The 897,500-nt window shown below is 39.5% G+C and overlaps 10 protein-coding genes and 2 long non-coding RNA genes across 20 annotated transcripts in view; 5 read left to right on the top strand and 7 right to left on the bottom strand.

Annotated features, from left to right (window-relative positions):
- LOC131684352 (protein ovarian tumor locus-like) overlaps positions 1-77,296 on the top strand; it is a 1,641,868-nt gene extending 1,564,572 nt beyond the window's left edge. For both annotated transcript variants that reach the window (XR_009304657.1, XR_009304646.1), the window contains exon 11: positions 77,235-77,296. The gene's annotated coding sequence lies outside the window, so the exon portion shown is untranslated. The remainder of the gene's footprint in view (positions 1-77,234) is intronic.
- Positions 77,297-81,695: 4,399 nt separating this feature from the next.
- Positions 81,696-82,376, bottom strand: LOC131675878 (uncharacterized). The gene has a single exon (XM_058955012.1). It carries the CDS (start codon positions 82,374-82,376, stop codon positions 81,696-81,698), a length of 681 nt encoding a protein of 226 aa, XP_058810995.1.
- Positions 82,377-107,216: 24,840 nt separating this feature from the next.
- LOC131684009 (regucalcin-like) lies at positions 107,217-678,414 on the bottom strand. Of its 5 annotated transcripts, none has more exons than XM_058966603.1 (6): positions 678,298-678,414; positions 372,271-372,342; positions 164,215-164,322; positions 107,826-108,251; positions 107,635-107,773; positions 107,217-107,579 (listed from the first exon to the last, which is right to left on the bottom strand). In XM_058966603.1, the coding sequence occupies exons 2-6, from the start codon at positions 372,323-372,325 to the stop codon at positions 107,375-107,377; spliced, it is 933 nt and encodes a 310-aa protein (XP_058822586.1). In that variant the 5' UTR covers positions 372,326-372,342; positions 678,298-678,414; the 3' UTR covers positions 107,217-107,374. The 5 variants fall into 5 exon arrangements, with proteins under 5 accessions (XP_058822586.1, XP_058822494.1, XP_058822663.1 ...); XM_058966511.1 differs by having other exon boundaries at positions 678,294-678,408; XM_058966680.1 differs by having other exon boundaries at positions 678,364-678,384.
- LOC131684315 (uncharacterized) lies at positions 192,855-193,517 on the bottom strand. Its single transcript, XR_009304643.1, has 2 exons — positions 193,347-193,517; positions 192,855-193,283 (listed from the first exon to the last, which is right to left on the bottom strand). It is a non-coding gene; the product is annotated as an uncharacterized LOC131684315 (long non-coding RNA).
- LOC131675877 (uncharacterized) lies at positions 394,951-396,549 on the bottom strand. Its single transcript, XM_058955010.1, has one exon. The coding sequence runs from the start codon at positions 396,547-396,549 to the stop codon at positions 394,951-394,953; it is 1,599 nt and encodes a 532-aa protein (XP_058810993.1).
- Positions 397,109-399,457, bottom strand: LOC131675876 (uncharacterized). Its single transcript, XM_058955009.1, has one exon. The coding sequence runs from the start codon at positions 399,455-399,457 to the stop codon at positions 397,109-397,111; it is 2,349 nt and encodes a 782-aa protein (XP_058810992.1).
- LOC131675875 (uncharacterized) lies at positions 461,637-462,188 on the top strand. The gene has a single exon (XM_058955008.1). The coding sequence runs from the start codon at positions 461,637-461,639 to the stop codon at positions 462,186-462,188; it is 552 nt and encodes a 183-aa protein (XP_058810991.1).
- LOC131684244 (uncharacterized) lies at positions 503,006-504,178 on the top strand. Its single transcript, XM_058966981.1, has 5 exons — positions 503,006-503,154; positions 503,221-503,346; positions 503,409-503,573; positions 503,631-503,889; positions 503,944-504,178. Exons 1-5 carry the CDS (start codon positions 503,065-503,067, stop codon positions 504,057-504,059), a joined length of 756 nt encoding a protein of 251 aa, XP_058822964.1. The 5' UTR covers positions 503,006-503,064; the 3' UTR covers positions 504,060-504,178.
- LOC131683935 (zinc finger BED domain-containing protein 4-like) lies at positions 520,600-523,543 on the top strand. The gene is made up of 2 exons (XM_058966388.1): positions 520,600-521,860; positions 521,924-523,543. The coding sequence occupies exons 1-2, from the start codon at positions 520,940-520,942 to the stop codon at positions 522,449-522,451; spliced, it is 1,449 nt and encodes a 482-aa protein (XP_058822371.1). The 5' UTR covers positions 520,600-520,939; the 3' UTR covers positions 522,452-523,543.
- An 86,223-nt stretch (positions 678,415-764,637) lies between the features above and the next one.
- On the top strand, positions 764,638-817,880 carry LOC131683578 (uncharacterized). 3 transcript variants are annotated; one of them, XM_058965885.1, is made up of 7 exons: positions 764,638-765,020; positions 765,099-765,305; positions 797,570-797,813; positions 797,874-797,960; positions 802,111-802,155; positions 802,505-802,903; positions 817,839-817,880. In XM_058965885.1, the coding sequence occupies exons 3-7, from the start codon at positions 797,576-797,578 to the stop codon at positions 817,850-817,852; spliced, it is 783 nt and encodes a 260-aa protein (XP_058821868.1). In that variant the 5' UTR covers positions 764,638-765,020; positions 765,099-765,305; positions 797,570-797,575; the 3' UTR covers positions 817,853-817,880. The 3 variants fall into 3 exon arrangements, with proteins under 3 accessions (XP_058821868.1, XP_058821780.1, XP_058821694.1); XM_058965711.1 differs by lacking the exons at positions 764,638-765,020; positions 765,099-765,305; positions 817,839-817,880 and adding exons at positions 780,214-780,378; positions 780,439-780,529 and having other exon boundaries at positions 802,505-803,263; XM_058965797.1 differs by lacking the exons at positions 765,099-765,305; positions 817,839-817,880 and having other exon boundaries at positions 764,638-764,910; positions 802,505-803,263.
- On the bottom strand, positions 781,568-783,647 carry LOC131683838 (uncharacterized). The gene is made up of 3 exons (XR_009304580.1): positions 782,935-783,647; positions 781,991-782,875; positions 781,568-781,926 (listed from the first exon to the last, which is right to left on the bottom strand). It is a non-coding gene; the product is annotated as an uncharacterized LOC131683838 (long non-coding RNA).
- An 8,767-nt stretch (positions 817,881-826,647) lies between the features above and the next one.
- Positions 826,648-849,441, bottom strand: LOC131683730 (uncharacterized). 2 transcript variants are annotated; one of them, XM_058966010.1, is made up of 6 exons: positions 849,322-849,441; positions 849,171-849,261; positions 832,100-832,343; positions 831,953-832,039; positions 827,756-827,800; positions 826,648-827,406 (listed from the first exon to the last, which is right to left on the bottom strand). In XM_058966010.1, exons 3-6 carry the CDS (start codon positions 832,335-832,337, stop codon positions 827,369-827,371), a joined length of 408 nt encoding a protein of 135 aa, XP_058821993.1. In that variant the 5' UTR covers positions 832,338-832,343; positions 849,171-849,261; positions 849,322-849,441; the 3' UTR covers positions 826,648-827,368. The 2 variants fall into 2 exon arrangements, with proteins under 2 accessions (XP_058821993.1, XP_058822080.1); XM_058966097.1 differs by lacking the exons at positions 849,171-849,261; positions 849,322-849,441 and adding an exon at positions 842,778-843,020.
- Between the last annotated feature and the right edge of the window lie 48,059 nt (positions 849,442-897,500).

Below are 897,500 nucleotides of genomic sequence, written 5' to 3'. Positions count from 1 at the left end.
GGTGGTAGGCAAAGCCTACTAGTGGTGTGTTTTGTATTTTGCCTAAGTCCCACTTATGCCTCATAAGTGTGCATGATCGGCATGTGTTGTACCGCCATACTGCCGGTGCCGGTCACACACCATGGCATGGACCAGTGTTTTGCTTTTTGCCTAACTTCCACTTATGCCTTATAAGCAGAGTTTACAATTTTCGCATTCGTGAACAGAATAAGGCGATATTTCACCTACTTCGACCAGCAATAAAAAAGCAAACATACGATATAACATTGTTTGCTCTCCAACTTTTCTCGAAAAAACAGGAATGGATCTCATCTTTTCGCGGTATAATATGAGATGATATTTTCGCGCCTAATGTAAAACTGCCGAATAACTAATGGTTTCGCAAAAAATCACAAAAATGAGTAGATACAGATCCTTAGAATGAAAATACTGCAATAATGTGGGGAAATAAATTCTATAATGTAATATATTAATGGTTTTTCTTGTACTTAATTTATCACGAGGTTCGAAGCTGCGAAATTATCACGCTTCCATACTGCATTGTCAGCAAATTCTCGCAATTTCTTGAAAGCTGAAAAGTTGGGTCCGTGCCTACTAAGGATGAAAAAGCTGTGCGATAAACTGCTTGCCGTGAGAATGAGCGAATATTTTACCCTCTGCTTATAAGTGTGCATGGTCGGCATGTTGTAGTGAACGTATCTCAGTCGGTATTGATAATACGAGTACGGGGCTGATATTTTGGTGGTAGGCAAAGGCTACTAGGGTCATTCGAATGCCGAATAGTGACTTTTTTGCTATATCTGGTATCGCATATAACTTCTAAACGGGTCAACCAAAAAATGTCAAATAACCTTCTACGGACTGCCAATCTAATGTATAACATTCCGCTAGAACATTTCCAGTCTGGGATAAATACCCAAGTAGGCGAAAATCCAATTCCCGTAAGTGTCCTCTTACATGCAACGTATAAAAGACGCGCACTGTGTATTACCGCTACCACAGCAGCACATCAATCATAGACGCATACGCTAGGTGCGCCACGCACCTTCCCGTTACCGTCGCTCAGCTTGCAAATGCAAAGCCAGCTGCGTGTTTGTATAGACACGCACAGCCAGTCCAATGAAGAACCCGACCAGCAACCGGTACAATAAGAGAAGTTTTCAATTCTGCTTTGTGCGGATCTTTCGCTGGTAAAATAAGAGAAGTTTCATGTTCTGCTTTGTGCGGATCTTCCTAGCGACGGTCGCTCTCGCAGCCGTCTCGGATAGGATTGATTTTGCATTTTGTTTAATTTTGAACTATGCCTCATATTGCCATTGCTCGCAGTACAGACGTAGTGTATGGTTTCGCCTGTCGGTGTGCCGCGGGTAGCCGATCAGTGCACTTCGCACTATTAACGTATTTCAACCGGCATTGATACTACGATACCCACTTAGCGTTTATATGCGCATCCGTGTAGTTGCCGTCGCTCACTCAGCGTGTTTATATCCCAGCTCGCTGCCATTGCAGACCGTGAGGCCGATGGCTGTTTGTATACAGGAGAACAATTTTTTTGTATACGGGAGGACCGACATACTTTCTGGCGCACCCTGTATATATATATATATATATATATATATATATATATATATATATATATATATATATATATATATATATATATATATATATATATATATATATATATATATATATATATATATATATATATATATATATATATATATATATATATATATATATATATATATATATATATATATATATATATATATATATATATATATATATATATATATATATATATATATATATATATATATATATATATATATATATATATATATATATATATATATATATATATATATATATATATATATATATATATATATATATATATATATATATATCTGCACATTTTACAGTTTCGCTGCAGATTTTTTGTATATAACGTTTATTTCACAGAACAAAGCCTATACCAGCTAATTTTAAACAGTCTATAACGTTTTTGATCGTTTGAAACATCAAAACACTACATTTCTGCGTCAAATTTATTGAAGACTTTTGTGTCAATCTACAGATTTTTATATTTCCACTGCTGGCTATTGTACAAAGGGAACTGGCATCACTGATGCTAAAATAATTCATTCGTTTCCCTGTCAAAAACATTTTTCCCGTCTTCCAGTAAAGTTCAGTCGGAAATGAACTGGAATTCTGGCTGGAACCAGTTCGTATTCCGGCTCCAGTGACACAACCGATTCTAACTAGAATCGGTTATGTCACTGGAGCTGTAATTCGAACTGGACCCAGCTAGAATTCCAGTTCATTTCCGGCTGAGCTTTACTGGGTTTCGATGCACACAGAAAAAAATATTGGCAAAAGTAAGAGTTCCGCTCTTAGCAAAAAACAACCAACACCTGCTGTTAAGTTGAAAGTAAAACTTTTATGCTAAACAAGAATAATAATTAAAAAAAAAACGATTTAATTCACCTATCAGTGAGATGAGACATTTCTTACACATATCACTGTTATATTATTCATTAGCTTGCCGATCACATGCTAAATTTACAAGCAACTAGATGTGAGATGTGCACGAATAACGCTTCGAATAAAGTGAATAAATTAAAGAAAAATAATAAAACAACACAAAATTTAAAATAAAAAAGTTATTCATAAAAAGGATAGAATGATTAACATAAATCAAATTAATAAAATAAATAAATCAAATTAGCTCGAATTAAAACTAGACGATATTAAGACATAATGAAATTAAGAGAGTAAATTAAATTGTTTCAGGATAACAAGCTATCATACAATAACATAAAGCACTGGCTAAACCGAATTGATAAAATTAAGAAAGTGAATAAAGTATGTGAACTGGGAAAAACTAACCATTTAATAAAATGATTGAAATAAATAATATGAATAAAACTATAAAAAATTGGAATAATAAAATAAATAGGGTAAGGTGGGGCAAATCCGACCTAGTAAATGGTTTTGGCTGTAAAATGTTCATTTTACATCGGATCAAGTCGTTTTATATACCAAATTGAAGGTTAGACTTCTGGACAACTTTCAATGTATAGTATTTTATTCCTATCTTGGGAAAACTTTGAGATACAAGTGTTTTACGAAAACGTTCATTTTTGCTGTTTTCAAAAATAGTGGGGTAAACCCGACCGTCTATGTTTTTGGTTGATTTAGTATAGATACTACCCAAATTATATGGATTTATCATTGAAAATAAATCAATGAATGTTATGTTATTGAATTGTAGCATGAAGAAAATGGAATTCAATGTCAATCTTGGAATGTCAAAATCACGAGCAGTAGTACGTAAAGATATTCCCATTTTTCTCAGAGCAATTACTGGACGAATACTATATTCATCACGTTTTTGTTTCTTTCGTTTGTAATTATGAACCATTGTGAAACCATTGGTCGGATTTACCCTATTTTTTAGAGGTCGGATTTGCCCCACCGCGTCATTTTTCATTACGTTGCAATTAAAAAAAACGATGAAAAAGTTGGACTAAATTCATCTATGCACTGTGGGCCTTTAATCAAAGAATTCAAATCCACTTACACTTTTTATGCTTTCACTTTAACAATAAGAAATATCCTGCAGTCAATGATACACAAAAATCAAATCAAAAGTTGTAAAAACCCACTTATTGTTGTTTGAGCATCTCAATGTAGACTAATAAAATGCTGTCATACCACCATTATAATTATTTTCGATGCTCTACACGACAACATTGATATTAGTTCGCGTAGTGCTTTCGATTTTCGATAACAGAGGGGGGTCGGGTTTACCCAACGGTCGGATTTGCCCCACCTTACCCTAATATGAATAATATGGATTAAAGTAACTCTTTCATACCTAATTATTGTGTCGCATATATAGGGTTCCAAAACCGTTTTTCTTAAAAGTGTTAGAGTAAAGAAACACGAAAAACCTGTTTTGATCAAGATAAATACTTCTCTAGCAGTGTTAGATGCTGCTGAATTTTTACATACTAATCCTTAATACACATCTCCTGCAAAGTTTTCAATAGTTTAGGCAGAAAAGGTAGCCGAAAGCAGTCCAAATTAATAAGATTTATCAGTTTTCAAAAATATTTCAAGAAAACGAAGATAATATTGCGCACTTCCCATCAACCTGGACTCCGCACTTTTGAAGTGCGAGTGATCAAACTGCTACTGAAAACTGCGAGCTGTCAAATCACATGTATTTCAAGTGATAGAGATGGTATTTTCATGGACAGACCAGTCGAGCTAACCAGTCTATGAGAAGAATTCAATAGAAGAATAGTAAGTGCGCAGTGTGGTTAGAATCCAGTTTTTACTGCCACGAGCAATATATCAAAATATAATTTTTCACCGATAACTGAAAATGGCAGCACTGCTCTAGTGAAATCCAATCAAAGCAATTGCAATAACTTAAGTTCTACGGATCCTTCTTGTAACTATTAGCGCTCAAATAAACGGTGATTGTGACAATTATTAGTTTTACTTTTTTGTGACGAAATTTTGCCCAAGCCCAAAGTTATACTGCCCATGAACGCATATTTGCCCCTTATCTATCTTTATGGGACTGATTTGCGAGCATGGGCAGTAAAGCTATTTGAAAATGTTGTTCATAAATAACAGGATAAACAGAGAGTTAATAAAATTAATGGAATGAATAATATAAACAAAATAAAGAATTTTTATCACAATAAAAATGTTTTCTGTCTTTTTATCATTTTTTCATTTTGTTTGTTTTTAAGCAGTTAAATTATTAAAATGAAAAAATCAGCGATATTAAAAAGTAATAAAATTAATAGAAGAAATTATATTGTATCTAATTATTGTTCTAAATGAAATGAATAAAGTGAATGACTGAACAAAATTAATCAGAATATTAAAATGAATAAAAGTGTGAACCGGAAAAATATCAGAAAAAAATATTAGAAAAAAGTGAATAAAATAAATTAAATGAATAATTCGAACAAGATACATAAGATAATAAACTGATCGGAACGCATACAAAGAATTAAATGAATACAATAGATAAAATTAGGTCACATAAACAAAATAAATAAAAACAATGCTAAATGAAAAAAAAATCTTTAAAATGAAATGATCATATATTTATTATAAGTCAAATATTTAAAATGCAAAAAATACACCAAACGAATATAATACATTAAAGGAATGAGCTAGAAAAAGTGAGAATATATAATAATATTTTAAGAAAGTTGTTGAAATGAAGTAAATGAATAAAACAAATTTCACGAATTCCAGAACCATTGTTTCAGAATATTCTGAAATGTTTGTGAAAATCTCATTGCAAAGAGCACGTTTTCGTTCTTCTTTTCTTTACGGAATTTTTAGGATTATCTGGTGTTTCTACTTTATTGATGGTCCTTAATTAGTCATCAGAAATTCTAGAAATCAGGAATTTGTTTTGGAGTTAAAAGATATCTTTTTGGTTACAGACATCTGAAAAATGATTTTGTATAGAATGGAATTTTCAGGTCCAGTATTTTAACGCGTAATTAGAAATAGTAAACTGAGAAAAGGCCACCTGTAAATAGTATTCATTCGCATTGAAATATCTAGAAAAGAGTGTCAAGTGTCCAGGCTATGTTGGCAATTATATTATTGTCGATGGCATAAAACTCGTACATGCAGTCGATTACAATGCAGTCTTTTTCCACCCATCCTTATTACTTGCGAATTGTTTCGTTCGGAACTCTCGTTCTGGAGATATGGGTTAATGAGTCCTATACAAAGCAATACCATTGCAAATAAATGGTTCAAACTACCAGAATAAGTACTTAAATTCATCGAAAAGCCAGTTAGTATTGAAAGTGCCCCTGGACTGCTTTGAGACACGAACATTCTTGAAATTACATATTGTATTTTTTCGCAAATAAATATGCTTTTAGTCACATTGATCATGAAAAATGTATATTGGGATTTTCAGTACAACTCAGTGTCAGTTGTGAGGAATGGTAAATGATGGTTAGAGCTGTGACATTATTTTTGTTTATAGTGCGAAATTTTGATTCCCGAAATCTTTATTTTCAATAATGCAACTGATACATTTTCACTTGGTGATGCTACGAGTATAATGTGAATATGAATTATATTAGAAATCTCTTTTGTCACTACTAAGAGGATTACTTGATGTATTCATATACCATCCAACGTTTATCTCACGAGTGAATGCATTGCTCAATCCAAGGGTAAATACATCAACTCTGGACAATGAGGGTGGATGTAGCGTAGTTGGTAAATCGATTGCCTTGTACGCAGCGCACCTGGCTTCGAGTCCCGACCACGCACATAGGGATAGAAATTTTTCATAAGAGATTTTTCTAACCCGAAGAGGCGAATGACCTTAAGGTTAAAACCTCTATAATCTCTGCACAAATTTGTACTTTGTAGTGAATTTACACATTATTTTGTCTTTGAAATGAACTTGTTTATTAATTTTTGAGAAATAGGTAATTGATTATTAAGTAAATTCACAAAATGTTTTCGGAATCAAAATCCTTGAATCACGCAGATATGTTTGCATACCCGGATATTCAAAATCGGTTTAGTTTTGACCCTAAAAAACCAGTAAAGCAATACTCTGTATGGAACGGTCTCATTTTTAGTTAGTAGAAATTGGTAAGCGAAGAATGAAAATACAAAATGTTTAATATCTCCGCCGCTCGTGAACGGATTTTGACAATCTATAGCTTGTTAGAAAAGTATTTTCATAAGCTTTTTGCTTCTGTTTATTTCACGCGATATAGTTGCCTTGTTCGAATGTTATTCGCTCCAAACCAGCCTTGTTTTGACAAAATTACCCATATCTCAGAAAGTAAACAACATATCGAAAAACAAAAATAATAGTGTGGGAGCGTTAGACCTTTCATTTGAAACTAGTTTCATTAAGATCGGTTCAGCCATTACTGAGATAATTACATGACATTTTGTACAAACATACATACACACATACACACACACATACAGACATTGTCTCAATTTGTCGAGCTGAGTCGATTGGTATATGAAACTCGACCCTCCGGGCCTCGGAAAAAGTTTTCAAAGTTTGAGCGAATCCTATACATTTCTTTTGTAAGAAATGTAAAAAGTTTTACTTTTAAGCTTTTGAAGAAAACTAATCAAAATAAGATTTATTTTTAAACTAAAAGTATGTATAGGTTGTTTTTTTCCTACGAGCGATAAACTTATTTTGACCAACATTTTTTTTTCTGTGTGAGCTCTTTGAAAGAAAACCAAAACATCTTTTGGTTGTCAGATAACAAGTTTCTTTGTTGCCAGTAGCCCAATGGAACGGTAGAAATTTTGGATTCTTGAGTTATGGTGAGCAGATTCAGTTCCAAGAACGGATAAGAGATGAAATTCGAGGTAGGACACAATTGGATCTGATCAAAGCCAGTAATTGTTTTATCTTTATTTTTAAAGGATTATGCTGATTTGTTTCCTTTTTACATTTCTTACAAAAGAAATGTATAGGATTCGCTCAAACTTTGAAAACTTTTTCCGAGGCCCGGAGGGCCGAGTCTCATATACCAATCGACTCAGCTCGACAAATTGAGACAATGTCTGTATGTGTGTGTGTGTATGTGTGTATGTATGTATGTACAAAATGTCATGTAATTATCTCAGCAATGGCTGAACCGATTTTAATGAAATTAGTTTCAAATGAAAGGCCTAACGTTGCCATTTGACACTATTATTTTTGGTTTTCGATATGTTGTTTACTTTCTGAGATATGGGCGGTTTTATCAAAACACGGCAGGTTTTTTGCAAATAACTTTCGAACAATACAATATTGTCTCACAAACTGCACATAAATAGAAAGCTTGTAAAAATACCTTTCTAACAAGCTATAGATTGTCTAAATCCGTGCACGAGCGGTGGAGATATTAAACATTTTGAATTTTTAGTCCTCGCTTATTAATTTTCACTAATTAATAATGAGATTGTTTCATACAGAGTATTGCTTTACTGGTGTTTTAGGGGCAAAACTAAACCTATTTTGAATATCGGGGTATGAAAACACATCTACGTGATTCAAGAAATTCGATGTTGAGAACATTTTGTGAATTACCTTTATAATAAATGAACTATTTCTCAAAAATCAACATATAAGTTCACTTCAAAGACAAAATAATGTGTTGATAAAGAAACAGTGAGTTCTAGTATTTATTCCTTGGATTAGGCATTGCGTTCAATCATGAGGTAAATGTTGTATGGTATATCAATACACAGATCAACAAGTAATTCACCTAGTAGTGAGATAAAAGATTTCTAATATAATTATACTTGTCGCGTCATCGAAAGCGAGTATATGTTTGAAGCCCAAAAATCTAGCGAAAATTTAGCTCTTTTGCAAGATTTAGGTTATACTGGTTATGGCGCAAAAATTACTACTTACATTATTTAAGATAAGAATGTAAGAATCAATATATCATAATAATATACCTATAAAAATAATATCACTGCATTAACCATCATTTGCCATTCCTCACAGCCCCCCCCCCCACCAATCTCTCTCTCTCTCTCTTTCTCTCTCTGTCTCTCTTCCATTGCATCTATCTAGCTATTTCTGTATCCATTTCTAAGTTGTGTAATAAGATCTTCTGCCAATCTAAAATGTTTATTAATTGTAATTGAGAAGGTTTTAGAAAACAAAACCATTTTTTGTCTGCTGCTACATCAACTCAACTTTAATTCAATTGTATTCAACGCCTGTATCTACACTATAATTAAGGAAATTCATGGCTATATAAGGAAAATATTTGGCTTAACTGGGTAATATGAAAGTTTGAAATTTTCAAAAGAGTCATTCCACGAGCGATATTTAAACTATTCGTATCTCTATTGAATTTTAAATGAAATATTTGCTCAAAGACTGAAAGCTGAAGCCAGCACGATTGGAATTGCCATCAACGTTTCGAAGACAAAATACATGAGAGGAAGAAGTTCTAGAGACGACAGTGTGAACCTCCCACCCGAGTCCGGATTGACGGTGACGAAATCGAGATGATCGACGAATTCATGTATTTGGGCTCACTGGTAACCGACGACAATGATAACAGCAGAGACATTCAGAGACGGATCTTAGCGGGAAATCGTGCCTACTTTGGACTCCAGAGGACGCTCCGGTCGAACAAAATTCGCCGGCGCACGAAGTTGATTATCTTCAAGACGCTGATTAGATCGGTGGTCCTCTACGGCCACGAGACCTGGACTATGCTCGTGGAGGACCAACGCGCCCTTGGAGTTTTCGAACGAAAGGTGTTACGTACCAGATGGAAGACGGAACGTTGCGCAGGCGAATGAACCATGAGTTGTATCAGCTGCACATTCGTTGTATTGGTACGAACTTTCATGAGAAAAAACGGATCAAAGATAAAAAATATCCACAAATTAGATCCAGAAAAAGAAGTCCTCCAAAGTACCCACTCTCGATGGGGGATGGAACTACAATGTGTCTTCTAACTTATCGTCGTCCATATTTGGATATACTGAGTAGTTTGAATCATTTCTTTTTCACAGTATTGGTCTGTGTAGGTCTTATTTATCCATATTTCCTGCACGAGAATTCCGAACGAAACAATATGAAAGCTATAAGGATGAATGGAAAGAGACTGCATTGCAATCAACTGAATGCACGGCTTTTATACTATTGACAAAACCTAGACATTTCACACTATTTACTTCAATACAAATAAAAACTTTGAAATATCTACCTGTCTCATTCACGAATCGCATTCTCCTTGTCGTTCTCTGTTTAAGGGGCTTGAAAGCACATGTGACCTTGTCTCATTTTACTATATTCAATTGCGCGTTAAAATACTGGACCAGTAAAATCTATTCTGTACATAATTTTTTTTTTCGGGAATATGTGACCAAAAAGTAAACTTTGAATTCGTCAAGTAAGGATGCATGAAAACAAAAAGAATAAAACCAAAAAAGATGGAAGCCCTAGAAAGTCCATTGCATATTTTTTAGCCTTTTTTCATAAGATGGGATTTTCAAAAACATTTCAAAACTTTTTGATGCAATGGTTCTCAAATTCGGTTTATTCATTTTCTTTATTCAAAAATGATTTTAGCTTCAAATATATGACCATTTCATTTTAATTAATTATTTCATTCCGCATCTTTTTATTCGTTTTGTTCATCTGCGTTCATTTTACTTATGTTATTCGTTTCATTCTTTGGATTCACTCTGATCAGTTTATTCTTTTTGTGCATTTTACTCATATCATTCATTGTTTTCATTGTATGCATTTTATTCATTTTTTCCAGTTTATTCATTTTGTTCAGTTTCTTCATTTTAATAATCTGACTACTTTTTCAGCTTTAATCATTTCATCCAAATAATTTATTAGATTCAATTTATTTCGTTATATTAATTTATAACCTTTTACCATTGTTCAATTTTTCAATGCATTTAATTCTGCTCATTTTCTTCTTTTTATTCATTTTATCACTTCAGCTCATTTTGTTTATTTGATTCGTTTGTTTTATTTATGCATTTCATTTATTTTTTACTTTATTCATTTTGTTCATCCATTGTTTTTATTCATTTGATCCATTTCATTAATTTGATTCATTGTATTCACTGGATGAATTAAATCAATTTGATTCATTTAATTCAATTGATTCATTTAATCAATATGATTAATTTAATTTATGTGATTCGTGTGATTCGTGTGATTCATGTGATTCATTTGATTCATTTGATTCGTGTGATTCATTTGATTCATTTGATTCATTTGATTCATTTGATTCATTTGATTCATTTGATTCCTTTGATTCATTTGATTCATTTGATTCATTTGATTCATTTGATTGTTTGATTCATTTGATTCATTTGATTCCTTTAATTCCTTTGATTCATTTGATTCATTTGATTCATTTGATTCATTTGATTCATTTGATTCATTTGATTCATTTGATTCATTTGATTCATTTGATTCATTTGATTCATTTGATTCATTTGATTCATTTGATTCATTTGATTCATTTGATTCATTTGATTCATTTGATTCATTTGATTCATTTGATTCATTTGATTCATTTGATTCATTTGATTCATTTGATTCATATGATTCATTTGATTCATTTGATTCATTTGATTCATTTGATTCATTTGATTCATTTGATTCATTTGATTCATTTGATTCATTTGATTCATTTGATTCATTTGATTCATTTGATTCATTTGATTCATTTGATTCATTTGATTCATTTGATTCATTTGATTCATTTGATTCATTTGATTCATTTGATTCATTTGATTCATTTTTTTGGATACGTGATATTACTTTTAGACTTTTAGCCTGTACACTTGTTGGTTGTTTAACATAATGTGTTTTATTCCATTTTAAAATCTTACGAGCTAACCTAGCTAACCTGACTATTCTATGTACATCAAAATGGGAGGAGTCAGTTACAATTTCAAAGTACATAATTATGTACGGGTAGCGTAAAAAAGGGAAAACAAATCAATGAACAAGTATGGGTGTTTGGTTACGCAAGGCTGTTTATTTGTCGCCTCAGCATAATAATGACCTAGTGAGAATGTTGCTGTAACAAGTGGTGCGAACCAGAATGGTTTAACTGGAATGCGCCCATCTGGTTATGCAAGTTGGATTTGAAAACGATCGTTCAAGTAATTTACGATCTGTGGGAAAATATGAGTGTGGCCTCGTTTCAAGTGGCCTGACTAAAGGATATGTTAAATTTGGTTTTTATGACATGTGACCTGAGAAGGATTCACATTGGTGCATGTAGGTATTGGTTTTGTGGGAATAATTTATGATGCTAGAAAGTAAGTCCGTTACAATTTGATTCATTTGATTCATTTGATTCATTTGATTCATTTGATTCCAAATTTATTTATTTATTTCGTCAATCGATGTAGACTGGTATAGTTACAGTAATGTTTACATTTTTCTTATTTACTAAAATATATATATACGTAATTTTATTATAAATAAAACAATTTCAGCTTTTACAGAATCATTTTCTTATGCGTTAGAATTTCTTTTATGTATAAAATATTGTGTGAGTTTTAGTTTGGACATTGTAAAATCAATTGATTCGCAATAGCGGTTATAAACAGCCATCATTCGATTTATAGGGCCATATTTTGCATAATTTGTGCGATATGGAGTTATTGAGAATATGCTTCGGTTTCGTAGCTGTCGAGAAGGTGCATAAAAGTTCAATTTGGATAAAATTTCGGCTGAATCAATACGATGCGAGACGATATTATTAATGAACGAAAGCATTGCAAATTCACGACGTTCCTTCAATGTTTGTATATTGATAAGCATGCAGCGTGCTTCATAAGATGGCAAAGGAAATGCTATCCAACCTAGTTTACGAAGGGCAAATAATATGAATTGTTTTTGTACAGATTCTATTCTTTCTTCATGTGTGCTTGAAAAAGGGCACCAAACGATGCTGCAATATTCCAATATCGACCTAACATAAGCAATATATAATGTTTTGATTGTATACGGATCTACAAAATGATAACTAAAGCGTTTTATAAAACTGAGCATGTTGTTAGCTTTGTGAATAATTGTGTTATAATGATCAATAAAATTTAACTTGGAATCTAATATAACGCCTAAATCCCTAATTCTTTCACATTTTGCTACAGTCTGTCTTCCTAAGGTAATCACAACATTCGATGTTTGTCGTTTTCGACTAAAAGTGATTGAATTGCATTTTTTCACGTTTAGCTGTAGGAGGCTTTTTTGACACCACGTGTGGAAAACTAGAACTTCGTTTTGGAATGTATCAATATCCTCGGCATTTCTTATCTCCAAGTAAAGTTTCATGTCATCGGCATAGATTAGTACTTTCAGTTTTTTGAGAAGGAAGGAAATATCGTTCACATATAAAATAAACAATAGAGGTCCTAAATGAGAGCCTTGTGGAACTCCTGAGGTGACTTCAATTGGATTAGATTGCTTTCCTTTGAATTTGATTATTTGCTGGCGGTTGGATAGATATGATTCTAACCACGTACGCAGCTCAGGCTCAATTCCCATCTTTTTTAATTTATAAAGTAACATTGGGATGTCGATTCGATCAAATGCTTTACTAAAGTCTGTGTAAAGTGCTTCCACGTAGTTTCCATTGTCCATTGCAATCAGTGAATAGTTAATAAATTCTAGTAAATTTGTTGAGGTCGAACGACCTTTGAAGAAGCCATGTTGGAGGTTAGTAATTCTGTTTTTTATTTGAAGAAATATTTTTTCGTTAATGATTGATTCAAAAAGTTTCGGAATGCTGGAGATTATGGCTATTCCACGATAATTGCGAACGTCAGATTTTTTCCCAGATTTATATATAGGTACTAAGAAAGAACTCTTCCATGTTTTGGGAAACTCTCCAGATTGTAAAGACATATTAAAGAGCCAGAACAATGGAGTTGTAAGCTCGGTTGCTAGGTTTTTCATAAATAATGGTGGAATTCCATCAGGGCCAGCACCTTTTGATGAATCCAAATGGTTTAGAGCATTGAAAATGTCCTCCACTATGACATGACTGACGCCAATATCCATAGGAAAATCTGGAAGAAAAGCAAAATAATCGCGATCGCGGTCTTGTTCAGAAAAAGTTGTATATATTTCTTGGAAGAATGTTGCAAATAGGTTGCAGATTTCTTTCGGGCTATTATGTACGTTGTCATCCAAGTGCATTGTTGATGGGAAATTATCTGATTTTAATTTAGTTTTGACGTAGTTAAAAAAATTCTTTGGACTGGATTTAATCTGCTGTTCAGTTTTGGAGTTGTAATCCGCAAGTGCAGAATCTATGGCAATATTTAGTTTATCGCAAATGTCGAGATATTGTTCCAAGTGCTCGTTATTTTGATTTTTCTTGTATAGCTTGTGGGCTTTTTGTTTCCTATTTTTCAGATTTTTAATTTGCCTATTGTACCAAATAGGATGCTTCGAGCTACCGTGTCGTCTTTTCTTCTTAATGGGCACCTCTTCATGAATAATTTCGAAAATTATTTTGTAAAATACGTCCAGGGCGGTTTCAATATTCGCTTCATTCCTAAGAGTATTTTGCCAGTCGACATTACCTACCTTCCGTCTGATATTGTCATAATTAGCTTTATGGTATTCAAAGACTTCCTCAAAGTCATAGACGTTGGGTTCTTGATTTTTATGGATGAACAAAGAAAATTCAATAGCAGTATGAAAAGCTTCATTTTTCCACAAAGGAGCCAAAGATTCAGATACACAGAAATCATCCTGAGTGTTTGTAAATAAAAGGTCAAGATAGCAATTCTGTTGATTTTTTACATGATTAATTTGATTTAATCCTATGCTAGCAGTTTTGTCAAAGATGAAATTCAATGTTTCGTTTTCTCCTACGACTGGGATTAGAATATTTTCATTTTCAGAATCCGGAATAAAATCGGCATTGCGCTGGTTAAAGTCTCCGTAAATGTGAACTTTGACCTCGACCGGAAGTTCAAATAAAATTTGTTCAGCAATTTTGAAAAAGGCTTCATACGATGATATATTAGCATGCTCTGGTGGGAAATATACAGAGGCAAAAACATGTATTTCACCTGAAATGCTCGCTTTAACCCACACATGTTCAAATTCTTTAAACTTCACTGTGGGAAGAATTTCAGAATTAAATTGAGCCGAAACGCCTATAAGAACTCCTCCACCAGACTTCTTTTGAGATACTAAAAGATTTCGGTCGTCTCTGAATACGTTAAAGCCACTACCAAAAATTTCCTCACTTTTTATGCTATCGTTCCAACTTGTTTCAGTGCCTAAAATAACAGAATAAGAGGAGCTCAATACATTACTATAGATTTTGCTCATTTTAGATGCGCTCTGCATACGATTAAAATTTTGACAATATATCAAAATTTCTGAAAGCGTTTCTGATAAAGTTAATGGCAATTTGTCATACTTAGAAATATCATGCAAAACTATTGATCCGTTTTCATCCGTAACCGGTTTGTCATGGTCTGCCTCTGAAGAGTGCGTTAGGTTGGACGAAAACACGAATGCTCACAGGAACAAGCTGAACAGCGCTGAGAAAAGGAATTCGTCAGGACAGGGGTTACAAACCTATCTGGTGCGAAAGTTGAGTTAAATTGATGTACAACCGGGTATGGATTCAGTGTTTCACCACGTTGAAACCTGATACCACGCTGATTTTCAAACGGAGGCCTAGAGAATTGCACCCTTGCCGCCGCAAGTAGATCCTTATCCCGGGGAAGAGAGTTGCCAGCTGTTGGACGACCGCATTGCGTATTGTTGTTGTTGTTGCGATTATTGCTGCTATTGTTGTTGCGATTGTTGTTACGATTATTATTGCTATTGTTGTTGCTATTATTGTTGTCATTGAGGTTATAGTTATAATAACTGCTTCTGGATATCTGATGTTTATTTGTCTCATTAGTATTACGGCTACGTTGGTGTCTGTTCTTATTGCGATCATTTATTACCCGATGCAACTGCTTTTTATTAGCTTTTCTTCGTGCCATCGCCCTATCTTTCATCTTTTGCTGTTGAATTCTATGCTGATTACGTGTGTCGTACTCCGTCCAGTCAGAGCGCCACACTTTCTTCGAACCCAAAAAGCGCCACCCTTCAGTGGCTTCGGCAGTGGAACGGTGACCTGAGTCACCCGATTTTGTTGATTGGGCATTTAATTCGTCCATCAAGCTGGGGCCCGCTGGTGGCAAACAAGCATCGCGTATACTGCTATCCAAAGTGTTAATTGAGCCGGCAAGAGATTGTACTTCTTTGAGAATGTCACTGCCAACTGAATTTGTTATAATTTTCACTTCGTCTAAAACTTCACGTGTAGGACGCGATTCACTCAGGTAGTGTTCATTACAATGAGCTGCCATATCTATGGTAAGGGTGCTCAAGTTCTGAACTTCGCTGCAGATTTTTTTCAATTCTCTGGTCAAATCGGCAGTGAGATCATTTACATACTCTTCAATGTGTTTTTTTGTGGATCCCATAGATATGTTGAATAGTGATGTGATATGGTTTTTCAGCGTGACCAGCTCATCGGCCTTATTAAAAGAATTACTGTCAATGGCCTGCGATAGTGCCGATACAGCATTTGCCACTTGCGACGATGTGTTTATGTTCACATTCGCCACTGATTCTTTAAGCTGCAGCTCAACATTTTCGAATAAGTCAACAATTGAATTGAACTTTTTTATGTCGGCTGCTATTTGTAAGTTGCAGTCCGTTTGCGTAGTTATAGATTCAAATAATTTTTCCTGTTGGTACAGCACTTTTCGTGTGTCTATGCCTACCTTTAGATTATGCTGGCAATCTGCACACAGGGGAATCATGAAGTGCGAGATAAATTCTTCTTGATTTCGCTGGACTCCTACACAAGCTGCGTGATAACATTTTCTGCAGAATTCACACTGCCACAAGAAACGATCGTCGCTGATATTACAAGATGTCACACTGCAGCTCATTATGATAACCGTTGTTTAATAGGATTGAACACACGCGCGACGGTAGAAAGATAAATAAATAACAATTAACTGCGGACCGTAAAAACACGTCTATACACAAAGGCGTTCGATTATTGTCATTTGATTCATTTGATTCATTTGATTCATTTGATTCATTTGATTCATTTGATTCATTTGATTCATTTGATTCATTTGATTCATTTGATTCATTTGATTCATTTGATTCATTTGATTCATTTGATTCATTTGATTCATTTGATTCATTTGATTCATTTGATTCATTTGATTCATTTGATTCATTTGATTCATTTGATTCATTTGATTCATTTGATTCATTTGATTCATTTGATTCATTTGATTCATTTGATTCATTTGATTCATATGATTCATTTGATTCATTTGATTCATTTGATTCATTTGATTCATTTGATTCATTTGATTCATTTGATTCATTTGATTCATTTGATTCATTTTTTTGGATACGTGATATTACTTTTAGACTTTTAGCCTGTACACTTGTTGGTTGTTTAACATAATGTGTTTTATTCCATTTTAAAATCTTACGAGCTAACCTAGCTAACCTGACTATTCTATGTACATCAAAATGGGAGGAGTCAGTTACAATTTCAAAGTACATAATTATGTACGGGTAGCGTAAAAAAGGGAAAACAAATCAATGAACAAGTATGGGTGTTTGGTTACGCAAGGCTGTTTATTTGTCGCCTCAGCATAATAATGACCTAGTGAGAATGTTGCTGTAACAAGTGGTGCGAACCAGAATGGTTTAACTGGAATGCGCCCATCTGGTTATGCAAGTTGGATTTGAAAACGATCGTTCAAGTAATTTACGATCTGTGGGAAAATATGAGTGTGGCCTCGTTTCAAGTGGCCTGACTAAAGGATATGTTAAATTTGGTTTTTATGACATGTGACCTGAGAAGGATTCACATTGGTGCATGTAGGTATTGGTTTTGTGGGAATAATTTATGATGCTAGAAAGTAAGTCCGTTACAATTTGATTCATTTGATTCATTTGATTCATTTGATTCATTTGATTCATTTGATTCATTTGATTCATTTGATTCATTTGATTCATTTGATTCATTTGATTCATTTGATTCATTTGATTCATTTGATTCATTTGATTCATTTGATTCATTTGATTCATTTGATTCATTTGATTCATTTGATTCATTTGATTCATTTGATTCATTTGATTCATTTGATTCATTTGATTCATTTGATTCATTTGATTCATTTGATTCATTTGATTCATTTGATTCATTTGATTCATTTGATTCATTTGATTCACTTGATTCACTTAATTCATTTGATTCATTTGATTCATTTGATTCATAGGATTCATTTGATTCATTTGATTCATTTGATTCATTTAATTTATTTGATTCATTTGATTCATTTGATTCATTTGATTCATTTGATTCATTTGATGCATTTGATTCATTTGATTCCTTTGATTCCTTTGATTCCTTTGATTCATTTGATTCATTTGATTCATTTGATTCATTTGATTCATTTGATTCATTTGATTCATTTGATTCATTTGATTCATTTGATTCATTTGATTCATTTGATTCATTTGATTCATTTGATTCATTTGATTCATTTGACTCATTTTATTCATATCTTTAATTTTATGCATTTCATGTTCAGTCATTCGTTTTATTTCATTCAATTTGTTAGTATGAGTCAATTTATTCTATTAATCTTATAACTATTTCTAAATATAATCTCAATTTTTATGTTATAACCTAATCTAATTGGATTCGTGTATATTATAATTTTGATTTCCATGAATTTTTCTACTTATTTTATAAATTTAAAAACCTATTGTTCCATTTTTTGCTTTACTTTTTTATTTCGGTCGTTTTGTCGATTTCTATAATTTATTTAGTTTATTCGAGATTTTATTCGTGCAAGATTAGGAACTGTTTTCATCCCACCTCTAGTTGGGTGCCTACATCCAGGCACGACTTGCCTTTTTGTGCATGTAAAAAATTCAAACATAGCTGCGCATCACTTCATAGATGAAAATTTCACAATTATTTATTTTTGTTGTAGATTTCAAAGCTACTTATCAAAATTTCCATGCCCAAGCTTATACTGCATACACATTTTTTGTAACTAAAAAATTGTAACGTGCCGGGCCTCTGAGACCCGGTTGCCTTTTTGAGGGTTAAACTTACATCGCAAATGAACGGAACGCACCAGGGTTTCGAAATTTCGAGAAACATCGTTGATAAAATTTTAAAATAAACGATGAAAAATTGGTGCAGTTTTTTTGAACAAAAAAAGTTATACTGAAAAGACAGGGTGAACGTATAAATGTGGGATATACTGTATTCATTTTAGCGAAATTTTCAGCTTTTGGCCTTCATCGAGGTATCATTTTGAATCGGAATTTTCTATGTGACTGCTTGCCACAACCCGCAACACCGGAACCGTAAGTCGGATCAGAATTGAATTTAATAGCAGTTTACGGTGTAATAAAATCTTTCATTTAGGTTTGGTCCAAACAGTCTAGCCATCTCCGAGAAACCGATGTAACTGTTATTCTGAGTTTGGATACTTCCGCCTGGGCCGCCGGATCCGGCGCTGGTGGCCAAAGAGACTTTGAATGACAGTTAGTGACCTAGCACTATAAATCCAAGCAGTTGGGGTCGCATTTTTGAAAAAAAAATTCACCTTTATACATTCATCGCAGTATCCGTTGAAATCGTGATTTACTGCGTGATCGTACTCATCATCCTGTAATTTCGGAACTAGAAGTCAAACCCACAAAAATCATTCTGTAATTCCGGAACTAGAAGTCCCACTGCCGATGAAAACGTTGTACCTTTCATTTAAGACTAAGTTTTTGATAATCGGTTCAGAAAATGCCGAGAAACTGATGTGTACATTTGCGGCTAGGTTTGTGAAAATCTGTTTAGCCATCTCCGAGAAACCGATGTGGACATTTTGTTGACATGTCTGCACATACACATACATTCATACACAACTACATACACACATACATAGACACACAGACATTTACCGATCTCGACGAACTGAGTCGAAAGGTAAATGACACTTGGCCCTCTGGGCCTCGGTTAGAAAGTCGGTTTTTGAAGCAATTGCATAAGCTTTCTATATGCGAAGGGCAAAACACCTAACCCTTACGTTGAGATTTTGAGATATTTTTTCAAAGGTTTTTTTTGCTTATTTGAAAGAAAAATTGCGATTTTTCGCGAAAAATTCCGACATTTTATGAGTGAAAAAGCCCCTTAATCGAAAAATTATCTCGATAACTCAACGTATAGGTAAGGTATTTTTTACATGAGATAGGGTAACTAACCAATTTTGGATCCCTAGAGGAAGTGAAATTATGTTAACGTCAATAATATGCTTGCCTATGTTTTTTAATGCAATGCATGCACGAGTCTGCTCCAGAATTACTTTTCTTGAAAGAACACTGTCAATGGAAGTTTAATATGAATTTTTACATTTCGGACCCTTCCACAATAATTTACATAAAACATTACAAAGAATCCTTTTCAAATACATACATAATACCAAATCATACAAATAAATTACATCAATGAAAAATATTACAATTGTATATTTCAATCTAATTTGAAGATGTTCACCGGTTCCTCATGGCTAACGTTGAAATATGAAACGTTTTCGGTGATATTTTTTACAACTGTGGATTCTATTAATTTTAAACAATTAGAGATGAACTAATGATATTGAAATTTAATAGGCAACCCAAGGAATGTAAGTTGCATTAAACCAAAAAAATGCAGAGAAACCTGGCAGTGCAAGAGGCAAATACATTAACAGGGTCCTAAATATGTGGGAATTCAAATTAGGTTGGTTACCCTTTGTATGCAAAGTTTAAAATAAATCGTGTTTTTTCCAGAGACGTTCTACAAAAAACTTCGCCACCGAGTCGCTTGTCGATATTTTTGCATGAAAAAATTACAGAATGGTATTGAAATGATACATTACAATGCACAAACGTTTTGATCAATTCGCTTCAACCAAATTTCTTAAAAAATCGCGAAAGTGTTTTGTTCACTCTTTCAATCCTTACCACACCAAACCAACACCCCCCCCCCCCCCCACCTCCCCCTTTAATTTATGGTTACATAATCTCATGAACAGAAATAATGACTAAGATGATTATTGACAGTGAATAGACGAATGCCTATTAATAAAATGCAGGTACATACTATTTATAAAAGTGTGTTTTTTAAATTCACTGTAGAAATTATTTTCATTGAATTGATAAGCCAAAATTGAATGGCTGGCGTGCAAAAGGAGGTAACCCGCATTTTTTTACCGAAGTGCCATTTGAGAATTATTTTTAGTTTATTTTTTTTCGATTCTTAACACAGTGATACATCATAAAAATTTAAATGTATGAAATGATTTCATAGCATTGAAACATGTTATGAATAAATGTCCCTGTTTTGCTGAATGTTTTGAGAGGACAATCGCTTCTGCCTTCTAACGAACAATTAATCATTAAAATCAGTTGACAAATGCCAGTGTTGTAAATTTTCCTCGAATTAGGAATTTGCTCGCGTGAACGCTTAAGGGGAGAGTATCATACAAATATTTCAAGAAATCGTCTATATTTACTTTATGGCATACGCAAAACTATGTGAGTTAAATTTAAGGTAAAAATTGGAAAATATAGCTGAAGATATAATTACACCAACTCACTGTGCGCGACAATACCACATTGACCCCTGAATAGTGCAAGCATGTTGCTCATTTGGGAAAGATTGAATACCTGGCATTTTCCAACCGATTTTGATGATCAACAAGTCGTTAGATGCGGAATGGAGTTCTTTCATTTTTTTTTTAGAAACGCAGGAACGTTTATTCATCTTTTTTTTGCAATTTACACGTTTCTACATTTCTTACAAAAGAAATGTAGAGAAATCGCTCAAACTTTTAAATCTTTTTCCGAGACCCAGAGGGCCGAGTCTCATATACCAATCGACTCAGCTCGACCAATTGGGACAATGTCTGTATGTATGTGTGTGGGTATATATGGTCAAGGCTTCTGTCTGTCACGTTACAAGTTTACGCATATTTAATAAGATAAGTCTGCAAAAACGATAAAATCAGATTATATCACAATTGCACATTATTAAGATCACTAAGGCGTACATTTTTTCTACATAAAGTTATTTTCTATCATGAATGGTTTTCGCTTTATTGTCATTTTGATACGTCTGTTACGTTACACAATTTTCGCAGTGAGTTTGGAGGTTGCCCTATTAAATTAAAAAAAGTCTGGTCCGTTGGCCCCCAAATTTGCGTGAACACAGTTTTAAGTTGAAGTTTGGAAATCAAAGAAGAGTTTGAAATATAATTTTCGTGAAGAAAAACTTCTTTTTCGATTTTATGGAGTATTCTCAATGATCTGTCACGTTACAACCAGAATCTATCACGTTACAGTTCTGTGTTTTTATTGAAGCGAGGATATCGAGACAGTCGTACACAAATCATCATTGATCTGGGAGCTGAGTATTAACGGAAATTTCATGTTTATTTTGAAAACATATTGGTTTTGATGAATAAACGTGAATAACTTATGAAAAGGTCGTAATTTCATGAAGTAACACTTTATGTCGAACGAAAATCTAACATAACTTAAAAACATCTGCATTTTGAACGACAATCTTTCATGAGCATTTCGAATTGCAAAAACATTTTGAAAGACATTCTACAACTAAATTATTTACAGAAAAAATTGAATTAAAATTAAAAATTAAAGGATTTTTGAAATACGTTTCAGGTTTTTGTTATAAAATCATATATTATTTTATTTTTTTTTATTTTTTTTATTTCGATTATAGAGGTTTTAACCTTAAGGTCATTCGCCTCTTCGGGTTAGAAAAACCTCTTATGAAAATTTCTAACCCTATGTGCGGGGTCGGGGCTCGAATGCAGATGCGCTGCGTACAAGGCAATCGATTTACCAACTACGCTACGCCTACCCCCTGTTATTTTCTTCACAATGCAATTATATTTTAAAGCTTTGTATTTAATTAAATTTTAAACGTGGTATGTTTTTTAGCGTTTGGTATTTGTGAGTAACTTATTAAAAGAGCGTATTTTCACCACTAGATATTTTCTTTAACCCTCAAAAAGGCAAGCGGGTCTCAGAGGCCCGGTACGTTACAATTTTTTAGTTACAAAAAATGTCTATGCAGTATAAGCTTGGGCATGGAAATTTTGATAAGTAGCTTTGAAATCTATAACAAAAATAAATAATTGTGAAATTTTCATCTATGGAGTGATGCGCAGCTATATTTGAATTTTTTACATGCACGAAAAGGCAAGCCGGGCCTGGCAGGCCCGGTGTGCATGCAATATTTACTAGGAATACCACGAGTTTTATACATCAATATTTATCTGAAAACCTATTTTAATCCACCTAGCGGTGCAATTGTGCCTTTCTCAATCATGAATCACGAGAATGTGTGCGTTGTTTATATTCATTAAAAACATTTAAATGCATATATTACATTTTATTACTATACATCACATGACAACTATATACAGGAAAATAAATCATTATTCGAGTTCTAAAATTTTGAAAAAGAAAAAACAGCCACGGTAATATTGAACTGAAAAAAGGTGCGAAATCGGCAAAGTCCCAAAAAGTCGATTTTTATAAAAAAAAAATTTTTCGAGATAACATAAAATCTCGACGTTTCATGCATTTTAAAGATGTTTGGCATCAAAAATACGAATTCGATTTCTGAAATTTCATGGGGTCCCCCCTTTGGAAAAAAATTTGAGTTCCGGCTTATATGGGAATTTCATATGTGACCGGACGATTTAGTCTATATTTCCGGACCCATATAAGCGATCCGTACGAAATTTTATAGACATCTGTGAGGATAATATAGCTATCATTTGGGACTAAGTTTGTGAAAATCGGCCCAACCATTTCAGGGAAACTGATGTGAGTTCGTAAATTTTGAAAGATGGCCGCTTTTCCCGGGCACTTCCGGAACCGTCTATGGTGGTCAATGTAGTCAACGAAAGTTTGTTTGACCGTCGGTGACCTAGAACTGCGAAGTTAAGTTATTTGAGAGACATTTTAGCGAAATTTTTACCTTTTTTGCTTCCATGGGGTATCGGTTTGAATCACAATTTGCTATGTGATCGCACACCACAACCCGTAACTCCGGAACCGGAAGTCGGTTGGGGATAAAATTTAATAGCCATTTACGGGGACGCAACATCTTTCATTTGAGACTAAGTTTGGTTGATTCGGTCTAGCCACCTCCGAGAAACCGATGTGACTGTTAGTCTGAATTTGGATACTTCCGCCGGGGCTTCCGGAACCGATGATGGTGGCCAATGTGACCAAAGAGACTTTGAATGGCTGTTAATGACCTAGTACTACAAATCGAAGCAGTTGTGGTCACATTTTGGAAAAATTTTCACCATTATACATTCATTGCAGAATTTCTTAAAATCGACATTTTCTGCGTGATCGTACTCATCACCCTGTAATTCCGGAACCGGAAGTCGGATCCATTAGAAATTCAATAGCAGCCTATGGGAACGTTGCACCTTTCATTTGGGACTAAGTTTGTAAAAATCGGTTCATCCATCTCTGAGCAAAGTGAGCGAGATTGTGTTCGCGTACACACACACAGACGCACATACACACACACATACATACACACACATACACACACACACACAGACATTTGCCGAACTCGACGAACTGAATCGAATGGTATATGTCACTCGGCCCTCCGGGCCTCCGTTAAAAAGTCGGTTTTCAGAGCAATTGCAATACCTTTCTATTGAGAAAGGCAAAAAAACATTTTGATGAGTTTATCTTCATATTAGCAGGAATTTTTTTTCATGTTTTGATTGATTTTATCTTTTTACCTTTTCTTATAAGAAAAAAATCTTGAAAGTTTGAGCGAATTCTATACATTTTTTTATAAGAAATGTAAAAATAGCCTTTCGATAATGACGTGTGTCATATTTTTTTGGGTAAATACTTTTATTTTACCCACTGTGGTCTACTTGACAATTATTTGGATACAACATAACCTAACTCTGTCGTTATTGTCTATTTTTGTTGTCTATTCTTTGTGTTATAGTTGTCGTAATTATTCAAATTGTAGGATCTAAAAGCAACAAAAAATTGAAATGGCTATAAGACGATATGCCCATGTTTTCAATCGTCTCAAAGAATCTGAAATAATGGAAGAAATTCGAGCAAATTCAACAGCAGACGATTCCGAAACTGAGTTGCAAAGCGAGGAAGAAGATGTGAATGATATTGTTTCCGACGATGAATCTGATGCAGACTCGGAAGAAAAATCTGAATATGTACTCCGGTTATGCATCAGAAGAAATTAATAGCAACCCAGAAACATTTATTGGTCGTGTACAAACGAAATGGAGCTCAGAATCAATCGACAGTCAACGCGATCTTCCGAGTACTCACCTTTTGGAAAAATTGAGCTTTTTACATCCATCGCCTTATACGCTGAAATCGGGATTTGCTGCGTAGTCGTACTCATCATCCTGTAATTCCGGAACCGGAAGTCGGATCAATTAGAAATTTAACAGCAGCCAATGGGAATACTATACCTTTCATTTGAAATGAAGTTTGTAAAAATCGGTAAAGAATTCGCTGAGAAATAGGTATGACATTATCTTATGAACTTGGTAAGTTCCCCCGGGGCATCAAGAACCGCCATAGCTGGCCAATGTGGTCGAAGTGCCTTCGGTGGGTCATTAATGATCTAGACATGCAAAGCCAAGTAATGTTGCACATATTTTTATATATATTGCATCATTTGGACCAGTCGTTTATTGACCAAAAGTCGGATCAATAAAAAAATCAATTGCGACCAGTGATGTACCAAATCGGGTTTTTATAATTTTGGGGGGAAAACCCAAGGTTTTTTCCCGGTTAAAACGGTTTTTTCGCGAGAAGATTGGGTTTTTTTGCAATTTTTTGATATTTTATTAATTGAACATTAATGTATTGTTATCCAAACATTTTTATTTTATTTATGAGTATTATTGTCATAAAGTTTTGCATGTATATGAATTCTGAATGGTTTTCTTCGATTGAATCATTGTTATAGCGGTGATCCAACATTTTTTTACAAATATTGTGGTTAAATAAGTGATAAAACTTTTCAACACGTTTTGGGCTGCGTTTCTTACTGTGAATGCACCTAAACGTACTAAACATTTTTTCTACTGTTGCTGATGTAGTTGATGCCGAACGCATTTGGATTGCGATTTGTGAGATTTCTGATTACTGTTCATACGAATGTCAAGGTCACTCCTTTTTTGCATATTACTCACTTTTACTTTTCACCGAACTAAATAGGTATTTTCTAAATTTTGTGTGAATACCTACCTTATTTCGCTAAAAGTATAGCAACCCCTAAAATGAGTAACAAGCAGAATAAAAGTAGTTTTGGCATCACACGATTATTCTAATTTTCACTAGTCAGATCAACAATGACTATTGTTCCAAGTATTATATAAAACAAGTTGGAATATGGAATGGACCAAAATAAAGTCGTAAAACCAGTTTTAAATATACTAGAACGTGAAAATTGGATTTGAACTTCAAGTTTCAAAATCGGACAGGAGCTTTTCGATTATGTCATATAGAATAAAAATCGTAAAAGAGTATATCCGGTTCTTACAAAGGACTTTTTTATACAACTTTTAATCTTGAATGTAACGTTGTACGGAATTTTCTGTGAGCGAATTATACTGGAGGTTCATACTTGCCGACTTTTTTGGGTGAGAATATTCTAAGCGATTCTCATGCTCAAGGATCTCTGTCCGATTTTTACGCTTAATATTTGATGATGATGATTTATATTCGATCTTTACATGCTAAGATATCTGGAGTGTGTTCTACAAAATATGTTTTATCCTTGCGACTTTTATTTTCGGTCTCTCAAATGTAAATGCAAGATTCTTGAACCGTCCGGAAATCGCGCTTATGGCCCACTGAACGAGCAGCCGCTGGTGTTCTAAGACGATTTCGCTAGATTTTCAGAGCAGCGTGCACTCAGTGCACTAGCGCGACTGCCCAATGGTTAAAAAACATTAAATGAATATCATACATTCGATAAAACGAAAAAACCCATATTTCGTCCGGGTTAAAATGATTTGGGAAAAAAACCCGGTTAAAACCCAAAAATAAAAACTCGGGAAGATGGATTTTTTCCCATCGGTACATCACTGATTGCGACCAATGGGAAGGCTGTACCTTTCATTTGAGACTAAATTTGTACAAATCGGTCTAGCCATCTCTGAGCAAAATCGGTGAGATTGTTTGCCACACACATACATTCATATATACATACACACATACACACACCTACAGACATTTTACGATCTCGACGAACTGAGTCGAATGGTATAAGAGATTTGGCCCTGCGGGTCTCGGTTAAAAAGTAGAAATTTCGACCGATTGCATAACCTTTCTATATGAGAACGGCAAAAAGGAGTTTGAATTTAGACGGGCCTGAGAGGCCCGGCTTGCCCTTTAATGTTAGGATTTTAGCTTGCTTTCACAAGGGTTAAAAAAAGCAAAATATTTTGGAAATTTTTTCTTAAGAGCATTTTGCTTCGAAATGATATTAACTATTAATAGTATATGACAAAAGTATATTTAAATTTCACCAAAAAATATTCGCAGAGAAGAATTAGAATTCGCTATCATATAGTTTTGCTGTACAAATGGCGATTTTCGATCAATATATTTTGAAAGTAGCGTGGATCTCATACGCCCTTTTTTAATCATTACTCTTGAATAAAAATTGCTTATTTAACAATGCAAAATACCTAGTCTCCCATACAGATGAAACGTAAAAAAGTTTTTGACGTAATTGTATCATTTCGACGTAATTGTATCAAACATTTTTGACGTAATTGTATCAAACTTGATGCAATTCCTTTATGGCAGAAAACATCTGTCACGTTACATAAGATCAACTATGTTTTCTCAAAAATGAATAAAACTATAAGGTTTTCACAATACAGTTTCAAAAAGTAGACTCAAAGTAGTAAGAAAAAATGTAGGTTAGACATTGTATACAAACTGTTAGTGTGGTCCACAAAACTTTTTCGAATTTTGTTTTTCATTACTTCACAATTAAAAAAAGCATTTTTCCATATTCATCTCAAATTTTCAAGCAATATCATCAAATTTAAATTAGACTACAATGGAAAAATGTGGTTCCAGGCAAAGAGTTGAAAATATGGATTTTGTTTACCTATTTATCTCCTAACGGTATTTCAGTCATTTTCAGGTCATGCAAGAACCATCAACAAACTTTTATAAATGACAGACATGGAATTTTTTCTGGGCTCATAATTCATTTTTTTTTAATATCAGAGGTTATATACAAACGGGAAAAAATAGTTTGACGCAAAATTTATTAAAAAAAATTTTCGCCTGTGGTTGCCATTTTCGGAGCCTTGACCATATGTATGTGCCCTAATGCCATGTAATTATTTCACCAACGGCTGAACCGATCTTAACAAAAATCAACTGAAAGGCCCAACGCTGCCAATTGAGATATGGATAATTTTGTCAAAGCACAAAGGGTTTTAACCCCAGAATGTTGCACTTGCGTTTTCCATCCTAGAACGTTGCACTGGGGTACAAATGTACCCCACGCGTTTGATCGCAATTTTCGCAGGTAAAAATGCAAACAAAAGAAATGTATAATACACCATTTTCTTCTTTTTTCTTTTTTTTCTGTTTTGACTTTTTCCACAAAGATTACTATAATTTTGCAAATTTTCAACCGATTTGAAAAAAAATCAAATGATTCGAAAAGTTGCAAGAATGATCTTGGTACGGTATAAAATGGAATTTCGATATTTTTGAAAAACTGCAATTATTTTGAAGAGTGCAAGTTTAAAAATCAGGTTTTGGAAAATCCCACGAAATGGGGTGGAAATTGAAATGAAAAAAATATTTCTGACCAGTAATACATTGGTAGCACGCAATGTTACTGTTACAGCTGTTGTTGTGCGCAAATTGTACTAGCGAGCCATTGCTTTGAAAAACTATAAAAAAATTAACAATAAAACAATAAAAATCAGCAAAAATTAGAACGATTTTTTATTTCGCTTCAAAATTAAATTAAATTAATTAATCGTTTTTATTGTAATAATAATACTAATTGTTACTACCGTAGTAATACAACCAGTATTTAAACTGGTATTGTCACGAGACACAGTTCCACTAACAGCACGAAACCTGACAAAACACTAACGGCAACCGTACACTGGGGTGCAAATGCACCCCACGCCAACTTTGACACCTGTTTCCACGAAGGCTATAAGCAAACTGGCTGTGCCATCTTTCCCTACTCTTACTAGGAACTCTAAATTGAATTATGGTTAGGGTCCCAGAACGGTAAATGCCGACTTCTCGTTTTTATACGGCCCCAAAGAAGGCGTGAGGTACATTTGTATCCCAGTGCAACGTTCTAGGGTTAAGTAAATAACTTTCGATCAAAGCAATGTAGTCATACTATGTGCACATAATTAGAAAGCTAAGTTTGAAATATCTTTCAAGCAAGCTATAAAATGTTCAAAATCCGTTCACGAGCGGCGGAGATATTAAACATTTTGTATTTTTATTTCTCGCTTACCAATTTTCACTAACTAAAATGAGATCGTTTCATACAGAGTATTGCTTTACTGGTGTTTTAGGGGCAAAACTAAACCGATTTTGAATATACGAGTATGACAAAACATCTGCGTGATTCAAGAAATTTGATTCCGGAAACATTTTGTAAGTTTACTTAATAATTAATTAACTATTTCTCCAAAAATTAATACGCAAGTTCATTTCAAAGGCAAAACAATGTATAAATTCACTTCAAAGTGAAAATTTGTCCAGAGTTCCTGTATTTACCCGTTGGTTTGAGCAATGCGTTCAGTCATGAGATAGACGTTGGATGGTATATGAATACACAGATCACCAAGTAATCCACCTAGTAGTAAGAAAATAGATTTCTAATATAATCCATATTCATATTATACTCGTAGCATCACCGAGAGCAACTGTATTTTTGAATAGCAAAATTCGAGTGAAAATTTATCTCTTTTTGCAAGATTTATGTTATACTAGCTGTGGCGTAAAAATTATCAGTTGCATTCTTGATAATAAAGATGTAGGGAATCAAAATTTCGCCCTGTATACAAAAATAATGTCAAAAATAGTACAGGCGTTGGATAATACAATGGATATATCGTTTAAGTGCTCCGAATTCTATATGTAAATTAGCGAAGATTACAATGAGAGTTTATGCATTGGACAGAGAGTTGATCTCACTGAATTTATGTCATACATATTACTGTGTAACTGAGTTGTAATGAAAACATTTTTCATGATCAATATGACTAAAAGCACAATTATTTGTGAAAAAATACGACATGTAATTTCAAGAATGTTCGTGTCTCAAAAGCAGTCCACGGACACTTTCAATGCTAACTGGCATTTCGATGAATTAAAATACTTATTTCTGGTAGTTGCAATGTAGTCATACTATGTGCACATAATTAGAAAGCTAAGTTTGAAATATCTTTCAAGCAAGCTATAAAATGTTCAAAATCCGTTCACGAGCGGCGAAGATATTAAACATTTTGTATTTTTATTTCTCGCTTACCAATTTTCACTAACTAAAATGAGATCGTTTCATACAGATAGGGTTTTCGATTGATGGCACTGACACCGCGCCAGTGTTTTGCACTGGCACGGTGCCAATAGAACGCTCCAACGCAAATCGAGTGCACTCTTGAATGTGTGCGTGTAGTTTGTCGAGCTGTCATTCAACAGCTGATGTTTGTTTATTTACAAAATAAAGCACTTAAATAAGAAATAAGTGTTGCTTTAAGCGGATTAATCATTAGGTACAGTCGGAAAATTTATCAAAATGTGTAGATATTGTTATACGGCGCAGTCAAACGGTGGACAACCAGAGTGCAGACCCTAATATGTTGATCAAAAAGGTTTTGAACAATTTGATTCATTGTGGTACCAACTTATACGGGAAAATAAACAAATCCCACACCGAACAACATGTAGAGTTGTGTCTCTTAATGCGCGGTTAATTGGGCCGCTTGAAAGAAATTCGACAAAACGATTTCCGTAGATCATATAATTATCGCAACGTTGCGCTAGTGACCGATTAGTCTGCAATTCTCTATACGGCACTAGTGAGCACACACAGCACATAATATAATGGTATATGTCAATATTCTGTTAATTGAAAGATATGATCTTTTCAGAAAAGTTTTTCAGTAGGTCAAGATCAACCCGTATACCTATGGATTATTTTTGGAATTAACTTGCAGGGCAACGCTAGTGACTCAATTTGACGATATACATCAGTAGATCAAATGCTGCACGTAAATGAATAAATCATTTTTAGATTCGTCCACTAGGCTGCGCTAAAGTACATAATAGCCTAGCGTAGTATTTGGAAAATTATGTTCTATCCTTGGTTCTATCTCAAAGGTTTTACGGTTTAGGTCGATGTTGTTCTCAATAAGGTTCTTGGGGATGGAAGAAGATTCATTCGGATTTCATCCGCTGGGCGGCGCTAGTGAACATGCAATTTCTTTTATTTTTTGGATTTCAATATCATGATAATTAAGAATGATGTGTTCGGCATAGTTCTTTTGTAGGCTAAGGACTGCCCGAAGGTTAGTCTAGTTTACTCCTACTATGCGGCGCTAGTGAAGGGTTCCCTTAACCGATTTTCCGACTCCGCACTCATATTTGCTTCAGATAGTTTTTCTTTTACTAGATTGTGTATGGACATTTCCAAGCAAATCAACCAAAGGTCCGAAATACCCAACCATGGTCCGATTCTGACCATCCTATTTTATATTTTTTTGTTCTCTGCATACTCCTTGAGGTTCATGATACCAAGTGCAATGTTGTATTGAGTTCAATGAATGCCACAGGTACTCTACGAACGTCTCATGGTTATCCTAGAACTCCCAGAAATAAAGGAATATTGTATACACTCCTTGAGGTTTAGGGAATTCAATATTAAATTGATTGCAACGATTGCTATAAGTCATCCATGAACGTTTTTGTCTTCAGTTTTATAATCGTAAACAGTGATCTCTTATGGCGATTTCGCTTGAACCTGAAACTGAGTCAGGTTCTAACCCCAACCGCTGTCAGTTCATACATTTTGACAGCAGTTGGGGTTAGGAACTGACTCAGTTTCGCCTCAAACAAAAACCACATTAGTCGTTATATATTCATGGATGCCCAGTTGAAAGAACTTGTTTTTTTTTTCAAGTTATCCAAAAACTATGGAGGTAAAGGCTTATGGTCTATAAGCCTATAATACAGAATAAAAGAGTTACAAGCATTCGTAACCGAGCGCTCCTTCGTTACACACGCGCGATGTTTGTTGTAACATTACCTTGATTTAGGCGATATCAGTGAAGGTGTTTATTCCAGCAAGGGCAGGAGTATAAACATTATAAACGTTAAATTGTGTCAAGCAGTTCAGTGTAGTGCGGTGTTAAACAGTTTTATTACCTGAAAGACGGCTTTGCTTAGACGAGCTATACCAGATAAAGGTCACGCGGGTGACGCATAAAGCAAACGAAGGATCAATTCACCTACCAGCTCGTCAGGAACCAACTGGTGAAGTGTTTCGTTTTTTACGTTTCTTATCGATTTTTTTATTTTTGCATTTGATTTTTTTATTTTTATTTAAGTTAAACAGTGCGGTCGAGCGTGTCTCTCCCGCAACAAAATGGATCAAGGAGAAGGATCTCCCTCCAAAGGTGAATCTTTTGGGGAAGAGGAACACCTATTTGAGTCGGAGACAGAAGTTGTTACCTCCAACTCATCTTCCTCACTTCCCCCAAATATATCACAGCACCGCCCCCCCCCCCCCGAATCAACGTTTACCAGGATGGATCCGCTGGTCCTTGGGTGGTATGGTTAAACAGCATAACTGCTGCGCGAGAGCTGCCAAACGTTACTCGGCCGTAACCGAGATTAAAAAGTTACAGTCAGATAAACTGCGCGCAGTCGCTACTGCATTGAAACCGGTCAATGATATCGTTAGTAATAGCCTCTTTATAATGGTGTATCGCGTTTACATTCCTCCTCGTGATGTGAAGATTGACGTTGTGGTAAGTGATGTGGGTCTAACTGTCGATGATCTAATGAATGATGAGGTTGGCCGCTTTAATGACCCTAACTTTCAATCAGTTAAGATTTTGGAGTGCAAGCATTTGCACTCAAAGTACATCGAAGATGGGAATTAATATCCATCAGACTGGTTTCGCGTAGCCTTCGCCGGATCTGCACTTACGAGCTACGTTGAAGTAGGAGGAGCTCGTCTATCTGTGCGTCTGTTTGTACCACGGGTTATGAATTGTTCCAATTGCAAGCAGCTAGGTCATACGGCCACTTACTGTAGTAACAAGCAACGGTGCGGTAAATGTGGGGAACGCTATGCAGAAGATACTTGCAGTAGGTCCGCTAAGAAGTGTGTTTACTGTGGGGAGAATCCGTATGCACTTTTGAAATGCCCAACGTACAAACTTCGCGCGGATGACCTGAAGCGATCCGTCAAAGATCGCTCCAGACGCTCTTACGCAGAAATGCTATCCAAAATCGATTCGACACAGGTACTTCCCTCGGAGGAAGAGTATAGGTTTTTATCCAACTCGATTCTCGATACCGAGATTCAAACTCAGACGAAACGAGTACCCGACATGAACACCCAAAAACGTTCTCCCAACCCGTGTGGGACAAAGAGTACTCAGACGTGTACGCGGAGAAGGCTGCCGCGTATAAAGCCTTACTGAACGACGGGTTGATCAATAGCTTTCGACTCTACACGATATTAGAAAAGCGAATGAAAAGTTTAATGAAAGCCAAGAAACGCAGTTACTGGCGCCGCTTTGTCGGCGGGTTAACAAGAGAAACATCGAAACATTTGGGGCACGGCCCGACGTATTCGAAACCGAAGCAGTACTAACGAGAGCGTGGAATATTCAAACAGTTTGATATTCGATTTCGCCAAGAAGGTTTGTCCGGATCCCGCCCCGGCACAGAAAATCTACCGCGCCACGTCGCCTCACAATACTGCGAACGAAACACCGTTTTCGATGGTGGAGTTCTCACTTGCTTACTTATCATGTAACAATAAAGCCCCCGGGGCCAAACAGAATTATATTCAACTTGTTGAAGAATCTACCAGACTCTGCCAAGAGATGCTTGTTGAATTTATTTAGAAAGTTTCTTGAGGGTAACATTGGACACATGATTGGAGACAAGTGAGTGTCATCGCCATCCAAAAACTAGGAAAACCAGCCTCCGACCACAACTCGTATCGACCGATTGCAATGCTATCATGTATCCGGAAGTCATTCGAGAAAATGATCTTGTTTCGCCTCGACAATTAGGTCGAAGCAAATGGCTTCCCTAATAAAAAATATTATACACGAACTTTAACTCATATAGTGCAACGATTCCACATATTGTTTGGATGATACCCTGAACTGTTCGTTAGGCTCTTGAATCATAAGATGTTTATTAGGGTTACTGTTAGATACATAGTTTGGCTTTTGCAAAGGCAAAGGGACGAACGATCGCCTTGCGTTGCTCTCAACAGAAATTAAAATGACATATCAGTATTCTTGGATATCACGAGGGCTTACGATTCAGTTTTCATCAACATTCTTTATGATAAGTCTTTCACCAATTTTAAATAACTTTTTGCTAAACCTGTTATCTGAAAAACACACGCATTTCTCGCATGGTGATTTATCGACATCACGATTTAGCTACATTCGCCTTCCCCAGGGCTCATGTCTAAACCTTCTCCTATACAATTTTTACGTGAATGACATTGACAAATGTCTTGTCAATTCCTGCACGCTAAGTCAGCTTGCAGATGACGGTGTGGTCTCTATTACAGGTCCCAAAGCCGTCGACTTGCACGGACCACTGCAGATACCTTGGACAATTTGTCTGCTTGGGCTCTCCAGCTGGGTATCGAGTTCTCTACGGAGAAAACTGAGCTAGTCGTATTTTCTCAGAAGCGTGAACCAGCGAAACTACAGCTTCAGTTAATGGATAAAACTATTGCTCAGGTTTCAACATTCAAATATCTCGGGGTCTGGTTCGACTCTAAAGGAACCTGGGGATGTCACATTAGGTATCTGAAACAGAAGTGCCAACAAAGGTACAACTTTCTCCGTACAATAACCGGAACATGATGGGATGCCTATCCGCAGGAAACCTAATCAGGCTGTACCAAACAACGATACTATCAGTGATGGAGTACGGATGTTTCTGCTTTCCGCTCCGTTGCGAACATACATTTCATCAAACTAGAGAGAATCCAGTATCGCTGTTCGCGCATTGCCTTGGGTTGCATACAATCGACCCATACGATGAGTCTCGAAGTGCTGGCGGGCGTCCTTCCGCTAAAAAATCGATTCTGGGACCTCTCATATCGATTGCTCATTCGATGCGATATTTTAAACTTATTGATGATTGCAAATTGCGAAAGGCTTGTCCATCTTAATTCTCAGACCCGATTCATGTCCTTGTACTTCGATTACATGGCACAGAACATCAATTCATCTTTGTATAACGTTAACCGTGCTCATCTCTTAGATACTTCTGATCCAACTGTATTTTTCGACACATCCATGAAGAAAGAGGTTCGTGGCATCCCGGATCACATTCGCCCACAAGTGGTCCCAAATATTTTCTATAATAAATACCATCAAGTCGATTGCGGCAAAATGTTCTACACTAACGGATCAATTCTCGACGGGTCCACAGGCTTCTGTATATTCAACGAAAATCTTTCTGCCTCATTCAAACTCAATAATCCTGCTTCAATTTACGTCGCAGAATTAGCTGCCATTAATTATCTTCTCGGGATCATTGACCCCTGCCCGCATACCATTACTACATCGTTTCGGACAGTCTCATTTCCATTGAGGCCATCAGTGCAGCGAAGTCTGGAAAGAACTCACCGTATTTCCTGGGGAAAATCCGGGAATATCTGAGTGCTTTATCTGAAAAATCTTACCAGACTACCTTGGTTTGGGTCCCGTCACATTGCTCTATTGCGGGCAATGAGAAGGCGGACTCTTTAGCCAAGGTGTGCGCATTGGAAGGCGACTAATGCGCCCATCCTACTTTCCGATTTATCCTACTTTCCGGTTAAGATATCGACGGTTTATAAGTTTCTCAGAACATTACAAATCCGACATTCAATAATAATAAATATATAAATGCGGATTCTACTCGCCAGCAATTCGTTTCGCCATAGGCAGATATAACTCAACACGTGTAGGGCTACTTCAGGTTCGAGTGATTCTACTATTCTTAGATTAGCCCTGGATCCCGCTCTGGTGCCAAATCTTCGGGGTAATTGGTTGATTGTTCGTATTAGTAAAGAGGGTTCGGATCGGGTTTCTCAAATTTTAAATTTTCAGGTATGAGTCGGGCTCGGGTTTTCAAATTTTAAAACTCTCGAGTTCGGGTCGGGTTTTACAAAATTTTCATTCTGGGGTACGGGTCGGGTTTGAGTTTTTAAATTTTAAAAGGTTCGGGTTTTTCAAATTTTATAATTTTGGGCTCGGGCCGGGTTCGGGTTTTTAAATTTTTAAGCACTCGGGTTCGGGTTCGAAAAAATTGAAACCACCCGACCATCTCTAACCTATCTCATTTGTCGAGCTATTAGGCCCTCACATCAGTCCGATCCTCGTTCACCTCTTCAATGCGATAATCGATAGTCGCAGATTTCCGCAAATCTGAAAAACGGCCTTCATAGCCGATTCCGAAATCTGTCAATCACGTCGAGCCAAAAGACTATCGACCAATTAGTGTCCTCCCAGCCATCTCTAAAATATTCGAGAAAATTCTGCTCGACCAGATCTATAGCTTTCTGGACTACCATCAACTACACTGCCGTGATACGCATAACAGTCCCATTTGCTATGGATTTCCTATGCAGGTGAGACTGTTATGCATATCACGGCAGTACAGCTGCTTGCCAAACATCAATCAGGATATCAAAAACGTCATAGTACTAGCACCGCCCTAACAAAAGTCGTACACGATATCTATATCAACCTAGACAAAGGCAACTGTACTGTGATGGTTCTTGTCGACCTGTCGCTTGCTTTCAACTGCGTAAGTCACCGGATACTCCGCAAAAAGCTAGAAGAGTTTGGTTTCTATGCTGATGCATGCGACCTGTTGACATCATACATGAAGCACCGTACTCAGCTTGTCAAAGAAGATAGGAAGAAGTCAGCGGAGAGAGTACTTACAGATGGAACTCCCCAAGGATTCTACCTCAGTGCACTGTTATTTTCCCTATATATTAATAGCATGCCTGAAATTCTACGCTGCGAATACCACCTGTACGCCGACGACATGAAAATCTACATTTCCGGCCCGGTGCAATATGTAGAAAATATGATCAATATATTAAATGCTGATCTCAACGCAATCGAACAGTGAACAGCGAGCAACAAACTTTTCCCTAACCCACGCGAAACCCAGGCTGTAATCTTCTACAAACAAGGTAACATCACACCCCAAAGCAAGATCTCATTTTGCGGAGAGATTATCCCGCTGTCCAAAGAAGTCACCAATCTAGGGTTAAAAATGGACAGCAACTTAAAATGGGCAACACAGGTGAATAATATCACAAAGAAAGTATTCGGCACATTAAGGACTTTCCGCCGCTTCGCATCTGTCCTTTCGACACCCACACGCAAGAAGCTGATGCTAGCAGTCATCATACCTTATCTCACATACGGTGACACGGTATGTTCCAGGTTTATCAACTCAGCTCAAAGAATTACAAAGATGCTTTAAAGTCGGGTTCTACGAATAGTACCCCGGACATATCCTGGAACATCTTCAGAAAAGCGTCTCGGAGCGCACAAGCTTATTCCACATCCCAATGAACACAGCCAGCAGCAGAAAAAGTGTGCTGATTTACGGAGCCCTTAGCTGGAACGCACTTCCAATTGAAATAATTAACCAACAATAACCTGCTTCAAGAAATCACTAAACGAGATTTGAAAAGGCTATCAAAAACCAGAGAATATTGACGTGTATATTAGTCCTTCCATTTGTAAAATATGTAATGTTATTTTTCCTTGACCTGAAAAACAGTTAACACTAATAAAATTACAAATAACAAAAACTAAAATTTTCGAGAAAAAAGCGTTCTTCACGTATAATTTTTCAATGATCCACATCGAATGTCAACAAGAACATCTGTTAGCGGCCACGGCTGGGTTGTTTTGACGTTTGCGTTGTTGGTGTTAGTGAGTGCACTGGCTCCACCGACAAAATTTTCGGTGCCAAATATCTGCCCCGAAATTGCACTGGAATTGCACTTTTTTATTGCAGTTCCAATCAATGGAACATGGTGTCGGTGTTTTGACAACACTTCTGCAAGAAAAGTGCAATTTCAGTGCAGAAAACTACACCAGTTCTTTCAATCGAAAACTCTAAGAGTATTGCTTTACTGGTGTTTTAGGGGCAAAACTAAACCGATTTTGAATATCCGAGTATGACAAAACATCTGCGTGATTCAAGAAATTTGATTCCGGAAACATTTTGTGAGTTTACTTAATAATTAATTAACTATTTCTCAAAAATTAATACGCAAGTTCATTTCAAAAACAAAACAATGTATAAATTCACTTCAAAGTGAAAATTTGTCCAGAGTTCCTGTATTTACCCGTTGCACAGTGGTCGCAATGGTACCAAAACGTGCGTTGAATTAATGGTGCTCTAGGAGTTGATTTTAGCGATTTGGTGTTTTAGAAACACTTTTTCAGAATGGAAGCCCCCTTCTTTTGATGTATACTGAATTGTGATTAATCCACCTAAAAGTGAGATAGAAAATTTATTTCTACTAACTTTTAAGATAGAGGCACGATGTCAATGACAAAGTTATAGTAAATTTTACTGCGAGAAAACTTGTTGAATATGCAAACTCTCCAAAATGTAATGGTGTTGAGATAAAGCACGCTGTTTGTGGGAGGCACCCAAAAAATCATTTTTTCATTATAACTTTTTTCTGAGATTTTTGCAATTCTTCAGATGTTCTATGAAGTTGTTAAAATTAAGAAATTTCAGATATTTGTCGAAGACGTCAACATTTTTTATTTCAAAATTTAAGAGTTACTAAATAAAGTGGGTTAAAAATACCGCCATTTTGAATGACAATTATTAAGAGATGTGGAAATATGTGGAAGACATTTCGATTCTATGAGAAAGACAGTAACAAGTACTATAAGAAAAAATACTACTTACAACGGGCATCCACCGGCCTGTATACAAAAATACTTTCCGGCAATGTATGTTTTTAATTTTGTAACAAAATAAGTACGATTTTTTCAGCATAAATTTTTTAGCGATTTTTTTTTCTATGTGTCGAATATTCTAAAAAATCATTGAGAGTAATAAATACACATATAAATCGTGAACTTTGAATTTCTGTTATCTGAAACTATTCATAAATTAACAGGATTTGGAAAGTGAACGCTAGAGACGTTTACTGCATTTTCATGAGTATGAACCATAGCAAAGAGTATTAGATTTTCACGAAACGACTGTGTAGTCAGAGCTGCTACTTAGGATTCTTAGGAGGGGTCTCAGAGGCTCGGCTAGTTACAGTTCCCTAGTTTCAATGAATTTGTAATTCGAAATACAAATGATCGAGCGTTTTCGGGCTTTTGATTCTCTCACTGGTAAAACGACAAAAAAGAGGCTCTTGGTTTCATTGGGTCTTAGAAGCGATGCTTTATGAAGTCACAATTTTCGCTTGCCTTTTTGAGGGTTAATTTCAAATATTTAAGCATTCAATGCGTGCTTGCAAAAGAATTATTGACAATTCCGGCCACGTAATCGTTTCATGAAAACGGCATATAGGGTAGACGAGCCCTTATCCATCTCATTAGTCGGGATGTCACAATATTTCGTTGATAACTCGACTTAGAGTGACTGGATTGCGCTTAAGTATCACCATCTTTCCTTCGTTCCTAAGAAGCAGTACAGTTAGACTTTTTGAGCTAATGCGTTGAATAGAGATAGCAAATACTTCTCTAACTAATGAGTTCCAATGGGTGGGATGAATAGAGGAGTTAAGATGAATTAGGGCGCAGTAACCCTAATACTGTTTGTAATGGTTTTTATTCTCGTAAAGACAGCCAAAATTTTTTGCGCATTTTTTAGTTGATCACTTTTGTTGTTGTGCTAGTTTAGGAATAATTCGTAAGTTGGAGACTACAGAGCTGAGAGTTTTGGATTCATATGTGTACTTTGACATTTCCAAAGGTTTTTTAGAATATTCGTAGAATAAAATAACAGAGAGAAACAATTGCTATAAAAAGTTATGCTTAAAATGTCGTAATTATTTTGTTACAAAATGAAAAACATACATTGCCGGAAAGTATTTTTTATATACAGGCCGGTGGATGCTCGTTGTGAGTAGTATTTTTGCTTATAGTACTTATCACTGTCTTTCTCATAGAATCAAAATGTCTTCCACATATTTCCACATCTCTTAGTAACTGTCATTCAAAATGGCGGTATTTTTAACCCACTTTATTTAATAACTCTTAAGTTTTGAAATAAAAAATGTTGGTGTCTTCGACAAATATCTGAAATTTCTTAATTTCAACAACTTCATAGAACATTTGAAGAATTGCAAAAATCTCAGAAAAAAGTTATAATGAAAAAAATTTTTTTGGTGCCTCCCACAAACAACGTGCTTTATCTCAACACCATTACATTTTGGAGAGTTTGCATATTCAACAAGTTTTCTCGCAGTAGAATTTACTATAACTTTGTCATTGACATCGTGCCTCTATCTTAAAATTTAGTGGAAATAAATTTTCTATCTCACTTTTAGGTGGATTAATCACAATTCAGTATACATCAAAAGAAGCGGGCTTCCATTCTGAAAAAGTGTTTCTAACACAGCAAATCGCTAAAATCAACTCTTAGAGCACCATTAATTAAACGCACGTTTTGGTACCATTGCGACCACTGTGCGTTGGTTTGAGCAATGCGTTCAGTCATGAGATAGACGTTGGATGGTATATGAATACACAGATCACCAAGTAATCCACCTAGTAGTAAGAAAATAGATTTCTGATATAATTCATATTCATATTATACTCGTAGCATCACCGAGAGCAACTGTATTTTTGAATAGCAAAATTCTAGTGAAAATTTATCTTTTTTCAAGATTTATGTTATACTAGCTGTGGCGTAAAAATTATCAGTTGCATTCTTGATAATAAATATGTAAGGAATCAAAATTTCGCCCTGTATACAAAAATAATGTCACAGAACTAATCATCATTTACCATTCCTCACTTGTCGCCCCCCCCCCCCCCCTCCTCACCCACAATCTCTCCCCCATCATGTTCGTGGCAGCTGTAACGACTCAGATCTATTCTGTTTTTTCCAATTCCATTTCTAAGATGTGTCATAAGCTCTTCAACTAATCTGAAATAATTGTTAGTATCCAAGCTAATTTAATCTTGCGATGAATTTGTTCAGGTTAACCGTTACGTGTTCAACAAAAAAATCACCTTTAACCGGCCAACGAGGGTACCCGGGCACCCACAAATTAAAATGCTCATAACTATGATTTCCTTTAACCGAATTGGACACTTTTAGATGTTTTGGATTTAGAAACTTTTTCTTGATTCTGTAAAATTGAACCGGATGAATGGATCTGGTTCTTGGTAATCCGTATTTTCCGGAGTAATGTTCCAGTACTATGGTATGATTTGTAAATTTTAATAATACCCTAGCAATAAGAGTATCATGTAAGGCATGTGCCCTCATGCACAAAGAAATTGGTCTTGTCCAAAATTTTCCCACTTGGGAATTTTGCATAAGAGTATCAAAACTCTTCAAATTCTCTTGGAAGCCTGATATTTATTGTTACTGGACTTGCTCCGGAATGTCAGTTCCGGGGTCAAGTCACCAAATGGTTCCAAAATCACGAGATACAGCCTACTAATGCAGTTCCAAGAATTTTGATACCCATATTGCTAGTATTCCATTGAGATTCGCAAATAGTATCGGAGCACTGGAACATTCTTCCGGAAATCTGGATTCCCGGGAACCGAATGAAGTAACCCGATTCATTTTTACTAAGTCTAAAATTGGATGAGTTCTCGAATCCAAAACATCCAAAAGTATCAAAATCGGTTTGAAATTACTTAGTTATTGGCATTTCAATTTTGTGGACCTGCTACGTAGTAAAAAATTCAGGAGCCCCTCCTTACTTCCCCTTACTATATCAACAATATTATTAACCCAAAAGCTTGACTTAGTGAAGTTCTAAGATGCTATAAAGTTTTAACTTCCAGCTATGGATAAAAAATGGGAATTTCATTAATTGAAACCTGACAAGGTACCCGTGTACTGCGTCGGACACATGACGGTTAAAGAAAGCAAACCTATTTTTGGCTTCTGTATCCCTATAAATAGTTTTCCATTTTAGTGCAGAGCAGAGCCACTTACGGACTAAACTAAATATTACATTCTATTTGAAACAGAAAATATTTGTAGTCCTGGCAAAATTTGCAAAATATTTGTATTATGAGAAGACTATATAGCTAATTTATGTTCAAACCCAGCTTTACTCTGAAAAATGAGGGGCTATTTCTTTCGAAACGTTGCTCCAAGGAGAATTATGCGACCAACAACCGAAAACTACATCAACTCCAATTAAAATCAATTCTGTACTGAGCATTTGTATGTACTATAATTAAAAACATCCTTAGGTATTTGAAACTGTGTAATATGGTTGTTTAAAGATGAAAATATTGAAAGGAGATATCCCTCGTGCATTTTTTAAACTTTTAGTTTCTCTACTGAATTTTGAATGAAACCAATGGTCAAATATGTCATTTGAAAATTAAGAACACCTGTTTTGGGTTGATATTATTGAAAATGCATACTCATTGTATTGGAATGCACTTTTATGAAGAATAACTGGTTCAAATTCCAAAAATATGTACAAATTAGAACCGAGAAAAATGGCGCCCAAAGACCCTTTGAACTCTCGATGGGGGATGCAAGTATAATTATGCTTTTAACTTATAACGATGCTTTCAATTACCCAATTTGTCTTGTGCTGAGAAGCTTTGAATTGAAGCTTCATTGCCAGAATTAGTACCGGCGTTGGATAATACAATGGGATATTTCGTTTGAGTGCTCCGAATTCTATACGTAAATTAGCGAGGATTACAATGAGAGTTTATGCATTGGACAGAGAGTTGATCTCACTGAATTTGTGTCATACATATTACTGTGTAACTAACTGAGTTATAATGAAAACATTTTTCATGATCAATATGACTAAAAGCATAATTATTTGCGAAAAAATACGACATGTAATTTCAAGAATGTTCGTGTCTCAAAAGCAGTCCACGGACACTTTCAATGCTAACTGGCTTTTCGATGAATTAAAATACTTATTCTGGTAGTTTGAACCATTTCTTTGTCATGGTATTGTTTTGTATAGGACTCATTTACCCATCTCCAGAACGTGAATTCCGAACGAATCAATTCGCATCAATTGTGATAAGAATGGGTCGAAAGTGACTGCATTGTAATCAACTGAATGTACGGCTTTTGTGCCAACGACGATAGTATAATTGCCTAGACACTTGACAATCTTTTCTATCTACTATATTGCAAATGAATTCTAATTACAGGTAGCCTTATCTCAATTTACTATTTCCATTTACACCTTAAAATATGGTCCTGAAAATTCTTTTCTGTACAAAAATCATTTTTCAGATATCTGTGACCAAACAAATATCTCTTAATTCCATATCAAATTCCTGATTTCTAGATGACTAATTAGGGCACATAAATAAAGTAGACACACCAGATAATCTTAAAAACGCCATCAAGAAAAGGTAAACATGCTCTTTGCAATAGGATTTTCACAAACATTTCAGAATATTCTGAAACAATGGTGGAATTCGAGAAATTCGTTTTATTCATTTACTTCGTTTAAATAACTTTCTTTAAATTTTATTCTATGTACTCATTTTTTCCAGTTCATACATTTCATGGATTATATTCGTTTTGTTTACTTTTTTTATTTTAAATATTTGACTAATTTTAAATATATGATCATCACTTATCATTTTTTTCATTTAGCATTCTTTCATTTCATTTTGTTTATTTGACCTAATTTTATCTATTGTATTCATTTCATGCATTCTCAAAAATTGCATTCCGATTAGTTTATTATCTCATGCATCTTATTCGTATCATTCATTTAACTTATTTTATTCACTTTTTTCGTGTTATGCAATTTTATAATATTTTTCCGGTTCACCTATTTTATTCATTTTAATTATCTGACTAATTTTGTTCAGTCATTCATTTTATTCATTTCATCTAGAATATTAATTAGACACAGTTTAATTTATTCCATTAATTCTATTACTTTTTAAAATCGCAGTTTTTTTTCATTTTGATCATTTTACTGCTTAAAAACAAACAAAATGAAAAAAATAATGATAAAATGTATGGACAGAAAGCATTTTAATTCATTTTATCACTTTCTTCATTTTGTTTATTTTGTTCATTCTATTCCTTATATTGATTTTATTAGCCCTCTGTTTATCCTGTTATTTATGAAAAACAAAGATTTCAAACAGCAATAACTTTGGGGTCAGACAAGATTTCCTCACAAAAAAGTAAAACTGATAATTGTGACTATCACCGTTTATTTGAGCGCTTATAGTTACAAGAAATGTCCGTATAACTGAAGTTATTGCAATTGTTCAGATTGGATTCCACTGGAGCTGTGCTGCTTGAGACATTTTCAGTTATCGGTGAAAAATTATATTTTGATATATCTTAGTTATCTTCAAATATTTTTGAAAACTGATAAATCTTATCAATTTGGACTGCCTTCGGTTACCTTTTCTACCCAATCGAACTATTGAAAACTTTCCAGGGGATGTGTGTTGAGGATTGGTATGTTAAAATTCAGTAAATTCTAACACTGCTAGAGAAGCATCTATCTTGATCAAAGCAGGTTTTTCGTGTTTCTTTACACTAACACTTTTAAGAAAAACGGTTTTTGCACTCCATATGTGATGGAAAATATTAGGTATGAAAGGATTAATTTTATCCATATTGTTAATATTCTTTATCTTATTAATTTAATTATTTTTTTGTTTTATTCATATTATTGATTTGAATCATTTTATTAATTTAATTTATTTATTTTATTTATTATTTTATTTATGGTATTAATTCTATCCATTTAATGAATAAATTTTGTTAATTTTTTTTGCTTCATAAGCATTTTAAATTTTTATTTGTTTTACTATTTTTCTTTAATTTATTCAGTTTATTCGAAGTGCCATTCGTGCAGGATTCGAAACTGTGCTTATCTCACATCTAGTTGCTTGCCAACTTCGCGTGTGATCGGCAAACTAATGATATATGTAAGAAATGTCTCATCTCACTGATAGGTGGATTAAATTGGTTTTTCTCTTTTAGCATCATTATACACAATGAGCTGCACGGATGATGCATTACATATTCCTGGTGGATATATACAATTTATCGCAATAATAACTTCGAGAATATCTCTACCCACTGTATAGTGCAATCACAGTACTCTAAAATAATATGTATTCAGTATATAGTTGATATACCTACAACACGAAGGACTAATGTTCCCTCTGGACCTAAACGATCTACTGTTGCTTCACGAAATGTCGCATCTCTTGATGGACGAACAAAAACCATAATTGGTCACCAGGAACCTTAAAACTTTCAGCGGGTTTTCAACGAAAACCCGTTTTCATCCAGTGAATAAATTAGTCGTTAGTAAAACTTATTTATCAAGAAATGCATGAATGGTGTTTATATGCTAATCGAAAGTTTTACCTATTTCATAGACAAATATATAATACTTATATTTTATTTTCATGGTTTTCTTTAGGTCCACATATACTAGAAAATGGAGCAATCGCTTCAAATGCTCGATTCACTCTTAAAAGTATTTCACATTTTTACACAAGAAACACGGTTTGCACGGTCCGTCAGTCGTCTGTTACTGTAACGTAAAACTTTGTTGTTTGTAGTTTATGTAGGGACGTTAATGCACATCAATGGCAAGAAACATTTTGACGTACGAAACGTGTGAATGTGCGCAGTATTGGATGTAGGATTACTGTGCCCTAATTCATCTTAGCTCCTGTATTAATTCCACCCATATGAATGAATTAGTTAAAGCAGTGTCTGCTATCTCTATTCAACTCTCGCGAGCGAGGAAATAATGTTTTGTTTAGGTCTGAGACTCTCTCAGAGAGAAGTCTACACAGACGAAACGATAAAAGTCTTTTGCGTCAGATTGGAAGAGGTCAGTCGTAATAAGTTAATTAGCGTTCGCACGCCTAGCAGGTGCCGCGTGAGGTGTAAGTAAAGACATAACAAATATTCTAAAATCTGAGGCGGTAATGCATAGTGCACGAAAAACTGCTCGAAATTGTCGAGAATATTTAATTTTGTCAATATATTTTATTTTATCAAAAAATCGGTAATGAATCAAGTGGCCAGTTTAGTAGTGACGTACAGATACAGGGTCCAGCAAGTGAAGTGGCTCAATATAAAAATTAAATACATTAAATGATTATTCATTTCTAACTCAATCCATTTTACTCAGAAATAGTCCAATTTTCATATTTCAAAGACCAAATTCCAAAAATCTGAGGCGGTAATACACTAGATATACGAGTGAAACCGAAAAGCATTAAGGGTTGGTGCAATTATATTTAACTTCAAGCTTGGTGAAGTTCTCCTCTATATTTGTGTTTGTGCTGTAACCATATTCTTTGATTAAAGAAATCTCTCTCTGAGAACAGAGAACGTGACTGAAGCGAATGAGACTAATACGTGCAAGGTTTCGAATACATCGCCGCTCGCTTTCGTACCAGCGAGTGTATGTATGCGTTAAAGAATTATATTAAACGAACGGGCACGAAAATATCCGCAGGTTGCTTTCGAGGAAATGATACACACGCTCGCCTTCCTACCGGCGCGTGCATATGTGCCTATAAGAATCGTGGTAGGCATAGCGAGAGCAATATTCTGATGAGAGGAAATGGTTGCTGGCGCCCGAAGTTGGGATCGGTATTATGACTTACCCATGTATGTGTGTAGGACTGTCCGATGAGCGAAAGAATTTCAGAGTCGTTCTTCATTCACTCGTCCAAGTTTCCCGCGGATAGAAGGCATAAATTTAACTCCCGAAATTCACGACAATGGCGTAGTTGCTCCCATTAGGTAAGATTTTTTTCCGAAAATAAGTGCGTGTTTCTGGTTCATGAGTGACATTATATCACAATAACTTCTCCTTGACGGAAGGGCGAAGTAGAAGACGAATGAAAACGCTTGCTGACGGAAGGGCAGCGTAGCGTTATATAAAAGCTTCTCGACGGAAGGCGAGAGCAAAGTTGAAAAAAATGAAAATGCTTGCTGACGGAAGAGCAGCGTAGCGTTATAGAAAAGCTTCTCGACGGAAGGGCGAGAGCTAAGTTGAAAAAAATAAATAAAATGAAAATGCTTGCTGACGGAAGGGCAGTTTAGCATTGTATGAAAGCTGTTCAACGAAGGGCGAGAGCTATGATGAAAAAAAAATGAAAATGCTTGCTGAAGGAAAGGCAGCGTAGCGTTATAGAAAAGCTTCTCGACGGAAGGGAGAGAGCTAAGTTGAAAAAAAAAATAAAAAAAAATGCTTGCTGACGGAAGGGCAGCGAAGCGTTATATAAAAGCTTCTCGAAGGAAGCTAAGTTGAAAAAAAAAAACAAAATCAAAATGCTTGTTGACAGAAGGGCAGTTTAGTATTGTGTGAAAGCTCCTCGACAGAAGGGCGATGGTATGGTATGGTAATTTTAACAAATAAAGTTGGCTGACGAAGGGGTGTTTATTTGGTTAGTTCTCAGTGAACGGGCGATATTCACAGACGGAAGAATGAAGGAAAATTTCTTGAATGACGACCAAATAAGAGTATAACTAAAGAGGATGAAAGCTAAATTGTTTGATTTTGCGATGATATGGAAGTTAAGTTTTGTTTGAATGCTCCTCAGCGAAGATGTTGCTTAAAAAAGGTAATATTCGAAATGTAGATGAATTTGAATTCCAGCAAACAGAAGGGCAGTTTGATTTTCTCGTAAGGCGAATGAGACTCATTTACCATTTGAAAACCCATTTCCAAAAACAGATTTTCGAATACAAAATTTTCTTGTGAAAGGGCGTGTTTATAAAATCTTGATTTTCGATGAAAGAGCAATAATTCAACTTGGAAAGTTAAATTAACAAAAAGAGGAAGAAAAATATTTGCCAACAGGAAAGATTTGTTCGATAGTCCCCTGGTGGAAAGACATAGGAAATTGAAGTATGAGAAGAAAAAGCTGTTTGATCACCACTAGTAAGGAGATAAATAAAATTTCAATGGTTCCATAGTGACGATAAGTGCCATTTGGATAGTTTGCACAGAATGATGTTTTAATTTCATCTGTCAAAACGCAGAAAAAAATTAATTTTAAATTTTATAAACGCAATAGACCTTTTTTGTCAGACCTAACCCCTATTTTTTATTTTTTATTTAAAGAGTTCACATTTCTAAAACCAAATCTGCTAAAAAGAGATTTTTAAAACCTTGCCTGATTTTTTTACGATTTTTCAAAAATTGAAAATTGCAAGAATGTTGAATATTTTTTTCACCAAATCAAGAATGGTGGGATACCAAATTTGTACTTCGGCAGCACTGTTTGATATATTTCTCATAAATTTATCGGCAACACTGTAAATGAAGTGGTGAATCGCGATACAATATTCATTTTGACTGTAAACAAAACGAGTGAATTCATAATTTGGTCAATACTAGACATTATTGACAATGCAATGAGAAAAATTGGATTGATGAAGTGTATTTCAAATGAGACTGACACAGTATCGTCAATACCGTGTATTGATAAAAAATATTGAACGTATAAATGCCGCTAATCTCTTGCTGTCAAATTTTGTTTGTTGGCTTTTTTTGGACCTCAGTTTTAACAAATCTTTGGAAAATCCGAAAAAATCTAAATTATCATGGACACGGATACACAGCCTATTTATTTAATGTTTTCCTAATTGCCATTCGCTTATTGCGTGTTGATGCGGAATCAAGCGCCGCTAAAACTGTTTAGGTTATGAAATGTTTACAAACCAATCACACGATCCGGATTGTATCTTGAAATCACAATTTGATCCACGGCGCATCTACGAATAGTAAAAATATTGATTCATGTACGCTGCTCTTGTAACAAATGGAAAATGCCGTTCGTATGATTCATCGCAATCTCTCAGCTGTGTTACAAGTGACCGATTTACCTTTCAAATATCTTAGGAATTCCACATTAGTATATGTAATCGGGGCGGTTTCGTGTTCTGGTTTTGTGAGTTCGAGTAGAAGTGTTAGACTCGCAGGAACATTTCGGTTTTTTAAACTCTGTTCTGAAGCGCAAATCCAATGCAAGAAATTCCTCAGAGCCAATTTCTGGTAAAACAAAACGGTGTTGGTGACGACGGTCATTTCCTATGGGTACTGCACTGCTGCTCTACGCATAATTTTCCCATGTTTTTAGAGAATCTCATAGCACGTGGGACATTTTTGCGGATAGCGGCAGTGCAGGTCAATTCTAACGCTGTGATTAGAGTCAGTAGAGGTTAAAGTCCGATTCAAACGATACATCAGCTTCCGTCAACGGAACAGAATATGAACGGCACGGCGTCTTCAGGGCAAGTGGGATAGGTTGAATGCGTTTCTAGATGCAAAAATTCGAATTATTGAAATTCTATCACTTCTCTATTGATATTCAATTGCATACAACTAATTTTAACGTTCCGTTGACGTGCTGTACCGGGGACGGAAGCCTGACGTATCGTGTAAATCGTAATTACAGACGTCCTAGTTTCATAGGACCCAGTTTATTCTTGGTTTTTAACTGACTCTCCTAATATCCTGGTAATGCACGAAAAAGAAGCTTGATTTGTTCTGATTTCTACTAATAGGATTTTCGATTGATTGACACCGTGTAGTGGAGTGCACTGGAACTGCACCATTTTTGCACTTTCTAGCAGAAGTGAAGAAAACTGGGTACGTTCCATTGACACTTCTGCTAGAAAGTGCAAAACCAGTGCACTCCACTGCAACAGTGTACATCAATCGAAAATCCCATAAGTGAATTGTGTCACCGCTTTCGCTTTATTTATTGCGGTCTTCAACGAAAACCCGTTTTCATCCAGTGAATAAATTAGTCGTTAGTAAAACTTATTTATCAAGAAATGCATGAATGGTGTTTATATGCTAATCGAAAGTTTTACCTATTTCATAGACAAATATATAATACTTATATTTTATTTTCATGGTTTTCTTTAGGTCCACATATACTAGAAAATGGAGCAATCGCTTCAAATGCTCGATTCACTCTTAAAAGTATTTCACATTTTTACACAAGAAACACGGTTTGCACGGTCCGTCAGTCGTCTGTTACTGTAACGTAAAACTTTGTTGTTTGTAGTTTATGTAGGGACGTTAATGCACATCAATGGCAAGAAACATTTTGACGTACGAAAAGTGTGAATGTGCGCAGTATTGGATGTAGGATTACTGTGCCCTAATTCATCTTAGCTCCTGTATTAATTCCACCCATATGAATGAATTAGTTAAAGCAGTGTCTGCTATCTCTATTCAACGCATTAGATCAAATGGTAGGATGAATAAGGATGCGTTGTACTCGACTATTTGTTCCTCTCAAGCGCGAGTATTTTATATTTTTCAAACCAGATTTTTTATGTTACTGCTTCTTAAAAACCAAGCAAGGGTGCTGATACCTATTTTAACGCAATCCAATCACTGTTAGCCGAGTTCCAATAAAGTTAGTGTGGCATCCTGACTAATGAGATGAATAAGGGCTCGTCTACCCTATTCAGTGACACAATGATGGCGTTTTTCCGTTGTCGGAAGCTGATGTTTCTCATGAATCGTGCTTTTTTGCATTAAGGTCCAACAGAGTATGGTACGAAAATTAAAAACGAAAATAGGTTTTCTCTACACCATTTGCTAAATGTTCATGAAAATCAATCCATAAGCCATACTCTGAATTATCCATACTCTGAATATGCTGATTGATTTTCAGGATGTTTTAAGGACGACTCAGACGATACATCAGCTTCCGTCAACGGAACGTCACCGTTCCGTCAGGATAAGTTACTTGCAGTTAAATGGAGGCATTCACACACAACAGCAACGGCATGGAACGTTTTGACGTACGGCACGTGTGAACGGTCGCAAGAGAAACGTAAACGGTGACGTTCCGTTGACGTTGACGGAAGCTGAGGTATCGTCTGAATCGCGCTTTAGGGTGTGGTGTGGGAAAACTGCTTTTTTGTTTTCGTTAAAGCCAGATTGGTTTTTGTTTAAAGAAAAACTGTGGTTCAGCATCGAATCGTACAGTTTGAGGTAGTTAAGTAATATTATTGATATTTTCAAAAAAAAAGTTTAAAGACGGTCAAACGTAAGTTTGTTCTCTAGTGGCGTAAACCAGCCTTAGTTGAAACGAGTGTTTATTTTTCGGGTATCAACTCGTTCTCGTAAATATGTGCAAATGCAATGGTACCTGCGATGTTCACACGATATTTTGCGATGTACAGTTTGTATGGGTTTGGGTGCACTTTGCTTATGAGTTAGTGCGCAGGTGTGCTTGCGGTTGGCAGAGACCGGAATAAATAAAGCGAAAGCGGTGACACAATTCACTTATGGGATTTTCGATTGATGTACACTGTTGCAGTGGAGTGCACTGGTTTTGCACTTTCTAGCAGAAGTGTCAATGGAACGTACCCAGTTTTCTTCACTTCTGCTAGAAAGTGCAAAAATGGTGCAGTTCCAGTGCACTCCACTACACGGTGTCAATCAATCGAAAATCCTATTAGTAGAAATCAGAACAAATCAAGCTTCTTTTTCGTGCATTACCAGGATATTAGGAGAGTCAGTTAAAAACCAAGAATAAACTGGGTCCTATGAAACTAGGACGTCTGTAATTACGATTTACACGATACGTCAGGCTTCCGTCCCCGGTACAGCACGTCAACGGAACGTTAAAATTAGTTGTATGCAATTGAATATCAATAGAGAAGTGATAGAATTTCAATAATTCGAATTTTTGCATCTAGAAACGCATTCAACCTATCCCACTTGCCCTGAAGACGCCGTGCCGTTCATATTCTGTTCCGTTGACGGAAGCTGATGTATCGTTTGAATCGGACTTTAACCTCTACTGACTCTAATCACAGCGTTAGAATTGACCTGCACTGCCGCTATCCGCAAAAATGTCCCACGTGCTATGAGATTCCCTAAAAACATGGGAAAATTATGCGTAGAGCAGCAGTGCAGTACCCATAGGAAATGACCGTCGTCACCAACACCGTTTTGTTTTACCAGAAATTGGCTCTGAGGAATTTCTTGCATTGGATTTGCGCTTCAGAACAGAGTTTAAAAAACCGAAATGTTCCTGCGAGTCTAACACTTCTACTCGAACTCACAAAACCAGAACACGAAACCGCCCCGATTACATATACTAATGTGGAATTCCTAAGATATTTGAAAGGTAAATCGGTCACTTGTAACACAGCTGAGAGATTGCGATGAATCATACGAACGGCATTTTCCATTTGTTACAAGAGCAGCGTACATGAATCAATATTTTTACTATTCGTAGATGCGCCGTGGATCAAATTGTGATTTCAAGATGCAATCCGGATCGTGTGATTGGTTTGTAAACATTTCATAACCTAAACAATTTTAGCGGCGCTTGATTCCGCATCAACACGCAATAAGCGAATGGCAATTAGGAAAACATTAAATAAATAGGCTGTGTATCCGTGTCCATGATAATTTAGATTTTTTCGGATTTTCCAAAGATTTGTTAAAACTGAGGTCCAAAAAAAGCCAACAAACAAAATTTGACAGCAAGAGATTAGCGGCATTTATACGTTCAATATTTTTATCAATACACGGTATTGACGATACTGTGTCAGTCTCATTTGAAATACACTTCATCAATCCAATTTTTCTCATTGCATTGTCAATAATGTCTAGTATTGACCAAATTATGAATTCACTCGTTTTGTTTACAGTCAAAATGAATATTGTATCGCGATTCACCACTTCATTTACAGTGTTGCCGATAAATTTATGAGAAATATATCAAACAGTGCTGCCGAAGTACAAATTTGGTATCCCACCATTCTTGATTTGGTGAAAAAAATATTCAACATTCTTGCAATTTTCAATTTTTGAAAAATCGTAAAAAAATCAGGCAAGGTTTTAAAAATCTCTTTTTAGCAGATTTGGTTTTAGAAATGTGAACTCTTTAAATAAAAAATAAAAAATAGGGGTTAGGTCTGACAAAAAAGGTCTATTGCGTTTATAAAATTTAAAATTAATTTTTTTCTGCGTTTTGACAGATGAAATTAAAACATCATTCTGTGCAAACTATCCAAATGACACTTATCGTCACTATGGAACCATTGAAATTTTATTTATCTCCTTACTAGTGGTGATCAAACAGCTTTTTCTTCTCATACTTCAATTTCCTATGTCTTTCCACCAGGGGACTATCGAACAAATCTTTCCTGTTGGCAAATATTTTTCTTCCTCTTTTTGTTAATTTAACTTTCCAAGTTGAATTATTGCTCTTTCATCGAAAATCAAGATTTTATAAACACGCCCTTTCACAAGAAAATTTTGTATTCGAAAATCTGTTTTTGGAAATGGGTTTTCAAATGGTAAATGAGTCTCATTCGCCTTACGAGAAAATCAAACTGCCCTTCTGTTTGCTGGAATTCAAATTCATCTACATTTTGAATATTACCTTTTTTAAGCAACATCTTCGCTGAGGAGCATTCAAACAAAACTTAACTTCCATATCATCGCAAAATCAAACAATTTAGCTTTCATCCTCTTTAGTTATACTCTTATTTGGTCGTCATTCAAGAAATTTTCCTTCATTCTTCCGTCTGTGAATATCGCCCGTTCACTGAGAACTAACCAAATAAACACCCCTTCGTCAGCCAACTTTATTTGTTAAAATTACCATACCATACCATCGCCCTTCTGTCGAGGAGCTTTCACACAATACTAAACTGCCCTTCTGTCAACAAGCATTTTGATTTTGTTTTTTTTTTTTTTCAACTTAGCTTCCTTCGAGAAGCTTTTATATAACGCTTCGCTGCCCTTCCGTCAGCAAGCATTTTTTTTTATTTTTTTTTTTCAACTTAGCTCTCTCCCTTCCGTCGAGAAGCTTTTCTATAACGCTACGCTGCCTTTCCTTCAGCAAGCATTTTCATTTTTTTTTCATCATAGCTCTCGCCCTTCGTTGAACAGCTTTCATACAATGCTAAACTGCCCTTCCGTCAGCAAGCATTTTCATTTTATTTATTTTTTTCAACTTAGCTCTCGCCCTTCCGTCGAGAAGCTTTTCTATAACGCTACGCTGCTCTTCCGTCAGCAAGCATTTTCATTTTTTTCAACTTTGCTCTCGCCTTCCGTCGAGAAGCTTTTATATAACGCTACGCTGCCCTTCCGTCAGCAAGCGTTTTCATTCGTCTTCTACTTCGCCCTTCCGTCAAGGAGAAGTTATTGTGATATAATGTCACTCATGAACCAGAAACACGCACTTATTTTCGGAAAAAAATCTTACCTAATGGGAGCAACTACGCCATTGTCGTGAATTTCGGGAGTTAAATTTATGCCTTCTATCCGCGGGAAACTTGGACGAGTGAATGAAGAACGACTCTGAAATTCTTTCGCTCATCGGACAGTCCTACACACATACATGGGTAAGTCATAATACCGATCCCAACTTCGGGCGCCAGCAACCATTTCCTCTCATCAGAATATTGCTCTCGCTATGCCTACCACGATTCTTATAGGCACATATGCACGCGCCGGTAGGAAGGCGAGCGTGTGTATCATTTCCTCGAAAGCAACCTGCGGATATTTTCGTGCCCGTTCGTTTAATATAATTCTTTAACGCATACATACACTCGCTGGTACGAAAGCGAGCGGCGATGTATTCGAAACCTTGCACGTATTAGTCTCATTCGCTTCAGTCACATTCTCTGTTCTCAGAGAGAGATTTCTTTAATCAAAGAATATGGTTACAGCACAAACACAAATATAGAGGAGAACTTCACCAAGCTTGACGTTAAATATAATTGCACCAACCCTTAATGCTTTTCGGTTTCACTCGTATATCTAGTGTATTACCGCCTCAGATTTTTGGAATTTGGTCTTTGAAATATGAAAATTGGACTATTTCTGAGTAAAATGGATTGAGTTAGAAATGAATAATCATTTAATGTATTTAATTTTTATATTGAGCCACTTCACTTGCTGGACCCTGTATCTGTACGTCACTACTAAACTGGCCACTTGATTCATTACCGATTTTTTGATAAAATAAAATATATTGATAAAATTAAATATTCTCGACAATTTCGAGCAGTTTTTCGTGCACTATGCATTACCGCCTCAGATTTTAGAATATTTGTTATGTCTTTACTTACACCTCACGCGGCACCTGCTAGGCGTGCGAACGCTAATTAACTTATTACGACTGACCTCTTCCAATCTGACGCAAAAGACTTTTATCGTTTCGTCTGTGTAGACTTCTCTCTGAGAGAGTCTCAGACCTAAACAAAACATTATTTCCTCGCTCGCGAGAGTAAAGTCCCCGGTGAATGAATCAGTAGTTCATTATGATTCATACGCGGAAGCCTTTGTTTTCTACAACGGCGTCGCCGCTGTGGCTAACGACAACAATTTATGTTTAATTAAACAAAACGTTTATCGCGGTTTCGTAAGCATATGGCTTGGAAAGCGCGATTGCATCAGAATATCAGCTTAGCTTAAGGCTATAGCTGATGAAGTAACCTACTTCCGCGTTGCATCACGTGGAATTTGCCAGGGTTGATGCTGGCCGAAAATTATGGGCGCTGCATGCCCCCTTACTTACTGAGCTTGATGTTGCCTCGGAGAGACGCATCATCAAGACGATTGCGCTGGTTATATGAAAAATTTGTGTCAAAAGTCTTTTGTGTCCTACCTCCTAAGATTGCCATTACAAAATTATGTTTTTTATCACTATTAGCAAAAAAAAGGAGAATATTTACCGTTTTCTTGTCAATGACTTTTCATTTTTTTTCTTTTAACATTCTAACCTTACGATGCTCCTAGTGTGCACCCTTCTGTCCTTCTCGCGGCTCGTCCAATGCTTATACCGGTGTTTTCACCAGTGTGCTGCCTGGCTGCTTCCTCTCGGGTCGATAATGGTTTTCGGGACTTTGATCTCGGGGCACCTCCTCTGGTCCTGCACCCTCCTAGTGGTATACTGTCTTCATGTTTCGTTTATATTCGCACCAGTCAGAGTTTGGTGTTTCTGACTATGCCTTCCATTCGCCTTGCTTCGGGATGCCCAACCACCAGTGTCTAACATGACGGTGGCTGTCTTTCGGCGCAAAGTCGGTTTTGGTAATTCCGACTGCGTATAGTGCCTCATTATTGGAGCGGCTGACTGGGCTTTTGATTTTCTCCAGTCGTGTCTTCGTTGGGTAATTCACCGCAGTCGGACGTTATGGTAGTTCCGACTGGGGCAATATATATGTGTTGGCCAAGCATCAGCCGAATTGTAGTGTGTCGACTGTGCGGCATACTTCTTGTTCTTGTATCATCGGTCAGAGTGTAATGTTCCGACCGAAGTACTTTGTAGTTAATTATATGACCGTAGTCGGGTTGTGATGTCCCGGCTGTGGCCTTTTTGCTCGTGTTTTGGAGTGAGCCGGGTATTGGCTGTACCGACTTCACTCCCTACGTCTTCTTCTTACTTCCAGTAGCGTATACTCATTTCATGCCGGTTTGGCTTTCCGTTTCTTGTTCTTGTTGTCTTCTGTGGCGCCCCTCAATCGTTCCCGTCACCACTTTCGACTGGTTCCATCCTTAACGAACGCGTTGGGTAGTCTAACAAAGCTACCTTAATCCATCCTTGTCGAACGCGGTGGGTAGTGCTCGTGACTACCTTCTCCACAGGGCACACACTTCTCTGGACTTCTGCTTCCACTTTATACAAAATCTCCTATGTTTAATAGTTATTATTATTTTTGTCAATATACGTTATTTGCTTATTTGTTGTACGGTTTTGATAATTTGACGGCTATAGATTATTATTGTATTAAAAATATGAACAAACTAAATTTTTTTGACATTAAAAATGTCTTACTCCACTATCTGGGGCTAGGTGTCATTCTAAAATCTAAACTATCTCCCATGTAACGAAACTATGTAAGGTTTGCACGCTTATAACTCCGATATTACTAGATGGATTTTAATCATTCATACACCAACCGATTCAGAAACACCTAACTTAAATATTGGTAATAATTTAATATCTCCCCAATAAAAGTAGACTTTTGGAAATTGGTAAAATTAAAAAGTTCACGAAAAACGGGAAAATTACCATTCGTGAGGCAGATTTCTCAGACACAGCCGTCAAAAGAGGGCAGCTTAGTGACTCAATGAAAGGCGAAAAGTCATAAATAGAAGCGACGCATGTCCGTTTAAATCAGTTGTTGCTCTTGTCTCATACGAACAACATCGTCTCCGGGCGATGCAATAAGCGCTATCGATTTTCGGCAACGTTGGCATTTGCACACACTCGCACCTATGTGACTAAACCATATACGGTTAGTTTATAAATAGAGGTGACGCGTACCCGTTTGAATCAGTTTTTGTTCTTATGTCGAACGGGTAAGATGCATTTTCGGCAGCGGTGGCCGTGTGCGGATTTTTCGGGTACCAGCACGGTGTCACAGAATGATTTGCAAAGTGGGAGGGCGGGGTGGTTTGGATTTAATTCAATACGGTGTGTGCTGCTTAAGAGTGTTGCGTTTGAAAAAAATATATTTATTTTTATGCATGCGTGTGCGTTGTAACTTGTTAATACATGTTTACGGCGCTTTGTAGCTGCGTAGGGTAAAGAGCCTATTGGTTTTCATGTTTCATTTTTCGGTTATATGTTTTTTATCAGTAAGGCATCTGACAATGTGCTTCTGTAGTTATTGCACTGTTCAGCAGCATAGTATTTTATATAGGAGGGTACACTCAGGTTTCTTTACGCGGATTTTGAAATTTACGCGGTTTTCATTTACACGGCCTGTATCCCCTGCGTGAAAAGTCTGAGTGTAATTGCATCGGAACAATCACATTCCCAGCAGAACTTTTTGTTTTCTAATTTCAAACACTTTTGTTTCGTACTGCACACAACGGAAAATTTTAAAACAGAACTTACCGTCCCAGCAGCAGTTGAAGCGGGTGTTCTTTGTCGATTCAAATTCAAGCCATGTCTTAAGCGTTACTGGACTTAAAATTGTTTTCCCAGTTTATCCAGTCAGAATATCTGTCCTACCCTATGTATTTAAAACACAGTTCTAAATGCGTTCACACTACAGAGTTAAACACGTTATAATAATTAGCAACAAGAAATATGTCATCAAGATAGCGTTAAAACACGTTTTAACTCATAGTGTGAACGTAGTATTAAAGTATACAACAAATAGAACGGTTGGGTATACTAATTTAAATTTTAAAATAAATCTGTTTTAAATTATGAAACACCGCTGTACTGAAGATATAATTATGTCAGTCCTATTACCACATAAAACACCTATATAACATAAAACGCTGCAGAATTGTTTTAAAAATACAATGTTTACACTACAGAGTTATAACACGTTTTAATAATTAGCAACAAGAAAAATGCCACCAAGATAGCATAAAAACCCGTTTTGACTGGTAGTGCGAACGTTGCATAACAATGTAATTTATCAAATAATTTCATTTTTCCACCACTAATCGATCAAGAAATACTTAAACTTAAGATTGTTTATTTAAGTTCATTAGTACATTATTGAAAATTTAAATGGAAAATGAAATTTCATATTTCATGGAGAATCTGTATATTTCCGTTGGCGGGCGTGGGCTTCCTCATCACAGCTCTCAATATGGAACTTTTCTTTTGACTATATTTTCTGGACAGACCAGCCTATTTTTACTAGATGGATCAGCCAAATAATTCCAATTGCCTAGTGAGATACTTGATTGATTATTAGATTACCGTTAAAAGATCTTCAATAAATTATGTTTTGATGGGGAGGATATATAGCAAATTGTAACATATGAAAACAGGCGAGTGAACAAAAACGTGAGTCGATATGTGTGATAGATAAAATTCATTTGCACGCTCTTGAAAAAAGCTACATTTTTAATGTCACCGTGGTCGTTTATTAATAGTTTTCAGACTCCGGCATGTTTGCCGTTTTCCGTAAAAATATTTCCCTTCTGGGCGTTTTACTCGCCATTACTATTCATCTGCCTTTCATTATGTGTATTTATGTTTTAATCAGTACCTTAGACGGATTCATGCTACGCCTCTTTGGTAAAATGTAATCTTCTGAGTGTGTTCGCTACACGTCTTTTTACAAATTGTTTAATAAAAATTTTCTATTCCCACTTTCACGTTTTTCGTGACGCTTTCATCACCTATATGTTATAGTGTCCATTAACACTTTTCTTTAATTATGAAACTTTCCTCCTTGTTTTCCCCGCTAAGATCTCCAAATGATTATTCCCTTCGTCTTTGTCTCGTATTCGTATTCCTGTTCTTCACCCTTTTCGCCCTTACTTGATTCGGTCTCGTTTGTCAACCTTTTCGTCCTATCTAACATTTAATTTCACCCTTCATTCATTTATCATTCATCCTGGCGTCAGTTTCCTTGTGTATCATACACCCTTTTCATTCCAGGGGTCTGACTTCCCCTTGCTCATTCATTCTTGTGTTCCCATCTCGATACTTCGGCATTGTTAACTCCGGAGTTTCAAATCGTAGTATAGCTTACACGATCCGATTCAGAAAATACGTGAGACCCCCCTATAATTTTGGCTCTAGCTACGGTCCTTTGACTCTGGCTTTTGGCTCTACTTTTATTTTGGCTCTGGTTCACTGACTCAGGCCTTCTTATATGTTTCTTTCTATAACATTGTGATCGGCTCAGGTCCTTTGACTCTGGCCCTTCTGTATTTTCCCTTTTGTTTGGTTCAGGCTTCTCGAACTCTGACCATCTTGTGTTCGACTTTATTATCACTGTTTTGCAACCTTCCTTCTGATTGCACATTTTTCCATGTATTCAATTTTATACTTGTATTTGACGCTGCAATATTTATTTTAACCCATATTTTATACGACAGTCTTCTTGACTCGTAAATAATAAAAAAAATTCCCACTTTCTGGCTTTATATTTTCTACCATTTTAAATTGCTTTTTATCGACAGATAGGGTGATGTGCCTATTATGGCAGTAGAGCCTATTGTGACCCTATTTCGTACCCCTTGGTTTCGAACCAAGCATATGAGATAATGACAATATCGATTTGGCTAAAACAGGTGTGCAAAAAAAGCTCAAGTTAATTTCTTTATTTGTTGTGCACATACGTATTCAGAACTATCCACTAAATCCAACTTTTAATTAAAACAAAATCTCCTTATTGAAATATTTGCTGATCCGCCTCACTCGCGTAGTGAACCGAAACAGGACGCAACGGCGCTTAGCAAAATAAACACTTTTGAGCCAGCATTTACCGCCTCATATCTCGTTATTCCGGCACAAATATATTAAATATTGCACTGATACATACCTTTATTTTAGCTGGAGAACCTTTTTACGATTATTTCACTTTAAAAGCACTCGTCAAACACTAGAATAGGCCTAGTGTTATAATAGGATAAAACTAAATACGGGGGTTCCTATTATTGGCATGTTTTGCTGATACACTACCACAATCAAAACCAACTTTTTGCATCCATCATACAGAAAAGAATCACCAGTGCGGCCAAACCAAAACATGAACTTGAAAACATAATGTTATGCAATTTCAGGTATAAGTAATCAATTATTTCAAGTTATTCAACTAATTGTTGATCGCAGATATTTTATTTTCATCTGCACATACAATTTGGATCGGGAGGAAGTAATGTGTGATGTGAACTTTATATTCCAGTTGTTAACTTTCGCATGGTTATTTCCTGCATGCGCAGTTCTGGGCGCTCTTCTACTAACAGCTGATGAGTTTCTTTCGTGTGCGTAATGTTTACGTTTGTTTTGATCGGCTGAAAAAAGCAGAATAATTCGTTTTACAAATCACGCGTTGGCGTCCATGATCTGGATACCTAGTTAGAATCGACGCAAATGAAATATGAGGCATTGCGTTTCAACTAGATTGTTTTTCGATGAGGTGGAAATCGGCACACCCATGAGGCGATAATTGGAACGTTCAGGTGGGAATAGATGCACAGAATAGAACATTTATTTTCATTTATGCTGAAAATTGAGACAATTCTGCCAAATAAGCATTATACAGATGTTTAAGAAACAGTACATTGATACTTTATTCTGAAAAAGGTTATAGGTAATATGGCTTCTTTTTAAGTTGTTCAAAAAATAGTGCGACCCTCTGCATAATGGTGCCAAAATAGGCTCATCACCCTACTGCTTATTTTATTTTAAACATTTGATATTTTTTTTTACGTAAACCCTTTTTTTAAATTAAACATTATGTCCTCGTATTATACTCTGCCCTCCATTTTGCATTCCGTTCTTTATTTGTTATTCGTTGTGTTGTTCGTATACATATTTATTCTTTGTTCCTATTTCAGTATACACAATGCTGACTAGTATATACATATTGATTTAATAGCTACTTGTGTTTATATGTAGAATAGTTTAATAAGGTGAATATGTACATATGTATTTACAACTATGTACATTTTTTTTTATTAGAACTCAGTCCATATACCTTTTTAATCGGTTGACATGTACTTTCTCGAGTCTATTTCCGTTTTTAATTACGGCTGTTTGCTCACTTAGCAGTTCGACCACTTCGTATGGTCCTCTCCATAGATTTTGCAATTTCTGTCCTACACCTATAGGGTTGGCTTTAACTAACACCAATTCGCCCCACATGGGTTGCCATACGTTTGTGTTTTTATCGTATATTTCTTTTCTTTTTTGTTTCGATAAAATCAAATTTTCGCGTGCTTGAGTATGCATGCGCTTGAATGTAGACCGCATCTCGTTCACATAATCTTCATAATATACGCCATCACTGTCCCATTTGTATACTGAGTTCGGGATGTTAGCGCGTTGACCATATAGTAATTCGAATGGTGTGTAACCAGTCGATGAATTTAACGTTGTATTATATTCAAACGTGAAGAAAGGCAAGTGTTGATCCCAAGTTCTCGGATCCTTTCCAACGTACTGCCTTAGATAAATTTTTAATTCTCTATTGGACCTTTACACCAAATTACTTGTGATGATTTTCTTTATTTTTAAAATCTTACATACATTTTTCATTAAGGAACTTACAAAATTTGTTCCATTGTCTGTAACTAACTCCAAGGGAGTTCCAAATTTACAGATGTAGTTTTCTACAAAAGTTTGGGCAACCGTCGAACTTTCCTGGTTCTCCATCGGTGCTACTGTTAAAAATCTAGTTAGGTCGTCTTGCATGACTAGACCGTATTTATTTCCCCAATCTGATTCGGGTAATACTACAATATCCATGTACAATTTTTCGAAAGGTGCAATGGAAGTAGTTGTAATTTTCATCGGAATCTTGTTGGACCTACCAATTTTATTCTTTTGGCACGAGTCACATTGTTTGACGTAGTTTTCTACGTCTCTACGCATATTTTTCCACTCGAATAGTGGGCTTATACGTTTTAACATTTTTTTACTTCCGACATGTCCGGCCAGCGGAGAGTCATGAAACTCTTTAAGAACAGTTTCTCTCTCTTCTACTGGCACGTGCATTCGCTCTGTCTCTGGTGCATATAGAGTGAACACCTTATTGAATTTTCCTGCAATGAATCTTAAAATATTTGTTTCCGGTGTAGTTTGTATATTTCTGTAAGAAATAATTTGAATGTTCTTATCTCCTTTCATATGTTCGAGACAGTTCGCAAACGCGTCAACTAACCCTTCAAAAAATACTTTTGTGTCGGCTCTTGATCGGCTCGACCCGTTTAATATCATTCCCCATATTTTTCGGTTGGGTATCGCAAATACTCTACCGTTCAAATAATCTTTCAACCCATGAGGTAGGTCGACCAATTCGCTTAGCTCTTTATAGGCTGATTTACTGTTGACAATCACGAATGTGGCGTCTGTTTGGCTTTCTTCGATCTTGCTCTTCGAAAATTTTAATAATTTAAAATCAATACGTCCTTGGGCTAGATCATTCTGGAAGTCTTGATGTGAGATCAATCTTTCAACATCACTCTTCTCGTCCCATTCGAAATCGATATTCTCTAAACCATCCATGTGCGGATTCCACTCGGATATCTGTTTATTCTTGAAAAGACCAAATCTTCCCGTTTGATCCGTAATTTGTGTTGGGGTTTTGTTCTCTGCGTCTGTCCGCCTCGCAAGTTCTTTATCTTCTTGTTGCTGTTGCCGCTTTTGCTGTCGAGTAACTACAGCGACAGTGTGAGTAATTTCATCTATATCGGTTTCCGGATGAAGTCTTGATAAAAAATCGGCTACAACATTGTCCTTGCCTTGTTTGTAGCGAATATCCATTTCTAACCCTTGTAATTTTGGGCGAAGTCTAGTAAGAGTCGGGGAAGTCTCTTTTAAATGCCATATCGAGATCAATGGTCTATGATCCGTATAGACAATAAATTTTTGGTTATATATAAAATGTTTAAACCTGTTTACTGACCATACGATTGCAAGTAATTCTTTTTCTATCGTATGGTACCTTCTTTCTGCACCGACTAGACCTCTGCTCGCATAGGCTATGGGTCTATCGGTGGACTTTTCATTAGAGAGTACTGCACCAATGGCATACTCGCTTGCATCTGTTGTGATCACAAACGTATCGTTGTAGTTCGGTCTTACCAACAGAGTATCTGAAGTTAAAAAATCTTTCAATTCTTCGAATGCTTTCTGACATTCATTAGTCCAACTAAATTTTACATTTTTCTTTAGCAGATCGTTCAATGGTTTACGTTTTTCTGACGTTTGTGGTATGAATTTACCATAAAAATTAACCGTTCCTAAAAACGAACGGACTCCTTTGACTGTTTTTGGCACAGTCATTTCTTTGATGGCCTTTATATTATGTTCCATCGGCCGAATGCCTTCTGAATCAATTGCATGTCCGAGATATTTAATTTCGGTTCTTAAGATTTGGCATTTTCCTGCCTCAATTTTCAAATTGTGTCGGCGCATAGCTTTCAAATCTTTTATGAGGTTTTTATTGTGTTCCTCAATGGTCGACCCGTAAATGATAATATCGTCTAGGTAAACGATAGCTTTCACATTTTCAATTTCATATAATATTGTGTTCATCAACTTCTGAAATGTTGATGGACTATTTCTAAGGCCCATAGGCATTCTTGTGAATTCAAAATGCCCTTTTGGGGTGGAAAAGGCTGTTTCAGCCGCATCTTTTGGATTGATCGGGACTTGGTAAAATCCAAAGTTCAAGTCCAATGTTGAAAAATATTTTGATCCTCCGAGGTTGTCGAGTATTTCGTCGATCAGCGGAATTGGATATACGAATGGTTTCGTTACTAAATTCAATGCTCTAAAGTCGACCACGATTCTATACTTTTTATTTCCGTTTTCATCGTCCTTTTTAGGTACGCACAAACCGGTGCATTCCATGGACTTTTACTAGGCTTAATAATGCCCTGCTTCAAAATTTCCTCGATTTCTGCATTTATATGCTTTTTCGTTGCTTCGGGAAATCTATATTGCCTTTTATTTATCGGCACTTTTGACGTCGTCTCTATTTCATGGACCGCCGCGTCTGTAGTTGTTAGATGGTCTCCTTTTTGGTAGAACACATCACTATATTCAGCCATTATTGATTCCATGGCTTGGAAATTATATCTTTTTAAATGATTCAAATTAAGAATTTCTAATAATTTTTCAGTTCGTTCATTACCACGTAACTGATCGTACTTTTTATTTTCAACCAAACAATAGTCCTGGTTGTCATCCAAGTTTTCTGAAATTTGTTCTTCATAATAGGAATCCACGAAGCTCTCGTCGTTGGATTCATTCATGTAATTCTTTTTGTAGTAATTCTTATTTGTACCATAATCATTAAAAACTGTCCTATTTTCTGATCCGTATTCTGGGACCATACTAGTCATACACTTTCTTCTGTGAAGTGTATCAATTTGATTATTTAATTCTTCCATATTGTACTGAGACCCAGCATCAGTATAATTTATAATTGCCTCTGTCTAGCTTGCCTTCTCGGCTGTAATTTCGCATTTGCGCGACATATTTGAGGGCATATCATTATCTCTTACCATTTTATTTTGGTTTCCATTATTAATCGCGTCCCTTCCTTCGGGGGTCTTATTACGTTTTTCTTCGACGTATTTAGTTGGATTCTTTTCATCCGCGTTGTTCGGAATATTTTCCCCTCATAACGTAAAACTATCAGTATTTTGTATCTTATCTCCATTTGACTTTTTGTCGAACTCATTCGATTTACTGAGTGCGATGTAGTCCAAATGCTGGGAGATAAAAACTGTGTGTTCTTTTAAAAATTCTGCTCCAATAATTCCTGGAACACATAGGTCTTTTACCACATAAAACTTAATTTTATAATCGGAATTCCCAATTATGAAATTGGTCTCTACTGGAATCAGGAATCAGAATATATTGGCTCAAATGGCACGTTCCCCGTACATAGTCGGGGATTTGTGCCTTGCCGTGTGTTTTCATCATTTCCTGAGTGGAAGGAAAGGACAAGGAGGAGTGGGGAAGTAGAATTGGAAGGGTGGGAAAAATAACAGCACAAAACAAAAATAAACAACAGGTAAGTTAAACTCACAAGTAGTTCAACTTGCCTGCGAATAATCCTAAAGCTCTTTACCACATTGGATAAGAAACTTTAGTATGTCTCTGAGTTTCAGTCGACCAAACATGGTTTCGTCTATATAAGGACGGCTGAAGACTCGAAATCGCAATTGCGCTAGCGCTGGACAGTTGCATATCAGATGATATGAGGTTCCGTAGTCGGATTCACAAAGATCACATGAAAAAGACTCAGCGCGCTGAATAGTTGCCATGTGATAATTGAGTTTGCAGTGGCCGGTTAAAGCCCTGGTCAGCATGCCGCAGTGGAGCTTCGAAAAATGTAAGAGATTTTTCGAAACCACTGGGCATGGTTGTTCTAGAAACGCCTTTGTTTGGCGACACGTTTGTAGATTTCTCCAATAATTGCGGTGCTCGGACAAAGCCCAGGACCGTATTTTTTCCCTTATCCAACTTGTCGAAATTGGCAGGGCGGGCTCAGGACCAACGAAGTCAATCGCTGAACCTGCCCTGGCCAATTCGTCAGCCCATTCATTTCCAGTAATACCGCAATGTCCGGGCACCCAGACAAGGTAGATAGTGTTGACAATGCTTAGTTCTTCGATTTGGGTTCGGCACGCGATCACTAGCTTGGACCGGGATTTGTCTGAGCTAAGGGCCTTGATTGCAGCCTGACTATCGGAGCAGAAGTTTATAACTCTGCCGGACAAACTCAGTTGAAGGGCCGATTGCACCCCGCACATAATCGCAAAGATTTCTGCTTGGAATACAGTACAATATCTACCTAGTGAGTGAGATTGTTCCAATCTCATTTCACGACAGTAGACACCAGCACCAGCACGTCCCTCCATCAGAGAACCGTCAGTGTAACAGACTACTTGCGTTTGTTGTTGTCTTTCCATAAAGCCAGACAACCACTCCTCTCGAGAGGGAATCTTCACATGGAATGTCCTGTAAGGAAAACTACAAGTGAGTGTAATATCGCTGGGAGCAAGAATATCTTCACCCCATGTAACCATTTGTGACCACAATCGTATATGACTGGTAGCAAGATCAACATGATTACTGTTCCAAAGCCCAGTAACCTGCAGTCTGTATGCACATGATAGTGCTTCTTGTTTTAAGTGTATGTGTAATGGTTTGATATTTAGAAGTGCCTCAAGAGCAGCAGTCGGAGTCGTGGTGAAAGCACCAGTCAACGCCATGAGCGCCATTCTTTGCAGATGGTTTAGCTTTGACTGGACTGTCACCACCTCTCCCCTCTGCCACCACACAAGGCATCCGTATGACAGTATTGGACGTACAATTGTCGTGTAAATCCAATAGATGTATTTAGGTTTGAGACCCCAGGTCTTTCCAAAAGTTCGTCTGCACTGCCCGAAGGCCATGCACGCTTTCTTGACTCTGAACTCAATGTGAGCAGACCAATTCAGTTTGGAATCCAATATGACTCCAACGTATTTGACTTGATCCGCACACAGTAGCTCAGAATCAAAGAACTGCAAGGGACGAACCCCGGTTGTTATTCGCTTCTTCGTGAAAAGAACCATTGAAGTTTTGCTTGGGTTAACTGATAGTTTAACTTGTCGACACCACTGTTCGACAGCTCTTAATGCCTGTTGCATCAAGTCAAAGATTGTTCCGATGCAAAATCCAGTAATTAGTATTTGGTAATCGTCAGCAAACCCGTAGGTTGGAAATCCAAGCTCATTGAGTTTCTTCAACAAGCCGTCAGCTACTAAGTTCCATAACAAAGGTGACAGAACGCCGCCCTGAGGACAACCGCAAATACTCAACTTCCGTATCTCAGCCTGTCGCAGTGACGAGCAAAGCATGCGGTTACTAAGCATTGCGTTTATCCAACCTGAGATACATGCAGGTATCCCATGACCGCGCGTCGCTTCCAGAATAGACTGGAAGGACACATTGTCAAAAGCACCCTCAATATCTAGGAATACACCCAAGCTAGATTGCTTGAGCGAGAAGGCTTTCTCAATGTTGTAAACAACATCGTGAAGCAGAGTGATCGTGGATTTCCCACACTGATATGCATGTTGCATTTTGTGCAGTGGATATTCAACTAAACTAACGTTCCTGATGTGATGATCGATTATCCGTTCCAAAGCTTTCAGAAGAAAAGAACTTAAGCTGATTGGCCTAAAACTCTTGGCTTCTTCATAGCTTGAGCGACCCCCTTTGGGAATAAATCTAACAGATATTTCTCGCCATGCTTTCGGGATATACCCGGTAGCAAGACTGGAAAGCAAAATCTTTTTCAAGACATGTTTAAGAATATCAAATCCCTTTTGCAGTAGCACGGGAAGTATCCCATCTTTTCCGGGTGATTTGTATGGAGCAAAGCTGTCAACTGCCCACTTGACCGATTCAGTGGAAACCAATGTGCGTGCTAACGCCCACGAGTCCGAATCACCAGAATGAGATCTGTGAACGTTGATCAACTCCGGATCGATACAGCCTGGAAAGTGTGTGTCGAAGAGACAATTAAGAACATCTTTTTCGTCCGTCACATAAACACCATCTCTGGTTTTTAAGGAGTTCATCTGAAAATCATTCGATTTGGAGAGAATTTTATTTAATCTGCTAGCCTCGTTCAGACTAGAGACATTAGTGCATAGGCTTTGCCAGCCAGCCCGTTCTGCAGATCTAAGACATTTCTTATATGCACTACGAGCTGACCTGAAAGCCCTGGAGTCATCACGCTGACGCCGATTCCAAGCTCTTCTCATAACTTTCTTCATTCTTTCAAGCTCAGCCCTCCACCAAGGGGTTCCCCTAGTCGATTTAACAGTACGAAGTGGACAAGCTTCTTCGTAGGATGCTAATATGAATGAGTTTGTCGTATCCACGACGTCATCTAAGTCGTCTAGTTGACTAATTGTTGGAAAATATCCATGAAATTTAGTCGCCAAGTTTTCCAAAAAGAGGTCCCAGTTTGTAGATTTAGGATTACGATAGGTCACCACATTGAAGGTGACATCAAAATGCTCGAAAAATATATATTTATGATCGGATAGAGACGGTTCAGTTTCATTTGGAACCTGCCAATTTCCCAGTTCATGCAAAATTCTATCAGAGCAAAGTGTTATGTCTAACACCTCCTCCCTCCCAGACCTCGCAAAAGTTGGTCGGTTTCCCACATTCAGAATATGGAGATTTGTACTACTTATGTACTCCATCAGTTCAGAGCCTCTCAGATTGATGTCTGAGCTGCCCCAAATGATGTGATGAGCATTCGCATCACTGCCGATAATGAGCGGAAGCCCATTTCTGCTACAATATGATACAACGCTTTTGAAATCATCAGAAGGAGATGATTCGTTATGCGGTAGGTATGCTGAACAATATATATTTTTTTTGTCTACGTTTTCGACAGTCAATGTAACTGTGACAACACAGATATCGCGAGTTGTGAGCTCCGATATGAGACACGCGTCAATAGCCTTATTTGCAAGAATGCAAGCACGAGGCATTTCACGTGGGTTAGTCATGCCTGTCTTGTTGTAAGCAATGAAGGCAGTGTTAAGTAACTTTCCAAAATAGAAGTTTCCTTTATGGAAATACGGTTCTTGAACCAATGCTATGGAAGCTTTACCTTCCTGCATGAGTCGAGATAAATTCATAGTTGCTGTACGTTTATGTTGGAGATTGACTTGTGCTATTCTAACCATTTTTGATTAGAGAACTGTACATTTCATCTCCAACACAAATTGCACAACAACTAGAGGACACCAAGCGAGTTGGGATGTTAACGCATTTAGCGAGCCATATCAGGTTTAAATGGGACATGATCATTTGATTCCCACGATTTGCGAAGAAAATAATGGTCCACTGTGTCAGAGATTCGCATAACACAGCAAGGGCAAAACCCAAAATGCTCCGTGCGCGACTGGCATATTTTAGACCCTCCAATCATTAAGTCCTCGGCACGGAACTACACCTTGACTTAGGGTCTCCTACTTTCAGTCGCCTCCTACGACATGGCAGCAGGACTCCAGTGGCTCAATTCTAGGCCGGATACCACACGGCCTCTGGGCAGGTTCATCTGTACACATCGAAATTTGATAATCGAAACTCAACAAAACTTCACCGAAGTACCATCAGCCGAGAGTCTCTGCAAACCCCCAGCCAACAAAAATTCGGCAAAATTAAGTGGATCATCGGTGAAAAAAATCGGTGTGTAGAGTGAACGTTCCGCTGCGTAATGCAGCATACTGGGGAGTTCGCCCGACTTTTCCCAGGCTCCGTTCGCCATTGAGAATGTTTTAAACCCCCTCAACAATTTTACCCATAGCACGGGTCGCATGACACTATGGAATTGGGGTTCCCTGTTTGGTAGATTTTTACCACTGAAACAGGTAGTCCGTAGTGTTATTCTTAGCCGGTTGAAACAACCACTACCGACACTACACGGCTTATCTAGGCTGTTCGGTGAAAGAAGCTGACATTGAAGAACAGCTTCCATATTTAGATGGGCGAACAGCCGCAGAAGGAAGGAAGGAAGGAAGGATAACGGGAGGAGAGGGATTTGGGCTAAGCGCTTATTTAAAGGCGGCGCTGACTCGCCTTGTCAGGGCTGCTTTAGGGCATGTGGTATTTAGGCCTAGGACGTATAGGGCCCACTACCTCGTCCTACCACACCCGCAGTCAGCCCCCGCTGCTGGTTCGGGTCGCGAATCACAACTAGTTGCTATCGCGATTAAGCATTATCCACCACCTATGACCCGCCCGGTTGCTTGCAGCTCAGCTTCCCACGTAGCGTTCCTCCACCACCACGGGGCCCGATAATTCCAATAATTCCTGGAACACATAGGTCTTTTACCACATAAAACTTAATTTTATAATCGGAATTCCCAATTATGAAATTGGTCTCTACTGACCCAATGGTTTCTGTCTGTGTCAGATTAAAACCGGTAATATTTACTTTATCTCTATAACTGATGAGTCTAGCTCCAATTTTCGAGAGCGTGTCCCATCTTATTACATTAAGGAATGCTCCTGTATCAAGCATATACTTAACTTTAGTATCTGGCCTTGCAACTGAGGCGATATTTACTAGTAACTGATTGTTCCTAGTACATTCTATATTCAATTTTCCATATTGAGAAGTATCTCTTCCCAATTTATTATTGCCGTTATCTGGCCTTGTCTTGGGCCTTTCGTGGCCATTGTATCTTTCGGCAGGCAACTGCCTGTTAGTATTTGCACCCTGTCTGGTTGCGTAATAATTCCGTAAATTTGTATTTATGCTTCTTTCATTCGTGAAGCAATTTACGCCCAATTGGCTATTTTGGTCTTGGTAGTGACCTATGTTAGAATCATAATCTTGCCTTCGGGGCTTCTGATTCTGTTTAAAATTTTTAGTTCTTGTATTTTGATCAAAATCTGACCAGTAAGTTTCCGCATAATTCTGCGGTGAATATTTGAAATTACTTTCGCCTATTTCTGGCCGATAATTTCTTTCAGGTAGCTCATAATCTCTACCTTCATCTATATATTCAATTGGATTTCCGATATATCTTTTCGGTGTCCAACATTGTTGCGTAACAGTACGCGTACGCGATATTTCTAACAATTCCAGCCTGATTTCTATCTCTTTCAGACACTGGTTTTCAATATCTACTTTCTCTAAGTAGTCCAGTAATTGCACTAGTGGCATCCCGCTGTGTCCACGGCAAATAATTTTAACTCTTCATTTCGCAGACCCGCGATAAAATGTAATCTAAGGCTAATAATCATTGGCATATCCTTGATGCCAGTCCCTTCATTATAAACATCAATTTGATCTTTTATTATTTCAGCCCGTATTTTATACTCTTTAAACGATTCGTTCGGACTTTGTCGAAGGGTCTCAATTTTTGAAATTACCTTTTTCTATCCGTTCTCGTTTACTAAATTTCTTTATTAAATTTTGTTTTAATTCTGGCCAAGTATCGGCTTTAATTTTCAATATTTGGGCTGCTGCATTCTTTCTTAATTTTAAGAGTACCACGTAGATCAACTCATCTCGTGACACTCCCTGGGGTATTTGCTTTTCAAAGTGTTCTATATGGTAGATGAATGCATCTAGCTCATCGGTAGATCCATCAAATTCTGGAATGCATTGAATTGCTTCCGTCTTCGGAAACTCGTAATCCATCTTTTCAAAATAGAATAAATATTTAATATGGTTGCTAGCTATTACTAAGTATAATTGGAATATTAACTGGATTAAATCCTTTTATTATTATATTTTTATATTTATTGAAATATTTTCGTTCCACAGCACACTCTGCTGCCATGCGATTTTTAATAAATTTTTCAATATTATTAATTTATCCATTTTTCAATAATAGTGTATTCTTTTATTATTAATTTTAATTGTCCCAAATAATAAATTATAGTGGTATCAAAACTTTATTGACTTCTAACAATCAATGAAAAACGAACCACCCTAATCCTGCTCACAGCGATATATTTCCAACGCATTATAGCCGATTCAATTATATTTTAAATTTCCTATGAAGTGTTTTCTAACAACTAAGTATAATTGGAATATTAACTGGATTAAATCCTTTTATTATTATATTTTTATATTTATTGAAATATTTTCGTTCCACAGCACACTCTGCTGCCATGCGATTTTTAATAAATTTTTCAATATTATTAATTTATCCATTTTTCAATAATAGTGTATTCTTTTATTATTAATTTTAATTGTCCCAAATAATAAATTATAGTGGTATCAAAACTTTATTGACTTCTAACAATCAATGAAAAACGAACCACCCTAATCCTGCTCACAGCGATATATTTCCAACGCATTATAGCCGATTCAATTATATTTTAAATTTCCTATGAAGTGTTTTCTAACAAAACCTTATAACAAATATTTTGCTAATCATAATTAAGCCACCCTGATGTTCTAACGTAAGCTTGACTATGGTCAAGGCTGGCTAAATAAACTACATCATAGCTGCACGTGATTCATAAAGTAATAAGTCACCTTGCGCAAAGCAACGGGTGACATAATATAGTCAGCATATAACAGTGTTTTTACCCACAGGTAAACACCGTATTCCAATGACCTACATGGTTTTAAGTTATTATTTTCGCGGTCAAGTTATTGAAACCTGACCTTCAATTTTCGACGCTTGCATTTGCTCGAACCTGACATTTAATTCGTTCTTCCCACTGTTTTGCGCTATGTAGTTCGTTCTGCCGTTGTTTATTCAAACAGCTGTGCTGCATAGCGGAGCGAAGAAAAAAAAATGCTGTCCCAAAATTTTGTTCATGTGCGGGTCAATTGTGTTTGTTTTTAATTTTTTTGTTTCTTTTTATGGCAACCTATAGCATTTCGCAGTCGTGCTTTTTATGAAGCTTGCTCTCTTGGTAGGAGACTGGTAAGAATCGCTCGAAAGTGTTAAAAAAAACAGCTGCAATGCAACTTTGGAATGTGAACTGTACCTAGCAGTACCCAGATTGGGATCAAATCTATAATGATAATGTGAAACTCAGTCGAAGCTCGTACGCTTCTGTTTATTTATTAATTTGATAAAAGCAAACACAAACACATATCGTGCTGTGTGCTTTCCCATTTTTAAATTGATTCGTCAGAGGCTTGTTCTGAGCGATACTAACAATGTATGTTTCCGTGGTATTGGGTGATGATTAATTCTTATTAATTTTCGAACTTTCTGTGTTTTCGAATGACCGACTTAGTACCCTCCGGCTTTATGCCAGGAGGTCGGGTTGCATAATATGCTTTTTTTTTGCGCGAGACGGTTTTCATATTGAATGAAACGTTGGACAGCTACTTTTGCGTGTCACTTACAATGTGCTGCTCCGGGTCATGATACCCTGGTAGCGCTTACAGTGGATCTTTAACCAGTGATCCTTATATCCTTAAGGATGGCTGGTATTAACAAAACAAACCGACCTGATAGCTTGGACTCGCCATTTCTATCGGTCTGTTAGTGTTAGTATAGAAAATTTGTCATCGAGTTAGTGATTATTTGCTTGAATAATTACTTTAAACCCCGTATAGCACCCCTATCCTATTTGTATTGAACTGACACAAGTCAACATCTCGGCGGGCGCACAATTCATGAGCCCCACTGACAGTTCAAATTGTTCCGCTTGTCTCGCTCAAAGCCCGATTTTTTTGCTAGCCAGATTCCGAGTGGTATGACTCAATTTTATTAGATATTTGGTAAAAAGCGAGAATATTGGATACACACCTAGAAAAAATAGTGCAAATTTACGTCTCCTGACCCTGACATATACGAGCATCAAAAATGACTTAGTCCCACGTTTGATTCCAATTTTACATGACGCTTAACTTCGTAAATCATGTAATTCTACTCCACATACAGCGTTTGTTCTGAATGGTAGGAAGTGTAACCCTATGTCATTGCGCATGTAAAGCATATGTTTCATGCAAAATTAAACGGAACACGGCAATGTTCCATCATTTCGGTTCACTTACCTGAATCGCATTGTTGCTCTGCCCGTTCTTGCCGAGATGATGTAGACCACTATTTCTACAGCACATGGAGCGCCGCTAGTTCCACAGCTCAACTTTACGTGATGCCAAATCTGTTGGAAACACTTTCCAAACTCTTATCAAGCGCAAAACGATGTATTTGTGTGGGACCGTTGACGCACTCTGTCAAAGTTTTGCGAACAAAGAAACTTGCACTGAATCGATTAGATCTGCTGAGTGTTTGCCTTTTTCCACATTTAAGCTATCGCATTTTTCGTGGTTTGCGATTTTTTCTTCAGTTTTCAACATCAATATTACGCAGACGATTTACGTATTTTTTTCATCACATTCAATATTAACAGGATCAGAAATCGTCGAATTTCTGCTTTTCTCGAATCTAGTCGAGGTGACTACACTTATGGTTAAGGTTTCCTCGCGACGGGACTTATTTCAGGCATTAAAACTGGTTACCAATAACAAGCAAACTTTCTAAGATATATCCAAATCCACAATTTTCACTCACTGCCTACTCTGTCTCCACTACAACTGGACGAGGGAAGCCTCGCGGGCCGTTTTTGGCGTTTCCTACCCTTTCATTTTTGCGGATTTAAGTTTCCGCTGTCACCAGATGTATTACCGCCTCAGATTTTTGGAATTTGGTCTTTGAAATATGAAAATTGGACTATTTCTGAGTAAAATGGATTGAGTTAGAAATGAATAATCATTTAATGTATTTAATTTTTATATTGAGCCACTTCACTTGCTGAACCCTGTATCTGTACGTCACTACTAAACTGGCCACTTGATTCATTACCGATTTTTTGATAAAATAAAATATATTGATAAAATTAAATATTCTCGACAATTTCGAGCAGTTTTTCGTGCACTATGCATTACCGCCTCAGATTTTAGAATATTTGTTATGTCTTTACTTACACCTCACGCGGGTGTGCTAGGCGTGCGAACGCTAATTAACTTATTACGACTGACCTCTTCCAATCTGACGCAAAAGACTTTTATCGTTTCGTCTGTGTAGACTTCTCTCTGAGAGAGTCTCAGACCTAAACAAAACATTATTTCCTCGCTCGCGAGAGTAAAGTCCCCGGTGAATGAATCAGTAGTTCATTATGATTCATACGCGGAAGCCTTTGTTTTCAACAACGGCGTCGCCGCTGTGGCTAACGACAACAATTTATGTTTAATTAAACAAAACGTTTATCGCGGTTTCGTAAGCATATGGCTTGGAAAGCGCGATTGCATCAGAATATCAGCTTAGCTTAAGGCTATAGCTGATGAAGTAACCTACTTCCGCGTTGCATCACGTGGAATTTGCCAGGGTTGATGCTGGCCGAAAACTATGGGCGCTGCACTAGGCTTTATTCCCCACACTTAGTTACTACAGGAAATTTATCGCATTGTCGCAAATACACGATAACAAAGACCACCCGATAGCATTTGCTTCAAGAACACTAAATAAACATGAAGTTAACTACCCGACTATTGAAAAAGAAGCCCTTGCCATAATCTGGGCTACCGAAAAATTTAAACCTTACCTATACGGCCATAAGTTCACATTAGTGACAGACCACAAACCATTAACATTTATAAAAACATCGAACAAAAACACCAAAATACTGAAATGGAGGCTTGAGCTGGAAAACTACGACTACACCATAGAATACAAGACAGGTAGAACAAACGTCGTCGCTGACGCCTTGAGTAGAAAAGTAGAAATCAATATGACAGAAACCGATGATAGCACAGTCCACTCTGCGGACACCTCTTCGGACTTCTTCCTACACTTTACGGAACGACCAATTAACATCTACAGAAATCAAATAATTTTTAAACACGCCAGAATCAACACAACCATCCATGAGACAATATTTCCTCATCATACCTGAACCATTATTTGTAGTGACAATCTCAACAAAGATTTGATAACAAACACCATCAAACAATATCATAATGGAAAGCAAACCGCTATCCTCGCCCCCGAAGACACTCTACAACTCATACAAGAAGTATACCGAGAACACTTTTCAGGTTCACCCTCACACTTCGTACTCACACAAAACATGGTGGAAGACGTCCTGTCAGAGCACAGACAAGACGCAATCGTCAAAAAAGAGCACGAAAGAGCCCATCGCGGAATTCAAGAAATAGAAAAACAAATAAAGAGATCATACTACTTCCCCAACATGATAAAGAAAATAAGAACCTTCAACAATTCTTGTCCCATATTCGCGCAAAACAAGTATGAGCGAAAGCCATACAACATTAAAATTTCACCAAGACCAATCGAAAAATCTCCCTTCCAGAGAGTTCACATGGACATCTTTGGTATAGACAAAAGTAACTACCTAACATTCATATGTGCATTTTCCAAACACTTACAATTAATCGAAATACCCACAAGAAACACGGCGGACATTCAAAACGCCTTGACTTCCTATTTCAGAAATTTCGGATTACCAAAAACTATTGTGTGCGACCATGAGGCAACCTTTAACAGCATTCAGTTTAAAGGTTTCCTAGCAAATTTAGGAATTAATATTGAATTCGCATCCTCATCCGAATCGAACGGGCAAATAGAAAAGACCCACAGTACTATAATAGAAATGTTTAATACCAATAAACACAAATACCCTGAACTATCCTCCCTAGAAATCATGTCCGTTGTAAACGCATTGTACAACGAAACAGTACATTCAGCTATCTCGTTTACTCCCAACGAAGTAGTGTTCAATCAGAGAAACATTACGAACCCGGCAGAAATTTCGGAAGCAGCCCGATAAAATAATCCTCAATTTGGAAAAAGCACAAAACAATATGAAAAAAATACAACCACAAAAAGGAAGAACCAGCAAATATTAACGTAAACAGCGACATTCATATTAAAAAGGGCACTAGGAAGAAAGTCGACCCCAGATACATAACGACCAAATGCTTAGAAAACCACGATAAAACTATAAAGATTAATTTTATTGTTAAGCGCAATAAAACAAACTAAAAAGATTAAGAAAAAAACAACTAGTTTAATCACCTAATAATACCTGTCACTTTCCTTTTTCAGATTCAAAAGGAGCCCAAAACCACACGGAGACTAAAAAAACACATTTTCTTTCAGGAACCCACTATAATAAAGAATATAAACACTAAAACTAAAAATTTCTCGTTTCAGCCATCCCAAGCCGTAGATTAAAATCCCCCAAACTCCTTCACTCGACACGAAACGTCAGGAAAATAAGACAATTCCCACCAATTCATATCGCTTTAATTTTGACAACAATTTTTACAATTATGAAAAGCCAAGAATTAGAACTAACCAACCTTAACAAAAAACCGTTATTGGTATTAGAGAAAGGTCATTGTAAAATTCAGACAGGAGTTATTAACGTTATTCACCCCATAAACTTGACAGATATAGAGACTACAATAGACAACTTGATAAATATAGCGTACAGCAAAACTAATTCCCAGTTATCTACCATAATTCAATACAAAGTTAAGGAACTCTACAATAATTTCTTGCAAATTAAGCCACATCGCCAAAAAGACGGGACACCGTAGGAACAGTATGGAAATGGATCGGAGGAAGCCCGGACGCCCAAGACCTTCACCTGATAAACGACACGCTCAATAAACTAGTCGACGGAAATAATCAACAGACACGGATTAACACACAAAGAATCCAGGACGTCACAAAAACTATTAACAAACTAATAGAGAATGCAAACGACAATAATCTCATTTTAAACGAAATCCAACTAATAAACACAATAATCAACATAGAAACAGTCAACAAAATACTAGAAAACATACTAGAAACGGTAACTCTCGCAAAAGCTTCAATTCCAAGCAACAAAGTCTTATCCCTAAAGGAAATTCATCTTATGAAAACAATGTTAGAAGAACAGGGTGTCAAAATAGAAATACCGGACCAAGCTCTGTCATACCTAACTCCCAAAATCGCTCTCAATAAGGACACACTATTATACATATTAGGTGTGCCAAAACTACAAGAAAGGGAAGCCATCGTACTAGAAATTCACCCGCTAATCAACAAAAATTCGATCATTACAGACTACCCAAAATTCAACATCAAAGATCGGAAAAATCTTTACACAACCTCACAACCAGACAACTATGTTCAACGAAGTACATTCATCAAACCATTCAACGATGACTGCATCTACCCAATCATCTTGGGAGTGAACAGTCAATGTAACACAAAAACAGAAAATGAAACAATAGCTAAGCTCGTTTCTGATAACACACTTCTCATAAACAACGCAAAAAATAACGAACTAATATCACTCTTTGGTCCCGCCAATCGGAAGTTGAACGGCAACTTCATCATTTCCTTCTGGAACTGCAAAATACATTTCAAAACGGAAATTTTCGTATCCCAAAACATAACCATTAAACAATCAATCTTCCAAGGAGCCATGCACGACCTAGTCATAAAGCAACAACTGGTACCAACACACAACATAACAACTCTCGACAACAGGAGTCTAGAAAACCGGAAGCTACTGGATCACATTCATCTGAAACAGTTCGATCATGATGTTTGGAACTGGAGCCTGCTTAGCGGAATCTCAATCTCAACGGCGCTCAGCCTAACCCTAACAACGTTTGCCCTTCTCTATTTTAGACAAGAAATCCACAGGATTCTAACCAAGCTGTCCCGCAGGAAAAATCGAAAGCCACCCACATCAAGAATACACACAGACGAAGTCACCAACGCGTGACTTCCACCACATGGCAACACAACAGCACCGTCATCAATTCGGAGCCTGATCAACGCGGCCAACGTAAAATTGCAGACTAGACATCGATCGTGTTAAATCGATCGTGTTAGAAGCAGCAGCATTCAGTCTTGTATTAGAAACGTTCGAGTGAAGTGCAGTGATTTTTGAATTTATAATAAACATAGTTTTTTAAAACACCTAATGTAGGGTTGTGATTATATATATATATATATATATATATATATATATATATATATATATATATATATATATATATATATATATATATATATATATATATATATATATATATATATATATATATATATATATATATATATATATATATATATATATATATATATATATATATATATATATATATATATATATATATATATATATATATATATATATATATATATATATATATATATATATATATATATATATATAATCATCTGCAGTTGCTGGTTCTGATGGTATTCCTTCGATTGTGTTAAAAAAAATGTGCTGACACAATTGCTGCCCCGCTGAGTCATTTTTAACAAGTCATTAACACAAGCAAAGTTTCCTGACATGTGGAAGGAATCGATCATGTTTCCCATCCACAAAAAAGGTGATAAGCGTGATGTATCTAATTACCGTGGGATAACCTCATTATGTGACGGATCCAAACTATTAGAAATTTTGGTGGGTGATGTGCTTTTCGCTACAGTAAAATCATACATTTCAGTTGATCAGCATGGTTTCTTCAAAGGAAGGTCAATAAATACGAATCTTACTGATTTTTCATCACACTGCATCAAAGCTATTGAGAATGGAGCGCAAATTGACACAGTCTATACAGACCTCAAAGCAGCCTTCGACTGCGTACATCATAAACTGCTACTAGCAAAGATTAACCGATTAGGTTGCCCCTCACGATTCACCCGTTGGCTACAAACCTACCTAGTTGACAGGCGACTTACTGTCAAGCTTGGAGCATACCGGTCCTACAGATTTACCAACAGCTCTGGTGTTCCACAAGGAAGCAACCTGGGACCACTATTGTTTTCAATATTTTTTAACGATGTTTGTCTAGTCATCCCACCGGGCTTCCGTCTTGTTTATGCCGATGACCTGAAAATTTTTATCGTCGTCAGATCTACAGAGGACTGCAGAGAACTACAACGACTAATTGAGCTATTTGAGAACTGGTGCTTTTGGAATCAACTGACTATTAGTGTGCAAAAATGTTGTGTTATCTCATTTACACGTAAAAAAAATCCTATTAGCTGGATATATACAATCGGTGGAAGTCCGGTTGAGCGAGTAAATGTGGTAAAAGACCTTGGAGTCCTATTGGACACACAGTTCTCGTTTAGAAATCACTACTCGAGCATCATTTCTAAAGCAAACAGAAATCTTGGTTTCATAATCAGAGCTACCAACGGATTTCGAGATCCATACTGTCTGCGGTCACGGTTCTACACTCTTGTTCGTTCGGTCTTAGAAACTGCTTCGATTATTTGGAGTCCGTACGTTTGCATCTGGATTAACAGGATTGAAGCAATTCAAGCTCGATTTATCAAATTTGCGCTGAGGTTTCTCCCTTGGAGTAATCCCTTTAGCTTACCGCCGTACGAAGATCGCTGTCGCTTGCTCGGAATGGAAACTCTTCAACAACGACGTAGCTCGGCCAGAGCTTTGTTTGCTGCTAAACTTCTGCTAGGAAACATCGACTGTCCCTCGATTCTCGAACAGATCAATCTTAACGTACCAGCTGTGCCGCTAAGATCGAGAGATTTCTTGAGATTGAACTTCAGACGAACGGATTATGGAAATAATGAACCAGTTCAGTCAATGCTTCGGGAACTCAACAGAGTTTACCACTTACTTGATTTTTCACATTCAGTGGATGCTTTTAAAAATCGATTGAAACTTTTTAACTTAACTGTTTGATGTAAATGTAAATGTATTTTTATTTGTATAAGTTTTTTTATGTATTCATGTAGACTCTTTGTCAGATGGATTAATAATATATATATATATATATATATATATATATATATATATATATATATATATATATATATATATATATATATATATATATATATATATATATATATATATATATATATATATATATATAATATATATATATATATATATATATATATATATATATATATATATATATATATATATATATATATATATATATATATATATATATATATATATATATATATATATATATATATATATATATATATATATATATATATATATATATATATATATATATATATATATATATATATATATATATATATATATATATATATATATATATATATATAATATATATATATATTATCGGATCGTTTAGAAACGCGGTAGAAGTATTCGGTTGGGTTTGAGTTAGTAAACTAACAATTTTTTGCTACTGCTTACCTTATATATAAAAGTCAAGTATCGAAAAAATAAGAAAAAATATTTTACACAGGGCAAAAGTATAGAGAATTGACACAAATGATTTTTTGATTTCGGTCTGTGCATCGAGCACAACAGACTAATAAACGATTACCACACAATGCATCTCGGTGGCTTCAGATCGCGCATCCAGCACGGCTGATAAAGATCGATCACTCGATCGATAGCCGCTGCCTGTGCATCGAGCACGACAGGTGAAGAACGATCACTGTGATGAAGCCTCGTTGATATTGCCGGTGGGTTGCGAGGGTGATGATCGTTGAAATGCTACCGTACCCCCTTTTTGGATAGCGCTACGATTAGTGATATCGAAGTGGAATCATCACTCGTCGTCCTGATCGAGTGAATCTCGCCGGTTGGGGCTCCGATGTTGTTGCAGCTGGACGATCGTTAACTGGTGCTGATGGCTGGTGATCGTCGAGCATGTAGGCTGGTTTCAGTCTGTCGATTGAAATGTTGACGCTCCGACCATTATTGTTGACTCGGTAGTGCTTGTCGTTTCGGCTATGCACCTGGTATGAACCGTCGTAGGGTGGTGATAATGATGGCCTTATGGAGTCGTTGCGTACAAACACGTTTGTGCACGTTTTGAGGTTGGGGTGCACAAACACATTACCTTTTCCATGCCATGCCGTATCAGGTGGTCGCAGCATACGCATGGCATCTCGAAGTTCATTTACGAATTCCGATTGGGTGTTGTTGCTGGGATTTTCGTGGAAGAACTCCGACGGTATGCGAAGTGTTGTTCCATACACCATCTCTGCTGGCGAAGCACGGATGTCACCTTTGTAGACGGTACGCAATCCGAGTAGAATCATGGGAAGATGTTCGGTCCAACGGTCCTGGTTGTGGCAAAGGATGGCTGCCTTGAGAGTTCGGTGCCATTGCTCGATGATACCATCTGACTGGGGATGATAGGGCGTAGTCCGCAGATGGCTTATTCCGAACGTTCGAACCAATTCTGCGAAGAGTGCCAACATGAACTGGCGTCCCTGGTCCGTGGTGATGCGTGTAGGTTAGAGTGTCCAGAAAAATGATGAATTTTTGAAATCGGCCCACCCCTGAGTTGATTTCTAGTCCCACCAGGAGTACTTGCTCCAAATTTGAAGCAAATCGGACAAGTCTAGCTACCGGACCAACGTGCCTGAAGTTTGTATGGGATTTTTCGACAATTTACATGGAGAAAACCCACTAACTCGCATTGTCGCCGCTGTATGCATAGTATTGTCATTATAAGTGAAAATAAGAAAGATCATTTAATTGTGTAAAGCTTTGTTGAAGACTGCTAGTCAATCCGGCTTTGTTAAAATAAGTTATTAAACTTTTAACGAAGTGATATCTGAGTCAGTTTTGCATGGGGCCTATCAGTGCATGTATCGGTACTCGATTCCCGCCAACTATACATTTTTGTGAAATAATGGTTAGTTTTAGCTGAATAGTATGTCCAGAAGAATTGTAGTACAATACGAGTTATATTTTGGTTAGAAAATTTTAGTTCCACCTGTGACCGCATAGATGGCGCCAGCACTAACTTTTCATAGAAGTGAGATAGAATATCGAGATGTTCGGAAGAATTTTTTAAAAATGCTTGTTCTACAACTTTGTAGAAGACACCTAATCTCTATTTCATTCCGTTGAAAAGTTAGTGTTGGCGCCCTCTATGCGGTAAAATGTGGAACTAAAATGTTCTAACCAAAACATGACTCGTATTACTTACTATAAATCTTCTGAACATACTATTGACCTAAACCTAACCATTATCTCACAAAAATGTTTAATTCGTGGGGATCAAGTAGTGATACACAACCATGCACTGCTAGGCCCCATGCAAAACTGACTCAGATATCACTTCGTTAACAAAGCCGGATTCACTAGCAGCCTTCGACAAAGTGGTAGGCAATTGAATGATCTTTCTTATTTTCACTTACAGTGATAATACTATGCATACAGTGCCACCTAGCGGCGAAAGTGCGAGTTAGTGGGTTTTCTCCATGTAAATTGTCGAAAAATCCCATACAAACTTCAGGCACGTTGGTCCGGCAGCTAGACTTGTCCGATTTGCTTCAAATTTGGAGCAAGTACTCCTGGTGAGACTAGGAATCGAATCAGGGGTGGGCCGATAGGGGTCATTTTTTTCCTGTCACTCTAGTGTAGGTACACCAAAGCGGGATATCCAGCCTGAGACAAGGGCTTGAGCGATAGTAGGCGCTCTCATGTCCGGAACAGGTAGCGCTTCAGGCCAACGAGAAAACCTGTCGATGATGGTGAGACAGTATCGATTCCCGTTGCTTGGTGAAAAAGGACCAACGATGTCAATGTTGATATGACGAAATCTTTCCTCAGGTGCAGTGTACCGGCGGAGGGGTGATTGGGTATGCCGGTTCATCTTTGAGCGCTGGCACTGTACACACCTTCTTGTGTAAGCGATGCTATCCTTCCGTATGTTTGGCCAAACGAATCTCTGCGTCATCAGCTTGGCTGTCGCACGGGTACCAGGATGAGAAAGTCCGTGCGTGGCTTGAAGAAACTGGTCACGAAATCTTTTCGTGATGAAGGGCCTAATGCGTTCATCCGAGCAGTCGCAATTCAATTGATTTGAACTGCCTGGAACAGTAAACTGTTTAAGGTTTAATGACGATTTTAATTTACCTTCCAGAATTGTTCGCTGTTCATCATCTGTTTGTTGGTCGGCGGCGAGAGCTTCAAAATTCACCGACGGCACTGCGTGCACAGCTGCGATGCGAGAGAGTAGGTCTACGACTGCGTTCTCTTCCCCGTTCACATGTCGGATTCGGTTGTGATTTGTCCGATGTAGTCTAGATGAAGGGCTTGACGGCTGATGGCTCTTTCAGGATTCTGCTGGAATGCAAACATGATCGGCTTGTGGTCGGTGTATATGTGGTAATTTCGACCTTCCAGCATATACTTGAAATGTCTTTCTGCCAGGTAGATTGCGGTTAGTTCTTGATCATACGTGCTGTATTTCAGTTGGGCCTTGTCGAACTTTTGGGAAAAGAAGCCCAATGGTTGCACGTTACCATCGACAACTTGGTGTAGAACAGCTCTGGCTGCTATGCTGGATGCGTCCACCCACAAAGATAGTTCGGCATCCTTTGCGGAATGTGCGAGCAGAGCCGCTTGAGCGAGTTGTGTTTTGCACTGCTCAAATGCTGTCGTGGCCTCTTCTGCCCAAGCTAGTTGAGACCGATCGTTGCGTTTGTTTCCCGGAGTCATCTTGAGAAGTGGTATTTGAGCCACGATGGCGTTCGGGATGAACCTTCGGTAGAAGTTGATTGTGGCGAGAAAACTTTTTAGCTCCCTCACTGTTGTCTAAATTATGTCCTTCTTCCCGAACTCACATTTTGCAACATTGATTGCTAAGTTGTGATCTTGTAGACGGGTAAACAACTGCCGAAGATGCTTACGATGTTCGTCTGCTGACGATGATGCGATGAAAATATCATCAATATATGGGAACACGAAGTCCAATCCTCGTAGAACCTCGTGTATGAGCCGTTGGAAGGTTTGAGCGGCATTCCGAAGACCGAACGTCATGTATGTGAATTCGAACAGTCCAAACAGCGTGGTGATCGCAGTCTTCGGGATGTCGTCTTGATGTATGGCGACTTGATGAAATGCCTTCTGCAAGTCAGCCTTGGAAAAAATGGTTTTTCCTTGCAGAATGGTAGTAAAGTCCTGCAGGTATGGTAGTGGGTACCGATCGGGGATGGTTTGAGCGTTCAGCGCACGATAATCTCCACACAGGCGCCAGGTTCCATCCGCATTTTTCACCATGTGAAGTGGGCTGCCCCAGCTGCTGAACGAGGGGCGGCAGATTCCCAGTTGCATCAAATGGTCGAACTCTGTGCGCGCTGCTGCTAGTTTGTCTGATGAAAGACGTCTCGGCCGGGCGTATGATGGCTGACCGGTGGTTTCAATGCGATGCACTGTTGATGATGCACTCACTGTACCGGGTGCTGCAAGTTTTGTGATGGATGGGAACTCTGCCAGTAGCTCGGCGTAGGGGCATGACGTGCTGAATGATTTTATAGAGTACTCACTAGTCCGTGTCAAAACTGCCATCGCTTCCAGTTTCGTGGTGTTGTCGTTTCAAATCAATCAGCAGGTCGTAGTGGCAAATGAAATCTGCACCGATGATCCCTGATGACACGTCTGCGATGAGGAATGTCAACAGAAATTCGCGCCGGAGGCCAAGACTAACCTTCAGCATAACTTCTCCGTACACTTTAATCGACGAACAATTTAAATGACGTTGGTTTCATCCGGGTTGATTTGAGGTCTCTTGGGATGACGGACACATCCGCACCGGTGTCGATGAGGAATTTCATGTTGGTAATTGTGTCCGAGATCTTTAGGCGAAATAGTGTGGCTGTGTCGGAAAGTTCGCCAATTTCCAACGCAGTATCAACTAGACGACGTCATTGTTGGTTGCTGGGCTTGGTTGTTAGTCCGAAGGAGCACGGTTTACGGCACCGTCGTGCTTCCCCTCCGTACTTAGAGTGGTACCAGCAGACTTCATAGGACGGTTCATTATCGCGAAATTTACTCACTTTGCTTCGGCAGCGGGAAAATAGGTCGAGCAGCACGGGTTCACACAACGAATTTCCAGCCACTCTCCTCATTTCGTTGAAAAGTTGGCTCGGTTTCATTTCACCAAGCGGCATATCAGACAATACGAGCTGCAAACGTTTCTGCTGACTGTCGGCGAAGTGTTCAATCAGTTTCATCTTTATATACACGTACATTTTTTTTATTTCGATTATAGAGGTTTTAACCTTAAGGTCATTCGCCTCTTCGGGTTAGAAAAATCTCTTTTGAAAAATTTCTAACCCTATATGTGCGGGGTCGGGACCCGAACCCAGGTGCGCTGCGTACAAGGCAATCGATTTACCAACTACGCTGCGCCCACCCCCATACACGTACTTGTTGGCAGGCGGGGCTTCAATACCCAAGTAGCACGCTTTGTTACTGTATAGTATTTGTAACTCTATTGGTAACAACTATGTTATGAAAAAAGCGCACTTTGTTTGTATGTTGTGCAACATGTTCCTAATTGCAGCAAAATAATGAAAACAATAGCTGTGCCATTTGTCGAGCACTGGGTAGTTGGACAGTTCTGTTTTAGGGTGGAATGGCAAACAAAGAGGCATTTGCAACTTGTTAGACTGTTTGTGCAAGTTAGCAAAGTTTCTGATTAGTTGCACAACTGTTATTGATGTTTGCATACTTAACACTATTGGCCAGCTCTATAGTTACATAGTTGCACAATCAGTTTAAAAACCCGTGGAAATTCTTTTCAAATATATCCATCAATAAAAAATATTGTGTAGCAATTGTGCAACATTTAAAACTTTTAACAAGTTGCAATTGCTACTTGGGTAGTGGAACGTAACTCCGTCAACTTGCTTGGTGGCACTTGTGCCATAACGATGTTGTACTTCTTGGTGTCGTGGGCATTTCCAATACCGGAAGCGGCAAACTAGAACTCCAATGAGATGAAGTTGGATTGCGTCATCACCGGCGGGCTCAGTCGTGGCAGGTTTAGGGTGTCCACGTTGGCTTCCTGCTGCTGTTCCGGTACTGCTGGGTTGCCTGCTCCAAGCAAACGATTTAAGTGAACGATCTACTGGCACACAGAGGAGTAACTAGAACAAATTCCTGGGCAATAACCAAATTTTTTTTTCGATTTTCTATTTTGTTATATTTTTCTACATACCTAAAAACCTGCTGAATAACGTGGCAAAATTAGAAGTATATCAGAAATTGCTGAAGATTTTTTGCATGTATATAAAATTGTGATATTTTAGGGGTTTTTAATCATTTTAATTATATATCCAACAATATCGCTTTCTCGTGATAATGACTGTATTAAGTAATACAATATTATTACAAATGTAGTTGAACACAGCCATTTGTATAACTTTAGACTAAAACCAACTGAAAATAGCAGTGTTGCTGTGCATTGCACTAACTTTAAAAAATACGTTTTTTTATCATTTTATTCCAAACTTGAATGATTCCAGTTACATTATATGGCGAGATCCGGCAAAGTTGATGAAGCAGTATTACAAAACCAGGTTCCAGCTATCCAAAAAAACATTCGAATTCTTCCGGACTTATCCGATCCACAAATACCCAGCGATTTGAAAATATTGATTTTTTACTAATTTGAGGTACACCGAAATGCTGTAGGGCCAAATACTATGTTTTTTAAAATGAATCTATGAAAATATGCACATGCGTCTCTTTTCTTCCTCCTTTTCTACTGAGCAACTGTTTGTGCAACTGGAAAAACAAATGTATTCGCAAATCTCACCTTGAAATTACTAGTATGCGAAAGGATACAAAAAATTGCACTCTGCACTGGTAGGTGGATAGATGCCAAATTGTTCGAAAAACTGGTTATTATCTATTTTTGTTCATATTAAGACATAATAAAAGCAATAGCAGCAACACATCATTTTGGCCATGATTTGACCCCAGTTACTCCTCTGTGCGCCGTCTGCAGCATCCACGGCTCGATGGGTAGCTTTATTAGCACACAATTAATCGGTCCTAAAAAGAACCGTTCGTTATTTTATTGTGGGAGCATAATTTAGGCGCACCCCCGGTCTTTGGCATGAAAGTTACACGCTTGGCGCACTATTTTGCATCCTCGAACAAACCGACCAAGTAGGCATCGCTGGCTTCTTGGGGTATCATTACGGCTGAGCTTTATAAGCGTAGTTCGACTTTGAAGTCCTGTAGAATCTCACGAACCAAACGCTGGAAGGATAACCTGCAGGTTAGTTGCTTCGTTGACCTTTAATTGCGGCTAATTTCTGGTAGGGCGACAGTTTCTGGTCGGTAGTTGATAGCGATGGAGCTTCTTAACGCCACCAGTAGCTGGGGCACTTTTGCGAACGGCGATAGTTGCCAATAGCTTTCCCTCCGGCGGACTTCTGAGCTGACTGCTTGCTAGTACGATTCTGAAGGAATGATAAGAAAAACTGACCAACCAATATTTATATATAATCGCATCGAATATGCACTACTATCGCTCTCTCGCTCGTTTTCGTGCTATACATGTGCCTTTCCTTTCCGTTCGGTTACCAATACCAGCATAACAAAAATGAATATTCTGTCTTTCCATCGCCTTCAATTCGTGCCCAGTGTTGGAAAACTTGCATGTTCAGATTTTTAATATCAAAATTCCAACAATATTTTCAAAGAATGTTACGGATTTGAAAAGAAGGAACATAGTTGACGAAGGAAAAGATTTTCAGTTTTAAGTTCTTTGTCTTTTTTGTTAGCGCTGATAAAGGCTATTTTGTTTGCGACTAACTGCACAAACAAATCGATTAATGCAGTTAATTTTTGTATTTTAGGTTTATTTGCAACGACAGCTTGTTAGCACAAGCTTTATATCAGGTTGAGGAAATAATCCCGGTTAATCCACGGAGGCTGCCAAAAGCATCGAATAAAAGCATGCGAATAGTGTACCTTACCCGTTCAATATTACTAAACTCGCCATGGTATGGTCGGGAAACACGCACATTCGTTTTGGTTGATGGAATTAGCAGCAGAAAGGATTGGAAAAGCAGTGCACGAAAACGAGCGAGAGGATAATTTAAATTCTTTTTCTTCTTTCTTTCCACACATCGTATTTTTTATATTGCTTGCTTTATATAATACCATTCCAGAAATCTTCGGAACCATTTCCTAACTATTCATATAATACTCACCATATTGGGAATACTACTGATACCCATTATAATTCAACTATTATACTACCGTATTCATTTAGTACCCATTTCCAATACCTTCCGTGTATCCTATATTGAAGATTCGTATACTACATTGTACTTTTGCGCCAAAGGTTATACTGATTTGGTGGTCTTTGTTATGCGTACATCTGTTTACGCTGCTCAAAAAACTTGTAGATTAATATGATCAAAAATCCTCGCCTTTTAATATTACGGCGATAGCTCAATTATATAAAGCGTTAGTCCACTTAGTGTCAACGATGCTCTCTTCAGAAGATAGCGTGTAACAAGATAAAACTTCATCAATCGATAGAATTGAAATGTTCAAGGGGAAGAGATTTTTTTCTCCAGCTAATATTTTATCCATCGCTAGACCTAAAATATGCATGCCACCGTAATCTGTATGGTTCTTGAATGGTATGTTGTCAAAATGTATATGGAAAACAGCACATTTTGGTATGGTGACTGTTCTTAATGACCCGTTGTTTGTCACTGGTTATGTTCGATATTATACTAGGCAATGGTTAATCTATTGTTGAACGATCCATATTGAAAATGGTTTTTCAACGTTTGATTCAATGGTTGGCATATGGTACAGATTTATGCGGGCGCTGAAAATTATTTGTTACACAAAATTTCAGTTTAACTCTTTAGAACACAATTGATTGGTCCTGAAAAGAACCGTTCGTTGTTTTATTGTGGGAGCATAATTTAGAAGCGGATACTGTGAGCCAGTTTTTTTTAATTTATATATAGGTCTTCGACTATTAATCACACAGACTGGCTTATCAACTAATCCTAATACTAAAAGTACATCTTGCAACATAAAAATAAAAAAAAAACATGAAACTTGATTAAACACACGACAACATACATTTAACGGGTTGTTTCGTCCGAATTTCGTACGACACAACGGTAAACGGAAAAAGTCCACTTGGCGTGTTTGTCTTCTAGGTGCATTGAAATTAAGTTGGCCCAAGAGTTGGCTGCTTTCAATGTTCCCGTCCAGGATGTCGAAAATAAGCATTCGTTGATGTTTGATTCTCCTGTCAGCAAGCGTAGGCAGGTGGATTAATGCGCAACGTTGCTCATACGGCGGTAAACGAATTGGGTCGGTCCAAGGTAAAAGGCGAAGAGCATACCTGATGAAACATTTCTGCACCCTCTCAATGCTGTTAACGTGGACACCGTGATAAGGACCCAAACAGGAACGGCATACTCCAAGATGCTGCGTACAAGCGAACAATAAAGCGTTTTCAAACTGTACACATTCTGGATCGATTGAGTGTTTCGCCTTAAAAATCCTAACATGCAGAACGCTTTGACGGTAGTAGACGTTACATGCTCGGAGAAAGTTAACTTGCTGTCCAAATAAACTCCCAATTTTTTGACGACGAAGTTGCGGTGTACGTTGGCTGACGACATTTTATAGTTAAACATGTTCGGCGATAGGATCCGAGTGAATGTAATCACGCTGCATTTTTCTATACTCACCTCTATTCCATTGATGGTGCACCAATTTAACAAAGCGTCAATGTCTAGCTGAAGTAATTTACAATCCTCCAAAAATTTTACAAGTCGGTAGATTTTCAAATCATCGGCAAACATAGATTTCGGAGATTTTTAAACCGTGCCAAGATCATTGATAAACAAAATGAAGAGCAATGGTCCAAGATGACTGCCTTGTGGCACACCAGAACAGATATCAAAAGGCGTAGAAAGTGTATCACCTAATCGAACAAAAGCGCTTCGTCCTGCGAGATAAGACGCAATCCAATCTGTTAACCAGACCCGAAATCCAATGCGTTTAAGCTTCTCGACAGCAAGGCGATGCGGAACACGGTCGAAGGCCTTTGACAAGTCAACATAAATGGAATCAACTTGTTGTCGCTTGTCAAGTTTGTCGATGATGGTGGATACATACGCCATAAGGTTTGTGGTTATAGATCGTTTACTGACGAAGCCATGTTGTTCCTCAACGATGATATGACGCACGGATTGATAAACAATGTCGTATATCAATCGTTCAAATACCTTCGGGAGGCAGCTGAGAATCGATATCGCCCGATAGTTCTCCACATCATGAACGCTATCACTCTTGTGCACAGGTGTGATAGCAGTAGATTTCCAGTAACTAGGAAAAACAGCGTCAGTCAACGATCGATTGAAAATAACGGACACTGGCAATGCGAGAGAGTCCGCACAGTTTTGGATGAACGATGGTGGTAAATGATCGGGTCCCGCTCCCTTGGACGCATCTAAAGACTGCAACTTGACGAGAACATCCTCACGAGAGAAAATAATACGAGATAAATTCAGATTGTGCAGCGGCAAAGTGCTCAGGTACGATCGCAACAAAGGTTGTGAGTTATTACTTAACACGCTTTGGAAAAAAGTCGAGAACATGTTTGCGGCATCCAATGACGTAGCAGCCGAACTTCCTTTATAGCGAACATTAAGGGGTATTCCTTTCGAGCTCCTACGACGGTTGACGAACGACCAGAAGGATTTAGGATCACGTTGAATATTGCTTTCGATGCGTTGAATATAGTTGCGGTAGCATTGTGCATGCAAATTGTTGTATAGACCCTCCAAATCACGGAGTTCGGCTTTGTGCAGTGTGCTCCTGGACTTCAGGTATCTTTTCCTCGCTTTCCTCACCCGGTTTTTAAAATTCTTCAATTCCGCGTCAAACCATGGCTGATTCTCCCTTCTCCTAATACGCGTTCTAATTGGAACAATTCGTCGCATTATTTCGTAAAGGGTTTCATAAAACACAGTGACAGCATCATCCACCGAACCAACAGTAAGAATTTCGTCCCATTGAATATTCGCTACCTCAGAATTCAACGCTGAAAAATCACACCGACTGAAGTCAAAATCGCAATCGACTGCAGTATCGACACATTCCGTATCCAAATCTAATATCCTTATGAACGATCTGTGATGCGAATCAACTCTCATCAACGGCAAAGGGGGCTCAGTTAGCTCAAACATGCTCGGCTCATTAACAAAAGCAAGATCAAGTAATCTATTGTTGTCATTTTCGAGATAATTGATTTGTTTCAATCCGGAAGAAATAACAAATTCAACAAGAGACACTTCTCGTTCAGAGGTTGCATTGCTGGGAAGAAAAGCACCTATATCATTGTCATATAACCAGTTCAGATGAGGAACGTTATAATCTCCAACCACGACAATAGTATCACACTCAGCCGCTCGATCGCTTATTTGCTGTATGCACGAAACGTGCTTTTCGTATAAGTCGGTTTCAGAGTTGGGAGGAATATAACCGCAACATATATAGAGACAGCCGGTATTTAATTTGACTTGGATAACTATTTGTTCCAAGCTATCATCATCGATGAGGGAAATCGTGCTGCTGTTTAAATGATTTTTTACACCTACCATAACACCGCCGCCGCGCTGTTGTGTGCTGGTGCGAGGGTTACGATCGCATCGATGAAGCGTATAGTTAGAAGTTAGTTCAGCATTCAAAAATTTATCATTCAACCAAGTTTCGATAAACGCAATAATATCGTACTCACAGATGGAAAGTGCCCCTTATAAGGATCTAGTCTTTGTTCGGAGACCTCTCACATTCTGATAGAACAGAGTAAACGGATGGCGTATGGATGTATTTCTAGACAGCTGATCCGGAGTCAGAATGCGGGCAGAATGAGAATTTCACTATTATTGGCCGTTGTTTGTCACTGGTTATGTTCGATATTATACTAGGCAATGGTTAATCTATTGTTGAACGAATCATATTGAAAATGGTTTTTCAACGTTTGATTCAATGGTTGGCATATGGTACAGATTTATGCGGGTGCTGAAAATTATTTGTTACACAAAATTTCAGTTTAACTCTTTAGAACACAATTGATTGGTCCTGAAAAGAACCGTTCGTTGTTTTATTGTGGGAGCATAATTTAGAAGCACTCACCGCGGATACTGTGAGCCAGTTTTATGTCTTTGGCATGAAAATTACGCGCTTGGCGCACCATTTTGTACCCTCGAACAAACCGACCAAGTAGACATCGCTGGCTTCTTGGGACATCATTACGGCTGAGCCCTAACGTTTACGTTTGAAGCCCTAACAATCTCACAAACCAGTACTTCTGGTACCCATTATTGGATACTTTTTAACCGTGTACCGCAGTGAAAAAACTCTACACTGAAAAAACTTAACACGTTAACATCATGTAGAAATCTATTGAATTATTTCAATCCACAAACACATGAATTACACACAGTTGCCACTTGAATATCCATTCGAGTGTGGAAAATAAGGTTTTCAAATGAAATTCATGCGAACAAGGTGTGAAAAGCACATCAAAATCATAAGAAATACCATTGAATAAAATTTCCTAATGAATTGCACGTGAATATCACTTTGTTTTGCGTATAGATTTCATTGGTAGGAGAATTGGTGAAACCAATTGTATTACATGTAGAAATGCGCTACATGCTTTTCATGCGAATTTCATGTGGAAAGTTCATACTTTACGACTCAATAGCGTGGCAATGAACATTCAATGGATAAATATGTCGTATTCACGTGGAATTTGTTTGAACTTGATTTGAAACACCATGTGAAATGCTTGTTAATGGATTTTCATGTGAAATTCAAAGGGAAATCATTTCTTTTTCTTATTTAACTTTAACATAAATATTGAACTTTTAATATAGTAACTCTAAGTAAAATTCGTCAAACTGGTCAATACAGTGACACAATCTCATTTTCGTACACCGCTAAGCGAATGACGGATCTCAATAGTAGCATGTCTGTAATAACATACGTACATGGAACTATTGAGAACCAGAGCTACAGGTCCAAAGCCCTGGTAAAGGAGGATGGTTGTGATGATCTGGGCCGAGATCACCACGTAAAGCAAGGTAGGGCATAACCCCAATTCCAAGGCGTGAAGCGACCCGTGCCGAGGGATGAGTGATCGAGGGGGTGAAAAAGATGCTCGATCGTTAACGGAGCCTGTGGGGTACCTGGGCAACCCCCACAGTAAGCGTCCCTTACCACGCTAATGCGGAGCTCTGGCGTGGCGGACATTTATTTCTCGCGCGACTCGTGGGATTTTACATGGAGTTAACAAAAAATAAAAACAAACAGACGGAGGTGCCAAACCCCTTCGCTAGAGGTGGTTTGGCGAGGTCTCCCCCCGTGGGGAGAGTAGTGGAGCGATGAGTGCTGCATCTGAAAGCACCAGTGACCCCCCAGCAGCGGTAGGAAATAGCCCTACCAATGCACCGGAGGGGCCACTATCTGCGATGCGCAAATTAGCGAAGCAACTCGATTCAATAATCGAGGTCACTAGCGCAAAGCAGAATATAGCCAAGGAGTTGAAGTTGAGCCTCCTGGAGCTCCGGAAAGCTGTTCGTGTCGCAAGACAGAAACAGCAGGCCTATGCTAAGAGGGTGGAATGTCGGGAGAGGCCCGACAGAGAAACCCAGACAGTGGCCTCCAATAGGGAGGAAAGAGGGAAGGTCGATAGAGGTTCACAGACAGTGGCCTTCACCTTCTATGAAGCAGCCACGTCGATCGGAGCGGCGACCGAGTTCCCCTCGAAGGGAAAAGGCAAGGGCAATCGCAAGATGGCATCGAATGCGAAGCGCCCTAGGAAGTCGCCAGGCGAGGGTGCCAAAACCGACACCACTCGGCGTGCAACCGTTAAGGCCAAACGCCGTTTGGCCGAGGTAAGCGAGGGCGAGAGTGACCTCGCTGTGGAGAGCGATGGTACCAGCAACCCGGCACGACCGGGGCAGGGGGGCTCAAACCCCTGGACGCTGGTCACCAAGAAAAAGCCGGCACCGACACCGGAGGTTACGCCTTGTGGTTAAAAACCGACAAGGACAAATACGCCGATGTCCTAAAATCGATGAAGGCGGCCGAAAGCCTTTCGGCCCTTGGGCAGGATGTGCGTAGCGTAAGACGCACCAACACGGGAGAGACGCTTCTGGTGCTGAAGCGAGGCGCACAATCTAGTGCAGTATAAAAGGCCTTGGCCCAAGAGGTCCTTGGTGAAGGTGCCCAAATCAGGTCGCTAGGTGCGGAAACGACTCTCCAGTGCAAGCGCTTGGACGAGTTCACGACCGCAGAAGACGTCGTCGCAGCCGTTAAGGAGCATTGCGACGTCACAATCGAGCGGGCCTCTGTGCGATTGAGAGATGGACCCTCTGGCACCCAAGTAGCCTACCTCAGGCTACTGAAGGCGGATGCCAAAAAGGTAACCGAGAAAGGGAAGCTGAAGATCGGCTGGTCGGTATGCCCTATTAGTATACCCCAGCCGCCTTCAGTGGATAGGTGCTATCGGTGCCTTGAGTCCGGCCACAAAGCATACGAGTGCAAAGGCATAGATAGGAGCAAACTATGTCGTCGCTGCGGCGAGGAGGGACATAAAGAGCGGGGGTGCACTAAGGCACACAAGTGCCTTATCTGCACCGCTAAGAAGCAAGCCCATAAACATGCTATGGGCGGACCTTCGTTTCCCTTCGGTGAGTTAAATAAGAAGAAGCAGTGAACGTCACACAGCTAAATCTTAACCATTGTGCAGCAGCCCAACAGCTGCTGTGGTAGTCGGTCTCGGAGTCGAGGACAGATGTCGCCCTCTTATCAGACCCGTACCGCATCCCTGCCGGCAACGGCAATTGGGTGTCGGACGGGTCTGGAATTGTGGCAATCTGTACAACGGGACGGTTCCCGGTTCAAGAGGTAATACACCCCTCCGCCGAGGATGTGGCGATTGCCAAGATCAATGGTGTGTTCTATTGCAGCTGCTACGCCCCACCAAGGTGGCCAATAGAACAGTTCAACCAGATGATCGACAGGCTCTCGTCGGACCTAGTGGGCCGGAAACCGGTAGTAATAGCGGGAGACTTTAACGCTTGGGCAGTGGAGTGGGGCAGCCGCTGTACAAATAGCAGGGGTCAAGCGCTAATGGAAGCGCTTGCGAAACTCGATACTGTGCTAGCTAATAATTGTTCCGCTAGTACATTCCGTAGAAACGGAGTGGAGGCGTGGATTGACCTAACATTTGCCAGCCCGAGTCTGGCTCCAGGCATGGAATGGAGGGTAGACGAAGGCTACACCCATAGCGATCATTTAGCAATCCGCTTTAAGATCAACTATGGTGTGCAGCATCCGAGGGCGGGAGATCCCTGTCAGGTACGCGGGTGGAAGTCCAATCACTTCGACAGCGAAGCTTTCACTGCGGCCCTGGGACTGGAGGCCAACACCGACAGTCTAAGCGGGGATGCGCTGGTAGCTTTTCTATCACGCGCGTGCGACGCCACTATGCCGAGAAAAACACTGCCAAGAAACGGTAGATGCCCGGTATACTGGTGGAGTGCCGAGATTGCAGCTCTACGGTCAGCCTGTCTCAGAGCTAGACGTAGGATGCAAAGAGCTCGCACCGAGGATGCAAGAGAGAACCGCCGTGAAGTGTTTCGAGCTGCGAAATTGGCCCTTTGCAAGGCTATTAAAAGCAGCAAGAGAGCGTGTTTCGACAACCTGTGTGAGAGTGCCAACGCGAATCCGTGGGGTGACGCCTACCGGATTGTGATGGCCAAGACCAAAGGGGGCTCCTCACCCCCAGAACGGTCTCCGGACCGGTTGGCAACGATTATCGAAGTACTCTTCCCGTCTCGAGCCACAAGCCCCTGGCCACCTGCACTACGAGACAGTGCGGGCACGGTCGAAATGGTGGCTCCAGTGACGAACGAAGAACTACTCGCAGTGGCTAAATCCCTAGCAATGAACAAAGCTCCAGGGCCGGATGGAGTTCCGAACAACGCTCTCAAGGCAGCGATCATAGCGAACCCGAACATGTTCAGGCTAGCTATGCAGAGATGCCTTGACGAGTGCCGTTTCTCCGATAGATGGAAAAGGCAGAAATTGGTGCTGTTGCCGAAGCTCGGGAAGCCGCCAGGCGACCCATCGGCGTACAGACCAATCTGTCTGATCGACACGACTGGCAAACTGCTTGAGAGGATCATCCTCAACAGGCTCACCCCGTACGCGGAAGGTACGGACGGTCTGTCAAGCAACCAGTTTGGCTTTCGGAAGGGTAAGTCCACAGTGGACGCTCTCAACTCAGTGATAAATACTGCCGAGATAGCGATCCAACAAAAAAGGCGAGGTATTCGATACTGTGCGCTAGTGACACTTGACGTGAAGAACGCATTCAACAGCGCAAGCTGGGATGCCATCGCGCTCTCGTTACACCGGCTTAGCCTGCCGGTGGGTCTGTACCGGATCCTGGAAAGTTACTTCCAAAACCGCGTACTGCTATACGAGACCGATGCCGGTCAGAAAAGGGTTCCGATTACCGCCGGAGTCCCGCAGGGCTCGATCCTAGGCCCGGTGCTATGGAACTTCGTGTATGACGGGGTTCTGAGACTGAAGTTCCCTCCTGGGGTCAAGATCGTCGGCTTTGCCGACGACGTAACCTTGGAGGTCTACGGGGAGTCAATTCCTGAGGTAGAACTAACCGCAGAACACGCGATTAGCACAGTGGAGGAATGGATGAGCGCGAGAGGCCTGGAGCTCGCTCATCATAAGACGGAGGCAGTTATCGTCAACAACCGCAATTCGGCACAACATGCAGTTATCCATGTGGGAGAAGTCGCGATCACTTCACAGCGAAGTCTGAAGTCTCTCGGAGTCATTATAGACGACAAGCTGACCTTCGGCAGCCATGTCGACTATACGTGCAAGAGAGCGTCGACTGCTGTTGCGGCTCTATCGAGAATGATGTCCAACAGCTCAAAGGTGTGCGCCAGTAGACGTAGGTTACTGGCAGGCGTTTCCGTATCTATCCTCAGGTACGGCGGCCCGTCATGGTCAAGAGCACTGAGGGTAACCAGTTACCTACAGAAACTGGAGAGCACCTACCGCGTGATGTGTCTCAGAGTGATATCTGCCTACCGCACGGTATCACACGATGCATCCTGCGTGATAGCGAGCATGATTCCAGTCGGGCTGGCCATTCGGGAAGATGAGGAGTGCTTTGAGCTACGTGGAAATAGGGGAGCCCGCGAGCGCACCAGGGTGACCTCGGTCGCCAGATGGCAGCGTGAGTGGGACAATTCCTCGAAAGGTAGGTGGACCCACCGGCTGATACCTAGCATATCGAGCTGGGTGGGAAGACCCCATGGGGAAGTTCACTTCCACCTGACACAATTCCTGTCAGGCCATGGCTGTTTCCGTCAGTACCTCCACAGGTTCGGGCACGCGGAGGTCCCAGTCTGCCCGGACGGCCCAGGTGTAGATGAAACTGCCGAACACATACTGTTCGTATGTCATCGGTTCGACGTCGAAAGAAGAGCAATGCTTGACGTCTGTGGCTGGGACACAACCCCTGATACCCTTATTCAGCGGATGTGTCAATCGGTGGAGAAGTGGAACGCAGTCTCGGCTGCTACCATACAGATTGCCAGTAGGCTACAGGTAATCTGGCGAACCGAGCAACAGACGACGGGCACGGCTAACTAGTGATTGGTTAGCTGGAGCAAAAAAGGCCAAGCGCAAAAAAGGGAGTGAATGGTCTGTTCATGCCGAGGCAGGTTTGGCGCAGCGAATGGCAACCGCGTAAGGGGTAAACCCAGCCACCCCGAAGCAAGACAGAAGAGTGAGTGTATAGGCGTATAAGTGGACTGCCTCATGCCAAGACGGGAGGGTCGTAGCGTAGTATGTTGGAACTTAGCTATCGATGCCTCATGGCGTGGCAGAGGAGTGAAAGGGTGAGCATCCAAGTCAGTCTCACACGGCATGTTAAGGGTGAGCATAAAAGTCAGCCTCACAGGTTGGTAGAGGCTAGCACAAAAATCAGCCTAGCAAGGAATGAAAAAGGTGAGCACACAAGTCAGCCTCGCATGGTATGTCAGAAGTGGGGCCTAAGAAAAATGTCCCACATGGGATGCCAGGGGGAGTGACAAAGGTACAATAGAGTGGCACGATTGAGAGTGAATCAGGTGATAGGGTGAGCACCCAAGTCAGCCTCACATGGTATGGGTGGGGCGAGCACAAAAGTAAGCCTAGCAAGGAACGAGTAAGGTGAGCACACAAGTCAGCCTCGCATGGAACGTAAAAGGTGAGCACAAAAGTCAGCCTCATGTGGGAGTGTTTGAGAGTGAATCAAAGTGCGATTGAGAGAGCACCCAAGTAAGCCTCATACAGGATGTATGAACGCGTGAGTGAGAGTGAATGAGTACATTTAGTACAGCCATCCCCCCAGAAGTAATACCGAGAGGTAGTTCCTGGGAGGAATGATGGCGGAGCCCAATGGAGTTTAGTCGGTATTAATGGCTGGTCACCATTCGAGTCCGACACGCCCCCAGTGCACCCCGTGTGGTAGATTGGACCCTACCAATAGCACGTGTACTGGGCTAGGACATAAAGGTCTTCTCCATTGTAAAAAAAAAACACCGCTATGCGGAATGCTTATATGCATTTTACAAGTAAACAATTAAGTTACGAGACATTTTATTTATGTAGAAATAGTTTACTAGACATCATAGCGAAGATACAATAATTATCTTTGTACTACAAAGGCTCATTTTTTCAAAAATAATCATAATTCTAAAGATAGTCAAATATACACGCAATCTCATATTCGTACAGTATACATATTTTTTTCCAAAATCAATTGAAATTTCTACAATAAATATTCAATGTGGTAGCTTTTGTTTGTAATTACAGTTTTCAATCGTATTGGAATGCTGACCACTAGTTTTTGTGTGTATTCAACTTAAATTGTATTCCATTCTTCTAAATAGTAGTTTTTAAGATCATTCTCATTATAATCCGGAAAGTTTTGTACTTTTTATCCAAAAATTCCCATTTATTTTTCTATCAGTTTGTTCACAATCCGCATCTCTTAGAGCGATCACTAAAAATAAACATTATTAAATACCCGCGCATTGGGATTAGCTTAAGCTATTTAAACATTGCAGTCAAGTTACATTTAGTGCAGCTCAATTGTTTTCCTGAGCGGATTCGTCGCTGGAATCTGGAATGCCGTATATTTCATCGAGTTTTTTGTGGAGTTTACCTTTGTCTTGGGCGATGTTTTGCCATTCGTTGTAAGAAAGTTCTCCGTATCGAGACATATTCGCCAATATAGAATCCCACCAGGTATAAGAAGTACGACAAGGACTCAAACGCTTAGCGGTCAACCTTGAAGCTGCCCGTATAGGATGATGCATCGGGCGGCGCTGTATATGCCCCCAATACCGCATCTGATGGACTCGTACTTTCTTGGTGATGCTTCGTTCACTGAGGAGTAGTTTTATGGAACGTTTCACTGTCTGATCATCGTTGTGATAACAGAGAGAAGCCATCTCATACACTATTTGTCGCTCGTATCTCCGCAACGATTTGCGACTGCGCTTCGTAAGTACGGCTGTTTGATTTCCGTACAACATTGCCGGGGCCAGAACGGTCTCGTATATAAGACGCCCCAACTCCCAGCTTGGTTCTCGTTTTTGAAGAAAGCTCATGATAACTTTGGATGTTATGATGGCATTACGGCAACGCATTCTAGTAGTTAATGGTCGGTCCAATCGCGGCGTTAATGCAGTTCCTAAGTACTTTAAATTTTCCCTCGCATTATAGCTTCTACCAAGAACATTCAGTTTTTCCGGAGCGGGTTGGTTTGGATCTCGCACGAGAACTTTACATTTATCTTCATTCAGCTTCATTCCAACATACGCTAAATTCTCTTTTATGCATTCAACTATTCGTTCAAGATCAGCCACATTCTCAGCAATTATTATGATATCATCTGCATACACAAGCACTATCGGCAAACGGATTCTCATCGTCGGATTCAGTGTGAATATTTCGAGAATCTCCTCCACCGTCGTCAAAAAACGTGCACTGTACGCTGAGGGACGGGGATATGCAGGGTTTGCTTGATTTCTGTTACCTGTCCTGTCTCTTTTATTCTATTGTGATTTTTGTGAGTTTTCCTGCATATATTTGTGGTGAGCGTTTGGGAGGTGGATGGACCGAGTTTGTGTAGTGCGTTGAGTCACGGGGAATAGATGGAGGGGTTTGCTGTTGATGACTGAATAAAGTTCCCCGTGTAGTGTTGACGTTTTCGCTGTTTTCACCTTCTGTTACGGAAAAGCCTATGGATGTGTTGCATCTTCCAACAGTTTGTATTGCCTGCCATGGATAAGCTACTAGTGAATACACGAGGAGCTCTTTTTGTTCATCGATGAGGTATTGCTCTGTTTGCCTCTCTTTTCTTCTGCTGTGAATTTTGTTCATTGAACGTGTTCGGTCTGTCCACTCATTGAATGTTATTGGAGGTTTATGCCAGAGTATACATGGAAATCACGGCGAAGTGCGGGGGAGATGAACAGTGTAAGGTATGCTCTTTAGACCCATGTGGAATAGGTATTGCGATTGCCGAGATAATTAATGCTCTCGAGTATTTCGTTGATATGATCAGTATAGTATTCCATGTTTCTTCAATAACGCTTATGCTCACTGAAATTATATAACATTTTTTCGAAATTGTTTCATTCTGAATTATATATGTAACAGATTGATTATAGATGTAACATACAATATTGAATATTAATTATAATATTAGTATTGTGTTGGGAAAAGACAAGAACATGATTCTCTGCTTCATTTTTTACATATTCTGCTTATTTTAGCTTCAATTAGTAGATTGCATTCTTCTCCTTGCCTTCGGTTGCCTCAATTCGGAGTAGTTAGCGTAAAAAAGCGCGAGTCATCGGTTGTATATCGGACATACAAAGTCGGTCGTTTTAGGGACTTAGGTGGTGCTTGATTTATACCGCTCAAAATGCATTCCAGTTAGCATAAAAATCCGCGCGAATATCGATTGCATGAAAGTCTGTATTTTATTAAATCGTTCGTGAAGAAAAAGCAATATATATAATTGTCGTTTCATTACTTGTAATAGTATCAATGATGGTAATCCATAAATGTTATGTTACGAAATCTTGATCTAAGCTTTATGTTATATTGTATTTTTCTTGAACGGTCGTGTTTTGCCGGAAGGATGAAACAGGGAATAATAAATTCGTGTGCATGCCATCTGAAAAAAATTTGATTCATTCAAGTATAGGCAACACTCCCGGCAACCGGTTGCCCGGAGTTTAAGTTGCATTTTTAACAAATCAAGTATTTCCGAATTAATTCAACAAACGATAAATCTATGATAAATTCTCGGCAGCCGGCTGCCCAGAACAACAAACACATGATAACATCTCTGAGAGTTGCATAATCGTATCACTTATCAAGGTGAATCCAGATTTGTGTGACGCTTTACCCCATCCCACTAACAAAAACTCCTTCCCGTGGCAAACGTGGAGATGCAGAGGTATACACGGTCTCCATAACAACGTTTACCACACTAATATTCCTTTCCTTCCCCGATGACTGTAAGGACGTGGCCGGCGCCGTTATTGACATTTTAAAGAATAGAACTCTCGAGACTTGTACATTGATGGTGGATAGCTACTCCCAGGCCCCATCTGTTGATTCTCTGTGCAATTTCGCTTGTTCTGGTCAATCACGGAGTAGCAACTACGGACGCTTTGCTTTAAAATTTATTTTAAGATATTCATATTAAAATATACATTCTGATCCATCATTCCATCAATGAAGACCAAATTTCTAGCACTTCTAGTGGACATATAATACCCCATACAATAACTTCACTGTCTCTGCGCTTAGCTGCTGTTGTAAGGCTTTCACGTCCAGGCCTGAGTTCGATTTTCTCCACTCAAAACAACAGCCATTTCAATCAAAGATGTTGAATTTGGACTCGTAGACAAAGTTTACAATCTTTCGAATATTCCTATAAAATGTTTCAATGTTGCTTAGTAAATAAAAAATCAATTCTTTGTTCTTCTCATTGATGAACAGCTTCTTGGTCAGAACACAGGTATTGTAATTATCCGTTCTCCATAGATTACGAGCCGTACCAGAGCAGACTTATACTTAAATGCTATGATTCAATTTATTTACCATGTATATAACATTAATTACTCGATTTTCTAATTAAAAATCGTTTATCCTTCATGGTAAATTTTTTGCGGTTAAAGTTTTTTGCAATATCTTCTCTACGTTTCGCCACATCAAAGTTTTTAACGACATGGTAAATAGTTGGACGCAACCTTTGAACAATTTCAAAGATTTCATGAAGTGATTTAGCGTGATTTGGTAAGTAATTATTAGTTTCCGTCCCATAATGGGAGTTAGTTTACTTTTTTAAACATGTTAATTTGAGGGAATTTCTTAAACTAGTGTAGAGGAAACTGTGCCAATGAACACTTTTCTGTAGTAATAAAATCTATTTTTCTAAGTAAAAAAAAAAGATGGGTGGGTAATGTCTGCGACATAACCGGAGAGATGTAGAATACATAAGGAACACGTTCTTCAAATATGTTGATACTCATTAGGATTTTTGGACAAAAGCTGATTTGGGCGAGGAATATTTCAAATTATTCTTTACAAAAATGATGGTGGTCCTGAAAAGGACCGGTTTTGTTGGCGTTGTTGGCCTTGGTGAGGGAGATGGCTAACGATGAAATTAATTGTTAGCATGAGGAAGTCGCGTAGTACTGGCCAATGGAAGAACAGATAATAATTGATTCCTGAAAATCAATTTTTCTTTATTCATGTAAATTATACATACTTACAAATCTAACAGAAGATTCCTGATCATATTTCTGAATCATTAGCGTGAACATTGTGTAATTTGGTTAAGTACAATGAAAGTTACAAACTTTCCAAACTCGACCTTCTGTTCCTTCAGAAATATTGAAATGGGGTGTTAGTCGTGGTCACAATAAAAAAAGATGGGTGGGTAATGTCTGTCACATAACTGGAGCGTCGTGATTTCAATTCGAGACGTTAATTTAAATCTAATAATATTCAACAGAATCACGTTTGAATGGGAAATTTTCAAATAATTCTCTATGGTAATAATGGTGGTTCTGAAAAGAACCTTTGGTATCGGCGTTGGTGTTGATGGTGATGCGCTGGATCGTTGGATATTTTTGGCATGATAGTTACGTGCCTGGCGAACTGTTTTGTAGCCTCGAACAAAACGACAAGACTGGCTTCTTCGGGTACCATTACGGCTGAACTTTATAAGCTTAGCTCGACTTTGAAATCCTGCACAATCTCACGAATCAGACACTGGTAGGGCTATTTTGTTTGCTACTAGCACGGAGCTGCACAAAAATATCATTTAATGCAGTTAGTTCACGGGGGCTGCCAAAAAGCTTGAATAGAAGCATGCGACTTCAACGTTTCTCTTAAACACATGCAACAACACATTCGTTTTGGTAATACTGATAATAACAGTAGAAAGGAATGGAAAAGCAGTGCACGAAACGAGCGAGAGGATAATTTAAATTTTTGTTCCGTGTGCAAGCTACTTCTTTCCACCCAACGTATTATGTTGCTTGTTGAAAATTTGCTACGCACCTTAAAATGAAAGTTTCAGTTTAACTCTCACTAGAACACAATTGATTGGTCCTGAAAAGAACCGTTGCTTTTATTGTAATTTACGCCCACTCCCACAAACCGACCAAGTAGGCATCACTGGCTTCATTACGGCTGAGTTTTGTAAGCGTAGCTCGACTTTGAAGTAATACACAACCTTACGAACCAGACGCTGGAATGTTAGCCAGCGGATTAGTTGCTCCGTTGCCCTTTAGTTGGGGCGAAATACTAGCATGGCGACAGTTCCTGATCGGTAGTTGGTTGCGATGGGCCACCAGTAGCTGGGGCACTTTTGCGGACCGTCATCATCGCCAATTGCTTTCCTCCGGTGGACTGGCTGCTTGCTAGTGCTTGAACGAATACGAATGATGAGAAAAACCGACCGACCAATATTCATATATGAAAACACGAGAAAGCACTACTATCGCTCTCCCGCTCGTTTTCGTGCCATTCCTGTGCTTTTCCTTTCCGTTCGGCTACCAATACTAGCATAACCAAAACGAATATTCTGTCTTTCCATCGCCTTCAATCTAGTGGCCAGTGCTAGCAAACTTGCATGTTCAGTTTTTCAATAACAACATTCCAACAATATTTTCAAAGAATGTTGCAGATTTGAAAAGAAGGAAGGAAAAGATTTTCACAAATTTAAATTCTTTCGTGTTATTTGTTAGCGCTGATAAAGGCTATTTAGTTTGCTACTAGCAAGGAGCTGCACAAACAAATCGATTTATGCAGTTAATCAACGGAGGCTGCCAAAAAGTTCGAATAAAAGCATGCGACTAGTGTGCTTTGCACGTTCTATATTTTATAAATACTAGAGAGGATCAATAAAATAATTCAAATTGTTATAGCGACATGCAATTGTGGCAACACTGGTCATGAGATGGTGGGGGAACACGCACATTCGTTTTAGTTATGATGGTAGTAGCAGCAGAAAGGAATGGAAAAGCAGTGCACGAAAACGAGCGAGAGAGGATAATTTAAATTCTCTTTCTTTCTTTCCACACATCGTATTTCTTATATTGCTTTCTGAAAATTATTTGTTATACACCATAAAATGTAAATTTCAGTTTAACTCTTATTAGAACACAATTAATTGGTCCTGTAAAGAACCGTTTATTGTTTTATTGCGGGAGCATAATTCAGACGCACTCCCCGCGGACACGGTGAGCTAGAAAGCACTATTTTGCATTCTCGAACAAACCGACCAAGTATGCATCGTTGGCTTCTCGGGGCATCATTACGACTGAGCTTTGTAAGCGTAGCTCGACTTTGCAGTCCTGCACAATCTCACGACCCAGACGCTGGAACGATAGCCTACTCTGTTGCCCTTTAGTTGGGGCGAAATTCTTGCAGGGCGACAGTGCCGATGAGTCACCAGTAGCTGGGGCACTTTTTCCGCCGTCGTCATCGCCAACTGCTTTTCTTCGGTGGACTGGCTGCTTGCTAATGCTTGAACGAATACGAATGATGAGAAAAACCGACCGACAGATATTTATATAATCGCGCTAATATGCACTACTATCGCTTTATCGCTCGTTCTCGTGCCGTGCATGAGCCTTTCCTTTCCGTCCGGCTTCTAATGGCCTAACCAAAGGAATATGCCGTCTTTCCCCCACCAACTGCTCTCGTCAAGCAACCCAATGCGAATAATCATAAAACAAACATGTAGTGGACCTATATATAAACTTTTCATTATTTTATTGCTCGGTTGGTCCACCATTTTGACGGCTCTGTCCGGGATGGGCTGAAAATTTTCACTTTTCCGAGTCGTTTTCGAAAGATTTTTCAAAAACACAATTTTTTGTTATTAGTGCATGTTATACATTTGCAACAAATTGGCCTAAAAATCAAATCATTCTGTTAAGTATGATAAAAGTTATTAACGTTCAAAATCTGACGCGGCGCCGCAGCCGATATTTTGAAACGGGACCCCTATATTGAAACCTTAAATGTATTCTACATTAAAAAAAGAAGTAACAGGTCTTAAATTACAAATTGATTGACTTTTCATAAGAGTACAAATATGAAATTGTGCCATTTTCATACCAAATAATGATTTTTATGTGTAGTGTACGGAAACTTGCACACTTTAGATTACAAATGATAAGAAAATAACAGATGATGATTCTACTACCACATTTACAAAACAATACCTATATTAAATAGCGCAAACATTTATGAAACAATATTAAACATATACACTAGAGGTGTACGAATATGATATTGTGTCACTGTATCAACAATGTAAAGGTTGCCACATTTATTGGCTAAAAAACTCGTTGGAAAGAAGTGACGATGATTGAATAGTTTAATAATCATCTTCATAAATTTGATCTGAAAGATTTCAAATATGCCTACAACGGTTTGACACTAAAATAAGGACATTTGAAGTAAAATAAGGACGCTTTCCCAAATCGTCAAAAATAAGGACATGTCCTTTAAAATAAGGGCTGTTGGTAATCCAAACCGTTAGTATTTTCGGAAGCTTCACAATATGTCGCATATGCCCAATAGAAACGGAGAATAATAACTTCGTCAAATTATCGCATATATGTGCATTTATTTCCCACGAAATGTGCACAGCAACAGGTAGGCAACCTTCTAGAAATTAAATGACACAGACATAACTGCAAATTTATACTTTAGTTAGTAAAGAATAGTTTCGTCTTCTTCGATCTCAAATATTCAAACCGATCTTCTAATTCAAGTCAACACTATGCATGATCGTTCCTCTAGCTCCTAAACCAGTAACTTTAAACAAAGCACCAGCAGGCGCAGGTTGTGGAGATTTGAACTCTTTTGCTGAAGTTGTTACGTACAGTATGTCCAAATTGGGCCCTCCGAATGCCACAGATGTCACTTGCTCGGCCGGTATTTTTATTTCCATTACAATTTTACTATCACTACAATAGGAAAAGAATTGTTAAGACGTATTATTAGTTATAAAACTAATATTACAAAGGATTAATTTTGTATACTGTAGATCCACCGAATGTAGCAACGTAGAGAAAACCATTCATGTCAATAGTCATTCCATCGGGTACAAATGAAGGGCGCGAACCATTCTCTCGGAACTCAATAACCACTCTTTCATTAACTGCAACAATATAAGATGTATAGAGTAATATGGCTACATTGTCGATACTTACAAAGATTTCCGTTAGCATCTACAGAATATTCTTTTACATCTAAATCACACGAGTCGATGTAGTAGAATAAATTTTTCGTTTCATTCCAACATAACCCATTAGATACACCGATATTTTTTTTCAATACCACAAACTGCTTTCGTTGAGCATCGTAACGATAAAATGTTCCAAGTCGTGATTCAAAAATATCTCCTTTCTCCTCGAGTCGCATTGTACCGCCATAAAAACGACCACTAGAATCAACTTTAGCATCGTTAAAACGATTGTCAGGCAGTTCCAGCTCTACCTGGCCTACGGTTTTTACATATTTTGCCGTTGAAGAAACTCCATCCCACTCAATCATTGTAACTTCGCGTCCTGTTCCAATAATGAATTTCGTTGTACTATTCTTTACCGGAATGATGAAAGATATCACAGGGTAATCATCTGAAAGAAATAATATGCATACACAGTAATATACACCACCTATTAAAACTTTATCAATAAAGATTGACAACACAAACGCAAGACTAGCTGCCAATTGTGCATTAATAGTATCGTTGACAAATAGACAAACGCAGCTAGAGAAATGGATTAGAACAATTGACACTGAAAGCCATGAAAAAATAACAATTCTTGTGTACCTAATTAGTCGATTCAAACAAAAAATACTATATGTTATTTAATTTTCTTTTATTTTTGCGAGATTCTCAAATAACAGTTATTGAAAATTATTATTGATCTCATCTTTAAAAGCTTCTTTTAGCCTAGACCTAACTATCTGAGCCATTTCACAAACAACAAAAAGAACTGACCTCATTGGCGGTTTTGTATTGTATTGTATTGTCTTCGATTTAAAAAAGTTACATCGCACAGACTTAGACTAAACACTAACTTAATCCTATTTTTAATTTAAACGATTCTTTACTAATATTAAAATCAAACAAATGATAGCCATTGTTGAAGAGTTGACAGCAAACATCCAAAGGATTATTCTGGCCGTACTGCGTGCGATGTGTTGAGCGACGGAAAAAAATCAATTCTCCGGAAAGTTCTTCCCGGAACGTTGAGGTCGAGTTTTGCTAGAAGCGCAGGAGAGTTTATGTTGTCTGTCAGAAGGTCGAAAATGAAAAGTCGTTGCAGAAAAATCCGTCTGTTTCGCAGCGTAGGGAGATTGATAAGGATACAGCGATCTTCATATGGAGGAAGCTGGAAACGGTTTTGCCAGGGTAACCGACGAAGTGCAAACCTGATAAAGTTCTTCTGTACCCGTTCGATACGATTAATGTGTATGGTGTGATACGGAGCCCAAATAGTAACGCCATATTCTAGAATACTGCGTACCAGTGTAATGTATAGTGTTTTAGACAATACACATCGTTGAAATCACGAGTGTTGCGTTTGATGAGTCCAAGTACAGCGTAGGCTTTAGCTATAACGGAAGAGTAATGTGCCGTAAAGCGTAGCTTAGAGTCCAGAATGGCACCAAGGTCCTTGACGGATACGACTCGTTCTACGGGAGCAGAACACATTGAGTATTCGAACTTAATTGGAGTATGTGCTCGTGGAAAAGTGATTGTACTGCATTTTTGAATATTCACACTCATTCCATTTCTGTCACTCCAGTCAATGATCCTATCGACGTCCATTTGCAATGCACAACAGTCTACCATAGTTGTTATGACACGATAAATTTTCAGATCATCAGCATACATGACTTTAGAAGACGATAATTCACTGCAGAGGTCGTTCACAAAGAGCACAAATAGAAGAGGTCCGAGATGACTCCCTTGAGGAACACCCGATGAAATGTAGAAAGGATCCGAGAGTGTAGTTCCAAGTCGCACCGAGGCGCTACGGTTCGCAAGATATGAGGAGATCCAATCAGTCAGCCAGTCCGGCAGTCCAGTCCTCCTTAGCTTTTCCACAGCAAGCTGATGAGGAACATGGTCAGAAGCTTTCGAAAAGTCGATGTACACCGCATCGAGATCTGTTGTCGTTTTTCCAGTTTATCAATAAGCGTCGACACGTAGCTCATCAGATTTGTAGTTGTCGAGCGCTTTTGTACAAAACCATGCTGGTCCAAAGCGATGATGTGTTTTAACGCGGGGTAGATAACATCTAACAATATACTCTCGAAGATTTTAGGGAGACTGCTTATGATTGAAATTCCTCTATAATTGGTGACATCATGTACGTTGCCTGTTTTGTGGATTGGAGTTATCAAAGCTTCCTTCCACTTCGTGGGGAAAACATTTTCAGCAAGAGAGCGATGGAATAATAGAGATGCTGGTAGTGCCAAAGATGAAGAGCAGTTCTTGATGAACGATGGTTGTAGCCCGTCGGACCCTGGGCCCTTGGAACTGTCAATCCCCCGAAGATTAAGATGTTCCTGATGTTCGGTGAATGATGTTGAAGGCAAATTCAGAGTGAACATTGGCAAACTACTCAAGTACGATTCAGACAAAGGTGGTGAGTTATTACTTAGCACGCTTTGAAAGAATGACGTGAATAGATTTGCTGACTCCGCTGGTGACGTTGATGTCCTGTCTCGATAGTTGCCGCTTTCCGGGATTCCACCGGAGCACGTTTTGTTCCGCAGGTAAGACCAAAACTGCTTTGGGTTGTCCTTCATGCTGCATTCAATTCGGAAGACATATGAACGAAAGGATGTTGCATTCACGAGCTCGAATTGGCGTTCTAATTCCCGTACAAACGTTTTGTCGGTTTCGCCTCTTGTTCTAAAAATCGTTTTCGAGCCTTCCTGAGACGATTTCGAAGATTTCGTACTTCAGCATTCCACCAAGGTCGTTTGTTATCCGAGCGGCGCGTGCTTTTCTTCCTAGGTACAAGTTGTTGAAATATTGATTCAAGTTCGTGATAAAATCTATTCACAGATTCATCCAGAGTACCCAGCGTTAATATCTCAACCCAATTTATTCGTGAAATTTTAGTGTTTAATTCATCATAATTGCATTGATTGAAATCGTAGAATAAATCAACATCGTCATTCATAGACACAGGAAACACAGCGTCAACTTTCAACACAAACGGTTTGTGGTAACGATCTAATCTCATTAACAATGCGGGTGGCTCCAATACTTCGCATCCGCCAGTGTTACTAACAAACGCTAAATCAAGCAACCTGCCATTCTCGTTCGTCAAATAGTTTACTTGTTGTAGGCCAGAAGCAATCATGGTTTCGACTAACAAAATTTCATGTTCTGAGGAGGCATTTATTGGAATAAAACATCCAACTCCGTCATCGAAACTCCAACGTAGCTGAGGTAAATTATAGTCGCCTAAAACCACCACCCTATCGTTGGTACTAATTTGATCGTACAGTCGATTGACACAGACAGCATGCTGTTCATACAAAGCGAGATCAGAATTCGGTGGTAGGTAAATCGCACATACAACGAGAGACACTGCCCCGTAATATATACGAACTGCTACTTGTTCTAGACGGGCGGCTCCATCGACGGTCACAATATTGCTTCGATTTCCTTTTTTGATGCCTATCAATACACCACCACCACGAAGGGCACGGCTGGTAGAGCAATTTCGATCGCATCGATATATTTCATACTCATCGGTCAGTTCAGCATTGAGGATATCATCGTTAAGCCATGTTTCTGTTAATACTACTACGTCATAATCAGAAACAGATAAGGCTCAAAAGATCTCCTGAGTCTTCGTACGTAATCCACGGACATTCTGATAACAAATCGTGACTGAGCGCTTAGTATAATTAATCACATTATCGGTAGTCGGGTCGGATTCGGAGCTCTGTGATTTCAATTGCGAGTGTACCGTCTGATTAGTGTTAGCGATTGGCGAGATACATGCAATGAGCGGGGTAGTGTTGATTGTTGTTGTTTTTTCATATCTGCTGTTGTGATTGAAACCGAAACGTAGATCGCGTGTGAAAATCAAACTCACGGAAGATTATTCCCTTCTGCCAGGAGGATTTTAACAGGGAGACCGTTTTCAGCTGTAATCCAACTCCGACTTTGAACGACACGAAGGAAAGTTCTTCAAGATTTTTGCCCTTGGGAACTAACTTACGGACGTCAACAGTCTCGCTGGTGTTGAGGTTTTGCTGCACTAAATTTTGTATGTCTTCCTCTGTTGCCTTCGGGTCAAAACCAGACAGGTAAAGCCAAAACAATTCTTCGCCTGATTTTTTTACTTGTCTTTGGTACCTTCATTAACGTTAGGAGAGGACTGATCACAATCGCCGTCCAAGCGGGGACGTTTTCGGGAGCTGCTGGAGCAACCCTTACGGCCGATTTTTTCGGTTAGCACGGCTGGAATGTGCTGTAAAATTTTATTTATTTTTGCGCTATTCTGCTCCATCTCATTCCCAAGCTCCAACAGCGCCTTATTGTGTTCAACACTAATGGCATCCATGGCATTGTTGGTTGATGAGATGGCGACTTTCTGGTACTGTTCTGTATTTAAGGAGCATTTTCATATTCTAGTTGTAGGTTAAACTTTTGAATATAATTTAAAATGTTATAAATACTATTATTTGAAACGCTCAATCGGCCAGTTGGCTCAAGGCATAATAATAAAACAAACAACTGAAATTCGACTGATTTCATTGTTGATTTAAACTAGTTCATCGTTAAATACGATTGAAAAAAGGACTAATTTTGATTGACGTTTTGTTTCATCGACCGACGGTTGAAAGTATGGAACTTAAGGCGAAAGGTTACAGGATCGGCTGCGGCGCTTTCTCGAATTTTTAAAACTTTTACGTAAAAGATATCAACAATCCCTCTCGTGTAAAGTTGCGCAAGGAATTAAGCTATTTTTTGGTATAACTAAAATTTTAAAATTTTGATGATTACTCACGGCTAGCATTTTCTAGTTCGAACCAAAATATCTCCGATATTTTATTCAAAAGTACCCCATATTATTGCATAGGATTGTAGCTTGCTTTGTGTAGAATTTTTTGTTCGCTTACATTACATAGCTACGATGCTTCGTTTTTGAGTTATTCATATTTTAGTAAAGTTGATGAAATACCCATATTTGCAGCCGCATTTCTACCAAATGCCGTATGTCCAGTCTAACTTCAGTGAAAACGAATACAAAGCGCACGCGCATGCAAGATGTCGGTTTTGTGCCAGACCGGACTAAGCGATATTACATTGATACAGAGAAAAACGTGTACAAAAATTAAATCTTTGCATTCTTTACGGTATTATCCGCAATGGATTCATATCATAATTCATGCTAATGATAATATTTTTCAAATCTGGCGCAAATGAAATGTAGCTGAAGAAGAAATTATTGATTCAATCCTATCATTTTCTCTTCTTTTGAGATTTTGCTACTTAGTCCGGTCTGACTTTACACCGATCATATAGCACAATGGTGAAACAGGTAAGACATCACAAATGTCGGTTAGCCGCATGGTTGCAGCCACGTGTTTCCCCATTGATGATTTCTATAGTCTGACTGTTGGTTTGAATATTTCATTCTTTCCGATATGTTATTATAGTTACTAAACTGCCTTGGCGTTCAATAATAAGGGATGCCGTTGAGGTGGAGCTTCCATACTGCATTGTCAGTAGCTTTTCGCAAGTTCTTGAGAGGTGAAAATTTGGTTACCCTCCCACTAATGAAGAATAAATAGACGATAAACTGCTTACCGGGGAAATAAACGCACAATTCAAATGTTTATATTTACCAGGCTGCAGATGTCAGCTTGTGAGAATTATAGGTGATTTTCCGTAAATGTTTGGGAGCAAAATTCTTCATTCTATGTTTGAATGAAGAACTTTCCTCCCAAACCTTTACACAAAATCACATATTGGAGAGCATACTTCAGCATAGTATGCATATGTATCATTAGTCGATTGTTCGATCTAGTAAAAGCTTCTGCTAAAGCGAGAGAGATTTTGAAAATGGCTGTAGTTTTTAAATGTCCGTGTTTGTTTTTGCAGATATACGTTTCCCTACGTTCTTATTGCAGTTTACTCTTCATATAAAATAATGAGGGAGTAGTACACATGTCCCGTCTATAACAAAGGTGATAAGCTGGATTGTTGCAAGTACCAGTCAATCACATTGCTGAATGCCACCTACAAAGTGTTCACCGCTGCCCATAGAGAAAAATGGGGAATTCAGAGCAGGTTTTACTGGGACATGCATCATTACAAACGAAATATTTTCGATTCGACTAGTCTTTGAAAAATGTTGCAATTACAACGTGCCACCTGTTTATAGATTTCAAAGCCGCATATGATACAATCGATTGAGATCACCTATGGGATCTAATACACGAATATGGGTTTCTAGCTAAACCGACATATTTGATCAAATCGACTATGGATCGAGTGATGTGTTACGTCCGAGTATCGGGGACACTATCAAGTTCTTTTGAAACTCAGGAAGGACTATCTAATGTTTAATATCTTCGGAAAAATGCGGTAATAAATGGTAATAAATATGTACACGAGAGCAAGAGGTTCGAAGGAAGAAACATTACACCTTATGCTCATATGCTCGGTTCTAAACCAAGAGGCGTGATATACGATCATGTCAATCATCATTTCAACACTCTAATAACCAGACCTCGAAAGTGAAATTTCCATCTCGTTACATCTTAGCAGTTTAGAAAATATTGCAAACTACTATTTTTTTGGGCTATCTAGACTACTGTATTACTACTACTGCATTTAGATGCGACCAAAGTTGAATTTTCTACGACTAAAAAGTCGGTGCAAGTACTACAAAACACTGAAAATTACAATTATGTGGAAGAATTTAAATCTATCGTGAATAACCATGAATGATATAACCTTAAATTATTTGTATGTGAGCGAAACATTTCTAGAAGACCGTTGATAGTTTCTCATGTAAGGAACAAAAATATCTTCACAATACAATACAGAAAATTTATCTTCACTGGATTTTAACTCAATGAGCTATTATTTCTTCATATATAGTTCAGAAAATTTTCTTATTTTCAATTCCGATTTGTTATTTGGCCGATTCTCATATACCAATCGACTGTGTGTGTGTTTTTTTTGTTTTTGTTTTTAGAAGATAGCAAAAAACTTCCAAAAAAGCCCTGAGGCTGCAGGAAAAAAATATATTAAACTGTAATGTCTCAGGGAGCTGGTTTGTGTTGCCATCCGACTCGCCAAAAACCACTACTCTTGCCTAAAACCTGAATCCTCCCCGGCACTACCTTACGGCATTACTTCGGGGAGGGGGTTTTTATGAGCATAACACCCACTCTAATTCCACTACTTAGCAGTTAGTTCCTTCAGTAGGGTTACAGCACTACTCCTCGACGGTGGTGTGTTCTTCACCATCAACACAGACTGGCAATTTCTACATGGTAGTCGGACAGCTAGCAGTGGGTCGAAACTTTATGCTCTTCCCCTACGAAGACAATTTGGGCGGAAAACTTCAGAATGTCTAATTTACCTAGCCCTTCGGCTCCCTTGTGCCACTATGCACCGAAACTTTTTTCTCGTACCATTTAGCACCACTTACTCGTTCAGCTCCCGACTTGTTCGCAAACTACTCGGTCCAGTCCCCAACGATGGATCTGGCCTACTCCGAAGGAGAATTCCTAGGCGAGACAGGTTCTCCCGATACCGAGCGGTAGATTTCTCCCGATGCCGATGTTCGTTTCCGTGAGTCAATTAGCTCCCCGCTTTGTTCCGATCTACTCGATGTAGCCCCAGCGATGGACCTAGCCTACTCTACGGACCAGCCAGTAGGTGCTAAGGTCCATCCAGCGATTCCGGGTGGAGCGTAGCTTCCGGTTCACTGGCGCCCCAATGATCCATTGCTAGCTATTCGACGCAGTCTGATCCCCGGCTGTGCATCTACCCTACTCACGAGCTATCCGGTAGGGTGTTAAGGTCGGTCCGGCGATTCCGGTTAAGTCTGACGTCCGTATCACTGGCGCCCAGATGACTCGAACCCGGTTCTACGTTGCGTACTACTCAACTGGTCCCCGGCGGGGGACCTAATCTACACCAACGGATAGTTCCCCGGCGGCGGAATTTCTCGCGAATCCCAATTTGTGATTTAACGGCGACTTTCTAGTCAAGGGCGTACTTTGTTGGTCCCTTCGCCACCTCCTCTGCATCTCGGAGAGTATACTCGTAACCACTCTATTGACAGCGTCCCAGGTATGCTCGTCGTGGCACATCTCTTCAACGATACTGTCAACTATCACACCCTAAGAAAACTTCTCCGAACGTAGATCACGTGTTCCTGTGTCTTTGCACGTTTACACACTCCGGGCAAAGGAGTGCCGAAGCATGTCCAAACCGGTGCAAATACTTCCGGAAGCATCCGTGCCCGTACAAAATTTGCATCAAATGTAAGTTCACATCTCCATGTTTCCTATGCACCCAAGCTGTCACATTTGGGATTAGTCCTCAGCCATAGTGATGCATTTTCGGGATCATGCCGGCGATAACGCATACTACCTCCGACGATATTGTTCTGTAACCACTCGCGACTCGTACGGGCATCAGCCGGAATGTCCGGTTCAGCTTTTCACGATTCCGCTTGGTTTTCAGCGCAGCACCCCAGGCAGGAACCTCATATCGAAGTATCGATGACGAAACAGTCGATAGCATACGTCTCGTCTCGGTAGCCGACATTTGGCATGATTCTCGTTGTCTTCGCCGACTTTTCACAGACGTAGTCGACGTGGTTGTTGAAGCTCAACCGGTCGTCGGTTATCACTCAAAATTCTGCCCTCCAACGTCGATCTGAATCCGCTGAATCGCTTTGACGCTGCTTGTGGTGGGCTATTTACAGCTTGACTCCGTTCATCCAGCTTTCGATCGCGTCTATTGTCTCCGTCACCGACAACTCCACTTCTTTAAATGTCTCACCAATCACCGTTAGTTACATGTCGTCCGCGAAACCCACACAGAAAAAAATATTTTGTAATTTTAAGTTTATTTTCATAAACATATTTGGAGCATGAATATAAATGTAAAATTAAGTTCCACCACAAATCCACACGACTTGTCGTGCTTTCTTCAACGAATTTTATTATAATTCTACACATGGATTGAAAATTACAGTTTCTTCAAACGGAAAACCAATGCACTTCAATGTATTTTTTACACGCTTATTGCTGTAAATGACATGTAATATTACACGAACGAAAGTGTAAAATTGTATGCTTTTTGATGCTCTAATTGAGTGCATTGATTTTAACGTAATTTTCAATCAAAGTTTTGATTCAATCTTTATATGTTTACATTCGTATTGATTTACATGTCGTTTAAATTTCATTTTTTTTTGTGTGCGCGATTTTCACTTTCCTGGGCAGCCGAAGAGTTATGACCCCATCGTATACCCGTTCCAAAGAGTTGGACCAAGAATGGAGCCTTGAGGAACGTACGCTGTGAATGACATTGACTTCTGCCCTTCGCTCGTCTCGCACAGCAGCACTCTGCTCTAGAAGTAGCTCTTCAGGATCTGGTATAGATAGTTGGGAACCCTCATTCTGTGCAGCGCTGCAGCAATGACTGTCCAGTTGGCGCTGTTAAATGCATTCTTAACATCTATCATAACCACAGCCCAGTATCGATATCCTCTTCACTTCTGTTTAGATGCCTTCTCAGCACTCTTAAACATTGTCAGAATTGCATCCACTGTTGACGCTTCTTGCGCAATCCGAGCTGCCTCTTAGTTAGTCCGCGCGGCTTCGGCTGCAGTACCAGCTTCTATACCTTCCAAATTTTGGGGAACCTTTATTTAAACACATCTGCAGCACCATCCTGAACACGTCCGGATATGCCAGGATCGCAGCTTTCAACGCCACGTTTGGTGTTCTATCCGGACCGGGGGATTTCTTTGATTTCAGACACTTCGATGCTTTGTCGAGCTCATCGTTACTTACCAATCGTCCGTGTGTGCTCCTTCTTCTTCGCCGTACGGTGTTGGTGGCCAGATAGTTGGATCGTGCTTCGGGTAAAAGACCCTCGATAATTATATTCAGCTTACTCGGGCATTTTTTGGCTGGCGTCGTCGATCCCTTCATTTTCGCCATCACGACTAGGTACGCGTCACCCCAGGGATAAGCGTCTACTTCTCGTCACAGTTCTTTGGGGCAATCTGATTTTTTAAGTCTGTCAAGTTACTCTCCAAACCCCAGGCGTTGAAGTAACCACCAATGACTACCGGCTTCCGACCGATCAACTACTCGATTAACTGCTCCAGCATTAGGCTGAACTGCTTTACTGTCCACCTTGGAGGAGCGTAATAGCTACACACGAAGACGCCATTGATTTTGGCGATCACGAAGCCTTCATATGAGCGTTCTACCACTTCTTGAATGGGGAATCTGCCCATGACTTTTATCACAGCCGTTCAATCGATATGAGAGTTCCTAAAATCGATTTTCCAGCGCGAGAACGCCCTCCAGCACTACGAGACTCATCGTATTGGCCGAGTGCATGCAACCCAAGGAAATGCGCAAGCAACGATACTTATTATCTCCAGTTCGATGAAGTGTATGTTCGAGGGTACTTTTTAAGGTTTTAGACCCCCCCCCCCCCCGCCTAAAAGGACGGCTGATTGCCTTGCGATGGCTGCAGTCTTCTTGGATATAAAGGGGGCTTTTGACTCAGTTTCTTTCTGAGAAGCTGCACCAGAATGGCCTTTCACCGATTTTAAATAACTTTTTGCTAAACCTGTTGTCTGAAAAGCACATGCATGTCTAAGTTCCCTGTTCTACAATTTTTACGTAAATGACATTGACGATTGTCAATTCATGCACGCACTTGCAGACGACGCGCAGTGTCGCCTAGCCGGACAAAACCTCTAAATTTTATTTTGGATTTTTCATGATTTAACGTTTTCTTTGTTTGTAAAGAGGTTTAATGGAGTTTTCTCAAAATATTAGGTCTTGAAGACGAAAGATAGATTTTTTGCAGAACTTCAAAGGTGAAATAGATGATCAATTCTGTAAAAAAATGTATTCAAACCTATGTTATTCAAATGACTATATATTTTTAGTAAAGATTCCGATTAGGGTCGAACTGGTTTCATTTGAAAGGTTATTCGCTGGACTTATAACTTTCCATTTGGTCGATACAAGCTTTTTTTCTCACACAAACATGAAGCACAAATAATAAATCGTGCATTAAATTTAAATTATAATGTTCAAAGTGGCTGTACTTTATTTTGAAACAGTTCGGAAAGATCACTTGTAGTTAATGATACTTGAAAATTGGCGTACGTTCCGAAAATGAATGTGCTTTTTGCCCCGTGGTAGGAAAAAATGTGATTTTTCATTATATGTCTGAAGGAGACGCATGATTGTGTTTGATTCCCCAAGGTACGAAATATAATTTATGAATGTCTACCAGCATTATCAACAATTGAAAAAATGTGTATTCTGCTTAAAATTCGCTACACCAATTTTTTTGAAATTGAATTTTCATATATTGTGCACATTCGTTAATGTTGAATTTTCGAACCACGAACTAAGTACCAAAATTTTGAGGTAGAAATAAAAATAAAAAAATAACATCAAATATGAATTCAGTGCGACAAAATTACCCCAATGTGAAGTTTTCATCAAATTCGGGCCACTTTTGAAGTTTTGTCCGGCTTTTGTATGGAAGATGATCACTGTGCGACGGGGTGGTCTCTGTTACAGCGCCCAAGGCATTTGGGGGTGTTTCTGTTTCCGCTCTGCCTCGAACATACACTTCATCAAACTGGAGAGAATCAAGTATCGTTGCTTGCACATTGTCGGCGTAGCCAGAAATTTAGTTTGGAGGGGGTTTTGACGAAAATCTTTGATTTTTCAAAAATGTTGGTGGGTCTTTTGATGACATTTAATCTGTAGGCCGCGATCGACTGGGTACTACCGTGTTCTGCAGTAATAGCGAAATGGGATGGTGTGAGCGGGCATGGGTGCTATAACCCTACTGTAGGTAGAATTAAATACCTGTCGCATGTGTCAGTTATGTTGGGTGGCGGACTACGAGACAGATTAGGTCAAGTTCAACGAGTGGCCCAAAACACCACTTTACTAACAATCAAGCAGAAAAGGATGAGCTGAAAATTCGCAACTTCGAATTCGTAGCATTAGAAGAGCTTTGATGGACGGGGCAGAATGTGTGGAAATGCGGGGATCGAGCGACGGTGCAAGAGCTGGGCAAAATGCGCCAACGCGTATCAAGTGGCAGGCGATCAGCGAAAGGATTTGTGTAGTGTGGATCAAATCCACAGCATTATCAATGTGCACTGACCTCACGAAGCCGAGAAAGATGCATTTTATGCGCAGCTGGAGCATGTCTATGATAGCTATGATGTCATCGGTGACATAAACATCCTGATAGGCCGGGGCATTGTATAAACCGGTTATCGCACAGGATAGTTTGTAAACCTTATAAACAATGTGCAGAAATTCTCATGATTGATAAGTATAGTATAGTATTATGACGAACACCTAAATAGCGAAGCAGTAGACGACAAGAGTATTGCAAGAATCAGCTTGGAGACGCGCACAGTCGACGACAGATTTCGAATCTACCTAAGATTCATGAAAAAATAGGACGGTTGGACCGCTGGCAATGATCAACTGTCATATAAGCAACTCAAACACAGAGTAGAGGAATTGGCTAGAGCACTCCACTGGGTGCTTTTGAAGATCTGGAAGGAGGAGATTTTACCGAAGTATAGGATGTAGGAAGTAGTATGTCCCATCTATAACAATGGTGTTAAGTGGGATTTTTGCAACTAATTACCGAATAATACCATTACTGAACTGCCCTTGCATCCAAAGGTGACGTAAATGCCATCGAGTATATTTATCAGGAAATCCATTTTCAAATCTTGCATGGTGCGGGTAAAAGCTTGCTTTCGCCACTTTGCTTTTCGTATTTCAACAAGTTATTTTTTTTAAATCGTTTGCACTGAAAGATGCACCTTTGCATACTAGAATAGTAAACGTCATCTACAAGGTGTTCTCCCACATTCTTTGTTGCCGCCTATCTTCCATCAAGCCATTTGCATTAACACTCTTGAAAACTTTGCTGAAGATACTAAGTCTCGAACTAAAATTGCTGAATACTAAACCTCCAAAGGCTGATAGTTTCCAAATTATGGAATCTTGGCGCCATTCAATTCGATACCCAAATGTACACCATAAATAGCGAAAAACGTGAAAAATTTCAATTTTTTTATTACCAATCTTAGCTAGTGGCACTTTATATAAGTGATAACCCAAAAAAAATCAAATGTACATACAAACCGATTCTCACCTGTTAGAGACAAGCGTAAAACGCCATTTTTCATCAGTTTCTATGTAGGCGTTTTCATTGAGCTATTTTGCTTGATATTTACATGATTTATCAACTATAGGTTCCTCACTAAAATATTAGTTAAACGATCCCATTCTCACAACTTACAAGAAGTCCCCATAACGTTTAAAACATTAGGTTCTCAACGTAATGAACAGATATTAAACTTCCAAAATTATTATTTGAATATTTAATAAACTAGTCAGCATCAAACTTTTTTTTCTTCAATTGAAATATTTAGGTTTAGAGGGGGTTTTAACCCCCAAAACCCCCCCTTGGCTACGCCACTGTGCCTTGGGTTGCATGCACTCGACCAATACGATGAGTCTCGTAGTGCTGGAGGGCGTTCTCCCGCTGGAAAATCGATTTTGGGAACTCTCATATCGATTGCTCATCCGATGCGACATTCTGAACTCGTTGGTGATTGGAAACTTCAAGAGGCTCGTTGAGCTTAATTCTCAAACCCGATTTATGTCCTTGTACTTCGACTACATGGAACAGCGCATCAATCCTTCTTCGTATAATCCCAACCGCATCCATCACCCTAATATTTCTGATTCTACTGTATTCTTCGACACATCCACGAAGGATCGTGGAATCCCGGACCATATTCGCCCGTAAGTGATCCCCAATATATTTTATAATAAATTCCGATAAGTCGACTGACGGATCAAATCTCGATGGGTCCACTGGCTTCGGTATCTTCAATAATACTATCACTGCTTCATTCAAGCTCAATGATCCCGCTTTAGTTTACGTCGCAGAGTTAGCTGCAATTCAGTACACCCTTGGGATCATCGACACTCTGCCCACAGATCACTACTTCATTTCGGAAAGCCTCAGCTCTGTCGAGGCTCTTCGTGCGATGAAGCCCAAAAAACAATTCTCGTATTTTCTGGGGAAGATACGGGAGTCCTTGTATACGTTATCTAAAAAATCTTACCAGATTACCTTTGTTTGGGTCCCATCTCATTGCTCTATCCCGGGCAATAGAAAGGCCGACTCTTTAGTAAAGGGGGGCATTAGATGGATACATGTACGAAAGACCAATCTGCTTCAACGATTTTTTTAGTATTTGTCATCAAAGGTCACTCAACAGTTGGCAAACCTTGTGGAGCAATGGGGAACTTGGACGGTGGCTACATTCGATTATCCCAAAGGTATCAACAAAGTCATGGTTCAGGGGGATTGATGTGGATCGGGATTTCATTCCTGTTATGTCCCGGCTTATGTCCAACCACTACACCTTGGATGCGCATTTGCGGCGTATTGGGCTTTCGGAGAGTAGTCTGTGCGCTTGTGACGAGGGCTATCACGACATCGAGCACGTTATCTGGGTATGGGCCGGTTATTATGACGCCAGGTCTCAGTTAAAAGATTCCCTTCGAGCCCTAGGTAGACCACCCAATGTTCCAGTTCGGGATATGCTGGCAAATCGCGATCTTCCCTTTATGTCCCTTATTAATATTTTCATAAAAACGATAAATATGTCAATTTAGCTCCTCTTTTTTATTTCTCGTTTTTAGAAGTTCCCTGTCCTGCCTTGTGGAGCCGATCAGCATCAGAGTGCCATTATGTGACCGCCGTCGCCTTTGCCACGCAATTTGAGGCGAGAGCGACCCGATTCCGCTGGTCCGATGAATCCCACTCATCAACCCGGGTCTTGACGTTTGGTATGTCGCTGATCTCCCGTTTGTCTGAAAGTGGCAAGTCTGGTCTTCTTACCTGTCAACATATCCGCCTACTCTCTTCTGTTCCTGATATAACTGCTTCAACACCGATGTTGGAAATAATCCACATTTGCATTCTGTATTCCTAGTTTTAAGATAGCTGTATTTTTGTCATAAAAATATTCTTTCCCACCTTGTATATCGAACTGCATTCCTATAGTTTTAAGATAGCTGTTCAATTTCTCATAAAAACCTGTTCCCCTTTCAAACTGTATTCTTAATTTAAAAATAGCTGTAAAAGTTTTCGTAAAAAAACTTATGTTCCTCCTTTTGTATATCAAACTCGATTCCTAGTTTTAAGATAGCTGCAAAAAAATTCTGAAAACCTATTGTATCCTACTTTTGTATATAGCATTGCATTTCTAGCTTTAAGATTGCTGTAAAAATCCCCCTTGTTGTAAAAAATATTTCAAATTTGTAACCTTCTAGTTTTAAGATATCCAAAATGTAAAAAAATGAATTTGGCACCGCTAAGCTAACGCATTTGTGCCTAACAAATAAACGAACTAAATAAAAAAACCTGTTTTAATCCACCTAGTGGTGCTATAGTGCCTTTCTCATTTGTCCAAACTACGATTCCATGGCTGATTATGTTCAATACAATGCTGTAAATGTATATTACCTATTCAGTACGAGTCGCAAATACATACAATTGATCGACAGCCAAGATCTTGAGATACGATGTGTCGATACTGAAACATCGCTTGAAACTAGCGGCGGATCAAGGAGGAAGATCCGAGGGGTCTGGATCCTGCCTAAAATTTTCAACTTGTTAAGAAATTTTAAACTAGTTTTAATTTTAAAGTAGCAACCCCTCATTGCATACTCCTACCTAAGCCTATATAGGTCAAAAAATTTAGGCCGGGATTAGGTTGACGATTTTTATAGCGATTGCATAACATTTCTATATGAGAAAGGCAAAAACAGTTATTTAATTTTGTTATTGAAATTTACGTTGTTTCGTTTATTTCCTAAATCTAGAAACTGGTTTCTCAAAAAAATGGCACAAAGGAGAAGCGCGGACTGTCCAAGATGCAGCTCGGATTGCGGCAAGGAGCATCGACAGTGGATGCAATTCAGACAGTACTCAAGAGTTCTGAGAAGGTATCTAAACAGAAATGAAGAGGAAATTGCTGTAGTCACGATAGATGTTAAGAATGCATTTACCAGCGCCAGCTGGGAAGCCATCGCTGCAGCGCTGCACAGAATGAGGGTTTCCGACTATCTACGCCAGTTCATGAAGAGCTACTTCTAGAGCAGAGAGCTGCTATAAGAGACTAGCGAAGTGCAGAAGTCAATGCGAGTCACAGTGGGTGTTCCTCAAGGCTCCATTCTTGGTCCAACTCTTTGGAACGCGATGTACGATGGGGTAATAATTCTGCGGCTGCCCAGGAAAGTGAAAATCTTGGATTTCGCGGACGACATGTAACTAACGGTGATGGGTGAGACACTTGAAGAAGTGGAGTTGTCGGTGAAGGAGACAATAGACGCGATCGAGAGCTGAATGAACGGGATCAACGGGATAGCTCACCACAAGTTGTTGGTCAGTAACTGCAAAGCGGTACAGCGGATGCAGATTACCGTTGAGGGCACGTGATTGTATCGAAGCGTGCACTGCACAGTGGTCCCAAAGAGCAAAACAGCGTTTTTTTAGATTACATCAAAACTGTTGACTTTAGCAATGTGGTGTCTTCGAGAAAAAACTCCCCTTCTTTCTGTCTTATCGGATTGATGATTAATCTCCCTAGTAGTGAGTTACGAAATTTATTTTCTGCAATAATTCAGATAGACAAACACTTACTTCAGTAAACTAGTGGAGACACTCACTGCAAACATTTTACCTGAAGACTTAAACTCTCTAGCTTTTATGCTTTTTGAAATATAGGGGATTATTTGTGAAAGGTCCCTTAAATGCAGTTTTTTCATCATAAGTTTTCTTCTAGATTTTTTCCACTATATAAATGTTCTAGAACATTGTTTAGGCTGTTAAACTGCATTACTTTGCCAAAGACGGAAACTTGATATCGCTAGTATGTGTGGAGATATTAACGTTTCGTGATTGAAAATAGCTCTTTTTCCAATACCGATAACTTTTAAACGGGCAAACCACTCGCTAAACAAATTAAAGTGCAAGAAAAACACAACAAATGTCGGAAAAATCAGATCTCCCCAAGGCGGCCCTCTATGGAAATAGTCGAGTTAAAGTTTGTCTCATTCCGTCATCAAATGCATGTTCCCCTATTTACCATTTTGTTGCACTTGCGCTATTGTTATGAAGTAGGCGCAACGGAATTGTCAGTTTCTTATGTCAGACGTATGTATTAAGTTGTTAAACAACTGTAACTTTCGATTTACTTAAGACGTGCCAACAAAAGTAAGAAAGGCTAATTATTGCGACTTTAACCCTTCATTTCAGAGCTAATAGTAATATATAGTAATGTAATTGAACTAATTGTAATATAATGTAATGTAATGGAATGAGACAAACTTCAACTCTAGTAATTCCATAAAGGGCCGCCTTGGGGAGATCTGGTTTTTCCAGCATTGGTTGTGCTTTTCTTGCACTTTAATTTGTTTATCGAGTGGTTTGCTCGTTGTTGCCCGCTTAAAAGTTATCCGCATTGGAAAAAGAGCTATTTTCAATCAAGAAACGTATGAGTTTGTCTTCACATCTCGCCCTGAGCAGACGCGAAAAATCGTCCCGCGCAAGTGAAACAGTCAATTCTACCTAAAAATCAATCGGTTCCTATCACACAAGCAGTCCATATAACAATAGCCTATACCTACTGTGCAATTTAGTGATGAGTGACGGTGCCCAGCAAAAAGCAACCCAGATACGGCCGAACTGTGTTGCTGTTGATTTTTCGAAATGCCCCGTAAGACCAGCCATTCGGGAAGTGGAACAGTTATTAAAAGTGCAGATGAAACTCAATCTGGCTGAAGTGAAAACCCTACAAATGCATCATATCAAACATTGCGTGCTGATTTCGTTCAACAACATTAACCAAGCTGAGTCATTCGCCTCGCGAAACAACATGCAGCACACCGCCGAATGCGGCAATGTTAAATATAGCATTCCCGTATACATCGAGAACGGCGCTGTAGAAGTTCGTGTCCATGATTTGGCTACGCGTACCCCTGACGGCGCGATTAAAAAATGCTTGCAAAAATACGGAGAAGTAGACTCCGTTACACATGAGACTTGGAGGAATTTTTTCCCGGGCATCCCTAACGGTGTTCGTGTGGTGAGAATGCGTGTGACCAAGCCAATTCCCTCATTCATAACCGTCACAGCGTTAGGAAGTGACGATGTTCTCATTCATCAAACATCACTAGTCACGTACCCAGGGCAAATTCCTACGTGCCAGTTCTGCACGAAGAAGCTGCACCTCGGAAAACCTTGCGTAGAAACTGTTAAGGAAAACTCAAATCCAACTGAAATCAGCACACAACCATCTTACGCTAAACCACTAACAGCTGCAAAACCATCATCTATGGATCAAGCACCAGCAACAACAACAACGAAACGAATGCCGATAACGAACATACTAAAACGACCCTTAAGAGTAAAACACAAACTGGAACATCCGACTGCGAGCAGCAGGAAAGTAGTACGGATGAGGACATGGACGTGAACGATAACGCGAAAGACAAACGAAATGAATCTCAACTTGCAGTGGACAACACTGGCAATATTTCGCCCCCTAGAAAAAGGATCTCAACACACAGCAGAAAGCTGCGCCTGAACGAGACCAAAAATTTAACGTAGCTGTTTTTTTTTATTTATTGTATAAAAACAAACAATCGGCCTCGTCGAGCTACCACATTTGGGCCTAAATAAATTAATTAATTATAAAAAAAATCAAGAAACGTGAATATCCCCACACATACTAGCGATATCAAGTTTCTGACTTTGGCAAAGTAATGCAGTTTAACAGTTTAAACAATGTTCTAGAACATTTATATAGTGGAAAAAATCTAGAAGAAAACTTATGATTTAAAAACTGCTTTTAAGGGGCCTTTCACAAATAATGCCCTATATCTCAAAAAGCATAAAAGCTAGAGAGTTCAAGTCTTCAGGTAAAATGTTTGCAATGAGTGTCTCCACTAGTTTACTGAAGTAAGTGTTTATCTATCTGAATTATTGAAGAAAATAAATTTCGTAACTCACTACTAGGGGGTTTAATCATCAATTCGATAAAACATAAAGAAGGGGAGTTCCATTCCAAGAAACTTTCTCAAAAACACCACATTACTATAGTCAACAGTTTTGATGCAATCTAAAAGCCTCTTTTTTGCTCTTTGGGACCACTGTGCACTGTAGCAATTTGGAGTGATACCCGACGACTGGTTGAGTTTCAACAACCACGTCGACTACACTTGCGAAAATTCGGCGAGGGCAACAAAAGCAATAGCGAGAATCATGCCAAACGTCGGCTGTCCGAGAAGCAGCACGGGACGTCTGCTATCTACCGTTTCGTCATCGATACTTCGATATAGGGTTCCCTGGGGTGCTGCGCTGCAAACCAAATGGAGCCGTGAAAAGCTGAACCGGACATTCCGGCTGATGCCCGTACGAGTCGCGAGTGGTTACAGAACAATATCGTCGGAGGTAGTATGCGTTATCGCCGACATGATCCCGAAAATGCATCACTATGGCTGAGGACTAATCCCAAATGTGACAGCTTGGGTGCATAGGAAACATGGAGATGTGAACTTACATTTGATGCAAATTTTGTACGGACACGGATGCTGCAGAGAAAGTGGTGAAGGGACCAACAAAGTACGCCCTTGACTAGAAAGTCGCCGTTAAATCACAAATTGGGATTCGCGAGAAATTCCGCCGCCGGGGAACTATCCGTTGGTGTAGATTAGGTCCCCCGCCGGGGACCAGTTGAGTAGTACGCAACGTAGAACCGGGTGCGAGTCATCTGGGCGCCAGTGATACGGACGTCAGACTTAACCGGAATCGCCGGACCGACCTTAACACCCTACCGGATAGCTCGTGAGTAGGGTAGATGCACAGCCGGGGATCAGACCGCGTCGAATAGCTAGCAATGGATCATTGGGGCGCCAGTGAACCGGAAGCTACGCTCCACCCGGAATCGCTGGATGGACCTTAGCACCTACTGGCTGGTCCGTAGAGTAGGCTAGGTCCATCGCTGGGGCTACATCGAGTAGATCGGAACAAAGCGGGGAGCTAATTGACTCACGGAAACGAACATCGGCATCGGGAGAAATCTACCGCTCGGTATCGGGAGAACCTGTCTCGCCTAGGAATTCTCCTTCGGAGTAGGCCAGATCCATCGTTGGGGACTGTACCGAGTAGTTTGCGAACAAGTCGGGAGCTGAACGAGTAAGTGGTGCTAAATGGTACGAGAAGAAAGTTTCGGTGCATAGTGGCACAAGGGAGCCGAAGGGCTAGGTAAATTAGACATTCTGAAGTTTTCCGCATAAATTGTCTTCGTAGGGGAAGAGCATAAAGTTTCGACCCACTGCTAGCTGTCCGACTACCATGTAGAAATTGCCAGTCTGTGTTGATGGTGAAGAACACACCACCGTCGAGGAGTAGTGCTGTAACCCTACTGAAGGAACTAACTGCTAAGTAGTGGAATTAGAGTGGGTTTTATGCTCATAAAAACCCCCTCCCCGAAGTAATGCCGTAAGGTAGTGCCGGGGAGGATTCAGGTTTTAGGCAAGAGTAGTGGTTTTTGGCGAGTCGGATGGCAACACAAACCAGCTCCCTGAGACATTACAGTTTAATATATTTTTTTCCTGCAGCCTCAGGGCTTTTTTGGAAGTTTTTTGCTATCTTCTAAAAACAAAAACAAAAAAAACACACACACAGTCGATTGGTATATGAGACTCGGCCAAATAACAAATCGGAATTGAAAATAAGAAAATTTTCGGAACTATATATGAAGAAATAATAGCTCATTGAGTTAAAACTATCAGCAATAGTCTAGAAATGTCTCGCTCATATACATATTAATTTCATAATAAATCCAGTGAAGATAAATTTTCTGTATTGTATTGTGAAGATATTTTTGTTCCTTACATGAGAAACTATCAACGGTCTTCTAGAAATGTTTCGCTCACATACAAATAATTTAAGGTTATATCATTCATGGTTATTCACGATAGATTTAAATTCTTCCACATAATTGTAATTTTCAGTGTTTTATAGTACTTGCACCGACTTTTTAGTCGTAGAAAATTCAACTTTGGTCGCATCTAAATGCAGTAGTAGTAATACAGTAGTCTAGATAGCCAAAAAAAAATAGTAGTTTGCAATATTTTCTAAACTGCTAAGATGTAACGAGATGGAAATTTCACTTTCGAGGTCTGGTTATTAGAGTGTTGAAATGATGATTGACATGATCGTATATCACGCCTCTTGGTTTAGAACCGAGCATATGAGCATAAGGTGTAATGTTTCTTCCTTCGAACCTCTTGCTCTCGTGTACATATTTATTACCATTTATTACCGCATTTTTCCGAAGATATTAAACATTAGATAGTCCTTCCTGAGTTTCAAAAGAACTTGATAGTGTCCCCGATACTCGGACGTAACACATCACTCGATCCATAGTCGATTTGATCAAATATGTCGGTTTAGCTAGAAACCCATATTCGTGTATTAGATCCCATAGGTGATCTCAATCGATTGTATCATATGCGGCTTTGAAATCTATAAACAGGTGGCACGTTGTAATTGCAACATTTTTCAAAGACTAGTCGAATCGAAAATATTTCGTTTGTAATGATGCATGTCCCAGTAAAACCTGCTCTGAATTCCCCATTTTTCTCTATGGGCAGCGGTGAACACTTTGTAGGTGGCATTCAGCAATGTGATTGACTGGTACTTGCAACAATCCAGCTTATCACCTTTGTTATAGACGGGACATGTGTACTACTCCCTCATTATTTTATATGAAGAGTAAACTGCAATAAGAACGTAGGGAAACGTATATCTGCAAAAACAAACACGGATATTTAAAAACTACAGCCATTTTCAAAATCTCTCTCGATTTAGCAGAAGCTTTTACTAAATCGAACAATCGACTAATGATACATATGCATACTATGCTGAAGTATGCTCTCCAAAATGTGATTTTGTGTAAAGGTTTGGGAGAAAAGTTCTTCATTCAAACATAGAATGAAGAATTTTGCTCCCAAACATTTACGGAAAATCACCTATAATTCTCACAAGCTGACATCTGCAGCCTGGTAAATATAAACATTTGAATTGTGCGTTTATTTCCCCGGTAAACAGTTTATCGTCTATTTATTCTTCATTAGTGGGAGGGTAACCAAATTTTCACCTCTCAAGAACTTGCGAAAAGCTACTGACAATGCAGTATGGAAGCTCCACCTCAACGGCATCCCTTATTATTGAACGCCCAGGCAGTTTAGTAACTATAATAACATATCGGAAAGAATGAAATATTCAAACCAACAGTCAGACTATAGAAATCATCAATGGGGAAACACGTGGCTGCAACCATGCGGTAGCATGCGGCTAACCGACATTTGTGATTTCTTACCTGTTTCACCATTGTGCTATATGATCGGTGTAAAGTCAGACCGGACTAAGTAGCAAAATCTCAAAAGAAGAGAAAATGATAGGATTGAATCAATAATTTCTTCTTCAGCTACATTTCATTTGCGCCAGATTTGAAAAATATTATCATTAGCATGAATTATGAAATGAATCCATTGCGGATAATACCGTAAAGAATGCAAAGATTCAATTTTTGTACACGTTTTTCTCTGTATCAATGTAATATCGCTTAGTCCGGTCTGGCACAAAACCGACATCTTGCATGCGCGTGCGCTTTGTATTCGTTTTCACTGAAGTTAGACTGGACATACGGCATTTGGTAGAAATGCGGCTGCAAATATGGGTATTTCATCAACTTTACTAAAATATGAATAACTCAAAAACGAAGCATCGTAGCTATGTAATGTAAGCGAACAAAAAATTCTACACAAAGCAAGCTACAATCCTATGCAATAATATGGGGTACTTTTGAATAAACTATCGGAGGTATTTTGGTTCGAACTAGAAAATGCTAGCCGTGAGTAATCATCAAAATTTTAAAATTTTAGTTATACCAAAAAATAGCTTAATTCCTTGCGCAACTTTACACGAGAGGGATTGTTGATATCTTTTACGTAAAAGTTTTAAAAATTCGAGAAAGCGCCGCAGCCGATCCTGTAACCTTTCGTCTTAATTATGAAATATTCCGGAAATCAGTTACTGCATAGGTAAATTGCATATTTTGATATGTTTCTCATAATGTTATATTTTGCGGCCTGTAATCTTAAATTTTTTATGGTGAATTTTTGTGATGAATGAAAATGATGATGAAAAAATCAAAATGCAAAAGGTAGTTGTGGATTGTTTGTAATAGTTTATTGAATTTAATTTCGTATGAAGGGTAGAATTTTTAATTCTATTTTATATAATCAGCCAGCACTACGTATAAAATGTATTCCTCTTCTAGTTTTGCATCACAAGAGATGAACAATAATTATTTGATTTTACAAAATTTGTTTTATAATTTAAATTTTACAATATAATCAACTAAATCCGAAATAGAAAGATGTTGATACTGCTCGATAATACTTTCAAACTTCACTATTGAAATAAAATGTCAATGAAATTCGTTCCTTCTTTTGAAATTTGATGATAAACTAATCACACATACATTGTTCAAGGTAAATAATATTGTTGATTGTGTAACTTACCCGTGTTCTAATCAGTGTTTTTCTGTGTTTTAAACCGGTTTCACTACGTTCAACTTGTACTACGTCCGTCACATCGTCATATTCTAGTTGTAGGTTACACACTTATCCCGAGTACACTTATCCCGAGCCACAAATTAGACGAATTCAACGAAAATATATTTCTGCCTTTTTCTGAGTAAGTTCAAACAATGGATGCCTCTTCGGTTTGTTTTACTTGCACTTGCGAATTGGATAAAGCAGATGAAATCGTATGCAGCGGGTTTTTGTAGATCTTCATTCCATCTAAGGTGTGTAAAACAATCTACTGTCATACGTGATTCAATCGCAAAATCTTCCAACCTCTTCTGGATGCCTGTTCGAAAATGATGCAAAATGCTACTTTCCGGCAAACCATCTCATCAACCAACAATGCCATGGATGCCATTAGTGTTGAACGCAATAAGGCACTGTTGGAGCTTAGGAATGAGATGGAGCAGAATAGCGCAAAAATAAATAAAATTTTACAGCACATTCCAGCCGTGCTAACCGAAAAAATCGGCCGTAAGGGTTGCTTCAGCAGCTCCCGAAAACGTCCCCGCTTGGACGGCGATTGTGACCAGTCCTCTCCTAACGTTAATGAAGGCACCAAAGACAAGTAAAAAAATCAGGCGAAGAATTGCTTTGGCTTTACCTGTCTGGTTTTGACCCGAAGGCAACAGAGGAAGACATACAAAATTAAGTGCAGCAAAACCTCAACACCAGCGAGACTATTGACGTCCGTAAGTTAGTTCCCAAGGGCAAAAATTTTGAAGAACTTTCCTTCGTGTCGTTCAAAGTCGGAGTTGAATTACAGCTGAAAACGGTCTCCCTGTTAAAATCCTCCTGGCAGAAGGGAATAATCTTCCGTGAGTTTGATTTTCACACGCGATCTACGTTTCGGTTTCAATCACAACAGCAGATATGAAAAAACAACAACAATCAGCACTACCCCGCTCATTGCATGTATCTCGCCAATCGCTAACACTAATCAGACGGTACACTCGCAATTGAAATCACAGAGCTCCGAATCCGACCCGACTACCGATAATGTGATTAATTATACTAAGCGCTCAGTCACGATTTGTTATCAGAATGTCCGTGGATTACGTATGAAGACTCAGGAGATCTTTAGAGCCTTATCTGTTTCTGATTATGAGGTAGTAGTATTAACAGAAACATGGCTTAACGATGATATCCTCAATGCTGAACTGACCGATGAGTATGAAATATATCGATGCGATCGAAATTGCTCTACCAGCCGTGCCCTTCGTGGTGGTGGTGTATTGATAGACATCAAAAAGGGAAATCGAAGCGATATTGTGACCGTCGATGGAGCCGCCCGTCTAGAACAAGTAGCAGTTCGTATATATTACGGGGCAGTGTCTCTCGTTGTATGTGCGATTTACCTACCACCGAATTCTGATCTCGCTTTGTATGAACAGCATGCTGCCTGTGTCAATCGACTGTACGATCAAATTGGTACCAACGATAGGGTGGTGGTTTTAGGCGACTATAATTTACCTCAGCTACGTTGGAGTTTCGATGACGAAGTTGGATGTTTTATTCCAATAAATGCCTCCTCGGAACATGAAATTTTTTTAGTCGAAACCATGATTGCTTCTGGCCTACAACAAGTAAACTATTTGACGAACGAGAATGGCAGGTTGTTTGATTTAGCGTTTGTTAGTAACACTGGCGGATGCGAAGTATTGGAGCCACCCGTATTATTAATGAGATTAGATCGTTACCACAAACTGTTTGTGTTGAAAGTTGACGCTGTGTTTCCCGTGTCTATGAATGACGATGTTAATTTATTCTACGATTTCAATCAATGCGATGATGATGAATTAAGCACTGAAATTTCACGAATAAATACTCTATTTCGAAATCTTCGAAATCGTCTCAGGAAGGCTCGAAAACGATTTTTTAGAACAAGAGGCGAAACCGACAAAACGTCCGTACGGGAATTAGAACGCCAATTCGAGCTCGTGAATGCAACATCCTTTCGCTCATATGTTTCCCGAATTGAATGCAGCATGAAGGACAACCCAAAGCAGTTTTGGTCTTTAAGACCATTCATAAATTACGTAACGCTTTTAGGGGGGGGGAGGGGGTACAACAAGTTGTGACATGTTGTGACATAGGGGGAGGGGTAGTTAGCTAGATCGTTACGTAACATGTTTTCACCGAAGAAATAAATTTTTTTTCTAGGAATTTGTTACGTAACAGGGGAGGGGGGGATGAAGAAATTTGTGACAATTTGTTACATGGGGGGAGGGGGGAGTCAATTTCGGGCAATTTTTGCGTTACGTAATTTATGAATGGTCCCTTACCTGCGGAACAAAACGTGCTCCGGCTGAATCCCGGAAAGCGTCAACTATCGAGACAGGACATCAACGCCACCAGCGGAGTCAGCAAATCTATTCACGTCATTCTTTCAAAGCGTGCTAAGTAATAACTCACCACCTTTGTCTGAATCGTACTTGAGTAGTTTGCCAATGTTCACTCTGAATTTGCCTTCAACATCATTCACCGAACATCAGGAACATCTTAATCTTCGGGGGATTGACAGTTCCAAGGGCCCGGGGTCCGACGGGCTACAACCATCGTTCATCAAGAACTGCTCTTCATCTTTGGCACTACTAGCATCTCTATTATTCAATCGCTCTCTTGCTGAAAATGTTTTCCCCACGAAGTGGAAGGAAGCTTTGATAACTCCAATCCACAAAACAGGCAACGTACATGATGTCACCAATTATAGAGGAATTTCAATCATAAGCTGTCTCCCTAAAATCTTCATCTTGTTAGATGTTATCTACCCCGCGTTAAAATACATCATCACTTTGGACCAGCATGGTTTTGTAAAAAAGCGCTCGACAACTACAAATCTGATGAGCTACGTGTCGACGCTAATTGATAAATTGGAAAAACGACAACAGATCTCGATGCGGTGTATATCGACTTTTCGAAAGCTTCTGACCATGGAAAAGCTAAGGCGGACTGGCTGACTGATTGGATCTCCTCGTATCTTGCGAACCATAGCGCCTCGGTGCGACTTGGAACTACACTCTCGGATCCTTTCTACATTTCATCGGGTGTTCCTCAAGGGAGTCATCTCGGACCTCTTCTATTTGTGCTCTTTGTGAACGACCTCTGCAGTGAATTATCGTCTTCTAAAGTCATGTATGCTGATGATCTGAAAATTTATCGTGTCGTAACAACTATGGTAGACTGTTGTGCATTGCAAATGGACGCCGATAGGATCATTGACTGGAGTGACATACACGGAATGAGTGTGAATATTCAAAAATGCAGAACAATCACTTTTCCACGAGTACATACTCCAATTAAGTTCGAATACTCAATGTGTTCTGCTCCCGTAGAACGAGTCGTATCCGTCAAGGACCTTGGTGTCATTCTCGACTCTAAGCTACGCTTTACCGCACATTACTCTTCCGTTATAGCTAAAGCCTACGCTGTACTTGGACTCATCAAACGCAACACTCGTGATTTTAACGATGTGTATTGTCTAAAAACACTATACATTACACTGGTACGCAGTATTCTAGAATATGGCGTTACTATTTGGGCTCCGTATCACACCATACACATTAATCGTATCGAACGGTTACAGAAGAACTTATATATATATATATATATATATATATATATATATATATATATATATATATATATATATATATATATATATATATATATATATATATATATATATATATATATATATATATATATATATATATATATATATATATATATATATATATATATATATATATATATATATATATATATATATATATATATATATATATATATATATATATATATATATATATATATATATATATATATATATATATATATATATATATATATATATATATATATAAGTTACAAATGATCCCGCGAGACAACATTTAGAAGCAACGACGCGCTAAGTTCGAAGTTCTCGCCATCAGCATTAATTGCACCAGCCGGCGACGGCTTGGAAACAGTAAACCAGTGTAACCTGCCGACGTCGACCCATATCGCCGGACGTCCAGCGCAGCAAGTTTCGTGCATACTTTGTGCACCCAAAATTAGCTGAGTCTAGGGCTTTTAGCAGACTGAGGCCTTTGTATGAATTATTTGAATAAAGATAGTCAGTCCGTGTTTAATCGTTCAATCGAGCAGTTTAGTTTTAAAAAACGTCTTCGAAGTCCACAATTCGGTAACTGGCGCAGTCTAAGTGCTAGGGAAGAGTGAAAATCCATTAAAAGTAAAACCAACGTGGTTCAAAATGGATCAGGATCAACACCCTAGGACGAACCAACAAACGCTCTCGTGAGTAATAATTTTAAGTAATTTAAACACAAGGTCTAATACCTGGAACAGGTAAATAGATTCTTCGTTTATCATATAAACCCTACTAATAACACACCGGTTCGCCCCCACCAGCGGTAAGCAACCCGGTATAATATCACAGCTAGGTCGCGAACTAACATAATTTTTACAAACTAAATCTATAAGCAGTAGTTATTACCAACATAGCAGTGAAGTGAAAAAAAGAAAAAGGAAACCGAAAAAGTGAAGTGAAATTATCCCTAGTGAAACCCAATTTATAAGACTAGTTAATTATCGCATTAATTTATAAGGAAATGGCAGCTGTTCAAGCTCATATTGATCAATTGCACGCCCAGCTGGACGAAGCTAAATCTCGTTTAGAAGCAAGCGAACAAGAGATCGCACATTTACAACAGCGTAATGCGCACTCCGACCAACTCCAGCAAGAGTTGATCGAGACACGAGCAGAATTGTTACAACGGGTTGAACAGGTTCAGGAATTGCAACTTGCTTGCCCAGAACTAGAACTGGAGCGCTTGCAGAGTGAATTAACCGCACTGCAGCAACAAAATCAAGAACTAAAACTAAATAAGGAACGAATCGAACCTTTTCAATTCGACATCAATAATGAATTTTGCAAAGGTCGTGTGCCTGATTTAATCAAAGGACTACCTATCTTTAGTGGTAATCCGAAGCAAGTCAGTCAATGGATTCAATCTGTTGATAGAATTTTGGACTTGTATGAACACTTAGAAAATTCAAATCTCTATCCATTGTGGTTACAAGAAATTCGGAACAAAATTACTGGTGAAGCTGGAGATCTTTTGTGTTCGAATGGAACAGCCTTAAACTGGGCTGAAATAAAGCAACAGTTGACTATTTTATACGGAGACAAAAGAGAATTTTCCGCTCTTTTACAAAAATTGTTTTCCTTGAGACAAGCAAGAAATACAGTAGGTGAGTTTTATTCTCAAATTCAAGACTGTTTTACGGGTATCTCGACCCAAATTCAGATGAACTCGGAATGGACAGTTCCCGCAGAACTGGTCAGATTCGTTGATAAAATCTGTCTCGAAAAATTTATAGACGGGCTAGAAAAACCCTACTCGTCGCACACCGGGTTATTGCAACCGAGAAATCTTAACCAAGCATTTCAATATGCTATGGAAAAAGCTAATAAGGAGGCCAGAAGAACCGGAGAGTACGAAGTAAACAACCGTCCTAAGCAAATGGCACCAAAACCACCTCCAATTCCAATCAGGAATCCACAAACCCCACAATTCCGAAACAACTTTTCAATGTACCCGAGAAACATGCCAATGCCATACATTCAACAAAGGCCTTTTCCAATTCAACCTAGATTCCCACCAACACAACCCAATCAATTTTTCCAATCAAGACCCCAATCGAACCCATTCCCGGCATCTTTTCAGACCACAAACCAATCTAGACCAATACCGTTCAGAATTTTCGGTCGACAAAATTACCCCCAGCAGATCAATTAATTTAGAACGAACAATTCTAAGCCTCAACCAGTAGAGAAAATGGAAGTAGACCCATCTATAAGGGTAAATTATATGAATCGGCGAAATCAATCTCAGCAACATTTTATGAATTATAATTCTCAACAGTGGGAACTCGGTCCATGCCCAGAGGAACCGCACTTCTATGATTATGTCGATAACGAAAGTTTTGACCCAACTGACTATTTTTTTTTTTTTTTTATTCATTTCGTTTATTTGATAGGCACAAATGCGTTAGCTTGGCGGTGCCAAATTCTTTTGTTTTTACATTTTTTATATTTTAAAACTAGGAGGTTACAATGTTGAAATATTTTTTTAAAAAAGAAAAATTTTACAGCTATCTTAAGACTAGAAATAAGATTCTATATACAAGAGAGGGGACGAAAGATTTTTTTTATGAAAAAATTTTAAAACAAGGAATTCAATAGTAATAATTTTTAGGAAATATTTACAGTTATCTTAAAACTAACAATATAGTTTGGTACACAAAAGGGGGAACAAATATTTATGAGAAAATTCGCAGGTGTTTTAAGACTAGGGATACAATACTATTTACAAGATGGGGGACAATAGTTTTAACAAAGAGGTAAAATTACAACTATCTTAAAACTAGGAATACAGAATACAAATTTGAACTTTTTTAGCGGAGACTTATGCTTGGTCAAGATATTCAGAGGGGGGCTGTAGAAGCAGTTGTATCAAGGACAGGGGAGAGAAAGCGTAGATGGTGACCGGGAGAGAAGAGCAAAACTTGCAACTTTCGCTCAAACGGGAGATCAGCGAAAGATTATCGCCTCAGTCTAGTAGGTCGGATTGGCGGATGGTATTCTTCGGACCCGCGGGGAATCCTTCAAAAGTCATCGGACCTTGAGTCGCTCTCGCTTCAGTTTCCGTAGTGGTAAGTTCGACGGCGGTTACATAGTTGCAGTCTGGAGCTGATCGGTCCCACAAGACAAGAGAAAGCTTCTAAAACGAGAAATAAAAAGAGAGGGGCTAAATTGGGATATTTGTCGTTTTTATGAAAGTATAAATAAGGGACATATAGGGGAAATCACGATTTGCCAGTATATCTCGGACTGGGACATTGGGTGGTCTACCTCGGGCCCGAAGGGAATCCTTTAACTGAGACCTGGCGTCCAAGTACCCGGCGCATACCCAAACAACGTGCTCGATGTCGTGATAGCCCTCGTCACAAGCGCACAGACTACTCTCCGCAAGCCCAATACGCCGCAGATGCGCATCCAAGGTGTAGTGGTTGGACATAAGTCGGGACATTACACGAATAAAATCCCGACCCACATCCATCCCCCTGAACCAAGGCTTCGTTGATACCTTTGGGATAATGGAATGTAGCCATCGTCCAAGTTCACCATTGCTCCACGAGGTTTGCCATCTGTTGAGTGTCTCCTGACGACAAATACTAAAAAATTCGTTGAAGCAGATTGGTCTTTCGTATATGTCACCATTTAATGCGCCCACCTTTGCTAATGAGTCGGCCTTTTCATTGCCCGGGATAGAGCAATGAGAGGGGACCCAAACAAAGGTAATTTGATAAGATTTTTCAGATAACGTACACAAGGACTCCCGTATCTTCCCCAGGAAATATGGGAATTGCTTTTTGGGCTTCATCGCACGAAGAGCCTCGATGGAGCTGAGGCTGTCCGAAATGATGAAGTAGTGATCTGTGGGCAGAGTGTCGATGATCCCAAGGGTGTACTGAATTGCAGCTAACTCTGCGACGTAAACTGAAGCGGGATCATTGAGCTTGAATGAAGCGGTGATAGTATTGTTGAAGATACCGAAGCCAGTGGACCCATCGAGATTTGATCCGTCAGTGTAGAACATTTTGTCACAGTCGACTTCTCGGAATTTATTATAAAATATATTGGGGATCACTTGCGGGCGTATATGGTCCGGGATTCCACGAATCTCTTCCTTCATGGATGTGTCGAAGAATACAGTAGAATCAGAAGTATCTAGGAAACGAACACGGCTGGGAGTATATGAAGAAGGATTAATGCTCTGTGCCATGTAGTCGAAGTACAAGGCCATAAATCGGGTTTGAGAATTAAGCTCGACGAGCCTCTCGAAGTTTTCAATCACCAACGGGTTCAGAATGTCGCATCGGATGAGCAATCGATATGAGAGTTCCCAAAATCGATTTTTTAGCGGAAGAACGCCCGCCAGCACTTCGACACTCATCGTATGGGTCGAGTGCATGCAACCCAAGGCAATGCGCAAGCAACGATACTGGATTCTCTCCAGTTTGATGAAGTGTATGTTCGCAGCGGAGCGGAAACAGAAACACCCGTACTCCATCACCGACAATATCGTTGTTTGGTATAACCTGATCAGGTCTCCTGGGTGAGCACCCCACCATGTTCCAGTTATTGTTCGGAGAAAATTGATCCTTTGTTGGCATTTCTGTTTCAGATACCTAATGTGACATCCCCAGGTACCTTTAGAGTCGAACCAGACCCCGAGATATTTAAATGTGAAAACCTGGTTGATCGTTGCACCCATTAATAGAAGCTGGAGTTGCGCCGGCTCACGCTTCCTAGAAAAAACAACCAACTCAGTTTTCTCCGTGGAGAACTCAATACCCAGCTGAAGAGCCCAAGCAGACAAATTGTCCAAGGTATTTTGTAATGGTCCTTGCAAGTCGGCAGCTTTGGGCCCTGTAACAGAGACCACCCCGTCGTCTGCAAGTTGCCTTAGCGTGCATGAATTGGCAAGACAATCGTCAATGTCATTCACGTAGAAATTGTAGAGCAGGGGACTTAGACATGAGCCCTGGGGAAGACCCATGTAGCTAAATCGCGATGTTGTTAAATCGCCATGCGAAAAGTGCATGTGCTTTTCAGACAACAGGTTTAGCAAAAAATTATTTAAAATTGGCGAAAGACCATGCTGGTGCAGCTTCTCTGACAGAATGTTGATAGAAACTGAGTCAAAAGCCCCCTTAATATCCAAGAAGACTGATGCCATTTGCTCTTTGTTAGCATAGGCCATTTGGATTTCTGTAGAAAGCAACGCAAGGCAATCGTTCGTCCCTTTGCCTTTGCGGAAGCCAAATTGTGTATCTGACAGTAAGCCATTTGCTTCAACCCAATTGTCGAGGCGAAACAAGATCATTTTCTCGAACAACTTCCGAATACAGGACAGCATTGCAATCGGCCGATATGAGTTGTGGTCGGAGGCTGGTTTTCCTGGTTTTTGGATGGCGATGACCTTCACTTGCCTCCAGTCATGAGGGACAATGTTACCCTCAAGAAACTTGTTAAATAAATTCAACAAGCGCCTTTTTGCAGTGTCAGGTAGATTCTTCAGCAAGTTGAATTTGATTCTGTCTAACCCTGGGGCGTTATTGTTGCATGATAAGAGAGCAAGTGAGAACTCCACCATCGAAAACGGTGTTTCGTTCGCGGTATCGTGAGGAGACGCGGCGCGGTACGTTTTCTGTACCGGGACAGAGTCCGGACAGATCTTCTTGGCGAAAGCAAATAACCAACGGTTTGAATATTCCACGTTCTCGTTGGTACTATTACGGTTACGCATACGTCGAGCCGTACCCCAAAGAGTGCTCATCGCTGTTTCTCTCGTTAACCCGTCGACGAACCGGCGCCAATAACTACGTTTTTTGGCTTTCATTAGACTCTTCATTCGCCTTTCTAACGACGCGTACTGTAGATAGCTAGCGGGTAACCCGTCTTCCCGGAAGGCCTTATATGCAGTGGACTTTTCCGCGTACAGCTCTGAGCACTCTTTATCCCACCACAGGGTGGGAGACCGTCCATGGGTATTCGCGCTGGGTACTGGTTTAGTCTGAGCTTGATTCGCACTGTCGAGAATCAAGCCAGCCAAAAACCTGTACTCTTCCTCCGGAGGAAGTTCTTGAGTGGATTCGATTTTAACGGATATCGCGGTCGCGTAACTCTTCCAATCAATGTTCCGTGTGAGGTCATACGAGTCATTAATTGTTTCCGATGGTCTTGAACCGTTAGCAATTGAAATCACGATAGGCAAATGGTCGCTACCGTGGGGATCAGGGATCACCTTCCACATGCAATCTAACTGTAGCGAAGTCGAGCATAGAGATAAATCCAACGCGCTTGCGCGTGCTGGTGGTGTAGGAATCCGCGTCATTTCTCCCGTGTTTAAGATGGTCATGTTGAAATTATCGCAAAGATCTTGGATTAATGTTGATCTATTATCATCATGAAGACAGCCCCATACCGTACCGTGCGAGTTAAAGTCTCCCAGAACTAGCCGCGGTGCCGGTAAGGATTCCGTGATATTACAAAGCGTTCGGTGCCCTACCGAGGCTCTAGGAGGAATGTAGATGGAAGCAATGCAAAGGTCTTTACCTTTGATTAAAACTTGACAAGCGACAATTTCAATGCCTGGTGTCGAAGGGAGGTTAATTCGGTTGAAAGAATAGCACTTTTTGATCCCCAAAAGTACTCCTCCATAGGGGTTTTCTCGATCCAGACGAATTATATTAAAGTCGTGGAAGTTGAGATTTATATCGGAAGTTAACCAAGTTTCACATAATGCGAAAGCATCACATTTTAAACTATTTAGTAAAAATTTAAAGGAATCGATTTTCGGGAGGATACTTCTGCTGTTCCACTGTAGAACAGTGATCGAATCGGTGACCTCGTTCGATGACTTAGCCATCGAAGGATACGATCGCTGCAAGGAGGGGCCATTTAGTAGTCAACTGCTTCAAAAATGTTTGCACTATAGGGAGAAAACGTATCAGAAGGCTTTTAAGAGGATCAGTAACATTGAAAGCTGTGAAAATTAAGTCCACTATGTCAGAAAATTTCATTAGTCCGCTACTGGACTGAGTATCTGTTTGAAAAAAGGGGACACTTGGGGTTTTTGGAGTCCCTGGAAGTGGTGGGTACTCCTTGTTAGAATTAATATTTCCAAGTCCTGGAGCAAATTGCTTCGGCTTTTGTGCATCACTTCCGTTGGATTTATTGATTGCGGTTGGCGCACTCTGAGTGGACGACACCTTGGCACCCTTACGAGGCAATGTAGGGGAGGCTAGATTTCTCCTCTTCCTGGATTCCCCTGGGTTAACCAATGATGTTCCCTCTTGTGGGTCGTCAGATTCTTGCTCAACGCCAGCCAAAAGAGCAAAGGAATTTTCGGAAGGGACAGATGGCGAAGCATTCTTTAGCATTTCTGCATAAGAGTGCCTCGAGCGATCCTTAAGGGAGCGCTTAATTTTATCCCCGCGCTGCTTGTACGCCGGGCATGACTTAAGAGCATGCGGAGGGCCCCCGCAGTAAATACACTTCTCAGTTTCTCCACCGCAAGCGTCATCCTCATGCTCTCCCTCGCATTTGCCGCACCGTTTTTTATTGCCACAATAAGTGGCTGTGTGGCCCAGTTGCTTGCAATTGCTGCAGTTCATTACCCGCGGTACAAATAGGCGAACAGGTAGGCGAACCTTATCCAGGAGGACATAGTTGGGAAGAGCAGATCCGGAGAAAGTCACCCGAATCGAGTCTGACGGAGAATAAGTTGTCTTATCATCTTCAGTTTTTGCGGAATACAATTGCTTGCATTCCAGAATTTTCACCTTTTGAAGTGAAGGGTCCTTAAAGCAGCCAACTCCGTACTTCAACAGGTCTTCGCACTTTAGACCCGGTTCGGCGACGACCCCATCGATCTCCACAACTCTACAAGGCACATACACTTTGAATTGCTTCGTAAAACGCTCGCTGCGAGCAATCTGGTTTGCCTGGTCGAGGTCATTTACTATAACGCGTATCTTATTAGCTCGAACACGTGTTATCTGAGCCACGGACGGGTAGTTGGCAGTCAGCTCCCGTGAGATTTCTAGAATATTGGGCGATTTCGTGTTGGGCCGGAAATACACCACCCAGGGTCCAGTCGAACTGGCTGGGTATGTTTTAATACGGGGAGGACTGGGGGAATCAGGGGAGGGAGTAATTTCGGGTTTATCCGGTATATCCATGGGAATATCATTCCCATCCAATGTTACTTCGCCCTCGGCCATTTAGGCACGAGGATAACACGTGGTGTAAACGAGAGATGAAACTTATATTCAGGGGAAAGGGCAGAAGTAGAGACCGATCGGGGAAAGGGAAATGAAAGAAAAAAAAAATACTTAGCTTATATAGCGGCGATTCCGGCTATTCTGGTATTCACTTCACCAGCCTGGGCACCGGCGAACAAAGACTGCCTCGAACAAAGGTTGACCTTCACTGACAATTTATTCTTGTTCACTTTATGCACAGCACCAGAAAACGAACTGCTTCGATCGAGAGCTCGGAGAGTTATGACAACTGACTATTGTTCAACAAACGAAATCTCTAACGACACACCTGCCGCTGAACAATTGGAATCAAATCCTAAAGAAGATGATTTAAATTTTCATTTAGCGCAAACCCACCATCCAGAGACATGAATAATTTTGTTCCCTACGTAGTTCTTAAAACATCAGATGGTGATAACTTGAAATTTCTAATTGTCACCGGAGCTAATAAAAATTACATTAGCTCAAAACTTGTGAATTTAAATCGTTGTCGTCAAACAACGCCCTGCAAGGTGCGAAATATAAGTGGATCCCACATTGTTGAAAAATATGTAAATTTTAATCCTTTTCCTCATATTCCAGGCTTTTCAATTCTACGTTTTCGATTTCCATCCATTTTTCGATGGACTAATTGGATACGAAACTCTTAAGCAGCTCAATGCCAAAATTCTAACTTCCGAAAATGCTCTTGAAATTTCAAAAATTAAGATAAAGATGAAGGGAAAATATCCCGAATCAACACCGCTGCATTTGAACGCGAATGAGACAAAAACAATTAGGGTCCCTACTAATATCACTGATGGAAACTTTTTAGTTGAACAGGATTTAAAGATCCACCATGACATAATAGTTCATTCTGGATTGTACAATGCTCAAGAAAATAGCGCATGGGTCGTTATCAGTAATTTATCTAATAACCCGATCGAGCTCGAAACCACCGGACCAATTCAAGTGGAACTACATAATTTCGAAACAGGTATGCCCCCTAAACTACCGCCAAATATAAAACGTCCACTGTTTAATCAACTCAGACTAAATCACTTAAATAAAGAAGAGAAGAAAAAATTGTTAGATATCATCGCAAATTTTCAAGACGTCTTCTACATCGATGGAGAAGACTTAAGTTTCACTAACGCAGTAAAGCATAAAATTACCACCAAAGACGACTTACCCGTGTACACGAAATCTTACCGATATCCTTTCTGTCATCGAGAGGAAGTTTGTCGGCAGATTTCAAAAATGTTAGACCAAGGCATTATTCGACCTTCGAATAGTCCATGGTCATCACCTATTTGGATAGTGCCCAAAAAGGCAGACGCTTCAGGATCAAAGAAATGGAGACTCGTAATAGATTATCGAAAACTTAATGAAAAAACTGTTAGTGACCGTTACTCCATCCCGAATATCACGGACATTTTGGACAAACTCGGTCGTAGTACGTATTTTTCTACACTCGATCTAGCATCAGGTTTTCACCAGATCGAGATAAACAAAGAAGACATACCAAAAACAGCCTTCAATGTGGAAAGTGGTCATTACGAGTTTTTAAGGATGCCCTTTGGCCTGAAGAATGCTCCTTCGACCTTCCAAAGGGTCATGGATAATATACTTCGAGAGCACATTGGTGTGCGTTACTTGGTATACATGGACGATATAATCGTCTTTTCTACTAGTCTTCAAGAACATTTAGTTAATCTTTCAAAAATATTTGAGACATTAAGAAAATACAACATGAAAGTTCAGTTAGATAAAAGTGAATTTCTTTGCAAAGAAGTCGCTTTTCTAGGACACGTAGTAACTGAAGAAGGGGTTAAAACTAATCCCAACAAAATCGAGATTATAAAAAACTGGCCCTTGCCCAGAAATGAGAAAGACTTGAGAGCTTTCTTAGGTGTGCTAGGGTATTATAGAAAATTCATTTGCGACTTTGCTAAGATCACCAAGCCCCTCACAGTACAATTAGGGAAAGGAGAATCTATTGAACACACTAAAGAATTTGTTTCCGCATTCGAGAGATGCAAGAACATCCTTATTAGCAGTCAGGTCCTTGCCTATCCAGACTTCAAGAAACCATTTAACCTGACAACTGACGCGTCGAAATTTGCCATCGGAGCTGTCTTGTCCCAAGGGCCAATCGGTCAAGATAAACCAATCGCCTTTGCATCCCGTATACTATCGAAATGCGAAGAGAACTATTCTACAATAGAAAAAGAACTCTTAGCTATCGATTGGGCATGCAAGTACTTTCGTCCCTATCTATTTGGGCGAAAATTCACATTATACACGGACCATAAACCACTAACATATGAATTAAATCTAAAGGACCCTCACAGTAAATTGGTAAGATATAAATTAAGACTCGAAGAATACGATTATGAGATACGTCATAGATCAGGAAAACAGAACGTAGTCGCCGACGGATTATCTCGTATAAATCAGGAATCGAATTTTAATGAAATCCAGGAATTGAATATTAACGAAACCCAGTCAGAATCTTCGGGTGGCATTTCTGCACATTCCGCCGACACACACGATGGTCAGTTTATACGGATGACCGAACGGCCATTGAATTTCTATAAAAACCAAATTGTACTCAAATTAGGCAGCACAGATGAGGAGACGTATGAACAAATATTTCCCCACATATTTCGCAGAACCATTACCAAAACTACATTTGGTATTCCTTTCGCTATTCGAATGTTCAAGGAATACATGCACCCTACTCATATTAACTGCATCCTCTGTCCCGAGCAAATAATGAATACATTACAGGTGGCGTACAGAAACTATTTTTCTAGAAATAAAATGTTTAAAATTTTACTAACTCAATCCATTCTACAGGATCTCACCACAGCAGAAGAGCAGAACAATGTGATTGAAGCAACCCACGACAGAGCCCACCGCGGTATTCAAGAGAACCATGCCGTTATTATTAAAAACTTCTATTTCCCTCAAATGAGAAGCAAGATCCGCTCCTTCATTAACCTTTGCGAAACCTGTCTTTCCAACAAATACGAGAGGAACCCATACAAAATCACATTCGCCGAAACTCCTATTCCCAAGAAACCTCTCGACATTATGCATATTGATATATTTATATCCACCCCTAACCTTTTCCTTTCGGCCGTTGACAAATTGTCCCGTTTTGCGATGCTTGTACCTTTAAAATCCAGATCCATTCCGACGTTAAAAGAAGCATCACAAAACTAATTACGACATATGGTACCCCATGTATGGTTGTGTGCGATAATGAAGTTGCATTTAAGTCAATAGAAATAAGAGGTCTTTTGCAAAGATTGAATGTCGAAATTTATTTTACACCATCTAACTGCAGCGAAGTGAATGGAATCGTTGAACGATTTCATTCAACTCTAACAGAAATTTTCCTCTGTATCAGATCCAAATACAATGACCTTCCGGATAAGGAAATATACAAAATAGCAACATCTTTATACAATGCAACTGTACATACCGCCACAAAATTAAAACCAATTGAAGTTTTTTTCGGAAAAATAAAAATACCCAAATAATGTGATCATCTACGAAAATATCATCTTTACCACCGACAAACCAGGAGATTTCGTACAAAAACAAACTCATCTAAGACAAATCAACGATAACTGTATTAAAAGTATTATTTTCGGGAAGCAATCGGAATGTAATTCCACTTTCACAAGCGAAACGTTTCAGACATTGGTAAACGATAACATGCTACTTATAACAAATGCAAAGAACCAAACGCTAAGTACAAATTGTGGCCCAGACAATCGTACACTGCAAGGAAATTTCCTTGTCGAGTTTTCAAACTGTACAGTATGTTTCAACAATCAACAGTTTAGAAGCGAAGAGATTACAACGGAAGCAATCATCATACAAAGAGCGGAAGCTATTCCTTCACAACTACACACCTAGAAAAAATAGTGTAAATTTACGTCTCCTGACCCTGACATATACGAGCATCAAAAATGACTTAGTTTTACGTTTGATTTTAATTTTACATGGCGTTTAATTTCCTGAATCATGTAATTTTACTCTACATAGAGCGTTTGTTCTGAATGGTATGAAGTGTAATTTTATGTCATTGCGCATGTAAAGTATATGTATCATGTAAAATTAAACGGAACACGGTAATGTTCCGTCATTTCGTGAATTACGAGTTGTTGAATTGTGTCATGTTTGCAATTACGTCAACGATAAAATTCAGATTTTTTTGGTGTGTATAATCACGATTGTTCTCATCATCGTCTTCTGCATCAAAACCCCTACATTTCAATTCAACAGGATCTCATCCGGAAAGGGACTTCCGGATCTTCGCAGAGGAATAGTTACAAATGATCCCGCGAGACAACATTTAGAAGCAACGACGCTCCACGCGCTAAGTTAGAAGTTCTCGCCATCAGCATTAATTGCACCAGCCGGCGACGGCTTGGAAACAGTAAACCAGTGTAACCTGCCGACGTCGACCCATATCGCCGGACGTCCAGCGCAGCAAGTTTCGTGCATACTTTGTGCACCCAAAATTAGCTGAGTCTAGGGCTTTTAGCAGACTGAGGCCTTTGTATCAATTATTTGAATAAAGATAGTCAGTCCGTGTTTAATCGTTCAATCGAGCAGTTTAGTTTTAAAAACGTGTTTAATCCACCTAACAGTGTGATGAGACATTTCTTATAACTCTTATCACTCTTCAGATATTATATCGTTTGAGAGCATTTAGAACTTGATGCTTCGCAATGTTTTTGATAACACATACTACATGGGATAGTGGCAGGACTCAGAGAATCGCTCAAATCAGCATAGGACAACATCAGTGCTAGAAATCTCAAACCAAATCAATGGGAAAGCGAAAAAATGGCCCATAAAATAGACATACCAACGAATTATTGTTGATGCTCTGTTAATAAAATATCTATATTGTGGTGGGAAAAAAGAGGTTATATATTGTACTGAAACAAAAAAAACTGATTTAATCCACCTATCAGTGAGATGAGACATTTCTTACACATTTCACTATTGGGTTAGTTTGCAGAACTCACGAGAACTAGGCACCCAACTAGAGGTGGGATGAAAACAGTTTCTAGTCTTGCACGAATAAAATCTCGAATAAACTGAATAAATTATGGAAATCAACAAAACGACCGAAATAAAAAAGTAAAGCAAAAAATGAAATAATAGTTTTTTAAATTCATAAAATAAGTAGAAAAATTAATATAAATTAAAATTATAAAATACACGAATCAAATTAGATTAGGTTATTAAATAAAAATTAAGATTATATTTGGAAATAGTTATAAGATTAATAAAATAAATTGACTCATACTAACAAATTGAATGAAATATAACGAATGACTGAACATGAAATGCATAAAATTAAAGATATGAATAAAATGAATCAAAAGAATCAAATGAATCAAATGAATCAAATGAATCAAATGATTCAAATGAATCAAATGAATCAAATGAATCAAATGAATCAAATGAATCAAATGAATCAAAGGAATCAAATGAATCAAATGAATCAAATTAACCAAATTAATCAAATTAATCAAATTAATCAAATTAATCAAATGAATCCAATGAATCAAATGAATCAAATGAATCAAATGAATCAAATGAATCAAATGAATCAAATGAATCAAATGAATCAAATGAATCAAATGAATCCAATGAATCCAATGAATCCAATGAATCCAATGAATCCAATGAATCCAATGAATCCAATGAATCCAATGAATCCAATGAATCCAATGAATCCAATGAATCCAATGAATCCAATGAATCCAATGAATCCAATGAATCCAATGAATCCAATGAATCCAATGAATCCAATGAATCCAATGAATCCAATGAATCCAATGAATCCAATGAATCCAATGAATCCAATGAATCCAATGAATCCAATGAATCCAATGAATCCAATGAATCAAATGAATCAAATGAATCAAATGAATCAAATGAATCAAATGAATCAAATGAATCAAATGAATCAAATGAATCAAATGAATCAAATGAATCAAATGAATCAAATGAATCAAATGAATCAAATGAATCAAATGAATCAAATGAATCAAATGAATCAAATGAATCAAATGAATCAAATGAATCAAATGAATCAAATGAATCAAATGGATCAAATGAATCAAATGAATCAAATGAATCAAATGAATCAAATGAATCAAAGGAATCAAATGAATCAAATGAATCAAAGGAATCAAATGAATCAAATGAATCCAATGAATCCAATGAATCCAATGAATCCAATGAATCCAATGAATCAAATGAATCAAATGAATCAAATGAATCAAATGAATCAAATGAATCAAATGAATCAAATGAATCAATTGAATCAAATGAATCAAACGAATCAAATGGATCAAATGAATCAAATGAAGCAAATGAATCAAATGAATCAAATGATTCATATGAATGAAATGAATCGCATGAATCACACGAATCAAATGAATCAAATAAATCAAATGAATCAAATGAATCAAATGAATCAAATGAATCAAATGAATCAAATGAATCAAATAAATCACATGAATCTCATGAATCAAATGAATCAAATTAATCAAATGAATCAAATGAATCAAATGAATCAAATTAATTTAATTCATCCATTGAATACAATGCATCAAATTAATGAAATGGATCAAAAGAATAAAAAGAATGGATGAACGAAATGAATAAAGTAAAAAATAAATCAAATGCATAAATAAAACAAACGAATCAAATAAACAAAATGAACTGAAGTGATAAAATGAATAAAATGAAGGAAATGAGCAGAATAAAATGCATTGATTGAAATGAAAAATTAAACAATGGTAAAAGGTTATAAATCAATATAAAGAAATAAATTGAATCAAATAAATTATTTGGATGAAATGATTAAAACTAAAAAAGTAGTCAGATTATTAAAATGAAGAAACTGAACGAAATGAATAAACTGAAAAAAATGAATAAAATGCATACAATGAAAACAATGAATAAATAAGTTAAATGAATGATATGAGTAAAATGCACAAAAAGAATAAACTGATCAGAGTGATTCCAAAGAATGAAACAAATAAAATAAGTAAAATGAACGCAAATGAACAAAACGAATAAAAAGATGCTGAATGAAACAATATATTAAAATGAAATGGTCATATATTTGAAGCTAAAATCATTTTTGAATAAAGAAAATGAATAAACCGGATTGTATTGCATCAGAAAGTTTTGAAATGTTTTTGAAAATCCCATCTTATAAGAAAAGGCTAATAAATATGCAATGGACTTTCCAGGGCTTCCATCTTATTTTTGGTTTTATTCTTTTTGTTTTCATGCTTCTTTACTTGACGGCATCGTTTTAAGATTATCTGGTGTTTCTACTTTATTGTTGGACCTTATTTAGTTATCAGGAACCTGGAACGTTCAATTTGCTTTGGAATTCGAAATTTACTTTTTGGTCACATATTCCCGAAAAAAAGATATATGTATTGAATAGAACTTACTGGTCCAGTATTTTAACGCGCAATTGAATATAGCAAAGTTAGACAAGGTCACATGTGCTTTCAAGCCCCTTGAACAGAGAACGAGGGAGAATGCGATTCGTGAATGAGACAGGTAGATATTTCAAAGTTTTTATTTGCATTGAAGTAAATAGTGTGAAATGTCTAGGCTATGTCGATAGCATAAAAGCCATGCATTCAGTTGATTGCAATGCAGTCTCTTTCCATTCATCCTTATAGCTTTCATATTGTTTAATTCAGAATTCTCGTGCAGGAAATATGGATAAATAAGTCTTATACAGACCAATACTGTGAAAAAAATGGTTCAAACTACTCAGTATATCCAGATATGGACGACGATAAGTTAGAAGACACATTGTAGTTGCACCCCCCATCGAGAGTGGATACTTTGGGAGACTTCTTTTCTTGGATCTAATTTGTGGATATTTTTGGTCTTTGGTCCGTTATTTCTCATGAAAGTTCGTACCAATATAACGAATGTGCAGCTGATACAACTCATGGTTCATTCGCCTGTGCCACGTTTCGTCTTCCATCTGCACTCTACCATAGATGGTACGCAACACCTTTCGTTCGAAAACTCCAAGGGTGTGTTGGTCCTCAACGAACATAGTTCAGGTCTCGTGGCCGCAGAGGACCACCGATCTAATCAGCGTCTTGTAGAAAATCAACTTCGTGCGGCGGCGAATTTTGTTCGACCGGAGCGTCCTCCGGAGTCCAAAGTAGGCACGATTTCCCGCCAAGATCCGTCTCTGAATTTCTCTGCTGTTATCATTGTCGTCGGTTACCAGTGAGCCCAAATACATGAATTCGTCGACCATCTCGATTTCGTCACCGTCAATCCGAACTCGGGTGGGAGGTTCACATTGTCGTCTCTAGAACCTCTTCCTCTCATGTATTTTGTCCTCTAAACGATACGAATAGTTTAAATATCGCACGTGGAATGTCTCTTTTGGAAATTTTCATGTCAAACTTTCATATTACCCAGTTAAGCCAAATATTTTTCTGATATAGCCATGAATTTCCTTAATTATAGTGTAGATAAAGACTTTGAATACAATTGAATTGAAGTTGAGTTGATGTAGCAGCAGACACAAAATAGTTTTGTTTTCTCAAACCTTCGCAATTACAATTAATAAATATTTCAGATTGGCAGAAGATCTTATCACACAACTTAGAAATGGATACAGAAATAGCTAGATAGCTGCGATAGAAAAATAACAGAGAGAGAGAGAGAGAGAGAGAGAGAGAGAGATGGGGGGCGTGTGAGGAATGGCAAATGTTGGTTAATGCAGTGATATTATTTTTATAGGTATATTATTATGATATATTGATTTCTTATATTCTTATTATAAATAATGTAAGTAGTAATTTTTGCGCCATAACCAGTATAACCTAAGTTTTGCAAATGAGCTAAATTTTCGCTAGAGTTTTGGGCTTCAAGCATACTTACTACTTTACTTTCGGTGACGCCACGAGTATAATTATATGAGAAATCTTTTATCTCACTATTAGGTGAATTACTTGTTGATCTGTGTATTGATATACCATCCAACATTTACCTCATGATTAAACGTAATGCCTAATCCAAGGGATAAATACTAGAACTCACTGTTTCTTTATCAACACATTATTTTGTCTTTGAAGTGAACTTATGTATCGATTTTTAAGAAATAGTTAATTTATTATAAAGGTAATTCACAAAATGTTCTCAACATCGAATTCCTTGAATCACGTAGATGTGTTTTCATACCCCGATATTCAAAATCGGTTTAGTTTTGCCCCTAAAATACCAGTAAAGCAATACTCTGTATGAAACAATCTCATTTTTAGTTAGTGGAAATTGGTAAGCGAGGACTAAAAATACAAAATGTTTAATATCTCCGCCGCTCGTGCACGGATTTTGACAATCTATAGCTTGTTAGAAAGGTATTTTTACAAGCTTTCTATTTATGTTCTATTTGTGGGACGATATTATATTGTTCGGAAATTATTTGCGAAAAACCTGCTGTGTTTTGACAAAATCGTCCATATCTCAGAAAGTAAACAACATATCGAAAATCAAAAATAATAGTGTCAAATGGCAACGTTAGGCCTTTCATTTGAAACTAGTTTCATTAAGATCGGTTCAGCCATTGCTGAGATAATTACATGACATTTTGTACATACATACATACACACATACACACACACACACACACACACACACACACACACACACACACACACATACAGACATTGTCTCAATTTGTCGAGCTGAGTCGATTGGTATATGAGACTCGGCCCTCCGGGCCTCGGAAAAAGTTTTCAAAGTTTGAGCGAATCCTATACATTTCTTTTGTAAGAAATGTAAAAACGATTTTTTTTTAATCGATTTGAAGTTATATTTTACTCAAATTTCCAACGCGACTGAGAACTAAGAAATCAACGCTTTTTCTTGAAAAGGACGATACTAGCAGTGATACCATTCAAGGAAAATCAACAGTGTATATTTCCAGACTTGGTTTTATTTCCTATTTGAGAACTATTGTATTTTTTGCATCCTAGATTGCATGATTCAGTGATCGAAACCCAAAACTTCATAAAGTATTTGAAATTATTAAATTAAAATTTGTTTTTGCTATTGAAATTTACAAAATGATAGTATCGCCCCTTTGGCGATTGTTTACTTTTTCGGTCCCATCTATCAGCATTGAAGTATCGCCCTTACGTTTTTTTACAATAACTACCGTTTTACACCACCGATTTCGTCCGTGTTTTTTTCAATAGAGATCATTGTTACTATTTACAGCTGGTATCAGCTTGATAATCCTAAAAAATACGAAAATAACAGTTTCGCCTCTAAACTGCTAGCAAAAAAAGTATCGCCCTGTTTGTTTGCATGGAGCGTGGAGGGCGAAACTTTAAATAAACAAACAAAAATACAGTTTCGCCTGTTATACTTTTTGCTGTAGTTTAAGAAAGCAGTATCGTAGAATCCAAATTTTTAGGTTAATTTGTTGCGTTTCAAAGCCCTCATTCGCATGTAAGAAAAAAGCCCTATGTTTACATTTGTAAGTATCGCCCTTTTCACAAAAAAAGCGTTGAAATGAAATCGCAGCTCCTGATATCACGCTATCTCTGAAGTACATGCGTGCATAGTTTCAAATTTTACTTCGACATCGACTTTTTCTAAAGGTGACTTCCCAGTAGTATTCTTGATTTGAATTATTATCGCTAATCCTAATGCAAAAGAACAAATAAAAAACCTCACGAAAACGAACCGTTTGGGAAAATCATCATCATTACTGGAATTTTCATTTTCACGAAACTTTTCGATAACCTTCCGTCACTTGCGTTAATGCACTGGGTGCACAGTAGGGTGACAGGAAAAAAATGACCCCTATCGGCCAACCTCTGCGTCGATTCCTAGTCCGACCAGGAGTACTTGTACCAAATTTGAAGCAAATCGGACAAGTCTAACTACCGGACCAACGGGCCTGAAGTTTGTATGGGAATTTTCAATTTACATAGAGAAAACCCACTAGCACGCATTTTCGCCGCTAGGTGGCACTGTATGCATCGTATTATCACTGTAAGTGAAAATAAGAAGGATAATTGAATTGTCTACAACTTAGTCGAAGACTGCAAGTAAATCCGACTTTGTTAAAAGAAGTTATTAAACTTTTAACGAAGTGATGTCTGAGTCAGTTTTGCATGGGGCCTAATAGTGCATGGTTGTGTATCGGTACTCGATTCACACGAACTAAACATTTTTGTGAAATAATCGTTAGGTTTAGCTCAATGGTATGTTTACAAGAATTATAGTAAATAATACGAGTCATGCTTTGATTAGAAAATTTTAGTTTCACCTGTTACCGCATAGAGGGCGCCAACACTAACTTTTCAACGGAGAGAGATAGAAATTTGGTGTCTTCTACAAAGTTATAGAACAGGCATTTTTCAGTATTTCTTCTGAACATCTTGATACTCTATCTCTCTTTTATGAAAAGTTAGTAGTGGCGCCCTCTATGCGGTCACAGGTGGAACTAAAATTTTCTAACCAAAACATAACTCGTATTATTTACTATAATTCTTGTAAACATACTATTCGGCTAAATCTAACAATTATTTCACAAAAATATATAGTTCGCGGGACTCGAGTACTGATACACAACCATGCACTGCTAGGCCCCATGCAAAACTGACTCAGACATCACTTCGTTAAAAGTTTAATAACTTCTTTTAACATAGCCGGATTTACTAGCAGTCTTCGACTAAGTTGTAGATAATTAAAATATCTTTCTTATTTTCACTTACAGTGATAATACGATGTATACAGTGCCCCCTAGTGTCGAAAATACGAGCTAGTGAGTTTTCTTCATGTAAATTGTTGAAAAATCCAATATAAACTTCAGGCACGTTGGTCCGGTAGTTAGACTTGTCCGATTTGCTTCAAATTTGGTACAAGTACTTCTGGTGGGACTAGGAATCGACTCAGGGGTGGGCCGATTGAGTTTTCAAAAATTCATCATTTTTCTGGGCAGTCTAGTGCACAGTGCTCTAAAAATCTAGCGAAATCGTCTTAGGGCACCAGCGGGTCTGTAAAGAATACTAAAAATTAATTTCTATTCCAAAATTTTCAGTTCAGCAATTCGAGAGATCGTGCTCACCGCAAGCCATGAAAAATAGACTACGTTGTGAAGCGATGGTCACTATTTATTAAAAAATCACGGTTGAATAAAAAATAAAACTATTAAAAAATTTCAAATAGTTTATAATTTTCACAAACTTATTAGGAAAAATTGTTTAATAAGCTTTCGTAATATTGTGTAGGAAAAAAGCTGAAAATTTGAAAATAAATCTGAGGATTATGATTGATTACAGAACTCTGGAATTTTCTATTGGAATGTTTTCAGGCAGGAATTTGATATTGATGCTATTAGACAACTGTGAAATCAAGACCAATAGATCAGTTACATATCAGGACCCCATTCCGACAATTTATCAAAAGTCCTCATGATGTTTACAACAACAGGTTATCAATCTACGGATCAGTTATTGTAATATTGAATTAAATCAGTCAGCATCAATAAATTTTCAACTCCAATCCAATTTTTTTTTGGTGGGGTGGGGGGGGGTCTGTATGGTGTTAAACCCCAAAACCTTCTCTTGGCTACGCCGTTGCTTGGAGTTATTTATTTCGCTTTTCATTTTCCGAAAGGTTTCAGATCGATCCGATGGTCATAAGTTAGAAAAATTGCAGTCAGAAGGTTCGCACAAATGAACATTTTTGCACTGATAAGTTATCAAGTTCCTTCCAGACAACTTGGAAATGTTCGGTGATTATTTCTAGCGGTTGTAGATAGAAAAATGAAATACAAAATTCGATTTATCGAAATAATGTTTGGCTTATTTCAATGGATTATTACTATATTGAACAATAAATAGGCGACGAAGAGTAATCCACAAACAACAAGCCATAACTTTTAAAGTATTCAAAATAGATATTTAAAATCTTCAGTAAAGTTATTTGCAAAAGTAAGAGCTACAAATTTGCTGAAGGCATCATTTCGATATAATCACTTTCAAGAAAATTTGTGAAAATATCTCACTCATAGGGGGATTAATTAGCAAAAGCACAAAACCAAAAGAAAGAACATATTACCTCCATTAAATTCTCCGAAGATACAATTGACCTAAAATAAGCCGTTTTGGCGTTAATAATAGATTACATGTTTTTGGTCATATTTCTGGCAATGGGAAATGATAAAAATCTTTCGTCCGCTTTTAATGTTAAATATCTCTTTTGATAATAGTCCGATTTCAACAGTCTATAGCTTGTTCAAAAGGTATTCGTTAAAGCTGTCTAAAAACATATAAATTGGTAATCTGTATTGTCAAATCCGGCAGATAATCTAAAAAAACTGCAAAAAACGCCATTTTTACGCATTCAAACATTCATATCTTAAAAACTAAACATCAAAATCAAAAACAAATTAATAGCGTTCATACTGTTTTTTAGTTCTTTCATTTAAAATTGGTTTGGATAAGATCGGTTCAGCCATTGCTGAGAAACACGAATGAGAATTTGTCCGTTACATACACACACACAGACACACACACACAGACATTGTCCCAAATCGTCGAGCTGAGTAGATTGGTATATAAGACTCGGCCCTTCGGGCCTCGGAAAAAATCTTGAAAGTTTGAGCGAATTCTATACATTTCTTTTATAAGAAATGTAAAAACGTCTTCAAAGTCCACAATTCGGTAACTTATATATATATATATATATATATATATATATATATATATATATATATATATATATATATATATATATATATATATATATATATATATATATATATATATATATATATATATATATATATATATATATATATATATATATATATATATATATATATATATATATATATATATATATATATATATATATATATATATATATATATATATATATATATGTAAGTCAATGTGTGTATTAAAACATTGTAATTTTCCTTAAGGTGCAAGTACCACTTAAATTTTTTTTATTTAGCCCGACAACCAAAATTTTTTTTTGCGCGGAATCTTGTAGAGCAATTTATTTTGAACAACTTTGAAGAACATATCTGCCATCTATATATTTTTCCTTAAGAGATATGTACGTTGTATCTTAAAATCAATTTTTCAACTTTCTCTTCTACAACTTAATTTTTTCAACATTCGTATACTCTAGAAAGTTTTAGATACCGTCGAAACACACAACTTTTCTGAAGACTCCAATGATGTATGACGTGTGTATCGGGATATAAATACTCTTTTTCATTACAAAAATTCTCAAAATTGTGAAACTTTGTGAACCAAAACTCAGCATGATTAGACTCGTCATGTTATGTAGTATATGAAAGCGAAGTATAAAAATCCGGACATTTCGGGTTTTTTAGTTTTCCTACATATTTATACTGTATAATGTATGGATATTTCGCAGTATCTATAGAACGGGCGTTAGTAAATCAACACGTCATAATACAAAATACTAAACTCAATGCAAAATATTTCTTCTATTATCAACAATCAACATGTACAAATAATGAAAGTGAATGAAGCACTAATTATACATTAGAAGGACGCCCAAATTGCTTTTTACGCGGGTACATTACACGCTTAACAGCAATCCAATTATTGATAGCATTAGTAATATGAATATTTTATTGTGAGTTATTGAAAATAAAAGAAAACACACGTCGAAGCAAATATCATTCTGAATCACTCTCAGAGCTTGCGTTTTGTGGATTTTTGAGTAACTGGATTTTCTGGAACGAAAAATGAGAGGGATAATACCAAAATTATATAATCTTTCCAAGATTAATAGTTTTAGTCATCTTCTTCTTCTATATATATATATATATATATATATATATATATATATATATATATATATATATATATATATATATATATATATATATATATATATATATATATATATATATATATATATATATATATATATATATATATATATATATATATATATATATATATATATATATATATATATATATATATATATATATATATATATATATGTATATATATTTATATATATATATATATATATATATATATATATATATATATATATATATATATATATATATATATATATATATATATATATATATATATATATATATATATATATATATATATATATATATATATATATATACATATATATATATATATATATATATATATATATATATATATATATATATATATATATATATATATATATATATATATATATATATATATATATATATATATATATATTGTTTGTGTGCTATTAGTTGGAGATTATCTGGCCGCCAGATGGCGCTTTGGAACAAATTGTGTTTTCCTCCTATTTCGCAGAGTGTCGCAGCAACGCGCGATGGGTATTAGCTAGTATATATATAAAAGTCAATGTTTGTATGTATGTGATTTATGGATTTCCAAAAGGCTTAAGCGATTGCCCTAAAAATTTATACGTAGTAAACATTTGTTTTGGATCGTGTTTGTGTGCTATTGGTTGGGGATTATCTGCCATGGCGCTTCGGAACAAATTGTGTTTTACTCCTATTTCGTTGAAAGTCGCAGCAACACGCGGCGGGTATTGGCTAGTTCAATATAAAATACTTCTAATGTATAATAAGTGCTTCATACACTTTCATTGTTTTTACATGTTGATAGTCGATAATAGATGATATATTTTGCATTGTGTTTAGTATTCTGTATTATGACGTGTTGATTTACTAACGCCCGTTCTATAGATACTGCGAAATATCCATAAATTATACAGTATAAAAATGTAGGAAAACTAAAAAACCCGAAAAGTCCGGATTGTTATACTTCGCTTACATATACTACATAACAGGACGAATCTAATCATGCTTGGTTCACAAAGTTTCACAATTTTGAGAAATTTTGTAATGAAAAAGAGTATTTTTAAAGAAAAATCGATTGATATCCCGATACACCTGTCATACATCATTGGAATCTTCAGAAAAGTTGTGTGTTTCGACGGTATCTAAAACTTTCTAGAATATACGCATGTAGAAAAAATTAAGTTGTAGAAGAGAAAGTTGAAAAATTAATTTTAAGGTGCAACGTACATATCTCTTAAGGAAAAATATATAGATGGCAGATATGTTCATCAAAGTTGTTCAAAAAAAATTGCTCTACAAGATTCCGCACAAAAAAAAATTTTTGGCTGTCGAGCTAAAATATTTTTTTAAGTGACACTTGCACCTTAAGAAAAATTAAGGTGCTTGTCCTAAAAGATGTGGGATGTAGTCCTAGGAAACTTTCCTGAAGACATCGAAGCATGAAAACATCTGTGAAACTCAGGAAATACTTTTGACCGCCTTTTATCAGTTTCACCCCACTGTGCAGCGGTTCAAAAATTATGAATTTTAAAAAATTCAACTTTAAAAAAATCACGATTTTTTTGCATCAGTCTAACGTGGAAAGCAGTGGCGTAGTAGCGGGGGGGGGGGGTTTGGGGACGAATGTTGATGTTGCTGCCAAAGTCAGGGAAGTCACCGGGCCATCCAGCCTCGAATAGACCAATGCCGCAGCGTGGCATAAAAGAATGAGCCATATCCTGAAGAGCTACTTCCAGAGTAGAGCACTGCTGTACCAGACGAACAAAAGGGCAGAAGGCAATGTGAGTCGCAGCGGGCGTTACTCAGGGCTCCATTCCCTGTCAAACACTTTGGAATGGGATGTAAGATGCACTGATAACATAAATTCGTGAATATAATAAATCATGCAATGCACGAATTCATTCGTCGTTTTCTGCAACGAAGTATTTTCGTGCATTGTAAATAGTAAGTTTCGTTCATTTCATGAACAAGAATGGCCGTATGGTGAGCGAAAGCTTTCGTAAATTTTACACATTTAATGTACACTGCACGAATGATATCGTTGATAACGATATTATTTTTCGTGAATGAAATGAAATGTTTTGTTTATTTTAATAAACGTTTGTGTATATTACGAACGATTTCGTTGGTCGCACGAAATCTTTTCGTTTATCTTAGAAAAGTTTTCGTATTTATTGGCCTCTTATTGTTTTCAGTCGATCTTTTAAGATCGATGTTTTTTTTTATTTAAAAAAATCTATCTGGCCAATACGATTTTATTGTGATTCGAAGAAATGGCCGCTTGATGAACGAAATTTTCGTTTATTTTAATAAACGTTTATGTATATTACAAACGAATTTGTTGGTCGCATTTTATCTTTTAGGATCGATGTTTGACAACACCGATATCGCTCTGGCAGAGAAAAACTCAAAATTATTCATACAAAATCAATGAGCGAAAGAGGTTCTGGAAATCTTCCTGCAACCGGCGGACACGACTACGACTACTAAATAGTCAGACAACAACAATTATCTGACGAATAGCAACAATGGCTCCATATTACTCTTTTGACGTGGACGGTTTGACCAATGGTGCTCGTAAATATTATAAAGATATTCGTATATAACAGCGAACGACTCGTTTGCTGAATGAAGCTGTTTCGTAATAAACTAACGAAAGTCATTTCGCGGTTTTCACGAAAAACTCGTAATAAAAAACAAAAGTGTTTCGATAGAACTACGAACGATTCATCATATGTACGAAAAATTCGTATATTTTATGAAAGTTGTTTATACGAAATTAATTCCTAGAGATTTACGAATATGTTCTATCAGTGTGGGGTCTTAACACTGCGGCTGCCCAGGAAAGTGAAAATCGTTGGTTTTGTGGACGATGTGTCAATAATGGTGAGACACTTGAAGAAATGGAGGTATCGGTGACGGAGACAATAGATGCGATCGAGAGCTGGATGAACGGGTCAAGCTGCAAATAGCTCACCACAAGACGTTGTTGTTGGACAGCAACTGCAAAGAAGTTCAGCGGATACAGATCACCATCAAAGGGCATGTGATTGCATCGAAGCGTGCACTGAAGCAATTGGGAGTGATAATCGACAACTGATTGAGCTTAAACAACCACGTTGATTACACATGCGAAATGTCGGGTCTTTATCTAGTATTTAGTCATCGATACTGCGTGGGGTGCGGCGCTGAAAACCAAGTGAAACCGCGAAAAGCTGAACAGGACGCTTCGACTACTGGTCGTACGAGTTGCGATTGCGTACCGGAGGCAGTATGCCGTGATGCCGAGATGATCCCCATCTGCATTACCCTGACGGAGGATATCAAGTGCTACAATCAATGAAATGTCAGAAACGTGAGGAAGATGATGAGAATCGATTCGATGATGACGTAGCAGCAGGAATGGGATAATACGGAGAAAGGAAAGTGGACCTACTGGCTCATCCAAACCTGTCTACGTGGGTCAATAGAATGCACGGAGAGATGACCTTCAACCTGAAACAGCTTCTACCGAGCCACGGCTGCTTAAGAAGTATCTTCATCGGTGTGGGTACGCAACGTCAACACTGTGCCTGGAGCGTCTTTGAATGTCCGGGGTTTCAAGTATTTGAATGTCCGAGGAGAGTCTTTGAATATTCGAGGTTTGAAGTGACGTGCAGGGATGGGATGAATGGGAGAACCGGACATCAACCCGGATAATGTAGCCTACAGAATGACAAGCGACGTAGAGACGTGGAACGCAGTAAACAGAGATATGATGTAGATCAGTGATTCTCAACCTGGGGTCCGCGGGCCCCAGGGGGCCGCGAAGTCATTGCTGGGAGTCCGCGAAGAAAAATATATTTTCCGAGTGCATATTGAAATTTCAAATCTTGTTTCCTAACAAATTGAAAATAACATATTGATAGCATACAAAATTGATGTTTATCTGTGGGGGTCCGCAGCAACCCAGTGTGATATCTAAGGGGTCCATGGTACGAAAAAGGTTGAGAACCGGATGGCATGACCGTCTTACAGCGGAATAGACATCGAACAACGATTTCGGGAGAGCAATCACCGCCAGGGAACTCTCCGCAGGTATAAGCTAGATCCACCGCCGAGGACTAGTCGAGTAGACCGCAACAGAGCAGCGAGTATGAGTCGTCGAAACGCCAGCGAACCGGACGTCACGCTCCATGCGAATTCGCCGGACCGACCACGGCTCCCCAGAATCGATATTGGGAAAACTTTTTTCGCCAGGGAACTTTCCGTTAGCATAAGCTAGATTCACCGCTGGGGACTAGACGGATTAGACATCAATGAGACACCACTAGTCGCGGGTCATCGGCGCACCAGTGCACCGGATACCCAGCTTCACCAGAATCGCCGAACTGAACTCGGCACCTAGCTGATTGGCTCGATCTCGGGAGAACTTCTCTCGCCGGGGAATTCTCTGTCGGAGTAGGCCAGGTCCATCGTCGGGGACTAGACCGAGTTGTTTGCGAACAAGTCGAGGACTGAATGGACCATCAAGGAAGTAGTGCTAAATGGCCCAAGAAGAGAACTAAATGGCTTAAAGGAGTTGCGGTGCTAAATAGCACCGGTTACGGAGCCAAAGGGCTCAAGAAGTTGTAGTACTGAAACCAAATAAGAATCGGTATCGGTATTCGTCTGGGACCTCTCCTTTAGCTTACAGTCAGATTCACCGCCGGGAACGAGACCGCGTAGATCGCGACGATACACCACCAGCAAACCGGATGCCCCACTCTACCGGAATCGCCGAACTGACCGTAGCACCTGGTTGGTTGGCTCGAACTTCTCTCGCCGGGGAACTTTTCGTCGGTGTAGGCTAGATCTATCGTCGGGGACTAGACCGAGTAGTTCGCTAACCAGTCGGAAGATCAACGAGGAAGTGGTACTGAATGGCACAAGGGAACTGAAGGGCTCAGTAAATTAGACAGTCTGAAGTTTGCCGCCCAGATTGTCCTCGTAGGGGAAGAGCATTTATTCTCTACCAACAGCTAGTTTTCCTACCTTGACTACCCAAACCTGTTCCCTGAGTTGTTGGTTTTTGAACATTTTTTCCTGCTCAGAATGTTTTTGAACATTTTTTCATATATATACAAAAAAAATTCATATCCCCCCCCGAAAAATTTTCTTACTACGCCACTGGTGGAAAGCGACACCCTAATGACGAAATAAAAAAATACGTATCGAATATTTTTCGGTATGGGGTCTGATATTGCGATTTTGAAAGGAACATTGTACAACATTGTTATACGTAAAAGCCTCAATTAGTGAAAATCAGTTTCGTTCAAAATAATTTTGACTTTGAACTTAATATAAAATTGAAACCTAATTTGGAACGTACAACCTAATTTGGAACGTACCCTTCAAATAAACTGTTAAGTGTGATAAACAGTAGTTTTGTTATTCTAAAAAATAACCACAAGGCACTTTCTGATACTTTACCACGTTCCATAAATATTTCTAGTATGTAATGTGTACACTCACTTTATACACAGACTAGCTAAGTGTCAAAGATTCCAGCCAAAGAAAACAGACTGTCAAAAAGTGCAACCACACGAGTATGAGGGTTTTGAGAGGGGGAGTATAGGAGGAAGCTCATGCAAAGTTTATCGGATCTTCCGTGATGCCATTTTACATTCATGGTTGTTAGTTTTACTGCTTTTGTCTCAAGTCTGTGTATAAAGTGTCTGTAGTAATGTGAAGCTTACCAATTGTTGCCGTGTAGGTTTTATTTTCTTTGTAATCATACCGATGAATAGTTCCACCGTAAATATCAATGTAGTATAAACTTTGCCGCTCGACACACCAGTGAGGACCTGAAATATGATGGATACATTAATTAATGCATTCTTATTATAATCTTTTTTTTCAGTGAAGTTAAGATAATCAACTAAGGTGGTGAAGATGCTATCACTCACTATTTACTATTTCACGGTAATTTCGGGAGAGATGCCGCGTCAGGAGAGATGTCGCACTCTCTATATCTCGTATATGGGGTCTCTTTTATACGGTAATATGATATTGTGAGTTTGTCTTTCGAAGAAATATAACTCTAGAGATGTAAAATAATCCTTTTTAATTACTCACTAAAAATTTTATTAATGATTTTGTGCGTTCAGTTGCATCACGGAGTGCCGAAATTTTTTCAGATCCGCATTAAAATTTCGTTTTTTTTAAATTGTTCGATTTTTTTTGGTAAATCATGTATCGGTTGAATAGCTGGGACCTTTTAGAAGGCATTTTGATCATGAGCACGATCATCCATAATTTTAGAGGAAAATGGTGTCGTGCGGCATCCCTCCCCTACAATTGGGAGAGATGCCGCATCAAAATTGCGGGTGAGATGCCGCACTCAATGGAAGAGGATGCATAGCTAAAATGATTTTTTTTTCACCCCAGAATGTCATTAAATTATCATTTGCGTCAGGTATAGGTTCATAATAAGGTATATCCACAAACTAACGGACCTAACACAGTGACATATAGGATTATGAGTCTATTTATCTATATATTTAAATGGGCGACATGTATAAGTATTAGTTACTTCGGTTTATTCTTTAAAGTTTCAGGCTCTAATTTTCGTGAACGCATTGATTTGTAATGATGTCAATATTGAGATAAAAGCGAAAATTTGAACGAATTGATGCTTTTTCAAAATGAATCTTTCAAGAACAAACCTAAGTTGTATAAATTCATTGGGAGAAACAGCCAAACAGTGCTTTTAAGGAACTGCTACCAAAACATAGATATGTATATCGTACAAGCATATAGATAAATAGTGCCCTGAATTAAGTTACTCCAACTTAACCGTTACACAAGGTTGAGAAAGAAAAATATTTTCAAAATATGGAATAAAAAAATTATTCTGGAAATGGTAGTACCCCCTTAAGAAAAGTGAAGGTGCTAGCCGATTTATAGGAGCAATCAAACTTCATGACACTCAGCTGAAGACACTGAATCACAAAAACATCAATAAGAGCCAAAAAATACTTTTGTTCATCATGTTTCAGATTTTGACCACGGTGCGGCGTCTCACCCGCACATGCGGTATCTCTCCCGCAATGACCTTTTTGTAAAATATTCATGGAAATTTGGTTATTTTTTTTTTTTCATTACATAAACCATTTCACAGTATTTTAGAAAATTATCGCAATTGGTAAAAATTATTTCATCTATTATTGAATGGTTTACTTAGATGCAGGATCGATTTTTAAAAATATGCGGCATCTCTCCCCAAATCATCCTAGATTATTATCCATCAATTTAGTTGACATACAAACACAATTATTTACATAAACCTTCGAAATTTAATGATTATGCCACAATGTACGGGGGCGAACGAACCCAACGATCAAAAACTTTTGCGATAAAATGAAAACACTGTCTACTCTCGCACGTCACGCGCCTGTTGCGCGTGCGAACACTAATTAACTTCTGACGACTTAAACTAGACCCAACAGATTTTTTAACAACGCGGGTTTAGATCACTTTCGCGCAACTCTGAGAGAAAAGCACGAAGTTTTTAGCCGATTCTATTAAAAACAATGGACCGTTTCGCGAGGTAATGTCATGACCCTGCTATGGTAGGGGCACGGTGTAAACAAACAATTTTGTTATCATTAAACATTACCTTCGCGTATACAAAGCGCAGCGTCAATGAAACTTGCTTAGCTTAAGGCAAAGTCTTTGTGATATAACCAACTCATGAAACCGAGCATCCATGATGTTGAAAAAATGATTGATATTTTCCCGGGATTGGAACTGGGAAAATTAGGGCCGCTGCATGCCCCCTTACTTACTGAGCTTAATGTTGCCTCGGAGAGATGCATCATCAAGACGATTGCGCGGGTTACTTTTAAATGTGGTACAAAGTCTTTTGTATCATAATTCCTAAGATTGCCATTACAAAATTATGTTTGTTGTTACTATTAGCAAAGACAAAATATTTATAATTCTCTGTCACCGTTTCAATATTTAGTTAGCATCCTAACTTAACGATGGTCCTAGTGTGCACCCCTGCTGTCCTACTCGCGACTTCCGCCTTCCTGGCGTATTGACTTCTACTGTCCTGCCACCTGGCATTCGATTAATTTCATATACGTTTGTAAACCTTCGCTTCAATCAGAGTTTGATGTCTCTGATTGTGTCTTCCTGTTGTAGTATTAGCCTGAGGTCGGCTGATGCGACCCTTGGTTTTCCGTATATAGCTTTGGTATCTGCCTCAGTTGGGGTTTTCAGGGTTCCAGCTGGGCTTTTGTCATATATTGTCGCTACATTAGTCAGATTGTACTGTCTACTGTCTGTACGGACAGAGTGTACTGTTCCGACCGAAGCACTTCATATTTAATCTTATGGCCGTAGCCGGATTGTGATGTCCCGGGTGTCGCCTTTATCACTTGTACTTTGAAGTGAGCCGAATATTGACTGCTCCGACTCCACTCCCTACGTCTTCTTCTCTCTTCTAGTTGCGTATGCTCATTCCATGCAGGGTTGGCTTCCGTTTTCTTGTTGTCTGCTACGGCGCCCCTTAATCGTCGTTCTGTCACCACCTTCGACTGGTCCATCTTTATCGAACGCGTTGGGTAGTCTAACATTGCTACCTTAATCCATCCTTGTCGAACGTGTTGGGTAGTGCCTTCTCCACAGGGCACACACTGCTCCGGACATATGCTTCCACTTTATACAAGATCTCCTATGTTTAGTAATTATTATTTTCGTCAATACAGTCATCGGGGGTTGCTTTACGCCAAAAATATAACGTTTTGTACTTTTTGGTGTTTTACATATGGCACAAATACCTCAATAGTCAGTGAAAAGAACTTTTGGAAAATCAAGATTGAATATGAGATATAAAGAACTAAAAATTGGCGTAAAGTCACCCCACAGGGGGCTACATTGCGCCAAAAAGTTTTTTTAATCATGTTAATTTCTTAATTTATTGTTATGGATTAAGCTCGTTATTTATGTATGAATGCAAATGAATGTCGTGCTCGTAAAAATAAAAGAGTATGTTCAAGAACTGCATCCAATAGCCTTGTTTTTGGATAGTCAACAAGTCCTACAATGAAAAACAACAAGCGGAGAAAAACGCTCTTCATAATATACTTTTTTATTGAGCCTTATGAATTATATAACTTTGTTTTAGTATTTTTCTAAAAGTAGTTTTAATTGTGTTTCTGAGTGCAAAGGCTTTTCCGTTAAAAATGCGAATGGTACTCTTATATTTAATGGTCAGGTCAGTTCATCCATCTTTAATGAGATATCCATTTCCAATATACTGTGGACCTTTTTGTTTAGCAAGGTTTTAACCATAAGGTCATTCGCCTCGCTGCAGAGCGCTGATTTTTTCTGCCATTCCACAACAATCTGTTTCAATAGACATAGTTTAAATACGTCTAGAAACAATAGCGTTTTTATATGTTTGCGCCGTTCCAATCACACTACTCAACTTGAAAATTATAGATTAATGTTATTTTTCAAAACAGTCAAAGTAGTACGCTAATAAAAATCTGCTTTGAATTAGAGTCAAATCCCAAAACAAAAGTAATTTTAGATCAAATATACAGATTGTGCAACAGTGATGGAATTTCACCCTAGTGATGCACTGGCGCGTAAGTGTGATGCCTACACAGAGGATACAATGATCACACACCACAGAAAAAAGCAGAACGCTCTTTCTTTCGGAGCTGTATAGACCGATTTCAAGTGTGCGCTGGTGTTGAGGTAGTTGGGTGCGAGATAACCGTGCTCTCTTGCTCTTTAAATTCTCTGTGGCGCGCTCAGATAAAGTCACCACCGCGCGCGCCCCAGAGTCGCTGTGGTGTATTCACTGGCGTGGTTTCACTGGCGTGTATTCACTGGAGTGTAATCTATGGTTTGTTTTCGTCTTACAAGCGGCAGTGCGGGTGAAATTTATTTAATTTGCACAGGTTGTTGCTTTATGTTGTGTGGATGGTGGTGGCTTATTTCAAGCTTATATGATTTTCTACTGAAGATTTCAAACAAGTTGCTTGGTAAAGCTTACGAGTTTATAAAGTATTGTTACACTACCTGCAAAACCTAAAGTACTCGCTCCTCGGAGCAAATTGGGAAAACTTTTTACGTATCATCGTATAGAGAGTTTTATAATGACCAGAGGCACCTGATATGCAAACTCACGTTATAAGTATTAATTGTTTTATTATAGCTTAATCCTACAGGTTTAAACCGAAATCTTAGATTTCGTCCGCAGGCTTAACCTATTCAGTAAAATTAGGTATATGCTTGTGCCGATAATCAATTTACAGACATCACAATTGAGCGTACACCCGTTATTCATTTGTCTATTATTTTGCGCGAAAATCCTTTAAACAGCAGGCGAAAGCGAATTCTTAAAGTTGGACAGAGAAAGAGTAAAATTCGCAAACGAAAAAAGCAGTTTTTTCCACACCGTATGTCAGATCTTCATAAAAATCAATCAGCAGTACTGTAACAACATTCTACATACGCTGATTGATTTTTATTAAGATCTGAAATAAGGTGTGGAAAAAACTGCTTTTTGCGTTTGCGAATTTTGCGCATTCTCTGTCCAACCTTAAGAGCCTGGGAGGCGGGAAGGGTTTTCTGCGCGTAAATGAGCGAGTGAATGATTCAGTTTCGGGGTCAAGAAAAAAGGACACTAGTGTGCATGTCTATTTTAAATGTACAATGAATCTCATGTTATATAAAAGGGTGTCATAACATGAATCAGCAGCAACAATGTTTATGAGGATATACGTATTCTAGATTTTTGCGTCAGTTAGTATTTGAGACTGCAATTATAATGCATGGACGTATTGCACGTAATATCAACAGCTAAAAAAAGTATTAGTTAGGTAGTACAGGCCATATTCGATTATCCATAACTCGATTATCCGTAGAAAATTACTCGATTAACCGTAGTCCGACCATCCAAAGAAATTGTTTCGATTATCCGCTCATTATTTTTTCTCTAACTGCATGACATATCTATAATTTATTATTTGATACTAACTACAGTTTCTGAAAGAAGAAATATTTTCTAAAAAATGTTGAAAACTTCGTTGAAATACAGAAATCGTACTTATTTAGCATATAATTTTGAATTCAATGCGATGGCTGTCGTACACCAATTAATTACAATTGATACTAACTATAGTCTCTGGAAGACAAGAAAGTTATGTTCTCAAAATATATTTAAAAAACCTGTTTTAATCCACCTAGAGGTGCAATTGTGCCTTTCTCATGTCTCCAAACTATGATTTAATAGCTGGTTCGTTCAATATAACATTATGGAAATGTCTTTCATTCTTATTACACTTGGTAAGTATATATAATAGCACCTTTTTGCATTCATCGCGGTATCGGTTTGAATCGGAGTTTTCTATGTCATCGCACTCCACAACCCGTAACTCCGGAGCCGGAAGTCGGATGGAAATGGAATTTAATATCAGTTTCCGGGGACGCAACACCTTTCATTTGAGACTAAGTTGATCAAATCGGTCTAGCCATTTTCGAGAAACCAATATAACCGTTATTCTGAAATTGGATGCTTCCAGATTCGTCGATGGTGGCCAAAGAGACTTTGAATGACTGTTGGTGACCTAGATCTACAAATTCAACAGTTGTGTTTACATTTTGGAAAAAATTCCACCTTTTTACATTCATCGCAGAATTCGTTAGAATCGGGATTTGCTGCGTGATTGTACGTATCACCCTGTAATTCAGGAACCAGAACTCGGATCCACACAAAATTCAACAGCAGCTGAGGGACCTTTCATTTAAAATCAAGTTTGTCAAAATCGGTTCAGAAAATTCCGAGAAACCGATGTGGACAAATCAACAAATTTTGTTTTGTAACCATAATCTTCAACTCGTAATCCGGAACAAGATGTCGGTTGAAAATGAACTTCAATAGCAACCTATGGGAATATTACACCTTTCATTTGAATCTTATTTTGTAAAAATCGGTTCAGCCATCTCCGAGAAACCGATGTGGACATTTTGTTAACAAATCTGCACATACACACACATACATACATACATACATACATACATACATACATACACACATACATACACACAGATATTTTGCGATCTCGATGAACTGAGTCGAATGTTATATGAGACTCGGCCCTCCGGGCCTCGGTTAGAAAGTTGGTTTTTGGAGCAATTGCATAACCTTTCTATATGAGAAAGGCAAAAGAATAATATTTAATTAGCTTAATCAGCATGAGTTCAATGTTATCTTCATGTGATTATAGTTTGAAATGTTGGTGGAATGGGTTTGAAAGTGGTGGGAATGGGGGGTTAGTAGAGTGGGAGTGGAGGATGCGTCAGAAACTCTTCATCTTATTTCGGTATACGGGGTGGATGAAGGAAATGCGGGCGTGAGGGTGGTCGAAGGGGAGAGGAGTGATGAAGGAGGGAGGTGTAAGGGCAAGGAGGTGTGGGATGGGGAGAGGCGGCGACGCAATACTCAACTGCATATTTTGCCTTCTATTTGAGACTTGGTTTGAGAAAATCGGTTCAGTCATCACCGAAGAACCGATGTCACATTAATTGTGGAATATGCCCGGAATTCCGGAATCGTCGATAGTGGACAATATATTCAAAGAATGTTTGATTGGCAATCAGTGATCTAGATCTGCGATTAGAAGTAATTTGGTGACCATTTCAATAGTTTTTAGCCTCTGAGGTATTACGATTGTACCGATTTATATGGGAAATTCCATTATATCCTTACTAACACCCCTGTAACTCCGGAAGCAAGAGTCAGAACCGAATGAAATTCAGCAGCAGGCAACAGTATTACTGTATCTTTCATTTGAAATCAAGTTTGTAAAAATCGGTAGAGAATTCGTTGGGGAATGGGTGTGATATTAGCTTAGGAACTTGGCGAGTTCCCCGGGGGCGTCATGAACCGTCATAGGTGGCCAATGTGGTCAAAGCTTTTTTAATTAATCATTAGTGATCCAGACCCGCAAACTAGAGTAATATTACATCAATTTTAATATGTTTTACATCATTTGAACATCATAGCGGTACCAGTTTATATGGGAATTTGCTGTGTGACCGCACTCTTCAACCCGTAACTCCGGAACCGGAAGTCGGATCAACTAAAAATTCAATAGCAGCTTATGGGAGCGTTATACCTTTCATATGAAACTAAGTTTGCGAAAATTGGTTCAGCCATCTCTGAGAAAATTGTGTGAGTTTAAATGACACACCCACACACATACACACACACAGACATTTGCCGATATCGACGAACTGAATCGAATGGTGTATGACACTCGGCCCTCCGGGCCTCGGTTAAAAGGTCGATTTTTACAGTGATTGCATAGCCTTTCATTATATGAGAAAGGCAAAAAACGTAAAAATATAGCAATTTCACATTTTTAATAAAAAGAAACTTTTTTTATCTCAATATTTAAATACAATAATCGATAAAAATTGATATCAGGTAAAATTCATGGAAGCACAAAATTTTAAACTCTGCGTTGGTAATGGGGTGGTTTGGTTTCTTGCTCCTAAATTCTCTGTGGCGCGCTCAGAAAAATTCACCACCGCGCGCCTCACGGTGCACTGCAGTGTGTACGGATTCTTAAAAGAGAGTGTAGGTCACAAAAACCAATCACTGTTGCCACTTTTCAATGTGAAATGCAGGGCTCAAGAAACGTTGATTGAGCGTTTGTAGCACAAAATGTGGCAACAGTGATTAGTGCGAGTGAACGAGTTTCTCTTTTAAGATATAGTTCTTGCGTACTCTCGTCATCGTGCCATATCGAGCATTACTATGTACATTTGTGGAAGGACGCGCCAGTGATTTTGCAGTGTTACACCAGTACGGTTAGTGTTGTTGCAGTGTATCATCGGATTAGCTAACAATGTCCGAAAAAGTGAAGCGAGACGATGCTGTGCGGGAGTTGTTCACAAAGAAAAAAATTCGGTTGAGTGATGGAAAAGAAATCTCTGTGTCGATATGCACGCTGTGTGGAGAGGGCGGCAAGCCTTTTAAATGTGAAACCTCATATAATTTGGCCCGACATGTGACCTTGAAGCACAGAGAAGAAGCAGAAATATTGAACATATGTGTCGCGGATAATGAAGAACGAGCAGTGAAAGGTGATGGACCCGAAAAACCGAAGAAAATTAGTTTGGTAATGGACAGAAACATCTATATTACTTCGATCGTGCGCTGGGTGACCGAATGTAATGTACCAAAGCACTTTTTTTCAAAGGAGTGTGTTAGTAAAGTTTTGCAACCAATCGAAAAGGCTTTGAAAATAGGGTGTGTGTCGCGAAAAAACATTATGCGCTATGTCGAGGTGGTTGAGGCTCGCATTGTGGCACATATTAGAGAGCAAATCAAGGGTAAATTAATATGTGTTAAAGCTGATCTTGCGTCGAGAAAGGGTCGTTCTATTTTGAGCATCAATGGGCAGTTTGTGTCAAATGGAGAAATCGTCGTAGTAACCCTTACGATGATTGAAAGATTAGAAAGGAATACAGCCGAAAGCATCTTTGCGGAAATAACGAAGGTGTTGGAGAAATTTAATATAGATATGCGAAATGTCTACTCCATCACAACGGACAACGGTAGCAACTTTCTCAAAGCTACAAAATTGATGAGAAATGCTCAAGTGGTGGCACTTAACGATTCTGAGAGAAGTGATATATCAGAAGAGGAAAAGGAAGCTTTTGAGAACGAGGATGATGAAATCGGTGATTTTGAAGCGGAAAATGAAATCTTCGAAAATACCACGTGAGTAACGTAGTTTTTCTTTAATTTATACTTATTTTCGTGTGAGTAACGTAAAGAATAACGAATATCTTTTTATATCACATGGTTCTTGTATTGAATATAGAATGTTTGATTCATTACACGATGCTACAAAAAACAAACATTGAATGAACTTTTCAAGTGGTTGTAGATCTAGTCAAATCCAATACAAAACCACCTTTGACCACTTTAATATGTCGATTTATTGTAAAAATAGCTATGATTTTTAGCTATCGATCTTTCTAACGGTGTGATACATTACGCTGTTTTGTAGGAAATATTGTGCAAAGTGCCTAATATCACCATACTAAGCAGGGTGCCTCACTAATTCATTAATTTCTCGGCATACAATCAATGGAATGCGTAAAAATTGACATCAACAGCTTTGCTTCGTTGTTAACAACCAATATAATAACACAAATGCACTGAAAACAGCGGAATTCTCACATTTGAGCCGAATGAAAACTCGAATTTAGTACCCCTATTGTTGCGCTACCATTTGACTCAATGCGTTGAACAAAGATTGCAGACACTGCTCTAATCAACAGCTTCAAATGGGTAGGGTGATAATAGAAACACCCTAGGAACATCCATATAAACAATACAATTTTGTGAGATTTCTTAATTTCCGGAGACACGTTTTTGTTGTATTCATAATTCGAAAGAACATTTAATTCCGCGTCCAATTAAGAAGTTAAGAAGTTTCTATGACATTTCTGCTATGATCAGTGGTTATTTCGAAAGTGCATTTTGCACCTTAAAAGTCCATGAGAGAATTTACAGTTTGGGAAAAATTGAATAACTCCACTTTTTTCGACCAGTTTTTTGGATCAAAATGTTGTTGGACGCGGAATCAAATGTTCTTTCAAATTTCTATTAGAACCTGAAACGGGACACGCGGATATGAAAAAAAACCTACCGTCAAATGCAGCCACGGGGAACTGTCAAATGCAGCCAGTCCATTTAAAATATGTAAAACAGAATGCGAGGCTAAGCGAGACGAACAATAAAATGAACATCAATAAAGAAAATAAAAACATCTATCCGCAGGTCCCGTCCCAGATTAGGACGTGCCTTTGGAAAAATGTTGAAACATTTGCATATTTTCATGAACAAATCGCGAGAAAGTGGCAATATTCATATTGATGTTGCACAACATTTCTTACAAAACGAAATAATATAGCATACCGTCAGTAAGTTCTATTTTTCTTCTCTCTAGAATTGTTGAAAAAATCGAAAATCGGCTGAGAAATGACAGCATTGCTAATTTGTTTATACCAAAGGTCCAAGAAAATGTTTTTTTTTCTCTATAAACCAAGATTTTGAGGGTATACCACATTTTTCATACGTTGTTTTGTGTTGCGTTTTTTGAGACCTCCAACCTATACTAGTTCAATTGAAAAGTTAAAAATCATTCTAAGACCTAGTTATTAAGAAAAACTATCATGTTGGGCAAAAAAAGTTCTATACTTCTCAAGCGTAACTGAGCTTGTTTTCAAGTCTCAAACAGTTTACTACTTATCCTTATCATTCAATTTCCATTCGAAAACTAAATAAATTTCTGATTGAATAGATATTAGTTTATTGAGGCCTTTATAAAGTAGAGTAGTAATGTGTATAATATTTATATTCATTTTATAGCCATTTTGCGGAAGATCTTTCATCAAAGAAAATTATGCAGATTTTTTTATATGATGATTCAAAAACAATTCAATAAAAAATATTTTTAGCTTAAGTAAAATTTTACCTATATATTTTTATTTACCTTAACTCATGAGAATAATTATACTATTATAATATTTTTCTAATATCATGGTAACTCCAAAGTTTTTTCATAAATCCCTAAATTATACCAAAGAATAAAATTACTTTGAAATCTGCTAATCATTAACCCAGTAATATACAAGCTCTAAATTGTAACGGTGGATCTTGAACTCTTGAATTAATAAGGAGCTGGGTGTAAACTGTTTGCATTATTTGAAATTATTGTTGTTTGTACGATATAAAATTATAAACGGACTCTGCACACTATATTAGACTGCTAAAAATCAACTCCAATAACGATCGTGCTTTATCTCAATAGGCAATGGGAAGCCGATTTTGATGATGATTGTGATATAGAAATGCTTGATTTATCACATGAACCACATCAGATCTATGATCAAGCTCCCGAGGATGATCTCCCCGTCATCGAGGAGTCAAATTTGACAGGAGTTCGTTGTGCAGCTCACGATATCCAGTTGTCAGTATACGACGTGTTTAAACAGAAAACCGTGTCGAATTTTCTGGCTAAAATCAGAAAGCTAGTAAAAAAATTACGATCGCAACCATATGTCAACTCTTTTAAAAGAGATAAAACAAGGAATATGCCAATATTGGATGGCGAAACGCGATGGGGATCGTCACATTTGATGGTTAATCGCATTAACGAGCAAAAAGTGTTCATTCAAGAACTCCTACCAGTCGATCTACAAAAAGAGTATGATGCGAAATTTTGGAGTACGATTGAACGGTTCGTTAGATCGACACTCCCCTTGTATGTCTTAACAAAAAGGATTCAAGAGGAATCTTTGACTTGTGGTACAATGTATTTACATTGGAAGGAATGCTGTCTTGAATTGGCAGAAATACATGACTCATTGGCAAAACAATTACTTGAAGCATTGCAAAAGCGTCAAGGAATGTGGTTCGACAATCCGGCGTTTATTTGTGCTTTGTATGTCGATCCACGTATGCACGAATTCGACCCTCCTGTATTGTCCGACGATCAGAAAGAGATAGCGGTCGTAAGTATTATTTTTTATTTAATTTTATAAAATTGGTATTGTGAAGGCAAGTAATCTTAATCACGCACTGAGTATTTGATATATATATATATATATATATATATATATATATATATATATATATATATATATATATATATATATATATATATATATATATATATATATATATATATATATATATATATATATATATATATATATATATATATATATATATATATATATATATATATATATATATATATATATATATATATATATATATATATATATATATATATATATATATATATATATATATATATATATATATATATATATATATATATATATATATATATATATATATAGTTAACAAAATGGTGAAAATGTGTTCAAAATTCTATTTTACTATGTTCATTGCTTGTAAACCAAAGATGTTTGAAATGGATTAAATGAATAATTGGTCTTCAATGCATCTGTGCTATTTTAGTCTCGTACACGGATTTTTTATAGTTTATATTTTTAGGAACAAGCATCTATATCTTAATATACGATTGAGTTTGTATTATAAATATGCACTAGGGTTGAAGTTATTTTTGCGATGTTGTAAATTCTTCCATCGCCGGTCATAAAACCAATCAAGGTACTATGAAACTAAAAAATTCGAGTGAAATTGGATATTTGATATGGAAAATATATGCATATTTTCACAAATGCCTTCAGATTTTTAATACTAAATAAGAAATTGTTTTGAAAACCTTCAAATATGCGGTCGAAACTATGGATTTTTCATATAAAACTTGAATCAATATGATCCAATTGACTCAAATTTAGGATATTTGTGTTTTACCTTGATTGTAGTTATGATCGGCGATGAAAAAAAAAAACAAAATTACAAAAATAACTGTCATGTTAATATGCCTGCCCTAATACTAGAAAACACTCTCTCTAATTTTTTCAATAAAACAATTATATTTTAAGTCGGGATAGATCGTGGGAATCACACAAATAATGAAAACTTCAATTACAGCGTCATTTTATTACTACCTGGAAAACACTTCGTGTACTGAAAGGGAGTTCACCAATTGCTGAGAACACCTCTCAAGTACCGTCTACAAGCACAAACAGTTTTTCGAGAGTAGAAAAACTTCTTAAGAATAATCTTCAGTGCAAGTCCTCAGGTGTTGCAGACATGGAGAAACGTATTCGAAAACTTCCTTTGGAAATGTCCGCGTCTCTAGATACTGACATTATAAAATACTGGGAAGCAAAGAAACGGAATGATAAGGAATTGGCAGAGATTGCTCTTGTAGTTTCACAATTGCCATGCACCCAAGTATCTGTGGAACGAACTTTCAACGGACTTGGCCAGATACTTACGAAATCTCGCATGAAGCTTGGACCTCAATCGCTGTCGACGATATTATTCGTTAAAGCAAACGGAAACCTTTTTGACGAACTATATTTTCAGTATGATTTGTAGTTAGAATGCCAGCTCTCATTTGGCCTAAGGAGTGCCAAATGCGAATTGCAAACGATAAGAAGTCATCGTTTTGTTGTTTTTTTTATAACCTTAATGGATTTTAAAACTAGCCTTTTGTTTTCTCAATCCGTTGTATATATTATTTAAAATTTGTTTTATGTTTATAAACTAATTTGCCATGCTCGAAGAAGTACAAAATAAATAACTAAAATTACGAATTAGTTGTTATTTTACGTGTATTATGAATATCCGAAAAGCCAATTAAATTAACCTATGGGGTCTTTCTTCAATAACCAATCGTTATAATTTGTAACATATCATCGAACAACATTTTTTCACTATCATAATCAAGCCAACGCACAAGCCAGAACACTCACCAGCATAATAAAGCCATTTCAACTTTCTTTACACGCGCAACATGCACAATTCGATAGGGTACGATTGTTTGTTGCCAAAATTATATCCCTCACAAACTTGGGTGATTTACCCAGAAGCAAGCGTTCAAAACGAAACAAAATTTGGTTGCATTCGTGTGCCGCTCGATTCAAAATTTTTTGAAGGACGCGATCCAATATTGTGTGAATAAAAATATAGTTTGCCATCATCATGCGCTCACGGGTTTCACATTAATAGTGTTGCCCATAGTGGACACCAACACGCTAGCAGCGTAATGTATACGGTTGCGAGATACTAAGTACTCGCATTAGATAATTGATAGGAAAAAACATGATGTCCGAATTCAATAAGGCAAGCTAATATCAGCGCAAAATACAAACCTAATCCTCAATCGTGTAGACGCCCCAGTGCACACTGGGGAGCACGCGTCGGTGAATTTATCTGAACACGCCACAGAGAATTCAAGAGCTCTTTTCCACACTCGAGATCCTTCTAGTGTTGGGAGAATAAATTTTTTTTTTCGTCCTCTTTACGCGCTCACACATATCAAGAACGGTGGTGGATATGAACGAAAGAGAAGCGCTCTCGTTTAGGCTGGTAGTGCGTGGGGAGAAATTTTGTGTTCTCTTTACCGCACAGAGGATATGGACATCACTGTTGTGCAATATAGACTTAAGTAAAGCTTGGCGTAAAGTAGCCCCAACTTTAGATAAAATGGACATATGGCCTCCAATAGACCTTTCTTGTCAGACCTAACCCCTATTTTTTATTTTTTATTTAAAGAGTTCACATTTCTAAAACCAAATCCGCTAAAAAGAGATTTTTAAAACCTTGCCTGATTTTTTTACGATTTTTCAAAAATTGAAAATTGCAAGAATGTTGAATATTTTTTTCACCAAATCAAGAATGGTGGGACACCAAATTTGTACTTCGGCAGCACTGTTTGATATATTTCTCATAAATTTATCGGCAACACTGTAAATGAAGTGGTGAATCGCGATACAATATTCATTTTGACTGTAAACAAAACGAGTGAATTCATAATTTGGTCAATACTAGACATTATTGACAATGCAATGAGAAAAATTGGATTGATGAAGTGTATTTCAAATGAGACTGACACAGTATCGTCAATACCGTGTATTGATAAAAATATTGAACGTATAAATGCCGCTAATCTCTTGCTGTCAAATTTTGTTTGTTGGCTTTTTTTGGACCTCAGTTTTAACAAATCTTTGGAAAATCCGAAAAAAAATCTAAATTATCATGGACACGGATACACAGCCTATTTATTTAATGTTTTCCTAATTGCCATTCGCTTATTGCGTGTTGATGCGGAATCAAGCGCCGCTAAAATTGTTTAGGTTATGAAATGTTTACAATTTTTACGATCACTGGCAACACTTGAATCTAGAAGTCGCCGTTTTTTCACGCTCCGAATCTCGTGTATTTTTCCGGTGGAAATCCGACGGTTCCACCTAGTTTTCGTTCTCCTTCGGTGGGAGAAGTATCCGTATCGCGTTCCGCAAGTTTTTCACAAAGTTTCGGTCGATCGGTCGTGAAATTTCAGCATTGATATTTCTATCAACAAAATGGCGGTGTCCAACACCGGCGTCCTTACGTTTCCCTATTAAAATTTACAATATCTTAGCAGCTTTCTTATCCTTATACTACATCATGCAGCAATAAACGTTAATACTATCGTCGGTAGTGCGGATACTACAATGGGGAACGAAGACATCTGCAGGATTTGCGGCCTCGATGATCCGCCAACGAAAGCAACCAAAAGAAAACGGAAACAGAAGAAAGACAGTATTGAAATCGGTTGGATCTGCTGCGACTCTTGTCACTCGTGGTTTCATACCTTTTGCGCTCGTATCGGTGACTCCATCCTTTCAGATATCCAACACTATAGCTACCTCTGCGTGAAATGCTCTGTTATCGAAACTCTTGCTCGTAAGTCACAAGACGTTAAAAATGACGGAGAGTGGAACGCAATAAAAAAGCAGATCGACGAGCTTACCGCTGCAATCGCAAAATTAAAGTCAGAGCTTGGATGCATCAAGGCTACCGTGAAAAAACAGATCGACCAGCTGCACAGCAAAATTAGAAATGCAGACCAGCTTGAAGAGAACCGGATAAACAACATTAAACTTCTAGAAAACATAGGGGAGAAGCTAGAAATCATCGAATCCGGAGCGAAGCTTGCTGGTGCCTGCTCTCAAACTACAAACGTCTGCAGAATTGCCATAAACAAGGTTCCATATCAGGTAGGAGAGGACGTTCGTTCAATCGTTAAGAACTTCTTGGCCTTTCTCGGCATGCAGGAGCAAATGCAACAAGTTACTAACTGTTTCGACTTCCGGTCAAGGTATCGAAATGGACCGACAGAACGCTCACACCAACCATCCTTGTAGCATTCACCAGTAAAGAAATCAAAAATCAGATCTTGAGGCGTTAGCACAAAGCACAAAGAAGCGAAACTGTGTAACCTTCAATCTGACCTCCCGCTGGAGTATCGTTTCACTGCAAACGAGATGCTGTCAATTCAATCTTTCCGTATACGCAACCTCGCCTTACGTCTTAAGCAAAGGGGTATTGTACAGTCGGTTTTCGTTCGCAATGACTGTGCGTCGATACGCTTAGTGAAACAAAACAACTACATACCTGTAAAAGATGCAGCACAGCTTGTAAAATTAACGAACTCAGATGATATGAACGAATCCTCCATCTTCTATGATGCAGAAAGCCTAGACCAATCCAGCACCGCACCGTTATAATCCCCCACTGTACTGTACACCGACGATAAAACTTCCCACAATGCCAAGAAATAATTTCCCTAACTTACGAATAGGACACCTTAACGTTAGGGGTCTGGAACACCACATCGATGGTGTGAAACTCATATTAGATAAATCACAGTGCCACATATTCGCTGTCACGGAATCAAAGCAAAGCGCCTCAGCCCCAGTCGGACCGATACGTGTTCCTGGTTACAATTTTCTGAAACACTCGCTGCCTTCAAACAGAGGTCGGGGATCGAAAGCATGTGGAGGAGTAGGGTTCCATGTCCAAAACGGCCTGAAAGCAGTGCCCATCTTGAAATCATCCTTCGACCCTGACGTGCCTATCTCACACAGGTTCGAATATCTTGCAATCCAAATAAGGGTCAATGATCTTAATGTAGGCGTCGTTGTAGTGTACAACCCGACATGCGGCAACAGCTACTTTGCGCAAGCCTATGAAAAATTGCTTTTCGATTTCCAGGACCACAATTTTGACCGCCTCTTCCTGCTAGGCGACTTCAACATCAATGTATCAGCAGCTCAACCATCTTCAAATCATGCAGCATTAACGTGTATACACAACACTTTCAACCTGACGCATCTGCCTACACCGCCCACCAGAATAACTGACCGGAGTACATCTACTATCGATCTTCTCATCACTGACTCCCCACAAACCATTATAACAGCCAGAACATCTCCCAACAGCATTTCGGATCATGAAATCATCTTCCTGATTTCCGTGCATGTTCCGTGTTCGTGTGCAAAGTATAGCTCCCCAACGTATCACTGTTAGGAATTTCAAAAATGTCGATGTGCTCAATCTTCAAGCCGACTTTCAAGCGACGGATTACCGAAATATTTTTACAACGGAGAATATCGACGTCAAAGCACAACTGATTAATGGTGAGCTGCAGAGACTTTTACATCGACACGTTCCCGAAAAAACAATCACGATCCGTGATAAACGTACACCGTGGATAAGTATAGAAATTGAAAATGCTATCGTCGTAAGGGATCTCGCACACTCATTGTACGCGCGGGACCCCAACAGACAGAGAGGTAATGGAAATTGGCTAGACTACACCCGGAAGCGGGACAGAGCAGCGTCGTTAGTTTTTGTAGCGAAGAAACGGTATGCCGAGCGAAACTTTTCCTGTGATCTTCCGGCGAAGAAACTATGGAACAACTTAAAGCGTGAAGGAATCCACAACGCATCGAAGAGTGCTGCAGACGTAGATGTAAGTGCGGACGAATTGAATAGCTTTTTCGTTGATGGGCATCGGCTACTGTCAACTGTAAGTACACCTGAAGCAGTCTCTGTAGAACCTCGCCATCGTACAGCAGTTGACCACGGGGAGCATTTCCACTTCCACCATACATGCACAAACGAAGTGGCGAAGAGAATATAGGAAATCCATTAATCTGTCCCTTTATTATACCGATGCTGGTCCACCTGTACAATGCGATTATTGATAGCCAAATTTTCCCCGCAATTTGGAAGAAGGCTATTGTAACACCGATCCCCAAAATAACATACCCACAGCAGCCTAAAGATTTCCGGCCGATTAGTGTGCTACCAGCCATCTCAAAAAATTTCGAAAAAATTCTGCTACACCAAATCACCGAATACCTCGAAAACTCTAATCCACCGCTCATGGCGAAGCACCAATCAGGATATAGGAAAGGTTTTAGTACAACGACCGCGCTTGCAAAAGTCACTCACGACGTCTACAACAACCTCGATCGGGCCTACTGTACAGTCATGGTCCTCGTCGATTTTTCACTTGCCTTCAACTGCGTCAGCCATCACAAGTTGAATACAAAGCTTGCCGAAGAATTTTACTTCTCCGACACCGCATGTGCTCTAATACTCCAATAACAAATATACGTTTTTGCGGCGAAACCATTCCTCTGTCCAAGAAGGTCACTAACCTCGGTCTTCTAATGGACTGTAACCTTAAGTGGATCCCGCAAATCACCAGTGTGGTCGCAAAAGTTTTCGGTACTCTGAGCACTTTCCGACGATTTGCAGCTGTTCTATCACTTCCTACGCGAAAGAAGCTGGTGCAGTCTGTGATCATGCCTTTCTTCACTTACGCCGACGTTGTCTACTACCCTGGGTCGTCAGAAACGCTCAAACAGCAGCTTGATCGTTGTTTTAAAGCAGCAACACGTTTCACCCACAACATTAAACGACGAGAAACAACAGCAATGGTACGCAACTCAATCCTGGGACACAGCCTACAAGAAAATTACTTGCACCGCATATGCTGCTTCATAAGGCAAGGATACAACGGTGAATCTCCTGAATACATCACACAACATCTGCAACTAGGTCGTTGCGAACGCACACGTAGTTTTCTGGTACCCCACAACACAACCTCCAGCAGGAAAAGTCCAATAATCCATGGAGCACTCTTATGGAATAGACTTCCGCTAACTACAAGACAGCAACCAACGATGAGCACTTTTAAAGCTGCGCTTAAAAACCAAATTCCCTAGACTAACAAAATATGTACCTCTAACTCTATCCAATTGTCAAACCATCTAAACTATTTCCTTGACCTGAAATACAGTGTAAACTAACAGGCTTTCGTAAAAATGATAAAATAAAAATACAAATACAAATACAAAATACAAACCAATCACACGATCCGGATTGTATCTTGAAATCACAATTTGATCCACGGCGCATCTACAAATAGTAAAAATATTGATTCATGTACGCTACTCTTGTAACAAATGGAAAATGCCGTTCGTATGATTCATCGCAATCTCTCAGCTGTGTTAAAAGTGACAGATTTACCTTTCAAATACCTTAGGAATTCCACATTAGTATATGTAATCGGGGCGGTTTCGTGTTCTGGTTTTGTGAGTGCGAGTAGAAGTGTTAGACTCGCAGGAACATTTCGGTTTTTTAAACTCTGTTCTGAAGCGCAAATCCAATGCAAGAAATTCCTCAGAGCCAATTTCTGGTAAAACAAAACGGTGTTGGTGACGACGGTCATTTCCTATGGGTACTGCACTGCTGCTCTACGCATAATTTTCCCATGTTTTTAGGGAATCTCATAGCACGTGGGACATTTTTGCGGATAGCGGTAGTGCAGGTCAATTTTAACGCTGTGATTAGAGTCAGTAGAGGTTAAAGTCCGATTCAGACGATACATCAGCTTCCGTCAACGGAACAGAATATGAACGGCACGGCGTCTTCAGGACAAGTGGGATAAGTTGAATGCGTTTCTAGATGCAAAAATTCGAATTATTGAAATTCTATCACTTCTCTATTGATATTCAATTGCATACAACTAATTTTAACGTTCCGTTGACGTGCTGTACCGGGGACGGAAGCCTGACGTATCGTGTAAATCGTAATTACAGACGTCCTAGTTTCATAGGACCCAGTTTATTCTTGGTTTTTAACTGACTCTCCTAGTATCCTGGTAATGCACGAAAAAGAAGCTTGATTTGTTCTGATTTCTACTAATAGGATTTTCGATTGATTGACACCGTGTAGTGGAGTGCACTGGAACTGCACCATTTTTGCACTTTCTAGCAGAAGTGAAGAAAACTGGGTATGTTCCATTGACACTTCTGCTAGAAAGTGCAAAACCAGTGCACTCCACTGCAACAGTGTACATTAATCGAAAATCCCATAAGTGAATTGTGTCACCAATAAACACTCGTTTCAACTAAGGCTGGTTTACGCCACTAGAGAACAAACTTACGTTTGACCGTCTTCAAACTTTTTTTTTGAAAATATCAATAATATTACTTAACTACCTCAAACTGTACGATTCGATGCTGAACCACAGTTTTTCTTTAAACAAAAACCAATCTGGCTTTAACGAAAACAAAAAAGCAGTTTTCCCACACCACACCCTAAAGCGCGATTCAGACGATACCTCAGCTTCCGTCAACGTCAACGGAACGTCACCGTTTACGTTTCTCTTGCGACCGTTCACACGTGCCGTACGTCAAAACGTTCCATGCCGTTGATGTTGTGTGTGAATGCCTCCATTTAACTGCAAGTAACTTATCCTGACGGAACGGTGACGTTCCGTTGACGGAAGCTGATGTATCGTCTGAGTCGTCCTTAAAACATCCTGAAAATCAATCAGCATATTCAGAGTATGGATAATTCAGAGTATGGCTTATGGATTGATTTTCATGAACATTTAGCAAATGGTGTAGAGAAAACCTATTTTCGTTTTTAATTTTCGTACCATACTCTGTGGGACCTGTTTACGTCAAAATGTCAAAGCAGGAGAAACTAACCTAGTCGAGGTTAGCCGAAACTTAACGAAGGGAGATGCGAGTAGACCGAGTAGACTATCGTGTGATACAGTCGACCTCTGTTTGAGGAAACTGGAACTGCGTGCTTTTCTTCTAATACAGTAGTAGCTAGATTTAAAACTTGTACGTTGGAACATTCGTTTTACTGCCTTCATTGCGATTAGATCGGCTACTATCAAAAATATTCTGTGTTATTTGTAATTACGTATTAAGTGTAGTAAAGTTAATTTAGATAGTCAATAAATCGTCTTGTGTTGAATAAAGCTATTTTAGTGTGAAGTACTTGTCTCGAAGGCTTTATTCGTGTGATGCGTATCCGTTGAAACCAACAGCGAACAATATTGAGTAATCGGTCGTTGCTGCGAAATTTAAGGCGAAGGGAAAGCCAAATCATCCGTTAGGATACCAAGAGGACCGCCACGAAATCTCTAACGGTAGGATCCTACTGGGACACTAGTTTCGCAAAGGGACACAACATTGGTGCCGTGACCAGGATAGTGTTCCGAAGAAACGACGCGGCGTCGTCCTCCCATCTTTGAAGCTATACAAAGGAAACTGTCGCCATCGCGAAGTTCCCACGCATCAACCAGTGATCGCCATCGCAGATATTGACTACTAAGAAACGCTACGCTGAAGTAACACAAACCGTAAGATCCTGGATATTAAGATCATACAAGGCCTACTGAACAGGCTCACAAGGTGAGTACCTGTCCAAGCATCCTAAACAACTTGTCATATCTACCTGGATCTATTTTGTCTCATTTTTGGTGGAACAACGCATCATCTATTGGCTATGGTGGCCGGTCTACCTGGACGGAGGAGGCAACACTAAGTGATTCGTCAACAGGTGATTATCCCTGCTTCTTCTATAAGTTGTATATCGAATTACTTGAAGCGGTTATCACAACGAAGTACGTGGCTGACGGGTGGGAAGAATTGACCTAAATACTATACAAGGCTCAAAAGACGGGCTCACCAGGTGAGTACCTGTCCTAATTCGTCAAATTTCTGCGAAAGGTGCTTGCTCGTGTTATTTTTTCAGAGCTATTGGGTAACGAACCTTTTCTGGCGTGGCGTTGGGAAACGTTGATGAATGCGCACGTGTGCTGTTATTGCGCCAACTGTCGCTGTGCTCAATTGTAAATTGTACAAGGCCTAGAAAACAGGCTCACCAGGTGAGTACCTGTCCAAAGCGTTTAGTTTCTTGAAAGGGTTGCTGCTCTTGGTGTATTTTTTGCAGTGAACATCTACCGCCTTTCAACATTGATTCATCGCCATCGACATCAGCCATGGGAAAGAAGCTTAAGCCGAAAATACACGTTCGAGATAGCGTTGTGGATTTCCTGCAACGTACAGCGAAATTTCTCAACAGTATGGAAGCCCCAGACGAGAACCAAATCAAGTTCCGGTTGGAAAAACTCGAAGTGAAATGGAACGAATTCGAGGAGATTCAGAGCGAGATTGAAGAAGCGGATGACCACGAAGGAAACGTCGAAGCACATCGCCAGATCAGAGCAGATTTCGAGGAGCAATACTTCGTGGTAAGGGCAGGGTTGGTAAGCAAGATTCCGCGGCAATTATCGGAGAATACAGCCGCTTCTTCTTCTTCATTGCCTAGTTCAGATTCGAGCAGTGTTCATGCGTATGTTCGGTTGCCTCAAATAAACCTGCCCGAATTCGACGGGAATTTCGAAAAATGGCTTCCTTTCCACGATACATTTCGAGCCTTGATTGATTCTTCACCAGAGCTAAGCAACATACAAAAATTTCACTACTTGCGGTCATCTTTGAGAGGCGAAGCGTTGAAACTTGTCGATTCATATCCAATGAGCGATGCTAACTATCGAGTAGCTTGGGATGGGTTAGTTGCGCGGTTCTCAAACAGCTATCTTCTGAAAAAGCGTCACTTAAATGCGTTATTTGAGTACCCAAAGGTAAAAAGAGAATCTGCGTCTGGGATTCACGATGTCATCGATTGTTTCGAACGCAACACGAAGATTTTGGACCAGCTGGGAGAGAAAACAAATGGATGGGGTGCGATGCTGACACACTTATTGGTTTCAAAACTGGATGATGTGACGCAGAAACAGTGGGAGAAACATGCATCGGCATATGAGGACCCGAATTTCATGTTGTTGATCGAGTTCCTTAAGAATCAAACTCGAGTGTTGGATGCGGTTTCTGTTGATCAGTGTACATCGAGCTCCCACAGTTTTCCTTCGACAAGTGGTTATAATTTCCGATCAACGAAGGTCTCGATCAACTCGGTTATGGAAAGCAAAGGACCAAGCTGCGCATCGTGCCAAGAACAACATTCTCTCACTCAATGTCCAATTTTTCATGATCTACCTGTGGACGATCGACTACAATTCACAAATACTAAGCGACTTTGTAGCAATTGTTTGGGCCGAAATCATCTGGCACGAGACTGTCCATCCAGATTTCGGTGCAGAACTTGTTCGAAAAAACATCATACGCTTCTTCACCCAGGTTTTCCAGGCTCGGGAACCACTCCCACCCCTAGTGCAAATCATGACAATGCTGCTTCTTGTCCAACCGGTCCAGGCGATGAATCGAACTCTGGTCTCTCAATTTCTAGTTCGATTGCATCTATCTCTTCCAATGTTGTACTAGGTTCGTCCGGATCGTATGTTTTTTTGATGACGGCAGTAATTGAGGTAAAGGATCGATGGGGTAAAACTCACCTAGCAAGGGCATTATTGGATTCTGGTTCACAGGCTAATATTATGTCAGAAGACCTCTGTCAGCTCCTGAAACTACAACGTACTGACAAGAAAGTAGAAATAAGTGGTATAGGACGATCACGAAAACAAACATCTTATAAAGTGGTAACTACGGTTTCATCTAGAATTCGGAACTTCTCACTGCCAATGGAGTTTTTAGTCTTGGGCCATGTTACAGATGACCAACCATCTTCGTCGCTCCCATTGTCATACTGGACACCACCATCGGACATGGAACTAGCCGATCCGCAATTCTATCAATCTGGTCCAGTTGATATCGTGTTAGGCTCGCAATATTTCTACGAATACCACCTTCTGAACGGTGGCCGGGTTCAAATCCGCAAGTTTCAAAATACTCTACCGATGTTTGTTAATACTGTATTCGGTTGGGTTGCTGCTGGGGAAACAGATTTCAAAGGTACCGGTGCAAAAATCAGCTGTCATTTGGCGACAGTTGAACACCTTGATGCAGCTATCGAAAGGTTTTGGGCCATCGAGGAGCTAACCGACAAGCCACCGCGTTCACAGCAAGAAGAAGATTGCGAATCACATTTCCAAAATACGGTGTCGCGGGATATGACAGGACGCTACATCGTACAATACCCCAAGCGAATGGGGTTTCATAAAATGGTTGGCGCATCAATGTATACGGCACTGCACCGCTTTCAGCAGTTGGAGAGACGCTTGAACAGAGACCCAGAGCTAAGAAAACAATACGATGATTTTCTTCAGGAGTACATCAATATGGGACACATGCGCCTTGTCTGCAAGATAGAAGATGCACAGAATGAAAAACAATTAACATGCTACCTACCGCATCATCCTGTTTTGAAGGAATCTAGTTCCACAACCAAACTACGGGTCGTTTTCGACGGGTCAGCGAAGACGAGCACGAATCATTCGCTCAACGATGCACTGTTGACAGGACCCGTTATCCAAGACGAACTTCTGGACATTATGATACGTTTCCGTAAGCACGCCGTTGCACTGGTAGCTGACGTAGAAAAAATGTACAGGCAGGTACGAGTACACCCGGATGATACACCTCTTCAACGAATCTTATGGCGTTTCAAGACGTCTGACCCTATCCAAATTTACGAGCTCCAAACGGTTACCTATGGCTTGTCACCTTCTTCATATCTTGCCACTCGAGTGCTTCAACAAGTCGCAAAGGATGACGGAAACAACTACAAACTTGCTGCATCAGTCGTGATGGAGGACTTCTACATGGATGACTTCCTATGTGGAGCAGATTCTATTGAAAATGCAAAGAAGTTACGATGCGAGGTACAAACATTGATGGCGGGAGGTGGTTTCCAATTACGAAAGTGGAGCTCAAACGAGTGGACCGCAATATCGGACTCACCCTCGGAAGCAATCGACGGTCAATCTACTCTATATTTCGATCCTGAACAAAAAGTAAAAACGTTGGGGGTTTCATGGGAAACTGCATCAGATCAGTTCTGCATTGAAGTACGAGCAACCGTAAATGATGACCCATGGACTAAACGGAAAATTTTCTCGGCAATTGCACAACTGTATGACCCTCTCGGGCTAGTCTCTCCAGTTGTGGTATATGCAAAAATTCAAATGCAGAGTCTTTGGTTGGCTTCATGCAATTGGGATGATCTGGTACCAAAGGATATTCAAACAAAATGGGAGCAGCTTTACCAACAGTTACCACTACTAGAACAGTTCAAGGTTCCTCGGCGCATATTTGCGGGTAATTCAACGGAAATACAGTTTCATTTATTTACTGATGCCTCGGAGGTTGGCTATGGCGCTTGTATTTACGCTCGATCGGTTGGCAATAACGGTATTGTTAAGACAGAACTTATTGCATCGAAGTCACGAGTGGCACCATTAAAACGACTCACTTTGCCGCGTCTGGAGTTATGTGCCGCACTTCTCGGTGCAAAACTCTACGCTAGGGTATCAGCAGCGCTACGAATGGAGGGAGTGCCCTGTTGGTGTTGGTCGGACTCGACAGTTGTGCTGCATTGGATTAAGGCATCCCCAAACTGTTGGCAAACATTCGTCGGAAATCGCACGGCTCAAATACAACTGTTAACCCATGGCCATAGCTGGAATCACGTGAGGGGTGCTGACAATCCCGCCGACTATGTTTCTCGTGGAATGTTGCCGCTAGAATTCTTAAAATCGCATGTGTGGCGCAATGGACCTCACTGGCTGGGTAAGACAGTAGATGACTGGCCGATACAACCTATTTTCGAAGCTCCCCCAGAGAAAATTCTAGAAAGAAGAAAAACCATTATGGCAACCCAAATAACCCCTCTCCCAGAATCATTATATGAACGATTTTCTTCATTTTGGCGGCTGGTCCGAGTAACTGCATACATTTTACGATTTATTAACAATTGCAAATCGAAAAACAAACGTGAATCATTTCTTACGGTGACGGAGTTAGAGGAAGCCAAGGAGGCACTAGCGAAAGGTGTGCAGCAAGAAGTCTTCCAGTCGGAGTTGACAGCATTAAGAAAGAAATTGCCGCTTCCAGTAGGCTCAGCTCTGAAGTTTTCGCGACCATTTCTGGACAGAAAAGGCATAATACGTTGCGGTGGTCGACTCGAATTGTCTGATGAAAGCTATAAAACCAAGCATCCCATCATTCTGCCAAATAAGCATCAGCTTTCCCGTTTAATTGCAACTTATTATCACAACCTCTCGCTTCACTCTGGCCCACGCATGACACTAGCTTCGATACGGCAAGAATTTTGGCCTCTACGTGGAAAAACTCTAGCCAATTTCGTTTGTCGTAAATGTCCAAATTGCTTCCGTTTAAACCCTGTCCCTATCACTCAACCAGAAGGCCAACTGCCTAAGTCTCGAACTGCCCCCAGCCGACCGTTTGCTATAACCGGTGTCGATTTTTGCGGTCCAGTATATCTCAAACCCGTACATCGTCGCGCTGCCGCTCAAAAGGCTTACATTGCGGTTTTCGTTTGCTTTACCACGAAGGCTACCCATCTCGAATTGGTTTGCGACCTTTCAACTAATGCCTTCATAGCTGCCTTGCACCGATTCGTCGCTCGTCGTGGTGTTCCCGCTGAAATTCATTCAGATAATGGAACAAATTTCAAGGGGGCAAAAAATGTATTGAATGAGTTGTACTACATGCTAAACAATCACCAAGAGGCAATCGTCAATGAATGCACTGCTAAGGGAATAACTTGGAAGTTTATTCCCCCGCGAGCACCCAATTTTGGCGGCTTGTGGGAGGCAGCCGTGAAAACTGCTAAAACGTCTATGGTCAAGACGATCGGAAACACAAGCCTTTCCTACGAAGATTTTTTAACCGTGCTCACTCAGATTGAAGCGAACATGAACGCTCGCCCGCTGACGCCGCTATCGGATGATCCGACAGAACTGGACGTGTTGACACCATCACATTTTCTCACAGGATCTTCGCTAACGTCTCTTCCCGATCCAGACTATACCAAGGTTCCATCTAACCGCTTGAAGCACTACCAGCAGCTGCAACAATTAATACAGAAGCACTGGATTAGATGGAGAAACGAATATCTAACAGAACTCAACGTGCAAAGGAAAAAATCGCCGGCTACAATGCATGTACGTGTTGGTCAAATTGTGCTAGTGCACGACGAAAGCAAACCATCGATCGCCTGGCCGCTTGCTAGGATTGAAGCGATAACACCTGGACAAGACAATATCGTGCGAGTAGCAACCGTCCGCACTAAAAGTGGAATTTACACCCGACCGGTCCGGAAATTATACCCTTTACCGTTTTGCAGTGAGGCAGACATAAAACAAAATGAGCACAACACCGAAGCTGTAGTTACAGAAATTTGTAGTTAAGGACTATTTGTTACACCTTGTCTTTTAGTATAAATGTTGAATTTGAAGCAAAAACACATTTAGGTGGCCGGCTATGTTTACGTCAAAATGTCAAAGCAGGAGAAACTAACCTAGTCGAGGTTAGCCGAAACTTAACGAAGGGAGATGCGAGTAGACCGAGTAGACTATCGTGTGATACAGTCGACCTCTGTTTGAGGAAACTGGAACTGCGTGCTTTTCTTCTAATACAGTAGTAGCTAGATTTAAAACTTGTACGTTGGAACATTCGTTTTACTGCCTTCATTGCGATTAGATCGGCTACTATCAAAAATATTCTGTGTTATTTGTAATTACGTATTAAGTGTAGTAAAGTTAATTTAGATAGTCAATAAATCGTCTTGTGTTGAATAAAGCTATTTTAGTGTGAAGTACTTGTCTCGAAGGCTTTATTCGTGTGATGCGTATCCGTTGAAACCAACAGCGAACAATATTGAGTAATCGGTCGTTGCTGCGAAATTTAAGGCGAAGGGAAAGCCAAATCATCCGTTAGGATACCAAGAGGACCGCCACGAAATCTCTAACGGTAGGATCCTACTGGGACACTAGTTTCGCAAAGGGACACAACAGGACCTTAATGCAAAAAAGCACGATTCATGAGAAACATCAGCTTCCGACAACGGAAAAACGCCATCATTGTGTCACTGAATAGGGTAGACGAGCCCTTATTCATCTCATTAGTCAGGATGCCACACTAACTTTATTGGAACTCGGCTAACAGTGATTGGATTGCGTTAAAATAGGTATCAGCGCCCTTGCTTGGTTTTTAAGAAGCAGTAACATAAAAAATCTGGTTTGAAAAATATAAAATACTCGCGCTTGAGAGGAACAAATAGTCGAGTACAACGCATCCTTATTCATCCTACCATTTGATCTAATGCGTTGAATAGAGATAGCAGACACTGCTTTAACTAATTCATTCATATGGGTGGAATTAATACAGGAGCTAAGATGAATTAGGGCACAGTAATCCTACATCCAATACTGCGCACATTCACACGTTTCGTACGTCAAAATGTTTCTTGCCATTGATGTGCATTAACGTCCCTACATAAACTACAAACAACAAAGTTTTACGTTACAGTAACAGACGACTGACGGACCGTGCAAACCGTGTTTCTTGTGTAAAAATGTGAAATACTTTTAAGAGTGAATCGAGCATTTGAAGCGATTGCTCCATTTTCTAGTATATGTGGACCTAAAGAAAACCATGAAAATAAAATATAAGTATTATATATTTGTCTATGAAATAGGTAAAACTTTCGATTAGCATATACACACCATTCATGCATTTCTTGATAAATAAGTTTTACTAACGACTAATTTATTCACTGGATGAAAACGGGTTTTCGTTGAAAACCCGCTGAAAGTTTTAAGGTTCCTGGTGACCAATTATGGTTTTTGTTCGTCCATCAAGAGATGCGACATTTCGTGAAGCAACAGTAGATCGTTCAGGTCCAGAGGGAACATTAGTCCTTCGTGTTGTAGGTATATCAACTATATACTGAATACATATTATTTTAGAGTACTGTGATTGCACTATACAGTTGGTAGAGATATTCTCGAAGTTATTATTGCGATAAATCGTATATATCCACCAGGAATATGTAATGCATCATCCGTGCAGCTCATTGTATATAATGATGCTAAAAGAGAAAAAAGGAAACAAATCAGCATAATCCTTTAAAAATAAAGGAAAAAACAATTACTGGCTTTGATCAGATCCAATTGTGTCCTACCTCGAATTTCATCTCTTATCCGTTCTTGGAACTGAATCTGCTCACCATAACTCAAGAATCCAAAATTTCTACCGTTCCATTGGGCTACTGGCAACAAAGAAACTTGATATCTGACAACCAAAAGATGTTTTGGTTTTCTTTCAAAGATCTCACACAGAAAAAAAAATGTTGGTCAAAATAAGTTTATCGCTCGTAGGAAAAAAACAATCTATACATACTTTTAGTTTAAAAATAAATCTTATTTTGATTAGTTTTCTTCAAAAGCTTAAAAGTACAACTTTTTTTTTGATTATTATTCTTGTTTGGCATAAAAGTTTTACTTTCAACTTAACAGCAGGTGTTGGTTGTTTTTTGCTAAGAACGGAACTCTTACTTTTGCCAATATTTTTTTCTGTGTGCATCGAAACCCAGTAAAGCTCAGCCGGAAATGAACTGGAATTCTAGCTGGTTCCAGTTCGAATTACAGCTCCAGTGACATAACCGATTCTAGTTAGAATCGGTTGTGTCACTGGAGCTGGAATACTAACTGGTTCCAGCCAGAATTCCAGTTCATTTCCGGCTGAACTTTACTGGAAGACGGGAAAAATGTTTTTGACAGGGAAACGAATGAATTATTTTAGCATCAGTGATGCCAGTTCCCTTTGTACAATAGCCAGCAGTGGAAATATAAAAATCTGTAGATTGACACAAAAGTCTTCAATAAATTTGACGCAGAAATGTAGTGTTTTGATGTTTCAAACGATCAAAAACGTTATAGACTGTTTAAAATTAGCTGGTATAGGCTTTGTTCTGTGAAATAAACGTTATATACAAAAAATCTGCAGCGAAACTGTAAAATGTGCAGATTCACTAATATATATATATATATATATATATATATATATATATATATATATATATATATATATATATATATATATATATATATATATATATATATATATATATATATATATATATATATATATATATATATATATATATATATATATATATATATATATATATATATATATATATATATATATATATATATATATATATATATATATATATATATATATATATATATATATATATGCAGATCAGGCATCCTTACTTGAATATTCCCCACTGGAAATTCATCCAAATGGTGTAAAATTATGGGGAAACAAGGCAAGTTAGGTAATCAGAATATGGGGTTAAATGAGCACTTCGCACTATTTTTGATTTTTTCAATAGTTAGAGGTACCAAATCATCGCGAAAATATGCAATAGCGAATCGGGGATAAAAAATAAAACGATCCAGCATATAAATTTTTTTGACGAGAAAGGTCTATTGCCAAACAAACAAATATAGGGGAGACTGAGGAGACTTGATCCGCTTTTTTATTTTTCAATCCTACTCCGTGGAATGATAAAAAAAACTATGTATTTTTTGTAGTTTTATATTGTTTCTAGGGTTGACTGTTTTTAATAAAAAAATTACATGGAAATATTATACTGGACATGAGCTATGAGCATTTTTGGAAAACAACAGAAAATGGAAAATTCTTTGATTAGTGGAGACTCGATCCATAATTTGGGGACACTTGATTATTTTTTGAAAACGTGTTTAAAAGAGCATGTAGGGTAATAAGCCTATTTTCACCCTGTTTCTATTATCATCCTACCAATCTGAAGCCTTTGGTTAGAACAGCGTCTGCCATCTTTGCTCAATGCATTGGCTCAAATGGTGTTGCGATAATTGGAATACTCGATTAGAGTTTTTGCTGCGCTCAAACAGAAGATTTTCTGTTTGAGCGCAGACAATTTTGTTATTATATTGGCTCTTAATAAGAGGCGAATGACCTTAAGACTAAAACCTCCATAATCGAAATAAAAAAATGGCTCCTAATAACAAAGCAAAGAAGCTGAAATAATAAAATTAATAATGAAATAATGTGGTACCCTCCCTAATAGCGCAAAAATAGGTACCTAACCCCATTTCAATGTTATAAATGTATTGTGGTATTGATTAAATTGTTGTGATTTGATATTACTATTTTTGTTACTACATATTACCCATCTCTCACTTGATTTTTATTACGAATCCCCCAAATCTCTGTGCAAATATTTGAAAGCTGTCGTTATTATGGTTGAGGAACGTCAAATGTGAGATGCATGGTTGCTACGTATGCTGTAGTAAACATTTACGGTTAAGTTTTTGTATGATGAAGCGTTCATTTTTGACAGTTTTTTTTGTTATTTTATGGCAACAATGACTTCAATTGTTCTGGTGTGAATTTGGTTATTTTCAGTAGTGTGTATGAAGCATGGCGAAGGGGATCAAATCTCCACGAATTTGAAGGGATCAAGTGAACCCATAGCATCTATTTCAACTTTAGCACAAATATAGTTGAACAAAAAAATCAGCTCAATCATAGCGTATTCATATAATTGACATTCTCCTGTATTTCTATATGCAAAAGTATAGTATGCAGCGGGTGACTTTATCAATTGTATACAAGTTTGAAAATTTGGAAAATAAATCTTCTTCAGTTCTGAGATTTTTTTTCGTTAAATCGGTAAAAATTCGGTAACACATGTCCAATTTATTTTTTTATGTTAAAGAAACTTATGTTTAGATAAAACTACGCAACTTTCTAGTATATTCGATTAATGTATTCTGATCAGCCCTTGAGTTACAATGATGGGATCAATCCCCGGGGATCAAGTCTCCTCAGTCTCCCCTACAGATAAAAAGTACAAACACAAATAATTGCATTACATTGCCAGGTTAATTTCACGTAATCTATATCCTGTTATCTAATACTTTGACTAGTATATCGCACTTTCCTAAGAGAATTTAAGTTTGAGTGTATTTTATATTTCAGTTTCATCGTCTACTACGATAACGTGCAAGCATTTTCTTAAACCTATATCCATTTTTTATGTTTGTGTTGAACCAGCGAATAATAGGGGAATTATGGTTAAAACCGACACCTTAAGCTTAACATTTTTTCTAAGCTGCCACAAAACCAATAAAATTGTAATTTTTATGCACAATTCTTCGTCAGAAAATTCTTAACAAGACTTAATTTTTTCAGCGCTTCAAAAAATTAATTTCATTAAAAATTATTGGTTGTAAAACTTGGAAAACAAAGTGACTTTTTGTAGGCACTGCGGGTAAAACCGACACCCTATAGGGGTAATATCGACACCCCCTTTAATTTATTTTCTCTCCACTTTATTAAAATCTTTATCTTTATTAAAAATGAGATATATGCGTGATTAATAAAGTGTGAGTATTTCCAAATAATCCTTGCGCACATCATTGCAACCTTCAGTGTCATTTTATTTCATAAGAGTAGATTTGCAAGCGTTCTACGTTCTGCTAATTGGATTTATTCACTTATAAGTGACACACACACTTCTTAGTCATACTATCCTTTTCAGATTTGTTTTTTCGGACTCTGATCATCAACGATCTATTGGGGTATACATAATATCATTGTCTCATTGTGATAAAGTTCGTCTATGACAAACCAAGAGAACACTAGAAATTCGGTTTGATGAGCTTTTTGCAGAAATAGCAAAAGCTTCGATAGAATCAGATAAGCAAAAATTCCAATTTTTGATTTTTAAAGAGACTTACAAGAAATAAACACAATAAAAGTATTTCTGTGTATTTCTGCTAATACTATAGTGTTCTAATAGGTTAATTGAAGTGTCACAAAGATCCCCAGTATTTTGAAATGAATCGCAAGTATACACAACCATCTTAATAGCGTGTTGGTTTTACCCTAACCATAGGGTGTCGGTTTTACCCCAACAGCGCACATTATTTTATGAAAGCAGTTAAAAATATTGAATTTCTCAAACTCGTCTTCAATGCACCTAGTTGATCATAGGAAAGGCCGATAATAATAGGTACTGAAAAATGGGGTGATTTGAAACGCTTTTTTTCGGTTAAAACCTTAAAATCTACCAACGAAATTTTACATCCAGACGAGTATGAACGCTGCTGTCGTATGTTTTGTTTATTTTTATGACATTCGGCGCACTAACGTAAATCCAATTTTTCTTCAAATTCTCTAAATAAACGTACTAATAATAATGTATCATTATGAAATGAATAAAAATTTGATTTTCAGGAAAAGTTGTAAGGAGTCGGTTTTACCCACAGTGTCGGTTTTCCCCACAATTCCCCTACTATGTTTTGCTTTTGTCAACATATATCGTTAAATTTGAACTAGAAGCTCAAGTATCCTTCTTTAATTTTGGCATAAAGTAGCCCCCGTGGCGTAAAGTAACCCCCGATGACAGTATACTTTATTTACATAATTTCTCTACGGTTTTGATAAGTTAATAGTTGGATATTATTATTGTATATAAAAAAACTAATTTAATTTTTTTTGTGTAATCACCATTTTAAACTGCTATATTCTATATTTATTTAACTATTTCAAGTTTAATTTGTGTCCAATTATTTACCGTAAATTTGTTGTCATATGCGAGACTGCGTGCATTGATCGACTTGTATTGTCACTTTTGGTTGTAGTTTATTTTAAAAAGGAAATCCGACTCGATTGGCGATCTTCCTAATCTACTCTTGTCGGATATATATCTCAAGCAAGAACAAGGGTGTTAGTTGTTTGTAAGTTTCCCCCAATTCCTTCTTTTTCCCCATATGTTTTTCTTTTTTTATTATTGTAATTTTTTCATAGTGATTCTTTTTTTGTAATAGTGTTTTTTTGTAAGTGTTTTTTGTAATAGTGATTAAATTTTTTTTGTAATAATGATTGTTTTTTTTGTTTGAGATCTTTTGCGTGTTGTCATTTTTTTGAATTGCTCAAGTTTTTTTTTTGTAATAGTGTTACGCACGCTGCAGCGACAAGAAATAATCCAATTTTATCAATCCTTAATTTATTTAAATTATAAAATTCCTAGGAAATAAGTAAGTAGATGTAAGTTGTAGTTTTTAGATTATAAACGTATATTGCTTACTCTTAGTATTTCTTATTGTCGTGCAACGCTCCGTATAGCCTTTACATATGTTCATACGTTGCAGCTGTTATAGTTCATGGAATCTAGTAGTAGATATGCTTAGGTGAGATGACTATGCCTACTGTTATAATTACTCACCTAATGGTAGCTCTCTCAAACATTCGTATAAAGCGCAATGAGGAGTTTCAAGCTCTATCAATTCTAAATAAGCGAAATACTTCGTTTAGATCATAAGCACTACTAAATTTTGTGAGTTCTTACCCTAAATTATGCATGTGCTGATTATATACAGCAACCCGCCACCTGTCCGTACTATTGTTCTTCCGTACTATTTATTTAGCTATTATTTCAATTTAGGTTAAGATGTAGTTTTAATTAAAATTATAATCAATTTAAGTTAAGTTTAATTTTCTTCAAATTATTCTCACCTAGATATTTTAATTAGATTTAAGAGCTGGGATAATCAATAGGAAACTCTAAATTTTAACTATTTAATGGAAAAGAAGATGGGACGCCTATCTATCACTTCGAACGATATAATACTGTTCACTTTTTCTTCTCTGTGACTTGCACTCGATCGATATAAGCTAGGTAGGTCACCTTCACCATCGCTGACGATCCCTCGACTGGTGCACCCTCAGTGGACTATCGGTGTCACTCTATGGACGGGGCAAATGGGGCTCGTCGGTTGGTGTAGCGTAATCAACACTCCCCCCCGTAATTCGTTGTGGATTCTTCAGCGACGCATTACTAGGAACGCCTACATCCAGCACTGCGAGTTTCACTGTTGGTCTCTCGTAAATTCCGCCGCTAACAGTTTGCACCGTTGAAGATCGTACCTGTCCATCCGAGGCAACCTTCGTTACTATGACTCTTCCCTTTGGCCAATAGTTTCGTGGGAACTTTAGATCGGCCACGATTACAATGTCGTTTACTTCGATGGGCTTCGTTGCCACGAACCATTTGGATCTTCTCGTGATGGTTGGAAGGTAATCTCGGAACCACTGTTTCCAGAAACTGTTGGCAAGGATTTGAGAAGTTTCGTAGTTGTTTTTCAAGGCACGTAAAGTAAATGTGAGTAAATGGACGAGTATAGGCAGCCAGCCGCGCTTCTGGTAAGTCAGCCATCACTGGAGGACAGGGTGTTGCGCTGTCGTTATTGCACTGCTGACATTCCCTACGCACTCTCAACTTTCAATCGTGGGATGTAGAAGTGCTGACGTAGTTCATTTACCACGGTTTCGTGATTTTGGTGATGGAACTGCCGATGAAAGTGAGCCACAACGAGTTTTGTTATGGTGTGTTCGTGGGGAAGGATTACTGGGTTGGAAGCATCTACATCGATGTACTTGCATCCTCCTGTCCGACCTTGAACTCGAAGCAAGTTCTGATTGTCCAGTGTAGGACAGACACGGTAGATTGAGCTGCTCTTCGGTATTCGCTTCTTCTCTGCGGAGAAGGCATTCATCTTCAGGATTGCCACCTCGTCCGCGAACACGTCGCCTTGGGCTATGCGATACAGATAATTTTCGGCATTGACCAGTTCTTCGTGGGTGAGTGGTCTACTAAGTGGTCGCTCCTTTTTCGCCAATCGTCTCCAGTTGAAAGCTTGTCGAGCGAATACTGCAGTTCGGCGTAACAGCGTCGTCCAGCATGAGAATTTCTCCAGCGCGATCAACGGTTCTGGTGCAACAATGTGTGTAAGTAGATGAGGACGAAGTTCTTCATCAGTTGTTCCATACCGCCGCGAAGTTTGGAACGAGGATCCCCGAAACCACGGACTTTGCCGGTTGAGATCCGGGAAACCTTTCCATTTAGTACCCAAGTCAGCTACGTTCTGTTTGGTCGATATCCAATTCCATTCATATACTTCCGTGCTCTCCAGAATTTCACTGACTTGAACGGCAACATATTGGCTATATCTTCTATGGTCAGAGATCAGCCAGCAGCACCCGTCCCTGGCGTCAGTGTGGAAGAATCGCTGATTCAGTTACCAGTTTGGACGGCATTCGTTAGTCGCACTCCGAGGACAGCTGCTTGAAGTTCGGCTCGAGGAATGGACAAGAAGCGAAGTGGAGCCACTCTCGTCTTGGCGGCCACAAGCGCACATTCTATATTATCTCCTTGTCGGAATCGCAGATAAACCGCGGCTGCGAATCCATTCTCACTTGCGTCGACGAATGTGTGTATTTGTACCTCGGCGTTAACTGAGATCTGGATCCGAAAACATCTTGGAATTTCAACCTTTTCTACATTGGGAAGGACTTTCACCCATAGCAGCCACTTTTCGAACTCATTTTTTTCGATTTTATCGTTCCAGCCAATTCCAGCCATATATCCTGCAGCAAGACCTTGAGGTACATCAGGAAATGTGCGATAAATCCGCATGGGTCGTACATCAGCATAAGCATTCGAAGAGCTTCTCTCTTGATTGGTCGCCGTTGACCAGATATGAGATTTTCCTGGCACTTCGTGGAGAGCTTAAAGGTAATGCAGTCTTTCTCTGTGTCCCACCACATTCCAAGAACCTTCCCCGTGGGAAGGCCATCACTGATGTTTAACTTTTTATTGGTCACTGGTTTTTCATTTAGCGATAGCAGTACCGTCGAGGAATTCGACAGCCAATGTCTCATTTCGAAGCCGCCTTCCTGGTGAATCATCTTGATGTCGTGTACGAGCGAAATCGCTTCCTCTTCCGTCTCGGTGCTGATGAGCATATCGTCGACGTAATGCTGCTTGACTATTGCATGCACTGCGGCCGGAAACTCGTTTTTGTACAGTTTGGCATGCTTGTTTTTTACATACTGGGCCGTGCTTGGCGAGCAGCAGGCCCCGAACGTCATCACCTGCATGATGTAGACATTAGGTCCGCCTGTGCTCTCCTCGCGTCCCCAAAAAAATCGTTGACAATATTGGTCCTCTTCTCGCATCAGTACTTGATGGTACATCTCCCTCATCTCCCTGCTATCCGGTGTTCTCTAAATTTTTTAGCACGCGTAGCAGAGATGCTAGGAAATCGGGTCCCTTAAGAAGGACGGAGTTGAACGAAACATCGTAAGCTTTCGCAGCGGCGTCCCATACCAACCTCGTCTTTGCTGGTTTGTTCGGGTTAACAACGGGGAACACCGGAAGATACCAGACCCTGGGATGCTGGATCGTGAGCTCGGCATCGGTAAGCTTCCGTATGTATCCTTTGTAGATATAATCCGCGATCTTCGTGTTCAAATTTCTGCCAGATGCGGATCGTTCTGCAGCCGATGTTCCAGGCACTCCCAGCGCTTTAGTGCCATTACTTTATTGTTCGGAAGGCGTACACCGTCGTATTTCCAAAGAAGGCCTGATTCATATTTATCCCCCTTCCGATGCGTTAGTGTGTCCAGCATTTGTAGTGCCCGTTCATCTTCTGTGGACATGAGCACCTTTCCTGATTTGACCACGCCCATACTGTCAAGGGAAAAATATTCCTTCATGGCCTTATGTAGATATTCTCCGTTTTCATGGTTACATGAGCAAATATCTAGCATATGGTTATTGACGACATCGGTGCTGGACGAACTATGTGCGACATATCCGTAAACGAACCATCCTAGGCAAGTCTTGACCGCAACTGGCTCCTTTGTTTTACCTTCACGACTCTTCGTTACGAGGCCAAGCTTGGCGTGGTCGACACCGATTAGTATCCGTGGAGCAGTGTCAATATACTACTCGATGGGGAGTCCTTCGAGGTGCCGGAACCGTTTCTGCAATTCCGAAATAATCATCGTTTGTGGTCGCAGCTCTAGCTTGTTCACGGTACGCGCATCCGACAATGCATGTTTCATCGATTTGTTCGATGTGCCAGAAATCTGCAGACTGACCTCCTGGGACTTGCACTCCACTCTTTTCGTGCCACCAGTCCAATTTAGACACAAAGGTGCTATCTGTCCAGAAACTCCTAATTCATCTGCCAGTCCTTGTTCCAGAAGGGTCAGCTCAGAACCATCGTCGATAAATGCGTATGTATGTACTTCTTTCGACGGCCCGTATAGAACAACAGGAACAAACCGGAGAAGTACGCACTGGTTTTAGCTTGATGGACATTGACATTGCTCTCGAGTTTCCCGCCGGGGATTAAAAAAGTGGATGGACCAAAAGTTATTGTTTCCGACTCTGACGTTTTGCTACCGTGAGGAAGGGGATGATGAAGGTATGTACATCCGTTGATTCCGCATGTCCCTAGGAGCTGGCAAGTCTCTCACCTTCTGGATGACCGCTTGGATGATCGCTTCAGGCTTCCCATATAACATTTTGAGCACTGATATCACGCTCGCCACATTGCACGGGTGCAGCAATTCGCACCTCACCCTATTCAGCGCCTCACCTTTCAAACTTTTCCGCAATCGAAGCATATTGCGTTGAAGAGTTGAACATAGCCAGAAACAATGGCCACTCTTCCGCTCGTCCGCTGAGCTCTGGTAAATCCTTGGAAACGGCGTGACGTGCAGCCAATTGACTTCTATTCAGAAGATACATTGTATCGTCGCCGTTATTTTCCGTGGGTTCAAGTCGGTAACGTGGAGGATTTGGTGTTGAACCCTGCTCAGGAACAAAGTTGTCGACGCCACTCACCCTTCGGGTTACAATACTAGGTTGTGTCCTTTGCAAGTTGTGAGGAACTGGGCGAGGGGGATGCACCCCAATTTGTTGTATTGGACGTCCTCCAGGGTTTGACAGTGGAACGTGGAAGGGAACTTGATACGTTCTTTCTCGATTGTAACCGATTGGTGGTTGCCATTGACCGTAAGCGATGTGCTCTACAGGCTGCGAACTTATCGGCTGCTGTTCATTAGTCAATGTGGGCTGAAAATGGGCCTCACCTCTATCGCCAATACGGTCAGTACCCTCTATCCACTCCTCTATTTGCGATACTTTGTCGACTATTGACCCAACTTCATCCTCCTCACTATCGCTTCTGTATTTGTCGAGTATGTCGAATGTCATGTCCAGAAACCTCTGCTCCAAGGCTTTAGTCTCTTCCAGTTTGCGTAGCTGCAACTTCATCGCACGCCTTGATCGACTTCTGCTGGTACAGGTGCTCGACCTTGTTAGGGTATTGTTAGATCGCACAGATATTATATCCTCAGATGGTTCAGGTTCCTGTGTCGATTGTTGCTGTGAAGAACAGATATTGTCCGGATGGAGAGGATTGGTACTGTTACTAGTTCCACAAGACGGGCAACTCCAGTCTGTCTCCGAGACTGCTTCAGTAACATTTGCGCACGTGAAATGATACCAGTTGTCACAGGAGTCACATTGGACCATTCTGCTGTTATCCCGTTCATTGCACAGGCGCCTTGCTGGCATCCCTGTATATTGCTTCCTGATCCCGTGTTAAGTTCAGGAACATTCATAGCAGTGTTGAAAGAGAGTGTAAGTACTGCGATGACTATGCCTACTGTTATAATTACTCACCTAATGGTAGCTCTCTCGAACATTCGTATAAAGCGCAATGAGGAGTTTCAAGCTCTATCAATTCTAAATAAGCGAAATACTTCGTTTAGATCATAAGCACTACTAAATTTTGTGAGTTCTTACCCTAAATTATGCATGTGCTGATTATATACAGCAACCCGCCACCTGTCCGTACTATTGTTCTTCCGTACTATGTATTTAGCTATTATTTCAATTTAGGCTAAGATGTAGTTTTTATTAAAATTATAATCAATTTAAGTTAAGTTTAATTTTCTTCAAATTATTCTCACCTAGATATTTTAATTAGATTTAAGAGCTGAGATAATCAATAGGAAACTCTAAATTTTAACTATTTAATGGAAAAGAAGATGGGACGCCTATCTATCACTTCGAACGATATAATACTGTTGACTTTTTCTTCTCTGTGACTTGCACTCGATCGATATAAGCTAGGTAGGTCACCTTCACCATCGCTGACGATCCCTCGGCTGGTGCATCCTCAGTGGACTATCGGTGTCACTCTATGGACGGGGCAAATGGGGCTCGTCGGTCGGTGTAGCGTAATCAACAAATAGGGATCTTTAATTTGGAAAAAATAGTGTCAGTTTTTCATATGAATTGATAGCGGGTGTCCTTACGAGTACACTCATATCATTTTTAAACCTTAATTATTCTTTTCTGATTTTTAAATTTAAGAAAATCAAATTTAATTCAGCCAATAAACTGACAGTTGTCCTACTAAACGACGTATCTGCAAATATCTCGTTCGCCTCATTGTTAACCGGGACAGTGCCCCAAACAGCATGATCTGGTACTTTTGCAATCCGCTAGCAGCTTGCCATCCCAAATTTCATTTGCAAACTATGGTGGATCTGATGAGGCAATCTATGGAGTCGTGCAAGTCGCATGGGTTTGGATGTGTTATTGTCCTAAACAAACTAAAAAATGTTTTTTTTTTCGATAGTTTCGGGCTTAAAAATAGAAAAGGGATTGAGATATTAACTCGCGGTCCCAATCCGCATCAGAAAATGCCTTAACCCGCACACCCCTAATCCCTATTGTATTCTTTTCATAATATTTTTTCATAATTTTTTTTTCATTACATTTTTTCAAAAAATATGTTGTATCGACAAAATTTGTCGAACCGAGGTAAGTATTTTGCGAGAATACTTGATTGCCTTCCTTCCTCTCAGTTATGGTTTGTATGTGTTACTTCGACATCTCCCCCTATCCAACTGAGGTTGGCCCAGGAGAGTATCTGTAAATAAAGGCTTAAGTCCCTGAAAAGAGATACATGGTAGTGTAACCAACCAATTTTGGACCCCTAGAGGAAGTGAAATTACGTGAACGTCAAAAAATATTTGCTTGCCTATGTTTTTTAATGCAATACATGCACGAGTCTGCTCCAAAGTTACTGTTCTTGAAAGAAAACTGTCAATGGATGTTTTATACATTGACATAAACTCGAAAATGACATTTCTTCACAGCGTGAATTTTTCACATTTCGGACCCTTCCACACTAATTTGGACAGTGTTCCAAGCATATTTTGGACACACTGAATGTAGTTATAATATATTCAGTCATATTTTGGAAACAGTGAAGTTTTTTCTACTAAACTGACCTACAGCCTCGTTCTCTTTGCAGTATATTTAATGCATGAAAGAAGAACATAAGCAAATCAGTGACTGCCAATCAAAAATGGTAAATTAATCTTTATATGGAAGGCTGACTTCATGAAGTATTTTCTTAGTTCTATCATTTTGAGAACTAGAAAAAACTTTCGGTATAATTAGGTTACTGCAGACTTAACAAAGCAGCATTAAATGTTATACAATAGCATTAACAATAATATATTTCGCGTAACAATTCATCTGTAGCAGTATTATGGAGTAACATCCTCAAGTGGATGATAAATCAAGGTTCAAAGTTCGTCAGGAATCTTCTTGTACTAAATATTAATTTTTTATTCTTTTGCTTACGAGGTGGTTTCTTGTTTTAAACTTTGTTTTTTTCTAAGCTCAGTTTTTCTTTGTTTCTCTTCCTTTGCTTTCCTTTTTTCTTCAGTTTTCGCCTTGTGGTATTCAACTGTTCGGCTCTATGTTAAAACAGCAGGACTACGTCGCTTGAATCGTGATGTTCCTGTCAGTGTGAGTGTTTCAGGCGATTCTAGGAATTCAGCAAGCACACTCTTATTATCATTATTTAGCTGTGATATGTCTCTTAGATTTGTCAACATATAGCTCGTCGAATTCAACAAATTCGAACTACAAATATTCTTCAACATGGATTTCAGAAGTCTACTCTTTGGTCATATTATGGTCTTCAATGAAATATTCCTCAATCGTTTGATTTTCGACATCCATTGGTTTAAACATTTTTAAATAATTTGACCAAAAAGAGCAGGCGACCTACCGTTATGAAATTTTTCACTTTTTGATAACTCGATAAACAAATAGCTGTCAAGAAGGAAAATCGAGGGGTGTCCAAAATAAGTTGATATCAATTTTTTAAGACTTATTGTGGACACCATTTATTTAAGATTTTTTAGATAAAACATTACGAAGAAACCTTTTCAAACACGTAACACGTATAGTACCAAGTCAGACAAACTAATTAAATCGATAAAAAATATTATAATTGTGCATTTAAATGCGATTTGAAAATGTATTATTTCCACCGGTTCCTCTTGGCTATCGTTGAAACATGAAACGTTTTCGGTTATATTTTTGAAAACTGTGGAATCTGTTTAATTTTAAACAATTAGAGATGAACTAATGATATTGACACTTAACCCTCTAGTGCCCAATTTTTTTTTGGCTTGAAAAAACTTTTGGAGGTGGGCCTCGTGATGAGAAAAACGAAAATAATGTTGAAAATTCTTGGAAGTAATGGATTTTTCATTAAGGCCTTAAAATAAGTAGGCCGCCTAGAGGCGGTGTTGGGCACCTGGGCGAATAAAAAACAAAAACTTTTTTTTCTTCTAGTTACTTCAACATAACCGAGATGGTTTCTTATATTTTGGACTCCATCAGAACGCAAAATACCTAAACTGTAAGGAGTATTTCTCTAGTGCTTTGGTTGTTTAATTATTGACTTCTAATTTACAGTAGGGGAGTCCAGGGTCTGCTGGCGATGGTTTCACTTATCATGTTTTATGTTTTTAATTTAAGAAGATCGTGTAAAAGTGAATGCATTTCATAAAAGAGCGGACTATTGGCTGCATTACAGAATTTTAAATATATGACGCGGAAATCTCGCCAATTTATGACTATACGCACAATGATGCATCCTGGCCACTTTTGATGATAAAGTATGGATCGCGTGAGATGTTTTTGAATAAAACTGCAAATCAATGGTACTTGTTATTATTTTTTTTATTTTCCGAAGTAAACAAACAAAAAAAAAAATTTATTTGTGGTTACGTATATTACATATACGGCCAAGGAAAGTTCTTTTCGCGCGCTATCGAAAAATCTAGTCATTCGTGGAATAGCTTTTAACTTGCCCCAAATAACAGAAATGCTGAAATTTAAAAACTTTACATAGGGTAATGATCCTATTTTCGTCCTAACCATGTAAAACCGTTGGTTAGAGCGGTGTTAGCCATCTTTGTTCAACGTATTGATTCAAATGGCGATTTTTGATATCATAATGGTTCATAAGAAGAAAGCAAAGATATTGATGCCAATTCATACGCATTGAATGGATTGTATTCCGAGTAATTAATGAAATTGCGAGGCACCCTTCCTAATACGACTAAAGTAGGCTCTTCACTCTAATACGCTCGAAAACTCAATATCACTTACAACGTGTACGAAACAGAATTTAATGCAACATAAACACATTGGAGAATTGATTAAACAGTACTTGAAGTGCAGAACTAGAGACAGCGCCATATGTCTAATACAAAAGGAGAAAAAAAGATTCCGCCAACTAGCCCCGGACTCCCCTAAATATTATTAAATGATAAGAATATCCATATTCTAACTGCAACATTCACCCAAAGTTTTTAAAACATAGTTTTTTTCAGCTAAAATTGCACATAATGCTAGTTTCGGTACGATAAGAAATCACTAAAGAAAATTTTTTTCGCTTAGGTGCCCAACACCGCCTAGTAACATGCTACTCAAAAATATTTTTTTAGTTATTGAAATTTCCAAAAACAGTTAAAATGTGTTTAATGAAGATTACCACTAAACACAAAATAGTTTTTTTCCACGTTTTCCTCGAATTTTCAACCTTGAGCTTCAAATACCTTTGACAGAAAGCTACTATTTGAATATTCAAATAATGTGTGTGTATGAAGGGTCTGAGCGTTGGAAAGAAATGCTATTGCGGATGACAACATACAATCATGTTTTAGTAGTTTTATTTAGATTTTTATAGAGACCGCCTAGAGATAACCCAAGGCAACCCAAGGAATGTAATTGCTGCATCAAACCAAACAAATGCAGAGAAACTTGGCAGTGTAGGAGGCAAATACATTAACAGGGTCCAAAATATGTAGGGGTCCAAACTAGGTTGGTTACCCTATTACTAACCATGCGGTTATGAAAGAAAAAAAACTGAAATAGCAAAACTACATCCATCCTAGAGATTACCTGAAATTAAAGTTACCAAGGTGGACTGATGCGACTCTTATGAAACCGAAACAAAAAGTAAAATCCATTCCATGAAAAATCTTTTGCTTGCGTTTATCGTAAATATTTGTTTGTTTTGCTTTGAAAAAAAAATGTCTTAGATGAGTAAAAAAACGAAAACTTTTTTCTGTCAAGGGTGTTATATATCTCATTATAGTTAGTTCCACATATTTTATTTCATTTGTTTTCCGTCGTTGCGTACGTGTTATTTTCCCTCAGATATTCGATTTTTGTGGGTCTTTGGTCATTGCGTTCTATTCATCATTTCTCGTCTTGTTCACTTGCATTTATTAATCGTGTTTCATTGTATTCGTTTTAATTCCCTTTTTCTACATCAGTACTTTGGACGGATTCATGTTACGCCTTTTTGGTCTTATGCCATATTCTGAGCGTGTTGGCCACGCGCCTCTTTTATCTCTTGTTTCTTATTTTTATGTATTCTGCTCAATCTTGTACCCATTACTTGCTTCATTAAAAACTTTTTGGAATATTTTATCATCTTCTTCTTCTACTTCATTTTATTGTTCTTGCCATATGATGGTCATATTAGCTTCTTTGTGTTTCGTTTATTGTCTCTTCCGTCGCACAGAGGAGTATTTGACCGAAAAAGCTGGCCGAAAGTCATATTTTCAAAAACCATTATCAAGGACATTATATTATATCATAATATTCCCTAGTAATTTCTGCATTACATGGCAACCACGTTTCGTGTATTTATTAAAGTTTGGCAAAGCTGTTCACTGTCAAAGGTAGGGGTTTTTAATACTCCAGGCTGATTTAAAGTTGCGCGCGAAAGCAAAAATTTTCCAAACAGTGGTGATTCGAATTGTTTGGAATCAAATATCCTATATTTTTAATAAACCAAGGTCAGGGTCATATTTTGGTGTAGATGGATCCATATACTCTAAAAAATATTAGTCTTATTAAACTTAAATACAAAGAAAAAAATCCGCCATTTTCTCACTTTTCAAAATTGAAAAAGTTCATGTTCCCAATCCGTCCCAGCGAAAACTCTTGTGCCCTGATTAAGCTTAATCCAAATACTACTAGATCGGCGAAAAAACTTGCGCATAATTGCTCCATTTTGAATGTGAGCTATTTTAAAAATTTGATATTTTTTACTTTTTCCTCGTTTTATTACATTGTCCGTGCTAAATTCAAACTTTTACAAGGATATTTCTTTTCGAAATAATGTGTAATTCTTGGCAAAATTTAGGTTTAGTTAGCTCGGAAACAAAATGATGGTTTTATTGAACAAGAGCGCTCCAAAGTGCTTCGAATCGATTAGTTTTCGTGTAGAATTGAACTACATATGTTGTTTCAACTGTGTTTCGAAATGACTCAGCTAGTGCCGAAGCACTTTGAGGCACTCTGGTTCTATAAAACCATCATTTCGTTTCCCAGCTAACTAAACCTAAATCTTGCCAAGAATTACACATTATTTCGAAAAGAAATATCCTTGTAAATGTTTGAACTTCGCACGGACAATGAATGTAATAAACCGAGGAAAAATGTCAAATTTTTCAAATATCTCATATTCAAAACGGAGCAATTATGCGCAAGTTTTTTTCCATCGATCTAGTAGTATTTGGGTTAAACTTAATCAGGGCACAAGAGTTTTCACTGGGACGGATTGGGAGCATGAACTTTTTCAATTTTGAAAAGTGAGAAAATAGCGGATTTTTTTTCTTTGTATTTAAGTTTAATAAGACTAATATTTTTTAGAGTATATGGATCCATCTACACCAAAATGTGACCCTGACCTTGGTTTATTAAAAACATAGGATGTTTGAGTCGAAACAATTCGAATCACCACTGTTTGGAAAGTTTTGTTTCCACGCACAACTTTAAATTATCCTGGAGTATTAAAAACCCCTACCTTTGACAGTGAACAGCGTTGCCAAACTTTAATAAATACACGCAACGTGGTTGCCATCTAATGCAGAAATTACTAGAGAATATTATGATATAATATAATGTCCTTGATAACGGTTTTTGAAAATTTGACTTTCGGCCAGCTTTTTCGGTCAAATACTCCTCTGTGGCGTCGGCTAACGTGTAACGTCATTTACATATTCCTTTTTGTATGTATTATTTTGTCGTTGAGTTAAAATTTATCATCACGTTCATAAAATAAAGACATTCATACTCATTCCGGGTTGGCCTTCCCTTGTCCACTCATATATGCTCACGTTCGTACTTTTTTTATTCTAAAGTTTTATTTGAAACGGCTTAATGCGTTAGCACAACTGAGCCGTGGGTGTTTTAATTTTTTTTACAATAAGTAACAATAAAAAAAAAATTCTAAGTATGACGGCCAGCCAGATCTTGTTAACGCAGTTTGCTGCTGCGTGTTGAGACCCTTTTTCTTGGCGGTGAAGCCGCTAGGGGGTCATTCATTCTGCCTTCTCTCGCGTTATCGTTCCCGTCCATGTCGTCAGGGACCATTCATAAATTACGTAACGCTTTTAGGGGGGAGGGGGTACGACAAGTTGTGACAAGTTGTGACATAGGGGGAGGGGTGTTAACTAGATCGTTATGTAACATGTTTTCATCGAAGAAAAAAAAAATTTTCTTGGAATTTGTTACGTAACAGGGGAGGGGGGGATGGAAAAATTTGTGACAATTTGTTACATAGGAGGAGTTAATTTTGGGCGATTTTTGCGTTACGTAATTTATGAATGGTCCCTCATCGGTACTGCTTTCTTGCTGTTCACGATCAGAGGTTCATATTTGTTTCTTGTTCTTACGGGTCGCTGTTGTAAATCCGTCTTCATCGGTATTTGCTTTTTTATTGGCGATGCTAGTTGTTGGTTGGAGCGGTTGTCGTGGTCGTTGTACCTGCATTATTGGTTAATTGGATCGTTGTTTTTGGTTTATCTGAAGGTGTTGGTGGCTGCTTGTTAGAGTTGGCGGTAGTAGATGAGTTTTGACTAGTTGCTTCGGCGCATGTTTTTCCGTAGTGGGCTGTATGGTTACAGAATTGGCATGTTGAGGTCTGCCCGGGATATGTGATTAGCGTTGTTTGCTTATAGGTCACGCCATCCTTCGGTGATTTGCATTCGATAGTCAAGGTATTGGTTTAGTCACTCGCATTTTCACAATACGAACGCCGTTCGAAATGCCGGTGAAAAAATTTCTCCAGGTGTCATTCGTAATAGATTCTATTTCTCCATATTGCGACATGATTCGTTTGATATAATCTTCCTTAGTGCGCGGGGCCAAATCATGGATACGCATGTCCACCATGTTGTTTTCCATATGCACGGGGATCTTGATTCTGGTGTTATTAAATTCGACCTCGTGTTGCATGTTGTTCTTTGCAATGAAGTTTTCAGCCTGTGTTAAGCTTCTAAACGTGAACAAAACACAGTTTTTTACGTGATGTAGCTGAATACACGTAACTTCAGCGAGATTAAGCTCCATTTTCACTTTAACTAATTGTTCCACTTCCGGAACTGTGGGTCTAACACGAGTTTTATTCAAGTTGATCGAAATCGTGCTATCTCGTAGCACGGGCACTTCTGTTTCATTTGGCAAACTCATTTCACTCCGCAGCCGGCGGTAACGATACAATTTGTATATGCACTGATATAGATCGATAGCTAGCTTGATTCACTGGTGCCTATAGCCTGCTATAGCGATTTTTTTGCTTTTGCTTTGTGCGATGTCAGAAGATAGACTGGTTCGTTTTTGTTTTCAAATAATGTAAATGACTTTTAATCAATATTGCATTTGTTTTTATCCGCTGGCGTAGGGAATTCGTCCGTTTTTTTTCGCTAAAATGTTCTTGCCGATCCCTGATCTTATTTTTTTCTATTCGTCCATCATTCAAAATTTTAATATTTATTCTTTTGTTATGGGCTTTTTATTTATGTCCTGCAGTGGGCTGTTTTATTTCTTGTTTGATTATTCCCGTTCGTCATTCAAACTTGTCGCACCTTTTGCGTTTTCAAATCTATACCTTCTGCAGGGTTTGTCCCGACTGCAGCTTGTTGATAACTTGTTTATCCTGGCATGTTTTGCCGTAATTCATAAAATATTTTCCTGTTTTCTGAGATTGCTTTAATTTCAATCTTTCAATGATCAAAATTTGTAACTTTGATTTGGCGTGTTTAGCTCAGATCCTTTGATTCTTAGCTATCTTCTTCCTTGGTGTGGTTCAGGTTTCTTTGACTCTGTCCATCTCATGTATTCGAATGTGTTAGGGTAATTTGGTAAGAGACACCGCACATTTTTAAAAATCCTGCATCAAAGTAAACCATTCAATAATAGATGAAATCATTTTTACCAATTGCGACAAGTTTCTAAAATACTGTGAAATGGTTTTTGTAATGAAAAAAAATCACCAAATCTCCATGAACATTTTACAAAAAAGGTCATTGCGGGAGAGATGCCGCATGTGCGGGTGAGACGCCGCACCGTGGTCACAATCTGAAAAATGGTGAACAAAAGTATTTTTGGCTCTCATTGATGTTTTTGTGATTCAGTGTCTTCAGCTGAGTTTCATGAAATTTGATTGCTGCTATAAATCGGCTAGCACCTTCACTTTTCTTAAGGGGGTACTACCATTTCCAGAATCATTTTTTTATTCAATATTGTAAAAATATTTTTCTTTCTCAAGCTTGTGTAACGGTTAAGTTGGAGTTACTTAATTCAGGGCACTATTTATCTATATGCTTTTACGATATACATATCTAGGTGTTAGTAGCAGTTCCTTAAAAGCACTGTTTGGCTGTTTCTCCCAATGAATTTATGCAACTTAGGTTTGTTCTTGAAAGATTCATTTTGAAAAAGCATCAATTCGTTCAAATTTTCGCTTTTATCTCAATATTGACATCACTACAAATCAATGCGTTCACGAAAATTAGTGTCTAAAACTTTAAAGAATAAACCGAAGTAACTAATACTAAGATACATATCGCCCATTTAAATATATAGATAAATAGACTCATAATCCTATGTCACTGTGTTAGGTCCGTTAGTTTGTGGATATACCTTATTAAGAACCTATACCTAATGCAAATGATCATTTAATGACACTCCGGGGTGAAAAAGATGGGTAGGTAATGTCAGAGACATAACCGAAGTGAAGTAGAATACACTTAGGCTGGTAATTCAAATGTTGTAATTTTTACTATCTTCTGCATGGTTGAATTAAAATCAGGTATTAGTTATTTCTGTTATTTATTTATATACATTATCTTCACGTACATCACTTGCGAAGCGTTTATGCAAATTAAATTTCGGTCCTACCTCGAAACTTCAAACGTCCACCCGAGACACATGTGTGGCAAAATTCAACTGTTTTTTCCCAAGTTTCCGGTGGGTAATTAGTTTTCAAGTGTATAGTAAGGTGATGAGCCCATTTTCGTCATGTTTCTATTATCACCCTACTCAATTGAAGCCGTTGGTTAGAGCAGTGTCTGCCATCTTTGTTCAACGCATTGAGTCAAATGGTAGCGCGACAATAGGGGCCCTCGATTCTAGTTTTCGTTGCGCTCAAACACGAGAATTTCACTGTTTTCAGTGCATTTGTGTTTTTATATTGGTTCTTAACAATAAAGCAAAGCATTCAAAAAACGCTGCCCGCTGATGTCAATTTTAACGTATTCCATTAATTGTAGGCCAAGATATTAAGGGTTATATATGTTGAGATGCGGGAAAAAAGGGAAGTTTGAATTTTTATAAAGGTATGTAGCCATAGTTTTATGAAGTACTTGTTATACGTTCAGCGTAGTACAATGTCCAATTTGCAAAATCCACTTGAGAAAATAAAAAAAAAATAATAATTGTCAAAGCTACACCAATTTCCGCAAAACGCGTTTTTTCAAAAACGTTTGCCGTGACTACGATTCCAGTCCAACCGCTCAACAGAAACCATCAAACTAAAAAAATCATTAGTATATGTACCTGTAGTGTTCTTGAACGATCGATTATAAAAAAAGGTCTTCTTTTTGGAAACGGGACGATTTTTCCAAAAAATCACTATTTTCACCTGAAAAAAAATATTAAAAAATTCATAACAATAATATGAAAATTTTGACGAAAAAATGGAATCGTTCAAGGACACGGCGGTTAATTTACGAACAAGTAAAAAAAATTTTTGAGATCGGTTGAAAACTTTTCCGGCAATCGTAGTCACCGCAAAGACGCTTTTGGGAAACATGATTTCGAGATAATCGCGTTTAAAGTTTCAAGTATAAGCAACACCTCCATAAGGGAGCAAGATGAAAAACGCTATAACTGTGCGTCCAATGCTCCGATCCCTATAAAAATTTGAGGCAACATTCTTGAGAACTTGAGCTTTACGTAGGAAGAATAAAAAAATTTCGATTTTTTGGCCGACCTCAACATATATAACCCCGCTTAATGAATTGGAAATGAACCTTTACCCTAATACCTTTGCTGCATTATTGAATCGGATAACAAATACTATTTGGACTCACTGGAAGTTAAACTCACTTCACAGTTAAAAACCAGTAGAGGGCATTTGCGCGTGGAATGTCAGCATTAGAGAGTTAAGGCGAATGTCCTATAAAAATAAAATATTCAAACCATAACCAGCCAGGTTTCTGCGCAATAACTCTGCAATTAACACGATGATAATAGCCGACAACAAATGTAGTACCAGGACAATCTGGTTCTGCGGATCGTAATAAAACTGTGTTTATAGCAACATATACGATGATACGTAAAACGTTTTCCTAGTTTGCTCCAAGTATCAAACCATCAGCAGAGACTTATATCAGTATCCAACAAACCAACATAATCTCCTTCGAATCGTTTGATTTAACAGTGTTCCGAAAAAAATCAAAATTGTTGCTGGTCTAATATACACCCTCCGCAGTGCACTCTATAACGCGCGCCGTGATGAATTTATTTGAGAACGCCACACATAATTGAAAGAGAAAGAGAGCGCGGTCTCTCGCACCCAACCACCCCATCGCCAGCGAACACTTGAAATTCGTTCATTTAGCTCCGAAAGAAAGAGCGTTCTGTTTTTTCTGTGGTCTGTGATGTTTATATGCATAAAACTATCGCGCCTGTAAATCATTGAAATGATGCCTGGCGACAGTCATGGAATATATTGCTTCGAGCTGACGGAACGTATCAACTACTACGAGGTCAGAAAGGAAACTGACGATTTTTATCTTATGTGCTGCTTTTATACGTGTGTCGCGTTCGTTGGATAACAAAGAGGCAGTCCTAGCAACACTCGCTGCTTGATTGAAGTGTACGGACCAAACAGCGCTGATAATTACCACTTTCACAAAATACATTATTTTCGTTATTTATAGTAAATTTTAAGGAATTAAATACAATATACGTACACATATTTCCAATCAGATAGTGCAAAAATATAGCGATTTTAATCAGTACAACAGAAGTTATTCGCATTTGAAGACTGGGAAAATATCACAGCAGAAACATTGAAATGGGACCCCTATATTGAAACGTTAGAAGTATTCTACTACAAAAAATACATTTTAGCTATGCATCCTCTTCCATTGAGTGCGGCATCTCACCCGCAATTTTGATGCGGCATCTCTCCCAATTGTAGGGGAGAGATGCCGCACCACACCATTTTCCTCTAAAATTATGGATGATCGTGCTCATGATCAGAATGCTTTCTAAAAGGTCGCAGCTATTCAACCGATACATGATTTGCCAAAAAAATCGAACAATTTGAAAAAAAACGAAATTTTAATGTGGATCTGAAAAATTTTCGGCACTCCGTGATGCAACTGAACGCACAAAATCAATAATAAAATTTTCGTGAGTAATTAAAAAGGATTATTTTACATCTCTAGAGTTATAATTCTTCGAAAGACAAACTCACAATATCATATTACCGTATAAAAGTTTTCCTATATACGAGATATAGAGAGTGCGGCATCTCTCCTGACGCGTCATCTCTCCCGAAATTACCCTATCCATATTCGCAACCTTCCTTTCGTTAGCTTCTTCCCAGATTAAATTTTTACTATTCTTTTTGCGCATTTCTATTTGATTGTATTTGATTCGTTTGTACCCATATTATATATGAAAGTACTTCTTCACTTTCTATTAAACAAACAGCTTTCCCACTTCTTTGGCATTTTCATATAAATTCCAATATTGGCAGATCCTACATGTTCTGCGTATCCGTATTATCCGTCAAACTTCCTTCTGTATTTCGTTTGTCATATGTTTTCATGGCGTTCTTCGTCTTTTGTTTGTAATTATTTTCCGCCTATATTGTTCCCATTCTTTCGATTGCCTTCCAAAAAAAATTTCCGGTATTTGTGAACTCAACAACCTTGTCATTAATCTTTTGTTTCTGTCAGTATGTTTTCTTCAATGCATTATAGTTACTTGCTTAGTTAACGTATTATTTTGTCTTTTGATTTTCATGTTATGTTCCCCGTATACACCCTTTTTGCTTTTCTCACATAAAGAAAGGCTATGCAATCACTGTAAAAATCGACTTCTAAACCTAGGGCCCGGAGCGTCGAGTGTCATATACCATTCGATTCGTCGAGATCGGAAAATGTCTGTGTGTATGTATGTGTGTATGTGCGTCTGTGTATGTGTATGTGTGTCATTTAAAGGTATAACGCTCCCATAAGCTGCTATTGAATTTTTAGTTGATCTGACCTCCGGTTCCGGAGTTACATATTTGTTTCTTGTTCTTACGGGTCGCTGTTGTAAATCCGTCTTCATCGGTATTTGCTTCTTTATTGGCGATGCTAGTCGTTGGTTGGAGCGGTTGTCGTGGTCGTTTTACCTGCATTATTGGTTAATTGGATCGTTGTTTTTGGTTTATCTGAAGGTGTTGGTGGCTGCTTGTTAGAGTTGGCGGTAGTAGATGAGTTTTGACTAGTTGCTTCGGCGCATGTTTTTCCGAAGGGGGCTGTATGGTTACAGAATTGGCATGTTGAGGTCTGCCCGGGATATGTGATTAGCGTTGTTTGCTTATAGGTCACGCCATCCTTCGGTGATTTGCATTCGATAGTCAAGGTATTGGTTTAGTCACTCGCATTTTCACAATACGAACGCTGTTCGAAATGCCGGTGAAAAAATTTCTCCAGGTGTCATTCGTAATAGATTCTATTTCTCCATATTGCGACATGATTCGTTTGATATAATCTTCCTTAGTGCGCGGGGCCAAATCATGGATACGCATGTCCACCATGTTGTTTTCCATATGCACGGAAACTTGATTCTGGTGTTATTAAATTCGACCTCGTGTTGCATGTTGTTCTTTGCAATGAAGTTTTCGGCCTGTGTTAAGCTTCTAAACGTGATCGAAACACAGTTTTTTACGTGATGTAGCTGAATACACGTAACTTCAGCGAGATTAAGCTCCATTTTCACTTTACATAATTGTTCCACTTCCGGAACTGTGGGTCTAACACGAGTTTTATTCAAGTTGATCGAAATCGTTGTTATCTCGTAGCACGGGCACTTCTGTTTCATTTGGCAAACTCATTTCACTCCGCAGCCGGCGGCAACGATACAATTCGTATGTGCACTGATATAGAACGATAGCTAGCTTGATTCACTGGTGCCTATAGCCTGCTATAGCAATTTTTTTGCTTCTGCTTTGTGCGATGTCAGAAGATAGACTGGTTCGTACTTGTTTTCAAATAATGTAAATGACTTTTAATCAATATTGCATTTGTTTTTATCACACACAAGTTCGCACGAAATGTAACGAATTCAAATTTGTTGACCGCACAATTCACTGGCCGCACTAGCTATGCCTATCGGAAAGGAACTTTTTTAAATAAATTTAATCCTAAAAAACTTATCACATTTTAAACAACTACCTTTTAAAACACACCGCGATACTAAAAAAAAGAACTTCACGCATCTGCCTCTTCCACGATCAGGATCGAAATGGACGAGTTGCAGTTCTGTAAATCCTCAGATAGGCGTCAAGTGATTCGAGTATTCGTAGTCGGAAGTACGTATTTTTACAAATACTACTCTTTCGACAACCATTTCTCTCGCTTGAATTTTAAGAATAATCTTTCCTCTTAACACATTCGTATCTATCCATTTCATTCTAATGCGCATTTGGGTTTTGGTGAGACGGAATATTTTTTGAAAGTTCATCCGAAATACGTTAAAATTGCATGCAAGGGAATATTTGTACACAAGCGTCTGAATATTTCTTGATGTGATGCGTTTTGGCATAGTGAGCGTAGTGAACGAATAATGACAAAAATTACGAAAAAGGTGAACATGCTACAATGTTGCGAAAAACAGTGCAGTCTTGAAAATGGAGCAAATTGTTCTGTTCAAACCGAAAGTTGTTCAACTAGCGGAAATAACAAGGAAAGACATTCGTGAGAAGTTGGATCCAATTGTCTTCGATGTCAAAGAAGTGCACTACCGTGAAAATGGAGAAGCTACCATACGGTGTGGATCGAACGAGCTTGCACTGAAAATGGCTCACGATGCTAAAAATAAGTTTTCCGAGGTCTATGAGATTGAAAAGCTGAAACCTCTGAAGCCAAGATTCAAGATAATAGGTTTATGTGACGAAATTCCAGAAAACGAAATAATCGCCAAAATGAAACAACAAAACAATTTTCCTGAAACGGCTGATTTGAAAGTTATTTGCGTACAGAAGTCCAAACGAACTGAAAACACAAGAGTGGTAGTGTTTGAATCTGATCCCTCGACGTTCTACTGTCTGATGAAAGCGCAACGGGTCAATATTGGCTGGGATCGCTGCCGAATCTTCGAGGTTGTTGATGTAATGCGCTGTTACCGCTGCTCTGAATATGGCCACAAAGCAGCGACATGTACAAATATAGTATGCTGTCCAAAGTGCGCAGAAGAACATCCAATAAACGAGTGCAGCTCTGATTTCGAAAGATGTGTTAACTGACAACTATTTAACTCAGAGCAGGAACTTGATGCCGACAAACTTGATTTTATTCATCCCTCTTGGAGCTCTGAATGCCCGCTGTACCAAAACCGCTTGAAGAAAGCCAAACTTAGAATTGACTACTCGACATAGCAACCAACGAAGCTAGCCATCCGCAATCCAAATTATGATGACTGCACGACAGTTTCTCCAGGTAAAACCAAAGAGGGTATATGTCCTCCCGAAGTTACCTACGACACTGCACCCCCTCAAAATAATTTTCGGTTCCAGTCTACCGTTGAGCAACCTACTTCCGGCTCCGTAGCTGATATTCATCTAGCCATCCGCAATCCGTATAATGATGACCGCAAGACTGTTTCTCCAGGTAAAGCCAAAGAGGGTATATGTCCTCCCGATGTTACCTACGATACTGCACCCCCTCAAAATAATTTTCGGTTCCAGTCTACCGTTGAACAACCTACTTCCGGCTCCGTAGCTGATATTCATCTAGCCATCCGCAATCCGTATAATGATGACCGCAAGACTGTTTCTCCAGGTAAAGCCAAAGGGGGTATATGTCCTCCCGATGTTACCTACGATACTGCACCCCCTCAAAATATTTTTTTCGGTTCCAGTCTACCGTTGAACAAGCTACTTCCGGCTCCGTAGCTGATATTCATCTAACCATCCGCAATCCGTATAATTATGACCGCAAGACTGTTTCTCCAGGTAACGCCGAAGAGGGTATATGTCCTCCCGAAGTTACCTACGATACTGCATCCCCTCAAAATAATTTTCGGTTCCAGTCTACCGTTGAACAACCTACTTCCGGCTTCGTAGCTAATATTCATCTAGCCATCCGCAATCCATATAATGATGACCGCAAGACTGTTTCTCCAGGTAAAGCCAAAGAGGGTATATGTCCTCCCGAAGTTACCTATGATACTGCACCCCCTCAAAATAATTTTCGGTTCCAGTCTACCGTTGAACAACCTACTTCCGGCTCCGTAGCTGATATTCATCTAGCCATCCGCAATCCGTATAATGATGACCGCAAGACTGTTTCTCCAGGTAAAGCCAAAGAGGGTATATGTCCTCTCGAAGTTACCTACGATACTGCACTCCCTCAAAATAATTTTCGGGTCCAGTCTACCGTTGAACAACCTATTTCCGGCTCCGTAGCTAATATTCATCTAGCCATCCGCAATCCATATAATGATGACCGCAAGACTGTTTCTTCAGGTAAAGCCAAAGAGGGTATATGTCCTCCCGAAGTTATCTACGATACTGCACCCCCTCAAAATAATTTTCGGTTCCAGTCTACCGTTAAACAACCTACTTCCGGCTCCGTAGCTGATATTCATCTAGCCGTCCGCAATCCGTATAATGATGACCGCAAGACTGTTTCTCCAGGTAAAAGTCAACTCAAAATGTACTACCAGAACGTGAGAGGACTACGCACAAAGATCGATGAGCTGTTCGTAGCTGTATCCGACGCAGAACATGATGTCATTATCCTGACAGAAACATGGCTGAACGACGAAATCAACTCGCTGCAGCTATTCGGACCTAGATATTCGGTATATCGTAACGACCGTGACCCAATCGTTGCTGGTAAAAAAGGTGGTGGTGTACTTATAGCTGTTTCCAATCGGTTAGCATCTAAACAAAATAGTTATGACAATAGAAGTCTAGAACAACTCTGGGTAAACATTAATAGCCATGGTACTAACACATGTGTGGGCGTCGTATATCTTCCTCCGGACTCCGCAGATAACATAAACGTTATTCAAAATCACATTCAATCTGCACTCGACATCACCGAATCGCTAGAACCCCAAACCTCTCATTTGTTATTCGGAGATTACTACCAGCCTGGTCTTGTCTGGAAAAGCACTTCCTTCGGCTACGCCTATGCTGACCCCTCTGACTCATCCCTTACGAGATCTAGCAGTGCTTTACTAGACGGGATGTCTCTACTGAACATGCTGCAAATGTGTACGATTAAGAACGGACGAAATCGCACGTTGGATCTTCTGTTCATAAACGCAGACGCATACATGGACTGTCATGTGTACCAAGCAGATGAACCTCTCGTTAATATAGATTCCCATCATCCGCCCCTCTTAGTTGAGCAGACCTGTCCACGACAGGTTATTTTTGATGAGATGCTGGAAGATTTCAAATATAACTTTTCAAAAACTGATTTTCTTGGACTCAACAACTCACTGCAAACTATTGACTAGATTACCTCGCTCAACAGTGCAACCGATGTAAATGACGCAGTAGAAATATTTTCGTCGATACTGATACAACTGTTTGAAATATATGTCCCAGCACCGTGTCCTATACAGAAACCACTTTGGTCCAATCGACGACTCCGAGAACTTAAACGACTGAGAGCAGCCGCGCTTCGTCACTATACCAATCGACGGAATCCCAATACAAAACGTGAATTCATTTACGCCAGCAACAATTACAAAGCTTATAACCGCTTCCTCTATTCTCGGCACGTGCTACAAATGCAATCTGACCTTGAGCGAAACCCCAAACGTTTCTGGTCTTTTGTTAACGAGAACCGCAAGGAGAGCGGACTTCCTTCCAGTATGACTTTAGCTAATGAAAGTTCTAATACGACTCGTGGCATTTGTAATCTGTTTGCAAAACATTTTTCGAGTGCATTTGAAACAGTTCCGACTACTCCAGTACAGGTTGAAATCGGACTACGTGATGTTCCCAGTGACGTGATGAATCTAGGTAGCATTCGTTTTTTCCGAAGAAGATATTGTTGCTGCCATTGAAAAATTGAAATCCTCGACATCGGCTGGTCCAGATGGGATTCCTGCCATTATTTTATAAAGATGTGCTAGAACCCTTTCTGCTCCTCTAAAACTGATCTTTAATCAATCGTTGTCGCAAGGGACGTTTCCTCTGTGTTGGAAAAAGTCAGTTATGTTTCCTGTCTTTAAAAAAGGTGATAAGCAGGACATAGCAAATTATCGAGGCATAACCTCTCTCTGTGTGGGGTCTAAGCTGTTCGAAATTCTAGTAAGCAATGTGTTGTTCCGGGAAGCCAAAACATATATATCGACAGATCAACATGGGTTCTTCCCAGGTAGATCAACATCAACGAACTTAGCACAGTTCACTTCACATTGTGTTAAAAGTATGGAAGGCGGAGCACAAGTAGATACTATTTATACTGACCTTAAAGTAGCATTTGATCGTGTTGATCACTCGCTCCTACTGGCGAAAATAGAAAGGCTGGGTGCCTCACTCAATTTCACTAAGTGGCTGGAGTCATACCTTGTTGGCCGTACCCTATCTGTCAAACTAGGAAATATCGAATCACATAACTTCATAAATTTATCAGGTGTACCCCAGGGTAGTAATCTCGGACCCTTGCTGTGCTCCTTATTCTTCAATGACGTTTGTTATATTCTTCCACCAGGATGCAAACTAATCTATGCAGATGACCTTAAACTGTTCCTCATTGTGCGATCTGAACGGGACTGCATCGAACTACAGCGACAACTAGATGAGTTTTGTAACTGGTGTGCTCGAAACCGGTTGACTCTCAGTGTATCTAAATGCTCAGTAATTTCTTTCACGCGCAAAAAAAATCCAATCTTGTGGTGTTATACTATCTCAGGGAAAACACTTGAAAGAGTGTCAGTTGTCAGGGACCTTGGAATACTGCTGGATTCTAAATTGACGTTCAGAGAACACTATTCCCACATCATTGCGAAAGCCAACAGGAATCTTGGTTTTATCATCAGAAAAGCCAAAGAGTTTACTCATCTATATTGCCTGAAAGCACTGTAATCTCTCTCGTTCGCTCTGTCCTGGAAGCTTTAGCTATTATCTGGTGTTCGTATGCGAGTATCTGGATTAACAGGATTGAATCTATACAAGCTAGATTTCTCCGATTTGCTCTTAAATCTCTGCCATAGCGCAACCCGATAGAGCTACCACCTTACATTGATCGTTGTCGTTTGCTTGATATGGACACCCTTTCAAAAAGACGAAATATCTCCAGAGCAGTCTTTGTAGGAAAAGTTCTAACAGGTGAAATAGATGCCCCAAATATACTTTCACAGATAAATGTAAACGCACCCCCTAGAAGCTTAAGATCGTGGGATTTTCTAAGACTCGACTATCAAAGTACTAATTATGGACAGAACGAACCCGTAAGTTAGTGTTTATGAATTTTTTGACTTCTCTGTTTCATGTGACATTTTTAGAAATAGGCTTAAGCGGTTGACTTAGTGTACTAGATTTTGATTTGTTAGATGTATGATTAATTAAGTAATGTAATGTAATTTAACGTGCAATATTGTTTAATGTGTATATGTGAAAAGATAATGAGGTTTTTACGCACATTTGGAGGGTGTCACACTAACTGCAAATGGGCTTTTCCTCATTCCATACTCCATATTTCATGTAGACCATGTAGGTCAGATGGAAAATCAATAAATAAATAAAAAAAAATGAAAAAAAATATTGTACGAGCCAGCTATTAAATCATAATTTGGAGAAATGAGAAAGGCACAATTGCACCTCTAGATGGATTAAAACAGGTTTTTTTTTATAATTATTAAATTTATTTGCGATAGCACGACGAGGCCGATTGTTCGTTTTTTACAATAAATAAAAAAACAACTAAGTTATGTTTTTTGTCTCGTTCAGACGCAGCTTTCTGCTGCGTGTTGAGATCCTTTTTCTAGGGGGCGAAATATTGCCAGTGTTGTCCACTGCAATTTGAGGTTCGATCCGTTTGTCTTCTTTTGCGTTGTCGTTCATGTCCATGTCCTCATCCGTACTACTTTCCTGCTGCTCGCGGTCAGATGTTCCAGTTTGTGTCTTACTCTTATTGGTCGTTATTGTATGTTCGTATTTTTCGGCATTCGTTTCGTTGTTGTTGCTGCTGATTGTTGGTGCTTGATCCGGAGATGTTGGTTTTGCAGCTGTTAGTGGTTTAGCGTAAGATGGTTCTGAGCTGATTTCAGTTGGATTGGTTAAGTTTTCCTTAACAGTTTCTACGCAAGGTATTCCGAGGTGCAGCTTCTTCGTGCAAAACTGGCACGTAGGAATTTGCCCTGGGTACGTGACTAGTGATGCCTGTTGCATGAGAACATCGTCCCTTCCTAACACTGTGAAGCTTATGTATGAGGGAATTGGCTTGGTCACATGCATTCTCATCACACGAACACCGTTAGGGATGCCCGGGAAAAAATTCCTCCATGTGTAACGGAGTCTACTTCTCCGTATTTTTGCAAGCATTTTTTAATCACGCTGTCAGGGGTACGCGTAGCCAAACCATGGACCCGAACTTCTACAGTGCCGTTCTCGATGTATACGGGAATGCTATATTTAACATTGCCGCATTCGGCGGTGTGCTGCATGTTGTTTCGCGAGGCGAATGACTCAGCTTGGTTAATGTTCTTGAACGAAATCAGCACGCAATGTTTGATATGATGCATTTGTAGGGTTTTCACTTCAGCCAGATTGAGTTCCATCTGGTCTTTCGGGGCATTTCGAAAAATCAACAGCAACACAGTTCGACCGCAGCTGGATTGCTTTTTGCTGGGCACAGACACTCATCACTAAATCGCACAGTAGGTATAGGCTATTGTTATATGGACTGCTTGTGCGATAGGCACCGATTGATTTTTAGGTAGAATTGACTGTTTCACTTGCGCGGGACGATTTTTTGCTTCTGCTCAGGGCGAGATGTGAAGACAAACTGAAATTTTTATCTTTTTTGCTTTCATCGGAGTATCGGTTTGAATCACAATTTGCTATGTGATCGCACGCCACAACCTGTAACTCCGGAACCGGAAGTCGGATCGGGATGAAATTAAATAGCCATTTACCGGGACGCAATACCTTTCATTTGAGACCAAGTTTAGTTGAATCGGTCTCAGGCATGCACAAGAACGGTGCTGCTCCGTGTCCTATTGTTGTACACTGACTCATAATGTGTCAGCGTTAAATTCATTGAGCTAGTGCTTGCGCTGGTTTCCGATGAGCTAGAGTTAGCAATTAGCACGAGCACCGATGAGCGAGAGCCCTCGCTAGCACGGTGATGGCTAGCACGTTGCACGGAGCTATAGCTCAGCTATAGCAAAGCAGAATAAAAAACAACGCGTTAGTGTGAGTAATGATGCCTGCGCCATTTTTTCAGCAACCTGTCGCACACATAACCCTCCGAGCTCTCTATCGAAGCAGTTCGTTTTCTGGTGCCGTGCATAAAGTGAATAAGAATAAATATTGTCAGTGAAGGTCAACCATTGTTTGAGGCAGTCTATGTTCGCCGGTGCCCAGGCTGGTGAAGTGAATACCAAAATAGCTGGAATCGCCGCTATATAAGCTAAGTATTTTTTTTCTTTCATTTCCCTTTCCCCGATCGGTCTCTGCTTCTTCTCTTTCCCCTGAATATAAGTTTCGTTTTCACCACGTGTTATCCTCGTACCTAAATGGCCGAGGGCGAAGTAACATTGGATGGGAATGATATTCCCATGGATTTACCGGATAAACCCGAAATTACTCCCTCCCCTGATTCCCCCAGTCCTCCCCGTATTAAAACATACCCAGCCAGTTCAAATGGACTCTGGGTGGTGTATTTCCGACCCAACACGAAATCGCCCAATATTCTAGAAATATCACGGGAGCTGACTGCTAACTACCCGTCCGTAGCTCAGATAACACGAGTTCGAGCTAATAAGATACGTGTTATAGTAAATGACCTCGACCAGGCAAACCGGATTGCTCGCAGCGAGCGTTTTACGAAGCAATTCAAAGTGTATGTGCCTTGTAGGGTTGTGGAGATCGATGGGGTCGTCGCCGAACCGGGTCTAAAGTGCGAAGACCTGTTGAAGTACGGGGTTGGCTGCTTTAAGGACCCTTCACTTCAAAAGGGGAAGATTCTGGAATGCAAGCAATTGTATTCCGCAAAAACTGAAGATGATAAGACAACTTATTCTCCGTCAGACTCGATTCGGGTGACTTTCTCCGGATCTGCTCTTCCCAACTATGTCCTCCTGGATAAGGTTCGCCTACCTGTTCGCCTGTTTGTACCGCGTGTAATGAACTGCAGCAATTGCAAGCAACTGAGCCACACAGCCACTTATTGTGGCAATAAAAAAAGTGCGGCAAATGCGAGGGAGAGCATGAGGATGACGCTTGCGGTGGAGAAACTGAGAAGTGTATTTACTGCGGGGCCCTCCGCATGCTCTTAAGTCATGCCCGGCGTACAAGCAGCGCGGGGATAAAATTAAGCGCTCCCTTAAGGATCGCTCGAGACACTCTTATGCAGAAATGCTAAAGAATGCTTCGCCAACTGTCCCTTCCGAAAATTCCTTTGCTCTTTTGGCTGGCGTTGAGCAAGAATCTGACGACACACAAGAGGGAACATCATTGGTTAACCCAGGGGAATCCAGGAAGAGGAGAAATCTAGCCTCCCCTACATTGCCTCGTAAGGGTGCCAAGGTGTCGTCCATTCAGAGTGCGCCAACTACAATCAATAAATCCAACGGAAGTGATGCACAAAAGCCGAAGCAATTTGCTCCAGGACTTGGAAATATTAATTCTAACAAGGAGTACCCACCACTTCCAGGGACACCAAAAACCCCAAGTGTCCCCTTTTTTCAAACAGATACTCAGTCCAATAGGGGACTAATGAAATTTTCTGACATAGTGGACTTAATTTTCACAGCTTTCAATGTTACTGATCCTCTTAAAAGCCTTCTGATACGTTTTCTCCCTATACATTTTTGAAGCAGTTGACTACTAAATGGCCCCTCCTTGCAGCGATCGTATCCTTCGATGGCTAAGTCATCGAACGAGGTCACCGATTCGATCACTGTTCTACAGTGGAACAGCAGAAGTATCCTCCCGAAAATCGATTCCTTTAAATTTTTACTAAATAGTTTAAAATGTGATGCTTTCGCATTGTGTGAAACTTGGTTAACTTCCGATATAAATCTCAACTTCCACGACTTTAATATAATTCGTCTGGATCGAGAAAACCCCTATGGAGGAGTACTTTTGGGGATCAAAAAGTGCTATTCTTTCAACCGAATTAACCTCCCTTCGACACCAGGCATTGAAATTGTCGCTTGTCAAGTTTTAATCAAAGGTAAAGATCTTTGCATTACTTCCATCTACATTCCTCCTAGAGCCTCGGTAGGGCACCGAACGCTTTGTAATATCACGGAATCCTTACCGGCACCGCGGCTAGTTCTGGGAGACTTTAACTCGCACAGTACGGTATGGGGCTGTCTTCATGATGATAATAGATCAACATTAATTCAAGATCTTTGCGATAATTTCAACATGACCATCTTAAACACGGGAGAAATAACGCGGATTCCTACACCACCAGCACGCGCAAGCGCGTTGGATTTATCGCTTTGCTCGACATCGCTACAGTTAGATTGCAGGTGGAAGGTGATCCCTGATCCCCACGGTAGCGATCATTTGCCTATCGTGATTTCAATTGCTAACGGTTCAAGACCATCGGAAACAATTAATGACTCGTATGACCTCACACGGAACATTGATTAGAAGAGTTACGCGACCGCGATATCCGTTAAAACCGAATCCACTCAAGAACTTCCTCCGGAGGAAGAGTACAGGTTTTTGGCTGGCTTGATTCTCGATAGTGCGAATCAAGCTCAGACTAAACCAGTACCCAGCGCGAATACCCATGGACGGTCTCCCACCCTGTGGTAGGATGAAGAGTGCACAGAGCTGTACGCGGAAAAGTCCACTGCATATAAGGCCTCCCGGGAAGACGGGTTACCCGCTAGCTATCAACAGTACGCGTCGTTAGAAAGGAGAATGAAGAGTCTACACGGTGTCTTTTTTTAACAACTTTATGCAAAAAAATTCAGCATCTCTGAAACTTCAGGATATGAAAGAATGGGCTTTCCCCTTTCATTTGAAATCAACATCAAAATAATCCGTCGGGGGGTCTAGAGCAACTTTTTTTCGAAGATTTTTTCGTGAAAACATAGATTTTACAATGGAACTAGTTCATATTTCTGCCCATAGATGGTGCTTTAGACATTCGAACAACACTAAAAGTGAGAATCCGATAGATAATTTAATTGTCTACAACTTTGTTAACAACTAAAAACCGATTTGAAATTATCCGGAAAGGTTGTTTAATATTTTAACGAAGTCTAAGTCTAAGTTAGTTTCACAGAAGACCTAATGGTTTGTAAATCAATTCACGCGCACTTTTTTTATTTGCCAAATAGTTGTGCTTAGTTGAACAGTGAATTCAGCGGAATTTGAGAGCTCATCTTTTAGCTGAAGATTATAATTTCAGATTCTACCTGATATAGGGCACCATTAATATTTTTGGAATGAGAAGTCTTAGATAAGTGTTGATATTAGTATGATATTAATGTTCTTTTCCAAGATGGTGAGTGATTCCTCCCGCAGAAACAGCTTTTTCAATGATGTATGCCTTCTTTTTCATTTTTTCGATTGTTCTCGGGGATGACTGATAACTATTCTTGCATGAACCTCCTACTCTGTTAGCATCTCCGTATAAAATTCGCTTGTCCTGAACTTCAACCATTATTATTTGAACAAACTCGATGAAACTTTGAACAACAATGCAATATTTCGCGGATTTCATTGCAACTCTTGGTTAAAAACGCTGATTATCCGTTTTCAAAATTAACTCAATGTGTTTGTCAAAAACTTCGAGTTTTCGGATCAAGATATTTTTTTGGGATATATTCGAGGACTTCTATGTATATAAAAATTTTCTTGTACTCAAATCATATTTTGTTTTCAAAAGTAATACATTTCGCATAAACTAGGATCAATTTAGTAACGATTTCTCGCATAATTGATAGGAAATTCAACTGCCATAATTTACTTTGCGGAGAAAATTTGAATAAATCGTTTTACGCTAATCACTAATTTGGACAGTTACTGCTGTGGGTTGCGTTCATAAATATGGAGTGTCTCAACATTTCGTCTCAAACGGAATTATAATAGCTAACTTAAATGATCATAATCTAAATTATGCGACGTATGATCCTTTCTAAAACATAAATGTAAGCAAACACTTGTAACCAAGCAATACCTTCCGATGAATAGTAGTTTCTTCGAACCTATCGGGAAAGATTACAAACCAAAAGCACAAATAATTTTCTGTGTCTGTCAAACATCCTAATTTTCAGAAGGTCAATTAGAATTGTCAACGTAATGAATCCCGTCAAATATTTTCATGTCACTAAACCCAATTATTTTTTTGGTAATGAATTAAGTGCGAGAAAATATATTTCCAAACCATTAGGTCTCGTGTGAAACTATCTTAGATATAACTTCGTTAAAATCCTAAACAACTTTTCCGAGTGATTTCAGATCAATTTTTAGTTGCCAATGCACTTGTAGACAATTAAATTTTCTATCAAATTCTCACTTTTAGTGTTGTTCGAATGCCTAAAGCACCATCTAGGGACAGAAATATGAACTAGTACCAGTAGTAAAACCTATATTGTTACGAAAAAAAACTTCAAAAAAAAGTTGCTCTGGACCCCCCGACGGATTATTTTGATCTTAGTTTCAAATGAAAGAAGAAAGCCCATTCTCTCATATTCCGAAGTTTCAGAGATGCTGATTTTTTTTGCATAAAGTTGTTCTAATAAATACACCGTGTCTAATGAATGCCAAAAAACGCAGTTATTGGCGCCGGTTCGTCGACGGGTTAACGAGAGAAACAGCGATGAGCACTCTTTGGGGTACGGCTCGACGTATGCGTAACCGTAATAGTACCAACGAGAACGTGGAATATTCAAACCGTTGGATATTCGTTTTCGCCAAGAAGATCTGTCCGGACTCTGTCCCGGTACAGAAAACGTGCCGCGCCGCGTCCCCTCACGTTACCGCGAACGAAACACCGTTTTCGACGGTGGAGTTCTCACTTGCTCTCTTATCATGCAACAATAACGCCCCAGGGTTAGACAGAATCAAATTCAACTTGCTGAAGAATCTGCCTGACACTGCAACTTGTTGAATTTACAAGTTTCTTGAGGGTAACATTGTCCCTCATGACTGGAGGCAAGTGAAGGTCATCGCCATCCAAAAACCAGGAAAACCAGCCTCCGACCACAACTCATATCGGCCGATTGCAATGCTGTCCTGTATTCGGAAGTTGTTCGAGAAAATGATCTTGTTTCGCCTCGACAATTGGGTTGAAGCAAATGGCTTACTGTCAGATACACAATTTGGCTTTCGCAAAGGCAAAGGGACGAACGATTGCCTTGCGTTGCTTTCTACAGAAATCCAAATGGCCTATGCTAACAAAGAGCAGATGGCATCAGTTTTCTTGGATATTAAGGGGGCTTTTGACTCAGTTTCTATCAACATTCTGTCAGAGAAGCTGCACCAGCATGGTTTTTAAATAACTTTTTGCTAAACCTATTGTCTGAAAAGCACATGCACTTTTCGCATGGCGATTTAACAACATCGCGATTTAGCTACATGGGTCTTCCCCAGGGCTCATGTCTCAAGTCCCCTACTCTACAATTTTTACGTGAATGACATTGACGATTGTCCTGCCAATTCATGCACGCTAAGGCAACTTGCAGACGACGGCGTGGTCTCTGTTATAGGGCCCAAAGCTGCCGACTTGCAAGGACCATTACAAAATGCATTGGACAATTTGTCTGCTTGGGCTCTTCAGCTGGGTATTGAGTTCTCCACGGAGAAAACTGAGTTGGTTGTTTTTTCTAGGAAGCGTGAGCCGGCGCAACTCCAGCTTCTATTAATGGGTGCAACGATCAACCAGGTTTTCACATTTAAATATCTCGGGGTCTGGTTCGACTCTAAAGGTACCTGGGGATGTCACATTAGGTATCTGAAACAGAAATGCCAACAAAGGATCAGTTTTCTCTGAACAATAACTGGAACATAGTGGGGTGCTCACCCAGGAGACCTGATCAGGTTATACCAAACAACGATATTGTCGGTGATGGAGTACGGGTGTTTCTGTTTCCGCTCCGCTGCGAACATACACTTCATCAAACTGGAGAGAATCCAGTATCGTTGCTTGCGCATTGCCTTGGGTTGCATGCACTCGACCCATACGATGAGTCTCGAAGTGCTGGCGGGCGTGCTTCCGCTAAAAAATCGATTTTGGGAACTCTCATATCGATAGCTCATCCGATGCGACATTCTGAACCCGTTGGTGATTGATAACTTCGAGAGGCTCGTCGAGCTTAATTCTCAAACCCGATTTATGGCCTTGTTCTTCGACTCCATGGCACAGAGCATTAATCCTTCTTCATATACTCCCAACCGTGTTCGTTTCCTAGATACTTCTGATTCTACTGTATTCTTCGACACATCCATGAAGGAAGATATTCGTGGAATCCCGGACCATATGCGCCCGCAAGTGATCCCCAATATATTTTATAATAAATTCCGAGAAGTCGACTGTGACAAAATGTCCTACACTGACAGATCAAATCTCGATGGGTCCACTGGCTTCGGTATCTTCAACAATACTATCACCGCTTCATTCAAGCTCAATGATCCCGCTTCAGTTTACGTCGCAGAGTTAGCTGCAATTCAGTACACCCTTGGGATCATCGACACTCTGCCCACAGATCACTACTTCATCATTTCGGACAGCCTCAGCTCTATCGAGGCTCTTCGTTCGATGAAGCCCAAAAAGCAATTCCCATATTTCCTGGGAAAGATACGGGAGTCCTTGTGTACGTTATCTGAAAAATCTTATCAGATTACCTTTGTTTGGGTCCCCTCTCATTGCTCTATCCCGGGCAATGAAAAGGCCGACTCATTAGCAAAGGTGGGCGCATTAAATAGTGACATATACGAAAGACCAATCTGCTTCAACGAATTTTTTAGTATTTGTCGTCAGAGGACACTCAACAGCTGGCAAACCTCGTGGAGCAATGCTGAACTTGGACGATGGCTACATTCCATTATTCCAAAGGTATCAACGAAGCCTTGGTTCAGGAGGATGGATGTGGGTCGGGATTTTATTCGTGTAATGTCCCGACTTATGTCCAACCACTACACCTTAGATGCGCATTTGTGGCGTATTGGGCTTGCGGAGAGTAGTCTGTGCGCTTGTGACGAGGGCTATCACGACATCGAGCACGTTGTCTGGGTATGCGCCGGGTATTTGGACGCCAGGTCTCAGTTAAAGGATTCCCTTCGGGCTCGAGGTAGACCACCCAATGTCCCAGTCCGAGACATGCTGGCAAATCGTGATTTCCCCTATATGTCCCTTATTTATACTTTCATAAAAACGATATATATCCCAATTTAGCCCCTCTCTTTTTATTTCTCGTTTTTAGAAGTTTCCTCCTGCCGTGTGGAACCGATCAGCTCCAGACTGCCACTATGTAACCGCCGTCGCCCTTACCACTACGGAAACTGAACCGAGAGCGACTCGAGGTCCGATGACTTTTGAAGGATTCCCCGCGGGTCCGAAGAATACCATCCGCCAATCCGACGTACTAGACTGAGGCGCTAATTGGTTTCGCTGATCTCCCGTTTGTCCGAAAGATGCAAGTTTTGCTCTTCTCTCCCGGTCACCATCTACGCATTCTCTCCCCTGTCCTTGATACAACTGCTTCTACACCGATTTTGGAAATAATCCCCCCTCTGAATATCTTGACCAAGCATAAGTCTCCGATAAAAAATCAAATTTGTATTCCGTATTCCTAGTTTTAAGATATTTGTAATTTTACCTCTTTGCTAAAACTTTTGTCCCCCATCTTGTAAATAGAATTGTATCCCTAGTTTTAAAACACCGGTGAAATTTTTCACAAATATTTGTTCCCCCTTTTGTGTACCAAACTATATTATTAGTTTTAAGAAAACTGTAAATATTTCCTAAGAACTATTACTATTGAATTCCTTGTTTTAAAATTTTTCATAAAAAAATGTTTTTTGTCCCCTCTCTTGTATATAGAATCTTATTTCTAGGCTTAAGATAAAATTTTTCTCTTTCATAAAAAAAAATATTTCAACATTGTAACCTCCTAGTTTTAAAATATCCAAAATGTAAAAACAAAAGAATTTGGCACCGCCAAGCTAACGCATTTGTGCCTATCAAATAAACGAAATGAATAAAAAAAACCTGTTGTACATTCACCAACGCATAGTTCTTGCTTTGTCCTATTCTTTCGTTCCACAGCTTACACTACTTCACAGTTCCACAGTGGGACGAGCCCGGACTTAAGTCCCTATATGAATGTTATGCGATAATCTCGCTAGTATTTTTTTCCTATCAGCTGAGCCTTCGGAGACATTGTTGCAAGATTTTAAGTGATTTGAACGTAAAATGAATTTTTGGCAGCTTTTTTAAGGGCATAATTCTAGTGTTTTTTGCATAATTTGACTATAGGAACTACATCCGGTTATTTTCGTTTTTCAAAGAAATGGTTGATTTTATGCATTGCATTACATCGTAAAATCGCCAAAAATAAGTCACTAGTCGGTTTAGTTAGTGTTTAGATAACTGTTTGTCATGATTTATTATGGAATTCGAACTTCTAATGCGATAACAACAACGACGCCCGTGAATGCCCGCGATCACACTATACTCATTCGAAAGCTTTTAATTTTCTCTTTAAAATGAGTATAAGCTAGTTTTGCGAAAACTTGCGATAAGCAATCAAAATTTAAAACAACTGTGAATGGAGACGCATGGTTATTACTGATATTGAATTTAAATAATCACTTTATAGCTAGAATAATGACACGAATACATGCACAGCTTTCAAATAGCATTAAGAGCATGATCTACAAGGGTTTTACTAGTGATCAAGAGTAACGAGCCGAGTGGGAAATATGTTTTTTTAGATGGCAGAGGTATTGATAATGTTTGGTTTCTGGAACTATTTCTTGCTAACTTACGCAATAACTGTGAAATAGAGTGAACACAGTTGAGCTCTAGTCATTTGATGAGACTATTTTGATCCGAATTTGCATATAGCTTAAGGGTATGCGATATTATCCAAATAAAATAACACCATTGTTAAATGAACCATATACAAGAAAAAAGGGTTTTGGATTTCTATTTTCATTAAAGATATCAAATAAGCAATCTACATACCTTAAAACACACCTACAAAAAAAACGTTAACCATCTTGTTGATTAGTGAATGTAATTAAACATTCCACTAAGACGCTCAAAATGTTTGTTTTGAAAATGATAGAAAATGTTACCCACTAATGAATTAAATGTTTCAAAATTAGTCGAACACATCTTAGTTGATCCGTAAAAACAAAATAGTCATTTCTGAAGCACCATAATGAGATGTCAATTAATTCGTTTCAATATGGAAAATAAATTCCAAAATTACTATTGAAAAAAATCATTATAAAAGACAAAATACTTTTGAGCCACTCTAATAAGTAGTAAAGTTAATTTCTATTTTTACAATTAAAATGGAAATTCAACGCACAAAAACTTCTTTAAAAAATGTTTAATGTTTGAACCTTCACAAATACATGTTTTTTTAACCCACCCAACGTATAATGAAAAACCTGTTTTAATCCACCTAGCGGTGCAATTGTGCCTTTCTCATTTCTCTAAACTATGGCACGGAGGCTTTTTATGTTCAACATACTTGTGGAAATGTCCATTACATTCTTAGTACACTTTGCACTTATACACAATGGCATGCCAGCCACGAACTTGATGAACTACGTGGCGACGGTGAAACACTTGAAACAAAAAAATATCATACTCCATTAGCCTAATCAGCATTAGATCAATGTTATCTCCTTGCTAACTCATTTTGTCATGCGGGGGTGGGTATGTGAGGAGGACGAAAGTCCCATGAACGAACGACTCCCCAGCTTAAATTGGTATGCTTTGTGATATAGTGGTGGTTTAAAGATGATGGGGTTGAAAGGGAGGGGTCTGAGGGATGATTTAAGGAGATTTTTAAAGGAGGGGAGTGAACAGTAGAGGGGGGGGGGTGTAACCCATCTCCGTAAACCATCAACTACGCCCCTGTTAAAATCCAGAAACCTTATGCCAGTCGAAAAAAAAAATTGGGATTAGGTTGACGTTTTGCAGAGTGATTGCATAACCTTTCTATATGAGAAAGGCAAAAATGTGCCAAAATCCAAAAAAGTGAATCGTCGTCAAATTTTTTTTCGAGTTTGCATCAAATCTCGACGTTTCATGTACCTTGAACACATTTAGCATCAAAAATAAAAATACTATTTTTAATTTTTCCTATAGTTTATATGAGAAGTTTCTGTGTGGCCGCACTCTGAAACCCGTAATTCCGGAACCAGAATTCCGATCGATCCAAAATTCAATAGCAGTCGATGCGAAGGTTGCACCTTTCATTTGAGACTAAGTTTGGGCAAATCGGTCCAGCCATCTCTGAGAAAAATGAGTGACATTTTTTGACACATACGCACATACATACACACACACACATACACACACATACATACATACACACACACATACAGACTTTTTCCGATCTCGACGAACTGAGTCGAATGGGATATGACACTCGGCCCTCCGGGCCGGGATTAGGTTGACTTTTTTCAGAGTGATTGCATAACCTTTCTATATGAGAAAGGCAAAAATTGTTTACATGTGTTAATATCAAAAACGATTTAGCACACGAAAATGAATATACACAAATTTTAAGAGCGATTTCGAAAAAAATATGTTTGAGACACCCTAATGAATAGTAAACGCTTAATTTTGAATTGTTTTAATATCAAAAACGAATTCAGCGTACCAAAATTACATAAAATTGTCCTATTTGAACCGAATCGGCAAAGTTTGGACTTTAGTCCACCTTTTGTTCTAAGTCGTGCAACTGTGCGTTCTTGCTCATCGGACAAGCTTACCGTGCCAGCTCATTGAGTTAACTCGTGCTGGCTCACTAGCTTATCGTGCTAACTCGTTGTGCTAGCTATTCGAATCCTACAGCTCGAGCACGCAGGTTACCTAGCACGAGCGGTGTCAGTGCTTATTGCTTTTGGTTCGTTCAAAGCGGCCGCTCAGCTCGTGTTAGGCTCTCGTGCTGTGCTTCATGCATCCCTGATCGGTCTAGCCATCTCCGAGAAACCGATGTGACTGTTATTCTGAATTTAGATACTTTCGCCTGGGCTTCCGGAACCGACGATTGTGGCCAACGTGGCCAAATAGACTTTGAATGGATGTTGTGTTTCACCTTTATACATTCATTGCAGAATTTATTAAAATCGACATTTTCTGCGTGTTCGTACTCATCACCCTGTAATTCCGGAACCGGAAGTCGGATGTATTAGAAATTCAATAGCAGCCTATGGGAACGTTGCACCTTTCATTTGAGACTAAGATTGTCAAAATCGGTTCAGCCATCTCTGAGAAAAATGAGTGACATTTTTGATACCGTACACACACAGACGCACATACACACACATACATACACACAGACATTTGCCGAACTCGACGAACTGAATCGAATGGTATATGTCACTCGGCCCTCCGGGCCTCCGTTAAAACGTCGGTTTTCAAAGCAATTGTAATATCTTTCTATTGAGAAAGGCAAAAAGGTGCGAAATCCGCAGTCCCAAAAAGTCGATCTTAAAAAAAAAATTTCGAGGTAACATAAAATCTCGACGTTTCATGCATTTTAAAGATGTTTGGCATCAAAAATACGAATTCGATTTCTGAAATTTCATGGGGTCCCCCTTTGAAAAAAAAATTTGAGTTCCGGCTTATATGGGAATTTCATATGTGACCGGACGATTTAGTCTATATTTCCGGACCCATATAAGCGATCCGTACGAAATTTTATAGACATCTGTGGGGATATTATAGCTATCATTTGGGGCTAAGTTTGTGAAAATCGGCCCAACCATTTCCGGGAAACTGATGTGAGTTCGTAAATTTTGAAAGATGGCCGCTTTTCCCGGGCACTTCCGGAACCGTCTATGGTGGTCAACGTAGTCAACGAAAGTTTGTTTGGCCGTCGATGACCTAGAACTGCAAATTTAAGTTGTTTGAGAGACATTTTAGCGAAATTTTTACCTTTTTTGCATTCATCGGAGTATCGGTTTGAATCACAATTTGCTATGTGATCGCACGCGACAACCTGTAACTCCGAAACCGGAAGTCGGTTCGGGATAAAATTAAATAGCCGTTTACGGGGACGCAACATCTTTCATTTGAGACTAAGTTAGGTTGATTCGGTCTAACCATCTCCAAGAAACCGATGTGGCTGTTATTCTGAATTTGTGTACTTCCGCCGGGGCTTCCGGAACCGATGATGGTGGCCAATGTGACCAAAAAGACTTTGAATGGATGTTAGTGACCTAATACTACAAATCGAAGCAGTTGTGGTCATATTTTGGAAAAAAAATTCACCATTATACATTCATTGCAGAATTTAATAAAATTGACATATTCTACGTGATCGTACTCGTCACCCTGTAATTCCGGAACCGGAAGTCGGATCCATTAGAAATTCAATAGCAGCCTATGGGAACGTTGCACCTTTCATTTGGGACTAAGTTTGTGAAAATCGGTTCAGCCATCTCTGAGGAAAGTGAGTGAGATTGTGTTCGCGTACACACACACACACAGACGCACATACACACACATACCCACACATACTGACACCGAAGGGCGACCGGGATTCTCGTTCTGTGAAAGAATAAGGGAAACGCCAGGAGAGGACGAGGAATCGAAGAAGCCCAGGAAGATCGGTGAAGGACATCGAAAAAGCCGACAATCGCAGAGTGAATGGCGTACCGTAGAAACCGCAGAAGAGAGTAGGAAAATACAGAAAGAAAAGGAGGAAAAGAAGAAAAAGAAGAAAGAAGACCTTCGGCCACGTCAGCAGAAGCAGAGGGGAGACGCTCTAGTCGTCAAAGTAAACGAAGGCATGACGTACGCTGCGATCCTCAAAAGGGTGCGAGAGAATCCCAAGTTGAAGGAGCTGGGGGAGAACGTTATAAGAACCAGGCGTACTCAGAAAGGCGAAATGCTGTTCGAGCTGAATAAAGATCCATTGATCAAGAGCTCGGCCTACCGGGAACTCGTGGCAGAAGCGGTGGGAGGAGAAGCGAATGTGAGAGCATTAGTTCAGGAAGCAGTGGTCGAGTGCAGGAATCTGGACGAGATCACAACGGAAGACGAAGTGAGAAGCGCGCTAATAGAGCAAGGAAACCTGGAGAGGAAGCAGATATCAATAAGATTGAAGAAGGCGTACAGTGGCACACAGACAGCAGTGATACGCTTATCGCCAACCGCAGCCAACAAGCTTATGTGGACCGGTAAGATCAAAATCGGGTGGTCGGTGTGCTCGTTGCGACTAAACAATGGAGAGGTGTTTCAGATGCCTGGGTTTTGGCCATCAGGCAAGAGGCCCCGACAGATCTGATCTGTGCAGAAAATGTGGGGAGAAGGGACACATTGCTAGAGACTGCACAAAGCAACCGAAGTGCTTTCTCTGCACAAATGAGGTCGAAAAAGACCACATGACGGGAGGCTTCTTATGCCCAGAGTACAAAAAGGCGAAGGCAGGCCAATAATGATGGAGGTTACCCAGCTCAATCTCAATCATTGTGACATTGCACAGCAACTGTTGTGGCAGTCAACAACAGAAATGAAGTGCGACGTTGTAATTATTGCAGAGCCGTATCGTGTCCCTCCCGATAACGGTAACTGGGTGGTGGATAGTGCAGGGATGGCGGCAATCCAAGTGATAGGCGGTTTCCCTGTTCAGGAAGTGGTGGATAGCACACACGAAGGTTTCGTGATCACCAGGATAAACGGCGTATTCGTGTGTAGCTGTTATGCTCCTCCACGGTGGACACCAGAGCAATACAACCGGATGCTGGACGCATTAACTGACTCGTTAGTCGGGCAAACGCCGGTTGTTATAGGAGTAGATTTCAACGCTTGGGCCGTGGAGTGGGGTAGCAGGCTGACCAACGCACGAGGTTACAGCCTATTGGAAGCACTGGCAAAGCTGTACGTAACGCTGTGCAATGAAGGTTCCGCTAGTACATTCCGTAAAGACGGTCAGGAATCCATCATCGACGTAACATTCTGCAGCGCGTCGCTGATGGATGACATGAATTGGCGAGTTGGTGAGCAGTACACACATAGTGATCACCAAGTCATCCACTACACCATTGGTCGGCGAAATCGTACGGTGACACAGAGAGTGAGGACTGGCGAGCGGAAGTGGAAAATAAAGGAATTCGACAAGGACCGTTTTGTGGAAGCACTTCGTACTGACAGCGCCACTCCAATTCCGAGTGTCGATGAGCTGTCGGAAACAATAGCTAGGGCATGCGATATAACAATGCCGAGGAAAATGGAGCCGAGAAACTACCGGCGTCCGGCGTACTGGTGGAACGAAAGGCTAAACATCCTCCGGGCTTCTTGCTTAAAAGCCAGAAGACGCGTTCAGAGAGCGAGATCTGAGGCATTCAGAGAAGAGTGTAAGGTAACATTCCGGGCAGCTAGGGCCGCTTTTAAACGTGAGATAGTGCTAAGCAAGTGCTACAAGGAGCTGTGCAGAGAAGTAGACGCTAACCCCTGGGGCAATGCTTACCGTGTCGTTATGGCCAGGATCAAGGGTCCAATGACGCCAGTCAAAATGTGCGGCGACAAACTGAAAATTATCGTGGAGAGCCTTTTCCCGAAGCACGACCCAACCGCATGGCCGCCTACACCGTACGCTGATGCAGATGGTGGAAATGCAGGTGACAATCGGGTTTCCAAGGACGAGCTCCTTATAGTGGCAAAAGGGCTGAAAGCGAAGAAAGCTCCCGGACCGAATGGTATCCCCAACGTGGCACTGAAGACTGCGATCCTGGCGTTTCCGGACATGTGCAGGATAGTCCTACAGAAATGCCTGGACCATGGCTACTTCCCGGATAGATGGAAGATCCAGAAGCTGGTGTTACTGCCAAAACCAGGGAAACCACCAGGAGATCCAGCATCGTATCGGCCTATATGCCTGCTGGATACACTCGCAAAACTCGTGGAAAGAGTCATCCTCAACAGGCTGACGACCTACGCTGAAAGTGAGAACGGACTATCGCAGAGACAATTCGGGTTCCTGAAAGGAATATCGACGGTGGACGCCATCCGCATCGTCATCGCGAACGCGGAGAAAGCATTGAAGCAAAAGAGAAGGGGTAATCGCTACTGCGCCGTGGTAACGATAGACGTGAAGAACGCGTGCTAGCTGGGGAGCCATTGCCGTAGCGCTGCATAGAATGCGGGTTCTGGACTATCTGGGCAAGGTTCTGAAAAGTTACTTTCAGAACCTAGTACTGGTCTACGAAACGAACACGGGGCAGAGGTCGATTAGGGCAACGGCGGGAGTACCTCAGGGCTCCATACTCGGCCCAACGCTCTAGAATATTATGTACAACGGAGTGTTAACACTGGAACTGCCCAGGGGAGTGGAGATCGTCGGCTTTGCAGATGATGTTGTCCTGACGATAACGGGCGAGACCTTTGAGGAGGTGGAGATGCTGACGGCAGAGACAATAGGCATCGTGGAATCCTGTATGGTTAACGTCAGGTTGCAGCTGGCTCACCGCAAGACTGAGGTAGTGCTGGTTAGCAATCGTAAGCAAATCCAGCGTCTCGAGATCAGCGTCGGGGGACAATCCATTCCATCGATGCGCGCGCTGAAGCACCTGGGTGTGATGGTTGACGATCAGTTGAATTACAACTGCCATGTCGACCATGTATGTGAGAAGGCTGCGAGGACAACTAGCGCATTGGCAAGGATCATGCCGAATCACGGAGGGGCAAGAGGCAGCACGAGACGTCTCCTGGCGAATGTCTCATCCTCAATCCTGAGATATGGCATACCGGCCTGGGCTGCTGCGCTGAACTCAAAGCGGAACCGGACGAAGTTGACAATCACTTTTCGCCTAATGGCTGTTCGTGTCGCAAGTGCGTACAGAACGATATCGTCGGAGGCGGTATGCGTAATTGCCGGGATGATTCCCATCTGCATCACTCTGGCTGAGGACGTAGAATGCTACCAGCGAAATGAACGTAATGCATGGAGACTGGTTCGAGCGGACTTGTTGGCTAAGTGGCAGCAAGAGTGGGATTACGCGGAGAAAGGAAGGTGGACCCACCGACTCATCCCAAATGTGTCTACTTGGGTACATAGGAAGCATGGAGAGGTGAACTTCCATCTGACGCAGTTTTTGTCCGGGCATGGATGCTTCCAGAAATACCTACATCGGTTTGGGCACGCTTCGTCACTCCTTTGCCCGGAGTGTGTAAACGTGCAAGAGACACCGGAACACGTGGTCTTCGAATGCCCCAGATTCGAAGAAGTCCGAAGGGGTATCCCTGATATAACAGTGGATAATATCGTCGAAGAGATGTGCCGCAACGAGCATATCTGGGACGCTGTCAACAGAGTTGTTACAAGTATACTCTCCGAGCTGCAAAGAAAGTGGCGAAGGGACCAACAAAGCCGGGAAACTCACCGACGGTGTAGACTAAGTCCACCGCCGGGGACCAGGTGAGTAGTACGCGATGTAGCATCGGACTCGGGTCGTCGGGGCGCCGGCGAACCGGACGTCAGGCTCCACCGGAATCGCCGGACCGACCTCGACACTCTACCGGGTAGCTCGTGAGTAGGCTAGATCCACCGTCGGGGATTAGACCGAGTAGACCGCGTCGAATAGCCAGAAGTGGGTCGTTGGAGCGCCAGTGAACCGAAAGCTACGCTCTACCTGGAATCGCTGGATGGACCTCAGCATCTGCTGGCTGGCCATTGAGTAGGCTAGGTCCACCGCCGGGGACTAGACCGAGTAGACGAGGCGGGGAGCTTAATGGCTCACAGAAACGTACATCGGTATCGGGAGCAGTCTGCCCCGGGGAATTCACGATAGGGCTGATTCGGCGCCGTGGACTACCCGACAGAATTGTGACGAAAAGGAAAAAGCTAATTGGCTCACGAAACAAACATCGGTAACGAAAGAAATTCCATTGTCGGGTAACTCTCAATCGGAGCAGGATAAGCGGGAAAGCTGGAAGATTTTAGTAGAGCTAAATGGCTCAAGAAAGCGGGTATCGGTGTCTGGGGAAATTCCTCCGTCGGGGAACCATAGGTCGGAGTAGGATGAGTTCACCGTTGAGCACTATCCAAGCGGATCGTGATGAGGCCGGGAGCTGAATGACTCACGGAAACATGAGCTGAATAGCTCAGGGAATCAGCACCTAAACGGCTCACCACAGGGACGATAAATAAACGGCGACGTAATTGATGGAGACAAGAAGCAGGAGAGGAACCGAGAGTTAAATCAAAGCTCATAGGTCGTGTCACTCCATGAACCAAGCGAGGCTCCGAGATAGAGCAGCAGAAAGAGGTGCGACGAAAGCGCAACGAACCCCCCCCCACGAAGTAAGACGATGACGTAGTTCCGTGGGGAGGAAGGGCGTAAAAAGTAAGGAATGTTTTTAGTGGTTAGGCACGAACGTGAGTCGTGAGTCCCACACAGTGCCAATACACTACAGGCCAGGCTTTTGAAGCTTTTTTAACCTTACTATAAAAAAACATACATACATACATACATACATACATACATACATACACACATACATACATACATACATACATACATACATACATACATACAGCAGGGGGGCAGCAGGGACAGGAAGGACAGGAATCTAGGGGCCTAACGAACCCTCCCCCCCCCCCCCACAGCCCTACTGCGAGTTGGGGAGTTTTGCTAGGATATGGTGGGGCTAAGATTGGGCTCTTCTAAATCTCTAAAAAAAAGCCATAACTCCGAAAGCAGCTCCGACGAAGCGAGTCTGTGCCGCTTCTGCTAAGATCCTAAGATTCCAATAATCTAAGATCTGGGCAATAAAAGCACTCTAGCCCAACCGGAGTGCCAACCGGCACATCAGGATCGACGCCAGTAACATCTTGATTATGGTATACTGGCCATGGCGAACGGCATCGGACAGGACACGGATGACGAAAAGGATGGCGACTTAGGGCTGACAGGCGTGCTGTTCTACTCCCTGAGTAAGGAAGGATGACACCGACTTGAAATGGCGAGTGGGCTAACAGCATGGCTGCCCCCGTTCCAACAAAACCCTGGCAGGTCTCCGGGTACGTTCGAAACTCGCCATCATTTGGTTGGTGGTACTAGGTTCGGTTGACGCATTCCCGATTTACGCCGATCCGGCTCTGAACACTACTCCCCATGAGGGATGGTGTCAACCCTTGCATGACCTCACTGCTGCTTTTCGGCAGCATAGATAATCATGGGATCGTGAGAGGCGACTATGTGCAGCGAGTGGAGATAGCGGCCCGGAGTTGGGACCCAATAAAATAAAATGGAGAAACAACAAGCAACCGATATAAATGGAGCAGGCACGGTGAATCCGTTTGCCAGAGGTGGGTTGGTGAGGTCACCACCACCAATAGTAGCTGAAGTCACCCAGCAAGAGCAGGAGGAGGGGAAGCCGAAGCAACAGCAGCAACAAAAACAGCCGGAGCAGAGCGGAATGAGCTACACCCCACAAACGCCAAAGGTAGTGGTAGCGAGGCACTTGGTGGAGGAGCTCCACAAGTTCGTGGACATGAGAAACAATGTCCACAAAGACATTAAGGAGATGGTCATCAAAATCCGGAAGGCGCTACTGTCTGCCGTGAAAGAGTACGATACGGCAACGCAGAGGGCAGATTCAGCTGAGCGAGCATCCGCGTCGGCTAAGGCCACTATCCTCTTAGCCCCTCCGAAACAGGGAAAGGAGAGGCAGATTGGAGTGGAGAACACGCCAGTTCCCATAACTCCAAAGAGGACAAGATCCTCGCCAGGAGAAGAAAGACCAGGCGGGTCAAAGAGGCAGACGCTCGAGGATGCTGTTGCTGCCGAAGAAAAGGACGCCACCTTACAGGGTGAAAGCTGGAGCACCGTTGTAGGTCGGAAGGAGAAACGCGGGAAACAGCAAAAAAAGAAGGAGGAGCGAAAAGAGGGAGCAGAAGAGGAAATCAGAACCCTCGGCTCGTCAGAAGGCGCCTAAGGGAGAAGCCGTGCTCGTCAAAGCAAATGACGAGACTACGTACGCAGCACTGCTCAAAAAGGTCAGAGAGGACCCGGAGCTGAAAGATTTGGGGGAAAACGTGTTAAGAGTCAGGCGTACCCAAAAAATGAGATGCTCCTCGAGCTTAAGAAGAATACTACGACTAGTAGCTCTGCCCTGCAGGAGACTATAACTAAATCAATGGGTGGAAAGGCAGAAGTTAAAGCCTTAAGCCCGGAGATGGTAATCGTGTGCAAAGACCTCGACGAAATAACGACGGAAGACGAGCTGAGAGGTGCTATGAAGCAGCAGTGCAAACTGGGCGAGGTGTACATGACGATCCGGTTAAGGAAGGGATACGGAGGAACGCAGATAGCGATGATACGTTTACCGGTAACCGCTGCAGACAAGGCACTGGAGGTAGGTAAGGTTACAGTTGGATGGTCGAGATGCCTACTGAGAGCCGCCCCACGAGTAAACAAACAAGCGGAGAAATGCTTCAAATGTTTAGGCTTTGGACATTTAGCAGGGGCTTGCAAAGGCCCGGACAGATCCGGGATGTGCTGGAAATGCGGAGAGACGGGCCATCTTGCGAGAGACTGCACGCAGAGGCCGAAGTGCTTGCTTTGCACCCCAGCGGAAGGAAACGACCATCAGACGGGTGGCTTTAAATGCCCAGCGTATATATATATATATATATATATATATATATATATATATATATATATATATATATATATATATATATATATATATATATATATATATATATATATATATATATATATATATATATATATATATATATATATATATATATATATATATATATATATATATATATATATATATATATATATATATATATATATATATATATATATATATATATATATATATATATATATATATATATATATATATATATAAGTTAAGCGCGAATCCGCCCTAACGACCATAAATGACAACTCGGCCAAAAGCATCGTAGCAACACCCGAAATAGCTGAGCCAGCGTCGCGTACGTGGAACACGCGTGAACGACCAAACATCGGACCATCATGGGAGCCACCGTTACCAGGTGCAAGATCAGCAGTTCTAGGAATCAAGCTAGGGACTCAGGTGTTCGATAAACATTGAATAAATCAGTCTTTAGTGTGCTGTCGAGTAGGTTAAATCAGTTTTACTTTTTAAAAAGAAATTTTCCAAAGCAAAGGCTTTTACTGGCGCAGTCGGCACTGGATTTCTTTAATTTTGTCCGGTAAGGAATCGTCCGCGAACGAAAATCGTGCGATTAGAGTCAAAGTTTTAGAAGTCCATGAAACCTTAGGTCGCGAGTGAATATCGGACACACGGAGCAGAAATCTTAACAAGTAAGTAATTTTAACTATTAATATAAAGGACGATTGGTTGCTTCTTGAAAAAAATAAAGCACCATCCCGTCCACCAAAAAACCCTAAAAATATTACTAATTCAGAAACTCAAGCCCCCACCAGTGGTAAGCGAGAGTTTGTATATCACATAAGTGAACCTACTAACATAAAACAAAAAACGTTAACCAAATTAGCCTAACAGTAGTAACTAAACACAAGTGAAAAGTGACAAGTGATTAGCGTTTAGAAATGGAACACCAAATCGCAGAGCTACAGCGTATGCTCGCAGATAAAAATGAGCAAATCGCTCATATGCAGTTAGAAGCCATCGGGGCGGCTGAAGCTGTGGGTGCCGCACAGGCAGCAGCGAACGCCGTACAGGCACAATTAAGAGAAATGCGACTCGATGAACGCGTTTCAGGTGTAGAAGGAATTCTAAAATCCCTTCAAACACCACAGATTATTAAAGACTTGCCGTCCTTCGATGGCAATCCGATAAAATTACATACATTTTTGAAGAGCATCGACAATTTAATGCCGTTGCTAGAAAATGCGAGAGGCACAACCATCCACAACGTATGGTTACAAGCCATCCGCACAAAAATTCAGGGAGACGCCGATAGTGTCCTCGAATTATACAGTACCAATCTCGATTGGTCCGAAATAAAAAACAACCTTGTAACACATTACAGCGACCGTCGTGATGAGGTTTGTTTAAATAGGGACTTGTTTAAATTAGAACAGAGCTCTACCATAGAAGAGTTCTATGGAAAAATTTCACATACAATTTCACTACTCGTTAATCTATTGAACTTCAACAATATTAACGAGCAAGTAAAATTAGCAAAAGTTTAACTCTTCCAATAAATGCGACTTAAAGTCTTCCTAGGAGGACTGAAAGATCCATTTGGACCTATAATTAGAGCACAGTCGCCTAGCACTCTTAAAGAAGCTTTGAGACTGTGTCTCGAAGACAATAACTATAATCACGGGAGAAACCGCACCAAAACACACACTTTTACTCCTATCCTTCTCCCAAAACCAGCTGCTTACATGCCAAAAATTCCTATGCGACCTCCTCCAGGCTTCCTACAACCTCGACCACCTCCAACCTTCCAACAATTTCGACCTCCTCAGATGTTTTCACAGTATCACCCCCCTCAAAACGCTCAACAATACAGGCAATCTCCACCTATCCAACAATTCCGACCTCCTCCACCTTTCCGACAAGGTCAACCCCCACAATTTAGACAACCTCAGTACAATCAGCAATTACCCAAACCAGTCCCTATGGAAGTCGATCCTTCCATCAGGAGCCGACAAATTAATTATATGAACCGCTCACACCCGACAAGAGCTAATCATGGTCCACATTATCAACTACAAGTCAACAACGAACCCTATGAGTATTTCTATGACGAATTTGCTATTCCTGACCCTCAGGCACAATATGAAATGCCGAACTCATATCAGCAACCTGAGAATTCACTACCCGCAGATGAATATGCAGGGCAAACTTCTCAAACACAAAACGACAACACTAATAATAATGAAGAGGGAGACGATTTAAATTTTCTGATGGCCCAAGGTCACCATCCGACGACCTAGAGAATTTCATTCCTTACATTACAATACAAACATCAAAAGGTTCACTAAAATTTCTCATTGACACCGGCGCTAATAAAAATTATATTGGCCCGCGACACGTCAACCTCGAAAGGTGTCGTTTTACGGAACCCATCAAGGTCCGTAATATTAGTGGTTCACACTGTTTAAATCAGTACGTCGAATTTAGTCCGTTCCCACAAAACGAAAAATTAAGATTTTACGTCTTCGAATTTCATGACTTTTTCGATGCATTGATTGGTTACCAATCCTTACAAAAGTTAAAGGCTGATATTCTGACCACCTCTAATGAACTCAAATTGCCAAACAATACAATCAAAATGCATCGCAAATATCCGAACACAACCCAGGTAACGCTCAATGCTCACGAGAGCAAAACAATTAACCTTCCCGTGAATTCCACAGAAGGAGATTTTCTTCTAGAAGATGATTTGAAAATTAATCCCAACATAGTTATCGGATCCGGCATATACCAAGCAAACGACAATAGAGCATTCTTCCGAATTTCAAATCTTTCGGACACTCCTACAAAATTCTTGATTACGGATCCTCTAAACATTGAAATTAATAATTTCGAAACAAGTACACCCAACCTTAACCAACCCGATATAAAACAATCACTTTTAAAACAGCTGCGGACCACACATTTGAATAAAGAAGAAGAATCCAAACTTGTGCAGCTCATATCGAAATATGAAGACGTATTTTTCATTGAAGATGAAAAACTTACATTCACTAGCACTATTAAGCACAAAATTAATACGAAAGATGACCTACCAGTACATGCTAAATCGTACCGTTACCCTTTCTGTCATAGAGAAGAGGTACAACGCCAAATTACGAAAATGCTTGAACAAGGCATCATTCCGCATTCGAATAGTCGATGGACATCACCGGTCTGGATCGTCGAAAAAAAATTAGACGCTTCTGGAAAGAAAAAGTGGCGACTTGTAATAGACTACAGAAAACTTAATGAAAAAACGGTCGACGACCGTTACCCCATACCTAACATTACAGACATCCTCGACAAATTAGGTCGTTGTATGTATTTTACAACCTTAGACCTCGCCTCTGGTTTCCACCAAGTCGAAGTCGAAAAAGTAGACATTCCAAAAACTGCATTTAGTGTAGAAAATGGACACTATGAGTTTTTGCGAATGCCTTTTTTCAACGTTCCAGCGCGTGATGGACAACGTGCTGAGGGAACACATCGGAGTCATATGTTTAGTGTACATGGATGACATCATTGTCTTTTCTACCAGTCTAACTGAGCATCTTGACAATTTGTCAAAAATTTTCGCGACATTGAAAAAACACAATCTGAAGGTACAATTGGACAAGAACGAATTCCTACAAAAGGAGGTTGCCTTCCTGGGCCATATTGTGACTTCGGAAGGTGTCAAACCCAATCCCGACAAAATTAAAATTATAAAAGTATGGCCATTGCCATCAAATGAAAAAGAACTGCGTGGTCTCCTAGGTATTTTAGGATACTACCGCAAATTCATTAAAGACTTCGCTAAAATAGCCAAGCCACTGACTAGTGCCCTTAGAAAAGGTGAAGGCATTTCTCACTCGAGGGACTTCGTTGAAGCATTCGAAAAATGTAAAAATATTCTATCAGGGAGCAATATTCTGCAATATCCTGACTTTTCCAAACAATTCATACTTAACACAGATGCCTCCAACTTCGCAATCGGCGCTGTGTTATCTCAAGGAATTATAGGAAGTGATAAGCCGATAGCCTTCGCTTCCAGAACTTTGAATAAGTCAGAGGAAAAATATTCAGCTATAGAGAAAGAACTATTGGCTGTTGTATGGGCTTGCAAATATTTTCGCCCTTACTTATATGGCCGGAAGTTTATTCTTTATACTGATCATAAACCTCTCACATATGGGCTTAATCTGAAAGACACTAACAATAGGCTTGTCCATTGGCGTCTTTCACTTAGCGAATTTGATTACGAAATACGTTACCGTCCTGGTAAACAAAACATAGTCGCAGACAGTTTATCAAGGATTCGGAACGAAATTAATATAAATGAGGAGGAAATCTCATCCGATAATGTCACGGTGCATTCTGCGGATACAGACGACTCCGAATTTATCCCGTGTACTGAGCTCCCGGTGAACACCTTTAGTAATCAAATAATTTTGAGAGTCGGGCCTGACGAGCCAGACAATTACGAACAAATATGCCCCAGAGTATATCGAAGAACGATAACAAAATCTGTCTTCGGCGTACCAGTTATGATCCGTATATTCAAAGATTACATGGACCTTAGACGGACTAATTGTATCTACTGCCCGGAAAGTATTATGAGCATCATCCAGATTACTTATAAAAACTACTTTAGCAGGGCTAAACCGTTTAAAATCGTCATTTCGCAAAAACTTCTGATAGATTTACAAACACCCGAAGAACAGAACCTCGTGATAGAACAAACGCACGAATGTGCACACAGAGGAATCTGGGAAAATAATCAGCAAATAATAATGAGGTATTATTTTCCGAAGATGAAAATAAAAATCAGAGAGTTCATCAAACTTTGCGACATATGTAACAAAAATAAATACGACCGGCATCCCTATAAAATTATATTAGGATCAACACCAAATCCGAACAGACCGCTTGACATAGTTCACGTAGACATCTTTGTAGCAGAAAAGGAACACTTTCTGTCATTCTTAGACAAATTTTCCAGATACGGTACTTTAGTACACATCAAATCCAGAAACATTTTAGATATAAGAAAAGGGTTAACTAATTTTTTCAAAATCTACGGGACACCACGCTTAATCGTATGCGACAACGAGCCAGCCCTTAAGTCTATAGAAGTTCGTGGCCTCTTGCATGACTTAAATATCGAAATATTCTTCACACCACATAACCACAGTGAAAGCAACGGTACGGTTGAACGATTTCATTCAACCATAGCAGAAATATTTCGCTGTAACAAACCAAATTACGAAGATCTAAACATTAAAGAAATATTTAACATTGCGTGTACACTGTATAACAACACAATTCACTCTGCAATAAAACTCAAACCTAGGGAAGTTTTCTACGGGTTGAAAGATCAACAAGAAAGACCCCTCAATATAGAATTAATAGTAAAGGCCCGCAACGAACTCTATGACGAGGTTATACTCGCACATTAGATCAAAACTAAGAAATTTGGAATATCATAATAAACACAGAGAACCAGAACCGGAAATAGAACCAAATGCCATAGCTTACAAAAAAATTCAAGGCATCAAAAAGAAAACAAAGCCAAAGTATTTACCAGTCCGAGCATCAGAAAACAAGGGTAGAATACTTGTAGATGACTCTGGCCGGGAAATACATAAAGATAATGTCAAAAGAATTTAACAGATTTTGTACTTTCAGAAAACGAGATGATCGACGCCTGCAGAATCCTCCTGATTTGCCTCCTACTCACTCTTCCCATCACACCCTATTCACAGTCCATCCAGATACATGACATAACAAACAACGCAGGTGTGTTGCTTCTTCAAAGAGGGGAGGGAAGAATAATAGCGGGGTATGCTAGACTTTTACACATAATCGATTTTACATAATTTGACGTGTCTGTCGCAATCATTGAGAACTTAATAAGTCAGATAAAAAATTCTACAGATTTTTCAGAAATAATTCTAACTAAATTAACTGAAATAAAAAAAGTTCATCCTTAGTACCTTGCACGACAGACCAAGAAATAAACGTTCAATTAACATATTAGGAAGCATAATAAAAACGGTGACAGGGAATCTAGATGCTGAAGATATGAACATAATTAATTCTAATTTAGATAACCTCAGGAGAACAGAAAATGTATTAATCCATCAGAACAATAGACAAATAAAAATAAATTCTAAATTCGAAAATAGACTCAATATGATTACCGATGGTTTCAGAAACCAACAAAATGTACTTAATAAAATCATTGACAACAAAGATTATGTTATAACAGAAAATCATAAAATTTCAATTATTTTTCAACTAGACTCCCTTCTGAACACACTAAAATCAATTGAATATTGTATAATGTTAGCGAAACTAAATATTGTCAGTAAAACCATTTTCACACCAAAAGAAATAGAAATAATAGCGCAGGAAATTAAAAACCAAGGCCTAGAAATCCACGATGCAGACGAAGCATTCAACTATCTGACAACAACCATCTTCTACAAGGGACCAACACTCATCATCAGCACCAACGCTCCACGCCTACTTTCTGAAAGATATAGAAAAGTCATCATCGAACCCCTACCACTTCTGAACCAAACCGTTAAATTAACGCACAACACAGTTTTCATTAACCCGACACAAATACTAGCAGTAATTTCCAAATGCCAAGAATACAACAGAGTGACAATCTGCGAGAGGAAACAATTGATTGAAATCAGCGATGATCCTGGTGAAGCTCCACTTCTATATATATATATATATATATATATATATATATATATATATATATATATATATATATATATATATATATATATATATATATATATATATATATATATATATATATATATATATATATATATATATATATATATATATATATATATATATATATATATATATATATATATATATATATATATATATATATATATATATATATATATATATATATATATATATATATATATATATATATATATATATATATATATATATATATATATATATATATATATATATATATATATATATATATATATATATAAGTAAAAGCCTCTGCTTTGGAAAATTTCTTTTTAAAAAGTAAAACTGAACTAACCTACTCGACAGCACACTAAAGACTGATTTATTCAATGTTTATCGAACACCTGAGTCCCTAGCTTGATTCCTAGAACTGCTGATCTTGCACCTGGTAACGGTGGCTCCCATGATGGTCCGATGTTTGGTCGTTCACGCGTGTTTCACGTACGCGACGCTGGCTCAGCTATTTCGGGTGTTGCTACGATGCTTTTGGCCGAGTTGTCATTTATGGTCGTTAGGGCGGATTCGCGCTTAACTGCTTCCCCTTCAGGTATTGCTCGTCCCGAACAATTTTTATTTTTGTAAACTGGTAATATTTAACAAGTATAAAAATCAACAATGCGAAAATGAGGACAACTGCTGTGCTAAGCGATAAAAATTCAAGTCGATGTTCCACGTTAACTATTTCGAGGCGGTTTCTGTTTGCTATGTTGAGTTGGTGTAGCTCTGATATGTTTACGTGCCGCTCTATTTGCATAGTTTGTATTTTGCCTGATTGCAGTGGCAAAATTGTTGGTTGATAGAACCGTAGTTCAAAATTTTCGAACAGCTCGTTCTTAATGTGGAGTGAGCAATTATGAAACGTTACCAAGTGGATTCCGGTTAACGTCCTATTGCTGATGCCGCAGGTGCTGTTGATGCGTACGTCTTGGTGAATGGATATCACCAACAGTGTTCCTGGGGTTAGTGGTCTTGTTTCTGATGACGGAGGTTTTTCTGATAAATGGCACTTTCCGTGTTGGCCCCTTAGAAGTGGAGCTTCACCAGGATCATCGCTGATTTCAATCAATTGTTTCCTCTCGCAGATTGTCACTCTGTTGTATTCTTGGCATTTGGAAATTACTGCTAGTATTTGTGTCGGGTTAATGAAAACTGTGTTGTGCGTAAGTTTAACGGTTTCAGGAGTGGTAGGGGTTCGATGATGACTTTTCTATATCTTTCAGAAAGTAGGCGTGGAGCGTTGATGCTGATGATGAGTGTTGGTCCCTTGTAGAAGATGGTTGTTGTCAGATAGTTGAATGCTTCGTCTGCATCGTGGATTTCTAGGCCTTGGTTTTTAATTTCCTGCGCTATTATTTCTATTTCTTTTGGTGTGAAAATAGTTTTACTGACAATATTTAGTTTCGCTAACATTATACAATATTCAATTGATTTTAGTGTGTTCAGAAGGGAGTCTAGTTGAAAAATAATTGAAATTTTATGATTTTCTGTTATAACATAATCTTCGTTGTCAATGATTTTATTAAGTACATTTTGTTGGTGTCTGAAACCATCGGTAATCATATTGAGTCTATTTTCGAATTTAGAATTTATTTTTATTTGTCTATTGTTCTGATGGATTAATACATTTTCTGTTCTCCTGAGGTTATCTAAATTAGAATTAATTATGTTCATATCTTCAGCATCTAGATTCCCTGTCACCGTTTTTATTATGCTTCCTAATATGTTAATTGAATGTTTATTTTTTGGTCTGTCGTGCAAGATACTAAGGATGAACTTTATTTCAGTTAATTTAGTTAGAATTATTTCTGAAAAATCTGTAGAATTTTTTATCTGACTTATTACGTTCTCAATGATTGCGACAGACACGTCAAATTTTGTAAAATCGATTATGTGTAAAAGTCTATCATACCCCGCTATTATTCTTCCCTCCCCTCTTTGAAGAAGCAACGCACCTGCGTTGTTTGTTATGTAAGAGTGAGTAGGAGGCAAATCAGGAGGATTCTGCAGGCGTCGATCATCTCGTTTTCTGAAAGTACAAAATCTGTTAAATTCTTTTGACATTATCTTTATGTATTTCCCGGCCAGAGTTATCTACAAGTATTCTACCCTTGTTTTCTGATGCTCGGACTGGTAAATACTTTGGCTTTGTTTTCTTTTTGATGCCTTGAATTTTTTTGTAAGCTATGGCATTTGGTACTATTTCCGGTTCTGGTTCTCAGTGTTTATTATGATATTCCAAATTTCTTAGTTTTGATCTAATGTGCGAGTATAACCTCGTCATAGAGTTCGTTGCGGGCCTTTACTATTAGTTCTATATTGAGGGGTCTTTCTTGTTGATCTTTCAACCCGTAGAAAACTTCCCTAGGTTTGAGTTTTATTGCAGAGTGAATTGTGTTGTTATACAGTGTACACGCAATGTTAAATATTTCTTTAATGTTTAGATCTTCGTAATTTGGTTTGTTACAGCGAAATATTTCTGCTATGGTTGAATGAAATCGTTCAACCGTACCGTTGCTTTCACTGTGGTTAGGTGGTGTGAAGAATATTTCGATATTTAAGTCATGCAAGAGGCCACGAACTTCTATAGACTTAAGGGCTGGCTCGTTGTCGCATACGATTAAGCGTGGTGTCCTGTAGATTTTGAAAAAAATTAGTTAACCCTTTTCTTATATCTAAAATGTTTCGGGATTTGATGTGTACTAAAGTACCGTATCTGGAAAATTTGTCTAAGAATGACAGAAAGTGTTCCTTTTCTGCTACAAAGATGTCTACGTGAATATATAATATATATATATATATATATATATATATATATATATATATATATATATATATATATATATATATATATATATATATATATATATATATATATATATATATATATATATATATATATATATATATATATATATATATATATATATATATATATATATATATATATATATATATATATATATATATATCAGGGCCGTCTTAAGACTATGCGGGGCCCCTGGGCACTCTTGAGCTAGGGGGCTCCTAAAATTGAACAGGTATAAACAGCTGTAGTAATAGGATGATCAAAAGATTCCCAGTTTTATGGTAACGTTTACACCCCATACCACCCTGAGACTCTTTTCCAAATTTAAGCCAAATCAGTCAACTGTGTTGACATTACTTTAAAAGTAAAGTGGGATTTAAATCATGCTGAAAACAAAGACGATTTCAGGTTTCCACAACCAAGTGTCGTGGCCGATGTCCAAATTCGTCATGGACTTATTAGCTACGGTAGAGTATTCCCAGATGGTGTAATCTGACCTTCATAGTTGGAAGACGTCGTTTGAGGATGAAGAATGCCTCCAAAAAGAAGGAGGAATGGTGGGATAGGGTGTGTTGAACGTCCATTATTGGAACGTTATCCAGTGCAGCAAAAATTTCTTCATATATACTCCATAACGAAGCACACTGCGGTTGATAATTTCTGAAATACTTTATGTAGCTCGCACACGTTCAGTTGCATTGATTCGTTTGGTGTTGTTGCTGGTGTGATAGCTTCTTGATGTCCCTGATGTAATGAAACAAAGCGGAGTCGACTTCCGACTTTGGAAAAAGCCACATTTTGGGAACCGCGTGAATCGTCTTAGGATTCGTTCATTTTGTTCGCATTCCTTTCTGTCGAAATGGAAATAACAGTTCTTTGAAAAATTGTTTTTTGCATGTTCACTATTCGATATAAGAGTGTTCAATACCTTAGTTGTAACATAAAGTTTGCTTAAAATTGCTTTCAAAATGACTTACAAGATTACTCGAATTTATTGATATGGTCGGTACAATTCGTTTCAATATCAGTAATGTAAAACGGTCGAAATATAAAAGATACCGAGTGAACGTGGCCGCAACGCCTTTTGTCCAAAACTGAGGTTTTGAAATTAGCTAAGAGAACTGCTTGTGGGAGGCACCATACAAGAATATTTATAAAAAAAATTGCGCTGCCAAATATCCGAAGTTCTTCAAATATCCTCAAACGTACGCACACTTGCCCAGACTCATTCATTGAAATCTAGGGGAAAGCCAGGGTTGATATGTGTATGCACTTCCAAAAGAGCTTTTTTGTGGATTTCATGACGTTTGTCTTCATCATGGTTTAAATTTTTTTGGATAAGGTGGATGCATTACAGAACAACATTACTGATATTGTATCAGTCTAAGACTGACTAGGCAAAATGAAACATGCCAAATCCGACCAAAAAGTGTCGAGTCTTCGTAAGACCTCAAGAAGTCACTTTTGGGCATTTACATGTGAATTTGTCCATTTAAAGACTCAACTAGGACGTAGAAATGAATATTTTTCCACATGAGCAGATCGCTTGCCAAACAATGTTTAATGTTTTCTGGTTCGGTTCAGTGCCTTCCAAATTTTGTATACGCGGTGTACCAAATGTTTGATTGCTGTAGTTAGAAATAAATTGAAACTTGATTCGAAATGTTGGATTGACGTTATAACTGGATAGTCATACACTGCCTCGTTTTCTATCGCTCTCATGGCATTTATACAGCTTGATCACATGGGATACGGTGCAATATGCGATTCCAAGCTGCTAGAGATTTATAGATACACCCACGCTAAAAAGTTACGAACAATTTTTTTTTTGAAAATGAATTGAATTGAATGGTTTATATTCATCCAAAGTGCGGGGCCCCCAAAATCCGGGGCCCCTGGCTCTGGCCCAGTGTGCCCATGCGTAAAGACGGTACTGATATATATATATATATATATATATATATATATATATATATATATATATATATATATATATATATATATATATATATATATATATATATATATATATATATATATATATATATATATATATATATATATATATATATATATATATATATATATATATATATATATATATATATATATATATATATATATATATATATATATATATATATATATATACATACATATACAGGGTGTTTGGTTCATGGTTAAGAATCTCTCGGGGGGTGATAAACTGCCATATTTGGAGAAAAAAATTGTTCTACACATACCATCAAATCTCATCCGTTACAGAGTTATTGAACTTTTTGTGTAAAAAACTTATTTGTCTTAAAATACCTCTAACTTTAAAAGTATACTTTGTATTTTAAATGTTTCAGTTCCATTCGAAAGGTGAGAAAATTTTCTATTGAATGGTGTTCTCATATCTTTTAAGTAATTAGTTTTAATTACCTTTTAACTGTAAAGTAGTTAAAAGTTAGTGTTTTTGAGGAGGTTTTTGCTAATTTTCTCGAAATAATGAAGTATGATTATAGCAATATCCAGTATCCAAAAGTTGAGTTTTAGGACGATTCATAATTTGTTCTTGGACGTCATATTTCTATCTCTTCTCATTTCTTAGTAATTTCATTACTATACTTTTCCCGTAACCGACTTGCAAGTGCTTAAAAGACTCTAATCTAAAAAATATGCTTCATATCATTATTTACAAGATTTCATTGGAAAGCTGAGAAAATTTCCTATCAATGTGTGTACAAATGTCTTTTAGTTAAGTGTACTAAATGATTTTTTACTAACGAAATAACTCAAAACTATGTTTTTTTGGAGAGTTTTTTAATTATTCTAATTATTAATCAACAAAATTTATCGTTACTATTGTTCATTTGATGCCCCTTAATGTTCTCTATAACTTTTAATTTGACACTTTACCTACATCTCTTTTCATTTTGCTGCTATTTAATAGTTAACACAGCATGAGCTCGCCACAAATGTGGTGGGTTCGAAATCGTTATTTTTGCATATGAAACGATGTGATAAAAACGATTTTGTGTCGAAACCAAAAGAGATAATTGAATGGAGTCAAAGAAAGAACTGTAGAGCTTGCTGAGATGCATTATTTCCATGATAATAATGGTGATGTTTATAATTTACTATTTTAAGAAAATTAACGAAAATGCTAATAATAGCACTAACTTTAAACTAATTTACTTTTAAAAGAATACTAAATTCACTTAACTGAAAGGTATTAATATATTTTTCACTGTAAAATTTTCCTGGCTTTCGAATAAAAAGAAAAAAAGTACAATAAGTGCCGTAATTTTTCATTTAGAGCTGGTACTAGTTAAAATAACATAAAACTATCCAAGTTGAATAACCCAGAATCATGAAAATAAGAAAAAGTAAGTGTATCATGTCAAAGAACAAATTAAGCAGGTCATCAAGACTAACAATCTGAATTATTAAAATGATGAGGTTAACTATTATGATTTTCAAGAAATGAACGAAAAATCGTCTGAAATTGTTTAATTTGCAATAAATTACTTTGAAAAGGCTATTTAATCTCATTAGCTGAAACATGTGAGGGCATCACTCAATGCGAAATTTTCTCATCTTTCGAATGGAACTAAAACATTTAAAATACAAAGTATACTTTTAAAGTTAGAGGTATTTTAAGACAAATAAGTTTTTTACACTAAAAGTTCAATAACTCTGTAACGGTTGAGATTTGATGGTATGTGTAGAACATTTTTTTTCTCCAAATATGGCAGTCTATCACCCCCCGAGAGATTCTTAACCATGAACCAAACACCCTGTATATATATCTATATATATATATATATATATATATATATATATATATATATATATATATATATATATATATATATATATATATATATATATATATATATATATATATATATATATATATATATATATATATATATATATATATATATATATATATATATATATATATATATATATATATAACTTAGTTTATTTAGGCCCAAATACGGCAGCTTAACGAGGCCGATAATTCATTTTTTAAGGTACATCGCACGTGTTAGTAGGGGGTAGTAGGGGGAAGAGAAAGCCGTATTTAGAGGCGGCTTGCTCCCCTCTTATGTTAGTAAAGGAAAAAGGTAGGAAGTGGGATACATATTGTAAAATTTTGTTAAATTGACATTCTCGTTGGCTGGTTGATGATTGTGGGGAATATGCACACTTTATTGTAGTGGTTTCCATCCTGTAACCGCAGGGGCGAGGGGAGGGTCGATATTTCGGATGATTATTGGCACTCCGATGCTGCCATGGACGGTTATCAAGAAAGATATGCGTCGTAGACTCGTGAAGCAATGCCATATTGTAGATACAGGGAGAGGTTGACGAGGTTCTACTGTGAATGAGAGGGGAAAATGTATTAAACTGGGACATCAATAGTTTTCAAAAAGGTGTCGATGAGAAAAATGTAGCGGTGGTCACGGCTTGCCAGGATGTCTCGGACTGGCACATAGGGTGATCTACCTTCGGCCCGAAGGGAATCTATTAGTTAGAACCAGGCGACACGGTACTCTGCGCACAGCCAAACAACATGCACGATGTCGTGATAGCCGTTCTCACAAACACAATGATTACTGTCAGCGATACGACGGAGATGCGCGTCAAACGAGTAATGACATGAGACATGAGACATGAGCCTTGACATCGTACGAATAAGGTCCCGGTTCACATCCAAACCTTCAAACCAAGCATTCGTTGATACCTTCGGGATAATAGAATGTAGCCACCGTCCCAGATGCCCATTGCTCCATGAAGTTTGCCAACTTTCGAGCGTCCTCTGACGAGAGATAGAGATACTGAAAAATTCATTGAAGCAAATTGGTCTTTCGTAAGTGTCGCCTTCTAATGCGCCCACCTTGGCTAAATAGTCCGCCTTCTCATTGCCCGCAATAGAACAATGTGACGGGACCCAAACCAAGGTAATCTGGTAAGATTTTTCAGATAAAGCAATCAGATATTCCCGTATTTTCCCCAGGAAATACGATGAGTGCTTTCCAGGCTTCGCCGTACGGATGGCCTCAATGGAGCTGAGACTGTCTGATACGATGAAGTAATGTAACTGCGTTTCTTAGCTTTCATTAAATTTTTCATTCGCGTTTCTAATATCGCGTACACTCGATAACTAGCAACTAACCCGTCGTTCCGGAAGGTTTTATACGCGGCAGCTTTCCCCGCGTACACGTCTGAGCACTCTTTGTCCCACCACGGGTTGGGAAAACGTTTTTGGGTGTTCCCGTCGGGTACTCGTTTCGTCTGAGTTTGAATCGCGATATCGAGAATCGAGTTGGACAAAAACTTATACTCTTCCTCCGGGGGAAGTACCTGATCGATAGTTTTGGATATGTCAGCAGCGTAGCTCTTCCAATCAATGTTTCGTGTGAGGTCATAGGAAACATTGATTGGTTCCGAAGGTCTTGAACGAGTGGTGATTGCAATTACAATCGGCAGGTGGTCACTACTGTGGGGATCAGATATTACCTTCCACTTGCAATCTAACCGTAGTGATGTCGAGCCTAGAGATATGTCCAGTGCACTTGCTTGCGCTGGTGGTCTAGGAATCCGTGTCATTTTCCCTGTGTTCAGAATTGTCATATTAAAGTTGTCACAAAGGATCGATTGTCGTCGTACAGACATCCCCACTCTGTACCGTGAGAGTTAAAGTCTCCAAGAAGCAGGCGGGGCGAGGGAAGGTGTTCAATCACGTTGGAGAGTCTCCGATATCCCATCATGGCTCTACGAGGAATGTAAATAGAAGCAATGCAAAGATCTTTGCCTATGATTGTTGTTTGACAAGCGACAACTTCAATGCCTGGCGTCGAAGGGAGATTGATTAGATTGAAGGAGTAATACTTTTTGATCCCTAAAAGTGCCCCTCCATATGAGTCTTCTCGATCCAAGCGGATAATGTTAAAATCGTGGAAGTTGAGGTTTATATTAGAAGTAAGCCATGTTGCACATAGGGAAAAGGCATCACAATCATTGTTATCTAGCAAGTGTTTTAATGAATCAATTTTGGGGATAATACTTCTGCAGTTCCACTGTAAAGCAGTGATCAGATCCGTGATTCCGTTTAATAGGATACGATCGCTGCAAGGAGGGGCCATTGTTCAATCAACTGTTTTAAAAATGTTCTTACTGTTGGTAGAATAGCAACCAGCAAGCTTTTCAAAGGATCGGTAATGTTGAAAGCTGTGAATATCCAGTCCACAATGTCAGAGAATTTAAGGAATCCCGTTTTAGGTTGAGTTTCTGACTGTAAAATTGGGACTTGGGATTTTTGGTGCCCCTGGGAGTGCTGGGAGCTCCTGGTTGTATCTCAATTTCCCAAAACCAGGAGGTATTATCTTCGGATTTGTGGCAGCACTTCCAGTTGATGAATTATTTTTATTTTGTACCCTTGTTTGGGACAACCTAGGACCCTTACGAGGAAGTTGAGGTGAGTTTTGATTAGGTCTTTTCCTAGAGTTTCCAAGCAGAGCCAAAGAATGCCCATCGCAAGGGTCGTTAGAGGCGTTATCGTCAGTTGGCAAGAGAACGAATGGGTTTTCGGAGATAAGTGGAACAGCTCTTTTAAGCATGTCTGCGTAAGAGCATCTGTAGCGATCTTTGGCGGATCGCTTCAGTTTATCCGCGCGAAGTTTGTACGTTGGGCATGTCAAAAGTTCATGCGGATTCTCCCCACAATAAACACACTTCTCAGCGGGCCTACTGCAAGTATCATCCGCATGGCGTTCCCCACATTTACCGCACCGTTGCTTATTGCTACAGTAGGTGGCCGTGTGGCCTAGCTGCTTGCAATTGGAACAATTCATGACCCGCGGTACAAACAGACGCACAGGTAGACGAGCTCCTCCCACTTTAACGTAGCTCGGAAGTGCAGATCCGGCGAAGGCTACTCGAAACGAGTCTGATGGATAATAATTCCCATCTAGGATGGACTTTGAGTGCAATTGCTTGCTTAACTGATTGAAGGTTAGGGTCCTTAAAGCGACCAACCCCATCATTCATCAGATCATCGACAGCTAGACCCGCATCACTTACCACACCGTCGATCTCCACACCACGAGAAGGAATGTAGACGCGATACTCCAGCGTAAAGAGGCTATTGCGAACGATACCATTGGCATGTTTCAAGTCACCAACGACTACGCGCAGTTTATCTGACTGAACCTTTTTAATCTCGGTTACGTTACGTTGCGTTGCGTTGCGTTGTGACGATGATTTTGGCGGATTGCACACTGACTTCATCATGTTTGACTGCTGATTATCTAATAAGAGTTGCTTAGGAAATGGTAAGTAGGAATTCATACCAATCCGACCCATATTAAAACCTCAACAGCATGATAGCCATCATTGCCGGCCGCCCCCATCTCCATCGTTCACGGGAAGGATAAAGGATAAGTTAGACAGGAAGTGTTGATGCTCCACCTACTTAACGGAAGGACGACGATTCATCAGACTCTTCCATAGGTGTCGCGGAGTTGGTAGTTAGGTAGGTCTAGGATACGCTCCAAGCAAGCGATGCGACCTGTAAATCATATTTTATTAGGTAGTTGTTTAGTTAGTCTCCGAATGCACGATCACCCGAAAAGATTTTTTTTAAACTCTGGGCAGCCGGTTACCGAGAGTATACTATGTTCCCTAAACAAAAGCAATTTGAACTCCACACAGCCGACCGTGGGAGTATTGCCTAGAAAAGCTAATCTTATCTGCGTAATGGGCCGGATCACTATTCATTGCAACAGTATTTGGACAGAATTCGCTACTTCTTCTCAACGATATATTTATTGGCTTGAAAACTACCGTGTGATAACACATTATACAGGCAAAAATAACGCGAGATGTTATAAATCAAGGAAAGTATTTCTTATTTTCCATATCGGATTGTTTGTGGAATACAAGTATGCGAGCGATAATAACGAACACTGAAGGGAAATATAAAGAACTGTTAACCTGATGCACGGGCTTGTTAGCAATAACGGAGCTTGAAATTAGGTTCATAAAAACAGACGCGGCGAATTTTCAATACGTATTGACCCGTGATCATAGATACTAGTCAGATTAGTCGTATTGGGGCTAATTTCCGATCAACTATTCATTTTTACGGCAATGTTTTCTCGGCTAGATCTGTTCGCACCCTCTCATTCTGATACTATCGGCAGGCTGATAGCACCCAGTCGTCGCCGGTCTAAGGACCAAATGTCATCAATAGACTTAGACTCGCGTGGAGGCATGAGATAGGAAACTTGTGAGAATTTTGTTATCCCACCATTTGACGACCTTGTTTGGAAGAGATGACAGTTATTATATGATAACTAAAAATATAAAATTGTTCTATAAATTGAAAAGTTATTGCCGTGTTAACCTGAAAATTTGTCATTTCATTCATATAGGAACAATCTTTGAAATTATGTCAATGTATGCTTTGCAAGATTTGAAATAACTTCGAAGTGTGGTCACGACACCTCTGTTGTGTCATATACATTACCAACCCATCTTTTTCCATTATGCATTCGTCCTAAAATATTTTCTTATGATTCACTGGTAAAGGTACAGAATTAACAAGCGCAAACTTAATACTAGTTAATAAAACAAACTTTCAAATCAATTTTTTTCCATTATGCATTCGTCCTAATAAGGACGGTTTTAAGATAAATATGGTGATACAAGACGAGAATCTTTTAAAACGATTCAAACCTTGCCGACGATTTGTTTCTACTGCGTACACACATACGAACATTCCCCTTTCGTAGTTCATACCGAATGAGCACGCTTTGCATCAAGGCGAACCCTTTTATTAACTTTTTGGTGCAGATGGGAGGCCATCCTTTTGTGCGATAAATGAAAATATTTTCATCTGTGTGCTTTCATTTAGTGGCAGAGTTGCCACAATCACTGATTTTCTTGAAGGATTTGCAAAAACCTTCGGGTTTGTAGATTAATTTGAAAAATATTTTCTTATATGATAATTATTTTGAATTATTCAAATTAATAAAAAGAACTTCCTAATAAAATTCTTTTTCATTATATATTAGGGCATTGCAAAAAAACTTTTTTTTGAATTCTCAAAGGCCCCCCCCCTCTCATATTGTGACAAATGTCAAAGTAAGCTCAGATGCTAAATTTCACATCATTTGGACAATTTTAGACCCCCGCCCACTTCGCTTGAAATTTTTTGAAATTGGTTCTATGGGAAAATATGGAGGAAAAATACATTAAATGCTATAACATTTGAAGTAGCTATCAGAAAATTAAAATTTATAGCTCTTTTGGAAGGAAATAATCTTGGTATTTGAATGGAGATATATTTGTTTCTAGAAAAATACGAGAAAGTGGGGTACTGGGTCATTTTGACCCCAAAATCCCCTATTTTTAATGATTTTTCTGCTCCGTGATGAAAATCATACATATTTTGTAGTTTTTCTAATGTAAAAAAATCACAGAAATCTAACGGAACCCTTTTGACCTTAGTCCGAATACGAGAAGTTGGGGTTAAATGGCCTTTTGACATTAATACTAACCTTCATCATTTTCTCGTGAATATATCTCTATTATTCTTCACTCAATTTTCATAAACTATACCTTGTTGAACGTGGAAAATCCTTAGGATTATAACAAAAATAGATTCGTTACCGGTAAAATTCAGGAACATCAAATTATCTGACATATAGTGTCGATTTCACATTTTTATCATAAAATCGCACATATTAACTCCATTTAACAACAAAATTCTTATTTAATTTACTACTTTTAGTGTAAAATATGCTTAGGGATCATATGAGAAAACTTCCATTCCTGGAAAAATAGGGGAAGTTGAGGTATTATGACAAATAATGAAAAAATTAGATTTGTAGAGTAAATATAAAAAAGTTTGATGTTTCTGAATTTTACCTTTAACGTTTTTATTTTTGTTTTATTCCTCAGAATTTTACACGTTCAATAAGTTACATTTTATGAAAATTGATTGAAGAATAATAGAGATATATGCATGAGAAAATGATAAAATTTAATATGACTGACAAAAAGCCCTATAACCCCAACTTCTCGTATTCGAACTAAGGTCAAAATGGTTCCGTTCGATTTCTGAGATTTTTTCACATTAGAAAAACTACAAAATATGTATGATTTGCATCACGGAGCAGAAAAATCATTAAAAATAGGGGATTTTGGGGTCAAAGTACCCCACTTTCCCGTATTTTTCAAGAAACAAATATCTCTTCATTCAAATACTTAGATTATTTCCTTTCAAAAAAGGTATAAATTGTAATTTTCTGATTGCTACTTCGAAAGTTATAGCATTTAATGTATTTTTCCTCCATATTTTCCCATAGTACCAATTTCAAAAAATTTCAAGCGAAGTGGGCGGGGGTCTAAAATTGTCCAAATGATGTGAAATTTGGCATCTGAGCTTACTTTGACATTTGTCACAATATGAGAGGGGGGGCCTTTGAAAATTCAAAAAAAAGTTTTTTTTGCAATGCCCTATTATATATTCATCCTAAAGACGGTTTGCATATAACTATGAAACAAAACCATCCACAATTAACAGCGCTAACGGAAAATAAGCACCACTAATTCTTTACAAGTATTTTGTTAGTCCTGAAAAGGACTGTTGGCAACATTAGAGACGCGTGAATTTACTTATCTTCTTCGGGCAGCTTTCTTGGCAGGTTTGGCGGCCTTTTTTGGCTTTGGGGTCTTCGGCTTGTTCGCTGCAGCCTTCGATGTTTTGGTGGAATTTTTGGTGGCAGTTGCTACTGCTTTTTCAGTAACTGCGTTTCTTAGCAGCAGCCTTTGGCTTTTTGGCCTTCTCATCGCCACCACCTCCACCAACGTTTTTCTTCTTCTCTCCGGTGGTAGCCGATTTGATTGGTCGTCCGATGCAGCTTCTTAATGGACGACCTAACACCTAGCACGCACGTTCATTATGCACTGCATCTTACACACGTCTGGCTTTGAGAAAAGCTGCGATACCCTTATTTATAGGGTTTATCATTAATATTGATTCTCATTTAAAGTAGTTTTTGAACTATTTAAACAAGTTTTCTATAACAAACAACATATCGGTAGCAAGCGTTGAACGTTTTCCTGCCGATTTATGAAACAAGATTAGCAATCCGTTTAGTAGAAGGAAAGTTATTAAGGTGTACGTAACGCTTTCGCTAATATGCACTACTATCGCTTTCTCGCTCGTTCTCGTTCCGTGCATGAGCCTTTCTTTTCTTTCCGGCTTCATATGACATAACCAAAACGAATATGCCGTCTTTCCCCCACCAACTGCTCTCGTCAAGCAACCCAATACGAATAATCATAGGAACAAACTTGTAGTGGAGCTATATTAAAAACTTTTCTCCATTTTATTATTGGCGGCTCTGTGCGGGATGGCCTGAAAAAATTCACTTTTCCGAGTCGTTTTCGAAAGACTTTTCAAAACACTATTTTTCCGTTGATAATGAATGTCCTACATATTCCAAATTTTAATAAAACATTGCTACAAATATTTTCGACAAAATGACGAAGAAATTGATTAAATCCATTCAGTACAACAAAAGATATAAGCGTTCAAAACCTTGCATCATTTTTCTTTAGAAATTTTGAAAGGTGACATCTATATTTAAAGGTAAGTCGTTAGTCACGACAAAAAACGATGTTAGTTAGATGAAACGGGTAAGATTGTCGTGACATCAGGTCAACCCCAAAGGCCTTAGTACAAAGGTACGCAAAGAGTATACAGAGTTTGAAGCCAGAAAAAGTCCACCTATCGAGCAAAATCAGAATCCAGCTTTGCTGCACAGGTTTCAGAGACGGATTCCAATTGTGCTCGATAGGCAGACTCTTTCTGACTTCACTCTTTGCGCAACTGTTTTCTATCAACTGTGGTCAACCCCTATTCCCCTTTAAAAAGCTACGTATCCTCTTACCGTCCTGCCGTCTCACATCTTCACAAAATACAAAACTCCCCCTCCTCCCTATATTACTACGTCATTTATAAATGGCCCCTAAACATTATCGTTATTGAAGCACAATATGCAGATTGTAATTAAATCAAAACAAACACCAATCAATATTCTCTGTTACACCAAGTTTAAAGTTTAGGAAACGGGTCACGGAATTTGGCCAGGGGAAAACCTAAAGCTCTGCTACTCTAAACAAATACCAATAATATCAAAATAGCGCCAAATTTTAAACCTTAACGTTTTTTTCGTTTTGACAACAAATTCTGAATCAGTTTCGCGTACGGCGTATTTTGCTATCCTGAATGAGCAAAGCATGTTTGTCAAACTTCTCCATCAACGAGTTTGACAAACTTCTCCATCAACAAGTTTGACAAACTTCTCCTTCAACAAGTTTGACAAACTGCAGCGTTACGCTGTTTGAAGTTTTGTATTTGTATTTGTATAAAAAAAAAGTCCAACTGACAATTTGTCTTAATGAACTATACTAAACTAAGGTAAACTAAACATAATTAAAATAGTGCCAATACACGACGACGAAACTGCGAAGAGTTCATGACGAAGTCGAAAATTTCAGCAAACTCGTTGAAGCGACGACTCATTGCTAAAATTGGACTATTGGTAGCGTAGTTAGTGCTGCGCATTTCAGAATGCAGCAGGGCTCGAGGGCGAAGAGAACGGGTAGGCGCGTAGAGGTTGATTTGCGCTAGTAGCTCCGGATCATCATATTCAGCCAGCAGAATCTTTGACACGAAGGTAGCTTGCGCTGCATGTCTCCGGCGTGTTAAAGTATTAAGTCCTAAAAGACGACAACGGTCCTCGTACGGTGGCAGGTTTAATGGATCGTTCCACGGCAATTCACGTAACGCATATCGTATGAATTTACGCTGGACTGCTTCGATCCTAAGGCTCCACGTAGCTTGATACGGGCACCAAACGACGTTTGCAAATTCCAACTGCGGGCGCACCAATGAGCAATAAAGAGCCTTGAAGCATAGAGGATCCCGAAATTCGTTGGATATTTTGAAAACAAATCCCAGCAAACGATTGGCTCTGTCGATGGTCGCTGAGACGTGATGAGTATACGTTAGCTTATCATCAAGAATGACTCCTAGATCCTTCACGTGGTCAACGCGTTGTAGTAGAGTTCCTGCGATGTTATAGTTGAAGGTAACCATATTTCTCGTTCGGTAATAGCTGATGACAAAACATTTTGCAACGCTAAGGACCATCATGTTTCTTACACACCAGCTATAAAAGGTGTCAATAAGATGCTGTAGCTCACGGCAATCGGCTTCATTCCGTATAACAAGAAAAAATTTTAAGTCGTCGGCAAAAAACAGCTTTCCTCCACGGCTTAGAACGAAAACCGCATCGTTCACGAACAGTGAAAAAAGTAGTGGACCTAGCGTACTACCTTGAGGAACTCCGGAAGTGTTGAAAAAGGATTCTGAAACAATATCGCCAATTTGAACAACGATTTCACGGTGCACAAGGTAGGATCGAAGCCAATGGCAGAATCTAGTAGAACACCCTAGCTTATCAAGCTTTGTTATCAGTATCTCATGATTAACTCTATCAAAAGCTGCCTTTAGATCAGTGTAAATTGTATCCATCTGCAATTTCTTAGACATTTGTTCCGTGCAAAATGACGTAAAGCAGACGAGATTCGTCTCGACTGAACGTCCTGGGAAAAATCCGTGCTGAGATGTACTAATGTAGTGTCGACAAGCAGAAAATAACGCCTCGTTGATAATTGATTCAAAAACTTTAGATTCGACTCCTAGCGAAGAGATCCGCGATAGTTCGCTATGTTGCGTTTGTCACCTTTCTTGAATACCGGGAACATAACTGAGCATTTCCAATCCTCAGGAAACGTTTGCTGCTGAAGCGATAGGTTAAAAATATATGCAAGTGGTGTTACAAGTAAGTCCGAACATTTTTTCAATACAGTTGAAGGTATAGCACTGAGGCCGGGTGCATAAGATGACTTAGTTTTCCGAATTGCAGATATAACCATTTGTTCAGAGACAGTAAACACATCCAAATCAACAGCACAAGCAGGAACGTCGCGAGAGGCATTTTCGAGTTCGTTTGCGGTTGGCGAGTCAGTTGAAAAAACACTCGAGAAGAATCTGGCAAACAGCGTACATTTCGCCACAGTTGTCGTAGCTTCTTCGCCGTCGTAAAGCATCCTTGATGGAAGTCCAGTTTCTTTACGCTTCGTGTTGACAAATGACCAAAAGCCCTTCGGGTTTCGGCGTAGATTATTCTGGATGCGGTTTACATAGCGTTTGTACAGAAGCTTGTTGTAACAACGATACTCATTGCTGGCTAAAGTGAACATGCGCTTAGAAAGAGGACACCGTCGATTAGTGTACGCACGTAGGGTTTTTGCTCGAGTACGTTTTAGCTTTCGAAGAGTGCTGTTTGACCAGGGTGGCTTGCTAGGAGGCTGACATTTAGGCACTGAGGTCTCAACACAGTTCAGTAGTAGTCGCTTGTAGATGGCAACTGCAGCATTAACACTCACTTGGGCATTTGACAAACTGGTCAGTACACTGTTTGACAAATCGACAAATAATCGCCTTGACAAACACGAATAAAAAGTTTGGCAAACTGTGTTTGATCAAATATTTGAAGAGCCAGTACACAACAGTTCAAATTTATTTCACGAAAGATATCAAATGCTTGACGTTATGACAAACAGTGTACTGGTAGCTTAAGTACTGCTCCAAGTCCATATCCTGAAGCATCAGTATGTAATTTAAAAATATTCTTCTCTTCAAAGTTTGGGTAATCTAAAACTGGAGCTTTATGAATAGATTTTTCAGTTTTTGAAATGATGCTTCGCATTCTGCAGTCCAGGTAATTACAACGTCTTTTCTAGTTAAGATATTTAATGGCGCACATATTTTTGCGAAATCTCTGATATGTTTTCTGTAATAGTTAGAAAAGGCTACAAGTCTTTTCAGTTCGTCAGCTGCAACTGGGCTATTCCAATTTTAAATGATCTCAATTTTTGAAGGGTCAGGCAGTACACCTTCCTTCGAAATATAATGACCTAAATAAAGTACCGTGCAAGACCCATCTACCGATCAATTAACAGCGATTTCTACTTCCAACGCTCTTTAAAAAACAATGTTAAAAGGCATTTCAATTCGATCTTCGTTTTCAACTAGAATATTTAATCAACTATCAAGAAAAAATACGCATGTTTGGAAATGAATTGGCAGACAGTGCAAAATAGCCGAAAAGCCCAACAATTCTAGAGTACCATTCACCGATCACTACAAGTAATAGATATCCATTTGCCGAAAATTCTAGGTTTATAATTTTTTATTACCGACAAATTAGGTCCAAACATGTGTTGCAGACTTTGTTCATTCGGTTTGTGTATAATTCACTTAGAAATATTGTCCTTAAACAGTTTTATTAACAGTTGGCTTTGAGTTAAGAGAAAAAAGCGGTAAAATGGCAACGGATTTAATACAGCATTCAAATATAATTATTTGGAAAAATATGAAAAGACGAATAATGAATGTGTATATTATATTGATGTTCTACGTACTATTTCCATATTTCACTTTATTTATAATTTCTAAATTCCGTGCAATATTCGAGTCAAAACAATTTCGCCATCAAATTGATCGGTAAATGGAGGCCTATCGGTGGATGGGCTCTGCACGGTAATTCTTGTTTTAGAAAATTGCATTTACGGGGGTTTAGTTTTAAGTTTACGTCTCGTAATCTTTGAAATAGGGTGATGAGCCTATTTTGGCACCATTATGCAGAGGGTCGCACTATTTTTTGAACAACTTAAAAAGAAGCCATATTACCTATAACCTTTTTCAGAATAAAGTATCAATGTACTGTTTCTTAAACATCTGTATAATGCTTATTTGGCAGAATTGTCTCAATTTTCAGCATAAATGAAAATAAATGTTCTATTCTGTGCATCTATTCCCACCTGAACGTTCCAATTATCGCCTCATGGGTGTGCCGATTTCCACCTCATCGAAAAACAATCTAGTTGAAACGCAATGCCTCATATTTCATTTGCGTCGATTCTAACTAGGTATCCAGATCATGGACGCCAACGCGTGATTTGTAAAACGAATTATTCTGCTTTTTTCAGCCGATCAAAACAAACGTAAACATTACGCACACGAAAGAAACTCATCAGCTGTTAGTAGAAGAGCGCCCAGAACTGCGCATGCAGGAAATAACCATGCGAAAGTTAACAACTGGAATATAAAGTTCACATCACACATTACTTCCTCCCGATCCAAATTGTATGTGCAGATGAAAATAAAATATCTGCGATCAACAATTAGTTGAATAACTTGAAATAATTGATTACTTATACCTGAAATTGCATAACATTATGTTTTCAAGTTCATGTTTTGGTTTGGCCGCACTGGTGATTCTTTTCTGTATGATGGATGCAAAAAGTTGGTTTTGATTGTGGTAGTGTATCAGCAAAACATGCCAATAATAGGAACCCCCGTATTTAGTTTTATCCTATTATAACACTAGGCCTATTCTAGTGTTTGACGAGTGCTTTTAAAGTGAAATAATCGTAAAAAGGTTCTCCAGCTAAAATAAAGGTATGTATCAGTGCAATATTTAATATATTTGTGCCGGAATAACGAGATATGAGGCGGTAAATGCTGGCTCAAAAGTGTTTATTTTGCTAAGCGCCGTTGCGTCCTGTTTCGGTTCACTACGCGAGTGAGGCGGATCAGCAAATATTTCAATAAGGAGATTTTGTTTTAATTAAAAGTTGGATTTAGTGGATAGTTCTGAATACGTATGTGCACAACAAATAAAGAAATTAACTTGAGCTTTTTTTGCACACCTGTTTTAGCCAAATCGATATTGTCATTATCTCATATGCTTGGTTCGAAACCAAGGGGTACGAAATAGGGTCACAATAGGCTCTACTGCCATAATAGGCACATCACCCTATAGAAATTAAATTTTTATTGTGCTCATCAAAAGTCTTACCGAACACAATAATATCATCAAGGTACACTAAACATTTTTCAAGGTTTAAACCTGACATCGCTACTGTCATCAATCGTGAAAAACTTAAGGGGCTTATTTTCAGACCCATGGGCAATCTCGTCATTTGATATTGACCCGATGGAGTTGAAAATGCCGTAATTGGTTTATCTTCAGGTTTTAATTTACATTGGTAATACCCTTGCGATAGATCTAAATGTGTAAAATATTGAGCTCCTGCTAGTGAGTCAATTACTTCCTCTATATTTGGGAGCGAAAATTTATCATCTTGGAGAGTCGTGTTAACCTTTCGGTAATCAATGATGTGAAATATTTGATGAAGCAAAATTTGATCAAATAAACGTGTTTGACAAACAAATTTGACAAGGCCAGTACACGAGATCAACTGTTTAACAAACTTTTTTCATCAAATATTTGCATTGATGCGTTACCGGACGTTACGCCTAATATTGTTTGACAAACATAATAAAACAAGTTTGATGGATCAGTACACTGTTTGTCAAATATAGTCAAACCGGCGTATACGTCAAACAAATCGCCATGCGAAAAAAAATTTGTGCTGTTTGAACTTCATAAATTTTCAAGAGTGCAAACACATGAAATATTTGTGTTAGCGCAGGGAAGCCAAATGATTTCCAGAAAATTTGTTTTATTTTTATGAATGGTCGAAGCAACTATATCGCACTCCTTTGTTCGTGATTATGCAGAGTGTGATCAAACACAAATTAAATACGCCAAAGTCCCATACAAAAGGGTAATCATTTGATGACTCACCACGCAATCAAATTTGTCTACCATTCGTGTTGACAGGTCGAATTGTAGAAGAAAAATTAACTTGGAAGCGCTGTTTGATCAAAGCATGCTGTTCATATATGATTGAAATTTTCATTTTTTTTTCATTTTATAGAGTACTTCCCGCATAAATAAATACCATTCCAGAAATCTTCGGAACCATTTCAAAACTATTCGTATAATGCTCACCATATTGGGAATACTACTGATATATTTCACCATTATAATAGAACTGTTATACTACCATACCCATATTAGATACTATTTCCAATACCTTCCGTGTATCCTATATTGGAGATTTGTATACTACATTGTCCTTTGGCGCTAGAGGTTAATATTGCTCTGGTGGGCTTTGTTATTCGTATATCTGTTTACCCTGCTCCAAAAATCTGTAGTTTAAGATGGTCAAAATCCTTCTCTTACAATGTTACGCTTGATAACTCAATTGGATAAAGCGTCAGTCCACTAAGTGTTAACGAAGCTTTCTTCAGAAGATGGTCTGAACAAAATAATATTTCATCAATCGATAGAATTGAAATGTGAAGCGGATGAGACTTTTTCTCCTGCTAATATTTTATCCATCGCTAGACCTATAATATGCATGCCACCATAATCTGTATGGTTCTTGAATGGTATGTTGTCAAAATGTATATGGAAAACAGCACATTTTGGTATGGTCACTGTTCTTAACAACCCGTTGTTTGTATGGTCGAGTATGGAAAAACGACACTGGTTATGTTCGATATTATAGGTAATTGTTAATCTATTGTTTAATGAACCATATTGAAAATGGTTTTGAAACGATTGATGCAATGGTTGGCATATGGTACACATTTATGCGGGTTGGCAATCTGTAACTGCATTTGCGTGTTCAACGATTTGTTTTCTTCCACCAGTCACAGGTGGAGGAAAACAAATCGAAAATAGCTTTTCGGTCGGATTTTTTTTATGATGGAACCTGACCAACCGGTATAGACTTATCCAGCTGCATTGGTACTGTGCCGTTTTGACGTTTGGATTGGGAGGAAAATAAACCACTCCTGGGCTTAAGGGAAGGGCGGTAGTATAAAATTGCGAGATCTTGGTGTGCGTATTTCAAACGTCGATATCTACACAGTACGTTTCCTGAATAAGTTTTACAGCGACACAGAGCATTTCAACACCATTATAAATACTTCAGGCGAGCTATTTCGAAAATTGGCTGAGTTTTATATATGTCAGCTGGAGGAAATCAAAACCCCAATTAGTGTGTGTGAAAGGAATAATAACTAGGTAAGAATTCCATCCGATCACCCCTCGAATTATAACTACATTTGTCAACTGTCAATGCACCAAAACTGTGTTTGCATTAGCAGAGAAACTGCGTGAATAAAATCGTCCTCAAATGAAATTTCAACTGATTAACCTCGTGTTTCATTTCGCTCTATATAGTCGGTTAAGTCTCTCGGTCGTTTTGTTAATTCGCGTCGCTCTTTATACCCCAAAAAAGTTTAGGCAGACTTCAATTGGACAATAAATGATTAGAACGGGAATTTGAAAAATATTTAATCCTCTTGTATTGTTGGACATACAAAACGGCGATGAACACGGTATGGATTTTAGTTGCATTTCTCGCTCACTTGTTTATTTACTTTCTCACATTTACAGTTAAGTGGCCACATTCCTCCCACACAGCGATGCCATATGTGAAGACATGTCTTCATTTTGACATTTGAAAGGTTGTGGAAAGGGTCATTTTGAAGACAAACTTGTTTCGGTTGTCTGACCAATTTCTGGCAGAATTCTGGCTCAAAAGCTAAAACCGATTCAGAATCCTAGTCGGTAAAGACAAATGAAGACATTTTTTCATGAAATGTGAAGACATGTGAAAAATATACCTGGTATCCCTGCTCCCCCAGCTCCGATAGGTGTGGTTTCTGCGCTGGCCTATTAAAAGCACTCTTTCGGCGTTACGGAAGAACGAAAGGAACAAATCAGATGCACCCTGACGATGCCAAATTTCTCCATTGCCTCGCTAGTGCAATCTAACTACATTATATGTTACAAGCGCCGCCGAACCCTCATACAACAGCTAATTATTTCCGAAAGCTGCTTTCAGATTCGGCCTAGCACGGGAGAAGTTGACATCAAAGTGGATCCAGAGTTAGTACACGAGGACGCGGACGACGAGCGATCAGATATCAAAAACGCAGTGGGAGATGCTGATGAATTAAACATTTTCCTTTGGAACCAAAAACCGAAATGCGCATCAAGGGAGAGAATGGGAAGATTTACATTTGTAGGGAGTTGAGAGAGGAAAAAGTTGAAATGGGCAATTTGCAGAGCGTTTTCGTCGATTTATGGAACCGGATCGCAAGATGAAACAAAATAGTTCGAAGGGAGAAAAGGGATCTGATGGTTTGCCGCTAAAGAAGGATCGTTCATTACCCATTCCGAATCGATGTCCATATTGTAATAAAGAGTTTGCGGACAAGTACCTGATGACGACGCACATTCGATGGCACACGAGTAGGTTACGGTTTTACTTACTTTTCTGTAATTTCCAATTATATACTGTTTACTGATACAGGTGAAAAGCCCTTCAAATGTGTCCCTACTGTTCGAAAACATTCACTCAATCGATAACGCTGAAGATACACGTCAGTTTGCACACCCGGGAAAACTCCGTACGTATGCGAATACTGCGACCAAGGGTTCACACAATCCTACAAGCTGACGGTGCACCTGCGAACCCAACACAACCAGATAATGGTATAGGACGCGAAGTCGACGTGCTGCCCGAGCACAAATGTCGAGTATGTAGCAAGGTCTACCGATCGGCGAAAAGTTTCCGGCTGCACGAGAAGTTGCATGCCACCGGGAATCTGTTCGATTGTCGCGATTGTTGTAAAAAGTATAACACATATGTGGCCAAATGCAAGGCTTCTAATACCGACGTGAAGAAAAAGATGTACTCGTGTAAAATCTGCAGCCAAACATTCAAGCATCAGCAAAGCGGGGCGTACCACATGAGCAACAAAAACAAACACATACGGTTCGACAGAGGTTTTGAGAGATCTGGAGACGGACGAAGGAGAGGCGATTTGCCGAAGCTAAAATAACTTTCTCGTTCCCAAATTGTTAAAGCTACCAAGCACAACACCGGGCAACTTGAGCAATTTATCCTGAGCATGTTTTTGGCAAGTGGTGAGGATAGTGTACGCGTTTATTGGGTAGTATTTGGCGCACCAACATTAGTAGCGTAAATATCCAGCGCCAGACGCAGGTACCGTTTGATGGATTCGATGGAATCGCTATCAACAGACTCTTCATCATCTCGACTTTTATTAGCTCATTCAGTACTTTATGATAAAATAACAATAGTCAACAAAGGCTACGGTCCGACCAGGATGTAGAATTCAACTAGAGCCATTCAACAATAAAGCCACGCAAGACTGGCAGTATACTCAACTGCTGTATGCTTTTCAAGAGCAGCTGATTCTTGGTGAACTATCGGAAAGGATTCAAAAGAAATGTCATTTGCTTACATTTCAGCATGTATCAAACAATAGAATTCAAATAATTTATACCTTTCCGGTTTATTTGAGGCATGATTTTCCTGGAAAGACAAATACAAACAATATCAAAATAGCGCCGATTTTTTTAACGTGGCGAATGAATTATTTAAAATCACGTAAATAAAACAATCAATCAATCAGCCGAATTTCAAACCTTAACTTTTTTTCGTTTTGACAACAAATTCTGTCAAAACAAATCAGTTTCGCGTACGGCGTATTTTGCTATCCTGAATGAGCAAAGCACGTTTGTCAAACTTCTCCATCAACAAGTTTGACAAATTTCTCCTTTAACAAGTTTGACAAACTTCTCCATCAACAAATTTGACAAACTTCTCCATCGACAAGTTTGACAAACTGAAGCGTTACGCTGTTTGAAGTTTTGACAAACTGGTCAGTACACTGTTTGACAAATAGACAAATAATCGCTTTGACAAACACGAATGAAAAATTTGGCAAACTGTGTTTGATCAAATATTTGAAGAGCCAGTACACAGCAGTTCAAATTTATTTCACGAAAGATATCAAATATTTGACGTTATGACAAACAGTGTACTGGTAGCTTTAGGAACAAGTAATAATGGACTGTTCCACTCGGATTTTGCTTCCTCTATAATTTCAGCTTGAAACATTTTTTCAACTTGCCTACAGACTTCCTTCTTTTGTGAATGTGGAATACGATATGGTTTGCTGAATGAAGATTGACTATTGTGTTTGACAGTTATTGTTGGGCAATACACGTTGGTTGTTTCAAGCTTATCTCTTTTCAGACAAAAGATATCAGCATATTTCATGCAAATTTGTTTAATCGTTTTTAGTCAGATCCAGACAAATGATTTAATTTTAATTCGTTTAAAAGTTTACTCGCTCGAACTTTGTCAATATTATTATTATTCTTACGAAGTTCAATGATGTTGTAATTTGAAACTGATTCAATATGTGGTTCCAAATGATCAAATGCAACTGGTTTATTTTTAAAGTTGACTACACGAATCGGTACCAGGGTTGTTAACGTTGAATTCAACTTTACCGCCGATAACGATGAATTCAGCACCATTATCGGCGTTGAATTTGGCGTTGATTTAATCGTCATCGTCAACGCACTTCGTTGAATTCAACGTTAGCGTTATCGTAAATTTTCACGTTGATTTCTGTTTGTCGTCCTTTTTTCGTCAGAGATAGTATATAGTGTATTCAAAGAAAGTTTAATTTTATATGCAGCAACGTTTATAGAAAAAGATATAATTTTATTTTATTTGAAATACATATTCGTAGGTTAGATTCTGAAGCACTTTTTCACAAACGTAGATCAAAAGAAAAAACCTGTTTTTGCACGATCGCGCGATCGTGACGGCCGGTTAGTCTCCATTGTTTATGCTATGATTATTCCTAACGTTTCTCCAGCTATGAAGGATATTGCGTCGCTCTATGGAAAATAAAAGTCGACATCATATGCACCGGGCAATGATACGAAGCACGTCAGAAGAAAGCATAATTAATAAAAGAAGCATCTCTAATTCATCAACTTATGATGTGTATGTCGTGTCCGGACTACTCATATACTGAACTTCCTCGTTCAAAGTCAATCACACAACTGACGAGCTTTGTTCAGCTCATTTCTTTCTAGCTATCTCCATTCTATTCTCTACTCTCATACAATTTCATTTCTATTTTCGCTATCCTGAATCTTTACATTTCATTTGTTTCACTTTTATATTTTCTATCGCACTCTGTCTCAATCCCTACATCCTTCACTACCTCTACTCTAGTTTTGAACAAGCGAACCAGATTCTCGAATTCAATGTAGTTCTTTGATACGACCAGACACATACCTAAGGTACAAAATGCACTAAGTGCGCATCTAAGCTCGAGACTGATACAACCAGGCATAAGTAAGGTATAAATTACCCATAAGTATTTTTCTGTAAAAATCCTAGGAGCATGTAAGCGTTTCATTACATACGGGAATGTTATATATACAGGTCACGCGAGCTTGTTTTGTATCAGTGGGTGCTCGCTTACCACACGAGCAACATGCTCGTCCGGACGGTACAATGAGCGGTATCATGTTTGCGTTCCCTACCAAGCGTCATCGCAAGGTTCTTCGTGATAAAATCCAGGGAATCACCAAATCCGCCATTCTGCGTCTGGCTCGTCGTGGTGGTATAAAATGCATTTCCGATTTAATCTACGAATGCTGATGGTGTGCAGGAAAATGTCATCCGAGATGCAGTGACCTATACAGAACACGCCAAGCGCAAAATCTCAATAAATGTCGTCTATACTCTGAAGCGGCAGAGACGCACATTGTATAGATTCGGAAGTTGAAAAGGTAGAACTCACTTGTATCATTATAAAAAAAAGATGGGTGGGTAATGTCAGAGACATAACCGGAGTGAAGTAGAATACACTTTAGACCGGTAAATTATCCTCTGGAATAAGCAATTTCTATGCGATTTTGTCGACTTTAGCACATTCATAGTTTATTTGGAGTATGTTTGGAATTATCAAGTTGACAATTTGCAACATTCTTTGAAAATATTGTTGAACTTTTATGAATGAAGGCACGAAAACGAGCGTTTGACCGTCGTCCTACTACCAGCATCAGAGAAGTAGCAGATCAGCATTTTTCGCTACATGGCCTGTACCAAACAAACCGCTCGTAAGTCCACCGGAGGAAAGGCTCCCCGCAAGCAGTTGGCAACGAAGGCCGTGTAAAAGTGCCCCAGTCACGGTTGGCGTTAAGAAGCCTCATCGCTACCGAATAGAAACTGTCGCCCTGCGAAAAATTTACAGCTATCAGAAATCGAGCGGACCTAAATTGTGACCCAAAATGAACCACAAACCAACAAGTTCTTTTCAGGACCAGCCAATTATAAAGTATTATTATTATAAATGAAATTTTCCATTGCCTTACAACCTCCCTCCCCCTTTCCTCCCGGCTTGAATTACTATCTATCTTGATGATGCTGTGCGGCGGGGGCACTAGTTTTTATTATAGTGGAAAATTTAGGTTTGCGCGTTTTTCCCAAAAGTTTTTTAGCTGTGCTGTTTTCAAGGAAGTTGTAGTTGAATTCAAAATAAAATAGTTTATTACTATTGTCAGAGATGGAACTTCCAACGAAAACTAGTCTGGCTCGCTTGGAATCGAATTGTACGGACCAACCACTGCTTTCACAAAATCTGTTACTTTCAGTAATTTTACGTTCTACACAACTAGTCACAACTATTTCCAATCAGCGCAAAAATCGAAGGTTTCCATTCAATACAACAGCAGATTTTCACTTTTAGAAAAACAGGCAACATTCTGGCCGAAAATTTTGAAACAGTGCACCTATATCGAAACGTTAGAAAACGTTCGATTTTTGTAAATTGAATCATTGCACTAACCTGTCTACAAACCACACAAATAACTTTTTTATTTTGTGCCATTCTACTTGAAAGCGACGATATTGTTCACAAGTGGCTCACTTACCATCCAACGCTCTTGGCAAGCCACTTTCTGATGCTTTTAATAACAAAACTTCAATTCGATTCTTTGTCGATAAATTGATGGCCCTGAAAAGGGCCATTTGTTTGGGCAGTGTTCGGAATTTACTTGGAGCTGGTGTATATGGTAACAGTTTTGGTGCCATCTAAGACAGCGTGCTTGGCCAACTCTTCTGACAGCAGCAAACGGACGGCGGATTGAATTTCGCGGGAGATGCTGGAAACGAACTGCTGCATACTGATGCTGCAAACGAACTGATCGTGAACAACAGCATGCTGAGTTTTTAAACCTGACTACAGCACAATGTAAGGTCGTCCTTTTTGTGTTGTCCTCAATATGTGTTATTCGTAGCTCCACCCCTTCGTTGGTCGACCACATATTTTTAATAAAGAACAAAATTGAAATTGTGTTTCCAATACGGAGATTATCGAACACTCAGGGTAAAGAGAGTAATGTAATACGGCACCTTGGTAAAATGTTTGAGAATTGAGACCTTTTTTGAATGCGCCTAGTAAACACGAAACTGTAAACAAACACACAAATGGTAACTTTTTATTTTGTGTCATTCTACGTGAAATCGACGATATTGTTCACAAGTAGCTCACTTGCCATCGAACGCTCTTGGCAAGCTACTTTTGGATGCTTGTAATAACAAAAGATGGGTGGGTAATGTCTGCGACATAACCGGAGAGATGTAGAATACATAAAGAACACGTTCTTCAAATATGTTGATACTCATTGGAATTTTCGGACAAAAGGTGATTTGGGCGAGGAATATTTCAAAAATGATGGTGGTCCTGAAAAGGACCGGTTTTGTTGGCGTTGTTGGCCTTGGTGAGGGAGATGGCTAACGATGAAATTAATTGTTAGCATGAGGAAGTCGCGTAGTACTGGCCAATGGAAGAACAGATAATAATTGATTCCTGAAAATCAATTTTTCTTTATTCATGTAAATTATACATACTTACAAATCTAATAGAAGATTCCTGGTCATATTTCTGAATCATTAGTGCGAACATTGTGTAATTTGGTTAAGTACAATGAAAGTTACAAACTTTCCAAACTCGACCTTCTGTTCCTTCAGAAATATTGAAATGGGGTGTCTATATTAAACCGTTAGTCGTGGTCACAATAAAAAAGATGGGTGGGTAATGTCTGCGACATAACCGGAGTGTCGTAACTACACTTGTGACGTTAATCCAAATCTAATGATATGCAACGAAATTACGTTTGCATGTGAAATTTTCAAATGATTCGTTATAATTATGGTTAAAAATTCTAATTGGAAATTCTTTTCCATCACCAACTATTTTTCTTTTTTCGAATCTACAGCATTCTTTGAAAATATTGTTGAAATGTTATTGATGAAAAACTGAAAATGCGTTTGGCAACACTGCTCACTAAATGGATGGTGGGAAGACGCACATTCGTTTTGATTATGCTAGTATTAGTAGCAGAAAAGAAAGAAAAGGCGCATGGCCCGAAAACGAGTAAGCGAGAGAGCGATAGTAGTTCGTATTCGCTCTACTAAACTAAAAAAAAGATGGGTGGGTAATGTCTGTAACATAACCGGAGCATCGTGACTTCACTTCGAGACGTTAATTTAAATCTAATGATTTATGCAGTTAATCAAAGGAGGCTGCCAAAAAGTTCGAATAAAAGCAAGCGACTAGTGTACTTTGCACGTTCTATATTTTATCAATACTAGAGAGGATCAATAAAATAATTCAAATTGTAATAGCGACATGCAATTGTGGCAACACTGGCCATGAGATGGTGGGGGAACACGCACATTCGTTTTAGTTATGATGGTATTAGCAGCAGAAAGGAATGGAAAAGCAGTGCACGAAAACGAGCGAGAGAGGATAATTTAAATTCTCTTTCTTTCTTTCCACACATCGTATTTCTTATATAGCTTTCTGAAAATTATTTGTTATACACCATAAAATGTAAATTTCAGTTTAACTCTTATTAGAACAGAATTAATTGGTCCTGAAAAGAACCGTTTACTGTTTTATTGCGGGAGCATAATTCAGACGCACTCCTCGCGGACACGGTGAGCCAGAAAGCACTATTTTGCATCCTCCAACAAACCGACCAAGTAGGCATCGTTGGCTTCTCGGGGCATCATTACGATTGAGCTTTGTAAGCGTAGCTCGACTTTGCAGTCCTGTACAATCTCACGAACCAGACGCTGGAACGATAGCCTACGGATTAGTTGCCCTTTAGTTGGGGCGAAATTCTTGCAGGGCGACAGTTCCGATGAGTCACCAGTAGCTGGGGCACTTTTTCCGTCCGTCGCTATTGCCAACTGCTTTCCTTCGGTGGACTGGCTGCTTGCTAGTGCTTGAACGAATACGAATGATGAGTAAAACCGACCGACCAATATTCATATATGAACACACGAGAAAGCACTACTATCGCTCTCTCGCTCGTTTTCGTGCCATTCCTGCGCCTTTCCTTTCCGTTCGGCTACCAATACTAGCATAACCAAAACGAATATTCTGTCTTTCCATCGCCTTCAATCTAGTGGCCAGTGCTAGCAAACTTGCATGTTCAGTTTTCAATAACAACATTCAAACAATATTTTCAAAGAATGTTGCAGATTTGAAAAGAAGGAAGGAAAAGATTTTCACAAATTTAAATTCTTTCGTGTTATTTGTTAGCGCTGATAAAGGCTATTTAGTTTGCTACTAGCAAGGAGCTGCACAAACAAATCGATTTATGCAGTTAATCAACGGAGGCTGCCAAAAAGTTCGAATAAAAGCATGCGACTAGTGTACTTTGCACGTTCTATATTTTATCAATACTAGAGAGGATCAATAAAATAATTCAAATTGTAATAGCGACATGCAATTGTGGCAACACTGGTCATGAGATGGTGGGGGAACACGCACATTCGTTTTAGTTATGATGGTAGTTAGGGTTCGTCGCGGTTGCGGTAATTACCGCAACCGCGCGGTATTTACCGCATCCGCACCGCAAAATCTGCGGTGCGGTAAGACATTTTTTCCCGCGGATGCGGTGCGGGAAAGAGCTTTTACCGCGCGGTTTTACCGCAACCGCACCGCAAAAAAATAATTGATAAAGTGATAATTTTGGTTATTCTAAATTGATAAACAGACTGCCATTACGAAAGAAAATCTAGCTGTGTCCGAAATATTTTGACGCTATTATTTTACGACATATTTTGGATACTAGTTATTTCATACTTCTAAGTAAGACTCCACAAACTAACCATTTCAAATACATAAAATGCAAGATCCAAATAGAGACAAAATTATTAGATCATTTAAAAACAATAAATTTTTACTCTTAAATACAATTTACAAGTGCATCACTTCTCCCGATTTCTGTTGGAAATCGTTGAATTATGAATCGTTTCCGATATCAATTTTTCAACTGTGAATTTTGATTAATTTAAAGAAATTAGAGATAAACTAATTATGCTGGGACTTAAACACAACCCAAAGAATATAATTATCTTCATCAAACCAAACGAATTTGGAGTAATTGGCAGTAAAGGATACAAATGTATGAAATCGTCCAAAATAAGGAGGGGTCCAAATTAGGATGATTATTCTATCATTCGTTCATCAACATCTTATTTCTATCTTCTTTGATTGCTATGTAAATTCAATGTGAGTCAATGCAGTCAATTTTATTGGACTCTTTCTCAAAAAGTATGCTACATAACTTTTTTTCGCGTACTTCCATTCAAATTTACGATAGTTTTCTACCAAATTAAGTCCTAATATTTTTCAGTTAACCCTCCATCACTCGCGCGAATGGTTCCCCGAATGAGCAGCCGCTGTTGCTGAAGGAAGGTTTCACGAGAGTTTCGGAAGGTGTTTCACAAAATACAACGGCGCGTGTGCTGGAGGGTTAAGACTATTTTGTAGCTTTTTTGAAACTATTTTTGCTAAATACCACATCGTTTGACTCCCGTCCACTTTAATTGAAGTTTTTGCCATTGGCTCTTTGGGAAAATATTATAGGAAAATACATTAAATGCTAGAACTTTCTAGAACTAGCCTTTAGAAAATTACACTTCATAGATTTTTAAAGGGAGCAATCTTAGTTTCTGAATGAGAATACATATGTTTCTTGAAAAAATGCGGAAGTTAGAGTTTTGGGATATTTTGTCTATAAAACCCCTATTTTTAATAACATTTCTGCTGTATGTTACAAATCATACAGTTTTAGCAGGTTTTCTAATGTTCAATAATTCTGTACCGGTTGAGACCGGACTCCTGATTAGATGTAATGCATAGAGCAATTTTTTCATCAAATATGGCGTCGTTCTTATTGATGAAATACAATGTTTTTATTTCACTATATTGGAATATTTGCGCTACTATATAGAAGTACTGGTATTTCGACTTCAAATTTTTTTTTGTTGAAATTCCTTTAAGAATGAAGGTGGTTTTTACTACGTAAATGCGAAAATCATCCATTTCATTTTCATATGTCAAACACATTGAAAATATGACAATTTAAAGAAAAAAATACTTCATTTCTTATAACATTTTTATTACATTTTTTCAATTAACTGAAGGGTTGCTAAAATAAAAGTTTTCCTATTACTGCAGTACAACGTTTTTGAATGTTGCATTTTAAATGTACGGAGTTTTATTAATAGAAAATGCAAAAGTTGATTTTTTCTTAAACATTACATTCTGAGGAGTCTCTTAAAGTTAAATTTCGTGTAAATAAGAATAACATTTTATTATATATGGTTATACAAATGAACAATTTTTCAACACTATTTTTAAAAATATAAAAAATTTACCGCATTTACCGCATTACCGCGCGGTGCGGTGGGGTAAATAAAGTGCGGTTGCGGTAAGCGGTGCGGTTTTGATATTTTTTTGCGGTTGCGGTGCGGATAATCCATTTACCGCCCACATCCGCACCGCGACGAACCCTAATGGTAGTAGCAGCAGAAAGGAATGGAAAAGCAGTGCACGAAAACGAGCGAGAGAGGATAATTTAAATTCTCTTTCTTTCTTTCCACACATCGTATTTCTTATATTGCTTTCTGAAAATTATTTGTTATACACCATAAAATGTAAATTTCAGTTTAACTCTTATTAGAACACAATTAATTGGTTCTGTAAAGAACCGTTTATTGTTTTATTGCGGGAGCATAATTCAGACGCACTCCCCGCGGACACGGTGAGCTAGAAAGCACTATTTTGCATTCTCGAACAAACCGACCAAGTAGGCATCGTTGTCTTCTCGGGGCATCATTACGACTGAGCTTTGTAAGCGTAGCTCGACTTTGCAGTCCTGCACAATCTCACGCCCCAGACGCTGGAACGATAGCCTACTCTGTTGCCCTTTAGTTGGGGCGAAATTCTTGCAGGGCGACAGTTCCGATGAGTCACCAGTAGCTGGGGCACTTTTTCCGTCCGTCGCTATTGCCAACTGCTTTCCTTCGGTGGACTGGCTGCTTGCTAGTGCTTGAACGAATACGAATGATGAGAAAAACCGAACGACCAATATTCATATATGAACACACGAGAAAGCACTACTATCGCTCGTTTTCGTGCCATTCCTGCGCCTTTCCTTTCCGTTTGGCTACCAATACTAGCATAACCAAAACGAATATTCTGTCTTTCCATCGCCTTCAATCTAGTGACCAGTGCTAGCAAACTTGCATGTTCAGTTTTTCAATAGCAACATTCAAACAATATTTTCAAAGAATGTTGCAGATTTGAAAAGAAGGAGGGAAAAGATTTTCACAAATTTAAATTCTTTCGTGTTATTTGTTAGCGCTGATAAAGGCTATTTAGTTTGCTACTAGCAAGGAGCTGCACAAACAAATAGATTTATGCAGTTAATCAACGGAGGCTGCCAAAAAGTTCGAATAAAAGCATGCGACTAGTGTACTTTGCACGTTCTATATTTTATCAATACTAGAGAGGATCAATAAAATAATTCAAATTGTAATAGCGACATGCAATTGTGGCAACACTGGTCATGAGATGGTGGGGGAACACGCACATTCGTTTTAGTTATGATGGTAGTAGCAGCAGAAAGGAATGGAAAAGCAGTGCACGAAAACGAGCGAGAGAGGATAATTTAAATTCTCTTTCTTTCTTTCCACACATCGTATTTCTTATATTGCTTTCTGAAAATTATTTGTTATACACCATAAAATGTAAATTTCAGTTTAACTCTTATTAGAACACAATTAATTGGTCCTGTAAAGAACCGTTTATTGTTTTATTGCGGGAGCATAATTCAGACGCACTCCCCGCGGACACGGTGAGCTAGAAAGCACTATTTTGCATTCTCGAACAAACCGACCAAGAAGGCATCGTTGGCTTCTCGGGGCATCATTACGACTGAGCTTTGTAAGCGTAGCTCGACTTTGCAGTCCTGCACAATCTCACGACCCAGACGCTGGAACGATAGCCTACTCTGTTGCCCTTTAGTTGGGGCGAAATTCTTGCAGGGCGACAGTTCCTGATCGGGTTGCGATGAGTCACCAGTAGCTGGGGCACTTTTTCCGCCGTCGTCATCGCCCACTGCTTTTCTTCGATGGACTGGCTGCTTGCTAGTGCTTGAACGAATACGAATGATGAGAAAAACCGACCGACAGATATTTATATAATCGCGCTAATATGCACTACTATTGCTTTCTCGCTCGTTCTCGTGCCGTGCATGAGCCTTTCCTTTCCGTCCGGCTTCTAATGGCCTAACCAAAGGAATATGCAGTCTTTCCCCCACCAAGTGCTCTCGTCAAGCAACCCAATGCGAATAACCATACGAACAAACATGTAGTGGACCTATATATAAACTTTTCATTATTTTATTGTTCGGTTGGTCTACCATAACGACGGCTCTGTGCGGGATGGGCTGAAAATTTTCACTTTTCCGAGTCGTTTTCGAAAGATTTTTCAAAACACATTTTTTTTGTTATTAGTACATGTTATACATACTTCAAATTTTAATACAGCATAGAGGAACATATTTGCAACAAATTGGCCTAAAAATCAAATCATTCTGTTAAGTATGATAAAAGTTATTAACGTTCAAAATCTGACGCGGCACCGCAGCCGATATTTTGAAACGGGACCCCTATATTGAAACCTTAAATGTATTCTACATTAAAATTTCAATTCGATTCTTTGTTGATAAATGGCCCGTACCAAACAGACCGCTCGTAAGTCCACCGGAGGAAAGCCTCCCCGCAAGCAGTAAGCAACGAAGGCCGTGTAAAAGTGCCCCAGTCACGGTTGGCGTTAAGAAGCCTCATCGCTACCGAACAGAAACTGTCGCCCTACGAAAAATTTACAGCTATCAGAAATGGATCGGGCCTAAATTGTGACCCAAAATAAACCATAAACCAACAAGTTCTTTTCAGGACCAGCCAATTATATTCCAGTAAGATATAAATGAAATTTTCGTTTTCCATTACTTTACAACCTCTTTCCTCCCGGCTTGAATTACTATCAATCTTGATGATGCTGTGCGGCGGGGGCACAGGCAGTTTCCATTATAGTGGAAAATTTAGGCTTGCGCGTTTTTCCCAAAAGTTTTTAGCTGTGCTGTTTTCAAGAAGTTGTAGTTGAATTCAAAATAAAATAGTTTACTTCTATTGTCAGAGGTGGACCTTCCAACGAAAACTAGTCTGGCTCGCTTGGAATCGAATTGTACGGACCAACCACTGCTTTCACAAAATCTGTTATTTTCAGTAATTGTACATTCTACAGATTTAGTCACAACTATTTCCAATCAGAGCAAAAATCGAAGGTTTTCATTCAATACAACAGCAGATTTTCACGTTTGAAAAAACAGGCAACATTCTGGCCGAAAATTTTGAAACGGTGCATCTATATCGAAATGTTAGAAAACGTTCGATTTTTGTAAATTGAATCATTACACTAACCTGTCTATAAATCACAAATAACTTTTGATTTTGTGCCATTCTACGTGAAAGCGACGGTATTGTTCACAAGTGGCTCACTTACCATCCAACGCTCTTGACAAGCCACTTACTGACGCTTGTAATAACAAAACTTCAATTTCATTCTTTGTCGATAAATTGATGGCTCTGAAAAGGGCCTTTTGTTTGGGCAGTGTTCGAAATTTACTTGGAGCTGGTGTATATGGTAACAGTTTTGGTGCCATCTGAGACGGCGTGCTTGACCAACTCTTCTGACAGCAGCAAACGGACGGCAGTTTGAATTTTGCGGGAGATGCTGCAAACGAACTGCTGCATGCCGATGCTGGAAACGAACTGAGCGTGAGCAACAGCATGCTGAGTTTTTATACCTGACTACATCACAATGTAAGCTCGTCCTTTTTTGTGTTGTCCTCAATATGTGTTCTTCGAAGCTCCACCCCTTCGTTGGTCGACCACATATTTTTGATAAAGAACAAAATTGAAATTGTGTTTCCAATACGGAGATTATCGAACACTCAGGGTAAAGAGAGTAATGTAATACGGCACCTTGGTAAAATGTTTGAGAATTGAAACCTTTTTTGAATGCGCCTAGTAAAAATGTTTTCCACTTCACTCCAGTTTGTTTCTGACCATATTTGCAATTTGCGTACTGAAAAAAATATAATTTAGGGTTTAACCCAAATTGCTCTCCAGGGAGAAACACTCCATGAAACAGAAAATGCAAACTTATTCTTTGAAATGAGTTTGGTGGCCCTGAAAAGGGCCTTTTTTATAATGATACAAGTGAGTTCTACCTTTTCAACTTCCAAATCTATACAATGTGCGTCCCTGCCGCTTCAGAGTATAGACGACATTCATTGAGATTTTGCGCTTGGCGTGTTCTGTACAGATCACGGCATCTCGGATGACATTTTCCTGCACACCATCAGCATTCGTAGATTAAATCGGAAATGCATTTTATACCACCACGACGAGCCAGACGCAGAATGGCGGATTTGGTGATTCCCTGGATTTTATCACGAAGAACCTTGCGATGACGCTTGGTAGGGAACGCAAACATGATACCGCTCATTGTACTGTCCGGACGAGCATGTTGCTCGTGTGGTAAGCGAGCACCCACTGATACAAAACAAGCTCGCGTGACCTGTATATATAACATTCCCGTATGTAATGAAACGCTTACATGCTCCTTTTTGACGGCTCTGCGTGGGATATGCTGGCAAATTGCGCATTTTCCTCGCAGTTTCCGAAGTATTTTCTAAAAATCCTTGTTTTGGTTTATTTATAATAGGCGCACTAATTCCGAAATTTAATACGAAATACGTGCACAAATTTCCGATCAGATAGTGCAATATTGCGATTTCGTCCAGTAGAACGGAAGATATTCGCATTTCAAATCTGGGAAAATTTCTCAACTGAAATTTTTGAAACGGGACCCTATATTGAAACGTTAGAAGCATTCTACTTCAAAAGGCCCTTTTCAGGGCCACCAAACTCATTTCAAAGAATAAGTTTGCATTTTCTGTTTCATGGAGTGGTTCTCCCTGGAGAGCAATTTGGGTTAAACCCTAAATTATGATTTATTTCAGTACGCAAATTGCAAATATGGTCAGAAACAAACTGGAGTGAAGTGGAAAACATTTTTACTAGGCGCATTCAAAAAAGGTTTCAATTCTCAAACATTTTACCAAGGTGCCGTATTACATTACTCTCTTTACCCTGAGTGTTCGATAATCTCCGTATTGGAAACACAATTTCAATTTTGTTCTTTATCAAAAATATGTGGTCGACCAACGAAGGGGTGGAGCTTCGAAGAACACATATTGAGGACAACACAAAAAAGGACGAGCTTACATTGTGATGTAGTCAGGTATAAAAACTCAGCATGCTGTTGCTCACGCTCAGTTCGTTTCCAGCATCGGCATGCAGCAGTTCGTTTGCAGCATCTCCCGCAAAATTCAAACTGCCGTCCGTTTGCTGCTGTCAGAAGAGTTGGTCAAGCACGCCGTCTCAGATGGCACCAAAACTGTTACCATATACACCAGCTCCAAGTAAATTTCGAACACTGCCCAAACAAAAGGCCCTTTTCAGAGCCATCACTTTATCGACAAAGAATGAAATTGAAGTTTTGTTATTACAAGCATCAGTAAGTGGCTTGTCAAGAGCGTTGGATGGTAAGTGAGCCACTTGTGAACAATACCGTCGCTTTCACGTAGAATGGCACAAAATCAAAAGTTATTTGTGATTTATAGACAGGTTAGTGTAATGATTCAATTTACAAAAATCGAACGTTTTCTAACATTTCGACATAGATGCACCGTTTCAAAATTTTCGGCCAGAATGTTGCCTGTTTTTTCAATCGTGAAAATCTGCTGTTGTATTGAATGAAAACCTTCGATTTTTTCTCTGAATGGAAATAGTTGTGACTAAATCTGTAGAATGTACAATTACTGAAAATAACAGATTTTGTGAAAGCAGTGGTTGGTCCGTACAATTCGATTCCAAGCGAGCCAGACTAGTTTTCGTTGGAAGGTCCACCTCTGACAATAGAAGTAAACTATTTTATTTTGAATTCAACTACAACTTCCTTGAAAACAGCACAGCTAAAAAACTTTTGGGAAAAACGCGCAAACCTAAATTTTCCACTATAATAAAAACTAGTGCCCCCGCCATGGAAAATTTCATTTATAATAATAATACTTTATAATTTGCTGGTCCTGAAAAGAACTTGTTGGTTTGTGGTTTATTTTGGGTCACAATTTAGGTCCGCTCGATTTCTGATAGCTGTAAATTTTTCGCAGGGCGACAGTTTCTGTTCGGTAGCGATGAGGCTTCTTAACGCCAACCGTGACTGGGGCACTTTTACACGGCCTTCGTTGCCAACTGCTTGCGGGGAGCCTTTCCTCCGGTGGACTTACGAGCGGTTTGTTTGGTACAGGCTATGTACCAAAAAATGCTGTTCTGCTACTTCTCTGATGCTGGTAGTAGGACGACGGTCAAACGCTCGTTTTCGTGCCTTCATTCATAAAAGTTCAACAATATTTTCAAAGAATGTTGCAAATTGTCAACTTGATAATTCCAAACATACTCCAAATAAACTATGAATGTGCTAAAGTCGACAAAATCGCATAGAAATTGCTTATTCCAGAGGATAATTTACCGGTCTAAAATGTATTCTACTTCACTCCGGTTATGTCTCTGACATTACCCACCCATCTTTTTAATCACACCTCATATGTGAAATTCAATCTTTCATTTTTTCTTTACGAAAACACGTCCCTACCGAAAGCCCATGCATCCTGACGTGGTAGCGATAGCGAGATCATGTTTTCTCGCTTCGTCCGCACAACACCTGTGCCCAGAAATACTGTACCCATGCCAATGGCCTCTTGGGATGCGGAGACATCGACGAAATCGTGTGTTCAGTGAACCGTTTCCAAAACACAAGTCTTGGTAAAATAAAATGACGATACCAACTTCATTCATTCTTTATATCGCACACGACTTGTGTGAAATAAACGGATACAATGTCAGCATGTCTGTCCAGAGAGGCAACCTGAATTCAATTTCGCTATACTATACAAGCAAAGACAGACCCATCATCTCTGAGAATACATCCCGAGTGTTCAATCAAACCGGTGCCGAAGCCCAAGGGAGTACCTTCGGAACATGAACTGGCAATCTCGAGTTAATTTTCTATCCTTCTTCGGCACACTCAAAAACCATGCTTACATGTCCAACCGAATTAAGTCTCGTGCTACTAACAGGCAATTGGAACTATGGAGATATCTCTTATTTTTCGTGTTCTTAAAACGTACACCCCATGTGTTCAATTGAACCAGTACAAAAGCCCAAGCAAACACCAGAGAAAACACCATCATACAATAAAATGGCATAGCGAAGTCAGATTCTTTTTTTCGCACCACGTGTGAAAACAATTCGAAACCATGCCAACATGCCTGCCTGGAGAGCCAACCCGAAGTCAATCTCGCAACGTGAATTCCATCTCTCACTTTTTCCGCTTCAAGAACACTACACCCGTGTGTTCAATCAAACCGATGCCGAAACTCGAGCGAGTACGTTCGCAAAGTGAAATGTCGATTGTGAGGTCATGTTCTTTCCTTATTCAGCACCTTATGTAGGTGAAGAAGTAAAAATGCTTGGCCACAATGACAAACCGAAGTTAACACGGCGATACTGAGAGATAATGCGAATTCCATGTGTTTTTTTTTGCTCTGAGAACATAGCAATAGCTTGTTCAATGTCGATCCGGTGGCGAACATTTCGGAAACCCAAACAGCACTTTCGCAAAATGAAATGGCGATAGAGAGTTCATTTTTTTCTTCTTTCGCGCGCCTTAAGTGGGATAAAAAACCGTAACCATACCAACATGCTTGCCCGAAGAGACAACTCGAATTCCATCAGGTGATAATGAGAGTCAGCGCAAGTTCCACATTTCAGTTCTTTCGCTCCGAAAACCGATACCTGCGTGTTCAATCGACCCGGTGCCGAAACTCCAGCGAGCGCCTTCGCATGAAACGGTGGTAGAGAGTTAATTTGCCTTCGTTGAAAATACAGAAGGCAAGCCAACAATCTAGGTCCCGTAAAAAAACCTGACGATGCTGAGAAGCTTTGCAAATTTCATCTCTCATTTTCTCGCTCAAGGTAGTCATCTCTCACTTTCTCGTATTTGTGTGTGAGGCAGTCGACACCATGCCAGCCTACCTGGATGAAGAGGCAAACATCGTGAAAAAACAATCGAATCGAAACCATGCCGACCACAAACAAAGAAAAGAAAAACTTTCCGTACCAAATGCAGACTGACTTATAAATTCAAACCTTTGTTTTATGCCCCATGACCTTCTCTGGGGCAGTACATAATGTCATATTTTGATTACCCTCTCAGGGGAATTTCTTAGAAATGCCCTCTCGGAGGTAATACTTCAGTTACCCTCTCAGGGGCCACACTTCCGTTACCCTCTTTGAGGCAATACTTCAGATGCCCTCTCGGGGGATATACTTCACTTACCCTCTCAGAGGAATAACAATTTCAATGCCCTCTCGGAGGCAGTACTTCAGTTACCCTCTCAGGGGCCATACTTCCGTTACCATCTCGGGGAGAATATTATTTCATCTACCCTCTCAGGGGGATAACAATTTCAATGCTCTCTCGGGGGAAATGCAATGTCCACTCAGGGGATCATATTTCATATACCTACCCTCTAGAGTGCAATTTTCCTTTCACATACATCTGAGTAGCCCGGACACGACAATGGTACGGTTCGGTAAACAAGTAATACCGAACCGCACCATTGTCGTGTCCGGACTACTCAGATACTGAAATTCCTCGTTCAAAGTCAAGCACACAACTGACGAGCTTTGTTCAGCTCATCTCTTTCTATCTATCTCCAATCTATTCTCTACTCTCATACAATTTCATTTCTATTTTCGCTTTCCTGAATCTCTACCTTTCATTTGTTTCACTTTTATATTTTCTATCGCACTCTGTCTCAATCCCTACAGTTTACTCACGTCATATAATTTTCTGTTCGTTAACATTAGTTTCTAGTTATCAAATTTTTGTTAGCTGACATTACCAATTGCTCCATTTGATAACGCCGAAGCTGTATGGCAATATACAGACAGCCAACATGTTGATTGCTCTGACCTTATTCCTCGCCTTTAGGAAAGACTTCAAGACACCGTTCACCCCACTCAAGAACTTATCTCGGAGCTCAAGCTTGATGCTGATGTGGCAAATCCCAAGGAGCTTCCTGATCTGAAATACTTATACGTTCGCCACGAATCATGTCCCAAATCATCTCGCCTTCGTCGATCTTGTGGCAACTAGAGTCGACCAATTAATCCTTTTTGATTACTACATCCAGCCGTTCCGTCAAGTCAACATTCTTCACAAATCCTCGCCTAGAACGACCATGCGATCATTCTTCTCCCTTTCTGCAAGCATCAAGCCGTGACGTATGCATTCAATCGACACCAAGCTATCGGTGCCGCACCGATCCTATTGTGATTGAACTACATATTGATTTTTTCGTTCCGCATACACAGATGGCTGATAGCAATTAATGACACAGCTCAGCTAACAGAAATCAAATTTTTATCTACTTTTTTACCAACTAGTTCATATACGTCATACGTCACGGCTTGATGCTAGCAGAAAGGGAGAAGAATGATCGCATCGTCGTTCTAGGCGAGGATTTGTGAAGAATTTTTTGTCGGCGTTGGCGGTAATACATGATGATGAGTTATGTTCTACCACAGATAACAGACGTTTAGGCTAGAACAAAATTTCTTCAAAAACCTGTGTAAACTTTCAAATTGATAAACGTTGGAAATCCGTGTTTCACTATTGCCATCTGCGCAACTGTTTGCTACACATGTTTGACAGCTGCACTCTAACTGCATTGTATCGATCACTGCGACATCTACAAACGTTTGCCAAACGTGTTTCAGGCGTCTTATTTATTCGGATTTCAGTAGCGGGTATTTACACACGATTCAAATCGAGCCTAAACGTCTGTTATCTGTCGTTCTACCATAGACCATGCGGTAGACTTGGGTGCAACGCCCAACTCCTACTTACCAGAAGGCAAAGAATTCTTCACATTGTGCATATGAGCCTGCCTAGTCCTAGTTTTCCGTTCTAAGTTTATAACTGATTCGCTCTAGAATACCTGTCCGCCTTTCAATTTCATTGCTTTCGTTTCTCTTAGTCTCAAATATGCCGAAAATAACCAACAAATCGATACAGTAGAACATTGCGGCAATTAAAACATAGTAACATATGAACTAGTTGGTAAAAAGTAGATAAAAATTCGATTTCTGCTAGCTGAGCTCTGTCATTAATTGCTATCAGCCATCCGTGTGTGCGGAACGAAAAAATCAATAAGTAGTTCAATCACAATAGGATCGGTGCGGCACCGATAGCTTGGTGTCGATTCAATGCATACGTCACGGCTTGATGCTAGCAAAAAGGGAGAAGAATGATCGCATGGTGGTTCTAGGCGAGGATTTTTGAAGAATTTTTGCCGGCGTCGGCGGTAAAACATGATGATGAGTTAGTTTTACCATAGACCATGCGGTAGACTTGTGTGCGACGCCCAACTCCTACTTAGCAGAAGGCAAAGAATTCTTCACATTTCTTTTCGATCATGTCCATATGAGCCTGCCTAGTCCTAGTTTTCCGTTCTAAGTTTACAACTGATTCGCTCTAGAATACCTATCCGTCTTTCAATTTCATTGCTTTCATTTCTCTTAGTCTCAATTTTGTCGAAAATAACCAACAAAATCGATACAGTAAAACAAATAATTGTGACTATCACCGTTTATTTGAGCGCTAATAGTTACAAGAAAAATCCGTAGAACTGAAGTTATTGCAATTGTTCTGATTGGATTTTACTGAAGCAGTGCTGCCATGTTCAATTATCGGTGAAAAATTGAATGTTATATTTTCGTTGTCTTAATATATTGTTTAAAACTGATAAATTTAATCAATGTAGACTGCTTTCGGCTATTCTTTCTGCCCAATCGAACTGTTGAAAACTTTGCAAGAGATGTGTATTGTATGTGTATGTAAAAATTGAGCAGATTCTAACACTGCTAGAGAAGCATCTATCTTGATTTAAACAGGTTATTCGTTTTTCTCTACACTAACATTTTTAAGAAATTTAATTTTCTCCTTTAAAACTTTTTTAATATTGGCTAATTTTCATTTAAGCTAATTTGATTTATTTTATTAATTTGATTTATATGAATCATTCTATTCATTTTATGAATGACCATTGAAAAGAGGTCAAAAGCAGTGTTTGTTTCATAATTATTTTAAATTTTTATTTGTTTTATCATTTTTCGTTAATTTATTCAGTTTATTCGAAGTGTTTATCGTGCAGGACTCGAAACTGTGCTTATCTCACATCTAGTTGCTTGCCAACTTTTTGTGTGTTCGGTAAACTAATGAATAATACAATAGTGATATGTGTAAGAAATGTCTCATCTCACTGATAGGTGGATTAAATTGTTTTTTAAACATTATTCAACTACATGTACAGATGACAATATTGAATGTCGTATTATGTCGAATCTAAGTGCGTAATTCTAGGTTCATTCATTTTAGATATTTGCATTTTTCGCTGCAGGAATATAACGATTCTTTGTCATAGTATCACTTCATGCACAAATTGTTGGTGAGGTAGATTTTTGTTATACATTTTGACAGAAGTTTTGTGCTTTCTTTTATAGTGAACGGCTCGATGAGGCGAAGATAGCAAACAAGTACATTATAAGTAATATTAATATGTTCATATTAAGTAGTTAAGTGGCAAGCCTAAGGTTTTGATGGTAGAGTCGCCTCTCTGGTGTTGGTGATAGACACTTAGTGCAGAAAGGGACCGAGGGAAAAAATAATAACAATATTTAGCCTTTTCACCTTTCGAAGGTATAGATGTACAAAATCAATACCTGCATTGGTACGTAAACAAATTAGTATAGTAAAACATCGAAATTACTCGAACCTATTAATATGAGCAACACAATTTATTTCAATAATTTACTATCACAACTATTAGCAGTTCATTCAGCAGTTCAGCCACAAACAGAAATGCAACCATCTACCAAAGAAGCTCACCAAAGGCGAAAAGCAAATGCTATATCATCTAAACTGCAATATTATACAACATGTAAACACAAACATAAATGAATAAAAATTTAAGTTAAAAAAATAAATTCAATACGGTAAAGTGCCTATTTTCACCATACTAAGCAGGATGTCTCACTAATTCATTAATTTCTCGGACCACAATCAATGGAATGCGCACAAATTGACATCAACAGCTTTGCTTCGTTATTAAGAACCAATATAATATTTCAAATGCGCTGAAATTCTCGTGTTTGAGCGCAACGAAAACTCGAATCGAGTGCACTATGGGAAGGTTCCATACAAACAGGTGGCCAAAAATATTTTGTCCCATATTCTTTTGCAAAATGCTTGTTTGAATTGTTACTAATGTACGACACTCATAATAGACGTATCCGGGATTAAAAACCTTAAGGGGGAGGAGGATGGAGGGTGGTCAGTGTAAAGTATTCAAGGAGAATTTTTTTTTTTTTCAAAAAAAAATTTGCGATGCAGAGAGTTTTTGTCAATTCAATCACTTTTCATATAATTGTGCAACATTTGAACAATATTTTCATAAATTTTCATGGGGCGAGTGACAGGGAATCTTGGAAGGCACCTCGAAAAAATAGGGTGTGCATCATAACTCAAAATCTACCGGACCAATCGTTTCGAAATTTTGCACAGTTCTTCTTCACATCATTCTCCTTTCGATAAAATTATTATTATAACTATTTTTACAATAAAATGTTTGTAGATGTTTTTGAGCGAAAATGAATTTTTTGGCCTCAAGTGCTACGAAAAACTTAAAAATCAAAAAACAAAAAAGAAAAACTCAGGAAACATGTGCTTTCTAACCCCTCAAACAGATAGTGACGGAGAGAGAATGCAAATCGCGAAAGAGACAGATGAATATTTCAATTTATTTAATTACATAGAAGTGAATAGAAAGGAGTGTGAAGTGCATAGGTTATTTGGTGATTATTTCAATGTCGATATGACCAATGAACTTTAAAAGTAATGTCGCTCTTTCAGTTGATTGCTATGCCGATATATCTTCTCTATATTTATAGTATGCAATTAATTTTGTTTCATTTGGATTTCTTGTTCCGGAGATACAGATTAATGAATCCTATATAAACCAGTATCATGAAAACGAAATGGTTCAAACTATCAAAATGTATTAAAATACATTGTTGGTATGGCGAGTGGCCATTAAAAATTTTCTTGGCCACAAACACTGCTTTTGACGATTTCGGAGCCCATTAATATAAGCATGTAAATTCTTGAAAACAAATCATACTTTTTGGTATATTCAGAATTTAAAGCATTTGGTCACATTGATCGTGTTAACGTCAACTTGGGGGTTCCAGTATAACTCAGTACCGTTTGTTGCTACACAGTATTGTTGTATGGCATAAATGTAGTCAGATCAACTATCTTTTCAATCCATCGACTCTAATTGTAATCCTCGCTCATTTCGTTGTGGAATATGGAGCACTCAAACGAAACATACTGAATTAGTCTTCTCTGGTCTACTAGTTGAGACAGCCATTAAAACTTCAAGTGATTCGTTCTCAGCTAAGGGCAAATTCGGGCAGCTAAAATTTTCGCTTTTAGTTAGAAGATACATTGTCCTTGCATTTCCCATCGAGATTTCAGGGGGACATTGGGGGACTTTTTTCCCGGATCCAATTTGTGTTTTTTTTGGGACATTGATTTGTTATTTTACATATAACTCCATTCCAATGCGATATATATACATTTCTTATAATGTAAACAGAAAGGCTTTCTTAGCTTTAAAATGGCATATTTGAACATATGTTTCATTAAAAATTCAGCAAAGATACCAACAGTTGAGAAAATGCACGTGATATGTCTAATTTTCATAATTTTTATCTTTAGATATCCATATCACACAGTTAAGTCAAATATATTTCTGAGATACTCTGGGTATTTCTTAGCTAGAGTATATATAAACATTCAGTATAGAATTGAATTAAATTGGAGTTGATGCAATTTTCGATTTTTGGTTACATTCCTCTCCATAGTGTAGTGCCCCTATTGTTGCGCTACCATTTGACTCAATGTGTTGAACAAAGATGGCAGACACTGCTCTAACCAACGGCTTCAAATGGGTAGTGTGATGATAGAAACATTGCGAAACCTTACTTACCAGTCATATAAAACAGTCGAAATAGGAAACACATCGAATGCACGCTGCTGTGAGGCACAAATCCTCTACTACCTACGGAATACGTTCCATTTGATGCAGTATATTCTGATTCCTGATTCTGACAGGCTACACTATTTTTAAGGGACGGAGTGTCGTACAAAAATAACATACACTGATAAAATCAAGTACCCATTAATGCGTAGAAAACTACTCATTTTCAATAAAAGTTTCCACTTCCTAACCCATTAAATGGGTAAAGCGTTTGTACCCATAAATGAGTACAGACCTTGTACGTCAACCTGGGTATGTTTCACCCATTATTTTTCGCAGAACTGTTACAAAAAATGCGTAAAAATACCCGTTCATGAAATTCGCGCCAGAATGAAAAATATTGTCAATAAATTTTTTTCTGAATTAAAAAAACACATAAAATAACATTCATTTCACATTATTGTTTCCTTATAAAAGTATAGGAATCTAGATTGAAATCCTATTCTAATAATACTTAACAAAATAAAACCGCCAACTGGTTATATTTTTGATGGCTGGATCTTTTGGCTGTTCTAAAAATGCCGAACTGGCGCATATTTTCAACATCCTCAGTAGTCTAAACAGACGTTGTTTTCGGAGCATTGCCGAAATGTTCCGTTTCCGCCACGGACTCCGATGCAGGGCGATAATTTGCAGGTTCCACTACGATCCTTAGTTTGCAGGTTAACTCGCTTGAAATAATGCTTAAGGATTTTTCACCCATTATCAAGATCAATATACCCATTGACATTACCTCATCGAGTAGTTGTGAAATGGATAAAAAGTACTCATTGTTAGAAACAAAAAATACCCATTTCCGAAAATGGGCAATTTGAATACATAAAATGGGTAAAGTTTTTTTACCGTGTACTGTTTCGATTTGTTGGTTATTTTCCGCAAAGATAAGGACCGATTTCTTCACCCTCGCTTAACTTTTAAACCAGGCTCACCAGAGCGTTTAAACCTTGCTTAAGCGCTAAGCGAGGGTGAAGAAATCGGCCCTAAGAGAATCGAAAGCAATGAAACTGAAAGACGGATAGGTATTTTAGAGCGAATCAGTTACAAACTTAGAACGGAAAACTAGGACTAGGCAGGCTCATATGGACATGATCGAAAGGAAATGTGAAGAATTCTTTGTCTTCTGCTAAGTAGGAGTTGGGCGTTGCACCCAAGTCTACCGCATTGTCTATGGTAGAACATAACTCATCATCATGTTTTACCGCCGACGCCGGCAAAAAGTTCTTCACAAATCCTCGCCTAGAACGGCCATAGATATTTATTTATTTATAATTGATATCAACAGACGCAGTGTGGTCCTAATGATAATTTCTTAATCTTTTTAAAAAGTCAAATTGTAATCTGCTACTTGGAATGTGAAGATCGAACTCGGATGACACTCTGTTGAAGGTCCGCTGCAAACCAATGGTGGCACCGTTTACTCCATAGTTAGTCCAGCGAAAAGGTAATCGGAGGAGTGAATTATTGCGAAGGGCGCGAGGGCGAACGTTCATATTTATCGCACTGAGAAGCCCGGGGCAGTCAATTCGATCTTGCAAAATATCCGAAATCGTCATAGCACGGAATAGATCCCGCCGCACTTGCAATGTATCGAATCCAATAAGCAAACCCCGGCTTTCGTAACTTGGCAGCTGGTGAGGGTTGCTCCAAGGCAATCGACGAAGGGCAAACCGAACAAATCTGCGCTGTACTGTCTCAATTCGATGGACACCATTAAGATAATGAGGGTTCCACACAACTGAACAATATTCCAGAATCGAACGAGTGAGCAATAGAGAGATTTCAAGCAGTAAATATCTGGAAAGTGCTTAGATATTCTCATTATGAATCCCAAACAGCGTGATGCCTTTGCGACAATATTGCTGATATGCTGTTTAAACGTCAGTTGTTCATCGAGAAAAACTCCAAGATCTTTGACACATTTCGCTCTGCCAATCGTGGATTCAGCTAGACAGTAACCGAATCGAATTGGCGTTTTTTTTCCTCGAGAACGTAATGACCGTACATTTTTTGGGGTTTAGGGTCATTCGGTTGAACTCGCACCATTCCGCAAAGGTTACCAATTGGCGTTGAAGGAAAGCTGCATTATCAGTATTCCGGATTCTATGGTATACCTTGAGGTAGTCGGCGAAAGACAACCGTGGTCCTTCTAAACAAAAGTTGATGTCGTTGAAATACAGAAGAAAAATCAATGGACCGAAATGGCTGCCTTGCGGAATACCAGATGAAGCAAAGATCTCTTCGGATACACAATCACCTATCTTGACTGCTAAACGACGATCACTGAGATACGATTGCATCCAACGGAGAATATTAGTACCAAAGCCAAGTCTATCCAACTTTGCCACTGCACTAGCGTGATTAATCTTGTCAAAAGCAGCTGAAAGATCCGTGTAGATAACGTCAGTTTGTAGGCCGTCCGACATGGCATCTGTAACATATGTTATGAACGACAGAAGATTCGTAGATGTTGAACGTTTCGGCATAAATCCATGCTGAGTCTCGGAGATATACTGTTTGCAGTGGCTGGAGATGGGTTCCAACACAGCCATTTCAAACAGCTTAGGAACTGCGCTTAGCGTTGTAATACCACGGTAGTTGTCAACTACCTTTTTATCACCTTTTTTGTGAACTGGAAACATGAAGGAAGATTTCCAGAGTTCGGGAAATACTCCGGTTGTTAGCGACAATTGAAACAGATGACAAAGAGGTTCAATTAGACCGGCTGAGCATTTTTTAGAATAATAGTTGGTATGCCATCTGGGCCTGCCGAAGTTGAAGCCTTCATTTTGCCAATCGCCAGTTGTACCATATTATTGTCGATATTGATAGAGTTCAAAGACTGGTATGATTGAGGCACATTAAGAGCCGCGTATGAAACCTGGGTCGGTGTAGGTTTTTCTTTGGAGAAAACATTTGTGAACTTTTCAGAGAATACTTGGCAAATCTCCTGCAAACTAGAGCTCATAAGTCTTCCATAGCTCATCGTTGAAGGCAACCCGGATTCCTTTCTTTGTTCGTTTACATGCTTCCAGAATGTTTTAGGTTCGGACTTCAACTTACGTTGCACGTTTCGCAAGTAATCGGCATGGTAACGCTTCGATGTCTTTTTATAGACTTGGTTAACATGAATGTAGTGTTGTCGCAGCACGTAGCCCCCAAACTTGGAGTACTTCTTAAGAGCGGCTCTTTTAGTCGCTTTTAACCATGTCAGCTCGGCCGTGTGCCACGCTGGGTCCTTAGATTGAAGGCCACTTCTTTTGGGTACATAGCGATCGATAGCATAGCTCATAACATTGGAGAAGGTCTGCACTGCAACGTTGACATCATCATTGTCGAGAATTTCAGTCCAGTGGATATTCGACAGGAAGTCAATAATCCTATTATAGTTGGCTTTTCTAAAATTATAGCTGACGGTGTCAGAAGCATTGCAGTCATGCTTCACTCGAATTGCTTCAAGCACTATATGGAGGGGAGGGTGGTGTCTAAAAGTCTTTACCAGGGGGAATGGTGTTGCGGTAACATTTGGTGCGTAGTCAGATTTGCTCGAAAAACAGAGATTAAGGATTCTGCTGTTCTCGTTCACCACATTATTCGTTTGGCGCAGCAGATTTAGACTGTAGCAGTCAAGCAAACTGGTGAAACCATCATGAAAAGATGACAGTTCGGGATCAGCAAACATAGCGTCAGAAGCAGAGCGCCATTTTAATCCGGAGAAATTGAAATCGCCAACAATCAGGATCTCATCAACCGGGCTTGCTTGAGCGGAAATCCGTTCCAGTGACTCAGTATGTGAATCAATCAAAGTCGAATCGCGAGTGCGGTCCAGTGGAAAATAAACCACACAAAGAAAAGTGCGTAGCCAGCCAGTTTGATTCGCACCCACACCTGCTCGACACAGACCCCCAAAGTATCGTCAATCAGTTGCGCTTTCAATCGAAGATGGATAGCCACAAGTACCCCGCCACCAGTAGCCTTGACACTGTTGCGTGAGCTGCGATCAGTACAGAAATCATCGTAGTTGGCACCAAATGCGTGCACTGACAGAGTGCTATCGCTAAGCCACGTCTCTGTGATGGCATTCTTCCGAACTTGCTATGTCGGAGCATTCTTCCGAACTTGCTATCAAATAATCGTCGATTCCTGAATTCATACCGCCGACATTCTGATAATATATTTGTAGGTTTGAATGCCGCGATTGACTGTAAGCAAGGAGCTAATCAAAGCTTGCATTAACAAAATCAGGTTCGTACTTGCAGTTGGTATCGACTTCTTCCAAGGCCGGGACGACTGGTGAACGCTGGCTGCAATGGCTCGACTGTGGCAGGGGGATCAAGGGCTTCCATAGTGCTAGCTGCAGTGCGTCCCAGGGTACGATGAGTCATACCAGCATAGCATAGAGTGCTTAGTCCTTCTGTGATCGTTGTAGAGCAGAATGTGCTATGAAGAGACGTGCTCGTTATGATTGGATCAAAATTTTGTTTTTGACATTGAAGATTCACAGCGGCGGTAGCGTTGTGTTCATCAGCATACTGTAAGTGAAATTTACATTGAGGGCGTGCAGCATCTTGTATTATTTCGGAAGGACATATACCCTTCTTGGCTTTACCTGACACAGAAGAAGTCGCCGATTCGTCAGGTAGACCGAGATCGCTCGCCGGGGTACAAGAAGTTGGACAGACGAGTTTATCCAGAATAGCTTGGCGCTACTGTCCACCACCAGATGGATTCTTCTCCCCCGCTATCCTGATGATAGGTCGTTGGATTTTTGAGTTGGTCACAAATTCACGGAAGTAGATGTTCTCCGGCCAAGAGTCTTTGGACAGAGCCTTATCCCTGTATGATTTGCTAACGCCACCTTTGAAAGTAATGAAACTCAGAGATGAGAGATCGTTGTTCTTAGGAACTAGGCGAACTATTCTCGGTTGCAGATTCTCCCCCAGACAATCTTTCACAAGGGTAGAAACTTCATCATCCGTCGTGCTGGGATCGAATGCTGACAAGTAAACCCATAACAGCTCCTCAGGTGGTGAAATTGTTTTTATTGTTTCAAACGCAGCTTTGCATCCACGAATATTAGAAATTTTTGTTTTGAGCGAATCATCTTCGCGTTTGTGCTTAGGTGTGTTTGAAACTGGATTATATTCCGCAATTCGTTTCCAAGGCGTTATAGTTGGGGATAGCGGTTTTGAGTCAACTTTAACCGAGAGAGCTTTGACGACATCTTTCAAATCTGCTATGTCATTCTTTATAGATTTTAGAGAATTGTCGTCAGACACTATGTCGCAACAACGCGAAGGCATTCTACGGAAATTATCATTTGAGAATAAGTCAGCACAGCCGTTGCACATCCAGAATAGATTCCGTGGGTGGGTTCCCAGGACGTCACGAACATCATAATCCATCTTGACGCATATCATGTGGAACGAATTTCCGCAGTATCCACTACATGTGATTCGATCAGAATCATTAACCACTTTCGAGCAGTTGTTACAAGCCATGCTTTTGATGCAGAAATAACGCCTAGCGGGTATGCAATATGCGCAGGAATACGCTAACGGATAACGTGCGTCAATGGAAGCGAACTTGCACGCAACGTGCGACAACTCATCTACCCACCAGCAGATGTCGCTTTTGGCGAAAAAATTGAGCGTAACGTACTGTGCAGTGATAATATCAACTGAAAACAAAAATCACAAAAACTATCACTTTCACGAATCAAGACTAGCAGATATAATCGTGCTTGAAGTCACGAAATTTCAATGCACACGTACTACCGAAAAACACGATAAACAGATAAAACGAGAACAAAAAGAATCGCAAGTGTAAAACACTAAAAATGTCAAAAAAAACTATCAGCTCTACTGACGACCGGAATATAGCAAACAGTCTATGCGATCATTCTTCTCCCTTTCTGCTAGCATCAAGCTGTGACGTATGCATTCAATCGACACCAAGCTATCGGTGCCGCACCGATCCTACTGTGATTGAACTACTTATTGATTTTTTCGTTCCGCACGCACGGATGGCTGATAGCAATTAATGACACAGCTCAGCCAGCAGAAATCGAATTTTATGTACTGTTTTACTAGCTAGTTCATATATTACTATGTTTTAATTGCCGCAAGGTTCTACTGTATCGATTTGTTGGTTATTTTCGGCATATTTGAGACTAAGAGAAACGAAAGCAATGAAATTGAAAGACGGATAGGTATTCTAGAGCGAATCAGTTATAAACTTAGAACGGAATATTAGGACTAGGCAGGCTCATATGGACATGATCGAAAGGAAATGTGAAGAATTCTTTGCCTTCTGCTAAGTAGGAGCTGGGCGTTGCACCCAAGTCTACCGCATGGTCTACGGTAGAACATAACTCATCATCATGTTTTACCGTCGACGCCGGCAAAAAATTCTTCACAAATCATTCGATTTCTGCTAGCCGAGCTGTATCATTAATTGCTCTCAGCCATCCGTGTGTGCGGAACGAATAAATCAATAAGTAGTTCAATCACAATAGGATCGGTGCGGCACCGATAGCTTGGTGTCGATTGAATGCATACGTCACGGCTTGAGGCTAGCAGAAAGGAAGAAGAATGATCGCATCGTCGTTCTAGGCGAGGATTTTTGAAAATTTTTTTGCCAGGGTCGGCGGTAAAATATGATGATGAGTTATTTTCTACCATAGACCGTGCGGTAGACTTGTGTGCAACGCCCATCTCCTACTTAGCGGAAGGCAAAGAATTCTGCACATTTCCTATCGATCGTGTCCATATGAGCCTGCCTAGTCTTAGTTTTCCGTTCTAAGTTCATAACTGATTCGCTCTAGAATACCTATCCGTCTTTCAATTTCATTGCTTTCGTTTCTCTTTGCAGAAAATAAACAAGAAATCGATACAATAGAACCTTGCGGTTATTAAAACATAGTAACAAAAATAACATACTTATTTCTGTAGCGGACTACGACAGCATAGTAGAAAATGCTTAATCTGGCCGCGAAAGTATCGTGAGACCTCATGAAGTCCAGGAGTCATTTTTATAGGTTTTCATGTAGATTCACAATCCCTAATGTGATGAAGATATGAAAATTTGCCTCATGGGCGGATCGCTTGCCATACAAGGATTGCGTATAAAATTTTGACATCTTCTTCCAGTTTCTGTAAGGGAGACTGAGGAGACTTGATCTCCTTTTTTTATTTTTCAATCCAACTCCGTGTAATGATAAAAAAATATGTATTTTTTGTAGTTTATATTGTTTCTAGGGATGACTGATAATCATCAAAAAAATTACATGGAAATATTATACGGGACATGAGCTATGAGCATTTCTGGAAAACAACAAAAAATGGAAAGTTCTTAGATTAGTTGAGACTCGATCTCTAATTTGGGGACACTTGATTCCTTTTTGAATACGTGTTTAAAAGAGCATGTAGGATAATAAGCCTATTTGTACCCTGTTTGACATTAAAAATGTCTTACTCCGCTATCTGGGGCTAGGTGTCATTCTAAAATCTGAACTATCTCCCATGTAACGAAACTATGTAAGGTTTGCACGCTTTTAACTCCGATATCACTAGATGGATTTTAATCATTCATACACCATCCGATTCAGAAACACCTAACTTAAATATTGGTAATAATTTAATATCTCCCCCCATAAAAGTAGACTTTTGGAGATTGGTAAAATTAAAAAGTTCACGAAAAACGGGAAAATTACCATTCGTGAGGAAGATTTCTCAGACACAGCCGTCAATAGAGGGCAGCTTAGTGGCTCAATGAAGCACGAAAAGTCATAAATAGAAGCGACGCATGTCCGTTTAAATCAGTTGTTGCTCTTATCCCATACGAACAACATCGTCTCCGGGCGATGCAATAAGCGCTATCGATTTTCGGCAACGTTGGCATTTGCACACACTCGCACCTATGTGACTAAACCATATACGGTTAGTTTATAAATAGAGATGACGCGTACACGTTTGAATTAGTTTTTGTTCTTATGTCGAACGGGTAAGATCATGGCTGCAGCGTCTGGGCACTACAATAAGCGATAGACGCTATGCATTTTCGGCAGCGGTGGCCGTTTGCGGATTTTTCAGGTACCAGCACGGTGTCACAGAATGATTTGCAAAGTGGGTGGGTGGGGTGTTTTGGATTTAATTCAAAACGGTGTGTGCTGCTTAAGAGTGTGGCGTTTGCGTAGGGTAAAGAGCCTATTGGTTTTCATATGTTTCATATTTCGGTTATATGTTTTTATCAGTAAGGCATCTGACAACGTGCTTCTGTAGTTATTGCACTGTTCAGCAGCGTATATTGGAGAGTACACTTTTTACGGGTTTTTACGCGATATTTTTTACGCGGATTTTGAAGTTTACGCGGTTTTCATTTACGCTTTTTTTTTTGTTTTTTTTGAAATTTACGCGGTTTTCATTTACACGGCCTGTATCCCGTGCATAAAAAAACCTGAGTGTACTTGCATCGGAAAAAATCACATTCCCAGCAGAACTTTTTGTTTTCTAATTTCAAACACTTTTGTTTCGTACTGCACACAACGGAAAATTTTAAAACCGAACTTACTGTCCCAGCAGCAGTTTAAGCGGGTGTTCTTTTTCGATTCAAATTCAAGCCATGTCTTAAGCGTTACTGGACTTAAAATTTTTCCCAGTTTATCCAGTCAGAGTATCTGTCCTGCCCTATGTATTTAAAACACAGTTCTAATTGCGTTTTAAAGTATACAACAAATACTAATTTAAATTTTAAAATAAATCTGTTTTAAATTATGAAACAAACCGCTGTACTGAAGATATAGTTATGTCAGTCCTATTACCACATAAAACACCTATATAACATAAATCGTTGCAGAATTGGTTTAATAATACAATGTTTACACTACAGAGTTATAACACGTTTAAATAATTAGCAACAAGAAAAATTGTCACCAAGATAGCATAAAAACCCGTTTAAACTGGTAGTGCGAACGTTGTATAACAATGTAATTTATCAAATAATTTCATTTTTCCACCACTAATCGATCATGAAATACTTAACCTTAAGATTATTTACTTAAGTTCATTAGTACATTATTGAAAATTTAAATGGAAAATGAAATTTCATATTTCATGGAGAATCTGTATATTTCCGTTGGCGGTCGTGGGCTTCCTCATCAGAGTTCTCAATATGGAACTTTTGAATGCAGTTCTCAATATGGAAAGTTAATGCCGAAGAGTCTGTCGCGAGAGTGAATCTGGTACCCTCAATATAGCAACGGAACCTCTCTATGCAGCGAAGGGCAGCTAACCGCTCCTTCTCTGCTGCGTAATAGTTTAGTTCAGCGTCTTTGAGCTTTTCCGAGTGGTACGCAAGCACTCGCTCTTCCCCACCTTGAACTTGAGTAAGCACACCAGCAAGAGCGGAATCACTGGCGTCGGTTTGAAAGCAAAACGGGAGGCTAAAATCTGGGTTAGCCATCACAGGAGCTGAGATCAGTCTCTCCTTGATGGCTTGAAAAGCTTCTTCGGCTGCCTCAGTCCACCGCACCCTCTTCGGCTTGTTTTGCAACAAGTCGGTGAGAGATGTGGTGAGTTCGCCAATCTTGTCGATGAACCATACCGAGGAATCGTCTAAGGGATCTCACGGAACTAGGGGCCTCATATCCAAGAATCGCTCTAACTCTATCTGGATTAGGCCAAAGTCCGTTTTGGAATAAAATATAGCCCAGATAAGGCAGTTCGTAGCAGCAAAAGTTTGATTTATTCAAATTAATGTGTAAATTAGCCTCCTTCAACCTTCTCGCCAACTCTTTAGCTTTTGTATGTGCTCGTCAAACGTGTGACTCGCGACTACGATGTCATCCAAGTATACAAATATAAATGGCTCGAGGACACCGTAGCCCAAGACTCTGTCCATCAGTTTGCTCAAGGTTGCCGGACTATTTACTAGCCCAAACGGTAAACGAGTAAACTGGTACAGATCCTTTCCTGGTATCGAGAAAGCTGTATACTTCCGTGACTCTTGATTTAGGGGCACCTGTAGAAAGGCTTGCGACAGGTCAATAGTAGACACGAATTTAAATGACCCTAAATGACTCCAAATCATGTTTTGATGTGGCAAAGGATATGCATCCCTCTTTGTTCCGCACTGGGTCTGTCCCTCGAAACTTCTCCTCGATTTCTATTCTATGCTCTATCAAATCTGTTTTTCCGAATACCCCTGGACTAGCTATCAAGAACATCTTTTTGACTTCCTCCAACTGTCTCTTTTGATCCTCGCTTAATTCTTTTTTATTTTCTAGGATATCTCCCTCACTAACGTCGACCGTTTCGACGAAGTCATCCACTGTCGGATCCCGAATTTCTGCCAGAAGTCGTATCCTAAAATACACCTTCGACTTAGATTCGGTGCAACCAGCACGGGTAAAAGCTTCGTTTGTCCATTAAAAGTTATTGGTAAGTCGGTAGATCCTAACACCTCTAAATTTTGTCCTGCTGCTGTCTTCAGATTAACATCCGTAGGTTTCAATTTCAAATTCAGTTTGTTAATTAACTTCTTTCCTCCTATTCCTAACACTGTCCTCGCTGCACAAGTACCAAGCATTGGGTTGCTTGGATGGAAATCCCCAACACCTGAACTTTTGCAAATGGTCTAGAGTCACCGTTGATGGTTACGAGCACAGTAGCAATCTCTGCATCCCCGGTAACTTCTTCGTCCACTTTTGCATAACCAAGTTGTTGAAGTATTTCCGTCGAGTTCTCTTCCAATCCTTCGTGAGGTCTTGTAGCGCTATGCATTGGACTGTCTCGCCTCACTGAGCAGTCGTATGATCGTTTTTTGACTCGCCTGTTTTCAGATGTTACAATTTGCTATATACTATTGCCCCATTAAAACATAATTTATTGAAGGTCTTTTAACGGTAATCTATTAATTAATCAAGTATCTCACTAGGTGATTGGCATTATTTGGCTGATCCATCTAGTAAAAGTAGGCTGGTCTGTCCAGAAAATATATTCAAAAGAAAAGTTCCATATTGAGAACTGTGATGAGGAAGCCCACGCCCGCCAATGGAAATATACAGATTCTCCATGAAATATGAAATTTTATTTTCCATTTAAATTTTCAATAATGTACTAATGAATTTAAGTAAACAATCTTAAGGTTAAGTATTTCTTGATCGATTAGTGGTGGAAAAAATGAAATTGTTTGATAAATTACATTGTTATACAACGTTCGCACTACCAGTTTAAACGGGTTTTTATGCTATCTTGGTGACATTTTTCTTGTTGCAAATTATTTAAACGTGTTATAACTCTGTAGTGTAAACATTGTATTATTAAACCAATTCTGCAGCGTTTTATGTTATATAGGTGTTTTATGTGGTAATAGGACTGACATAATTATATCTTCAGTACAGCGGTTTGTTTCATGTTTCGTTCTATTTGTTGTATACTTTAAAACGCAATTAGAACTGTGTTTTAAATACATAGGGCAGGACAGATACACTGACTGGATAAACTGGGAAAACAATTTTAAGTCCAGTAACGCTTAAGACATGGCTTAAATTTGAATCGAAAAAGAACACCCGCTTAAACTGCTGCTGGGACGGTAAGTTCTGTTTTAAATTTTCCGTTGTGTGCAGTACGAAACAAAAGTGTTTAAAATTAAAAAAACAAAAAGTTCTGCTGGGAATGTGATTTTTTGCGATGCAATTACACTCAGGTTTTTTGACGCAGGGGATACAGGCCGTGTAAATGAAAACCGCGTAAATTTCAAAAAAACGCGTAAATGAAAACCGCGTAAATTTCAAAATCCGCGTAAAAAATACTGCGTAAAAACCTGAGTGTACTCTCCTTTATAAAATACTACGCTGCTGAACAGTGCAATAACTATAGAAGTGGCGTTTTAAAGTATACAATAAATAGAACGAAACATGAAACAAACCGCTGTACTGAAGATATAATTATGTCAGTCCTATTACCACACAAAACACCTATATAACATAAAACGCTGCAGAATTGGTTTAATAATACAATGTTTACACTATAGAGTTATAACATGTTTAAATAATTTGCAACAAGAAAAATGTCACCAAGATAGCATAAAACCCGTTTTAACTGGTAGTGCGAACGTTGTATAACAATGTAATTTATCAAACAATTTCATTTTTTCCACCACTAATCGATCAAGAAATACTTAACCTTAAGATTGTTTACTTAAATTCATTAGTACATTATTGAAAATTTAAATGGAAAATGAAATTTCATATTTCATGGAGAATCTGTATATTTCCGTTGGCGGGCGTGGACTTCCTCATCACAGTTCTCAATATGGAACTTTTCTTTTGAATATATTTTCTGGACAGACCAGCCTACTTTTACTAGATGGATCAGCCAAATAATGCCAATCACCTAGTGAGATACTTGATTAATTAATAGATTACCGTTAAAAGACCTTCAATAAATTATGTTTTAATGGGGCAATAGTATATAGCAAATTGTAACATCTGAAAACAGGCGAGTCAAAAAACGACCATACGACTGCTCAGTGAGGCGAGACAGTCCAATACATAGCGCCATAAGACTTCACGAAGGATTGGAAGAGAACTCGACGGAAATACTTCAACAACTTGGTTATGCAAAAGTGGACGAAGAAGTTACCGGGGATACAGAGATTGCTACTGTGCTCGTAACCCTCAACGGTGACTCTAGACCATTTGCAAAAGTTGAGGATTTCCATCCAAGCAACCCAATGCTTGATAGTGGTGCAGCGAGGACAGCGTTAGGAATAGGAGGAAAGAAGTTAATTAACAAACTGAATTTGAAATTGAAACCCACGGATGTTAATCTGAAGACAGCAGCAGGACAAAATTTAGAGGTGTTAGGATCTATCGACTTACCAATAACTTTTAATGGACTGTTCTTATGTCGAACGGGTAAGATCACGGCTGCAGCGTCTGGACGCTACACTAAGCGGTAGATGCTGTGCATTTTCGACAGCGGTGGCCGTTTGCGGATTTTTCGGGTACCAGTACGGTGTCACAGAATGATTTGCGAAGTGGGTGGGTGGGGTGGTTTGGATTTAATTCAATACGGTGTGTGCTGCTTAAGAGTGTTGCGTTTGAAAAAAATATATTTATTTTTATAAATGTGTGTGCGTTGTAACTTGTTAATCCATGTTTACGGCGCTTTGTAGCTGCGTAGGGCAAAGAGCCTATTGGTTTTCATATGTTTCATATTTCGGTTATATGTGATATATATATATATATATATATATATATATATATATATATATATATATATATATATATATATATATATATATATATATATATATATATATATATATATATATATATATATATATATATATATATATATATATATATATATATATATATATATATATATATATATATATACATTTCTGTTATGTTTTTTATCAGTAAGGCATCTGACAACGTGCTTTCTGTAGTTATTGCACTGCTCAGCAGCGTAGTATTTTATATAGGAGAGATTTCACTCAGATTTTTCCGCGATATTTTTTACGCGGATTTTGAAATTTACGCGGTTTTCATTTACGCGTTTTTTTGAAATTTACGCGGTTTCCATTTGCACGGCCTGTATCCCCTGCGTCAAAAAACCTGAGTGTCATTGTATCGGAAAAAATCACATTCCCAGCAGAACTTTTTGTTTTCTAATTTCAAACACTTTTGTTTCGTACTGCAAATTTGTAAATTTGGTCGAAGCATGTACGGTGTTATTGAGGATGTATTCCATCTCCGTGATTTTAGTATCCCACAGTCGTTGGTCTTGATGGACGTGCGTATCATCGCATTGATCGTCCTGTTCAGGCGTTCTGCTGGATTGGCATCACTCCGATGTCTGAATTTCATATTTTAGCAACAAATTCTGAAACTCTTTGGACAGAAACGTCGTTGCATTGTCCGTAATGACAAACTGTGGTACGGCAAGCTTCCGCAACCACCTGTCTTCCAGAATGCAGCATAGACTACTAGACGAAATTTTCTTCACCGGAACAAGCATGCAATATTTAGAAGATATGTCCATAACGACCAATAAATGTGCATTGCCCTGCTTGCTTCGGGGAAGTGACTATATGTAGTCCATGCATACAATCTGGAACGGTCGCGTTGCAACCCTTTGTTTACCCATTTCTAGGGTTGTTGATTTTGTGGAATACTTGTTCTCTTTGCACGGTACGCAATTGCTGATGTGCCTCTTCAGGTCAACACTCATACGTGGCCAATAGTACCTTCCTTTAAGCTTCTCGACACATTTCTCGAAACCGATGTGCAAGTTATCATCGTGTTCTTGCTGGACTATTCCGCAACGAGCTGATTCCGGAACACACTCCTTCCATTCGAACCGGTAGTCCAAAACGTCGGACCGAGCTGACACAAATTTGTACAATTTGCCGCCGTCGATCCGGAAGTCGATGTACTTCTCGGGATCTGTTTTTATTGCCTCATACAAATTCCTGTATCATCTATCTTCTACCTCCACCTCAAGTACTTCAATCGACCGTAACAGAGCATCCGGTACAATATTCTCTTTCCTTTTCCTGTGTCTGACTTCCATGTCGTACTGTTGGAGAGTAATACTCCAGCGGCTCAAACGTGAAGACGACTTCCATTTGGCTTTCTTAATGAAAGTTAATGCCGAAGAGTCTGTCGCGAGAGTGAATCTGGTACCCTCAATATAGCAACGGAACCTCTCTATGCAGCGAAGGGCAGCTAACCGCTCCTTCTCTGCTGCGTAATAGTTTAGTTCGGCGTCTTTGAGCTTTTCCGAGTGGTACGCAAGCACTCGCTCTTCCCCACCTTGAACTTGAGTAAGCACACCAGCAAGAGCGGAATCACTGGCGTCGGTTTGAAAGCAAAACGGGAGGCTAAAATCTGGGTTAGCCATCACAGGAGCTGAGATCAGTCTCTCCTTGATGGCTTGAAAAGCTTCTTCGGCTGCCTTAGTCCACCGCACCCTCTTCGGCTTGTTTTGCAACAAGTCGGTGAGAGATGTGGTGAGTTCGCCAATCTTGTCGATGAACCATACCGAGGAATCGTCTAAGGGATCTCACGGAACTAGGGGCCTCATATCCAAGAATCGCTCTAACTCTATCTGGATTAGGCTGAAGTCCGTTTTGGGATAAAATATAGCCCAGATAAGGCAGTTCGTAGCAGCAAAAGTTTGATTTATTCAAATTAATGTGTAAACTAGCCTCCTTCAACCTTCTCGCCAACTCTTTAGCTTTTGTATGTGCTCGTCAAACGTGTGACTCGCGACTACGATGTCATCCAAGTCTACAAATATAAATGGCTCGAGGACACCGTAGCCCAAAACTGTCCAACAGTTTGCTCAAGGTTGCCGGACTATTTACTAGCCCAAACGGTAAACGAGTAAACTGGTACAGACCCTTTCCTGGTATCGAGAAAGCTGTATACTTCCGAGACTCTTGATTTAGGGGCACCTGTAGAAAGGCTTGCGACAGGTCAATAGTAGACACGAATTTAAATGGCCCTAAATGACTCCAAATCATGTTTTGATGTGGCAAAGGATATGCAACCCTTTTTGTTCGTTCATTTAGCTTTCTAGTATCGAGACAAAGCCTTACTTCGTCACTATCTCTTTTCTTCACTGGTACTACCGGTAAAGCCCAGTCAGAGTCCGAAGGTTCAATGATGCCTTCCATCAGCATGTTGTTCAGAGATCTGTGAATTTTCTTGTGTATCTCGGGGCTCCACGGATATGGATTTTTCCGCACTGGGTCTGTCCCTCGAAACTTCTCCTCGATTTCTATTCTATGCTCTATCAAATCTGTTTTTCCGAATACCCCTGGACTAGCTGTCAAGAACATCTTTTTAACTTCCTCCAACTGTCTCTTTTTTGATCCTCGCTTAATTCTTTTTTATTTTCTAGGATATCTCCCTCACTAACGTCGACCGTTTCGACGAAGTCATCCACTGTCGGATCCCGAATTTCTGCCAGAAGTCGTATCCTAAAATACACCTTCGACTTAGATTCGGTGCAACCAGCACGGGTACAAGCTTCGTTTGTCCATTAAAAGTTATTGGTAAGTCGGTAGATCCTAACACCTCTAAATTTTGTCCTGCTGCTGTCTTCAGATTAACATCCGTGGGTTTCAATTTCAAATTCAGTTTGTTAATTAACTTCTTTCCTCCTATTCCTAACACTGTCCTCGCTGCACAAGTACCAAGCATTGGGTTGCTTGGATGGAAATCCCCAACACCTCAATTTTTGCAAATGGTCTAGAGTCACCGTTGATGGTTACGAGCACAGTAGCAATCTCTGCATCCCCGGTAACTTCTTCGTCCACTTTTGCATAACCAAGTTGTTGAAGTATTTCCGTCGAGTTCTCTTCCAATCCTTCGTGAGGTCTTGTAGCGCTATGCATTGGACTGTCTCGCCTCACTGAGCAGTCGTATGGTCGTTTTTTGACTCGCCTGTTTTCAGATGTTACAATTTGCTATATACTATTGCCCCATTAAAACATAATTTATTGAAGGTCTTTTAACGGTAATCTATTAATTAATCAAGTATCTCATTAGGTGATTGGCATTATTTGGCTGATCCATCTAGTAAAAGTAGGCTGGTCTGTCCAGAAAATATATTCAAAAGAAAAGTTCCATATTGAGAACTGTGATGAGGAAGCCCACGCCCGCCAACGGAAATATACAGATTCTCCATGAAATATGAAATTTTATTTTCAATTTAAATTTTCAATAATGTGCTAAAGAATTTAAGTAAACAATCTTAAGGTTAAGTATTTCTTGATCGATTAGTGGTGGAAAAATGAAATAATTTGATAAATTACATTGTTATACAACGTTTGCACTACCAGTTAAAACGGGTTTTTATGCTATCTTGGTGACATTTTTCTTGTTGCTAATTATTTGAACGGGTTATAACTCTGTAGTGTAAACATTGTATTATTAAACCAATTCTGCAGCGTTTTATGTTATATAGGTGTTTTATGTGGTAATAGGACTGACATAATTATATCTTCAGTACAGCGGTTTGTTTCATGTTTCGATCTAATTGTTGTATACTTTAAAACGCAATTAGAACTTTGTTTTAAATACATAGGGCAGGACAGATACTCTGACTGGATAAACTGGGAAAACAATTTTAAGTCCAGTAACGCTTAAGACATGGCTTGAATTTGAATCGAAAAAGAACACCTGCTTAAACTGCTGCTGGGACGGTAAGTTCTGTTTTAAAATTTTCCGTTGTGTGCAGTACGAAACAAAAGTGTTTGAAATTAGAAAACTAAAAGTTCTGCTGGGAATGTGATTTTTTCCGATGCAATGACACTCAGGTTTTTTGACGCAGGGGATACAGGCCGTGTAAATGGAAACCGCGTAAATTTCAAAAAAACGCGTAAATGAAAACCGCGTAAAAAATATCGCGGAAAAACCTGAGTGAAATCTCTCCTATATAAAATACTACGCTGCTGAACAGTGCAATAACTACAGAAGCACGTTGTCAGATGCCTTACTGATAAAAAACATATAACAGAAATGTATATTTAGTTTTATATATATATATATATATATATATATATATATATATATATATATATATATATATATATATATATATATATATATATATATATATATATATATATATATATATATATATATATATATATATATATATATATATATATATATATATATATATATATATATATATATATATATATATATATATATATATATATATATACGTTGTATAACAATGTAATTTATCAAATTATTTCATTTTTCCACCACTAATCGATCAAGAAATACTTAACCTTAAGATTGTTTACTTAAATTCTTTAGCACATTATTGAAAATTTAAATTGAAAATAAAATTTCATATTTCATGGAGAATCTGTATATTTCCGTTGGCGGTCGTGGGCTTCCTCATCACAGTTCTCAATATGGAACTTTTCTTTTGAATATATTTTCTGGACAGACCAGCCTACTTTTACTAGATGGATCAGCCAAATAATGCCAATCACTTAGTGAGATACTTGATTAATTAATAGATTACCGTTAAAAGACCTTCAATAAATTATGTTTTAATGGGGCAATAGTATATAGCAAATTGTAACATCTGAAAACAGGCGAGTCAAAAAACGATCATACGACTGCTCAGTGAGGCGAGACAGTCCAATGCATAGCGCTACAAGACCTCACGAAGGATTGGAAGAGAACTCGACGGAAATACTTCAACAACTTGGTTATGCAAAAGTGGACGAAGAAGTTACCGGGGATGCAGAGATTGCTACTGTGCTCGTAACCATCAACGGTGACTCTAGACCATTTGCAAAAATTGAGGTGTTGGGGATTTCCATCCAAGCAACCCAATGCTTGGTACTTGTGCAGCGAGGACAGTGTTAGGAATAGGAGGAAAGAAGTTAATTAACAAACTGAATTTGAAATTGAAACCCACGGATGTTAATCTGAAGACAGCAGCAGGACAAAATTTAGAGGTGTTAGGATCTACCGACTTACCAATAACTTTTAATGGACAAACGAAGCTTTTACCCGTGCTGGTTGCACCGAATCTAAGTCGAAGGTGTATTTTAGGATACGACTTCTGGCAGAAATTCGGGATCCGACAGTGGATGACTTCGTCGAAACGGTCGACGTTAGTGAGGGAGATATCCTAGAAAATAAAAAAGAATTAAGCGAGGATCAAAAAAGAGACAGTTGGAGGAAGTTAAAAAGATGTTCTTGACAGCTAGTCCAGGGGTATTCGGAAAAACAGATTTGATAGAGCATAGAATAGAAATCGAGGAGAAGTTTCGAGGGACAGACCCAGTGCGGAAAAATCCATATCCGTGGAGCCCCGAGATACACAAGAAAATTCACAGATCTCTGGACAACATGCTGATGGAAGGCATCATTGAACCTTCGGACTCTGACTGGGCTTTACCGGTAGTACCAGTGAAGAAAAGAGATAGTGACGAAGTAAGGCTTTGTCTCGATACTAGAAAGCTAAATGAACGAACAAAGAGGGTTGCATATCCTTTGCCACATCAAAACATGATTTGGAGTCATTTAGGGCCATTTAAATTCGTGTCTACTATTGACCTGTCGCAAGCCTTTCTACAGGTGCCCCTAAATCAAGAGTCTCGGAAGTATACAGCTTTCTCGATACCAGGAAAGGGTCTGTACCAGTTTACTCGTTTACCGTTTGGGCTAGTAAATAGTCCGGCAACCTTGAGCAAACTGATGGACAGAGTCTTGGGCTACGGTGTCCTCGAGCCATTTATATTTGTATACTTGGATGACATCGTAGTCGCGAGTCACACGTTTGACGAGCACATACAAAAGCTAAAGAGTTGGCGAGAATGTTGAAGGAGGCTAATTTACACATTAATTTGAATAAATCAAACTTTGCTGCTACGAACTGCCTTATCTGGGCTATATTTTATCCCAAAACGGACTTCGGCCTAATCCAGATAGAGTTAGAGCGATTCTTGGGCCCCTAGTTCCGTGAGATCCCTTAGACGATTCCTCGGTATGGTTCATCGACAAGATTGGCGAACTCACCACATCTCTCACCGACTTGTTGCAAAACAAGCCGAAGAGGGTGCGGTGGACTGAGGCAGCCGAAGAAGCTTTTCAAGCCATCAAGGAGAGACTGATCTCAGCTCCTGTTATGGCTAACCCAGATTTTAGCCTCCCGTTTTTTTGTTTTTTTTTTTATAATTGATAAATTTATTTAGGCCCAAATGCGGTAGCTCGACGAGGCCGATTGTTTGTTTTTTTACAATGAATAAAAAAAAACAGCTACATTAAATTTTTGGTCTCGTTCAGGCGCAGCTTTCTGCTGCGTGTTGAGATCCTTTTTCTAGGTGGCGCAATATTGCCAATGTTGTCCACTGCAAGTTGAGGTTCATTTCGTTTGTCTTCTTTCGCGTTATCGTTCACGTCCATGTCCTCATCCGTACTACTTTCCTGCTGCTCGCAGTCGGATGTTCCAGTTTGCGTTTTAGTATGTTCGTTATCGGCATTCGTTTCGTTGTTGTTGTTGCTGGTTGTTGGTGCTTGATCCGAAGATGTTGGTTTTGCAGCTGTTAGTAGTTTAGCGTAAGATGGTTCCGGGCTGATTTCAGTTGGATTGGTTAAGTTTTCCTTAACAGTTTCTACGCAAGGATTGCCGAGGTGCAGCTTCTTCGTGCAGAACTGGCACGTAGGAATTTGCCCTGGGTACGTGACTAGTGATGTTTGATGAATGAGAACATCGTCACTTCCTAACGCTGTGACGGTTATGTATGAGGGAATTGGCTTGGTCACACGCATTCTCACCACACGAACACCGTTATGGATGCCCGGGAAAAAATTCTTCCAAGTCTCATGTGTAACGGAGTCTACTTCTCCGTATTTTTGCAAGCATTTTTTAATCGCGCCGTCAGGGGTACGCGTAGCCAAATCATGGACACGAACTTCTACAGCGCCGTTCTCGATGTATACGGGAATGCTATATTTAACATTGCCGCATTCGGCGGTGTGCTGCATGTTGTTTCGCGAGGCGAATGACTCAGCTTGGTTAATGTTGTTGAACGAAATCAGCACGCAATGTTTGATATGATGCATTTGTAGGGTTTTCACTTCAGCCAGATTGAGTTTCATCTGCACTTTTAATAACTGTTCCACTTCCCGAATGGCTGGTCTTACGGGGCATTTCGAAAAATCAACAGCAACACAGTTCGGCCGTATCTGGGTTGCTTTTTGCTGGGCACCGTCACTCATCACTAAATCGCACAGTAGGTATAGGCTATTGTTATATGGACTGCTTGTGTGATAGGCACCGATTGATTTTTAGGTAGAATTGACCGTTTCACTTGCGCGGGACGATTTTTTGCTTCTGCTCAGGGCGAGATGTGAAGACAAACTGTGCCTCCCGTTTTGCTTTCAAACCGACGCCAGTGATTCCGCTCTTGCTGGTGTGCTTACTCAAGTTCAAGGTGGGGAAGAGCGAGTGCTTGCGTACCACTCGGAAAAGCTCAAAGACGCCGAACTAAACTATTACGCAGCAGAGAAGGAGCGGTTAGCTGCCCTTCGCTGCATAGAGAGGTTCCGTTGCTATATTGAGGGTACCAGATTCACTCTCGCGACAGACTCTTCGGCATTAACTTTCATTAAGAAAGCCAAATGGAAGTCGTCTTCACGTTTGAGCCGCTGGAGTATTACTCTCCAACAGTACGACATGGAAGTCAGATACAGGAAAAGGAAGGAGAATATTGTACCGGATGCTCTGTTACGGTCGATTGAAGTACTTGAGGTGGAGGTAGAAGATAGATGATACAGGAATTTGTATGAGGCAATAAAAACAGATCCCGAGAAGTACATCGACTTCCGGATCGACGGCAGCAAATTGTATAAATTTGTGTCAGCTCGGTCCGACGTTTTGGACTACCGGTTCGAATGGAAGGAGTGTGTTCCGGAATCAGCTCGTTGCGGAATAGTCCAGCAAGAACACGATGATAACTTGCACATCGGTTTCGAGAAATGTATCGAGAAGCTTAAAGGAAGGTATTATTGGCCACGTATGAGTGTTGACTTGAAGAGGCACATCAGCAATTGCGTACCGTGCAAAGAGAATAAGTATTCCACAAAATCAACAACCCTAGAAATGGGTAAACAAAGGGTTGCAACGCGACCGTTCCAGATTGTATGCATGGACTACATATAGTCACTTCCCCGAAGCAAGCAGGGCAATGCACATTTATTGGTCGTTATGGACATATCTTCTAAATATTGCATGCTTGTTCCGGTGAAGAAAATTTCGTCTAGTAGTCTATGCTGCATTCTGGAAGACAGGTGGTTGCGGAAGCTTGCCGTACCACAGTTCGTCATTACGGACAATGCAACGACGTTTCTGTCCAAAGAGTTTCAGAATTTGTTGCTAAAATATGAAATTCAGACATCGGAGTGATGCCAATCCAGCAGAACGCCTGAACAGGACGATCAATGCGATGATACGCACGTCCATCAAGACCAACGACTGTGGGATACTAAAATCACGGAGATGGAATACATCCTCAATAACACCGTACATGCTTCGACCAAATTTACCCCCCATCGCATTATTTTCGGGCATGAAATGGTAACACGAGGGTCGGACCATCGGTTAGAGGAGGATAGAGTGCAATCTGAGGAAGAGAGGATGGAAAGATTGAGAGGAGTGAGCAAAAAGAGTTTCGAGTTGGTGAGAGAAAGTCTTCGTAAATGCCACGAAAGTACAAAGCGGCAATACGATTTGCGGCACAATACTCACCAACCTTCGACATTGGTCAGAGGGTCTTCAAGCGAACCTTTGGTCAATCGTCAGCAAGCAATGTCTTCAATGCAAAGTTGGGTTCTCTGTATGTTCCGTGTATTAAAACGGCAAAAAAGGCTCCAGTTCCTATGAGGTCTCGGACCTAAAAGGAAAACAGTTGGGAGTATTTCCAGCAGCTGACTTGAAAGCATAATCAAGTGATGTGAAATGCATGCAGAGGAGAGAGGGAGGAACTCTAGTTCCTGAGAAATGAGAATGCGAGCTGGAGGGAGGCAATTTTCCAAAAGCAGATTCGTCTGGAAAATCTGCCCAAATCCACTCACGATGTCTCAGATCAGGGAAGGAACTAGTTTTCGCCAAAAAGGGTAGATTTAGCCAATTACCCAAATCGTTGCAACGAAACAAAGGCCGGAAATCAAAGAATTTGTTGAAAATTTTGGATGTTTTAATTTGTAGAAAAAGGAAAGAGATCTCGAAAACGAAAAATTTAGAGTTGTTGAAAGGAGGAATAGATTGAAAATGCAATGCATGCACTAAATAACTTGTATGCAATATTGCAAATAGGCATCTAATGTTGTGATACAAGTTACGGGCGATGATCATGCTATAGAAATGTGTGATCAGCAGAACTGCTACAACGACCTTGGAACCTACGAACAGAACAATAGGATGCGAACGAACACAAGTTTTCCACATATCCAATTGGTTATGTTGAAACGAAATACCAAATAGCAAATATCGTGCAGAACTAACAAATAATAACTATAAAATTAATACTTACCTGTGTCAGATCGCATAAAAATCCTCATATTTTTAATTTAGATGGACTTCTACCTAGAATAACCAGAATAATAAGCGCGCACTTATTCTGATTCTCGCTAAAACCCCATCAAGCCACATCACCACGTTTTAAAATAGCAGAATAGTTTGACAGGTCTTGACAGCTCGGTTCAGCGAAATGATCACATACACAGATGAAAATGATAACGTTATCATAAAATGCGCATGTTGAGTTGGTTAGAACAGTGCAACTCCGACATAGTGAAATGTTTCACTCCGCGTGGAAATATTTCAACCCGAGCCTTGGCGCGACTTTGTAAATAGTTTGTATATAAATAATTCCGGAATATAATAATTAAGTTCTAAAATTAATATGTATATATATATATATATATATATATATATATATATATATATATATATATATATATATATATATATATATATATATATATATATATATATATATATATATATATATATATATATATATATATATATATATATATATATATATATATATATATATATATATATATATATATATATATATATAAATTAAAAATATAACTTCAAAGCAAAAAAAATACATGATTTTCTTTTTGAATTTTTAAATTTTGTAAATAGACTTGTATATATTTTAATTCGTTTCTCATCAGTTTTGGTTGTGTATATCAGTGTTTTGGGTTCGCTGTAGACCGGAATCGTAGGATGTTGATGGTCAGTAACAGGTTGCGACCTTGAAACAGTGAGGAGTTGGAATACCAACGATGATAACTTATGACCCCGACCCAAGGTAATACTGCAAAGTAAAATGCGATTCTTTCCCTAGCGACACTTGATTCTTTCAAAGGAAAACAAAAAATATCTAAATTTCGTTTTGTTATTCAGAGCTGAAAAACCTGTTTTAATCCACCTAGCGGTGCAATTGTGCCTTTCTCAATCATGAACACGAGAATGTTTGTGTTGTTTATATTCATTAAAAGCTTTCAAATGGTATTAAGTCAGACCGGACTAAGTGACAAAATCTTGATTTCGAGAAAAAAACGAGTTTAAAGTTTGAATCGCAGCATCCTTTACATTATAATTGGAAATAATTTTTTTCCATAATTCTTGTTTATTGTTACATATTTAAAATCTGACAAAAGTCGGATGTAGCTGACGAAGTGGTTTATCCAGTGCTAACATTTTCTCATTTTTTGATGTTTTGCGACTTAGTCCGGTCTGACTTAACACCGACCATATATTACATTTTATTATTATACATGGCATGACAAATATTCAAGAAAAGAAATCATTATTCGAGTTCTAAAATTTTGCAAAAGAAAAAACAGCCACGGTAATATTGAACTGAAAAACACTTTTAATCAACCTAACAGTGTGATGAGACATTTCTTATAACTCTTATCACTCTCTTCGGATATTATATCGTTTGAGAACATTTAGAACTTGATGCTTCGCGATGTTTTTGATAACACATACTACATGGGATAATTGCAGGACTCAGAGAATCGCTCAAATCAGCATAGGACAACATCAGTGCTAGAAATATCAAACCAAATCAATGGGAAAGGGAAAAAATGGCCCATAAAATAGACATACAAATGAATTATTGCGAATGCTCTGTTAATAAAATATCTAAATTCCTCAATCAATGCATTGTGGTGGGAAAACTGAATTTTCCTAAAGGGGTTATGTATATTGTACTGAGCCCGAAAAAATCGAATTTTTTTTTGAATCGATTTGAAGTTTATATTTTACTCAAATTTCCAACGAGACTGAGAACTAAGAAATCAACGCTTTTTCTTGAAAAAAGCGATACTAGCAGTGACACCATTCAAAGAAAATCAACAGTGAATATTTCGAGACTTGGTTTTATTTCCTATTTAAGAACTATTGTGTTTTTTACATCCTAACATCCATGATTCAGTGATCGAAACCCAAAACTTCATGAAGTATTTGAAATTATTAAATTAAAATTTGTGTTTGCTATTGAAATTGACAAAATGATGGTATCGCCCATTTAGCTTTTTCGGTCCCACCTATCAGCATTTAAGTATCGCCCTTACGTTTTTTTACAATACCAATTTTTCAATTGGTGGGGGTTTGGTGAAAATCGATCTTACTGTCCAAACGGCATAATTCCGAAACCGTAATTTTTGAAGTTTTAAAATTACGCAGAATTAATTTTTTAGAAAATAGTAACAGAGTTCGTGTCTTTAGCGAATTTGTTGAGACTTTATTGTAGTCATGAATATTAACCTGAGAAAATTCACCATAAATATTCTTGGACGATATACCGTCAAAATTATTTTATCAAATGATGCGCAGTTTAACGTTTGTAAAACTCATCGAAGATACTAAACCTCCGAAATTGGAGGTTTCAAAATGATGTTATCTTGACCTTAAATTACTGTTTTTGAACATTTGACCTATACATATAATTGATCATACAACAAAAATCACATTCTCATCAAAATCGATCAGGACCTGCTAGAGTCGAATGGAAATCGTCATTTTTCATAAAATTCTCTCTACATTCGGAAAGTGTTATCCTCGTTATTAATCATATTACGTTTTCGTCTCAACTCGACGCATTCCCAAAATAAAAACCTGTTTTATTCCACCTAGTAGTGCGACTGTGCTTTTCTTATTTGTCCAGACTACGATTCCATGGCTGGTTATGTTCAATACAATGGTGGAAATGAATATTACATGTTCAGTACGATTTGCACATACATACAATGGATCGACAGCCACGATCTTGAGATACTATGGGTCGATACTGAAACATCGCTTGAAACCAGCGGCGGATCATGGAGAAAGATCCGGGAGGTCCGGGTCCTGTCAAAAATTTTCAACTTGTTAAGAAATTTTAAACTAGTTTTAATTTTAAAGTAGCAACCCCTCACTGCATACTCCCGCCGAGCCGGTATGATTAACGATTTTTAGAGTGATTACATGACCTTTCTATATGAGAAAGGCAAAAATGTACCAAAGTCCAAAAAATCATTTTTTGTCAAACATATTTTTTTTCGAGTTTACATCAAATCTCAATCTTTCATGAGCATGAGCATGAGCATGATGACTGCATAATTCGTAGTTGCTACTCCGTGATTGACCAGAACAAGCGAAATTGCACAGAGAATCAACAGATGGGGCCTGGGAGTAGCTATACATCCTCAATGTGCAAAACTCGAGAGTTCTATATTTTAAAATGTTAATAACGGCGCCGGCCACGTCCTTGCCATCGGGGTAGGAAAGGAATGTTAGTGTGGCAGACGTTGTTATGGAGACCGTGTATACCTCTGCATCTCCACGTTTGCCATGAAAAGGAGTTTTTGTTAGTGGGATGGGGTAAAGCGTTACACAAATCTGGATTCACCTTGATAAGCGATACGATCTATGCAACTCTCTGGAGTGTTATCATTTGCTTGTTGCTCTGAGCAGACGGCTGCCGAGAATTTGTGATAGATTTATAGTTTTTGAATTAATTCGGAAATACTTACTTTGCAAAAAAAAATACAATTTCAACTCCGGGGAACCGATTGCCGGGAGTGTTGCCTATGCTTAAATGAATAAATTTTTGCAGGTGACATGTGAACGAATTTATTATTTCCTGCCTCTTCCTTCCGGCGAAACACAAGCGTCCAAGAATAATACAATATAACATAAAGCCTAGACCAAGATTTTGTAACATAACATTTATAGTTTCTCGTCATTGATACTACTACAGGCAATGAAACGACAGTTATATATTGCTTTTTCTCCACGAATCATTGAATAAAATACAGATTTTTAAGAAATGAATGTTCGCGCGGGTTTTTAGACTAACTGGAATGCATTTTGAGCGGCACCACCTAAGTACCTAAAACGACCGGCTTTGTATGTCCGATATACAACCGATGACGCGCGCTTTACGCTAACTACTAGAAATAGAAGCAACACTGACGACAAGGAGAACGATAAGAATGCAATCTACTGAATCTAGCTAGAATAAGCAGAAAATGTAAGAAATGAAATCCCATCCCACAAGATCCCAATCGATCCCTCTACCGCTCCCTGAAAACCTCCCGAAACCCGCCCATCCTCTTGCGCTCCACAGTAGGGTCACCCCTGAATTTGCAGTATCTGGACATCTGTCCAATTAGACGTGCAAACACTTACATAAATGAAGATTTGTTAATACAAGTATTTTTGTGGTTTGTAAGCCCTGGTACTATTATAAGTAACGAGACGACAACTATGTATTGTTTTCCTTCGCTATTAGCGATTGCATATAATCGCAATCAATATTCGAACTTTTTTATGCTAACAGAGGTTCACGCAGCATCACACAAACATCACACCGAAACATGGGTGGAAATAACAAAAACAGCAAAATCACAAGGGACTGTCCTCGACCTGCCTGCGAAACTAAATTAATTCATATGAAACCGTTCAGTGAGAAGTTATACAGTGGAGACCCGATTCTATCAGCACCCGATTCTATCAGCCCCCGATTTTATCTACCTTCGACTTTATCAGCTTCATATGAAAATTGACAGTTGATAGTTTGATGGGCTCTAGCAGACGAACCAAGATGAACTCGTTTTAATCCTTTCCTGAGCATATACCTCATATCCTAGAGATCCGAAAGATGCAAAAATAAAAATATCAACCTTTTTAAACTTTGCGCTGTCAGACCTCCCTACGGGAAACCCAAAGTAAATAATCAGAAAAGGTTGCGAGGCTATATCCAAGCGCCGAAGAAGAATAGCTCAAGAGCCTCGGTTTATTAAAAAAAAAAACAGAAAAATACATGTCCCGATCCCATCAATGCATGCATGATGACATCAGAGAAAAAGCGACAGTTCAGCGAGCCTGTTTGCAAGGTGTCAGAAGCAAGGAAGTGTCCTCCCTGTCATCCGCTATGGCGATATACAGACGTTAAGTAGCCGCTTCTAGGCCCATGCTCTTGCATTGGGTTGTTTTGATTTGGTTGGCTAGGAAAAAATGGCCGCGTAGCAGGGACCTGGTTAAAAGCGAGTCGAACCTAGTTTCTCGTAGTGTTGTGGAATCAGATTGTCTAAGTCCATGCCAACAGGCTTTCTGATATGTTAACAAAGTAAGATAAGGCATCTTCATGCAATGCCCGATAATTTTTCAATCTGTACATGTATACCAGAGTGACATCATGACAGCGAATAAGACAAAGCCAACCAAGTATGTTCTGCGCTTAGTCAGATACCTGATCATCCCGAATATGACAGCTAGAGGAAATCAAGCAGTGTGCGTTAAATTTTCATGGGATTCCAGTTCCTTCTCTCGAGAGACCGCTTTATCACAGCTTATAAAGAACAGTTGCGCATAGAGTGAAGCCAAAAAAGCCCACCCATCGAGCACAATTGGAATCCATCTCTGATACCTCTGCAGCAATGCTGGACCCCAACCCCGCCCGACAGCACACCTTCCCCGGCCTCACCCTCTGCATACTCTTCGCGTACCTTTATTGAGTTCCTGTCGACCGGCCCCACGAACACCAAGGGAGTCTCCTGGCGGAAAACAATCCCACCCGCCAGGACTGCCACTACTTTTCAAAGAAAATCTGGCAGCTCAAACAAAAATGTCTGGAAAAAATCTGTCACTTGACAGCCACCTCAAAGCCATCGAAACCTGGCACACATTTTGGTCCTTATAGAGCATTAATCGATCCTTGTTTTGGAAAATATGACCCAGACTTCCAAAAATTGTGTGTAACAATCCAAGATTCATAAATGTGGCTGAATGAGAGGTTTATCCGTAAGCCGTAGAAAAGTCAATACTAAAGTCTTTGCGCTTTACCTTCGCTATACCACTAATACATGTTTGCTTGTTTACTCCTACTCTATTCATATCACTTCAAATACTGTACAATTGACATGATAAACACACAAAAACTAAGAGAAGCATACAGATTATGGTAATAAAATAATGAAAAAATAATCCCTTTTGTGTTTTCCATGTGAGAATTTTGGTCTCACCGATGCCACAGCTGCCGTAAAACAAAGATAATTTCACAACACTACATAAATATATCACATCACTTAAAATTCTCACACACGGTATATTCGTGCTCCATTTTGAAATATACATTGCAAGGAGGCTTGAACGTAAACACAGTATGGCGTCTCAACCAATTTTATCGCCCTTGACAAATCTCCGAATTACATCGAAAATGGGCCAGAATGTTCAAAACTTCATATTCCCTCAACTGCACGCCACTAGCCAAACACATTTCACTTTGTCGCACAGTAATATGATTTCTACATCAAATCTCAATGTTTCATGCATTATAAAGTCATTTGGCATCAAAAATACAAATTTGATTTTGAAAATTTTTCATTTCATTTGTGCAAATCGATCCAGCCATCTCTGATTAACAGAGGTCACATTTTTTTCCACTTACACACATACACACATACATACACACACAGACATTTTCCGAGCTCGACGAACTGAGTCGATTGGCATATGACACTCGGCCCTCCCGGTCGGGATTAGACTGACGAATTTTAAAGTGAATTGTTGCATTCTTTTGGTGAGCAGACATTAAATCAATTTTAACTTCGCTTTCTATTATATAAAGACCCTTACTACAGTACATCTCTACAAAAGCAAGCTCAATTTGAAAAGAAATCTGAGGATTATGATTGATTACAGAACTCTGGAATTTTCTATTGGAATGTTTTCAGGCAGGAATTTGATATTGATGCTATTAGACAAGTGTGAAATCAAGACCAATGGATCAGTTACATATCAGGATTCCATCCCGACAATTTATCAAAAGTCCTCATGATGTTTACAACAACAGGTTATCAATGTACGGATCAGATAATTGTTATTGTAATATTGAATTAAATCAGTCTGCATCAATAAATTGTCAACTTCAATCCAATTTTTTTATGTGGTGGGGGGGGGGGGGAAGTTGTATGGTGTTAAACCCCAAAACCTTCTCTTGGCTACGCCGTTGCTTGGAGTCATTTACTTCGCTTTCATTTTCCGATATGTTTCAGATCGATCCGATGGTTATAAGTTAGAAAAATTGCAGTCAGAAGGTTCGTACAAATGAACATTTTTGCACTGATAAGTTTCCAAGTTCCTTCCAGACAACTTGGAAGTGTTTGGTGATTATTTCTAGCGGTTGTAGATAGAAAAATGAAATACAAAATTCGTTTTATCGTAATAATGTTTGGCTTATTTCAATGGATTATTACTATATTGAACAATAAATAGGCGACATAGAGTAATCCACAAACAACAAGCCATAACTTTTAAAGTATTCAAAATAGATATTTGAAGTCTTCAGTAAAGTTATTCGCAAAAGTAAGAGCTACAAATTTGCTGAAGGCATCATTTCGATATAATCACTTCCAAGAAAATTTGTGAAAATATCTCACTCATAGGGTGATTAATCAGCAAAAGCACAATACCAAAAGAAAGGGTATATTACCTCCATTAAATCCTCCGAAGATACTATTGACCTAAAATAAGCCGTTTTGGCGTTAATAATAGAATACATGTTTTTGGTCATATTTCTGGCAATGGGAAATGATAAAAATCTGTCGTCCGCATTTAATGTTAAATATCTCTTTTGGTAATAGTCCGATTTTAACAATCTATAGCTTGTTCGAAAGGTATTTGTATAAGCTGCCTAAAAATATATAATATTGTTAATCTATATTGTCAATTTCGGCAAATAATTTTAAAAAAAACTGCAAAAAACGCCATTTTTACACATTCAAACATTCATATCTTGGAAACTAAACATCAGATTCAAAAACAAATTAATAGCGTTCTTACTGTTTGATAGTTCTTTCATTTAAAATTGGTTTGGATAAGATCGGTTCAGCCATTGCTGAGAAACACGAATGAGAGTTTGTCCGTTACACACACACACACACATACACACACACACACACAGACATTGTCCCAAATCGTCGAGCTGAGTCGATTGGTATATAACCCTCCGGACCTCGGAAAAAATCTTGATAGTTTGAGCGAATTCTATACATTCCTTTTATAAGAAATGCAAAAAGGTGCAAAATCGGCAAAGTCCCAAAAAGTCGATTTTTATAAAAAAAAATTTTTTCGTGATAACATAGAATCTCGACGTTTGATGCATTTTAAAGATGTTTGGCATCAAAACTACGAATTCGATTCCTGAAATTTCATGGGGTCCTCCCTTTGAAAAAAATTTTGTGTTCCGGCTTATATGGGAATTTCACATGTGGCCGGACGGTTCAGTCTATATTTCCGGAACCATATAAGCGATCCGTGCGAAATTTTATAGACATCTGTGGGGATAATATAGCTATCTTTGTGACTAAGTTTATGAAAATCGGCCCAACCATTTCCGAGAAACTGATACGAGTTTGCTAGTTTTGAAAGATGGCCGCTCTTCCCGGGCCCTTCCGGAACCGTCTATTTTGGTCAATGTAGTCAACGAAAGTTTGTTTGGCCGTCGGTGATCTAGAACTGCAAATTTAAGTTGTTTGAGAGACATTTTAGCGAAATTTTTACCTTTTTTGCTTTCATCGGAGTATCGTTTTGAATCACAATTTGCTATGTGATCGCACGCCACAACCCGTAACTCCGGAACCGGAAGTCGGTTCGGGATAAAATTAAATAGCCATTTACGGGGACGCAACATCTTTAATTTGAGACTAAGTTTGGTTGATTCGGTCCAGCCATCTCCGAGAAACCGTGGTGACTGTTATTCTGAATTTGGATACTTCCGCCGGGGCTTCCGGAACCGATGATGGTGGCCAATGTGACCAAAGAGACTTTGAGTGGCTGTTAGTGACCTAGTAATACAAATCGAAGCAGTTGTGGTCACATTTTGGAAAAAAATTTCACCATTATACATTCATTGCAGAATTTATTAAAATCGACATTTTCTACGTGATCGTACTCATCACCCTGTAATTCCGGAACCGGAAGTCGGATCCATTAGAAATTCTATAGCAGCTTATGGGAACGTTTCACCTTTCATTTGGGCTAATTTTATGAAAATCGGTTCAGCCATCTCTGAGAAAAGTGAGTGAGAATGTGTTCGCGCACACACACAGACGCACATGCACACACATACATACATTCACACACAGACATTTGCCGAACTCGACGAACTGAATCGAATGGTATATGTCACTCGGCCCTCCGGGCCTCCGTTAAAAAGTCGGTTTTCAGAGCAATTGCAATACCTTTCTATTGAGAAATGTAAAAATAAGAAGTGATCAGTCAATTTTTGTTCCTGAATATTTGGTTCAGAGGTACGCGTCAATTAACTAGTGTTGGGTATTTGCGATTTTGAAAAAAATATTAGCTTCACTAATATTTTTTACCCGAGTTGTGGGAGAGTGTAACAAGTGGTTTAGTTTCGTCCAAGACTGTTGAGATTTTCGCGTTTCGTAATATGTGTATGTATATATGTAGTCAGTGTCAAGAAAATAAATGTAAGATCTTACGGTAAGCAGCCCACCCAACACCCACGCAGCCATCCACAACATGCAATAATTTCCACCACTCACTACTGGTAGCGCATATCGAAGGAAGTAGGCGGCCATGGATGGTGGCGATAACAACATTCCTATAGGGGCAGAATGGGGCGGAATATGTGGACGACTGAGGGGTCAACGGTCGAAGTTAGAGGTGAACGACCAGGATTAAGAACGCCATTAGCCTGGTAACCACCTACCAAAGCGATACGAAAAGTTAAGTGAAAGATAAAGTTTCGAGTTAAGGATAGAATTAAAAGTGATTAAGTTTTGAAAAGTTACAAGCAAACTCCTAGAAAGTGAGTGACGAAGGAAGGAGTAAGTGAATGCAAAGACCGCCGGAGTTTCCCGACCCGCCAACCATCATAAAAGTGCGATATAATTGCGACCGCCATCGCGGAGTTAACGCCGACGCCATTCTTATCGGCATCCTTAAGGCTGCCTGGATACGTTACCACATTCAGGCCAGCGCAGCAAGGTTACCAAGGTCCTTCTGCAGGCAACGAGACGTCGCTTACCCGGAGCCAAACCCCGTGGCAGCCGAGAGCTACGAGGAGCTAAACCGTGGACACCAACGAGTTCGACGACGAAGAAGCAGTAGCAGAAGGGGCCCCGAATCAACAGCAGCTGTAGTGTCGCCATCGGCACCCGAGGTAGGAGTAGCCTAAGAAAGTGGGTGGAAAAAGTGCACAACCAGAAGAATAAAAAGTGACATCGATATCCCGAACAAGTGTTTTCTTGACAATAGTTCGCGATCGCAAGCCTTCCCTGAGAAGTGTAGAGGGGGGTCTCAAAAGTGCTGGGAGTAACGACCCCGCCAGTTACATGCTCTTTAAACGTCACATGGGATAAGCTGCAATGTGTGAGTCCGAGCAACTGATCCATTCTTACGTCCACGATAAAGAGTTATAAGCAATTGAGTGCTACTATTTTTTGGAACATAGCCTTCAGAATGATTCAATATTCATCCATTCCTGGCCCAGTGTACCCATGCGAAAAGACGGTACTGGAAGCTATATAGCATCGATGCGTATCGAAATCCTCAAAATAATCGTTATAATAATACCCTGTAAGTATTGCATGATTTAAAATTTGATATCTGGGAAAATCGTGGGGTACCCACAGTGTCGGGCTTACCACCAGTTCCCCTACAAAAGTTTTGATCAGTTCGCTTCACCCAGATATCTAAAAAATCGCAAAAAGTGTTTTTTCGCGCTTAAACCCTTGCTCTCCCCCTCCCGCTCCCTTCACAAAATTTTTCTGAAATGAAGTAATTCTCAAGTATTTTAAATTTTTCTTTAACAACACAATTAAACTCTTTTATTATGAAATTGTTCACGTTTCTCCATCAAGAATAATAGGTTTTTCAAAAGACCCACTAAATTTCCTGTGACTTTTCCTTTGACATTTACGCGATATTGTAATCCACTTGAAAGCTACATGTAAACAACCAAAATATGATTCACCTATAGGGTGTGATGATTAAACTACACAGTTGAATCATATTTTGGTTGTTTCCTTGTAGCTTTCAAATGGATTCAATATCGCCTTGATGTCAAAGGAAATGTTACAGAAAATTTCATGGGTCTTTTGAACAACCATTGTGTTGATAAAGCAAAATATAAAACATCTCGAGAACTACAACGTTTTAGAAAATGTTTGTGAACAGCATTTTGATTTGAAATTTCATTAAATATTTAATAAGAAAAATGCATTTTTGACTTCTAATAGTATGAATTAAAAAAATATGTTAAAAGTTGTTGTTTTCGAAAAACTTTTTTAGTGAAAGCTTCTCCATGATCCAAATTCACTAAAAAGTTTTCTTTACATCTCTTACACGATAAACATAGTTTATGATAGGGAAACGCGATTAATTTTTAAAAAGGGCCTAATTGCACGAATTAATTGTTTTTGTTGCAGCAAAATTCCAAATATCTCGACAACTAGGGGAGCCCTGGGCTAGTTGGCGGTTGGGGTAAGTTGGCAGAATCCTTTTTTCTCTGTTTCTATTAGACATATAGCACTGCCTCTTCTTGTGTACCTCAAGTTATGTGAATCCCGTTATTCAATGTGTTTTTGTTGCAAAACGATTTGTTTGGTGGAAGTTGTGGGTGATATTGTGTTTTCGAGCATACCAAGTAAATTTTCTAAATTTTAAATACTTTGCGTTATTTAGGGTGATTTTCAATCTATTTCCCGAATGATTATATTTTTCGATAGCGCGTGAAAAGAGCTTTCAGTGTCCGTATAGATATTACATCTATCCAAAAGCAAAAGTTATTTTTTAAATAGTTTTTAATAAAATATGCGGTTGGGGTAAGTTGGCGGTGCTACACGCGGCGCAAGTTAGCGGTACTATTTACAGTGCAAAAAGTTATCAAAAAAATTTATTTTTGGAATTCACTCCAAAGTAAGAAAATCTTTTTGCCTTTCTCAATAGAAAGGTATTGCAATTGCTCTGAAAACCGACTTTTTAACGGAGGCCCGGAGGGCCGAGTGACATATACCATTCGATTCAGTTCGGCAAATGTCTGTGTGTGTATGTATGTGTGTATGTATGTATGTGTGTGTATGTGCGTATGTGTGTGTGTATGTGACCAAAAATGTCACTCATTTTTCTCAGAGATAGCTGAACCGATTTTGACAAACTTAGTCTCAAATGAAAAGTGCAACGTTCCCATAGGCTGCTATTGAATTTCTAATGGATCCGACTTCCGGTTCCGGAATTACAGGGTGATGAGTACGAACACGCAGAAAACGTCGATTTTAATAAATTCTGCAATGAATGTATAAAGGTGAAAATTTTTCCAAAATATGACCACAACTGCTTCGATTTGTAGTATTAGGTCACTTATATTCATTCAAAGTCTATTTGGCCACATTGGCCACCGTCATCGGTTCCGGAAGCCCCGGCGGAAGTATCTAAATTCAGAATAACAGTCACATCGGTTTCTCGGAGATGGCTAGACCGATTCGACTAAACTTGGCCTCAAATGAAAGGTATTGTGTCCCCGTAAATGGCTATTTAATTTCATCTCGATCCGACTTCCGGTTCCGGAGTTACAGGTTGTGGCGTGCGATCACATAGCAAACTCCGATGAAAGCAAAAAAGGTAAAAATTTCGCTAAAATGTCTCTCAAACAACTTAAATTTGCTGTTCTAGGTCACCGACGGCCAACCAAACTTTCGTTGACTACATTGACCACCATAGACGGTTCCGGAAGTGCCCGGGAAGAGCGGCCATCTTTCAAAATTTACAAACTCACATCAGTTTCCCGGAAATGGTTAGGCCGATTTTCACAAACTTAGTCCCAAATGATAGCTATAATATCCCCATAGATGTCTATAAAATTTCGTACGGATCGCTTATATGGGTCCGGAAATATAGACTAAATCGTCCAGTTACATATGAAATTCCCATATAAGCCGGAACTCAAACTTTTTTTTCAAAGGGGGGACCTCATGAAATTTCAGAAATCGAATTCGTATTTTTGATGCCAAACATCTTTAAAATGCATGAAACGTCGAGATTTTATGTAATCTCGAAAATTTTTTTTTTATAAAAATCGACTTTTTGGGACTTTGCCGATTTTGCACCTTTTTGCCTTTCTCAATAGAGAGGTATTGCAATTGATCTGAAAACCGACTTTTTAACGGAGATCCGAAGGGCCGAGTGACATATACCATTCGATTCAGTTCGTCGAGTTCGGCAGGTGTGTATGTGACCAAAAATGTCACTCATTTTTCTCAGAGATGGCTGAACCAATTTTGACAAACTTAGTCTCAAATGAAAGGTGCAATGTTCCCATAGGCTGCTATTGAGTTTCTAATGGATCCGACTTCCGGTTCCGGAATTACAGGGTGATGAGTACGAACACGCAGAAAATGTCGATTTTAATAAATTCTGCAATGAATGTATAACGGTGAAAATTTTTCCAAAATATGACCACAACTGCTTCGATTTGTTGTATTAGGTCACTAACATCCAGAATAACAGTCACATCGGTTTCTCGGAGATGGCTACACCGATTCGACTAAACTTGGTTTCAAATGAAAGGTATTGTGTCCCCGTAAATGGCTATTTAATTTCATCTCGATCCGACTTCCGGTTCCGGAGTTACAGGTTGTGGCGTGCGATCATATAGCAAATTGTGATTCAAACCGATACTCCGATGAAAGCAAAAAAGGTAAAAATTTCGCTAAAATGTCTCTCAAACAACTTAAATTTGCTGTTCTAGGTCACCGACGGCCAACCAAACTTTCGTTGACTACATTGACCACCATAGACGGTTCCGGAAGTGCCCGGGAAAAGCGGCCATCTTTCAAAATTTACGAACTCACATCAGTTTCCCGGAAATTGTTGGGCCAATTTTCACAAACTTAGTCCCAAATGATAGCTATAATATCCCCATAGATGTCTAAAAATTTCGTACGGATCACTTATACGGGTCCGGAAATATAGACTAAATCGTCCGGTCACATATGAAATTCCCATATAAGCCGGAACTCAATTATTTTTTTTTTCAAAGGGGGGACCTCATGAAATTTCAGAAATCGAATTCGTATTTTTGATGCCAAACATCTTTAAAATGCATGAAACGTCGAGATTTTATGTTATCTCCAAAATTTTTTTTTATAAAAATCGACTTTTTGGGACTTTGCCGATTTCGTACCTTTTGCCTTTCTCATATAAAGAAAGGCTATGCAATCACTGTAAAAATCGACTTTTTAACCGAACCCCGAAGGGCCGAGTGTCATACACCATTCGATTCAGTTCGTCGAGATCGGCAAATGTCTGTGTGTGTGTATGTATGTGTATGTGTGTGTGTGTATGTGTGTGTGTGTCATTTAAACTCACACAATTTTCTCAGAGATGGCTGAACCGATTTTCGCAAACTTAGTTTCATCTGAAAGGTATAACGCTCCCATAAGCTGCTATTGAATTTTTAGTTGATCCGACTTCCAATTCCGGAATTACAGGGTGGTGAGCACGATCACGCAGAAAATGTCGATTTTAATAAATTCTGCAATGAATGTATAAAGGTGAAAATTTTTCCAAAATATGACCACAACTGCTTCGATTTGTAGTATTAGGTCACTAACATCCATTCAAAGTCTTTTTGGCCCCATTGGCCACCATCATCGGTTCTGGATGCCCCGGCGGAAGTATCCAAATTCAGAATAACAGTCACATCGGTTTCCCGGAGATGGCTAGACCGATTCAACCAAACTTAGTCTCAAATGAAAGGTGTTGCGCCTTCGTAAATGGTTATTTAATTTCATCCCGATCTGACTTCCGGTTCCGGAGTTACAGGTTGTGGCGTGCGATCACATAGCAAATTGCGATTCAAATCGATACTCCGATGAAAGCAAAAAAGGTAAAAATTTCGCTAAAATGTCTCTCAAACAACTTAAATTTGCTGTTCTAGGTCATCGACGGCCAACCAAACTTTCGTTGACTACATTGACCACCATAGACGGTTCCGGAAGTGCCCGGGAAAAGCGGCCATCTTTCAAAATTGACGTACTCACATCAGTTTCCCGGAAATGGTTGGGCCGATTTTCACAAACACTGTCCCAAATGATAGCTATAGTATCCCCACAGATGTCTATAAAATTTCGTACGGATCGCTTGGATGCGTCCGGAAATATAGACTAATCCATCCGGTCACATATGAAATTCCCATATAAGCCGGAACTCAAATTTTTTTGTCAAAGGGGGGACCCCATGAAATTTCAGAAATCAAATTCGTTTTTGATGCCAAACATCTTTAAAATGCATGAAACGTCGAGATTTTATGTTATCTCGAAAATTTTTTTTTTTATGAAAATCGACTTTTTGGGACTGCCGATTTCGCACCTTTTTGCCTTTCTCATATAAAGAAAGGCTATGCAATCACTGTAAAAATCGACTTTTTAACCGAGGCCCGGAGGGCCGAGTGTCATACACCATTCGATTCAGTTCGTCGAGATCGGCAAATGTCTGTGTGTGTGTATGTGTGTGTATGTGTGTGTATGTGTGTGTGTGTGTGTGTCATTTAAACACACACAATTTTCTCAGAGATGGCTGAACCGATTTTCGCAAACTTAGTTTCATCTGAAAGGTATAACGCTCCCATAAGCTGCTATTGAATTTTTAGTTGATCCGACTTCCGGTTCCGGAGTTACGGGTTGAAGAGTGCGGTCACACAGCAAATTCCCATATAAACTGGTACCACCATGATGTTCAAATGATGTAAAACATATTAAAATTGATGTAACATTACTCTAGTTTGCGGGTCTGGATCACTAATGATCAATCAAAGCAGCTTTGACCACATTGGTCACCTATGACGGTTCATGACGCCCCCGGGGAACCCGCCAAGTTCCTAAGCTAATATCACACCCATTCCCCAACGAATTCTCTACCGATTTTTACAAACTTGATTTCAAATGAAAGATACAGTAATGTCATTGACTGCTGCTGAATTTCATTCTGTTCTGACTCTTGCTTCCGGAGTTACAGGGGTGTTAGTAAGGATACACTGGAATTTCCCATATAAATCGGTACAATCGTAATACCTCAGAGGCTAAAAACTATTGAAATGGTCACCAAATTACTTCTAATCGCAGATCTAGATCACTGATTGCCAATCAAACATTCTTTGAATATATTGTCCACTATCGACGATTCCGGAAGTCCGGAATTCCGGGCATATTCCACAATTAAAGTCACATCGGTTCTTCGGTGATGACTGAACCGATTTTCTCAAACCAAGTCTCAAATGGAAGGCAAAATATGCAGTTGAGTATTACGTCGCCGCCCCTCCTACCCCCGCCTTGCCCTTACACCTCCCTCCTTCATCACTCCCCTCCCCTTGGACCACCCTCACGCCCGCATTTCCTTCATCTACCCCTTATACCGAAATAAGCTGAAGGATTTCTGACGCATCCTCCACTCTCACTCTACTAACCCTCCATTCCCTCCACTTTCAAACCCATTCCACCAACATTTCAAAATATAATTACATGAAGATAACATTGAACTCATGCTGATTAAAGTAATTAAATACTATTCTTTTGCCTTTCTCATATAGAAAGGTTATGCAATTGCTCCAAAAACCGACTTCCTAACCGGAGGGTCGAGTCTCATATAACATTCGACTCAGTTCGCCGAGATCGCAAAATATCTGTGTGTATGTATGTGTGTTTGTATGTGCGTATGTATGTGTGCATGTATGTATGTATGTATGTATGTATGTATGTATGTATGTATGTATGTATGTATGTATGTATGTATGTATGTATGTATGTATGTATGTGTGTGTGTGTATGTGCGGATTTGTTAACAAAATGTCCACATCGGTTTCTCGGAGATGGTTGAACCGATTTTTAGAAACTAAGATTCAAATGAAAGGTATACTATTCTCATAGGTTGCTATTGAATTTCATTTTCAACCGACATCTTGTTCCGGATTACGAGTTGAAGAGTATGGTTACAAAACAAAATTTGTTGATTTGTCCACATCGGTTTCTCGGAATTTTCTGAACCGATTTTGACAAACTTGATTTTAAATGGAAGGTCCATCAGCTGCTGTTGAATTTTGTGTGGATCCGAGTTCTGGTTCCTGAATTACAGGGTGATACGTACGATCACGCAGCAAATCTTGATTCTAACGAATTCTGCGATGAATGTAAAAAGGTAAAATTTTTGCCTTTCTCAATAGAAAGGTATTGCAATTGCTCTGAAAACCGACTTTTTAACGGAGGCCCGGAGGGCCGAGTGGCATATACCATTCGATTCAGTTCGTCGAGTTCGGCAAATGTCTGAGTGTGTGTATGTATGTGTGTGTATGTGCGTCTGTGTGTGTATGTGACCAAAAATGTCACTCATTTTTCTCAGAGCTGGCTGAACCGATTTTGACAAACTTAGTCTCAAATGAAAGATACAATGTTCCCATAGGCTGCTATTGAATTTCTGATGGATCCGACTTCCGGTTCCGGAATTACAGGGTGGTGAGCACGATCACGCAGAAAATGTCGATTTTAATAAATTCTGCAATGAATGTATAAAGGTGAAAATTTTTCCAAAATATGGCCACAACTGCTTCGATTTGTAGTATTAGGTCACTAACATCCATTCAAAGTCTTTTTGGCCCCATTGGCCACCATCATCGGTTCTGGAAGCCCCGGCGGAAGTATCCAAATTCAGAATAACAGTCACATCGGTTTCCCGGAGATGGCTAGACCGATTCAACCAAACTTAGTCTCAAATGAAAGGTGTTGCGCCTTCGTAAATGGTTATTTAATTTCATCCCGATCTGACTTCCGGTTCCGGAGTTACAGGTTGTGGCGTGCGATCACATAGCAAATTGCGATTCAAATCGATACTCCGATGAAAGCAAAAAAGGTAAAAATTTCGCTAAAATGTCTCTCAAACAACTTAAATTTGCTGTTCTAGGTCATCGACGGCCAACCAAACTTTCGTTGACTACATTGACCACCATAGACGGTTCCGGAAGTGCCCGGGAAAAGCGGCCATCTTTCAAAATTGACGTACTCACATCAGTTTCCCGGAAATGGTTGGGCCGATTTTCACAAACACTGTCCCAAATGATAGCTATAGTATCCCCACAGATGTCTATAAAATTTCGTACGGATCGCTTGGATGCGTCCGGAAATATAGACTAATCCATCCGGTCACATATGAAATTCCCATATAAGCCGGAACTAAATTTTTTTTCAAAGGGGGGACCCCATGAAATTTCAGAAGTCAAATTCATTTTTGATGCCAAACATCTTTAAAATGCATGAAACGTCGAGATTTTATGTTATCTCGAAAATTTTTTTTATGAAAATCGACTTTTTGGGACTGCCGATTTCGCACCTTTTTGCCTTTCTCATATAAAGAAAGGCTATGCAATCACTGTAAAAATCGACAGTTCGTCGAGATCGGCAAATGTCTGTGTGTGTATGTATGTATGTGTGTGTGTATGTGTGTGTGTGTATGTGTGTGTGTCATTTAAACTCACACAATTTTCTCAGAGATGGCTGAACCGATTTTCGCAAACTTAGTTTCATCTGAAAGGTATAACGCTCCCATAAGCTGCAATTGAATTTTTAGTTGATCCGACTTCCGGTTCCGGAGTTACGGGTTGAAGAGTGCGGTCACACAGCAAATTCCCATATAAACTGGTACCACCATGATGTTCAAATGATGTAAAACATATTAAAATTGATGTAACATTACTCTAGTTTGCGGGTCTAGATCACAAATGATCAATCAAAGCAGCTTTGACCACATTGGCCACCTATGACGGTTCATGACGCCCCCGGGGAACCCGCCAAGTTCCTAAGCTAATATCACACCCATTCCCCAACGAATTCTCTACCGATTTTTACAAACTTGATTTCAAATGAAAGATACAGTAATGTCATTGACTGCTGCTGAATTTCATTCTGTTCTGACTCTTGCTTCCGGAGTTACAGGGGTGTTAGTAAGGATACACTGGAATTTCCCATATAAATCGGTACAATCGTAATACCTCAGAGGCTAAAAACTATTGAAATGGTCACCAAATTACTTCTAATCGCAGATCTAGATCACTGATTGCCAATCAAACATTCTTTGAATATATTGTCCACTATCGACGATTCCGGAAGTCCGGAATTCCGGGCATATTCCACAATTAAAGTCACATCGGTTCTTCGGTGATGACTGAACCGATTTTCTCAAACCAAGTCTCAAATGGAAGGCAAAATATGCAGTTGAATATTACGTCGCCGCCCCTCCTACCCCGCCTTGCCCTTACACCTCCCTCCTTCATCACTCCCCTCCCCTTGGACCACCCTCACGCCCGCATTTCCTTCATCCACCCCTTATACCGAAATAAGATGAAGGATTTCTGACGCATCCTCCTCTCTCACTCTACTAACCCCCCATTCCCTCCACTTTCAAACCCATTCCACCAACATTTCAAAATATAATTACATGAAGATAACATTGAACTCATGCTGATTAAGGTAATTAAATACTATTCTTTTGCCTTTCTCATATAGAAAGGTTATGCAATTGCTCCAAAAACCGACTTCCTAACCGAAGCCCGGAGGGCCGATTCTCATATAACATTCGACTCAGTTCGCCGAGATCGCAAAATATCTGTGTGTATGTATGTGTGTTTGTATGTGCGTATGTATGTGTGCATGTATGTATGTATGTATGTATGTATGTATGTATGTATGTATGTATGTATGTATGTATGTATGTATGTATGTATGTATGTATGTATGTATGTATGTATGTATGTATGTATGTATGTATGTATGTATGTATGTATGTATGTATGTATGTATGTATGTATGTATGTATGTATGTATGTATGTATGTATGTATGTATGTATGTATGTATGTATGTATGTATGTATGTATGTATGTATGTATGTATGTATGTATGTATGTATGTATGTATGTGTGTGTATGTGCGGATTTGTTAACAAAATGTCCACATCGGTTTCTCGGAGATGGTTGAACCGATTTTTAGAAACTAAGATTCAAATGAAAGGTATACTATTCTCATAGGTTGCTATTGAATTTCATTTTCAACCGACATCTTGTTCCGGATTACGAGTTGAAGAGTATGGTTACAAAACAAAATTTGTTGATTTGTCCACATCGGTTTCTCGGAATTTTCTGAACCGATTTTGACAAACTTGATTTTAAATGGAAGGTCCATCAGCTGCTGTTGAATTTTGTGTGGATCCGAGTTCTGGTTCCTGAATTACAGGGTGATACGTACGATCACGCAGCAAATCTCGATTCTAACGAATTCTGCGATGAATGTAAAAAGGTAAAATTTTTGCCTTTCTCAATAGAAAGGTATTGCAATTGCTCTGAAAACCGACTTTTTAACGGAGGCCCGGAGGGCCGAGTAGCATATACCATTCGATTCAGTTCGTCGAGTTCGGCAAATGTCTGAGCGTGTGTATGTATGTGTGTATGTATGTATGTGTGTGTATGTGCGTCTGTGTGTGTGTGTTTGTGACCAAAAATGTCACTCATTTTTCTCAGAGCTGGCTGAACCGATTTTGACAAACTTAGTCTCAAATGAAAGATACAATGTTCCCATAGGCTGCTATTGAATTTCTGATGGATCCGACTTCCGGTTCCGGAATTACAGGGTGGTGAGCACGATCACGCAGAAAATGTCGATTTTAATAAATTCTGCAATGAATGTATAAAGGTGAAAATTTTTCCAAAATATGACCACAACTGCTTCGATTTGTAGTATTAGGTCACTAACATCCATTCAAAGTCTTTTTGGCCCCATTGGCCACCATCATCGGTTCTGGAAGCCCCGGCGGAAGTATCCAAATTCAGAATAACAGTCACATCGGTTTCCCGGAGATGGCTAGACCGATTCAACCAAACTTAGTCTCAAATGAAAGGTGTTGCGCCTTCGTAAATGGTTATTTAATTTCATCCCGATCTGACTTCCGGTTCCGGAGTTACAGGTTGTGGCGTGCGATCACATAGCAAATTGCGATTCAAACCGATACTCCGATGAAAGCAAAAATGGTAAAAATTTCGCTAAAATGTCTCTCAAACAACTTAAATTTGCTGTTCTAGGTCATCGACGGCCAACCAAACTTTCGTTGACTACATTGACCACCATAGACGGTTCCGGAAGTGCCCGGGAAAAGCGGCCATCTTTCAAAATTGACGTACTCACATCAGTTTCCCGGAAATGGTTAGGCCGATTTTCACAAACACTGTCCCAAATGATAGCTATAGTATCCCCACAGATGTCTATAAAATTTCGTACGGATCGCTTGGATGCGTCCGGAAATATAGACTAATCCATCCGGTCACATATGAAATTCCCATATAAGCCGGAACTCAAATTTTTTTGTCAAAGGGGGGACCCCATGAAATTTCAGAAATCAAATTCGTTTTTGATGCCAAACATCTTTAAAATGCATGAAACGTCGAGATTTTATGTTATCTCGAAAATTTTTTTTTTATGAAAATCGACTTTTTGGGACTGCCGATTTCGCACCTTTTTGCCTTTCTCATATAAAGAAAGGCTATGCAATCACTGTAAAAATCGACTTTTTTACCGAGGCCCGGAGGGCCGAGTATCATACACCATTCGATTCAGTTCGTCGAGATCGGCAAATGTCTGTGTGTGTATGTATGTGTGTGTATGTGTGTGTGTGTGTGTGTGTATGTGTGTGTGTCATTTAAACTCACACAATTTTCTCAGAGATGGCTGAACCGATTTTCGCAAACTTAGTTTCATCTGAAAGGTATAACGCTCCCATAAGCTGCTATTGAATTTTTAGTTGATCCGACTTCCGGTTCCGGAGTTACGGGTTGAAGAGTGCGGTCACACAGCAAATTCCCATATAAACTGGTACCACCATGATGTTCAAATGATGTAAAACATATTAAAATTGATGTAACATTACTCTAGTTTGCGGGTCTGGATCACTAATGATCAATCAAAGCAGCTTTGACCACATTGGCCACCTATGACGGTTCATGACGCCCTCGGGGAACCCGCCAAGTTCCTAAGCTAATAGCACACCCATTCCACAACGAATGCTCTACCGATTTTTACGAACTTAATTTCAAATGAAAGATACAGTAATGCCATTGACTGCTGCTGAATTTCATTCGGTTCTGACTCTTGCTTCCGGAGTTACAGGGGTGTTAGTAAGGATACACTGGAATTTCCCATATAAATCGGTACAATCGTAATACCTCAGAGGCTAAAAACTATTGAAATGGTCACCAAATTACTTCTAATCGTAGATCTAGATCACTGATTGCCAATCAAACATTCTTTGAATATATTGTCCACTATCGACGATTCCGGAAGTCCGGAATTCCGGGCATATTCCACAATTAAAGTCACATCGGTTCATCGGTGATGACTGAACCGATTTTCTCAAACCAAGTCTCAAATGGAAGGCAAAATATGCAGTTGAGTATTGCGTAGCCGCCCCTTCCCCCCCCCCCCCTCCCCACCTTGCCCTTACACCTCCCTTAATCACTCCCCTCTTCTTGGATCACCCTCACGCCCAGATTTCCTTCATACACCCCGTATACCGAAATAAGATGAAGGATTTCTGACGCATCCTCCACACCCACTCTACTAAACCCCCATTCCCTACACGTTCAAACGCATTCCACCAACCTTTGCAAATAATAATCACATGAATATAACATTGAACTCATGCTTATTAAGCTAATTAAATATTATTCTTTTGCCTTTTTTATATAGAAAGGTTATGCAATTGCTCCAAAAACCGACTTTCTAACCGAGGCCCGGAGGGCCGAGTCTCATATAACATTCGACTCAGTTCGCCGAGATCGCAAAATATCTGTGTGTATGTATGTGTGTATGTATGTATGTGTGTATGTGTATGTGTGTATGTATGTGTGTGTATGTGCGGATTTGTTAACAAAATGTCCCCATCGGTTACTCGGAGATGGCTGAACCGATTTTTACAAACTAAGATTCAAATGAAAGGTATAATATTCCCATAGGTTGCTATTGAATTTCATTTTCAACCGACATCTTGTTCCGAATTACGAGTTGAAGAGTATGGTTACAAAACAAAATTTGTTGATTTTTCCAAATCGGTTTCTCGGAATTTTCTGAACCGATTTTGACAAACTTAATTTTAAATGAAAGGTCCATCAGCTGCTGTTGAATTTTGTGTGGATCCGAGTTCTGGTTCCTGAATTACAGGGTGATACGTACGATCACGCAGCAAATCCCGATTCTAACGAATTCTGCGATGAATGTAAAAAGGTGATTTTTTTTCCAAAATGTAAACACAACTGTTGAATTTGTAGATCTAGGTCCCCAACAGTCATTCAAAGTCTCTTTGGCCACACTGGCCACCATCGACGGATCCGGAAGCATCCAAAGTCAGAATAACGGTTATATTGGTTTCTCGAAAATGGCTAGATTTGCTCAACTTAGTCTCAAATGAAAGGTGTTGCGTCCCCAGAAACTGATATTAAATTCCATCTCCATCCGACTTCCAGCACCGGAGTTACGGGTTGTGGAGGTCGATCACATAGAAAACTCCGATTCAAACCGATACCGTGATGAATGCAAAAAGGTGCTCTTATATATACTTACCAAGTGTAATAAGAATGAAAGACATTTCCATAAAGTTATATTGTACGAACCAGCTATTAAATCATAATTTGGAGAAATGAGAAAGGCACAATTGCACCTCTAGGTGGATTAAAACAGGTTTTTCAATTTAATATTAATGTAGCTGTTTTTTCTTTTACAAAATTTTAGAACTCGAATAGTGATTTTTCTTGTATATTTGTCATGTCATGTATAATAATAAAATGTAATATATTCATTTGAAAGCTTTTAATAAATATAAACAACGCAAACATTCACGTGTTCATGATTGAGAAAGGCACAATTGCACCGCTAGGTGGATTAAAATAGGTTTTTTCAGTTCAATATTACCGTAGCTGTTTTTTTCTTTTTCTAAATTTTAGAACTCGAATAATGATTTATTTTCCTGTATATAGTCGTCATGTGATGTATAATAATAAAATGTAATATATGCATTTAAAAGCTTTTAATGAATATAAACAACGCACATATTCTCGTGATTCATGATTGAGAAAGGCACAATTGCACCGCTAGGTGGATTAAAATAGGTTTTTCTTGTGTATCTCGCCAATAATGTAGGAGACATTTATTCCGACCAATTGCATGAAGAATTCCAAAAAATTGCTTTTGAATAGGGAGTACGCGGCAAAGTCAAAATGCCGGGGTATTGAAACTGAAATATAATAGCACATGTCGGTTAATATAAGGGAATGTAGTCTAGCTTGGGATGGGTTTGTTTAGAGGCTGATATCTTGTTTCCATGACAATATTTTTTAGCTTGTAGTACACTATTTTGTAGATATATTATGTGGCTTAATGTTTGCGAATGGAAGATGTTTAGTTGCCATTTTAAATAAGACTCAGGAACAATTTTCTACATGACGGCAAAATGGCTAAAAAAGTGTCGTATAGGTTGGGACACACAAAACAATTGAAATAATTAAAGGCAATTTAAACTTTTATGCATTATATTTATTTTTTGGTTATATTTATTTGTTAATTAGTATTTTAGAATAAGAATAAGTAACTGAAAGACTTATTAACTTCCATTTGACAAAGTTAATCTGACTCACAGTTTTTATATGTAAAACTTGTACGCAATCTTGTACGCATGCGTAATTGTATGGTGTCCCAACCTATACGAAACGCTTGTCCCAACCAATTTTTCGAAGAAAAAAAAATCCGATGAAGCAAACGCAAAACCCTGATCGGTAATAACATTTTAGTTACTTCCTAACACTTTAAAATTATTTACGTTGAAATTTCGATGAAAAAGATTCAATTTAAGATGGTGCAAAAATCAGTACAACAAAAAGATTTTTCGCTCGTTTTTTGACACTGCTTAGTGCTGCACTTAGTGTTTATTATTGTCACAGCTGCTGTGACAATATTAAACTATAACTTCAACTTGGTATAAAAAGTGAGCTACGATCGAGTCTAGTATGTGCTAAAAATAACAGATGGCAACTCTGCATAGGAACGAAAATATCGAGCTGTCCCAACCTATACGACAATCCCTTACAGTTTTCTCGAAAAGACATTCCGCACGTTCCAAAAGAACCCTTGAAGTAATTGCATCTCCGTTTGATTGCTTAGTTTTTGGCGTATCCTTACATACCGCCAACTTACCCCGGGGCGGGTTTTCACGTCACATATTTTTGTCTTTAAAAATGGAAACAATGCATCAAACAGCTTTTTGCATGGATAGGGGTGCCGTGTGATCGGGGAGAGTCTCTCATGTGTGGTTTGGGCGAGGAAGCCCGACGTGAGTTCTATGCAATTCATTGCACGCACACTACTTGAGTTTTTTTTCCTCCGACTGTCCCGGACGCGCATTATATCGGTCTGACCCGCATTTGCGCGGGCAGAATTGTTGCCATTTCGTATAGTATTTTTTGATTAACGAATAATGGTATGATGTCTTCAAGATATTAATGCAATATTATTGAGGTCAGATTGATGTACTGGAACAGTTTTGTCAATAAACTGCTGACATATTGATGAAATTCCCGCCAACGCGCAAATCTTATCTTCGACAAATTTTCGGTTTTTCGTGGAAACGACCTCTGCTAAAAGGGAAGAGTTGTAAGATGGGAAACGTCGGCATATGTTTATACTCGAAAACATAAAAAATAAACGTCGTGGTAAAAAAATAACTCCTTACTATGCTTTTATCAGTTTTTCAATAAAAACCATTATTTTTGGTGTGAATTTCGATAATCCACATTACTTGGCAAAATTCAACATTATTTGGCAAATTTCACGTTTTGCCTTTCTCATATAGAAAGGTTATGCAATCACTCTGAAAAACGTCAATCTAATCCCGGCCCGGAGGGCCGAGTGATACCCCATTCGACTCAGTTCGTCGAGATCGGAAAAACCATAGTTGATCTTAAAGCGGATTGCTAAATGATCACTATGGGTGTAGCCTTCGTCTACCCTCCATTCCATGCCTGGAGCCAGACTCGGGCTGGCAAAGGTCAAATCAATCCACGCCTCCACTCCGTTTCTACGGAATGTACTAGCGGAGCCATCATTAGCTAGCACAGTATCGAGTTTCGCAAACGCTTCCATTAGCGCTTGACCCCTGCTATTTGTACAGCGGCTGCCCCACTCCACTGCCCAAGCGTTGAAGTCTCCCGCTATTACTACCGGTTTCCGGCCCACGAGGTCCGACGAGAGCCTGTCGATCATCTGGTAGAACTGTTCTATTGGCCACCTTGGTGGGGCGTAGCAGCTGCAATAGAACACGCCATTGATCTTGGCAATCGCCACACCCTCGGCGGAGGGGTGTATTACCTCTTGAACCGGGAACCTTCCCGTTGTACAGATTGCCACCATTCCAGACCCGTCCGACACCCAATTGCCTTGCCGGCAGGGATGCTGTACGGGTCTGATAAGAGGGCGACATCTGTCCTCGACTCCGAGACCGACTGCCACAGCAGCTGTTGGGCTGCTGCACAATGGTTAAGATTTAGCTGTGTGACTCTCACGGCTTCTTCTTATTTAACTCGCCGAAGGGACACGAAGGTCCGCCCATAGCATGTTTATGGGCTTGCTTCTTAGAGGTGCAGATAAGGCACTTATATGCCTTAGTGCACCCCCGCTCTTTATGCCCCTCCTCGCCGCATCGACGACATAGCTTACTCCTGTCTAGGCCTTTGCATTCGTAAGCTTTATGGCCGGGTTCTAGGCACCGATAGCACCTGTCCACTGAAGGCGGCTGGGGTATACTAATAGGGCATACCGACCAGCCGATCTTCAGCTTCCCTTTCTCGGTTACCTTTTTGGCATCCGCATTGAGTAGCCTGAGGTAGGCTACTTGGGTGCCAGAGGGTCCGTCCCTCAATCGCACAGAGGCCCGCTCGATTGTGACGCCGCAGTGCTCCTTGACGGCTGCGACGACGTCTTCTGCGGTCGCGAACTCGTCCAAGTGCTTGCACTGGAGAGTTGTTTCCGCACCTAGCGACCTGATTTGGGCGCCCTCGCCAAGGACCTCTTGAGTCAAGGCCTTATATATTGCACTTGATTGTGCGCCTCGCTTCAGCACCAGGAGCATCTCTCCCGTGTTGGTGCGTCTTACGCTACGCACATCCTGCCCAAGGGCCGAGAGGCTTTCGGCCGCCTTCATCGATTTAAGGACATCGGCGTATTTGTCCTTGTCGGTTTTTAACCACAAGGCTTCGCCTCTGTCCTTGGCCTTCCTCGCAGGCCGCGGTACCTCCGGTTTCGGTGCCGGCTTTTTCTTGGTAACCAGCGTCCAGGGGTTTGAGCCCCCCTGCCCCGGTCGTGTCGGGTTGCTGGTACCATCACTCTCCACAGCGAGGTCACTCTCGCCCTCGCTTACCTCACCCAGGCGGCGTTTGACCTTGACGGTTGCACGCCGAGTGGTGTCGGTTTTGGCACCCTCTCCTGGCGACTTCCTAGGGCGCTTCGCATTCGATGCCGTCTTGCGATTGCCCTTTCCCTTTCCCTTCGAGGGGAACTCGGTCGCCGCTCCGATCGACGTGGCTGCTCCGTAGAAGGTAAAGGCCACTGTCTGTGAACCTCTATTAACCTTCTCTCTTTCCTCCCTATTGGAGGCCACTGTCTGGGTTTCTCTGTCGGGCCTCTCCCGACATTCCACCCTCTCAACATATGCCTGCTGTTCCTGTCTTGCGACACGAACAGCTTTCCGGAGCTCCAGAAGGCTCAACTTCAACTCCTTGGCTATGTTCTGCTTTGCGCTAGCGAAGTCGATTATAGCATCGAGTTGCTTCGCTACTTTGCGCATCGCAGCTATTGGCCCCTCCGATGCATTGGTAGGGGTATTGCCTACCGCTGCTGGGGGGTCACTGGTGCTTTCGAGTGCAGCACTCATCGTTCCACTACTCTCCCCACGGGGGGGAGACCTCGCCAAACCACCTCTTGCGAAGGGATTTGGCACCTCCGTCTGTTTATTTTTATTTTTATTTGCCTCCATGTATAGTCCCACGAGTAGCGCGAGAAATATATGTCCGCCACGCCAGAGCTCCGCATTAGCGTGGTAAGGGACGCTTACTGTGGGGGTTGCCCAGGAACCCCACAGGCTCCGTTAACGATCGAGCATCTTTTTCACCCCCTCGATCACTCATCCCTCGGCACGGGTCGCTTCACGCCTTGGAATTGGGGTTATGCCCTACCTTGCTTTACGTGGTGATCTCGGCCCGGATCATCACAACCATCCTCCTTTACCAGGGCTTTGGACCTGTAGCTCTGGATCTCAATAGTTCCATGTACGTATGTTATTACAGACATGCTACTATTGGGATCCGTCATTCGCTAGCGGAGTTATGTGTGTGTATGTGTGTATGTATGTGTGTGTGTATGTGTGTGTGTATGTATGTGCGTATGTGTCAAATAATAATTTTTCTCAGAGATGGCTGGACCGATTTACCCAAACTTAGTCTCAAATCAAAGGTGCAACCTTCCCATCGGCTGCTATTGAATTTTGGATCGATCGGAATTCTGGTTCCGGAATTACGGGTTTCAAAGCGCGGCCACACAGAAATTTCTCATATAAACTATAGGAAAAATTAAAAATAGAATTTTTATTTTTGATGCTAAATGTGTTCAAAATGCATGAAACGTCGAGATTTGATGCAAACTCGAGAAAAAATTTGACGACGATTCACTTTTTTGGATTTTGGCACATTTTTGCCTTTCTCATATAGAAAGGTTATGCAATCACTCTGAAAAACGTCAACCTAATCCCGGCCAATTTTTTTTCGACTCGCATAAGGTTTCTGGATTTTAACAGGGGCGTAGTTGATGGTTTACGGAGAGGGGTTACACCCCCCTCTACTGTTCACTCCTCTCCTTTAAAAATCTCCTTAAATCACCCCTCAGACCACCACCCCATCCAGCCCTCATACCCCTCCCTTTCAACCCCATCATCTTTAAACTACCACTATATCACAAAGCATACCAATTTAAGCTGGGGAGTCGTTCGTTCATGGGACTTTCGCCCTCCTCACATACCCACCCCCGCATGACAAAATGAGTTAGCAAGCAGATAACATTGATCTAATGCTGATTAGGCTAATGAAGTACGATATTTTTTTGTTTCAAGAGTTTCACCGTCGACGCGTAGCTCATCAAGTTCGTTGCTGGCAAGCCATTGTGTATAAGTGCAAAGTGTACTAAGAATGTAATAGACATTTCCACAATTATGTTGAACATAAAAAGCCTCCGTGCCATAGTTTAGAGAAATGAGAAAGGCATAATTGCACCGCTAGGTGGATTAAAACAGGTTTTTTGTAAATATCTTACCAAAATACCAAACTGAAACATATTGCAGCGCAAACATTCAAATAATCGATTTAGATGCATACCATCAATAATTTCAATAATTCAGTTGGAGAATTTTCAAATCACCAAGCAATTTCTGAAAACCCTCATTATTTCTCAGTTTAATGCTTGCCAGCTTGACAGCGCAGTAGTAACAAAAATGTTGGCTGGGGCGGTGGTCAGTTGTCTGCCTGTGCGTCCCTTATCTATTTTAGTGGTCATTCGTTAACACACTTATCCTTGAGAACAGTTCTCCTTGGCTATGTGGCGAATTTTTATCGGATCTTGTTTTACGCAAATAAGCGGTAACTAGTATCACTTTAGTTTTTTTCGGACTTGCCCATTTTGGTCGTATGTCAGTTGATTTGATGGTGTTTTAAGAAACCACGTATCCGCTGCTCAATGCTGATAGAGCTGCAATTTCTTTTGACTTAGCGGGCTATTTTTTATTTGTGTAGTGTTTGCTTGGTAGACTAACGAACTGATCCAGGGCATTTAGTGTGCGTGGAGAATGCGCATGGTCTTGTTCGAGTTGTAAAATTACTGTGTTTCGTGTATGACGATTGAGAGTTGACAGTTCGCGAGTGCGGTCGGGGGCCAGTTACCGATTTGCGGCTGTCATAATAACATCACGAAGAGCAATTGATTCGTTGTCATGTCTGTTGGTTTGCTCTTAGTCTATTAAACCATGTTTTTATATTATTTTCATTGTATTGATTACTCGCCTATACTCTGTATCATATCATCTTACGTATCGCATGCGCTGTATCATTCATTCTCATGTGTCTAGTAATATCATAGAGAACAGACATGTGGGCTGGAACTTTCCCGCATAACCTGTGTAAGCGTTTGGATGGGGATACGTTGAGAATCACCATCGCATACAGGTTCGTGTGCGTGGGTCGCCGTTGTATCCAAGTTCGCGCACAGGTCCAGTATAGCGATTGTTGGCCGATCGAAGCGCCAACCAGTGGCAAGTTGCTACTTGCTGTTGTCATTTCAAAGCGACAGTTTTGTTTCTTGTACAGGTTGTGGTAATATTATAGCTTGATTACCATTTTGATCTCTTGCATTTTCTAGTTGTAACATTTAGTTATATGCATTTAGTAAATTTGTTTCTTTTCATACTTGTTACCTCTAATCTTGATTCTTTTTTACTAATTAGCATTTAAAACTCAAAACGCACGGTTCATGTTGTATGCCCGATATACAAAATCGGTCTACATAAGTATTACCATACCTATTTCGACAAAATCTCGACACTAAAAGTAATCGCTGTTGATTGAATGGTATTGTTCTTAGAATGTCGCGCTTCGCCGGAATAAAGAAACAAGAAATAATAAAATCGTACAAATGCTGTTTGATTCAGTCAAACATAAGCAACACTCCCGGCAGTCGAGTTTAAGTTGCATTTTTACAATCTTCAATATTTCTAAATTAACTCAACAAACGATAAATCTATCAAAAATTCTCGGCAGCCGGCTGCCCAGAGCAATGAACACACTTCTGAGAGTTGCATAGATCGCATCACTTATCAAGGTGAATCCAGATTTGTGTAACTCTTTACCCATCCTACTAACAAAAAACCTGTTTTAATCCACCTAGAGGTGCAATTGTGCCTTTCTCATTTCTCCAAATTATGATTTAATAGCTGGTTCGTACAATATAACTTTATGGAAATGTCTTTCATTCTTATTACACTTGGTAAGTATATATAAGAGCACCTTTTTGCATTCATCACGGTATCGGTTTGAATCGGAGTTTTCTATGTGATCGACCTCCACAACCCGTAACTCCGGTGCTGGAAGTCGGATGGAGATGGAATTTAATATCAGTTTCTGGGGACGCAACACCTTTCATTTGAGACTAAGTTGAGCAAATCTAGCCATTTTCGAGAAACCAATATAACCGTTATTCTGACTTTGGATGCTTCCGGATCCGTCGATGGTGGCCAGTGTGGCCAAAGAGACTTTGAATGACTGTTGGGGACCTAGATCTACAAATTCAACAGTTGTGTTTACATTTTGGAAAAAAAATCACCTTTTTACATTCATCGCAGAATTCGTTAGAATCGGGATTTGCTGCGTGATCGTACGTATCACCCTGTAATTCAGGAACCAGAACTCGGATCCACACAAAATTCAACAGCAGCTGATGGACCTTTCATTTAAAATTAAGTTTGTCAAAATCGGTTCAGAAAATTCCGAGAAACCGATTTGGAAAAATCAACAAATTTTGTTTTGTAACCATACTCTTCAACTCGTAATTCGGAACAAGATGTCGGTTGAAAATGAAATTCAATAGCAACCTATGGGAATATTATACCTTTCATTTGAATCTTAGTTTGTAAAAATCGGTTCAGCCATCTCCGAGTAACCGATGGGGACATTTTGTTAACAAATCCGCACATACACACACATACATACACACATACACATACACACATACATACATACACACATACATACACACAGATATTTTGCGATCTCGGCGAACTGAGTCGAATGTTATATGAGACTCGGCCCTCCGGGCCTCGGTTAGAAAGTCGGTTTTTGGAGCAATTGCATAACCTTTCTATATAAAAAAGGCAAAAGAATAATATTTAATTAGCTTAATAAGCATGAGTTCAATGTTATATTCATGTGATTATTATTTGCAAAGGTTGGTGGAATGCGTTTGAACGTGTAGGGAATGGGGGTTTAGTAGAGTGGATGTGGAGGATGCGTCAGAAATCCTTCATCTTAATTCGGTATACGGGGTGTATGAAGGAAATCTGGGCGTGAGGGTGATCCAAGAAGAGGGGAGTGATTAAGGGAGGTGTAAGGGCAAGGTGGGGAGGGGGGGAAGGGGCGGCTACGCAATACTCAACTGCATATTTTGCCTTCCATTTGAGACTTGGTTTGAGAAAATCGGTTCAGTCATCACCGATGAACCGATGTGACTTTAATTGTGGAATATGCCCGGAATTCCGGACTTCCGGAATCGTCGATAGTGGACAATATATTCAAAGAATGTTTGATTGGCAATCAGTGATCTAGATCTACGATTAGAAGTAATTTGGTGACCATTTCAATAGTTTTTAGCCTCTGAGGTATTACGATTGTACCGATTTATATGGGAAATTCCAGTGTATCCTTACTAACACCCCTGTAACTCCGGAAGCAAGAGTCAGAACCGAATGAAATTCAGCAGCAGTCAATGGCATTACTGTATCTTTCATTTGAAATTAAGTTCGTAAAAATCGGTAGAGCATTCGTTGTGGAATGGGTGTGATATTAGCTTAGGAACTTGGCGGGTTCCCCGAGGGCGTCATGAACCGTCATAGGTGGCCAATGTGGTCAAAGCTGCTTTGATTGATCATTAGTGATCCAGACCCGCAAACTAGAGTAATGTTACATCAATTTTAATATGTTTTACATCATTTGAACATCATGGTGGTACCAGTTTATATGGGAATTTGCTGTGTGACCGCACTCTTCAACCCGTAACTCCGGAACCGGAAGTCGGATCAACTAAAAATTCAATAGCAGCTTATGGGAGCGTTATACCTTTCAGATGAAACTAAGTTTGCGAAAATCGGTTCAGCCATCTCTGAGAAAATTGTGTGAGTTTAAATGACACACACACATACACACACACACACACACACACACACACACATACATACACACAGACATTTGCCGATCTCGACGAACTGAATCGAATGGTGTATGATACTCGGCCCTCCGGGCCTCGGTAAAAAAGTCGATTTTTACAGTGATTGCATAGCCTTTCTTTATATGAGAAAGGCAAAAAGGTGCGAAATCGGCAGTCCCAAAAAGTCGATTTTCATAAAAAAAAAATTTTCGAGATAACATAAAATCTCGACGTTTCATGCATTTTAAAGATGTTTGGCATCAAAAACGAATTTGATTTCTGAAATTTCATGGGGTCCCCCCTTTGACAAAAAAATTTGAGTTCCGGCTTATATGGGAATTTCATATGTGACCGGATGGATTAGTCTATATTTCCGGACGCATCCAAGCGATCCGTACGAAATTTTATAGACATCTGTGGGGATACTATAGCTATCATTTGGGACAGTGTTTGTGAAAATCGGCCCAACCATTTCCGGGAAACTGATGTGAGTACGTCAATTTTGAAAGATGGCCGCTTTTCCCGGGCACTTCCGGAACCGTCTATGGTGGTCAATGTAGTCAACGAAAGTTTGGTTGGCCGTCGATGACCTAGAACAGCAAATTTAAGTTGTTTGAGAGACATTTTAGCGAAATTTTTACCATTTTTGCTTTCATCGGAGTATCGGTTTGAATCGCAATTTGCTATGTGATCGCACGCCACAACCTGTAACTCCGGAACCGGAAGTCAGATCGGGATGAAATTAAATAACCATTTACGAAGGCGCAACACCTTTCATTTGAGACTAAGTTTGGTTGAATCGGTCTAGCCATCTCCGGGAAACCGATGTGACTGTTATTCTGAATTTGGATACTTCCGCCGGGGCTTCCAGAACCGATGATGGTGGCCAATGGGGCCAAAAAGACTTTGAATGGATGTTAGTGACCTAATACTACAAATCGAAGCAGTTGTGGTCATATTTTGGAAAAATTTTCACCTTTATACATTCATTGCAGAATTTATTAAAATCGACATTTTCTGCGTGATCGTGCTCACCACCCTGTAATTCCGGAACCGGAAGTCGGATCCATCAGAAATTCAATAGCAGCCTATGGGAACATTGTATCTTTCATTTGAGACTAAGTTTGTCAAAATCGGTTCAGCCAGCTCTGAGAAAAATGAGTGACATTTTTGGTCACAAACACACACACACAGACGCACATACACACACATACATACATACACACATACATACACACGCTCAGACATTTGCCGAACTCAACGAACTGAATCGAATGGTATATGCCACTCGGCCCTCCGGGCCTCCGTTAAAAAGTCGGTTTTCAGAGCAATTGCAATACCTTTCTATTGAGAAAGGCAAAAATTTTACCTTTTTACATTCATCGCAGAATTCGTTAGAATCGAGATTTGCTGCGTGATCGTACGTATCACCCTGTAATTCAGGAACCAGAACTCGGATCCACACAAAATTCAACAGCAGCTGATGGACCTTCCATTTAAAATCAAGTTTGTCAAAATCGGTTCAGAAAATTCCGAGAAACCGATGTGGACAAATCAACAAATTTTGTTTTGTAACCATACTCTTCAACTCGTAATCCGGAACAAGATGTCGGTTGAAAATGAAATTCAATAGCAACCTATGAGAATAGTATACCTTTCATTTGAATCTTAGTTTCTAAAAATCGGTTCAACCATCTCCGAGAAACCGATGTGGACATTTTGTTAACAAATCCGCACATACACACACATACATACATACATACATACATACATACATACATACATACATACATATATACATACATACATACATACATACATACATACATACATACATACATACATACATACATACATACATACATACATACATACATACATACATACATACATACATACATACATACATACATACATACATACATACATACATACATACATACATACATACATACATACATACATACATACATACATGCACACATACATACGCACATACAAACACACATACATACACACAGATATTTTGCGATCTCGGCGAACTGAGTCGAATGTTATATGAGACTCGGCCCTCCGGGCTTCGGTTAGGGAGTCGGTTTTTGGAGCAATTGCATAACCTTTCTATATGAGAAAGGCAAAAGAATAGTATTTAATTACCTTAATCAGCATGAGTTCAATGTTATCTTCATGTAATTATATTTTGAAATGTTGGTGGAATGGGTTTGAAAGTGGAGGGAATGGGGGGTTAGTAGAGTGAGAGAGGAGGATGCGTCAGAAATCCTTCATCTTATTTCGGTATAAGGGGTGGATAGGGTTGTGGTACCGGTAATACCGGTACCGAAAATCCCGGGAATACCGACCCATTTTTGGTACCGTAATACCGGTAATGAACAAAAGCCAGTACCGGTATTTTCGGTACTATTCAATTTTTTATGACAAATATGTTAACTCTGCAGGGGGATCTGTTTCAAAATATCGGTCTGCAAGGTAACGTTTAATTATATTAATTTGCCTTCTAGATAAATCGTTGAGATAACACCTTTGTGTGGGAATGAGGTGGGGCCATCATCATAATAATTTTAGAAGTTAAAGTTTTATTAGCGACATTCTGATTGGTTTCCATTATTCACTGGGTGGCGCGTAATAAGACTATGGTCTAAGTCATGTCTGTATTTGGTTTGCTCTTAAACCTTTATCTACAATAGAACGAACAGCGATTTAGTAGCTAACAGTTTTAGAGTTGGTTAACTGCTTCAAATGGGGCGATTTGTAATTATTGGTGATCTGAAAATTCAGCAGAACTCCATAGTTTACCGGAAAGCAAAGAGCCTGGATATGCGTTGGAGAATAGTAGGCAAACGACATAAAGGTCGACACCAATTTTCAGAACAGCAAGAGAGGAAATGCGATTAACCTGCTCGGATTTACTGCCATTCTCGCTTTGATTTACTGTTGTTAATAGGGTTTCATACATTTTTCCATCTGTTCAAGTCGACGAAAGTCGCACCACTTAGCAGTTATTGATTTCAAAGTGACCTAGATTTCGAAATAAAAGAAGGTGCCCCATACGAAAAATATCTTCTGTGAAATGAGTCTTGCCATTCCGAAGCAATTAAAAACAATAAACATGTTTTTTGATCAGCAAAAATCAATCATCTGAGAATAAGATCATCAGTTTGAGCATTCAATTTCAGTTTGAAGCTTTTTTCGAATTTTTTAAAAAAATATTCAATTTGAAGCCTATTTCGAATTCTTTAAAAAAAATATTCGAGTACCGGTACTTTACCGGTACTACCGGTACTGAGGGCTTCAGTACCGTAGTACCGGTTCTCGCCAAAAAGGGTCGGTACTGCGAACCCTAGGGGTGGATGAAGGAAATGCGGGCGTGAGGGTGGTCCAAGGGGAGGGGAGTGATGAAGGAGGGAGGTGTAAGGGCAAGGCGGGGGTAGGAGGGGCGGCGACGTAATATTCAACTGCATATTTTGCCTTCCATTTGAGACTTGGTTTGAGAAAATCGGTTCAGTCATCACCGAAGAACCGATGTGACTTTAATTGTGGAATATGCCCGGAATTCCGGACTTCCGGAATCGTCGATAGTGGACAATATATTCAAAGAATGTTTGATTGGCAATCAGTGATCTAGATCTGCGATTAGAAGTAATTTGGTGACCATTTCAATAGTTTTTAGCCTCTGAGGTATTACGATTGTACCGATTTATATGGGAAATTCCAGTGTATCCTTACTAACACCCCTGTAACTCCGGAAGCAAGAGTCAGAACAGAATGAAATTCAGCAGCAGTCAATGACATTACTGTATCTTTCATTTGAAATCAAGTTTGTAAAAATCGGTAGAGAATTCGTTGGGGAATGGGTGTGATATTAGCTTAGGAACTTGGCGGGTTCCCCGGGGGCGTCATGAACCGTCATAGGTGGCCAATGTGGTCAAAGCTGCTTTGATTGATCATTAGTGATCCAGACCCGCAAACTAGAGTAATGTTACATCAATTTTAATATGTTTTACATCATTTGAACATCATGGTGGTACCAGTTTATATGGGAATTTGCTGTGTGACCGCACTCTTCAACCCGTAACTCCGGAACCGGAAGTCGGATCAACTAAAAATTCAATTGCAGCTTATGGGAGCGTCATACCTTTCAGATGAAACTAAGTTTGCGAAAATCGGTTCAGCCATCTCTGAGAAAATTGTGTGAGTTTAAATGACACACACACATACACACACACATACACACACACATACACACACACATACATACATACACACACAGACATTTGCCGATCTCGACGAACTGTCGATTTTTACAGTGATTACATAGCCTTTCTTTATATGAGAAAGGCAAAAAGGTGCGAAATCGGCAGTCCCAAAAAGTCGATTTTCATAAAAAAAATTTTCGAGATAACATAAAATCTCGACGTTTCATGCATTTTAAAGATGTTTGGCATCAAAAACGAATTTGACTTCTGAAATTTCATGGGGTCCCCCCTTTGAAAAAAAATTTAGTTCCGGCTTATATGGGAATTTCATATGTGACCGGATGGATTAGTCTATATTTCCGGACGCATCCAAGCGATCCGTACGAAATTTTATAGACATCTGTGGGGATACTATAGCTATCATTTGGGACAGTGTTTGTGAAAATCGACCCAACCATTTCCGGGAAACTGATGTGAGTACGTCAATTTTGAAAGATGGCCGCTTTTCCCGGGCACTTCCGGAACCGTCTATGGTGGTCAATGTAGTAAACGAAAGTTTGGTTGGCCGTCGATGACCTAGAACAGCAAATTTAAGTTGTTTGAGAGACATTTTAGCGAAATTTTTACCTTTTTTGCTTTCATCGGAGTATCGATTTGAATCGCAATTTGCTATGTGATCGCACGCCACAACCTGTAACTCCGGAACCGGAAGTCAGATCGGGATGAAATTAAATAACCATTTACGAAGGCGCAACACCTTTCATTTGAGACTAAGTTTGGTTGAATCGGTCTAGCCATCTCCGGGAAACCGATGTGACTGTTATTCTGAATTTGGATACTTCCGCCGGGGCATCCAGAACCGATGATGGTGGCCAATGGGGCCAAAAAGACTTTGAATGGATGTTAGTGACCTAATACTACAAATCGAAGCAGTTGTGGTCATATTTTGGAAAAATTTTCACCTTTATACATTCATTGCAGAATTTATTAAAATCGACATTTTCTGCGTGATCGTGCTCACTACCCTGTAATTCCGGAACCGGAAGTCGGATCCATCAGAAATTCAATAGCAGCCTATGGGAACATTGTATCTTTCATTTGAGACTAAGTTTGTCAAAATCGGTTCAGCCAGCTCTGAGAAAAATGAGTGACATTTTTGGTCACATACACACACAGACGCACATACACACACATACATACACACACTCAGACATTTGCCGAACTCGACGAACTGAATCGAATGGTATATGCCACTCGGCCCTCCGGGCCTCCGTTAAAAAGTCGGTTTTCAGAGCAATTGCAATACCTTTCTATTGAGAAAGGCAAAAATTTTACCTTTTTACATTCATCGCAGAATTCGTTAGAATCAAGATTTGCTGCGTGATCGTACGTATCACCCTGTAATTCAGGAACCAGAACTCGGATCCACACAAAATTCAACAGCAGCTGATGGACCTTCCATTTAAAATCAAGTTTGTCAAAATCGGTTCAGAAAATTCCGAGAAACCGATGTGGACAAATCAACAAATTTTGTTTTGTAACCATACTCTTCAACTCGTAATCCGGAACAAGATGTCGGTTGAAAATGAAATTCAATAGCAACCTATGATAATAGTATACCTTTCATTTGAATCTTAGTTTCTAAAAATCGGTTCAACCATCTCCGAGAAACCGATGTGGACATTTTGTTAACAAATCCGCACATACACACATACATACATACATACATACATACATACATACATACATACATACATACATACATACATACATACATACATACATACATACATACATACATGCACACATACATACGCACATACAAACACACATACATACACACAGATATTTTGCGATCTCGGCGAACTGAGTCGAATGTTATATGAGACTCGGCCCTCCGGGCTTCGGTTAGGAAGTCGGTTTTTGGAGCAATTGCATAACCTTTCTATATGAGAAAGGCAAAAGAATAGTATTTAATTACTTTAATCAGCATGAGTTCAATGTTATCTTCATGTAATTATATTTTGAAATGTTGGTGGAATGGGTTTGAAAGTGGAGGGAATGGAGGGTTAGTAGAGTGAGAGTGGAGGATGCGTCAGAAATCCTTCAGCTTATTTCGGTATACGGGGTAGATGAAGGAAATGCGGGCGTGAGGGTGGTCCAAGGGGAGGGGAGTGATGAAGGAGGGAGGTGTAAGGGCAAGGCGGGGGTAGGAGGGGCGGCGACGTAATACTCAACTGCATATTTTGCCTTCCATTTGAGACTTGGTTTGAGAAAATCGGTTCAGTCATCACCGAAGAACCGATGTGACTTTAATTGTGGAATATGCCCGGAATTCCGGACTTCCGGAATCGTCGATAGTGGACAATATATTCAAAGAATGTTTGATTGGCAATCAGTGATCTAGATCTGCGATTAGAAGTAATTTGGTGACCATTTCAATAGTTTTTAGCCTCTGAGGTATTACGATTGTACCGATTTATATGGGAAATTCCAGTGTATCCTTACTAACACCCCTGTAACTCCGGAAGCAAGAGTCAGAACAGAATGAAATTCAGCAGCAGTCAATGACATTACTGTATCTTTCATTTGAAATCAAGTTTGTAAAAATCGGTAGAGAATTCGTTGGGGAATGGGTGTGATATTAGCTTAGGAACTTGGCGGGTTCCCCGGGGGCGTCATGAACCGTCATAGGTGACCAATGTGGTCAAAGCTGCTTTGATTGATCATTAGTGATCCAGACCCGCAAACTAGAGTAATGTTACATCAATTTTAATATGTTTTACATCATTTGAACATCATGGTGGTACCAGTTTATATGGGAATTTGCTGTGTGACCGCACTCTTCAACCCGTAACTCCGGAACCGGAAGTCGGATCAACTAAAAATTCAATTGCAGCTTATGGGAGCGTTATACCTTTCAGATGAAACTAAGTTTGCGAAAATCGGTTCAGCCATCTCTGAGAAAATTGTGTGAGTTTAAATGACACACACACACATACACACACACACATACATACACACACACAGACATTTGCCGATCTCGACGAACTGAATCGAATGGTGTATGACACTCGGCCCTCCGGGCCTCGGTTAAAAAGTCGATTTTTACAGTGATTGCATAGCCTTTCTTTATATGAGAAAGGCAAAACGTTTTTAATCCACCTGTGTGATGAGACATTTCTTATAACTCTTATCACTCTCTTCAGATATTATATCGATTAAGAATATTTAGAACTTGATGCTTCCCGATGTTTTTGATAACACACACTACATGGGATAGTGGCAGGACTCAGAGAATCGCTCAAATCAGCATAGGACAACATCAGTGCTAGAAATCTTAAACGAAATCGATGGGAAAGTGAAAAATGGCCTATAACATTGACATACAAACGAATTATTAATGCTCTATTAATAAAATATCTAAATTCCTCACTCAATGCATTGTGCTGGGAAAGCTGAATTTTCCTAAAGGGGTTATATATTGTACTGAGCCAAAAAAATCGAATTTTTACATTTCTTACAAAAGAAATGTTTAGGATTCGCTCAAACTTTGAAAACTTTTTCCGAGGCCCGGAGGGCCGAGTCTCATATACCAATCGACTCAGCTCGACAAATTGAGACAATGTCTGTATGTGTGTGTGTATGTGTGTATGTATGTATGTACAAAATGTCATGTAATTATCTCAGCAATGGCTGAACCGATCTTAATGAAACTTGTTTCAAATGAAAGGCCTAACGTTGCCATTTGACACTATTATTTTTGATTTTCGATATGTTGTTTACTTTCTGAGATATGGGCGATTTTGTCGAAAAACAGCAGGTTTTTCGCAAATAACTTTCGAACAATACAATACTGTCTCACAAACTACACATAAATAAAAATCTTGTAAAAATCCCTTTCTAACAAGCTATAGATTGTCAAAATCCGTGCACGAGCGGCGGAGATATTAAACATTTTGTATTTTTAGTCCTCGCTTACCAATTTCCACTAATTAAAAATGAGATTGTTTCATATAGAGTATTGCTTTACTGGTGTTTTAGGGGCAAAACTAAACCGATTTTGAATATCGGGGTATGAAAACACATCTACGTGATTCAAGGAATTCGATGTTGAGAACATTTTGTGAATTATCTTTATAATAAATGAACTGTTTCTCAAAAATCCATATATAAGTTCACTTCAAATACAAAATAATGTGTTGATAAAGAAACAGTGAGTTCTAGTATTTATCCCTTGGATTAGGCATTGCGTTCAATCATGAGGAAAATGTTGGATGGTATATCAATACACAGATCAAAAAGTAATTCACCTAGTAGTGAGATAAAAGATTTCTCATATAATTATACTCGTGGCGTCACCGAAAGCAACTGTATGTTTGAAGCCCAAAAATCTAGCAAAAATTTAGATCTTTTACAAGATTTAGGTTATACTGGTTATGGCGCAAAAATTACTACTTACATTATTTATGATAAGAATGTAAGAAATCAATATATCATAATAATATACCTATAAAATAATTGTCACTGCATTAACCATCATTTGCCATTCCTCACACGCCCCCCATCTCTCTCTCTCTCTCTCTCTCTCTCTCTCTCTCTCTCTCTCTCTCTCTCTCTCTCTCTCTCTTTCTCTCTCTGTCTCTCTTCTATCGCATCTATCTAGCTATTTCTGTATCCATTTCTAAGTTGTGTGATAAGATCTTCTGCCAATCTGAAATATTTATTAATTGTAATTGTGAAGGTTTGAGAAAACAAAACAATTTTTTGTCTGCTGCTACATCAACTCAACTTTAATTCAATTGTATTCAAAGCCTGTATCTACACTATAATTAAGGAAATTCATGGCTAAATCAGAAAATATTTGGCTTAACTGGGTAATATGAAAGTTTGACGATGAAAATTTCCAAAAGAGACATTCCACGTGCGATATTTGAACTATTCGTATCTCTATTGAATTTTGAATGAAACACTCAAAGACTGAAAGCTGAGGCCAGCAGGATTGGACTTGCCATCAACGTTTCGAAGACAAAATACAAGAGAGGAAGAGGTTCTAGAGACGACAATGTGAACATCCCACCCATGTTCGGATTGACGGTGACGAAATCGAGATGGTCGACGAATTCATGTATTTGGGCTCACTGGTAACCGACGACAATGATAACAGCAGAGAAATTCAGAGACGGATCTTGGCGGGAAATCGTGCCTACTTTGAACTCCGGAGGACGCTCCGGTCGAACAAAATTCGCCGCCGCACGAAGTTGATTATCTATAAGACGCTGATTAGATCAGTGGTCCTCTACGGCCACGAGACCTGGACTATGCTCGTGGAGGACCAACGCGCCCTTGAAGTTTTCGAACGAAAGGTGTTGCGTACCATCTATGGTGGCGTGCAGATGGAAGACGGAACGTTGCGCAGGCGAATGAACCATGAGTTGTATCAGCTGCACATTCGTTGTATTGGTACGAACTTTCATGAAAAATAACGGATTAAAGACCAAATATATCCACAAATTAGATCCAGGAAAAGAAGTTTCCCAAAGTACCCACTCTCGATGGGGGATGCAACTACAATGTGTCTAAAAAACTTTGAAATATCTACCTGTCTCATTCACGAATCGCATTCTCCCTGTCGTTCTCTGTTCAAGGGGCTTGAAAGCACATGTGACATTGTCTCACTTTACTATTTTCAATTGCGCGCAATACTGGACCAGTAAATTCTATTCTGTACATAAATCTTTTTTTCGGGAATATGTGACCTAAAAGTAAACTTCGAATCCCAAAGTAAATTGAACGTTCCAGGTTCCTGATAACTAATTAAGGTACAACAATAAAGTAGAAACACCAGATAATCATAAAACGACGCCGTCAAGTAAACAAGCATGAAAACAAAAAGAATAATACCAAAAAAAAGATGGAAGCCCTAGAAAGTCCATTGCATATTTATTGGCCTTTTCTCAGATTTTCAAAAACCTTTCAAAACTTTCTGATGCAATGGTTCTCAAATTCGTACAATCCGGTTTATTCATTTTCTTTATTCAAAAATGTTTTTAGCTTCAAATATATGACCATTTCATTTCAATTAATTATTTCATTCAGCATCTTTTTATTCGTTTTGTTCATCTGCGTTCATTTTACCGAAGACTCCATATCAAGAAGACTGGCAACTCTGTCCATAATCCGGAGACAGTAACAGCAACGCCACTTGCGGGTAAAGGTGGTACTTTCCATAGTGATGCACACACACATATACATTTTTACATAAAGCTTCCTCCCTTCTTCCAATAGAGGCGCTGTAACCTCTGTCGCTTCTCGTTTGTATGGGGGAAGGAAAGAGATATCAGTCTTCTTGATATGGAGTCTTCGATTTTACTTATTTTATTCGTTTTATTCTTTGGAATCACCCTGATCAGTTTATTCTTTTTGTGCATTTTACTCATATCATTCATTTAACTTATTTTATTCATTGTTTTCATTGTATGCATTTTATTAATTTTTTCCAGTTTATTCATTTTGTTCAGTTTCTTCATTTTAATAATCTGACTGCTTTTTCAGTTTTAATCATTTCATCCAAATAATTTATTTAATTCAATTTTTTTTATTTGTGTTAATTTATAACCTTTTACCACTGTTTAATTTTTCATTTTAATCAATGCATTTTATTCTGCCCATTTTCTTCTTTTTATTCATTTTATCACTTCAGTTCATTTTGTTTATTTGATTCGTTTGTTTTATTTAAGCATTTCATTTATTTTCTACTTTATTCATTTTGTTCCTTCATTCTTTTTATTCATTTGATCCATTTCATTAATTTGATTCATTGTATTCACTGGATGAATTAAATCAATTTGATTCATTAAATTCATTTGGTTCATTTGATTCATGTGATTCATATGATTCATTTGATTCATTTGATTCATTGGATTCATTGGATTCATTTGATTCATTTAATTCATTTGAGTCATTTGAGTCATTTGATTCATTTGACTCATTTGATTCATTTGATTCATTTGATTCATTTGATTCATGTGATTCATTTGATTCATTTGATTCATTTGATTCATTTGATTCATTTGATTCATTTGACTCATTTGATTCATTTGATTCATTTGATTCATTTGATTCATTTGATTCATTTGATTCATTTGATTCATTTGATTCATTTGATTCATTTGATTCATTTGATTCATTTGATTCATTTGATTCATTTGATTTATTTGATTCATTTGATTCATTTGATTCATTTGATTCATTTGATTCATTTGATTCATTTGAATCATTTGAATCATTCGATTCATTTGAATCATTTGATTCATTTGATTCATGTGATTCATTTGATTCATTTGATTCATCTGATTCATTTGAATAATTTGATTCATTTGATTAATTTGATTCATTTGATTCATTTGATTCATTTGATTCATTTGATTCATTTGATTCATTTGATTCATTTGATTCATTTGATTCATTTGATTCATTTGATTCATTTGATTCATTTGATTCATTTGATTCATTTGATTCATTTGATTCATTTGATTCATTTGATTCATTTGATTCATTTGATTCATTTGATTTATTTGATTTATTTGATTCATTCGATTCATTCGATTCATTTGATTCATTTGATTCATTTGATTCATTTGATTCATTTGATTCATTTGATTCATTTGATTCATTTGATTCATTTGATTCATTTGATTCATTTGATTCATTTGATTCATTTGATTCATTTGATTCATGTGATTCATTTGATTAATTTGATTCATTTGATTCATTTGACTCATTTGATTCATTTGATTCATTTGATTCATTTGATTCATTTGATTCATTTGATTCACATCTTTAATTTTATGCATTTAATGTTCAGTCATTCGTTTTATTTCATTCAATTTGTTAGTATGAGTCAATTATTCTTAATCTTATAACTATTTCTATATATAATCTTAATTTTTATTTAATAACCTAATCTAATTTGATTCGTGTATTTGATAATTTTGATTTACATTAATTTTTCTACTCATTTTATGAATTTAAAAACCTATTATTTCATTTTTTGCTTTACTTTTTTTATTTCGGTCGTTTTGACGATTTCTATAATTTATTCAGTTTATTCGAGATTTTATTCGTGCAAGACTAGAAACTGTTTTCATCCCACCTCTAGTTGGGTGCCTACTTCTCGTGAGTTCTGCAAACTAATCCAATAGTGAAATGTGTAAGAAATGTCTCATCTCACTGCTAGGTGGATTAAATCGGTTTTTTTGAATCGATTTGAAGTTTATACTTTACTCAAATTTCCAACGCGACTGAGAACTAAGAAATCAACGCTATTTCTTGAAAAGGGCGATACTAGCAGTGATACGTTGTATTTTTTGCTGTGGATTAAAAAAGCAATATCGTAGAATCAAAATTTTTAGGTTAATTTGTTGCGTTTCAAAGCCCTCATTCGCATGTATGAAAAAAGCCTTATGTTTACATTTGTAAGTATCGCCCTTTTCATAGTTCCAAATTTTACTTCGACATCGACTTTTTTCTAAAGGTGACTTCCCAGTAGTATCCTTGATTTAAATTATTATCGCTAATCCTAATGCCAAAGAACAAATAAAAACCTCTCGAAAACGAACTGTTTGTCAAAATCATCATTATTACTGGAATTTTCATTTCACGAAACTTTTCGATAACCTTCCGTCACTTGCGTTAATGCACTGGGTGCACAGTGCTCTGAAAATCTAGCGAAATCGTCTTAGGGCACCAGCGGGTCTAATTCAGAGCTATCTGCGCGGCGAGTTAAATCTGTAAAGAATACTAAAAATTAATTTCTATTCCATAACTTTCAGTTCAGCAATTCGAGAGATCGTGCTCACCGCAAGCCATGAAAAATAGACTACGTTGTGAAGCGATGGTCACTATTTATTAAAAAATCAAGGTTAAATAAAAAAATAAAACTACTGAAAAACTTCAAATATTTTATAATTTGCACAAACTTGTTTGGAAAAATTGTTTAATAAGCTTTCGTAATATTGTTCAGGAAAAAAGCTGAAAATTTCAGTATTTTCTCTATCTGCAACATATAAACCCTTAAGTATACCAATTAATTGGTATACGAATTGGAATAGGTTCGCCAAATTTTGGAAGAAGTCTATAAAATAACCCCTTGAAAGCTACCTAAAAATTGTTGTAGTTCGATGCAATAAAAAATCCCCAAAAATCAAATGTACCTATTAATATGAAACACAGTGAATAATACATACAATAATGACCCATTTTTATCAATCCCATGGTGTATTTTAGGCTGACAAAATGGGGACATTGACTAAATCGGGCAATTTTTTTTTCTTTATAATAAACTGAAGCTGTTAAAATATTCTTCCCGCCCCTTGATGCAGTCTGATAACTATTTCTGATTATGATGAACTTTTTATTTTTGCATATTTCCATCTTCATGATAAGGAAAACATGCGCAAGAAAGGATTAACTCGAATTCAGTCTTGTTCGTCTGCTGTTCATATTGGGCTGATAAAATCGGGGTTTCAATGTATTATAATAGATATTCAGCATTCGAAGAAGTTTCTTGTGAACGAGTGTAGAACGACTTTGTTTCTACTTACTTGAAGTCAGCGGCGTAGCCAGAAATTCGGTTTGGTGGGGGTTTGGTGAAAATCGACCATACTGTCCAAACGGCATAATTCCGAAACCGAAATTTTTGAAGTTTTAAAATTACGCAGAATTATTTTTCAGATAATAGTAACAGAGTACGTGTCTTTAGCGAATTTGTTGAGACTTTATTGTAGTCGTGAATATTAACCTGAGAAAATTCACCATAAATACTTCTTGGACGATATACCGTCAAAATTATTTTATCAAATGATGCGCTGTTTAACGTTTGTAAAACTCATCGAAGATACTATACCTCCGAAATTGGCGGTTTCAAAATGATGCTATCTTGACCTTAAATTACTGTTTTTGAACATTTGACCTATACATGTAATTGGTCATACAACAAAAATCAAATGCTCATCAAAATGGATCAGGACCTGCTAGAGTCGAATGGAAATCGTCATTTTTCATAAAATTCTCTCTACATTCGGAAAGTGTTATCCTCGTTATTAATCATATTACGTTTTCGTCTCAACTCGACGCATTCCCAAAATACAAACCAGTTTTAATCCACCTAGTGGTGCAATTGTGCTTTTCTCATTTGTCCAGACTACGATTCCATGGCTGGTTATGTTCAATACAATGGTGGAAATGAATATTAGATGTTCAGTACGATTGGCACATACGTACAATGGATCGACAGCCACGATCTTGACATACTATGTGATACTGAAACATCGCTTGAAACCAGCGGCGGATCATGGAGAAAGATCCGGGAGATCCGGGTCCTGCCTAAAATTTTCAACTTGTTAAGAAATTTTAAACTAGTTTTAATTTTAAAGTAGCAACCCCTCACTGCATACTCCCTCCGGGCCGGTATGATTGACGATTTTTAGAGTGATAGCATAACCTTTCTATATGAGAAATGTACCAAAGTCCAAAAAAGTCAATTTTTGTCAAACATCTCAATGTTTCATGCATTTTATAGTCATTTGGCATCAAAAATACAAATTTGATTTCGAAAATTTTTCATTTCAGTTTATATGGTAATTTGCTGTGTGATTGCACTCTTCAACTCGTAACTCCGGAACAGGAAGTCCAATCAATAAAAAAAATCAATAGCAGCCGATGGGAAGGTTGTACCTCTCATTTGAGACTAACTTTGTGCAAATCGGTCCAGCCATCTCTGAGAAACAGAGGTCACATTTTTTTCCACATACACACATACATACACACACAAACATTTTCCGATCTCGACGAACTGAGTCGATTGGCATATGACACTCGGCCCTCCGGGTCGGGATTAGATTGACGAATTTTAGAGTGAATGAGAAAGGCAAAAACATTTTTAGCAAATGTTGAAAGTTATGCATTTTTTTGGTGAGCAATTCCATGTATCATATGTATCATATACATTAAATCAATTTTAACTTCGCTTCCTATTAAATAAAGACCCTTATTACAGTACATCTCTACAAAAACGAGCTCAATTTGAAAATAAATCAGAGGATTATGATTGATTACAGAACTCTGGAATTTTCTATTGGAATGTTTTCAGGCGGGAATTTGATACTGATGCAATTAGACAACTGTGAAATCAAGACCAATAGATCAGTTACATATCAGGACCCCATTCCGACAATTTATCAAAAGTCCTCATGATGTTTACAACAACAGGTTATCAATGTACGGATCAGATAATTGTTATTGTAATATTGAATTAAATCAGTCTGCATCAATAAATTTTCAACTTCAATCCAATTTTTTTTATGTGGGGGGGGGGGGGGGGTTGTATGGTGTTAAACCCCAAAACTTTCTCTTGGCTACGCCGTTGCTTGGAGTTATTTATTTCGCTTTTCATTTTCCGATATGTTTCAGATCGATCCGATGGTTATAAGTTAGAAAAATTGCAGTCAGAAGGTTCGCACAAATGAACATTTTTGCACTGATAAGTTATCAAGTTCCTTCCAAACAACTTGGAAGTGTTCGGTGATTATTTCTAGCGGTTGTAGATAGAAAAATGAAATATAAAATTCGTTTTATCGAAATAATGTTTGGCTTATTTCAATGGATTATTACTATATTGAACAAAAAAGGCGACAAAGAGTGATTCACAAACAACAAGCCATAACTTTTAAAGTATTCAAAATAGATATTTGAAGTCTTCAGTAAAGTTGTTCGCAAAAGTAAGAGCTACAAATTTGCTGAAGGTATCATTTCGATATAATCACTTCCAAGAAAATTTGTGAAAATATCTCACTCATAGGGGGATTAATTAAGCACAATACCAAAAGAAAGGGCATATTGCCTTCATTAAATTCTCCGAAGATACTATTGACCTAAAATAAGCCATTTTGGCGTTAATAATAGATTACATGTTTTTGGTCATATTTCTGGCAATGGGAAATGATAAAAATCTTTCGTCCGCATTTAATGTTAAATATCTCTTTTGATAATAGTCCGATTTCAACAATCTATAGCTTGTTCGAAAGGTGTTCGTTAAAGCTATCTAAAAACATATAAATTGTTAATCTATATTGTCAATTTCGGCAGATAATTTAAAAAAACTGAAAAAATGCCATTTTTACGCATTCAAACATTCATATCTTGGAAAATAAACATCAGAATCAAAAACAAATTAATAGCGTTCTTACTGTTTGATAGTTCTTTCATTTAAAATTGGTTTGGATATGATCGGTTCAGCCATTGCTGAGAAACACGAATGAGAATTTGTCCGTTACATACACACACAGACACACACACAGACATTGTCCCAAATCGTTGAGCTGAGTCGATTGGTATATAAGACTCGGCCCTCCGGGCCTCGGAAAAAATCTTGAAAGTTTGAGCGAATTCTATACATTTCTTTTATAAGAAATGTAAAACTCCTTCCCGTGGCAAACGTGGAGATGCAGAGGTATACACGGTCTCCATAACAACGTTTGTTTCACTAACATTCCTTTCCTTCCCCGATGACTGTAAGGACGTGGCCGGCGCCGTTATTGACATTTTAAAGTATAGAACTATCGAAACGTGCACATTGAGAATGGAAAGCTACTCCCAGGCTCCATTCGTTGATTCTCTGTGCAATTTCGCTTGTTCTGGTCAATCACGGAGTAGCAACTACGAATTGTACGGTCGTCATGCTCATGCCCATGCTCATGCTCAAAAATGGAAACAATGCATCAAACACTTTAAAAAACCAGGGATGTTGCCAACAGTCTTCTCTTTCATGCCGCGTGTTCTATTTTTCAAGATCTATCTACATCAAAGCTGTAAAACACAGCCAACTTGCTCCGGTCTCCCCTACTGCATTTTGGAAAATTTTGGTTAGATGCATTTTGATTTGAAATGACGCTTAGAATCATATTGTGTAATAAAATTACAGTTTCGTATGTCAATTAGTATGAAATTTAAATATTAAAAAAAAACTTTTTTACCGTTAAGTTCTCCATCATGCCATCACATTGAAAATATTTTTTTCTCTTTCAGTGCTTGTTAACAAAATATAAAAAAAATTCAAAAATGGAATTCTTGTTATTTAAATTTTTGCCATAAATTTTTGTTTTTCAGTGAATATTTTTTTCGCCATACTTCATTCATTCCCTGTAGCTTGTTCTCAGATAGTTTTACTGTTTTAAATACAGCAATCGAAAAAAATGAAAGAGATGCACGCTTAAACATCCACGCTCTTATAAAAAGTTGCTCTTGCATCAAAATATTGCAATTGGCTGAGAAATTCATGGAGATTCATAAACCGAACACAACTGCAATGTTTCGTTCAAATCGGCGATAGTCATATTTTGTGATCGACCAGTTTCTCATAGGTTTCCTTATAAACGTATTTTTAGAAAATAAATCATTATTTGTTGCACCATTCCTCTTCAGATTACTAATATAATATCCATCTTCGATCGCGTTTTTCTTAGTTGGCAGTTTTGGAACATGGGACAATTGGGTGTAGAGCGGCAATGTATTTGAATTAAAACTTACCTTCTCCCAATACGTTCAAAGGTGATGGCAGTTGCTCTACATTATAGATCGCCATCGCTATTGAAATTTAATCTGAAAATATTGAAATTATTAATCAATTTTTATTGGAAAAGCACGAAAAGAGCTATGGTCGATTGCACTGAGCACATTCTTACTCTAAAATTTAACAAATCTTCTATTTAACGAAACTATGTAACGTTTGCACGCCTATGACTTCGCTATTAGTCGATGGATTTTGATCATTTATATATCAGCTGATTCAGAGACCAGAAAATTCTCAAGGGGGGAGGGTTTGATTTTTTAACGTGTTTTTTAAAGAAATGGACAGAAGTTTTGAATATTTTTTCAGAGGTCTAGACCTAGTCTTGTGAACCAAACGACTCAGCTCAACAAATTGGGAAAATGTTTGTTATCGAGAAGGAGTCATCAAAAGATACCGCTGCATAGTGGTCGGAAACCCCAAAAACGTGAGCTTAATTCACTAGAGGCCAAACCATAAAATATATTCACAGGGTATCTTTGGACGAATTGTTCGTATGAATATTCCCCGCAACCTGATAAAAATTAGAATTAGGCATAGCTCACTACGATCAAACTAAAAAAATTACCTTTTTATACTGATGAGGTAGAAAGTTGTCTTCGATAAAGTTTTAGAAATGCTCGTAATAAAGAATTTTGCTGAACAACTTCAACTTGTAGGACTTAAAATTATCGATTTATAAAGCGTAACTTCTACGCTTTAAAAGTATAACTTTTTCCACTGTGACTTTTCGTGCAAACCATGTTCCAAACAAATGTGGAAGCATTAAAACTGAATAATATTGTTGAAGACTGGAAGTAAAAATACCCATTGGTTTCAGAGTTATTGAAGATTTTAAAATTTTTACCATTAATTACATAATTTTACGAAAAAAAAAATTGGTTGATTGTTGTTCTATTCTATTCTAATCCTTACACAGCCAGTATTGAAAAGCATCCTGGAAAACACCACAGTTAGTCTGTAGTGTTTTTCTTGTCAACATTAATATTTGAAGCATAATTTCATATGTCGCAAATATTAAAACGGCCAGGCCTACTGTGCAAAGTTCGGTTTGAAGATGTTTCAAAATTAGACGGCAATTAAATTATTCATTTAGTGAATAATTTAATTAACGAATTGTTTTGAATCTTAAAGGAGGACGAAACGAGGACAACCGTACCGACCGTTTCAGTTTAAAGGGAATATAATAAATCGTTGGGAGTGACTTGGCTAAGAAGGTTAATGTCATTCCTTTGGTCCTTTGGGATGGGACAGAGGTATTTACACCTTGCCCTGGCTAATATGCCTAGGTTAAAGCGCCTTCACTCGCTCTTAAACTTATCGTGCCGTGTCAGATAATAATATTAACAGTAACTACATAACTCCGAAGAATTAGGAAGTAATTGGAGACATTATTATCTTTTGACTAGGGACAGGCGATTTATGTACCCTAATCCATGTCATAGTTCGTATAATGCCCTGATGCACCCATCCTGTCCAAATATTGAAATAAATGTCATGGATTAAATGCATATAACGAACCTTACAGTTAGACAGTGAAAATAAAAAGTAATGAAATACTTAGAAGGAATAAAATCACCTACCACTATCGAAAAAATGACGTAACAATTTGAAAGTAGAAACAATATAATCAGAACGATCTCACCGGTAATTGCAGATACATCCACTGCGTTGTGGCCCTGTCGGCGTAGGTTGTGGAATGATGTTTTGCTTCTGATGACGATGATGAAGACAACGCAATATATTCGGACGTCGGCAGTGTCAGTTTTGCTGCTGGAACTTGTTAGCCGCGATGCATATTGCAACCACAGCTGGGGTCTATCGGTGACGTTGATTTTGCTCTCATTGTACGACGACCTATGAAGCAAACAGCTCATCGCCATCCAGCAGTGTCTCCTGCACGATGATAGCTGATGTCACTTCCGAACACAGCCAACAGCGTTAGGCCCGGCAAACGTTCCGCTTGCACGAGCAGCACAATGACGCCAAAATCGTTCCGGGAACGCTGAATTAGCTATTCCCCGTATAGCACTCCGTGTTCCACCACCGAGAATTCGTCTGAAGTTGTCCAACTAGTAAAACTTCTGAAACTGCAGCAAAATAGTGCAGAGAAAAAAAAACTGACGGAAAAAACAAAACTGTCTCGAAAGAGACCTCGCCTACTATCCCCAACAAAGGATCAATTTCCAAAAAAAAATGGTTGATTGTTGTATGGTAAAAATAAATAACATTACAAAGTGAGCTTACCCTATTCATAGGTGTCTAGAGTGCCACGCATCAAACCTTCTTACCTTTATTATGCGTAGTCTGGACATTGAAAATAGTGCCTGCTCGTCCATTTTGGTTTCCACCTTTCTCTCTTATACGCTGTTGAAGTTGGTGTAAAAATGAATTTAAATTCTTTAACAACTCTAAAAAATGAGTATTTTTGCAAGGGGTGTGCGCCGCGCGGCTAATTTCAGCTAAAAATTTTACATGCAGTCTTCAACAATATTATGTGGTTTTAATACCTCAATATTTGTCTGGAACATCGTTTGCACGAAAAGTGAAAAAAGTTATATTAAAAAACTAAATTTAATGCCTTAGAAAACGCTTTATAAATCGATAACCTTTAGTCCTACAAGTTCAAGTTATTCAACAAAATTCTTTATCATTAGCTTTCTAAAACTTTGTCGAAGACACCAACTTTCTACCTCGTCAACATAAAAAGCTATTTTTTTAGTTCAATCATAGTAATCCATGCCTCAATTTAATTTTTATCAGATTGTGGGGATTATTCATACGAACAATTCCTCCAAAGACACCATGTGAATAGATTCGACGGTTTGACCTGTAGTAAAATAAGTTCACGTTTCCGACCACTGTGCGCTGCCTGCTGGCTCGTGGTGGATTAGGATCGGTTTGTAGTAGTTGGTAAGCCAACCGACTAAACCTAAACCTCTTGTATCTCGCAATCCTCATCCACCCGGGGCAACCATTAAGTACTGCTTTAGTAGGTATTGTGTTCTTGCTTATTTTGTTTTGTATTAATCGTCATGCTTTCACCCATAGCTACTTTTCCTTACTTGCTGTCCAACCTTCGGAATATATCTGACCGGCTCAGGTCTTCTGCAAATATCGTCACCTGTTGAGACATGTGCCAATCCGGATGTGTCGACCATAAGGATTTACATCTGTTTACAACTACCTTCGGGCTTCTTATCCTTCTTGGTGCTAGTCGTTACTATTTATCTGCTAACTGGTGCTGAGAACTTCTCGGCAGCGGTATTTCACTCTATACTGATGCCCATTTTAGCGATCCATTATGCTGCCACTCAAACGAGATAATGATCGGCGGTAAAATTTCACTAGACAACGATGTTCCGAGTTTCTCCAACTTCGTGTTTTTCCTCCATGGCTGCCGTTGCTAGCCCGCTGACCGACATCTGCTGTCTACTCACTACTGTTGCTAATATCCAAGCTTGTCGAAAAGTGAACCGATCCTTCAGAGAAGCCATCCTTGACATACATCCCTTTTCAGCCACCCTTGCAAAGTTTCGTCCTTGGTTTCTTCATTGACTTGTTTCTAGAGTGGCCGAACTCAAATGACATTTTATTTATCAAAACGGTTTCCCGTATATATTTTTTCCTGAACTGGAAGTTAATAAATTTTTAAAAGTAATTCAAAACCCTCGGGGGGCGTTGTACACCCAAACCACCCCCCTCCCTTGCGCGCGGGCTTGTCAGAGACACCTCACCTGAATATTGGTAATGATTTATGCTCTGCTTCATAAAAATATCGAAAGGTAAGCGTCAGTAGGTCAGACGACCATCAGTATTCAACATACTAGAGGAGTGCGCCGATGAAATATGTCGTTATCGGCGGTGTTGGTGCGGTTTGGCGGCGGCGGCGTATCAGCGTCACGCCGTTCGCTAAAATCATCGGCGGCGCAATGCGGCGCGGGAAAGTTTTTGATTTGGATGAAAAGTAGAAACGACTTCTTGCTCAACCATCTTGCTATGCTGGCTATTGTGTCTGCGTGTTTCAAAATTAAACCAAATATTGATGACGTAGCGGTGTCATCAGCTTCAAGTATTATACTGTGTTTTTGAATCGGGAATGGATTTTATTTGAGAAAATTAAAATAAAATAAAAGTAATTATTTTTGCAGACCCATAATAGCGATTGCTAAAATAAATTTAAGCCGCAGCTCCTAAGCTAAATTTATTTTTAGCAATCGCAATTATGGGTCTGCAAAAATATTTACTTTTATTTTATTTTGCTTGGAATGCCAACCGTTAAAAATATCGATACTAACACAGTTTCAGAAAGCATGAACAGTTTTACGCCATCCAATTCATTTTAATAAATATTCCTCTGAGATAAAATAGCAACCTGGTGTGATGGATACCAGCCTTACTGTCACTTTGTTATACATCATCAGCATAAATGCGAAACAATCCAAAGTTCCACTAACGGACGACGATTGTCATTTATGCTGATCCTAGCACAAAGCGCACGTAGGCCCGCGCGTTAGTGGTAGGATTCTAACTTAAATAAAATTATTAATTCATTCTCTACCGACCAGTCTGCGAGTGTACACTGAAGCTAGATATTACTCCCGAAGCAGAGACAAAAGATGGCGATCCTGCCAGATTAGAGAGTTAAGAATATTGCAGTGCTGATTATAGTTATTTAGTGTGATAATGGGACTCTTCTCGGCCGACGAAATCGTCGCGCTAGTAGTAGGAAGTGCATCTAATCACACCGCACAAACAGTGGCTATTTGCGTGATCACAGCCGTCGCGGTTGGATACGTAATACTGAAGGGACTCGCAAAACTGCACCACCAGCACACCGAAAGAGTGGCTGAGCGCGTGGCTCGACGGGCGACCGTCGATGTGTAATTTAATTTGTGCGCAGTGAAACACCTGGACATACTTGTGTAGCAAAGTGTGATCAACATGAGCCGGTAGTCTGCCTGCCTCTACGGGTTAAAGGAAACTCTGTCAAAATTGAAACCAATTAATAATATAAAAGTAATCAAGTAATAATTGCGTTACGAGGAAACAGAGACAAAAAGTGAAGTTGAGGTCAATAATGTGGCGGACACCGATGAAAAACCAGAAACCGATGGAACTCGACTTCAAAGAGATGTCAACGTGCTGCTGATAGGAGATCCAAGTGTGGCCAAATCGCACCTATCGCGAAACGAGGTATTGAACAGGAAAGAGTCACCGTGAACGTGTACATCCCTCAACTTGATGGTGGTGCAGAACATTACAACGTAAATATACTGGGACGTATCGATGACACGTCACCAAAGGGTTTAAAAACTAATACATACAAATTGTTTTAGGTTCACCAAGCGGTAGTAGATTTTACAAAAGGGAATCAGGTATGGATACAAATGGATTCATTTTTTGAGCTAGGAGACAAAATCAAACGTTTGCAAGAGACGATTTTGAAAAACAAACCACATGCACGTGGAACGTGAACTGCAAAGATAAAGGTTTTAAAGGAATATTTAGTTAGTTTAAAAAGCATAGTGCTAAATGCACAGGGTGAAAATTTTCATGGTTTAAGAAAAAGGTATATCGTATTGAAAAATGTAGTCCGAGAGTGCACATGTATATTAAATGAGGAACCTCTCAACATTACACCTTTAGAAGAAGGAGACGAAGATACAGAAGAAAAGGAAGAAGTAGTTTCTGATGTTACAGAAACAGATTCGCGCCTAAGCTCAGACGAAGACACTGGCAACAACATGGCTAACCGATTAGATATAACTCTCGCTTTAAAACTAGTATATAAATATAATGGCGAAGCAGAAAAATTAGCGGGATTCTTTGAATCCATTGACTTACTAAAAGACTACTCAGAAGGAGTAGCTGAAGTAGACATTATTAAATTCATTAAAACTAGATTAACCGGACCAGCACATGGTGTTATTAACACCGCTGTAATGTTAGGTAATGCGAAAGGTTTACTGAAAGCAAAATTTGCAATTCGATTTAGTCCTCAGGCCATCGAGGCAGAGATGGCGGATATTAAACAACATAAACTATCTGTGAGCGAATACGGCCAACAGATGAATGACTTAGCAGCAAAGCTCGCTGCTGCTCATGTATCTAGGGGTACATTTAATGATGAAGCGGCCGCAGAGGATATTGTCCAGCCTGTCGCTATAAAAGCTTTTACAAACGGACTGAAGGATCCGAAAACGAAACTTTTTTCTCAAAGCTGGTAACCCAGAAACTTTAACTAAGGCTATCAGTGATGCCTTAGAAGTAAGCAACACTGATGGAGAAACTGTCCACATGTCATTTCACCAGACACCAAAATACTTTGGCTATAACCATAACCAGCATAATTCATACAGAAGTTACCGAGATAACAGAGGTTATCGCGGCAACCGAGGTTTTCGAGGTAGAGGTAGATCCGGGTACCGTGGTTTCGGTTACAATTATCAACCGAATCAAAACATGCCTCATTACCATAGTACTCGAGGAAACCGAGAAAGTAATACTCCACGATTCGAGACAGGAAATCATCAGCGGGGAAACCAACATTCGGCGAATGTAGCCGAACCAGCGCACAGAGGAGTAACTAGAACAAATTCCTGGCCAATAACCAAAATATTTTTTTTTCGATATTCTCCTTCGTATTTTTTTACATACCTAAAAGCCTGTTAAATAAAGTGGCAAAATTAGGAGTATGTCAAAAATTGTTAATAATCTTCTGCCAATCTGAAATATTTATTAATTGTAATTGTGAAGGTTTGAGAAAACAAAACTATTTCTTGTCTGCTGCTTCATCAACTCAACTTTAATTCAATTGTATTCAAAGCCTGTATCTACACTATAATTAAGGAAATTCATGGCTATATCAGAAAAATATTTGGCTTAACTGGGTAATATGAAAGTTTGACGATGAAAATTTTCAAAAGAGACATTCCACGTGCAATATTTAAACTATTCGTATCTCTATTGAATTTTGAATGAAATATATGCTCAAAGACTGAAAGCTGAGCCAGAAGGATTGGACTTGCCATCAACGTTTCGAAGACAAAATACATGAGAGGAAGAGGTTCTAAAGACGACAATGTGAACCTCCCACCCGAGTTCGGATTGACGGTGAGGAAATCGAGATGGTCGACGAATTCATGTATTTGGGTTCACTGGTAACCGACGACAATGATAACAGCAGAGAAATTCAGAGACGGATCTTGGCGGGAAATCGTGCCTACTTTGGACTCCGGAGGACGCTCCGGTCGAACAAAATTCCCCGCGCACGAAGTTGATTATCTACAAGACGCTGATTAGATCGGTAGTCCTCTACGGCCACGAGACCTGGACTATGCTCGTGGAGGACCAATGCGCCCTTGGAGTTTTCGAACGAAAGGTTTTGCGTACCATCTATGGTGGCGTGCAGATGGAAGACGGAACGTGGCGCAGGCGAATGAACCATGAGTTGTATCAGCTGCACATTCGTTGTATTGGTACGAACTTTCATGAAAAATAACGGATCAAAGACCAAAAATATCCACAAATTAGATCCAGGAAAAGAAGTCTCCCAAAGTACCCACTCTCGATGGGGGATGCAACTACAATGTGTCTTCTAACTTATCGTCGTCCATATCTGGATATACTGAGTAGTTTGAACCATTTCTTTGGTCTGTATAGGACTTATTTATCCATATTTCCTGCACGAGAATTCCTAACGAAACAATATGAAAGCTATAAGGATGAATGGAAAGAGACTGCATTGCAATCAACTGAATGCACGGCTTTTATGCTATCGACATAGCCTAGACATTTCACACTATTTACTTCAATGCAAATAAAAACTTTGAAATATCTACCTGTCTCATTCACGAATCGCATTCTCCCTGTCGTTCTCTGTTCATGGGCCTTGAAAGCACATGTGACCTTGTCTCACTTTACTGTATTCAATTGTGCGTTAAAATACTGGACCTGGAAATTCTATTCTGTACATAAATCTTTTTTCGGGAATATGTGACCAAAAAGTAAACTTCGAACTTCGTTTCATTCTTTGGATTCACTCTGATCAGTTTACTCTTTTTGAGCATTTTACTCATATCATTCATTTAACTTATTTTATTCATTGTTTTCATTGTATGCATTTTATTCATTTTTTCCAGTTTATTCATTTTGTTCAAATTCTTCATTTTAATAATCTGACTATTTTTTCAGTTTTAATCATTCCATCCAAATAATTTATTTGATTCAATTTATTTCTTTATATTAATTTATAACCTTCTACCATTGTTCAATTTTTCATTTTAATCAATGCATTAAATTCTGCTCATTTTCTTCTTTTTATTCATTTTATCACTTCAGCTCATTTTGTTTATTTGATTCGTTTGTTTTATTTAAGCATTTCATTTATTTTTTACTTTATTCATTTTGTTCATCCATTCTTTTTATTCATTTGATCCATTTAATTAATTTAATTCATTGTATTCACTGAATGAATTAAATCAATTTGATTCATTTGATTCATTTAATTCATTTGATTTATTTGATTTATTTGATTTATTTGATTTATTTGATTTATTTGATTCATGTGATTCATGTGATTCATTTGATTCATATGATTCATATGATTCATATGATTCATATGATTCATATGATTCATTTGATTCATTTGATTCATTTGATTCATTTGAGCCATTTGATTCATTTGTTTCATTTGATTCATTTGATTTATTTGATTCATTTGATTCATTTGATTCATTTGATTCATTTGGTTCATTTGATTCATTTGATTCATTTGATTCATTTGATTCATTTGATTCATTTGATTCATTTGATTTGTTTGGTTCATTTGATTCATTTGATTCATTTGATTCATTTGATTCATTCGATTCATTTGATTCATTTGATTCATTTGATTCATTTGATTCATTTGATTCATTTGATTCATTTGATTCATTTGATTCATTTGATTCATTTGATTCATTTGATTCATTTGATTCATTTGATTCATTTGATTCATTTGATTCATTTGATTCTTTTGATTCATTTGATTCATTTGATTCATTTGATTCATTTGATTCATTTGATTCATTTGATTCATTTGATTCATTTGATTCATTTGATTCATTTGATTCATTTGATTCATTTGATTCATTTGATTCATTTGATTCATTTGATTCATTTGATTCATTTGATTCATTTGATTCATTTGATTCATTTGATTCATTTGATTTATTTGATTCATTTGATTCATTTGATTCATTTGATTCATTTGATTCATTTGATTCATTTGATTCATTTGATTCATTTGATTCATTTGATTCATTTGATTCATTTGATTCATTTGATTCATTTGATTCATTTGATTCATTTGATTCATTTGATTCATTTGATTCATTTGATTCATTTGATTCATTTGATTCATTTGATTCATTTGATTCATTTGATTCATTTGATTCATTTGATTCATTTGATTCATTTGATTCATTTGATTCATTTGATTCATTTGATTCATTTGATTCATTTGATTCATTTGATTCATTTGATTCATTTGATTCATTTGATTCATTTGATTCATTTGATTCATTTGATTCATTTGATTCATTTGATTCATTTGATTCATTTGATTCATTTGATTCATTTGATTCATTTGATTCATTTGATTCATTTGATTCATTTGATTCATTTGATTCATTTGATTCATTTGATTCATTTGATTCATTTGATTCATTTGATTCATTTGATTCATTTGATTCATTTGATTCATTTGATTCATTTGATTCATTTGATTCATTTGATTCGTTTGATTCATTTGATTCATTTGATTCATTTGATTCATTTGATTCATTTGATTCATTTGATTCATTTGATGCATTTGATTCATTTGATTCATTTGATTCATTTGATTCATTTGATTCATTTGATTCATTTGATTCATTTGATTCATTTGATTCATTTGATTCATTTGATTCATTTGATTCATTTGATTCATTTGATTCATTTGATTCATTTGATTCATTTGATTCATTTGATTCATTTGATTCATTTGATTCATTTGATTCATTTGATTCATTTGATTCATTTGATTCATTTGATTCATTTGATTCATTTGATTCATTTGATTCATTTGATTCATTTGATTCATTTGATTCATTTGATTCATTTGATTCATTTGATTCATTTGATTCATTTGATTCATTTGATTCATTTGATTCATTTGATTCATTTGATTCATTTGAATCATTTGAATCATTTGAATCATTTGATTCATTTAAATCATTTGAATCATTTGGTTCATTTGATTCATTTGATTCATTTGATTCATTTGATTCATTTGTTTCATTTGTTTCCTTTGATTCATTTGATTCATTTGATTCATTTGATTCATTTGATTCATTTGATTCATTTGATTCATTTGATTCATTTGATTCATTTAATTCTTTTGATTCATTTAATTCACTTGATTCAATTGATTCATTTGATGCATTTTATTCATATCTTTAATTTTATGCATTTAATGTTCAGTCATTCGTTCGTCATAACCTAATCTAATTTGATTCGTGTATATTATAATTTTGTTTCATATTAATTTTTCTACTCATTTTATGAATTTAAAAACCTATTATTTCATTTTTTGCTTTATTTTTTTTATTTCGGTCGTTTTGTTGATTTCTATAATTTATTCAGTTTATTCAAGATTGTATTCGTGCAAGACTAGAAACTATTTTCATCCCACCTCTAGTTGGGTCAACGACACGACTAGACACTGGCATTCCAAAACTGTATCACAAATCTGGGGTGGCATTACGCATCTCGATTCGATCAAAATTCTATCGACTCGACCATGTTTCGCATTATGTATTTCGAACCGAGCTCGAAAGTAAATTTTCGTTCGAGTTCGCTCGAAGAAGTACTAGATTATCGAGAAGTGTGGGCATTATGGAACCATAACAATCGAACTCGAAAGCGAGTCGAGTCGAACGTATTTGCTCGATAGTTTGATTGCTGTCGACTGTCGTTCGAGATTATGATTTGAGTTTTTATTTCATCTTTTTCTTTAAATTTGTTAACAATCGGAATACTTAACAGTTATGTGTCCAACAAAAAAACACCTTTAACAGGCCAACGAGGGTATCCGGGTACCCACAAATTGAAATGCTCATAACTATGGCTTCCTTTAACCGATTTGGACACTTTTAGCTATTTTGGATTCAGGAACTTGTTCACTTTTTGATTCTGTACAATAGAACCGAAATAATGAATCTGGTTTTTGGTAATCCGGATTTTCCGGAGTAATGTTCCAGTACTAGGATATGATTTGTAAATTTTAATAATGTACTAGCAATATGAGTATCAAAACTCTTCAAATTGTATCGGAAGTCTGTTTTTTATTGTTACGGGACCTTATGGCAATTTGAAAAATGGAATTGGAATGGAATGGTCACTCACGGCCCCACGGGAACCTGCTCCGGAATATCCGTTCCGGGGTCAAATCACCAAATGGTTCCAAAACCACGAGATACAGCCTACTGATGCAATTCCAAGAATTTTGGCATTTTAGTTTTGTGAGTACCCGGGTACCCACGTCGGCCTGTTACGTAGTAAAAAAATTCAGGAGCCCCTCCTCCCTCCCACCCTTACTATATCAACAATATTATTAACCCAAAAGCTTGACTTAGTGAAGTTCTAAGATGTCACAAAGTTTCCATTTCCAGCTATGGATAAAACATAGAAATTTAATTAATTGAAACTTAAAAAGGTACCCGGGTACCGCGTCGGAAACACAACGGTTAAAGGATTTAAAATTACCAAAAGATGTAAAAAGCTCCCACGTACTCTGAGCTACTTTATGTTATAACTATTTTCACCATCAGGAAAAAGTAATACTAAATATTGATAATAAATTATCCTACACCAAGTAATAATAAAAGTGTTAAAACAAATCGATGGAGCAAAGTGAAGGCACATTGACTTATCTAATCGCTATTTGATAGATGTATAGAATCACAATCATTTTTGATTTCAAAGTGGTGATTTAAACAATTTTATATTCTAATTGATTCATTTGTTCCCGACTATACCTCAATTGTTTTCAATATCACAATATAGCCTTGAATTCAATGCCATAATGTAGGGGAGAGAGGGTAACAATGAAACACATTTTTTCTACAATTTAATTTTGATGATAATACATGTTATTTGTGTAATCAAAAGTGATACATAGTGCCACTATGTTGTTAACTAATACATATATTTTTTCCAGCTGGTAAAATTCACGGGAAATAACATTTTTTGGATAATAAACAGTTGGTGGTAAAATGTATCAGTGTGCCCCATGGGTAGGAACTATGAAACACGATGTCGTCTATAGTGAAATATTCTACTTATAAATTTTATTCTTTTGTTTTGACGAAGAATGATCCTAACGCTTTGAATTAAAGTTATATTGAGGCGAAAATCGTTTGTTTACGAAAGAATCCACTATATCATCGCGTAACATCGAACCACCATATATGCATATTAGCTGCAATCCTGAAATAAGAGACAATTTCTACAAAATTTGGCCAAATTTACTAATTTTGCACTATATGAGTAGTATTTAGTGTGGAAAATCGGAACCCATTGACATTTTGAGACAGACCACAAAAACAAACAAAAATCACTGTTCCCCATACGCCATCGTTTCACAGTTACCCAATGGGTCTATTCATGAAAATTGTGAAATCACACAGAACCATCACTAGTTACCAAAAAACTTTGTTCGCGGCAAATGTTGAGCATAAAATTTGCAATAAATAGCAATAGACTAAACATTTATTCAATGAATGGTAATTCATAAAGATGGAATAATGTTTATCATTGCAAATTTACTCTGGCTATCACAAAACAAACAAATATCCATTAAAAGAGATAGAGTTATCAGATCTCTTCCAAAATATAGCAACACGTGTAAAGAATTATAAATTGTGAAATATGAGGGAATTAGACGATTCCGATCATGCATTGTGATTTTATTGCGAATGTTTCATAGTTCCTGCTGATCCACTGTTACCCTCTCTCCCCTACGTTTTATGCACCAACAAAATTAGGTGTTACATCATCATTTGCATTAAATGCATTAAAATACAGAATATTATCTTATATAGCAAAGAACTTTGAATCAAATTGAATTACTAACAAATTTAAATGCATCAACCGATTAATAATTATGCCATCTACAATTTCTGGAAACACTTTATTTTGATTATGTTCTCGCTATCTCTAGTGGTGTGCTATAACAAAATAATTAATTAGCAAGTACATGGAAAACCCCGCAAACACGAAAACGAATTTTTGTCTTGACTATTTCAACTAAAAATGGCTATTTTAACGAACTAGTTTTTAAATTTTTGCGTCATCAATTGCTGAAAAAATTGTTGCTTTTGGAAGCTAACAGTTTCCTGAAAAACACTGAAAACAAAAAAATTAATGCAAAATTAGCCATTTTTATTGAAAAGGGCTGTTTGCTCGCTATTATTTGCCAAAAAAAATTGGCGGTTTCGAAGTTGTGTTGTTTTAAACAATTATTTAGATATTAAATATGTTATTTAATCTAAGAATAATTTTTAATAACTCATTCTGCAGATAATACATTCCATCATGCGACTGAGGTCCGAATAAGAGAAACTACCAGCTAGGCATTTCGATGTTTCGGTGCTTCAACTTAAATAGCGAGATATATTTAAATTTTGTGGTAAGAAGTTCAAGAATACAGTTATATCAAACTAAAATCACAGAGAACAGACGTCCATCTTCAGCATTCAACTTGTGTAAAATCTCTAACGGTTTCGAAGGTAGTTTGGATATCTAAACCAGGTGCGCTACTGTCGTCTTGTTTTTTTGTGGCTGAGTTCGACAGAATTGACAGCGGTTATTCCTCTACCCAGTCAAACTAGTCTGGAACCGATTCGGACTTCCAGCATGAATTCCAGCTCAAATGCATGAACCGATAGAGTCGGAATCAGTTGTTTTCTTTGAGCTAGATTCCATACTGAATCCATCCAGGATTTCGAACCGGTTTCGGAATCGATTTGACGGATAGTTGGGATAGGTTGGTGTGGCAGCGCTAGTGTTTATCGTATTTTAATTCAAATGTTTACACGCGTTTTTTAAATATTTTTGTTCGATCATGGATGTCTGTTCTCTGTGCTAAAATAATGCGCAAGCATTGAAAAAAAGGTGGTAAGGGTGAGAGACGTCAACAAATTATGAACATGTTTGGGTCGTTTTATTTACCACTATCACTAGTTTTATTCTGTGAATTTGACGCTCATCGGAAAAAAAACAAAACAAACTGCAATTTTTTTGCACTGAAAAAAATTCTTAGGTGGAATTAAAATTATCATGCGATGAACAAAATCATTACTCGTTTTCTGCAACATAGCATTTTCGTGCACTGTAAATAGTTCGTTTCGTCTAATTCACAAACTGAAAAAATGGCATCTTGATGAACGAAAAGTTTAGTAGTTTTACATATTTAATGTACGGGTTATTCCACGTCAAATTTACAACCACGATTTTAATTCCTACCAAAAATTCTTCTTGCATTTTTAGCACAAAATAATTAACATCTATTTTTTGTTTTGGCTGAATACGATAGATTTTATTCAAGTTATGAGCTTTTGAATTTTATGAATTGGACCATTTTTCAACCACGGATAACTCGGAAACTCTTCGTTTTACGGAAAAATGTATTAATAATAAAAAGTGCATTTTCGAATGAGCTCACCAATAAAAATCTGATATAGTTTTTTTGTTATTTATGTTATGAATTCTGCAAATGTTAGAAACATATTTAAAAAACAACCTTGAACTAATAAGGTTTTTATTATATGAAAACATTAATAATCATATTGAGAACCTTATTACTTCACGAGATATTTCAATTAAAGCTCGCTCATAACATGGCGTTTAATGTAAAATTGCCCTTTTTAATGTTATAATTGTTATTTTTCGCAAAATATTTTGACACTGCAAAATTTTTACACAATATTTTTAACATGATTATTATTTATTATTTATTATTTGAAGAAAAAATAAGCAAAAAATTTATCCAACTTTAAAAAAAACTCTATTTTTCCGGAAGGCTCATGCGAATATGCAACTTTTCATATTTAATATTTTTTCCATGCATCGAATACTTTCCGAGCTATCAGCGATTGAAACATGTTTAATTTTTCTAACTTTAAAAGTTGAAAGCTCATACCTTGAGGTAAATATTATATCCAGCAGCCATAACAAAAATACCTGTCAAATATTTTGAGCTAAAGAATGCAAGAAAAAAAATTGGAATTAACTAAAATTTTATTTGTAAATCTGACGTTGATTGGCCCGTACGATGCATAAAAAATATCATCGGTGACTAAACTATTTTTCGTGAATGAAACGAAATGATTCATTCTTTTATTAATTGTTTTATATAGTATAAATATTTTTGGAAAGGGTAAATTTTTTTTTCGTACATAAAAGGAAACAAATCGTATTTCCATATTACATGGGATCTTTTTGGATCGATATTTGACAACATCGATTTTGTTTCAAAGTCCTCATCGCAATTGTGTACTAGAAAAAATTGTTGTATTGAAATTGAAACTTATCCATACATATTTCGATAACAAGCAACTAAAAACTAAATAAATTAAATCAATTCCTATATTTTACCAAATTTGATTTTATGAAACTTATTCGTAGCAGAATTAAAAATATTTTTTTTCAGTGTATACTCTTATTTGACAGTTTGCGCTCGAACAGGCAGTCGAAATCTAGTACCGCAATCGAACAAGCTCGAACGCTTGGTCGAATGCGATACGTAATGCCGCAATTTAGTCGAAACGACTTCAAAACGTTTCGAATCGAGTCACTCGAATCGAGATGCGGAATGCCACCCCTGATTACCCCTCAGTGACTCGGGTAACTGGTAATGTCAAATATGACTTTTGGTTAGAAAATGTATGAAACTAGCAGCACTTATGAATCTGTTACTTTCTTTTAACAATCTGTTTCTACGCTCCTATAGTTACCGTTGCTAAACTTTTTTCATAACATAATTCTATCTGTTGAACACGGATTAAAAAAAAGTTCTGTGTTAAGCATCGAAAGTTACTGGTCTCTTTGAAAATCCATGGTGTTTAGGAATATCCAGATGTACCGTACATAAGTACGAGGCAACTTAGTAATATTCAACAGGAAATGAGCCGGAATTCCGGCTGGTTCTAGCTGGCATTCCGGCTCTAGTGACAACCGATTCTAACTAATATCGTTTGTACTGGAGCTGGAATATAAGCTAGGACTAGCCAGCATTTCGACTCAAGGTAAGTTTTATTGCAATAAATCTGTTAAAAATTTCTTAAGTGCTCATTTATTTACTCTAATTTCAAGTTAAAAACTACTCCTGCAGAGATTCGTCACCGAAGCGAGAAAAATCAGATGCCGCCGAATGAGTCGACTACCAGCTACGAAAGCGAAAAACATTCGAGGATAATTTGCGCAAAACATCACGGATTAGTAACTGGATGAAATATAATCAGTGGAAAGAATCGCAAAAGGAGATTCGGCGTGCTTAGCTCGTTTGAGCGCATGCGGCACATCGTCCAGCACTGCTGGTGTTTCACTGTATTCCGGTTGAACCACGCTTCTTGGTGGACGCAAGTAAGATCCTGAATCTACAAGATCTAGTGTTCTTGATCATCGACCAGCTGCTTCCACAGAAAATCTAAATGTTGGTCGCAGTGGTCCGTCTCTAAAAAAATGGTGGGGCCCAAGATTTTATTACGAGATCGTGTGGCGATGTTTGGGTAAGTTTTTTTGCTTCAATTGCATTTTTTCGCTGATTGATATTTATGTGCATTTATTAAAGGTTTTTATTTCACGACGCGATAGCGCACACTGCCGCTGTCGTCCAGTGTCGCTGTTACTATATAGAACGTCATACGAAAGCTGATGTCTCTTTCGTTACTTTTCGGCGACGAGCGCTACCAAAAATGATACGAGTGACCGGACTAGAAAATAATTTGGTGTGTTCAGCCGTTAATGACAGTTTCGGTGTGATTAATATTACCGTTTGCCATAATTTTTCAATATACATTATCAATCTTTTGTAGAAATGATACCACAGACTAACAGACATACCACTCGAAAACAATACTTCGCCCGCTTTAACGGTCATTTAAAAAATATATTCGTAGTTGGGACTGTGGCCACATTTGCGATTATGGCGCCACTGACATGAACAAGCATATGGGAGATAAACGACTAGTGAAAAATGGTTTCCAAACCTGAGGGGTAACCCACCAGCAAATGAGTGTTTGGGACCGTGAGTAAAAGGTGGGGCTAGTGTTTTGGGTACATTGCCGGATCGATTTTTTTTTGAAATTCCCTCATAGTGTTATGTCTGTTAGTCTGTGATGATACTGCTATTTGTCGGCTGTTATCTACATGCAGTTATTTATTCTGTGGCATTAGACAACTGCATTGTTTCAATTCAATTGGACGACGATATTGTTTCAATTCAATCTATCTCAAATGAAAATTTTCAAATATGCAATATTTCTGCAGAAGACAGAACCTGATTGGAATTGTTGCTAGTGGTACTGTTTGCTCTCTCATTCTCTTGTATAAGGAACGAAAAATAAAAGGCTATTACCATCAAATTCGTCGTACACTCTTTTAAACCGTAAATAGCAGTAAATATTACAGAACGAGTCAAAACAATCTTATGGTATTCTAAAATATATTATCACCAACCAATCATATACATTTGCCTACGGTAAAATTTTGTATAATCAAATATTCAACGCTGGAACTTTCGGCATGCCTTCTCCCACATACTTTAGCTACTTCATTAGATCGATTATCACCAGCACCAGATCGGACACGGTACAATCAGCAGTAGCTAAAGATATCTTCTGAATGGCTTGCGAAATTCGTTCACGATTCCAAGATTGATAATGCTATCGCGGGTTCGCCTCGCTCGTAACCCGAGAAACACATGAATAAAATACTGCATAATGGTTCCAGCATAGCACCCGGTGAGCCCAACCAGCAAAATGATATTCGGCGAAGAAGCCTACGATCAATGCTTGTACCGCTAGTAGAAAAAAACAACCGGCGCACGAAGAAATTGTACGAATTCAGCTGAATCCTGCCGATGAACAGTTTCTGCAGGTTGCTGAGCTGCGATCAGGAAGCTTACGATTGCTTTCAGGAAATCACTGTTTTAGTCCGAGTTAGAGATACGTTCAGAGTGTACACATCCTTAGCGTCGTTGAAGGCAAACATTCCATTCAGGTGACTGTTTTCTTTTTGGCGATCGGTGTCAATGAACAGTGATGACACATAAAAAATAAATGCAAGGGCTAGTACGGTTTGCGCACCATCCATAGATCTGGCTGCTGCGCGAAAAAACCGATTGCTATGTTGGTCATAACCGAAAATGTGAACCATCGGAACAGAGCCGTCACCGACTGCAGGTATTTGGTTTCCCGTACTTTAATGGAAACAAATTATCCTAGATTGCCAATGAACATAACAGTCGGTAGCTAGGTATGTACTCTGTCTTCTCAGCAGCTAGTAGTAATAACTTTCAGAAACATTTTTCGAATCATTGTGAGAGCTGCAACGAGATTACATCACCAGTCAATTTTAAATCGCATGTAAATCAAATAAAATCTTTCAAACTCACCAAAAGTAGCATTTAAGTCTAGTTTCGCAAGTTTCACCGTTTTTTCAGTAGTTGGAAGCTTTGTTTATGTTTGCGGTGAACTGATTGCCAGGAGGATACGCAAAAACAAAGCAGTGTTGCTCGAGAAATTAATTTTTCATTATTATCGAGGGGTGAGTCAATGTACGGGTAACTGGCGGTAAATCACTCGGACATTTTTTCTTCTTTATATTTCATTACGTGTCTAGTCGTGTCGTTGGTTGGGTGCTTACTTCTCGTGAGTTCTGCAAACTAATCCAATAGAGTGTGTGAATGTGTAAGAAATGTCTCATCTCACTGCTAGGTGGATTAAATCGGTTTTTAAAATTAATCTTTATGAAAATATGCACAGGCGTCTCTTTTCTTCCCCCTTTTCTACTGAGCAACTGTTTGTGCAACCGGAAAAAAACAAATGTATTCACAAATCTCACCTCGAAATTACTAGCATTCGAAAGGATATAGAAAATTTACCTCTGCCCTGGTAGGTGGATAGATGCCAAATTGTTCCAAAAACTAGTTATTGTCTAATTTTCGTTCATATTAAGGCATAATCAAAGCAATAGCAGCAACAAATAATTTTAGCCAGGATTTGACCCCAGTTACTTCTCTGTGCAGCGCAGGAAAATTGTCAAAACAACCAACCACAATCACAACACCCAAATCATGAAGCAAATCTAATTGATTTTTTCCGTTGATTTATTGCGAATCTTTTCTAAAATCCACATCGTGACATATCAGCCATGCGCCGCCAAGCCGTTCGCCGAATCACACGCCAATTCTCTTTGCATTAGTGCAAGCGAAAAACGATTTGACGTTTATTTTTGTTTCGTTCGCACTCATGTGTGAAACATATAACAACAAATCGACGAACTGCTAGTTTATCTCGGGATAGACAATAAATCAACACAAACTGAAATCGTCTCCCAGAACAATTTCTACAGTATTCAATAACAATATTACTTTCATTATCGATAGTAGTGCGTCGTGTACCGCAGTGGTGGCACTAGGCTTTTTTCCGCTCGGGGCAAAAAGTTAAATTTTACATATTTTTGATCAACCAAACTTTCTCATCAATGCATTTTTCCGAGTATGTTGATTAAAATTGTTACAAAATAGTTAATAGCAAGAAGGATTACTTAAAATTTCTAGTTTGTTCCCTGTATATATTCGTATTATGAAAATTAATTAAAAAAAACGAGATTTGTTCGAAACATTACCTGATCTTAATTCTTTGAAACTTGGTAGCGTCGCACCGAAATTCATTCTTTGGCAGATTTTTCATAAACAATTTATAATTTTGCGGAATGAAACCCTTTTCAGTCATTTTGAGTTTTTTATTAAACTTTTAATAAATAAATGAATATATACGATAAAAGCACGGTCCATTAAATCACCATGCATAGCGAATAAAACTAATGATGGAGTAATCGGGGGCTTGAGGAAGGGATTTTGGTTTTCTTTTACCCCACAACAGACCGGAAGGGTACCCGGGTACTCCCAAAACCGAAATACTCATAACTACGAAATTTTTACCCGATGTTAACACATTTACTTGTTTTGAATTCATAAACTCACTCACTTTTAGAATCTGAAAAAATCATCTGATTCCTGGTAATTCCGATTTCTGGAGCTATATTCCAATACTGGGATATTATTTGTGAATTTCCACTGGAATACTGGCAATACATTTGACCAATTTGCGGAGCAGATACCCGAAAGGCCGTGAATGACCGTTCCGAAATTAAATCGTCATACGTCATTTATAAGAATTTGGATACCTATAGGATTTTTTTAGTATTTACAAATTGTTTCCCAGTACTGTAATATCCCTCCAGAAATTCGGATTAACGGAAATCAGATGCATCCGTCGGGTTCAATGTTCTAAATGGATTAAAAAATTACATAGCTACAAACTTTTGAATTTGCGGGTACCCGGGTACCCTGTTGGACTGTTTTCATTTGTTTGGCACACAACGGATAATCTGTGGCCTTCTGTAGCGAAATGAGAAGCCTCTGACCAGATTGGAGGTTTGCGCAGGTGTAACAAGCCGTCCGGAAGCAGAGCTTTACGTACGGATCAGATCAATTATCTCAGCTCAGGCTACGAAAAAAGAGTGCTATTGGAAATTTGGAACTGTAAGTCGCTTGGTTTCCAGGGGATCGACTGAATTCTGCACGATGAGCTTCAAGGTCGCGATTTCGGGATCGTAGTATTGCAGAAACTTTGCTCGGCAGGAGAGAAGGTGTGAAAAAGCGGGCATCGACCATCCACATTCTCCGGCACAAGGAACGAGATGGATTTTATAGTGGAATGTGTGTAGTGAGAAGCAAAAGCCCGTTTCTTCAACTACCGTATCATCAACGTTCACTGCGCACACAAAGCGAGACCAGCGAACAACAATGATGCATTTTAGGCGGAGCTGGAGCGTTTCCATGACAGCTGCTGCACGATGGGGTGTTAAGCTCATTTAGATAGGTCAGCAGGCACAAACCGGTGAACGAACCGGACAGTCTGCACTCCGTTACGAACGAGAACGGCCAACGATGCGTGATTTTCAAAGCCACAGAAATGTTAGTACAGCACTCGTGAGCATGGACGCCGAGGCTCAACATCTAGCAACTACGATCGTGCTGCGGAAATACGTGCAGATGCGGGAGACGGCAATATCAACGGAAGAATAGTTCGGCGCGACTACTCTTGATGGCTGGAGCAACTTATGAAGCACCACAGGTAGTACTACTGAGATGAAGAGAAAAATACGGCAGAGGTCATAATGATGCAGCACCGTACGACGGTGAACGAGAAAAGATACTGACAAGCACGGTATTTGGACGAAAAAGAAAGATAGAAATCTGCTGTATAAATTAAGTAAGTATAAATGCACTATACACGCTAAATTATCGTTCGTGAGACGAATTGACAAAAAGGGGCACTAAACTGAAATTCCACAAAAAGTATCAAAAGAGTACGCTACAGCCCTATAGGTCCCATTCAGATTCATTCACAATAAATAGCATTGATTTCAAATCAAGAGTTGATAGGAGATTAAATAACGAGATACAATGACTTCCAATTGAAAATAGCGAAAATTGTTGCAAACTTAACGCTCGTTTTCGTAGTTGCATAGCAACAAAAATGGAAGAAATATTTGATCATGGGCAGTAAAGCAAGCCACCTCCTTAAAATTGTAGCAAAGGTCATGAAGAAAGTTAGATCGTTTATCAGTGAGAAGATAACCTCATTTCGGTGTTTTTTGAAACGCTGGAAGCTCCATGTTTCATCTCAAATTGCAAGACCAGGAGCTGTTTGTTTCGGCTTTGTGTCAGCCCTTCCGGTAGCTGTTATATTCGGTCGCTCATGAGAAAATTTTTTACCGTTACAACAAGTCTCGTTCGACTACACTTTTTAGGAGTAGTAAAAGATGTCTCGTCAGAGTCATACACTTCCTGAGCCAAGAGATCATAACGATTTGTCAAAGTGAGGCGTAGTTCTCTTTAGTATTTCTGTAAAAAAGTGCTTAGAGCGGCTTTGTTATTTGATCGGAAGAAAACGCGATTTCCGAGTTGTTAATCACTGGTGTATTGGAATCCCAGCGGGATTAAAAATCTCCTACAATTAATAATAGTTTGGTGAGGCAGTTCAGTTAATTCATGTGTACATATGTTTAGTGCCTTCTCTTATAAATACAATCAATTAGCCTCCGTGATGCTAAGCCAGCCTACGACGCTTCTATTTTAATCCGTCCTTAAGAAAATTCAGATTTGTTACGGATAATCAGTGCCAACACGTTGGTGATCAGTTGTAATCTATGGGTGAAATCTTCAATTTTAGCTCTCTTATCTTAATCTCCTTGACACCATTAGTTTTAGGTATTTAGATATAATAAATTCATAGATATATATAAATGCACTATCGATCAATTCACTCCGTTCTGATTGCTATCACGTTCTGATTGTTATCACTAGTTTGCCCATCCACGTTCATCGGGTTGTCGCGCTGCATATCATCGCCAAGATGTTTGTCGCTCGAGGTAGCGCCATCAACACTCCCCCCCCCCGGAGTAGGGCAAGGGTTCACCGGTCCCGTACTGTCCTTAACGCCTACATCGAGCACTGCCAATTTAACTGCTGGGCGTTCCAATAAGCCACAAGCCGTTTGAACTGTTGCCCATCTTACCTGTCCGTCCTTAGAACGACTTACTGCGACTATTTTACCTTTGGGCCAACTGTTTCTTGGAGACTGTGGGTCAACAACCACTACTAGATCATCGACTGATATGGGTTTTACTTGCCTGAACCACTTTGTCCGCCGAGTCAGAGATGGTAAGTAGTCGCTAAGCCAGCGACGCCAAAAGACGTTGGCGATTGTCTGCGACATCTTCCAGTTTTTCTTCACAGCCACGGAGGTGTCGTTGAGTAGTGCAAGAGGCTTCATTCCGTCCGAAGAACCCAGCAGAAAGTTGTTTGGTGTAAGAACAGCTGCCATTTCGTCGTCGACTGGAATGTGTGTCAGGGGTCTCGAGTTCACTGTATTCTCAATCTCCACTAAAGCATTCCTCAGTACTTCATCGCTTGGCAACCTCCCAAGCTTCATTTGTTGCAGGTTCTTCTTCACCGTCTGAATCATTCTTTCCCACGCACCTCCCATGTGAGGTGAGGCTGGGGGAATAAACTTCCAAGATGTTCGCGGGGAAACGATTCCTTCGACAAGCTTATTCTGATCAATTTTATCAAGCTCGCTTGCTAGTTCCTTGGATGCTCCTCGAAAGTTCGTCCCTTGATCGCTGTAAATAGTTATTGGTACTCCTCGTCTGGTCATAAAACATCTCAGTGCCATAATACACGAGTCAGTACTCAAGGAATGTGCGAGTTCTATATGGATTGCACGCACCGTAAGGCACGTAATCAACACTCCGTATCTCTTTTCCGTCCTACGCCCTACAGACACTAACATCGGGCCAAAATAGTCTATGCCGACGTGTGAAAACGGTCTAGCAAATACTGCTAGTCTAGCTCCTGGAAGAGCTCCCATTGCAGGTGGACTTGGATTGGCACTATCAAGTTTGCAGCGTTGGCAATTGCCGCGTAGTTTTCGGTAGATTGCGCGAAGTCGTGGAATGTAGTAGTGAAGACGTAGCTTATTTATAGCTGTTTCGTGATTACTGAGAAAAAGGCTGCAGTGGTAATGCTGTGCAATGATACGCGTAATGGGATGTTCAGGCGGAAGAATAATTGGGTTTTTTGATTCTAGGTCAGTGTGCTGACAACCATCGATTCGTCCATGAATTCGCATGACTTTGTTATCATCCAAGAACGGAGATTCGCGGAAGAGCTTGCTATTTTTGCGAAGCTCTGTCTGAGACATGAAGGAAGTTTTCTTATTCAATAATGTATATTCATCTGGATAGCCGGTTATTTGAGCTTGACGGTATAGGTAATTTTGCGCTCGTTTCAGTTCTTCTTGTTGAAGAGGTTGAACCATGCAAGTGTTGCGCGGTTTTGTAGATTTTTCACTTAACATCTTTTTGAATTTATTAACAGCTCGTAACACAAACGCTGTCGTTCGATACAGACGTACCCAGTTTGAGAATTTTTCGAACGATATTATAGGTTCAGGAAGCTTACAGTGAATTAAAAGATGCGGACGTAGTTCCTCATTGGTTGTTCCGTCTGGCTCACGATGCCATTTTGTGCCGTCGTCTGCCACGTTTTGTTTTGTGGGTACACATCGCCATTCACTCACATCTGTAGTCTCGAGTATCTCACTGATTCGAAAGACTACAAATTGGGTGTAACGCCGGTGATCTGAATTCAGCCAGCACAACAAATTTCGAGAGTCCGTCCAGAAAAACCGCTTGGATATTTTGATTGTAAGTGATTCCCTTATACTAGATGCCAATCTGACTTCAAGCACCGCTGCTTGCAGTTCGGACTTGGGTATTGACAAAAACTTCAGGGGCGCTACACGTGTTTTTGCGCCAACCAAAGCGCATTCCACAATTCCGTCTTCTTCAAACCTTAAGAAAACTGTTGCCGCAAACCCGGACTCGCTCGCATCGACGAATGTATGTAATTGTATGTCAGTTGTAGATGAGATTGATTCGCGATCTAAAGTTTCGAGGGATCTGAATATTTTCGACAGATGGTAGCACTTTCAGCCAAGTAAGCCATTTCTGGTACAAATCTTCATTGATTCGATCATCCCAATCGATTCGAGATCTCCAAACTTCCTGCAGCAGCGTTTTGAGGTACATGAGTACATGCCCGATCAATCCAAGCGGATCATACACCATCATCAGCGTTCTCAGAGCTTCTCGCTTCGTAGGTGGCCGCAAGCCCGTTAGCAACTCGGGATCATGTCTAGCAGAAAGACGGTAGGTAAAGGTGTCTGTTGTGGTACACCAATACATTCCGAGCACCTTTTCTGTGACTGTTTCAGAACCTAATTGAAGACTTTTCTGTTCGGTGATGCCTTCCCGAAGTGCTTCGAGTACACGTGATGAGTTGGAGACCCAATTCCTTATTTCAAACCCGCCTCTGCCGTGAATCCATTTCACGTCTCGTGCGAGCTGTATAGCTTGGTCCTCCGTTTCAAGACTCGTTAGCAAGTCATCGACGTAGTGCCGTCGAACTATGGCGTCAACTGCTAAAGGGAACTGCTGCTCATACTTCATCGCATTCAGATTTTTAACGTATTGTGCGCTACTGGGCGAACAACAAGCTCCAAACGTCATAACGCGCATAATAAAGACGCTCGGCCCGTCTTTCGCCTTGTCGTCTTGCCAAAGAAAACGCTGGCAGTGTTGGTCCTCCTCTCGGACTAGAACCTGGTGGTACATTTCGCGTATGTCCCCACAAATGCCCACTCGAAATTCGCGAAACTTATTTAATACTGCCAAAAGCGGCGTCAGCTGATCCGGACCAGTCAGCAATAACGAATTAAGGGATACTCCATGTGCCTTTGCCGCTTCGTCCCAAACGATTCGAATCTTGTTTGGCTTATTAGGATTAATCACCGGGAAGATTGGCAAGTACCTGGTTCGCGGTCTAACCGCAGTAAGCTCCTCAGGTGACAACTTCCGTATGTACTTTTTGTCCAGGTAATCTCTAATCTGATTATTCAATACCATGGCCAACGAGTCGTCATTTGTAATTCGTCGCTGTAAGCATTGCCACCTTCTCATTGCCATCGCTTTGTTATCCGGAAGTCTCGCGTTATCATACCGCCATAGTAACCCGTTTTCGTATCGGCCCGCTTTAGGGCGCGGTAATTGCTTAAACAGATGTTGTGCCCTTTGATCTTCTGTTGACAGCAGATTCGTGGGTAATTTAATTACACCCATACTATCCAACGAAAAATATTCCCTCATGGATTTATGCAATTCGTCATCTGAAATGCAGTCACAATGACGGGCTCTAATCGAATGATGGTTCACGAATAGACTTGTTGAATGGTTTCGGTTGCAGCTTCCATAAACTGTCCAACCCAGCCTTGTTTTAATTGCTACTGGCTCGTTTGCGGCTCCTTCACGTCCTTTAAGCGCATTACCAATCTTAGTGTGGTCAAGCCCAATCAGTATGCGTGGGATGGCATGATAATACGTTTCTATTGGCAACCCTTTAAAATGCGCATACTTTTGCTCTAGTTCTTTCATGATCACCGTTTGGTGTGGCAACTTTAGCTCTGCCACTGTACGTACGCAGGAAAGATGGTATTTGTTTTGGTGATTATTAATTGCAGAGATGTCCAAGTTAACCATCTGAGATTTTTCCTCAACTCGACGAGTCCCTCCTGTCCATTTGAGACAGAGCGGTTTGTTGAGCTGTAGCTGACGTGCTAATCCTTCTTCGATAAGTGTTAACTCTGATCCATCATCTAAAAACGCATATGTCTGAAACTCAGTATTCGGACCGTATAATGTAACTGGAACTATTCGAAAAAGAATTTCGTTGGATTGTGTTTGGTGCAAGTAACAGTTTCGTTCCATTTGAGACTGTTGAGTCAACACCTGTGTCGCGCTGTGTACCGTCGTCGGGCTGGGTATATGCAAGAGGGGATGATGTAGGTAACTGCATCCGTTCGTACCGCATTCTTTCTGCTGACGGCATGCACCGTTGTGCCTACGAAGGCATTTTTTACAAAGATGTCGCTCCTTTACTGCCGACCATCTTGCATCGTAGTTGAGACCTTGGAATGTTTCGCATTTCGCAAGTGACGAACAGCTGCTGCCGCAAAGGGCACAATCTTTGGTGGTATCATGATGATGCTGTCGCACGTGCGTTTGTTGTTGCTGTGGGCGCACGGGGGAAGCGTCAGGAGACGATTGATCGTCGGCATGAAGATTCAGGTATCGGTCCTCCTTCTTGCCAAAACGAGGTTTTCGTTGTGTAGGAGTAGTAGCTAAAACTGAACTAGCATCCTCAGCCATCGAGTATAGCCAGGCACTGAAGTCCGATAATTTTGGTGATTGGAGTTGCCTGGAATGTTTCGCCCAATCCAGCTTTAGATTCGAAGGTAATTTTGTTATTAATTCCTACCGCAGAGCTGCGTTATACATGAAGTCTTCCACTTCACATGCTTCTATCGTGGCGCAGAGATTTTCCACCGACAAAGCAAAATTTATTAGCGTTTCTAGTCTATCGATGTCTGGGGGTGGTAGCGATCTGATTTTGAGGGTTATTGCGTGAATCAGGGCCTCAGGTTTTCCGAATAACATTTTCAGTGTTGACATGACTCCTGTTACGTTAGATGGATGTAGTAACCGACAACGAACTGATTCGAGGGCCTGCCCTTTTAAGCATTTCCTTAAATGCAGCATATTCTCTTCATTTGAGAATCCGCACATCTGGGTCGATGAGGTAAACATCGACCAAAATAAAGGCCAGTCCTCAGGATCGCCGTTGAAATCAGGAAGTTCTTTTGGTACAGCTTTGGTGTTGACCGCTGTCCAGGGTTAAACTGATGCATACCTGCTATTGTACCGATGCCTTGGTGCTTAGAATTTAAAGTGACCGGAAGTATAGGACAAGATTGGCTTTGCACCCGTGACTTGACGCCAGTTAAATAATCTTTGTTTAACGGATTGTTTCCGATTTTCTCTTGACGCCTACCTACGTCACTAACCCACTCTTCGATTCTCGAATCAGATATTCCAATCTCGTCTTCGCTGCCATCAGATGAATCGCCAGCTGCTCCCAATAACAGATCAAACTTTTTATCCTGGAACTGTTGCTCCAACTCCTCTTCAATCGCCAGCTTGCGCAGAGCAAACTTCGCTTTCAGCTTCTTATCTTCTTCCAATTTTTGAATCTGTATTTCCAACTGCTTTCTGGTTGACTTTCGGGACAATGTTGAATTCATTTTACTAGCGCTCGGCCTCGATATGTTTTCGATTGAGGGGTTTTTGGGATTTAAGAGATTCGAATCCTGTGCTTCTTCGCACTTAACGCAGATCCAATCTTTTTCCGCTATTCCTCCAGTCACGTCCACACAAACGAAGTGATACCAGGAATCACATCGGTCGCATTGGACCATGTCTTTGTTGTCCGGCTCACTGCACAAAAAGCATTTGCTTTCCAAAAGAGCAACAGAATCATCAGCTGAACCGTTATCTATACCGTCATGGTGTTTCGTGCTTCCCATACCATTGATAGATTCGTTACTCGCCTTGTCCTTTTCGGAACCAGCGCTTGGTTTTAACTTGTTGGCACCCTCTATTTTTTTGGTAACCTTCTTTGATTTCGTGTTCGTGGCGGGCATCGTAGAAAAACGTCGTAAACGAGATTTTTAAGTTGTTATTTGATCGGAAGAAAACGCGATTTCCGAGTTGTTAATCACTGGTGTATTGGAATCCCAGCGGGATTAAAAATCTCCTACAATTAATAATAGTTTGGTGAGGCAGTTCAGTTAATTCATGTGTACATAAGTTTAGTGCCTTCTCTTATAAATACAATCAATTAGCATCCGTGATGCTAAGCCGGCCTACGACGCTTCTATTTTAATCCGTCCTTAAGAAAATTCAGATTGGTTACGGATAATCAGTGCCAACACGTTGGTGAGCAGTTGTAATCTATGGGTGAAATCTTCAATTTTAGCTCTCTTATCTTAATCTCCTTGACACCATTAGTTTTAGGTATTTAGATATAATAAATTCATAGATATATATAAATGCACTATCGATCAATTCACTCCGTTCTGATTGCTATCACGTTCTGATTGTTATCACTAGTTTGCCCATTCACGTTCATCGGGTTGTCGCGCTGCATATCATCGCCAAGATGTTTGTCGCTCGAGGTAGCGCCATCAACAGGCTTTGAATGGATTTTGATTCTCTGCGTACTTGCCACTCGCGGTTTTATTACTACAATGCAATGCAATGGCCTATTTTGTCGCTGTTGTGCTATCTTATGACAAACGCCATTTTGGGGCAAACTGAGTTATATATGCCACATCACTTGTCTAAAAAATCCCTGCAAAGTGGCGTTTTGAGAATTTTGACATTCTGCTTGGTAACTGAGATATAGTGAGAAAGGTGATGAGAAATTTTTAGCTTTTTGCTTCAAATGACTGTGTCTGGAGATTGGCTCAAGTTATCTTGATGTATGAATGTGTTGATGTGTAAAACTAACTGAGAAATACAATGGCATAATCATTTTCAAAACAAAATTACACGTATTGCGAGAAAAATACAGTTTAAGTTTTCAACTGGAAATATTGCATGTTTTGCAATACTGTAACCAAAAATTACTATTTTTTCTAGATTCCCTGACTCATTTCCTTCAAAATGCATGTCACTGATTGTTTATAGACCAAATGAAACCAAAAATATGAATATAAGCAGACTTCCCATGAACATCGACAAGTTTGTACCTGTGTACAAAATTTCACGCACGCGTTCAACCTCAAACATGCTTCGTCTCGATGTACAGGTTCTCCTCGAACATCAAACCCAAGTGAACGATGTGCAAACTCTAGTTCAAACATCCGTGTACGTGCACGAGAACGATTCGCACAAGGCAAAAAGAGTTAACGCTAGTGATGATGAGAGTGAGAAAGAGAAAACTAGTGCCTAGAAGCTACGTGTACGCACACCGTGTACGTACATGGGGTTCGGTTGTGCAGACGAACATGTGCACGTGTTTAGGTACGAAATAGCGTGTTTGAGTTCGTACACGAAGTGTGGGTTTAATATGAGCACAGAACCAGAGCGAACCTTGTGTGCGATGTGCATATGGGAAAACTGAATATAAGTTAATAATTGATACTTTTTTCTATGGAAAATTTTCCATGTACGATTATGACATGCCATACAAATTTTGTCATCAATACACACCTATGACACGTGTGAGCGCGACTTTTGTTTACATTTATGTTACTCGTAACATAGTCAACCGATCTTCTCAATACTTGAGAGATTAATACAGAATAGATAGAAGCATCAATTATCTTCTTTGAATTGTTTATATTATGTATAAGTTGCAAGATATTCAATCTCAAACTTTGAAAATCGTTTTTCTCGAAATGTGCTAAATAGCGCTTGTTATAAAATAGCATAATAGCGACGTATTGTCTTTATTTAGTGCAAAACATGACGCGCGGTACGAGCCTTTTTGAAGAACTGCTATGCTGCCGAAGGTCACCCCAGTTTGACGGGACATACAATTTTGTCTCGTCCTGTGCGATGCAGTCAGAAGACAGCATGTAGAGATGGCGATTGAACCACGAATTGCAACAGTTGTTTGGAAAACTATCCATCGTTCACACAGCAAAATATACGAGGCTGTGGTGAGTTGGGCACGTCGTTAGTGGCGGACGACAACCCGGTAAAAATGATTCCCTAAACTAATCCGACTGGCCCAAGTAGCCACAACGAGCAAGATGAAGGGAGCCTGAGGAGTCCTCATGCTCTGCTAAGCTGGCGATAAACGGCAATGAACAGAGTGAACTAGAGACGATATATTGATACAGCAAAGGGCATGGTGGCATTAGACTGATTGGTACAAGAAAGTTAAAGGGATTAGGGCCAAGATTTCAGCGGTGTCAAAAACCAATTGCAATCTTAAGTGTTGGAAATTCCCAAAAGTTTGGAAAACCTTTTCAAAATAAATAAAACGCCGTATAGCGTGTGGGATATATTTGCCACAATTAGACAGTGTTAATATAAACAAAAAAAAAATTAACATCAAATTTACTTTCAATAACAGCAGTAAGAACCCATTTTTTCTGGTTATTTAATTGTGAGACAAAAACTAAACTTTTACCTTTATTATTCCTTTTGTTAACTTCAGGAGTTTTTTTTTCTCAAAATTAGTTAAGTTATTAATAAAGGATTTTTTAAAAGCAATTTCCGTTCGCATTTGCTAAGATCGTTACGTTTAAGGTTAAGGTTCAGATATCTATTGTTTTGTTCCGTCAGATCCTTCGTACTTCTGATCGTAAACACACTCTATATCTTCTACAGGCGCCAAAACAATACGAATTCATATATTTCACACGCGCTTAACGTTTATCGCGATTAATGAGCAATGATAATCACTCATAAATAATTAAATTATGTTGAGTAGAATATGCCGCTCCCAAATTTTGCCGCTCGGGGCGGCTGCCTCCTTCGCCAACCCCCCCTCCCCCCCTTAGAGCCGCCACTGGTGTAGCGTGATCGATAGTAAATTTATCCCGAAAAATGTACCAATCAATACTAATGATATAATCTCTATTAAAGGAATTAAGGGAATAGCGAACTCTTTAGGATTCATAGATACTTCTATACGTTTTGGAAATGATAATTTCAATATTAAATTCAATGTGGTACCGAAATTGCTTATTAATATAGCAGGTTTGGTAGGCACAGATTTTTGTATAATTATAAAGCGAATATTGACTTCGAAACATTAATTTTAACATTGAGAAACAGCAACCATGCTATTCATAAAATACCATTGACGCTTGATGGTACTGTGTCAATCGTTATACCCCCGCGTACGGAAGTTACATTTGTTAAAACAAAATTTGTGAACACATGTGTAGTGCTTAATCAGGAAATTATATCGCATGTTTACATTTTAAATTCAGTCGGACAACCATCGAACGGAATGGTACCGATCAAGGTTGTTAACCCGATGAAGTCAAAGTTATCGTTTCAACGCGATATCGTTGAATCGATAATTTTTCCATTGAATTCAATGGCGTTGATTTTGACGTTGATTTAATCGTTCATCGTCAACACACATCGATGAATGTAACGTTAACGTTATCGGAAATTTTGCGATGATTTCTCTTTTAATCCTCCGGAAGCCGCGCAAATGGCTCACTGAACGGTTAGACGCTGTTGCCTTGAGGATTTCGCTAGATTTTCAGAACTGTGTACACTCAGTGCACTAACGCGAGTGACAGATAGTTAACAGTAGTACACTCCTTCCAGGACATAATATTCTATAAAACGTACAATACATACACTCCAAAAGTTGTTACTACAAGGTTATAGTATAGTCAAGTTAAACCAGAGTTAGAGAAATTTTAAAATTTGAACCTATTTCTTCGGACGAATTTACAAAGAACTTTATACCCCACTTGCCCTCAAAGAAAAATAGATACAACGGATCATGAAATACACATGTAGGGTAAATGTATGATAAAATCCGCAGCAATTCCGTTTTGCGTGGGGGAGGGGCAATTTTTTTAGATTCAATTTTGCATATATTAAAACTTTTTATGGTGTTCCACATTTTTCTAAACTTTCTCCCTTCACCGTCTCGGTCGTCACAACATTAAAAAGAAAAAAATGACTCACTCTTAGTCGTTAATAAAAAGGAATAAAAGAGAATCATTGCCATTTCAAAATTTGGTGACTGGGTACGTGATTCGGTCTTCAATATGGGCGAAGCGGTTGCGCAGTGTCGCGACACGGATCCAATGTCGCGCCGCAAGATCCCGAAGCTGCAGTTTTTCAAGTTGACCTGCGAACTTTAGGTCATGAACGGCAACGTTCTTCCAATGCACCTGGAATTTGCACATGACATGGACGATCTGTAGCTAATAGTATTCTGTGCTGCGGTGGTAATCATTGGATGATTAGGATATCGACTTAAACCTAGAAGTGACCCGCTTCACCATCACCGGGAAAGGCGAGTACTTCCATGGCCGCAGAGATTGTAGAGTCGGATCTTGAACTAACGTGCCGCTATTGGAAGGCTGGCCGCGTACAGAGACGGCAAAAGATCGGCGAAATGTCATGTGGCTGCGATCGTTGCACTTACTGAGCATCGTATTCTTAGAGCTCACCAGCTGATGGAAAACCCGATACACATAGAAATTGAGTGTATCATTAAAAAGGTTAAGGCGTTACACTGATTCCGCGAAGTGAGGATAATAAAATCGGATGTTCAATGATACCGAGCGAGCGTCAGATTAAAGTCTTATTGGGGCTAATTTCCGATCAACTATTCATTTTCACGGAAATGTTTTCTCGGCTAGATCTGTACGCACCCTCACATTCTGCTACTATCGGCAGAAGGCTGATAGCACCCAGTCGTCGCCGGTCTAAGGACCAAATGTCATCAATAGACTTAGACTCGCGTGGAGGCATGAGATAGGAAACTTGTGAGAATTTTGTTATCCCACTGTTTGACGACCGGCACTCAATCGAAACGGGCATGGCTGTTAAATAAAGTATCGAGAAAACTCACCGGATGAGGTGATCCATACCTTTTACATGAACGATCTCAAGATATATGCTGACTTGACGGAACGGCTGGGTGTAGTAATCAAATTAAAGTAAAGGATTAATTGGTCGACTCTAGTTGCCACAAGATCGACGAAGGCGAGATGATTTGGGACATAATTCGTGGCGAACGTATAAGTATTTCAGATCCCGCAGCTCCTTGGGATTTGCCACACCGGCATCAAGCTTGAGCTCCGAGATAAGTTCTTGAGTGGGGTGAACGGTGTCATGAAGTCTTTTCTAAACGCGAGGAATAAGGTCAGAGCAATCAACATGTTGGCTGTCTGTATATTGCCATACAGCTTCGGCGTTATCAAATGGAGCAATTGGTAATGTCAGCTAACAAAAATTTGATAACTAGAAACTAATGTTAACGAACAGAAAATTATATGACGTGAGTACACATCATAAGTTGATGAATTAGAGATGCTTCTTTTATTAATTATGCTTTCTTCTGACGTGCTTCGTATCATTGCCCGGTGTGCATATGATGTCGACTTTTATTTTCCATAGAGCGACGCAATGTCCTTCATAGCTGGAGAAACGTTAGGAATAATCATAGCATAAACAATGGAGACTAACCGGCCGTCACGATCGCGCGATGGTGCAAAAACAGGTTTTTTCTTTTGATCTACGTTTGTGAAAAAAGTGCTTCAGAAACTAACCTACGAATATGTATTTCAAATAAAATAAAATTATATCTTTTTCTATAAACGTTGCTGCATATAAAATTAAACTTTCTTTGAATACACCATATACTATCTCTGACAAAAAAGGACGACACACAGAAATCAACGTGAAAATTTGCGATAACGCTAACGTTGAATTCAACGAAGTGCGTTGACGATGACGATTAAATCAACGCCAAATTCAACGCCGATAATGGTGCTGAATTCATCGTTATCGGCGGTAAAGTTGAATTCAACGTTAACAACCCTGGTACCGATTCGTGTAGTCAACTTTAAAAATAAACCAGTTGCATTTGATCATTTGGAACCACATATTGAATCAGTTTCAAATTACAACATCATTGAACTTCGTAAGAATAATAATAATATTGACAAAGTTCGAGCGAGTAAACTTTTAAACGAATTAAAATTAAATCATTTGTCTGGATCTGACTAAAAACGATTAAACAAATTTGCATGAAATATGCTGATATCTTTTGTCTGAAAAGAGATCAGCTTGAAACAACCAACGTGTATTGCCCAACAATAACTGTCAAACACAATAGTCAATCAGCAAACCATATCGTATTCCACATTCACAAAAGAAGGAAGTCTGTAGGCAAGTTGAAAAAATGTTTCAAGCTGAAATTATAGAGGAAGCAAAATCCGAGTGGAACAGTCCATTATTACTTGTTCCTAAGAAATCTGATACTGATGTGAAGAAATGAAGATTAGTCAATGAATACCGAATGGTTAACACGACTCTCCAAGATGATAAATTTTCGCTCCCAAATATAGAGGAAGTAATTGACTCACTAGCAGGAGCTCAATATTTTACACATTTAGATCTATCGCAAGGGTATTACCAATGTAAATTAAAACCTGAAGATAGACCAATTACGGCATTTTCAACTCCATCGGGTCAATATCAAATGACGAGATTGCCCATGGGTCTGAAAATAAGCCCCTCAAGTTTTTCACGATTGATGACAGTAGCGATGTCAGGTTTAAACCTTGAAAGATGTTTAGTGTACCTTGATGATATTATTGTGTTCGGTAAGACTTTTGATGAGCACAATGAAAATTTAATTTCTGCATTTCAAAGATTACGAGACGTAAAATTAAAACTAAACCCCCGTAAATGCAACTTTCTAAAACAAGAATAACTTTATTTAAATCATTTCGAAGGAAGGTGTACTGCCTGACCCTTCAAAAATTGAGATCATTAAAAATTAGAACAGCCCAGTTTCAGTTGACGAAGTGAAAAGACTTGTAGCCTTTTCTAACTATTACAGAAAACATATCAGAGATTTCGCAAAAATTGTGCGCCATTAAATTTCTTAACTAGAAAAGACGTTGTATTTACCTGGACTGCAGAATGCGAAGCATCATTCCAAAAACTGAAAAATCTATTCATAAACCCTCCAGTTTTAGATTACCCAAACTTTGAAGAGAAGAATATTTATAAATTACATACTGATGCTTCAGGATATGGACTTGGAGCAGTACTTAAGCTACCAGTACACTGTTTGTCATAACGTCAAACATATGATATCTTTCGTGAAATAAATTTGAACTGTTGTGTACTGGCTCTTCAAATATTTGATCAAACACAGTTTGCCAAACTTTTTATTCGTGTTTGTCAAGGCGATTATTTGTCGATTTGTCAAACAGTGTACTGACCAGTTTGTCAAAACTTCATACAGCGTAACGCTGCAGTTTGTCAAACTTGTTGAAGGAGAAGTTTGTCAAACTTGTTGATGGAGAAGTTTGTCAAACTCGTTGATGGAGAAGTTTGACAAACATGCTTTGCTCATTCAGGATAGCAAAATACGCCGTACGCGAAACTGATTCAGAATTTGTTGTCAAAACGAAAAAAACGTTAAGGTTTAAAAATCGGCGCTATTTTGATATTGTGGGTATTTTTTTAGAGTAGCAGAGCTTTAGGTTTTCCCTTGGCCAAATTCCGTGACCCGCTTCCTAAACTTTAAACTTGATGTAATACAGAATATTGATTGATATTTGCTTTGATTTTTTTTTCTCATGAAACGTTTATTTGACACGGCATTTGCAAAAGCTTTTTTACGCCGGGTTTTTTTACATAACATGTTACAAATGGTCTTAAGACTATCACGTTATAATAAAAATTCACTTTCTAATGCTAGCACTGAGGATAATCATCATTTTGAATATTTATATTATACTTTATATTATTTTCTTGAATTTCATTGTAAACCTATTGATAGTTTTTCTGTAATCTTTGTTTTTTTCTTTGTTCATATCGTTTTATCTAACTTAACTAACTTCGAATAAATCTAAATTGTTTGTGGGTAGCAAGGGAAAAAAAACTAGAAACGTTGTGGGGATAATTATATTTGAATATTTATTGTTTTCAGGAAATGATAAATTTGGCCCATGTATGTAAGATCTCGTAAAGCGAGGATATCACGAACAGGAACATAGGGTTGTTTTCTTCTGGCTCGTAAGGAGTCTATTAATTAGGATCTGGCTTCACGATATTCAGTGCAAGACCAAACAACATGTTCAATGTCTTCGTGACACTCTCCGCAAGCACATTGATTATCTTCTGCGATCCCAATACGGCAGAGATGCGCATTCAACGTTTAATGGTTGGACATGAGCCTAGACATCACACGAATGAAGTTTCGACTTACATCCAACCCTTTGCACCATGCCTTCGTTGATACTTTAGGGATAATTGAGTGCAACCACCGTCCCAGATCACCATTGTCCCATGATGTTTGCCAACTAGTAAGCGTCTTCTGACGAGAAGCGCTATGAAATTCATTGAAGGCAATAGGTCTTTCATAGATGTCACCGTCCAGTGCCCCTATTTTGGCTAAATTATCCGCTCTCTCATTACCCGGTATGGAGCAATGAGCGGGAATCCACACTGTTTTGATTTAATTACAATCTGCATATTGTGTTTCAATAACGATAATGTTTAGGGACCATTCATAAATGACGTAGCATTATATGGAGGAGGGGGAGTTTTGTATTTTGTGAAGATGTGTGACGGCAGGACGGTAAGAGGATACGTAGCTTTTTAAAGGGGAATAGGGGTTGACCACAGTTGATAGAGAACAGTTGCGCAAAAAGTGAAGTCGGAAAAGTCTACCTATCGAGCACAATTGGAATCCGTCTCTGATACCTGTGTAGCAAAGCTGGATTCTAATTTTCCTCGATAGGTAGACTTTTTCTGGCTTCAAACTCTGCATACTCTTTGCGTACCTTTGTACTAAGGCCTTTGGGGTTGACCTGATGTCACGACAATCTTACCCGTTTCATCTAACTAACATCGTTTTTTGTCGTGACTAACGACTTACCTTTAAATATAGGGGCCCCTTTTCAAAATTTCGAAAGAAAAATGATGTAAGGTTTTGAACGCTTATATCTTTGGTTGTACTGAATGGATTTAATCAATTTCTTCGGCATTTTGTCGAAAATATTTGTAGCAATGTTTTATTAAAATTTGGAATATGTAGGACATTCATTATCAACGGAAAAATAGTGTTTTGAAAAGTCTTTCGAAAACGACTAGGAAAAGTGAATTTTTTCAGCCCATCCCGCACAGAGCCGTCAATATGGTGCACCAAGCGAATAATAAAATGGCGAAAAGTTTTTAATATAGCTCCACTACAAGTTTGTTCCTATGATTATTCGTATTGGGTTGCTTGGCGAGAGCAGTTGGTGGGGGAAAGACGGCATATTCGTTTTGGTTATGTCATTTGAAGCCGGACAGAAAAGAAGGGCTCATGCACGGAACAAGAACGAGCGAGAAAGCGATAGTAGTGCATATTAGCGAAAGCGTTACGTACACCTTAATAACTTTCCTTCTACTAAACGGATTGCTAATCTTGTTTCATAAATCGGCAGGAAAACGTTCAACGCTTGCTACCGATATGTTGTTTGCTATAGAAAACTTGTTTAAATAGTTCAAAAACTACTTTAAATGAAAATCAACATTAATGGTAAACGCTATAAATAGGGGTATCGCAGCTTTTCTCAAAGCCAGACGTGTGTAAGATGCAGTGCATAATGAACGTGCGTGCTAGGTGTTAGGTCGTCCATTGAGAAGCTGCATCGGACGACCAATCAAATCGGCTACCACCGGAGAGAAGAAGAAAAACGTTGGTGGAGGTGGTGGCGATGAGAAGGCCAAAAAGCCAAAGGCTGCTGTTAAGAAACGCAGTTACTGAAAAGGCAGTAGCAACTGCCACTAAAAATGCCACCAAAACATCAAAGGCTGCAGCGAACAAGCCGAAGACCCCAAAGCCAAAGAAGGCCGCCAAACCTGCTAAGAAAGCTGCCCGAAGAAGATAAGTTAATTCACGCGTCTCTAATGTTGCCAACAGTCCTTTTCAGGACTAACAAAATACTTGTAAAGAATTAGTGGTGCTTATTTTCCGTTAGCGCTGTTAATTGTGGATGGTTTTGTGTCATAGTTATATGCAAACCGTCCTTAGGATGAATATATAATGGAAAAAGAATTTTATTAGGAAGTTCCTTTTATTAATTTGTATAATTAAAAATAATTATCATATAAGAAAATATTTTTCAAATTAGTCTATAAACCCGAAGGTTTTTGCAAATCCTTCAAGAAAATCAGTGATTGTGGCAACTCTGCCACTAAGCGAAAGCTACACCAAAACGAATGATGAAAATATTTTCATTTATCGCACAAAAGGATGGCCTCCCATCTGCACCAAAAAGTTAATAAAAGGGTTCGCCTTGATGCAAAGCGTGCTCATTCGGTATGAGCTACGAAAGGGGAATGTTCGTATGTGTGTACGCAGTAGAAACAAATCGTCGGCAAGGTTTGAATCGTTTCAAAAGATTCTCGTCTTGTTTATCTGCAAGCCGTTACTAGGACGAATGCATAATGGAAAAAAATGATTTGAAAGTTTGTTTTATTAACTAGTATTAAGTTTGCGCTTGTTAATTCTATACCTTTACCAGTAAATCATAAGAAAATATTTTAGGACGAATGCATAATGGAAAAAGATGGGTTGGTAATGTGTATGACACAACAGGGGTGTCGTGACCACACTTCGAAGTTATTTCAAATCTTGCATAGCATAAATTGACATAATTTCAATGATTGTTCCTATATGAATGAAATGACAAATTTTCAGGTTAACACGGCAATAACTTTTCAATTTATAGAACAATTTTATATTTTTAGTTATCATATAATAACTGTCATCTCTTCCAAACAAGGTCGTCAAACGGTGGGATAACAAAATTCTCACAAGTTTCCTATCTCATGCCTCCACGCGAGTCTAAGTCTATTGATGACATTTGGTCCTTAGACCGGCGACGACTGGGTGCTATCAGCCTTCTGCCGATAGTAGCAGAATGAGAGGGTGCGAACAGATCTAGCCGAGAAAACATTGCCGTAAAAATGAATAGTTGATCGGAAATTAGCCCCAATACGACTAATCTAACTAGTATCTATGATCACGGGTCAATACGTATTGAAAATTCGCCGCGTCTGTTTTTATGAACCTAATTTCAAGCTCCGTTATTGCTAACAAGCCCGTGCATCAGGTTAACAGTCCTTTATATTTCCCTTCAGTGTTCGTTATTATCGCTCGTATACTTGTATTCCACAAACAATCCGATATGGAAAATAAGAAATACTTTCCTTGATTTATAACATCTCGCGCTATTTTTGCCTGTATAATGTGTTATCACACGGTAGTTTTCAAGCCAATAAATATATCGTTGAGAAGAAGTAGCGAATTCTGTCCAAATACTGTTGCAATGAATAGTAATCCGGCCCAGTGCGGTAAAATATCAATTTCAAACGAAAATATTCGTTTCAAGTGAAACTGCGAGTCTTTCACTGTAAGCATACCACCACTATATCAATTGAGTTCTGCTGCCGTCTTCGTTTGAGTCACTCAGAGTTCACTGTCAATTGAATAACAGGTTCTGGTCATTTGACGTTTTTGCCTGTTTAGTTTCTACCACCAGAAAACCAGAGGAGGATCAAACGAAGGAGGTTGAATATGAATTGCAACTCATTTGAAAGCATCGATGAGTGAAGTGCCACGAACTGAGCTTCAGATCAACAGCAACTGATGCGTTAAATGAATATGAATGCTACCGTAGACGACTGATTGACTGCGTTCATTCAGTTTCGATTGAATGAAATGAAATTTTACTGCACTGATCCGGCCCATTACGTAGATAAGATTAGCTTTTCTAGGCAATACTCCCACGGTCGGCTGTGTGGAGTTCAAATTGCTTTTGTTTAGGGAACATAGCCCATATACTCTCGGTAGCCGGCTGCCCAGTATACTCTCGGTAGCCGGCTGCCCAGAGTTTAAAAAAACCAAAAACTAAACAAGATCTCTTTTTCGAGTGATCGTGCACTCGAAGACCAAATAAACAACTACCTAATAAAATATGCTTTACAGGTCGCATCGCTTGCTTGGAGCGAATCCTAGACCTGATACCCTTCCAAACTACCAACTCCGCGACACCTATGGAAGAGTCTGATGAATCGTCGTCCTTCCGTTAAGTAGGTGGAGCATCAACACTTCCTGTCTACCTTATCATTTATCCTTCCCCGTGAACGATGAAGATGGGTGCGGCCAGCAATGATGGCTATCATGCTGTTGAGGTTTTAATATGGGTCGGATTGGTATGAATTCCTACTTACCATTTCCTAAGCAACTCTTATTAGATAATCAGCAGTCAAACATGATGAAGTCAGTGTGCCATCCGCCAAAATCATCGTCACAACGCAACGCAACGCAACGCAATAATTGTTATCTCTTCCAAACAACTTAACCCTCTGCTGCCAACACGATTTTTTGTTGTTACCTTCACTAAAACCGCTGCAGAACACTTCCACCTGTCATACAAGTACAATGTCTGCTTGTAGAAATCATTATATGAAATCACTATGCTATATTTCACCCTAAGGAGGAAAATTTAGTAAAAACCAAAATTTCTCACTAGGGTGAAAATTTGTTGGTAAAAACCAGTCTTTGTACAGGAGGGCACAATGAGGTGATTTCTGATGAGGCGAAGCCGAAACGCAACAGAGTATGAAATAAGGATTTGTGCCTTCTCATCGGCATAAACAGAACTTCTGCTCGAACGGGACATCACGTTTGATCAGTCGTTCGATTGAAACACAAAGTGTGTTTTAGTTTTAAGGGATTTGCGTCAAGCCGGCGCAAATCTATTCCGACAATAAGTTAGTGTCGGTTTCTGATGAGGCGAGGCCGAAACGCAACAGAGTATGAAATAAGGATTTGTGCCCTCCTGTACAAAGACTGATTTTTACCAACAAATTTTCACCCTAGTGAGAAATTTTGGTTTTTACCAAATTTTCCTCCTTAGGGTGAAATATAGCATAGTGCTTTCGCATAGGCCTGCTACGCCAAGACAAGTTTCGGCTTCACTGTGTCTCATCGGCATAAACAGAACTTCTGCTCGAACGGGACATCACGTTTGATCAGTCGTTCGATTGAAACACAAAGTGTGTTTTAGTTTTAAGGGATTTGCGTCAAGCCGGCGCTAATCTATTCCGACAATAAGTTAGTGTCGGTTTCTGATGAGGCGAAGCCGAAACGCAACAGAGTATTATATGAAATGATATTCGTGTTCAAAATTGAAACTTTGAAAGAAATGAGAAAAATTAGGGGTATGTAATGTCCGGTACATGACTGGGGTGTTGACGTAGGACAATTATTTTATGTGAAAGTTATCTGTATAACCTTAAAAGATCTTAACTAAACGTGCATTCCTTAACTTTTATCGACATAAATTTACTGCAAACTACTATTTCTTATTGAGTATTGACGGATGCTTATTGACCTGTATTCAATGCGGAGAACTCGGTAATAAAATTGTTTTACTGAATAGATTAACGAACGGGATCCCCAGGAAAATTTCGCTGTGCCCTTTGAATCGGACTTAATGCGTAAAATTTAGCCATTTGAATGAGATACAAGCAGAATTTTAAGAATATGATCATCGCGGTTATGTCCCGGACATTACCCGCCCCTAGTTTTTTGTTAAGCGTGATTCATTTCTGGACGCTAGGAAAATGATTCCGATGGTTGTTTCGAGAGATTTTAACATTGATATTTCAAAGCAAGAAAATATGAAATTTGTTCATTTCATGAATGAATGTCTCAACGAACTTAGAATCGCAAAGGGCTATTTTTTTACAATGGAGAAGACCTTTATGTCCTAGCCCAGTACACGTGCTATTGGTAGGGTCCAATCTACCACACGGGGTGCACTGGGGGCGTGTCTGACTCGAATGGTGACCAGCCATTAATATCGACTAAACTCCATTGGGCTCCGCCATCATTCCTCCCAGGAACTACCTCTCGGTATTACTTCTGGGGGGATGACTGTACTAAATGTACTCATTCACTCTTACTCACGCGTTCATACATCCTGTATGAGGCTTACTTGGGTGCTCTCTCAATCGCACTTTGATTCACTCTCAAACACTCCCGCATGAGGCTGACTTTTGTGCTCACCTTTTACGTTCCATGCGAGGCTGACTTGTGTGCTCACCTTACTCGTTCCTTGCTAGGCTTACTTTTGTGCTCGCCCCACCCATACCATGTGAGGCTGACTTGGGTGCTCACCCTATCACCTGATTCACTCTCAATCGTGCCACTCTATTGTACCTTTGTCACTCCCCCTGGCATCCCATGTGGGACATTTTTCTTAGGCCCCACTTCTGACATACCATGCGAGGCTGACTTGTGTGCTCACCTTTTTCATTCCTTGCTAGGCTGACTTTTGTGCTAGCCTCTACCATACCCGTGAGGCTGACTTTTATGCTCACCCTTAACATGCCGTGTGAGACTGACTTGGATGCTCACCCTTTCACTCCTCTGCCACGCCATGAGGCATCGATAGCTAAGTTCCAACATACTACGCTACGACCCTCCCGTCTTGGCATGAGGCAGTCCACTTATACGCCTATACACTCACTCTTCTGTCTTGCTTCGGGGTGGCTGGGTTTACCCCTTACGCGGTTGCCATTCGCTGCGCCAAACCTGCCTCGGCATGAACAGACCATTCACTCCCTTTTTTGCGCTTGGCCTTTTTCGCGCCAGCTAACCAATCACTAGTTAGCCGTGCCCGTCGTCTGTTGCTCGGTTCGCCAGATTACCTGTAGCCTACTGGCAATCTGGATGGTAGCAGCCGAGACTGCGTTCCACTTCGTCAAGCATTGCTCTTCTTTCGACGACGAACCGATGACATACGAACAGTATGTGTTCGGCAGTTTCATCTACACCTGGGCAGTCCGGGCAGACTGAGACCTCCGCGTGCCCGAACCTGTGCAGGAACTGACGGATACAGCCATGACCTGACAGAAATTGTGTAAGGTGGAAGTGAACTTCCCCATGGGGTCTTCCCACCCAGCTCGATATGCTAGGTATCAGCCGGTGGGTCCACCTACCTTTCGAGGAGTTGTCCCACTCACGCTGCCATCTGGCGACCGAGGTCACCCTGGTGCGCTCGCGGGCTCCCCTATTTCCACGTAGCTCAAAGCACTCCTCATCTTCCCGAATGACCAGCCCGACTGGAATCATGCTCGCTATCACGCAGGATGCATCGTGTGATACCGTGCGGTAGGCAGATATCACTCTGAGACACATCACGCGGTAGGTGCTCTCCAGTTTCTGTAGGTAACTGGTTACCCTCAGTGCTCTTGACCATGACGGGCCGCCGTACCTGAGGATAGATACGGAAACGCCTGCCAGTAACCTACGTCTACTGGCGCACACCTTTGAGCTGTTGGACATCATTCTCGATAGAGCCGCAACAGCAGTCGACGCTCTCTTGCACGTATAGTCGACATGGCTGCCGAAGGTCAGCTTGTCGTCTATAATGACTCCGAGAGACTTCAGACTTCGCTGTGAAGTGATCGCGACTTCTCCCACATGGATAACTGCATGTTGTGCCGACTTGCGGTTGTTGACGATAACTACCTCCGTCTTATGATGAGCGAGCTCCAGGCCTCTCGCGCAAAGGGCTATGTGAATACTCATCGGATATGTGTGCAACAATATTGGAAGAAAGAAACCACGAAACAGAAGATAGATCTGACAGATAACGAAGCATAAATCTCGGTGATGTTTTTCTTTCTTTTTTTTCCATTTTTACGCTTTGGCAACTTCCTTCCGTTTTGGGCGCTTCGTTGCTTCGTACACATATGTATCTCATCTATTTAGGTGGCTGTTCAGTGCTGTGCGAGCATTCACACTGCTCTAGTACACTATACATTGCCTGTGCTGAACAAGTGTTTTTTTTTTACAATGGAGAAGACCTTTATGTCCTAGCCCAGTACACGTGCTATTGGTAGGGTCCAATCTACCACACGGGGTGCACTGGGGGCGTGTCGGACTCGAATGGTGACTCTTCCATTAATACCGACTAAACTCCATTGGGCTCCGCCATCTATCCCCAGGAACTACCTTTCGGCATTACTTCTGGGGGGATGGCCGTACTTAGCGTACGCTCTCACTCGTGCCTTACATTCTTGCACACTCACTCCCATCTCGGCATGGGTATACCATACCTCCGTCTATCATCCGCCAATTCACTCACTCTAACTCCTCGCCTGCTGCTCGGCGCTCCATGCTCTCTGCAGCCGGCAGGCAATCTGAGTGGTAGCAGTCGAGACTGCGTTCCACTTCTCTACCGTTTGGCACATCCCCTGTACAAGGGTATCAGGGGTTGTGTCCAAGCCGCAGAGGCCTAGCATAGCGCCTCTTTCGACGTCGAAGCGGGGACATACGAATAGTACGTGCTCCGCAGTTTCGTCGACACCTGGGCAGTCTGGGCAGACTAGGGCCTCAGCGTGCCCAAACCTGTGGAGGTACTGTCGGAAACAGCCATGGCCTGACAGGAATTGTGTCAGATGGAAGTGAACTTCCCCATGGGGTCTTCCCACCCAGCTCCGACAACAACCACCTCCGTCTTGTGATGGGCGAGCTCTTGGCCTCTCGCGCTCATCCATTCCGCCACTATGCTTATCGCGTGTGCCGCCGTTAGTTCTACCTCGGAGATTGACTCCCCGTAGACCGCCAGGGTGACATCATCGGCGAAACCGACGATTTTCACACCCGGAGGGAACTTTAGTCTCAGAACCCCGTCATACATAAGGTTCCATAGTACCGGGCCCAGGATTGAACGGCATCGGTCTCGTATAATAGTACACGGTTCTGGAAGTAGCTTTCCAAGATCCGGTACAGGCCCACCGGCAGGCCAAGCCGGTGTAACGAGAGTGCGATGGCATCCCAGCTTGCGCTGTTGAATGCGTTCTTCACGTCAAGTGTCACTAACGCGCAATATCGAATGCCCTGCCTCTTCCGGCAGACCTTACCACTGAGTTGATAGCGTCCACCGTGGACTTCCCCTTTCGAAAGCCGAACTGATTACTTGACAGGCCCTCCGTACCTTCTGCGTATGGAGTTAGCCTGTTCAGGATAATCCGCTCAAGCAATTTGCCCATCGTGTCAATCAGACAGATTGGTCTGTACGCCGATGGGTCACCAGGCGGCTTCCCGGCCTTCGGCAACAGTACCAGCTTCTGCCTTTTCCATCTATCCGGAAAACGGCACTCGTCAAGGCATCTCTGCATAGCCAACCTGAACATGTTCGGGTTCACCATGATTGCTGTCTTGAGAGCGCTGTTTGGAACTCCATCAGGCCCAGGAGCTTTATTCACCGTTAAAGAATTAGCAACTGCAAGTAGCTCTTCGTTCGTCACCGGGGCCACCATGTCGTCCGTACCCACCGTGCCTTGCGGCGCTGGGGGTCTGGGACTTATGGTTCGGGACGGGAAGAGTACTTCGATAATTCTCGCCAACCGTTCTGGCAACCGTTCAGGAGGTGAGGGGCCCCCTTAATCTTTGCCATCACGATCCTGTAGGCGTCACCCCACGGATTCACGTTGGCCTCCTCGCACAATTTGTCAAAACACGCTCTCTTGCTGCGCTTGATGGCCTTGTTAAGGGCCGATTTCGCAGCACGAAACACTTCACGTCGTTCCACTCTAACCTCCTCAGTGCGGGCTCGCTGCATTCTACGTCTAGCTTGTAGGCAAGCTGACCGTAGGGTTGCGATCTCTGCACTCCACCAATATACCGAGCGTCTGCCATTTCTTGGCAGGGTCTTCCTCGGCATAGTGGCGTCGCACGCGCGTTATAGAACAGCTACCAGCGCATCCCCGCTTAGACTGTCGGTGTTGGCCTCCAGTCCCAGGGCCGCGGTGGAAACTTCGCTGTCGAAGTGATTGGTCTTCCACCCGCGTACCTGACAGGGATTACCCACCCTAGAATGCTGCACACCAAAGTTGATCCTGAAGCGAATTGCTAGGTGATCACTATGGGTGTAGCCTTCGTCTACCCTCCAGTCCATGTCTGGGACCAAACCTGGACTGGCAAACGTTACGTCAATCCACGACTCGACCCCATTCCTACGGAATGTGCTAGCGGAACCATCATTGACTAGCACCGCGTCGAGTTTCGCAAGCGCCTTCAGAAGCGCTTGGCCCCTACCATGTGTATAGCGGTTGAAGTCACCCGCTATGACAAACGGCTTTCGTCCCACCATGTCAGACGAAAGCCTATCGATCATCTGGTTGAACTGTTCTATTGGCCACATAGGTGGGGCATAGCAGCTACAATAGAACACACCATTGATCTTGGCAATCGCGACACCCTCCGCAGAGGACTGTACTATCCTGGACCGGGAACCGACCCGTTGCACAGATTGCCGCCATTCCAGACCCGTCCGCCACCCAGTTGCCGTTGTCGGCAGGGACGTTGTACGGGTCGGATAGAAGGGCGACATCTGTCCCCGACTCCAATACCGACTGCCACAGCAACTGCTGAGCAGGTGCGCAGTGGTTAAGATTCAGCTGTGTGACGATTGCCATTGCTTCCTCTTTCCCGCCTCCCCGAAGGGACAAGCAGGTCCGCCCATAACATGGTTGCGGGCCTGCTTCTTGCTAGCGCAGATGAGACACTTGGGTGCCCTCTCGCATTTCAGCGCCTTGTGTCCCTCCTCGCCGCAGCGACGACACAACTTGCTCCTGTCTGGGCCCTTACAGTCGTATGACTTGTGGCCTGGCTCCAGACATTTAAAACATCGGTCCACTGAAGGCGGCTGGGGTATGCTAACTGGGCATACTGACCATCCGATCTTCAACTTCCCTTTGTCCGTTACTTTCTTGGCTTCCGCGGCCGGTAACTTGAAGTAAGCTACCTGCGTGCCAAGCAACCGCTCCCTGATACGTACAGAGTTCTGGTCGATCTCGACGCCGCACTGCTGCTTAACGGCCGAGACGACGTCCTCTGCGTTTGTGATCTCGTCCAGTTGCTTACACTGGAGAGTCACTTCCGCTCCCAACAACCTCACCTGAGCGCCGTTTCCCAAGACCGCTTGGGTCAATCTCCTATACGTTGCTCCATTGGATTGTGCACCACGCTTCAGCACCAAGATCATTTCGCCATCTTTGGTGCGTCTGACGCTTCGCACATCCTGTCCTAAATTCGAGAGGCTTTCGGCCGCCCGCATCGATTTTAGGACATCCGCATAGCTGCCCCCGTTGGTTTTCACCAGCAGGGCCTCTCCTCTGTCCCTCGCCTTCTTCTTCGCGGGTCGAGATGCGTTGGACTTCCGCTCCCTGCTGACCACCTGCCATTCGCCATCTTGTACCGATGGCGCCGGCAGGCTGGTGCCAGGTCGCTCCGCAGTACGCGCCCGATTGGCGGCTTTCGCCTTTTTAGGCTGAGAAGTCGCCTTCTCGGGACGCCGCCCTGCGGGATCCTTCGCACCCGGATCCGCACCTCCCAAGCGACGTTTGGCCTTGTTGGTTGCACGTCGTTTGGCATTGCTGCGCGTGCCTACATTAGGCCTAGGCCGCTTCGCAGTCTCCCCTCCATTAAGCGATTGGTGGCCGATAAGGCGAAATCTATCGCCTCCTGCGCCATCGTCGCTCCGCCGTGGAAGGAGAAGGCCTCGGTTTGGATACCGCGATCGGCCTTCTCTCTTTCCGGCAACCTCTTCATGTAGGCTACTTGTTCTTGTCTTGCGACTCGAACAGCCTGACGAAGCACCAGCAGGTTCTGTTTTAGTTCCTTGCTGATGTTACTCTTCCCGCTTGTGAATTCGATGATACTATCCAGCTGCTTGACCACTTCCTGCATCGCAGGTAGTGGTCCGCCAAGCGTGCTGGTAGTATTGTCTCCTACCACAACCATTTCGCCTCCGGTGCCGTTATTTGCGGCCACCTTCGCTCCGTTGTCAGCCCCTGTCGGGGGAGACCTCGCCAGACCCCCTTTGGCAAAGGGGTTCAGCGCCGTGATCGCTTCCGCCTCCTCATCACATACTTTTTTATTATTATTTCTACAAGAACTCATATTAAGACCCACGAGTTGCGCGAGAAAATAGGTCCGCCACGCCAGAGCTCCGCATTAACGTGGTAAGAGACACTTACTGTGGGGGTGCCCAGGTACCCCACAGGCTCCGTTAACGATCGGGCATCTTTTTCACCCCCCGATCATTCATCCCTCGGCACGGATCGCTTCACGCCTTGAAATTGGGGTTACCCCGTTTGGTGGGCCCATATTACCGGAACGGGTGGTCCATAGCGCTATTGTATGCCGGCAACTACACGGCCCCCCTTCCCTGTCAGCATACGACCATAGTCCCAACGAGTTGGCTACCCGAACATTCCTATGGCTACTCGTATCCCAGCCGGCTCCGCGGGGAGGTAGAGATAGGAGTTCCTGGGCAAGAGGCTAAGGACCACTGTGGCTAACCACAGGGTCTGTATTGCGCATTGCCCAGGCATTTGCCGGCCTGCTGAATGCTGAACAAGTGTGAATGAGCGCATGTATGGTGTATGTGTGAGTTTTGGTGGTAGTGCGCGGCGCTGAGCCGTCGCTGTGGTGAGTCAAAGGGGGGTGAATAGCGCTTTGGACCTGGGGTACACTGTGTCGAGTGACAGAGAAAGCAGTTTTGTTGGCATTTGCCGGGTAAACAGTGGTTTTCTTTAACGGCGGATCTACGTGTGACAAGATTCGACCAATTTCCCAGACTGTGAGTGACTTTAATAACCCATACACTCATAGCTTCCATGGTTTTTGTTTACATGACTGTAGGAGCGAGCGAAATGAGAAATAGTGCAGGCTCTATATTGACATGCTCTGCATACATTAGGTGTTTATCGTTTATCTTCACATAGCTGTTCTTCGACATTGAGAATAAAGTGAGAGTTACACGATAAAACTGCCTTCAGAATGTATTTATCGTATGCGCATTCACACGCTTCGTACATCAAAACGCTCTGTGCCGTTGATGTGTGTGCGAACACCTACATCATAATTCAATGCAACTGATTTTGACCTTCCGTTGACGTGCTGTACCGGTGACGGAAGACTGGCGGATTGTATGAAGGGAACTATAATCTGTCACACTCGTTTGTCTATTCGCTCACAGTATATGAGAAGGGACGAAATTTCGTTACATAAGCTTTATTCTGGTGCTGCTCTTTGGCCTCGCGGTCCATCTTCCCGCAATTCCAGTACATCATTGATATGTTCGGTTCCTTGCAAGCCTCTGCCAAATATCCAAAGACCAAACACCTGGAGTAATTCTCCGCTTGTTTATTCACCCGGCTCTCAATGGGCACCCAACCGTAAGTTGGCCTACCTCCAGCGGCTTGTCAGCAGCAGATGCCGAAAAAAAGAATCATCGCTGTCTGAGCCCCTCCGTACTCCTTAGTTAACCGGATCGTCATGTGCAACTCGACCAGGTTAAAATGCAGCTTCAGTCCACCTTTTAGTTCGTTCACAGTCCTGATATCATCCTGGTCTATACACATAATCACTGTATACGGGCTTAAGGCTTTAACTTCTGCCCTTTCATCCAGTGATGTGGTAATAATCTCTTGTATAGTTGAGCTGTTAATCGTGGGGTCCTCCTTCAATTCGAGTATATGTATTAGACCGGCAACATTGTTAGCTTTTTTTCGGAGGACTGTTGGATCGAACGGGGATTGGCTTCACATACCATTCGTCAAATGTGAGATTTTTCAGAAAGCTCTGGATCACTCACAGGAGCTTTCAAGTTTGTATGGTGAAATATATGAAAAAAAGATGGGTGGGTAATGTCAGAGACATTACCAGAGTGAAGTAGAATACACTTTAGGCTGTTAATGCGAATGCTACAATTTTGACTATATTCTGATAGGTTATATTAAAACCAGCCATTTCGTTAATTCTAATGGAAATTCCGAAATATCGGTACACGTACATCGAAACCTAAAATATTACAACATATTTATCACCATATGGTAACCCTGAAAAGAGCATTTAATGAGAGTGAATCAGTTCATTTGGCAACAGTAGCGAATCGTATATACTTGTACCGTTATTTCGCTATTTCAATTAGAAATACCGAAATAACTTATTTTAATAAAACCTTTCAGAAATTAGTAAAAATTGCAGCATTCGTATTAACAACTTAAAATGTATGCTACTTCATTTCGGTAATGTCGTTGACATTACCTACCCATCTTTCTAATCTAAAACCGATTTAATCCACCTAGCAGTGAGATGAGACATTTCTTACACATTTCACTATTGGATTAGTTTGCAGAACTCACGAGAAGTAGGCACCCAACTAGAGGTGGGATGAAAACAGTTTCTAGTCTTGCACGAATAAAATCTCGAATAAACTGAATAAATTATAGAAATCAACAAAGCGACCGAAATAAAAAAGTAAAGCAAAAAATGAAATAATAGGTTTTTAAATTCATAAAATAAGAATCAAATGAATCAAATGAATGAAATGAATCAAATGAATCAAATGAATCAAATAAATCAAATGAATCAAATGAATCAAATGAATCAAATGAATCAAATGAATCAAATGAATCAAATGAATCAAATGAATCAAATGAATCAAATGAATCAAATGAATCAAATGAATCAAATGAATCAAATGAATCAAATGAATCAAATGAACCAAATGAATCAAATGAATCAAATGAATCAAATGAATCAAATGAATCAAATGAATCAAATGAATCAAATGAATCAAATGAATCAAATGAATCAAATGAATCAAATGAATCAAATGAATCAAATGAATCAAATGAATCAAATGAATCAAATGAATCAAATGAATCAAATGAATCAAATGAATCAAATGAATCAAATGAATCAAATGAATCAAATGAATCAAATGAATCAAATGAATCAAATGAATCAAATGAATCAAATGAATCAAATGAATCAAATGAATCAAATGAATCAAATGAATCAAATGAATTAAATGAATCAAATGATTCAAATGAATCAAATGAATCAAATGAATCAAATGAATCAAATGAATTAAATGAATCAAATGAATCAAATGAATCAAATGAATCAAATGAATCAAATGAATCAAATGAATCAAATGAATCAAATGAATCAAATGAATCAAATGAATCAAATGAATCAAATGAATCAAATGAATCAAATGAATCAAATGAATCAAATGAATCAAATGAATCAAATGAATCAAATGAATCAAATGAATCAAATGAATCAAATGAATCAAATGAATTAAATGAATCAAATGAATCAAATGAATCAAATGAATCAAATGAATCAAATAAATCAAACGAATCAAACGAATCAAATGAATCAAATGAATCAAATGAATCAAATGAATCAAATGAATCAAATGAATCAAATAAATCAAATGAATCAAATGAATCAAATGAATCAAATGAATCAAATGAATCAAATGAATCAAATGAATCAAATGAATCAAATGAATCAAATGAATCAAATGAATCAAATGAATCAAATGAATCAAATGAATCAAATGAATCAAATGAATCAAATGAATCAAATGAATCAAATGAATCAAATGAATCAAATGAATCAAATGAATCAAATGAATCAAATGAATCAAATGAATCAAATGAATCAAATGAATCAAATGAATCAAATGAATCAAATGAATCAAATGAATCAAATGAATCAAATGAATCAAATGAATCAAATGAATCAAATGAATCAAATGAATCAAATGAATCAAATGAATCAAATGAATCAAATGAATCAAATGAATCAAATGAATCAAATGAATCAAATGAATCAAATGAATCAAATGAATCAAATGAATCAAATGAATCAAATGAATCAAATATATCAAATGAATCAAGTGATTCATATGAATTAAGTGAATCACATGAATCACACGAATCAAATGAATCAAATAAATCAAATGAATCGAACGAATCAAATGAATCAAATGAATCAAATGAATCAAACGAATAAAATGAATCAAATGAATCAAATGAATCAAATGAATCAAATGAATCAAATGAATCAAATGAATCAAATGAATCAAATGAATCAAATGAATCAAATGAATCAAATGAATCAAATGAATCAAATGAATCAAATGAATCAAATGAATCAAATGAATCAAATGAATCAAATGAATCAAATGAATCAAATGAATCAAATGAATCAAATGAATCAAATGAATCAAATGAATCAAATGAATCAAATGAATCAAATGAATCAAATGAATCAAATGAATCAAATGAATCAAATGAATCAAATGAATCAAATGAATCAAATGAATCAAAGAATCAAATGAATCAAATGAATCAAATGAATCAAATGAATCAAATGAATCAAATGAATCAAATGAATCAAATGAATCAAATGAATCAAATGAATCAAATGAATCAAATGAATCAAATGAATCAAATGAATCAAATGAATCAAATGAATCAAATGAATCAAATGAATCAAATGAATCAAATGAATCAAATGAATCAAATGAATCAAATGAATCAAATGAATCAAATGAATCACATGAATCAAATGAATCAAATGAATCAAATTAATCAAATGAATTAAATTGATTTAATTCATCCATTGAATACAATGAATCAAATTAGTGAAATGGATCAAATGAATAAAAAGAATGGATGAACAAAATGAACAAAGTAAAAAATAAATGAAATGCATATATAAAACAAACGAATCAAATAAACGGAATGAACTGAAGTGATAAAATGAATAAAATGAAGGAAATGAGCAGAATAAAATGCATTGATTAAAATGAAAAATTAAAGAATGGTGAAAGGTTATAAATTTATAAAAAGAAATAAATTGAATCAAATAAATTATTTGGATGAAGTGATTAAAACTGAAAAAGTAGTCATATTATTAAAATGAAGAAACTGAACAAAATGAATAAACTGGAAAAAAATGAATTAAATGCATACAATGAAAACAATGAATAAAATAAGTTAAATGAATGATTTGAGTAAAATGCACACAACTGATCAGAGTGAATCCGAAGAATGAAACGAATAAAATAAGTAAAATGAACGCAGATGAACAAAACGAATAAAAAGATGCTGAATGAAATAATTAATTGAAATGAAATGGTCATATATTTGAAGCTAAAAACATTTTTGAATAAAGAAAATGAATAAACCGGATTGTACGAATTTGAGAACCATTGCATCAGAAAGTTTTGAAATGTTTTTGAAAATACCATCTTCTGAGAAAAGGCTAATAAATATGCAATGGACTTTCTAGGGCTTCCATCTTTTTTTGGTTTTATTCTTTTTGTTTTCATGCTTCTTTACTTGACGCGTCGTTTTAAGATTATCTGGTGTTTCTACTTTATTGTTGGACCTTAATTAGTTATCAGGAACCTGGAACGTTCAATTTGCTTTGGAACTCGAAGTTTACTTTTTGGTCATATTCCCGAAAAAAAGATTTATGTATTGAATAGAATTTACTGGTCCAATATTTTAACGCGCAATTGAATATAGCAAAGTTAGACAAGGTCACATGTGCTTTCAAGTCCCTTGAACAGAGAACGACAGGAAGAATGCGATTCGTGAATGAGACAGGTAGATATTTGAAAGTTTTTATTTGCATTGAAGTAAATAGTGTGAAATGTCTAGGCTATGTCGATAGCATAAAGGCCATGCATTCAGTTGATTGCAATGCAGTCTCTTTCCATTCATCCTTATAGCTTTCATATTGTTTCGTTCGGAATTCTCGTGCAGGAAATATGGATAAATAAGTCCTATACAGACCAATACTGTGAAAAAAAATGTTTCAAACTACTCAGTATATCCAGATATGGACGACGATATATTAGAAGACACATTGTAGTTGCACCCCCCATCGAGAGTGGATACATTGGGAGACTTCTTTTCCTGGATCTAATTTGTGGATATTTTTGGTCTTTGATCCGTTATTTCTCATAAAAGTTCGTACCAATATAACGAATATGCAGCTGATACAACTTATGGTTTATTCGCCTGTTCCACATTCCGTCTTCCATCTGCACTCCACCATAGATGGTACGCAACACCTTTCGTTCGAAAACTCCAAGGGCGCGTTGGTCCTCAACGAACATAGTTCAGGTCTCGTGGCCGTAGAGGACCACCGATCTAATCAGCGTCTTGTAGATAATCAACTTCGTGCGGCGGCGAATTTTGTTCGACCGAAGCGTCCTCCGGAGTCCAAAGTAGGCACGATTTCCTGCCAAGATCCGTCTCTGAATTTCTCTGCTGTTATCATTGTCGTCGGTTACCAGTGAGCCCAAATACATGAATTCGTCGACCATCTCGATTTCGTCACCGTCAATCCGAACTCGGGTGGGAGGTTCACATTGTCGTCTCTAGAACCTCTTCCTCTCATGTATTTTGTCTTCGAAACGTTGATGGCAAGTCCAATCCTGCTGGCTTCAGCTTTCAGTCTTTGAGCATATGTTTCATTCAAAATTCAATAGAGATACGAATAGTTTAAATATCGCACGTGGAATGTCTCTTTTGGAAATTTTCATGTCAAACTTTCATATTACCCAGTTAAGCCAAATATTTTTCTGATATAGCCATGAATTTCCTTAATTATAGTGTAGATAAAGACTTTGAATACAATTGAATTAAAGTTGAGTTGATGAAGCAGCAGACAAGAAATAGTTTTGTTTTCTCAAACCTTCGCAATTACAATTAATAAATATTTCAGATTGGCAGAAGATCTTATCACACAACTTAGAAATGGATACAGAAATAGCTAGATAGATGCGATAGAAGAGAAACAGAGAGAGAGAGAGAGAGAGAGAGAGAGAGAGATGGGGGGCGTGTGAGGAATGGCAAATGTTGGTTAATGCAGTGACATTATTTTTATAGGTATATTATTATGATATGTTGATTTCTTATACTTTTATCATAAATAATGCAAGTAGTAATTTTTGCGCCATAACCAGTATAACCTAAGTCTTGCAAAAGAGCTAAATTTTGGCTAGATTTTTGGGCTTCAAACATACTTACTACTGTACTTTCGGTGACACCACGAGTATAATTATTTGAGAAATCTTTTATCTCACTATTAGGTGAATTACTTGTTGATCTGTTTATTGATATACCATCCAACATTTACCTCATGATTGAACGCAATGCCTAATCCAAGGGATAAATACTAGAACTCACTGTTTCTTTATCAACACAGTATTTTGTCTTTGAAGTGAACTTATATATTGATTTTTAAGAAATAGTTAATTTATTATAAAGGTAATTCACAAAATGTTCTCAACATCGAATTCCTTGAATCACGTAGATGTGTTTTCATACCCAGATATTCAAAATCGGCTTAGTTTTGCCCCTAAAACACCAGTAAAGCAATACTCTGTATGAAAAAATTTCATTTTTAGATAGTGGAAATTGGTAAGCGAGGACTGAAAATAAAAAATGTTTAATATCTCCGCCGCTCGTGTAAGGATTTTAACAATCTATAGCTTGTTAGAAAGGTATTTTTACAATTTTTTTTTACATTTTTTTTTCTATTTATGTGCAGTGTGTGGGACAATTGTATATTGTTCGGAAATTATTTGCGAAAAACCTGCTGTTTTTTGACAAAATCGTCCATATCTCAGAAAGTGAACAACATATCGAAAATCAAAAATAATAGTGTCAAATGGCAACATTAGGCCTTTCTTTTGAAACTAGTTTCATTAAGATCGGTTCAGCCATTGCTGAGATAATTACATGACATTTTGTACATACATACATACACACATACACACACACACATACAGACATTGTCTCAATTTGTCGAGCTGAGTCGATTGGTATATGAGACTCGGCCCTCCGGGCCTCGGAAACAGTTTTCAAAGTTTGAGCGAATCCTATACATTTCTTTTGTAAGAAATGTAAAACAGAACAATTGTTTTGAAAACCTAATAATTGCATAACCTAAGACGATTTAAAGCTACACTTTTGTGAAATCTCAACAGAAAACAAAATTACGTGTTAGTCCAACGAGCTTTCTGTCCTGTTGTTGTTGTGAATCATTAAAATTTTGAACATTTTTCAAAGCGTTATGATTGTGATTACAGAGGGAAATGTTGGTTAAATGATATTTATTAAATTCTCCCAATTATTGTTCTATAGCTACTATGATCATATTTCCTTAGGAGGCGCGTTTTACCCCATGTTTTCATAAATAGTAATATGCTCGAACCTTAACCAAGCAGGTAACTAAGAGTGGAGTTTTCACAATAATAGAGCTTTTGATTTGTGTAGCCGCGATATTCGCAAACAAAATAAGTAAAAAGCACATTGCGTCATTTAGCCGCACACAAAATAAGCCGGGCTTAATGTGGATACAATAAATCTGTTTTACGAACCGTTATTTAACTGAGTTTATAACATGATGATACGTAAAACTTTTTCTCAGTTTGCTCCGAGGACCAAGTATTTTAAATTTCCCCTGGTAGAGCTAAAATGCTCTATAAACTCGTAAATAAACTTTCCGAAGTAACTCGTATCAAATTATGAACGGAAAAACGTATTATCAGTATCCAATAAGCCAACACCATCTCCTTTATATAACGAAACAACCAGTACGCATTACAGCTTGCCGGAGGAACCAAACACACAGATAAATTCATCACGGTGCACACTGGAACGCGCGACGCACAGTGGCGGATCTTCAAACAAAAGTCGGACAAAACCTCAAATGTTACCTAATTTGGCTGAAAATCACAAGATAAGCTAATTTTGAGGTGCTGAGCTCATTTTTGATGTCAAAAGTCGTAAAATATTAAATGCCTTTTTCCATACAGTGTCATTGAACCTTTCTTATGACTATTATCCCGTTTTCATGATAGATTTTCCGTTACTGTTCACAAATATCAGCAATATCATAAAAAATGAAGAATACTACTTTAAATCCATTGTATAACGTGTTGGTTTATCGTAGATTGCCTAACTATTTTACACAAAACACCATGCGCCTCCATATCAGCAACAAAGTTTCAAAATCTCCTTAAATCTTTTTGCGCACCTAGGCGCAGAACGAGACCATGATATTCGAAAAGGTTATTTCCCATTGAATGTAAACAATGGGACCGTTCCGAAATGATTCGCATGTTTGTACAGAATACATCAGTGAAAAATGTATTTTTGATTCGACCACCTTAAACATATTTAAACGAAAAAGCCATAGTTCTAAGTGAATTAACCGAATGTATTTTAATTGATAACCAAGTTCTTTTGTTCCCCTACCCAATGAAACTAGTTGTGCTAAAATCGGACCAAAATCAAAAGAGTAACATGCATTTGAAGTAAACAGAGCAACAGTGGTTTCGGATATAAACATCATCAAAAAGTTCGGATTTTGCTACGTTTAAACCGATGTTAAAATCGTGTTCTTATCCAATGATCATAAAACTTTTAAATATACATAATTCAATACATGAGAAATTTAGGAAAAATATAAAATATCAATATTTCAAAAACAAATTTTCTAGGTTTTGGCCAGCCTCCAGCCACTGTGCGACGTGGTGAATTTATCGGTACAAGCACCTGACGCCACATATAATTTAAAGAACAAGAGAGCGTGGTTCTCGCACCAAACCACCCCATCGCCAATCCATTTATTCAGCTCTGAAAAAAATAAGTGTTGTGTGCAAGACACGACCACGATGACATTAAAAATGCAGCCAGTTTTATGAGCAAGCAATATTATCCGTGGCCAAATTAAAAACCGTTAATGCCATCGACTGTTTCAGAACTACACACATGCTATTCTTCACTAGAGATAATTGTTGAATTTTTAAATTAAAATCGATAACCTATAGTGTGATAAATTCAAGTTTTAAAATAGTTTTATTCAAATTCATGAAATGGGAACATCAATTAATGATGCTCACAAACAAAACCTTACATCTATCTTTAAATACCTGCTATCAAATCAAATGTCTGCAAACGCGATAGCAAAATAACTGGTCATAAATCAAATTATTCGTAAACGAAGAAAGTTCAACATATGTGCCTTTATATATTCGGTGGTTTAATTAACATTAACTCTTAAATGTTCTATTTTTTTGTCCTAAAAGGAACCATTTTAAGGGAATCATTCAAATTAACTGTTTTGTATGTGGGGTCCTGAAAAGGACCATTAACGGAATCCAGAAATGGACTATTTGTGGGATCCACAAATACGCGTGCTATGGAGTGAAAGGTACTAAACTAACTAAGGGCTTTTGGTTTAACAAAAATAATATGCAGAATGGAACAAGTCAGCTGCAAAAAAGGTTTGCCATCTCTTCCAGCCGCATGTTACTTACATCAGATAAATATTTCGAATTGAAAAGAAACACCTTTCTCTTCAGCATCTAATATGAAATACTGATAGCTTGAAACGTTACATCGGCTTTTATCACTTTCGCACTGATGATGGAAGGACTGCCTTCATGCAGAATAATAAAAAAATATTTGCGGATTCTTTTTGGTACGGCTTTCGCTAGCTGGCAGTGTTGCGTCATCCTACAATTTCCTGAAACATTGCAGAATTTTGGATTATGTTTCCGAAAGACTATTTTAATAAATCACAGGTTTTCGCTAATTTCAACCTGGAAATGTACTTTAAGTAGCTGCACATTTTTGTATTGTTTCGGAAGGATAAATTTAAACAAATAACAGATTGTTGCAAATTTCAGATTGTCAATATACGCGCAAGCAACAAATAACGAATATAAACTGCGCAATTGGATTATCGCTGTCAATGATTGGAAATATTCCAATTTGTTCTTTATTGTATGTTATTGTTATAGCCCTTAAAAGGGCTTTTAATTTAACAATAATAACATGCAGAATGGACCATTTAGTCAACTTCAACATGCAGAATGGAACATTTAGTCAACTGCCAACTCTTCCAGCCGCGCTCTATTTACATCGGATCACCCCCAGCGGTAGCAGTGATCAAATGCAGCACTCATCGCAGCGCATTGTCAACATGCATGATTGCTACTGCTGTTCTTTACGGCCCGACGTTTGACGGGAGAATGAAGTCGTTCGAGGAATGATATTCTTTAAATAGTCGATGATGATGTCATTCATAGAAGCGTAGTATGCTGGGTGCTCAAATCTGTCGTACGAGACGCTATAGGCACGATGTTACTTGTCTGGCAAAAGAGCAACAACTGATTGAAACAGACACGCGGCACATTTATTTATAACTTTTCGTGTTTGTTTGAATTACTAACTTGCTCCCTATTGACGGCTCTGTCGGGGATAGATTGATGTATAGGAGTTTTCACGTTTTCGAGATCTGTTCATTTTTGCTTGTTTTTCAATAGTGTGATATTGAAATACAAAAATTGTCACGTCATTTCATGATAAGAATCATCAGCGCCTGGCGGCAGTCATGGTATCTATTACCTACCATCGATGAATGTGAGCTGACATAAAACGTAGCAGCTGCTACGCTTACAACGTCAGAACACAAACTAACGATTATTTCTTGTGTTGTCATTTTATGCGCGTCGCAGTTCGTTCGATCAAAAAGAGGCAGTCCCAACAACGCTTGCTTTTTGAGCGAATTGTACCAACCAATCATGGATCAGATAATTACTACTTTCATAAAATCCATTATTTCCGCTATTTTTAATAATTGTACATACTACCGAATTGGATACAAAATTGTTGTACATATTTCCAATCAGATAGCGTAATAATCTTATTTTTTCATTCAGTACAAAGGCAGATATTCACGTTTAAAAAATCGGGTAAAATTCTGGCAGAAAATTTTGAAACGGGACCCCTATATTGAAACGTTAGAAGTATTCTACTTCAATAGGCAGAAGAAACAATAAATTCATTAAAAACTGCCAGTATCATCTTGTGTATCCCATAATCTGCAGATATATGGCTTAAGGTGTAGGGATCAGCATTGCCGAGGACTGTAAATTGATCCGATTTTGCTGTAAAAAGATATTCTCATATAAAATTATGTGTTGCTTCTCTTTCTCGCACATGCTTAGAATAGGCAATTTCAAAAAAATCGGTTGGTCTTCAAAGTTAAATAACTTTGTCAGGGAACCTCCAATCAATATGCAACCTTCGACAAGGCTGTTCGTTATAAAATAAGCTATGCGGCAAAAACTTTTGAGGTATGCAGAGTTACTGTGAAATTTTTTATTTAATTTTAAGTTTTTATTACCTAGTATATATGTGTATGTGTATATATTTATTTGCATTTGTATTTATATAAAAAAAAGTCCAACTGACAATTTGTCTTAATGAACTATACTAAACTAAGGTAAACTAAACATAATTAAAATAGTGACAATACACGACGACGAAACTGCGAAGAGTTCATGACGAAGTCAAAAATTTCAGTCAACTCGTTAAAGCGACGACTCATTGCTAAAATTGGACTATTGGCAGCGTAGTTAGTGCTGCGCATTTCAGAATGCAGCAGGGCTCGAGGGCGAAGAGAACGGGTAGGCGCGTAGAGGTTGATTTGCGCTAGTAGTTCCGGATCATCATATTCAGCCAGCAGAATCTTTGACACGAAGGTAGCTTGCGCTGCATGTCTCCGGCGTGTTAAAGTATTAAGTCCTAAAAGACGACAACGGTCCTCGTACGGTGGCAGGTTTAATGGATCGTTCCACGGCAATTCACGTAACGCATATCGTATGAATTTACGCTGGACTGCTTCGATCCTAAGGCTCCACGTAGCTTGATACGGGCACCAAACGACGTTCGCAAATTCCAACTGCGGGCGCACCAATGAGCAATAAAGAGCCTTGAAGCATAGAGGATCCCGAAATTCGTTGGATATTTTGAAAATAAATCCCAGCAAACGATTGGCTCTGTCGATGGTCGCTGAGACGTGATGAGTATACGTTAGCTTATCATCAAGAATGACTCCTAGATCCTTTACGTGGTCAACGCGTTGTAGTAGAGTTCCTGCGATGTTATAGTTGAAGGTAAGCATATTTCTCGTTCGATAATAGCTGATGACAAAACATTTTGCAACGCTAAGGACCATCATGTTTCTTACACACCAGCTATAAAAGGTGTCAATAAGATACTGTAGCTCACGGCAATCGGCTTCATTCCGTATAACAAGAAAAAAATTTAAGTCGTCGGCAAAAAACAGCTTTCCTCCACGGCTTAGAACGAAAACCGCATCGTTCACGAACAATGAAAAAGTAGTGGACCTAGCGTACTACCTTGAGGAACTCCGGAAGTGTTGAAAAAGGATTCTGAAACAATATCGCCAATTTGAACAACGATTTCACGGTGCACAAGGTAGGATCGAAGCCAATGGTAGAATCTAGTAGAACACCCTAGCTTATCAAGCTTTGTTATCAGTATCTCATGATTAACTCTATCAAAAGCTGCTTTTAGATCAGTGTAAATAGTATCCACCTGCAATTTCTTAGACTTTTGTTCCGTGCAAAATGACGTAAAGCAGACGAGATTCGTCTCGACTGAACGTCCTGGGAAAAATCCGTGCTGAGATGTACTAATGTAGTGTCGACAAGCAGAAAATAACGCCTCGTTGATAATCGATTCAAACACTTTAGATTCGACTCCTAGCGAAGTGATTCCGCGATAGTTCGCTATGTCGCGTTTGTCACCTTTCTTGAATACCGGGAACGTTACTGAGCATTTCCAATCCTCAGGAAACGTTTGCTGCTGAAGCGATAGGTTAAAAATATATGCAAGTGGTGTTACAAGTAAGTCCGAACATTTTTCAATACAGTTGAAGGTATAACACTGAGGCCGGGTGCATAAGATGACTTGGTTTTCCGAATTGCAGATATAACCATTTGTTCAGAGACAGTAAACACATCCAAATCAACAGCACAAGCAGGAACGTCGCGAGAGGCATTTTCGAGTTCGATTGCGGTTGGCGAGTCAGTTGAAAAAACACTCGAGAAGAATCTGGCAAACAGCGTACATTTCGCCACAGTTGTCGTAGCTTCTTCGCCGTCGTAAAGCATCCTTGATGGAAGTCCAGTTTCTTTTCGCTTCGTGTTGACAAATGACCAAAAGTCCTTCGGGTTTCGGCGTAGATTATTCTGGATGCGGTTTACATAGCGTTTGTACAGAAGTAACAACGATACTCATTACTGACTAAAGTGAACATGCGCTTAGAAAGAGGACACCGTCGATTTGTGTACGCACGTAGGGTTTTTGCTCGAGTACGTTTTAGCTTTCGAAGAGTGCTGTTTGACCAGGGCGGCTTGCTAGGAGACTGATATTTAGGCACTGAGGTCTCAACACAGTTCAGTAGTAGTCGCTTGTAGATGGCAACTGCAGCATTAACACTCACTTGGACATGCAGTACACTCCAATTAATTTGCGACAGAGAACTGCGCTGCTTTACAAAATCAGTTTTGCGAAAGTTGAGACGGTCGACAGAAAGAGTTTCTACATACTGAACTGATCGAATAGTGCCAATTGAGATTTCAAGCGCGGGATGAAAGTTGTCAAGTGGAACAATCACGCTGGATGCTTCATTGACGGAACATACAGGTATAATAGTTTCACTAACAAAGACGAGATCCAGAAAGCGTGACTGGTGGTTAGGAATCATGTTTACTTGACTTAGTCCGTTGAAAGCAAATCCGTCCAGTAGCAAACGACTGGCGATGTTAGTTGTCGAAGACACCGGGTCTGGGTAAGCGTATCCGTGTCGTGACGGCACCCAAATGAACCCTGGCTGATTGAAATTACCAAGGACAATCATCACGCCATCCGCGCCAGCTTGTGAAGAAGCGTTATTCACAGCACCCATGTGAAGTTGTATAATATTGCAGTCGAGTCGCTTTTCAGGAGGAATATAGACAGCACCAATATAAAAGTTCCTGGATGGAGTTGTAATTCTAACCCAAACAGCCTCAACACTGGTTAAACTACCTACATCAATCTCACATGAGACAAATGCGGTGGAAACAGCAATCAAAACTCCTCCTCTACGTCCGCGAATACTGTTGCCACTATTTCGGTCCGCACGGTATAAGGTGTAATCATCGCCGAAAAGCTGCACTGATGTTATATGCGCATCGAGCCATGTTTCGGTGAAGACGCAAACATCGTAGTCACCGTCCACAGCAGTCAAATACACGTCATCAATTTTCGTCTTAAGCCCTCTCGCGTTCTGATAGTAAATCCGCAAACCACCAGTGTCATGTGAGAGGTGTCGTGCTGCATTCCAAGTTTCAGGACTGCGGGTTCGATGATCACTATCACCGCAAATAGCGCGGGGAGAGCAGGAAGGGGAACAAACTGCGATGCGGAGGGAATGACTGCGTCATAACTGTTGTGTCCAGCGACTGACTACAATGGGAGGCATACTTGAAGGTGCGCAGTATCATGTTTAGCTTCGGAAGGACATATATTATTCAAATGTTTACCTGAGCGGACAGATGCGATGCGATCGAAATTATCATTTGGACATTGAAGGTTCGCTGGAGCGGTAGAGTCGATTGAGTTGTGTTCAACAGCAGACTGTAAGTGAAATTTACATTGAGAGTGTGCAGCATCTTGAAGTGCTTCGGAAGGACATATACCCTTCATGACTTTACCGGACACAGAAGAAGTTGCCGATTCGTCAGGTAGTCCGATGTCGCTCACCGAGGAACATGAAGTTAGACAGACGAGTTTATCCGGGATAGCTTGGCGCTACTGTCCACCACCAGATGGATTCCGCAGCAATCCTGATGATATGCCGTTGAATTTTTGAGTTGGTCACAAATTCACGAAAGTAGATGTTCTCCGGCCAAGAGTCTTTGGACAGAGCCTTATCCCTGCATGATTTGCTAACGCCAACTTTGAAGGCGATGAAGCTCAGAGATGAGAGATCCTTGTCCTTAGGAACTAGGCGAACTATTCTCGGTTGCATATCCTTTCCAGAGCCGTCTTAAGACCACTCGGGGCCCCTGGGCACAACTGCGTTGAGGGGCCCCTATAATTGAACAGGCATATACTGCCATCTATGCCACCTTGAAATATATTTTATATTTTTCAAATTTAAGCCAAATCATTCAACCATGTGAAAGTATTAAAAATACTGTAGGTATCAAAATATATCGAGAAAAAATTTAGATTTCCATCACTATAGATGGCCTTGTACATGTCCAGGTACCGTCGAAAAACAGAAAATGATTTTGATAGATCTTAAAAAGATATAGCATTTCTGACCAATCTTACAAAGTGACAAAAAGCATTACATACTATATGCGGTTATGGGAGTTCGAACTCAAGTGAGCTGCGTACAGTGTAATGGACTTACCAGCTGCGCTATTCCCACCCCATATGATATAATCTGATCTTCATTGTTGTAAGCCGTTGTTGGGGGCTGAAGAGTGCCTCCGTCATTAAACGTCCATTTTACAATGTCGACGATTCATTCAATCATTGTCATGAGCCAATAAAATCAACTTGTTGAAAGATGACGACTACGTGATTTACAAAAGTTACATTGATACAAAGTTGTTCTCAATTGGAAAAAGTCAATTCCCAATTTAAAAAAAGCCACACTTTTTTCAATCATAATTCAACTACATTTACAGATGATAATATTGAATATGGCAGTCATTGAAATCAATCGATATTATGTCGAAGCGCGCGATTCGAAGTTCATTCTTTTTAGATATTCATATTTTTCGCTTCAGGATTCTTTGAAATAGTGTCTCTTCCTACACAAATTGCCGGTGAGGTAGATTTTTGTTATATATTTTAACAGAAGTTTTGTACTTTCTTTTATAGCGAACGGTTCGGAGAAACGAAGATAGCAAACAACTACGTATTTTCATATTCAACAAATTAGTATCTCAAACTCGGCGCCGGTAGTTAAGTGGCAAGTCTAGGGTTTTGATGGTAGAGTCGCCTCTCTGATGTCGGTGATAAGCACTCAGTGCAGAAAGAGACAGAAAGAAAAAAAAATAACAATAATTAGCCTTTTCAACTTTCGAAATTACTCGAACCTATTAATATGAACAACACAATTCATTTCAACAATTCACTGACACAACTATTAGCAGTTCATTAATAATCGCCCACAAACAGAAATGCAACCATCTACCAACGAAGCTCATCAAATACGAAAAGCAAATGCTATATCACTTTGACTGCAAAATTATACAAAATGTAAACCCAAACATAATTGAACAAAAATTTAAGTTACAAAAAAATTTATTTCAATACCAGTAATGTAAAACACTCGAAATAGGTCACAACGAATGCACGTGACCGTGAGGCACAAATTTTCGACTACTGATTCCTGATTCTGACGACCTAAAATATTTTTGATAAGGCGGGGTGTCGTACAAAAATAACATAATTGATTCTGTACCAGACTAGGACAGCATAGTGGAAAATGCCTAATCTGGCCACGAAAGTATCGTGAAATCTCAAGAAGTCCAGGAGGAGAATTAAACTGAATTCCTAGTTTTAAGATAGTCGCAAAAAAAAAATTAAACAGATTACTGTAACCCACTGTTGTATATAGCATTGAATGTCTAGTTTTAAGATAGCTGTAAAAAATTTCCTCTTTTATAAAAAAATATTTCAACATTGTAACCTCCTAGTTTTAAGATATTCAAAATGTAAAAACAAACGAGTTTGGCACCGCCAAGTTAACGCATTTGTACCTATCAAATAAACCAACTGAATAAAAATAAAAAGTCCGGGAGTCATTTTTAGAAGTTCTCATGAAGATTTGTCCATTCACAATCCCTGTGATGAAGAAATTAAAATTTTCCACATGCGCGGATCGCTTGCCAAACAAGGACTGTGCAACGAATTTCGACATCTTCTTCTTCCACTTTCTGTGCGGCTTTCTTGTGCAAATTTTGCCACCTTGTTGCCACTCCTGGTGCCTTTCGAACTTTATATACCGTAAACCGGGGTGACTTTGATCATCGTGGTGACTTTGATCAATCGAAACTTTTCTCGTAGATTGCTTATTTGGCCAGAATAGTATACCGAATCCTTGAAATTTGAAATGAGTTTTGCTCTAAAACTTATAAAATACTGATTTGTTATATTTTTTGAGTATATTGTTCGGTTTTTGGGTACAAAAACCACAAAAAACCGAAATTTCACTTTACCTTATTTTACGAAGCTTCGTATAGTGTCTATTTTTTATAAAACAAATAAAGCATAGATTTTAACAAGAGTAATAAATTCTAGGTGAGTTTTCATTTTTCTTTAGAGTGGGGTGCGCCAAATTTATTTCTAATAATTCGATTATTTTGAAAACATTTTTTTGTAAAACTAATTGGAAATAATTTCAGATTATCTCCAACTAAAATTCGCAATATTTTTGTATATTAATTACTCCATAGCGTTAAAATAGAAGGGACTTTTTGTATATTGATAAACTACTGAAATAAAACAAGTGGAGGAGTTGAAAATGTTTCAAGATTCTTTTATTCTAGTTGGGCTCAAATTTTGCGAATTTTGGTCATTCGATTTTTACAGTAGAGTGGAATACTTTGTACAATGCCAATTAACATCTATTTTTAATATTTAATAATTGAATATCTTTCCAGAATTAGTCTAAACAAACATTTGAATGAAATATTGACATCAAGAATTTAATGTGGGTGAACATGAAGGTTATCAAAGTCACCCCGGAATACGAAAGCGGACTTGAAATTGAAATCATTTTTGGACAAATAATTATCAGCGAACAATTTGAGGTAAAACCATCAAATCTTCTTCACCATACATCAGTACATGGTTTAAAAATGTTAAACTTGAAATGTTAAACTTGAAAAAATGTGTGGTGTTAAAAAATATGTAATGATCACTTCGAAAAATGATCAATATCACCCCGGTTTACGGTACGTATTGTAGAAAACATTTCATTGGAGCGAGTAAAGGCGCTATAATCTATCCCAGGAGCTTAGAACCAAAGGAGTGACATTAATCTTTTTAGCCAAATCACTCCCAACGATTTACCAAATCCCCATCAAATTGAAACGATCGGTACGGTTGTCCACATTTCTTCCTTATTCAAGGTTCAAAATGATTCGTTGATTGAATTCTTCATTAAATGAATAATTTGATTGCCGTATAATTTTGAATCATCTTCTTTCTGTACGCTGCACAGTTGGCCTGGCCGTTTTAATGATTGTGTCACAAACCATATGTGCCACAAACATTAATACTGACAAGAAAAATTGTACGTGAAAGTCTGCAATTTTCCAAGATTCCCACATGTAATGGCTGTGTATGTGCATAATAGACTAAACCAGCATTGTAGAAGATAATTCAAAAATGTTTTTGCTCAACATGATTTGAAACTTGAATGAAAATGTTGGATTGACGTTTGAATTGGTCTAATACCATCCTGATAATGTGGTGCCTCGTTCCCTATCGCTACCATCACTCCGGTTGATTGTCTGATGCTCTCTAAAATCACATTGGATAAGGTGCAATGTGTGAATTCGAGCAATCCATTGTTCATCCATTGATCCATTGTTTCCCCGCAAGCTAAAGAGTTATACACAATTAAGTGCTACTATTTTTTGGAACTATGATTCTATATTCATCCTAAGTTGGGGGCCCCCAAAAGTCCGGGGCCCCTGGCCCTGGCCCAGTGTGCCCATGCGTAAAGACGGTACTGATCCTTTCCCAGACAATCTTTCACAAGTGTAGAAACTTCATCGTCCGTCGTGCTGGGATCAAATGCAGACAAGTAGACCCATAACAGCTCCTCAAGTGGTGATACTGTTTTTATCGTTTCAAACGCAGCTTTTGCTCCACGAATATTAGTGATTTTTGCTTTGAGCTGATCATCTTCATGCTTGCGCTTAGGAGTGTTTGGAACGGGATTATATGCAGCAATCCTTGTCCAAGGTGTATTTACCGTTGGAGATAGCGGTTTTGTGTCGACTTTAACCGAGAGAGCTTTAACGACATCTTTTAAATCAGCTATGTCATCCTTTAATGATTTCAGAGAATTAGGGTTGCCACCCCTCCGGGTTTGACCCGGAGACTCCGGTTTTCGGGAGCGATCTCCGGGTCTCCGGGTTTTTCATCAATTTCTCCGGGTTTGGTGGGAAAAAGCATAGGTTCAATTTTTTTGGAATTAATTGATTCTTTACAAAATATTTAAAAAGTCTAAATTAACTATTACTCTGGTTCAGATTTATTTTTCCCGACTAACCCTTCGTTTCAAGGTGGCAAAGAGTTCACCAAATATTGCTAATTTCTTTCACAAAGCAATGAAAATGAAAAACAAAATTTACTACAAATTACCCTTCCGGAAGTCGCGCTAGTGCACTGAGTGCACGCTGCTCTGAAAATCTAGCGAAATCGTAAGGGACCATCGGCTGCTCGTTCGGTAAGCCATATGCGCGACTTCCGGAGGGTTGAAGTTGCCGATTCGTCAGGTAGTCCGATGTCGCTCACCGAGGAACATGAAGTTAGACAGACGAGTTTATCCGGGATAGCTTGGCGCTACTGTCCACCACCAGATGGATTCCGCAGCAATCCTGATGATAGGCCGTTGAATTTTTGAGTTGGTCACAAATTCACGAAAGTAGATGTTCTCCGGCCAAGAGTCTTTGGACAGAGCCTTATCCCTGCATGATTTGCTAACGCCAACTTTGACAACTTTCCGGAGGGTTAAGGAAAGTAATATTTTGCAATGTGCTACAATTGAAATGTTGCATTCCACTAAGTCGCTCAAAATGGTGTAAAAAAGTTATTTTACTGCAATTTTACCATCAAATCAGAATCATTTATGACTTTCGAGCAGTTGGTACAAGCCATGCTTTTGAGCGAAGAGAATAACGCCTACCGGGTATGCAATAAACGCAGCAAAAATAAAGCGAACTTGCATGCAACTATCAGCTATCCACCAGAAGATGTCGCTTTTGCCAACAAATTGAGCGTAACGTTGTGCAAAGTGATAACGTCAGGTAAAAAAAACACACGAAACTATCACTTTCACTAAAAACAGCACTTGCAGCTATCAGATATGATGCTGGTTAAGTTCACGAAACTTCAAAGTTCTTGCACAACCGATTAACACGAAAAATAAATAGTACAAAAATAAAAACGATCACGATTGTTAGACAAGTATAAATTAAAAAGAAAACTACTAGCTTTGTTGACGACCGGGGTGTAGCAAACAGTGATGCCAATATATGTGTATATGTACATATAAATGTTCAAAAAATGGTTGCATTATACACGGGATTGTTTTGTAGTGCACACATATAATCTATTAATGTGAAAAACTGATACTTCTGGATAGAAGTCAGATCTTCCTCCAATTACAGCCCCTTGGAGATCTCCATTGGAACAACTTACACAAGTCCAACAGGCAGTGACGCCAGACTAAGAGAAACGAAAGCGCTGAGGAAAACACGGAGTCTATCGGTTCTTTTTTTATTATTTCCCCTTTTCTTTCTTAAATAAGGAGGGATTCAATAAATGTGGATGAGAGTCAAAGCAGACATAAATGGGAGATAGTAATGAAGGTAGAAAACTGCAAAATGGTAAGTTTTCTAGTACACATGTGTTATATATATATATATATATATATATATATATATATATATATATATATATATATATATATATATATATATATATATATATATATATATATATATATATATATATATATATATATATATATATATATATATATATATATATATATATATATATTTATTTATTTATTTCAAGTCGTCAATCAGATGTAGACCGGTTTCTTACAATAATTATTAAACTAACTTAACACTAGTTAAAATTTTGGTTTACTTTAAACTGCTGCTTAAGTTTTGTTTTCGACATAGTGAAGTCAATGCTTTCGCAATGTTTGTTGTAAATATTCATCATTTGGTTTAAAGGGCCAAACTTGGCATAATTGGTGCGATGGCGAATTGTACAAAAGATGCTGCGGTTACGTAGTTGTCGAGAAGGAGCATAAAAATTTAGTTTCGATAAAAGTTCGATTGAATCAATACGATGTGATACAATGTCGTTTACAAATGATACCATAGAAAATTCACGACGATCTTTCAAGGTTTGAATGTCAATTAGCATGCACCGTGCTTCATAAGATGGCAAATGTAGTCCAGTCCAACCTAGTTTACGAAGAGCGAACATCAAAAACTGCTTTTGTACTGATTCTATCCGGTTTGCATGTGTTGCTGAAAAAGGCGACCAAACTATACTACAATATTCTAGTGTTGAACGCACATAGGCTACATATAATGTTTTTATTGTGTAGGGATCTTGGAAATTATAGCAGAAGCGTTTAATAAAACCTAGTGTGCTGTTTGCTTTGTTAATTATTGTATTATAATGATCTATGAATGTTATTTTGGAATCTATAATAACTCCTAGATCTCTTATTCTGTCACACTTTTCTACTTGTTGATTTCCCAATAAGATTCTATTGTTCTGTATATTATTCTTTCTACTCAATGTTATGGAATTACATTTTTTTACATTCAGTTTCAGCAGGCTTTTATTACACCATGTATAAAATATATTTACTTCGTTTTGAAATGTCTGAAAGTCTTCACCATTTCTTATTTCTAGAAATAGTTTCATATCATCAGCATATATAAGAACTTTTACATTTTTTAGAATGAAGGAAATGTCGTTAACAAATAAAATAAAGAATAGCGGGCCCAAATGAGACCCTTGAGGGACTCCTGATGTAACTTGAATTGGGATTGATTTTATCCCTTTAAATCTAACAGCTTGTTCACGATTTGTAAGATATGATTGTACCCATTTAAGAAGTCCTGGCTCAAACCCCATTTTTTCTAATTTAAAAAGTAGCATGGGTATGTCGATGCGATCAAATGCTTTGCTAAAATCTGTATAAAGAGCTTCAACGTAGTTTCCGTTATCCATTGCTGTTAATGTGTAGTTAATGAATTCGAGTAGATTTGTACTTGTAGAACGCCCTTTGAAAAAACCATGTTGCACATGGGTAATTCTGTTCTTGATTTGGTGGAATAAATTTTCATTAACAATCGCCTCGAAAATCTTGGGAATGCACGAGATGATAGCTATTCCACGATAGTTACGCACATCGGATTTTTTACCATTTTTAAAAATTGGAACTAGGAAAGAGCTTTTCCATGTTTTAGGAAAACAACCTGATTCTAGAGACATGTTAAAAAGCCAAAATAAAGGAGCGGTTAGTTCTATTGACAAAGTTTTTAAAAACACCGGTGGAACGCCATCAGGTCCAGGGCTTTTAGAGCTATCCAAGTTTTTTAAGGCATCCATGATTGTATGTACTTTTATCTGTTTAATGTTAATATCTCTTGAAAGTTCTGGGAGGAATGAAAAGTATTCACGCTCTCGATCCTTCTCTGAAAATGTAGTGTAAACTTCCTGGAAGAATGTTGCAAAAAGATTGCAGATTTCCTCTGAGTTATCGCCTACCTTTCCATCAAGATGCATTTCTGTTGGGAAATAATCCGATTTTATTTTAGTTTTTACGTAATTAAAGAAGTTTTTTGGGCAAGTTTTTATATTGCGTTCTGTTCTTGCATTGTACTCTTCAAACGCGATATCAATGGCAAGGTTCAATTGATCGCATAGATTTAAATAGTTTGTTAAGTTATCTTCGCTGTTGTATTTTTTGTAGATTTTGTGTGCTTTCTGCTTACGATTTTTTAAATTTTTGATTTCTCTATTAAACCAGATGGGATGTTTTGAGTTATAGTGACGCCTTCTTCTTTTCAATGGTATATCTTCGTGAATGACTTCAAATAATATTTTGTAGAAGATGTCTACGGCAGCTTCAACATTTTCTTCATTTCTTAAAATCATTTGCCAGTTTATTGCATTAATTTTTTGCCTCAAGCTTTCATAGTTAGCGGACTCGTAATCAAATACCTCCTCAAATTCACTATCACCAGGTCTGTCGTTAACATGCAAGAATATAGAAAACTCAATGGCTGTATGATAAGCTTCATTCTTCCATAAGGGAGTAAGTGATTCCGTTACACAGAAGTCTTCGTCTATATTCGTCATTAATAAATCTAAATAGCAATGTCGCTGATTTCTTATGTATATATATATATATATATATATATATATATATATATATATATATATATATATATATATATATATATATATATATATATATATATATATATATATATATATATATATATATATATATATATATATATATATATATATATATATATATATATATATATATATATATATATATATATATATATATATATATATATATATATATATATATATATATATATATATATATATATATATACAAATTAAACCAATATACTAAATACGCGTCGATTTCCTGCTTAAATGGAATCCAAAGTTTTACTGTAATGTTACAATCCAATTGATACAAACATTACAGTAAGGCGGGGCTAGTTGATGGAACGATGACTTCGGAACATGTCTGGCGCTGTACACGAAATGGGTCATTGGAAAGGCAATTGAGCTAGCACCGTCCTAAATCCGTGAACCAAGTTATTTGCATGAATGTTTGAATACACGCAAACATCTTTTTTCTTTAAATCACTACCAGCTAGTGGGAGATAGGATGGTTAACACACGCTCAACACACACACACATTTGGATGATTTTCGTTAATGACTTCAAATGGTCCTAAGTATACTCTATCTAGCTTTCTTCTGTTTTCCTGTTTTAACCAAACTTTATTTCGTATTGAGATGCCGATTGGTTTAGAGACTTTTGTTTGTGAATCAATCCTATTGCTTTTAGATTTTTCTAATAATTCTCTTGCTTTTTGGTTAATTAATTGTAGTTTAAATTTAAGCTCTGTTACATATGATTCGTGATCGTACACTGGGTCTATTTTAGTCGTTTTTGAATATTGTGTAGGTGTTCTAGCTTGTTTTCCGAAAATGAGTTCGAAAGGGGTAAAAGAATGCTCAGAATGTGGCGTAGTATTATAGCTAAAAGTATAGAAAAATAACCAATCATCCCAATCATCGTGCTGGTCGTTAATGAAGTGCCTCAGATATTAATTAAGACAGCGATGATTTCTCTCTAGACTATAGTTTGGGGATGGTAGGCAGTAGAAAATATATGTTTTATTGATAGTAACTCGCACATATTCCTGAATACCTCATTTTTATATTCCGTTCCTAAATCAGACTTGATTTCTACTGGGCATCCATATATTAGGATACAGTGTTCTACTAAGGCCTTCGCCAGAGTTTTCGCTTGCTTGTCTAGGATTGGTACGGTAATTATGTATTTGGACAGATCGCATTGTATGGTCAATGCATATCTGTTTCCATGCTTAGAATTTGTGAGTGGACCGATTGTGTCGATTGAGATTAGGTCAAAACACTTAATCGGAGTGGTTGTTTTTATAAATGTTTCTTCTGTTCTGGTTTGGTTTTTATTTTGTATGTATTTTTCGCATAGTTTTATATATTCAGCAATGGGGCGTTTCATGTTAGACCAGTAAAATTTTGATCTGACTCGTTCTTTAATTTAGTTTATTTTTGTCAAAATCGAATATAACTTTGGGCATATTGAATGCGTCTAAGTTATTTACTGATTCGTGTGCTTTGAGGTGATCAGTCTCGTTGGCAAGTGTATCAGTGCATGGTCTTTGAATATGTTTGTAACTATTCTGTTTAGTCATATTCCTTGTTTGAACTGGTAGACACAAAAGATGCTTAAGTTCTTCCGAATCGATAGTGATACGCGAAAGAGCATCAGCGCTGACATTTTCTTTGCCCTTCACGTATTCTATATCGAATGTATATTCTTCTAGTTCGAGTCATCCGCGTCAGTTTTGACAACGGGTTTTTCATGGAGAACAAATATACGAGCGGACGGTGGTCAGTTTTCACTGAAAACCGCCTACCGTATAGGTATGGCTTGAAGTAGGTAATCGCCCAATGAATACCAATGGTCAATGGTCAATGGTCGATTTGTATTTCTCTCTTTTCGTAAAGTTTTAGCAATCGGTATTTCGATATCGTTATGCGTTTGGGTTAGTACAGAACCACTAGCTATTTGTGATGCGTCTGTGTACAGTATGATTTTTTTGTGAAATCTGGAAATTTCAGAATAGATGGGGATAAAAGTTTTTGTTTCAATGTGTCAAATGCTTTTTGACAATTTGAGTTCCATTCGAATTTGACGTTTTTCTTTAATAATTTATTTTATGGTTCTGCAATGTCGGAAAAGTACGGGATAAAGCGGCGGTAATAATTTATAAATGCGACGAACCTTCTCGCCTCATCAGCATTTGTTGGCGTAGGAAAGTTTAGGATTGTTGCGTGCTTGGATTTATCTGGTTGTATTCCTTCGGAAGAGATATGGTGTCCCAAATAAGTTACATCTGGACAAAAAAAATTGCACTTGTTAGGGTTAAGTTTTAAATTGTATTTTCGAAGTGCTTCGAATACTGCTTCAAGATTTGATAAATGGTGATTTATTTAGCAACCAATGAAGATTATATCGTCGATATAAAGAAATGCGCTTTCCGGAGGGATACCACTTAAGGCTATGGTCATCATGCTCTGGAAGCTATTAGGAGAAATATTTAGACCGAATGGTAGTCAGTGAAATTCATAATGACCAGAATTTGTCGAAAATGCAGTATATTGCTTTGATTCATCTTCCAGTTCGATTTGGTGAAAGCCCGATTCTAGGTCAAGCGTTGTAAAATACTTAGCTCTGTCTAGTTGGTCGAGAACTTCGTCATTCCTTGGGAGAGGAAATTTGTCGGCAATTATTTTTTTATTTAGTTGTCTAAAATCGACAACTAAAACGCCATTTCTTTCCGTTTTCTGTGCTTTTTTTGGTACAAGAAGTAATGGTGAATTGGAGATGTGGAGTTCTGAATAATTCCATCATCTAACAATTTGTTAACTTGTCTGTTTATTTCGTGTTGTGTACTTCCGGAGTTCTGTAATTTTTTATGTATACCGGGCTATTATCATTTAAATTTATTCGTTACTTGTAGAAATTGTTATGTGTTAAAGTATCTGATTGTATTGCAAAAATGTCATTGTACTTTGCGCACAATTTCATTAGTTTCTCTTTAGCTTTGGGGTCAATAATACTTTCATTAATGTTTAATTCTTTAAAAAGGTTGTCGTTTCGCTCTTCTTGCTTATTGTTGTTGAACGTGAAAATCTCATATTCCTTTAGCGGTGTTATTGTGTTTGGGTAGTTATTCGAAATTATTACGGATTGATCCGTGGTATTTATGATTTTGACAATCGGATTGGTTGAGCTAATGATTGCATTCGAGCAAAATACTTCTGGTTTGATTTCGTTTGCTTCTAAGACAAATTCGTCATTCAAATGTTTAGTATTAAGTTTTCTGTAAACCTCGCATCGTGGAGGAATCACTAGTTCACCTTGAAGATTATCTTCAATAATTATTTCAAATGTTTCTGAATTATTGCTTTCTGTTAGAATCCATGTTTTATAATCAATAATGCACTTAAAATTCACGAAGAAATCGCGGCCTAGAATTCCATCCGTTGATATGGGTATGTTTTCGGGTGCCAGTTGAAATTTTTGATGTCATTTAGATCCACTTGGTAATTGTATGGACGTAGAGATGGTTCCTAGGGTTTCAACTATTTCAGAGTTAATTCCGGCGATGTTGCATTTTTCGCTAACATTCACTAATTCAACGGGTTTAATGTTCCCGTATTCAATTACAGATACTTCTGCACCTGTATCTACGAGAAACGTACTATTTCTATCAGATACATCTAAATTTAACGTTATAAAATTACTATACGTCGAGTGCATTGTAAAATTTTTTATTAACCCCGTGGCACTATTTGTGCTAGTGCTACTTGGTTGTTTTGTTGTTGTTGTTGTTGGTGTTGTCGCTGGGTAAGTTGGTGAAACCCCAACAGATTTTGTTGGGTCGGGAATAATGCTTGTCCACCTTGTGGAATATGTAGGCTATCTGGTGTAGCATAATAGATTCTAGAATAGCTGTTTCCTTGAGAGTAACTTCTGTTATTTCCTCTATAGTTTTGTCTGTAATTTTGGTATGAATTATTATTTTGGAAGTTATTGCTTTGGAAGTTATCATTATGAAAGCTATTACGCCCCCTGAAATTTCCTCTTCCGCGGAAATTTCCTCGTGTATTGCCTCTGGTTTGATTGTTTCGCTTATTTGGATACCTATAATTTACTGAATTATACGTGCGTATGTTTAAAATTTTGTTCGATGATATTGACTCATTTTCTGTGATTTTTTCTATCGCGGATGACAGTGAAGAGAACTGTACAGCTTTTATGATTAGCTTGGACTCCTCGCTTCTAAAACCAGTAGCCAATGCTTTAATACCTGCTTTGGCAGCCACTTTAGATGCTGTTTCAGCTGGTATTTTCTCATTGATGTAAGCTCTTTCTAGATCTAATGAGAGCTTTTCGATTTGTTCAGTGAATTTATTTATTTCGTCGTTTTGTCTAACGGCGTTCAATTTTGCGACAACTGTATCCGGTTTAGTTGTTACCGAACATTTTTCTTTTAATTTTTGAATGATTTCCTCGATATTTTGTGGGTCGTCACCTACTGCCGATCTGGCTTTCCCATCGAGACGCAATAGGATGACCTGAATAGCCACTGTGCGATTATCATCGGTTATTAAAACTTTGCACGCGGTAAGCGCTGCGCTGCCGTTCTACGCCCAATTGTCCCATGTTGCGAAACTGGCAACTGAGAAAAACGCGATTGAAGATGAAAATTGAATTAGCAATCTGGAGGAAAACGGTGTAACAAATAAAGCTTTATTGTCATTATTTATTTAATTAATTAGTATCAACAGACACAGTGTGGTCCTAATGATAATTTCTTAATCTATTTAAAAAGTCAACATGTAATCTGCTACGTGGAATGTGAAGATCTAACTCGGATGACACTCTGTTGAAGGTCCGCTGCAAACCAATGATGGCACCGTTTACTCCATAATTAGTCCGGCGAAGAGGTAATCGGAGGAATAAATTATTGCGAAGGGCGCGAGGGCGAACGTTCATGTTTATCGCACTGAGAAGCTCGGGGCAGTCAATTCGATCTTACAAAATATCCGAAATTGTCATAGCACGGAATAGACCCCGTCGCACTTGCAATGTATCGAGTCCAATAAGCAAACCCCGGCTTTCATAACTTGGCAGCTGGTGAGGGTTGCTCCAAGGCAATCGACGAAGGGCAAACCGAACAAATCTGCGCTGTACTGTCTCAATTCGATGGACACCGTTGAGATAATGAGGGTTCCACACAACTGAACAATATTCCAGAGTTGATCGAACGAGTGAGCAGTAGAGAGATTTCAAGCAGTAAATATCTGAAAAGTGCTTAGATATTCTCATTATGAACCCCAAACAGCGTGATGCCTTTGCGACAATATAGCTGATATGCTGTTTAAACGTCAGTTGTTCATCGAGAAAAACTCCGAGATCTTTGACGCAATTCGCTCTGTCAATTGTGGATTCAGCTAGACAGTAATTGAATCGAATTGGCGTTTTTTTCCTCGAGAACGTAATGACCATACATTTCTTGGGGTTTAGGGTCATTCGGTTGATCTCGCACCATTCCGCAAAGGTTTCCAGTTGGCGTTGAAGGAAAGCTGCATCATCAGTATTCCGTATTCTATGGTATAACTTGAGGTCGTCGGCGAAAGACAACCGTGGTCCTTCTAAACAAAAGTTAACGTCGTTGAAATACAGAAGAAAAATCAATGGACCGAGATGGCTGCCTTGCGGAATACCAGATGAAGCAAAGAACTCTTCGGATACACAATCACCTATCTTGACTGCTAGACGACGATCACTGAGATACGATTGCATCCAACGGAGAATATTAGTACCAAAGCCAAGTCTATCCAATTTTGCCACTGCAATAGCGTGATTTATCTTGTCAAAAGCAGCTGAAAGATCCGTGTAGATAACATCAGTTTGAAGGCCGTTCGACATAGCATCTGTAACATATGTTGTGAACGACAGAAGATTCGTAGATGTTGAACGTTTCGGCATAAATCCATGCTGAGTCTCGGAGATATACTGTTTGCAGTGGCTGGAGATGGGTTCCAACACAGCCATTTCAAACAGCTTAGGAACTGCGCTTAGCGTTGTAATACCACGGTAATTGTCAACTACCTTTTAATCACTTTTTTTGGGAACTGGAAACATGAAGGACGATTTTCAGAGTTCGGGAAATACTCCGGTTGATAGCGACAATTGAAACAGATGACAAAGAGGTTCAATTAGACCGGCTGAGCATTTTTTTAGAATAATAATTGGTATACCATCTGGGCCTGCCGAGGTTGAAGCCTTCATTTTGCTAATCGCCAGTTGTACCATATTATTGTCGATATTGATAGAGTTCAAAGACTGGTATGATTGAGGTACATTGAGAGCCGCGCGTGAAGCCTGGGTCGGTATCAGTTTCTCGTTGGAGAAAACACTCGCGAACTTTTCAGAGAATAGTTGGCAGATCTCCTGTAAACTAGAGCTCATACGTCCTCCATAGCTCATCGTTGAAGGCAACCCGGATTCCTTTCTTTGCTCGTTTACATGCTTCCAGAATGTTTTAGGTTCGGACTTCAACTTACGTTGCACGTTTCGCAAGTAATCGGCATGGCAACGCTTCGATGTCTTTTTATAGACTTGGTTAACATGAACGTAGTGTTGTCGCAGCACGTAGCCCCCAAACTTGGAGTACTTCTTCAGAGCGGCTCTTTTAGTCGCTTTTAACCGTCTCAGCTCGGCAGTGTACCACGCTGGGTGTTTAGATTGAAGGCCACTTCTTTTGGGTACATAGCGATCGATAGCATAGCTCACAACATTGGAGAAGGTCTGCACTGCAACGTTGACATCATCATTGTCGAGAATTTCAGTCCAGTGGATATTCGACAGGAAGTCAATAATGCTATTATAGTTGGCTTTTCTAAAATTATAGCTGACGGTGTCAGAAGCATTGCAGTCATGCTTCACTCGAATCGCTTCAAGCAATATATGCAGGGGAGGGTGATGTCTAACAGTCTTTACCAGGGGGAACGGTGCTGCGGTAACTTTTGGCGCGTAGTCAGATTTGCTCGAAAAACAGAGATCAAGGATTCTGTTGTTCTCGTTCACCACATTATTCGTTTGGCGCAGCAGATTTAGACTGTAGCAGTCAAGCAAACTGGTGATACCAGCATGAAAAGATGACAATTCGGGATCAGCGAACATAAATCCGTCAGAAGCAGAGCGCCATTTTAATCCGGAGAAATTGAAATCACCAACAATCAGGATCTCATCAACCGAGCTTGCTTGAGCGGAAATCCGTTCCAGTGACTCAGTATGTGAATCAATCAATGTCGAATCGCGAGTGCGGTCCGGTGGAAGATAAATATATTGTCTAAAATTACGTTCATGGCAATCGTTTTCAATATAATCAGTCCAGTTTTTTATTATAGAGATTCAATTAACGTTAGTTTTTAAGAAAAATGTTAAGTGGGACTGTTATGCCGAGAAATCGATCGGAAACCGGAAAGTTCTACGCATATCAGTCCCATAACAATTTATGTAAATGATGCTCATAACTCATTTTTTTTACAAAAGTGTATGTCGTGAGTTTTTCTATTACTCGGGAGATTTGTTGCTTCATCAAAATTGGAAATAGGGTAAAGTACCTATTTTTACTCTATTTAGAAGGGTACCTCACAAGATCATTAATTACTCTGCCTACACTCGATGGACTGCATTAATTTGGCATTCACAACCTTGCTTCGTTCTTAAGAACCAATCTAATAACAAAAATGGCCTAAAAACGATGAAATGCTAGTGTTTAATCGCAACTAAAGTTCCAATCGAGTGCCCCAATTGTCGCCCTACCAGTTGATCATCTTTGTTGAACAAAGATAGCAAACGCTGCACTAACCAACGGCTTCAAATGGGTAGCGTGATAATGGAAACATTGCGAAAATAGGCTCGTTATCCTAGATGCGTTCGCCATGTTATGCATGCGACGATAGTAATGAAGAGCTTTACAGGATTGTTCTCACTGCTGTGATTAATATTGCCACTGCCATCTCTTTTTTAATGATCCTGTATTTTTCCATCAATTTTTTCAGCGCCCGACATCTAGCGTAATGTACTTCTTAACTAAACGCTACGTTATTATTTTTTTATTGCGCGCTTTTTTGGGATTTTTGTTAGTGGGACAATTATGCGTAGAATATCAAGAATGGGACAAACAGACTTGGTATTTTTTCACGAAGTCTTCGAACAAACTTTATGATTTGGATGTGTTTTCTGAAAATATACATCAAAAAGGACTGTTTGATTAAAAAAAGTGAAAATGACCAAAAAGCAACATGGGACAATTATGCGTAGAACGGCAGTGCGATTATGCTATTTAGTTTTTCACCATCACCGGTGTATTGTGGAATTAATGACGGGATGGTTTTAACAATTCCAAGTGTCGACGTCATTTTTGAGCTTTCTTTTAGCCTCTTCGTAAAAATTATGGTCGTCGCAACGGCTTTAAATGAAATATCTAGCTTACGTTTTTCTTCTACGATATTTTTTATAGTTTGAAAAAGTTTACAGGCGTGTTCGTACAGTATTTTGTTTTCTTTGTTATTTTTTTCATTTGCCTTAGTAATAAGTCTAAACAAAGTTTTCGCTTTTTCAAATTGCTTGTTAATTAAGCGATTTGAGCATCTAACGTTTGATTTTCCTTTAAGTTCAGTGAAAATCTCTGTTATGTAGTTATAATTCTCTTGCATTTGCCCTAAAGGGCGAACACGAAATTATTGCGACACCGAAAATGTCATGCCAATTTTCTTATAATGTTTAAAGTCAAACCAAAATTTTAGGGTAGTTTTATACATTTATTTACTTCAAAAATCAAAACAAAAGTTAATCGATGGAGCCTTGAGATTAAAATTGAACGCATTTTCGCTTGATGACTCCATCAAAGTCTTTACAGTGTCATCCGGTACCAGTTTCTCAGTTTTTTTTCCATTTTCTTAACATGTCCTTCTCGTCTTTGACTGTCTTCTTGCTCTTCCGAAGTTCCCGCTTCATCATTGCCCAGTACTGCTCCACCGGGCGCAGCTCCGGACAGTTTGGCGGACTCATGTCCTTTGGAACAAAATGGACAGAATTGGCCTCATACCACTCCAGGACACTTTTAGAATAGTGGCATGATGCCAAATCTGGCCAAAATAGCGGAGTTTCGCCGTGCTGCTGCAAGAACGGCAAAAGGCGCTTCTCGAGGCACTCAGATTTGTAGATCTCGCCATTTACTGTGCCCTCTGTCACGAAAGGCTCACTCCTCAGTCCGCAAAAGCAGATGACCTGCCAAATGAGATTTTTTTATTTCGTTTATTTGACACGGCTCATAGCGGTAGCTTATGTAGCAGTGGATCTTTTATGTGTTTACAATGTGTAAAAAATAAAAATAAAACAAATATTATTGATTGTCCGTTGGATCTCGTGCGCGCAACTTTTTATTGCGAGCAGAGACCTTTTTTCGCGGCTCGCCGGCTGCGTCATGGGTACCATTTAATTCTCTCCTGTCCTCCACATCAAGGTCATCATCGTTAAAAGTGCCTTGGTGCTCGCGACCAGATGTTCTTTCCTGCTTCTTGCACTTACGGGTGACCAATATAAATCCAACGCCATTGCTATTATCTTCATCACCGATGTTGCTTACAGTGATTTCTGGGGTGCTGGATGCTGCTTTGGCAGTTATCAATATGGACTGAACAGCTGCCACAAATTTGGCAACCGTTTGTGGTTCAGGTATTGGCATTGAAAATTCTTTTTTGGGTTGGTTTACCGTGGATTCGTTGGCAATCGGTAGAGATGCATTCTCCTATGTATCTTCCGCGCAAGGTTGTCCGTGGTGTGCTGTTTAATTACAATACTTGCACGTGGGAGTTTGCAACTCATGTGTGCATAACGTAGTTTGATTAATAGTAGCTTCGTGGGTTTTGAGTTTTATAGTCAAGTGGGAGGGGATAGGTTTTTCGATCTGCATCCTCACCACAAGAACACCGTTAGGTGTACCCGGGAAGAAATTTCTCCACGTATCACGTGTTACTGATTCTACTTCGCCGTATTGTGACATGTATTTTGCGATTAGATCAGGAGGGGTACGTGGTGATAGGTCATGTAACTTTACATCTTTTTCTATATACACGGGAATCTTAATTCCAACTTTATCACTTTGAGCCACGTGCTTTAAGTTGTTCTGCAAAACGAAACGTTCGGCTTGTGCTAACGTGTTGAATGATATGAGTACGACATTACGAAGATGATGATACTGTAGATACATAACCTCCTTGAGCTTAAGCTGCATCTTCACCTTCAGCAGGTATTCCACTACACGAAAACTCAATCTTATTGAACAGAATTTAAAGTTCACGACCGCTGCGTTTTTCTTTTCGTCAACTTTACTCATGATGGCAAGAATAAATTAAAAGTTTCCTTTGTTCTCGAGACAATGCACACTAGATCGAGAGGTTGCTAGTTTTTGTTCACTTGGTTCGATTGTACGTCTGACTTGGGCAGAAGTAGAAAGTAGACTGAGCAGATGGCCTGCCAAATGAGATAATTGGAGGCGAACTTCGACATTTTCTTCTTCTTAAATTTGTCGTCCACATAGAACTTGCTCTTGCCGGTGAAAAACTCCAACCCCGGAATTTGTTTAAAATCGGCTTTTATATACGTTTCGTCGTCCATCACACAGCAGCCATATTTTGTCAGCATCTTCTCCTAGAGCTTCGTGCCCGAGTTTTAGCCGTCGATTGTTGCCGCTCATCGCGGTTTGGGAAGTTCTGTACCTTGTATGTATGTAGTCCAGCTCTCTTCTTTGCATTCTGGACGTAGCTCGACGGTGCGACATGCCGATCTTTTTAGCCAAATCGTTGGGATTTGCTTTAATCATCCGCTTCACCTTTCCCTCCGTCTTTTTGTTCTCCGGTCCCGGTTTTCTTCCAGCTCCTTTGCCGTGGTCCAACGTCAACCGCTCCTGGAATCGCTTCAACACTCTGGAGACGGTTAAATGGTGAATGTTCAGCATTTTTCCCAACTGCCGGTGCGACAGGTCAGGAAATTCCAGGTGTTTGTAAAGAATTTGTTCTCTCGACTCGCGTTGGTTCACCTCCATTTCCGTTGAATCGAAAAACACGACTTCGAGTTTGACAGCATGTAAACAATACACATCAATGAGAAAGTGTGCAAAATTTGGCTGATTTTTACCCAATGGTAAAAAAGTTATGCCCTGTTGAATGTGTCGCAATAATTTCGTGTTCGTCCTTTAGTTCAATCTAGATTATATATAATTTTAATTTTACTCACTAAAATTCCGGGGTGTTATTGATCGAATTAATCCTTCCTTGACCATCGATTTTGTTGCATCAATTTTCCGAGCAGTTTGTTCCAATGCATTGGTGCGGGTTGGGGTAATGGGTTGGGTTAATTTTACTTTTCACTTAAGTTTTGGTTTATTCAGGATCTTTAACTGTGCATTGTATTGTTCGGCACTGTGTCTGTAATTTTTTATACACTTGTATTTGCGCTATAGAACGCGCCATCTTTAACATTTGTAACTTTGAGCGTTTTTTGTAGAGTTTGTATAAGGTAATAAAAAGGTGCCCTAACACCACTATTAATATTATCATCAGCAGCGCTTGGTGCTGCTCGTGATATGAGGTGTGGGTTTCCAGGTTGTTCACAACCTGCACTTGCGGGTCACCATTGTTGTTCACTGTATTTTTCGTGGGTCTTGAACCCATTTCTTTATCACTTTTTGTTCTTAGCGTTCACGCAAAATTTCCGGTGCACTATAACACTCCGAGCACATTAGCAAAATTTCCGGTGCATCATATCACTTTTTGTTCTTATTGTAATTGCCTGTTTAGGCCTCGGTCACTAGACGCGGTCAGCCATGTAACGTAAGTTTGGTTTGTCATCGCAAATGATACGGACTCAACGCTGGTCTGGTTGAGACTGATTTATTCGTTCTTCCTTTTTCTTACATTTGCCTACGGGAGACACTTGAAGCCGCATATGTATTCTATTATGTGTGATCGGTGATCGCCGTTAAAAAGGGATAGATTATTAATTTAAATGTGTTGGGAAAAGGCAAGTAAATGGCAGGCTTGGATACAGTGCCTCGAAATGTGACACTTTTGTTTATCCATCGCGCCTTCATTAGTTTGCTTATCTTTGTGCATTCGTTGCATAATAGGGCATTGCAAAAAAAACTTTTTTTTGAATTCTCAAAGGCCCCCCCTCTCATATTGTGACAAATGTCAAAGTAAGCTCAGATGCCAAATTTCACATCATTTGGACAATTTTAGACCCCCGCCCACTTCGCTTGAAATTTTTTGAAATTGGTACTATGGGAAAATATGGAGGAAAAATACATTAAATGCTATAACTTTCGAAGTAGCAATCAGAAAATTACAATTTATACCTCTTTTGAAAGGAAATAATCTAAGTATTTGAATGAAGAGATATTTGTTTCTTGAAAAATACGGGAAAGTGGGGTACTTTGACCCCAAAATCCCCTATTTTTAATGATTTTTCTGCTCCGTGATGCAAATCATACATATTTTGTAGTTTTTCTAATGTGAAAAAATCTCAGAAATCGAACGGAACCATTTTGACCTTAGTTCGAATACGAGAAGTTGGGGTTATAGGGCTTTTTGTCAGTCATATTAAATTTTATCATTTTCTCATGCATATAGCTCTATTATTCTTCAATCAATTTTCATAAAATGTAACTTATTGAACGTGTAAAATTCTGTGGAATAAAACAAAAATAAAAACGTTAAAGGTAAAATTCAGAAACATCAAACTTTTTGATATTTACTCTACAAATCTATTTTTTTTCATTATTTGTCATAATACCTCAACTTCCCCTATTTTTCCAGGAATGGAACTTTTCTCATGTGATCCCTAAGCATATTTTACACTAAAAGTAGTAAATTAAATAAGAATTTTGTTGTTAAATGGAGTTAATATGTGCGATTTTATGATAAAAATGTGAAATCGACACTATATGTCAGATAATTTGATGTTCCTGAATTTTACCGGTAACGAATCTATTTTTGTTATAATCCTAAGGATTTTCCACGTTCAACAAGGTATAGTTTATGAAAATTGAGTGAAGAATAATAGAGATATATTCACGAGAAAATGATGAAGGTTAGTATTAATGTCAAAAGGCCATTTAACCCCAACTTCTCGTATTCGGACTAAGGTCAAAAGGGTTCCGTTAGATTTCTGAGATTTTTTTACATTAGAAAAACTACAAAATATGTATGATTTTCATCACGGAGCAGAAAAATCATTATAAATAGGGGATTTTGGGGTCAAAATGACCCAGTACCCCACTTTCTCGTATTTTTCTAGAAACAAATATATCTCCATTCAAATACCAAGATTATTTCCTTCCAAAAGAGGTATAAATTTTAATTTTCTGATTGCTACTTCAAAAGTTATAGCATTTAATGTATTTTTCCTCCATATTTTCCCATAGAACCAATTTCAAAAAATTTCAAGCGAAGTGGGCGGGGGTCTAAAATTGTCCAAATGACGTGAAATTTGGCATCTGAGCTTACTTTGACATTTGTCACAATATGAGAGGGGGGGCCTTTGAGAATTCAAAAAAAAGTTTTTTTGCAATGCCCTATTGCATAAAGAGAGTTCAACGAATTATGGGCGCATGGGAAATTGTTGAAAGTTGCCACAGTGTGGTGCATTGATTTTAGGCTATAGAATATTTCCGATTATTTAGTGACATGTGTGGTACACATGCCACAATGGTGTTTTCGGCAATGCTCTAGAGGAGGTCAAGGGCTACGCGATTATAAGCAAATCAAATTAAAGTGAGCATGTACTATTTTTCAAATTCTTTATCTCGAGATCATGATAATTTAAAAGTGTGGTGTCTTCGGCAATATTCATCAGCGGGTCGAGTGTTGCCCGTAGGCGAATAAATAATTTCAGAATTCAGCCACTAGGCGAAGTTAGGGAGAATACTACTTCCAGTACATGTTAGGTGATGTTTTGTCACGAAAGTTAAATAGTTTACGAAAATGATGTTTTTTGTAAAGTTTCTGAGGACGACAAGGGCTGTTTGATAATGTAATAATAAAATTAGGTATCACCCCCTAGGCGGAGCTAGTCAGCAAACATCTTTTTATTTCAATATCTTCTAAAGACGGTAATTTAGAAGGGTGATGTAACATGATGCCTTACAATATGAAATTTATTCCCAAAATGTTGAAAATTTTTCTTTTTTGACACATTGGAACTCCCTGTGCATTGAAAATGTCCAAAACAAATGGTTTTCATCTGCCAAGAAACTGCCCTTCAAAATAAAACTTATTGCCATATTGTAGAAAAAATTCGATTATCAAAACCCTGCGCGTTTGAAGCAGTCATATGTTGATGCATTGTTTGAGTTCCCTTCGATAAAAAGAGAGTCTGCTTCGGAGTTGCACTCCGCAAGTTGCAGTTGGAGAAATTTGAGGCCAATGTCAAGGTCCTTCAGCAGTTAGGGGAGAAGGTCCAATTCTGGGACATTCTACTGATTCGGATGCTGAGTATTCGCCTCGACACGACGACGAGAAGAGGGAGGAATTTTCGACAACGAAGGATGCCATTTCTTTCAAGGACCTGATGTCATTCATCCAGCGTAGGGTCACCGTGATGCAGAACATCCAGAGCACTACGTTAGATGTCACCATTTCCGGCCACGTGAAGAAGTCTTCTCAACGACCAGCCGCAAGTAACAATGCTGCACCGTTCAACGCAAGGAAGTGCATCGTTTTCAGTTATCATCATCCCCTCTACCCATGCGCGACGTTTTCCAAGATGGATCCGGAGGCTAAAGAGAAGGAAGTTTGTCGCAATCATCTCTGTCGGAACTGTTTGCGCAAGGGGCATCAAGCGAGAGACTGCTCGTCAACGAGTACCTGCCGCAAGTGTCGGGGCAAGCATCATACTCTGCTTTGTTCCAGTAAACAACCAACCAACTCAGGTCAGAAGACAGCCAACTACACGGATGAGCAGTCCACTCCCGCTGCATCTACCAGCAATCCACCCACTGCATCTGTGTCAGCTACCATCGAGCCTACCAGCTTCGCTTCCGTTAGTCAAGTACGGAAAGAAATCCTACTTGCTACCTAGCCTCGTCGACAACCGTCGTACCGCTCTACGTCGTTTTCACCAGCTAGAAGGTCTAGTCCGCAATCCCAACCTGCATCAACAGTATCGAGTCTCGTCGAGGAATATCACGCGGTAGGGCACATGCAGCGCGTAACGGACTACGAGAATCCTCCCATTCCATGCTACCGTCTTCCACATCACGCCCTAGTACGCGAAGATAGCACGACGACCAAGCTGAGGGTAGTTTTTGACGCGTCGTGTAAAACCCCCAACGGACCATCGCTGAACGACGCGCTTCTAGTTGGACCAACCGTGCAAGAAGACCTGCGATCAATTATCATGCGAGCCCGAACATACCCAGTCATGTTGATCGTCGACATCAAGAAGATGTACCGCCAAGTCCTGGTAGACGAGCAGGACACTCCACTGCAGCGAATTGTTTGGCGAGTTTCCCCTGACACTTCGATGGAAACCTTTGAACTAAAGACCGTAACATACGGCACAGCCAGCGCACCATACCTTGCAACGAGAGTTCTCCAGCAACTAGTCGACGATGAACGCGACGAGTACCCCGAAGCAGCTGCAGTTCTACGCAAGGATTTCTACGTCGACGATCTGTTTTCTGGTGGACGCAACATAGCAGAAACACCACTTTATGCAAGCAGCTCGACGCGCTGTTGCTTAACGGCGGTTTCGAACTCCGCAAATGGGCATCCAATGAAGAAGCAGTACTGGAGGATGTTCCATCAGAAAATCGTGCTGTACAGGTTTCGGTTGACCTAGACCGAGATCCATGCATCAAAACGCTTGGGCTTCACTGGGAACCGTTCACCGACCAGCTCCGCTACAAAATTCAGCTTCCGACATCGACGACAGACGCACCACTAACTATGCACTATCGTACGTCGCTTGTTTGTTTGATCCGCTTGGACTTGTCGGACCTGTCGTAACAACCGCAAAAATTCTCATGCAGACTCTTTGGACCTTGAAGGACGACGACGGCAAGATTTGGAGCTGGGACAACGAATTACCGTGAGCCATCAAGGAACGCTGGCACGAGTGCCAATCGCAACTCCATCGGTTGAACGATTTGCGCATCGACCGTTGTATTCTTCGCCTATGGCTCGTGTGTCTACGTCCGCTCGACAGACGCCTCTAGTTAAGTTAAAGTTTGCCTGCTGACTGCGAAATCGAATGTCGCACTCCTGAAAAAGCAAAGCATTCCCCGACTCGAGCTATGCGGTGCCCTTCTGTCTGCTGAACTCTACGAGAAGGTGACTTCATCGCTCCAAATACACGCAGAAACGATCTTTTGGGTCGATTCTACCATCGTGCTGAGTTGGCTAAATTCTTCTCCGTCGACCTGGACAACGTTCGTGGCCAATCGAGTCTCCAAGATTCAGATCGCCACGCAAAACTGCTCTTGGAACCACGTAGCAGGCCAGCAAAACCCAGCAGTCCACATTTCCAGAGGAATATCCGCAGAAACCCTTCTACAAAACGATCTTTGGTAGCGAGGATCTCAATGGCTGCAGAGCGACCAACGCGACTGGCCAATTCAACAACCGAACACTAATCAGCCTCCCGAAGTCCTCATAAAAGCACGAAAAGTACCAGCAGCAGCACTTCCGCCGTCGTTGAACTCTCATTCGTCGACCAGTTCGTTGAAACTTTCTCCGACTTCCAGCATATGGCCCGACTAACCGCTTACTGTCGACGATTTCTTCAGAACTGTCGGAAAACCTCTACAGCACGAACGGAATCAGCACACTTCACAGTCGACGAGCGGAAGGAAGCAGAAGCGACGATCATCAGGCTCATTCAACAGCAAAGCTTCAGCCTCGAGTACAAGGCCCTCCAGCAAGCGCAACCAGTATCCCCGAAATCTCGTATCCGTTGGTTTCATCCCTTTATCGGCACAGATCAGATGATTCGCATTGGCGGAAGACTGGGGAAGGCCAATCAAGTGTACGACAGTAAACACCAGATTCCTCTTCCCGCTCCGCATCATTTCTCCATCATACTCGTTCGCTACTACCACGAGAAGCATCTACACGCAGCACCCCAACTTCTACTCTATCTTCTTCGATTACGGTACTGGATCACCGGGGGCAGACGTCTGGCTAAACGCACAGTTCACAAGTGTGTGATTTGCGTTCGAGCTCGCCCCAAGCTGCTCGAGCAATTCATGGCTGAACTACCCGCAGCTCGACCATTCTCATCGACCGGCGTCGACTATTGAGGACCGATTTCTTTAAAACCACCCCATCGAAGAGCTGCATCCATCAAAGCTTACGTTGCAGTTTTCATGTGCTTTGCAACGAAGCTGTGCACCTTGAATTAGTGGGTGACCTGAGCACTGCTAAATTTATTGAAGCGCTTCGCAGATTTGCCTCTCATCGCGGATTGTGCGCCGAAATCTACAGCGACAACGGACGCAACTTCGTAGGAGCAGCCAACGAACTGCGTCAAATATTGCGAAGCAAGGATCGTCAGCAGACAATCGCCCGCAATTGCGCCGACAACGGAATCCATTGGCCTTTCAACCCTCCAAGAGCATCGCATTTTGGTGGCTTGTGGGAGGCTGCAGTTGCATCAGCGCAGAAACATTTCGTCCGAGTACTTGGAACGCACGCTTGCCTACGACTCGATGGAAACCCTGCTAGCACAAATCGAATGCTGCCTCAACTATCGTCCTCTCGTGCCACTGTCTGACGAATCGACCGATTTAGAAGTGGCAACTCCAGGACTTTCCTCACTGGAGCTGCTTTGAAGACTGTCCCGGACATCGATGTCACCGAGATTCCCTTCAATGGAATTCGCCAGTGGCAATAGGCACAAAAAGTGTACCAGCAGTTGTGGAAACGATGACATTTAGAATACCTATCAACGCTACAATCCCGAACGAAATGGTGCAATCCTCCTGTGCACATAAAAAAGGACCAGTTGGCTGTCATAAAAGACGAAAACCTGTGCTACCTCTACAATAATTTGTCGTATCATTTGTGGTAACAGTAAGTTATATTATCATATGGTATAAACTACCCATGATATTCTACTGCTATAAATAGCCCATGTGTGCCGTTACTACTTGATTTAAAAAATAAAGCAGTCTACATGTATAGTTTGGTTACCAGAATCAAATGTCATGATTCAGACAAAAGTTTGATGACCTTTTCAATCGCTGAAGTGTTCACAACAGATTTTACTACTGATAACATTCACATTTTCTTGTTAAGAATTGTACACCGTATAAGAATCGAGTCGAACAGAGAACTCTATACAATTATTCGATCGGTTACCTCTGATTTCACAATGGCTGGAATAAATGCATTATGTCTGTCTTTCAACTCCATGAGCGTTGTCCAATATTTGCATGCTTGTGCTCAGTATATGGCCAAGATGACTAAAGATTTAGAAAACGATTTAGAAACAATACTTATATTGTTATAATACGCCTTTGCACATCACATGTAGCAAAAATTATTTATGCCCTTGTTGATACGTACATAACTTGAATCAGTTCCAGATAGAATCAATCTACGCAGTCTTCTATCAGCTATACATGACATGAAAGATTGCAATGAAGTTTTTATTTTTTTCACATTTGTGAAGATACTTGATTGCTGAAACAGTAGAAAAAAAAAAATAAAATACGCATCCCTTGAGAGCTTCTTTAGAAACTGTACTGAAATAGAAGCTTCTGAAAATCAAAGCGGCTTAGTTGAAGCTGGAATTAAAGCAGCATCTGAAATTGATAATGAAAAGTCGAAGACAATATACTCACAAAGTCCGTTCTATCGGAGAGGTTATAACGAATTCAAAGCAATAATTGAAGGAAAATTTGAAAGCATGTTTGAGTTTAGCCGGAAACAACCAGCTACATATAAGTTCGAAACAATGTATCTACGTCAAATTGTTACGTATCTTCTCATGCTGATTCCAACCCTCTGGTATGAAGAACATAGTGAGTTGAGCAATATAGATAATAACTGCGAACAGAGCAAATAACGGCGTGATTGAGGTCCATCACAGGAATGTTAAAGAAGATATAAGACTGTCCAAAGCGGTGGGAAAAGTTCCAATACGTATAGATGATTATATCGAGTATATCTATAAACAGGAGATGGCACCGAAGAATATTTCAGCTAGACTTAAAATTCCCAAAAATCGATCAACGCGTAACGTTCGACCTCCAGAACACAAGCGTATTCGGTCCAATAGTAAACTTGAAACTCCAAAATCACAGCGAAGTGATGTTGGAAAATTGTATAATCAGACACCATCTCTCGCAAGTACAATATCGTCCTGGAATGCCGACAAAATTACAAATATACATATTTCAGATATGATAAAAACCAAAGACACTTTCAAAAAGCGTTCGCTTAAAAGTGAAATTGAAAGTCCCAAAAACAAAAGAACACGATACAGACAAGATCTTTTTTCCACAAAAGAAATGGAGTCATATTTCGAGACAAACAAGACACCAGAATTACGAGTGAATGACATATTAGTTTAAAACCCGTTTCAATAAAAAATCAATAAAAAAAATATAAAACACCAGAAAAAGTACCCGATCAACCAAACTTTGGTTTAGCTGGAATAAGCCCGATTGCTGTATAAACGCCAGCTTGCCTATTTCGTACACGAAATTAGTTACCCCCCCCCCCCCCCCCCCCGTCAATTGAAAAATGTATCTCATGATACCACCAAAACTCGATTATCTACAATTGCTAAGGAAAGTAGGCAATACATTTCAAATATTGCTACATCCAAATCAGGTGGAATTGTTGAAAAATGTATCATTACACTATCTTGTATCATTTCCCTATAAAGATACTCAAACCATTTGTCTCGAAAATCAGACATGTTGAGTCAGTCTACGATAAAAGTACAATTCCTTTCGATCAGGTATTTGAAGGTTTCGACTCCACCACATTTAAAGGATTTGGCAGTATTTTAGAAAATAAGCTCATTTCTGATCCACTTTACTACACTAGAGATCGATCAAGAACCTGTGATGATCTATGGATTTTGTTAAAAAGCAGATATAAGCTTTTATATGGCGATTTGGGAAAATAACTGGAGCAGTTGATTTTCCAATTATTTGATAGAAATTCTCCTTAAATTTTTCAGTATTCACTATGGTGTTCACACTAAGGTTGAATCGCATGTTCAAACCAGTTTATTATTCGCAACATGAAAGACATCATTATTGAAAATTTGAACCATTCACTAGTTTTACTGCCACTGTTATATGATCATCATTTTTCAATTGCTATAATTAAAACGAAAAAAAGGTTTCCCCTATTTTGATTCTCAATGCAGGCATTCACCTTTTTTATATATTATTTTCTATTTGATTATATTGTTTTGTTTGCATTACATTTCTAATTCAGTATATTGAGCGTTCAGCCACAACCCGATCAGAAATACATAACAGAAATATTTCAAAACTATATCTCGCATTGTTACTTGTTATAAATTTTTGTGATTTTAACTATTAACGAGACCTAATTTATAACACAATATGATACAAAAATTGTGTTCTGATATAATCTTGTTATTTCATTCTGATCGGGAAGTGGTGACTTTTCATCCCTATTGTTTACATGATTCAGTTAATTATTATTAAGTTATAATATGCTTTCGCAGTTAAGTATTTTTTTTTCAGTAGGATGTTTTAAACCTACTTGTCTTCTGAATAAGGAGTAAAACAAATCTTATAAACTAACTTATAAACTATAAAGAGAGCTAATCGTTGCAATTGAAGATTGCAACGATTTTTGTCGGAAGTTGCTTATAATACTGTTCGTCATAATTTCTAATGTTTCTATGTTTGCGAGTCTGTGCAACTCATTTGTGCTAAACCAGGAGGGAGTACGCTTCAAAATCATTTTCAGAATTTTATTCTGAATCCGTTGAAGCGTTTTCTTCCTAGTAGCACAACAACTTGCCCAGATTGGCACTGCATATAGCATTGCCGGTCTAAATATTTGTTTATAAATTAATAGTTTGTTCTTTAGGCAGAGCCTAGAATTCCTATTTATAAGAGGGTATAAACATTTTATATATTTGTTGCATTTTGTTTGGATTCCTTCAATGTGATCCTTAAAAGTGAGTTTTTTATCGTAAATCAAACCCAAGTATTTAACTTGATCTGACCACGTTAAATTCAAACCATTAAATTTAATAATATGGTTATTATTCTGGTTGCAGTTGCAAACTGGAAAATCCAACCAGCGACAATCGTATTTTCTCTGGTTCTAAACAATGGAATCACGTCGAAAGTAGTGCGCTGTTTTCGTACAATGATGCGCTATCCAGCGCACTACTTCCGACATCATGGATTAGCACTAAACAGGAGAAAAAGCGATTGTCGCTGGATGGATTTTTCAGCTTTCAACTGCAACCAGAATATTTGGTTTAAGAGAAGAAGCTCTTGGCTTATGCGGAAACACAATCAATTGTGTTTTTGCCGCATTAATGGAAATTTTCCATTTTTTCGGGTAATCATTGAAAATATTTAAGCTTCGTTGCAGTCGACTGCAGATAATACGAAGACTCCTACCAGTGACTGAGATGCTAGTATCATCACAGAAAAGTGACTTTTTACAGCCTGTAGGTAGATTTGGAAGATCAGAGGTAAAAATATTATATAGTATTGGTGCGACGCTTTATCTTTGAGGGACGCCTGCTTTACCGGGTAGATTATTAGATTTACAATTCTGATAAGAAACCTGTAGGCTACGGTTAGTAAGATAAGTTTTAATTATCTTTATTATGTAAATTGGAAAATTAAAATCCCACATTTTGGCAATTAAACCATTGTGCCAAATACTGTCGAAAGTTTTTGCGATGTCTAGAAGAGCAACCCCAGTGGAATAGCCCTCTGAGATATTTGCCTTTATCATGTTAGTTACTCTCACAAGTTGATGAGTAGTTGAATGGCCAATACGAAATCCAAACTGCTCAGGAAGAAAAATAGATTTCTCATTGATATGTGACATCATTCTAGTTAGGATGATTTTTTCAAATAAAGCCATTACAAATATTTTTTAAAAATTATGTCACCCCCACTGCAAAATCGCTGAAAAAAATCAGGGGGCAAATAATTTTTTTTTAAAATAACCAAAATTCAAAAAATTGTCACGTTTTATAGAATAAAAATAGCTTCCATAGAGTTTTGCTTTTCGTAACTGAAAACTATTATGGTAGTTTTAGAAATTACCATCCCATGATAATTTTTATTTTGACCATTCTCGGGTAAATGTGAAGTTTAAATGAGATCATCGATCCAGTCCAACATCAAATGAAACGTTTGCTGGGCGCGGAAGGAAGGACCCATCTGTGTATTATCAAACAAACATCTCATGGAAAGGCTAATACAGACCGACTTCTGAATCGATTCCAAATTAAACTCAACAGTCGATCGAGACATAATCGATCGTTGCATTCGAAAATAATTTCGATAAGGAAACAATCTGAATTCAAATCAGACTCCTGGAGATTTATATGTGGTTCAATATTCTATATACATGAGCTTTACCGAAAGGTTTTTGACATTTAAAGATTTCATATGGGATCGTAGTATTCATACCGTATTTCCGCAGCCATATGTGCGATTCTTATGAACTTGATCAGATCAAAATCTGCTACCAAACCTTCCATTTAAGGCTAAGCTTGTGAAAATCGAATAAGCCGTTTTGCGAGAAGCCGAAGAGACATTAATTCTGAAATATTCCAAGAACCAGAAACATGCGAAATTTTCGAGATAGACGCTGGAATCAAAAGAACTTTGTCTGGCCATCAGCGATCAAGAATGCTCTAGCAAAGCTAAATATAGATCTTACAAATAATGGTATCATCGGCACTTACCGCAGGAAGAACCGGGAATCCATTATCGATGTTAATTTTTGTATCCTTGGAGTAACCGTAAAGATGGACTGAAAAGCGTGCGAGGATATATCCACAGCGACCACCAAGCGATTTGGCACAGCATTGATAACAGGACTATGAACTACACATGAATATGAATATGTAGGAGATATATAAACGAGTGAAGATGGAAAACAGCGATTTTTCACAGGAACGTGTCCGTCGAAGAACTTGAATTTGAGGGTATCCTCTTCAACCTAAATGCGAACGAGTTCACGGCACTACTAACAAAGGCGTGTAATGCGACCATACCAAGGGATGGGAAACTGAGAAACGGTCGCCGGGTGCAATACGACGATTATCGATCTACGTATAAGTTGCCTCCGAGCTTGGAGAAGAAGTCGGAGATCACTTCGGTTTCTCATCTCGCTCAGTTCAGAAGCTAGAAATCGCTCCGCTGCAATAGCAGGGCAAGTAATCAAATTTACCCGCGCGACGCTTGGCAAAAATTGATTCCTTCTGCCTAGTGTGTGATACGTGAACAAACAATGAGTGACAATGCCAAGCAAAAGTATATCACGATGCGGGCAAACTGTGTTGCTGTCAGAGCTGCAAATTTTCACCAGGTTGTTTTGAACTTGAAGGAAGAACAAATCTCAAATCATGCCCTACTATGTTCAATTCGCAGTTATTCGTTTACATCATTCATTCAAACAGTCGAGCTGCTCAATCATTTTCCTTTCATTTTCGATTTCATTTACCTTGTGAATATCTCTGTACTGGGATATTGACTAAGTTTTTCAAGCAAAACTACTTTGAACATACTTCTTGCTGTTCATGTAAGCTTGAAAACATTTAAGCTAAACCTGTCAACATTTAACCTAAACTGGCCTCTACAGAGCAGATGACAACTTTGGTTGGTGAATGAAAAAGCATCAATTTGAAATGAAGACGTACGCTTCGGTTATGAAAATCCCGCCAACTTTAAAGTGAATGATTAAGGGAGGCTTTGAATTTGAATCATGGTTGGGTTTGATTGAGCTGAAAGTTGGCATTTGAAAATGAAAATTTGCACCACTGGTTGCTGTTGACTAAACGAAATATCCGGTAATACCATCAATTCATGAAGGGGAGCAAATGTTGAAGGAGAACTTGAAGTTCAACGTAGCTTGCGGTGCAATTCCACCATTTACGTCATGCGGTACTGAACATGTTAAAAAATATTAGTCAAGCAGAATCATTCGCTTCCCAGAACAACACGAAACACGTCAACGAATGTAATGACATTTTATACAGTATTCCAACGTATATAGATGTTGACAGTATCGAAAAAAAGATACATGACCTGGCACCACGTACTAGTTCCTTCGCTATCAATCCTGTCAAAATACGGAGAGGTGAATAGTGTTAAGGAAGATAGTTGGAGGAACTTCTTCCCAAGACTCCACAACGAAGTTCGTGTGGTGAGAATGCGTCCGACAAAACCTATTCCCTCTTACTTGACTTTCACATGCTAATCACCTAATGATGTTGAATATTCTCAACGAACACTAGTCACGCACCCAGGACAGATTCCTACCTGTCAATATTGTGATCATCCGCTACACCACAGGAAACCTTGCGCAGAGACTGCTAAAGAAATTCCACCTGATACGAGCAAAGCCGGTATACAATCATCGTATGTTAAACCACAACCAGTTGGTAAACCAACGACTGCAGACCGGACATTCACAAACACCAGCTCAACAACGATCGGCCCCAGTACCACTAAACCATCTGCCATTACCAACATCGAAGTAACAACGATTACAGCAAATGTTTCCAAACCAACAACCAACACCACCAATAAGGAATCTAATACCGATGAAGAAGGATTTACAATAGCGACCCGTAAGCACAAACAACAAATAAGAACATCCGACGATGAGCAAGATGAATGCAGTACCGATGATGACATGGACGTAAACGAAAACGCGAGAGAAGACGGACCAAATGACCCACAATGTGCGCTCCACGGCTCAGTTGTGCTAACGCATTGAGCTGTGTAAAATATATTTAAAATTAAAAAGAAGTCAGAAAGCTCGAGGGAAGCGAGCTGCAAGAACCGCTCTCAACAAAGCAGTCAAGCTGTACAAGAAAGCCTTGCCACAAACCCAACGCGAATTTCCTTAGGAAAGACCTACAAAGTTGGCACAACAAAAATAAAAGGCTCAGCTGCACCACCTGAAAGGTGCCCGGAAAAGATGGAGGTCACCATCGAAAGGTTTTCCCCACAACATGAATCTATTCTCGCCGTACAGTGAGGAGGATGATCACAAAGATGAAGATCGATTTACCAACAAACAGATTATCGAGATGGCGAAAGCCATAAAAGTGAAGCGATACATGAGAGCCCGGATAGTTTCAAAACGATCCGATAATTGGAAGCGACAAAAGCTGATGTTGCTTCCGATGCCGGGACAACATGGAAATCTTTCAGCGTAGTCAATATATCCCTTGGTAATGTTAGAGAGAAGGAGTAATCCTGAACAAGCTAACGAAGTACGCGGACCGTGAGAACGGCATCTCATATAATTCGGCTTCGTTATAGGCAGGTCTACAGTGAAATCCACCCGAACGGTTGTGGGAGTTGTGGAGACAGCAGAGATAAGGATATCGTTTTTGCGTGGTGGTTCCCTTAGGCGTGAAGAATGCTTCAATAGTACTAGCTGGGAAGCAATCGCCCACACGCTGTACAGCACGAGTAACTCTGCAGAATATTATAGAGCTACTTTCAGTACCGAACACTGATCTACGAGACAGACAAGGGGGAATCACAACTACAACTGACGTTCCTCGACTCGACGCTGTGGAACGCAGTGTACGATGGAGTATTGAAGCTGAAGCTTCCCAGAGATATAACGATTTTCGGCTTCACGGATGATGTGGTGTTCCAAGTAATCGGACAATCGCTAGAAGAGGAGACACTCGACACGGAGACGATTGCCCATCATAAAACAGAGTTGGTGATGACTAGCAGCCGAAAGACAGCGCGGTCGGAAAATATATCATCGACTTGAACTTTTAAAGTCACGACGATTATGTTAAGGGGAAGGCTGTGAGAGTAACCACAGCTTTGCTTGAGGCGCCAGTGTACTGGGCACCACGAACCAGCGGAAATCGCTGGACCGAAGCATGTGAACAGACTAGTTTCACCGTCAGGGACAAGATCGAGTAGGTCGAGTGAAGCACCAGCGGTGGGTCGTCGAGTTTTCAACGAACTGGAAGCAGCGAACTAGAAGCTACGCTCCATCCAGTATCGCCGAACCGCCCTCGCCAAGTACTGGTTGGCCCTTTGAGTAGGATTTATATACTATGCGAGTAGATTGCGACAAAACTGGGAGCTAAATGACTCGCGCAAAAGCCATCGGTATCATGAGAACTTCCGACGAGGAATTGAGATGGCTCGCGAAAACAGGAACTAAATGGTTCACAGAAACGAGAGCCAAATGGCTAACGGAAGTTCACCACTGCGATTAGCCGGATATGTGTTCGGAGCTAAACCGCTCTAATGTATCATTTTGTCTTAAGACTGAATCAGCCTCCCCACGATATAACGCTTCGATGCAGTCGACATTTTCAGATATCGACGAACTGAATCTAGTGGTACATGACACTCGACACTCCGGGTGTAGCTTAAAAAGTCGAGTTTCAGAGTGATTGCACAGTCTTCCTTATATGAAAAAGGCAAAAAATGAACTGATGATTGCTATACATTTCATAAATCCGTAAATGAATTTCTCTGATATGGCTACCTACTGCGCAACAAGATGGAGAAAAATGCAAAGATTTCGAAGATGTACACGGAACCGAGCCGAATTACTATCATGTACCAAACAAACAAATCTACAAGTCTTCAAGCACAAGCGATAAACCAAAGCTGGTGTTTCCACTAGAGTTCGAAAAAGTATAGTATGCACAGGATGTACGTTCGCCAGGCTACTGTATATGAAATACGCAATAGAAAAAATATCAGAGAAAACCATATCTGAGATAAATAATTCCATTGACGCACACTTTACCTTTGGATTCATTTCAGAATGTTTTCCAAAAGTCCATAAGTGAAATGTTGCAATCCTGTTTCTGTACATTGTTATCAAGCAGGTTCACCTTTGACCGATTTCCATGCCTTGTGTGTACAGTCGGTCCATGTGCCGCCATAACGGAACGAAAACTATTCAAGCAACCAAAAGTTAATACCTTAATGTACTCTTAAATGTTTTTTAAGTTCTTAGAGAACTTTCAAGCTCTTATTGGGAATTTAGAAATTGCACTGTTCGGAAAATTATTTAAAACGAAAACTTTAGCATCCCTTTCCTATGTGAACTTTTGATTGATTCAGTAATGTTTGCTTGAATTTTTCTAGTAAAACAAATAGCTCAACCCCGCTATACGAAATCACCCTGCGGAAATGTCCATGAGAACAATCGAAAGAAAATGCAAAAAGAAAAAAAAAATTGTTTTTATTAAAATAAATATTTATTTTTTGTTTGCCCCCCCCTTCAGAAAAAAATTTGTACTTGGACATAATTTTTAAAAAAGATTTGTAATGGCCTAATTTACTAATAGAAGAGAGTAAGCTAATTAATAGATAGCTAGATGATTCTGCTGGATTTTATCTGGTTTCAAAATAGGAATGATCTTGGCATTTTTCCATCTTTCAGGGAAGCATGCTAATTCAAAACATTTGTTGAATATTTTGACCAAGTATGGTCATGGTGATTTCGGGAAGGTTTTTAAGAAGAATGTTGAAAATTCCATCATAACCTGGAGCTTTCATATTTTTTAACTTTTTCATGATGGATTTGATCTCATCATAGTTTGTTTCAACAATATCGTCTAGAGATAATACTTGATTTGAAAATTTTTCATATTTTTGTAAGACTTCGGTTTCAATAGGGCTCACAACGTTGAGATTAAAATTATGGACGCTTTCAAACTGCTGAGCAAGTTTTTGAGCTTTTTCTTGGTTTGTAAGAAGTATGTGGTCACCTTCCTTCAAAGCTGGAATTGGTTTCTGAGGTTTCTTAAGAACCTTAGAAAGTTTCCAGAAAGGTTTAGAATTTGGCTTGATTTGTTCAACCTCTTTCGCGAAATTTTCATTTCTTAAGAGTGTGAATCTATGCTTAAATTATTTTTGTAGATCCCGATAGATACATTTCATAGCAGGATCACGAGAACCTGATATTGACGTCTTCGAACATTCTTCAAGCAAATCAGAAGTTGAAGATCGTCTTCAATAATAGGAGTATTAAATTTTTTCTGTGTTGTTGGTACTGATAAATTTCTAGCATCAACTATAGATATACTTAAATTTTGTAATGCCGTATCAATGTCAGCTTTATTTTGTAAATCAAGGTCATGATTAAAATTATTCTCAATATAAGTTTTGTACCTTTCCCAATTCGCTTTGTGATAATTGAACACTGAGCTAATGGGATTGGAAACAGCTTCTTGAGAAAGTGAAAAAGTTACTGGAAGATGATCAGAATCAAAGTCAGCATGTGTAGTCAATTCGCTACAAATGTGACTTTGATCTGTCATAACCAAATCAATTGTTGATGGATTCCTTACAGACGAATAGCACGTAGGACCAATCGGGAACAAAATTGAATAATAACCAGCAGAGCAATCATTAAAAAGTAATTTACCGTTGGAATTGCTTTGAGCATTATTCCAGGCTCGGTGTTTGGCATTAAAATCACCGATTATGAAGAATTTCGACCGATTTCTTGTAAGTTTTTGTAAATCTCCTTTCAAGAATTTGCTCGCCAGTGCACTGAAAAGGCAAAGCAATAAAAATGATACCAAGATCAGTTTCAACTTCGATACCCAAACTCTCGATCACCTTGGTGTCAAGAGACGGTGTAACGGAATGTTTGATCCTGCGATTTACCGCTATTGCGATTCCTCCGCCGAATCCAACAATTCGATCAAATCGATGAATAACAAAATTAGAGTTACTCTTCAATTTAATATTTGGTTTTAGAAAAGTCTATATGCACATTATGTATCCTCAAGAAGTTGAAAAATTCGTCTTCGCACGTTTTTAATGAACGAGCATTCCAATTTAATAAATTTAAATGGTCATTTAAAGTCATTGTTAAACTTTAATTTCATTACAATTCAATTTTGTTAGCAAATTCCCAACCCGCTTGAAAAGCTTCAAACATGGAGGTAGAATTTAACATGGTAATCGTCATAGGTAACATAGAGTCTTGCAGGTATTCTAATTTTTCTTCCGTTACGCTACCTAGATCCATTGGACTATAGGAAGCGTTGGGTGCAAACGAGTTTGTGGCCGTGGTAACGGTAGCCGTTATTTTCAATATATGTACAGCAAGTTGTTGAATACATTGGAAAAAGTCTAAAGACAGTTAACGAATGATCTATTATTACAGATAATCAGTATTTTTAAAACCCTAAAAGTCAGGGAAATGAGAATAAATTGTCCAAATGATGGCAATCATTGTGGACCTTACGTGGTTAATAATGCTGAACGATATTTTCGGAACGAATTCCTTTATGATCAAGATTTTGATCCCATCAAATATAGAACATATTTCCTCAAAACTCTTATTGATCATTCTGATAACGTTGTAAACCTATGTCCTAAGTGTGGCGATAACAGGGTCGAAGCTACTAACACTCAAGACTGAGTTGCTTGTGATACATGGACAAAATTGTATCATCATCATATGTGTAAATGACGATTCTACGGTAAATTAGAATTTTAGAAAATTCGTTTGCGAGATGTGTGCTACATTCAACTAAACAACAATAGTTCCATTTGTGAGATTTAAGTTATATTCAGCTAAAAGATCTCACGTTCGAACAGAAAACGAAACAATATATAACATTATGTGTTATAGCTAAATAGATTATATTTTCATCTGAAATGTTTATGTTTATGTTTATTACCTTCACCAACAGGCCCCTTGGCCCCAATGGTGGTTGCTTAAACTAATTACATTTTAAAATTGCAAACATTTTCGCTTTTATCGCATTCCGCGTCTGGTTGAAGTCAAAGGCTGTCGCCACACTGTTAAAAATTCGCTGGAGTCCGGTAACAGCGCTCTGGCAACCATACTTGGTTCTCCTGAACGGAATTCGCAGAAGAGAGTTATTACGTAGAGCTCGAACGCGGGCTTGGAGATCCAGACGTCCGAGGATTGTTGGGCAATCCACTCTAACAGAGAGTAAGTACGAGACGAACAGGGCTTGAGAGCAGTCCCTACGAAAGCTGAGTGTATCGAGGCGTATTAGCTGGCAGCGGTTTTCATAGCTCGGCAGCTAAAATCTGTTTCGCCATGGGAGATGCCGAAGGGCGAAGCTTATGAACCTGCGTTAGACAGCCTCGATTCTGTCAATCCCGTTCTGGTAGTACGGATTCCAAACAGCAGAACAATATTCTAACGTTGAGCGGACCAACGCGCAGTAAAGCGATTTAAGACAATATACGTCCCTGAAGTTTTTCGCTATTCGGAAGATGAACCCAAGCTGTCGTGATGCCTTATCCACGATGTATGAAGTATGTGGTTTGAATGTCAGTGCTTAATCCTTGATGACTCCGAGATCTTTGATGTGAGAGTGTCTTGAAATGCTCGAGCCGAATAAATGGTAGTTAAACTGAATCGGATGGCGTTTCCGCGTGAACGTAACGATTGAGCATTTGCTCGGGTTTAAAACCATTCTGTTTAGATCACACCACATACTAAAGCTGTCCAGTTCCCTCTGAAGAGCTCGGCATCGGTTTTATCCCGTATTTGTTGAAAAATTTTCATGTCGTCGGCAAAAGAAAGGCGGGGTCCTCGTAATGTGATATTGACGTCATTGAAGTAGCGGAGGAATATTACTGGACCGAGATGGCTTCCTTGTGGTATGCCGGATGTAGCGAAGAATGGTGCAGATAGACAGTCCTTAATGCTGATTTGGAGTTATCTTCCATCGAGGTAGGAACGAAACCAGCGCAGAAGTTGTCCATGAAAGCCGAGTTTGTCCAGCTTCGCTATTGCGATATCATGGTTAATTTTGTCGAAGGCCGCAGATTGATCCATGTAAATAGCATCGGTTTGCAATCCGTCAGCGAATCCATCCATTACATACGTTGTGAATGAGAGCAGGTTTGTCGTCGATCGTTTAGGCATGAAACCGTGTTGGTCATCAGCAATGTAGTGTTTGCAGTGAAAGAAAATAGGATCTAACACAACCAGCTCGAACAGTTTTGATTCGCCACTTAAACACGAGATTCCCCGATAATTGTCAATGTTCGATTTGTTTCCTTTTTTATGCACTAGAAACATGTGCGCTGCTTTCCAGCAGGAAGGGAATGTACCAGTAGTGAGTGATAGCTCGAAGACTCGCCGAAGTGGTTCAAGAAGCCCGCTGATGCACTTTTGACAAAAATCGAAGGAACACCATCTGGACCCGGGGAACAAGATGCTTTCAGTTTGGCGTTTGCTGAAAGAATGGCAGCATTATCGACACAAATTCGGTTGATGGTTCGTCCTAGAGGAGTTAAATTGGCGGCGGCAGCGACTTGTTGTGATGGCGGGCGCTCGTTGGAAAAACCGCTTGAAGTTGGCAAATTTCCTTAGTGTCGGTGCCTAAAACTCCATTAAACGACATACAAGATGGCAAACCGGATTCTTTTCGCTGCTCGTCAACATACTTCCAGAATGACTTGGGCTTGGATTTGAGTTGACGCTCGACGTTTCGTTGGTGTCTAAAAAAGGCGCGTCTGCTTTGTTGTTTGTATTCGTGGTTGAGTTGAAAGTAGCGATTTCGTAATGCAAGTGTCTTATGCTTTGAGAATTTTTTAAATGCAGCTCGTTTGGCAGTTTTAAAACGTCTAAAGACGGTTAATTGTCAGGGAGGGTGTTCATCGGTACTAATTGTTCGTTTTGGCACATGGCGGTCGATAAGGTAGTTAAGAATACTAGAAAACGTCATCGCTGCTTTGTTCGCGTCGTCATTGTTAATATTTTCGTCCCGGTTCATATCCAACAGCGTGCCAACGATGCTGTCGTAGTCAGCGTTTTTAAAATCGTAGACGATAGAGCTTGAGACGTCTTCAAAATTCACTCCAAGGTTACCAGCGAATACAAGATGTAGTGGGGGATGATGACGCACCTGCTTGACTAAAGGAGTCGGTGCAGTGCAGCAGTACGGAGCGCAGTCCCGGGCACTTACAAAGCAGAGGTCCAATGTACGTCCATTCTCGTTGGTGACAATATTAATTAGCCGAAGAGTTGCGCTACTGTAGTTGTCCAAAATACAACTGGCATTGTTAAAAAGCGCAGATTTTTCGATATCCAATCGTAGAAAACCATTACTTGCTTGGCACCACGTCAAGCCAGGTAAGTTGAAGTCGCCCAGTATAACGATATCATCAGACGGGGCGGCGATCGAGGCGATAAAAGAAACGGAGGAAAGATGTACATCGATCAGGCTGGAATCACGAATTCTGTCAGGTGGAAAATACACAACACACAGGAACAGATTGCGATCGGCAAGTTTCACTGATATCCTCACTTGCTCGGAGCTCGTTGATCACTCGGGCTTTTATACCACGGCGAACAGCGATAAGCACACCAGCGACTGATGTCTAGTGGCTGTTGAGGGCATTGCGGTCACAGTGGTAGACATCGAATGTTGAACCAAAGACCTGGCGAGACAGAGTACGGTTGTCGAGCCACGTCTCGGTCAAGGCGATAATGTCGTAACAGCAACCCGTGATCGCGAGCAAATAGCTGTCAGTTGATGAATTTAAGCCACCAACATTCTGGTAGTAAACCTCGATGTTGTTGGAGGACGGATCAGGTAGAGCAGTGAGCGAAGCCATGTTGCTGTGTAGGAAGATCCTTTCGTCAATCTCACGAACAGTATCGGAACGGTTCACGGTCGCCTGGTCAAATGTGGTGAGGGATTCGAGGCATCCCGAATCAACTGCGTCGCGCCCCAAAATACGACTATCGTCGTCGTCGAGAGAAATGGTTGGCATCTGATAACAAGATGTCGGAGCAAAAGGCAAAAAACTGGAAGCGAAGAGTACATCAGCGCTTGAAGTGTTCGGAACAGATGTATACTTGCCATTTGCGGCAGGTTGGAAGACCCTTTCACCCATCCCACACACAGGACCGGGACGACTGATGATCGCTGGCTGCAAGTGCTCGACTGTGGCGGGGGGATCAAGGGCTTCCATAGTGCCAATTGCGGTGCGTCTCAGTATGCGTTGGAACCCGATGGCGGAGTGCGGAGAGCAGGAACGGGGTGGTAGCAGCTTGCGGCGAGAGTCGTACGATGAGCTAGAAGCGTGAATCGGTTCAACCGTTGTATCGTTACAATTTTTATAATACTTGCCGAGAAAGGCGGCTTGGAAGACCCTTTCCCCACCCACACATACAGGACCGGGACGACTGCTGAGTGTATCGAGGCGTATTAGCTGGCAGCGGTTTTCATAGCTCGGCAGCTAAAATCTGTTTCGCCATGGGAGATGCCGAAGGGCGAAGCGTATGAACCTGCGTTAGACAGCCTCGATTCTGTCAATCCCGTTCTGGTAGTACGGATTCCAAACAGCAGAACAATATTCTAACGTTGAGCGGACCAACGCGCAGTAAAGCGATTTAAGACAATATACGTCCCTGAAGTTTTTCGCTATTCGGAAGATGAACCCAAGCTGTCGTGATGCCTTATCCACGATGTATGAAGTATGTGGTTTGAATGTCAGTGCTTAATCCTTGATGACTCCGAGATCTTTGATGTGAGAGTGTCTTGGAATGCTCGAGCCGAATAAATGGTAGTTAAACTGAATCGGATGGCGTTTCCGCGTGAACGTAACGATTGAGCATTTGCTCGGGTTTAAAACCATTCTGATTAGATCACACCACATACTAAAGCTGTCCAGTTCCCTCTGAAGAGCTCGGCATCGGTTTTATCCCGTATTTGTTGAAAAATTTTCATGTCGTCGGCAAAAGAAAGGCGGGGTCCTCGTAATGTGATATTGACGTCATTGAAGTAGCGGAGGAATATTACTGGACCGAGATGGCTTCCTTGTGGTATGCCGGATGTAGCGAAGAATGGTGCAGATAGACAGTCCTTAATGCTGATTTGGAGTTACCTTCCATCGAGGTAGGAACGAAACCAGCGCAGAAGTTGTCCATGAAAGCCGAGTTTGTCCAGCTTCGCTATTGCGATATCATGGTTAATTTTGTCGAAGGCCGCAGATTGATCCATGTAAATAGCATCGGTTTGCAATCCGTCAGCGAATCCATCCATTACATACGTTGTGAATGAGAGCAGGTTTGTCGTCGATCGTTTAGGCATGAAACCGTGTTGGTCATCAGCAATGTAGTGTTTGCAGTGAAAGAAAATAGGATCTAACACAACCAGCTCGAACAGTTTTGATTCGCCACTTAAACACGAGATTCCCCGATAATTGTCAATGTTCGATTTGTTTCCTTTTTTATGCACTAGAAACATGTGAAACTTCAACAGTTTTAGCCTTCGTCTTGAAAGATTGTGTTTGCTGATTGGTTGTAGCAACCAAGGCTGTGCAAGCCGTGAATAGGCTAGAAGTTTGTGTACTGTGTCAGTATTTGATGCCGTGTTGGTGCGGAGACAGGCAGGATTGTTGGCTGCGAGAGCGGTCGTTTGGTGGTGGTACCACGCGATAAGCGAGTGTTGGTGCGAAGGCAACGAAGTCTCAGGTAAGCGGCGCCCCACCTTGGTGGTAGTAGTGGTTGCGCTGCATACAACCGGCGCTTGCGACGGAGTGAGACAGAGCTGCATCTGGTTGGTGAAGCGGCTCGCTTCATCATCATTCATTCATCCGTATTAGTGCAGATACGGGATTTTGAGTATTTGTGTACCTAGCCACGCTGCGTAGCAGGGGAATACCTCTGGACCCACAGGTAAGCGGCGGCCCCACCTTGGTGGTGGTAGTGGTTACGCTGCATACAGTCGGCGCTAAGTGAGACAGAGCTGCATCTTGTTGGTGAAGCGTCTCGCTTCATCATCACTTATTCATCTGTGCTAGTGCAGAAACGGGCTTTTGTGTATTTGTGTACCTAGCCACGCTGCATAGTAAGGAAATACCCCTGGACCCACAGGTAAACAGCGGCTCCATCTTGGTAGTGGTGGTTGCGCTGTGTTCAACCCGAGCGTGATAGAGGGAGACAGCGAGAATCTGCAACTCTTCGAAGGACAGGTAGATTTTAATATAATTTTGCTAGTGTTAGTATTTAATTTACTTACTGTGTATGGTAGGCGAGATGGAGGATAGTGAGATGGAATCCTCCATTTCACAAGAGCAAAATTCTTCTGATCCCCCTCCCTCACCTCCCCTTAGAATAAAATTATACCCCCAAGGGTCTTCTGGACCTTGGCAGGTTTTCTTCAGGCGGAAAGGAAAGCCATTAAACCTTGTGCAAATTGCACGGGATCTGACTTCACGATTTTCGGCTGTAATAGAGATCGTGAAAGTAAATAAAGATAAACTTCGAGTTAGCATTGATAACATTAGACAAGCTAACGAGATAGTAGCCTGCGAACTCTTCACGCGTGAATATAAAGTTTATATACTTTCGCGCGATATAGAATGCGATGGAGTCATCTCCGAACCCAGCCTCACTGCCGAGGATATACTTAAGCATGGTGAAGGTTGTTTCAAGAACACCTTGCTTAATAAAGTAAAAATACTCGATGTTAAGCAATTGTACTCAGTGTCAATTGAAGAAGAGAAAAAAGTTTACCGACCATCCTATTCATTTCGTGTAACTTTCGCTGGGTCTGCTTTGCCTTGCCATGTTCTCATTAATAAAATTCGTCTCCCCGTTCACCTTTTCATCCCTCGTGTGATGAATTGCCTCAATTGTAAACAGCTGGGCCACACAGCCACTTACTGTTCCAATAAGGTACGGTGTGGCAAATGTGGGGGGCCTCATCAAGAGGATACATGCAATAAAAACTTAGAAAAATGTTTACATTGCGGAGAAACTTCACACGAGCTCCTTGCATGTCCCATATATAAATTGCGGGAGGAGAAAATTAAACGATCCTTGAAGGAGAGATCTAAGCGCTCTTATGCAGAAATACTGAAAAATGCTACTCCTGAACCCACGGTCCCAGAAAACAGATACGCTATTCTATTGCCGAAAGAGTCTGACTCTGACGAAGCGTCCGAAGGTACATCATTTGTTTTACCTAGAGGATCCAGGAAAAGCAAACAATCCTCTTTTCCCAAACTGCCAAGCAAGGGCCTTAAAATTTCTCCTCCAACAAATAAATTGCGGCCAAAGCTAAAGAATTCCGATGCAATACCGAAACCAGTCCCTCCCGGTTTTGGTAATGTACAATCCAAACAGAACACCATTACTGGAAATAATAAAACTTCAACTTCCTCCGAGCCTCAACCGGGGATAGGTTTATTGAAATTTTCTGAAATTGTTGATTGGATTTTCAAAGCATTCAATATTTCTGAACCACTAAAAAGTATACTTTCAGCGTTCCTCCCAACAATTAGAACATTTTTAGAGCAGCTGATTGCTCAATGGCCCATCCTTGCAGCGATTGTATCTTTCAATGGGTAATTCACCTCCTCCAATGAAAGATTCCATCACTGTTTTACAGTGGAATTGCAGAAGTATCATACCTAAAATTGACTCCTTAAAAATTTTGCTGCATAATTTGAAATGCGATGCTTTTGCTTTATGTGAAACATGGCTTACCTCAAACATCAATTTCAACTTGAATGATTTCAACATTATTCGCCTAGACCGAGACACCCCATATGGAGGAGTGCTTCTAGGAATTAAAAAGTGCTATCCTTTCTATAGAATTAACATCCCCTTGTTTGCGGGCATTGAGGCTGTAGCTGTCCAAACGAATATTAAAGGCAAAGACATGTCTATCGCTTCTATATATATACCTCCCAAAGCTCAAATTGGACAACGTCAGATTTTTGAGGTAGTGGAATCCATGGCTGCTCCGCGGCTGATACTGGGAGACTTCAACTCGCACGGAGTATTGTGGGGTTCCCTCTTCAATGATAATCGATCCTCTTTGATATACAATGTTTGTGACGAGCTCAATATGACAGTTTTAAATACAGGCGAAGCAACACGCATTCCCAGACCACCCGCCCGACCAAGTGCATTAGATCTATCTCTATGCTCGACATCACTTCGGTTAGATTGCACGTGGAAGGTTGTACCTGATCCTCACGGTAGCGATCATTTGCCAGTCGTTATTTCAATTAACAGTGAATTAGGCCTCACGAATTCAATCAATGTCCCTTATGACTTGACACGAAATATTGATTGGAAAAAATACCAATCTTTAATTTCCACTTCTCTTGTTTCGACGGAAGAGCTACCACCAGGGATGCCAACGGTACCGATAAACTACTTTTTTTCGGTATATTTACATTTGTACAAGCCGTACAGCCCGCTACAGCGACGCATCACTACAGCTCTTGCCAGAACGGTAGCCAAATCGAGTACATTTTCCCGTACAGCAGTAGAATACATTTTTGTTTTGCTGCTGTACTCTGACTGCTCGGTGAGAGTGTGGCGTAGTAAAGTTTGTTCTCTCGCTTTGTACATTTTTCTCTGCATAGTCAAAGGGAGAGGCCCGCACACGAAAGCGTTGATGCCGGCCGTGGCGAAAATGAGCCGCATTCATTGTCGTAATTTTTGAATAAAAATATTAAAAAGATTGAAAATATTAAAAAATGTAAAATAAGGAAAGAGAAGCTGTACCGCTCGCGTCTGGTGGCTGTACTGGGGACAGTAGTTTTTTGTCATGTTACTGCTTTGCACACAGGCAGCCGTACAGCGCTGGGCGCCCTGCACTAGCGAATGACAGCAGCATCGAGAGAGAAATGAGAATGTAGGCAGAAAAAATACAGCCGCAGAAAAGGTAGGCATTTTGCATCCTTGGCTACCACCTACCGAAGAATATGAATTTCTAGCGGGTTTGATTATTGAAGCAGCAGAACAAACCCAAACGAAATGCAATCCTGGCATGATAATGAACAGCCGGCCTCCTAATCCCTGGTGGGACAAAGAGTGCTCGGATGCATATGAAGCTAAACAAGTTGCTTACAAAGAAATTATGAAACGGAAAGGGTGTACACGTGCAAACTTTGAAAATTATTCGATTTTGCAAAACAAATTTGACAGTCTCCGTCATGCCAAAAAGTCTAGTTATTGGAGACGTTTCGTTGATGGCTTGTCAAGAGAAACATCAATGAGTACTCTTTGGAACACAGCCAGAAGAATGAGGAATCGAAACGTAACTAATGAAAGCGAAGATTTTTCGAATCGCTGGATATTTAATTTTGCCAAGAAAGTTTGTTCAGATTCTGCTCCTGCGCAGAAAATCATTCGCGATGCTCCCACAAGTAACGATTCCATAGATTCGCCTTTGACAATGATGGAATTTTCAATTGCACTCCTCTCATGCAACAATAACGCTCCGGGTCCAGACAGAATTAAATTCAACTTGGTGAAGAATCTGCCTGACCTAGCAAAAAGACGCTTGTTGAATTTATTCAATAAGCTTCTTGAACAGAACATAGTCCCGCACGACTGGAGACAAGTGAGAGTTATCGCCATTCCAAAACCGGGAAAACCAGCCTCCGACCATAACTCGTATAGACCGATTGCAATGCTATCCTGTATCAGGAAATTGTTGGAAAAAATTATCCTACGACGTCTCGACAATTGGGTTGAGGCGAACGGCTTGCTATCAGATACCCAGTTTGGTTTTCGGAGGGGAAAGGGAACGAATGATTGTCTGGCGCTACTTTCGTCAGAAATCCAACTAGCTTACGCAAAAAAAGAACAAATGGCGTCTGTGTTCTTAGACATAAAAGGAGCATTCGACTCTGTTTCCATTGATGTTCTCTCAGAGAAACTACATCAATGTGGTCTTTCACCAATATTAAATAATTATTTATACAACTTATTGTCAGAAAAGCACATGCATTTTTCATATGGCGATTTGGCAACATTCAGAATAAGTTACATGGGCCTCCCACAAGGTTCTTGTTTAAGCCCCCTTCTCTACAATTTTTACGTGAATGACATTGATAATTGTATTGTCAGCCCATGCACTCTAAGGCAAATTGCAGATGATGGCGTGGTTTCTGTTACAGGACCAAAAGCCATAAATTTACAACAACCACTGCAAGATAGTTTGGATAATTTATCAAGTTGGGCTTTGAAGTTAGGCATCGATTTCTCTACGGAGAAAACAGAGTTGGTTGTTTTTTCAAGGAAGCGTGATCCAGTTCAGCTTCAGCTTCAGTTGGTTGGTAGAACGATAGCCCAAGTCATGACCTTTAAATATCTCGGAATTTGGTTCGATTCTAAAGGTACATGGGGAGGCCACATTAGGTATCTGATAAAGAAGTGCCAACAAAGGATAAATTTTCTCCGAACAATAACCGGATCTTGGTGGGGTGCTCATCCAAGTGACGTGATAAGATTGTATCAAACAACGATACTTTCAGTAATGGAATATGGGTGCTTCTGTTTCCGTTCAGCTGCAAACACTCACATTATTAAATTGGAACGAATACAGTATCGTTGTTTACGAATCGCCTTAGGTTCCATGCAATCGACACATACGATGAGTCTTGAAGTTCTAGCGGGAGTTCTTCCCTTAAAAGATCGATTCTGGGATCTCTCCTCTCGTTTACTTATACGATGTGAGGTTATGAATCCACTTCCCGATCAGAAGGACATAACAAGATTATAACACAATTGTATCAACGGTTGATATGTATAACAACTTGTGTTATATTTAGATATTGGAATAAAAAGTGACTGTACCGATTTCAGATTTTACAGTTTCAAATTTTACATTACATCAAAATTAAATCACAATGAGTTATAACATATACATTATAACATATACATCAAATGATAAATGCAGGTAACACCAAATAAATTGTAATGAACAATAGGAAGTAATAAGATCAACTGGATGGCAAAAAATGATTTAATGATCAATAACAACGAGTGAATCAGTTTATTAGCTGTTAGTCTATTTGCGTTCTTGGTTTACAAATTGAAATGAAGTTTTTGTTAGCAGAATTTTCATCTTTTGGTTGAACTGTTACGCTCACGCATTGTTTTACTGTTTCTGAAAGCCTGAAAAGCAATGTGCTGTCATAACGTTCGTATGTGTACATATTATTGTATATTTTTGTAGTGATTAATTGTTGTCCCAAAATATACACGTTATTGTCATGATCAATCAAAATTCGTATGATTTGGAAGAATTTTTCGTTGACATTTATAAATGAATCGTCATAAGCATACTTCGCACATGTTGACTTAGTGCAAATTTTAATTCCGTTGCAATACCATTTTCCAACATCGTTGAATTCTCTTGGGATTACATCATTTTCGAATTCAACATTATCTTGAAGAACACAGCTATTTTTATGATTATATTTTGGATTTTTCCGTGATGAAGACCAAATACTGTTAACCCATATTTTTGCAGAAGTGTCGGTTGTTATTTGTGTGTGATGACAAATACGATTCAAAATAAATTTTGAAGCAACTTGAATGACTGGGTGGTTGTTCGATGTGTGGAATTCAATCAGCATGCTGTTTCCATTTTCGTATGGAAAAAGCGAAAAGTTCCATAGTGCTCCCAAATTCTTTACCGACGCTACCAAATGCGTAGCTAAATGAATGTTATAAACAACATTTTCTAATCCGAAAGTATTCTGAAATTCTTTGACGAATTTGATCAATCTTTTTTCGCAAATTTCTAACGTACGTTCGGAAATGTGGAATTGAAGAAGTTCATAAATACTTGTGGAAAACAGCATTATCATATCAAGGTGACGTTTCGGTAACAGATCGTACATGCATGGATAAATGCAATGAAACAGTATCGTTTCCCATTCGCTGGCTTTGAATTTACGGAACTCATCAACCTTTCTGATATATCGCGGGAAGTAGCTTGGGAGTCTGATTGACAAAAGCCGTTTCTCTATTAATTGTTTATGGTTTCCTACATAACAGGGTCGCAATTTATTGGTTCCATCGGCTGATAATAAAAATTCCCAAATAATTCTTGTAACGCCCATCAGACCCATGTGCATGTAATCAGGTGGTAAACCGTTGATTATGTCGAAATCTGGAACCCCAACCAAAACACAGAGTCCTTTTATACCAAATACCGGTTCTTTTGATGCGGTTCTTTCCATTTCAAACATGATTTCTCTCGTTGCCTTATCTTCTCTTGCCTTCGTTTTCCGGTAAGGATATCTAATCTGATTATCAACTGATTTTCCCGGATGCAAGCAATACGTGCATCCATATCGACCATTATATTGCTTTGAGCAAAATAACTCACATCGACCAACGGAATCTGTACAATTTTGAAGCAAAATTACTTTGTAGAACTCTTTTCCAACAGTTATACCATTCCGTAGTCGTTGCAGCTGCAGAACAAAGTTTTTATGAAACAGGGCCATGTTTGGCTTCCCTGGGTTGAACCACAAAGCGGCGAGAATGAGATTGTTCTTATTGAAACGTAATTTTGGTGGTAAGTTGTTCAGAGTTATAAATAATGGATATACAGGCTTCTTATTTGAGCATTTGATGGCAGCAGCACTGTCTTCATTTCCAGAAAGAGTTATGTATTTTGACATGGTATCCTTCATTGTTATTGATTGCGCCAATTTCCCACGACTTATGTCGCGAATATCGTCTCTTACGATCACAGTTTCATATTCTGCTATCTCTTTGCAGTACTTCATAATGGTTTCCCTGAGTTGCTGCTCTAGGGGAAAAGCAATAAAAAAATCCTTTTTTATAGAACCACAATTTTCTACAGGACATACGGTGTCAGGATGCGGAACAGTTTCATATCTAATTGAATAATAAATGGTTATTTGTATATGTATAGGCATCATTGAAAAGAAGAGCGTACCCGAACTGGCAATTAACACAAAAATAGACTCGTTCGATGTTGTAAGGAGCTGGAAATACATTAATGAATGTGGCAAAACTTTCAGGAAAAGTTTTGTGTGTTGATAAAACATTCATCATTCGCATGAGATCTTCTAAACCTTCTTGGGTTAGCTTGTGTCTGATGTAAAAATTCAGGGCCATGAACAGTATGTCTTTGACCCGAATGTTATCATTAAATTTTGCATGTTGATTGTAGCTATACGTATATTCCTGGAAGAAACTTGTTCATAGTCTCATTAACTTTAAGTATAATAAATCAATAAATACCGATCCGGAATTAAGCTCATCGTTTCCCTTTGGAGATTCTTCTTCCATTAAATCTTCAGAGAGAAAAGAGTCTTCTGAGACATTCTCCGTATCATGGAAAGTTCCTTCGTTGTGTGATACCTCCTACGAATACGTTTTAAATAGCAAAATGTTTTTGAAAATACTTTACAAAATTACTGTATCGTGTGCCAATTCATCCTTAGGGTCTGATTCGACTTCAGAAATGTCTCCCAACGGTGAAGAGCCATCCGAAACTGTTTCACTACGTTCTAGATCGGAGCTAAACAAGGAATTGCATCCAATTGCTGCAAAATTGACATCGACATTCTGATATAGCTCCACATCACCATCATTTTGAAGATTATATTCATTTTGATGATCAGTAGCTAACCAAACATGTTTCGGCTAAGTATTAAAACAATATTAAATAAAAACGGTCAACAGAACATCATAATATAACTTACTTTTCTGGTATATTTGCGATCGTACCACGGACATTTTAAATGATAATGTCGAGGTCTACGGTTCATTTTGTATTGAATACTTTTATAAAAAATGTACTGAAATTCGTAAACTAACGCTTAATCGCTGAATAAAGACTTGGCCAGAGATGATGTGAAGGCCGAAATATAAAGTTCTAATCGAACCCAAAACAACGGTTCCAATTGAGTAATGTAAACAAATATGGCGGATTTAGGACATACGGCGTGGGGAGTATTGGGATTGAATTGAAAGGAAATGCATTTAATTGTGGTTAAGGTGAAGCTTTCCCCAGGACACGGTGTTTCGCCGAAAACACCAACTTTCAATGCATTGTCTCAAATTACTCAAGAACGAGAAAAAATTCGGGAAAACCCGCTCGTCTGATTGTTCACAAGTTTGTTATGAACAGATCTGAGAAAAAAATTTCACGAAAAACGGTTCAGGAAAAAAGTTGTGGTGCGAGTTTTCCATTCCGTCCCTATATTTACATCCCATGGAATTTTCAGCAGTAAGCGGGCTGAAAAAAGGGATATGGCAATTGAAATAAAACGATAAACTACTTTCGAATTGCAAAAAAAAAAAAATTTTTTTGGTTTTACTAGAAGTGTGGAAATAAATTATGTCATAATAATTGACATAGTTCCGGAATTTTCCCGAATGGTGGCGCTACCGATCAATGAATAAAAGACGGTAAAATCACTGTGGCTTAGTAGCTGAATATGATAGAACTTTAGAATGTTCTACAAAATTTCAGAATCCGTAAATATCTTCATTTAGATGATATGATTGTTTCGGAATTACTCCGATTGGCGGCGCTAGAGAGCAAAAGTGTGCGTCATCAGATCATATTTTCTGTGTAGCTCAGCAAGTAAGAGGAGTAATGCTTTGAAATGTTCAACAAAGTTGTGAGTTGAGGGCAGACCTTCTCTTGGGCCTTGAATATGTTTTAGAATTTCCCCGACGGGCAGCGCTAGCGTGCGAAAATCGACGTTTTTAAATGGTATTTTGTAAACTTGGAGGAATAATGCTTTGAGGTGTTCAACAAAGTTGTAAGTCGAGTGCAGGCCTTCTCTTAGATCATGAATATGTTTAAGAATTTCTCCGATTGGCGGTGCTAGCGCGTAAAAATCAAAGTTATGAGATGGTATTTTCTCTCTATCTTGGAAAGTGGGAGGAATAATGGATAGAGGTATTCAACAAAGTTATAAACCGAGTTCATGCCTTCTCTTGGGTCAAGAACATGTTTAAGAATTTCTCCGATTGGCGGCGCTAGTGTGCAAAAAACAACGTTATGAGATGGAATTTTCTCTGTATCTACGAAGATGGGAGGGAAAATGCTTTGAGGTGTTCAACAAAGTTGTAAGTCGAGGGCAGGTCTTCTCTTGGGTCATGAACATGTTTAAGAATTTCTCCGATTGGCGGCGCTAGTGTGCAAAAAACAACGTTATGAGATGGAATTTTCTCTGTAATCTTGTTGTAAGTCGAGGGCAGACCTTCTCTTGGGTCATGAACATGTTTAAGAATTTCTCCGATTGCGGGGCTAGTGTGCAAAAAACAACATTATGAGATGGAATTTTCTCTGTATCTACGAAGATGGGAGGGAAAATGCCTTGAGGTGTTCAACAAAGTTGTAAGTCGAGGGCAGGTCTTCTCTTGGGTCATGAACATGTTTAAGAATTTCTCCGATTGGCGGCGCTAGTGTGCAAAAAACAACGTTATGAGATGGAATTTTCTCTGTATCTACGAAGATGGGAGGGAAAATGCTTTGAGGTGTTCAACAAAGTTGTAAGTCGAGGGCAGGTCTTCTCTTGGGTCATGAACATGTTTAAGAATTTCTCCGATTGGCGGCGCTAGTGTGCAAAAAACAACGTTATGAGATGGAATTTTCTCTGTAATCTTGTTGTAAGTCGAGGGCAGACCTTCTCTTGGGTCATGAACATGTTTAAGAATTTCTCCGATTGGCGGCGCTAGTGTGCAAAAAACAACGTTATGAGATGGAATTTTCTCTGTATCTACGAAGATGGGAGGGAAAATGCTTTGAGGTGTTCAATAAAGTTGTAAGTCGAGGGCAGGTCTTCTATTGGGTCAAGAACATGTTTATGAATTTCTCCGATTGGCGGCGCTAGTGTGCAAAAAACAACGTTATGAGATGGAATTTTCTCTGTATCTACGAAGATGGGAGGGAAAATGCTTTGAGGTGTTCAACAAAGTTGTAAGTCGAGGGCAGGTCTTCTCTTGGGTCATGAACATGTTTAAGAATTTCTCCGATTGCGGGGCTAGTGTGCAAAAAACAACATTATGAGATGGAATTTTCTCTGTATCTACGAAGATGGGAGGGAAAATGCCTTGAGGTGTTCAACAAAGTTGTAAGTCGAGGGCAGGTCTTCTCTTGGGTCATGAACATGTTTAAGAATTTCTCCGATTGGCGGCGCTAGTGTGCAAAAAACAACGTTATGAGATGGAATTTTCTCTGTATCTACGAAGATGGGAGGGAAAATGCTTTGAGGTGTTCAACAAAGTTGTAAGTCGAGGGCAGGTCTTCTCTTGGGTCATGAACATGTTTAAGAATTTCTCCGATTGGCGGCGCTAGTGTGCAAAAAACAACGTTATGAGATGGAATTTTCTCTGTAATCTTGTTGTAAGTCGAGGGCAGACCTTCTCTTGGGTCATGAACATGTTTAAGAATTTCTCCGATTGGCGGCGCTAGTGTGCAAAAAACAACGTTATGAGATGGAATTTTCTCTGTATCTACTAAGATGGGAGGGAAAATGCTTTGAGGTGTTCAACAAAGTTGTAAGTCGAGGGCAGGTCTTCTCTTGGGTCATGAACATGTTTAAGAATTTCTCCGATTGGCGGCGCTAGTGTGCAAAAAACAACGTTATGAGATGGAATTTTCTCTGTATCTACGAAGATGGGAGGGAAAATGCTTTGAGGTGTTCAACAAAGTTGTAAGTCGAGGGCAGGTCTTCTCTTGGGTCATGAACATTTTTAAGAATTTCTCCGATTGGCGGCGCTAGTGTGCAAAAAACAACGTTATGAGATGGAATTTTCTCTGTATCTACGAAGATGGGAGGGAAAATGCTTTGAGGTGTTCAACAAAGTTGTAAGTCGAGGGCAGGTCTTCTCTTGGGTCATGAACATGTTTAAGAATTTCTCCGATTGGCGGCGCTAGTGTGCAAAAAACAACGTTATGAGATGGAATTTTCTCTGTAATCTTGTTGTAAGTCGAGGGCAGACCTTCTCTTGGGTCATGAACATGTTTAAGAATTTCTCCGATTGCGGGGCTAGTGTGCAAAAAACAACATTATGAGATGGAATTTTCTCTGTATCTACGAAGATGGGAGGGAAAATGCCTTGAGGTGTTCAACAAAGTTGTAAGTCGAGGGCAGGTCTTCTCTTGGGTCATGAACATGTTTAAGAATTTCTCCGATTGGCGGCGCTAGTGTGCAAAAAACAACGTTATGAGATGGAATTTTCTCTGTATCTACGAAGATGGGAGGGAAAATGCTTTGAGGTGTTCAACAAAGTTGTAAGTCGAGGGCAGGTCTTCTCTTGGGTCATGAACATGTTTAAGAATTTCTCCGATTGGCGGCGCTAGTGTGCAAAAAACAACGTTATGAGATGGAATTTTCTCTGTAATCTTGTTGTAAGTCGAGGGCAGACCTTCTCTTGGGTCATGAACATGTTTAAGAATTTCTCCGATTGGCGGCGCTAGTGTGCAAAAAACAACGTTATGAGATGGAATTTTCTCTGTATCTACGAAGATGGGAGGGAAAATGCTTTGAGGTGTTCAATAAAGTTGTAAGTCGAGGGCAGGTCTTCTATTGGGTCAAGAACATGTTTATGAATTTCTCCGATTGGCGGCGCTAGTGTGCAAAAAACAACGTTATGAGATGGAATTTTCTCTGTATCTACGAAGATGGGAGGGAAAATGCTTTGAGGTGTTCAACAAAGTTGTAAGTCGAGGGCAGGTCTTCTCTTGGGTCATGAACATGTTTAAGAATTTCTCCGATTGCGGGGCTAGTGTGCAAAAAACAACATTATGAGATGGAATTTTCTCTGTATCTACGAAGATGGGAGGGAAAATGCCTTGAGGTGTTCAACAAAGTTGTAAGTCGAGGGCAGGTCTTCTCTTGGGTCATGAACATGTTTAAGAATTTCTCCGATTGGCGGCGCTAGTGTGCAAAAAACAACGTTATGAGATGGAATTTTCTCTGTATCTACGAAGATGGGAGGGAAAATGCTTTGAGGTGTTCAACAAAGTTGTAAGTCGAGGGCAGGTCTTCTCTTGGGTCATGAACATGTTTAAGAATTTCTCCGATTGGCGGCGCTAGTGTGCAAAAAACAACGTTATGAGATGGAATTTTCTCTGTAATCTTGTTGTAAGTCGAGGGCAGACCTTCTCTTGGGTCATGAACATGTTTAAGAATTTCTCCGATTGGCGGCGCTAGTGTGCAAAAAACAACGTTATGAGATGGAATTTTCTCTGTATCTACTAAGATGGGAGGGAAAATGCTTTGAGGTGTTCAACAAAGTTGTAAGTCGAGGGCAGGTCTTCTCTTGGGTCATGAACATGTTTAAGAATTTCTCCGATTGGCGGCGCTAGTGTGCAAAAAACAACGTTATGAGATGGAATTTTCTCTGTATCTACGAAGATGGGAGGGAAAATGCTTTGAGGTGTTCAACAAAGTTGTAAGTCGAGGGCAGGTCTTCTCTTGGGTCATGAACATGTTTAAGAATTTCTCCGATTGCGGGGCTAGTGTGCAAAAAACAACATTATGAGATGGAATTTTCTCTGTATCTACGAAGATGGGAGGGAAAATGCTTTGAGGTGTTCAACAAAGTTGTAAGTCGAGTGCAGGCCTTCTCTTAGATCATGAATATGTTTAAGAATTTCTCCGATTGGCGGTGCTAGCGTGTAAAAATCAATGTTATGAGATGGTATTTTCTCTCTATCTTGGAAAGTGGGAGGAATAATGGATAGAGGTATTCAACAAAGTTATAAACCGAGTTCATGCCTTCTCTTGGGTCAAGAACATGTTTAAGAATTTCTCCGATTGGCGGCGCTAGTGTGCAAAAAACAACGTTATGAGATGGAATTTTCTCTGTATCTACGAAGATGGGAGGGAAAATGCTTTGAGGTGTTCAACAAAGTTGTAAGTCGAGGGCAGGTCTTCTCTTGGATCATGAACATGTTTAAGAATTTCTCCGATTGGCGGCGCTAGTGTGCAAAAAACAACGTTATGAGATGGAATTTTCTCTGTAATCTTGTTGTAAGTCGAGGGCAGACCTTCTCTTGGGTCATGAACATGTTTAAGAATTTCTCCGATTGCGGGGCTAGTGTGCAAAAAACAACATTATGAGATGGAATTTTCTCTGTATCTACGAAGATGGGAGGGAAAATGCCTTGAGGTGTTCAACAAAGTTGTAAGTCGAGGGCAGGTCTTCTCTTGGGTCATGAACATTTTTAAGAATTTCTCCGATTGGCGGCGCTAGTGTGCAAAAAACAACGTTATGAGATGGAATTTTCTCTGTAATCTTGTTGTAAGTCGAGGGCAGACCTTCTCTTGGGTCATGAACATGTTTAAGAATTTCTCCGATTGCGGGGCTAGTGTGCAAAAAACAACATTATGAGATGGAATTTTCTCTGTATCTACGAAGATGGGAGGGAAAATGCCTTGAGGTGTTCAACAAAGTTGTAAGTCGAGGGCAGGTCTTCTCTTGGGTCATGAACATTTTTAAGAATTTCTCCGATTGGCGGCGCTAGTGTGCAAAAAACAACGTTATGAGATGGAATTTTCTCTGTATCTACGAAGATGGGAGGGAAAATGCTTTGAGGTGTTCAACAAAGTTGTAAGTCGAGGGCAGGTCTTCTCTTGGGTCATGAACATGTTTAAGAATTTCTCCGATTGGCGGCGCTAGTGTGCAAAAAACAACGTTATGAGATGGAATTTTCTCTGTAATCTTGTTGTAAGTCGAGGGCAGACCTTCTCTTGGGTCATGAACATGTTTAAGAATTTCTCCGATTGGCGGCGCTAGTGTGCAAAAAACAACGTTATGAGATGGAATTTTCTCTGTATCTACGAAGATGGGAGGGAAAATGCTTTGAGGTGTTCAATAAAGTTGTAAGTCGAGGGCAGGTCTTCTATTGGGTCAAGAACATGTTTATGAATTTCTCCGATTGGCGGCGCTAGTGTGCAAAAAACAACGTTATGAGATGGAATTTTCTCTGTATCTACGAAGATGGGAGGGAAAATGCTTTGAGGTGTTCAACAAAGTTGTAAGTCGAGGGCAGGTCTTCTCTTGGGTCATGAACATGTTTAAGAATTTCTCCGATTGGCGGTGCTAGTGTGCAAAAAACAACGTTATGAGATGGAATTTTCTCTGTATCTACTAAGATGGGAGGGAAAATGCTTTGAGGTGTTCAATAAAGTTGTAAGTCGAGGGCAGGTTTTCTATTGGGTCAAGAACATGTTTATGAATTTCTCCGATTGGCGGCGCTAGTGTGCAAAAAACAACGTTATGAGATGGAATTTTCTCTGTATCTACTAAGATGGGAGGGAAAATGCTTTGAGGTGTTCAACAAAGTTTTAAGTCGAGGGCAGGTCTTCTCTTGGGTCAAGAACATGTTTAAGAATTTCTCCGATTGGCGGCGCTAGTGTGCAAAAAACAACGTTATGAGATGATATTTCTTCTCTATCTTGGAAAGTGGGAGGAATAATGCTTTGATATGGTCTACAAAATGCAAAGGAAGGAAGTAGTGCAAAGACGGTGGTATAGTGCAAATGATCAACAGTGCGATAGTGGAATATATTATCTGCCCGTAAAGGTATATCAGTCCCATTCGATTTTTCTTCGATTTCCAATAAAGTTTATCAAGCATCTAATTTAGACACATACCTCCATATTTCAATACAATAAAATGTAACTATAAGCGATAAGCTTTCAGCTCCATTCGCTTATTGAATGGTACTGTTTGATAAGCACGGTCGACATAGCGTTACAAAATTTCCCCTTACGTGTTTTTTGTTCATTTCGCTTTGCAAGAAACATTCAAAGATTATAACAAACAGTTAAACAATGAAACCATTGTGAAATAATAATCCTTGTGAAGGCAAGCTAAAATCCTAACGCTAAAAGGCAGGCCTCTAGGGCCCGGTAAAATTGTATACCCATGAAAAATCCAAAGCATATTGATCAATTTTATTCAGAAATACAAACTTTTCAAGTGCTTGAATGATTTCTCTATTTGAATTTATTGGAAAATGTAGAGTAGACTGTGAAAACACAACATATAAGCGAAAAATGAAGGACTAGTAGATTGTTTCAGAATATTTTAAAGGATTCAAAATTGAAGCTCACGCCTGTAGTTACTTGCTATGCTATATACTAATAAAGTCAAATACTCATAAAAATACGAATCCCCGATGAATACTCGCACTTGGGATTAGCTAGAGTAAGCCTTGAGTGAAGCCAAAGGCTAAAATATATAAATAAATAATTACCACTTTTCGAATGTGTCGAGCAATATCTTATTTTACCACAGGCTAAAAATGGAGAACTTTGTACTTGGAAAAATTCAAAATTAAGGCAATTTTGAGTTTTCGCTCTGGAGCAAAAGAATTGGCGAGCGAAATTAGTGCTTTTCAAAACGCTTGTCTCAAACTTCTGCTCATGATTGTATATTTGTCCCGTTTTCTATGGGATTTTCTATATTTATGGGACTGATTTGCGATCATAGGCAGTGTAACTTTGTCAAATCTGAATACTCTAAGATGCCAGCTTCGTGTGCTAGTATACTGACCTTATTTTACCAAAACTATGAATTCACAACTTGTTTCAATGCTATGTAATAAAACGGCATTGCCAAAACTGTTATTCTGCCATACAGACCAAAACATGAGAAGAAGACATGAGAGCTAGATTGTCAAAACAATTGACTTTTTTTTCGAAACACCACTCAACCGAATGGTAATTGGCTCCAGATCCCCCATTCCAAAAACAAATTTGTTCGGATGCTTCTGGTTTACTCAAAAGAATTTTTTTGTTTGTATGCAAAAATATATGAAATATCGGCAATGGAAACAAATTCAGTAAAAAATATCAGCATTTGCTTAAAGCGAAATTGAAGCAGAAAATGCTACATAATCAGGGATAACTATTGGTGTTGTTGTTAATACAAACGTAGATTTATGCTTAAGAAATTACAGATAAAGATCTCGTAAAGAACAATTTCATAAAAAATACCAAATATGCCGGTACTTTTACTGCAGGATTCCTGATACAACCCCATAAGAAATAAATGCTTCAGAATTGTCCAATGATTGTCCTTCGCTGGACCAACATTAGACACAGCTCAAATGGTCATTTAACAGATTCCCGATATGAATCCCGTGACGATTTTCAATTTTTGGTCTTCCCAGTCAGCAAATCGAGAATTGCTAAAACAAAGCCGAACCACACGGCTTACATCTACTAGGCTAGCTCGTCAGAGTGTAAACATTTGACGAGAGCGCGTCATAGAAATCGTCGGCGAAAACATGAAATTCATATATTGTTTGTTGCTAACGAATGATCGGCACCTGGTAAATCACAAGGAAGCTATGCGGATGTCCAAAACCTTTGCTATGATCAGAAAATTACGGTGGGATATGTTTTCTATGGCAACTTTGTCGAACACCTCAAAGCATTTTCCCTCCCATCTTCGTAGATACAGAGAAAATTCCATCTCATAACGTTGTTTTTTGCACACTAGCGCCGCCAATCGGAGAAATTCATAAACATGTTCTTGACCCAATAGAAGACCTGTCCTCGACTTACAACTTTGTTGAACACCTCAAAGCATTTTCCCTCCCATCTTCGTAGATACAGAGAAAATTCCATCTCATAACGTTGTTTTTTGCACACTAGCGCCGCCAATCGGAGAAATTCTTAAACATGTTCTTGACCCAAGAGAAGGCATGAACTCGATTTATAACTTTGTTGAATACCTCTATCCATTATTCCTCCCACTTTCCAAGATAGAGAGAAAATACCATCTCATAACTTTGATTTTTACGCGCTAGCACCGCCAATCGGAGAAATTCTTAAACATATTCATGATCTAAGAGAAGGCCTGCACTCGACTTACAACTTTGTTGAACACCTCAAAGCATTTTCCCTCCCATCTTCGTAGATACAGAGAAAATTCCATCTCATAATGTTGTTTTTTGCACACTAGCCCCGCAATCGGAGAAATTCTTAAACATGTTCATGACCCAAGAGAAGGTCTGCCCTCGACTTACAACTTTGTTGTACACCTCAAAGCATTTTCCCTCCCATCTTCGTAGATACAGAGAAAATTCCATCTCATAACGTTGTTTTTTGCACACTAGCGCCGCCAATCGGAGAAATTCTTAAACATGTTCATGACCCAAGAGAAGACCTGCCCTCGACTTACAACTTTGTTGAACACCTCAAAGCATTTTCCCTCCCATCTTCGTAGATACAGAGAAAATTCCATCTCATAACGTTGTTTTTTGCACACTAGCGCCGCCAATCGGAGAAATTCTTAAACATATTCATGATCTAAGAGAAGGCCTGTACTCGACTTACAACTTTGTTGAACACCTCAAAGCATTTTCCCTCCCATCTTCGTAGATACAGAGAAAATTCCATCTCATAATGTTGTTTTTTGCACACTAGCCCCGCAATCGGAGAAATTCTTAAACATGTTCATGACCCAAGAGAAGGTCTGCCCTCGACTTACAACAAGATTACAGAGAAAATTCCATCTCATAACGTTGTTTTTTGCACACTAGCGCCGCCAATCGGAGAAATTCTTAAACATGTTCATGACCCAAGAGAAGACCTGCCCTCGACTTACAACTTTGTTGAACACCTCAAAGCATTTTCCCTCCCATCTTCGTAGATACAGAGAAAATTCCATCTCATAACGTTGTTTTTTGCACACTAGCGCCGCCAATCGGAGAAATTCTTAAACATATTCATGATCTAAGAGAAGGCCTGCACTCGACTTACAACTTTGTTGAACACCTCAAAGCATTTTCCCTCCCATCTTCGTAGATACAGAGAAAATTCCATCTCATAATGTTGTTTTTTGCACACTAGCCCCGCAATCGGAGAAATTCTTAAACATGTTCATGACCCAAGAGAAGACCTGCCCTCGACTTACAACTTTGTTGAACACCTCAAAGCATTTTCCCTCCCATCTTCGTAGATACAGAGAAAATTCCATCTCATAACGTTGTTTTTTGCACACTAGCGCCGCCAATCGGAGAAATTCTTAAACATGTTCTTGACCCAAGAGAAGGCATGAACTCGGTTTATAACTTTGTTGAATACCTCTATCCATTATTCCTCCCACTTTCCAAGATAGAGAGAAAATACCATCTCATAACTTTGATTTTTACGCGCTAGCACCGCCAATCGGAGAAATTCTTAAACATATTCATGATCTAAGAGAAGGCCTGCACTCGACTTACAACTTTGTTGAACACCTCAAAGCATTTTCCCTCCCATCTTCGTAGATACAGAGAAAATTCCATCTCATAACGTTGTTTTTTGCACACTAGCGCCGCCAATCGGAGAAATTCTTAAACATGTTCTTGACCCAAGAGAAGGCATGAACTCGGTTTATAACTTTGTTGAATACCTCTATCCATTATTCCTCCCACTTTCCAAGATAGAGAGAAAATACCATCTCATAACTTTGATTTTTACGCGCTAGCACCGCCAATCGGAGAAATTCTTAAACATATTCATGATCTAAGAGAAGGCCTGCACTCGACTTACAACTTTGTTGAACACCTCAAAGCATTTTCCCTCCCATCTTCGTAGATACAGAGAAAATTCCATCTCATAACGTTGTTTTTTGCACACTAGCGCCGCCAATCGGAGAAATTCTTAAACATGTTCTTGACCCAAGAGAAGGCATGAACTCGGTTTATAACTTTGTTGAATACCTCTATCCATTATTCCTCCCACTTTCCAAGATAGAGAGAAAATACCATCTCATAACTTTGATTTTTACGCGCTAGCACCGCCAATCGGAGAAATTCTTAAACATATTCATGATCTAAGAGAAGGCCTGCACTCGACTTACAACTTTGTTGAACACCTCAAAGCATTATTCCTCCAAGTTTACAAAATACCATTTAAAAACGTCGATTTTCGCACGCTAGCGCTGCCCGTCGGGGAAATTCTAAAACATATTCAAGGCCCAAGAGAAGGTCTGCGCTCAACTCACAACTTTGTTGAACATTTCAAAGCATTACTCCTCTTACTTGCTGAGCTACACAGAAAATATGATCTGATGACGCACACTTTTGCTCTCTAGCGCCGCCAATCGGAGTAATTCCGAAACAATCATATCATCTAAATGAAGATATTTACGGATTCTGAAATTTTGTAGAACATTCTAAAGTTCTATCATATTCAGCTACTAAGCCACAGTGATTTTACCGTCTTTTATTCATTGATCGGTAGCGCCACCATTCGGGAAAATTCCGGAACTATGTCAATTATTATGACATAATTTATTTCCACACTTCTAGTAAAACCAAAAAAATTTTTTTTTTTTTGCAATTCGAAAGTAGTTTATCGTTTTATTTCAATTGCCATATCCCTTTTTTCAGCCCGCTTACTGCTGAAAATTCCATGGGATGTAAATATAGGGACGGAATGGAAAACTCGCACCACAACTTTTTTCCTGAACCGTTTTTCGTGAAATTTTTTTCTCAGATCTGTTCATAACAAACTTGTGAACAATCAGACGAGGGGGTTTTCCCGAATTTTTTCTCGTTCTTGAGTAATTTGAGACAATGCATTGAAAGTTGGTGTTTTCGGCGAAACACCGTGTCCTGGGGAAAGCTTCACCTTAAGACGACTTTACAGGTTACAGCACCTCTATCGTATGAAGGTTTGAAGCTTAATGTAAAAGTGTATGTGTGTGTGCAATACTATGGGAAGTACCACCTTTACCCGCAAGTGGCGTTGCTGTCATTGTCTCCAATTTCTGCCTCCAGTTGCCAGTCTTCTTGATATGCAGTCTTCGATATAATCGAGCATCACATGAAGCTTTTTAACCTCACTTTTAACAGCTTAGAGCGAGAGGGAGACACAGAGAGAATTCAGAAAATTATTGATAGCACCACAGTACATTAAACTGGAAACATTTCACATAAGACAGGAAAAGTTCATATCCAACTTTTTACGTGATATAATAGCAGTCTATATTGTTTAGATCATAATACGTTTAATAGCTATTTGGACAATAGTCGTTTACACCTAAGACAAGACGTGACAATAGATGGAGCCGTTCTTGTTCAAATTTAACGTCACAATGGTTCAGCTCCTGATTGGTTGATTCTGACTTTTGCACCGTACGCAATGTTACTGCAGCAATGTTGGCAGCGTTGCTATATTTATAGGAAAAGATTATCATTACTTTTGACAATGACACAATGACAGCACAGAGAACAGACGTCCATCTTCAGCATTCAACTTGTGTAAAATCTCTAACGGTTTCGTAGGTAGTTTGGATATCTAAACCAGGTGCGCTACTGTCGTCATGTTTTTTTTGTGGCTGAGTGCGACAGAATTGACAGCGGTTATTCCTCTACCCAGTCAAACTAGTCCGGAACCGATTCGGACTTCCAGCATGAATTCCAGCTCAAATGCGTCAACCGATAGAGTCGGAATCGGTTGTTTTCTTTGAGCTAGATTCCATGCTGAATCCATCCAGGATTTCGAACCGGTTCCGGAATTGATTGGACAGATAGTTGGGATAGGTTGGTGTGGCGGCGCTAATGTTTATCTTATATTAATTCAAATGTTTACACACGTTTTTTAAATATTTTTGTTCGATCATGGATGTCTGTTCTCTGTGATGACAGTAAAAGTGATTAAATTGACTTGTGTGGCAAAGTAAATCATGTATTTATTATGCATTTACCGTATACGTGGTTGATTAACTTTAACAAAAATAAGACAGAAACCATACTAGAATCTAAAATTATTCAGAAAGTGGCTACATCAAACCTTACTAAACACACATTACATGAAAAAACGGTGCCTTTCATCAATATAGTGGATTCAAGATACAAAATATTGTCGGCAAAAAATAAATTAACAAGACTCCATTTTCATTAATAAAAATAGCTACACTGTTCGGAAGATTTCGGCAGGGTGAAAATGTGCGAAAAAAATAACGCCGAAGGAAAAATAAAAAGCCGATTGTCACGTCTTGTTTTAGGGGCACACCTGAGACAAGACATGCGAATAGCAAAAAATCGAACGCCAAATGCAGCAAAGGGGTACTGTCAAATGCAGCCAGTTCATTTAAACTATGTAAGATGGAAAAAGAGGCTATGTGAGACGAACGATGGAATAAACATAAAAAATAAAAGAAAACATCTATCGGTAAGTCCCGTCCCAGGTTTACACCAGCTTGACAGCAACGCCCAGCTGAGAATGTCGGGTGTTCATTGAATAAACATCCAACGCATTGGACTAACGTAGGATGACTTCCTCTTACTGGGCGGATGACGTAAATAATTATTTTCAATGAAAGGTCTGTTAACATATTACGACCTGAACGATAATTTCCGCCATTATGGCACGTATAAAGCTGGAGAAACTAGTTTTATAAATGATATGTGCCCAACCTGTGTCTGTCTTGCACTTGATCTTGAATGTAACCTAGGGGTCATTCATAAATTATCTAACGCAAAAATTGTCCAAAATGTGACAAATCGTCACAAATTACATACATAACAAATACTTCAAAAAAATCTACCTATCAAACATGTCAGTGGCTACCCTTCGTGCAAAATAAACAGTAAAAAAGTAGTGTTAACAAAAATACTACTATGGGAAAATATATCAATTGACTAAACTGAACAATTTTTTTTATATTCGTATAACAATGTACAAGAAATTACATGGAAAAGTATTATAAATAAAGTGATATAAGCCATGAAACAGTAAGTTTACAATTTGCTTAGTATCAATTTATTGTGTAACTCTGTTGAAGTCACTCATAGTTACAGCAAAAACTGTGGGTGCCAGAAACAAAGAAGTAGTCGTCATTTTATGCAGTGTTGCGCATTCTTCTGCATGGGATTCTTTAATTGAGTTTTTTGCGACCGGTCTCACGAACACTAATGAAGTTTCCTGGTTGAAAACAATCCCATTTACTTTTGCCGTCTTTGTTTATTATTTACCACCAGCTTGTAATGTAGTATTTGTGTCATGTGGCGTGTACGTACATGAGCCGTAGAAAAGTCTATATACAGACTCTACCGTGAATAATTAGGACAAATTACTTATTGACATTTTTTGTTTGAGATTTGACAATTTCATATTAACTTTTCGAAAGGGCTAATTAATTTTGTGAATAAACTTTTCTTTTGTTTTTACGAAGCATAAACATGTGGAATAACGAGTATTTTTCATAAAATTCCAACCTGCAGCGAGATAATGAGCAAAATAAGTTTGTTTGCAAAATTTTCTTCCCCTTTGAAGAATTATGTTAATTCTTGTGAATTGACAATTCAAAAGTAGGATTGAAGACGCATAGAATCTGATATCCGACAATTGACAATTTGATCAATCAATTAAACCAATTCGAAAAAATTACCCGTCTTTTGGCAAGTGAAAACAAATGTTTAATATTTCACATTTGATATGCACAATGACAATACACGGAGTTTATAAATGATATGTACAAAAGATATACCCCATTCATTGCAATTAATCCAGACGTAATACTTATACTTAATGATGAGGAAATCCGTTTTACAGTGTATTTAGCAGATACGGTGATCTGGATGTTACGACGGGTTGTCTAGAAAAAAGTTTCAATAACTTACTACTCGTCAGCGTCTATCCAAAGCCGCCTAGACGCCTTTTCGTTTACTGGGTAGTTGTCAAATGCAACATTGCCAGACATATTGCATATAGACATCTTCCAATCAAATCATCCGGAATTCCAGTTCATGTGAAACAACCAAATTTTTCATTTTATTTTAGAAAATAGCAATAGTTTTCCACCTTACCAACTTACAGGAAAAATATTCTGACAACGCTGCGGGGATAGCAGGTTTCACAGATTTTCAAAATGCCGCACAGATTTCCACAGTTTTCTGTTTTAATGCACAGATTTCCAGTTTTCTGTTGTGCACGAATTTCTCAATTTTTGACCTGACACTCAATTTTTGCCTCGTGCAAGATAAAGTCGCCACTTCTTGTTTTGTAACAAATTTATCCATTTTCCTTATCATAGATTTGCACAGATTTCTACATAGGCCACGCACAGATTTTACAAAATATTTCCTGGCATCCCTGTAATGCAACGCGCGGCGTATGATGCGCCATTTTGCTTCATTCTTTCTTCCATTGAGTAAGTGATTTTTTCTATTGATCGTTTTTACATTTACAAAAGAAAAAATGGGAGGAAAATATATTCCGGTCGCGACAAAAAAGCTTCGTGTAGCAGCCAACAGTAAGAATTTGGAATTCTTGACAAATCCGGTGCAGGTAAGTGAAACAAAATGTTTCCAAAATATCACAATCTTACTCTCATACCTTACTCTGAATTCGCAGGTGAAAGATAAAAACACACTACCAATTAAAACGGAAATGAAGGATCAAACGAAGGAACGAAATAGAAGCAGCCGTCTGCTAAAAAATGCAGTAAGAGGACCGAATAAAGCGATCGATTCAAAATACGTAAGTATCGAACCGATAAGATCGGCATGACAACATAACCTCACTTTGCACTCATATTACAGCTCGAAGATTCCACTGATGGCGAGTTAATGATGCCAATAAACACTCCGCGAAAGTCCAAGAGCCAATCAGTGAACACCCGTTTGTCGAAAAGGAATAATCAAAAGTTAGCGGCATCGCGTGGTCCGAAAAACTACTCCATTTCAGGTCCTGCATATTCCGATGAGGCAAGTTTATCTTTTATTTGAATTCTATGATCCAAAATTAAAAACTGTGTTTTTCAGGCTAAATCATCCGTGCTGGAGTCTCTCGAACTGTACAAGGTCAGCCCGGCAAAAGACAATAATGTATTGGATGTACAGATGGAGTTTTTCCAGGACTGGGAGGAACCTGAATGGTTAGACTGCAGTAAACCAGAACCATCGAGTAATTCTGCACGCATGTCGATCTCCGAGCAGATCGAAGGTACTGGAAAGCAAGAGATGGCTGCTAACACTGTAAAACGTGTTCCACTGGAACCGGAAAAAGTGAAATATATACGAGGTAACCTTGATTTATAATGTATGCATGCATGATTATGTATGTTTTTTTATTCAGATCGTTTGTTGGAACACCGCATTTATCGGGGAGACTCACCGGCTGCAGCAAATATTTGGGCCGACGAATCTTCAAGCATCATGAGACGAATCCTGACATATTATGGAAAGAAATGAAATGACTCAAACCAAACGAAAAATACTGGAGATTAGAACGTTAAAGAAACAGCAGTTGAACTACATATGCTTTATATATCGCAAAATCATGGATTAATTCGTAAGAAATGAAAACCAAACCAAAGAGAAAATAAATTAATTCAAATGAATATTTTATTCTTTAATTAGCATTCCAAATTATGAAAAGCAGCTTTTTCCTGCAACTAATTATATCTCGGTTATTTCAAGGGTTGTTATGTAAGTACAGATTTCTACTCGATTGATTATAACTCATTTGGGAATAATTCTGATAAAACTGTATCAAAATCTGTTACAATTTGATTACCACCACTGATTATTTTGTTATGTTTTTTGTTATTTTAACAACTAACCAGTCAGATTTATAACAAGTTTTGTTACAAAATATTTTTTGAAATAAATAACTCCAGTTGATATAATTTTGTTACGTCCTTCTGATCGGGTGGACGGTGACATCTATGAAAGACCTATTGCCTTCAATGAATTTTATAGCGCTTCTCGTCAGAGGACGCTTACTAGTTGGCAAACATCATGGGACAATGGTGATCTGGGACGGTGGTTGCACTCAATTATCGGTGGTTGCACTCAATTATCCCTAAAGTATCAACGAAGGCATGGTTCAAAGGGTTGGATGTAAGTCGAAACTTCATTCGTGTGATGTCTAGACTCATGTCCAACCATTATACGTTGAATGCGCATCTTCGCCGTATTGGGATCGCAGAAGATAATCAATGTGCTTGCAGAGAGGGTTACGAAGACATTGAACATGTTGTTTGGTCTTGCACTGAATAGCGTGAAGCCAGATCCCAATTAATAGACTCCTTACGAGCCAGAAGAAAACCACCCTATGTACCTGTTCGTGATATCCTCGCTTTACGAGATCTTACATACATGAGCCATATTTATCATTTCCTGAAAACAATAAATATTCAAATATAATTATCCCCACAATGTTTCTAGTTTTTTTTCCCTTGCTACCCACAAACAATTTAGATTTCTTCGCAGTTAGTTAAGTTAGATAAAACGATATAAATAAAGAAAAAAAATAAACAAAGATTACAGAAAAACTATCAATAGGTTTACAATGAAATTCAAGAAAATAGAGTATAATTAAAAACATTCAAAATGATGATTATCCTCAGTGTTAGCATTAGAAAGTGATTTTTTTTATAACGTGATAGTCTTAAGAACCTTTGTAACATGTTATGTAAACAAAAACCCCGGCGTAAAAAAGCTTTTGCAAATGCCGTGTCAAATAAACGTTTTATGAAAAAAAAAAAAGAAACATGTGCGCTGCTTTCCAGCAGGAAGGGAATGTACCAGTAGTGAGTGATAGCTCGAAGACTCGCCGAAGTGGTTCAAGAAGCCCGCTGATGCACTTTTGACAAAAATCGAAGGAACACCATCTGGACCCGGGGAACAAGATGCTTTCAGTTTGGCGTTTGCTGCAAGAATGGCAGCATTATCGACACAAATTCGGTTGATGGTTCGTCCTAGAGAAGGAGTTAAATTGGCGGCGGCAGCGACTTGTTGTGATGGCGGGCGCTCGTTGGAAAAACCGCTTGAAAATTTGTCGGAGAACAGTTGGCAAATTTCCTTAGTGTCGGTGCCTAAAACTCCATTAAACGACATACAAGATGGCAAACCGGATTCTTTTCGCTGCTCGTCAACATACTTCCAGAATGACTTGGGCTTGGATTTGAGTTGACGCTCGACGTTTCGTTGGTGTCTAAAAAAGGCGCGTCTGCTTTGTTGTTTGTATTCGTGGTTGAGTTGAAAGTAGCGATTTCGTAATGCAAGTGTCTTATGCTTTGAGAATTTTTTAAATGCAGCTCGTTTGGCAGTTTTAAAACGTCTAAGGACGGTTAATTGTCAGGGAGGGTGTTCATCGGTACTAATTGTTCGTTTTGGCACATGGCGGTCGATAAGGTAGTTAAGAATACTAGAAAAGTCATCGCTGCTTTGTTCGCGTCGTCATTGTTAATATTTTCGTCCCGGTTCATATCCAACAGCGTGCCAACGATGCTGTCGTAGTCAGCGTTTTTAAAATCGTAGACGATAGAGCTTGAGACGTCTTCAAAATTCACTCCAAGGTTACCAGCGAATACAAGATGTAGTGGGGGATGATGACGCACCTGCTTGACTAAAGGAGTCAGTGCAGTGCAGCAGTACGGAGCGCAGTCCCGGGCACTTACAAAGCAGAGGTCCAATGTACGTCCATTCTCGTTGGTGACAATATTAATTAGCCGAAGAGTTGCGCTACTGTAGTTGTCCAAAATACAACTGGCATTGTTAATAAGCGCAGATTTTTCGATATCCAATCGTAGAAAACCATTACTTGCTTGGCACCACGTCAAGCCAGGTAAGTTGAAGTCGCCCAGTATAACGATATCATCAGACGGGGCGGCGATCGAGGCGATAAAAGAAACGGAGGAAAGATGTACATCGATCAGGCTGAAATCACGAATTCTGTCAGGTGGAAAATACACAACACACAGGAACAGATTGCGATCGGCAAGTTTCACTGATATCCGCACTTGCTCGGAGCTCGTTGATCACTCGGGCTTTTATACCACGGCGAACAGCGATAAGCACACCAGCGACTGATGTCTAGTGGCTGTTGAGGGCATTGCGGTCACAGCGGTAGACATCGAATGTTGAACCAAAGACCTGGCGAGACAGAGTACGGTTGTCGAGCCACGTCTCGGTCAAGGCGATAATGTCGTAACAGCAACCCGTGATCGCGAGCAAATAGCTGTCAGTTGATGAATTTAAGCCACCAACATTCTGGTAGTAAACCTCGATGTTGTTGGAGGACGGATCAGGTAGAGCAGTGAGCGAAGCCATGTTGCTGTGTAGGAAGATCCTTTCGTCAATCTCACGAACAGTATCGGAACGGTTCACGGTCGCCTGGTCAAATGTGGTGAGGGATTCGAGGCATCCCGAATCAACTGCGTCGCGCCCCAAAATACGACTATCGTCGTCGTCGAGAGAAATGGTTGGCATCTGATAACAAGATGTCGGAGCAAAAGGCAAAAAACTGGAAGCGAAGAATACATCAGCGCTTGAAGTGTTCGGAACAGATGTATACTTGCCATTTGCGGCAGGTTGGAAGACCCTTTCACCCATCCCACACACAGGACCGGGACGACTGATGATCGCTGGCTGCAAGTGCTCGACTATGGCGGGAGGATCAAGGGCTTCCATAGTGCCAATTGCGGTGCGTCTCAGTATGCGTTGGAACCCGATGGCGGAGTGCGGAGAGCAAGAACAGGGTGGTAGCAGCTTGCGGCGAGAGTCGTACGATGAGCTAGAAGCGTGAATCGGTTCTAGCTCATCGTACATCCCAGTATGCGATCGGCATCGATACTCCTTCACAAGGGCGGTGTGGCTTGGTATAGTGGCATGGCCAATCGTTGCGGAGTCCTCTGCAGGACCATTGATGGGCCGGGTTGCATTAGAGAGGTACATGCTTCTTCTGGAGGCGGTGGAAAATCAGTCGGCGGGCTCCAAATGTTCTGGGTACGGCTGTCTTCGAATTCCCTGAACAGTATGCCTTGCGGCCATGTGTCAGGATTAAGAGCTGCATCACGGTACTTTCGGTGAACTCCAACTTTGAAGGATATGAAGTTCAAAGTACTGACGTCTATGCCTTTTTTAACAAGCGGAATAACCTTTATCTCCTCGTTACAATTTAGTCCTTCTTTTGACATTTTTTCGACAGTCTCTTTGCTAACGCTAGGACGAAAGCGGGAAAGATACATCCAGAGCAACGGCGCGGGAGGTGGAACCGCAACAATGTTGCTATTATCGACTAGCTTTCGACCACCAATAAGAATATTGCTCGGATCAGGGCCATCCTCGCGACGACGTTTCTGAGGTGGTCGAGAGGTACCGGAGTTTGGCCGGACTGGAGTAGCTGTTGAAACCTTTCTAGCCAGGCGCGAAATTTGCTGGTTATTTTTGGATAACTCGGCCTTTAGTTCAGCACAGACGTCATCCGTTTTCCCAGCGATAACACATCCAAGTGAAGAAACGGTGTCGCGAAAGCGAGCAAACTTCATCAGCTTGACACATTCATTGCAAATCCAAAATAAGTTAAAACCCATACATTCAATAAAGTCGTCATCCGATTTGACGGTTTTCGCGCAGTGATCGCATGCACTTGCCATGATGCGAGCCGATCTGAGAATGCGAACAATAAAATATAGATGGCGCTGCGTTTGGTGGAAAGTTTTGGTGGTTAAGTCACAGAAGTTCACTCAGTTACGTTCTTCGCTGATTTTTTCGCAACACAAAAGCAAACAGGAGACACTTTCACACTGCACAATAATAATGTTAAAAACAAAATACTGAGTCGATTAACACGACAAACAACGATAAAATTTAAGGGTTGTGTACAAGACACGACCACGACATTAAAAATGCAGCCAGTTTTATGAGCAAGCAATATTATCCGCGGCCAAATTAAAATCTTAATGTCATCGACTGTTTCAGAACTACACACAGGCATGCTTTTCTTCACTAGAGATAATTGTTGAATTTTTAAATAAAAATTTATAATCTGTAGTTTGACAAATTCAAGTTTTGAAAAAGTTTTATTCAAATCCCCGAAATGTGAACATAAATTAATGATGCTCACAAACAAAACCTTACATCTATCGTTAAATACCTGCTATCAAATAAATGTTTACAAGCACGATAGAAAAGTTATTTTTCATAAATCAAATTATTCGTAAACGAAGAAAGTTTAACATATGCATCTTTATATTTTCGGTGGTTTAATTAACATTAACTCTGAAATGTTCTATATGTGGGGTCCATTGATGGAATCCTGAAAAGGACTATTTGTGGGATGCACAAACACGCGTGCTATGGAATAAAAAGTACTAAACTAACTAAGGGCATTTGGTTTAACAAAAATAACATGCAGAATGGAACAATTAGTCAGCTGCTAAAAAGGTTTGCCATCTTTTCTAACCGCACGCTACTTACATCAGATAAATATTTCGAAATGAAAAGAAACAACCTTTCTCTTCAGCATCTAATATGAAATACTGATAGCTTGAAACGTGACATCGGCTTTTATCACTTTCGCACTGATGATGGAAGGACTTCCTTCATGCAGAATAACGAAAAAATATTTGCGGATTTTTCACATCCTCCAATTTCTATAATATTGCAGACCTTTGGATTTGGTTTGTTATTCGCCTATTTCAGCATGGCAATATACTTTTAAATAACTGTACATTTTTGTAATGTTTCGGAAGGATAATATTAAACAAATCACTGATTGTTGTAAATTTCAGGTTGTCAATGTACGCGCAAGCAAAACGTAACGAATATAAACGGCGAAAGTCATTGTCAGGAATTTTTCAAATTTGTTCATCTTTGTAGGTTATAGCCCTGAAAAGTGCTTTTAATTTACAAAAATGACATGCGAAATGGAACAATCAGTCAGCCGCACGGTTTGCCGTCTGTTCCAGCCGCGCGCTACTTACATCGGATAAATAATTAAAATTGGAAAGAAACAAACAACCTTCCCCTTCAGCAGATAATTTGAAACACTGATAGTTTTAAACGTGACATCGGCTTTTATCACTTTCGTATTGTTGATGGAAGGACCGCCTTCATGCAGAATAACGAAAAAATATTTGCGGATTCTTTTTGGTACGGCTTTCGCTAGCTGGCAGTGTTGCCACATCCTCCAATTTTCTGAAACATTGCAGAATTTTGGATTATGTTTCCGAAAGACTCTTTTTAATAAATCACAGGTTTTCGCTAATTTCAACCTGCAAATGTACTTTAAGTAGCTGCACATATTTGTATTGTTTCGGAAGGATAAATTTAAACAAATAACAGATCGTTGCAAATTTCAGATTGTCGATATACGCGCAAACTACAAATAACGAATATAAACTGCGCAATTGGATTATCGCTGTCAATGATTGGAAATATTCCAATTTGTTCTTTATTGTTATAGCCTTTAAAAGGACTTTTAATTTAATAATAATAACATGCAGAATGGAACAATTATTCAGCTTTAACTGAGGTTTGCCAACTCTTCCAGCCGCGCGCTATTTACATCGAATCACCCCCAGCGGCAGCAGTGATCAAATGCAACACTCATCGCAGCGCATTGTCAACATGCATGACTGCTACTGCTGTTCTTTACGGCCCGACGTTCGAAGGGAGAATGAAGTCGCTCAAGGAATGAAATTCTTTAAATAGTCGAGGATGACGTCATTCATAGAAGCGTAGTGTGCTGGGTGCTCCAATATGTCGTACGAGTCGCTATAGGCACGATGTTACTTGTCTGGCAAAACAGCAACAACTGATTCAAACCAGAGATGCCAGGTACTTTTTTCGAATGTCTGCAATAATAATTTTAAAAGTCTGGGAAGAACAAAAAATGTCAGGAAAGCTAGTGTAACCAAAAGCCTCTATATTCAAAAATCTGCAAATATCTGCAATAAAACTAAAAAATCTGCAAATATCTGCAACCAAACTAGAAAATCTGCAAATATCTGCGTCATCGAAAAATCTGCAGCTTAAATTAAAAGTCTGCGAATTTGCAGACTTGTCTGCAAATCTGGCATCTCTGATTCAAACAGTCACGCGGCACATTTATTTATAACTTTTCGTGCTCGTTTGAATCACTAAGCTGCTCAGTATCGACGGCGCTGCCGGCGATAGTTTGACTGGTGTATGGGAATTTTCACGTTTTCGAGATCTGTTCATTTTTGCTTGTTTTTCAACAGCGTGCTATTGAAATACAAAAACACTAAAGCAATAAAACATAATTTCAGTTAATTCCGAATTGTTTGGTGATAACCAGACGGAAATCCGTTCATAAATAAGAAAGTTATTAGCGTTCAAAATAGTGACGCAAAAACGTGACATCGTTTGATTTTAGATTTTAGAATGACACCCTGCCCCAGATAGTGCAGTAAGACATTTTCAATGTCAAAAACTTCACAAATCTCGTCAAAAAGTAAAATTAGTTGGAGCGATTTATGTAAACAACTAATCGGTAGGAATACACTGAATCAAAAAAGGTTCTTGTTTAAGCCCCCTTCTCTACAATTTTTTCGTGAATGACATTGATAATTGTATTGTCAGCCCATGCACTCTAAGGCAACTTGCAGATGATGGCGTGGTTTCTGTTACAGGACCAAAAGCCATAAATAAAATTTTGTCAACATGTAACTGATATGTTTCTGAACTTAGAACTTTAACTTGGTGGATAGTTTATAGTTGGCCGATGATGTACAGCATTTTGTAGTGACATAATATTTAATGCACAAAAGAAAATAAGTTTGAAGTGGTTGAACCATCGTTTGTAACTGGTGCCATGATAGTTATTTTAAACTTTGATTAAAAAATTGGTTGAAATATTTCAATTTGAATTCAAAATGAACTGTGAATATCATTTTAATTGAACACGATACCTGTCGACATGGGGGAGAATATTTATATTCGTTTCAAGCTAATTTTCACAAGTTTGGAATAAATATCAATTATAAATAAAGGTTAGATCACACTCTGCGAATTAAAATTGTACTCGTTTTTTTTAGCGAAGCTTAAATAAAAAGTAAACAAAGGTCAAACAAAAAATTAAAATTTGACAGAATAATCACAAGTGTTATGCATCAATGCAGATTGGAATGATTTTATTTGCTAACCAAATTTCTACGATTTTATAAATAAAGAGAAATGAAAGTTTTGAGCATACTATAGTAATATATTTTTACGAACAAATATGTTGATCGCCGTTGCGTTCGCAATCAATTTTAAAATATTTTTATTGGAATGTTTTATGTGAGTTTATTCATATAGGTAAAATGCGCATATTTAAAATCTTTTATTTAATCTTTGCTTAGGTTATTTATGAAGTTACTTTGTAAGCGGTTAACATTCTGATTTAAAGAATGAAAATAAGAAAATTTATAAAATAGTGCATTTTACGATCTACATCCGATTGTCATTTATTTGGATCTATCCAATGAAAAAAAAAACTAATTTTTTTAGTTATTCACTTTCTTTGATGTGAGATACGACAGATATATGGGCAATGATTCGTGATAACATGTTATTGATTTATATTAAGGAATAAAATGATCCCACTTATTTTCACAGCGATATGTAAAAGAAAATAATCAAAACAATTCTTATTGCAGTTTTGATTCTAATTCGCAAAAACAACTTTGATCTGAATATGCGATAATCGATTCGATATGTCCAAATGCTCTCCTGTAACTCTTCGATGAGCAATTGGAATCAAGCGTGTAGAGAGAAGGAAAGAACAGAGAAATCAAAAGTACAGGTAAATATCAGGTAACTGGCATCCCTATCTCTACATACAGAGTTTGACAATAGGCAACATCGCTTTTCCGCCGATCGATGGGGGTGAGTTTGACAACGTCAAAATCGCTTAAAATGTCATCAACAAACAATAGTAGCAGTAAACAAAAGAAAACAATGAACACTTTAACTGATTTGATGTAAACTAAAGTGCTCCTCGTTCGTATTTAAAATTAATTTCGTTCATTTTGTTACAACCAAAGTTCTTATATTAGTTACGAAAATATGACGTCCCGTCAACCTCTTGGTAAATATAGTTCGACGGTGATTGTCTTTCCCTAGGATACACTGAACCAAGAAATCTCGTAAAAATTATTAGAAAAATCACATAGATCAACTCTTATGACAATCGCATTCATACTATGTGTATCCATTGAAAATGATGTGCAAATCACATACAACTCATGATGGCACACCAATAATTATCTATTGTCATCATGATACATTGTATATGAACGAACGTTATCTGTAATATCAGATTAAATATATATATGATTTTCAGATATGAAAAAAAAACAGTTTTAAAATGGTGAATCTGTTCAATCAATTGTTAACTAACTTGGATTTCTTGTATATCTGGAACAAACACAATGTAAGTTTTATCGTTTAGCAACAAAATCATCAACAATACAATACTACCTATTCATCTGAATTTATGTTTACAGAAGATGACACCATTCTTCAAACGCCTAATATGTTCTACAACAAATAGACTTCAGAAACTGACGTCTCCTCGAGCACACGGAATGATGATTGGGATATAGTAAGATTGAATAAACATTTTGGAACTTTAATTTCATTATTTTACGAAAAAAAAACAATTATTTTGTACAATAAAACCTAAAAAATCATCTAAAAATATTAAAATAACACATGAATTTCATTATCACAACCAATAATACTCATAAGTATTGCACTTGAAATCCATTCCCTAAATCCAATAACTTTAAACGGCAGTGCACATAAAATGTATGTGTTTTTACTAATGAATGTTATCAAAACCATATCTCTCATATTCATGTGATTTGCTCATAAAAGTTATGGGAAAAGCTACATGGAAAATAATTATATGTATTTTCAGATAAAGTTTACCTGATTTTTACGTTCAGTGTAGGATCCGCCAGCTGGCTTCTTCTTATATTTTACCAATCCCTGTTGAAAACGACATACCCCCACTCGACCAATGTTGCCAAAATATTTGTTTTGTTTCGGTCGTATATTTATTCTGATTAAAATATTCTATATTATGTCCCAATTTCATGCTTCTGGAAAAATCAAAGATTTAGTCTTTATATCCACATTTAAACGATCATAACGTTTGTTTCCATCGGAATACAGCAAAACAAAATAATATATATTCGTTGTTGGACATTACGAAAAATATCTTCACGCCTCTTCATTTTTGTAAGTTGCTTTCTGAGTCAAGCAACCTCTGTCACAAGAATAATTTTCGGAATCATTTTAAATATTCTAAAACTACTTTTCTGCAAGGTTTAATTTTTGTTTTGGAGCAATGTATAGGTTTGTTCCAGTACTACATGTGATCGTTTCGGAGAAAACAACTGTAGAAAATACACGCTCCTATTCGATGATCGATTCAGTTGAAAACTGTAAAATTCAACTGTATCGATAATAGCAAAGGAAGAACAAGAAGCGACTTCCGGGATAACTTTCTCCCTGTTTGCTCAGTACTTCCAATTTACGCGGTACTGGAACAAAGACAATTTTTACATAAAGTTCAAAATATTTTCATACTTACGCTCACAGCCTGTTGATTTCGCAAAGAGGTATTTCCGCATTATTCCGCACACAGAACAGCATCCACGATAACCTACCGCTACCGGATTTCTCGGGAACTTCAGTTCTGGATAATATGTTTGATTTCGTCTACCAAATAATGCCTGCACTTCATAATTACAGACGGATGTTATAGAAAGAAAGCGGTATCTCGAGAAAACAATAAAATCAACACAGTTAACAATCGTCGTTTTATGTTTGATATCACAATATGACAACACTTCCAAGTAGCCCTTTAGTATTTTTAGTGTCCAAGCCGAAGGTTTGCCAGAATTGATTCAAAAACAGGGGACAGAGCTGGCGGATCCTATCCTAGGTCTTTCCTACCAGTTAAAACTGGCTTATTTATTGCCATCTTTATTGCGAGCAAAGAGAGCCACATTGATCCAGAAGAAAGCTGAAGAGAGGATTGAAAATAACGAAGTATGCGCAAGAGGAGCATGTCATATTTTTGTCTTTTTCCGGTAACATGATGCTGCCATTTGCATTACTGCGTTCTGATCGGCAATACACGACAATGTTAAAAACCGTAGAATGAGGTTAATAGAAAATTCACTGTTTATGCCATTTAATAGTCTGATGTATTTATACATTAAATACATAAAAATTATTTAATACATTAAAATTATTTAAGATTCAAGTGGCTAATACTACGTTCACACAACAAGTAAAAACGTGTTTTAACGCTATCTCGATAACATTTTTCTTGTTGCTAATTATTATAACATTACTCTGTAGTGGGAGCGTGGTATAAAACGTTATTTCGCTATTTTGTCAAAAATGGTGCATACTATCGTGAATGTTATAGAGTTGTATTGTTAGTCGCTAGTCTCTCCAAGGATTGAAAGAGCTTCTCTAACAGTATATTTAGTAGTCAGACAGTTCAGCTAAATCTGACTATTTCAAATTAAATCAAATGCTTACAGAATAATAATGGAAGCTTACCTTTATTGGAAACGTTTGTATTAGTTGCTGTTCTGCAACACATGAAAAAGTCAAAAACAATTATTTATTTGCTTCAGATAATTATGTGGTCATTGGAAAAGACATCTGACATTTTAGCCTGGTGGGGCTTATTATACCATCCTACCCAACTATTCCACTAACCATGCATATAGAATTTGGCAGACATACTTTGCTGAAAATGAAGTAATTCAAATTATCAGCACGATTACCTAATCAATCCTGAAATACCAAAAGTTCAGTAATTGAGCTGAGAATTTGACAACTTCAAAAGGTGATTTTCAACGAAGTAAATCTGTCAAATGGGTTAAATCCAAATTGCTGAGCTTTGAACATCTTGGATTGCTAAAACGTTCATTTCAACGAAATTTTGCGACATCGTGCGAAAATTGAGAAAGCTTCAAATCCCGGTTACAAAATAATAAATTACAATTAATTACTTCCTATAGTCTGCAATCTGTCTGATAATCAATTGACAGATATAACTTAACAAATTGAACCTGGCACTTGATGCAGACAGTGAATCTTCTGGAGGCACCTCGACAAAATGCGGTGTAAACCGTAACTCAAAATTTCCTGGACCAATCGTACTGAATTTTACACAGTTTTTCTTCTTCACATCATTGCCCAGATGACTACAGAAGCTTTTTGCAAAGTGCTTGATATTATTATTTTTTCAATAGCATTTTCATCGTTTTTTAGCAATAATCCGACTTTGGCTTCAAAGTGCTACGAAAAGTTCGAAAATCGACCAAGAAATAAAAGCTCCATTATTCACTTGTGGAGTGATTATAAAAACAACTATTCAAATGTATCAACGCTTGGTCTATCAGATTTTGAGTTATGGTGCACACCGCCAAACCAGTTTTCGACGTGACTGAATAGACAATCTTTGCATCGAAAAAAAATAAGGAATCCAATTTTCTGCCGATAATACTTTACACAACCCCCTTAAGTTCCGACACGATTTAGGCAATTCTTCCACATTCAACTTTTTGTGTCATTTTTCCAAGTCATCTATCCAGTCTCAACTTTCACAACTTCTTTCAAACCCTATGCATTTCTGTTCTATCACTAAGAATTAAACGACAATTTGTTCTACAGTGGAAATGCTAATCGTCCAAGATCTGATGGAAAATTATAAATAGTGAAACAAGCAAGCTTCGATATAATTTAAATAACGATCAAAATGAGAATATTTGTAGCAGATTGTTTGCCGTCATAGTGTTACTTAGGTTGTATGGCATGGCTTTATTTATAATCTTTTATTTAATTATAGTTTGGATTCTTTCGAAAGCAATAAAAATGTAAGAAAACTTCCACTTGCTTATTGTGTTGTTTGTGAGAAGATATAACTAGAAAAGTGTACACATTGTGATTTTATATTCTTTTCTTTTTCTCTAGTTAAACTAACTAAAAATTTAAGGGTTGTGTACAAGACACGACCACGATGACATTAAAAATGCAGCCAGTTTTATGAGCAAGCAATATTATCCGGGGCCAAATTAAAATCTTAATGTCATCGACTGTTTCAGAACTACACACAGGCATGCTTTTCTTCACTAGAGATAATTGTTGAATTTTTAAATAAAAATTTATAATCTGTAGTTTGACAAATTCGAGTTTTGAAAAAGTTTTATTCAAATCCCCGAAATGTGAACATAAATTAATGATGCTCACAAACAAAACCTTACATCTATCCGAGGGGAACGTCACTTCAGAATAATTGTTATATTCCGTTCGATTTTGCATGAATTTTCATTTTTTCGGCAATTTTAGAAAATTTAAAAAAATTTCTATCGCATCGAGTATTGCTAAAATATTTGAAAAAAAATTCAACAAATTTATCCAATCTCAATCCAATTTTGCTCGAATTACGATTAATTTGATGTACCTGGCAACTTTGCATGCTCTATTTTCGAAACTTTCAATAATTCTGGCAACAAAATTTATGTTTCTGTTTTGATTTGTTCCTGCAGTTATGCTGCTGGCAATGTTTGTTTTGATTTTATCGAGCATTGAAACTGTCAAAACGTGGATTTCGAGCAATTCAATTTATTTTTTATGACACATTTGAAACTATCCTCGGCAATTCCAAACCATTATCAATTAATGTAGTAAATTCGAATCCATTTTGATCTAACCTATACCAATTTTTATAAATCCAATCAGAATTTTAAATTATAAGTTTATTCCATCAACAAATCACGGAGTGTCGTTCCCCTCGCATCTATCGTTAAATACCTGCTATCAAATAAATGTTTACAAGCACGATAGAAAAGTTATTTTTCATAAATCAAATTATTCGTAAACGAAGAAAGTTTAACATATGCATCTTTATATTTTCGGTGGTTTAATTAACATTAACTCTGAAATGTTCTATATGTGGGGTCCATTGATGGAATCCTGAAAAGGACTATTTGTGGGATGCACAAACACGCGTGCTATGGAATAAAAAGTACTAAACTAACTAAGGGCATTTGGTTTAACAAAAATAACATGCAGAATGGAACAATTAGTCAGCTGCTAAAAAGGTTTGCCATCTTTTCTAACCGCACGCTACTTACATCAGATAAATATTTCGAAATGAAAAGAAACAACCTTTCTCTTCAGCATCTAATATGAAATACTGATAGCTTGAAACGTGACATCGGCTTTTATCACTTTCGCACTGATGATGGAAGGACTTCCTTCATGCAGAATAACGAAAAAATATTTGCGGATTTTTCACATCCTCCAATTTCTATAATATTGCAGACCTTTGGATTTGGTTTGTTATTCGCCTATTTAGGCATGGCAATATACTTTTAAATAACTGTACATTTTTGTAATGTTTCGGAAGGATAATATTAAACAAATCACTGATTGTTGTAAATTTCAGGTTGTCAATGTACGCGCAAGCAAAACGTAACGAATATAAACGGCGAAAGTCATTGTCAGGAATTTTTCAAATTTGTTCATCTTTGTAGGTTATAGCCCTGAAAAGTGCTTTTAATTTACAAAAATGACATGCGAAATGGAACAATCAGTCAGCCGCACGGTTTGCCGTCTGTTCCAGCCGCGCGCTACTTACATCGGATAAATAATTAAAATTGGAAAGAAACAAACAACCTTCCCCTTCAGCAGATAATTTGAAACACTGATAGTAGGGATGGGCGATACTAGTAACGATACCGACGGTATCGATACTTTGCTGAAAGTATCGAGTAATTTTGTATCGATACTTCAAGATGTCATAAAGTATCGGTATCGATACTTTTTGAACGATACTCGCGCGTGGTATCGTCTCAGAACCATACGTTAAGGGTGGGAATATTTTCCTATGTATTGGTGCTGCTGTCGAATTTGAAGAGCGAAATAAAAATTCGACAAAAATCGAAAATCTACGGAATAACATTAAGATTTCTGACAGCTTATTTACAACCACAGATGCGAACTCAAGTCAAAGGAAATTGGTTTGTTTTCATCACGAAATAATCCAGCGCCTTTTCTTTTTCAACGGGAATAGAAAGGTCAATTGACCTTTCTATTCCCGTTGAAAAGAAAAGGCGCTGAATTATTTCGTGATGAAAACAAAATATTTACACTGCAAAAATCCCGTGCGAGATGCCGTGATTCATTTCCAGAACTGTAAACTGGACTTTATCCAAAATTTAAAATTAATGTTTAATAGTGTATTCATTAAAATAACCTTCATTGAGAAATTGATAAGAAATAATCACAGCTTGATAAAAAAATGACAGAGGTTGTTATACTCTGCTGAAAAAATTCACAAAATACCCCTTAAGCTACTGTAAAGTTGCTTTTTGCCTGTGGGGTAATCATTTTCTGAAAATGTGACGTCACACATTTTTGGCGTTTATTTCCCAACACACTCAAAAATGAATAATGCTTCCACCCTTAACATTATTGTCCTGGTAAGAGTTGATTTTTTCTCCGTTTTTTGTCATTAGGCACCACGACATTTGTTTGAAAATTCTGTCAAGGGTTTTATCAACAAGTTTGCTCCTGCGAACAGAAAAACCCGTCCGACGACCATACATCGTTAGTCCGATTCGTTTGAAGTTGGATAGAATTGGTGATTTTGTCGGACGTCGTACCCACCCGAGTTACGTCAGAAGAAATAATCAGCTAATCAGGAATGTCTCATGGATTGCCTAATAGAGTTCTATGCAAATGATTTCACACACTACCTGGGGGGTTTGTTTTCCTCCAGCTGTCATATGTAAAACTGCCAGCCAATTTAGAAATAGCTCACCTAAAGTATTAATAGTGTTGGAATGGTCTACGTCGCTCTAAAACTTATTCCGGAGACCTACAATACCGGTTTTTTAGGTTCCACCATGAAAATAATTGAACCGAAAAATTATTTTCGATTTGTTGTCTTCCATCTATGACAGGTGGAGGAAAACAAATCGTTGAACACACTAATAGAGTTACAGATTATACTCTATTAAGATTTCTGACAGCTCATTTACAACCGCAGATGCAAACTCAAGTCAAAGGGAATTGGTTTGTTTTCATCGCAAAATACCTAACCTCGACCGATTTTTACAGTGCACAATATTTTGTTTTCATTATTTCGTTATTCAGTGCCTTTTCATTTTTACTGGGAATAGAAAGGTCAATATCAATAGCTTTGTTTCAGTACGCGCTTCTTGCTTCCAGTTGCTCCAGAACAAACAGAAGCAAAAAATTTGCTCCTTTTTACTCCGGTTTGCTACCATAAGATGAAAAAAGAGAATGGAATACAGGAACGATTTTTCTGTTTGCTCCGGAATACTTCTAGTTTCTCCTGGTACTGGAACAAATCTCATATACTCCAGGAGTAGCGTTTTACGCCAGCGTCAAATAACCGCTCACGCAGTTTTGAAAACAGCAATTTATTTTGGGTTTCCGGTTTTTGGTAAAATAACGTAACTTCACGCTGACGGTAAGTTTTTGAAGTTCTACTTACAAACATGAAATATTCTAGTTTTTTAGGGGATAAAGAAAGTTTTTTATATTGTATTAATAAATATTATTTTTCTATAGGGCAGCTCAAAATGAGTCGTTCAGTAAGTGGTGTCTGGAATTTTCTGAATAAAGTTGATGGTGAGAAAGGAGCAAAATGCCGCATATGCCGCAAAATGTATTCAACATCCGGTAATACCAGCAATGTATGGAAGCATCTGGCACTGCACGGTATTACTAAAGAGAACCACAAAGATGCTGTAATTGGAGAAAAGGGGAAAGTAACATTTAAAAACAAGCAGATAATTGATGCCAACGCCAATGACGATCTTGACAGCACTCACGAAAGCAACGATGATTCGTCTTCAAGTATTATAGAAGCGGTGAGTATATTTTTATTTCCTACATGAATTACAAAAACTGAATTTATCTTGCATTAGGGTGGTTCTATCGGTGGTGGTGCAGCGTCAAGGTCTGCTTCGAAGAGCAGCGTATTACGACCACAAACGCGGAATAATGATTCACCGAGACCTTTGGTGCAACAATCTCTTCATTGTGTCATTGAACGTGGAAAATCTTTTCAAGGTAAGAACGATATTTTTCCCTTTTAATTTATTAATTAGTCGCAGTAAAAATTAGATATGTTACTTATTATTTGTATTTCTTGTGCTAATTTAATAGAAAACTAGTAAAATTTTAATGCTCGCTATGATTAAAATAAATGTAAATTTTCTATTGCAGTTGGTGGTTCTCGTAGTATCGACATAACGGATGCGTTACTGTTCATGGTCCTTAAAGACAATCTCTGTCTTTCGACGCCAGAAAAAGTAGGTTTCAAATATTTCTGTAAAACTACAGTGCCACTATGGACTCCACCTAGCAGAAGAACCCTTACTAGACAGATGGAACAAAATTATGAGAGATTGTCGCAACACGTCCGCGAAAAGTTCTCAAAACTTTCTGCTGTTGTCCTAACAATGGACGGGTGGACTGAGCCCCACAATACTAAAGCTTTCCTCGGTGTAACTGTGCACTATGCAGTCGATGACGAAATGCATTCGGCAGTATTGGGAGTGGAGCCTATGTCAAGCGCACACACACACGACAATTTGGCGACTGCATCCCTACAGTTTTGTAACCATTGGGGTCTAAAACCGACGCAAGTTTCGCACGTTGTTACTGACAATGCTCCGAATATTGTTCTTGCTGCGAAAGAAGCATTCGGGGAATCAAAACATTTAGCATGTTTTAATCATACACTAAATTTAATACCCTCATCAGGGGTGGGTTTCAAATCGGTAAACGGACAGCGTATCCCATACGTTCCAGGAATACCAGCTCTAATTAAAAAACTCAAAAACATTGTGACTTTCTCACATACCAGTTACAAGTTTGCGGATGAATTGAGAAAGGTGCAGTTAGACGGAGGAGCTACTGAGGGCACGCTACTTCGGTTGATACAAGATGTTACTACGCGTTGGAACTCAACATATTTGATGTGCGATCGTTTCCTGAAGATGCAAAAAATTGTATCTGTGGCAGCCCTTAACTTTCCTGATTTGGACATGTTGACAGCTGCAGAACTGGCAACTTTAGCATCTATACAAGACCTTCTTTGGCCATTTTATGATGCGACAGTCGAAATGTCAGCGGAAAAGACCACGACGGCTAGCAAGGTTATACCATTGATTTCGATGATAAATATAGTAAGTTCAATGGTTTTGCATATCTCAGCTTGTCACATTTGCTTTTTTTTCTTTTTTTCGTAGGAACTTTCCAAAGTTGAAATACCTGACCGTGACATCTGTGCACAATCCTTGAAGAAGTTTCTAACAGGAGAAATGGTACGACGATTTGGGGAAGCCGAATACAACATGCTTCTCACAATGGCGACACTATTGGACCCTCGATTTTTAAAGGTTCATTTTCAAAAGGCTTTAGCGGTTTCGAAGGGGATCAGTTTAATGGAAAAAGTAATAGTAAACGAATTAAGAAAAGAAGCTCCCGAGTCCAACGCAGCTCATGTTTCATCAACAGCAATTGTAACCAGAGAATCAAATTCGAAAAGAAATTTATGGAATTTCCACGACACTTTGGTCAATCAGGTTGCCACGGCATACTCGACTGATGACTACGTAAACGTTGCTCGACAGGAAATCAAAGCTTTCTATTCCAGAACAGTTATGCCTCGAAAAACAAACCCCCTTGCCGTGTGTAATAACGAATTGCGATCTAGAGCAACCATAGGGGCGATGAGAATGGTTGTCCGAGTTATGAACGGTTCGATTTTGAGTTGACCTAGTGCTGCGATCTTATTAGCACTATGAACCCTTCCCGTATATATTATATATTTTTTTTGTCAAAATATATTGAAAATAGTCGATTTTCCCGAAATTAAAAAAACAAGTCCGGTATTGATCGATACTATCGGAAGTATCGATACTTCTCGGTCGATACATCGATACTCAGTATCGAATTAACTAAAAGTATCGCGATACCAAAGTATCGATACTTTTTGAAGTATCGCCCATCCCTAACTGATAGTTTTAAACGTGACATCGGCTTTTATCACTTTCGTATTGTTGATGGAAGGACCGCCTTCATGCAGAATAACGAAAAAATATTTGCGGATTCTTTTTGGTACGGCTTTCGCTAGCTGGCAGTGTTGCCACATCCTCCAATTTTCTGAAACATTGCAGAATTTTGGATTATGTTTCCGAAAGACTCTTTTTAATAAATCACAGGTTTTCGCTAATTTCAACCTGCAAATGTACTTTAAGTAGCTGCACATATTTGTATTGTTTCGGAAGGATAAATTTAAACAAATAACAGATCGTTGCAAATTTCAGATTGTCGATATACGCGCAAACTACAAATAACGAATATAAACTGCGCAATTGGATTATCGCTGTCAATGATTGGAAATATTCCAATTTGTTCTTTATTGTTATAGCCTTTAAAAGGACTTTTAATTTAATAATAATAACATGCAGAATGGAACAATTATTCAGCTTTAACTGAGGTTTGCCAACTCTTCCAGCCGCGCGCTATTTACATCGAATCACCCCCAGCGGTAGCAGTGATCAAATGCAGCACTCATCGCAGCGCATTGTCAACATGCATGACTGCTACTGCTGTTCTTTACGGCCCGACGTTCGAAGGGAGAATGAAGTCGCTCAAGGAATGAAATTCTTTAAATAGTCGAGGATGACGTCATTCATAGAAGCGTAGTGTGCTGGGTGCTCCAATATGTCGTACGAGTCGCTATAGGCACGATGTTACTTGTCTGGCAAAACAGCAACAACTGATTCAAACAGTCACGCGGCACATTTATTTATAACTTTTCGTGCTCGTTTGAATCACTAAGCTGCTCAGTATCGACGGCGCTGCCGGGGATAGTTTGACTGATGTATGGGAATTTTCACGTTTTCGAGATCTGTTCATTTTTGCTTGTTTTTCAATAGCGTGCTATTGAAATACAAAAACACTAAAGCAATAAAACATAATTTCAGTTAATTCCGAATTGTTTGGTGATAACCAGACGGAAATCCGTTCATAAATAAGAAAGTTATTAGCGTTCAAAATAGTGACGCAAAAACGTGACATCGTTTGATTTTAGATTTTAGAATGACACCCTGCCCCAGATAGTGCAGTAAGACATTTTCAATGTCAAAAATTGTGGGTAAATTAAACAGCTTCACTCATTTTGATAGCCATAAGTAGACTAACAAACGAAAACAATTTTTTTTAATGCAGCTCTGCATTCAATTATAAAATTTCGTTCTACGGTTTGTTTCAAAATGATTCGACTTCTGCTAACCTGCAATATAACTCTTCGACATGGCATTTTCAAATGAGCGTGCAGCACCTTATGGATAGGACGATGAAGAATATAAAAAATGACATTTTAAACTCGATTATACCTGTTTTTCGTACGGGATAAAACTTGCTTACTTGCCCTAATATGGTTTGTGCGCAACATGGGCCATAATATTGCACATAAAGGTCGAAAAGTTGATTCAAATTATTGAGATGTATGCCAGAGGAATATGGCGCCCCGTTACACTGTTTTCATTTGGCTTCAGGATGCAGCCATTTCTGCGATGACAGGTACTAACGTCTTAAACCGGACTAAACTCAGGCCTAAAATCAAAGATAGTACCGTGCGGCGGTACCAACTAGCTTCAAGCTTACCGCTATAGATGAAACAAAGTTAATATTACACTACGGTGACGGTATAAATTTTACACACACTTTCCAACTAGTTGGAGCAGAGTTTCCAATCCATACAGACGGAATCTTAGGACGAGATTTTCTTATTAAATATAAATGCTCTATAGATTATGAGAGCTGGTTATTACATGTTAACCTTCCGGATATCAATATTTCGATACCAATTGTAGCCCCTAGACTTGCTCAGGGTGGTGAAATAATGCTTGAGTGGATGAATTGGTAGCATATGCGCTAGAGGGAACTCATTCATTGAGCGGGGGGGAATCAACCAACACACATGCAAGCACCGATTTTTTTTTTCATGAAACGTTTATTTGACACGGCATTTACAAAAGCTTTTTTACGCCAGGTTATTTTTACATAACATGTTACAAAAGTTCTTAAGACTATCACGTTATAATAAAAATTCACTTTCTAATGCTAACACTGAGGATAATCATCATTTTGAATATTTATATTATACTCTATTTTCTTGAATTTCATTGTAAACCTATTAATAGTTTTTCTGTAATCTTTGTTTATTTTTTTCTTTATTTATATCGTTTTATCTAACTTAACTAATTGCGAGGAAATCTAAATTGTTTGTGGGTAGCAAGGGAAAAAAACTAGAAACGTTGTGGGGATCATTATATTTGAATATTTATTGTTTTCAGGGAATCATAAATAAGGCCCATGTATGTAAGATCTCGTAAAGCGAGGATATCACGAACAGGAACATAGGGTGGTTTTCTTCTGGTTCATAAGGAGTCTATTAATTGGGATCTGGCTTCACGATATTCAGTGCAAGACCAAACAACATGTTCAATGTCTTCGTAACCCTCTCCGCAAGCACATTGATTATCTTCTGCGATCCCAATACGGCGGAGATGCGCATTCAACGTATAATGGTTGGACATGAGCCTAGACATCACACGAATGAAGTTTCGACTTACATCCAACCCTTTGAACCATGCCTTCGTTGATACTTTAGGGATAATTGAGTGCAACCACCGATAATTGAGTGCAACCACCGTCCCAGATCACCATTGTCCCATGATGTTTGCCAACTAGTAAGCGTCCTCTGACGAGAAGCGCTATAAAATTTATTGAAGGCAATAGGTCTTTCATAGATGTCACCGTCCAGTGCCCCTATTTTGGCTAAATTATCCGCTCTCTCATTACCTGGTATGGAGCAATGAGCGGGAATCCACACTAAGGTAATTTGATAAGATTTATTTGTTAATTTAGTTAAGTATTCTCGTATCTTCTTCAAAAAGAACGGAGCTTGATTATAAAGCTTTAAAGAGCGTAGTGCCTTAATTGTGCTGAGGCTATCTGTGAGGATGAAATAATGGCTCGGAAGTAAAGTATCAATGATTTCCAGACTATAGTGAACTGCTGCTAGTTCGGCTGTGTAAACAGAGGCAGGTTCTGCAAGCTTGAAAGAGATCGAGGTGTTATTGTTGAAAATACCGAACCCAGTGGCCTCATTGATTCGTGACCCATCAGTGTAGAACATTTTATGGCAGTCAATGTGTTGGTATTTACTTATGAATATTTTAGGGATCTCCAGAGAGCGCAGGTGATCCGGGATTCCACGAATTTCCTCTTGCATGGACGTGTCGAAAAATAAAGTGGAATCGGGAGTATCTAGCATATTAACACATGTCATAACATAACTAGAAGGCGTTATTTCTTGTGACATGTGATTGAAATACACTGTCATGGATCTGGTTTGGGATTGAAGCTCGACAAGTCTTTCAAAGTTTTCAATTACCAGTGGATTCATAACCTCACATCGTATAAGTAAACGAGAGGAGAGATCCCAGAATCGATCTTTTAAGGGAAGAACTCCCGTTAGTACTTCAAGACTCATCGTATGTGTCGATTGCATGGAACCTAAGGCGATTCGTAAGCAACGATTTTGTATTCGTTCCAATTTAATAATGTGAGTGTTTGCAGCTGAACGGAAACAGAAGCACCCATATTCCATTACTGAAAGTATCGTTGTTTGATACAATTTTATCACGTCACTTGGATGAGCACCCCACCAAGATCCAGTTATTGTTCGGAGAAAATTTATCCTTTGTTGGCACTTTTTTATCAGATACCTAATGTGGCCTCCCCATGTACCTTTAGAATCGAACCAAATTCCGAGATATTTTAAGGTTATGACTTGGGCTATCGTTCAACCAACCAACTCAAAATGTGTGTTTGGGCAACACTGTTTTGTATATTTTTGCTTGAGTTCCTGGCAACGCGGCAAATGAAGTGGTGAGTCGCGGTACAAAGTTCATTTGTTATGTAAACAAACTAAAGTGAACCTCTCGCTGGAGAACATTGCATGATAATGTTTAACCTCACTTTTTTGACAGTTCAGAGATTGTTTACATGGTTTTGGAATTTTTGTTGATTCGATCATAGTATGAGAAACTTGGTTTGGTTCGCTGCCAAATGTTAACACTTTCCAAACAAGGTCGCTCAGCTGTAATTTTTTATTTGATGTCAGTATCATACATTGTTCCGTTAAATTTAACATTTTTACTTTTCTTGTACATGATTCATTGAAGAAGTAAGGAATTTCTAGCCAAACATTTGAAAAAGGCCTACTGCCAAATGCGAACAAATCGAATTTTTATGTTCTCTATTAAAATCCTGAGACAGAACCTGTGGATAGATGTTTTCCTTTTTTCTGTTCATTTTATCTCTTGTCTTGCATAGCCACTCTTTCTTCCTCTACATTTAACAGTTCCCCCTGGTTGCAATTGACATTAGGTTTTTTCGTATCCACACGTCCCGTCCCAGTTAAAAACTTTATATCTAGTCATGTACATAAACATGACGCAACAATGGATTATGAATAATTTTGATAACGATTTTATAACAAATCATAAAACGGCCCGGCTGATATAAAAGTCCTAACTAGCAATATACTTATTATAAAATGATTATAAAGGATTATTGTAACTGATTCCAAATGGATTATAAAGGCAGTGAAATACGTACTCAATGAATTAAGGGGAGTGTCTGATGTAAACAATATGCGCAATCAAACTAAGTAAAACAGTATTAAATTTTTAAATTATAATGAATTCGACCAAAACTTCTTTAAGCCTTTTTCTCAAGGTTTACGTTTGGCAGTTAGACCCTTTTCAAATGTTTCAAATGTTTGGGTTGAATTTAGATTATTTTATCGTTTTTGCAATCAATTTCATTTGGTTTGTTTTGTTCACAATGTTAGACAATGTTAGTTAGTTAGAGTATTTTGGTGATCTATGGCAATTGATGACCTTTACACCCCATACTAGGTCCGCTCCTGTTGCAACTGTTTCGCCCCGTCCGGCACCGAGTCAATCGATGGTCCAGCCTGCACCGCAATCGTCTGTCGCTATGTCAATGGCAGGGACTTGGATTAAAGGCTAAAATGTCAGCTACGGTTGGTGGTGTTGCTGCAATCGGTTTGCAGCGCCAGTAGCAGACTGCTTCGGTTGAGCAATACGTTCCGGTATCGGACGAAGCTAAAACTCCGGCAGGACGAAGGTTTCAACGAGGGGCTCTGGCATAAGTAGCAGAGTCCTTGCACTTACTGCTTGTCGAGTGAACAATTCCGACGAAACCACTGCCGCTCTCGCCAAGTTTGATCACCGTAATAAGTGCAACGTCAGCGGTATAGTGCCAAGAATAGTCGAGAAGAGTGCCAGGACTGACTTGCCGAGAGCTACAAGATTAAATAGCAGGGCGTTTTTAAAGTGACCATAGTATAACGTAGAGGCTTTAGGCAGATGATTTATTCAGCAGAATAAGATAGCAAAATTACCCAAAACATAAGTGCTGGCTGCCGAAGTGAATCCACACACATCATCACCTACAGAGGCAAGCAATATTGGAACGCAGCGAAATTCCTCACAATGAATTGATCTCGTTAGATGGAATTCCAGGAAGTACAATTTTCATAGCATAATTTAGTCGACCGAAATTGTAGTCCTCAGTCGAGAGAGACTGATAGAGTAGAAGCAGCTAGAAATTTTCTTTCGAAAGCTAGCAGCGGTTTCGCGTATCCTGCGCTAAGTAGAGAGCGTTAAGACATCTCCGAAGCATGTCAAATGCTATCAGATGAGAAAAAACGTCGCATCTATGACCAGTACGACAAGGACGGTCTGCTGACCAACGGTTCCGTCCGGTATATATATATATATATATATATATATATATATATATATATATATATATATATATATATATATATATATATATATATATATATATATATATATATATATATATATATATATATATATATATATATATATATATATATATATATATATATATATATATATATATATATATATATATATATATATATATATATATATATATATATATATATATACAACATACTAATTACTTATCCTTCCGAAAAAGTAAATAAATTTACTATACAATTTATCATTCGCTGCCTAGTTATTTCCTGCCAATTTGAACAAGACAGCAGTTGCAGATAGCTTTATTGCGGTGCCAAAATGATGGCAACTCGGGATACAATATAAATTTACATATAATTCTAGAGAAAATTTTCAATAGGACGTAAGTAACAATGAGAGATTCTCTTTGAGGTCTTTCTCTTCTGTTCATTACGCGGCCATTTCAACGTTTACTACTCTACTCTTTGCATAATATTGTAGTAAAAACCGTCGGCTTTCGATATGTACTGGAAAATCAGTACAAAGTGATGCAATGACGTCGTAATAAACGAAAAAGAAAGTAAACAAAGAGAGGCTCTCAATGTTACTTACGTCCTATTGAAAATTTTCTCTAGAATTTCTCCTCCCTGATATTCTTCCAGAATGTATAATGCTCTGCATTCTTATCACTCCTATCAAATCCTTCTTACTATTCTACTGTATTCTTCGACACATCCATGAAGGAAGAGATTCGTGGAATCCCGGACCATATACGCCCTCAAGTGATCCCCAATATATTTTATAATAAATTCCGGGAAGTCGACTGTGACAAAATGTTCTACACTGACGGATCAAATCTCGATGGGTCCACTGGCTTCGGTATCTTCAACAATACTATCACCGCTTCATTCAAGCTCAATGATCCCGCTTCAGTTTACGTCGCAGAGTTAGCTGCAATTCAGTACACCCTTGGGATCATCGACACTCTGCCCACAGATCACTACTTCATCATTTCGGACAGCCTCAGCTCTATCGAGGCTCTCCGTGCGGTGAAGCCTAAAAAGCAATTCCCGTATTTTCTGGGGACGATACAGGAGTCCTTGTGTACGTTATCTGAAAAATCTTATCAGATTACCTTTGTTTGGGTCCCCTCTCATTGTTCTATCCCGGGCAATGAAAAGGCCGACTCATTAGCAAAGGTGGGCGCATTAAATGGTGACATATACGAAAGACCAATCTGCTTCAACGAATTTTTTAGTATTTGTCGTCAGAGGACACTCAACAGTTGGCAAACCTCGTGGAGCAATGGTGAACTTGGACGATGGCTACATTCGATTATCCCAAAGGTATCAACGAAGCCTTGGTTCAGGGGGATGGATGTGGGTCGGGATTTTATTCGTGTAATGTCCCGACTTATGTCCAACCACTACACCTTAGATGCACATTTGCGGCGTATTGGGCTTGCGGAGAGTAGTCTGTGCGCTTGTGACGAGGGCTATCATGACATCGAGCACGTTGTCTGGGTATGCGCCGGGTATTTGGACGCCAGGTCTCAGTTAAAGGATTCCCTTCGGGCCCGAGGTAGACCACCCAATGTCCCAGTCCGAGATATGCTGGCAACTCGTGATTTCCCCTATATGTCCCTTATTTATACTTTCATAAAAACGATAAATATCCCAATTTAGCCCCTCTCTTTTATTTCTTGTTTTTAGAAGTTTCCTCTTGCCGCGTGGAACCGATAAGCTGCAGACTGCCACTATGTAACCGCCGTCGCCCTTATCACTACGGAATCTGAAGCGAGATCGACTCGAGGTCCGAAGGATTCCCTTTGAAGGATTCCCCGCGGGTCCGAAGAATACCATCCGCCAATCCGACCTACTAGACTGAGGCGCAAATTTGTTTCGCTGATCTCCCGTTTGCCTGAAAGTTGCAAGTTTTGCTCTTCTCTACCGGTCACCATCTACGCCTTCTCTCCCCTGTCCTTGATACAACTACTTCTACACCGATTTTGGAAATGACCAAGCATAAGTATCCGATAAAAAATCAACTTTGTATTCCGTATTCCTAGTTTTAAGATAGTTGTAATTTCTACTCTTTGTTAAAACTATTGTCCCTCATCTTGTAAATAGAATTGTATCCCTAGTTTTAAAACATCTGTGAAATTTTTCATAAATATTTGTTCCCCCTTTTGTGTACCAAACTATATTGTTAGTTTTAAGATAACTGTAAATATTTCCTAAAAAACTATTACTATTGAATTCCTTGTTTTAAAATTTTTCATAAAAAAAAATCATTTGCCCCCTCTCTTATATATAGAATTTTTTTTTCTAGTCTTAAGATAGCTGTAAATTTTTTCTCTTTCATAAAAAAAAAATATTTCAACATTGCAACCTCCTAGTTTTTAGATATTCAAAATGTAAAAACAAAAGAATTCGGCACCGCCAAGCTAACGCATTTGTGTCTATCAAATAAACGAAATGAATAAAAAAAAATCCTTCTTACTCCTTATCGTCAGTGCCGAGCACTGTTTTGCATTTGCGGGCTAGATTAACGACAATGCGATAATCGACGAAACTTTTGCTGTAATGGAACTTGAACACGAATAATAAATAATTGTGCCATTCGAAAGCGATAACCTTGTTGTCCTCATGTTTGCAGCTATCATACGCTGGTAGACATTCTGACCAATGGAAACGTTCTTCGGTATGGGCATTGAACGATCAAAATCATTTCAACAACTTATCATCGACCAAATTCGTTACCTATAATGTTCAGGTAAACTTCACCACCTAAAATGAGTAATCAATCGGATCATCTTGTTAGGACTTAACCCACGAGCAAACAAACAAATGTGTACAAATCCTTATCCATCATCCAGAAAGCAATCGTTTTATAGCCCAATGCTTGATCTTGCGATTCAGCGTATGCCACCGGGTTTTACATCCAGCGCCGATTGGTCAATGTATGAACCAGGTTCCCATTGTTCCAATCCTCATCCGTCTTGAGTTGATATTCTTTCAAAGAGCATCGAAAGTATTCAAGTAATGTAAATTTTAAAAGTCCATGTAAACAAGTCTTAGGTAAACAAGCACACTGAACTGTCAGAAAAGTGAGGTTATACATTTTCATACAATGCTCTATGTTTTTGACAGGTATATGAATGAATCATTTCAGCATCAGTGATGCCAGGTCTATTTAAACAATAGGCTACAGTAAAAATATAAAAGTCTGCAGATTGCTACGAAAATCTTCAATAAACTTTACATAGAAATGTAGTATGTATATATTTTAAATGATCAAAAATGTTGAAGACTGATGTATAAATTGGCTGGCATAGGCTTTGTTCTGCTAAATATTTGTAATCTGCAAAAGATCTACAGTGAAAATGCAAAATCTACAGATTTACTAATATATGTGCAGATCTGGCATCTTTTTAGTATTCCCCAAAGGAAATTCATCCAAATGGTGTAAAAATACGGGGAAACAAGGCAAGATAGGTATTCAGAATATGGGGTTAAATGAGCAACTTGCACTATTTTTGATTTTTTCAATAGTTAGAGGTACCAAATCATCGCGGCAATAGGCAGTAACGAATTGGGGATAAAAAAGGAAGCATCCTATCATATAAAAAATTTTCATTGTCAAACGCGAATCTATGAAATCGTTACTTGTGGGAGCATCGCGAATGATTTTCTGCGCAGGAGCAGAATCTGGACAAACTTTCTTGGCAAAATTCAATATCCAGCGATTCGAAAAATCTTCGCTTTCATTAGTTACGTTTCGATTCCTCATTATTCTGGCTGTGTTCCAAAGAGTACTCATTGACAAGCCATCAACGAAGCGTCTCCAATAACTAGACTTTTTGGCATGACGGAGACCGTCAAATTTGTTTTGCAAAATCGAATAATTTTCAAAGTTCGCAGTTTCTTTGTAAGCAACTTGTTTAGCTTCATATGCATCCGAGCACTCTTTGTCCCACCAGGGATTAGGAGGCCGGCTATTCATTGTCATGCCAGGATTGCATTTCGTTTGCGTTTGTTCTGCTGCTTCAATAATCAAACCCGCTAGAAATTCATATTCTTCGGTAGGTGGTAGCTCTTCCGTCGAAACAAGAGAAGTGGAAATTAAAGATTGGTATTTTTTCCAATCAATATTTCGTGTCAAGTCATAAGGGACATTGATTGAATTCGTGAGGCCTAATTCACTGTTAATTGAAATAACGACTGGCAAATGATCGCTACCGTGAGGATCAGGTACAACCTTCCACGTGCAATCTAACCGAAGTGATGTCGAGCATAGAGATAGATCTAATGCACTTGGTCGGGCGGGTGGTCTGGGGATGCGTGTTATTTCGCCTGTATTTAAAACTGTCATATTGAGCTCGTCACAAACATTGTATGTCAAAGAGAATCGATTATCATTGAAGAGGGAACCCCACAATACTCCGTGCGAGTTGAAGTCTCCCAGTATCAGCCGCGGAGCAGCCATGGATTCCACAACCTCAAAAATCTGACGTTGTCCAATTTGAGCTTTGGGAGGTATATATATATATATATATATATATATATATATATATATATATATATATATATATATATATATATATATATATATATATATATATATATATATATATATATATATATATATATATATATATATATATATATATATATATATATATATATATATATATATATATATATATATATATATATATATATATATATATATATATATATATATATATATATATATATATATATATATATATATATATATATATATATATAGAAGCGATAGACATGTTTTTGCCTTTAATGTTCGTTTGGACAGCTACAGCCTCAATGCCCACGAACAAGGGGATGTTAATTCTATAGAAAGAATAGCACTTTTTAATTCCTAGAAGCACTCCTCCATACGGGGTGTCTCGGTCTAGGCGAATAATGTTGAAATCATTAAAGTTGAAATTAATGCTTGAGGTAAGCCATGTTTCACATAAAGCAAAAGCATCGCATTTCAAATTATGCAGCAAAATTTTTAAGGAGTCAATTTTAGGTATGATACTTCTGCAATTCCACTGTAGAACAGTGATGGAATCTTTCATTGGAGGAGGTGAATTATCCATTGAAAGATTATTATTATTATTATTTATTGGGCTTTAACCACACAGGGTCATTCGCCATAAGAAAGGAGATAGTTGTGATACATTTCACTGATTTGGTTTTTCTTCTTTGAGATCGATTGGCTATTGGATTGATGAGGTGTTGAGCTCCGGAATGAAGACAGCTTGCCAGGGCCGCGGGAGAGCCTCCCCAGCGCCCGGTTTTGGTATGTCAGTGGACCCACTGAACGATGGTGGTGGGTGACTTGTTTATTTGCGGTTAGTCGAGAGACCTCCCTAGCACCCGCTGGGCGGTGGTAGTAGTTGGGCTGACGGATTTCGATGGTGGTAGAGGCCGCGGGAGAACCTCCCCAGCACCCGATCCGGACGGTGGTGGAGGGCCCGCTGGGCGGTGGTAGTAGTTGGTCTGACGGATTGCGGTTGTGGAAGGGGCGCGGGAGAACCGCCCCGGCACCCGGTCCGGGTGTGGCGGAGGGCCCGCTGAGCAATAGTGGTAGTGGTTGCAGTAGAGGATGGTGTGAAGTTGGCCGGTTCGCGGTCTGTCTTAGATAGATTCGAGAAGATTGGCATCTTTCAGGAAGGCAAGTAGTGCCTCTTCGTGCACTGGGTCGTTTGCCAGTGTTTCTCGAATCGAGGAGGGCAAGTTGTGATGTCGTCGTAGGTTGTCGAACTCCCTGCAGTTTATTAGTAGATGCTCCACCGTGAGTCTAGTGCTGCAAGATGTGCATATTGGAGGGTCGACGCGGGTAATGGTGTGGGCATGGGTGAGCCTCGTATGTCCCACGCGGAGGCGGGATAGCGCTCTTTGTTCAACTCGGTTTTCGCGGTCTGTCCACTTTTCGAGGTCTCCCTTTACCTTTTAAGGGGAGCCTCGGAGAGTCCTCCAGTGAGTGATGAAGTGCTCAGAGGTCTTCGCCTTGAATTCCCTGATGATGTCGGATGACGGTACCTCATTAGAGAACAGGGCGCGAGAGCGTCGGCCGAGCGCAGCCAAGTGGTCAGCATCCTCGTTACCGCGGATTCCGCTGTGTCCGGGTACCCAGCATATGGTAGTTAATGAGTCACAGGATTGTTCTATGGCTTGGACATAGGGGTGCTTGGACTCCCCTGATTCCAGCGCTTTGATGACTGAAAGGGAATCGGAGAAGATCACTGTGGGTGTGTCTTAAGGTTTGTTGGTAACCGCAATGACGATGGCGGCGGCTTCCGCGGAGAACACGGAACACCCGGAGAGTAAACGACGGGCGAGGCCCGCTCCGATTCCGCTCACACCCGCGCCCACCCCCTCGCCAAGTTTCGAGCCGTCGGTGTAGATGTGCAGATGGTTTGAGTATTTTTGTTCGACCATCTGTAGGAATTTGGCTCTGGCAGCCCGGGGAGGATCTCCTGCTCTGGTGGATACAGCCAGACTGATGTCTATGTTTGGACCGCGCTCGTGCCAGGCGCGGTTGTTGACCCGATGTAGCTGGGCGACTGTGGGAAGAGGGGCATTGGCAAACATGGTGTGTATGCTCTTAGCTGTCCGTAGTAGATGGCATTCATCACCCGATGTTTTTTCTAGGAACCCCATGGCTCGTCTTAGAATGGCTACTGCCACTGCCCACCGACAGGGAAGGACGCCGGTTTCGACGCAGGCAGCTTCGGCGGGGGTGCTTGGCAGCAGGTTTGAGGCTGATCTGATTGCTCCGTGATACAGCGGTGCGAGGGTATCGATTAAACCCTCCCAGTTACGACTGGTTATTTCAAGGCCATAGAACAGACGACTGTGGATGAGGGCCTGGCTGATGTTAAGTGCGCTTTGCCTGTTCCACCTTGGGTGTCTCGAGCTGATGGTGCGGACAAGACGTTTCCTGCTTTCGCAATCCTTTTTCACCCGTCGAAAGTGTGGAAGGAAAGTCATCTTACGGTCGATTATCACGCCAAGGATTTTTGGCTCTTTACGGAATGGTATTACTGTTCCAGCGAGTTTGACCGGCCGGTCGGTGGCTAAGTGGTAAGAGTTGCAACAGTGTGAAATAGCGCGTTACCTATAATGTTCAGGTAAACTTCACCACCTAAAATGAGTAATCAATCGGATCATCTTGTTAGGACTTAACCCACGAGCAAACAAACAAATGTGTACAAATCCTTATCCATCATCCAGAAAGCAATCGTTTTATAGCCCAATGCTTGATCTTGCGATTCAGCGTATGCCACCGGGTTTTACATCCAGCGCCGATTGGTCAATGTATGAACCAGGTTCCCATTGTTCCAATCCTCATCCGTCTTGAGTTGATATTCTTTCAAAGAGCATCGAAAGTATTCAAGTAATGTAAATTTTAAAAGTCCATGTAAACAAGTCTTAGGTAAACAAGCACACTGAACTTTCAGAAAAGTGAGGTTATACATTTTCATACAATGCTCTATGTTTTTGACAGGTATATGAATGAATCATTTCAGCATCAGTGATGCCAGGTCTATTTAAACAATAGGCTACAGTAAAAATATAAAAGTCTGCAGATTGCTACAAAAATCTTCAATAAACTTTACATAGAAATGTAGTATGTATATATTTTAAATGATCAAAAATGTTGAAGACTGATGTATAAATTGGCTGGCATAGGCTTTGTTCTGCTAAATATTTGTAATCTGCAAAAGATCTACAGTGAAAATGCAAAATCTACAGATTTACTAATATATGTGCAGATCTGGCATCTTTTTAGTAGTCCCCAAAGGAAATTCATCCAAATGGTGTAAAAATACGGGGAAACAAGGCAAGATAGGTATTCAGAATATGGGGTTAAATGAGCAACTTGCACTATTTTTGATTTTTTCAATAGTTAGAGGTACCAAATCATCGCGGCAATAGGCAGTAACGAATTGGGGATAAAAAAGGAAGCATCCTATCATATAAAAAATTTTCATTGTCAAAGGCGAATCTATGAAATCGTTACTTGTGGGAGCATCGCGAATGATTTTCTGCGCAGGAGCAGAATCTGGACAAACTTTCTTGGCAAAATTCAATATCCAGCGATTCGAAAAATCTTCGCTTTCATTAGTTACGTTTCGATTCCTCATTATTCTGGCTGTGTTCCAAAGAGTACTCATTGACAAGCCATCAACGAAGCGTCTCCAATAACTAGACTTTTTGGCACGACGGAGACCGTCAAATTTGTTTTGCAAAATCGAATAATTTTCAAAGTTCGCAGTTTCTTTGTAAGCAACTTGTTTAGTTTCATATGCATCCGAGCACTCTTTGTCCCACCAGGGATTAGGAGGCCGGCTATTCATTGTCATGCCAGGATTGCATTTCGTTTGCGTTTGTTCTGCTGCTTCAATAATCAAACCCGCTAGAAATTCATATTCTTCGGTAGGTGGTAGCTCTTCCGTCGAAACAAGAGAAGTGGAAATTAAAGATTGGTATTTTTTCCAATCAATATTTCGTGTCAAGTCATAAGGGACATTGATTGAATTCGTGAGGCCTAATTCACTGTTAATTGAAATAACGACTGGCAAATGATCGCTACCGTGAGGATCAGGTACAACCTTCCACGTGCAATCTAACCGAAGTGATGTCGAGCATAGAGATAGATCTAATGCACTTGGTCGGGCGGGTGGTCTGGGGATGCGTGTTATTTCGCCTGTATTTAAAACTGTCATATTGAGCTCGTCACAAACATTGTATGTCAAAGAGAATCGATTATCATTGGAGAGGGAACCCCACAATACTCCGTGCGAGTTGAAGTCTCCCAGTATCAGCCGCGAAGCAGCCATGGATTCCACAACCTCAAAAATCTGACGTTGTCCAATTTGAGCTTTGGGAGGTATATATATAGAAGCGATAGACATGTTTTTGCCTTTAATGTTCGTTTGGACAGCTACAGCCTCAATGCCCACGAACAAGGGGATGTTAATTCTATAGAAAGAATAGCACTTTTTAATTCCCAGAAGCACTCCTCCATACGGGGTGTCTCGGTCTAGGCGAATAATGTTGAAATCATTAAAGTTGAAATTAATGCTTGAGGTAAGCCATGTTTCACATAAAGCAAAAGCATCGCATTTCAAATTATGCAGCAAAATTTTTAAGGAGTCAATTTTAGGTATGATACTTCTGCAATTCCACTGTAGAACATTGATGGAATCTTTCATTGGAGGAGGTGAATTATCCATTGAAAGATACAATCGCTGCAAGGATGGGTCATTGAGCAATCAGCTGCTCTAAAAATGTTCTAATTGTTGGGAGGAACGCTGAAAGTATACTTTTTAGTGGTTCAGAAATATTGAATGCTGTGCAAATCCAATCAACAATTTCAGAAAATTTCAATAAACCTATCCCCGGTTGAGGCTCGGAGGAAGTTGAAGTTTTATTATTTCCAGTAATGGTGTTCTGTTTGGATTGTACATTACCAAAACCGGGAGGGACTGGCTTCGGTATTGCATCGGAATTCTTTAGCTTTGACCGCAATTTATTTGTTGGAGGAGAAATTTTAAGGCCCTTGCTTGGCAGTTTGGGAAAAGAGGATTGTTTGCTTTTCCTGGATCCTCTAGGTAAAACAAATGATGTACCTTCGGACGCTTCGTCAGAGTCAGACTCTTTCGGCAATAGAATAGCGTATCTGTTTTCTGGGACCGTGGGTTCAGGAGTAGCATTTTTCAGTATTTCTGCATAAGAACGCTTAGACCTCTCCTTCAAGGATCGTTTAATTTTCTCCTCCCGCAATTTATATATGGGACACGCAAGGAGAACGTGTGAAGTTTCTCCGCAATGTAAACATATTTCTTAGTTTTTATTGCATGTATCCTCTTGATGAGGCCCCCCACATTTGCCACACCGTACCTTATTGGAACAGTAAGTAGCTGTGTGGCCAAGCTGTTTACAATTGAGGCAATTCATCACACGAGGGATGAAAAGGCGAACGGGGAGCCGAATTTTATTAATAAGAACATGGCTAGGCAAAGCAGACCCAGCGAAAGTTACACGAAATGAATAGGATGGTCGGTAAACTTTTTTCTCTTCTTCAATTGATACTGAGTTCAATTGCTTAACATCGAGTATTTTTACTTTATTAAGCAGGGTGTTCTTGAAACAACCAACACCATGCTTAAGTATATCCTCGGCAGTGAGACTGGGTTCGGAGATGACTCCATCGCATTCTATATCGCGCGAAAGTATATAAACTTTATATTCACGCGTGAAGAGTTCACAGGCTATTATCTCGTTAGCTTGTCTAATGTTATCAATGCTAACTCGAAGTTTATCTTTATTTACTTTCACGATCTCTATTACAGCAGAAAATCGTGAAGTCAGATCCCGTGCAATTTGGACAAGGTTTAATGGCTTTCCTTTCCGCCTGAAGAAAACTTGCCAAGGTCCAGAAGACCCTTGGGGGTACAATTTTATTCTAGGGGGAGTGGAGGGAGGGGGATCAGAAGAATTTTGCTCTTGTGAAATGGAGGATTCCATCTCACTATCCTCCATCTCGACTACCATACACAATAAGTTGATTAAATACTAACACTAGCTGAATTATACTAAAAATCTACCTGTCCTTCGAAGAGTTGTAGTTTCACGTTGTCTCCCTCTGTCACACGCTCGGGTTGAACACAGCGCAACCACCACTACCAAGATGGAGCCGCTGTTTACCTGTGGGTCCAGTGGTATTTCCTTACTACGCAGCGTGGCTAGGTACACAAATACACAAAAGCCCGCACTAGCACAGATGAATAAGTGAGCTCCACCAACAAGATGAAGCTCTGTCTCACTTCGTCACAAGCGCCGACTATATGCAGCGCAACCACTACCACCACCAAGGTGGGGCCACCGCTTACCTGTGGGTCCAGAGGTATTCCCCTACCACGCAGCGTGGCTAGGTACACAAATACTCAAAATCCCGTATATGCACTAATACGGATGAATGGGTGATGATGAAGCGAGCCGCTTCACCAACCAGATGCAGCTCCGTCTCACTCCGTCGCAAGCGCCGGTTATATGCAGTGCAACCACTACCACCACCAAGGTGGGGCGCCGCTTACCTGAGACTTCGATGCATGCACCGATGTTGCAAACCAACATAAGGTGGGCAAAGTGGAAACGCTCACTGCAGGTTTCTCACAAGCACTACACTGAAATAAAACTCTGGTGGAATAACAATGACGAGGGCTGATTACTTCTTTTTTGAGTTCGCAAGCGAATATTAAAGCTAGTGGTGTAACTGGCTAATAAGGGCCATCACTATTTGAACTAACTCACGGTGCACTTCGGTAACATTATGGATTTATTCTTAATCGCTAACATGAACTCTATAACCTACGTGACGTCACTACGTTCTACATGCGGTTTGGGTTTTAAGTTATGCTGGTATGCTAGGGTGATCTCGGGCTAGGTTTCCGGGACTGCTGTCGACTGCTTGTAGTACTTGAAGTCGATACTGGATATTAGCGTGTCGTTACGGGAACCGATGTAGTTGTCGTTTCTCGGAGGCAATCACGTGGATGTGATGCGAAAGCTGCCTTGTCGTGACGGAATTGACCACGTGGTGTAGGGCCGAATTCCATCAGCAGGTGCGATATTGCTCTCGTAGTAGCGTCTGAGAGCCGTGCACAATCTGTCCGCTGGTCCTAATTTGCGTTGAGTCTTCTTCGCCGTGATAGATGGCTTATTTAGATACGGTCTCTGATGATAATTTCTGTGAAGAGAGCGACTTACGGACGTAGATCCGAAGCCCGAGATAAAAAGGATCACTAGGAACCTACCCAGCAATATTAGAAAATCGGCCACACTTCTTATCGATCCTAACCTATACCAGCTTTTTATAACGTTTCATATAAATTACCTTTTTATCGTGAGTACACTTTTTAATTAGCTTTTAACAAATTTCGTGCCTTTAGCTTTAACCAATTTTACACCATTAGATATAAAATTTTAATATATATTAATTTTAATTACCGAAACTGTACATATTTTAGCACTTTAACTATCTATTAAATTACTTACTTTTAACTCCGTATGTATCTGTCACCTCTTTTTATTCGTAACAATATTTATCCTTAGACTCAAAAATATTTTAAACTGTAAATAGTAAGACAATTATTAACACTGTACACCACGTTTTTAAACAAATAACCTAACCAGAAAAATTTAGAACCGTCGCGCACTTCTAACTTCGTTGGTATTCACGGACAGAAAAATGGTTCAGTATTTTGGCTGAGCGTATTAAAGCGCGATCAGTGAGTCTGATTCGGAGAAATAACGAAATCACCCGAACTTTGACAATAATTGTGTTTCCGCTCAGCAGCCGTTATTTGGTCTCTTCACCCGTGGATTGCCCTCGGCGACCGATACCCTAACCCATTGTAAACAAGTACCACTCTTGCTGGAATGCGACTGTGAGTACCTTCGGTGGTATGGAGAGAGGATTTGCTAGTCAAAATGAGGGTCGGACTTAGGGATTGGGAACTCACAAGCGAGTCTAAGGCTCATTTCATTGTGGCAGAGCCAACAATTTGGAATGGTAACCGACGGTTACAATACCCCGTCGTCCTTCTCCAACGTAATCATCGTTTATATTAATAATCTGTATTTTTTGGTCAATAGCGAGGTTTCTATCTGAATAACAAATTTAACTGGTTGTAAAATCATTTCAGATGAACACTTAATACCACTTGTTCTTGCTCTTTTGGAGAAGCGGAGGCTTCTCCGTATGAAACGGGAAAAAAAACTCAGCATACCAACACTCTTACGTGTTGAGAACTGTCAACTGGCTATTATCAATCGGACTGTTTACATTCGACACGAGAACATTACATGTGGTTAATACGCAGGTTAAACGTAGTCGCATTTCCTTTTTTTAACGAATTAATTCGCATTTTTACAAAGATGTGGCTATTAATTGTGTCTTGTCGACAGAAAATTTCCGCGCGCGCGATGTTGCGGCGAGATATTTTGTTTCATTGGTCGGTTAGCGTTTCATTGAACGGTTGGTTGTGTCTCGCTGAGAGGAAAGGATCTGTCGTAGGAGACAATTTTACCCAAATCGGAGAAAGGTGTAAATCAATCGATTGAGCTATATTGTTGACCGTGTTTTGGACTACTCGAGCTGAATGAACAGGTGCAAACCCTTTGATGTCCGGATCCATCGCTTGCCCTAACCTATTCAAGACCTCCGTTTGAAGATTATTTTGTTTTTTTTTTATCTTTTAAGATTCGGGTCTCAAATCTGCCGTGGAGAACACACCGAGAGATTTTCCGTTTTCATCGGCCAACTCATACGAGCTGGTGCAATTCTGGCCATAATAGTACATATAATGCGTCCAATTTTGCATTGTAAGCATCCGGATGACAGGCGAAAGTTTCTTTTGAAAACCCGCTGACCGATTGAGTACACCGGAGCAGGATTCTTGGATCGCAGATTGTAAACTTTTATGTTTTTTTCGTGAGCGCTTTTAAGATTTTTCATCACTATGGAATAAATATGTTTATCGATTTCCTTCTTCCTTTCAACCCTCTCTTCCTCCTTCAGATCTATCTGATCCGTATCCATCCGATGTTCCTCCCCTTTCCCTATTATTTCATGTCCGAAAAGTAAACGATATGGTGAGTACCCGGTGGGAGTGTGAGGAGTGTTATTTAGACAAAATTCTATCTCGGACACCCGTGTGTCCCAAAGTCTCTGATCCTGTTTCGTGTAGGACCGCATACAGGCGTTAATCGTACGATTTAGTCGTTCAACCGGATTCGATTGGCAATGGTGCCGGGAGTTTGCCCAATGTTGTATGCCGTATTTAGCTAAAAGCGCTTTGAATTCCTAAGACAGGAAGGAGCTGGCATTGTCTGAGATCATATATTCTGGTACAGAGTATCGCCGAAACCAGGCCTCCTCTAAAATTTTTGTTACTTATGGCGCTGAAATTCTTTTCATCGGTACAAGCAGACACCACTTCGAAAAGAGGTCCATGATCACTAGAAGGTGAACATTTCCGGATTTGCTGCGGGGAAGGGATTGAATAAAATCAAGGACGACTATCTGAAATGGTTTCGTAGTGAGGCGCTGTTTACCCGGTTCGGGGGTCTGCGAGCGATTCGCAGGTTTGTTTTGTGTACAGAGGGTGCATTTGCGGACGTGGTCCCGAACATCTTCCGCCATTTTCGGCCAAAAATACTTCTTCCTTATCCTAGCAAAGGTTTTATCACACCCAAAATGTAGACTCTCATCATGTTCCTCTACAAGGATTTTTTTTCTCAGTGGTTCTGGAACACAAGTTTTCCATGAGAACCGGTAATCTAGAAGCTCATCCGAAACAGAAATCAGTTTCATCAATACTCCCTTGTCGACCTTAAAATCTTTTTATTTTTCAGGTGGTTTTGAGACCATATCAGCATACCACCCCTCCGTCACTTTGATCTCTTCTACGGAGCGTGATAGGGCGTCTGCTATAAGATTATCAACCCCTTTTCGGTGAACTATAGCCATGTCATGACGTTAAAGCTCCATACTCCATCGACATAAACGGGAGGACGGACGATGATGTAAGTTAATGCAGAAGCATATGTGAAAACCGTGAATCTGGTGCCTTCTACATAGCACCGCAATTTTTCTATCGACTTGAGAACGGCTAGTCCTTCCCTTTCAGTTGCAAAGTCTTTTTGTTGAGTGGTGTTTAATTTTTGGGAGAAGTACGCAATTGGCTTCTCCACATCATCGTAAGATTGTGTCAGAATTCCCGCTATTGCAGCATCGCTCGCATCGCAATGAATAGCGAAGGGGCGCGAAAAATCGGGGTTGGTTAGAATGGGTGCGCTAATTAACAGATTTTTTATTGTTATGAATGCTGTTTCAGCCTGATCGTTCCAATGCACGGATTTCGATTTATTTCTCAAGAGATTTGTCAAGTACTGTGTAACTTCGCTATAGTCACGGTGTCTTTTTTTAACAACTTTATGCAAAAAAATTCAGCATCTCTGAAACTTCAGGATTTGAAAGAATGGGCTTTCCCCTTTCATTTGAAACCAAAATCAAAATAATCCGTCGGGGGGTCTAGAGCAACTTTTTTTTTAAGTTTTTTTTTTCGTGAAAACATAGATTTTACAATGGAACTAGTTCATATTTCTGCCCCTAGATGGTGCTGTAGACATTCGAACAACACTAAAAGTGAGAATCTGAGATATTATTTAATTGTCTACAACTTTGTTACCAACTAAAAACCTATTTGAAATTTTTCGGATAAGTTGTTTAATATTTTAACGAATTCTAAGTCTAAGTTAGCTTCACAGAAGACCTAGTGGTTTGTCAATTCACAAGCACTTTTTTTATTTGCCAAATAGTTGTGTTTAGTTCAACAGTGAATTCAGCGGAATTTGAGAGCTTGGAAAGTCTCACCTTTCAGCTGAAAATTATAATTCCCTGATACAGGGCACCATTAATATGTTTGAGATGAAAAGTCTTAGATAAGTGTTGACAAAACTAGTATGATATTAATATTTTTGTTCATGATGGTAAGTGATTCCTCCCGCAGAAACAGCTTTTGCTATGATGTATGCCTTCTTTTCCATTTTTTCGATTGTTCTCAGGGATGACTGATAACTATTCTTACATGAATCTCCTACTCTGTTGGCATCTTCGTATAAAATTCACTTGTCCTGAACTTCAACCTTTATATTCGAACAAACTCAATGAAACTTTTAACGCACCATTGCACTATTTCGCGGATTTCATTGCAACGCATGGTTAAAAACGCTGATTATCCGTTTGCAAAATTAACACAATGTGACAAACAGTTAACAAAAAACTTTGAGTCTTTGGATCAAGATAATTTTTTTTTGGGATATATTCGAGGACTTCTATGTATATATAAGGTTTTTGTTGTACTCATATCATATTTTGTTTTCAAAAGTAATACATTTCGCATAATCTAGGATCAATTTAGTAACGATATCTCGCATAATTGATAGGAAATGGCCGTAAAATCCAACTGCCACAATATGCTATGCGGAGAAAATTTGAATAAATCGTTTCACGCTAAACAATAATTTCGACAGTTACTGCTGTGGTTTGCGTTAAATTAGAAACGCCAACATTTCGTCTTGATCGGACTTATAATAGCTGACTTAAGCGATCATAACCTAAATTATACGACGTATGGTCCTTTCTAAAACATAAATGTAAGCAAACCCTTGTAACCAAGCAATACCTTCCGATGAATGGTAGTTCCTTCGAAACTATCGGGAAAGATTACAAACCAAAAGCACAAATAGTTTTCTGACTCTGTCAAACATCCTAATTTTCAGAAGGTCAATTAGAATTGTCAACGTAATGAATCCCGTCTAATATTTTCATGCCACTAAGCCTATTATATTAATTCTTTTTTGGTAATGTAATAAGTGCGAGAAAACATATTTTCAAACCACTAGGCCTCGCGTGAAACTATTTTAAATATAACTTTGTTAAAATCTTAAGCAACTTTTCCGGATAATTTCAGATCAATTTTCAGTGGTCAACAAACTTGTAGACAATTAAGTTTTTTATCAAATTCTCACTTTTAGTGTTATTCGAATGTATAAAGCACCATCTAGGGACAGAAATATGAACTAGCTCCAGTAGTAAAACCTATATCGTTACGAAAAAAAACTTCAAAAAAAAAAGTTGCTCTAGACCCCCCGACGGATTATTTTGATCTTAGTTTCAAATGAAAGGGGAAAGCCCATTCTTTCATCTTCCGAAGTTTCAGAGATGCTGAATTTTTTGCATAAAATTGCTCCAATAAATACACCGTGTAGTTGATGAGGTATCTTCTATAGTAGTTACGCATTCCTAGAAATCTTCTGAGTGCTCGGAGAGATGTAGGTCTCTCGTAGTTAACAATGGCTGCCACCCGGTCTGGGTTCGTTTTAGACCTCCGTGCCCCAGAATGTAACCCAAGTACAGAACTTATGGTACACAAAATCGTTATTTCTGCAAATTGATCGACAAGTTAGCTAATATTAAACGGTTCGCTACTTCCGTTGGTAGATTCAGATGCTCGTCAAACGTATTGCTAATGATGATTATATCATCTAGATAGACAAATACGTTTGGTTCCAGTTCATCCGCACCTAGAACTCGGTCCATCAGTTTTGACAATGTAGCAGGACTGTTGACCAAACCAAAGGGCATACGGGTAAACTGAAACGAACCGCGTCCCAACACCGAAAAAGCTGTTAGTTTGCGCGATCTTGGGTGCAGTGGCACCTGTAGAAAGGCTTTCGATAAATCAATAGTCGAAATTAACTCAGCAGCTCCTAATCGACTCAAAATTCTATCTGCATGTGGGAGGGGATACGAGTCCGGTCATTTAATTTTCGGGCATCCAAGCATAGACGCACCGTACCATTTGACTTGTCCACCGGGACAAGACGCAGGGCCCAGTCGCTGTAAGATCGCTCTATGATTTTAGCCTGAAGCATTTTGTCTAGTTCTACATTTATCTACTCTTGTCTTCTGGGTGACTTTGGAAATGAATTCATTCGAACCGCAGAAAGTTTCTTTGCTTCCTCCGTGAGCTCAATTCTGTGACTCAACCAGGTGGTAGTGTCTAAGATACCTTCCCCGGCCACTTTAAATTGCTTTTTAATTTTTTCCAGTTCTGCTTTTTGTTCTTCGGTTGGTCTAGAGTAACATTCGTTTTTCATCAAAGCTTTCAGAGTCTTCATTAATTTCCATATTCTCGACTCTGGCTTCAACTATCGTTGGCTGGATGTGAAAGGATTTCCAAAAATTCATCCCCAAAAGAACTCTTCTTTTGAGCGATGGTGCGACAATAGTTTCTATTATCTTAGTCTTGCCATTAAACGTAACTGGAAGGTATACCGTTCCCTTGACGTTTAATTCTTCTCCATTGGCAGTTCTTAGACTTACTTCGGAGGGAAAAAGTTGTAATTTGCATTTCTCGATCAGTTTCAGCGAACCGATTCCTAGAATACTCAAGTGGACTTCGCTATCTAATAAACCCACCAAAGGATTTCCAAAAATTGTTATTTCGACGAACGGTTTCTCATCGTTCTCCAGGTGTATGATGGCTTCATTGATTTCGTAATTGGTAGAATGGATATAATCTGTCTGGCATACTCTGGCATACTTTTTCAAACCCCATGGTTTGCGAATCAGCAAGTTGTTCTACAGTTGAGAGGGACTTTACGAACGCTCGACTTGTCGGCCATCGGGGACAGTCTTCGACGCGTTTTTTCGCAGAAAGGACAAGCATGCGTATCCACATTGTGGAATCCGCATCTTTGGCAGTATTTGTGCCTTGGTCTGTCACACTCACGTGCGTGGTGACCCTGAAGCCGGCAATTGAAGCAAATACCGTCCTTTGGCGGTTGGTAGTTTTCCAAAAGCACATTGAAACCTTGCTGTGAAACTTGACCCTGATCTCCTCTCTCAGTTCTACGCGCGTTTTTATTTTCATCGTCAGACACGCTCGCGCGGGATTTTGAATTATACAAATTTCGCCATGTGAATGGCTCGTTTTCGAATTTTTGCCTGGATTTGGGTTTCGCCCCTGTATCCAGCTCGTTTACCATGACGTTTTTCCCCGAGGACTAGTTTCGTTTGCAGACGTTTGGTATTTATACCAAAAGGTCGCGTCTAACCGTCGTCCGAACTTTTTTAGATCCGCTAGATTATCGATTTCGGAAGATAACGCGTGGCCCTTGTAATCCGCGCGCACATTTCGAAACACGATTTCAAATTATTTTCGCTCAGTCATCGGTTTCGTAAACAAATTGAATTTTTTTGCAATTCCATGAAATAACCTAGGAATTTTTCGCGAGGGCCCTGTTTTCGCGATATCGCGCGTATTTCACTAGTATGATTGTAAGTTCCTTTTTAGGTGTCGACCTGGCATTACGAAAACGTTTTCATCGACGTGACTAGATGAACCCGTCGATATGTTCCCGGGATTTTAATTTTGATTCCCGATCGATAACTTAGATATTGTCTCATTCATTTGTTTCTCCATTTCTTGCTGACCCAGAGACGAGAAAAAGGAAAAGTATTGATTATAAGTTTGACGAATGCACGAGATTAGCGCATCAATATCCGCGAGATCGTTCTCCTCTTCGGTGTTTTCCATTAGGGTAAACAGGTTTAATACGCCCCCCTTAAACAAAAATAGCTATATTTCACCATTTGACACAATGATCTTCTCATTAACTACTCTAATTTATTGTTATATTAGTTAGAAATTAGTACCCGTTTCATTTTTTATTAAAAACATCTTGATACAAGTACTATTAAACATTTTTCTAAGATGCCTAAATTCTAGTTTTTTCTTTCACCCAGGGCACAATGCCCCCGGTGAAAGTGTAATATGCCCCACAACAAGAGGACGGTATGCCCCACAGAAATCGGTGAGTATGCCCCACAACAATGGGTGGGGCGTTTTGGCCGGTGATGAGCTGTTGTGAATACATGAATAATTCTACACACACATAGTTTTAAGCCAAGCTAAAAACTAAGATAGTAACTATAATCTTCTAGTAAGCTACTTGAAATAGTTCTATCGAATCCGACTGTTTCTAATTGGTTGTAATGCTATAGGAAAAATGGGAGCTTAGATCAAAGTAGCTCTTTTGAAACTTTTGTGTATATTGTTGCTTTGCAACATATTAAAAATACCAAACTAACTTAGTACGTTGATTTCATGAAACGATACTGTTATCAGTCATTTTTACATTTTAGATAATTCAGGAACCCTGGGAATCAAAGAGGGGCATTTTGCCCCGGTGGGGCGTATTATTCCCTTTTACCCTACACGTTTCACGTGCGCGAAATAATGGACTTTTAAACTTTCCCTTGTATCGTTTACGGTTTCCGACAAAATCTTTGATCTTCTTAACTTTTTCATCTATTTTCGAAATTTCCGCGTCGACGTTTGTATTTAATCGATTGAAATCTGAATCTGCGTTACCACATTCTTTCTCTGATTTGATTTGTTCTCTTAGTCGTCTAGCTATTACCGCGCGTGTTTCTGTTTCGATAAACTCAATTTCCCGAATCGCGAGCTCGTGTTCAATTTCTTCCCTCTCTAGGTGATGGACTAGGAGACTTTTGTATTGCATGTCGAATTCTATATCCATTTTAATGCGAATAGTAAATGTAATTCCTATCAAAAGAAAATGGCTTCGTTTGGAGGACGAAGTGAAAACTGAATCAGGGTAGAGAAATTTAATTTGAAATTTTATGGGTTTTTGTAGTTGGGCGCCAATTTGTAGCCCCTAGACTTGTATTTAAAATTTGTGTTCATCTGACACTAAGTCTTAATGAACTAAACTACAAATAACTAACCTAATGTAACAGCAAACGGTGACGAAATTGTGATGAATTATAATTGAGGTCAAAGTGCTCGGCAAGCTCGTTGAAGCGACGAACCATCGCTAAAATCGGACTATTAGCAGCGTAGTTGGTGTTTCGCATTTCGATGTGTAGTAATGTCCGAGGGCGAAGAACACAGGTTGGGGCGTAGAGGTTGATTTGTCCAAGGAGATCGGGAACATCATACTCAGCCAACAGAAGCTTTGATATGAAAATGGCCTGCGAAGTATGTCTACGTTCTTGCAAAGTATGTAGTCCTAATAGTCTGCAACGGTTCTCATATGGTGGCAGGTTCAACGGATCATTCTAAGGCAATTGACGTAAAGCATATCGTATAAATTTGTGCTGGACAGCTTCAATCCTTTCACTCCACGTTGCATGATAAGGGCACCAGACGATGTTTGCAAATTCCAACTGCGAGCGCACCAGTGAGCAATATAAAGCCTTGAAACACAGAAGACCCCGGAATTCGCTAGAAATTTTGAACATAAAACCTAGAAGTCGATTTGCTTTGTCGATGGTCGCTGACAGGTGATTGGTATAAGTTAGCCTTTCATCTAGAATAACACCTAGATCTTTTACGTGGTCAAAGCGTTGCAGCTGAGTTCCGGCAATGTTGTAGTTAAAATTAAGCATGTCTCTTGTACGATGAAAACTGATGACAAAACATTTCGTAACACATAGGATCAACATGTTTCTTTGACACCAATTGTAAAATGTATCAATGAGACACTGTAACTCACGGCAATCGCCTTCATTCCTTATCACAAGAAATATCTTCAAGTCATCGGCGAAAAACAGTTTCCCTCCACGCATTAGAACAAAGACCGCATCATTCACGAATAATGAAAATAGTAATGGACCTAGTGTGCTACCTTGGGGAACTCCGGAATTATTACAAAAAGATTCAGACACGTTGTCACCAATTTGCACGACGCACTCGCGGTGAAGAAGGTAGGATCGAAGCCAGTGGCAGAAACTCAAGGTACATCCTAGTTTATCAAGCTTTGCAAGCAGTATCTCATGGTTAACTGTGTCGAAAGCGGCCTTAAGATCTGTGTAGACCGTGTCCACCTGGAGTTTCCTGGATATGTTTTCAATGCAAAACGATGTGAAGCTAACTAAATTCGTCTCAACCGATCGACCAGGGAAGAACCCGTGCTGACAAGGGCTTATGTAATGTTTACTAGCAAAAAACAGCACCTCGTTGATAAGCGCTTCGAAGATTTTCGACTCAACTCTCAGCGAAGTGATTCCCCGGTAGTTCACGATGTTGCTTTTGTCATTTTTCTTGTGAACCGGAAACATAACTGAAAACTTCCAATCATCGGGAAATTTTTGCTGCTGAAGCGACACATTGAAAAGGTGCGTCAGTGGGATCGCTAAGATATCGGAACATTTTTTCAGAACAGCAGACGGCATAGCACTTTGTCCTGGAGCATAAGACGATTTTGTTTTCCGTATTGCAGAGAGAACCGATTGTACTGAAATAGTGAATACATCCACTGCACCAATGGGAAAATCACGGGTCGCGTTTTCGAGCTCGATGGCAGATGGCACATCAGTCGTGAAGACACTTGAAAAGTAGCTGGCAAATAGGGAGCATTTTTCCGCCGTTGTAGTCGCTACTTCGCCATTGTAGACCATCCTAGACGGAAGACCCGTTTCCTTTCTCTTCGTTTTAACAAAAGCCCAGAATCCCTTCGGATTTCGTCGTAAGTTTTGTTGGATGCGGTTCACATATCCTTTGTACAGCAATTTATTGTAACAGCGGTACTCATTACTGGCGAGTGCGAAAAAGCGCTTGAGAATAGGGCATCGACGATTTGTGTACGCACGTAGGGCTTTGGCACGGGTGCGTTTCAGATTCCGAAGCATGGCGTTAGACCATGGAGGCTTCTTGGGAGGTTGATATTCTGGCACGGATTTTTCAACACAGTCAATGAGTAATCGGTTATAGAGATCGACTGCAGCGTTTACATCAACTTGATCAAGTAATACACTCCAGTCAGTCTGCGATAGGGTGTGACGTAGTGCTGCTAAATCAGTTTTACGAAAATTACGACGATTCACAGCTAAATCTTCTTCATATTGTGGTGAACTAATGATGGAAATGGATATTTCTAATGCGGGATGATAGTTATCCAAAGGAACGATAACACTGGAAGCTTCACTCACAGAACACCCAGGCAAAGCATTCTCACTGACGAACACAAGGTCAAGAAAACGGGATTGATGGTTGGAAATCGTGCTTAGTTGATTTAGTCCGTGAAAAGCCATCCCGTCCAGAAGTAAGCGGCTGGCAGGATTTGTTGTCGAGGATAACGGGTTAGGGTAAGCGTATTCACGTCCAGAAGAAACCCACATCAGTCCTGGTTGGTTGAAATCACCAAGAACTATTATCACATCGTTTGCATCTGCCTGAGAAGAAGCTTGTTCTATAGAGTCGAGATGGAGCTGCGTAATAGTGCAGTCAAGTCGCTTTTCAGGAGGAATGTAAACAGCTCCAATAAAGTAGCTCTTCGTCTGCGTAGTAATCTTCGTCCAAACAACTTCAATGCTTGATGAAGAGTAAAGCCATGTCAAGTGATCCTCGAATTTTTCGCAAAATCACCGATTTTCATGAGATATGTTTTATTGTATAGGGATTATGGTAAATAACTTTTGGTATAAATATTTCGTTAAAATTCCTTTTTTCCTTTGAGGTATTAACCCTTAAACTTTATTGCGTGATAAAATTGTAAATTTTATATCTCAAAACCTACTGAAGATAATTGAATGAATTTTTGTACACTTATGGAATGATATTTACACTATCTCATAAAAATAATTTTATAGTATAGTTATGTGAATAACGGTACTTTGCATCTACTTAAAAATTTTAATTGCATTTTTTCTTGCGTTCTTCACGCTAAAAAATTTCAAAAGGTATTTCAAATTACGCGTCAATCTCTCACCTTCAATAATCTGTATTGATAATTTTTCATTTTTGTTTCTATCGAGAGTTATGGATGATTTTGTAACGGTGCGTACCATCAACGCACGGCCCACTTTGATGCAGCCAGGTGGAACTTACACATTGGCAACGCCGCATGTCCCAACGTCCAACTGCGCATCGCGTAGGAAACGTGCATCGCATGAGTAAATGAAACCACATCTCTAGATTGGTGCAAAAGAACAAACTTTTATATACGGATTATCAAAGGTTAAGGTTTTCTGGATATTTTGAGATACTTTTAGATTTTTTTGACCGAGGTGCACAACAAAAACAATTTTGTTTAATGAATACTTTTTTATTATAATTTAACGTTTCTAGGAATTAAACTGTATCGCAAAGAACCGAAACATAACTCATATAATACGCCTATGTTATTGCCATCTTCGAAGACACTTTTGTTATGGCATTTTCGTTTTTGACAGTGTACACCAGTATTGTCGGGGCTATACTCATTCAAACTTCAGTCTATCTCTTTTTTCACTATACCGGTGTATACCAGGTTAAAAACGAAAACGTTATTAGTCGATGTTTCATCCAAATTCATTACTAGTCTACAACATTATGCAGGAAAATGGAACATTTTATGAAAACAGCATTTTACTTCGCTTGTTTATGTCCACTGAGTGATCTTACTTATAAACAACGAAGTGTCTTGCGAAAAAATTACTTTGAATCTGTTTTCAATCGCTTTGGCGTGTTTTCTTTATCGCTATTGCTTCTGTCAATTCTGTTAATTAGTGGTTCTCCAAGTTCTAGTAAGATATTATTTACTTCATCAAATTTCAGTAAATCATCAACGATTTATAATTCAAAATCTTCATTACTTTTTTAACGAAATACAGTACTCGGTTGGTAGTACCATATTTATAACATAAAAACAAACGAATGTTTTTTGAGCAAATATACTGTGCTAACACCTAGACAGAACCAACTGACGATAAAAAGTGGTAAAATATGTCAATTTGCAAAAAAAGTCATATACATGCAGATTCAAACATGCCCATTGCTCAAGTTTGCACAGCAACTGCCAACATCCGGGCTCGCCGGTTTGAGAGTTTGAATGACAGAAAATTAAATAATTCCAGAAAAATATAACACTAAAAACCATGCAAATTACTCGGAATATGTTCACCTTTAAACATCCGCACAGAAAAGCTTATCTTTTTGCTCTAATATCGAAGATGGCAATTTTGGACATAAGGTATGCTCTGCCAAAGCGATACGCAGTAGGACGTTGCTACATGCGGCGTTGCCAATATGTAAGTTCTCGCGGGCTGCATCAAAGTGGGCCGTGCGTTGAAGGTACGCACCGTTACAAAATCATCCATAACTCTCGATAGAAACAAAAATGAAAAATTATCAATACAGATTATTGAAGGTGAGAGATTGACGCGTAATTTGACATACCTTTTGAATTTTTTTAGCGTGAAGAACACAAGAAAAAATACAATTGAAATTTTTAAGTAGATGAAAAGTACCGTTATTCACATAATTATATTGTAAAATTATTTTTATGAGATAGTGTAAATATCATTCCATAAGTGTACAAAAATTCATTCAATTATCTTCAGTAAGTTTTGAGATATAAAATTTACAATTTTATCATGCAATAAAGTTTAAGGGTTAATATCTCAAAGGAAAAAAGGAGTTTTAACGAAATATTTATACCAAAAACTATTTACCATAATCCCTATACAATAAAACTGCGTCGGAGCGCTCGGGGGCTTCCGTAGTACGGTATAACAGGCGTCCCGGTGATGGCAGCGCAGCGTGAATTTGTTTGTGCAGTCTCGGCGATGGCGGCGAAATTATTCTTCGTTCAAACAACGGCAAATTGTCGGAACGAGTTGTACCCAGTGACATGCGTCCCGATGGTGGTTGAATTATTCCGTCATAGCTGATTGAACTGATGATGGTGAAGCAGGCTGATGAGTATCGGCCTGAACTGGCGACTGATCTGGCTGCGGATAGAGGGGTTTCTAAAAATTTCCAGCTGATACGGTGCGATTGCTCTTGAATTCGCGGAAAATAATTCCTTCGGGCCATGTTGAAGCAGATAGGCCTCGCGCCTTGAGCTCAGGTTTGATTCCAACTTTAAACGAGATGAAATTCATTGTGCTTACGTCACGATCCTTTGCAACAAGTCTAACGACTTCCACGTCATCGGTGATAAGACGTTGTTTCGCCAGAATGGAAATTTAGTCAACAGAAACATCGCGTGCAATACGTGAGAGGTAAAGCCAAAACTTTGGTGTACGATCAGCTACTGTTATCGTGCCAAGAGATGGTGAAACAGGCATACCAGTACCACGTAATAGAGATGAGACATCAGATTTAGCCCCATCTTTATTCGGGAAAAGACGGCGAGCTTTGTTACGACTGGTTTCGGCAAATGGACGTTGAGTAGCTTTCTGTGTCAACGAATTAGAATTTCTAAGGGCCGTAAAATTCGAACGAATCTCCAACTTCAACTCAGTTAGTATTTCACCCTTAAGGATTTGCATAGCCAAAATATCTGCTTATTATTTAATACATCGTCAAAGCAGTTTTCGGAAATCCCGCTGCATTTGCGATGAAAAGTAGCATTGCAAAATCCACGGCAGGAGATGTGCGTTCCCGCAATATCATTTGTTCACGAGTGGCACAGCAGCGTATTCATTTTCATTCAATCACACCACACACCACACAAAGCCGAACTGTTGTGATTGCACGATTCTACGAACAATGCCGCTCCACAAGCTACTGCTGTCTCGTAAATGAGCGGGCTGATAGGGCAGCAATAAAATTGATTTTCACGGTAAATTAAATTGCTTCATAACGGATAACACTATCTTCGATTGGCCTTCGTTACCTCACGGGATCGTATCACAAATAACAAAGGTAAACTAAACACGTAACACGTTAAAAAATAAAAAGAATATGGAAGCGTTGTTTACTCAACTGATGGAAACGAACTTGTACAATATTTTGATTGCTCAGGGTGGTGAAATAATGCTTGGGTGGATGAATTGGTAGCAGTCGCATATGCGCTATAGGGAACCCATTCATTGAGCGGGGGGGATCAACCAACACACATGCAAGCACCGATTTTGCAAACCAATATAAGGCGGGCAAAGTGGAAACGCTCACTGCAGGTTGCTCACAAGCACTACACTGAAACAAAACTCTGGTGGAATAACAATGAGGAGGGCTGATAACTCCTTTTTGAGTTCGCAAGCGAATATTAAAGCTAGTGGTGTAACTTGCTAATAAGGGCCATCACTATTTAAGTTATGCTAGGGTGATCTCGGGCTAGGTTTCCGGGACTGCTGTTGACTGCTTGTAGTAGTTGAAGTCGATACTGGATATTAGCGTGTCGTTACGGGAACTAATGTAGTTGTCGTTTCTCGGAGGCAATCACGTGGATGTGAAGCGAAAGCTGCCTTGTCGTGGCGGAATTTACGTGGTGTAGGGCCGAATTCCATCAGCAGGTGCGATATTGCTCTCGTAGTGGCGTCTGAGAGCCGTGTACAATCTGTCCGCTGGTCCTTATTTGCGGTGAGTCTTCTTCACCGTGATAGATGGCTTATTCAGATACGGTCTCTGATGATAATTTCTGTGAATAGAGCGACTTACGGACGTAGATTCGAAGCCCGAGATAAAAAGGATCACTGGGAACCTACCCAGCAATATTAGAAAATCGGCCACACTTCTTATCGACCCTAACCTATACCAGCATTTTATAACGTTTCATATAAATTACCTTTATATCGTGAGTACACTTTTTAATTAGCTTTTAACAAATTTCGTGCCTTTAGCTTTTGCCAATTTTACACTATTAGATATAAAATTTTAAGATATATTAACTGTACATATTTTAGCACTTTAACTATCTATTAAATGTTTACTTTTAACACCGTATGTATCTGTCACCTCCTTTTATTCGTAACAATTTTTATCCTTAGGCTCAAAAATATTTTAAACTGTAAATAGTAAGACAATCGTTAACACTGTACAGCACGTTTTTAAACAAATATCCTAACCAGAAAAATTTACAACCGTCGCGCACTTCTAACTTCGTTGGTATTCACGGACAGAAAGAAGGTTCAGTATTTTGGCTGAGCGTATTAAAGCGCGATCAGTGAGTCTGATTGTTTCCGCTCAGCAGCCGTTATTTGGTCTCTTCACCCGTGGATTGCCCTCGGCGACCGATACCCTAACCCGCTGTAAACAAATACAACTCTTGATGGAATGCGACTGTGAGTACCTTCGGTGGTATGGAGAGAGGATTTGCTAGTCAAAATGAGGGTCGGACTTAGGGATTGGGAACTCACAAGCGAGTCCAAGGCTCATTTCATTGTGGCAGAGCCAATAATTTGGAATGGTAACCGACGGTTACACAATAGAAGACAATATCAATAAGAATATTATAGGGGAACATGGGGAGATTTGACCAAGGACAAAATTCTATTTTTGGCTTTGGCGTCTTCTATTCGATTCTCAAATTTTTTTCAAAAATATTTTTATACTTGTTGCGATCCCTTAAAGTAATTTTGAAAGTTTGGAATGAATAATCCTTTCCTTACAGAAAATATTACGCGATTAATAAATTTGCATTAAATTATGTGATTTTTTATCAAACTTTGTATAGACATATCTACTCGACTACTAATGACTATTAATGCACTAATATACCATCGTAATCCTTGTGAAGCAGTGAAATGATTTTACATAAATTGGAACATTGGAATAGTTATTACTAGAATTTGCATGACATTGAACGCAATAACTAATGTAGGGGAGACTTGACCAAGATTTTACGGGGAGACTTGACCAAGTGGCAATTAGCCGAAGAAAGGTACAAAATTTCTGGGGAATGGGGAGACTTGACCAAAAAAACGATCACAGAAAACTTTTGTAACTTTTCAAAAATGAAATTAAAAATTCTGAAAACAAATCATAAAGACGCACAATAACTTTGCACATTATATCTCAATGACTTTTGAGGGATTGAAGGCTTTTTTAGAGATTTATGCAGTTTTAGCTGAAAACCTGGTCAAGTTTCCCCATGTTCCCCTAATACCCGCACGATGCGAAGTGATTAAAAGAATACCAAACCTTACAATCACTAAAAACTCTGTAGTTATATCTCAAGAAATTCAACCTGAAATCTTTTGTGGTAATTCTATAATATCACCCGATAATCCATACATTAAATGGATAAACACCACAAATTCACAGTTTGTACTACAAGACTTCAAGCCAATATTGCAGCCATTATCAGATTATAAGCAAGTAGTGTATTCCCGAGTCAAAGAAACTAACGAAAAAAGTAGGCTACAAGAGCTGAAAACAAAACTGAAAGTAGATAAATTACCTCCTGGTTTAGGAAAACCACTGACAAAACTGCTTGAACATTACAATGATATTTTCTGTCTCGAAAACGATAATCTAACTACTAATAATTTCTACACACAGAATATTATTCTCCATGACAAAGTACCTGAGTATATCCCCAATTACAAGAATATACTCAAAAAACGAAGAAATAAAAACACAAGTACAAAAACTAGTAGACTATGTAATGGAACCGTCAGTATCGCCTTATAATTCACCGATACTGTTGGTGCCAAAGAAGGCAGACGACGCCACAAAGAAATGGAGACTGGTAGTTGACTTTTGTCAACTCAACAAAAAAATTAAGCTGATAAGTTCCCATTACCACGGATAGATACCATCCTTGACCAACTGGGAAGAGCAAAATACTTCACCACACTTGACCTGATGTCTGGTTTCCACCAGATTCCACTAGACCATGAGTCAAATATACCGCATTCTCAATCTCATCCGGACATTTCAATTTCAAAAGACTACCTTTCGGCTTAAATATTAGTCCAAATAGTTTTCAAAGGATGATGACGATAGCAATGACAGGTTCAACACCTGAATGTGCTGTCATCTATATTGACAACATTGTGGTAGTAGGACGGTCTGTTAACCACCATATGAGTAATTTAAGTAAAGTCTTTGAACGACTAAGGCAATACAAGCTAAACCCAGATAAATGTGATTTGTTTCAAACAGAAGTAACTTACCTTGAACACAACATTACAGATAAACTACCCATGATCGCATAGTTGTCCCGTTTTCTATGGGATTTCCTATCTTTATGGGACTGATATGCGATCATGGGCAGTAAAGGCATCTAACCTGATAACTCAAAATTTGAAGCAATAAAAAACTACCCTATCCCTACAAATACAGACGAAGTACGTCGCTTTGTTGCTTCTACTACAGGAAGTTTCTTTCGAATTTTGCCACCATTGCGCACCCCTTGAACCAACTAATGAAGAAAAACGCAATATTTTCTTGGACAACTGCATGTCAAAACGCATTTAATACATTACGTAAGTGCCTTATGTCACCTACAATATTCCAATACCCTGATTTTAAACAACGTTTAATTCTAACAACAGACGCGTCAGACGTTGGATGCGGTGTGGTACTTTCGCAATACTTTAAACATAAAGATCTATCGATCGCTTTCCCTAGTAAAACATTTACATTTAAAAACAAAACTACAATTGGGAAAGATTTAACAGCCATTCATTGGGCTATAAACTATTTCAAACCTCGTCTATATGGTCAAAGATTTTTGGTGAAAACAGATCACCGACCACAAGTGTATCTTTTTGGAATGAAAACCCCAACATCAAAATTAATTCGAATGAGATTAGGTTTAGAGGAATTCGATTTTGATATCGAATACTTAGCAGGTAAATCCAATATATGCGCAGACGCTTTGTCACGCAATACCACGATGTCTGAATACTGTCTGTCTGTCCTCATGGTAAACACTAGAGCCATGACAAGGAAGACAAGTGAAAATAATAACAAACGAGGAACTTCAATAAAGCTAAATAGTGAGACTGACCTTACTACCTTCCAAACAGAAAACCCTACGGAAGTAAGAAATTTACTAAAAAATTGTTTGTGCGATGCACCACAGCCAATTAAGTATAAATCAATGTAACGCATAACAGTTTTAGCCATTGCCATGAAAGGTTGTGTTTGCTGATTGGTTGTAGCAACCAGGGCTGTACAAGCCGTGAATAGGCTAGAAGTTTGTATACCGTGTCAGTGTTTGATGCTGTGTTGGTGCGGAGACAGGCAGGATTGTTGGCTGCGAGAGCGGTCGTTTGGTGGTGGTACCACGCGATAAACGAGTGTTGGTGCGAAGGCAACGAAGTCTCAGGTAAGCGGCGCCCCACCTTGGTGGTGGTAGTGGTTGCGCTGCATACAACCGGCGCTTGCGACGGAGTGAGACAGAGCTGCATCTGGTTGGTGAAGCGGCTCGCTTCATCATCACTCATTCATCCGTATTAGTGCAGATACGGGATTTTGAGTATTTGTGTACCTAGCCACGCTGCGTGGTAGGGGAATACCTCTGGACCCACAGGTAAGCGGCGGACCCACCTTGGTGGTGTTAGTGGTTGCGCTGCATATAGTCGGCGCTTGTGACGAAGTGAGACAGAGCTGCATCTTGTTGGTGAAGCGTTATCATCACTTATTCATCTGTGCTGGTGCAGATACGGGCTTTTGTGTATTTGTGTACCTTGCCACGCTGCGTAGTAAGGAAATACCCCTGGACCCACAGGTAAACAGCGGCTCAATGTTGGTAGTGGTGGTAGCGCTGTGTTCAACCCGAGCGTGTGACAGAGGGAGACAGCGTGAAACTACAACTCTTCGAAGGACAGGTAGATTTTTAGTATAATTTTGCTAGTGTTAGAATTTAATCAACTTATTGTGTATGGTAGGCGAGATGGAGGATAGTGAGATGGAATCCTCTATTTCACAAGAGCAAAATTCTTCTGATCCCCCTCCCTCAATTCCCCCTAGAACAAAATTATACCCTCAAGGGTCTTCTGGACCTTGGCAGGTTTTCTTCAGGCGGAAAGGAAAGCCATTAAACCTTGTGCAAATTGCACGGGATCTGACTTCACGATTTTCTTTTGTAGCATAGATCGTGAAAGTAAATAAAGACAAACTTGTAACAACTGACTTGCTCAATCGGTGTTACTGCTCAAGGTCGGCTTTCCCACTGCTGCTTTAGGAGGACTCACAACCGATTACTTACCGCAAACCAGACAACAAGGCAGATCGACCAACAGGAAAGACTTTAAGGCTCAGTAGAAAAAGAAAGTACAATTATCAAACATACATTTTTACTTATTTATTAAGGGAAACATAATCTGTAGGAAATGGGGAAAAGGTATCGATGCGGCCGAACAGGAACTGATGGGGCACGTGCGACAGGATCATACTGGTGTGGAGAGAGAGCGAGGGCATTCATACCTTAAGTATTGCGATGGTACGATGGTCGTCGGAGAATAGAGCCATTGGTTATATAGGTGTCGTTGACTCTTCTCCTGGTGCTCGTGTACGGAGGGGAAACTCATCGGCCCAAGTGTCGATGAGCGGGGGCCAGGCTCAACCAGACCTCAACGGACTCAAGCCTCCGAAACGTTCGTTTCCACCAATCGACGAACACGTGTGACTCGGCAATATCATAAAGGGGCTCACCGGCCACAGGACCACTCGACGTGATTGAATGAAGATGATGTCGCGGCGTGAGGGTTCACCACGTGGTAATGAAGTCCGCTGACGACGGCTGGCTTAATGTCCTCACGCACCAGTTGGTTCTTGTCACCGTTGTCGGCCTGGAAGGCGGTTACATCAGAAAACTGTTGCTTCCAAGCGGATGGTTCAGGATGGTTCGTGCTTGTTCCGGACGGACTGTGTTTGTTCCGGACGGACGGTACTTGTTACGGACGGACGGTGCTTGTTCCGGACGGACGGTGTTTGTTCCGGACGGACGGTTCTTGTTCTAGACGAACGGAGCTTGTTCCGGACGGACGGTACTTGTTCCGGACGGAAGATGCTTATTCCGGACGGACTGTGCTTGTTCCGGACGGACGGTGCTTGTTCCGGACGGACGGTGTTTGTTCCGGACGGACGGTTCTTGTTCTAGACGAACGGAGCTTGTTCCGGACGGACGGTACTTGTTCCGGACGGAAGATGCTTATTTCGGACGGACTGTGCTTGTACCGGACGGACGGTGCTTGTTCCGGACGGACGGTGTTTTCCGGACTTTTGCACTTGGCACGTGCTGCACTTCGTTCACCGACTAGAGACTCCAATCACACGCCTCGTCACTTTGACCGTCGTAATTCAACTCACTTCGCCTTTTCCTCACATCTCTCTAGGCTCCTCTATCCATCTCGTTTTTCTCTCTCTCTCTGGACTGGATGTAGTGGTGTTGCGTGCCGAATATATTCGCCGTGAAGTTTGCCACAATGCATGTGGACCGACGAGATGCTAGCCGTCTACTTTAGGGTAATGGGATATATGTGGACTAAACTAATACTAAAATTAAATAATTAAATCAAAACAAAAATAGAAACCTTTTTATGACTAATTTTATAAGAACCTTCAATATAGTAATGAGCAAATGAAAACAAACAATTATATTGCAAATCAATGTACATTAAACAAGAAGTTCTTGTCCGTCGATCTGACGGAATTGTGACCGGTCTATCAACGGTAACAATCATCCCCCGCCAGGGGAAAAATTGCTGAGACATGTAGGTGTATCAGTAATTTTTCTGCCGCATACTATAAAACCCGCTATGACCTTCTCCAAACATTCGGACTATGGTGGGGCATGAATCCGGAATTTAGTTCTTCGTATTTAACTTCGTTGGGAACGCAGCATTTTCAACCTCTATAGAATCGTCTATAAGCCTCCTGGTCGGTGTTGCAATTACTTTTTCTCCTACAACCAGAGTTCAAGAAACACTAGGCGTGTTTCGAAATTCAACATTGCTCAACAATTGGTCATCGATGACCAAATTGTTGAGTTAAACATGGCTGCCGCGATTTTTTTCGGTGAGCAAAAGAGAAAGTTTTGCTCTGTTGTGATACAAAACTTCGGATGCAACATTGCACGTTGGAGAGCTGCGACACCCATTCCCCTCTCGCTGCTGAGCAGCAAAGAGAAACTAAAATAAGCTGGTACCAGTGATGCCACATTTTATATTATTTACCGGGAATAAAAAAATCGCACTACTTTTTCAGAAAATTTGTACCGAAATTTACAGCAATAAGTTAATGCAAACGTTTTGCTAGTTGAATAATATTTGGTTAATTTGGGTGTTTTATACATCAACCTTTCCAATCTCGCTTTATTTTTCCGTCAATAATAAATAAAAAACACTGAGTTCTTAGTGCAAAAATCATTTGTTCTATTGTTAAGGTTTCAATAATAAGTTCATTCGCCAGCAAATCATTTGTTTGGAGTAGTCAAATTACAAAATATATTTGTATTACACACCAAAGAAAAACAGTTTCCGTAAATTTATATATCCTATATAAACATTCTTAATATTACTAGGTATTAGAAATGTCAAATAAAACTATTGCTTTATCATTTTATCTCCAAAAATATGTACCATGCTGTAGTTTCCTTAGACATCATTTTAATCTGTACCTATACAATTCAAAGAATCTGCAGCTTTATAGAAACATCTGTACTTTTGGTAGCACTGCGCAGTACGCATACAGATCTGTCAATCGCGCTTCTCATTCGTTCTTGAAATGATGGTGGGGGCATGCAGTCGGCCGAAATAAATTCCCATTCTCACAACATGTGGTCGGCACCCAGGATGCTATCTCTTTCGCTTCTTTTACCTGTTGTATAAGCTTCTTTCAAGAATGCGTATACCACCGTCAACGAAGTTTTGTCGTCAGTGTGCTCTTGGGCTCGCATCTGGTAGGATGGTTGTTAATTGATGCGCGCAGTTGTATGATAAATAGAGCATTCAAGTTTTCATTGCGCTCAAATACAGTTTTTCACTATTCTCGGGTTATTTTTGCTATTATCAGTTTCTCGGTGATGGTTTGGCCGATTATCACAAATGCCTCAAATTAAAGGCATGTTTTCCTGCTACAAAATTTCGTACGGATCCGTTGTATGGTTCCGGAAATATAAACTGTTAATCGTCCGGTCACATGAAATTCCCATAGAAGAAGGAACTAAAAAATTCTAAGAAATCGAATTTGAATTTGGGATGACAAATATCTTTAAAATGCATGAAACATCGAGATTTTAACCAAACCATTTTTGGTGTTTAGATCATATGGGCATCCTTCCTATACATTATGCGAACATTATCCTGTTTCTCCTACCAGCTGATCAAGACGACCAAACACAAACCGCTGATTACTGGTTCAAGTTATCGATTTGATCGGTCTTTTCTTTTACAAAATTTTAGAACTCGAATATTGATTTCTTGTATATAGTTGTCATGTCATGTATAACGAAAATGTATTACACTCAGGGTTTTTTTACGCGGGGGTTACGTACCGCGTTAATTCGAAAATCCTCGTAAAAAACCGCGTTAATTCTTAGAATATTAGAATATATTTAGACTTAGAATATTTTTAAAAGTTTTTTTTTGCACGGATTTCGCAATTATCTCGTTTTTTACAAAAATATGCCTAGTCCTTTTGAATGCAACAGACTTAGAAGATTTTCGGAAAGATGGAAGAGACGGGTCTGGACTCCTTATGTCCCGCACCTCAACAATATGGGTCTTTTCTGAATGGTCTTGACGAGTAGGTGCCAGAAATTGATTTTTGGTGTCATTTTGAAATCCAAGATGGCGACTTCCGGTTTAGCGAAATTCTCTACAACCCATGCAATATGGGTATTGTCGGAATAGTCTTGACGAATAGGTGCCAGAAATGTGTGTTTGACGGCATTTTGAAATCCAAAATGGCGACTTCCGGTTTGGCGAAATTCGTTATAACCCAATAAATATGTGTATTTTCGGAATGGTCTTGAAGAGTAGGTGCCAGAAATTGATATTTGACGCTATTTTGAAATCCAAGATGGCAACTTCCGGTTTAGCGAAATTCGCTGTAACCCAATCAATATAGGTATTTTCGGAATGGTGTTAACGAGTAGGTGCCAGGAATAAATAAATAAATAAATCAGCTTCTTCAGCCCAAGGTTGTCCATGAAAAATTGATTTTGGAAGCCATTTTGAAATCCAAGATGGTGATTTCCGGCTTAGCGAGATTCTCTACAACTTAACCAATATGAATATTTTCGGAATGGTTTTTGACGAGCAGGAGACAAATGTCGAGTTTGACGACATTTTGAAATTCTAGATGGCGACTTCCGGTTAACCGAAATTCCTGAATGGAAAATCTGGGCGATCATCCAAAACATCCTCGAATAAAAGATCTAATCATAAACCAGCGAAATGTAAAATATTTTTATGTGTGCATCCTGAAGAGTGCGGTGAGAATGGAAATGAGAGAAGAAAGAGATGTATGTAATGTGAGTTGGGGGTTTTAATTGATTCAAATTAAACATATTGCTAAAATTCAAGTAAATTCAACTGCCTAATTAAAGCTATTTGTACATCCCATACTGATTATGTTATAGCGAATTTCGCTAAACCGGAAGTCGCTATCTTAGATTTAAAAATGGCGTCAATATCAATTTCTGGTACCTACTTCAAGACCATTCCGAAAATATCCATATTGTTGAGGTGCGGGCCATAAGGAATCTTCCAGACCCGCGTCTTTCAGGTTTCTGAAAATCTTCTAAGTCTTTTGCATTCAAAAGGACTCAGAATATTTTTTTGAAAAAACCCGTGTTAATTTCGAAATCCACGCAAAAAATAAACTGCTAAAAAAGTTCTTTGCATTTCAAAGGACAGATTTTTTTTCAGAGAAACATTAAAAAAAGGAAATTTATTCATTTCAACTACCATCAAAGGCATTTTCAACATCATTCTTCATTAGATGCACGATATATGTACCTATGTGAAAAACTGGTGCGAGTATTACGTACTACTATTGCACTGGCGGATCGCATTCATTGCAATTGAGTGAGTTTCAGGCAACCTATATTTTAACTAAAGATTAGGACAAATCAGACTTAAGTCCACGCTGGCACGTAGCCAGAAGGAAGGAGGGGAGTCTAAAGAGTAACTCTGCTCCCCCACCACATTTTCGGGAATAATGATAAATGATCACAAATAAAAAAAATAATAATTCCAAACAAGCGTGTTTTCAAATTGATGTGAAAATGATATAGAATAAATTTAATAGTAGAATGAGCATTGGTAAAATCAAATTCTTTCATTGGCGATCCTGCCGGTTATTGTAAAAAGAATCCAGTTAGAATCCCCCATGCGGTTAAATCAAGTAAGGAAAGAGTGAAAGCGTGTAAACTGAAAGGCTTCCCAAAACAATATGGCGACTCGAAAGAAAAAGAATTGTGAAAGCGTGTAAACCACGTGCCTTTTCATACTAGCAAAATTGCTGCTTGGTCGCCTGTCATGAAAAATGGCTGCTTTGTAGCCTGCAAAGAAAAAACTCAGCAGCCGCATGCATATATTATATTTCGCAAAAATCGCCTTAAGGGCCATCCATATACCACGTGAACCATTTAGGAAAGGGTAGAGGTCACGAGAAAGTCCATGCTTGTCCATTGGGATGGGGGTATGGGTAATGTCCACGTCGTCATATTTTTGTTTTTTATATAAAAATGAAACAAATTTGTATTGTCATTGGTGTGAGCGGTTATATTCAATTTTTTCAAGATTTTTAAATAGTCCAAGTGCTTATAACAGCATAGTATATGCGTGTGCATCACGTGTGAAAATTGAAAACATCTATGAAGACTATGATCGAAAAAATCATAAGAACTCGCACGAAAAAGAATCAGAATTTTTTAACTAGGGCTCCCTAATTCATCTTAACACCTATATTCATCTCACCCATTTGAACACATTAGTTAGAGCAGTATCTGCTATCTCTATTCAACGCATTAGCTCAAATGGTAGGATGAATAAGGGTACGTTGTGCTCGACTTTTCGCTTCGCTCAAACGCGAGTATTTTACAATTCCCAGGAAAAATTTTTAAACTGTGCTGCTTCTTAGGAACGAAGCGAAGATGATGATACCTATTTAAGCGCAATCCACTAACTCTAAGTCGAGTTATCAACGAAAGAGTGTGATATCCTGACTAATGAGATGAATACGGGCTCCTCTACCTGTAACATGGTCTAATCACATCAATTTTGGATTTCATAGCTAGAGGTTGAAATTACGAACCAATTCAAGAATTCAAAGGTTATTTGTGATGAATCTTTGAAATGTAAATATAAAATATCATAAGTCGTTGAGATTTGAACGATTTTCATAAGGTTTGCTTCATATTAGTCTTCCACATGGGAAAATTTTCTAGATCCCATTTTTATGAAACTACCCATTTTTTTGAAAGTCCACATGGACACCGTAGGGAGGGGTAGGGGTTTATGAATCGTCCACACTTGTCCACGAGGGGGTCAGAAAAGAGGGGTTTTTTGTCCACGTGGTAAATAAACGGCCCCTTACAGTACGCCACATCGCAATTGAATAAAAAAGCTCGCGCATAAATATCAGCAAAAATACCTTGCCGCAATGAAAACTAGGCATGACGGTTCGGGACAACCACTTTATATTCAAATCACAAAACAAATAGTTTTCCTTTTGTTCTAACATAATAACATCGCATAATTGCATATAATCAATCGTAAGACTAAAACAAAATGGCCGCCCGCATAAAATATTACCGCTACAAAGCTTGGCATGGCAGATCGGGACGATCGCATTGTATTCAGCTAAATGCCTTGAGCACGATTTTTTTGAGCCATTAATGCATTGCTCGTATACGCACACCAGCGTTAGCAACGACGAGCCAAAGGGCTCATTGATCGCAGCGACCTCGACCGGCCATCTTTTTGCTTACGATCGCCTCACAGGTAAGACATGCTCCTGTTGCTTTCATTTAAGTGTAATACCGTGATGGGATATTTTTAAGCAATGCAATCAAATTCTCAAATTTTGGTCTACGTGGTTTATGAATGGCCCCTTGTCTCTCTGGTCGTGACAATTTGGTGTATACAGTGCTACCCAGCGGTGAAAACACGACCCATGGGCTTTTCCCATGTAAATTATCAAAAACGGTTCACCAGAAGTTGCCATCTTGGTTTTCAGAATTGCGTCCAAAATCGATCTCTGGTATCTACTCGTAAAGCCTGTTCCGAAAATACCCATATTGATTAGGTTAGAGAGAATTAAGCATTTGCCACAAAAATGGGGTAAAATAAATAATAACAATTGTGGCGAATTGGCATTCAATTTTTGAACCACAATATAAAATTAATTCACTTCGTAAATATTCTATGTGCATACTTTTTCGATCGATCTGCTTCTTTCTATAACACTCAGCAAATGATCAAAAAAATTTTAAGCAGGTTTTCACTTGTTCAACAAATATTTTGGTTGTAGTACAGAACCTACGAATCAATTGTCGACAACCGACCAGTGACGGCAACCGACCAGTTTCCCCTACCTACTACGAAACTATATGAAGTGAAACAACGAGAAAAATGTTAGCCATTCGTTAGGTGTAACATTTTTGTAACAAATAATTCAAAATTATTTAAAGCCATATTTAAATGTTTTTGAAACCAAATTGTTTGTTAGAAATTCAGAGTTTGGTAAATAATGTCTTTGATGCGGTTGGCCAACACGAATCGGTGCCGAAATGGATCATGTGTGGCCTCAATAATACTGTACAAAGATAATGTGGTCAATCGATAAAACTGATTCAAAACCTTTATAATAATTTTTAAAGCATGTAGAAAATCTCAACTAAAATAAGATTGAAACTTCATGAATTTCTCATTTCAACTCAGAGTTTTTTTTTTCGGAAGCATTTTTAGTAGATTTACTGATATTAATATATACTGGTGACTGAATTAAGGTCCATATAAGTTCTAGAATATGAATTGACCAATTTTACACAAACTCGAATTCAAATTCCAATTAGTTCCAATTAAAGTTAAAAAATTCCTTTCGACAAAAACAACACCGCATTTAATGTAAAATTTGTAAATTTTACATTCATCAAGCAGTGACCGCTGGCTTATTCTTTGTTCTGGAACTCTGTGGACTCTCGAAAGTATTTTCAAAATAGCATTGCAACTATTGCGCTTTTTATCTGTTTTGCCTAAACAATTTCAAGGTACCGAAGAGGGGCAGTAAAACAGTTTTTGCATGTCGCCAAATATTGTATTTAAACATTGAAGTGTGTTTTTAACTACGCAAGAGACCTCAATATATTTGACATTCTCGTGTTCGATGATTTTTTTTAAGACGGATCAGAAAACGTAGAAAAACATCTATGGTCCCTTAAGTGATTGGTATACATCAGCAACATTGAACGTATTATTGTTTGAATTATTTTCCAACAGTAAATATACTGTTTGTTTAGGCTTAGGTGCTTTTCTGATCTAACAGGTAGGGTGATAATAGAAACAAGGAGAAAATCTGCTCATTACCTTATATTTTCATAAAAATATACAGGCATTTTCCAACGTCAACGAAATAAGCAGATTGGAAGCTACACCACTAATTTTGTTCTACCGACTCTCACTTTTTCCGCAACTTTTTACCAAGTTTTATGCAGCCGAGCTAACCAAGATCTCAGTACAAGTGACGTTTGTTTTGCTGAAACTCGGAAAATATATTACTGAAAATCAGTAAATTGAAGCCACGTTGCTGAACTATTAATTGAAAAAATTAACTGACCGTTCAGCTGTGCGGAAAACACTGAACTGAAGATGAGATATTCAAATTTTGAATCTTCAAAAGCGCGAACAATTTTGAAGAAACTACTTACCACCGAATCAAACTTAAATTATAAATGCTAATAACAGTTTTGGTTTCATCTCAATTAATGCCTGAAGCATTGAGACGAGTACATATAGACCTTTTTAGTAGACCCAACACGAAAAACACTCAAATAGCTATATAATTAACTGTAGGAAGCTAAAAAAATGCATTTAAAGAATAGTCCATAAAGGAAAAGTATTCTGATTGCAATTGAAAAGCGAGATAGTGAACTTGTTCTTTGTTTATTGTCTTATTTTCAGAGTGCGCAACTAGTGTTTAGGATAAGCAATTTATTAACTAAAATGTACATAAGATGCGCATAAGTTGCCCAGGCCGAAAATAGGAAAAAACGACAGGCGCAAGTCCAATCAGTTTCTAAACTGCTCACTCGACTGACACGCAGAAGTGAAACTTATTCACCAGCAATTCAATACTAGCGCATGCCAAATAACTGGTGTATTGGTATGTGTACTTTAAAAGTCTCTTTCCTCTCGATGCCGTTTGTTGACCAAATCATCGGCCCTCACCGTACGATGGATTGTTGAGCTGTCTGATGTGATGATCTCTCTCTCGCGCAACATAATCAAGGTTTGTTTATGTTGCACACTGGTGTCACAGCGCGTCGCTTTACTCTCCCGCAACAAAAAGTCATCAAAATACCGATGAGTTGCTGGTGGATTTAAGGACGCGGCTACTATCTTCTTTCTCGAGCAGCTCCATACTAGTCTAAAGCGATAACGATGTCCTATTCTAACGTATATCTATATTCTATCTATCTCATTCATTCATCATTCAATTGGGTACCCATTACTGCACATTCATTCGCCACTCATTCTTTTGATTCTCTCCATTGCTTTATACCTATACTAGCTAAATTTTCCTCAAATTCTCTCTTCAGGTTTTGAGAAGTTTCTGACTTATGCTTTTAATATTCCTCATAGTCAATCTTTCGACATTTGAGAAGACGTCGAGGCGACTAATGCCTCGGACGTAGAATTTATTGGTTTGCGCAAATTTCAACTAAATTGTTTTTCTTCCGAAAAACTTAGTTTCTCTTTTTTTGTGGTGATAATATTTTATCCACAATAGTTTAGATCTGCTCTATTTTGATTTCCATACATAGAAATCAATTGGAACGATCATTTGAAATTCAGAGGCTTGTCATTCCCTTGGTTTCAAGATGCGAGCAGCATTCTTGGTTATCTATTTTTATACGAACGCCAGTAAGCGAACAAGGCGAAATCAAACAGTGCTGTCCAATTGACACTAGAGGATAATTGAAATCATGTGTCCCCAACAACGAAATAGGAACTATTCTTAAACATCCCAGAAAATGGATTTTCCCCGACAAAACCCGGAAAAGGAATCAATTGCCGTTTTCGATATCAGATAAGTGTTTTCTTTCCGATGCAGAGATTTGTTTACTAATCAAGTTTTTTTTCAGCTGTCTTGCAACCTCAGCGTTTGCTTAGCGGAGAAAGGTTTGGCCCATTCGGAATCGGCCAATTCAACAATTGCTTGGTTTTGCCTCGAGTAAAGACGATGTATATTCGACCAGATTACTTCCCTCCGAAAATCATAACGGGCAGTTCCTACAATCAGGAAATTGTAGACGAATGAGAGAAAGGTTAATCACCCCGGTTTTAGATGGGATGCTGGCCATACTCCCAGTGGTTTTCCGTCAAGGTCTTCCAACTCGTACGATGAAGAACCTTTTTTTCTTGTAACACGCGCTGGCAAATACTGGGGACCATATTTGGCATTGTAGTTCTCAAGCGCGCTAGACAATTTCATATTGCGTTTGTAAACAAGCTGGCCAACCTGATACCCTTTGCTATACTTCCTGTGACGCAGATTATATCGCTTCTGGCCTTCTTTTCGAGCTTCTTCTAGATTTCGTTGGACCAATTTTGAAATCTGTTCAAATAATTCTCTCTGGCGAGACGCACGACTGTTAGCCGAGTTTTCTTCATCGTCTACACCCAACCGATGGTCTGACCCTTTCCAATACATCTCGTATCCGTGGGTCGCAAAATATGGAGTCAGTGAAGTAGCGGTATGCACGGATGAATTTAATACGGTTTCTATTTCAGAGAGCTTGGTATCCCAAAGTTTTTGATCCTTCTTTACATATGACCTGATTGCTGCGTTAACCGTCCGGTTTACTCGCTCCACAGGGTTGGCCTGTGAGTGGTAACGAGAATTTAGCCAATGCCGAACGTCAAATCGCAGAAGAAAATTTCTCTTTCGACAGGAAGCAAGTTGCATTATCTGTAATAACTACTTCAGGGATGGAATTGCGGAAAAACCATTGATCTCTGAGTATACCGCAGAGGGAGACGCTATCAATTCTCCGAAAGGGGACTAGCATAATCCACTTGCTAAACAAGTCGACTACTGATAGTATATATTGATTTTGCTTTTTACTTCTCGGTAGGGGACCTATGAAGTCTAATGCAATTATTTGCCATGGGTGGGTGGTGATGCGCGGTTCACCAAGCGGTGGAACCATAGCAACGGTTGGAGCTTTAGTTTCTTTGCAGGTTGTGCATCTCTGGATATGCTCGCGGACGTCGGTGGTCATGCGAGGCCAGTAAAAACGTTGACGTACCCTAGCGAGAGTCTTATCAACTCCTAAGTGCATGGAATCATCGTGACAATCACGAATAATATCAGGTCGTTGTTCTGGATCTGGGATAAGTTTCCAGTCATAATGCGAGTCGTGGGGGGTATCGAAAACCGGGACATATTTGTAAAGGATCCCTTCTCTTACTCGGAAGTCCACATATTCGTCGGGATTTTCTTGTACCTTCTCAACTAAATCATCATACCACGTAGATGTGGGATTGGCCGTCGTTGCTGCCACCGACCTTGATAGGGCATCTGGGACAACGTTGTCTTTTCCCTTTTTGTGTACTATCGTCATATGGTGCTGTTGAAGTGAAAGGCACCATCGACTACACCTTGAAGCGGTTTTCCACTTTGTGGTCATTATATGGGTTAACGCTGAAGAATCGGTCATCAAAATAAAGTGAGCGCCTTCTACATAACCCCGAAAAGCTTCAATTGAAAGAAGTGCAGCCAATGCCTCCTTCTCACACGCATGGTAGTTTCTCTGAGGCGTAGTTAATTTGTGTGAGAAGTATGCGATAACCCTTTCATGTCCTTCCTGAATTTGTGTAAGTACACCTGCGACGGCGACATCACTTGCGTCTGTCTGTATGACAAATTCCTGTGAGAAATCCGGACAGGCTAAAATGGGCGCCGAAATTAGTTTCTCTTTTATCCTGTTGAACGCTTCCTCAGCGGATTCATTCCAAGTTATGGTTTTAGCTTTGGTTTTGAGCAAATCCGTCAGTGGGGAAGTGCTCCCACTAAAGTCGTCTATAAAGCGACGATAGTAGTTGGCCATCCCTAGGAACCGGCGCAACTTGGTCACGGTACACGGTCTCTCGTATTCCACGATGGCTTTTATCTTATCGGGATTAGCACGGAGACCTTCGGTGGAAAGCAGGTACCCTAGGAATGGCAGTTCACTAACGCCGAATTTAGATTTCTCTATGTTAATAGAAAGGTTAGCCTCGGCGAGCCGTTTCACTACCTCGCGAAGTAATTCAACATGCTCCTCGAACGTCTCCGATACTATGACAACATCGTCAAGGTATACGAAGACGTTCGGTTCCAATTCACCATGCCCTAACACCCGGTCCATTAATCTGGATAATGTTGCTGGGCTATTGACTAGTCCGAATGGTAGCCTAGTGAATTGGAACATCCCCTTGCCCTGGATGCTGAAGGCAGTATAACGCCTTGAGGTTTCCTCTAGCGGGATCTGAAGGAATGCCTCCGATAAATCGATCGTGCTTAAATATCTGGCTCGGGGCATTTGTCCCAAGATACGTCCAGGATGGGGCAAAGGGTAGGCATCCCGTACGGTTCTCTCGTTGACTTTACGTGCGTCTAAACAGAGACGAACCTTACCTGTCGGTTTGATCACGGGAACTACATTGGATGACCAATCCGAATGAACCCGTTCTATAATTCCGATTCTCAGCATCCTTTCTAATTCTGTTCCTACTTGGGCCTGTACCTTCGGCGAAAGAGTGTAAGGGTATTGTCGGACTGGAGGCTTTCCCTTCCAGTTCGCAGAGATCTCAATTCGATGTGTTATCAGGGGGGTTGTGGACAAGTTATGGGGATCAGCTACTTTAAACAATTGCTTTACTGTTTCTAAAAGCTGCTCTTCTTTGGCTGTGAGAACACTCTCTTTAGTCTGTGGGTCGGGGATTTCCTCATCCCAGACGACCGCGCAAGCCTGAACTGTGGGCCAAATTTTAAATTTGGCCCAAAAGTTCATACCAAGAATGCAGTCTACGGTTAGATTGTTTATCACCAGCGTTGGTAATATCTTAATATGTCCGTTGAAGTTAAACGGTACTAATATTTGCCCTAGGACGTTTAGCTCCGATCCACTAGCTGAACGAACAACTACGGGTCGAAGCAACGGTTTCAATTTAGGGGCTTTGAGTTTATTGTACATTCTCTCACTTATTAAAGTGAGTTGGCTGCCTGAATCAAGCAGTCCTTTTGCCTGTACTCCGTATATTTTAATATTTCCGTAGGGTCGATTATCGTTGAATTGAGAAAGGGATATGGTAAGTGTTTGTGGGTTTTCATTCTCATACTCTTCTTCATGAACTGGCTCCCAGTACTCTGATGGAGTAGAGATGGGGTACGTGTTTACGCGGGAGGCTGTGGCGGTCGGCGCTTTTCGATCGCCTGCAGTCCGTTTTTTTGGCAATACGGGCAATTCTGCGTATCGAATCCTTTGAATCCGCATATTAAGCACACGAGGCCCCTATAATGTCTACATTGGTCTAATCCATGATTAGTTTGCCGACAGTATAGACACTCGAAGTTTCTTGGAGGGCGGTGGGATTCCACAAGGGTTTGTAGGGTACGAGTTGGCTTTGAAGGGCCTTCTTGAGGGTTCACACTACCTATGGGTTGAAGTTTGTTTTGGTTGTGCCCCGAGGATTGTTTCGAGCCTTCCGAAAGATTATCCTTTCCTTTATAGTGGCTGTCTTTTTGCTTATGGGATCCGTTATTTTGATCAGTGTGTCTATGGGCCTGTTTATTGCCATTTCCGGTTTTATTGTTATCTGATTTTGAAGGTTTAGTCTCTGATATTGCGTTCGTTGACTTTTCTGTGCCGAACATTTTTGAGTACAGCGAAAAGTTGGACGCGTCAATAACATGACCAGCTTCTAACAATTCGGGAAGGTTTGATATTGGCTTCCAAAGAAGTGCCTTTTTGTAATCCATTCCCATGTTGCGTTTTATAATGTCGAGCTTTTCTGAATCGCTTATGGGTGAAATCATTGATCGGAACATACTTTCCATATCATAATAATATTCTTGGAAGCTTTCATTGCGCTGCTGTCTACGTTGGTAGACTCTCGTGCGTACTAGTGAATCGAGTTCAGGGTGGGCAAAAGTTTTGCGGAGCTCACTGACTAGGTGAGACCAACTCATCAGGCGACCAGCAGATCTCATCGACATATACCAGTTGAGAGCTGGTCCAGTAAATAAATGGAAAGCGGAATCGAACAGTTCAGCCTCAGATGTATGTTCTGATAGGGCTAACTGTGAAACCAATACCAAAAATTCGTTTAATTTTAGACCTTGGTCAGTACCGGCATATTTATCCAGCTTCCATCTTGACACTGGTAAGGACTGGTGGTTCAATTGTCCGCGCACATAATTCGTTGATGCTGGCGGGGCTACCGATAGCGGTATCTGATCATAGGTTTGATAAGGGGTAGGAATCTGGGGGCCATTCATACCTCCATTTAATGAAGTGGTGGGCGCCGGATAGTTTGGAAAACTAGGGTTTGGACCTGTGTGTGAAGACGTGACAACTGGACGAGTCCACGGACCTAAATAAGAATCAGGAAATAATGATGGTATCCTTGAAGGAACTGTGGTTGCTGTAGTGTAAACAGGTGGATTAAATATCGCCGTGGGGTAACGCATTGTCGTAACCTGAGCGAAAACGTTATCTGGGTAATAACCAACTGTTGAGGTTATTCGTGGGGTTAAATTTGTTATAGTTGTGGTTGTTAAACCGATTATTGAAGCGTGGGACAGGACGTTGGTAGCTGGCACGGGTGTAGAAATAGTCGCGTTAGACTGTTTCGGGATTGTACCAGTGTATGCAATACTGGGTCGAACTGAGTGAAGTATATCTTCTCTGTAATATGGTGTAGTGGGGTTTGAAAACTGCTGTAGTTCCGAAGGTGTGTGGGTAAACTTGAATATCCTTAAAAGATACATTTCGTGTTCTAGCTGTTCGAGGGCTTGTTTGATATAAGTTGTTTCAGTTTCGCCCTTTTCCAAAACTCCCAGTCTATTCAGGGATTCTATGATTTTATCATCTGTCAATAAATTTGTTTGCTGAGGTTGAGGGGGTGGATTCTCTGTGAACAATTTCCCCAAACCGGGTACTTCAGGGTCCAGGAGTTGATGCTGGGAGCGTCTCCCATAGAAATATTTGTTCAAATAAATCAGAACTTTCTCCTGAATTTTGTTTAGCGTGCCTATCTCTTCTGTTCTCGCGTAACTTTTCAACAAGATAACTCTATTGCCGAGATGTAGTAACGATGACTGACATCTGGGGGGTAAATCTTTTGAAGTCTGTTTAATAGTCTCTTCTAAATGTCGTAATTTACTTTCGCACACACTTATTTCGTCACTTGGCGTGCGCTTTAGTGTCCTAACATTTGGAAAGTTTTCCTCCTTTTCCAGCTTAAGCCTTTCTCTTAACGAACGACGTTTCCTACACATACTATCATCCTGAACGAAAACAACTTCTCTAATTTCTAATTCGAAATCAAGCTCATCCTCGTTGAGATGATCCACTCGAATGTCGTAAATCAACTTTCCTAAATCACACTCTTGCACTTCTCTTGTAATCCTAGCTTCTGCCATCTTCAAATAATGTATCTAGAACGAACTGGGTACAAGAGAAAAATCAATCACTTGCCACTTCTGATTGCTACAGGTGTTTCTTCTAAATGCGTTCCAAACAAAGTTTAGGGAATCAACGTGAACGCCTTTCGCGTTCCTTCTCGCGTATTCAAACAAACTCTATGCTGGTTCACCAAAATCAAAATATCTGAAAAAGGACACAACACGTTTCACGATACACAGTAGGTGGAATCGTGAGTCTCCCAGAGCAGGTGGGAAAAATGTTCTCAGTCAAGATTACTGAGAATATTTTTCTTTACGCGGATCGCCAAATGTAACACCTGACTAGCTCAATCGGTGTTACTGCTCAAGGTCGGCTTTCCCACTGCTGCTTTAGGAGGACTCACAACCGATTACTTACCGCAAACCAGACAACAAGCCAGATCGACCAACAGGAAAGGCTTTAAGGCTCAGTAGAAAAAGAAAGTACAATTATCAAACATACATTTTTACTTATTTATTAAGGGAAACATAATCTGTAGGAAATGGGGAAAAGGTATCGATGCGGCCGAACAGGAACTGATGGGGCACGTGCGACAGGATCATACTGGTGTGGAGAGAGAGAGCGAGGGCATTCATACCTTAAGTATTGCGATGGTACGATGGTCGTCGGAGAATAGAGCCATTGGTTATATAGGTGTCGTTGACTCTTCTCCTGGTGCTCGTGTATGGAGGGGAAACTCATCGGCCCAAGTGTCGATGAGCGGGGGCCAGGCTCAACCAGACCTCAACGGACTCAAGCCTCCGAAACGTTCGTTTCCACCAATCGACGAACACGTGTGACTCGGCAATATCATAAAGGGGCTCACAGGCCACCAGCACCACTCGACGTGATTGAATGAAGATGATGTCGCGGCGTAAGGGTTCACCACGTGGTAATGAAGTCCGCTGACGACGGCTGGCTTAATGTCCTCACGCACCAGTTGGTTCTTGTCACCGTTGTCGGCCTGGAAGGCGGTTACATCAGAAAACTGTTGCTTCCAAGCGGATGGTTCAGGATGGTTCGTGCTTGTTCCGGACGGACTGTGTTTGTTCCGGACGGACGGTACTTGTTACGGACAGACGGTGCTTGTTCCGGACGGACGGTTCTTGTTCTAGACGAACGGAGCTTGTTCCGGACGGACGGTACTTGTTCCGGACGGAAGATGCTTATTCCGGACGGACTGTGCTTGTTCCGGACGGACGGTGTTTGTTCCGGACGGACGGTTCTTGTTCTAGACGAACGGAGGTTGTTCCGGACGGACGGTACTTGTTCCGGACGGAAGATGCTTATTTCGGACGGACTGTGCTTGTACCGGACGGACGGTGCTTGTTCCGGACGGACGGTGTTTCCCGGACTTTTGCACTTGGCACGTGCTGCACTTCGTTCACCGACTAGAGACTCCAATCACACGCCTCGTCACTTTGACCGTCGTAATTCAACTCACTTCGCCTTTTCCTCACATCTCTCTAGGCTCCTCTATCCATCTCGTTTTTCTCTCTCTCTCTGGACCGGATGTAGTGGTGTTGCGTGCCGAATATATTCGCCGTGAAGTTTGCCACAATGCATGTGGACCGACGAGATGCTAGCCGTCTACTTTAGGGTAATGGGATATATGTGGACTAAACTAATACTAAAATTAAATAATTAAATCAAAACAAAAATAGAAACCTTTTTATGACTAATTTTATAAGAACCTTCAATATAGGAATGAGCAAATGAAAACAAACAATTATATTGCAAATCAATGTACATTAAACAAGAAGTTCTTGTCCGTCGATCTGACGGAATTGTAACCGGTCTATCAACGGTAACAATCATCCCCCGCCAGGGGAAAAATTGCTGAGACATGTAGGTGTATCAGTAATTTTTCTGCCGCATACTATAAAACCCGCTATGACCTTCTCCAAACATTCGGACTATGGTGGGGCATGAATCCGGAATTTAGTTCTTCGTATTTAACTTCGTTGGGAACGCAGCATTTTCAACCTCTATAGAATCGTCTATAAGCCTCCTGGTCGGTGTTGCAATTACTTTTTCTCCTACAACCAGAGTTCAAGAAACACTATCTTCTTTCTCGAGCAGCTCCATACTAGTCTAAAGCGATAACGATGTCCTATTCTAACGTATATCTATATTCTATCTATCTCATTCATTCATCATTCAATTGGGTACCCATTACTGCACATTCATTCGCCACTCATTCTTTTGATTCTCTCCATTGCTTTATACCTATACTAGCTAAATTTTCCTCAAATTCTCTCTTCAGGTTTTGAGAAGTTTCTGACTTATGCTTTTAATATTCCTCATAGTCAATCTTTCGACATTTGAGAAGACGTCGAGGCGACTAATGCCTCGGACGTAGAATTTATTGGTTTGCGCAAATTTCAACTAAATTGTTTTTCTTCCGAAAAACTTAGTTTCTCTTTTTTTGTGGTGATAATATTTTATCCACAATAGTTTAGATCTGCTCTATTTTGATTTCCATACATAGAAATCAATTGGAACGATCATTTGAAATTCAGAGGCTTGTCATTCCCTTGGTTTCAAGATGCGAGCAGCATTCTTGGTTATCTATTTTTATACGAACGCCAGTAAGCGAACAAGGCGAAATCAAACAGTGCTGTCCAATTGACACTAGAGGATAATTGAAATCATGTGTCCCCAACAACGAAATAGGAACTATTCTTAAACATCCCAGAAAATGGATTTTCCCCGACAAAACCCGGAAAAGGAATCAATTGCCGTTTTCGATATCAGATAAGTGTTTTCTTTCCGATGCAGAGATTTGTTTACTAATCAAGTTTTTTTTTTCAGCTGTCTTGCAACCTCAGCGTTTGCTTAGCGGAGAAAGGTTTGGCCCATTCGGAATCGGCCAATTCAACAATTGCTTGGTTTTGCCTCGAGTAAAGACGATGTATATTCGACCAGATTACTTCCCTCCGAAAATCATAACGGGCAGTTCCTACAATCAGGAAATTGTAGACGAATGAGAGAAAGGTTAATCACCCCGGTTTTAGATGGGATGCTGGCCATACTCCCAGTGGTTTTCCGTCAAGGTCTTCCAACTCGTACGATGAAGAACCTTTTTTTCTTGTAACACGCGCTGGCAAATACTGGGGACCATATTTGGCATTGTAGTTCTCAAGCGCGCTAGACAATTTCATATTGCGTTTGTATACAAGCTGGCCAACCTGATACCCTTTGCTATACTTCCTGTGACGCAGATTATATCGCTTCTGGCCTTCTTTTCGAGCTTCTTCTAGATTTCGTTGGACCAATTTTGAAATCTGTTCAAATAATTCTCTCTGGCGAGACGCACGACTGTTAGCCGAGTTTTCTTCATCGTCTACACCCAACCGATGGTCTGACCCTTTCCAATACATCTCGTATCCGTGGGTCGCAAAATATGGAGTCAGTGAAGTAGCGGTATGCACGGATGAATTTAATACGGTTTCTATTTCAGAGAGCTTGGTATCCCAAAGTTTTTGATCCTTCTTTACATATGACCTGATTGCTGCGTTAACCGTCCGGTTTACTCGCTCCACAGGGTTGGCCTGTGAGTGGTAACGAGAATTTAGCCAATGCCGAACGTCAAATCGCAGAAGAAAATTTTTAAACTCTTTCGACAGGAAGCAAGTTGCATTATCTGTAATAACTACTTCAGGGATGGAATTGCGGAAAAACCATTGATCTCTGAGTATACCGCAGAGGGAGACGCTATCAATTCTCCGAAAGGGGACTAGCATAATCCACTTGCTAAACAAGTCGACTACTGATAGTATATATTGATTTTGCTTTTTACTTCTCGGTAGGGGACCTATGAAGTCTAATGCAATTATTTGCCATGGGTGGGTGGTGATGCGCGGTTCACCAAGCGGTGGAACCATAGCAACGGTTGGAGCTTTAGTTTCTTTGCAGGTTGTGCATCTCTGGATATGCTCGCGGACGTCGGTGGTCATGCGAGGCCAGTAAAAACGTTGACGTACCCTAGCGAGAGTCTTATCAACTCCTAAGTGCATGGAATCATCGTGACAATCACGAATAATATCAGGTCGTTGTTCTGGATCTGGGATAAGTTTCCAGTCATAATGCGAGTCGTGGGGGGTATCGAAAACCGGGACATATTTGTAAAGGATCCCTTCTCTTACTCGGAAGTCCACATATTCGTCGGGATTTTCTTGTACCTTCTCAACTAAATCATCATACCACGTAGATGTGGGATTGGCCGTCGTTGCTGCCACCGACCTTGATAGGGCATCTGGGACAACGTTGTCTTTTCCCTTTTTGTGTACTATCGTCATATGGTGCTGTTGAAGTGAAAGGCACCATCGACTACACCTTGAAGCGGTTTTCCACTTTGTGGTCATTATATGGGTTAACGCTGAAGAATCGGTCATCAAAATAAAGTGAGCGCCTTCTACATAACCCCGAAAAGCTTCAATTGAAAGAAGTGCAGCCAATGCCTCCTTCTCACATGCATGGTAGTTTCTCTGAGGCGTAGTTAATTTGTGTGAGAAGTATGCGATAACCCTTTCATGTCCTTCCTGAATTTGTGTAAGTACACCTGCGACGGCGACATCACTTGCGTCTGTCTGTATGACAAATTCCTGTGAGAAATCCGGACAGGCTAAAATGGGCGCCGAAATTAGTTTCTCTTTTATCCTGTTGAACGCTTCCTCAGCGGATTCATTCCAAGTTATGGTTTTAGCTTTGGTTTTGAGCAAATCCGTCAGTGGGGAAGTGCTCCCACTAAAGTCGTCTATAAAGCGACGATAGTAGTTGGCCATCCCTAGGAACCGGCGCAACTTGGTCACGGTACACGGTCTCTCGTATTCCACGATGGCTTTTATCTTATCGGGATTAGCACGGAGACCTTCGGTGGAAAGCAGGTACCCTAGGAATGGCAGTTCACTAACGCCGAATTTAGATTTCTCTATGTTAATAGAAAGGTTAGCCTCGGCGAGCCGTTTCGCTACCTCGCGAAGTAATTCAACATGCTCCTCGAACGTCTCCGATACTATGACAACATCGTCAAGGTATACGAAGACGTTCGGTTCCAATTCACCATGCCCTAACACCCGGTCCATTAATCTGGATAATGTTGCTGGGCTATTGACTAGTCCGAATGGTAGCCTAGTGAATTGGAACATCCCCTTGCCCTGGATGCTGAAGGCAGTATAACGCCTTGAGGTTTCCTCTAGCGGGATCTGAAGGAATGCCTCCGATAAATCGATCGTGCTTAAATATCTGGCTCGGGGCATTTGTCCCAAGATACGTCCAGGATGGGGCAAAGGGTAGGCATCCCGTACGGTTCTCTCGTTGACTTTACGTGCGTCTAAACAGAGACGAACCTTACCTGTCGGTTTGATCACGGGAACTACATTGGATGACCAATCCGAATGAACCCGTTCTATAATTCCGATTCTCAGCATCCTTTCTAATTCTGTTCCTACTTGGGCCTGTACCTTCGGCGAAAGAGTGTAAGGGTATTGTCGGACTGGAGGCTTTCCCTTCCAGTTCGCAGAGATCTCAATTCGATGTGTTATCAGGGGGGTTGTGGACAAGTTATGGGGATCAGCTACTTTAAACAATTGCTTTACTGTTTCTAAAAGCTGCTCTTCTTTGGCTGTGAGAACACTCTCTTTAGTCTGTGGGTCGGGGATTTCCTCATCCCAGACGACCGCGCAAGCCTGAACTGTGGGCCAAATTTTAAATTTGGCCCAAAAGTTCATACCAAGAATGCAGTCTACGGTTAGATTGTTTATCACCAGCGTTGGTAATATCTTAATATGTCCGTTGAAGTTAAACGGTACTAATATTTGCCCTAGGACGTTTAGCTCCGATCCACTAGCTGAACGAACAACTACGGGTCGAAGCAACGGTTTCAATTTAGGGGCTTTGAGTTTATTGTACATTCTCTCACTTATTAAAGTGAGTTGGCTGCCTGAATCAAGCAGTCCTTTTGCCTGTACTCCGTATATTTTAATATTTGCGTAGGGTCGATTATCGTTGAATTGAGAAAGGGATATGGTAAGTGTTTGTGGGTTTTCATTCTCATACTCTTCTTCATGAACTGGCTCCCAGTACTCTGATGGAGTAGAGATGGGGTACGTGTTTACGCGGGAGGCTGTGGCGGTCGGCGCTTTTCGATCGCCTGCAGTCCGTTTTTTTGGCAATACGGGCAATTCTGCGTATCGAATCCTTTGAATCCGCATATTAAGCACACGAGGCCCCTATAATGTCTACATTGGTCTAATCCATGATTAGTTTGCCGACAGTATAGACACTAGAAGTTTCTTGGAGGGCGGTGGGATTCCACAAGGGTTTGTAGGGTACGAGTTGGCTTTGAAGGGCCTTCTTGAGGGTTCACACTACCTATGGGTTGAAGTTTGTTTTGGTTGTGCCCCGAGGATTGTTTCGAGCCTTCCGAAAGATTATCCTTTCCTTTATAGTGGCTGTCTTTTTGCTTATGGGATCCGTTATTTTGATCAGTGTGTCTATGGGCCTGTTTATTGCCATTTCCGGTTTTATTGTTATCTGATTTTGAAGGTTTAGTCTCTGATATTGCGTTCGTTGACTTTTCTATGCCGAACATTTTTGAGTACAGCGAAAAGTTGGACGCGTCAATAACATGACCAGCTTCTAACAATTCGGGAAGGTTTGATATTGGCTTCCAAAGAAGTGCCTTTTTGTAATCCATTCTCATGTTGCGTTTTATAATGTCGAGCTTTTCTGAATCGCTTATGGGTGAAATCATTGATCGGAACATACTTTCCATATCATAATAATATTCTTGGAAGCTTTCATTGCGCTGCTGTCTACGTTGGTAGACTCTCGTGCGTACTAGTGAATCGAGTTCAGGGTGGGCAAAAGTTTTGCGGAGCTCACTGACTAGGTGAGATCAACTCATCAGGCGACCAACAGATCTCATCGACATATACCAGTTGAGAGCTGGTCCAGTAAATAAATGGAAAGCGGAATCGAACAGTTCAGCCTCAGATGTATGTTCTGATAGGGCTAACTGTGAAACCAATACCAAAAATTCGTTTAATTTTAGACCTTGGTCAGTACCGGCATATTTATCCAGCTTCCATCTTGACACTGGTAAGGACTGGTGGTTCAATTGTCCGCGCACATAATTCGTTGATGCTGGCGGGGCTACCGATAGCGGTATCTGATCATAGGTTTGATAAGGGGTAGGAATCTGGGGGCCATTCATACCTCCATTTAATGAAGTGGTGGGCGCCGGATAGTTTGGAAAACTAGGGTTTGGACCTGTGTGTGAAGACGTGACAACTGGACGAGTCCACGGACCTAAATAAGAATCAGGAAATAATGATGGTATCCTTGAAGGAACTGTGGTTGCTGTAGTGTAAACAGGTGGATTAAATATCGCCGTGGGGTAACGCATTGTCGTAACCTGAGCGAAAACGTTATCTGGGTAATAACCAACTGTTGAGGTTATTCGTGGGGTTAAATTTGTTATAGTTGTGGTTGTTAAACCGATTATTGAAGCGTGGGACAGGACGTTGGTAGCTGGCACGGGTGTAGAAATAGTCGCGTTAGACTGTTTCGGGATTGTACCAGTGTATGCAATACTGGGTCGAACTGAGTGAAGTATATCTTCTCTGTAATATGGTGTAGTGGGGTTTGAAAACTGCTGTAGTTCCGAAGGTGTGTGGGTAAACTTGAATATCCTTAAAAGATACATTTCGTGTTCTAGCTGTTCGAGGGCTTGTTTGATATAAGTTGTTTCAGTTTCGCCCTTTTCCAAAACTCCCAGTCTATTCAGGGATTCTATGATTTTATCATCTGTCAATAAATTTGTTTGCTGAGGTTGAGGGGGTGGATTCTCTGTGAACAATTTCCCCAAACCGGGTACTTCAGGGTCCAGGAGTTGATGCTGGGAGCGTCTCCCATAGAAATATTTGTTCAAATAAATCAGAACTTTCTCCTGAATTTTGTTTAGCGTGCCTATCTCTTCTGTTCTCGCGTAACTTTTCAACAAGATAACTCTATTGCCGAGATGTAGTAACGATGACTGACATCTGGGGGGTAAATCTTTTGAAGTCTGTTTAATAGTCTCTTCTAAATGTCGTAATTTACTTTCGCACACACTTATTTCGTCACTTGGCGTGCGCTTTAGTGTCCTAACATTTGGAAAGTTTTCCTCCTTTTCCAGCTTAAGCCTTTCTCTTAACGAACGACGTTTCCTACACATACTATCATCCTGAACGAAAACAACTTCTCTAATTTCTAATTCGAAATCAAGCTCATCCTCGTTGAGATGATCCACTCGAATGTCGTAAATCAACTTTCCTAAATCACACTCTTGCACTTCTCTTGTAATCCTAGCTTCTGCCATCTTCAAATAATGTATCTAGAACGAACTGGGTACAAGAGAAAAATCAATCACTTGCCACTTCTGATTGCTACAGGTGTTTCTTCTAAATGCGTTCCAAACAAAGTTTAGGGAATCAACGTGAACGCCTTTCGCGTTCCTTCTCGCGTATTCAAACAAACTCTATGCTGGTTCACCAAAATCAAAATATCTGAAAAAGGACACAACACGTTTCACGATACACAGTAGGTGGAATCGTGAGTCTCCCAGAGCAGGTGGGAAAAATGTTCTCAGTCAAGATTACTGAGAATATTTTTCTTTACGCGGATCGCCAAATGTAACACCTGACTAGCTCAATCGGTGTTACTGCTCAAGGTCGGCTTTCCCACTGCTGCTTTAGGAGGACTCACAACCGATTACTTACCGCAAACCAGACAACAAGGCAGATCGACCAACAGGAAAGACTTTAAGGCTCAGTAGAAAAAGAAAGTACAATTATCAAACATACATTTTTACTTATTTATTAAGGGAAACATAATCTGTAGGAAATGGGGAAAAGGTATCGATGCGGCCGAACAGGAACTGATGGGGCACGTGCGACAGGATCATACTGGTGTGGAGAGAGAGAGAGCGAGGGCATTCATACCTTAAGTATTGCGATGGTACGATGGTCGTCGGAGAATAGAGCCATTGGTTATATAGGTGTCGTTGACTCTTCTCCTGGTGCTCGTGTATGGAGGGGAAACTCATCGGCCCAAGTGTCGATGAGCGGGGGCCAGGCTCAACCAGACCTCAACGGACTCAAGCCTCCGAAACGTTCGTTTCCACCAATCGACGAACACGTGTGACTCGGCAATATCATAAAGGGGCTCACAGGCCACCAGCACCACTCGACGTGATTGAATGAAGATGATGTCGCGGCGTGAGGGTTCACCACGTGGTAATGAAGTCCGCTGACGACGGCTGGCTTAATGTCCTCACGCACCAGTTGGTTCTTGTCACCGTTGTCGGCCTGGAAGGCGGTTACATCAGAAAACTGTTGCTTCCAAGCGGATGGTTCAGGATGGTTCGTGCTTGTTCCGGACGGACTGTGTTTGTTCCGGACGGACGGTACTTGTTACGGACAGACGGTGCTTGTTCCGGATGGACGGTTCTTGTTCTAGACGAACGGAGCTTGTTCCGGACGGACGGTACTTGTTCCGGACGGAAGATGCTTATTCCGGACGGACTGTGCTTGTTCCGGACGGACGGTGTTTGTTCCGGACGGACGGTTCTTGTTCTAGACGAACGGAGGTTGTTCCGGACGGACGGTACTTGTTCCGGACGGAAGATGCTTATTTCGGACGGACTGTGCTTGTACCGGACGGACGGTGCTTGTTCCGGACGGACGGTGTTTCCCGGACTTTTGCACTTGGCACGTGCTGCACTTCGTTCACCGACTAGAGACTCCAATCACACGCCTCGTCACTTTGACCGTCGTAATTCAACTCACTTCGCCTTTTCCTCACATCTCTCTAGGCTCCTCTATCCATCTCGTTTTTCTCTCTCTCTCTCTGGACCGGATGTAGTGGTGTTGCGTGCCGAATATATTCGCCGTGAAGTTTGCCACAATGCATGTGGACCGACGAGATGCTAGCCGTCTACTTTAGGGTAATGGGATATATGTGGACTAAACTAATACTAAAATTAAATAATTAAATCAAAACAAAAATAGAAACCTTTTTATGACTAATTTTATAAGAACCTTCAATATAGTAATGAGCAAATGAAAACAAACAATTATATTGCAAATCAATGTACATTAAACAAGAAGTTCTTGTCCGTCGATCTGACGGAATTGTGACCGGTCTATCAACGGTAACAAACTTCGAGTTAGCATTGATAACATTAGACAAGCTAACGAGATAGCAGCCTGCGAACTCTTCACGCGTGAATATAAAGTTCATATACTTTCGCGCGATATAGAATGCGATGGAGTCATCTTCGAACCCAGCCTCACTGCCGAGGATATACTGATTGTTTAAGCACACCCTGCTTAATAAAGTAAAAATACTCGATTGTAAGCAATTGTACTCAGTATCACTTGAAGAAGAGAAAAAAGTTTACCGACCATCCTATTCATTTCGTGTAACTTTCGCTGGGTCTGCTTTGCCTAGCCATGTTCTTATCAATAAAATTCGTCTCCCCGTTCGCTTTTTCATCCCTCGTCTGATGAATTGCCTCAATTGTAAACAGCTTTGCCACGCAGCCACTTACTGTTCCAATAAGGTACGGTGTGGCAAATGTGGGGGTCTCACCAAGAGGATACAATAATAACTTAGGAAAATGTTCACATTGCGGAGAAAATTCACACGAGCTCCTTGAATGTCCCATTTATAAATTACGGGAGGAGAAAATAAAACGATCCTTGAAGGAGAGGTCTAATCGCTCTTATGCAGAAATACTGAAAAATGCTACTCCTGAACCCACGGTCCCAGAAAACAGATACGCTATTCTATTGCCGAAAGAGTCTTTTTTTTACAATGGAGAAGACCTTTATGTCCTAGCCCAGTACACGTGCTAACGGTAGGGTCCAATCTACCACACTGGGTGCACTGGGGGCGTGTCGGACTCGAATGGTGACCAGCCATTAATACCGACTAAACTCCATTGGGCTCCGCCATCATTCCTCCCAGGAACTACCTCTCGGTATTTCTTCTGGGGGGATGGCTGTACTAAATGTACTCATTCACTCTCACTCACGCGTTCATACATCCTGTATGAGGCTTACTTGGGTGCTCTCTCAATCGCACTTTGATTCACTCTCAAACACTCCCACATGAGGCTGACTTTTGTGCTCACCTTTTACGTTTCATGCGAGGCTGACTTGTGTGCTCACCTTACTCATTCCTTGCTAGGCTTACTTTTGTGCTCGCCCTACCCATACCATGTGAGGCTGACTTGGGTGCTCACCCTATCACCTGATTCACTCTCAATCGTGCCACTCTATTGTACCTTTTTCACTCCCCCTGGCATCCCATGTGGGACATTTTTCTTAGGCCCCACTTCTGACATACCATGCGAGGCTGACTTGTGTGCTCACCTTTTTCACTCCTTGCTAGGCTGACTTTTGTGCTAGCCTCTACCAACCTGTGAGGCTGACTTTTATGCTCACCCTTAACATGCAGTGTGAGACTGACTTGGATGCTCAACCTTTCACTCCTCTGCCACGCCATGAGGCATCGATAGCTTAGTTCCAACATACTACGCTACGACCCTCCCGTCTTGGCATGAGGCAGTCCACTTATACGCCTATACACTCACTCTTCTGTCTTGCTTCGGGGTGGCTGGGTTTACCCCTTACGCGGTTGCCATTCGCTGCGCCAAACCTGCCTCGGCATGAACAGACCATTCACTCCCTTTTTTGCGCTTGGCCTTTTTTGCTCCAGCTAACCAATCACTAGTTAGCCGTGCCCGCCGTCTGTTGCTCGGTTCGCCAGATTACCTGTAGCCTACTGGCAATCTGGATGGTAGCAGCCGAGACTGCGTTCCACTTCTCCACCGTTTGACACATCCGCTGAATAAGGGTATCCGGGGTTGTGTCCCAGCCACAGACGTCAAGCATTGCTCTTCTTTCGACGTCGAACCGATGACATACGAACAGTATGTGTTCGGCAGTTTCATCTACACCTGGGCAGTCCGAGCAGACTGGGACCTCCGCGTGCCCGAACCTGTGGAGGTACTGACGGAAACAGCCATGGCCTGACAGGAATTGTGTCAGGTGGAAGTGAACTTCCCCATGGGGTCTTCCCACCCAGCTCGATATGCTAGGTATCAGCCGGTGGGTCCACCTACCTTTCGAGGAGTTGTCCCACTCACGCTGCCATCTGGCGACCGAGGTCACCCTGGTGCGCTCGCGGGCTCCCCTATTTCCACGTAGCTCAAAGCACTCCTCATCTTCCCGAATGACCAGCCCGACTGGCATCATGCTCGCTATCACGCAGGATGCATCGTGTGATACCGTGCGGTAGGCAGATATCACTCTGAGGCACATCACGCGGTAGGTGCTCTCCAGTTTCTGTAGGTAACTGGTTACCCTCAGTGCTCTTGACCATGACGGGCCGCCGTACCTGAGGATAGATACGGCAACGCCTGCCAGTAACCTACGTCTACAGGCGCACACCTTTGAGCTGTTGGACATCATTCTCGATAGTGCCGCAACAGCAGTCGACGCTCTCTTGCACGTATAGTCGACATGGCTGCCGAAGATCAGCTTGTCGTCTATAATGACTGCGAGAGACTTCAGACTTCGCTGTGAAGTGATCGCGACTTCTCCCACATGGATAACTGCATGTTGTGCCGACTTGCGGTTGTTGACGATAACTACCTCCGTCTTATGATGAGCGAGCTCCAGGCCTCTCGCGCTCATCCATTCCTCCACCGTGCTAATCGCGTGTTCTGCGGTTAGTTCTACCTCAGGAATTGACTCCCCGTAGACCTCCAAGGTTACGTCGTCGGCAAAGCCGACGATCTTGACCCCAGGAGGGAACTTCAGTCTCAGAACCCCGTCATACATGAGGTTCCATAACACCGGGCGTAGGATCGAGCCCTGCGGGACTCCGGCGGTAATCGGAACCCTTTTCTGACCGGCATCGGTCTCGTATATCAGTATGCGGTTTTGGAAGTAACTTTCCAGGATCCGGTACAGACCCACCGGTAGGCTAAGCCGGTGTAACGAGAGCGCGATGGCATCACAGCTTGCGCTGTTAAATGCGTTCTTCACGTCAAGTGTCACTAACGCACAGTATCGAATACCTCGCCTTTTTCGTTGGATCGCTATCTCGGCAGTATTTATCACTGAGTTGAGAGCGTTCACTGTGGACTTACCCTTCCGAAAGCCAAACTGGTTGCTTGACAGACCGTCCGTACCTTCCGCGTACGGGGTGAGCCTGTTGAGGATGATCCTCTCAAGCAGTTTGCCAGTCGTGTCTATCAGACAGATTGGTCTGTACGCCGATGGGTCGCCTGGCGGCTTCCCGGGCTTCGGAAACAGCACCAGTTTCTGCCTTTTCCATCTATCGGGGAAACGGCACTCGTCAAGGCATCTCTGCATAGCTAGCCTGAACATGTTCGGGTTCGCTATGATCGCTGCCTTGAGAGCGTTGTTTGGAACTCCATCCGGCCATGGAGCTTTGTTCATTGCTAGGGATTTAGCCACTGCGAGTAGTTCTTCATTCGTCACTGGAGCCACCATTTCGACCGTGCCCGCACTGTCTCGTAGTGCAGGTGGCCAGGGGCTTGTGGCTCGAGACGGGAAGAGTACTTCGATAATCGTTGCCAACCGGTCCGGAGACCGTTCTGGGGGTGAGGAGCCCCCTTTGGTCTTGGCCATCACAATCCGGTAGGCGTCACCCCACGGATTCACGTTGGCACTCTCGCACAGGTTGTCGAAACACGCTCTCTTGCTGCTCTTAATAGCCTTGTTAAGGGCCAATTTCGCAGCTCGAAACACTTCACGGCGGTTCTCTCTTGCATCCTCGGTGCGAGCTCTTTGCATCCTACGTCTAGCTCTGAGACAGGCTGACCGTAGAGCTGCAATCTCGGCACTCCACCAGTATACCGGGCATCTACCGTTTCTTGGCAGTGTTTTTCTCGGCATAGTGGCGTCGCACGCGCGTGATAGAACAGCTACCAGCGCATCCCCGCTTAGACTGTCGGTGTTGGCCTCCAGTCCCAGGGCCGCGGTGAAAGCTTCGCTGTCGAAGTGATTGGACTTCCACCCACGTACCTAACAGGGATCTCCCGCCCTCGGATGCTGCACACCATAGTTGATCTTAAAGCGGATTGCTAAATGATCGCTATGGGTGTAGCCTTCGTCTACCCTCCATTCCATGCCTGGAGCCAGACTCGGGCTGGCAAAGGTCAAATCAATCCACGCCTCCACTCCGTTTCTACGGAATGTACTAGCGGAGCCATCATTAGCTAGCACAGTATCGAGTTTCGCAAGCGATTCCATTAGCGCTTGACCCCTGCTATTTGTACAGCGGCTGCCCCACTCCACTGCCCAAGCGTTAAAGTCTCCCGCTATTACTACCGCTTTCCGGCCCACGAGGTCCGACGAGAGCCTGTCGATCATCTGGTAGAACTGTTCTATTGGCCACCTTGGTGGGGCGTAGCAGCTGCAATAGAACACACCATTGATCTTGGCAATCGCCACACCCTCGGCGGAGGGGTGTATTACCTCTTGAACCGGGAACCTTCCCGTTGTACAGATTGCCACCATTCCAGACCCGTCCGACACCCAATTGCCGTTGCCGGCAGGGATGCTGTACGGGTCTGATAAGAGGGCGACATCTGTCCTCGACTCCGAGACCGACTGCCACAGCAGCTGTTGGGCTGCTGCACAATGGTTAAGATTTAGCTGTGTGACTCTCACGGCTTCTTCTTATTTAACTCGCCGAAGGGACACGAAGGTCCGCCCATAGCATGTTTATGGGCTTGCTTCTTAGCGGTGCAGATAAGGCACTTATATGCCTTAGTGCACCCCCGCTCTTTATGTCCCTCCTCGCCGCAGCGACGACATAGCTTGCTCCTATCTATGCCTTTGCATTCGTATGCTTTATGGCCGGATTCGAGGCACCGATAGCACCTATCCACTGAAGGCGGCTGGGGTATACTAATAGGGCATACCGACCAGCCGATCTTCAGCTTCCCTTTCTCGGTTACCTTTTTGGCATCCGCATTCAGTAGCCTGAGGTAGGCTACTTGGGTGCCAGAGGGTCCGTCTCTCAATCGCACAGAGGCCCGCTCGATTGTAACGTCGCATTGCTCCTTGACGGCTGCGACGACGTCTTCTGCGGTCGTGAACTCGTCCAAGTGCTTGCACTGGAGAGTTGTTTCCGCACCTAGCGACCTGATTTGGGCGCCCTCACCAAGGACCTCTTGGGCCAAGGCCTTGTATATTGCACTTGATTGTGCGCCTCGCTTCAGCACCAGGAGCATCTCTCCCGTGTTGGTGCGTCTTACGCCACGCACATCCTGCCCAAGGGCCGAGAGGCTTTCGGCCGCCTTCATCGATTTAAGGACATCGGCGTATTTGTCCTTGTCGGTTTTTAACCACAAGGCTTCGCCTCTGTCCTTGGCCTTCCTCGCAGGCCGCGGTACCTCCGGTTTCGGTGCCGGCTTTTTCTTGGTGACCAGCGTCCAGGGGTTTGAGCCCCCCTGCCCCGGTCGTGCCGGGTTGCTGGTACCATCACTCTCCACAGCGAGGTCATTCTCGCCCTCGCTTACCTCACCCAGGCGGCGTTTGACCTTGACGGTTGCACGCCGAGTGGTGTCGGTTTTGGCACCCTCGCCTGGCGACTTCCTAGGGCGCTTTGCATTCGATGCCGTCTTGCGATTGCCCTTTCCTTTTCCCTTCGAGGGGAACTCGGTCGCCGCTCCGATCGACGTGGCTGCTCCGTAGAAGGCCACTGTCTATGAACCTCTATCGACCTTCTCTCTTTCCTCCCTATTGGAGGCCACTGTCTGGGTTTCTCTGTCGGGCCTCTCCCGACATTCCACCCTCTCAACATAGGCCTGCTGTTCCTGTCTTGCGACACGAACAGCTTTCCGGAGCTCCAGGAGGCTCAACTTCAACTCCTTGGCTATGTTCTGCTTTGCGCTAGCGAAGTCGATTATAGAATCGAGTTGCTTCGCTACTTTGCGCATCGCAGCTATTGGCCCCTCCGATGCATTGGTAGGGATATTGCCTACCGCTGCTGGGGGGGTCACTGGTGCTTTCGGATGCAGCACTCATCGCTCCACTACTCTCCCCACGGGATGGAGACCTCGCCAAACCGCCTCTAGCGAAGGGGTTTGGCACCTCCGTCTGTTTGTTTTTATTTTTATTTATCTCCATGAAAAGTCCCACGAGTAGCGCGAGAAATATATGTCCGCCACGCCAGAGCTCCGCATTAGCGTGGTAAGGGACGCTTACTGTGGGGGTTGCCCAGGTACCCCACAGGCTCCGTTAACGATCGAGCATCTTTTTCACCCCCTCGATCACTCATCCCTCGGCACGGGTCACTTCACGCCTTGGAATTGGGGTTATGCCCTACCTTGCTTTACGTGGTGATCTCGGCCCGGATCATCACAACCATCCTCCTTTACCAGGGCTTTGGACCTGTAGCTCTGGTTCTCAATAGTTCCATGTACGTATGTTATTACAGACATGCTACTATTGGGATCCGTCATTCGCTAGCGGAGTTTGCCGAAAGAGTCTGACTCTGGCGAAGCGTCCGAAGGTACATCATTTGTTTTACCTAGAGGATCCAGGAAAAGAAAACAATCCTCTTTTCCCAAACTGCCAAGCAAGGGTCTTAAAATTTCTCCTCCAATAAATAAATTGCGGCCAAAGCTAAAGAATTCAATACCAATACCAAAGCAATACCGAAGCCCTCCCGGTTTTGGTAATGTACAATCCAAACAGAACACCATACTGGAAATAATAAAACTATAATAAAAATGGTCATCTTAAATTTTCGCATAAAGTCTTACATAAAATGCTTATTACATCGAAAAAGTAATCTATGCAAGTGTTTAGCGCAATCGGACATCATTAAGGGGGTGCGGCGTTTGAATATTGTTTTCATAATATAAGAAAAAATCCAAAGGGGGAGTACATGAAATGTTGAAAATCGAAAAAAAAATTGTCGAAATATGCTAAAAATAGCATGAAACAGCAGAATCTAGTCTAAAAACAAACGAAAACCGCTAAAACAAATTATAAATTTTTTTTAGATCCAAGGACATGGAAATTTTTGAAAAAATGATTCGAAAATCGAAAATTTTACTGTAATGCCCTACGATTGAAAAAAAAAATCCCATCGAACTAGGCTTGGTAGCAGCACAAATAAAAAGATGGCAGGGATTTGGGGTTCCAACTAAAACACCGCGAAGGAATTTTTGAAAAAAAAAAATGGAACGGGACTTCACAGTTTAAAACCAAAGTTTTGTGAAATTTTTGAAAATTTGCATCTTTTAAGTGAAAATGGACATTTTTGATCCAATTTTTCCAACGTATTGGGCTTGGGAGCAGAACAAATAAAAAGATGGCGGAGATTTACGGTTCCAACTAAATCACCGTGGAGAAATTTTTGAAAAAAAATTGGAACGGGGCTTCACAGTTTATAATTATTGACCACGGTTTATCTTTTCGAAATTGATTTTCTTCTACATGAACCAAACATCGTAGTTTAACACAGCTTTTTATAGCACGTTAAAGTCAAATTTTTATCGAGGATGTGCATTTCTCAGAATTTGCAAATAAAAGATACAATTTCACGAAATTGTCCAGTTTTCTATTATTTAGATAATTCAGTGACAAGCCGGCCAGACCCATAAGGCCGCAATTGTGTGCAGATTTTTAACAATTTTTTATACTGAAATATATCTCAATTTTCCAAATGTTGCGTCTTTCCCTTCTTTTTCAAAAATCGCGTAAAACGGCTGCATTTTGATTAATTTCCGCAATCATAACTATTAAGTGTCTTCTTGTAGATCTATGAGTAAAAACGGTTGAACAAACGCCAGAGATGGAACTGGAAGGGCGATATTCTATTTCGAAATCTTTACTTCAACCGTATTACTGGTTTTTCGTGACATTATATACAATGTAAATATCATAACTGCTTGACTGAGTATAATCGTTTGACAGTCTTACCTTTGCTGAGTTGCTCCAGTGTCACATTTGTTTATTTTTAACGCAACAAAAAAATAAATATTGAACCACCCTAATGACGTTTTTTAATCTGCAAAAATTGCTTGAAAAAACTTATTTGGTCAACAAAATAAAAAATTGTGGAGTCACCCTAATAAACAGTTAATTTTATTTAATATATTTTCCGATGTCAATAATGTATAAACTACTTGAAACTACCTTTTTCGAACCATTAGAAAGTGGCGATTGTGGTCTACAATCTCTTCTATACCGGGCCACACTGTGGTATGCGGTGTGGCCTGTTCTCAATCCATATTAATTTGATTTCTAAATATCATTTGTCAAATACACATGAAACTAGGAATACATCTAGTTTGGCATTTCAAATCTTTGTTTTGAGTTATTTACATGTCTAGAGGTAATATACTTCGCTTTGTTTGAGCTTCAACAAACACTTAGGTCGCGTTAGGGGACAACACTTCATATGCGACCGTTTGTGTTCATTTTGGTGTTGTCCCCTAACGCAGCGTTTGCAACGGTCGTGAAATAAATTTCATGAAAGTACGAAAATCTAAGTATACAGTATTGTTCTGTGACTATCGATGATCAAATTCCTAGAACAAATGGATGCTCTAAAGTTTGAGATGGAGCAGGTTTTTTGATAAATACAAGTGTAGGTTGGAAAATCAATATTTTGCTATGTTGTCCCCTAACGCGACATTTTCACCTCTCAGAATGAAATGACAACCTGAAAAATATCGAACTCATAACATTAACGTTGTGTTAGGACTTTTAAAGTATTCAATTAAGTGTTTTGAGCGTACATCGTATGATTTTTCAAACGACAAGCTGTTAACAGTTGCATAATGCGTGCAAACGTTGTCCCCTAACGCTGGAATGTGTCTTTTGCAAATGCCGTGTCAAATAAACGTTTTTATGGGAAAAAAAATCAATGTAACAATAATTATAAAAAACAGTTATGTGAAGTTAACCGTTAAAATGCGGTAACGGAAGTCAAGCATTAGAGTATGCTCTTCTGGAACTGGAAAAAATTACAAACTAGGGGAGACCGGGGCTAGTTGGCGGTGATTTCAGTTTTCATTTTTTTACTGCTTTAATGTAGGTAGATCTTGCAAAATAGAAGACGCGGCATGAAAGAGCAGACTGTTGGCAACATCTCTGATTTTTTTTAAGTGTTTGATGTATTGTCTCCATTTTTAGAGACAAAAATATGTGACGCGGAAAACCCGCCAACTTACCCCGGCCCCAGGGTAAGTTGGCGGTATGTGATGATACGCCAATAACTAAGCAATCAAATGGAGATTCAATTACTTCAAGGATCCTTTTGGAACGTGCTGAATGTCTTTTCGAAAAAAACTGTATATTAACCGACATTTGCTATTATTTTTCAGTATCAACACCCCGGCATTTTGAGTTTGACGCGTACTCCATATTCAAAAGCAAATTTTCGAAATTCTTCATGCAATTGGCCGGAATAAATGTCATTGCTTTTGTGAAAGTGAATATGGTAACTTGTGTGAAAGAGTGCGTAAACATTAATCGGTTAAATCGTGTGAAATACTTTACTTTTCGTTGAAAACTTTGTGGGCGCCTATTGCTAATCGAAATATCATTCAGATAAGTATAGTGTGTAGTCATACAGACTATTATTGTTCTGTGATTTTCAGATTTCATTTCGCTGCGGCTGGCTTTATAAGCTTGCCCGCAGTGGAAGACGCAGTGTTATATTGTTCTTTTGTATTGACCCGCTTCTTCAGCTGTAGTTTAATTTGCCTATAATGAGCGGCCTGTGTGCAAAGTGTACGAGCACGGTGAGTCTCGCCGAAGGCCTTGTTGTATGTCTTTTTTGCGGTGATAAATATCATCAAAAATGTTCCGGGTTAACAAAGGCCATGGTAAATTGGGTGGCTGATAATGCAAGTCTTTGCTACAAGTGTGCGAAGTGTTTATCAGATCAGTCTTCTGGTGTGCAGGATGTCAGTTCGATATCCATTGAGTTGAATAAGAAGATGGAACAATTCGCTTCCATTTCTGAGTCTCTCACTGATACCCGAAAAAACATCGATGCACAGATAAACATCGCAGTAGAAAACGGAATAGAAAAATTGATCAGGTCTTTCAACAACTCTCTCGAGAGTAAATTGGCTAGCTTGGAAAACAGTGTTGCCAAAAAGTTGGAAGATTTGAAAAGTTGTTTAAATGAAAATGTTAAGCGTGAAATTGAATTAGTTGGAATGAACAGAAAGAGGAATTTTAGTAATAGGAAGGTTCATTCTGAATCTGACGGGAATCCCAGTAGAAAACGAAAAATTTTGACGAATAAAGAAGATGAACCGATGTTAATTGAAATAGACGATGATGGAAATAATGACGAGGTTTTTGATAAAAATAGTAGAATTACTTACGCGAATGTTTTGTCGGGAGCTACTGGGACGAATAAAATTAGAACTAGAAGTCAAACGAAACGTAAGGCTCGCCCGGTCATTGTAATTAAACCAGTCGAGCCGTTGCAATCGAGTGACGACACGAGGAATGCATTAAAAAATAAATTAAATCCAAAGGTGCACAAAATTAGCAACTTTAAAAACGGTAAAGATGGCTCGATTATTGTGGAGTGTGCAACTCGGGATAATATTGAATCGGTGAAAGAAAACATTGTAAGCAATCTGGGTGAAAAGTATAATGCTGTTATACCGATACCCGGTAAACCGAAGTTGAAAATAATGGGGATGAGTGATCGATACTCTGAGGAAGTTTTCGTTGACTTATTAAAGAATCAGAATGAGGGCATTCCGGTCGATTTTGTTAAAGTTGTTGCCAATTTTGAAAATCCACGCTTCAAATATAACAAATACAATGTTATAATTGAAGTTGATAAGAACACTTATAGCGGCCTGATGTCAGCCCGTACGGTGAACATTGGTTGGGATAGGTGTTCTGTTTTAGAGGCCTTTAACGTGCTGCGCTACTTCAACTGTGGAGAATATGGTCATAAGAGTACGGGATGCGTTAATAAAGAAACATGCTCCAGATGTAATGGAGCACATAGAACATCTGAATGCTCGTCAACTGATTTTAAATGTGTAAATTGTATAAAAAAGAATAGTGAACGCAAAATGAATTTGGACGTAAACCATGCGGCATTTAGTAAGCAGTGTTCAGTATATCGGAGACTGCTAGAATCTAAAAAAAGCAACGTTTTGTTGAGTGAATAGCAACTAACAAACGGGAGGCTGTCTGAAATATTATGTTTAAATATAGCTGGGTTGTCTACAAACTTTGTTGCAATGCGACATCTTGTAGAAAACAAACGTCCATTGTTGGTTTTTCTATCAGAAACACATATTGTTGATGCTGATGCATTTGATCAGTATAGCATTCCGGGTTATAAAGTTGCTTTTTGCCTATCTCATTCCAGACATACCGGTGGAGTTGCTATTTACGCCAAAGAATCGATTAAATTCAACGTTCGGTTAAACGAAGCAGTTGATAATAATTGGTTCTTGGGTATATCAGTTGAAAGAGGCATGCAGATGGGAAACTTTGCAGTAGTATACCATTCTCCTAGTTCTAGCGATCGACGATTTTTAGAAATTTTAGAAAACTGGTGGGAGAATTTCGTTGATTTAAGCAAACTTAATGTAATTTCGGGCGATTTCAATATTGATTGGCTCAACGATCAAAATTCGAATCAGTTGAAGCAGTTGGCTGAGTTTTTCAATTTCAAGCAAACGGTTAGTGAGTTTACAAGAATTTCCAGACACAGTAGAACATTGATAGATCACGTGTATTCCAATTTTGATGGGGTTTATTCGTATGTAGATGCCGATTGTAAAATTTCAGATCATGAGACAATTTCAATTTTACTGGAGAATGAACCAAACCGTGAGGAGGATAAAGTTAAAATTAAGTGCTGGAAAAGATATTCGAAACAAGCCATGTCTCAACTGGTTTCGAGAAGCCTGGATTTTACGGAATTGAATGGAAATTTGGATAACAAGGCAGCTGTTCTAACTGATGTGTTAAAAGAGTGTACAAATAGTTTAGTTTCTCAAAAGTATGTTAATTTAAATAACTCGAACAGCTGGTACTCTTTAGATCTTTTGCGCCTGAAACGTAAAAGGGATAAAAAGTACAAGAAATTTTGCAGAACTAATAGTGAACGTCTTTGGAATGGGTACACACACGCGCGAAATATTTATTCACGAGCTTTGAAAAAGACCAAATGTGAGTACATTCAAAGGAAGATCGATCAACATCAAAACAACAGCAAAGAGTTATGGAAAATCCTAAAGAATTTAATTAAACCTAAACCTAGTTCCTCGCAGTCCATAACTTTTAACGGGGTAGAAGAACAATCTGAGCAAATAATAGCTGAAAAATTGAACAGTTATTTCGTTAACAGGGTGCAACTGATCAATCAAAGTATTGAGCTGGTCAGTGAACCTGCGGAAATAACACAGCCGATTAATATTAACTGTAGATTTGATGGATTTCACCCAATCACTTTTGAACAATTGAAAGATATTTGTTTTTCTTTGGGAAAATCGGCTGGTATCGATAATGTAAACGCAAAAGTGATACAGGATTGCTTTCATGTCATCGGACACGATCTGCTGGACCTTGTAAATGAATCGCTACAAACTGGGCACGTGCCGACAGTTTGGAAGGAATCACTTGTGATTCCTATTCCCAAAGTTACTGGGACGGATAAAGCCGAAGAGTACCGCCCCATTAACATGTTGCACACATTAGAGAAAATTTTAGAACTTGTTGTTAAGGGCCAGCTGATGAGTTATTTGAATAATAATAATTTGCTAATTCCGGAGCAATCGGGATACCGAGAGGGACACTCTTGCGAAACCGCTTTGAATCTAGTGTTAGCAAAATGGAAAGAGAAAATCGAGGTTAAAGAGACTATTTTTGCTGTATTTTTGGATCTAAAACGCGCTTTTGAGACAATTTCGAGACCGTTACTTTTGAAAACTTTAGAGCGATTTGGTATCGGAGGAATAGCACATAAGTGGTTTGAAAACTATTTATGTGATAGAACTCAGAAAACTAGTTTCAACGATTTTGTATCTAGTCCTCTCGGCAATCCTCTTGGAGTGCCGCAAGGTAGTGTCTTAGGTCCTATTTTATTTGTTATGTATATAAATGACATGAGGCGAGTTTTACGATTTTGTGACTTAAATTTGTTTGCTGACGACACTGTTCTGTTCATTGCAGCTAAGGATATAGATGAAGCCGTGGCGCATTTGAACGAAGATTTGCATTCCCTTGCTCGTTGGTTAAAATTTAAACAATTAAAGTTAAATGTTGCTAAAACTAAATATATGATTATCTCTTCGGCTAATAATAGGCCTGACGTTAACGTTGAAATAAATGGTGAGACTATTGATCGCGTTAGTGAATTAAAATATCTTGGAATAATCATTGATGACAAGTTAACCTTTAAGTCTCACATCGACAATGTCATCAAAAAGATTGCTAAAAAGTATGGTATATTGTGTCGTCTGAAAAATGATTTAACAATTAGTAGTAAAATTTTATTATATAAATCTATTGTTTCACCACATATTGACTTCTGCCCATCCATTTTGTTTCTTGCCAATCAAACACAAATATTGAGGTTACAGCGATTGCAAAATAGAATCATGCGATTAATTTTAAAATGTAACAGATACACTTCCTCTAGTTTCATGCTAAGCGCATTACAATGGCTCTCTGTGAAGCAAAGAATTTATTACTTAACAATGGTGTTCATTTTTAAAATTATTAATGGAATGCTGCCTCGATATTTGTGTGATCGAATTGAAAGAGGAAGTGATTTGCATAGGTACAACACTAGAAACGCGTCGGATGCAAGAACACCAAACTTTTTATTTAGTAGATCACAGAACTCCTTGTTGTACAAAGGAATAAGTTTTTTCAATTCGATGCCTAGGCATATTAAACGTGCAGCAACATTAGCGGAGTTCAAAACACTATGTATTTCACACGTAAAATCTGCTTTGTAGACAGATTTTTTGAATTTTTATATTTTGGAGTTATTTGAATAACTATGTAATACCACGAAGATTGTATTTTTTTTTCTCTTCTATTATTTGCATTTAGTCACACTAAGTTATTATATTCGCTATGATGATGATGGATTTTTGTTACTTGTTTATTAAAGTTATTAAAAAATTAATGAGATGTCTACAAAAGTCTGTGCCACGCGCGCGCTAAGCAGATAGAGACTAACTTGAAATCGAACATGGTGACCAGCACTAAAAGCTCATCGGGTTGAATCGAAGCTTTTAGACTTTTGTTGTGTTCAGGGTCTGATTTGATGATGGAGTTGTGTTGACTTTGCTCGACAATAGAGTTAATTTCGGTTATTGCTGCGATAGTGGTAATAACGGAGTTAGCTCGTTGAGTATGGGGCTTGATGACTCCTTCTGATAACTACTAGATATCGGGTTCAATTCCTGATCAATCAAGGATGTTCTCGGATAGGAGTATCCCTTAATTGCCTTGGGTTAATGGTAGGAAACTTTCAATAAAGGGGTCTGATGTGGATGATATAACTCGACCGGACTCTGCACTGCCACTAGGCTCGTCACTGCTCACCTTAGCAGGTGGTAGTACCGATGTCTTGGTCAGGCGGGAGGAGTCTTACAGAGAATTATCGGAAATGGAAGCTATTGGGTTCAATTCCCGATTCTATCAAGTATCTTCCCGGAATGGAAATTTTCTTGATGGACCCTGGTTGTTGGCGGAATATTCGAAATGTATCTGGTTACGTTCTTTTGAAGGAAAGGCTATGTCTGCAAATTGAACCAGTCCGTTTCTTTTTGTTAACTGGTTTTGTTATGGATCAAAATATTAATTATCTTTTAGATACATCGTTCAGCTCACACCTTTGTGGGGGTATGAGGTGGGACCATCATCATCATCATCATCAAATACACAAGAAAAAGATTTTCTTACTTTGGAGTGAATTCCAGAAATAAATTTTTTGATGACTTTTTGTGTACTGTAAATAGGACCGCCAACTTGCCCCGCGTGCAGCACCGTCAACTTACCCTAACCGCATATTTTATTAAAAACTATTTAAAAAATAACTTTTGTTTTTGGAAAGATGTAATATCAATACGGATGCTGAAAGCTCTTTTCACGCGTTATTGAAAAATATAATCATTCAGGAAATAAATTGAAAATCACCCTAAATAACGCAATGTATTTAAAATTTAGAAAATTTACTTGGTATGCTCGAAAACACAATATCACCCACAACTTCCACCAAACAAATCGTTTTGCAACAAAAACACATTGGATAACGGGTTTCACATAACTTGAGGTACACAAGAAGAGGCAGTGATATATGTCTAATAGAAACATAGAAAAAGGGATTCCGCCATCTTACCCCAACCGCCAACTAGCCCCGGGCTCCCCTACTACAAGCGAGATACAGTCGCATTATCTACGGAGGATATCTTATTCAAATATGTTGCGCAACAAACATTAAGGGAAATCGCCAATAAAGCCATTACCAACATGAAAATAATATTATTCAAACCTTCAAAATTTATACAAAAACCAGAAGAAATTCAAAACATTTTAATGCAAAGTTATTCGACACCTACGCGAGGTCATATTGGACAGCAAAGACTCTATTGAAAACTACGTGAAACGTACAGATGGAATAAACATTGGACATTGCTCACTTTGTAAGGCAATGCGAAAAATGGAAGATTAATAAAATAATTAGACACACCAAAGAACCAGAAGTTGTGACGACAACTCCTGGTAAACCATTCGAAGTGCTATCAATAGATACTGTTGATCCCTTGCCATTATCAAATAACGGCAATAGATACATCCTAATAGCACAATGTAATTTAACAAAATAAGTAATTCTAACACCAATACCAACAAAGGAAGTAAATGTAATTGCGAGAGCACTAGTTAATGATTTTATACTTATATATGGAAACTTATTAGAACGGGAGGGAGAAACAGACACTACGCACGAAGTGTAAATAATAGCACTTGTCAAGAAGCAAGAAAACTTTCGACAGCCAAAATCAATCAAGATGGGCGACGCATAAATGAGCAAATTTCTTTTTGCGTGTCATTGATGTAAGCGTGTTACCGGCACATGACTTCAATCGTGTGATGGAAAGGAGCTTGGGACAGTATAAAATCAGTGAATGTTTTTTTTCCGGGTGCTTTACATTGATTTGAAGATAAAGTGACGACAGTTTGCTTCCAGTACTCGAGGGAAAATAGACAAATTTCGGATCGATGTGTCTAATCTTCTATTTTTAAAATAGGATTTTTGTGCCGATCTTCTCCTTCATTCTACCACGGTTTCCTAAAAAATTTCTTACACTGATCATTAAAAACCGATACAATATTAAATTCAATCTGAAAAATAGAATTTAATTTTATAAAAATTTAACTAACAGAATCCTTGAATAAGAAAACTCGTCGGTAGAGGCATGTTTATCTGATTTGTGAAATGTTGACCAATGCATAGGTATTTGATAGGTAGATAGGTACGGCTGCAGCCTTGGAACGTAAATATCCACATAATGAAATAACTGAAAAAACGTTTGATATAACATGTTTTCGTTTTTATATTTCCCCATTATTTACTACTGAAAAATATTGCCAACCTAAATAAAGTACAGAAAACTGTTTCCGCCTTTCTTTTTACATCATCCAACAATTTTAACCGTCGAACTGTCAAATTTAGCCAAGGTTATTTTGCAAATAACTTTTGAAGTGTAAGATTTTAACTAATAGATAGAAATCAGATTAAGCTGCATGAGCACCCGAACATCAAAAATATTATGTCGATGTCAAACTTCACGTCGAAGTAACTTGCCAATTTTTTTTGAAACTTTGTTTATATTTATTAGCATGCATCTAAGCCTACGTTGATGATTTTCATTTTCTCAGTATACTCTCAAAAGAAACTTTAAACTGGAAAACCGTCAAATCTGACTAGCAAGGCGTCACTCATTCTAAAATTGTCAAATAAGTCACAAATTTTTAAAACTTTCTTCGCACGATTTACACCATTATTATTGGTCTTTACTATAGATATGAAAATAGCTTTTATCACATGTTTTAAATAGAAAGATGATATAAATTATATTAAACCAAAAAGTATTTTTGAATTACAAAAAAAACGTGCACGTCACAGCACGTTTTTTGGTAATTCTATAGATTCTATATTCCCATTTCTTGGAGTAGAGAACATTTACAGCTAGGGTTGCCACCTCTGGAGAGGCTTTGACCCGGAGATTTTCACTGATCTAGGGGGTGGTGGATTTTGAGTGGAACGAGACAGAAATTGGAATCAAAGCGATTGCTTGATGATGATGGTCCCACCTCATACCCCCACAAAGGTGTGAGCTGAACGATTTATCTAGAAGATAATTAATATTTTAATTCATGACAAGACCAGTTAACAAAAAAACGGACTGGTTCAATTTACAGACATAGCCTTTCCTTCAAAAGAACGTAACCAGATATATTTCGAATATTCCATCAACAACCAGGGTCCATCAAGAAAATTTCCATTCCGGGAAGATACTTGATAGAATCGGGAATTGAACCCAATAGCTTCCATTCAAGAAGGGTGACAGATGCTATCGCGGAGTCACTTCGCTTGGAGTCGAATCTAAAGTATTTGAATCAATCATCAACGAAGCGTTATTTTCTGCTTGTCGACACTACATCAGTACATCCCAGCACGGATTTTTCCCCGGACGTTCGGTCGAGACGAATCTCGTCTGCTTCACGTCATTTTGCACGGAACAATTGTCTAAGAAATTGCAGGTGGATACTATCTACACTGATCTAAAAGCAGCTTTTGATAGAGTTAATCATGAGATACTGATAACAAAGCTTGATAAGCTAGGGTGTTCTACTAGATTCTGCCATTGGCTTCGATCCTACCTTGTACACCGTGAAGTCGTTGTTGAAATTGGCGATATTGTTTCAGAATCCTTTATCAACACTTCCGGAGTTCCTCAAGGCAGTACGCTGGGTCCACTGCTTTTTTCACTGTTCGTGAATGATGCAGTTTTCGTTCTAAGGCGTGGAGGAAAGCTGTTTTTTGCCGACGACTTAAATTTTTTTCTTGTTATACGAAATGAAGCCGATTGCCGTGAGCTACAGCATCTTATCGACACCTTTTATAGCTGGTGTGTAAGAAACATGATGGTCCTTAGTGTTGCAAAATGTTTTGTCATCAGCTATTTTCGAACGAGAAATATGCTTACCTTCAACTAAAACATCGCAGGAACTCAGCTGCAACGCGTTGACCACGTGAAGGATCTAGGAGTCATTCTTGATGAAAAGCTAACGTATACTCATCACGTCTCTGCGTCCATCGACAAAGCCAATCGATTACTGGGATTTATTTTCAAAATTTCCAGTGAATTTCGGGATCCTCTGTGTTTCAAGGCTCTTTATTGCTCATTGGTGCGCCCGCAGTTGGAATTTGCAAACGTCGTTTGGTGCCCCTATCAAGCAACGTGGAGCCTTAGGATCGAAGCAGTCCAGCGTAAATTCATACGATATGCGTTACGAGGATTGCCGTGGAACGATCCGTTAAACCTGCCACCGTACGAGGACCGTTGTCGTCTTCTAGGACTTAATACTTTAACGCATCGGAGACATGCAGCGCAGGCTACTTTCGTGTCAAAGATTCTGCTGGCTGAATATGATGATCCGGAGCTACTAGCGTAAATCAGCCTCTACGCGCCTACCCGTTCTCTTCGCCCACGAGCCCTGCTGCATTCTGAAATGCGCAGCACTAACTACGCTGCCAATAGTCCGATTTTAGCAATGAGTCGTCGCTTCAACGAGTTTGCTGAAATTTTCGACTTCGTCGTGAATTCTTCGCAGTTTCGTCGTCGTGTATTGTCACTAGTTTAATTGTGTTTAGTTTAACTTAGTTTAGTTTAGTTCATTTAGACAAATTGTCAGTTGGACTTTTTTATACAAATACAAATACAAATACAAATACAAATACAAATTTCTGATAATTCTCTGTAAGACTCCTCCCGCCTGACCAAGACATCGGTACTACCACCTGCTAAGGTGAGAAGTGACGAGCCTAGTGGCAGTGCAGAGTCTAATCGAGTTATATCATCCACATCAGGCCCCTTTATTGAAAGTTGCGTACCACTAACCCAAGGCAATCCAAGGATAATTCCTTTCCGGGAATACCCTGGATTGATCAGGAATTGAACCCGATATCTTGTTTTATCAGAAGAAGTCACCAAGCCCCCCACTCAACGAACCAACTCCGTTATTGTCGCTATGGCAGCAATAACCGAAATTAACTCTATTGTCGAGCAAAGCCAGCAAAGCAACTCCATCATCAAATCAGACCCTGATCACAACAAAAGTCTAAAAGCTTCAATTCAACCCGATGAGCTCTTATTACTGGTCACCATGTTCGATTTCAAGTTTTTCTGCTTATCGCGCGCATGGCTCAGACTTCTGTAGACATCTCATTATTTTTAAAAACTATAATAAACAATTAACAAAAATCCATCATCATCATAGCGAATATAATAACTTAGTGTGACTAAATGCAAATAATAGAAGAAAAAAAATACAATCTTCGTGGTATTACATAGTTATTCAAATAACTCCAAAATATAAAAATTCAAAAAATCTGTCTACAAAGCAGATTTTACGTATGAAATACATAGTGTTTTGAACTCCGCTAATGTTGCTGCACGTTTAATATGCCTAGGCATCGAATTGAAAAAACTTATTCCTTTGTACAACAAGGAGTTCTGTGATCTACTAAATAAAAAGTTTGGTGTTCTTGCATCCGACGCGTTTCTAGTGTTGTACCTATGCACATCACTTCCTCTTTCAATTCGATCACACAAATATCGAGGCAGCATTCCATTAATAATTTTAAAAATGAACACCATTGTTAAGTAATAAATTCTTTGCTTCACAGAGAGCCATTGTAATGCGCTTAGCATGAAACTAGAGGAAGTGTATCTGTTACATTTTAAAATTAATCGCATGATTCTATTTTGCAATCGCTGTAACCTCAATATTTGTGTTTGATTGGCAAGAAACAAAATGGATGGGCAGAAGTCAATATGTGGTGAAACAATAGATTTATATAATAAAATTTTACTACTAATTGTTAAATCATTTTTCAGACGACACAATATACCATACTTTTTAGCAATCTTTTTGATGACATTGTCGATGTGAGACTTAAAGGTTAACTTATCATCAATGATTATTCCAAGATATTTTAATTCACTAACGCGATCAATAGTCTCACCATTTATTTCAACGTTAACGTCAGGCCTAGTATTAGCCGAAGAGAGAATCATATATTTAGTTTTAGCAACATTTAACTTTAATTGTTTAAATTTGAACCTACGAGCAAGGAAATGCAAATCTTCGTTCAAATGCGCCACGGCTTCATCTATATCCTTAGCTGCAATGAACAGAACAGTGTCGTCAGCAAACAAATTTAAGTCACAAAATCGTAAAACTCGCCTCATGTCATTTATATACATAATAAATAAAATAGGACCTAAGACACTACCTTGCGGCACTCCAAGAGGATTGCCGAGAGGACTAGATACAAAATCGTTGAAACTAGTTTTCTGAGTTCTATCACATAAATAGTTTTCAAACCACTTATGTGCTGTCCCTCCGATACCAAATCGCTCTAAAGTTTTCAAAAGTAACGGTCTCGAAATTGTCTCAAAAGCGCGTTTCAGATCCAAAAATACAGCAAAAATAGTCTCTTTAACCTCGATTTTCTCTTTCCATTTTGCTAACACTAGACTCAAAGCGGTTTCGCAAGAGTGTCCCTCTCGGTATCCCGATTGCTCCGGAATTAGCAAATTATTATTATTCAAATAACTCATCAGCTGGCCCTTAACAACAAGTTCTAAAATTTTCTCTAATGTGTGCAACATGTTAATGGGGCGGTACTCTTCGGCTTTATCCGTTCCAGTAACTTTGGGAATAGCAATCACAAGTGATTCCTTCCAAACTGTCGGCACGTGCCCAGTTTGTAGCGATTCATTTACAAGGTCCAGCAGATCGTGTCCGATGACATGAAAGCAATCCTGTATCACTTTTGCATTGACATTATCGATACCAGCCGATTTTCCCAAAGAAAAACAAATATCTTTCAATTGTTCAAAAGTGATTGGGTGAAATCCATCAAATCTACAGTTAATATTAATCGGCTGTGTTATTTCCACAGGTTCACTGACCAGCTCAATACTTTGATTGATCAGTTGGACACTGTTAACGAAATAACTGTTCAATTTTTCAGCTATTATTTGTTCAGATTGTTCTTCTATCCCGTTAAAAGTTATGGACTGCGAGGAACTACGTTTAGGTTTAATTAAATTCTTTAGGATTTTCCATAATTCTTTGCTGTTGTTTTGATGTTGATCGATCTTCCTTTGAATATATTCACATTTAGTCTTCTTCAAGGCCCGTGAATAAATATTTCGCGCGTTTGTGTACCCATTCCAAAGACGTTCACTATTAGTTCTGCAAAATTTCTTGTACTTTTTATCCCTTTTACGTTTACGTTTTTATCCCTTTTACGTTTATGCAAAAGATCTTAAGAGTAACAGCTGTTCGAGTTATTTGAATTAACAAACTTTTGAGAAACTAAACTATTTGTACACTCTTTTAACACGTTAGTTAGAACAGCTGCCTTGTTATCCAAATTTTCATTCAATTCCGCAAAATCCATGCTTCTCGAAACCAGTTGAGACATAGCTTGTTTCGATTATCTTTTCCAGCACTTGATTTTAACTTTATCCTCTTCACGGTTAGGTTCATTCTCCAGTAAAATTGAAATTGTCTCATGGTCTGAAATTTTACAATTGGCCTCTACATACGAATGAACCCCATCAAAATTGAAATACACGTGATCTATCAATGTTCTACTGTGTCTGGAAATTCTTGTAAACTCACTAACCGTTTGCAAAGTTTGTAGATAACCCAGCTATATTTAAATACAATGTTTCAGACAACCTCTCGTTTGTTAGTTGCTATTCACTTGACAAAACGTTGCTTTTTTCAATTCTAGCAGTCTCCGATATACTGAACACTGCTTACTAAATGCCGCATGATTTACGTCCAAATTCATCTTACGTTCATTATTCCTTTTAATACAATTAACGCATTTAAAATCCGTTGACGAGCATTCAGATGTTCTATGTGCTCCATTACATCTGGAGCATGTTTCTTTATTCACGCATCCCGTGCTCTTATGACCATATTCTCCACAGTAGAAGCAGCGGAGCACGTTAAAGGCCTCAAAAACAGAACACCTATCCCAACCAATGTTTACCGCACGGGCTGACATCAGGCTGCTATAAGTGTCCTTATCAACTTCAATTATAACATTGTATTTGTTATATTTGAAGCGTGGATTTTGGAAATTGACAACAACTTTAACATATTCAAACGGAATACCCTCATTCTGACTCTTCAATAAGTCAATGAAGACTTCTTCAGAGTATCGATCACTCATCCCCATTATTTTTATCTTCGGTTTACCGGGTATCGGTATAACAGCATTATACTTTTCACCCAGATTGCTAACAATGTTTTCTTTCACCCATTCAATATTATCCTGAGTTGCACACTCCACAATAATCGAGCCATCTTTACCGTTTTTAAAGTTGCTAATTTTGTGCACCTTTGGATCTAATTTATTTTTAATTCATTCCTCGTGTCGTCACTCGATTGCAACGGCTCGACTGGTTTAATCACAATGACCGTGCGAGCCTTACGTTTCGTTTGACTTCTAGTTCTAATTTTATTCGTCGCTGTAGCTCCCGACAAAACATTCGCGTATGTAATTCTACTATTTTTATCAAAAACCTCGTCATTATTTCCATCATCGTCTATTTCAATTAACATCGGTTCATCTTCTTTATTCGTCAAAATTTTTCGTTTTCTACTGGGATTCCCGTCAGATTCAGAATGAACCTTCCTATTACTTCCTATTACTTTCTGTTCATTCCAACTAATTCAATTTCACGCTTAACATTTTCATTGAAACAACTTTTAAAATCTTCCAACTTTTTGGCAACACTGTTTTCCAAGCCAGCCAATTTACTCTCGAGAGAGTTGTTGAAAGACCTGATCAGTTTTTCTATTCCGTTTTCTACTGCGATGTTTATCTGTGCATCGATGTTTTTTCGGGCATCAGTGAGAGATTCAGAAATGGAAGCAAATTGTTCCATCTTCTTATCCAACTCAATGATTATCGAACTGACATCCTGCACACCAGAAGACTGGGTTGATAAACATTTTGCACATTTGTAGCAAAGACTTGCATTATCAGCCACCCAATTTACCATGGCCTTTGTTAACCCGGAACATTTTTGATGGTATTTATCGTCGCAAAAAAGGCAAAGTACAAGACCTTCGGCGAGACTCACCGTGCCCGTACACTTTGCACACAGGCCACTCATTATAGGCAAATTAAACAACAGCTGGAGAAGCGGGACAAAAACAAGCCGATGCAGCGAAATGAAATCCGAAAATCACAGAACAATAATAGTCTGTATGACTACACACTATACCTATCTGAATGATATTCCGATTAGCGATTAGAGCCCACAAAGTTTTCAACGAAAAGCAAAGCATTTCTCACAAATTTAAGCGATTGCTTCCTGCACTATGTACACACAAGTTACCATATTCACTTTCACAAAGCCAGCTGCTAGGCATTTTAGAGCACTTTAATCGCATTTCATTACTACGTTAAAGTAAAGCTGTAAATTTTTGACGTTTGAGAGCGGTTTTATCGGTTTAATGTGGTGTAGTATTTCACTTCCCCGACTAAGTGCCAAGAATACTAAAGCACCAGCTACTCTCACTGTGGAGGTCGAATGAACATTGCTCTCCTCCACAACTAACAGGAGAAGGAAAGCAAAGGAGGCAGAGTTACGACATCACACTATGTGGTGTCGGTTATTCGTCACCAACAAATTTTAATTTCGCAACAAAGGGGCAAAACTCGCCTCCCTAGCCCAGTTAAGGATCGCTGCTGGAGTAGCAACAACACCGCAAGAACTCGTTTGATGTTGACCTATTCAGTTGGATTAGAAAAAATCTGCCAGACCTTAGTGCAGCTGGTGATAAGCACCACTAAGAGTGAAATGATTTGGTAAAATTGCAGTAAAATAACTTTTTTACACCATTTTGAGCGACTTAGTGAAATGATTTGGTAAAATTGCAGTAAAATAACTTTTTTACACCATTTTGAGCGACTTAGTGGAATGCAACATTTCATTTGTAGCACATAGCGAAATATTACTTTCCTTAACCCTCCGGAAGTCGCGCATATGGCTTACCGAACGAGCAGTTGCTGGTCCCCTAAGACGATTTCGCTAGATTTTCAGAGCAGCGTGCACTCAGTGCACTAGCGCGACTTCCGGAAGGTTAATTTGTAGTAAATTTTGTTTTTCATTTTCATTGCTTTGTGAAATAAATTAGCAATATTTGGTGAACTCTTCGCCACCTTGAAACGAAGGGTTAGTCGGAAAAAATAAATCTGAACCAGAGTAATAGTTAATTTAGACTTTTTTAATATTTTGTAAAGAATCAATTAATTCCAAAAAAATTGAACCTATGCGTTTTCCCACCAAACCCGGAGTAATTGATGAAAAACCCGGAGACCCGGAGATCGCTCCCGAATACCGGAGTCTCCGGGTCAAACCCGGAGGGGTGGCAACCCTATTTACAGCGTCGTCACATTTCCATAACTGGTTGCATAACAAGCATAAAATATATTTTAGGCGTAGTTCATTGAGCTTAAAATGTAAATATTATTTGAAATTTTCATATAAAATTAGCGTTTATTTTACATTATTGCAAGATCGCAATATTATCTTAAAACGATGCTCGAAACTTTTGAACGCATCTAAATTCTTATTCATCATTGAATACATAGAAATACAATTTATTTGATAGTGGCAGCACGGATTACCGAAAAATTTATCTGGCTAATTTCAAAATGACATTAAAATCACAGAAAAACTTTAATAATATTTACTGCTACACCCAATCTAGACAAAAAATCAAGGAAACTCATCGTTCGGAAACATTTTCAAGCAAGCATATGATAACAATACTCTCATTTCCTCGATGAACACTTTTTTGTGGCTCGGAGTGACAGTTTCGTTCTGGCTGGCTATGACATTCACATTTATTGAGTCTGTTTCTCCCTCCTAGCCTAGAACTTAGAACAGACAAAGGAACGGAATACAAGAATGAGATTCTACAACAAATATGCAAGCTGTTAGAAATTAAACACAAATTTTCAACACAATACTATGCTCAATCAATAGGAGCGTTAGAAAGAAATCACAGATGTCTTAACGAGTATCTAAGACCTTTCTGTACCATAGGGGAGCCCGGGGCTAGTTGGCGGTTGGGGTAAGTTGGCGTAATCCCTTTTTCTCTGTTTCTATTAGACATATAGCTCTGCCTCTTCTGGTGTACCTCAAGTTATGCGAAACCCGTTATCCAATGTGTTTTTGTTGCAAAACGATTTGTTTGGTGGAAGTTGTGGGTGATATTGTGTTTTCGAGCATACCAAGTAAATTTTCTAAATTTTAAATACTTTGCGTTATTTAGGGTGATTTTCAATCTATTTCCTGAATGATTATATTTTTCGATAGCGCGTGAAAAGAGGAAGAAAATCTTTTTCTTGTGTATTTCGCCAATGTAGAAGACATTTATTCCGGCCAATTGCATGAAGAATTTCGAAAATTTTCTTTTGAATATGGAGTATGCGTCAAAGTCAAAATGCCGGGGTGTTGATACTGAAATATAATAGCAAATGTCGGTTAATATACAGTTTTTTCGAAAAGACATTCAGCACGTTCCAAAAGGATCCTTGAAGTAATTGAATCTCCATTTGATTGCTTAGTTATTGGCGTATCATCACATACCGCCAATTTACCCTGGGGCCGGGGTAAGTTGGCGGGTTTTCCGCGTCACATATTTTTGTCTCTAAAAATGGAGACAATACATCAAACACTTAAAAAAAATCAGAGATGTTGCCAACAGTCTGCTCTTTCATGCCGCGTCTTCTATTTTGCAAGATCTACCTACATCAAAGCAGTAAAAATTGAAAACTGAAAACACCGCTAACTAGCCCCGGTCTCCCCTACACAAAACCAACTGGGACGATGTGACAACATTTTAAATGGGTCCTCTAAAATGCCTAGTAGCTCATGTTGCCTAAATTGACTTTGGTATTTTTTATGGTTTTTAAATGTTCTCCCATATGCCGGTAAGGTATGACAACTGAAGGGAAAAATTTTTTCCTCAAAAGCCTCAACTACTAGAACAACGTAAAATAGCAATTCTAGTAGCCAAATGGGTCCTCTACAATACCTTAGCATTTCAATAATTCAACTTGCCAGTTCGACATAAACTGATTTTTATTGTTCGTTCAATCTTAAAAGTTACTTAAGCTAATTGCGTTTATGTTGGGCGGATTGATTAAACGGCTTCTCGGTATGAAGCTGTGGAGCTTTATTAATGCAAGGCCCTATGAAACTTATAAGCTACTTACATCAGTTAAATACGTAATCCTTCTTCTTCCCAACAATTGTGCAGGTAGAATATTATCCCGTTTAAAGCTACAATTTGGATAAAAATGTTAATTTTCAGGGCGAACAAATTCACGCCACGTTTGTCCTAACCTTAAATTGAACAATCCGACTCTAACCAAGAGTTATTCTTGTTCTACTACCACCTGTTAAGGGATATAATTCAGAGTAAGGATTAAAAGAATTCCTCTCCGACGTCGGTTCTACTTATGGAATATAAATTTTTGCTTGTGATGTTCACGACTTCAATGTTCTATATTTTTAACTTTTAACAAATTTCATCTCTATTTTTTCTTATACCTTCCTCTTATCTCTATCTATCTTTTTCTATCCTCCCATCTCAAAGGTCCTTTTTCCCTTTTCCTATCCTTCCATTTCAAACGGTCCTTCTTCCCTTTTCCTATCCTTCCATTTCAAATGGTCCTCACCACATCGAAGTTGTCCTTCACGGACAGGTGGTCGACCGTGGAGTTGGTTGAAGGGGTCAGCCGGACATACCGTAACACTCCCCGACCCGTAAGGCTGGTCAGGTATCTCCGGCTCAGCTTTACCTTCTGCTGTTCCCGGCTACTGGTCGATGCACCATTGCGTCGGGAGTCTGCACACGGCATCGCGAACTCGCCCATCTCGGCCTACGACGACCTTGGCTACACGTTCTCGAATCCATCCGTTGCGTATCTTCTCCTCCATGATGATCACCGAATCTCCTACCTCGATCGGTTTCGTCTCCTCGAACCACTTGGTAGGACGTGCGATGGTAGGAAGATATTTCCGCATCCACCGGCACCAAAACTGATCTACCATTGTACGACATAGATTCCAGTCGTTCCTGCAGGCTTGTCTTGGATCCGTAAGCATCTTCGGAGTCTGCGTTACATCGCTCGAGCTCAGTAGAAGAAAGTGGTTCGGTGTTAGAGCGTCCTGTTTCGCCGTCTCAAGAGGAATATATGTTAGCGGTCTCGAATTGACCACACTCTCAGCTTCCACTAGCAACGTTGCCAACGTTACGTCGTTCGGCGTTCGAGAAGACTCCATTGCAGCAAGAGCGGTTTTCACCGACCGCGCTAGTCGCTCCCAGGTGGGTTGAACACTCATTTCGTGTTTGCGTTTGCGAACGTTTCGGCAAGCTGGCGCTCGATTTTGCCCATCTCCTGCTTAAGTTCGTTGCTCGATCCCACGAAATTTGTGCCCCTGTCGCTGCGAATCTCCACAGGTGATCCGCTGCGTCCGATGAAACGCCTGATCGCCATATTGCAAGATTCCGTTGAAAGTGTGTGAGCGACTTCGAGATGGAATGCTCGTGTGGTCATGCACGTGAACAGAGCTACCCATCGTTTTGCAATACCCGCACGCCGATCGGCCCGAAATAGTCGACACCTACGTAGGAAAACGGAGTACCTGCAACCTGGCCGCAAGGAGTGGAGCCATTCGGGGTGTCGCCAGACGTGGCTTCTTGACTTTGCACATGGCACACTCGATGGCCACCTTGCGCACGAACGAGCGCAGCTGCGATATGTGAAAACGCTGTCTCACCTCGTTCACTACAGTCTCGCTATTGGCGTGAAGAAATCGTTGGTGGTACCCTTTAACCAGCAGACTAATCACTGGATGGCCCTTCGGCAATATTATTGGGAATTTATTGTCAAACGCAGCGACGGTCGCAGCAGATATCCTGCTATCAGAAAATATAACACCTGCTTCGTCCAAGAATATAGAATGTATATTTTGCTGGATTTCTCCAGTCGCGCCTGTTGTCTTGGCTGTTCGTCCCGTATTACTGACAAAGTCGCCACCTCGTCCGGATACTGCTAACACTGCACCCAACGAAAGATTGTTGTTTCGGCCTTTGCTAATTCCTCTTGAGAGTCCAACCAGTCGAGTTTCTTTTTTCACCGTTCGCTTTAGATTTTGTACGTAGCGATGAACATGTGCTACCGATCGATACAAATGCGTCAGTTTTGAAAATCGCTCCCACCTCACAAGTTGTGGCGGTACGATAACCTCCTTGTGCACCAAACACGACCTCAGCTCTTCCTCGGTCGTCGCGCCGACTGAATCTGCATTCGGTCCGGTCCATTGATCTTTTGGCAAATATAAATCGTTGTCACCACGGAACCAACGGCCGCCTGAGGACAAACACGGCCCTTTTCCCCACTTTGTCGCATCGTCGGCGACATTCTTTCTGGATGATATCCAACGCCATTGCTTCGCATCCGACTTGGACAAAATCTCACCCACTCGGCAAGCAACAAACTGGCGATACTTTCGATGATCCGAATTTATCCAAGCCAGCACCGTATTAGAGTGACACCATAACACTGTCTACTCGACTGCCAGCGAGTGCCCAGTGAGGATGGTCTTCATCAAGCGTACTCTGATTATAGCTGCCATCAACTCCAACCGTGGGATGGAGTGTGCCTTCAGTGGAGCCACCTTGGATTTTCCACCAACTAACGCCACAGAAATCCCATCCGGAAGTACCGCCGAAAGTAAGCGACACACGCATAAGCTTCTTCACTGGCGTCCACGTAGATGTGCAGTTGCAGCGACATAATATCTTTCACCGAATGTTGCGGAAAGTAGCAACGCGGAATGATAATCTGGTCCAGATGGTTGAACAAACTCGTCCACCGCGTCCACTTCCCAAGTAACTCCTCCGGAATCAATTCATCCCATGTCGTCTTCGCCTTCCACAGCTCCTGGAATAGTACCTTGCAGTGTATGAGGAAAAAACACAACAATCCTGCCAGATCGAATGGGCTCATTACCAGTCGCCGTGCCTGTCGCTTAGTTGGATGCTCCGCACCCACCGCTAGCGTCGTTGTAAACGTGAAGACGTCGTCGATCGGCTTCCAGTACATCCCAAGCACGCGTTCGGTTGAGTTGTTCTTGCCAGCTGGAGACACTTCTCTGTGACTGGTTCGCTCTCCCCGATCCGTGCCTCGGTAGAGTTTGAAAGCCATTTCCGCAGATGGAATCCGCCGAAAGAGTGGACTAGTTTGACTTCGTGTGCCAGCTTCACCACTTCGTCAACGTCGCCAGCGCTATCCAAGTAGTCATCCACGTAGTGCTTCCGGATGATTGCGTCCGCTGCAACTGGATACTGTCTTGAATGCTACTTAGCGTTCAAATTCTTCACGAATTGTGCCGAACACATTGCACAAAACGTTGCGACGTCTATCAAATACACATCGGGGACTTGTTTTGGATCATCTCACCAAAGCAGTCGATGCGCATGTCGATCTTCTCGCCGAATCTGAATCTGGTGAAACTGCAGATCCGCGCACAGAGCGACCCGTTTCTCCCGGAATCCATATAGAACAGTGAGCAACGTATTTAGCAGATCCGGCAGATTCAGCAGCATCGTGTCGAGTGCGACTCCATCCACTTTGGCTGCTGCATCGCAGAAGATACGAACTTTGGTCGGCTTCTTGGGATTGATGACCACTCCTAAAGGCAAGTACCACGTACGCCGTGGATCTGAATCGTCGAGCTCCTTCCGGGTCGCTTTGTGTATGTATCCTTTCGCTTGATACTCAGAAAGTGTCTCCTCACACTTTCGCCGATGAGTAAATCCTTCTGCATACGCCTTTCCAAACACTGCAGTCGTCGAACCGCCATCTGGTAGCTGTCCGGGAACTCGAAGCTATCGTACTTCCAGAGAAGCCCAGTCTCGAATCGCTGTCCGACCCGCTTAGTAGTTTCTATCAGGATCCGATTTGCTCGTTGAACTTCCGCGGACTCAGGATGGGCGACTTCCATCATACCCAGACTCTCGACTGAGAAAAACTTCTCCACGAGCTCATGTAGGGTCTGCTCGGCCTCCTGGCACTCGCATATGTGGAAACTATGAACGATATCCCCTGACTTGTTCTGCTTGGATCCGTAAACCGTCCATCCCAAACGTGATCTTGCTTCTATCGACTCTCTCGGTCGGCCATCTCGTAATGTGAGCGTTTCCGATGAGGATACGAGGTACCGCTTGATCGTAATCATCGATCGGTAGGCCCTTTAGATACGGAAAGGCGAGTTCCGCGTACCGCAAAGATTGTCGTGGTAAGTCCAGCTTGCTTACGGTGGGCACGTCCGACAAAGAATGTTTAGATGCCCCTGACCGTCCTGCTATTTCCAATGCGACCCGTTGAGAATTAGCTTCTGACCTCTTCACGTTCGCCGTCCACTGCAGGCACAATGGTTGTGGATCTCCTACAACCCCAAGATCCTTTACCAACTCTTCGTCAATCAGTGTTCTCTCCAAGCCGTCGTTCAAGAAAGCGTACACGAACACAGATCGATTGTTCCCTTACAAAGTCACTGGAATAATACGAAAAAGCGTAGTCTTTCCAGCGGAATGATGGTTGGTGACAGCTTTGGAACTACTTGGCTTAGCTTCACTTGATTCTTGCCTGGACCCATTGTTCGCCGAATTTACGTCGTTCCCAAACTTCTTACAGCCATTTCCGGGTGACTTTCAGTTTTCCCTGGCCTGCTGGGCTTCATTTGTGTTCCGTTTGGAGTGCAGCAAAGGGTGGTATCGCCGTTGACATCCGTCGATATAGCATTGCTTGTGATTCTTGCAGGGGCGCCTTCCATGCCGACACAAGCCGAGTTTCTGTATTGTATCCCAGCGTTCATCGACCGTTTTCTTGTCGAACTCTGAGCAGTCTTTCACCCGATGCCCCGGGTTTTTGCAAATGAAACACGCTGGGCTTGATGGGCGCATCGTTACGCCAGCTGCTTCTTTGTTCGTCGCCATCGAAGAAGAATCATCCATTGAGTGAGTTCCGCAGAAGTTTTTGTCCTTTCCGTTCTTCTCCTTCATTATTCGCTGCTGCTGTATGGGTTGCGGCCTAGGATTGTAGTTCACGGTCATGTCGGATGCTGCTCGCACCAGCGTCTGCATATACTGCGAGAAAGATCGAAGATTCACTTCACTGCAGCGCTGCTTGTACAGCGACCAGTCCAGTTTCATATGTGCGGGAAGCTTCTCTACTAACTCGAGCAGTAGCATCGGATTGTTGAGACGCGCTTCATGCCTCCCGGCTTCCAGATGATCACAGAAATTCTGCACCGCCATACCGAAACCGATTAGCGTATCGAGTCTCTCCTGTTTTGGCGCAGGCACCCCTCGGATCCTCTGCAACAACGTATGGATCAACAACTCCGGTCTACCATATAGTGTCTTCAGCGTAGCTAAAACATTCGGGACGCTCGCCGGTAGCAACAGTCGACTCCGCACCGATTCAAGTGCGTGCCCCTTCAAACACCGTTGCAACCTCGCCAAATTTTCCTCGTTCGAAAAAACCACACGTCTGAGTAGAGTTAACGTACGAGCTAATGAATAGCGGCCAGTCTTCCGGATTACCAGAAAAGATTGGTAACTCCTTGTTCATCACGTGTCTTGCCGCCAATTGTCGCGGTGTCGGTTCCCAATACGCTTGCTAGTCATGCAACGGAGGTTGCTAAGCACTAGCCTGGAACTCAGCAAACTGTGGTCCCCTGTGGTCCCCCAATTGGATCCCTGGTGGTACCGTCTGTCTTCTCGAAAACCTTTGCTCAGTGGGAATCACAGATGGTAACGGTTGGCCGACGTACGACTGGGAATACACTCCTCCCAGTAATTCTTCCACTGTCACTGGACCTGTTCTCGGGCCTGCACTATCTTAATTCACTGCGGTCGATTGCGCGGCGATTGCAAAATTCGGATTACTGACTCGCGGAATGACAAACGAATTACCTGCTGGAGGAGGCTGGGTGAGAGGAAAGGGATAGTTTTGGAAAGTATACTGCTTGGGGATTACATTTGCGATGCCTTTGCTAGGCCCAGTATTAGAGTGCCCAGAAAAATAATGAATTTTTGAAAACTCACTTGGCCCACCCCTGAGTCGATTCCTAGTCCCACCAGGAGTACTTGCTCCAAATTTGAAGCAAATCGGACAAGTCTAGCTACCGGACCAAGGTGCCTGAAGTTTGTATGGGATTTTTCGACGATTTACATGGAGAAAACCCACTAGCTCGCATTTTCACCGCTAGGTGGCACTGTATGCATCGTATTATCACTGTAAGTGAAAATAAGAAAGATAATTTAATTGTCTACAACTTTGTCGAAGACTGCTAGTCAATCCGGCTTTGTTGAAAGAAGTTATTAAACTTTTAGTGAAGTGATGTCTGAGTCAGTTTTGCATGGGGCCTAGCAGTACGTGGTAGTATATCAGTACTAGGTTCTAACAAACTAAACATTTTTGTGGAATAACGGTTAGATTTAGCTGAATAGTATGTTCGGAAGAATTGCAGTACATAACGCGAGTTATGTTTTGGTTAGAAAATTTTAGTTCCACCTGTGACCGCATAGATGGCGCCAACACTAACTTTTTAACGGAGAGAGATAGAATATCGAGATGTTTGGCAAAATTACTGAAAAAATCATGTTCTACAACTTTGTAGAAGACACCTAATTTCTATCTCTCTCCGTTGAAAAGTTAGTGTTGGCGCCATCTATGCGGTCACAGCTGGAACTAAAGTTTTCTAACCAAAACATAACTCGTATTATGTACTACAATTCTTCCGAACACACTAGTGAGCTAAATCTAACAATTATTCCATAAAAATGTTTAGTTTGTTAGAACCTAGTACTGATACACTACCATGCACTGCTAGGCCCCATGCAAAACTGACTCAGACATCACTTCGTTATAAGTTTAATAACTTTTCTTGTTCGAGTCAGATCGCTTTGCAGTCTTCAACAAAGTTGTAGATAATAGAATTATCTTCTTAAGTTTCACTTTTGGTGATAAACTGATGTATACAGTGCCCCCTAGCGGTGAAAATGTTCGCATGTGGGTTTTCTCCGTGTAAATTGTCGAAAAATCCCATACAAACTTCAAGCACGTTGGTCCGGTAGCTAGACTTGTTCGATTTGGCTCAAATTTGGAGCAGACACTCCTGGTGGGACTAGGAATCGACTCAGGGGTGGGCCGATGAGGGTCATTTTTTTTTCTGTCACTCTACCCAGTATGCGTGGAGTTAACCGAGAAAATGTTAGCCTGACCTCTACCAACTATTGGCGCTGTTGTGCTTTCAGCTCGACCGCTAATAACCTAATGTTGGCTCAAAACCTGACTACCCTAACGAAATACCTGCCAACGCCGCTTTTAGAATACCCTCGTTAATGCTAGTTGGTTGCTACATGCCGTCCTGCCTAGCTTGTATTCCAGTTGTTGTCGTTGCGTTACTCGTACCAATAGCTGGAGCCTTCTCCGTCGGGACAACCAATGTCGAATGGGCGGCCTGCCACTGCTGCACCTTACTGAAGGAACTCTGCACTGAGGGCCTTCATCGCCTTCCCCTCCTAGGTCAATCAACTATCTCAAAAGGAATGTCTCGTTCATTACCGCCTGCTCTAGTTGCAATTGCCTCCGCTCAAACTCTGCTTCCTTTCTCTGCTTCTCTTGCTCCATCTTCCGCTCGTGCTTCCGACGCTCCAACTCTATACGCTTCATCGCTAAAGCCTTCTGGGCCTCAAATCTCTCGAGCTGTAGGCGCCCTTTTTGCTCCAGCGCTACAGGTTGAAGAGCTCGTTCCTGCTTTACTGTTAGCCTTGCTTCCGGATTCATCAATCACCGGAATCTGTGCCGAGGGTCTCTGATAGTTTGCTCATGTAAACGGTCGGTCTGTCGATGCAATGCTGTCGTTTACACCCACACAGGTAAAATGCCACCAAGAAACGCAGTGACAACGGCTTACCATCCGATCCGTGTCAGGTTCGATTCACTGGTTACACTATCCTGTACTATTGGGCATTGCTTCGTGGTTATCTTGGACGATCTTTTAGATTTGTTGGGCGGACTGATTAAACGGTTTTTCAGCATGAATCAGCTAAAAGCTGTGCATATTTATTAATGAAAAGCCCTATGAAACTTATATGCTACTTACATCGGTTCAATACGTAATCCTTCTTCTTCCCAACAATTGTGCAGGTAGAATATGATCCCGTTTAAAGCTACAATTTGGATCAAAATGTTAATTTTCGGGGCGAACAAATTCGCGCCTCGTTTGTCCTAACCTTAACTTGAACAATCCGACTCCGTCCGTTCTGACCGAGAGCTGTTCTTGTTCTACCATCACCTGTTAAGGGATATAGTTCAGGGTAAGGATTAAAAGAGTTCCTCTCCGACGTAGGTTCTACTTACGAGATATAAATGTTTGCTTGTGATGTTCACGACTTCAATGTTCTATATTTTTAACTTCTAACAAATTTCATCTATATTTTTTCTTATACCTTCCTCTCATCTCTATATGACGTCTATCTTTTTCTATCCTCCCATCTCAAACTGTCCTTTTTCCCTTTTCTTATCCTTCCATTTCAAACGCTCCTTCTTCCATTTTCCTATCCTTCCATTTCAAATGGTCCTCACCACATCGAAGTTATCCTTCACGGACAGGTAGTCGACCGTGGAGTTGGTTGAAGGGGTCAGCGGGACATACCGTAACAGTTTACTTAACTAGATGGGCGGTGCCTAGCTTAGCCCGAAGAGGACCAACCATTCACGTTACGTGTTGGTGGTTTCCAGTGGCTCAACCTACATCACTGATGGCGAAAATTGGCGAAAAGAATTACGAAGTGGCTAGGCTATTTTTCTTGCTGGTAGGTGTGACTCACGGAAGTTGTATGTTTTGATACGGGCGCGTTCTAGGTCACTCAGAACGAAGCGCGTGGTAAGGAACTATTTAGTGGTAAGCAACAATTTAGTGGGGCATCTATGCGGAAGGCAACGTTTGTTACTGGGTCAACTGAAGGTGTTTATTTGGAGCTTATTTGTGTCAGCTTTGAAGCCGACCAAATATTGAAGTGCAGGGTTTTTGGGTCTCGAGCGTGTGTTCTCGATTTATGATGGAATTTAGCGATATGTTGGTATTGTAATACTGTGCGAAATATTAGGATATATTAGAGGTATTATATTACACTTTCCCCGTTTGGAAGCATGGCCTAATGAAATGAAGCCGTTCAATTAATTGTCTTCAATAAAAGATTCAAAAATCACAAAATGGGGTATGTGCTAGACACCTTACAATGTATTTTCGTATAACAGATGAATCCTTGATAATTCTATGTAAAACGGATCTAATTAAGTATAACTAAACGATACGGTATGGCAGTCTTTTATGTTTTTGCCGTTTTACTCAGGCTTTTATTTTTTTGAACTAGTATCGTATTATTATTATTATGCACACTGTTGGGTTTGATTCATCTGTTTTTACGAACAATGCTAAGCTACAGTGGCAGAAATTCCAATAAGAGCACGTTCATTTTCTATAATACTAAACTAATGATTGCATATAAGCACATCGCTGTTTTGTCAAAACATTGCATGAGTCATGACATTGTAGTTGTGTGTTGTTGAATTCGCATGGTGCTTTTTCGATTTATTGTGACAGAATCACTTTATTTGAACAAGAAAATCCTATAAGCGCTCCAATTATGGCAACACTTATTGAGTTGCATTCACACACACCATTAAAATCTGTCATTATATCGTGTATTAGGTGTAAGTGAGTGCTTTCTGAACATAACCAACGTGTCCGAAGCGGGATTGTTTTTAAGTTTCAAGATGCCTAAAGCGACATTTTTGGATGAAACTGAACGGAGATTAATCCTTGACCTAAAGGATGTTGGCTTAAGCAACCGTGCAGTAGCGAAGAGGATCGGTAGAGGTGAAACCGTAGTATGAAATTTCCTGAAGAAAGGTGAAAAATACGGCATCCGGAAGAAAAATACAGGTAATTCCAAAATTACCAACCGGGAACGCAACCGAATTATTCAGATGGGTGAGACAGGAAAATTCAATTCTTCAGGAATAAAGAAAGAACTGGAACTTCCCATCACAAACAGGAGAGTTTGTCAAATATTGCGTGGCTCTGGACATATGGTGTACACAAAAAAAAACCAAAAAACCCAATCTGACGCCAAGACACATTCAGGCAAGGTTGGATTTCGCCAAAAATTATATGTCTTGGAAGATAGAATGGGACAACGTAATATTTTCTGATGAAAAGAAATTCAACCTCGACGGTCCCGACTGCTGTGCATATTATTGGCACGATCTACGGAAGAATTCGGAGGTAAAACTTAGCAGAAATTTCGGAGGTGGTAGTCTAATGGTGTGGGCCGCATTTTCACGCAAAAGTAAGACACCGATGGCAACTATTTCTACGAGAATGAACTCTGAAAGCTACGTTGATTTATTAGACAGTGTTTTAATACCATTTACTGAAGATGTAATGAACAATGAGTTCATTTTTCAACAAGATAACGCTGCAATTCATGTCAGCAAGGCATTTAAACAGTGGTTTGCCGAGCGAGATATCTCGTTGCTGGAGTGGCCAGCACGAAGTCCTGATCTGAATCCCATTGAGAACCTTTGGGGTATCCTGGCAAGACGAGTATACAGTGGTGGATGTCAGTTTGGAACAGTCAGGTAGCTTCAATTGGCTGTCAGAGAGGAGTGGCAAAAAAATTCCAATAAATATGTTGGAAAATCTCGTCGATTCTATGCCGAAACGAATTTACGAAACAATTCTGAAAAATGGAAAACAAACAAAATATTAAAGTTGAGATTTATTGTTTTTATTACATTAATATTAAATAAAATTAAAGCTGCGCTTATAGGAATTTCTGTGCATAAAGTATGTTTTATTTCTTCAATCCAAGCATTGATAAAATATTTACTACTTCAAACAGCATATATTACGGATACATACCGCATACAGTAATTATTGACGTTGTTTGATTTTTTAATCGAGCTTGTGGCTGAAAATTTGCTATGCGCTTATAGGAATTTCGGTCACTGTATTGTGCTTGGTTGTGTATTATTGTACATTTTGAATCTATGACTTCTTTGAATGTGAAAGGACCTATATAGAAAGGATCTAATTTCTTCCTGTTTCCATTTGACAAGAATACTACGTCTCCTATCTTGAGATGAATGGGATTTATTGCCTTGTTTGGGTTTGCTTGACGATTATGCTTATTTTCAATTGGATTTTGCCTTGCTATTTGATTTGTAGTTTGTAGCCTAAATTTTAATTCATTATAATATTGTTCCATGTTATATATCAGTTCAATTGTTGGTTTATGTAAATCATGTGGAAAAATTGCTTTTCTGGCAAATGTTAACTCATAAGGCGTATTACCATGTTCTGTGTGCGGTGTTGTGTTGAATACGAATGCGTAAAATTTTGTCACATCGTCCCAGTCGGTTTTGTGTATGGTGCAGAAAGGTTTCAGATACTCGTTAAGGCATCTGTGATTTCTTTCTAATGCTCCTATTGATTGAGGATAGTATTGTGTTAAAAATTTGTGTTTAATTTCTAACAGCTTGCATATTTGTTGTAGAACCTCATTCTTGTATTCCGTTCCTTGGTCTGTTCTAAGTTCTAAGAAGTTTCCATATATAAGTATAAAATCAATAACTAGTGCTCTCGCAATTATATTTGCTTCCTTTGTTGGTATTGGTGTTAGGATTACGTATTTTGTTAAATTACATTGTGCAGTTAGGATGTATCTATTGCCGTTATTTGATAATGGCAAGGGATCAACAGTATCTATTGATAGCACTTCGAATGGTTTACCAGGAGTTGTCGTCACAACTTCTGGTTCTTTAGTGTGTCTAATTATTTTATTAATCTTCCATTTTTCGCATTGCCTTACAAAGTGAGCAATGTCCAATGTTTTTCCGATCTGTACGTTTCACGTACCTTTAAATATAGTCTTTGCTGTTCAATATGACCTCGCGTAGGTGTCGAATAACTTTGCATTAAAATGTTTTGAATTTCTTCTGGCTTTTGTATAAATTTTGGAGGTTTGAATAATATTATTTTCATGTTGGTAATGGCTTTATTGGCGATTTCCTTTAATGTTTGTTGCGCAACATATTTGAATAAGATATCCTCCGTAGATAATGCGACTGTATCTCGCTTGTAGTAGGGGAGCCCGGGGCTAGTTGGCGGTTGGGGTAAGTTGGCGGAATCCCTTTTTCTCTGTTTCTATTAGACATATAGCACTGCCTCTTCTTATGTACCTCAAGTTATGCGAAACCCGTTATCCAATGTGTTTTTGTTGCAAAACGATTTGTTTGGTGGAAGTTGTGGGTGATATTGTGTTTTCGAGCATACCAAGTAAATTTTCTAAATTTTAAATACTTTGCGTTATTTAGGGTGATTTTCAATCCATTTCCTGAATGATATTTTTCGATAGCGCGTGAAAAGAGCTTTCAGTATCCGTATAGATATTACATCTATCCAAAAACAAAAGTTATTTTTAAATAGTTTTTAATAAAATATGCGGTTGGGGTAAGTTGGCGGTGCTGCACGCGGGGCAAGTTGGCGGTACTATTTACAGTGCAAAAAAAGTCATAAAAAAACTTATTTCTGGAATTCACTCCAAAGTAAAAAAAAACCTTTTTCTTGTGTATTTAGCCAATGTAGAAGACATTTATTCTGGCCAATCTCATGAAGAATTTCGAAAATTTGCTTTTGAATATGGAGTACGCGTCAAAGTCAAAATACCGGGGTGTTGAAACTGAAATATAATAGTAAATGTCGGTTAATATACAGTTTTTTCCAAAAAGACATTCAGCACGTTCCAAAAGGATCCTTGAAGTAATTGAATCTCCATTTGATTGCTTAGTTATTGGCGTACCATCACATACCGCCAACTTACCCCGAGTCCGGGGTAAGTTGACGGGTTTACCGCGTCACATATTTTTGTCTCTAAAAATGGAGACAATACATCAAACACTTTAAAAAAATCAGAGATGTTGCCAACAGTGTGCTCTTTCATGCCGCGTATTCTATTTTGCAAGATCTACCTACATTAAAGCAGTAAAAAATGAAAACTGAAAACACCGCCAACTAGCCCCGGCCTCCCCTAGTTTGTATTTTTTTTCCAGTTCCAGAAGAGCAAACTCTAATGCTTGACTTCCGTTACCGCATTTTAACGGTATTACTACTTCACATAACTGTTTTTTTTTATAATTAGGCCATTACAAATCTTTTTTAAAAATTATGTCCAAGTATAAATTTTTTACTGAAGGGGGGGGCAAACAAAAAATAAATATTTATTTTAATAAAAACAATTTTTTTTTTCTTTTTGCATTTTCTTTCGATTGTTCTCATGGACATTTCCGCAGGGTGATTTCGTATAGCGGGGTTGAGCTATTTGTTTTACTAGAAAAATTCAAGCAAACATTACTGAATCAATCAAAAGTTCACATAGGAAAGGGATGCTAAAGTTTTCGTTTTAAATAATTTTCCGAACAGTGCAATTTCTAAATTCCCAATAAGAGCTTGAAAGTTCTCTAAGAACTTAAAAAACATTTAAGAGTACATTAAGGTATTAACTTTTGGTTGCTTGAATAGTTTTCGTTCCGTTATGGCGGCACATGGACCGACTGTACACACAAGGCATGGAAATCGGTCAAAGGTGAACCTGCTTGATAACAATGTACAGAAACAGGATTGCAACATTTCACTTATGGACTTTTGGAAAACATTCTGAAATGAATCCAAAGGTAAAGTGTGCGTCAATGGAATTATTTATCTCAGATATGGTTTTCTCTGATATTTTTTCTATTGCGTATTTCATATACAGTAGCCTGGCGAACGTACATCCTGTGCATACTATACTTTTTCGAACTCTAGTGGAAACATCAGCTTTGGTTTATCGCTTGTGCTTGAAGACTTGTAGATTTGTTTGTTTGGTACATGATAGTAATTCGGCTCGGTTCCGTGTACATCTTCGAAATCTTTGCATTTTTCTCCATCTTGTTGCGCAGTAGGTAGCCATATCAGAGAAATTCATTTACGGATTTATGAAATGTATAGCAATCATCAGTTCATTTTTTGCCTTTTTCATATAAGGAAGACTGTGCAATCACTCTGAAACTCGACTTTTTAAGCTACACCCGGAGTGTCGAGTGTCATGTACCACTAGATTCAGTTCGTCGATATCTGAAAATGTCGACTGCATCGAAGCGTTATATCGTGGGGAGGCTGATTCAGTCTTAAGACAAAATGATACATTAGAGCGGTTTAGCTCCGAACACATATCCGGCTAATCGCAGTGGTGAACTTCCGTTAGCCATTTGGCTCTCGTTTCTGTGAACCATTTAGTTCCTGTTTTCGCGAGCCATCTCAATTCCTCGTCGGAAGTTCTCATGATACCGATGGCTTTTGCGCGAGTCATTTAGCTCCCAGTTTTGTCGCAATCTACTCGCATAGTATATAAATCCTACTCAAAGGGCCAACCAGTACTTGGCGAGGGCGGTTCGGCGATACTGGATGGAGCGTAGCTTCTAGTTCGCTGCTTCCAGTTCGTTGAAAACTCGACGACCCACCGCTGGTGCTTCACTCGACCTACTCGATCTTGTCCCTGACGGTGAAACTAGTCTGTTCACATGCTTCGGTCCAGCGATTTCCGCTGGTTCGTGGTGCCCAGTACACTGGCGCCTCAAGCAAAGCTGTGGTTACTCTCACAGCCTTCCCCTTAACATAATCGTCGTGACTTTAAAAGTTCAAGTCGATGATATATTTTCCGACCGCGCTGTCTTTCGGCTGCTAGTCATCACCAACTCTGTTTTATGATGGGCAATCGTCTCCGTGTCGAGTGTCTCCTCTTCTAGCGATTGTCCGATTACTTGGAACACCACATCATCCGTGAAGCCGAAAATCGTTATATCTCTGGGAAGCTTCAGCTTCAATACTCCATCGTACACTACGTTCCACAGCGTCGAGTCGAGGAACGTCAGTTGTAGTTGTGATTCCCCCTTGTCTGTCTCGTAGATCAGTGTTCGGTACTGAAAGTAGCTCTATAATATTCTGCAGAGTTACTCGTGCTGTACAGCGTGTGGGCGATTGCTTCCCAGCTAGTACTATTGAAGCATTCTTCACGCCTAAGGGAACCACCACGCAAAAACGATATCCTTATCTCTGCTGTCTCCACAACTCCCACAACCGTTCGGGTGGATTTCACTGTAGACCTGCCTATAACGAAGCCGAATTATATGAGATGCCGTTCTCACGGTCCGCGTACTTCGTTAGCTTGTTCAGGATTACTCCTTCTCTCTAACATTACCAAGGGATATATTGACTACGCTGAAAGATTTCCATGTTGTCCCGGCATCGGAAGCAACATCAGCTTTTGTCGCTTCCAATTATCGGATCGTTTTGAAACTATCCGGGCTCTCATGTATCGCTTCACTTTTATGGCTTTCGCCATCTCGATAATCTGTTTGTTGGTAAATCGATCTTCATCTTTGTGATCATCCTCCTCACTGTACGGCGAGAATAGATTCATGTTGTGGGGAAAACCTTTCGATGGTGACCTCCATCTTTTCCGGGCACCTTTCAGGTGGTGCAGCTGAGCCTTTTATTTTTGTTGTGCCAACTTTGTAGGTCTTTCCTAAGGAAATTCGCGTTGGGTTTGTGGCAAGGCTTTCTTGTACAGCTTGACTGCTTTGTTGAGAGCGGTTCTTGCAGCTCGCTTCCCTCGAGCTTTCTGACTTCTTTTTAATTTTAAATATATTTTACACAGCTCAATGTGTTAGCACAACTGAGCCGTGGAGCGCACATTGTGGGTCATTTGGTCCGTCTTCTCTCGCGTTTTCGTTTACGTCCATGTCATCATCGGTACTGCATTCATCTTGCTCATCGTCGGATGTTCTTATTTGTTGTTTGTGCTTACGGGTCGCTATTGTAAATCCTTCTTCATCGGTATTAAATTCCTTATTGGTGGTGTTGGTTGTTGGTTTGGAAACATTTGCTGTAATCGTTGTTACTTCGATGTTGGTAATGGCAGATGGTTTAGTGGTACTGGGGCCGATCGTTGTTGAGCTGGTGGTTGTGAATGTCCGGTCTGCAGTCGTTGGTTTACCAACTGGTTGTGGTTTAACATACGATGATTGTATACCGGCTTTGCTCGTATCAAGTGGAATTTCTTTAGCAGTCTCTGCGCAAGGTTTCCTGTGGTGTAGCGGATGATCACAATATTGACAGGTAGGAATCTGTCCTGGGTGCGTGACTAGTGTTCGTTGAGAATATTCAACATCATTAGGTGATTAGCATGTGAAAGTCAAGTAAGAGGGAATAGGTTTTGTCGGACGCATTCTCACCACACGAACTTCGTTGTGGAGTCTTGGGAAGAAGTTCCTCCAACTATCTTCCTTAACACTATTCACCTCTCCGTATTTTGACAGGATTGATAGCGAAGGAACTAGTACGTGGTGCCAGGTCATGTATCTTTTTTTCGATACTGTCAACATCTATATACGTTGGAATACTGTATAAAATGTCATTACATTCGATGACGTGTTTCGTGTTGTTCTGGGAAGCGAATGATTCTGCTTGACTAATATTTTTTAACATGTTCAGTACCGCATGACGTAAATGGTGGAATTGCACCGCAAGCTACGTTGAACTTCAAGTTCTCCTTCAACATTTGCTCCCCTTCATGAATTGATGGTATTACCGGATATTTCGTTTAGTCAACAGCAACCAGTGGTGCAAATTTTCATTTTCAAATGCCAACTTTCAGCTCAATCAAACCCAACCATGATTCAAATTCAAAGCCTCCCTTAATCATTCACTTTAAAGTTGGCGGGATTTTCATAACCGAAGCGTACGTCTTCATTTCAAATTGATGCTTTTTCATTCACCAACCAAAGTTGTCATCTGCTCTGTAGAGGCCAGTTTAGGTTAAATGTTGACAGGTTTAGCTTAAATGTTTTCAAGCTTACATGAACAGCAAGAAGTATGTTCAAAGTAGTTTTGCTTGAAAAACTTAGTCAATATCCCAGTACAGAGATATTCACAAGGTAAATGAAATCGAAAATGAAAGGAAAATGATTGAGCAGCTCGACTGTTTGAATGAATGATGTAAACGAATAACTGCGAATTGAACATAGTAGGGCATGATTTGAGATTTGTTCTTCCTTCAAGTTCAAAACAACCTGGTGAAAATTTGCAGCTCTGACAGCAACACAGTTTGCCCGCATCGTGATATACTTTTGCTTGGCATTGTCACTCATTGTTTGTTCACGTATCACACACTAGGCAGAAGGAATCAATTTTTGCCAAGCGTCGCGCGGGTAAATTTGATTACTTGCCCTGCTATTGCAGCGGAGCGATTTCTAGCTTCTGAACTGAGCGAGATGAGAAACCGAAGTGATCTCCGACTTCTTCTCCAAGCTAGGAGGCAACTTATACGTAGATCGATAATCGTCGTATTGCACCCGGCGACCGTTTCTCAGTTTCCCATCCCTTGGTATGGTCGCATTACACGCCTTTGTTAGTAGTGCCGTGGACTCGTTCGCATTTAGGTTGAAGAGGATACCCTCAAATTCAAGTTCTTCGACGGACACGTTCCTGTGAAAAATCGCTGTTTTCCATCTTCACTCGTTTATATATCTCCTACATATTCATATTCATGTGTAGTTCATAGTCCTGTTATCAATGCTGTGCCAAATCGCTTGGTGGTCGCTGTGGATATATCCTCGCACGCTTTTCAGTCCATCTTTACGGTTACTCCAAGGATACAAAAATTAACATCGATAATGGATTCCCGGTTCTTCCTGCGGTAAGTGCCGATGATACCATTATTTGTAAGATCTATATTTAGCTTTGCTAGAGCATTCTTGATCGCTGATGGCCAGACAAAGTTCTTTTGATTCCAGCGTCTATCTCGAAAATTTCGCATGTTTCTGGTTCTTGGAATATTTCAGAATTAATGTCTCTTCGGCTTCTCGCAAAACGGCTTATTCGATTTTCACAAGCTTAGCCTTAAATGGAAGGTTTGGTAGCAGATTTTGATCTGATCAAGTTCATAAGAATCGCACATATGGCTGCGGAAATACGGTATGAATACTACGATCCCATATGAAATCTTTAAATGTCAAAAACCTTTCGGTAAAGCTCATGTATATAGAATATTGAACCACATATAAATCTCCAGGAGTCTGATTTGAATTCAGATTGTTTCCTTATCGAAATTATTTTCGAATGCAACGATCGATTATGTCTCGATCGACTGTTGAGTTTAATTTGGAATCGATTCAGAAGTCGGTCTGTATTAGCCTTTCCATGAGATGTTTGTTTGATAATACACAGATGGGTCCTTCCTTCCGCGCCCAGCAAACGTTTCATTTGATGTTGGACTGGATCGATGATCTCATTTAAACTTCACATTTACCCGAGAATGGTCAAAATAAAAATTATCATGGGATGGTAATTTCTTAAACTACCATAATAGTTTTCAGTTACGAAAAGCAAAACTCTATGGAAGCTATTTTTATTCTATAAAACGTGACAATTTTTTGAATTTTGGTTATTTTAAAAAAAATTATTTGCCCCCTGATTTTTTTCAGCGATTTTGCAGGGGGGGGGGGGGTGACATAATTTTTAAAAAATATTTGTAATGGCCTTATTGTTACATTGATTTATACTTAATTGGTGGTGGTGCATCGCACAAACAATTTTTAGTAATTTTCTTACTTCCGTAGGGTTTTCTGTTTGCCAGATAGTAAGGTGATCAGTCTCACTATTTAGCTTTATTGAAGTTCCTCGTTTGTTATTATTTTCACTTGTCTTCCTTGTCATGGCTCTAGTGTTTACCATGAGGACAGACAGACAGTATTCAGACTTCGTAGTATTGCATGACAAAGCGTCTGCGCATATATTGGATTTACCTGCTAAGTATTCGATATCAAAATCGAATTCCTCTAAATCTAATCTCATTCGAATTAATTTTGATGTTGGGGTTTTCATTCCAAAAAGATTGGTCCGTCATCTGTTCTCACCAAAAATCTTTGACCATATAGACGAGGTTTGAAGTATTTTTTTATTCATTTCGTTTATTTGATAGGCATAAATGCGTTAGCTTGGCCTACAGAAAGGTGGAACAAATATTTATGAGAAATTTCACAGGTATCTTAAAACTAGGGATACAATTCTATTTACAAGATGGAGGACAAGAGATTCAATAAAGAGTAAAAATTACAGCTATCTTACAACTAGAAATACAGAATACAAAATTGATTTTTTAACGAAGACTTATGCTTGGCCAAGATATTCACAGTGGGCTTATTTCCACATCAGTGTAGCAGCAGGTGTATCGAGGACAGGGGAGAGAAGGTGTATATGGTGACAGGGAAAGAAGAGCAAAACTTGCAACTTTCGCGCAAACGGGAGATCAGCGAAGCAAATTTGCGCCTCAGTCTAGTAAGTCGTCGAGTACCGGGTTGGCGGATGGTATTCTTCGGACCCGCGGGGAATCCTTCAAAAGTCATCGGACATCAAGTCGCTCTCGCTTCAGTTTCCTTCTATGCAGGCGTAGTGGTAAAGGCGATGGTGGCTACATAGTGGCACTCTGGAGCTGATCGGTTCCACAAAGCAAGAGGAAATTTCTAAAAACAAGAAATAAAACAGAGGGGCTATATTGGGATATTTATCGTTTTAATGAAATTGTAAATAAGGGACATATAGGGGAGATCGCGATTTGCTAACATATCCCGGACTGGGACATTGGGTGGTCTACCTCGGGCCCGAGGGGAATCCTTCTGGCGTCACAATACTCAGCACAAACCCAGACAACGTAGTCGATGTCGTGATAACCCTCGTCACAAGCGCACAGACTACTCTCCGCAAGCCCAATACGCTGCAAATGTGCATGCAACGTGAAGTGGTTAGACATGATCCGGGACATTACACGAATGAAGTCCCGACCCACATCCATCCCCCTGAACCATGGCTTCGTTGATACCTTCGGGATAATGGAATGTAGCCATCGTACAAGTTCACCATTGCTCCATGAGGTTTGCCAACTGTTGAGTGCCCACTGACGACAAATACTAAAAAAAATCGTTGAAGCAGATTGGTCTTTCGTATATGTCACCATTTAATGCGCCCACCTTTGCTAATGAGTCGGCCTTTTCATTGCCCGGGATAGAGCAATGAGAGGGGATCCAAACAAAGGTAATCTGGTAAGATTTTTCAGATAACGTATACAAGGACTCCCGTATCTTCCCCAGAAAATACGAGAATTGTTTTTAATGTAGAATACATTTAAGATTTCAATATAGGGGTCCCGTTTCAAAATATCGGCTGCGGCGCCGCGTCAGATTTTGAACGTTAATAACTTTTATCATACTTAACAGAATGATTTGATTTTTAGGCCAATTTGTTGAAAATATGTTGCTCTATGCTGTATTAAAATTTGAAGTAGCGCGATTATATAAATATCTGTCGGTCGGTTTTTCTCATCATTCGTATTCGTTCAAGCACTAGCAAGCAGCCAGTCCACCGAAGGAAAGCAGTTGGCGATGACGACGGTCGGAAAAAGTGCCCCAGCTACTGGTGACTCATCGCAACCCGATCAGGAACTGTCGCCCTGCAAGAATTTCGCCCCAACTAAAGGGCAACAGAGCAACTAATCTGTAGGCTATCGTTCCAGCGTCTGGTTAGTGAGATTGTACAGGACTGCAAAATCGAGCTACGCTTACAAAACTCAGTCGTAATGATGCCCCGAGAAGCCAACGATGCCTACTTGGTCGGTTTGTTCGAGGATGCAAAATAGTGCGCCAAGCGCATAACTTTCAGGCCGAAAAAATTAAACTGGCTCACCGTGTCCGCGGGGAGTGCGTCTGAATTATGCTCCCGCTATAAAACAATAAACGGTTCTTTACAGGACCAATTAATTGTGTTCTAATAAGAGTTAAACTGAAATTTACATTTTATGATGTATAACAAATAATTTTCAGAAAGCTATATAAGAAATACGATGTGTGGAAAGAAAGAAAGAGAATTTAAATACCATCATAACTATAACGAATGTGGGTGGGGAACCATCCCATGGCCAGTATCAGCGCTAACAAATAAGACAAAAGAATTTAAATTTGTGAAAATCTTTTCCTTCCTTCTTTTCAAATCTGCAACATTCTTTGAAAATATTGTTGGAATGTTGTTATTGAAAAACTGAACATGCAAGTTTGCTAGCACTGGCCACTAGATTGAAGGCGATGGAAAGACAGAATATTCGTTTTGGTTATGCTAGTATTCAGGAATCCGAATATATTGGCTCAAATGGCACGTTCCCCGTACATAGTCGGGGATTTGTGCCTTATGCTAGTATTGGAAGTCGAACGGAAAGGAAAGGCACAGGAATGGCACGAAAACGAGCGATAGTAGTACTTTCTCGTGTTTTCATATATGAATACTGGTCGGTCGGTTTTTCTCATCATTCGTATTCGTTCAAGCACTAGCAAGCAGCCAGTCCACCGGAGGAAAGCAGTTGGCAATGATGACGGTCCGCAAAAGTGCCCCAGCTACTGGTGGCCCATCGCAACCAACTACCGATCAGGAACTGTCGCCATGCCAGTATTTCGCCCCAACTAAAGGGCAACGGAGCAACTAATCCGCCGGCTAACATACCAGCGTCTGGTTCGTAAGGTTGTGTATTACTTCAAAGTCGAGCTACGCTTACAAAAGTCAGCCGTAATGAAGCCAGTGATGCCTACTTGGTCGGTTTGTTTGAGGATACAAAATAGTGCGCCAAGTACGTAACTTTCTCGCAAAAGAAATCAAACTGGCTCACAGTGTCCGCTGGGAGTGGGTGTAAATTACAATAAAAGCAACGGTTCTTTTCAGGACCAATCAATTGTGTTCTAGTGAGAGTTAAACTGAAACTTTCATTTTAAGATGTGTAATTTTCAACAAGCAACATAATACGTTGTGTGGAAAGAATTAGCTTGCACACGGAACAAAAATTTAAATTATCCTCTTGCTCGTTTCGTGCACTGCTTTTCCATTCCTTTCTACTGCTATTATCAGTATTGCCAAAACGAATGTGCGTGTTCCTTCACCATCCCTCTAGTGATCAGTGTGCATGTGTTTAAGAGAAACGTTGAAGTCGCATGCTTCTATTCAAGCTTTTTGGCAGCCTCCGTGAACTAACTGCATTAAATGATTTTTTTGTGCAGCTCCGTGCTAGTAGCAAACAAAATGGCCCTACCAGTGTCTGATTCGTGAGATTGTGCAGGATTTCAAAGTCGAGCTAAGCTTATAAAGTTCAGCCGTAATGGTACTCGAAGAAGCCAGTCTTGTCGTTTTGTTCGAGGCTACAAAACAGTTCGCCAGGCACGTAACTATCATGCCAAATATATCCAACTATCCAGCGCATCACCAACACCAACGCCGATACCAAAGGTTCTTTTCACAACCACCATTATTACCATAGAGAATTATTTAAAAAATTTCCCATTCAAACGTGATTCTGTTGAATATTATTAGATTTAAATTAACGTCTCGAATTGAAATCACGACGCTCCGGTTATGTCACAGACATTACCCACCCAACTTTTTTATTGTGACCACGACTAACGGTTTAATATAGACACCCCATTTCAATATTTCGGAAGGAACAGAAGGTCGAGTTTGGAAAGTTTGTAACTTTCATTGTACTTAACCAAATTACACAATGTTTGCACTAATGATTCAGAAATATGACCAGGAATCTTCTATTAGATTTGTAAGTATTTATAATTTACATGAATAAAGAAAACTTGATTTTCAGGAATCAATTATTATCTATTCTGCCATTGGCCAGTACTATGCGACTTCCTCATGCTAACAATTCATTTCATCGTTAGCCATCTCCCTCACCAAGGCCAACAACGCCAACAAAAACGGTCCTTTTCAGGACCTCCATCATTTTTGTAAAGAATAATTTGAAATATTCTTCGCCCAAATCACCTTTTGTCCGAAAATTCCCATGAGTATCAACATATTTGAAGAACGTGTTCCTTATGTATTCTACATCTCTCCGGTTATGTCGCAGACATTACCCACCCATCTTTTTGGGCATCATCGCACGAAGAGCCTCGATAGAGCTGAGGCTGTCCGAGATGATGAAGTAGTGATCTGTGGGCAGAGTGTCGATGATCCCAAGGGTGTACTGAATAGCAGCTAATTCTGCGACGTAAACTGAAGCGGGATCGTTGAGCTTGAATGAAGCGGTGATAGTATTATTGAAGATACCGAAGCCAGTGGACCCATCGAGATTTAATTTAATGTAGAACATTTTGTCACAGTCGACTTCTCGGAATTTATTATAAAATATATTGGGGATCACTTGTGGGAGTATGTGATCCGGTATTCCACGAATCTCTTCCTTCATGGATGTGTCGAAGAATACAGTAGAATCAAAAGTATCTAGAAAACGCACATGGTTGGGATTACACGAAGAAGTCTTGATGCTCTGTGCCATGTAGTCGAAGTACAAGGACATAAAACGGGTTTGAGAATTAAGCTCGACGAGTCTTTCGAAGTTTTCAATCACCAACGGGTTCAAGATATCGCATGAGCAATCGATATGAGAGTTCCCAAAATCGATTTTTCAACGGGAGAACGCCCGACAGCACTTCGAGACTCATCGTATGGGTCGACTGCATGGACCCTAAGGCGATACGCAAACAACGATACTGAATTCTTTCGAGTTTGATGAAATGTATGTTCGCGGCGGAGCGAAAGCAGAAGCATCCGTATTCCATTACCGACAGTATCGTTGTTTGATACAACCTAATTAGGTCTCCTGGATGTGGGAACCCCACCATGTTCCAGTTATTGTCCGGAGAAAATTGATCCTTTGTTGGCATTTTTGTTTTAGATACCTAATGTGACTTCCCCAGGTACCTTTAGAGTCGAACCAGACCCCGAGATATTAAAATGTGAAGACCTGATTGATCGTTACACCCATGAGTAGAAGCTGGAGTTGCACCGGCTCACGCTTCCTAGAAAAGACGACCAGCTCAGTTTTCTCCGTGGAGAACTCGATACCCAGCTGAAGAGCCCAAGCAGACAAATTGTCCAAAGTATCTAGTAATGGTCCTTGCAAATCGGCAGCTTTGGGCTCTGTAACAGAGACCACCCCGTCGTCTGTAAGTTGCCTTAGCGTGTATGAATGGGCAAGACAATCGTCAATGTCATTCACGTAAAAATTGTCGAGTAGGGGACTTAGACATGAGCCCTGGGGAAGACCCATGTAGCTCAGCCTCGCAAGGAACGAAAAAGGTGAGCACAAAAGTCAGCCTCATGTGGGAGTGTTTGAGAGTGAATCAAAGTGCGATTGAGAGAGCACCCAAGTAAGCCTCATACAGGACGTATGAACGCGTAAGTGAGAGTCAATGAGTACATTTAGTACAGCCATCCCCCCAGAAGTAATACCGAGAGGTAGTTCCTGGGAGGAATGATGGCGGAGCCCAATGGAGTTTAATCGGTATTAATGGCAGCCTCACCATTCGAGCCCGACACGCCCCCAGTGCACCCCGTGTGGTAGATTGGACACTACCAATAGCACGTGTACTGGGCCACGACGTAAAGGTCTTCTCCATTGTAAAAAAAGACCCATGTAGCTAAATCGCGATGTTGTTAAGTCGCCATGCGAAAAATGCATATGCTTCTCAGACAACAGGCTTAGCAAAAAGTTATTTAAAATCGGTGAAAGACCATGCTGATGCAGCTTCTCTGAAAGAACATTGATAGACACTGAGTCAAAAGCCCTCTTAATATCCAGGAAAACTGATGCCATCTGCTCTTTACTAGCATAGGCCATTTGAATTTCTGTTGAGAGCAACGCAAGGCAATCGTTCGTCCCTTTGCCTTTGCGGAAGCCAAATTGTATATCTGACAGTAAGCCATTTGCTTCGACCCAATTGTCGAGGCGAAACAAGATCATTTTCTCGAACAACTTCCGGATACAGGAAAGCATTGCAATCGGTCGGTACGAGTTGTGGTCGGAGGCTGGTTTTCCCGGTTTTGCGATGGCGATAACCTTCACTTGCCTCCAGTCATGAGGAACAATGTTACCCTCAAGGAACTTGTTAAATAAATGCAGCAAACGCCTTTTAGCAGAATCAGGCAGATTCTTCAACAAGTTGAATTTGATTCTGTCTAACCCCGGGGCGTTATTGTTGCACGAGAAGATGGCAAGTGAGAACTCCACCATAGAAAACGGTGTTTCGTTCGCGGTATCGTGAGGAGACGCGCCCTGGTATGTTTTCTGTACCGGGACAGAGTCCGGACAGATCTTCTTGGCGAAGGCGAATATCCAGCGGTTTGAATATTCCACGTTCTCGTTGATACTGTTTCGGTTACGCATACGTCGATCCGTACCCCAAAGAGTGCTCATCGCTGTTTCTCTCGTTAACCCGTCGACGAACCGGCGCCAATAACTGCGTTTCTTGGCGTTCATCAAACACTTCATTCGCTTTTCTAGCGACGCGTATTGTCGATAGCTATCGGGTAACCAGTCGTCCCGGAAGGCTTTATACGCAGTGGACTTTTCCGCCTACAGTTCTGAGTACTCTTTGTCCCACAGGGAGATCGTCCGTGGGTGTTCGTGCCCGATACTGGTTCAGTCTGAGCTTGATTCGCACTGTCGAGAATCAAGCCAGCCAACAGCCTGTACTCTTCCTCCGGAGGAAGTTCTTGAATGGATTCGACTTTAGCGGATATCGCGGTCGCGTAACTCTTCCAATCAATGTTCCGTGTGAGGTCATATGAGACATTGAATGTTTCTGATGGTCTTGAACCGTTGGCAATTGAAATTACGATAGCCAAATGGTCGCTACCGTGGGGATCAGGGACCTAACGTGCAATCTAGCTGTAGCGAAGTCGAGCATAAAGATAAATCCAACGCGCTCGTGCGTGCTGGTGGTGTAGGAATCCGTGTCATTTCTCCCGTGTTTGAGATAGTCATGTTGAAATTGTCGCAAAGATCTTGGATTAATGTTGATCTGTTATCATCGTGAAGACCACCCCATACCGTACCGTGCGAGTTAAAGTCTCCTAGAACTAGCCGCGGTGCCGGTAGGCATTCCGTGATATTACAAAGCGTTCGATTCCCTACCGACGCTCTAGGGGGAATGTAGATGGAAGCAATGCTAAGGTATTTGCTTTTGGTCCTTATTTCACAAGCGACAACTTCAATGCCTGGTGTCGAAGGGAGGTTAATTTGGTTGAAGGAATAGCACTTTTTAATCCCCAAAAGTACTCCTCCATAGGGGTTTTCTCGATCCAGACGAATTATATTAAAGTCGTGGAAGTTGAGATTCATATCGGAAGTTAACCAAATTTCACATAATGCGAAAACTCGATACCCAGCTGAAGAGCCCAACAGACAAATTGTCCAAAGTATCTTGTAATGGTCCTTGCAAATCGGCAGCTTTGGGCTCTGTAACAGAGACCACCCCGTCGTCTGCAAGTTGCCTTAGCGTGTATGAATGGGCAAGACAATCGTCAATGTCATTCACGTAAAAATTATCGAGTAGGGGACTTAGACATGAGCCCTGGGGAAGACCCATGTAGCTAAATCGCGATGTTGTTAAGTCGCCATGCGAAAATTGCATATGCTTTTCAGACAATAGGTTTAGCAAAAAGTTATTTAAAATCGGTGAAAGACCATGCTGATGCAGCTTCTCTGAAAGAACATTGATAGACACTGAGTCAAAAGCCCTCTTAATATCCAGGAAAACTGATGCCATCTGCTCTTTACTAGCATAGGCCATTTGAATTTCTGTTGAGAGCAACGCAAGGCAATCGTTCGTCCCTTTGCCTTTGCGGAAGCCAAATTGTATATCTGACAGTAAGCCATTTGCTTCGACCCAATTGTCGAGGCGAAACAAGATCATTTTCTCGAACAACTTCCGGATACAGGAAAGCATTGCAATCGGTCGGTACGAGTTGTGGTCGGAGGCTGGTTTTTTTGGTTTTGCGATGGCGATAACCTTCACTTGCCTCCAGTCATGAGGAACAATGTTACCCTCAAGGAACTTGTTAAATAAATTCAGCAAACGCCTTTTAACAGAATCAGGCAGATTCTTCAACAAGTTGAATTTGATTCTGTCTTACCCCGGGGCGTTATTGTTGCACGATAAGATGGCAAGTGAGAACTCCACCATAGAAAACGGTGTTTCGTTCGCGGTATCGTGAGGAGACGCGCCCTGGTATGTTTTCTGTACCGGGACAGAGTCCGGACAGATCTTCTTGGCGAAGGCGAATATCCAGCGGTTTGAATATTCCACGTTCTCGTTGATACTGTTTCGGTTACGCATACGTCGATCCGTACCCCAAAGAGTGCTCATCGCTGTTTCTCTCGTTAACCCGTCGACGAACCGGCGCCAATAACTGCGTTTCTTGGCGTTCATCAAACACTTCATTCGCTTTTCTAGCGACGCGTATTGTCGATAGCTATCGGGTAACCAGTCGTCCCGGAAGGCTTTATACGCAGTGGACTTTTCCGCCTTCAGTTCTGAGTACTCTTTGTCCCACTGGGAGATCGTCCGTGGGTGTTCGCGCCTGGTACTGGTTCAGTCTGAGCTTGATTCGCACTGTCGAGAATCAAGCCAGCCAACAGCCTGTACTATTTCTCCGGAGGAAGTTCTTGAATGGATTCGATTTTAGCGGATATCGCGGTCGCGTAACTCTTCCAATCAATGTTCCGTGTGAGGTCATATGAGACATTGAATGTTTCCGATGGTCTTGAACCGTTGGCAATTGAAATTACGATACGCAAATGGTCGCTACCGTGGGGATCAGGGATCTAACGTGCAATCTAGCTGTAGCGAAGTCGAGCATAAAGATAAATCCAACGCGCTCGTGCGTGCTGGTGGTGTAGGAATCCGTGTCATTTCTCCCGTGTTTGAGATAGTCATGTTGAAATTGTCGCAAAGATCTTGGATTAATGTTGATCTGTTATCATCGTGAAGACCACCCCATACCGTACCGTGCGAGTTAAAGTCTCCTAGAACTAGCCGCGGTGCCGGTAGGAATTCCGTGATATTACAAAGCGTTCGATTCCCTACCGACGCTCTAGGGGGAATGTAGATGGAAGCTTTTGATCCTTATTTCACAAGCGACAACTTCAATGCCTGGTGTCGAAGGGAGGTTAATTCGGTTGAAGGAATATCACTTTTTAATCCCCAAACGTATCAGAAGGCTTTTAAGAGGATCAGTAACATTGAAAGCTGTGAATATTAAGTCCACGATGTCAGAAAATTTCATTGGTCCATTACTGGACTGAGTGTCTGTTTGAAAAAGAGGGACACTTGGGGTTTCTGGTGTCTCTGGAAGTGGTGGGTACTCCTTGTTTGAATTAAAATTTCCAAATCCGGGAGCAGATTGCTTCGGCTTTAGTGCAGCACTTCCGTTGGTTTTATTAGATGTGGTTGGCGCACTCTCAGAGGAGGACACCTTGGGACCCTTAAGAGGTAGTCTAGGGGAGGCAAGATTTCTCCGCTTCCTGGACTCCCCGGGTTAACAAAAGATGTTCCCTCTTATGGATTATCAGATTCTTGCTCAACAGGAGCCAAAAGGGCAAAGGAGTTTTCGGAAAGGACAGATGGCGAAGCATTCTTTAACATTTCTGCATAAGAGCGCTTCGAGCGTTCCTTGAGGGAGCGCTTAATTTTATCCCCGCGCTGTTTGTACGCAGGGCATGATTTAAGAGCTTGCGGAGGGCCCCCGCAGTAAACACACTTTTCAGTGTCTGTGTCACAAGAGTCATCTTCATGCTCTCCACCGCACTTGCCACATCGTTTTTTATTGCCACAATAGGTGGCTGTGTGGCCCAACTGTTTGCAGTTGCTGCAGTTCATTACCCGGGGTACAAACAGGCGTACAGGCAGGCGGACGTAATTTGGAAGAGACGATCCGGCGAAAGTCACTCGAAGCGAGCCTGATGGTATATAGGATTCTTTATCTCCAGCGAGCGTGTGCAATTTCTTGCAGTCTAATATTTTCACCGACTTTAGTAGGGGGTTTTTAAAACAGCCAGCGCCATACTTCAGCACGTCCTCGCATGTCAAACACGGTACATACACCCTATAGTGCTGCGTAAAGTGGGTACAGGAAGCAATCCCGTTTGCCTGTGCGAGGACGCTAACAACAATTTTTAACTTATTCGCGCGAACCCTTGTAATCTGGGTCACGGCCGAGTAATGCTCTGTCAGATCACGTGATATTTTCAAAATATCAAATGATTTATTGGTGGTCCGGAAGTAGACCACAAATGGCCCAGTCGAGTTCACTGGGTATGCTTTTAGGCGAGGGGGTTTAGTAGGAGGCTTATCAGGGGATGTTTCATCATCCATATTATCATCGGTGGGCTGACCGTCGAGAGACATTTTAGCACGAGATCAGCACTTCGCGCAAAGAACGATAAAAAGAGCAATAACGGAATGTATCAAGAGCAAAACAGAAAATAATAGTAGAAGGGAAACTGGTACTTATCTTTTCGATGCCGATGACCTTCGCTGGGACTGGCTGACAATACCAGCACGACAAACTTTGTTTTCGAAACAAAGGCCTAGCAATCACAACTGGCTTTGACACTGCACTGAGCACTGGACACAATAAAAACTGAGCCGGGGAAGGCAACTACAAAAGCACTAGCACACGTCTTATCCGAGCGCAAGCCGAACAACGAATGAGGTTTGAATGGGGTTTATAGCCCAATGAATGGCTGTTAATTATTTCTCAATTGTAGTTTTGTTTTTCTCGCCGAGGGTAAATGTTTTACTAGCAAAAGCGATCGGTAGATCTTTATGTTCAAAGTATTGCGAAAGTACCGCGCCGCATCCAACGTCTGACGCGTCTGTTGTTAGAATGATAAAAAAAATGTTTAAAATCAGGGTATTGGAATATTGGAAGCGACATAAGGCACCTACGTAATGTATTAAACGCGTTTTGACATGCAGTTGTCCAAGAAAATATTGCGTTTTTCTTCATTAGTTGGTTCAAGGGGTGTGCAATGGTGGCAAAATTCGAAACAAACTTCCTGTAGTAGTTACAGAAAGCAACAAAGTGACGTTCTTCGTCTGTATTTGTAGGGATAGGGTAGTTTTTTACTGTTTTAAATTTTGAGTTATCAGGTGAGATGCCTTTATCTGTAATGTTGTGTTCAAGGTAAGTTACTACTGTTTGAAAAAAATTACATTTATCTGGGCAGTGGCGTAGCCAGGGGGGGTTTTGGGGGTTAAACCCCCCCCCCCAAAACCAAAATTAATTGGATTGAAAAAAAATTGATGCTGACGAATTTAATTTAATATTCCACAAAATATTTTTGGAAAAATATTCTCTGATCACTACATTGAGAACTGCGTTTAAAGCGTCATGAGAACTTTTGGAAAATTGTGGGAAGGGGATCTTGTAACTTATCTCTTAGCCAAAATCCCATAGTTGTCAAATTACTTCAATGTAAAATAAAATAACTGACTGAATTATTATGAGCTCATTTTTGGAAAGATGCTTCAAAATATGGATTAGAGACAATTTTTCGAATGGGAATCTAAATTTGAATAGGTTGATTGCATATAAAACATAAGCTCGTTTACCGAAAACTTACATACATTTCAACATTTGCTGAAAATGTATTTTTTTAGATTGTGTAGAGTTTAGACAGCAATTCAATATGGTTAACAACAAGAATAACATTTCAGAAACTAGTTGAAAGCTGATGTAATTTTGACTCTAGCAGGTCAGGATAGGTTTTATGAGCATTGGATTTTTGTTGTATTATCAACTATATGAATAGCCTCTTAGCAGGATGCAATGAATGGCGTACTAAAATTTTGTGTGCTACGTACTGGTACTGCAAGTTGTGAGGTTGACTAATGAAGAAAAGTAAAATTAATGCTCGATAAATTTTTAACGGTCACGATCACATTCATTCGAAACTGCCAAATTTCGATGTTAAGTAACATTGAAGAATTTCAAAACGTAAAACTGTTCATCTGCTGATAGAATAATTTTGACGGTTAATCCTCCTAGAAGTAATTATAGACAAGAATTACTCTTCAACCAAATTTGGGTCGAGACTTAATATCTCCAGCAAAGTTTTCGAAAGTGCTATTTCAAACAACTTTGTCAAAGACATAAATATCCCACATATTCAGAGTATCGAAATATAGTAGTAGAAAACCTTTACAACAAGCTATTCTGAAATTACTGTATTCGATAAATCTCTTCTGCGGTAATTAAATAATAAATTCACATTGCGTTCAAGGTGCCTTTGAAGCTTACAAAAAAAAATAAGGGAACTGGATTTAAAACAAATAATTCCCAGATATTAAAAGGACTCAAAAACACAAAGAGTGATTCCATTTTCAGGAGCTAGCATCAATTCGGCGCTAGCTTAGTCCGCCCACCAAGTTAGTGTCGGATTCTGATGAGATGAAGTCGAAACGCAAGTTTCAGTTCCATCCATCCATAATTTAGTTTGTTGCAATGATTGTTTCAAACAATTTTATCCGTAGCGCAGACAAAAATAGTTTTCACCTAAATTTTTCTTCACCAAGAAGAAATAGCAGGCCCATTTAAATTCCTATATGTTGAATTCATGTAGCCTTCATATTTTCAATAAAATTGTTTGAAATGACATTATCAAAAACTTTGCTGAAGGCACCATGTCTCTTAATATTTTTGAGAAATTAATCCACCATAATTACCTCTATGAGAGTTAATCACTAAAATTTCTATATCAAAGCAGGCGCTGTTTTATGTTGATAACTTTCCGAAGTTGTCAAACCTTCAAAGTCAAGGATTATTATATTAGGTGATCTTGAACGTTGAAAATTTTTTAGATCATTTATCCCACTTTAAAAGATCGCAATTTTGACTTCATTGACATATTATACAAGAAAATAATCTATAGAGGTTTGAAAACTGTTCCATGTTGATCCTTCTTGTTTGTAGACTGGAATGACATCTGTTAGACTACTTATGTTTTTGAGTTTTCAATAATTTATCAAACTCATATTAAATTTTAGCATTTTTTCAAAAAATTTGCGATTTTCATCCAAACCCCCTCCAAACCAAATTTCTGGCTACGCCACTGCGAAAGGTAGTCTCTTGAAATTGAAATGTCCGGATGAGGTTGAGAATGCGGTATATTTGACCCATGGTCTAGTGCAAACCAGACATCAGGTCAAGTGTGGTGAAGTATTTTGCTCTTCCCAGTTGGTCAAGGATGGTATCTATCCGTGGTAATGGGAACTTATCAGCTAATTTTTTTTGTTGAGTTGACGAAAGTCAACTACCAGTCTCCATTTCTTTGTGGCGTTGTCCGCCTTCTTTGGCACCAACAGTATCGGTGAATTATAAGGCGATACTGACGGCTCTATTACATCGTTGTCTATTAGTTTTTGTACTTGTATTTTTATTTCTTCGTTTTTTGAGTATATTCTTGTAATTGGGGATATACTCAAGTACTTTGTCATGGAGAATAATATTCTGTGTGTAGAAATTACTAGTAGTTAGATTATCGTTTTCCTAAACCAGGAGGTAATTTATCTACTTTCAGTTTTATTTTCAGCTCTTGTAGCCTACTTTTTTCGTTAGTTTCTTTGACTCGGGAATACGCTACTTGCTTATAATCTGATAATGGCTGAAATATTGGCTTGAAGTCTTGTAGTACAAACTGTGAATTTGTGGTGTTTATCAATTTAATGTATGGATTATCGAGTGATATTATAGAATTACCACAAAAGATTTCAGGTTGAATTTCTTGAGATATAACTACAGAGTTTTTAGTGATTGTAAGGTTTGGTATTCTTTTAATCACTTCGCATCGTGCGGGTATTAGGGGAACATGGGGAGACTTGACCAGGTTTTCAGCTAAAACTGCATAAATCTCTAAAAAACCTTCAATCCCTCAGAACTCATTGAGATATAATGTGCAAAGTTATTGTGCGTCTTCATGATTTTTTTCAGAACTTTTAATTTCATTTTTGAAAAGTTACAAAAGTTTTTTTGGTCAAGTCTCCCCACTGCGGGGAGACTTGACCATGGCGTGGGGAGACTAAAAAGAAAGTTTTGAAAAATCATAACAAAAAATAATGACGTAAAACATACTATAATTATATTTTTCCATATTCTCGAGGTCATTAGGCAGCAGTAAAAAATATAAAACGGTTGCGTTTGATAAATTTCGATTTTTTTAATGCATTTCTTTTTAATGGTTAACTGTACTGCTTGCATTGCGTGTTCACCCGTCAAGAAATCAGTCCTACTGTTGCTAACTTTGTTTATTGATACTAAAATATAAAGAGTTATATTTGAGGTGGGATTTTTTATGGCGTGATTAACATCAACAGTAGATACCAAAGTATAATAAATATCAGAAATTTTGTATCTTTCTTCGGCTAATTGCCACTTGGTCAAGTCTCCCCATAAAATCTTGGTCAAGTCTCCCCAACATTAGTTATTGCGTTCAATGTCATGCAAATTCTAGTAATAACTATTCCAATGTTCCAATTTATGTAAAATCATTTCACTGCTTCACAAGGATTAAGATGGTATATTAGTGCATTAATAGTCATTCGTAGTCGAGTAGATATGTCTATACAAAGTTTGATAAAAAATTACATAATTTAATGCAAATTTATTAATCACGTAATATTTTCTGTAAGGAAAGGATTTTTCATTCAAAACTTTAAAAATTACTTTAAGGGATCGCAACAAGTATAAAACTATTTTTGAAAAAAAAAATTGAGAATCGAATAGAAGACGCCAAAGCCAAAAATAGAATTTTGCCCTTGATCAAATCTCCCCATGTTCCCCTCTAATATTCTTATTGATATTGTCTTCTATTGGCATCGAAATATTGATATCCGGAAGGTTAAAATGTAATAACCAGCTCTCATAATCTATACAGCATTTATATTTAATAAGAAAATCTCGTCCTAAGATTCCGTCTGTAGGGATTGGGAACTCTGCTCCAACTAGTTGGAAAGTGTGTGTAAAATTTATACCGTCACCGTAGTGTAATGTTAACTTTGTTCCAGCTAATGTTTCCGAGGCTCCCTCGGTTATACCACAAATTTTAACTTGCTTATTTCTATTTAGTTTCGTATAGGTAGTTAATCTGTTTATTTTAAATATAAATATGTCGGCTCCGCTATCTATTAGAAAACTATATTTACAATGTGTCGACTGAACGCCTGTGACAAAGTTGACTTTGTTTCAGGTTTGTTGAAAATATTGGTTTTGCGGATGGGCTTGGCTCGGACCGGCCTGTCAGCCGGTTTGCCCCAAAAAATTTGATTGTTTATTCATACCAGTTGGTATATTAATAATTTACCTACTTGTTTGGAATTGGTCAGCGACGTGAATTGTCGTATCTACTTCCCCCGCGGCTGGTACAGCCTCCTCTGTCGCAGTAAGACCGCGGCTGGTAGCCGTTAGGTTGATTAAGCCAGTGCCACACGCAGAGAAATAAGGCATATTCGAATCAAATATTTTGCGACTTTGATTATAAGTCAAAGATTTTGTTAAAACAGAAATGCAATTTCTCTATTTCAAATACCAAACATTGTTGGTACAAAAATATCGGCATTGGTGACAAAATAATCTGCATTTTGATTCTAAAATCCCTGCAAAAAGCAGGGAATATTCGTATCAAATATATTCAAACTTTGATTCAAATTCAAGTATTTAGTTGAACCAAAAAAGCATTGGTTGGTTGTACAATAGCATTATTTAAAACAAAAATATTGCTGTTAGATTTAGAAATATTGCTTGAAAATGGATAGACTGTGTTTGGTTCGATCTTTGTTGTATCATACAAATAAAAAAAATGGACGCATCGGAGGTCGAGAATAAAGAATTGGAGTTCAAGACGCTAGATTTAGACTATTTGAGCATTATAAAAATGTAAATACAATTTGATTAGTGCAATGCGGTCGTGAGTGCTTTCATAGGTGAGAAAATTATTTATTAATGGGGTAATACCTAAGAACCTAATATTATTGTTATTATTCCAGAAAATTGATACATCGTCGAAATTTATCGAACGAGAGAAAGCAGAGGAGCTAAAACAGCATTTTTAGCGGAAAGCTTGGAAAAGTTGTAATTTACATAATTATGCAAATTGGAATTTGGGATTGGGATTCGGTGCAAAATATGAGCATCTTAGGGTAGAAGAAAAAACAAAAATCAAGATGTTAATATTAATTACACCTTTTTTGAAAACAAAATAAAAGTTTTTTGATTCAAATAGATTTTTTCATTGTTTTAAAAAGGAAAAGCATATTTCAACTAAGAAATAACATTCTTTGTTTCAAAAAAAAGATATCATAGATTCAAATAAAATTATTATTGAATCTACACAAAATCCTATGGCGGCTTGTTAGTAGAAACAACAACCATTTTTTTGGGAATCTAACAACAAATATTTTTGAATCTAAAAAATTTGCAATTAGGCCCTGATTCAAAAATATATATTTTTGATTTCTAAGCGAATTATTTTGGAATTTAATATACATTTTTCTGCGTGCAGAGATGTTATGCACCTCAGAGCAAATAGCAAATACAAGTACAAGTTACACCAAAAACTTACCGGCAACCTTACAGCGGCATTTATGAATGTCTCAATAATTTTCTGGCTGATTATAGAACTTACGAGTCACAATTTACTGAGCTTATGATAGATAGCATACAGGTGTAGTTTATGTATGTCATATATCGACTAAGCAACCATCTGTTAGTATGGCCCAGTAAGTAAAGAGACGTGCTCAGTGAGCGAGTAAATGGTTGCCCGATAGTCGGTTCGAATTTTGGTGTTTACCGGTTGTCATTTTTTCCAATCACACGCTATGGTCATGTAATGACGTGTTCAATGGCAGGTCCAAACCCCACCATTGTTAGTAGATTTGAGTGCACTGTTTTTATTGGACTTTCGAGCAGAAGCATTTAACTATCAAAAAGGTAATAATTTTCATATCGCACGTAATATTATGCCTTTTGTTACATCTGATGCAATGGAAATTTAAGGTATGTATCTTTCAAACTGTTTCATTTGACATACTGGTTATCTTTTTTGGGGATCGTCATATTTTTTTCAAGGGGGTTCAAATCGTAGCAATGGAAGACCGGGGGTGTAGAATTACCACATTTTGCGTGATGTACTAAGCGTATTTCACAAGTTCTACGCAAATTTTGTAATTTCGTTGCTTACGAACGAAAGCAAAGACAATAAGGCCATTACAAGTCTTTTTTAAAAATTATGTCCAAGTGTAAATTTTTTTCTGAAGGGGGGGGCAAACAAAAAATAAATATTTATTTTAATAAACACAATTTTTTTTATCTTTTTGCATTTTCTTTCGATTGTTCTCGTGGACGTTTCCGCAGGGTGATTTCGTATAGCGGGGTTGAGCTATTTGTTTTACTAGAAAAATTCAAGCAAACATTACTGAATCAATCAAAAGTTCACATAGGAAAGGGATGCTAAAGCTTTCGTTTTAAATAATTTTCCCAACAGTGCAATTTCTAAATTACCAATAAAAGCTTGAAAGTTCTCTAAGAACTTAATGTAAACATTTAAGAGTACTTTAAGGTATTAACTTTTGGTTGCTTGAATAGATTTCGTTCCGTTGTGGCGGCAGATGGACCGACTGTACACACAAGGCATGAAAATCGGTCAAAGGGAAACCTGCTTGATAACAATGTACAGAAACAGGATTGCAACATTTCACTTATGGACTTTTGGAAAACATTCTGGAATGAATCCAAAGGTAAAGTGTGCGTCAATGGAATTATTCATCTCAGATATGGTTTTCTCTGATATTTTTTCTATTGCGTATTTCGTATACAGTAGCCTGGCGAACGTACATCCTGTGCATACTATACTTTTTCAAACTCTAGTGGAAACATCAGCTTTGGTTTATCGCTTGTGATTGAAGACTTGTAGATTTGTTTGTTTGGTACATGATAGTAATTCGGCTCGGTTCCATGTACATCTTCGAAATCTTTGCATTTTTCTCCATCTTGTTGCGCAGTAGGTAGCCAAATCAGATAAATTCATTTGATAGTCGTACGGATTTATGAAATGTATAGCAATCATCAGTTCATTTTTTGCCTTTTTCATATAAGGAAGACTGTGCAATCACTCTGAAATTCGACTTTTTAAGCTACAACCGGAGTGTCGAGTGTCATATACCACTAGATTCAGTTCGTCGATATCTGAAAATGTCTGTATGTTTTATAGTATGGTTAAATAGCTTCAAAAGTGCATTGGCTCTAGGTGGGATTCACTTTTGTGCGTAACCGCTACTAATAGTCCTTACTTCTCTTCCTTCCTTTTGTTCCACGAGACTGCATCGAAGCCTTATATCGTGGGGAGGCTGATTCAGTCTTAAGACAAAATGATACATTAGAGCGGTTTAGCTCCGAACACATATCCGGCTAATCGCAGTGGTGAACTTCCGTTAGCCGTTTGGCTCCCGTTTCTGTGAACCATTTAGTTCCTGTTTTCGCGAGCCATCTCAATTCCTCGTCGGAAGTTCTCCCGATACCGATGCCTGTTGCGTGAGTCAATTAGCTCGCAGTTTTGTCGCAATCTTCTCGCATAGTCCATAAATCCTGCTCAAAGGGCCAACCAGTACTTGGAGAGGACGGTTCGGCGATACCGGATGGAGCGTAGCTTCTGGTTCGCTGCTTCCGGTTCGTTGAAAACTCGAGGACCCACCGCTGGTGCTTCACTCGACCTACTCGATCTTGTCCCTGACGGTGAAACTAGTCTGCTCACATGCTTCGGTCCGGCGATTCCAGCTGGTTCGTAATGCCCAGTACACTGGCGCCTCAAGCAAAGCTGTGGTTGCTCTCACAGCCTTCCCCTTAACATAATCATCGTAACTTTAAAAGTTCAAATCGATGATATATTTTCCCACCGCGCTGTCTTTCGGCTGCTAGTCATCACCAACTCTGTTTTATGATGGGCAATCGTCTCCGTGTCGAGTGTCTCCTCTTCTAGCGATTGTCCGATTACTTGGAACACCACATCATCCGTGAAGCCGAAAATCGTTATATCTCTGGGAAGGTTCAGCTTCAATACTCCATCGTACACTGCGTTCCACAGCGTCGAGTCGAGGAACGTCAGTTGTAGTTGTGATTCTCCCTTGTCTGTCTCGTAATGTTCGGTACTGAAAGTAGCTCTATAATATCCTGCAGAGTTACTCATGCTGTACAGCGAATGGGCGATTGCTTCCCAGCCAGTACTATTGAAGCATTCTTCACGTCTAAGGGAACCACCACGCAAAAACGATATCCTTATCTCTGCTGTCTCCAAAGCTCCCACAACCGTTTGGATGGATTTCACTGTAGACCTGCCTATAAGGAAGCCGAATTACATGAGATGCCGTTCTCACGGTCCGCGTACTTCGTTAGCTTGTTCAGGATTACTCCTTTTCTCTAACATTACCAAGGGATATATTGACTACGCTGAAAGATCTCCATGTTGTCCCGGCATCGGAAGCAACATCAGCTTTTGTCGCTTCCAATTATCGGATCGTTTTGAATATATCCGGGCTCTCATGTATCACTTCACTTTTATGGCTTTCGCCATCTCGATAAGCTGTTTGTTGGTAAATCGATCTTCACCTTTGTGATCAACCTCCTCACTGTACGGCGAAAATAGATTCATGTTGTGGGGAAAACCTTTCGATGGTGACCTCCATCTTTTCCGGGCACCTTTCAGGTGGTGCAGCTGAGCCTTTTATCTTTGTTATGCCAACTTTGTAGGTCTCTCCTAAGGAAATTCGCGTTGGCTTTGTGGCAAGGCTTTCTTGTACAGCTTGACTGCTTTGTTGAGAGCGGTTCTTGCAGCTCGCTTCCCTTGAGCTTTCTGACATCTGTTTTAATTTTAAATATATTTGACACGGTTCAATGCGTTAGCACAACTGAGCCGTGGAGCGCACCTTATGGGGTCATTTGCTCCGTCTTCTCTCGCGTTTTCGTTTACGTCCATGTCATCATCGGTACTGCATTCATCTTGCTCATCGTCGGGTGTTCTTATTTGTTGTTTGTGCTTACGGGTCGCTATTGTAAATCCTTCTTCATCGGTATTAGATTCCTTATTGGTGTTGTTGGTTTAGAAACATTTGCTGTAATCGTTGTTACTTCGATGTTGGTAATGGCAGTTGGTTTAGTGGTACTGGGGCCGATCGTTGTTAAGCTGGTGTTTGTGAATGCCCGGTCTGCAGTCGTTGGTTTACCAACTGGTTGTGGTTTAACATACGATGATTGTATACCGACTTTGGTCGTATCAGGTGGAATTTCTTTAGCAGTCTCTGCGCAAGGTTTCCCGTGGTGTAGCGGATGATCACAATAATGACAGGTTTGTGACTAGTGTTCGTTGAGAATATTCAACACCATGAAGTAATTTGCATGTGAAAATCAAGTGAGAGGGAATAGGTTTTGTCGGACGCATTCTCACCACACGAACGCCGTTGCGGAGTCTTGGGAAGAAGTTCCTCCAAGTATCTTCCTTAACACTATTCACCTCTCCGTATTTTGACAGGATTTGTTTGATAGCGAAGGAACTAGTACGTGGTACCAGGTCATGTATCTTTATTTCAATACTGTCAACATCTATATACGTTGGGATACTGTATAAAATGTCATTACATTCGATGACGTGTTTCATGTTGTTCTGGGAAGCGAATGATTCTGCTTGACTAATGTTTTTTAACATATTCAGTACCGCATGACGTAAATGGTGAAATTGCACCGCATAAAGTACCGCAAGCTACGTTGAACTTCAAGTTCACCTTCAAAATTTGCTCCCCTTCATCAATTCATGGTATTACCGGATATTTCGTGTAGTCAACAGTAACACAGTTTGCCCGCATCGTGATATACTTTTGCTTTGCATTGTCACTCATTGTTTGTTCACGTTTCACACACTAGGCAGAAGGAATCAATTTTTTCTTTGCAAATAGACCAAGCGTCGCGCGGGTAAATTTGATTATTTGCCCTGCTATTGCAGCGGAGCGATTTCTAGCTTCTGAACTGAGCGAGATGAGAAACCGAAGTGATCTCCGACTTCTTCTCCAAGCTCGGAGGCAACTTATACGTAGATCGATATCGTCGTATTGCACCCGGCGACCGTTTCTCGGTTTCCCATCCCTTGGTATGGTCGCATTACACGCCCTTGTTAGTAGTGCCGTGAACTCGTTCGCATTTAGGTTGAAGAGGATACCTTCAAATTCAAGTTCTTCGACGGACACGTTCCTGTGAAAAATCGCTGTTTTCCATCTTCACTCGTTTATATATCTCCCACATATTCAAATTCATGTTTGGTTCATAGTCCTGTTATCAATGCTGTACCAGATCGCTTGGTGGTCGCTGTGGATATATCCTCGCACACTTTTCAGTCCATCTTTCCGGTTACTCCAAGGCTACAAAAATTGACATCGATAATGGATTGCCGGTTCCCCCTGCGGTAAGTGCCGATGATACCATTATTTGTAAGATCTATATTTAGCTTTGCTAGAGCATTCTTGATCGCTGATGGCCAGACAAAGTTCTTTTGATTCCAGCGTCTATCTCGAAAATTTCGCACGTTTCTGGTTCTTGGAATATTTCAGAATTAATGTCTCTTCGGCTTCTTGGAAAACGACTTATTCGATTTTCAAGCTTAGCCTTAAATGGAAGGTTTGGTAGCAGATTTTGATCTGATCAAGTTCATAAGAAGCGCACATATGGCTGCGGAAATACGGTATGAACACTACGATCCCATATGAAATCTTTAATTGTCAAAAACTTTTCGGTAAAGCTCATGTATACTGAATATTGAACCACATATAAATCGCCAGGAGTCTGATTTGAATTCAGATTGTTTCCTTATCGAAATTATTTTCGAATGCAACGATCGATTATGTCTCTATCGATTGTTGCGTTTAAAATGAAATCGATTCAGAAGTCGGTCTGTATTAGCCTTGTCATGAGATTTTCGTTTGATAATACACAGATGGGTCCTTCCTTCCGCGACCAGCAAACGTTTCATTTGATGTTGGACTGGATCGATGATCTCATTTAAAATTCACATTTACCCGAGAATGGTCAAAATAAAAATTATCATGGGATGGTAATTTCTAAAACTACCATAATAGTTTTCAGTTACGAAAAGCAAAACTCTATGGCAGCTATTGTTGCTCTATAAAACGTGACAATTTTTTGAATTTTGATTATTATAAAAAAATTATTTGCCCCCTGATTTTTTTCAGCGATTTTGAAGGGGGGGGTGACATAATTTTTAAAAAAGATTTGCAATGGCCTAATGTGAATTTTAACGCTTTTCACCGATTGTAATTAACGAAATATGGCGGCACCCACCGTAATAGTGTGAACATAGGCACATCACCAGACAATCATTCAACTGATCCGATTGTATTGTATGATAAATAACCAAAAAATGAATTTTTATTAGACTCTCCTCTTTTTTCGGGCTTGAGACCGACTATAGTAATTTTTATCCAAAATTTATATCTTGCTATCTATGAGATATGGACTTCACAAACAAAAATCAAAGGAAGCAGTATTGCATTATATTATCAACAATTAATCATGATTCAAAAATAATTACTGCAGGCAGATTTAAATCTAACATTTTTATCTATCACTACATAATGTGATATATTGATTCGTTTTCTGTTCGAACGTGAGATCGTTTAGTTGAATATAGCACAAATCTCACAAATGGAATTCGGATTTTTTATTTGAATTTGAACATTTCCGATGTAAATATAATCTATTTAGCTATAACACATGATGTGATATATTGATTCGTTTTCTGTTCGAACGTGAGATCTTTTAGCTGAATATAACTTAAATCTCACAAATGGAACTATTGTTGTTTAGTTGAATGTAGCACACATCTCGCAAATGAATTTTCTAAAATTCTAATCTACCGTAGAATCGTCATTTACACATGTTGAATGATACCATTTTGTGCATGTATCACAAGCAACCCAGTCTTGAGTTTTATTAGCTTCGACCCTGTTATCGCCACACTTAGGACATAGGTTTACAACGTTATCAGAATGATCAATAAGAGTTTTGAGCAAATATGTTCTATATTTGATGGGATCAAAATCTTGATCATAAAGGAATTCGTTCCGAAGATATCGTTCAGCATTATTAACCACGTAAGGTCCACAATGATTGCCATCATTTGGACAGTTTATTCTCATTTCCCTGACTGTTGAGGTTTTAAAAATACTGATTATCTGTAATAATAGATCATTTGTAAATTTTCTTTAGACTTTTTCCAATGTATTCAACAACTTGCTGTACATATATTGAAGTGAATGCCTGCATTGAGAATCAAAATAGTGGAAAACCTTTTTTTCGTGTTAATTATAGCAATTGAAAAAAGATGATTATATAACAGTGGCAGTAAAACTAGTGAATGGTTCAAATTTTCAATAATGATGTCTTTCATGTTCTCACTTGAAATATTATTGCACTGCATGGTCAACCATTGCGAATAATAAACTGGTTTGAACATGCGATTCAACCTTAGTGTGAACACCATAGTGAATACTGAAAAATTTAAGGAGAATTTCGATCAAATAATTGGAAAATCAACTGCTCCAGTTATTTTCCCAAATCATCATATAAAAGCTTATATCTGCTTTTTAACAAAATCCATAGATCAGCACAGGTTCTTGATCGATTTCTAGTGTAGTAAAGTGGATCAGAAATGAGCTTATTTTCTAAAATACTACCAAATCCTTTAAATGTGGTGGAGTCGAAACCTTCAAATACCTGATCGAAAGGAATTGTACTTTTATCGTAGACTGACTCAACATGTCTGATTTTCGAGTCAAATGGTTTGAGTATCTTTATAGTGAAATGATACATGATAGTGTAATGATACATTTTTCAACAATTCCACCTGATTTGGATGTAGCAATATTTGAAATGTATTGCCTACTTTCCTCAGCAATTGTAGACAATCAAGTTTTGGTGGTATCATCAGATACATTTTTCAATTGATGGGGGGGATAACTAATTTCGTGTACGAAATAGGCAAGCTGGCGTTTATACAGCAATCGGGCTTATTCCAGCTAAACCAAAGTTTGGTTGATCGGGTACTTTTTCTGGTGTCTTGTTTTTTGTATTGAAACGGGTTTTAACCTAATAGGTCATTCACCCGTAATTCTGGTGTCTTGTTTGTCTCGAAATATGACTCCATTTCTTTTGCGGAAAAAAAGATCTTGTCTGTATCGTGTTCTTTTGTTTTTGGGACTTTCAATTTCACTTTTAAGCGAACGCTTTTTGAAAGTTTCTTTGATTTTTATCATATCTGAAATATGCATATTTATAATTTTGTCATCATTCCAGGACGATATTGTACTTGTGAGAGATGGTGTCTGATTATACATTTCTCCAACATCACTTCGCTGTGATTTTGGAGTTTCAAGTTTACTATTGGACCGAATACGCTTGTGTTCTGAAGGTCAAACGTTACGTGTTGATCGATTTTTGGGAATTTTAAGTCGAGCTGAAATAATCTTAGGTGCCATCTCCTGTTTATAGATATACTCGATATAATCATCTATACGTATTTTAACTTTTCCCACCGCTTTGGACAGTCTTATATCTTTAACATTTTTGTGATGGGCCTCAATCACGCCGTTATTTGCTCTGTTCGTAGTTATTATCCATATTGCTCAACTCACTATGTTCTTCATACCAGAGGGTTGGAATTAGCATGAGAAGATACGTAACAATTCGACGTAGATACGTTGTTTCGAACTTATATGTAGCTGGTTGTTTCCGGCTAAACTCAAACATGCTTTCAAATTTTTCTTCGATTGTTGCTTTGAATTCGTTATAATCTCTCCGATAGAACGGACTTTGTGAGTATATTGTCTTCGACTTTTCATTATCAATTTCAGATGCTGCTGTAATTCCAGCTTCAACTAAGCCGCTTTGATTTTCAGAACCTTCTATTTCAGTACAGTTTCTAAAGAAGCTCTCAAGGGATTCGTATTTTATATTTTTTTATCTACTGTTTCGGCAATCAAGTATCTTCACAAATGTGGAAAAAGAGTAAAAACTTCATTGCAATCTTTTATGTCATGTATAGCTGATAGAAGACTGCGTAGATTGATTCTATCTGGAACTGATTCAAGTTATGTACGCGTCGTTTTGCTACATGTGATATGCAAAGGCGTATTATAACAATATTTATATCGTTTTCTAAATCTTTAGTCATCTTGGCCATATACTGAGCACAGGCATGCAAATATTGGACAACGCTCATGGAGTTGAAAAACAGACATAATGCATTTATTCCAGCCATTGCGAAATCAGAGGTAACCGATCGAATAATTGTATGGAGTTCTCTGTTCGGCTCGATTCTTATACGGTGTACAATTGTCATCAAACTTTTGTCTGCATCATGACATTTGATTCTGGTAACCAAACTATACATGTAGACTTTATTTTTGCTTTATTTTTTAAATCAAGTAGTAACGGCACACATGGGCTATTTATAGTAGTAGAATATCATGGATAGTATACACCATATGATAATATAACTTACTGTTACCACAAATGATACGACAAATTATTGTAGAGGTAGCACAGGTTTTCGTCTTTTATGACAGCCAATTGGTCCTTTTTTATGTGCACAGGAGGATTACACCATTTCACCACCGGTTGAAGGGAATCTCGGTGACGTCGATGTCCGGGACAGCCTGGAGTTAACACTTCTAAATCGGTCAATTCGTCAAACAGTGGCACGAGAGGACGGGAGTTGAGGCAGCATTCGATTTGTGCTAGCAGACAAATGTGCGAAGCGCTTCAATAAATTTGGCAGTACTCAGGTAACCCACTAATTCAAGGTGCACAGCTTTTGTTGCAAAGCACACGAAAACTGCAACGTAGGCTTTGATGGGTGCAGCTCTTCGATGGGGTGGTTTTAAAGAAATCGGTCCCCAATAGTCGACGCTGGTCGATGAGAATGGTCGAGCTGCGGTGATTCGAGCAGCGGGTAGTTCAGCCATGAATTACTCGAGCAGCTTGGGGCGAGCTCGAACGCAAATCACACACTTGTGAACTGTGCGTTTGGTCAGACTTCTGCCCCCGGTGATCCAGTACCGTAATCGAAGAAGGTTGAGCAGAAGTTGGGGTGCTGCGTGTAGATGCTTCTCGTGGTAGTAGCGAACGAGTATGATGGAGAAATGATGCGAAGCAGGAAGAAGAATGTGGTGTTTACTGTCGTACAGCTGATTGGTCTTCTCCAGTCTGCCACCAATGCGAATCAGCTGATCTGAGCCGATAAAGGGATGAAACCAACAGATACGAGATTTCGGGGATACTGGTTGCGCTTGCTGGAGGGCCTTGTACTCGAGGCTGAAGCTTTGCTGTTGGATGAGTCTGATGATCATCTTCTGCTTCCTTCCGCTCGTGGACTGTGAGGTGTGCTGATTCCGTTCGTGCTGTAGAGGTTTTCCGACAGTTCTGAAGAAATCGTCGACAGTAAGCGGTTACTCGGACCATATGCTGGAAGTCGGAGAAAGTTTCAACGAACTGGTCGACGAATGAGAGTTCAACGGCGGCGGAAATTACTGCTGCTGGTACTTTTCGTGCTTTTATGAGGACTTCGGGAGGCTGATTAGATATTTCTAGAAATTCAACATTACTAGCTCCCGTTGTACTAAACGGAATGGTCAAATCCGGGCACTATTTTGTCGAAATTAAATTTTACCGATCTTTTTTTAAATAGGCCCGCCTATCACCCCCACACCAAAAGGCTTGCACAGAGAGCCCCCTGGTAGTGGACACATCAGTTCTCAACGATAAAAAGCAACATAAGAAGAAAACAACTATTCGCGAATGCGCTGAGAAATTAAATTTTAACGATCTTGTACTAAATTTCAAAATATTCACACCTAGTGTCAGAGACGTAAAAATTTGCTATGATTTTTTTATTAGCGACATTCTAATTGGTTTCCATTATTCACTGGGTGGCGCGTAATAAGACTTTGTTCTAAGTCATGTCTGTATTTGGTTTGATCTTAAACCTTTACCTATAAAAGAACGAACAGCGATTTAGTAGCTAACAATTTTAGGCTTGGTGAACTGCTCCAAATGGGGCGATTTGTAATTATTGATGACAGCAAAACTCCATAGTTTACAGAAAAGCAAGGAGCGTTGGTATACATTAGAGAGCAGTAGGCAAACGACATAAAGGTCGAAGCCAATTTACAGAAAAGCAAGAGGGGAATTGCGAGCAGCCTGCTCGGAGATCGCTTTGATTTACTGTTGTTAATAGGTTATCTTACATTTACAATTTGTGAAATCGAAGAAAGTCGCACCGCTTAGCAGTTATTGATTTCAAAGTGGCCTAAATTTCGAAATGAAAAAAGGTGCTGCATACGAAAAATATCTTCTGCTGAAATGAGTCATGCCATACCGAAGCAATTAAAAACAATAAACATGTTTTTTTGATCAGCACAAATCAATCATCTGAGAATAAGGTCAGAATTTTACCCGATTTTTTTTTTAAATATTCGAGTACCGGTACTTTACCGGTACTACCGGTACTTTACCGGTACTACCGGTACTGAGGGCTTCAGTACCGTAGTACCGGTTCTCGCCAAAAAGGGTCGGTACTGCGAACCCTAGTTGCGAACAGCCTTATGAAGTGCAAGGCATTGCTGGCGAAATAAAACATTATCCAGAACTCAAGATCTACAGGTTCCCGAGAGACTGAGTAGTGCGGTAATCGTGGATTCGTTTCTGCGTGTGGAATGATGCGGAAATTCCTTTTTTCAAAAACAAATGAATAACAGGCTGTTTAGTGTAAGCATGACAATATTTTGAACTCCATGTAATTGTCTATGTTTCAGTACCGAGTAAATTGGAAGTACTTAGGAACAAACTAGGAGAACGTTCATCCCGTAATCGCTTTTTGCTTTTTTTTTGAAGTAGAATACTTCTAACGTTTCAATATAGGGGTCCCGTTTCAAAATTTTCTGCCAGAATTTTACCCGATTTTTTAAACGTGAATATCTGCCTTTGTACTGAATGAAAAAATAAGATTATTACGCTATCTGATTGGAAATATGTACAACAATTTTTTATCCAATTCGGTAGTATGTACAATTACTAAAAATAGCAGAAATAATGGATTTTATGAAAGTAGTAAGTATCTGATCCATGATTGGTTGGTACAATTCGCTCAAAAAGCAAGCGTTGCTGGGACTGCCTCTTTTTCATCGAATGAGCTGCGACGGGTATAAAAAGAGAACACAAGAAAAATTCGTTAGTTTGTGTTCTGACGTTGTAAGCGTAGCAGCTGCTGCGTGTCATGTCAGCTTTCTTCGATGGTAGGTAATATATACCATGACTGCGCTGATGATTCTAATCATGAAATGACGTGACAATTTTTGTATTTCAATATCACACTATTGAAAAACAAGCAAAAATGAACAGATCTCGAAAACGTGAAAACTCCCATACATCAGTCAATCAGCGCCGTCAATGGGGAGCAGGTTAGTAATTCAAACGAACACGAAAAGTTATAAATAAATGTGCCGTGTGCCTGTTTGAATCAGTTGTTGCTCTTTTGCCAGACAAATAACATCGTGCCTATAACGTCTCGTACGACAGATTTGAGCACCCAGCACACTACGCTTCGATGAATGACGTCATCCTCGACTATTTAAAGAATATCATTTCTCGAGCGACTTCATTCTCCCGTCGAAGGTCGGGCCGTAGCAATCATGCATGTTGATAATGCGCTGCGATGAGTGCTGCATTTGATGACTGCTACCGCTGGGGGTGATCCGATGTAAATAGCGCGCGGCTGGAAGAGTTAGCAAACGTCAGTTGAAGCTGACTAATTGTTCCATTCTGCATGTTATTATTGTTAAATTCAAAGCCCTTTTAAGGACTATATTAATAACAAACAATAAAGAACAAATTGGAATATTTCCAATCATTGACAGCGATAATCCTATTGCGCAGTTTATATTCGTTATTTGTTGCTTGCATACGCGCAAGCAATCTGAAATTTGCAACAATCTATTATTTGTTTAAATTTATCCTTCCGAAATAATACAAAAATGTGCAGATACCTAAAGTACATTTCCTGATTGAAATTAGGGAAAACCTGTGATTGATTAAAAATAGTCTTTCGGAAACATAATCCAAAATTCTGCAATGTTTCAGAAAATTGGAGGATGTGGCAACACTGCCAGCTAGCGAAAGCCGTACCAAAATAAATCCGCAAATATTTTTTCGTTATTCTGCATGAAGGCAGTCCTTCCATCATCAGTGCGAAAGTGATAAAAGCCGATGTCACGCTTCAAGCTATCAGTATTTCATATTAGATGCTGAAGGGAAATGGGAAATGGGTTCAACCCATGAAAACACCATTACCATGGTCCGGTAGATCCCATATAAAATACCATATGTTGGTGTATTTATGGGTTATTGATACCATTTTATGGTGTCTTGGTGGTTGGGAATTTTGGCACGGACCATGTTTAAGGTCTTTTCAAGGAGCTATGTGGTGTTTGAACCCATGAGTATTTGCTCGGGTTGTTTCTTTTCATTTCGAAATATTTATCTGATGTAAGTAACGTGCGGCTGGAAGAGATGGCAAACCTTTTTTTGCAGCTGACTAATTGTTCCATTCTGCATGTTATAATATGATCATAGTTTAGCTATAGAACATTAATTCGGAGAATTATAATAAATATCATTCAACCAACATTTCCCCCTGTAATCGTAATCATAACGCTTTGAAAAATGTTCAAAATTTTAATGATTCACAACAACAACGGGACAGAAAGCTCGTTGGACTAACACGTAATTTTGTTTTCTGTTGAAATTTCTCAAAAGTGTAGCATTAAATCGTCTTAGGTTGTTCTGTTTCAGATTAGAAAGATTGGTAGGTAATTTCAACGACATTACCGAAATGAAGTAGCATACACTTTAAGTTGTTAATACGAATGCTGCAATTTTTACAAATTTCTAAAAGGTTTTATTAAAATAAGTTATTTCGGTATTTCAAATGGAAATAGCGAAATAACGGTACAAGTATATACGATTCTCTACTGTTGCCAAATGAATTTATTCACTCTCATTTAATACTTTTTTCAGGGTTACCATATGAGTATAAATATGTTGGAATATTTTAGGTTTCGATCTACGTGTACCGATATTTCGGTATTTCTATTAGAAATAACGAAATGGCTGGTTTTAATATAACTTACCAGAATATATTCAAAATTGTAGCATTCACATTAACAGCCTAAAGTGTATTCTACTTCACTCCGGTTATGTCTCTGAAATTACCCACCCATATTTTTGGTATTATCATTACTGTTGAATTTTCCAGTTTTCAACTGCATCGACAATATCAAATCGGTGTAAATAGGAGCTAGTATTTTCTGCTGCTGTTTTCTCCGGAAATCGTGAATGGAGCCGCCTATGGCATTTAAAACTATGGCGTTATCTAGAGCACAAAGTGTCAGTCATTGCAAATTTATACCGGATATTTACAGTGATAATTGGAAAATTAATTCAATTGTATTGCACTCAGCAGAAATACATCACCACAAGACGTAAAGAAGGTTTTATCAACCTGGCGTGTCTAATTTACATAATCGCGCCACATGCGGCCCGACAAGCCAACTTCGATTTTTTAAGAAACGTGAAATTGGTTCATATAGAATATTTTAATCTCATACGTCTCCCAACCTTTGAACGGAACGGATCGTTATATTTCACAGTGGTGCTCGGTGTGTAAATTGTGAGTGAAGGTCATCCTTTGTTCGTTTGTTAGCTGCCATTCTGCTGGTGCCGGCAGTAAATCCAGTACATTGTTTTCGCTGGTGCGGAACAATCGACGTTGTTTGCAGATAAGTTTTGCTTTATTTTTTTCCTCGTTTGCTTTCTTTCCTTTTCCCTACTTTTACTCTACCTTATAATCAAATAATAAGACACATTCCCGTTTATATAACGCTCTGCCCTCGTGCTTAAATGGCCGAGGGCGAAATACCATCTGATGTAATCATGGAAGTCCCTGATCCCCCTAATACTCGCATTGCTCCTCGTATAAAGCAGTACCCAGAAGGTTCCTCTGGGCCATGGGTGGTATATTTTCGGACCGGAGAGAAACCGGTTAATATATTAAGACTTTTTTGAGATCTGACTGCTAATTACCCGGCCGTAACTCAGATAACACGTGTTCTGGCAAACAAGATACGTGTTCTAGTGAATGATCTCGGCCAGGCAAACGCGATTGCTTGCTGTGAGCGCTTTACGCGGGAATTTAAAGTGTACGTGCCTTGTGTGGCCTGTGAAATCGATGGAGTAGTGTCCGAACCGGGCCTGAAATGCGAAGAACTGTTGGAGCACGGGGTTGGCTGCTTTAAGGACCCCTCTCTTGAACAGATTAAGATCTTAGAATGCAAACAATTGTATACCGCAAACACCGAGGGAGGCAAGACTACCTACTCTCTATCAGGCTCGCTTCGGGTGACATTCGCCGGGTCCTCTCTTCCCAACTACATCCTCCTTGACAAGGTTCGCCTACCAGTTCGCCTATTTGTACCGCGGGTCATGAGCTGCAGCAATTGCAAGCAGTTGGGCCACACAGCCACATATTGTGGAAATAAGAAACGATGCGGCAAATGCGAAGGAGAGCATGAGGATGATTCTTGCGACAAAGAAACTGAAAAGTGTATTTGCTGCGGGGGCCCTTCACATGCTCTTAAATCATGTCCTGCGTACAAGCAGCGCGGGGATAAAATTAAGCGCTCCCTTAAGGAACGCTCAAGGCGTTCTTATGCAGAAATGCTAAAGAATGCTTCGCCATCTGTCCTGTCCGAAAATCCCTATGCTGGTTTGGCTAACGTTGAGCAAGAATCTGACGACCCACGAGAGGGAACATCTTTGGTTAACCCAGGGGAATCCAGGAAGAGGAGAAATCCAGCCTCCCCTACATTGCCTCGTAAGGGTGCCAAGGTGTCGTCCACTCAGAGTGCGCCAACTACAACCAATAAATCCAACGGAAGTGATGCACAAAAGCCGAAGCAATTTGCTCCAGGACTTGGAAATATTAATTCTAACAAGGAGTACCCACCACTTCCAGGGACATCAAAAACCCCAAGTATCCCCTTTTTTCAAACAGATACTCAGTCCAGTAGCGGACTAATGAAATTTTCTGACATAGTGGACTTAATTTTCATAGCTTTCAATGTTACTGATCCTCTTAAAAGCCTTCTGATACGTTTTCTCCCTATAGTGCAAACATTTTTGAAGCAGTTGACTACTAAATGGCCCCTCCTTGCAGCGATCGTATCCTTCGATGGCTAAGTCATCGAACGAGGTCACCGATTCGATCACTGTTCTACAGTGGAACAGCAGAAGTATCCTCCCGAAAATCGATTCCTTTAAATTTTTATTAAATAGTTTAAAATGTGATGCTTTCGCATTATGTGAAACTTGGTTAACTTCCGATATAAATCTCAACTTCCACGACTTTAATATAATTCATCTGGATCGAGAAAACCCCTATGGAGGAGTACTTTTGGGGATCAAAAAGTGCTATTCTTTCAACCGAATTAACCTCCCTTCGACACCAGGCATTGAAATTGTCGCTTGTCAAGTTTTAATCAAAGGTAAAGACCTTTCCATTGCTTCCATCTAGAGCTTAGGTAGGGCACCGAACGCTTTGTAATATCACGGAATCCTTACCGGCACCGCGGCTAGTTCTGGGAGACTTTAACTCGCACGGTACGGTATGGGGCTGTCTTCATGATGATAATAGATCAACATTGATCCAAGATCTTTGCGATAATTTCAACATGACCATCTTAAACACGGGAGAAATGACGCGGATTCCTACACCACCAGCACGCGCAAGCGCGTTGGATTTATCGCTTTGCTCGACATCGCTACAGTTAGATTGCATGTGGAAGGTGATCCCTGATCCCCACGGTAGCGATCATTTGCCTATCGTGATTTCAATTGCTAACGGTTCAAGACCATCGGAAACAATCAATGTCTCGTATGACCTCACACGGAACATTGATTGGAAGAGTTACGCGACCGCGATATCCGTTAAAATCGAATCCACTCAAGAAATTCCTCCGGAGGAAGAGTACAGGTTTTTGGCTGGCTTGATTCTCGACAGTGCGAATCAAGCTCAGACTAAACCAGTACCCAGCGCGAATACCCATGGACGGTCTCCCACCCTGTGGTGGGATAAAGAGTGCTCAGAGCTGTACGCGGAAAAGTCCACTGCATATAAGGCCTTCCGGGAAGACGGGTTACCCGCTAGCTATCAACAGTACGCGTCGTTAGAAAGGCGAATGAAGAGTCTAATGAAAGCCAAAAAACGCAGTTATTGGCGCCGGTTCGTCGACGGGTTAACGAGAGAAACAGCGATGAGCACTCTTTGGGGTACGGCTCGACGTATGCGTAACCGTAATAGTACCAACGAGAACGTGGAATATTCAAACCGTTGGATATTCGCTTTCGATAAGAAGATCTGTCCGGACTCTGTCCCGGTACAGAAAACGTGCCGCGCCGCGTCTCCTCTCGATACCGCGAACGAAACACCGTTTTCGATGGTGGAGTTCTCACTTGCTCTCTTATCATGCGAAATATTTATTTATTTTATTTTATAATTAATATCAACAGACACAGTGTGGTCCTAATGATAATTTCTTAATCTATTTAAAAAGTCAAATTGTAATCTGCTACGTGGAATGTGAAGATCGAACTCGGATGAAACTCTGTTGAAAGTCCGCTGCAAACCAATGATGGCACCGTTCACTCCATAGTTAGTCCGGCGAAGAGGTAATCGGAGGAATAAATTATTGCGAAGGGCGCGAGGGCGAACGTTCATGTTTATCGCACTGAGAAGCTCGGGGCAGTCAATTCGATCTTGCAAAATATCCGAAATCGTCATAGCACGGAATAGATCCCGTCGCACTTGCAATGTATCGAGTCCAATAAGCAAACCCCGGCTTTCATAACTTGGCAGCTGGTGAGGGTTGCTCCAAGGCAATCGACGAAGGGCAAACCGAACAAATCTGCGCTGTACTGCCTCAATTCGATGGACGCCGTTGAGATAATGAGGGTTCCACACAACTGAACAATATTCCAGAGTTGATCGAACGAGTGAGCAGTAGAGAGATTTCAAGCAGTAAATATCTGAAAAGTGCTTAGATATTCTCATTATGAACCCCAAACAGCGTGATGCCTTTGCGACAATATAGCTGATATGCTGTTTAAACGTCAGTTGTTCATCGAGAAAAACTCCGAGATCTTTGACGCAATTCGCTCTGTCAATTGTGGATTCAGCTAGACAGTAATCGAATCGAATTGGCGTTTTTTTCCTCGAGAACGTAATGACCGTACATTTCTTGGGGTTTAGGGTCATTCGGTTGATCTCGCACCATTCCGCAAAGGTTTCCAGTTGGCGTTGAAGGAAAGCTGCATCATGAGTATTCCGGATTCTATGGTATAACTTGAGGTCGTCGGCGAAAGACAACCGTGGTCCTTCTAAACAAAAGTTAACGTCGTTGAAATACAGAAGAAAAATCAATGGACCGAGATGGCTGCCTTGCGGAATACCAGATGAAGCACAGAACTCTTCGGATACACAATCACCTATCTTGACTGCTAGACGACGATCACTGAGATACGATTGCATCCAACGGAGAATATTAGTACCAAAGCCGAGTCTATCCAATTTTGCCACTGCAATAGCGTGATTTATCTTGTCAAAAGCAGCTGAAAGGTCCGTGTAGATAACGTCAGTTTGAAGGCCGTCCGACATAGCATCTGTAACATATGTTGTGAACGACAGAAGATTCGTAGATGTTGAACGTTTCGGCATAAATCCATGCTGAGTCTCGGAGATATACTGTTTGCAGTGGCTGGAGATGGGTTCCAACACAGCCATTTCAAACAGCTTAGGAACTGCGCTTAGCGTTGTAATACCACGGTAGTTGTCAACTACCTTTTTATCACCTTTTTTGTGAACTGGAAACATGAAGGAGGATTTCCAGAGTTCGGGAAATACTCCGGTTGTTAGCGACAATTGAAACAGATGACAAAGAGGTTCAATTAGACCGGCAGAGCATTTTTTTAGAATAATAGTTGGTATACCATCTGGGCCTGCCGAGGTTGAAGCCTTCATTTTCCTAACCGCCAGTTGTACCATATTATTGTCGATATTGATAGAGTTCAAAGACTGGTATGATTGAGGTATATTGAGAGCCGCGCGTGAAGCCTGGGTCGGTGTCAACTTCTCGTTGGAGAAAACACTCGCGAACTTTTCAGAGAATAGTTGGCAGATCTCCTGTAAACTAGAGCTCATACGTCCTCCATAGCTCATCGTTGAAGGCAACCCGGATTCCTTTCTTTGCTCGTTTACATGCTTCCAGAATGTTTTAGGTTCGGACTTCAACTTACGTTGCACGTTTCGCAAGTAATCGGCATGGCAACGCTTCGATGTCTTTTTATAGACTTGGTTAACATGAACGTAGTGATGTCGCAGCACGTAGCCCCCAAACTTGGAGTACTTCTTCAGAGCGGCTCTTTTAGTCGCTTTTAACCGTCTCAGCTCGGCAGTGTGCCACGCTGGGTGCTTAGATTGAAGGCCACTTCTTTTGGGTACATAGCGATCGATAGCATAGCTCATAACATTGGAGAAGGTCTGCACTGCAACGTTGACATCATCATTGTCGAGAATTTCAGTCCAGTGGATATTCGACAGGAAGTCAATAATGCTATTATAGTTGGCTTTTCTAAAATTATAGCTGACGGTGTCAGAAGCATTGCAGTCATGCTTCACTCGAATGGCTTCAAGCAATATATGCAGGGGAGGGTGGTGTCTAACAGTCTTTACCAGGGGGAACGGTGCTGCGGTAACTTTTGGCGCGTAGTCAGATTTGCTCGAAAAACAGAGATCAAGGATTCTGTTGTTCTCGTTCACCACATTATTCGTTTGGCGCAGCAGATTTAGACTGTAGCAGTCAAGCAAACTGGTGATACCAGCATGAAAAGATGACATTTCGGGATCAGCGAACATAAATCCGTCAGAAGCAGAGCGCCATTTTAATCCGGAGAAATTGAAATCACCAACAATCAGGATCTCATCAACCGGGCTTGCTTGAGCGGAAATCCGTTCCAGTGACTCAGTATGTGAATCAATCAATGTCGAATCGCGAGTGCGATCCGGTGGAAGATAAACCACGCAAAGATAAAGTGCGTAGCCAGCCAGTTTGATTCGCACCCACACCTGCTCGACACAGACCCCCAAAGTATCGTCAATCAGTTGCGCTTTCAATCGACGATGGATAGCCACAAGTACCCCGCCGCCGGTAGCCTTGAGACTGTTGCGTGAGCTGCGATCAGTTCGGAAAACATCGTAGTTGGCACCAAATGCTTGCACTGACAGAGTGCTATCGCTAAGCCACGTCTCTGTGAGGGCGATTATGTCGAAGCATTCATCTGAACTTGCTACCAGATAATCTTCGATTACTGAATTCATACCACCGGCATTCAACAATAACGCCCCAGGGTTAGACAGAATCAAATTCAACGCAACTCGTATCGGCCGATTGCAATGCTGTCCTGTATTCGGAAGTTGTTCGAGAAAATGATCTTGTTTCGCCTCGACAATTGGGTTGAAGCAAATGGCTTACTGTCAGATACACAATTTGGCTTCCGCAAAGGCAAAGGGACGAACGATTGCCTTGCGTTGCTTTCTACAGAAATCCAAATGGCCTATGCTAACAAAGAGCAGATGGCATCAGTCTTCTTGGATATTAAGGGGGCTTTTGACTCAGTTTCTATCAACATTCTGTCAGAGAAGCTGCACCAGCATGGTCTTTCACCAATTTTAAATAACTTTTTGCTAAACCTGTTGTCTGAAAAGCACATGCACTTTTCGCATGGCGATTTAACAACATCGCGATTTAGCTACATGGGTCTTCCCCAGGGCTCATGTCTAAGTCCCCTGCTCTAAAATTTTTACGTGAATGACATTGGCTATTGTCTTGCCAATTCATGCACGCTAAGGCAACTTGCAGACGACGGCGTGGTCTCTGTTACAGGGCCCAAAGCTGCCGACTTGCAAGGACCATTACAAAATACCTTGGACAATTTGTCTGCTTGGGCTCTTCAGCTAGGTATTGAGTTCTCCACGGAGAAAACTGAGTTGGTTGTTTTTTCTAGGAAGCGTGAGCCGGCGCAACTCCAGCTTTTATTAATGGGTGCAACGATCAACCAGGTTTTCACATTTAAATATCTCGGGGTCTGGTTCGACTCTAAAGGTACCTGAGGATGTCACATTAGGTATCTGAAACAGAAATGCCAACAAAGGATCAATTTTCTCCGAACAATAACTGGAACATGGTGGGGTGCTCACCCAGGAGACCTGATCAGGTTATACCAAACAACGATATTGTCGGTGATGGAGTACGGGTGTTTCTGTTTCCGCTCCGCTGCGAACATACACTTCATCAAACTGGAGAGAATCCAGTATCGTTGCTTGCGCATTGCCTTGGGTTGCATGCACTCGACTCATACGATGAGTCTCGAAGTGCTGACGGGCGTTCTTCCGCTAAAAAATCGATTTTGGGAACTCTCATATCGATTGCTCATCCGATGCGACATTCTGAACCCGTTGGTGATTGAAAACTTCGAGAGGCTCGTCGAGCTTAATTCTCAAACCCGTTTTATGTCCTTGTACTTCGACTACATGGCACAGAGCATCAATCCTTCTTCGTACAATCCCAACCGTGTCCGTTTCCTAGATACTTCTGATTCTACTGTATTCTTCGACACATCCATGAAGGAAGAGATTCGTGGAATCCCGGACCATATACGCCCTCAAGTGATCCCCAATATATTTTATAATAAATTCCGAGAAGTCGACTGTGACAAAATGTTCTACACTGACGGATCAAATCTCGATGGGTCCACTGGCTTCGGTATCTTCAACAATACTATCACCGCTTCATTCAAGCTCAATGATCCCGCTTCAGTTTACGTCGCAGAGTTAGCTGCAATTCAGTACACCCTTGGGATCATCGACACTCTGCCCACAGATCACTACTTCATCGTTTCGGACAGCCTCAGCTCTATCGAGGCTCTCCGTGCGGTGAAGCCTAAAAAGCAATTCCCGTATTTTCTGGGGACGATACAGGAGTCCTTGTGTACGTTATCTGAAAAATCTTATCAGATTACTTTTGTTTGGGTCCCCTCTCATTGTTCTATCCCGGGCAATGAAAAGGCCGACTCATTAGCAAAGGTGGGCGCATTAAATGGTGACATATACGAAAGACCAATCTGCTTCAACGAATTTTTTAGTATTTGTCGTCAGAGGACGCTCAACAGTTGGCAAACCTCGTGGAGCAATGGGGAACTTGGACGATGGCTACATTCGATTATCCCAAAGGTATCAACGAAGCCTTGGTTCGGGGGGATGGATGTGGGTCGGGATTTTATTCGCGTAATGTCCCGACTTATGTCCAATCACTACACCATGGATGCGCATTTGCAGCGTATTGGGCTTGCGGAGAGTAGTCTGTGCGCTTGTGACGAGGGCTATCACGACATCGAACACGTTGTCTGGGTATGCGCCGGGTATTGTGACGCCAGGTCCCAGTTAAAGGAATCCCTTCGGGCCCGAGGTAGACCACCTAATGTACCAGTCCGAGATATGCTGGCAACTCGTGATTTCCCCTATATGTCCCTTATTTATACCTTCATAAAAACGATAAATATCCCAATATAGCCCCTCTCTTTTATTTCTCGTTTTTAGAGTTTCCTCCTGCCTTGTGGAACCGATCAGCTCCAGAGTGCCACTATGTAACCGCCGTCGCCCTTACCACTACGCCTGCATAGAAGGAAACTGAAGCGAGAGCGACTCGAGGTCCGATGACTTTTGAAGGATTCCCCGCGGGTCCGAAGAATACCATCCGCCAATCTGGTACTCGACGACTTACTAGACTGAGGCGCAAATTTGTTTCGCTGATCCCCCTTCCCCACCCCCCACCGTTCGAGCGAAAGTTGCAAGTTTTGCTCTTCTTTCCCTGTCTCTCCCCTGTCCTTGATACAACTGCTGCTACACTGATGCGGAAATAAGCCACCCTCTGAATATCTTGACCAAGCATAAGTTTTAGTTAAAAAATTCAAATTAGTATTCTGTATTCCTAGTTTTAAGATAGCTATAATTTTTACTCTTTATTGAAACTCTTGTCCTCCATCTTGTAAATAGAATTGAATCCCTAGTTTTAAGATTTCTGTGAAGTTTCTCATAAATATTTGTTCCCCCTTTTGTGTACTAAACTATATTGTTAGTTTTAAGATAACCGTAAAATATTTCGTAAAATACTATTACTCCCCCTCTTGTATATCAAAGTGAATCCCTTGTTTTAATTTTTTTCATAAAAAAATCTTTTGGCCCTCTCTTGTATATTGAATCTTATTTCTAGTCTTAAGATAGCTGTAAACTTTCTTTTCCTTTGTAAAAAAAAAATATTTCAGCATTGTAACCTCCTAGTTTTAAGATATCCAAAATGTAAAAACAAAAGCATTTGACACCGCCAAGCTAACGCATTTGTACCTATCAAGTAAACGAAATGAATAAAAAAAAAATATTTTAATCTGAAAAATTGAGCAATGGACACAACTGAAACAAAACTAATATTTTGGCAACAATGGCCGGAAGTGGTGTGTCATTTTCGACAGGGATTTGCAAAATATAAGAAGAGGTGAAAAAGAAGCCAGCTCGCGAATGATATCCTAGGTTTTAACCAGGACCCAACCACCAGAGCCAATACACAAACAACAAAAATTTAACTGATCTCATTGCCGGTTTTAACTAGTTTATCATCAAAAATATTTCGATGATTCGGTATCGAGAACTCTTTTGTTGTCGGTCCGTACACTCTATAGCGACAAATATTGTTAATCCGCGTTCAAGGTTATTCGCACACTCCACGCCTAGTCGAGGTTTCAGTATTTTTCCCTTCTTTTGTGTTTCTGTTTCTGAATACCGTTAACCAGTTAGTGACCAGTGAAGCAGCGTTCTTCTAGTAAGCCGTCTGGATACCGTTACATACACAAGCTAAGTATTAGTTTACGTTTCCCCTTCTTGGTTCTCTTACCAACGTGCACCGGGCAATAGGCCCGTGCAAAAATGACTTCCCCTGACGGCGGTTCATCTCAAGGTGAGATGGACGTCGAAACAAAATCGGCTCCCCGGCTCAAAGTATATCCAAGCTCGGCCACCGGGCCATTCGTGATCTTCTTTCGGACCAAAGATAAGTGTTTGAATCTGTTGCAGATTTCTCGAGTTCTGACGGATCGATATTCGGCCGTGACAGAAATATCGAAAATTCGCCCTGATAAGCTTCGGGTGGTTGGTAACAGTTTGACTCAGGCAAACGATATTGCTGGCTACGAGCCCTTTACGAAGGAGTACAGGGTGTATATTCCAGCTAGCAGGGTTGAAGTCAGTGGGGTCGTTTCCGATTCGAGTCTGAATTACGAGGACCTGCTAAAATATGGGACTGGCTGTTTCAAAGACCCCATGCTTAAGTCAGTGAAGATACTGGAATGCAAACGTTTGCATTCAGCATCAGTCGCAGCTGACGGCAAGAAAATATACGTCAACTCAGACTCTTATCGGGTGACCTTCGCCGGCTCTGCCCTACCCATCTACCTTCTCTTTGACAAGGTTCGTCTACCTGTTCGCCTCTTTGTGCCGCGGGTCATGAACTGTACTAATTGCAAACAATTGGGACACACAGCCTCCCATTGTAGCAATAAAGCCCGCTGTGGGAAATGCGGTGGGAATCATGCGGATGATTCCTGTGGTAGGGATGTTGAAAAGTGTCTCTACTGTGGGGGAAACCCACATGATCTCCCTTCATGTCCCGCGTACCAACAGCGCGAGGAAAATCTTAAGCGTTCCCTTCAGGGACGCTCTAAGCGATCTTTTGCAGAAATGCTTAAGATAGCTACGCCACCTGTCTCTACGAACATCTTTACCAACTTGTCTACTGACGAAGGCGACTGTGAGGAACTCCATAAGGGAACATCTTCTGCTGTGCCTAGAAGTAGTAGAAAAAGGAAGAACATTTCCTCTTCCAAGCTTCGTCGTAAAAGCCAGAAGGTTCATGGTCCCCCTAAAATAACTACTCAAGGAAGTACTGGTGCAAAACCGAAGCAAGTCGCTCCCGGTCTCAGTAACCTGAGCTCAGAAAAGGAGTTCCCAGCACTTCCAGGAACATCAAAAACCCCAAGTGTTCCCATATCTCAGCCAGAGAAAGAAAACAGTGCTGGCTTAATAAATTTCACTGACATTGTGAACCGTATTCTTACCGCGTTAAACATTTCTGACCCCCTTAAAAGTATCTTGATAAGCTTTCTCCCCGCAGTAAAAACATTTTAGATGCAGTTCACTGCGAAATAGCCCCTCCTTTCAGCGATTGTATTCTTCGATGGCTAATTCATCGAACGAGGTCAAGGATTTAATCACTGTTCTACAGTGGAATTGCAGAAGTATTAACCCGAAAACCGATTCGTTTAAAATTTTACTAAATAATTTGAAATGCGATGCATTTGCCCTATGCGAGACATGGCTCACTTCAGAAATAAACCTACACTTCCACGATTTTAATATTATTCGCTTGGATCGAGAAAACTCTTACGGAGGAGTACTTTTGGGGATCAAAAAGTGCTATTCTTTCAATCGAATCGACCTCTCCTCGACACCAGGCATTGAAGTTGTCGCTTGCCAAACCAGAATTAAAGGCAACGACCTTTGTATTGCTTCCACCTACATCCCCCCTAGAGCCTCAGTTAGCCACCGACGGCTTTTCGATATTGCGGAACTCCTCCCCGCACCGAGGCTAGTTTTAGGTGACTTCAACTCCCACGGCACGGCATGGGGTTGCCTTCATGACGATAATCGATCAACCCTACTCCATGAGCTTTGCGACAACTTTAATATGACTATTTTGAATACGGGTGAAATGACACGGATTCCTGCCCCTTCAGCGCGACCGAGCGCCTTAGATCTATCCCTCTGCTCGACATCGCTGCGGTTAGATTGCATGTGGAAGGTAGTCTCTGATCCCCACGGCAGCGACCATCTGCCAATCGTAATTAATATTGCTAAAGGTTCAGGGCCACCGAATACAATCAATGTTTCGTATGACCTCACACGAAATATTGATTGGAAGAACTACGCGTACGCGATATCCGACAAAATCGAGTGCACTCAAGAGCTTCCTCCGGAGGAAGAGTACGGGTTCCTAGCTGGCTTGATTCTCGTTACCGCGATTCAAGCTCAGACTAAACGCGTACCAGACGCGAACTCAGGCGGGCGTCCTCCCAATCCATGGTGGGACAAAGAGTACTCAGACGTGTACGCGGAGAAGGCCGCTGCGTATAAGACCTTCCGGGACAACGGGCTGCCAGCTAGCTACCGACAGTACGCGATGGCGGAAACGCGCATGAAGAGTTTGATAAAAGCCAAAAAACGTAGCTACTGGCGCCGGTTCGTCGACGGACTACCGGGAGAAACATCGATGAGCACTCTTTGGAGTACGGCCCGGCGTTTACGAAACCGAAACAGTACTCATGAGAGCGTGGAATATTCAAACCGTTGGATATTCGATTTTGCCAAGAAGGTTTGTCCGGATTCCGCCCCGTCACACAAGATCTACCGCGCCACGTCCCCTCACAATAACGCGAACGAAACACCGTTTTCGATGGTGGAGTTCTCACTTGCTCTCTTATCATGTAACAATGAAGCCCCAGGGCCAGACAGAATCAAATTTAACTTGTTAAAGAATCTGCCAGACTCTGCCAAGAGACGCTTGTTGAATTTATTTAATAAGTTTCTTGAGGGTAATATTGTCCCTCATGACTGGAGGCCAGTGAGGGTCATCGCCATTCAAAAATCAGGAAAACCAGCCTCCGACCACAACTCGTATCGACCGATTGCGATGCTGTCCTGTATCCGAAAGTTGCTCGAGAAAATGATCTTGTTTCGCCTCGATAATTGGGTTGAAGCAAATGGCTTACTGTCAGATACACAATTTGGTTTCCGCAAAGGCAAAGGGACGAACGATTGTCTTGCGTTGCTCTCAACAGAAATTCAAATAGCTTATGCTAGCAAAGAGCAGATGGCATCAGTTTTCCTAGATATAAAGGGGGCTTTTGATTCAGTTTCTATCAAAATTCTTTCTGAGAAGCTGCACCAGCATGGTCTCTCACCGAATCTAAACAACTTTTTGCTAAACTTGTTGTCTGAAAAACATATGCATTTTTCGCATGGTGATTTATCGACATCACGAATTAGCTACATGGGTCTTCCCCAGGGCTCATGTCTAAGCCCCCTTCTCTATAACTTTTACGTGAATGACATTGACGAATGTCTTGTCAATTGCTGCACACTAAGGCAGCTTGCAGATGACGGTGTGGTCTCTATTACAGGTCCCAAAGCCGTCGATCTGCAAGGACCATTGGAAGATACCTCGAACAATTTGTCTGCTTGGGCCCTCCAGCTAGGTATAGAGTTCTCCACGGAGAAAACTGAGCTAGTCGTATTTTCAAGGAAGCGTGAGCCAGCGCAACTACAGCTTCAATTAATGGGTCAAACTATTGCTCAGGTTTCAACTTTCAAATATCTCGGGGTCTGGTTCGACTCTAAAGGAACCTGGGGATGTCACATTAGGTATCTAAAACAGAAGTGCCAACAAAGGATCAATTTTCTCCGTACAATAACCGGAACATGGTGGGTTGCCCACCCAGGAGACCTGATCAGGCTGTACCAAACAACAATATTGTCGGTGATGGAGTACGGGAGTATTGCTTTGGGTTGCATGCACTCGACACATACGATGAGTTTAGAAGTGCTGGCGGGCGTCCTTCCGCTGAAAATCGATTTTGGGACCTCTCATATCGATTGCTCATCCGATGCGATATCTTGAACCCGTTAGTAATTGCAAATTTCGAAAGGCTTGTCGAGCTCAATTCTCAAACCCGATTTATGTCCTTGTACTTCGATTACATGGCACAAAATATCAATCCTTCTTCATACTATCCCAACCGTGTCAATCTCTTTCATGCTTCTGATTCAACTGTATTCTTCGACACATCCATGAAAGACGAGATTCGTGGAATTCCGGATCACATACGTCCGTAAATGATCCCAAGCATCTTTCATAGTAAATTTCGAGAAGTCGACTGCAACAAGATGTTTTACACCGACGGGTCAAGCCTGGACGGCTCCACTGGCTTCGGTATATTCAATCAAAACCTCACCGCCTCATTCAAACTCAATGATCCTCCTTCAGTTTACGTCGCAGAACTTGCTGGGATCATTGATACTTTGCCCACCGATCATTACTTTATTGGATAGCCTCAGCTCAATCGAGGCTCTCCGTTCAATGAAACCTAGAAAGAACATTCCATATTTTCTGGGGCCTGCGTGCTTTGTCTGTAAGATCGTACAAGATTACCTTAGTTTGGGTTCCCTCGCATTGCTCCATTCCAGGTAATGAAGAAGCGGACTCTTTAGCTAAGGCGGGCGCTTTACAAGGTGACATATATGAAAGACCAATTAGCTTCAGCGAATTTTTCAGTATTACTCATCAGAGAACCCTCGAAAGTTGGCAAACTTCATGGAGCAATGGTGAACTGGAAAGGTGGCTACATTCGATAATCCCTAAAGTATCGACGAAACCTTGGTTCAGGGGGATGGATGTGGATCGGGATTTCATTCGCTTGATGTCTCGGCTCATGTCCAATCACTACACGCTGGACGCACATTTCCGGCGTATTGGGCTCGTGGATAGCGGTGTCTGCGCTTGTGGCAACGGTTATCACGAAATCGAACATGTTGTCTGGGCATGCGCCGAGTACTGTTCTGCCAGATCTCAACTATTCGATTCCCTTCGGGCCCGAGGAAGATCACCCAATGTCCCGGTTCGAGATGTACTAGCAAGCCGCGATATTCTCTACATGTCCCTTATATACACGTTCCTCAAAACCATCAATATCCAAATTTAAGTGCCCCTATCTTTACTCTTATCATTCCCAGAAGTGCCCTCTTCCGCCTACCGTCCCCAACGATGGTTTGATACGACTCCAAGACGAGATAAAACATCTGTCGAATTAACCAACAACACGAGATCTACAGTACAACATCATACGCGCAACGCGGTGTGTTTCCGATCCGTATCTGAGCCGTACTACGAAATCGTCTGGAGAACCCCTGCCGGCTCGAGGGAAACCGCCCGGCGTCCCAATACTTGATGCATCCGTTCGAATTTGTAATCCTGGCCGTTGATTCCTGATGCCGGAAACTGAAAGTTTATATCTCCCCCCCCCCCTCCCCCTGTCAGCCTTATCCACCGTCTCTCCCACGTCTCTGATACACAGATGTATGACTTCACCCTTTTCTCCCCTTGAATATCTTCCCAACATTTATTTGCTCCCCTGTCTTCTAGTTTTAGTTGATCCATATTTAATCTCGTTAAGAAATGCCCAACAGTACCACTATTTTAAAATAGCCCTAATTAATTCCCCCTAACCTTGAACCACTCTCTCTAGTTATTTCTAGTTAATAAGCTTGTAAAATGTTCCGCTTAGTTAATAATTAATTTCTCCAACAATCTCCCTTCTAAAAATCATAAAGTGAATTGCTATACAAAGAACACACAAAATGACCCGTCCCCCTGATCTTACGAATATTATATTATCCCCTCTTTTATATGTATAAGTTAGCTGCAAAGTTTTTTTTTTTAGTTTCTTTATATAAAACAAAATAATATTGAAATGTGTAAACCCCTAGTTTTAAGAAATTCAAAATGTAAAACAATGAAAAAATGGCACCTTTAAGCTAACGCATACGTGCCTTATCAAATAAACAAATTGAAAAAAAATATTTCGAAAGATGGAACGATTTTCACTGACATTTTGTTTCAATACGTGTATACCACTGAAGGCTGAAAGCATTATTGAACACTATCAAAATCTTTCTATTTCGGATGAAGTTGATTATGTTGTAAATTTTAAACTATGAGCGAATTTTGTAATTCTGCAATAAGATATTTAATTTTCATCTCTTGAGATGCAAAACTAGATGTGGAATAAATTGTATTCGTAGTACTGGCTGATTAAATAGAATGGAATTATAAATCATACCTTTCATACGAAATTCAATTTATTGATTCGTTACAAACAATTCGAAAATACCTTTTGCATTTCGTGTCTTTGAAGATTCATCATAAAATTTCACACAAAAAAATTAATATTACAGTCCACTAAAGATAACACTATGAGAAACAACTAAATATTCAATTTACGAATGCAATAACTGACCTCCGGATCTTTTCAACAATTAAACTCCATAATATCAACCGTCGAACGATGAAACAAACCGTCAATCAAAATTAGTCATCATTCTGAAATATGTTGTATTAGACAATGAGCTAGTTGAAATCAACCATGAGATCAGTTGGATTTCATTTGTTCTGAAATGGTAATTTAACGGTATATGCGTTTGTGTCCAGGCTGAAACAAACATTACAAGCAGGAACCAGGAATCAGAATATATTGGCTTAAATGACGTTCCCTGTATGTAGTCGGGGATTTGTGCTGAGGCTGAAACCTTGGTATCCAGACTGAGATTGACAGCATTAAAATAACAGCGCTAGATTATGGTTTTCAACAAAATGTTAGTTCGCCCAAAAATCAAGAATTCAACTACTTTTTAGTTGAAATGGTAATAAATCGGTTTTCAGTTGACAGCATGAACTGTCTAAGATGTCCTAGTATTTCAACAAAAAGACACACAAAAACAAAAAGTAGGATTCGTTAGCATTTCACTAAGTCATCAATTTTAACTACTTACTTACGATTGTAAAAAGCACTTCATAAATGACTCACTTCAATTGAAAACTCTTTCAATGAAACAATCTTACCCAATAATTCTACACCAAAGTTACCTATTGAATGTAATGAATATTATTTCGATTATGGCTTAAGTAGTACGCAATTGATAATGGTCTTTATATGGTTTGCGTAAGCCATATATTTACATAAGTGTTATCAATAATACATTTTTCCATCTTGTAAAACAGTCAGTACGAGAAGTAGGGGAATTATGGGTAAAACCGACACTGTGGGTAAAACCGACACCCCACTACTTTCACTAGAAATCAAATTTTTTATCGTTTCATGATGACACTTTACTATTAGGACGATTATGTACACAGAAAAAAATATTTTGTAATTTTAAGTTTATTTTTATGCACATAATTGGAGCATGAATATAAATGTAAAATTACACACAAATACACACGACTTGTCGAGCTTTCTTCAACGAATTTTATTATAATTTTCCACGTGGATTGAAAATTACAGTTTCTTTAAACGGAAAACCAATGCACTTAAATGTATTTTTACTCGAATACTGTTGTAAAATGAATGACATGTAATATTACACGAATGAAAGTGTAAAATTGTATGCTGTTTGATGCTCCAATTGCTTTTAACGAAATTTTATTACCAAATCGTTGTATGTTTACATTCGTCTTGATTTACATGTCGTTTAAATTTCATTATTTTTTGGTGTGTAGAGCATTTGAAGACAAATTGGATTTACGTTAGTACGCCGAATGTCATAAAAATAAACAAAACATATGACAACAGCGTTCTTACTCGTCTGGTTGTTAAATTTTGTTGGTAGATTTTAAGGCTTTAACCGAACAAAAGCTTTTCGAATCACCCGTTTTTTCAGAACCTAATATTATCGACATTTGTAATCAACTGGGTGCATTAGACGAGTTTGAAAAAATCAATATTTTTATTGCTTTTAAAAAAAATCACTGTTGGGGTAAAACCGACACGCTGTTAAGATGGTTGTGTTTACTTGCGACTCATTACAAAAGCCTGAGGATCTTTGTGATACTTCACTTACACTATTAGCATACTAGAGTAATAGCAGGAATACACAGAAATACTTGTATTGTGTTTGTTCCTTATGAGTCTCTTTAAAAACCAAAAATTGGAATTTTTGCTTATCAGATTCCATCGAAGCTTTTGCTATTTCTGTAAAAAGCTCATCAAACCGAATTTCTAGTGTTCTCTTGGTTTGATATAGATGTACTTTATCACAGTGAGACAATGATCTTTTGTACCGAGAAATGTGTGTCACTTATAAGTGAATGAATCATATTAGCAGAATGTAAAACGCTTGAAAATCTTCTCTTACGAAATAAAATATCACTCAATGTTGCAATGATGTGCGTAACGATTGTTGCAATGATGTGCGTAACGATTATATCAAGAAATACACCTGTAGCATAAAATAATCTTGTATATAACACTACGCTTTCGAACTCTTCCCCTCACTACATGATGAAGCTACAAAAAGCACATGTTTACATCACACATACTCACACTTTGTTACACACTCATATAACACATTTTTAATAAAAAAAAAAGTGAATGGAAAATAAGGGGAACCGGGGGTAAGTCCGACACCCCACGACTATTCCCAGATATCAAATTTTAAATCATACAATAACAGGACATTATTCGTACGATTATTTTTAGCATTTCGAAACACATAGATGCCATATAGATATATCCAACTTAACAAAATAAACAAAACATGCGAAAGCAAAGTTGATGCGCACTTGAATGATATTTTTAGTTGAAACATTTTAAGGGTTTAACAGCACAAAAGCTTTGAAAATCAGCAGTATTTTTGCTACACATTCTAATCTACTCTCCGCATCATTATTTATCTGCGGTAAGGATAAGTTTCAGTATTCCCACACTGTTTATTGGGCATTTCACAAAAATGTGCACTGCTGGAGTAAGACCGACCATTTTAGGAGGGGTAAGATCGTAACACTATTTAGATGGTTGAGTTGATTTTTGATTCGATGCAAACGACCGGGAGTTGTTTATGGTATTCAATTACACTATTATAACATCATATTAAAATTTGAAATGCACGGAAACTCTGGTATTTGCATTTATTCCATGTCAGTATTGTCTCAAACCGACCAAAAAATTAAAAATCAAATTGAGCGCGATTCATAGTTTTATTATAAAACGAAAGGAAAAAGGATAATCTTATATGAGATTCTAAAATGATATTGAAGAACAATTTCCATCGACTGCCGGATTGTGTATCAACAGAGTTCCGAAAAATCATATCACGAACCGGATAGCTTAGTACAAAAACGCATGTTACTTCTAAGTGAATGAATCTAAGTAACAGGGGATATATTCTTCTTGCAGAACGGATCTTACTCCTTAGAATGATTTCGCAAGCGATAATAAAGCTTGAAAAGATTAAGGGGAAAATCTTTACCATAATACAAACCAAGTGTTGAACATTATTATACATATACACTAAATTACACTTTATCACACATACACAACACATAAAAAATTGGACAAAAAGAAAGCTTACAAGAGTGTCGCTCTTGCCACTTCGGGGTGTCGGTCTTACCCGCAGTGTTTTTGAAATGTTATTTTTCTCCATTTTTTGGCAACCAATAATTTTTAATGAATCCAATTTTTTTAAACGTTGAAAAATTTATATCTGGTTAAGAACCATCTAAACAAGAATTATGCACAGAATATACAATTTTTGGAGCTTTATGGTATTTTAGAAAAATGATTGCGCTTAAGGTGTCGGACTTGCCTCCGGTTCCCCTATGGGGTGTCGGTTTTACTCACAGTGTCTAGAATAAGTCACTTTGTTTTCCGAGTTTTGCAACCAATAATTTTTAATGATATAAATTTTTTGAAGCAAAAACAACAAAATTAAGCCTTGTTAAAGAATTTTCTGAAGAAGAATTCTGCGTAGAAACTATAATTTTTGTGGTGACCCAGAAAAATTGTTAAGTTTAAGGTGTCGGATTTAACCATAATTCCCCTACACATATTTAAATTGATGTTGGTATGAATTGAGTTTATTCCAATTATAGAACTATTGCTCCAGGTCGATAAGGCTTAGCTGTTGGAAAGCTAAGGGTCATTTCCGAAGTAATTTGTTGTGTAGAATCGAAGTTTATGGATATTCGAAGTTACGAAATTTACCTTGTCGACGTCATTAACATTTCCATCAAAACAGAGAAAATAATTTTTGAATGCGTAATTTCTCCTGACAATTTTCACTTGGTTGCAGAGCCGTCTTAAGACCACTCGGGGCCCCTGGGCACAACTGCGTTGAGGGGCCCCTATAATTGAACAGGCATATACTGCCATCTATGCCACCTTGAAATATATTTTATATTTTTCAAATTTAAGCCAAATCATTCAACCATGTGAAAGTATTAAAAATACTGTAGGTATCAAAATATATCGAGAAAAAAATTAGATTTCCATCACTATAGATGGCCTTGTAAATGTCCAGGTACCGTCGAAAAACAGAAAATGATTTTGATAGATCTTAAAAAGATATAGCATTTCTGACCAATCTTACCGAAAGTGACAAAAAGCATTACATACTATATGCGGTTATGGGAGTTCGAATTCAAGTGAGCTGCGTACAGTGTAATGGACTTACCAGCTGCGCTATTCCCACCCCATATGATATAATCTGATCTTCATTGTTGTAAGCCGTTGTTGGGGGCTGAAGAGTGCCTCCGTCATTAAACGTCCATTTTACAATGTCGACGATTCATTCAATCATTGTCATGAGCCAATAAAATCAACTTGTTGAAAGATGACGACTACGTGATTTACAAAAGTTACATTGATACAAAGTTGTTCTCAATTGGAAAAAGTCAATTCCCAATTTAAAAAAAGCCACACTTTTTTCAATCATAATTCAACTACATTTACAGATGATAATATTGAATATGGCAGTCATTGAAATCAATCGATATTATGTCGAAGCGCGCGATTCGAAGTTCATTCTTTTTAGATATTCATATTTTTCGCTTCAGGATTCTTTGAAATAGTGTCTCTTCCTACACAAATTGCCGGTGAGGTAGATTTTTGTTATATATTTTAACAGAAGTTTTGTACTTTCTTTTATAGCGAACGGTTCGGAGAAACGAAGATAGCAAACAACTACGTATTTTCATATTCAACAAATTAGTATCTCAAACTCGGCGCCGGTAGTTAAGTGGCAAGTCTAGGGTTTTGATGGTAGAGTAGCCTCTCTGATGTCGGTGATAAGCACTCAGTGCAGAAAGAGACAGAAAGAAAAAAAAATAACAATAATTAGCCTTTTCAACTTTCGAAATTACTCGAACCTATTAATATGAACAACACAATTCATTTCAACAATTCACTGACACAACTATTAGCAGTTCATTAATAATCGCCCACAAACAGAAATGCAACCATCTACCAACGAAGCTCATCAAATACGAAAAGCAAATGCTATATCACTTTGACTGCAAAATTATACAAAATGTAAACCCAAACATAATTGAACAAAAATTTAAGTTACAAAAAAATTTATTTCAATACCAGTAATGTAAAACACTCGAAATAGGTCACAACGAATGCACGTGACCGTGAGGCACAAATTTTCGACTACTGATTCCTGATTCTGACGACCTAAAATATTTTTGATAAGGCGGGGTGTCGTACAAAAATAACATAATTGATTCTGTACCAGACTAGGACAGCATAGTGGAAAATGCCTAATCTGGCCACGAAAGTATCGTGAAATCTCAAGAAGTCCAGGAGGAGAATTAAACTGAATTCCTAGTTTTAAGATAGTCGAAAAAAAAAATTAAACAGATTACTGTAACCCACTGTTGTATATAGCATTGAATGTCTAGTTTTAAGATAGCTGTAAAAAATTTCCTCTTTTATAAAAAAATATTTCAACATTGTAACCTCCTAGTTTTAAGATATTCAAAATGTAAAAACAAACGAGTTTGGCACCGCCAAGTTAACGCATTTGTGCCTATCAAATAAACCAACTGAATAAAAATAAAAAGTCCAGGAGTCATTTTTAGAAGTTCTCATGAAGATTTGTCCATTCACAATCCCTGTGATGAAGAAATTAAAATTTTCCACATGCGCGGATCGCTTGCCAAACAAGGACTGTGCAACGAATTTCGACATCTTCTTCTTCCACTTTCTGTGCGGCTTTCTTGTGCAAATTTTGCCAGCTTGTTGCCACTCCTGGCGCCTTTCGAACTTTATATACCGTAAACCGGGGTGACTTTGATCATCGTGGTGACTTTGATCAATCGAAACTTTTCTCGTAGATTGCTTATTTGGCCAGAATAGTATACCGAATCCTTGAAATTTGAAATGAGTTTTGCTCTAAAACTTATAAAATACTGATTTGTTATATTTTTTGAGTATATTGTTCGGTTTTTGGGTACAAAAACCACAAAAAACCGAAATTTCACTTTACCTTATTTTACGAAACTTCGTATAGTGTCTATTTTTTATAAAACAAATAAAGCATAGATTTTAACAAGAGTAATAAATTCTAGGTGAGTTTTCATTTTTCTTTAGAGTGGGGTGCGCCAAATTTATTTCTAATAATTCGATTATTTTGAAAACAATTTTTTGTAAAACTAATTGGAAATAATTTCAGATTATCTCCAACTAAAATTCGCAATATTTTTGTATATTAATTACTCCATAGCGTTAAAATAGAAGGGACTTTTTGTATATTGATAAACTACTGAAATAAAACAAGTGGAGGAGTTGAAAATGTTTCAAGATTCTTTTATTCTAGTTGGGCTCAAATTTTGCGAATTTTGGTCATTCGATTTTTACAGTAGAGTGGAATTCTTTGTACAATGCCAATTAACATCTATTTTTAATATTTAATAATTGAATATCTTTCCAGAATTAGTTTAAACAAACATTTGAATGAAATATTGACATCAAGAATTTAATGTGGGTGAACATGAAGGTTATCAAAGTCACCCCGGAATACGAAAGCGGACTTGAAATTGAAATCATTTTTGGACAAATAATTATCAGCGAACAATTTGAGGTAAAACCATCAAATCTTCTTCACCATACATCAGTACATGGTTTAAAAATGTTAAACTTGAAATGTTAAACTTGAAAAAATGTGTGGTGTTAAAAAATATGTAATGATCACTTCGAAAAATGATCAATATCACCCCGGTTTACGGTACGTATTGTAGAAAACATTTCATTGGAGCGAGTAAAGGCGCTATAATCTATCCCAGGAGCTTAGAACCAAAGGAGTGACATTAACCTTTTTAGCCAAATCACTCCCAACGATTTACCAAATCCCCATCAAATTGAAACGATCGGTACGGTTGTCCACATTTCTTCCTTATTCAAGGTTCAAAATGATTCGTTGATTGAATTCTTCATTAAATGAATAATTTGATTGCCGTATAATTTTGAATCATCTTCATTCTGTACGCTGCACAGTTGGCCTGGCCGTTTTAATGATTGTGTCACAAACCATATGTGCCACAAACATTAATACTGACAAGAAAAATTGTACGTGAAAGTCTGCAATTTTCCAAGATTCCCACATGTAATGGCTGTGTATGTGCATAATAGACTAAACCAGCATTGTAGAAGATAATTCAAAAATGTTTTTGCTCAACATGATTTGAAACTTGAATGAAAATGTTGGATTGACGTTTGAATTGGTCTAATACCATCCTGATAATGTGGTGCCTCGTTCCCTATCGCTACCATCACTCCGGTTGATTGTCTGATGCTCTCTAAAATCACATTGGATAAGGTGCAATGTGTGAATTCGAGCAACTGATCCATTGTTTCCCCGCAAGCTAAAGAGTTATACACAATTAAGTGCTACTATTTTTTGGAACTATGATTCTATATTCATCCTAAGTTGGGGGCCCCCAAAAGTCCGGGGCCCCTGGCCCTGGCCCAGTGTGCCCATGCGTAAAGACGGTACTGCTTGGTTGTTGTGGTTGTAGCGGACGAATTTGAAGTCGGATTAATGAAATTTGCATTTCCAATATTTATTTTCATTGAATAAGTAGTAACACAGTATACTTACTGTATCCAAAGCGTTCTAAGTACTTTTGTTTACATTTAAAAATTCAGATGTATTTTAAAACCGCGTACAGGTATATTATTTAAATCTGCTCAACCATTACTTCCGAAGTAATTTTTTGCGATGTGATTTAGGGGAGACTGAGGCTAGTTGGCAGTGTTTTCAGTGTACAACTTTACCGCTTTGCTTTAGGTAAATCTTTCAAAATAAAACACGTTACATGAAAGGGTAGACTGGCGGTAACATTTCTGAATTTTACTAAAAAGGTTGATGCATTGACTCCATTCTTAGAGACAAAACGTTTTTAATCACACCTAACAGTGTGATGAGACATTTCTTATAACTCTTATCACTCTGTTCGGATATTATATCGTTTGAGAACATTTAGAACTTGATGCTTCGCGATGTTTTTGATAACACATACTACATGGGATAGTGGCAGGACTCAGAGAATCGCTCAAATCAGCATAGGACAACATCAGTGCTAGAAATCTCAAACCAAATCAATGGGAAAGCGAAAAATGGCCCATAAAACAGACATACCAACGAATTATTGCTCTGTTAATAAAATATCTAATTTGTGGTGGGAAAACTGAATTTTCTTAAAGGGGTTATATATTGTACTGAGCCAAAAAAATCGAAATTTTTTTTTTGAATCGATTTGAAGTTTATACTTTACTCAAACTTCCACTGCGACTGAGAACTAAGAAATCAACGCTTTTCCTTGAAAGGGGCGATACCAGCAGTGATACCATTCAAAGAAAATCAACAATGAATATTTCCAGACTTGGTTTTATTTCCTATTTAAGAACTGTAACTGTTTTTTTACATCCTAGATGGCATGATTCAGTGATCGAAACCCAAAACTTCGTAAAGTATTTGAAATTATTAAATTAAAATTTGTTTTTGCTATTGAAATTGACAAAATGATAGTATCGCCCCTTTGGCGATTGTTTACTTTTTCGGTCCCACCTATCAGCATTGAAGTATTCGCCCTTACGTTTTTTTACAATAACCACCGATTTCGCCCGTTTTTTTTTTTACATTAAAAATGTCTTACTCCACTATCTGGGGCTAGGTGTCATTCTAAAATCTAAACTATCTCCCATGTAACGAAACTATGTAAGGTTTGCACGCTTATAACTCCGATATTACTAGATGGATTTTAATCACTCATACACCAACCGATTCAGAAACACCTAACTTAAACATTGGTAATAATTTAATATCTCCACAATAAAAGTAGACTTTTGGAAATTGGTAAAATTAAAAAGTTCACGAAAAACGGGAAAATTACCATTCGTGAGGCAGATTTCTCAGACACAGCCGTCAAGAGAGAGCAGCTTAGTTGCTCAATGAAACACGAAAAGTCATAAATAGAAGCAACGCATGTCCGTTTAAATCAGTTGTTGCTCTTATCCCACACGAGCAACATCGTCTCCGGGCGATGCAATAAGCGCTATCGATTTTCGGTAACGTTGGCATTTGCACACACTCGCACCTAAGTGACTAAACCATATACGGCTAGTTTGTAAATAGAGGTGACGCGTACCCGTTTGAATCAGTTTTTGTTCTTATGTCGAACGGGTAAGATCATGGCTGCAGCGTCTGGGCACTACCATAAGCGGTAGACGCTATGCATTGTCGGCAGCGGTGGCCGTGTGCGGATTTTTCGGGTACCAGGCTGGTACTACCAGCACGGTGTCACAGAATGATTTGCAAAGTGGGTGGGCGGGGTGGTTTGGATTTAATTCAATACGGTGCGTGCTGCTTAAGAGTGTTGCGTTTGAAAAAAATTATATTTATTTTTATGCATGCGTGTGCGTTGTAACTTGTTAAACCATGTTTACGGCGCTTTGTAGCTGCGTAGGGTAAAGAGCCTATTGGTTTTCATGTTTCATATTTCGGTTATATGTTTTTTATCAGTAAGGCATCTGACAACGTGCTTCTGTAGTTATTGGACTGTTCAGCAGCGTAGTATTTTATATAGGAGAGTACACTCAGATTTTTTTACGCGGATTTTGAAATTTACGCGGTTTTCATTAACGCGTTTTTTTTATTTACGCGGTTTTCATTTACACGGTCTGTATCCCCTGCGTGAAAAATCTGAGTGTAATTGCAACGGAAACCATCACATTCCCAGCAGAACTTTTTGTTTTCTAATTTCAAACACTTTTGTTTCGTACTGTACACAACGGAAAATTTTAAAACAGAACTTACCGTCCCAGCAGCAGTTTAAGCGGGTGTTCTTTTTCGATTCAAATTCAAGCCATGTCTTAAGCGTTACTGGACAAAATTGTTTTCCCAGTTTATCCAGTCAGAATATCTGCCCTACCCTATGTATTCAAAACACAGTTCTAATTGCGTTTTAAAGTATACAACAAATAGAACGGTTGGGTATACTAATTTAATTTTAAAATAAATCTGTTTTAAATTATGAAACAAACCACTGTACTGAAGATATAATTATGTCAGTCCTATTACCACATAAAACACCTATATAACATAAAACGCTGCAGAATTGGTTTAATGATACAATGTTTACACTACAGAGTTATAACACGTTTTAATAATTAGCAACATGAAAAATGTCACCAAGATAGCATAAAAACCCGTTTTAACTGGTAGTGCGAACGTTGCATAACAATGTAATTTATCAAATAATTTCATTTTTTCCACCACTAATCGATCAAGAAATACTTAAACTTAAGATTGTTTACTTAAGTTTATTAGTACATTATTGAAAATTTAAATGGAAAATGAAATTTAATATTTCATGGAGAATCTGTATATTTCCGTTGGCGGGCGTGGGCTTCCTCATCACAGTTCTCAATATGGAATTTTTCTTTTGAATATATTTTCTGGACAGACCAGCCTATTTTTACTAGATGGATCAGCGAAATAATGCCAATCACCTAGTGAGGTACTTGATTAATTAATAGATTACCGTTAAATGACCTTCAATAAATTATGTTTTAATGGGGAGCGTATATAGCAAATTGTAACATATGAAAACAGGCGAGTAAACAAGAACGTGAGTCGATATGTGTGATAGATAAAATTCATTTGCACGCTCTTGAAAAAATCTACATTTTTAATGTCACCGTGGTCGTGTCCTGTACACAACCCTTTAATTTTTTTTTTCAAAAGCGATCATTGTTACTATTTACAGCTGGTATCAGCTTGATAATCCTAAAAAAATACGAAAATAACAGTTTCGCCTCTAAACTGCTAGCAAAAAAAAGTATCGCCCTATTTGTTTGCATGGAGCGTGGAAGGCGAAACTTTAAATAAACAAACAAAAATACAGTTTCGCCCGTTGCATTTTTTGCTGTAGTTTAAGAAAGCAATATCGTAGAATCTAAATTTTTGGGTTAATTTGTTGCGTTTCAAAGCCCTCATTCGCATGTATGAAAAAAGCCCTATGTTTACATTTGTAAGTATCGCCCTTTTCACAAAAAAGCGTTGAAATGAAATCGCAGCTCCTGATATCACGCTCTGAAGTGCATGCGTGCATAGTTCCAAATTTTACTTCGACATCGACTTTTTCTAAAGGTGACTTCCCAGTAGTATCCTTGATTTGAATTATTATCGCTAATCCTAATGCCAAAGAACAAATAAAAACCTCACGAAAACGAACCGTTTGGGAAAATCATCATCATTACTGGAATTTTCATTTTCACGAAACTTTTCGATAACCTTCCGTCACTTGCGTTAATGCACTGGGTGCACAGTGCTCTGAAAACCTAGCGAAATCGTCTTAGGGCACCAGCGGGTCTAATTCAGAGCTATCTGCGCGGCGAGTTAAACCTGCAAATAATACTAAAAAATAATTTTTGTTCCATAATTTTCAGTTCAGCAATTCGAGAAATCGTGCTCACCGCAAGCCATGAAAAATAGACTACGTTGTGAAGTGATGGTCACTATTTATTAAAAAATCACGGTTAAATAAAAAATAAAACTATTAAAAAATTTCAAATAGTTTATAATTTAATACTGTTAAAATATTTTTCCCGTCCCTTGATGTAGTCTGATAACTATTTCTGATTATGATGAACTTTTTATTTTTGCATATTCCCATCTATTTATCAGGATTTACTCGAAATCAGTCTTGTTCGTCTGCTAGAGCCCATCAAAGATATGTTCATATTTGGCTGATAAAATCGGGGTTTCAATGTATTATAATAGATATTCAGCATTCGAAAAAGTTTCTTGTGAACGAGTGTAGAACGACTTTGTTTCTACTTACTTGAAATCAGCGGCGTAGCCAGAAATTCGGTTTGGTGGGGGTTTGGTGAAAATCGATCATACTGTCCAAACGGCATAATTCCGAAACCGTAATTTTTAAAAAAATATGCAGAATTAATTTTTCAGAAAATAGTAACAGAGTTCGTGTCTTTAGCGAAGTTGTTTTATTTATTAACCTGAGAAAATTCACCATAAATACTTCTTGGACGATATACTGTCAAAATTATTTTATCAAATGATGCGCTGTTTAACGTCTGTAAAACTCATCGAAGATACTAAACCTCCGAAATTGGCGGTTTCAAAATGATGTTATCTTGACCTTAAATTACTGTTTTTAAACATTTGACCTATACATACATACAACAAAAATCAAATGCTCATCAAAATAGATCAGGAACTGCTAGAGTCGAATGGAAATCGTCATTTTTCATAAATTTCTCTCTACATTCGGAAAGTGTTATCCTCGTTATTAATCATATTACGTTTTCGTCTCAACTCGACGAATTCCAAAAATAAAAACCTGTTTTAATCCACTTAGTGATGCAATTGTGCTTGTTTCATTTGTCCCTACTACGATTCCATGGCTGGTTATGTTCAATACAATGGTGGAAATGAATATTACATGTTCAGTACGATTTGCACATACATACAATGGATCGACAGCCACGATCTTGAGATACTATGTGATACTGAAACATCGCTTGAAACCAGCGGCGGATCATGAAGAAAGATCCGGGAGGTCCGGGTCCTGCCGAAAATTTTCAACTTGTTAAGAAATTTTAAACTAGTTTTAATTTTAAAGTAGTAACCCCTCACTGCATACTCCCTCCGGGCCGGTATGATTGACGATTTTTAGAGTGATTGCATAACCTTTCTATATGAGAAAGGCAAAAATGTACCAAAGTCCAAAGAAGTCAATTTTTGTCAAACATCTCAATGTTTCATGCATTTTAAAGACGTTCGGCATCAAAAATACAAATTTGATGTTGAAAATTTTTCATTTCAGTTTATATGGGAATTTGCTGTGTGATTGCACTCTTCAACTGGTAACTCCGGAACCGGAAGTCCAATCAATAAAAAAATTTAATAGCAGCCGATGGGAAGGTTGTACCTTTCATTTGAGACTAATTTTCTGCAAATCGGTCCAGCCATCTCTGAGAAACAGAGGTCACATTTTTTACACATACACACATACACACACAGACATTTTCCGATCTCGACGAACTCAGTCGATTGGCATATGACACTCGGCCCTCCGGGTCGGGATTAGATTGACGAATTTTAGAGTGAATGAGAAAGGCAAAAACATTTTTAGCAAATGTTGAAAGTTATGCATTTTTTGGTGAGCAGTTTTATGTTTCAATTTAACTTCGCTTCCTATTAAATAAAGACCCTTATTACAGTACATCTCTACAAAAACGAGCTCAATTTGAAAATAAATCTGAGGATTATGATTGATTACAGAACTCTGGAATTTTCTATTGGAATGTTTTCAGGCAGGAATAAATTTTCAACTTCAATCCAATATTTTTTTTTGGGTGTGGTGGGGGGTGGGGTTGTATGGTGTTATACCCCAAACCCTTCTCTTGGCTACGCCGTTGCTTGGAGTTATTTATTTCGCTTTTCATTTTCCGATATGTTTCAGATCGATCCGATGTTCATAAGTTAGAAAAATTGCAGTCAGAAGGTTCGCACAAATGAACATTTTTGTACTGTTAAGTTATCAAGTTCCTTCCAGACAACTTGGAAGTTTTCAGTGATTATTTCTAGCGGTTGTAGATAGTAAAATGAAATACAAAATTCGTATTATCGAAATAATGTTTAGCTTATTGCAATGGATTATTACTATATTGAACAATAAATAGGCGACAAAGAGTAATCAACAAACAACAAGCCATAACTTTTGAAGTATTCAAAATAGATATTAAAAGTCTTTAGTAAAGTTATTCGCAAAAGTAAGAGCTACAAATTTGCTGAAGACATCATTTCGATATAATCACTTCCAAGAAAATTTGTGAAAATATCTCACTCATAGAGGGATTAATCAGCAAAAGCATAATACCAAAAGAAAGGGCATATTACCTCCATTAAATTCTCCGAAGATACTATTGACCTAAAATAAGCCGTTTTGACGTTAATAATAGATTACATGTTTTTGGTCATATTTCTGGCAATGGGAAATGATAAAAATCTTTCGTCCGCATTTAATGTTAAATATCTCTTTTGATAATAGTCCGATTTCAACAATCTATAGCTTATTCGAAAGGTATTCGTTAAAGCTATCTAAGAACATATAAATTGTTAATCTATATTGTCAATTTCGGCAGATAATTTAAAAAAACTGCGAAAAACGCCATTTTTACGCATTCAAACATTCATATCTTGGAAACTAAACATCAGAATCAAAAACAAATTAATAGCGTTCATACTGTTTTTTAGTTCTTTCATTTAAAATTGGTTTGGATAAGATCGGTTCAGCCATTGCTGAGAAACACGAATGAGAATTTGTCCGTTACATACACACACAGACACACACACAGACATTGTCTCAAATCGTCGAGCTGAGTCGATTGGTATATAAGACTCGGCCCTCCGGGCCTCGGAAAAAATCTTGAAAGTTTGAGCGAATTCTATACATTTCTTTTATAAGAAATGTAAAAATATGTGACGCGGAAAAGCCACCAACTTACCCCAGACTCGGGATAAGTACCCGAGCAAGTCGAACGTCAAAGTTACAACAAGTAGAATTTCTATTTTGGTAATAGCATCAAATTGAAATCTTATTGTCCTCTCAGTTTTAGATTTTTTAAATATTACATCAAATTTTGATCTCATTTTGCTATCCTGAATTGCTCTGCATTTCTTAGAAGAAGCTTCTTTGTTTATATTTCTGTAGTAAAACATCAAAGTGAATACATATTTTGTTATCAAAACAATAGACCTTTCTCGTCCGACCTAACCCCCTTTTTTCCTTTCTCATATAGAAAGGTTATGCAATTACTCTGAAAAACGTCAACCTAATCCCGGCCAAATTTTTTTTTCGACTCGCATAAGGTTTCTGGATTTTAACAGGGGAGTAGTTGATGGGTTACGGAGAGGGGTTACACCCCCCCCCCCCTCTACTGTTCACTCCCCTCCCTTAAAAATCTCCTTAAATCACCCCTCAGACCACCACCCCATCCAGCCGTCATACCCCTCCCTTTCAACCCCATCATCTTTAAACCACCACTATATCACAAAGCATACCAATTTAAGCTGGGAAGTCGTTCGTTCATGGGACTTTCGCCCTCCTCACATACCCACCCCCGCATGACAAAATGAGTTAGCAAGCAGATAACATTGATCTATTGCTGATTAGGCTAATGAAGTATGATATTTTTTTGTTTCAAGTGTTTCACCGTCGAAACGTAGCTCATCAAGTTCGTGGCTGGCATGCCATTGTGTATAAGTGCAAAGTGTACTAAGAATGTAATGGACATTTCCACAATTATGTTGAACATAAAAAGCCTCCGTGCCATAGTTTAGAGAAACGAGAAAGGCACAATTGCACCGCTAGGTGGATTAAAACAGGTTTTTCTTATTCAAAAGACTACACATTTATAAGAATATTTCCGTTGAAATGAGACTTTTTAGAGATATCGTGATTTTTTAATGATTTTTTTAAATTTGAAAAATGCAAGAATGTTGAGTATTTTTTTCACCTTTGCAAGAATGGCGGGACTCAAAATGTGTGTTTGGGCAACACTGTTTTGTTTATTTTTGCTTGAGTTCCTGGCAACGTGGCAAATGAAGTGGCGAGTCACGGTACAAAGTTCATTGGTTATGTAAACAAACTAAAGTGAACCTCTCGGTGGAGTGTTCTCCACCATGACAATGTTTAACCTCGCTTTTTTGACACTTCAGAGAGATTGTTCACATGGTCTTGGAATTTTTGTTGATTCGATCATAGTATGAGAAACTTGGTTTGGTTCGCTGCCAAATGTTAACACTTCCCAAACAAGGTCGCTCAGCTGTAATTTTTTATTTGATGTCTGGATCATACATTGTTCCGTTAAATTTAACATTTTTACTTTTTTTTCGACAGGATAATCTACGACGAGCTACACCCCCGCAACTTCGATATCGTGGCGCTGCAGGAACTTTGCTGGACGGGACAGAAGGTGTGGAAAAGCGGGCATCGAGCGGCTACCCTCTACCAGAGCTGTGGTACAACCAACGAGCTGGGAACCGGCTTCATAGTGCTGGGCAAGATGCACCAACGTGGGATCGGGTGGCAGCCGATCAACGCAAGGATGTGCAAGTTGAGGATCAAAGGCCGTTTCTTCAACTACAGCATCATCAACGTGCACTGCCCACACGAAGGGAGACCCGACGACGAGAAAGAAGCGTTCTACATGCAGCTGGAGCAGACATACGACGGTTGCCCTCTGCGAGACGTGAAAATTGTCATCGGCGACATGAACGCACAGGTAGGAATGGAGGCAATGTACAGACCGGTGATCGGGCCTAACAGCCTGCATTCCGTATCAAATGACAACGGCCAACGATGTGTGAACTTCGCAGCCTCCCGTGGAATCGTAATCCGAAGCACCTTCTTCCCTCGCAAAGATATCCACAAAGTCACCTGGAGATCACCGGACCAAGTAACAAAAAATCAAATCGACCACGTTCTAATCGACGGTAGATTCTTCTCGGACATCACAAACGTCCGCACTTATCGCAGTGCGAATATAGATTCGGACCACCACCTGGTTGCAGTATGCTTGCGCTCAAAACTTTTGACAGTGCATAGCTCTCGTCGAAGCCGAACGCCGCGGCTAAACATCGAGCGGCTACAAGATGGCAGAGTGGCTCAAGAATACGCGCAGCAGTTGGAAGTGGCACTACCAACGGAAGAGCAGCTAGGCGCAGTTGCCCTTGAAGATGGCTGGAGAGATATCCGATCCGCCATAGGTAGCACCGCAGCCACTGCACTAGGTACGGTGGGCCCGGACCGAAGAAGCGACAGGTACGACGGCGAATGCGAGCAGTTAGTCGAAGAGAAGAATGCAGCATGGGCGAGAATGGTGCAACACCGCACGAGGGCGAACGAGGCGCGATATAAACAGGCACGGAACAGGCAGAACTCGGTTTTCCGGACCAAAAAGCGCCAGCAGGAAGACCGAGATCGCGAAGCGATGGAGTAGCTGTACCGCGCTAAAGACACACGGAAATTCTACGAGAAGTTGAACCGCTCGCGCAGGGGCCACGTACCACAGGCCGACATGTGCAGAGATACAAACGGGAATCTTCTCACGGACCAGTGTGAGGTGATCCAGAGGTGGCGGCAGCACTACGAAGAACATCTGAACGGCGATGCAGCAGACGACGAGGATGGCACGGTAACGCACCTGGGAGCACGCGCGGAAGACATTACATTACCGGCTCCGGATCTCCAAGAAATCCAGGAGGAGATCAGCCGGCTCAAAAATAATAAAGCCGCTGGGGTTGACCAAATACCAAGCGAGCTACTAAAACACGGTGGCGAGCCACTGGCTAAAGCGCTGCACTGGGTGATTACCAAGATTTGGGAGGAGGATATTTTACCGGAGGAGTGGATGGAAGGTGTCGTGTGTCCTATCTACAAAAAGGGCGACAAGCTGGATTGCTGTAATTACCGAGCAATCACCCTGCTGAACGCCGCCTACAAGGTACTCTCCCAAATACTATGCCGTCGACTATCACCAATTGCAAGAGAGTTCGTGGGGCAGTACCAGGCGGGTTTCATGAGCGAACAATCTACCACGGACCAGGTGTTCGCTCTTCGTCAAGTACTGCAGAAATGCCGCAAGTACAATGTGCCCACACATCATTTGTTCATCGACTTCAAAGCCGCATACGACACTATCGATCGAGATCAGCTATGGCAGATTATGCACGAGTACGGATTCCCGGACAAACTGACGCGATTAGTGAAGGCGACGATGGATCGGGTGATGTGCGTAGTACGTGTCTCAGGGACGCTCTCGAGTCCCTTCGAATCACGCAGAGGGTTACGCCAAGGTGATGGTCTCTCGTGTCTGTTATTCAACATCGCGATGGTTTACGTTTGGCAGTTAGACTCTTTTCAAATGTTTCAAATGTTTGGGTAGAATATAGATTATTTTATCGTTTTTGCGATCAATTTCATTTGGTTTGTTTTGTTCACAATGTTAGTCGCAGAGCATTTTGGTGATCTATGGCAATTGATGACCTTTACACCCCATACTAGGTCCGCTCCTGTTGCAGCTGTTTCGCCCCGTCCGGCACCGAGTCAACCGATGGTCCAGCCTGCACCGCACTCGTCTGTCGCTATGTCAATGGCAGGGACTTGGATTAAAGGCTAAAATGTCAGCTACGGCTGGTGGTGTTGCTGCAATCGGTTTGCCTTCGGCCACGTTGGATATTCGGCTAACGGGAATATTCAGCGATTCCGATTTGAAGGAAGCAGCGCCAGTAGCAGACTGCTTCGATTCAGCAATACGCTCCGGTATCAGACGAAGCTAACACTACTGCAGGACGAAGGTTTCAACGAGGGGCTCAGGCATAAGTAGCAGAGTCCTTGCACTTACTGCTTGTCGAGTGAACAATTCCGACGAAACCACTGCCGCTCTCGAAAAGTTTAATCACCGTAATAAGTGCGACGTCAGCGGTATAGTGCCAGGAATAGTCGAGAAGAGTGCTAGGACTGACTTGCCGGTTGTAGATAGTAAAATGAAATACAAAATTCGTATTATCGAAATAATGTTTAGCTTATTGCAATGGATTATTACTATATTGAACAATAAATAGGCGACAAAGAGTAATCAACAAACAACAAGCCATAACTTTTGAAGTATTCAAAATAGATATTAAAAGTCTTTAGTAAAGTTATTCGCAAAAGTAAGAGCTACAAATTTGCTGAAGACATCATTTCGATATAATCACTTCCAAGAAAATTTGTGAAAATATCTCACTCATAGGGGGATTAATCAGCAAAAGCATAATACCAAAAGAAAGGGCATATTACCTCCATTAAATTCTCCGAAGATACTATTGACCTAAAATAAGCCGTTTTGACGTTAATAATAGATTACATGTTTTTGGTCATATTTCTGGCAATGGGAAATGATAAAAATCTTTCGTCCGCATTTAATGTTAAATATCTCTTTTGATAATAGTCCGATTTCAACAATCTATAGCTTATTCGAAAGGTATTCATTAAAGCTATCTAAGAACATATAAACTGTTAATCTATATTGTCAATTTCGGCAGATAATTTAAAAAAACTGCGAAAAACGCCATTTTTACGCATTCAAACATTCATATCTTGGAAACTAAACATCAGAATCAAAAACAAATTAATAGCGTTCATACTGTTTTTTAGTTCTTTCATTTAAAATTGGTTTGGATAAGATCGGTTCAGCCATTGCTGAGAAACACGAATGAGAATTTGTCCGTTACATACACACACAGACACACACACAGACATTGTCTCAAATCGTCGAGCTGAGTCGATTGGTATATAAGACTCGGCCCTCCGGGCCTCGGAAAAAATCTTGAAAGTTTGAGCGAATTCTATACATTTCTTTTATAAGAAATGTAAAAATATGTGACGCGGAAAAGCCACCAACTTACCCCAGACTCGGGATAAGTACCCGAGCAAGTCGAACGTCAAAGTTACAACAAGTAGAATTTCTATTTTGGTAATAGCATCAAATTGAAATCTTATTGTCCTCTCAGTTTTAGATTTTTTAAATATTACATCAAATTTTGATCTCATTTTGCTATCCTGAATTGCTCTGCATTTCTTAGAAGAAGCTTCTTTGTTTATATTTCTGTAGTAAAACATCAAAGTGAATACATATTTTGTTATCAAAACAATAGACCTTTCTCGTCCGACCTAACCCCCTTTTTTCCTTTCTCATATAGAAAGGTTATGCAATTACTCTGAAAAACGTCAACCTAATCCCGGCCAAATTTTTTTTTCGACTCGCATAAGGTTTCTGGATTTTAACAGGGGAGTAGTTGATGGGTTACGGAGAGGGGTTACACCCCCCCCCCTCTACTGTTCACTCCCCTCCCTTAAAAATCTCCTTAAATCACCCCTCAGACCACCACCCCATCCAGCCGTCATACCCCTCCCTTTCAACCCCATCATCTTTAAACCACCACTATATCACAAAGCATACCAATTTAAGCTGGGAAGTCGTTCGTTCATGGGACTTTCGCCCTCCTCACATACCCACCCCCGCATGACAAAATGAGTTAGCAAGCAGATAACATTGATCTATTGCTGATTAGGCTAATGAAGTATGATATTTTTTTGTTTCAAGTGTTTCACCGTCGAAACGTAGCTCATCAAGTTCGTGGCTGGCATGCCATTGTGTATAAGTGCAAAGTGTACTAAGAATGTAATGGACATTTCCACAATTATGTTGAACATAAAAAGCCTCCGTGCCATAGTTTAGAGAAACGAGAAAGGCACAATTGCACCGCTAGGTGGATTAAAACAGGTTTTTCTTATTCAAAAGACTACACATTTATAAGAATATTTCCGTTGAAATGAGACTTTTTAGAGATATCGTGATTTTTTAATGATTTTTTTAAATTTGAAAAATGCAAGAATGTTGAGTATTTTTTTCACCTTTGCAAGAATGGCGGGACTCAAAATGTGTGTTTGGGCAACACTGTTTTGTTTATTTTTGCTTGAGTTCCTGGCAACGTGGCAAATGAAGTGGCGAGTCACGGTACAAAGTTCATTGGTTATGTAAACAAACTAAAGTGAACCTCTCGGTGGAGTGTTCTCCACCATGACAATGTTTAACCTCGCTTTTTTGACACTTCAGAGAGATTGTTCACATGGTCTTGGAATTTTTGTTGATTCGATCATAGTATGAGAAACTTGGTTTGGTTCGCTGCCAAATGTTAACACTTCCCAAACAAGGTCGCTCAGCTGTAATTTTTTATTTGATGTCGGCATCATACATTGTTCCGTTAAATTTAACATTTTTACTTTTTTTTCGACAGGATAATCTACGACGAGCTACACCCCCGCAACTTCGATATCGTGGCGCTGCAGGAACTTTGCTGGACGGGACAGAAGGTGTGGAAAAGCGGGCATCGAGCGGCTACCCTCTACCAGAGCTGTGGTACAACCAACGAGCTGGGAACCGGCTTCATAGTGCTGGGCAAGATGCACCAACGTGGGATCGGGTGGCAGCCGATCAACGCAAGGATGTGCAAGTTGAGGATCAAAGGCCGTTTCTTCAACTACAGCATCATCAACGTGCACTGCCCACACGAAGGGAGACCCGACGACGAGAAAGAAGCGTTCTACATGCAGCTGGAGCAGACATACGACGGTTGCCCTCTGCGAGACGTGAAAATTGTCATCGGCGACATGAACGCACAGGTAGGAATGGAGGCAATGTACAGACCGGTGATCGGGCCTAACAGCCTGCATTCCGTATCAAATGACAACGGCCAACGATGTGTGAACTTCGCAGCCTCCCGTGGAATCGTAATCCGAAGCACCTTCTTCCCTCGCAAAGATATCCACAAAGTCACCTGGAGATCACCGGACCAAGTAACAAAAAATCAAATCGACCACGTTCTAATCGACGGTAGATTCTTCTCGGACATCACAAACGTCCGCACTTATCGCAGTGCGAATATAGATTCGGACCACCACCTGGTTGCAGTATGCTTGCGCTCAAAACTTTCGACAGTGCATAGCTCTCGTCGAAGCCGAACGCCGCGGCTAAACATCGAGCGGCTACAAGATGGCAGAGTGGCTCAAGAATACGCGCAGCAGTTGGAAGTAGCACTACCAACGGAAGAGCAGCTAGGCGCAGTTGCCCTTGAAGATGGCTGGAGAGATATCCGATCCGCCATAGGTAGCACCGCAGCCACTGCACTAGGTACGGTGGGCCCGGACCGAAGAAGCGACAGGTACGACGGCGAATGCGAGCAGTTAGTCGAAGAGAAGAATGCAGCATGGGCGAGAATGGTGCAACACCGCACGAGGGCAAACGAGGCGCGATATAAACAGGCACGGAACAGGCAGAACTCGGTTTTCCGGACCAAAAAGCGCCAGCAGGAAGACCGAGATCGCGAAGCGATGGAGTAGCTGTACCGCGCTAAAGACACACGGAAATTCTACGAGAAGTTGAACCGCTCGCGCAGGGGCCACGTACCACAGGCCGACATGTGCAGAGATACAAACGGGAATCTTCTCACGGACCAGTGTGAGGTGATCCAGAGGTGGCGGCAGCACTACGAAGAACATCTGAACGGCGATGCAGCAGACGACGAGGATGGCACGGTAACGCACCTGGGAGCACGCGCGGAAGACATTACATTACCGGCTCCGGATCTCCAAGAAATCCAGGAGGAGATCAGCCGGCTCAAAAATAATAAAGCCGCTGGGGTTGACCAAATACCAAGCGAGCTACTAAAACACGGTGGCGAGCCACTGGCTAAAGCGCTGCACTGGGTGATTACCAAGATTTGGGAGGAGGATATTTTACCGGAGGAGTGGATGGAAGGTGTCGTGTGTCCTATCTACAAAAAGGGCGACAAGCTGGATTGCTGTAATTACCGAGCAATCACCCTGCTGAACGCCGCCTACAAGGTACTCTCCCAAATACTATGCCGTCGACTATCACCAATTGCAAGAGAGTTCGTGGGGCAGTACCAGGCGGGTTTCATGAGCGAACAATCTACCACGGACCAGGTGTTCGCTCTTCGTCAAGTACTGCAGAAATGCCGCAAGTACAATGTGCCCACACATCATTTGTTCATCGACTTCAAAGCCGCATACGACACTATCGATCGAGATCAGCTATGGCAGATTATGCACGAGTACGGATTCCCGGACAAACTGACGCGATTAGTGAAGGCGACGATGGATCGGGTGATGTGCGTAGTACGTGTCTCAGGGACGCTCTCGAGTCCCTTCGAATCACGCAGAGGGTTACGGCAAGGTGATGGTCTCTCGTGTCTGTTATTCAACATCGCGCTGGTTTACGTTTGGCAGTTAGACTCTTTTCAAATGTTTCAAATGTTTGGGTAGAATATAGATTATTTTATCGTTTTTGCGATCAATTTCATTTGGTTTGTTTTGTTCACAATGTTAGTCGCAGAGCATTTTGGTGATCTATGGCAATTGATGACCTTTACACCCCATACTAGGTCCGCTCCTGTTGCAGCTGTTTCGCCCCGTCCGGCAACGAGTCAACCGATGGTCCAGCCTGCACCGCACTCGTCTGTCGCTATGTCAATGGCAGGGACTTGGATTAAAGGCTAAAATGTCAGCTACGGCTGGTGGTGTTGCTGCAATCGGTTTGCCTTCGGCCACGTTGGATATTCGGCTAACGGGAATATTCAGCGATTCCGATTTGAAGGAAGCAGCGCCAGTAGCAGACTGCTTCGATTCAGCAATACGCTCCGGTATCAGACGAAGCTAACACTACTGCAGGACGAAGGTTTCAACGAGGGGCTCAGGCATAAGTAGCAGAGTCCTTGCACTTACTGCTTGTCGAGTGAACAATTCCGACGAAACCACTGCCGCTCTCGAAAAGTTTAATCACCGTAATAAGTGCGACGTCAGCGGTATAGTGCCAGGAATAGTCGAGAAGAGTGCTAGGACTGACTTGCCGAGAGCTACAAGATTAAATAGCAGGGCGTTTTTAAAGTGACCATAGTATAACGAAGAGGCTTTTGGGCAGATGATTTATTCAGCAGAATAAGATAGCACAATTACCCAAAACATAAGAGCTGGCTGCCGAAGTGAATCCACACACATCATCACCTACAGAGGCAAGCAATATTGGAACGCAGCGAAATTCCTCACAATGAATTGATCTCGTTAGATGAAATTCCAGGAAGTACAATTTTTATAGCATAATTTAGTCGACCGAAATTGTAGTCCTCAGTCGAGAGAGACTGATAGAGTAGCAGCAGCTAGGAATTTTCTTTCGAAAGCTAGCAGCGGTTTCGCGTATCCTGCGCTAAGTAGAGAGCGCTAAGACAGATCTCCGAAGCATGCCAAGTGCTATCAGATGAGAAAAACGTCGCATCTATGACCAGTACGACAAGGCCGGTCTGCTGACCAACGCACAGTGGCACCTCTTCATACAAAGTTGTGACAAAATTATAAAAATTGGTCTATGTGGCTAAAACTTGGGGTTTTAGCTAAATTTGGGTCGCTGAATCCATTTCTGTTATCAGTTTTGAAATTCCTTATTTCCTTTTTCCAACAACTTTTATGTAAACCCATTTAAAGGCGTTGGTCGTTAAATGGTTAATATACACGTTAATCATAGTGGCCAATCACATCGGATAGCAGAAATGGTTGACAAAACTAGTAAAAATCACTAATATTTCAGGAATATGAAGCTGTTTAGGCAATGATTTTTTTTTATTCAAATCGTTTATTTGATAAGGCACGTTGCATTAGTTTAAAGGTGCCAATTTTGTTTTGTTTTACATTTTAAATTGCTTAAAACTAGGGGATTACATATTGATTTTTTTTTAAATGAAACTAAAGCGATTTTATAGCTATCTTATATATCTACACAAGGGGATAATATTATTTTCGTAAGATTAGGGGGGTCATTTAGTTTTTGTGGCAATATGGTTTGACATTTTTATCAGTGAGATTATTGGAGCAAGTAATGTTTAACTAAGGGGGACAATTTTTTACGACTAACTTAAAACTAGGAATAACTAGAGGGCATGATTGAATTTTGTAAAGATTCGTAATTATAGTTATTTTTGTGGGTAGTAGAGTTGGGCATGTTCAACGAGATTATATAATAAAATAGTTGAAACTAGAAGAGACAAGAAGAGCTAAATGCTTCGTGATGATATTGGGGGGGGGGGGTTAGGGGTGTTACTTCTGGATATAAGAGTCAGGGGAGGGGGGGGGTAGACAAAGATGGCAGGGAGAGAAAATTATTTCAGTTTCAGGCATCGTGAGATCAACGGATGGATTACAAACTCGGGTGGACTTCATCAGGGGAATCATGTACTGGGACGCCGGGTGGTCCTCCTCAAGATGGCAGGGGTTTTTCCAGACGATTTCGTAGTACGGCTCAGATGTGGATCGGCTACATTTCGAGTTAAGCGTGTTATGTTCGTGCCGTAGGTCCCGTGTTTGTTGGCTCATTCGATACAGATGCTTTGATACAGGTGGAAGAGGGTTCTGAGAATGATAAGGAAAATAAGAAGGGGCAGTTAGACTTGTATATTGATGGTTTTCACAAAGGTGTATATAAGGGACATATAGAGGACTTCGCGGCTTGCCAGCACATCTCGAACCGGGACGTTGGTTGGTCTTCCTCGGGCTCGCAGGGTATCCATTAGCCGAGACCTGGCGGAACTGTACTCGGTGCACGCCCAGACAATGTGCTCGATGTCGTGATAGCCGTCGCCACAAGCGCAGATACCACTATCCACGAGCCCAATACGCCGGAGATGTGCATCCAGCGTGTAATGGTTTGCCATGAGTCGGGACATCACACGAATGAAGTCACGACCCACATCCATCCCTTTGAACCAAGGTTTCGTCGATACCTTAGGGATTATCGAATGTAGCCACCTTCCCAGCTCTCCACTGCTCCACGAAGTTTGCCAACTTTCGAGGGTTCTCTGATGACTAATACTGAAAAATTCGCTGAAGCAAATTGGTCTTTCCTAAACGTCTCCTTCTAAAGCACCCACCTTAGCTAAGGAGTCTGCCTTCTCATTGCCCGGAATGGAGCAATGAGAAGGGACCCATACCAAGGTAATCTGGAAAGAGTTGTCAGATAAAGCACTCAGTAGCTCCCGTATTTTCCCCAAAAAATACGAGGAGTGCTTTCCATGTTTCATCGAGCGAATAGCGTCAATGGAACTGAGGCTATCCGAAACGATGAAGTAATGGCCTGCGGGTAATGTTTCAATGACTCCAAGGGTATACTGAATGGCAGCTAGTTCTGCGGCGTAAACTGAAGCAGGGTCACTGAGTTTGTAGGAGGCGGTGAACTTTTGATTGAAAATACCGAAGCCAGTGGACCCTTCGAGGTTTGATCCGTCAGTATAAAACATCTTAGAACAGTCGACTTCTCGGAATTTATTATAAAAAATGTTTGGAACCACTTGTGGGCGTATGTGGTCCGGAATTCCACTAATCTCGTCTTTCATGGATGTGTCGAAGAAAACAGTAGATTCAGAAGTATTTATGAAATGCACACGGTTGGGATTGTAAGAAGAAGGGTTAATATTCTGCGCCATGTAGTCAAAGTACAGGGACATGAAACGGGTCTGAGAATTGAGCTCAACAAGCTTTTCGAAATTTTCAATCACGACCGGGTTCAAGATATCGCATCGAATGAGCAATCGATATGAGAGTTCCCAAAATCGATTTTTCAACGGGAGAACGCCCGACAGCACTTCGAGACTCATCGTATGGGTCGACTGCATGCACCCTAAGGCGATACGCAAACAACGATACTGAATTCTTTCGAGTTTGATGAAATGTATGTTCGCGGCGGAGCGAAAGCAGAAGCATCCGTATTCCATTACCGACAGTATCGTTGTTTGATACAACCTAATTAGGTCTCCTGGGTGGGCACCCCACCATGTTCCGGTTATTGTACGAAGAAAGTTGATCCTTTGCTGACATTTCTGTTTCAGATACCGAATATGGCATCCCCATGTACCTTTCGAGTCGAACCAGACCCCTAGATATTTTACTGTGAAGACCTGAGCGATAGTTTGACCCATTAATAGAAGCTGTAGTTGTGCTGGTTCACGCTTCCTTGAAAATACAACTAGCTCAGTTTTCTCCGTGGAGAATTCGATACCCAGCCTAATAGCCCAAGCAGACAAATTGTCCAAGGTATTCTGTAATGGTCCTTGTAGATCGACAGCTTTGGGTCCCGTAACAGACACCACGCCATCGTCTGCAAGTTGCCTTAACGTGCAGGAATTGTCAATACATTCATCAATGTCGTTGACGTAGAAATTGTATAACAGGGGGCTTAGACATGAGCCCTGGGGAAGGCCCATGTAGCTAAATCGTGAGGTCGATAAGTCACCATGCGAAAAATGCATGTGTTTTTCCGACAACAAGTTTAGTAAAAAGTTGTTTAAAGTCGCTGAAAGACCATGCTGGTGCAGCTTCTCTGAAAGAATGTTGATCGAAACTGAATCAAAAGCCCCCTTAATATCTAGGAACACTGATGCCATCTGCTCTTTGCTAGCATAGACCATTTGAATTTCAGTTGAGAGCAACGCAAGACAATCGTTCGTCCCTTTGCCTTTGCGAAAGCCAAATTGTGTATCTGACATTAAGCCATTTGCTTCGACCCAATTGTCGAGGCGGGATAGGATCATTTTCTCGAACAACTTCCGGATACAGGATAGCATTGCGATCGGACGGTACGAATTGTGGTCGGAGGCTGGTTTTCCTGGTTTTTGGATGGCGATGACCTTCACTTGTCTCCAATCGAGTGGGACAATGTTAGCCTCGAGAAACTTATTAAATAAGTTCAACAAGCGTCTCTTGGCAGAGTCAGGCAGATTCTTCAACAAGTTGAATTTGATTCTGTCTGGCCCCGGAGCTTTATTGTTACACGACAAGAGAGCAAGTGAGAACTCCACCATCGAAAAAGGTGCTTCGTTCTCGCTATCGTGAGGAGACGCGGCGCGGTAAATCTTCTGTGCCGGGGCGGAATCCGGACAAACCTTCTTGGCGAAATCGAATATCCAACGGTTTGAATATTCTGCACTCTCGTTAGTACTGTTTCGGTTTCGCAAACGCCGGGCCGTGCCCCAAAGAGTGCTCATCGATGTTTCTCTCGTTAGTCCGTCAACGAACCGGCGCCAGTAACTACGTTTCTTGGCTTTCATCAAACTCTTCATTCGCGTTTCTAACGTCGCATATTGTCGATAGCTAGCGGGTAACCCGTCGTCCCGGAAGGTCTTATACGCGGCGGCCTTCTCCGCGTACACGTCTGAGCATTCTTTGTCCCACCACGGATTAGGAGAGCGTTTTTGTATGTTCGCGCCGGGTACTGGCTTAGTCTGAGCTTGATTCGCGCTGTCGAGAATCAAGCCAGCCAAAAAGCTGTACTCTTCCTCCGGAGGAAGTTCTTGGGAAGATTCGATGTTGTCGGATATCGCGGCAGCATAGCTCTTTCAATCGATATTTCGTGTGAGGTCATACGAAATATTGATTGATTTCAATGGCCTTGAACCGTTATTGATTGAGACTACAATCGGCAGATGGTCGCTGCCGTGGGGAATTACCTTCCACGTGCAATTTAACCGCAGCGATGTTGAGCAAAGGGACAAGTCTAAGGCGCTCGGGCGCGCTGGAGGAGCAGGAATCCGTGTCATTTCACCCGTGTTTAAAATTGTCAAATTGAAGTTATCGCAAAGATCCTGAATTAAGGAAGACCGGTTATCATCATAGAGGCAACCCCATGCTGTACCGTGAGAGTTAAAGTCTCCTAAAACTAGTCGCGGTGCTGGCAGGGATTCTAAGATGTCTTGTAGCCGTCGGTGCCCAACCGCGGTGTTGGGGGGAATATATATATGGAAGCTATGCAAAGGCTTTTGCCTTTGGTTGTTACTTGACAAGCGACAACTTCAATACCTGTTAACGAGGGAAGGTTAATTCTGTAGAAGGAATAGCACTTTTTAATCCCCAAAAGTACTCCTCCATAGGGGGTGTCTCGATCCAGGCGAATAATATTAAAGTCGTGGAAGTTGAGATCTATGTCGGAAGTTAACCAAGTTTCACATAATGCAAATGCATCGCAACTCAAATTATTTATTAAAATTTTGAAGGAATCGATTTTCGGGATGATACTTCTGCAATTCCACTGTAGAACAGTGATCAAATCCGTGACCTCGTTCGATGAGTTAGCCATCGAAGGATACAATCGCTGAGAGGAGGGGCCATTTAGCAGTCAACTGCTTCAAAAATGTTCTCACTGTAGGGAGAAAAGCTAACATAAGACTTTTAATAGGATCAGTAATATTGAAAGTATTTATTATCCAGTCCACTATGTCCGAGAGTTTTATAATTCCAGTGCTGTGATTACTCTCGAACTGAAACAAAGGAACACTTGGGATTTTTGATGTTCCTGGAAGTGCTGGGAACTCCTTCTCTGAGCTTAATCCTCCGAGACCAGGAGCTAATTGCTTCGGTTTGGTTGCAACACTTCCAATAGATGTCACTTTCGGAGCCCCGTCAAGGGACACCTTCTGGCCTTTACAAGGAACTTTACGAGAGGAAATGTTCCTCCTCTTCCTATAAATTCTAGGCACCCTAGTAGATGTTCCCTCTTGTGGGTTACCAGCCTCGCCCTCGTCAGGAGGCAAGTGAGTATAGATGTTTGCTGAGGATGGTGGCGTAGCATTCTTTAACATTTCTGCGAAAGAATGTTTGGATCGTCCCGCAAGAGAACGTTTCAGTTTATCCCCGCGTAGTTTGTACGCGGGACATGTCGAGATATCATGCAGACTCTCCGCACAGTAAGGGCACTTTTCGGCTTGCTTATTGCACGAATCATCTAGATGATTCTCCCCGCATTTTCCACAGCGGGCCTTATTACTACAATGGGTGGCTGTGTGACCCAGTTGTATACACTTTGTGCAATTCATGACCCGCGGCACAAACAGACGCACAGGCAGACGAACCTTGTGCAAGAGGACGAAATTTGGCAAAGCGGTACCAGCGAAGGTCACCCGATAAGAGTTTGATTGGGGGTACGTTTTTGAACCATCCCCCGCAACTACTACTGAGTGCAAACGTTTGCACTCAAGTATTTTAACTGGCTGAAGTAAGCGGTCTCTGAATCGGCCAACCCCGTACTTCAGCAGATCCTCGCACGTCAAACTCTCATCGGTTACGACGCCTTCGGATTGTACTCTTACAACCGAAATATACACGTTATAATCCCGCGTAAAGTGCTCACAGCAAGCAATATCGTTTGCCTGCTTTGAGTTGGCTAGCAACACCCTTATCTTGTCCGAGCGGACCTTTGAAATTTCGGTCACAGCCGAGAACCGTTCCGTCAGGTCTCTAGAAATCTGAAGAAGATTCAGTGATTTAGTCTTGGGCCGAAAGAAGACCACAAACGGACCAGTTGAGAGTTCTGGATAGCATTTGGGCCGGGGGGAGCCTTAGAAGTTGAACCCGATTCAACTTCTATTTCACCATCCGGAGAGGGAACCATAGAAAACGTCATCGCACGGGGTCAGCGCCCGCGCAGACGGAAGAAAGCAATAAATGTGTTACAAAAGACAAAAACCACTTAGCTTTAAACTGGTGTCCAACGACGAACCGATCCAGCTTATACAGCTGGCTATTGTTTAATCCTCACACGCGAACAAAAGACTGAGGACCGAACCGAACTGGCAAAATAACCTTGAATGCGGACTAACACTATTCTTTATCGCCTCATACAGCACTATGGACTAGAAAAAACAACCTCTGTCTCGATGGAGAGCTCGAAAACGAATGGGGCAATGATTATGTAAGGAGATTGATTAGCTACAGGGCGTCTCCATATGGGTATTTTCAAAAACATAGATATTCCAACTATGGCGCAAAAATGCGCAAGATGAGGCCTTTATATCTTGAAACTACAGCAAATTTTGAGTCAGATTCATGACAAGTAACCCATGGGAGACCATTTTAAAAATTGGAAGACGTATAAAGACAAATTACTGATATGACAAAACATTTTGCAATTTGGTTTTTTTTATGCAGAACAAACATTAATCAGTTTTGCACAAAAATCTCACAGCTATAGTTTAGCATATTCATTCTTCTTTCCAATAAACTTAAAATTGCTCCAATCGGCTGTGTAGTTCTTGAGATACCGTCGTTTAAAATTCTAAGGTACTAACAATTCTAATGAATTGAATTGAACAGAAATCCCCGACACCACTTGCTTCAATGACATGTTAAAAATTCATTTTTTATCCTATTATCGTAAAATTTTGGGATACTTTTATTCAAACTGAGAGAAATACAAAATAAATATTTACAAAAGACATTGATTTTTTGGGGTTTTGTCACTCGTCGTGCCACTGTGCGTCGTTGCTTGCACTGGGTTGGAAATCCTATCCGGTTCGAAGGACCATTTTATCAGAGACTAATTGAGACGGCGGACTCGCGAGTTTTTCATGGCTCAAGAGGTACTAGTTCATGTAGTACTAAAAGTCCCTCGAAATGTCAAACAGAAAACGCCTCGATAATCAAGCATGCCTTGCTTTTCTGGCTTTTAATCATTGAGTGTTTATTTGTTGACGACGATTCTAAAGAGAAATTTTTTTGTGACAATCAATTATTTTAGCAGACGGATAGAGCTGAGGAATGTGTATTTTCCAGATTTCGACCTTTGATAGAGTGTAAATCTTAAAAAGGATTAAATCTAAATATTTGGAGCCCCCGAACTTTATTTCATCGATGACCCTAAAGGTGCCGTGGCATTTTCTATCCTAGAGGCACCAGGGCGAAAAGTAGTACTTTAATCAGTGCGGGTTAGACAACTATTTGTACTCCATACAATAGTGACATTTTTAACTAAATTTGTCAGATATTTCTATGTAGCGAACAGTTGATAAAACCGACAGGCACGTGAGAAGTTCCATTAGCATGGTTCTTTAAATATAGAACAACAATGTCACATTGTGCACTCTTACAATTACGAATATTAATTACATTGTGATATATATATATATATATATATATATATATATATATATATATATATATATATATATATATATATATATATATATATATATATATATATATATATATATATATATATATATATATATATATATATATATATATATATATATATATATATATATATATATATATATATATATATATATATATATATATATATATATATATATATATATATATATATATATATATATATATATATATATATATATATATATATATATATATATATATATATATATATATATATATATATATATATATATATATATATATATATATACCACTCTAGGTCCCATAGTAGATAACTGTGCTGTAAACAACAAGTGGAAGACGAAATTTCAAACTGAACCTTGCTCGGAATTATGAGACAACCTTGTGATAATATATTAGGAAGCTAGAAGGAAGTTGTTTTGTTTTATGTGTTACGCCAGCAACATACGATTCTAGGCTCATCATTGCTAATCCTCGATGTTTGATGGAGAAATATGTATATTAGAATTTATTCCAGAGCGTGAAAGCACGGGTGCACATTTTTCTACAAATACATGACATTTATTTTGTTTGACATACATCTTCTTTTTATTCATTACACCAATAACAATACTACAATTAAATATTTGTATAACGGGATATATCTCATTAAAAAGCATTCCTTTTGTCTCGAGTTGTTCAACTCAGTTTCAAATTTTATTATTCTTGAAGCCTTGAATATTTGATTGAACTGGCTAACATTATCAACATTGATATCATCTATAGTTCCATAATTCATTGTTTTATGAGTGACAATCATTCAAATTTTAAATTTACTTCCGATTCGTTTGATAATTTTCCAATTCCATCATAAAGATCATATGGCATTTTTTTCAACCTGGATTATATTATTATATTGTCAGAATATAATAAAATTTTATAAATTTACCCTCTGGATGGATCAAAAGCGTCCTGAAAACAAGATTCCTCATAATTAATTGAACATATTCGTCGATGAGCTCGCCTCGCAAGGTTGTGACTTCAAGCTCACCGGAGTAGCATTCGATCAATCTGGAAAAGAAAATGCGTTACAGACGTGAATTTTTTTCAGACCTATTTCAATGAAATTGGGACTTACAGTTCCCTGGGAACTTGTAAAGTAACATTTTATTTGTATTTCCCCAACCCGAACAATTCCTCACCTGGTTGTTTTTGCTAAAATTGCACTGATGGGTAAACAACATTCAAAAAAGGTTGCTAAGCAATTCAAATACATGTAGCAACGACCATATATAATAAGTACTACTACCCACTTGAACAAACAAAAAAAGAGCAGATAACTTGATTATTTCTTCAATGTTGGCAAAACTGAAGGGACCGTACCCCCTCTGCTACTTCAAAAAATCTAGTACACAACGTGCCATAGAATGTTGAGTGTTTCTTCGTGAGTCGGTAGTCTCGATTAGTCTCTGATTTTATGTTCCGACTGGGGAACGGTTGATATCGTGGAGGGTTGAGCCCGCAGTAGAAATCACTGGATTTCTCTGGAACTCAACTGGAAACTTCTCGATGGTGGTGGAGAGCAATCGCCTTCGGAATGGAATTTAATTCTTTTGGTCCTGAAAAGGACCCTTTAGGCGATTCTCGAACCTGGTCGCTGGCTGGCGGCGAAATAAAGATGAAACGCTAATAATACTGCTTTTTTCACTTATTATATTTCCTTCTGTTGCTGCTACTGATGCTCGCGGTATCGCGGTTAAAAATTAACTGGCCCTACGCTAGCTATCTGTGCTAAATTTATAGTACTGCTGAGTGGCGTATTAGTTCGCTGTCTTCTTATTATTATTGGTGGTTACGCATGCGCTGTGACGGATGGAACAAATAGTGTTGACAAGTTCTGGTTGGAACTGTCGGTAAATTGCAAAAAAGTGAAATTTGAATTTGATAGCGGGTCTCCTGTTTCGATCATGAGCGTGTCAGATCTGCAAATGTTCATGCCCACGGTGAAGTTGCACCGTCCGGATACTGCTTTGGTCAGCTACAGTGGAAACATGATAGAGCTCTGTGGAATGTGTGCTGTTCATGTGGATCACGGTGGAAAGCGTCACGAGCTGCTGCTGTACGTTGCGAAGAATAAGAAGCACCCATTGCTGGGTCGTGGTTGGATGACAGTGCTTAAGATTGATGTAAACAAGTTTTATGAGAACATCCACACGATCGCAACCGAAAATAGTGCAAATTCAGTGAAAAAACTTATAGAGCGTTACGGAAGTGTAAGTGAGAAGTCGATGGGAAAAATCGAGGGGCTCACAGCGAAATTGCAATTGAAGGCAGATGTACGCCCAGTGTACCTGCGAGCACGGCCAGTTCCGTTCTCTATCCGCGATGCGGTTGAAGAAGAAATTAAAAGTTTGGTGAAGAACGGTGTATCAGTAAAAGTGAATCACAGTGCTTGGGCCCACACCGGTAGTCCCAGTGATGAAACTGAATAACCGAGTGAGGCTATGCGGTGACTATAAGATTACGGTAAATACTAATCTTGTGGTCGATGAACACCCCTTGCCCACCGTTGAGGAGCTTTTCGCTAATGTGGCGGGTGGTGAGAAGTTTACAAAATTGAACTTTCCCAAGCCTATCTGCAGTTGGAGGTTAGTGCAGAGGATCAATAGATTCTTACGTTGAACACTCATATGGGGTTGTACAAGCCAACTAGGTTGATGATGCATCAGCTCAGCACCTGTAATCTGGCAACGCTTGATGGTGGAAGTACTGAGCGGAATTCCAGGCGTCACAGTTTTTCTAGACGACATTCGAGTCACGGGAATAAACGACGAGGTCCATCTGCAGCGTCTTGAAGAAGTACTAAAGCAGTTGAGCCACTACAATATGAGAATTAATCTGGACAAATGTCAGTTCTTTGCTGATCAAATTGAATATTGTGGATATTTAATTGACCGCGATGGAATACACAAGGTAAGAGATAAGGTAGAGGCAATTCAGGATATGCCAATCCCTGAAAATAAAGAGCAGGTCCGTTCATTCGTTGGATTGGTCAACTATTACGGTCGTTTCTTCCCACATTTGAGCACGACCATTTACCCGTTGAACCGTATATTGCGCAATAACGTTGAATTTCAGTGGACAAAGGAATGCGATGGAGCGTTCCTGAAGGTAAAGAGCGAAATGCAATCCGATCGGTTCTTGGTGCACTACAGTACGGAGTTACCGGTAGTGTTGGCGACCGATGCGTCTCCATACGGCGTCGGTGCAGTACTAAGCCACACGACCAATCATGTACACGTCGAAAACTTTGAACGATACTCAGCGTAGATACAAGCAGATAGATCGTGAAGCATATGCGATTATATTTGGAGTTCGTAAGTTCTACCAATACCTGGACGCACGGAAGTTTTGGCTTGTAACGGACAACGAGCTTGTGAAGCAGATCTTCTCAAAAACAAAGGGATTGCCGGCGATGTCTGCGCTACGAACGAAGCACTACGCGACTTTTCTCGCCTCGTTTCGCTACATCATCAAGTTTCGTCCAACAAAAGAGCATTACAATGCTGATGCATTTTCCCGCTTACCGGTTAGTACACAGACACCGGATGACGTCGTCGAAGAGGTTGAAGTCAGCATAATCGAGACATTGCCGCTAACTGTTTACGATTAAGTCAGCATAATCGAGACATTGCCGCTAACTGTTTACGATTTGACGAAGTCAACAGCTACTGATGCTACGGTGCAGGTTCTGCTAAAAGGCCTGAAGAATGGGAAGAAAACCGATGCACGAGATCGTTTCGGAATCGATCAGAATGAGTTTGCTCTACAACGAGGATGTATCATGCGAGGAATTCGTGTGTACATTCCACCTGAACTACGACAGAAGGTACTTACGGAACTGGACTCTACACATTTTGGAACAACACGAATGAAGTCGCTTGCCAGAGGATAGGTCTGGTGGGAGAGAGTCGATAAGGACATCGAGGAACTTGTTCGGAACTGTGCAGCTTGTCAGATTACACGCCCCGACCCTGTGAAGGTGCCACTGCATTGCTGGGAAAAGCCGAAGGAACCTTTCGAGAGAGCGCACGTGGATTTTGCCGGACCATTTATGGGTACATACTTCATTGTTTTTGTTAATGCCTACACAAAGTGGCCAGAGGTGAAGATCTTGCGAGATATTACCACTAGCACTACTATGCACGCCTACCGTGAATTCTTTACTGCTTACGGCATTCCTGCTGTACTCGTGAGCGATCCCGGGGTACAATTCACGTCAGCAGAATTTCAGAAATTTTTGAAGCTCAACGGAACTTTTCATAAGATGGGAGCTCCGTATCATCCAGCAACTAACGGACAAGCGGAACGATTCACCCAAACTTTCAAAAACAAAATGAAGGCCCTCAACTGTGACAAGTCTAGGATGCACACTGAGCTTTGCTACATTCTGCTTAATTACCGCAAAACCATACACCCAACTACTGGAAAATCACCATTTATGGGATCATCCATAAATGGCGTAGCATTTTTTGAGTGATTTTTAACACCCCCTCCCCCATCGTAGCATTTCATCACAAATCTCTAAATACTCCCTAGTAATTACGTAGCTTGACGGTTACCCTCCCCCCTTGTTCCGGTAAAAAAAAATAAAAAACGATGTTAGTTAGATGAAACGGGTAAGGTTGTCGTGCCATCAGGTCAATCCCTATTCCCCTTTAAAAAAGCTACGTAGCATGACATGACCCCCTACCCCCCTGTCGTCACACATCATCACAAAATACAAAAGTCCCCCCTCCCCCATATAATGCTACGTCATTTATGGATGGTCCCTAAGATGCTTTTCAATAGACAAATTCGATCTCGACTAGACCTAATGGTCCCAACTACTGTTACTTTTGTCGAGAATTCAGATGTTGCTGCAAAATCGCTTCCTGAGGGGGCAAGAGTTGCTGCTCGTGATTACTTGGACAAGGAAAAATGGAACTACGGTTACGTCACAGAGAAACTGGGCAAGCTCCACTACCACGTCAAGCTAGACGACGGTCGAGTCTGGAAACGCCATGTCGACCAGCTACGAGAAGTTGGATCAAACCTACAGCCTAGACCTGCACCTGCAGTCCGTCTCGAAACAGATATCGATCCGATTGTCCCACGAAGCGATAGTCAACGACAGACACCACATGTTTTAGTTTCAACATCGGCGTCTGCGGGTAATTCGGTTATTGGGTCGCAGCATCCGAGAAGTGCTTCGATTGCAACTGGAGCAAATGTACCACCAGAGGTTCCAGAGACAAGTCTACCGATACCTGTTACTAGTTCAGAGACAGAGCACTCGCAGTCACCACGACGCACAGTGGCGGATCTTCAAACAAAAGTCGGACAAAACCTCAAATGTTACCTAATTTGGCTAAAAATCACAAGATAAGCTAATTTTGAGGTGCTGAGCTCATTTTTGATGTCAAAAGTCGTAAAATATTAAATGCATTTTTCCATACAGTGTCATTGAACCTTTCTTATGACTATTATCCCGTTTTCATGATAGATTTTCCGTTACTGTTCACAAATATCAGCAATATCATAAAAAATGAAGAATACTACTTTAAATCCATTGTATAACGTGTTGGTTCACCGTAGATTGCCTAACTATTTTACACAAAACACCATGCGCCTCCATATCAGCAACAAAGTTTCAAAATCTCCTTAAATCTTTTTGCGCACCTAGGCGCAGAACGAGACCATGATATTCGAAAAGAAGAGGTTATTTCCCATTGAATGTACACAATGGGACCGTTCCGAAATGATTCGCATGTTTGTACAGAATACATTAGTGAAAAATGTATTTTTGATTCGACCACCTCAAACATATTTAAACAAAAAAGCCATAGTTCTAAGTGAATTTACCGAATGTATTTTAATTGACAACCAAGTTCTTTTGTTCCCCTACACAATGAAACTAGTTGTGCTAAAATCGGACCAAAATCAAAAGAGCAACATGCATTTGAAGTGAACAGGGCAACAGTGGTTTCGGATATAAAAATCATTAAAAAGTTCGGATTATGCTACGTTTAAACCGATGTTAAAAATCGTGTTCTTATCCAATGATCATAAAATTTTGAATATACATCATTCAATACATGAGAAATTTAGGAAAAATATAAAATATCAATATTTCAAAAACAAATTTTCTAGGTTTTGGCCAGCCTTCAGCCACTATGCGACGGTCTACAAGGATCATCAGACCGCCTCGAAGGCTAAACCTGTAGAAATACATTTCCATTCCCAAGGGGAGAAGAGCTGTTATGGTTACACCTTTATATTGCATCTTGTTTTACTGGCAACCCTATTCAATCTTACCATGTATTAACCTTACTTTGTTTTGTGCTTTTCTTTCCTTACTTTTGTACAGTTAAACAGAAACCGTTACCACGTTGACCACGCGAATAAATTAATGTAATATGTAAATGCGTGTTTTTACCTCTTGTGAAACCAAATTCTACGCTCGGCTACATCAAAATAAATCGACCCTCTCGTCGTGAAGGTGACTAACGTTGAATAGGTTTACCATGGAATATTTCGAAACACTGATTATTGTGAAAGGTGGTGTCTGAGGAAGATTTGTGCGCTAATACTAACGCAAATGTTCAATTAATGTCAAAATCATTCTTTGTCTCAATAACGAGAATTTTTAGAGGGGTACTATCTTCAGTAAAGATGCTCGAGAAATCAAAGACTACCAGATGGTGATAGATTAGTTTGAGATACTCTCACTCAGTTGACAGCAAACTGTTGTTGTGAGCACACGTGTTTTCACAACAATATCTGGATTGTTTTTTTTACGAAATTCCCGGACCTAGTCCGACATACAAGTGATATTCCGATAGACGCAACTGCCAAAATGGCATCATCGGTTGACAAAACATTTTTCATCAACTTCAGAGTTTTACCGACAAAACTAAACTTTCCCGCAATAGCAGAATTCATTACGAAAAATCTCGCTATCGAAGCGACCCAGCTACAGCACCTGCAAGTCAGCAATGGACGTGTTTTCGTGGGGACCGACTCGACCCAAACAGCCCAGGATATAGTACAAGAACACAACATGAAACACCAGCTTGAACACGACGGAAAATCCTACAGCATCCCACTGTCAATGCAAGATGGGTCTGTTGAGGTTAGAGTTCATGATCTCCGCCCGAGCACAAGTAATAGACAACTAGCATACAGGATGCGTGAGTATGGGGAAACCATCTCAATTCGTGATGAAGTCTGGAAAGACTTTTCCTGGAGTCCCTAATGGAGTGAGAATAATGCGCATGAAACTCACAAAACCGATACCGTCGTATGTGATTATGGACACGACTATGACTGTCGTCACCTACAAATGTCAAGTCGCCACATGCAAACATTGCAACACACGAGTTCACTATGCTCAAAAGTGCTCTGAGTATGCAAAATCACTGAAACCGAGCGTTAGCGGTCGCCTAACCCTTGCCGAAATAGTGAAAAATGGTGATAATATACCAACTTCACAGCAGATCTTTCGCCAGCCTAAAAACGCTAGCTCCTCAGAATTAAAAAAGGGTGCACAGCACCACGGATCAAATACATCGCTTGCTGGAAGTGATTCTACAATGGTGGTAGAGTCATCCCAAAACACATCCGAGAGCAGATGCCAGCAACAAACAATGACAATCAGCACCTCCCAAGCTACAACCGATGTTAAAATCGTTAGCCTTACTAGCCCATTTGCTGGCTTCGCAGATGATGATTCCATCATGGACAAAACCAGGACCATCACAGTAAACACAAAAAGACCAGCATCACCTCTTGAAAATGACAGAAAAAATAACGAAAAAAGAGTGTCTCGGACTGACACAAGGCAAGAGCAACATTCACATCACACACGTTCAATTTCACGAAACAAGCAATGAAAAGGCCATCCAGCCTGAACCAGTCTAGTCAGATCAAAAATATATATACTAGCTTCTTATTTTGCGTCGCTGCCGCAGCACTCGGCTGCAACCAAATACATCATTCAACTAACAATATGCCACCGTCAAGCACTCCCGCTACTGTTACATTGAACAGTTCGTCTATAGCCATCAACAACCGAGAGTGTCAACACAACATAACATTTTCCTCGGTAAGTTTTACGGAGAGTATATGTCCCGCCGAAGTGAAATATGATACTGCCGTCTTCAGCGAATTTGAGCTGCCGTCGCTGCTACTACGTCCCGCCACCACTCACCACGTCAGCGAAAGAAAAACATCACAACACAATCTTCTGATAAAGCTGCTATACCAACCAACCTATCCTGTCGGCGTAACAAAACACTCACCATCCGAGATGATGAAGTGAACTGCTACCTGTTTCGCCACCGCCACAACAAACTGAATCTGCAAGCAGCTTTTTTGGCTGTCCCGGTAAGCATTCTGGGCAGTATATGTCCCGCCGAAGTATTGTTCGATACTGCCATCCTCAGCAAGTTTCCAATGCTTTCAGTTTTTTCCGCTGTCGCTGCGACCTGGTGCTACTCGTCTCATAGGCGAAATAAAAACAAACCCAAAATGCAACGTTTCCTTCATGCAGTTGCATTCATCTACTACACGAGTCGTTGGTGCAATAATAACATCATTGAACTGTTCACCGTCCGTGAAATTTTGACCAGCTACTCGCTTCAACACCGCAGCAACAAACTGTATATACAAGCAGAATTTTTCGCTTCGCTACTTTCACCCTTCCCAGCTCACGTCGCCTCCACTGCGCCAAGGAACTACTCGTGCCGACTGCAAATCAACAAAAAATGCCAAAACTATATACAGTTGCAGCCTTAGCAACCATCAGGTCGCTCTGTCGGTGTAACAGTAAGATGCCAGCGCTCCCCGGATGTGGTGAAATGAATCTGCTAGCAGCGGTTACAGCCTCCTCGCAAGATTCCACTATTCTCAGCTATTGTTGCTACTCCCGTCTACACAAGTAGTTATGTTGGTCTCCCTGCTCCTGCCACTGCCGTGACAACATTCAGCTGGCGGTGTCAACATGTCAACGAACAGTTTTCCCACGATCGAGATGGCTGATATGAGGAGCTACAAGATTGCTACAATCAACATGAACGCAGTGACAAACGGGACAAAACTCGATACCCTGAATACCTTTATCCGGTCCGCCGAACTAGATGTTATCCTCCTGCAGGAAGTGGCAACAACAAATCTCAACATACCAGGCTTCATCATTGAGTACAATGTAGATGAGCATAAAAGAGGAACAGCTATTGCAGCACGAAGCTTTCTATCCCTTACGCATGTTGATAGAAGCATAGACTCGAGATTAATTTGCGCACGGATCAATGACGTCACACTCATCAACGTTTACGCACCATCGGGAACGCAAAATCGAAACGCGCGGGAAAACTTCTACAACAACGTGCTACCATACTACTTCTACAACTCCACGAACCGAGTTATCATTGGTGGTGACTTCAATTCAGTTGTAAACCAAAAAGATGCTACTGGTTCAAACGCACACAGCCCAATGCTCAAACGATTCATGACCGCTTCAGGTGTAGACGATAGCTGGGAGGTCCTAAACCACCAACACGTCGAATTTTCTTTTATTAGGTCCGATTCTGCCTCTAGGATAGATAGAATTCTCGTCACGCCGAATATGCGAGGCTGGATCCGAACTGCAAATTTTGTTGCTACAGCCTTCTCTGATCACAAAGCATACATAATCCGCACTGTTCTTCCAACACTTGGAAATCCACCTGGTCGTGGAATATGGCGTATGCATCCGAGCTTGATTGATGATCCAGCGGACATTGAGGAACTACACGTGAAATGGAGGTACTGGACAAGGCATCGACGGAACTTTCGTACGTGGATTGACTGGTGGATTCAATTCGTGAAGCTACAACTGATTGCCTTCCTTAAATGGAAATCGTCCATTCAACGGCGCTCATTCCATGATACAATAGAACTGTACTATGCCATGCTTCGTTCAGCCTATGATCGTTATTATGGCGATCCTCACCAGCTGCAAACAATAAATCACATTAAAGGAAGGATGCTCTCTCTCCAACGCAGCTACGCACATCGCACACGGTGCTGGAACGAAATCTATATAGCAGGGGAAAACACATCAATTTTTCATATAGCGAACCAGAAAAGCCGCCGGACCGAAACGTCAATAAATACACTGCAGGATGGAGTTGACACAATACGAGAGCCAAATGCGATACAGCAGAGTGTACAAGAATATTTTTTTAGATTGTACTCTTCCACTCATCCGGTCGAGAGCAACGACTTCAATCCAGCACATTGCATCCCGCGCGAAAAATGAGGCCAATCAACGACTAATGAACGAAATATCTTCCGATGAGGTTCTAGAAGCAATTAAATTGAGCAGTTCACGAAAATCTCCCGGCAATGATGGTTTACCAAAGGAGTTTTATCTAAAGGCATGGCAAGTAATTGAGAGAGAGTTTACTTTTGTCATAAATGAAGCAATGACCTCTAATGCTCCCAAAGAATTTTTTGACGGCGTGCTCGTACTTGTAAGAAAGAAGAAGGGGTTAAGGCATTCAGACCGATCTCGCTCCTGAATGTTGATTACAAAATATTCGCTAGAATAATAAAAAGTAGAGTTGCCCCCTTGCTTCCATTGGTGATATCCAAACATCAAAAATGCTCCAATGGAAAGCGTAACATATTCGAAGCCACTGCTCGAATACTTGACCGCATTTGTGAGCTAAAAGCGAACCATAGAAATGGATTACTGGTTGCTTTTGACTTCGACCATGCCTTTGATAGGGTAGAGTACAACTTCCTGACAAGTACGATGAGCAAAATGAATTTTAATCCCGAGTTGATCAACCTGCTAATTTACTGTACGAACAATAGCTTCTCAAGGGTGCTAGTTAATGGCAAACTGGGAAACGAAATAAAAATAGAAAGATCGGTACGACAAGGGGATCCATTATCAATGCTGTTGTTTGTACTCTATCTGCAACCACTGCTTGATAAATTGCAAAGAGAAAGTCCACATGCTGTCTTGAATGCCTACGCTGATGATATCTCGATGTTTATCGACAGTGACGTCCAGTTACGAACTGTTATACACATTTTTGAAGCATTTGCAGTTGTCTCGGGGGCAAGACTAAACACCAAGAAAACCAACGCCATAAAAATTGGTTTAATTAACTTGACACCAGAAAATGAGTGGCTGCAGATAGTGAATACAGTGAAAATCCTCGGAATACACTTTGCGGAAAATTTTTCCGAAATGGTTGATCAAAATTGGGTTGCGGTTTTACGAGGATTTCAAACGTGTATGTGGATGAACAACATAAGAAATTTGAATCTCGTACAGAAAGTTCTCTTGATTAATACATACATAACGTCGAAAATATGGTACACAGCATCAGTGATCCCCCTCCCCAATAAACACAGTGGAATGTTTATTTCACGAATCGGCTCATTTCTGTGGTATGGGAAAAGATGGACACGGATTGCATTCGAAACTTTGATACTTCCTACGAACAGAGGTGGTTTAAACTTGCATTCACCACCCATCAAAGCCAAGGCTTTCTCTGGAGCTTTCTTGAGCACAACGCGAATCCACCCAATCTGTCAAGTGTTCCCCGAAAATACGAGCACATTCGTACAGTAGTGAAAGAATCCGCATTTCTAACCGAAGAAATCGCAAGAGCACCTTGTTCCAGCGTAATATATTCCTACTTCATAAAACAACTAAAGGAGCCTAAAATAGTGAGAGAATCCACTACGCGACTGGAAAATCATCTACAAAAACATCCATTCCAAATTACTGAATTCGAGTCAACGATCTACGTGGTTCTCAGTTATACATCGCAAGCTAATCACCAACGAGCTACTACATAAAATGAACAGAAGAACCGACTCCGACTGCAGTAATTGTTCTGATCAATGTAGTGTGAACAAAGCTATTTGGATATACCAACGGAACACCTTCCTAGCGATGGATCGAAGGCTGAGCCAACTACAACCAGAGCATTGGATCTACCCGGTTCTAAAACACCAATCAAGACGTACACGTCAACGCATATTGAAGAACTTCAGCCAGATGTTATGCTACATGACAAGTGTACCACCAGATGAGCGTACTGTAGACGGACACAAATTTTATTTAAATTGTAACTAAATAAGAAATTATAACCAACTGGACAATAAAATTTTTACAAAAAAAACTATGGTGCACTAGTGAGCGTACCAGTGTACCACCTAAAAGTACATTATAGAATATGACACATCTCAAAAGTTTAGTAACATAGAAAGATGGTGTTTCCGGCAAAGTTCTAGGGGAGATCAACGGCTACGCGATTACGGGAAATCAAACTGAAATAGATCCGCCAGGTGCAGCTAGTGAGCATGTACTATTTTTCAAATTCTTTATCTCAAGATAAAAATAATTTAGAAGTGTGGTGTCTTCGGCAATATTCATCAGCGGGTCGAGTGCTGTCCGAAGGTGAATAGATAATTTCAGAATTCATCCACTAGGCGCTGGGGAGAATATAACTTCCAGTGAATCTTAGGTGATGTTTTGTCACGAAAGTTTAATAATTTAAGGAAATGTTGTGATGTGAATGATGGGTTTTGATAATCGAAATTTTTCTACAATATGGCAATAAGTTTTATTTTGAAGGGGAATTTCTTTGCAGATGAAAACCAATTGTTTTGAACATTTTCAATGCACATGGAGTTCCAATGTGTCAAAAAAGAAAATTTTTCAACATTTTGGGAATGAATTTCATATTGCAAGGCAAGTTGTTGGCAACAAAATTTTCAACATTCTGGGTATGAATTTCATATTGCAAGGCAAGTTGTTGGCAGTTGAAAACCAATAGTTTTAGACATTTTCAATGCATATGGGGGTCCGCCAATGTGTAAAAACGATTTTTTTCAACTTTATGGGAGTGAGTGTTATATTGAAAGGCAAGTTTTTGTCAGATGAAAATCAATAAATTTGGACTTTCTCAATGCACAAGGGAGTCCACCAATGTGTCAAAACGAATTTTTTCCACTTTATGGGAGCGAGTGTTATATTGAAAGGCAAGTTTTTGTCAGATGAAAATCAATAATTTTGGATCAATGCACAAGGAGTAGTAAGTAGTAAGTTTTATATTGAAAAGCTAGTTGTAGACAGTTGTAAATCAATAGTTTAGGACATTTTCAATGCACATGGGGATCCGTCGATGAATCAAAATAGAAATTTTTTCAACTTCATGGGAGTGAGTTTTAATGGTAAGTTGTTGATCCATTATATTCAAAAGATTTGGGCATTTTTAATGCAAAGGGGTGTAGTACTACGATATGAATGTAAATAAAATCGAGCGGCCCCTCGAATAACTGGTCCGCTCAGCATGGGTAAAAGCTTCTGTAATTTCTCCCGAAATGTGAATGAGAGTGAGTGGTTGGTTGGAGTTCCTTCGAATGAACTGTCAGATGAGTGGTTGAGCACCCACCGGATCCAGCCGTGGTTGGAGCCGAGTTACTTTTGGCGGGTGGTCGCGACGCAGGCGTCGCCCCGCTTTTGAGATAACCCTTTCTGCGACCTTTAACCGCAGAATAAGCTATAGTGGAGGGGAAACTATTTGTCTCTGGGTTTGAAAGCCATTCGGCAGCACCCGGGATTTGGTGGTAGAGGATCGAGGTCTGGGGATATTCAAAAGAAATTGAAGCCGTATACAAAAAAAGGCTTCGGGGAAACTTGCGTAATTTCGTGAACGATTGCGTAGTTCCGGTCACGAAGATATGACTCATGCTTTAAACTGAGGACTCCAAAGATCTGATTTTTCACTTTGTTCTGGATCGTGGAAGAGGCAGGAGTGGTTTAGTTTTTTTTCGCGCCTCGGTGTGGTTTTATAGGTAAAAGATAAAAATCGTGAGATTCTCTATATCAGTTTTGCCAGTAATTAGTTTTCCCTTCCCAGTTCTAACGCGTACAAGTTAAGTGGCTTCCCGCATATCGAAGCAGTGGTTTAGAGTCGGTATTCCCGAATTAAGGTAAGGTGCAAATGGTGGCCAGTGCAGTGCGTGCCCTAATTCCAACTTGTCGTTGGATGCGTGTTTTTCGTGCAGGTTTGAAGCTGCAGCATCCCGTCACACCGATCATCATCCGTCAGCAACCGCTTCTGACCCCGCCATCTAGCTACAAAGTTCCCGGTGAACCATCCGGAAGAGTGACGACCGTCAAATTCGCGCTAGCTAGGGAGCAGCGTCGTTGCCAGCATACGTCCAGTGGCTGGGCACCGACTATCGATCAACCCACGTGGGAAACATGTAATGCAGTGACCTCCATCAGGTCAGACTCTGCCAGCAAACGACCGGGCAAATCGTTTGTGGCAACCGGATCAGCATCTCCAGCGGACTGGATCTTCAAGCGACCCACGTAAAACCATGGTAGTGTGAGTACTCATTTCCTTTTTTTTGACATGCGCATGATCAATTTTGTTTAAACCCGCAAATGCCGGTTCAGTGAGCTAAGTGACAGCGTTTTCGTGACAAGCTCAAAAAGCCCGGGTTCGAAACCCGATTATCAAGTTTTTTGTTCGGCGGTTTCATTTTTCCCACCCCGTGAAAATCCTAGGTCAGCGATGAAATCGCTGTATTACACGCAAACACGCCGACTGTATATGCACGCACCGTAAGTTGAGCCACTCATTTTCGGATGAACACCACGTTAGGTAGTTAGATTTTTGATATGCTTTGGGAAGGGAGAGAGACAGGATAAGCAGTGACCATGTTGGTTAGCGCGCTGCGAGGAAATTACCTAGCAAGTTGAAAGGCCTGGGTTCGAGACCCGAAATGTGAAATAAATATTTTTTGTAAGCGAATTATGAGTTGAAGTGATTAAACCGTTTTTTTTTTGCAGTAAACTATTTTTTGGTATTTTCTGGTATAGGTAGTTTCACGATTTTCGGTCGTTTCCGTTTTTTTGCGAGCAGAGTTGACTCCTTTTTCCTTCGACTCCACCTTTCCTAAATCGGCCACGATTGGGGACCTTGTGTTTGAGTAGATCTTTGCCCGTGATGATAAAAAGCGTTAGAGCTAATTAATTATACCGGTCTGAAGCCTTCTTTGTATACTGTTGTTGATTTCTAGCGAATGTTTTCAGACTGGTAATCAAGGTACCTGAGTCCAGTTGGACCATTCTGGAGCCAGAACTCAGAAACAAATGGTACCCGCCCGTAGGAGGGGTCTCAATAGCTGGGCAAACTGAACAAGGCGAATGGTCTCCTTCGGGAGTGGCGCTGAAGCCATCCGCTAAATATTGATTTAGGCTCCGGCTCCAACTGTCTCGGGTTACAATTGGCGCCCAACAAGATTTGGCACGTTTTTTTGTTGGAAAGTACAACTTTCTTCGGCATTTTTCCCTTAGATTAGTTTGGATTTTCTCAATGGTTAATTTAGTTTAAGTTGTAAATACATACATATTTTGTAGAATAAGTTTATTGCTCTTCTTTACCATATTTTTACATTTATTTTACCAATTCATTACTGTATACTCACTACGTTTCATTATACCTAATGCAAGTTATATAAATAAATACTACATCATATCCACGTACAAAATGGATAGATTTCCTTATTCTGAACATTTGAACTCTGAAGAAGTTGATTATGAACTTATGATCAGAGGTCAGTTGGAGGCAACTAACCTTGAACTTGATCTTGCTGGTAAACAGAGACTTCTAAGGACGTTGTTCAAGTCCGATGTCAAAAATAGTCAAAACTATCGTTCGCCGTTAAATATTTCAGTTCTTCTCATCTAAGCAGATAAGTGGAAAGAAGTCAAGCTATGTACCTCTTCGGAGTAACCACAGATTACGATGAGAAGAAACACCTACGGGGAAATTTTTTTACTGGCAGCTATTAGCAGCTTTATTTGTTTCTCCGAAAGATAACTGCGCTGAGAAATCATTAGAAGTTTGTGCTGACTCGTTAAACCAGTATTGCCGTTCACGACGCCTTAGAATGAGCAGGGGCAATGACCTGTACAAAGTAGTATGCTATATGCTATGAATCATAAAGCGAGCCCTTACGATGATTTCGACAAACGGCCGTGATCAAGCGAAGAAAAGAGGAGCAAGCCTCTGATGCAACTCTCAGTGTGCTTTCAGAGAATACAAATGAAGCAACGGTAGCCGCCAACATAGCCTTTGTGTAGTGGACGCAACTCCACCAAAACAGCTATGTAAATGGTATGGAAGTGACTACAAAGTGGATTCTTCCACGTTTGGCCAAGCACGACAAGAATCGTGTTGTAAATATTATTGTACATAGTAGTGTTAGTTAGATTAGTATGCAATTCCTACGATTAGTCCTATCTCTTATTCTCTAGTGTTAGTTCTTAAATTAATATTAATCGATGATTTCAGAAACTTACGGTTTTCTTATTTTTTCCTTATTACTCAACGTAATTTTTTTTCGAAGTCTTCTATAATTTTGTTCCTATATTGTATATTATTTCCTTCATTTTGTTTTTCTTCCATATTATCTCCTTGGATTCCTAAAATATTATAAATTGAATGAGTTATTTTCTTCACTTTCAATATCTTTTGATAATTAAAACGATTTCTTACCTTTTTTGCCTGTGTAGTCCGTTTCAAACCCAAAGTTCGTAGATTCCTTTCCGCCCTGTTCATCGAGCAACTTTCCGTGCTTCATCCATTCCATCCAATTTGTTCTCCTTCTTCCTCATCCTTCCTTCTCCAGCAAGCTCTTGATGTAGGTTGAGGTTCGACATCTGAAAGCAACTACACCTGCGAAGAGAAATAGAGAAAACAGCTCTTTTCAAACTTACATCGACACGATATGATACGCAAAATACTCTCCTTACGATAGCACGTCTGGTATCCGCTGACTTCCTGTGTAGCACTACTTTTTCGCCGGAAAAACCGCGAAAAATTTTCACAAAAAATTACTACCGAACGCGACGAGTTAAAGTTACGGTTTGTTGACATTTGGTAGAACAGGTTCATTGGTATTGGCAAGAGAATGAGTGACGCGTGAGAGGGATGAATGAGAGTTCAACATGTGTGATCGAGGGGTGACTGCATGGTATTTTTTCTTGATAATTTATGTTGTGAGTTTTTCGTGGTCAAACAATTTTGACGGTCAGAAATTCTCGCTTCGTTCGATTTGCGTTTTTGGATTATCGTGAACATTTTTTTCTGGAGAACTCCAGAGTAGCTCACAATAACCGGAAACAGACCCCCATTTAAAGGATGTGATGTTGAATCCGTTTTGCTTGGATGTTACTCCGAGGTTTGGATATCAGCAAAACATACTAGTATTTTTTCACAAAGGTGAAGGTTTTACGAAGAGCGTATTTCACTTCTTAGTTTTTATACTGAGGTAAAGAAATTCGTGTCTTAATTTTTAGTTTAACTGTACATTGGAATATTCCAATTATAGTGGAATATTATGAGTGAATGTGATTGCCAATTACCATTAGCCAAAGTTTATCGGAAAGATCAAGCAAGTTTTTCAGTTGTTCAGTATTAGCAAGGATATTGTGTTTTTTGGTTAAATTTAGTTGATTGCTGCTGGAGACCGGAGTTGAAAAACGATGATGGTCAGTAACAGATAATGTCTGCAAATAGATGATGAGTCAATTTTTTTGACGATGACCACATATGACCCCAGCAGTCACGATTTTCTCAATTACAAATACAAATGTCCTTCGAAAATTTGATTGGTTTTCAACCAATCAAATTTTCGAAAACAAAGTGGGGAATGATGTAGTACTACGATATGAATGTAAATAAAATCGAGCGGCCCCTCGAATAACTGGTCCGCTCAGCATGGGTAAAAGCTTCTGTAATTTCTCCCGAAATGTGAATGAGAGTGAGTGGTTGGTTGGAGTTCCTTCGAATGAACTGTCAGATGAGTGGTTGAGCACCCACCGGATCCAGCCGTGGTTGGAGCCGAGTTACTTTTGGCGGGTGGTCGCGACGCAGGCGTCGCCCCGCTTTTGAGATAACCCTTTCTGCGACCTTTAACCGCAGAATAAGCTATAGTGGAGGGGAAACTATTTGTCTCTGGGTTTGAAAGCCATTCGGCAGCACCCGGGATTTGGTGGTAGAGGATCGAGGTCTGGGGATATTCAAAAGAAATTGAAGCCGTATACAAAAAAAGGCTTCGGGGAAACTTGCGTAATTTCGTGAACGATTGCGTAGTTCCGGTCACGAAGATATGACTCATGCTTTAAACTGAGGACTCCAAAGATCTGATTTTTCACTTTGTTCTGGATCGTGGAAGAGGCAGGAGTGGTTTAGTTTTTTTTCGCGCCTCGGTGTGGTTTTATAGGTAAAAGATAAAAATCGTGAGATTCTCTATATCAGTTTTGCCAGTAATTAGTTTTCCCTTCCCAGTTCTAACGCGTACAAGTTAAGTGGCTTCCCGCATATCGAAGCAGTGGTTTAGAGTCGGTATTCCCGAATTAAGGTAAGGTGCAAATGGTGGCCAGTGCAGTGCGTGCCCTAATTCCAACTTGTCGTTGGATGCGTGTTTTTCGTGCAGGTATGAAGCTGCAGCATCCCGTCACACCGATCATCATCCGTCAGCAACCGCTTCTGACCCCGCCATCTAGCTACAAAGTTCCCGGTGAACCATCCGGAAGAGTGACGACCGTCAAATTCGCGCTAGCTAGGGAGCAGCGTCGTTGCCAGCATACGTCCAGTGGCTGGGCACCGACTATCGATCAACCCACGTGGGAAACATGTAATGCAGTGACCTCCATCAGGTCAGACTCTGCCAGCAAACGACCGGGCAAATCGTTTGTGGCAACCGGATCAGCATCTCCAGCGGACTGGATCTTCAAGCGACCCACGTAAAACCATGGTAGTGTGAGTACTCATTTCCTTTTTTTTGACATGCGCATGATCAATTTTGTTTAAACCCGCAAATGCCGGTTCAGTGAGCTAAGTGACAGCGTTTTCGTGACAAGCTCAAAAAGCCCGGGTTCGAAACCCGATTATCAAGTTTTTTGTTCGGCGGTTTCATTTTTCCCACCCCGTGAAAATCCTAGGTCAGCGATGAAATCGCTGTATTACACGCAAACACGCCGACTGTATATGCACGCACCGTAAGTTGAGCCACTCATTTTCGGATGAACACCACGTTAGGTAGTTAGATTTTTGATATGCTTTGGGAAGGGAGAGAGACAGGATAGGCAGTGACCATGTTGGTTAGCGCGCTGCGAGGAAATTACCTAGCAAGTTGAAAGGCCTGGGTTCGAGACCCGAAATGTGAAATAAATATTTTTTGTAAGCGAATTATGAGTTGAAGTGATTAAACCGTTTTTTTTGCAGTAAACTATTTTTTGGTATTTTCTGGTATAGGTAGTTTCACGATTTTCGGTCGTTTCCGTTTTTTTGCGAGCAGAGTTGACTCCTTTTTCCTTCGACTCCACCTTTCCTAAATCGGCCACGATTGGGGACCTTGTGTTTGAGTAGATCTTTGCCCGTGATGATAAAAAGCGTTAGAGCTAATTAATTATACCGGTCTGAGGCCTTCTCTGTATACTGTTGTTGATTTCTAGCGAATGTTTTCAGACTGGTAATCAAGGTACCTGAGTCCAATTGGACCATTCTGGAGCCAGAACTCAGAAACAAATGGTACCCGCCCGTAGGAGGGGTCTCAATAGCTGGGCAAACTGAACAAGGCGAATGGTCTCCTTCGGGAGTGGCGCTGAAGCCATCCGCTAAATATTGATTTAGGCTCCGGCTCCAACTGTCTCGGGTTACAGGGGGGTCCAATGTGTGAAAACGAAAAAAAATCAACTTTATGAAAGTGAGTTTTATATTGAACGGCAAGTTGTTGGCAGATCTAAATCAATAGTTTTGGACATTCTTAATGCACATGTGGGTCCGTCGATGAATCAAAATGGAAAATTTTTCAACTTCATGGGTGTTGCTACAGGAACAACACAAACGGCAACACTGCTTGACAAATCCTGTGAACAGTGACCTGTCCTTTGGCCTGTCAGACGAAAACGAAATGTTGGCAGAAGATAGAGCAGCATAGTGCCTACTGCATAGGCAACTATATCGAAAAATCATATTTTTAAATTACATTGAATTTAAAACTAATTCCTAGCTGTTGTTTAGCTCTCCAAAGGTAGGTTTAATTTATAAGAATCCTATTGAATTATAATTTAATAATCATCCTAAGGGGCTGTACACTAACTACGTAAGGCTTTTTTATAGCTTTTCAAAACAACCCCCCCCCCCTCCCCCCAAATAAGAGTTCGTAAGATTTTGGTGAACTCTCCCTCCCCCTCCCCCTACATGAAATCTTATCATGATTATCGTAATTGAAAAATCAAATTGTTAATTCATCAAATAATAAGATAGCGAAAACGATATGTATAGAATTATTACAAGAAAATTCATGACAAAATTTAACTGTAATCATCTGCAGAATTTTAATTGCATGCCAATCTCGCCCCGTAGAAAAAAATAACTCTTATCAGATATTCAGTAACTAATACAATTCACACTCTGAAAATATTCGACATTCAAGATCTTTGACAATCGCTTGTTAGAACATTTTCCAGATACCTTACGGGTTTGAATCGAACGTTTAAAAAGGACAAAGTCGGTCTAACAACACGAAGGGTATCAACACTGCTTAACTTGTAAGGCATATTGTGACTCCAGTTCACGAATAGAACAATGTACAACCAAGAACCAAAAAAATACTCATATTGTTTGATATACAAGGATTATATGGTACAAATGAAAATAGTTCCTTTTTCTTATTAAAAAGCATATTTTCCTTATGGATTTAATTTTTTAAACCTTTTTTGATGATATTACGTAAGAAAGAACAAACCCTCCCTCCCCCTCAGATAAGAATTTGTAAGATATTTTGAAACTTCCCCGCCCCCCATATGCCCTTACGTAATTATTGTATGGCCCCTAACAGAAGAAACAGAAATAATCGGCTACTGAAGGCCAAAGAAACTACATGGTTTATTGAAATTGTACACTACTTTGTAAGTTAACCTATATACTTTATTTTCTACAATTTTCCTAATCAAACCTGTATTTACAGTTTGAAGCTTTTTAAATAATTCTCGACAAACATATGATTACGGCTTAAAATCCAACTGTCAAAATTCACTTTGAATGGAAATTCCGGACAAACCGTAACTCGCAAATCACAGATGTTGGCAGTAGATTAAAGAGAACAGTTTTCTTTATCGTTAACTGCTATGTACTGTATCCGGCCAATAACGGTTTGTCCGGAATTTCCTTTCAAAGAGAATTTTGACAGTTGGCTTTTGCGCCGTAACAATCTATTTCATCAAGTATTACATCCATGGCGCTGTCGTCAGAAATCATTCTGACGACAGCGCCATCTAACTCTGAGATTCATAGCTATCGCACCTGACTCGAGCCGTGTTGCCATTTACACAGAAACAAACAAAATGACCGGTATCTGTGAAAAATGTACAAACGACGTGGCAGGAGAAATTATTAAGTGCGGCGGTTTTTGCTCGTCTGGAGTTTGTTTGCGTTGTTCTGGGATGAAACCGGAAATTCACGATGCTTTGAAATCGAGCGGCCACCTAATTTGGATGTGTTATGCCTGCAAAAATATCCTCAGTAAAGCTCGTTTTTCGAATGCTTTAGTATCTGTAAATGCAGCGAATGAACACATAATAGATTCGCTCAAAACCGAAATCAAAGATGCCATTCTCGCAGACATTCGGACTGAAATTCGCACCAATTTCAAGGCGCTGATTGACTCTGTCCCAGCAACTCCCGTTTTGACACCTCGTGTGTATCAATCAGTTCCACGATCCAGAGCTAAAAGACTGCGCGACACCGACGACGAGGATAGCACGTCCCACCGCCCGGCGAAACTTCTGTGTGGATCAGCAAATTGTAACTCTGGTTCAAATATAGTTGCCCCGGGAGCTATCGCGAGCGACGAACCAAAGTTCTGGTTATATCTTTCCGGCATTGACCCGCAGGTACCTGACGACACCGTACTCCAAATGGTGCGTACGAGACTGGATTCTGCTTTATATCCTTTAAGGTAAGCATGCCAGTTAGTCTTAAGGCAAAAGCTATGTCAGCGGATACATGGCCATTAGGTATTCGGTTTCGCGAATTTGAGGATACAGGACGAGCCGGTCAGAATTTTTGGAGACTTCCGCACACCCCGATTCCACCCCTGATCACTGTGGAGACGCCGTCAACATCCAAATAAGCTTCGATTCTCATCGATCCATTCATATCACACACTTGACCTCTGAAGATTTCCTGTCCGTCTACTACCAGAACGTCCGTGGAATGAGAACGAAAACTCAGACCTTCTTGCTTGCCCTTACTTCCTGCGATTACGACATTATTGTTCTCACCGAAACCTGGCTACGTGATGATATATTAAATTCCGAGCTTACGACGAACTACGCTATTTATCGTTGCGATCGTAATTCTTCTACCAGCCATCTACGCCGCGGAGGTGGTGTTCTTATTGCGATAAAGAAAAATCTTGCTGCGACTGAACTAAAAATGCCTGGATGTGAATGTTTGGAACAGGTTGTCGTACGCGATTCCCTGCCAGGTCGGTCGTTATTTATTTGCTGCATTTATCTGAGGCCGAACAGTGATCCTGACTTGTATAACGTACACTCCTCCGCGGTTCAGAGCATTCTTGACAAAGCCAGCAAGCGAGACAATGTACTAGTTGTTGGTGATTACAACCTTCCTTATCTCCGGTGGTCTTTCGATGACGATCTTAAGTGCTACATTCCAGAAAATGCGACATCGGAGCAAGAGACGGCCATCACAGAAACTTTGGTCTCTGATGGTTTATATCAAATCTGCTCTCTTAGCAATGTGAACGGACGGACACTCGATCTAGCCTTCGTCAACGACACGAACGTGTTCGAACTGATCGAGCCCCCGACATCTATACTTAAGGTAGACCCTCACCATAAGCCCTCCGTTTTAAGATTTGACGCGTGTTCTAACGACGGCGACGATTCTGATTCAACTAATGACGACCTCAACTTTGATTTTACTCGATGCAACCGCGATGAAGTCTCATCGGCCATTGGCGCAGTCAATTGGCACGATATGCTGGATGGAAATGATTTGGATCAGGCAGTTTCGGCGTTCTACGAGGCCATATATGGAATTCTTCGCTGCAATGTTCCTAAAAAACGTACCACTAAAAAGTAGACTATAAGTACCCGTGGTGGAACGCTGAGCTTGGCCGGCTGCGCAACGTACTATGGAAACAAGGTAAGCAATTCTTACATCACAGGACCAACGACAACAAAGTTATTCTTCGACAAATTGAGCTGTAATATGAAACAGCCCGAAACAGTGCATTCGGTGAGTATCTCAACCAAGTCCAATGCAACCTGCGGAATAATCCCTCGACATTCTGGAAGTTTATTAATAGCAGAAGACGCTCCGGGGGTATTCCAGAAATTGTTTATCTTATAGACAAATGTTCACAGTCCACAGCCGAATCGGTGGATCTTTTTGCAGATCACTTTCGAGATGTATTTACCAGCCCTCCTGTCTACCCATCGCAAGACTACCTTGAAACATTGCCAACCTATAATATCAGCCTCCCCTGCCCTAACGTAAACGATGCCGATGTTTTGATAGCTTTGTCCAGCGTTGACCCGTTGAAAGGGCCAGGTCCGCATTGTTTGCCCCCTTTGTTCATAAAACATTGTGCCCGAGCGCTTTCTGTACCATTATTTTCAAGCGCTCGATCACGGAAAATGTTTTTCCAAGTGTGTGGAAAGAAGCTGCTATAGTTCCTATCCATAAGGCAGGAAACACTCATAATATTCAAAACTATAGAGGGATCTCGCTTCTGAATTGTTTGGCCAAAATTCTGGAAAAGTTTGTTTACAATGCAATGTACGCTGCATCTTCACACATAATTGATGAACGTCAGCACGGTTTTGTAAAGAAACGCTCGACAACTTCGAACTTGATGACGTACACAAGTTTTCTAGTTCCAGCCATCGAGAAGCGCCAGCAAGTTGATGCAATATATTTTGATTTCGCCAAAGCATTCGACAAGGTACCGCACAACATTGCGGTTATGAAACTGCAGCGAATAGGATTTCCTCCGTGGGTAACCAGATGGTTACAACCTTACCTTTCTGTTCTGCTTTTGTTAGAATCGGCACCACATGCTCAAGCGTATTTGAAACACCAACCGGTGTCCCTCAAGGAAGTCACTTAGGGCCACTTATCTTTATATTATTCATCAACGATCTCTGCACCCGCATCAAGTCTGGAAAACTGCTCTACGCTGATGATCTGAAAATCTTTCGCTCCATTGCTTCGGGACTCGATTCAGCTGTGCTCCAAGAGGATATAGTCAATATTGAAGAGTGGTGCTCGCTGAATGGAATGCAGATCAACGTCGATAAATGTAAGGTGATAAGCTTCGGGCGCTCGACAACTCTAAGGCGCTGCGAATATACCCTTCAAGCGTGTGCTAAATTTTTCAATTCGTTAGATATTTCGTCCAAACTTTCAACCATTTCAAGACAGCTTTGAATGATCTATCTGTCTTGAAACCATATGAATAAAAATTATATAACATCAAGTGCGTGGAATCTATCCGTGACCTGGGAGTGTTATTTGACAGAAAACTTCGCTTCGCCGACCACATCACAGCGACAACGGCTAAAGCTTTTGCAACATTGGGGTTTTTGAAACGAAACACTGCTGACTTCGAGGATTTCTACACTCTAAAATCTATATACTGCGTATTGGTCCGTAGCATTTTGGAGTACGCTGTATAAGTGTGGGCGCCGTACAATGCCGTGCAAAGCCATCGATTGGAGCGTGTTCAAAGAAGCTTTGTACGGTTTGCTTTAAGAAAACTGCCATGGAACGACCCTATCCGTCTGCCACCGTATAATAATAGATGTATGCTGCTAGATTTGCCAACGCTGGAGTCACGTCGTACTTTCTTGCAAAGAATGTTCATTTCTGATATGTTGTCGAGCAATATTGACTGTCCCGATATTCTTTCAAGGATTAATTTGTTTGTTCCTCCTCGTGTTATAAGAAACCGACCGCTTTTATGGATTCCTAGGAACCGTACAGCCAACGACAACGACGTTGGTACAGCATACGGCCAGAATAATCCGGTAGATAGATGTTGCCGCAAATTTAATGAAACTTCCCAAATCTTTGACTATCATATTACTAAATCTACACGGAAAACCGATTCATCGCAATTTCAACTAAAAAATTAGTTGAGTTTTTGGTTTCGTCTAGTTAATATTTGGGCGAACTAAATTTTTGTTGAAAACAATAATCCAACGCTGTTGGTTTGATGCTGTCAGTTTCAGTCTCGACACGAACGTTTCAGCGTATCACAAAACTTAAAAAGCCTGCCTGTGCTAAAGCTTTAAACGCTTGTCTCAGCTTGTAACGCTTGTTTTAGTCCAGACACAATTGCATATGACGTTACACTACCTTTTCAGCCAAGATACAAACAACTGGAATTCAACTAATCTCATTGTTGAATTAAACTGCTTCATTGTAAAATACAACATAGGATATTTCAAACATTTTGTTTCACCGAGCGACGGATGAAGGTATGGAATTAAATTGATGAAATATTCCGTATGCCAGTAATTCACACGTAAATATGATATAGAGTTATGTTTCTCATAATGCTATCTTTTTATAAACTGCACTCTTAAATGAGACGAAATAGCCAGGTATTTAAGGATTGTTGGTAATTGATTGATGATTTCAATTTTCGATGAAAGGTATATTTTTTTTCTATTTAGTCAGCCAGCACTACAAAAAAACTTCATTCTCAATCCACATTTACTTTGGAATCTCAAAAGATGAAAAATAATTATCATATTGCATATTACATTTGTTAATAATTGAAATTTTACTCTATAATCGACTAAATCCGAAATAGAATGATTTTGATAATTTTCGACAATACTTTCAACTTTCAGTATACATGTATTGAAAAAAATGTCAATCAAAATGTATCGAAATGTTTTTAAAGAAAAACTAGGTAAAATCAAAATGAATCAAAATGAATTTCTGTTTTTTGTGTACTTGTTCAGGTAGTTGCGTCCAGGCTAAAACAAGCTTTCAAAGCTGAGACAACTACCTACTTGCATAACCATTATGCCCATGTACATAGTTGCTGTCGCTACCTTGATGTATTTCAGTAAGGTGTGCATCTTGGCTACTTTGCTGTCATTTCGTATGATGTGCGTCTTGAATCAAAATCAATAATAATTTTCAATAACTATTATTTGAGAATCTCGCAAAATTAAGAGAAAATTTAGTTACGTTTTTCATTTTTCTGTTGAAATCAACTAATTAAGAAAACAAGAATTTATTTTGTTATTTTCTTCATCGAATGGTTTTCAGTGTAGTTATAAGTTAGCGATTATAAACTTTTAACACTATAACAATAAGTCGTTTACACTTAATCTGTACGGTATCTGCCGAAGATCGAATAAATAAATATAATTAACCTCATTACGGTTAAAATGAATTAAATAAAGCTCCTGAATAATTCCAGAGCATACTGGCGTGTTAGCTTGTTAGTGTTAGTGGCCACTTGCCTTTCTCTTCATAAGAATAACTTGTGAAGGAGTAAATTTTTCAATTCGTTAGATATTTCGTCCAAACTTTCAACCATTTCAAGACAGCTTTGAATGATCTATCTGTCTTGAAACCATATGAATAAAAATTATATAACTTCTTAAGATAATGGAGTAGTCGTTTGTGGCCAATCAAGTCCTCCGCTGTACCTCGACATTCTCCTCTTCGGCCAATTTGAAAAGAGGCATTCACGTCCGGAAGGTCAGTTCGTCACGTCCGGGAGAATAATTTGAAAGGCTTTGAAGTCGGAGATCATCACTGTTATCGGCGGAGGTGATGGCTTTTTCTTCTCATTTGCATTACGCACAATGCGAGGTAATTTACAGATTGCTTCAGCTTCACATTCGGATAAAACATCGAATGAGTTGCTGCAATTAATTGGATTTACGGGTGGAGAAGTTACTCTTTTTCGACTATTTTTTATACATATTTGGCACACGGCCTTTCTGGGAGGACCAAGACATATTGGAAGAATTAAATATTTCTTTGGGCTGAATTATTCTTGAAAAATGTTTTAGTCTTGAAAAAGACTGATTGAGTAGAAAAAGTAGGTAGTCTTGAGACAGACTGATCGAGCGAAAATATAGGTCGTCTTGAGAAAGAGTGTTGCTATTGAAAAACTCTAGGTAAACCAGGAGCTATCAAGATTTGTGACCGGTTCGAACGAAGGTTCAAGTCGGTACGACGCCCGCAGTGCTGTTGTTGCTTTATTAACGGCGTATGTCAGGTGCGAGTTTCAATTCAGTTTTTTGACTAGGATAACACCTACCCACCTACACCAGTGCACTGCAGTGTTTTCCTATTGGAAAATGGTACAATGAACGTTTTTCCAGGGTTCACGTTGAGTCCCTCTGAAACACCAGGTCATGATAAAGTTCAGGGCTAATTAAATCCTATCGCTTAGTACAGATTCATGCTGATAATGAAATGTGTAGTGCTGTAATCGCGTATGGTTAGAGTAGCACAAATTAATCTTCAGCATAAACGTACAGCAACTATGAATCTATCCCGCCTTGTGCAGGAAGGAAAAGCTTCCATAGCTTTGGTTCAAGAACCGTATTTCCATAAAGAAAACTTCTATGTTGGAAAGCTACTTAACCCCGTCTTCGTAGCTTTCAACAAAAATGTCATGACAAATCCACGTGTAATGCCTCGTGCATGTATACTTGCGAATAGTGCTATTGACGCATGCCTTATATCCAACCTCACAACTCGCGGTATTTGTGCTGTCACGGTAAATATGGCTGTTGACAACATAAACAAGAAATACGTCTATTGTTCGTCATATTTGCCGCATAATGAACCATCACCTACTGATGATTTCAAAAGGGTTGTATCATACTGTGGGTAGAAATGGGTTTCCTCTCGTAATCGGCAGTGATGCAAATGCCCACCACATAATTTGGGGCAGCTCAGACATCAATTTCAGAGGCACCGAATTAATGGAATACTTCAGTAGTACAAATCTGCACATTCTTAATGCAGGAAACCGCCCAACATTTGCACGAGCTGGCTGAGAAGAGGTATTAAATGTAACTCTCTGCTCTGACAGTATTACGCATGAGTTGGCAAACTGGCTCGTACCAAACAAGCTCGAACCGTCGTTATCTGATCATAAGTACATCGTCTTTGATCACTTAATCGTTTCGCTAGATATCGTCACATATCGTAATCCCAAATTTACGAACTGGGACCTCTACGAAGAGGGCTTGGCGACTAGGTTTCATGGGTATCTTCCGACGATTGAATCTCCAAGTGACTTGGATGAGGTCGTGGATAAAACAAACTCACTCATAGTAGCAGCATACCAAGAGGCTTGTCCGCTTCGAGTTATGCGTGCTTCTAGTGGAACACCTTGGTGGAATACCGAACTTGTTCGACTCAAAGAGTTATGTAGAAGAGCTTGGAATCGCAGACGCAGGGTTGGGTCGGAGGCATTTAAGTTGGCTCGCAAAGCATACAGAAATGCCCTTCGATCCTCTGAGCAAAGTGGTTGGAAAAACCCCTACCCAAATGTCTCAAGTCTCAACGAGACTAGTAGATTAAATAAGTTACTTTCGAAATCGAAAGACTTTCATGTCAGTTTAATTAGAACTGCTAATGGTGAATACTCGTCTGACGAAAATGTAGTACTCAACTGTCTTTTTGACACACACTTTCCAGGCTGCACGGAGCCATCACTGACGACATCCCCTGAGTTCTTTTCAGGTAGTTCTGATTCTTGGACATTTGCTCGTAGAATTGTGACAACCGAATCGATCCAATGGGCCATTGAAAGTTTTGCTCCGTATAAGTCTCCAGGAAAGGATGGAATCATTCCAGTTCTACTACAAAAGGGATATGAACACTTCAAGCATATTTTGAAAAAAGTTCTTACTTGTAGTGTGCAACAGGATACATTCCATTAGCGTGGCGGGAAATAACTGTCAAATTCATTCCCAAAGCTGGCCGCGGTACTTATGAGGAGGCAAAGAGCTTTAGACCGATCAGTCTGACCTCCTTCCTTCTCAAATCAGTGGAACGTTTAATCGACCATTACATTCGGGATGGTAGTTTGGGCGAGCACCCACTGCATGCAATGCAATATGCATATCAGCGAGAGAAGTCTACTATCACCCTGTTACACAATGTTGTCTACAACATTGAAAAAACTTTTTCACAAAAGCAATCAAGTTTAGGAGTTTTTCTCGATATTGAAGGTACTTTTGACAACGTATCTTTCGAATCCATTTTGGAAGCAGCACGAGGTCATGGAGTACCGTCATTTATCACGAACTGGATACACCCAATGCTTAGCAAACGGCATCTATGCTCATCGTTAAGACAAGTAGAGATAAGGAAACTGAATGTCTGCGGATGTCCTCAAGGTGGTGTGCTGGTACCATTTCTATGTAACCTTGTCGCCGATGGCTTGTTGAGGAAACTTAATAAGCTTGGGTTTCCGACATATGGGTTCTCCGATAATTATCATATAACGATCACCGGTATTTGCATTAACACACTTTTTGATTTGATGCAACAAGCCTTATGTGTTGTTGAGCAATGGTGTCTTCATGTTTGGCTATCAGTTAATCCAAATAAAACATCAATGGTGCTTTTCACGCAACGAAGGATTACAGTTGGAGCTCGTCCATTGCAGTTCTTTGACTCTGAAATTATTATCGCAGATCAAGTTAAGTACGTTGGGGTAATTCTTGACTCAAAACTTAATTGGACAGCTCACATCCATTTCAGGATCAAGAAAGCTTGCATGGCCTTCGGCCAATGTAGACGGGCTTTCGGCAAATCTTAGGGACTCAAACCCTAGTACATTCAGTGGATCTACACAACAATTGTTAGACCAATACTGGCATACGGGTGCCTTGATTGGTATCAGGCAGAAGGGAGAAGTCATGACAATCCAATCAAAGTTAAACCATCTTCAGAGGATGGTCTTGATGGCGATGACTGGTGCGTTCTCGACAACACCTACTGCTGCTCTAGAGGCACTCTTGAACATAAAACCACTACATGTGTTTCTGAAACAAGAAGCACTTTCTTGTGCATACCGTCTTAAGGTTACTGGGCTCTGGAACAGTAACCCAATAGATTGTGCAACTAGCCTAGCCACACAAGACTGTGGCCCCAAATGGTTACTTGGGATGAGTATACACTTGCTCCCAGTGACCTTACACTCACATGTAGTTTTCCTTTTAAAACTTTCAATGTGAGAATTCCTCTTCGCGAGGAATGGCTGTCTGGCTGGATGGAGCGACAACTTGAACAATACGTAGTTTGTTATACTGGCGGTTCATTGATGGAGGACCGAGCAGGTGCTGGTGCCTATTGTCATGAAATGAGATAAAACCAATCTCATTGGCTTGGTAGATACTGTACCGTATTCCAAGCAGAAATCTTTGCGATTCTGTGTGGCGTACAATCAGCATTTCAACAAGGAATTTGCAGTAAAAGAATCTGTGTTTGCTCTGACAGTCAGGCTGCCCTGAAAGCACTTAGTTCGGCAGATTCGAGATCGAGAAATTAGTAATCACATGTCGAACTCAAATCGAAGAACTGAGCCTTTCAAATGCTATCTACCTTCTGTGGGTACCCGGTCATTCCGGTATTACTGGAAATGAATGGGCGGACGAATTGGCTAGAGCTGGCGCTGCGACTGACTTCGTTGGTCCAGAACCAGTTCTACTACTGTCGATAAGTTGGATAAAGCACAAGATTCGCTCTTGGGCTGCATCCGAACATGGCGTAGCTTGCAAACTTGCATCCGAACATGGCGTAGCTTGCAAACATGCGTTCAAACAAAGACTTTTCTACGGGATGTGAGTCCGAAAACGTCAAAGATTTTGTTGCATTTTTCCAAGCACAACTGCAGTATTGATGATTTCAAAAGGGTTGTATCATACTGTGGGTAGAAATGGGTTTCCTCTCGTAATCGGCAGTGATGCAAATGCCCACCACATAATTTGGGGCAGCTCAGATATCAATTTGAGAGGCACCGAATTAATGGAATACGTCAGTAGTACAAATCTGCACATTCTTAATGCAGGAAACCGCCCAACATTTGCACGAGCTGGCTGAGAAGAGGTATTAAATGTAACTCTCTGCTTTGACAGTTGGCAAACTGGCTCGTACCAAACAAGCTCGAACCGTCGTTATCTGATCATAAGTACATCGTCTTTGATCATTTAAACGTTTCGATAGATATCGTCACATATCGTAATCCCAAATCTACGAACTGGGGCCTCTACGAAGAGGGCTTGGCGACTAGGTTTCATGGGTATCTTCCGACGATTGAATCTCCAAGTGACTTGGATGAGGTCGTGGATAAAACAAACTCACTCATAGTAGCAGCATACCAAGAGGCTTGTCCGCTTCGAGTAATGCGTGCTTCTAGAGGAACACCTTGGTGGAATACCGAACTTGTTCGACTCAAATAGTTATGTAGAAGAGCTTGGAATCGCAGACGCAGGGTTGGGTCGGAGGCATTTCAGTTGGCTCGCAAAGCATACAGAAATGCCCTTCGATCCTCTGAGCAAAGTGGTTGGAAAAGCCTCTGCCCAAATGTCTCAAGTCTCAACGAGACTAGTAGATTAAATAAGTTACTTTCGAAATCGAAAGACTTTTATGTCAGTTTAATTAGAACTGCTAATGGTGAATACTCGTCTGACGAAAATGTAGTACTCAACTGTCTTTTTGACACACACTTTCCAGGCTGCACGGAGCCATCACTGACGACATCCCCTGAGTTCTTTTCAGGTAGTTCTGATTCTTGGGCATTTGCTCGTAGAATTATGACAACCGAATCGATCAAATGGGCCATTGAAAGTTTTGCTCCTTATAAATCTCCAGGAAAGGATGGAATCATTCCAGTTCTACTACAAAAAGGATATGAACACTTCAAACGTATTTTGAAAAAAGTTCTTACTTGTAGTCTTGCAACAGGATGCATTCCATTAGCGTGGCGGGAAATAACTGTCAAATACATTCCCAAAGCTGCCTTTTTAGGACTAGTGAAGTGTAGTGGGTAGTAGACGCGATGCCGCGCATCTTCCGAAAAGTCGGTTTTTTTAGCGAAAACGCCGTCGATTAAATCTGTGGGGTGTTATTTAGCTATCTGTTGGTTTATTATTATCCCGTATTGTGAGGTAGTGAAGCCTAAATTGATTAACAAATCAAAAATTGGTTTTCAGTGCAGTTTCCCAGCCTGGCATGGCTGTGTTATCATGATTGTTTATGCTGAATAACATGGTGTTGTGTGTGTGTGTGTGTGAATCACCACACAGTGGTAGTGTCTAGTGTGTTTGTTTTCGCAGTCGGTTTCTGCGATCATACTTAATTCCTGTGCCGTTCCACATTTCTCTTTGTATGCGGTATTATATCGTGATGATTATAGTATCACGTTGATAAGTTGTCCAGAGCAGTTGGTTTTAACCAATCTCTGGCCTTCCTTTTAATGAGCAGCAATGGCTCGTAATCAGGTTTGTAAAATCTGAGTCCGCTGGTAAGTTTTTCAGACAATCAGTGTATCGCATGTTACCACATGCGCATTTGGATTACTTATTATTTACGCAGCAATTGGCCGTCTATTGCTTGGCCATAATCACAGCTATTTTAAATTTGTAGGTATCCTTCAACAGTATTATACTGTGAGCGAATATTGTCTCAAGTATAGGTGCGGCCAAGAGTGAGGCTTATTTTGTTTCTTGATCCTCAGATACGCAGCACTGTTTTTGGAGCAGTATGGTGAGGTGCGCTCAAAAATAAAAGCAGTAAATGCTTTTACTGGGGGATTCCTTCGCTGTGTTGTTTTTGCGACGGTGTTGTGCTTTGGAGGGTAACGAAAACAAGCACAGATTGAGAATAAATCTCATCAACAGTGGTGCGCTGCCGTTCAGATGTTTTGGAACTGGTATGAAATAGTTGGATTGGCTCGGATTCCCAGGAATCTTCGGAGACACACGATGGTAGTTAGTTTGTGTGTCATTGAGAAGTCATCACTTGGTGACACTTTCAGTCACTCAAATGTTTAATGTCCGTCGTGCTTTCTCCGTATATACTTCCGTGTTCCCTTGTTCATGCAGCTTTTACAGGGCTGTTTCGAAAATTTTGAGCGACAGTGTACTACAAATTTTCAGATCTAGATACTTTCTGTATGTGCTTGGTAGACTGAAATCGTAGGCACACTAATCTATTGTGGTTGGTGTTTGTTCTCAATCTTCCTAGATGCCAGTGTACTTCTATTAGACGTAGCATATTCTTGCGGTTCTAATGTGTTGTATTTCAGTTTTGAATAAGTGGTAGTGCAAAACTGAATTTTGTTGTGCGGAACTTTCCACAGTGCAAATTCCCACTCTTTTGGATCCAACCGTTGCTGCGTGCAGGTCACCTCCACTTCTTTTTCGGCTTTTCGCAAAATTTTTGGTATCATGAAATCGAAACTTGAGTCTCTTCCTGCAACATCAGGTGTAAACACTGATAGTAGTGAGAAGCGGGCTCTTTCAAAACCCATAAACAGGGGTAAAATTTTTGATAAAAATCAAAGAAAAAAGCGCAACCGCAGTGATGCTTCTCCAAACAATGCTTCGACTCATGGTATAGAGCCTTTGTGTCTCAATAACCATCGAGTACAAGCAAGGTTGGAGAAGGGCACTTTACGGTTGCACTGAAGGACGATCTGTTAAAAGATTTTCATGGGTGTCTCTTTTCAATCCCACCTGACTCCTTCATCCCCAGCTTCAGTGAATTTGGCTTAAGGCATAGCATTGTTTGGTTCTCCCTGGATAACGAACAAAGCTGAAACAGAAATTGGAGATGATAAGTGGGAAGGCAGGAGACTTCCGTTTTATTGTCGAACCATATAGCCTTCATCAGAATAAGATATTCCTTTACATTCCTTGGAATTCCAGCAATCTTTGCGGAGTTCTGACGTTTTGATGAGGCTAGATTTTCATAATACTGGTTCGCGGGCAGTTTGCTGGGAAATTCTGAGAACCAAGTCGATTACAGAGAAAATACAGCAGTATTTTTGCAGTATCGACGATCAATCTCTGGACTTGCTAGCAAGGCATGGCTATAAACTGAACTATGGCTTCGAAAAAGTCACGGCGAAGGTTTATAAACCTAAATCGATTTAAGTCGAATTTGAATGACAATATCCCTTCGGGGGTGTTGTCGTTCTGTTGCCTCAATATCCCTTCGGGGGTGTTGATGCAACCGCTCTAGCTTGCTGGGAATTTCTGAAGGGCCAAGTCGATTACAGCGAAAATACAGCGGTATTTTTGCAGTATCGACGACCGATCTTTGGTATTTCTGGCGAAAATAGTTTAAAACTGAAGTATGGCTTCTAAAAAGTCACGGCGGAAGTATATAAACCTAAATCGGTTTAAGCCGAATTTGAATGACAGTATCTCTTCGGGGGTGCTGTCGTTCCGCTATCTCAATATCCCCTCGGGGGTGTTGATATATCCGTTCATCTCGAAGTGTCTTTAGTCCCTTGGGAGTGAAGAATACTTCCGTATTGTCTATGTTCTGTGTGTCGTTTATTTCCTTTTCCCTAACCTTACCACTTCCCAAATCCTTCCCATCAGGAAATGATGAAAAGACAAATCATGGCAAGGCACAAATCTCCGATCAACATGGGGAACGTGCCACTTGAGCCAGTCACTACTGATTCCTGATACTTTCGAAATCGAAAGACTTTTATGTCAGTTTAATTAGAACTGCTAATGGTGAATACTCGTCTGACGAAAATGTAGTACTCAACTGTCTTTTTGACACACACTTTCCAGGGTGCACGGAGCTATCACTGACGACATCCCCTGAGTTCTTTTCAGGTAGTTCTGATTCTTGGACATTTGCTCGTAGAATTGTGACAACCGAATCGATCATATGGGCCATTGAAAATTTTGCTCCGTATAAGTCTCCAGGAAAGGATTCATTCCAGTTCTACTACAAAAATGATATGAACACTTCAAGCATATTTTGAAAAAAGTTCTTACTTGTAGTCTTGCAACAGGATGCATTCCATTAGCGTGGCGGGAAATAACTGTCAAATTCATTCCCAAAGCTGGCCGCGGCACTTATGAGGAGGCAAAGAGCTTTAGACCGATCAGTCTGACCTCCTTCCTTCTCAAATCAGTGGAACGTTTAATCGACCACTACATTCGGGATGGTAGCTTGGGCGAGCACCCACTGCATGCAATGCAATATGCATATCAGCGAGAGAAGTCTACTATCACCCTGTTACACAATGTTGTCTACAACATTGAAAAAGGTTTTTCACAAAAGCAATCAAGTTTAGGAGTTTTTCTCGATATTGAAGATGCTTTTGACAACGTATCTTTCGAATCCTTTTTGGAAGCAGCACGAGGTCATGGAGTACCGTCATATATCACGAACTGGATACACGCAATGCTTAGCAACCGGCATCTATGCTCATCGTTAAGACAAGTAGAGATAAGGAAACTGAATTGTAGCGATCACGTGTATCAGAAGTCAAAATAACTTCCAAATTCAGTAACCCAAGTTCCCTGTTGCAAATATGTGTTTACTTCTTCCATTCCGTAGGAGGAAGAATGAACACTAGGCGGCTAAAACGTACTATCCGCTCGCGCACGCGCGTTTTTTCTCTTTCCCAATCTGTCTCACGATTGCACAAAACTAGAGCAAGTGTCGGTCGCCGAACGGACCTCTTTGTCGTTGTCTTATCAACCGCCCGACCAGAAAAAAACTATTTGAACGCAAGTGAGGGTATTGGCGCGTAATGGTATGATGCAAATGTTTCGAGAGGGAATGAGATAGCGATTCAGAATCAATTGTCCAAGAAGTTCGTTTTTCGAAATACGAGTTTTACTTCGGTAAAATTACGTACTTCCGAGTATCTAGAACCAAAAATCGTTTATCTGAGGGTTTAGGAATAGCTTCTCATCCATTTCAATCTAGACCGTGAAAGAGGCTAGAGTGCGTGTTGTTTGAATTTTTCCCGCAGTGTGTCGAAGGTTTGTCAAATTTATATATGAGATGTCTTTAAAATTCAGTAATTAGTTTGTTATTAGGTGTTGCGTCAAGTCAAGTAGTAGGAAGTGCGGAAATTTCGTGTGCGTTAGCTGAAAATTAAAAAGGTAACATACAATGGTACTCTATGAAAAGAGACTATGAATTCACGGCATCGAATAGCCGTGCGACGGCTTTTATTCTACCGTTTAGATTGGCACTATTCATCGGCCCGCCACACCGCCCTTCGCCCACCGACGCGCTCTAGACCCACGCGCTAGTTTGGAAGATTCTGCCGCTACAACCAAATAAGGCAGAAGTGCGACGGTTTTACATCGTTTGCTCAACTGAGCTGCACGTCACAACCATCCGGTGTGCACGTATTTTGTTGCTGGCAGCTTGTCCGGCGTTCCGACACTGCCAGCAGTTATCCATCCTGTACGCAGAGGAACATCTGTAATCGTCCGGTACATCCTTAATCGCCGCCTGCGCAGATTCATCACCGCCGGTGTAGATACATCGCCGCCACCGCATCGCCGCATCGGAACAGTCTTCGCAGTAGTGCGAATATGAGTGGGCAAGCAACGAAAAAGACTGTAAGTACACCTACCACAAAATCCATGCGCATGGTGAAAGTTTAGCCGATACACGCACCCGGCAAACTAAAGTTCGGCAACATTATGGCACGTTAGCCCGATAGGAAATAGCGATCGCTCATCCGCACACAGTAGGGAACAGAAAGAATATAGGCAACACCGTAGAAAAATCCTAGGTTAAGTTTTTGAAAATGCCAGTTACTTAAATAAATTAGTCATGTTAATTGTTCTTCCGGTAAATAATGTTTTAGTGTTAATGTCGTCATGTTAGCCATGTTCCCATAGAGATTACGAATTTGAAGAGGTATCTCATGTTTCGCGTCGTTGTAGTTTTGTAGTTTTTTTGGTGATATTTACTCCAAGTTGGGCTACTTGGGAATCTTAGCCCCACCACTCGAGTCTCTTTTCAGTTTAGTTATTTCGTTCGTGTAGTACCATTGTATGTTACCTTTTTAATTTTCAGCTAACGCACACGAAATTTCCGCACTTCCTACTACTTGACTTGACGCAACACCTAATAACAAACTAATTACTGAATTTTAAAGACATCTCATATATAAATTTGACAAACCTTCGACACACTGCGGGAAAAATTCAAACAACACGCACTCTAGCCTCTTTCACGGTCTAGATTGAAATGGATGAGAAGCTATTCCTAAACCCTCAGATAAACGATTTTTGGTTCTAGATACCCGGAAGTACGTAATTTTACCGAAGTAAAACTCGTATTTCGAAAAACGAACTTCTTGGACAATTGATTCTGAATCGCTATCTCATTCCCTCTCGAAACATTTGCATCATACCATTACGCGCCAATACCCTCACTTGCGTTCAAATAGTTTTTTTCTGGTCGGGCGGTTGATAAGACAACGACAAAGAGGTCCGTTCGGCGACCGACACTTGCTCTAGTTTTGTGCAATCGTGAGGCAGATTGGGAAAGAGAAAAAACGTGCGTGCGCGAGCGGATACTACGTTTTAGCCGCCTAGTGTTCATTCTTCCTCCTACGGAATGGAAGAAGTAAACACATATTTGCAACAGGGAACTTGGGTTACTGAATTTGGAAGTTATTTTGACTTCTGATACACGTGATCGCTACAGAATGTCTGCGGATGTCCTGGTGTGTCCTGGTGTGCTGGTACCACTTCTATGTAACCTTGTCGCCGATGGCTTGTTGAGGAAACTTAATGAGCTTAGGTTTCCGACATATGGGTTCGCCAATAATTATCATATAATGATCACCGGTATTTGCATTATCACACTTTTTGATTTGATGCAACAAGCCTTATGTGTTGTTGAGCAATGGTGTCTTCATGTTGGGCTATCAGTTAATCCAAATAAAACATCAATGGTGCTTTTCACGCAACGAAGGATTACAGTCGGAGCTCGTCCATTGCAGTTCTTTGACTCTGAAATTATTATCGCAGATAAAGTTAAGTACGTTGGGGTAATTCTTGACTCAAAACTTAATTGGACAGCTCACATCCATTTCAGGATCAAGAAAGCTTGCATGGCCTTCGGCCAATGTAGACGGGCTTTCGGCAAATCTTGGGGACTCAAACCCTAGTACATTCAGTGGATCTACACAACAATTGTTAGACCAATACTGGCATACGGGTGCCTTGTTTGGTGGCAGAAGGGAGAAGTCATGACAATCCAATCAAAGTTAAACCATCTTCAGAGGATGGTCTTGATGGCGATGACTGGTGCGTTCTCGACAACACCTACTGCCACCTCTAGAGGCACTCTTGAACATAAAACCACTACATGTGTTTCTGAAACAAGAAGCTTTCTTGTGCATACCGTTTTAAGGTTACTGGGCTCTGGAACAGTAACCCAATAGATTGTGCAACAACTTTAAGAATACGTAGTTTGTTATACTGACGGTTCATTGATGGAGGTCCGAGCAGGTGCTGGTGTTTATTGTCATGAAATGAGATAAAACCAATCTCATTGGCTTGGTAGATACTGTACCGTATTCCAAGCAGAAATCTTTGCGATTCTGTGTGGCGTACAATCAACATGTCAACAAGGAATTTGCGGTAAAAGAATCTGTTTTTGCTCTGACAGTCAGGCTGCCCTGAAAGCACTTAGTTCGGCAGATTTGAGATCGAGAAATTAGTAATCACATGTCGAACTCAAATCGAAGAACTGAGCCTTTCAAATGCTATCTACCTTCTGTGGGTACCCGGTCATTCCGGTATTACTGGAAATGAATGGGCGGACGAATTGGCTAGAGCTGGCGCTGCGACTGACTTCGTTGGTCCAGAACCAGTTCTACCACTGTCGATAAGTTGGATAAAGCACAAGATTCGCTCTTGGGCTGCATCCGAACATGGCGTAGCTTGCAAACTTGCATCCGAACATGGCGTAGCTTGCAAACATGCGTTCAAACAAAAACTTTTCTACCGGATGTGAGTCTGCAAACGTCAAAGATTTTGTTGCATTTTTCCAAGCACAACTCGGTACTGACTGGACATTGCAAACTCAATTATCACATGGCTACTATTCAGCGCACTGAGTATTATTCATGTGATCTTTGTGAATCCGATTGCGGAACATCATATCATTTGATATGCAATGCCCTGTAGTAGTGCAATTGCGTATCTGGATTTTTGGTTCTCCATACATAGATGAACCTATGTACAGAGAGCTGAAACTTAAGGATATGCTATTGTTCCTAACCCAGTGTGGTAAAGAGCTATAGTATTAGCTGTATTTGAATGACAATTTCTTCTCTTCGGGGATGTTGATATATTCGCTCACTGTTCAAATAAAAATTCTAAATCCCTCCGGGGGTGGAAGTTTTATTCCTGCTATTGTAGCACCTGCAGATCGTTCAGCATCCCTCCGGGGGATGCTCTGTTTTAATTATTCTGTGTCGTTATTTTCCTTACCCCTAACCTTACCACTTCCCCAATCCTTCCCATCAGGGAAATGATGAAAAAACGATTCTTGTCAAGGCACAAATCTCCGATCAACATGGGGAACGTGCCATTTGAGCCAGACGCTACTGATTCCTGCTGTTGAAAAACTCTAGGTAAACCAGGTGCTATCAAGATTTGTGACCGGTTCGAACGAAGGGTTAAGTCGGTATGACGCCCACAGTGCTGTTGTTGCTTTATTAACAGCGTATGTCAGGTGCGAGTTCCAATTCAGTTTTTTGTCTAGGATAACACCTACCCACCTACACCTGTTTTTTCCTATTGGAAAATGGTACAATGACCGTTTTTGCAGGATTCACGTTGAGTCCCTCTGAAACACCAGGTCATGGTGAAGTTCAGGGCTTATTGAATCCGATCGCTTAGTACAGATTCATGTTTTCCCCTCACAATTAGAACAATGTAATCTGCATATCCCACAATCTCATAACCCAATTCAGTCAGATCATTAAGAAGATCGTCCACCACTATTAACCAGAACAGGGGTGATAGCACACCTCCTTGGGGACAGCTTCAATTGGCTGTTATAGTTGCTTTCGTGTCTCCCAACGTTGCTGTGTTCTCTCGACTCTTGAGCATTGCAGGAATCCAGTCCCCTATCTATTTTTCCACTCCCTTTTTGCCAGGGCCTTGTGAATTGGTATGTAGGATGTATTATCAAAAGCACATTCGACGTCAAGAAAGGCGCAAATTGCTATTTCCTTGAAATCGAGGGTTTTTTCAATAAGTGTCACTAAGGTATGTAGGGCTGTTTCCGTAGATTTGCCCTTTTGATATCCAAACTGGTACTTGCTTAGCGGAGCTTTCGATAAGTGCTCCGTTCGAATATAGTGGTCCAGCAGTTTTTCCATCAGTTTCAGAAGTGTTGATGTCAAACTAATAGGTCTAAAAGCATTGAGTAATGTCAAGTCTTTTTACCTGTTTTTGGAATAAATAGGTATTACCCTAACTTTTGGAATAAATGTATTACCCTAACCCCCTATTAAACCTAACTAACCCTCTCCAGCTTATAGGTGTGTGCCCAAGCATATAACTGGATCTCAGGATGTTTAGTAGATCCGGAATAATTATGTCTGCCGATTTTTGTAGAAATATTAGAAGAATGTTATCAGGCCCGGGATTTTTGTAGGTTTCGAAGGTGTTGATAGCCCATTTTATTAGAGATGGTGTGAAAATCTGATAGGCCAGTTTCTGTGATGCCTCACAAGTCCTGTTAGGACGGAGTCCATCACAATCCTGACCTGTCGAATTCTTGTCTTTCGCAACCGAGCCAGGAAAGTGGGTGTTCATTGTTCCATTGTTTCACTATTGCCAATTGTGCGAGAACCATCGCCTTTTTTCACTTGGCTTAGGCCATTTGTGTGATCCTTTGATAAGGCTTTTTGAAGGTGAACTGCCTCTGGAAAGTTTGCGATGTTTTTACAAAACTCGCACATGGATAGTTTTTTATCCTTTCTCAACTCAGTGTTGTATTTGATAAGAGCGGTCCTGTAGTTTGACCAGTTACCAGTAATCTTCGCTGTATTGAACAGGCGCCTAGCTTCCTTCCTAAGTGTTGCTAGATTTTCGTTCCACCAAGGAACATCACGACACACAGACCTCGTTACAAGAGGGCAACTGTCATTATAGGCGGTTATGATCCTCTTTTGTAGGTCGTTTGCCGCATTATCCAGATCTCTCGAAGATTGGATCTTACTCCCCGTTCTTTTCGACTGTTCCAGGTGTGAGCGGAGTACACATTGGCTTCTATGGCGAACAAACACATTCTGTGATCCGAAATACTAGGTTCGTCAAAAATGTGCCAACTATTTATCTGTTCTGTTATTTGAGCGCTGCGTCTAGTACTTCGCTTCTAACAGCGTTCATAAATGTAGGTACAACTCCCTTGTTACATACATTGACATCATTTGACGATAGATATTTTAGTAGGTACTCACCTCTGGTATTTATATCCGTGCTATCTCATATTGTATGATGTGCATTAGCGTCACATCCAATGATAAAGGGCTTGTTTTTACTTCTGCAGTACTTTATGAGGACATCGATTCCAGAACGTGGTGCTGTATCCGCATCGCCAGGGAAGTAGGCAGATGCGATCACAATCTCCTACTTTCCTCTAGCCGTCGGTGCTTCCACTGTTATTGCAATGATGTCTCGTTGAATGAATTCTGTAATTGGAGAGAATTTTATTGCTCTGCTTATCAAAACTGCAGCTCTTGGAGTTGGCTGGTCGTTACAATATACTATCTTGTGAGCTGAGGAATTTAAGCCAAAGATTTTATGCTTGTTTGCCCACGGCTCCTGTAGAAGAGCGATGACTAGTCGCTCTTTGGTGAACCTCCGGGCAAGGACGCTTGTGGCACCTTTTGCATGGTGAAGGTTCACTTGAATGCAGGGAATGCTGCTCATTTTTTCGGTGTTTCTTTGCCGTCGATTTTTGGGGTCCATGCTTCGTCCCATTTATTGTGCCGACGGCTAGTCACAGGCTGTGTGCTGTTCAACGTTCCAGTGGCCTTTTTTGGCCCAGTATTTGCTTCGGCTTATCCGTTTGCGTACCTTCGTCTGCAGGGGGTTTTCGATCCTCTCCTTGCGTATCAGTTCGTGATCCGCATACAGTAGGGTGCTTTTGTGTTTTGCTCGCAAGACGGGCTGCCACCGATGCACTCGTTATCGTCGCTGCAGGCTTGCTATGGTTAGAAGTCTGTTGTGAGGTGCTCCGTATTGGGTCACCCACAGGAGCTTTTACAAACCATGCTTGCCTAGAACTTCGACGTTCGGCGAAGACCGGGGCACCCTTCAACTGGCGCATTCTAGCCTATTCGAATACGTAGTTCAGCTGGTTGTGTTGGGAATACGTAGTTCAGCTGGTTGTGTTGGGAATACGTAGTTCAGCTGGTTGTGTTATCAGTTTCACTGAAGCCCTGTCTACCGCAAACAGGAGCTCTACCGTTTTGAGGACCGTGCTTCTCTTCACGACCCTCCAGCGCACTATGGAAAGGTTCCATACAAACAGGTGGCCAAAAATATTTTGTCTCATATTCTTTTGCAAAATGCTTGTTTGAGTTGTTACTAATGTACGACACTCATAATAGACGTACCCGGGATTAAAAACCTTAAGGGGGAGGAGGATGGAGTGTAAAGTATTCAAGATTTTTTTTTTCAAAAAAAAAAAATTGCGATACAGAGAGTTTTTGTCAATTTAATCACTTTCCATGTAATTGTGCAACATTTGAACAATATTTTCATAAATTTTCATGGGGCGAGTGACAGGGAATCTTGGAAGGCACCTCGAAAAAATACGGTGTGCATCATAACTCAAAATCTACCGGACCAATCGTTTCGAAATTTTGCACAGTTCTTTTTCACATCATTCTCCTTTCGATAAAATTATTATTATAACTATTTTTACAATAAAATGTTAGTAGATGTTTTTGAGCGAAAATTAAATTTTTGGCCTCAAGTGCTACGAAAAACTTAAAAATCGAAAAACAAAAAACAAAAACTCAGGAAACATGTACTTTCTAACCCCTCAAACAGATAGTGACGGAAAGAGAATGCAAGTCGCGAAAGGTGTTGTTTATGTTATAAAGGTCCGCACAGAGTGAAGCCAAATCTACCTATCGAACAGTCATATGGCTGTCGTGCAAATAAACAAACATTCTTTTTTCGGAGAACATGCAAGAAAAGTATGTGTTAAGGAAAACAATATCATGGCAAAATATTTCAATCGCCTAAACAAGACACTGAATTTAGTTTATTATACTTTTTGTACCAATGTAAAATAAATTACACGGAATAGTATCATGAATAAAATGCTATGACCCACGAAACAGTAGGTTTTCAATTCACTTCACTGTGTAACTCGGTTGAAATCACTCAAAGTTACAGCAAAAACTGTGGGTGCCAGGAACAAAGAAGAGGGCGTCATTTTAGGCAGTGTTGCGAGTTAACGATGTTGCTATCGCAGATTGGGTTAATCGAACGATCTATCACAAGGAAAATTAGAGGAGAGGCTGCCGACATCCTGGATTCTAATAATATAGCTCATGATTGGACGCAAATGAAGACCACGTTACTCCTGTATTACAAGGACAAACGTGATCTAAAACCTTAGATTTCGAGCTTACCTCAATTAAGAAAAATGGACAGGAAATTTGTCGAGCTACTTCTCTCGGGTCAACGAGTTGCTTTCCGCAATTGTTGCCCAGGTACAAACTAGCGAAAAATTATATTCACATGCCAACTCACACATAGACTATTTCCGTGAGAAGGCGGTAGACGCTTTCGTACGAGGTTTGGAAAAACCTCTATGTCAATTATTGAAAACTGTCAACCCTACAACATTAAACCAGGCATATCAATTTAGTCTGGACTACTATAACATGGACAATAGATCGGCACCCTACAGAAGCGAACACTTCACCCCAACTCCCAAACCACGAGAGTTGGAGTTCAATAGAATACCCCCCAAAATACCACCAAGAAGATTTCCACAGCTACCAGTTCCCGCCCCCAGGAACTTCGGTCCCCCACAATATTATCAAACAAATCCCTTCACTCAGACTAGGCCACCATTCCAACCCAATCCATTCAATGCACCCTTCACTCAGACTAGACCACCATTCCAACCCAACCCATTCAATGCCCCCTCTAGACCACTAGCTAGACCCGAACCTATGGAAATAGATCAAAGCATACGAACGCGCAGATTAAACTATGGCAACAGGCCTCCGGTGGATCTGAAAAGACCACCCCCGATATCGAGCCATATGTACCCACATCCTATTAAACGACAAACTCACCCACTTGTTCAATATCCAACTTACCATGAATCCGATGAACAATACTATACAGACAACTCCGAGTACTATTCCGAAGAAGACTACTTAGGTTATTTCTCCCAAGATAATTTACCTCCACAGCCCTTAGAAGAGCAACAAGAATCAATACCCACACATCAAATGCAAGCAGACCAATTAAATCAACCAGAACAGACAATAGCTACTGAATTAACCACGGCTGCTTTTTTAGAATGGAGTCCTGTATGGTAAGGCCACCTTTACCATACATAAACCTAAAAACCAGTTCAGGAGACTTTCCATTCCTGATAGATACTGGAGCTAATATAAGTATAATCAACCCAAAACTAACCTATTCCTACAAAGGAGCGAAACCATATGATTTTCCTACCAATAACATTTCCAGTGCCAATGGATCGTTCAACACTTCATCGGCAATCGATATAAATTTCTTTTATCCCAAAATAAATCAAATATTCCGATTTATCTTGCACAATTTCCACACATATTTTTATGGCATCATAGGTACCGATATCTTAGAGGCCTTCAATGCATCTATTGATCTCGGGAACAGCATGATTAAACTACAAAATAATAATGGAATGCTAACCATTGAAATGTTAAACTATTGACCAGAAGATAAAAACTCTAATAGCATATTTCGAACAAAACGCCTTTCTGAGGAAGAAAATAAAAAACTACAGATTGTACTAGAGGCCAATAAAACCGTTTTCCATGAGCCCAACACTCAATTAACATGCTCTACTAATGTCGAATGTTCAATTAATACGACAGACGAAATACCAATACATCTACGAGTGTACCCATATCCTGCTGCCTATACGGAGGAGGTTAATAAGCAAATCCAAAAACTGCTAGATGACGGCATAATAAGGCCTTCACGCTCCGCCTGGACTGCCCCCATTAGGATTGTTCCAAAAAAGACAGATGCTTCCGACAAAAAAAAATTAGAATGGTTATCGACTATCGCAAGATAAACGAGAAGACCATCGCGGACAGGTATCCAATGCCTGAGATAAAGTATGTAATCGATCAATTAAAAGGAAAAAAGTACTTTACGACTCTTGATTTGGCATCTGGTTTCCATCAGATTAAAATGAAAGAGACTGACATTGAAAAGACTGCCTTCTCAATAAATAATGGGATGTACGAGTTCACCCGAATGCCATTTGGGTTAAAGAACGCCCCAGCAATCTTTCAAAGAGCAATCGACGACGTACTTCGGGAACAAATCGGAAAGATATGCTACGTTTACATGGACGACGTAATAATCTTTGGCAAAAATTTGGAAGAACACTTACGAAACATAAATACAATATTGAAACTCCTAAATGAAGCTAACTTAAAAGTACAGCTGGATAAATCAGAATTCATGCACTTCGAAATAGAATTTCTAGGGTATATTATTTCTTCTGATGGTATAAAACCGAATCAGAAAAAGATAAATACCATTCAAAACTACCCAGAACCAAAAACCTTCAAAGAATTACGTGGATTTTTGGACATGGTAGGATATTACAGACGATTTGTAAAGGACTTTGCGAAAATCGCAAAACCCCTTACAAACCTTCTTCGAGGGGAAAGAAACCCTGCATCAAACAACCAGCGCAGGATTGCTTTGAAAAAATGAAAAGAATATTGACATCTGACGACATACTAATATACCCTGACTATAACAAACCCTTTGTACTGACGACACACGCTTCCGACTTCGCTATTGGCTCTGTGTTGTCACAAGGAGAAATCGGCAAAGACTTACCAATACATTTCGTTTCACGGTCACTATCATAAACAGAGGAAAAATATTTAGTCCCTGAGTCCCGATGCCCTTAGTAGAGTAATATGCTCAATGACAGGAACTCAGCAATCCGCAACCAGCTCGGATGATTTCTACATAATATCGAGTGAAGCAGCATTAAACGTTTATAAACATCAAGTAATCATTCAACAGGGCCCCGACAAAATAGAAACAAAGAAAATATTTGGATCCTATACTAGAGTAAAACAACATTAACGAATCTTCTATCTTACAGGTGCTTAAAACAAATTTTAATCCTTCAGTAATAAACGGGTTATTCACATCCGAGCCAATTATGGGTCAAGTTCAAGAAGTCTATCGCAAACACTTCGACACTCGAAAGATCTTAAAAATGCGCTACATACAAAAACTACTGCAGGATGTTGAAGATGAAGACGACCAATGGAGCATTATACAACAAGAACACAAGCGTGCCCACAGGTGTTCAGAAAAGAATGCAAACCAAATATTCCGGAAATTTTATTTCCGCAAACTCCGGCAAAAAACCAATGATTGGGTAACAAACTGTCAAATTTGCCACGAAAGCAAATACGATAGGAAACCAATAAAATTTCCGCTTCAAAATCGCACACATAGATATTTTGTTTTTGGAAAATCATCATTTCTTGACCTACATTGACAAATTCTCCAAATTTGCACAAGTAAAACTGATTCAATCACGAGCAGCCGTCGATATTACACCAGCGGTCAAAGAATTACTAACAAAGTACCATCCACCCAAAACATTAGTCATGGATGGAGAAAAATCTTTCGGCACTTATGGTTTAACCAGTTTTTATGAAGCACATCAAATCAATACATTTATTACTGCTACCGGTCGCAGCGAGATGAATAAGATCGTTGAAAGGTTGCATTCAACTCTTTTAGAAATATATCGAACCACAAAAGTAGAAAACCCTTCCATGACCACTCCTAATCTGCTCGATTTATCTGTCCATAAATATAATAATAGTATCCATTCCTCAACTAAACACACCCCTACAGAAGTCATACTTCCCTCTCCTAGATCAGCCCAAATTGTCGAAGACGTATACAAAAATCTCCAAAAGAAACAGAGGAAAGACCTGACATTCCATAATAAATCAAAGAAACCAGTCGTCCTCCAAGAAAACCAAGACGTCTATGAGACGACACGAGCAAGACTTGAAAATAAACAACGCTTTAAAAAGACGAAAATAACTAAGATCAACAATAGTACTGTACAAGTAGAAGGAACCAGAAAGATTCATAAAATGACCTAAAAATACTTTTTTCTCTCTCGACCACAGACTCACCAAGCTACACCATACATCGACGCAGACATTCTCCCTACAGAAAATAGATAGTCCAATATTAGCATTTAACCATGACTTTGGAAGAGTTAAGATACGATCCTCCTATTATATACACCACTTTAATTTGTCCTCAATCAAAACCTATGTTCAGAGACTACAGTTGCAATTTCATGAAGAAGGTACAAATCAATTTACAGACCTCATTGTAGATAAACTTCATCAAGTGCAGGGTTGTCTTGAGAATTTAACCCCAACTAAAAGATTCAAGCGCTGGGACGCTCTAGGAACAGGATGGAAATTTATCACAGGTAGCCCAGACGCAGATGATTTGAAAATAATAAACTCTTCCATTAACATGCTTATAAATGATAACAACGAACAAATTAGGATCAATAGGGAAATAAATTTACAGATGAAAGAAACCATAAATAAAATACAAGATTCAATTACATTATACAATGTGCATTCTTCAGAAACACATACTATAAATATTCTTTTCAACTTGAACATATTACATGAGAAACTTGAACAAATTAAAGATAGTATATCCTTTGCAAAGCTAGGAGCATTAAATGCTAACATTTTAAGTGATCATGAATTAAATTTACTCATAGACGACTTATTTAAGCAAAACGTAATTGTCAATTCACATATCGAAGCTTTATCATACGCAAGAACCAGCGTCGCCACCAACAACCGGGATATTGCCATACTCATCAAAATTCCCCATCTCGACCCTCGCATGTACAATAAAATCCACATCTATCCAATACTTCAGGAACACGAACAGATATTTCTCCCAAACCAGAAATATCTTGTACACAAAACAAAAATCTATCTGGCAGAGAAACTAGAGACGAAAATATACGATGTAAATGAGCTGAAACTGGATACGTCGACATGCATCCCAAATTTGCTCAACGGTATTACGGCAACTTGTAATCATATAGCAAACGCAATTCAGGAAGAAGTCATCATTATAGACGATCACCACTTATTGGTACAATCTTCGGCAACATTCACTTTAAACACTACCTGTCAGGCGAGTAGAAGAAATCTATCTGGATCTTTCCTAGTACCGTAAACCGGGGTGACTTTGATCATCGGGGTGACTTTGATCACTCGAAACTTTTTTCGTAGATCGTTATTAAACTAGAATAGTCCATCGAATCATTTTAATTTGAAAAGATTTTTACTCTAAACTTATAAAATACTGATTTGTTATACTTTGTGAGTATATTGTTCGGTTTTTGGGTACATAAACTACAAAAAAAACGAAATTTGACTTTACCTTATTATTTCGAAGCTTCGTTAAGTGTCTATTTTTTATAAAACAAATAAATCTCAGATTTGAGCAAGAGAAATAAATTACAAGCGAGTTTTTGTTTTCCTTTAGATTGGGATGTGCCAAATTTAGTTTTAGGAGTTTGTTTATTTTAAATACATTTTTTGTGAAACTAGTTGGCAATTATTTCAAATTATTTTAAGCTAAAATTCGGAACATTTGTTTTATTGTTCAATATTCCAACGTGCTAAAATGGATGAAGCTTTTTGTACATTGATAAAGCACTGACATAAAACAATTTTAGTAGTTTTAAAGGTTTTCAGAATCTTTTATTCTAGTTGGACACAAATTATACGAATTTTGGTTACTCGAATTTTACAGTACATTGAAATACTTTGTATAATACCAATTAACATCTATTTAACAGTGAGTATCTTTCCAGAATTAGCTTAAACAAACATTTGAATGAAAAACATTGACATCAATAATTTAATGTAGGTGAACATGCAGGTTATCAAAGTCACCCCGGAATACGAAAACGTACTTCAACTTGAAATCATTTTAGGAAAAATAGCTGTAAGCGGACAATTTTAGGTAAAACCATCCAATCTTGTTCTCCATACATCAGTACATGTTTTAAAAATATTAAACTTGAAAAAAAATGTGTTGCGTCTAAAAATATGTAATGATTACTTCGAAAAGTGATCAATGTCACCCCGGTTTACGGTATACTACGAGAACTGCGAAGTACAAATCAATAATAGCAGATTCTTCAACACTGTTAAGAACATAACAGCAACCCCCATCAATTTGTCCTTAGATGGTACGGTAATTAAAAGGAACCAGAAGATAGTAAATCTAAGCCTGGAACACTTGCACAAACTACATCTATAAACAAGACAGGCCATCGACTATATTCATCTTAACAACCCATTTATTCCCATTTACAATAATCGGCATCGTTTTTCTATACCTAACATTCTCTAACAGATCTCCAAGAATCAACATGCAACAAGAGCAACCATCCATCAATCTCAGGATCACCACACAGTGTCAAGAGCAGCTACCATACCAACCAGCCAATCCAATGGATGTATTTCGGACGGAAGCTCAAGTCCAAGGAAGGACGAGTTAACGATGTTGTTATCCAGTTTGACGGCATCAGCAAAGGAGTGTGTATCTTCGTCGCGAGTGGTTGACTCTCGTAGAGCTCCCTTCGAGTCGGTTAATTTTCATCATTTTTGGCACAGTTTACTGTCTCCCGGTTATCAAAAGTGTTAATAACGGTGCAATTTAACGATTATACAAAGTGAAGTGGTTTATAAAAGCATTTTTCGGCATATTTTCGACAGACGCGAGTGGTGACAGTATATGAAAATTGAATTCCGGCAAATGAAAAAATATCTTTTCCTCGCATTACGGGCCGTCGATTCCCGATGCAAGGACAATAAAAGTGTACAGAAAACATCTAGAAACACAGTGTACATTGCAAAAATAGTGAAAAATGGTTTTTCAGAGAAAAAAATTCGATCCGAAAAGTGAAACAATATGGCAATAAGAAAAATTGACATTCAAATAATTTGCGTTTCACCAGCGACTAGCGACTACCAGGTGTCGCCCAAAATTCTTCGCCCGAAAAATAGGTGGCAAACCAGCCGGTCGGTGCTCAGCTAATTTTGTCCGCGTCCCTTGTCACCTATTTCTTATTGAGTGTTTCATCGGCGGTGCTATCTTTGAAAATGAGCCGCCTTGGATATTCAACTGTTTTTTTACTGTATTATTTTATTGCTAATGAGTAGAGGTTTTGATTCTTTTATATTCGGGATTGCAGATGTTTTGTCGCATGTAATCTTTGGGTGATCGTTGATGTGATGGCGCTGTAAGGGAACACGTATCTGCCGGTCGGCAAACTTTTCTTTGGACTGAGCAAACTAATTTTTATGTTTCTTTAGGGTTTGTTTTACCAACGGGGGAACTGATTCACAGAGCATTCAATGTGCTTTGGGAAAACACATGGCCTTAATTGAGTGGAATGATGACTTCAATCATGTATAATGTTTGAGCATTGACAATTCGCGAGAGGGATCGGGGAGCGGTTGGCAATTACCTTCAGTTATGTCAACACGAAGAATAAGTGTTTTGCTGTCATTTTCATTGCTTAGCTTTCAATTCTATCGCATGCTTCCACGCGAGTCTAAGTATATTAATGACATTTGGTCCTTAGACCGGCGACGACTGGGAGCTATCAGCCTTCTGCCGATAGTAGCAGAATGAGAGTATGCGATCTAGCCGAGAAAACAATACCGTGAAAGTTGTCCGGAAATCAGCGCCAATAAGACTTTAATTTGACTAGTATCGATGATCGCGGGTCAATACGTACTGAAAATTCGCCGCGTCGGTTTTAATGAATCTAATTTCAAGTTCCGTTATTGGTAACAAGCCCGTGCATCAGGTTAACGATCCTCTGTATTTCCCTTCAATGTTCGATATAATCGTTCGTATGCGCGTATTTCACAAACAATCCGATATTAAAAATAGGAAATACTTTCGTTGATTTATAACATCTAGAGCTATCATAACTCTCTGTCTGTATAACGTTTTATCACTCGGTAGTTTGCAACCCAAAAAATATATCATAGAGAAGGAATAGCGAAACTAGTCTAAATAATGTCGCAATAAATAGTGATCCGGCCCATTACACAGATAACATTAGCTTTTCTAGGCAATACTCCCACAATCGGCTGTGTGGATGTGAAATTGCTTTTGTTTAGAAAACATAGGATACTCTCGGTAGATCTTATTTTTCGAGCGATCGTGTTCTCGAAAACTAACTGAACTACTACCTAATAAACTATGCTATATAGGTCACATCGCTTGCTTGGAGCGAATCCTAGACCCTATTCCCTTCCAAACCACCAACTCCGCGATACCTGTGGAAGATTCTGATGAACCTTCTGTATAAGATTCCTCATTTTATTCAAACGATAGCCGGGTAAAATCAGCACCGACACGATGGAAACCACGAAAAAATTCGTTGTGTGATTGAATATTATTAAAAAATATAAGCAGTGCTCCTTATAGCCGGCTATCCGGAGTTCAAGTTGCTTATTTTGCTAATCGTATTAATACAACAAATGATAAATTTCCCAAATTCTCGGCAGCCGGCTGCCCAGAGCAATTATTACATGATAACGCTATTGGCACACTTACTAACAACTCTCCCCATCCCGTGATACATGTGGAGATGCAGAGGATTCCTCGGTCTCTAGTAGCAACATGTATCGGATTAACATTCCTTCCTTTCCCAGAAGATCTGCATTCGGACGTGGCCGGCGTCGGTATTGATCAGCATGCAGGGATCAGAATAGATTGTACAATGTGGCTCATCATGTTATTCCCAAGCATGTTGTTCCAATGAACATTTTGCAACCTAATTTGGTTCTGGTCAATAACGGAGTAGCAACTACGGGCGATCTCTTATGCTTATGCTTATGCTTATGCTTGTTATCCAGTTTGACGGCATCAGCAAATTCTTCAACTCGGCCACATCGATCGTCGAACATCGAACGATCGCACGAGACTAGGCAGAACGTCGAGAGATGAATTGAAGCTATTCTATGTGCAATAAAGTGCAATGGAAATTCCGGACAAACCGTTACACGCCAATCACAGATGTTGGTAGTAAACGAAAGAGAAAAGTTTTCTCTTTCATAAACTGTTGTGAACTGTGTTCGACTAGTAATGGTTTGTCTGGAATTTCCATTCAAAGTGGATTTGGACAGTTGGCTTTCAGGCCGTAATCATATGTTTGTCGAGCAATAACCTACAGAATAAGTACTTTTATATAACCTAAATTTAGGTACTTTTGAGCTGTGCGTCGCTTTCGCACTTATTAGTGTTGTCAAAAACAAAACGAGAGATTCGACTCAGTCGAGGTCTTCCGTGCAGTAAGGTACTTTTAAGTTGTTTGGGATATACTCAAAATTAGGTAAATTCAACTTAAATTTAAATAAATTAAACTCAAGGTTGAGTTATTATTTTTGCCGTAGTTAAATGGAAACTACCTTCAACAAGGTTTACCTAATTTTACCTTCCTGCACGATACCACGAGATTGAGTCAAAAGTACTTTATTTTGGGTAGTTTTTCGGTGGCGTGTAGTTTAAACTGCCCGGTCAAAAAAAATGCGGACGAATATGGTCAGGCGATTTAAACAGTTTGACGTTTGACTCAACTCACCTGTCCTAATTGCCCCTAGGAACAAATGCAATTTGCGAATGCGATTTAAAGGCAATTTCAATACTTAGACAAATTTTCTGGCGGCTGAAATGGACTTGGTTGTGTTTTGCGTTTTTCAAACATGGCGGTTCATGTTTGGCTTAAGTTTAACATTGTTTTTAAAACAATTGGCGTGTTCTCGCTTGTATTTTGTTTGTATAGTGCACTTAATTTAGCCAACGAATGTGGGAAATTGTGGAATCGTGTGTAAGTATAGTGGAATAAGATCTTTGAGATAAAGTCTAAATGAAAGTCAGATTGTGGTATGTTTTGGTGTGCAATACGAATTTCATCATCGATTCTTCCTATAGTTTGAAGGTGATTACCTAGTCTACTGATAAATTTATGTGAGTAGATAATGAATCCGAAACTAATTATTACTTTTAATTTTCATATCAGGCAATTAAGGGCGATTAAATGGCGCGTTCCCTAGGCGATTTATGGGCGGGTAGAGCGGCAAAAAAATGACGGCAGCAAATCGCCCAAATATTGCATTTAAAATAGCCCCCTAATTGCCAGAAAATTGCTGGAAAATTGTAGGGCAATTAGCGAATTCGAGTTGGCAAATAGCCCCTCGCTAGCCAGCAATTTGCCCTTTTTGACTGGGTGGATTCATCCAGTTTTTTTTACAACATCCTAAAGACACCCAGTTAAAAAGGGCAAGTTGCTGGCTAACGGGGGGCTATTTGCCAACTCGGATGCGCTAATTGCCCTTTAATTTGCCAGAAAATTTCTGGCATTTAAGGGGCTATTTCAAATGAAACATTTGGGCGATTCGCAGCCGTCATTTTTTTGCCGCTCTACGCGCCCTTAAATCGCCCAGGGAACGCGCCATTTAATCGCCCTTAATTGCCTAATATGAAAATTACAAATAATACTTATTTTAGGATTCATTATCTACTCACATAAACTTATCAGTACACTAGGTAATCACCACCAAACCATAGGAAAAATCAATGGTGAAATTGGTATTGCACAACAAAACTTACCACAATCTGACGATCATTATGACTTTAGGACAGGGATCTTGTTACACTATACTTACACACGATTCCACAATTTCCCCCATTCGTTGGCTAAATGAAGTGCACTAGGCAAACAAAATACAAGCTATAACACGGCAATTGTTTAAAAAACAATTTTAAGCTTAAACCAAACATGAACCGCCATGCTTGAAAAACGCAAAAAATTACCAAGTCCATTTCAGCCGCCAGAAAATTTGTCTAAGTGTTGAAATTGCCTTTAAATCGCATTCGCAAATTGCATTTGTTCCTAGGGGTAATCAGCCCAGGTGAGTTGAGTCAAACGTCAAACTGTTTAAATCGCCTGACCATGTTCGTCCGCATTTTTTTACCGTGTTAATACGTGACAATAGGGAGGCCGTTTTTGTTCCAATTTTACGTCAGAATGGTCCAGCTTCTGCCCAGTAAAGCTCAGCCGGAAATGAACCGGAATTCCGGCTGGTTCCAGTTCGTATTCCGGCTCCAGTGACACAACCGATTCTAACTAGAATCGGTTGTGTCACTGGAGCCGGAATACGAACTGGAACCAGCCGGAATTCCGGTTCATTTCCGGCTGAGCTTAACTGGGTGATTGCTTGATTCTGACTTTTTGCACCTTACGCAATGTTACTGCAGGGATAGCAAAATGATGTTTGGCAGTGTTGCTAGATTTATAGGATAAGATTGCCATTACTTTGGACAAAATAAAATTTCATCGTTAAAAAAGTAAAAATGACTAAATTGAACAGAAATTATGCGGCAAAGTGAAACAAGTGTTTATCATGTATTTACCGTATGCGTGGTTGATTAACTTTATGAAAAATAAGACAGAAACCACACTATAATCTAAAATTTCTAAGAAAATGACTTCATCAAACCTTACTAAACACCCATGACATGGAAAAACGGTGCTCTTCATCAATATAGTGGATTCAGGATACAAAATATTGCCAGCATAAAATAAATTAACAAGACTCCATTTTCATAAATAAAAATAGCAACACTGTTCGGAAGATTTCGGCAGGGTGAAAAAGTGCGAAAAGAAGAATGTTAACAATTAACAATTGAAGGTGTTCTGTACGACGGTGGAATGAAAGACGAGAGTTAAGCTACCAGCACACTGTTTGTCATAACGTCAAATATTTGATATCTTCCGTGAAATAAATTTGAACTGCTGTGTACTGGCTCTCCAAATATTTGATCAAACACGGTTTGCCAAACTTTTTATTCGTGTTTGTCAAGGCGATTATTTGTCGATTTGTCAAACAGTGTACTGACCGGTTTGCCAAAACTTCAAACAGCCCACACTCACCACTTGATGGCGCCTAAAAACATCAACGCAGGTGAGGGTGTTACACTTTTTAATAAACATATTCAACGAATTTCTATAGTTACCGTAATAGCCTTAGTTACGCGTGTTATTCAAAACAAGGAAACCCATCTAGAAGAATTGGTAACTACCCTAATATTTTGAATTATATTTTAACGTCGTTGTTTAAACTATTTGGCACGCATTCCATCTATGCGTTAGGTCAAGATCTCTTACCGGAACGAGTCTCTCTACTTCCGAGTGGTCCCGGAATATTTTAAGGCGACACATTAGCTACTAACCTGCAGTTTCTGCTGACAGTGTTTCGTAGCGCCAGTTCATGCATACCCGAAAGCCGAGAAAAGTACAGGAAGGCTGCGACTGGTTTCTGCCAGAAAGCTATGGGTACACCTAGCCATCGAGCAATAGGTTAGTGTTTGTGTTTTAATTAGTATAGCAATATTCAGAATATACAGTTAGTCAACTAGGCGATTTGGCGCCCAAGATTTATTTACTCATACTTCCAAGTTCTTTGTGATGAACATAGAACATATGATTCAGGAAATTTGACGAGCATGCTGAAGGCCTGATAACAATGGAGGATATTCACGGGTTATTTATGGAACCGGAAGGTGAAGATTGGACCAAAATATCAAAATCGACAATAAATTTTAAGTGTATAGCATGAACTTGCTTCGATGTAACAATCGATTAAACCTGTAGCATAAAAACCAAAAACATTCGGTTTTTACCCATATTGCAAATATTCTTCGCCGAACTAGTTCAGTCGTTCATCATCGATGCGATATTCGTCGTGTTATTCACCCATGCCTCGAATAACGCTGAGCCGTTCGTCACACGAAAGCACAGAAACAGCGAAAATGAATAATACAAACAAATAAAAAATCCAAATCTGATGTCTGCTGTTCGCTGCTTGTTCGCATCGTTGTTTGTTGAATTTAGCCATTCATGCAATGTTCATCTTCACGCATCATTCGGATCGGCACACGAATGGCTTAGGTGATAATCGCCACTAACCATTCTTCGCTAAGGATACTTCGTTCTTCATTCCTCCTGCATTGCGACCAAGAAAAACAAATTTCTTGTTCATTGATAGAAGGGTCAGAGCTTCATGGCTGAAGTGGTGCAAAAATGCTTGCTATGTTCGGAATAGGATGACTTTTGCTATAAACAACAATTAGTAGTACATAATGATTATTTGCTGATGTTTTTTATCAGATTTGATACGCTGCGTAAGCAAAGCAAAACAAATCAATTACATTTGTAAATCTGCGGATGTCTCGCGGGCGAAAACCAAATCAACACAATTATGAATCTACATACTAGACTATTGGTACTTCAAATAACTTTTTTCTAATGATGAAATCAACACTGGGTGATAGTTTCCTTGAATCTGCGTTTAATGATTTTCTTAGAACCCTTTGGCACAAATAGCAACCTTAAGACGAAATACTTTTATATAATATAATTTCTATGTCCATAGAAGTGTAATCAAGCCACAAATTTTTGACAATTCGATGCATTCCGATTTCAACCAAACTCAGCAAATATTAAACTTTTTGCCAAAACTGAACCGGTTAGTCTTATACCCTGGTATCAATTGAGGTTTTATCATACTTTTATAGCCACTCATAACATTTAAATTGCACTTGTAGCGTGCTATAAAACTTCAATTGTTGCTTGTAAACATAAGTTTTTGTACCATGAATGACTATTATTTAGCTTAAATAGCAGCTAATATGGTTTTAATTTCAGCAAAATCTAGCATGTTTTCAATAAAGTTGTAAAACAAATCATTACAGAAAAAATGCTGAATATGTATAACTCACTTGACATGACATCAAGAAATAAAATTTGGATATATTCTCTTAAGGGGCTACACCACTGTAGAGCACGCCAAACATGTCATAAAAATCGACACAAAATTAATTAAAAAAGCTAAGCAATAAAAAAATCCTACGTACGTCGCTGGAGAAATCAATTTTGAATATACTGTGAAAATTTTAAAGCGTTCAAAAATCATTTGTTCGAATTACATTTGTGGTCAGCTCAAAAAAGTGGCTTCGAGAAAAACGCGGTTAAAGTTTTCAGTACACACGAGATATACATAAGAGGCATTGCGGTAGAATTGAAAATCTGAATATTTATGTATTGTTTTCGTCTTCCATGTTTTGGGATATGATTTTTAGCATTCTAAAGCCATTTTAGACTAATAAATTGAAAATCGACTTTTTTTTATTCTACAGTGCTGTGACACTTTAAAACCGTTTTTAGATAAATTTAGTAATTATTATTTAACATAAATGTAATCTCTGGCCATATTAAAAATGTTTTAAAGCGCATGAGATGTTTAAGGACACTAACCTCTAAACTATTTTCATTTGAAAGTTATAAGAACTTCGTCATCTTCGAATAAAGTGCCTGAAAGTAAAAACTGTTTTTTTCCATAAGGAATATACGACTTTTTGAAAAAAATGGCCTGAAAACAATTTTTTGAAATGTTGCAATATTCATTCAAAATCCTATATAAAAAGTCCATATCAACATTTGAATAGGGCTAATAAGATTTGTAAACAAACATTTGTTTTGCTGATTTCTCTTAATTTGTTATAATTTCAACACAAAAGATATTTGAAATCGATTCTACAAAGGGTAAAGATGTTGATTCATGTGTATCTTTCATGAAATTCAACTCGACAGCGGAACAATGAGCGAAATAAGTTTGTTTACAAAAATCTCATTAGCCCTTTTGAAGAATTGATATTGAAGTGCTAAATTTTTTTCACGGAACAAACTAGAGTCTAGGGAATCGATATGTCAAGACATATCAATCCTCTAGGCAAGATTTTTAAAGGCAAAAGTTTTCTTCTAAAACTTCAAAATTTCTTTTGTTGAGAAGCGCCTAAATAATTTGAGAACTGGACGTTAAAAATATCAATATTTTCCAATATCGCTCAAGTGTTCTGCAAGTCATGACATACTATGAAGTTGAACGAAAATAAGCTTTGCTTGCCATAATCAGTGCTACTGGAATATTAAACAGAAATATTTTTAATGAAAAAGTGTTCATAACAGTTTCTTAAATAAATGCAAAATGTCTAGAGTGAAAATGCGTTTGGTGTTGATTATCTTGAAGATTGAAATACTAAATTTGATCAAGTTGTTTATTTTAAGTGGGTGAATCTGAAATTTAAGATTGATTGGAACTTAGTACTTCTAACATATTTCGAGAATGTACGTAAATTTAATTGCTTCGACGATAGAGTAGGGGAACATGGGGAGACTTGACCAAGCGTAAGATTCTACATTTGGCTATAACGTATTCTATTTGGCTTTTAATTTTTGACATTAAAAATGTCTTACTACACTATCTGGGGCTAGGTGTCATTCTAAAATCTTAACTATCTCCCATGTAACGAAACTATGTAAGGTTTGCACGCTTATAACTCCGATATTACTAGATGAATTTTAATCATTCATACACCAACCGATTCAGAAACACCTAATTTAAATATTGGTAATAATTTAATATCTCCCCAATAAAAGTAGACTTTTGGAAATTGGTAAAATTAAAAAGTTCACGAAAAACGAGAAAATTACCATTCGTGAGGCAGATTTCTCAGACACAGCCGTCAAGAGAGGGCAGCTTAGTTGCTCAATGAAACACGAAAAGTCATAAATAGAAGCAACGCATGTCCGTTTAAATCAGTTGTTGCTCTTATCCCATACGAGCAACATCGTCTCCGGGTGATGCAATAAGCGCTATCGATTTTCGGTAACGTTGGCATTTGCACACACTCGCACTTAAGTGACTAAACCATATACGGTTAGTTTATAAATAGAGGTGACGCGTACCCGTTTGAATCAGTTTTTGTTCTTATGTCGAACGGGTAAGATCATGGCTGCAGCGTCTGGGCACTACAATAAGCGGTGGACGCTATGCATTTTCGGCAGCGGTGGCTGTGTGCGGATTTTTCGGGTACCAGCACGGTGTCACAGAATGATTTGCAAAGTGGGTGGGCGGGGTGGTTTGGATTTAATTCAATACGGTGTGTGCTGCTTAATGTGGTTTTCGTTTGAGGCGAAACTGAGTCAGTTCCTAACCCCAACTGCTGTCAAAATGTATGAACTGACAGCGGTTGGGGTTAGAACCTGACTCAGTTTCAGGTTCAAGCGAAATCGCCATAAGAGTGTTGCGTTTGAAAAAAATATATTTATTTTTATGCATGCGTGTGCGTTGTAACTTGTTAATCCATGTTTATGGCGCTTTGTAGCTGCGTAGGGTAAAGAGCCTATTGGTTTTCATGTTTCATATTTCTGTTATATGTTTTTTTATCAGTAAGGCATCTGACAACGTGCTTCTGTAGTTATTGCACTGTTCAGCAGCGTGGTATTTTATATTGGAGAGTATACTCAGGTTTTTTTACGCGGATTTTGAAATTTACGCGGTTTTCATTAACGCGTTTTTTTAAATGGACGCGGTTTTCATTTACACGGCCTGTATCCCCTGCGTGAAAAATCTGAGTGTAATAACATCGGAAACAATCACATTCCCAGCAGAACTTTTGCATTCTAATTTCACACTTTTGTTTCGTACTGCACACAACGGAAAATTTTAAAACAGAACTTACCGTCGCAGCAGCAGTTGAAGCGGGTGTTCTTTTTCGATTCAAATTCAAGCCATGTCTTAAGCGTTACTGGACTTAAAATTGTTTTCCCAGTTTATCCAGTCAGAATATCTGTCCTACCCTATGTATTTAAAACACAGTTCTAATTGCGTTTTAAAGTATACAACAAATAGAACGGTTGGGTATTCTAATTTTAATTTTAAAATAAATCTGTTTTAAATTATGAAACAAACCGCTGTACTGAAGATATAATTATGTCAGTCCTATTACCACATAAAACACCTATATAACATAAAACGCTGCAGAATTGGTTTAATAATACAATGTTTACACTACAGAGTTATAACACGTTTTAATAATTAGTAACAAGAAAAATGTCACCAAGATAGCATAAAAACCCGTTTGAACTGGTAGTGCGAACGTTGCATAACAATGCAATTTATCAAATAATTTCATTTTTTCCACCACTAATCGATCAAGAAATACTTAAGCTTAAGATTGTTTACTTAAGTTCACTAGTACATTATTGAAAATTTAAATGGAAAATGAAATTTCATATTTCATGGAGAATCTGTATATTTCCGTTGGCGGGCGTGGGCTTCCTCATCACAGCTCTCAATATGGAACTTTTCTTGTGAATATATTTTCTGGACAGACCAGCCTATTTTTACTAGATGAATCAGCCAAATAGTGTCAATCACCTAGTGAGATACTTGATTAATTAATAGATTACCGTTAAAATTAAATACCTTCAATAAATTATGTTTTGATGGGGAGGGTATATAGCAAATTGTAACATATGAAAACAGGCGAGTGAACAAGAACGTGAGTCGATATGTGTGATAGATAACATTTATTTGCACGCTCTTGAAAAAAGCTACATTTTTAATGTCACCGTGGTCGTGTCCTGTATACAACCCTTTAATTTTTTTTAAAATATTTTTATACTTTTTTCGATCCATTAAGGTAATTATAAATCTTTGAAATGAAAAATCCTTTCATCATAGAAAATATTCTGCTCGAGGCCACCGTACACTAATTACATAAGGCTTTTTTAGAACTATTCAACCTCCCCCTCCCCCCAGATAAGAGTTCGTATGATTTTGGTGAACTCCCTCTCCCCCTACATAAGATCTTATCATGCATTGTGTAATTAAAAATCATATTGTTAATTCATTAAATTATTCGATAGCGAAAACGATACTTATGTGGTTTTTGTTTGAGGCGAAACTGAGTCCGTTCGTAACCCCAACTACTGTCAAAATGTATGAACTGACAGCGGTTGGGGTTAGAACCTGACTCAGTTTCAGGTTCAAGCGAAATCGCCATTAATGAATTATTAAAAGAGACAGGACAAAATTTAACTACACACCAAAAAATTATAAATTTTATCATTGACGTAATTACAAACATGACACAATTTAACAAACCGTAATTCACGAAATGACTAAACATCACCGTATTCCATTTAATTTTACATGAAACATATACTTTCCATGCGCAATGACATAAAATTACACTTATGGCGATTTCGCTTGAACCTGAAACTGAGTCAGGTTCTAACCCCAACTGCTGTCAGTTCATACATTTTGACAGCAGTTGGGGTTAGGAACTGACTCAGTTTCGCTTCAAACGAAAACCACATTACTGTCATTCAGAACAAACGCCATATGTGGAGTAAAATTACATGATTTACGAAATTCAATGTCATGTAAAATTAAAATCAAACGTAAAACTAAGTCATTTTTGATGCTCGTATATATCAGGGTCAGAAGACGTAAATTTATACGATTTTTTTTAATGTGTGTGTATAATCATCTGCAGTAATTTCATTTGCACGGCATTTGCAAGAGCTTTTTTACGCCGGGGTTTTTTTACATAACATGTTACAAAAGATTTCTTAAGACTATCAATTTGCTTCGCTATAGAACTATGTAGAACTCAAAAGAATTTATAACCTCTTCTGGTGTGAATTTATTCGGAGTTCCAAATATAACGCTTATCGTACGCATAGTTCCGACATGACTATCTTCGAATTTTCTTGAAGTAAAATACAGTTCACACTCTGGAACTATACGGCCAACAAGTTCTTTGACAATCACACGACAGAAAATTTTTCATATACCTTGCTGGTTTGAAGCGAAAGTTTGAAAAGAAGGATGTTGGCCTAACAACACGGAGGATCTCAACACTTCTTAACTTGTAAAGCAGATTGTGACTCCAGTTCCCGATCAGAACAATGTACCACCAAGAGTCAAGAAATTTATGAAACTGCTCCAAAACCATCGACAATTAAGCCGCCCCTTACGTTGGCAACAATAAACAATATTCCATAACTAATTTAACAATCATATTCTGTCGCTGCAAAACACTTCAATTTGAGGTCTGCGTTTCCTTGACCATGATGTACAGTATGTGCTCATTCTGTTTGATATATAAAATGTTCATGGCACAAATAAGAAATAGTTTCTTTTCTTATGAGAAGAATATTTTTCTTATCGATTTCATTTTTCATGCATGTTTTATGATATTACTTAAGAAAGGACAAACTTTCCCTCCCCCAGGTGAGAATTGGTAAGATATTTTGTAACACCCAGTCCCCCCATATGTCTTTACGTAATTATTGTATGACCCCTAATTAATAAATTTGCGTTAAATGATGTATTTTTATCATACTGTGTACCTACTGTTAATGTTAACCACGTCACAAAAAATCTCATCTTAAACATCAATCTATCTTTATAGCACTAGTTAACAAAGTTAGCAGTCATGGTTGAATTCGTGAGATGTGCACATGCAATGTAATAATTATAGTTAATCCCTAAAAGGGAATGTATTAAAAAAAATCGGAATTCAACCATTTCATATTTTTGTTGGTATCTAAGGATCTCAACAATATGAAGTAAAATAATTACAGCACGTTTTTATGCCAAGTCTTTCCCGATGGGGGAACAAGAAGTAATATTTGTATTGTCCATATTGCACCCACAACACACTGTTCATTCTACAGCTAATTTATTTTTAAACAACCGTGCTGATTAAGCGATTTCGTCGTGATACTAGCAAAACATGCGCAATAGGTTAAATTATTGTGATATAACACCATGTGTATATTAAAAACAAAACTTCATCCAAAAGAATTTTGTTTTGCTTATGCCGAATTTTATCACCAAACATGGGTTCAATCTCCTTTGAATACTTGACAGAAAAGGATTCTATTAAGGTTGCACAGAGAATGCGCAAAATTCGCAAACGAAAAAAGCAGTTTTTTTCCACACCGTATGTCAGATCTTCATAAAAATCAATCAGCAGTACTGTAACAACATTCTACATACGCTGATTGATTTTTATGAAGATCTGACATACGGTGTGGAAAAAAACTGCTTTTTTCGTTTGCGAATTTTGCGCATTCTCTGTGCAACCTTAAGATTGTACCATATTTAACAAATATTGCCTTGATTCGGCTGTTAATTTAACTCATAGTTTTGTACTGAAGAACCAGTAGCGCATTGGCTTGTTCTAGGGTTGCCACCTCTGGAGAGGCTTTGACCCGGAGATTTTCACTGATCGGGGGGGGGGGGGTGTATTTTGAGTGGAACGAGACAGAAATTGGAATCCAAGCGATTGCTCGGCATTTTAGAGCACTTTAATCGCTGTAAAGCTGTATTTTTTGACGGTTGAGAACGGTTTTATCGGTTTAATGTGGTATAGTATTTCACTTCCCCGACTAAGTGCCAAGAACACAAAAGCACCAGCTACTCTCACTGTAGAGGATAAGTTGAACGAGCATTGCTCTCCTCCACAATTAACAGGAAAAGGAGAGCAATGGAGGCAGAGCTGCAGCATCACACTATGTGGTGTCGGTTATTCATCACCAACAAATTTTCATTTCGCAACAAAGGTGCAAAACTCACCTCCCTAGCCCAGTTAAGGATCGCTGCCGGAGTAGCAACAACACCGAAAGAACTCGTTTGATGTTGATCTAGTCAGTTGAATTAGAATATAATAAGCACCACTATGAGTGAAATGATTTGGTAAAATTGCAGGAAAAAAACTTTTTACACCATTTTGAACGACTTAGTGGAATGCAACATTTCAATTGTAGCATATGACGAAATATTACTTTCCTTAACCCTCCGGAAGTCGCGCATATGGCCTACCGAACCAGCAGCCGCTGGTAACCTAAGACGATTTCGCTAGATTTTCAGAGCGCGACTGCCGGAAGGTTAATTTGTAGTAATTTTATTTGTTTTTCATTTTCATTGCTTTGTGAAAGAAATTATTAATATTTGGTGAACTCATCTTCGCCACCTTGAAACGAAAGGTTAGTCGGGCAAAATAAATTTGAACCAGAGTAATAGTTAACTTAGACTTTTTAAATGTTTTGTAAAGAATCAATTAATTCCAAAAAAAATTCAACCTATGCTTCTTCCCACCAAACCCGGAGAAATTGATGTAGAATCCGGAGACCCGGAGATCGCTCCCGAAAACCGAAGTCTCCGGGTCAAACCCGGAGGGGTGGTAACCCTAGCTTGTTCCAAACAGTACTACAACGCATCAGGATACAAATATAGTTCTTCGTGAGCCATCACTCTGCGAAGATAAAATTGAAGTCATCTTCGCCAAAAGTTGTAAACGATCATCGCTATGGTGATGAATGATTTGCTGAAGATTTTATTCGTCATTCACTTCCTAGCTTCCTCGTGCAGTTCATTCGGTCGCTCGATGCGCAGCAAGGAAAGAGTGTATGGATAAGGCATTCGGATGAACACGGATTGGCAGTCGGCTTCATTCGTGGGTGAATATCAACAGCAAGTTGAATATAACAGCGAACAACGATGTGGGACGAATGCAGGTGATTCATATTCACCGTGCTTCGTCGCGATGAAGATTCTGAAGCAACATTGGTCTACAGTGTTTTTTCTGTGAATATACCTTAAATGGATTTTTTACACGCGAATCATTTGTTTTATGCGGTTTTTATGCTGGAGGTTCTTGTTCTGTTTTTCGGGAATGAACGTTATAGCATGAAGATGTTTTTATTTTCAATTCCAATAGCAAAATCAATGAAGAATGATTAGATTAGATTACAGGTTCGTTCTAGTAAGTGTAAATACTATGAAATAGACCGAAAAAATGATTTTTGAATCAGATTTGTCTCTTTATTCTATTTACCAAAGAGTAGCAATACCTTTGCTTGTTTTGCTTCGGAGAATCTTTAAGCAAGAAGCAGGTAAGTGTTCGTAAAACCGTATGCTTAAATCGAAACATGTTAAACCCAAAGGCCTAGGCTTGCATTTCTTCAGTATCTTTTTTATTTCGATTCTAGAGGTTTAACCTTAGGGTCAATAACGTCTTGCATGGTTACAAAAAGTTCTAGAAAAACTTTAACTATGTGCGGGGTTGAGAATTGAACCCAGGTGAGCATCGTACAAGACAATCGATTTACCAACTACGCTATGCTCGACCTGCCCGTCGTAACGATATTTTCCATTTTACCAATTCTTTTATTATCCAGGATAAATTGAATAATGAAAATGTACATAATTTCAAATTGTTGTGTATATTGCAAATGAACGATTTGAACACATAAACCGTTCTCGTAATGTATTAAATCGATTGAATCCATTTTAGCATTTAGAAACACGATTGGAACGACCATATTCTAGTTTAAACAAAACTCGAGCCCTTAGAAAAATTCATCCACGGTTATGTGAAACTCGGCTTGTAGAAAAGGCTTTTTCAAACACCAAACCAATTCAAGATTCTTAGTTTTGTTTTCACATTTATCGCTGATATCCGGAAAATTATAAAAGTTTTGTTTATTTTCATATCGGTTGTTTTTTTTCCTTGGATACCTCTAATTTGTTTTTTTCCCTTCGATACCTTTCAGCGTCTGAAATGAAGTCGTATTTATGAAGTCCGAAAAACGTCATAGTTGTGTTTGACACTTCGAGGGACCGTGAGTTACTTATTTGCGAATCCATAATGAACCAAAATTTTATCGTTTGAGGCAAGGCCCTGGTTTCCCCTGGCCAAATTCCGTGCGAAATCCCGAGACCCGTTTCCTAAACTTTAAACTTGGTGTAACAGAGAATATTGATTGGTGTTTGTTTTGATTTAATTACAATCTGCATATTGTGCTTCAATAACGATAATGTTTAGGGAACATTCATAAATGACGTAGCATTATATGGAGGAGGGGGAGTTTTGTATTTTGTGATGATGTGTGACGGCAGGGGGTAAGAGGCTACGTAGCTTTTTTAAAGGGGAATAGGGGTTGACCACAGTTGATAGAGAACAGTTGCACAAAGAGTGAAGTAAAAAAAAAGTTTACCTATCGAGCACAATTGGAATCCGTCTATGATACCTGTGTAGCAAAGCTGGATTCTAATTTTGCTCGATAGGTGGACTTTTTCTGGCTTCAAACTCTGCACACTCTTTGCGTACCTTTATACTAAGGCCTTTGGGGTTGACCTGATGTCACGACAATCTTACCCGTTTCATCTAACATCGTTTTTTTTAATTTTTTGCGAGGACAAGGGGAAGGGGAAGAGTTACCGCCAAGCTACGAAATTACCAGGGGGTATTTAGAGTTTTGTGACGAAATGCTACGATAGAGAAGGGGGTGTTAAAAAACACTCAAAAAATACTACGTCATTTATGGATGGTGGTTAATAATTTGAAAGTATTGGAAAAAAGCACGTTTTGTCTTCAACGTGCGAGTAAAGTGGGAACATTATAGACGACATGGGGGAAGATTTCAAAATCTGACTCAGTGTCGTAGATGCCAAGGCTTTGGGCGCGGCACAAAAAATTGTCATTTGGATTCCAAATATATGATCTGTGCACACTTAAAAATATTTACATCTAAAAGGAGCGTCACAATTCGCTTGAATTTAAAATCAAGAACATGCAAAAATATGCGTCGATCACAATTCCCCATCTTTTTCCACCGAATTTTACATCAAAAGAGACACAATTTTTTTTTCAATCATAACATGAAAAATTCTATTATCAGAGAGCAAAATACGTTTCAATGTTGTTTGCATCAAATATACTTTTCATTTTTTTCTAAGTGTGTGGTGATAAATCGCACACAATGAATTTCTGGACGTCCTATTCGAGTAAAAAATATAACTTCTTGTTCAAAGCAACAAAAACAACATATAAAAAATATACCTACTTCTTCAGGAACGCTTCAAGAAATTTTAAACGTGTTAATCCGCTTCAAAATAGAATAACAACTTCTCTACCTATACAAGGATCTTCTATCTCCAGCACACCATCCCACAATGGTGTGTCATCTTATGCTTCAGTGGCAGGTAACATGGCCAAAATAACGCCTACCATGCCTCTAAATTCGTTTGCACACAACGCTTCCTTTGGTCCAATGGATCTAGGTAGTGCAACGAAAAAAAAACTTGAATTTCTTGCAACAATCAATGCTACAGCGGATGATTGCAATGTTAAATTCTACCTCCATGTTTGAAGCTTTACAAACTAGATGGGAATTTGCTAACAAAGCTGTAACGAACTTAAAGTTCAATAATGACTTTAAATAATCATATAAATTTATTAAGTTGGAATGCTCGTTCATTAAAAACGTGCGAAGACGAATTTTTCAACTTCTTGAGGATTCTTAATGTGCATATAGCTGTTGTGACCGAAACTTTCAGTACACTGGCGAGCAAATTAGCAAATTCTTGAAAGGAGACTTACAAAAACTTACAAGAAATCAGTCCAAATTCTTCATAATCGGTGATTTTAACGCTAAACACCGATCCTGGAATAATGCTCAAAGCAAGTCCAACGGTAAACTACTTTTTAATGATTGCTCTACTGGTTATTATTCAATTTTGTTCCGGAATGGACCTACGTGCTATTCGTCTGTAAGGAATCCATCAACAATTGATTTGGTTTTGACAGATCAAAGTCACATTTGTAGCGAATTGTTTAAACAGCATGATTCTGATTACCTTCCAGTAACTTTTCCACTTTCTCGAGAAGCTGTTTCTAATCCCATTAGCTCAGTGTTTAATTATCACAAAGCGAATTGGGAAAGGTACAAAACTTATATTGAGAATAATTCTAATCATGATCATGTTTTACAAAATAAAGCTGACATTGGTACGGCTTTACAAAATTTGAGTGATTCTATAGTTGATGTTAGAAATTTATCAGTACCAACAACACAGAAAAAATTTAATATTCCTATTATTGACGACGGTCTTCAACTTCTTTGATTCGACGACCTTCAACTTCTTCTGATTCTCTGATTCTGATTCGCTTGAAGAATGTTCGAAGACGTCAATATCACGTTCTCGTGATCCTGATATGAAATGTATCTATCAGGATCTACAAAAAGAAATTAAGCATAGATTCATACTCTTAAGAAATGAAAATTTCGCGAAAGAGGTTGAACAAATCAAGCCAAATTCTAAACCTTTCTGGAAGCTTTCTAAGGTTCTTAAGAAACATTGTTACAACTTGGTTTACGACTTCTACGCGGACTCACACTTTAACAACGGTTTACGGTACACTTCAACACGAGCATTTGCGTCGTTTTCTGTGGTCTCCAGGAGAATTTCACTTGGGCGGACTATCAATCCTAAATACGGTGGTCTCTGGGCAAAGTAAACACTTCTAAACACAAAATAGCGGACTAATTCACTTCAAGGACGTCACTAATTATACAAAAACAGCTTATATAGACAAGACCTTACATTTTATTTAGACAGACACAAAATACTTGCGCATATTACAATTAATTCCACTTCAGCTGTGTGGAATATCGTTGCGGCCGGGACGAACGTTGGTCGACTTGCTGCTGCGATGGGTTTCCGGGGACTGGGTGGCGACGAACTGGTACTGGAACAGCAGACGAGTGTTCAGACCGGGTGCTTCCGTCGGTCGGGATCCAGATGCGGCGGCAACTCGGCCGTGTAACGTGTGTTCTGCGTTTCTAAAATGGTCCGGGAGTGGTACAATGGCTCTACACTTTCGCGAATTACTTCGCGCACTTTTCGACACATATTGTGGCATCATTTGACCAATAGTGCACTCGCGTCGCTTGTGGTTTTTTTCTGGCCTTTGCCAGCAAAACACTATACTGGGATCCTAAACCGTACCGAAAAATAACGGGTGGATCGTTCTTCGGATCTGTCTGATCCCACTTTTTGCGCAAACTACAAAACGGATGAAACGCACAGTCTCGGTATTGCGATGGGACGACGCTGCCGCGGTTCTTCACTCCACGGACCGAACTTCTTAATTCTTCTTGTTTTCGACGCGGGAAGCCCTTTTTATCTCCCCCGTGCCCCGGAAACCATCTCCACTCGCGATCGATGACATTTTTTCGTATACAGCGTAGCAGGGGAAAACGTTGTTTACAAACATGTATGGGTTGGTGCCCCGATAAAAAGATTATTTGAATTTTTAGATCGGATTGGTTGCATGCATAACCTTTACATTGTATAATTTTCACAAAATAAACAAATGAACAAAAAATGTAAATAAACTATCTGACATATAATATAAATAATTGAGTAAATAAATGGTGTAAATAAATCAATATGGAATAAATAAATAAGTAACAGGGAAATAAATAAATAACAAGCAAATAAATAAATAAATAAATAAATACTGACGGGCACCAACCGAAGACTACTAAACATGAAATAAACATCCTTCAAACATGTAAACATGGAAGCTATGACATTTATTTCACATTTAGACATTTACTGACAATATTTACAAATATAACAAAATTTCTAGGGGTCTATATTAAGCTGGCCCAGGGACCACGGATTTATTGTGACCAACGAAACACAGGTCACAATCTTCCCGGAGTCGGGGTAAAAAAACGAAGTGTTTTTTTTCATCCTGTACTGCCGACGTTGAATGCGACTACTTCTCCTCCAATGTCAGTTTTAACTTGTAAAATGATTTTTCCAAAGGCCAGAGGATCTCTTTCCTACGAGTTACGCGACTTTAGAGGAGTGAGCCTGTCCACTCTCTGTCACGGACAATATGCAGGGATAAATGTCAAAATCGGAAAGAATAGTACCTTCAATCAAACATCAAACGTCCTGCCAAGTGTCAATATCGCGATTTTTTGTTGCGTCAGATTAAAGGTTTCAGCCATCATCACAAGCGTTGAACGAAATCACAAACTAGTTTATCCTGTCAAAACCAGTTTTGACCACAATTAATGCAATCTACAGTGTTTACTATGAGTACGGAGATCAGATCAACTTGTTCATCTCCGCCACTCCATGTACTGTCTCAAGTATCTACTTGGACCACAGAATTTTCACAAACTTTTTCATTCATTCTATGCCTTTCATTCTCCCCCACAATCACTCAAATCCTCGTATACACTCTCACACACTCTACTTTTATTAACCTATTCACGGTACAACTAAATCTAGGGCGCCCTATAACTAATAATCAGCTGTAACTCTCACTCGAGAGTCAGCGATTTGAGTAAAATCGAATGAGTAACTCGATACGGTATTTTCCAAATTCCAACCGGTTCACGATTGAAATTTTTCACTGGAAAATACCCAGAGTTAACTCATTCGAACTAAACGTAACAATATCGCACAGATCTACGCACACATACCCACATTACCTTTTAAACGGAATGCGGAATCAAATCTTACTCGAATGCTCGATTTTAGCAGTGCTCGATCTACTCGATTGGCCCGATTGACTTTATGACGTTTAATTTTCGCCTGCGCCAAGTATGTGGTAGTATTCGTACAGTGTGGGCTCTGTTTCGGCCATTTTGTTCGCAACGCAAAAAGTGTTGTGCTTCGTTTGCCTCCGCGTCGTTTTGAATAAAGCAGGTAAGTTTTTTAATATTAATATATATTTTTATTTTTTATATACATTTCGTATTTTTTCAGCACCTTATAGAAGCTGAAAAATTCGTCGAAAGTACGACCACCTCAGCTGGCCGGATTGACGGGGATTCGGAAGTATCGGACCAGGATCCAGGTAAAATTTTCAATGAAAAACGACAATAGTTTCGCCAGAGTAAAGTAGGTAACAAATGCAATTCTGTGTCAATGTAGAGTTTCTCCATTCCTTGGAATATTGCATGCCCATATACATTTTCACGGCTCGCAGTTGCTCTTTCGGGGGAATGTTTTTCAACTAGAACACAAACCAGCATTGGTCGGCAATAAGAGACATTCCTGATCCCAGATAATGTTCTTCATGGGGTAATGTGCTGCATATAATTGTCAGTTAGTGAGATGTCAGATAATTAGCATTTTGTCTACAATATGTATTGGAATTTGTTTGAATTTAATTTGAAACACTACATGAAATGCTTTTTAATGGATTTTCATGTGAAATTCAAAGGGAAATCATTTCTTTTACTTTTCAACATGAGAACGCACATGAAAGATGTTTAATTGCATATGTTTTTATCGTGTCGATGTAATGTAATGTACATATACAGGGCCAATCTGATTTTACAACGCACACTCAAAAAATATTGCACATTAAAGCTACGTGAAAAGTGATGTGGTTATTTTCCACTCTACTTTTCGCGTAAATTTTACATGACTACCCTATAATCTGTATCTAGTACATAATCCAATAAAAGTTACGTGCTCTTCAGATAACTTCCAGTGGATTTCCATATTACAACCACCTGCTAATAAGATGGTAGTTATTATAAAGTCTACCAGATTCTATATGTTGTTGAGTTGATTTTTATACTGTATATCATTAGGTCTTACTTGAAAGCGTTAATGACAATCAGTGAAATTTCACGTAACATTTATTTGGTAAACAAGTAATTATTATTTAAGTATTTGGTGGCATCTACAATCCTCAAAATCAAGGGTTTCTTGATAAAGTATACATAATTGGATGATTCAAAAGGAATAATATGATATGTTTAAATAGAATAGTAGTGTATGTCCATTGATTAGAAACATTTTATTTTGTATTTCTTATAACCTTAAGTTAATCAGTTACACTAAATTACTATATTCCGGCTCAAAAATTAACATCTAACGGTATTTGAAGGCAATAGAAGAGAAGAAATTTCGACGACAAATCATTTCCAGGATTATTTAGCACAGGCGAGTTGAGGGAAAACAGTATCGTTAACGACCTATTTTTGCAAATCATGCATCACTTGCCGAACTAAACAAATATATACTTGTCCCAGCTAATCCGAGTCATTGCTGTTGGCTGGACATGATATTCGGCCAGTGAGTACACTTCTTCACCACTGGGCTTGGATTAAGGCGCTCCTTGTAGTATTGGAACAACGAACGTCGACCGATTATGACACTCGACGGAAGTACTTTTTCGAAGTCCTTTTCGTCCAAGGTTTGAGGGTTTCCCATCTCAGCGTCATCATCTACTTCTTCATTCTACAAGAAAAAAGGAAAATTTTGTCTTCATAAAATACTTGATATAAAACTAGCTTACGCTTACGATTATGTGATTATTTTCCACTCTACATTTCACGTAGTTTTTATATGGCTGTCATATAATCTGCATCTAATACATAATCCAGCATAATTTATGTGTTTTCTCAAATAACATTCAAAGGATTTTCAGATTACAATCACCTGCTAATAAGATGGTAGTTAGTGTCAAGTCTGTTAGATGTTATATGCTGTGGACTTGATATTTATAGGGTAATTCGTTAGAAGTTATTTTATGAACAGTCTAGTGATCAATGGAAGTTCACATAACATTTACCTGCCAGGAAAATAATTATTGCTTTAGTATTTGGCAATGTCTATAATTCGCGATACCAATTTTTTTAAAAGATTTTTAGATAAAATTTACCTATGAAATATATAAAAGGAAAAATGTGATATGTTTTGAATAGATTATATGTTTACTTTGTACTCCTTATCGCTTTTAATCCAAAATTATTTCTTCCTCTTAATTATATATTCTTATTAAAATCAGTAGAACACAATCTTCAGTACCCGAGACAATTTAAATGAATGTTTAAAATAGATTAATAACTAGCAACTTTTAGTCGTTATCGTCATAATCGAAAAAATAGTATAAGTTCGTAAATTAAATTTTGTACTTGTTTTTAAGATCTATCATTATTGCATGTACTTCACTGGTTTTCGAAAAAAATCTGTAGTTTGTTTTCTATTTATTTATAAATTTAGCTCGTCACATCATCACGTGTAAATATGTACTGCGCATTCCAAGTCGCTGGGTACGATTTCCAGCCAATAATTTGAGTAGACATGAAATAGACCAACAGGATTTCAATCGAAGCACGGCTTGTTGTGACGTAGAAACGAACGTTCGAGAGGCTTTATTCATAGCGTTAACATCCAATTCTTACTTCTATAAAAAGCAAAAGATTACGCCTTAGAATTTTAAAATGTAACATTGAAAGAACTTACGTGATGCGGATAGATATATCAAGTGATAGTAGAAATAATCAACGAATTGTACCAACGCCAGCTTAGCTTTTTCCACCAATCATCATCAAATCAAACGAGTTGTCCTATGCATCTTCCTACTGTTGCGTGCCTATCTGCTCAAGATATTTATCCATTGCTTGTTTCGATGTACCTGATTTTGTATTAATCCGGGATGATCTAACGGCAACGTCTTTCTATTATGCTTCAGCCGCTTGCTCCAGGATTGTTTCTTACATGCCCGTTCAAGTTGTACCACACCAAACCATTTTGAAGTCCCTTCGTATTTCAGCAACCTGGAAGCGTGCATTTTTAAAGGGAAAGTATTGATTCAGTTTGTAAATAGCGAAAAGAAAACGTAAACACATAGTAGATACTCCAGAGTCCATAGTAAAAAGGGCACATTCTACCATATCTAGACAAACATGTCAAATGGTCCTAAGTGCAAATGAGATCGTCTATTTACTTTCTCATCTGATTATTACGCCGTTATCTGTTTTATCTTTAATTCCACTATTGTTTCAGTATATATCTGAATACTTCGATGTCGAGTAGCAGTTGAAAATCGAAATAGTGAACTAGCGTCTTTCATTTTTCTCCTATTTTTGGAGTGCGTGGCCAAAGCGCAACTAGTACACATTATAAGCATGATAATGCTCTTAAATGTAGACAAGATGTGCATTAGACCGCATTTACGTTACGTATTCGGAAAGTAGAAGAAAAAAAGAAATGCAGAAGTTCGCTGTATTGATTTTCATGTACAATCAAAATATTATGTTATATAAGAGTTAAGGAGCAAACGTGCTTGTGACTGAGTTAAGAAAAAGCAAACAAGGAGACTCTCAGTTGCCCTTATGACCTTTTCACAGATTTCCTGAGCGTTTTTTCAAAACGTCATATCTGCAATGAGTTACTCTCTTTGTTTACTTTGTCTTCTGTTAATAATTCGGTCACTATAACATTTATTTCTCAACTCTTTGCATAATGTGCTAGTTTAAACCACCGTCTTTCGATCTGTACTGTAAAATAAGTGAAAAGTGTTATAGTGACACCGTAAAAATCGAAAGAGAAAGTAAGCAAATAGAGTAACTCATTGCAGATATGACGTTTTGAAAAAACGCTTAAGATTTTTGTTTTCAATATTGAAAATCTCATTGCTTTTGTCGATTAAGAACCCATTTCTTCATCCTCGCTTAACATTTAAAGCAAGTTTATCGGTGCGTTAAACCTGGTTTTAAAGTTATACGAGAGTGAAAAAATCGACCCCAAAAGTACCGGGAGAAGCTGTAAGTAGCAAACAGTGAGCAATTTGTCCGTGTATTCTCTTCTCTTTTTTTGTAGCAAACCGTAGTGAAAATGAGCAACCCAATCTAGTCATTCGAAAATCGATTCGGAATCCTGAATGGGTTCCATACCAAATGCAACAATTGATTGAGCCGGAATTGGCTTTAGCATTTGAACTGGAATTCATTCAGGACTTTGAACCGGTTCCGGAATAGGTAAGACCGGGAAGTTTTATTTGCTCCGGTGCAACTGGGAGAACGAAGTGTGTACCAGAACAAATCCAATGAATGCTTTTATCCACAGGCTAATTATTCTTGGTGAGATATTATCATCTAAAGATATCTTGTGTTTTCCTGTCAGTTTGCTGAAGTTGGTAGAAGTTGAAATTCTGCAACTTTTTTTGTGAAATCAACCATTAATAATTTTGCTCTTGCTAATAAATTACCTGAATCAATTATCCGGAAGCGCTCTGGCCACGTCGCTTAATTTCTTTCAATATTCTACAGTACTTGCTGTTGTGTGCTTTACGCCATCTTGAGTTTTAAATTTTTCACATCGGAAATTCACGTAGGTTGTTTGACTTTTGCAAAAATCACATAAATTGTACATGTTGACCTAATTGATTTCAGATGATATTCACTTGAAATTCGTCGTTGCCATATGAAACATTGAGATTGGCATCGAAAATCAATCTACAGGACTTTTCACGTAATTTGAACGTTATGATTTTTTTGAGTGTAGGTATAATTACACACCGAGGAAAAATAACTATTGAAATCTATAAGAATCGCTTATGACTTTGCGCCACAAGTATCTCATATGAAAATTATAAGTTTGTCTTATGGTTTAACGAGGAAAATGGCCATCAAATCACTTACGGATTTCATAAGAAATACTTATGAAATTCCTTGGACATTCTTATGACCTTTATACGAATATGATTATATTAATCATCGCATTAAGATATAAATTTAAAAGAGAATTATTATGAGATTCGTGTATGCGATATATGCACCTGATAGGAAAAATAAATAAGAAAACATTTTTTATTCATTTCTACACATGTATTTTCTTAAATTAGATGAAAATAAACATAACCACACTTATATTTAGAAGGCTCCAGTTAAAAAAATCACTTGTTATGATGCTAGATGTTTCCTCGAAATTGGCTAAACACCTACGGTTGAAACTTCTGCTATTTCACTACATTGAGATGCTGCAAAATAATAACATAAATAATTGAAACAATAATCAATAAACAAAAAATAACTTACATTTATTTGCTACTAATTGGAAGCAGAGCACCAGACTAAAACTAAATCCAACAATGTTGTCACTTGTCTGGCCTTATGGCATTTTCACAATAACATTTTTATAATAATCTTAAGACACGTGTATGAATTCTATAAGGCGAACTTATGAAATTCATATACATGCTTATGTAATGCATAAGCGTGTAATGGAATCAAAATTGTACTGGTTCATAAGTCGAGACTTATGAAATTCTTAAGTACTTTTTCCTCGGTGCAGGTAGTGGAAGTCTACGATTGGCAAACAGATTCTATTTTATAATCAAAGTAGAGAATCCAGAGACTATATTGAAAAGGGCATATGCGGGCACAAAAATCTAGAACATATATTAAGCTCACATTTAATTTTTGTAAAAGACAAAAGCTTATATATTTTTATTGATTAGCAGTATTCAAACTTTTGATGCTGATTGCGTATGGCGAATCTGTAATTCTAAACCAGATCAAGGAAAAAACGCATTCACTGCCGTTTTCGTACCTTTTACCGATCCAAGTTGAAAATATAGGGAAAACCCATATCGAAAATTTTACTAATAAAGCGATTTATCTAAAGGCCAATTTCTTCACTTGGATGAAAAGCGGTTTTCGAAAGAAATTGGCCGTAAACGTATTTGGTTAATCAGTTTCTATGGAGAGATGACATCATTAAAACAATCTTCAAATGTTCAATAGCTATCACAGAATGCAAAAATTACAATTTAAATACACCATACATCCTGGTGCAGGTTTTTGTGTAATCACCAATTAATTGCCAATAATTTTCTACTGTTAGTAAAATACCCACATTCATTATCCGATAGCGCCTTGCTAACAATTCTCGGTAATAGTGGTTCTATTGTGGACAAGGTTTTTCCGGAATGCTCTTGCTGGACAATACCGTCGACTTGTAGATGTGAATGCGTGTGCAACATACTTCCTTAAAAAATGAATAAGTACATTAATAAACGAATGTGTGAAATATTCTACAATGCTTGCGCTCTTATGCTGTACGCCATCTTGAAATTTGAATTTTTCACATCGGAAATTCAGGTACCTTTTCTGACTGTTGCAAAAATCACATAAATTGTACGTGTTGATCTAATTGATTTAAGGGGATTTTCACTTAATAGTCATCGATGTCATATGAATCATTGAGGTTGACGCTTAAAATCAATCTGCAGGATTTTTCACGTAATTTGAATGTGAGGTATTTTTTGAGTGTACAATGGGGCCAATCTGGCCACAAAATTAGATTTCACTTAATTCTTTTGACTTTCGGTGTAGTATAACAACTGAACAGTATTTTTTGTGAGGTATACAAGTAGAAGCAATATGCGCATTCAAACGAAATAAAATAGTATCAATTTTCAAAATAGGATTACAATTAATCTGGTAAAACCTTCTTTAAAAAATTTCTCAATATTTACATTTTGCAGATAGGACCTTTTAAAATGTTTGGCTAGAATTATCAATCAAACCTCACATCTTATTCATTGCCTACAACTAAAATATTGTCTAATTACGGTTTTATTTGAAGTGGGAAATAAGTTTACGGTTTTGTTGGACGAGTTATGATTGTTGGTTTAGTTAATCCCTAGATATTCGGTGGAGATAACGGTGCTGAATTTTTTCCACAGAATTTACTCCTGTAAGTAAAAGCTTTGATTATCAAAACAATGCAACGATACAATCTGCTAAAACAAGTCCCTATAAATTAAATTCAGAGCTTCCAACAGGAGGTTCAAGAACATAAAATATATGTTCAAAATTTTCTGTATTACCGAAGGACGATTGTAATGTAATCAATCCAAATTTTTTGCCGAGATGGACCTTGAATAATTGAATACGTTGCGAAGGTCAACTCTCCTAATAGAACTTTTACATTAAAATTTGTTATATCACATACATAGAGTCTGCACTAAAAATTCGAAATTGGAACAATAAACGTGAGTGGTTACTAAAAAAAACCAGGATTCTTCACATAAAAGCACCGTTAATGTTTAGTAGCACTTGATATATAATTGTTTCCTGGAATTTACGTCCAGCAGGTAGTCTACGAATGTACAACTTTCTACTGTCCCTTGGATATGGATAAAAGTACATCTACGAAAAGCAGAATGTTTAATTATTTAGGATTAATTGGTCGACTTTTAAACATTGTGTTAAGCTGAGAACGCGCGCGGTTTGGCGCACCCAAGTTAATCTTATGCCGTTTTCGGGGGAGTTGCTTATCTCCTCTTACGGCCATTACATCATATAATGGGTATACTCAATACGAATAACTTTGAATATGATATGACACCCAATTATTTGACAACCATAAAATTTTGTGACTTATAAATGTCATAACATAATATTCTGTATTGAATAACATATCACGTTGGTGATAGGGCAGTTTAAATACGACCAAGTTCCCTTAATAAGGTACGGTAATTGCCTAGTTTAGAGACTAGTGAAACAGGTTCATTTTTGATGCGGTTTTTTGTCAAATTGACGTATTTTGGTATAAATAAACCGAATATGCATAACATAGTGTTCTGCTTAGTGATGTTATGCAGCAAAACCACTAGTTCGGTGTGGCCTGGCCGCATGGCCAAGGCCAAGGATCCGAGGCGGTGCAATGCCGCTGAGTATCTGCCAGATGAGCTGAAGGCAAACTCACATTCGGATGTGCAAGGAAACCTGCGATCCACTCATTTGGTCGGTTTACTCAAACATAGGGCCTATGGCTAGTTCTAAGCCAACTTAGTGGCAATGAAATCGGGCGCCCGTATAAGAGCGATGTGGCTTAATAAACAAAATACTACGGCCTAATGTGCCTACGCTTCTTCGCTTATGTGTGCTGTCCGACTTCGCTGCCGCCCAATCGACTTGCTACTACTCATAGCATAGGATGTTTGAGTAAACTGGGTAAACGAGTGAATCACTAGTTTGTTTGCACTTCCGACGGCGGATTCGACTACTCGTACGGTGCATTCACCGCGGATTTGCGTCGCTTCGGATCCCTGTTCTCGGCAAAGCGCATCTCACTGTCGTTGCTGCATAACATCCATGACAGATCACTGTCCTTGTTACTAGCGTTATAAGGCACTACCAAATACATATTTGTATTTAGTGCTACTTTTTCTCCAGTTAAATCACCTTTAATGAAACATTTTCAATTTCTGCTTCGAGATTCAGTCTTCATGCCAAGATACACCAATTTAGCCAAAAACCTCATTCAAAACAGATCTCGTTCACAAAAGACTCTTGTCTCAACTAGACAATTACCTAAGCTACTGCACAAATAACAATACAAGACTTCTATGAAACCTTTTTTTCTTCTTGTTTATTTGACACGGCTCAATGCGTCAGCATAACTGAGCCGTGGGTCTTTTATTATTCTTACAATATGGAAGAATTAAAATTAACCTTCATGTGTGCATCGCGTCTTGTTGACGCAGCTGGTTGCTGCATGTTGCGATCCTCTTAATTGGTGGTGAAATATCAGGTGCGTTATCTGCCGCACTTTGGGGGTCATTCTGTCCGTCTTCTCTCGCATTTTCGTTCACGTCCATGTCGTCATTCATGATGCTCACTGGCAGATGTTTTTGTTTGTTTCTTGTTCTTATGGGTCGCTGTTGTAAATTCTTCTTCATCGGTATTTGATTCTTTATTGGTGGTGTTGGTTGTTGATTTGGAGGTATTTGGTGTAATTGTTGTTACTTCGTTGTTGGTAATGGTAGATGGTTTAGTGGTACTGGGTTCGATCGTTGATGAGCTGGTGTTTGTTGCTGCCTGGTCTGCAGTAGTTGGCTTAACGACCGGTTGTAGTTTAGTAACGACGGTTGTATATCGGCTGTGGTCGTAACAGGTGGAAGTTCCTTAGTAGCCACTGCGCAAGGTTTTCCGTGGTGTAGCGGGCGATCACAGTATTGGCACGTAGGAGTCTTCAACGTGACCAGTGTTAGTTGAGAATATGTAACACCTTGGTCTTTAAGTTTGTTTAGGTTTTCTGCTTGGGAGTGTCAAGTAAGAGGGAATTGATTTTGTCGGACGCACACTCACCACATGAACGCGGTTGCGAAGTCCTGGGAAGAAGTTACTCTTTAACACACTTCAACACCTCTCCGTATTTTTACATGAGTTGTTTGATAGCAGCGGAACTAGTACGTGGTGCCAAGTCGTGTAGTTTTATTTTAATACTGTAATGTATCTATCAATCAATCTATATATAAAAGTCAATGTTTGTATGTATATGATTTATGGACTCCAGACGGCTGAGCCGATTGCCATAAAAATTAATACATAGTAGGCATTTGTGATGGGGCGTGTTTGTTTACAATTGGTTAGGGATTGTCCGCTTTCCAGATGGCGCTTCGGAACAAATTGTGTTTTCCTTCTATTCGGTTGAAAGTCGCAGCAACGCGCGATGGGTATCAACTAGTTATCTATATATGTTGGGATGCTGTATAAAATGTCATTACATTCGACAACGTGTTTCAAGTTTTTCTGCGAAGCAAATGATTCTGCTTGACTAATGTTTTTGAATATAATCAGTACCGCATGACTTAAATGGTGGAATTGAACAGCATTAACTTCTGCTACGTTGAGCTTCCCATTCACCTTCAACATTTACTCCACTTCACGAATGGATCATCTTATCGGACATTTCGAGAAGTCAACAGCAACACAATTTGTCCGCAACGGGGTATAAACTTGCATTGCATTGTCACTCATTGTTTGTTCACATTTCACACACTGGATGGAAAGAATTAATTTTTGCCTTTGCAAGTGTACAAAGCAGGGCACCTGTAAGTTTTATTACTTGCCTTGCTACACGGCTACTGGCACCAGTGCTAGTGCCAGTAGCCGTGTTAGTTCTCTCTGCAATCAGATGATGATACTGTGCGCTAGGTAACATCATGCGGTACGGAGGTTGACTTCTGGCTAATAGAACAATTTGCGTTCAGTAAAATGAGATTGAACGATAACAACGATTCATTCTGCTCTTAGATGTTCTATGCTGCACCATCGCTACAACGTGCGCAGTGTGAACCATATACCGAAAGTAACGGGAAATCACTGGAATGTTAATTTAGTCGGGATTGTTTGGCGACACGTTTGTCGATTTTTCCAATAATAGTGGTGCTCGAAAGAAGTCCCGGACCGTTTTTTTTTTCTTACCAAACTTGCCAATTTCTTTTATATAAATAAGTTTATTTAGGCCCAAATACGGTAGCTTAACGAGGCCGATAATTCATTTTTAAGGTACATCGCACGTGTTAGTGGGGGAAGAGAAAGCCATATTTAGGGGCGGCTTACTCCCCTCTTATGTTAGTAAAGGAAAAAGGTAGGAAGTGGGATACATATTGTAAAATTTCGTAAAATTGACATTCTCGTTAGCTGGTTGATGATTGTGGGGGATATGCACACTTTATTGTAGTGGTTTCCATCCTGTAATCGCAGGGGCGAGGGGAGGGTCGATATTTTGGATGATTATTGGCACTCCGATGCTGTCATGATGTTCTTGTGACATGTGTCATGATGTTCTGGATGGACGGTTATCAAGAAAGGTATGCATCGTAGACTCGTGAAGCAATGGCATATTGTAGATACAGAGAGAGGTTGACGAGGTTCTACTGTGAATGAGAGGGGAAAATGTATTAAACTTGGACATCAATAGTTTTCAAAAAGGTGTAGATAAGAAAAATGTAGGGGTGGTCACGGCTTGCCAGGACTTCCCGGACTGGCACATAGGGTGATCTACCTCGGGACCGAAGGGAATCTATTAGTTGGGACCTGGCAACACGGTACTCTGCGCACAGCCAAACAACATGCTCGATGTCATGATAGCCGTTTTCACAAACACAATGATTACTGTCAGCAAGCCCTATATGACGGAGATGCGCATCAAACGAGTAATAGTTGGACATGAGCCTTGATATCGTACGAATAAAGGCCCACATCCAAGCCCTTAAACCAAGCATTAGTTGATACCTTCGGGATAATAGAATGTAGCCACGGTCCCAGACGCCCATTGCTCCATGAAGTTTGCAAACTTTCGAGCGTCCTCTGACGAGAGATACTGAAAAATTCATTGAAGCAAATTGGTCTTTCGTAAGTGTCGCTTTCTAATGCGCCCACCTTGGCTAAAGAGTCCGCCGGGCAGGGTGTCAATGATCCCGAGAATATACTGAATGGCAGCTAATTCTGCAACGTAAATTGAAGCATTGAAGTTTGAATGAGGCAGCAAGATTTTCGTTCAAGATACCGAAGCCTGTGGACCCGTCGAGAATTGATCCGTCAGTGTAGAACATTTTGGCGCAGTCGACTTGATGGTATATATTATTGAAAATATTTGGGACCACTTGTGGGCGAATGTGATCCGGGATTCCACAAATCTCTTCCTTCATGGATGTGTCGAAAAATACAGTTGGAGCAGAAGTATCTAAAAGATGAGCGCGGTTAACGTTATACAAAGATGAATTGATGTTCTGTGCCATGTAATCAAAGTACAAGGACATGAATCGGGTCTGAAAATTAAGCTCGACAAGCCTTTCGAAATTTGCAATCACCAATGGGTTCAAAATATCGCATCGAATGATACGAGAGGTCCCAAAATCGATTTTTTTAGTGGAAGGACGCCCGCCAGCACTTCTAAACTATGGGTCGAGTGCATGCAACCCAAGGCAATACGCAAACAGCGATACTGGATTCTCTCTAGTTTAATGAAATGTATGCTAGCAACTGAGCAAAAGCAGAAAAATCCGTACTCCATCACTGATAATATCGTTGTTTGGTACAGCCTGATTAGGTCTCCTGGGTGGGCACCCCACCATGTTCCGGTTATTGTACGTAGAAAGTTGATCCCTTGTTGGCACTTCTGTTTCAGATACCTAATGTGACATCCCCAGGTACCTTTAGAGTCGAACCAGACCCCGAGATATTTGAATGTTGAAACCTGAGACATAGTTTTATCTATTAACTGAAGCTGTAGTTTCGCTGGTTCACGCTTCCTTGAAAATACGACTAGCTCAGTTTTCTCCGTAGAGAACTCGATACCCAGCTGGAGAGCCCAAGCAGACAAATTGTCCAAGGTATTTTACAGTGGTCCTTGCAAGTCGACGGCCTTGGGACCTGTAATAGAGACCACACCGTCATCTGCAAGTTGCTTTAGCGTGCAGGAATTGACGAGACATTCGTCAATGTCATTCACGTAAAAATTGTAGAGAAGAGGGCTTAGACATGAGCCCTGCATTTGTATTTCAGACAACAGGTTTAGAAAAAAGTTATTTAAAATTGATGAAAGACCATGCTGGTGCAACTTCTCATAAAGAATGTTGATAGAAACTGAATCGAAAGCCCCCGTAAAATCCAAGATTACTGATGCCATTTGCTCTTTGTTAGCATATGCCATTTGAATTTCTGTTGAGAGCAACGCAAGGCCTTTGCGGAATCCAAATTGTGTATCTGACAGTAAGCCATTTGGTTCGACTCAATTGTCGAGGCGAAACAAGATCATTTTCTCGAATAACTTCCGGATACAGAGCATTGAAATCGGTCGATACGAGTTGTGGTCGGAGGCTGGTTTTCCTGGTTTTTTGATGGCGATGACACTCACTTGTCTCCAATCATGTGGGACAATGTTACCCTCAAGAAACTTATTAAATAAATTCAACAAGCGTCTCTTGGCAGAGTCTGGTAGATTCTTCAACAAGTTGAATTTGATTCTGTCTGGCCCTGGAGCTTTATTGTTACATGATAAGAGAGCAAGTGAGAACTCCACCATCGAAAACGGTGTTTCGTTCGCGGTATTGTAAGGCGACGCGGCGCGGTAGATTTTCTGTGCCGGGGCGGAATCCGGACAAACCTTCTTGGCGAAATCGAATATCCAGCGGTTTGAATATTCCACGCTCTCGTTAGTACTGTTTCGGTTTCGTATCGTATTCGGGCCGTTCCCCAAAGAGTGCTCGATGTTTCTCTTGTTAACCCGTCGATAAACCGGCGCCAGTAACTGCGTTTCTTGGCTTTCATTAAATTTTTCATTCGCTTTTCTTATATCGCGTACAGTCGATAGCTAGCTACTAACCCGTCGTTTCGGAAGGCTTTATACGCGGCAGCCTTCGCCGCATACACGTCTGAGAATTCTTCGTCCCACCAAGGGTTGGGAGAACGTTTTTGGCTGTTCCCGTCGGGTATTCGAGAATCGAGTTGGACAAAAACTTATACTCTTCCTCCGGGGGAAGTACCTGTGTTGAATCGATAGTTTTAAATATCTCAGCAGCGTAGCTCTTCCAATCAATGTTTCGTGTGAGGTCATAACATTGATTGGTTCCGAAGGTCGTGAACGAGTAGTGATTGCAATTACAATCGGCAGGTGGTCACAACCGTGGTGATCAGATATTACCTCTAATCTCTAACCCTATGTGCGGGGTTGGGATTCGAACCCAGGTGAGCTGCGTACAAGGCAATCGATTCACCAACTACGCTATGCCCGCCCCCAATACGATGAATGAGGATGCTTATGAGTGTCAAGATGAGGTCTGTGCTAGGGAAAGATTTGCACTAATTTGTGAATTGAAGTAATTTGACAACTATGGGATTTTGGCTAAGAGATAAGTTACAAGATCCCCTTCCCATAATTTTCCAAAAGTTCTCATGACGCTTTAAACACAGTTCTCAATGTAGTGATCAGAGTATATTTTTCCAAAAATATTTTGTGGAATATTAAATTAAATTCGTCAGCATCATTTTTTTTTCAATCCAATTAATTTTGGTTTGGGGGGGGGGGGTTTAACCCCCAAACCCCCCCCCCCCCCTGGCTACGCCACTGAATTGCTTCCTACGACATGGGAGCAGGAATCCAGTGGCTCAATTCTTGGCCATATGCCATACGGCCTCTGGGCAGGTTCGTCTGTACACATCGAAATTTGATAATCGAAACCCAGCAAAACTTCACCGAATTACCATCAGACAAAAGTCTCAGCGAACACCCAGCAAACAATAATATGGCACAATAATGCCGATCATCGCCGGAAAAATTTCGGTGCGTGGAGTCGCATAACACTCTGGAATCAGGGTTCTCTGTTTGGAGGTTTTTTTTACCACCGGAACAGGTAGTGCGTAGTGCAATTCTTAGCCGGTTGATACAACCACTATCGACACTATAAGGCTTATCTAGGTTGCTCGGAGAAAGAAGCTGACATTGAAAGACAGCTTCCATAGATGTATTCCATAGACGCCCGTGTGCGCGCGATCATGAATCGGTAACGTCCGGAACGTCCCTACTCTCGGGTCTAGCAGCTTAGGTCCATGCCTTCAATTGGACCAATCAGAAAAAAATCTCTCATATGCACTAGTCAACACGTTCCATGGCAACATGAGCGGCAGCTCTAGTTATCTGGAGATCTCACTCTCTTTTAACATCTGAACCGTATGAAAATTATGTATCCGATTCCGGGTTCGCACGATTATCTAAGAACACGCGCGAATGAGCACACGGTTGTAAATCGTATGTATACTCGCGAAGTTACACGCTAGCACACGCGACATACTAACGCCCAGGCGACCGAGCACGTTAAATTATAAACGTCCGAGCCCATTGCGACGATACATATAGACGAATATGCAATCGCGATCGTCCATGCACAACTACGCCCAAGATTTCTCAAACACAAAATCGCCCTGATGATTACTGAGCACTATAGCACTTATAATCTTATAACCGCGATATCAAGTGTGCACAAATAAACGTTTATTCCCACGCGATTTTAAAGTCCCTACGCCCGCACATCTCAACAGTACAGTTAATATAACAATCAGCAGGCCTGCTGCAATTATGCATTGGTCTTGAGCAGTTTTTTGTTGGGGTGTATTTGCCGTCTTGTCTGAAATTGCAGTGAGTGATTCTGGCGGAAAACCGTTCCGAGAACCCAGATCTACAACTCCAGTAGGACAACTCTCAAAACAAGATATTTATGTTTCACATTACTAAGATTTTTTCTTTTATTTTCCATTTCTTGGATTTGAGGATCGAAAATGTCGAGAAGTACACGATACAGAAGAGTGCAACGGGAAATCGATCGAGCAGTACGATTGCAAGAAAGCAATGTTTTGCCAACTTTATACCCTAGCCAGAGGGAAGAGCGGATGTTATTAGACAATAGCAATTTGTGGGATGATCACTCAAATGAATCACTAAACTTCCTTCAAGGCGATGCAACATCGAGTGGATCATCACATTTACAACTACAAAATGATAACATCATAATGGATCAATTGTTATCTAGGAATGAAGAAAATGAATACGTATCGGATAGTGATTCTGATGAAGAAAGTAATGCTTTGGACGTGCATGATATCGCCAATAAATTTATTACGTGGTCTTCACATTACAATATCTCAACCGTCGCTGTCGATGACCTATTAAAATGGTTCCGCAACAGTCTTTTCCCATTCTTACCTAATTCGATTCAAGTTTTGAAAAGGAAAGCCATTATTTTCGATGCTCCAATCCGCAGAATGGGAAATGGACATTTCTTTTATTTCGGGTTGAAAGCGATGCTACAAGTTTTTTTTGAAATCTGCCAAATAAATATGGATAAGGCACAACACATTGCCATTGGGATTGGAATTGATGGCGTTCCAATATCCAAAAGTTCGAAGAGCAATTTTTGGCCCATTTTGATTAAAATTCATCATTACAACACAGTTTTACCCGTCGGAGTATATCACGGACCTGGAAAACCACACAGCGAAAGCGATTTTCTATTAGAATTCACCACAGACCTAGAAGACATACTGAATACTGGTTACACAATCAACGGTATTAGAATGACATTTTCAGTGTATGCCTTAGTATGTGATGCACAAGCCAAGTGTTTTATCTTGGATATTATATCCCCAACTGGGTTCAACGCATGCCCTAAATGCTTCAGTGAAGGAAGGAAAATAGGTACACGTGTAGTGTTCCCCAACCTGCACGCTCCTCTGCGTACTGATGATACGTTTCTTGACACAAGCGATCCCATTCACCGAAATACTGAGCTCCCATCGCTAGCCAAGATTGGATTCAATTGTGTTACCGATACATGCATTGATTATATGCATAATGTACTACAAGGAGTCTTCAAAACTATTCTGAACTATTGGGTGCATACAAATAATAAAATGTTCAGTCTGACACAATCACAGAAAGAAGAAATTAATCATCGAATTTCTGTTCTAAGAATTCACATTACCAGTGACTTTGTTAGAAGACCAAGGGGCTTAGACAACTTAACATTTTATAAGGCAACAGAGTTCAGACTTCTTTTATTATACAGTGGACCACTAATTTTTTATAGAGTGATTAAACAACAATACTACGAACATTATTTGCTTCTTCACAAGGCAATCAGAATACTATGTCACCCACAGCTTTGGAAAACAATGAATGCTGAAGCTAGCGATCAGTTGTATAGATTTGTGAATGAATACAAATATTTATACGGCGAAGAATACCTTATTTATAATATACATGTACTGATTCATCTATCAAGGGAATGTCTTCACTTCGAGGGTCCATTGGATGATTTCTCTGCCTTTCCCTACGAAAATTTTTTACAAAAGTTGATTAAAATGACCAAGAAAGCGCCAAAACCTTTAGAACAAATAAGAAACCGTTTGCAAGAGCAGATCCGATTCAATCCAGAAAAATGTTCGAATACGTATAGGCGTGATGCTAAAAAAATACGAGTTCCAGGAACCTGTTACTACGAGCGAATCATATCAGAAACAAATATAAACTTCAGTATAGACGGTAATGACAGTTATGTCTATTTTGAACAACAAATGTTTAATATCAAGAAAATTAGAAAAACGCATGGCTCGTATATGCTGTTATGTAAAAAGATTGTGAATTTAATTGCATTTTATCCTGGGTCTAATCACTTGGGTATTTTTTGCACAAATCGAATTCAGTTGGATGATGAATCAATCTTCGAAATTGCTGCAAATAACGCTTTCAAAGCAATGTTACTCAAACTAGACGATATATGTGTTTTCACGTCATTACTTCACAGTGAACAATGAGTCGTGAGTTGTCAACCACAAACACCAGGTCAAGCTTCGTAACTAATGAGTCCTCAAATCCGCACACGATAATCACTCCGGGAACATCTTCTACTGAGGATTATACTGAGTACCAGTATTTAGATGATGATAATCTCCGCGAAAGTGATGCTCAGGAGCAACCTAAAAGGCGTAAGCAAAGGCCAATTTTACAGAAGCAGCAATTTCAAATAAACTATGAACAAATTCGTGAAGGTAAATATTTCACTTCATTATAGTTTAAAATATGCTTACCTATGTAATTTTCCTTTTCAGCACACAAGCATAAGATGCAACTTGGTGTTGATTTTCCGATTACTCCATCTTCTGGCCATTCTTCGCCCCAGGATCTTATGACATCAGGTAATCTCAAATCACACAAATTTTACATCATGGCATATCATGCTCAGACCTCAGTTGTTCGTTGCATGATTTATTTATACAGCGACACAGTACTCTGCATACAAGCAAACAATATGCACAATGTAGCCATAACTGTTCTGGCAAACGCAATGATTACACTCAGCAAGTTACATGTGTAATCATTGGATATATGCCTTGACATTGTACAAATAAAGTCCCGGTTCGCATCCAAGTTTTTAAACCAAGCAATCGTCGACACCTTCGGAATAATGGAATGTAGAAACCGCTTCAGATACCCCCTGATCTACGAAGTTTGCCAACTTGCGAGCGTCTGAAAGCATCCCTTGAAAGCAAATTGGTCTATCATTAATGCCGCCTTCTAATGCGCTCACCTAAAGAATTTGTCTTTTCATGGTCCAGGATAAAGATAAAGCACTCAGATGTTCTCGTATTTTCTCCAGAAAATACGATAAGTGCGGATACCGAAGCCAGTGTACCCGTAATTGTAGAACATCTGACCGCAGTCGACTTGTTGGTATTGATTATAAAAAATGCCAGTGTGAGTAACTTGTGGGCGAATGTGTCGAAGTCCTTGCAAATCGATAGCTTTGGGCTCTGTAGCAGAGACTACCCCATAATCTGCAAGTTACCTGAGCGTGCTGGAATTGACCTGATATTTATCAACGTCATTCACATAAAAATTGTACAAAAGGGAGATTGGACATGCATCATGGCAATTACCCATGTAACTAGATCGCGATGTTGGCATATCTTTGTTCGAGAAGTGTATGTGCTTTTCAGACAAATTTAGCAAAAATCGTTTGATACTTGTGGAAGATCATGTTGGTGCAGCTGCTTTGACAAGACTGAGGAACTGAGTCAAATGTCCTCCTAATATCTGATGCTATTTGCTCTTTGTTAGCACATGTCATTTGAATTTCTGTTGAAAACAACGCAAGGCAGTTATTCGTTCATATGTCTTTACGGAACCCAAATTGTGTATCTGGCAGCAATCCATTGGCTTCGACCCAACTTCCAGACACGTGAATAGTGCAAATTGTACCCGAAGACAACATAGCAATATGTTTACTGAATTATTAAATATCGAACCAATACATTTGGGACGATTTTTAATGCAGAGATACGCTAAAGTCCCATATGCAGTAAATTTCCTATGCATATGGGACTGCCTATCTCCTATACATAAGCGCTGCCAGAAAGAAAACGATTTTTTAAACCTACTTTTGAGGAATTCCACGAAGATCCGTCCGAAAATCATTAAAATCGTGACCGATCATCTTAGATTCCGATGAAACTTTGCACGTTTCACCGTCATGGAAGACTAAATATTTTCCACAGGTAATAAGATTATTTTGACTCAAGAGCAACTTTTCAAAAGGGCGTAAACGTTTCTACGTGTATGAATTTCAAAAATTTTTTGTTCGATTACTGTATTTTATACAGCAAAACTCTCTGAGAACAAGTTACAGGGAATGAATACTTCTGTCTGAAAAAAATATACACTGAAAAAAATGTTGTGTCATTTTTCAAAAAAAAAAACAAAAATTTATGATAAAAATTTAAATTGCGAAAAACCCATTTTTTTAAATTATTTATATTTTGTTACCAAAAATCTAAAGAGAAAAGAAACATTTTGAATGTGATTGCATGATGGAGAAAAAATCGGTAAAAAATTTTTTCTAGCGATAACTTCGTACATGTTTTTAAATTTCATACTAATTGACATATAAAATTGTAATTTTATTACAGAATATAATTCTAAGCACCATTAAAATCAAAATGCATTTAACAAAAATCTTCCAAAATGCGATAGTTTTCGAGATATTTGAAATTTTGCTCCTTCAAAACAATTAATTCGTGTAATTATGCTCTTTTTAAAAGTTATTCGCGTTACCCCATCATAAAATATAAAAAATTTAATGTTTCTCGTTTTAAAGACGTAAAAGCAACTTTTTTAGTGTATTTGGATCATGGAGAAGCTTTCAATAAAAAAGTTTTCCTAACAACAACTTTTGACATATTTTTATAATTCTTACTATTTGCTGTCAAAAATACAATTTTCTTTTTGAATATGATTCTAAACGCCATTTTAAATCGAAATGCTCTTAGCAAAAAATTTTCTAAAATGTAGTAGTTCTCGAGATAGTTTAACTTTTGTTTTAACAACACAATTATTTTGTTTTATTACGACCTTTTCATGAATTAGTCGCGTTTCTCCATCAACAATAATAGGTTTTTCAAAAGGTCCGTAAACTTTCCTGAAACTTTCTCTTTGACATCAAGGTGATATTGTGAAACATTTGAAAGTTACATGAAAACAACCAAAATATGATTTAACAATATAGTTTAATCATCAGACCCTATGGTTGAAATATATTTTGGTTGCTTTCATGTAACTTTCAAATGGTTTACAATATCGCCTTCATGTCAAAAAGAAAGTTGCAGAAAAGTTTACGGGCCTTTTGAAAAACCTATTATTTTTGAAGGAGAAATGCGACTAACTTATGAAAAGGGCGTAATAAAACAAAATAATTGTGTTGTTAAAACAAAAGTTAAAATATCTCGAGTACTGCTACATTTTAGAAAATTTTTGTTAAGAGCAATTCGATTTTGAATGGCGTTTAGAATCATATTCAAAAAGAAAATTGTATTTTTGACTGCAAATAGTAAGAATTATAAAAATATGTCAAAAGTTGTTGTTGGGAAAACTTTTTTATTGAAAGCTTTTCCATGATCCAAATACACTAAAAAGTTACTTTTACGTCTTTGGAACGATAAACATTAAATTTTTCACATTTTATGATGGGGTAGCGCGAATAACTTTTAAAAAGAGCATAATTACACGAATTAATTGTTTTGAAGGAGCAAAATTTGCATAATACTATTGCTCATAATAATCTAGAATTTACGACAGGAATAGCTCACAGCACCAGACAAGCCAATCATTTATTATACTCCAGAGTATCCACGAACCTTGGTCAAAGACGCATTTCTTTCATCGGACCAGTTTTCTACTGATTTAAAGCAAATAACATGTCGCACTCGTTTCCAAGCAAAATTGAAACTAATTTTAAAAAATAAAATAGAATTTTTAATATAAACTTCGTTCACCACCATTCGAGCTTATTCCTTTAGCTATAATTGGTTAACATTTTTTTAAATAAAAACAATTGATAAATGCATTTTTTATAGCAATAAGTAATAAATAAATTTAAATTATTATGAGCTTCCTGCAAAGCTACGATGGGACCCTTAAAAGGATTCTTTTCCGCTGGGTACTCGCCGTAGCTTCTTGTCAAATTTTGTGTTTTGTCGGTCTCGTATTGTTTTTTTTTGTTCTCAGCGTTACCGCGATTCGTAACTTTGTTTTGTTGTGCTGATCTTTTTTTTGTACGCTGAGAACTGATGTGTCCACTACCAGGGGGCTCCGTTTGTGAGCTTTTTGGTGTGGGGGTAAGAGGCGGGCTATTAAAAAAAAATTCAAATATCTCGAAAACTATCGCATTTTGGAAGATTTTTGTTAAATGCATTTTGATTTTATTGGTGCTTAGAATTATATTCTGTAATAAAATTACAATTTTATATGTTAGTATGAAATTTAAAAACATGTACGAAGTTATTGTTAGAAAAACTTTTTTACCGATTTTTACTCCATCATGCAATCACATTCAAAATGTTTCTTTTCTCTTTAGGTTTTTGGTAACAAAATATAAAAAATTTAAAAAAATGGGTTTTTTCGCAATTTAAATTTTTATCATAAATTTTTGTTTTTTGAAAAATAACACAACATTTTTTTCAGTGTATATTTTTTTCAGACAGAAGTATTCATTCCCTGTAACTTGTTCTCAGAGAGTTTTGCTGTATAAAATACAGTAATCGAACAAAAAAATTTGAAATTCATACACGTAGAAACGTTTACGCCCTTTTGAAAAATTGCTCTTGTATCAAAATATTCCAATTGCCAGAGAATATCATGGAGATTCATACAGTGAACACACTTGCAAAGTTTCGTTCGAATCGACGATGGTCATATTTTGCGGTCGGCCGGTTTCTCATGGAATCCCTCCCCTTGACAATCCATTACAACGCCGAATCTCTCTGTGTTTTTAATGTAACGTTTCTTTTTCAGTTTTCGAAGAAGAACATGTTGCCAAACCGGCCTGCTGTAATTGTGGTACGTTATTAACTATTATCCTATTTTAATTGTAATTACCCGGATTACAAATACAGTAACAATTATAATTATATTTAACCCTTAAATGTATAATTTTACCATTCAGCAATATATCGACTTCTGTGATATTAAACTTTAACAAGAGGTATATTTCGCATCCAACCAGAAAAATGAGTACGAAGGAAAAATGATTTTCAGGCATTTAAGGGTTAAAGTTATAACTATTGTAATTATAATTATGGCGGTTATGATTTTATTATATACCTATTATAAATATTATCATCGTTATAGTTACTATAATCATCATTATTGTTATTAGTATTAAATAATACTCCTTATTTTGTTACAGAAAAAGTAACACGGGCATTATACAGAAAAATCGATTCAGTAGTGAAAAAAATTGATGAAATTGGTAACCGCATTGCAAAAATTGAAAATCATATTTACCAAGAAAACGTAGCGGTTGACGTCCCGGTCACATGGCCGATTTCAAACAAAGATCAATTATATAATGTGGAATCAAGTTTGCGTGCGGGAGACTCGGGTCTGAAGAAAAAACTTAAAAGTATTTTTCGGAGAGGACAAAGGAACAATATGCAAATCTTTTTGCGTGATAATTTACGCAGTTTATTGAGGCATTGTGGGCGATTTACATGGACCGGGTTAACGGCAAACTGTATGAAAAATACACTCAATGCTCCCTCTTCTAACTGTGCAGCGGACTTGTTAACCGTGAATATATTAAAAGGTAAATATCCTCTGTTATCCGAATGGAAAGTAGATAGAACTATATAGTTCCGGTTTTAAATCGTGTTTTCAGATTTTTGAAGATAATGTAATTTAAAGTATGTATGTGGGTGTGTTTGTATGTGTGTATGTGCGTCTGTGTGTGTATGTGACAAAAATATCACTCAATTATCTCAGAGATGGCTGAACTGATTTTGACAAACTTGGTCTCAAATGAAAGGTAAAACGTTCCCATAGGCTGCCATTATATTTTTTATGGATCCGACATCTGGTTCCGGATTTGCAGGGTGGTGATGAGTACGATCACGCAGAATATCCCGATTTCAACATATACTGCGATGCATGTAAAGAGGTGAAAAAGTTTTCTAAAATGTGACCACATCTGCTTGGATTTGTAGTTCTAGGTCACTAACAGCCATTTAAAGCCTCTTTGGCCACATTGACCACCATCGACGGATCCGAACCTGATTCCTCCCCGGCACTACCTTACGACATTACTTCGGGGAGGGGTTTTTATGTGCATAGCACACATTCAACTACTTACTAGTTCGTTTCTTCCGCAGGGTTACAGCGCCACTCCTCGACACACCACCAATTCTCCACCATCCACACAGACTGGCAATTTTTGCATGGCAGTCGGAAAGCTGGCTGTGAGTCGAGACTTAGTGCTCCTCCCCTACGAAGACAATCGGCTGGATGTTGTTGGCTCGAATCAAAACTTGTCGAAAGTAAACAAAGTTCATTTCATATCGTCAACCTGGCGCCCAGGTGGTGAAATCAACGGGGTGCTGGAGCGTTGCCAAAAAAATTTATTTCCAGATTAAATTTTACTAAACTTCCCAGTTTAACTCAGCCGAAATGCTGGCTGGATCTAATTCGTATTCCGGCTCCGGTGACACAACCGATTCAAGTTAGAATGTTTAAGGGGTACCATTTCGATGCGGCTTAGCCGCATAACCGAGGCCCGGGCGAGATGGCCACCGACCCGCCGTCGGAAGCAAGCGAACCTGTGATCCACTCGTTTGCCCGGCTTACTCAAACATAGGGGCTATACCTAGTTTAAGTCCGACTGAGCGGTAGCGAAGTCGGACAGCACGCGCAAAAGCGATGTGGCGTAGCCACATTGGGTGCTGGACACAAAATAAAATTGGCAACGCTAGCAAAAGGTAAACACAAATGAACACTTCGGATGAACATATCGTCAATTGACATTTCGACGAGTTTTGATTCGAGCCAATAATATGGGCCCAGACAATCTGAGCGACAAACTTCAGATTGTCTAGTTCACCGAGCCCTTGGACTCCTTTATGCCATTCAGCACCACGACTCGGCTCTCTTGTGCAGCACCGCAACTCCCTTCTCATACAATTCAGCGCCATTTACACGTTGAGCTCCCGACTTGTTCGCGAACTACTTGGTCTAGTCCCCAACGGTGGACTTAGCCTACTCCGACGTAGAGTTCCCCGGCGACAGAAGTTCTCCCGAAGCCGAGCCAGCCAGCCAGGTGTCGAGGTCAGTTCAACGATTCCGGTGGAGCAGGGCGTCCGGTTCGCTGGTGCCCCGACGACCCGCGACTGGTGGTGTCTCTTCGCGGTCTACTCAGTCTAGTCCCCGGCGGTGAATCTAGCTTACGCCGACAAAGAGTTCCCCGGCGAAGGGAGTTCTCCCGATACCGATTCTTCTTTGGTTTTAGCACCACAATTTCTTGAGCCCTTTGGCTTCCTCTCGTTCCGTTTCGCTCTACTTTCCCGATGAGCCATCCAGCTCCCGCCCTCACTTGTTCGCGAACTACTCGGTCTAGTCCCCAACAATGGATCAAGCCTGGTCCCTTACAAACGAGCGGTAGATTTCTCCTGATACCGATGTACGTTTCTGTGAGCCTTTAAGCTCTCCGCGCCGTCCCGATCTACTCGATCTAATCCCCGGCGGTGGATCTAGCCTACTCACGAGCTACCCGGTAGGGTGTCGAGATCGGTTCGGCGATTCCGGTGAAGCTTGACGTCCGGTTCACAGGCGACCCGACATCCCAACTCGGTGCTACGTCGCGTGCTACTCAACTGGTCCCCGGCGGTGGACCTAGTCTACACAGTCGGAGAGTTCCCCGGCGGCGGAATTTCTCTCGAAACCCGATTTGTGGCTTCTTGTTGGTCTCTTCGCCACTTCCTCTGCAGCTCGGAGAGTATGCTCGAGACCACTCTGTTGACAGCGTCCCAGGTATGTTCGACACGGCACATCTCTTCGACGATATTGTCCACTGTCATACCAGGTATACCCCTACGAACTTCTTCGAACCTAAGGCATTCGAAGACCACGTGTTCCGGTGTCTCTTGCAAAGTCGCACACGCCGGGCAAAGAGGTGACGAAGCATATCCAAACCGATGCAAGTACTTCCGGAAGCATCCGTGCCCGGACAAAAACTGCGTCAAATGGAAGTTCACCTCTCCATGCTTCCTATGTACCCAGGCCGACACATTTGGGATGAGTCGGTGGGTCCACCTTCCCTTCTCCGCGTTGTCCCACTCCTGTTGCCATTTAGTCTCCTAGCGTTACGTGCATTCCTCCGCTGATAGCATTCCACGTCCTCCGCCAGGGTGATGCAGATGGGGATCATCCCTGCGATAACGCATACTGCCTCCGACGATATTGTTCTGTAGGAACTCGCGACTCGTACGGTCATCAGCCGGAATGTCCTATTTAACTTTTCACGGTTCGGCTTGGTTTTCAGTGCAGCACTCCAGGCAGGAACCCCATATCGGAGTATCGATGACGAAACAGTAGATAGCAGACGTCTCGTGCTGCTTCTCGGGCCACCGAAGTTTGGCGTGATTCTCGCTATTGCGTTCGCTGCCTTCGCCGACTTTTCACAGGCGTAATCAACGTGGTTGTTGAAGCTGAACCGGTCATCGATTATAACTCCCAGTTGCTTTAATGCACGCTTCGATGCAATCACGTGCCCTCCGACGTCGATCTGCATCCGTTGAACCGTTTTGCAGTTACTGACCAACAACACCTCCGTCTTGTGGTGAGCTATTTGCAGCTTGACCTCGTTCATCCAGCTCTTGATCGTGTCTATTGTCTCCGTCACCGACACCTCCACTTCTTCAAGTATCTCACCCATCACCGTTAGTGCCACGTCGTCCGCGAAACCCGTGATTTTCACTTTCCTAGTCAGCTGCAGTGTTAAGACCCCATCGTACATCTCGTTCCAAAGAGTTGGACCGAGAATGGAGCTATGAGGAACGCCCGCTGTGACACGCAGTGACTTCTGTCCTTCGCTCGTCTCGTACAGCAGCACTCTGCTCTGAAAGTAGCTCTTCAGGATCTGGCATAGATAGTCGGGAACCCTCATTCTATGCAGCGATGGCTTCCCAGCTGGCACTGTTGAACGCGTTCTTCACATCTATCGTGACCACAGCGCAGTATCGATCTCCTCTTCGCTTCCGTTTAGATGACTTCTCAGCACTCGCGAGCACTGTCCGAATTGCATCCACTGTCGATGCTCCTTTGCAGAAACCGAACTGCATCTTGGACAGTCCGCGCTCACCTTCCGTGAATTTCGTCAACCTGTTAAGAATGATCCTTTCCAGGAGTTGCCTTCATTTAGGCACTTCTGCAGCACTATCCTGAACATGTCCGGATATGCCAGGATCGCAGCTTTCAGTACCACGTTTGTTATTCCATCCGGACCAGGGGCTTTCATTGATTTTAGTCGCTTCGATGCTTCTGTTAGCTTGTCGTTAGTCACTTGCCGATCCTTGTTTGTTTCTTCTTCTTCGTCGTACGGTGTCGGTGGCCATATAGTTGGATCGTGCTTCGGGAAAAGACCCTCGACGATTATCTTCAGCTTGCTCGGACACATCACCACCAATGACTACCGGCTTCCGATCGATCAACTACTCGGTTAACTGCACCAGCATTTGGCTGAACTGCTCTACTGTCCACCTTGGAGGAGCGTAGAAGCTACACACGAAGATGCCGTTGATTTTGGATATCACGAAACCCTCATATGAACGTTCTACCACTTCTTGGATGGAGAATCTACCTATTACTTGTATCACAGCGGTTCCTGATCTATCCGCCACCCAGTTACCGTTATTAGGAGGGACTTGATAAGGCTCTGCGATCAAAGCGACATCGCACATAGTTTCTGTCGTAGACTGCCACAACAGTTGCTGTGCAGTATCACAGTGATTCAGGTTTGTCTGGGTCACCTCCATCACCGTTGGCCTGCAGTCGCCTTCTTGTAGGCTGGGCATTTGAAGCCACCCGTCTGATGGTCGTTTTCTTCCGCTGGGGTGCAAAGCAAGCACTTCGGCCTCTGCGTGCAGTCTCTCGCAAGATGGCCCGTCTCTCCGCATTTCCAGCACATCCCGGATCTGTCCGGGTCTTTGCATGCCCCTGCTAAAAGTCCAAAGCCTAAACATTTGAAGCATTTCTCCGCTTGTTTATTTACTCGTGGGGCGGCTCTCAGTAGGCATCTCGACCATCCAACTGTAACTTCACCTACCTCCAATGTCTTGTCTGCAGCGATTACCGGTAAACGAATCATCGCTATCTGCGTTTCTCCGTATCCCTTCCTTAACCGGATCGTCATGTGCACCTCGCCCAGTTTGCACTGCTGCTTCATTGCACCTCTCAGCTCGCCTTCCGTCGTTATTTCATCAAAGTCCTTGCACACAATTACCATCTCCGGGCTTAAGGCTTAAACTTCTGCCTTTCCACCCATTGAATTAGGAATAGTCTCCTGCAAGGCAGAGCTACTAGTCGTAGTATTCTTCTTCAGCTCGAGGATCATCTCATTTTTTTTTGGGTACGCCTGACTCTTAACACGTCTTCTCCCAAATCTTCCAGCTCCGGGTCCTCTCTGACCTTTTTTAGCAGTGCTGCGTACGTAGTCTCGTCATTTGCTTTAACGAGCACTTTTCTTTTTTTGCTTTTTCCCGTATTTCTCCTTCCGACCTACAACGGTACTCCAGCTTTCGCCCTGTAAGGTGGCGTCCTTTCCTTCGGCAGCAACAGCGTTCTCAAGCGTCTGCCTCTTTGACACGCATGGTCTTTCGTCTCCTGGCGAGGATCTTGTCCTCTTTGGAGTTATGGGAACTGACGTGTTCTCAACTCCAATCTGCCTCTCCTTACCCTGTTTCGGAGGGGCTAGGAGGATAGTGGCCTTAGCCGACGCCGATTCTGGCTCAGCTGAATCTGCCCTCTGCGTTGCCGTATCGTATTCTTTCACGGCAGACAGTAGCGCCTTCCGGATTTTGATGAGCATCTCCTTAATGTCTTTATGGACATTTTTTCTCGTGTCCACGAACTTGTGGAGCTTCTCCACCAAGTGCTTCGCTGCCACTACTTTTGGCGTTTGTGGGGTGTAGCTTATTCCGCTCTGCTCTGGCTGTTTTTGCTGCTGCTGTTGATGTTGCTTCGGCTTCCCCTCCTCCTGCTCTTGCTGAATGACTTCTGCTATTATTGGTGGTGGTGACCGCACCAACCCACCTCTGGCAAACGGACCGTGCCTGCTCCGTTTATATTAGATGGCACTTTCATAGACAGACCAGTCGAACTAACCAGTCTATGAGAAGATTTTAAAAGAAGAATGGTAAGTGCGCAGTGCGGTTAGAATCCAGTTTTAGTGCCACAAGCAATAAATATTATATTTTTGTTTCAAATGTGTCAGCGTCGACATGCTGCTCATCAAGTTCATGGCAGTCGTGCACTTTTCATAGTACTAAGTGTAATAAGAATGTAATAGACTCTTCCATAATGTTATATTGAACGTAACTTATTAAATCATAGGTTGGATAAATAAGAAAGACGCAATTGCACCACTAGGTGGATATTTTTTTTTAAATAAATTATCATACTGCCCATACAAGCAAAAATGCTGTTGAAGATTTACATTTTGCTTGAACCTTATGGATTGTACGAGCATATTTCGATATTTTCTAATCTTACTTGTGCATTGTGATTCAGTGGTGATTCAGAATACAATCCAACAGATAACTCATTTTTGACAAAAATCCATATGGGACTCTTGGGCAGCATAGGTTATTTGTTTGGCAATGTTTTAATCAAAAAAGCTCGGCAATTTGGATCATTTTAAATTTTTCTAGAACTTCAACGAGACTCCTAATGTTCATACTTGGGGCACGGAAGAATGAACCGTATTGGCAAAGATAGTTTCGCCTAAACCTTTTATAAATCTGATAACTAAGGTTATACAATTACAGTCGTGACTTGCTGGTTGGGCCACACACCCTGTCCATCGGCTAGTTGGATCAACTGACATATGTCAAAAATTCTCCAAAAGAGACGTTAGTCTTCTAAATGCACTTTTCACATCTCTAAATATTGTCAAAGTAATTTTGACATGAGATTTTGGTATTCAGATGCTTTTTAGTTGGACAATGGTCCAACTAGCGGAGGTCCAACTAAAAAGTCGTCCATTCAAAAAATGATCAATCAGTGAATCAAGACTATACTAATTTATATTCTTTTACAGATATAACTATGGAAATATTCTCAGAATCGGAGCCTAACGTAATAAGTACAATAAAAAACGCTTTTAATCCACCTAACAGTGTGATGAGACATTTCTTATAACTCTTATCACTCTCTTCTGATATTATATCGTATGAGAACATTTAAAACTTGATGCTTCGCGATGTTTTTGATAACACATACTACATGGGATTGTGGCAGGACACAGAGAATCGCTCAAATCAGCATAGGACAACATCAGTGCTAGAAATCTCAAACCATATCAATAGGAAAGCGAAAAAAATGGCCCATAAAATAGACATACAAACGAATTATTGCTAATGCTCTGTTAATAAAATATCTAAATTCCTCAATCAATGCATTGTGGTGGGAAAACTGAATTTTCCTAAAGGGGTTATGTATATTGTACTGAGCCAAAAAATTGAGTTTTTTTTTGAATCGAAATGAAGTTTATACTTTACTCAAATTTCCAACGCGACTGAGACCTAAAAATCAACGCTTTTTCTGGAAAAAGCGACACTAGCAGTGACACCATTCAAAGAAAATCAACAGTGAATATTTCCAGACTTGGTTTTATTTCCTATTTAAGAACTATTGTGTTTTTTACATCCTAGATTGCATGATTCAGTGATCGAAACCCAAAACTTCAAGAAGTATTTGAAATTATTAAATTAAAATTTGTGTTTGCTATTGAAATTGACAAAATGATAGTATCGCCCCTTTGGCGATTGTTTACTTTTTCAGTCCCATCTATCAGCATTGAAGTATCGCCCTTACGTTTTTTTTACAATACCAATTTTACAATTGGTGGGGGTTTGGTGAAAATCGATCTAACTGTCCAAACGGCATAATTCAGAAACCGTAATTTTTGAAGTTTTAAAATTATGCAGAATTAATTTTTCAGAAAATAGTAACAGAGTTCGTGATTTTAGCGAATTTGTTGAGACTTTATTGTAGTCATGAATATTAACCTGAGAAAATTCACCATAAATACTTCTTGGACGATATACCGCCAAAATTATTTGATCAAATGATGCGCTGTTTAACGTTTGTAAAACTCATCGAAGATACTAAACCTCCGAAATTGGCGGTTTAAAAATGATGTTATCTTGACCTTAAATTACTGTTTTTGAACATTTGACCTATACATATAATTGGTCATACAACAAAAATCAAATTCTCATCAAAATCGATCAGGACCTGCTAGAATCGAATGGAAATCGTCATTTTCCATAAATTTCTCTCTACATTCGGAAAGTGTTATCCTCGATATTAATCATATTACGTTTGCGTCTCAACTCGACGCATTCCCAAAATATAAACTTGTTTTAATCCACCTAGTGGTGCAATTGTGCTTGTCTCACTTGTCCAGACTACGATGGTTATGTTCAATAAAATGGTGGAAGTGAATATTTCATGTTCAGTACGATTTGCACATACATACAATGGATCGACAGCCACGATCTTGAGATACTATGTGATACTGAAACATCGCTTGACCGCCGCTGGTTTCAAGCGATGTTTCAGTATCACATAGTAAGATCCGGGAGGTCCGGGTCCTGCCGAAAATTTTCAACTTGTTAAGAAATTTTAAACTAGTTTTATTTTTAAAGTAGCAACCACTCACTGCATACTCCCTCCGGGCCGGTATGATTGACGATTTTTAGATTGATTGCATAACCTTTCTGTATGAGAAAGGCAAAAGGGGGTGGGCGTGGCGTAGTTGGTAAATCGATTGCCTTGTACGCAGCGCACCTGGGTTCGAGTCCCGACCCCGCACATAGGGTTCGAAATTTTTCACAAGAGATTTTTCAAACCCGAAGAGGCGAATGACCTTAAGGTTAAAACCTCTATAATCGAAATAAAAAAAAGAAAGGCAAAAATGTACCAAAGTCCAAAAAAATCAATTTTTGTCAAACATTATTTTTTTCGAGTTTACATCAAATCTCGATGTTTCATGCATTATAAAGTCATTTGGCATCAAAAATACAAATTTGATTTTGAAAATTTTTCATTTCAGTTTATATGGGAATTTGCTGTGTGATTGCACTCTTCAACTCGTAACTCCGGAACCGGAAGTCCAATCAATAAAAAATCAATTGCAGCCGATGGGAAGGTTGTACCTTTCATTTGAGACTAACTTTGTGCAAATCGATCCAGCCATCTCTGAGAAACAGAGGTCACATATTTTTCCACATACACACATACATACACACAGACATTTTCCGATCTCGATGAACTGAGTCGATTGGCATATGACACTCGGCCCTCCCGGTCGGGATTAGATTGACGAATTTTAGAGTGAATGAGAAAGGCAAAAACATTTTTAGCAAATGTTGAAAGTTATGCATTTTTTGGTGCGCAGTTCTATGTTTCATAGACATTAAATCAATTTTTACTTCGCTTCCTATTAAATAAAGACCCTTATTACAGTACATCTCTACAAAAACGAGCTCAATTTGAAAAGAAATTTGAGGATCATGATTGAAAACAGAACTCTGGAATTTTCTATTGGAATGTTTTCAGGCAGGATTTTGATATTGATGCAATTAGACAACTGTGAAATCAAGACCAAAAGATCAGTTACATATCAGGACTCCATTCCGACAATTTATCAAAAGTCCTCATGATGTTTGCAACAACAGAATATCAATGTACGGATCAGATAATTGTTATTGTAATATTGAATTAAATCAGTCTGCATCAATAAATTTTCAACTTCAATCCAATTTTTTTGTGGGTGTGGTGGGGGGGGGGGCGTTGTATGGTGTTAAACCCCAAAACCTTCCCTTGGCTACGCCGTTGCTTGGAGTTAGTTATTTCGCTTTTCATTTTCCAATATGTTTCAGATCGATCCGATGGTCATGAATTAGAAAAATTGCAGTCAGAAGGTTCGCACAAATGAACATTTTTGCACTGATAAGTTATCAAGTTCCTTCCAGACAACTTGGAAGTGTTCGGTGATTATTTCTAGCGGTTGTAGATAGAAAAATGAAATACAAAATTCGTTTTATCGAAATAATGTTTGGCTTATTTCAATGGATTATTACTATATTGAACAATAAATAGGCGACAAAGTAATCCACAAACAACAAGCCATAACTTTTAAAGTATTCAAAATAGATATTTGAAGTCTTCAGTAAAGTTATTTGCAAAAGTAAGAGCTACAAATTTGCTGAAGGCATCATTTCGATATAATCACTTCCAAGAAAATTTGGAAAAATATCTCACTCATAGGCGGATTAATCAGCAAAAGCACAATACCAAAAGAAAGGGCATATTGCCTCCATTAAATTCACCGAAGATACTATTGACCTAAAATAAGCCGTTTTGGCGTTAAAAATAGATTACATGTTTTTGGTCATATTTCTGGCAATGGGAAATGATAAAAATCTTTCGTCCGTATTTAATGTTAAATATCTCTTTTGATAATAGTCCGATTTCAACAATCTGTAGCTTGTTCGAAAGGTATTCGTTAAAGCTGTCTAAAAACGTATAAATTGCTATTCTATATTGTCAATTTCGGCAGATAATTCAAAAAAACTGCAAAAAACGCCATTTTTACGCATTCAAACATTCATATCTTGGAAACTAAACATCAGAATCAAAAACAAATTAATAGCGTTCATACTGTTTTTTAGTTCTTTCATTTAAAATTGGTTTGGATAAGATCGGTTCAGCCATTGCTGAGAAACACGAATGAGAATTTGTCCGTTACATACACACACACACAGACACACACACACAGACATTGTCCCAAATCGTCGAGCTGAGTCGATTGGTATATAAGACTCGGCCCTCCGGGCCTCGAAAAAAATCTTGAAAGTTTGAGCGAATTCTATACATTTCTTTTATAAGAAATGTAAAAAACATTATATAACATGAACGACACAAACAGAAAACATCTCAAGGACATTAATACAACTTTCTAATAAGGTCCGCAAGAAATAGTAGGAGTAACGTAAGGTAACATTACGGCATACACTACCAGTCAAAAGTTTAAGTTCACCCTACAATGTTATTGTAATATTCAGAAACCTGTGGTTTTCTTCATTTATTGTTATTATTTATAACTATTTTTCGACCCATTTCTCTACGATAGACACATCAAATATGTAGTTTTTTTCACTTTTCAATAATGAGATGATAATCTTAGAATTACGTCAATTTGAATAGATATTTTTTTCGACAGTTAAAATTATCAATATAAGTCATTCTACTTACCTTTGTAAAGAAAAAATATAAAAAACTATTTGGAATATAATTTTTGGAGTAAGCTCTCGCAGCACTAAGATATTACGCGTATTATGTACTCGACGCATAGAAAGAATACAACCTGTCATAACAAAATGGTTTGTGATCTACGCGTCTTCCAAAGGCGGCAAACCACCGACGAACCGCCATGACAAAGGAATGCTAAAAGTGTCCCGTACAAAATAACGATTGTTTTGAAATGAAGCGATCACTATTGTCAAACTACGACAGATTGCTCCGCCATGTTTGAATCTGGGCCGACTTCTGGATAAGTATATTGATATTACAGAAGGTGTACAATTCCCTCAGCTGCGTATGTAGTGGTAATAAGCATCAAAATAGTATTCAGAACTCATTGAAAATGCATGTATTCTGTTACTTTTTTGCTTGCGACAGACAAGATAATAAAAAGCTGGAAAAACGATCTTCAAAATACTAAAAGAAACTTTGTTCGTTCTAGCATACGTGGTACAACGTCGATACACTTTGGTTTTTGCGTATTGTTGTGTTATCGACGAAGACTACCACGCGATCCATTATACAGATGTCGCTAGTGTAACATCGTATTTTAATTTAAACAATTAGGACCGCCTCCTACACTCTGACCAGTACATGTAGCAACATGATATAGTCAGGACGCACGTGCTTGACAAAGTCTACTGAAAAACCGACTCAATTATGAAAAATTCAAAAAAAATGCAGGTGAACTTAAACTTTTGACTGATAGTGTATGTGTTAAATATTAAAACACGAGCTGTATGCAAAGTACATGTATTTTGATTGCATATACCAGAAGTCGCTGGAGTTCAATTTAAAATATGTAAATTTAAATCTCGGACGTAAATAAGTTTTAATGAGCTTTTTCTTACACGTAAATAAGTCGGCCTAGTAACTGGGCTTTCACTTGAAATGAGATAAAATCCTGCTGAAGTATACTGCCGTGATACGCATAACAGTCCCACCTGCATAGGAAACCCATAGCAAATGGGACTGTTAAGCGGATCACGGCAGTATAGCAGAACATCAAAAATATGTGAACTTTGTATGTACGCTCCGAATTATTACAATGTTAAGCATGATTAATTTTTTTCTTTACAGGTCGGAGAACAGTACAACGAAAAGTGCAATACACATCGATATTGATTAATCGAAATGAATTTCCCGAATACAACCTAAAATCATTAGTTAAAAAAACATGTTTATTTTCATCTAAGCACCGGAAAAAGCTTCGTCGTTCCGACAAATTAGTAAAAAGCTTGTGTTAAAATTTGAACTCATACCCATTGAAATACTAGCGCCGAGGTGAAGCTTTTTTAAATAAATTACCCCATACACAGCTTAACTGTTTAATTTCCAAACCTCACAATTCTATAATTAGAGATTTTTCTAACTCTTCAATGGAAACAAAAAAACACTAGGTCCGTCATATGAGCACATGCCTATAACTAGAGTAATGAGCCTATTTTCTCTATGCTTCCATTATCACCATTTGAAGCCACTTGTTAGAGTAGCGTCTGCCATTTTTGTTCAACCCATTAGCTCAAATGGCAGGGCGACGATTGGGGCACTCGATACGTGTTTTTATTGCGCCTAACACGAGCATTGCACTGTCTTTAGTCCACTTTTTCAAAAGCACCATTCCACTCCATCAATTGTTTTTCCACCAACTATTTTGCATAATTTCAATCGTGATAATCTTATAAATCGATTGATGAGTTTTTTTTTGTAGTTTTTAAAAGGTTTTATATGGATGAATCGGTGCAAAGCTTTACACATTTCTGCTAATGATTATGATCTGCTAATGAAATTGTATCTTTCTAATCTTTGCAGTGATCATCAAGAACGTACGGGATCTACTTTCGTACATTTGCGGAAGTGTACTTCCGTACACTGATCGTTGCTCTTGGTGTATATTGCTTCTAATATTTTGCTTGCGAATATAGAGCTACGTTGTAGCACATTTTTTGCGTATAATGTGCACTACTTGCGCTTTAGTGCGTATATCATATGCAAACTGCAACTGCTCTGGAAAAGGTCGCATTGGTAAACCAAACGAATGGTACTTGGGCGGTACCGGACATTGCAACGCATGATTTGACTGTATTTGTAAGTATTACCAGTTAGTTTTGATTAACCGGTTAAGCTAACATGTATGTTCAATTTTAGTTATATATTGACCTACATAGGAGGACAAGCGCTACAGAACTGGATCTGGAGGTATTTCTTCGAACAGAGGATGGAATACATCGGGAAATTGTAATGCGGTCGAAGCGAAACGTTATTTATAGTCACATAATGATAGATACTAGTAAGATAAATAATATGCTTTTCGATTATGGTACACCGGAGTTGTTACGTGCACTGGTTTGGCAATTTAGAGCATAGGTGCAAAAACTGGATACATTTCATTGACACTTTTGCTCTGAAGAGCAAAACCAGCGCACTCCACCGGTGCACTGCCTTCGAAAACGACGCCGAGTCACCTCGAACTACTCGCCAACTAAAGAATACACTGGATTAGGATCAGTTCCATACAGCGCTAGCTATGGCATATCGCTAGCTGAAGCCCCATCGTCGGTGCATGTACTCCACTCTTCATTTAAATACATTTATTTTATCATAACATGGTTATGTTTTAAGATATTAATTTGTTACATAATTGCTATTCAATAAAGTTTTAAAATTTAGAAAATTTAAATCTGAAAAACAAAAAACGTTCATAAAAAAGAAGAAAAAAGAAAACCAAACGTTCATAAAGAAAGAAAAATAAGAAAACCAAACGTCAATTCATTCCGCCTTTTCTTACTCGATTCCGAATGGTTTCCGAATCAACCGATTGGCGGCGAAATTTCATTCGGAATCGGTTGTTGCACTGGATTCGGATTCCATTATGGATCCATTCAGGAATCCATATGGAATCCTAATTGACTTTTTTTCGCCCATTCGGAATCGATTCGGAATTCATTCGGATCTGACTATGTGGGTACCACAACATCCCACATAGTCAGATCCGAATGAATTCCGAATCGATTCCGAATGGGCGAAAAAAAGTCAATTAGGATTCCATATGGATTCCTGAATGGATCCATAATGGAATCCAAATCCAGTGCAACAACCGATTCCGAATGAAATTTCGCCGCCAATCGGTTGATTCGGAAACCATTCGGAATCGAGTAAGAAAAGGCGGAATGAATTGACGTTTGGTTTTCTTATTTTTCTTTCTTTATGAACGTTTGGTTTTCTTTTTTCTTCTTTTTTATGAACGTTTTTTGTTTTTCAGATTTAAATTTTCTAAATTTTAAAACTTTATTGAATAGCAATTATGTAACAAATTAATATCTTAAAACATAACCATGTTATGATAAAATAAATGTATTTAAATGAAGAGTGGAGTACATGCACCGACGATGGGGCTTCAGCTAGCGATATGCCATAGCTAGCGCTGTATGGAACTGATCCTAATCCAGTGTATTCTTTAGTTGGCGAGTAGTTCGAGGTGACCCGGCGTCGTTTTCGAAGGCAGTGCACCGGTGGAGTGCGCTGGTTTTGCTCTTCAGAGCAAAAGTGTCAATGAAATGTATCCAGTTTTTGCACCTATGCTCTAAATTGCCAAACCAGTGCACGTAACAACTCCGGTGTACCATAATCGAAAAGCATATTATTTATCTTACTAGTATCTATCATTATGTGACTATAAATAACGTTTCGCTTCGACCGCATTACAATTTCCCGATGTATTCCATCCTCTGTTCGAAGAAATACCTCCAGATCCAGTTCTGTAGCACTTGTCCTCCTATGTAGGTCAATATATAACTAAAATTGAACATACATGTTAGCTTAACCGGTTAATCAAAACTAACTGGTAATACTTACAAATACAGTCAAATCATGCGTTGCAATGTCCGGTACCGCCCAAGTACCATTCGTTTGGTTTACCAATGCGACCTTTTCCAGAGCAGTTGCAGTTTGCATATGATATACGCACTAAAGCGCAAGTAGTGCACATTATACGCAAAAAATGTGCTACAACGTAGCTCTATATTCGCAAGCAAAATATTAGAAGCAATATACACCAAGAGCAACGATCAGTGTACGGAAGTACACTTCCGCAAATGTACGAAAGTAGATCCCGTACGTTCTTCATGATCACTGCAAAGATTAGAAAGATACAATTTCATTAGCAGATCATAATCATTAGCAGAAATGTGTAAAGCTTTGCACCGATTCATCCATATAAAACCTTTTAAAAACTACAAAAAAAAACTCATCAATCGATTTATAAGATTATCACGATTGAAATTATGCAAAATAGTTGGTGGAAAAACAATTGATGGAGTGGAATGGTGCTTTTGAAAAAGTGGACTAAAGACAGTGCAATGCTCGTGTTAGGCGCAATAGAAACACGTATCAAGTGCCCCAATCGTCGCCCTACCATTTGAGCTAATGCGTTGAACAAAAATGGCAGACGCTACTCTAACAAGTGGCTTCAAATGGTGATAATGGAAGCATAGAGAAAATAGGCTCATTACTCTAGTTATAGGCATGTGCTCATATGACGGACCTAGTGTTTTTTTGTTTCCATTGAAGAGTTAGAAAAATCTCTAATTATAGAATTGTGAGGTTTGGAAATTAAACAGTTAAGCTGTGTATGGGGTAATTTATTTAAAAAAGCTTCACCTCGGCGCTAGTATTTCAACGGGTATGAGTTCAAATTTTAACACAAGCTTTTTACTAATTTGTCGGAACGACGAAGCTTTTTTCCGGTGCTTAGATGAAAATAAACATGTTTTTTTAACTAATGATTTTAGGTTGTATTCGGGAAATTCATTTCGATTAATCAATATCGATGTGTATTGCACTTTTCGTTGTACTGTTCTCCGACCTGCAAAGAAAAAAATTAATCATGCTTAACATTGTAATAATTCGGAGCGTACATACAAAGTTCACATATTTTTGATGTTCTGCTATACTGCCGTGATCCGCTTAACAGTCCCATTTGCTATGGGTTTCCTATGCAGGTGGGACTGTTATGCGTATCACGGCAGTATACTTCAGCAGGATTTTATCTCATTTCAAGTGAAAGCCCAGTTACTAGGCCGACTTATTTACGTGTAAGAAAAAGCTCATTAAAACTTATTTACGTCCGAGATTTAAATTTACATATTTTAAATTGAACTCCAGCGACTTCTGGTATATGCAATCAAAATACATGTACTTTGCATACAGCTCGTGTTTTAATATTTAACACATACACTACCAGTCAAAAGTTTAAGTTCACCTGCATTTTTTTTGAATTTTTCATAATTGAGTCGGTTTTTCAGTAGACTTTGTCAAGCACGTGCATCCTGACTATATCATGTTGCTACATGTACTGGTCAGAGTGTAGGAGGCGGTCCTAATTGTTTAAATTAAAATACGATGTTACACTAGCGACATCTGTATAATGGATCGCGTGGTAGTCTTCGTCGATAACACAACAATACGCAAAAACCAAAGTGTATCGACGTTGTACCACGTATGCTAGAACGAACAAAGTTTCTTTTAGTATTTTGAAGATCGTTTTTCCAGCTTTTTATTATCTTGTCTGTCGCAAGCAAAAAAGTAACAGAATACATGCATTTTCAATGAGTTCTGAATACTATTTTGATGCTTATTACCACTACATACGCAGCTGAGGGAATTGTACACCTTCTGTAATATCAATATACTTATCGAGAAGTCGGCCCAGATTCAAACATGGCGGAGCAATCTGTCGTAGTTTGACAATAGTGATCGCTTCATTTCAAAACACTTACGGGACACTTTTAGCATTCCTTTGTCATGGCGGTTCGTCGGTGGTTTGCCGCCTTTGGAAGACGCGTAGATCACAAACCATTTTGTTATGACAGGTTGTATTCTTTCTATGCGTCGAGTACATAATACGCGTCGTATGGATACGTATGGATTTTTGTCAAAAATGAGCAGTGGCGTAGCCAGGGGGGGGGGGGGGGGTTGGGGGTTAAAACCCCCCCCAAACCAAAATTAATTGGAATGAAAAAAAAAATGATGCTGACGAATTTAATTTAATATTCCACAAAATATTTTTGGAAAAATATTCTCTGAACACTACATTGAGAACTGTGTTTAAAGCGTCATGAGAACTTTTGGAAAATTGTGGGAAGGGGATCTTGTAACTTATCTCTTAGCCAAAATCCCACAGTTGTCAAATTACGTCAATGTAAAATAAAATAACTATCTGAATTATTATGAGCTCATTTTGAGAAAGATGCTTCAAAATATGGATTAGAGACAATTTTTCGAATGGGAATCTAAATTTGAATAGGTTGATTGCATATAAAACATAAGCTTGTTTACCGAAAACTTACATACATTTCAACATTTGCTGAAAATGTATTTTTTAGATTGTGTAGAGTTTAGACAACAAATCAATATGGTTAACAACAAGAATAACATTTCAGAAACTAGTTGAAAGCTGATGTAATTTTGTCTCTAGCAGGTCAGGATCGGTTTTATGAGCATTGGATTTTTGTTGTATTATCAACTATATGAATAGCTTCTTAGCAGGATGCAATGTACTAAAATTTTGTGTGCTACGTACTAGTACTGCAAGTCGTGAGGTTGACTAATGAAGAAAAGTAAAATTAATGCTCGATAAATTTTTAACGGCCACGATCACATTCATTCGAAACTGCCAAATTTCGATGTTAAGTAACATTGAAGAATTTCAAAACGTAAAACTGTTCATCTGCTGATAGAATAATTTTGACGGTTAATCCTGCTAGAAGTAATTATAGACAAGAATTAGTCTTCAACCAAATTTGGGTCGAGACTTAATGTCTCCAGCAAAGTTTTCGAAAGTGCTATTTCTAACAACTTTGTCAAAGACCTAAATATCCCACATATTCAGAGTATCGAAATATAGTAATAGAAAACCTTTACAACAAGCTATTCTGAAATTACTGTATTCGATAAATCTCTTCTGCGGTAATTAAATAATAAATTCACATTGCGTTCAAGGTGCCTTTGAAGCTTATACAATAATTCCCAGATATTAAAAGGACTCAAAAACACAAAGAGTGATTCCATTTTCAGGAGCTAGCATCAATTCGGCGCTAGCTTAGTCCGCCCACCAAGTTAGTGTCGGATTCTGATGAGATGAAGTCGAAACGCAAGTTCGGTTCCATCCATCCATAATTTAGTTATAGGTTTTGTGTTCTCAACTCGCAATGATTGTTTCAAACAATTTTATCCGTAGCGCAGAAAAAAATAGTTTTCACCTAAATTTTTCTTCACTAAGAAGAAATATAGCAGGCCCAGTCCATTTAAATCCCTATATGTTGAATTCATGTAGCCTTCACATTTTCAACAAAATTGTTTGAAATGACATTATCAAAAACTTTGCTGAAGGCACCATGTCTCTTAATATTTTTGAAAAATTAATTCACCATAATTACCTCTATGAGAGTTAATCACTAAAATTTCTATATCAAAGCAGGCGCTGTTTTATGTTGATAACTTCCCGAAGTTGTACAACCTTCAAAGTCAAGGATTATTATATTAGGTGATCTTAAACGTTGAAAATTTTTTAGATCATTTATCCCACTTTAAAAGATCGCAATTTTTGACTTCATTGACATATTATAAAAGAAAATAATCTATAGAGGTTTGAAAACTGTTCCATGTTGATCCTTCTTGTTTATAGACTGGAATGACATCTGTTAGACTACTTATGTTTTTGAGTTTTCAATAATTTATCAAACTCATTAAATTTTAGCATTTTTTCAAAAAATTTGCGATTTTCATCAAAACCCCCTCCAAACCAAATTTCTGGCTACGCCACTGAAAATGAGTTATCTGTTGGATTGTATTCTGAATCACCACTGAATGACAATGCACAAGTAAGATTAGAAAATATCGAAATATGCTCGTACAATCCATAAGGTTCAAGCAAAATGTAAATCTTCAACAGCATTTTTGCTTGTATGGGCAGTATGATAATTTATTTAAAAAAAATTATCCACCTAGTGGTGCAATTGCGTCTTTCTTATTTATCCAACCTATGATTTAATAAGTTACGTTCAATATAACATTATGGAAGAGTCTATTACATTCTTATTACACTTAGTACTATGAAAAGTGCACGACTGCCATGAACTTGATGAGCAGCATGTCGACGCTGACACATTTGAAACAAACAAAAATATAATATTTATTGCTTGTGGCACTAAAACTGGATTCTAACCGCACTGCGCACTTACCATTCTTCTTTTAAAATCTTCTCATAGACTGGTTAGTTCGACTGGTCTGTCTATGAAAGTGCCATCTAATATAAACGGAGCAGGCACGGTCCGTTTGCCAGAGGTGGGTTGGTGCGGTCACCACCACCAATAATAGCAGAAGTCATTCAGCAAGAGCAGGAGGAGGGAAAGCCGAAGCAACATCAACAGCAGCAGCAAAAACAGCCAGAGCAGAGCGGAATAAGCTACACCCCACAAACGCCAAAAGTAGTGGCAGCGAAGCACTTGGTGGAGAAGCTCCACAAGTTCGTGGACACGAGAAAAAATGTCCATAAAGACATTAAGGAGATGCTCATCAAAATCCGGAAGGTGCTACTGTCTGCCGTGAAAGAATACGATACGGCAACGCAGAGGGCAGATTCAGCTGAGCCAGAATCGGCGTCGGCTAAGGCCACTATCCTCCTAGCCCCTCCGAAACAGGGTAAGGAGAGGCAGATTGGAGTTGAGAACACGTCAGTTCCCATAACTCCAAAGAGGACAAGATCCTCGCCAGGAGACGAAAGACCATGCGTGTCAAAGAGGCAGACGCTTGAGAACGCTGTTGCTGCCGAAGGAAAGGACGCTACCTTACAGGGCGAAAGCTGGAGTACCGTTGTAGGTCGGAAGGAGAAATACGGGAAAAAGCAAAAAAAGAAGGAGTGAAAAGGGGAGCAGAAGAGGAAATCAGAACCCTCGGTTCGTCAGAAGGCGCCTAAGGGAGAAGCCGTGCTCGTTAAAGCAAATGACGAGACTACGTACGCAGCACTGCTAAAAAAGGTCAGAGAGGACCCGGAGCTGGAAGATTTGGGAGAAGACGTGTTAAGAGTCAGGCGTACCCAAAAAAAATGAGATGATCCTCGAGCTGAAGAAGAATACTACGATTAGTAGCTCTGCCTTGCAGGAGACTATTCCTAATTCAATGGGTGGAAAGGCAGAAGTTTAAGCCTTAAGCCCGGAGATGGTAATTGTGTGCAAGGACTTTGATGAAATAACGACGGAAGGCGAGCTGAGAGGTGCAATGAAGCAGCAGTGCAAACTGGGCGAGGTGCACATGACGATCCGGTTAAGGAAGGGATACGGAGAAACGCAGATAGCGATGATTCGTTTACCGGTAATCGCTGCAGACAAGACATTGGAGGTAGGTGAAGTTACAGTTGGATGGTCGAGATGCCTACTGAGAGCCGCCCCACGAGTAAATAAACAAGCGGAGAAATGCTTCAAATGTTTAGGCTTTGGACTTTTAGCAGGGGCATGCAAAGACCCGGACAGATCCGGGATGTGCTGGAAATGCGGAGAGACGGGCCATCTTGCGAGAGACTGCACGCAGAGGCCGAAGTGCTTGCTTTGCACCCCAGCGGAAGAAAACGACCATCAGACGGGTGGCTTCAAATGCCCAGCCTACAAGAAGGCGACTGCAGGCCAACGGTGATGGAGGTGACCCAGACAAACCTGAATCACTGTGATACTGCACAGCAACTGTTGTGGCAGTCTACGACAGAAACTATGTGCGATGTCGCTTTGATCGCAGAGCCTTATCAAGTCCCTCCTAATAACGGTAACTGGGTGGCGGATAGATCAGGAACCGCTGTGATACAAGTAATAGGTAGATTCTCCATCCAAGAAGTGGTAGAACGTTCATATGAGGGTTTCGTGATATCCAAAATCAACGGCATCTTCGTGTGTAGCTTCTACGCTCCTCCAAGGTGGACAGTAGAGCAGTTCAGCCAAATGCTGGTGCAGTTAACCGAGTAGTTGATCGATCGGAAGCCGGTAGTCATTGGTGGTGATGTGTCCGAGCAAGCTGAAGATAATCGTCGAGGGTCTTTTCCCGAAGCACGATCCAACTATATGGCCACCGACACCGTACGACGAAGAAGAAGAAACAAACAAGGATCGGCAAGTGACTAACGACAAGCTAACAGAAGCATCGAAGCGACTAAAATCAATGAAAGCCCCTGGTCCGGATGGAATAACAAACGTGGTACTGAAAGCTGCGATCCTGGCATATCCGGACATGTTCAGGATAGTGCTGCAGAAGTGCCTAAATGAAGGCAACTCCTGGAAAGGATCATTCTTAACAGGTTGACGAAATTCACGGAAGGTGAGCGCGGACTGTCCAAGATGCAGTTCGGTTTCTGCAAAGGAGCATCGACAGTGGATGCAATTCGGACAGTGCTCGCGAGTGCTGAGAAGTCATCTAAACGGAAGCGAAGAGGAGATCGATACTGCGCTGTGGTCACGATAGATGTGAAGAACGCGTTCAACAGTGCCAGCTGGGAAGCCATCGCTGCATAGAATGAGGGTTCCCGACTATCTATGCCAGATCCTGAAGAGCTACTTTCAGAGCAGAGTGCTGCTGTACGAGACGAGCGAAGGACAGAAGTCACTGCGTGTCACAGCGGGCGTTCCTCATAGCTCCATTCTCGGTCCAACTCTTTGGAACGAGATGTACGATGGGGTCTTAACACTGCAGCTGACTAGGAAAGTGAAAATCACGGGTTTCGCGGACGACGTGGCACTAACGGTGATGGGTGAGATACTTGAAGAAGTGGAGGTGTCGGTGACGGAGACAATAGACACGATCAAGAGCTGGATGAACGAGGTCAAGCTGCAAATAGCTCACCACAAGACGGAGGTGTTGTTGGTCAGTAACTGCAAAACGGTTCAACGGATGCAGATCGACGTCGGAGGGCACGTGATTGCATCGAAGCGTGCATTAAAGCAACTGGGAGTTATAATCGATGACCGGTTCAGCTTCAACAACCACGTTGATTACGCCTGTGAAAAGTCGGCGAAGGCAGCGAACGCAATAGCGAGAATCACGCCAAACTTCGGTGGCCCGAGAAGCAGCACGAGACGTCTGCTATCTACTGTTTCGTCATCGATACTCCGATATGGGGTTCCTGCCTGGAGTGCTGCACTGAAAACCAAGCCGAACCGTGAAAAGTTAAATAGGACATTCCGGCTGATGACCGTACGAGTCGCGAGTTCCTACAGAACAATATCGTCGGAGGCAGTATGCGTTATCGCAGGGATGATCCCCATCTGCATCACCCTGGCGGAGGACGTGGAATGCTATCAGCGGAGGAATGCACGTAACGCTAGGAGACTAAATGGCAACAGGAGTGGGACAACGCGGAGAAGGGAAGGTGGACCCACCGACTCATCCCAAATGTGTCGGCCTGGGTACATAGGAAGCATGGAGAGGTGAACTTCCATTTGACGCAGTTTTTGTCCGGGCACGGATGCTTCCGGAAGTACTTGCATCGGTTTGGACATGCTTCGTCACCTCTTTGCCCGGCGTGTGCGACTTTGCAAGAGACACCGGAACACGTGGTCTTCGAATGCCTTAGGTTCGAAGAAGTTCGTAGGGGTATACCTGGTATGACAGTGGACAATATCGTCGAAGAGATGTGCCGTGTCGAACATACCTGGGACGCTGTCAACAGAGTGGTCTCGAGCATACTCTCCGAGCTGCAGAGGAAGTGGCGAAGAGACCAACAAGAAGCCACAAATCGGGTTTCGAGAGAAATTCCGCCGCCGGGGAACTCTCCGACTGTGTAGACTAGGTCCACCGCCGGGGACCAGTTGAGTAGCACGCGACGTAGCACCGAGTTGGGATGTCGGGTCGCCTGTGAACCGGACGTCAAGCTTCACCGGAATCGCCGAACCGATCTCGACACCCTACCGGGTAGCTCGTGAGTAGGCTAGATCCACCGCCGGGGATTAGATCGAGTAGATCGGGACGGCGCGGAGAGCTTAAAGGCTCACAGAAACGTACATCGGTATCAGGAGAAATCTACCGCTCGTTTGTAAGGGACCAGGCTTGATCCATTGTTGGGGACTAGACCGAGTAGTTCGCGAACAAGTGAGGGCGGGAGCTGGATGGCTCATCGGGAAAGTAGAGCGAAACGGAACGAGAGGAAGCCAAAGGGCTCAAGAAATTGTGGTGCTAAAACCAAAGAAGAATCGGTATCGGGAGAACTCCCTTCGCCGGGGAACTCTTTGTCGGCGTAAGCTAGATTCACCGCCGGGGACTAGACTGAGTAGACCGCGAAGAGACACCACCAGTCGCGGGTCGTCGGGGCACCAGCGAACCGGACGCCCTGCTCCACCGGAATCGTTGAACTGACCTCGACACCTGGCTGGCTGGCTCGGCTTCGGGAGAACTTCTGTCGCCGGGGAACTCTACGTCGGAGTAGGCTAAGTCCACCGTTGGGGACTAGACCAAGTAGTTCGCGAACAAGTCGGGAGCTCAACGTGTAAATGGCGCTGAATTGTATGAGAAGGGAGTTGCGGTGCTGCACAAGAGAGCCGAGTCGTGGTGCTGAATGGCATAAAGGAGTCCAAGGGCTCGGTGAACTAGACAATCTGAAGTTTGTCGCTCAGATTGTCTTCGTAGGGGAGGAGCACTAAGTCTCGACTCACAGCCAGCTTTCCGACTGCCATGCAAAAATTGCCAGTCTGTGTGGATGGTGGAGAATTGGTGGTGTGTCGAGGAGTGGCGCTGTAACCCTGCGGAAGAAACGAACTAGTAAGTAGTTGAATGTGTGCTATGCACATAAAAACCCCTCCCCGAAGTAATGTCGTAAGGTAGTGCCGGGGAGGAATCAGGTTCGGATCCGTCGATGGTGGTCAATGTGGCCAAAGAGGCTTTAAATGGCTGTTAGTGACCTAGAACTACAAATCCAAGCAGATGTGGTCACATTTTAGAAAACTTTTTCACCTCTTTACATGCATCGCAGTATATGTTGAAATCGGGATATTCTGCGTGATCGTACTCATCACCACCCTGCAAATCCGGAACCAGATGTCGGATCCATAAAAAATATAATGGCAGCCTATGGGAACGTTTTACCTTTCATTTGAGACCAAGTTTGTCAAAATCAGTTCAGCCATCTCTGAGATAATTGAGTGATATTTTTGTCACATACACACACAGACGCACATACACACATACAAACACACCCACATACATACTTTAAATTACATTATCTTCAAAAATCTGAAAACACGATTTAAAACCGGAACTATATAGTTCTATCTACTTTCCATTCGGATAACAGAGGATATTTACCTTTTAATATATTCACGGTTAACAAGTCCGCTGCACAGTTAGAAGAGGGAGCATTGAGTGTATTTTTCATACAGTTTGCCGTTAACCCGGTCCATGTAAATCGCCCACAATGCCTCAATAAACTGCGTAAATTATCACGCAAAAAGATTTGCATATTGTTCCTTTGTCCTCTCCGAAAAATACTTTTAAGTTTTTTCTTCAGACCCGAGTCTCCCGCACGCAAACTTGATTCCACATTATATAATTGATCTTTGTTTGAAATCGGCCATGTGACCGGGACGTCAACCGCTACGTTTTCTTGGTAAATATGATTTTCAATTTTTGCAATGCGGTTACCAATTTCATCAATTTTTTTCACTACTCAATCGATTTTTCTGTATAATGCCCGTGTTACTTTTTCTGTAACAAAATAAGGAGTATTATTTAATACTAATAACAATAATGATGATTATAGTAACTATAACGATGATAATATTTATAATAGGTATATAATAAAATCATAACCGCCATAATTATAATTACAATAGTTATAACTTTAACCCTTAAATGCCTGAAAATCATTTTTCCTTCGTACTCATTTTTCTGGTTGGATGCGAAATATACCTCTTGTTAAAGTTTAATATCACAGAAGTCGATATATTGCTGAATGGTAAAATTATACATTTAAGGGTTAAATATAATTATAATTGTTACTGTATTTGTAATCCGGGTAATTACAATTAAAATAGGATAATAGTTAATAACGTACCACAATTACAGCAGGCCGGTTTGGCAACATGTTCTTCTTCGAAAACTGAAAAAGAAACGTTACATTAAAAACACAGAGAGATTCGGCGTTGTAATGGATTGTCAAGGGGAGGGATTCCATGAGAAACCGGCCGACCGCAAAATATGACCATCGTCGATTCGAACGAAACTTTGCAAGTGTGTTCACTGTATGAATCTCCATGATATTCTCTGGCAATTGGAATATTTTGATACAAGAGCAATTTTTCAAAAGGGCGTAAACGTTTCTACGTGTATGAATTTCAAATTTTTTTGTTCGATTACTGTATTTTATACAGCAAAACTCTCTGAGAACAAGTTACAGGGAATGAATACTTCTGTCTGAAAAAAATATACACTGAAAAAAATGTTGTGTTATTTTTCAAAAAACAAAAATTTATGATAAAAATTTAAATTGCGAAAAAACCCATTTTTTTAAATTTTTTATATTTTGTTACCAAAAACCTAAAGAGAAAAGAAACATTTTGAATGTGATTGCATGATGGAGTAAAAATCGGTAAAAAAGTTTTTCTAACAATAACTTCGTACATGTTTTTAAATTTCATACTAACATATAAAATTGTAATTTTATTACAGAATATAATTCTAAGCACCAATAAAATCAAAATGCATTTAACAAAAATCTTCCAAAATGCGATAGTTTTCGAGATATTTGAATTTTTTTTTAATAGCCCGCCTCTTACCCCCACACCAAAAAGCTCACAAACGGAGCCCCCTGGTAGTGGACACATCAGTTCTCAGCGTACAAAAAAAAGATCAGCACAACAAAACAAAGTTACGAATCGCGGTAACGCTGAGAACAAAAAAAAAACAATACGAGACCGACAAAACACAAAATTTGACAAGAAGCTACGGCGAGTACCCAGCGGAAAAGAATCCTTTTAAGGGTCCCATCGTAGCTTTGCAGGAAGCTCATAATAATTTAAATTTATTTATTACTTATTGCTATAAAAAATGCATTTATCAATTGTTTTTATTTAAAAAAATGTTAACCAATTATAGCTAAAGGAATAAGCTCGAATGGTGGTGAACGAAGTTTATATTAAAAATTCTATTTTATTTTTTAAAATTAGTTTCAATTTTGCTTGGAAACGAGTGCGACATGTTATTTGCTTTAAATCAGTAGAAAACTGGTCCGATGAAAGAAATGCGTCTTTGACCAAGGTTCGTGGATACTCTGGAGTATAATAAATGATTGGCTTGTCTGGTGCTGTGAGCTATTCCTGTCGTAAATTCTAGATTATTATGAGCAATAGTATTATGCAAATTTTGCTCCTTCAAAACAATTAATTCGTGTAATTATGCTCTTTTTAAAAGTTATTCGCGTTACCCCATCATAAAATGTGAAAAATTTAATGTTTATCGTTCCAAAGACGTAAAAGTAACTTTTTAGTGTATTTGGATCATGGAAAAGCTTTCAATAAAAAAGTTTTCCCAACAACAACTTTTGACATATTTTTATAATTCTTACTATTTGCAGTCAAAAATACAATTTTCTTTTTGAATATGATTCTAAACGCCATTCAAAATCGAATTGCTCTTAACAAAAATTTTCTAAAATGTAGCAGTACTCGAGATATTTTAACTTTTGTTTTAACAACACAATTATTTTGTTTTATTACGCCCTTTTCATAAGTTAGTCGCATTTCTCCTTCAAAAATAATAGGTTTTTCAAAAGGCCCGTAAACTTTTCTGCAACTTTCTTTTTGACATGAAGGCGATATTGTAAACCATTTGAAAGTTACATGAAAGCAACCAAAATATATTTCAACCATAGGGTCTGATGATTAAACTATATTGTTAAATCATATTTTGGTTGTTTTCATGTAACTTTCAAATGTTTCACAATATCACCTTGATGTCAAAGAGAAAGTTTCAGGAAAGTTTACGGACCTTTTGAAAAACCTATTATTGTTGATGGAGAAACGCGACTAATTCATGAAAAGGTCGTAATAAAACAAAATAATTGTGTTGTTAAAACAAAAGTTAAACTATCTCGAGAACTACTACATTTTAGAAAATTTTTTGCTAAGAGCATTTCGATTTAAAATGGCGTTTAGAATCATATTCAAAAAGAAAATTGTATTTTTGACAGCAAATAGTAAGAATTATAAAAATATGTCAAAAGTTGTTGTTAGGAAAACTTTTTTATTGAAAGCTTCTCCATGATCCAAATACACTAAAAAAGTTGCTTTTACGTCTTTAAAACGAGAAACATTAAATTTTTTATATTTTATGATGGGGTAACGCGAATAACTTTTAAAAAGAGCATAATTACACGAATTAATTGTTTTGAAGGAGCAAAATTTCAAATATCTCGAAAACTATCGCATTTTGGAAGATTTTTGTTAAATGCATTTTGATTTTAATGGTGCTTAGAATTATATTCTGTAATAAAATTACAATTTTATATGTCAATTAGTATGAAATTTAAAAACATGTACGAAGTTATCGCTAGAAAAAAATTTTTACCGATTTTTTCTCCATCATGCAATCACATTCAAAATGTTTCTTTTCTCTTTAGATTTTTGGTAACAAAATATAAATAATTTAAAAAAATGGGTTTTTCGCAATTTAAATTTTTATCATAAATTTTTGTTTTTTTTTTTTGAAAAATGACACAACATTTTTTTCAGTGTATATTTTTTTCAGACAGAAGTATTCATTCCCTGTAACTTGTTCTCAGAGAGTTTTGCTGTATAAAATACAGTAATCGAACAAAAAATTTTTGAAATTCATACACGTAGAAACGTTTACGCCCTTTTGAAAAGTTGCTCTTGAGTCAAAATAATCTTATTACCTGTGGAAAATATTTAGTCTTCCATGACGGTGAAACGTGCAAAGTTTCATCGGAATCTAAGATGATCGGTCACGATTTTAATGATTTTCGGACGGATCTTCGTGGAATTCCTCAAAAGTAGGTTTAAAAAATCGTTTTCTTTCTGGCAGCGCTTATGTATAGGAGATAGGCAGTCCCATATGCATAGGAAATTTACTGCATATGGGACTTTAGCGTATCTCTGCATTAAAAATCGTCCCAAATGTATTGGTTCGATATTTAATAATTCAGTAAACATATTGCTATGTTGTCTTCGGGTACAATTTGCACTATTCACGTGTCTGGAAGTTGGGTCGAAGCCAATGGATTGCTGCCAGATACACAATTTGGGTTCCGTAAAGACATATGAACGAATAACTGCCTTGCGTTGTTTTCAACAGAAATTCAAATGACATGTGCTAACAAAGAGCAAATAGCATCAGATATTAGGAGGACATTTGACTCAGTTCCTCAGTCTTGTCAAAGCAGCTGCACCAACATGATCTTCCACAAGTTTCAAACGATTTTTGCTAAATTTGTCTGAAAAGCACATACACTTCTCGAACAAAGATATGCCAACATCGCGATCTAGTTACATGGGTAATTGCCATGATGCATGTCCAATCTCCCTTTTGTACAATTTTTATGTGAATGACGTTGATAAATATCAGGTCAATTCCAGCACGCTCAGGTAACTTGCAGATTATGGGGTAGTCTCTGCTACAGAGCCCAAAGCTATCGATTTGCAAGGACTTCGACACATTCGCCCACAAGTTACTCACACTGGCATTTTTTATAATCAATACCAACAAGTCGACTGCGGTCAGATGTTCTACAATTACGGGTACACTGGCTTCGGTATCCGCACTTATCGTATTTTCTGGAGAAAATACGAGAACATCTGAGTGCTTTATCTTTATCCTGGACCATGAAAAGACAAATTCTTTAGGTGAGCGCATTAGAAGGCGGCATTAATGATAGACCAATTTGCTTTCAAGGGATGCTTTCAGACGCTCGCAAGTTGGCAAACTTCGTAGATCAGGGGGTATCTGAAGCGGTTTCTACATTCCATTATTCCGAAGGTGTCGACGATTGCTTGGTTTAAAAACTTGGATGCGAACCGGGACTTTATTTGTACAATGTCAAGGCATATATCCAATGATTACACATGTAACTTGCTGAGTGTAATCATTGCGTTTGCCAGAACAGTTATGGCTACATTGTGCATATTGTTTGCTTGTATGCAGAGTACTGTGTCGCTGTATAAATAAATCATGCAACGAACAACTGAGGTCTGAGCATGATATGCCATGATGTAAAATTTGTGTGATTTGAGATTACCTGATGTCATAAGATCCTGGGGCGAAGAATGGCCAGAAGATGGAGTAATCGGAAAATCAACACCAAGTTGCATCTTATGCTTGTGTGCTGAAAAGGAAAATTACATAGGTAAGCATATTTTAAACTATAATGAAGTGAAATATTTACCTTCACGAATTTGTTCATAGTTTATTTGAAATTGCTGCTTCTGTAAAATTGGCCTTTGCTTACGCCTTTTAGGTTGCTCCTGAGCATCACTTTCGCGGAGATTATCATCATCTAAATACTGGTACTCAGTATAATCCTCAGTAGAAGATGTTCCCGGAGTGATTATCGTGTGCGGATTTGAGGACTCATTAGTTACGAAGCTTGACCTGGTGTTTGTGGTTGACAACTCACGACTCATTGTTCACTGTGAAGTAATGACGTGAAAACACATATATCGTCTAGTTTGAGTAACATTGCTTTGAAAGCGTTATTTGCAGCAATTTCGAAGATTGATTCATCATCCAACTGAATTCGATTTGTGCAAAAAATACCCAAGTGATTAGACCCAGGATAAAATGCAATTAAATTCACAATCTTTTTACATAACAGCATATACGAGCCATGCGTTTTTCTAATTTTCTTGATATTAAACATTTGTTGTTCAAAATAGACATAACTGTCATTACCGTCTATACTGAAGTTTATATTTGTTTCTGATATGATTCGCTCGTAGTAACAGGTTCCTGGAACTCGTATTTTTTTAGCATCACGCCTATACGTATTCGAAAATTTTTCTGGATTGAATCGGATCTGCTCTTGCAAACGGTTTCTTATTTGTTCTAAAGGTTTTGGCGCTTTCTTGGTCATTTTAATCAACTTTTGTAAAAAATTTTCGTAGGGAAAGGCAGAGAAATCATCCAATGGACCCTCGAAGTGAAGACATTCCCTTGACAGATGAATCAGTACATGTATATTATAAATAAGGTATTCTTCGCCGTATAAATATTTGTATTCATTCACAAATCTATACAACTGATCGCTAGCTTCAGCATTCATTGTTTTCCAAAGCTGTGGGTGACATAGTATTCTGATTGCCTTGTGAAGAAGCAAATAATGTTCGTAGTATTGTTGTTTAATCACTCTATAAAAAATTAGTGGTCCACTGTATAATAAAAGAAGTCTGAACTCTGTTGCCTTATAAAATGTTAAGTTGTCTAAGCCCCTTGGTCTTCTAACAAAGTCACTGGTAATGTGAATTCTTAGAACAGAAATTCGATGATTAATTTCTTCTTTCTGTGATTGTGTCAGACTGAACATTTTATTATTTGTATGCACCCAATAGTTCAGAATAGTTTTGAAGACTCCTTGTAGTACATTATGCATATAATCAATGCATGTATCGGTAACACAATTGAATCCAATCTTGGCTAGCGATGGGAGCTCAGTATTTCGGTGAATGGGATCGCTTGTGTCAAGAAACGTATCATCAGTACGCAGAGGAGCGTGCAGGTTGGGGAACACTACACGTGTACCTATTTTCCTTCCTTCACTGAAGCATTTAGGGCATGCGTTGAACCCAGTTGGGGATATAATATCCAAGATAAAACACTTGGCTTGTGCATCACATACTAAGGCATACACTGAAAATGTCATTCTAATACCGTTGATTGTGTAACCAGTATTCAGTATGTCTTCTAGGTCTGTGGTGAATTCTAATAGAAAATCGCTTTCGCTGTGTGGTTTTCCAGGTCCGTGATATACTCCGACGGGTAAAACTGTGTCGTAATGATGAATTTTAATCAAAATGGGCCAAAAATTGCTCTTCGAACTTTTGGATATTGGAACGCCATCAATTCCAATCCCAATGGCAATGTGTTGTGCCTTATCCATATTTATTTGGCAGATTTTAAAAAAAAACTTGTAGCATCGCTTTCAACCCGAAATAAAAGAAATGTCCATTTCCCATTCTGCGGATTGGAGCATCGAAAATAATGGCTTTCCTTTTCAAAACTTGAATCGAATTAGGTAAGAATGGGAAAAGACTGTTGCGGAACCATTTTAATAGGTCATCGACAGCGACGGTTGAGATATTGTAATGTGAAGACCACGTAATAAATTTATTGGCGATATCATGCACGTCCAAAGCATTACTTTCTTCATCAGAATCACTATCCGATACGTATTCATTTTCTTCATTCCTAGATAACAATTGATCCATTATGATGTTATCATTTTGTAGTTGTAAATGTGATGATCCACTCGATGTTGCATCGCCTTGAAGGAAGTTTAGTGATTCATTTGAGTGATCATCCCACAAATTGCTATTGTCTAATAACATCCGCTCTTCCCTCTGGCTAGGGTATAAAGTTGGCAAAACATTGCTTTCTTGCAATCGTACTGCTCGATCGATTTCCCGTTGCACTCTTCTGTATCGTGTACTTCTCGACATTTTCGATCCTCAAATCCAAGAAATGGAAAATAAAAGAAAAACCTTAGTAATGTGAAACATAAATATCTTGTTTTGAGAGTTGTCCTACTGGAGTTGTAGATCTGGGTTCTCGGAACGGTTTTCCGCCAGAATCACTCACTGCAATTTCAGACAAGACGGCAAATACACCCCAATAAAAAACTGCTCAAGACCAATGCATAATTGCAGCAGGCCTGCTGATTGTTATATTAACTGTACTGTTGAGATGTGCGGGCGTAGGGACTTTAAAATCGCGTGGGAATAAACGTTTATTTGTGCACACTTGATATCGCGGTTATAAGATTATAAGTGCTATAGTGCTCAGTAATCATCAGGGCGATTTTGTGTTTGAGAAATCTTGGGCGTAGTTGTGCATGGACGATCGCGATTGCATATTCGTCTATATGTATCGTCGCAATGGGCTCGGACGTTTATAATTTAACGTGCTCGGTCGCCTGGGCGTTAGTATGTCGCGTGTGCTAGCGTGTAACTTCGCGAGTATACATACGATTTACAACCGTGTGCTCATTCGCGCGTGTTCTTAGATAATCGTGCGAACCCGGAATCGGATACATAATTTTCATACGGTTCAGATGTTAAAAGAGAGTGAGATCTCCAGATAACTAGAGCTGCCGCTCATGTTGCCATGGAACGTGTTGACTAGTGCATATGAGAGATTTTTTTCTGATTGGTCCAATTGAAGGCATGGACCTAAGCTGCTAGACCCGAGAGTAGGGACGTTCCGGACGTTACCGATTCATGATCGCGCGCACACGGGCGTCTATGGAATACATCTATGGAAGCTGTCTTTCAATGTCAGCTTCTTTCTCCGAGCAACCTAGATAAGCCTTATAGTGTCGATAGTGGTTGTATCAACCGGCTAAGAATTGCACTACGCACTACCTGTTCCGGTGGTAAAAAAAACCTCCAGAGAACCCTGATTCCAGAGTGTTATGCGACTCCACGCACCGAAATTTTTCCGGCGATGATCGGCATTATTGTGCCATATTATTGTTTGCTGGGTGTTCGCTGAGACTTTTGTCTGATGATAATTCGGTGAAGTTTTGCTGGGTTTCGATTATCAAATTTCGATGTGTACAGACGAACCTGCCCAGAGGCCGTATGGCATATGGCCAAGAATTGAGCCACTGGATTCCTGCTCCCATGTCGTAGGAAGCAACTCAGTGGCGTAGCCAGGGGGGGGGGGTTTGGGGGTTAAACCCCCCCCCCCCCCCAAACCAAAATTAATTGGATTGAAAAAAAAATTGATGCTGACGAATTTAATTTAATATTCCACAAAATATTTTTGGAAAAATATTCTCTGATCACTACATTGAGAACTGTGTTTAAAGCGTCATGAGAACTTTTGGAAAATTATGGGAAGGGGATCTTGTAACTTATCTCTTAGCCAAAATCCCATAGTTGTCAAATTACTTCAATTCACAAATTAGTGCAAATCTTTCCCTAGCACAGACCTCATCTTGACACTCATAAGCATCCTCATTCATCGTATTGGAGGCGGGCATAGCGTAGTTGGTGAATCGATTGCCTTGTACGCAGCTCACCTGGGTTCGAATCCCAACCCCGCACATAGGGTTAGAGATTAGAGGTAATATCTGATCACCACGGTTGTGACCACCTGCCGATTGTAATTGCAATCACTACTCGTTCACGACCTTCGGAACCAATCAATGTTATGACCTCAAACGAAACATTGATTGGAAGAGCTACGCTGCTGAGATATTTAAAACTATCGATTCAACACAGGTACTTCCCCCGGAGGAAGAGTATAAGTTTTTGTCCAACTCGATTCTCGAATACCCGACGGGAACAGCCAAAAACGTTCTCCCAACCCTTGGTGGGACGAAGAATTCTCAGACGTGTATGCGGCGAAGGTTGCCGCGTATAAAGCCTTCCGAAACGACGGGTTAGTAGCTAGCTATCGACTGTACGCGATATAAGAAAAGCGAATGAAAAATTTAATGAAAGCCAAGAAACGCAGTTACTGGCGCCGGTTTATCGACGGGTTAACAAGAGAAACATCGAGCACTCTTTGGGGAACGGCCCGAATACGATACGAAACCGAAACAGTACTAACGAGAGCGTGGAATATTCAAACCGCTGGATATTCGATTTCGCCAAGAAGGTTTGTCCGGATTCCGCCCCGGCACAGAAAATCTACCGCGCCGCGTCGCCTTACAATACCGCGAACGAAACACCGTTTTCGATGGTGGAGTTCTCACTTGCTCTCTTATCATGTAACAATAAAGCTCCAGGGCCAGACAGAATCAAATTCAACTTGTTGAAGAATCTACCAGACTCTGCCAAGAGACGCTTGTTGAATTTATTTAATAAGTTTCTTGAGGGTAACATTGTCCCACATGATTGGAGACAAGTGAGTGCCATCGCCATCAAAAAACCAGGAAAACCAGCCTCCGACCACAACTCGTATCGACCGATTTCAATGCTCTGTATCCGGAAGTTATTCGAGAAAATGATCTTGTTTCGCCTCGACAATTGAGTCGAACCAAATGGCTTACTGTCAGATACACAATTTGGATTCCGCAAAGGCCTTGCGTTGCTCTCAACAGAAATTCAAATGGCATATGCTAACAAAAAGCAAATGGCATCAGTAATCTTGGATTTTACGGGGGCTTTCGATTCAGTTTCTATCAACATTCTTTATGAGAAGTTGCACCAGCATGGTCTTTCAGCAATTTTAAATAACTTTTTTCTAAACCTGTTATCTGAAATAGAAATGCATTTCTCGCATGGTGATTTATCGACATCACGATTTAGCTACATGGGCCTTCCCCAGGGCTCATGTATAAGCCCTCTTCTCTACAATTTTTACGTGAATGACATTGACGAATGTCTCGTCAATTCCTGCACGCTAAAGCAACTTGCAGATGACGGTGTGGTCTCTATTACAGGTCCCAAGGCCGTCGACTTGCAAGGACCACTGTAAAATACCTTGGACAATTTGTCTGCTTGGGCTCTCCAGCTGGGTATCGAGTTCTCTACGGAGAAAACTGAGCTAGTCGTATTTTCAAGGAAGCGTGAACCAGCGAAACTACAGCTTCAGTTAATAGATAAAACTATGTCTCAGGTTTCAACATTCAAATATCTCGGGGTCTGGTTCGACTCTAAAGGTACCTGGGGATGTCACATTAGGTATCTGAAACAGAAGTGCCAACAAGGGATCAACTTTCTACGTACAATAACCGGAACATGGTGGGGTGCCCACCCAGGAGACCTAATCAGGCTGTACCAAACAACGATATTATCAGTGATGGAGTACGGATTTTTCTGCTTTTGCTCAGTTGCTAGCATACATTTCATTAAACTAGAGAGAATCCAGTATCGCTGTTTGCGTATTGCCTTGGGTTGCATGCACTCGACCCATAGTTTAGAAGTGCTGGCGGGCGTCCTTCCACTAAAAAAATCGATTTTGGGACCTCTCGTATCATTCGATGCGATATTTTGAACCCATTGGTGATTGCAAATTTCGAAAGGCTTGTCGAGCTTAATTTTCAGACCCGATTCATGTCCTTGTACTTTGATTACATGGCACAGAACATCAATTCATCTTTGTATAACGTTAACCGCGCTCATCTTTTAGATACTTCTGCTCCAACTGTATTTTTCGACACATCCATGAAGGAAGAGATTTGTGGAATCCCGGATCACATTCGCCCACAAGTGGTCCCAAATATTTTCAATAATATATACCATCAAGTCGACTGCGCCAAAATGTTCTACACTGACGGATCAATTCTCGACGGGTCCACAGGCTTCGGTATCTTGAACGAAAATCTTGCTGCCTCATTCAAACTTCAATGCTTCAATTTACGTTGCAGAATTAGCTGCCATTCAGTATATTCTCGGGATCATGGACACCCTGCCCGGCGGACTCTTTAGCCAAGGTGGGCGCATTAGAAAGCGACATTTACAAAAGACCAATTTGCTTCAATGAATTTTTCAGTATCTCTCGTCAGAGGACGCTCGAAAGTTTGCAAACTTCATGGAGCAATGGGCGTCTGGGACCGTGGCTACATTCTATTATCCCGAAGGTATCAACTAATGCTTGGTTTAAGGGCTTGGATGTGGGCCTTTATTCGTACGATATCAAGGCTCATGTCCAACTATTACTCGTTTGATGCGCATCTCCGTCATATAGGGCTTGCTGACAGTAATCATTGTGTTTGTGAAAACGGCTATCATGACATCGAGCATGTTGTTTGGCTGTGCGCAGAGTACCGTGTTGCCAGGTCCCAACTAATAGATTCCCTTCGGTCCCGAGGTAGATCACCCTATGTGCCAGTCCGGGACGTCCTGGCAAGCCGTGACCACCCCTACATTTTTCTTATCTACACCTTTTTGAAAACTATTGATGTCCAAGTTTAATACATTTTCCCCTCTCATTCACAGTAGAACCTCGTCAACCTCTCTCTGTATCTACAATATGCCATTGCTTCACGAGTCTACGATGCATACCTTTCTTGATAACCGTCCATCCAGAACATCATGACACATGTCACAAGAACATCATGACAGCATCGGAGTGCCAATAATCATCCAAACTATCGACCCTCCCCTCGCCCCTGCGATTACAGGATGGAAACCACTACAATAAAGTGTGCATATCCCCCACAATCATCAACCAGCTAACGAGAATGTCAATTTTACGAAATTTTACAATATGTATCCCACTTCCTACCTTTTTCCTTTACTAACATAAGAGGGGAGTAAGCCGCCCCTAAATATGGCTTTCTCTTCCCCCACTAACACGTGCGATGTACCTTAAAAATGAATTATCGGCCTCGTTAAGCTACCGTATTTGGGCCTAAATAAACTTATTTATATAAAAGAAATTGGCAAGTTTGGTAAGAAAAAAAAACGGTCCGGGACTTCTTTCGAGCACCACTATTATTGGAAAAATCGACAAACGTGTCGCCAAACAATCCCGACTAAATTAACATTCCAGTGATTTCCCGTTACTTTCGGTATATGGTACACACTGCGCACGTTGTAGCGATGGTGCAGCATAGAACATCTAAGAGCAGAATGAATCGTTGTTATCGTTCAATCTCATTTTACTGAACGCAAATTGTTCTATTAGCCAGAAGTCAACCTCCGTACCGCATGATGTTACCTAGCGCACAGTATCATCATCTGATTGCAGAGAGAACTAACACGGCTACTGGCACTAGCACTGGTGCCAGTAGCCGTGTAGCAAGGCAAGTAATAAAACTTACAGGTGCCCTGCTTTGTACACTTGCAAAGGCAAAAATTAATTCTTTCCATCCAGTGTGTGAAATGTGAACAAACAATGAGTGACAATGCAATGCAAGTTTATACCCCGTTGCGGACAAATTGTGTTGCTGTTGACTTCTCGAAATGTCCGATAAGATGATCCATTCGTGAAGTGGAGTAAATGTTGAAGGTGAATGGGAAGCTCAACGTAGCAGAAGTTAATGCTGTTCAATTCCACCATTTAAGTCATGCGGTACTGATTATATTCAAAAACATTAGTCAAGCAGAATCATTTGCTTCGCAGAAAAACTTGAAACACGTTGTCGAATGTAATGACATTTTATACAGCATCCCAACATATATAGATAACTAGTTGATACCCATCGCGCGTTGCTGCGACTTTCAACCGAATAGAAGGAAAACACAATTTGTTCCGAAGCGCCATCTGGAAAGCGGACAATCCCTAACCAATTGTAAACAAACACGCCCCATCACAAATGCCTACTATGTATTAATTTTTATGGCAATCGGCTCAGCCGTCTGGAGTCCATAAATCATATACATACAAACATTGACTTTTATATATAGATTGATTGATAGATACATTACAGTATTAAAATAAAACTACACGACTTGGCACCACGTACTAGTTCCGCTGCTATCAAACAACTCATGTAAAAATACGGAGAGGTGTTGAAGTGTGTTAAAGAGTAACTTCTTCCCAGGACTTCGCAACCGCGTTCATGTGGTAAGTGTGCGTCCGACAAAATCAATTCCCTCTTACTTGACACTCCCAAGCAGAAAACCTAAACAAACTTAAAGACCAAGGTGTTACATATTCTCAACTAACACTGGTCACGTTGAAGACTCCTACGTGCCAATACTGTGATCGCCCGCTACACCACGGAAAACCTTGCGCAGTGGCTACTAAGGAACTTCCACCTGTTACGACCACAGCCGATATACAACCGTCGTTACTAAACTACAACCGGTCGTTAAGCCAACTACTGCAGACCAGGCAGCAACAAACACCAGCTCATCAACGATCGAACCCAGTACCACTAAACCATCTACCATTACCAACAACGAAGTAACAACAATTACACCAAATACCTCCAAATCAACAACCAACACCACCAATAAAGAATCAAATACCGATGAAGAAGAATTTACAACAGCGACCCATAAGAACAAGAAACAAACAAAAACATCTGCCAGTGAGCATCATGAATGACGACATGGACGTGAACGAAAATGCGAGAGAAGACGGACAGAATGACCCCCAAAGTGCGGCAGATAACGCACCTGATATTTCACCACCAATTAAGAGGATCGCAACATGCAGCAACCAGCTGCGTCAACAAGACGCGATGCACACATGAAGGTTAATTTTAATTCTTCCATATTGTAAGAATAATAAAAGACCCACGGCTCAGTTATGCTGACGCATTGAGCCGTGTCAAATAAACAAGAAGAAAAAAAGGTTTCATAGAAGTCTTGTATTGTTATTTGTGCAGTAGCTTAGGTAATTGTCTAGTTGAGACAAGAGTCTTTTGTGAACGAGATCTGTTTTGAATGAGGTTTTTGGCTAAATTGGTGTATCTTGGCATGAAGACTGAATCTCGAAGCAGAAATTGAAAATGTTTCATTAAAGGTGATTTAACTGGAGAAAAAGTAGCACTAAATACAAATATGTATTTGGTAGTGCCTTATAACGCTAGTAACAAGGACAGTGATCTGTCATGGATGTTATGCAGCAACGACAGTGAGATGCGCTTTGCCGAGAACAGGGATCCGAAGCGACGCAAATCCGCGGTGAATGCACCGTACGAGTAGTCGAATCCGCCGTCGGAAGTGCAAACAAACTAGTGATTCACTCGTTTACCCAGTTTACTCAAACATCCTATGCTATGAGTAGTAGCAAGTCGATTGGGCGGCAGCGAAGTCGGACAGCACACATAAGCGAAGAAGCGTAGGCACATTAGGCCGTAGTATTTTGTTTATTAAGCCACATCGCTCTTATACGGGCGCCCGATTTCATTGCCACTAAGTTGGCTTAGAACTAGCCATAGGCCCTATGTTTGAGTAAACCGACCAAATGAGTGGATCGCAGGTTTCCTTGCACATCCGAATGTGAGTTTGCCTTCAGCTCATCTGGCAGATACTCAGCGGCATTGCACCGCCTCGGATCCTTGGCCTTGGCCATGCGGCCAGGCCACACCGAACTAGTGGTTTTGCTGCATAACATCACTAAGCAGAACACTATGTTATGCATATTCGGTTTATTTATACCAAAATACGTCAATTTGACAAAAAACCGCATCAAAAATGAACCTGTTTCACTAGTCTCTAAACTAGGCAATTACCGTACCTTATTAAGGGAACTTGGTCGTATTTAAACTGCCCTATCACCAACGTGATATGTTATTCAATACAGAATATTATGTTATGACATTTATAAGTCACAAAATTTTATGGTTGTCAAATAATTGGGTGTCATATCATATTCAAAGTTATTCGTATTGAGTATACCCATTATATGATGTAATGGCCGTAAGAGGAGATAAGCAACTCCCCCGAAAACGGCATAAGATTATCTTGGGTGCGCCAAACCGCGCGCGTTCTCAGCTTAACACAATGTTTAAAAGTCGACCAATTAATCAACATTCTGCTTTTCGTAGATGTACTTTTATCCATATCCATGGGACAGTAGAAAGTTGTACATTCGTAGACTACCTGCTGGACGTAAATTCCAGGAAACAATTATATATCAAGTGCTACTAAGCATTAACGGTGCTTTTATGTGAAGAATCCTGGTTTTTTTAGTAACCACTCACGTTTATTGTTCCAATTTCGAATTTTTAGTGCAGACTCTATGTATGTGATATAACAAATTTTAATGTAAAAATTCTATTAGGAGAGTTGACCTTCGCAACGTATTCAATTATTCAAGGTCCATCTCGGCAAAAAATTTGGATTGATTACATTACAATCGTCCTTCGGTAATACAGAAAATTTTGAACATATATTTTATGTTCTTGAACCTCCTGTTGGAAGCTCTGAATTTAATTTATAGGGACTTGTTTTAGCAGATTGTATCGTTGCATTGTTTTGATAATCAAAGCTTTTACTTACAGGAGTAAATTCTGTGGAAAAAATTCAGCACCGTTATCTCCACCGAATATCTAGGGATTAACTAAACCAACAATCATAACTCGTCCAACAAAACCGTAAACTTATTTCCCACTTCAAATAAAACCGTAATTAGACAATATTTTAGTTGTAGGCAATGAATAAGATGTGAGGTTTGATTGATAATTCTAGCCAAACATTTAAAAAGGTCCTATCTGCAAAATGTAAATATTGAGAAATTTTTTAAAGAAGGTTTTACCAGATTAATTGTAATCCTATTTAGAAAATTGATACTATTTTATTTCGTTTGAATGCGCATATTGCTTCTACTTGTATACCTCACAAAAAATACTGTTCAGTTGTTATACTACACCGAAAGTCAAAAGAATTAAGTGATATCTAATTTTGTGGCCAGATTGGCCCCATTGTACACTCAAAAAATACCTCACATTCAAATTACGTGAAAAATCCTGCAGATTGATTTTAAGCGTCAACCTCAATGATTCATATGACATCGATGACTATTAAGTGAAAATCCCCTTAAATCAATTAGATCAACACGTACAATTTATGTGATTTTTGCAAAAGTCAGAAAAGGTAGAAATTGATTAACCAAATACGTTTACGGCCAATTTCTTTCGAAAACCGCTTTTCATCCAAGTGAAGAAATTGGCCTTTAGATAAATCGCTTTATTAGTAAAATTTTCGATATGGGTTTTCCCTATATTTTCAACTTGGATCGGTAAAAGGTACGAAAACGGCAGTGAATGCGTTTTTTCCTTGATCTGGTTTAGAATTACAGATTCGCCATACGCAATCAGCATCAAAAGTTTGAATACTGCTAATCAATAAAAATATATAAGCTTTTGTCTTTTACAAAAATTAAATGTGAGCTTCTTAATATATGTTCTAGATTTTTGTGCCCGCATATGCCCTTTTCAATATAGTCTCTGGATTCTCTACTTTGATTATAAAATAGAATCTGTTTGCCAATCGTAGACTTCCACTACCTGCACCGAGGAAAAAGTACTTAAGAATTTCATAAGTCTCGACTTATGAACCAGTACAATTTTGATTCCATTACACGCTTATGCATTACATAAGCATGTATATGAATTTCATAAGTTCGCCTTATAGAATTCATACACGTGTCTTAAGATTATTATAAAAATGTTATTGTGAAAATGCCATAAGGCCAAACAAGTGACAACATTGTTGGATTTAGTTTTAGTCTGGTGCTCTGCTTCCAATTAGTAGCAAATAAATGTAAGTTATTTTTTGTTTATTGATTATTGTTTCAATTATTTATGTTATTATTTTGCAGCATCTCAATGTAGTGAAATAGCAGAAGTTTCAACCGTAGGTGTTTAGCCAATTTCGAGGAAACATCTAGCATCATAACAAGTGATTTTTTTAACTGGAGCCTTCTAAATATAAGTGTGGTTATGTTTATTTTCATCTAATTTAAGAAAATACATGTGTAGAAATGAATAAAAAATGTTTTCTTATTTATTTTTCCTATCAGGTGCATATATCGCATACACGAATCTCATAATAATTCTCTTTTAAATTTATATCTTAATGCGATGATTAATATAATCATATTCGTATAAAGGTCATAAGAATGTCCAAGGAATTTCATAAGTATTTCTTATGAAATCCGTAAGTGATTTGATGGCCATTTTCCTCGTTAAACCATAAGACAAACTTATAATTTTCATATGAGATACTTGTGGCGCAAAGTCATAAGCGATTCTTATAGATTTCAATAGTTATTTTTCCTCGGTGTGTAATTATACCTACACTCAAAAAAATCATAACGTTCAAATTACGTGAAAAGTCCTGTAGATTGATTTTCGATGCCAATCTCAATGTTTCATATGGCAACGACGAATTTCAAGTGAATATCATCTGAAATCAATTAGGTCAACATGTACAATTTATGTGATTTTTGCAAAAGTCAAACAACCTACGTGAATTTCCGATGTGAAAAATTTAAAACTCAAGATGGCGTAAAGCACACAACAGCAAGTACTGTAGAATATTGAAAAACGTACGTTGACCAGACAGTCATAACTGCGAGAAGATTAACGATTAATTCGAGGATTTGTCGTATCAGAGCATTCCGTCGGAACTGAAAGAAATTAAGCGACGTGGCCAGAGCGCTTCCGGATAATTGATTCAGGTAATTTATTAGCAAGAGCAAAATTATTAATGGTTGATTTCACAAAAAAGTTGCAGAATTTCAACTTCTACCAACTTCAGCAAACTGACAGGAAAACACAAGATATCTTTAGATGATAATATCTCACCAAGAATAATTAGCCTGTGGATAAAAGCATTCATTGGATTTGTTCTGGTACACACTTCGTTCTCCCAGTTGCACCGGAGCAAATAAAACTTCCCGGTCTTACCTATTCCGGAACCGGTTCAAAGTCCTGAATGAATTCCAGTTCAAATGCTAAAGCCAATTCCGGCTCAATCAATTGTTGCATTTGGTATGGAACCCATTCAGGATTCTGAATCGATTTTCGAATGACTAGATTGGGTTGCTCATTTTCACTACGGTTTGCTACAAAAAAAAGAGAAGAGAATACACGGACAAATTGCTCACTGTTTGCTACTTACAGCTTCTCCCGGTACTTTTGGGGTCGATTTTTTCACTCTCGTATAACTTTAAAACCAGGTTTAACGCACCGATAAACTTGCTTTAAATGTTAAGCGAGGATGAAGAAATGGGTTCTTAATCGACAAAAGCAATGAGATTTTCAATATTGAAAACAAAAATCTTAAGCGTTTTTTCAAAACGTCATATCTGCAATGAGTTACTCTCTTTGCTTACTTTCTCTTTCGATTTTTACGGTGTCACTATAACACTTTTCACTTATTTTACAGTACAGATCGAAAGACGGTGGTTTAAACTAGCACATTATGCAAAGAGTTGAGAGATAAATGTTATAGTGACCGAATTATTAACAGAAGACAAAGTAAACAAAGAGAGTAACTCATTGCAGATATGACGTTTTGAAAAAACGCTCAGGAAATCTGTGAAAAGGTCATAAGGGCAACTGAGAGTCTCCTTGTTTGCTTTTTCTTAACTCAGTCACAAGCACGTTTGCTCCTTAACTCTTATATAACATAATATTTTGATTGTACATGAAAATCAATACAGCGAACTTCTGCATTTCTTTTTTTCTTCTACTTTCCGAATACGTAACGTAAATGCGGTCTAATGCACATCTTGTCTACATTTAAGAGCATTATCATGCTTATAATGTGTACTAGTTGCGCTTTGGCCACGCACTCCAAAAATAGGAGAAAAATGAAAGACGCTAGTTCACTATTTCGATTTTCAACTGCTACTCGACATCGAAGTATTCAGATATATACTGAAACAATAGTGGAATTAAAGATAAAACAGATAACGGCGTAATAATCAGATGAGAAAGTAAATAGACGATCTCATTTGCACTTAGGACCATTTGACATGTTTGTCTAGATATGGTAGAATGTGCCCTTTTTACTATGGACTCTGGAGTATCTACTATGTGTTTACGTTTTCTTTTCGCTATTTACAAACTGAATCAATACTTTCCCTTTAAAAATGCACGCTTCCAGGTTGCTGAAATACGAAGGGACTTCAAAATGGTTTGGTGTGGTACAACTTGAACGGGCATGTAAGAAACAATCCTGGAGCAAGCGGCTGAAGCATAATAGAAAGACGTTGCCGTTAGATCATCCCGGATTAATACAAAATCAGGTACATCGAAACAAACAATGGATAAATATCTTGAGCAGATAGGCACGCAACAGTAGGAAGATGCATAGGACAACTCGTTTGATTTGATGATGATTGGTGGAAAAAGCTAAGCTGGCGTTGGTACAATTCGTTGATTATTTCTACTATCACTTGATATATCTATCCGCATCACGTAAGTTCTTTCAATGTTACATTTTAAAATTCTAAGGCGTAATCTTTTGCTTTTTATAGAAGTAAGAATTGGATGTTAACGCTATGAATAAAGCCTCTCGAACGTTCGTTTCTACGTCACAACAAGCCGTGCTTCGATTGAAATCCTGTTGGTCTATTTCATGTCTACTCAAATTATTGGCTGGAAATCGTACCCAGCGACTTGGAATGCGCAGTACATATTTACACGTGATGATGTGACGAGCTAAATTTATAAATAAATAGAAAACAAACTACAGATTTTTTTTCGAAAACCAGTGAAGTACATGCAATAATGATAGATCTTAAAAACAAGTACAAAATTTAATTTACGAACTTATACTATTTTTTCGATTATGACGATAACGACTAAAAGTTGCTAGTTATTAATCTATTTTAAACATTCATTTAAATTGTCTCGGGTACTGAAGATTGTGTTCTACTGATTTTAATAAGAATATATAATTAAGAGGAAGAAATAATTTTGGATTAAAAGCGATAAGGAGTACAAAGTAAACATATAATCTATTCAAAACATATCACATTTTTCCTTTTATATATTTCATAGGTAAATTTTATCTAAAAATCTTAAAAAAATTGGTATCGCGAATTATAGACATTGCCAAATACTAAAGCAATAATTATTTTCCTGGCAGGTAAATGTTATGTGAACTTCCATTGATCACTAGACTGTTCATAAAATAACTTCTAACGAATTACCCTATAAATATCAAGTCCACAGCATATAACATCTAACAGACTTTACACTAACTACCATCTTATTAGCAGGTGATTGTAATCTGAAAATCCTTTGAATGTTATTTGAGAAAACACATAAATTATGCTGGATTATGTATTAGATGCAGATTATATGACAGCCATATAAAAACTACGTGAAATGTAGAGTGGAAAATAATCACATAATCGTAAGCGTAAGCTAGTTTTATATCAAGTATTTTATGAAGACAAAATTTTCCTTTTTTCTTGTAGAATGAAGAAGTAGATGATGACGCTGAGATGGGAAACCCTCAAACCTTGGACGAAAAGGACTTCGAAAAAGTACTTCCGTCGAGTGTCATAATCGGTCGACGTTCGTTGTTCCAATACTACAAGGAGCGCCTTAATCCAAGCCCAGTGGTGAAGAAGTGTACTCACTGGCCGAATATCATGTCCAGCCAACAGCAATGACTCGGATTAGCTGGGACAAGTATATATTTGTTTAGTTCGGCAAGTGATGCATGATTTGCAAAAATAGGTCGTTAACGATACTGTTTTCCCTCAACTCGCCTGTGCTAAATAATCCTGGAAATGATTTGTCGTCGAAATTTCTTCTCTTCTATTGCCTTCAAATACCGTTAGATGTTAGTGCGTCTAATGGCGTTAGTATAAAATGGTACAAAGCTGTCCGTAGACGAAGTAACAGTAATTTTTGAGCCGGAATATAGTAATTTAGTGTAACTGATTAACTTAAGGTTATAAGAAATACAAAATAAAATGTTTCTAATCAATGGACATACACTACTATTCTATTTAAACATATCATATTATTCCTTTTGAATCATCCAATTATGTATACTTTATCAAGAAACCCTTGATTTTGAGGATTGTAGATGCCACCAAATACTTAAATAATAATTACTTGTTTACCAAATAAATGTTACGTGAAATTTCACTGATTGTCATTAACGCTTTCAAGTAAGACCTAATGATATACAGTATAAAAATCAACTCAACAACATATAGAATCTGGTAGACTTTATAATAACTACCATCTTATTAGCAGGTGGTTGTAATATGGAAATCCACTGGAAGTTATCTGAAGAGCACGTAACTTTTATTGGATTATGTACTAGATACAGATTATAGGGTAGTCATGTAAAATTTACGCGAAAAGTAGAGTGGAAAATAACCACATCACTTTTCACGTAGCTTTAATGTGCAATATTTTTTGAGTGTGCGTTGTAAAATCAGATTGGCCCTGTATATGTACATTACATTACATCGACACGATAAAAACATATGCAATTAAACATCTTTCATGTGCGTTCTCATGTTGAAAAGTAAAAGAAATGATTTCCCTTTGAATTTCACATGAAAATCCATTAAAAAGCATTTCATGTAGTGTTTCAAATTAAATTCAAACAAATTCCAATACATATTGTAGACAAAATGCTAATTATCTGACATCTCACTAACTGACAATTATATGCAGCACATTACCCCATGAAGAACATTATCTGGGATCAGGAATGTCTCTTATTGCCGACCAATGCTGGTTTGTGTTCTAGTTGAAAAACACTCCCCCGAAAGAGCAACTGCGAGCCGTGAAAATGTATATGGGCATGCAATATTCCAAGGAATGGAGAAACTCTACATTGACACAGAATTGCATTTGTTACCTACTTTACTCTGGCGAAACTATTGTCGTTTTTCATTGAAAATTTTACCTGGATCCTGGTCCGATACTTCCGAATCCCCGTCAATCCGGCCAGCTGAGGTGGTCGTACTTTCGACGAATTTTTCAGCTTCTATAAGGTGCTGAAAAAATACGAAATGTATATAAAAAATAAAAATATATATTAATATTAAAAAACTTACCTGCTTTATTCAAAACGACGCGGAGGCAAACGAAGCACAACACTTTTTGCGTTGCGAACAAAATGGCCGAAACAGAGCCCACACTGTACGAATACTACCACATACTAGGCGCAGGCGAAAATTAAACGTCATAAAGTCAATCGGGCCAATCGAGTAGATCGAACACTGCTAAAATCGAGCATTCGAGTAAGATTTGATTCCGCATTCCGTTTAAAAGGTAATGTGGGATGTATGCTGCGATCTGTCAAAACTGGATCAAGTACGCCGCAAGGCAATGATGATGATGGTACGACAGTAAATAACCACAACAAAACAGCGACACGGACTTATAGGGAATGGCCAGAGATGCCAGATTTGCAGACAAGTCTGCAAATTCGCAGACTTTTAATTTAAGCTGCAGATTTTTTCGATGATGCAGATATTTGCAGATTTTCTAGTTTGGTTGCAGATATTTGCAGATTTTTTAGTTTTGTTGCAGATATTTGCAGATTTTTGAACATAAAGGCTTTTGGTTACACTAGCTTTCCTGACATTTTTTGTTCTTCCCAGACTTTAAAAATTATTATTGCAGACATTTGAAAAAAGTACCTGGCATCTCTGGGAATGGCGATTTTCGGCCGTTTTATTGGCAAGTATATCGTTAATGATAGTTTTTTCTTTACTTTTAGGTATGTTGATATTATTGACGATGGAAAATAATTCAAGGAAAGCACAACTAATTACGAGGAACACAGAGCTGGTGGAATCAAATGGAAAATAGCAGTCGGAAGCTGTTAAATTTTTATGATTCGGTGAAAATAAAGTGTGTCTCCCGTTTTTCGATTGCAGCCGGCGTTCGGAAAAAAGACTAGTGGCTAGTGGTTGTGGTTGAAATTTATCCCGGTTTAAGGTGAGCCGCTGGCCATATACCGAGGCTTTTCCCGTGAAGGTCCTCCAGTTCGTACGAGGAGGATCCAATCTTTATTTTGACCCGGCAAGGGAGAAACTGGCGACCGTATTTCGCGTTATACGCGTCGCTTGCATTGGATTGCTTCATGTTTCTTCTGTAAACAAGTTGCCCTTGCACGAACGATTTTGCAAAAATACGGTGACGAAGGTTGTAACGATGACGTGACGATTCGTGTGCCTTCTGAAGGTTAACGCTTACCAGGTCATAGATGCTGCTAAACATTTGTTTTCGACGATCGACTTGCTGCTCTGGGGTAAGTGATTCATCATGACGGGCCAGTTTATGGTCCGTGTCGTGTTCGGACAGTTCGTGACCGTGCGTGATAAAGTACGGTGTACAGCCTGTCGAAGAGTGAACACTAGTATTTAGAATCACTTCGATTTCTGGCAATCGCGTATTCCAGAGCCGCTGATCATCTTTAACATATGTTCGGATAGCAGCATTAATGGTTCGGTTTACTCTCTCTACCGGATTCGCTTGCGAATGGTATCGAGAGTTTAACCAATGTGAAATCTTGTAACGGTCTAGTAGCTCTTTGAATTCCTTCGAAAGGAAACTACTGCCGTTATCGCTTATAACGATTTCGGGTACAGAATTTCGATGAAACCACTGTTCTCGCAGGACAGTGCACAAAGTGGAACTACTGATTTTCTTCATAGGATGAATCATAACCCATTTGGAGAAGTAGTCGGAAATCACCAAAATGTGCTGATTTCCTCGACGACTGCGGGGAAGTGGGCCGATGAAATCCACTGAAATTATTTGCCATGGGCGTGTGGCGAGTTTCATGTTGCCCATCGGTGGGTTAACTGAAACTGATGCAGCTTTCACCTCCTTACAGGCTCCGCATTTCTGTACATACTGCCGAATTTCTGAAGCCATTTTCGGCCAGTAGTAACGCTGACGGATGCGAGCAAGGGTTTTCCCGGATGAAAGCAGTCATCATGGCACTGTTGTAGAATCTTGGGGATCTCTTCAGTCGTCGGTATCGACTTCCACTCGAAACGTTGGTCGTACGGACAGTCTGGTACCGAAATAAACTTGTAGAGCCGTCCGTCCTCAACCTTGAAGTCGACGTAACGGTCGGGTTCGCCAAGAACCTTTTGCATAGTGGAATAATGCCAGGATGACGCAGACGAATCGTTGATTGCAGCTACGCTTCTAGAAAGCGCGTCTGGAACAACATTGTCTTTGCCTTTACGGTGTTTGACGGACATGTCGTACTGCTGTAGATTCAGCGACCATCGACTGCACCGAGATCCCACCTTCCATTTTGTGTTTAGAATGTGAGTCAGAACAGACGAGTCGTTGATGAGCGTGAAGTGATAACCTTCGATGTACCCGCGAAAAGCATCAATAGCTAACATCGCCGCCAAGGCTTCTTTTTCAGCCGCGTGGTAGTTTTTCTGGGGAGTCATTAACTTGTGCGAGTAATAAGATATGACGCGCTCTTGGCCGTTCTGTTCCTGGGTTAACACTCCCGCAACGGCAACGTCACTAGCGTCGGTCTGTACCGTAAATTCTCGCGAAAAGTCAGGACTTCCCAGAATAGGCGACGAGATCAGACGTTCTTTGATATCGCAGAAGGCAGCTTCAGCGGCATCGTTCCACTGGATCATCTTGGACTTCGTCTGAAGTAGATTTGACAAGGCGGCTGTTGCTCCGCTGAAGTCCTGTATGAACCTCCGGTAATAATTCGCCATTCCTAGGAATCTTCTGAGCTTCGTTATCGAGTTTGGTCGTTCATACTCGACAATCGGCCGAATTTTGTCGGGATTTGCTCGCAAACCGTCTGAACTCAGAAGATATCCCAGAAAGGGAATCTCGGATACCCCGAATCGTGACTTGTCCAAGTTAATGCTGAGGTTGGCAGTCCTCAGCCGATTCGCAACTTCTTGCAAAAGTTGCATATGCTGCTCGAACGTTTCGGTTACAATGACGATATCGTCAAGGTAAACGAAAACGTACGGCTCTAGCGCTCCATGACCGAGAACGGTGTCCATCAGTCTGGCTAACGTTGCTGGACTGTTTATTAACCCGAATGGCATCCGGGTGTATTGGAACAGACCCTTTCCCTGTACACTGAACGCCGTATACTTTCGCGAGCTCGCTTCGAGAGGCACCTGCAGAAAGGCTTCTGACAGGTCAATCGTAGAGAGGTACTTCGCTTTAGGCAACTGACCGAGTATCCGACCGGGGTGTGGCAAGGGATAGGCGTCCCGCACTGTCCGTTCGTTTATCTTCCTCGCATCTAAACAGAGCCGAACTTTGTTGGGTTTAATCACTGAGACACAGTTCAAGGACCAGGAAGAATTGCTTCTTTCCGAGATCCCCTTATCTAGCAATCTCTGGAGCTCGATTGCTACCAGCCCTTGTGTTTTAGGTGACATGACATACGGAAACTGGCGGACTGGAGGCTTATCTCTCCACTCCTCTTTCAGCACGATACGGTGCTGTGCGCCAGTGGTCAGTGTCAACTCTCCGTCACCAGCCGCTAGAAACATCGACTTGATTCGCTCAACCTTCAGTCTTTCTTCCTCGGTTAGAGTCGAGTCTGGCTGAGATTGGTCGATCTGAGCAACGTTTCCGTTCTCTAGTGATGGCATCGTCGGTTGTATTTGGAACTTTCTCCAAAAGTCCATACCGCAAATACACGGAATTAAAAGATTCGCGACAACCAATGTAGGGACAATTCGAATACGACCTTGAAAAAGAAAGGGTAACTGTGCTTGACCTTTGATCTCAAGAGGGTCACCGCTGGCCGAGCGAAGCGCTACATTCCTCGACGGGCGGTTTAACCTTTTGGTTTTCAACTGGGAGAAAAACTTCTCGCTTACGAGAGTGTGGTTACTTCCACTATCAAGGAGGGCTCGTATCGCCATCCCGTAAACTTTTACAGGGGCGTAGGGTCGATTATCGTTGGGGAATGGGTAAACAATTTGACATACATCGACGGACCTTTCGTACAAATTCGAGGCTGCGGGCTCCCAGAAAGGTGGAGGGCTCCGCCGACTGTGAAACATTTACGCGTTCGGGGGTTGCGGACGGCGATTTTCGTTCGCTCGAGATCCGTTTTTTAGACAAAACGGGCAGAAATTGGTAGGGAATCCACGAAGGCCACAGTTCGCGCAAAGAATACCGCGCTGCTTGTCACACATTGCCATGTGGTTGCCAACTCTACCGCAATTGAAGCAAGTGTTTATCGGCGGAGGGTTATGCCTGTTTAAAACCTCCTCTAGGGTAAGTTGGGGACGAACGGAGGTAGCAGACGGCCCTGCTTGTGGTTGGTTTGAAGTATGCGACGGTCCTGAAGATGGGTGGGAATTCGAAAATCTCTGGTTGTTTTGAGCAGAAGACGGACCTGATCGATTCGAAGAATCTTGAGTATAGGACTGGGTATTGTTATTCCTATTTTGGTTGTGATGTTGCGAAACTGCTGCTGTAGTTCCGTCAGACAGTTGTGGCTGAGATTGTTACTGGTTATTCTTTTCCTTCTTCTTTCCTTTCTTCTCTTGTACTTCAACGGTATTCACCGTCTTCTCGGTCCCGAAAACTTTGTTGTAGGCCGAGAAGTTCAACGAATCTAACTTCTGTCCCGAGGCCACAAGTGTCTGCAAATCTACAATCGGAATGAACGCTAACTGTCGCTTATAGTCAACGCGCATATTCTGCTGTAAGATTTGGATTTTTTCGTAATCTGGAATCTGTTCGCTCATACTGCGAAACAGTTTTTCCATTTCGAAATAAAATTCGTGGAAAGACTCGTGTTTCTGCTGACGTCGCTGATAGATTTTCATCTTTATAAGCGCGTCCAGATCAGGATGCATGTATGTACGTCTTCGAACACCAAGTGTTGCCAGTTCAGAAGCCTGTTCGGGGACCTTTGAGTCATGTACCACTTTAAGGCTGACCCGGTGAACAAGTGTATGGCTGATTCGAACAACTCTCTTTCTGAAATCTGCTCAGCATGACTCAGTGCTTGGACGAGCTCTAGAAACTCGTAAAGCTTTAGACCTTGATCATCTCCACTGAACTTTCCAATGTTCCACTTTGAAACAGGCAAAGTGTGTCGATGATGATACGGAACTGAGTACTGATTATGAAAAATTGGGTTTTGTATTGATGTTGGATTATGGACTGACTGCGAATATTGCGGTGCAGTTTGGTACTGTGGGTATCGAATTCTATCCGGTAATGGCTCTGGTCCCAAATTTCTATTAGAAGTTTGTGAGAAAATGGGAAAATCTGTATTATGAAGAGAATGATGGATAGGGTTATTTGTGGTATTTTGTTGATTTCTGTAACTAGTTATTTGCGGAGGGTACAAAGGAGAAGAATTAAAAGAATTTGAATTTTGAAAGTGGGCTCGGGGTAGATCAGGGTCAGAAAGAGTTTGTGTACCTACATTCTTTCCTTCTTTGATTTTTTTAAGTTCGGACTCTAAATCGAATATTCTGGCTTGTAGAGAATGGGTCCACTCCAGATCCTCCATACTAAGAAAGGACCTTCGGGGTCTCGGTACTGGTTCATCATGTTGACCTTCCGGATCGCATACTGCATCATACGGGTTTGAAGGGATAACAACACCATTATTTTCATAGGTTCCTGCGGCTCCCGGAACTAATGCTTCTGATTTATTTTGCAATCCCTCTACCATCTCCACCAAATCCACCAGCATATTCTGTAGATTACTGTGTAAGTTTGGTGATCCTCGCGAATTAGTCAGGATTACAGCGACACGTTTACCAATGTGCAATAAACGTGCCAAAAATTGGTTTTTGATTGCCTCCTCATCACTATTTTCCAACATTTGCCTAATTTCCGAAAATTTATCAACACATATTGCCATTTCCCTACCCTCATCGCCTTTAACTCTGTAAGTAGCATCTACTTAACCTTCTTTTTCCAACTTCAGTGTGTCTCGGACCCATTTCCGCTTTCGTGACAAACTGTGATCTCCGGTCAACACAACAGAACGAGACACCAATTCATGGTCGAGCTCGTTATCTTGCAAATAATCAACCCTCATCCCATAATACCATTCATCAATCATTGCACTTGCTTGATCAAAAGTAATTCGGCTAGCAGCCATTTTCGTTCAATATACTGATTTGACGAAAAAAAAATTTACATTAAAAAATTACACTACCAACAATATGACACTTCACCCTATACTGAAAATATTACAACATCAATTTACATAACAACAAACAACAATTTCCATAATACATAACAAATATGAATTGGTGGCGACAATTCACTGGTCTACCGTACCCGTTTCAACACTGTTTTCGCATGTTGTTTTGATCACTTGAAGACAATTTCTACCTAGAATTCTACTTTGTGACTCCGTTCTGTTACTGTGAGCGATGGTGCTATTGTACAGTTTATCATCACTCGCAAAAATCGGAAAATTCACTAACACTCTTTTCAATGAAATGATTTTGGATCACTTATCAATCCGACGACTTCGCGATTATTGAAGTGAACGTTAGTTTACTGAAATTTCTCCGGGAGACCGTTCGAAAAGGGGATTTACTTTTGGTCTAGAAAGCAAATCACCTTTTCTTGATTTTGCGTTGGGCGCCAATTGTTACGACTTGGTTTACGACTTCTACGCGGACTCACACTTGGGTCGTTTTCTGCGGTCTCCAGGAGAATTTCACTTGGGCGGACTATCAACCCTAAATACGGTGGTCTCTGGGCAAAGTAAACACTTCTAAACACAAAATAGCGGACTAATTCACTTCAAGGACGTCACTAATTATACAAAAACAGCTTATATAGACAAGACCTTACATTTTATTTAGACAGACACAAAATACTTGCGCATATTACAATTAATTCCACTTCAGCTGTGTGGAATATCGTTGCGGCCGGGACGAACGTTGGTTGACTTGCTGCTGCGATGGGTTTCCGGGGACTGGGTGATGACGAACTGGTACTGGAACAACAGACGAGTGTTCAGAACGGGTGCTTCCGTCCGTCGGGATCCAGATGCGGCGGCAACTCGGCCGTGTAACGTGTGGCCTGCGTTTCTAAAATGGTCCGGGGGTGGTACAATGGCTCTACACTTTCCCGAATTACTTCGCGCACTTTTCGACACCTATTGTGGCATCATTTGACCAATAGTGCACTCGCGTCGCTTGTGGTTTTTTTCTGGCCTTTGCCAGCAAAACACTATACTGGGATCCTAAACCGTACCGAAAAATAACGGGTGGATCGTTCTTCGGATCTGTCTGATCCCACTTTTTGCGCAAACTACAAAACGGATGAAACGCACAGTCCCGGTATTGCGATGGGACGACGCTGCCGCGGTTCTTCACTCCACGGACCGAACTTCTTAATTCTTCTTGTTTTCGACGCGGGAAGCCCTTTTTATCTCCCCCGTGCCCCGGAAACCATCTCCACTCGCGATCGATGACCTTTTCTCGTATACAGCGTAGCAGGGGAAAACGTTGTTTTCAAACATGTATGGGTTGGTGCCCCGATAAAAAGTTTATTTGAATTTTTAGATCGGATTGGTTGCATGCATAACCTTTACATTGTATAATTTTCACAAAATAAACAAATGAACAAAAAATGTAAATAAACTATCTGACATATAATATAAATAATAAATGGTAAATAAATGGTGTAAATAAATCAATATGGAATAAATAAATAAGTAACAGGGAAATAAATAAATAACAAGCAAATAAATAAATAAATAAATAAATAAATAAATAAATAAATAAATAAATACTGACGGGCACCAACCGAAGACTACTAAACATGAAATAAACATCCTTCAAACATGTAAACATGGAAGCTATGACATTAATTTCACATTTAGACATTTACTGACAATATTTACAAATATAACAAAATTTCTAGAGGTCTATATTTAGCTGGCCCAGGGACCACGGATTTATTGTGACCAACGAAACACAGGTCACAACCTCAGAAACTAATTCCAGCTTTTAGTGAAGAAGACCACATACTTCTTACAAACGAAGAAAAAACTCGAAAACTTGCTCAGCAGTTTGAGAGCGTCCATAATTTTAATCTCAACTTTGTAAGTCCTATTGAAAACGAAGTCTTACAAAAATATGAAAACGTTTCAAATCAAGTATTGTCTCTAGACGAGATTGTTGAAACAAACTATGATGAGATCAAATCCATCATGAAAAAATTACAAAATATGAAAGCTCCAGGTTATGATGGAATTTTCAACATTCTTCTTAAAACCCTTCCCGAAATCACCATGAGATATCACGTCAGGTCAAAATATTCAACAATTAGCATACTTCCCTGAGAGATGAAAAATGCCAAGGTTATTCCTATTCTGAAGCCAGATAAAAATTCAACAGAACCATCCAGCTATCGACCAATTAGTTTACTCTCTTCAATTAGTAAATTATTGGAAAATATCATCATAACTAGAATGATGTCACATATCAATGAGAATTCTATTTTTCTTCCCGAGCAGTTTAGATTTCGTATTGGAACCAACTTGTGAGAGTAACTAACATGATAAAGGCAAATATCTCAGAGGACTATTCCACTGGAGTTGCTCTTCTAGATATCGAAAAAGCTTTCGACAGTGTTTGGCACAAAGGATTAATTGCCAAAATGTGGCATTTCAATTTTCCAATTTACACAATAAAGATAATTCAAAATTATCTAATCCAGCGGTACTTACAGGTATCTTATCAGAATTGTAAATCTAATAATCTAATCCGTTAATGCAGGCGTCCCTCAAGGGTCAAGCGTCGCACCAATCCTATAGCTTAGCTTAGTTGACCGTCCGTGAGTTTCCCGTGATTGATCAAGTAGTACAGCATACACAACGTGCAACCTAAAGAGACTAAGATCATAGTATTATCAATAACGTAGATGGCCATGCCCATGCAGGTCAATTTTGGGATGGGAAGGAACACTCTGCATCATTCACAAGTGTCGCAGGATAGAATTGGTGTCAGTAGGTAGGGAAATAAATCAGAATATGGTAGATGTAGATATTGTGATTTAGCTAAGTACTCACGCGCTTTGTCTTTTCGTTTTAGATCTAAGTTTTCAGGTGCGCGACCTCCAGTAAAAATATGAATGCCGTTCGAATAGGCATTTTAATAATTATTCTTCCGCGGGGCTTACATAAAAGGATAAAGCCGCGTGGAATATAAAAGAAGTATCTATTCATTTATAGACAATATGATCTTAGCGATATGTACGAAAGTCGCTCGCGATCAATTTCCGAAAATTCGAAACGAGCAATTTAAACTCCGAACAGCCGGCCATCGGGAGTATTGCTTATTATTAACACTTCAAAGATCATTTCCAAAGTTTGCAGTACAAAGCAAGAGCACAAGAAGTATAAAAGATATCCCAAATGAATATGAAGAAATTCACTGCGAAATGTTAGTGACAAGTTGGCATCTCAACTTTCCCTATCAGACACGTTTCCATAATTGGGTTAAATGCCAAATTGCATATGACATGTTTCTTATGCGTAATAAATATAATAAACACAACGACAAGGACTGTTGATCCATCGGCGGCCCAGAAGAAGAATGGATGGAAGAAGAGCAATACTGGTAGAGACCGACTACCATATGAGCGGTTCAAACTCGAAAGAGTGACGCAGAGTACTACACTGGATGATTTTGAAGAGAGGACCAGGAGTGCGATTTTACGAAGTATTAGCTTCCGATGGCCCTACATTTTCTGACAGGGTGAAATTCTGGAGTGTTTACCACTGTTTAGGCTATTGTACAACCACCAGAAGAAACCTATAACGTTGGTACACAATCGGGAAAAGCGAATCAGAAAAGGTGACTATATGTCAGTGATTCACTCAATACAGAATGAATAAAGGCTATGACGCAAAACCTTAATGTCCAGGTCCAAGTTAAATCTTCGGTACGGAGCAATACCTTGACCTAGGAACTCCTAGCATGTCATTAGTCGCCTCTTACGGCATGGGAGCAGGTTCCCAGTGGTTCTATTCTTGGCTGAAATAGCGCAAAAAATTTTTTAGCCCGCCGGACATCACACGGCTTGTCAAGCGTCGCAACAATCCTATATAATATTTTTCCTCTGATCTTCCAAATCTACCCGCTTTTCTGTGATGATACTAACATCTCTGCCACAGGTAGCCTGAAAAAATGGAAAATTTGCACTAATGCTGCAAAAACACAATTGATTGTGTTAAACCACAGATAACCGATATTTAGACTAGAACAAAATTTCCTTAAAAACTTGTGTAAGCATTAAAATTGATAAACGTTGGAAATCCGTGTTTCACTATGGCCATCTACGCAACTGTTTGCTACATGTGTTTGACAGGCGCAATCCAACTGCATTGCATCAATCACTGCGCCACCTACAAATGTTTGCCAAATGTGTTCCAGACGTCTGATTCGTTCGGAATTGCAGTAGCGGGTATTTACACACAATTCGAATCGAGCCTAAACGTCTGTTATGTGCTTAAACCAAATCAACCATATGATTCAATTTGATGGTTTGAATTTTACGTGGTCAGATCGAGTTAAATACTTAGGTTTGATTTACTATGAAAAACTTACTTTTAAGGATCACATTGAAGGAATCCAAACAAAATGCAACACATATATAAAATGTTTACACCCTCTTATAAACAGGAATTCTAGGCTCTGCCTAAAGAGCAATCTATTAATTTATAAACAAATATTTAGATCAGCAATGCCAATTCGGGCAAGTTGTTGTCCCGCTAGGAAGAAAATGCTCCAAAGGATCCAGAACAAAATGCTGAAAATGATTTTGAAACATCCTAATTTCCGACAAAAATCGTTGCGATTACCAAACTAGTCTACCTTCATTGCACAAACATGTTATGAGGGAGGCAAGACTTGGCTCTCTGAGCGGCTGTTCGCCCATCTAAATATGGAAGCTGTTCTTCAATGTCAGCTTCTTTCACCGAACAGCCTAGATAAGCCGTGTAGTGTCGGTAGTGGTTGTTTCAACCGGCTAAGAATTACACTACGGACTACCTGTTCCAGTGGTAAAAATCTACCAAACAGGGAACCCCAATTCCATAGTGTCATGCGACCCGTGCTATGGGTAAAATTATTGAGGGGGTTTAAAACATTCTCAATGGCGAACGGAGCCTGGGAAGAGTTGGGCGAACTCCCCAGTATGCTGCATTACGCAGCGGAACGTTCACTCTACACACCGAAGTTTTTAATGTAGAAAACATTTAAGCTTTCAATATAGGGGTCCCGTTTCAAAATATCAGCTGCGGCGCCGCGTCAGATTTTGAACGTTAATAACTTTTATCATACTTAACAGAATGACTTGATTTTTAGGCCAATTTGTTGCAAATATGTTCCTCTGTGCTGTATTAAAATTTGAAGTATGTATAACATGCACTAATAACAAAAAATTAAAGTTTATTGTTTTTGTATTGTAGCATAACATGTAGCATGTAAAAATACTGTACTGTCACAGTGAAAATCAAGGTTTTGTTACTGTACATTTCAATTCGGGTAGTCGCATGCTTTTATTCGAACTATTTGGCAGCCTCCGTTGATTAACTGCATAAATCGATTTGTTTGTGCAGCTCCTTGCTAGTAGCAAACTAAATAGCCTTTATCAGCGCTAACAAATAAGACAAAAGAATTTAAATTTGTGAAAATCTTTTCCTTCCTTCTTTTCAAATCTGCAATATTCTTTGAAAATATTGTTGGAATGTTGTTATTGAAAAACTGAACATGCAAGTTTGCTAGCACTGGCCACTAGATTGAAGGCGATGGAAAGACAGAATATTCGTTTTGGTTATGCTAGTATTGGTAGCCGAACGGAAAGGAATGGCACGAAAACGAGCGAGAGTGCGATAGTAGTGCTTTCTCGTGTGTTCATATATAAATATTGGTCGGTCGGTTCTTCTCATCATTCGTATTCGTTCAAGCACTAGCAAGCAGCCAGTCCACCGAAGGAAAGCTGTTGGCGATGACGACGGTCGGAAAAAGTGCCCCAGCTACCGGTGACTCATCGCAACGCGATCAGGAACTGTCGCCCTGCAAGAATTTCGCCCCAGCTAAAGGGCAACAGAGCAACTAATCTGTAGGCTATCGTTCCAGCGTCTGGGTCGTGAGATTGTGCAGGACTGCAAAGTCGAGCTACGCTTACAAAGCTCAGTCGTAATGATGCCCCGAGAAGCCAACGATGCCTACTTGGTCGGTTTGTTCGAGAATGCAAAATAGTGCGCCAAGCGCATAACTTTCAGGCCAAATACATTAAACTGGCTCACCGTGTCCGCAGGGAGTGCGTCTGAATTATGCTCCTGCAATAAAACAATAAACGGTTCTTTACAGGACCAATTAATTGTGTTCTAATAAGAGTTAAACTGAAATTTACATTTTATGGTGTATAACAAAAATTTTTCAGAAAGCTATATAAGAAATATCTAAAACGAATGTGGGTGTTCCCCCACCATCCCATGGCCAGTATCAGCGCTAACAAATAAGACAAAAGAATTTAAATTTGTGAAAATCTTTTCCTTCCTTCTTTTCAAATCTGCAACATTCTTTGAAAATATTGTTGGAATGTTGTTATTGAAAAACTGAACATGCAAGTTTGCTAGCACTGGCCACTAGATTGAAGGCGATGGAAAGACAGAATATTCGTTTTGGTTATGCTAGTATTGGTAGCTGAACGGAAAGGAAAGGCACAGGAATGGCACGAAAACGAGCGAGAGAGCGATAGTAGTGCTTTCTCGTTTGTTCATATATGAATATTGGTCGGTCGGTTTTTCTCATCATTCGTTCAAGCACTAGCAAGCAGCCAGTCCACCGGAGGAAAGCAGTTGGCAATGATGACGGTCCGCAAAAGTGCCCCAGCTACTGGTGGCCCATCGCAACCAACTGCCGATCAGGAACTGTCGCCATGCCAGTATTTCGCCCCAACTGAAGGGCAACGGAGCAACTAATCCGCTGGCTAACATTTCAGCGTCTGGTTCGTAAGGTTGTGTATTACTTCAAAGTCGAGCTAGGCTTACAAAACTTACAAAGCCGTAATGAAGCCAGTGATGCCTACTTGGTCGGTTTGTTTGAGGATACAAAATAGTGCGCCAAGTACGTAACTTTCTCGCAAAATAAATCAAACTGGCTCACAGTGTCCGCTGGGAGTGGGCGTAAATTACAATTAAGGAACGGTTCTTTTCAGGACCAATCAATTGTGTTCTAGTGAGAGTTAAACTGAAACTTTGATTTTAAAATGTGTAACAAATTTTCAACAAGTAACATAATACGTTGTGTGGAAAGAAGTAGCTTGCACACGGAACAAAAATTTAAATTATCCTCTCGCTCGTTTCGTGCACTGCTTTTCCATTCCTGCACTCCTTCAATTGCATGTGTTTAAGAGAAACGTTGAAGTCGCATGCTTCAATTCAAGCTTTTTGGTAGCCTCCGTGTACTAACTGCATTAAATGATTTTTTTGTGCAGCTCCGTGCTAGTAGCAAACAAAATGGCCCTACCAGAGTCTGATTCGTGAGATTGTGCAGGATTTCAAAGTCGAGCTAAGCTTATAAAGTTCAGCCGTAATGGTACCCGAAGAAGCCATTCTTGTCGTTTTGTTCGAGGCTACAAACAGTTCGTCAGGCACGTAACTATCATGCCAAATATATCCAACGATCCAGCGCATCACCATCAACACCAACGCCGAAACCAAAGGTTCTTTTCAGAACCACCATTATTACCATAGAGAATTATTTGAAAATTTCCCATTCAAACGTGATTCTGTTGAATATTATTAGATTTAAATTGACGTCTCGAATTGAAATCACGACGCTCCGGTTATGTCACAGACATTACCCACCCATCTTTTTTTATTGTGACCACGACTAACGGTTTAATATAGACACCCCATTTCAATATTTCAGAATGTTCACATAATGATTCAGAAATATGACCAGGAATCTTCTATTAAATTTTTAAGTATGTATAATTTACATGAACTAAGAAAAATTGATTTTTAGGAATCAATTATTATCTGTTCTGCCATTGGCCAGTACTATGCGAATTCCTCATGCTAACAATTTACTTCATCGTTAGCCATCTCCCTCACCAAGGCCAACAACGCCAACAAAAACGGTCCTTTTCAGGACCACCATCATTTTTGTAAAGAATAATTTGAAATATTCCTCGCCCAAATCACCTTTTGTCCGAAAATTACAATGAGTATCAACATATTTGAAGAACGTGTTCCTTATGTATTCTACATCTCTCCGGTTATGTCGCAGACATTACCCACCCAGCTTTTTCACCGATGATCCACTTAATTTTGCCGAATTTTTGTTGGCTGGGGGTTTGCTGAGACTCTCGGCTGATGGTAGTTCGGTGAAGTTTTGTTGAGATTCGATTATCAAATTTCGATGTGTACAGATGAACCTGCCCAGAGGCCGTGTGGTATCCGGCCTAGAATTGGGCCACTGGAGTCCTGCTCTCATGTCGTAGGAGGCGACTGAAAGAAGGAGACCCTAAGTCAAGGTGTAGTTCCGTGCCGAGGACTTAATGACTGGAGGGTCTAAAATATGCACGTCGCGCACGGAGCATTTTGGGTTTTGCCCTTACTATGTTATGCGGATCTCTGACACAGTGGACCATTATTTTCTTCGCAAATCGTGGGAATCACATGATCATGTCCCATTTCAACCTGATATGGCTCGCTATATGCGTTAACATCCCAACTCGCTTGGTGTCCTCTAGTTGTTGTGCAATTTATGTTGGAGATTAAATGTACAGTTCTCTAATCAACAATGGTTAGAATAGCACAAATCAATCTCCAACATAAACGTACAGCAACAATATATATATATATATATATATATATATATATATATATATATATATATATATATATATATATATATATATATATATATATATATATATATATATATATATATATATATATATATATATATATATATATATATATATATATATATATATATATATATATATATATATATATATATATATATATATATATATATATATATATATATATATATTGTTCAGCATACCTACCGCATAACGAATTATCTCCTTCTGATGATTTCAAAAGCGTTGTATCATATTGTAGCAGAAATGGGCTTCCGCTCATTATCAGCAGTGATGCGAATGCTCATCACATCATTTGGGGCAGCTCAAACATCAATCTGAGAGGCTCTGAACTGATGGAGTACATAAGTATTACAAATCTCCATATTCTGAATGTGGGAAACCGACCAACTTTTGCGAGGTCTGGGAGGGAGGAGGTGTTAGACATAACACTTTGCTCTGATAGAATTTTGCATGAACTGGGAAATTGGCAGGTTCCAAATGAAACTGAACCATCTCTATCCAATAATTAGTCAACTAGACGACTTAGATGACGTCGTGGATACGACAAACTCATTCATATTAGCATCCTACGAAGAAGCTTGTCCACTTCGTACTGTTAAATCGACTAGGGGAACCCCTTGGTGGAGGGCTGAGCTTGAAAGAATGAAGAAAGTTACGAGAAGAGCTTGGAACCGGCGTCAGCGTGATAACTCCAGGGCTTTCAGGTCAGCTCGTAGTGCATATAAGAAATGTCTTAGATCTGCAGAACGGGCTGGCAAAGCCTATGCACTAATGTCTCTAGTCTGAACGAGACTAGCAGATTAAATAAAATTCTCTCCGCATCGAATGATTTTCAGATGAACTCCTTAAAAACCAGAGATGGTGTTTATGTGACGGACGAAAAAGATGTTCTTAATTGTCTCTTCGACACACACTTTCCAGGATGTATCGATCCGGAGTTGAACAATGTTCACAGATCTCATTCTGGTGATTCAGACTCGTGGGCGTTAGCACGCACATTAGTTTCCACTGAATTGTCAAGTGGGCAGTTGACAGCTTTGCTCCATACAAATCACCCGGAAAAGATGGAATACTTCCAGTGCTACTGCAAAAGGGATTTGATATTCTTAAACATGTCTTGAAAAAGATTTTGCTTTCCAGTCTTGCTACCGGGTATATCCCGAAAGCATGACGAGAAATAACTGTTAGCAGAGATGGGAATTATCATTCATTCGCATGATTCATGGCGAATCCGTTCATTGCTTTGACAGTAGCCAGTCGTTCATTCACGATCCGACTAAAACTCTCTAAATAACACAACTGAACGTAGGTAGAGATGAACTTTCGAAAAAGTGAACCAGGTAAAAGAATGACACGTACTATGTTGAATGAAGAAGATTGTGGTTCTTTATTCGCGGATTGAATCGGAAGATTGAATTGTAAACATTCACAAGTGAATCAACTTTTAGTTCACAAATGAATGTGAGATTGTATTCTCCAGTTGGGTTAGGTCAACTTTATGCTGCAAATGTGCACTATTATCAATATTGGGAAGTATATAGCACTAGAATCCACTTGAAATTGATATTGTTATATGCACGGAATCGTTTATTAAAGTTATTTCTGGGCAAATGCATGCTTGTACATGACATACATGAAAATTGTATAATTAACAATTTCGTATTTTTCACACAATCCATGTTACGGTTCCGCGGTTAGGTTTTCTCGTTTGTCGGTGCTGGTAAATTCATTACTGCCTAGACAGCAGGGTGCATTTTAAAAATGTTCCTTTTGAAATTTTCGAGAATTAGCTATGCTTGCTTATATTTGAAATTCTCATCTGCTTTGCAGTGGAATTTTCTGGCCTCCTCCTGGACAACTTGCAACAGGATCCTTTTCTGGGTGCAGCGTCGTTTCATTCTAAAAATTGTGTTTTTTCAACAGCGCATTGCAAACTACTTACTTGAGATCACCAAGTGAAAATTTCAAAGGTCTATAAACAAGAACGACAATTTTTTTTATTAGAACCATCTGGTGAATGTTTTGAAATGAATCATTGTGATTAAAAAAATGCATTCATTTGCGTTCCTTTCTGCTTTCATTCAAAACACTATATATGTGATGAAGAATGAATCATTGGGTGAACACTAACATTGCCGTGCGCTGTCACTTTTTTCAGTTTTTTGTTTTGTTTCTCGCTTTCGCACGAACGCGTAACTCTACACAAGAAGGGTTGCCGAGATTGGGTTTCACAGTAGGAGCATGTTGGTGGATGATTTCAATTTGATCGTTTCGTGAAATGATTTTTCCCATGCCTGACTGCTAGATATATTCCCAAAGGGGGGGCGCTCAAGCTATGAAGAAGCCAAAAGTTGTAGGCCTATCAGCTTAAGTTCTTTTTTCTGAAAGCTTTGTAACGGATAATCGATCATCACATCAGGAACGTTAGTTTAGTTGAATATCCACTGCACAAAATGCAACATGCATATCAGTGTGGGAAATCCACGATAACTCTGCTTCACGATGTTGTTTACAACATTGAGAAAGCCTTCTCGCTCAAGCAATCTAGCTTGGGTGTATTCCTAGATATTGAAGGTGCTTTTGACAATGTGTCCTTCCAGTCTATTCTGGAAGCGACGCGCGGTCATGGGATACCTGCATGTATCTCAGGTTGGATAAACGCAATGCTTAGTAACCGCATACTTTGCTCGTCACTGCGACAGGCTGAGATACGGAAGTTGAGTATTTGCGGTTGTCCTCAGGGCGGCGTTCTGCCACCTTTGTTATGGAACTTAGTAGCTGACGGCTTGTTGAAGAAACTCAATGAGCTTGGATTTCCTACCTACGGGTTTGCTGACGATTACCAAATACTAATTACTGGATTTTGCATCGGAACAATGTTTGACTCAATGCATTAGGCTTTAAGAGCTGTCGAACAGTGGTGTCGACAAGTTAAACTATCTGTTAACCCAAGCAAAACTTCAATGGTTCTTTTCACAAAGAAGCGAATAACAACCGGGGTTCATCCCTTGCAGTTCTTTGATTCTGAGCTACTGTGTGCAGATCAAGTCAAATACGTTGGAGTCATATTGGATTCCAAACTGAATTGGTCTGCTCACATTGAGTTCAGAGTCAAGAAAGCGTGCATGGCCTTCGGGCAGAGCAGACGAACTTTTGGAAAGACCTGGGGTCTCAAACCTAAATACATCTATTGGATTTACACGACAATTGTACGTCCAATACTGTCATACGGATGCCTTGTGTGGTGGCAAAGGGGAGAGGTGGTGACAGTCCAGTCAAAGCTAAACCATCTGCAAAGAATGGCGCTCATGGCGTTGACTGATGCTTTCACCACGACTCCGACTGCTGCTCTTGAGGCACTTCTAAATATCAAACCATTACACATACACTGAAAACAAGAAGCACTATCATGTGCATACAGACTGCAGGTTACTGGGCTTTGGAACAGTAATCATGTTGATCTTGCTACCAGTCATACACGATTGTGGTCACAAATGGTTACATGGGGTGAAGATATTCTTGCTCCCAGCGATATTACACTCACTTGTAGTTTTCCTTACAGGACATTCCATGTGAAGATTCCCTCTCGAGAGGAGTGGTTGTTTGGCTTTATGGAAAGACAACAACAAACGCAAGTGGTTTGTTACACTGACGGTTCTCTGATGGAGGGACGTGCTGGTGCTGGTGTCTACTGTCGTGAGATGAGATTGGAACAATCTCACTCACTAGGTAGATACTGTATTGTATTCCAAGCAGAAATCTTTGCGATTATGTGCGGGGTGCAATCGGCCCTTCAACTGAGTTTGTCCGGCAGAGTTATAAACTTCTGCTCCGATAGTCAGGCTGCAATCAAGGCCCTTAGTTCAGACAAATCCCGGTCCAAGCTAGTGATCGCGTGCCGAACCCAAATCGAAGAACTAAGCATTGTCAACACTATCTACCTTGTCTGGGTGCCCGGACATTGCGGTATTACTGGAAATGAATGGGCTGACGAATTGGCCAGGGCAGGTTCAGCGATTGACTTCATTGGTCCTGAGCCCGCGCTGCCAATTTCGACAAGTTGGATAAGGAAAAAAATACGGTCCTGGGCTTCGTCCGAGCACCGCAATTATTGGAGAAATCTAAAAACGTGTCGCCAAACAAAGGCGTTTCTAGAACAACCATGCCCAGTGGTTTCGAAAAATCTCTTACATTTTTCGAAGCTCCACTGCGGCATGCTGACCAGGGCTTTAACCGGCCACTGCAAACTCAATTATCACATGGCAACTATTCAGCACGCTGAGTCTTTTTCATGTGATCTTTGTGAATCCGACTACGGAACCACATATCATCTGATATGCAACTGTCCAGCGGTAGACGAAACCATGTTTGGACGACTGAAACTCAGAGACATACTAAAGTTTCTTATCCAATGTGGTAAAGAGCTTTAGGCTTATTCGCAGGCAAGTTGAACTACTTGTGAGTTTAACTTACCTGTTGTTTATTTTTGTTTTGTGCTGTTATTTTTTCCACCCTTCCAATTCTACTTCCCCACACCTCCTTGTCCTTTCCTTCCACTCAGGAAATGATGAAAACACACGGCAAGGCACAAATCCCCGACTATGTACGGGGAACGTGCCATTTGAGCCAATATATTCTGATTCCTAAAACTAGTCAACCTTCATTGTACAAACATGTTATGAGGGAGGCAAGACTTGGCTCTCTGAGAGTGCTAAAGGTTAAACCACTATTTGATGGGGATGTAAATGGTCACCTGAGTATAATAATGGAATTCAAACTAAACCCTGTCTTGACTACAGTTCAAGATAAAATGGAGGCTAAACCGAACTTCGATATCTCATATGAGGTCCACATAGTGGATCGTCAGATATGGGATGTAGGGGGTCGTATACTACCTCAAGGTACAATATCATTCTATACAAATGGTTCTAAAATGGGTGAGATGACTGGCTCGTTAGTCTACGGACCAAGAATTAAAGAAGCAATATCAATGGGAAAGTGGTCAACAGTTTTCCAGGCAGAGGTATATGCAATATACACCTGCTCGGTGATCTGTAGGAAACGAAACTACAGGCATGCAAAAATCGCAATCTTCTCGGACAGCCAAGCAGCACTGTTGGCATTAAGGTCGTCGAAATGTAAGTCCAAACTGGTTAAACTGGTTTGGGAGTGCATCACATCTTTACAACTGGCAAGGCGGAATAAAGTAAGCCAGGCCATCAAGGAATCGGCGGTAACGAAGTGGCTGACGAATTAGCTAGGCGTGGTTCATCACACATGTTTGTTGGACCAGAACCATTTCTAGGCATATCTACCTGTGCCACCAAACTAGAAAATTCGGCTTGGGCAAAAGACTAACTACCAAACGACTGGCATAACGTAGTAGGCGCTCGACAAACTAAAAAATTCATACATTCAAATACGACAGCCAAAAAACTAATGGATCTAAGACGATTTACGTATAATCGCATGTTTATTTACGGGACATTGTCCTGCTAAGTATTATCTGAAAAAATTGGCAAAAGTCAAGATGACATTTTTCGATTCTGTAACTACGAGCCCAAGAGCTCGGAACATATTCTCTGCCATTGTGCCGTATTATTTCTTCGAAGGGAGCGATACTTCGGAAGGCATCTTATGATCGGAAGCCATCGCCTCACGAGGTATGGCATACCTGATCCTCAGCTAAATTAATAATTACATTGGATTCGGGTAATTTGTAACCTGTAGAGCAAGCAGGGCAGCCACAAAAGATAACCTGAATAGTGGTCGTTTCCCCTAACACAAAAAACGTTGGATGTTCGATTTGCTCTCTTATCATGTAACAATAAAGCCAGGGCCAGATAAAATCCAATCCAACTTGTTGAAGAAACTGCCAGATTCTGCCAACAGACGCTTGTTGAAATTATTTAATAAGTTTCTTGAGGGTAATATTGTCCCACTCGATTGGAGACGAGTAGAATCACCACCATAAAAACCAGTTTCCGATCACAACTCGTAACGACAATTTGAGAGGTCTATTCTGCCTCTAGTTTCTATTAATGGGTCAAACTATCGTTGTACAATATCTCGGGGTTTGGTTCGACTCGAAAGGCACCCTATCCCTTAAATTTGAGACTATGTAATTTTGTGAAAATCGCCCCAACCATCTCCGAGAAACTGATGTGAGTTTGTTAATTTTGAAAGATGGCCATTTTTCCCGGAACTGCTGGCACCTTTTATGGTGGTCGATGTGGCCAACGAGATGTCAGAAGGGGAGGGAAGGTTAATGAAGGGGAGGGGGAAGGGTTGATGGAGGGGGGGAACCAACCGCGTTTTATACCTTCCAGTTGATATTGGGATTGTGAAAATCGGTTAAGTCATCACCGAATAACTGATGTGGCTTTAATTCTGGAAATTCAAAGACTCTTTAATTGGCCTTCAGTGATCTAGATCTGCAAATCGAAGCAATTGGAAGTCCATTTCAATACATCTTTAACCTCCGTGGTATTAGGATTGTAACGGGTTATATAGGAAATTCCTGTGTAACCGTACTAACCAACCTATAAGTCCAGAACCAAAAGTCAGATTTTATGAAAGCAGCCAAAAGAAGTACTGTATCTTTCATTTGAAATCAGTTTTGTGAACATAGGTTTAGAATTCGCTGAGAAATAGGTGGCATATGTGGTCAAAGCTACTTGGATTGGTGGTCATTAGTGATCTAGACAAATCCAAGTAATGTTGCATATATTCTAATATATCTTACATCGTTTGGCCATTGGGGGTACCAGTTTATATGGGAATTTGCTGTACACTCTTGAACCAGTACAGTCGTGATTCGCTGGTTGGTCACTTTCTAACTGGACCGCTTTTTAGTTGGACCATTGTCCAACTATAAAGTATCTGAATGTCAAAATCTCACGTCAAATTCACTTTGACAATCATACAGACAATAATTAGAGATGTGAACAGATGCATTTTCGGTCCAACTAACGAATTTGATGAGGCTGTGTCCCAACCAGCGAATCACGACTGTAACTCCGGAACCGGAAGTCCTATCAATAAAAATTCAATAGCAGTCGATGAAAAGGTTATGCCTTTCATTTGAAACTAAGTTTGTGCAAATCGATTCAGCCATTTCTGAGAAACAGAGGTGAGATTTTTTGCCACATACATACATGTTCCGATCTCGTCGAACTGAGTCGAATGGTATATGAGATTCAGCACTCCAGGTCTCGGTTAAAAAGTCGATGTTCGGAGCGATTGCATAACGTTTCTTAATGAGAAAGGCAAAAACTGGTGATTTTTAAATCTTTTTTTGCTGTTAAAACTTTAAAATGTAAAATCCAAGTACACATCAACTTTGCTTTCGCATGTTTTGTATATTTTGTTGACGTCTGGTGAACCTATGACATTGATGTGCCTCGAAAAGCTCAAAATAATCTTGCTAATGATATCCTGTCATAATTGGATGATTTAAAACTTAATTTCAAGGAAGTCATGGGGAGTCGGACTTTCCAGCTGTTCCCTCACACTGTTACTAACTGAGGATTGCTTCAATTTCGTTCAGGTTACCATGTTACATGATGGACAAATCTCTATGAACGAAAGAAAATAGGATTACATTTGCCATCCTTTGTATTTGGATTAAACAAGGAAACGTGAACCGGTAAAAGGAATCAGATAACACGAACAATTTGCTAAAACCAATGTACTGATTTCTTTAGTGATATGTACTGAAATTGAATCTTATTGAAGTACAATTATGAGCTATAACCATGCTTAAAATATTAAATGTTTCATTCACCACTATACAATCATCAATCACAATCACAAATATGGTTTTGTGTTAAAAGTCACAAATAGATACTGAGTGACTTGTAATATCACTTATTTCTTATAAATTAATAAATGAAAGTTTTATACCGCGAATCAGCTGAAATGGCAGTTATCATCTCACCGTATGCAAGGTTGGATGACCAAAGTTGATTACGCAAATAATACATACTACATATACAAAATCGTACTTACTTCCACGATTTCTTTCCTACAGACGGAGCCAGACATCTATTGCAGAATTTAATAGTAATAGTGCTTAGCACTAGAATAACTGTATTCGAATGAGTTATTCCTTCAGAATAATGTTCTATTTTCAATCTACTTTTATATCAAGATTCTAATGTAACTAGGATTTATACAACTGCTGCACTGCCCATAAACGCCTAGAGTCCCATGTGGATTTTTGTCGTAAGTGAGTTATCCGTTGGATTGTGTTCTGTATCACCACTAAATCACACTCCACAAATAAGATTACCGGGTTTGTAAAGGAAATATCAAAAAAAAATACCAAAACATGGTTGTCCCATCCATTTGTCTCAATGGATGGGACAATCTTGAACAGCGTTTTTCTCGGCTTGCTGTTTTTCAACATGGGACTCTTATGCTGTTATGGGCAGTGCAGACGTTCGCAAATATTTCAATTATTATTCTACAGACATTTCACTAAAACATGTGACATCCCTACACTGATAAAAATCCGAACGTAATTTCTATTTGCTTCAAACACTTAAAATTCATATGAAGAAGAAATGCTAATGTTATCAGGCGCACACATACCTTCTATGTGTCAACTGTATAACCTATGTATGCACACACATAAGTTATATGTGCCTATTGTTATACGATGCATGGTGCGTATTGTTATAAAACTCCGGGGTTTATGTGCCTTATAGTCATGATATGTGAATGTAAGATTAATATTTAATGTAAATACACATATTAAGTTTATGTGCCTGCAATTAACTCTGTGTAAAATTAATAGACATAGCATTTAAATTTTTATCAGTGTACACGCAGAAAAAAAAATCAGCAAGAATAAACTAATTTTGGTTTTTACTAACAATTTTCCCGTTTGATATAGTGTGTAACCACCGGTTACGACAGTTGTTAGTTGGCTTTGCCAAATTGATAAGTGTCGCTAGGTTTGCTCATTCCCTTTCCCAATCCCTAACTCCTACTCTGTGTAAAACATCAAAATGTGTGAGTGATGGCCTTCCAAGTCCAGGTTGTCATCTGAGACGGGTGGGTCACTCACGCAGAAGGGTTGCAGGCGCTCACCCAAGGTGTCTCATCACAACGGTGTGAGCATAACGTAGCGCAACATGCTATCCATCGCTGTCGCAGCCATTGGAAGGGCTGCCAAGGTTTTGACAATTTAAATGTCAGTTCGGATGATATTGCAAAAATTGAGGTTTTTCGGTATCATCCGAGCTGAGTTAGGCTCGGCGGTCGCCGAGATAGTTCTTTCGGTTCTTGACATTCGAGGAAGTCAGAAGTGCGCGCGGTTTTTTTCTCATTATTCAATGTGATTTTTCTTGTACAGTTTAAGTGGTGTATTGTGTGAATAATGTTCTTTTTGGTTTTAGATACGGATAGATTAGATTAAAAGTAAAAATTCTTATATTAAACATTAATTGTAAACGGTTATAGTACGGTTAGTAAATAGTGACAGCGTATTGTCCTAGTATAAAACAAATTGTAAATTTTTTTATGTATTTTAACAGTGTCACAAAACGAAGAAAAAACAAAGAAATTGAAAAGCACGAATCACATACAAATTAAAATCAAGTTAAAAAGGTAAAATTGCTACATAAAACAGGTTAAAAGATGGTGCGGGATAGGGTTTCGAAACACCTTAGTATATGCTAATTTGCGCTGTGCAGGTCCACAGCGGGCCTTTTTTTTCTCTGGCTTCGGACTACGTCCGAAGGGTTTCTTCGCAGGAAGCACGCTAAACAGAAATCTTCAAAGCGAACCGATTAGAGAACCGAGAGTCCTTGCTGAAGAACCCTAGATCCGACGCGCTGGGAGATTCGCCGCCATTTTTGGCAACTCCGCCAGTGGGCTAACGCCGCCATTGTTATTGACGGTGTACAAGTACGAGGTCGGCAAGTTTGTCGCCTTCAAATTTCCGGACCGTTTTCCTGCCACCAGCGAACCCAGAACCACCAGAATTTGCCATGGCTGGAATAGTCAGCCGCACAACCACTGTAAACCTGCACCAGATAAAAAGATCCGCAAGTAGCTAAATCGTGACGTCACATAGCATTAAGTTTAGTTAGGGTATGGTAATAAATTGTATGTATAAATTAAATTTCTGTACCATCTGTATATTCTCATATAACATTGTCCGTACAATAACACCACTACTTTGAATCGGTTTCCGGACTCGAAAGGAGTCGTCAGTCCTCGTCCTAGGATGTTTCCGCTGAAAGAGCATTCACGGTATCGCTTTTGAGCATATTAAAATATTGCTTTACCTTTTTAGTTGTTCACCTTGGTTGCAGTAGCGATTGATGGTCCGGTTTCCCCTGTTCCCGAAGTGAATGAGTTCCGGGGTGAGTACAACTAAAACCCTGAATGTATACCAGCAGTAGAGAGCATAATCCCCCTCCAACCACCCACTGAGCAAGTCGAGGGGCTACAAATTGGCGCCCAACATAACAACCCACAGTTAGATTTTTTTTCAAAATCCCTACGGAGGGAGTACAAAACAGAACGCTGTTTTATTAGTTTATTTTCGTCCTCTGAACGAAAGTATACAGTTTTTCGGAAAATGGATGTTGAATTTGATATTCTGTATAAAAGTTTGCTCGTTCATCACCTGGAAAGGGATGAAATCGCACACGAGCTCGCGATCCGCGGAATAGAATTTACGGAAGCTGAAACGCGAGCAGCCCTCGCGCGGCGTTTGAGGGAACAAATTAAAACAGAGAAGAACAGTGATATCCGCGATATTGATTTCAATCGGCTTGATACAACGGTCGATGAAGAGATCAAGCTTATAGATAGAAAGATTAAGGACATTAGAGATTATTTAAGAAATCCCAGAAGGTACGAAGGGTCACGTGAAGCGTTAAAAACTAGGCTTGTACATTGCTTCGCGCGTTAAACGAGTGGCGGAAAATACGGATGAGGAGGAAGATTTAAACGATGTAGATTCGCTAGTGTCGTGCATTCGCGGTGCGTTTAATATGCTTTTCTCTTTTTTCTCGGCAATAGGCCAGCAAGAAATTGCAACCCAATTAAATCAGTCGATGGCGAATATGTCCATCGGCCCCGCCGGTTCGAATATCGATAGGAAATCAACTGCGTCGTCTAGTCAAAACGACGATAACTATTTCGTAACCCCGGGAGAACATTTAAAACGAAACCTTAAATCATTAGACAATTTTTCGACTGGTTGGAATATTCCAATGAACAATTGGTTCCCATTGATGACGCAACCTGGTGCATACCCATGGATGTTTGGACCCCCACAAATGCAAACATGGCCTGCTCAGAAAGTGCTTCATTTTAGTGCAGCAGATAGTGCGTCCAACCAAGTAGACCCTGTGATTGACAAGAATAGGGAAATTTTCGTCAAAAGCAAAAATAAGAGTTCGTCGCCCAAGTCGTCGCGAAAAAGTAAACCAGTTTCAGAGACATCGTCTGAAACCGAATCCGGTTGCTCGACGGATAGAACGCAATATAGCTCGCGGAGATCGAATCGAAATGTCAGGGTTAATAATAATCGTCGGGAGTATAGACCAGGACCGAGATCAGGGAAGTGTAGGCCAGTGTCAGACTGGAGACTAAAATACGACGGGTCCGAAGACGGTCAGTTGTTAATGAAATTTTTACGGGAAGTTGAGTTCTACGCGAAGTCGGAAAATATGTCCACCAGAGAATTGTTCCGTTCAGCAATTCATCTGTTTAGTGGACCGGCGAAATCGTGGTACATGACGGGTTTCGAGAATGATGATTTCTCATCTTGGGAAGAGCTTAAAGAAGAACTCAAGAGGGAATTTTTGAGTCCGGATCACGACCACACGAGCGAAATACGCGTGATCGCGAGAAAGCAGGGTCCCCGCGAAAAATTTCAGGATTATTTTCTGGACATACAGAAAATTATCAACTCGTTAACCAAGCCTATGACAGAACGCAAGAAGTTTGAAATCGTGTTTCGTAATATGCGCGCGGAATATAAAGGCCATGCGGTGTCGTCAGAAATCGACAACTTGGCTGATCTCAAGAAATTTGGCAGACGGTTAGATGCCACCTATTGGTATAAATACCAACCCCACGCGAACGAGAACAATCCCCGGGGGAAGCAGGTTAACGAAATCGAAACCAGCGCGAAACGGAAACAGAAAGCTAAGCCCGACAACGAACAGTACAAATCGCGAGTCTTTAATAACTCCAAATCGCGCGCGAACATTTCGGATGAGGAGATTAAACGTGTGCCGAACTCGCAACAGGGTAGTGAAAGGGATCGACCACAGGGACTGCAAATTGTGCTGGATAACTATCAAGTACCGAAAGACGGCGTTTGTTTCAACTGTCGCCTCAAGGGTCACCATGCTCGAGAGTGTGACAGACCGCGACACCAATATTGTCAACGATGTGGCTTTCATGATGTGGATACCGACACTTGTCCCTTCTGTAAAAAAAACGCAGTCAAGACTGTCCCGGAGGGCAGGCCAGTCTGCCGATCATAAAGCCCCTTTTACCGCAAGATTGCACCGAACAATTGCAAAACCTTGGTCTCGATCAAGTTTGTTCCTCCGAGTACGTGCATTCTTACAATTACGAGATTAATGAGTCGATTATACACCCCGAAAATGACGAGAGACCTTTTGTTAAAATATCCGTCCTAGGAATACCTATGGTAGGCCTACTGGACAGCGGCGCTCATTTAAGTATCCTGGGCGTCGGTTCCAAAAAAATTATTAAAAAGTGTAATTTGAAATTACTCCCTTCAGATGTAAGCCTTAAAACTGCAAATGGGGAGCAGCTGAAAGTTAGTGGAGTGGTGTGCCTTCCTGTTACTTTTAATAATGCAACGAAAATTGTAGAAACCCTAGTAGTTCCCTCCCTAAAGAGACGAATTCTCCTTGGGATGAATTTTTGGAAATCGTTCGATATTCGACCAACCATAGGTCAAGCAAAGGTGGAAGAATTAGAACGTGACGATGAATCAAAATTATGCGCGAACGAGTCCGGTACAGATACGGATTACGATGAATTAGAATTATCGGAGGATCAGAAACATACATTAGAATATGTAAAAACGTTATTCAAAGTAGCAGGAGAAGGTACCCTTGACACTACACACTTAATTAATCATCGAATCGAGCTAACAGAAGAAGCGAAAAAACTTCCGCCCGCTCGAATTAACCCGTTCCCAACTTCGCCGAAGAAGCAGGAACAAATCAATGAAGAATTGAACAAGATGCTTCAAAGCAAAGTGATTGAAAAGTCTTACAGTGATTGGGCCTTACGCCTCGTCCCGGTAGACAAAACAGATGGCTCTATACGTTTATGCCTTGACGCGCGTAAACTCAACGACCGCACTGTCAGGGATTGCTATCCTCTCCCACATGCGGACCGTATCTTAAGCAGACTCGGGGCGGCGGAATATATTACAACCATAGACCTCTCTAAAGCCTTTCTACAAGTTTCGTTACACCCTCGTTCGCGAAAATATACGGCATTCTCCGTGTTGGGGCGAGGATTGTTCCAGTTCACCCGAATGCCTTTCGGTCTAGTCTTTAGCCCGGCAACGCTGTCGAGACTGATGGATCGAGTCTTAGGTGGAGGTGAACTGGAACCAAACGTATTTGTATACCTGGACGACATAATTGTGGTTTCAAATACGTTTGAGCAACACCTGGCCCTGCTAGAAGAGGTTGCGAAGCGTTTAAACGCGGCCAATCTCTCAATTAATTTAAGCAAATCTCGTTTTTGTGTGGCAGAAGTTCCATACCTGGGATACATCTTGGGTCAAGGAGGCCTAAGGCCCAACCCTGACCGAGTATCCGCCATTGTCAACTACGAAAGACCTACCTCGTTAAGGGCTCTAAGGAGATTCTTAGGAATGTGTAACTATTATAGACGGTTCATAGCCGACTATAGTGAGGTTACACAACCCCTAACAGAGCTCCTTAGAAATAAGCCCAAAGCCGTAATCTGGAATGATAAAGCAGAATTATCATTTGCAAACATCAAGGGACTCTTAATTAGTGCCCCAATCCTTACAAATCCAAACTTCAACTTACCTTTCGCGATCCACTGCGACGCAAGCGATACGGCGATTGCCGGTGTCCTTACACAAACGCATGATGAAACAGAAAAGCCTATAGCCTTTTTCTCGCAGAAGCTAAGTACAATCCAACAAAGATACTTCGCCACAGAAAAGGAAGGATTGGCGGTAATAAGATCCATCGAAAAATTTAGATGTTACATCGAAGGTGCTAAATTCACCGTTTACACCGACGCGTCAGCATTAATATACATTATGCGAAGCAGTTGGCGTACGTCATCTCGCTTATGTCGCTGGAGTATGGACCTGCAGCGCCATGATATGACCATTCTGCACAGGAAAGGGTCCGAGAATTACGTTCCGGATGCTTTGTCCAGGTCCGTTGAAGAAGTTATGTCCACTGATGAAACCGGATGGTATCCGGAAATGGTTCAAAAGGTACAAGAAAACCCTGAAAAATATAAAGATTTTAAACTTGAGCGGGGAATCTTAAAAAAATTTGTTTCCGTTCAGGGAGATTCGTTAGATTACCGTTTTTCTTGGAAGACTTGTGTACCAGCTTCTGCGAGAGAAAGGATCCTCGTCGAAGAGCATGACGACAAAATGCATCTAGGGACGGAGAAGACTTTAGCTTTTGTTAGGAAGAAGTACTTCTGGCCCAAAATGGCCGAAGATGTCCAGAAATACATTCGACACTGCTCACTATGCAAACAAAATAAGCCCGCGAATCGTTCACAAATTCCTGAACCCGGTAAACAACGCCTAACAACGAAACCCTTCCAAATCATCGCGCTAGATTTCATCCAGTCCCTTCCCCGTAGTAAAAACGGCAACGCACATCTACTAGTCGTGATGGACTTGTTTTCGAAATGGTCGATCTTAGTTCCGATGAAACGAATCTCCGCGCCCCAAGTAACCAAGGTTCTCGAAGAATGTTGGTTCCGTAAGTACTCGGTTCCGGAATATTTAATATCCGATAACGCGACCACCTTTTTGTCCACCGAATTTAAAACTCTACTATCCAAATACGGTATTCAACACTGGGCCAATTCGAGGCACCACAATCAATCGAACCCGGTGGAACGGCTGAATCGAACAATAAACGCGTGTCTCCGATCCTACGTCAAAGAAAATCAGAAGATTTGGGACACCCGGGTGTCCGAGATTGAGTTTTGCCTCAATAATACACCCCATACCGCGACAGGTTATTCTCCCTATCGGATTCTTTTCGGACATGATATAGTTGAAAGAGCAGGAGAGCACAGAATGGATAGGGACGAAAGGGATATATCTGAGGAGGAAAGAATGGAACAGAGAGGAGAGGTGAACAGGAAAATTTACTCCATTATATACAAAAATTTAAGAAAAGCCCATGACAAACATGTCATGGACTACAATTTGCGGTCGAAGACGGCTGCTCCTGTTTACTCTGTAGGGCAGAGAGTGTACAGGAGGAACTTTAAACAGTCATCAGCAGCTGATGCCTACAACGCCAAACTGGATGCGCTGTACATCCCGTGCGTAGTCCTTGCAGGAATTGGCACCAGCTCGTATGAGCTTGCCAATGAAGCAGGTAAACCGATTGGGGTTTTTTCCGTGGCTGATTTGAAACCCGAAGCCTGAAATGGAAAAAAAATCGAATAAGACTTCCAGCAAATTATTTTCAATCAATTTGGGGGCACCATTGAGCGGTCCGGACCTCAATGAGTAGCAACTGTAAATTGCGATCTGAAATGAGATTTATATAGTCAATAATAGATGTCGATTAGCTTGTTTACATTGTCTACTTACGTGAAAAAAATCTTCAAGGGAAAATTGTCTCCTTGCCGTGAAACCTTCCTCCAGCAAATTTCCAACGAAACCGACGAATGTCATCAAAAACGACCAGAGCTCTTTAGAAATTTTGCCGATTTTGGTGCACCGCGAAAGCTTCACGGCAACGACGCGTTTTTCGTGCACAACCTACCTGTAAAATAGTACAATAACACATCAAAAATATAATTAAATTAGATGAAACACTTTTCACTCACGCACGCGTACCGGTATAGTAAACAACAATCGTGATCGACGGCTGACAGTTTTCAACACACACATGTGTTGGTGTAATGAGTTCTTTCTCCACTTCGTTGAGTGAAGTGGATGTATAGAATACTTTTTAATAAGGGCCTATGAAGGCGTACCTGGGAATAATTTTCCAATCGGCAAAATTATTTTTCGTCAGGGAACGTTAAGATGTGGAATAATAACAATTGTTTGTTTAATTTAAACCAATACTTCGTTAATTGGGAGGGGGACGATGGGGTATTGTAACCACCGGTTACGACAGTTGTTAGTTGGCTTTGCCAAATTGATAAGTGTCGCTAGGTTTGCTCATTCCCTTTCCCAATCCCTAACTCCTACTCTGTGTAAAACATCAAAATGTGTGAGTGATGGCCTTCCAAGTCCAGGTTGTCATCTGAGACGGGTGGGTCACTCACGCAGAAGGGTTGCAGGCGCTCACCCAAGGTGTCTCATCACAACGGTGTGAGCATAACGTAGCGCAACATGCTATCCATCGCTGTCGCAGCCATTGGAAGGGCTGCCACGGTTTTGACAATTTAAATGTCAGTTCGGATGATATTGCAAAAATTGAGGTTTTTCGGTATCATCCGAGCTGAGTTAGGCTCGGCGGTCGCCGAGATAGTTCTTTCGGTTCTTGACATTCGAGGAAGTCAGAAGTGCGCGCGGTTTTTTTCTCATTATTCAATATGATTTTTCTTGTACAGTTTAAGTGGTGTATTGTGTGAATAATGTTCTTTTTGGTTTTAGATACGGATAGATTAGATTAAAAGTAAAAATTCTTATATTAAACATTAATTGTAAACGGTTATAGTACGGTTAGTAAATAGTGATAGCGTATTGTCCTAGTATAAAACAAATTGTAATTTTTTTTTTATGTATTTTAACAGTGTCACAAAACGAAGAAAAAACGAAGAAATTGAAAAGCACGAATCACATACAAATTAAAATCAAGTTAAAAAGGTAAAATTGCTACATAAAACAGGTTAAAAGATGGTGCGGGATAGGGTTTCGAAACGCCTTAGTATATGCTAATTTGCGCTGTGCAGGTCCACAGCGGGCCTTTTTTTTCTCTGGCTTCGGACTACGTCCGAAGGGTTTCTTCGCAGGAAGCACGCTAAACAGAAATCTTCAAAGCGAACCGATTAGAGAACCGAGAGTCCTTGCTGAAGAACCCTAGATCCGACGCGCTGGGAGATTCGCCGCCATTTTTGGCAACTCCGCCAGTGGGCTAACGCCGCCATTGTTATTGACGGTATACAAGTACGAGGTCAGCAAGTTTGTCGCCTTCAAATTTCCGGACCGTTTTCCTGCCACCAGCGAACCCAGAACCACCAGAATTTGCCATGGCTGGAATAGTCAGCCGCACAACCACTGTAAACCTGTACCAGATAAAAAGATCCGCAAGTAGCAAGATCGTGACGTCACATAGCATTAAGTTTAGTTAGGGTATGGTAATAAATTGTATGTATAAATTAAATTTCTGTACCATCTGTATATTCTCATATAACATTGTCCGTACAATAACACCACTACTTTGAATCGGTTTCCGGACTCGAAAGGAGTCGTCAGTCCTCGTCCTAGGATGTTTCCGCTGAAAGAGCATTCACGGTATCGCTTTTGAGCATATTAAAATATTGCTTTACCTTTTTAGTTGTTCACCTTGGTTGCAGCAGCGATTGATGGTCCGGTTTCCCCTGTTCCCGAAGTGAATGAGTTCCGTGGTGAATACAACTAAAACCCTGAATGTATACCAGCAGTAGAGAGCATAATCCCCCTCCAACCACCCACTGAGCAAGTCGAGGGGCTACAAGTGATAAACAAGATTCATGTTTTATTCAATCAATACTGAAATTATCAACAAAATCATTTGTTGGCTTTTCAATAGTTTTAACAAATATTTCGTTAGAAATAACAAAATTATGATGTTTAACCGAACAAACAAGAAGAAACAAAAGAAATATTTAGTATTACCCAAAGGAGAGGACAACTCAAATTTAGTTGAATTCAAACAAAGATTCTGTTGGTTTTGACAAAGGGATCAGTTCAATCTAACAAATTTTAATTAGTTTCAACAATGTTTCTATTTAAAATGCAAACAGAAGTATTTGTTGAACTAAACCAAATACATGCTTTCAAGAAACGTCCATTTCAGTTTGAAACAGCCATTCACCAAGTTTGAAATTCAACTAAACGTTTTGTTGTTTAAAAAACGTGTGATTCTTCTGCGTGTACTTAACCTGACAGCATATACTAACATCGAAGACTCCATATCAAGAAGACTGGCAACTCTGTCCAGAATCCGGAGACAATAACAGCAACGCCACCTGCGGGTAAAGGTGGCACTTTCCATAGTGATGCACACACACATATACACTTCTACATTAGGCTTCCTCCCTTCTTTCAATAGAGGCGCTGGAACCTCTGTCGCTTCTCGTTTGTATGTGGGAAGGAAAGAGATATCAGTCTTCCTAACATGTGGTCTTCGCTAACATGCTATCATTTCAAATAAACATAGAACATAGAAATACAAAAGCAGAAACAAAACCACTGGAATTTGTACAATGGTGTACACCGTCAAAAACGGAAATGCCATAAGACTACAACTTAATTGAAATGTTATCAATCAAGGCTTATTGACTTTACATGCTCCAGACTCGAGATGTTTAGTGATCTATATAATAGTTACATCAGGGCCTTGCATCTAGCGTTTAATTTTTGGTTCATTATGGATTCGCCAATAAGTAACTCACGGTCCCTCGAAATGTCAAACCTAACCGTAACGTTCTACTGACATCATAAATACGGGCACTATTTTTTCTGTTGACGAAAGGTCTCTAGGGAAAAAAACAACGCGGTATCTAAGGTAAAACAATCGAGCCAAAAACAAACAAAATTTTTAAAGCAACGATTTTCCCGGATATTACCGGTGATTGATCCTGGCTAATACAGTAAACTGATAGAAATCTATATTTGAATTTCTTGTAGGCAGAGCGGAGCAACCGGACGGAACAATGGGAATAAAGTGGAAATGCAGCAGCTAGGCGTGATCAAATTAACTGTCTAGTTGGCACGAATTATCCGAAGACCGTGACCAATAAAATACATGCGAATAACGTCGACCGCATTTTTTCGGTTATTTCAACTTTATTTAACTAGCATGAACACCATCTAAAATAAGTCAGTCCGAAGCAATGCAGTATGGTGACATATTTTCCGGGTTCAGACGATTTCTCGAGCTGATGATCAGCCGATCTAGCATTGATGATGATCGTGGACAACAACAAGACCGTCGATCGTGTACCACTACCACAGTGCCACCTCTCCGATAACGGATTTGTTGGATCATAGACCCAAATTCCGAGCGGGTTGATGTATTATAGTAAAGTTGTTACTTGGGCGACACCAGATGGGTGCCGCTTAACGACCTCGATCCCTGGTCAAAGCCACGGGAATCTAGTGAGGGTGGGCTCTACAACAGCCTCTTTTGGGGCGACTAGCGCGCCGTTAGTAGCGCGCTCGCTCTCAGGGTCGGCTTTTACAGGGATGAACCGAGCAAGAGATCAATAAACGCGGACGAAGTTCAATTAGACAGATTTTATTTAACCTAACTCACAGTGTTTGTGTGTTGTGTGTGGTTTGCCGACCAGAGGGTGACGAGATGCTGATGCAGCTGCTGCTTCTGCTGGCGATTAGACGGACGATGCTGATGTTGCCGACGTGTTTGTAGGTGACGCCGATGCAGTCACGGTTTCTGCTCTCGATGTTGGCTGTCCGAATGCGGACGCCGATACTACCGACGCTTCGGCGGACTATGCTGGCGATGATGATCAGCGAACTGCTGCCCGTGCGGGTTGTTTTCCTGGTCTAAAACAATGCAGAATGGTGACGATTTCTCCGATCGTTCTTGCCACGTGCGGGGACCTTCGGGTAGTGCACTGTGTGTTATGGTGCAACCGCTCCGACGATACCTTTGCGGACAAGTGAGTGGAATCGTAGCGTCTCTATCCGTGGGTGTTGAAAAGCCTCATCCACGGTCATTTAATCGCTTGCACGTGGTTGCAGCGGTATACTGCGGCTTCGTTGTAGCTAAAAACTGCGGGTCCTGGTAATGAAATCAAGCGAATTGCGGGAAAGGCGATATTAGAGGGCTACTGGGTCTTTATTCTTGAGCTAAATTCGAGGAATTTGGTCGTTAACCACGTATGGTTTTCGCTTGCGTTCATACCTGATTCGAGGTACCTATAGGCACAAACTATTTCCTTATCGGGATCAATATTCACCACTTAATTTTATCGTGTGGTTTTCTTAACGTCTCCAATGCGAAAGAATTTGTGCTTGCCCTCGACCCAGTAGCTTAACCTCTTTTCCTCTTATCTCTCTTTTGATTTCTCTTTTTTCCACGATCGCGACAATAATCTATTTTGGTAGTAGCATCAGAGAAGTGTGTGATGTGTAGGATTTAACAAATTTTATTCTTGAAATCTTGAATTCTTGAAATCTCTAATTTTAATCTGTCTCGAAGTATATATATATATATATATATATATATATATATATATATATATATATATATATATATATATATATATATATATATATATATATATATATATATATATATATATATATATATATATATATATATATATATATATATATATATATATATATATATATATATATATATATATATATATATATATATATATATATATATATATATATATATATATATATATATATAGATATACATTATTTATTAGGGGAGACCGGGGCTGGTTGGCGGAGTTTTGCTTTCGTAATTTCTGTACTCATTTTGGATAGATTTTTTGAAAACCGGTTTGCGCTGTCATGAAGATACAACCCTTGAGCACAGATTTAATTTTTTTTTCATCCATGAAAAAAATCAGGGACAAATTTATTAGCAAACAAATGCGGAAAGAAAAATCGGCCAACCAACCCCAGGGTTGGGGTAGGTTGGCCGAGTTCGGTAAAATAAGTTAAACACGTCAAATGCATCAGTGGAAAACTTTTAATTAAAAAAGTATCGTTTTTATCATATTTTTTTCTTTCAAATCGTTTATTTGATAATACGAATACTCGCAGCAGTTGGAAGTGGCACTACCAACGGAAGAGCAGCTAGGCGCAGTTGCCCTTGAAGATGGCTGGAGAGATATCCGATCCGCCATAGGTAGCACCGCAGCCACTGCACTAGATACGGTGGGCCCGGACCGAAGAAGCGACTGGTACGACGGCGAATGCGAGCAGTTAGTCGAAGAGAAGAATGCAGCATGGGCGAGAATGCTGCAACACCGCACGAGGGCGAACGAGGCGCGATATAAACAGGCACGGAACAGGCAGAACTCGGTTTTCCGGACCAAAAAGCGCCAGCAGGAAGACCGAGATCGCGAAGCGATGGAGCAGCTGTACCGCGCTAAAGACACACGGAAATTCTACGAGAAGTTGAACCGCTCGCGCAGGGGCCACGTACCACAGGCCGACATGTGCAGAGATACAAACGGGAATCTTCTCACGGACCAGTGTGAGGTGATCCAGAGGTGGCGGCAGCACTACGAAGAACACCTGAACGGCGATGCAGCAGACGACGAGGATGACACGGTAACGCACCTGGGAGCACGCACGGAAGACATTACACTACCGGCTCCGGATCTCCAAGAAATCCAGGAGGAGATTAGCCGGCTCAAAAATAATAAAGCCGCTGGGGTTGACCAAATACCAAGCGAGCTACTAAAACACGGTGGCGAGCCACTGGCTAAAACGCTGCACTGGGTGATTACCAAGATTTGGGAGGAGGAGATTTTACCGGAGGAGTGGATGGAAGGTGTCGTGTGTCCTATCTACAAAAAGGGCGACAAGCTGGATTGCTGTAATTACCGAGCAATCAGCCTGCTGAACGCCGCCTACAAGGTACTCTCCCAAATACTATGCCGTCGACTATCACCAATTGCAAGAGAGTTCGTGGGGCAGTACCAGGCGGGTTTCATGAGCGAACGATCTACCACGGACCAGGTGTTCGCTCTTCGTCAAGTACTGCAGAAATGCCGCGAGTACAATGTGCCCACACATCATTTGTTCATCGACTTCAAATCCGCATACGACACTATCGATCGAGATCAGCTATGGCAGATTATGCACGAGTACGGATTCCCGGACAAACTGACGCGATTAGTGAAGGCGACGATGGATCGGGTGATGTGCGTAGTACGTGTCTCAGGGACGCTCTCGAGTCCCTTCGAATCACGCAGAGGGTTACGGCAAGGTGATGGTCTCTCGTGTCTGTTATTCAACATCGCGCTGGAAGGTGTAATAAGAAGAGCAAGGATCGACACGAGTGGTACGATTTTCACAAAGTCCGTTCAGCTACTTGGCTTCGCCGATGACGTTGATATTATTGTACGAAACTTTGAGAAGATGGAGGAAGCCTACATCAGACTGAAAAGAGAAGCCAAGCGCGTCGGACTTGCCATCAACACGTCGAAGACAAAGTACATGATAGGAAGAGGTTCACGAGAAGAGAATGAGAACCGCCCGCTTCCAGTTTACATCAGTGGCGACGAAATCGAGGTGGTTGAAGAGTTCGTGTACTTGGGCTCACTGGTGACCGCCGACAATGATACCAGCAGAGAGATTCGTAGACGCATCGTGGCAGGAAATCGTACTTACTTTGGCCTCCGCAAGACACTTCGATCGAACAGAGTTCGCCGTCGTACGAAGTTGACCATCTACAAGACGCTGATTAGACCGGTAGTTCTCTACGGGCACGAGACCTGGACCATGCTCGTGGAGGACCAACGCGCACTTGGTGTCTTCGAACGGAAAGTGCTGCGTACCAACTACGGTGAAGTGCAGATGGAAGACGGCACATGGAGACGGCGAATGAACCATGAGTTGCATCAGCAGTTGGGGGAGCCGCCCATCAGTCATACCGCGAAAATCGGACGACTACGGTGGGATGGGCACGTAGCCAGAATGTCGGACAATAGCCCGGTGAAAACGGTTCTCAATTGCAATTCGACCGGTACAAGAAGACGTGGCGCGCAGCGAGCACGATGGATCGACCAGGTGGAAGACGACTTGCGGACCCTTCGCAGACTGCGTGGCTGGCGACGCGCGGTCATGGACCGAGTGGAATGGAGGAATCTTTTGTATACGGCATAGGCCACTTCGGCCTTAATCTGTTAATAAATAAAAAAAATTATTTGATAAGGCAGGTTTGCGTTAGCTTAAAGGTGCCAATTTTGTTTTTTTTTGCATTTTAAATTACTTAAAACTAGGGGATTACATATTGATTTTTGAAATTAAACATTTATTTATTTATTTATTTATTTATTTATTTATTTATTTATTTATTTATTTATTTATTTATTTATTTATTTATTTATTTATTTATTTATTTATTTATTTATTTATTTATTTATTTATTTCAAGTTGTCAATCAGATGTAGACCGGTTTCATACAATAATTATTAAACTAACTTAACGCTAGTTAAAATTTTGGTTTACTTTAAACTGCTGCTTAAGTTTTGTTTTCGACATAGTGAAGGCGATGCTTTCGCAATGTTTGTTGTAAATATTCATCATTTGGTTTAAAGGGCCCAACTTGGCATAATTAGTGCGATGGCGAATTGTACAAAAGATGCTGCGGTTACGTAGTTGTCGAGAAGGAGCATAAAAATTTAGTTTCGATAAAAGTTCGATTGAATCAATACGATGTGATACAATGTCGTTTACAAATGATACCATAGAAAATTCACGACGATCTTTCAAGGTTTGAATGTCAATTAGCATGCACCGTGCTTCATAAGATGGCAAATGTAGTCCAGTCCAACCTAGTTTACGAAGAGCGAACATCAAAAACTGATTTTGTACTGATTCTATCCGGTTTGCATGCGTTGCTGAAAAAGGCGACCAAACTATACTACAATATTCTAGTGTTGAACGCACATAGGCTGCATATAGCGGGCCCAAATGAGACCCTTGAGGGACTCCTGATGTAACTTGAATTGGGATTGATTTTATCCCTTTAAATCTAACAGCTTGTTCACGATTTGTAAGATCGTCGCTGTTGTGCTATCTTATGACAAGCGCCATTTAGCACATTTCGAGAAAAACGATTTTTAAAGTTTGAGATTGAATATCTTGAAACTTATAAATGGTATAAACAATCCAAAGAAGACAATTGATGCTTCTATCTGTTCTGCATTAATCTCTCAAATATTACGAAGATCGGTTGACTATGTTGCGAGTTTTTACTATGAATGTAAACAAAAGTCGCACTCACACGTGTCATAGGCGTGTATTGATGACAAAATTTGTATGACGTGTCATAATCGTGCATGGAAAATTTTCCATAGAAAAAAATCATCACTTTTTAACTTTTATTCATATCTTTAGGTTTACATGGTCTATAAACATTCGGTGAAATGCATTTTAAAGGAAATGAGTCAGGGAATCTAGAAAAAATGGTTATTCTTGATTACAGTGTTGCCAAATATATTTTATTTCCAGTTCAAAACTAAAACTGTGTTTTTCTCACAACTCGTATAATTTTCTTTCGAAAATGTTTATGCCATTGTGTTCCTCAGACATTTTCACACATAAAACCGTCTAAAACTTCAATATAACTTGAGCCAATCCCTAGATATAGTGATTTGAAGCAAAAAACTCACAATTTCTTATCATGTTTCTAGCTATATCTAAGTAACCAAGTAGAATTTCAAAATTCTGAAAACGCCACTTTGTAGAGATTTTTCAAACAAGTAATGTGGCATATCTAACTCAGTTTACCCCAAAATGGCGTTTGTCATAAGATAGCACAACAGCGACGAGATATGATTGTACCCATGTAAGAAGTCCTGGCTCAAACCCTATTTTTTCTAATTTAAAAAGTAGCATGGGTATGTCGATGCGATCAAATGCTTTGCTAAAATCTGTATAAAGAGCTTCAACGTGGTTTCCGTTATCCATTGCTGTTAATGTGTAGTTAATGAATTCGAGTAGATTTGTACTTGTAGAACGCCCTTTGAAAAAACCATGTTGCACATGGGTAATTCTGTTCTTGATTTGGTGGAATAAATTTTCATTAACAATCGCCTCGAAAATCTTGGGAATGCACGAGATGATAGCTATTCCACGATAGTTACGCACATCGGATTTTTTACTATTTTTAAAAATTGGAACTAGGAAAGAGCTTTTCCATGTTTTAGGAAAACAACCTGATTCTAGAGACATGTTAAAAAGCCAAAATAAAGGAGCGGTTAGTTCTATTGACAAAGTTTTTAAAAACACCGGTGGAACGCCATCAGGTCCAGGGCTTTTAGAGCTATCCAAGTTTTTTAAGGCATCCATGATTGTATGTACTTTTATCTGTTTAATGTTAATATCTCTTGAAAGTTCTGGGAGGAATGAAAAGTATTCACGCTCTCGATCCTTCTCTGAAAATGTAGTAAACTTCCTGGAAGAATGTTGCAAAAAGATTGCAGATTTCCTCTGAGTTATCGCCTACCTTTCCATCAAGATGCATTTCTGTTGGGAAATAATCCGATTTTATTTTAGTTTTTACGTAATTAAAGAAGTTTTTTGGGCAAGTTTTTATATTGCGTTCTGTTCTTGCACTGTACTCTTCAAACGCGATATCAATGGCAAGGTTCAATTGATCGCATAGATTTAAATAGTTTGTTAAGTTATCTTCGCTGTTGTATTTTTTGTAGATTTTGTGTGCTTTCTGCTTACGATTTTTTAAATTTTTGATTTCTCTATTAAACCAGATGGGATGTTTTGAGTTATAGTGACGCCTTCTTTTTTTCAATGGTATATCTTCGTGAATGACTTCAAAAAATATTTTGTAGAAGATGTCTACAGCAGCTTCAACATTTTCTTCATTTCTTAAAATCATTTGCCAGTTTATTGCATTAATTTTTTGCCTCAAGCTTTCATAGTTAGCGGACTCGTAATCAAATACCTCCTCAAATTCACTATCACCAGGTCTGTCGTTAACATGCAAGAATATAGAAAACTCAATGGCTGTATGATAAGCTTCATTCTTCCATAAGGGAGTAAGTGATTCCGTTACACAGAAGTCTTCGTCTATATTCGTCATTAATAAATCTAAATAGCAATGTCGCTGATTTCTTATGTGATTTATTTGATTAAGTCCTAAACTGGCAGATTTATCGCAAATGAACTGCAAAGTTTCATTTTCCCCTACAACAGGAAGTAGGATGCTCTCATTATCAGCATCTGGTATGAAATCAATACCGCGTTGATTGAAATCGCCATATATGTGAACTTTTATGTGCGGGGAAAGACTATTAATAATGCATTCAGCAGCATGATAAAACTTTTCGTAAGTCGTTTTTCGAGCAAAAGTTGGAGGAAAATACACCGAAGCGAAAACGTGCTTAACATGCTCGAATTCTTTTGATTTTATAGTTTTGATAACTTCTGCATTTAGTTTTGCTGAAATCGCAATCAAAGCACCCCCTCCTGACTTCTTACCAGATACATGACATTCACGGTCATCCCTAAAGACATTGTAATTGCTCCCGAAAACTTCTTCACTTCTCACTGTTTCGTCCCAACTAGTCTCAGTTGCTAAAATTACGGAATAATGACAACCTAACATTCATCTTAGCTGCACTTTTCATGCGGTTAAAGTTTTGGCAATAGACCAAGATTTCTGTTCTTGACTGAGATTCTCTTGGAGAAGTGTTAGTTGAATGGGAATTAATTAGACCTAGCTCTACCTTTTCTAAATCTTGAATCGCAATATGATTTGTCAATTCATTATTATCTTGCTCTAATGAGGGCGTCGATTGCGGCAAAAACACTGACAGGCGCCAATTCCGGAGGGGTACATAGGTGTGGCAGCAGCTGTTCGATGTGAGGTGCTAGGTTGGTCGGTAGGGCACGGGTTTAAAACATCGCCTCTCTGGAATGCAATGGTAGGTCTGAAAGAAGTAGAAGGTGGCCTCGAAAAACGTTTCTTTGCCTCAGCCAGTAGCTCTCTATCCAACGGAAGATTGTCGATGTCGTGGCGTTTGTTATCATGGTACGCAAATCTGCTGTGGTTGTAATTACATCCGTTATTTTTGTCGAAAATTGTGTGGTGCTTGTAACCGTGATTCTTGCGACGCTTGGTATTATTATTACTGTTACGGGTGGTGTCAAGTGCATTAGCGGGCCTCTGTTTATTCCGTTTCTTCTTTATTCTTGCTTTCTCCGCCGCTTTTTGTTGATTGAGACGACGCAATTTACGTGCGTCGTATTCGGACCAATCAGCCTTCCATACCTTAGAGTTGCCAAGGAAACGCCAGCCTGAGTTACTGGCTACCTCGACGGACATCTCAGCCTCTAAACTAGGGGAGGAATCTGTTGTGGGTGAAGCAACAGTCTTTTGTTCCAGTGAGTTTACTGCGCTAGAAATTTGCTTTAACTCATCGATAATATCATCCGTGAAAGTTGGGTTTACATAACTCATATTCTGTGCCGAACAGTTGTTAGCCATGTCAGTTATCACGCTGCTGACCTTTTCAATTTCTGAACAAATTTATTTCAACTCGCGTGTCATATCGGTGGTCAGTTCATTGACATAGGCTGCGATGTTGTTTTTCGTAGCTTTCATCGATATGTCGAATAATGATGTTAAGTGATTTTTTGTGGCAACGACATCAGTTTTGCCAGTTTTGTTGGAAGCAGCCAGCTCATTCCACAACTCCGAGTTTTGGCTATGTGTGCAACCGCGTTATTATGATTAGCTGCAGCCACCTTCCTAGCACCCCATTGCTCCACGAGGTTTGCCAACTTTCGTGGGTTCTCTGATGAGTAATACTGAAAAAATTGTGGAAGCAAATTGGTCTTTCAAAAACGTCACCTTCAATGGCACCCACCTTAGCTAAGGAGTCCGCCTTCTCATTGCCCGGAATGGAGCAATGAGAAGGGACCCACACCAAGGTAATCTGGAAAGATTTGTCAGATAAAGCACTCAGTAGCTCCCGTAGTTTCCCCAAAAAATACGAGGAATGCTTTCCATGTTTCATCGAGCGAATAGCGTCAATAGAACTCAGACTATCCGAGACGATGAAGTAATGGTCTGCGGGTAATGTGTCAATGACTCCAAGGGTATACTGAATAGCAGCTAGTTCTGCGGCGTAAACCGAAGCGGGGTCACTGAGTTTGTAGGAGGCGGTGAACTTTTGATTAAAAATACCGAAGCCAGTGGACCCTTCGAGGTTTGATCCGTCAGTATAAAACATCTTAGAACAGTCGACTTCTCGGAATTTATTATAAAATATATTTGGAACCACTTGTGGGCGTATGTGGTCCGGAATTCCAATAATCTCATCTTTCATGGATGTGTCGAAGAAAACAGTAGATTCAGAAGTATTTATGAAATGCACACGGTTGGGATTGTAAGAAGAAGGATTAATATTTTGCGCCATGTAGTCAAAGTACAGGGACATAAAACGGGTCTGAGAATTGAGCTCAACAAGCCTTTCGAAATTTTCAATCACCAACGGGTTGAAAATATCGCATCGAATGAGCAATCGATATGAGAGTTCCCAAAATCGATTTTTCAACGGGAGAACGCCCGACAGGACTTCGAGACTCATCGTATGGGTCGACTGCATGCACCCTAAGGCGATACGCAAACAACGATACTGAATTCTTTCGAGTTTGATGAAATGTATGTTCGCGGCGGATCGAAAGCAGAAGCATCCGTATTCCAGTACCGACAGTGTCGTTGTTTGATACAACCTAATTAGGTCTCCTGGGTGGGCACCCCACCATGTTCCGGTTATTGTACGAAGAAAGTTGATCCTTTGCTGGCATTTCTGTTTCAGATACCGAATATGGCATCCCCAAGTACCTTTCGAGTCGAACCAGACCTCGAGATATTTTACTGTGAAGACCTGAGCGATAATTTGACCCATTAAGGCCCCCGTCGGGCAATCCGCCATTTTTCGTGTTTTTTGCGGTTTTGTTATTTTATTTTCAAAGAAAATGACAAAATATGGAAAAAAGAAAAAATCACGACCTAGATAATTGTTTTTACTATGAATTGGCCGAAATGGAAAATTCAAAATTTTCCAACTCGGAAAACTGTGTTCTTTTTCCGGTTGAAAAAGCACACAGTTTTTGCAATCATGTGTTTAAAATTTTGATTTTTCCAATACAACATAGCTAAACAATTTTTCTAGGACGTGATTTTCTCCGATTTTCCATATTTTCCGCTTTTCATTGAAAAATTTCCATTTTACTAGAAGCAGTTTTTCCACCCGCACAAACACAACTAAAGTAAAATTTGTATGTATAGGTGCGCAAAAGTGGAGCAATATTTTTAACCTGCTGTTTCTTCGATATTTCCTACAAAACTACCCAAGTGTTGCATATGTACGGATTCGTTAGAAACCAAGGAATCTGATGGTACAAAGAAAATCGTTTTGGAAAACTTCATAACAGGGTTTTTCAATTTTCCTCGCGATACGCAGTGTACCGTCGCACGCGAAACAGCGTGGAAAGATACGAAAAGAAAAACAAGTGTACTAAAAGTTATCCTTAGGTTGATGCAGATGGCGTGCTACGAAAGCTCGAAATATCGAAAGCTTTTAGCACAATTGTTTTTAAGTAATTCTGAATGTAGAAATAGTTGAAAATGATTTCAAATAAATTTCTTCATTGAAACTTGATGATTCTCTTGGGAATTATTATTATTTTACGAGACTGAATCAAACCGCGATGCTATTTTATCATTATACGCCAAATAATGGAAAAACATTTTCTATTTTGAATTTGCATGTTGATATTTAATGATTTTGAAACTGATGATCGTTTGAAACCAACGGTTTTGTGTTGAATTGATAACACATAATTAAAACATCTTTGGCTTTATCCCAAACAATAATGGAGGCTTGCCAAATTGAAAATTAATTGGAAGTTCCATCAATTATCACATGTCCCAAGTTTTTGTAAGATTAGTTTTATTTCTCAGAACCCGATTTCCACACAGCATTGATGAAAACCTGATGAAATTTATAACAGTTGAAGCAAATATTTTCGACATTCCACACGAACGAATTTTTGGGTTCCCTATAATTAATTTTCATACTGGATTTGACTGCTTTGAAACATTTTTGAACACAGGTGTGTTTTCGTGTTTTCAGAAATGCAAAAACTCTTAGCAAAGTTTCCTCAGATTCTCATGGAGTAATTATCATACTGATACTTGGATTTAAAAAATTTTAAATGACGCATTTTGCGAAATTGTAAATCAAAATAGCATATTTGTTTTGATAATATTTCTTTTTCTTTTGTTTTATTGAGATGCGAGAGTAGGTATCACGAAAATCACGCTGAAAGCAACTTTTTTGTTTCCATAGCGTTATTACGCCATGAAAATTTGAGTTTTTCAGGAAGTATATTTTATAACGGCCGTATCGTATTTCATTTATGAATCAATCAATAGTCCCGACCAGGACCATTGAAAATGAATCACTTGATAATATTTTATCGCTTTATTGAATGTTAAAGTTCATTGAAATAAGGAAATAATAATTAGATCAATTTCGTTTTTTTCGTTGAATTTTTGAAAATCTTTTATTTGGCTCTCTCTAATCAATTTACTTACTACACTTCCATTGACTTATAACGATTTATAGAAAAGATACGATTAATCGTGTATTGTAAATGATATGCGTAGTTTGAACTACCATAAAACCATTCTCGCTGATTACGTCTAAAGGATTGACTAAATGGATTTGTTTGAATATTCCAACGTTGGAATACACAAATCTGTCACGTAGTTTTAAAAATACCCACATGGCTCCCTGCAGATCACCTGACAAAGGATCTGAAATACATATCGATCACTTTCAAATCAACAGAAACTGCTTTAGTAGTTATATTGGTCAGGAAGATTGTGCACACTCAATGCGGCTCGGCAATTTCCCAACAGCCGTGTGGTCAGCAAATTTAGAAACTGATATCTCAGTAAAGTGAGATTTGTTAGCTGATTTTTGGTGAAATATTTTCCGAATATCAGCTATGAAACGTCACTTTTACTGAGATCTCAGCGAAAAAATTATTTACTGAAATGTCAGCTGTTGACATTTCGGCAAAAGATGCGAAAAAGGCTGAAACTCGGTAGAAAAAATTAAGTGTGTGCTACCAAGACTACGTCCAGCAACTGGCGGTTACTTGGTTAATTTTGAGCTCTTCGAGGAATAATATTTTTTCTGAATTGCGCAATTAATTTTTCATCGTTTTGTTTTACAATTTCCAATATGGATTTTTTTATAATTCCACAAATGATAAAAAAGTTCTCCAAGGTTGCCTACATACTGAATTTTGATACAGTCGGGTCTCTTACTACGCTGATTCCTACTACGTGGATTCGTATTGTGCGGTACCCACCTAATAGAAATCACTTAGCTTATGGGATTTCGACTAATTGGGGCTCGAATATTTCATCTGAGTTAACATTTAGCACCATACTTTATTTCGTCAAGTTGTTTTGTGTTTGCTTAGACCTACAATTTAGAGCAATTGGATATCCAATTAATTGATAACTGCAGCGCCAAAGTAAATAAATCTAACCTCTCGTAAACGCAACTATCATTGAATAAGTTTAACGTGAGCGTACCAGCTTTCAGCACAATGTGGAATTTAGTATGCCACAAACGTCTTATAACTTAGAGGAGATGGTGTTCTCGGAAAAAATTTAGAGAAGGTTAAGAGCTACGCGATTATGGACAAAACTAATTGAAATAGATAGACCAGGCGGCACTAGTGAGCATGTATTATTTTTCAATTTCTGAATCTCGAGAACATTATTTAGAAGTGTGATGTCTTCGGCAATATTCATCAGCGAGTCGAGTGCTACCCGACGGTGAATAGATAATTACAGAATTCGCTCATCAGGCGGCGCTGGGGAGACTAAAACTTCCAATTCATGTTAGGTAAAGTGTATTAATTTAGGAAAATGACGTTTTCTGTAATGTAATCCAAGTCACAATTGAAGTTTTATAGCACGCTACAAGTGCAATCTAGGTTGTATGAGTGGCTATAAAACCACCATAAAGCCTAAATTGTTACTGGGGCAAGGACTATTTAATGATGTAATGATTAAATTGGATATCACCCTCAAGGCGGCGCTAGTGAGCACACACTTTTTTATTTCAATATCCCAAAATAGGAAGGTGGGAAAAAATTTGGGAGGACTATCAAATTGATTTTTATTGTAAGAATTATTTTTCTTTAGAAAACCTTACAGAATGATTCTGTTTCACTATCCTGCATCAAACAAAAATTTTGAAATGTATCGTCATGTGTTTTCAAGAAATTTCCATGATCATTAGTGAAAATTGGTGGGTTGGAAAAATTGAGAGGACAATAAAATTGATTTCTATTGAAACAATTGCTTTTGCTTAGGAAACCTTGCCGGATGATTTTGTTTGCCTATCCTGTATCCATCAGAAGAAGAAAATTTTATTGCTATGTGTTTTCAAGAAATTTCCATGATCACCAGTGGAAATTGGTGGGTTGGAAAAAATGGGAGGACGATCAAATTGATTTTTATAGAAAGAATCCTTGCAGAATGGTTCTGTTTCCCTATCCTGCATTCATCAGAAGAAGAAAATTTTATTGCCATGTGTTTTCAAGTAATTTCCATGATCAGTAGTGGAAATTGGTGGGTTGGAAAAAAATTGGGAGGATGATCAAATTGATTTTTATAGAAAGAAATATTTTTATTTACGAAACCTTGCAGAATGATTCCGTTTCCCTATCCTGCATCAAACAAAAATTTAAAAATGTATCGTCATCTGTTTTCAGGAAATTTCCATGATCAGTCGTGGAAAGTGGTAGGTTGGAAATATTGGGACGACAATAAAATTGATTTTCATTGAAAGAATTGTTTTTGCTTAGGAAACCTTGCAAGATGTTTCTTTTTCCATATCCTACATACATTAGAAGAAGAAAATTTTATCGCCATGTGTTTTCAAGTAATTTCAGTGATCAGTAGTGGAAATTGGTGTGTTCGAAAAAAATGGGAGGACGATCAAATTGATTTTTATAGAAAGAATCCTTGCAGAATGATTCTGTTTCTCTATCCTGCATCCATCAGAAGAAGAAAATTTTATTGCCATGTGTTTTCAAGAACTTTCCATGATCAGTATTGGAAATTGGTGGGTTGGAAAAATTGAGAGGACAATAAAATTGATT

Source organism: Topomyia yanbarensis, chromosome 1 (assembly GCF_030247195.1).
Source record: "Topomyia yanbarensis strain Yona2022 chromosome 1, ASM3024719v1, whole genome shotgun sequence".
In the NCBI taxonomy this organism is placed as follows: domain Eukaryota; kingdom Metazoa; phylum Arthropoda; class Insecta; order Diptera; family Culicidae; genus Topomyia; species Topomyia yanbarensis.
Note: the sequence above shows the minus strand (reverse complement) of the source record. Positions and strands in the feature narration are given on the sequence as shown.

Excerpts from the sequence above, each read along its gene's own strand:
- LOC131675876 (XM_058955009.1), bottom strand. The coding sequence starts at position 399,457 with ATGGCTGAGGATGCTAGTTCAGTTTTAGCTACTACTCCTACACAACGA.
- LOC131683935 (XM_058966388.1), top strand. The coding sequence starts at position 520,940 with ATGGTCCTTAAAGACAATCTCTGTCTTTCGACGCCAGAAAAAGTAGGT. Across the intron at positions 521,861-521,923 it reads TGATTTCGATGATAAATATA|GAACTTTCCAAAGTTGAAAT; the intron begins GTAAGTTCAATG and ends TTTTTTTCGTAG.
- LOC131684009 (XM_058966603.1), bottom strand. The coding sequence starts at position 372,325 with ATGGCGATCTATAATGTAGAGCAACTGCCATCACCTTTGAACGTATTG. Across the intron at positions 164,323-372,270 it reads TTTGAACGTATTGGGAGAAG|GTCCTCACTGGTGTGTCGAG; the intron begins GTAAGTTTTAAT and ends ATCATATTTCAG. Across the intron at positions 107,774-107,825 it reads AGATGCTAACGGAAATCTTT|TTAATGAAAGAGTGGTTATT; the intron begins GTAAGTATCGAC and ends ATATTGTTGCAG.
- LOC131675878 (XM_058955012.1), bottom strand. The coding sequence starts at position 82,376 with ATGTTGGCACTCTTCGCAGAATTGGTTCGAACGTTCGGAATAAGCCAT.
- LOC131675875 (XM_058955008.1), top strand. The coding sequence starts at position 461,637 with ATGGCCCGACTAACCGCTTACTGTCGACGATTTCTTCAGAACTGTCGG.
- LOC131684244 (XM_058966981.1), top strand. The coding sequence starts at position 503,065 with ATGGGAGGAAAATATATTCCGGTCGCGACAAAAAAGCTTCGTGTAGCA. Across the intron at positions 503,155-503,220 it reads TCTTGACAAATCCGGTGCAG|GTGAAAGATAAAAACACACT; the intron begins GTAAGTGAAACA and ends CTGAATTCGCAG. Across the intron at positions 503,890-503,943 it reads AAAAGTGAAATATATACGAG|ATCGTTTGTTGGAACACCGC; the intron begins GTAACCTTGATT and ends TTTTTTATTCAG.
- LOC131683578 (XM_058965797.1), top strand. The coding sequence starts at position 797,576 with ATGAGTCGTGAGTTGTCAACCACAAACACCAGGTCAAGCTTCGTAACT. Across the intron at positions 797,814-797,873 it reads CTATGAACAAATTCGTGAAG|CACACAAGCATAAGATGCAA; the intron begins GTAAATATTTCA and ends TTTCCTTTTCAG. Across the intron at positions 797,961-802,110 it reads CCAGGATCTTATGACATCAG|TTTTCGAAGAAGAACATGTT; the intron begins GTAATCTCAAAT and ends TTTCTTTTTCAG.
- LOC131683730 (XM_058966010.1), bottom strand. The coding sequence starts at position 832,337 with ATGAGTCGTGAGTTGTCAACCACAAACACCAGGTCAAGCTTCGTAACT. Across the intron at positions 827,801-831,952 it reads CCAGGATCTTATGACATCAG|TTTTCGAAGAAGAACATGTT; the intron begins GTAATCTCAAAT and ends TTTCTTTTTCAG. Across the intron at positions 827,407-827,755 it reads ACCGGCCTGCTGTAATTGTG|AAAAAGTAACACGGGCATTA; the intron begins GTACGTTATTAA and ends ATTTTGTTACAG.
- LOC131675877 (XM_058955010.1), bottom strand. The coding sequence starts at position 396,549 with ATGTTAAGTGAAAAATCTACAAAACCGCGCAACACTTGCATGGTTCAA.